At 42.4% G+C, this 924,523-nt stretch overlaps 6 protein-coding genes and 2 long non-coding RNA genes across 29 annotated transcripts; 6 read left to right on the forward strand and 2 right to left on the reverse strand.

Moving 5' to 3' along the window:
• Positions 1 to 4,410: 4,410 nt before the first annotated feature.
• Positions 4,411 to 30,918, reverse strand: MINPP1 (multiple inositol-polyphosphate phosphatase 1). Of its 3 annotated transcripts, XR_012623914.1 has the most exons (6): positions 30,263 to 30,913; positions 29,920 to 30,108; positions 28,834 to 28,931; positions 26,988 to 27,121; positions 7,206 to 8,259; positions 4,411 to 5,791 (listed from the first exon to the last, which is right to left on the reverse strand). XR_012623914.1 is itself a non-coding variant. In XM_074830144.1 (5 exons), the coding sequence occupies exons 1-5, from the start codon at positions 30,831 to 30,833 to the stop codon at positions 7,860 to 7,862; spliced, it is 1,392 nt and encodes a 463-aa protein (XP_074686245.1). In that variant the 5' UTR covers positions 30,834 to 30,913; the 3' UTR covers positions 4,411 to 7,859. The 3 variants fall into 3 exon arrangements, 2 of the variants coding, with proteins under 2 accessions (XP_074686245.1, XP_074686247.1); XM_074830144.1 differs by having other exon boundaries at positions 4,411 to 8,259; XM_074830146.1 differs by lacking the exons at positions 4,411 to 5,791; positions 7,206 to 8,259 and adding an exon at positions 25,383 to 25,969 and having other exon boundaries at positions 30,263 to 30,918.
• On the forward strand, positions 30,068 to 31,809 carry LOC141925708 (uncharacterized). The gene is made up of 2 exons (XR_012623915.1): positions 30,068 to 30,162; positions 31,577 to 31,809. It is a non-coding gene; the product is annotated as an uncharacterized LOC141925708 (long non-coding RNA).
• Positions 31,810 to 58,190: 26,381 nt separating this feature from the next.
• Positions 58,191 to 159,357, forward strand: SGMS1 (sphingomyelin synthase 1). Of its 17 annotated transcripts, XM_074830149.1 has the most exons (10): positions 69,884 to 69,929; positions 70,744 to 70,865; positions 71,227 to 71,334; positions 86,771 to 86,889; positions 122,128 to 122,406; positions 143,777 to 144,608; positions 149,983 to 150,100; positions 153,429 to 153,582; positions 154,295 to 154,461; positions 156,808 to 159,357. In XM_074830149.1, exons 6-10 carry the CDS (start codon positions 143,992 to 143,994, stop codon positions 156,985 to 156,987), a joined length of 1,236 nt encoding a protein of 411 aa, XP_074686250.1. In that variant the 5' UTR covers positions 69,884 to 69,929; positions 70,744 to 70,865; positions 71,227 to 71,334; positions 86,771 to 86,889; positions 122,128 to 122,406; positions 143,777 to 143,991; the 3' UTR covers positions 156,988 to 159,357. The 17 variants fall into 17 exon arrangements, with proteins under 17 accessions (XP_074686253.1, XP_074686251.1, XP_074686259.1 ...); XM_074830150.1 differs by lacking the exons at positions 69,884 to 69,929; positions 70,744 to 70,865 and adding an exon at positions 69,778 to 69,865; XM_074830147.1 differs by lacking the exon at positions 70,744 to 70,865 and having other exon boundaries at positions 69,841 to 69,929.
• Positions 159,358 to 172,367: 13,010 nt separating this feature from the next.
• On the forward strand, positions 172,368 to 193,676 carry LOC141925590 (putative neutral ceramidase C). Its single transcript, XM_074829994.1, has 20 exons — positions 172,368 to 172,494; positions 174,300 to 174,379; positions 174,768 to 174,917; positions 175,497 to 175,673; positions 176,071 to 176,198; positions 176,795 to 176,872; positions 177,917 to 178,037; positions 179,487 to 179,612; positions 180,000 to 180,086; positions 181,578 to 181,682; positions 181,811 to 181,892; positions 182,392 to 182,507; positions 184,735 to 184,829; positions 185,487 to 185,526; positions 186,281 to 186,376; positions 187,221 to 187,316; positions 187,951 to 188,100; positions 188,872 to 188,931; positions 189,630 to 189,718; positions 193,487 to 193,676. The coding sequence occupies exons 1-20, from the start codon at positions 172,368 to 172,370 to the stop codon at positions 193,674 to 193,676; spliced, it is 2,193 nt and encodes a 730-aa protein (XP_074686095.1).
• A 6,154-nt stretch (positions 193,677 to 199,830) lies between these two features.
• Positions 199,831 to 229,448, reverse strand: A1CF (APOBEC1 complementation factor). Of its 3 annotated transcripts, none has more exons than XM_074830166.1 (12): positions 229,405 to 229,448; positions 222,942 to 223,085; positions 219,575 to 219,709; positions 219,256 to 219,386; positions 217,574 to 217,812; positions 214,210 to 214,371; positions 210,717 to 210,814; positions 209,527 to 209,797; positions 207,824 to 208,008; positions 205,366 to 205,502; positions 204,597 to 204,730; positions 199,831 to 202,241 (listed from the first exon to the last, which is right to left on the reverse strand). In XM_074830166.1, exons 2-12 carry the CDS (start codon positions 223,038 to 223,040, stop codon positions 202,090 to 202,092), a joined length of 1,743 nt encoding a protein of 580 aa, XP_074686267.1. In that variant the 5' UTR covers positions 223,041 to 223,085; positions 229,405 to 229,448; the 3' UTR covers positions 199,831 to 202,089. The 3 variants fall into 3 exon arrangements, with proteins under 3 accessions (XP_074686267.1, XP_074686266.1, XP_074686268.1); XM_074830165.1 differs by having other exon boundaries at positions 207,824 to 208,032; XM_074830167.1 differs by having other exon boundaries at positions 202,099 to 202,241; positions 204,587 to 204,730; positions 207,824 to 208,032.
• LOC141925712 (uncharacterized) lies at positions 229,033 to 257,234 on the forward strand. The gene is made up of 2 exons (XR_012623916.1): positions 229,033 to 229,159; positions 256,933 to 257,234. It is a non-coding gene; the product is annotated as an uncharacterized LOC141925712 (long non-coding RNA).
• Positions 257,235 to 258,857: 1,623 nt separating this feature from the next.
• Positions 258,858 to 792,483, forward strand: PRKG1 (protein kinase cGMP-dependent 1). 2 transcript variants are annotated; one of them, XM_074830170.1, is made up of 18 exons: positions 258,858 to 259,147; positions 325,863 to 326,029; positions 463,053 to 463,166; positions 588,836 to 588,941; positions 632,995 to 633,058; positions 665,569 to 665,646; positions 669,893 to 669,987; positions 713,018 to 713,083; positions 723,095 to 723,169; positions 759,469 to 759,565; positions 773,140 to 773,279; positions 777,360 to 777,449; positions 779,372 to 779,513; positions 781,695 to 781,858; positions 782,812 to 782,934; positions 783,032 to 783,094; positions 784,101 to 784,167; positions 788,383 to 792,483. In XM_074830170.1, the coding sequence occupies exons 1-18, from the start codon at positions 258,882 to 258,884 to the stop codon at positions 788,479 to 788,481; spliced, it is 2,016 nt and encodes a 671-aa protein (XP_074686271.1). In that variant the 5' UTR covers positions 258,858 to 258,881; the 3' UTR covers positions 788,482 to 792,483. The 2 variants fall into 2 exon arrangements, with proteins under 2 accessions (XP_074686271.1, XP_074686270.1); XM_074830169.1 differs by lacking the exon at positions 258,858 to 259,147 and adding an exon at positions 294,686 to 294,996.
• A 2,979-nt stretch (positions 792,484 to 795,462) lies between these two features.
• DKK1 (dickkopf WNT signaling pathway inhibitor 1) lies at positions 795,463 to 796,992 on the forward strand. Its single transcript, XM_074829996.1, has 4 exons — positions 795,463 to 795,671; positions 795,824 to 795,980; positions 796,113 to 796,223; positions 796,442 to 796,992. The coding sequence occupies exons 1-4, from the start codon at positions 795,480 to 795,482 to the stop codon at positions 796,690 to 796,692; spliced, it is 711 nt and encodes a 236-aa protein (XP_074686097.1). The 5' UTR covers positions 795,463 to 795,479; the 3' UTR covers positions 796,693 to 796,992.
• The last annotated feature ends 127,531 nt before the right edge of the window (positions 796,993 to 924,523 follow it).

The following is a 924,523-nucleotide window of genomic DNA, read 5'->3' on the forward strand; positions in this document are numbered from 1 at the left end:
GGAAGACAGAATTGAGACACAAAGGCCAAGTATAGGTTGGAAATCAAAAGACAAAGGTTTTCAAATCTCTCTTTTGGCAGATATACCAGGAACTAACAGCTTAGGGTATTGCTTTTTTTAAAATCAATGGATTGATAGAAGTTGTGAAAGACATCCTGTAAAATGGTGGCTGCAGAGGACACGTGAGCCTACGGTATCTCCTCCCCTGCAACGTCAGGACAATTGCGGGGTGTCCCTTAGAACAGCACTTCGTCTACCTAATGAAGAGTCATCATTCACTTCTGTTAAACTCAGCAGTAATGCTTCACATGCATGAAATAAAATACACCTACTTAAAAGCATTAAAATAAATAAACACAACAGAGTGGTCAGAGAGGATTAAGAGCCATTTCCCTGTGCTTTGGCCAGAACTATCCGGCCAAACTATTTCTTCTGTAAGAGGAGACTGATTACAGATATGCTGCTTGACTTTAATTTCCAGAAAAATACCAGAAAAATGATCAAACTCTTGTAGGCATGAAGAAGCCAGCACCGAGATGAGTAATAGCTTGCCATGGTTGCCCAATGCCAATCACACCACAAACAAGCCAGTTTTGCTCTACAGCAGAAGTGAAACCTGGGGATGCCAGACTACAACAAGGACTAGAAAAGCCTTGGGCTGCTGTTTCAGATGACACGGCTAGTGATGCCTACACCCATAAAAGGCAAAGAAAGCACAGATACAGAACTTGGAAAACCAGACGTAGAGGATAGTTTACCCTCTAGCTGGAAAAAGGCATCCAGCAGAGTCCCACCAGGGTCAGATCTGAGTCCAGAACTGTTCAGTACTTGGGGAAAGAAGGAAAAATTGGTGCTTACGAATTTACAGCTGGTATCATGTAGTAGGTGCACTGAATGACAGATGAGAGTAACAAATGCCCTTGACAAGCCATCAGCAGGATAGAGGACACCATAGAGGTCAGGGGGATGGAGTAGAGGACCTCTCAAAAACTCCTTTCTACCTTATTTTCCTATAATACCATGCTTTGAAGCCATGCAACTGATTAAAAATATTCTATCTACCATTCATCTCTTATAAGTTTATTCTAATGAACCAATTATTCATTTAAAAATACCATAATTAAAAATATAAAATGTTGTAAATTCATAAACACTAGAATACAAAGTTGTTCCAATTTTTACAGGTATTTTTACATAAACCAAATACTCAGAGAGCAGTAAACAGCCTCTAACAGCAAGAAGGAGGAATACATTATACATGCAGGATAGTGTTTCCTTTGACAAACAACCGTAGAACATCAGCTGCTGATACTCTAAAACACTGTCAGGACCAAGACGGAGGTACCAGTGAAGAGCTCGACACACACTGGCCTGATGCTCATCACCTATCAAGGACAGAAATAGGATGCTATCTGGTGGGGGGGAGGTGTGAAATAAAAATCTAGAAAACTTAACAAGAATTATCATTTCACCCCTTTTCAAGTCGATGGTGAACCCTCACCTTCAATACCGTGTGCAAGTCTGGTCCAGGAAAAGTATTTATAGGCACAGGGAAAAACCAAACCAAAAATAAAAGTAGCAATGATAACAATTAGAAGAACAATGATTTCAGCACAAGGAGCAAATAAGCAAGATGGGCCTCTCCCATCCGGGGAAAAGAAAATACAAGTCATAAGTATCATAGGTAGGATGCAAAGAGATCAAGCGTTTAACTCCTCTCCCTGTAAAAATGCTCCAAGGAACCAGATGAACTGCTGGTGTTCAGGAAAACACAATGCTGAAACAAGATCTGTATCGCACAGAATGACTGAACTGCTCCAGAATACATGCCAAGCTTTAGCATTGGCATAGGCAGCTACCTCTCCTAATCGAGTATGTCGGAAAGCTATTACTGTTTTTAAAATCACGGCTCCTAGAAACGTGACTGAATTTCCAGTCTGGCAGGTTGAGGCTCAAATGAAACAAGAGAAGCTGGACCTTCACAATGCCTACAGTTGAGCTCTAGCATCCGCCACATCCCATCGCAAAGCAAATCTTGAGGCTTTGGGTTCAGAAAGTAACAGGAGAGCCTTGCAGAAGAGAAAGTCATTAGGAGCCATATATAAAGCTAAACGCAAACCCACTTTCCATAACTCAAAACCAACCCTATAGCCACAAATAGACTGTAATCGGGAGTATATGGGGAAATATTCACTCTACGCCTTCACGTTTGCTTCGGCACCACGTCCCACCAAAAGCCAGAGGTCACTAGGCTGAAGGACCTTCCTCTTACTGGGGTGCATACTTTGCTTCCTAAGATGAGCTGGGCACCTTCTGTTTCTGTAACAGATTCAGCATTTGTTATCACAGCCAGTGAAGTGTTTGAGAGCTACTGCTCCCTAGCATGGAAAAGTCTGCAGAGCTCTTCTGACCCCTAAATAATAATAATAATTAATAATAATAATAAAAAATTCAACTAGCTCCTTCCATCCTAGTCCTTCAACATAATCCCTTCCCTGAACACCAGTTATTTGTTTTTCTTAATTAAACACAGTAAGGTGTGCTCAAACCTTTCAACAGAATGTCAGAAAAACAATGCCTGCTCTAAACCCTTTTTCAAACTAATTATTAAAAAAAACCTAATAAATCCACCACCACAAAGACAACATGCTGTCAGCCTGAACCTCCCCATGTTCTCCGTCTTGATTTTAAGTAAAGGTATCTCTTTGAAGCATTGAACTAAGTTGGAAAAAAGCTGTAAGTGCAGGTTAATCTATACATAATTTTCCACTTCTGGAAGCAAACAAGGGAGGGGAAAAAAGCTGTACAGCCTTTACAAACATCTACGTGTATCAGATCTGGAAGCAGAACTTAGATCTGGCCTGGCATATATTTTACAGTCAATGAAAACCCTCTTCAAAAACTTTATCAACATCAGAAACAAAGCAACTTAGAAGTAGCTTTCTACTTACTGGATCACAAATCCTGAGAAATCAGGCAGAAAAACAACACTCAAAAGCTGAACTGGATACACAGGAGTTGCTGAGTCTTCATGGTGAAGATGAATTTGAAAGTGGCAGAATAAAGACAAAACGCACCCACACACCCATCGGTCAAAGCAACACAAAAACCAGACCAGGACTTTTAAAACAAAGAAATCCACTACAGCACGCACAAGAACAAAGCATGGCCTCACCACGATGTGACGACACAGGTGACAAGAGTGTGGCTGGCCTCAAGACAACAAATTCATAAGAGGAGGAAGGGTGGGGAAAAAAAAAAAAAAAAAAATCTCCCCAGAAATCTTAAAGTTATGAGCTCTCCCTGGCTCACCTGCTCCCAGTGCCACGCTGCGGTGGCCTTACCAACATAATGCTGTTTGCATTTGTATGTAATTCTTCTGATGTCCATAAACGACTACCCTTCGAAGACTGGGGAGGACATGAGAGACCTTCAGTGCAGTCCAGTAAGGTCAGTCCTTAGGACAGCCAGGTTTGAAATGACTCTGACCGTCAGGAGAAATAGTCTATAACTTAAAGCTCAAGAAAGCAAGAATTTAACAGTTCAAAAATAAACCATTATTTCCGCCAGCAACTGCAAACTAACATCTGATTAATACTAACTTCCTTTTGAAAAGCTGGACAACTAACAAAGTGACCATTTAATATATTATACGTCTTAAAAAGGGGGGTGGTGGTGGTCATGTCCTTCCCCCAGAAGATTACACATGGTTTTGGTGTCTTAATTTTAGAAACATTTCACTCCTCCTCCTGTGACTATACAGTTTGGGGTTTTTTTGTTTGCTTTAAACAAAACAGCATCAAATGTTTTCTATTTCAAATTGTCTTACAGACTAATACTTCTGAAAATGAAGAGACAGCCCTTGATCAAGGATGATGCCATTCCAGTCACAGCACACTTACAAAAGCGCTGCTGCATCCTTGCACATGAGCACGCTGCAGGCAAAGCTTAATTTTTTACATGTAGGTAATCAGAGAATTAACAAACTCAGTAGCTAATGGATACTCAGTAACGAGGATCTATTGCTAAATACCTACAAGAAATGACAGGTTAGAAGGTATTGCATGATGTATGTTTTTAATTCTTTATCAAATCAACAGTGTCAATCTCTTATTGAGAGTGATGTTTTGAAAAATAATACTGCAGCAGATTCTGGACTGCACAAAAACCTGTGTGCAACCCTCACTCCACTTCAAAATGCAGGACATTTCCAGACACTTTGCATACTATAGTAATATGTGCAAAACCCTCTCAGGAAACTAGAGCTGCTTTTAAAACCAGGGCTCCTGGAAACAAGAGTGAATATCCACTCACCTCAAAATGTGAGAGTAAAAACCTAATTAAGGCATTTTATATTAAACACCAAGCAATTTGACGACTTAAAATAACTGGAGACACCAATGCAAGCAATAGCAACCTACCAAATGTATTTTGAAGCAGATCACAGCCATAACACTAAAGGTTGTGTCATCATTACTGCTCGTAAAAGAGATGAAGGTGTGCAGTTTTATTTCACGGCACTAAAAATCTAAAACAAATTCTGAGAATTCATCCAGTTAGTACCATATTATTACAAATTTGCATTGCATCCAGCAATCTGACTGCTCGATGCTGACCAGAATTACAGCAGCAGTACTTACTAGGAGGAAAAATATTTGTCAGAAATATTAGTTAAGCTTTACACATTTAACAAAATAAAATACATTTCAAACATATTTAATGCCAGCATCCAAGAACACTGTCAGTATTTTTCATCAACAAAAGCTTCCAGTTTGAGAAAGGTTGCAAACAAAGTCCTCAACGGATGACTGAGATGAGGTGTTTTGTCCAGAGTCACATGAAGGAAGAGAAAACATTATTGTCCTTGCAGAACTTTTTCAGGAGATGGTATAATCTGCAATGCCATGAGATATGGCGGCCTGTTCAAACACTGCTCACTGAGCTACTGCCCAACTTCACAGAAATATTTTAATCCATTTTAGTTTTCCTTTTTAGTATATAAACAAATTTATTTATTTGCTAATTTAAAGGGTCATACTGAAGTCACTCCCTAATGGTAAGAATCAGTCACATGAACAAGTGCCTAGAGCATTTACACATCCAAACGCTTTGCATTGCTACAATTGTGTAAAGTGGCCTCTAGTTGTGCCAGAGGGGTGAATCAATGCATCCTTTAAATACAGATCAGAAACAAACCAGCATATTTTCCTTTTCAGTTAATTGCTGACAGCCACTGAAAATAGATCTGTTATGCTGAAGGCATGATGGACCTGTACTCCAAGGCAAAATAGGAAACAGCCTCTGAAGAGTCATCCTTGAAGCCCTTCGCACGGAATTTAAGCATACGATCAACTTGGCAATGCAAAACCAAATGATGGTTCACTGCAGAAGGAATTTTTTGGTTCCTCCGCCTCGTGTGGTACAGGATCAAAAAAGCAGTCAAGTGCAACATATTCTCCTCCATAAGGAAGAATGATACATCTTTTAACAAACATGATGTCTTAAAATAAATCTCACCGAACTGACAAACACAAATCCTCCATTCATCTCCAATAGTCAGGCTTTCATCCCTTCTGTTCAAATCATGAATCACCACAGGGTGACTGACTCACAGGAAAAATATTTGTTCAAAGGTGGATTTTCTCACCCTTGTATCTGCTATTTACCAAACTTAACTGCCTTTAAACAAAGGTTCATTTCTTTGTAGCTTGCCTCAAATGTTGCAATAAAGTTCCTAACAGGCATCTGTCACAGTAATTATGATCAGTTGACTTAGTCTCAAGGCAGGATCCTGTAAAAAGAGGACACATGCAAAGCACAGACAGAGCAATAAAAGTCTCATGGCTAGGGCTGACAATTATCCTGACCTATATTCCTACATTTGTATCAGCATCAACACTCCTCCCTAACCATTTCACCAGTTTCAGAAAAAGAGCTGCAGAGCTAACACAGGCAAGTATTGGACTGGGATGTTAATGCTGAAATATCCACCAGTTTTAATCAGTACCTTCAGCTATCAGAACCCTGGTTGCCACAGAAATCAGTGCACTAATGAAACAGGGCCCTTACATCCCAACGTAGTGAAAAACCCTTAACCCACAGTACAACAATAAAAAACTGGTTTTCAATTGCTCCTTAGCTTACAGATATGTAAATCGTAAGTGCTTTCATACAAGACATATTAAAAAAAAGTGACAGAGGCCTCAATAAAAAAAATTATACACTAACTCCTCAACTTTGAGCCTTTCTCTTTTCCGTTTTTGTTTTTGCAGCACTGAAGTTCCCAGTTCTGAAGGTGAGCTACAAAAAGAAGTTACCCTTCAGAAAACGAGGGTATAAATGCTTATAGTGCACCTGATACCCTGTAGTAATCGCTTATACCAACCTTTCACCCCCTCCCCAGTAAAGACAGCAAACCACGCCACACTTTACAGGGCGAGCTCTGGAACACCCACTATAGAGGATGAGTACACACTTCAAGAGCTACCAGCACCATAAATCCACACCCTCATTGGCTTTGGGGCAACTTGTTCATGCAGCCATTCCCTTCTAGGTGATGAAGGAGTTTTTATCTTACTGCGTTTCAAACATTTCAAGACAATTGTCTTCATTTTTCCTTTTTCTGCCACACTGCAGAGCTCCAAAATACTTTCCAACTTTCAGTAGCAAGTGAACCTACTTTAAGTGCAGTTGTTTTAAAAGATCACCAGTACTTGTATGTAATTAATTTCTTTAAATCCAGCTTCATTTCAAGAACAAGGTGGATAAGACCTACGTAAGTGATGACACATTCAGTGCCTTAAAGCTAGCAGAGGTCAAGTCTCAGCCAGATACCTTTTACAGTCCAAAACATGCCTGGATTTAGGGTTAGCAACAAGATTTCAAGCAGCAGGCTGGACTGGAGACCTCCAGAGGTCCCTTCCAACCCGAGCTGCTAGGAAAACTGTCAGCACCTGGACAGGACCAAGATGTGCATAGCCATAGCAGAGCCTAACCTGAACATCCTAGCCCAAACCTTTAAGACAAAAAGTTGATGGGGTCAAGTGAAAGGATGCACCAGATTACTTAGAGAACAACTGCTGCATCTCCCAGAGCACCTTAAAGGAAGAGTGACTACTTCCCACTCCCTTGCTTTTTCTTTTTCTTTTTTTTTTTTCCCCTCCTTTTTTTTTTTAACCACTTCTTTTTAAAGATAATTTACTTACCCTGGAGGCTAACTTGCTATGCGGGATGGGTCGATGATGACTTTAAGACTTTAAACTCCTGGACCCTTTTCAGGCAGATAATGCATGCAGGAACACTGCAACTTCTGCTTTAAATGCCCAAGAAAGAGATGTTCCCATGGTGCTGTCCAAGCAGAAGCTGTGGAGGACTACGTACCCTCTCCCTCCTAGAAGCTCAGGAAAAGGAGCAAAAAAACTCATAGGTTTGAATTTTTTCCTGTGACAGGCGTGAAATCAGTAGTTAACAAAACAGGCAGTGCAAAGCAACACTGAATCAGTCCAACCACCTTCAGCTCTGATAAAATACAAGTTGGCCCAGCTCTTAAATCCATCTATGGCACATTCATAAGAGGAATGACCAATGAAATTACTTATTCACACATATAAACATACAGGTACGCTTCATCTTGCATCACATATTTGTTAAAAATGCTCAGCAACATCCCTGTTACAACGTTTGTTTTTGTAATTCTGCTTAGGTAATAAATAAACAGTGCACTGAGCTAACTGAGACGACCCATCAAATCTGCAAGTTTAGAAAGTCAACACATCAGCAGCAAATCATCAAAAGTGCTTGTTCACAACGTCCATCAAACAGAACCGAGATCAATTTGCAGAACACTCCGTTTCATTCCCTCAAAGTTCATCAACAGCAGTAACATTGACTTTTGGTAATTCACACTCTTCTTTGAAATGGCAGTTTTCCAGGATGTCCTTGTAATAGTCCTTGAGGTCCGCGTACGTAGAGGTGGTTTCATTTGAGTGATGAAACAACATCGGTTTTTCATTCAACAGCATCTGCACTTGATACTCTTCTTTAGAAGTTTTCACTTGATCACAGTGGTAAAGCACAAATACCAGATTGGCTGCATAAGGCACAATCCGGCCGCTGCGAAATTTCCGATGCGCTTGTCTGACGTAATTGTTTGCCTTGAGAGGCTCATCATCTTTGAAGAAGCCCATAAGGGCAAGCAGTGGCTGAAGAGTCTCCGCATGTCCAACTTGTACAATCAAAGGTGAGGAAATGGGTTTTGAACTGAAAAAGAAAAAAAGCGCAAAGGATGAGCAAGAGCCTGTGCTTTAAAACAAACATATCGACGTATTACACAGCTGTCAGCAACGAAGGCTTAAAGAAGTAGACTTTGAACTTGTTTTACTCCAATGCCCGATAAAAACCTGTTTGGGAATTTCAGTATAATACAGACTTCTTTTAAGGCATCCAAGCTTCCTGAATTTTGTCCCAATTTAAGGTATTGGCTCTTACATAAAATGTAAGAAGTTGTAATAAATGTAGTTAGGCTACAGCTAGAGCCTAATATAAACATGGCAAACAAAATCAAGAACCAGATCACTGGTGTGTGTTCACAGACTCAGTAGGTTTCTCCCACACGCTCTGTGAACCTCATCACTTGTGCCCTCTCCCAGGTATAGGAAGATCCAGTGACCATGCTACAGTTAATATACCGGGTTTGGATTAAATATAAGATTTTTTAAATAGCATTGCCTCCTCCCATCAGGAATTTGAGAGAAGGGAAGCAAATCACCAAGCCAGCTGCAAGGCTCTGTTAACATACAAACCAAGCCAAGCCCTTCATCGGACACGACACGAGTCCCCTTCCACTGTCAGCACGTGGGAAGGCTCAAGGACATTGCAGTAACTCATTATTTCTGTTAACACAGAACTATTGCAAATACATGGAGCGATTCCCCCATCACGGGCTGTGTTTGGAAAAACTCCCTGAGATTATTTTTTATAACCAAATAAAATTTTTACTGCAAGTTTCACAGATTTGCTTTAGTACAAACCTACAGGTAAAATATAACAGCTTTTCCCAGGATGCTGAGCTGTGTTTAATAGGATTGATTAGTCAGTAATTTTTGTTGTTGTTGTTCCCTGGCAGATGCAAAAAGTACCTGAACGACAAAGCATAATGAAGTGAGATCATCCAGAACACAATCCACTTCACAAAGACCAATGATTTATTATTAAAACATAACCTTTTTCTTTAGCTATTCTAAATACTTCAAACGACACAGAATTTTTTATAAAGTCTTTTTAATAAGCCTCTGCCTAAATTAATCCAAGGTGCAGCAAAGAGAAGTCCCCACATTATCATCATTTTAGACTTGTAAAGTTTTAAAGTTTTCAGCATTAATTTTGCTAGATTTGGGGATCAAAAATCTTATCCTTTATTACAGCAGTTGGAAAAGTGACAATTTTAATCTTGAAACTGAATTAAGTCTATAGTACAAACTTATTGGCACATTAAGAAACTACAGTAAACCCCCACTATACCACCCTCTGACCTAACTACAACCACATGATTGCCTGCACAAGCAAACAAATTACTGATTTCACACACCAACTGCTTTCCTCCCTGGCACAACACCACCACCAGTGCAGGATTTTAAAGAGAGTTTCTTGCCTACCTCGATGACCACCAATGCTTTTAACTGCGTATCATGCTAGAACAAGAATTGTGCTTTGATGGCAAAATACTGCCATTTTTTTTCCCCTATAATACAGTACAGGTGTTTAGAAAGTATATCAGCAATTACCAAAGTTTTGAAGACAGCGATCCAGTCGTTGGAGGAAAACAGTTGGCCCTCCGCAGTTTGTTAGTCCAAATTATAAGCAAGACTACTGCTCTCACTAATTCTCTAGAATACCAACTAGTCAAAAATATGATTACATTCACTCAGCACACAGGCCAGCAAATTAAGCCACCGATTCATACCATGAACAGAGCCTAAAATGAAGACAGTTTGTGCCACTAAAGGTTACACATTATTCAACCAAAGGAAAGATAAGAGCTGGGGTGCTCCAAGAGGAAGCATCAGCCAAGATGAAAATCTGCCCCTTGCTCCAGAGAAGGATGATGGCTTTTTGGGACCATCTCCAAGTGGCACTCACAAGCCCAGGTCATTTGTTTGAGCAGATGTAAATACACATTTAGCTTTCATGAGACAAAAGGTGATGTTTGGCAACACTCCAGCTGCCAGTAAAGTCCACCCACAGATAAGACACATCTTGATTGGCCTGAAAAGGAGGCGTTTCCTCCGCTCCAACCTACAGTCTGAAGCAACTAAAAAAAAAAAAAAAAAAAAATGGTTAACTGGGGGACTTGCCTGTAGATTCGAACTTTGATCAGGTAAGTGGGAATTCAGCCCGGGCACAGGATGGGCTCTGTACTACCAGCTTGATACCGCCAAGCTGTTTGTGCAGTCTGAAACACAACCTTGCGCCGTTCTGCTCCCCGGTGCGCCTGCAGCTCTTCTGCCTGTGCTCCTTAGACATGGGTGCACATACATGCATATAATCTCCCCGTCGGTGAAACATCACTTAAAAAAATATACCAGAAACTTGCCTCTGTTTCCTGTTCAAAAGAAGCATTAAAACCACAGAAAGGTTCTATATGGTGAATGTCACATTTTTTTCCACCCATGCCTTTGCTGCACCGAGAGGTGTACATTCACTGCAGACCCTCCTCCAGCTCCTCCAAAACCAGGGGTTCTGCCTACATTTCTCCCCTTGTTATTTATGACCCCTTCCCTCATTTTAAAATTGTAAAGCTTTTGGATCCTTCCACACCTTTCTCTTCCCTTCCCCTGCCACTCTTTGTTCTCTCCTCTTACTCATTTGACTGGTTCATGCATATCCTTCCCCTCCACACACACCTTCAGGGAAGTATTATTAGGCTTTAGGACACATTCACATCCTTTGTGTCAGTCGACAAATAGGAACAGCAGCACAAACCACATGCCTGTAGAAGATGACAGAAGGCTATTCCTTTGACCTCCTGCAATTTCCATCTCCTGGGCCAGATGCGGCTTCTACGTAATGTAGGACTTCTCAATGAATCTTTTCTTTGTCAAATTTCTCAAACCCACATACACTTTTAGCATGCACAACAGCCTGTGGCAAGCAGTTGCACAGCTTCACACACTGCTCTTGATTTTTTCTATTTGTAGACACCTTGTACCATTTAATCCTTTCTACTTACAACTTCGTAATATTATTTACTAGTTGAGAAATCCTACCTTAGCCATTGCAGAGTTTTTCCAAATGAGCTATATCCTTTTAGATCAGAGTATTAGAAATGCACAATACTCAAGACAGTACGCTACATCGTAAATCCATGCTGCACCCATGACGCTCTCTTAATTCACAACATCTCACACCCTTTCTAGTTGACTTACGGAGGTTTGAGATACTTCCAGGCAACTGTAACGACCTCAAAACTCAACTCCTGAGCGGCAAGTTATGCCAGATTCTACCAGACAGATGATAGTAACATCATTTTTCCATGTGGATTACTTCACAGATCTGCAGTTTTCAAGCCAGTTAGTCTCACAAGGTCCTTTTACAATCCTCCTAGTAGAAACAACTTATCTTACTTATCTTCAATAAAAGTGCTGCATCTGCAATGGCCACTTAACTACTCACCTCTTTTCCCCGGTCATTTACAACGTGCTGAGCAGCCCAGATCCTTGCAGATCGACTTCCACTACCAACCTGTCTCTGCTAGGAAAATCAATCAGCTATCCCTACCCTTCATTTCTTGTATTTGTATTCATTTTTTCACCCATGTAAGGACTCTCCCCTGTAACTCCCAACTACTTGATTTCTTCTGAGAAGGAAAACTGTTGAAAGATGTTTGGAAATCATGACTGTGTCTCCCAGATCACCCTACTTGTATGCTTGCTGATCCTACCCAACATCTCTAAGAGGTAGGTATTCCTTTCAAAGAGCCGTACTGACACTACTCTGGTACATCATATTCATCAAGGTGCTTATCAATGCTAGTATCAATCCTTATTTCTACTAGACTGGCCTGTAATTCTGATTTTCTCTTGGAGCTGGGTTGGTTTTGGTTTTTTTTTTCATTTTTCCTTTATTTGTTTTTAAATCACCACAGTTGCCAGCCCCCACAAGCTTCTTGGCTGAAACCAGTGCACACCGGCTGTTCTTTCAGCTATTTCATTCAAGTTCTTCTAGCACTCTTGAGGAAGTATCACCCAGCTCTAGTAACTTAGCATATTTTCATTTCATCCCAGCTGCACGCCCTTATACACATGCCTGCTTCCAAACCCAGTGGCCTATTTTATAATTTACTAAGCAAGTAAGCTAGTAATGTAAATGTCATAGAATGGTTTGGGTTGGAAGGGACCTTAAAGACCATCTAGTTCCAACCCCCTGCCATGGGCAGGGACACCTTCCACTAGCCCAGGTTGCCCAAAGCCCCGTCCAACCTGGCCTTGAACCCTTCCAGGGAAGGGGCAGCCACAGCTTCTCTGGGCAACCTGTGCCAGTGTCTCACCACTCTCACAGGCAAGAATTTCTTCCTTATCCTTGTATCTAATCTAAATCTACCCTCTTTCAGTTTAAAACCATTGCCCCTCATCCTATCCCCACCCCCTGATCAAGAGTCCCTCCCCCCTTTCCTGTGGCCCCTTTAAGTGCTGGGAGGCCACTCTAAGTTCTCCCTGGAGCCTTCTCTTCTCCAGCTGAACACCCCCAACTCTCTCAGCCTGTCCTCACAGGGGAGGTGCTCCAGCCCCTGAGCATCTTCGTGGCCTCCTCTGGACCTGCTCGAGCAGGTCCGTGTCCTTCTGATGTTGGTGCCCCCAGAGCTGGACACAGCACTGCAGGGGGGTGTCTCAGAAGAGTGGAGCAGAGGGGGAGAATCCCCTCCCTCACCCTGTTGCCCACACTGCTCTGGATGCAGCCCAGGACACAGTTGGCTTTCTGGGCTGTGAGCGCACATTGCTGGCTCACAGTCAGTTTTCCATCCACTAATACCCCCAAATCCTTCTCCTTGGGGCTTCTCCCAATCCACTCCTCGCCCAGCCTGGATTTGTGCTTGGGATTGCCCTGACCCATGGGCAGAACCTTGCACTTGGCCTTGTTGAACTCCATGAGGTTTGCATGTCCCACCTCTCCAGCCTGTCCAGGTCCCTCTGGATGGCCCATCCCTTCCCTCCAGCGTGTCAACCACACCACACAGCTGGGTGTTGTTGACAAACCTGCTGAGGGTGCCTCGATCCCACTGTCCGTGTCACCAACAAAGATGTTAAACAGCGCCGGTCGCAGCACCCACCCCTGAGGACGCTGCTCGTCACTGCTCTCCACTGGGACATCGAGCTGTTGACCACAACTCTTTGAGTGTGACCATCCAGCCAATTCCTTCTCCACTGAGTGCTCCATCCATCAGATCCACACCTCTCCAACTTAGAGACAAGGATGTCATGGGGGACAGTGCCAAATGCTTTGCACCAGTCCAGGAGGTGACGTCAGTTGCTCTTCCCTTACCCACCAGTGCTGTAACCCCATTGTAGAAGGCCACCAAATTCATTGGGCACGAATTGCCCTTAGTGAAGCCGTGTTGGCTGTCACCAATCTCCTCCTTATTTTCCATATGCCCCAGCAGTTTCCAGGAGGATCTGCTCCATGACCTTGCTGGGCACAGAGGTGAGACTGACTGGCCTGCAGTTCCCTGGGTCTTCCTTTTTTTCCCTTTTCAAAAATGGGTTATATTTCCCCTTTTCCAGTCAGCGGTAGCTTTGCTGGACTGCCACGACTTCTCAAATATGACGGACAGTGGCTGAGCCACTTCATCTGCCAGTTCCCTCAGGACCCACAGATGCACTTCATCAGGTTCCATGGACTTGTGCACCTTCAGCTTCCTTAGAAGGTCTCAGACATGATCTCCTACAGTGGACAGTTCTCCCTTCACCTAGTCCCTGACCTTCACCTAAATATGCTGCTAAATTCTCTAAAACAAGTGTTATATATGGCATTACTCTCTCCACAGGGAGGGGATTTCACACATCCACCCCACTCCAAAAATAAAGGTTTCAGAGCTACTAAGAAAAAAACCCAAACAGTCTGGCTGTTGGTGGTGGCTTTAAGCAAGGTTTGGCTTTACTTTCCAACTGATGCTAGCAAGAATTTTGAAATGGAAGTAAATCACAAAAAATATGGTTAACTTCTTAGTTAGAAAACCAGCAAGACATATGTTTCCAAACCAGAAAACAAATTATAGCATATACACAGACAGAAGTTTTAAAGAACAAGGAAAGAAAATATCATGAAGACTAAACAAGGCGCTCATTTTCACTGTAACTTGAGCTTTTATTTCACCTGCTTTAGTCTCATGAAATCCTCATGCCAACAGGCCAAACCAGCTTGGGAGATGAAATAAACCTCTCCCACTCACAGTTATCTCACCATATTATTTTAACAAACCATTTCCTTATACTATACAATTCTCTGTTTTAAATAGCCTCTTTAACACTGTATACTTGGTTTCTCACCAGCACTGGATATCTGATTTCTAAGACTACTCAAGCACTCTCTGTTCAGTCTCTGGGGTCATGACTTCAGTTCAGATGTGGTTTCATATCACCTAATAACGACAATAAAAATCACCACCAAGGTTAAAACAGCAACAGTAATATTTTTATGGGGAAATCATGAAAGATTGCCTCTGCAGAGCATGTACAGACAAAGGTTACTACTGCCCTTACATTTCTGATAAGTAAAGACAGGAGTGCAAAGCACAATCAATGAAACACTGATAAATTCAAAACAGTAGCACAGGCTAATAAAATATTAAATGGAAGGCTTGAAGTTTCCACAGTCAATCTTCATGATCGATTAATGACTTAGCATCACGTGGAAGCAGACAAAGTTCTCAACATCGTACTCTGGCAACTACTAATGATACTTCAATTTGCTTTTTTCCTCCCTTTTATTTAGTAGTAAATGACTTGGGAAAGCACACTGATTAGTAGGGAAAAAAAAATCTCATTTCCAACTTTAAAGGGAGATGAAGAGACTGTGCATAAAACTTTCCCACAAAATATTAAGAGCTTGTCTGAAAATGATTGCTGGCAATTGTTTTCATATTCATTTTCTGGGGCACCTCCAAATGAGCAGAAGTGGCTGTCACTAGGCAGAACACAAGCAGGGTTCATTGAAGAGATGCGTCAACTTCAGCTACTGAACCGCCCACACCTGCGAAGTAACTCTGACCACAGCTGAAAATGAAGAAGTTACTTAACAATTCGTCAGCACAACCCAAAAAGCTAAAGTCTCATCATGGAAAAGAAGGCACCCTGGAGAAGCACAGATGTGGGATTTATCATTCAGGCAAATTTTAGCTCTCCTTAATCTCAGCAGATTCAGGTTTAACCCTCAAACTTCTGCATGAGCTCACCCATCCTCAGCAGTAGATCATTCCTACTCTTCCTAGAACTATTGGTATATCTACTACTTTACATATGCAAGAAGTGAACTTTCTTTTAACCGAAGTTTATTTCCTAGTCACCAGTGTGACTTTCAGCTACAGATAAGCCAAACCCTAGGAGATAGTGGGGTAAGAAAAAAATATTTCTAGAGCAAAGCTTAACTGGCCAACCTTCAAACCTCCCTCCAACAACTTAAAAAAAAAAAAAAGTTTTAACAACTGTTAAACAAGCAAGCTTAGACTACATTCTGTCCTTTTTCTCCCCAGTATGAAAGCCAGAATAAAGGACTCAAATTCCTCTATTTTCAGATACGGGATGAATTCCCCATCCCTCCCACCTCCCCCTGTGATTTATTTCTAGAAAAAACCCCTAAATCTACAAGCAAACAGCAGAGATCAGGGAATGCAGTGGCAGTGGTGGGACTCGGAGGATAGCAGAAATAACTAACAGTGGTGTTGCTCAGTGTTCTCTCATCAGTGGGAAGAAAAAAAAATAAAAATAAAAATCTGTCAAACTATTAAGTCCTCATGTGTCAAAATTTCCACCTTAAATAGCAGGACAGAAGACAGCTGCGCTCATTCATTCCAGAATCAGCACCAACACAACAAACTGCCACCACGAACACTGACAAGATAAAAATTTTCTTCTTTTCCAACAAGGACATACATGAAATTGTCTGAGCAGCCAGGGATGAGGTTAGGAAGGTCAAAGCCCTAACAGAAATAAATTTGGCCAGGGACAACAAGGACAACAAGAAAAAGCTTCTATAGGTACGTTGGTGACAAAAGGAAGACTAGGGAAAATGTGGGCCATCTCCAGAAGGAGACAGGGACCTGGTTACCTGGGACATGGAGAAGGCTGAGGTACTCAGTGACTTTTTTGCCACAGTCTTCACTGGCAAGTGCTCCAGCCACACCGCCCCAGTCACAGAATGCAAAGGTGGGGACTGGGAAAATGAACAACCACCCACTGAAGGAGAAGATCATGTCTGAGACCATCTAAGGAAGCTGAAGGTGCACAAGTCCATGGGACCTGATGATCCGTGGGTCCCGAGGGAACTGGCAGATGAAGTAGCTCAGCCACTGTCCATCATATTTGAAAAGGGGAAACATAATCCACATTTTTAAAAAGGGAAAAAAGGAAGACCCAGGGAACTGCAGGCTAGTCAGTCTCGCCTCTGTGCCCAGCAAGGTCATGGAGCAGATCCTCCTGGAAACTCTGCTGGGGCATATGGAAAATAAGGAGGTGATTGGTGACAGCCAACATGGCTTCACTAAGGGCAATTCGTGCCCGACGGATTTGGTGGCCTTCTACAGTGGGGTTACAGCACTGGTGGGTAAGGGAAGAGCAACTGACGTCACCTCCTGGACTGGTGCAAAGCATTTGGCACTGTCCCCCATGACATCCTTGTCTCTAAGTTGGAGACGTGTGGATCTGATGGATGGAGCACTCAGTGGAGAAGGAATTGACTGGATGGTCACACTCAAAGAGTTGTGGTCAACAGCTCGATGTCCCAGTGGAGAGCAGTGACAAGCAGCGTCCTCAGGGGTGGGTGCTGCGACCGGCGCTGTTTAACATCTTTGTTGGTGACACGGACAGTGGGATCGAGGCACCCTCAGCAGGTTTGCCAACGACACCCAGCTGTGTGGTGCGGCTGACACGCTGGAGGGAAGGGATGTGCCATCCAGAGGGACCTGGACAGGCTGGAGAGGTGGGACATGCAAACCTCATGGAGTTCAACAAGGCCAAGTGCAAGGTCCTGCCCATGGGTCGGGGCAATCCCAAGCACAAATCCAGGCTGGGCGAGGAGTGGATTGAGAGCAGCCCCAAGGAGAAGGATTTGGGGGTATTAGTGGATGGAAAACTGACTGTGAGCCAGCAATGTGCACTCACAGCCCAGAAAGCCAACTGTGTCCTGGGCTGCATCCAGAGCAGTGTGGCCAGCAGGGCGAGGGAGGGGATTCTCCCCCTCTGCTCCACTCTCCTGAAACCCTCCCTGCAGTGCTGTGTCCAGCTCTGGGGGCACCAACATCAGAAGGACATGGTCCTGCTCGAGCAGGTCCAGAGGAGGCCACGAAGATGCTCAGGGGCTGGAGCACCTCCCCTGTGAGGACAGGCTGAGAGAGTTGGGGGTGTTCAGCTGGAGAAGAGAAGGCTCCGGGGAGACCTTAGAGTGGCCTCCCAGTACTGAAAGGGGCTACAGGAAAGGGGGGAGGGACTCTTGATCAGGGGGTGTAGGGATAGGACAAGGGATAATGGTTTTAAACTGAAAGAGGGTAGATTCAGATTAGATGTAAGGAACAAATTCTTCCCTGTGAGGGTGGTGAGACACTGGCACAGGCTTCCCAGAGAAGCTGTGGCTGCCCCCTCCCTGGCAGTGTTCAAGGCCAGGTTGGACGGGGCTTTGGGCAACCTGGGCTAGTGGAAGGTGTCCCTGCCCATGGCAGGGGTGTGGAACTGGATGGTCTTTAAGATCCCTTCCAACTCAAACCGTTCTGATTTTATGAGCTCACTCATGGCAAAGGCAAACTTGAAAAACAGACAAGTCTACACAAAACATTTGAAATCCTGATTAAGAGGCAACAGCTCTTATCTAATTCCACAAGTGTTAATCACCCAAAGCTATCGAGGCTTCACCACGTTTCACTTCAGAGCTTCTGCAGTCTCAAAGGCTCTTTTCTGAATGATCCCACCACTCACGTTCTTACAGACCTCAGAGATTAAATGAGTTACTGCAGCAGCATCGTGCTGATGCTAACCATTGAGCCATCATGAGGAGCTGAAACCGAATCAAAAAGGTCATGCCACGTGTCAAACCCTTCCTGCCCAAGGTAAATACTAGTTAGATCAGTTCATTTGTCTGTTAGTTGCCTAGGTATCATTTTGCCTGATTTTTTAATTCCTTAGATATGACACTGTAAAAGTTGCTGAGATATCTTTTCAGAGCAATCCTGAGCAAGCAAGTATTAGGTAATCAATGTGAGATTAAGTACACACTGGGAGGTTTGAAAGGCACAAGCAGCACTTTTAACTAAGTAGTTCTAGGCAGATCAATGAAAAGAGAGATTCCCAGGGGAGGTCCCCTGGACTGCCCAGGTATCTGAGAGAAGTCAGCAAACACACACACACTTCAGAAATGCAGACATGGGGATGCTGCTGAACATGCTGCAAGGACCTCTGGAGAATTCCACATCTCTACCTGGTTTTCCCAAAAGCACTCCAAAAATGTCAGAAGCCCCATCTTTGAAAGATGGAACTATCAAAACCAACCATACAATACGATACAAAGCTGCTGTTTGAGACATTTACAGTTTATTAGCAAAAGTCATCCCATTTCTCTGATTTTCTGGAAATGAAGTCAAGACCTGCATATTTTTCAGGTGTACTAATGTAAACTGTGTGGTCTGTTTAGCTGTACAGCTGGCAGGTTGTTCTGTGACCACATCAACATCTTATTACAGAGATCAGTTTACACGTCATCACACACACACCACCTGGTCCCCTCTCTGAACAGGTACCAAAAAAAAATTGCTTGACTTCAGTGTAAGTTCTGTATCACTATGTAATCAGCAGATGAGGTACAAGCACCTAGTCCAGAAGCTTTCACCACAGGCTCTCCCAGTATCCCAAAGAGCCCAGGGACACAGTGGGGACACCCTGAAGCAGCCCCACACCCCCGTGACCTCTGAGAAAGGGACCTTCTGGGGAGAGCACAGTACAAATGCCTCTGACCTGGCTCTGCAAGAGCTGCTTCATACCTCGAAGTAAAACCATTCGGCTACAAACTGCCCTGCCCTTCAAATAATACAAATTACACATCTACATGTCATAGCCCTGGTTCTACATTGGAGCTGCTCTGCTCCAGGGTGGGCGATCAAACACACTGGTTTACAACTCCCACCAAGGGACGCAGGACATCCTGAACCTGCTGACACATCCAGAGAGCTGAGAACCTGCCCTGTGCAAACGTGGGATCCCAGTGACAACTGAGTTTATTAAAAGAAACAACTGAACAATTTGGATCTGAACGAAAGGGGGTTTTTTAAATCAATTATGTAATTTCTACTGCATACGTGGAAGCTTTTTGCTCTGTTCCCTTTGTACGTACTATAAAAGATAGTTTTGAGCAGTTAATTGTTTTTAGATCATATACTGAAGTCTTTTGTACTGAGTCATAGGTCTGAAAGGAGCGATTAGGGCACAGTAGTAAATGACTACAGAAAGGTTATCAATTGTGTTGCGAACTGAGCTGCAAAGAGGAAGGCAAATTACATGGAACAATAAAAGCTACCAATAAATTGGCAAATTAAGCTGTTTACCTTATGGCTTAGCCTGGTAAAACTACAAAGATCACCTTCACCTGACCTTGAACCACATTCAAATTCAAGTCAGTCTTTTTTTTAAATACCTTGAACCTGCTTACTCTCAGAAAACCACCAAATATTTTGCAATCTACAGCTAGGTTAGTATTTTCAATCATTAGCCACATAATTTAAATATTGAGATGGCTGCACAAAGCATACCTCCCGTTTTCCAGAGCCTCATGGTAATCCATTCGAACAGTACAAGTAATAACAGGTATTTTATATTCTCTTTCACGAGCAAGAAAGGCAGACTTGTTAAATATTTGAAGCTAGAATGGAAAGGTATAAACCAGCTTTAATGCATAGCTGATATCCTTAAAGTGTGCCACAACCAATTTTCAAATCCACCCCTGCCCAAGTGTGTAGCTGTTAAGTGTTTTTTTTTATAAGATTAGCAGCTTCATATTGCATTAACTACCAATTTCTCACCAACACACACTGTTCCTGTCGGCAGAACGGCATTCCCAGATCACAGAGGTAAGGCTCACCTGGGCATCTCGCAAAGAACTGATGCTGAAAAGCAGTGCACACCTTTATGCCTTCTACGTAGGGTTTTCCTACAGATCCATACCCTACGCTGCAGCAACAGGGGCTTCCTCCTGCAGCCACAGCGTTTCCCCTTTCTCCTCTCAGCTCTGTGTGCCGTGTCTGCACCAAGGCAGGAAGCCAGAGAGCAACGGGGCTGAGCTGGCAGCACCATCCAACACAGAGACCAGACAGGCCTCCTGAGGAGGGAGGGAGGCCCCTCAGCTCTGAGGTTATTCCTACCATCAGCACCGTGTTAGGTGGGGGAGGAAAAAAAAAAAAAAAAAAATCATAATAGGTTTTGGTCACTAGCCATAGCCCACGTATGAGCCACAAAGAACTCAATCCCTCTTCTGAGGTGATACTCATTGACTGTTCCTCTACATGCCAATGTTGAAGCAACTCCAAATACCACAGCTTTGGGAAACTGGACACTTTCTAACTGTTTAAATGAATGCAGACTGATAAGAGCGGCCTCTCAAGGATTCTTCCACAGTAGCACAACTGCAAGGGAACCTGCATGCATGTATTGCTACCTGGCAGTTTTACCAATTTAATGAAGCAGGGACACTTTCAGTAAGGCCCAGGCTCCAGTGGGGGGAAAACCCAACAGTTCAGTGAAGAGTATTTCCCCATTAGCTTCTTTGCTGCACAGTCGCATAGCCTCAACTCTGTATTTTCTACCCGTAACAGGAACACTTGGGAAAAATGAAATTCTTATGTCTTCACAAAAATAAAAGTGCTTTATGGACTAAGACAACTGCACAAGTACGCCATTTCAGTACAACAAGTCACCTGGTTTAACTTTATATTCAACTCTTTGATACTTTTTTTTTTTTTTTTTTGGTAATTAAAACAACTTGTATGGAAGAGAGTGTCCCAGCCTCCAACCTCTCCCTAGAAATGTGACCATGACATTTCCTCACAGACCGGTAATATAGTATGGAGGAATGTGGTCCTGAAAGGTCCACTGTGACTGTGGCAAGGTCTCAAGGAGTAGACACTTTCTACTGAAGAATTAAGCTTTATTAGACATTTATATCTCATTGCTACTGAAGGTGCAGAAGAATAGGGTCCATGCATGGGTGTGCTAACAGTAGGTGGTCACTAATTCAACATCGGACCCAAGTTCCTGAATAGATATTCCAACACCTTTCCACTAGCTGGCTGGGGACAGCTGACGAGCAATCATAGAGTGAAAATCCCTTTCACAGCCTTCAAAACCACCCTGCTGTACACCAAGACCTACACAGAAGAGACTATTGCTAGTTTAAACCAAGAATTCATATGATGAAAGATCCTAGAGGTGTCTGAAACTTTTGCACTGCAAATTGAAGGTGGAGCTAATGAGCAATAGGTATTTATTACCAGCTTCATCACTGTCTTAAGGACAGACTAATCAGTGGAAAGTATTTTCCCCACAAGAAAGAAAAGCGAGCTTTAACAAGGCAACTAAGCTTGGTGAGCAATCAGATTGCAAGGTCAAGAATCACTTCATGGAAGAAACAGGGTTACAATAAAAGAAAGTTTCTCTTTTTAATTCAGCTGTAACTGGGAATGAGAACAGAACAAAGCTATTGAATAGAAATACTTGGAAGTATGCTACAAAAATTCAGTGTTGCCAACACTGTTCTCCACTGCCAAGCCTGGAGCAGAACAGACCATCCAGATCCCTCAGCTTCTTGCTGGAACAGAAATGCTCCCCTTTCTACTTTTGGATAGTCCAATCTAAGCGCTCCAGAAAGAAAGGAGAACTTGGAGCAAACATAATGCTCTGGAAGTAAATTTGTTGTTCTTAAATTTTTAAAGCAAACAGTCAGTTACAAATCTACATTAAACACCACTAAATTGAAACAACATTCCACTAAAAGACATTTTGTCATCACAAAGGTTCATTTTCTCAGTAATGAACCACTGCAAAAGTATTCAGCCTGTTGCACAGTAGCATTAAAAAAAAAAAAAAGATACACTCATGCACACACATGTCACAAACTGTTCATAAACAAGAAACTGTTCACAAAGAGGACGTCTCAAACAACTCGAGTGGGACACCCTGTGGGGGAAGCAGAGCGAGCTCTGCGGAGGGGGGCCGGTGGGCTGTTTCTCTCCCCCTCCCTGTTGTTGCCCAGAGACAGAACTTGCCTCACTGCGCAGGTACAAGCCAGAGCAAATGAGAAACTTCTGGAACAATCTATTTCGCATGTGTAAGAAAGACTCTATAAAGGCAACGCCCCATGTGTGTCTTTGTCGACCCACTGCCTACGGACCAAGCTGGCTACTCTGCGACAACGCTGGATCCCAGGGTGGTGATTCCCCTTTTCCTATCCCCTCCTCCTCTTTTCTCTTTCCTCTTTCTGCTCTCTCTTTCTTACATATATTCATGTGTGTAAGTTTTGTATGAATTGAATTGCCATCATTGACGGGTAGGAAAATAGTCTCACTGCCAAAGCGCCTTTATTCGTTCCCTCCTGGAGGGTTATCAGTTGATTGTTGCCAAATTGTCTCTATTCCCTCACTAAAGTGGTCAGTTAATCAAGTCACCAGCACAGTTGTTCCTCGGAGTCACTGTGGTGACCCGGCCACCCCGTGGCTCTGCCGAGCAGAGAGCGGCTCTTCCACCAGCACATGGGCTCTCCGGGAATTCAAAAGATTCACCCCCCTTGTAACCCACCGCGTGGGACGAGACAATGCGCACAACCAAGCATTTTGTACTGTTATTAACAGAGGCATATTTTTTTATTTGTATGGTTTCTTGTTTTCATTTGTATTCTCATATTGCCAGGGGATGCGGGGTAAGTCTCTCTCCCTCGATGAAAAAGCACGACTTGCACCTCCGCTCTCCGGATCACAAGAGACACAAGCTGTTCCAGCACACCGGCAGATTACCACACATTCTTAAATGCACCGGGTTACCCGATTCAGATTATGCTCAAGTCTTCAGTGCTTTAAGACTGCCACCTTACGTTGTGGGATGGAGTGACACGCTCCTTCTGTGCACGGCAGTGCCCTTCGGAAGCTTTCAGTCCCCATTTTGGATGATGCAGCCCACTCACCCAGCTTTCCAAGACTTTTAGGGTCCCGATCCTTTACACACACACACACACACACACACTCACTACCTGTTTCCCTCTGTGGTGGCAATAACATAAGAGAACCCCCAAGACTGCAACTGCACTTCTGCAGCCAAAGCTGAAAGACAGGATGAAGTTATCTCAGTCCTTGAGGGCTCTGCCTCTGACACCCGCCTGCTCTTCCCCAAGGAGCCTGCTCCACTTTCCAGTTTAGTGACTGCTAATCTAGTTCACAATAAATCAGAATTACACAGATCTTTTTTTTCCAACTACAGCTTTTTTATTTTTTTTTTTCCCATTATTACTATTAAACTTACAGGGCTATCTTATACACACTTGAGACAGACAGCTGCAACTAGTGCATATAATTTAAGGACGGAAAGGCTATCACTGTTCAAAGAGTAAATTACACCAAAAGGAAACAAAACTAGTAACCGTCTTTTCATGAGTCAAGCTACCCTTAGAAGTTATTTTTCAGATTTCAGAAGGACAGAGGGGTCTCAAGGGCCTTGCCTGTCTGTTTTTCTGTTAACCCACACTTCCTCCTGCTCTTCTCGTTCCCAGCGTTTACTTTGTCTGTTCACAGAGGCAGACAGGACACTGCAGAGGCCACCACCACAGCGTGCTTGTCAATCTGCTCAGTTGGCTGTTAATGACCTGCACCCTACTGTCTTTTTCATTTAGCTCTCTAGTAGGCTGAAGAAAGGACGCAATGAAGAAGTTGATTTAAAGTGTGATCTAGCATAACCACTGCTCTGACTCCACCACTACCAAAACGAGAGGCGTCACCGACTCCCACACAAGCCTTAAATTTCCAGATGTCAAAGTGATCATTTGACAGCACCATTTCTTAAGCGAGCCTGGCTGTAGAGGGGTCCCTATGGCTGTTTCCTTCAGCCCACTTTCATTTACAGCAACTCCCCCCCAAAGCTAAACTTACTTATGTGGCAACTGCCAAGTTTTAACCCACTCATGACAAAATGAACAGAGGTGTCTCCTTTGTGCTGGCTGATGTGCAGCACAGGTATGATTCAAAAGGCTGCCACACAACGCAGCAGAGTCCTGTATGCTCCCATTTCCAACCCTGCACAGCCCCCTTCCCTGCACTCACATAACCGTTAGAGCAGGACCGAGGCACTAACCTGGAGGAAAACATTGGGAAAAGTCTACATGCACATCTCAAAGGCAAATTTTCAACACATTTACCTTCACACGTACTACGCTAGCACTCTGTTAAAAACAGACATGTCAGTCTGATTTTCCAGGTGAATCCCAAAAGTAATTAAGATAAACTACTTACACTGTTTACCCAGTGATAACTCCTCTTTAGATGAAAGAAATCATGTCATGTATTAAACACGACCTCAACATTCCTGCGTCACTCAGAGCTCCAGTGATGAACACAGAGCCTCTCTCTCTGCATCTGACACTAGAGGACAACAAAAAAAGCCAACTGACTGAGAATTATGTGACTTAACACACAGTTCTTCTACCACTGTTAATGTCCAACTTGGATCCTCAGCCAGCAAACTCTTAAAGGAACAAAACTTCTTTGCTGTCTTCTCTACTATAAAATGGTTAAAATCAACTTTATGGATTGTTCCTCCAACCCAAAATGTCAATGCTACTTCTAATTTCAGTCTGCCAACTAAAAGGGGAAAAATAAAATGTCTTCCAACGGGTTATCATGTAAAAAAATACATACAGCTAGCCTCAGAGATCCATGACTCATGCTTTTCTTTCTGAAATATCAAAGCTATTAATATCATCCTGCTGGGTGTTAGGTAGATCTACTTTAATATACTGAATATAGAAACAAAGTCACAGGGATGCTAGGAATGCAAGAACATCCACCACATGTAACTAATGTTTACATATCAACACGAAAGATGCATTTGCTGGTTTTAAGTTAAAGCTACCAATAAATTGGTTCCTATCAAGTATTTAACAGCACAATATTTATACAATGTTATGATCATATCCTTGATATTGTGTAGTTTTATAAACTTTTCCACACTTATCTGCTAAGGTAATTCATGTGACTGATCACTAAACTATGAATTTATAATTCCTTGTTTGCATGAGGAGCATGCACACAGGTTGTAAATTAATTCTCATATGAATGCACTGCATTTAAGCCTAAAGCAGATCTCAAGAAAAAAAAAAAAATTACCAGCGCATGAAAGCAAATGCGGGTAATTCTGTGACACAAACATCACAACCTGTAACTGAAGCCTTTGTTTTCACCACACCACAACAGATCCCAGTTTTGTTCCTATTTTACTTCTTCCCATCATACCAATTCACACAAGACACAATCAATGCCAAACAGATACTGAGTCACTACTGCTGACCGATAGGAGTAAACAATACAAAGAAACAGCACAGGCATCTCCTCTCTAATTTGTAAGGAAGTACAGGGATAGTTACACCCATGACATTACAGAGGCAGTTTTGAGGACTGTGCGAGTCAGTGGATGGAATAGCACTGCTGTTGTTCTTCCACTGACACAAAAATGACCATTGTCAAATCCTGGCAATAAATGAGGAATCACCTTATCAGACCACCATCCTTTGGAGACACCTGGTTATTGCATCTTCAAGTCTAGTAACAGTTACTTGTCAGGCCTAGTATCTTCCTACAGCTACAGTGTTGTTCCCAAACTACTCCTTTGCTGTAAAAGAATGAGAACGGGAAACTAAATATCCCAGATGAGAGTTCTCGGACTGGCCGGCTGAACTACTGATTCATGTAACAAATCACGGCATTTACAACAGGACAGAAGTGTCTTTTTCCTGTTCTTACAGAGCACCCAGTGTATCGCCCAAAGTCCCCCGTTCCCCAGTTACAATGAAGCAAGTTTCTCACAAGGCTGGGTTGCTGTTACAGCTCCGGCCTTTTGGATCCTGCAACAGCCTGCTCTGGTCTAGAATCACTAAGTGTTTGGATTGTTCTATAATAGTTATTTTTCTGTACTTACATTTCAACACCTTTACAGAAGGTGTTGAAGCTGTTACAGAACAGAAAGCTTTAATAATGCAAGAGACTCAAATCAAACATATGCAGAAAGAAAGACTGCCATGCTGAAGAGCTTAGGTAACCAGATAACAGAATGCACCACTGGGATGCTTTCAACCCCCAGTCTTCTAATTTTGGCACAGATTATTTTTAGCAAGGACATTTTTAAACAAAAAGCTCATTGTTTTAACTCAATGGCCTCTTCTCAAACTGTGCAGGAACAGAACACCATTATCAGACACAGCAGCTGGCTGTCCCTTAAAGGTCTATGTGGATCAGTAAGTTAAAAGATGAAAATACATCACGCTGGGCACAAGAGAAACAATGGAAGAAAAAAAAAAAAAAAGCTTTTTACAGTAATACTGCTCTATGAAAAATTTCATTCTCTCCATTAAAATTCTCCTAGCTCAAACTCTCCTAACTTTGTTATGTTTGGAAGTAAATTACTTAACTTCTATTCACATTATATCCAACTCATGACTGACCACAGAAAGAAAGTTTGCAGCCAAAGCACAAAAGCCTTTTCATTTACCTTTTGCTCTCTTCCACCGCTTTGTCCAAATGCTGGAAAATATCTTGGAATAAAATGCAGCTAGAGCGACTGTTGATGTCATAGCCATATCCTCTCTTCCAGTATTGCTTCAGGTCATTCAGGTATTCCAGCACCTAAAGTTACAGAGTTCACAAGTTTTTATTATTGCACTAAAGGAAAAGAAGAAGCCCCCAACGTGAAGCAATGATGCTACCACACACCGCATGAAAACAACAATGCTTTGACACAATAAAAACCAAATCCCAAACATCAAGGCTCCAGTTGAAACCACTTCAGCATAAACCCAGACACAATAGATCAGAGTAAAAAAGCCACTAAATTCAGCATCTCATCTCTGACCGTGCTCATCATCAGGCACAGGGAAAACAGCAGGCACACCTCCCCAGACTCCAGTAATTTTCAGCCCAGGGCTTTGAGCCCTAAGGTGGTTTTCTACAAATTTAATAGACTTCAGTGGATTGTCACTCACAATAGCCCAATCTCCCCCTTGAACATACCAAGTTTTAGCCTTAATAGTACCCTGCAGCTTGGCTACACACAGTGTTAAAAAAAGCAGTCTGTTGTGAACCTGCCTGCTGCTAGCTTCACTTGGTACCCGTTAGGTGCTGCACATGACAAGACAATCACTATCTGCTGCCTTTTTTTTTTTGCATTTCTGGTTTTCTCTTACGAAGGTCAGAGATCCTCAGTTTAGTTAATCATTCTTCAGATGGAAGCAAGCCCATACCCTTAACTGAGTTTGCCTATTTCTACATTCTGGAGATGTGCACACATCTCGGAAAGACAGAACTGCGCCTTGGATTTATGTAAGGGAGCACGATGCTCTCCTTGTTCTCTGTTCCTTTTCTTATAATTCCTAGCATTAAAGTTGTTTTAATTTTTGTTCATTAATCTTACTGTAGCTGAGCCAATGTTTTCATGGGTCTAAATTTCACTTCTTAGCAGCACAATGCATCTGAGAGACAGCCACCTCGCCTATGAAATTTTAACTTCTTATCCCATACGCATCGCTTCGCAGTGAACATCACCTGCCACGGTACTGCTGTGTAATTCACCCTCACGGGGTCCCCTGCAAAGCCTCTCAAACAGCCTGCGTTCTCACCATCCCAAGTAACTCCATATAATCAGGAAGCTTTCCCACCTCACTGCGAAGTTATTTGTAAATATACTGAACAGCACAGGGCTCACCAGAAGCCCATGGTGACTCTGCTCCTCTTTGAGAGGAGAGCATTTACTCCTAACTCCATTGCCAACCCTTCAGTCAACCACCTAGCTATGCAGGTCTCCCCTCTTTCCCAGGGGTACTAAGTTTCCTTAAGAGCCTCGGAGGGGCCTTACTGAACATCAAGGAGTACATCAGGTACCTTTAGAAAGAAGAGAAACCAACATAAGTCTCATTTATCTGTGTTCTACTGGTTTTATTCACAGGTATTAGGTTTAAAGATCTGATAGTCCCCAAAACCACATAAAAAGAGTCTTAGAGGACCCAGAAGATCTCATTTGATGTCCTCCAGAATCAAGGCACCGATTACCATATGCAAAAGAAAGCTGTCCAGAGCATTTCTGATGTTACAGAAATAAAAGCATTATGTAAATTAAGCACAATAGGAAAAGACAATTTTAAAGGGGACAAATCAAGACTTCACCAGTACTTCAGTCTGAACAAAGAAGGGTATTTCCTGCTCTTTGGAGACCAGAGAAGTGCTTCGTTAGGTTGCTGAAGAATAAGGAGCACACAACTTACAACTTCTGACCGTGAAAAAAGTTGTATCTGAACACTAAGGCACCTTTTGAATGATTCTCAAATATCCCATTTAGCACATACCTTGGCATCCTCTTCACTGAAGAGCGAACACCACGGGGAAGTCACGTTTTTTATAGCCAACTCATATGAGCATGTGAGAAAAGCCACTTGAACAAGATCTGCAATAAATCCAACAAACAAGCAAAAGATAAACCACTGCTACACAAGTAGCAACTTTCTCTCAACCTGCCTCTAAAAGGAAATGTAATTGCAATTTAGCAATGCAAACAACGCAATGGTTGGACCAGATGATCTTCAAGGTCTTTTCCAACCTAGATGATTCTGTGAATCCAATAAATAATCACCAGTCCACCACAGGCCAAGCACCAAGAATAAACAGTTTTCAAGAATTATGGCACAGAATCCAAATTTCAGACTGCAAGCTTTTCACATTGCTATGAGGGGAAAACGAGAGCATTTCGCATCAAACGCTGCACCTCTGCTGATGTACGTGCTATCGGTGTCAACCACGAGTGCATCCTCATCACCACAACGGCCAGAGGAGCCAACACAGGGAAGGTGTGTCTGTTCACGGCAGAGCAGTCTTTGACTACCACTACTCCCCTTCCACACCGGTGCCTGAGTTTGAGCAGCAGCGTGCTGCAACTTTGGGATCGAGGCTTTAGGGACGTGCTGGAAACAACAGCAACACCTATTTGGGGGGGCTCCCCCCCACTGCCTGACCACAGGGAAATGTCGCACTTCTATTCTGGATGATCAAAGTTACAACATGGGGATAGAGGCTCACCTTCTTCTGCGGTTATTTGTGCGTTTGAATTGTAGCAGTTTTTACAAAGGCTACTGCTTTTGTCATTTAATTCTGCTCAAAAAAGCAGAATTAAAAGAATAACACTCATATCCCTCCAAGCAAAAGGTAAAGCTGATTTCATCTACAGGATGTTTCAAACATCTTTTTCTTCTGACTACCGACTACCAAGCATTCATTACTGCAACACCAACATACACTTGCAGTCTCATGCATTTAATTAGAGACTGCCTCTCTGATCTACAGTGTATTTTAAATTACCTACTCTGCGTAACTACACGTCTTGGAAGTTGTTCTTGGCCAGACCCGAGCCGAAGCTCCCTGCCACAGCCGTTCATTACCTGCGTTTAGCTCCTCCGCCGGCAAACACAAGGCGCTCGCAACCTTCTCCAAGACCTTCCTCATCTCGGGCCCCTCTTTGAAGGCGTCCACCTGGCACATCGCCGCGTCGTTCTCTTCCACCCAGGCTACAAACTTGGCGCAGTGATCAAAAAACCGCATCAAGGAGTCGTTCACTTCCACCTCCACCTCTGAAAGCCACGGCGGGACGCAGTCAGGGGAAGGGAGCACCGCCGTCCCCAGGGGTACCCTGACACGGGGGACGCAGCGGGGGGGCCCCCTCGGCCGGGGAGGGGGGACACAGGCCGCGGGAGGGATGCGGGGGGGGGGTGTGTCCGGACTTACCGTCGGTGCCGAGGCTGAGGGAGGGCCCGAGGCCGCGGCGGAAGGCGGCTCCGCTCTGCAGGCAGCGGTGCTTGGAGCTGCTGGCCAGCAGCAGGCGGCGGCGGGCGGCGAAGAGCGCGGGGAAGCGGGCGGCCAGGCGGCGGGCCAGCTGCTCCATGTCGCGCCGGCCCTGCGGCGCCAGCCGCCCGTCCAGGCTCTCCTCGTACCACATCTGCCAGGCGGCCAGCGCGGCGGCGGCGGGGCAGGCGGCGGCGGGGCGGCGGCGGAGCCGGGCGTGCAGCTCGCCCAGGCGGCGGATCTGCCCGGCCGTGGGGTAGCGGGTGCCGTGGCGGAGCAGGGCGCGGAGCTGCAGCGGCGCGCAGGCGGCGGGCAGCCGCGCCCCGGCCGCGGCGGGACCCAGCGACAGCGGGTCGTGCACCAGGTGCGGGTTCACCTCCTCGTAGCGGGACTTGGTGCCGAAGTAGCCGCTCAAGCCCGCCCCCGCCGCCGCCAGCAGCAGCGAAGGCGGCAGGAGGAGGAGGAGGAGGAGGAGGAAGGCGGCAGCGGAGGGGAGCGCGCGGCGCAGCGCCATGGCGGCAGTGCGCGGCTCCCGCAGGAAGAGGCGGAGCGCAGCCGCCTCCGCTCGCCTTCCACTCGCCCCAGGGGCTTCGCCTCGGTCCGCGCGGCTCGTAGTTATCCGAGGGGGCTGGCCCAGGCGAGGCGGGAGGCGGCGGAGACTCCCCTCAGGCCGGGCTCCCTCCCCTCAGGGCTGCACGCGTGGGTTAAAGCCCCGCCTTTTTGGCCCATTTAAACTCGCCACACTAAAGCCCCCGATTCTCGTCCGTCCGTCCCCCCCACCTTGTGGCCGCCCCGGGTGGGCACCCGCCGGACGAGGGGGCAGCCCCGGGTGAGGCAGGGGAAGGGGGCGGCTCCTCTCAGGGCAGGGTGGCTCCCCTCAGCTTGCCCCACCTCCCCTCAGGACTTCACCCGCGTGGGGGAAAAAAATGCCTTTTTGACCCATTTATGGCCCCTCACGATGCTAAAGACCCCAATCCCCGCCCCCTCCTTTGCGCCTGCTTTGGCAGAGCTTGGCCTCCGACATGAGCCGCATCATCCTTCTCCACAGCGGCTGATGCGTTGGGCGAGCGAAGCTAAGAAGAGGCTTTCAAGGGTGTTTTTGGCTCTTTGTGCCCAAAAGCTGTTCAATTCTACTCAAAAGCACAGGCAGCGTTGCTGTGAGGGGGACTGTGGGTCACTGCTGCCGGCGATGGCACTGCAGGTCAATGGTTTGCGGGGCGTCAGGGTTTTTTAACACGGCTCATGCGTTCCCAGCAGGAGCAGGTCCAGGTGGAAACACGCAGCTGTGGAAAAGTCACACGAGTGGGAGCGTGAAGTTTGCAGCCAGGGGTGCTGCTTCCAGTCAGGAGCGGTGTCCAGAGAGCCACCAGCACTGGTTATAATCCTCACATCCCGCTGGCATCGCTGGCGGCACGGCACGACGGCATTGTAATGACCTATCCAGAAAAGCTTAGAAAAGCAAAGAATAAAAAGAGGCATCCTGTGGAAAAGCCTGAGTGTGCTGGTGACGCATCGGGTTATAAAACAGCTTGGGCAAAAGCATATAAGCAAAACATCCCCCAGTGCTGATGACGCTTTTTCAAGAAATCCCTCACTACCAAACAGGTAACAGCTTGTTGATAAGGAAACTCAGTTACCTGTGTGAGAAGCAAGGCTTGAGGTTGACAAAAACATCTCAAGCCTCAGGAAAGGGGCTTAGCTCTTGGCCCACAGCATGTCCTGGGGAGACCTATGTTTTATACACAGACAGATCAGGTACTTTACTCCCTGCCTACACTGTCAGGCTATTGCTTATACAGTTAAGAATTTTCACTGAATAAATAGATTTTCACGGTATGTTCAGTCAACTGGTGAAATTCTGTTGGCCAAGTGTGTATGCCACCCGTCTCCCACTTCATCAATAACCAAACCAAAGTGTTAATGCAAGATAGGCAAGGGCTCAAACAGGGTGGGCAAAGCCTTTAAAGCTGAGAGAGAATGGAGAAGGAAAAGTATAGGAATAAGTGTTTTAAAACTTCTGGGCGAAGTTATGGGTTCTCTCTGACAAACCAGAGTGGTGTGACTTAGCTGTCCCCCAGTGATATTGTTCAGGGCTACTTGCCATGTTTCCTGGTGGTTTTAGGAAGGGAAATAGTACTGTATGCCAACTAAATCACCTTGTTGAAGCCTTTGGCTCAGCCCTCTGTAGTGTGAAAGGTTACTTCTCACCAAGCATGACGGAGACTTTTAGGGTATAGAGCAAAAATTTTTGACAGTGAGGATTTTTTTCCGTGTGTTTCATAGAGATGTAACTAGTAAGGGGCTGGATTTGTGATCTCTTCATACCTAGCATCAAGTATGTCAGCTGTCAACAAATTAATCTCACTCGAGACATAATGCACTCAGTTGCTCTGTCGGGGCTTCTGTTTCAGCCACATCTCAGTGACAGCACAAAGCACGTCAGTGTTTCTGTCGCTGTTTGTGGCCTGTTCGTCTGAGCCTTGCCGAGCATGCTGCTCTTCCCGTGCTGGGATCTCGAGGCAGTTGTAGGTAAGTACCAAACAAGTACAGTGCTGAGAGGCAGACAGGTTTGGCACTCATAACCTCAGTTAAATTTCTGTCTCCTCTTTAGAGATCGGAAGTATTCAGAATGGTAACTCCAGGAAAGAGAAGCAAAGTCTGATTCTCTATCAGGACAGAAAAGATTGTTTTGAACAAACACCTACAAACCTAACAGTATATTTCCAGTTCTGCATGGGATATGGCCAGTTTCTAGACTTTTATTTCATATTTAAAATATTCCAAGGGGTCTTTCCATGCACAAGGTGATTTTATACCAGTATTCTTCATTCCAGTTTCTATCATTGCATGCATCACCAAGACCCTACTGCTGTCGTTAAGCTACACTAAGGGATCTGAAAGAAGGAGGAACAATCCCATGGTGATTCAGAAGATGATCTCCTCAGTGGAGAGGCAGAACACCCACTGTGCCTCATTTGAATTGATAGCACATTAAGCAGATAAACAAACTCTTAATGATTGCATATGCATTTCATGGAACTGTGCTGGAAAGGGCTCAGGTTAAACAGAAGATTTTGTGCAAGAAGTGAGGCTAATAACTGGTCATCGTTTTTTAAAAAAGGACACTGTCTACTATAAAACAGTGGTAATTCAAAATCAGTGAGAGAAGCAAAAGTATTTTGATCATTTCTCTAGTACAGATCTTTTAGATGTAAATGGTTCCTCAAAAACGATTCCTGGGATCTTTCCAATTTTACAAGGCTGGACTAAATTTGTAAGTAAGCATTTCAAAGCCAGTACAGAGAAGTAATTTGGATTTAGAATGATTGAATGCTTTGGGTTGGAAGGAACATTAAAGATCATCCAGTTCCACCCCCCTACTATGGGCAGGGACACCTTCCACTAGCCCAGGTTGCCCAAAGCCCCATCCAACCTGGCCTTGAACCCTTCCAGGGAAGGGGCAGCCACAGCTTCTCTGGGCAACCTGTGCCAGTGTCTCACCACCCTCACAGGGAAGAATTTCTTCCTTACATCTAACCTGAATCTCTCCTCTTTCAGTTTAAAACCCTTACCCCTCATCCTATCCCTACCCCCTGATCAAGAGTCCCTCCCCAGCTTTCCTGTAGCCCCTTTAAGTCCTGGAAGGCCGTTATAAGTTCTCCCTGGAGCCTTCTCTTCTCCAGCTGAACACCCCCAACTCTCTCAGCCTGTCCTCACATGGGGGTGCTCCAGCCCCCTGATCATCTTTGTGGCCTCCTCTGGCCCCGCTCAAGCAGGTCCGTGTCCTTCTGATGTTGGTGCCCCCAGAGCTGGACCCAGCACTGCAGGGGGGGTCTCAGGAGAGTGGAGCAGAGGGGGAGAATCCCCTCCCTGTACCTGCTGGCCACACTGCTCTGGATGCAGCCCAGCACACGGTTGGCTTTCTGGGCTGTGAGCGCACATTGCTGGCTCACAGTCAGTTTTCCATCCACTAATACCCCCAAATCCTTCTCCTTGGGGCTGCTCTCAATCCACTCCTCGCCCAGCCTGGATTTGTGCTTGGGATTGCCCCGACCCATGGGCAGGACCTTGCACTTGGCCTTGTTGAACTCCATGAGGTTTGTACGTCCCACCTCTCCAGCCTGTCCAGGTCCCTCTGGATGGCACATCCCTTCCCTCCAGCATGTCAACCACACCACACAGCTGGGTGTCGTTGGCAAACCTGCTGAGGGTGCCTCGATCCCACTGTCCGTGTCACCAACAAAGATGTTAAACAGCGCCGGTCCCAGCACCCACCCCTGAGGACGCTGCTCATCACTGCTCTCCACTGGGACATCGAGCTGTTGACCACAACTCTTTGAGTGTGACCATCCAGCCGATTCCTTCTCCACTGAGTGCTCCATCCATCAGATCCACACCTCTCCAACTTAGAGACAAGGATGTCATGGGGGACAGTGCCAAGTGCTTTGCACCAGTCCAGGAGATGACGTCAGTTGCTCTTCCCTTACCCACCAGTGCTGTAACCCTGTTGTAGAAGGCCAACAAATTTGTCAGGCACTAATTGCCCTTAGTGAAGCCATGTTGGCTGTCACCAATCACCTCCTTATTTTCCATATGCCCCAGCAGAGTTTCCAGGAGGATCTGCTCCATGACCTTGCTGGGCACAGAGGTGAGACTGACTGGCCTGCAGTTCCCTGGGTCTTCCTTTTTTTCCCTTTTTAAAAATGTGGATTATGTTTCCCCTTTTCAAATATGATGGACAGTGGCTGAGCTACTTCGTCCGCCAGTTCCCTCGGGACCCACGGATGCACTTCATCAGGTCCCATGGACTTGTGCACCTTCAGCTTCCTTAGTCTCAGACCTGATCTTCTCCTACAATGTATCTCAGCCTTCTCCATGTCCCAGGTAACTCCTGTCTCTTTCTGGAGATGGCCCACATTTTCCCTACTCTTCCTTTTGTCACCAACTATAGAAGCTTTTCCTGTTGCCCTTGACATCCGTAGCCAGATTTATTTCTATGAGGGCATTGGCTTTCCTAACCTGATCCCTGGCTGCTCCTATCTGTCCATAGAGGGCCTCATTCTCTCGGTCTTCCTGGTCGGGTGGCCTGTAGCAGACCCCACCTATAATGTCCCTGCCCTCCCTTTAGCCCTGACCCACAGGCTCTCGCTCAGCTCCTCACCCACCCCCAGGCAGAGCTCCCTGCCCCCCAGCTGGGCACTGGCATAGAGGGTGACCCCCCCTCCCTGTCTCCCTGCCTGTCCCTCCTAAAGACACTGTCCTTCCATTCCAACTCCCCAGGCATAGGAGCCATCCCACCAGGTGTCCTGATGCCAGAAAGATCGTAGCCCTGCAGGTGTGCGCATATCTACCTCCTCTGTTTTATTCCCTGTGCTACGTGCATTTGCATTTCAGTTTGAAAAGAGGTCCAGAGGAGAAAAAAATGCAAATACCTCATCATTATTTCATATGATCTTCTTCAGTTTATATTAGGCACAAGTCATTTCTTGCATATCAACCTTCGTGACAAAATCAGCATGAAACTACCTACAGTGCAGTTTTCAGAAAATACTGTCTTAAGTTGTTTTGAAACTGCTTGAGGGCATTTTATAAAACACCAAGAAAAATATAAATTCCATCTCCTACATAATTAGTCACTGTAACGAATCTGTAATTTGTTTTAGTAGGAAAATGACTTTGCATATTAAGATCAGTGTGCACATGAGCTTATGTGCGTGAGAGAGAACAAGAGAACTCACAGCATTTTCCATTGGAGATTGTAAATCTTCAGATTTTCAAAATGTGAATTTAAAAGGCAATTAAATAAAAACTGATTTGTGATAGTGGTTTGTATTCCAGAAAGGGAATTCTATGTCCTGAATTGACACGTGAAGACAGTTACCCCCCACCATGATCCCTTACTTGCTCCTATCACATCACATCACATTAGATTGTCACATGCACATATAACAATATAACATTAGATTGTTCAGTTATGTATTTTGGGTGGCTTTCATTGGATTTTTTTCTATGTACCTGTTAAGACGGGGAAAAATCTTATCAGTAACGTATCGTTCTATGAGGAGTCACCCCTAATTATTTTCCCTTCTTAGTATGTTTTTGAAAACATTACGAGAAAGACCTGCTTTTACAACATGTTTCGTATTTGATGGTGTCTGAGTCCAGCCTCAGGTCACACAAGAAATTTTTGAGTGCTGCTCTCTGCTGAAAATGTTGCATTATTTGAATGGTTGCACATGAAGGTGGACTCTTTTCAGAATTTCTGTGCAGGGCGTTTGTCACCTTCAGAAATAAAGACAGACCAGATGACTCGGATGCCTGGTGCCTACACAGCGTAAGTCGAGGCATGTGAACATCATCGCTCAGATAGCTCCACGATGTGTCAGAGACAAACAGGCCAAGTCAGTTAGAAAGCCGGTAGGTACCAACCTGCCTGATGCCACTTAGTCAAGTGCAGCCTCTGGGTGCTGAAAACATCACTTTTCCTCCTTCAAAGCTTGTCCTCACATAGAGCACTGTCTTCTCTCTGGAGAACAGCTCTAGTTCATACCCCAAATCTCTGGACAAATCATTTACATAGAAGCTAAGTTGCCATTTTCACCCTCTGCATGTATTGTGATGTCCTTTTTTGGTCCTTGTGTCTTTTTTATGTTTAAATTAGAAGCTAAAAAAAAATTACAAACATGCCTGCTCCAAATGCAACCGTATCAAATTGTTCTCTTTTGTTCTCCTTTCTTGTTTCTTTCCATCTTCAAATATGGTGATGCTGGGGGTGGTTAATTCGTAAGTCACACTTGCATTCATCAGCATTTTTTTGTTCTCTTACAGTGCAGTCAAATCAGTTTCAAAGAACTGTCCTGAATAATCTCCTTATTTCTGATTCTTCTATGGATTTTCCTTAGAGGTGCATCAATTTCCAAACCAAGCTAAATTCGAAATGCAACTGAGAAAGGCAATGCTCTAACCTCTTCTGAAAACACCTTTTTTCTTAGAAAGCCTTCCTGTTCCTCAGTGCCCTGACGGCCTGTAATTACCATTAATGGCAATATATTTCTTTAGCAGTCAAAGCACATAGAAAACATATTTTAATACATTCCCAGACAAGTCTGTGTTATTAGCTGGTCTTCTCAGGACTAAAGAAACTCCTCCTGTTGCCAGTCTGTGCATTCAGATAATTCAAATAGTACAGAATTCACTGCTTGAAGCTGTAGAAGTGAGGAACAGTTTCGGCTCTCTGTATAGTGCTTTGAAAACCAATGATGTTGGTTCAGGGAGGAAAAAATGTTGGACTCTAATTCTGTGTTCTGCTTTCTTTCTCATGCAACCTGTCCTTCCATTTCCTTTACTTTCAAGCAACAGATCTCCAAGCAAGGATCTCTTCCTGCTGGCTGGCAGCCGTTCCCTATTATCTGATGGTGAGCCATGGTTTTAGGAGAAGAAATAAGAGAAGTCATTGTCACCTTTGAGCTTCACAGTCCCAAAGAAACAGGGAAGTAAGAAACACAGGAGTGGTGCTATTTGGACACCCTGGCCTCCTCATTGGGTGTCATCTTCAGAATAAGCTTTGCATAGCTTCAGCAGAGGTAGCTCAGAGCAGAAAGCTATCCTCTATTCACGTGGTGTTTAGTTATTTCACAGAATCACAGAATCATCGAGGTTGGAAGGGAAGATCATCTAGTCCAACCGTTAACCCAGCACTGACAGTTCCCAACTACACCATATCCCTCAGCGCTATGTCAACCCACCTCTTGAACACCTCCAGGGATGGGGACTCCACCACCTCCCTGGGCAGCCCATTCCAACGCCTGACTACCCGTTCTGTAAAGAAATACTTCCTAATATCTAGTCTAAACCTTCCCTGGTGCAACTTGAGGCCATTACCTCTTGTCCTATCGCTTACTACTTGGTTAAAGAGACTCATCCCCCCTCTCTGCACCCTCCTTTCATGGAGTTGGAGACGGTCATGAGGTCTCCCCTCAGCCTCCTCTTCTCCAGACTAAACCCCCCCAGTTCCCTCAGCCGCTCCCCATCAGACCTGTGCTCCAGACCCTGCACCAGCTCCGTTGCCCTTCTCTGGACACGCTCGAGTCATTCAATGGCCTTTTTGGAGTGAGGGGCCCAAAACTGAACACAGTCATTAAGGTGTGGCCTCACCAGTGCCAAGTACAGGGGCAAGATCCCTTCCCTGTCCCTGCTGGCCACGCTATTGCTGATATGATTTCTTCTCCATAAGTAAGTGAACTTCAACTTTTGAAGGCAAAAAGCAAAACCAACAAGATCCAAAGGCACTGCATGCTCCAGACCACCCAATTCTATTTTACTCAACCGGATGAACCCTGCAGACATGCTGTCCCTGGCTTTCAGCAGCAGTGGAAGGGCTGCAGCCTGGGGCTAGGCTCAGCCTAGCCAAGGTGCCAACAGCAGCCCAGGTATGACGATCGACATGGGATTTATTACTGTTCTGGCTCCTGGCCTGGGCAGGAGGCATAGGGCAGGGTATGACCAGCTGATGGTGAGTTTGATCTGGCATAAAGAGGGTCAGAAAGATGAGGGGGTGTGGTGGAGACTCAGAGGAGGCAGAAGGTGTGGGCTTGAAGCGACTCATTCTGCTTTTGGGCCATGCCTTCACACCCAGAGGTGATGGATCAGCACATTAGCTTTGGGAGTTTCTTGTGCACTCTGTAACATCAGTGATAACTGAGCTGCTTTTATTTCTCCCATGAAGAGGGTGACCCTCTTCCCTGTGAACTTCACTGGCTCACATGCAGCTGCTTGTGTGTGTGCTCAGCAAGCAAAGGTGAGTTTCTGCTTCTGCTGGGCAAGATGGTGGCATCCAGAAACGTGGGATGTTGATCTTCTGTCAGTCGGCATCACATCTCTGCTCTCCAATGCAAAGCCATGTCATCAGAGTGGCGCTCACTTTGGATGCATGTTTTGTACCCTAGGTGCAAAATCACTTTAATCTGGGAGCACTGCCAGATCCTCGCTGCTTCCTTTTGAAGGCTCTTCAGAGGCTCTTTCTGTTCTTCTGGGGGGGTCCTTTGTCTTCTGTGCTTGTGAGCAGGGAGCAGAAACTCATTCATTGCTCATATGGAGAACGATGGTGTTTTCCTTAGCTGATGCCACATTTTGGTTAGCAGTCAGAGAACTGGGAAAGGAATGACGCATGTGCTGATAATTATTGCTTCCTGCAGAAACGGTTGAGTTCAGATCTCATCCATTCCATCCTAAGGGAGAGAGAGACACCATCTCCTGATACTTTTGGTAGCCATCTGACTTGCATGTCATTCCAGTTTGGGACTTGCAGCGCTGCGACTTGTCAGCAGTTGTCAGCAGGAGGTCTATGAGTGGGCTGTGTGATCTGGAGATCACCTTTCCGGCCCCTCCCTCCCATTGCGAAGGGTGGCTACTTTAGAGCTGCTCAATGTGATCGCCTTGAGGGTGGGGTCAAAGTCTTTTCCCAAGCTCCCCAGGCCTGCTTTTCCATCTGGCCAGTTCGTTTAAATGGTTTGTAATTAGGGCAGAGCCACCACCTGCCTGCTGATGGGAAAGGCCATCCTAGATCTTGATTAACCCGAAGTACAACTACATCTCCTGAACCGTGCTTACATGTCTGTTCTTGTGGCTTTTGGCCACTCTGCTTTTTCCGTTAGACACCCAGAGCTTGGGATATCTGCCCCATCTGGTCACGTATAGGCAGCACAGTGCTCCCAGAAACCCTGAGTGCGTAACATGCCTGGGATCATGGCTCAGGTCTCTCCTTTCTGGCATGATACTGTTTAAACAGCTTAATCAGTGCAGCTATGTTGTAATGAGGCTGTGGGTCATGTGGCTTGTTCTCCCAGAAAATATAGAAACCCGTGGGGATCGTAGGTGGTTTGACCTCTTTGCGAGCAGAGTTTCTGGTCTTGCAGTGTGGCTTCACCCTGTGTGGGCAACTCCATTAGCATGACAACCCCACAATTATGTGGCTTGTCTTTCTGGAGCATGTCAAGCCCTTCCAGTTCTTGAGGAGCATGATCCCATACAGCAAACACACTCAGGACACGGAACAGCTTAGAGTTTGAAAAATGCAGAGATAAATTCAGAAACCCTCAAAGTCCAGCCAAACTGGATTTTCCAAGAGTAAAAATAAATAGTAACAGTTTATTTTTCCACATAAGTAAGAGGAGAGAAACTACACAATGTGGATGTGTGCTCTACATATGGAAAAGGTAAATTTCTGGGTTGTATTTTCACCAAATAGAAGTCAGAACAAAAGCTCAAAGATTGTATCATGCTAAGGCAAGGGATTAATTAGAATAATGAACCAGGAAAGAATTGTCAAGTGTAATAATTAATCCAGTGGCAACCTTTTTTTTTTATGGTTCTGTCAGGCTGGGTTTTGGCTTGGATGGCCAAAAGAAGGCCATAAGTCTGCTGACATCACAAAGCTTGTGAAGTCTGCTGACAGCACAAAGCTTGACAGTGATCAAGTACAGAGAACAACCAGTCAGAGATGGGCTGAAATTTAACAGTGAAAAATTGTGCTCTTGTAGCAAATGACAGGGATTTCTATTGCAGACTCATCAGCTCAAAATAACAAAGGAAGAGAAAGGCTTGAACAGACGGGCTGATCTCCAGCCAACTGTGAGCCATCCGTGTGGCATGGCCATGGAGTGGCAAATATGAGCTTAAGTCAGGTCAGAAGAGACGTTATCAGTAGAGATAGGGAAAGTTTATCGCTACCTACCGTGGGTATTGCTGTGATCTGATCTGGGAAGCTGCGTACGCGGCGCTGGCCATCCAGAGTCACATTCGCCCAAGTACAGAATCGCACAGAGCCTCTGCTGGGGTGGGGCACGTCTTATGAGAGGACACGCAGCTGGGTGCAAAATGGACATGAGTAAATGCGGGCTGGATGTTAGGAGGTTTCTAATCTGGAAGGGGCAGCTTTGGGAACAGCCTTCCAGCAGTAAGAGTAAATGACCTAGCTGACCTCAAGATAAATTTACCAAGCTCGGTGAGAGGAATGAGGTGGTTTGCCTGCCTCTGATGGCAGATACTGAGTTTGGTGAGGCAGGATGCTTCTGTCCTGTGCCCTGTTCTCCTACTCTGCTTCTGATCAGAGCTCTGAGCCCACAGCACACTTTGACAACCAAGCTTCTTGCCCAAGACAACAGGGATGTCATAGTGACAATGCCAATAGCGTGACCTCCCCTGACTAGTGCCATCCATCCCCGCATAAAAAGGGGGATGGAAAAGCTCTGAAAGAGCTTCAGAAAAATTCAGCGTCAGGAGTTGGCGTGAAACAAATCCAACTGTACCGTGCTGCATTCAAAGCCACATCTTGTTAAATCATTCAGGATGAAGAACTGGAAACGGGGGCAGTTTGCCAATTTATTCAGCAGATGTACAGTCACGGCTGGTCAGCAGCTTTCTAAAATTACAACAGTCATCTAAGACAGATTTTCTTAATGACCAAGCCACCTTTTTAATAGATTCAGTAAATAAAATGTTGTCTGGTAACATTTCTCCCAATCCTAAGGCAGTAAATTATCCTTATGATTCTGCTTTTCAATTCCTCTACATTTTCTATTGCTGTTCATAAATTTTCTTTAAAAAAGTGTTGACCACCACATTATCATTAGAAAAACCTGGGCCACATTAACTTCTAACTGCCGATGGATGTAAGAGGCTGTTTTACAAATATTTCTTAGGGCCTCCAAGAAGTTTGGAAGCAATTTAAGTTCCATTCAAAATTTCTTTCTTATCTAGACTAGTTAACTTTGTAACTTTTTTTTTTTTCCACAGGAGGTAACAATTCACTGCCAACTCACTTTTCTTCTCTGTGTGCTCTTCACTGCCCTATTTTGTGAAGCTTAGCTTTCTTCTCCTCTAGATTTGAGAGATGGTGAGCCATTAGGAAGCCAGAGAGATTATTGTACTTGCCAATACCCTCACACAAGAGGAGAAGCAAATCTCAAGAGTTAACTCCTAGGTCCCTTCAGTGCTAAAATGAAGACAGATGCTTGTTCTGTCCTTTCCAAAGTCTGCAACCATGTCAAAAGTACCTCACGGTTATGGTAGCAAGGGCAGTCCGTACCAGTTGTCAATAAATCTCACACTCAAACTGACTGCAAATCTGTTTTCCACGTTCATAGTCTGTTTAGTTTTAGCTCTTCCATATTTAGCTGCTTTCATGTTTTCCAGGCAGCGTGGGCTGCAAACAAACCATATAATCCATGTGTGCTTTTGGAAATGTTTTGCTCCACCCGAAACCAGGCTGAGACTGGTAGCAAACAGAGCTTTGCAGAGGAAAGATGTTGATTTGCTTTGCAGCTTTGCCCAGAGCTCAGCTGATCCTGCCTGCATTTCAGAGCACAGATTTCAATAACGGGAATGAACCGGCACATTGGTCATCGGGGTCTTTCTTTTAGCACCGTTAGCAGTTGCAGCACAAAAGGAAAATGAACAGAAAGAGGCATTCAGCCGGAGTTAGCTGAGTCTTAGTCTTTTGTCTAGAAAATCCTTAACTTTCCCATTGAGGTCTGTGGTAACAAATTAAAATCTTTTGTTTGCTTGCCCCTCAAAATCAGTTCGTGTCAGTAACGCTTTTAGCTTGGATAAAGGAAAAGGGAGTTGTAGGTTGGATTTACCATTCATTAAGGTAAATTCATTTACTCTTCTTTGTACAGCGTTGAAAAGTGCAGCACAATAACAGTGCTTGGGGAAAGGGCCTAGAGAGAGGGAGGGTAGAGAAATAGTGCTAACATGTCCTGCTTCAGGAATGCCTTTTGTGCTGAAAGCGAACAGCTGTGAAAATCATCTTATTTTCTTTATGTGTGTATGAAGAATCCACTCAAACTCAAAAGAAAAAAAAAAAAGAAAGAATTAGTCTAGAAAGTTCTTGGGATGTTTTACCCTTCTTCAGGTTCCTGGGTGTTTGCAGAGTCTGTTCTGTTACGGAGAGGTCAGAGCCAAACCTTTCTTAGCAGCGACAGGCAATGCAATGAGGGGCCTGGGAGCCAAACTGGAACCCCGGGGGGTTCAGGTTGGGCGTGGGGAAGCACACCTTCCCCCAGAGCAGGGAGCAGCCCTGGGACAGCTCCCCGGGAAGGCAGAGGGTCTCCATCCTGGGGGGCTTCAGGGAAACTCCTGAAACAGCCCGTGAAAGAGGGACCAGTGCAACCCCCCATGTAAGAGAAGGGAAAGTTTCTTTTGAAGTGAAAGAGGAGAGCATATTACTCAAATCCCTCAGACTGCATGCCACGCAAAAATAGCAGTCCAGGCAAGTTTTCCTTTGTTGTTATTGACGTGGCTGAGGAAACGAATCTTTGTGTACAGAACCAAGCTGTAGGTGGGGGAGTGCTGCTTGATAACATGGTCAAACTTGAGCATTTTTCTTCTTGATTTCTTCGGGGGATTCTGAAGTCTACTGTGGTTTTGTTGAAGGCAGTGAGCTGGTCTGTTCAGGAGGCCTGAAGTCAGGCTTCAGAGTTTTGTAAGCAGCAGGGTCTCATTTTTAAGTCACTGCTTTTATGACTGGGGAAATAGTGCTGTGCAGAATGGGAGCTCTTATTTCTTTTGGCTTTCTTGACATTTACCCTGATTGAATGTCTGTGTTTCCTTCACTCATGTCAGGATAAAATCTTCTCTTTTTGGCAGATTTTCCTTGTTGGAATTCACTTTTGTGTTTGACATGTTGATGGTGTATGGACACATATTGATTTCGTAAAACCTTTTACTTAAAATGCCAGGATAATAATTTACTTTGCTTCAATGCTTGTCACTGGATCCCCTTTTGCTCAGGCACTGCGTGCACTTCTTTAGATGTGGATGTGAAATGAGCCTTATCGAAATCTGGCTACACCTGATCTGTAGCATTAGTTGTACAAGGTGTTAGTACCGAAAACCATCACCTGGGAAGTTTCAGTCCCTTTACTCCATAATATGATGCTACACATGTTCACTACATTAACACATATGCTGTTGAGGGGCAGAAAATGTTCTTCAATAGACCCACAACCCATGACTGTCAAATAAATTCACTTGTGAACTGATTTAGTATGAAAAGGAGTCTTATAACCATTTATCATATTGAAAGGAATTCCTTAATCTTTATGAATAACAGCCACCTACAATTATCGTTCAGTAATTTAACATGCCAGTTGCTTTCCTTTTTGACATACAAAATATATGTCTATGTGTGTGGTAAAGATATTTAATAATCACATGCTGCATTAACAGGATAGGAAAATTAATCCTATCCAATATAAAAGTATAAATATCATTAGCTGAATCAAGATGAACGTGACATTCCTGGTGAGGAATCTATTTTTGGGAAATCATGGGGTTGGAATCAGATTAAAATAAAAAAAGAGTGACACTTGGATCTGCTGCTAACTATAAAATATTCCCTCTTCCACAAAAGGTTGCAGCTTGTTCCTTTCATAAAACCTCTGGTTTAGCTTCCCTATAATTTTGGCCTGAGAAATTCCAGCTGAACTTTGAGGTTGAAGCAGGCCAGTCTTAGTACAAATAGACATTGCCTATTTTTGCAGAGCAAGTTTACAAAACAGGTTCATTTGAAAGGGTGGCTTGTGCCATCCTTACACCACCCCTGAACTCCAAAACTACCTTTAAACTTTTCATAAGGTAAAATTCAGTACGTTGTACTTAGCCAAAGCTGTTGTTTATGTTGTGGAAAATTTTAAAAGTCAGTCTGCTCCCTCTGTTGTCAGAGTAGTTTTACTCTGATTTAAGCAGACACAGAACAAAATACTTGTGGTCTGTGTGTTTAAAGATCCCTCCTGGGCTTTTCCAGTCACACCAAAGCTGCTGATGGCAGCCTGAATATCTTTTTGTAGCTTCTGTAGCCATTATAAATCTTCCTGCTAATGAACAAGTATTTTCTTACAAGCTGTTTATTTAATAAAAAGAAATGATGGTTGCATTTGAAATGCTATTACAATTTTAATCCCCTATGTATTTTGCACAAGAAAAACACCCTTTGCAAAAGCTTTGATTATGCCAGCCAGGGTTGGAGATCTCCTCTTGGATAACTGAGCAATGCTGATAGGTTTTCTCTTCGCAGATGAAAGCACTCTGCATTTGACTCCTGAGCATATATTGGCATTTGGCTCCCGAAGCAGCCGTGAGCAAGGCAGGCAGAGTCAAGGAGCCCAATAAAGTACGTGTGGTCTGAACAAAGGCTAATTTATTACCGAGAATAACTTTGAACTGACACAGAAAGTCAGCACTTCTTGGCGTAGGAAAGCCAGCTAATTCTTCCAAGACCTCAGAGTACGTTATTTTTAGCTGAAAATAATCACGGGCTGTTAAACACAAAGCAAACTGGTGAGAAGCCCTGCGGCACCAAGCACGGCACCAGGAAAGTCTCACTGCAGCAGTTTGTGCTCCGTACGTGCTGGTGGAGACGTATGGGACTTCACGTCTGACCCCATATGGCCATTCCTGTATGAATTGGATGTGCTTGTGTCACCCAGGGAAGATGAATAGTCCTTTCTAAATACCCCTTTTCAAACGATTTAGAAACAAACAAAAAGAGATATTTCTTCAGACAGAAAGGAGACATTAGGAGTCAGCAAAATTGCTTCAGTTTGTTCTCTGCTCTCCGTGGAGATGGCCATTGTGCCCAGACACAGCTCTGGTCTCCAAAGGGAGGAGGAAGGGATCTATTCTAAGGTGTTTTCTAAAGGTTATATAGGAGGTTTGTGGGAGAGCCCAGAAATAGCTGAGGGCAGCTAGACCCATGATGGCAGAGCCAGTACTGAAGTCCTTGGACTTGAACTGAAGGCAAAGCAGACTGACCCTGAAAAATCTGTGATCACTGCCAGAAGAAAGATCCCTTTATGGGCCGCTTCTTCGAAGGAAATGAGCCAAGACTGAACAGGGCGAGTCAGCTGAGAGGGAGCATCGTGCCTAGGAGACCTTGCAGGAGTGCCTGGTCAGATGTGAACCCAACGATCTTCCCAAATCAACAATTTCAGGACAAATTACAGTTAAATAACGAGATTTATCTCAAAGTGTCTTTGACCTCTCCAGTGGTAAAGAGCAGCTCTGGGTCACAGAGAGCAACCAGCGTGATGGGAGCTGCGTCCTTGGAGCAGAGCTGTGGTCTGAGCATCAGGTGAAGACGGATACAGGAACCATCTCAGACAATATCCAAGAAAGGTTTCAAGTGGCAGCAAAAGGAAAGAAACAGCATGCCAAGCTCCCAGTGAGGCTTCCTAGCCAGGACAAGGAAGAGATGCAGGTTCACTTCTACCTGGTTTGGAAGGAAATTTTTGCAGTGGTGAACTTGGCTCTCTGAATTACAGCCCTTTGCTGCTCTCAGCCACCTTTCTTACAGAACAGCCCTCAGGGCATAGAGGTAATAAGGCTGTTGATGTGTCAGGATCAGTGGGTTTTACAATAAGCCAGAGAAGTGTCTTTATAAGGGAACAAACCCAGTGCACCATACATAAGGAGAAAGACTCAGTGTTTTCCAGCAGAAAGGGATGTGTCCTTGGCTTCATTCACTGATGCCAAGCAGGTCAGGGCCTGGAGCACCCAACCCTCAGTGAGCGGGGAGGTGACTTCTGCTGCAAGTGGGAAGTGGACTAGGGACCCCAAGAGGTCTGTGGTGACACCATGATCCTATGAAAGAGATGGCTTCATGCATGATTCTGGTCCAAATCTTGGATATTCTAGAGTGAACTGTTTGATCCTTGGATATTTTGCAAGGATATAAGCAATACTGCCCTGACTGCAGAACATGGCCCAAAGCAATATATCTTTGCAGAGGATAAATGCTGGTGATACTTTGCAAACGCTGTATCAGGAATACTCTGTGGTAACAGCTGCTCAAGCAGAACTTGCTTCAAATTTAAGCTTGTGACATTGTGGATTTGGAATGGAGTAGGTTAGCAGGGACAGCAGCGTCCCTGGTCTCAGTTACAGCCCTGGGGCTGTTCCCTCCCTTGCCCTTGCAGCTGGTTGCTGTTGCCCTACCAGGTGTCACTATTTCTGCAGCTTGGTAAAAGAAGACGTGCAGGTGTTAATCTAGGCTGTCCCTGGGATTGGGCACAACCCTGTAACAGCAGGGCCGAGCCCTCCTATTTCCTCCAGCTGGAGTTTTGTCACATTAGCCAGCAGAGATGTGCATTTTCACTCAGGGCTTTAGCCTCTGGTCTCAGTGTAAGGATGTTTGCACTTCATCAAACTCCATCGACAGAAGCAGGAAGCTGAGCAAGTGCAAAGGGCAGCCTGTGTTCCTCCCGCTTCGAGATCAAGGTACAGATACGCAGCTTGGGGCCAAACAGACCTTTTCTCTCCTTGACTTGGGGAGAAGGAGAAGGGTCCAACAAATCACAGGCAGGATTTGGCCCACTGATGTTTTTGCATACAGTAGGTAGCAGGTCTTAGGTGAAGAAAAATGTTCGTTAATCAGCATCTTTTACTTTATTGCAATTAACTCTGTTATGCTAATATAGTCTTACTGATTAGAGACCGTAAGCTTCCCTCTAATAGTCCTGAATTACTGCTACGATAATGAGATTTCCATTTCTAAACGTCCTGTGCGTGCCATCCAAATCACATCTGTATTCAGGTACTCACCCAATATGAATTATTCTCACAACATTTACATCAAACATCCTTCCTGCATCAAAAATACCACGCCACACTCAGTTAAAAACAGCTTTCCCATGTTTTAGCACTCAGCTTAATACTATTATTATTAGCCCTGCGTTATTCCTGCTGTATATTTAAGAGGGTGTTGAAGGACGTTTGCAACACTCGGGGTACAACGCTGAGTTCTGAGGGATGTGGGGCAGTGGGTGACGCCGGATGAGCTATTCATCATGCCTGATATAACCTTACTGCACCAACGGTGCAACAGATGACAGTGATATCACACCCAGAGCCCAGTGACAACGAAGCACAGAAATCAAATTACTGCTGCGGAGATAATTGCTTCTAGCCAGTGACAGAGGCACGACTGGAGTGTGTCACGACAGCGATGTCACCGTAAAAGTGAGTGCAGCAAAGAAAATGATTGCCAGGAGGTCTGACAGTGAAGCCGCTGCACTGGCAGTGGCGTTTGGTACAGCCGTGTGACAGTCCCCGGCCCCAAATCTGACCCCCAGCCAGCGGTGCGGCACTGATGTGCACAGCCCATCTAACAAGAGGCGTTTAAGTCACTCACAGCTTGTTTTAGGACAGGGCTGATGTGTTGACCTGAGCTTTAGATGACCTCTTGCAATGTCACCTCCATGATCTGCATTTTTATCCAAAAACTTAGCACAGCCTCTCACTTTGCCAGCTGCCAGGTTACCTGGGTGTCGCAGCAGCTTTCAGGAGCAAGTCCATGCCTTGGCTGACTCGAGGGGCTTCAGATTTAATTTTGTTCCAGCTGGATCTTTCCAAATCAAGAGCAAAAAATTTTTGTTATGATTTGCTATAATACATTAAATGTTAACAAGATGGTGGCTGTTATTAATGAAATTGAAGTCTTTCCTAGCTATAAATTACCATAAATTTGGATCTGAGTTAATGTAATTTCAAGGAAACATAATATGCAGTGATCTTAGATAGCAGCAAGAGGCCAAACACGTTACATATTCTCTTTTATGGTCTTCACAATATTAGTCCAATTTGCAGAACAAACACATTCAACCCCCAGCCCTTGTGCTGTGACCCATGAATAATACTGCTAATAGGATTGACATGTCTGACCGGCAGGCCGGGACAAAACTCCTCTTGAATTTGATGGGAACTACTCCACTTCCCGTGTTCCTCCCACAAAACCTCTGCCATCATCTCCTCTGAAAGGCACTTGCAGCCCAAGTGAGGGAGGTCCGAGCTGCAGTAATATCTGAACCATGTGTAAGACAAATGTGCTTTGCTGTTGCCTTTTCTTTCTTCTGCAGAGGTGTAAACAACTTTTTTTTTACCCTGGTAAATTTAATAGCCACTCCGAAGGGGTTGGGCTTTCCCATGCTTTGCAGTAGTGAGGAGTTATATGATTCTGAGTTTTTTATGGTTTACACTATTTTCCAGTCCTACTCAAGTAATGTATGCTAGCTCTACTTGGATTTTGGTTTTAAATCTTCAAGTTATCAAAATTTGCCATCAAAATGAGAACCTTAGCATCAGCTTCTCTTCTTGCTTCTCCCTTGCCTAAAGGCAGCATCAGAATCTTGTATCTTCAGGCTGTTACAGTAAAAACTATTAGCACAGAGGCTGGAATAACATTTGATGCTCATCCTTGCATGGAAAACCTAGTGCCCTATAGATTTCTCCGACTTTATATTAAGTTGGTGAGAGGACCTCCATCTGTTTTATGAGAGGATCTGATGTTCCCCTGAAAGGTATAGAGGGAACTGAGTAGAGATTTATTCTGTTTAAATCATATCATTAATTTCCCTGGCCTGCAGCATAACAGCAGCAGTGCTGGGAAGGGAGCTCTGGAGATCTCCAGGCCAGAGCAAGACTATTGCCCACACTTGATCAGGACAATCATAATATCTTTGTTATTATTATTACAGTAGAGGGAGGCTTGATTTATAGACCTTATTCTAATTTGAGGAATAGAGCTTGCATGGTGACAGAGGACACAAATCACTAAGCAGTTTTAGGCAGTGAGTTGAACATTAAAATAAATGATAGCTACTAAACCCACCGAGCACAGGCTCATGCTGATGTTAGTCCTGCTAGCAGAGCTGCATTCACTAGGAACACGAGTTGTTTTTTAAAATACAGATCTTTTTCTTCCTTTAGACTGGCTTGAAAGGCAAGTGCTGCCCCTACAGGGAAAACTGGGAAAATCCAGTTTGAGAAAGAAACTGGTGCCAGCACCACAGGAGGACAAAATCCCCAAACCATTTAGAAGTGGCAATTCCCAGAATCATGTGAGGTAAAAAATAAGTCAGGGTGAGACCAGAAGAAGCCTCTAGAATCAGCTCCTGGGACTAAGCAGGAAGGAGAGCTGTCGCTACGTGACCGTGACATCTCTGGGCTCAGCAGAAAACCACACAAGAGCTTGACTAGGAGGCTCCAGCTATCATTTTGCTCCTGCTCCTTGGATGCCGTGGAGGTGACACAGTCCAGAGCTCAGTGTCCCAGCACAGGGGGACAGCCCTGTACCTGTGCACAGTTTCACTCCAGACAGGTTTTTCTGGGTCTCCAGACGAGGTGACCTGAAGATGATCTGGAGGCATCATGCTGTTTTCCAACTTGACACAGGGTGGATGGCAGGTTAAGGGAGAGAGGATGCCCTTCTGCTCTGTACTGGGGAGGCCACGTCTGGGTACTGGGACCAGTTTGGGGTTCCAAGGGATCTCCAAAGCAGAGCGAGCCTGAGGACACCCTGGCAGTGGTGGGTGGGGGCTCCCCATCCCTGGGGATGCCCTGACTCACTTGAACACAGACCCTAGTGACCTGCTGGAGCTGTGGCGCTGGCCCTGCTGAGAGTTGGGCTGGGCTGGAGACCCCCCCGCTGCGATGGCACATCTGACCCCATGGTGGGACATCGGTTTCAAAGTGACCACCTCCAGGACTTGCTGGAGAGCACAGAGATCCACTCTGGGTGGGAACTGCTCCTAGCAGATGTATCCACAGAAGTACTGCATGGCTGTGGTAGGATGGAGGTGGGACTTCACCGCTTCTACCTCTGTGAAGCACCCAGTTCCCATTCGTCTTCCTTCAACGTCTTTTATACTGCTTTGCCCCAAGAAATCTGCCTCTTCCCAGCCTCTGCCATGCTGCAAATTCAGCCTTGAGCACTTGCAAAGACATTTCTTCCCATTCTCCCATGATTTTAGTGTGCTGCTCTGAGAATAAGCCTGCTGGCAAAGTGAATATGAGGGGCATCTTCTACTCTTTTGAAAGCTGGGAGCTAATCGGGGCTCCCCGCCTCACTGCAAAGGCACAGTTGTGCGACCGCCCCTGTGAAATCCCACCTCAGTTCTGCTGCTTTCACAGCACAAGGTTTTCTTCTTCTTCTAACTCCTGCCCACACTCTGGTTGAGGTAACTGAGTTTTAACTCTTCCGTAATTAACGCCTCTTAGGCTGCTACCGAGCCCTGCGCTGCCAGACCTGCCCGAGCACGCAGACACCGTCTGCAGGGAGGAGGACGCGGCAGTGGATCGGCTCAGAGTAGGTGACTCCAGTCCAGGCTCAGCTGAGCCCCGATAGTGTGTGCGTATATGGAAAACCACAATTTACCCTATTGGGGGATGAGCATAGGTTTTACAAGGAAACGCGCAAGCAGAGCCATGCAATACAGCAATGATTCAAATCCACTTTTACGTTTATTTATTTATTTATAGTTAATGTTAGGGGTGGCAGAATAAAAAGCTTTTTGAATGAGCAGCACTAGCATAGTGGGAAAAATCAAGGACTGCAGCATGTGAGGTGCAGTTCTGATAAGAGTTTCAAAGCAAATCAGATGAAAACTCCTACCACAGCCTGCAAGAGCACAGAGAGAACGGCCCCATCGAGCTGCTGCCATAATGCTGCTGAATCCCTCTCCTTGTATCACTCGCTACCCTCCTACACGGAGAGGGTAGATCGGTGCCCTCCACCAGCTGTGCTCCTCCTTCTCGACTCAGTGAGAGGGGTGGAAAGCGCATGTCAGTGCTGGCATTAAAATCCTCCCGGCGAAAAGCACAGCTAAAACAATTTGGTCCATAAACTGGCTCTGGGGACTGCTCTGGTGAGAAGTGATGCACAACATGGGAAAATGTTGTGGGTTTCAACAAGCCTCGCTGAGAGCAGGCACTGGCTCCCTGAAAGAGGAGACAGCACAGAGCGTTGGCGCCAAAGATGACGGAGGAAAGGGGTGAGGGATACGAAAAGACTGGGAGGTGCTGTTTTCAGGAAACACACCGCTGCCTGAAAATAAAACACCTTCTTTTTTACCTAACAAGAGCAGCAAACCCCATTAGCAGTGATGGAAAGAGGGAGGAGAATAACCTGCTGTGGTTGTCATGCTGTGGCGGGGGTTCCCCTCAGGATGCCGGCGAGAAGCATGTTGCTGGCTGAAGGGGCCAGGAGTAGCGATATCCATGGTGGGAGACACGGTACCATCAGCTCCATCCCACTCCCAGCGCCATGGCTACTCATCGACTCCCACCTACATCTGCGTGGCGGCAAGTCTGAGCTGCATCTTTTATTCCCCAGCCATTTTTACAAGATCCCCTGTCACCCCTTTCATTATCCAGTGCGAAATGCCTAGCACGGCTCTAAAGGAAATGTTGCACGGATCCATTGAAGGGACGAACTGGTGGTGCCATGGCCTCTCCTGTTTCTGCTCTCGAAGCCCACGGACACGTCCAGTCACCAGGACCTGGGCAGAGCAGTGGCCCAGTGCAGCCGGGACACACCGCTCGCACTTGGGATGCTCCGGGCAAGTCAGTGACAGCCCTGTGCCGAGCACAGCTGGCCTCTGGAAAACCCCGCTGGTCCTCTCTTGATAACTGTTGGCTTGTTGTCTCCTTTGAATTGTCTTTTCTTCCTTCTTTTACTGTCTTTCATGCCTCTTTCATTTTTCTTTATTGTTCTAGTTAAATGGGGAAATGGTTGCTATTGCCCTGCCTCTGTTAAGCGTTTCTCTTATTTCAAATTTTGACGCATTTTCCCCCAAAGACACATGCTGTTTTAATCAGGAGCAATCAGCCATTAAAACCAGATTAATTAAAGAAGAAATGAGTTTATGCATTTTTCTAATGATCTGAAACGAACAAGAGGAAAACTCCACAATCCTGCATTTATAATGCTGTTTGCAACAGATCACTGGATAATATCACTGATCTGAGAAGATGATGCCATCTCACCATTAATCCCTTGCTTGAGTAATAAAATAGCTGAATTGGAATCTACTGCATCCTTTGGAAAGAGATATTTTGGTCTCTTTTACCATTTATATTGCAGTTAAGAGCCCTGCTCTGCAGTTTCTTAAAACCACGGCATGTGAATGCAATGTGCCCTTTGCTTGACTCCATTCACGATGTATTTCATTCTTATTTTTCGCTCTGCTGCTGCTACTGTTGCCCTTAACACCACTTGCCATCCCAGGGGACAGGGAGAAAGCCCCGTGGGACTGCGATGTACAGCACAAATTTGGAGCAACGACCGCTCCTGCCGTTTCTATTTCTAAGGCTTTTAAAAACGTCACAGTCAGTGCAACCCCATCTAACTTCAGGGTTATCGTAAAGTCACTAAATAAATGATGTCGTATGGTGTCAAAATGATACCAAAATGATATCACAAAGGCACTGAGTTGATGGTGCCATTTAATGTCAGATGGTATCATGGATAAAGCTACCAAATAAATGATGCAACCTATGTTTACCTACATAAATGCAACCTACATAAATGATGCCACCCAATGCGATGTCATAAATACCATCAGTGAGTAAATGACATCATATGGTACCAAGTGATGTCGTAAATGAAGGGACTGGGTAAATGGTCATTGCTGTACTGAAAGATGCACCTAGGGTGAGTGTGGTCAGACGAAGAAGGCTACTGAAATTTTAAGTTAGTTTAATATTGGTTCATTAATAAATCATTGTGTGCTAATAGTAAATGTAATCTAAATAAAAATATCTCTTCAAATTCGTTATAATTAATTTATTAATTATTGATCAATGCCTAATGATTATTAATGATTGGGATCTATTAGCATTTTACTGTTGATTCATTCATGTGTACGTTGATTTTGAACGATCAGTTTAATCAAAGTGCCAGCAGGAGAAACCCCTCCTACCCCCACAAGGGCACCTCTGTCCCACAGGGAGCCCCCCAGCATGATGTTACCCAGTGCTGCCACACTGTCTCAGCCTTCTCCCCGCCCTCGGTGCTTGGGCACTGGTTGTAGTCTGGCAAGAAAGGTTGTTTTCAGGAACAGAAGTGGCTCAGCAGGATTAAGCCCAGGCAGCAGTCCGGGACAGCTATTTCTAAGCCTCTTGGATGGCCCTTTGTCATTCCCAACAGGGAGATCAGGCTTCCCAGGAATCAATTTGCACAGCCTTCAGGTTCATATTATTTGCCGGAAAACGCCCATACTAGGGGAACAACCCCAGAAAGGGGGAATTTATTATACGATTATCCTGGGGGCAGTGTCAGCGACATTAATCCTATTATAGCATTAGTAAAATGGAGTCACAAGAAATGATGGGGAGAAAACAGCACTCTGCCAAAAAAGCAGGAACCCCTGTTAGGAACATCCCTGTCTTGATAGCATCACGCAAAGGGAGCAAATAGAAAGATATAATGTGACGGGGACTGTCAGGACCCCCACAGGCTCCACTGCCCCAAGAAGGACACACTGACACTCCTAACAAGCCATTTTGGCCCTGGCGTGGCTGGGTGGGTGCTTGGCACCTGCACCAGTGGGGAAGCCTGGCATTGCTTCCAGCAGGTCCCCTCTGCCTTCGCCATCAGCTTTCCTGTTTTCCAAGGAGAAATGAGGCAGGGAGAGGTGAGATAGCCCAGACCCCTATTCCTTGTGCCTTCCTGGTGCAACCACACTCAGGCAAGCCAGCCCTGCAAAGCTTTGGTGAGAATCAGATTTTAAGCCTGGCCAATTTGGGGAAAAAAGAGAACCAAGCAACCAGTATTAAAACCACTCACAAATAAATCCCTCCTCAGGGATGAGAGAATTGAAACCACTGACGTCTGGGTTGTCTTCAGTGAGAAACCCAAAGAAAGATGAAGCAACTGAATTAAAACCAAAGTTGTGGCAACAAGAGCAAGAGGGAGGAAAGGACCCACCTGGAAGGGGGCAGGAGGGGAGAGTCATTTGCAAGCTGCAAGCTGAGTCATTGGCAAGCTGACACATGTGGGGTTTGGCCCTTCTGAAAACTCCTTGTTTAAGGCAGTATTTTGTTAGCTCAGAGGATTTACAAGGTGCCTTCTTGCTCTATGGGAGAAGACCAAGGAGTTCTGGCTCAGCTCTGGAGGACTCTGGTCCTGGAGAAAACCTCTGCCTGCATGATTGGCTCAGCACTGCCAAAAAGTTGGGTGACCCAACACAACACCTGCATTTTTCACTCATTTCCATGATGACTTCTAGAAGATGTCAAGCAAAGAGTGGTAAAATAGCAGCCAACACAATGCTCAGACTCTGATTTCCTATTCAGATGAAAAAGATGCATTTATATTTAGCCCGTAAGTGCTGCACACAGACAACCAGGTAAAAAGTGGATTGCAAATTATATGCCTGGGAGAAAAGTCAAGTGAAATCTCGTGCTGGATTTTCCCAGCACCCTTCTCCTAAGTGATCCTTTTCCATCTGCATTTCCCCTCCTAACTACTAAGCGATTTGCACAGGATGAAAGCTATTGCCCAGGTCCTGAGGTCAAACAAAACTTGCTCCCTCTTCATCAGCACTGATGAAAAAGTGTTAAGAGCTGCAGGTCATGGCGCATCTCAAAATGTAACTTTCACACTGGCTCTAAATTTGAGTTTTGTTACAGAAAGAAGTTTCCCGCTTAATGGCGAAACTACATTTTAAGAAGCTGCAGTATTTGGTAGTTCTTTACAGAGGACCAGGACACCGTTGTGTTTCATCTGTGCCAGTGCATAAACTACTGTTTATCCAAGCTCAGTTATGATTTTGCTTGGGTAATGTCTGCAAACACTCATTGATTAGGCTAAGTGAGGAGTTTTTTAGATTTCTATATATTTACCTGCCAGGAACAGCAAAAACTGTCTCTTGGTTAATGTTACTGTAACATACCGGCACATTCAGTCCCTCCCATGATTGTGTTTCATCCTCCTCCTGCCTGGGAGAGAGGTAGCTGGGTGTGGTGTGGCTCTGCTACCTCCACGATCTGCTGGCTAGCAACCACCTTGGAGAGATAACAAATGCTTGAAATACTGCCAAAGTTTTAATCAGACCTTGCAGATCTTCCAACGCTGGGGAACAAACCTGGAGGAAACCAGGCACAGTGCACACGGGTATCCCCACTGCCTCTGTGGGAGCTGCAAGATGCTTCTGACCTTTTTGGATAGAAAAAACTCCAACTGTTTTGTATTAACGAGGCATAATTTGTGAAGTGCGAGGTTTGAAATAGGATGTGAGGCGTTAGTGTTCGTGAAACTAAATTTTAGCCTCTTTCTACCTGGAGAAGATGATGTCCAGACGTTGCTCCCAAGCTAAATTGTCTTCTGACTTTATTTTAACTAAGATTTTATTAATAACAGCTGACTTCTCACATCTCCAGAGCTCTTGATGTTACAACAAAGAAGGTGAATGGAAACCCAATGGCCAGGAACAGCCCCTGCAGAGTGAAATAAAAGCAGATGTCAGAGTTTTCTCCAACACCCCACCCTCTGGCCTTGAAGCTCTCAGGACAGGACACACTTGCCCCAGCCCTGGATTGCATTTTCCCTGCAGAAAGGGAACGTTTCTGTTGTCCGAAAGGCGGATTCATCACCTGGTGTGCAATAGGTCAATAATCAGGAGAGACATTGCTTATGTCCAACTCCCAACTCCCTTTCTTTTCCTTCAGCAGTGGGGAAAAAATGGAAGGGGGAATTTAGAGAGGAAAACTTTTGATCTAGACATTTTTGTGACAGTCACACCACCAATTCCTTGGAGTAGCAAATGTCCTAAGGTATGGTGTGTAGGTGTGCTGTACCCCCAGCCACCTGTGTGCTGCCGGACGTGGAGTTTGTCCCCTCCAGGCGGGAAGGGCTCCCAGGAGGAAGGCGCAGGTCTGGTGCAGCTCCTTGTCACACAGTCATGTTCTTGTCTTGACATTGGTTTATCGTTCCAGCGGTTTTGTCAGATGTTGATTCCCTTTCCTTTTGTTAAATATCTGATGCAATAATGACTTATATTGCTATCAGCAGTAGCAATAAATCCATAGTGTGCATATAGCTGTTAAGTATTCAGCAGCGTTACTGTGTGTCTTTACTACTGTAGTTCCTTTTCCTGTAATCAGGTGGCTTTTACAGGCTTTTAATAAGACCTCTAACCTGACAGAGGTTTTAACTACAGTCCTAGGTACAACATTCAGATAGAAAAGTAAGTTCATTTAGTAATTTTCACAGCTCTCAATTTTTTTTACAGAACGGGTAGTTAGGCGTTGGAATGGGCTGCCCAGGGAGGTGGTGGAGTCCCCATCCCTGGAGGTGTTTAAGAGTAGGGTCGACATAGCGCTGAGGGATCTGGTGTAGATGGGAACTGTTAATGTTGGGTCGATGGTTGGACTGGATGATCTTCAAGGTCTTTTCCAACCTAGACAATTCTGTGATTCTGTGATTTATTTTAGGGTTGTATAAGCCTAGGTGCTTGGTGGTTTCCCACAAACCAAGCACACCAACGGACTCTTCACACCGCATTTATACACAAAACTTGAAGAGTTAGCAATTTTCCAAGTCCATCCTCTCTGTGATGAACGGTTAGTAACTTATATACAATTGTAATTTTGCCGGAACATCTTTCTTCACCTAAGCATAACATTGCTACATTGTTCCAAAAGTTTAACCTTCAACAGTTCCCCATGCAGGCCCAGAGTGCAGCCTCACCTCCTGAAGGTCAAGGCCGCGCCTGGCCCAGCTCTGATTTAGTATAAGAACTTCTCACACCCTGCTACACCTCTTCTGCTCGGAGTAAGTTATGCTGATGCTGGATTTTAAGATTTTTTTTTTTTTGCTACATGCCCACAGAAAGCTTCAAGGTGGCTTGCTTTAAAGGAAACCAGTGGTTTTCAGAGCGAGGAGCGGCCTCCCCGGTGCCCGAGGCTTTAACGCGCTGCGCTCCCTCACAGCACCGCAGCCACGGGCCTCGGCTCCGGGCCGCCGCGCACAAGATGGCGGCCACGGCATGACACGGCGGTCACGTGAGGCGCGGTGTCGCCCGCCCCGCCCGCCGCCGCCGCCGCCGCACGGGACACGGGGCCGCCGCCGCCGCCCAGGGGATCCGCCCGGCGGCCGCGCCGACCCGACCCGACCCGCCGCGGGGCTCCGCGACGCACGGTGAGCAGCGAGCCTCGCCGCCGTCGCCTCAGCGCGGGGCCGGGCGGTGGGGCCGGGCGCAGGCCCGGGGGTGGCGGCGGCGGCAGGACGGGGTGGCGGGTGACAGCGGGGATGGGGCCGCCGCCGCTCGAAGCGGGGCCGTGTAGCGGCGGGGCCGGATCGCCTCTCGGGGTTCCCAGCTCCTCGGCCCGGCGGCGGTCCCCGCAGCCCCGGGGAATCCACGGGGGGTGTCCAGGCCCCCTCAGCCCTGGTGGCTGTGGGTGGCTCCGGTCCCCTCAGCCCGGGGGGCCTAAAGGAGCTCTGGTCCCCTCAGCGTGTTGGTGTCTGGGCCCCTCAGCCCCGGGGGAGCTCAGGTCCCCTCAGCTCGGGCGGCTGCAGCCCCCTCAGCCCCGGGACGCAGCAGGGGGCTCAGGTCCCCTCGGCCCCGGTGCCTGGTCGGGTCTGTTCCCCTCCTCCCCGGGGTGTCTGCGGGAGGGATCCGGATCCCCCTGCCCCAGAGGGTGTGGTGGGCATGTGGTCCCCTCCGCTCAGGTGGGACCTTGCGGGTGAGCCCGGTCCCCTCAGCCTGGGGGCTGCAGTCCCCTCAGCCCGGGTGGGGGCTTAGGGCCTGCCTCAGGCCAGGCCTGGGCCCCCCCCTCAGCCCAGGGGTTGCCTGGTCCCCGCAGCTCGCAGGTGTGCAAAGGTGGGCAGTTTCCCCCTCCAAAAGAAGCTGGAGGCGTCTGCTGCCAGTGGGGAGGAGATCCGTCCCATCCTGACGACTTCGAGGGCCATAGCGGTGGTGTTAGGGCTGCGCCGCCTCCCCAGGTCTGAGGTTTGCTGGGTGACAGCGGTCCAAGGGCCTCGGGGAGGAAGAGGCTGGAAGGCGTGATCAGGGGTGAGGCCTCACCATCATCAGCACCTGGGCAGGCGGGTGTGCTCCCTGTTTGCTTGTGAAATTGCTTGAGGATTGACAGGCTGAATTATTTGGATTTTTTTGGGTGTATAACGCGTGTGGCTGTCTTTTTACTGTGTTCCTGCTGGAGGCCCTGTTTTGATCAAGGTTTCTAATTTATTCTGTCTTGTGTGAAAACCTCATTAAAGAAGTCCTCGGTGCCTTCAGGCAGCATAAATACACGAGGCAAGGATGGAGAGAGAGAGAGACGAAGAGAGTATTATTTGTAAAAAATGGGAGCTCTGCCATATTGACATGGTGCTGATGAAGCTTGCTGATGCAGGCAGCCTCTCTTAGCAGAGCTGGAGATGGGATGTCGATGTACATCCTCGTGTCACTTTGGCTGGTGGCAGCATCAGTGCATCGCTTTGTGACAACAGGTTTTGTAGCAATTCCTTCAGACTCCGTTCTGCCACTTCAGGTCTGCATGGATGAGAATGATTTCTGCTGGCTTTCATGCCCATTTACATGTCTGTTGCAGTGCAAAATACAGATGTGACACCTGACAATTCAAGTCGGTGGAAGCTCTGCTGTTGATCTTCGTGGGGCTGGGCTTGGCTGTGTTTATTTGTTCGGGAAGGGGATGTTGCATTGGAGTAAAGTGCACTTCTGTTTTGTGTAGTATTCTGGTGGGCATTGGAATTACTTCAGCTTTGTGAAGTTGTTTAGAGTTTGGAAAGAGAACTCAATCAGCCCTGGTTGGTGACAGACAAAAGCTAAAGGCTACTTTTACAGTAAAGGTAATAGAGCCCTTTAAATCCAGAAAGATTGCCTTTATTTTTCAGGTTTGTGCATGGGGAACAGAATTAAATTTAGCTCAGATGCCTTTAAACTTTGTGTGTGATCTGGGCAACAAACTGTGATTCCTAAATCATTTATCACGCTTCTTCCGTTTTTCACGTATCAACCTAGAGACAACATGTCTCCATGTTTAATTAGCTTTTAATGAAAACCTGCAACACTAAGTGTAATAAGTTGAAGTACAGGGATCATTTTCAGGAGTCGAAGGTATTTATAAATACTATTTGGCTACTCAGAGTTAACGGTAATCTTAAAAAGCAGTGTCTTGTTAATAGCACCTTCTGTGTACCTGTTCTCCTTGTGTATCATTGCTTCTCTCAACACTCGTCAAGCTTGAATAGGTGCTGGTTTTAATTAAATAATTATTGAGTTTTCTTGAACTGAACGTGTGGAGGAAGAACAACCACATGTGCTATGGGTGATGGCAACTTAAAAATTCTTCCCATCGTGTGGTTGCTGCTGCTCTGCGTCGTTCAATGGTGGTTAATTGGTGTGCTAAATATGAGTAGCCTGGGAGTTACTCAGATTTAACAGCAATTTCAGTCTTGCCGTAAGGAACGGTTGCCAAATTTAAGGCTTTTTAATTGGGGCAACAGGACATCCTGTAAAAAAATGCTCAGACAAAAATAATCCAGACCCTTGTTCTCCAGCATGACAGGAAGGGCCTGTTTGTAGTAAAAAAAAGAAAAATAATCTGTATAGCACCATCAAAAAACAAACTAGGAGACTTGCACATGGCTATGAATGCTGGTTTTATTGAATGTGACATGAGATTCTTCTCTCACGGTGTGGTTCAGAGACACGTGTTGTAGAGGAAGGATTTTTAAGGCTTCACAGGGAGGTAGGTCCAAACTGTTCTTTGCTGAAATAGAGCAGAGCACCTGAATGCTATTTCAGTCGTAATTCAAGTGCAACACATCAAAAACAACTGTATGTGGAGAAAATACTCTGAAGTAGAGGCAAGCTTAAAATGAGCTCAAAAACCTGAGTTTTGAGAGGCAGTTTTTTAGAATCTGAGGGTCATGAACTGAGCTGCCGTGTACTGTCAAGTGTTTTCTGGAGGATTTTGGTGTAATCAAAGGCTTTTTGCACCCAGGACACCAGCACGCACATAGGGGCAGGCAGCCCTCTGAAGGCTGATATTCTGCAGGGCTGTGGATTGGAAACTCCGGCTTTTAATACAGCTTCAATTCCCAAAGTCTGTGGCATCAGTCAAGTTAATTATTAAGTGCCCTCTTTCCCCCCCCCCCCCCCCGCCCCTTTAAAGAAAAAAAAAGATGGGGGTAATGCAGAAGACTGAAGAAAACATGAAACCTAGTGGCTCTGTGACGTTTTCATCCCAAATATATTTTATGCTTTTGAAAATCTACTTAGCAGAGGCAGTGTTTGGTGTAGGTCACTTGAACTTGTTTTTTGTTGATAAAAAGAACATCCATCCTAACAAGCTACAAAGTGTAACTGGTTTCCCCATGCCGTGTATAGTTCATTAACGTAAGTGAATATTTAAACATCTTTAAAATGTTTGTCTGTATTGTTTCTGGTCTTATCCAATGTGTTAATATAGTGTGTGTGTGTGAAATCCTTGAAAGTACCTCCCAAGCTTTGTTCTGATACTGATACCTCTTGGCTGAGAGCTGTTAAGAGAAGAAAAAGTCTAATTTAGGGGACTATAATGTGTCTCTTAAAGAAATGCAGCTTTTAAAATGTAGTTATTGCTGTTGCTGGTCTTTACAGTTCACTCATCCAAATCAGAGAAGCACGACTTGTGTGGAGCAGAACACGTCCTGTTGATGCTTCCTTCAGTGGCTTGTGCAGTGCTGCTCTGGTATCCAATTACACATCCGTATTCAAAGGAAAACACAGATAAATCTTTATTGTGAAAGCATCTTCACTGACTGTAGGTTTTGCTTGTGTTAATTTGCTTACATTTAAACAAGCAAAAAAAAAAAAAAAATCTCCCTCTGCTTAAACATGACTCTAAAGCCTTTTTCTCTCTCAGACTTCCCAACATGGTCTGCCTTCTGTCTCCCTGAGTTTGAGGCTCTTTGGAGGTAGCTTGTTTTATTTAAATAGCATTAAGGCAAAGCATATTGCCACTTGGAAAAAAGACTTAAAGGAATCCCTGAAGTCCAGTAGCTTTGGGGTTTTTTTTAATGCAGGAAGCATAGCTGTGTGAAAGCGAGCAGCTTCCGTACCAAGCTGGGTGAGGTGCGTGTGTGTGCAGTGGGGTGGCAGGTATCAGCACTCCTCAGGTGTGCTTGCTGGGCTGGTTTCTTGGGGTGCAGTGTGGGGTGATGCATCCTTATTAGCCGATGGGGACAGGGCTTGGAAAATCTAGCACTCCTGCGAGCATCAGTTGGTGTGGGTCTGGGGGAGGGTGGTGAGTGGCGCTGCATTGCCTAAGTGTTCATCAGAAAAAGAGGTGGGAGGAAACAGAAGTAAAAACAGCAGAAGAGGTTGTAATTCCTGTTTTAACAACTGAAACAGCCTTACATTAGGTATATTGCCCTGAAAACCCAGGAGTTTGGAAGGAGATCTTGCTGAATAGAGCAGCTGCTTTTCTTCTTCGCTCTCAATGTGCAGCCATAGCTGTGTGGTGTATCTGGAAAGGAGAGCTTTTGCAGTCTTGCTTTAAGAAGGATTTTGAATAGCTGTCATCTCTTCCTGCCCAGTGCAGCCTACACCTGTAATTTCCTTGACTTAAAAAGAGCACCACATTTTGGAGTGTCCTACAATTTTCCTTGCTGGTCCATTAGTGTATTAGCTTTGTGCGTGTTGAATGCCATTAAATGTCACTTGCAGATTTAATGTTGGGAGCACTGAGATTTGTGCTAATTGAATTTAAAGTCTTATACTTGAATTTGTTAAAATGGCAGATGCAGACAATTGAAATGCTTTAATGGGAGAGTGTATAAGCATTTGCAAATTTCCTCTTGTAAGTGAATCTAAAAGTGCATTTGTGTAGATGCAAGGGGGGACCCTGAGTGGACAGAGCTGGTTTCAATAGGGCTTTACTATCTCTTTCTTTTTTTTTTTTTTCTTTTTTTTTTTTTTTTTTTTAATTATGATGTGGTGACAGCTGACAAAATCCAGTATGTTGAAAGCTGTCGTGCTTGGAATCTGTTCAGGGTCATTTTTGATACTAACTTAACCTTAGATGCTTCTGTAAAAATGGTAGAAATTATAGAGCCTTTCTCTCAGTTCAAATTAAATTTCTTCTGCTGCAGCCATAGTTTGAGGCACTAATGGAGAAAGGGTAATTGTTCAGACTGTTGGTCTTTAAACTCTGTTGTGCTTTTTCCAGTTGTCCGTGGGTCTGACTTCTGGGGTTTTGTGCATGAAATAACACCTTTTGCACCTGAAGGTTTTTTGAGTTTTTTTGTTTGGTTTTGTTTTTTTGTAGAGGACAGTCTGCACAAAACCTCTGTCATTTAACACTTCTTCTTTATTCTTAACTTCAGTAAAATAACCAAGGATTATAGATGTAGAAACAGCTCTCACCACTTACAGGAGACCCTACTGCTGTGCTTTTCGCAAGGTAGGGTGTTAAAGATATTACCCTTGATTGGAAAGGGGTCATAAAGTTTGTTACTAGACTTTCCTAGCAGTATAAATCTGTGCCTCCCTAGATAGCACAATGCTTTTAAGAAGTTTGTCTTGAAACACTTCCATAAAATCTCTTGATACCACGCTTTGACCTCCTGCCACTCAGCTGGCATTTCATATGGGCTTCTGGCATGAGCTCTCCTGACACTTTCAAGTAAAAATTTACCAGGCATTGAAAAGTTTGACTCTGCAGTTGAGCACTGTGCCAAGGTATAAAAGCCCTGTTGTACACAAAATGGCTTTTTTGCTTGCTTGGGAGGCTTGGGTAGCACTTTAATAACTGCACAGGAATGGCTTTGAATGTACGTACTACTGAAACAGCTCCATCTAAATTGAGCTATAGTGTCTCTTCCGCTCTGAAATCTGTACTTTGTCTTCCTTGTGCCCCTGCTCTTCTGCATAGAGCTTTATGTAGTCAGATTATATTGCTCTGAACAACTTTGTCAGGGAAGTTAATTTAAAACTATTTGAAAGGCTTAAAAATGACTCCTGCTGTTATGATGATGAAAAAGACCTTGAAAGCGCCTTGAGGGCTATTGCTGCAAAAATACCTGCTTGGCGATGTGAATGACATACCATTCCCAGAGCAGGCTCACCATTCACTGGTGGAGTAGCTCCAAGGTGGCCACCTTCAGCGCAAGTGCTCGTAGCCAGCTTGGCTAGTGATGGTGCATGAGGGCTCAAGGTCTGCTTGCTTTAAATAAGAGTGAAAATCCAGCGCCAGCGGGTCAGCCAGCGGGGAGCTCACGGTGATCTTTGCTGCTAACAGAGGGTGCATGAACAATATAAACTGCCAGTGGTTTGTGGGTTTTCAGTGTCTGGGGAATACATTTTTAGTCTAATAGTTAAGTGAACAAAACTTAGAGGAAGGAAGAGGAACATACATGTTCTTCGCAAAATGTTGAAGTTGGGTGCTTGGCGGTGTGGGTGCTGAGCAGAGGCGGTGTGGGGGTAGGTGCTGTTCAAAGCAGCACTGTGAACAAAGCAAGCACGGACAGAATAGGGTGAATGCAAGCATGTGAAGGTCCCTGCTAAATGACTTAACAGAACATGTTGTTCTGTTTCTACCAGTACTTTTGGGATGCCAGGATATGCGTTTAATGGAAGCATGATTTTATGGAGACTCACTGTGCCAGGAGAAGCTCACATTTGCCAAGAACATACTTAGTAATGGGCTAGGGTTTCTTATCTACTCTTCATGAAACAGTGCAAAAGCCTTATTTTGCAGTAATGAGCAATTAATCCTCAAATTAACAAAATGACTTGTTAGATACTGTCATTGTTTTTGTGCGTGTGCAATTTCCATTTCAGTTTTTCTCCCTTTTGAAATGTAAATAGGTGGTTTACCAAAGGACATCTTAAAAACAAAAACAGGACCCAAAGCATGTTTATCAGCAGCGGATTATTTGCATTCTGATACTTTGTTCAGAATTTCTTTGGGAACAGTTGCAAGAAAACGAGTATCTGTGCTGAGAAGACACAGACCCATATAGCCACGTGTCTTGTCTCCAAGCAGCTATAATGTTTTTGAGAGGGAATCCCAGCGTTTGGTTAATATAAGTGGCTATGAGAATATTTGTAGAGATGACAGTCACAGACAAATTTGTTACCTCCTGCTCAGAGCAAGACTAACCTCAGAGGTATGTCAGGTTTTTCAGGGTCCAGTTGGATTTTGAAAATCTCCAAGAAAGGAGAGTTGTTGCTGTAAGAACCTAATGTGGGCTTTGGGGAGAGAGTTTCCCACCCTGTGCGTAGACACAGTCGGTCCCGCAAGCTTTCTTCAGTGTTTCTCAATGCCAGGTGGGATGGGAGTGGAGGAGGGGGAGGAGCCTGAGATACAGGTGATATTTAAGATACGGATGCACCAGATTTATGCAATAGAAGAAGCCGTTAGCTGGTTTCTTCTCTGTGCCTGTCCAGCTGAGCTGATGTCCTTGATAAACTACCAGTTACTCCTTAAAGATCTTACCTTCAGAACGGCACTGCTTAACTCCCAGTTCATCACATCACAAGTGAATAGACCAGCATCGTTTTCTGCCTACAGGGAACTTTCCTTGGCCGTTTCATTGAGTGGCTGCCAATCTTTAAAATCCTTTTATGATTCTTCCCGTTATAATTCTTCTTTGCTAATATCACAGAGTGCTTAAGAGGTTAAACGTAGATTGTTTGCATTAACTTTGTAATCCCTCTCACGCTTGTAATAGTGCTTTAATGCTGTCCATTTGTAGTTGGATATGAGCAGGTATTTAAAGTAATTGTTCACTCTACAAAAATGTTTGTTGGCTTCATAGTTTGTTTTGTATTTTAGTCACTAAAGATCTGGGAATCTTGTTTCCATGTTCAGGACTTCCTTTTTGGTCTTTTCATGGTTGTAGACTGAAAGCAATGTATCAGAAATGACAGGGAATTGCTCTATTCCTTTAAGTAGTTCTGCTGTAATAGCTATGTGTTGAAATTCACCCTGCAAGATGTGATGCCATGCTACTAAATTAATTATTTGTGTTTACTTGCAGATTGGATAATAACCCAGTCAGTGTTTGACTTTTCTGCTGTAAGCTTTGCAACAATTGTGAAGTGGATAATGCTTTGCCTGCCTCTGTCTAGCAGCACTTTTTAGCACATATGTTATGGCGTGTGATCTCTGTATTCGTTCAAAGATATTCTGACACCATTGCAAATGGGGTTGTATGTGTTCCTGTTACATGCAGCTGTGGGGACACAGAAGATCCAGCCTTTTCAAGGTGAAGGTTTCAAAGTCTGGTCTTGTTGTGTGTGCAAAACTCATCATAGCAAATTAAAAAGCCAAAACTGCTGGATAACTGTGAAAATCCAAGTCATATTTGAGTTTACCTGATTTCAAGAAAAATGAATCTATAATTTGTCTAGACAGCTTAATAATATACTTAATAAACTATATCTGAACACTTTAGAGCACAAATAGGTTTGGAAAGACAATTTTTACACTGTGTGAGAAGGATTCATTTTTCTTGTGACCTGCACTGAGGCGAAGCCTTTATATATCTTTCGTAGGTAAGGTGCTACTGCTTGTAATTTTGAGCGTAGTTGGACCTTGCAGAGTGAAGTGATTTCAAAGTAGCTGGATATACAAATGTACAGTCCAATAAATACACCTTACCCCTTTCTGAACATCAGAAAAAATAACTGTACCTCATAGGCCTGGTTACCGAGCTGTAGTTGAGGCACACAGTTCAGTCTCATCTCTTGTGTAAGTTCATGCATGAATGTTACCATTGAGACTTCGACTAATAGTATGGTGTTTAATGTGCATGCAAATGCTAGTAATATTAGGATGGCATGCTACTTTCTAAAGGATCCGATCTGATTTATTACATGTTTTCATTTAAGTAGCAGTGAAAATCTTTTTGATGTGTTCAGCGTGTGGACCAACTCCAGATGTTCACTTGAGATGAACTGCTTGAATTACCTAGAGCGAGGGGGACTGGTTTTCACCGGTGTGTTACTCTCTGAGCTGGTGGTTCTGGTTACAGGGTGGCTTGTGGTAGGCAGAGGCTTCCCACCCTGGGACACAGGTGAGGTGTAAATGCCTCAGAGCTGTAAGCTCTGATCCCTATCACTAAATCCCTGCTTCTAGGTTGAGAGGCTGCAGATTCAATTCCCAGAGAAACGCAAGCTTCAGGTACATCTGTTCAAAGTGAGCCTTCTGGGCTGAATTAACTCCTGGCTGTCATATAGCTGACTCCCCCCTGTCCCCACCTTCTCTTCATCTCCCCAGTTTCCAGTGTTAGAGGAGGTTTTGGAGAAATGCATTGTGGTTTACCTAGCAGAGCAGAGTAGGACCTTAGCCAGAGGGAAATCACAACACGGTGCATGTCAGCACGTGGGATGGTGCCTGAGCTTTCTGCCCTCGCTAGTACAGTAGTAACGGACTTTTCTTTCAGGTTTGTGTCATGCAAAATACTAATGGCAATCTGTGCCACTGAAGTGGAATAACTTCTGCAGTAACTGTGTCAATAAACTGTATTTGTGACTGATGTGTTGGTGTTGGGGTTTTTTGTTGTTTTGTTGTTTGTTTTTTTTTTTTTTTTTTTAAAAATGCCATGAGAGGCAATTGTGGATCTGTAGTAGACTAAACTGAAGTGGGCATTGCTTTTGTAAGAGGTGGCAACTAAAGCACTTGGCGGTGAATAGCCAGTGCGGTGACAGGACCTGTGAAGACAACTGGAAATGCTCAAACTTGCTTGTTTCCCAGTACTTTCTGAATTAGGATAGTTGGGATAAAGCCCAATGCAGCCTTAAATGCTTGCAGGTGTATTTTAATGTAACTCTTGTATAATAGACTATGCCATGTTCATTTACTGCAACTTGCTGCTATTGGAAAGAAGCATTCCAGCGCCGTTGAGTCTCTTTGCCTGGGCTTGGTGGGTTTTGGGGTGCTGGAGCCGTGCTTTAGCATAGCATTGTGGGCGACTCAGATCTTTTCCCTCTGGGATGAGAGTCCCTCTGCCCAGCGCAGTCCTGTCCCTTGCTCCCCCAGCAGATGCCCACCGGTTTCTCTGAGCCGGGGCACAGCCTTTGTGCTCCAGCACTGGAGAGGGTGAGGGGCTGGCGGAGCACCACGTTCTCCCTCCAGCAGAAGGGGTTGAAGTGAGCAGAGGTGCCAGGAATGGGAAATGCTGGGAAAGGATCTGGTGGGAGGGGAAGAAGCAGAGGAGCAATGATGAAGGGCACAGGCAAGATGCCACTGGGGTATTTGTGATGCCTGATCTTAGTAAGATACAATTAAGATACTGATGCTCCTACATCGGTGCCAGAGCAGCCTTGACTAGCCCATCTTTTAGGAAGGGATTTCAGCACTTACAAAGCCAGTTCTCAGTATTGTAGGTAAAGTGTGGGGGTGTGAATGTATGCTTGCCTTTGGTGTGTATCCTAGACACAAAAAAGTAGTATGATTTAGGTGAGAAGTTGGAGGCACAAGGGCTTTGGATGTGCAGCTGTGTACAGTTCTTGCATCCTTTTGACTTTGCTCTTAATGTTGCTAATAGTCACTAAAAGGGGCAACACAAACTTCAGTGAGAAAGAAGGAAAGGTCTGTTTATTTACACAGACACTGCAAAGTGAAATGTCTGAAGTAATTGAAGAGCTGAACATGGTGATCTTTCTGGATTCATAGTTTTTAAAATGGGGGAAGAATTATAATAAATAAAAAGAGGAACAGTCTCTATATTGGCTTCTCTGGAGGCAGTATTATCCTCTTCTGAATTGGAGGATTTGTTTCCTTTCAAGGACTGCTTTAAAAACATTTCATTTCTTTTTTATAAAGCAGAGGTGAATTACTCAGTGGTCATTTATGTGAAGTGACTTATATGCTTAATAATAGCCCACGTATTTTATTTGTGCCAACCTTTTTTGTTAAAAAAATGAAGATCTCAAGTCAGCCCCTTAGAAGACAGATTGTCTCGTACAGGGCATGTTCGATTGTCTTGAACAAAGTACCTTTCTTTTTTTAATTGGTATTTTTATTGCTATAATTTACATTCACAGGGTGAGGGCAGCACTGTTCCTCCAGTGGCTTAGACAAGTGTTAACTCTGCAGGGAGGAGGAGAGCTATTCCCTTACCTGGAGACTTAAGTACTTACAAAGCTGCATACTTGACTTATTCCTCAAGTCTAAGTATTGATATGCAGTAGATATGCAGTAGAGTGACAACGTTTTTAAGCACAGCATTTACTAGAAGTATTCTCAGCATGACTTTGCAAGTATTCCTGAATTAAACCTACCAGTTGTGGCGGCACTTGTCATCAGAGTGAAGGTTTGTACAAGGCTCTGAAATGCAGCCAAAATCATACACTTTCAAATCACCTCTTAGAGCAGTCCTTCTGGCCTTCCTAGACTGATCTTCTTACCGTTCCTCCATGTCTTCTACCTCCTTGTATCCATACCTGCCTTCCCAAGGCCCTGTCGTGTCCTGTGAGACCTCTGCTGCCACCACCTTCCCCCTGGGCTCATAGACGTCTCTGAGAGATGGCCATTGCCCGAAGGGTAGAGGGAGGGAAACGGAAACCAAATCTCTCCAGCTACTTGTCATTAGAAAGAGCAGGGACAGCAGTGGGGTGCGAGGGAGCCCCAGCTGAGTGCACGGTGGGGGAATTGGACCCCATCGCCGAGTCACGGAGGAGGAGGAGCTGCTGCTGTGGAAGGAGAGCTCCTGCTTGGAAAGGCTGAGTCTTGGCCTCGCTGGGAGCACGTGGCGTAAGTACCACTGAGTCCTGCCTTGCTGCTGGGGTCCTGTGCTCTATCTGGGGCTTCTGATAAGGTGAGAAGGGAAGGGGAATTGATATTTAAACAACAGCTGCCTTTGCTAGATCAGTCACCAGGTTTGTGTGTGGTGTTTATATACTCAAAATGTAGGAATATTTTTCTGGCAAGTGTTGTCAAACTCATTCTCTTTTCATGCTCATATGAAATTAATTTCCTAGAAATTTCAGGGAGGGGACGAAAATGTTGTCATAGATTGTTTGTAACATCTGGTAATAAGTGCAGCTGATCAAGCATAAACTGAGGGCTGTTTTTTTGAATGTGCTGAAGCAGAAAACAAAGCCTGGCTTGATAAGGTCAGCATCAGAAGTTTAGGGTCTGTGTTGATTTTTCTTTTGTATTATATTTTATAGAGAATGCTTCCTTTTTTCCTTAATGAAACTGCTTTTGCAACATGTGTCAATCCATCTTTAATCCTATGTAGAAAGACCCATGGCTATATCTGATGAGAGCATAATCTGCTCGTGTTTTTGGGACTTGAGATACCCCTTTTGCTACTCAGCACTTAAGCCTATTACAGTAAACCGTTTAGTTGTGCCATCCAGGTTGTTTCTCAGCCTTGCCCCAGTCAGGCTGTTCAGCAAACACCCCTCCAAGTGCAGGGTTGGAGGCCACATGGGAGGATGCTTTGCCACAGTTACTGCCCCTTTCTTTAACAACCAGAAAACAGTGTGCAGAGCTGCAAGGGAGAGAAGGAAGGATCCTCATCCTGTTTGTTGCAAGTGTGCACGTTTGGATTTTCACTAAGTTGTCTGCGATGAGCCAGAATAAAACCTAACAAGTGAAGGCATTTAGGTTCTGCTCTCTCCCAGGTCATACGTGCCACTGTGTCGTGCTTGCTCTGCAAGAGATCGACCTGCATGTTTACATCCCGAAGTGCAACCAGGATCACAGTTTCTGGGTTTCAAGGAGATCTGCTTTTCCCAGCAGATGTGTGCGTATGGCTGGAGCCAGGGATAAGCATCCCCCGAGGGCAGGGGAGGGGAGGGAGAGCTGCAATTCCTGGCTGGGCAGGGCTGCCAACCCTCCCTCTCTCCCTCCCTCCCTCCCTGCGGAGGGGATTGTCCTGTTCCAGCAATTAAGGGGAATTAGCAGTTGCTTGGCGAGCTCTAGGACTTTGCAGATGGCTTTTAGAAGGGTGGAACAGATTCCTGCTCCTGACCCTGAAGTGTGTCTTAGTTTTGGGGCCTATGGTTGGGGGGAGGTGGATACAAAAACCATGCTCTTGCCAGAGCTTGTCAAATCTGCAGTATAAAGGTTTCTTTTGCTGAAAAGTCGAGTATGTTGTACTACAGATATTTCTAAGGACCTGGGTACTGCTGCTGCCTCATAAATTTCTTGGTTACATGGGGAACTGAAAGCGGACAACTCCAAAACCAAATCGTGTAAAGCAGGACTGGTGGGTAAGTGTCATGTTGGGCTGCTCAACAGAAATGGCAGAAACAGCCATTTTCAAATGGGTTCGTTTAATGTCGTGATTTCGATGGTTTTATGGTACCAGTGCTCCTTTTGGTGTTATGTTACTGTTACCATTTTTGAACAAGGTATGGTGGGATCTTCTGTGCATAGGGGGGAAGGTCACTTCTATTGACAGTGACTCCTTGCTCCCAAGCACAAGATTGCTCTGCAGTGCAGCAGCACTTTTCCCTTTTGAGGAAGATGTAGCTCAAGTTTCCTCCCTCTTTTTCCATTATTTTTTAGAGAAAATATGTGGTTTTGTTCAGGTCAAATTTGCGACTACATTGCTGGAGCTCAGTTTTTGCCTTTTCTGCCAATTTAATGGTTTTGCACTTTTCATAAATCATTTGATTAACTGTTAAGTCTAGAAGAGGCTGTTTGGCGTTTATAAAGCTAACGGAAAACTTGAGTAACGCATGCATTATTGGAGATGGCCTCTCAAAAAGGGAAGCAGTGCAAAAGCCAGTAACGTTTTCCTTGTTGATAAACTTGTTTGGAAGAGATGATTAATCCCTCACGTCTGTGCAGATGCAGTTTTCAGACTCCTGGCTATTAGGATTTTTAACAGGAGTAGACCACAGCAGGGAATTCCCCTCTCCCTCCAATCCAGTACTTTGGTTTCTTCAGGGAACTTGCTTGTCTTTCAAAAACCACAGTTTGGTAACTGTATACGATATCAGAGTTTACCACAGAAACTGTCAGAAGGAGAAAGGAACGTAGCTCTTGCTGAAATAATAAAAACACAGTAAAACTCTTAAAAAAAAAAAAAGTGTAAAAGCATTGAGGTTGCATAGTGAAAATGCGGAGATGATGAAGACTAATGCATGAGACATCGGGGACAGTGGGTTGCTAATGCAGGTCAAAACTGGGCTGGTCGTACTTCTGGCTTTGGGGCTTGAGGCTTTTAAAATAATGTTGGTGATGGGGAGGCAGTGACCTGGCAGTTCCTCCACCCAGAAGAGCTGGCTGGGCCTTCCCCAGTCCTGCGCCTTTGGTTTGTGTGGCGGGAGCACTGTCACAGCTCTTCTTGTGTGGCTCCGTTTCGGAAGTGGTCAAAGTCGTATCAGAATCTTGATATATTTAAACTCAAAGTTCGTTAGTTGCACTGGTGGCAATTCTCAGTATTGGACTGTCGCTTCTGGGAAAGCCAGCCTGCTGCGGAATAGCCGAGGCTTTGCGAGGTGTCAGCTGCGCAGGAGCCTTGAAGTGCATCTCTCACGGTTGCTTTTGTAGCGCCCGTCCAGGTTCGCTTGTCCTGAAGGGCTTTGCTCTGCCTTGAAGGCAGAGGCTTAGCAAACAGAGCGCTCTCAAAAGCAAACTCTGAAAGTGTGTCTTTTGTATAAGGAGTTTCTAAATGAATGCCGATCATCGTTTCCCCGAAGCCTGGGGGGTAACCATCCCTTACCATTTATTGAACTGCATAGGAGGGATGTTGCAGCAGTGCACAAATGCTTTTCAGTGTCCAGAAGAAACAAAATTAAAAAGCAATTACTGTAGCCTGGCAGGGGTGTGGTCCAGAAAATTCCTCTTCCAAATTGATTGTTTTTAGGTCAAGACAGAGGGTAAAACACTTTAAGTTTGTGAAACAAATTTCTGCTGCGAACTGAAATAACTTTTGTGGCTGGGAAGTTTAAAATTTTTTTTTTTTTCCTTCCTTAGGGCTCAGCTGTACTTTGTTGCAGGCAAACTTGAATTACTTTATTTATGGACACATTGTGCTGCCCTCCAACAGAGATGACCCTTCAACTCCCCCCCCCTGCCCCGTAGCGAATCACGTGCCACTTGTTAATGTGTGTGTTAAACCCACTTGAAAAGCACTTCTACTGAGATTTAGGTATCATTTGCATTAGACTAGGGATGTATTGATTTTTAACACGAGTAATTGTTGCCCATCAGCCACTCTTACACACTGCTTTGTAGACTAATAAAAGCACCCCTGTCATTCTCCCAGGTATAACTTGTAATTTTGCTTTTTGCTCGCAGTGAATTAGTCAAGTGCAAATCCAGCTTGAATTCATTGCCCTCAGTGCATATATGTGTGCAGGTCTCCCTTCTGGCCACTGTAACAAAAGAATAAATGGTTCTTCCCGGGATACTCAAGCCCGTGTAGCAGGAGAAGAAAGTTTCTGCTGAATTTGGTGTGTGTGTTAGGTGACAGCAAAGCCTCGCTGGGAGCTTGAGGTCCGTGGCTCATTGTCAGAAGGGTTGCTGCTGAACTGCTGTGTTTTACAGCCTCGAGGGCATAAACCCCTTCCAGCGCACTGATAGCCGAGCCCCCGCTTGCTTGGCCTCCCGGAGACCCAAGAAACGAGCCCGGTTTGTGAAACTTTGGAGCCCGCTGCACCTCAGCCGGGTCACCGAGCTCCTCTGCAGACCCAGCCGTGGCAGTTAATACTCCCAGAGGGCAAGTATATATTGAATTACTGTGCCATTACCTGTATCCTGCTGCTCTGGGGAACACATCTGCCTTCCAGCTTCCTCCTCCTTTCCATTGATAACTATGGCACCAACAGAATTAGCAAAAAGGAAGATGTAAGGCAATTTTAGTGTAATAGCTCTACTTAACCCCTAACTTTTAAGTGGCTATGAGAGATTTGTAAGATGTGCTTGCTAAGTTTAAAAAATAAAAAGCCTCACTGTGAAAGAGGTGGGGAAGGAACTTCAGCAGAGCTTCAGGCAGTGAAAGGCTCTGCTTGGACTTCTGGGTGTGCACCCTTTCATCGCTAGCTGTCCGAGGTGAAAATTAGCTCTCTATCAAGAGAAACTGCTTCAGGAAAAGGTGTACTTGATATTGGCCAATTTTCTTCTTTATCCTTAGCGTTGCTTTCCTCCCTTATGCAGAACGTGCTGCCCAGGTCTCCCTGTGTAGCTCCGTTGCTTTGATGCATACCTGTGGTGTACATTTGCAGTGACCTGAGAAGAAAGCTCCTTAACTGGTGGGAAGCATGGTGTGTAAGAAGGCAGCAGGCTGCTGCTGGAGGATCACTTTGTATCTAAAAGTTGTGTGAGCTTAAAATGGAGATATGTGTCGCATGCTGCCATACCTTTCTCTTTCTGACCCCTGGATTCTCCCCAGAGCTAAGTTTTGTTACTGCCTTTGGCTCACATAACTTACAGTTAAAAGATCTTCACTAACTTCTGAATTCTCACACTGGAGATTTCCTTGCTGAACCACCACTCAGGAGTCACCTGCTCAATAATATCCCCTGTGTCTTCCTCTTCCATACACGACCCAGCTTGTTCAATTGTGTTGTTTCCCTATTAAGCAAGAGGCAAAAAAGCAGCATTTGATCTAGTTTGCAAGGATGGTGACAGGCTCTTTGAAAGTAGCTTGTGACTGCAGGGAAACCAGATGTGAAGGTGACATCAGTGTGACAGTATAAATCTTGCCACTGTGACTCTAGAAATGCTGAATGGGAGTTGAAGGTGTGGCTGATGCAACTAAATGTGAAATGCAAATGTCTCGGTTTTGGCATTTCCAAGTTTGTTTTCAGCTGTCCGTGCCTGTGCCCATCCTTTCTTTCCCTCCTGCATCAGATGTTATAACCTAAAAATAAAACGAGGTGTGCAGAGGAATGGGAAATGAGATAGCACGACAGATTTCGGCTTCCACTATTGTCACACTGGTGTTTGTGCTCTGTGGAGAGACTTTCGTCTGGTCACTGAAATCCATCTAGGTCAGAGCGGTGCGGACCGTTCATCGCACCACTGAGACTGAGCTAATGCTCAGCTGCTCTCTGGTCTGTAATTAATTCAGCCATGCCCCCCCCCCCCCCCCCCCCCCCCCGGAAAAAAAGGGGAAATTGAAGAAGGCAAAAGGTTGTTATAACCTCTCTGAGGTGAGCATAACCCTTGTAAATCTCTGAAAGTGAAGGGAATAGATTTATTTTCTCTGCTGCCTTCTCCTGCAGTGACTTGTAAAGGTCTCTTGGTGAGGCAGTGATGAACTGCTATGCCACTAATTTAAACCACTGATAGGGCACTGTCAGTGGTTGGTTGCTCTGTCTGTGGTAAACCAGTGACTTAATTGGACTAACTGGGATAGCTGTGTCCTTTTACAAGTGTTTGGAGAAGAATTTGAGTGGACAGGGAGGCTCTGTGTCTACTTTAGTATTGACGAGTAAATTTAGTGGTACAACACAACTTTGCCTATTGCTCTTTGTACTGACTGGCAGCAAAGACTAAAATCTCTATGGCTTTTAGTTTGACACACTTGAAACTCCCCACAGCGCAGGTGCCATTTGCATGCCTGCTTACAAGCGTTCAGGCTTTTTCTCCCAGCTGGTTTGTAAAGCATGTGTCTCTGGAGAAAGAGATGTTATTTTTGAAGATTGCAGGGCTCTTGTGAAACCTGGAGGTGCTCTGTGATCCTTTTGGTATATGAGAAGCCTGCCTTTCTGCCCCTCCTGTGCTTTCAAAGGTGGAGTATAGTTCTTTTCCTTTTTTTTTCTTAAACTAAGACTTGAAAATCTTACATGGCTTACTGCTTTTGTTCGTACTTAGGAGTACTGCAGATGGCTTTATATGTTGCATTTAAGCAAACCAGCTAATTTTGGGACTTAATATGCTTGGTGTTAACTACTTTTCTCCCTGGTGTAAGAAAAAACTGGAAAATGTTTGTTTGATTTTACTGTCACATGGCAGTTGTGATGTGCCCTTGGTCTTGCAAGTTGTTCAGTGCACTAAACAGTAAAGCACTCTTCAGCTTTTTAGAGCAAGACTGAAATTATCCGTGTTCTCACATAAAAGCTGTGATTATTTCTGCAGGCTAGTGCCAGGGCCCTCATCAGCAACCCATAATAAACTTGCTAGCTTTTGCTTAAATTCTTGAGCCTCATCTAGTATTCTTACATTTAAGTGTTGCACAAGACTAGTGTTGAAAAACAGTATTGTAGGGCTGAACTTAACCTCATGGAGTGTAAGCACCAAGCTGGCCAAAATTTGTTCCAATTTACTTTTTTGGGGGGCTTTTTTGGTATATTGGATTGTCTGGGTTTCACTACTTGCAGTTCCTGTTTATCAGAGCTCTCTGACCACAGCAGGCAAATTCCAGCTTGTAAGGCAATAGGAGTAAAATCTGTGTGAAGGTCCATGCATTTTTTTAGTACCTTACAAGGAAATGGCTTATCAAACTGTCGGGCTTATTTTTCTGCACATACATTTTTGGTAATGTCAAAACTTGCTGTCTCATTGCCCTGGTGCTGTAGAGTATCTCCTAGTGTTCTTTTAACATAAAAATATAAAAGTATTACTTTGATGTAAACCTGCATATAATGAAGTTAACAGAGCAGGAAAACATTTCCTTACCTGCCTCATCACTGGTTTGAAAGCTTAACTTTTTTTTCCTGTTTATATTTGGTTAATTCTACATTTGAAATGTAGCTTGATTAACTAGGCCGTTTATGGAAGTGAGGAACGGGTGCAGAACCAGCTTGTGTCTGGGAATTCCTGGCAGGGGCCAACAACAAATTGACAACCCAAGAAAAGCATGCACCTGGAGCTCTGGGGTGGGGAGCCTGCAGAGCTAGGTAAGGAGACAGTACAGAAAAATGCACTAATCAATAACTGCTGCAGAACCAGTATAGTGGGGCTGGAGATAACTGTCCCCTGCCCCCTCTTTATTTTTTTTTTTTTCCTCCCCAAGCTAGATATCCTGGCCTTAGCAACACATCTGGTTTAGCCTTTGCTGCTCTACTAAAACAGGGATCAGGAATCAGATATGTTGAGAGCATGTCTACAGCATGTCTTTCAATGAGAAGAGCTTTGAGATGGAAAAGGAGATGCTTCTTGGCTGCTTTTGAACAATAACATTCTTAATATTCCTGTCTTCCTGTTCTGTACCCCTGGGATAGTTGAGTTGTGCTGAATTATGGTTGTTGTTTGAAAATCTTCCCTGTCAACTGTCATGCTTTTGTCTCTGGTGACCGATGTAGTTAGTTCCTCTTGTCTTAAATAACAACTCTGCTTTGGGCAGAGTTTTATTTTTAAGGTGGGTATGACTATTCTAAGACTGAAGTGTAGTAGATGAGCTGCTGGCTAGCTGAATTTCACTACTGCAAGTTAAATTGTGGACCCGCTGCAGGGAAACTCCCTTTACTTGTATAGTGGCTTTCCAGAGCCCACTTACTGGGGAAGACCCCACAAGTTTTGTTTTACCCTGCTGCACCATCAGGTTTTTCCTACTGATTAATAATAGAGTGATCTGCTCTGAACAGAGTGAGCAAGAGTGAAATGGCACCCTTGCTTTGTCCTCTGCTTGTGCCCAAAGTTGCTGTAACAACCCTTTTTAGCATATTATTAAGAGCATTACACTTCGCTTTCTGTTTGTAGTTTTGCTTTAGCAATATAAGGCTTTACAGATATTAAAGACTAAGGAAGAAAGTTTCTGGCAGGATCTGTAGGAGTTGCAGTTCTTTACTGTGCAAATGCTGAAATCTGTGTCTTGCTTTAATGTTTCTCAGAGCTAGAATATTTGTGGATAAACAAAGCATTTCACATACTGTATAAGCCGCTTACAGGCAACCTTTTACCCTCAGAGTGGAATGCAGCCATCGTGAACGTTGCAGTGTGAACAAGGACCTCAAACATAGTTGAGGGCCTGGAGTGGGATGTAGTGGGGCAACGTGTCATATCTAAATGTTAATTTTGATTGGCGTATCGCATTCCAAGCCATTTATTGTATGAAAAATTACTGGCATCCATAACCAGATTAATTTTTATTTATGGAACAGTTTACAGTAGATTGTCTCCCCCAAATTGCCACTGAATATTGCTGTGTAGTAAGTAGGAGCAGCTAGAAATGTATTTGAGGAGTGCTGGCTTAACACCAGCTTGATAAGGTTTCACTGTAGAAAAATAGACCACAAGTGATGGTAGAAACGTGCTGGTAAGTAGATTGGGTAGGTATGGTTTAACACTGACACTAGCAGATGTGCATTCTCCTGCTGGTAGCCAGGGCGTTGTCATTTGTCGTTCAGGCAGTGCCATGCTCAGCTCTGTCATCTGCTGCTCTGTCTTTTTATTCTGTCGGCTGTTTAAATCCTAAAGAAAATATGGAGTATGTTGCTGACATTTGTTGAATGTTGCTAGCACCATTAGAGGCCAAAGTGATCAGCTTTTTGGGATATTGAGATACTTTTGCTTTGCCAGAGATGATGCGTCATGAGAGAGTGTAAAAATCAGTTGCTCTGCCGCTGTGCTTGAAAATCTTAGTATGGCATCTTAGGAATCATGGAGGAACCTACTGAGATAAAGACTATTTCTGTATAATTTTTCTTGCAGAGGAAAGGCACATTTCTGGTATTTGTTATTTTTATAGTAAAGGTTTTCTAACACATCTCCCACATGTTATTACAGAGGGGAAGAGTGTTCTCAACCTGTGGTTTGTAACCTGGCTTCTGTTTAGGAGAGAGAGCTGAGGGAGGAAACCCGACAGCTTGTGACAACTGAAAAGTTAGGTAGTAGTGTAAACATACCTGCCTGAATCTGTAACTAGCCTGGAAGCCAGAAACAAGGATTTCTTTCCACCCTATCTGTGTGGGAGACGGGACACGGCAGTAACAGGAATCCCAAGGAGCTGGCAGCGGCACGTAGACTCCCCTCTCCACACAGCAAGGGGTGTATGGGACTCCGTGCCAGATAATGTTATGGACACAAAGAGTTTAAATGGGATCAAGTTGGGAGGGGTGGGGCAGGGGACGCTGAGCAAGTATTTGAATGAGAGATTCCCTTAGGATTGCTAAATACAGGCTCAGGAAGCTCCTGGAGCTGAAAGTAGTCCAAGCCTCAGACAGAGCCTTGTCTGACACGGCTGTTTAGCTGCTCTTACACATTGATTCAACTGATGTAGCAGAACAGCTACAGGTTTGGGGTTTTTTGTGTGTTCTTTTTGTGTGGTTCTTTCTTTTTTTTTTTTTTTTTTTTTTTGGTTGTATGGGCATATCATGAAAATAAAAGCCCTGAAGCTTGCAGTGACTGAATTTTGGGGGCTGTAATAGTGGAGACAAATGCCAAACTTTTAGTTGTGTGATGGCAGCACCAAAGGGAATCTCTGCAAAAATTAATCACTGAGCTTCAGCCCAGAGATGCTGCGGGAATCATACCTTCTGCTTTTCCATTTTACAGCCTTTCTTTGAATAAGTTTTCCTGGGCAGTAAGGTGAATTGAAAAGGAGGTTAAAATGGGATAGCTGCCCAAGCATTGCATACGTGGCAGTGTTTGCTGTTCTGATATCAGTATAATTATCTTGGAAATATTCTGTTTAGAAGAGACCCACATACAAAGTATTGAATGATATTTTAAGAGCTTAAAGAGGCTTAAAGAAGCCTTCTTTATAAATTTCAGTGCTGTTAACAGTACATTTTTGTATACTCAAAAGATCTTTAACTGCTGCAGTAACATAGGGGAAGCTGCTGAGGCAAATTTTGAGTGTATTTGTCAGATAAGCAGAGAATGTGTTTAGGGTTGTTTTTTTTTTTTTTGTTCTTTCCAGTTGAGTGGAGGTCTTGGTGTGCTTCATGAAGCAGATTGTTTTTAGCTTACTTGCAGAGCTTGAGCAGTGAACACAAAACTTGTCAGTATGTCTCTCCAGCTGTCCTGTTAAGTATCCCCTGACCTGCCTGCCCAGGAGAACTGTTGGCATCTGCTGGTACTTCTGGAATTTGATGCACTTGGTGCAATGCACCGCGTGTCCTCGGAGGAGTGGGGAGGCCGGGGTGAGCTGCTGCATGCCTGTGATGCAGGGTGGCTGACAAAGGAGACATTCAGTCACCAGTGGAGGATGATGTTCCAGAAGCGAATCCGAACTAATGCTCTTAACCCTGCTGGAGCTGGAAAAACACACAACAGATCTGGTTTTGTGCCCTGGTTTTTGCCTTAATGTCTCCAGACTGCACAGTCTCTAAATGGCCTTGTCTCTCCGTTCTGCCTGTCCTCCCTGTGAGATCTGTGTGTAAGCATACCAGCATCCATCCTGGTCTCCCCTTCATCCCATGTCATCATCACCGCTGCTCTGCAGGAACTATATACCAGCTAGTGAAGTCTCATACTCATAGTAATTGTTCTCATGTTAAAAGCTGAAAAATCTTAAGTATGAGAAATACAATTTCTCAACTCTCTGGTCAATGAAGGGTGCACCTCCTTTTGCCAAATCAGTTATTGTGATTTCTCTCTTTGTAATAGCTTTATATCAGCTATTATTTTTAAAGATGCTTGCAAAGGTGGAATATGTCTACTGGCCTGTTCACAGAATCGTCTAGGTTGGAAAAGACCTTGAAGATCATCTAGCCCAACCATTAGCCTAACATTGACAGTTCTCAACTGCACCATATCCCTATCCTGTTGTTTCAGAGCACTTGCAAAATGGGAAGAGCCAAGTTTAAACTGCTGTGGTTTGTTTCCGAGTCAGTAGATAACTTGGCAGAAAGGCATTTGGGTATGAAGTCATGTATTTAGATATAGTGTGAATTCTAACTGTGTGATGTTGCTCGCAGGTCAAGGTGAACCATTTCTGTCTCCACCCCCTTAGCAGAAGCATGTAGACCATGGTTGTTGTGGAGTCCTCAGCTTTCATCCCATTCTCCAGCTCCTGTAAAGCCAGAATAAGTACCAGTCAATGGAAAATAATCCATGAGATGCCAAATACCAGTTTGATTGGTAAAAATAAGCAGTATAATAAGCAATTTAAAGTCATTCCTATTGGTGGCAGAAGACAGGAAACTTTACTCATGTGATGTCTGTTCCAAGAGCAGCAGTGAGGTCAGTAACTCACAGGTTGTACCCTGCATTCCTTATCGCTAACATGTTTGTATAATGAACTCACAAGGTATGTTGTACGAAAGGTCACGGACTGAAGGGAGGACTTGTCATTTCCTAGTTGCTTGTTGGAAAGAGGCATGTGACCTCTTATGAGTGGATTTACTGATCTCTAGTTGAGAGAGCCCTTGCTGGGTTTGCCAGTAAGCCAGAAGTGTGTTTCAGAAGCAAATGTTGCGGCAGATAGCATTGCATTCAAAAAGATGACAGTATGCCTTGAGGTGATTATTGAAGCTGAGGCTTTCAAGAAAGTCTTTATAATAGGTACATGTGTGTATGTATATAGGCACTAAGTGGACTGCTAGTGGGAGCTGTATGTAATGGAAACTTCCTTCCAAATATCAATCCAGAAAATATGATCTGTCTCAGTAATCAGACCTTGGGATTTTATAACCTGGGGAAATTACCTAGATAGGTTCAACAGTGAATATCCTGAAAATGAGTTAGTTGCAGTGTGTTTAGTTTTATTAATGTTTTCTAACCTAGTAATAACTTTTTTAGAATTAACTAATCTTAGCTTTTTTATCTTCAGAGTATTTTCAGGTGAATCTGGGAAATTTTGAGCGTCTCACCCTGTAGGGACAGTTGAAGAGACCAGTATGTACCAAGTCACTTCTCAGTGTCCTGGTATCCATCTAGTGTAAAGATTTCCAAGTGTTCCTGGGGCAGTTGGTGCCCTAGGTGGTAAGGAGACTCTACACCGTTGGGGCTGAGTGGAGAGGAGCGTGCCCTGTAAGGTGTTTTTTTTTGGAAGGCTGAACAAGAAGAAGGGTGGGAAAAGGTCTGAGAAGGGGAATGATTATTTTGGAAAAGAGACCGTCTCCTGTTAATGGGATTGCTATGTGTTGTGTAGTTGTGTGTTAGACCTCTTATGAGATGACCTAAAATAAATCCAGGCAACAGGCAAAGGGCGTTTTGGATCTGGTTGTTTCTTATTGGAAGTGAATTCCCATTTTGCTATATCTCCTCCTCTCTCTGTCATACTTATGTAGTAAGAGACCTCAAAAGTTGTCTTAATTGGTGTTCATGCATTCTTTTTTCCCTCACACTTCTAAAAATGGTACTTCACCTTATTTACGGCATAAAATGGAAATCAAGACTTAGCGATATATTGGCTGGCTTTATACAGGCTAGTGCAGAAAGTACACAGATGTCTTAGATGTGAGACTGAGCACAATTGTGTACTTCTGTGCTAAAAGTGCAAATTTTAGTAGTGAAGAAAGTGTGCTTGCTGCACGCAGTATCTTTCATTTGTCACCGAAGTCTTTTGAGTTTCCTCCTCTCAGTTTTGTTCCCAGTCCTCCCTTCAGGTCACTGGGATGTGGGAAGATTAGCTAAACACAGGTAATCCCATGAATAAATCTTGCTAATTCACAAAACAACAGTCTTCTCAGGGCTTTGGAACACGAGGAATGAGTTTGCAGCGTGCTAGCTCTTTTGCTACCATCTTTCCATAGAAGAAAGATGAAGTGGATGTTTCTGGGCTGCCTCCCGTTAGCGCTTCACCAAGCATTTGATTAAAAACGTGGTATGTTTGGCAGGGGGGAATTATCTCTAAATCTTCCTGAAATGGGAGCTAAAAATATTCTGCTTTTTTACAATTAAAGACAAAAATGTAAAATGGAAGTTACCCTAAAAATATAATAGCAAAAGCTGAGGGGGGGGGGAGGGCAGCAGAAAGTAGTATTTAGATAATGGTTCCCTACTGCAGATCTGTCCACATAAAGCAGATGAGGATCATTCTTTTCTTACATACCCTTTCATTGGGAGTGAGCACTACATTACGATTAGCTGTATGATTTTATTGTCTCCACAAGAAGAGTGCAGAAGCAAACAACTGTAGATTAGGAGCAATTTGCAAAATAGTTCAATGATTAGCATGCCTTTGGAGATGTTTTCTGTGTAAGAACTGCATCACAAATTTTACTGGCTTCCTATGTTCAAAGAATTAAATGTGAGGATTAAAATGACGTCTTAGACATCGGCTCAACTTTCTCTCAAAATCCCTATGTTGTCTTTAAATCAATTAATTTGATTTCTTTAATCCACAAGTGTACTGGGTTGGCAAACTCGTGCAAGTGATCTATTTAGGCTGAATTTCTTCAGTGTATTTTAAAGGAGTACTTCAGTGTGTCTGGCAAACGAGAAGCAAACATGCCAGTGAAATGTGGAAATATGCCTGCCTTCCTGTGCTGGGGCGTAAAATGAAAATGCTTCTCTAATGATTGAGGTGCCTTTTCCAAGTAGCAGTCAGTAGCCGGTTAATCCAGCCTTTGCAGACATTCTTGATCCTTGCTGTTTATGTTGGATAAGAAAGTAAGACAACAGCCTACTCTTGCTCCTTTTGCAGCAGTGCTGCTTGAATATATGTGTTAAGTGGGAAGGAAGAGAGGAAGAGGAGAATCCTTAACTCCAGAGCTTCATGTCTGTGCTTTGCAGGCACAGCTGATGTACAGCACAAGGAGGCATTTTTACTTCTGTAAAGTCTCAAAAACTGGCCCTCGGTACTTAGATGTGGACATTTACTCTCCTGAATCATGTGGATGGTTGAGTCACTTGTAGTCTGCATGGATAATAAGGATGGTAGTGTTCCCCTGAAAAACATTTAAATATTAATAAAAGAAAATATGTGCTTTTTCTGGAAACCCTGCAGGTTTCCGCAAGCTGTAATCTATTTAAAGGCGTTAGTCAGAGATGCAGCTTCAACTCTAAGCCTGTCCTAAGCTCGAGGCTGTGCTGGTTGCAGTTTATTATCAGGTGTTGTAAAATGATGCATATATTCTGAATAAGCTAATGATGCTCTAGAGGGTGTTTGGGTGCTGTTGACAGTGACTGGTAGTTCTTAGCCATCTTGTGATATGGAGAACAAGACTGGCAAGTGACTTCAGACATTAGTCTTCACAGCATAAGAACCATCAGAATTGCTTCTCCGCCGGTGCTTCTGCATTAAAGAAATGCTGCGGATGTTAGAGCAAGTGGTATCACAGAGAGAGCTGAACGTTGTCACGTTATATGCTAAAATAGAAGTGGGCTTCTCTCGTGCCGTTATGGCTCGCTATTGCCTAGCAACTCCAGAAACTCAACTACTTCCATAAAGGTATTAACATGCAGTTTAAGGAAACTGGGCCCTGAACTTGGCAGCCTGTACCCCAGCAGAGTGGAAGCCACTGCTGTGCAAACAGAAGGGCCTTCCTCTGGGGGAAGGAGTGGAGGAGTTTGACATACAGGCTAATCGATTTAGGTAAGGTAGTCCTTTTGTTTTCTGAAAAGTGTGTAACAAATGTTAAGAGTTTTTCAAAAAATACAATGAAGTGCCGTGTGTGCCACAAGAAAGATAGGAATGAGCTCTAATCAAACCTTGCCATACAGTTCTGCTATCAGTGTAACTTTTGTAGTAAAAGAAGCTAACTGTTGGTGTGAATTGCTTCTGCTTTCATCTAACTGGCTCAGAAAAAATTCTGTATGTGTCAGAAAACATGTCCTTACAGGGTCTGTATGGCTTTATACCAGAGAGTAAGAGGCTACAGCCGGTACGGAGCATCTTGGGAGCGCTTGTGGTGCTCAGCAGCACATGCTGATTCATGACTTGCTCATCAAAAATGGGTGTTTATGTTTGAGTGTCACTTTATGCTCCATCGTCTCTTGGATCAGGGGGGAACTGTCCTTCCTGGAAAAGTGACTATGCAGAGTTTGGAGCTTTCCCTCCGGATGCGGGGAGGGGTATGGCAGGCTGGCTTTTTTGTGGTTCACGCTGATGCTGCTCTCAGCAGATGGGCGGTTTTTTGGGTTTCATAAAACTTGGCAGATGAGTGTGTGCCTGAGCAGAGAGAGTATGATGTGTTTGGGAGGGTGGCTGTTGTTACGAGATAAGAGTGCAGTTACTCATGGAAACAGGGCCTTCCTCCTTACTGAAGACATGCTAGTGGGTGTTTGTGGGATGGATAACTTCTCTTACATTTTGTAAACATTAGCTCTTATTACTACAATCCTACAGCAAACAGTGCAGGGTAGCAAGGCTTTTACTAAGCTCTATCTGGATAGACAAAAGCCATTTGACTTCCAGCCTGTTACAGAGAGTCTTCTGGCTGCTGGAGGCTGGCCTGATGGGTGCTCAGGGTGGGTGTTCAGAGGTGGTGGTGCCTGATGCCACCCTCCCCCAAAATGGATTAATCTTGAAGATGAGGCAAGAATGCAAAACCCACAAGTGAATTTCCAAGTAATCCTAAACATAGCTAAAAAGGAGTCCAAGAAAGCAGAATTGCCATGCCACAGGCTGCTTGCTTGCTGGCAGTCAGTTATTTGGATTTGGTTCTGCTTCAGCAAGCAGAATTTGTCCCGTCCGTTGTGTCCCCATCCCGCCCCCCCCCCCCCCCCCCATTTGAGTGGAAACGTATGAATCAGTTCTGACTAATGTGAATGGAGCAGGGAGACTGTCAGATTTTCCTTTAACCGAAAGTTTACTTGAATAACCCCTACAGAGCCCCATGCAAAAAGGGGCTGGTTCTCTTCTGAATCTCCCCCCTGGTTTTGTCTCCCTTGAAAGCTGGAGGGGTTGGATGAAGAGTGTCTTTGCTTCCCAGCCGCAGGGCTGAGTGGTTTGTCTACTGCTGCCAGCTCTAACGTTTGGCTGTGCAAAAGTTAGATAATGGATGGAGAGGAACCTGTTACCTGGGTGCTGCCACTTGAGGACTTTGGTCATGTGCATTTCAATTTTTACGTTTTGTTTTTGCTTCAGTGCAAGTGCTTGCTCTCTCTTGTAAATGATCTTGGTTATCTTGAAGACTAGCAGAAAAGGCTTTCAGCCTTCCTCCTTCGCTCCCCCTGCATCAGTTTATTTGTCAGCAAAACCTGTTATCTTGTGGGATGCCTGGTTCAGAGCCTGGGTGACTTTACCAGCTCCCTTCAAAGGAAATGTCAAGATTTATTTCTTTAGCTTGTGCTCCAGTTGACGATGTGTATCTGAAGAGTTGTTCTGATTGATTGCGCTAGGTATCACTGGAACTGGGTATGGCTTTCAAGAGTGAAACACTGAGATTCCCATGATGTTGGGAGTAGATGGCTTCTGGTCTGTGGTGCCCCTGGACAAAATCAGGTGGTCAGTGACCCATTTCTGGCAGCTCCATTTCCCACATTGTTCTGGGGGTGATGGTCTCATCCAAACCACTCTTGCCTGGTGCAAGCTAGGACGAAAATGAGTGTATGTCCAAGATACATTCCTGCAGGAAGGCTGGTGCATGTGGGGAGTAGTGGATCTGCTCTCTGTGGGGTGCCACAAATTGCATGAATGAGGACTCCAGGCCTCCTTCAGATCCAGTGAAAGTTGCTTATAGGCCTTATTTGGACACAGGGATCTTTCCTCTTTCTGCACCCTTTGGGAAATACTATTTTTAAAGCGCAGCTGTCCATGTTAGCATGGTCTTTACTATATATCCCAGCTATTGGTAGACCTTGAGGTCTTCTTCACATTGTAATGAGTCCTAATATTTTAATGGAAGGCTTGCTGTTAGATCTGCTTCTTAATATGTAATTGGTTTTATTTGTGTGGGTTTTTTTTTCTTTTTTTAATAGTGACTCTTACAACTATGTGAGAAGCAGCCAGCAGCAGGTCTTCTGAGCTTTGACTGTCATACTTGTAGTGAGCTTCTAACCTGACGAGTTGAGTGCTCTGGGTAGAAAAGCAATTTCAGGTAAGTAAATGAATTTTGCATTTTCAAGCACCTGTGTGTTGGAGTGGTGTGCTTTTTCAATACTTTGTTTACTGTAAACTGATATTAAATGTGACCTGAAGCTGGTGGGTAAGTTCTTGTTTTGGACTTGCATGGGCAGATACCCATTTTGCTCTGGATTACTCATTTTTTGCATGTGTGCCAATGGCAGTGTTCAGTACTGCAGCAGTCAGCAGTCCTCACCTGTGTATTTGCATTGTCTGACTTGCTGTCCTGCAGCTGCATGGCACCCATTTCTTTTGGCACCTGCACTGGCTGGTTTCTTTAAGTGAGACTTTCATTCAAAAGCGTGGTTTAGCAGTGAATATGATGATTCCCTCCATTTTCTGTTGGCTTAGACATTGCTTGTGCCAGCCTGGCACCATCTTCATTCAAGAAAAATAATTACACAGTCTTAACTCCAGTACTAAATTGTATAATCGTAGGAAGAGGCAACAGAAAGATCCCTTAGTTCTTTTTTCCAGCTTCCAGGTAAGGATAACTAAGAGCAAAACTTGAGATGCAGGTTGCTTCCAAAACCCTACTTATAAGGAAATCATTGCCCTTCTGGCTGTTGAAATTGGGGTGATAGGTTGGGTAGACAGCCAGACTGGTGGCTGGAATACCTGGGTTCTGTTCCTGGTTCTGGCTTTGACGTAGATGAATGACCTGCAGAGAGAAAATAAATGGGGTGTATACCCTTTCTTGTTGCTTGTAGTTATGCTTTTATGTTTTAGTAATACTTTGAAGCTGTGTGAGGATTTGCTGAAATGCATCTTTTAAGATTTTCGTGGTTTTGTTGGGTTTGATCTGTGCTGGAAAGCTCTGTGACTGATTTAAGAGCTAGAGGGGGAGGTGTCGTAAGAATCAGAAAATAAAAGTGGAGCTATTGGGCACAAAGATTTTGAGAGAGCATGTTTTTAAAACTGTTACTTGTTTGTGTGTAACCTGAGCGACTGGCACACTGAATGAACCAAGTCTTTCGTGCCTTCCATTCTCAGTTGGGAAAGCTGCTGCCTTTTTCTCAAAACGTTCTTGAATATTAGTGAGACTGAACTGATTCTGAGAGGCTGTGGTGAGGGACAGAGCAGAAAAGCAGCTTTCAGTTGTGATTCTTCCTAATGCAGTTGTAAATCTTCCTGTGGGTGCCCCAAGCAAATTTGTTTTGGGGAGAGCTGGTTTTAGCCCCTCTCTTACAGATGTCAGAGTACTGCATGCCTCTAAATCTCAAGTGTTGTACAATTAAGATGTTGAGTAGCGCTTTCACAGATACTGTAAGAAATACCATCAGTAACCACAAATAATGAGAAAAATGCCGTGACTAAACATCAATGCCGCTGAAATTGAGGGAACGGATTTTTTTTCTGTCACGCTTAAGGTGAATTGTTATGAGCAGGCTTTAATTTTCTAGTTGCTGCTTTCTGAAAGCTGGTATGCATGTGGTAGTTGTCCTGGACAAACGGTGATATCTAGGCTTGTTTTCATCAGTCACAAAAAATTCCTACTTTCCCCACCCTCCTTCAACTATATAAATATTAAGAATGGAAGATACTTTTACCAGACATCAGAAGTTCATGTCACTGTATTGATTCTACTTTTGTTTCCCCTGGGTCCAATACACAGATGTTATGAATAATGTAGTAAACTATTACTTAATATCCCTTTTCCCTTTTCCCTTTTCCCTTTTCCCTTTTCCCTTTTCCCTTTTCCCTTTTCCCTTTTCCCTTTTCCCTTTTCCCTTTTCCCTTTTCCCTTTTCCCTTTTCCCTTTTCCCTTTTCCCTTTTCCCTTTTCCCTTTTCCCTTTTCCCTTTTCCCTGAATTTAGAGTTTTTCTGTATCCTCTGTAAGACTTGAGTTCATTGTGACATTGACTTTTTAAGTAATACCTTTGCTGCCAGGAATGCCTGAGCTTTGTTGATGACTGAAGAGGTGACGTGGCAGGTTAAAGCCCGGGATCTGCTGTATAAGCACTGCCTTTATTCACCTTCTGCACACAACAGGGAACACCTTTTACAGCACCACCTCTGCTGGTTTTACCCTTGCCCTCTGGGAAAGTGTGGGCATCCCTCTTGGCGCCTGTTTGACCCCCTACTACCCTCCCCCGCCGCCCCCCCCCCCCAGCTTTTTGCAGATGCACATGAGCTGCATGAATCAAAACTGTCTTGTAGAAATGGGAATGGCAAGTAGATGTTGCAGGATCTGCCTAGGTGGTTTTGGTACAAACACGAAAGTCCACAGGTTGTGTTTTAAAAGTGAGGAGGATGAAGAGTGAATCCATGCAGTCCCCTGGGAGGCCTGAATCCAGTCTGTGGTCTGATGTGCTTCTGCTGCTTCCTCCCATGTTAATGGAGCAATCGTGTACCAAGGCAGGAGTGAGGAGTCCAAGGAGAGACGTGGTGGCATAACATCTTGGGCACTTATTCAAAACTGAAGATTTAATTTAATTTTGGAGCAGATAGTGTAAGTTCCCTGTGCTCAGTTTATATGGATTGATCAGATTCAACTTTGGTAGATTTCCTAGCCATTGCTGCTCATTAAATAGCTTGGCTGGTTCTTGGTAAGTGAGTAGTGTAAAGCAGGTTCCTGTCAATAGTTTCACTCTTGTCTCCTAATTCATTTGCCCTCAGACATGTAGCTGCTCTCCTGTTTCTTGGAAAAGGCAAAGGATGTGCTTGCAGGAAATGGCTGCAGTTAATGATAATAGGCTGTACCTTCTGCTGATTAATCCTTAATCCAAAGGCGGAATCTTCCTTCTCCGGATTTGTCAACTGAATTAGCAAATGACTGTTCCTTGTCCTGAGGCTGGCTCTGACTTACTTTGATTCATAGTTTACGGGCCCAAGTAATAGGATTTCCTGTAAGGGTGTGCTCACCAATTCTTGCATATGTTCAAAGAGAAAATAGGTTTTCCGTCTTGCTTTGCATCCTCTTTGCTTGTGTTCCTTTTTGCTTTGGCTTGATTTTTACTATATTCCGTTCTTGTGTACATGAGGTTTGGGTTGGGGTTCGATGGCTAACGCCATCCCGACTGCTTTTAAGTGTCATGTCATCTACCTGAGACGTCTGGGTGTGGGACAGGGCAGCTACCAAATACTGAAGCTACCAGTGCCGTCTACTTGGGTTTGAGTGCTTGAAGAGTGAATACATTTAGCCTTTATCTGAAAGGCACGGCTCGCTTCCCTTGAAGGCTGAGCAGCCCATGTTAAACTCAGGGCTGCTGTGCTTGACTGTTTCCATAGCTCTTAGCATGCAGTTAAAACATCAACTATCATGTTGAAGTGCAAATGTTATTTCGTGCTGAAGTCACGCTGGAAGTAGTTCAAAATGTCTTGTTTATTTGGATTCACAAGGGGAACGCCATTTTGTTAATCTCTAATCTTGTTTTGCTTTCTGGTCTGTATCTAGTTTCTCTGCATTCAGCAAACCTGTATTCAAACCGTGCTGAAGCATTTAATGAATCCAGGCATCCTCTTAGCCTGCAACCCAGGAGACATAGACTTTGATGGTGATATTCTGGGGTTTGTGCCTCTTGGGAAGCTGCATTATTAATTGGTTCTTTTCGCCCAACTTCAGTTGTTAGATGGATCCAACAGGCTATGTTCCCATGTTGAATTAGACCCTATTAAATAGCGCTCTCTCACTGGATAAGTTTTGACTAGTTTGTTCATTATTTTAATGACAGACGTAGTTGTTTAAAATTGCTCCATGATTTTGCAGTTTTATTATTCCACAGATGATATGGTTATTTGGATTCTTGCACAAGCTGCTTTGTTTCAGTTAATTTGTTAAATGTTTTTCTCTGTTCTCATAGATTTGTTTTCAAGATGCATTAAAACAAAATGTGTTTTTTTCCTGGCCTGTGCTCCCCCTTCCTCTGCTGTTCCCGTTTCCAGTGTATAGTTGAAAGGCTGTCAGCAATTGTTTCGACAGATTTCCATGTACTTCTTAGGAAGACAAAATGTTACTAATACATTTTGCTCCATGGTGATAAATATGTAGCAAAGGATGGGTAGAATATTTGGTATTAAAATGTGGAGGGATTTTGTAGCCCCAGCGGAGGATGTCTGCTCTGTCACCAGACGCCTCTTCTGTGACTGTCGCAATTGTTCAAATCATGTTTGTGTCCGAGTTCCATCTAGGCAGACTTAAATATCATCTTGTCTAGAGCATGCTCCTACCTTTAGGTTCCTCCCTGCCCTTTTCTGCATTGTGGAGCTTCATTGCAGCCATCTCCAGACATTGACACGTCGTTAAATTCCCCAAGCTTTACTAATAGTTTCTTAGAAAGCTGGTGTAAATGTAGCCTTGAGAGCTCCCTCAGCTGTATGGCACATCTTGAAAGGCAAGTGGCAGAAAAGGTAAGGAACATACTTTGCACAAATGCTCTTTTTATTATTAGGATATGTTAACTGTTCTTACAAGGTTCCTTCAGATGTCTTGTCAATGCTGTCGCTGATCCAAATTAACTGATGCCCCTTCTCAGCCTGATGCAGCTACTTGTGTCTGCCCCCTGCCAAAGATTTGGATGGTCTACATCTGGCAGCGTAACTGCCCTGCCATAGTACTGGTTCATCAAACTCTTGTCTGCTCCAAAAATAATAATCTTGCATGAAAAGCATTTGGATGAAGCCAGCAACAGCTGCAAAATCGAGCACTGCAGATAAGACAGAGTTAGACTAACAGGTCTGGGCATAGCAGTCAACAGGCACAACATGCAACTTTCCTGAAATCAGCTGTAGCACTGGACTTGCTCTTCCTCTTGGTGTTTTGTTTTGTTTTTTTTTCCCCGTGTGTTTTAGTCTTTTGTGAAGTTTTTCCGGGAAGGTGCTGAATACCAAGAATGCAAAGGCACAGACTCCAGTTTTGCAATGCTCTACAGTTTTTGCTGATCCTCTTTAAAGTCCCCAGACAGTTGATGTGGCAAACCTGCTGCTAAATGGGTGATCTAACTCCCAGTGAATGCTGTGATCATAAACATTACCCTACATCACAGAAATTATTTGAAAACTGGTGTGGATTCCTAAAGCTGTCAGTTGTCTTTCAGCATCCTGGTTGGGCCCTTTTATCTTTAAATGCTTGTGCTGAAGCTTAAATAAACTTACCTGTCAGCAATTATGAGGATGTCTCTTCTCATCTCCAGCTGCTCCTTAATCATAGCTGTACCTGGCAGTTTAAAAGCTGTTTACAAAGGAGATGAGGCAAGTAGCTCTGTTGTAGGTGCTATTCCTGTAAATTATTTTTCTCATACTCCAATAATATTCAGCATGAGGTTGTGTTTGTGCTTTGTGAGGATGTCAGCTTGCTGTAAGTCAGCACGTGAGCGCTCTGCTCGTAACCCCTAGGGACTAATAGGCAGGTTTATCGAAGCAGAAGGACAGCTCTGTCCTTAAATCACTGCTAGCTCTGGAACATGATCTACCGGTTAGGTTTCAGATTTGTTAGCAAGGTGGTGACGTCATGGAGCTGAGGCCTGATTTTTTTAAGTTAATTGACTTGCTCTGGTTTTAGAGCAATAGTTATACAGGTAAAGTGCATGCAGTATCCTAGGATACTTAATCACAAATATTATAATCACAAAATTGAAAGTGGTACATGAAAATACACTGATTTCGTGCTCACACCCTCAAGATTTCCCCAAAGCATTCTGTCAAGAAACGTTTTATAATGAGTAGACTGCTCCCTTGTCAAATTTTAATAATGTTATCTACAGTGAATGCTATGTTAAAATTATGAAATAAAGGAGTATACCGTAAGGATAAAGAGCTTAAAAATTTTATTTGGCTACGTTGTGTAGGATTTAGTTTTACATAATATATATAAAGCAGTATTTTGTCTCTTACTTACACAGCTGAAGCAACCAGTATGAATGAGCTAATTTCTGTGTGTACTCAGCTTCACAACTCAAATGCCCCACTGTTTGCACACAGGGTTGCCTAGCCAAAAGGCAAGGGGGCAAAAGCAGATAGTAATTATTTGTATTTCTCCACTGTAAAGCAGTGCCTTAATTAGGAAGCTTTATTCTGAGCCTCTTTCTCCTGTGCAATGAGTATTGCTAACTACTAATCCAGACCCAAATTGAAACTTTAGCTCTTAAATTAATGATTTCTGGGGTTGTCATCTTCAACTTCCACAGAAACCAAACGCAGATCATTTGGACTGCTGTTGCAATTTGTTAATTCAAGAGCTCTGGTGTTGATTGTCTTATGGTGATGTGATACCTGCAGCGCTGTGAATTGAGCAGTCTTAAATCAGCATAGTTTGGGTGCTGTGTAGCTTGGCATGGTGTACGTTTGTCCTAAAAATGGTATTTCAGGAGAAGTGCATCTCTGAGCATGGTGCGAGGTACCACTGCTGGCCTGAGACTGGAGTCATCAGCCTGTTGCTCCTATAACATGCACTGCATGCGTCGGGGTTAAGGTAAGGAAAGGGAGCTCCTCTCTGCAGTTTCTAGCACAACGGTCAGTTTTCTGCAAACCTGTCCCCTTTGGAGGGGAAAACCAAGCATAGTATAGTTTTACTGGATTTTCAGTCATTGTCTTGAGGCTCTGCGATGGCAGCAGGGAGGCGCAGAGACTGGGATGAAAATGTGAGCTGAACTGAGCTTGGAACAGAAAGCGTGCACAGGAGGAATTCAGGATAAGGGAGAGTTTCAAGGGGGAGTGGAGGGTGAGTGACAATGCAGTAACACCCTGCCAGCCGTGGCTCTTCTGTCTGTTGCTTTGGAGAACCAGTGCAGATCATTTAATGCCCGCCTTGGCAAACTGCCTTAATACTCTTTTACTGCCATTCACCCTCATTTGGCTTGATTTGACCTGGATGACAAGTGGATATTGGTGAAAGATGATGCCGAAATCTTACTGTTCAGAAAGAGGCAGCGTGAACACCTGTACCAAAAGGTGTACATTAGTTATCAGTGAAACAGCTGAGACCTTTGAGGATGGTGATCCACTTGGTGAACAAGGTTACTCAGGTATTACAAGATTTGATACCTTGTTGTAAGGAGATCTACGTGTCGAAATGTCGTGCCGGTGGGCACATGTCTCTGTTCAGGAGTGCATACTGGGTGGGCGGGAGGGTGTCCCTGTACAGTGTGAAAACTGGATGGAGAAATGGTCTAAGGGGAGTGTCTCGCTGGAAAAAAAGAAGGGAACAGAGCATCCAACAACCTGAATGCCTGAAGGAGTGCGGTTTCACAGACCACATTCATATAATTTGAATTTTACAAGGGAGAACTCTTTTGAAACCTGAAATTCCAGGTGGAGTGCCCAAGGCCTGCTCCTGGACTTGTTGATTCTCCTTCTTCTCAAGGTGGATGCTGGATGCTCACTTGAGTGAAAACCCAGTTATCATCACAAGCAAAATTAATTCATCCTTCCAGTCTACCCCAACCAGCGTGCAAAACTGTGCAGTAGGAGTACCTGGCAGGTTGTCCCAAGGACGACCTTTGTTTTTACCCCACAGCCTTGCAAGGGATAAGTCTAAAGACTTAGAAGATTGTTTCTTTAAGGCAACTTACATAAACAGCAATTTTTTGTCTGCGTCCTGCTGCTTCTTGGTTGTGCAAGATGCATCATCCCTGCAAAAGTCATGCTAACTCTGAAGTTCTTTGTGTATTTAATCCCATTGTTTGTCAGTAAAATGCCCGCCTAAAGGACTTTTTTTCATGTTTCTGCACTGATTCTTTACTTTTATCTGGAAAATTCTTATATTCAACCAGTATCTGCTCATCTGTGGTAATTTGGGGTGGAGCGAAAATGGACACTTTAAAGCAAATCTGAATTGTCATCCTGTGTTGGGAGGAGTTTGGGGGGCTGAAAACTGAAAAAATCTGCGTACTAGGCAGAAGTTTCAGGATACAGCTCTGCCCCTTGGTGTACTGTGATTATTAATGACATAAAAAGTGTTGGGCACTCTGGAGTGTGTGTGGTAAGGAATAGGTGAGGTAAGGAATCTGGTATGTGGTACAAGGTCAAAGAAACTGTAAAGCAGCAATTGGTTACTAATAAAAAAGTGGGGGTGTTTTTGTGTGCCTCAGTAGAGATCATTTTGCTGGTACTGCATCAGGAAATAATCTGTACAGGCGATCAAAGTGTGTGTGTGTGTATATATATATATATTTTTTTTTACAAAGCACAAGCAGCTTACCATGCACATTCTACTTATTTTATATGGAGCCCGTGGGTTCTTGAATTCAGGCTTGCCAGTACTAAACACGAGATCCACGTTCCCTTGTTCCAGCTGCCGCCTTCCTCCCTGCCCTTTTGGCTTCGGCACCTGCAGAGCACTGATGCTTTTGCTCCTTCTCCAGGGCTTGCTTGAGCTGCCAGCAGCCCTGTCTGTCGCGTGTCTGCAAGCCTGAGCAGTGGTGCAGAGTAGGGGTCAACGACATGTGTGAGGAGGGAGGATGCTGATCTGATTCTCCGAGCAGAAAAGAGGGACTGGGGTGCCTATGGGGATGGGGCGCTTTGCAAAAATGTGGAGAAGCCTGAATTGGGACATCTAAAAGAAATATGTGGGTCCCCAGCTGTGCGTGAGAGACAGTGGGTGAGTGCTTTAGAAGAGGGAAGTGAGAGGACAGAGGAAGGCTTCTTCATTCACAGACAGCGATGTGATTAATGCCTTGCTCTGCTGCTCTGGTTGAAATGAAGTTTTGGAAATGGCCACTGTGAAAGATTTAAGAGATTACTGCACTTCCCAGGCCCTTTCCTGTCTCTGAAACTTAATGCTTGTTTTTGCAACACTGGCATGATGCAAAACATTATTAGTTTTGGGTTTTGTTCTGCTCTTGGGAGGCTTTTTTCCCCTGAATTTGGAGATCTATACACTGAAAATATCTGTAAAGTAGTAGTAAACCAATGAATGTTATTAGTGAAGGGGCAGAGAACAAAACAACTATTTACCATTAAAAAAAATAATATCCATTTTTCATGATTCCCTGTTTCTTGAATGCCAGCTGGTCCTCCATCTCCAAAAAGAAAAAGGTTCAGCAAAGGATGATGAAGGTAATCAAAGGCATGGAGCAGCTGTTGTATAAAAGGAGGTAAATAAACTTTGACTCTTCAGCATGGAGAAGAAATGATCAGGAGTGGAGGAAGTGAGAAGAGGCCCTCCGGGGAGGTCCCGACTGATTGGAAATTGGCCAATGTGACGCCCGTCTATAAGAAGGGTTGGAAGGATGATCCGGGAAATTACAGGCCTGTCAGCTTTACTTCGGTGCCTGGGAAGCTGATGGAGCAGCTCATCCTGAGCACCATCATATAACACGTGTGGGACAACCAGATGATCAGGCCCAGTCAGCATGGGTTTATGAAAGGCAGGTCCTGCTTGACAAACCTGATCTCCTTCTACGACAGGGCGACCCGCTTATTGGATGAGGGAAAGGCTGTGGATGTAGTTTACCTTGACTTCAGTGAGGCCTTTGACACCGTTTCCCACAGCATTCTCCTGGCAAAACTGGCTGCTCGAGGCTTTGGATGATCGCACGCTTTGCTGGGTAAAAAACTGTCTGGATGGCCGGGCCCAGAGAGTTGTGGTGAATGGAGTTAAATCCAGTTGGCGGCCGGTCACGAGTGGTGTCCCCCAGGGTTCGGTTTTGGGCCCACTCCTGTTTAACATCGTTATTCATGACATAGACAAGGGGATCGAGTGCACCCTCAGTAAGTTTGCAGATGACACCAAGTTGGGTGGGAGTGTTGATCTGCTCGAGGGTAGGGAGGCTCTGCAGAGAGACCTGGCCAGGCTGGAGCGATGGGCTGAGGCCAACTGTAGGAGTTTCAATAAGGCCAAATGCCAGGTGCTGCACTTGGGCCACAACAACCCCCAGCAGGGCTACAGGCTTGGGGAGGAGTGGCTGGAGAGCTGCCAGTCAGAGAGGGACCTGGGGGTGTTGATTGACAGCCAGCTGAACAGGAGCCAGCAGTGTGCCCAGGTGGCCAAGAAGGCCAATGGCATCCTGGCTTGTATCAGCAATAGCATGGCCAGCAGGCACAGGGAAGTGATCTTACCCCTGTACTAGGCACCGGTGAGGCCGCCCCTTGATGAGTGGGTTCAGTTTTGGGCCCCTCACTACAAAAAGGCCATTGAATGACTCGAGCGTGTCCAGAGAAGGGCAACGGAGCTGGTGCAGGGTCTGGAGCACAGGTCTGATGGGGAGCGGCTGAGGGAACTGGGGGGGTTTAGTCTGGAGAAGAGGAGGCTGAGGCGAGACCTCATGGCCCTCTACAACTCCCTGAAAGGAGGTTGCAGAGAGCTGGGGATGAGTCTCTTTAACCAAGTAATAAGCGATAGGACAAGAGGTAATGGCCTTAAGTTGTGCCAGGGAAGATTTAGACTGGCTATTAGGAAGTATTTCTTTGCAGAAGGGGTTGTTGGGCATTGGAATGGGCTGCCCAGGGAGGTGGTGGAGTCCCCATCCCTGGAGGTGTTTAAGAGTCTGGTCGACTTAGCGCTGAGGGATCTGGTGTAGTTGGGAACTGTCAATGTTGGGTTGATGGTTGGACTGGATGATCTTCAAGGTCTTTTCCAACCTAGTCAATTCTGTGATTCTGTGAATGTTACACAAACCGTGAGCAGGGGATGACTATACCCAAGGCCCTCCTCATTCAGAAAAATAGTGTCAAGTAAAACAAGGAAGCAACAAGCTTTTATAACAAGGGAAAGTTTTTCTTTTGGTGGTGCACAGTTACGCTGTGGTATTCCCTGCTGCAGGATGTTGCTGAAAGGTTAGAGTCAGATAAAACGTAGCCATGGCTGTTAAAGACAGTATCTCCTGGCTCAGGAATGCTTATTAAAGCAATGTTTTGAAGAAGGTAACACCATCTGTGTTAAACTGGCTGCAGAAATGTGAAACTTCATTTTGTAAGTAGGTAATAAATAATACCTAGGTGTTTTCAAATGCTGTGTCATATAGATGTGTGCTAACACAGGGGCTACATGTTGGAGTAGCAGATTACATGTGGGATTTCTTGGCTTCTGTATTAGTCGGTATTTTTGGTAGCTAATGGGAAACAGGCGCATAGTAGCAAATGATTCAGGTGATAAAAAATTGGTGTTTAAGAGCAGATTATAGCAGCAGTTGTCTTGGATAATTTGCTGTGTTACTTTACCAAAGTTTTGCAATCTGGAGCTAATAGGAGAGTGCTAATAGCTGGTAGGTTGGAGTGGCAGCTTGCCAGCTGGTGCCTGGGGTAATGATCAGGTTACCGTGATGCATTGGAGACAGACAGGCTTCAGTATTTCCCTGCAAGCTCCCCTTTCAGCGTGACGTAATGTTTGGGTAGAGCTGAAACTCTGCGATCCCACCGTGGAAGTCACTGGGGCAGCTTGGAGGGTAAAGGTTTCTTACACTGGTCATCGCTTTTTACTATGGAGAGATGGTTTGCATGGCTGGTGTATGAAAGGACCAAATTTCCCTGGAGATTTTGGTGCTTGGCAGCGTTGTGGGTGTTAGGCGGCTTTGGGAGGTGGGGGAGGATGGAGGTGGAATAATGTCCTTTGAATCAGAGCTGTTTTGACATGCTAGAAAGGAATTGGCAGCTGTAAAAGGGGGAAAAAAAAAAAAAGGGAAAATCAAACATTGAACCACTCTACGGTTTTGTGTAGAGAAGAAAGACTCTGAGCAGGCGATGTTTAAAAATTTATACTGGACTGAGTGAGGTAAAAATCAAAGTATAGTTAAGCATGTGGTGCGCAGCACACGGCAGCTTTGCAGCAGCGCGCTGCTAAACAGCGATGTCTTGAAAATTAAAAGAGAGTCTTGGTTCAGTGGGCTCCGTCCCAAGGCGGGGATTTGGTGACCTGAGTGATAACTTTGAGAGGAAATTCAAAGTGATTTATCCCTCTTCTCATCTCTCTTGAACTCTGACTGCCCGTGTCTATTGCTGTGAAGTGGCTGCTTCTGTATTTATGAGCAAGGTGGAAACTACTGACCTGCTTTGCTTCATCTGAAAGGCAAGTGATAGTTCTTAGTGAAGATGGCAAGGACAGCATTTCTGAACGTGCTTGGAGTAAATTTACTGTAAGGAACCAAAAAGTGTAGATGATGACTGTTGGAAGGGAAAACGTATATTTATTGCACAGTAGCAATAGATTTATAGACAGGTAGTTTGGTTTATAGGTAAATATAGCTTGCCTGTATTTCTAGAGCTATAGGCAGTTAGCAAATTGGATTTAAAAGCCTAAACTTTGCTATAATCTAGAGACCTTTTTACATTTTTTTTTTTCCTATTCCATCTGCCGAGTTCTTCACTCACGGCTGAGATGTCACGTGGCACCAAGAGAGCCAAGAGAAGTGACGCATCTTGGTATCCCATGGTAACTCTCCCTTTCCTTCGTTTTTAGCTCATTTGCTTTGCTAGCAGATAGAATAACCTGACTGTGGGATTAAATTTGCTTTGCTCACAAATAGGTGAAGGTTAGTTGCAGTCTTTTCAGTCTCTAAAATTATTTGCACATTCTAACCCAAACTGTCCTTTAAAAAAAACCCAAACAACACAACAAAACACAAGCAAACAACCCTGACTCCAAAACCAACACCCCCACCGAACCCAGAAGACTAGAGGCTCCCCACCCTAACTTCTCAGCATGCAGGAAGCATCGGTTGGGGCTTTCACTCTTTGTTTGCCATTGAGAATATTGAAAGTTCATCTGAGAAGTTTTTGCAAACCACAAGTAGATATCCTGCAAACATCTGCTGGGCTCAGAGGTAAAACTCTCACTAAAGCTAAATTTGCAATTCAGGTCTTACAGTTCACACAGACTTTGCTGCTGGAAACTTGTCAGGTGATGCTTTCTTTTTTTCTTCCTTTCTTTTTTTTTCTCTGTCCCCCCACCAGTTGTGTTTTAACCTCTGATTCTTATATACAGTTACTGGCTGCATCTTAATTAGAAATATCTGACATATCTCCCAAGAAAAGCTCTTGGGTTTGCATTCAGATATGCTGATATTCTTTGGAATTCTGATTATTTTTTAAAAATGTGTCACATAAATCCATTTTCTCTTCTATGCCTAAATATCCACTGCTAACTTCATTGTGTTAAAAACAGCAGTGGTATGATTTGGTCAGCCTGAAACTCAAGGCTGCAAATACAGTAGCTCCTCACCTAATTTAAACAGTGGGTGTAGTCTTTGTAGTCATACATGAGACACCTTGAACCTCTTCTTGTGCGCCGTTTCCAAACTCTTCTGGGCCCTGTTTGTAAGTGCCTTCAAGCACAGCTAGTACAAATCCTGCTAAAGGAATATGTCTGGCTAAACTTTGCTCTGCCAATTTGATTTTTTGCTTTGGGGGAGGGAACAGCTTTCAGAGACTGGGTTTATTCTTGGAGGTGGGGGGAGGCACAGGGGAAGGGTGGTTTTGCTCCCATGTAGTTCACATGTGCTGGAGGAAACTGGTGAAGTTTTGCAGTGTGGCAGGATTTGCATTTGCTGTTGCCACAGCTACGAGTGAGTTTATGGCATTTCAGTTCCCTTAGCGGAGGGACGGAGCCAGGAGTTTTCAGAGTTAAGGTACCAGTGCACCGAGATGACTCATTTTGGTGTGTCCAACTGATTTTTGACTCCATTTTTGAAGGAGAGAGGATGGTGCCCATGGTGTTTCTGTGCGGGGAGGCATAGGGATATAGTCTTGAGGAATTTTTGGTTTCCTGGATTTGGGGCAGTTAATCTGCATGGTGTTTGATCTTAACAGGCTGCTAAGCTGTCATCTGATATACAACGTATGTAGAGGCACTTGGATATTTGGAAGGTATTGCAAGACTTCTCTACTATGCACAGGCACTGTCTTCTCTAGCTGTGCCAAAGCAGGGGATGTATCTCTGTTTGCTCCGAGCAGGTATTTAGTACAAAGCACTGCTCTTACTGTAATGGGACTGAGTTGCTTTCTGTTTGATTTTTAGTTACGTGCAGTCTGTCCTGCTAATGTGAGCTGTGGGTTTACATCAGGAGTGCTGCATGGTTAAATCCAAACAATAGGCTGCTTGTGGCAACTGAAAGCGGTGGGGAAAAAAATCCCTCTTCTGTAATTGCAGGAAAAAAGGAAGCCTGTTTGCAGTAGGAATCAGCAAGAGTTTATTAAGTCATACTTTAGCTTTTTTCCCCTGCATTTTCTGCATAGATTATGATGACTTAAACATAAATTGCATAGGCAGAAAAAAATCACTTGGTCTGTCTTTTAGTTACTGATTGCAGTATCTTTGACTTAGCAGTATGAAGAAATGCTGTACCTTTCTGAGGATGACAGTGTGTGCGAGAACTCTTTTTTTATTTTGAGAGGGCATTTGTGCATGTCTGTGAGGATATCTTCTGAGCAAACTCCTGCATTTACAAAAGACTTCTAACAAAAAAGGTGAAATTAAGGATTCATTCAGTAGAACCTGCTGGTGGTAGATTTTTAGCCCAGTCACTACCAAAAAATAGTCTATATGCCTTTTGGTGCATTTTTTTATTCTCTTCTTTGGATAACAGTGTTGACCTTGCAAATGCTAGTTGGAAGCAGAGAGAGTTCAGGAGCCCTTCCCAGACTGGGCAGGCTTTTGTGGTGGTAGGGGAGAAGGAATCATTTTAAAGAAAAGATTCTGATCTGGCAGTGTGCTGAAGAAATAAAGACCAGTGTAATAGAAGTATGATGTGGCAAGCTGCCATAATGCAAATCCTAAGTGTATGCAGCCAGTGACTCTGTTGGAAACAAAAACAAGTGTCAAAAAAAAGGTGAGGAGTTTAAAGTCCACAACTAAAGGTTATTAAATAATAGCAAGTTTGCCTTTGAGAACAGAAAATCGTACCTATGTTCAGAGGCAGGTGGGTTAACATCCTTTGAAGATGGGAATATTTGTGTGGACATGGGTTCAATGTCAAGGATGGCTACCCTGTAACCAGATGTTTGCCATTTTAATAATTTTGACTAAGCATGGAATATTTAATAGGTAGATAATTGGATTATACCTTCATCTAGGTAAGATTAAAAACTATCAGCTACTTTGCAAGTCAAGCTGCTGCTTTTTCCCGGAAGCCTGACTTGTCTCTGCCTGTCACCTCCAGTATTTCCTGCTGCTCATGCTTACCAGCTGCCTGTGATTGCTTTTACCTGGTAAACTGCTCTTAATCTGTCTTGAAATGGTTAACAATAAGCTATTTCGGCTGTGTTATCCTATGCAAAGTACTGCTATGCCACTGTTAAAAAGTGTTAGACCTGTTGTAAAGAAACGAGGTGTTCATCTGAGTAAACTGGAGATTGCAGTGATAGAAAAGTTGGAGTTGGGGAGAGGAGGACTGGGATATGTGGCAAACTCGATTAATGCAGGGATCTTAAATTTAAGTGAGGAACTGAATCTGAAATGTGAGCGGGTGGCGCTTCTTTTTTCCCAACAAATAGCTGTAACTTGTAATGTAGGTAACTTTTAACTGGCATTGTGGCTAATGACCTAGGTTCATTTAAAGATTTTATTATTGCACTTCATTGGTACTACTGAGGTTTTGAATTACTATGTGAGAAAGTGCTTTTGTATTGATGATGTACTTAAGTTTTTGCTGTGTTGTGAAGGTCTTTGTCTGCCGTAGCTTTTCATTTTTGGAGCTGTGGGTAAGTAGGTTTATGGTTTAAAAAAAAAAAAAAATGGAGGGGGGGAACCCTCCAAACAAACCAAACTTTGTCCTCAGTAGCCAAACTACAGCTCTGACACAGAGGGAAGACAAGGTCTTATGCCAGCACAGATAAGAAATGAGCTCTGTAGGTGGTGAGCTCAGCCTGTGCTAACATCCTCTTTCCAGGGAGAATTACCATGGTCTCTTCCCTTGTTTAGGAAATACTGTGTCAGAGGGAAACCCCCAGAGCAGAAGGAACAGCTCTGTCAGCCCCAGCATTAGCATCTCGTGAGATGGTTTCCTGTGGTAGTGCCACTGTGGGTGCTGGGAGCAGCTGTGAAATTGGGAATATGTGTGGTACCTTTGGATTTTGAGATGACCCATGTCACAGGTACCGCTGTATACTGATGTCTGGTCCTGTCGATCTGCCTCTGACTATGTCTGTGTTGCCACTGTGATTGAGGCTAGCTACCAAATGGCTGTGTAGAGCTCCCGTAAGGATCTGTAGGCTCTTGTACCTCTTACACTGTCCCTGTGCCCTGTTAAAGGCCTTGGAGGTGTCCAGGGAAGAGACAGTGCAGGGCGCCTGGATTAGAAAGGCAGAGGGCTGCTGGTCACCTTTCGGAGAGTGAGATGAGGAGAGAGCTTCTTTGCACCCAGAGTGGCAGGGATGATTTCCCCAGAGAACAGTCCCTTTTCTGAGCTGTAGGTCAAGGGGAAAAGCATCATCTGCTGTTGCTTTGCCTTCCTGCGCACCCCGCAGTCTTGCAATAGGGGAATTTAGCTTTTATTTTACAAGGAAATGCCTGTTCATGTAGCAAGTAGAACAAAACAAGTAGCAGCCAGTATAACAGGCAACATATCTGTCTCAAATTGAAGAGTTTTGACTTCAGGAAGTATAGAAAGATGCACCATTCATCTTAGGGAACTCCCATCAGTTTGTGGTGACCTTGTAGGGTGAAGAGGGAAACTAAATTAAGGATGTATTACTTGGACTGATGATAATTTGGAAGAGAAGACTGTAGGCTGTAGTATAGCCAAGAGTGCCAGAGTTGTGAGACCCAGGAATGCTGCTTTTCACTGCTTTTTTTTGGACATGGTTGGCCAAGGAATAAAGGTAAATGCTGACATGGTCAGAATTACTGGTGAAAGCCTTTTGGCAACAGCACAGTACTATCTGCAAGTGAAGTTTATCCTTGCAGGCAGTTGCTTGTGCCAGGGACTGGCCAATTTTGGTTTGGTTTGTGGTGTTTGGTTTGGTTTGTTTTTTCCCTGTTGGCCTCATAACTATCCAAAACACACCCCTGGGGTGTCTGGGTTGCACCTAAGGATTTCCCTTTATGGGAAGGAAAATAAAGAACATGATGTCTGCTGTCCAGTAGATCTGCATCTGTACTTCTACCTGGAGATCTTGGACTAGTTCTAGTCCATGGTATGACTTCACGTACCACCATGGTGAACATCTGTAGATAATACCAGCTGCACAAAGAGCCTGTCCTGAAGCTGCTGCTGTGAACATTGGGCAGTCTGGTCTGCACAGTTGGAGGGCTTGAGCAGTTGCCTTTGTTAAGGTTTTTATGGTCTGTTCTGGTAGAAGTGGAAGGGAGTGGACCTGGGCAGGAAAATTAGTGTTGAAGCATGATAATGTATCCAGTTTTGATGCATGAAGATGTGATTAGGGGTTGAGGAGGAGTGTTTTGAACATTGCTGGACAGTTTGGATGGATGAAACAGCTCTGCAGGGACTGATGGAGCTCATATGAGCCCAGAGAAAAGCTTATGCAGAGTGTATTTGTGTGGAGTACTCCTCTGTATTCCTAGAGTCCCACACCCTTCGACGTGGAAAGGTGAAGAAATAGAGGTTTCTACTCCTTGCTATGGATTATAGCACTGGTGAAGTATTTGTATTGGAAACTGTTATTTCCCATGGGAATCCATGTCTCCTTCCTTTCTAAGAAGCTTGATTTTCTGCACAATCTGGTCCAACATTGCGGTGTAATTTAATGCTTCCAGTACAAGAACTTAAACAGTGATTTTAAAATAAATAAAAATAAAATCCCTGAACCTCAGAATTACTTTTGAAATAGCACAGACAGGAGACAATCCCTGCGTGGATTATTTGCTCTCTTAGGTTTTGGTCTTTTTTTTTTATTGGCCATAAAAATGTCCAGATGTTAAAATTAGACTGGCAACTGCTAATAAACGTTTACCAGTGAATTTTCTGCAGTCAGCTTTTGTTTAGCACTGAAAGCCCTGGGAAGCTGTGGTCCACTTCTGGATGCTGGAAACAAACTGAGTAAGCACAGCTCCTCAGCATGGCACTGGGGAGTGCAGCAGGTCTTGTTTAGGTTTTTGCTCTTTTTTTACCATTTTCTTTTAGAAATGCATGATGGCTGTGGAAACTTGAATTTTCCTTTAGTCAGTGGTGTAGCAAATATGTTCTTCTGCTGTATTAACAAATAGTCACGCGCTCAACAGCAAGAGCAACTAAGCAGTGCAGTGAATTATGGTGAATGTCTTGATATTGCAAGCAATTCGTAAATAATGTAGGTTTTTTCTGCTGAAATCTTCTGAAGTTTGTAACGTCATTGATCACAGAGAGTCCTGTAGCCTTTCTTACCCAGGAGAAAAAACTACCGTGTCCGTCTTAGTCATGCTGTCCTGTTGCACAGTGTATTTAAGGAAGTAACACAGTTATTTTTGTCACTAGATGAATGATCCAAAACTATAGTGAGGTTCCTGTTGGGTGAGTCTATAGTGAAAAGGCTGTCTGTGCTGTGTTGATTTTATGTTGTTCATCATTCACGCACTTCGTGTTGGTATAAGGATGTTCTCTGGACATGACTTTATGCTTTTCTGATCCAGGACCACTCAGAAAATACAGGTTGTAGCTGCCTCAGCTGCAGCCTGGGTATTGCGTATCTGCTGCCTTGGGGCAGGATGGAGCCCTGGCTCCCTCTTGACTGCTGTTCTGTTTCTATATATACCTCTGTGTGTGTGTGTGCCTATGTTTTTTGGTTTTGGTTTCCAGTACCCATGATACCCCTGAAACTTCAGCAAAATGTTCACGATGCTGCAGTCGGCAACAGCACAGGCTGCTTTGATGGGCGGATCTCACAAACCGGTAATGTGCTGGACGTCCCAGCATCCCGGTTTGTTTGGCAGAGCAGCTGCTGTGTCTGAATGCCAGATACAGTCAGCTGGCGTCTCACAACTTGAATGTGACTCTTGTAGAGCAGCCACTCTATTACTGTGGAAGGTAACTGGCTTTGCAAGCAGGTTAGCATATACAAAATCTTTCTAGCTGGACCCGACTGCTTTAATCAGTACATAGCCCTGAAACCTACTGCATGGTGCTCCTTAGAAATAGTCTGAGCAGCTCTTTACCTAAAGAGAGTGCCAGGAGTATCAAAGAGATGAAACACAAATGTAGAGAGTCTCAGTGTTACTAGCCTGCAGGTAAAAAAACAGGCTTCTGTTGATTAAAGCAGCTTATGGCAGTATTCCATACCAGTATCAGTCCCTCGCTGAGGCTTCTCCCCATTGCTTACAGCCTAAATTCAATCGCTTCCTACGGGTGGTGGCCACTAATGGCAAGATTAAGCAGTGACTGGGAGTAAACGAGAGCGGTTTGATTATGGAGGACAACGTATCCTCACTCCTTTGCAGGGAAGATGGAGTTTGGGGGTGCTGCCACTCCAGCTCCTCTCAGGAGAATGAAAATCTCTGATTTAACGAAATGCCAGTGCTGAGGCACATTACAAAAACAGAGTTGCCAATGCTTTTATGGCAGTGAGAAGATGTGTTAGGCTGTAATTAGCAGCCTCTCTTTCCCCTTGCAAGTCCAGAGAGAGTTCTGTAGTTATTTCTGTATTTAGTTGGTTCTGCTTTATCAGTTTTAATTCAGTATGAAACAGTAGCTTATATTGCCCAAGAGAAAAGTGCCATTTCTTGTGTACTAAGAGTGCTGCAAGTGTAAAGAAACTAACTCCTTAGCCTCGCTAGGATGAGTTGCTTTGATATTTAGAGATGTTGGTCTAATTTTCATGTTCACAGCTGCGGGATTTTTTTAAGACAAACTGTAGGTGAGCTGAGAATCTGAGTCCCTATTAAGACCAGGAGATCAGTGCAGTGAATTTATATTGTTTCAGGGCTGTCTCTTTGTGCATCTGTTGCATTATACTAAAATCTAGCTTGGCAGCTACAAAGGGAATAGTCCATAAAAACCTTCCCTAGCTCCAGTATGAAACATGCTATTGCTTAGGGTGATAGACCCTACCAGAAAATGTACCTTTGAGCTAGCCCAACTTGGAGCAGGGGCTGGACTAGCTGACCCCCAGAAGTCCCTTGCAACCTGGGGTACTCTATGGGTCTCAGCGCTGGACTTGATGACACCAGGCTAGCGTTGAAAAATACCGCTGGCAAGAAGGCAGAATTGTAGATGGCCTTTAAATCCCTATGAACAAACACATGCAGCGAGTCAGTTTAAAAATTGTGGTGTTGTCTGTTTTTGCTGGGTGAAGAGACCGCAAGTGCTCTGGCCACAAATGTGACAGCTCTCGTGGTAGGTCTCAGCTGTGCTCTCCTCCTTCCTGCTCAGCCCCCAGCGTGCTCACTCTATTTGCAAAGAGAGGAAAAGGAGGAGGAGGTGTGCTAAACTGAGAACCAGTCAAGACAAATGCGCTAACAGTTGGATAGAAACATGTTTTATCTTGAGCTTTTGTACAAAAACCTGAATTCCATACAGAGACTTCCCTGTTCCTGAACTTCTTTTTAGCATGAAATCTTAGTAGATAGGATCAGTTTTATACTTCTGTCCATTACTGATGACCCCCACTGGCCTTTATTTGCCAGACCACCTCAAGCTGTGGGAACAGGGAATGTTGGAGATTTAAAGAAATGACAACTTTAATGTATCTCTTGGCCTTAAAATCAAAGTCTTTAGGACTTCTGTTCTCTTACACCAGCACGAAGTAGATATCTGCCAAGTCAATGAAGATTTTTAACGAGTAAACCTAGAGAGTATTCGTATATCACTCTTCTTGCTTTGTTATAAAAGAGGAGAATCATCCTCTGCTTTTTAGAGGTGATACAGAGCATTGTGGAGCTGAGGGTTTTTGAAAGCATTCATCAAAAAGGGGATGTGGGGGGGAAAAAAAAAAAAGGCAAAACTTGAGGGAGATGGAGACTGTAAGAGAGCTTTAACGAATCTGATGATACCGGGCAGTCTGATGAAACACCTCCTGACTGGTCTGTTAATGTTCCCAGTCTCTGACCCCTGTGTCGCATTGAGAAAGCAGAATTTGAGCCAAATCATAGCAAAGGTGAGCTAGCTAGTACTGGAAACTGAATCTCAACCTGAAGAGTGAGATACGGCACATGTTAGTTGTCTCCTGCTGAACTGGTGTGTGATCTGTCAGCACTGTGACATTGTGGGTTTCTGCCATGGTGGTACCTTGGAACTGAGATGCTTCTGAATACTCGTGTTTATCATAAATGATATCTTGGATGTGCAAATGATCACAGAATCACAGAGTGGTTGAGGTTGGTGGGGACCTCTGGAGGTCATCTTGTCCAGCTCACCCTCATCAAGCAGGGTCACCTAGTGCCCAGGACCATGTGCAGTTGGGTTTTGAATATCTCCAAGGATGGAAGCTCCAAAACCTCTCTGGGCAACCTGGTGCAGTGTTCAACCACCCTCACAGTAAAACAGGTTTTTTTCTTATGGGCCTACGTGTTTCAGTTTATGCCCTCTTGTCCTGCCACTGGGCACCACTGAGAGGAGCCTGGCTACTTCCTCTTTGCACCCGCCCTTCAGGCATTTGTATACTTTGATTAAAATCCCCCCATACCCTTCTCCCAGTTGAATAGTCCCAGCTCTCTCAGCCTTTTCTCGCAGGATAGATGCTCCAGTCCCTTAGTCATCTTAGCGGCCCTTTGCCAGACTCTCTCCATGTGTCTCTGGCACTGAGGAGCACAGAACTGGACCCAGCACTTCAGGTGTGATCTCACCAGTGCTGAGCAGAGGGAAAGGATCACCTCCCTTGACCTACTGGCAACACTCCTAATGCAGCCCAGGCTGCTGGTGGCTGTCTTTGCTGTGAGGGTGCATTGCTGGCTCATGGTAGCTTGTTGTCATCCAGAACCACTGGTCTTTCTTTGCAAAGCTGCCTTCTAGGCCATCGCCCCCCAGCCCGTACTGGTGCTTAGGGTCATTCTTCCCCAGGTGAAGGACTTTGCCTTTCCTTTCTTTGAACACCCTGAGGTTCCTGTCTGCCCTTTGCTCCAGCCTGCATCAAAGTGGCCATGCGACTGTCTGGTGTACTGGCCGCTTCTCCCAGTTCTGTGTCATCAGCAAACTTGCTGAGGGTACACTCTGTGCATCATCCAGGTCATTAACAAAGAAGTTAAACAATACTGGCTCTCATGTCTAACCCTGGTTAGACCACGAGTGTCTGGCCTCCAACTGGACTTTGTGCTGCTGATCGCAACCCTCTGAGCCTGGCTGTTCAGCCAATTTTCAGTCCACCTCACTGCCCACTTGTCTAGTCCATACTTTGCCAGCTTGTCTGAGGATGTTAAAAGAGATGATGTTGAAAGTCTTGCTAAAGTCAAGACAGGCAACATCCTCTGCACTCCCCTCATTCACCAAGATGGTTGTTTCATCATAGGAGGATGTCAGACTGGTGAAATGTGATTATTTTTTTTTTTTCACCTTCATAAATCCATGCTGACTACTCCCAATCACCCTCTTTCCTTCAAGTGACTGGAAATGGTTTCCAGAATTAGCTGCTCTTTCCCAGGGATGAAGTGGCTGACTGACCTGTAGTTCCCCAGATCCATCTCCTTGCCCTTCTTGAAGACAGGAGTGACATTTGCTTTCCTCCCGTCATCAGGAACCTCTCCCAGTTTCCATGACTATTTAAAGGTAATCAAGTGTTGATTATCAAGCGCCTTGCAATGACATCAGCCAGCTCCCTCAGCACTCATGGGTCTGTTCCATCTGGTCCCATGGACTGGTGTGTGTCCAGTCTACTGTTCCCTAACCTAACCCTTCTATTAAAGGTAAGCCTTTCTTGCTTTGGACTTCCCCTGTGGTCTCAGGGGCCTGCAACTCCTGGATGTTGGTCTTACAGTTGGCTTTCACATCCCTTGCCAGATTCAACTCTAGATGGGCTTTGGCGCTCTCAACCCCATCCTTGCACGATCAGAGTTCCCAGATTCCTCCTGGGTCACCTGCCCCTGCTGCTGTATTTTGTTTGCACTTGGGTTTGATCTGGAGCTCCTTGTTCCTCAGTGTAGGCCTCTTGCCACCTCAGCTTGATTACCTGCAGGTTGGGATGGACCATTCTTGGAGGAGGTAATCCTTTAGAATCAACCAGCTCTTCTGGATCTCTCTTCTCTCCAAGGCTGTATCCCATGGGATTTTTCAGGCACATCCCTGAAGATGCCAAAGTCTGCTTTCCTGAAGTCTAAGGCTGTGATGCAGCTTTTTTCCCCAGCTGAGACTGCCCTGACCTTCACATCCCTGACCAGTTCTTGCTTGTTTGTAAGTATGAGGTTCAGCAGAGCAGCTGTCCTTGTTGGCTTCTTGGTCACCTGGGTTAGAAAAATGTCATTGTCATCAGTGTACTTTAGATAAACCTCCTTGACTGCTTCTGCCATGCTGTGCTGTCCCTCCAGCAGAAATCAAGGTGGTGAAAGTCTCCCATGAGCACATCTCCTGTCCTTCCTAAAGAGCCGATGCACATCCAGTTGTACAATTTATCCCACCACGTCTCTGTGATCACAGAGATTGCAGCCCTGCACGCGCAGGCAGACCTCCTGCCCCTTCCCTGCGCTGCGTGCAGTGGTGTAAGGGCGCTATAGAGAGGCACCCAAGGGTGCAGAGTTCCCAGTATGAGAGCTTTGCCCGTAACACCCACAGGCACTTCCATATCTGCGTATGCACCTTCAGATGTGTGAGTGAAGGTGGCTTTCCTGGAGTTTAGTTGGACATGCAGAAATGTATGTGAGCTGCCAGGATGGCAGTCTTTGCCGAGCAGAAATAGCATGTCTTCTGGCAAAAGCCAGGAATATGTGAGAAACTCCCTGTTATTGGATGAATGCAGTATTTAGTTTGGATCGTTCAACCTGGCTTTAGTGTCTAAGTCAACATTGTGCGTGTAGCTTTAGAAAAATAAAGACTTTATTTCTGTCTGATATTCTCCCCTACATCTTTCCTAATGTAACTGAATATCTACAGAAGGGCTGTATTTCTATCTCCTTCTCCTCTGGCGTGTGTCTATATATATACCCTGTGACGTTGCAGGAGTGTTTGCTTTGGAAGAAATCTTTCTATCTGAGCCAAACCGAAACCAAAGGTGCAAGATAAAGTGTTCCTTTCTTCTCTTAGTGAGAAGAGGGGCCTGAAGAGTGGTAGAAAATTGTCACCTGGGAAGGACAGGAAGCCTGTGAAGGTAAACGGCCTTTTTCTGTTTTACTAATCCAGTAACAAACACCCCCACAAAACTGTGAGCTTTTAATTACGGGATTGTGTTGGGGGGTGGAGGTATTGAACGCTGGGGTGGTATTTTAGAGAGGACCTGTGACACAAGCCGATGAAAAGCCCTTAGGTTTGAGAACAATGTTTTTTTAATAATCCAGCAAGACTGTCTCCTCAGGTGCTTGCATGCACAGCATCAGTGCTCAGGGATTGCTTGTTCCCCCTCACACCCATTTGGGGAGGTGCTGCAGCAAACTTAAAAATACAGCTATTTGCACAGGTGATGCAGAGAGGCTTTTCCTCCGTGCACACACACACCCACCCCCCACCTTGTTACTGCACTGTGGAAGTGATTTCATTACAGTAAAACTGAATTTCAACTTGTCTTTGACTTCCAAGCAATTCAGAGCTCTGGCTTCTCAAAAACTTCCCCATACTTTCCATTTCTATTGTGCTCAGTCTAAATCTAAAATAATGAATTTGGATGAAAATTGAATAAAGGTGTAGACTGAATAGTCTATATTGTTCTTGTAGGATAGTTTGCAAAATAAGGCGGTTTTTACTTTTGGTTGAAGTACGGGTTCTCTGAGGTCTGAAGCTGCATTTGCTACTTTTTGCTACTTGTGAGCTGTAGAAGACACAAAGTAACACTTCAATCAAGGCTTGAGGTTTTCTAAACACACAGTGTGAAGCTGGCATGTTTGAGCACTATATTTTTGCAGAAATGCCAATCACCAAGCAAATCGTAACAGTACTGCATAAATAAACAAGGCAAGAAAGCAAGTCCACCTCTCTAGAAAGCTCAAGTATTTACCTTTACCCTTTTGTACTCCCTGCTAGATATTTTAAACTCCTTACAGAATTGCATTTTGGTGAACTGTAATTGCAGGGGTAAAACCTCTGACAGTAATTTTAGGAAACAACAACGTTTAACAGTCAGTGGAAGGTCTGCAGAAATCTTGTTCTGGATTAGTCGTCTTTGGTGTGGATGGGGAAGAAACTAAGCTCTTCTTACTCTAGGAAATTGTACCGCGCAGCACAATAGTATCCCAAATAATGGCATCCTTGGGATGACATCAAGATTCTGAGAGCACGGGAAAGATGTTGGTGTCCACAGTTTGATATACACACCTACCCCATCCAGCTTGCGCCAAATCAGCTCCAGTTGTTTCTGAGTTTCCACCTGGAATAACCAAGAGGCAGTGGGGAATCAGGCAGAATGATTACCCTCATCTATATTTTGATCATACAAGGACTTGCAGGATCAATACTGAGTTCAGAGTGGTGTGATGGTCTCCTCTGTGGGTTTGGAAAAGACATACATAGTCTTTCTGTTGTGAGTGGTGTCAAGAGCAGAAATGCAAGTGTGAACATGGTAAATGCTAGCCAAAATATATTTGATGAATGCGTGCCAGGGGAAAGGTATTTGGCCATGGCTTGTTTTAGCAATTGCTGCTCTGTGTGTGCTGCAGCATAATGTATTTACAGCATAAATACACTTCTAGGGTTTTTTAGCATTGAGAGAACTCCTAGTAGATTGTCTAGTAAGGCTATATACGTGAACATATCCTTGGTCATTAAAACTAACCATATCAATAGGAAGTGAGTTGAAATGAAATCTGCTGCTTACTTGGAAATCAAATCTGTGTGCGTTCATCCTTCTGAAATACATGACTCCTGAAGAGGTTTAGAAATCGATAGCGCATTGAGGCTCGTCTGATGTGGATGGATGCTGCACTTAAGCAGAACTCAAAATGTGCTGGAAAACACAGGCTTCAGCTTCTGCCTGGGGTGCACAATGCCTTTTGTGGTCAAAGCTGCTGAGACTTGGCTTTGGTGGGAACAGGATGAAGTTCCTTCAGGTCCCTGTTCAAGTTAGTACTCGGCATTGTAGTCTAAGACACAAATTCAGGTGCTCTTAGGAACGTGTACATATAAGAAATGTAATGAGTTGAGATTTCAGTAAATACTGAATTTTTTGGGAGAATATCTGTGCTAGGAAACAGAGTTTTAATGGTCCTGGTGGAAGGACCAGGCTGCCATTTTTAAAGCTTGCATAGAACTGATGCTTTTACTTCCTATAGGAATAAGATGGGCTAGAGGAAGCGACTGCCCAGTCTGTGTGTTCCTCAGAAGGAAAATCCATAATGAATCAAAGGTCTCATCTTTAAACAAGCAGATGGAAGTAGTAGGTAGTGCTGGTGTTTTGTAACCTTGATTTTGTACCTTGCCGTATTTTGCATCCTGTAATCATACCATTTGGTTCTGCAGCACAAGTGAAGCTTCCTGGGCCTGGAGCCCAAAGCCTGTGCTAAGCAGCAAGCGTTTGGTCTTTGTTCCTTCTTGTTTCTCATATGCATCACAGCGGTCAGAGTTATAAAAACAAGGTCTAACAGGCCAGTGCCTGAACATGGTGACGGGGAACATTTTTATCGCACTTTGGTAATTGGTAGAGATACAAGTAGAGTTACGTTTTGAGTTATACCAAACCCAGCCTGTGCCTGTGGTGGCATTGCTGTATGTTCCCCCTTTTCTTGGGAGGAGTGTAAGGAGGTGTATAAACGCACTTCCCCAATTAGCCCTTCAAGTGATTAATGGCTTAGGCTTCCTAAGTGTCATTACTGCTTTGAATTCATCTGGTCAACCTTTGAACCCAGGTAAACTCGCGACACTCGCCGTGTGCTGCAGGTGGAAGTCGCAAGACGAGGATGTGTGTTGTGATGATGGGATCGGCTCAGCTGTGTGTAAAACAGTGATAATGCCAGCTGCACAACACAGGATAATGGGAACACAACACCCTGCAGTCTTCACAAATAGCTCCTTATCGCTTCTGTTGTGTTGTTCCCTTTGCCCTTGGGATGGAGGAAGTGGATATTCGAAGCCCTAATTTGCAATATTAATCCAATCATGCCTATTAATGAGTAAGGTATTGGATAGGTGGGTATGTCTGAGTCAGTGCAGTTTAACCTGTGAATATTTACTTTCAGTTACATAGGAAAAAAAGGGAGCTGGAGGCAGTGATTAATTGATAACTGGCTTGTTTCATTTTCAGAGCCTTTGAGTGGGGTATACTTTGTTCTGGGTCTGCTACCTGGTTATGAGAGAGAAGATGCTCATTGCGGGAACAGCACGTGTAGGTCATGTGTTTGGGATAATTAACCATCCTGCTGAGGTGCCCCAAAAATACATTGCAAATTAAGGAGTTGGATCTCTCTCTGGTTTTTATTCTGTGTGACTCTTACGGCATGCCAGCAAATACTCAGGATGTGGGGACTGGATTAGTTTATCTTTAACAGGAAAAAGCCCCCTCCACGCTCGGGAGCCCTGGTGTTGACCTCTAGACAAAACACAATCATGTATTAACTCTTGCTTTGGGTTGTGTTCCGGGGTTTTTGTTTCTGTGGGGTTTTTTTTGGTTTTTTTTTTTTTGTTTGTTTGTTTTTTAAATTTTAATTTTCCACGTACTGGAAAGTGTTGGCTCCTTTTAGGTCTTTCAGGTTAGGAGGCTCCTTTGAAGAGCAAGAGATAGCATCAGCAGAAGGTAAAGTTGGTATTTGCGGAAGGGTGGAGTGCTGCTGCTGAAGAATAGAGGTAATCAGAGGAAATGGCCAAGTTTTTCACGTCTCTGCCCCTTCTCAGAATAGGGATACGCATTAGTACAATTTCAAACCTCACTGTTTTAACTGTACTGTGTGTTAATGAAATGTGCATTTGGTATAAACTTTTTTTTTCTGAAAGGGAAAGCATTTGCCTTGCAGTGCTCTGCATAAGCCCAAGTATGGCCATTTTGGCTCCATTTATGCATAATAAATTAGTGACTTGCTCTATCCAGCCAGCCATACTTAAAACAAGCAAGGGTATTTTCCTGAAAGGTTCTTGATTGCTCCTTGGTTGACGACAGCAGCTGGCATCCATCATTACATGCCATGTTGCTGGGTAAGGCCAACTTGATCTGTCAAAAGCTTTAAAGAAGCCAGAGCACCTGTGTTTTGCTGATTAAGGATACCAATTAAACTCGGACATCAGAGTGAAAAGAGTAGGCGTATTTTACTGGGGATAACTAAATAATGTCACAGAGTGATACAGAAAACATGCAGTAAGAAAAGACAGAATAAGACACTTAAAGCAAACAAATAGGAAAATACAGGGTAATGGATCAAATCATTACTACCTGAGAGAGAGAATAGTGATTAAGGAGGATCCATCACCACTTGCATATGTTACCAACATCCAGACCTGCAGGTGCTGGGCAGCCCCGGTTACAGCGAGGATTTGTTGAGCCTGTCCCGGTGAGTGGGAAATCCTACGCGGGGCGTCCACCCGTAGCTGAGGCACCCAAAGTCGCTGTGAGCGGGTCCGGCCTTATGTACCCCAAAATCAGCAAGCCAGAATAGCTGGCACCTTTGTTTTGAGTGGAAACATCTGGTTTCATCCTCCTATTGGATTCCGCCCAAAGCCTGGCCAGGGCTCGGGGGGAGAACCAAGGGAGTTTCTAACAAGGCCAAACACTTGGGTTCTCAGCCTTGAACAAGGCTGAGCAAGGAAAGTTGGATACATTCTCTCAGCATTTCATCCTCACTGCTGATTATACTGTCTAAGATGCATCTTTCACTATTGAGCTTACATACTTTGTTAATGATTACATACTAAGTTAGCAGCTTTGGCTCGGGGCCTGTTGTTCAGGCTTCAGTACTTCAACACTTTAGCACTTTTTACATCAGTGTAGGTGGTTTGTTATAACCTAGTACAATACCCACTAGCACAATGGTTATCAGTTACAAAATATACAGGATTCATCTACAGGTCAGCTCTGGCTTGGGCCTGTTGTCCAAGCCTTAGCACTTCAACCTGATATGTGCCAAACTACTGGTATACAAAACCAGCAGCATTGTAGCAAGATGTGGGGCAAATAAGAAAGGAATTAACTCTTTGATGGAAAAATCAGTGGTGCTACCAGTCTGTGTTCCATTAGTTTTTGATGAGGAAACAGTCTGTTGCCTGCCCGTAAACAGAGGCCTTTGGGTTGAAATTTTGTGTTTGGAAGAAGTACAACCAAACTGATGTTCTGAGGTGGTGACTACTTCTTTAGCCAGAGGATTTTGACACACCTGGGTAATGAGACCTCTTGGAGTTAAAAAAAATAAGTGGATCAGAGAATAGGAGTGGCACTTCACGAGCTGGGAGTGCTGTAGCTAGGTGTGGATGCAGTTACATGTGAATAATGCCCTGCCATGTGAAAAACATTCTTCTAGTTGAGACAATGAGTTTGAAAGGGTGTCTTGTTTCCATTTTTCTCTTTTACGGAAAACTTCACTCTCCTAGGTTAAAATGTGACTGTGGTGTGGTATTAAACACTTGCTTTGAACTGGGTATCTGATTGCACATCTCCTGTGTGAAAGTGAATTGCAGTAACACAGTGTGCCACCTTGTTTTTCTCTCCTCTCACCTCCAGAGAGGTGCTGGCCGTCAGACTTTGCAGTGCAACCCCAGCTTCTAATGGCAGAGCTGCCACTGAGAAAATACGGGTGTTTCTTCAATGATCTAAAGGGCAACCGTGGTGTTTAACTGGGAACAGCAGAAGAATGTATGCACCTTACAGCCCAAGGAAGCACACATGTTGAGCAAAATGACCAATTTTATCCATTTACAAAGATGATGCCAGTTAGATGAGAACTCCAGAGGTTTAAGCTGCTTGCATGGCCTGGACAACACGAGGGCATGGAGGCTCACTTCATGGGCAGCAAAGGGTCCTGTGTCCTGGTGGACCTCCAGGGTGCGTGGGGACCCCACTGATGTTTCTGCCATCCTTTTTATAGCTTTCAGTCACAGCGAGTGCACGGGGATGCGTGTGTGTGATCCCTCAGAGCTGTCGCAACATGGTGGAGTCCCGTGACTGTGCACAGGGTCAAATGCAGAAGGGGAGAGAACTGGGAGCTGCCCAGGAACAGGTCAGCCAGCCAGAGCATTGGGAAATTGCAAAACTGATGGCAAGGTCAAAATACAAACACGTGTTCAAATGCAACAACACAACGTATTTCTTAATTCACTTCTGAAGGAGGAGCAGGGGATGTTTTCAGCTGTTTCCAGAAGACACTGGTTTGCTACCAGGTTGCATGATCATCCTCTTCGCAAGCAATTTAAAGTACACGTTTGTTCTTGCACACATGCTCAAGCAAGCAATTCTGAAATTAGCACCTTTGTTGGAGGAAAGATTTTTGTTCAGGTAACTCGATTCAACTTAAAAGCAGCTCAAGCTTTCAATAGGAAAAGTGAGAGAAATGTGGTTTCCTCTGGACATTATTCCATGAGTCACATGTTACATGACACAGCATTCCTCTCTGGAAACTTAATTGCTGGAGCTGATGACTAAGTACATCAGTACTCCAGAACCACCCTTTGATAGATACACCTAAACACTTAACCTGGCATTTCTGGAAGTTATTTTAATAAATACTATATGGATTTTGAAGTCAACCTTTTAATGTTTCTAGTATGTATCAGAACCCCATTAAGGTAAATTTAATGACATTTTTTCAGTTTCAGAAGCAACTGTCTATTCGTAACAGCCTTGCATGTAACAAGTTGTAATGGCTGTTAATGCTGTAATACAGATGTAATAATAATAAAGATTATATTTTATCTGTAATAATAAACTTTCAGGTTATTTCTCAATAGGAAAAATGATAGGATGGGGGGGTTGTCCATTGTGCTTTTTTCTCTTTTTAGCTACTGGCCTCTTCAAAATCATGTGTTATATCAAACAGGAATATACACGTTTGCTGGTTGAAGACCCTCAGAAGACAGGGCAGAGCAGTGATGGCCAGGACAGGTTTGTTTTAGCGATGAGCATTTTTGAATCTTTAATAAAAAAGTGCTTCATTTCTGGCTCATAAAGCACATGTGCTGAAAGGTCTCTGCCAAAGCTGTTCAAAATTCAGCAATGTCCTGGATTTTGTTTTCTTTACTAAGACATTTCAGCTTAAGAAATGGGGTTAAAAAAAACCCAGCTTGGAGCTGGAAGAAATAATAAGCTTGATATAAATACTAAGCAACAGGATTTGTTGCATTCACAGCATCTCTGGAGAGATCGGCATTACAGATTGCACAGTGAGTTCACTATAAACTAGGTCACTTGTTTTGGGGGGTGAAAGTGCTGAAGAGTAATAAGCAGCAATTTTAGAGTGGCATGGGTTGTTCAGTGTATTGTGATACAAAATGCTAAGTAGAGGGTTTGATGCTTATAGCAAACAGTGATTCAGTGCAATAGCTAGCGCGGGTAGTCACATTGTAGTTAAGACCAAATAGCTTTGCTCTGAAGAGAATGGGCTATATATTCCAAATCATTTTAAAAAAATCTGTCCTCATGCTGTTGTTGAATGTGGTGTTTTGAAGCAAATGCAGGTAAGAGAAACTTTTTAATGCTCCTGTAGCTTTTTTTTTTTTTCCTGATATATCAGTGACCAGAATCGGATTACTTGAGGGGAAAAAAAGACCAAAAAAAAAAAAATACTTAAAAGGTTTTTTGGATACATGTGGTGGATGTATGGATTTGTATTACTCATGTGAAACAATATGAACATATGCTCTCTGGTAGGTGTTAATCCTAGAAATCAGTAATCGGTCTTTGAAGTCAGACCTGCTTTTGTGCTGGTAGCGGTCCTCAGTAGGCAGCAAGCCATGTGCCTCCCTGATGGGCCCTGTAAAAATGCTTCCTGAAAAAAAAGCGTGCAGTTCCTTTCTTAGAGCTGTGCATTGGAAGGACAGCTGCTTACTAACGTAAGGAGAGAGAAATGCATCACTTTAAAAAATGTCTCTTGCATGCTTTCTGTTTCTCGGCCATGCCCGCAGCTCCATTGGAGGCAGCATCCTTGCTGTTTTCCTTCATCTGTGTTGCGGTGCTTGGGCTTCGGGGTTGAGTTTGCTTGGTGGTGTGAATGAGTAGGTTTTTGGTTTTGCTTTTTTTTTTACTCACACTAGACTTTACTTCTCACCTTCAGTCCTGGATTTCATCTGCTAATATAAAGTTTCTTTACTGATGGGCAAGGGTGAGTCAATATAATCTGCTTACTCTTTTTTTTGATGTTAAGGCAGATTTAAGCTGTCAAGGCAAGGAAGACCTTGCCCCAGCAAGGTTTATGAAAGGATGTTCTCTTGCCAGTGCATGTGGTGCTTGAATTACCAAGAGACACTAGTGCTGGAGCTTGATAGTAGCTATTTCTCTTAAGTGCCAGCAGTCAACCTCAAATCTAGTGTTGTGTCCTGATGAGGAAAGAAGCAAACAGGTCACCACTCAGTGGCCATCTCTCTTCTTCAGGCGTTTTTCTGGTGGTTGTTGTCTTCATATTGAAGCACGATGTGAAGCAGAGCAACAGCCGCTTAACTGAGAGCAGTACTCCCAGATGTTCAGTCCTATAGAAAGAAAAAGATGTAATCTGTTCAGGCTGTCTTCCATTTTAGCCCTTAGGCTAATTATGTCCTGGCAGAAGTGTGTAGGAGAAAGGAGAAAAAAAAAACCAACACAAACCCAACCAAAAAAACCCCCCAAAAAACAAAACCAAAAAACCAAAAACCCCTTGCAAGAAATTTGGAAGTATTCATTATGTTTCTTTTTATTTGTTTAGGGCTTTACAGAGTATTAAGTTGTATCTGTTTGGACACATGCAGTATTTAAATGCATAATGATTAAACATGTTGAAAAGGTGTTCCCAAAGCTTGCTTTTAATTACCTGTAATACTTGTCAAACTGTCGTCTCTTCTCCCTTCTGGCCACACCTTACTCATGGGAAAACAGAGCTGGCTTTGTTACGTGCCTTGAGGTCACTGAACCCATAGAGTTCAGGATACTGAGGGAAAAAATTGCAAAGATAAGATCTCCTGGAGCAATAAAAGCATTTTCCTCAAATATGAACGCATTTATTTTCAGAAGTGAGTTACTAAGTTTGCCTCTGTCCTCGCCTTATGCTGTCCCATGAGGTGTGTCTTGGCCCGAAGTAGACATGAGTATAACAAGGAATATAACATAGCAAGGAATGCACAACCTGTAGTGTGTCTTCCAGTTAATCCTTCGGTTCATCATATATGTGCTCAGTAGGAGGAATTTACAGAATTGGTACAAATTGAATTATACCTAAGAAATCTTTAGGTAATGAGTAATTACCAGTTCTACTCCAAAATCTCTCCTAGAAAGCAGGACGAGGTTGGGCGGATGCATCTGTTGAGTGTTACAGAGCTCAATTACTCAAAGACTGATGGAAAAAAGACAGAGGGAGCTCATTAGTGGCTCATCCATACTTCCCATCTCCCCTCTGATTTTAAATAAAATGGACTGAGTTGGACTTGACTCTCCATCCTGCTGGAGGTACAGCTTAGCTGTTAAAATCCGTCCTAAAAGATCTATGAAAAAGGAAATATGATTAGTTCATCTGAGCCAGGGTTTGCCAGCTCCCATGTTATAATGATGATCTGCAGGAAAAGGAGAATGAGCTTATGTGGTTTTTAATTCTTATATTAGGGAAAAAGATATTTGAGAAAGGGACAAGTTGGACCATTTAAACTAAGCGGATTTTTTTGTTGATCTTTAAAACAAAAGACTTTTAAAAGTTAATTAAAGGCAGGGGAATTGGCTGGACTCACTGAACCAAGATAATTGCTGTGTTCTCCTTGAATTGGCGCTTCCAGATGTACAACTTGATCGTCAGAGGCCTTGTCAAAACCTTCTTTCCCCCCTTCTCCTCACCAGTATTTGAAGGTTACTGACAAACCTGTGGACTTTTTTTGGCTTCTGAACCCTGTGGAGGAGCTGATTGTGAACGTGTTGCATTTGATACCTGGCTGTCTGCTTGTGTTAGAAACAAGGATTGGTGGGCCATGCCCAGGGGCATGTATCTATTTAAAAAAACCAACAAGCCAACATCTCCTTAAAAATACTTACTTCTATACGACAGGATTAGTATGGAAGGATTTCTGTGTACAGCTTCTGAAAATACTTTTCCCACCCTGTATTTCTTCAGTGTGGCTCTGCAGATTCCTTGGTATTGCTGGCAACAGACTCCCTCTCTTGGGATGGAGTTCAGAAAACCTGATGCTGCTATTTGTTAATGCTGGTGTCTGTCCTTCCCCTCCCATTATTTCATCTGTGGAGTGGAAGCAGGCCACTTCATACACCTCTGACTTCACTCCTGGACAAGTATCTCTCTTGCATGCAGCAGCCAGTGGACTGCATAGAGTCCTTACTCTCATGTAATCTGCTGGAAAACACTCTGCCAGTGCCGCTCATCCTATCAGTCCTTCCGAATGCGTGTCCTCAGTCTGCTTTGTGTTGTGGTTTTGTACTCAATTACACGGCCCTCCCTGCTGTCCTGAGGCGAGTGGCCAGTAGACATCCTCCACTCCCTCTGGTGCTCACCAGGGATGCTTCACACCTTCCTTTCCTGCTCATCTTTGCCACCCCCTGTGTTTGCACGCAGGAGTTGCTAGCTTCCTCGGTCCTACGTGTTTCCAGTCCTTAGTGTGTCCTTTGGGATAAAGGCTGGATGGGTGCCCTTGGGGATCGGTGATGCTGCCTACCCAGGGACTCTGCCGCTGGTGGCAGCAGGGGGATGCAGCCAAAAACCTCGCGGAAAGGTTTGTTGTTTTGCTTTGTTTTAGTGTGGCGAAATACGACTATTTTTGTTGTGGAGCTTTTTTTTAAGTAGGACTTTAACATTTAGTATTTATATGTATTGGAAAAATAAATCCTTCTTCCCAGCATGCTTGTAGCTTCATAGTGTCATCTTGAGTCTTTCAAAAGGAATACTGATGGAAGGCTTTGCTTCGGGTTACTTGCACACATTAGGAATCAATAGACCTGAATTTATTTGATAATTTTGTTTCCCCTTGTTTTAGCTGTTATTTTGCTGGTAAAACCCAGAGCTGCCACGAGCTGCTGTAGGAAACTGCAGCCCTCTGGCCAGGCTGGCGCTCCCATCCCTCCTCCTCCTCCTTGTCGTCGCCGTCGTCGTCCTCCTCCTCCTCCTCCTCCGTCTCCTCCTCTTGCCCGCTGCTGACGCACTCAGCGGGGCGAGACAGCGTGGCCCGGGAGGAGCGGCAGCAACAGGCAAGCGTTCGCTTCGGCGCCTCCGGTGCAGCGCTTCACTTCTTGTGCTTTTCCTTTCCAGGCCGGCGAGAGCAGAGCGGAGAAAGCCCAGCACAACGCTGCCAGTGTGGGGAAGTTGAAAGGCAACTTTTAATTTGAAGGAAGTTCGGCTTGGGAAGGAGGCGCCGGCGAGATCCCCGGGTGCGGGAGTTGCTCTGCTGAAGTGGCAAAGGAATGGTAAAACGTTTCGGCTTGCAGAGGCCTCGCTGCTGTCTCCTTCTCTTGCCGTAAGCGTTGTGTCTGGCTGGCGACTGGGAAGAGGAAAAGTTGGCTGCTGTTGGCTGCTGCCTGATTTCCATGAGTGAGTAGCTCTCTGGCTGTGGATGATCCCGTTTTAGTTACAAGGCGTGTTCAGCTGCTGGTGAAGAGCCAGGGGCTGTGTTTGGAAGCAAGCAGAAGGACTCATATACATTAAGATCTAAAATACAGCCTTTTTTTTTTTTTTAAAAGGTGGCACTCAAGCTTGTGTTTAGTCTCTTGTTTGTTGGTTGGGGGTTTTTTTGTGGGTTTGTTGTTTTTTTTTTTTTTTCCAAATAAAAACCAGCCAGGCTGCCAGCAACTGGGGCAGCAGTTACGTGGCTGGTGAGTACCCTTGTCTTCTCCCCCTGAATGGTTTCCAGGGTCTGGTGTCTTTCCATCAAATGGGTTTATCCCTTGCTGTGGCTGGACATTGAGGCACAGTGGAGTCTCTCTGTGGTTTCTAGGTTTGGAGGTTTGTTCGTGGCACACTGGTACAAGGTAACCAGAATTACGTGGTGTGGCAGCAGCACCTGCTTGCACAAACTGAAAGTCAGGGACCAGCTGCTGTCCCTCTTGCCATCTTGGGCACCTCTCCCCACCCTTAACCCCCTACTTAATTGCTGCCAAATATCCCCAGGGCAATTGCAATGAGTGTTTATATGAAACAGTAAGAGCAAGAATGTATTTTAGACTTTATGTGAGTATTTTTAGCAGTTGTACATAGGAAGAGGCAGGGCCATGTGACTGTGCTGCTCCACGTGTGTCATGGTGACACCTGCCACCCAAAAACGTGAATGCTTCAGTTGTAGAGTTGGGTGGCCCTGGGTGTGAAGAGGAACACAGTGAGTCATGGGGAAACCATAGAAATCCTCTTGGTGAGCTGAACCCGCTTCAGAAAGAGGAATATAACTTTATCAGTAAGCTGTGTCTTAAGATATGCAGCTAAGTCTTTCCATGGTATGTGATCCTATTTGTGCGTTTCTGGCACAGCTGCCTTTTCTTCTTGTCTTAAACCTCTTTTGAACCGAATGTTTTAATCTGGAGGCCTTCTAATAGATTTATAGTGATGAGTTGAACAATTTTTTTTTACTCAGTTTCTGGGGAAGAAACCAAAAAAACCTGTTGCAGTAGCTCACATCTGCATGTGTGTGTATTTTATGTGTGTGTATATATATACACACACGGAAGAGCTACTCCAGGCATTGGTTTTTAGTCTGTGTGTATATATGTGCATGCATGTATATATAAAAAATGTTTTTTTAAAGCAAGATGGGATAAGCAAGCTTAGAGGAGCATTAATTTCTTCCTGTCCTGTCAAGTAATACCATGCCTACTTCATTTGTGGGTTGATTTGGTTATGCAGAGGAAGGCAGGAAAGCAGATCATAACAAAACACACTCTTATCAAATATCTGCTTAGAGCACAGTCAGGTAAATCATTAACACACAGTCGCGGTGCTTGCAAAAGCTGCTAAAGACGTTTCTCACCCCTGAAACTCCCTTTTTCCAGGAGGTAAGAAATGAAGTTACTTACAGATCTTGGTTTCACGCGTGGGTGTTTGCTGCTATTGTGGTTTCTGTATTGGCTAATAAAGTGAGGTAGCCCAGTGGCTTAAGGATGAGAGAGGACCTCCTCGCCATGCGCAAAGAATAAAGTGTATGCCAGGCTGCTTGATGGGATCATCTCGTGCAGTACTGTTGTGCTGGAGGAACTGTAGGTGGATCATGCTTGTATTTCATGTGAGCAAGAAACTTGTGCTCTGAAGCAGTTTTAGGTGGGGGGGGATCAGTGTTCAACTCTTCATTGAAATAACACGAGGCCAGGAAGAGTTTTGCAGAAACAGGCGACTCGGACACGTGGTTATCCACAGACTGAGGAGCAGCAAGCTTTTCTGGGCTGTTGCTGGCGCATGGAGCGGGGAACAGGTTCTCAGACCTACCTACCACCTGTGCCGCTTGTGGGTGCGGGCCATTGTGTTCATGGTGAGGTTTCTCTCCCCTGGTCACAGCAGCAGCAGCGTGGCAATTGCTGAATCACATCAGTTTCTGCCGCTTATCTACTTGTAAATACTGTAACTCATTAATGAAACTTAATTTTAAATGGTTTTATGGCTGATAGGCTGTTTAGCTCAGCAGCTTTGTTTCCTGGGGTCCTGTTGTTCAGATCTGTTGGAGCTGGGAAGATTTGCTGTGGGCCTTGCTGTGCTTAAATCCACACCAGACTTTTGTTTTGCCTGACTTTTGTTTCTGTAGGCATGTAAGAAATGGATTTCTCCAAGGCATTTGATACTTATAATCTTTAGAGTCCTGTCTGCGTTTGTTTAAGTTTAGATCGATCGTGTTTGCAATAAGCCTATTTTGTGCAAGTAACTTGAACTATAGAAAATATGTAGCATATGAAAACACATTACATGGAGAATAGCAAAAGTAGCCTCGTTTGAGATGTTTGCAGCCATTGCTTGAACAGGAGAAAGAGGGCTTAGCTTAAAAAGGGCTTAAGCTATTCAAGTTGCCCATATCCAAGAGCATGACTCAAAACTTCCAGCTAAACTCTTCAGCTCCCTGAATCAGCGTAGGAGTTGTGCCTTGCCCTCCCCAAGCTGTGTCCGTTTTAGGTGCCGAGCTCTCAGCCAGGCTTTTAGGCCAAAGCTCTGCCTGGTCCTACAAGGAGATTTTCAGTTTTCTCCCTGGAGATGCCTGGTCCTCATAAGACCTTTGAGAGCACAGCTCAGAAACCTGGACCTCACTTTAAAAAAAACCCAGAGCCAAAGGCCTGCTTTGTGCCATTCCATGTGGCTCAATTCTTTACACAGCCTGTGCTGTGCATCCCCCAGTTTCCATCTGCCCGTGAAAACTCAAAACTGCTCTTGCTGCTCAGGAAAGTGCCCTTTTTGCTTGGCTAACCTTACAGGGAGATTGAACGTTATCTTTTTAAAGCTGTTCTACCATGTGAGGAGAGAATTCAGGGTTCATTGTGTGTCTGTGTTACACCTAATACCAAGTGCCTGAAGGAGTAGATACCCAAACCTGGAGGATAAGACGAATCCAAACCTTTCCCCAAGAGATATGAGTTTTTTGAGGGAGGTCTCTGTACTGGGGACATCCCAGAAAGTGTTCTCAAGTGCTGTATCAAGTGGTAATGCTGTCTTGCAGAAGGCAGGAGTGGTCCCTCCATCTCTGTCCTGGGAGAGCTGACCTGGGCAGCTAAGGCCAGAAGTGGGTCCATGCTCTGAATCTTTGCTTAAGCCTCTTTCCTTTGAGTTTTTAGGGACAAGAGGTGCTGTTTGGGATCTCAGCTGGTTTATTTGTGTGGCCACGAGGGAGTGGGAGAAGGAAGACAGCCCTGTTCCCTCTTGACTGCCTTGAGCCGTGGGTTCAGGGCAACATTTGAGACTGTCTCTGCTGCCCCTTGTGCACTTGCAGCCAGCCTGTGGATGATTTTTTTTGCCAGGAAAATTGGCCTGATGGAGCACTGGGTTGTCACCAGCTGCTTTCTGCAGCTGTCTGCATGGCAGAGAAGGTGGGGGAAATGACTGGTTAAAAATAGAAAGGCAGATTAAGAAACTTGAGGTATGGTTTCAACATACAGCCAAGCTGCTCTGACAACTCACTGCTGCCACCGAAAGGGGAAGGGCTTGCTTATGCTTCTGTGACTGCACAGACAGCTGCTTCGGCCACCAGCCCAGCAGAAAACCAGGAAAAGGGGAGGTTTTTCCACCATGCAGTCACCCAAGTGTGAGAGAGGAAGGTGGGGATGCAAGGCAGGAGGGAGGGGATGCCTCTGAGAAAAGGCTTGTTGAACTCTGCTGGAACAGGTAACCCGACTTCAGGTGTGCAGGGGCTGGAGCTGAAGTCCTCTGAGCAGCTCAACACTTGGCGTTGGTAACGTCAGCTCTCCTGTCTGCTTAGCTCGGGTTTGAAATCACAGCTGCAGCACCCACGCTGCTGCTTCTAGCTGGGGCTGAACTAATGCAGGTTAGCCTACCCAAGTTAAGAGCAGAGCCTTAAGGAGATTTATTTCACTGTTTGAATCATTCATATTCTGATGGTTTGTAGGGAGAGTTTGAGTAGTTGGGGAAAAAACACATTAAAAGCACTGAGGCCTTAATTTCATTTACTAGATGTAAATATCTTGCTTGGTTATAATATTACACTCTTTTATAAGAGACTTTATTTTGCAGTAAGCATGTGAAGTGTCAGGAGAAAGGCAGTCAGCAGACGAGCCAAGGGTAAATATATTGTGTGCTTTGTAAGCGGCAAGCCTTTTAAGCATTGCTTTTAGGAAGTGGCCATTGTGCAGTGTTTTGTCAGCAACTCTTCACATGGGGTTTATCGCTATTCCTCGTGGTTATCACTGGCCCTTGTAACGTTGTCTGGATATATTTTCTGTTGCCTTTTCTAAAATAAGGGCAAAAGCCAGTTAAGGAAACCATTATTTTCATTGCTGGAAAGTTTGTTTCCTGATGCTTTTTTTGTCTTTGGTTTTGGGGGTTTGGATTTATTTTTGTTTCCTTTCTTTTTTTTTTAACTCTGTCAGTCTTGAGAACAGTGTGATTTCTCAGGCTGCTCCTTGGTTCAGGTGAGCTCCCATTGTAGCACTCCCAGCCACACGTTGATAACCAGTGAACCATCCTGTTCGGTGCCAAATGAAGAAGGAATTATCCAGGGGCATTTCAGATGTCCTGGACATCCAGCCTAGATGGATCCTAAAAACCAGTAAGCGTGCTGTGCCAAGTATTCCCTGTGCAGGACATGGTGGAGGGAAAACAGCAGTTAGTTCAACATAACTAAATAATATTTAGCTGTAACAAAACACTATCCCTGGGCAAATGACTTGAAGAGAAACAGCATTTATGCTTTTCAAGGGGCTGTAAGATACAAGATGTAGATTTAAGCATATCTAGTGCTTGGTGGAATTTGGTATTGAGTCAAATTTTATGTCTTGATTTTGTGAAACTGGAATTATTCTGTGTTTTAATAGTGAATTTAAGAACTGAAATTATTCTTTCAGCCTCTGGACAAGCAGCTAGTTTTACTCAGGTTTCAAAATGCTTCAGGATGGTTTCCTCCTTGTTACTGGGCTGCTTTTCATAAAGAGGAGTAAAAATTCATTGGTCCCAGTGATACATAAAACACTGTTTTCTTGTGAATTTAAAAGATCACTTTAGTGGTCAAGCAGATTTCTCACTAGTAAGAATGTTGACACTGTTACATTTTTTAAAAATTAATAAAGTATGAAGTTGAACCCAGTTAAATCCAAATTATTTATATTGGGAAAGCTGACGATTTGGGATTGGTGAGTAATAAGCATTGAGGATGAGGAGGATTTAGTAGGAAGACCGCTAGTTAATTTTGGAGCAACTTTGATTTCAGTCTTTCCAGCTCTCTTTTTTTTTCCTTTTTTCTAACTCCTTTTGTGCTTTGAAATTTTCTCTTTTAATCTCAGCCACGTGCTTTTCTTTGGGGACATTGTTTTGTTTAATTCTAAACTAGTCACACCCTACCTAAATCCGCAGTGAAATCCTGGCATTGCTCAGTCCTCTGCAATGAGTTTACATGTCATCCTTGGGTTAGAACAGCAAAGATCCGACCTGGGCAAGCCCCGAGAAGCTTTATTTTGTGTTAGTGCAGTTGCAGAGAGAGTCGGGTGGCAAGGGTATCTCTAGTCCTGGTAAACTTGTAGCTATGAAAAAACAAATAATACATTGCAAAAGCAAAATGAGAAATGAAAGCAAGTTTCTGCTGTGTTAGAGTTTCTTTGTCTTCAAAGTTCTTGCCGTTTCAGAAAACGGAAGTGGTGCAACTGTTTGCTAGGGACTGGATTTTAGAGAAATGAAGAAGCTCTTCTCGGGAGCTTAGAGTAGACCCTCATAACCCAGGAGAACATTTTGTCCCTGTTTTGATTTCTGAGCTACTAAATTTACATAAACAACCCTCTCCCAAACCATATATATTTTTAAATGATAATGTTATCTTCCCTATATGATAATAATGTAACTGTCTAACAAAGGGACTATTTACAAACATTTTTCTTGTATGCAGTGGCCTAGCTTTTACAGCTTGAGGAAGAGGTGGGAAAAGAATTGATCCAATAATTCAGGGTTACTTAAGCTAAAAGCACTTAGATACTGAGTTAGATTTATCTGGGAGAAAAGTAACACAAGCTCAGACTTTTGTTGATGTTTAATGTTCTGTAGCGGTCTTCCCAGGCATAATTGAGCCATCAGCACAGGAGTGATCCTGTCAGAGGAGTTTATTTTGAGTGATTACAGAGCCCACTGTGGCTTTCATTTCAGTGCGGCCTGAGCTAATTGATGAACAGGGACATAATTTATTTACAGTTCTCAGGATCCTTTCAGACTAATTCTTCTTTTAAAAATCCTTGGAAGGGAAGGAGGGCAAGGAGGCTGCTGGGGCTCATTGGGCTGCCAGCGCTGCTGCCTGTCTGTGACAGTGTTATCTAAAATATTCTGCCCTCTGTTTTGGGCAATGATGTTGCACTGCCCTGGTTTTAGCAGCCTTCTCTCCATTTTCTCCTAAGCCTGTTGACCTTTGATCTGGAGCATGTGCCACTTGGCTGGGGAGGCTCTGGCAGGTGTCACTGAAACAAACTGCAGAGAATGGGGGAGGGAAGGGAAGAAAGAGTGGACGCTACTGCTGATGAAAAGAAAAATAAGGAAGAAAAAAGCTACAGAAGGCATGAAGACCCGTACTGTTTTTTGTCTAGGTCTCAGTTTAGGATGAATACTTCTGATTTTAATTCCTGATTTTTATTTTTTTTCTTCCTAATATTGCTAGATTCCAGCATAAGACAGTTTGTCTCCTACAGCTTGCTGTACTGATGAATCATGGGTCTGCATCAATAAATCCAGCTTTATGCAGAGCTTTGAAATAGGGAGGAACTCCTGTCTATAAGTACCTTTCAAAATAGAAGCGGAAATGATTTTTGTACTCAGAAATCACTTTGGGTATGAAGATGACTTTCAGTTCTGTTAAACCTCTGAATAATCAGGGGAGGAGGCAGCCACGAGCTGATGCGTGGCTTTGGGTTTTCCCCATGCTTGGGGCAGACCTGCTATTTCTGGAGCTTCAGCGGGGACCTGTTGAGCTTTGTAGTCCTGTATGGTAGGAAAGAGTAGTGTGGAGTCCCTTAAAGACCTGAGCACTGCTGTCTTGGAGCTTCGTGTGGCCTGTCCTAGAGAAGTCTCTTGTACAGCTAAGCACAGATTTCACCCTGAACTTGTTCATCTGGCTGCAAGTTAAAGGTCACCTCAAGTCCAGTTTGTAAATATGCAGTAGTAAGAAGGTAGTCTGAAAATATTTTAGACCACATACCTAATTTTCAAGGTGAAAGGTGGTTTTCAGCTAGATACACAGTTAGTTTTCACGACTGAACTTTGAGGTGCCAGCTGCCAGTTGTTTGAAAGCTGCCGTCCCTTTTGTATCAAACTTTGCAAATAGGCGAAAGGAAAGATGATGTGCATTGTAAACATGAGCACTGCAACAGTTATTTGTCAGTCAACTGCTTGAAATAAAAAATAATGAAGAAAAAGGAGATGGCAGTGATTAGATGCAAGTCTTCTATAGGTAGCTATTACTCTTCCCCAGGGAAACTTGACAAAGCAATACTTCTAACTGCTAACACTTGAAATTGTAAAGACATTGTGTTTGTGCTCACGTGCGTGGCAAAGTGCTGGAAGACAGATACAGCAACGAGTTTCAACAGGGCAATTCATAACTACTGTCATCGCTTCCAGCAGCTTTGCAGAGAAATCTGATGGAAGGATTGTTTCAGCCATTCTGGCTTAATTACCAAACTGGTGAGTGTCCTGCCATCCAATTGCAAGTGTTATATATAGTGGAGATCCACACCAAAATCATCTGATGTTTGTCTTGGGGTTTGATTCTGCCTTTCACCTGTTTGGCCTGGCTAAATAATACATGAACCAAAGCGATTTCTGCTCTTTCTAGGCAGTGTGGATCATGAAGGCGAATATAAATGCAACACTTGTTAATATAAAACTTCCTTGACTGCCAACTGACCCTGAATTCTGTGCCCTGCATTAAGGGACATAAATCCTGTTATCCTCAATGATTTATGCAGCATCTACAATAACAGGGCCTGTTGTTTATGGAAGTGTATGCATTTATATTTTACATCTTCATCTGCCCTTCATATTTTATTTACTGAAGAGTGTAAGGAAATTGGTTACTTGGCAAAAAATGGCTTTTAGTGAACTAAGGAAATGCAAGTTTCCTGATTTTTTTTTTTTTTTTTTTTTTTTCTGGAGTGATGTGTGTGGTGCTCCCCTCCCCAGTGGCTGTGCTACTTTTTCTTAGGGACTTTCTAAATATTGATCCTTCCTCATTACTCTTCCAGAAAGTTAGGAGAGCCTTCAGCCCTGCTGTTGACAACCCGTCTCCTGCAGATAAATTGTGCCCTCCAGGGAGGGCAAGAAATCCCCATAAGAGATAAGAACACAAGATATCCTTGTACTGTCCTATAGCTGCTGGCTTTTCTGGTCCGCGATCAGCATTTTTCCCCTTAAATCTTAATTCGCACGGTGCCCTGTGTGGCGTGTCTTGCATTTCAGCAGGGATGAGACAGGCTGGGTACTGGTGTGCACAAGCTGCAGCTGGGCCGCGCTGGTTCATGTGCCAGCCGTTCCCTTTGCCTGTACTTGATGGGAGGTGGTTTACTCCTGGGATTTGGCTGTGAGGTCAGGCTTTTGTAATCTGGCTGCCTAAGACCGATTCAGACCAGCACAAGTTTGTCTCAGGATCAAATTAAATCAAGTCCCTACACTGTTTCATTAATGATGTGAAATAAAAACCTGTAAGACGACATTTTTCCAGTGCTGTTGTGGTGCCATGTAGGGTGAGCTGCATATTTCATCAGGATTTCTGCCGTGGTAGTTTTATCCCCTTGCCCATACTAAATATTTGTGAATATAGGTATTTTCAGACCCAATGAAAAGGTTTCAGAGTGCCTAAAGACAGATAGGAATATATTTGCTTTTAACAGCAAATTTCATGTGTATTTATGTTCTGTTCAATCTCTGGTAATGCAGCTGCACCCATACCCCCACAAAAACCACCCAAGCAAAAAAAACCCAAACCACAACAAACCCCAAACTCAAATTACTGTGACTGTTTAATGTCTTTTGGTATGAACACTTTACAGTACTTATCCTTTCCAAAATAGTACTTTTTTTTTCCCTATCAGTAGCCATTTCAACTGCTTTGTATTGCTGGCAGGACAAGCACTGGTATTACTGGAGGACTGATGGTGAATTTTCATGATCTTTCCACACAGAAGATTTTTTTTTTTTATGGCCTCTTATTAAAATGCCATATTTTATCAGGTTTAGAAGATCTTGGAAATGTTCTTAGGATTTATGTAAAAGATGCATGTTGGAGCATGGCTCAAGGATAGGCCTGTAGAGCAAGTCTGACCATGGGATGGGTAGATAAAGCAGCAGCTGTGTCAAGTTGGCTCCTATTTGTTTTATACTCTCAAAATATTCTGTTTACTAATGTATTTAGGAAGCTTATATAGATTTCCCAGGCCTTGAGGGACTGCTGTGTAGTCATGGACCCTGTCATAAGGTAGCTGGATGGGATTTTACTGTTGTCTCGCTCTCAAGGGCTCCTCATCACATGAGTTTCTGCAGTAACGTAACATCCTAACCACTCCGCTGCTCGGATGAGCCCCTGCACATTAGAAACATCACCATAATTGTTATTCCCTTGTTTTGTTTGCTCACTCAGGCACGCAGCAGGGATATTGCATCCTGCTGGACATCTCTAGAGAGTGCACCTTCTGAGTATTTACCTATGGGAAGGGCTTATTCCCAGTGAGTCTTTTGCATCTTGCTGCTGGATGTTGATTTAAAGTAGTATGGTGCTCTCCTGCGTGGCTGCTGCTGTATTATCTACTTTGCCATTCATCTTTTAGCTTCAGCCTCAGCAGCTTTTTTCAACCGTGCTCTGCTTCTCTTGTGATCTCCCATCCTTTCCCACCAGTCAGCAGAGCCGGGACTTTGTGGCCGAGACCCATCCATCTGGGCGAGAGGGGAGCTTTGCTCTCCTCAGCAAGACAGGTCAGAGTTCAGCTATTTCCGAGCTGCACCTCATCAGCGTTCCTGCCTTGCTTTCATTAATACCTTGCTAATCAGGGCTTCACCCATCTGCTTGCAGAAAGCTACAGCGCCCATGTGACTGCAGATTTATGTCCTTCCTCCTCTCCCTCCCTCTCATCTCCCTCCCTGCAATTTATTTGGGTTCCTCGTTCTGTGTCTGGAAGGAGAATAGTGCTGCTGGGTTTCTGCAGTGCTCTTACTGCTGTAAATGAGCAGGATTGCACGTTAACCTATTTGTTTAACAGGACCTATGAAGCCCAGTCTGGTTTTTGCAGACAAGCAGCTCAGTGATCCTTTTGGAGCAACAGGCATCCCATAATTGATTAAATGGTTAATTCGTGTGTCTACTCTCTAGGAAGGAACACTGATTATTTTCTTTATTTTTTTTTTTTCCCGAGGGTGGACATGGCTTTTCAATTTCTAAACCAGCTGAAATGATCTGAGCAATTTGGTTTGTTTGCTGCGAGCAGCGTGTAGATGGTTCACCACAGGGAGCTACAGTTATGTGCTCGATCAAGTGTCCGTGCTGTGACGTAGTTACGTTGGGGTGGCTTGTGGAAATGACATTACATCTAGCACTGTGCTACTGGCTGTTAACTCCTCCCGCCTAATGTACAATTTCATGAAGGCAAACACAGATTTTGAGGAGTGCATCATACAGTTTGTAGTGTACAGCTCAGTTTGCCTTCTTTTAGTTAAAAGTAAATGTTTAGACTAGTAAGCAAAGTTTGCTAGAGGCTGTGCACTCGTGCTAGCAGCTGGACAGTCGTGTGCTGGTGATAGCACGCTGGGTCTGATCCCTCCATACCTTCTGTGGCAGGAGAAGAGGTATTGCATGAACAACCATCTCAAGAGGCATCTGATTTAAGTGTTTTTAATTATTTCTGGTTGTGAGGTGTGAATGAACTGCTGACTGAGCTTTGCATGCTGTTTTGAGTCTCTTTGCAGCAGTTTTACGGGCTGTAGGTAAGTAGTGGATGATAACGCTCCCCAGGTGGGGGAGTTTGTGAGCTGAAATATTGTTTTCATTAAATACTATTTTTAAATGTAGCTTAATTTCCATGACATGAATGCAAGCTAGTTGTACTTACGCAGTACCTTGAGCTGAGATTCTCTTGTTTGGCTGGAACTGCAGGTTATTTTTTGAACTGATTTAATTGACGCGTTCAAAACTTACTAGTTCAGTGTGTGAATCTCACAGAGTCATCCAGTCTTTCGTGTTTGGAGTGCCAGACAGCGGAGTGACTACCTGCAGGAGAAGGGGTGGCCAAGAGCCACCCTGCCTTGAGATACTCCCTGGGACCGTAACCAGAGTTGCTGGGTGGCTAATGGACATCTCCATAAAGATGTTAGGACAAGATGACACAGGCACATCTCCTATACCTCAAGGGTGTCACTAGGAGAAAAATTTAGAGGTAATTGCATGTCTGCAGGAGGAACTTACTTCTGAGGCTTTCAGCCGGTTATTGAAATATTCATAATTTCCAGAACAGTTAGATAGCAAGAGAAAGTTTCTTGTCTTTCCTCATCTCTCCTTATTTGTGAACGTAGTTGATCATAAATTTAAGCTCAGAGAAATATTTAAAACAAAGTATTTTGCAGACTTTGAACCACCCTATAATGATTTCAAGTGATTCTGCTTGTGGTCTTAGAAATTGCTTGACTGATACCTGGTAGGACACACAGTTGCCATCGCTGTCAGTGTGGAAACAAGCCTGTTTTCAGTGTTCTTTTGTGCCCTTAAAATATCTGTCCAGTAAAAATGTGAGGAACGCTTAATGTTCTGGGGAGGACATTTGTGCATACCTGTTCTTCGGGTTCAATGCCAAATTGTTGTCAGAAGCAGGATTTAAGTAGAATTTGCTGGTGTCACAGGATAATCAATGGGAGGGGTGGCATGTCTCATGTACATAGGGAGCAGCTGGGTATGAGTAGTTGATGGCATTAAGATCTGGAGTCTGATACAGAGATAAAGTTACTTTTCAGCACTGGGGGAGGAATATGTTGGGTTTCTGAAGTCGAAATTCTGAAATTTGGACCTTGTTGCAGCATCAGAGTGTCACATTTGGTGACAGCAGTGGCAGTCCTGAAACACCAAGTGACAGTCATGAAATCATCTAATAAAGGCAAAGAAGTAAGGACCCTTAGATCAGGGAACAGAGCTGGTCTGAATTGCCATCCCTTTCTGGCACCCGTGCTCTGGAAGGAGATGCGGGATGGCTGGACTGAGGAGGGGAGAGGCTTCATCTCTCCAGCCACCCTGGATTTTGCTGAATGAACGCGAGTGTGTTTTTGCCATCAAGCCAAACGCCGTCAGTGGCAGATCTCCACTGCAAACAGTGAGATTTGGCATCTGTGCGATTGGCGGTGAAGAGAGTGAAGAAGGTGGCTGAAGCTTGGCAACTGAGCCAAGACGTATTTTTCTTGCTTGTAGCGTTAACCACAAAAGGAAGATGCCAGTTCATCTGAATTTTCAGTAGATCTGGCTCTAGGAAGACAAGTTCCCAGTGTGCAGATTGTACACCCGTAACCTGTTGGCAATCAAAAATGCCTTTTTTTTTTTTTTTTCCCCTTGCCTTTCCTGGGTTTCTGGTTGCTCTAGACCGGCTGTGCAATAAGAGTCTTCCTCTCCTTCATGTCTTCCAGATCTAAATATTTGATTTATGGTACAACTCTGAACAGGTATTGCTGGAAAGAGGAGGGTTATGTGTTCAAAAATGGGGTAGGATGATTTATACCGGAAACAATCTTGAATATTTGTGGTGTTCTGTCTTTCAGACAAGGGATCAGTATGTGTTATGTGAAACTAAATTAGTAAAGACAAACCCAGGAATCATTTTGTTTTACAAGATTAATAGCATTGAAAATTAACAATGTTGATTGTGTGCCTTATGAATGTGTTTATGAATAGTAACACCTGAAATGCAAACAGCATCTTACATGAAGATATATAGATATTTACATTTCAACTCTTGAGGCTTGGAGTCTTTTTGATCTGGGTCTGATGTGCTGGACTTCAGAAGTAGGGTGTTTGAAATAAAATATTTGTATTTCTAATGAAATATCGAAACATTATTTTAGGCTGGGATTCCAAGCATGTAAACTTAGTTTTCTTTTGCTTTAGTTGTAACTCTGGGAAAGACAGTTTGGAGGAAGCAACCGTTGTGGTCTGGATGCTCTCTAATACATGTCCAGTAACAAGCCCAAATAGTAAAAAAATATGACAATTAATTGATTCAAGCCTTCAGTGAAGCTCTATTTTCACAGTAGTTTCTGCCAGCTTTTTTTTTCCCAATCTGCATGGCTGGTTTGGCAAAATATGCTGGAGTATGCATTTTAGAGCTGCATTACCATCAGTCAAAAGACTGTCTTCAGTTTCCTTAGGCAAAACTTCCCTGTCTGTTTTGATAATTAATTTATTTTTTTAAAAAATTCTTGGTACTACTTAGATTCCCAGAGGGTCACTACAAATCTGGCTTTCTAACAATAAATGACTTTTAGGTGTTCAATATAGGTAAAAAATAAAAATCCCCAAAACACCTGCACTTGGTTAACTGAATTAAGATATGGAGCATGTCACAAACGTTTAGTGTCTGCTTATTTTCTTGTTTCCACCCTTCTGTCCTAACCCATCCTCTCCCCATATCTATGCCTTGTAGGGGAAAAACCACTTTTTCTGCTTTTTCAGTGTTTTATTTGTTTTCCTTCTGCGGTCTTCTGTTGCATGCGCATAAATATAAGGAGGTTTGGATAGTTTCAAGAGGAAGGCAAGTATTGTTTCGTGCTCTTTAGTAACGGAGTTAGCTCAGAGGTTGCGCGAGGACGTTGGGCTCTATTTCCAGCTCTGCCCTATCTCCAGCTGACCCAGATCCTGAGGCGTAACCCGGACGCGAGTTTAGCTGTGTTGGAGACAACGGCCGGAGCTTGCTGCTGCCCGAGTGCAGCGCCCAGAAACGCTTAGGGTTGCTGTGGGGCAGAACCCCGAAGTGCGAGGTTTGAGGTGTCGTGGTGTCTGTGGGGGTTTTTGTTTGTATGTGGCAAAGTGACTGATGCGATGGGTGGGGTGAGTCCTGTAGAAGCCTCTGCTAAAGAATTAAAGATCCTGGTGTCCAGGCAGATTGCCCGTGTGTAAGGATTTGTGGCAGTCTGTTAATATTTTCACACCCCTTTACGGGTGGAGGGCTGAAATAGTACAAACCCACTTCTCTCAAGGATAATATTCTTTGGAGTTGAATATAGTTGTGGTTTGGTTTTTGTTTTTTGTTTTTTTTTTTTGTTTTGTTTTGTTTTTCTGTCCAGTGCAAATTAACTGTGACATTATTTGCATCTTTCTTGCACAGAACTAAAAACATTTGGGGTGGGGAATTGGAAGGTGGGTTTCCTATTGCAGCCGTTTGAAAATAAGCTAATATTCATCCCCCTTCTGTTGCAGGTGTTGCATTACTTCAGGATTTAGACATTAGGATTGTGCTGTGCAACACAAAATGAGATGTGCGCTTGGGTTATCCCTGCCATAGGCGAAAGCCCATAGCTGTTCCTGTGGGTGCCGGCTGGGGCTCTCCCTCCTGGCGCCTGGCTCTCCCTCCTGCATTTGAAGAGACTTTTCAGTCTGAAATAATTGTTTGTAACTTAAGCCAAAGGCAGGACTTGCCCTCCCCACCCAATCCTTTCCGCCCCCGTTTCACTGGAAGCAGGCTTTTCCGTAGTGTCAAAACAAAAGCCCTGCTTAGCAACTGCTCGCCTGATGAGATTGATGAGATTGCTGGTCAGGTGAAGCCTTTTCGTGAGTGTTTGCTGGTTTCCATAACTACTTCCAAAACCAGGGAAGAAGGGGGAGGAAGAAAGTTGAGCAAAGAGGTGTAGGGCTACAAAAAGCAAAGAGATGAGGCTTCATCAGGTTTGGAGGGAAAAGCCATCTCTTATCTCACCTAGCACAGAATGTGTGCGTGTATATACCTATACACGTACACGCACGCGTTAGAGATGATGCATTTTTTGTAGCAGAGATATTCACTAGCAGTGTTTCCCATCTGAAGATGAGCTGTTTGGTTATTCAGATTTGATGCAAGTACTTTCATTTTCAAATCCTTGCCACTGAACTCGGGGCTTGGGTTCAGAGCTGTTATACTGAGATCCCTGCCTGTGCGTGGGTTTTCATTTCTTATATTTTTGTTATATTAGCGTAGGAAATACACGGTGGGGTTGTTTCTCTTCTTCCTATAGAGTAATTTAGAAAAAATCGTCTATTCAGGGATTTATGTAGTATGCAGGCAATTTTTTTTTCTCTCTGAACCTGCGTAAGTAGCTATTCAGGGTACATGGGCGTTGCTTCACATACTGATCTCAGCCTCCTTTTCGTAGTAGTAATTCTGCTTGCTTTGACTTTGTGTCTGCGAGACAATGTTTTCCATCTGGGACCGACCTTGGAAACCTATCTCGGAGCTTCGCGAAACTTGTGAGCCCATCTGTGCCTCAATTTTATACTTACAGATATTTTGTATTTGCATATATTTGTATTTACAGCACAAAATCAGCTTTATTGTAATGTTTTAAAACGTCGGTAGTCTCTTGCTGGCTAGTGGTGCAGCCTCTTGCAAGGGGTGATCTCTGGTTTGGAGGCAAGGCTATCGTGGAGGGGGGGAAGAAGCACTTCAGTACATTGCTTGACAGCTTGTTAGTGATATCCAGCACGTAATTTGTGGCAGGCATCGCCCTTTTGCTGCAAATTGGTGTGCAGAGGTGCTTTCAAGTACAGGACATGCAGTTATTAAGGTGTTGGAGCATTATTGTTAGTGATGATAAAATGCCCATGTGACTCAGACCCTGCTGTTATGAACAGTGTGTTTTGTGCTATAGAAATGCAGGATGACAGCTCCCGGCTTTCATCCAGAGTATTTGGTCTCTGTGTAACTTCTGCTCACCGCAGGGTTTGGGGAATTCACTTGTGGGTTGGTTTCTAAAGCGTTAAAGCTTCGATCTTTACAGTAGTTGATTTTCTTCTGCTTACGTGTGTGCACATTATCAGCGTGTGTCTCGGCGTTTGTCTTACAAGAAAATGTCACTAATTTATCTTCAAGCTGCTTATCCCTGGACCTCGCTCGTTTTAACAATATTTTTTACAAATGGTTTTATCTCAACTTTTCTGGGGTGTTAGGGAAGGATGCTCAGTGTTGCAACTGAAACACACCCACTACCTCTGAAAAGATTTGAAAATCTCCTTGGCTCCTGGTGAGGAGCTCATCGCGGTTTCTGAAATGGCTGGTTATTTTACTGATTTCTATAGTGACTGTTGCCTTGGCAGCAAAGGTCCTTGCTTAGAGAATAAAAGCACTGTACAAACGTGAGGAAGGCATGATTTGATTTGGGAGGACTTAGGTTTTCTTCGGTCGGGTTTCAGAGTGCTTTAGGTGGAGATTGGAGATGAACAAATTGGTTTTAGGGGTCCCTTTGTGCTGTTTTAGGTGGATGTGGTTTTGTCTCATCAGTGTTAGTTGTGAGACGTAATGCTTTCTGCTCGCAAGTTCAGAGGTAGCAGGGAATGGTGTGTTAACCTGCAGGCCAGCTCGGGGGTTGTGCGGAGGGAGGTTACGTGGACGCTGCAGCCATCCCAGACAGAGTCTCATGCCCCCTGCCTGGGGGATGTCCGTCACTCGCTCGGCCGTGAGCCCACAGAAGCTGAAACGAAATCTGAAACAGTGATGTCCAACGTGGGTGCTTAGTTATCCTCCAAGGAGATCAAGAGACAGAAAACTGCAAACTGGTGTAGCCAGATGATGATTTTATTGCTGATTATCTTGTCCTTTAACCAAAGAGGTGGATACTCCTATGTTTTCAGTCCTTATTCCAACTGTATCTCTGCAAAGTGAACAGAGTAGTGTGCTCTCAAATACTTGTTTAAGTATTTAATACCGTGACTACTGGGTAGTCCTGGCCACTGGGGTGGCTGTGGTCATGGTATTACAACCCTTACATGGGCAGATTGAAGTGGTGGTGGGAAATACTCCCTGTCAGAAAAGTCGAAAAGGATCTGAAAGTTTTGAGTTAGCACTTTAATGTTTGCTGGGAACGGGAAAAAAGGTCATGTAAATGTGAGGAGGTGGGGATTCGAGCCCTTGCTGAAGTTACTTCCTCCTGCTCAGCCTTGTGGTGCGGGTATTCTGAGATACCGGTTTTACACGGCATCATTATCATAGTGCAATCGGTATTATGATAATCGCTTTGTTATTTATAATTCATTATCAGCTACAGGCTCCTTAATGAAGCAGATCTGCTGCAGATGGAAGGAGGGTTTTAGTTGCCTGGCCCAGGCTAACAACCTGTATCAGAGCTGGGGACGCTTGGGCGTGTGCCCGTCCCACTGCCGTCCCTGTGCCTTGCTTGGGGCAGTGAGACCAAGCTAAGCTCGTGGACATGGCCCGGCAGTAGCCGATGCCCATCCCTACCTCCTGTCTTCAGCTTTTGTGGACAGGAGACCTTTTGTGGAAGCAAGGAGGCCAGTGAGGGCTGTTAGTCTCCCATATCTCCTCACCTGATCAAGCTTTTTTAAATCACAATAGGAAATGAGGTATTTTTAATGTGACAAGCTGGAAGGTTGTAAAGAAGCCTTTTTGCCTATCCCTCCCCCATTAGACAGGCTGTGAAATGGAGGTTTGAATGATAGGTGTTTGTTAGAAATTTTAGTTGTTTTTCTTTGTTTTAACTCTCAGTGAAAATGACTCTATGGCCTGCAGCCTTGGCAGGGTGTTCTTTTTCCTCTAAGCCTTCCTCCTGTGAGTATCAGTTACTCTCTTTTACAAAAGGTGCCTGATAGTGATTTACACGCTGGTGGTGTGATAGTAGCAGGCCGGGATTGCACTTGGCAGCGCTGTGCTCATGCTCCCAGGAGCATCATCCGTGAGGACTGAAGCTTTCTGCTCAGTCACTGCCTGCTCCTCGGTGAACTCCATGCCATCGTTGTTCGTCCATCCACAGAGGACGAGTTGGGGTGAAGGCATGTGCCTCTGTGTGTGAGAGGGGATTTCTCATTTTTAAAACCAACAAAAACTCTTAAGAGATATATTTTATATTCCATAAAGATACAAAAATTTGGGTTGAGAAATGTTTATTCTTCAGTATGATTTCTTTTGTAGCAGTACTGATGGTGAGTTTAAAGCACGAGCAAATTTCTGAATTGATTGTAGTTTTTAGCAATATTGCCAAAACCTGCAGTTTTACTGCAAGACACATAAATATGCTATTTCTCATAACACTGCCAGGCCAGGTATCATGGGGTTACACCAGCATATTATGACTCTTGTGCCAGTATCAGAGTAATATTTGCAGCTGGCAACAGATTTTTTTTTTTTTTTTGTTCTTTTAGGCTCCACACAGAGCTCATCTTAAAACCTACTAGCTTAGCTGTGGCATGGTAAGTAAGGAGATGTAGTTTGAAGGTTGGCTACATGTTCCTGAACACTGATGAATGCAGCCTTTGCACTATGTCTTTGGGATCCTGAATCCTTAAGCATGCAGGAGGCTTGCGGCACGTTGTCAGGGGCTGGGCAGAAAGGCCAGGAGGATGACGGCTAACAGTCTGCTTTCCTCCTTGCTGAGTGGTTTGGGAAACTGTGATTCAGTCACTTCAGCATTTAAAATTGAAAAGGTTTAATGTTGCCCCACCTCGTGGTGTACGCAGAGTGCTCCAACAACCCCAAAGCCATGCTGAATTTGTAAAGCAGAACTTGGAGAGGCAGCCGATGTAGCTGTTAAACGGCAAGGGAGAATGAGGTCCTGCTGCAGGCTGAGAGCCCAGGTGTTGTAACAGGATTAAAAAATAAATTACTTCGGCTTTATCAAGATTGTAAGGCACTACCCTCTGAAGCAGCAAGCCCATAGAGAAGTCTGTTAGTGTTAGTTATGAATTTATGCTGCACAGTTTCTGGTGCTGCATATCATGTATTTCAACCTGAGTTTCGACCCTAGGACAAGTGCGAAAGTGTGTGTTGCGTTTTCCTTCACGCAGACACCAATTCCCTGAGTTGTGAATTACTGGTGCATCACTTGAGACCGTTTTGAGAACAGTCAGTGTGAGGTTAATGGTTGGACTAGATGATCTTCAAGGTCTTTTCTGACCTAGGTGATTCTGTGATTCTGTGATTCTGTGAAATATTGTGGATATCAAAAAGGCCATGGTGTTGCCATCTCCTTGATCTGCAGTGAGCAAGTCGAGTCACAGGCATTAGTGAGTGAGGTAGCTCAGGGCTGACATTGCCCTTAACGCGCAGAATGAGGCAAATGGGGAGCTGGAGGAAAACATCTTCTGATGACTGACTGCTGGTGACACCAATGCTCCCTGGCATGGAGTAAGGATTCAGGGCTCATGCTTGAGCTTTGTGCTGTGGCTAGTGCCAGAGCCAGGATTTCAGGTGCCCTCTGACTACAGTGAGTACAGTGGAGACTAGCGTAGGGGAGAGCTGAGCTGCTCTGCTTCAGTCAAAGTCTTGTAGGAGTTTCTAATGTGGGTTAACATGCATAATTCAATCCATCCTTTTTTTCCATGTTCAGAGCTGTGTAACTAAATACCGATTTGCTAAACACAGTTTGAATAATGAAGTGATCTGTGGCTAAAAGCCTTCCTCAGCACATATAATCACACTGAAAAAAAAGAAAGAAAGAAAGAAAGAAAATAGAGCTGTATCCTCTCTTCTGCTGTTTTAAAACAGTGCAGATATTCGCAAAGGGGAATATTGGTCATCATGTTTGCTCCATGGATTTAAATAAGTGCTCATGCATGGTGTGCCCAGCAAGTGAGAGGTGGTAGATGCAAACTACTGCCAGTCCTTGTTGGTCCAAAGCTTTTTCTTTTCTCCATCACCAGACCTGGTTCATTCCACGGGGAAGCAGATTAAAAACTGCACCTTGTGTTTCATGCTCAGTTTAGAGGTAACAGGTCAAAAAATATGTTTCTGTAGTATGGTCACATTTTGCATAGGAGTAGCTCTGTATCTGTTTTCTCCCGCTTCTACTCAAATTGTGCCAGTCGTGTAGATTATTTTGGTTTTCCTCAATGTCAACTTTGCTCCCTGTGATGAAACACAAACATCTGGTAGCTTGTAAAAGGCTAAAATATTCCTTAAGCTGATAAAGGCATGATATGACTTGGAAGTGCTTTTTCCCCATGCTGTTACTTTCTTGAGGTCGCTTTGTGTTTACAGTGCTGCAGCCTCCTGCAGAAGCCATCCCTGGTCCGTGGGATGGCAGGCTGGACACAGGGGTTTGCACCGTTTTCCCTTCTGCTCTGGGGAGGACCATTTTTTGTTTGTTCACTGAATAAACATCTCAAACCTGGGAATTTGCTAGTGGTGTTCACTGCCACGTGATTGCCACCTCATGCTGAGGATTTTGCTGTCTCAAAAATGCAGGAAGAGGTTCCAGCAAGTAACATCTGTTTTCCTGTATTTTGTGTATTGGAAGTGATCAGCTTTTCTAAGCTATTTTTGTAATGAATTGGGTGTAGAAGTTCATTACCTAATTCTTTTTTTTTTTTTTTTAAAGTTTTACTTTCATTTTTCTGCTGGTTCCTTTTTTAGGCAATGACAAACATTTGTTTGAATTGTAGCTATATACCATGGAAACCATAAAATCTACCTTAAAGAGCTGCTGAACATCTGCTAGAGTCTTGCCAAACCTAAAGGTTTCTGTTTATTTTCAAGCTAACCTGTTTGGGCATTCATTTTCCTGCTGATGCTTTAGTCCAGAGAGTATAACCTTGCTTATCTACCTAATCTTTTTTTTTGTGCTGCTGACCTGTAGAAAAGTGGGTTTTGTGGCACACTAGATATTTTTGCCTTGCAGAACAAAACCAGGCTTCCTATTCAATAACTAGGTGCAATGCATTGCATTAAAATGCCAGTCTGTAAGGAGGAGAGAAGGTTTGTGAGATGTATAACACTAAACGTGCTCGGTAGATCCTTAAATCCATTAGTATTGTGATTTTTAAGAGTAGTTTGGGTACCAGCTATGGACCAGAGCTGCATAGTAATAGAGAATTTAGTAAATACAGAGCAGGAAGGAGTCCTTCCCACAGGTGCAAAGTGGTGTTTATAATACAAAACTGTTAAAGCTCTTGAGTAATCAGTAGCAAGCTGGGAAAGGGCAGCACTGTGTGTACAAGGCTAGAGCTCAAATCAGTTAGTCTTTTCCATGCCAGAGTCTAGCTATTCTTTTGCAGTAATTTTGTCTTTAAACACGAATTGCAAACTATTGGCAAATGCTGTCTTAATGACTGGTTTTGGGTTTTTCTCCTCCCTAGGAAGAATGCCAACACGAATATGAAGTGAATTGTTTCCTATGCTTGCCACAGCACCTGGATGCTCGTATCGGATGGTTAGAGACAGGGACTTGCCTCTCGCCAAACTGCTTCCTTGGACAAGATGAAGCCAAGGAGGAGCTTTCTGATGCACTGGAGTCGCAGTGACTGCTGCCCAATTTAAAATTGATGTCAGACTGCCCCGGCTGCCTGGCGAGATGAAAGAAGTGGTGTTGTGGTCACCTGAGGAGGTGACGAATTGGCTAACAGAAAATGCTGTGCCGGAGTATTGTGAACCATTGAAGAGCTTCACTGGGCAGGATTTGATCAACCTCACGGAGGAGGATTTTAAGAAGACGCCTCTCTCCCGGGTTTCTTCCGACAGCGGACAGCGGCTATTGCACATGATTGAAACTTTAAAAATGGCTCACCACATCGAGGCTCACAAAAACGGGCATGTCAATGGGCACATTCGCATCAGCAACACCACACGTGAGAATGGCTTTAGCACTAAAATGAAGCTGAACGGGATGCCAAATGGTTATAAGAAGGAGATGATAAAGATCCCCATGCCAGAGCCGGAGCGCTCGCAGTATCCTATGGAATGGGGCAAGACTTTCCTGGCTTTTATTTATGCACTTTTTTGTTTCATCTTTACCACAGTGACTATCTCAGTCGTTCATGAACGAGTGCCTCCCAAGGAGGTGCAGCCTCCCCTACCAGATGCATTTTTTGATCGCTTTGATCGGGTGCAATGGGCTTTTTCTATTTGTGAAATCAACGGCATGATCCTTGTAGGACTGTGGTTTGTTCAGTGGCTGCTCTTAAAATACAAGTAAGTAAAACGTTTTGAAAACAGAGTGCCAGGGTATACTTCTGGCAGCTTTTGGAGGTCAGATTCTGGTTTATATCCAAATAAAATGACGCTGCTTGTGATCTTTCTCATTTTGGTTTCCCAGACTGAAATAGATACCATGCCATAGGCAAACTGCAGTTTGTGTGGGCTGCTTGCACAGAAGGGAGAAGTTCAGTCTAACTGCTACCTAAGAAACTAAGAAATAACCCTGGTCTTTTTTGCCTGCACAATTAACCTGAATCCTTTTAACATGTGAAAAGCCATGAATTGGATGTAATGGTGTTCCCAACTCAGTTGACTGTCCTGTCTGTTCAGAGGGAGCACAGCTCACACTGTAGTGAACACGGCTGCGAACCAGACTTGGGATTAATTTAGTGTGTCTGTAGTTTGCCTGATGTAAAGACTTACGTTACGATTATGATCAAATCTTAGACAAGATTTCTTAGTCAAAATCAACAGGCCGTGGTTTAGTCCGTGCACCTAAGCAGTGCTGCATGAAAAAGTGTTGAAGTATGTTTTCTGCTTGACATTAGATGGGACAGGTGATGTCAAACACAAAGTATGTCAAAAGCTAATCATAAAATATCAAAAGCGTAGATATGCAATGAATTTACAAGGTCTTAGCGTTTATCTGTCTCCTTGGTCATACTGGTCATAATTGCAAGGATGAATTTACCTGCCAGTGGAAGTAACCTACTGCTTACCCTCTACAGAGTGCATGGGGATGCTTGCTTGAGGGTATTTATACTGCCGTAAATCCACACCTTGGGCTTGCTTACCACGAGTGCCTGATAGAAACCCTGGTGCTGCCTTGGCTGGGCATGAAGTGTTCAAAGTCAAGTGGCTTTAAGCAGTGTGAGGTGGCATATCACCTTTCCGTTCAAAAACTAGGCACAAGAATGTCCCCACAGCTGCCCAGCCCACAGAGGGTCTCCCCTTCTCTGCTGATACAACATCTCATTCCTTACCTGTTCACCAACACCTTTTTGTGACTCCTGTGAAGGAAACTGAGGAAGGGAAATAATTTGGGCCCCACCGTGTGAGATACAAGATCCTGCAATTCACAGAACTCTGTAATGATCTTAGAATTACAGACTGCCCTTTTTAAAGAAATAAAAGCAGAGGCCAATGGATCACTCACCCTTATAATGGAGAAAAACATTAAAACTTAAATGGTTCACCAGTTTCATAAGGTGCAGGCGGCTTGGAAGGAGAATTGCTAAGCTGGGGCAGGACACAGCTGTGGATTTCCATAGGATGGTGACAAATGTTTAAGTAATCCACAAGACTGAGATGATGGTTTATTCATCTTTTCCACTGCTTTATACTGTTTGATGTATTTTATCAGGTGAAATTTTAAAACGATTGTACACTTCTACAGAGGTGGTATTTGTTAAAGTTTCTAGAATGGTGTTTGTTTATTTTATTTGTTTGTTTAATTTATTGTTGTTATAGAATAGTAAAAAACTGTGGAATTGTTTTTTTTTTTTTTTAAATTTCTCAAATGTACACATGTGTACAGGAGGAAGGATTTACCCTGGGTTGGCCTCTTGTTTTTTTATGACTGTAAGCTTCAGTATCCCTCTTATGTTGGTAGCTGCAGTGCTACCATCTGCACTCCAGCTCTTCTCCCCACTCCTCCAGCTGCCTACGGTGAACGTAGGGGACCATTAACTTTGTTGGGATCTCTGAGCATAAATGTTGCTCAAAACCAAGGGAAGCACCTAGAGAAGGTGACATGGGATTGCTCTCCAGAATGGGGTGTCAGGTTAATAGGGCAATGTTGAGGGATCAAACACCCTGTGATGGAGCAGGGCAGAGTTTTTAGATTAAGAACAGCAGAATCCATAAGGTCCTTGGAGATGTCAAAGCAGTGAGACATGGGTTGACTTGATGATAAAGTATGTTGGTATCGTTGATAGACATGAAGATTTCCCCCCCACCCCCCCAATTTGCTTTGACGTGTTTGTTTTTACTTGCTTTAGAAAGGCTCTTTCTGGTGTTAGGGGAAGATGTCAGGGAGTTGCAGAGCTGTCCATTCCCATTATCATCCCTGGAATAGTTGGGCAGTGCTGGTCAGTGTGTGTGTACTGGTCACGTAATGCTTTGGAGACCAAAAGTCTTCTTTTTATGTCAGTGAGCAGAGGTATCAGAAGTTCAAGAGACCCAAGCTGTCGGTAGGCAGCAGAAAGGGAAGAACAGGAGAGGTGCTAACAGAGGTGCTAACAGGAACCCAGTGAGGTGGCTTTATCTGGAGGACCTCATCCTTGTGGCTTTGGATGGTGAATCACTTAAGTGTTATAAAAAGAGCTGAATCACTTTTGTGGCGTGGGTTATCACCTCCCTTTGAAACTTAGTTCAAGAATAAAGAGAGGGATTTAAGACAGCTGGACCTTCCTTCTCTGACCTCCGATGGTGTCAGGGTAGCCATTGCCACACTCCATTCGAGATCCAAAGATACGATGTGAAGCCAGGTGGTTGCTGGGCAGGGTGAGACCTGGTTCCTCACCTATTCAGATGATAGAGATACCATTCAGGGATGTCTCCAAGTGCAAGCTCAGGGTCACCGGTGAACTGGCAGCATTGTTACCCATGAGCTGAATTGCAGTCAGTGCCTTTGACTGAAGGAGGCAGTTTCATAGTTTCAGGCTTTTTGAAACGCTTTTCTTTGCCAAGCAGTGAATTTCCCATTGCTTATCCTACCAGATCCATTATTTGCCGATAACCTGATTTCATCCAAGCTGAGCCTGCTGTTCTCCCAAGCAATGAAGGATGATAAAGCTGTGTCATTCATGATACTGATCACTCAGGTCTTCCTTGTTTAGTCCAGGGATTGCATGATGGTGCTGAATAGGACCTACGTGTCGTCTTTGTTGGACTGCAAAGTTGGGGTCAAAATGGAAGAGGGTGTTGGGTGTGTCTGTCCAGCTAACCACAGTGCAGGGTTTCCCTTGGCCCCTGTTACTGCTTTCTGGCCTGAAAATTAGTTTTACCTTCAGGTGGAGACTGGAGTTTCTGTCTGGCTTCAGGGCAAGGCACTAGATTTGGTGTGAGGAGACTGGTGACAGCTGTCTTTGAGCATCCATACAGAATACTGTCCACGGCATCGGGTTGGGTTGGTTTCTCACCAGCAAGCAGGAGCAGGGTGGATGTGCAGCCCTTGGCTGGGGACTCCCGTCTGCCCAAGCCTTTTCCCGCAGACACCGCGGGGAGCTCGATGAGTCCAGGCACGCTGCCGAGGCAGAATTAACTTCTCTGGGAAGCATTCCCAGATGTTTTGGGAGAAGTACAATGCTGGTTTTTGGCCATGCTTGACATCTGATTCAGCCTGCACGCAGCTGCATGGGATTGAAAAAGCAGAGTGCTCACTACCTGCGTTAGGTGAGGATTGGATGACTGTAATAAAAATTGTCTTGGCCAGTAATAAGCTTAGAGGTTGTACTTGCTAGCTGGCTCATAATCACACACACGCACACACACACAAATCCTTTTGAGAAGGGAAAATATGAGGCTTTTTACATTTTTTTTAATATTACAGTACAGAGCACTTTGACACAGACTTTCCTAAGCTAAAATATGCTAAATTCAGCTAAAACAAGTAGGTTCATGTGTAATTTTAATGAAAATTAAAAATTCAGTGCTCAATAGAACACTGCTGCTTCTTCAGTCTCTTGAAATACAGTGCTGCTCAGTCTTTAATCTCCAGCATCCCTGTTTGTCTTTATACCAGGTTATAAAGTAAAGCAAGTTTGTGTCTGGTTATAAAAGCCAGGCACAAGTGCGAGATCTTTATTGGATCACCCTTCCAAGAGAAGAATTCCCATACAAAATGCAGAGGGAAACCAGTGCCCCAGTGGCATGGTGCCTTCCACTATTGAATTTCAGTCCATGGAGCTCCATTAATAATTTTTATCTCCCAGCTTTGTCCATGTTTACACCAAGAAGGGAAAGAAAAAAAATGAAATACTGTGTTTCAATAGCAGTGAGCACTTGAGCGCGACGTGCATTTACACTGTAATAGTTGAAGCTTTTCTGATAAATTAAGACACTCAAGTTGTTATTGATCTGGCACTGCAAAGTCATACTCCGCCGAGAGTGGAGCACTACAGTTTAATAACTCTGCCAAAAGCTATTAAAAATAAAAAAGATGGCCAATTTTGAGCTTCAAGAGAGCTCTGCTTGATAGAAATATTATTTTTTAAAAAAGTGAATGCTTCAAAATAGCAACAAATGAATGCCAGAACTTCCAGCTTGTGTTGCAACCCTTGTATTCCCCAAATGATTATACTTGTAAATAATGTAAAATCAACCAAAACCAACAGGGTCTGTAACCAGAAGGACACAAAGGGTTGATGTGGTTAAGGTCAGAAACTTCTGTAACTGTATTTGACCTTGATTTTTGTAATGCTGGCAGCAATTTGTCTTTGCTGAACTCTGTGTGAGCTCCAAATAGAGGTTGCTCCTGTCCTGGTGGATGTGCCGGATGGGGTTTAATTGTCATAGTCGTAGCTCTTTCCTTGTGATGTTATTAGCTGGTACGTAGCAGTGAGACTCCACGGGCCAGTTTTGGGGCTGGCTGTCCCTCCTGAGTCACAGCTGCAGCTCTTTACCCGCTGTGCTCTTGCTGGCTTTGCAGAACTGCATCGCGGTACCCCAGAATTGCATCTGCATGCTCTGTGTACAGCAGCGACTCGCTGGCAGTCCTCAGTGAATAAATCTCTTTGCAGCTACGGCTGCTTGCCTGGCGAGTGGCTTCCTGTGAAAACACCCTGTCCTGTAGCCAACGCAGCTCTGAATTTGTATTTTGGGGGTTTTGTTGCTGATGTGAATTGCTTCCTCTTCAATGCCGCTCGGGAAAGATGGTTCTCACTTGTTTCATTCATACAAGATATTTCTTCTCAAGCAGCCCTTTGTAATTACTACATGTGTGTGTCAGCTAATACTAACTTACTGCTTTTCATCTTAAAATGAAAATACTGTAACTTTATCCCCTGCCTTGAATAGAAAATTGGTGACCTCTCAAAGCTAATGGAGGGGTGTGGGGCATGAAATCCCTTTTAATGTCTTCAATACTAAATCTGCACAGGCTTTTGTATTCTAATCCTTATATTTCCTGTAATCTGCACCTTCATGGGTAATGTTAGTTGAGTTGCTCTTGTGTTTCTGACCTGTAAAGTGTGGGAATATTTGTAAAGTAATTAAGTATTCTCAGGTGTAAACTGATACTCTCACAAGTTTCAAAAGCATCCAGAAGAGAACAGTCATTTATTTTATTTACCTTTGCATATTTTGTTTGCATTGAGTGACCTCCTTATTTTTTTTCTTTTTTTTTTTTTTTTCTTTTTTCTTCTAGGTCTATAATTAGCAGAAGATTTTTCTGTATAGTTGGCACACTATACCTGTATCGGTGTATTACAATGTATGTGACTACACTCCCAGTACCTGGCATGCATTTCAAGTGTTCTCCAAAGGTAAACTTTTCTTGCTGCCTTTCCATATTTTAATGTGTGTGTTTGCCCCTTGTCCTGCTGTAACCAAAACTATGAGCAACGCTTTCTCAATAATTGTTACTAATTTGAAAATACCAGTTTGACATGATGGGGATGTCCTTCTGCAGATCATCAGCTTCCTTCTTGGTGAAGGTGTTGACGGTTGCTTCGGGGCAGTGTAGGCCTTCACACCCTTTCCGAAGTGCTAATCTATGCAATTTCTATATCATTTTCAACTAATTTGTACCATCAGCATTTTTCTGTCTCCACCGAAGCAGTCGAAGGTGTACAATCTGTGAAGGTGCCACATGTGACTCATTTATTTCTAAGCACTTCAGTGTGTCAAATCCAAGTATGATTTGTATTTGAAAATGGCCCAGAGAGACTTTTCTAAGGCTGTCTCCTTTGCAGCCATTTGTCCCTGCATGTATTTTTGCAATTGTGTTAGCACAAGGACTTGCCACTTCCTCCCTGATCTAGCACTGGCTCCTGTTTGTTGTTGACAAGGAATAAAATGGGCTTGCGAGAGCTGTGGCTGAAACCAGGCTACTGAGACAGAGGTGCTTAGGCAAGACCCTTGTAGTCAGCCTTGAGGGGTAATTCCCATGCTGGGGGTGGAGATGGGATGGGGGTGGTGGTGTTGCATCCACCTTGTATCACACAGGCACTGGTGTAAGCGTAGTCCTTACTGCAACGTGCTGTTTGTGGTAGGGAAATGCAGTTTAACACAGACTGGACTTTTGTGCTAGGGAACAAGGTTCACATTTTAGACACAAGTGCTTTTTCTCCGTAGTGGTTCATCTCTGTGCCCACCCTGGGGTTGTTTGTGCTATAGTTTGATCTAAGCAGGAGAAAGGGGGGAAAACCAGTAATTTCTGCATGTGCAGTTCAGTGGCTTTGTGTGCACAGCCGTTACTTAGATGACAGGTAGTAAAATCACTGGTTTACAGATAGTAAAATCCTGATTTGACTAGGTACACGTGCTGTCGCTGTTTCGGAGGATTGCTGGTGTGTATAAACAAAGACGAAATGCTTCGGTTCCTCAGGGAAGTAAAGCTAACCGTTTGTTTGACAAGGCAGAACGTTTGCCAAGCTACGTGTGGCTTTCTGAGGGACTGAGGTCTTTGGTAAAGAGAAGTGAGTGGGAGAGGAGTCAACATGGTATTTGATCAGTCAACCGTTATGAAATTAAAAAAGAAAGCACAGATATTTATGGGCTGAAGTAAGTCTGCCATTTTTTATAAATTTACAGTGTTGGCAAGTCTGTCTCATGGCTCAAAGACAAGCCTATGTTGTGCTCTTCTATTGCCCTGATAAGACTAAGCTTTCTTGAAAGCTATAAATATACTGGTGGGAAAAGAATAACCTCTCCACACCTTATTGAGTTATATGTGATTGTGAAGAGTGGGCTTTGGGGAGCATTATTTTAATATTTTGTAAGAAACTGTTAGCAAGAAGTGTTTAATTCCTGCGAAGACCCTGTTTAAATCTGTCAGAAAGTACTAATTTCTACTTCTTAAAGCAAGACTGAGCTTTAAAATAAAACAAAAACATGCCTATAACGGCCAGCCAGGAGGATCTATGTTTCCTTCTGACTGTTAAATGGTTACCATGGGTTTTAAAATCTCATAAAATGAGGTAAGGATCCAGCACCTGTGTAGTCACATGCATTCATCCATTAGTCTTGCTCCTTGGAGCTCAGATGGTTCCTGCTTCTCTTTGGGTCCTGGAGGTGCTGAGTACATCCTGGTCATGCTTGTCCCACAGCATGCACTTTCTTTGTGGGTTTCTTTAACATTTGGGCTTGTTTTAGAGCTGGGAGCAGCAAAAGCAGAGTCTTGGGACAGTACCAGCTGCCCCTCAGTCACCTGGAAGGAGAGAAAGAGGTGTCCTCACCAGAAGGACTTGATTTGCTTCAGTTTGACTTTCCTAAGGCAAACTGACACTTTTCCAGAAATGCCCTCTGAGCCAGCACCATGGGTTGGAGGCAGGTCAGAGCAAATCCGTCGGGTGTGGAGGAACATCCCCATCGCTCTCACGGATTGTGGGAGTTAAGGCCAGCACAGAAGTTTGGCACCGTGCTCTGACAAACACCATGTATGTTTCTTTCGAAACATGAAGTGGAAAGAAACGATTTTGAAGACTTTCCAAGTCAGGGTGGTGGGAGGCCTTAGAGTTTGGAGTGAGATACTCTCTTCTGTGTGTTGAGTCTGGGTTTCAGCAGCTGGATGTATGGCTTGGGCAGTTCATCCCGTTTTCTGTTGGATTATCATTAGGGCCTGTGCTATTATGAACAAGATGAATTAAATTAAGCTTGATTTATTTTAGAGTACATTGCCACTTGAACAGAAGGAAAAACAGATGTTTAGAGAACATGACAAAATTCTAGCTATAGCTGGAAATATTTTCAATTCTTTTTATTGGTGAAGCTGGATTTTTGAGACTATTATAGAAGTTGTAGGTTTTCCAAGAGTCATTATTCTGAACCTCACTGTATGTATGTGACATTCATATATATATATATACACACACACACATGCCCACTGTGTATCCCAGTGCAAGAATATAATGAATAAAAAGAGATCTGAACCCATTAGCTCTGCTTGAAGATTCCCACTAAAAATAATTTTCCTGCACAGCCACAAACATTAGCAAAGGCTGCCAAGAAAACCTGGGAGAAAGATTACGCGTTTACATGATAGCAGCAATAAGTACTTATAAATAACATTGAAAACTTTTGCTCAGCTGCCTGTTTTAGCAGAAGTGTAGCACTGTGAGTGTAGCCACTGGCAGGAGTTTAACAGCTTTTGGACCAGTTTTTTGCCTTGGTGTTACACTGAAAAGATGCCATGTTTTTCACTGCGACTTGACGTGACCTGGTGTAAAGGGTTTTTACACACATGTATACATAAACTAATATGTGTCTAAATAGAATTGCCTTTTTTTCCATGCCTTTTCAGTCTATATTGTGAGTGTAGGAAAAAACAGGAGTCCTTTGGGATATTGTGTTTATAGGGAAATTGTAATAATGTCCTAGATTCTTCATACATTGGATACTTCAAATAAAATAATATTTTAGACGAATGGATGGAGGTGCATATGGCCTGTGCTTACATGAGCACTAGCTATAATAGATGCAAAGCATCAATAAAAAAAATAAACTTATGTCTCAGATTTACTGATTAATTGATCTTGGGTATCAAAGCAAAAAGAGAGAATAACTGAAGGGCAAAGTTGCTGTCTAACACCATAACTCTGAAAGGTTAGCACTGATATTTTACTGTGCTTTTGTGTTTTACTCTTCCACCAGCTTTTTGGAGACTGGGAATCTCATCTGCGACGGATAATGAAATTGATTGCTGGCGGAGGATTGTCCATCACAGGATCCCACAACATGTGCGGCGACTATCTGTACAGCGGTCACACCGTCATATTAACTCTTACATACTTATTTATCAAAGAGTGTAAGTTCGTTACTGTTAATTTGGAGTTTCCTGTTGTATAATTCCTTGCTAATTGAAGAATTATTGTTGTGCTGATCGGTAAATACAATTAAATGCATGCTTTTTCAATTAAATAAAAATAATAGAACTATAAAGACTTAGAACTTACTGAAGAAGAAAACTTTGGAGACAAAATAAACCACTTCACCATGTAGATGTCTGAATTAAGCATTTTATTTCAAAAAAATTTTGTTTAGAATATGCTTGAAACCTTCATTGCACCCTGCTTGCTGAATGTTATTTCGACTATGTGTCTCCTAGTCTAGAGAGAGATGAATGCCATGCTAAATGCAAGGTTGCTCATTTTGCAAGAATCAGGCCTTAATGTATGCACTTACCTTTTATGAAAGGCAAGAGGGATGGATTGCCGTCTATATTGAATCAATATTGAAATACAAATCGGTTAATTTTACCAATCAGGGTATATTATATTGTTATGTATTGGGCCTGTTTCTCAATGACTTCATAACCTTTCGATTTTCCAAGGATCTCATTATCACTGAGTACAATTTCAAGTTAAACCTTAAGGGAATGATACTTATTTTGTGATGCCCACAATCCTGCTCTTAATGCACTACCCACCCAGGGTTGTGGTCCACATCCTCTGCTAATTACAGCGATTACACTGATAACATTACACTTTGAAATAATCACTGCTTGTGCTTCTTTCCAGATTCCCCACGACGACTCTGGTGGTATCACTGGCTTTGCTGGGCACTCAGCATGGTTGGGATGTTCTGCATCCTCCTTGCTCATGACCACTACACTGTGGACGTGGTGGTGGCTTACTACATCACTACAAGACTTTTCTGGTGGTATCACACAATGGCCAACCAGCAAGTGAGTTTCTCCCAGTCTTCGGATCCGCGTCAGTCCCCTTGCTGTCGCGCGGGGGTGGGTGAACATCCACTCTTTGCCTTAAGCCTTTCTGCAGGAGGAGGAGTGGACTCACCCGTGTCTGGTGGAGCATCCCTCTCTTCCCCGCCTCACACTGGCAGAAAAGAAAGAGGCGTCATTGGTCGGGTTCACCTTGAGTCTTGACCACAAAAATACCTGAAGGTCTGCCCAGGGCAGACAGGCAGGCCTCTCCGTGCTTCTGCCGTGTAACCTCAGTTTTTGCAGTCTTTCTGAATTTGGGCCAGTTGGCCTGTTTTGTGATAGCAGAGCAAACTGTTTAGGTGTGGTGAGGTTTGTTTGCCTTGGGTATTTTTTTTTTTTTATTTGTTGAAGCCAGCTGGGTTTTCCTTGTATCCTGTGGCTTGTGCCCTTTAGTTAGATGACAGGTCTCTTGAAGAATAGTATGAGGCCGCATTACAAATGAAGCAGTCTTTCAAAGTGTTTCCAAGTGGTGGAAAGTTCCCCTGACCAAGGGAAATGTTCTCCTTTTGGAGGGTAGTGCAGTGGAGAACAGGCTGCTCCTGTCCTAAGGCCCGTGTCTGGGAAGGTGTGGAAATTAGGGTGATAAGGGAAATGCTGAGAACAAGGAGCTGCTTAGGAGGAGACGCAGCACGTGATGGGAGAGAGCAAAGCAGAGTTTGTAACACTCAACCAGAGAGCTGCAGTAATGATTCAAAGGTTGAAGGAAGAAGTTTAAATGATGTTTCATATCATTCTCGTTGTTCTTCCTTTCCTGCCAGTGAGCTAGATCAATAAGAGACAAGCTTACAATGCTGCGCAATGTGTGAGAAAACGCACGAGTCTGTTATCCATGGGAAAGACCTAGTGAGTTAAGAGAAACTTACTCTTAGGTCTGTAACAGGAAATTGGTGTCCAAATATTCTCTGTGCAACATGGAGAAATATTTTGCTTATCTGTTGCATATGACTCCAGTTAATTATGTTTAAGAAAGACCTAGCATGATGATAAGAAACTAGTTAATATTGTGATGGTACAGATTTTTAGATCATATCAAGGTCTTCTAGCTACCATGTCATATTATTCCAGTGGCTTTGGTGCTGCTTGAAGCAATACACCCCAGTCAAGCCCTGTGGTATGTTTTTACCACCAAATGCCTGATTGCAAAGAACGCACTTTGATTTTCAGTCAGTTTGAGAACCACTGTGTTCGATAGCAATCTGTGCCCAGACTTCGTAACTCTTGTCATGCACCACCAGATTGACTTCCACGCTTTGAATTTGCTCCTGGCCTCTGTCAAAACAACGGTGCTGAGTGGCTGTGCTTCCAAGCTGGCAGCTACTGAAGTTAGGATTACCTTGAGTGCTAATGACATCTTGCTTCAGAAAAGCCCTTTGTCTCGCTGTATGGGAAAGTGCCTGTTTTGCTGCATGGTGTGACTCAGAAGATGGCTTAACGTTGCTTCCCTAAGCTGCTGAGATGTTGGGAAATGCCGATCCCTGGATCCTTACCTGAGCACATGTTTGTGTGCTAGTCTCTCTTCCTGGTGCTGCTGTGCATGCAGAGGGCTGTGGCTTGTGTCTGACCTTAAAATTAAAAGCAAAAGCCCCCTAGGGCTTAAGTGGATTTATTTTACATGTGATTTTTATGACATGGGAAGAAAGCTTAGCATACAAGCCTTATGCTTGCACTTTCTGGTGGGCTGATACAACGCTTCCCTGCTCTGGTGTTGAAAAGATGCAGCAGGGTAGTTGGATAACTGCCCTGGTGCCTGCCCACTCCTTGTGTCTGGGCTGTGGCTTGCTCATGGCTAGGAGAAGAAAAAGGGGGGGTGGGAGAGCGTGTGGAGGGCAGGGCAGGGTTTGTTACCTCCTCTGGATGGGCTGAGGCATGCCTTGCTCTTGTAGGCACACAGCCAGGCTCTGAAGTGATTCTTGAGCTACGTGTAATTTCAGAGCTACTTAGGGAAACAGCTGTGCTTTGGGTTGGGTTCTTTTTTCACTCCCAAAGTATAGACTGATCTTTTGGGCCATTCATTCTTTTCCTGTGGGACCGCTGAACAGCTGAGGGCTTGGAAACAAGGGTGAGCCTCACTTGGGAGCAGCGTTTTGTGTGTTTGTACAGGGGGGCTACGGAAAAGTAGCTTGGCTCCTCTTGATCGTTGTCCATGCAGATCTGTTTGGGAAGTGTTTCTAGATATCAAGAGATTTTTGGAAGCAGCTGTAAGCAAGACGCCCCTGATGAATGGTAGCAAGCGACGTGCAGTGAAGTCGTGCAAGTCAGTGACGTGCTCCTTTGTAATTCTCTTTTTTTCTGATTATCTTTGTGCAGGTGCTAAAAGAAGCTTCCCAAACTAACCTCCTTGCAAGGGTCTGGTGGTACAAGCCCTTCCAGTACTTTGAAAAGAATGTCCAAGGAATTGTACCTCGCTCCTACCACTGGCCCTTCCCCTGGCCAGTGCTGCACCGGGGCAGGCAGGTGAAATACAGCCGCCTGGTGAATGACACGTAACAACGTGTCGACGGACAAAATGGGGGGGAAAGGACCTGTCCCAAGTGCTAAGAACTCCGTACGAGAAGATGCCATAAAAAAAATATCAACTGCTCCCTAACCCTTTCTTTTAACGGTTCCCTTGACTTAACCTATTCAGTTACCTGGTAAGCACTGTGATCTTTTTTTCTCTCCAAAGGATCTGCGTTGGACAACAATAAAGAAAATTTAACTTATCATGCACTGTTATACATTTCTTGTTAATAGATTTGGGATTTACATTTACCCATCACCATGTTCCTTTGTATATGATGCGACAGCATAAATGAAAGCTTTTATATCATAAGTTCTGGTCTTTCCAGTCACATCTGGGAATAAAGCATATTATTTTCTTGGGAAAACATACTTTTCATATCTCTTGCCCCAAAGATTGGGCTGTAAGCCATTTTCTAAGCAAATGACTATATGAAGGTTTCTAATACCTGCCTTGGGTAAAATCGAGAAATCTTTCTACCTGTTGCACCGCGCTACGAATAAGATGATAGACACAGGAAGGTTTGGCAATCTTGATTTTGTAGAATCTGCAGTGACTGTGTCAAAAAGGGAAAAAAAAAAAAAAAAAAAAAGAAAAAAGAAAAAAAAAAAGAAAAAAAATTGTAAAGTGATTTTCTAAGTATTTCCTAACTTTATTTTTCAAAATGTGTATGAAAATTAAATTTAAAAAGATTTTTACATGTCAGAGAATAGAGAGTTAAAATTTAAAGAAAATGCTTCTTGGGAGAGAGAGATTTGTCTATGTTTCTAGTGCCTTTCTTGTCTTGATTGTATGGTCAGTAGGCAGTCTTAAATGTTTTTATTTAAAATAAAGTATTCCATGAAAGCAGAATTATATATACTGTATAATTACTAATTTTTGCATTTATAGCTAAATTAAACTGGAAATTTGCTTATAATGTTGAAATTGCCATGTGTAGGGAAAAAAAAACCAAATAAAAAGGGTCCGATCTTGCTCACACATTGTGGGCAGGTCAAACTAAAAGGTATCACTTTATTGTCTACTTGGTAGCTGTATTTTAAAAAGAAAAACAGCCATGAATTCCTGTTTTTTAAGAATTTTACAAATGATCACTGAGTGAACTACGAATGGTTTCTCCATCCCGTATTGAAATGTTGTTGAAAAACAACAAAGATAATCTATTTCTTTAAAATATTTGTGCAGAAACTGCATGTAATTATAAGTTTCACTCCTACCATACATACTGTATGTTTGGGGAAGTATTCTATCCTAAACTTGCCAATGTGCAGAACAAAATAGTTTTTTTAAAGAATGAAGAAGAGAAAATATATATATAAATATATATATATCCATTCTGTATTTTACGTGAAGCAGAGTTATCTTCTGTAGGGTTTTTGTGTATTCACAAGGTGATATTTGTATTGTAAAACAACAATGGTGAAGGAAAATAAAAAGGCTTTTGAAAAATGTAGTTTCCTTTATCTTTTTAATGTTAAGTTTAAATTTAAAGCTGGGTTTATTCTTCCAAACCTTGCCTTTAATTTTATGTGTTATTGCACTGTAGGCCATCAAATTTGGACTGTATGGAAACTGCATTGATTTCGAATTGCTGTTTGCGTTGGGCAAAACAGTGCCTTATCTGAAATAAATGCTATGCAATAGATTCTGATCGTGCGGGAGCCGGGAGCGGATAGGAGAAGCCTTCCTGGGAGCCATCACCAGGGCTTGAAAAATCTACCACAAAACTGCTGGGACGGAGGGCGTTGCAGGGTAAACATCCGTGACCCCAGGATCTATCAGTCCTGTCACTTAAACGACCAAAAAAAAAAAAAAAAGTGAAATTTCTGTGAGTATGTGGTGGTGAAAGTGTCATTTATTTCTTCTTTTCTTTTTTTGGGGGGGGGATGGTTTGTCTCTACTTCTCTGCCCTGTTCCTCAGCCTTGGCCAAAAACTTCCTTGAAGGATTGATGAGGTGTTACTGCTGCTGCTTTGCCTCGCTGTTGCTTGGGATGCTGAACAGGAGGAACCTGTTTCTTATCAGTGCTCTCTCCCTGGGAGGGAGGGGGTTTCTTCGTGCCCCATGCTTCTTGGCAAAACCCTTTGCAACAGTGTTTGCAGAGCTGTCTTGCGAATTTTAGGGATCAGCTCTGCATGCTTTACCTTCAATTCACAGTATGATCTTTGCAGCGATGTGGTTGAAAGCTGATTTTTAAAAAAAGGAAACCCACCCCGAGATGATTGCTTGAGAGAATTCACGCTCCCAGATGTAAATGAACAAGTAGATTTTTCAAGACCTGGCATCACGCACATCAAAACCATTGACATAAGTAAATGTATGGATATATGCACATGACATTAAATGAAATCTGCTGAATTCTGCATTGTAGTGTCTGACTTACTGCATGGACCTGGCCTAAACATGGTTTTGTTTTTGTCACAGCAGAGCTGTGCTTTGGCAGAGCATGCTGTCTTGAGAAATAAGTCTGGGCAAGCAGGGACATGGAGCTCAGCAGTGTGGCGTTGCTCGGGGGTCTGCCTAGGCTGCAAGAGGGGACCTGGGGGATAGACACAGGGCAAAATTGTTGTGTGTCAGTGTTAACTCCAGACTGTAGCGCTTTGTGCTGCCTTGTTCTCCTCCTCCCCTGCGAGTACCCGCTCGGCAGCACCAGCTCTGTACGATGGGTGATGGCTTGTGATGGCGCTAACGCTGCAGGGCTGGGCGCGGGGAGTGCAGCTGCTGGTTGGTTAGCATTGTGCTAAGGACTGGGGATCCCCAATTTCCCACCTTCAGCTATGTTTTCCCCCAAACCACGCAGGTATGGTACATCGACAGCGATTCTTTGGCCTTCGCTTTCTGGAGAAGTGTAGCCCAGGGGTGATGGCTGTCTCCTGGCGGCTTTGAACACCCATGCTTGACTTTAGAACTTTATGTTTCTGGGGTGAGATCTTTGGGCAACTTCCAGGGGCCCAAATAGAGGCTGAAGCACTGGGTATGTTGTCCCCTTGCCCCGGGGCACGGGTGCGCTGTGTGCAGCTGCCTTGGGTAGTGAAGCTGGTGCTGCTTGGGTGCACGTGGACCTTTACCACCGATGCCCGTCAGAGAGGTGAGCGCAGCCAACTCGTGCCAGCGTGGAGCGTGAAGTCAGTGAGAGAGCTGAAATCCGGTGGTGGTGCTGCCTTGATGAAAGCAAAGGGAGCCTATGGCTTTTCCCACGTTGTGCCAGTAAAACCATCTTCTCTTGCCTTGTGCCTGAACATCGAGTGGTTTAGTTTGAGGGCAGCTGTAGGAGGGCAGACAGGAGCCTGGTTTGTGTGTGGAGTGGTAAACCTTAACATGTCCAGCTCGGGTTCCAGGAGGCTGAAATTTGAAAGGAGGATCTCCACCAGAAAAGGCTGGAAAAGGACAGCTTAAGGTGGAGAAGGACCTGGCAATTGTGTGAGTCCTGCACAAATTTTGATGTCACTGAGATTCATCTCGATTTAGCTTTTAGTCCTTCCAAGTAGGGAAAGTTTTAAGACTTAAAATACAGGGATGGGAGGTTTTTGAGAAGCACAGGTCAAGCAAGGACAAGGATCCCTTTGCTTTTCTGTACTCTGAAAAGAGAAATAACCCTCATCAACCTCCCTGCTTCTGCTTTTCTTAAAGGGGCAGCTCAGTGTATTGCCCCTTGGCTTATCCTTCTGGCGCTGGGGTATCAGAGTGCTCCCTGAAGACAAGCCACCATGAGTTCCTGTTTCAGCAGCTTTTCCTATCCAGTTCAGTGGATATTGGCAGCAGATACTTGCTGGAAGGACTTACAGCTTCTTTTTGGCCGTTCAGTAAGAACTCCTTCCACAGCCAGGCCACCAGATTAGAGATGAACCCTTTGTGTCACGCAGCGTGGTGTTCCCACGCACCTCCTCTGTGATCTGGCAGGAACACACATCTTCCTTGTAGAAAATTAACATAGATTTTCCAGCACTGGCGCATCCTCTTAATGTCATTTCTGCCACTGGTTGTCCGTGTGCGCTGTAGGCTTGGCAGGGAAATGGGCGAGCACCAGCGTTTGGACATGACCCCCTCTGCACATCTGCTCTGCCGCCTTGTTTAAATAACTAAGCACTTCTCTAGCAAGGTTTGGGAGCCGGCGGGAATCCCCCAACTTGTCTGCAGATGGTTTTCAGCAGCAGCCTCTTGGCCCTGGTGGTTACTCTTGCTGGCAGATGACGTGTGGGCACGGGTGTTCGTAGAGCAGCCCACCTTGTTAATTTTCTGCCCAATATTGGCCCAGAAAAAGCCATCGGGAGTTAGCTTGGGAAGGATCTACCCAATTTGCTGTTTTCCAGTCTCCAAGCCTGGGGATGGGGAGGTTTTCCCAGCCTCGTGCCAGAGCTCGTCTGCTTCGCACATGCTGCTTGGCTCTTCCTCAGAGCGGTGCTTTCCCTGTGCTCTCCCACATCCCAGGGCAGCGCCGTGCCCGTGGGGCTGCTGCTGTGCATGTTTGAGCAAAACATCCATCCCAGGCCCAGCAACGCCGCTGATAAATGCTGGTTTGGATGCAAACAAAGATGATGTCACCAAAGTGTTTGCTTTCCAACAAATGCTTCCAAATGCGTGCAGCTGCCTTGTGATCTTGTTGCAGGTTGGTGAAGGGGGAAAGGGTGAATGGGTCAGCTTGGGGGAGTGTGCTTTGACCAGGAGACAATGAGCTGAAGCCAAAAATTGGCTGCTGTAGGGTTTCTTCTGATGTCTCCTACACTCCTAAACACCAAAAGTGTTGCCATTGTAGACTTAGAGATCTCTTAACCAATTTTGCTCTCAAAAGACCTGTCAAAACAAGAATGTCTCCCTTGATCACCCCTCTGTGATGATGGGGACGATCTTCAGGTAGTGCCATGGGGTTCAGACGCTTTGGAATTGATCCCACCCCATCTAACACGATGGGGGCAGCTTGCTGCAGGAGCTTTCCTGCAGGGTACCTTCACCCCCTGGAAGGGTCAAATCAACTCATCCAACCCTTGCTTTGGCCCACGCTTTAACACATCTCCCTCCCCAGGCTTTGCAAAGCAGCTGCAGAGCCCAAGGGTCCCTCCTTTGGACCCATGATGATGCTCTGGGTGACTTTTGGCTGACGTCCTCCCTAACTCAACTAATAATTGTTTCTGCTTGGGCTTCACCACTGGTCGCTGCTGCTGCAGCACGCGCCAGTCACAGCATAGTGTTATCATAACCGCTGATTTTCATTTTCCCTGGGAGAAAGATACACTGCCAGACAAGTTATTTGAGCAATCCTTTGTTTTGGGATAATTTTGGTTCATCTCAGCTTCTTGCAGGGGAAGAAGGTTGGGCACTATGAGTCTGAGCTGCGAGTCTGAGTGCAGAACAGGGTATTTGCTGCCCGGCCGGGTGGTTTTGGCTCAGGCAGACTTCTGCTGGGTAAGAGAGCCTTGGCTCTTCCTCCAAGGTGATTTTTTAATTTTTTTTTCCATTTAATATTTTATAGGCTTAAAGGAAAGCAGGGTGGGCAAGGAGCCCAGGTTGTTACCCGTTTCTTTGCACTGATGTCTCCCCCTTGGCTAGAGGATGCAGCTCTGTACCTTCCAGCAGTGAGAGAGACTCTGGTTTATTATTTTTTAGCCCTTCAGTGTACTTCCACACACTGCCTGCATTTTGACAGAGTGATTGAAACATACCTTCCCATTTCATCTGGCAGCCATATTAATTTTTTTTTTTTTTTTGTTAAATCTACAATTACCTTTTTGGCAGAGATTTTGATACTTGCTCCAGTGCCCTCCTTGTTGTTCGGTTTAGGGAAAAGAAAATGTGGCGCTTTTCCACTTCTATTCATTTCTAACCCCTGTTCATCCCATGGAAGGGATGACCTGCCGGTGCCTTGTCATGTGACCTCGTCATGACGTCCTCCTGTATTTTAGCTCATGGGAAACCTCAGCCAGGCTAGGGGAGAAGAAAGGGGGATGCTTCAGTTTTGAAAGCAGTAATGTGGAGTATGAGACAGGGAATGTGTGTTTGGCCTTTTGCTGCTGCTTTAGATGACTGGTGGCAAAATATTTTCCATTTGTGGTGAAGCTTTAACCCATCTGCATTTAATCTGTGGGTAGATTTAAGGCACGTGATCTGGGGAATTTTGGGGTGTTCCCATGTCTGAACATCAACTGAGTATTAGACAGCAGCAGGTTGTCCAGAAGGGCAGGAGGGTCCTTGCTCATACTGCATCCCAGGACAACATTTTGATAATGTTTGGTAGATACCCCTTCAGTTCAGCTATCACTCAGAGATCTGTGAGTGACTTTTGAGTTCAGAAACCATAACTGTTCCAGTTTTGCTGCCTTTGCATAAGCCATCCTCCCTGTTCAAGCTCCTCCTCCTAAGTTCTCCGTGCGTGCTCCCAGCCATGTTGTCCAGCAGGAAAGTCACTGTTTACCACCACAAATAGGTCTGATGCTGCTACCAGGAGCAGCTTTCAGCTATGCCATGGACCCGCAGCATTTCCACAGCACAGCATGCTGTCTCCTGATTGCTGCAAGGACCCCAATGCCGCATCCTGCAGAGCTGTTGGTGTCTGTCCTGGAAAATATCTTCACCCCCCAACTGACTATTTAGCACTTGTGTAAGGATGGGTGCTTGAAGCCCTCAAGGGACACCGGGTAGCCCAGTGCTAGGACTGCAGCAGGGTTTTGTTGTACAGCTCTTGATGGGCCTCCTCTTCTGTTTTTTTGTCCCTTTGGCATCACTTTTATCCTCCTATTGCTTCCCCATTGAAGTTTTAGGTTTTACCTGTACCCACAGAAAGGCATCCTGAGCTTAACTGATATATTTAGAGCTGGCTTTAGCCATGTTTTCTTGTGTTGCTCAAGCCCACGCTCAGACAGCTCCTGTGAGCAGGCAAGAGGCATGCCCACAGCCAAAGGTCCTGTTGAACCCAATGGGATGAGCTCTCCCAGTTCGGGGGTGGCAGATTTGACTTTACCAGAAGAGTGAGAGATTTCACAAAGCCATTGAAGGCAGCTGCACTAATACCCACCCGGACTGGCAACCTGTCCACCATGCTCAAGTTTTCCAAATAAATACTTGAAGAGCTTGAAGCCCAACCTAAATCTTGGTGAAACACCTGAATTGCTGCATTAGCTGCTGGAGGCAGAAGATGCTACAGAAGGAAATCACTGCATGTCCCAGGTGTGGGGCAACCAACAAGAGAGCTTGAGAGAGATCTTGTGCTACTGCTTGGTGCTTCTGGGTCAGTCTGTGTGCCAGCCTGGTCATGGGGCTGTACTTGAGCATGACCATCATATCCATGACTTCAGCCCTTCACCCAACAGAGCTGCCTGCTGCTGCGTGGAGCAGGCGTGTGAGCATTTTGACCTGGAAAGATGGGGAAGAAAATCCAGGTGATACTGCTTGGATCACCCCCAGGTGTGTCCTTGCCAAAGCTCCGTGCAGAAAAGTTATCTCCTGCCATCAGGATCCTCCTGCACCCATGTAAAAAGGACTTTGGCTATTCTTTATTAAATAAACAACATTATCTAAGAGGCCTCATAATTGCTTTCTCTTCCTCACATCCAGGATCCCAGGCTTTGGTGAACATCTTGGGTCCGTACAAGCAACATGTCCATGTTGAGATGATGGTTGTTCCAATTTTCTGCTCAGGAACTGGCCATGGTTTAGCAAATAGGCTTGAATCAAGGTTTTTGTCCTCCAGGTGACAATGGCTGCGACATGCCTGACCTCGTTGGAGAATGCTACACTGCTACAGGCTATCTGCAGTGGTTTCCCAGGAAAAAAAGAGATTTGCTCCTCAGAAATTACAGGGTTGATGCAGCTGGTGGCAGTGACTGCAGAAATCCAGCTAGATGTTCTGGTTTCATAAATGGCGGCACAAAATATTCCAGCATAATAAAGAAAAGCCTGGTCAACACAGTGCTTTTCTTCTGTTTGTTTTGGTTTTGGTTTTGTTTGTTTGTTTTTTGTTTAGTCTTTTTTTTAAAAGAGGAAATGTCAGTCTCTTCATTACCCATCCACCCTTTTGATACTCCCCAGCAGAGGCAAACAAAAATTCAGCCTATTTACGCAGCAGATCTGTCCTCTTCCCAGCTCTCTGTGTGCAGTGAGTTGGTACACCAGCTGGTGGGTCTCTTCTGGACTCCTTTGTTTATAAGTTTAATTAACAGAAAGGCAGCAGAACAGGTGTGAATCTCCAGGAAGGTCTTTTGAAGAAGACATTCAAGAACTCCCACACCTTGTCCAGTAGACAAAGGTGTATGAGGCAGCTGCATTTTGCAAGCACAAAGCAGTGCGTCGTTCACCCCAAACACAGGACTGGACTTGCTGGTAGAAAATGAAGTTTAAATTATAATGCAAATGAGCGTGTGTTTTAGCTTTGGGCCATTCATACTGAGATGTCTCTGGTGGGTCAGCCAAAACTGTTGGGCATGGAAAAATGAGATGGTTGGGTTGCTGTCCCCGTGACGATGAGCCACGTCAGAAAGGCAGAGATCCTTTAGGGAAGGGTTTTGTTTTCCTGCCTTGGTGAAGGCAGTCATTCCTGCAATCCTCACTGCTCAAAGCATGACTTTTATGTACTATTTTTAACAGATGAAGTTTTTCCTGCTTGTTTGGCTTAGATAGGACGTGACAAACACATTCCTGGTGGGAACAAATTGCCTCCTGTTGCGATTGTATCTTGCATTCCTGCCTGGCCCCTGGAAGCCTCCTGCATCTCTGTGGGTTAGCCCAAAACAGCTGTTGTGAGGAGCATTGCGGCTTTGGATGAATGTCTACTGCCTGTCAAATGCAGGTGAAGCTGCTCTGAGCCTCCATTTGGAAGAAACTCAGGCAAGAGCGAGTATTAAAACTGGAACAAACTGCACTGTGAGACCACGTGAAGGACCATGAAAATGAGAGGGGAGGAAAAGAAAAACCGCCAGAGTTTAGGCTATTTCCCTTGAGTGGAGTGGGCGACAGTGAAGCAGTGCTGATGGAGCATCACATCCTTCCCCTCCGCGGTCTGTGGGAAAGCTGGTGTTATGATAAATTCAGGGTTAAAATAAGGATTGAGAGAAAAGGAAGGAAAGCAAAGGGACAGAATGGATGAATAAAAACTCTGATTATTTAGCCTCTTCTGTGACCTGCTTAAATTTGAGTTTTCTGTGGGAAGAGCACCTGGAAGGCCAAGGACAGGTGGGAAGTCCTTGGTGCCTCTTTGGTGATTTCCCCATTGCCATTCCTGCCTGCCAACTTTGGAAGACCAGAATGGAGGGATTGTTTCAGAAGGTTTATGGAGAAGATTGTGGTCTCCTATGCATTTATAAGGGAAGAGCTTGGTTTTATATGGTCCAGCTTTGATGGCTTCGCAAAGTGAGCTCTCTGAGAGACCAGGAAATGCTGGTTTTGTGCAGGCTGGTTTTAAAGTGAAATGTGGATGCTGGAGGAAAGGGTCAGTTCTCTGAAATGATCTGGCCTTGCTCTGGAGGGGTGAGAAACTAAAAAATGAGTGGAAAGGGAAACAAATGCTTTATTGGTTTACATTTTAAAGCAAATTTGCTTAATTTTGATTTTGTTCAGAAGGTTCATATATAGAGGTGGTTTGATTCCTCTTCCTAAATTATTTGGAAGCACAACCTTTACTGCAAAGGAAATGTACATTTGTAAATCTGTGTTTACTGGGTTTCCTTCTCTCAGCTTTGCCTTAGTGCTTCAGTAGATCCGTTAATCGTGAGTGGCTTTAGAAGTTTTTCTTTTTTAATCAAGGGTACATATCATGGTTTGACCTCAGAGGGCACCTGAGCAGCTGCTCGCTCCCCCCTTTCCTCCAGTGCTGGGAAGGCAAAAATAAAGCAAAAGGCTCTGGAATCAAGATAAGGACAGAGAGGGATGATTCACCCATTATGGTCATGGGCAAAAGTCAGCCTCATTAGGGGAAGAAAAAAAGAACATAAACTTAATACAGACACTAACAACAACAACACTTAACAGACAGAGTAGGACAGTGAGAAGCATTACCACATCTTAAAAACACCTTCCCCGCACCCCTCCCTTCTTCCCAGGCCCAGTTTCACTCCCGATATCTCTACCTCCTCTCTCCCCGTGGCACAGGGGGAAGGGAATGGGGGTGCGGTCAGTCCTGCTGCTTCCTCCTCCTCAGTGGGGGGAACTTCTGGCATTTCTCCCCTGCTCCAGCATAGTCCCCCTCTAATGGGACACAGTCCTCCACAAACCAGCTCTAACAGGAACCACTCCTGCGGGCGTGCAGGTCACCCCCGCATGCTGCAATCCTCCCTGTGCTGAACTACAACAGTGGGGGCTTCTTCCCATGGGGTCCTGGCCTCCTTCGGGTGCAGTCACCTGCTTTGGCAGGGGGCCCCCCACAGGCCACCGGTTGGCATCTGCTCCACTGGTGACCTCCATGGGTGGCAGGGAGGGGTAGACCTGCCGACTCACCACGGGATACAGGGGAGTCTCTTCTCCAGCTCACCTCCCCCCTTCTCCTCCTTCCTTCCACTGACCTCAGTGTTCACATAGGTGTCCTCCTCACAACTCCTACTCACCAGTCCCACACCTCCTCCCAGGTTCCCCGTCTTAAACACGTTATCACAGAGGTGCAGCCACCATCGCTAATTGGCTCAGCCTTGGCCAGAGGTGGGTTTGACTTGGAGCTGGGGGAGCTTTGAGAAGCTTCTCACAGAGGCCACTGCTGTAGCCCCTCCCCTGCTACCAAAAACCCCCACTAGTCTCTCAAACCCAGGACAGTACATTGACAAAATATTTTTAACTTTCCAAATGTATGAAAAGTTTTTAAGAAAGGAAAAATAGCATCATTTTATCCTCTGAGATCTCTTTATGTGGTTTACCTGCACAATTGCTCCAAACCAGTGTTGTTTAATCCTACTGAGTGAGAGGATCCACTGTCTCCTGAACGCTCCTTGTCAAATATTTTCAAGTAATTAAAGCCTGGTACCTGGTCTTATATGAGAAATCAGGAGCATCCATCAGGAGAAGTCAAGACCAGCTGAGTGTTTCCATGAATTGGTTGGGTGGTGGCATCAAACCAAGTAGGTTTGCAAGGGCTTAGCCGGCTTGCCCCAAAGTGCTCTGCAGCATTTGTGCTTTGTTGAGAATGAAAATCCTGTGCTGTTTGCTGGAGGTGTCTGGGAAGGTTACAAACTGGTATTGCGTGATAGCAGTGATGGGTAGAAGCCCTTTTTCAGTTGAATAAATATTATAATTAAAATATAGTTTTCTTTAGTCTCGTTTAGCACAAAATGGGAAAGAGTTAGAGGACTCTTAGTCTTGGGAAAGAGGATGGCCTGTGGGAAACCTTTCATCTTATGAGAAGGTAACGTGACATGTTATGATGTGATACCAGCCTGGACAGATGTGTAGGGCCAGGCTGTCCAGGCATTGCTGGACAAGGACCTCACAAAGGAAATAAATAATTTTGCTGGGTCTGCATGCATTTCATATGTATGCCTGCTTTCAAATCCCACATTTTCTCCCACCCCCAACATTGAGCATAATTTCAGGGATGTTGAACCCTCCAGCTATGACTAGTGTTGCTTCCCAGGCTCTGTTTTCCTTCCAGCCTGGATCTGCAGAGTTACTGATCTCAACCATCAGTGGTTAACGAGCAGGTTCATGAGCATCCTGTCCCTGACAGGACAGTTTTTGCATGGGGGTTTTATTTTTCAGGCTAGGTTCTCCAGTGTGGCTGCTTTGTGGTAAGCATCGTGCCTCCAGTGGGACCACAGTCCTTCCTCATGGTGGTCATGCTGGTGACCTGTCTGATGTGGTGGACATGAGGTGCAGAAAACAGTGGGGAGAGTTTCTTCTGAGAAGTGCTGGAAACATTTCCAGGAGTTCTCTTTTGAGCCAATTTGCTGTAGTCTCTCACTAGACTGACAGTGGCTCTGAGGTGCTTCAGGGTACCTGTTGCACCATCATGTGATGACCTCTGTGTGTTCAATAAACACTTTCCTGGCCACCATCTTGGTAATCCACCTTCTCTGGAGGCACTGGGTTGCATTTCCACAGGCAGAAAGGAGTTCAGGGGGACTTACCAAGCCCTTAGCACTTCAGCTGAAGTCTTTGCAGTCCAGAAATTCCCTCTTCTGTACCAAAAAGCTGCTGCTTCTAGTTCTGAGCCAGCATGGGTGGACATGCTCATGACCCCTGGGGAAGATGGGGAGCTGTGGGTCATTGAACAGTATTTTTAAAATGAAAATGTTTAAGGTATTCCCCAAAACATGTTTTGAGCTGCTATCAGACTTCCTTTTCCTCCCCCACCCCCAGCAACAACGGAGTTGCCCTTTCTGGAGTTATAGACCCACGGTGAGGTCTTTTTCTCAGTTATTTGCATTTCATAGGGTGAGACTGGTAGGACACACCAACACTATACCAACTCCTTAAAACTCAATTTCTTAGGTTTTCATGATAATCTAGCAAATATACCACCTTCAGAAATACCTCTTGCTCTTCCTGCCAGTGCACAACCTACTTCCAGCTCATCTCTGTCCCAGGAAATTTCCCCTGACAGCAGAGTGATCGTCTGCTCAAAGTTTTGTCAAATGAGACTCTTCAGTTACCTCCACGGCCAGTGCAGAATTGGGGACAACCTTGTGACCCAAAGCCGGATATTCCCAGAAGCACAGAAGTGGCCAGGGATCTGTCAGCCAACATGGCAAAGCAGGTTGGCAGGGGCAAGTGTGTTCCTTTGGTATTGCAGTGAGGAGATAACGTATCAGTAAATCTTGCTTGTCCCTACCAGCCAGTCCAAAAATCACGGAGTGAAAAGGCGATACTGAACGTGACCTTGGAGCGATGACTCAGACCGCATGTGCTCACCGCTAGCTGGAATACTGACCTTTGGATTAGGGTACACGAAAGGAACAGCAATGAAAGAGGAAAACTGAACCTCCTGAGATGTTTGCCTGTTGGAAGCTGAGTGGGAGGAAGAACATCAGAGGTGGTCCCAGCCTTAAATTCCCACTGAAATGCAGGGGTGCTGGGGGAAGTAAAGGGGTATGGTCTTTCATCCCCCCTGCCAGCAAGGGAAGCAGCTGCTCTCTGAGGGATGTGGCGGGTCCTGCCATGTTTAAGAAGAGCAAACTGTCAAAACTCTTTGGATAATGCATGCTTTAGCAGCTGATGAATTTATACATATTGTAACCTGTCTGGGACTAAAAGGAAAATAGATAGAAAAATAAATTTTTTAACAAATAAAAATACATTAATAAAATGTATTTTGCACTTAAAATACAATCCTGTATTCAAGTTCTTCTTCTAGTAGAGTTTGGAAACCCTGGGGAATAATCTTCCATGAGGATTAGGAGTCACAGCCAGATGGGAAGCAACAGCCACCCCACAGCCTGGTCAAGCTGTGATGAAGAAGAGAGGAGGGGAAAAGTCCTGTTCCCAAATCCCTTGTGTACTGGAGCAGTTCAGTGCAAATCCACAAAGGTTATTTTAGAGAGGTCGGTGCTGCTCGTAACTTAAACGCACTGAGAAAAAAAAAAACCCCTATCATCTCTTTGTGCGGTAAAAATTGTTGATTGGCTTCTTCTTATCTTATGCAGTGCTTGACGTGCAGGGCTGTAACAGCAATAATTTTCAAGCTGAACTTTTCAGCTTAAAACAGGTGTGGAGCTGGGAGACCTTCCTCTAGACGCTGGGACACACAAGGGATTTCAGGTAAGTTTGGATGAGATTTCACCGGGATTTCATAGGACTAATGTTTGCTTCTTTTAGAATTACTTCAGCAGGTTTAATCAGTTGGAAAAAGAAAACTGTAATTGTGTCTCGCGCAGATGTGTTTAAGGCTGGTACTGTGATATTGATTATCTGGATGGGTTGCGGAGCTGTGCAGCCGGCTGCCAATGCCACGCTTGGAGAATAAAAAAGGGAGGAAGGAAATATGTAATATTAGATTTGCTGCAATTAGAAGATTTGCTAGGTGAAATTCAGTAATGATCACGACAGCTGTGGCTTACCATGGCAAAAGCAGCTGATAAGAAAGGTCATAAGCAAGCGTGGTCGACCACTTGGCTGGTGATATTGTTTCTCGTTGCAACATTTCCAAGACCATAAATTCTTGTTTCAGAAGTTATTTTCTGCAGGTTCACTGTTTCCAGACCATATCACCTCTGGGGGTAGCTTGCAGGTGTGAGCTTTACCAAGCCCCATGCCAGACCCACCATAAGGCAAATGTTACCTCCAGAAAAATTAGAGGCTCTGCTTCCCTCTTCCCTTTCTAATCCTTCCCCGTCTCCACTCCTGTGACAGCCAGACCCCAGCAGGGCCAGTGCCGCAGCTGCAGAAGTCTGCTTGGGGCTGTGTTCAGGTGAGTCAGGGGCATCCCCAGGGATGGAGACCCCCCATCACTCTAAACAAGGAACCAGTCCTTTGGGGCAGATATGTGGTTCGGTCACAGGCAGAGAGATGGGTTCTGCAGTAAGTTTTATCTAACACATCTAAGGACACATGGAAACGTCCAAATCTATTTTAAAGGCTTATTTTTACCTTGTCAGATTCCTTGACAGGAAGGGAAAAAAGCACATCTTTGCTACAAGTGCCACTTCCCACCGGGCAAGACTGAAGCCCTTGATGCGAATCTCAGGTGCCAGAGCAGGACAAGCCAGAGGTCACCAGAGGTGTTATCAGAGGGGGAAATAACATGTTTTCCCATAGCCGTATTTTGAATAATTTTTCTTATTAACCTTTAACCCAAAATAAACTTCTGTCCAGGGAGGAAGCACATATTCAAAAACCAAACCAAAATATCTCCACATATGATGAAGAAAGCTGGTGTCTGTACATAGGGTCTTATCTTGGAAAGCTGTCACAACCACTACCTTTTCTAGCCAGGAGAGCACTGCATTTGGACATGTGATGGGGTGTGCTTTTCTCACGCTGAGAATTTCTCAGTTTCCTAAATTGACCTTTATTATGGTGACAATATTGTTTTCTGATGTGCTCTGAGTGCACGAGCAGCAGAAAAACTTCAGGCCGCAGCATCTCCCTCAGCCACTCACTGAATGTAGGATCTGGTGGAAGATTGTGGGGTTTATTTAAAAAATTTCTTCAAGAGAGTGAGTAAAGTGTCCCGGGAGATGTGGGATCGGTAATTTGGCCGCTCACCCTGTCCTATTGGGCCTCGTGACAGGTAGTGATTGCTCCTCGCAGGAGATATATTTTTGCTGTCTTAAGCAGATTAAAAAATGAATCTCCACTTCTCACCCTTATCACTGCTGCTGCCTGCTCTGACACTGGGGACACAAACCATCATCAGTTTTTTGAGGGTGTGATGTGCTGCTCTGGGTGGGACGTGCCCAGCATCAAGGTTATCCCATCTGCCTTCCCCATGGGTTCTTTTCTGCTTTCACAGTGCCCCCACCATGTGTGGGAAGAGGTCCAAGTGCTCCTTCTCTCGCCTGGAGGTGATCCTCATCGTCTTCCTGACGTTGATGATAGCAGTGACTGTGGTACTCCTCGTCCTCCATTTTCTCCCCGAGGAGCACAATGGCAAGTTGAGCTATTTCAGTCCTGCCATCACACCCTGCTTGAGTGTGTGTCCAGTGCAGTAATGTAAATTGAAGGGATACAGGTAGAGGGTCACTGGGCCACTGCTGAGCCTTCATAATCTTCTTTGCACATGGTCGTCTGGCACAGCCACAGCACCATGCTGTTGCTGGCCTCTGCGACAGGATCATGGTGGTCAAACCCATCGTAGGCATCTCTTGGAGCGAGGATGCAGCCTCAGGGCCAGAGGGTGAGGCTGGCTGCAGGGATCCAGACAACTTCCCTTCCCTCTCTCCACCTGGTGGAGGGTGTCCTGAGAGCCCCTCACTCCCAGCACCCCATGAAGGGACTTCACAGCTGTTGCAATCCCATCACAGCCCATTTACGCCTCCAATCCCATCACCAGGCAAGGGGCAGGTGCGGGTCAGGAGCTGCCCGAAGTTCACTCTCAATTCACTTCTAATGTACCCCATGTTTGTCCTCTGGAGAGATAAAATCTCATGTGGAAAGAAAACATTTTGAAGCTTTAGGTGTTTCCACATAAAAGGAGCCCTTTCTCAGGTCTGGGGATCTCCCCTGCCCTGGATGGGGCATCACTTGACGTGTCAGCAATGGGACCTTTCAATTTCTAGATTTTGATCTTAAATTTGATGTAGTTCACACTTCCTTCGTGGTTTTAGGTTGTAACATGTAAGAGTTTTGCACAAGTGATTCCTCTCTGTGTTGTAGCTCTTGTAGGAGGAGGTGGAGGAACAGTAGTTTTATGGGTAGCCCTGGTCACTCACACCATTTTAAACAAGAGAAATGCCCTGTGGTCAGTCTGTGGCCAGTGTGAGTGTTTCACTTCTCCTCTGTTTTAAGTGACAGCCTAAGAAAGGCTGGACTGGGAAGCCTGAGCACCCCCTTTTCCCAATGCCCTGCCTTGAGCAACAACAGCTGACTGGGAAAGACTGTGAGAACACATCAAGTGCATAGAGATATTTTCCCACAGTGTTATCTTAGTCTCCAGTGATTTGTGGCTCTGGGATTTCCTGTAGATTTTTTTTTTTTTTTTTTAATTTAATAGCCCTCAATGGCTTTTCTTCCATGAGTTTGTCCAGGTGCTTTGTATGTCCTGTAGAAAGACTTCTGCACATTCATGATGGCTGGGATGACATGTGACCCCCTTTGGGAGTCCTCTTCCTCACCATCTGACCTGAAGGTCATTGCCCAGAGCTGCTTTTTGCTTCTTTGAGCTTCTGCTGACTCTGCTGTGATTTTTTTGAGACCAGGGCACCAGCACTGGACACAGGACACATTGGAGGCACAAGGATGACATATGGATGTGCTCCTTTTTCTTCTTTAGTCCTTTCTTGGTAGCTCCTGACATACTCTCCCATTTCTCTCACTGTTGCTGAGCTGAATTTTCGGTGTGAAAACAGATCTTGTACCCTCAGATCTGTTTCCTGCATGGTAGTGGTGGGCTTGGAAGCTTAAACAGCAAAGCTAGGCTTGTTTCCCCCTTGCCGTGAATCACGACACATTTTACACAGTCCAGTGACCCTGTCTTGTGAGCTCCCTCTGCGGTTCTTCATGTCTGGTCACCTCAAATACCTGAACAGCCTCAGCACACTTTAACCACATTGACAGCCCATTGGAAACCCAAGCAGACAGTATCAGCTGGATCCCCTTGTCCACGGGCCTGCTGAGTCCTCTGGGGATGTTGAGCAGGTTTCAGGCATGCAACCTCTTAAAAAAAGATTGGGTTGCCTCTTCTGTCCCTGATTCTTCTTGTTCATGTGTCACTAATCCATTATTTATTATTATAGTTTCCAATGAAGTAATAGCAAACTACTTACTGGGCGTAGGTCGAGCTGACTGCACGGGACCTGTGGCAGAAATTCCTCTGGTAAGTTGGGGGTATTGGTGAAATACTGATTTTCATAATTTCTGAGTATTTTTTGCAGGACTTCTGTTTAGAGGCTCTGCTTTTCTAAACAGTTGTAGTCTTCAAACATTAGGTGAAATTTCTTTGAGGCTTTGAGCAACCTGATCAACTGGAAGGTGTCCCTGTTCATGACAGGGGGATTGGAACTAGATGTTCCCTTCCAACCCAAACTATTCTATGACTATATAATTCTTACCATCACAGAGCGAGATAGTTGTAGCTCTGAGTGTTCACATGTTGAATGAGTCCTCTGACCCTATGGCAAATCTACTTAGATGAATACATGCAAATGAATACATTGCTCAATATTTTGGCTGTGTGGGCTTGATGTGGAGCTCTTCTCTTCTAGATGGGATATGCCAATCCGGACCAGGTGGGTGGTGGGCTTCTCACGCGTCTCTACAGCCGAGCCTTCATCATGGCAGACCTTGATGACTCCAGGAGAGTAGTGTTTGTCAGTGCTGACATAGGAATGGTGTCTCAGAGAGTGAGGCTGGAGGTACGTGGCTGGAAATGAATGATTGTCACAGTTTGTGTTGTGGCTGGTATTAGCATTAAGGTTGTAGTCACTGCTAAATACTATTGAGCATGTCAACACCTTGGCCATTTGCTTTGGGATGTCCTGGTAGCACAATCTTGCAGAGACACTGTGTCTTTGCTGAAGACGAGCTTTTGATTCCTCAGCAAATGAGGCTTGATTTTGACCATGCTTTTCTTAGTGGAGAAATTATCACAAATACATTCGAATCACGAATACATTATCATGGTGCCTGTGTAATGCTGGGTCTCCAGCACCACAGGAAGGGAGGGAGATGCCAGAGAACTGGGGACTCCTTGGATGATCTTGGCTTCACTGCAAGTTGGCCATAGAGGTTTTCACTTACCAGATCTTATTATTTTAAGGCTCTTGCCAAGTCAACAGCTATAACCTGCTTGTGACACCAGTATGGGAGTATCAGGCAGAAAGAGAAGAGCCAGGATGAAGATGAATGGCTGGGTTTTTTGCAAGGGTTGATACAAATTTCCATAGCCTTTGCGTGTGCAAAAGGGTTTTTTAGGACCACCTCCTTCTTCTCAGGTGCTCAAGAAGCTGAAGAGCAAGTATGGCGAGCTGTACCAACAGGACAACGTCATCCTCAGCGGCACCCACACGCACTCGGGGCCTGCTGGCTACTTCCAGTACACCCTCTTCTGGATCACTAGCAAAGGGCTAATCAGACCATCCCTCAATGCTATCGTGAATGGCATCGTAAAGGTTGGTGTCATCCAGTCTGTTGACGTGAGAGTCCATAAATGCAGAAAAGCTGGGGGGCGATACATTTGCTGCTAACAGAGCTCTTGCTGTGATGTTTATGGTAGCACCTCTAAATGTCGCAGTCTTAAAACACATTTGGAGGTGGGTTTATGCTTACTATGGAAATCAGATCAAAAATCAGAAGCCTTGAAGTCTTTCTTTAGAAAGACAGTTATGGGTGGTTTCAAAATATTATCATAATTTTCTAGAATTTTAGACTACTGAAGGAAAAAAAAAGCCCCCAAATTCCCAAGAAGGTGTTGGGGACAGACAGAGAGGGAAAGAGAGAGGTTTTGTGGGTAATCTAACATATGCCTTATGGGCATGAATTAATATTCCTTGTCTTCCTGCTTTTCAGAGCATTGATATAGCGCATCAGAATGTGAGGAGAGGAAGGCTTTTTATAAACAGAGGCACTGTACAAAACAGCCAGATCAACCGAAGCCCTTTCTCTTATCTTGCAAATCCAGCGTCCGAACGAAGCAGGTAAAAGCTCCTCAAGCAGGAGAAAAACAGCCCTGAAGAGGACCATTCAGTTGGGACCACGACCCAGTTGTCTTGCATCTTGTGTTTCTGGTCATTTGTGGGATGGTTGAAAATGTGGAGCCAAGACGATGGCAGAGGGACACTGTTGCTATTCTGGGCACTTGTGTCTGTACATCCCCAAAAATTAGTTGCAAGAGTGGGGTTGAAACTTGTGATTTCCCCCTCCAAGCATGTGAGGCATTGTTTAAGGAAGTGACCTTATGATTTGCTTCAAAAGAAAAGTCTGTAGTGGATTTTAGCATTTGAGTCAGATGGCATGAAATTGTCATCACTGGTGCATGAATCTGTACTCAGAGAGAGCTCCTCTCTCCACGCCCTGGAGAAGCAGCTCCTGAGGTCAGCAACAACCATAACTCTTCACTTACCTTCACAGCTATTTTCAGATCCTCTGCTAAGGCCTCACTGCGCTCTGGTAAATCTCTAACAGCCTCTTAATTTCCTTGCTCAACCTAGTGGAGATTTAATGTGTCTGAGCAACGCAGAGCGTGACCATGGCTCTTGCACTAATGGGATTTCCCTGCTTCATTTTCATCCAGGTATTCATCCAACACGGATAAAGAAATGGTGATGCTGAAGATGGTAGATAGTAATGGACAGGAGCTAGGCTTTATCAGGTACTGACCACCAAAGCAACCTGTTCTTCTCCAAGACCTCATAAACCACACTTCTGTAGCAGTTCTGTCTTTCTGCACAAGCTCTCCTTTCCAGCACTGACCCTTGCCCATAGAGCATTGCTCCCAGCTGGTCACCAGAGAGTCTCTGAGGGAAGAGTAAGTGAGAGCCCATGAGTGCATAAACCAGGTCAGCATCCCTCATCTACTCTGGGAGATACAGCAGCACCTGACCCACCTGCAGCTGGACACATCTCCTGGCATGACCCAAAGGCATCTGGGGAAGATGACCATCTTCCCTTGTAGGGGTGCAGAAAAATCCCCTCTGGAGCTCTCGCTGTGCCCCTCTAAGCAGGTCCCGGCCCTGGCATCTCCAGGACCCTTTGGGGTCCTCTTCTCTTGGTTATTTTCTTTAACACCCCATGTTTTATGGGAAACGTACCATTCCCACAGGCAGCATTTATGATGCCTGAGCTATCAAGAGGTCTACAGGACAGTATTCGGCTGCACGAAGTTCAGAGCTCCGGGCCAGGCAAATGAAGTAATATGCAGTAATTAAATAATTGCGTTTTCCTCATTTAGAAGTCACAAGCAAGAGTCTGACAGTGTTAAGAGGAAGAAGAGGGTTTTCTTTTTCGTATGAATGAAACTGTTCCTTTTTTCCTTTTTTACATCATAGTAAGAATTGATTGCTTCTTGTTTCTTTGAAGCAAGAAAATAAAAATCCCTCCAAAATATAATTCTATGATTCAGAAGAGAGTCAGCTCAGGTCTGAAATAGCTCTTGGTAGCCCTGATAATTACCGTGCCAAATTATTGTGATGTCAAGACCTGGACCATCATAGCCATGAGCCCTACTGGTCAGGAAGGGAGAGGATGGGAATAACTTTGCCCTTGTTAATCCATCCCTAGGTAACAACAGTCTGCTTTCATATTCTCCCAAAGAAAATTCCCATATATACTCCAAGTACATAGATTGAACGAGTAAATTGCCAATATATAGACTGAACAGTGCATTCCCTATGTGTGTCTTCTGACTCCTCTTCAGCTGGTTTGCTGTGCACCCGGTCAGCATGAACAACACAAACCATCTGGTGAACAGTGACAACGTGGGCTACGCATCTTATTTGTTCGAGCAGGAGAAGAACAAGGGGATGCTTCCTGGAGAGGTGGGAGTGTTTTCAGACTAGTGAAAATAATGAGGGAAAAAAGTGCTGCAACAGGGTGGGTGCTTTCTATGGGCCAAAGCGTCTTCTTTCAAACAGTGAAATAGGACAGCAGGGTAAACACAGAAGAAGAAAGACAAAGACGAACACTTAGATTTATTTACTTTCTTCTTCTAGAGAAGAGAAATTGCAAGGTGTACTCTTGCTCTCTCTACTTTCCAAACTAGTAATCAGTGGCATTTATTTAGACTTTAGGAATAAACCAAATTTATTGGAAATACTAGAAAGTCATGTGTGGGATACTTGATCCAAAAGCATCAATATATTGCATCTGTGGTGTGGCATCAAGTCTGTGGTCAGCCCCACTTCTTTCTTATGGCTTCCAGCCAGTTCTGCCTTCTGATTTTCATTTATCCGGCAGACTTGCCATCCTCAGAGTGCAAACACGGTTCCTTTAAAAAGAATTATTTCCCCTGAAATGTAAATATGGCCATGAACCCTTCTCACAGACTCTTTGAGTCATGAGTTGATTAAGAGAGTGTCCTGTGTGTATCTCCAGCATGTACCTTGAAACAGCTGACCAATTCCTATTTTAATACTCTGGACAGAGGAACACGTGTAGTTCATACCGAAGATGGAAACTAAAGGAAGTCTACCTAATTCTTGTTTGCAAATGTTTCTTTTTATAGTGGATTATCTAAAAGCTTTTAACAAGACTCAACTCTAGCACATAGTTCTGGGTGCAAGTCAGCGCAATTTGACATGCAGACAAAGCCAAGAAGCGTTTGCAGGATTCAATATTTAGCTGAGTGGTCTGCTAGGCACATTGTGTCTAGCAGTCTTACAAGAAAATGGCTTAAGATCTCGTAAGATATTAAAATATCTGGTGTTCATGCATCCCATCTCTAAAAGAGGGGGGAAAAAAATAGTATCTGTGAGACCTGAATTCAGCTGACACTCGTGTGTAACCAGCTTTGTTTCTAACAAGTACTGCTTAATGTTAACTCCTGCAGTCAGCTCCAATAGCTCTCACCCTGTAAATCAGTTATGGTGTAAGCCTGGCAGAAAAAAATCGTGTGCAAGGTGCTACAATGAACCATTAACATCTGATCAGTAATGTGAGAAACAGGGGACATGAGGGGAAGAGCTGCCACTGAGATGGAAGAGGTAGATGAAGAAATGTTGCTTGGACACCAAGTGACGTGAAGGTTCCCCTGAAATGGCAGTTGCATCCTGTGTGTCCTATTCTCCCTTGCTCTTCCTGTTCTTAACTCTCGGGATGCTCCTAAATCACCATTCCAGACCTCCCAGTCACTTCAGAAATGTTTACACCAGCATCGCATGCTCATCAACTGGCTGTCACGCCAGCCTTGACTGCAGGGAAAGCTGCAGGTGACGTCTGCAATCACTTCGAGGCACTAAAATCCACCTGACTCCGTCTGGTTTTGGCAGGGGTCTTTTGTTGCTGCCTTTGCATCCTCCAACTTGGGAGATGTGTCGCCCAACACCAAAGGCCCGTTCTGCGTAAACACGGGGGAGTCGTGCGATAACCCACAGAGCACCTGTCCCGTGGGGGGGGTAAGTATGTCCTACCTGTTCTACATTAACTTCTGATAAGAAGAAAACTCGTGGTGGAGCAGCAAACACAGAGCCACGTGGTGGGCCATTTGTGCATGAAGAGGACATTAAAAAAAAATCACCATTTTTTGGACTATTCTGGATACCTCTTTCAGCAACTTAACTGTGTCTTGTCCTCATACACCCCGTTTTCTGGTCATTCAGCCCAAACCTAAATTTATCTTATTGCAAAAGTTAGTGTAGTAACCTGGCACCCAAATTTGAGATGGTTAACAAGAAGCAATTAGTTCTCACAGTATGACAATCACTTGTGGACTCGTCCACTCTGCAGTGCCACATGTTCTCCATATTAACTGATAACCAACATTTAAACAAATTTCTTAACAGGCAACGATGTGCATGGCCATGGGTCCTGGTAATGACATGTTTGACAGTACAAGAATTATAGGGCAAAATATCTACTTGAAAGCAAGGGTAAGTGATATTTTGTTTTACAAATGTGTGTGAATGCTGTTATTACAGGAATGCATGTTCATTTAAGCAACTTTCTTGCACCTGTTTTTGTGAGTATTTGTAGATTTAAATTACTCTTGAAGTCCATATTTATATGCCTAAGGAAAAGTTTCCTGCTTATTCAGAAAGCACAAACTTTTATTTAGATACATCATTATAGGTGTTGAAATTTGAAAATCTTGGTTTGGGCTTTTAATCTCAGTATTCCTCATCGGTATATAATGTGGATGTTGCCCCTTACAATCTTCCCCTCCCTCCCATGCACACATCTCAGAGGAGTCACCATAGAAAAAAATCACTGGAGTTGAAGACTCCAGGAAGAGCTCAGAGACACCACCACATACCACTTGTTGGCCAACTTTGTCATCACACTCCCAAGCTAATGCAAATGTGAGTTAAAATGTGCCAGCTTAAGCATCCATGAAAGATGCTCATTCTTGCCCCGCTTGACTTTGCATTTACTCAGCCCGTGTCCTCCGCCCTATGGGCTCCCTCATGTCACCTGTGTCCTTGGGCTCAAAAGTCACCTGAATTTACCAGTTCCCCTTCTGTGGCTTCATGTAATGTGAGAGTAGTCAGTAAGAGGACATTTTTTTGGCACCAGTTCAGGGACAGCAGCTTGTAGGACCTGGAACGGGTCCAGCAGAGGAGTAAGAGCAGAAGGCTTGATGGTGGCAGTTTCCTTTTAATCACCATCTCAGATGCTTGCCCTGAAGTCACTCCAGGCTGATCGTGACTTGCAAGTGAAAGATTGTCCCAGTCAGAGTGGCCCGGTGCGTGTGCCAAATGGCGAGGGAAAACACTGCTGTCATGTTTAACACCACAGACTCTTGGCCTTCAAAGGCTGTGTCCTCTACTCCTTCCTGCAGTTACAGGAATATTACTAAACCTGAATAACTTCTGGCAACACTTTCTATGTACCAGCTCAAGGCATGTGTGCCAGAAAACCATTCACTGAAGAGCTGAATGTCTTAGCCGTTGGCTGTATAGTCAATGTATGGTGAAGTCCATGTGTTTCCAAACAATGAATACAACAAAGTGCTTTCAAAGCAATGAGTGCAACAAAGTGCATCTTTCTCATAGAAAACATTTCTTCTGGTTGGTCTAAGATGTGCGAAATGCCAAAAGATTGCAACTAGGAAAAAGAATTTGCCATCCTCATGGAATAGGTACATGTTTCAGCTGTAAAAAGGAAGGCACACAGAAAACTGTTGACCACAGAGTGTCCTCCCTATGTTACTTGAGACAGGGAGAGCTTGCAGGACTCGGGGCATGCAGGATGTAGAGACAGTGTGATAGAAAAAGGAGTTTGAGAAACTCTTGCTTTAATGCCTGAAAGAGGCCACTGGAAGGTGTCAATGGAATGAAGCTGAATTCATACAGCTGAACCTCAGAAGAGACAGGCTCCTGATTTCTTCTTTCTCAAGAATTTCCACCTTGTGTGTCCCTTAGGAGCTGTATGAAAAAGCTTCCCAGGAGGTCACAGGACCCCTCAGCTCAGCTCACCAGTGGGTGAACATGAGTGATGTCTTGGTGGAGCTCAATGCCACACACACGGTAAGAGCCGGAGGTCCCAGGACATAAAGAAGGAAGAAATGTTATATTCTCACAGCAAGACTTGGCACACAGAGGGGAACTGGTTTTAAAATACCTCTTCTTATTTTTTTTTTCCCCTTCTTATTAAGGTTAAAACATGTAAACCAGCCTTAGGACACAGTTTTGCCGCGGGGACTATTGATGGAGTGGGGGGTCTCAACTTCACACAAGGTAATTTAGGTAGCAAATGCCAATATGACTTTGTACAAAGGGGGAGGACGTGGGGCATCCCCCAAATAGATTCAAACCCCCAGAGTCATTTAAGAACATCAATGACTGGTTGAACTGCAGTCTCCAAAGGGATATTTTTGGGGAATGTGTGATCTTACAGGTCTCTTGCAAGTTTGTCTGTGTTTGTCAGAAAGCTTCTGGAGAAGGATATGACCATGCTCTGAAGGAAGGAGAGTGCTGGATGGGGACTGGGGAGAAGAAAGAACTGGCTTTGGGACAATCTTTCTCATTTGTTCTCATTACCTGAAGGCTGCCAAGATAGAGCTCAGCTGGGCTAAATCTCTGCTTCTCAAACCACCCCAGAAAAGGAAGATAGTCAGAACCCACTGAGAACTATCCTATCCCACATAAGCAGGGAGGGGGTAATAAATGAGTTTTCCACCTGATATCTGCTGGGGCAACTGAAGGAACAGTGTTTAAAAGATGCTTCCCCTTCAAGGCTCAGTAGAAGGAGACCCATTTTGGGATGAAATCCGGGACCTGCTGCTGGGAGAACCATCCAATGAAACAAAAGACTGCCACAAACCCAAGCCAATCCTCTTTAGCACCGGAGAGGTAAGGATACACCAGTGTGTGCCCTGGGAAGTGCAGACATTGCTGATATGGGCTACGTTTTGGTAGGGCACTACAGATTATGTGTGTGACAGCCCATATGGTGAAGAACAAGGAGGGAGAGAGAGATGCATGGGCTTTGAAGGCATGAAAATAGAAAGCAAGAATAAGTGTTGTCATTAGTTTGCATCAGAATGAGAGAAGTGTAAGCCTTCCTCCTGCAGAGCATCTTTTCTATATATCCCAGGAGGAGGGACCAGACCTGCTGCTCTCATTAGGGTCGAAAAAACAACTGAAGACCCACCCTGGCCTAATTCTCTGCCTGTGAAACAGCCCTGAGCAGGATGCACAAAGAAAATACAAGAGGTCAGGGAAAGCCAATGGTGTGTGGAGCTCAGTGTTGCCTCCTGGCTGTCTCTGGCTTCAGGAGAAGACTCTGCTGGTGCTCAGATCTTAATAGCTCTGGGTGGATTTTTCTTCCATCCTACTATTGGTTTCCTACCTTAATCCATGAGAGGACCTTTCTTTTTGTCATATAACAGACTGGCCCATGCAAAATGAAGTAACTTGTCATTGTGCCTTTTGGAAACTGGGGACTGTATCAACTTACCCACTTTCTCAGTGTTGTCTTTAAAGGCTTCTACTGGGCTTTGACTTCCTCTGAAAATGTGCTGTTGACTTCTCTGCTTTTCTGTCATGTTTATCCAAGGGTCTGGTAGTTCTGTGAGCTATAACATTGACTGATGTCAGACTTACTCATCCACAGGTAGAATCACACCAGGCTCAGGCTGGAGGTACCCTGGGGTGGGGTTCTCCAGCATGACTCCACTCCCTGCAGGACCAACACTGCAGCTACAACAGATTGCTCAGGGCCATGTCAGAAGAGTCAGGGCAGTCAGCAAGGATGGAGATCCCCCACTGCTTGTGTTTCCATCCCAGGGATGCCCAACTCTCACAGAGAAGGGCTATTTCTTAGGGCCAGCCTCTGCAAAACTGCTGCCCTGTTGCTCCCAGCCCATCCCCATGCCCGGGGCTGCTCTGTCCTGTGCAGGACTTGGTGTTTGCTCTTACTGAACTTTCACAAAATCCTACTTACAATTTTAAAAGAAAATTGATGCCCTGTTTTCCACTTGCTGTTCCTTTGGCATTAAGGCAAATGCACTGTAGTGGAGCAGGATCATGTCCAAGGTCCTTTAGAGCACTTAGAGGATGCCATCTGGATGAGGCAATTCATAGTCTCTTTTGTTGTAAGTCTCTTTAAAAGCTTTCCTAGTGTCTCTTTGTGTTCAATCAGCTCCTCACCTCATCTCTCATAAAAGGAAGTCCTAGTGCAGAGCCTCCTCTCACCCCACCAACTCTGTCCAGAACGGTGCTATTGAGAGTATATTACACTTTATTCTGATGACTTTATCACCTTTTGAGCATCCTTTTACAGATGCTCTGGTAGGCCCTCTGCTTCTGATGTGCTTCACAATGTTTTGCCATTCATGTTTTGGCCCCAGTAGATTGCTCCTCAAGAAATCTTTTTGGCTTGCTGGAGTAGGATTTTGCATTTCATTTGGTGGAGCCATGCCACCCTTGAGCTCTTATTGTTCTTTCTTTTAACAAGTTTCTTCATTTTTATCTAGCTATTTTTTTTTTTTTTTTTTAAGATGAAATGCTGCTGTACTGTGTATTTTGGCTGCTGCAAGGTGCTGAGCCCCAGTAAGGTGTGCTCCCTGCTAAAGGGCAGTTTGAAGTCAGGGTTAGGTCAAGGGTTCCCTGAGCATCACCCTCTGGGTGACTTACAAACTCTCCCTCTGCATCACAACTGGTGCATTTGCTTAGCTAATGAAGATGTAACTGTCATTTCCCATTGCCATTGGACTCTCTGATTTTACTCATTCACTTTTTCTCTCCTGGTCAGATAATCAGCTTTATTAATCCTGACACTATCCTTTTCCCATGAAGGTGAGGGGTTTCTAGGTGCTACCCTGACCTTATTTACCCACTTTGCTTTAAGCTGCCCCTCTGCAACAGCTTTATTTTTGCCTTAACCATAGTATTTATATGTGCCTTATCTGTCTATTATGGTCAGACAACTTGCTCTACATATGGAGGTAAAACACTTTTTCATGTGCCTGTCTACAAAGTAAATTTATTTGCCTGATTTATGATTATAGGAAGGAAAAGACTGTCTTTTTTTGGTACTATCCTACAATAGTCATATTCATTTTTTTTTTCACCTCAGATGACTCGGCCTCACCCCTGGCACCCTGATATTGTGGATGTTCAGATTGCTGTCATTGGATCGCTGGCAATTGTTGCTGTTCCCGGAGAGTTCACGTATGCATTTCTTTGGTCTTGTTCTATGTCTTGCAGCCAGCAGTGTTGCATTCAAACTACCTGTGATTCTTCTGCATGCAAGTATAAAGGAGGTGTAGGCTAAAAATTGTCCCCAGTATATGATAGCTGTGCAGGCACTACACCTGTATGTCCACTGCATGTATTTTCTTGTATACTGTCTCCTCTGGTTACCTGGGGTTTCCCATTTTCTTCTCCATTCTGTAAATTAGTCATGGGAATGAATGAGATGCAAACAAGCTTCCTAAAGTTCATTGAAAAATGTGGTTTCAATGAAACGAAAGGAACTTGTTAACTTTGATTTTTTTTTTCATGCCACAAACACTATAATGATGAATTGCACTGACTGTTGATGGTACAATGGTGAAGATTTGAATATGATAATGATTTATTTTTAACACCTTTTTTTCTACCCCACCAAGCCCTCGGGTGCCTCCAGCCTCACCCTGGCTGTGATGATGCATGTGAAATGTTTTGAGGTGTTTTGGTTGAGCTCATTGCAGAGAAACCTTAAGGGATGCTGAGCAGCGCTGCAAGTGCTATGGGAATTTCTGGTGCTGTGCTGCATGTCAAACCAGTGATTCCTGCTTTAGCTCCCTGCATTTCTGGAGGCTGATGTTGTTCCCTTAACACCCCTAGGACCATGTCTGGACGCAGGTTACGGGAAGCTGTTAAAAGAGTAAGTTGCTGAGGAAGAGGTTTCTCCAGAACGCAGCATATCCAGAACTTCATGTTTCTTGATCCTTCTGTTTTTTCCCTTGTCTCCTCCCACCTGGGGTCATGGGTGTGTCTCACAGATGTTTCCTTCTCACAGTTGCTTCAGACACATTTTGTGTGTGCTTACTGACATGCAGGAGAAATGAATGTCCTCCCCAAAAACTGATCGAGTTTCAATCCATAACCAACACAAGCTAATTCAACTGGGATCCAGGCATAACTGATGCTAGCAGGAGTTTTGCCTCTGGAATGGAGAGTTTTAGCTCCTTAATCCCTACCAGGATTTTGCAGCATGAGAACAGTTAAAAAAAGAAAAGCAAATGTATTTTTTCCCATTTTCCTGATTGATACATCCTGTTCTCAGCTGTAGCCTGAATACCATCTTAATTTCAGACACTGTCTCCACAACTCACTGAGCCTGTCTCACATAGTTATATCAACACATTTTTTAGGAGTATACAGGCATCAGCTTCAAAATACCTCTAAATTTGTTGAATTTATTGGAGCATGAGGTCATTTCTCCTCTTTTTCTTTGGGAAGTGAATATGAGACTTTAATAAAGGCAAATTGCACTTGTACGGTTGCATTCCTGAACATTCAGCCCCCTCCCCACTGTAACTTTGTATTCTGTCTTGGTAAATAATAATAACAACAACAACAACATAACTGTGCATTAAGCAGTTGTTACAAGATAAGTAATTTATTTCCTTTCTCAGGAATTCGATTCTCATGGTACACCAAGAATGGATGTCGTAATTGCAGGTCTGTGCAATGTCTACACCCATTACATTACCACCTATGAAGAATATCAGGTAAATATTAAAATTGTGGACTGAACATGTTTAACTAAGTTCACATTATGGCTATATGGGATAATTCACATGAAATCATGTATGCTTAGCGTCCTTTGCCACAAAAAGCTGAAGAATCTGTGGCAGAAATCACAAGACCTCATTGTTTATTCTGGTCTAGATGACATAGTCCAAGGGCCAATGTGGTTTCCTGACTGTAGCTAGAGTGTATGTATGGATGCTTTAAAGTGGAAATGGTCAGACGTACTGAAGGGAGCTCCTGTGAGTTCAGGTTTGTTTTAGTAAGCTCCTAATAACTTGGATGAATCAGAAATTATCTTCATAAGGTAGCAAAATTGTCAGAAAAAAGATCTGGAGCTGTAGGGTCGTATGGTGACCATGAATTGCAGTGACATGTTGCTGTGGAGAAGACCACAATGTAGCTTGCAAGACCCGGTTTTAAGGGTCCCCACAAGGCGTGGCAGGTGATGTGCACCACTGGATGGACTCCTTGGGTTTAGAAACCCTAAACTGGGAGGGAAGGTTGGAAGAACTGGGGTTGTCCAACCCAAAAAGTTGGAGAGGACACGACCTACATCATAAACCTTTAAAAGAGTAAGAGAGCTGTGATAATTGGAAGAGTGACAACTGGTCCTTCCTGTTTGTGATGGATTGGGGAATGAAGAGTAAACTGAAATTGCAGCAGCAATACTTAGGCAAGATGTTGGGCTGTCTCCCTAGCAGTAAAGGAGTAAATAAACCCCTGCAGGTACAGTGCTTATCTTGTCTTGATGCAGTAAGATGAGCTCTATAAACTGCTCAAGATTCCTTCAAACCATCCTTTTCCAAATTTGTCCTTTCCTAGATTCAACGATATGAGGCTGCATCAACTATTTATGGGCCACACACCCTTTCCGCTTATATTCAACTGTACAGAGGACTTGCGAGGGCTATTGCTACGGTAATCAAAATTTTCTATGTGCCACAAGATGATAGAGACATCTAAATCCTGTAAATGGTGATGGCTATATTTGTTCCTCGGTGAGGTTGCATGATTGCTGCCCTCTGTTTTCTCATAAGAAACTGCTTTGAGAAATTCTCATGTGGTATGAAAATTCCTGTAATGGGGGTCTCCATATCACTTGGAAATTCTGGGCTTTTTCAGTTCAAAGTTTAGGAAATAGGTACCTTCAACCTGTCAGCATGGCCTGAAGTTGCTGCTTTTCTACCAAGTGGAAAAAAAATCTGCTACATTGTTCCTGTACATAGCAATGTTTGTTACCATTGTATCTGTGGATCATGTGAATGTGTGGGACTGGTGGGTGGGTGCTGCCTCCTGAAGTCATGGGATGTTCTGGAGGGTGGATTTGGGTCACCTCAGCAACAGGGCAGCGGGTGTCCTGCAGGGATTGCTCCTGCATGCAGAGTGCAGATGAAGATCCTCTTGTTTGTTTTTACGCTCACTTTATTGCCCTTGTTCTTAAAATCTGTCTAAGCAATAGACTTGGACAAAGAGCCACAGCAGTGACATGGGACATCAGGGAGATACTGGTTATCTATATGTATGTATAATGAGCACATCTTCCCTCTCCCAGAATACAGTACAGGATTTGCCACCTGGCCCAGAGCCCCCACTTTTCAATATAGGTAACCTGACCTTGGTGCCTGCGCTCACTGCTGACCGCGTGCCGGCGAATAAGACATTTGGGGATGTGCTACAAGAAGTGAGACAACAGTATCGAGCGGTGAGAGCTTCAAGGATTTGCTAAAACCTGTTTAGGAAATAGTCTTTAGATTCTTACCCCTCATCCAAAAAAGTTTATGTTTTCTAAAGGGTTGTGATGCTCTCAGTCCAAAAAGGTCTCGTTCTTAGTGAGCATGGTTGAAAAGGCAGAGACAGAACGTTTTCATGCGGATATCATTGTACCGAATGTGATTAAAATACATGAATGAAGGGCAAAATAAAACCCCTTTATTCAACAGGCAGAAGATTTCCCCTTCCGCTTCAGCATAAAATAACAGTTGATGGTTAAATAGGCAAATATTGCACAGTGATTTCTTTACAAGCAGAAATCAAGTCACCTTTGATGCCTCTGCTATGGAATGTAAATTAAATAAAAATGTCAGAAAAGGTTCGGTTTTCAGTGCTCAAAGTTTAGATAAGGTGTTCAGACAAAGGATTTTCATCTCATTGCTGTCTCCAGCAATAAAGTAGGAAGAAGGCAGAGAGGCATTCTTTAAAATCTCACCTATTTCCCTCCATCTTTTACACAGAAATCTTATGTGCTATGGTGGAGTTTATTCAACAAGTGGAATGGCAAGGCACAGAATACCATTTCACAGTATAAATTGTCCAGTTGCTATTGCAACAAGTGCAATTATAAATAATTTAATACGCAAAACCCCCACAAAAATCCAACCAAACCACTAAAAAACTCACATGACATCTTCAAAGGGTGTTCTTAATGTGCGATGTGGTGCTCAGTCTTCAATATAAATCTCCATTTCCCTCACAGAAAGAAGTTGCTGAAGTAACTTTTGTAGGCGCGAACCCCAGGAACTCTGCAGAGAATGCGGTAAATACGACACACCAACGCCTGGGATTGGAGATGTTCGGATAAGTGAATATTTAGTTACTGTCTCTGCCTGGTGCATTTTAATCTTTGACATTTGGGTTTCAGAAGGAGTAAGATTGTGTGCTGCCAGTGGGGTTTTTTTTGCTGGGAGTTCAGAAGAAGATAGTTCCTCCCTTCAGCATGTGCTTTGGGAACTCACACCACCAGAATGTTTTTGGGGCAAAGTCCTTAATTTGGTCAGATACGGACCACTCACAATCTCTTCATACTATTGAAGTCAAAGGCACCCGTGGTGGGTGTTAGGCCAGACACTCCTTCTTGGTCAGTATCCAGTGCCATCCAGTCATAGCAAGCATGGTCTCTAGTCTCTATTTTATCAGCCTAGTGCATTATTTTGATAAAACAACAAAAATTAGGAAACTATTTAATTCATCCCATCACTCATCTTGTGTAAATGTTAGTAGCAAATACCTCACCTGTTCATTCCCTTTTTAGCGATCAAGTTATCTACTCATTCTCTGTGCCATTAGCTTAAATTTGAGCTTTGGCGGTGAAATATAAGCATTTTGCTAGTAACTACCACATTTGCCAGTAAAGCACACAGAAGCATAGTCCCTTCTCTAGTGTAAAGTGACACAGAAAAGTAGGGACATGTCTGTCCCTTCAGCGTCTGGCTAACTCAGTCATTTTTATTCCAGACTGAACACAACTTCCTGACGGTGGAGAGATACAACAGCACTTCAGACAGCTGGCAAGTGGTAAAGAATGATGCCTCCTGGGACACCAGGTGGGTGTTCTGACCAGATTTCACTGTTCCACAGACTCCATGGAGTAATTAGAGTTTAACCTGAAGGGCTTCATTTCAGAGCTCCCAAACGTAGGCTCGTCTTGGCCCTGCAGGTGATGCTCTCTGGGGATGGATTGGTCCATATTTGGGTGGTTCACTTGTCAAGACTACAACAATCAGTTTTCCCCTTGGGTCTAGTTTCTGCAGTGAAGGCTTGCAAGTTTGGGAAAGGTAGAAGGAAGAGCAAGAATTATAGAAGGTTTGTGGTCCAACTTGTTCATAGCCTACCTTCATCCATCTGCTGTACCGTGCTGCTAAATAGGATATCAAATAGAAAATATGAGAGGTTCACTGCAGTAGAGTTTTCATAGGGAAAGACTGGCAAGCTTTGCTGTGCATCATAAAGTAGAAACAGTCTATAATTTAAAAAAAGTTTGTAAGAAAAAAAAGTTAAGTTTAGAGATGTCAGTCTTAAGGAAAAAGAGCCTCTAATCAGCAAAGCTGGTGTCACATTTTCAGAGCTTCACCAGAAGTCAGCAGATGATACAGGAATACCAAAGGCATCTTTTGTCAGACTATTCAATTTCAAGTTATTCCCTCATTTAAATAAACCCAGACATTTCCCCACGTGCCTCTGCAACCTATCTGTGAGAAACCAAACCCCTAAAAACTTCTGTCTTGGGTCTTCTAACCTTGCAATGTCCCAGTGCAAACTCATAATGTCCGAGGCCAGAGAGACAACATTCCTACAGCTTAGCTTCATCAGGAAAGTCTTCCTCTGGACTTATGATGAGCATCTGATAGGGTGTAATTCTCTCTGCCTAACTGCAACCAGCTGTTCTCTAAACCTAATCTGGTAGCCAGGACTTCGGATGTCCTAACACTGGAAATGTATTAAATGTATTCCTACCTGCACTCTGAGCTCTGCATTTCTAAGTGCTTGCCCTCTGTTTAACACTTGCACTGTGCTACCTTGTCACTCTCATTGATGTCACCCTTTCCCGTCAAGTTCCCTACTTGAGTAAGGGAAATGATGACATTTTATCATCCATATATGTAGCCCTGCCTTCTTCCTTCCTCTCCCAAAACCTGAACAGATTTCCCAAAATCTTGGCCAGGAACACTGAAAATGTTTAGCAACACATCACTTGAGAAGATGAAAAACATATAAAAGTGCAAAACTTGAAGAATATGTTGCCATGATGCTGGAACGATGGGAATCCAGGCATCTTACTTTTCTTCTTGAGAAAGAACAATCTTTGGATCTCTGAACGATGCTTAGATACTTCTGCTGATAAGGAAGAGGAGCTGTTTGGCCTTTTCCTGCCTAAAGGGGCTGGCCAGAAGGCAAACCAATGCAGATGGTGATGCCTCCCTTCCTGGTGCCCCAGGAAAGTACCAAACACCACAAGAAATGGGAAATAGTTCTGTTAAGATGAAAATAAGTCACTTTTTATGATGTCAGTGTATTAACCTTGAAATGTTAGTATTTAAGGTGATGGTGACGGGGGTCATTAAATATTTTTACTAGATATTAGTGGAGTTGGACTGTTGTTTTTTAGTACAGGAAAAACAAACATTTGATACCGTTGAATGTGCTGACATTGCAATAGGAGAGTACCACAAGGGACAGCGTTATTTGTTAGTTTAGTGTTGCAAAGTGTTAAATAGCATGTAGCTGCAGTTGTGAAATCCATATTGTCAGGTATCAAAAGATACAAAGGTTTACTTAAAGGAGGTGCAGCTTTTGGAGAAGGAGATAGTGGCTATCTGTCCTTTGTCCTGTGCTCACCATTGCCCCAGGGACAAACTCAGTGCAGACTTGCCCTTTTGCTGGATGCTGTCTTGGTGTTTGCTGTAGAGAAGTGTTTGGCCCCACCCTGCGTCTGCCATGGGGGCAGTAATTGCTTTCTTGGGACTGTTTAGGAGGAGGGGCTGAGCTACAGGCAGGAATTTGCCTGGCCGTGCCTTTAGCAAACAGCCAGCAGAGATAAGACATTGTTAAATCCCCATGAGCTCATCTGTAACAGTTACGTTCCAGTTCCCAAGTCGCAGAGAGGTGGTCCTGGTTCACCAAGCCTGGAGGGCAGGATAGAGGGGAGGCTGGATGGTGGCAGAGATCTATCACAGCAGCATTTTTAGGTCACAGCATTACAGCCAGGCACAAGCTGCAGGTCTCTGTTCCAACCCAGCTCCCAACAGGGCCAATGTTGAAGCTATAGCAAGTTGCTTGGGGCCATGTCCAACTGAGCCGGGGTGGTCCCCAAGGATGAAGATCCTCCACCACTTTTGGCCTTGTGCTGTCACCTCACTGTCATCTCCCAAGACAACATTGTCTTTGTCCCAAGACAAGCCAGTGCAATCTACAGCTAAAACCTTGGACAAAAGCAACCAGGTAGAAACATGTGCCCTGTGTCAGCCTGTGTTCTCTGTTTACCAAACCAAATTTCCCTCATCATTCACTGTTTTTCACCCAGTCATGTCTGTAAATATTTATTTCAATCTTCTCAGTAAGACTGGTAGGGGAAACTTTATTACCATTGCCGATGAATCAACAGATTTTGTTCATCCACTTCCTTTAATTAAAGCCCTGAAATGGGGGTACTATCTCAGTAGGACTTGATAACTCCCATGTCTGGCCTGGATAAAATTAGGGGGGCCCTGCCCCTCCAGCAGTGCCCCTCATTGTCAGTATCAAAAGAAGAGCAGATTGATCTTCTTCATCTCCCCAAGAAGTGCTCCATCACAGCCGACTGAAAAATCCCTTGCCCCCAGATGTTGTGTGGCTGTCTAGGGTTTTGAGGTTGAGCAGAAGTACTTTTGCACAAGGAGTCCACAAAAGAAAATGGAAGTCTGATGTGGACATGGGTGCCAGAAGCCCAGAGCTTGATTGTCGGAGTCACATTAGCCGGGGTCTTTATTTCTCCGTGCGGGAACAGAAACGACGCAACACCAATGTGATGATCAGGTCGTCCATCTTTTTATTATATATTATTGTTTTAGTTTTTTTCTATTCCTTTTCTGGTTACATTTATACTCTACTAAGTTCCATACACGCACTCATCTATCTTCTAATAGGCTACAGGTCATCTACACGCGCTGTTCACGCGCCTCTACAAGCATTTGCATTGGTTAATTGCAATTAGCACGTAAAGCCCAAAACTTGCCAAAACTCCCTTATCTCATACCCTGTTTTGCTCAGACTTGTGTGCTTTTGCTGACCACAGGTGTTTCTCACTTATCTGCTATCTTGTGTGTTTTTGCCAGCCTTATTTTGCTGGCCTTGTCTTCTTCCTTGCATTCTTCTGTCTGCTATAACTTTCTCCCAGCGCGGCCCAGACTCCTACACTTGATTATGATAGATTTTGCTTGTGACCTTCAATAAATGCTCATCCTCTTGGTTCAGCATTGCCCCTGTGCAGGGAAGACTAAGCTGACAAATACTGCTCACAGAGGTAATGTTGTATGGGCTTGTGATATGGAGTTGGGAATGTAAGAACACAGTAGTAGAAATATTCTTCATCTGCAAAAAGGACCACTGACTTGTTTTTGTATGTTTCTAGATATTTTTAAGCCCTGCTGGGTTTTGGGGTGGCTTGTTGGTTGCTGCTCTGATAGCCTAAATATATGAGGAAAGGTTAAAAGAAGCTCTTAAGATATTCTTAACTGGAGTGCATTCATCTCATTCCATTTAGTGAACTCCTGGGGTATTAAAACAAATGAAAAGTGGATTTTGTTGTTGAGTGCAGTTTTTGCTTTGTCTGCTAGGTTTTACTGGACCAAAGGATTACTTGGTCGGAGCAATGTGACTATTGAATGGCACATCCCTCATGACACAGAGCTGGGCATCTACAGAATACGGTACTTTGGGCACTACAGGAAAAAACTGTCTATCAGTCATGCTGTCTCTTTTCCATTTGAAGGCACATCTTCAGCGTTTGAAATCACAACTCCATAGGTGATCTCATTTATTAAAGGAATTGTTTCATTTGAGCAGTACATTTGATATCTGCGATGTTCACAATGCACACCTGGGAGGGTTTTTTTTGGCATACGTGTCTCTATACATAATTGATGCCCTTTGAATGCCGCTGGTCATCCTTCGCTGTGCAAAGCTCAACTTCCTGCAAAGTTTTGACTTCTACCTGCAATTCAATCTCACTAGTCCAATGTATTCTCATTCAAGCAGTTCCCATCCTGGCCCAATCTCATTGCAGTTGATTCTCATTGTAATAAAGGATGCAACTGGTTTTCTTTAGTCCTTAAACAAGTGCTTATTGATTGTGAATAGGCTTTCTCTGAGAGAATTAGTGCATATTGGGAGCTAATCCAGACCATAAAATAGTCCATAAAATTGAGCCTAGTCCATAAAACAGAAAAGAGCTGCTGAATTCACCAGGCGTCAGAAGAGATCGTGCTTGAAGTACAAAGTTGACCTCTTAGGATGGTAAAGGGATAAATAGGATAGATACTCATCACAAAGCTTGGAGTATTATTTCATTCAATCATTCTGGTTTAGGGCATTTAGAGGATTCATTCTCTGAGTTAAAAGCCACCATAGACTATGGGGAGTAGTGGGGCAACAGTATCATATGAAATGAATTGTGCATAGTTCTCCATAAATCAGCAGTCTTGGATTCACAGGTACCTGATGAGAGTTGACTGCATAGGGTCCTACCTCAAAGGTCTTGAGGAAGGAAGGAAATAAAATATTGAAGCAGTTGGCAGTGTTTTCCTGCTAGACTGTGTTATTCTCTTTCACAAATGTCACTTTTGAACTGACCAGTGTGCCAGGTGGGCTGCGTGTTGCCCACCACATGTGAGTTTGTGTCATTTCAAGGGGATGCTGGGCAAGTTTTTGGAAGATAAACCTTCTGAAACCTCTCAAAAAATTACGAGTGTCTCAAGAAACTACAGGTGGGCTGGAGGCCACTGAGTCCCTGGAAGGACTACATATGCTTGCTCTGGTTATATGACCTGAGGACATAATACATCTGTGACATGGTCCAGAGGTGGGATGCTGGGAAAGAAAGACTTTGTCCACTCTTCTTGTCCTTGTGTTAAGCTCCTGCCCAGCCATCCAACCACAGCAAGGGCAGCAGATGGCATTTTACCCTCTAAATATCACTTTGTAACACACCAAAAAGATCAAAAATAAGGTTGTTTACATGTGCCAGGGGTTGTTTCAATAGGAGTCTGTCATGGGAGAGCACTGGAGTTACAACAGGGGTCATATGCAGAATGGGGATTTGGGGAGGGACCTGTTGGTGAGGGGGAACATACAGCTGCTAGCAAAAGGTAACTGATGTCCAACCAGAGCAAGGTTGGATTTCATCGCAATAAATTTATATTTCAGGTACTGCAGATGGAAATAAGTAAGAATTGAATCTGTGAATTAAAGCTGTGGGTGAGGTAGTTCTGAACAGACCGCAGCTTGCTTCATTTTAGATCAGGAAGGACACAAGGTGAGCATGCTCTGACTGGATAAAGGGCTGCCCAGAGCTGATGGCCAAAGCCTGAATCGCCTCCAGGTAGGCCACCAGAAGGGCTCGTGGTGCCCCTCCAACCCACATGAAAGATCAATGGAGGGTTTCATCAAAGCACAGAATGAAGATTCCATTGAAAGAGCAGAAAGATAGTTCCAAAATCTGTTGACTGAAAGGGTTTCAACACAGAAAGGTCCCCAGGAAGGTAGAGGTTCTCCTGGGGGCTTCAGGAGCTGGCTGGATAAAGCCATGACCACCTTGACCCAGTGCTGTTGGCAGGTCTCTCCTGAGGTACCTCCCACCAGCACTGTCATGGGGTGCCATAAGCAGGGATGGGTCCGCAGTCCCTAAGTCTCTTCCAACCTCTGTAAGTGGTAGATCTGAAGGCCACAGGGAGAAGGAAATATGCTTTTCAGATCTGGATTTAGAATTCTTGTAGTGTGTTACAGCTAAACAATTGTAAATGTTTAATAAGTTCCAACAATGTGTACCAATTTTGTATGCAATCTCTTTAATTCTTCAGAGAATCATCAGTCAGCTAATTTTGCCTCTCTTTAAAATCAGTAGGAGAGAATGAATTATTCATTTTAAACCAGCTGCAATCAGTCTCAGAGATCCCCATTCGGAGGAGCTCAAAGCAACCACAAAAAGGAAGCTCTCAGGAAAGAGAGCGCTTTGGAAAAAGAACACTGGGAATCAAATCCCTGAAGATGCTTTTAATGTCCTTTCTTAATAACTCACCCAGCCGGCCCATCCACCCTGCTCTCATCAGCAAAATTACTCTGATGGCAGTGGTGACGTGCAGAATACAGGCAGCAGCAGAGGGTGCTGCTCCAGCATCCCACTGTGCCATGGGACAGGCTTGGTCAGTGCATCAATGCTCAAGTTGAAAAATGATCCAGAAAGTTTCTTGCCAAGTTTTTCCCACTTTGCTCCTGTTTTTATGTGGGACTGTGCATGGTGAGACACATCGCAGACCCTTAAAACAGGGTCAGATCTTCTTTATAGAATCACAGAACCAGTCAGGTTGGAAAAGACCCTTGGGATCATCGAGTCCAACCCTCAGCCCGACTCTACAAAGTTCTCCCCTACCCCACATCCCCCACCATCTCATCCAAACGACCCTTAAACACACCCAGGGATGGTGACTCCACCCCCTCCCTGGGCAGCCTATTCCACTCTCTGACCACTCTTTCTGGGAAAAAATTTTTTTCTTTATGAAATTATGATATTATGAAAATTTTTTTTCTTTATGAAACACAGGAACTGCTTTCTGCTCTGACAATGGTGCTGCCTAATGAATCTCAGTATAACAATCACTCTCTAATTGCTGTTTTCCTTACACTGTGTAAACTAGAACAAATAGCACAGGAGTGCTCCTATTTCCCTAAAAGAGATGAACCGGGAAAAAGGAAATAGTGGTTAATTTTTTCTCAGGCAACACAGATGTTTTATTTGATTGTTTCAAATAATTTTGTTTGTATTATTCCATTACCCTAACCATAGACTTATTTTAGTAGTGCTCGCACTGACCATGTTTATGCAAGCAAAATTGAATTGCACACTTAAAATGCTCACAGGTAAGATTTACCCTCTAAAACATGAGCATCTGACCCCAAAAGAGAATTTTTAGGAAGCTGTTGTTTCTCATGGGAGAAGAGATGTTGAGAGCCAGAATTAGGGTACCTGGAGAGTCCCACCGGTGTCCCAGAGCAGGTCCCTTTGTGAAACACCTTGTAGCAGGCTTATTTATTTATTTGTCACCAGTGGGCACAGGCTTTTTGGTTTGGGGGGAGTTTTTATGGAACTTTTTGTAATGTTTAATGTCCAGAAAATTCAGCAGCTCCGAGCGCTGCAGTGTGAGAAAGACTCTTGAGAGAAAAGTCCTTTGTTTTGTTTGCCCTTTAATAGCACTGCGGTTGTCATTTACTGTTGGCACACGGTGACAAACAGCCCTCCCCTCCTACCCGCGGAGTTTCGCGGTGCTGTGCTTGGATCCAGCAGCCACTAGGTGCCAGTGCCGTTTTACATGAGAACAAGTTCGTCGCTGAACAGAGCCAAACCGAGAAAAAAATTTTCAGGAATTTGGGCAACTTGCCAGTTGTTAAATATAGCATTACTCATCCCAGTTTCTCTTCCCTCTCGGGCTGCTCTCCTTCAATGTATAGCCATTTGTGCCTTGTGTACGTGCTCCGCTGCCTTTTTTTTTTTATTATTTTTTTTAAATTTTTTTATCGTGGGACATTATCTAGTATAAATTTGAGAAACTTGGTTGTGTCAGCAGTATGAGCCACCTCACAGAGCTCCTTTGCAAAACTTGACCATGCCACATCTTTCCTCCTGCACAACATCTTATCCATCCCAAATTTACTGACAGTATTTGGAGCTACAGAAGAGATGCTAAACCGAAGGCACTGGGGGGAAAGGGGAGAACCCCTCTGCTGTCTCTGGGATTTCATGACCCTGATATCTGTGTGCAACCTATCTACAGGTCAACCAGCAGCTATCTGCTTTTTAACATCTTCACAACTGGGACTGCATATGCACAAGGTGGGTCTGGGGACCAAGGAACATCACTCTTCCAGTGTTTCTCTTAACCAGTCCCAAATCTGGACGTGCACAGTCCCCATCTCCTGCAGGTAGATGGAGTCAGGACAGGAAAAGTCTCTGGGCATGGAGAGGAGTTCGAGGTGGCAGGGCATCTCCAGGCATAGAGCAGCCCACCCCAAGCAGCCCTCAAAGAATGTAGGGGGATGCCTAAGTCTTTAAAAAAGCAGCTGAGAATTGCAATTTTCGCAGAGACTAGAGTTTTGGGGGTACACAATCATTTCTAGTCCTTGAAAGACAGGTACATCCCACGAGAGTACCATGAGCAGCACCAGGGCCAGGTTGACCCCCGGGCAGCCAGTGAAGAGCAGTGATTTGTGTTCCCTGACCAGAATTTCACCCTTCAAAGTTGTTGGTTTTTGGTTTGTTTTTTTTTTTTTTTTTTTTGTTTGTTTTTGTTTTTTTTTTTTTGTTTTTGTTTTTGTTTTTTTTCCCTGAAAAAAGGAAATCCAGGTAGATATGTGATGGGGAGATGGGATGGTCTATGGGAGATTTAGCTGGGCTAGTAGGAAAAGAGAGCCATGCAAGCTCAAAGATAAGGCAGCTCCCCTTGAAAAAGTCACTGGAGACCTTGTCCCATGGACTTCTAGAGAAGGTTACAGTGGGACATGGGAGATAGTTTCTGGGTGGGATGTTTCAGGGTCTATCCAGTTCCAAAGGTGGATTTGTTGCATAATCCTCAGACAGGTTTTATTCTTGCTTTGCACCTCAGCTGTGAGGCCCTGTGCTGTGGAGACCTTCAGGAAAGGACTAGCTGGAAGAAAGGAAAAGGGAAATGCAGCTTTCATACCTCCTGCCCTGTAAGAAGCCAAATGTGTGGCCATCTGCTGATTTTTTCTGGGCCATTGATCTTCTCATCACTTACGGCTCAAACATGTTTTAGACTTGTTCGTGGAGGATGGATATGGTTTTTGGCTTTGCCTTGTAATCCACTGGGAACCCACATCTTTACAAATCGGAAATAATGTTTTTTAAGTTGGGTTGTGGGTTTGAGATTTCTTGAAAAATCATTCTTGCTCTCCAAAATTGATCAGCCAGGTGCTGCTGAGGAAAGTGGGAATCTCAGTTCTCTGAGAGTTTCTCTGTTAAAGCACAAAAGAGAATTCTGCCATTGCCCTGATTTCAAAGAAAATGGAAGCAGGACATCAGGAAAAGCTAATGAGGTAAAATAATAGAGCTGGCAGAGCTGCTGTTCTTGCTAAAGCCCAGAATACAGCTGATCTTTTTGTAAGTCTGTAACAACAATGTCAAGATATTTTGGTGAAATCTCTTTTGCCTTGGTAGGGAGGCTTTTGGTTGAGTGCTGTGTGCTATCAGTAGCAAGGTACCAGATCTACCCCCCCCCCCCCCCCCCTCCGCACCCCCCATTTCTTGGGCTCAGGATCTCTCTGGAAAGGTGCAAACCCAGAACCCCTTGTACTGGGTGTGGAAGCAGGAATTGTTATTGTTGAGTCATTTAACTATGGTGGTCTTCCAAATAGCAGGTCCTCATCTTCTTAAAATGACCAGGGCTGTAGCTGATTCACCTACCAGTGACCCAGCAACAGGCGCTTTCCAAGGTGGGACCAATCCCTCACAGCCCTAAATCATGCATTGTCCCATTTACCTCCTTATTTTTACATCTTGCTGTCTCGCTATCAATATTGCCCTTGAGACATCTCCATTGGGATCAGGTAAGGAACAAAGGTATTACCACTGTAATAAATTTATAGTAAAAGTGATTCCTTCAGCGTTGACAGAAAAATAAATATTGGCTGAGGAGGTGGTGGGAAAAAACCCCAACCCCTTGGTTTTTTACTTAAAAGTGCAGAAGTATAACATTGCTGGTTTTCTGCTGTGTGTGCATGGCGAGTGTCACCAAAGTGCATGTTAAAAACACTGTCAGCTTGGCTGAGCAGCTTGTGACCTTGTCTGTCTCACCTCAGATCAATCCCTACAGAGCAAAGTGTGCTCTTATTTACCGTGCATGGGATGACCCTTTCAGATGAAACTTGGGGTATAAAAGGACTGAGGCATGTATGTTGTTTTAAAAAGTTTTAATGATATTTCAAAGTCCAGTTAATGTCCTTGGATTACTCTAAAATTACAGACTTGCTTCACAGAATTTAATCCCAGTTATAATTTCCTTGTAATGTATGATTGAGATGCCATTTCACTTCATTCTGTTTAAACATACATGATTATCCTCCAATAAATGGATAGTGTGATTTTTTGCTACACTTCATAGTGTTAAAACTCTATACAAATATTGTACTATGCGTACAAAAATAAGTGCTTCATGCACACACTTTTTAATACTGCTTCTTGCCCTTTTCTTTGACATCTTTCTGAACTTATATAAATAGCTGAAAAAGCAGACTAAAGTTACTGAACATGGAAAGAGAGAAACACTTTCTGCCAACGGCAGTCTTTTAGAGAGAGAGACACACATGGATATGTTACTTGTTGGCAGTCAAACATGACTTCAAAGACATAGACAGAAGAGAAAATAAAGCCACGATACCCATAACACTTCGTTATTTCACCCTCTGTGAACAAGTTTGTCATTTTCTGTGAAGCCAAGAGTGCCAAACAGCAACCACAGAGGGCTTGTAATACCTTTAGGATCACCCTAATGAGCTACTTTATAAATAGAAAGGGTCTAATAGGATCACAAACTATACAGCTTATGTGTTTTTGTTCCGTCCCTAGTGAAATCGAGTCAGCGGAAGCATGAGAACAGCTCCTGGTAGTCAACACCTTGTCACAGACCATTGTGCTTTGTACAGCTTTGGGGATGCACGGGAAAAGCTCTGCTTGAAAGGGCTTGTATGGTACCACGTTACATCATCTAGACCGGATGAAAACTTTGGGGCAAGTGCTGTTGGAATTGATGGGCATCGTCAACCCGGTTGTAATTTCTCCCCCAAAAAGGGGTTTTTTCTGGCCCTAGACTGAACAGATTCATTTTTCTTAGTGTGCATTACTGTATAGGATATATTATATAGGATTAGCGTGTCTGCTGTAGTTACCTAACACTGGGTTTCTCCTATATCCCTAGAGCATCGTTACTCCTGCCTCAATCTGATGGCAAAACCAGATGGGTAATGCCCTCCTGCTGTAAACCAAAGGATGCTCTCAGCATTCCCAAAGCATTCAAACAATGCCAACACCAGTGCTCTCCAAAACAAGAGGCACCTTTACTATTGCCATGAACATTCTTCCACTAAATTAATTTTTGCAAGAATCGCAGCAGCCAGAAGCTTTGCTTTAATGTGTAAAGCAGTATTGATAGCCAGGCAGGGCTCTTTCCATCCTGTTGAAAATATTTCTTGTATATAATTTTATTCCTGTAGAGGCGCCTATTTTTACTGGGCCATGTCTGTGAGCTCTTGTGCTCTAATTAAGTAGAGAACTGGCCTCAATGAATAGCATTTTTCTGGTCCTCAACCTTAATAGTCATAAAAGTCTTCCTATCTTTCACTGAATTTGCCATTTGATGGGAGGTGGAAAAAATACGTCGTTATTTGCTGTTTTGTGACCTGTAGGTATGGCTGGGACATAGCAAAGTAAGAGGGAAAACTGCTGAATGCTTGCCACCTGCTTTAAAAATCAAATTTCAAGAACAGGGAAACTAGCCTCTTAGGCTGGGCAGACACATTTATGATAAATATCTTCTTGGCTTGGCTGTGCCAGAATGAGTGTAAAAGCCGCTTGAGATGCCTGAACACATCCCCAGCACTGGTGACACGGGATGCTCGGAGGCTGTAAGAGGCAAACTGGAGATCTCCACGTGACCAAAGGGCAGCCTTTCTTTTTACCTGCTGCTCTGCCTGGCTTCAGAAATTTTGTGGTGGATGGAGAAGAACTCCTGATGCACAGAGGGGCTTGGTGGACACACCCCATCCTTCCCTGGCCCCACCTCACAATGTCCATGGGACCAACTGTTTTCAGCACAGGTTATTGCTTGTAAACACATACACGATGGTGTGTATGTATATATACATATATATATATAAGTATGTATATACACACACCTGAGAACTACTAATTTTCTGGGCTGAGATTTTGCTTTCTAGTGTGAAAATTTGATTTTGAGTGATCTTTTTTTAAATTTCTCCTTTCCTCCCCAGTATCCTGTTATGAAATTAAAGAACTACAAGAATGAAACTCTGACTAAAATCTAACTTTAGGTGACAGATTAGTTTAAAATCATGAGGGTGTAAGAATTACCAGACCAAGATTTTTTTTTTTTTTTCTGTCTGTGCTCAATTTAAGGGAACTCTATTAAAGACAGGATTAATATGCTCCATAACCATCACTGCGTGCAGCAACTGCGAAGGCGGGGTAGGCTTCGTAGGCTGCGTACGTCGCTAAGTCTTGTCCCATAGTCACTGCTTGTTTCAGCTGAGTGGCTGTGACAGTTGCAGCTGCGTTAGCAATGGTATATCCTGCAGGGGAAAGGAGGGAAAAATGCAGATTAATGAAAAGATCCTCAAAACTCACCGTAACCTGATAGTTTTCCATGGGAAGACTTTGCTGTCAATGGAAATGACATAAGGAGAAACAAGTTTGTTAATGGGAATAATCTAATTAAATTAAATAGGTAATTTCTGGCATGTTTTTCTCTATGTTAAAGGTAATAAAAAAAGCTGGAAAATTAGTGCATTTTCTCACCTATTATTTGTTAAACACACTGCTTGAAAAATGCTCCTCACTGCTGAATATTTTTTCCTTAGGCTTTGATTATTTCTGAGCTAAGAGGGTATTAATGGTGCTCTGTACACATCCTCCCACACATGGCATGAGGAGGAAAATGGAGTAATACAGGGAAAATCTGGGCAGGTTTCATAGAGAAAATATGGCTCTGATACACTTCATGGTCAAAATACATGCAAGTCAGGACAGCCATGTTAGAGAAGGGAAACACCCCCTTTGTGCAATATCGGGGAGAAAATATTTAGTAAACTGGATTTTTTTTCCCATCAGTTTCTAATGGAAACTGTGGTTTCAACACTTCAAAATTTTCCATGGGAAAATGTTAACATTGGTGATTTAAAATGAATCACTGGGAAAACAAACATCGTTTGGGACTGGTTTGTCTGAAAGCAGGGTATAGCAGCTTGTCAACCAGACCACAATATTTTGTTGTGAAGGAATCAAGAATTAAGACAAAGCCCAAGTTTGTGAAGAGCAGCTGGGGTACCCATTGGCCCTGCTGGACCAGGCTCTGCTGCCAGACTACATCTCCCAGGGTCCAAAATCTCCCACCAACCAGCTGGGCGAGGGGTTTAACTCAAGGTCAGTCAGAGACAAGGTTCCCTCAGCACAGGGAATGGAGATATTGGGCAACACCAAGAGCACATTGTCTCATTGAATGTGTTACCTTGGGGGAAAACATGAGAAATTCTCTACAATTTGGGTATTTTGGCCACACAAAGTATCTTCTAAGCATCAGCAAAGCGAGGTGCAATATTTCAACCAGGAATTGAGAAATCTGTCATTAAAGCATATCTGCCACCATCATAAGGGAAATGAGCTGCTACCTGTGCATGGCCTGAGCTGAGCTGGGCTTCAGCAAGCCCTGAGCAAGGACCAGTGTGTGTTGCAAGCAGAAACTTTAATGTATGTCAATTTGTTGAGTTTCCAAGACAAATAAATAAGGGTGGATGAAAGAAAAAGAAGAGATTATAATTAAGCAGTAAGTGGAGACTGGATTCAATAAAGAGCCCATTTGGTTTCCACGCTACGGAAGCCTGCACAAACCCAGACAAATTGATTTTTCTGTGGCTTTTGTGGACTCCTGTGGCAGGAAGCCGGATAGATTTTTTTTTTTTTTAAATCCATCCTTGAGACACTCCAAACAACTCAGTAGTACTGACTAATGCATTCCTCATGTGCAGTTTGGCATGTGTTGCTCCCACTACATCAGAATAACCGTCATGCTGGAGAGCACAGTAAATGTAATGCCTGTGAGCTGGATTCCTGCTCCCAGCCTGTGTTTTCCATGACTTCTCAAGCTGTTTTGCGCAGTTGCAAGAACTGTTGAGTATGAATTCCCAAACTGGAAAAAAAGCCTTCCAGTGGGGGTGTGAGAACTGGGATCAGATCCTAACTTTCACAGTTGTGTCATTTCTTTGGCAGATGAAATCAAAAGTGTTGGTTCAAAAGGGGCTGGGGGTGCTGGCGGGGGGGACACGGATGGACCATGAATCAATCAACCACACATCTTTGCAGTGAGGAAGATCTACTTCATCCTGGGTGGCATTGGTAGACTGCAGCCAGCAGGTTCAGGGAGGGAACTTATCCCAGATGGGGCACTGGGGACACCAGTTCTGGATCTTGTATCTTATCTGGGGCTCCCAGTTGAAGGGAGGCATCCACAAACTGGCAGCAGTGGAGGGGAGGTACATACCTGGGATGGGACCCTGAGCAGTGGGGGATGCCCGTCCTTGGACGCTGCCCCAACTCACCTGGACACAGCCCCAAGCATCTTGCTGTATATGCAGCATTGACCTTGCTGGGAGCAGAATCAGACCAAATAACCCTCACCCTGGTACCTCCAGCCTCAGTTGCTCTATGGTATGTACACCCTAATTTGGGTAGTTCTGATACAGAAATAAATTACTACGTAGGCAATAAAGATGTCATACACATAAGTAACATGAGTCAAGGTAGAGTCATGTGGGGGAGTACAGCCAGGTCTGTCCTCAGCAGCCAAAACCGGGTTCATTCGTGACATCTGCAGGGAAGCAGCAGGAAAAGCAATATTCCAGGAGACCTTTGCTGTACAGACCTTCCCATACCTGGAAAAGCTGGTGCTGCAGGAGGCACCTCTGCTCCCTCCATAGGAATCCCCAGCGTCTGAAGGGTGTATTCTGCTGCGTAGGTTTTGGCTTCATCGATATAGGCACTGAGCTTGGGTGGTGTGAAGGGATGTCTGTGAGTACAACAAAATGTTACCTTGTTTGGTTTTTTTCCTAGGACTTCCCTGAAAGATGTTTTGATCCACTCACAGATGGCATCATCCCACATATCAAACAGAAACATTATTTTACTGTGCTGATGCAGTAACAAAAATACTCTCCTTGTAGTAGTCTGGTTTCTTTGTTGACTTTATCAGCCCTGGCTCTCATTTTGGACACAACATCATTTCAGAGCATCTTGTGCAAAAGAAAGCCTGCTGCAGTCTGGGTTTTTCTTTAAAAAACACAGCAAACAATGTTTTAGATCAGAAATGTTTTGAATCACATTTGGAGCTGAATTATCAGCATGTTCCTTCAAGCTGCTTTCTTTTTCCCACAGGAGCTATCGTATACTTTATTTTTGTACTGAAAAGCACCCTTCTGCCTGATTATTTCTGGCTTTCTGTAATCTTTGCACCACCACAGAGAGAGCACCAAACATGGAAGACATCACTATCAGTCTATTTTAGTGTGTGAAAGTTTTTCTCCCTAACATATATTAAAAAAAGGGAAATGGAGACCTGTGCAATTGTATTTTGAGGCGAGATACTAGATAAAATGCCATAAAAAAAAAATCCTAAACCACAGAAAACCTCAAATAATTACGTACATGGTGGGGTTCTGGCTGGCGAGGGCAGGGATGGTGATTTTGTATAGGAAAAGCTGCCTTTGGTCTTGGCCAATTGCAGAGTGGAGGTGGTAAACAGGCTGTCCCCAGTTGTTTTTCTGGCAGATTTCTTCTAAGATCTAGAAGGGAGAAAAGGGATTTTTGCTCAGGTTAATTGCTGTGCAGTAGCCTTCTCACCCATCTCCAGCCTCTGCACTGGTCAGCTTCCTTCCCTCCAAAGGGTTTTCAGGGGTGTCATGGCAGTTTCCTCAAGGCTTAGCAAAAAAAACCCAACCTGGCAGGCAGGATACTACAGTCACCTTGAAGTATAAGATTAATCTAAATGTTTTATACTCTAAAAATCTGTTTAATTATTGAAGTTAATTAGTATCCCATTCAATCGGACATCTTTGTCCTTTTGCTGATTAGCTGTTTTATTCTGTTATTGGTGTGGTTTTCTTTGAATTCTCCCCAGGAACATGCACTTCTATTTAACAGTGCTAAACCACTAGGGTTACATTCATCTTCATGGCTCTGTTCCTCCCTGGCTTAGTGAGTTACAGTGCATGAAAAGTCCAAATAGTCTTCTTTTTTTTTAAAAAAAAAAAAAAAAAGAAAAAGGAAAAAAGGCCGTGTTTCCATCCAATTAATTATACAGGCTTCAGTAAGCTATTTCTGCTTCTAGTTTGAAAGAGAAATGCTGAACCACATTGCCCCCAGCCTTAGCACAGCTTATTCCATGGTAATTGGGAATCATTGTCTGGAAACGCTCTTGCTTTGGCTTTGTATTTCTTTTTTTTCATACACTGGGTATGTGCTGTCCCAAATGGGTTTGAACACAGCATGGTGTTCCCGTGACTCCCTGTGAGCAGTGCTCAGACCAGTTATTTTTTTCCAAGTAGCTCCACCAGACCTAACACTCAGCTGAGGAGATGTTAGGTCTTGGGGTTTTGTGGTGTTGGCCATGCTGCCAGCTGGGTCAGACTGGAGACCCCCAGGTGCCTTCAACCTGCATCTTTCTGTGGTCTACCTTATTTAAAATTTACACTTAATTTTAATTTTATTTGAAATTAAAATGTAAAATTTAAATGTCAGTGCTGCTTCTAATTTTGTAATCGTAGCTCCAACTGAAGTTTAGCACTTTGTGGTGAAAATAAACTAGTTCATTACAATTCCTGATTATGGCAACCTGCTTGTTCCCTGCTGTCCCAAAGCCTTTATACGGTTGTCAGTTTTATAATGTTACATCAACATTTAAATCCTCAATAAGGCAGATCTACTTATTAACACCGAGCATCTCAGCTAGGCAGCAGGAACAAAACCCATCATTCAAAGATGCTGTTAAAAAGGTCTCAGTGCAGTGGATGGGAGAGGCTGACCAAGGTGACAGGTATTAATGAAGCTGCCCTATTAATGAGGCTGTCGTGAGGTAAGCTGTAGCTTTTTAAGACCTGCTGTTGTGAAACAGTAGCAGTGGGGGGATAAGGCACCTCAGCTTCTGGGAAAATGTGCCCCAAAAAACTAGTGTTGCAAGTGCCTGGCACTGTTACTGCTCTATTTGAAACACGTGCAGTGGGGGTTTGGCATGGATGGGAAGAGGAAAAAACTAATTTCACCTGCCCTAAGGCAGTGCAGTGCTACTCAGGCTATTTCACCCCTCTTATATGCTGATAAAAGAGGGTAAGGGGACTGTGAAATTTTGCAGAGGGTGGTGTAAAAAACATTTTCCAGTTTTCTGGGGGAGAAAAGGATGTTTTCATAGACTTTGTCAAACCCAATGCTGTGGCAATTGAAGTGTTAATAGGCAAAGATGTTCTTCAAAATCCAGGGTGAAGTTAGTTTCTCATGTTGCTTCGGATGATGTAAGGGGAAAGGAGTTGCCATAAGAGCCAGACCCTCAGAAACTCAGAGAATTTGTTCTGTGTTTGTTCTCCTCAGCCCTCATCCATCCATCTGGATCCCAGTCCCACACACACAACCACATCAAAAGGCTCCTTGAGCAACCAGAGTTTCTGTGCTGGGCTGGGTTGTGCAGGCAGTCAACACCTCTTTCCCCATAAATGATTTTAAAATGTACATTATTTTTCTATATATGCACATTCATTCCATGGTGAAGCCCCAAGCAATGCATCCTGTTTATCAAACCCATTTTGGGTGAGAATTTCTTCACTCTCAGTGCTTTTATGGAGTAACAGCCATAGCTGGTTTTCATCTTACACCCACAGGTGTTTATGAAAACTCTTCTCCAAGGGAGAGCAGCTGTTGTTCTCCAGCAAGGTGAGCGAGTATTGCAAGATGCAACTAGTGGTATTTTATATTTTTTAATGTCTTTTAAGATGTAAAGAATGGATTTGGTTATGAGTCCCCAGTGCAGATTCAAGTAGGGGGCCGTTTTCCCAAAAGCATTTTGGGCAAAGACAACCTCTGGCCGGGATATTGACTCTCTTTTTCGCGCATGTACCTGAGGAGCAAGCTTGATCCCTTGGGGCTTTAGTGTGACGTGGTTCATCGGTGTGAGCTCCATTCCTGGCAAGAGGTCGTAGAGTTTATCCTCTCCCCTCTTTTCTCCTTTGAGCTGGTATCCGCGCCCCAGGCCCGTGTACGCCAGGTAGCCGCGACCTCCCAGTCCTCTAACTCCCGCAGCCCCTACAGGTACATTCATGTAAATTTCTAGGAATGTAAGAAGGCATTAAACTGAATCAAATCACCGGAAAAATTACCCTGATTCTTGCTGAAATGGAAAAGTTAGCCCCACTCACCAGGTTTGGGAAGATGGGCAGGAGCCCCCCATAGCCTGCTGCTGGGATAACCCAGGCTTGACATTGACACCCTTTCTTTTCAGGCTCATATGCTTGCACAGGTGAGGTTTTTTCGGAGGGAGCCCTACTTCTTTCTGACCCAGTTTCCATATTCTCTGGTCTGTTTTGATTTTGTGACACCTTTCTACTCAGATTTGTAGTTGAAAGGCAGAGAGGAGACAGCTATCACTTGCTACCCACCAGTGTAACTTCACTTTCTAGAAGAATTCAGAGTTTATACAATCCTTTGCTTATATGAACAAAAATCCTATCTTTTCCCCTCCATTATGTTTCTGGATTTCCTCTGGGAACCCTACTTGGGAGTTTGGGGAGACTGCAAGGCAAGAGAGGGCTGGTGGGTTATCACATCTGCACCTTTCCCAGTGCAACCTTCGCAGAAGCCAGTTTCATCTGCGCGGGCAAAAACATGGGGGCCAGAAAGGGAAATTCCTGCTTCCCTGTCCCCTTCCTTGGGAAGGAGGAAAAATTGGCCAGGACAGTCCTTGCCAGCCCTACCAGGGTGCCATGCAGAGTCCCACACACCATGGGACATGGCCATGGGCTTGGCGACACAAGATGACTGCCACAGGCATCATCTTTGGAAGGAAGATTTATTTATTTTTTTGTTAGCCCCCAAGCTTACTTCGGCACTTACCAAACAATGCCTGCAATAATACTTAATTTGGGGGTACCTGAGCATGGGGATTTGATCTGGTCCCAGGTGCAGTCACCCAGGATCAAAGGCAGAGCCCCAGCAGCGTTCAGAAATACTCTGTGTTTTCATAGACTGCTTATTACTAGGTTAACGATCCCCCGAAAAAGGAGTCCATCTCCCAGAGCACACAATTAATGGCTTTCTTGATTTCAGTGCTGGTTCCCTACACTGCATCAGGGCAATGTGACCTTCTTGGGAAACTCCATGGCTTTGGGTCAGAAAACACCAGGACTGGTAAAACTTTCCCTGTGACCTTCAAAGCAAAGAGAAAACACAGTGGAGAGCTGTGCTGGTGGCTGGTTGAGGGATTTGGCTCTGAAGGGGGAAAGGAAAATTGTTTTATTTGGTCTTCCCTACTGGGGCAAACCCAGGAGGATTTGTGATTTATTTACACTGGACCGAGGGCAATCCGGAAGCTCTTTCAGGCTTGCTCTGGGAAAATGGTTATTTTTTTCATGCCCTGCTTAATCTGCTGGAAGATCACTACGCCTTTGGGAAGGACAGAGTCTAAAAACGGTCTTCCATCCCTCTCTGAAAGAGGTCCAGCATCTAGGGCAAAGCCAACATCCTCAACATAAGTCTAGGGAGCAGCCACCCAAGTCCCGGAGGAGATAGATTGTTAGAGGTGAGTATTGGCGTGACGGGAGTTACCTCGGATGGATGGGGGTCGGATGATGCTCCTGTTGCTGATGCCCTTGGTGGTGGTGAAGTGGAGGTTGGGGATAGCTGCATAGGCTTGGGGTGCGTAGAAAACTGGGGCACCCAGGTAGGTGGTGGCGGGGTCATACATGTGTCCGAAGGCGTAGGTGTATTCTCCTTGCAGCATGGTACCTCTGCCACCTGTGCCCCGGGTGTATCTGATGTAGCTGTCTTTGTCAACGGGTTTGGCTAATGTCACCTCGATCGGGGACCCATCCAGCACCTTCACGCCGGGGTGGTGGGGACAGAGCACAGGAGAAGCACAAGTGTAAGTCTCCAAGGGGCATGGGGATTACCCTGTCTGGGGAGGCAGTTTCCCCACATGATTTGCTAATGGGATGGCAAGATGGAGAAAACCACCCAAAAAAGCCAAAATCTCCCTCCCACAGCTGAAAGAAGACATTGGCTGGGTGAAGGCTTAAGGTGTTGAGAGCACCCAGTCCTGACTGCAGCTGGGAGAGGCTCCTTAACTGAATTAACACAGTTGTGAAGCTTTCAGAAGGCTTTGCTTCCCTGCAAAGTAGCATGTAAGTCAGCAAGATTGTATGTGCTCCTATGGAGAACAGCAGTAGCACTAAAAATAGGAGTAGGGTTAACACCTCTTCGGGAACAACTCTTGCATTACAGTGCTGTGAATTACATGCAGTGCAAGAAGTACTAAATACAGCAGCCTCCTTGCAAATCCGCATCTGAATTTGAAGCAGATGTTTTGGGTTGACCTTGTTTGTCCCGATTTGCCATTCACACATTGCCCTGCAAGTGTTTTTGTTGGCAGACGTGGAACAAGGATGTGAGTGTGAGCCAAGGGAACCCATAACCCCTCGTTTGCTAGTCCTTGTTTCAGCTTTGCTCTGCTTTTTTTTTTTTTTTTTTTTTTTTTTTTTTTTTTAAAGCAGTGAACTACAGTCTGAGCTGGGCAAACATTTAGCACAAGTGCAAGGAGCAAGAAGTCAAAATGAACAGTTTGTGTACATCAGAGCTGCTGAAAAATGAATTCAGGAGTATAAAAGCAGCCTTCAAAGGGAATATAGGGCTAACACCCTCAACATGTTTTTGTAGCTAATAAACCAGGCAGCTTTGTTTCAGCTGTGTATAATATACTGCACATAAGCCCCATGAATTAGCATTTACAGTAGCTTTACCTTTCCATTCAAGGCTTTCATAGCTTCCACTGCATATTCTCTTTTATTAAAGTGCACAAAGGCGTAGTCTCTAATTTTCTTTACTCTCTCTACTGCACCTGCAGAAAATGTTGCAATATTAGTTGGACATGGGTATTAGTTGAAAAATACAGGTGTGAAAGAGCAACTGTGTTGGGTTATGAGCCCTTGGAGAGCAAAGGCTGACCAATGGTAAAAGAACAAGAGGATAGTATCTTCTTACCTCTTAGGATGTATATGCCATGGAAAAGCAAATATATAATGGCTGAAGTATTTCAAAGCAAACTAGAAGTATTTGAGGTCAGACACCAGTAAGTTTCCCATTGAACTGGAGTGGTTTTCTCCTATCCAAAATGCTCTGTTGGATGCTACCTTTGGTCTTGTGTCTCCCTTCTGTGACAGACTGCCACGACTGGATGGCTGAGCAGGACATGTAACAGCCCAGGATTTCATGAGCTACAGGTAATGTCACCATGAGATCTCCATCTCCATGGTCTCGTGTGCACATCGTACATGTTACTCATAGGCAGCTTCACGAAAACCGATGCTACTGCCATAAAACAAGGAACGTCTTCTCTTAACCACCAACTCAGGATGTTCAGCAAGAATGAGCACCCAGTCCTGCCCGGGACACAGCAGCCCTGGGCACGGGGATGGGCTGGGACCAACGCGGCAGCAGGTCTCGCCCTAAGAAACAGCCTTATCTGTGTGAGTGGGGCACCCTTGGGACTGGGCCCCAGGTGGTGAGGGATCCCTGTCTCCAGGATGCCCTGACTGGCCTTGACACAGCCCCATCAGCCTGCTGTGGCTGCGGTGTTGGCCGTGCTGGGAGTGGGGTTGAGCTGGAGACTCCCACCCTAGTGCCTCCAGCCTGCCTCTTTCTTACACCTCTGTAATTACCCCAAACAATTCAAATGTAAATGGCTTTTTGTTCTTCTCTTCTACCCATCCTCTACAGTTTCCCTTTCCCTTGTCAGCTGCTCTGCTGCTGGGAACTTCTCAACACTGAGATACTCAGCACTAATAAGTTTGTCTCCAAAATAACCACACCGGTCCTATTCCCCACCGTCACAGACTTTAGGCATCTGCCTTTTCTTCTCTAATTGTTCATCTTCCCTGCTCCTGTGGGTTGGGAAGCACATCATCTACTAGCCCAGCCACTGAAACTATAACACCCCCAAACATATCCTTTGGAAATATGGCTAAGGGATGCTGAATGACTCTTCTGTTGGCTTCTTGCCCTTTAAAGCTGAACAGGTGCACAGGGAAATGCCATATTGCCGCAAAAAGCACTTACTTAAATAACTGCACGAGAAAATGTATTTCTTTGGAGTTCAGGGGGAGCCATTAGGAGCCCCAGCAGGGAAAATAAAGCATGTCCCAACCTGTAACCTGAGCAGCCTACATGTCTTCAAAATGACAGCGGAAAAGTAAGTAGCATTTCACGTCCTTCTGGGACTGGAGGGTGAATTTCTAAGCCCAAAGTTACCGGAGTTATGTGCTGAATGCCTTGTTTACAAGTCAAGGCTTTAATGAGCTCTCTGTGTTTTGAAAATCCCCCTTCTGCCACCTTGAGAGTGCTCTTTGTTACTGATCCTCGCCTGAGTCAAAACTGTTGCTTTTCCCCCGCTTCTGCCTCTACCAGAGCAAAGCAATGTGATACCCACCCTCAGGTCATCTCCCCAGAGAGACCGCCCATATGACATTGCAGGGGGAATATTGTCCCCGTTCAGTACATTTGGAGACTACAACATTCCTGCTGGAAAATTTGCAAGGCATGAGGATTTTTGCCAAAATCTCTAGGGAGTAAGGGCAGGACTTTTCAGTGAGACAACATGCATATCTCTATAGAAGTCATCAGGCACTGAATTTGTCACAGATTTAAGGATGATGCTCGTATTATATTACAACTTGCGATGCATAAGCAGCATTCCTGGTAGTGTCTATGGAGCCTGTAGTGACATGGTAATTGCTCTGTCACAGGGACCTCTGGGTTGTAACTCCTTTGGTTAGGATCATTTTTTATTGGATGGCTTGTTATTGTCAAAATAGATTCTTAATGCCCTGGATCAAATGTACTTTGAAATGCGGCACAATGAATAAGGCAGATAACCAGGGCAGGGAAGTGAATAATTTCAGATATTTGCTGACTTTTTTGATTGTAATCTCACTATAACTTAAACTACATTTGCTCTTCCCAAAGCTCAGGTTTTGTTGCTCTGATGCACGTATTTTTGAAAGCATGGCACAGCTTTAAAAAAGATGTTCCTGACTTTATCCACAATAAATAAAGCTGTCCATTTTAAAAAATAAAAGGAATTTCCAGCATGAGAAGTAAAATGATAAAGTGAAAATTAAAGATGATACAGATCTTCTGTTGTTGTACTAGAAAACTTGTCTTAGGAGCAAAGCAGTTGACTGTTACCAAAGTGTCAAAGTGGCATAAATGTGTTTCTGAGGAGCGCAAGCAGTTCAACATTCAGGAGCAAAACTGGATAAATAAAAGGAGGAAACAGAGTGGGATGATACATATTTAACTCAGGGGTAAAATGGGATCTCTAACAGCTTGGTGATGGCTAAAAGTATTAGCCAGAAACATTAGAAGGACAGAAGAGACTCATAAGGAAACCTCCTAAAGACCTTTGCATAACAGCCTAGTACAGAAAAAGAAACGTAAAGAGCAGAAATGAAGAGTTAGTGAAGAAAAAATGAAGTTCTGTAGTGTATTTTTAAAAATTAATAGACGAAAGTTAATAGGAACGAGATGAAAGACAATTTCACATTGCCAGGCATAAGTTACTAAGGCCTAGTGAAGTGTGTGGCTTGGAGTAACTCAGAAGTAAAATCTCTTTTGAAAGCCAGCAGGATTTTTATTCCCAAAAAATCTACTTGCTTTTTGAAAAATCTCACCCTACGTGCATGTAACATACAGCAAGAAATACTGTCATATTCTGTGTTAAATAATAAGCATTGATTATTCACAAATTTTCAGAAGAATGTGGGAGATTTTGTATGAAAATGATAGAATTCAGAATTTAAATAGATTAGATAAAAAGTATTTGTATTAAAGCACTCTATTTCTATCATCATCCCTTGCAATAGAGGAAGAATGCTGAAATCACCCCGTTGTTTCACCAACTATCTCTTTTTAAGAAAGATCGAAATGATTCAAAATCATTTTTATGACACAGGCATCCCCATGTAGCATTTTGGATCTCTTCCAGTTGCCAATCATCCTAAAAAGGTTAGTAGTGTTGTTAGCTGGAAATTAAGCAGTCCTTAATGGAATGCCATGATGTGCATTTTGGGTGGGAGCCTTCAGCCTAATGATGGTTTTTGTGGCATCACACACGAACATTTCGCAGTGGAAAAGCAGTTATTTTTATCTCTTCCTTTGCCATTTTGTGAATGGAGAAATATTTCCATTTGCAGTAGCAGTACTTATTTAGGAGCTACAGTGTCAATGGATTCCTACCTGGTTTGATGTTGAACTCCTTTTCTATGGTCTCTTCAGTGGTTGAGAGCATGAGGTTCCTCACATAAAGAATTTTTACCGATGACATGGTGTCTTCGTCCACCTCTACTTCTGGTTCTGCCCAGTCAACGGCGATAGGGTGTCCCCACAACTGGATCCTTCCTTTAAAGGAATTGGCATGGTCAGCGTCAGACAGGCTTTGTTTCCTCTCACTTCTGCTCAGAGACTACTTCAAGTGCAGTATGAAAAGCAGAACAGACCAGTTCTACAAACGGGGCTGAAATAAGCCTTTCTAGCTCAAAGCACGGCTGCTTCATTAACTCAGTTCCAAAAGCAGATGGTCACACTTTGAGTGTCCTCCTGCTATTACCTTAGATGCCTGTAGAAATGCAGAATTAAAGAAGTGAAAATACGGCATGATTCACTAATGTCTGCATTCCCCAGCGTGCTCTCTAAAGGGAAATATTTTAATGAACTGATAAAAATCCCTCTTGGCTGTGAAAGTTTCATTCCCTAGATAATAGGAAAGGGATCCAGAAGTCCCAACTGGATGAAATGAAATAGTAAAAGCAAGGATGTCTCCGCGTGCAAGTATTTGAAGTTGTATGGTCCCCACTGGGTGAGGTTGCAGCAGAAATAGTATAAAGGAGGGAAACAAAAAGTAACAAGGCATAAAACAGACTGTGGGTGTGGAGGAGAAGCCCATGGGCTCTGTACACACTGGATCAAGCTGCTGAGGGGCAGAGAACAAAAAGAGCAAATAAAGAGGCAGTTAAAGGCAATCTTGTCATGTTATCATGCTGAGGTCCGTAACTATTTTCATTGAGTCACCTAATCTGTTAGGTAATTGATTAGTCAGATAGTGATGTTTAATATGTAATGAAAACGGACTGCCACAACCTGATCTCAAAGCTGTGGGAATCACAGTGATGAGCAGCAGGACACCAGGTAAGGAAGAGGGACCTCTACATAGTGATGGTTTCTTGACCTCCTGTCTTCTCCAGACAGCAATGATACCTCTTTCCTTCTCTTTTTCTTCCCTGTCCCTTCTGCACAACTTGCAGGGAGATTTTCCTCCCTTTTCTCTTCAGGAGAAGTTGAAATTTGGCCACCCACTAATATCCAGAGCCCCAAATTTCATGCGCTCTATCTCTGACCCACTTTTTCTCCAGCAATTTTAATCAGCAGCTAGTTGTTTGGAAGTACATTAGGGACCATTTTCTGTCTTAACAGCATGGGAAGTGCTAGATATTCCTTCCAAATAATGAAATAAAATGTCTGCCTCCTCTGCAAATGTCCCCCAAAGAGTAAGTGGGTATTTCTGTGTTCTTTCTTTCTTTCTCTCTGATCTTTAGGACATGGAGATTGGGTCCTCCAAGGCCTTAATTATGCTAAAACCTGGAAGAAACCCAGGAATATCTATGCTGATAGACGGAAAATGAGAATCCTGCAAAACATCTTTAGAGAGATCTAAAAAAAGGCATTCTACCTTGCATCTCTGCTTGGATAACCTATCTGAGATGGGATGGGAGCTCCAAAATAGAGAAGATTAGAGGGTGAGGGTAGAATTTGAAGACCTGTTCTTCTACATTGGAATTGAAAATTAACAAACAAAATGGAAAGAGACTGGTCCCTGCTAGGAAGGCTCATGAGTGAGCTGGGATTTGTGGAGTGAGGTTGGGCTGATGTTCAGCTTTCAGCACTGCCCAGTCTGACTTGGGCTGTTATGACTAGAAATACAGAGATGGCTGCTAATGGCAGGCAGCTGAAACAAAAGGCTGTGTGCCCCTTCCTGAATTGCCATTTTCTGTTCAATAGTGGAAATAATGACCTGGTTGTATTGCAGCAACGAGCTAAGCCTGGTGTCTGCACTAGCCTCTTGCTAAAACCCAGTCTTCTTCCACCCTCTCATTTAACCAGGGGACAGGACAAAGTTTTCATAAAAAGCATTTTTCTTTTTGAGCATTTCTTTGTCTTCTACAAAGCTCCCTCAAAGAGCAGTGAGGTTCAGAGTGATGGAAGTGTCTTGATAATTATATTCAATCTCACATTCATACAATGCATCAGGTGGAGACAGATTCAGTTCTGTCTTGAAAGTTTTTTCAAGTTCCTCCTGTATGTTTGCAACATCAGAAGACTCTGGCTCCTGCTTGGGCCTTTGAAATTCCACAAACTGTTTACTGAGATGTCCCTAAATTGGAAATCACTAGTGTATTGCACATGTCTGTTCAGGGCTACGTGCTCGTTCCATCTGTCTCGCTGTCTTTGCTCAGGATTTCAAATGCTCCACTCCCTCAAGGCTGCCGTTGGCAGCTGTGGCTGTGCCTGCTCCTTCCTTCATTCTCGATATAGAAACCATCAAAAGTTGTGCTGAAGCACAGACCAGCTGAATGTGCTCCCACAATCAGGGAGATGCTCAACTGATGTAGAAAATGCAGAATAAAAGGAAAAATAGCCAGTGTGAGATATCCCATAATAACTAAGCATATTTAGTGCTCGAAATCATGCTTGATTTTTTACGATAAGAAAAAAGGATTTAAATTACTCGGGATGCTTCATGGGTTGTAGTATAGAAAGAGTGAAAGAAGACTGGTGGGTTATGAACAAGTCTCAAAACAGGTTTATTGGATTCTTTCACCATCAAGTGACCTGGGTTCGACAAAGCAGTACAGGAGCTGCTGAGCATAAGAAAGCATGAGAAAACTGGTGAAATCACTGCAAATGCACTTAATGTGTAGTGACTCCTTCATCTAACACCTGCCAACCTCTCTCTACTTCACAATGGTCTTTGAATGTCCCCCAGTGCCAAATTGCATAGACTTATTCTTTACATTGTTTAAATCCTAAAGCAATTCCTAATTTGAAGCTTTCTTCCCACACAGAAAATATCTTTTTTTAGGAATATCCTCAAGACTGTATGTTTTTGGATACTTTCCTGAGTGATTCTCTCTGATAGGCCATAACTGAGGCTATATTTTATATATAACTGAAGACAACCACAGGATGATACATATCCTACAACAGAGCTGTATGGATACACACAGCTAAATCCATCTAGCTGTATTTTTAATAAATTCAACCTTCTAAATGAAGAGCATGGGTAATGATCATGGTGCTACATCAGGATCTGTGGTGAATCACTCACCTTGCACCCCAGAGCCAGGGTGACTCCATCAGCCAGCCATGGTGTATTGGGGTCCCTCTGCTCTGATTGTCTCTAGCAGCCTAGAGGAGAAAACCCAGCAATGTTCGCTTCCTTGGGTACCTGGGCCCTCTGGAGACCTCAGTCTCACTGCAGTGCAACATGTCCATAGGTGACCCCTGCGACGAAGCCATCCCTACCACCCTCACCATCTGTACTAACCTGGGAGCAATTTTCTCCTGGCCATGGCTGCTGCCCGATGGCTTTCATATTCTACAAAAGCAAAACCCCGGTTTTTGGTTTTGTCAGCTGCACTAGGGTAGACAATGACATCCACAACTCCGTCCGTGACTTTCTTCATCTCTGCTAAAATTTCCTCCCTCTTCTTCATTTTGGGGATCCCTCCCACAAACAGGCGGCAGTTGTCCACGCTGGCACAGACCCCGAGGAGACGACCATTCCTGAGTATAAACAACATTGCTGGTTTGTCAGAAGTCAGGATCAGTTCTCAAAGAGAGGAAAAAATGAAAATAAACCCCCATTTTGTCCCAAAACACAAGGTCAAACACAAGGTCTCGTACTCCTGTGGCATGTGCTCTTTGGGATATTCAAGCAGTCTTGCTCAGTACAAAAGTTAACATGAAGGCTGCCACTCTGCTAATTTTGACATCAAAGCAGTTGAAATGAAGGATTTGAGATCAGGGAGAAACCAAAGCCAAATTTTGCTTTTCCTTTCTGGGATTCTCCCTTTTGCTATTTAAAAATATGACTGCTACCAGGCAACTGTACCTACCACCTATGGTGACGCAGTGACTCTTGTGTTGCCACCACTATAAGCCAGGATTCGTTGTGTTCACTTGTCACTATCTAGTCATCATTGTCCCTCATGACTGAGGTTTTGGGGAAAGAAATCCCTTGTCATAGAGAGACATGATTTGGGGGCTTACTGATTGGTCTGCTGCGAGACCCCAGAGTAAGAATTTCTTTACATACACTTTGCTCACCTCTTCATGGTCCAGATACCTCCTGTGGTCTTCAGAAGTTAAAAACTTTAGAAGAGTCTTTGGAACAAGGGAAGTAAACAGAGGAGGTGGAGGTGGACAAAGCCTACTCTTTAAGACTGTCCAACCTCTGATACAAATCACGTTTCCAAGCTCTCCCTGTGTGCCTTGTGACCTGCTCATCCTTGGGGTTGCTAGTAAAGCAATTCACAACCCATCTTTTTTTATTAAAAACAAACCCAAAAGCCATAAAATTACCAGAATGGTTTATCTCTAAATGCTTCTAAGCAAAGGTATCTACTCATCCCGCTCTGAACTGGAAAAAAACATTGTGTGGTTGAAATCAAAACAAAACATGTTGATGGGCCCATATGTTGTTGATTTCTGGGTGTTTTGTTCCCAATTTTTAGTCACAAACATGAGGGCTTTTTTTGTTCCTATCTATTAGGAAATGTCACTGGTTTGCCAATTGGTTTCCATCCTATTTCACCATTTTTTGCAATCTCTCTGTCTCCCAGAACATATCTGCAGTATAGGTCATGAGAGAGACTGTGAATAGGAATAAATCAACCAAAAACAGCCCAGAGGGGAACATGAAATAAACAGCAATGGTTAAGTGAAAGTTAATTTGATCCAAAGCAAAATATTTTTTCCAATGTTCTGGTAGATTTTTTTTTTTTTTTGGTAAGAAAGAACTTTCCTGCAAAAGATTTTGGCTCTGATGAGTCCTACATACTGCCTTTGTACCTCGGCATAAAGCAATGACTGCAAAGGGAGACAAGAGGTGCTTTCCTCTTAAAGCTTAGGTATCCCATGGGGTTACAAGGAAAAATATGCCTTGCATAACAAAATAGATTAATATATATTATTCAAATTTGATGCGAAGGTGTTTGCCACGCTTACCTAATTTCGTAATTATTGAGTTGTTTTATTGCATTCTTCGCCTCCTGTTTATTTGAGAAGGTCACAAAGGCATAGCCCCTGTTGTTGCCATTAAAGTCCATCATCATTCTCATTTCATAGATTTTGCCAATCTGTAAATAGAAAGAAAAAGGTTTGTCAGCAAGGTGGGAAGTGTTTAAACAAGACCAGATGCTTCCTTGACTATATCATGTCAGAGCTCCACCAGTAGTCTGGGCCAAACCATCCCCAGTTCAGCCTTGAAATGGAGCTTTGATCATCACTAACCTCTGCAATACAACTACCCACCATAAAGTCTTACTTTTTCACATAGTGGTACAAGTTCATCTTCAAAGAGGTCTCGGGGCAGTTTCCCAATAAATATCTCACACCCCCTCTCTGGCGGAGGGCCATCCCAGCCAGGTGGTGGGCCTCCATATTTCCTCTGCCCATTTTCCTGCCATGGAGAAAAATGAAAGAATGGTTTAGATACAGATTTTAAATGTGGATGTAATCAACCCCTTCCCAGAGAATGAGACTTAGACACATTTCATTACCAGTGGGCTGGAGGCACACACTCTCCTTCCCTTCAGGAAGCAACTCTTTACAGTCTTGTCAGAGATAGCGTAGTGTGCATTGGCTGCCCTGCTGCCATATCTGTACTGAAATGCTTTGATAACCCAGTTAGTATGTTGGTGATCTACTGGAGAAGGGTCTAGTTTGTACTAGTCGAGTTTTGCTAAGGAACATGCATCAGTGTATTCTCTGCAACTCAATTGCTACTTCAGATGTCCAAGACGGTCAAATACTTCCTTGGAAAATGTAAGTCTTGGCTATGGGACTGTGTATTAGTTGTGGACTTCATACTATAACACTTGCAAAATTTATAACTTGCCATGATTCTTCATCCAATCATAAACATTTATTAGCAATAATATTGCCTCTTATTTTAGTAATTGATGGAGAGCTTCCTACTCTACAGACCAAAGAAAAGATACTGGTAGGATCATATTAGAAAGCAGAAGGACTTTCCAAAAGCAGAAGGGATTTGGACCTCAGGAAGTGTTAACGTAGGGGGAAAACTGGGGATGAAGGTGGAAATTTGGAAACGTGGACACAGTGAAAGGGGTCAACCAGAGAGTCCGAAGCATCATGGGCAGTAGGTGATGCTGGAGCTGCTCAGCACCCTTGGAAAAAGATGTTTGTGCCAGCAGCTGGGCTTAGCAAAAGGCATGGTGAGGACCTGGGCCTAGAGATGGGTACGGAGTGCATCCCAACGCCCACACCTTCCTGTACCCAGGAGTGGTGAAGACCTTTATCTGTGCTGGGTGTTTCCAAGGAAGCCCAGCACGGGAGGAGGTCTGGGCAGAGGAGATGACAGAAGCAGCCCCACAGAGGGGACAGAGGAAGGCCATCAATGGTGGGAGGCCATGTGAGGGACAAAACATGATGCCTACCTACCCAAGAGTTTCTTTAGGCAAGGAGCAAGTCTTGGCCCCGAATAATATTCAAAGATGTGAAGACCAGCCAATATTTTCTTTTTGCTGTGTTTTTACTAGGTGAGTGTGTCTCTGTTCTCTCCTATTTTTAATCTTCCTTCCTCCCTCCCTCCCTCCCTCCCTCCCTCCCTCCCTCCCTCCCTTCCTTCCTTCCTTCCTTCCTTCCTTCCTTCCTTCCTTCCTTCCTTCCTTCCTTCCTTCCTTCCTTCCTTCCTCCCTCCCTCCCTCCCTCCCTCCCTCCCTCCCTCCCTTCCTCCCCTTCTCTCTCCCTCTCCTGTTCTGCAGCAATGCCCTGCTCCCAGAGGACCTGGGATTCTGGTAATTTTTCTATTTCTGGCTCTCTGATAATTTCTGTAATCATTTCCCACTCTGGGATTATTCCAGGCAAGTGAATGCCTGTACAGCTGACCTAAGAGGAAGGTCTAAAGCACATAGGCAAACAGGGATCTTTGCAGGAAAATATGAATATCCCACAAGTTCTTTCAGTTTTCCTGAGCTTATAACAGGCCCTGAATTATCCATGCTCATTCCTGTTTTGCAAATGTTTTCAGCATAGTGATGGAATCACAGGGACATTTGAATTTATGAATGAATCGTTATAGCAAACCTAACAGGAAGACAATGATGTTTCAGGCTATTTTTCTGCCTCCAGTTTGGCTGAACTGAGCATGTTGCTGACTTGGGATTTTTCTGTCTCTCTTCATTTGTTAGATGAAGACAAAAAGTGATGGTTGTGTTTTGTGTTGTTGCAGTCATCTGCGATCTTCACTGGCATGGCAGCTGGAGGAATGCTGAGCTCATCAATAATAGTCTGAAAATGGTCAGAGGAGTCTTACTGTCCCACTTTAAGCCAAATGAGAGACAGTCAAACAGGTTTTTTTTTTTTTTCATTTTGTCAATATCTATGGGAGCTGGTGTGCAAGGAGACTCAGCAAGAAAAAAAGTCTTCCCTCAATCTGCAGTGGTTTCATTTGTGGCTTGAAGACAGCATCTCAACAAACTCATCTTGTCAAGGTGTCTGGAGGGAAGGACTTCACCATCCGCTTCACAATGATGAGTGACCCTAGCGTGCATTGAGGAATAAGGTGTTTGGCTGCACCAATAGATAGGTTGGAAGAAAAGCCCAAAGAGACATGGAAGAGAAAATTAAGAGGGGGGAAAAAAAAAAAAAAAGATAAAACAGTAAACTTGGAATGGAAAAGGTAGGGAGAAAGATGTTGGGATGTATGTGGGGGGCTGGGGGTTGAAATCTGTGCTTTAGGAATTAGCAGTAGCTAGATGTGCCAGTATGAAAAATTGAAGACTGGGATAAAGAAAGCCACAGTAAATATAAAACATATAGAAGTTATTTATCTTCTGGGTCAGGTACAGCAGAAAGCCTCCTCAAGGGCAACAAACCCTCCTGCTGGCCTGGTCCTGAGGCGCACAATGGATTCAGGTCTATAGGAAAACATTTTTTCCCAGGAGTCTCAGTTTTTGCTTTGGGCTGTTGTGCCCTCTAGTGCTATGCAAAGCAAGGCAAAGTTCAAGGCAGCGACCTGCCTAAAATTCAGTGTTTTGTTTTCAGTTACTTCTTCCAGGATGAAATGTCACTCATATTAGTGCCCAACGCTTTCAAAAAATTAGTTTGTTTTGGTCATGCTAACTGAGAAAGACTTCTTCAGATGGGTTTTGAAGGACATGCCCAGTCTCCACCTGCCCTAACTAAAAGAGGCTGTGCACTTGGAAACCTGGAAGACTAAATTGAGAGCAAAGCCTTGGCATTTGGGTGCAAGGATCTGTACAAAAGGCAGATCTGGTGGCGACTTCCTATGGCCAACTCTGGACCTACGTTCTTCTGAAACTTTGTTTAGTGTGTTTTCTTTGCTATGCTACCACTGCAGCCATGGCTTTGAGGCACCAATCCCAACCTTTCCCAACACTATTTCCCAGCAGTATTCAGGGGTTTTTTCCACTCTTATCATGATTTGGCATGTGGAAAAGAATTCCTGGAGGAATAAGATCCTGCTTCTTAAAATACATCACCTACTACACGTAGTTATGTGTGGCACATGTTACAGACAGAGGGAAGAAGAATGAGCAAGGGGCGCTTCATGTATACAGATGCACTGCTCAAGCCCCCAGTGAAACGCATCGCTTCAGGATGAAGCCAGACACTGCACACAAAAGGACGTGACCGTGAGTTCCTACCTGGATCAAATTATATCCCGTTCGCTGAATTAACGCACGGAGGGCGGCTTCTTTCTGTGTGCCGGTCAATCCATCCCCGGATTTGTGATTTGATTCCATTGTGAGTGATTATCAGCAAAAAATCAGGTTAATTAGGGGTGCTCACTGCAATCAAATTTAAGATAAATTAAATAAATTAATACAGCTAGGAGGAGAAAGTCAACGCTCCTGAGAAAGTTAACAGAATCATTCTTCCTAAATCCGTTATTTTGAGATCAAAACACCAGAGACTGTAGAAAAAGCAAAAATATCCCCCTCATGCTGCATGAAAATAAATAATATTTAAACCTACAGATTTTGGACAGCATTCAATTGAGATGCAGAGAGATATTGTAACATATCAGTGCACATGTCTTAGGAGGGAAACAGGTGTAAAATGCCTAGTCCTGTGTTGAGTACACGAAGATGTACTTCATGCCATCGCACCCTGTTGGTGCTGGGAAGAGAACCTTGTACAAGCCATGTCTGGCACTTTATGAGAAACAGGACCTAGGTCCAGATTTGGCCTGTTTTTAGAAATCAAGAACATGGGAGAACTTCAGATCTGTATCTAGGTTCAGGGCTGGAACAACCTTGGGATCAGATGTTTTGATTCAGAGCTGTATTTTTAGGTCACATCTAATTAAAGATACTTTATTTTAAGTTTTGGTTTTGGGTTGAAAGCACCACAAATCTGAAATCTGAATCTGAACTGGGTTACACACTTGCAAAGGGACATTTACAAGATGTACTCCCTACCTACAATTTCAAACTGCCCTGTTTTTCCTGCATGCTGTGCTTTGAACTTGTGCAAAAAAACATTTGTATGAGCCAGGCATGGAAACAGGGTCTGCAGGTTCAACCTTGAGCTTGAGGACTCATGCTGATGGGCTGATGCTGAACACCAGCCTCCTTGGGTCCTCATAGCGAGGGCATGTGCTGTGGGCTCGTAGGAACAAGAAATTCATAGTAGGAAATCACTACATTGTGTCATCCAAAATGATTGTTATTGCCTTAAATTGCTTTCAATTATACAAAGGTGGAGGAAATGAAAGGTGATGATAACTCCCAGGCTTGCTTGGAGAGCAAACAGGGCTGAAAGGGGATGAGGTGGGTGTACTGGGGATGAAGGAGATGGGGCAGCCCAGGACTCACCATGGCACAGGAATGAAGGGCATGGGATGGTGGTAGGGATGCTGGGCAGGGGAGAACAGAAATCTGAAGGAGAAGAGGCAGGTTGACAAAAAAGTAGAAGGAGGATGGATTGCTGTGGCTGACCCTTGAGCCAATGCCAAATTTTGGGGAGAGGACCCTAAACAATTCCCCTGTACAGCAGGTCTCTTGGTGCACATAACATGAGCAATGCACATAAAGAAATGCAGGTAAAGAAGTACAACATATCTGGCTACAGCAGATTTTCTGACCATGTCACGATGCTATGGAAATCACAGAAGAAGCCTTTTCCAGTAACTGGCTGCTTAACACCAAAATCTTTTATCAGCACATGCCACTTTTGGGGTTCATTGAGGGAAGAGCCAAGGTTTGAGGCTGGCCACTTCACCTTTGGACACTACTTGCTCTGTGCTCCTGTATCTTTGTGTCCTGGAAGACTTAAACAGGTGCTTTAAATTTAAATAGATGGATTACTCTGAGTGCCAGAAATGGGACACGAGCCCAGGCATTTGGAGGATGTCAGCCTTGTGTCACTTGGGCTCTGCCACACTGAGTTCCAGAGAGGGTGACTTAAATACTTGGAAATGGAGACATCTCTGTAATGCCAGATTTTGGAGCTATCTGTTGCTGAAGTTTGAGACCCTTCTGATTGTTTTTTTGCTGTGCTCCCAGGTTCTCCGGTGTTTTAATTATTATCGGTGTGCAGTGACTTGGAGATGGACTGTCCATTGCAATAGCTCTTCCCTGTCTCTAATTCCAAAATGAGTGTTCTCTGCAGCAATTGGAGCCCGATGAGCACACTACTGTGCAAAAACGAGTCAGACACTTTCCCAGGCTGCTTAAGAAGGAAAACACGGTTGTTCAAAAAAACCCAATTAAATTTCAAATTGGTTTTGCATCCTCCCCTGCCTGGGCAGAGGCACCCTGCATGCACCCTATCAAAGAAAGCTTTGGTGTACTGCAAATTTGGCCCTTTATATTTCAGTTTTGCTGCATCCTGGTTTCATCAGGGGTTGGAGTGATCAAATTGCAGCACTTGGTGCAAATTTTCACAGCACTCCATGAGTCTCTGTTAGCCCTTATATCTGGACTTGGGCCCATCCTCATGTACCCGAAAGACTGGGACAGAGTTGGGGATGAAAACGGACAGCTACATTATGCAGATATGTCTAATATTCACCGCCTCGGATTTCATAATTTTTTTCTTTTCTATCAGGTATCTCAGTGCTGCATCGACCCAGTTCCTGACAAGGCGGCTGCCCCGGGTGTTGGAGTGTGGAGGCGGGCAGTGGGCTGCCTGCAGCCAGCAGGCACATTGCCCCGTGACGGCACCGTCTCCTCTCCGTGCCGGGAAAGCGCCTGGACTGCAGCCAGGCAAACCTCAGCGGCTTTCCATAGCAGCTGAGGTTTCCAGTCTGTCCCTAGCCACGACCTAGATAGATGAGTAGTGTAAGAGCCTCTTTTTTCTCCCCCGCCCCGCAAATTGCACTATTTCACGCTGCGCTTCCCTACGGGCTGGGTGTCTCAGCGGCTGCTGCTTTGAATGTGTTTGTATGTGGAGCCTTAAATGCCACACATCTCTGTACCTCTCCTCTGGGGAGGAGTAATTTCCAGTAACATCTCACTCCAGGTGATGGTTTCACGCTGAGCAGTGAGCACAAGCCGCAGGGCTGGGGGATGGACAGGAATAGAGCATCTATCTCCCTGGCTGATGCATTTACAGCAGGAGCAATATCCTTCTTCAGCTTCTGGCTTATTAGATAAGACCAGGCAAGCTCTTCTGGGCTCTTCCTGTAAGGCATCCTGCAAATTTTTTAGGCTCTAGACATTAGTGTACTCCAGGATATGCTCAAGCAATCCACTAGGAATAAGGGAGCAAGGGTGTTCAAGGTTGCACAAGGTATTAATCACAGCCGCTGTGAAATCCGGTGTCAGAGACTTCCACACATTTTTTCAAAGCGCCAGAAAAATAAGTCACTGTGCTCTTGGGGTGCGTGTTAACGATGATCCAGCCTTAATCTGTGCCCAGTGCTTCCACACACTGCCACCTTTGGAGAAAGCCCAGCCAGCCCCAAGGAAACAGCCCTTCCTGTTGTGAGCGATGGAGGATCCCCATCCCTGGGAATGCCCCAACTTGCCCGGACCATGGCCCTCAGTGGTCTGCTGGAGCTTCAGAGTTGGTTCTGTTGGAAGTGGGGTCTGGCTGGAGACCCCCACCCCAGTCTGGGTTACTCTGCAAGTCTCCACTCCTGATTCAAGAGGGGCACTGGAGGCAGAGGATGGACAACGCTGCACACTCAGGGCTTGGATGCACACATGGGTGACCCAATGCACCACTCAGATCTGGTTTTGTAGTGCCACTTTTAGAAATTAAGTCCCTCCTACTAATTACCAGCCCAAAGTAATTCACAGCTGATTTATAAGCCTTGTTGCTAGAGAGCTTTCCTCCATCACTTGAGTTTCCCTGGGATGGAAACAGAAATCATACCTCTCTTTTTTAGGAGGTATAAATCACAACACAACAAATCCCAAGCACAGTAAAACAGGCTTTCCAGACCCCAATTTTCCAAGCACCTTTTCTCTCCCCCTTCTCTCCTACCTCCCTTGGCCTGAGGACATCTAAACACCTTTTTGGACAGGCCACTTTCTCACCTCCGCCACCTAAGAGTCCATATCCACATCCAGACTATTTCCAGGATACAAGTCACAGCGGGATGTTTTATTTCTGAAACTGATGGGATTGCAGCACTTCTCCTTAATTCCAGGCATCAGCCTCAGTCCTTGCAGCAGTACTGGTGTGCTGGGCTATACTTTTTTTATCGTGAAGGGTAAGGGAGGAGAGTTGCTGTCATGGGACCTGGGGAAGCATGATTACTTTCTCTCTTTCTTTGTTCCCTGGGCCATTAATCAAATAGAAAATCCACCCTCACAGGGGGAAAACTCCCCTTCCATGGCTGCTGTTGGAAACTGTGAATGATTGCAGCAAATTAAGGCAGTATTTTTAGCACTTAAAAAAAAAATAATCCAGCTACACTTAATAGAAATAATTGTTCTGGAATTCATTTTTGGGAGTTTGACCCTTAGATGGCTTGTTGTTAATAATGACCATTATGCTAAAAAGAAAAGGAAAAAAGAAAAGGGGGCAAGTTGCATTTTATTCAGATGATTATATTGAAATTAGGACCTTCAGAGGTGCAAACTGTCGAGGTGTTTCGTATTTCATCCTCATTTTTGATCAATTTTTAACAATACTGCCAAGTTATCACGGTCACAGAATCAAGAACCCTGCGCCATTAGAAAAGGAAGGAACTGCTTTTGTCTTAAATCAGAGCATCACTTCACTTGATTTTCCGCTCTCCATTGAATGCTCTCATTTATTTCAGGTTTCTATTAAAGCTCTAAACCACCAAGGCAAGAAAAGGTATTTTTATGATTAACAAACCCCATATAGACAAGAAAATAAATTATTATAATACTACTTCACCTCTCCATGACTACTTCTACACAACTACTTTCTTGCCAGCTACTCCAGGCAGATCCTATGGCTTTGCTCCATCCATCCAGGAGCAAGATGAATCCAGAAGCTTTTACCTAAAAAGCGTGGATATTACTTCGCTTTTGGGTTATTTGCTTGGAAAAAGGGGGAATTGGTTTCCTGATTCAAGGGCTGTCTCCCATGCTGGGATTTTTGTTTAGAGGAGGAAAGGTTGTATTTGCGACCAGACCCTTCTCTCTTCCCCCACTGCTTTTGCACCCCAAGCCTGCCCCTTCGCAGCCCTTTCGGGGAAACCTGGTTACTGTTTCCATGAATGAGATAACGAAACCGTGTTTATCCTGTGCAGATCAATACACCTTCATTTTTGAATGTGTTGAGCCACTTGGACACATTTAATGAAGGCCATTTTGCACCAATATACCCCCAGTGCAACCTCTCCTTGTGAAGAATAACAGCCTTTGAAAAGATTGGATAAGTATATTCACTCTTCACCCTTAATAACCCAAATATGTAATTACTAGAGAAACTTTTCCTTTAGGTTATCAGCTTGCTTTTGAAGGTTTTAACTTTTTTTCCTCCCTCCAGGCTCCAAGCAATAGATATTCATTCATATATATATATATAACATGAAGCATTCTTCATATTTGTCCTAAAAACAAACACTTGAAGCTTCACAAGCTACCACCAGCTCTTTGCTAGGGTGAGACACGCTGCAGAATGGAGTCTGATTGAGTAAAAAGGCAAAAGGCTTTGATCCCTTTGCTTTTTGGGGTGTAGGGTTTTTTCCCAGCTCAGGTGGTCCCGCGGGAAGTGGGAACTCATAGGTATTTTCAGGAAAGTGGAATAAATTTGAAGTTATGGAAAAGCGCTGCACACTTTGCAGCACATGAGCCTTGGGAAAATATTTCACGTATAAACTGGCAAATTTTTTGCTCAGCTTCTTTTGCTTGGGAAGTGGCTCCTCACTTCCAAATACCTTTCCTCTTGTGTATAGCTTTTGCAGCTCTGTTACCAAATGAACACAACATGCCCCAAAAAGCCCTTTCTGAGGATGAAGGGCACCTGATAATGAGCTCAACCTCCTTCCCCCCCATTTTATTTGCAGCATCACATGTCAGATGCTTTAAAGCCAACCTTCCTCCTATTTCTCCAAGGGAAAATAGCTTAAGAGAAGCATTATGTATTGGGCAGAAAGCCTGCTAGCTTGAAGAGATTAGGGAAAATTGAGATTATTTTTAGGATCAATGATTGCCTTTGAAATGGAGACATACCTTTTGCAAAGAGAAGGAGGCATAAGAAGGTGGCTGGAAAGATCTCTAATGATTAGCCCTAGAAAGTTGCGCTTTAACAAATCGAGACCGAATTATTGCACGGAAAATCCCTCCCCCCCTCCACCTTGTCTGGCTTCGCTTTGCTGCTGGTGATCGGTGGGGGGAAAGCAGTAAAAAAACCTCCCTGCCCTCCCAGCAGAAATTACATGGAGGTCCCTGAGGAGCCCTTCTCTCCCCACCTTGCTCGTCAAAAACTCAAGGTGAGTGGTGGGGGGCTGTGCTGGTGCATGGGTCCAGCTGCACAGCGCAGAGGGGTCCCAGTTGCCCCCAGTCCAGCCCCCCCAGTGTCGGGCAGCACTCAAGGCATGAATTTGATGGTGGGGCACCATCGGGGGGGAAGGCCTGCGATGGAGCTTCTCCTTCCCCATCATGGCCAAAAGCCCTGTTTCATGGGGTACCCGGTCCCTGTGCCCCAAACCGTGGGGTAAGATAAGCGGCCGTGTACCTGAGCAATTTTGGAGATCACCGTCCGGGAAAAAGGTCTTCTTGATTATGGAGACTTTGCGACGTGTCACTCCGGTTATTCCCTAATCATCATATCAAACTCCAAAGGTTCAGCAGCCCTGGGGCTGGTTTACAGTCCCCACGGGTTAAACGTTAACCTGCTCTATCTCCCAGCTCCCTTCAGGCCTTTGACCAGATAGCTGGGTCACTGCCGCTCCGACAGCACCTACCCAGGCCCAATTTTGTAAATAAATGCAAAGGACTGAAGTCAGATCATGGCTTAAGGGTTGTCCCCACGCTACCATTTTGACGCTGGTTCATTCGGTCCGTACCGAAGGCTTTTCCGCTGATCCATCCCCATTGCTGCTGCTGCCCTCAGCAGAGATGCCAGGAGAAGGGACGCAGCCTTGTGCCAGTCCTGGCTTCAACAGGAGGTTTTGGCTTGCTGGAGGAAGGTGGCAGGAGAGATAAATCCCTCTCACCGGTGGCCTAAGTGCACTTAGCCTGAAAACTGCGGGTTTGCAGTAATAGCTATGAAAACATCGTCTGAGCAAAGACTAAATATACTTGCAGCGAGGAAAGCCTGTGCAGGTTTTGGGGAGGGTTTGTTGCACCTAGAAAAGGCTGCAAATAAATTCAGCAGCCTCTGCAATGGGTGTCTCCCAAGTGTGACAACCTCTGAGCATCCGGACATTGTGGTCCTCGGGGTATCGTGCTGCATACGTTGATGCAACAGCTGAATTGAATGTTTGCCTTTGCTAAAACGTTCCTGGACCATACCAGTAATGAAAATGGCTACCGTGGCGGTTTGGCAGAGTAATTTCTCATATGACGTGCAAGTTTAGTATCCCAGCATAAGGATCCATCCTTGCAATTGCATTCTGCTGTGGCTGTCTCTCACCTCAAAGCTGAACCATGACCATACTACAGCCTGTAGGCTTGCCAGTCCTAAAGCTGACCCCCACTAGCAGCTTTTGCCTATGCTGATGCTGAACTATATTTAAGGCAGTCTCAGGCTTCGTTTCGAGGCACATTAAAATGAAGTATTTACGATTAGGTGTTGCTGACGCTTCAGGTTTGGAAAAGTGCCATACCAGTGTTTGCTCAGCTTTAAAAGCATTAGGTATTCCTGTGTGGTGGGTAGATAATGGTGGCCTTGCTCCCTCAACGCAAGCAGCGTCTTGATCCTTGCTCAGCAGAACCACTGTCTCGCTGAGGCGCTGCTGCATTCACCCATTTCTTGACTCAAAAATGTGATTGCTCCCAAGGACACATCTGCCCCCTGGTATCCACCTTTCTGCTGAATTCAGGGGCTCAAATGCAGTTTTTAAAGCATACTTAAAAAAATCCCAACCAAACAAAAAACCCCCAGTTATGATTGCCTACCACTGAGCGCAGTAACCAGAGAGGGTTTGGGGTCTGCTGCTTCTCCCGACCTCCTGGGCAGAGCTTGGCAGTGACGGGCAGATATAACATCTTTTTTTTTTCCTTGTCAAAGGTATTTTTCTCTCTTTAGTGTGTCATCCTATCTCATCTGTCATAAGGAATCGGTAAGATTTGATCATCGGTGACATTAGCTTTCAGACTCAACGCCAACGTGCCACTAAACATCTCAGACTCCAAAGGGAAGTGATTTGAAATAACACAGTGATAAAATAAATGCCCTGAAATTGTGACAGGGGGAGGAGAAAATCAGCTCCAAAAAATGAAATGTCATGCATCTTCATGTGACCATCACTAAAAAGGAGTCATGAAAAAGTCTGTCTGGGGGAAAGAGAGCAACATGAGATGTTACCTGAGCGCAGATAACAAAGGAGTCTGATGATACATGAGCAAGACTGGAAAGTCTTGCTGGGGAGAAAAAGCCATCTGCTCATTTGGTGAAATGTAGGTGGCCAGTGAGGTTAGATATATAAATAGAAGAGTTTGGGATGAAAATCCAGTTGCCAAACACCATTTTGGGGTAAAATTGGCTGTGCTTCCACTCTGTTGACCCACAGGTGTGGGGGAAGCATGACAACACATATGGGCATGGGTAAGCCGCAGAAAGCCATTCAGATGCAAAATGAGTTGGGGTTTTAGTATAATTTTTTGAAGGCCCTCAGGTTGTTCAGGAATGGCAGCTGTGATGCTTTTCTTCTCTGTCTTACTCTCTCCAGGCCAGATTTTGCTCAGAAGAGGAAAAGTGATCAAAAGAGGAGACATGATCTGTGTTTATGTTTCCTTGAATGCCTCTTGAGAAGCATAGTCGAGAAGTCCCAAGAGCAGTAAGACATAGTTGTTTCCTTTTCCATAATAACACCAACAGTGGGTTGCCTGTTCAAGGGTTAACCTAGGCTTGCCAGGTGGGATTAGGGAAAAGCACTTTCAACTCAAGAAAAATGATACTAGAACAGATGTCACCCCTCATGTTAATCACTGCCACAAAAACCCTAAGGTGGGGCCCAATCCTCCAGCTACCCCTGGAAGTGCTGCAGGAAATTTCCCAGGATGCCCAGCAAGGGGTTGCTGGCAAATCTCCATCTTAGCTGTGACAAGTCCTGCTGGCTGTGTCTGGGGATCAGTAGCTTTCATTAGCATAGTAATGTAGCCATTAAAAACATCTTTGATTTCAGGAGGAGCAGGGTGCCCTGCCCAGGACCTCTTCGGGGGTCATTTCTTAGTCTCCACTCACTCAGGTTTTGAAGTAGGGAAGATTTTAAGTTAGCATTGGTCTTTCCTTGAGCATTGCTGGAGGGTAGGAACTCAGGAGGACATGGTTTTAGAAACCACTAATCTTAAGAACATTTTCCACAGCCATCAGAAATGGTTTGACGTGTCACAGTGGACAGATGTTCCTAGGCTCTACATTGCCCCAAAGTCACATGAGTTTCAGTGGGTTACTTGCCTTGAGCAGCTTTTATAGTTCGTAAAGAGACTTTCAAGAAGGATAGACACAGCTTAAAAGCATAAAGCAGGTATTTATTGGTTAATACATGTGCTGATTAGTTGAGACTTGGGAGCTTCTAGGCCAGGCAGTAAGGTGTTCACCACCCCCCATTGGACACCTGAAGAGAGTTTGCTGGCCAGTTATTGGCCAGGTGGGGAAGGTTGACCTCCTGGCCTGTCATCAGATAGGTGAGGAGGGTTCACCTCCATCATGCCTGGAAAGAGGAGAGGATCTCAATTATGTTTCCAGTACCCTGATCATCCCCTTAGCTTTCTGTATTGGAGATTTTTCCTCTGAATCCTTGAGCTGGGAGTGGGTCCATCTCAACCAGATCCCCTTTTTACCTTTCTTAGCTTGTGTGACTCTCCCTGACAGTTTTTGCAGGTGTTTTAACCAAGGCTATGCAGCTGGGCTGGATCTGCCAGAGGCCTTGGAGCCCATGGAGCTGGGTGCATAGGAGCTGAGCTACAGGTGAGACCAAGCGAGCCTCACTGGAGAGCCAGCTGCAGTAGATTTGGGAGAATTGGCTGCCAAGTGGTGAGAAGATAAAGGGGAAGATAAAAGATAAAGCTTTGACTTCCCCAGCTTGAGGACACACCTGCTTTAACATGGAGAGAGGAACTTGTATGGGGACATCTGCTGTGCAGTGAGAAGGAAAGCAGAGGCTCTCCTAAGGTGATGGGGGTTTTTTTTAGGGGTGAGAGAGTGGAGAGCTACAGATACAGATGTGCTTTCCAAAGGATTAACCTTGTTTTGGGTGCTGGGGTGGTGAAAGAGCCTGTGGCAGGAACCTCTGTGCGTACTCATATCTGGAGGTGTGGGATGGTGCTGGAGGCTGTGCTATAAGGCCTTATTCCCAGAGGCTATGTATGTGTGTTTTCCACATAACTCAGTAAGTTGTGTGCAGGCCTTTGCTGGGGGCTGGACTTTAAGAAACACAAGACTTCATCTTGCCTTTAGTTGTGTGGAGTTGTGATCTATGACATAAGAAGATCTGCCTTCTCAAGCCTTGAAAAAACATAGAAATGGTGATGAGGTTGAGTGTTAATAGCTCAGCTGCAACATAGATGTGTCTGTCATGCCAACACCTCTCCCTTGCTTGGTAGGGTTGAAAGCATCTCCAGAGTCCTCTGTTTGCTCTGCTTGGTGGGGGCACTGGGTTAGGCTGACCATGCGGTGCTCCAGGTGTGCCAACATCTGGGTGCGGTGGCCCTCTGGTTAGTGACATGCCCATGGCAGGGGGATGGTCTGCTGGAAATGGAGGAAGAAAAGGGCTATTGCCAAAAGGACTTTGAATTTTCCTAAGTGGGCTATAGATTCAGTAGGGCATATATAGATTATTACGGAGGGTTATGTATGTGTGTGTACTAAGAGTCGTGACTTACAGACTGTGTTAAACACCATTGCAACTCATTATAGCTATATAAACACTGTTATGTTCCCTTTCCCAAGAATAAATCTGCATATTGTATTGCTACTGTTGTCTATAATTATAAGCAATTTAATTCTTAATGTCTTAATGGTTTCAGAAAACCAATCCTATATTTTAGCAGCCTGTGGCATACCCTCCTAGAGAATTGCTTCTAGGCTACAAAGGAATTTATATTGGAACAAATTACCTGCGTGTGTATATATATTTTTATATATTTATTTATAGTATATTATATGTTTATTTATAATATATTTATATACATATATAGATGTATAAAAACCACTTGGTCCCCATTCTGACGCTGTCATCAGCTGAAAAACAAACTCTCTTTAAAAATTGGCATGAATGGGGTTTCTGTACCCCCATCCCTCTGGCTGAGGAGTCTCTAACCTCCTGTGTTGCCACTTTTCCTTTGTTGTGGCTGAGACATTTTGGGTTTGATCTTGCCAGAGAAGCGGCAGCGATTTGCCACTGGCACGCGTTGTGCCTGGAGGGCGTTGGATTGTGCTGCTGCCAAAGATAGTACAATAAATTATAAAAGTTTTCTGTGTCTTCAAGATAAATCTGTGGTTGTAAGTACTCCTTTGATTTCTGATAGTTTGATATGAGCTGTGTTTGTGTAAGGCTAATGTCTGGATATTGATCAAATATTGACACTATGCTGGTCCATAAATGTTCTCCTATTCCCCTGCTTGCAAGCCCAATGCTTTTGTGATGCGGTGTGTGAGCCTGCTGTGATTGCAACTTCTGCAGTCTCGTTGGTTTTCTGCAAGTGCTACTGATGGAGATCACAAGGGGAAAAATATAAATAATAGTTTTGTGATGCCATACTTGTTCCGCAGTGTAATGCCAGCCTGAATAATCATAACGCAGAAGCTGAGTCCTGTACGTGAATGCAGGTAACTGCGTACCACCAAGCACACGAAATGTACTTGTTCCTAATTTGTCTGCTTGATATTGGTTTCTAAAATCCTTTTCAAAAAGTAATTGCGAGGAAGTGATTTAAAACAGGAGCTGGTGGCAACACTGGTTATGAAAATGTTTTTGTCTCCTTGTTATGAGAAGTGTGTTTTAATTCTGAACCTGGTGTGTCTTTCCCTTTGGCAAATAATTCTTCAAAAGATGTCATTAGACCCAAATGCTTGGGAAGTTAATTGAAAGTTATGTTCAGCTATTTTTGGTTATACTGAAAATTTTCCAACCTGCTTCCTGAATTTTTTTCCACTGCTTCTGTTCGTGCTGTTTCTTGATACTAATGGTATGACCTCTAATCAATCTTGGAAAAATGCAGGTTTATCATGGGCCTAATAATACCATGTCCTTTAAAAGTGAGTAATAAAAAGGAATGATTTTTTTAAAATAAAAAAGTCCTCCTACTTAAGTAGGAGGATATGGAGGCAAACCTTGAAGTCATAGGTTTTAAGGTTTATGTAATGCAGGTTAAAAAATAACTCCCTTTCTGCAAAATGTTATGTGTAAGTTGTCCTTCATATGAAAATAAAGAAGGTGGCTAGCTTGACTATTCTCGATGGTCATGGATCTCACTAAATGGAAGGAAACAATATTTAAAAGAAAGCTTCTGAATACATCCTTCACAGGCAGACCAGAAGAGCTGTGACAATGGAAATGAAGATCTGGGTGAATATTTCCATACCATGGGAGCATAAGTACAGTTAAAATGTGGTTTTTACTTCTTGGTTACTTTTTCCCCTGCTCCTCCTGCAGTAAACTGACATTAAAATTATTTGATGTGGAAATGGCTTTCTCTAAGCTTTGACTTCCCAACTAGCTCTTATTTCAACTTTAAGTACGTTCTAAAGTAATAGGATGTTCTAATAGCAATGGCTTACATTAAACATAAGTGAAAAGTAGTAACTGGATTTACTGTATAAATCACTAACAGTAATCTAATGCTGTTTGGACTTGTTAAAATAACTCTCTCCAAGCTGAAACCAAATCTCAGAAAACAAATAATTAAACTCAAAGGCCAGATGCAGTTTTTTTGCAGCACCTTTTCATGGCTTATGTGTGTGCAGAAGAAAAGTTTCCTTTTTTTTTTGTTTCAGGGCAAATAAGAAGTGAGATGGAAAAGACAGGACTTGCAGAGTTATTTGTCTATTTGTTTTGGAAGGACACTCTGCACAAGGTTGCATGAACTCAAAATGCCACAGCCTGTATGGGTACCTACAGCATATAACCTGTTTTTAATATAGGAGAGTTTTTTGCAGCTCTGGAGAGATCCTGAAGAACTGGTTGAAATAAAGCTGCTCAACAGCACATAGACATCCATGCTCAGGCTCTAACACAGGTGTAACTTCAGGATCCTGCTAGCTTCTTCAGGGGCTTGTCTTAGGACAAAGGTTCAAACAAGGGGAAACCACTCAAGTAGCACAATATAGCTTGAAATGGCCATTGCCAGATGTTACAAACCAAAGCAAAAAAATGTGGTTTGTTTGGTGTGTCCAAGGGAGGAGAATGGAAAGCATAAATTTATCCACATGGCTCTGTAACCCTCCTAAGGAAAAAGACATTTCTAGGGACAAATTATAAGTCACAGAATCATCTAGGTTGGAAGGGACCTTGAAGATCATCTAGTCCAACCGTTAACCCAGCACTGACAGTTCCCAACTACACCAGATCCCTCAGCGCTATGTCAACCCACCTCTTGAACACCTCCAGGGATGGGGACTCCACCACCTCCCTGGGCAGCCCATTCCAACGCCTGACTACCCGTTCTATAAAGAAATACTTCCTAATATCCAGTCTAAACCTTCCCTGGCGCAGCTTGAGGCCATTCCCTCTTGTCCTATCACTCATTACTTGGTTGAAGAGGCTCATCCCCAGCTCTCTGCACCCTCCTTTCAGGTAGTTGTAGAGGGTGATGAGATCTCCCCTCAGCCTCCTCTTCTCCAGAGAATGAGTTTTTGTTCTGTTTGGAGCAAGAGATTTGTCATTAAATATTGTAGCTATCTCCTGGTCCTCCTGTGAGCCTGTGTGATGGAGTACATCCTCTTCAGGAACAAACCTAATCAGGAATTAGCTGAGAGCTGAGGAGTTAGCAGTATTAACATCAATCCAAAATCCTACCTGATAAGGGAAAACTGGTGGTGAAAGGGAAGTCTCCCTGGGGTTGGGTACAGGTGTAAAGGAGATGGAGTCAATGCCACTGTGCTAATTTTTTGGAGGGGACAAATAGTGAACTATGCACGTAAAATAGAGGAGGTAGGAAAAGTGGTATTGATCTTGGGATATAAGAACACTGTTAAGAGAAATGGTAACAATTTACATAAAATAGTAAGCAAGTCTAGGTAGGAGACAGGGGGAAATGAGGCTTGGAGGCATTTTATATTCATTTTTATACATAAATATAACCTTAAAAAATAAAAATACATTGGTCGACCTTGAAGACTTTTCTGCTAGGAGACCAGAGAGGAAAAGGAAATTTTTAAGTAGCAGGTTGGCTGAGTCTTTTGCCTCTTCTGAGCTTTGGCCACCTGGGGAGGCAAGAGCAAATAGTTTGGGATGCTGTTTTCTTCCATGTGGCTTTTGCTTTTTTCTTACTTGCGTTTTTCTTCAAAGATCATTTCATAACTCCTATGTCAGCCTGGTGAATGTAGGCATGTGGGCTATTTCCCAATTTGCTCTTAAAATGGTAGTCATGTTTCCATGACTCATTGAACCTTTCTACTATGTAATAATTTTCTTCTGAAAAGCGTTTCTGTAGCACATTGAATTAAGGCATGCCTTATTATGTTGTGCTATTGCAGAAAAGCACTTGGGACATTCTGATATCATTTAAGACATTGAGTATAAAAGTTTATAAAACAGGTACAGAACTGTTACCAGCAATTCAGGAATGAAATCATGATTGTGATAGGCTTTGGTGTTCTGGCTTGGGCTTTGTAAGTGCCTGGCTTATTAATTCCTTAAGAAATAGAAGGAAAAAAGTGCCCTGTTCAAATTGTGGAGGGAGGGGAAGAACAAACAGTGTGAAGCATCATTTAACCTCACAGCATGTTGCACCAGGAGGGATGAGTATGGCCTAGCTATTTCTCTGCAGAAGGGGCAAAATTATTTGTTTGGGTACGTATTCGATAGTGTCCATCAAACTAGGGGTGAGCCTAATCCAAACACCAAGGTAAACGCCAGTCCATTAATTAGCCAGTAGGATAGAGAAGCAAGTAAGAAATGGGGAAATTGAGACTTCTTTGCACTGACATTGCTGTTGTGCTGCTGGTTTACATTTTTGCAAATGCCTAACATCATTCTTTTAGTTTTATTTTTCCTCTCTGGCACTACCTGAAAAGTTTCGTCTGGTGCACAAGAAAAAAACCCCAGCAGGTGAAACTGCATATCTATTTTTATTTGGCGAATCTCTTGTGGGGTTCCTGAAGAGTAATTGTGGCCAGCCTTGCGTGGGACAGATAGGATGTTCTTCATGGCACAAAGAGCCTGTTGTCACTTTTCTCTCTTCTGTCGCTGACTTTCCTCATGGCAGAAAAAAACAAATCAAGGCTGTTCTTCCTGAGACAGAGGTGCCATGGAGTGGATCAGGACTGTATGGTTGTGTGTTAACAGCACAAACTGAATCCCCCTAGGCATGAAAGAGGGGAAAAAAGGCTATGAGAAGAACTGCAAAATGAAGTAAAAAAGTTCCTGTGACCTGAAAGATATGAGAAATAACAAGTGGGTGCTGAGTATTACTGGGAAAGGGAAGCACGGAGCTGCAAACAGGTGATCAACTCCTCAGGCTCTGTAGGAACAGGAAAAAATACTTCCCTATGCAAATTGGAGAGCTGACAAACTGTGTGTTAAGTGCTGTTCTGACCCCATGGCCCCACTAAATGTGGGCATCTCAGTGGTGGAGACTTAGATACCTACCTTTGGTCCAGCAGCCTTAAAGCGCTGAGAACCAGTATTAGTGCTGACCAAGAAATATATTCCTTAAAACGTTTCTCCAAGCCTTGTTCTGTTTTTTCTCTTTCTTTTCTTTCCCTCAGTGGTTTGTCAGGTGGTCTGTTTTCTGGAGCATTGGTTTTGATCATGGGTGGTCTTGAGCCTGAAGGTGTAGGGTCCTCTTGACAGAGGCTGGTGTAGAGTTGGCTTGTTGGGAATGAGACCTCATTGGAGCCCAGGTCAGAAGCAGGGAGGCTTGTTTCTTCTTCGGGAGGTTACAAAAAATATTTAAGGTCCAAATCATGAGGCTTGGCCCCTCTGCCTGATCTAAATGTGAACTTCCCTGAGGGCTTCAGGATTCAGCCGGCAAAATTGCATCGTTGTTGTTCAGCGGGGCTGCCAAGCAGTCCCCACGTTCAGGTGGGTGGCTGGGCTGGTCCTCCATGCTAGACCAAATCTGAACAAAACAGGGTCTGTGATGCAAGGTAGTGGTGTTTATTTTTGAATGTGTGACTACTAACCACTAACAGAGTAAATATTTAATATAATAGAATGGAGAAATAGACTAATCTGAGTAGTTTAAGCAGGCCTGTGTCACTTCAATATAGGTGTAAGGGCTATTTTTTGTCCTTTGAAGCATTTATTTTATTTTATTATTTTTTTTAAATTAATCTAGGACCCTGTTAGCTTTTGGGGTGTTGCAGTTTGTTTTGCTGTTTAAAATGAGCTCTACCAGCTGATATCCTGCCAGCACCCTCCCCGAAGCTGACCTGCATAATGAAGTATGGGAAATACATTCATTTTGAAGTGGTGCTTTTAAACAAACCTTTTTCAGCTGTGGCCAAGCTTAAACCTTCAAATGTTTCCATGCCTAGAGAAATGGTGTTTCTTCAAAATAAATAAAAACTGACAACACTGCTCCAGAGTCTATTTCTACAACTTTGTCTAAGCTCTGGCCAAGAAACAGGGATCGAGGTTAGCTCTGCTTCAAGTTCACTGTAAATCTAAAAGAACAGTTTACTGTTATGAGCTACAAGTGGGACAAAGCTGTGGGGATTTAAGAAGTGTTTTGGGGTTTGTGGGGTTTTTCATATAGGTCTCTGAGACTGGTGAATTTGGTAAGGTCTAGCGTGTAGGTATGACTCCATACCTCCCAAATGTACTTGTTAACTAAAAACTTGGCTTCTCCCTCCCTAGCAGAAAGTGCCTTTTCAGCTCTGTTTTTTTTCATATAACACCTCTGGCCCTGAGATAAATGCTGGATGGCCCTATGGACCGGGGCATCCACCTGGAGTAAGAGAGGAGCAATGCAGAGAGGAAGCAAAGAGAAGCTCTGGCATAGGCAGTGTTGGAGATCTTTTCTCCTTTTTACAATGGTTTTGGGTGATCCAGGCTCCTTGCTCTACTTGCTCTACTTACCATTGTTTCAGATTCCTGTAGTGGAGGGGATGCAGCAGGAGCCCAAGGTGTAGGTATGGGCTTGCTAGAAAAACTAAAATATATAAATATCATATCCATCTTACAAGCTTTCCTTACCACTTCACTTCTGACCCCTCCCGTTGTGAGCAGAGACACCATGCTGGACTCAAGAACGACTTCCCCTGAAGTTTTGACATTTTTTTGAGAAAGTTTCAGCTTTTGGCAAATTGTCACTTTTCCAATGGAAAAGTGGCTTATCAGGCAGCTCCAGACTAGCTTTTTGCTGGAGCTGTCACAAGAGATGTCCACCCTTTCTGGCAAACCTTGCTAGCAACGTTTATGTAACATACTTCTTTTCCCCATTTGAAAGCAGTCAAACTCATCACAAGACTTTTCGCAGCAGGAAATTGCTGAAGTCTTTCTAGTGCTCAGTAACAAATCATGATTTTTAGATAAGGCATAGCCCTGGGTATTGGTTAGAAATGGTGTGTTCTGGATATTTTAATTACTAATTTGTATGTCTGGGGAAAAAATGTTCAGATACCGTGCAACTGAGTAATGTATGTATAAATTCTGAATGGTAAACAAATATTGTCCCTAGGACCATAACTTTTTGGCAGTTTACCAAAAAAATAAGCGAGCTTTAAATGGGAATACATTCAGCTGCTCTAGAAAGCAATCAAAATATCTCTGATATTTTGGGATGGGATTGGGCATCACTGCCCCCTCCTCCTTAACTGGGCACACCTCTCCTTATGTTGGAGTCCAACAGGGTTTCAGGCTTGAGAAGAGAGAACATCCAAAGGGACCTCTGAAGGTGACAGAAGCCAACGGTTGCTCAGAGCAAACTCAAGGTTTTGTCCCATTCATGGTCTGCGTGTGTCAATTCTGTTGTGAAAAGATCCCAAATGGATCAAAGCAGCACGTTTGTAGGCTGTTTGGTTTCTTCTCTAACCTTGCTAGAGATTTCCTGCTGCTGAAGCATCGGGTCTTTGAACAGGGATGCCGTGTTTCCTGGGGAGGATGACTGGTATCGTGTTACCGATGGGATTGTTTGAGTAACTCTTTAAACAGATTGTGGGTGGAAATATAAAATGTGTGTGGTGATGCTCTTGTTCAGCAGCAAATTTCTTAAAATCTGAAAATATCAACAGTAACTGATAGTCATAAAAATGAGTATTAGCTTGAAGTTTAGGAGTACATATTTGTAATTTCAGAGCAGAAACTTTAGCAAACAAATGAAAAATAAAAAGGGCTAGAAAAACAATAATAATTCATCTTTCTAGAAAAAGAGGAGGGATAGGCCAAGACTTCAAATCCCAGAAATATTCTAATACGTACAGAGTAGCAAAATGTCCTGTCCCTGGTAGGTAGGGAATATAAGTCTTTAGTTGTCTTATCTCAGTCCTTCTGCTGTAGATTATACAATTTCTCCTGCATAATAATTAAGTGCTGAAGTAGGTTGCTGAAAGCAATTGTGGAGTCTCCATCACTGGCATGTCCCTTGGACACTGTATTGGGTTTGTGTGTAGTAGGGCAGGGGCTTCTGAGGTGACTTCTGCGAGAAGCTTCTTGAAGCTTCCCTGGCTCCAAGTCAGACCTGCTGCTGGTCAAGGCCAAGCCAATTAGCGATGGTGGTTGTGCCTCTGTGACAGCATATTTAAGACAGGGAACTGGAGAGGAGGAGGAGTTGCAGAGGTATTTCCCTCACAAATTTCTTCCACAAATCAGTGGAAGAAAGGGGGTGTGGGGTAGGCAGGGAGAGGTGCACTGGAGCAGAATCCCCCACAGCCTGTGACTGTGACCCATGGCAGGGACCCATGCTGGAGTAATTTGGGAAGAGCTGCAACTTGTGGGAAGGACTCATGTGGGAGAAGTTCATGGAGGACTGCCTCCCGTGGGAGGAACACCATGCTGGAGCAAGGGAAGAGTGAGAGGTGTCCTCCTCACAAGAAGGAAGGAGTGGCAGAAACAACGGGTGATGAACTGACCGCAACCCCCATCCCCTGCCTCCCTGTGTTGCTGGCAGAGAGAAGGGAGAAATCTGGAGCAAAGCTGAGTCCAGGAAGAAGGGATTGGGGGGAAGGTGTCTTTGAGATGTGGTTGTATTTCTCACCGTCCGACTCTGATCTGACTGGTAAATTAGTGGTGGTGCTGTTCAAATTAAATTGCTGTTCTTTCTTCCCAAATCTAATCTGTCTTTTGCCTGTGACCATAATGGTGAATCTTCCCTCCCTGTCCTTGTCTCAATCCCTGAGCCTTTTGTAATATTTTCTCTTCCCCATCCCACTGAGGGGGAGGAGTGAGTGAGCAGCTGCATGGTGCTCAGTTGCCCTTTGGACTTAAACAGATACCTACTGACATCAGACAGGGTGGTCTGGGGGTAAATCGTTCCCAGTTTCCTTTGAGGCAGTGACTAGGGCCATGGGGCTCAACCTCTGAGCCCCTGCAAGGAGAAGGGTACCTGGACCACCTCGAAATGTGTGGGCTCTACTGAGGCTCTTCGTGAATAGATGGAGTAAAACCTGGGCCTTTCCCAAGGCTGGGAAGGTGCTTTCTGGACCCACGCTTTGATTTCCAATGGAGTTACCAAAAAGCTGGTTAATCTAAATAGACCTGGACTAGCCCATAAATTTAGACCCTTTCTGGATAAGCAACCAGAAAAGTTCACTCTAATTCTGAATAATTTCCAGCACATCTCCACTTCAAAGCAGTCTCCAAACAGGGTCTTGAGGACTTGTGTGCTATGGCCCCTAGCTTCAATAAACAGAATAACTTTTTGTTTAAAGTATGGTTTGGGCCAACTCCATTGATATCATCCCAAAGCGTGCTAGGTTTTGCTGCTGCTCCAGGTGATGCATGTAGGATTTTATAGGTTGTTAGCACAGAGCCAAGGCAGCTGGCAGCAAGATAGCCACTCTTCTGCTTTACTCATCATCAAAAGAATTCAGCTTGCTTCCACTTGCAAAACCTTGCCCTTGAGGACAGAGCTGGGTGGAAAACTTCACTTTCTGGTTCAGCCAGAAAACAAAAAATGTGTACTTTTGGTCAAGTGGAATAATTGTGTATGGTTTTTATTTTTTTCCTCTCCCCTTGTGGAATGAAGAAGCCTGAAATTCCTTTTGGGTTGACTCAACTGAGACTGCTTTGATATAAAACACTGTATCTTTTGAAAAGGGGTTAATCAATTTTAGTCAATAGTGGATGATTATATTTTTCTCTTTTTTCCTTTTTTTTTTTGGTTCGTATTGTCAAGAAAGTCTTCATAGCATGATGTGGTGGCTTAAATTGATATATTTTTAAAATGAAATGTTTCTATATATCAAACAGGAAATCTTACTGAGGTTTTTTTGAAGGGGAAACCTGATTCCTGACAAATGAATGATATCTCTAAGGATTTTACTACTCTGTAACTGCACCAGGAAGAACCACAGAATGACTTGTGGATCTGAAAGGAGACCATCATCTCTGAGCTGAAAATGGCCGTGAAGTCAGAGCTTAAGTGCTCTGGTTTCATTTTTGTCATGTTCTTGGAATCAATTGGGTTTGACTTTGTTGGGTTTTTATATTTTCTTGTTAACATCACTGTCACCTCTTGCAGGTGAGAAATGTCACAAAAGTCACTGTGAAGGGGTGTAAATATCTTCTGCTTGTGCTCCTTGTGACGGACAGATGGCCTGACCTGAATTTCTGCTCTGTAGTTAAATTCACCTGCATTTTACTATGGAATAGCCTCTTAGCAGTATGAATTAGCTTGTCTAGGTGTTACCACTGGCAGTAGCAGGCAGGGGTGGACTGCACACGTTCTATCCACGAGAGAACTAAAGACTTTCTATCTGTTCTTTACTATTAACTACAGGCTGTGATGCACCATCCTTGTAACTACCCCACAGTTACTGAAACCTTCTAGAGAAAGATGCTGGTACAAAAACCCTACCAGAATATTCAAAATCAATGCTATTACAAAACTATATTTAACAAAGTTGTGGGAACAAATTGCAATATTTTTATTCATCTAGTAATTGTAAAATCATGGGGAAGGATAGGATCTTACTCTTTCATGGCATACATGACAACTTTTGAAGACCTTTTCAGTATAAATTGAAGTATAGCATGTACATTTATTGTAACCTTAGATCAGTCTAATGTATCTAAAAGTTTGATTTTTTTTTTTTTTTCAAGTGTCAATCTTGTAAGAATGTAGTGGAGTCCTTGTGATGTGGCTCCTTGCAAGTCCTCAGAAACTGTTGATTATCCAGGGTGCAGCATTGCCATAGGTTAGACCTCTCTTTTTTTTTTTTTTATCACTAGCTTTTTTTCCCCCACTGGGCACTCTGAGCTTTGCAGAGCTACCCCTCTTGCAAAAGAGTATGTATTTCCCTTTGGGTCTGGCTTTGTATTCCTTTTGCTCAACAAACCCTTTTTCTTTTTTTATTACCTTTTCTGGAATCAACAAGTAATTATATTCCAGAAATAGCAAAGATATTTTTTTTAATATGTAAGCAGGCTCATTCAGTTTCTATCAGATTAAACTTTTATGCTGTTGAATATGAAGTGTATATATAAAGACAGAGCACAGAAAATAAATGTGTTTATCTTGAAATTGCAGAAGGTTCCCTGGGTTTCTAAAAGTGGTCTTGCAGGAATGTCCTAAATAAAGCAGGAAAAATATTCAAGGTGTTCAGTAACTTTACCTGTTACTTATCAGTATTGAAACTCTGTTTCAGTTCTCATCCCTGACTGAATAGTTGGGTCATGCTGCATTTACTACATTGGCTCCTCTCAGGTCTTATGGAGATGCAACCAGACTTTAATCCAGTGGAAAAATAATCATTATATTAATTATAGAAATAGAAAATATACACAGCAAAGCATCACCAGTTACCAGGTTGTAATGGTTTATGCTAGATAAGGTTACTGCTTGCTCTTCTAAAATGACCCATTTTTAGCTGCCTATAAACTTGCCAGACTTAGGCAGAATATTTTCCACTTAGCCTTAGACAGAGTTGTTCTCTGGAGGGATTTGATGTGAGAAAGGTTGGGGAAAAAAAAAAACTAGAGTGAAGCAATCTTGTCCATTGTCAGCCATGTTTATCACACTTCCACCTAGGAGCTGTGCAGCATCTCTTGGCTTCGAAACAAGCTGGACATAGTGGTGGTGGCTCTTTCTTTAAAGCTTACATGTTGCACCACCAAATCTCCCAGGGTGCTGTGATTTGACTGACTTTTTGTTGTCTGATGTATTCAGCAATTTGTGTATCTCTTTTTGTCCCTTAAGCTCTTCTCTCAAGTTTTATAAGCTTTGCTGGGGCAGAGAGATATAAGACATGTTCAAAGTTCTGCTGCTGGACAGGGATGAACAAGCTGGTTTTATGGTGCTGCTGTTGATAGTGGGAGAATATGAACCTGTCTGGAAAGAGTAAAGCTTTGTGATGTTTCTTTGCAGGGAGACCAAGAAGGCAGAAGAGCTCCTGAACAGGACATAAGCGCTTTGAGATTTTTTTTTTTTGAGTTAGGGAAGATGGTTTGGAGGTGTCTTCTGGTTAAGTACTCCAAACCAAAGCGGAGAAAAGACAGAAGGTCGTTGCTTAAATATGGAAGAAGCTGCAAAAATTTGCCAAATGGAAGGATTAGGTGAGAATAGTTCAGCCTGTTTTCTCCACCAAAACTTGCAGCTCCCATCCCAGAGTGAATCTGGGAGAAACAGATCTTCAGTAAGTTGCAGGGGCAGAGCAAAAGCAAAAAGTACACAGGTCTGGCTGGCAGGCACAGAGGTGTGTTTGCAGGAGGCAGCACTGGTGGTGCATCTAGCAGGAGCAAGCCCAGATTGAAGCAATGTCTGACTTCAGCTGGAGTTGCCACATTTGCAAGGAGCTGAAGCCAAAGTGCACATACAGAACAGTGTATCCCCATGAAGAAGCAAAGTCTCTATATTCTGCATAGATTGAAAAAAAAAATTAGCCTGTCACGGAGAGAATATGTAGCAATAGTTGTTCTTGAGATTTGCTCCAGGGCAGCCATCTCACAGGACAAGACTCACCTGGACAGTGACCGTCGTGGCTTGGACATGGAATGCTGATGGGCACATTCTTCTTCAATTAGAAGTTGCAGTAAAGAGTTTAGAGTGGGGGTGTGTGAGTTGAATGCAGCATATGCACCATACAGTGCGAGTCAGCTATAATACAAAATACTGCAAAGATCGTGTTTCTTCAGAGATGCAGCAGAGAAGCATGTTGGACACTAAATCCCATTAAAATGTTAGTGCAAAGGTGCTGGCAGGGCTGTGATTGCATTAACTGTTTGGCACTATGCAAATGCACTTTGATTTTTAACTAAGATTAGGGTATTTTAGATGATGGAAGAATTTCAGCTGCATGTAAATAACTTCTGAAAAAAAGGAGGCTGTACTAGACATCTAAGATGTAGCACTTGAGGTGATTTAGATCTGGAAAATCTTCAGCAGAAAGATATTACAGGCATCAACCCAAGAATCCCAACTAGGCTGAGGACTTCTCAGATTTCTTTAATGCAGGTACCATTTAGAGTAGCACATCCCTCCTTGTGTGACCACACTGTAAGTAGAATTAATGTAATGGGGATCTCACATGTGGGTGACAAGTTCCTTCTGTTTAACACTTACTTTTATGGCTAGTGGGAAATTTCAGTACGAAAAGGAATTTCATAGTGTATTTTTAAGGCAGATACAGAATATAGCTAAGCACGTGCAACCTCAAGTGTAGGTTCACTCAGTGTTGTTTCCCATGCTTCAAACTGATATGTGACAGAACTTATGACGTAGGGGGGAAAAAACAGTTTAAGTGGCAAGAGTCCAGTTGCAATAGAAAAAATATCTGCCAAAGACCTGAAGTCTGTTTGAAGTCTGCTTTGTGGATCTCAGAAATTTTTTTTTTAATGGGTCCTGACTTCAGTGGAAAAGGGAGATGAAGAGGTTTTATACCCAGCCTTGAGCAGTCATTCAAAGCTGGCTGTAAAACCCCTTCCTGGGGAAGCTGGTGTAGGTGCCTAGCTTTGCTGGTGCCTCCAGGGCCAGCTGGGTGCACCAGGCTTTGGTACTACCAAGAAGCTGTTTAGCCCATGTGACTGAGCCTGGAAAGGGGGGAAAAATAAGATTTCAAAAATAATACAGCTGGTTCCATCACCTTGGTATTTTTTTTTCTTAATATATGCATAAACACAACTTTATCTGGATGGTAAATACTGACTGTGAATAGCAATTCTCCCCTGTCCTTTTACTTTGAAAAATGGGCAGTGTTGTCTCTTAGCTGATGAATAAGGTGGTTCATGGGAGCAAAGCGTGCTTATCTAGCTTTTTTCAGGCTCTAATATGGGAAGCAGGTGATGCATAAAATGCTCAAATGAAGAACAAATTGACCACAGGAAAAATATTAATTTATGCTTAAAAAAAGGCATCTGGTTTTGTTGGTTCTGCTCAATGCACTGAGCTGGTCTATACCACAGATGCTCCCTTGGTGTTAAGTACCTCTTGATGAACTTGTGTTTTCATCTTTAACAGAAAGTATAAAAAAGGTCATAAATATAGCTTTGGACTTTGGGTTTTAAAAAAAAAAAAGCCCCAAAGCAACACAACCAAACAAGATTGTTTCTAAAGACAGTTTGTGACAACTATATATTCTCACTATATAGAAGACATTTCAGTAGTAGTTTCAGGAGCATCAATAACTCTTTTTCACTATAAATATTTGCTAGATTTAAAAAAAAAAAATCAATTGCCCAACTGTAGTGTATCCCTGATCCATTTGTACCTAACAAGATGCACCCTCATTAATTTGTTTGGCCTGCTCTACCTGAAATACGTAAGATTTTGCTGCTAAAGTCAGTGTTGACTGAACATCTAGGTTGTACACTTCATAGTGCCTTTGCAAATCTGTGGGATTTTAAATTATTTCTCCCCTCCAAGATAATATGAACATTTGTGCTGAGCAGTGCATGGTGCTATTTTTTAGTCAAAAAGTATTTAATCATAAAAAAAACCTGTTTCTAAGGAAGATTTGATGAAAACTTGTGTTGGAAGAGTTTGCAGGTGGCTAAGGATTTTTTGTCTTTGGTTTCTCTGGTCAGTAACTTCCAAAAGAAAAGTACATAGAAGCTGAATGTACAGTTGCTTGGCATTTTAAAATGAAAATGTATTTAGAAAGCACAGAGTCCTTGAGGAAAACAAGGTAAAAATAGTTGCAAAACAAGGCAAAACTGAAGTGGAATGGAACATTGATATTCAGTGTATTAATTTCTCACAGTCAGAGATTGACGTTAACAGCTCTGCTGGGAAATTACATTTATTGTTAAAATGCAGTGGAAATCCAAATAAAGACCAAGAAGCTACAGGATGTTCTCCGAGAATGCAAGCTTTGCTGAAACAAAATAAAATAAACAGTTAATCTCAAACACCTAAATATTGATACAAAGATGTAAAAGTTAAAAGGCTTCACAAAACAGCACGTGACAGGGATGTCACAGGGTGCTAGCTGATCTCATAAAGTCAAATATTCTCGGTGTGTTTGTAAAGTAGTCAAAGTTCATATAGTGTCCTAGAAAAGCAGGTTACAAGCTAAATAATAAAAGAATAGTAACAATAATAAATAATGGAGTTAATGACTGCATTGTCTAGAAGCTGGGCTACAGTAGCAAAGTGAGGAATGGGGGCTGTTTCAGGAGTCTAAAAATATCCTCATTGATGGACAAAGAGTACCCTGGAAGACCATCCCTGGAACAGGCCCCTGAGGGGTGGGGGATCCCCATCCTCGGGGACTACCCTGATGCGCCCAGACCTGAGCAACCTGCTGTGGCGTCGGTCCTGCTGGGAGCAGGGCTGGGCTGGAGACCCCCCACCTCAGTGACTCCAGATGGAGCCGGTGGGATTGTTGGGCAATGTGGGTGATGCCAAGCCAGAGTGACTGCATGTGTTGCCACCTCATGAAAGCAACTCCTGATGGGTTTTTAAAGTCAGAATAGCACAAGGCAAGAGTCATTTGTGGGAAAATAAACACGGAGTTCAAGCCTGCGCTTGGAGGTCATTGCTTCCCCTACAGTCATCGCTTGAAATTTATATACAGATCCCATAGACCCATTTTTGGCACAGGACCAGCTCACATTCTGTGTTACTGCTGCTGAATGTTCCCTTTATAGCAAAACAGACAATGTTTTTTTTCCAACCACTTTGCCACCTTCCTAATTTTAAAGAGCCATTTTTGACATCTCAAATGAGTTTCTTCTCGCTGTTCACATTTGAGTTGTCATCTCTAATGCTACGTTCAAAGGCAAGAGATTAGCAGACCTCAGGAAGGAAAAGATGCATAATACCTCAGAGTAGACTTCCACAAATACCCCCAGCCATAGCACAGCCTGTTTTTGGAGCCGAGCAAATATGAATGTGAAGGGTGCTCAGGAAGAGCTGCCTTTTGTGGTCAGGCCTGGTGTCATCTTCCCCAGATAACCATCAATTGTCATGCTAAGCATACTGGTTTTATTTTGGCACTTGAACATGATTGTAAGGAGCAGAAAGCTTTTTAGATTTGTCACAGATGAGATGCTGAGCATTTTACATAAACATTTCTGTCTCCAAATAGACTGGCTTAATGTATTTTGGTTGGCCAGGTGGCTGTCAGCAGCTGTGTTGTGCTGCTGGACGTTGCCCTCTGACACCGATGTTATTAGGCATGATACAGCATGCAGAGCAGAAAGGATGAAGGTTTTTTGTTCTGTGACTGATGATGGTCTGCAGCATACTGGGAAATGTTAAACCTGAGCTTAGTGCTTTGGAAAATGAAGCTGTTGATGCGAGGGTGGTGATGTACCTTGTCAAACCCTAGGGGAGAAGAGGTGACTTTGGAGTAGAGCTCTGCTCTGCGAACTTGGGTTTGGAAACCTCTTCTGTACCTCTTGCATTGTGGCCAGTTTAGTTTTTCCATGAAGCTGTTTCTTTTGCTTTTTGTCAAATGAAGGCAACATTATCAGCACTGCCATTAGGTAGTGACAGATTTGGCCATGTAAGGGGACATTCTTCTTCCAGATCTCCAATCCCTTTCCCCATCTCAAGTGGTTGTTCTTAGGTCCTGATCTCCTGATTTCTCCCAATCTGATGTGGGAATAAACATGATATTTTTTTCTTCCCCAAAAAGCAGTGAGGTGTATCCTTTCTTGAGATGGAGATGCCCTGATTTGCTGGGACACAGCCATGAGCAACCTGCTGTAGCTGCAACATTGACCTTGCTAGAAGTGGGGTTGAGCCATGGGCAGCAACCCTGGGACCTCCAACCTGAGCCTGCTGTGGTTGTAAGACTGGGTGCCTGTACCAACTTCCCTGAAAAGACCCTAAAATCTTCAGGGGAGTCCACATCTCTTGGGTGACATACGAGTGGAAGTAACAAAATGGTTTAGGAGTGATATGTGGACCCACAGGCAACCTTTGCTCATCTGCATGCTGGCAAACAAAGAAGACTCTGATGGCTGTAACTTATGTCTCTTGTTTTCTTTACTTTAGAGGTTTTGTTTTTAAGAGTCCCAAGCATATTGAACTGGAATATATTTCTAGTCTGTATCAACAGTATTTCAGAAAGGAGACAAAATAAAAATTAGTGAAACTTTCCACAGCGATGGTTGTTCTAAAACTCCAAAACAAGTCTTAGAGAGTTCCTCTGCTGGCTTTTACAGTAACAGTTGGGCAACGGAGGGCTCTTACCTAGAAGCAAATAGTAATATTTTGCTCATCTTGAGATCACCACTATGAAACAAAAGGAGATAGAAATGTTTAAGATCTGGAACTGTATATTTTTTTATTTTTTATTTTTTTTTGCAAAAGCATGGAAAGTGGCTCAGAGTGCTCATCTGGGAACCACCTGCTTGGTTCAAGAGAAATGAAGGACATAGTCATTGCTTAACATGGGAACATGTTGCAGGAAGTCAGGAAGCTTTGGTCAATTATGTCATTTCCTGCCAGGAACCTCAGTGCAGCCATTTTATCAAGAACTTAACTCTTCTTACTGTGTATCTTTTCTGTCTCAGAAAAATGAGGCATTGGAACTTAATATTTGGGATTAAATATTTTCCACATGTCAGAACCCCATTTGACAGCAATAATGCCATTCACAGGCCGTGCTGCTCATGACGGGGAAATGTAACTACCAAGTATGGCAGCTCATATTTGGAGAGGATTACTTTTTTTTTTTTTGGACAGAGAAGCAAGTGATCATGAAGGCTCTTTCATTCCTGTGGTTTTGCAAGCATGAGAAAGTGCTGTGATGGGTTTCATAGCAGAAAAATGTATATTCTCAGGCTTGAATTCCTACAACTCCTGAAGTCGTTCTTCACTCCCCATGTGGTAACCCCCCATGTGTATGCTGGCTCTGGCTTTGCCAAGATTTGGGTTATAAATGTGCTGTTTTGCATGTGTCTTAGACAACGTTCCTCCACAGGCTTTGTTCCTCCTCATGCACAGTATCTAAGTGCTTTTCTGAGGCATACTGGTCCAATTTCTTCTTCTCTCTTTGAAGAAGTCAGGGGATGTTTCAGATGTATCTACTGCCATTCTAGGTGAGGGTTGCAGAACAGCTGAAATACTCTGGAGGAGGAGTTTTCTAGAAAAGTGAAGGGATTTTTATTACTGATTTACAATGACTTTTAATTTTTTTAATTACATATTTAAAACTTTACAGAAAAGACACAGTTCAGAAAAGCCTGTGCTTAAATTTGTAGTAAGATCAAGTGATGGGAGATGATAAAAAAGGAAGTTACTATGTGGCAATCTTCTGTTTAAAAGGCAAGGGAGGGACACAAGTTTGGCAGAAAGTGACTTTTTTTTTAAATTGAGTTGTGGCAAAGTTCTCAATTCTTCCTCGTGTTCAACATTTTGCAAAAATTACCACGTGCAGAAGGGGAGTGAGGATACAGCCTTAAGAACCACAAACACAGAGAGGGAATCTCTTCTGGGATAGTATAGAGGAAAAAAACCAAAGAGCAGGAATTCAGGCGTTCAGAGCGTCTAAATTTGGATGCTGGAGTTTTGTAGTCCCAACAGGTCTCGCTTGTGCAGTTTAATTTTTTTTTTTTTTACCTTCTCAATATTGGAAAGAAAAGTGTTCCTTGCAGTCTATATACTGTCAAAAATGGAGAAGGAGGGGAAAATGAGCCAGATGTACATCACTGCTGCCTGCAGGATGAAAGGGAGCATGTCTGAGAGCATGTGCAGTCGTGCAAGTGCCTACAGAGGGGAGAGTTAATATTATTTATATAATAACATGCCAAAACCCACGTGGGGCCTGGGGGATTGGACTGGATAAAACTAGAATGAAATTCCCACTATCCTTGAGGTTGCTGGAGATTTTTTTTTTCCTGATAGCCTCTGATGCTGTTGAGCAGCCACGGTGAGAGCTCAGCAAGAAGAACATGTATGTGATGATACTGATGTATCCAAATAAATATTTTCAGCTTCCTAATTTTCCTTAAGTTAAGGAAAATTGCGTCCTGCTTGTGACATTCTGATGATGATTTTAATTTATATTAATACAAGAAGAAATTAAACCTATGGGACCTTATACAAAGCAATATGCCAAAAGTGAGAAAATGTGCCAAAAAGCAAGAGGAGAAGAATACAAGGAAATGATTCCAGCTCACCACTGCAAGAAAAATGTTTAATGTGGGTGTGCTGGTTTTGGCTGGGATAGAGTTAATTTTAGTTAATTGTTATAGTTACTAATATAGTTCATAATATAGTTAATCACTATATTTCTGTGAGCTAATGAAATTTCGTAAGCCAAAATTCTAGATGTCAGTGACCAGAATAGTTTTCTCCAGCTCACAGTGTCTGTAACATCATTCTGCCGAAAGTTTAGATGTGTTGTAATTAATAGCAGTGGGGGTGAATTAAATCCAGTACTATGGAAATGCTTGAGCAGCATCGCCGGGTGTGTTCTGTGATCCAAAGGAGAAATGTATTTCTTGCACGCTTTAGTAGCTGCAGGGCTTAGGACTGTAAGACACACAGCATCTACATCCTCACGCACGGCTCTCTGCCCAAAGCCAACTCAAAGGCGCTTTTTGAAGGTGTCAGGCAGCAGGCAAGACTGTAAGGAGCTCTGCAAGGAGCTCAGCATGCAGGCAGCTCCATAGCGTCAGCTGCTAGGGGATTGATAAGGTTGATTTTTTAATATAAATATCTCTTTTGCATTTCCCCCTGCAAAGAAAAATGTGTTTGGATGCTTTCTACTTCCCATTTGGGGAGTTACTGTGTGGTGGAAAGGCCTCATAGCTGTTAGTAAATTAGGCACTGAGGAGGTGACAAATTTATTAAATTACCCGGTGAAATAGGGACTAAAATGATGTTCACTGAAGATGGAAAAAGCGCAAAATTAATCCTTCCTCTTTGTAATCTTAAAATGCCCTCCCATAACAAATTATCTTGCATGTGATAAGAAAAACAATCAAAAAGAAAAACCTGGAAGAAGGCAAAGAATGCCTGGGTTTCATCTGAATTCAATTAGCACTTGATCTGGTACCATCCTGCTTTTGGCATTGCAACTATTCCCGAGGGGTGATTTACCCACGAAAGCTGAAAGGTGAAGGGAGAACAGAGCTGTGTGAACAAACCAGGGCTGGGAGATGCTGTGGTGATGTGACTGATGGCCAGCAAGGGCTACCTGGGACTTGGGGCACCGTGTCCCAATCTTCTCTTGCGCTGTATCCATGTGTCTGAAGAGGGACCCTCTAGACAGACATATATGAAATGTCTGCTGCCCTTTAAAACAAAAATACCTTTGATGGATTCTTTAACCACTGCCTTTATTAATGCTGCACCTCTATAAATACAAGTGTAAACCCCTCTAAATATCATAAAGTCCTACATAGTGCTCCATCTGTGTCATCTGATCCATAAGGAAGCTGCCACAAACTTTAGCTGATGTTGGGGGGGGTGGGGGGGTGTGGAAATATGTTTAGACTTTTGTCACTGTTAAAATAGATCATAAATACTGATTTTAAATACATTTTTTTTAACATGGGGGATGACTAAATTCATAAGGCTCCTCCAAAACACACAGCGCTGTGACCTCAAGTCCACTCTATTACCGCAGAGGCTGTTTGCTTGCAAAAGCAAGTTTAAAAGAAATGGTAGGGGATGTACAGGCAGAATAAAAGCCAGGGTATTGATTTTATAAAAATCCAGCATCACCTTTGATACTCTGTTAAAGTTACACTAAGGGATAGCTGGCACGGCTTCCAGTGGGATAATTACATCCCCAGTCTGAGTAATGTCTGCATGCTCTGGGCTTGCAAAGTGATCTGCCTTTATTAGAAGGAGCTTGAATGAGAAATGAAGGCGCTGATCCTTCCTGGGTTCAATAACTGGCGTATTTTACATATCTACTTTCTGTAAACTGTTTTCTATAGCGCTTCATAACAGAAAAGCTGCTGGGAGCCAAGAAAATAAGCTCTGGCAGCGCTGGCCAAAGCCAACAGGGTTACTTCCAGCAGCATATTGCATTTTGCCTCCTTTGTACATGAAAAGTTGTCGCTGTGGATGTCTACCCGCAGTTGGGAGTTAGCCATGGGAATGGAGGGCCTTGCTCCTTCAGGATGCTCTGGGACTGGCATGTCTGGCAGAGGGTTGCCGTTCATGCTCTTCCCTTGGATAAACTATAATCCCTCAGGGTATCACTGGTCAGACTCAAAAACTGCATCTTAAAAAAAAAGTGTTAATAAAAGGTACCAATAATTAGGTGGTTGTAAAACTCTTTGCCAACTCTTGTAGGAGCTGCTTGGGCTACAACCACTTTTTCTTCCCATCCTTACCACTGGCAAGAGCTGCAACTGTCCCTATCTTAAAAGCAAGATATTAATACTGGGGACTACCCAGGATATATGGGACTATCCAGAATAAATGGAACTGGCTGTGTCGCTATTTTCTGCAGCTGCCTGGTGAATTTGCAGGAAAAGTGGGGCAGATATGTAATCTTTCCCCCCTAGGAAGAAGATGGGATAGTGCTGAATCCTCTTGTTGCTGCAAGGTCACTGGCTGTGTTGCTCCAAACCTGCTTGCCCTGAAAGGTTTCCAGTTAGGAGCTGCCTCATTCCCTGCCTGGTTTTTCATATATATGGGATGTCTGGAGGACTTAAGAGGGTTGAAGCCAATTAAGATGTCTGGTCCTACCCAGCGCCTTAATTGTTCTTGCTGTCGCTTTGTTGCAGGCTGTGTTTTATCTCTGTGCTTATTGAAAGATGCTTTTTGAAAGATGCTTTTCTTTAGATAAAACCACAGTTGCTTTGGGCTAAATCTAGATACTGCACCAGGTGTGTTCCTGGAAGGGCTGATGGATGCTGAGGGTGACTTTGGCTTCATGTAGGGACCGAGGGGAGGCTGCGATTTCACAGGCCTCACGAACGGCTTGCTCTGTGGGTAACTCTTATTTGGGCTTCCTCGGGAGCTGACCTTGAAGCTGCAGCAGTTGCTGGTTGTAAAATTGGTAATGCTCCTTGGTGACTTGCTGTGGCTGTCAGTAAGCTCACAGATTCAATTCAATGTCTGTTCCTAGTGGCATGTACATATTTTATATATATAAATACATACATAGCTCTTAATCTAGATCCAAAGTAGACAACTGAGTCTGTTTTCCCTTCTGTGACTCCCAAGCAGCCAAAGCCAGATGGGATATTAATAATGATCACATGCTGAACTGCTCATACACTTAAAACCAAGGTTGCATGAGCCATAAGGCAGGTTGTGACCTGCTTCTGCTGTCCTCTGCTCCAGAGATTTTATTTCTTTTAAGTAAAAACTCCATCTACCAAAAGAGAAAGAGTCATAGGCAGTGGCTGTACTTGGGGTTCAGTAATGTAGTGGTGAAGACTGGAAAGCCTGTTAGTGCACGGTGGCGATGACAAGATCTTAGCTGTTGTTTTAATTCACAGTACACTGGGAGTTTTCTCTCTGTGCTGCTGTCCCCTAGGGCTGCGAAACGAACCCAAAAGTGCTGTCACTGGGGTAGAAACACAGAATTGCGGTTCCAATAAAAAAAAGTGTGTTTAGCTGGTGCACATGTGTTCTTCGTAGGGCAAAAACGCGAAAATTACATTTGGGAACCGGCTTGTGGCTGCTATTTGTTGGAGCTCCCTGCTGGTCTGTTGCTCTCTCTCTGCTTTCCTTGGTCAGGAAAGAAAGAGGGTTGGAGAATGGCAGCAGCATGGCCAACACGAGTGCTAAACCCCTCTCTTTGCTCTCCAAATACACTTGAGCCAAGTATATTTGGAGTTTGTTTTTTTACATGTATTCTGCTGGTTTTCTGGAGATGCTTCCAGGTTGGTCTTGGCAATTATTGAAGTGTGTTTTGGCAATTATTGAAGTGAGAAGTTAACATCTGAAGTTATTAGATGCCGAAATTCTCCAAGAGTCCTGTACCTCAGGGATTGGGGCTTTCAGCAACACCAGGGACCCCAGGGACCATGGAGAGACCTTCCCCACCACGTGCAGAGGAGCATCCCACACCCTGAGTCCTGCCGTCACATGCGGGTCGTCTTGCTGGTCCTGGGGACTGAGGACTACCTCCACCTCAAATTAAAACCTTATTATGACTGTACACTAGCCTGGTATGAAGCACTCATGTGCTGCTTGGTTATCATTTCTCTTTAAATTGCCATTTCAGTATTTATCCCAGTTCCTGTTTTCTGCGTGGAGGCCAAAGCTTATAGGCAGTCCTTGAATATGAATGATGAACGATGAGTTTAAAACATAACCCTAAAAAGGCTGGTTTGATATTGGTGAAATCTGACTGCTTGATTATGTGTTTTACAAGGAGATTATGTATCTTCTGGTGCGTTTCTTTCTCTAGATCCCTGGCAGCAATTACTTTCACAAAGGTCCCGAGAAGTGCAGGGACGGTGCTCCTGTTTTCCTAAATGAAGCATTTTTTAAAGAAACGAGACTTTAACAGAGAAATGTACCATGAAGTTGCTGAGCATCAGTGCGTGGCGGAACTCCCAGCTGCCCCTTCCCAGCATCGCCCCTTCCCTTCTGGAGCAGCGTGTGGAGGGCCCCTCTGTCTGTCTGCAAATCTTTGCCCCGTGCTACAAGATCGTTTTCTACACGAGATGGCGCTCTTTGCCTTTTAATAAAGCAAAATGCAATTATTAATTTTTTAAAATTATTTCTCCCTCCCTTGCTTCCCCCCCCCCCCTCAGTCCCGCCTGACCACTTGGCCCCAGGGATGCTCCTGGGCTGGGGATGGGAACCCGGAGCAGCTCTGACCCTGGAGGTTTCCAACCACACATGAAAGGCTGGAAGGACAGATACAAGTGTGCAAAAACACCCTGCCACTTCCAACTCATTAAAAAAGAGGCTGCTAATTGATTTTTCCACCTTAAGACTCCTTTGATACAGCCTTGTCCTCCAAGCCCAGCTCAGATGCTTTGCCATGTCCTTGCCCTGCCCTTAAGAGGCCTGTGAGCCCCAAACTCAGGGGACAAGACCCCACGGCTGCTCCAGATTGGGGTGTGGCCCCTGAGGGGTTCCTGGGCTCTTTCTGGGCCCAAGGCCTGGCTGTGGGGCTGGGCCAGGCCCCTCTTTTTGCCCACAGTAAGGGGCTCCTGCCCTCCTTCCTGGAAGCGAGGGTGGTTTGGGAGGGAAACATGATAGGGGAGCTGATGGTGCTCTTTGCCAGCCAGCATTAAAAATTCATGTGTGTGATGGGCTCTTCCAAATAAGTCCAGGAAGTGTGAGTTCCTGCCTCCTTGGAGCTGCTGGCAAGCACTTGCGGGCTGCCTGCCCGCCCCAGCCTGCGTCCCCTCTGGGAGGACCAGGTGCCACCAGGGTCCCAATGTCTGCGGGCCTGGTGTTGGGCTCTGCTCCCTCAGGGAGTGGGGTGCAGGCTGCCCACATGTGCTGGCATGAGGGGTACCCGGTGCAGGGGAAGCTGGGTGCCCCACGGGATGATGGGGGTGGGTGACTTGTTGGGAGGTGACCTGGAGGAGGCCAGGGAAGAGGGGACCCTGGTGGGAAGGGATGCGGGTGCCCAAGAGGGGTGGGATGGGGGGAAGGATGCTGAGCGGGATGTGGGGTGCCCCAGGGGAAGGCACACGGGATGTCCTGGCAGGGAGGGATGCAGGGTGGCATGCAGGGTGCCCCTGCACGGACAGAGGTCGGGTACTCCAGGGATGGGGGTGCCCGGGGGGGGACTGGGATGCCGAGGAGGGGAGCAATGAGGGGTAACGCAGCAGCTGGGATGTGGGGTGACCCGAGGGCTGGGATGCTGAGCTCCCGGGAGGGAGGGCCGGGCGGGGCGGGGGGCGTCTCCACGTGGCTCATTAGCAGAAGGGAATTTAATATTTATGAAGTGCTCTTGAATCCCAAGTCTTCGGCTCCAGTTACAAGGAGCTGCGTCACCCTCCGATCACATGGTAATTGTTGCTATTTCCAGGATCCCAGCCTCGCAGAGTGGCACAAAAGCTCTTTCCCCTTTTCTTGTCTTTTTTTTTTTTTTTTTCTTTTTATCTTCTTTCTTTTTTTTTTTTTCCTCCTTTTTCGGGGTGTGTGTGGTTTTTTTTTTCAGCACCCCCCCTCCTGGTTTCCCGCTCGCCGGCTGCCGGCGGAGCGCAGGGCAGGGTTTGGGGATGCCGGGGCCGCTGCCCTGACCCGGGGCGGGCAGGAGCCGCCCCCCCAGCCCCCCGCCCCTCTCCCGGGGAGCGGATCCGGCCGCTGCTCTCCATGAGAGCTGCCCGGCCCGACCCGGGACCGCTTCGGCACTAACGCGGGGCGTGGGGGGGCGGGGGGCGCACCCCCAAAATGACCGAGCTGGAAGGGGACTTCACTAAGCTGCTGTTGTTGAAGGAGGAGCGGATTAAGGAGCTGGAGCGGCGCTTGGGGGAGAAGGACGAGGAGATCCAGGAGCTCCGCCGGCGGCTGCACAAATGCCAGTCGGTGCTGCCGGCCCCCAGCCCGCACATCGGGCCCCGCACCACCCGGGCGCAGGGCATCTCGGCCGAGCCGCAGACCTACCGCTCCTTCCACGACCTCCGCCAGGCTTTCCGCAAGTTCACCAAGGCCGAGAGGTAGGGACGGGTAACACCCCCCCAAACACACCCCTCGGCCCCTTCCCGAGTGGGGTGACCGGGAGGGAGGCAGCGGGACACCGCATCCCCCCCCCCCCCCCCCGCCGCTCCCCGCTTTGGCTCCCCGGAGAAGCGGCATCGATCGTGCCCCAGAGGAAGCGCCGGGCGCATTTAGGGGCTTTTAGCCGCTGGGAAGGAGCCCTGCGGGGGATCGGATAACCCATTACCGGCGGCCCGGCCCCTCTTCTTCCCTTCCCTTCGCCGCCGCGGCTCCGCTCCGGCTCCCCGGGGCGGCGTCGGGGGGGGCCGGGAGGCGGCGGTGCCTCCCCCGGCACTGGGAAAAGTTTGCAGCGGTGCCGGGAAGTTGTTTGGCCGCTTCCCGAGAGGCAGCTCCGGGCAGGCAGCACCCACCCTCCCGCCCCAGCCCCGGGGCAGGTGCTGCCCCCCGACCCCCCTTTCCTGCCCCCCATCCCAACGCCTGGCGGCTTTGCACCCACGGTTGGCCCCCTGCGCCGGTGTCGGGCACCCACAGAGTTGTTTTTTTTTTTTTTTTGGGGGGGGGGGGGGAGGGCTTGGGGTCCGCCTCACGCAACCTGGGGTCTCAGGGGGTTTCAAGTGCGTGACCCTTTTGCCTTAATACACCGTGTGAAAAGGGGGGAGCGCAGCACCACTCTGGCTCCCCGGGGCTCGGAGCGTGACGGGGACGTTGCTGTGGGAGCACACGGGACCGAGTGTCACCCTCCTTTCGGCAGAAGCTGTCACTGGCGCTCGCCGAGTACGTGACGGTCCGATTTCTTCCATGCACAGCAGTTTATTTCAGCAAAATCATTCCTGACGGTATTTCTCGTAGTCGGGTGTATTTGGGTGCGGATCTACACCACGTCCCTCAATCTTCTCACAAAACGTCCCTTGCCATCACCCAGACCAAACTCCTACCCTTTCCTCTGCAGTTGTCCCCTGCCCTTCGTTAATGAGACTATCACTCATTTAAAGATAAACAATGAGCGCTTGGCTTTGGGCTTTTTAATTATTATTTTTCCAGACTGCGTAGGGTGATTTAATAAAACAAACCAGGGAGGTGTGTGACTACTGGCCACGCAAGCAGAGCGTGTCAGTTCACCCTTCCCCGGGTTAGTGCGTCCCTTCACACCCCCTGTCCGAAGCAGAGGCTGCGTATTGCAGCCAGAGAAGAAACCCAGGTCCAACTTTTTCCTTTGCTGTTGCTTTTTTTGAAGGCTGTGATCGTCCGGAGCCTTGACTACTTCAGGGGAAGGTGACAGTGACCTGGCACCTGTGGTAACAGCAGGGACCCCGGTGCCTGCCCACGTGTAATAACTCATTTAAAAGTTATTAAAGCTGCTCACAGCTCTAGCGGGGCTTAATCCTCACCTGAGACTTTCCCCTGCTGGTCCCAGCTCGGGCTGGCAGGCCAGCGCCAGAAAACGCTGCGTCCATGTGGTGTTGTGAAGGTTGTTTGCCCCATCCTGCATCGTTCCCAGCACCCAGAGATGCTGTTTCAGCCCCTCAGTGGGGCCTGCTGGCATTTCCCATCACCCTCTGGGTTGGCACTTCATCCCCAGCATCTTCTCATACCTCGGCCTCGCTCGTGGTAGCCATGACAATGGTAACCAAGCCAGTTTGGGATTGCTTTTGGATTTTAATTAAGGTCCGCTTAATTCTTCTCCCGTCTCATTGCTGGAAGAGTGACGGGCACAGTGTACCAAATGTGCTGCAACCACAGCCTGCTTTTTTTCCCCCTTTTTTTTTTGCCCCCAGATTAATAGCCACTGGTGGGTTAAATGTGCGTTTTCACAGACGCACTGTTGATGCGGTTCCAGGTTGCTGCTACAGCATCCTGGGTGCTGGGGGTAAAGGACTTTGCTGCAGTCGGCCTCTGCCAAGGGGATGATATTTCCCAGATTTCGGTGCTGGCTGGAGGCATAAGTGGGTCTGTCTGGTGCCAGCTCCCTTTAATATCTCTGTGGGTTTCTCTGGCTTTTGCATCTAAAAACTGCTGACGGCATTTTGTCTAATTTATTTCTGGGGGTAACTTATATACCTATAACAGTCTGCTGCCTGTGTTTTAGTGACAGCAACTGATAGCATCATCTAAACTGTTCATCCCACAAGTCTTCAGGTCCCTGAGAGGTTGGAGGCAGGGAGTTCTAAAACCCAGAGACAACTTCCACACCATAAAAACTCCAAGGTGTGTTTAGACCCGTCTGTTTTGTGCGTTGATTTCAATTTAATGCTGATAGAAACCTTTTTATCCAGGTCTGGGATCAACCTCCAAATGCTTTTTCAACTCTGAAGATAAAGATATAGCTATCAACAATGTAATTAATTTTATGTAGGTCAAGCTTGTCTGTACTATACACTGACATTGAAAACTCTCAAGAAGTTGAAACTAATAAATGGGGCAATAGAAACTCAAAAAAGAATTAAATCCCAGCTGAAAGCAGAAAATAGAGTTTGTCTCTGGCAATATGTTGTGCCTTTTGTAACCCGTCCCTGTAATGTGCAGCAGGGTCAGTGTTGTAAGGACTTGCAAAGATCCAAAGACGGGAGCTGTGAAAACAGAAAGGTATTGAAAGATGTGTTAACTTTTGTCTGGAAGTATGTTTTTATGTCGTTATTCCTCCCTCTAACAGTGGTATAGATTTTAATGGAAGAAAGCATTGCTGTGTGGATGGTCAGGTGTATAGAGCTATTTGACATAAATCAGATTTTCTTTCAGAATAGTCAAGACACTGCCACTTTCTATGTCTGTTTTTTAAAATATATTTCTTCCCTGTTATTTTCTTGATCTGTTCCTGCTAGCAGAGATTTGAGTTGAGGAAAGCAACACACTTCTTGTAAATGATTCATTAATCTATGTTTGTTCAGTGAGTTTTTATTCACTTGTACCTAAACCAGGTAAGTTCTTCGGGTCATACACAGATCCGATGCTGTCTGATACCGCATCTGGTGGTTGCTTATTGCCATATAAAGAAGGAAAACCATCTCGTTGTTTTTTCTAGCAAGGTAAGAGCCATCCGTGTCATGACTGGATGATACAGCAATTGAGGCACTTGGCTAATGCCTCAGAAAGTGGTTCCTAGGAAGTGATCCCCAGTTGCTAAGCAAAGGCTCTGCCATGGCGCGAGTGCTGTAAATGATAAATGATGTAAAAAGTAAATGCTGAGGTGTACTCAGAGCACTTGGCTAGGACTAACAGCCAGATAAAGACCGTGGGGATTTTCAAAACTGCCTCATTCCTGCAGTGAGGTACTTTTTGAAAACCCGAGGGGTGCTAATCTGCGGGTTTTTCAGCATCAGAAGATGCTTTGTGCCATGTGAATGATCGACGTGAGCCATAATCCCCATCTTCTCAGTAAATTCCCGCAACTGTGTTCTTTAATTCAGAGGTGCAGTATCTAATTCCAGCTTAATCCTGCTTATTGGGGTCAACAAGCCTTATTTCAACCAGGGCGATGCTAAACTACTTTGGGAACTGTTAAATGTTTTGAAATAGCAGTTAAATCTTTGTTGGTATTAATGTGCCAGAGCCACGACTCAAAGGCAGTCATGGCCATACAAGCAGTTAAGCTTTATGTGTGTGATTATATCCTCAGTTTTGCACATTTGGTTTGGACCATCTCACCTCTGTGCTTTTCTGCATCGGTTTGTAACTGGCATGGTGCTATAGACTCAGTCTCAGCATCGTTTAAGAGAAGTGATGAGTTGCCCCACTCTGTTCCCAATAACTTAGCCATCCTTCCTCACTGCACCAGCTAACTTTGCCTGCGACCTTTTAACAGGTTTTCCCCTCTTTTACTTTATTTTGGGAAGCACTTGCCACAAGATGGCAGTGGGGTCTAACGTTTAAGGCGAGGTATTGGGGTGTATTGTGGTTTCAGCTTCACAGCCCTGGCCCGGTCGTCCTGCAGATGGTTTTCCAGATGAAATCCCCAGCATGAATCTATTATTTTACCCCCCTCCACCTTGTCTGAGGTTTTGGGTGGGATGTGTTGCTGAGAGCGGGTGTTCACCCACAGTGTTTAAACTCAGTATTAAAGGCTTCAGGTGATCTATACGGTACTGTGGATGGAGGGTTGGAGCAGATGCTCTCAACTTTATAAAGCTCCTGGCTCCAACAGCAATAAGCTGGTGTTTGATGATGGCAGGGTCAACCCATCTCATGGCTGCTCTAGTCGGGCTTTGGGTACCACTCAGGCCAGGACTGACCAAGCAGAAGGTGAAAACTGGGCAATCTGGGAGGTCTGTAGTCCAAAACTCAAGGCAAGACCATCCTTAAAGCTGGACCAGGCTGCTTGGGTTCCACCAGCCTAAAGCAAAGGGATCCCCTGCACTACCTTTTGCTTCTCCATCATTTCTCCCTCCCCCATAAACACAGTTTTGGCTTGCAGCTCTCCTGCCATGGCTGTCTCCACCACCCCTGGAGCTGGGGAGGGCTGGTCTGTTGATGGCTTCACCCATGCTTTGCTCCAACCACCCCAAGCATGGCAAGAGAGAGTTTCTCCCTCCCTAGGACAGCTGGGGCTGTGCCCTTCCTCCCTCAGCCCGCTTTCTGGGAACTCAGCTCCCAGCCGGGTGGCTGAGTTGCGTTGATTTAGACATGATCTCACCATCTGCCAGCCGCTAAAGCAATATCGATCCTGCATTTGGCCTCCATGTGAAAAACAACCCAACTGCTTCCCCAGTACCTGTAACCACCATCCCTCGAGGCCTTGGGAGGCTGGAAAATGAGCATTTGTGTTAGTTTTTGACTGCTGGGAGGCAAATGTGTACCCTGCTGCAAATGTGTAACACTTCAGTTACATTAAGGACAGCCTTTAAGTGAAGGAAAGGACATTTTGGGACTATAGCTCGTCTAATATTTGATAGTGCTAAGCAGCTATGCCTTAAATAGTTTAAACAGACATGTTTTGCTATCTCTGAGTCCTCTGTGTGTCTGCTATTTCTCTTTAGCAATACCTCCGTAAGAATCAGCATCGCTTTCCAAGGCTTGGAGAAAGGGTACAGGGGACAGCAGTAATTTTGACATTAATTACAACCCTAAAAAATGTTTCTGTTCCCTCATCAGTGATCTGCTCCCAGCACGCTGTGACAGCGCATTCCTTGGATGCTTCATCCCTGGGTGATTGGCATTGAAGATCATAAGGATTTTATTAGATTCAGCTATATCGGCATAGGAAGAATTAATGCTGCACTCGTTGCTTGTAGTGTCGGTAATGTGTTGCTGGCCCAAAGAGAAAGGAAAATATGAAGGAGAGAAGTTTGACCAGTGTTATTTGACTTTGGGGAGGGCCAGAAAATATTGCAAAGGGAGCAATTGAAATGGGAGCCGGCCTTTTTACTTGGTCAATCTTGTCTCTAATTATTTGGATGGAGCAACCTAGTCTGTGGCATGAAGCAGTGAAGGATATTGAGTGATGTTTGGAGACAAGCAGGTTGTTGCACGCTGTAGGAAGAGATATGGCATGGGTCATCTGGTCCCTCGAGAGGGCCGAGGTCAGTAAAATAAGCGGAAGGATTTGAGAAGGAGAGAGAGGAGCAAATGTTTGTCATTAATCAATTGAAACCATTTCCCTTCTTTTAATTTTTAATGGGCTGAAGTTCCCGCTCCCCCCTCCCTGGGCATTGCTCTCCTTCATCTCACGGGAGACCTGAAACACAAGCTGCAACGCAGAAAAATCACGCTCCTGAAGGGCATCAGATGGCACCTCTCTGCCGGGTACGGCTAGGCGACCGTCTGTCTGTCACCAGCAGCCGTGGTGACCGACACCGCCTCTTCCATCATATCCGTTCTGCGCTTCCTCGTAGGCAGAATGGCATCACCGCTATGGCAGCACATCAAAAGCAGCTCAATTGAGCTTTGCCTTCCACCTCCTGCAAAAATAATATAAAACATATATTTATTTCTATATAAATATATGAAGCTAAAAAAATTTTAGATTATCTGATGTGATCCCTGACCCTTTTGATAAAGGATGAGCAAGATGGCAGAATTAAAAATTTTCTAGATGGTCTTTAATGAAAACTTGAAATATTTGGCTTCACTATTTATTTTGCACCAAGGAAAGCCTACAACACCGTGACAAGACATCCCAAACCTGACGGTCACCATCATGGCTAACAGCTTGTGCATCACCTGCTGGGTCTTAGCACCCTCGTACTGGCACTGCACCACGCAGGGGGTGACTATGTGGTCCCCGAGGGCAGGATCAGGCCCGGGACAGGCAGGGGATGAGCTGCTGCTGCCTGTCCCCAGCTGACGCAGAGCTGTTCCCAGCGGCGTCATCGTAAATTCTTCCTTCTGCCTATTTTTAAATGCCTCAAGTCATGAGGCTTTCGGTGCCTCCCTTGGGGGACTAAACCGCAGGCGGACAGATCTTCAGGCAGCTGCCAGATTACCATATAACCCACCTTCTGCCTGCCCAGAGCTTGTCTGCTTTGGTTATGAATACCTGAAAATGTGATTACATAAAAGCTTTAAACCTATAGCTGCGCTCCCAGGCAAGGTCATGATAAACTGCTTTTCTCTCTCAGATCTTTGATATGCGTTTATTTAAAAAAATAGATATAAAAGGGATACAAGATCTAGCAAATGCTTTGTGTTATTTTTCCGTGGCAGCTTGTGGACATCAGTTGGTTCAGAGGAGTAAAAGGGTCCTGTGTCTCACTTGCTGCTGCATTTTTAAAAGCAGTATCTAGATGTGGGCATATATGGTATTGTAAACTGCTTGACCACAGTCACTCTTTATTTGGCTGCTTTTTAGTCACAGCAAGTCCCATTTTTGTCAGAACCATGGAAAAGGTAATTCTCTAGAGAAAAATCCCCTGGGCGGTGAAGTGTATCAAAAGTAAAATGAGATTGAAAGGACTAAAATAAGACTGTGAGTCCCTCTTTGCAGCTTTACTAATGAGAAACTTTGGGGAAAAAGCCTTCCCAAGATAACCACTTGGTTGCCTGTGGAGTTGGTGCAGGTCCTGGAAAATATCTAACAGAGCTTGGCAAGGGGCTTCTTAAAGAGCTTTACCCTCCGCTGTGACCTCCCGGCTGGAAAAGATGAGGACTGCTTTTTTTATAGGGTTTTTCTATGTTTTGATCATGGATGTTCTTTGAGCATATTTGTTCCATTAGTAATAAAACCCTGTAGTCACAAATGAGGCATGTGCATGTGAAGGAGATGCTAAAGAAGCCAGAGAAAAGGAGGCTGAGCTCAGGACCACGTGTGTGGTAACAGGAGCTGGGATGCTCCAGACCCAACGGTGGGGATCTGTAAGCACAAATGGTGATTTTTGGATCAAATTCACGTTTGAGGCAAAGCCCAAGCTTTGTGCACTGCTACAAGGGAGGGGGAGCAATCTCTCCAGCAGTGCCACTAAATATTTTGTCTGTGTCCAGTGGGGTCTTGAGAGGTGGAAAGAACAGGTGGTGGTCACATACCTGACAAAGAAAGGGACTTTGTGAGTCAGTGCAAAAATCTGTCCTGCCAGTGCCTTGGCTTGTGGGCTCTCCATCCTCAGGGACTGCCTGACTCGCCTGGACACAGCCCTGAGTAACCTGCTGTAGCTGCTGGGAGTGAACCAGAGAGCCTCCAGACTCTCTAATGCTGGTAGCTTAGTGCTCCTGAGTGATGAGCTCTTTGAAGTCAAATCTGCCAGGAAGGTGGTTGTGGCTGTACCCGGACTTCATGGCAAGAGGGTCGACCAAAGCTTTGGTGGTTTGGGATAGCAGAGGTGCTGTGCAGCCAGGGAGGGACAATCTTGGATGTGGCACAGGCTCGAGTGGCATCCTGCTGAGCCTGTGACCAGGACTAGGTTTGCTGTCCCCCACTAGCCTCCCGCTCTGCTGCCTCCACCAGCTTCAGTTTTGATTGCTGCTGATGATTAAGAGGTCTGCTTTGTTATCAAATGGCTTCCTTTCTCCTCAGGTAGAAGTTTGAATAAATCCCGAAAAACTTTTATCAAGGGAAAATGTTTCATGGTTGTGCAAATGAACTGTTTTAAGCAGTGTTGGGCTAAATAAAAATACTTATTTGAATCCTTCTCTGATGTTTAGCGTAGCTGATAAAAACATGTGTTGGTTTTTGGGGGGCTTTTACAGTGCACTCCAGTGCATTTGATTCTAGTGTAGTGGAGCAGGTATAAGCTTTCATTTATTTTAAATGTCAACTAGAACAGGAAATTATGTATAGTCCTAAAATACTGATGGCTGATGGCTTTCCTGAAAGACGATGAGCAGTGAAGGACACACCAAAGCAGCTTTGTGTTGTGTTCCCTCTCCTAAGAGACACTGCTGTATCTTTGAAGGAGTGAGGGTCCATTAAAATTGTCCCTTAAAGATGTGAGGAGCATTGAATACTGTTATATACACTGGAGGAGGACTGCCTGCTCTCTCTAGGGCTTGGAAACCTTTCTATATTTTACAGGGAGAACGTATCAAGTGGAGCTTTAATAGAGGCATGTTATGGGTAGCACATACTGGTACAGCAGCAGGTGAACGTGGTATTAGAGCCTTCCTGACCTGTGGTGATGTACGGTCTGGGTTAGAGATTGTAGAAAAATAAAAGTTGAAGATGTAACTAAACATAAAGAAAGTTTTGCCTCCTGTTTGACTTAAATGGGTTTTATTTTGTGCTCCTTTGGCATTGGCTTTCTTGGTGCATTTGTAGTTTTGAGACTTACTGGTATGTAGAATGGTGTAAAAACATACACCTGTGATGTCCTTGTAGCAGTAAATTAATTACAAGCTGATCGTGTGACTGTAAGATTCAAACAGCATACAGACACGTTGGTAGAAAACAAAGTATTAATTAACATAAAAGGCCCAGAAAGTAACTGTGGAGGTCAGAAATATGCTCAGGCCATCAGTATCTTAATATTTGGGTTTTCTGGCATATGGTTTGCAGTAATGGAGTACAGTGTGAGGCTGTGATTGATTCCAGCAGTTGCAACAGGATAGAAATTTTGACTTATTTTCATTTGCATTTTGCTCTTTGCTGGAAACTTCTATAAAATCCTCCAAGATAAAAATCACCACCGGGATTTTAAATGACCAATCAGTGTATAAATTCTTTTTTTTTTTTTTTTTTTTTTTAAAAAAATATTTTGTTGAGTTGTTTGTAATAAGGGATCAGGTCCTGAATCTTGTAATTCCACTTTCTATTTATGTATCTGCATGCAATATTGTCAGTATTTAATGTCTTTAAACTCTTTAATGCTTCATATGCAGAGGACTGGCCCAAGACCCATGCTCTGTATTATTTATCCTGTGGTATATGAAAGTGGGAAGGATAACTGAGGATAATTTCTTGAGCAGCTAGTGTGCTGAGATCTCAAACAAATACACCCAAATCCTCTGAGTGGCTTAACATGCATGCCAAAATTCGTGTGTATTGTAGATGTCTTTGGCATAATTATTAAGCCAAAATGCAACTTAAATAACTGGAATCAGTGGGCGTAGCAGGAAGGGGTCCCTTAAATGCATCCTGAAGGGTGGCTTCCAGCTGGGCTGTTTTTAATGGTTTGAAGGCATGTCAGAAGCGACTACAGTCCAGAGAAAGATGCGAGGAGAGATATTATGCTTTGAGTAAGGCTGGTGGGGAGTTGCTAGACTTACTTAAAAATTTATCTAGAAAAAAAAAGGTAGAAGGAGTAAATATATCAAATGTCCCCTCTTGCTAAAGTCTGTGATTTTTCTTGAAAGTCAAAAGAAAATACATCTGTGCACTGGTGTATGGGGTTTGCTTGGCAAGGTTTTGGTAGCAGGGGGGCTACAGGGGTGGCTCCTGTGAGAAGCTGTTAGAAACTTCCCCTATGTGTGATAGAGCTGATACCAGCTGGCTCCAAGTCGGACCTGCTGCTGGCCAAGACTCAGCCCATCAGCGATGGTGATAACGCCACTGTGATTACATATTTAAGAAAGGGTAAAAAAAAAAAACCTGGGGGAGAGAAACTGCAGCCGGAGAGAGGAGTGAGACTGTGTGAGAGAAACAACTCTGCAGACACCAAGGTCAGTGGAGAATGAGGGGGAGGAGGTGCTCCAGGTGCCGGAGCAGAGACTCCCCTGCAGCCTGTGGGGAGAGGGCAGGCTGTGCCCTGCAGCCGGTGGAGGTCACCGGTGGAGCAGATGCCACCTGCAGCCCGTGGAGGTCACCAGTGGAGCAGATGCCACCTTCAGCCCATGGAGGTCACCAGTGGAGCAGATGCCACCTGCAGCCCGTGGAGGTCACCAGTGGAGCAGATGCCACCTTCAGCCCATGGAGGTCACCAGTGGAGCAGATGCCACCTGCAGCCTGTGGAGGTCACCAGTGGAGCAGATGCCACCTGCAGCCCATGGAGGTCACCAGTGGAGCAGATGCCACCTGCAGCCTGTGGAGGACCCCACGCTGGAGCAGGGGGATGTGCCCGAAGGAGGGTGTGACCCCGTGGGACGCCCACGCTGGATCAGGCTCCTGGCAGGACCTGTGGACCTGTGGAGAGAGGAGCCCACGCTGGATCAGGTTCCCTGGCAGGACTTGTGACCCCACGGGGGACCCATGCTGGAGCAGTTCATGAAGAGCTGCAGCCTGTGGGAAGGACTCACATTGGAGAAGTTCATGGAGGACTGTCTGCTGTGGGAGGGACCCCACGCTGGAGCAGGGGAAGAGTGCGAGGAGTCCTCCCCTGAGGAGGAAGGAGCGGCAGAAACAAGGGGTGATGAACTGACCACAACCACCATCCCCTGCCCCTGCGCCGCTGGTGGAGAAGAGGGAGAGAAATCAGGAGCAAAGCTGAGCCTGGGAAGAAGGGAGTGGCAGGAAGGTGTTTTTAAGATGTGATTGTATTTCTTTCTGTCTTTCTTTGATTTGATTTGCAATAAATTAAGTTACTTTTCCCAAGTTGAGTCAGTTTTGCCCATGATGGTAATTGGTGAATGCTCTCTCCCTGTCCTTATCTCCATCCACAAACCTTTCTTTATGTCCTCTCTCCCCTGTCCAGCTGAGGAGTGGCTTTGGTGGGCATCTGGCATCTAGCCAGGGTCAACCCACAACAGCTGTGAAGACCCTTGTGGAAATACGGCAAGCACGGAAAAACTCGATTTGAAGTAACTTGGAAAGGTGGTACTGCAAAAAGCTCTGAAGGAGCAAATGGCTGCTGAGAGGCTTGGGTGGATAACTCTGCTTTATAAAATTGCTCTGCAATTATTAGAGAGCAGTTTTGTCCTGTGTCTATAGGAACGTGCCCAGCACTTCGGGGCTGTGATGAACTGTAATATCGTTGGCAAGAAAAGCTTTTATTTTTGCTGTCAGAGTGAAGCAACTCCCAGCTGGGTTGGGGTCGTTACTGCAGTCATGAGCAGAAGAAAATGCAGGCTGCAGCATGGCAGAGAGTATTTTTGGTAAAATAACTGGAAAGTTGCTTTAGTCTGGCAGACAAAGGGGAAAATGTTGGCAATAACAAGGCTGTGTCTCCAACGGTACTCTGAGGCGTTTTTGCTTTTCATCTCCCAGCACTTATCACTGGAGGGCAGTGGTGTCTGAGAAGATGACTGGAAGAAGAAAACCACAGATAAAGAACATGGCATAGCACCTGGGTGACTAATACAACACATGCTCAGCGCAGGGAATTGAGGATTAGAGTGAGGATTTTATTATTTAAGGGTGTTTCCTTGTCTTGCATTGCCTTAAAGTCACGTCTCATAACTGGGTGATGTTGGGTATGTTGTTCCTGTCCCCATCACAACAGCACCATGCAGCGCCACGCTGACTGCATCAGTGATGCTGTGGAGGATGGGTTGCAGCACACTTCTCTGCCTTAGTTTCCCTGCCTGGACACCCAGAGGGCTCATGTGGCCCGGCCACATAAAAATAAGAAAAATGAGGTGATTTATTAAATGTGTGTAACTTGGGTGAAAAGCAATAAACATGGGCAAGGGGGATGAGCTCACCTCATACCATACTTCAGCGCTCAGATATGTGGGACATCTCCAACCTGCATACATCCATTAATGAACGTGTTTCCTGGTGTCAGCCCTGAAGTTGTCCAGACCGGGGGCCACTCAAATACGAAGAAAGCAGAGACAACCTGGCCGTTTCAGTCCAACAGCTTTGTCTCTGTATGCAAAGTCTGGGCTTGTTCACTGTAATCAAGGGAGAAGATGGTATTTTGGAGTAATTTGGGGTGCGTTCAGCATGGACTGTCTCTACAGGCTTCATCCCTCCAGCGTGCAGCAGGCACTGGGATGCTTCGCCTTGCTGTGGGCTCTTTTAAACCTTGCAGTGCAGGTGAAATATGTTGGGGTAATCCCAACCTTGACCTTCCGAAACCATGGTCACAAATACCTCCTAACCACATGGTGCAGCTCTGCAGAGGCAGAAGCAGCATGGAAATCGCTTGCTGTGCAGATCTGGCTTGTTTTCTGTTGCCTCCCTGTGCAATGGTTTCTCCCCTTCTGCCCATGCTTTCCTATTCTGCTCACAGGGAGGTGGTCCCCGAAGAGCTACAAGATGATGGAATCTCCACCATTGGCACCTCCACCAGTGTCCTAGAGAAGGACCAAGAAGGTGGATGAAGAGCAGTATTTAAACTCCATTGCAGATGACAGCTTGGTCATTTTTAGATGATCATCAGGGGGCAACAAGAAGTGTTGGGTTTTTTTTAATATAGAAAACAGAATTAGAGCTGAGGCAAGTGTGACGGGTCGGTAAGGGGCTGAGCTCTTGGCAGCTGAGCACGTGAACTCAGTACACCTATATTTTGGGGGTAGTTTCCTGGCTGTAGCTCAGCCTCTGGTTCGAAAACTAATGAGCTTTCTCAGCAAGTCAGAGCTGAAATCAGTCTCATTTTTGACTAGAGACAACGCTTGAAATCCTTGCTGTGCTGATTCGAGTGAAATCCATGGGGCATCGTGATACCTGAACAAGAACTTCTGTGAAGATGGCTGGTCATAAAATGGGATTTTGAAAACAAGCAAATGGCAGTGTATTTTCCCTTCCCCCCCCCTTTTTTTATTCTCCCATTGTCTTTTATTAAGAAAGTAGCAGTCATCCTATACTTATCCAGACACAATTTTAAATTTTCCTAAAAAAAGAGACTATTTTCCTGTTCCTCAAATATCAAATTACATTGGAACGATGAGAAAAAAAATCTTGGATTTTAAAAAAAAAAGTTGACTTTTAATTTTTTTTGCCTGTAAAGATAATATTGGGCAAGATTTAACTAGAGAAGGGTGATATATAGACACAATCAGTTTACTAACACACTGTTCATGTTCCTTTGAAGACCAGAACTGGGTGTTAAGTAATAGCATGAGATTTTTCCTTTACTAACATGTACTGGTTTATTTTGCAATTTGATCACTGATAGAATAAAGTTGTTTACAAGAGGATAATAGGATAGTTAGCTCCTCAAAATAAGTATCTCCTGTTTTAAGCATCTTACCTGGGTCTTAATGGCAGAAATGCATTTTCCTTTGCCCTGGTGTTCACCTACTAGCAAGGAGCTGCAGCTTGTGCAGAGCAGGAGAGCCCTTCTTTGTAACGTGGTATTTGATCCCAGCTGTTCTGACCTACAATTAAGGAATTGTATTCCCAAGCCCATACTGGAGCTTCTGAACAAGCCCCCAGGAATAACTAGCTTTCTGCTGAGTTTGACTTGCCCGCTTACTTGGCCCATTACCCTCCACACAGCTTGAATGGCTCTTAGGTTATCAAATTAAATTTTCCAGCAAGGGGGTTTCTCCGTGCAGGCTGTGTATTTACTGTGGAATTGGGGGCAAATGGTGGAAAAATACCTTTCTTTTTTTTTCTTTTTTCTTTTCTTTTTTTTTTTTTTTTTAAATAGAGCATAACATTATTAACATTTTGATGCTGAACTCAGGGAATCTTGGTGGTGATGCACATTTCATCCCTGTCAAGGCAAGGGACAAACCTTGAGCGCTTGAAGAAATGAAAGCCTGAGTGTAACAGATGGCAACTAACCAGGACTCAATTTGGAGTAGAAAAGAAGAAACAAAGAATAATTAAGCTCAGTGAAAATGGGGGAAAAGCATGTTTTATGGCGCTGGGGTACATTATCTTTGCTTAATCAGATATGATTTATATGAACGTTTCTACCACAATGAGAAGCAGGATGGAAGATTTGTCTTGGAGAAATTGCTCATTCCTTTTTGTTGCATCTGCTTTTAGACCATTGAATTTAGCTTTGCAAACAGCAAACACTCAGGTAAGTGCACTAGTACCAGGTTACGGAGGATCTCCAGATCCATACAAAGGACTCGCCAGGAGGATGGGTGTGATGACAGAGCTGTAGAGCTTGTGCAAAGGGAAAGCAGCAGCAGTCATGTGTGTGGGTAATGGAAGAGGATTGGGAATAAACACATGTATAATGATTGGATTCATTAGGCAAGTGTCAATAATGGCATATATGTATGGGCAGTGGCTTGATGACTTAGTAAATAGGCAAGATGACTTGTTTCTTTTAGTAAATGGAAAAACTTCAGCTTATTAAAAGTAATGCATTAGTGTCAGCAAAGGAATTGAAACAAGGATGAGACTTAGACTGTAAATAAGGATAAAGAAAGGCTGTTCATTGATGCAGGACAGCAAGACACCATTTCAGATGAAATCTTTCTTTTTACTTGGTGATATGATGGACGGATGGGGATGTGGCACTCAGCTGGAGGCTGGTATTTGGATGGGGGCACAGTGAGGTTTAGGTTTACCCTTCTCACAAAGTCTTGTGGGTGGTTCTGGTGCCATTTCAGCTCGAATGAAGGGGGAAAAAATCCCAAGACCAGCTTCTATAGGGAAAATTTTCATTGAACAACACTGCAGGTGTTGAGTGTTTTTTATCAGTAGGTTTGAAAGTGCTTTCCTTTGGAAGTGAGTCCCTTTGCCCTCATTTTGAAGATGGGGAACCTGAATAACTTACCCAAGGTGGGTGTACTGGCTAGTAGCAGGGTCAGGAGGATGCCTGAGGTATCAGCAGCATTTATGGCCATCGCTCAAAAATGGAGCATTCCACTTCAGCTGGGAAAGCTGGTTTTGCCCCACTTTGCTTCCCTTTTGTGTTTCCTTCTGGTGACAATGCATTGAGTAGAATTGCACAGTAACCTTAAAATCACCATCTGTTTTAAATCTTTCCAAGTCATTTCTGCTGTCCTGTTCTCCTTGGGTTTGGGCATCTGTGAGGTGACATCTATTCACGTAAAAGCGCAGAAGAAAGGGTCTGGCTTGCTGTCTGGGCTCTGTGGAGATGAGATGCATACCCTGTCACAGCTCACACCCCGGCACAGGGAGGAGTCGCTTCTTCAGGGAGCAGGTTGTGTGAATGCCTGGGCAGATGATACACTGGCCACCTTCTTGGCAACTTTAGTTCTGTCTTAAGCTGCCTCTGTAGCTCAGAGTTCTACTGAATATTAAAAAAATAGCAAAACAGCATGAAAAGCGTTTTGTTGTGTTTTGTTTTTCCCCACCCCCCCACTGATTTTTTCTGCTAGTTTATGAAATCTGTGTCAAGGCAAAGGGGGAAATCTCTATGTTCCCTTTCATCGCATAATATATGGCTGGGGCTTTAACATGGTGTCTTGGCAGTCAGTCTCTCCCTGCCAGGAGCACGTTTCTTGCCTTGATCTGCAGTTTTATTATCAGGTGCCTGATTCAGGAAAAGAATCAGACCAGAAAACAGACCAGAGCAATTGGTCTCCCCTGCAAGAAACCCTGACGTTTTGCATCTTCCCTTCCCTACGTAACTCAGCACTGCTGGAGCAGAGAGTTGAAGCAAAATAGAAATTTTTCCTTCTCCGCCATGGCATTAAAATAATCACTTAAAAAAAAAAAAAATTCCAAAGTGAATGTTTTATCTTTTGATGGGAGATCGCTTGTGGCAGCTTCAACCAGAAGCTCGTTCCTCTGGGGGAAGATGCTGGAAAAAAATGGGTTGAGCTGGTGTGGGTATTACGGATATGAAATGTCTTACTCCTTAAAACTGTATGTTTAAGGGCAGAAGAGCAAAAAGGCGTGGGAAAAGGAAGTGGAAATGGTGTCATGAGTCAACTGAAGGCCAATTTGACAGAAATTTTGGTGCCTGATGAATCTCTTCTGAGTCTGTGCAGCTAAATCTATCCTAAAGCATCAGTGAAGACAATCAGCTCATTGTGGAGACTATTTGCATCCAGAAGATGTTGCAACGCTTGTCTCGCCCACCCAGCTCCTTCTGCTGCAGCTGATTATCAGCTCTTGCACCTTTTGGACTGGGTTGACCCATAATTTGTAGTTGCTGCTTTGATAGCTGGTTGACTTCTGTATCGGGGAGGCTGCTTCTCTTTCTCTTTCATTCTCTTGCTAAATACCAAATACCTAAAAATAAACTCTCCTTAAAAGGCTTTAAATAAAATGTGAAAATACAGGGGGAAAAATTCACATGAATATATTGGTTAGTTGTCCACTGAAATTATGTCATTAATCTCCCCAACTAGTGTTTCTTTGATCGCTCTTGCCCAAGCAAGCATGTGAAACAGTCCATTTAAGCAGTTTTTTCTTTTTTTTTTTTTTTTTTTTTTCCCACAATGACTATTCTTCTGACCCCGTTCTGGGTCTGTGATTCATTAGGAGCTGGAAGCAGCAGTTATTTGCGTGGGTGTTGGATATACTCGTCATGCAATCATTTTCACATTGTGAGGCATAATATGGAGCTGATAAAGTCCGTACATCTGCATTCTGCGTGCACTTCCGGACTGAAAAGTCTGCAGGATGTTGGGCTGACAGTGTTTGTAAATTCAGTGTGTAACCTTGATTTAGAGGAACAGACTTTACAATTACATTTATATCCACTTTTGAGCCCTTTTAGCATGCCCGGAAGATGTCAGATGGCAAAAGAATGAATGAAAATTACTTTAGTTTTCATAAGTGGGTATCTTATAAGGTCAGCGAGGCTGGCTGTGCTCATCTACCCTGATTGGCAGGAGATGGGCCATTAGCCTTTTCAGAGGTTTTGTTTTCACTTGTGTATTTCTGTCTTTTAAAAAAGAAATAAATAAATTTTAAAAAAATCTGATCGTGGTTTAAAAATTTGCCGGTGACTGACAAAGCACCACAGTCATTTGCAAACTGTTGAAAAGATTAATTGCTCTAATTGCTCTGCCTTAAATATTTGTTCCACATTTCCAGCCTGAATTCATCTAACTTCACAGTCCTGCTGTTAAATCCTGCCCTCGCTCTTTGTCAGATTACCTGTTCATTCTCACGCTTCTCCCAAGCGCTTTTCTGACGGTGCCTCGTTGCTTTTAACCTCCCCTCCCTCCGCTGAGATAAAAAACCCTGGTGCTGGAGGCATGCTCAATGAGCTCAAGTTTGTAAGTCAGCTGGTTTACAGCAGCCCAATTATGTTACATCGCTGCGAATGCTTTTTCAACCCAATTTGCAGGCAGTTCAATAAAACTTGCTGAGTTCATTTTATGAGATCTATTTTCCATAGAGCTATAGAGATTGGCATTCGTTATGTCGCCTTAATTTCTTCAGCAATTAAATTGAGACTCGCATGAGAAGCGCACATCCCAAAGGATGTCCAGGATTGATGTCGAGATGACACAATTATCTGTGCAATTCCACTTACCTGCTAAAAAATCTTCGTGGAGTGCTTGCTTTCCTCTGGCCCTCCAAAATGTTTTTCTTGGTATTTCAAAACTCGCTGAAGATCACCATCAGAGAAAACTTAATGACCCTTTGGCCCACCTTTGTTTAAAAATTTGAAAAGCCAGTGTATAAAGACCTGACCCGCTCTGTTTTCCAGTATTTTGGCTGTGCATAACACATGTTTCACTCTGTGTTTTATCTGTTAAGATGCTGACCCATAAGATCATTTTTTTATCCAGGGACTTTCCCACTAATGATATTTTGCCTTCCTAAGGTGGCTATGACCATTGAGTTTACTGTCCTGATAATGTGACTTTTCCTGCCCCCTACAATTAAAGTGAATTAAGTGGATTTTGAGCAATTCTAGTGTTTATAGCCAGGCTGTGCTGTTGATGGGCAGGAGACTTTTCTTTCCAGCCCATGGTGTCTTGGCAAATCTGTGCTAACACTTCAATTTTATTGTACAGAGGCCCTCCTTTCTTTCTCCTCTTATTTTAACACCTTTCCTCTTAGACTAAGGTGCCTGGTCCCGAAAGCAGAGGTGGTCTTTCACCTGGAGACCATCAGGGTTGCCACAGCTCTCTTGCAACAGATGGACTTGGGGTGGCTGAAGATGTGTTCATTGCTGAAGAGATGGGGCTACTGCTGATATATCCTATATAGCTCCTGACATGCTAGCCCATATATGTATGTATACATAATATATATAGTGCCTATATATACTAACACATGCTATGTAGGTCTTTAGGTATCTCATTTGCAGCTGCCATGCTGAGAACATGAGGATGGCTTGGAGCTTGTGTGATTTCTTCTGCTCCTCTACTCTCTGGTGATCCCATCACAAGCGTTTCTCTCCCCAACAGAGAGGCAGTTTTAAGTAACAGGGTTTGAGGGAGCAGCTGAGATGCTGTTTCAAGGCTGTTCCTGTTGTCTGAGTGTCTGTTCGCAGCAGAAGCTGCTTGAGCCTAATACTCTACTAATGAAACTATCGAGGTAATGATTTCCTAGTGTGGAGGAAGCATTTTCCTCTGACATTATGTTGGTCTAGCCTTCAGACCCACGCAAGGATAATGGGATAATTACAACCCAGTTTTATGTGCTTAGACATTGCTTTCATTACGGACAAATGTTCCCAAAGAAGTGAAATGTCATCCTATTACTGGCTGATCTTCAAAACCTTTAGGTGGTCTCTCATTTTTGCTTTTACAAATATAGTTTCCACTCGTATACATTCAAAGATGTATTCAACTAAAGTAATTACTGTGTTTATCAGTGTGATAAAGCAGGCCTGGCATGCTAAAAAAAATGACACTTTACTGATCTTTAACCAATAAAAGCATGCAGGAGGTTAAACACAGATTTTTCTTTTGAAGTGTACTTCTCATTTAAGAGCACTGAAGGAAAATTCAGGCTTGAAATGAGAAACGATGCCGGTTCATTTGGGACTTGCATCGCTGGCATCTCTGAAATAAGATCAAGCGCTGCATGGAGGATGTAACAGTGGTTCCAGCTCGGGGGCTCCCGTGGATTTGCCTTTTGAAAAGTAGTAGGACAAGAAGAAGAAATTCAGGACAGCTTATGTGACATGTTGTTTGGTGGAGGTGAACACCGGCCGTGTTTCCTACGGACCTGCGTTGCCTTCCCCAGCAGAGAGGAGGTGCTGGCTTGGCTGGAGGACGATGGTGTATGGTGCCAGAGGAAGGGACCCGGCAGCCCATCACTGAGGGGAGATGCTAAGCGAAAGGGGGGAGTTTGCAAACTGCAAAGTATATGTGCTTTTTTAGCAGGTAATGTGCATTCGTGTGGGTTATTTATAGGCTTAGAGATTTGCAGCTACTGTCCTCATGAAATTGTAACACCCCTTCCAAGTTACTGTGTGGCCACAACTGACAAAAAAAAAAAGAGGAGAGTAAAAAATCCTAAATTAAAAAAAAATTCCATGACCAGAAGTATATGTGGAAAAGGGACAATATTTCAGCTTGTGAAGAGCTTCAGAAGCGTATCTATAGTTGTAAAAATACCAAGTCTGAACTGAAAATAGTGGCTAAGCAGGAGTTTTTGCATTCGAACTGCAATATGCTGCGGTATAATAAGGATCTGGCTTTGCAAGCAAATGAGAAAATTGAAGTTGTGTTTGACTTGTGGCACTGCTTAGTGCCAGGAGATGGACAGTGAGCCTCGAATGATAGGGAGGAGGGAAGAAAAAGGTTACCATGTGTTTCTCCACATTGATAGCTTTCCTGGGTGCACCTTGAAATGGAGTCTGAGCTCTGAAAACTCAACTCCTGGCCCAATAGTAAAAGGTCTATTAAAACCAGGTTATTTGTTCTGCCTGTTAACACAGCCAATCTCTCCTAATTTTTTCATTGCTTTTTAACTCAGATGAGCTTGGCAGATTAGTTGGTAGTGCAAGGAAAAAAGGGTTTGGTACCACTGTGCGGGAGAACCAGGGATGGACTGGGTCTGGACAGAGCATTACTTTACATCAGATTTAAGGCTGGGGTTGAATAGATGGATGTTATGCCACCTCCTTCCTGGCCACAAAGTCTTATGGGAGGAAAAGGAGACATGGAGGAGAAGAGCACGTGTAAGTGTATGATATGCAGCCATATTCAAAAGCACCAGGTATGAAGCGTAGCGGCATTATCCACGGTCTTCGGTCACTGGATGTCTGGTCACGGATGAGGGCATCGTGTACGTTTGGGGCTGCCACGCTGGGTTGTATTCTTAGTGCTGGCTTAACACCTCCGACAAGGGATGTAACACGGCTGAACAGGATCAGTCTAGGGTGACACTGAATATTAAAACCATATCATGTTATCTCCCTGTGGTCGTAAATCACATCACAATGTTGATCGTGGACCTGGTTTTCCAGCATGTCCCCTGCTGCCGTGGTTATTTAATCCAGTGGGGAGGGGTTGACACTTGTCTTGCAGAGGGGGAGAGGGGCTGAGTGATGTGGGTGCTGTGACCAACCCCTCTCGCCATGCATGTGCAGAAGGGGTGACCGATGGGGAGAGGCTGCACGAGGCTCTGGGTACCCACCGTGCAGTGGAAGTGGAGGGGAGCATTCTGAAACACTGGCAGGAGTTACCAGGCAGTCCTTTATTGCTGAAGATTAAACACGCACAGATTATTTCAGCATTTTATTCTACGTGATGGGAAATGTTTTATGATTAAGGCAATGACAGACCCACGTCTCATAGCCTTGACTTCAGGTTACACATCCCTCGAGACCCCAGTGAAGGAGGTGGAGTGCAGTGGGCGACCCTTAGCTTAATGCCACGAAGTGGTTAAAAATGATCAAAAAATATGATGCTTCAGTTGCTGGGGAATGGAGGGAAGTTGCTGCAGAGGGAAAAGCTGGAGGGCTGCACAGACCCCAAGCTTTCCCAGGAATGAAAAAATGCTTTCAGGTCTGCCTCCCCACCCTCTGCTCTCGTAAAAGGACTCATAGACCAGAAATCTTTAAACAGATGGTTTGAATAAGGTAAAGTACATAGCCAGCAGTGCCCTCGGGTACATCTGGGTAACCACACCGCCCACCGAGGAGCTCCGCAGATGCAACCAGAGGTTGCACTGGCCCAGGAGGACCAGGTGAGGTTGAAAGGCTGCACTGTTCCGACACTGGTATTTTTATCGGTTAAACCCTGGGGAAGGATTCCTGGGTGGAAGCTGCCAACCCCACAAAACCGACTGTGAGGTAGGGAGAAGCAACTCCTGTATGCTGGCACAACATGGCTTGGCCACGCAAAATATTTTCCCGTCAGCACAGCTCTTTGCAGCACCTGTAAATGGAGGGGACATAGGATGGCTGCAACGTTCTCCACACAAGCAATGGCAGTGAGTGACTCCGAGATGGAGGGCAAGAGGGAAGATTTGTGAATAAATATGTTTTGGCAGGGAAAAGCTGGCTGGTTTGGGGCTTTTATAACATAAATCTGCTCAGCTGAGGTAGTGATGGGTACCTCAGAGCTCACTGGTGGAGCAGAGGAGAAGGTAGCTGAGGTGGCACTGCTAACCTCAAGTTGCAAGTGGAGGTGTATGTGATCAACCACTCTGCTAGGGAGCTTGTTCTTATGGTTATTTGCCCTTCATGTTCAAAATTTTTTAATTTAATTTTAATTTGAATTTACCTGTCTTCCAGCTCTTGTAACACCTTTCCCTGTTACTGCAGAAATGCCATTTAATATGGAGCACTTCATCTACATTATAGTGTCTATATAACTGACTTTTAATCTTCTTTCCCCACCCCCCCACCCCCCCCCCCATGTTAAACTAATCAAGCCCTTTCTGTCCTTGATAAAGATAGTTTTTTCCAGCTTTCTGGTATTTGCTTGCCTTCTTCAACACCATCTCCAGCTGCTCAGTATCCTTTCCTGCAGCAGTGATATTAGCACTCTGAAAAAGCAGTTCAGCCCCAGCCACTAGTAGATACATGTTGTTATTGGTCTCTAGTCATTACTTCGCCATTTAGTTACTTGTTTCCTACTTACACACGGGTCATAACTTCACTCTCCAGGTTCGCATGGAGCCAATTCTTCATCGAGGCCTCCACTGAAGCAAAGGATGAGGGTGGAGAGGTTCTTCCTAGCAGGAGGAGATCACCCTGGCTTTTTTGACAGCTTGCAGAGGACAGCCAGTGGGATGGGCACAGATAAAGCTGTGGGTGGGTAATGTTCAACATACCCCCCTTTTTGGATGTTCTGATGACCCTTTTATGGCTGTGTAGTCTTTCCCTAGCTAGAAACCAGCACTTTGATTACTGGAAGAGAAAATTATTGCAAAGATTATGGGGGAAGGATGTCTGCTGACTTGCAGTCTTGCCCTTTAAAATGTATTATATTGACTAGCCAAAAGAAAAAGGTGCTTAGCAGGGAGATGCGCTTTTTCAATTTCCTTTGAACTCACTGGCATTGTCTATAAATCAAGTTCTGGATGTAGGGAGATTGAATGCACAATGTTTTTTGGTAGCTAAATGCAACCCTTCCCTCCTGTATGTAATATTTCCCTTCTGTAATCCCTGGGATAAAGCAGGCATGACAGTGGAGCTGACCCTCGAGGGGCAGCACTTGGCTTTGTCTGCTAAGTCTAATAACTGGCATTGGCTCTGAACAACTCCTCTGTAAGAGCTATAAGGTATAAATAATTAATACCTGTTAAATTATTCAAGCTGGAAATACAATACATGAATTCAGCAAGCTGACCAGGATACGAATAAGTAATTATGTTAATTAACCCATGCAGCTAGCAGGAGTTGCAATTAGTTCACATTTTGAGGCTACTCTGTGTTTTTTAGAAACAGAAATGAGCTGAAAATAAATAGAAATAAACCGAAGCTACAGTTAAAAAATATGGGTTAAACGATGTGGTTTGAATGATCAACAGACAAACTGCATTCAAATTCGATTGGATTTATGTTCAAATGGCCTTTCTTTCCTTCAGGGTGGAAACAGGTACATTTTTTAAAGCTTAGTCACTGCTTTCTGCAAGAACTTGATTCTTAAAACTGTTAGTAGCGCAATGCCAGAAGTTATCCTCTAGATACTCTGCTCCAGTCTCTGCACATTTCTACCATTTCTTTCCTATGCATGGCTGAAGAGGTAGAGAGATAGGGGGAAAATATAAATAAAGTATATATTTTTTTAAAACCCATTAGCACCATGGAAGAAGTCTTAATAATGACATACAAATTGAAGGTCTAGTTTTGCAAACACGCAATGTGCCATTCAGTGGGCAGTAAAACCTGAATGTACAGTAAAAGGCGTTTCCATTAAAAAGAAAAAAAGCATTTAGAAGTTACAAAGGAAAAATGCTGCATTAATTCGAAGCTTTGAATTCAACTAATTAGCATTAACTGAGATTTTAGGACTGGAAATGGTCATTGTCCAAATGTTCTGTCTGCATTACTCTTTTGGGTGGATGAATAATGCCTAGCCTCAGGAAAACAGGTCTTTTTTCAAAAAAGTTGAACTGGTTACCTTGTAGACAGATTTACGTGATAGGCCTTCATATAGAAATGCACGCTCTTTGACTCTTCCTACTTATTAATATAAGTGGATATATTCAGAGTTGGTTCTCTTTTTGTGTGGTTTTTATTTTCCCTAAAGGCAACACACTGAAAATATGTCTAAGACTCCTTATTTACATGAGGAGGCATCTGCCATCCTGATTTCTCAAAGGACATTTCAATAAGTCTGTCTGGGTCTAAAGGAAAATCTCTTAGAGATCTTGTTTTGTTAATAAGCTTTGCTTTTCGCCGTGAAGGTATTTCTTAGTTAGTATTGAATTTAAATGGATGAGTTTGTTATGGAATTGGAAGAACCCTGTTACAATGGGTTAATGAGAGAGAAATTTAAGAAATGCTTTTGATTTCCCAAGATGAAAGGGAAAGGCTTGGCATTTACCTCTGCTCTGAGCTTTCCCTTTCATCAAGGAATTACCCAGGTGAAGTGAATTCTCCACTGAAAATCTCAAAACCTGCTTCAGCTCTAATGGTTTTGGTGAAACTTTTTAATAGGTTGCATCGATATGCAGATGTTAGTTGTATGTTTGGGGTGATTGCAAACAATGCCTCTTAATAAAGAGAAGAAGCATGAGTGAGAAATGGACTCATTTCCATCAGTGAATGTGTAAGAACATTATTCTAGAAGAGGGTTGTGTTGAAAAGCGGAGATGTTTGGTGCAATTCTGGTCCATGCAGGCTCATGGAGATGCTTTAATACTCCCTGAGATTTCAAATCCAGCTCAGGCAACCTGTGAACAAGAAATGATTGTGACATATCAGTTGTTGCTTATGCCTTCAAAAGAGCACAGACTGCAGAATTTTACTCATTCATAGGCTGGATATCAGACGTAGGGCTCGCATCTCCAATTTCATCTTCTGGTAGATATTTTGTGGCTTATTTCATACAGATATCACAAATATATTTTGTGGTTTAGCTTCAAAATCATGCCTCTTTCTTCCAGCATCGTTATCTGGGCTACTAAAAGGTTTTACCTCTCTCTACAATGTAAGCTGTGACATGCTTTACCTTATTCTCAGCTAGACCCTCGGCTGACCTTGCTTTGCCACCAAAGAATTGGGTACCGTACTGTTTCAGCCCAAGGATAAATTTATTTCCCTGAATCTCCTAATCTGTTTGGATTTGATTTGCCTTTTAAAAACCATTCTTTACCCCATCTCCTGAGTGTCCCCTACAAAAATATATAGAAGCCTAAAGGTAAAAAAACAGCTATTTAAATCTTCCATTCTAGTGGGGCTCCTGTATTGATTCTTTCCCCATAATTCAGACATCCATGCTCAGCATTCCCTGTTCTGCTGCCCAATCAATACCAATTTTGTGTGGAAATTACATTAAAGTTTTTAAAATAAGAGTTTACTTGCAAAGTTTAACTTCATCTCTATATCTGAGGAGTTTGGGAAGGGGTTTTTTTTTGAGGTGATGGATTAATAGCAATTGCAGTGATATATGTGTATATGTATGGTTGTATTAGCATGAGCTATTTTGATTTAATTGACTTTTCTGAGAGTTTGCTAGGGAATATAAATGGAAAGTAAAAAGATTCAGACTTCTGAAAATGGAGTAACTTAAAATCTAAAGAAATGAGACCAAATACAAAATTGTGGTATATAGTGAAAATGAAATGTCTTCCTTTCTCAGACTGGTCATTCAATTTGTCATTAATACTAAAAGATAGAGATTTTTAGGTTTACGTGTCCTGACTTTTACGTGCGTGTTGCATGTTATCATAGTGGCAGCATGTGCCGGGTGTTGAGCCAAGAGCCAGGAATTGGTGCGAATCAATGATTTAATGTCTATTACTGAATCAAATAATTGATTCAAACTTTCATCAAATCAATCTGTCTTTTGCTTCTCTTTAGGGGGAACACATACAGGTGTGGTAAAGAAAACCCACCTAAAATGTGATGTCTGGTCTGCTGGGACTTGCAGGTAGAGTTATAATATCTCTGAAATAATTCACTTATCAAGTAAACTGAATATTAAGAAGAAAGAAGGCTGTGAGTTTGACTACTAAAGGGACATATAGAGAGACAGTACTGTGGTTTTATAAATGCCCACTTTTATATGAATATGTCCCTTAATATGCCACACATTCACTTCTTCAGAATTGTAATAGCTAAATCAAGAAAAACTTGCAATATTAATCCTACCCTCTTGCTGAGAAATAGAATATATTAATATATCAGTGGGAATGTAAAGCTGAGTTTGAGCAACACTCCTTGCCCCTATGGTCTTTATTTTTTTTTTAATGCATACATATTTTTTTCCTGTATTGCCTTTTGATTGAGTGTTTTAGGGAATTTTTTTGTCTTTTTTCTTTTTAATTTTTGATGTTTTATTGGGTTTTTTGTGGTGATGTTGTTTCAGCACGTTATTTGGTGTGAAGGTTTGCAGCCATGCACCTCAAGCTGGGAGAGCAGGGCAGTAGAGGGCGGCATTACTCCTTGTGTTTTGTGTTTTCTCCTCCTAAAAGAAGTAAGAATTAAAAATCAGGGGAAAAAAAGAATGTGGAGAATGCTGTGCCTGCCAGAGCTGCAGGCCATGTAAGGGAACAGAGCGGGGCCAAACACCCACCATGCGGGGAGGTGGCACACAGAGCTTCACGCTACGTCATGCCCAAATCATGAGCTGAAAACAGTTGTTTTGCTGATAGTCGTGGCTTTTAAGCAAAAAAGAAAAAGGAAAAGAGTAGATTTAAAAAAAGAGAAATTGCATCTGTAAAAGAGCAGTGAGATTTTTGAAGCAGGTTGTGAATTTGCACTCTTGCTCCTGAGAGCAGAAATATAAAAATACGTTGCCTTCCTGTGTGCCACAATGCAGGTTTTTATGCTGCATATCAATATTGATCCTTCCTATTCTAACACGAGACCCTTTCACAACATGTCCAATGCTTTCAAGGTGAGTTTGTACACTGAGCTTTGCATATACGGGCTGCATAAATGAAAGTATGAAGAAATTGCCCCATCGTTTGGGCCAAGTCGCTCAAGCAAAAGCGTACACAGTAAAGCTTCAACAGAAATAGTTCTTGCAGAGACGTAGTCTAGAGAAGAGTCAGGGAAGCTGGCCGATACCAACCTAGAAATCTTTCTTTCCAGAGCACAGAGAATCAGACCTAAAGTGCATGTTGCCTTTGCAGCATCATCACTTGCAAAGGATTTTTCCTTCTAGGTTTGAGGAAGCTCTCGTGAGTCGGTATCATAATCAGCAGTTAAAATTGTGCCTGCTCTCCACTTATATCAAAGATTAGGAGGTGGTGGGGAAGATGTGCAGGGCTGAATCTTACCAGTGTGTTTTATGGTGGAGAAGAGTGGCATAGATGAACCTTCCCAGCATGATTCAATGCAATACTGTGCAACAGAGAGGAGTCAGGGTCAGAGCAAAACCAGCTGGAGATGGAGCTGGAGTCAGAAGAGGCACTGCAGCCCTGGGTGCACCCAGTCTGACTTGCCCACTGCTGGTGAGGAGCTCTGGTTACACATTCCCCCTCTCCAGGATGGGGTAGTGGCTGTGTAGTGAGAGCGAAGAGGGAGTCCTGCACCTTGCCCAGGGATTTAGCTGCTGATTTGAAGCAGAAATTGTGTGAAGGTGAGAATAAAAGTGCTGCCCATCCCCTGATTCACCCAACGCAGCAGGGCAGTCAATCGAAAGATGTTAGTAATGCTTAGGAAATCAGGCAAACACCAGCCTCTGATGCTCTGATGAGTAGAGCAATCAGTTCAAGCAAACACTGACAAAGAGAAGACTGTGAGCATAAACATTTTTACACACTCAGAGAGCCCAACTTGATGAAGTTTCCCCAAGCATAAATAAGAAATAGCTGTAGAAGTCAGTGGAATGCTGTAAAACCTTTGTGAAACACGATGTGAGCCCCTGTTTGCAGATTGTGCCTGGATGATTCATGGATATTTCCTTGGTACCTTAACAAGCCAGGTCCTCTGTGGGATGCAGCCATTTATTCTGTGCCTTAAATGATCATGGGGATCAACTCTTGAATACAAACCCCTTCTGGAAATGTTTGCTGCAAGGAAGGGTTTAGTGTTGCTAGAACTGTGGACATAAACACTTGTAGATACTTAAATGAAAGCTTGGTACTTCAGGAGATGCAGATGTCAGAGAAAGACTTCAGAATAAATTCTAGCACAAATCCATTTCTAAAAAGAAGGCAACTTTCAGTGCAACTTATCTTTAAGAAATATCAGTCTGTTGTCCAGGCATGTAAAACAAAGATTTAAAATCTATGGTTTGTGCTTATTGTTTTAAAGACCTGAAACATTCAAATAATAATTTTTAATAAGCAGGGGAATTAATTTGATTACATAAACAGACATGCATTTGTTCTCAGTGCATTCATCATAAAACAATGATAACACACTGGTTATTTTCATATTGGTGGTAGCAAAATACGTGCTTATTTCTAATCCAATTTCAAATATAAATGAGTTGTTTTGAAGTTTGGATAAGTCAGCCCAACAGACTAAGGCAATTATGGTGCATGAGTGGTGTATTACTGGCAAGGAGAGATAAGAAACACTGCAGGGTCCAAAAGGGCGACGAGAGGGAGCACCCGGAATTGCAAAAGCTCGGGGCTGGCAAGTGGTTTGGTACCATTAAATCCGGGAAGTTAAGAAATGGCATCAAGCAGCTTCAAAATCAGGCCGTAGAAATTGAAATAATCTGGGGGGAAAACAAGTCTCTTACTGTTCAGACCTTCCCAAGTACTTTACTTTCCACTCCTTACAACCACAGCACTGTGACTAAAAAAATCAGCAAGTTGCAGAGGGCAGCGGAGGCTGGAGAAAGGAAAAGATGTAACTGCATGGTAACAGCTGATGAGTTTAGCTGTGTTTGTGCAGTGGTTTAAAAGTATACCGTGAAGAACTGCAGGCTGGATCATAGGACAAAAACCTTACTTTTGGTCAATGCAAGTTTTTACCAGCATACTGCTGAATCACTACTCCAAAATGCACCTCTAGAAGCTGTTGTTGCTAGTTAGAGTCCCACATGAAGACAGATGAAGAGATGAGCTCACACGGAAAAGGTTAGTAGGAGCAGATAAAGTCAGAAGCAAAGGCAGAAAGCTGGGATTTGACCCCAGATGTCCTGACACCCCATTGAGTTCCTGATTGCCTGGACCGTGTGACACTGTAAGGTCAGATCTATATTCTGCCCAAGTGTCTTTCCTAAGCAACGCAATACAGAGGTGACACACAGTGTGTATTAGGCAGCCGTAGGATTTCTGGCTGTGTCAATGGCTTTGTAAGGGTCTTGCCACTGAAAAGTGAGGTTTGGGAAACTTTTGGTAGCCTGTGCGTGTTGATCGTTCAATTGCAGAGGTTTTCGGCATTAGGATGTTGTCCCTGTTGTGTGATCAGGCTGGGCTGTTTTCATCCTCGGGCAATAACCCTACACCGTTTGATGCGTGGGCTGGGTGACAGATGAGTCACCAAGCTCTCCCACCCCTTCACCGGGACACCATGATATCATACAGCGGGAGGAGGAATGTATGTTGAATAGTGAATATAAAAGGGTCACTAAGCACGGGGTGTCCTGAGTGGTTAAACTCTGGTTGATGAGAAGTGCAAGGAAGCTGGCCTGCCTATCCCAGCCTGGCTATCCCAGCCATTGTCTCCATGAAAATCAATGGCCTCAGATCCAACACATGGCTCTCACCTTCCTTCTAACATTTCGTCTTCTTCCAATCTCACAGATACGTGCGCGAGAGCCAGAATGAATCTGCTTGTCCAACTACATCAACTGAGTTTCTACAAACTTCACCTCCATTATATCCTGTATCTCATGGCTCCAAGACCTGCATCCTTACATTTAGTTTAATTGTCCCCTGGGTTAATTTTCCCATAGCTTAGGGCTGAAAGCAAAAGAAAACTGCATTTCCAGGGCTCTCCTTGTCTAAATGCTGCTTTTGCTCTACATAGTCAGTGCCCTGGGACTGTTGAGGAAAGCAGGGGTTGGTGTCTAATTGTAGTGACTGCAAAACAGGACTAAGTATTTATCTTGGCAGTTTTCAGAACAAGTTGCTGCTTAACATGAGCCTAAAGAGACTTCTTAAGGCAATTGAATCATTTTGAAGCTGCTTCTGGCTTAATCCAGCCCACGGGAAGATGTGTCTAAGCTCTTCTTGTGTCTGATCTTGCTGGGCAGTACAGCCTTTTCTGGCTGATGGGGAAAGATCAACCAGTCACTCGAGGTGTGTATGGGCAGTAGGGATCAGCATCAGGGATTGTAGTTCCCATGCCTGACCTGCCTGGTGATCTGCTGCTATTTGCAGCTGTCTAGGGGTCTACAGAAAAATGAGTTTAATGAATTTACTCTTTCCTGGAAAAAGCCCAGCCCCAAAGATTTCATTTAGGCTGAGGATATGAGAAGGTGATCCTGGGAAGCCTGTATCATCCCCTCCACAGGGACTTGCAAGTAGCTGAACCAGCACTGAAGTGAAGGGATGCAGAGACCCACTGCCACCATGGCCAACTGATGGGGTGAACTGTTGAAAATCCAACTTTCCATGTGATTGGGGGGAAAAAGCCTGGCTTAGGAAGACATCTTTCAACTAGAGTGTGTCAGATGCGTTTTGGAGGGCACAGGATCTGTGGTTTCTGTGGACACATAGGCAGGGATGGTGTGAATAGGGTCTTGTCTGTGGGGAAAAGAAGTCAGAGGGACTGTTTTGGTTGCTCTAATGGAAGGAAGAAGCTTTGAAGGGCTTGCTGAATATGTATTCAACTTCTGGATATTGAGAATAATTTATTGTGCCATTTTTATGCACAACTCATGTTCCTCCCATAAAGATGACTGATACTCTTCTACTATTTCAGCTCTGCAGCCCACCCAGCAGGAATCACAGGTACAGGCTTTTCACCCAGCCTGGAAAAACGATGAGGGGAGGGCTATCTCTTACCTTGGCAGTGTGTTAGGTCCTTCATGCCATCTATTTTTCTGGGCAAAGGGCCCGTGAAGGAGAACAGAAAACTTTCATCCTAAATCTGATTCTGGCACATGCATCTGTGCACACGAGGGGAGGAGGGCTTGAAACCACCGTGTTACATGGATAATTCTGTGCTATTATACACTCATAATGTCTCATTGTTTTGCCTTGCATGACACAAACATTCATTTTCGTGCTATGTATGCTCCTAATGTGATATAAAAAGCTAAGCATATTACCAACTGCAGTACAGCACACTATTATTTTTTTTTCTTGTCTCTGCAGTGAGCATTTTTCGGTAACTTTTAATAGGTCTTGGGGTATTTTTTTTCTCATGGACTCTACTCTAAATGCGCCTTATCCTGGGAGGATCTCCTAGGGTAGGCTGGAGCGGTTACATGCTCTTCACAAGAGCTACTTCTCAGTGTTTCTTACTGATAGTGGGAAGAATCTACATACTAAAGGAAAATCCTTGAGATAATCCAGTTGAGATGTTGATTTGACTTCCAGCACTCAGGAATCAATAGGGTTTAAAAGACAGCGCTCACTGCAAGAGTGCCCAACCCTGGATATCTCTATCCCCTCAGTGGGGAGGAACATATGGGTTTTAGCTCTCATTTTTAGAGGCTCCAGAAAGGACCAAGATAAGGAGGAACATCCAATGTAATGAGAAAATAGGGCTTATTCCTGGAGAGAAACGAGGCTGAAGCACTCCCCAAATACTGCCAATTCCTGCGCCTTGGTCTTGGCGAGGCTGCTTTGACACAGTAATTCCAGCCTCATCCCCATCCTTGGGGGGGCTGAATTATTTTTCAGATGCCCCCTGCAAATCTGTAGGGCACCGTGGCCCCAGAAGGAGCTATGGGAGGCACTTTGGTTGGGTCAAAAGGCAAAAAGAATGGACAAATGTGTCCTGGGGAGGAGTCAGATGTGTTTATGTTTCAGTAGGTGGCACTCCTTCCTCTGCCTCAGGGACCGGCGTGAATTTTGGGCGCATGGTGGAATAGCAGGTAGCATCTCACGGATGAGATGTGGTGACTCTCAGGGGTGAACTGCAACCTGAGTTGGTTATAACATGCTTTTTGCAAGAGTTCAGCTCATGTATGTGCTGCTTTTCTCTAGATCTTCCTGTGTTTTTAGTCTTTCCTTCTTCACATCGTAAAGGTGTTGCTGTGAATATGCGCGTAGGGAACGCAAAATCTCTCTTTAGGCTTTGCAAGCGGCTGTGTGCCAGTGGCAGGTAGAGTCCCATAGGTCACGCATCTTCCCAAACCTGCACAAAGCCCCCACCAGCAGAGAAATACATCACAAAATTCAAGCGGTTCAACTTTCTACCACCGTCTGGTCTTTGGGAAAAGAGTAAGGAGTGGATTGGAGTGGATTAGGCAGGGGAAAAAAAAAATGCTTCCAGGAGGAGGAAAATGTTTATGTCTGTACTCAGTGATGCATCTCCAGTTTCTCTGTCCGTGCTGTCCTGGCCAGCTGTAGCAAGATGACATTTACCTGTCAGCGGTCCCGCTTGCTACCTGAGTTTTGACTGGCGAGCCTGGGGAGATGTTTGCAGAGTAGAGAGCTTTCAAGTATGTTTTTAGCTTGGAAGATGGCAGTTGAGTGGGTGCATTTGGTGACAGATGATCCTTGAAAGGTTTAGAAGCAAAAGCTATTAAAACCTAGGAGCTGTGCAGAGAGGAAATATTGTGAGTACATCAGAGCCTGTTCGAAGAGAAGAAACATCCCTGTTTTGTGTGATTCCCATCAGCAAGCCCTGGCATGCAGTGTTTTGGTGCAGAGAGGATGCCGTCTGCAGATGCTCTTCTTTTCAGCTTCCTGCTTACTTGACATCCAGGCACACTGGCCAGATCAGAAAAAGGCTTTGGGACAACCGTAGCCAAAGGCTCCCTTAACAAACTGCAAGCAGCTTTGCCTCGTTGTCCTGAAACTAAGCCAGTTGGTGCATTCCTGCCATTCTTCTCCCTAAAGCTGTTTCTTTCCGTTCACTGGATCAAGAAGACAAAGCAGCTGCTCTGAGAGTCTGAATTTTTTTTTATTGGGAACTTCAAGTTGAGAGGAGTGGGATCAGAGGATTTATTTTTATCGCTGTGGGGCGGTACCCTGGGATCCCTGAGATTACACACCAGCCGGTACCAGGAAAGCCTGAAGTATGAACCACAGGGAGAAGATCTGCACTCGCCTGATGGTTTCTTTGGGAGAGCAGTGAATAGCCAAAAATAGGCAACTGCCGGCTGCCTTCCCGTGGCAAATCTTGGCTGTCAGGTTGTGAAGCCCTTTGGGCTGCTTTGGCCTCATTCTTAAATAAGGGAAGATCGGCCTTAGACTTGGCAGCTGCTGGTTATAGTCCCAAATCTAAAACTGAGCCATAATAATCTCTCTTCAGACCTCATAGGTCTTACGAAAATCTGCTTCCCACCTGTAAATAAATATTTTCTTTAGGTATACTCAGCTAAATTCCTCACCGGTTTTATTTCCTGTAATTTCTCATGGTTTTCTCTGGATCCTTTCTGATCTAGGTACTGTTGTCTCAGTCTCAGGCAGTGCACCTCTAATAGAAGCCAAGTAATGTGACTTTACTGCTTATCATCAAGAAATTATGCACAAGTTTCCCCTCAGGGCCATTATTCTTTTGAAGCCTGGTGGACTTCAGTTAACCGTATCACCATCTCCTTTGTCCAGAAGTTGGTATCACTTCTGTAGGGAGGAAAACAACACAACTTTAAGCACGTCAGCTGAATGCTAGTGAAATATTTTATTATTTATTGATTTCTAGTTTGTAGGCAGTAGGAGTGCACCTATTTAATGCCTGTCTTCTTTAAAATGGAAATGTTCAGAAGATATTTGGTACTTTTGTTCCTAGCGAGTTATGCAAGATTGAAATGTAGGGAATATAAAGTAAAAAATGCTGTCTGAACTTAAAGTGCTTTGGCAACCCGTGAAAACAACCAAGGGACTTTGCTTTTGTGCCTGGCACATATGTATCAAGGGGACTGAAAATTGAAGTGTTTTACATAACCTGGTTTTTTTTTTTTACACGTGCATCTCAAAAAATGCAGGAGATACCAAATACACTGAAGAACCTGCAAAGCCTCATGCTTATGAACAGAGGCCAGGTGCTTTCAAACAACAGCGTTGAGCAGGGAGCAGTTGTAATTCCTCATCCATACTTTTTTTTCTTTTTAAAATTTATTTTATAAAGACCATCTGCAGGTTGAAAGCTGGAACTTTGGAGTCAGCCAAGTGCCAGTATGTAACAGTAAAATAAACCCAACCTCAATCAAAGAAGCTCAATCCCAGAAACACGGTGTCTGTCTGGATGTCTCTCATTTCCAGCTAATGCCCAAATGGGAGGTCTAGACACACTGCTAACAGCAGATACAAACATGTAGGTACCACCCACCTCCAAAAAACTCTCCACGGCTGCATCCTACCTCTCTCCTCCCCGAATCAAACTCCTGGAGAGAGAACTGAAGCAGCTGCTTCTGCTGTCCTGAAAACATCCCAGCATGAGACTGTGACGATGCCCCAGCGCTGCAGCAGCTCTTTGTGGGGCGCCTATGCTCAGCTGGGCTATGGGGGTTTTTACCCCCAGCTCCTCCAGACTGTGTAATCTTATCGGGAACCCCCCAAACGGGGTATTTTCTTGCCCAGAGATCCCTCTTTCTGCCCCGGAGGGCCAATACCAGGAGCGGCGTTGTCATGGCGTACATCGCTGTCCCTTCTGCGCCTGGCGAGCGCAGGCAAGGCAAAAGAAAACGGAGCCATTTGGCACCGAGGGCTCAGCTGATGCGGCCCATTTATTTTATTTTGTTATTTTTGTGCTGCAGACCCGTGGACTCTATCGCATAGGTAGAACCGGTGTGTCGTGGCTTGTTGGCACACAGAAAATCCGAGTGCACGAGCGCGACTGGGAAAATCCTGTCGTGTTTTGTACAGCAGAAACTAGCTCACACTTTCATGTGGGTATTGGGGCTACACAGAAAGACTATTTCCCATATTTTAAGTTAGGATTGTTTAGTGCTCCAAGACCCATATGCCTTGCCTCCAGGCTTTTCCAGAGCAGCAATGCTTCACCAATATTCACATTAAAATCTGGGTTTTTGGAGCCCAGAGCTCGCTGAGGGTGAGGAGGAGCCATGCCAGGCACTGGCTTGTGCTTTCACTCAGAGAAGACAACAAAAATTGTCTGTTTAAAAAAAAAAAAAAAAAAAAGTAAACGGGAGCTAAACCGGGCAAGTTCTGTAGGGACAAAGTAGCACCCTTGATGGGAGCAGAAGGTGGGAAGGGAGAGGAGCGGGGCACACGCCGAAGGTGGGACGGAGAGGGCAGGTTTGTGCAGCCATCTCCCCGGGTTTGGACTGGTCTGATGGCCTCCTTCTGCAAAAGGACGGGGAGGGCAGCGCTGGGCCCGGGCTCCCGGCGGCGGAGCGCTCCCGCAGCCCCGGGGGGAGCTGCCGGCCAGCCCCCGACCCCCCCCCCCCCCCCTCCTCCCCGCAGCCCCCGGCGGGCCACCCCGCGGGCCGGCGGCGGGGGGCTGTGGGCGGCGCGGGGAGCCGGCGGGGCCGGGAAGGAGGGAGCGGGGAGTGCATGTGCATCCTCGCAGGCGCCCATGCCTCCCTCCCGCCGCCTTCCCTCCTTCCCTCCCCCTCCGCGGGTGTGTGTGTGTGTGTGTGTGTCTCTCCCGCTCCCTCGCCAGCCCAGCCTGACGCAGGCGGCTCCAAATCGCCCCTAACAACTCGCCTTCGGAGCGCGGTGCCGGCGGCGGGGGGTCCGGCTGCGGCGGGGCCCCGGCGGGCAGCGGGGCCGCGCCGGGCCGGGCCGGGCCGGGCCGGAGGGGGCGGCGGAGGCGAAGTTGGCCCAAGTGCGGGGAGGCGGCGGGCGGCCCGGGGGGGGAAAGTTGCCGGGAGAGGCGAGGGGCGAGCGAGGCGGCAGGACCATGGGCACTTTGCGGGATTTACAGTACGCGCTGCAGGAGAAGATCGAGGAGCTGCGGCAGCGGGATGCGCTCATCGACGAGCTGGAGCTGGAGTTGGACCAGAAGGACGAACTGATCCAGAAGCTGCAGAACGAGCTGGACAAGTACCGCTCCGTGATCCGGCCCGCCACCCAGCAGGCGCAGCAGCAGAGCGCCGGCACCTTGCAGGGGGAGCAGAGGACCAAGCGGCAGGCGATCTCGGCCGAGCCCACCGCCTTTGACATCCAGGATCTCAGCCACGTCACCCTCCCCTTCTACCCCAAGAGCCCACAGTAAGCAGGGGGTTCCCCCCCGGGTACCCACCGCCCGCGGGCAGCTCAGCGCTCCGTGCCTCGCCGCTCCAGCACCCTCGGCCCCTTCTCCTCACGCCGCCCGGGGGGCAGCCGGCGGACGCCTCTTCCCCGTCCTCGCTGCGCCGGCGAGGGACCGGCGAGGGGGGGGACGGGGCACGGGGGGACGCAGAGCGAGGACCCGAAGCGCGGCCGCCCCGGGTGCCGCCCGCCCCCGCCCCTTCCCGGGTGGCTCCGCGGTCCGTGGGGTGGGAAAGTTGCGAGCTCCGAGCTTCGGGGGGGTGGTGGGGTATGCGACAGGAGCGAGCCCCGAGGTTTTTGGGGGGAGAGCCGCCCTCCCCCGGCCCGGCCCGGCTTGGCTCCTCCCGGACCCGGCCGCCCCCCCGCCCCCCCATCCCGCCGGGGAAGGCACGGCGGCGAGCTCGGGAGGGGGGCGGGCGGCCGCTGGGGGAGTTTCTGCTGCCGGCGGGTTGAACCGGAGCGCATGGCGGTCTCGGGGGCTTTACCGCTGCGGGAGGGGAAGGGAGATACCCGGGGGTCTCTCCCCGCCGAGGGGGAGTGGCGTCCCGCAGGGAGCGATTCACAGCGGGGAAACTTGGAGCCCGGCGGGGTGCGGTGCCCGGGGCTCCAACAGGCTCCTCGTCGCCCTGCCCGGAGGGTGCTGGTGTTTTGGGGCGGGGGGGAGGCAGGGACAGGGGCTCGTTGCAGTGTCCTGGTTCTGGGGGTGTGCGGGGAGCGGCGGGGAGGGAAAGTTGCGGGGAACCTCGGCTCCCAGCGCGCCCGGGAGATGCTCAACCCTGGTTTCACACTTGCCGCAGACTAGGCACATCACAGCGATTTAATGGAAAAAACGGAGACCTCGCAGGAGAGGGCTCACCCGCCCCCCCCCCCCCCCCCCTCCCCTTTTAGTTCTTTTCCTAGCCAATAAATCGCAATACACTCCTTGAGCGGAAAAAAAAAAAAAAGACAAAAATACGATATCCGCCGCTGAAGCGCTTGGCTTCATGTGGAAGCGCTGCGGAGGGTGGCGGGGGCCGGCCCGGGGGTCGCCTCCCCCCGCCCGCCACCGCCGGGCCGTGCCTCCCGGCTGGCAGCTACCGGGGCTCGACCTCCTCGGGGCCGCTGCCGGCCGGTGGACAAACCCGCCTCCCGTTGTGCGGACGACATCTGAATAAACGGGAGCGTTGGGGTCGGGGAGGATCGTTGGAGCCATCCCGGTAGTTGGGGTTGTTCTTGTTTTGGGGGGGCTTTGGGATGCAGGTCACCCCCCCCCCCCCCAGCCGCTTGCGAGGGCAGATGGCGGCCGGGCCCCCGCGCTCTCGGCGCTGTGTCGCTCCAGCGGAGCCCCCCGCGGGACTTCGCCGGCCCCACGCGGGTGCGGGTTTACTCCCGGGCCGAGGCGATGCCCGGGTGCTCCCCGTTGCCCCGGCTGGGGATGTCGGAGCAGCAGTTGCCCGCCCGCCGCCGGGACCCGCTTCTCTCCCCCGGCAGGTTCCGGGCCGAGGCCGGGCGGTGCCGCCGGCCCTTCCCGCCGCTATGGCGAGGCCCCGCCGTCTCCTGGCAACGCCGCGCCGGGGCCGCCCGCCCAGGGAGGGAGGGCGGGAGGGCGGCCGCCATGGGCCGGGTCCGCCGCCGCCTCGGGCCCCCCGGCCGGCCTGTGGCGGGGCGGCGGCTGCAGCCTCTCCTGCCCGCCCACCCCCGCCGCCGGTTCGCCACAGATATTTTGCCCTTTTAAGGCGAACGGCCGCAGCTCCAGATTCAAAAGGGCGGCGGGGAGAAACCGTGGTGGACCAAAAAAACCCAGAAACCCGACCCAAAACCAACCCCAAAACCAACCAAAACCACCCCAAAAGCGAAGCCCGGCCCGTGAGCAGGCTGAGGTGCGGGCAGGTGGGTCAGTCTGTGCGAGCCAAAATGTCTAAAGCGGGATAAAACATCCCAGAGGCATTAACTTCCTCAATGAAACTGCAGGACAGCGTATCGCATCTGAAAATGTGTGTTTTCTGTCAGGAGCGTGCGGGTGTTCACCCCTCGATGCCCTCGAAGTGTGAATCGAGCCCCGCAGAGCTCGAGGAAGCGCTTTGGGTTTCAGCAGAGCAAGCCTGGAGCCTGTGCTGTGTACGGTGAAATACGTACGTAGGAAGCCTGACGAAGCCTTGAATGAACATTTTCCAGCTTGAATTTTAATGGCTCATTGTGTAAATGCCTTGCTGTAGTCTCGCACGGGGTGTGACGCGTGCCGCCTGCCTGAGGGAGTATTTCATATTGACCTTCCATGGTCAATACTGTAATACTATTTACAAAATTTAAGCCAACTTGCAGCATCAGACCTTAATCACTGAGGTGGAAAAGTTACTTGCTCACAGCTTCAGGAGCGCGTGTTGCTCTAGGAAGCGTTTGCTCTTGTGTTTCAGCCATCACATGATGGTGACGAGAAGCCCTCAAAGCCTCATGCCCAAGGATGGACACCTACTCAGGTGACACAACATCTTCTGGTGGTAGATAGTCATCTTGGGTGCTTGCCTAAACCCGTAACTGCACTGATGAGCACTTTTAATTTGAGCATCCCAATGGAAAGGAGGATACAGCTGCATAAATAAGGGAAGATGTGAACCATGTATTTTGCTTACCTGTAGTTCTCATGATTAAAATACAATCCAGATGAGCTGCTCTGTTAGTGGTGGATGTAGCTCGAGACGGAGTGAGGAAGTGCAACTGGTTTAGTTTATTTGGGATCATTAATACTTAGTTTGATTTTTCTTATGCTTTTCTACTTGCAGTCGCAAACACGGCTTGCACAAGTGCTCGTGTATGGTTGAGGGGAGGTCCTTGTCTTGATTAAAGAAACGTGACACGATCTTGATGACAATTTGATGTTCAAGATAACTGTTTGTACTGGAAGTTAAGATGGAGAGGACCTGGAAACAGGACAGGAACTACCAAAATATGCAAAGAACAGTTGACTTTTTTGCCCTGTTCATGCCGAACCTCAGTGACTGTGAAGGTAATGGCATCCAACCTTTTGGTGTTGGCCACCAAAGTACCAGCCTGTTTTCCAGCATTATGCTGAAGTAGGACCACCAAGAGGATGCACAGGAAATCTTCAGTTGTTTGGTAGCCTGTGGTTTTTTAGCAGTTAAGTGGTGCTGAGTCTATCCTCCTGATCTGGTGGAGCACCTAAGGCAGCTGGAGATGGGCAGGATCAGTAGTAGTAGAAAGTCTGTTAAAAACAAGGAGGAGTGATCATGAGGTCAGAGGTTGTGCATCCCTGTTGTTAACTGAGCTAACGGCAAAATTTATAGAAATTATAGAAAACGACATTTATAGAAAATATAATGTCATTTATAGAAAATGTTGAGTAAGATGAAACATGACTTGGTTTTGTGAGTTAACAGACTTAGGACTACTTTGAGTGTGAAGTTCAGGGGATCTGCCAAAATCCCAGAGATTCAATTTTTTGGGGAGGAGCAGTCTGTGAGTCATATTTAAGAGTTCTGGTTTTAAAAAACCAAAATACTTGGTTGCATAGCCTTAGGGAAAGTACAACATACATACAAGAGATTTAACAAAATCCCTTCAACGGCCAAATTGGTTCTTTGAAGGCAAATGTGCACATCTTCTGTGGACTAGAGGCGTATTTTTAAATGATCTTAACAGTAGTAAACCCCCCAGAAATATTTAAAAAGCACTTCATATTTAGAGTGTTTGCATAAAATTATCTGCTGGTATGTATGTATGTATGTACCCAGGAGCCGTTCATTAATTAAAACTCTCAAACTATAGTTCTGAAAAAAAAAAGAACCAAAACCCCAACCTTTTTTTCTTAAACCCCATGCTTTCCTCTTTCTAAAATAATTTGGAGGATGGTTGCAACATATTTTAACCACTAGAAACTGATGGTTGACATGATTGAGGAACCTGTGATCAGGAACTGAGACACCCCCCCGCAGTGATTGCTTCCTGGAATGTGGGACAGGAGCTGTCAAATCAGAGGAGGGATGGTGGCCCCTTTAGTCCTGTTACTTTCCAGTTTTGGTGTCACGCTGCGGAGAACATCATATCAAAAGCAGTCAGCAGTGATGGATGTAGTGGTGCAAGCTTACTTTTTGTTCGGTGTCAAGATGTAGTTCATTCACTATGCTGTGTCCAGTGTCCAATTGAAATGCATTTGTCATTTGTTTGAGAGTAATGAACTGCTGTGGTTGCTTTTATGTGCTACGTGATAGAACGTTGGATCCATCTGAATGTAGTTTAGCGTTGTTCTAAAAAAGAATTTGTGTGCCTGGAAGGATCTGCTAATTCTTAATTAAACACTGGCATCCATTAATGTCAGTGGGGTTTTTTTTTCGGTATGCAGGATTTAGGGAGTTAGGACTTTAGGGTTAGAGCTTTATTGACATGTATTGTGTGGTGATGGGGCAGCGTGTTTCCACTGGTAGGAGGTCTGTGAGAAAGGATGACGTGCGTGCCCACCGATCCGAGATGTGGCCAAGAGCATCGCCTTGGGGAACGATCTCCCTTGGGCCGCTGCTGACTAGCTTTCCACTCATCTTGGCAGCTGTCAAGGGGACAGATCGACTTTTCTCCTGCCGTTCTAGCAGCGTGGTGCCACTCAAACCCTATCACAGTTTCTGTGTTTGGCTTCCGCTGGCTGGCTGATTTGCATGGACAAGCTCTCAGATGCTGTGAAGGACAGCCCGCTCCTTTAGCAAGTGCTGCTGAAGCTGGGTACATGGGACTTGTTGCTTACCTGGCAGCCCAGCCCTAAACTTATCTCTACGGCTGGCCAAGGCAGCTTGGCAGAGTTGCCTTGTGAGCTGTCTCCTCTCTTGACTCCCCAAACACCCGACTTGCTCCGCTTCTGTTGGCACAGCAGGGCTGAGAGCAGAGCCTCCCTGCACCTCGCAGGGATGAGGTTTTATTGTGAAGGATAATATGCTTCCTGACAGAAGTTTTAACATGCAGCGTGTCAAAGATAGCGTCGAATGCAAGTCAGTCAAATGTTATTTTACTCTGTTTTGACGGGTTTGGCTTGGCAGTGGTGGTGGTGGTGGATGGGGCTTTCCTCTGTGCAAGAGGCACATGTGTGACTCATGCCTCAGAGTCTGTGCTGCTTAATGCCTTGTGAAGTGGCAAGCGTGCAATTGTTGGTGGTTTGCCTCTTTGTATAATTCAGTCTTCTGAGGCTTTGGCTACTAGTGGTGGTGAGGAATTACTGTATTGTATTTAGTTATTACGCAGAGGACAAAGATTTTTCTCTATTGGCAAGTAGTGTTCCGGGTCATCACTGAAGTATGCGTGTTTAGTCAGGTCATGTTTATGCTGAATGTAAACCGTATGGACTAGAGGTGTTTTATTCAAAGGAAGGTAAAAACCAAATCACCGGACAAAGCTATTAAACCCACGTATTTGTTTTGTCATTTTCTGTCTGATTCTTGCTTTGATGAGTGGTGGCAAGATTAAAAGTTGCTGCAATTGCCATTATTTTTAGTTCTGCTTAGTAGCAATAAGCAACACACACTTCCCTGAATTTCTGCTGCTTTCCGATATTAATTTTAGCAGTGTAGTGTAAATACACTATGTTTTAAAGCGAAGTAGTTCTGTTCAGAAACTGTATTGAAATCTTTATGGTGGTTATGTGCAAAACAAAACTCTTCAGCAAGTACAGTAGTTTTAAGAAAGGTAATAGCACTTAAATGAAGGCAGTCATTAACATAGAAACCACATTTTAATTGTAATACATATCCATAAATTCATTTTCTACAGAATTAACTTTTTTCCTCTTACCTATATTACTGGGTGAATGTTATAGGTGGATAGTTTTAAAGTACATCAACAGAAAATGAGGTCCCAGACCATGGACACGAATGCCTTCCCTCCAGGCTGTCTGTGGAAGTAGTCCTGAGCTTTAGCATCCCGTGTCCTTAAACACAATATGTGTCTTACATGTCTGAAATGAATCAACACCCCTCGCCCCAGATCAGAGCTCTGATACTGAGCAAAAATGTATGTAGTAGCACAAAATTTAGACTAGGCAGCTGCCCGCAGCACCCCGTGTTGCAGACTTGCTGGGAAGGCGAGTGGATTCCATGCCTTTACTAAACATTGTCTCACTGAGCACCAGATGCAAAATATGAGTCAAGGGGAAAAATTCCTCCTTTAGAGAGTTAAAAAGGACACAGTGTCTTGATATGTACCTGTTTCTTTGGTTTTCCTGCTCGTGATAGACACTGTGGGATGCTAAGATTTCAGAAGTTGTTGGATACCAACCTTATCTTAAAGTAAGGGGTCCTGGAGAGCTGTGCTTTTTGAACTGGAGATGGTGGTGGTTTAAATGCCACTTTCTGTCATAAATGATACTCCTTACTGCCTGTGCTGCTGGTATAGCTTCTCTTTTGGCTTTTCATGGCGCCAAAATACTTGCGTTTGTAGCAGGCTAAAGGGAAAATACTTGTATAAATGTTTTTTGTCTGCTTTTTGCCATTTCTAGGGGGTATGTGCAGACAGAGAAGTCCCTGACATTCACATTTTGTGTAGCTTGCCTTTGTTTTGAAGGGCCGGTAGAACAGGAAAAAACAAAAGTATTTGCTACACTGGATCCTAAAGCAATGCAAATAATTCCTCTCTCCTTCTCTCAACATCGACAGAAAGTGGTTTGGTTGCAAGTGTGCACGTGGCTTGGATATGTACTGTGTATACTGACATCTTAAACGTCTGAAATTGTATTAAGGTCTTTTAGAAACGGTGGTAAAGCACCTACCTGGAAGGGTTTGTGTCACGGAGATAGCTACAGTGTACTTATGAAACAGCGAGCACAGGACTTGCATTTTGCAATGCTCATGCAGTCACTGGTTTCCTTGGAAACTAGTGCCTGAGCACTTATAGCCAAACTTGAACACTGGTGCCTGGTTTCAAAGTAGAAAATGGGCTCCCAGACTTTAAAATTGCAAAGTAGGATCGGGATATTTGGACTGTACTAGGTGCTTGTTTGTTAGGAGTAATCTTGAAGTAGGATATCACTGAAAAAAAGCCCCTCATCGTACTGCAACAGTTTTCCTGCCCAGAGCTGGGTTTCTTTCTCCAAATTCCCCTTTTTTGATTTGGTTTGTGAGCATATTTATTGGAGGTGTTTCCTGTTAAACACACAAACTGTGTCAGGAAAGCTGTGGACTGGCTCTGCGACGTGGGCTTGAAGTGGAGGCGAAAACTACCCAGCCAGGCTGGCTCATTTTGTTCACTTATTTAATATTCTGTGAGGTGGTGATCGTGGGTGATCTGAACAAATAGCAGAAAACATAATGCAGCTGTCTGGGCTGACCAAAACTGAAACTGGAGTCCTGTAAATAGATGCATACTTTGTGTTAAATGTGATATCCTAAGTTCAAGAGAAATACATGTAATGAAAGTTGTGTATGTGCACATATGTACTTATCCACATACACGGGAGTATTTTATTAACACAAATATACTACAAGATGGACTTTTATTAGGATAGAAAACAATCACGCTTTAATATCGGTGGAGTATACGGAATTTTTTCCAGTATCAGCCGGGCTCTGGAAATGTTGAAATGCTGCTGGCTTCTGCAGCTTAGCAGCCACAGAGTATCATTCAGATTCAGGAGCAAAAGAGTAAATAACTGGTGACATGGATGTGATGAAAATCTAAAGCCATTGCTCCCTGCCCCCAGTGTAAGTGGGTCCCTGAGATCTGCCAGTGCTTGTTACTATCTAAACTGCCTATCTGATGTCAATTGTGTGCAAAGAACCACTGGGTGAGGGGAATTCATTAGTGCTCTTGTAGTCCACAGGCTAAATCAGGAAAATAACTTTCTTGGTGGGTAACATTTCTGATGAATAGAAGAAATCAATCGCTGTATGACTTGGGCAACAGCACATCAAGGCAATAGCCAAGCACTTAATGAAGGTGTAGATAAACCAAATGTGATGCAAATAATGCTATTCAGCTCTATGGTTATGCTTGTTGAAAACAATAGCTATAGAGATGCTTTGGAAATCATGACTCTTAAAAACCTGAGAAATTCCTTTGGGTAAAATGGAAGATCAGACATCCTCCTTTCTGAGTTGGAAATACATACACAGTGGAGTTAGTGTCCACCTCTTTGCCTTGAAGTTTCAGTATGGCTTAAGTTAGTGAAAGTCCAGAAGGCGTTACAGGCGAGGTTTAACGGTGGCTAAACTTGGTCACATAGAGGAGATATACATCTTTTGGCAACTACTGTGTTTTGTAGCTTGATATGTATATATATTTAATGAGCGAAACGGATAAATGGTTCTGACACCTGATAAATGACATGCGGTCTTCAGCAGGGCTGTTGGACATAGCTGTTGTTGTGATAACAGCAGCTCACTTCTGCTGGCCCTGGCTAGGCAGCTGGATCCCTGCTCCGGAGGCTGCGGAGAGGTGAAGCGAGTGGCAGCAAGGACTCAGGGAAGAGGCTGGAAGGAGCAAACGAGGCACTAGAGTTTCTTTTCTCTCTCTTCCTGCTTTAAGAAGTGAGGGGCAAAAAACTGAGAGAGGGGGCTGCGGAGGGGAGAGGAAATGCTACTTCCTTTCCAGTTTTCTGCAGTGACCTGTAGCTGGATATGAATCTGCAGAGTGGGATTATACAATCGGGGAATAGTGTGATTTGCAGTTTCTGTGGGCTGAATTCATTGCATGTGTTCCCTTCATCTCTTCTTTCAGGTTCCTAGTGGGGTCCCCCGCATGTCTCAGAATCACAGAATCACAGAATCATCTCGGTTGGAAAAGCCCTTGAAGCTCCTCCAGTCCAATCATGAACCTCACACTGACCGTTCCCAACTCCACCAGATCCCTCAGCGCTGGGTCAACCCGACTCTTCAACCCCTCCAGGGATGGGGACTCCACCCCTGCCCTGGGCAGCCCATTCCAACGCCCAACAACCCCTTCTGGACAGAAATCCTTCCTAAGAGCCAGTCTGACCCTGCCCTGGCGGAGCTTGAGGCCATTCCCCCTTGTCCTGGCGCTTGTTCCTTGGTTCAAGAGACTCATCCCCCCTCTCTGCACCCTCCTTTCAGGGAGTTGTAGAGGGCCATGAGGTCTCCCCTCAGCCTCCTCTTCTCCAGACTAAACCCCCCCAGTTCCCTCAGCCGCTCCCCATCAGACCTGTGCTCCAGACCCTGCACCAGCTTTGTTGCCCTTCTCTGGACACGCTCGAGTCATTCAATGGCCTTTTTGTAGTGAGGGGCCCAAAACTGAATGCAGTAGAAGTCTCCTCTGTCCCCTTTGTGGCATGTGCTCTGGCATTGGGTTCCTGCAGTCCCTGGCCTTCACACCACTGTCCATTCTGCCCACCATGGCAGGGCAGGCTGCTCTTCCCAGGAAGGGCTTCACCATCCTCTTCTCCCTTCTTTTCTGAGCCCTCAGTTACTTCCCTGGGTCTCTTGTTCCTGCTCCTCCTTCTTCTGCCCAAGATTTTTCTCTCTTGCTATGGATGCTTGCCTTCTCTTCCCTCCTGACCCCAAAGCTCTTCCTTCTACAAAGCTGTCCCATCTGATAGGGTCCAGACTTTACATCTCCCTAAAAAACCTGCCATGTTTCCTCTATACATGAGGAGGCAGAAAGCCTCCAGAGGCTGTAGCACAAAATACTGTGGGAGGCTTGATTTTCCTGACAATCCAGCTTTTCTAGCGTGCCAGTTTCTACAAAATCAGTCGCCTTGCGACTGATGAGATGTGACGTCCCGTGGGCCTCCTGTTACGGGCAAACAGCAATTCTATCATGTCGGCTGCCTGCACCTTGCTCGCTCAGCCAAAAGACAGATAATACACATCCCCTGCCCTAAAGAACCGGCACCAAAAAGGGGACAAAGCAAGAGAGCGTCTGGTGTCAGGGCATTTAGTGGTAATGGCTTTAAGTTGTATTGACAAAACATCACAGCGCACGCCGTGCGATGGCTGAATGTCATCCTGCAGTGACTCGATACGTCTTTGTGTGCTGCTTGATGAAGTGCTGCTCCAGCTTTGGGAGGCTGTGTTTTAGCGTTTATCGTTACTTGTCCTTATTGCAGTCCTGCCTATGGACCAAATAACAGCGACGTCTCACTGGTGGGGAGCGTACAGACAAAAGAGTAGGCTAAATCTCAGTTAGAAATGTGGGGGTGTGTGTATACCTCCATGTATAACTTGTGTCTGAGTGCTCGAATGGTGCTATTTATCTAAACTTGCTAGATATTTGAAAACTAGTTGGAGTGTATGTGTGTATATATATATAAATATATATATAAGGTTTTTTCCCTTGCACATCTTTGCACATTTAAATCCTGTTAACACAGCAATTGTATGAAAGGGAGAACGCATCTCCAGCTCATCAGATACTTGATTGCTTTCTGTTTTCCCAGTAGAAGCCTAGCTCTGCAAGGCACGTGAGAGAAATGAAGCATGGAGAGGCGATGGCTTTTCTCTATTAGCAGTATACGCAAACACAGATGTACTCAGATACCATGGTAATGAGTGAGTTGGGAGATCTTAAGTAAGGCAGATACTCCGGTTTTACTTGACGTTACCTTGGTTCAGGGCATTGCTGAAAGGAAGACACAGCCTCTGACTCGCCTCGCCACTTGTTGCTGTGGGAAGATAATGGAAGTTTTGTGATGCTTCTGCTTGGAGAAGGGACACAGGTGGTATGACTCGCTTATTCTGCTGCTTCTTAACTGACTCTGACAGGGTATCTTGGAGTCGCAGCTTGCCTTGTCGGGAAGAGGTCATGTGGCCTTTTTTTGGCAGCGGCGCAGTGATCTGTTTCAGGGTGGATATTGTATTGCAGCCCAGCAGTCTTTCATTAGAGGAGTCCCAAGGGAACGCTAACTATCCGTCTTATTTCCCTCCATTCATTTGCTAGATTTATTAATGTGCCTGCAAGTGGGCACGCACCGTCAAGGAGTGTTTTCTGCAGGCACGGCAAGCCTGAATCCCAGAGCACATCAGGCAGTGGTTGTGAACGCAGGTATGTTAGGTGTGCCACCTCTGCTTGTTAGGGAGTAGGCACTGGGGAAAATGACATTTGGCTCTGTAAGGTGGCAGACCTGTCCTCTGCTCCTGTCGTGCAGAAAGCAGCTGCTCTACCTTCTGCTTTGCAAGTGTTGTTATTTTCTCATCAACCATCGTGGCAGGTACTTCAAGAGCATGTGTTGCCCATGACTGGGAACAAATTATCACTTCCCTCTTAAATCCCCAACTTTTTTTTTTTTTTTTTTCCCTTTGGACTTTGTACAAGGATGACTGTTACAGTTATTTAGCTAGGCAAAGCAAGTCCAAAAGGGACATCATCAAGCAAATCTCAGCTCTTTGATTTTGTGCCATTACTCTCGCACAAACACACAGGTGTTTTTTTAATTTTTTTTTAAATTGAAAGCCAAAAAGAGCTCAAATAGGAAACCACTAGCCTGATATTTAGAACATCACTTAGGATTTACAAACCTGCATTAAGGCATTTTCCCAGTATTTGCAGATACAAATGAAAAAGCTTCTATAGAGAGTGAGGCTGCTCTGTCAGCACAGTGAGGACAAACACATGGGAGACCTGACTGAAATTGGGCAGAGCCAGGGACATGAGTCCATGTTGCTCAGATTTCACCTCTGGAGCATAGTGGCTCTTCTCCTTGTTTTGACTGGAAATTCCATCTATGAGCTGCAGAGGACTCTTTCTATTGCAAGTTTAATCCAAATGAACCCGTTTCCATTTGTTTTTTCAACTTTTTCCACCAAAAAAGATTCTTGATGCGGTCAGTGATGGGCAAATGTTATAAATTGGAGCCATATTATTTGGTTGAGCTCACTAGATTTAGTGGCCACAAAAATTTTGGCACTGTGGCTAGTACTGAAGAAGGCTACTGTTTAAATACAGCTGAATAATCTTCCAGAGCATTGTGGCAGAGTTGTTAAATTGATACAAAATTTATGAATATGTAGCAAACCAAATGTGAAGCTTTGTGAACTTGTACCCTGTTTGCATGGTATGGGATCTGGAAGTGTAAATTAGGACAACCTGACTTATGCACTGGAGTAAAGGAGATGTCTTAAAGATGGTCAAGACAACTGTGTAAAATGTGGATGCTTGTGTAACATACCAAGAAGGTAGGATCTTTATGGGTATTGGAAGTTTTAATGTATGATGGAGGAGCCTTATGAGGCTTAGATGCTAGTTGCTGAAAGTACCTGAAGTTTAAAAAAATTACATAGGGCGCTTGCATAGTTGGAAGCCTTCAGCAGCATTACAACTATTCTGATTTTGTTGGTCAGCAGTTGAAATGTTTTTTTACTTTGTTCATACTGAAGAAACTATATATCGTGGGGAGATAATATTCCATGCTTTTTCTAATCTTCCTAATGGATTTTTTATCAATTCAATTGAAGAATATGATGCACGGAGAAAACTAACTTGATGTCAGGTTGTTTGCTCTGTAGCTCCTTCAGAGTTGCCTCAGCTCTCCGTTTGACTTCTTGGTACAACATGGGAGAGGTGAGAGGGGCCATCACACCCTAAATCACAAGTGTCTGCAACCTGACATCACATCAATCAGGTCACCAAGAGACAGGCAAGGCAGAACTGAAGGTTTCCAGGTCCCGAGCATGGAGCCTGAACATCACCCATTGGTGCTTCGCATCCATCGCTGGGAGATGAGCAGCACTACGCCTCTTTCCCTTACACTGCTGTACAGGTTTTCTTCCTTTCACCAACATAATCTACTTTTTTTAAAAACCTTTCTTGTGCTCTGCATGTTTTCAGAAGACCTAAAACTCTGTTTTTTTATCTATTTGTGTTAGCGATCCTGAGATTGCTCAGACTCAGCCATTCAGTGCCTTGATACCATTTTCTCTGGATTGCTTTGTAGACTCAAGTGCATTTTCCTGTGGTACATACATTGAAAAGACAGCTACCTCAGCAAATTAATGTGAAAGCATTGGAGAAAAATTGTAGAATATGGGTTTTTTTGAGTAAAAAGCTATTCTTTTGTTGCCCATGGGCTATGTTTTTTAAAAGTATCTGTTGTGCAGAGAGGGATTCTGAGAAGTTAAATCAATTGTCTATTTGTGCACTCATCTAAAGAGCATCTAAATCAGATGCTGCATTGACAGAAATCTGTCAGTATGATAAAACTTCAGCAGGCAAGGTTTGATAAGTGACTATGGAAAAAAAATTATTCTATGTAGCCTTAATCCTAATGTATGGTAATTTTCATCACAAAAAAGTTTTTCTCCACGTGCTACAGGTGTCCAGGTATGCAATTCTATTAAAAAAAAAAAAAAAGACAAAAAAGGCAAAACTACTCTGGGGGGCTTTTTAAACAAGAATCTCAAAATGCTGAAACATTTTTGTTTACTATCTGAAAAGATTTTTCTTAGGAGCAGCTTCCATTCTGAATGCAGTTTGTTGAAACCTGTATTTGACCAGCATTTGTATCATGTTGAATAAAATAACTAATCAACCTGTGGCTAATCTGGAATAACAGCCTCCTGATGTGTCCTCTTTGATTATTAGTGGCTTGGTTCACAGCCAGGCATAGCTGAGCAGAGCTCCTTCATGTAAGGCTAAGGTTAAGAGCTCATCTTTACTTGCTGATGCTTCAGCTGAAAACTTAATTTTTATACCCAAGACTCAGGTGAGTGGTCACGGTCACTTAATGGCAGAGATTTGTTCTGGGGAACAAAAGGAAATTCACCATCAGAGAATGTAATAAAATGGTGATGCTACAGCTGGTTCCTTACAGCCTCTAAATATAGACAGAATAGCATGTAGCAGAGAAAAAATGTTTGCTGAGTTAACTGGGCTATATTTAGGTGCCAAATAAACAGATTTCTGCTTTTGACCCTCCCCCTCACACCCTCAAAACCACTTTTTATACTGTCTGCAAATGTCTTGACTGTTCATGGCTTCTGTTCTTTGCAAAAAGATAAATTCTGAGTGGTAGGGAAAAGGACATCTGTCACAGCTGAAAATAAAAAAAGGCAAGCTCTTAGGCACACAGTCCCCATGTCCTGACTCCTTCTCTCTCCTCAGCCCTTTATTAGCACTCTGTCCGTAGGCTGTTTTAGGTACAAAACGGTTAGGGCTTTAAAAAACCAAAATTCTAACCCCTCCCCAAACTCCATGACTAAAGCCGCATTGATCCATCTAAGAAGTATGAGCTAAAAAATAAGCATCTTCCCTTATATGTCACATTTTACATCACATTTTTTATCTTGCATCAGGCTCTTTTCCTGGCACTGCTGTTGGTACTGATTGTATGGTTAGCCATTTATTCATGTATGCATAAATTTAATTATTTTTTTTTTTAAAGAAAGCAAAGAGCGTAGTTGTCTTGCCAGAACAGATTAGGAGAGGGAGTCGGCAGATCCGCAACAATCCTCTTCTGCGTTTGATGAGGAGGATTTCATCTGCCTGCATAAAGTGCTTCTTGCAATCTCAAGGGTGGCCAGAGTGCAATATAAAATTAGTTTATTCCTTTGTTTTTCCTTTTCTCACATACTTGTGCTGTTCATATGTCTTTGCCTCCTAATTTACAAGACGTTGCACAGCTTGGGACAGCAGGTGTTGTACCTGAGAAGCAGAGAATTGTGGCCAGCACAAGCTTTGGTCTACCCCCATCATTGCAGGCTTTGATCTCTCTGGCTTTCAATGCTGAATAACCAGCATTTGTAAAGTTTTAATTTTTCTCTCCCAGAGAGTATGTTAACTGTAATTCCTTCGTAAACGTGAGCACTTGGTGATTAGAAATTAGGTTTCATTTCTAATTAACTAGCAAACTACAAGGCATAGTCTTTAACAGAAACAGGACACCTAAAATTGCAGTGCTCTCATTGAAGGGGCATTGATTTTCACAGGCAGAGAAGCTTTCCCCAAGTTTCCACCTAAATAACAAAACTTAATACAAGTGTAGGTTAATGACAGATTTATTTAAGGTTTTCTTTTCCTATTAACCTGAGAGTAAATCACACAACAATCTTTAAATTGGGTTTATGTCTGTAAGAGAGATGCCAAGAGTGTGAAGAACTGACAGTTTTGAATAGTTAAAATTCTGACTAGAAACTTTGTGCATGTTTTTTTTTTTGTTTTTTTTTTTTCCTGGTCTAAAAGCTACGTGGAGCCCAGCTTGATTCTTGGAAGGCATAGCTGGTCACTTGGGATTTCTGCTGCTTAACTTCCAGCTCTGTGTGTGGGGGGCATAGCTGTCCAAAAAAAGGAAATTGGAGCACCTGAAAGTAGTAATTCTGCCTGGCACTTCTTTGTTCTCCTTGACCTCTGTGGCCTCTACAGACCTCTCTGAACTGCTTGAGGGACAAATATGACACCTGTAAAACTGAAACTTGGGGGAGATATCTTCCTCAGCTGCATTTTTGATTGCATTCATGTTCTTTGAGGTTGTCTTGATGGCACAGAATAGGCCTCAGCTCTCAGGTATTCACTGGACCTTAGAGGTCGTAGTAGGAGAACATCAAAGATGAAATGTCATCAGGAAGTCAGTTTCCTAATCATGTTCAGCTGAGGAATTTCTTATGTATTGTGGTTTCAATGCGAGTCACAGCATTTAACTGTAAATGCTGTAATTGGGATTGGTTTAGATGGGATTTCTACGCTCGTTCATTTGCTGCCTTCCTCAGCGTCCTGGATGGGCTTTTTGCAGTGCTAGTGTCTCCATAGGTACTATTAGCTGTGTAATTTAAGCAGTCTCATGCACAGGCCTCTCTGCATTTTACGGTGGCATAATCATCAGTATGATCATAAAACCAGTTTATTTTGAAATTGTTGTTCACTGGATAAAGATTAAAAAATGTCTAGCTGGTTCTAACAAAACTAAGGAAGATTCGAGCATTGTCAGCTTCCTATGTTGTTGAATCCTTGTCTGACATTCTTAATAATTCGTGTGAAAGTATTTATCATTGGGACACCATTCCAATATGGGAAGGTGGCAGAGGTATGGCTGAAGTCAATGATTTTGTGCCCCGGACCCAGGTGCTAAACCCTGTTTAACGCCCTTCTCACCCCCAACCCCCTTTGCTGTTCTTGGCAGTTTATTTCCTTGCCCACAAGATAATGCAAAGCTTTCTCCTTATTTGACAGCCAAGCAGGATTTATAGCTGTGACTTATCCAAACAACCTGTAAAAATGTTATAGAGTGCTTAAAAATAACAGTTGTTATAATTCAAGTAAAGAACAAATAAACACTTGTATTCCTGTTCTCCTCGGTGTACACAAAATTGCATACATACCTTAACTCCGATTGGGGGGGGAAAGACATTATGCTGAGATATTTTTTTTTTTCTCTCTCTGAAAGGGGCTGTCTAAATAAAATATTCTGTTTTAATAATACAGAGATGTTAGGGCTCCACAGACTGCATACAATTTACTTGACCTTTATAAATAGAACAGCCTCGAATCTCTATTGCAAAACCCACCCCTGAAAGTAGCATGCAGATTTATTACCCACCGTATATAGGAACTGTTAGATTTTATTTCTTGAGCAGATAGGCCAAGTAGGATTTGGACAGAGTAACACTGTATATACAAGCACTCTTGAATAGCTGACAAAAAAATGCAGATACATATGTATAAAAATGGCAGATGAAAACTGACTGTTGTATTTCCAAGGTCTCTTGCCTTGGATTTGAGCAGGAGGACTCGTATGAGTTACAGTATGGGAGGAAATAAATGCTGTGATTTGTGGAGCACCTTGTGGAGTTAATGCTGCCAACTACTGGAATCGTATGCTGTAGAGAAGCAGAAACACAGGAAGCCAAATCTTAATGTTGCTTTTAGCATCCGTTTAGGAATGTGACATTTTGTCCTAAGGGACACCAGGGTTAAAGATGATTAAATAGTTGGTAATTTTATTACTGTAGTAAAGGGGGAAAATTGACACAAGCAAGCAAAACTCAATAGTTACTTTAGCTGGAAGGGATGGATGCCTGTGCTCAGTGTTTCATAATGAAGAAACTCGGGAGTTTTCATTTCTAGAGTGAATCTGTCTCATAGGGACGCAGGTGAAATTAAAGTGCGTTTCCAAAGATCTGTCTGTGTATCGTAGCTAGCTAAAAATGTTTTGTTAGGTGAGCAGAGGTGTTTTGTTTAAGACAGGTGACTCTTGCATGACCCAGTGGGTGACCTACACAGTGTATGCATAAGGGTAAATAAACTGAAGTCCATTGAAAATAAAGGATGTTTCAATCCTGCAGTAAAGGCGGGCGTGAAAGCGCAGGTCCCTACATGAACAACGAAGTGCAGAGAGATCGGCTGCTCTTTCTTGGTATTGTCACAGAGCTTTCTTTTGGCTCTGGCCACTGTTGCTGTTTGTTGGCTGAGAGGAGATAGAAGGCTGAATTTAGATTAAAAAAGGTAAATACGGAAAGTTTTGCTGTTTGCTCACTGACTTCAAAGGTTTGCATGTTTTTGTTCCATAAACTCACTAAAGGGAGGTGTTTTTTCAGGAGTTTCAGTGCCAGTTACTTTAATTCCTCATTGGTTGAATGCACACTTGGGCTGATCTTTCTGATCATGTTCTGCTCGTGAATATGCAGTATGTTAGCATACATGCAGAGAGCTTGTGTCTGTTTTTGACTCTGAAACAAAGAACTGTCTGAGCATCTTTAAAATGCACTTAAATGTGTTTCAAGTAACACTCTTTAGGTCTGTCAGGGTTAAACTGGATCTGAAATTGTTTCAGCTCACTCCAGTAGTTCGTTTCCTATACCAAAATAACTCGGCTCCTTGGCACGCATATTTTCTCCATCTCTTGTTAGCTCTTTCTGTGTATTCCTTCATGTAAATATTTCCTAAACGCAGCCTGCGGAGCATGGAACAAACTCAAAATGTGGAAGAGTTGTAGCGGTGCTTTTCTGAAAGTGAACAAAGCTGCATTCCTAGTCCTGTAAAATATCTGGGACAGAGGAAACGAACTGTTTCCCTAGAGAGCCACATGTGCCGTATTGGAAGGACCACTGTTTCCGTCTCATTGTGATACACTGATTTACTGTTCTGCTTTTTAGTGTGTGGTTTCCTCCCCCTTTTCCACCAAATCTGATGCAAGTACTTCTGCTACTTCCTTCTTCCTTTCCTATTCTTCCACATTAAACCCTCAGGGTCCATCTGGCTCCTTGCAGCCCCATTTCCAAGCTGGCTGTGTCTTCCTCCCAGCCTGGAGCTTGACTTTCTGCTCTTCTTCTGTTGCAGGCTGTGGTTCTAGTTTGCTTTGGCTGCTGTTTGCTTGCTCAACTCTCTGGTGCAAGCAGGGAAATAGTAAGGGGCAGGAACTTGCAGGGGGAGCAGGAGGGGAGAAACTATTTGGGAAGATGGTGGAAGGAAAGAGAAAAGGAAATGATGGTATGATGCACTAGGAATTTCAAGTAAGGTACTCAGATGAAAAAGGAAGATGATCCAGAGTTGTTGTAAAGGGAGCAAGCATTTCTGAGTTTGAAGATGGTGTGGGAAGGTGATGAGACATAAGGGTGGTGGGAAATTGGAGAGTAAGTACAGGATAGTAATGCAAGGAGAAGAGAATTATCATAAAAGTACATTAGACATATGAGCAAACTTACTTTTCTGCTCATATGATGCAGATAAAGGTAACTTAATTCGGTGCCTTCTTCTGGCTTATCTTTTCTGTCACAGTTCTCAGCCCCGAGACCTGTTTCTTCTCTCCAGTGTCCCTGTTTAGAGCCTTCCTATGAACAAAAGGTTTTCTGTTAAGCATCTGAGCAGCAGACTGGCAGCACTTTTTTATTCTAAATTATGGGGAGCAGGGACATTGATAACTGCCCGTAGCTATAGCATATGTTGTAGTAGGTGCTCTTAAATTGGTACACAGCAAACAGTTTGATCTGCCAATTGTCACACGTTAAAAGTATTTTGGGAGAAACTTATATGACTCTTGTTTAGCAGTCTCTCAGAGATGTTGAAGTATGAGATACAGATGGCCAAATGGTGTCTTCATTTGGATTTCACTTGACATAACAAATCGTAGAGCCGGGGCATGGTGGGTTGGTTTTCCAGGCCCTACCATGTGAGGTTGTGTAAGATGACCATCCCAGAAGCTTTTGAAGCCGTCTTGTGTTCCTCTCAGTGGAATTTGAATAGTCTTGATCTTTTCTCTAATGTGTGATTCCTTGCACTTTCAAATCCTCATTGCTGTATTCATTCATGTGTTACCTACTGGCAAATCAGTGTGTCTGTCTCGTTTTCCGTTAGGCTTGTATAATCCCATCCCGTGGTCACCCACAGTCTTTGCATTCGCCGTGCTGGAAAGGGAATTCCCCCCATCCCCTGATGCAACAGTGACAAGCTGCAGGTACATGTCACGCACCCTGTCTCTGAGAAGGGAGCCTTGTTGGCTGTCTGCAGAGCCTGTCCTGTGATAGCAAATATGTATGCTTCCCATCACTTGCGTCTCAGCCGAATGAATCTTGAGTATTCCTGTCTTATTAAAGGAATGGCTTTCTTGGCTTGCCGAAGGAGGTAGAATACCAATCCACTTAATGGATGTTGCTGTCTATCCTCAAGGAACAAGCAGTGCTCTTGTTTCTTCTTGAAATGGGCCTGTTTGTAAAGAGCAGAGCTTTCCCTTGGGAATACTTCAACATCTCCCACACTGGCATCATGGCTTGCTAGTCTGCAACACCAGTAGCTTACAACTGCTCATAGGGGCAGGTTGCCTTACTGAATGATCTCCAAAACTTGCTCGGCAGGATCATTTCCCCAGTGAGCATGCTGTTCCTCAGCTTTACCTGGGCAGCACGCATTTGTGTTGCTGCATCCTTCTTTTACCTTCATATGTCCATTCTCGTTAGTGTTCTCTGAAGACAAGTGATGCCGTGAAATGTGAGGTTACTAGTGTGCTGCTTGTGCAAAAATATCCTCCCATTTGCAAGAAATATGACATTTCCCTTTCTATATCCTTTCAGACTGAAATCCCTGGAAGCATTCAGCAGCTCTGGAGGACAGTTATTTTGATCAAAGAGGGGCCGTTTCCTAAAGCCCTTAAAAGCTCTTTATCTTTTCCTTGTCTTTCCATCTGAATTTGGTGCCCTTCTTCTGATGTCATATTTGTCACTATTATTGTTCAAAACAATTAATTTAAGTTCTTTCTGACTTGCATTTATATGTGCCTGGATGGGGTGGAATAGGTTGCAGGTATCCCTAGAGTTTGTCTCATATAGTTCATGGCAATTAGGGAAATTTCTCTGAATCCCCAGTGCATCTCCTCTTGCCTTTTGTAGATTGTTCTTTACTAGGTAGTCTGAGACTTTATGAACGCTTTGCCCTGAAGCTGTGATTTTCCAAGCTCGGGCTTGTGTTGGCTTTTTTGTGAGAAGTCTGCCTCTTTGGAGGTGGGCACCTTGTGCTGCTCTCATGCCTGCTTTGTAGCTGGCCATCCTTGCCATTGGAGGACAGTCCCCCCGACAGCCCCCCTCCGTGAGGGCAATGCTGAGGTCTGCGTCCTTCTGCCTCAGGTTTCTGTACCTTTGTCTGGTTACATCCAAAGGCAGCCTCACAAGCCTGGGATTCTTAGTAGACTTCCTAAAACAAGATTAGCAAGATTATTTCTGAGCAAAAAAGCATCTTACATGAGGCAGTTGCTGTCGGGATATTCTTCAAAGCTCAGCGGGATAGTGACAGTCAATGGCATGCAGCGAAAATGCGAATTAGATGATAATATTTTGAATGTGACAATCTCTTCCCAATCTGACTTTGAAGGGAAAGAAACTGTCAGTGGTACTGCCCTGCTATAAGCCCCATCCTCCCTGCTTTTCCACAGACACCTTGTGAGCTTCCTGCTTCTGTTTTTTCTCCATTTGAACATGATCAAATTGTATGGTTGTTTAGAGTTCATATTGTCTGCCAAAAGGTGCTTACCTGGCTGTAATGTGGTTTATTAGCAGACTAGACAGACCACGCATGATGGTGCTCCCACAACTCCGCTCAGGATTGCTGTAGCCCCAAGTGACCCTTCTGTAAGTAGCTACATTGGCAGTGCTTGCCTTTAAATACCCGCAGGCTGCTACTTGGCTCTTGGCAGAGGGGTATGTTATTTTGATAATCCATACATCTTTCAAATATTTATGTCTCAAAGCATAGCTGCTAACGTCAGTCCTTTTACTGACTCGTAAAGCAGGAAGAACTATTTCTCTCTAAAATTGCTGAGAATATTTATTGAAAGACTGAGGCTCCAAGCACTTGTCTGCATTCTGCTGCCGTACACCTATGACATTTAGACTGTGGACTTCTCCAGGCAGCTGAAAAGCAAAATAGCTGAAGCAACTTTCCTAGTGACAGTAGCATCCATCAGAAGTGTTAGGTGAATCAGAGTAAGCAACATTGAATCTCTGTCACTTTTTTTCCCCCCCATACATCACATTTCTGTGAAACCCCATCCTAAACTTTTACCAGAAGCAGCTATATATTTACGCTGTCATGACAGTGTTCACTTTTGATGTTCTTATGCCGAGGAGGAGCAAAGTGCAGAGTGCATTCATTTCTCCTGGACAACCGTGCATTTAGAAAAGCTGTGACGTGTTAGTAGCCTCTAACCCAAGAGATGGGAATGAGCTGTCTCTGCTCAGAGGATCTCTAATTGGATTTCTGCATCTATTTAAATTAGTTTATCATCCACTTGGCAGATTTCCTGCTTATTCTAGCAGGGCAAAGACCATCTCTGTAGCAGCTACCAGGAACTTTCTTCTCCAGGGCATGTGAATGCAGTTCTCTGTCCACATGCTCGTTTATCACTATGAAGCCACACAGACCTCAAAATATACTAATTAACTTGGGACAACTGTTTAGTCGCCATTTAGCTAGACTCCTCATACCTGCCTCCAGTCAAAGTTCACTTCGTGGAGCTGCCAAGAGTGGAACCATATGTGGATAATTGTTTGACTGATGGAGAAATTCTTGCCTTTAAAGTAGGTGTTTCTTTTCAAGATGCATTGTTATGACCTTCAAGATGTGTTTGTCTGGATCTCCGCGACTCAGTCTTGCTAACTGAACTCCTCCTGGAGGAGTTTGGATTGTTTCTGGATCCCTTGGTGTTTCGACATACGGGTACATATGTTTTCTCTGCTATTTGTGTTGGTGCAAAAAGTCTCCAGCTCAGTCGCGCTGGATGTGAGCACCAAAACTGCGAGATGTATTGGTATAACACACCTCAAAAGACCATTTTTTTTTGGCTAGGCTTTTCTGGCTAAGTGTCTCTGAGACTCACCCCATTCCTCCTTCACCATGACCTTGCTACATGTTTTCATCTATAATTAGCTGCCCAAAGCGTCTACTGTTTGCTTCAGGTAATCAAGTGGCTGCTTGATCCTATTTGGTAGTGGTTTCTCAAAATGAAGCTCACGTGGGAGTTCCTCGGAGGTGTCAGATATTTCAGAAGCTGGCAAATTGTGTTGGCAAGAGCTTTTTTTTACTGAGCTTGCCAGCGTTTCCAGTATCTAAACCTGGGTTTTTGTAGGATGCAAAACACTAGCTTAGAAAAGGGTGGTAAATTAAGATCTGTAGGGTGAGACACGTTAAAATGCAAGAGTTAACTAACTCTTGCCTACAGTATTTTTATACTAACAACAATTTTCAGCGTAGGTGAAGGGAGATTTTAATTTTTTTTTCTCAAATTATTTTGCTTTTTAAATGTCAAATGCCAAAATATGATATCATGAACAGCAGTGTAAATGAATTGCATGTTTTACTGATATATTTAGAAATCTTAGGTGGAGCTGTCTGATTGACACATTCTCTACAGAGCAACTTGATTCTGCAACTGTAAGTTGTATTTAAGTACAAGAAAAATTAAAATGGTGGGGTTATTTTCCTTTTTTACAGGTTTAGGTTAGGGCACAGTTACTTCCCCTGTTGCTTGTCTCTTTAAACAAAATGTCAATTAAAAAAAAAAAATTAGTGTACTCTTCTCAAGAGCATATTCTTCCATCCGACTATGCAGTAACAGTCTTGTCTGAAGATGCTTAAGATTCTACTCAGAAATTTCCTCTTGCAACTTGAAGATACGCTGTGAGTTTTATGTTGTGGGAAAGGCAAGCGTTGTAAAGAAAATCCACAAGTTTGTTTAAGGGCTTTCATGTTACTCAGTCCTGGACTTGAATCCTACTCTTATTTCCAGTTAATGAGACAAGAATAGCTCTCTGGAGTTATATTTAAAATTCCCCTTAAGAAATATTCAAAGTGGTCTTTATCCGTAGCCAAAACAAACAGCTAATGTTGAGTTATCAACTATTAATGGCATTACAATCCAAACAAGACCCAAATTTTACCTAAAAATCTGGGCTTCTCTGTACTGTTCTGCTCCTAGTAGTAAGTAGCAAAAGAAGATTCCTTTCTTCACTTGCAGACTTTAGTATTTAAAGATATTATGCAGTCTCATGCACTCCAGAAAGCTATAGTTCCTCTTGCATTGCTGTCATGCAAAAAGTATATACTGCCCTAAGCTGTGCATGTTTGTTACCGCCTTTAATGCAAAATCTTCCGGAGCAGTCGGGGATAACCCTCCACCTTTCCGTGATTGACTTGGCACAAATTATTTTTCTAAGAACATAAACACTTTGGCTGCAAACCCTGCTTTCCTGAGGCCTACGGACTTCAAGTTGGTGACTGAGGGATCAAATAATAATCTTGCAAAGTTCTGCTTTCTGCCTCTATTTCTTATGTAGGAACTAAGAACCTACAATAAGTAACACAACCTGTTGAGAAGTGATGAGTGCAAGGAAAAGATTTTGACTGCTGTCTCTTGTTGACTGTCATTTTAATATCATGGAGAGCTTTGTGATTTTTGACTGTTATTTTTTAACCTCTCTATATTTGGCCAGGCCGCAGTATTCATAAACAGAGCCAAGAAGGTAAAGTATGCAGAGAAATACATAGAGGATCTATGGGCTACCTGATGGATTGAATAATTTTGCAGTAAGTAATAGCAATGTTTTAGTAAGGCTGCTGTATCTTTATATTTACTGCTTTTTAGAAGGTGTGGGCTTTTCTGTTGTGGCAGGGAGCATATCTATAGAGAACATTTAAAACACCTTATTCAAATTACTAACTTGTCCATTCTTGGTGTCAGATTAAACATACATCCTTCCATCAGAGATTTTCTTTAGTTTTGTTGGTTAAAGAGATGAAAAGGTTCATAATTGGTAACTCAGTGTTTCGGTGTTAACTAGGCTGGGAACTGAATCGCTGAGGTCCTATTTCCAGAGCAGCGTGTGAGTATGTGTTCTAGTCTTACATACTCTTTTAAGTACACAAAAGCTTAAAAACATAGTTAAGAGCTCTGTGAATGTGGGCTTTGAGCAAAAAGCTTTCCCAAACCTGCTAGAAGCTTGCAGCCTTTGCTTTTTGTGTTACTTGGAACGGACGCCCCCTTATGAAATGCAGGTATGTCTAGGTACAACTTAAAAAAAAATCTGTTTAACACTTTTTGCAGTGTATTTCTATCCTGCTGAATAGTTATTGGTAATCTGGAGCAGGCATAATACTTGGCCATGTTTTCTCTTTTTAAAGAAGTTTTTTTTTTTTTTTTTTTTTCCCATGGCCACATTTTGTAGAAGTAAAGGCTTTTAAACATTTCACGGTGTGGATTTTAAACAGATGGTTGTTGTAGGGATTGTCTGGACTCTTGTATCACTCGTCATATTCTGGGACAGATGTTGCAGATTTTTTCACATGTTTCTTACCTACTGAAATCAGTTTAATTCCTTGTGGAGGGTTATGGATTTGGAAGCTCCCAAAAAAGTAGTGCTTGGGCATAAGTTTCTACAAATACGCTTGATAGGTTTCATTGGTGGATAGATGTAAAGGATGTGTATTTAATTTGGATTTTTACAGCAATAATGAAACAGCACAAAAAAAGATGCCACTGGTCATAGTAGCTTTGAGGAGGGTTTATCACACGAGTAAACAAGGAGTTCTCATCTCCCAGGGAGCTGCACTTTTGCTGCTTTAAACTTCAGCCCTGGCAGTAAGCTCTGTCTCTCTGCTTGGTCAAATTCCTGTAGATGTTTCCCTCCTAAATACAGGGCTTTAGGTCATTAGTAGTAATTGGCAGACTTCTGATGGGGGAGGCTCTAGAAAAAATACTCCTTCCCCCATTAGTATTGGCATAAAAGTTCATATTGAAAAGTTGTATTTAAAGTTTGAAGAGAGGAACGGCTAAAGAAAAGGTCTTGTGTATTTTTTTCTTCTTCTCAACTATTAATACAAAACGTACTTTTTCATTCCCTTTTTTGAGACAACTTCCAGCCTGTCTGCCTAGTACATTGCTTTTCATTTTTCTGGCTGGTAGTTTCAAATAGTTTTGGTACATAGCTGTGGTGGTATACTGGTGAACACCATAAAATTCAGATCTGCTCCCAGCTGCTCTGTGTCACTGTTGTCTAAATTGAACTCTTCATTCCCTTTATTCTTCCTGATCCACCTCTGTTTAATCAGCTCTTGCCAGCAGTAGATTACCTGGAGAGTGGTACCCGTGTAGCTACTGCTGCTCGCTTTGAATGTCAGGATCCTGCAAACTCCACTGCAAACTGATGCTGTACCAGCACAGTACGTGTCAAGGAGGGCTTTGCATTGCTCTAAGTGTCCCTAGATGTATATGGCAGTAGGCTTTGCATCCGCACTTAAATTCTTCCCTTCCTTGAACTCAGCAAGCGGCTTTTCTGATGTTGAAATAGGACCTTTTGGGACGAAGGTTCACTTTTTGTTTTAATATTTATCGTATGTGCCTGAAGATACAAATCTAGCATAGAGAATGGGGTTTCTTTGCTGTGGGTGAAGAGCCTGCGATGACTATTCATTCAGCTCTTTGTAATATGTAAATTACTCTCAGGATAACAACAGGCTGTAATTCGGGCTTTGGTATTTTACTCTGTACATTGCACACCACTGTAGCATTAACTTTGCTTCTCTTGTGGGGCTGCATAACATCCCAGGTTTTTTTGGGTCTGCTGCAAATCAAAATTTTTACCTTCTGCCTTCATGCTTGTTTGAGTAGCCAGTGGATGTTAGCAGCAGGGTTTTGAGCAGAATGCTTGGCCAGATTCTGCCTTTTATGGCCACTGCAATAAGATAATACAAGCCTTCTCCAGCACAGCTGAAACACGGGCTCTGTGCAGAGTCCCTGTCTGCTGAGACAGAAAACGTGGCTATATTTTTTTCCAGGCATTTTTCTGCTCCCAAGCTGTCATGCTTGGCTTGCTGTGGGGGTTGGTGGCTGGCTCTGATCTGGCTTGAGAACCAGACCAGCCCCCAGTACAGGATTAGGAGGTGTGTGAATTAATGCACATTTATAGGCTTTGCTCTGAGAGGCATTTGCAACCATTTTTACGTATTAAGTGTATTTTTAGCAAACTTCTTAAGGCGCTTTTTGCATGACTTCTGCAAATTAGAATGCAATTAGCTTCTTCCTACTGTTGCCTTATTAATTACTGTGATGGACTTAAACTGATTTGGGAAAGGATGTATCGCAGAGGATTGTGCCCTTTTTTTTTTTTTTTTTTAAACTGTTCGTCAAGTCTGCATCGCATTTGATCATTAATCTTTTAGAAAAATAGTAGTGGCTTAGTGCCAGGTTCCTTCCTCCGGAGAGTAAAGATGACAACAACTACTTTCTACTCGGACTGACCCTCTGCATTAGGAGCCGTTCAATTCAGCGCTGAGTAAATATTCATGAAAATGACCCCATCTTAAAACAGGGTTATTTGGAAATAGTCTGTTCCCTTACAAATATTGTAGTTGATTTTGTTTGCAGATTGTTTCTGTTAGAAACTTGAATCAGAAAATACAGAATAAATACTTTTTGAAAATAAGACGTAATGAAACAGCTGTATCTTGTTTAAACCACTTACTTGCAATAGCAAGAGTGTGCTTTTGACCATTTTGAATACCTTTTCTGTATTACTAGGTAGATCTGTGTATTCACACATCTGGGATAGATGCTGTTTTAAAACACTAATGATGATGATTAAAGAATGGTGTGGTTTAGAACAGCCTTTATTATGGAATAATCGTAAAATCCGAGTTAATTTATAGGTTTTTGAGTTTCATTTCATCTAAAAACAAATATAAAAGAAAAAAATGTATTTACCTGAAATTGGACCTGTGAATCATATTGAAAGAAAACTGTGTAACAGAACAATGTAGAAGTTGCTGAAGGGCTGGCATGTGTAAGTATGGGGGAATGGTAATCTACATTGCATGAATAATTTTTTGAATTATTAGAGTGACGAATATTCTCTTGCAGGGAACAATAGAGTAACTTATTGTAGCTCTGACAATGTATTTTTAGTATCAACTAATTTTCAAATATGTCAAACTAAGCTTTTTATTTATTTTTTTTAAAGATGAATGGCCTATTTCCTAATGAAAACGTTTGTAGCTTACAAACTATGAAGCATGGTTTAGTCTGATGTGAATACATTCATAAATATGCAGTTGGGTCTCAAGGTGCTTGTTCCTGCAGCCAGCAGTGTTTATGGGCAGCTGGAGGTGCTTTCTTTTTATGCTGTGCTCTTTGTATTTGAAGTGTCATTTTAACTAATTATCCTTAAATAGTAATATCTATTTTGGTTATATTCAAGCGTGACTGAGTTATTATCCAGATCATCCTATGGAGATACTTACTTTTAAGATGCTTAGATGTGGCAGAGATGAAACTGCATTATTGATGTCCCGGCTGGCGCATTTTTCCTCTTAATGGATGTATTTTGTATTGTTGTTAAAAGGGTTTGAATGACTTAGTGGGCATCTGAGCTTTAATTTCTCTGATATTTCTATGTTGAAGGGCAGAGGCTGTGAATCCCTTGGTTCAGATGTACTCCTAGACTGTAATAATACCATTAAGCTCATAAATTCCCTAAATTTCATAGAATCATAGAATGGTTTGGGTTGGAAGGGACCTTAAAGATCATCTAGTTCCAACCCCCCTGCCACGGGCACAGACACCTTCCACTAGCCCAGGTTGCCCAAAGCCCCGTCCAACCTGGCCTTGAACCCTTCCAGGGAGGGGGCAGCCACAGCTTCTCTGGGCAACCTCTGCCAGGGCCTCACCACCCTCACAGTAAAAAATTTCTTCCTTGCATCTAATCTAAATCTGCCCTCTTTCAGTTTAAAACCATTACCCCTCATCCTATCCCTACACCCCCTGATCAAGAGTCCCTCCCCCCTTTCCTGTAGCCCCTTTAAGTCCTGGGAGGCCGCTCTAAGATCTCCCCAGAGCCTTCTCTTCTCCAGCTGAACACCCCCAACTCTCTCAGCCTGTCCTCACAGGGGAGGTGCTCCAGCCCCCCGAGCATCTTCGTGGCCTCCTCTGGACCCGCTCGAGCAGGTCCGTGTCTTTCTTATGTTGGTGCCCCCAGAGCTGGACACAGCACTGCAGGGGGGTCTCACGAGAGCAGAGCAGAGGGGGAGAATCCCCTCCCTCGCCCTGCTGCCCACACTGCTCTGGGTGCAGCCCAGGACACGGTTGGCTTTCTGGGCTGCCAGCGCAGTTACCGGGTCATGTTCAGCTTCTCATCACCCAACACCCCCAAGTCCTTCTCCTCAGGGCTGCTCTCAGTAAGTTTGTTCATGTCGTGTATGTTTTGCTGCTTCTCCCCAAAACAGACTTCAATGGACATTCCTAGCCCCTGTGCTGCTCCTTCGCTGTTGTTTAGACCAAATTTCCCAGATCCTTTTCAAATCCTTCACCGTGCTGGATTCTGACAAGAAAAGCATTGTTTTTTACTGAGGGCCAGGGAGGTCTGACTTGAACCACGTCTGAATTCCCTCCGGTCTCTTGTGGGTATTCTTACAAACACTCCACTTGAAAGGGTGACTTTATTTTATCAAGGAGAAAGCCTCATTTTGAGCGTCAAAATGAAATAAATGGCTGAAATTGTAATGCTAGTTGATATGAGTAATGTGAAAGCTTTTATTATGCTTTTGTCTTTGGCAGGCAGTTTGAGTAATGCTAATAATTAGTGCCTTTGTTAGGAGGATTTGGGGGACCTGTGGGGGTGGCTAAGACTGAAAGAGCAGTACTGAGTGAAGGCAGAGCATAGAAAGTGTAGTCTCACACTAGCACAGGAGGAGGGAATAAGGAAATCGGGTTATCTGTCATCTGGTCAGCCTTACAAATTACCAGCTTCTTGCATTACTGAAAGCAAGAAATAACACAGATGTAAGTTTTTCTGGTGGTTTTTATTTGCAAGCACAAGGAATTGGAGTGACAGCATGTGAAGTAAAATTAAATTTCTCAAGAGCAAAACGGTTTTGTAGCAGTCCGAGTCTGTGTCGTCTTGCAGACAGTACTTGAAAAGTCTGGTCTGCTTCCCATCCTGCTCTTCAGCTGGGTCAGTACTGGTGGACTCTGATGTAAAATAGCGTGTTTTGTCGAAACATCCTCAAAACAATCAAAAGCATAAAAAGCATCTTAAACGTTAACAAATTGAATCTGTGCTGCGTATAACCTTGAGGCATACTTTAAAAGGACTGTAGCATGGGTATAATATCCCCACGGCTGTCTGGCTGGTTTTGGGCTTCTGAAGTCCCAATTTGGCGCTTTTTCAAGAAGACACAATCAATTAATGTATCTTTCTTTGAAAACCTTGTTTCATATTCTTATTTCAAAAAGGCAAAACTCTTTTGAATGCATAAGCTCTGCAGGTAGCTGTCATCTGCCTGGGCTATGTTCACAATAGCAAATTGTTCAGCCCACAGAAGTGAAGATGCAGAGTGAGAAATGAAGGGCCAAGAACCTGGTGTCCAGCCTGCAGGTGTTTTAGGGGCTTTAGTTTTGGTCTAGATACAGATTTAGCATTCTCAGTTGTTCATTTGCACAGGTTGCGTTAGGAGTTTTTTGTAAAATGTCGTAACAGGGTGGTTACGCTGCATTAGCAGATGGATGAAGTTGAACTTGACAGTCTGAAGGGAAGATTGGAGGGTTCACCTGAGCATGACTCGCGTGCGGTGAGCACTTTAGTTGTAGAAAATGAAAGAATCTCAGGAAAATCGGGGAAAACATAGTTGGTTTTGTTGCATATTTTCTGTCATAAAATACACTGGCAGAGGCACTTCTAGAGAGAGCAGGTTGTATTACATACCCATTTGGGTAGTCTCCCAGAGAATGCTTGGACTTTGAGTTCTGAAATCTGTCTCTTCAGAAACAACTCATTCCTTACTCAACTTTGCAAAGTGGCTACTAAGAACTCCAGAATTCCAACCTCATGGCATGCCAAACCAAAATTGCACGTATAATTGCGCATATGCACACTGATACAATTTTGGAATTTTCCGTTTAGTCATCACAGAAATGAATTAATGGTGGTGTTATTCCTGTAACAGTGGTGCCTCCTCTAGTGAATATAATGGCCTTTGGCGTTTGATTAATACTCAAAGAATCAGTGCAGTATCACGCTTTTGTGTGCTCCAGTTTGTATAATTTAATAGAAAATATAATAAACTAAGTCATAAATCCTTTAACTTCTTGATTGTATTTCCTTTGAGTTTTGTATATGGAAGATATTTCAAGTAGCTATGTTATTCTTTGGTATTATTATAGATGTGAAACTTGGAGCTAAAAGAGGATCTTGCAATCACATGAAATCTATTTTTATTTCAATACTGGATGTATCTAAAACTTATTTACTAAAAATAATTACAAGTTAACGTTTTTGTAATTTTTTTTCTTCTCTGCAGATGGACTTTATCAGATTTTTAGGGCAAATTTTGGATTTCTTTTCCAAGGCAATACTCATTGGGGCGCCATGTGGTTGTGCTAAAGTTCACATGCTATTAATGAGCTCGGCTGATGGTCATGTGGGTAAATCTTGTCTTTTTTGCCTCAGGTCCAAGGAGCTAATAAAGGAAGCGATCCTTGACAATGACTTCATGAAGAATCTGGAACTGTCTCAGATCCAGGAGATTGTGGATTGTATGTATCCCGTGGAGTATGGCAAAGACAGCTGCATCATCAAGGAAGGAGATGTGGGTTCCCTGGTGTATGTCATGGAAGGTACGGTTTAAAAAGCTTATATTTATTTCTTTTTTTATCAACACATGTAGAGATGAAAACTTTATTTCATGGGAAAAATCGTTTCAAAGAAAGAAGTTAAGGACGTTGTCTAAATATGGTTGTTGAAAAATTGTGTGGACTACTTCTGCCTGGAAAATTTCTGACTAGATTTGTGTGCCTCCCTATATAAAGAAAGAAGGTGAAAGCTGTTAACCTTGCACTGAGATCCGTTGGAATAAACCTTCACTAAATATAGTTCTTTGGCTTTCAGGCAATAGCAATGGTTTGCTATATAAATTAGGGACTTAACAGAAAGAATGGTGTTATGGAAATGAGAAATGACTGTAAAACAAGGAGAAAATGGTCATGGCTCGCTACCTTATAGGGCATTGTGAGGACAAGCTTATAAATGTTGATAAAGAACATGGGGCTCTCTGCAGAAGCAACGTGTTGTAAAATAGAAAATGGTATTTTTCTGTCCTGTGCACGAAATAAGTGTAGCATCTGCAGTTTAGCACGTCTGATTTGTCACAGTATGTGTTGTGGCAGGGTTTTGTTTTCTTGGTGGAACTTGAGAGCAGTGGATATTCTGCTATTCTTGGGAGCCGTCAGTTTTCTGAAAATCTCTTAATGGGATTGGTGTTGCCAGTGCTCTGCTTCTCCAAAATGTCATCTATTTGCATTTTGTGTCTTATTTTTTCCAAGTTCTCTATCTAGCTCTTCACATGTCAAATTGGGCACGTCATTATATATGTTTTCTTTTTAAAGGAAGTGTATGTTCATCTGTAGGAGTTACTGAGCTTGATCAAACCTCATGTCCATCTACTGTGGCATCCCTCTTCTGAGAGCGATAATGAGTTCTGAGGCACGTGTCACTGTTTTAATTCAACTAATGCAACAAGCAAATTCTCAGCTTGATTTGGTACAATGCAAATGGATAGAAGCTTATAAAATTATTCTTGCTCCTTACCAGAGCCATCTGGTAGACTTGCAAGTTGACCCGTTAATACCTAAGGGGAACGGAGATTTCTTGCTTGCCCGTATCTTTAGAGCAAATATGGAAAAGCTGCAGGTTATGTATAACTTGTGTGTTTACATGTACATGTGGAAATTAATTTCTTTTAAACAAAAATATTTTCAAGGCAGTAAGCCATCCTTTAAACGTGGTTTCCTGCCAAACTCTTAATGCTGTATAGTTACAAATGCTTTTTGCTAGCTTCCCAAAACAGCTTTAATGTTCTGTCCTTTTAAGGTCTCAAGGCAGAGGTTTAATTCCTCCAGCTTCTAATATTTTTAAATTTTGCACATTCAAATGGTATTTTGCATTATGAAGTAGTTAGTGGGGAATGCCAAAGCAAATTATATGTTTCCACCCCCATCATTACATGGAAGGATTTAGGTTTTTCAATCCTCCATTTGAATGCAGAGACTACTTTGATGAGGTTCAGGATTTGTTCTACTGCTAAAATAACTGCTTTAAAATAATATTTGAATAGTATTTTTTTGCATGGTAAAATGTGGAGGTTTTTCACTGCACAGCTCTGTGCTTGCTTCCCAAAACACCACCACGTCAGAGGCATGCTCACAGTATTTTTGCTGCATGGCTGCTTTTGGATGTTGTGTTCAATGTTGTCCAGTGATAAACCTTGACAGGAAACTGTCAAGGACAGGAATCTGTCAAGGACAGGAAACCTTGACAGGAAACTGTCAAAATCAGTGTATATCTCCTGCTGAGCCTTTTTACATTCTTTGGAGAGGTTTTTTTGGGGGATTTACAGGCAGACCTGTTCCCACCACGGTTTAGAGTATTGAACACAGTTTGGTACTCAAATGACCCTTTATTTGATACATCTGATGATGATGTACTATTACTGTCATTTCCTTGAATTTACCAGATGTTTGTAATTGTTGGTCCAGACTCTATTCCTGAATTCTTGCTTGTTGTCTTCTGAAGCAATTGTGTGTCAAAGACAACTTTTGTGTCCTTTGGGCGCTTTAGCTTAACCTTGCTCTTCTGGAAGCCCTCTATGTATGAGGGCATGACTTGGCTCTCCCCCAGTCTTCGGTTGGTCTCATAACTTAATTTAAGATTATTCAGATAGCTCTGTAAATATGCATAATGCTTTACAAACGAAATTATGAAGAGTTTATAGTCTATGTTTAGACATAATGCAATGAGTGATGATGAAGTAATGGAAATGGAAGAAGATGTTATCAAATGGGTTGGATTATGGTTAGGAGAACAGGCTCACTAGCTCATTTTGACTTATCATTCTGTGTCCTCTCAGTTATTAACACCCCCCACCGCCCCACAATTATAAACTTTATTCTTTACAAAACTCTACTGGAGAAACACATCTTTATAAGTATTACTGAGAGGTATTTTCTCAAAAATCAAATAAATGCTGTGTTTCTTCCTTTAATTCCTCTTTCTTTCCTTACTTGGACTTATAGCTGTGATTAACATGAATAAAAATTACTCTTGTAGAATATTTGATAACCAATATTCTTATGTTTGTTTATAATTTATGATTCAGAGTTTAGATAGAGCCTCTTACTGGAAATCTGAGTTATATATTGGTGAAGTTTCACATTTTTAAATAATAATTTAAGTAAAACGGATTTGAAAACATCCGTCATTTTCACTGTTACTTTCTGTGTTCTCATTTATCATGGTGAAGCAGTAGTAGTGTCTGTTTTAATTTTCCCCTCTAGACACAAGGACTCTACTAGTCCTAGTGAGACCTTTATAATTATGATCCTTGAGTATTTTGGTTCCCTACCATGGATGTAAAATTCGTATGTATGTGACACTCGCTGAGCTCAGTGAATCTTAAAAGGCTGGATAATGATGAGTGTTGACCTCCAGACTCTTTCTTCTTCACTATGACTTGATGATGCTTTCTGATGGTAATTCCAGGTTTGCTATGTTCCTTGGGTGGGAATGGCTGTAGCATTGTACCTCAGCAAAGAGTCAGGACAAGGCTTGACACCACTTTTCCATGTTCTCTTTGTTTCTAGCAGAAAGGTAATTTCATGCTGTCCAATCCTGAGTTTACATGTGCAATCATTCATGCATTTGCCCAACCCTACCCACACTAGTAGGCTTGACTCTTTCCCCTCCAGTCATGTGCTCCCATACATGTGATGACTGAGTAGAAACTTTGTATTCTTTGTCCTATTATTCCATGTCTTAACATCAGATTTCCTGCCCTCCCTGTATTTTTTTTTTTAATCAGTCAGGAGTGAGAGCAGCACTGGTACAAACAGGGTGGACTCTAGAGATGAAGAGTCAATTAATACAGTGAAACTTGAGAAAAGACTGAGTTTATTGAAAACATAAGAAGAAAATCTTCCATACATTCTATTATTCAACCTATTACATATCAAACTGCAAAGCTGGGCAGAGAGAAGTGAAACACAGTAAAGGAAAATAGGATACTGATTTAGATGGGGAGACGAGGAGGGAAATGTTCTTGGAGTAGAAATGGTGAAGTGCTATCAGAGGGAGATCAGAATGAGGTACTCAGTTCAAAAGAAAGATGTTCTCTCTATCTGTGGCATGCTGGATAGAGGCGTGTTGAATTTGAGACGTAGGGTTGTTCCTCTGGCATGTGCCATGCTTCAGCTGGATTGGATTTTGTTCATTGGTCCCAACAGGAGGGAAATACCCATCAGATTGAGGACCTCTCAATCCAAACACCCTCTGGCCTGAACATGTACTGATCTGGGAGCTCACTTTTAAGGGTGTTTGCATAGAGTAGCTCTTAAATTGTGCAAAGCTAAGGGAGATGTGTGGTTAGTCTCATCTTCTGAACTTAATAACTGTTGATATGCTCAATCACCTCTAAAAGAGGTGGCTGCCTCAATCCTGGTAGACTTCCCTTTGCTGCGTGCACATCTGGACTTTTTGGACTGGCTCTGGGTTTCTTCAATCTGAAAAGTTTTATGCAAAGAGTTTAGGGTTGTGGGGTTTATTTTTCTGTATAGTTTGTGGTGGTTTTTTTGTTTTATTTTGTTTGTTTGTTTGGTTGGTTTTTTTTTAAAGATTGAAATACAGGTAGGATTTAACTGAAAAGTTGCCTGGTTTTCTAGTGGGCTCCTGCCTGGGCTTTCACAAGATACAGCCCTGAGCAGCTACAGAATGAGAGTTGTGCTTGTCAGAGAGCCCTTTTGGGTCCCTGTCTCCAGGACTTGCTGCACTGAGGCAGATGGGGACCTAGGCAGGAAAGCCCAGGGATTGCTGTTTCTACCAGATTTGAAGCCTTGGAAGTATTGGTTTGGGCTGAGCTTGGACTCTTGTTCTCTTTGGGTCAGTAGTGAGAAAACAAAGCTGTAAGTTAGGACCTGAAACTGAAATTTCTCAGCATGCAGAATCCCAAATTTAGGGCTGCTTTTCTTTTAATAAGTTTAATAAACTTTTTTTTTTTGTTTTGTTTTTTTTTTTTTTTTTCTGGGCTGACTCTAGCCATAGTCTGTGTCGTCTTGGCCAGATTTCCACTTCTAGGGAAATAAGGCCCCCCAGTTCACCTGCTTCAGACTTTCAGGACTACTGCTGGCCCCACCTGCCACTTTATTTCTCCAGCTTCATCCTGCTTGTACTGTTACTTAAGTTTCATCCTTTGGGGTAACTGGGTCCGATGGATTTGTGGCACAGACTGCCTTAGAAATGACTATGTATTAAATGCAGATAACCAAGGATACCTTTGTTCAGTTAACAAAATTCATTAGGTTGATGCCAATGTATTTCTTCCAGAGAGGAGGGAAACCCTAATAGGAGGTACCCTCAGCCAGGCACAGCAACCTCAAGGGCTCCATAAAGAGCACTATTAGATAGGTGTCAGGGTGGGAGAGAAGGTAGCATCTCAATTGGAGCCCAGTGAAAAGTGATCTCTTTATGGCTTTATACTTCACCTGACTTTTTTTAGGACTTTATTTACGGACTATTCTTTGCATTTTAAATATTTGTCTGTTCCTTAGCAGCAGTGCTGTCATCAGGTATCTGTGTGATCAGTAAATAGTAACACAAACTAGATCCTATGCCTGTGAAAGACTTCTCGGGACAAAGACCTTGATTAGGAGGTGAAGAGTTGTTGGATTTGGGTAGTCGTAGCAAACCGTGTTTCCTGAGGAGCATTTTGTACAAGTCAAGCATTTCTCTTCCCCTCCAAAGTTTTCCCTTAAGCCCTATGGGGAGGAACCTGGTTGTAAGGTACTCTTGAGGCAAATGGCACATGTCCATTTGTCCTGGGTGGCTCTCATGACCTATGGAAGAAGGATATATATGAAGTAGCAAGGTAGGAACTGGTATTTCATCAGGTTCTGAAATGGTTTGGGGCAGGGAACACCTCTTAAGATCAAGTTTTAGGCTCTCATGTGAATAACACTCATGTCATTATAAACAGCTGCTCTGCTTTTGTAAGAAACTATGTTCCTTAAGTAACAAGATAACCTCACAGCTTTTGCATATTAACTGAATTGGGTAAAAAGATACCATTAATCTCTAGCAACACCAAAAAAATTTCCCTATGGCTGTGCTTTAAAGGTGGAAATTAACTTATTTGTGATATAAGTGAGTATTCATTAGGGCTGAAATTGCTGGGAGCATTCAACATACATCCTCTGACCACCCACAGCAACAGTATTCCTCCAGGATGATGAGACTGGTAGTGAAAAGGGGAACAAGCGATGCTGTGGATTATACATCTGACCTAGTCTATACTGGCACTCTTGACTCTGCAAGTAAAAGAGTTTTGAGAATAAAATAAACTTATCAGAAATATTACCTTTCTTATGAGAAAGTATATTGCTCTAAGAGTGGTTCAACAGATTATCTTAAAATTTAAATTTCTTTTAGAGCCAAAAAAGTTTCTTGCTGGTTAATCATATTCTGCCTCTAAAATTAGTCCACCACCTCCAGTTTTCTTTAAGGAAGAAAACCAAACATTTTCCCGGTTCTAGTTCTGCAGGTTTGCATTCGTTGACTTCTTTGTCATTATGCCTTCTTCGGGCATAACATTTCTAAAATTTTCTGAAAGCACTTAAAAAATGTGAAAACCTGGAAAGGTCTCTTTCAGAGAGATTCATCTAGATCTGTACCATGTTGACAGGTTGGAGTTATGTGTGGGAGTTACCTCACACTAATGAGGATAAATGTGATATCCCACATCTGAAACCAAATGTTTCCTCTTGTGCTCCCTCTCTGTCTGAACCTGTCAACTGCAGTATGTCAAATTTGATGGTTACATTATGAAAGGAAAATATATCAGCACAGCTGTAGATAAATCAGGTGACAAAGTTCAAGTTTTAGGCTCTCATGTGAATAACAGTCATGCAGTTTTAAACAGATGTTCTGATTTTTTTAGGGAATTATATTAATAGGTGTAAAGACTCCTCCTTTTATGTTTGTTGCTGTTCCCGTAAAGTATGGAAGAAATAATCCAGTGTGCTGGGGGGAAAAGGAAGGTTAAAATACTTGGATTAACTATTTTGTCACTCATGATTTTTGTACTGGCAGTGAGTGCTGTAACATCCTCCCTGACTGTTTGTCCTTCTGCAAATTAACATTGAGGTTGCACCTCTGCACCACAGCTTGAAAACCTGACTGAAGAAAAATAGCTTCGGGCTCCTACTTCTGTAGGCATGAAAAGGGAAGAAGCAGGTTTTTAAGAACCCATGTTGAGAAACAGCCTACACTTCCCCCAGTCCTTGTTTTAGTAGTTTTCCTCTCTTCTTAAATTTCATTTTATTTTTGTCTTCAGTCATGGAGATTTGCCTTTTATTTTTAAAGAAGACTTTGTTTCTTGCTTCATTCTTGGTAGCTTCTCCAAAGCAATGAAGCATCTAATTGTGACTTCCCATGGGCATGTGGTTGTTTGGGAGTCAGATATGTCTTGGGAAGGAACATTTTCCTAGAAACTGCAGGATTTGCCAGGACATCAAGCTTGGTGTTGATAAGGGAAGACAAACAAAGTCTCTGTAGCCATTTGAACTACAGAGAGAAATGCAAGAGGTCATAGAGGACCTCCCATCAGAGGCGGCAGAGCTGTCTGGTCTCAGGCGGGTGAAATCCTCAAAGCAACTCCTCAGTCTCTGGGGATTTTTGCTGTTGAATCAAAACCAAAGCAGGCGTATAGATACTGTTGGTGTTCCTCAAGACATCACCTTGCTGCCTCCTGTGGGTTATCACAGCCTTTGCCTAAGTTTTGTGACTCTCTAAGATTTTATTATCAACCTGTTGGCCAGTGCCCTCACACTTGTTCTCACTTCTGAAGGTGTGCTGGAGTGCATCACCCTTTTCTCTCCTGTTTGCTTTTTCCTAACTGTGCAGTTCTGTCCGTTTTTTCCCCTAACTGGACAATAATCACTGCAGACTCTTGGATGCTACGTGCAGTCATCCACAAATGCTGCATTCAGTCTGTCTTTGTGTCACTCTCTCTCTGACCCCTCTTTTGTCTCTTTATGGACTACTCTCATAAGAATCTGATTTAATAGGATGTATTTGCTCTTCTAGCCCTAGGGTCTTTTAAGGCAGTTCTCTTCTCAGAGAAAGGATTTGGTAGAACTAATTCTTCTAAATGAAAGAGAAATGGAGAACAGAGACCCATTTGGGATTTAAGTAGGCTAAATGACTTTGTTCCCAAGTGCAAGTCCAGAATAGCAAAATGGGGGCAGTAGTACTGCCGCCTTAGTGGAGAGAGTGCATCATGTCTCTTGACCTGCACCACATTTATTTTTATACTGCTGTACACTGTACTTGCAAGAGGTCCCTAATTTTATTATGGTCTGCTACTGTTGTCAGTCCAAACGCATGAGCTTCTCCTTGGTGTTCACCAGCAGTGACGGTGATCATCATCCATCTTAAAGAAAACCATATTGAGGGGTTTGGTGGGGTTTTTTTGGTTGGTGTTTTTTTTTTGTTTTTTTTTTTTTTTTTTTTTTCCCCACAGCTTTGGTGAAAGGATGCTGGCTGGAACAAACTTTATAAACTCTTTAGTCTGTTTTTAATTTGTTTGGTCTCTGGGGCTAAGAGTGAATATGCAGTTTCTCGTTCAGTCAATTAAATCCAGAGACACTGGCTGAACTCTGTGTCTGCTGGGGCATTTCAGGTCAGTCTCATGCTCTGAGAGCACACCCAGAGAGATGGAGTCGAGCCAGTGCAGGTAGAGATTTGCCTGGTCTCATAGTGTTTGTCATGTATACCCACATAGTATCCTCACTAGACTTCCTCCAGATTGGTGGTCCTGCAGACCACCATGAAGTTCCTGCCTTTTTGGTGTAAGACCAGATAGTTTTCAGTGCTCTTTCCAAATATATTCCTGATAACGTAGCTAGGTCCTCTGATATATGTTCCCAGCTTTTTGCATCTCCCAAGGACACTTGGGAGGGTAATAATAGCTGCATCCATTGCAATCAGGGCTTTTCTAACACAATTGAGTCCATTCTGCTTCTAAGACTTATTCTGCCTTTCAGTATGAGTGTTTTGGGTCCCACCTGAGTCTCCAAACCTCATCTCGAGGGATTTGGATCTGCCTTCCCAAGCAAACATCAAAAAATAGCATCTCATTGCACAGGTGTTAGACAGATCTTGAGATTGGAGAGCATTTACTCGTGTCCATAAGGAGCACAGTGCAGGAAGGAATCAATTAGACATTTATGGCAAAGTGGGATTTTCTTGCACAACATGCCAAAAAATCACTAGCCTCTGAAGAAGCTGCATTTCACAGGACTTTCCATTAGTTTTGTGAAAATGTACTGTGGCAGCAGTTTCTTCTTTGCACTCCTCTGTTTAATGTTTTCAGCTGTTTTTTGCCCTCTTTTTTTTTTTTCCTCTTCTCTTCTTCATCCTGATATTCTAGAGTTGGGCAGGAGACAGATTAGGGTTTTTCCTGTGGTCAGAGATACTGCTCCTCACTGGACTCCTGCAGACTTCATGGGTTTCCCATTTGAGTCTTTGTTTTCCCATGGAGATAGGGTGGTATAGTGATTGTTGCTCCTCTGGGAAATTTTCAATCACTCATCAATTATCCTTCCCCACATCTCCCATGTCCAGTTTTAAGACCATTACATATCAGGGCAAGACCATTTTCTAAGGCTCTCTGGTCTTAAGAGATTCTCTAGGATTGATGTCTTCGTTCCAAAGATTACCCTACTGCAGAGCAGACTTTGTGAGGACATGCTGGAGAAGGCAAGGACAGAAATATCAGGTGTCATTCCAGGTGTGCAACACATCTCAGTGCCTGCCTGTTGGAAACTTACCTCTCACGGAGCCTGTGTTTTTTGTAGGGCTTGAAAAATGTCCCTTGGTCATTGCAGTAGCATCAAAAGAGTATTCCTGGAGCTCCTTATGCTACAAATGCACATATGGACCAAAGGAGCAAGGGAGGTTGTTAACCAGGTTCCTTAAAATGTGCTGTCAGTATATGTTTGCACATCTGGTACGGCATCCCCTCTATTGCACAAGTCCTGGGGAAGAGTCTGTAGGACAGAGGAGTGAAGGACTGAGATCTCAAAACATTTCTGATTGCTTCTCTTTCATTACACACTCACCTTTTGGTTGGTGTATCTCTTGAGGATTTCTGTGGAGTTTAGCCCACCTCCTTTGAAGAAGATCAGGTTTGTTTCTAACCCTTAGTTTATGTTTTGAGACTGTTTTATGTCTAGCCTGAATATTTGCAAGAGACTTGGTAATGCTACTTTGAGACCTGCTTATCTTTAATGTAACAATTGTATTATTTTTGGCATTGTTTAATAAGTGTACTTTTATATCACTTGCCCATAATTCCAGTCATGCCCCTAGCTAGGCCTGTGATGAAAAAGGACAACTTAATACATAAGTTTCTATCAACCATGTCTTGATCTACTTGGAAATACTCAGAGCATCTCACTGTAGTTTCTTATAAGTGTTATTAATACCCCGAGAGTGTACCTGGGAAGTGGCAGCATAAGAACAATACTTCCATGACTTGGCAGTCACATGGTTTTTATGGATGCAGCGTGAAAACTTCAATTCAAAAAATCACCAACTTCAAAAAATCACCATAACTTATGCACTGGATCAAAGAATCAACTGTACGTTTGATGCAGCAGTCTGGGTCTCCATCTAAATCTACTTCAGCATTTAACCCAGGGTTTCATGCATCTTCATGGGTTTTTGTGAACTGTAAAAGTTACAAAATCTGTCAGTATGAAGTTGTACCAGAAAGCAGTTTGTTAATCTTTGGAGATTTCTTAACTATTACTTACAGAAATTGGGCGCTATTCCAACTGCTTCCTTTTAGAGTTACTACAATTCATACTAAGATTTGATTTTTCTGTCCCCTTTTTTTTTCTTCTGGAAGTCAAAACTGTGCTTATTTATTGGTTATAAAATTCCACAAGTATTTCTTGCTAAGTATTTTTACATAAATAGGTAAAGTGTGGACTTTTCTGTGTGGCTGCAGTATTGAGAAGTCTTGGGTTTGCAATATTGAGGCTGAGGCTGTGTGAGCACTATTACAAGTGTTTGTTTCTATATTTTTCCAAATTTTTATTTGCTTAAAACCTGTTTACAGCAGTCTTCCAGGATATGATAAATTGAATGTTCAGGTGCTGTGTTCATTTACTGTGTCAGTGTTCGAGAGCCTTGTGCATGGCCTGTCTTTTAGAAAAATTGAGTTGTACAACAGTTTTTCTGAACTGTTGTTTTCATATACTGGACAATAGAAGGCAAATCTTCCACTGTTATCATCTAGTTACTTTAATTTTACAGTGCCTTAATAATTAACTCTTCTAAGAGTAGTTATTTACTGATACTAGTGATGGAGAAGTAAATATTTCTTGCACTTATTACATAAAATGTTCATGAGATGAAATAGGCTACGAAATTATGATGATCACAGTGGAGGTGTTTTATAGGAAGTGATTGCGCTCATGGCAGATACAGTTTGATATTTGTTCTGTATACAGTAATTCTTTTTAAAGCTGGAGAACTAAATCTTAGCACTTTAAATGCAATAAGAGCACTAGAGGTATATAAACATGGTATGGTAATATTGCTACAAGATGTTATGGGAGATATTCTTACTTACCCTTTCTCCTAAAAATGGCTTAAACCAAACTGTAAGTTAGTATATATTTTTTGTAATAGCTCATATGAACCTAACAGACTTTATTAGCAAGATTGCTGAATTGAAGCAAAACACAGTTTACAGAAGGAAAGATGATGGTGTTTTATATGGGCGGTGGGAGCATTATTGTCACCTGAGCTGGGATTTAGGAAAGCAAGCCTGTATAAATCTCACAGGTATTAGAATATGAGCTTACGAAGCAGAAATCCAGTCAAGCGGTGTTCAGAGAGGAGTAATGCGATGCTGTCTGTGACCAGTGTCCTGTGACCTGCCCCTCTGCTCGGCTGAGATGCTGTGTGGGGTGAGCAAATAACCTGTAGCCCACCTGTGCTGATCTTACATACTGACCTCTTCTTAAAGAACACACACACAAACAGCCCCAACCCCTCTATAATTTATGTTAAGGAATAGCAAGAGGATGTACATATATTCTAAGGATATTGTTTGATTAAATAATTCCTTTTCAGTAACGAAAACCTAACCTCGGTTTAGTCTAAGCCAATATTTGGTAGGGGGGGAGGAGAAAATGCAGTCAAAGTTGGGAGCTAATGCCTTCAGACCTATCAAATATAATTTCTTGTAGCTATCTAAATAATCATCATCATCATCATCATCAACCAATTCCAAGTTTCTCAAGGTATTGCCAAACTCTGATCAGTGGGGAGGAGGGACTGTGCAGTGTATAATGGGACTGTACAGTATATAATGCCTTTGTACAAATGCAGCCAAGCACCTCAATAGCTGAGTCTCGTGTCACTGTCCTCATTCAAGTACTGCTGTCAGCACAAGATTCTCTTAGATTTGGATGAGAGAGGACTGCTGGCAGGTTCTTAAGCAATGCTGTAAAAGTTTCAGTGTCAAGATGACCTCAAAACATTTTCGTTTTCAAAATGAACGCCTAGCTTTCTTTGGGATCTGCTCATGTTCACAATGATTTACTACTCTTGCCATTTCATTCATCATTATCTTAGCTTCTCTGAATCTAAAGTTCCTGGTCTCTTTGCAGTGTAGTATTGAGCAAGGCTGGAGCAGATTTACCAAAAGCTCTAACCTTTCTTGCTAGGGAGGGGTATTCATAGTTTATCAGATACATTGTTCTGTAAATGCATTCGTCCACCCTGGTTCATCTGCTGGCAGCCAAATATTCATCTTCCCCTCTTCAGGGAAGAAAATGCATAGGTGTAACCTCTTTAAAAAGATTCCCACTGCACGGGAAACGTAATGATATATTTTTTTCTCCACATAAGAACATAGTTGATGTGCTATTTAGTTTTGTATTTCTCAGCAGTTATGCAAAGACTGCTTTGTCGTTAAGGGGGTTTTATTTACAAAATAAATGGGTGAGATAAAGCCTCATTCATTTTATTAATAGCAGCTGAAAAGGGAGGCACAAATGTCTTTCTTGTCTCCCCTACTGTTCCATGACTCCCTTTTATTGAAACTCCTACAACTGCAATGTAAAATGAAAGGACTTTTCATCATAACAGTATACATGAAAGTTCCTGGATTTTGACCTTTGTTTCTGCCCATTAAAATACGCGGCTATATAATTTAGTCTGTGTATGCAGATAGAAAGACTCTAGTGTTAGCAATCCAAACTATTATTAAAGGAATATTAGAGGCAAAGTGTTCCCTTTTGTTAGTCTTGATTCGCTTTGGATTGCTTGTTTACTTTGAAAGATGATCTACAAAAAAAAAAAGAATCAAACCATGCAAGCCTGTGCCCTTTCTTGCTGCTCTAGGTTGTACAAAGAAAGCTCAAAGTAAACAGTTTGAGGAAGGGGAAGGAGAGAAAGGCTTCCTGCTTCTTGTTTAAACTGGAAAGTCAGGTCACTTCTACCTTGTAAGATTTTTTTCTTTTTAATTTGTAGTGGAAAATGAGAGAGCGAAAACAGGAGAATTGAGAAAGAAAGGGGCTTCTAGTCCATAGATATCCAAGGTCTCCAGTAGTCTAATTGGAAAGTGCACCACACAAATCAGTTGAATTGGAGACACAGAAGTTGTTTTAAGCTGTCTTGGTGACCCTCTGCTTGATGGGTCACCGGCTCAGCCTCTCAAACCCAATCTCCGGTTTATATTTGTCACATAGAATATGATCACTGAGTGCTCAAGACCACTTCTCAGAAGGGTAAAGCATTGCAAATGCTGCTGCTTTTAGCTCCAGTGATGCCAGGCGGTTTGGGTTTGATGTGAGTGGTGACTTAGTCATCACTATTTCATGCAGTAATGGGTGAAATGGGGAAATCCAATGGCAATTCCTCTTGGTAAGGCACACAGGCAAAATTTCTGTATATATCCATGTTCCTTAAACACTTCACTTTGGTTGAACATCTCTTTGCCCCAGGGGAAATTCAGGTGAGATTTCATCTCTCTCATCAGTGGAGAAAAACTCCCACAGATTTGTATGGCCAAGGCTCTCTGAAGGCCAGAAGTTTGACAGGGAGAAATCTGAGAATAAGTAAAAAATAAGGGAATAAAGCCAGGGAGGTGGGGAGGATTATTGTTTCCATTCTGTTGCATGTTTTCTTGTTTTTCATTTTGTTTAATATGTTGGTGCTGATCTCAAACTCCTGTGTAGCCCTTGCAGATGACTTTTGGCGAAAAATGAGAATTTTGCTCTTAGAAAACAAATCTTTAAGATATCGAAAGGTCAGATCAATGTTTGTACTATATTATTCTAAAATAATGGAAATGACAATGTATCCCGGCAGCTGCTATTCCTAGCACATCTAGGCACAGATGATAATTAAATGTAATCTGAATATGTAAGAATTTAAGATTGAAAAACTAATAAAAATAAGATGTTTGTCATCTTTGTGCTAAATATTTTTATAACCTCTCGGTTCTGACTGGAAACAGCTATTTTGTGAAATGGCTAGAACATGAAATAACACTGGGTAGGCTTTCTCATATTATAAATAAAAGCAGCAGCTGAGGTTTGAGATGATGCAGATCTCGAAACGCAATAATCCTGTTGTAGTTATGCAGTCGCATCCTTCCAGTAGAGATCCACCAGGGACGGTTTATCACTGCTGAAATAATATAAACTCTTATCTTGAAGTAGGAGGAAACCTGAAGTTATTTTGTGGCTGGATTGTGGGACTTTTTTTTTTCTGGTAATGATGTATAACTTCACAGGTTTCTTAAAGTTAACCGTATTTTGTGTTGCCTGTTTTTCTTCATCTGCTTCCACCTCTTTTCTGTCTTTGCTCTGAATTTTAGCGCAGACATCTCTGGAAAAACAGTCCTAAGGATCACGGGGTGATTTTTGTCCCTGAACCTGGTAGTTTTCCAATGATCCATTGAGGTTTGTAGTAATCCATGGGGTAGACACTCCACAGTGGCTGAGAAACTGTTAGGTCCCAGTATAGACTTTTGTTAGAGCCAAGTAGTCAACATGCCCTAAAATGACAACTATCTCCAGAGATCTCCTTTAAACACTGCTTTCCTGTGTTAAAATTTGGACTGAACTAAATCCAAGATAAGAAGAGAAGGAGGTGTTCTTGGTAATGTTCATCTGGAGGGAACAACTGGACCTCATGCATGATGAATGGAAAGAAAGGAAGTTTATTTTCTGTTTTTCATCAGCAGCTCCTGCTTGTTATCATTTGTCCAGCTAGCTCCAGTACATTGTTTTCCTTCTTGGAAAAAACAAGCCTTTTTCACAGACCCCACTTAGCTGAAAATATTTAACACCACAGAACTAACCTTTGCTCATAACTGCTGCTTGGAGGATGATTTATTTCCTAGTCTTGTGCTCTGTTGACTGAACAGATCATAATCATCAGGGAATTGAAGCATTTGGGTTTCCTTAGCTGCTTTTGGTGGTGACTGGGAAGACAGAAGTGCTGGGGAGTGCTGAGATGTCCCAGCAGCTTCCCGTGCTGTTTTGCCCTTTTAAATTTTAATGGTAATCTCAGTTTTCCATCTTACTTTTGCAAAATAAATGTGTCGTATTTAACTGTCAAAATAAGCAGGGCTGTGCTTTCTTGGTGGAAACATGCTGGGGAGAAGGTTGGGGAATCAAAGAGCCAAGTATATATCCTCAGTCACTTCTGTTTTTTTCAGAAATCTGGAGAATTTGGGATTTCAAAGTACATACTTGGCAGCGTCTATATATTGGGGAAACGGTAGCGTCTCTTTTCTGGTTTGTAATTGTGTGTGCCAGACCAGCGGAATCAAAAGGGCAGATGATGGATCAGAGCCCCTTGTCTCGGTGCAGGGTAACTAAGACTTCTGCCACGGTAGCACAAGGGTTTGGGGGGATTATCCCTCAGGCTTTCTTTCCTCTGCAGGTGGAGATAGTTGTCACCAGAAGGTTTTTTGCTAGATCTTCCTGAAAATTTGCCACCGATCTTTTTGGGGTCTGATTCTTAACAGTCTCTGTCACTGGATGATCTGCAAGAAAAACCTAAAAAAATCTATTTTACTAATCTTTTTGACGGTATCATGAAGACATTTATCACTCTTGCTTCTTGCTAGATTTGTTTCTCAGTACCGTAGCCGAGCAATTATCATATGTTAGCATTCAGAGCCAGGTCCTCAGGTGACATAAACCAGCGCAGTCCCATCTGTTGGTGAGCTGCCGTCTCCATGCTCTAGGAATCTGGTTCCATTCTTTTAATGTTGTTATTTACCATAGTAAGATGATCAGTAAGTTAAACCTTTCCTTAATGTTTTGTCCTCAAATAACGCAGCTTAAAAAGAGAATGAAAGCTTATGCCAAAGCAAAACAAAAACCACTCATAGTAAATGAAAGCTAATGGGGGTAAATGTACTGTAGAATAGTATATTTATATGTGGACTTTCGCAGATGATTTTTAATGCTAATTAGGCTGAGTCAGTAAGAAGTAGAAAGAGTTTATTAAGTTAAGCAACAAGATAAATGACATTCCTTAGGGTAACTAATGTCTAAACAACTTAAGGTTAAAAAATCTCGCTGGGCTTTTGTTAACCCTGAGTAAGTGACAAGAATTATATGTTTTATAATATATTTTTAGTTTTCCAATACCTGTGAATTAGAATCGACACTCAGTAGGCATTTTACATAAATCTTGTATTGTATTGCAGTGCACAGAAAAGAGATGTAGTGAAGGCTTATTTCACTGTCTTGAGATATGTTATATGCTGTATTCACAATAGTATGCAGATCAGCTGTCAAACTGTAGGATATCTGAGTTAAGAATTGCTCTGATCCAAGAATAGAAATCAGTAAGTATTCACCCTAATATTACAAATTAATAAATTTTCAAGAGCTCCATAAGGAGGAGGAAGAATCACCGTTTAGAAAAGCTTACCATAAACAACTTAATTCTGTTTCAGTGCTGTGGTTGTCATTAACATCGGTGTTAGGTTTTCTTAGAGCCCTGTCAGAGACTTACTTAGATTGTCCTGTGTTTATTCAGGATGTTATACCCCATCATCTCATGTTACAGAGCTATTAGTGCAAGGGGAGCCCACTGGTGACCAGCAAGAAGCATTGCCGATAAGTGCAGTGTGCTTTAGCCTTGAGGCTTTCCCATAAACCTTGCGTAGCTTCCTGAAGAAATCCACCTTTAAACTACATAGAAGACAAAGTCGTACTTCCATCCTTAGGTAGGGGACTTTGCCTTGCTGACTCATTTGAACAGATCATGGTGGGGTAACGGGGATTTTCAAAACATATTTCCATGTGTACCTGTAGGGAAGGGCAGGAAATCTTTCATGCGAATAATTTCCTGAAGTTGTTTATAAAGGCCGAAAGACTTAGTTATGTAGAAGGCAAAAAACTGTGAATGTGCCATTGTAAATCCATCAAAATAATCCCATTAGTACAAAGATATCTAAATAAGAAAAAAAGTATGTAGAATTTACATTTTTTGTATGAAGTAACCTCTAGGAAAAATTTGCAAATAAATTTAATTTGGCAGTCTGAGAACATAACTGTTCCGATGTGCGCTGCAGTGAATTGAATTAAACCCACGCTATTATTTGATTAGCAAATGACTATTCCTAAATTACCGTCCTTCCCCTCTTGGAAGCAGCAGCATCTACAGCAGCGAATGTCAGTGGGTACGAGGTGTTACCTCCTCTGAACGGCAGAGGAAGAATGAAGCCCGCTTGCCAGTGCTGGCTCTTTAGTTTGTAGTTTCTTCTCACATGTGCTTCGGGGGGACACTTGCAGTTGAGCTTCAGTAGTAGGTCATCGTGCTTCTAATTTTGCTGTTACAAGGTGGTAAATGGAGCATATTTCAGTTCTGCCGTTGTTTGATGAAGAGCTTTGTAGATTAAGACTAATGATTTCTTACCAGAAACCCCTCACTTCTGCAAACAAAATCAAAAAAGGGAAAGAAAACAGCTATGCAGAGCTGTGGTAGTGACTTAAAAATGATCACAGAAGAGAAAATTTCATTACATAAACCAGGGCAGGCTAAAAAAGGCACAACCATAGGTCACTTGTCACTTCTAAAATTTATCACTAATACATGTGAATGTTGAATGTGTTGACTTTGTACAACCCATGGTGGTGGAAGAGTTTTGTGCTAGCTGGCTAATGGTAGTGAGCTTCGGGGTAGGATGGCAGTTTTTACTAAGTATGTTTTTTAGGTCACCTGCTTGCCTTATGAACAAAAATAAGCTTTGCCTGTTTGCTCACTAAAGTTTTGTGAGCAGAGAAGGAATTTGCTTCCACCTTGTCTTCTGCAGCCTCAGCAAAGCCATCAGCTGGCGTCCACTTATAGCTGAGTATTACTGGTGATGATCCCCAAGCTGGGGAAAATGCAGTGAGTTTTTGTTTTTTTTAAGATCCCGGATCAATTTTTACTTAATTTGGCATTAAAGAAAAAGAGTTTTGGGATGTGTAAACCAAGCACATTCACTATATACCTCAAGAATAAATCTGGGAATGCTTGCATTTCATGGTATAACACTTCAAACAGTGCCCGTGGCAAATGAGCTGTTTGCTCTCCTGAGCACCTGTTTGTATAAATTATACTTTTGTAGGTACAAGGAATGTTGAACACAAAAGACATATATAGGAAGTGATTGGATGATTGAAAAGGTGAAGCTTGATGTCAGTAACTGCAAAGCAGCAGCTCTAGTGGATACACATAGGGATGGGATTTAAATTAGCTGCTGCACTCAGGAGAGAAAGGTTGGAGTTGTCATTCCTGTGTGCCCTGGCTGTGCTTCCTTGTGTCCAGCAGTAAGCAAAAAACCCCCAAATAAATAATGCATTTGGTTTTACTGAGAAAGAAGTTGAAAGTAAACCAAAAAACATCAGCACAGCATGGTATAGGATATTGTTTTGTCCCTGTCTTAAGTACTCTGTGCAATGCTGATCCCATATCAAAAAGGTAGTGAAAGTTCAAAATGTTGTAGAGAAATGGATGTTTGGAGATATGGAAAGGTTTCAGGAAAGAGGCAGTGAAAGAGCAAGATGATAAAGATTAAAAATATTGTGGAGAAGGTGAATAGAGAATGAAAAAAATACCAGAGGTGAGAGAGGTTTCCACCATCTAAGAATAGGAGGCACCAACAGACCTGACCAGGCAACAAGCTTCAACAGCAAAACTGCCTTTTTTAGTGGTGAAAGTCATGCTAACAGGATGTAAGAAGGCCAGAAACAGAAATGGTCTAAAAAGGGGATGAGGTATATCTAAGCAGAGCAGTTCCACTCTTCTGTTGCAACCCATTGTCATTGTTTTAAGAGTCGGGTCGACATAGCGCTGAGGGATCTGGTGTAGTTGGAAACTGCCAATGCTAGGTTAAAGGTTGGACTAGATGATCTTCAAGGTCCTTTCCAACCTAGATGATTCTGTGATTCTGTTTCATAGCAGAACAAAATCCCTCTGGGAGCAGGCTGCCTCTGCTGAAAGGAGTGAAACAGCTAGCATAGGAACTGGGGATGCAATTCATGCAGAAAGCATTTGGCGCCAGGTATGCAATGGAAACATTTACACTACCTGCTGTTCAGACCTAGAAATACAAAAGAAATGGAAGTTTGTTATAGAAGTTGTAGCAATTCTGGGTGTTTTATGCTTAAGAAAACATCTGTCAAACCCCATACACAAATTTCACATAAGCAATTCTTTATGAAGTGTAGAAACTCTTTCAACTTTCAAGTATGAATATATCCTTAAGGGAATATGCATTCTGGAAAATTTTAATTTTATTAATTTGACTTAGTTCTTTCCTTCTATGGCATCTGTTTTACGATCTTTGCTATGTGCAGGGTATTTAGAATATATCATTGATGGCTTCTGAGACTGTATCGTTGCTTGTCAATGGATGGTCCTTCCTGGTCCTTTGAAAGTGAAATTTCAAGTGTAGACTTCTGAAAAAGGCAACGCTTTAAGAACCAGAAGGGCAATACATTTGATCTGCTCTTGGTGTGGACTAATAGCTACTATGTCTCTTTTGACGTGTTTTACCAATATTTTCCCCCTATCTTTTCCCCCTCTGGTTAAGCCTAATGATTACCACATAAACTTGACCAGAACAGGTTTGGAACAGGTGCAAACTTAACTGTTCAACATCATAGCTTCATATCAGGCAATAATGAGAAAAAAATTAGCTTTCCCGATGGCAGACGATTGCTAATGTGCTAAAATATTACTGCTGATCTCTCCAAACTGCTTTGAATTCTAGCATCATTCTGTCATGCAGTCAGGTCTGAAAGCTATGAAAATGCCCTGGTTTTCCTAGTGATGTTGAAGTTCTCCATGTCATGAAAGTCAAACAAACCAGAATGAAGAAAAGAGGACTGAGCTGATTTCTCTGAAGTCACTCGCTGGTACCATGTGTCAAAGCTTCAGTCGTTTAACTGGCAGTTGTCTCACCCTGGTGAAGGGAGTGTTGCTTGCCAGAAGGCCATGACTTTTATCTGCTTTACGGGTCAACGTAAATTAAATTCTCTGAGTGCTTAAAACACATCAGCTCTGTGAATTGCACCTTCCCTGTTCCAGATGGTGAGTTCTGCATAAAGTTTTGCTGAGATGCTGACTTTACCCAGCATATTTTGGTGCTGCCTGGAGGAATGGACAACCCAGTTCCTCTTCAAGGCTTTCCATCACAAAAATAGTGTGAAAACTGTTCTTTGCTTGTAGGGAGAAAACAACTCCTGAAGTTCTCATCTGGTGAAGAGCTTAAACTTTGACTGCTGGGTTGTTAATAAAAGAGCATGGTGGTTTAAGTAACATGCCTCAGCTTACTCATTGCTTATTCTGCTGTGGGAAAGGACGTACAGGTGGAGCATCTGTCTGTGAAAGCCTTAAGTCATCTAACAGAGAAGCTGGGTGCTTTTTCCTCCAGTATGTGCTGGAGAAGGCTAAAAATCCCTATAGTATGGAGTCTGGAGACCTGCTTCTGCTGGTTTTTGCTCCATATCAGGAACATTTCCACCCCTCAGGCACCACACCTCTGTGGGTGACTAATGACATAGTAAAAAAAGAAGAGGAGAGAACTGGGAAACAAGGGCTCTTTCTGGTATCTCAAAATGTAGACAGTGCACTTCTAATACGCTGTTGGACAGAAATAGTTCATGGCATTTTTTTTTCCAGAAGTTTCATCCATCAGTGCATGATTTAGGATTTGGGATTAAAATTCTGTTCTTTACAAATTTAAAGGCCACTTACTGAAGAAGAAGGGCTTGCATCTTGTCTCCCGCATCATTCCCAGGAAATAGGAATTATTAGTTATGGTAAGTTCAGCTGGAGGATTCTGCAAATTAAAAACTATGATAATGGAGTCATTGTCAAGGCCACATGCTAAATAAATTTGGATTTTCATTTGACTTGCACAGTACCTATGAAAAGTGCCACCCTACTGTCCCGAAGCAAGTCACTCCCTTCTGAGTGGAGAGTCATTGCTGTCTGGAGAGTGACACTTTGCTATCTTTTTGTATGGTCAGAACAGAGCAGTTTAGAGCTTCATTGCAATTCATCAACTTTTGATCTTAAAAAAAAAAATAATAAAAAAACAACCTCCAGATCATTTCAACATACCAAACAACTAGCTTGGCTGGAGCTAATTGGTCTCTGTTTTTGAAGATATCTGTATTTTTTCCTCTACAGCCTTCCTAAATGATCTCCTGATCATAGTTATCTGTAGGTTTGCCATATAGTCCTTACTGTGTGATTTTTCTTGATCTCATGTTATATTCCAAATTTTCTGGTGTGATGGAGATTTCTGGCAGGAGCTTGTAAAGGACTTTTCTCATACAATAACTAAAGTATTGCATGTAGAAATGAAATTTTTTTTAGCTGATAAAATCAGTGGTTTCGTGAAAGGTGTTGATTTATATACCAAGCAATATCAGTGTTCGACTTGATGTCCAACTTGGTGCTTTATTGGTGTCCTTCATATTGAAGAGTGCATTAATGGCACCGTAAGGGCCAGACCTTCCAGGCTCCTTCCCCCAGTGCCTGCGCTGCAGGTGTTAAACTCAACAGGTATCTTGGGGAGCAGTTTGCAGCACCCACAAATCCCCAGGCAGTTGCCTTTGTGATGGGCTAAAAATTCTGCTCCCTAGCCTTGTTCTGCTCGTGCTTTCCCTGCAAAAACTAACCCAGGTTTTTAGACAGGGTACCCTGCCTATGAATTGGACCCGCTGCATTTAATTCTGCTTTCTGCAAGAGGTATTTGTACTACTAATGCAGACAAGGTTTTTTTCACCCCAGAAGAGGTAGGTATTTTGTAGCAATAATAATTTTTTTAGTTTACTTTCTAGTAAACTTTGGGCCACAGTTTTCAAACCTGAATGCCTGAACTGAGGTGCTTGAATATCTGCTTAAGGTTCCCAATGCATCTTTCCAGCCTTATTCCCACCCCTAACCCTGCCACCGAGCTTACAGCGAGGACTCCCTCCATCACCCCTTCTTGTAATCTTGGCAATACACATCTTCCTCTGTACCCAGAGCCTCAAAACCACAATGTGTCCGAAACTACTGTTATTTTGAAGCCAGCTGGAGAGAGAGGAAAAACACTTCAGGATCCATGACATGGCACTAAAACAGCATCTTGCACTTCCAAGTCCAACCCAGTTTTCCTGCCCTTGCCCAGTGGTATTTACTAAAGTAAAACCTAATTCTTACAGCACGAGACCAGCCAGATAATGTTGTTGACAAGTTTTAAGAAAGATCTCACAGGAGATTTTTTAAAAATCCTTCCTATTTTCTTCCTTCTGTAATTGTAGTAGTTCCCCCTTTAGCTGTTGTTGCTAAGCTGCCCTAAGAATTTGCATTTCAAGGCAATCTGAAACTGTCTTAATTTAAAAAACAACCTCAGCAACAGTAATTCCGTAACCTAAAATGGGAACAGAGCTGAAACAATCACCGGTACGTTGAGTGTATTAATCATGCCATTGAACAACTATTTAGGCTGCTATGTGAACTAGAGGAATCCATTTTATAAGATGTGCAAAATTCTCCCACTAGCTATCCAGTGCAGGTTAATAACCTCAAAAATGATTTTGTTTCGCAGCCAACACAGATAAGGCTTTCAGGGAGGGGAGGGGAAGGTAATGCTGGTTTCAGAAAAAGGCAGTTTAAGTTTGTCTTTCAAAAGATATTGATTCTTTCACTGTGGGAGCCAGGAGAATGGTGTAATACCATGTGGGATATGTCTTCTGAATGAATGGGGAAAACCAAGACCAGTAAACAGATAAAGAAATTGAGGAAAAATGGCAAAGAGGGACAGAAAGGGTCTTATTGAATACTCTAATTGAATGTCAGAATGGTATTGGTAATAAAGTCATTTTACCTGCTTTAATCTAAAAGGAAAGCAAGGCTTGAAGGAGGAGAAATTCCTTGTTAGATCTGCTGATACAGTTTGAAAGAGGAGCTTGGGGTATGGAGTCTCTGGACTGTGTAGGTGCCCAGCCTTAGGATGAACAGGAAATATATATATCAACATACACAAACCCATGCAACTGAGTAAACAATAAGCAGGATGAAGGAGTAGGACTCAGTGGCATGAGCAAGCTAATACTGCCTTGGCAAGCAAGTTGAAACCAAGTCTCCAAGGCTGAGTCCAATGGGATTCAGCAGAATGATGAGGGTGCTGTAAATCTGAGGGTTTACATGCTGTAAATCTAGGGTCTCACCAGCACCCACAGACCAGTGTGCCCAGAAAGCACAGCACCTTCCTAAAGAGCCAAGGGGATTATATTTAATCTTAAAATGCACAAAACAAAACCCAGTTGTCTTGGTTGGGAAAAGACATTTATTTTTAGAAGCAAACAGGTTTCATGCAGACAGTTATAAGTATTCAAAGCATCTGTTCTGTGTGATCTGCAGACCAAGAATTAGTCAATGGCACCCTGTGTGAATTAATCCTGAGTGAATGCACATTAGGCAGTTTCAGAATCTTTTAATCAGTAATCCAGGTAAAAGTCATCTAATTTGTTTCGATATGCGTTATTGACCAAACCCTATGGAAGGACTGCGTGGCTGAAGATTTTATTGTGCTTTCAAGTTTCTTTTGCTCGGAAAGAAACCATGTTTTCTCCTGTGGACTTGCACTCCATTATCTTGACTTCCTTTTATGCATGACAGACCGTATGCCAAGTCTTGTTTATAGTACATTTGGGTGCTGGTACACCCATCTGACAGTGTAAGTCAGCTCTTCTCTAGAACAGGCGTTGCAGGGAACAGCTGCCCTCGAACAGTGAGGTCTGCATCAGTGTGCCTGTGCTCAGCAGGAGCTGCAGAAAAGCCATATACAGAAATAAGCCTCAGGCTTGCCATTCACCTCTGTTCACCTCTTTTTATTACTTAGCCTAATCTGTTGTGGTTGTATGGCTGCAGTAGCTCTCCGTGCTCAATTTGCAGGTGAATGGGACCAAGGATGATGTGGCTGGCAAAACCTTGTGGGACTGTGAAGCATTTCTCTATCCTATTCCTCATGTCATCCCTTGCATGAAATCTCTTTTCTTCTTCAGTTTAGCCTGAGATGTGGGAAGGTCCCCCCACCTCGGTGACCCTCTCATCCCTCCCACCAGGCCTGCTGCACTGCGTGATGATGGTGGACCGCCTTGGGTTGGGCAGGTACTGCTAAGGGGACATCAAGGGCACCTCCTGTGCACCTCTAACTTGGAAATTTGGCTGAAAGGTGGTCATGATCAACAAGCTCCTCTCTTCTTGTGTAAAGGACAGTGTCTGTGTGCTTGCGTGCAAGGAAACCAAGGCATCTTCCTTGTTTAATGTATTTCTCCTTCATCCTTCCTTCCCGTTTCACTCCTGCCTCGCGGGTTTTCCACCTGCTGCGTCTCAGTGGGGGAGTAACTCCAGAGGACATGCAGATCCGTTTTCTACAGCAAACAAGCAGATGACAACATCTGCTTCACTTTGTGGATGTACTAATATGTATCATAATTGCTGTTTCAAGAACTGGTGAGATCACTTAGTACCCCATTTATTTCTGATTCAGTGTTTCATCCCTACATGAGATGAATAACACTTTTGTTTCTGTCATTCATTATCCACTTCATATTTTTGAGTGGGTCAGAAAACAACCATTTCATTTAAAGGGAGAAAAAAACAGGTACACAAAGGCATTTTCTTTTCTTCCAGCTATTTGAAGGTGATACAGGCGACTGACTTTGAAAATATTAGTAGGCTTAAAAATGCCTCCATCTTTCATGTGTAAGAAAGCAAACCTGTCTCTGACCTTCTAAGTACCTTTGTTTACTTTTTGGAGGGTACTTTAAAGAAAAAGAAACCAAGATTTAAGAGGAGTTTGCTACTTAATGGGCAGATAAAGTAGCTGATGAGGTGAGAACGTTGCTTTCTCAGCCAGAAATAAATTGCACTACACACCAGCCTTACACCTGAAAAGCTCTCAAAAGCAGCTACCAAAAAAATATGTATTGGTGGGTGATTGTTCTGGGACATCTGATAACGTCACCTAATCATGACTTTGTCTTTTCAACCACAACAGCAAAGTCACTGCTGTGATTCATCCCTTATTCTCTAACATTTCTAGCTAGCATTGGAATGGTTTGTTTTCTTCAGACATAGAGGTAATTTGTAGAGGTGTTTAAGAGCTGATTCAGATTTGAGTTGGCAGCAATTTCATCCTTTCAGAAGATGTTCAGAATTGTTCTGAAGGTTTGTGCCCTTTCAAAAAAAAAAAAACCCCAAACACAAACAAACCCCCAAAACTTGTGGCAAGCTGTAACCATATGTTTATGAGTTCATGTTTTTAAGTGGATTTTGTATATTGAATATGATCTAGCAGAAAATCTGTGCTTTGCTTATGTGTGATGGGGATTATGCAGGCGTTATTAGGCTCTTTATTATGTTTTTGTTTTTCTGGAAGATGCTCATTTCCAGTTTTTTCAGAAAACATGGGCTTCTGTCTTGCATATTAACTCAAGTATATATTTTTTTTTCCTGCAAGGAGAGAGGCTGGTGAGCTGTCTGTAGGCCTGGGGGGTAGTGATGGCTAAAGGCTGTACATCACCCTGGAGATCACTTTTGGTTGTAGGTCCCCAAGGAGGGACAGGATATATTGGGTTCATCAGCAACGTTGATCAGCTGAAAACATTTGCTTCACCAGGAATTAAATTTAGGTTTTTGTACAAGAGTGAAGCAAGGAGCTCTGTTATCTTTTTGATGATGCCAAGTTAAATTTTAACCTCCCTCCTACTTCTCTGCATTACCAGAAGTCTTGATGGAGCCAGGCATTACTTTGTCACCTGAAATTATTCTGGCACACTTGTGCCAAGTGGTTTTGATGAACTGAAAGACAAGTGTGGATTTTGGATCATCTTCACAGTACTGTGAATAACACCTCCTGTGTTAAGTCATCTTATATTTCATGCTATATTTGTGAAACCTCAAAGTTTCCAAACTTTGAGGATGAGGTGTATGAGGAGATATCCATCCTTCCTTCCTCCCATCCCCAGTGGCTCCTTTGAATTCAAGCTAACACAGCCCCTAAAGCAGCCAGCCACTGGCTGATGTTAACATGCAGGTGCAGCAGTCGTGGCTGGAAATTGATATGTTCTTCACTTCTCAGAGCACTCAAGACAATGACCTCATCAAGCTTCAGGAGGATGAACGAGGCATTGTGAAGAGAGACGTAGCTGCTAGCCCAAAATTGCATCTTCACTCCCAAAGGACATTTGGCAATGGTACTGATAACCCGAAGTGGGGGAGAGCAGAAAACCAACCAGATGGAGAACTCCTGCAATGCAGAGGCATTATGCTGATGTAAATCTCACCAATTCAGTCTTATTTTGTTTGAGAAAAATGATAGTTTGCCTTGCTAAATGTCTAGTGTTCACAATGAGAGAGGGTTTGTGTAGAGATGCATGGGAAATCTCTGTATAAGTGCAAGAAACAGTTTTCCCCAAGAGAGCGAGTGCCTAAGTCTTATGTTTCACCTTCATGCCAGGTGTCTGACGAAGCTTTGTACTAAGTATTTAGTTCCTGACTATTTTGTAAAGCAGGTTTGTTGACATCGTGTTTTGAATCAGGTTGCTCAGTTATTTGTCTGGTCTGACACCTCTTTTAATGAATTTTTTGTTGTAATTGGGTGTCCATGTGTTGAATTTCATTGTCTTCGCACCAAGCCGCTGGTATTTGCATTTGAATTGCCTTCCCGGGTCTGTCCAAACTTTAACTTTCCATTTCAAAATTCTTTTGCAGTTAGAGATAGTCAGATGAATAAAAGATGAAAAACTTTCTGGTTCTGTTTTTGACTCTTACAAATACTGCATTTCTGAAAACTTTTGGACGAATGGTTAGCTGTGTTTGTGCACCTTTATTTGTGCTCTTCAAATAACTCGAGAGTCCAGAAATGACAGTACAAGGCAGAAGGTAATGGCCAATACTGCGGACAGCTGGGAGTACATAAGATAGATTACGAATTTCGGGGCAAAGATCACTCTTCTCTCTGTGTATCTGCCTGTTGTGCTGACACTGGGGTGTTGTGTTGCATAAAGATCCAAGTCAAACAGCCTCTGTTTCTCTAGGATGTTTTAGAGGGTTTGAATGACACAAACCTTTTTCTTCGTTCAATAAGGATGCTGTCAAACTTGGAGGAAGAAAGCAAAGGGAAGATTTTGGTAGTGCTGAGTACAAGCACATGCTACAAACTGCTCCAGTCCTTAGAGCTTCATTCAGTAGCTGAATGCACAAAGTAGGTATTTTAGTAATCTAGAGGAGATGTTTTTGTTTAATTAGAGAAAAGGAGACTACCAGACATTGGATAAAAAAGTCAGGGTGGAAGAAAGAGGCTTTCTTTTGCCATCCATATGTACAGTGTTTGTGCTGAGACTTTGCCAGCTGTGTAGCACTGGGAATTTACAGGAAAGCAAGCTCAGTGCATCAGCAAAAATGCAGCACAGCAGTCGGTAATTCAGGCTGGTTAAGTAATGGTAATGTGGTCTCAGATGACCAAAGTGGCTGTTTGGTGAGTTAGCTTTATTGATATATCTCCCTAAATTCTCCCATTACTTCTTGTATTGTTTTCTTTCATTCAAGATAACTTGCATTTGAGTTCCTTAAGTAAATGTGTGCGTTGATTAAATAACCGCCTGCGTAAGTTCATCTTTTGCAGAAACTGGTGTTATCAATGTACCTGTTACAGTCTTATTCTTTTAAGTTAAGCTTTTTAGAGTCTGTGTCTTCTCCCACCCTTTTGTTCTGCTGAGGCAATGCTTAGTAATTCACAGCAGCCCCTGCTAATTTAACAGGGGAGCATGATTGTGAATATCTAATAGCAACAGCTTCCGACAGAGTGCCACTGGAGATAATACCGCCTCTTCTCTTTTCTCTTCTTTTCCTTCATTTAATTTACGTAGAACGCATCTGTTGACCAGAAGAAAGCATGGCAATGAACAGAGAGAGACTCTGTATCCTGGCTTGGATTTTTAAAAAAGTTTTTAGAACCTCAGGTTCTGGTTTTCCCATCGTTGCAAATGTTTTTGTCTTTAAAATTGGTTTGCTGTCAGTAAATGTTGTATATTTTCCCAAAGGATTAGCTCTTTATAGGCTCTGGACTTTTTGAAAGATGTGATTGTGTGCAACATAGACGGAACATATTCTCTTCATGTTGTATTTATCCATAGCGTGTGCTGCTGTCTCCTTTTGCTGAGCACCAGCATCACCCTGGGACCCTTCCCACAGGACAGCTTCCCAGACTGGGTGGAGGCACAGGGTTATTGCTCTGGAGAAGCATGTCACTTAAAAGCAACCATTTCTCCCCTTTTTACTTCTCCATTGACCTTGTCCTCAAGAATTTGAGAGAACCTTGATCCACCTCGAATGGGAGTTGCATTTTTGGTTTTCTTCTTTGGGATTTTTATTTTCCCCAGAAATAAAATGAATGCCCTTTGTGCTGCAAATAGTTCTCTTCCTGAAGTGAAAGCAGGCTCATTTTCCACAGGACCTAAAATCATTTCCCCACTAGTTCTAATTAAGCAGTGTTTGCACTTGAAATCAGGACTGTTTATATGAAATTAATGTTTTCAAATGTGATTAAAAAGCAAATAGTTGAATATAATCTCTGCAAACTAATGAAAAAGAATAAAGTGGAATGGTTTAAACCAGCTTTGTTTACACTCCAGAGTTACTATGTATGCATATTCACTGCTGGCTACACTTTTCCAAATCTAATTGCTCTTTTTCTGCTAAAGCAGCTGATAATCAGATTTACGTGTTCAGTTTAAAGAAACAAAATGTTTTATTAAAAAAACCCAAATGCTCACCCCAACCTGGTTTTTTACTTTCTGTCCTTCTAAGTTTGAGCCTGGGGTCAAGAAGCAACAGGGCAAGGGTTGTGTTAGTAATAAAAATTTGTGAAAACCTACTTTCTCATCATGATATTGTCTTGCTGTCTGTTTTAGAGACAGCTAAATGATTCCCACTTTTACTGAAATGCAGGCAGATGCACGTTTCTCCAACCTGAGAGAAGCCAAAGCACAGTAGTTGTCTTACTGGGGTTAATGTTATGACACCCTGTAAAGCAACAGTGCTAATTCTCTTAGTCCTTCTTTTTTACCTTCCTGGAACAGAAGGAACAACAATTCAGAGGGACCTGGACAGGCTGGAGAGGTGGGACGTGCAAACCTCATGGAGTTCAACAAGGCCAAGTGCAAGGTCCTGCCCATGGGTCGGGGCAATCCCAAGCACAAATCCAGGCTGGGCGAGGAGTGGATTGAGAGCAGCCCCAAGGAGAAGGATTTGGGGGTATTAGTGGATGGAAAACTGACTGTGAGCCAGCAATGTGCGCTCACAGCCCAGAAAGCCAGCCGTGTCCTGGGCTGCATCCAGAGCAGTGTGGGCAGCAGGGCAAGGGAGGGGATTCTCCCCCTCTGCTCCACTCTCCTGAGACCCCCCCTGCAGTGCTGTGTCCAGCTCTGGGGGCACCAACATCAGAAGGACACGGACCTGCTCAAGTGGGGCCAAAGGAGGCCACGAAGATGCTCGGGGGGCTGGAGCACCTCCCCTGTGAGGACAGGCTGAGAGAGTTGGGGGTGTTCAGCTGGAGAAGAGAAGGCTCCAGGGAGATCTTAGAGTGGCCTCCCAGGACTTAAAGGGGCTACAGGAAAGGGGGGAGGGACTCTTGATCAGGGGGTGTAGGGATAGGATGAGGGGTAATGGTTTTAAACTGAAAGAGGGTAGATTTAGATTAGATGCAAGGAAGAAATTTTTTACTGTGAGGGTGGTGAGGCCCTGGCAGAGGTTGCCCAGAGAAGCTGTGGCTGCCCCCTCCCTGGAAGGGTTCAAGGCCAGGTTGGATGGGGCTTTGGGCAACCTGGGCTAGTGGAAGGTGTCCCTGCACATGGCAGGGGGGTTGGAACTACATGATCTCTAAGGTCCCTTCCAACACAAACCATTCTGTGATTCTATATGTGTTTGGCCTCTTGCAGGGTGAAAACCACAGCCATGCTGATCTCCTGCAGTTTATATTTTCGTTTGGCCAAGAAGCATTGGAGAAGGGTTCACAGGCCTCGAATGTTTGCTGCATTCCTCTTCCCTCTCATTTTTCAGCTCAGAAGAGCCTTTTGGGAGAGCACCTCCAGCACCCCAAGCCCCAGATCTGTGAATGGGCTTTCAGTGCTTTTGTCAGAGGTAGATGGAAGCAATGAACTCAGTGGCTCTATTAGATTAGGCGTGGGATACTGAGGCACATAATTACACATATATTATCATAGATTTATTTATTAGTGTGTGCACTGTGCTCTATCCTTGGGAGTGAGGGTCATTGTTCATGGAGGAGGCAAGGACAATCAGCTTGCCAGTACTTGAGCTACTTGAGTGATACTGGTTACACCAGGGTTTTCTCCCTGAGAGTTCATTTTTGTGGTAATCTGCATGAAAGGAGCTTCTTAATTCTCTCTCTTTGAAATCAACCTGTATTTGATGCCCTTTATTGGAAAAAGGAGATCAGCCAGTTGTGGAAGGAGGATATGTTGCAGTGATAATATGAAGAGGATGAACATTTTTGGGAATTGACAGATACTTCTATTTTCTTCTTGAACTGAATAAAATAGAAGAGGCCTCTACAAGATTCTGCAGGCTCCCCAGCAATAATTACAATAACATTGACCATCCAGGAGCTGTAATGTTTCATAAGAATAAATAATTAACTCCAGCAAATTAACTCCACTTCTCATTCATCAGAACAACAGGGAAGAAAAGTGTTACTGAATCAAATTTTTCAGCATCCTCCTTGCAGGGGCACTTCCTGAATTTATTTACTTCTTTATATTAAGCAGAAAAACCCCTTCGTTTCCAAGCACTAAAGGAAAAGTTATTTTCTTCTCTTGCTCATCCAGGGGTGTATGTGCCAGTGTGTGAGGTCATCAGTCACTCCTCTTCTTGTCACCTCATTGAGACAAGTCTTTTTTAAAAAGATTTCCTTGCAGTGAATTTTGACCGGACTAATTTGCTCCTCCTCAGGATGTCTCATGCCATACCTTCTGACCGCTGAGAAAAATAAATTGCATGCGAGTGAATATAGTTTACTGTGATAGGCAGACAGCAACCAGAGACCTCAAAATCCTGTTGGCATGTGTGGGATGTGCAATTTTAGTAGGGAGGTGCCTGGATTTGATGTCCTTGTGAAAGGTCACTGATGGTACGGTTCTGCTTCTTTATTAAAATAAATGCTTCAAATTTACAAGTGGGATGGCTTCGTTTTTTCTAATACTACATTATATGTAGAAGTAAGGAATCATTAGCCTTGCAATGGTGGTGTTGCCATCTGGAAAGTGCTGGCATCCCTGATCTGGAGAGACAGTCAAAGTGCAAGAGTCAAATGTGACTTCAACTCCATCCTTTTCAGAAGCAAAACGGGGGAGAAGGGGAAGAAAATACCATCAAACTTTGGGGTTATATGGGTTATATATATTATATATATGTATATATATATACACACATGGATTATAATTTATAACTTTGGAGTTATACACACCACCATTGTCACTCTCAGGATGCAAACACTGATCACTGAAAAAAAGACGACACAGCACTTGGGTTGCAAGTATCAGGTTGTCTTAGGTGACAGCAGAAGCATTTTATGCAAATACCTCAATAGACTTGTAGCCAGCAATACTTTTGTAATTATTTTCTTTCTGCTTTTCAGTTTTTCATGAACCTTTGGCTTCGTATTTTTTTTTTCCTCTCCATTTTTGTCATCTGTCTGTTTGGCCTCATGTTTTCCTTGCCTTGGCCTCTCTCAATAGATGGCCACTAGAAAAGCCCCTTTTTGGTAACAGCTATCCTATAAGAGGCACTTAAGATGGGAGAAGAGCATAACTCAAATCCTAAACTTTCCATCAGCCCAATGGCACCAAAGGTAACAGCTGAAATAGTGTTTTTTCAGACTCTATGACAATTTTTTTTTGTTTTTGTTCTTTTAGTGACAAGGCTGTTACTCATGCCTCTTCTTCATTCAACAGTAACCTGGGAGTGCTAGGGTGTTGCCCTGGCCGAGGCAATATCAGAATGAAGCCTTCATGGTGAGGAAGTCTCAAATTGCAGGTGATAAAATGGAAAAGATAATAAAAACCCAAATCTTTATAGAGCCACCTTCTTCAAAAATTATGGAAGGGTTGTCATGTGGCCTGCAGAAAAAGAAGCAACAGGCAGGGTTGGGTTAAGGGGGGTTAAAGAAAACTTGAGAAAAGGCTGTGCAGGACAGATTAATGCTGCCCACAAAGGAGAGGGCAGCGATGGAGAGATGTCTTTCAGGCAGGCAATGCCTATCTTGGATGGTTGCTGTGCGATTCCTGCGACCTCCCGGACTAAGCAGCCCAAGTGCCTGCCAAATGGGTATTTCCCAGTGCCTCGAAAGTTGTTTGAACAGGCAAGAAGTATTTATTATGGGATAGATATGGCAGTGCTCAGGCAGGAAAGGGTCTGCACTGGTCGCAGATTTGCAATCCATCTATTAGTTTATACAGAAAAAATGAGGAGGAGGACCTGGTGAGAAAGAGGCTGCTCCCATGCTCCTGCACATTGCAACTCTGCTCCACAGCCCGGGCTGTAGCATGGCTTCTTATTACCCTCCTATTAATCTGAATAATAAACTGCTAACAGGTAAAATAATACTGGGAAAAATGAGTCATCTATTCTATTAAAAAAAAATCAGAGGGTCTGATCTACTTAACATTAGAGGAATTTGAAATACACAAAATAATTGTGGCAGTTAAGGTTATGATTGTGGCTGGATTGCACCAAATGGAGGTTTTTCATTTCTACTTACCTCTGAGTATTAAATTGCACAAGAATTACGAGATTTGCAAAGGGTGTTTTACTCTGGAATTTCCTTCATGTTTTTTTCTGTCTTGGAGGTCTGTTAATTTTTTTTTTTCTTGTCTGTGTGGGCTAAGCTTTGCATGCAGAGCCTGGAAATTGTCTGTGCTTTCTGACCCGGGAGCAAGGCAGCCACAGAGAAGAGGTTGTCAGCATTGTACAGTGCTTTTTCCCCCCCCCCTCCTTCTGTGTAGGGAGCATTATGGTGTTCTGTCAGAATAAAAGATCGCCTTTATAGTTGGTGGAGTTGTTTGCTGTTGGTTCGTGCAGCACTTCTAGGAATAAATATTAAAATTTTCATTTTTTTCCCCCTACTGCCGTGTACTAGAGATCCATGAAATGCATGTTTCTGAGTGTCATCTTCTGGAGTAAACTAATCTGTAGCTATAAGATAATACAAGGCTCCTAAGATGTTGCTTTTGGGGGAAAGACGGATCCTGCCCTGGGCTTTATGTTTATATCTTCCTTTGCAACAGCGGCTTCTTTTTGCGGCTGCATACGTTTTCAGCCTGTGTTAGCATGAGAGTGATTACAAAGGGCACTTAATGAGTCTGTGTGTTCGTAATGATCTTGAAAATTAAAATGGATTTTGTATTGCAAAAAAAGGGGGGGTTGCTGCTAACACCGTAAATGAAGAGACTATCACAGTATTTTTATTTGCTCTAAATTGCACTGTGAGAATAACACCGATGTTTTGAGAGATGATCATCTTTTCCAAATTAAGCCATGGGACCTCTTTCCCGGCAGTCTATTTTGCAGTTGCAGAATCCACTTTACCGTTTTGCCACGATGTACAGTTCCCAAACTGTGGGGGATGGATGCGACACCTCTAGATGAAAAATGCTTGGGCTGTGAGCACAGAGGTTAAGAAAGCAAAGGGTAAAAGGACAAAGTATTTCTGTTCCCTTCCTCTCCCTCCTGGCCCTGTATGGAGGGATTTGCAGTGACAAGCCCAGCTAGTTCATTCAGTAAATGTATTTTGCTGCTATGATAAATTTTAGCCTTGATTACTGCTTGGCTTGGAGAACTTGCTTGTTTGTGGTGAGCTGGAGGGGTTGCACAAAATGCTCGAGACAGGATAAGAAATGTTTAATAGTCACAAAAGCAGTAGAAGTTTTTGCTCTTCCTTGCCCTCTTCATCCACAAAGTAAGTTTTTGTCATGTCAAGGTCTGCAAAATAGCAGCCACCAACTACTTGCTCAGTTCAAATAGTCTGGAAGTCGGTAGAACTTGAGGGACTTGGGGATATGCAAGAGGCAGTGGACCATCTGCAAGATCCGTACTGCTTCCAAGATAAGGCAGGACAGACCTGGTTGTTCAGCAGTGTTTGAGTTGTCTGTACAGAGCAGACAGCAAAGTGTTTTGATTTTTATCCTGTAATGGTGTTGCAGCGTGCATGGTAGTGGCTCCAGGGTAAGTGTTGTGCTTCAAGTGTATGGCATGTGTCTGTCCGTGAGCGAGGACAAGTTTGGGTTTTTCTCAGAACAAATAACCTGCGCAACATCCTTATCTCTGGAGAGACGTGGATCTGATGGATGGAGCACTCAGTGGAGAAGGAATCGGCTGGATGGTCGCACTCAAAGAGTTGTGGTCAACAGCTCGATGTCCCAGTGGAGAGCAGTGACGAGCAGCGTCCTCAGGGGTGGGTGTTGGGACCGGTGCTGTTTAACATCTTTGTTGGTGACACGGACAGTGGGATCGAGGCACCCTCAGCAGGTTTGCCAACGACACCCAGCTGTGTGGTGTTGTCGACACGCTGGAGGGAAGGGATGGGCCATCCAGAGGGACCTGGACAGGCTGGAGAGGTGGGACATGCAAACCTCATGGAGTTCAACAAGGCCAAGTGCAAGGTCCTGCCCATGGGTCGGGGCAATCCCAAGCACAAATCCAGGCTGGGCGAGGAGTGGATTGAGAGCAGCCCTGTGAGAAGGACTTGGGGGTATTAGTGGATGGAAAACTGACTGTGAGCCAGCAATGTGCGCTCGCAGCCCAGAAAGCCAACCGCGTGCTGGTGATTCTCCCCCTCTACTCCACTCTCATGAGACCCGCCCAGTGCAGTGCTGGGTCCAGCTCTGGGGGCACCAACATCAGAAGGACACGGACCTGCTCAAGCAGGTCCAGAGGAGGCCACGAAGATGCTCGGGGGGCTGGAGCACCTCCCCTGTGAGGACAGGCTGAGAGAGTTGGGGGTGTTCAGCCTGGAGAAGAGAAGGCTCCAGGGAGACCTTAGAGTGGCCTCCCAGTATTCAAAGGGGGCTACAGGAAAGGTGGGGGAGGGACTCTTGATCAGGGGGTGTAGGGATAGGATGAGGGGTAAGGGTTTTAAAGTGAAAGAGGGTAGATTTAGATTAGATGCAAGGAAGAAAGTTTTTACTGTGAGGGTGGTGATGAATTGGCACAGGTTGCCCAGAGAAGCTGTGGCTGCTCCCTCCCTGGAAGGGTTCAAGGCCAGGTTGGATGGGGCTTTGGGCAACCTGGGCTAGTGGAAGGTGTCCCTGCACGTGGCAGGGGTGTTGGGAGTAGACGATCTTTAAGGTCCCTTCCAACCCAAACCATTCTATATTTCTATGATTCTGTGAAATAAATCATCTCACGTCCCATGCATGATTCGGTAGAGCCCTTTTGCTTCTCTGAAGTGGAAGTGGTAATGTGGGCTAGTTTGGGGTTTTTCTGATTTGGGCTTGGCACAGGCACCCTACTTCTAGTTTTTGCCCCATTATTACCCTTGTCTTTCTAATTGTTTAAACTGCTGAGTTAGTACTAGACTTTGGGAGCTTGACTTCATGTTTATTGACCTGAGTTAGTCTAAGCCAGGCCTGAATCCCCAAAGGATACATTAAATATCAAACTGAGGGTCGTTCAGGAGCGAGCCTGTCTTTGCTTCCTGTTTGGATGGTCTGGCTCAGCCTGTCCTAAATCTGTTCCAGTTTCTGTAAATATTTGTTAACGCCACGGAGGAGGGAGACATACCTCCCCTTCCACCCACTAAAATCCTCTGTCTCACTAATATGTGTCACCTTCAACTCGTTATTGTTGCTGTTGATCCATCTTGGGTTTTCTGATATTTAAAAGCTAAGCTAGTGCAGAGTGACCTTCAGCCAGCAGCACGCTGAGCCCAGTCCTGCCCCTGCTTGCTCAGCATCACTGATATATGACTTTCTTTATAATTTGCTTTCTACTTGCATTGAAAATAAGTCTGTAATTTGAATTTTTTTTTTCAAGGGGTCCCTTTCAGGAACAATTCTGCAAATTACAATTCTGAAAATTAGATGATCAGGTTTTTTAACAGCAAAGAATTACCGTTAAATCTGAAAGCTGATAAAATATACGGCCTCTGCTCTGGCCCTCACTTTTGGTAGGAAATGCATACAAACCCGCTGCTTTGCAAGTTCTCATCCTGCTTCACAGTGCCTGTGCTTCAAGTTGTCCCAGGCTTGTTTAAAGGATTGCAAAGAAACTCTTCTTTGTTGTGTGCTGTCAGCCATAAACTGCTGGGTAAGAAAAAACCCCAAACCTTAATCATTATGGTGACATATTTTGAAAATGGTGGGAAAAGCTTAACGCAGGTTCAGTGCATGTATGTTTTGTGCAGTTAACAGTTTTGGTTTTCCTAAGTGATGTTAAAAATGACTTTTGGAGCCTGCTGAAATAAGGAGTAGTGTTTTCTATCAGGTCAGAAAACAGTGCTCATTAAACATGATGAGTGCTGGTGCTGTGATGCTGTACTTCACCTGCTCAATTATAAGATGGTCAAAGAAAACTTCAAGACCAAAATTCTCATTTTTATGCCTGATATCCTCTTTTCTAAAGAAAAGATACTGTAAGTACAGTATGCTAAAACACACAGCCAGGTTTTTTATATGTTGTTCTTGTTTAGGTCTCATTTCCAGCTTAATATGTTTATTCTAAAGCATGAAGTATTCCCCAAGTGACTCTTATTCTTAAAATACACTTAACCAAAGGTCAGTTTAGCCCCTCACAGTACCATTATAAAGGATAACATGACCATGCATTTTTCAGCTTCTCTTCTAAAATAAATTTGGAAGCCTCTCCAAGCAGATCATTGGCTTAACATGTGAAAATATGTCCCAAGGTTCCCTGAGGATTTTGACTAATGCATTTTCACTAAAACAGAGAGAAATTTTTGGCTAGAGCCACAGCTGATATAAATCAGCATAACTTCATAGGCTCCAGCCAAGCCTCTCAAATTTATACGAGTTGAGGATCCAGACTATATGGAGAAAATTATTTCACTGAGTTGACTACTTTGTCAAAAAGATTAACCTGAAACATTTCTACCGTTTCAGAGCGAATATATGTTCATGGCAATGAAAAGGGTTTCATTCATCAGGACGTGATTAATGAAGGTTGGCAGCTTTTGACAGGAATCAGTATTTTTTTGTTATAGATCTGATACAGTTTAAGTTCCGCTGAGATATTTTATACACACATTTTGGTAGCTGAAAACACTTAGAGTAACTAATTCCTTCAATTGTAGATTTCCTCTTTGAATTTATGATCAGGGAGATTTAACTTGAGCATTTTTATTTATAACACTGCAGAACAAATAAAAACAAGGTAATATATTTAAAAAGCGGTGAACCTACAGAGTTGGTGAGGAAGCACTGTGAATACGAATAACCCCGTGATGTTTGCACAGGTACGTAGTGCAGATCTATGTGCCCTTTTGAAACATTCCGTTTTAAATAAACGCCGCGCTGCACAATTTAACAGCGGTGCTGTTGTGCTAAGTCTTCCAGAAGATGCACTGCCCTGAGTCTGAAAGTCTTTGAATGGAAGATGATGTTGGTATGTCCATATCATTGAAATCAAAAACATTTCAGTAAAACAAATATATAATTTGAGTTAAACAAGCAAATTCAGTTCTTCAATTTCCTTTTCCATTTTTAGGGCCAATTTTTCCCCCTGTAATGTTTAATGTTTCTAAATGGTTTTCATTCAGTCGTAAGTGGAGGGAGAATGGATTTCGCCTTCATTTATGTACCAGTAGCTGTTTGTTCATATGATTATTTCATGTGCTTTCTGGCGTACTGATGTGCTGATGGAAGTCAACAGCAAATGTACTTTTTTTAGCAGTATAAAAGAGCTTTGAGGAAATCTCAACTATATCTCAGCCCATATGAAGGAGTTGTTTAAATTTACCTGGAATGTGCAGGTTAGAAATGTGTATTTTCTGTCTGTAATTGAATTCCTTTCTATCTATCTCCATTTACGAGCTGAAATAGAGCATTTTTATTCCTGTTAGCATGTATCAGTCCAGGCTTGATGCTGTCTTTGTCAAGCAGTAAGTGGGAGGGTAATGGAGACACAGTTTGTGAAATGTCACCCTAGCGTAAATACATTGTTCTGATCCTTATGCAGAAGAACAGCCAACATATGTGTTTTCTTTAGGCAAGGGGAGGCTGTCGTATACTTCTGATAGTAAAAATTATTCAAGGAGAACGGTGTTTTCAATACAGAGGAGTCCAAAATGTATGACAATATTTTCTCTAATTTGTAGGCAGGTCTGGTTTATCTTGACCCACATGTCCTTCTGCATGTGATGCTATTGACTTCTGACCCATCGCTAAGTGCTTAATATTCCATCGCTTCTTTTGTTGGCTTCTTAAATCTTGGCCCATGTTACTTCCTTCCTTACTCGTGTTTTAAACTTTTGAAATCGCTGGGCCACTTCAGTCCAGTTGCAAGCTCAGAGCGTGCCAGTGTGTTGAGGCTGCTCTAGTTGGTTCATTATGAAGGGAAGAACTTCAGGATATTTGTTTTACCTATAGGCAAACAAAACGCGGGTAAAATGCTGATGGTCTCAACCTCTGCTGAGAGCTGTAAAATATCGAGCATTTTACAAACAAAGACCTTAATCAAGAAGCTGAGCTGATCTAGTTTCACTGCATAATAAAATAGAGGATAAAGCATCAGAAGTTTGAGATTCATGTCCCAAAAAAGGCACCAAAAACATTTCAGCACTATAGTTTTGATTTGTTGAGGATTGTGTGAGGCTCTGGAAATCGTCCTTGCTTTAGACATTTAATATTCCTCTCAATATCATCTTAATGAAACTGGTAAAGTGCCTGTTTCAAGGCTAATTTTCTTCAGAAGGTCTAAACAAAAGTCACCATCTGCTACTAAATTACTGCAGAAAAACAAGCCTCCCTCTAATCTTGATTCCTCTCTACGCCTTGAGGTCATTCTGGTAATTGCTGACATTGCCTGAGCTTGTGTGTAAATTTTATATGACCATATTTTCAGCAAAAGTTGTCCAAAATCCCTTGTCATTAGAAATTGGGAAGGTGGTTGAGTGGAAGCTGTTGGAGGTTCATATTCCAGTGTGCTTAACAGTGGGGTCACAGAGTCATTTTACATAGAGAATTCAGTTTTAAAACATAAGTAGAGGCATAAACTGTTAATTTGGGAACAGGACTTTTGGGCAGTTGTACAGCACAGTCATCATCTGTGTTCATGATGGAGTTTATTATCATTTCCTTGAAGCTCCTCTGCGGTGCCTGGAGAAGGGCACTTTATTTAGATTTTGGTGATGTTAATCTGCTTAGCCCCTGCTTGTGCTTGTGAATATGGGCTATCTGGCGTGTTGAAGCCCATCTTGGCTGGGATATTTACATTATTTTTCAATATTTATTTCTTTCTGCTGACCTTCTCAGGGCTGCTTTGAATGAAAAGTCAATCATCTCCCTCTCGGCAAGAAAATTAATCGATTGTTTGCCTTAACTGGTGGAGGTTTGTAGCTGGCGTTGAAAGCCTGCCTGACTCTGTTACCGGCTGCACGCATATTATTTTTGCTGCTTCTGTGCTGGGAAGCAACTGTGTAGCTGTCATCTAGTTATACTCCTACGTGCTTTTGTGAACTGCTGTGCCAGCTGCCAAACTGTGACTAGTAATTTTGATTGAATGCTATTTACTTGGCATCTGAATTTATACAGAAATAGGGCAGCAACTGAAGCCTCAAAACCACAGGAGCAATTTGCAAGGAGAAGCGTATGTAGCAACCAGATGCCTGAAAGGAAAACTTTGTCCAGCAAGCAGTCTTCAGAAGGTAAAAACAACAGGGTTTACACTATGAAAAATACATTTTGGATGAGTCTTTAAACTGTTTTACGGGTAAAACCCAATGCACAATTCCATAAGTCATCATAGTTGCATATTCATGGATAACACAGCAGAGCAACTGTTGTGAGCAGTCTGCTGTTTTAAGAGAGAAGAAAAAATAATGGCATATGAGACAGCTGTATACTACCTGCCTAATACCATTGCCTGAAATACTTCAGGATGAATGCAGGAGGTGTGTTAGATGTGATGAATACGACACATGGTTAGCTCTTTCATAATGATGTTTATTAGTGCTGGAGAAAGGGTAGAGACAACCCATGGGAGTCTTTGAGCCATCCCTGTCTTGGGTGTGAATGCTGCCGTATCGCAGGGTATGAGAGAGGAAATAAGCAGCGGGTTGGGGTAATGCTGAAGTGCCTGCTGAGCTCAGCTCGCAGAAGAAAATCCACAGTAATGTGGAGGTTTTCCTTTTTTTAATTTTAGATGCTGCATACGTATTTCCTGTTCTGAGTCTTCTTTTTTTATATGTCACTTGACAGAACTAAGAGTGATTCAGAGTAACTGGCAAGTTTAGAATGAATTAAACTTTAGCTAGACAATAAACAATGACGGATTTTTTGTTTTGCGCTATGCTAGCTATGGGATGTCTGTTGTGCAGAACTGCTGGGATAGCCTGAGAAAAGGCGATGCCTTCTAATATCCCCAGTGTCCATCATCTACCCATTCTGGACAAGAGAAAAAGAAAAACATTTTCTCCTTTATTCTTCTATCCCTAGCACTTGCCCGGTCACCATGACTGCACTAATTAGTTGAAACAAAATGAGGCTTAATCAAGTGGAAATAAGGTAAGCTGTTGCAATTCTTTTCCAGCCCTTGCTCCCTGGGCTCTTGCTCCTGGCACAACCAGAGCACTGATGATTGGAGAGGCTGTGGACTATGAGTTTTCCAGGATGTGGCTGCTCAAAGCCATGGCTGCTGTGATTTCCTGGCTTCTGAAGAGAGTTGGACCAGGGACCGGTTGAGGTCCATGAATACACTGATGATACTGTGGCAGTGGTCATTTCTGTAGTGCATCTGGTCAGTGCTCTGTGGAGAGAGCAACTCTAAAAAGCCTTCCAGTGAGACTTCATGGTTTTTTTGTGTGCATGGTCCATCTAGAAACCCATGTCTATAATTTCTTTTTAGCTTTTCATTCTCAAAAGGTTTAAAAACTATTATTTATTTTATATTTCTCCTTAGAGTGATGGAGACTATGAGAGAGCTGTCTTATCCGGGTAGTTCTTAGGAACAGAAAGGATCTTGCAGATAAATTGTTTTTACTAAATTATCCTGGGAGATACTCTAAGAGGCTTTTCCCAAGACACCCACCAACCAACCATCTCCATTTTGTTGTTAATGTCAGTTCAGATTCGGAAAATGGTTGGTGTTCCTCCCGCTCAGAGTGACGTGTTTGTAATCAAGTTCCAGGCTATCTTGGTCTGAGAGGGACAGGGAAATGTCTGGCTTCCAAAACCACTATTTTTATAGACTCAACAGTATGCTCTGCAAAACTGTTCCCAAGAGAAGAAGATATTCATTCTGGAGAAGAGCAAGGCCTTGTCAAGCATCACCTTCTGTGGAGAGTTTTGGAGAAGTGAATAATTTTCAGGGGGAGGCTGATGTGGAGGGGTGTAAGCAGAAGCCCTGGACTGCTGTCTTGGGAAACACCTGACAGGTGAAGGTCTGCATTTTCTGCTTTCTGACCAAAATATTGCAGGTCTGGTCTCCTTTCCAAGCCCTGTACAGTGATCCAGGGGAGGACTGGGATAAAGCTTGGTACCTGTCACTGGTGAGGTGCCACACTGGGGAACCCTATGGATACTGGATAACAGTACGGAAAGTGAACGTGGATGTATTGTATTTCAAGGTTTCTTGGGAATGTATTCATGTGATACAGGAAAAAATTACGTTTAGGAGAGTGGAAGTTTTTTCCATGTCTCATCTGTTGACATTTCTTCCAAAGTTTGGGTACTGCTAATATCAGCTGTTTCCTATGGGAAAAAATTGAAACAAAACATGCCTATTACATAAGAAAGAAAAATAAAGCACCCTTCAGAACAACCTTCTCTATTTTTTACTTGACATCTATGAAAATTATTAGTGAGTACAAATCTCCAGAAAATAAGCGTTCTGAAGCCTCAAAAATGTAACTTATTGCAGAATGATTTACTAATTCAACATAGTTTTCATGCCAGAAATCAGATATTCTACAGAGGTTTTGTCCCTGAGCTGGATTTACTGAGCACAATGTATTAAAAAACATTATCTCACACTCAGAGAAAAAAAAACCTTCTATTCTGTCTCTATGCCTCCAAGGACCTCTTGCTTCAGTTCATTTTTAAGGTCACTGATATGATTTCATTTGCATTCACAGTCAAAAATGCCATAAATTGTTTGATCAAAATCCTTCTACTTGTTCAGTCTTGCTACTCATTTTATGTAATCTCAATTTGGTATTTTTGGAAAGCATGCCTGGTCTGCAGTGTCTTGTGCTAAAATCGTCTCACTATGGAAGTCTACAGAGATTCAGGGTCTCAAAAACCTGCACAAAGATACATCCAGTACCCCTAGAGAAACAAGCAGAGTTTTGTCTATGGCATGTCCCTATTTACGCACAGGTTATGAATTTTGATGCTAATTTTGTGCCAGTCTTGGAGAAAGGCTTCTTGTTGATCTTCCTGTAAGCATTAATTTCACAGAAAAATGTGTGCTTTTGTGCAAACCTTGGAGACTAGGATTTAAAAATAATTACTTTAATAAATTGCTTTGCTGAACACGGCCTGAAATATTTTTTAATAAAATTTGTTAGGAAAAAACTTCTCAGCGATATGCAGTTAGAACATAATTGCTAATAGAAAAGATCCCCTTTCTTCCCCTTGTTTCATCGCCAAAAAGCCTCATCCTGAGACAAATCAATCACCAGGAAATCCAGTCTAGAAAATAATAGAAATGCCATTTTAGGGAAAGAAAAAAGCAGGAGAACAAAGTTGCATAGCATTGCTACCAGCCAACAGAAACAGAGAATTGTAGAAATCACACAAAGAGAATCAAACCCCTCCTTTCCAAAAAGGTATCATTAGCAGAAATACGTGCAGAATTCAAACTGAACTCCTCAGGTTTCTTGCTTACGCAAAAAAAAGGAATGGCTGTAGAGCTGGGTTACGAACCCCATGGACTGTAATATATTTAGGCACTTCTGGTGTTTCTTTTCTCTGTGTATATCTGAAAAGTGTGTCTTTGATGTTGTAATTGGGAAGCAATGGTTTATTCTAGCTTTTTTGACGATTCAAGCCTTTTCTCCAGGGGGAGCTGACTGTGAGTGGACACTGCTTCTCCCCTGTCATCTCTGTTTGCTTTATTCTTTTATTACTTGTTATTCCTAGTAGAAGGAAAAATCACTGATCATAAAGACATATCTGCATATTCCAGAAGTGACAGCAGTGAAAAAAGTTTACACCTAAATTTAGTATAATTATGAATTAAAGAGAATCTCCTGTTAAGGGAGCAAATGACTTTGAGCCAGTGATTTCTGGAAACGCCTATAACTTTTACGTTCAAGATATCAGGCTTGTTTTACAACTTGTATAAACGGAGCTTGGTTACCTTAAGACATCCTTTCACCGTGCGGTGTCATAGGAAATATGACTGGTCTGATTGCTAGAATTTAAATACCTCTTGTCTCTTAGATTAAAGTCTAAGAATAGTGTTATTTAAACAGGATTTCAAAATGAGTGTCACAGGCATCCTTCCCTCCTCTGATTTTATATAGAAATATTTTCTGGCTTGTCAAGGGGAGAATAGTTTGTCTGCAGCGTGAACCAAGAAAAATTTTGGAAGATGCCTCTATGAAAAGGGCATTTTAAAATCAGACCCACTGGAAGTCTTTAAATATGCAGCTATTTAAAGTGATAGAATAGGTTGAATAAAAACTTTGACTTGCAAATTTCCCAGCTTAAAAAAAAAGTAGGTTTTGCAAACTGTTTTGTAGACAATATTTTATTCCTGATTTCACTCTTAATTTTTTACTTTTTTGGAAGAAAGGGTAAAATTTATTGTACTTGTGCCTCCACATTTATCTTTATCAAATTCTTTTGTTCTTAGTTCCTAAAGCTATGTGGTAGGCTGTGTATTTCTAAATCTTGCCTTCCTTCTTATATTACATATGCAAGAATTCTCAGTTTAGAAGGAGGACTATATATGGAATATACTTACCAAAAGGAAAATAAACCCAAACTGAAAATCCTTGTATCCCGTTTGGCTCCAAATCATACTTCTAAACTACGTTAGAAAATTTTAAGGTCCGGATCCAAGTTAAACACAGCAGTTACTCTATGAAATGACTGCCATACTGTAAATAATATACACATCCTGGGGGCACCTGGAGGACTGTGCTTTGGTTTGCTGCTGTGGAGGAAAATTAATGACAGACAGATGTTTTACCCAAAGTAATTTTATATCTGGTTCAAAAGCTAATTTTACATTGTTGCTTCTAGTTCCTTGAACCAACAGAAATGTGTTTTATATTGGTGCCAGAACTGGTTTCGAAGGCGCCAGTCAGCTCAACTTGCAGAAATCAGATCGCATATTGTTCATTGCCTTTGGCAATGACCTATAGACTTGCCATCATATTTTTGATTGCGATGAAAGGATTTTCTATATTTTTGATATAATCCACTCATAACCTCCTTTTTATGGCTGTATGAAATGGTATTTTTTAAATAAATGTGCTGTATGGGACTTTTTGTTCACCAGAGGTACAGATGACATTGTCAGACTTCCTCAGACTTGAGCTAAAGGTATGAATAGAGAGAACGTGCTTCTTTGTAAAGTCCCTGTGTCTTGTGCTGCAGAAACAGAGAAAAATTGTAACGACTAATTAAAATCCCAATTCAGCACCTAAGCAGCACCATCAGTGGAAAGTCTTCCACCTGGGATTAACTTTCTGGGAGAAGATACAAGAGGTATAAACTAGCTGGTTTTGTAGCGATGATTTTGAGGCTGCTATTACAGTCTTAAAACTTCAGTGCAAAATCAATTATGAAGAAAAGAAACAGGCACTGAGCAAGCAAAACATTATTACTTTAAAGCTACTTCATTACGTATTGATCGTGCAAAGTCTCTCCTGTCATCATTTTCTTCCTGATACCCTGTTGAGATGAATATGGAGAAGTCCAGGAAGATTCCTTCTGCCTAATCACTCTGTTCCTGTCAACAAGCTGAAATTGGCTAGATTAAATGAAGTATCGTATTTAGTACTACAGCGTAATTAGAGTACATGATTTTCAATTGAATATTGCATAGCCCCTTGTTTGGTTAAATAAACAAAGCACCGTTACACCTTTATGTTGCTCTTCTTATGTTGTCGGCTAAACTATGATCTCATTTGCAAACCATACTGAATTTTGGGCTGTGGATGAGCTGGGCAGTATGTTACATTACCCTCTCTCGGCACAGCCAGCAGCTCCTCGTCATGACCCGTGATGCAGAAAGTGCAACCATGTGTTTATACTAATGGTGATGGTGTGGCCGTGGCCTTTGTGGCAGGAATTTTAAGGAGAAGACCAAGGCCAGTTTTATGATGCCTCTTGAGCTACTAAGGAGCGTAAATTGCTGTTCCCCTAAACCTGGGGGAAGGAGGACTCAACAGAAGAGTTAATTTGTGCCCCACATCTAGATGTCTTATGTTAATTTGCTGTAATTTTCCTGAATGTCCCCATGACTCTAATGTTTTTTTTGGCAGTGAGAGGAAGATTTAAGCAAGTATAACTGTATTTCTATCGAAGCCTGTCTGAGGATAGGGGAATCGATACCATTCAGGTAGGATGTTGTATAGACTTCACCCGTTGCCTGGAAGTTTTCCAGTAAAGGACAAGTGTTTCAGCATGTTATGTTCAGAGGTTAGCTTTGAGATAGCCTGCTTGAATTTTGGATTTGGCTTTTATTTCATTGGAAATCTCTAATAAACAATGATTTTACTAAGAACCTTAAAGCTATGTAACACAGGTTTTCATAAACGTCTATTGACCTTTTAAATATCTGAAAAGGGAATTGACTATCAAAGGCGCCATAGCAATCCTTGGAATGCTAGATGGTTTTAAGAAGTCTCCTCCTGGGGAGGAGACTTTTCAGAAGGTGACATATTGAAAGTCAGATGTTAATTTGGAAGGTCTTGGCAAGGTCGTGGCAGAAGCAGGGCATAGTTAACCCAGTCCAGTGGGATAGCAGAGTACCTTGGGACTTGCATGTTTTTGTCTGATGCTTGATGGTTTTGAAGGCTTTTGGTATTTTATTCTAATACAATCACTCTCTTCTAGCTTTTTTTTTTTTTTTTTCCAATTTCATGCCATGCTGAAATGTCTTGTTGGTTTAATAAATTGCCTAAGAGCAAAAGAAAGCCCTGTTTGGATATTTATGTTATCATTTCTCTATGCTTGAGCAAACACTTGCTTCAATCCAAAAATATGTGGTAATTGGCAAATATACTGAGAAATGTTATAGAAAAACAGTGCATGTTTATTTGTGTGATAGATATGAATGTTTTCCACAGTTTTCTGGTTCCTCATCATGTGCTTGCATTGGTAGGAAATTATATCCTCTCATCTTATTAAAATAATTAAATACAGTTTGCAAAAGGAACCGCTGGTTGAGTCTATACTGTGTACCTATTGACGTTTTTAATGTGCCTTGCTGGTTGTAAGAATGGTGCGTTGAAAGTAAACAGGAAGAAATATTGTCTCTTTAGTGTCTTTTGCATTACATGTGGCTAATTTAAAGAGTTTGAAAACTCTGGTTTTCATTAAAAGAAAAAGACATTCCAATTTATTGAATCATTTTTGTTTGCAGGTTATGAAATAGCTTATTTATTCAACCAAATACCGAGAGGCATCTGCAGTCCTGATAAACCAAGACATTAACTCTGCTTACACATTATTTTTGCTTACAGTCAGAAAACCAGAAGTTTGACAGGGAAATAATGTGCTTTAATGAAGTATTCATCACTTCTCCCCATTTTTCATCATTAAAACATCCATTTCAATTTAGAAATGGACCTGAAAAGTCATGAAATCTACCATGCAGAACAGATGGTTTTCACTGGAGATGGAAAAAAATTCAAGCTGTTCCTGAACAGCAGTCTACGTATTTTAAGCAATTAACTGCTTTTCTGGAGGTATAATAGGTCAATTTCTTATTTTTTTAGATGGCAGAGGTTAGTTGCCTATAGTGATTAACATCAAATTTTGTTTTTAAACCAGCTAAACAACGTTCCTATTTAAAATACTATGTTTGATTAAACACAAGGTATATCTTTTCGGTAGAGTTTGGGTTAAGTAAGAAGACTGTCTTGGTATTTTTGTGGTTTTACTTTCTACATTTTGAAGAAAAGACACTTTTTTTAAATAATAATAAAAAAAATCCTTTACTTACAACCAGCATTTGAATTTCAGTATGGGATATGTAGTCTCTATTGTTCCTGGGTGCCTGCAGCCGTTTGTTTTGAGCTGATTTGGGCATGAATGTGCGTGTTGCCTTCAATGTATAATGCAGATTTCTCTGGGATACGGTCCTTTGCTGGTTCCTTCCTGATGCCCGACCTGTTGATCTGAAAAAAGCTTTCCCTTTGGCATCTCTGGCAACAGGCAGCTCTGTCTGGTCTTTCCCACCTCTTTTTGGATATCATTTTGGTTGGATTGCCACCTGAAGCTTTCTCCTAAGTAGTGAGGACTTCTTGAGACTCCTGTTCTCTTGCTGGCCACAGTCGTAGTTGAGTTTGCTGTCCAAGTTCCCTGTTTCTCTGGATGAGATTCTCCTGCTGGTTTCCTACTGCTACTTCTGGGAGTGGGAGGACCGGTTAAGATTATTCAGTGTTTCTGTAAGAAAGACTAGCTTTAATTAGTGTGTTGTTTATTTGTTGTGATGCTCATTGCGGTTGCATTTACCATATGGTTGCATTTATCAGGAGCATGACCTGTAGGAGATGGCATATATATTGCTTTTCTTTTCATCTATCCCTTATGACAAAGCATTTGAGGATCATTAATGAGATTTCATGAAATTAAATTCAGCCAGGCAGATTGTAGAGAGGGGTTGGTGTGGCTGATCTGTCTGATTTGGACTGATGAATGGGTCTGAGAGCTGCAGGCGTGAAGGGATCCTACTGCTCATGCTTGGGGTCTGTCCCTCTGGTAAGGCTTGTTCAGGCATGACCGATCCATACTACACATTGTAGGAAGTCTGAAGTTTGCAATGTCAATGTCTGCGTAGCTCTCGTAGCAAGGGCTGCTTACACAAAGTTTATTTTTCATTTCAGTGTAACCTTTTGTTAGAAATGTAGCCCGTGTCAGCCGTTTGCTTTGCTGTGAATTGGAGTTTTTATTTGTGGAGATTCCCTTTCCTGTTTGTGTGCTTGCCATGATACAACATGCGTGATGGGCAACACTTTGCATTGGATTTTATTTTCCAAGATAATCCTTTCAAGGAGTGTTCCCCAACTTTTCTGTGGGGCTAAAACTTCCTAATAGCCTGGCATCTGTTGAGGATCTTTTAAATTTGTGATATCTGGGGGCGTACTCATGCTGCCACACTGCAACACTAGTCAATCTGATGTATCAGTGAGACTGCATCGCCACAACCAAGACGGGATTTGGCCCAGGATGGTTTTATGCAAGACAAAATCCTTTCTGTTTTGTGAGAGGTACAGATCAGCTTCTAGCTTATAAAGATTTAAGCGGTGGATGCTGCGGCCAGAGCGATTTAAAATGTTCCAACTCTGATTATTTTTGAACTGAAAATCTACACAGGCACTTTATATTCCATGTTCATCAGCTCCCAGAAGATTAAATATGTTTTTGTAGTATTCCAGACAGTGTGACCCCACTGGATTGTAAAATCTAGCTATGGTGCAATATTTAATACAGCGATGCCTTCATTGCAGGCCAAGCACATTTTTCGATTTATAAATACTGGTGTTTTATTCTCCCATTGTTTCTGCAGTATCAGCCGTGCTCCAGCCGTGTTTGGGGAGCAGACGCGTGGCGGTAGCTAATAAAGAAAGTTGACTTGACAACTAACTCTTTCAATAGAGCCGAAGCAGCTCTCTGTGAAATCTGGAGACATGTTTCATTTGCATTTCTAGGCAAGGCTGGCATCTATTTAACCTATTAAAGCCAACTTTTCAAATGGTTTATTAGACTTCTGTTTTTTTTCCAGCAGAACTCCTGTCTGATAGACTCCAAATCCGAGAGACTTAAAAGGATTTTTGCACAGCTCTGCCACCTCCTCCTGCATCAATGCCTCTCTGACACGGTTTCACTCATGAAAGCCCACAGCAGGCTGAGGACCGGGGGCTTCGAAGGAGGCTGCTCCCCGTGCTGCCCTTCGTGCTCCTCAAGACCCAAAACATTCCCATTGCTGCTTTTGGGATGGAGGTTTTAGGGGCAGATAGAGGGATTTGGTAATGTTGTTTGTAGATGTGTGAAGGCTGTTAGATTTGGGACGAAAAGGTTGGTTTTGCTTTGGACCTTATACTTGGTGCTGATCTACCATTTGATTAATGAAACTACAGATGGAGAAAATTGAGATTTGGGCATCCACACTCTGAGTCGGATAAGCCTGTGCTGCTGCCGCGGTCTTCTGCCCTTACCACATGTTTGCTGAGACAGGAAAAGTTAATGATCTGTAACAGAGAAGTGAATTTTTGTCAGGCATAAAACTTTTCCATTCAAAACATGCCTTTAATACCAGTAGAAGTCCTACTTAAAATATAAGAATAAGCAGATTAATACGTTAATAAGTCTAAAAGTGCAGATTAGATGAGGTTTTGAGTGTGGTCCAGAGCTGTGGTAGCTGTACTGAATTAAAGCTAAAAACAATAAGGTGCTCTAACCACAAGAGAAGGTCTTATGGCAGTAATTGGTATCCTAGAGAACAAAATTGTTATCCAGTTTTTTTCCATTATACACAGAGAAATGTGAGTATTGGTTAAGTGTCAGATCAGACATTCCCATTCTGCTGGCAGTGGTAAGGAGCCCTTAAGTTACTGTGGACTTCACTTCTGATATAAACAATAGATCAGTAGTCAGAAAAAACTGTGTGGAGAGTGCCGATAACTCCTAATGAAAATCAAATTCAGCTTCCCCTTGAATCTTCAACTTCCTGAATGCCAGTGAGGTTTATAAGCAAAGAAATGATAGTTCTCCAGTTTACATGTTGCTGGGATTATTGCAGGTGATTTGCTGGGAAGGTGACATTTCTGTGTTTTGTTTTGAGCGTTTTGCTGCATTCCTGGACTGGAAATTGCAGTCTATGCAAGAAGAGCTACAGTTGCAAGAAGAGTTGAAAATACATCTCATATGGAGGGGCAAAGAATACCCTTCCTGCTTAATGCTGGAAAGCTTTAGGCTTGCTATGTTTTTCTCCTTCCCGTTTTTGGGAGGTATGTGTCAGTGCAAGGTGGATGCTGCTCCTGGGACACGTCTCTATGGATAGTCCTAGAGACTGATAACAGACAGCAGTGGGTAAATATATTACTTCTGTGCAGTGTGTTGTGTTTGTCTGTGGCAGGGTTTTGGTATCAGGGGAGGGGCTGCATGGGGGGCCCCTGTGAGAGCTGCTTGAGGCTCCCCCGGCTCCAAGTCAGACCCATTTCTGGCCAAGGCCAAGCCAATTAGCCTCTGTGCTAACGTATTTAAGAAGGGGAACTGGGGAGGAGTAGGAGTTGTGAGGGAAACACCTCTGCAGACACCGAGGTCAGGGGAAGAAAGGAGGAGGAGGGGAGGAGGTGATAGGAGCAGACACTCCTGTGGGCAGAGGGCAGGCTGTGCCCCTGCACCCATGGAGGTCACCAGGGGAGCAGATGCCACCTGCAGCCCGTGGAGAACCCCACACCAGAGTAGGGGGGCTGCGCCCAAAGAAGGCCAGGACTCTGAGGAAAGCCCATGTTGGAGCAATCTGTTGCTGGGAGGATTGCACCCTATGGCAGGGACCCAAGCTGGAGCAGTTTGGGAAGAGCTGCAGCTCTGTGGGAAGGATCCATGTTGGAGAAGTTCATGGAGGACTGTCTCCTGTGGGAAGGACCCCACGCTGGAGCAGAGAAGAGCATGAGGAGTCCTCCCCTGAGGAGGAAGGAGCAGCAGAAACAACTGACCTGACTGCAACCCCCATCCCCTGCCTCCCTGTGCTGCTGTAGGGGGAGGAGGGAGAGAAATCAGGAGCAAAGCTGAGCCTGGCAAGAAGGGAGGGATGTGGGGGGAAGATGTGGTTGTATTTCTCACTGTCCTACTCTGATTGTTAAATTAAGTGGTGGTGGTGTTCAGATTAAATTGATGTTCTTCCTTCCCCAATTGAGTCTGTCTTTTGCCCGTGACCATAATGGGTGAGTCATCTCTCTCTGTCCTTATTTTGATTACTGAGCCTTTAGTTTTATTTTTGTCCTCCCCATCCTTGAGGGGGAAGGAGTGAGTGAGTGGCTGCTGTGGTGCTCAGTTGCCCTCAAGGCTTAAACCACAACACTCAGGGAGTTTCCATTTCTGCATTTGCCCACGGGCTCTTATCTACTAATAGTTGCTGTGTCCACGGACATTAGTTTGATTTTTGTTATTTATCAACTTGAATAGTTAATAAGCTGCACTCAGCTCCTGCAACATGGTGCCACGGAGTGACCAGGTATGTGAGTTTTCCTATTCACTGTACACACAGATTGGATGCGCTGACATAACCTCTTAGCAATTAGTCACGACTCAGAATGAAATAAATACCAAATCTAAAACACCCATAAAGAGGCACCAGGTAAATGCTACATTTGGATTTAGCTTACATTTTTTAAATTGCTCCAAGAGGATTAACAAAATCCTGTGAACATTAAGCATAAGGGTCATAGAGAGGCAGGAATCTCACATAACTTCTGGATTTTTCTTCTTATGCTAAAAAGCCAATAGCCTTCATAACTGAAATATTACACTAGTACATCAAATATCCATTTTCAATCTAATGAAACAAAAGACATCTGTACCTCTTGAATTCTGTAACCTTGCAAGTTTTGATAAACAGATGTAGAACAAATGCCACCAAGGAAAATGCAAGCACTGAACCTCCTTCTCAACTTACTACAGTCACTCAAAATTTCCTAATAGAGTTAAATAAATGAACTAGGTGGCATATTTATTCCCCATGCAGCTTCTTTGCAGTTGTTCTCAGTATTTTCAGCTGCAAACCTAAAGCATTTCCACATTTTTCTTGCAAAAATAATCAGGAATTCAGAAATGACTGGGCTTGCAAAAAACATTTACTTTTTGAAGTTTAAACCTTACTAAATTATTCCCACAAGAGTATTTGGTGACCATAGAGCCCATACGTAATACAGAGGCATTGTCTTGCTGGAGGCAGAGCATCCCTTGATATCTTCTCCACAAGTTTCTGGGTTGTAACTCAAGGGGTTGGGTGTTCTTCTAAGGACTGGATTTTGCACTGCCCCTCTTTGACTCAAGATCTCAATCCCAAACTGCTTTATTTAATGACTGGACAGGGGCGTTAAATCTCAAGACATTAAATACAGTTGCAGAACTGTTTGTTTTGCTGATGTGTCCCATTGATTGCAATGGAGGAAAAAAACCCTCGGGCGGGATAAGGTCTATCCTGGTCAGTGTCACAGTTTTGTGGGCTCCTGGAGGTTATTGCTGTAGCTTTCTGCTCCTTTCTAATTATACATTCTGGCCAGCCAAAAATATTTCTCGAATCGCTGAAGTGCTTCAAGCCTAAGGGAACTTGGGACAACAGGAGCTTTCATCTGTGAATAAGAAGGTTTGAAATAAGAGCTTTAAATTTAGGCAGGGAAATGGTGCTTTCCCTCTGCTCTGAGTACCAATGCCAGCAAGCAGTCTCAGACCACCAATACTGAGAGAAAATACGGTGAATTAGGTTTTTTTGTCTTCTTTCAACCTGAACCTGGGACACAGTTCAGTCACAGAGTTCACCAAAGATGAGGTAAAATCCAGCCTTCTCAGTGGAGTGAAGAGGACATTGGGTGAAAAGGATGATGTTTATCATCCCCTGTGAACCGACTTTGTCTAAATAAGAAAAAAAAAGTCTTTGGCTTTCTCCAGGAGGCCTCTAAAATGCTCATTTTGGAGCTCAGTGCCGCCTGGCTTCTCCTTTAGGGAGGTCTTGGGCACCCAGGCCAGTCACAGTGACCCACTATGAAGAACGGTGACACCTAAGAGCACAGTTATGCACTATGAAGAACGGTGATGCCTCAGAGCACGTGGGTGCTGCCTATAAAAACCCATGGCTGCGAGTCCCACCTGGCACTTGGAGTGGAGGAGTTGTAGCCAAGGGGCTGTGGTCCCTGGGGTGAAGAATACCTCCACTGCCTACTTTTCCTTCTGAGCGCTGAGTAACTTCTGTGTGTGTGTGTTGAGCTCGAGTTATGGTTAGCGTGTTGAAGTGAAGGGGCTGCTCAATGAGAAACACTAAAATGAGCGTTTTGGCTCGTAGGAGGTAACTGCTAAGAACACAGTTTTTTTCTTGCAGCCATACATTGGTTCAATATTCCCTTGAACTGTGCCTTTCTACTGTTTTAAACCAAGAGTGAAATTTTCTGGGTGGCACTGCAGTGCAAGGTTGGAAAGTCACTGAGATGCACCTAAGCATCCTTGCTATAAACACCTTCCTAATTAAACCACAGTCCTGGGAAGCTTCAAAGAAGAGCAGTGCTCTTTCACTGTAGAAAAGCAACAGGGATAATACTTTCTTGGTAAACACAAGAGGTACCTGATGGCTATCTCTGTGAGGAAGCGGTTTCCCCAGGCTGTTTCACCCTGGTGTGCTCTCTGCTGGAGGGCACCCAGTAACATCCACCAGCTGAGACTTCTCCCATTTCCCATACATTAACCCCCAGTGAGTATATAATAGAAAACTAGAAAACGATAAAAAGTGTGTTTTAGATACACCTGAAATTAGCCCTTTCCTCTATGTTGTAATTTCATATTCTCCAAGACAGCACTTAGCCTGAGAGGGTTGTTTGCTGTCAGGATCAGGTTTGGGTTTCCTCATTCAAGCTACACCTGATGATTATTGAGTCTTCTGTGTGCAAACGAAAGTCAAAAGCAGGGCCTGAGTGCCACACGCTCCCTTCCCTGTTGCTAGTAACTCCAGTGAAGTACATTGTTTGAGTAGTGTGGGGTGTGCCTGAGCACGTAAATGAAGCAGGGCCCAAGTCTGGCTGGTGTCTGATATCCTCAGCTGTCCAGATATGCTGATTGCTTATACAAAGCTCATTCTCCTGTCTGGGGAGATAATTGGATTGCCTTCCCTCTCCCTTACCAGAGAACAGGACTTGCGATACAAATTTCCTCCCTGCTTTGAAACAGCTTGGAGATTTTCCACTGTTAAAAACCCCCACAGAAGTATCAGTGCAGTATTGCAGACAGTCCCGCAACTCAAAGCATGTTTCTGGCCTTCTGAGACCATGGGTGACATTAATAAAACATGGCTTGGCATTTGGGTCCCCACTTTCCCCTTTCATTAGTTTCAGAGGATTGGTTGCTGCGGTGTCTCAGCGAAGAATCAGTGGGTCCTTTTGCACTGTTGCTCGTTAACTGGGAGCCCTTTGTTAAGGTAGCACACATTGGGGTGGGGTGATAGAAGCTTGGCAGCAGAACTTGTTTTTCAAAAGTGAGCATCAGAGATCTCTAATTTTCAGTCCTTTTCTGCAAGGTATAGGAAAAGAGACTGACACAGAAAATCTTGCCTTAACCCATTGTGGCAATGGAATGCAACAGCAGGCTCTAGGTTAGCATCCAGGGTTGAAGGACCTGAGGGTGCTTTGGGCTTGATATCAAATATTTAGTGGTCCCTCCTGTTTGATCTGCAGAGGTGAGCTTCTGCAAGGTCACGGTCATCTGGGCTGAGAAAATCTCTGTGCTGTTGGATCCTTCAACTTGGGAGGCTAAACCTTATTTTTTTTGCCAGCTTTTTCTGTAAGATAGAGCAGTCCAGTGCAAAAAATGGCCACATTTTTCAGTGCCCACCACCTCAAATTTTTAATGAATCAACACCTGTTTTTAACTCTGAGAAACTCTCGTAAGCCTCAGTCCTCCCAAGAGATTTTCCTACGTACTGGTGTGTATGCAAGCTGATCTCTTCATTGGATTGCCTCCTTTCAATTGTTCGTGCCTCTCGTTTGCAGCTAAGCTGAAAGTAAAAACACTGAACTGCTGTGGAAAAGGAATAAGCTGTTTCCACCTTGGCAAAAGTTTAGGAATACAGGAAATCTTTCAAGTGAGCTTTTACTCATAGAATTTCCAGTCTGGTGTGTGGATCAAAGGAACCTTGATACACACTTGAACTCTTGGATGCTTATCTGTACAAACCCGAACATCTAAACCTGTTGAGATTTTCAAAACACTAGTTCACAGGAAATACTTATTGTTGTAAGGGAAAAAAAAAAATCCCCTAGAGTTTACTTGTGACTGTTTTCCAAAAGAAATGTTCCATATCTGAAAAAGTGGGGCATAAAAATGACTCCCATGCTAACACACGATTTCTTGGTTTTTCCCAGCTTCTTTTTAACCCCACAGAGACCTCATAAGTCAATTACATGCATATTTTTCCTTCCTTTAAAAGCTTTGAGAAAACCCAGAATAATGTAGAGGTGGGTAAGAGCTCTACAAGTAGGAGCACACTGGAGTTGACCACTGATTGTGAAAATGCGGCCACTTTTGCTTGTTATCTTTGAAAATGCACTGAGAGGAGCAAATGGTAAGTGCTGTATTCCCCATAAGTACATGATGGTCATAAGGTATGACCATGCATTGGCTGACTTAAGGGTTAGGGGGCACAGCGTAATTTCTATGCTGTAGTTTGTGGTTGGCCCTTGGAAGCATGATGAATTCTAGATATTAACTGGCATGGCGGAAGACATGCAGTACAGCTTTCAGCTGACACGGATGTTCTTTGCTCTGTAGTCCCAGAATAATAGTGCAAATTCTTGTGGGCTTTTCAGTGTTGAATGGGGAGCTGCAAGACGATCCCTCTGCTCAGCTGTGGTCTGAAACAGTAAGTTATAAACCTGTGGAGGCAGGAAATGTAAAGGTGTTTAGATCTGATTTAGATTTTCCCTCGTGAATTGTCTGCCCCTGTGGCAAACCTGGCAGCCTTTACGTGGCATCCTTCAAGAGAAGAGGCTCCCTCCGCAGGCACATCCACAGAGCAGAGAGTTTGCTCCCCAGCAAGCCCCTTTGATCCAAGGTGGGAACTGCGCACGTGAAATTCTTAATTTCCCTTCTACTCCCAAAAAAACAAGAACCAGAAGCAAAGACCAGGCCTCAGACTGCTTAGGGGTTTGAAGATATCAAACAGGATATGAATTTCATGCTGGTAGTTTGCTGGAAGCCGGTGGAAAGTGAAACAGGAGTATTAAATGCTGTAGCTCAGCTCCGTCTCTGTTTGGCGAACTCTGCTTCGTGTTTAAAATTAATCCCTAGAAACAGGTTTGTATTTAGGTGTATTGGAGATGAAGACTTGAGGTCAATGTTTTAAAAATGTACAAATGGTTTGGGAGTGTGGGGGACTTTTTAAAGAGTGATTATGTGTGCCAATCATCTTTAGGGTTGTTTAGGTTGGTGAGCGGTAGCCCCTCATGGGGTTTGTCTCAGGCCCAGAAAACATGCGAATCCTTTCTTGCTGGAGGATAGTGGTTTGCTTTTGCTATTAGTGCTGGCTCACTGGGTTTTTTTATGTGATGAAGACTTCTCGATGGTCAGCAAAATGCAAGCTGATTTGTTTTGAAATGTTTGAAGTTGGCTGCCTTGTGACCTGGTGAGATCTTGGATTACAACCCTGAGATGACTCAAGTCTTGGGGGCTTTCAGTACCCTGACCTAATGTGTATGATTAGGTTGGGTTTATCTTTCAAGATACAGGTAGCAGGACTAAATACAATGAGTTATTGGTGAAGCTTGTTCAGGCTCAAACCACTCGTTGGATGAGCCTCACTGTTGAGGTGAGCTGTAGGTCCATCCGAAATTCTGTCCATGGAACTTAGTATGTTTTATGCTTATTGGTCTTTCTGCACTTTAAAAGATGTGTGAGGTAACACCAAGCTGAGAACTAGTGTAGGTTTTTAAGTAAAGCAAAAGGATTTAGATTGAGTTTAGTTGCATGAATATGTGTGGTGTTTCTTAAAGAAGTATACTTTAGGTTGACCTAGACAGATCTATCCCTTATTTACTTTTAGAGGAAAAACAGAGTTTCTCACATAAGCATAGATAAGAAATATCTTGAAATGCTGCAAGAACAGTAGGGCATGAAGTGAGCAATGAGTGTTGAAGCAACCTTACTTTTGAATAAGCTTAACAGAAAACTCATGGCAGACAGCTCAAACATAAGCATGTATAATTGAATAACTATTTGAAAGCTACGTGGGGAGCGTCCCTTGGAACACATCTGGCTTTCTTATGATAAATGTTTGAAGGCTTATTAATGCACACTGGATAAGAGTGTCCCAGGAAAAGCCTGTTTATGCAGCGTCAGCTTTCTGTTGCTGTGAATGTGTATTGTCATCAAGTCACCTCTGTCGTGAGGTCCACCTGTAGGCAGCTCCCCAGAGACTGCAGTCTCTCTGTCTGCCTGAATCATGCTTTTCTGTCTGTGCCCCATGGAGTTGCCGAGTACAGGAGTACTCCCTTGCCCAGTTCTGACATGGGAAAGAAAACAGAGCAGGTAGCTGCTGAAAGGGTAAAGAGTTTTTCTGTGCCACTGGGTTTTCATAGTCCGTTTTTGCCATGACTTTCCTGTGGCGTTGCCACTGTGCTAATCTGTAGGGGTGAAATCTAGGCGTGGTATTCCCTTGCACATCAGAAGCTACATGGCTGGTCCAAGCCAAGGTTTGCAGTGCTGTTACTGCCTGGATTCAGTGCAGGTGTCCGATATATACGTGAAGATGTGAGCCATGGATTGCATAACAGCTTCCCAATTTGTTACATGTCATCACTTCCCAAGCTCATTAAAGCAATTCTCTTAACTTAGCTTGAAATCTACCCAACTATATCATGCCAGAAAGCTTTTTTTCTACACTTGGAAACCTTACCAGCAGTGTAGGAAAAATGCGTGTCAGATAAGCTTGGAAGTGTTGCTAGCAACTGGTAACTGCAATCCCAGGCTGTGCAGGTGCAGCTGGCTGCGGCACAGCGGTGGCAGCTCCAGAGGTACTCCAGCTCAGCACTGTTCATGGTCTCATCATTGCCAGATTACAGGTGTACTGACTTTTTTTTTAATGTACTTTTTTTTTTTTTTTAATTCTAAAAGGTAGATCCAAATGTCTCTTGACGTGTAAATACTTGGAAGAAATGTAGCAAGGCAGAACAGTTTTCTTTCTCTGAGGTATGACCAGACGAAAATTCAGTGGATGCTGAGACTGTGCCAGCTAATTGCATGTAAAAGAGAACAGTCTGTGTGGGAGTAGTTTCCAGGTCTTTGCATGTAGATGTGTTATTTCTCAGTGCAGCAAAGTAGAATAATAATTATATCTGTAGCTGGTTTGCGTCTCTGAAGAAGCCAGGTCACCAGCAATGCTCTCTAAGCATCAGATTGGAGCATGATATCAACTGACTTGTGTTGCTGTTGATTAGAGCAAAATACTCCTGCAATACATCCCGTGCTATGCGTAGGAGATGACAACATGAATATTTAATCGTGCCTCCGTTAGCATCAATGTGGAAATGCATGTATATGCACACATAGGCTCTATAATAGTGATAGCTGGGAATTGTGTTTCATATTTCTCAGAGCTGTTCTCTTTCTCGGCAGGAAATAGTTTATTGCAATGCAAATCGCCCTTCAATTGATTCTCAGCCAAATCAGTTTCTGAAGGGAATTTTGTTATTCTAACAGTCTCTGATACACATCCAGTATTAAAGGTTAAGAACTTGAGAAAAACCTAACAAAACTGAAACCAGAGCTCCATTATCAAGATATACACCTTCTTACTTACCGTGCAATAAAAGCACAAGTCCTAATGTCTTTCGTTAAGGAGCTGTTTATGTGTATTTGTGATTTCCAGTAGACTGGATTGTAATAAAATCAATTTTCTATTAATGTATTTTAATTGTTAAGAAAATCTAATTAGTAAGCTTTTTATCATGTGTCAGACAATGTAGTAGCATATCTTTTGGTATAAGGGCCTGTATTACTGAGGATTCAAGGTTTATAATATATGCCACTGTTATAATTAGCATGTAATCCAGCTTTAAGATGCATTAAAGTAGTCATTTGGAAAAAAAAACCCAAAACATTTTCTAGCAATTAAAACAATGGATATCTTTTCCAGAGTGAGGCATTTGTGTCTGGAGTTCCAGGGACGGGATTTATTTAGGAAAAAAAACCAAACCCAAAATCCACATAGGCTGCCTGAATACTAGAAACTCTATGTTTTACCTTTTATTTTCGACTCAGATAACCTATCAAGAGGCTTCACTTCCATTACAAGAAGAGTAGCATGTTCTAAAACCCATCCTTAAATTTTTTCTGCTGATGAGAGCAGGAATGAGCAAAGCCCAAACTGCTTTGGTGCATGGAACAGGGCATCTCTCTCTCTGCAGGCTGATAAAACCAGGGTAATTCAAGACACTGTGGAACCTTTCTTTAGCATGTATTTTCCTTCCTGACAGAATTAGTGAAGATGCCTCGATTTTGAGGCACTGTATAGAAAGGTGCTGTCAGTTGTAAGCAGTATTGGATGTAATTGCTGAAACAGAGCTAGTATTTAACTAAGTGAGCTCCCCAGGCATGTACCTCATGTCAGACCTGCCAGAGCTCATCCGCATGAATGAGGCTCACCAATATTTTTTGGCCACTGGCAAGACCGTGTGTGACTCACTGTATCAGCGAGGCACCTCACAAGCATGATGTGGGGCTGTTGAACTGTGCACTGGGAGTGAAAACAGCTTTTTCTGAAATACTTCCTTTCTTTAAAGTGTTGGCGTGTAGAAATTTTGCGTGAAAATATATTTGTGTTCCAAAGCACAGACATACAGACTTGGCTGCTTTTCTTCTTGCGTTGCGTGTTGATCGAATTGGTGAATTTTCACGCATAGGACTGAAGAATTTAGGTCAGATGCGGCATAATGGCATTTAAGAATGACCACAAGATGCATTTCCAGGAATATACTGTCCTGTTTTTGTTCTTCTTCTCTTTTAGTTGGGATTTTTTTCTGTGTTCTTCAGTACAGCTCTGAATTCAGAATGTTTTCTTGGTAATGGTTGATTTTAAAGCTTTATTTGGGATGGTTTGCTCTGTGTTTTTGGACTAAAGCTGACTTTTAAAGATGTTTTGAGACAGTTAAGCATCCAGTCCCAAGGAAATTTAAGAGAGGGGATAGATGCAAATTCACGTGAACCTAGAATTGTAAAGCAGTAGAATTGTAAAAAGAAATATTTAGAGTTTGCTTTTGGGCCTAGTTTAGTAGATTTTAGTAATGTTCAGATATAAATCTGCAGGTTGAAAGTAGCTGGTGCCTGGCTGAGGAGTGGGTTGAGCTGTAGTGGGAGCTTTGGGGCAGGAGGACAGGGAGGATGGAGCTGTTTCTCTGGAAAAGCTGGGGGGACAAGCCCCATGTGAAACAGGGAAGACAAATCAGAGGGGGCTGCAGAAATGGTGATGAGGATGGAGCAGCTGCCTGGGAAGGCCAGGGCTCCCTGCTAGTGAAGCAGCAATACATTCAAGGTTTATGAAATGTAAATTAAAGCTGTGGATAAGGTGGAGCATGTCAGTGCAGGAAGACTACCAGCAACAGAAGAATGTGGATTTTAGGCAGAGTTTTGGTCAGGTTGGAGAAGGAGAATCCTCACTTGATTAAAATTAGAGGTAACAAGCCAAGAGATCATCTTTTAATCTCTCCTTCCCTCGCTAAGTGCTCCCAGCAGTTTTAATATACAGGGGAGTTTCAAAATAGAAAAGGGGCAGATTTAGTACATATTCTTTTGAAATGAAGTCAGTAGAAACTCTTCATTCAGGAAAAAAAGGAGGGGATAGGGCAGAAGTTAATAAATTTCAAATAAGAAAATGAAAAGAGCAATTTCAAGAAGTGCAATCTCATTTAAGCCGGACAGCCAAGGGAGAATCAAACCTCTGTGTCTCCGTGGATGTGACAGAAACACAAAGAATAGGGCAGTGGAACAGGTGTGCCTGGTTTTCATTGAGGACCTGGGTGTATAAAAGGCTTCTCCAAGGTCAGTGACAGGTCATGGGCTAATAGGAGAGCTGGTCTTACACAGGACTGATGGAGTTGATTGTGTTGGGGGCAGACTGGCACAGTAAGGAAGTTAGTTATCTGTATCAGTAGGTCTCCCTGACTCTTAGATCTAAAAAAAAAAAAAAAAAAAAAAATCAGGTCTCTCTGGTGAGCCATTCAACCATTTCACATTACAGTGGCTGTGATATGCTGAGCAAGATAGGGACGGTCATAAGGGCAGAGAACAAAATAGCACCCTCTGTGTACTCTGGGTAAATGTCGCATTAGGGACTAATCATAGTATAATAGAATAATATAGGTTGGAAATGGACTTCTGGAGCTCTCTAGTCTGGAGACTGCCGCTCAGTGCAGGGATGATGTCCAAGTGAGGTCAAGTTACTCCTGGCTCTGTTGAATTTTGACTGTCTCCAAGGAAAGAGATCACTGGCAGGTTCCCTGAAGGATGGATCTTCCCTACTCTCTCCACGTGGTCAGTGATGCCCTTCATGAGATCTCTGCTCAACCTTGTGCTCTTCAGTGCATTCATAAATGATCTGGAAAAAGGGGTGGGCAGGAGGTGAAGTTTGGTCAGATGGTGTCATAAAAATGAGTCTGCGAGTGTAGAACACTTATCAACTTGGCAACTGAAAATTGATGTCAATCAGCATAAAATAGAATACATGGAGTAAGCTAACCTAACTGTGCATGTACAACGGTAGGCTCTAAATTAGCTTTGCCACAAAGAAGGGTTTTAGCATCACTGTGGAAAATTTTGGAGAAGACCATCAGTTTAGTGTCCTCTGTATCAAATCTGGACATATTTTGTGACAGAGGAGAGGATGCTACAGGATGCCTGCCTTGCTTGCGTGGGGGATGTGCCACTGCTGCAGCGTTTCAGCTTCACATATACCCTGAAAGGCCAAGGTGCCGAGGGGGAGGAGATGGCACGTCACAGGCTGGAATGCCAAGAGCTCTGTGGCACAGCTGAAGCCACATAAATGTGATTTATGACAGCTTTGCCAAAGCACCTGGGGCTTTGAATACCAAACCTGAAACTGCACAAATGTTTGCAACAGCCTAGCGATTGCGATCGCAGGTCCCTGCAGGCATTAAACATTCAAAGGGATGGCTTTTCTCAGGCATCCGCTTCTGTCTTCGATGTTTTGTGTTTATTAACAAGTGGCCGATTTTATATGTGCTTACTGAAGCTTTTTCAATGGATTTCCTTAGTGTTTTCTATTCTACCACTATTTTATAACAGCACCTGTAAGCCCATTTTGTTAACCATCAACTGAGGACTAATGCAAAACTAGTTGCTCTTTCTTAAAATGAGTGCGTTGCATGAGTTTTATGTGGTATGAAAGTGAAATAGCCTTTTGCAGCCTGAAAAACTGTACCATGTCACGCAAATTAGCTGGTTTGGAATTTCCTTTTTTAAAAACGGACACTTCATGGGACCTAAAGCATCAGTATGTCCTTTTATCTGCCCTCCTGTAATTCTGGTGGCTGATGGTCTTTCATAGCCAAGCTCTAAAATGTCATGTAGGATGGATGGGAGTACAATTTGGGTTTTTTGGACTTGAAAAGTGTTAAGTTTTGCAGTTTTGAGGGGCTGGGCTTCATAACGCAGGCTGTGCCTGCTGCTCTTCTGCCTGTATGGGAGTAGTTAGTGATTTCTGAGAGTGCGTTTCTCTCCCTGTGGAGGTACCTGAGCTCGGTTCCCAGGTTTGCCAGTCAAGGCAGTTGCAGCAGCGTTTTAGTTTATTAAATTAATTTTGCTGCTGCTGGCTCAGGTCCTGTATTTCCACACATTGCACTGCAGGAATCCAGCTCTGCAAACACCAATTAAGGGGGACAGTGGAAAGCACAGTAATTATATGAAAACTCTTAAAAAACATTTGGCTTGGCTATTTGCAACTTGCAGGCGTGTTGCTGTCTCCTGTACCCTGCAGAGAAATACTGCATGTGGCTATTTAAAAGTCAGCAAGCAGAAGTGCAACAGGTTTTGGTGTTAACAGCTCATTAAAATGGAGAGCAGTTTACCTGTTTCATATACTCCTGTTTTGCCATCTGTCTGCAGGCTCCATTTCCCCTTCACCTTCCCCAGCAGCAGCCCTAACCTTTCTGATCTTCTGCGCTCTCTGGTGAAAACTCACTTTAAAAAATAAGCACCACGCCGCCACCCCCCCAGCACAGGATTTTGTACTGAAACATTTTTGCCCACAAAGGCTAACAGCAGCTTCATTTTTACTTTACCCCCATGACTCAGTGTTTGCAGAATCAAGATGTGTTTGGCTGGGATTATTAGGGATTGGCTCAGTGCTACAGCATCCTGACTCTTAATTTCCAGCATAGCAGAGTGAGCAAAGATCCTCAGATTTTGATTTATTTTTCAGGAGGACTAGTTGGGATTTGTGGAGATCCTTTGGCAGACCTTTCTTGCCTTTAACAGCAGAAGTAGTAAAGAGATGCTCATCTGTATGTTAGGTATACAAGCGCTTTTGAAATGCTACTCTGAGTACCCTCTGGAGAGCTGGTGAAAGATCTTAAAGCACAGCTTTAGCGGCTGCTAACTGCAATGTAGGCTTGTCGATTTGGCAAACATTTTGTGCGACTGTGTTCAGTAAGAGAAAATAATACGAAAATGACGACAACAGTGGTTATATTAATTAAATAGCAAAACTTAAAATCTTCCAAATTCACAAAACTTACAAGTTGAATTAGACATTTCGATGTTGCTTAATAGTTTTCATGGGAGTTCATGGTCAAATAATCTGACAGAAGGATGCCACTTCTACTCTTTCAAATGTTACATGGAAAACTTCCTTCAGTCTGAAAAGCTCCCACTGGGGCTGCACTGTAACACTGATTCCGCTTTGCCTGCACGGTATTAGCATTGATGCACAAATGCTGAAGCAATAAAAAGTACTTGCTAGTATTTCATATGCTTATAATATTAAAAGAGATGCAATAGAAATGGCCAACAAAACCTTAGAGCTGCCAGTCTTTCTACGTATGGTTTCAAAGCATCATACTCTGCTTTAAGTAAGATGCAGGGTAGAACAATCAGAAACATATCGCAGAGACACGTAGAAGCCTTTTTTTCATTCAGGTAGTTTAAGAGAAAGGATACTGCAAAGAAAATGTCAGGTTAATTGCCATACATAATTGTATTATAGTAGAGAAAAGAGTTGTAACAAGCCTATGAATTAAAGCTAACCATTTAGCTGGAGGAAGGTCTGATTTCTGTGATTTGTTGAATTAATTTAATTTAGTGTAAAATTTTATTCAGCTTATAAGAGCTCTCGTATTCAGAAAACTTTCTTTGTGGGGAATGTAAGAAAGACGGAGATATTTCCAGCTTAAGTAGTAGAGATGGTGATTTGTGTGCTGTTCAAGGAGAGCAGCTTGACAGCTTTTTAGTTGCAATAAAAGTAGATAAGATCCAGCTGGTACAGCTAATAATAGCAATTTTTTTTAAGGAAGCCAACCCTATGTCTTTGTTTCACTAATGATCTATACTGCTTAAATACAGGGAGGGGAATGAACAAAAAGGGCACATGCTGCATAGCTTTGCCATCTGTGGTCTCAGGCTGTGGTTCTGCAGCTGCCGAAGCTGGTCCCCTGGCTGCTGCACCACCACCCTTCTTGGGTGCCCAAGTGCCTGCTCTCCTCCTTATGCCACCTCTTCCTCTCCAGACATCCTTTCTAGGCTTGTAGGAAGACTGAGTCATAACAGGAAAAAACCACTCCAAACAACCAAAACAGGGTATATCTTTGGCAAACCCAGTAATGACTCCAGGCTGGGGACAAAGAGATGTTTCAGGTCAAGCAAAGTTGTAGCTACTTCTCATGATTTTTACCTGCACAAATGTTTTGATTATTGTACCAAACCCCATGATTTGTTCAATGGTTCAATATCATGGTGTTTGGTTTGGGTTGGTTTTTTTCATGATTAGGGTTATGTCATGTGAAAAGATAAAATGGGGGTGGGAAAGGAGTGAGTGTTGTGCAGGGCTTGTGGGCTGGTCCAGCTATGCTGGTTCCTGCCAGTGGCAGGAGCTGCTGTGGATCATAAACCTTCTCATTGCCTTTCTTGAGTTCTGGCCTTTACAAGGTTTTGCAGGTGCTGATGGCCCAGGTGGGGAGCAGCTCTTAAACAGCAAAGCTGACTTTCATGTAGAAGAGTGCAGGAATCCTTTACAGTAACCAAACCAGAAGAGTAAAGTTTAGGAAACAGTCCCTTTCATGCTGTTCGCTAACCGTCATACCCTCTGGGATTGTCAAATAGTTTTATTTTCCAGTATTATGGATTTCAGAGGACAGTTGTCACTTCCTTCGTTCCTTGAAGCATTTTGCAGAGAGCTTTCCAAAAAGCCCCTAGTTGTGTTGCCTTATGTCCACCCTGTGCTGTCGATGCCACTCACAGAAGGCACTGCTATTCCCTGCCGTGTTTGAGACTGATGTCTCTCTGCTCTCTAAGGTCTTTCTCAAGGTTTCTCTTGGGTATCCCTTGTTCCTGGATGCCTGACAGAGGGTTGTGTGTGTTGACATGAAGAGTGTGTGCTCTGACCATGTCCTGTGCTTCCTGCAAGTACTGACGATGGGCAGATTCTTGAAAATCTCAGTTGGTGATGGAGTCTTTCCATTTGACATGCCACATCTTTTGCAGATGTGCAGTCAGCCTACCTAATGCCGTGGCAGAGCTCTCTCGGAGCCAAGTGGCTGGCAAAAAAGTTGCATTTGTGTTAAAAATCCTTTCTGTTGTCCACCTTAAATTTGGATACTCTTGAGTTTGGCAAAGGCTGCCCCCTTTCGCCTTGCTGTGACTTTCCATCTTGCTGCTGCTTCTGGGTTGCATGGCTTGGGACAGGAGCCCCTCTGCCTTCTTGATGGTCTGCTTTGATGTTACCACTTGACAGCTGGGATTCAAAACCAGTTGTTTTGCTATAGTGGTCTTGGAGGGCTATTGAACTTTTTTATTTTGGGGACAGAGACTGGCAGAGGAGATGGGGAGTGGGACCCCTTTCTCCTGGCCACAGAGGTGCGTTCAGCTCAGCTGTGAAGTTCATCTTCCCTCTCTTTGGCATGGTATCATCAGCCCAAATGAAGCCTTCATGACTTTGCCATCTGTTTATGCTAGAACAAGATTTATGCTCCCGTAAACTTCTTCAGACCACAGCAAAATGAAACAGCAGCAGTGAGAATCAGCTGTTTCATACCATCATGATGAAAGACTGTTTTGTTGTGAGCAGATCCTAAAATACCAACACTGGAAATTGTTGCCGTCTTGTGCCTTACACTTTCCTCCTCTCAAATAGCTTTGATATGTTTGCATTTCATGTGTCTTTGAATGTGTTGGAGTAACAGAAGCATCATTCACTTCCTGATCTGTTTCTCTCCTTGTCCCTGTGAAATGAAGAAGGAAATATTTTATATTCCCAGTTACATTTACTCCCTGTTGCTGAATTTGTGACAGTATCTTTCAAGGACCTGGTATTTTCACTTGATGAATATTTTTCTCTTTGTTTCAATTCTCCTTCCGTTGTGTAATCTCTTTCTTCCTTTTCTGATGTCTGCAGAACAGTCAAATCTCTCCTTTACTTAATCACTGTCTGGGCTTAAAAGCAACAACATCATCATCACCTCTTTCAGCATGTTTTTTGCGATTTTCCCCATGTTATTCCTTTCTTCTCAGCTAAACTACCCCCTCCCTTGGTTCTTTCCCCTTTGCCCTTGTCATTTGGTTTTCTTTCCTTTTACTACTTCTCCCATTTGTGCTTATTGGTGGTCAGCAACTCCTGGACCAGTATTGGAATGTTTTGGGATAGTGAACAGATTTTTGCACCATGGCCAAGAAAATTATCCAAACCTCTCTGTGTCACAAGACTGTCACAAACATAGCCTGTTTGTGTTCAACCCCGTTGTCTCTGCGTGCATCATAAAGTGCAATATGCCGCTCCTTTTGCTTAGTGTATGTGATCGCACTTAATGTGTTGCTATTTCAAGGAAAATGTGTGTAGGTGTGTCTTGCACCACCATCCAGAGTTGCATCATCGTTCCTTCGCTTGCCATACTTAATTCAACCTGTGTGTGAATTGCAACATTTACCTTACTGAAGCAACGTTTATCATTTCTCTGCTGTTGCACAGGAATCTACTGTATAATTTCACTTGCAAATGTCTTTGGTTGCATGCGTCTTTGATGTACTGAAAGCCTTGGTGTCCTTTACTATGTTTTATTTTTAATGTTGAACACTTTGCCTTTAGGCACCGGCTTGGCTGGTTAAAAGTCACCAGGCTGTGATGGCCTCTGTTTTTGTATTTGAATGCATTATGAGGATACTTTGACATCTGAGCGAATTATATTGGTATATTGGTTCTGCAGTGTAGTTAAAGCACTTAGCGATCAGTATCTCTGTAGACTTTTAATTTTTTTCGTAATGAAAATAATGGAGCAGTTCTGCTCATCTGGGACTAGAGCATGGGGGGAGAAATTGGGAGTCTATTGGTATTTTGGCCTTGACTGTGCAAAAGTTTGACCAAAGAACATTGCACTGTTAAAAATTTCATCATGCTCATATGGACTTGAATGCTAATAAGGAACAGTAAATGTCAAGATGCTAAAAGATAATGTTACTGCCTAGTAACGGTAATTTGCTTTAGGGAAGAAGAAAAACAGCAGCATAGAAAATTGCCACTGGCTTTCAGCAGTGAAGGTTGCGTGTGCTGAGAATTCTTCACACTGTGCTTAACACATGCTGAATGCTTATTTTAGGGGTGTTACATGCCTTTAGCCTCAATTTTCATGTAAATACAAACCTTACTTTGGAAATAATCATTAAAGGGCATTTCCCCCTGCTATTTTGTTTTGCAGAAGGACCTAACCATTTTCATAATTCTAAGGACAATAATAATAATAATTCCGAAAGGAGATCGTTGCAAGAAAGAGCAAACAAAAAACCACAGAGATGTGGAGGAGAACTGATTCCTTTTTACAGTGGCAATATCCAGGTTTCCCTGTTGGGTAGCAAGAGCAATATATTTGGACAGGATTTTATAGGTAGGGCTACCTATGTCTTGGAATGCTTATTTCAAGGTTACTTAATTAAAGACTGAACAAATGGGTTTCAGTAACCCATGCTGGTATGTTTATCCCCTTCTTCATATTTGTTGAATATGTATTGTCTAAAGACAAAAATCTTTCCTCTAGCCTTGTTTCTCATTTCTGCCCTCCCTTTTGTGAAGGAAGAGGTGCCTGGCACTAACTTTTCCTCCTTATCCTCTCTTTTTCCAAATGCAAGAGGAGGACAGTGCTGACTTGACCCTACTAGAACTGTAGTGGTTGGGGGGAAACCACACCCCCCCACCCCCCCCTTTTTTTTTTTTCTTGCCTTCCATCTATAGTAACATTTCTGCCCTTACTGTTGCTGGGACAGAGCCAGCGGGGTGGTTTTAAGTCCAGAGTGCAAAAGTTTTATCTGAGCTAATACCCGGCACTTGGTGAGAACAAAATAGAGAGGCTGATGTAATTTTAAATTTCAGCAGTGTCGTTTCAGATGATGTGATCAAATGACACGCTGTGTTTTGGCAGCAGCAGGCACAGAGTCCAAAGCTGCCCATGTGCTGTGTGGGAGCATCCAGGAGGGCCAGTCCCTGCGGAAAGGGGGTGAACGATGAGTTACACCCCTGCAGGGATATTCTTGTCTGGATTTAAAGTCTCCCGGCTCGGTTTAGTGTGACTCACCTGCAATGCCAATGAAGCAAACCACATGAAAGCTGTGCAGTTCCGAAGAGCCTGTGCGGAGGCTTGAGGATAAATAACTATTCAATATTAATCTGGATTAATTTTTCCGAGCATTCCCCTGTAGGAAACATTAGCTGGGGTTTTAGCCAAAGGGTTTAAATCCCTGAAGTCTGTGTACTTCTGCAGTGTGATTACTGAGATAAGAGTATACTAGAAAAAAAAATCTTAGCTGCATCACTGATACGCTTTTTTTTTGCCCTTTAACTTGTCTGTCTCATTGAGCCAGAACTTGCTTTAATTTATCGAGCAAAGTATTTCAAACTGTAATTGCTGTGTAGGGATCAGAGGCTGGGGATATTTTTTCTGGAATCGGGGCAGTTGAGATCAGTGGAGGAGCTTTTATATTCCTAGGGAGGCTGTGGCTCCTGAGCTCATCTGACTTCAGCTGTGGACGAGTATTGGCAGGCTTTATAGTCTGCTACAGGTTGTATTTTCGAATGGCTCTTCAAGCATCAATGCATGGGATGTGAGGGGGGTGTGCGTTGACCAAAGTCCTTCAAAAGCGGGCAGATGTTTTTTGCTTCTTGGCCATGCCGTTTCCTGTAAGTCTTCCACAGCAACCTTCTGGCACAGATGTTACATGAATTTTAGTGACATTGCATTGTGTTTAACTTGGAGCTGTGCCAAAAACTGCTGCGTGGTATATAGAGATAAACCAGTGAAGAAGAAGTTTTATGACGCCTTGGCCTCAAACATTCTGAATGCTTAGCGTATTTATATGTGCACACACACGCAAATATATACACACCCCCAAAGAAATAATGCAGTGCTCTTAGCTGAGCAGAAATTAGTTTGCCCTGTTTTTCAGCTCCCTGCCCAGGGTGTGTGTTTTTGCTGCTCCATCAGGTGGACGGGCCGAGGGCCCTGCCTGAAGCTGTGCCGTTATTTTTGGGTGGCGCTTGCAGATGGGAGCATACTTCTTTCACTGGAAATCATAACCAAAGTATTTTTCCCCACTGCTGCTACTGTTGGTGGTTTTGATTCTAGTCTGGGTCTGATTTAGATGCCTCTTGCTCCAACTGTTAAGACACCATCTGTTAATAGGCTCTTCAGCACCCTTTTCCCTGCGTGTGCTTGGCCCTTTCGTGGCAGGATGAAGATGTTGATATTGTCTGTCATCACGCCAGCTACTGTCACTCATTTGTGTTGCTTCACGGGGGGGAGGAAACAGTTTTCCTATATCATGGGAAATCCATGTTCAGTAATGGGAGGAAGGAAAAGCTTATCTACAAGATATGTTTTTCTATTGCTTGGGAATCTTCTTATTTTTTTTGCATGGGCTCACAAAATAAAAATTCATTGGGTAGTAATGATAGTGACTGCTGTTATAAAACATTTATTTTCATCTTTTGCTTCATGTGGCCTCATCTTTGAAGAGAAATGAGCTGCTGTTATTCCTCTTGTCCCTTTGTCATTACATGACAGTATGGCTTTCCCACTCTTCCAGGCTGCTTTGCTGCCCACCTGCTCTTCAAATATCAAATGTATTAGCTCATGCACTTAAATATTGGGAAGACTTGCAGGGATCCAAATGTTGGATTTGAGGTACTTGGACAATAATTGCAAGCAGGAAAGAGATGTAACTTGTGCCCATGAAGCGTTAAGCATTTTGTGGATATACGCAGTGAACATAACTTGTCATCCTGTGTAACTTTGCACCCACCCACCTGCTTCAACACAGAGAAGATGGGGATGTCAGGACTCTTGTCTAGAGTCTCTCTCATTTTTTTCCAAAAATACTCACTTCTTGATTTGGCTTCTGTATGGTGCAGAGTGGCGTCTTTGCTGGTGGCTGATTTACACAAGCTAGAACTTGGATACACAAGCTATATACTACAGTGTTTGTGTGCATCCGTACACTAATTTAGCTTGAAATCTCTGTTCCTTTCTTGCTGAAATTCTTACACAGTTTATATATCTTGTTCACTGATAAAATTTGATGTAACTCAGGGTGTTGTGATATGTGGGAGGTGGCTATTAGCCCCCTACAATCCTTACGTCACGCTGAACCTAGGATTTCTAATGAAAGTCCCATCTTTCCTGGAGAACATCTGTTCTTTTCCAGTATGTATACGATGCTGCAGGTGACAAATACTGTTTGATATTGCCATGCAAAAATTCAGAGCAGTTCCAGAGAAAACATGCTGTAATATGCTATTTTAGTGCTGCAAATTCACAGGCAGGCAGAATCATCTTTCTTTTGCTGCGGGCTGCTTGTCCACCCTAAAGCAATGTTGCTGTGCTGTGTGAATGTGTCCTGGGACAGACCTTTACTGGGAAAGTCTGTCAATAAATTGGACTATACCAATAGGCTTGGTGATGAGGAACAGTCATAGTTTGGTATTTGGCTGTAGTCTCTCTCTATAAGTTTAGGTGTGTATGTGCATTGACATATGTTCCTACAGAAGCACAGAGGAGGCTTCTCCAGCTCTTGCCCCCTCTCCTTGCTCCGGGAGGCCCTGGGAGGGAGGAGCAGCTTCACCTGCTTGGGCTTTGCTTTAGCGAGGGGTATATTTAATGCAGTTGTTGATATAAGGGGGTTTCTTTTCTCCCTCTAGGACTAAAGCCTCCTAGCGATGTCCCCATGCAGTGACACGTCTGGGCCCACTGCCAAGCTCGTCCTTACCCATGCAACTGCCTCTCTCCAGCCCTCTCTGCTGAAAGCACCTGTTGGGCAGGCTCTGGCATGAACTAATACTGTAATGCATTTTGATTAGCTCTGCTGCTGTGGAGTCACTTGAAAACCGTTTTAGAGAAATGAAGAAGCTGTGTAAACCACATTCTGGATCCCGGACAGTGTTGTTTACATGAAATGTTCTCCATTTTGGAGACTGCCTGCTTAATTTTTGAATAAGCAAACATAACTTTGCAAAGTTCACCTTTGCTGATGCTTTCCCATTTGTTTTCCAGCAGCGATTCCTATATGTCCTTCTCCATCCCTTTTCCTGTTTCCCAGGGCAGGTCTGTGGGCGAGTACCCCTATGCACGTATATCCACATTGGGCAGGTAACAGCAGGGCCCTGGTTTTGGGATGTTTACTTCCACCTGAGTTAAATACATTTATTCACCAAGGAAATTAAATAAGCCAATCCTTAGCCATAGAAACGTATCTCAATATACAATGCATCCCCGGGGGAGAAAGTAATCAAATCTCCTGCCTGTACAATAATCAAGTGTTTGGACAGAAATATATCACTTTAGCAAGTCTGTTTGTCTGCTTTGTGCCAGGCAGTAGCACAGTAATGTATGTTTGAGGCAGATTAAAAAAGAAAAAAAATTAAGCTCTTTATATGAACTAGGTGAAATATTTATTCCATGAAAATCCAGAGAAAGCCTTCAGGAATGTTGATCTTTCTTTGGCACCAGATTTTCCAGTTTTGAATAGAAACAATAGCCTTTTTGTCGCTTAAGAAAACAAAACAAACCCCTTCGGTAAAAAGTTGATTTTTGTAGTAATAGAAACTAGTAATCATTTCTGCAGCTTTGTATACACTGTCATGTGATTTTTTTTTTTTTTTTTTTTTGTTAAAAACAAAAAATATGGCGATGTCTTCATGGCTTTGTTGACCTCCAGGCAAAGACCCTCTATGGCTTCTGTATGATTAGCTGTGCTTGTATTCACACCAGCGCTGTGTGGAAAGGCAAAGTGTGTGTTCCTTGTTATAATACTTCTTTTGTTCACTTAAATGACTGATTAAATGACATAACATGAGAAGCATGACTTTTTGAAAAGGCTGTTGAAAAAGGAGCTAGCAAAACTAGTTTGCTAAAGCAACGGCTGAGGCAGGAGTTTAGCTGCTGTATTTGCCATCAGCGCTGGGTCTGCAGAGCGAGCACTGTGCCTTCAGGCTTTCCTGACATCACATTTTCAGAGGTGTTAAGTGGTTTATGGCTGTAGATGGCTTCTAGTTGCACATCTCAGAGGACCTATGAGCCTTTTTCCTACCGGCTTTTTTTAAACCATCTGGATTTCTAGTTCAGGATTGTTTTGCGGCTCAAGGCATCTCAGCTTCTTCTATACTTGAGGAAGGTGAGCCTACAAGGGATTAGACATGGAAGTCAAATATATTGTTAATTTTCCCCAGGTTCTGGAGAAAAAAAAAATATTTTTGCTTCCTTTTTCTTCTTGGAGGAGAGTGGAAACCAAATTGCATCATGCAGAAGCTGGTTGCTTTTCTCTATTGCTCAAAGGAGAAAAGGGTCCTGGTGAAAGGAGAGTGTTTTTCTTGTCTCTAAACTGTTGGGTTGAGGCTGTAGGGAGACTGTGGTCTCCTCCTGTTGAGGCCGTCTGAAGTGTCCCTACACTCCATGCTCACTCACTCTTCATCTTCCTCCTTTAAAGGTGGTCCAGGCTAGCAGAGAGAGGGGAGCGGAGAAGCTGATGTTTCAGAGAAAATCAAAAATGCTGTTTTCTCGTACTCCTCATAACATCTACATGTGACTCTATCTTCTCCCTTCCGTTTTTTGCAGTATTTACTGACTGCCCTCTGATTTCCCCCCTGGACTTGCCATCCGCTTTCAGACCTGTCAACTTTATCCTTTAAATTCAAGGGAATCAAAGGCAGCACCCTTTGCTCCGTCCTTACTGTCAAAAAGAGAGGCTATCACAGACACTTCCTTGTGATGTTTAATCTGCATAAATGTACTTACGTTTAATTCATCTCTGTTTTGGTTTTAGTAATATTTTTGTGCTGTTGTGTCTATGCTCGAGGAAGCTGCTGTCATCTCAGTGTGTCTGTCCTACAACTGTCAATAATGTTCCTCTCAATCTGCATGCAGGAGATGTTTGCAGTCATCCTGGTCCTTGAACATAAGGCAATGAGATAGCTAAAGCAACACACTTCATTAGCAGCTGGTATTTGTTGATCCCTCTTAAACTGTTCGCTGAAGTGTTTTTTCACTCTTTTGTTTTTGTTAGAAAAAAAGCACAGGGAGAAAAATCTTTTACTTCGCTAGTTCCCACTGGTTTGTCTCTGTTCTGTTTAATTAGTTGGGCAAGCGTGCAGGTTTTGGAAAATAACCTTTAAAGCAGAATGTGGTTCATTTTTGGCCACTGTGAACCCCCTGAGAAGATGTACTGTCAACCTGAGGGAGGGTTTGCATTGGATGTGTGAGTCCTCCAGACAACTTGGACATCATCTTTACTTGATAGGATCTCACAGTACGTTACTCAGGACTGGGGATGTCCTCCTGGCTGTAAACTTCTCTTTATGCATCTACCTCTCAGTGACGTTTCCCCCTTCCCAAAGAAGTTTGAATGTTGTTGAAAGAGGGTGACCAAAATGACCCTCATGTCTCTCTCAATCCCCTGTGGTTACAGGGACATACTGAAAAGGTGCCTGTTTTCAGGTGCATGAATCCAGCAGAAAACAAGCTATAAAAAGGACAATTTTCTGTTGTGTAGTTGTATAAAGTGCAGTTTCTGTAACAAAAATTACAGCTTTTATGCTAACTGCCCTCCTTTTTCAAGTAGTCCTGAGCATGTGGATATCAAGAGTGGCAGAAATCCCTTGTTACATCACTCTTTCTGATCACCTAGATCCAGTAGAGAAAAATATTTTTCCATTTCTGCTTTTTTTTTTCCCCTTTTGTTTTTAAATATTTTAAATGGACTATTACATCCTTAGCTTCTCTCTGAAGGCAAGAAAAGTAAACCTGAAGAGGAGCGGTGAGGTGAATACACTTTTTATGCTGTAAAATATTTTTGTAGCTCTGCCATTCCCTTTTTGAAGACTGAATAGGTGGCATGTCTGGGGCTGATAATGGCAATTGCGAGAAAGCCTGCAGCTGAAGCAGGAGAAATCATTGCTTTTGTCCAGGGGATGCAGGAGCCGAGTAGCTGCTGAAGGTGTGTGAGATCGTGGGCCGGTTTCTGAGAGCAGTCATTTTCCACAGATCCCCTGAAATCTAAGGAATTGTCCCCATTTATATCAGGCGAAGAGCGTGCTGACATCGCTGCGAGCTAGCGGAAAGGCTGCCTGCTTTTCAAGTGTTGCTTTTTCACATGACTAAGATTGATGTTTTTCAAAGCAAACGAAATCAAGTGAAAAGTAGGAGAGCTGAGCACTCGAATGAAGTAGTCTTGAAGTTAAGGTCTGCGTGCTATTTTCCTTGCTACGTCTATTTGCGTTTAGTTTGATGGATTATTTCTGTACTTGATGTTCAGATTTCTTTATTTAAAATATACTCCTCTTTTAAACTTCAAATATACGTGCCAGACAGGCGTCGGCATGTGTTTTTACAAGAAGTAGGCTATAGATGAATTCAGGTATGATAGGCTTAAAAAGAAATGGCATGCTGGATTAAAAATGAATCAGGAATATATAATTTATTAATGAGCTGAATCAGCAGCGTCTGTATTCAATATATTCCTAAGTAGTATTTGCACTGTAGATTTGTGTAAACCCATATATACTTCTATAGTATACCCAGGAAAAGCACCTGCAATGTGAAATTATTGTAGTTATTTATACATCAACTACTTAATGCAACCATTGCAGTTATTTGATCCTTTTGACAAAGGAAAATATTCTTTGTGAAATCACCTGGAGATGGAAACGTATGGCATTTTCTATTCATTTGAGATAAATGGATCATCCTCTTATTTCTACATGAGCTTTTGTCGTAGGTGCTGTGTAGCCTGGAAAAAAACAAACCCAGTCAGCTCAGATCCTTTCATTTTACAAAGCTGATTTCCTGAAGTGGCAGTGCAAAGATTTTTTTTTTTTTCTTCTTCTTTTCATCTGTTCTCTTGAAAATCTGTCGTAGCTAAACCTTTGTTGTCTTTTCTGTTTGTCTGCAAATGAGAGTAACACTGTTTTTTTGAAACTGTCTGATTTTTTGTCTGAATTTCTTTCCCTGCACTTGTAGACAAAGAACCAAGAAAAGGCCAGATCTTGGCAAGAATTCAATCTGAAAAATAGCTACAATACATGAATTGTTCCAGGATCAAAACCTCCCCATATCTATAAATAATAAACAACTAGAAAAGAAAGAGATGTTTCTATAGGATCCTTAAGTATCTCTAGGAAAGTTCCTGGCAAGTTTTTAATATAATGCATCTTTTTATCTAGTTTTAAATAAAGAAATACATTTTACTTGCATATTAGCAAATTTAGTGGCAAATCTGTACAAAAACATGAAGAGAAACATGATGACAGCTTTTAGTTTGTTGTAGGTTCTTAATTCGTATGATGTGAAGTGACAAATTCACTTGAATGTGTGCTACTAGTAGAGACTTCCAAGATAACTCACATTTTTGATTCAATTAATATACAGTGAAGGCTGTTAACGCTTTTCTAATAAATATATTGCAAAAAATACACAAATACCCATCTTACTTTTAACTGTATAATTGTAACATAACCAGGCAGAGTTGAGAAATTTGATGTGTTTTCAGTGTTGGCTCTCAAATTAAGAGTGAAATATCTCTCTTTTTCATGAGCATGAGCTGGATGAAATAGTAACAATCAGAAGGCCAGAAATATTATCTAGATGCCGTGGGGGGGAAGATGATCCAATTTGTATCCAGAGGAAAGAAGACACCTAGAAAGGTTGTGATGGTTATTGATAGCTAGAGGTGCTGCTCATGTGGCTGCTTTTGTCAGACTTCCCAGATGTTCTCCAGGTGGACATTTTCACTGGGTAATAATTTCATCCTTTTAAATGATGAGCCCTTATCCCAAGGGGGTTTCAGCAGAGAAATGGGTGTGCAGATAAATACCTCTTGAACCAGTCACAGTTTCAGGGTACGTATGGTTCAAATAACTGGTGGCCATCCCATTTTTCTGTGAAAGCTTTCAAATCCTTGGCCATGGTGTGGGAGTGGGTTGGCATGTACTGAGGGTGACTGAAGCAGATCAGCACAGGATTTTAAGCCTTTTGCTGTATGTGGGCTCTCTCAGAGATTGCTGTGATGATTGAGTGATGTGCTTGCCTTGAAAACCATCAGCCCTTCAGTGTCACTTTACTGTTTTTTGATGGGTTTGTTCGTGGTTTTTTGTTTTTTTTTTTTTTTTTTTTTTTCTATTCAGTACCAAGTGACTACTAGAAAAATGCCCAATTAATGCAAAAAAATAGCTTCTGCTGAATGTTTTCTATATAAACCAGATATGTCCTGTAGGTGTGTCCAGATCACGTAGGTCCCATTTACCCTTTGGTGATGTTGGAGACAAAGAGTCACAGGAGTGTATCTGCTGCCCACAGAAAATCAACTTTCAGTATTCGGGGTTTTGTCAGCTTAATTAATTGTCTTAAACTCTGATGCTATTTAATAGATTTGTGTTAATTTGGTCTTAATAAAAGAAACCATGCAACTTCCCAGTCAAGGAACAAGGATGATTTGGCGAGTGCCTTCAGTCTTGCAGAGACCTCAAACCTATTCTTCCCACATAAGGCTATGGTGTGTCCATCATTAATTGTTTGCATACCATGAGTCAAGCCCCCCAAATGCATTTAAATATTTTAAAAGCACCATAAATATTTGAATAGTTCATATGATTTTTTTAATTCCTTTTTAAAATGCCTTGATATAAATACACGCATACATGTGTGTCACTTTTAGCACCTCTAGCATTTAAAGTTGCTATTGAGGCATTTCTGTCCTCTGATGCAAGAAGCTACTTGGTGCATCCAGTGGGCAGTTAAAGTAATCAGAAAATGCAGCCTCTGAATGGTTTTTGGAGAGTTTTTGTGGGTTTTTTTATGTGTCTTGTTTTGCTTGCTTTATCACCTCTCTGTTTTCACCCAGAATAACATGGAAAACATCACTAGAAAGTGTGATTAAAGTGTGATTAAGGGCATTTGTGATTAAAGTGGACTAGAAGCTTATAGTGGATCACTGTGCCCTTGGAAAATTCTCCAGTGATTTGTTCTTAAATCAATGGTGCTTTATGAGTTAAAAAAGAAATAAAATTCAAACATGTCAACAAGGTCAATATGTTTTTAACAGAAATGATCGATTTTGGTGAAATCTCATTTTCCAAACTATCTCTGAGAGGGTGCTGAGTATGTCCTTCCCAAAAGTTTCCTTCCTGCCTCAGCAGGGAGTTAGGGAGCTTTATTTTTGGCTGTGCTTGAAGTGTCTTTCTTTGGAAAGCTTTTCTCTTCCTCTCTGTTATAGGGTATTTCATGTGGTGTTTTGGTAAATTAGTTGAAACTGTTCCCTCTAGCAAGAGCATCTCCTGTCAGTATCTGATGGGTTTCACATGTAGCCAGTGGATAAGGGAAGTCACTGCTGTTCTTAGTTGTAGATCCTGGTTTGACGAGGTCCTAGACAAGGTAAGGTTATGCTGCTTTGTTGGGACACTGAACATTTGTAGACTGTAAGAACTGTAATTTTTTTTCCCTGTGAAACTTGCTGGACACAGATGGAAAGTTTTCTTATTACATGAGTTATTGCTGCATTCACAGAATCACAGAATCATCTAGGTTGGAAAGGACCTTGAAGATCATCTAGTCCAACCGTTAACCCAGCACTGACAGATCCCAACTACACCAGATCCCTCAGCGCTGGGTCAACCCGCCTCTTGAACACCTCCAGGGATGGGGACTCCACCACCTCCCTGGGCAGCCCATTCCAACGCCCAACAACCTGTTCTGTAAAGAAATGCTTCCTAATATCTAGTCTAAACCTTCCCTGACTCAACTCGAGGCCATTACCTCTTGTCTTATCACTCATTACTTGATTAAAGAGACTCATCCCCAGCTCTCTGCACCCTCCTTTCAGATAGTTTTAGAGGGCGATGAGGTCTCCCCTCAGCCTCCTCTTCTCCAGACTAAACATTCATTTCAAGATCATCAACCTCGGATATAATAAACAGTTTAGAGTCATCAATACAGTTTTCACTGGAAGAAGATAGTTGGGGTGCATACTTCTGTAAATGATTTTTTGGAACAGGAAGAGTCCAAGTGATTTAAAATAAGAGCTTGTATTGACTTGCTATTGTTGAAATACTCTGTTTATGGAAGGTGAAGAGCATCAAAATTTGGATTCTTTATCTTGCCTCACTTTGTTTCAGTAGTATCTTATATTAAAAAGCAGGCCTCAAACTTTTATGGTATAATTCTAGTATGCTATTAAACATGAATTGAAATTATCAAATTAAAGCACTTTTTCTTCCTTGAAAAGAAGCTTACCATCCTTATTGTTAAAATAAAAGCTTCTAATTTATTTTCCTGACAGAAGATTTGAAGCTTTCACTTTTTTCTTTTGATCTGGAATTCATTTTCTCTGAGAATTTTTTCAGCTAATTACCTTTCTTTCTCCTCACACCACTGTTCCTGAAAACCTGGGTCTGCCTTGCAGTCCTGCAGGAGAAATCTTGAATTTTGGAAATAAGTTTTCCATTTTTAAGGGCATAGTGGGTCTTACCTTGGAAAGATGTAATTTGGGGACTGTGGGAGGGATGGAGGCAGAAAGCCCCAGGAAGGGTCCTGGCTGTTGCTGGAAACATCTAGGTGTCCTTCAGGTCAGGGAGGTGTCAGTGTCATTGCAAGAAGATTTTGATTTAATAAAATGAAGTGAAGATGTAGGTGAGCTGGCTTCATGCACGTTTTGGTTTTTTTTTTTTTTTTTTTTGGTTGAATTCTGTGTATTCTGCAAGTTTCAGGGAGAAGGTGCTGTATTTTGAATAGCTCTTCACAGGTCCACTAGGAATGAAACAGATAATAACGGTAATGTGTCTTGACAGAAGTCCACACCTTACTCAGATCCTAAGGAGCCTAATTTTCTTATCAGTTGCTTTTTTCATTGTTTATTTGTTAACAGCATTCATTAAACTGTCATTTTTCTATAAGTGGCTTAGTGATACAAACTGAATGATCTAAATGCATGTATGAAATGGTGAGTGTAGCGAAAGGCTTGTGGAAGCACAGAAGCCAGAATTGGATAGGAAATAATATGTTTGGTAGAGTTTTTGCCACATATTTTAGAATTTAATGTAAAAGTTTCTGAAGGAAACTAATTATAACTTCCAGATCAACCCTGACAGTGTGAATAACCAGTTTTTCAAGGAGAAAATGAGAGCACTATTTTGGAACAATTGATACACGTAACCATGAAAAAGTATTTTTCTTTCCAGTTGTGTAAATAAGGAGTACTGAAACTTTAGTTTCCTTAGTTTTTCATGGCTGTATCTTGGCGATCAATACGCCCTAGATGCTTTTTAGCTGGACCGTATGAGGATCAATATATCTGAATATTCTGTAAACTGAGAGAGAAATAAAATGAATTTTCAATGGCGCTTTGTAACCGTTACTAAAACTTTCATCACTCTCAAATGGGTGATCTACTGCCAGTAGATGTTTTATTTCAGTGTAGAGCCCTATACTTGAGTTGTTGTTTGTATTCAGCAGGCAATCCAGATGGTAAAAGAGAAAGGTGTTCTAACCTGTCAAGAGAGGATTGACATCCCCCATTAAAAAAAAACATCCCAAGACAAATAGCAAATGTTTTCCTACCTCCCCCTGTGGTTAAGCAGAGCATAGTTTCACGTAGTGTAGAATCCAAAGTGTGTCAAACTTGCAGCGAGTCCAAGCATGCCAAGTTATCACAACATCATTTCTTAATAAAACGTAGCAGCAGAGAAAGAAGCACAAATAATAATATTTCTTTTTAAACAAAACTGGTCTTTATCTCTGTGTTCTTCAAAGCTGGCATTTGATGGAGCGTTATGGGAAAGTTGTGTGTTGCCAGTATATCATTTGCCATCTGCACAAACACAAAAAGCAAACCTGGGTCTGCCCCTCTGCATGAGAGGTGAGATCTTGTGTAAGCAACAGATTCTGCAGAGTTTTCCTTGTGTGTGGTTTTTATTTTTTTTTTTTTTCCTTTGCTCAAAGAGAACATTTAGGAATTAATTGGAAGTCAAAATTTTTGCTGAGACTTAAAACATGATTGGGTTCTTAATTATGACTTTTTTACCTTTCATTTTGCTTTTGAACGGCCCTCACTGCTTTTACCCATTACTGTTAAGTGGGTTTGAAAGTCGTCTTTTCCACCTTCATTTACAGAGACAGATCATCTTGCTCCACTAGTAAGGTGTGTGTGATTTATTTTTAACAGCCTATAATTTTGTGGGCATGAATTGGATTACCGCTGTGTTTTTCTAACATCACTCTTGCTGGCTATTCTGTCGTGGTTGTGTGATGGAAAACAGGCATAAAATACAAATATTATGCTCTATTCATTTTCTTAAATCATTTGAGGGTTGTGCAGAGAGCAGGGGGCAGATCTGCCTTGGAAGTTTGATATCCAGTGAAATACTTTTTTAGCTGCCTCGTGTCATCAAAGTGGAAACTATGGTCTCTACTTTGGTCTCTGCTTTTTTTTTAATTTATTGTAGCACTGTAAGAATCTGAGTCTCCAGCTTGGATTTGTTCTGTTTGCACTGAGTATATTAGCAGGAGTTGGGCTAATACAGGAAAGCAAGGATCACAGGTGAGCTGATGTAGTGCATTAGCAGGGGCAAAATCGCTCAAATATTCCGCTGCTTCTGCGGTTCATTTTCATTATCCAGTGAAAATGGATATCCAGCCTTTCCTGCCCTTGGCAAGAGCCACGCCAGTAGTGTGCTCAACCCCAAATCTGGTTCTTAACCATCATTTTGCAGCATTTTGTGTTTTGCTGGACTTTCCAAAACCTTTCACTTAAGCTTAGATACTCTTCTCCCCTCACACCCCCACCCCCTCTTCATTCCTTCTGATTTTCTTTGGGAAGTCTTCATGTCTGCACTTGACATAAGAGAAAGGATTACAGCTTTGTAGGTAGTAACACATAGCAACTGTTTCCAGATTGTTTGATACCACCAAAGCACTGCTGTTAATTTTAGTCCAAGTATGTTCCTTGTTAAACATCTCCTTTCTTCTGCTAAGGAGCAGAGAAATTGTTAGTTTATTGCAAAATAAGAATTTAATATTACTTCTTGAAGGTCAAGTATGGAGCAAAATCACATATTGATTTTCCATAATGGAATTATTCTGGTTTACACTGCTGTGATTGAAATCAGGATCAAACATTGTTTTAAGTTCAGGGGGTGGAACTGAAAATTAGATGTCAGCGTCTACTGTGGCTTTTTTTTTTTTTTTCAGTTGGTCAAAGGCAGAGAAGTTCTTAATCCCACTGAGTTCTGAAAACATGCTAAAATACCCACGTGTTTTTAGGCTACCTCTTCACAGGAGAATCTGAGCAGATAAGAATTTATTTGATTTTTACGTTTAAAATGTCACTTACACACCAAATACTGGGACGTTCCACTAAATAAAACTGATGTCAAGGTTTACATAAGACCTCAGAGCTTTGCACTGTGACAAGCTCCTCTCATTACAACTAAATGTCAATCCAGATGCCATGGCAAGCTTGAAATTTTGTGGCGGTTTGCTTTGCAGAAATTAAGCATAGGTGAACACACATTCTTCCTTTTAAAACCAGATAAATTCAGCTCTCTAAGGTGACGATTTCATTAATAACCAAGTCTTGAATCCTCTAATGAGTACTAGTGTGCTCAGCCCTGCTGGTTTGCCGCAGCTTTGCCTTGTTTGTACCAGACCACTGAAGACTTCTGCTCCCAGTTCCTGCTAATGCATTTCTTTATTGACACACATGAGGAAAAGAAATCAGATCGTTTTTTCTTCCTGCATCTTTGACAACTGTTGATGCAAACTGTGTATCCCTTCTGAGGTCAGGAATTGCTGGAGCAACTTTTTGCTTCCTTTGCCATGGGAATACTTATTTTTCCCAAGGATGACTGGTGTGTTTTGGGCTTGTGCCACATGGACAACCATCTGTAGGAGGTCCTGCTCATTTTCACTGTATGCAATAGATACAGAACCCTGGGACATGAAAAGGGTTTTGGTTGCAAAGTCCTACAATAGCTGTAGTGTTAAAAAATCAGCTGGCCCCAATCCTTGCTTGGGAAAGGTTGCAGAAGCCTCCTGGAGAACTCGAATAAAAACCTTATTGATTTACTGTAAAATAAATAAAGCAAATTTCAGAAATGCCCTTTAGTCCTATTTGTTTTTATTACAAAGCTTATTTAGGTATATACATAGCAGAGCTTATACAATTCATTTGCTAAAAAGACCCACAACACAAACCTCTTGGAAAGCTTTCCTGGTTATGTGCCTGTCTCAGTGTAGGTGGAAAAAAGTCTGGACTTAAATATGTAATTAGTTGAGGAAGAAAACATTATTTCTGGCAAGAGGTATACAACAGGCTTGTTATTTCAAGGTATCTTTCTTTTGAGAAAATAATGATGCTATTTTTAGTTGCTTTGGAGTAAATGCAATGATGAATTTTGTTGGAAATGTTTGGGGTTTTTTTCCAGCTGCTATTTCAAAGAAACCAGACATGGTCTGAGGCAGAGACTTTTCAGTGTTAGCAGTGGGATTGGTTTGTAACAGCCACTGCTACATCTTTGCATTTTTCCTGGGTTTGTTACAGCCTGAATATCTTGTATAAAATGGGGATGTTATGTAGTTGCTTCTTTTCTTTATTTCCCTTTCTGTGAGAGACCGCATAATGCTTGAAAACACTACATTTGCTGTGAAGAAAACTAATGGTTTCTAAATGTGTGTGGGTCTCACCGAGAAAGGCTTGAAAGCCGTGCTGCTGGTAAAAGTGTTAGGCATCTATTTCCCAAAACTGTGAAATTCATTTGCTTAAAATGCTCTTTTTTCCCCCCCTCCTATAATTTCTTTCTGTCACAGTTGATACTGGAAATACTCACTATCTAATGCAATACAACCTCTCAGAGGTATTATAAAATACAGTGCCTTTGCTCTTCTGTGTACGTATGTATTTTATATCTATGCATATTCTTAAATACTCCATTTCCATGTGGCTGGCAATTCTTCTGTGAATTGTTTGTAGACCACACCTGATTAAAATACAAGCAGTTTAGACTCATTAGCCAGGATGACAGGGTGAACAATTTTGAGAGCAGAGTATCCCTTTCCTTCTCTTCCGAAGGCACTGGGTGATTTACCTGCAGCATCCCGCTGTACTGTCGGCATTTCTCAGGCATCTCCTGCGATTAAGTTGTGTGGGTGCTATTGATGCTCCTGGGAGCTGTGGAGGTAAATCACACACAGCTCTTTGAAAGGAGGAAAAATAAAAAAAAACTTCTGTCTTCTTAGCTGCACCGAGACCTTTTTTTCTGGTTTAGAAATAAAAAGGCAGTAACACTTATAATAGTGAGAAAAGGGTCTCGCTTTGATCTTCCTTTCCCCTCTCCTTGTTTGTACTGGCAGAAAGCAGTCATTGCAGAGCTCTACCACCTCCACAGCTTGTGCTCTACTTCTGTTTCGCAGGTGCACTTCTAAACCATGGGCTTCACAACTTGCACTTAAATTTGCCCGAAGCTTGTGGTGCTCCCAGCTCCTTGAGGACCTTCCTTATCTTACAGAAGCCCATTCCTCAAAGACTAAATTTAGGAATCTGTTCCCAAGTGCTTGGGTGTAAGCCGGGTAGCAGTAATGGGGTAAACGTGTTTGAGACAGCCGAGCTGAACAAGGCTGGCTGTAAATCACGAGAGGTGCACAGATGGAAACCCAAGAATTTGCAGGGTTTGACCCTGGTTGGGGGTTTGTAGAGCTTACAGACATTATAGAGCTGTGAGATTGATAGCTTGGGGTTTTTTTTTGTAAGCTGTAGTAGGTTAGCATGTAGGAGAATAAAGACACATAATGACATCTCAAGGCAATGTCTTTAAGTCACTTCACAGTCTGAAATATGACATCCTGGCAAGGCAAGATAGTATTTTGAGACAGCTTTCCAAATGTTCAGTATCAGAGAGATACCAATATATTTTTTTTTCTATGAGAAGAGACATAATTGCAGCAAGTAAAAAACATTTGATGGGCAATTTCAGCTTGAAGCACAGCAGAATATAAAAATGATAGACAGGATAGACATTTTTAACTACTTTGTTTTCTTTGTTCTAAAACCCATTACACAGTGGCGCTTTCCTTTCTGAAAGATTTCCTTTTCCTTCCCTTTTAGATTGTTAGGACCCCAGCAAGAACAAATGCACATCACTTTTGCTGGTTTGAACATACGTGGCATGTCGCTGGTTAAGGATGCAACAAAACTGGCAGCAGATGTAGTTTGCCCCCTGGTTGCAATGGTTGACTTCTTCCCAGTGTTGAAAGGCTTTTGGTGCAGCGTGCTCTGGCAGCTTCATCATTAAAATGACTGAGTAATTAGGCCTTTAAAACAAGCTTAACGCTCCTTTATAAGCCTATGTTTTGGGGTAATTCAGTTGTTCCAGCCTTCCTGGCTATGGAGGAGCCAATATTCTTGTGCGTGAATGTCTAGCAGTCAAGGCAAATAGCTGTCTGCAGTCTGCAACTTCAATTACAAAGACTTTAATTAGTGCTACTCCGGGAGGGCTTTTTTTCCTATGTAGATCTTCTAAGGGAAACCGAGGAAGTTTTAATTTCTATGCAAAAATTTCTCCCACTTTCTTGGGCACCTGTGGCTGAGGAGGACATTTCTACACACAATATCTGCCACCGGGGACAGTAGTTAGTCCCTAACAGCCGCTAGCAGAAATGGGGTAGGAAATGCTGAACAGCTTTAGCAATTACCAGTTCTGAATCGGCCAAGAAATGAGAGTTAGCACTATCTATATTTCAAAAAATACCAAGGGACCTTTAATGAGACATTAGACTCTTCTCTCATCCTGCGAACAGCTCTTCCCAGCAGTGCTTCTGGTTCCCAGCTGCTGCTGGGGCAGATTCAAAGGGACAAATCCAATTTGCTGATTTACAAATACCATGCCCTGCAAAACATGACATGTTCGGAAGGCGCCATCTCCTTGGTTCGTATGATGAATTGTATTTGTTGAATCCTTGGTTTGCAGGGGCGAGTATATGTAGAAGATAAATCAGCAGTGGGAAATACCGATAGTCCCTCTGCAAAAAGTGTGATATTGGGCTGTCTGGGTTACTTGTTGTGTTACCAAAATATTTTGTAGGTAACCCATTTCAGCATAAAAAGCTGTGCTGTTTGAACCCCATGGGTTTCAGATATGGCTTTAAGTTAGGTTAAGCTTAGCAGCAACATCTTTGTTCTTTCAAGCAGTGAAAGCAGATGTGAAAGTTAGGCAGACTTGCTTGTTCTTGCAGGCATCAGCATTAGCTGAGGGTTTTTATGGTAATGTCCTGGCTTCCCACTGTCCATTGATCTAAAATCTGATATAAAAGCACAAGGGAGAGACTATCCATTTCTTACTCATGGGAGTGGGTGTGGATCTTCAGTTCCCAAGCCTCCAGCATGGCTGATTTAATGTCTTTCCAGCCCTGCTGTAGGATGTCAGGAGAGATATAAGGGAAAAATGAATTTTTAACAGTACTTATGCTCTAGGAAGTATGTTGCAGGTGCCATCGTTCTTTTATCCTTTTCTACACTCTTTGCCTCCATAACAATTTTCTTGGTGAAGGGGGCAAAACAGATGAGATATTTTCCCTCTGTCCGGTAGAGCTGAGGAGAGTTTGTCACAGACCAAGTACAAGCTTTGGTGTGCTTGGCACATGCTGCAGGATCAAGGTATCATGGAGAAAATCCAAGATTCAATAGCACAACTTCTAAAAGAATAAGAGTATGAAAGATAATATTGTTCTGTTGTTTCTGTGATATCTATCAGTTGATCCCTTTGTTTCTTTGCTAAGATATCTTGTCACTGACTGCAGGGCACATCAAAGCCTGGGACTGACACTTGATATCCAGAACCAATGGTATGGTAGGCAGGTTTTTCCCCTCAATGTGATTTTTTTTTTTCCCCTTTTTCAAAGAGAAAATGGATACCCTCAGTCATAATTAATTTCATTTTAGATCAGAATTAAAGTAGAATAATATAAAGCCTTCTGATGAAGCCTGGAGTGTTTGCTTCCTCTGGCTATCTAAGAGTCAGGCATTACAATAAAATAGTTGGTGAAAACAGATAAAAACTCACAGGTACAATAGAAAAAAAACATGATACATGGTCTTTGATTCACCTTCTCTACTGTACAATAGCTTCCAATAGTGATACAGAAATTTTGGAAGAAACCTGACAAATTACAAGTATTTTAAAGAAAATTTATGTATTACTACTGTATTGTTCTCACAGGATTCATTTTGATGAAAACTGTAGCCTTTAAATTTAGTGGACTGCACAGGATTATTATATGGTTTGCATGAACCAGTCTCTACTTTGTTTCTTCATTGACTCAAAACCCACTGCTAGATGTTCTTGAAAAAAGTGAAGGAGCAGGAAGCATGACAGAAACATCATTTGGTTCACCTGAACATGAGACCTTCTGAATAGACAGTGGGGTGTAAATCATAGCATCATAGAATCATAGAATGGTTTGGGTTGGAAGGGACCTTAAAGATCAACTAGTTCCCTCCCCCCTGCCATGGGCAGGGACACCTTCCACTAGCCCAGGTTGCCCAAAGCCCTGTCAACCTGGCCTTGAACCCTTCCAGGGAGGAGGCAGCCACAGCTTCTCTGGGAAACCAGTGCCAATTCGTCACCACTCTCACAGTAAAAACTTTCTTCCTTGTATCTAATCTAAATCTACCCTCTTTCACTTTAAAACCCTTACCCCTCATCCTATCCCTACACCCCCTGATCAAGAGTCCCTCCCCCCTTTCCTGTAGCCCCTTTAAGTACTGGGAGGCCGCTCTAAGGTCTCCCTGGAGCCTTCTCTTCTCCAGCTGAACACCCCCAACTCTCTCAGCCTGTCCTCACAGGGGAGGTGCTCCAGCCCCCTGAGCATCTTCGTGGCCTCCTTTGGCCCCGCTTGAGCAGGTCCGTGTCCTTCTGATGTTGGTGCCCCCAGAGCTGGACACAGCACTGCAGAGGGGGCTCTCATTGTGTGGAGTAGAGGGGGAGAATCCCCTCCCTCACCCTGTTGCCCACACTGCTCTGGATGCAGCCCAGGACACGGCTGGCTTTCTGGGCTGCGAGCGCACATTGCTGGCTCACAGTCAGTTTTCCATCCACTAATACCCCCAAGTCCTTCTCACAGGGCTGCTCTCAATCCACTCCTCGCCCAGCCTGGATTTGTGCTTGGGATTGCCCTGACCCATGTGCAGGACCTTGCACTTGGCCTTGTTGAACTCCATGAGGTTTGCACATCCCACCTCTCCAGCCTGTCCAGGTCCCTCTGGATGGCACATCCCTTCCCTCCAGCGTGTCGACTGTAACACACAGCTCGGTGTTGTCAGTGAACTTGCTGAGGGTGCACTTGATCCCACTGCCCATGTCTCCAACAAAGATGTTGAACTTCACTGATCCCAACGCCCACCCCTGAGGACGCTGCTCGTCACTGCTCTCCACTGGGACATCGAGCTGTTGACCACAACTCTTTGAGTGCGACCATCCAGCCAATTCCTTCTCCACTGAGTGCTCCATCCATCAGATCCATGTCTCTCCAATTTAGAGACAAGGATGTCATGGGGGACAGTGCCAAATGCTTTGCAACAGTCCAGGTAGATGACGTCAGTTGCTCTTCCCTTACCCACCAGTGCTGTAACCCTGTTGTAGAAGGCCAACAAATTTGTCAGGCAGAAATTGCCCTTAGTGAAGCCATGTTGGCTGCCACCAATCACCTCCTTATTTTCCGTGTGCCATGTGCCATTTCCATGTAAATGGTTGTGTCTAGGCTGTCGTGTTTTGGGGAGGGGGAACAGGAGGGCTTGTCCTACACGAGGTGAGCGAGAAAGGAGGGAGGGGGATAGCTGTCCCTGGTGTGAGCACCCAAATGCAAAGCAAGGCTGAAGGTTCTTTTTAAGGATAACACTCAAGGAGTAATGTCTGATGATTTATGGGAATGTTTTGCCTTTAAAATATATAAACCACATAAGGATAATTACCTGGCACCACCTTGAAATGAAGGGGTAGTTGAAAGCTTCTTCACAAGCCCCTGGAAAAATCACTGAGCAAAATACCCATTGAGTGTTGTAGAAATTATTGCATAAAATTAAGGAAGAAAAGTGTTTGCTCTAAGTACTGGATAATCTACATAAAGCTCACAAGGTCTGTATATATCTATGGGGAGGACAGATAAAGCTCTCCGTCTAATGATCTGATGGAGTAAATTAAAGGGAAAATGCTAGAAGAGATCTGATAGAGAGAGAGGTGGCTTGGGTAATGCTCAGCTTCCGTGCAAGTATCTAGAGCATTGGAAACAGATATCTAGTAGTAAAATAATCACATGAAGAGCTGTTTTTTCAACATGCTTGATGACAGTTTTTCCTTTCATTTAACTTCTGAAGGCTTTTCCATGGAGGTTCTCTACAGCAGAATGACAGTTCCTGTTGTGATTTACTATTTAGTCCATGCTTAAATTAATAGTAGCCCACTGACACAAGCTAATTACATTTTAAACCAATATTAACATCTGCTAAAGAGAAACATCTCTTCTGCATTAAAGTTGCCTTAAATTCCTGCTGCTAGACTACTGATTGGGTGATAGAGATGGGCTCCTTTATTAAGTCTAGATATGGTTTTGGTATACTTCAAAATGTACAAATATGTGTGCGTCTAATTTTCTTGTTTCTTGTTGTTTTTCTTGCATGTATAGCATTAACATATGGTGGGTGTTTCGATTATCTGGTTTTAGCAGTCAGGCAATTTTTGTTCAGATTTCAACCACTACGTTTCCTTTTAAAAACAGTTTGTTACCAGCATGTGATAAATAAGACAAGGAAGAACCTGCCAGATTTTAGTATCTTCTCCCATTTTCTGCTCAGGGGTGACTGATACACTTTCCTTATTTTTCCCTTTTCTCCACTGTCCCTCTGTAAATTACTATAATCCAATTTTGTGTTTTATTGAATCATAGCCTTTTAAGAAACTAGGTGAGCCAGATGTTGAGAGGTATACTTTGGGTTGCACTGTAAAGCTTATAAATATCTGGGGGAAAAAAGATTGCAAGTCAGTGAATAATGTTTTTGTGTGCTTTAACAGAGTGAAATTGCATGGAAAATCTTTCCGTAAAATGGCACAAAGGAAGGCATAGTTCTTAGGTAAAGAGCCTGTTTGGAGTTCTTCCTCACCTAGTTTAATTTTAGTACGAAACAGGATTCCTCAGTCCTCATTAAACGTCTCAAACTTGTCTACTCTCTGGAGTATAATGGCTCTAACAAATGAGTCTCATGAATTTCATTGCTGATGTAGTGCGTTCTTCACCTCTGGCTTTTAATATCTGCCATCTGTCACTACATTTTGCTCTGATTCCTCTTAAAAAAGAAAAAGGCAAGAACCAAAAGGATCAGTGGCTTTTATTAATCACATATATTAAGTCAAAAACAGTAAAGAAGATGCCCTGTTGTTTACCTGCAGGCAAGCCAACACTGAGCACCTTGCAGCAAGACAGCAGTCAGGTGAGAGAGTGAATATAGGACTTGTTTGTGCTGCAAGTTTTGGCATAAAATGCTATGTAAAGGCTATAAATTTTATTATTGTTGGACAGACCTCCTCTGAGAATAGTGCCAACAGGGGCAATGTATGGAATCAACCCAACTCTTAACAGCAATGGGCGATGTGGCATATGTCATCTCACGCATGTGTGCATGCATAAAATGGTCTCTTAATATTCTGCCATAGTAAGTAGAGTGAGGAGAGGGAGTTTTTTTCTCCATTGCAAACTCCAGCCAATGTAGTCAATGTAATTCCCCTCTCCGGCCGTTTCCCAGGCAACTGGCACAGGGCTACAGGAATAAATGGCAAAATACCTGCACCCTGTCCCTCCTTGAAATGCTAAAAATATTATAAAATAATACATAAATGTATGTGAGAAATGCTATAGCATAAATAGTTTATTAAGCAGATGGGCTCCTGTGACTCATCTGACTGGGAGGAGTTGCAATGCTTGTGCGGCCGATGTCCCTTTGCCATTCGTACGAGGGGCAGGATGTCAGCCGTGTGAGCGAGTGCACTGGTCTCTTATGGTGGGCGTGTTTGTGTTTTGTTGAGTTCTTTTCATTAGATAAGGAGAGAGTGGTTGTGTGTGTATATTCATGTGTATTTAAGGTAAAGAAAAAATTAGTCTTAAACAGTGTAGAAGTTGGAGGTACAACAGATGGTAGTAGCTTTTTTGGGTCTTACTTCATGGCTCTTGCGAAATGGCTAATACAAACCCTTGCCAGCAGCTTATGTTGAGGGCATTTTCATGTGGGAGTGTTGTTCCAACGCCCACAACTTGGAAGGGGACATTTCTCCTTAGCCTCCTTCCTCTGGCACCCATCGACAAACCAGCGGCATGAGTTTGGGATGTCAAGTGTGGGCCCAATAGTGGCATCTCTAGTTTGGTCCGTCGGGTCTTACTACTTACCCTTATGGAGAAGAAAGACCCAGCTCTTGTTTTTCTGCTCGCTTTTGGATTTCATTTCAGTGGTAGCAGTGGATGTTGGAAATAACTCCCGTGTTTTGAAGATAACGGTTCTTCCATGAGCAAATTAAGCCTCGTCTCACAGGCTCTTTATCTTTGTCACAGGGCAGGGTCCTGTCTTGACGACCTGTGCAGTAAGGTTGATGAATCATTTCAGTTCGAGCAGCATCTAAGGGATGTAAGTGCATGTCCACTGAACGCCTCCTCTTCTACTGTAGTGAATATAACAGTCATTTATCTGCAGCCACTGACAGCAGAAACCTGTGTGCCCCCTATTCCTGCGTGGTTTTTGCAGGCCACCATGCAGCTAATGAAGTGACAAGGAAGGAGGACGGCATGGTGGTAGCAGAAAATGTACTGCAGGACAGATTGATTACAGGGCTGGGAATTTGTATGTGCCAGACCTGCGAGTGCGACGGAGATGAAAAACAGTGGTTTTAACAGTTGTGCTGTGACTCAGGAGAAGATGCCACCGGCAGAAGGGTTTGGGGTGATGGACACCTAGTAAAGCCCAACTTCTCAGGACTGTTGGCTTTTCTCATTGACAACTTTTCTGTTTCCCTGGAGAAAAGGCTTACTCACATCTGCCTGGGAGGAGAAACACTCTAGAAGAGGTCCCAGAGGAGGTGGATCATGTGAGGGCTTCTACCAAGAAAGGTTTTTATCTGAATTTTCTCATTGAGAGATCCATCAAAATCTGCTGAGGATAATGCTTACCCAAAGCATTAATGAAGGCAATTAGTGAGACTTCGGGCTTTATAACTGCTACTTTTTGTATGTCTGAGCTTTCTGCTTGGCAGCAGGGGGTGGCTTGCCTTTAAGCAGATGCTCGATCAACTTGAGTAGCCTCCTTGACAGTACCTTTTTTAATTTTTGTCAGTCAAATCATATTCCGTTATTAAAAATAAGAGTAGCAAGTGGTTTTGGAAAACCTTTACTTGTAGCTCCTGCTTACAAGAATTTCTTGTATGTTTTTTCCTTCAAAGATCAAATAATAACACTTCCTATGGTTTGTTGGTTGATGGTGGCCTAATACCTGTATTAGTATCTCTGATTTTTATTAGCCCGCTCTCCTACATTAGTGAATGTGTATTCTCTTTCCATTAGTTTTCCCCAGATTTTCTGTTAACCCACTTAAGGGGGTCATAAAGTTCTTGCCGATAGATATGTGCTCACAAGTTTGTCAGCGTGGGGGGGAAGGTGAAGGCTGGAGATTCCTGCCTATGAAGTGCTGTCTGGCTGTGAGGTGGGCAGGAATAAGGGCAGTGGAAGGGCTGTGGACATCAGAACTCTTTTCCTTCAGACCGTGTCTGTCAAGACTGGAAGAATTTGTTTTATTTTTAGAGAAGGATGCAGATTGGAGGGAAAGACTCAATTTGGACTTTCTTTTTCCTCTTTCCAGATAATAACATGGAGTAATGTGTACTTATTTGCTGTAAAATTAATATAAAACTTCTGAGGCTATCGTACTCCCCAGGTGTGAATGTCTGCATTAGGTCAGATCTGTAGTCTCATGTTTCTTGTCCCCAGCAGGGAAGACGCCATCTCAGAGTGAGGATATTCTGAGGCTGAGCCCCTCACTCTTCAGGTGTGTCCACACCTGTGGTTTCCCCAACTACAGGAGGACCCTGTAGCCTTTTGGCAGTGGGAGGGCTGTGTTTGCAGCCTCCCTGGCAAACCAGAAACCAGAGACATGGGGGAGGATTAGTCATGCAGGGACTCTCTCCTGTACAGATTGACATTTCATTCGCTCTCACCCACTGGTAAATTAGCCTCAGGACAAGTTTAAGTAGCAGATATGTGATTTGGGGGACAGATTCAGGAAGAAAAATGACTGCAGGAACTCAAGAACCAAAATTAAAGTGGTCTTCCAGTGAAGCAAGGAGGGGAACACAGGCACTGTCATTTCTGTTTGCTTAGTGTAACTTTTTCATTTCCGATTTCACTTTAGGGATCCGTTGGCATTTTCTTCAAGCTTCGCTGGCCTTTGAATCCAGTTGCACAAATCTCTGGCTGGCTCTTGCCATCCTTTCCTGCACTATCTAGCAGGCGGCGGGATGGGCTTTCCTTTGAAAAGCTGAAGTCAGCGTCCCTCCAAACTCTGTGCCTACCTTGGAACATGAGGTCTTTCCTTGCTTATGTCCTTGAAAGCTTGGTTTGGCTTAACAGCAAGGACTGGCATGTTTATTTTCTTGAAGCTGAAGGGTAGCTATTGTGCTTTAAGAACGCTTTTTATAAATGCAAAGGACCCTGGTGCCAGCCAAAGAACACGAACATCAGTTTCTAGGTAAATTATTTCTGCTCCCTAAGTCTTCACAGTGGCCATTTGGCAGGCAATTAACCTTACAATAGAGTATGCAAGATAACTGGCATAGTGGGTGAGAATTGAAAATTGTAAAGATTTTTAAATTGCTTTTCAAATCAACGTCTCCTGTGCCTTCCCTATTCTGCAATGGCTCCTCAGCTGTTGTCATACAACAGCCAGTAAAGGAGATGCCTGACACCCCCTCACCCCCAAAAAAGAGTTTGAGGTACACGTGTCCTCCTTTTCAGCCCCGCACATTCAGGCGAAGAGGATTCTGCCCCGTCTCAAAGCATGTAATGTGCCAGCTGTCATGGCATGGCTGAAGAGATCTTCCCGCTGCAAGCAACACCAGGGATTTTAGATTTCTTCCAATTTAAGAGTGCAAAATGGTTGGTTTGAAACAGTGGGTAATTTTTCATGTACTTACCTACTGTTATTACATGCTGCAGAATACTTTTGGAGCAATTAGCTTCATTATCATTTGTAGAGATGAGTCATTCATGTAAGACGCTGCTAGAAAGGAGCATGACTTTATATGCTGGAACATGCTTTGTTTGTTGCTGTACCAGGGATCACCAGGGATCAGGACAGGAGTTGGGGAGTACCATGTAGATCTGATCTCTTAATTTTTGTCCAATCATTCCAAGTTTTGAGTTTTCTCTTCACTCTGTAGCATCACAGAGTCATTCTGGTTGGAAAAGACCCTTGGGATCATCGAGTCCAACCCTCAGCCCTACTCTACAAAGTTCTCCCCTACACCACATCCCCCAACAGCTCATCCAGATGGCCCTTAAACACATCCAGGGATGGTGACTCCACCCCCTCCCTGGGCAGTGTATTCCATCCTTGTGAAGGAACGGGATTACCAGAGAGGGATTTGTGCGTACCACGTGCCCATAGCATCTTCAGTTACTGCTGCCTTGATTATATATTGTGGTGAGGTCTTGTGTTGTTTTGTTTTGTTGTTTTTAAGTTGAGAACCTGACAAGGTAGGCAGATCTGGGACTGGAAAACCTCTAATCTTGTTCTTGCATGCAGTCAAAAATTGGAGAGGCAACTTAACCTTAGGGATTTGGGTTTGAATCTGAATGCTTTCATTCTGAGCCTTGCAAAAATCAAAGGTTTTAGATGAGAGAGTCTGGTTCAAGCCCCATTTAAGTTCAAAGCAATGAGTGGGAGTTGTGCATACTATGAAGTCCTGTGAATATAGGATGCATACATTTAATGAGGAGTGCTTTGACCACTTATTCCATATGTCCTAAAGGAATGTCACCTATTTCTTGGTAACATTTTTTGCCTTAGTTGTAAGTCTATTGTGTGCAACACCTGTAGGATATATGACACTAAATGAAAGTGTTGTAATACCAAATTAGACACTTGGATAGATATTAAAGATAGAAATGACTTACTGATGTGGTGACTTGAGAGTCCTTGTCAAAATGACAAGGGACTTCCTAACATGGTCTTGGGTGAAGCTTGGGATATGGAAGAGAAGATGGTCAATAAATTGCATTTCCATTGCTCTTGCTGCTTTTTCTCTAATTTAACCTGTCTGCCCCTGCTGGCCCTGCATAACTCTGAGAACACTCTGTGTCCATTAAAAGCTGGCATTAGGTCTAGCTGCAGAGTACATGCGTCATGCTGGAGTGCTCTGGGTTTGCTTTCATTAGGGGTCCCTGCAGGACAATGTTTTAGTGTTCAGTTCGTGTTGATCTAAATGCCATATTTTCCCAAAGAGATATTAAACAGGTGATGAATAAGTCATGACAGCAATAATGGAAGAGCTGTGCACTGAAATGAAAGGGTTTTCCCCAGTGGTTGGCACCGGATTAATGAACTGATGAAGTCCAAGACATGTGAGAAGATGCCTATCTACTGCTAGACTTAAGTTTGGATGAGACTTTGCTGAAGTTGGCGGCGGTAACACCAAACAGCATTGGGATGGGCTGGTGATTGTCTGCAGTGAGATACCTGAAGGATCAGTAGTGCTCAAACCAGATTTGTTGGGAGTCATGGCTGAGGGGCTTTTGTTAGGGTCTGGATCAAAATGCAAAGAGTGAGATATTAAATTAGAGGTGGGAACTGTGAAAGGATGACCTGGAGATAAAAACGGAAAAGCACTGAGCCTGCCCAAACAAAACACAGCGAGAGCTTTTAGTTAAAATTGTGGTGGGAAGGGCTCTTAGAAACATGAGCAAAGCAACCTCGTAGTCCAAGGGAGCAGGCATTGCTTCCATGTTGTTCTACCTGTATCCCTGGAAACAGTGGTTTATTCTTTGTGAACAAGCAGGATAATCAAAAGACTTGATTGGTTACTATCAATATTTGAATGGTTCCTAAATACAGGCTAATGATGACTGGTAGAGTTATTGCTTACTAGAAGAAGACTCTCAAAACAGAAGTAAAACTCTCAGTTGAATAGACAGCAACACTAACCAGGAGCCTCCATCATAAATAAGGGGCTAATTTCTATATGGTGTTTTGCGTTTTCAAAACACTGAACCAATGAGCACATTTCGGGAAGGGAGCTGGCATCAGCTTTTTGTAAACTGGTCGGTGTGGCTGCTGGAAAGAGGACGTATTATTCTGTTGTCTTCATTTGCAGAGTCATGTGGCAGTAGTACATGGTGTAATAGCTGTTTTTACTGTACCAGTGACAGTAAAATTCAATTTTGAAGTGAAGAGTTTATTTTCTGGCTCCATTTCCCTAAGCTCTATTATAGAAAACATAATTTTATTTTTTTTCTTCTGAATTTGTAGTCTCTCTTTAGTCCATGACCTTGTTCACTGTGCGAAGCCTATCTGTATTTTGAGTAAAGCTAGTCTTTCTAATGTGGCCTGCTTCAAATCAAAAAGTCATTAAGACATATAGAACATCACTTAAAACATTTTGTTTGATGTAGTCAGGCTAAAATGTTTGATATATCACCAGCTTTAGTTGTAGAGGAAAAACAAACCTGAAAGATGTTGCTCCTCACAGCTTTGGTTGAATCTGTTGGTTTTAAGACATGTGGTTATAAGGACATCTGGGTCATGAGTATTACTGTGTAATGGAAACATCTGAAAATGCCGGTGTTTGCTCTACAGTAATAAAAGAAGCTGGTGAGGAATTACTCCAGTCAGAGAGAGAATGAGTAATTTTCAGGTAATCTGAGGACTACTTTAATTTTCTTTTCACTTCGTGTTTTGAGGTTGGAGTACCCATGCCTGCTCAGAATGCTAGGCATCACTGACACAGCTTTTATGTGAGGTGTCAGGCTGCCGCTGTCCCCTCTAAACCACAGGATTGATGCAACGGTGGTCTAATTTGGCAGTACCAAAGTTTGCTTTTGGCTTATTTTTTCTAGCTGTTGCTTTCTAAGGCAGACATCTTCACGGGCGCTGCAGTGCTAGCACTGGTTTTAAGCACAGCGTAACAGATTGGTACGTAAAAAGTCTTCAAAGATTAATATTTTAAATCTAAAGACCCATCAAAGCATCATCTTGTCACTGGAACAGTATGTTATGGTGTCGTAAAGCACAAAGAGGTTGTATGAGCTCATTATTGTGGAATTCCCGTTTAGCCTTGTTTGAAGTGCGTTGCGGTGGCAGTGTCTTCGAAGCCTTGATGGTCTGTAGAAATGCACAAGTGAAAGATTGTATAAATAAAGATGGAGCAGTGGGAGATCAGAGGATGTGTCTGAGAAAACCCAGAGAGCTTCTGTGTACACGGTGCACGTAACTTCTCAGTGCAGAGAAGTTCATGCCATCTCTAGCAGGGAGCCACTGCAGTTTGCAGTTTGCATTTCAGATGTCTTTATTGGGGACATTATTGTCAGATACAATTATTCATCTGTTCAGGTTGCTTTGATTTTACTTTGAAAATTGCTTCCTTGTGTCTTCTGTTTGAGTGTTTTGGAAAGATCTCAGTCATCACCACCACCAGCAGTAAGAATGTTTGTTGAAGATGAAGAAAATAAATCAAAGAATTGCTAATGATGTGCTGAGTTAAAGCAGCTTGTATTACAAAAAACTTTATCCTGTTTGATCAACACATCAATATATCCATCAAGTGAAATCCATTTGAAAGTTTAACATTTTTATTTTTCACGTCTCTTCAAAGAACAAGGAAAGGAGGTAGGGTTGCTCTGAACGAAGCTCCTTCTGTGTATCAGGTTGCTCCAAGCTGGATTTATTGCTCATTTTTGTCAAGAAATAATATAGCTGCTTAAAAAAAAAATAGAATTGTAACAATGCAACCACAGTGCAAAAAGATAAGCTTGAGAAATGCATTAAAAAGGATATTCTTAGAAATAAACCCCTTTGTTACTCTTTTCAGCATCTGGGTTAGCTGCTGGCTCTTAATTTAAGTTGAACTCTCCCTCTTTTATGTCATTTAGTGTAGAGGGAGGAGAGTGGCACTGACCAAAAATGAATCCTTCCTGTTCTGGGCTCCTCCACTCTGCACTCACCTGCTCTCCCCTACTCTGTGAAAAAAGTCCTTGTCCTGTGTGACTGGATTTTATGACAGCAAGCCCAGGCAAGGCAGGGGTGACCACATTTTTTTCCTCTTCCTCTCTTCTTTAAGGTGGTTGGTTAGCATTTTATTCTACATTCCTACATGCAGTCTTGGCTTCAGCCTGGGCATCTCCTTTGTAGTGCTCTAGAAGTGCCTTGCTAGGACCTTGCTCATCTCATCATGAGAAGTATTATATGGGCACCTTCCTTCTAGCTTCATAACCAATCTCCTTTTCTGAGTTTTGTCCAAATATCGAGCACGTTACTGTGGCTGAAGGTGAGTCTGAGCTATTGAATTTGGCTGACACCACCTCCATCCCCTGGACAGAGCTGTGATTTTCCAAACTCCCTCCTCCAGGCTGCGTCTGCCCTTCCCTTTGCACAAATGCCTTGCAAGGTACCAGCAAATATGAGTTTCTTGACACGAAATCTTGCTCGTTTTGGTAGGCCCGTGCACAGCAGACCTGGAGTTAGGCTATGTACAGTGCCTGCTTTCAACATGTTTTGATTTGCAGACACCTAAGTGTTTTCTATTAGAAGTGCAGACCTTTTATTCTGACCTTAGCCTTTCCACAGCAGGCTTGCTTTTCTCGGTCACCTTCCAGTGAGTGATTCCCCGAGGAGCTGTGAACTGTGGCGCTACAAAATTGTATTCATTTCTGTACTGTTCTACCATCAGAGTAAACTTTTATCTGTCCCTGTATTTATGGCACCTGCCTCATGCGCTGAACTTCCTCTCTTTACAAGTCTCATCAATCTCTGGAAGTACAATCATCCATTTTATCTCAGAGGACATGTTGTCTCTCTTTAAAATTTATTTATTTTATTTTCCCTGGATGAAATCTAGGGCATGAGTATGTTATTGACACAGGCGACCACCTTCGTTTCCCACCCGCTTCCAGAGGGTCCTTCACCAGAGCCATTAAATCTGCGTGGTGGTAATGAGACCAATGCAAAGCTGTGTGTAAGACAGTATGGAAACAACTCACTGTAGAGAGAGCCTAGCGCAGCAAAGACAGTGGTGGTTAGTAGAAAAACCTCTTTCAACAAGAAAAGCTTTTACCACCTGTGATCCTGTCATCTTCCCTGACAGCTGGAGCAGAGGCTCTATCCCACCGACTTCCCAGCCCTGCAAAACTGCGAATTAGGAGCAGGAAACACCAACCTCAGATAAATTTCCCAGACTTTTTACGTGGTAAATTTGCCCTTTCTCATATCGTGCTTTTAGTGCCCAGCAGGGCAGCACGTGGCAGGCTTGCAGGAGCACTGATCTTCAGCAGAAGGAGCTGTGCTCTGCTGGCTCCTACCTGCTGAAACCATCAAAAGAATAAGGAGCTGCAATTTAAAATACCTCCTCTTAAAAGGCAAACTATTGGCTCTGTTTAAGAGAGGGGAAAAAGAAAGACTTCTCAGGATCTCAGGTTTGCATCTGCAAGTGCTGTATGCTGGTAGTGGAATATGCTTGGATCAACTCAACTAGCAATTTTTATCAAATAACTTGAGCTTACTAATAAATTTCTTGAATGCACTGAAGAGTGACAAATAACCTTATAAAAAAGAAAAGCTGGCTTGGCTTTCTTGACAGATACTGCATCTTCTTTTTGTGAGGCTGTTTGTCGCCAGACAGAAGAAGAAATGTCAGGACTTGATTTGTGGGCACATCCCTACCTGAATTCCCACTGATTTCATTACCGCAGAAAAGCGAGAGAATGGGGAGGCATGTGGAAATATCGTTTCATGGTGCAGTGATCATCTAAGTTAGCAAGCCTGAGGCAGTTACAGTGCTCACAAATTTCTTCAGGAAGATGAAAGATGTTTTCTTTAATTAGTGCTAATGCCCAGAGTCCTGATTTTGAGTCTGAGAAACAACAATGTGGAAATTTTGTGCTAGCCTCTTAGCTGTATGCTGCATGAATTGATGTTAAAATCCAGCAAACGCAATCCATACCCAATCTGGTTTAGTTATTTGAAGACAAAAACAAAATGATAAACAGAATGGGTCCAAATGGAGAAAACCATAAGCATGGTTTTGCTGGGATCCTACATATCCTCTGAAATTCTTGTTCCTGATGTGTCTGTTACTGAAATCTGAGCTTTCCCTTTAGCATGTGGCTGCCATGCCAGTACCATCTGCCCTTTAGGAGGTAACCTTGCTTTATTTTGTTGTGGAATTTTTTTAAAAGGATTAGTGAGAACTTCCCTGTGAAACCAAAGCAATCACGAGACTGATCCTGATGGTGTGACTGAGAGAGCGGAAGACTTTAGAGACCTCAAATCAGTTCTCCCCTGTACTGTGTTTCATCGTGAACAACCTTTATTTTGCCCACAGTCAGCATGGCTGCTCAAGAAGACTGGAAGATCTTTGCCATGTTGGCAGTTGTGGGCAGCAAGGTGCTTGCGAGTATTTTTGAGCTCTCTTTTTTCCTAACAGGATTAGAAGCAATGGAGAGCAGTTCAGTGGTGGTTTTCTCTTCTAGCACAGATACCAAAAGAAGGACCACATTGTTCCAATATCTTGATTTTTTTTTAATTTCCCTTGAGAACATACCTGTTGGTAATATGCCAAGCAGCATGCCGGAGTTTTGTTCATATCTATTCTTCTTTTTCCTTGTTGTGCTGGCAGAGGATTCTGGCTTTTGAAGCACCTTAGGAGTGGGGCTCCAATTGCTGCTGCAGTGGGAGTCATTGGTGTACACATAGGAATAAAGACAAGGACTCAATGAAAAGAGGGAGAGAAAGAAGCAAGGCCCAAATTCAAAGCAGGCTCAAAACAGATATCCTTCTGCTCTGTTTCTCAGAAATGCTCATTATGGTTTTATTAAGGTAGGGACAATTTGTCTAGGCAAGTAATATTGTTAAAGTGCGAGAGCATATATGTGGCATTTCCTACTATACAAGTATGAAGTTCTTCTGTGAGCTTTTCAAACATCACAAGTTCTTCCATCGGAGCCACTTTGGGAGGTTTGGCCAAGGTTTAGGTCTGCTGCTGTGTTCAGTCCCTTCCTGCTCTTGGTAGGAAACCCATGTGATGATTTCGAGAGTAATAGAAATTTTTTAAAATTGCACTTATATCTGTGAATTACAGAGGACAGTCAGTCTTATCATGTAGGGCAATTAACTGGGGAGTTGGGATGTGTAAAATATTATTAATATGTAGTCTACAAAATAAAGCACAAATGTGAATACTAAGGTTTGTTTATCAAAAATTCTTTCCTGTAATCATATTTTTGAAGAAACTTATGCAAAATAGCCATGCTTAGATAGGAAATCAGCTATGGTGCTCTGCAGTGGTATCTTTTGCACCCTTCTGCGCTCTAAGGTGGCACCCGAAACCTTTCACCACTGGAGATGGGTGTAGAAAGTCTGACCTTATAATAGATGAAATACCACTTCAGGCAGCAAAGTTAAAGTCAAAGCTGATTAGTTAAACCAGCTATTAATGTCAGTCCTATTTTGATGTATACTTTTCACAGAATCACAGAGTCATCTAGGTTGGAGAAGACCTTCAAGATCATCTAGTCTAGCCATTAACCTCACACTGACTGTTCTCAACTCCACCAGATCCCTAAACAAAAATCCCTTTTGTTTGTGTCTATTATAACATATGCTCTGAACACAAAACTGTTACCTAACTGACAGTTTCTCCAAATTGGTCTTTGGAAAATACTCCAAATGAGAAAAGAAAACAAAAATCAAAAATATCTTTTAGCTTTTGTGTTGACTAAAATACACTTGATTGGCAAGTAGAAGTAGTATTTGCTGGGGAAAAACATCCCAATCTATAAAGTTTATTGCTTTCTGCCATTTTAAGTGTTCGTTTTGTAAAGCGTGTTGTTTGATTTTAGTAACAACACAAGCTTCTTGTGAGGAAAATCTCTCTCAGCTCTCAGAAATACTTTAAATTAATTCAGCAAGTTATGGGAGACCTGTTGCCTTGTCACGCCTGACACTGGTGTATACCCCGAGTTATTCAATGTGTATGTACTCACTGCAGCAGTACCTTGGGCTCTTAACCAGCTCATCCCCTTAATTCTCATTCTGATCTGTGACTTGGTTTACTGCACTGAAAAGCATCATGACACTTGTACCCAAAAGATCTGGTGATGTACCTAGAGCATTACAGTGTTGGTGAAACCTCTAACTGTACTAGGCTGCAAATGGCAGAGGCTAACCCTGGGTTCTCATCCATATAGGCTTACTACACACTGGTAACTTGCTCGATTCAGTAATTACTCTGCTTCATGCTGGCATACCCAACAGGAATTTTGGCAATGGAAAAATGTACTAAAATAACTACGATGTGAGGGTTTAGAATTCTTGTTGCATATATAATGGTGCAAAACCACCACACTCACAGCACACCTCCCTCCAGTTAAGGGCTGCATGAACAGTACTTTTTCATTTTGCTTCTGTGAAGGATGTTGCCATGCAGCTTGGGCTGTGATTTTTAAGAATCTGCACTAGCAAACTGGAAAAGATGAACTGGTAGTTGTGGTTGCTTAATATGGCATTTAGATGTTGAGTGATCACACAATTTGCAAACCCCCCCCCCCCCTTTTTTTTTTTTTTTCTGTCAGCAAGAGCGATTACACAGAATTAGTGGTTGGTCAAAATGTAACTACCTGCTTCTCTGTAAATCAGAACTGCAAAAAAACATTAACACGAATCATCATCAGATGAAATGGGCAGAGCTCACGCTATTTGGAAATTGTTCTGTGTAAAGCAGCTGCTTGTGTCTCGTATTGCTCCTTGTATTTCCACGGGCTTTCTTTCTAGGCATAGCTTCTGCCTTTCAGACTCATGTAAAGAAAACAAGCGTGTAAAATGTTCATCGTGGCTGATTTTTCTGTGGTCTGAATTTGGTGGAGCGGAAAGCTGCAGCAGGTATTTTGGAAATCCCATTCTCATCCTGATGCGTCGTCTCCTGTTTGTTTGGTACAGTCGTAGTGGTTTCATGTCTGTTACGGACACACAGTTTCCATCTTTGTGTTTCAGTAGTAAGAGTTATGTATCCATAAAAATGCCCGTCTCTCTAAGGCAGAGGAAAAGCTGTGCAGCTGTAACATTTGGTAGACCTGTGGCTGTTCACACCTATTCCTCTTGGAAAATTAAGAGCTGACATTTGCCACTGGCAGCTACATGTGAGCGGCGGTGGAAGGTAAAGGGAAAAAAGAGCTCAAACGCAGTTGTAACACCGTGTCAGTGGGTAAGTGTTGTCCCTGGGCAGGGTTCAAACATGGGAGAAGGGTCTGAATCTTTCAGATACCTTAATGCTACAGTGAATGTAGCTGCTGTATTGATGAATCGTGGTTCCCAATTCTGCCAGTGTCAGCCACGGTGGTGACACAGCCTCCTTCAGCGTGTAATCTGCTTTCAAAAGTTTTATGCGATAAAGTATGAAGGTCCAAGTTGATAAGGTTTCACAGCACTCAGCTGTCACCTAGAAGGATTATGGGCTTCTTGGGCTCCAAACTGCAGGGCCGTCACCCCCATCTCTTCTGGCAGATCAGCCCGTCCTGCCTCCCCTGCCTCATCAGGTGCTGGCGTCTCAGCAGCCCATTTGTTATAAATGCTTTCAGACAGGAGAATGTTTGCAAAGAGCTTGATCTGCAAGCTAAACTTCATTTTTTCTGGCATTCCCTGAATAAGGAAGTGCAAAGCCTGTAGGGGTCATTTTCTTAAGAACAGATTTTAACCAGAAAACCCCCAAACTGTGCATGAATCTAACAATTACACTTCAATTTTTGTACCCCACTTAGAACTGGCTAAAGCAGTGTTTTCCTTCTTCCTGTAGTATACGGACTTGCAAGATGACTGGTCTGTAGTATAGCATTAGCATCAGGGATCAGTTACTTTGTAAGTGTCAGCTAAGTCATGACAAATTAGATTATGTTTCCTAATGACTACATTATATCAACACTAATAAGGGGCTACCTCAGAGCAGGCTTTTGTAAAGTGCTGCATTAACCTGCTGCCTTGTGAGTGATTTGTAGAGGTCTGTGAAAGCAAGTACCTATGTAGCCACATGCTCTTTTCTGATTTCCTTAATTCTCCTTTACCTCAGATTGTTTCTAGGAGTTGGGAACGGGTCTTAGGATAACCAAGGACTTAGCTTGTCTTTGGATGGGAGTTTAAGAGTTTGGCACTATTAACCTTAAAAAATAAGAGTTGATGTGATTAGACCCATCATGTTAAGAGTAAGACTCAATAAAAGCTAAATAAGCAAAAGGGTGATACAGGCTCAGGAATCACTATCAGTTTGAAGTGGATACTTGAACAGATGTCTCATTACCAGAGCATGGTGGTTCAGGAAGAGTCACCAATAAGATGCAAAAGAAAAAAAAAAATCAGTCTCAGGATGGTACTTGGTCATGGCATAGAGAGGATGAAATGCGACGTGATAGCAGAGCGCGGACTTGGTGTGCCTGAGTAATACCTTCCTGGGCCTGGGATAGAGACCATCAGTGCTGACCCTGAAACTGTAGAAGGTGTCTAGAGCTCCAAAATGTGTGCGGCTGGCTATATTTCTCCCAAACTTTGTCTTCAGTAGGAGGCTGGCTTATCTGCTCCTTGTGACTGGGCAGAGTTGGTCCAGGAGAGGGGACCTGGTCTCAGTTTTTGCTGTTGTGTGTTCTAAGCATGCTATTGAAGATTCAGATGGAGGTGATTTGAAGTATAATGCTACTTCGGAGTTTGCTCACAATATTGCATTGTGTGAGAAGTTACAGCTGTGTAACATGCTGTGAGGGCTGTCCTGTGCTCTCTCATATGCTTTTGAGCAAGAAAACTCCTTGTACTTTCTGGGTTGTGGAATAGCAGTGTCTGATTTGTAGTTGTTCCCATTAAATCGTGGTTGGCTGGTTGTACTTGTATATTCTGAGTTTGTGTGACTATAGGACTGAGTTTACTTTCTCAATTGTCTGTGAAAAGTAAATATTAAGTCCTTGTGCTCTATTAAATTAGCATAGCAAACTGTTAAAAGAGCACTATTAAAATTGTAAAAGTCAAACATACAAATATTAGTGGCTCTTAGTTCTGGGTCTCCTCACCTTAAGTGCAAATGTCCTCTGCTATGTTGCTGCCTCTGGCCAATGCTGAGTTCCAGAATCACTGTGTCTGAGTTTGACCCAAAAGGTCCGGGTTTCAGGTTGGGTTGTGGGTTAGGATGCAAGTCTCATAGCTTCCCAGTAGGACAGTTCCCCACCACGACACCAACCAGGGTGGGAAAGATGTGGCCTGAGATAGGTCTGGCAAGTCTATCCAACTCCCATACTTGTCTTCGCAAATCTCCCTGTTGATCTCTGCCTACTCAGTCCCTGTCCACTGGGACTTGTTGCTTACATCTGCAGCTTTCCACCCTTTCCCATGACAGGAGGGAGAAGTATCCTTAGCAAGGCTGAACAGTGCTTAACTCCTATCTGGCCCTGAGCAGATCCATCACCCCCCTTCCCTTGTACATCTGACCTTCCTGAACATGGGACTTGGTTTCCAGTGGTTCCCCATCTTTTGTGAACTAAATTGTTCTGGTCCTTCCTAAGCCTTTCTTCCAGGAGTTGTGCCCAAAAGCTACAATGTCCCCAAAACTGACATAAAACATACTTATGGGTTATATGTCCAATCTGTGGGTTATACCTCTTAGATGACAGAAACCCCTAGCTATGAGGAAGGGAATCAAAAACCTCGTTCGAGTCTCAAGATCAAAACCAGGTATGCTTTCCAAGACAACTATTCCAATAAGAAGTGGGTTAAGTGAAAAGAATCCATTGTAGGTTAGAATTTTTGGTTTTGAAACTTTTGTTCCAGCAAAGTCAGCTGCACTGAATAGCTAGTTTTAGAGAAGATATACAGGGACAAACTGTTTGTAAATAATATGTGAATATGGCTCCTACGTTAATTTGCCACCCTGTCAGCAGCTTTGTGGCAATCCTCAGGAATTATTCTTAATAAATTGCTCATAATTGGTTCCTAAATCGAAGGAAATCATCATTCCTCATTTGCTGAACGTTTTAAGTCATAAATTAGGAGTGCAATGGTGATACAGATCTTGATTCTGTAACCCATACATGTCCATGGAGTTACATGTTCAACACCAATAAAAGGTAGAAAAATTAGAGTGCTATGTGATTAAATTGAGCTCCTTTAAATGCATTGATATTAAAAAATATGGGCTGAGCAGCTCTAGGATCTAAAGCTAAGCTCTCAAGAGAAGTAAAGCAAGTACGCAAACCGTGCCTACTAGTCCGAAAATATTTGCAATTTTTCACCATCAATGAGGTACATGTTCTTGATGCTGATCATGAGTTCGTAGCTCTTGTTTTGTAATATAGTTTTAATTATCTTCCGAATTTCAGTGCAGTGCTTTTTCTGTAAGTGTGTGGGGGGAAGATAAGAGTTGATGAAGTAAGAGCAGTAAATCTTCCATGACTTCCTTTCACTACCAAATTGCTCTGAAAAAGAGCTAATAGGAGGACTTGTAACAAAATCTTCCTGTGTTTGGTACGCAAGAGGTTTAAAATTTTAATGCAAACTTACTTTTATTATTAAACCTTTTGGAGAACTTCTTGCTTTGCCTTTTGCTCTTAGCTTTTGTCTATTCTTCCCTTAAATGGAGTTGGATATAAATGTGTGTGGCTATTAATGGATGTAATTGCACAGAATAAATAGCAATTGATTGTGGGGACAATGGAGCCTGTACCCCTGGAATCCCTTCAGCGGTGCAGCAAGGGTAGGCCTTGCCTCCTCTCTCCTCTGTGAGAAATAGGTGTGAAACAGGTACATGAAATTAAGCACATACCACATGCCTTTATTTGATAATGTTCTTATTTTCCAAATTGCCTATAAACACAATTATTCAAGTAAGGTAAATGCAAATAATAATAATAAGATTCAATTTAGGTAAGCGTATAATGAGTGCTTAAAGGTTTTGCCTTTCGTTATCATTCTTTAAACCTATAAAGGAAAACCTGAAATTTGGTATGTGGAATGAGCAAATGATTTTCAGGTAAAAAGAGGTGATTTTAGTGTGAAGTAACAGTAGTTGTTCCAAGTTACTTATCTGCAAACCAGTGACACTTATCATTAGAATGCGCCTAGGACTGAGAGTCAGCTTTCATTTTCCGCCGTTCCTGAGGCCTGCTGTACTTCGCTGCATAGCCCTGCTTTTTTCCAGTTTCACCTGTCCAGTGCTGTAGGCACATCAAACACACCCCAGATCTCCTGGGGCAGGGAAGGATCCTTCAGCTGGCAGTGAAATTTCTCCCATCACTTCTGCCTCCCAAATTGTGCCTCTAGAGAGAGGGAAGAGGAAGGTAGAGACAGAAAGATGCATTTCTTTGTGACCTGAAGTTAACCAAATAAGGGAGCTATAAAGGAATATTTCTGCTCCTTTTCCCCCCTCTGAACTGCAGGGATCCATTTATCATCTTGTTTGTGTTAATTAGACATTGGAGCAGTTGTTTGCATCTTGCTTTCTGTTAATCAACGTACCCAGCACAGTTTGCCAGGAGCTGGGGTTCACTGGACACCAGCTTGGGATCCAAGCATGAGTGCGCTGGTATATACTGTCATTTGTCTTGATGAAAGGAGCCAGGATTTAATGAATTAATTGATGGTAATGCTAACTCACTACTGTATTTGGTCCAAGGTTTGCTTTTACAGCCGCAGGGTTGCACAGGTGAGAGACCTGAATGCATCCTGCCTTGGCTAGACTGGCTGTACATAGAACAACAGGAATAAATTAGTGTGTTCTCCACAGACAGCAGCTCTTGCAGGCGGCTGTCTTTCTGATGAAATGCCTTCTGAACCCCTCGGGATTTAGTGAATTCCTTTCTCCCATCCTAAAGTTTCCAAAATAAACTGCTTCGCAGGAACAGGCAGAGATGGAAGGAGGGGGGTCACATCGTAACCCCTGTTTCTGAGTAAAGGGGTGCAGGGAAGCAAAAATCCTCCGTATTTCTCTGCAAAGAGCTTCCCTCCGCTGCAAACGGAGAGCAGCCAGCGGGAGCGGCTGTGTGAAGCCATGTGGGTGCTCTGGTCCTTCCTCCCATGGGAAGTATGCAGCCAGGCCTGTCTGCCTCTTTCAGGATTTGAGCTCCTTTCTTTTCTTCTTGAAAGGGGTTATTTACTGTTTTGAGGGCTCTGGGTGTCTTGTGGTAGTAACGCTATTGCCAGGTGTGACTTTTCGGCACATGTATTTGGTGCACATTATTTCATAGGGTGCTACGTGTGGTCCTGGAGCTGGGCTGGGTGGGGAGATGGCAGAAGGGCGTAACACTTAGGGTGTGTTTGATGTTAGAAATTAATAACTGCACTGGTTTGATACTGAGTGGTGAAATTCAGAAGTGTCACTTTGACTATTAATGTTTGCTCTGTTTTCCAATTTGAGAAGAATGTTTCTTCCCCCATCGCTTTTCTGTCTCCAGCCTCTTCCAGAAGTTGCTCTGATGACAAAGCGAGGCTGTGCCACCTTCTCCTCCTCCCTGCTTTTCCACTCCTCCTAAACTGGCACATAAACCCTGTTCATAAAACACAGCAAACATGTCTCTGCCGTACAAAAAGGCAGCAGGCACTGAAAAAGTCCTTTTGAAGTTGTGTCCGTGCGGCATTTAACATGCTGGAATACTTGGACTGGCATTTCTGTGGGTATGATTGAAGTTTGCATGCCTCCTCCTGAGGCTTGTGCTAGGTAGGCCATTCATACATGTTCATTTTTTTCATAGTGTTTTTATTTCTTTTTTGAATCCTGCCATCTCAAGGTATCCAAAGTAATGTTTCTTCTCATATTAGCCTGCTTCAGTATCTTCCAGTCACAAAAGTGGAAAAGCGTTTTGCTGAAAAAGTTAATTTGGGATTTAAAGTGTGCTGGAAATGGTGAACCCTACTCTAATAACTCTTTGGTTTTAGTTTGTTTGGGAAATCCTCATTTCCTCGTGTTTGTAGAGATTCATTTAAAAAAAATGCATCAACACAACACAGATAAATATAAAACCAAAAGGCAAGCTGGCAAGCAAAGTGCTGGTGGAAAGAAGGTATCTTCCCTTTCTTAAATTCGTAGCCCTCAACTATATAAGACTCTGCCTAACTTTTAAATTGCCAAAGATGCCATAAAGTGCCTGATGGATGAATGGCATCTCCAGAAGGTCAGTTCTTCCTCCTCCAAAAACGAGTCCAGCATGCAAGGCAAGATCCTGAAGCTTCACACAGCATTTTGGGGATGGGAAATGTATCCCAGACTTGGTCCTGAGCTGGATACCTCCTGAGTGTGGTTTTTTTTTTTTTTTTTTTCCCTCCCCCTGGTGAAAGCCTGCTGCAAATGAACAGCCCTGTGCCCCCACCCTGTCCCACCTGCACTCTGTGGAGACAGGATCAAGTCCAGCAGCAAAAATGCTTGCAAATCTCAAGGTTATATCTGCTAAATCCCCGTTCTGCAATAACATCGCAAAAACTGTGCGTACTTCGGTATGTCTTGCTTTTAAAACACCAGGAGGAAGGCTTGAGGAGTATGGAGGGAAAAAGAGGAGGGAGGGGGATCAGAAACACAAGAAAATAGTTTGCCTTCTGGATAGGCCTAAATCTGGACCTAAATCTTTAATGCTTAATCCCAGACCTATCATATGTTCGTGGGGTTTTATATATCTGTTGTCACAGCCATCATTAACTGATCTCAAGGTTTCAGTAAGGGACAAGGGAGGACAATCTTATTGCTTTCTACTTTTGCCAAAGCGGCCATTAAGCAGCATAATTAACACGTTCTCCCTGCCGTACACCATGGGCACTCGGATCAACAGGCTGTGGAATCTGTGCGTTGTGAGAGCATTGTCCAGGTGACCCTTTCATTAATCCTAATCACTAAAATGGATTACACGCCAAGAAATAATTAACCAGCCTTCAGCCTATGTGATATTACAGCTTCTTCAGCAGGAGGTAGGCAGCCAGTATCCTTCAGAGAGGTGTTTTAGGCTCAGGTAGCTGGTGGACCTTCAGGTAGTTCCCAGCACAGTTAGGTCATCTGAAAAGTGGCAGTCTTGCAAGTGGGATTAAATAGTTTATTTAAAAGGTGTAAATCCCTCCTAAATCTCTGAACTGCTTGTGCCGTGTATTTCCCAGTCACCGCTGTGTTGCTCTTGGCAGTGAGAAAGGCAGGATGGGGGGGTCTTTAAGAGTAGCTGAAAAAGGTTTTGCTTTTGTCAGCCAGCTCATTCTCCTTATTAATGGCTCAGCATGACATCGCTTACTCGGTTTCAGACCTGGTGTTTCAGCTGGCAGCACAATGAACTACCTCCCTGCAATTCAGCTGGTGGCAATTCCATCCTTATTGACAGCCAGAAAGTGCGAGTAGGAGCCATTTAAGCTCATATCCTGCAACAGGTTCAGCGTCATTGTCGCTGTTTCCCTGTGGAAAGCATCAAAAAGCTATCTAATGCACCCCTTCACCTCTCCTGCACAGAGACAGCAGTGGGTTTGAGGATGCTTTGGCAGTGGAGAGAAATGTCAACATGCTCTGCTGGTGCGCAGTCTTGTGGTCATCAGTGAGCATCTTCTTCAGCTTGGTGCTGCTGCTTGGTTTTGCTCTGCTTTTTGTACTCTGAGGTGTGTCCTTGTCTGCAGATTTTTGGCAATGAGCTACCTTATCTGTTGTGTGTAACTTCATCTGCTCACTGAAGATGTCCCCATCTTACTTCTCCATCTTGGTTCCCACATAGAGGGCTTCTCCTGTGGTTGGAGTACCACTTTCTGTGGCCATGCTGTCTGAAGAGGCACATCAGTATAAACCAGCATGATTGGATCAGGTCTTCTGGGTGCCAGGTGTCATCCAGAGTTTACAGCAAGTGGCTTTGGTACTGCACTGCCTACATCAGTGCCCTCTTCTCTCCTCCCTTTAGCTTGCCCTTTCTGGACTTCAGTAGCCTCCAGCAGTGTGGTGTTGTGGATGCTGAATGTTGCTGTGTCAAGCGATATGCCCTTCCTGTAGGATGTAGAGCAAGGAGGGCTCACTTGGCTTTAGGAAGCAGTAACACCTGCATTAGAGATGAATCCTTTGCTAATTCATATCACAGAAGGTGGGTAGGGTTTCTAGTTACTATTCATTATAACCTGCCTTACCCAGCAGAAGTTCTCAACTGTAGTTGCTTTGAGGCAGTTTTATACGCTTTATTTTATACAATCAAATTTGCAAAGGCTGGAGCTCAAAGATGGATCAACAGTTTATTAACAATGGTATTGTTTTCTATTTCCAAAGCATAAATCGTGTTAGCGGAGGCGGTGTTCAGTCATGAGATCATCAGGTGGAAAGGACTTGCCCTCCCAGAGCTTAATAAATTGATTTTTAGGGAGCATGACCTCCTCCCATGGGTGGATTTGGAGTATCCTCACTGTGTTTCTCTATGACACAGTTTGCACCACTTTGATGACAAATACAATGCACTAGAGAAACCCATAATCATCATCTGTGTTTATGGCTCAGCAGTATTGTGCAAGGTACTGTCTTCTATCCACTAGTGTTCAATATAACATTATATGCTTGTTATTAAAAGCCTCGAGAAGTGTCAGGGCAATTAGAGGCTGTAGGAGGAAAGCAGCCACTTGAAGAAGTAGAAAAAAGCTTTATTCAAACTGCTCAATGGCAGAGAAATTAATATATCCTCTTGGGAAATAGATGGGAGTTAGTTCTTGAAAATACAATGACATTCCTATGAATAGGAGTAAATAACCTCCCTCAGAGGAAATATCTGTGTGAAAGTTCAGTGTTGGGACCCTCTTTGGCTTTTTCTCCTCCTCTCATCTCTCTACTCGCAGAGAAATAAAACAAAACAAATGAGATTTGTGGGTGGTTCTGTGTTTCTTTTGCTTCTTTTCAGAGACTCTTTCCAGCTCTTTTGTATATGTTCTTCCTTAACTAGTGCTCCCTTCTGCAATTATAATCTTAATCCACAGACTTCAGCACAGTGTGATCTTTCTCTGAGTGATACAGTTGTGTGTATTCACCCAGAACTTTTGGCACTGGTGTGCCTGCTATATATTAATTAGGGCTCGATTCTTCCCAGCCTTCTGAATTTCACACCCAAAGCACTCTCTGAGCTCGGTTCATCATGCTCTTCCTCTTCCCCAGGAAGAGGTCCGGGGAACAAAAGGCCCTTGCAGCACGAGGGGCTGAGAGACACTTAAACTCTTTGGCAAACTGATGTGGGTGAGCAAATGTGCTGCCTCGTGGTGAAACCTGGGGTGATAAAAGCTGCTGCTTTGCTTGCAGTGGAGGATAGAAGCAGTTTTGGAAGTAAGCAGAAGGCATCCCATGCACTGCTTTCTCAGTATAGATGCTTGAAAGTTCTGCTTCAAATATATGGGAAGACAACCCCATTTCATGTAATGTCTTCTAACAAATGCATCACCTGACTTAGGTGGGATTTCTGAGAAGTTTGGAATGTGGAGGGGAAAAAAGCCTAAGTGTGAGTGCATGTATCCGTGCTGGGGAGAAAAACCTGCAGCCTTTTAGCCTGCACAAAGAAGAACAAAAATATTTGGTGCTGGCCGTTACCCAGCAGAGCTCCTGGGTTTTGCGCCAGGAATGACCCCAGGGGAAGGGGCTTTTTTTCCACGCAGAAGGTTTCATGGGGAAATAAGTGGTGCATCATTTTGCATTTTAGTGAAATCCAGGATGACTCTTTGGGATGTGTTCTTACAGTAAATACTGCAGTATTCCAAACAAGCATGCAGCTTCTTGGTGTGATGTGAGGAAGCATCGGATGTGGATATAGTAGGAGTTAGGAAGTTTCCAGGCAGGAAGAAGTGTGAGGCCAAGCAGAGAAAGAAGATTATAATTGCCATCCCTGTGGTGGTAATGAAAGAGAAGTGAATTGCCAATGTTCAGTGTCAGGGGCTCACACTTTGGGCTTCTGCATATTGAAATACTGTTAGCATCTGCAGGCTGTTGCCCTAGGGTGTGGACATGAAAGCAGGCGTTTGCCATGTGAAAATAATTTCAAACATGCCAAGCTTGTTTCCCATCCAAAATCAAAACTCCTAGTCTGATTTTGTTGGACTGTGCGCTAGTACTTGATAAATGTGGCTTTAATGTTTGGCCCTTATGCTTTTCATGTACTATTTGTCTGAATAGGAATACTAAAACTTTCTTCATCACACCATCGTAGCGTGAAGCTGCTGACTGTGAGCTGAAAAATTGTTTGTAGGCAGATCATCAGATCTGTCTGCGTTGTTTTCTGAAATTGCATGCCCAGAGAGACCTATATCAGATTTTTTTTTCCCTCTCTTCCACAGTCAAGAGACTGGCGACATAACACAGAAGCAAAATGGGACTTGCCAGTCTATATTACCTCCATCACTTAATGTCAACGCACTGATTTTTGCTTCTCTCCGATGTCTACAGACAGTAATAAATCACATTTGACTGAGCCGAGTCAACGTGCTGATTTGCAAACATGAAGTAGCATCTAAGAAAAGTATGCATTTCAGATTTTTAAAGAGTAGACATTGGATTAACCTGGAGTAGTGCAAATTGCAGCTGCAGTGAGTGAACTGAAGCTTTGCTCCTTGAAAGTTCAGCGTATACTTTATGTATGCAAAACTAATTAAAACTCAATTTGCTCATGTTTTCAGAAGAGATTTCAAATATATTTAATGGAGAAATCACATCTCTCCGTATTACAAGGTGTTTCCAATCTTGTAATTTTCCCATTTGTCAACTTTGATTTTAAACAAGAGCTTGTACTGCAAAGCAATCTTTTTCTCTAGCAGTGGTCATCCAGCAAGCTTTGTAAGAATAAATAATTATTCCTACCTTGATATTTCAAGTGGATGATACTCATTATTGTGTAAAATGTCTCCAAACATCCTCACAGCCCTTTTAGGTTGTCTTGTCCATGGAGGAGAGGGAATGTTATCCTGTTTGTACAATATGAGCAGCCCCTGTTAGTCTCCAGCCCCTATGATATCTATTCCCAAAAATGCTGCTACCCTCTACCCTAAGCTTTCTTTTCCAAAGTATGGTCTAGTTTTTATATACGCATATTTCTTCCCATTCCTCGGTGTGGTTCAGAAATCCTCAACCACTTTGTGAGCTGATACATCTCTGATAACTGCAGAGCTGCATTCTACAGGGCAGATTTTTCTGGTGCATGTTTTCCATACTGGTGTGGGTTCAGCAATGTTGGATTTTCTAGAGAAAAACAAAAGTGAAAAGCAGGTCTGGTAACAATAAGATTGAAAGAAGGGTTGCTAAGTGCTTACAGCTGGCCTGTTACGTCTGCTGAAAAAAGGTCCACTCTGCTGGGCTTTCCCAAGATACCAGACAAGCAGACTGGCCCTTCTTTTAAGAAAAGTGTAAGTCTGAGCTAGTTCTAGTCTTATTTTAGAAAGAAGAGGCTAGAGCTGAGCGAGACATGCCTGTGCTCTAGTTTCTATATATATAAAGTGTCTTTTTGGACTCATGCTGCTCTTGCCTGAGCCTACCAAACACAGAACTGTGCTATTTTACAACTTTCATGACAGCCTTTAGCAGTGTGCCTGTCTTTGCTGCTGAAGGAACAAATGCTATATAATGTAAATATTCAGGTCTGCACGAGGAGGGGAAGAATGAAACATTTCGTTTAGACTAAGGCCTGGTTTCTTGCCTCAGACCTGCCACCTTGATTCTTAGGTGATGACATTTAATCGTCTAAACAAGTGGCTCCTGGACGATAAATTCACCTTTTCTCTGTCTCAGAATAATGACTCTATTTTACATATTTAGTGTGTCTCACTTTCTTCCTGATTTTTATTTTTTGAACCAAATGACTTCCTAAAGTTCATAGCACATGTATTTTTTCCAAATTATTAACTCCTTAATGTTCTCTGAAACAGCTCCCCCATTCCCTGTCTCAGGTGTCAGCTGCCATCTGGAGCGAGGCATCCATACGTGGCCTTCAGAGAAACACAGTTCTGTATTTTAGCTGATTTTTTCAGCCTCATAATCCTTGTACTGGTGGTGAGACTTCCTGATCTGCAGCAAGGAAATGCAGATGGTCCTTTCTGGCTGGTAGAGAATATATGCAGTTCAGGCTTCGTTTTTCTTCGAGTTGTATGCAAACCATTTCTGCTAGTTGCTCTCTCTTTTGATTGTTCTGTAATGATTTCATATCCCCTTGGAGAAAGCAGGGACAGGATTGAATTTAGCTGAGAGAAGGGAAAAAAAGTACAGCCTAAAATACCTCACTTTTCCAAAGCATCCTCGCTTTTCTTGTTATCATCTCATTTTAGGCACAGACAAGGCAGAATGACTCTGTTTAATCCAACCTATATGTCTTGCATCCTTTCCCTGTTGCTCAGTGAACTCTTGATTTTTAGAGCTGTGCTTGTATGCTGCAGAAGGAAAGAGCCTGTGTCAGCTGAAAAGCTCTGGATAGCCATGGAGATTCGAGAGCTGCACTCGTTTGCGGGATGAACAGAGAGTGAATTTGGGAAATGGTGCTGGGCAATACAAGAGCAAAATCTGTCAAACAAATGGAAGTTGTTATTAGGAATGTGCCCTCCAGAAGTTTATTTTCAAACCTGAATCCTCCAGGCATGTGAGGGTCTCTGAAGAGTCAGCGGTTTGGTTGCTACTGGCAGTTTTTTCGTATTCCTGGTTCTCTTCTTGATTGTTTTGGATGGTATATGACACACTTGACATTTTTTATAAAATTTGTGCTGAGGCGGTGATGCTATTTTCCCCTCTCTCCCAAGCAAAAGACAGCTATAAACTGTCCTTCCTTCATCCATAGGGTGCTTTAGAGGTCTTAAATCAGAGTTAGTAATCTTCTCAGTGCAAAGTAGACTAAATGACAGGCTAAAACAACTAAATAACAGGCATTCATCTCCCTGTGAGGCTGCAGTATGGAAACTGGAAGGGGAGCAGCTCCCAAGTCTGCACATTTCTCGCTGCACATTTCTTTCCCTGTTTATAGAGCTGAGAGGTGTTCAGGCTCATAGCTAAAAGCTCTCTGCCATCTCAATTTGCTCCGATAGCATATTTCCCTGCATTGCAATACCAGTGATAGCCTTTCTCGGATGTGTGGCTGGCTGAAGCTCTCTCCTCCTGCTAACCTTGTTCTAGGCAGTGAATCAGATGGGTTTGTTTTCAGCAGATGTTTCTGCCTCAGATCAGTGGGAAGTCTCTAGATCATTTCACTCCTTTCTGTAAAGTGATTAAATACCAGCCAGAGGTGTAGCAAGGATATTCTCACCTGCCAAGACTTAAAACAGCTCCATTCATTACCGTACTCTCATACTCCTGGTAGAGAAGCTTTATGCATAAAGCTTGAAGAGCACAGAGTTACTGCTGTACGTGCCTCTCCTGGAGGCTGACGCTGATGTGGCGTAAGGAGAAGTCCCATTGCAGTACCTGCAAGGATCTCATCTGTTTGACAGGAGACCGCTACTATGCCAGCACAGTGTGCCCTGGCAGATGAAAACAGATGAGTCTGTAGCATTAACCACCCAGTCTCCTCATCTCAAGGGTCTTGCTACAAAGCATGACTTGGGGGAAAGCTGGGAATGGATCTAATAGTTAGGAAGGACTGGCAACCAGCGAAAAAGAGAAATGACTCCAGCTTGTTGGTCAACTGTTTTCCCAGTTTAGAAGCTTAAAGTAACTAATGGAAGTTCTTCAGTTTGGTTTGAAGGTGGTTGGGAATCCAGCAGTGGCCCTCTTGGTGGAGAATTATTTTTGTTAAATGGAAAGGGATCTGTTTTCAGAAGAAGTTGTTCATTTTTTGCCTTAGAGGGGGAAAAAAAGAGTAAAATTTTGAAGTGCCTATTTTATCAGCAACACTTTGCTGTCAAAAACACTACTAAGTTTTATTGACCAACTATTCAAAAACTCTTGTGTCTGGGCAAGAAATGGAAACACCAAAATGCTACTGGTTCCGTGTAACTCAACAACCTGGGCTCATTGCAGATGTCAGCTGAAAACATTGATTTACTCGAGACCTTTTCCTGCTTCATCTGAGTCACTCAACCGAAAACTTTGCCTGTTGGCTCAGGCTGTCATCCGAGCTTTCCTTCCAGCTGCCAGGCCCATGAAGGGGGCCATAGTTCAATCTCCCCCCAGGTGTTTATTTACCAGTAAAACACAGAAAATAGGGGAAAGAGGAGTTGTGCTTTGTGAACATGAGATCTGTGGCCGATTATGTAGACTTACTGTTACTTGGCACCCAGAGCACTGTGTGATAAGGTGCCACATTGCTGAAGACAGTGATGATGGAAATACCAAGAATACTTCTTTTTTTCCCTTCAAATGTACATCTTTAATTAGTAACGGTAATAATACAATTGTACAGCCCTTTTAGCTCCTCTTCTTTTTATAGGCAGTGGAAGAAGATAGAATTGTAAGAGACTTTATGACAGGAGGGACCTCAGGAGGTCTTAAGTGCAGCTTCCTGCTCAAACAGTCTCTGAGGTCAGACCAGGCTGCTTGGGGCTTTATCCAGTCTGCTCCTAAAAACCTCCAGGGATGGAGCCTGCACAAACATCACATGCTCAGACCAGAGTCCTTCATGTCACTTGCCACCAGTGGCCTTCAAGTAGGTAGAGAAGCTGCAGAGGTGAAGGCAAATGGCCGAGGCTGGCTTCAGTCTCTCTCCTTGGCCAAGCAGTATGTGCTAGAAGGACTTAAATAAGTCTTCATCTCTAGATGTCCCCCAGGTGGATTATCCATACAGTTCTCTTCACATTATTTAACGTCCATAGTAAGTAGTTGGGAGAGGTAGTGAAGCAGCACGTGCCACATCACTAATGGGGCAATGCACTTTAAAAGCATTACAGCATCAGCGCTTAAATGAATCCAGCTAAAATCGAACTAACCCCCCCCATACTATTGTGGTACTGCTTGAAAGAGATAAAGACTTTCCTGGTTATTGCAGGATCTCTCCCTTGAAACTTGGTTCAGGTCTTGAGTATTTTTGGACTGGTTCACACTTAGTCTTCTGCTAGCTGTAGGTGAAGAGTACATAATTCCTCTGTCTGGCACATACCTCTGTCCTCTGATCTGCATTTTTAAATGGGGTGCAGGGGTCTGGATGCTTCCCATACTTCAGCTACATCTTTGTTAGGCCAGGAAACTTATAATTTGGGGACACTTTTGCTTACCTAACTCTGAGATCAGAACTGACCAGGGCACTGTTGTGGTTTGAACTCAGAGGGCAACTGGGTACCATGCAGCTGCTCACTCCCTGCTTCTCCCCAGCGCTGAGAAGGGGAAAATAAAGCGAAGATGCTGGGAAGGAGGGAAGCAAGAGGCCCAGGAAATTGAGATAAAGTCAAGGAGCGATGATCTCGTCCTTTAAGGCACAGGCAAAAGGCAAACTCGTTAGGGGAAGAAAAAAAGTACATCAATTTGATGACACTAACAACAACAACACTTAACGGACAAAGTAGGACCGTGAGAAGCATTATGACATCTTGAAAACACCTTCCCCCATCCCTCCCTTTTTCCCAGGCTCAGCTTTACTCCCCATATCTCTACCTCCTCCGCCCCAGTGGCTCAGGGGCAGGGAATGGGGGGTGCAGTCAGTCCTGATGCTTCTTCCACCTCAGGGAGGGAGAACTTCTGGCATTCCTCCCCTGCTTCAGCACGGTCCCCCTCTCACCAGAGACAGTCCTCCACAGATCAACTCCAACAGGAGTCACTCCCACGGGTGTGTGGGTCACCCCTGTGTGTTGCAGCCCTCCCAGCGCTGAACTACAACAGCGGGGGCTTCTTCCCATGGGGTTCCAACCTCCTTTGGGTGCAGTCACCTGGGTCGGCCTGGGTGTCCCCCCAGGCTGCAGGTCAGTATCTGCTCCACCGGTGACCTCCATGGGTGGCAGGGCTGAGGGGTCAACCCTGCCATCTCACCACGGGACACAGGGGGAGTCTGTGCTCCGGCGCACCTACCCTCGTTCTCCTCGTTCCTTCCACTGACTTTGGTGTTTGCACAGATGTTCTTGCAACTTCTTCTCACTACTCCCACACCTCCTCCCAGGTTCCCTGTCTTAAACACGTGATCACAGAGGTGCAGCCACCATCGCTAATTGGCCCGGCCTCAGTCAGAGGTGGGTCAGACTTGGAGCTGGGGGAGCATCGAGAAGCTTCTCACAGGGGCCACCGCTGTAGCCCCCTCCCCTGCTACCAAAAACCCCCACCCCTCACTCAAACCAGGACAGGCACATAAGTTGTCTGGCTGATATCAAGGTACTTTCAAGCCCAGTGGGCCTTTACATTTGCTCCATGGGGCGTGTTTTAGCCCCACAAAGCGTCTTTCAAGGATGTGGCAGTATCAGAGGCTGAAAGAGCTATTCAGGATTTCCCTTGGACAATGTTTTTCTTTGCAAATTGTGATTTCCATTTAGAGCTATAGGTGTTTGTCATTCAGCTGAGCTATGTGTTCTAAACAGTATTCAGAGTGTATATGTGGGTGTACACATGTATAATAGAGTGTAAAATATCGGTGTGTAAATTTTTATTGATTTTACTCTTATTTTTTGTGCATTTGCAACTTCTGTATGAAGTAGCTGTCTCAATTATAATTTTTAAATGTATCTGTTCTTTTATTGTTGCCTTTCAAGCACATGATTATCATGGGTAAAAAGGGAGAGAGGGGGATGATGTTTTTGCTGTGCAAGGGGATCTCAACCTCTGGTTTTGTTCTGTGTGTTTAATAAGAGATTTCCATGACTGCATGTCCTGATATCACTTATCACATCGCATTCCAGGTCTGGTTTTCATTTTAATTGAAAGAATAAATTAAAATTGATTGGTCAGTTGCACTGCTTTATACATTTATATCTTCAACCTTTTTATTTTTGCTAACATTTTGGAATACTTCCAAAATATTTTGAAAAGCCAGGAAATGAAAGCCAGAGCTCTAAAGAGCAAGGGAGGAGGACTGAAACTAGAAAATAAATTTGGATAGCATAATCTAACAGCTGTTCAGGGCAGGCAAACAAAATATGTCTTTTCTCAGTGTGTTCAACAGAAAACATCTCGGTGTTTGAAGAGAGATGAAGTTAACTAAGTGTCTTAGAAGGCCTGAGGAAAAAAAAAGATCAGGGTTTCTCAGCATTTGAAATACATCAGTAACGAAAGTGTTGTTATGGAAACCCTGAAGATGAGTATGAAGTTTCTTGTCTGTTGCTTTGTTTCTTGGAGAACTAAGTCACTGAAGTCATAAACCGGAGATGCTCATACCACTGGGTACTTCTTGGCCTCGGTGTCAGCACTCTCCATCCGTCCCCTTCATCCAACTCCCAGCCCAGCTACCATGTTACAGACCTGCCTTCTCGATTCCTCCCCTCTTTATAAATCATAAAACTGGTTTCTTCCTATTTTGAAAGGTGGTGTGTCATTTATCAAAGAGTTTCAAAATACAGCTGGAGCCTGTTCACACTTCCCACCCTAACTCGAGGTTGCCTGAGGGGCTGCTGTGGCCCATTTACTAAAGACTGTTTGCACAGTTTGAAGAAACAGGAGCTCATAGGGAAATATTCAAGTGTGGATTTATCCAAAGGGATCTCTGAATACCCTGATGTGAAAGCACCTGTACCCAAGGGTGAGCTGGCTCGCAGTGCATTCTCACACCATACGGGTTTGCTGTGAGTCAGGATAATAACTTACCAATGGGCTGAATTTATTTGTTAAGTGTAATCTAGTTGCTGCAAACTTCCCATTGCAGCAGAGTCCTGTACATTATACCCATCAGTATACTGATGCACTGGTAGGTAAGAGGCTTTGAGTACCAATAAAAGGAGCAATTTGCACTTGTGGCATAGCAGTCATAATTCCAGGTTAAGAGCAGCTCAGACAAAATGGGAATTTGAGACAAACATTGCAACTTGGCAGGGCGGCCTGCGTCCTTCCACAAAATCACTTGCTTGGGTGAAAAGCAATTTGTATTTGAGGTTGTTGGGTTTGTTTGCTTTTGAGATTGAAACATATTCTTTATCAAGGGAAGACTGAGTCAAATTAGACAAGCAAACCCAATATTCCCTGAAAAGTATTTGAGCTTTTCAATATTTTATGTAGGATAAATATGGAACTCATCTATTCTCTTTGGTCGCTTTTTTTTTTTTTTTTCTTTCCATATCTAGGTTTCAGAAGCAATGGGGTAACTGTGTGTGAGGATGAATGGCCAAGATGACCTGTGTGCATCTTCCACTGGCTGCGGGAAAGTGCGTTCTCTTGAATTTCACCTTAACTGTTGGAGTTCCCCAAAAATCAAACCCAAACTGAGCAATCTTCCAACATGTAAATCACAATTGAGATTTTCCTTGGCACGCTCTGCTATCCACTAGAACATTGAGAAAGTGTGGAATTAGCATCTACAAACCCTCTTATGTTGAAGTTACTTCTGTATGAGTGCCCTAGAGCAGGTACAGTGTGGGGATGGGGAAGAATTCTTTAGTGTTGAAGGAAGAACTATATATTGCTTTCCCAAATTCTCCCAAACTGAATCAGGCAGGTTTTTTTGTAATCTTTCAGCTGATCCTTAGGGTAGTAAGGTTTCTGTAGTCATGCAATGAATGTGGTCTATTCTTGCTGTTGTTACATGAGTAATAGCGTAGTCTGCCACATTGAATCCTACTCAGGAGCCTGCATATGTCTCCATCTGCACCCCAGTCCATCGTTTTTTGAGCATCTTCAGTGAGTCAGGCAAAGTTGTTAATTTTTTGGGAGGCTCCAGTTGAGGGGGAGAAACTAGAATCAGTGCAGTGTAGACAAGAAATTCATGCTGATCTTTAACAGTGCTGTCGCAGACAAAAAGTGTCTGGTAATGAGTTATGGCCAAGGGAAGAGGTTTATAGCCTTGCAAGGCACTTGTGTGACTCCATACTTCGTTAGGACACTCTGCGCTGACTATAACAAATCTGTCCTGGACAAACATTTCCTACCTGTGCTAACTGGCTTCTTTCTTCCTTGGTTTTGTTGGTGTTTTTTGTTTTCTTTGTTTCTTTGTTTGTTTTGGTGTTTTTTTTTTTTTTTTGTGTGTGTGTTGTGGTTTTTTTTTTTGTTTGTTTTTTGTTTTTGTAACTTTTTAAAATCACCTGAATAATCCTCAGGAATGTTGTACAAAAGACAAAATTTGATTTGACTTTAATTGCATTTTTTCATATTCTCTGTCTGCTCAATAGCTAACTATCTCAAGTCCTTGTTATCTTTGTTTGCCAACTCACATCCTATTTTAAGAGGTTTCTTTATCAGTTTTTTTCACCATCTTACAGATTTTAACATGGTCTTACAGCCTCATTGCAAACAAACTCATTATATGGTGCTTGTCAGTGCAAGTTTGCAGAGAGCTGGGGATGAGTCTCTTGAACCAAGTAATAAGTGATAGGACAAGAGGGAATGGCCTCAAGTTGCGCCAGGGAAGGTTCAGACTGGCTCTTAGGAAGTATTTCTTTCCAGAAGGGGTTGTTGGGCATTGGAATGGGCTGCCCAGGGAGGTGGTGGAGTCCCCATCCCTGGAGGTGTTCAAGAGGTGGGTTGACCCAGCGCTGAGGGATCTGGTGTAGTTGGGAACTGTCAGTGCTGGGTTAACGGTTGGACTAGATGATCTTCAAGGTCCCTTCCAACCTCGATGATTCTGTGATTCTGTGAAGTTGCAAAATCCTACAGGCACACCTTTAGGCTGAATACATCAGAACTCATTTATAGAGTCACAGAATCATTGAAAAGGGAGTTCTGGAGGTCATCTATCCATCCTCCTGGACATATATACTGCAGTTGTAAAGATCTTGGAATTTAAGCTTGGAAAGAGAGGATATATGTATGTGTGTATATCTATGCATCTATTTTTGAACATTTTATGTGGTGTTTGAGGATGTGCATCTCCAGTTGGAAGTGGGTCCTCTAGGTTCCACCATTAACAAAATCCTTATAATAATAAAAATCATACTAACAGCATAAAAAAACCAAGTTATAGATACTCCCAGACAGAAGCCACCTGGCTGGAAGTAGAAGATACCCATTTAATTTGCTTTGGCTGCAGATTTTACTTGTGAAGGTCACAAGAGAAAATAGTTGAGAGTTAACATCTCTGCACAGGCAGAGTATTTCTTCTGGGATAATTCAAAGCCAGACAGTAACTATTTGCTTCTCCTGTCAAGGGTAGTGTTAGCATTGTGCTTTGCAAGGGGTTTGTTTCACATGGGGATGTTAAAGGAGGTTTAACCATAACCTGTAGAGACACTTGAACTAAATCTGAAGTGTTAAAACAACATCAAGTCCATCCCTTTTACTTCTCTGAAGGTGAAATCTTGCTCTGAATTGCTTTGGGCAAATCATTCGTCCTGTCAGGCAGTCTCCAGCATGACTTTTCTGTCCAACACCCTTGTTTGCTGCTTTATTTGTGCATGTCCAGAGGCTACGCTGCCCGGTGGTGTTGTCCAAGATGGGCTGATCTCTGGGACAGATGTGATTGCTTCCCAAGTTCTCTTCCACCAGCCAACGCAATACATCTTTGCCTGGGTTATTTTCTCTCTGCCCTGCCAGACTTTTATGTCTCTCATTGCTCTGCATACTTATTCCCTGCTCTGCTGGGTACGCCTTGTGCTCTTTATGCTTTGCTTCACTTCCCTGCCTTCCTCTCATCTACATTTTAGTTCCTACCTTTGAAGCCGAGAGGAAGTTTCTTTATCCTTTTTTCACATGGTCTCAATCCTCCAAGCTCCTCTCTGCCCCTAGGCTGCTGTTACAGATTTTGGCGATCACTCTCCTTATTTCTGTTCCCTATTTTTCAAAATATTTCTGCAGAAGGGGTAGAAACTTGGATGCAGATCTGCTCTTATCTCCAGTAATCCTTTCTCTAGAGTAAGTGTATTTCAATCCAAGAAGTCTTACTGTTATTCACTGCTTCTGGCCACGGAGACCGTACATGTTGATTCACAGTTACAAGCCCAGTTTCAAAATCCTTTCTTAAAAGCAAACGTTGAAAAATAGGCATAACATGTAATTTTTGAAAAGGCACAACAAAACTCCCCCCATGTTGCTAGCCGGTCCAAAACAGCAAGGTGAGGTGAGGCAGTGTGGGTTGGTAGATACTGATTTTTGGAGATCTCTTGTGGACATCTCAGCATGGGTTTCTGCTGATGTCAGAGAGGCTGATGTATGTTCCATCTGCTTAACTCTCCTAAATAAACTTTGGCACTGGAAATCCCTCCAAAGGAAGTTATTGGGTCAGGGACCCCGGCGACTCCCTCTTCTCCACTGCTCCAGAGCAGTTGGCGATGTTCAGTCTTGGGGGAGACTGTCCCAGTGGTGCATCAAATTTGGACTGTCTCTCCAAGAGTGTTTTATAGGAGGTGAAATAAGTTCATTCAACTAAATAAAGGGTTATTGGGGCATGTGAAGGGGCTTGTCGTGTTTTCATCGATTACACCAGCAGGTTTGAGAGTTGTAACTCTTAAAGTCTTGCTTCATTTACCTTCCTCTTGTTACTTTTTATCTAACAAGCAAAAAGCTTACTTTAGGGCTTTTTGTAAGTATGTTACAGATGAGATTCCTCAGTGTTATCAACCTCAAGACTGACCAGGTGCTGAGCGCTGTCAAGCCCCGCTTTCAGTTCCCTGTCATTTGCAAAACTTTAAAAGGTTGAGCTTTGAACTTCTGCTGCAGATGCCAGCTTAAAAAGAAACCGTTTTGGAAAATGTTGTCAGGAGTTGTTTAGTCTTTTCCAGGGAGACGTCTAAGGAAAAATTATATATATTTTTTTTATATTCAAAACATCTTGTGACAATTTGCATTGTTGCCATGTTTTAGAACACAACTTAAAATTTGGCAAAAATGTGCATTCCCCCCCCCCCCCCCCCTCCCCCTTATTACAATTCTTATGTCAAAACTTACTCAAATTTGGGTAAGGGATAAACATAACAGGGCTTACAGTTCCCACCTGTGCACGGGCTGAGAAGCAGCATGGGCTCAGGGTGAGCTCTGGCTTGGCAAGGTCAGGAAATGCTGGGGAAGGGATACTGGTGTGGAGTGGGACAAGACCAAAGGGACTGGAATGGGTCTTTGCAGCTTGCTGGGATAACAATGGAGACTGATACTGGGAAGGAAGCTGCCTGCTGCTGTTGGTAGGAGGTGTTGGGTTAGCTCAGCTGGTTATAAGAAGTCTGCTGTTGCTGATGACTACCTGTAACGCCAAATTGTGTTTTTGTAACTTGACAACCACTGACCTCGTGGTATTAATGACATCCCGTTAAAGCAGATTATAGGTGCGCATCTCCGGACTTTGAAACAGCGGGCTGAAAATCCCTCTTATTAGAGAGCTCCAGAGCAAGCAAGGAGTGTAAGAGCATCGCTTCAGCTTGAACCTCTAGTTTTCTTATTTCTCCTCTTTTGCCCGCCTGAAGATTTATTACTTTCTTTGCATGGCCTGTGTTTGTGAGTAATTCATGGAGCTGTGAATAATGAAGCAGGATGTCGTCAGTAAAACCCTGTAGAAAATAAGTTTTCTAGAGAAGGAGACACTGGATAGCAGGGAAAGTCAAAGCAAGGCACTGCTTAGAGCAGCTGGCTGCTTTCAGGGACAACCCATTTCCATTTGGCATGTGCCATAGGTGAAAGACAGTAAGGCTGAGGCCGGCTGGTTGTAGAAAGTTTGGGTTTAATAGAGTTCCTCATTTTCTGAGCTGAAACTATGATTTTCCAATGTGCTGAATATTTGAAAACTATATTTAAAGTTGGTGGAGTTGAGCTTTCAGAATACAAAGTGTATGTGATATGTATTATTAAAATAAATTAAATTAAACTCAGAATTGAGTCTTTTCTATTGGACATGCCAAAGTGGGTGCTTCTGGCCTAAATGTCCTTGTTGCTCTGTGATGAGATAACTCATGCTTCATATGAGGTGCAATTTTTGAAATATATTCAGTATTGTCCAGGAAAATCTACAGATCCATAGTGATACTTCCTAAAGAAAACTAATTACAAATAATTATTATTCTGTTTTCAGAGCAGAGCTTGAATAATATCCAACAAATAAAACTGAAGTCCAAGTGTGAAACAGCACGGATGAAATAAAATATTGAATAGTCATTCATAAATTCTGCACTGGATTGTGGGAATCTCCCTGCCACCCCTCCTGTCATTTTGGAGTTGCGTGATGCAATCTATATCCTAATGAACATGTGAGCTTACGCTGAACCTTGCTTTTTTATTTTCCTAATTTCTGCAATATAAAGTGTTTTTATTTTTAAACCTTGCATGGAAGTGTAATGAATAATTAGTGTCCTCCCGGGAGAACCTGCTTTTTTTTTCTAAGGGTCTAGGATCTGAAAAGGGACCACTAATGTGAATAATGATAAAACCCATTACTCTTATCTATGTCTCAAGGGCGTTACTAGGATATACAGTTGAAAATAAAGAATTAGGCCTTCCAGATGTCTCCTGTTTATACCCAGGAAGAGAAATAGAGAAATACAAGCTAGAAATTTCACTGCCCCATTCCTGACATAAAAGGCTTTAGTGGATGACAGAAGAAGGTGTATGTTATTGAAACCTCATGCTGTATAGGAGTAAATACACTTTGGATTCTTAGATATTCTCTCAAATATTCTTGTATCTTTAAAATTAAGAAGCTAAGTGTCTGGTTTGGGCTTGTGGGTCATGGAAGACTTTGACTTGCAATAGTAAGTGGCTTTCCACCTGTGCCTCTAAGCTGGGAGGAGAAAGGGAGAGCCAGTAACACACTGCAAGAATTTTGCCCGTTATATAAATTGCACGCAGGCTGACAAATTCCTCAAGTGAACTTAATCTGTTTTCTTCTGCTCCTGGAAAGAGAAAATGACCATTTAATTATTGGGAGAAAAAATTATCCTACTAATTGAGAGTCACATTAGTGCAATTTAGTTTATCGTTCGATTTGTTTGAAGAACATGGATGCAGTTCAGCCAAAGATGTTATTTTATGTTTAATTGGATGGACTCAAAGTGACAAAGCACTGAATGTCCTCATCAAAACAAAAACAGTCTGTGTGCTTTCCTGGTGTTATTATACAGGACAAAATGGATCCTTCTTTGTTCATACCTGATTCAATCATCTGTATTTTTACTTTTCTATGCTTACAATGACCCATATTTAACTTTCCATCCAAGGAAGTTATACAGTAACTTGTAAGAGCAATAACTTGTTAGAGCAAATGCTTATAAGAGCATTTTCCATGTATAGACTATTTCCCAGGAACTATTTCCATTATTCCTGAAATGCAGCTTCAAGGTATGAACTGTATCCACTGACACCTGTGGTTTTATTTTCACTGCATCGCCTGGGATGAAGATGCTGCAATCTGGGCAGACACCACAAATGTGAGGCTGAGGAAGGAGACAAGCTGGGAGCAATTCAATGTTGGCCTATTTTATGAAGGGCTTTTAGAAAAAAAAAGAATGGATTTACTATTGTTACTAGTCATCATTATGAAATGAAATCCTCTACAGCCGTATGCAATACTCTGCAGTGACATGCAGTGGCTTGGGCACAACCCCATGAATAATGCAGACTATTATCAGTCTGTGTTTTGAAACAAACAGATATATTAACAAATCTTAATCGGACTGGCTCTGATGTCAACTAGCCACTTAGCAATTAAAGTTTTAATTGCTCCGCAATTAAATTTGCAACTACAGTGTAATTAGCACACAGAGCTTAATTTGCAAAAGCATGGGTCTGGCTGAGATGCCCAGAGCTTGGGGAACACTTGGTGGGGACCAGGGCAGCAAGGGAAGCCGTTTCCTCTTGGATTTCATAGGAAAAGCTTAATTTCACAAAGTCTTAGTGCATCTCCCTGAATCTTGCAAACCCACTCTGGCTTTCAAGCTGTCTTGAGTTACAACCAAAAGCCATATGTATAGACCTGCAAAACTGGCTGTTTCAGAGCTTTCAGTGCTGTCCTTGGCAGCGGGGTGCAAGATCATCCTGGTGATTTGAGGCTGCTATTTTTATAACACATTCCCTTTTTTCAGAGCAATGCTTTACTGGTGGCAGCCTGGACTTACTTGTAGTTGCCTGTGCTGGGTTTGTGTGTGGCGGGATTTTGGTAGCAGGGAAGAGCGCTACAGAGGTGGTCCCTGTGAGAAGCTTCTGAAAGCTCCTCCAGCTCCAAGTTGGAGCTGCCTCTGCACCAAGGCTGAGCCAATTAGCGATGGTAGCTGCACCTCTGTGATAACATATTTAAGAAGGGGAACCTGGGAGGAGTTGTGGGAGTTGTGAGGAGAAGTTGCAAGGAGAACACCGGTCAGTGGAAGAAAGGAGGAGAAGTGGGGGAGGTGTGCTAGAGCAGAGACTCCCATGGTGAGAGGACAGGCTGTGCCCCTGCAGCCTATGGAGCAGGGCTCTGTGCCTGAAGAAGGCCAGGACTCTGAGGGAAGCTCACGCTGGAGTAGTTTGTCACTGGAAGGACTGCAGCCCGTGGGAAGGACCCATGCTGGAGCAGTTCATGAAAAGCTGCAGCCTGTGGGAAGGACTCACATTGGAGAAGTTCATGGAGGACTGTCTGCTGTGGGAGGGACCCCACGCTGGAGCAGGGGAAGAGTGTGAGGAGTCCTCCCCTGAGGAGGAAGGAGCGGCAGAAACAAGGGGTGATGAACTGACCACAACCCCCATCCCCTGCCCCTGCGCCGCTGGTGGAGAAGAGGGAGAGAAATCAGGAGCAAAGCTGAGCCTGGGAAGAAGGGAGGGATGTGGGGAAGCTGTTTTTAAGATGTGACTATACTTCTCACTGTCCTACTCTGTTTGTTAAGTGCTGTTGTTGGTGTTTGAATTAAATGGATGTTCTTTTTCTTCCCTTAAGCAATCTGTCTTTTGCCTGTGACCATAATGGGTGAATCATCCCTCCTTGTCCTAATCTTGATCCTTGAGCCTTTTGCTGTATTTTCTCCTCCCCATCCCTGAGGGGGAAGGAGTGAGGGAGTGGCAGAGTGGTGCTCAGTTGCCCTCTGGGCTTAAACCAAGACAGTGCCAGAGAGGAGCATCATGCTTACTACAAGGCTTCTGTTCATTGTTCAAAAGAGTTTTATCCGTTGGAGTTGAACAGAGCATTTAAGCACAAGTAATAGTGCAAACAGTGTTCCACAAACATATTAGGAGGCAGCAAGAATGGATGAATTTAGCTGCACCTACCACAAAGAATATTCCATTTCCTCAGCTAATTTATAAGGTGCTAAGAAAAGTTTTGAGTTCTCGTTGACAAGTGAAAAAATGCATGGGAAAGAGGGTAAAGTGTTTGGCAATGTGGAAATTTTACATGTAGGTGAATGGCATTTACATAAAAATCTGTGCGTAGGAATGAGGATAAGGCTTTAGCTCTAATTGTCCAGGAGGATCTCTGGAAAAAATTAACGAGAATAAAAGAGGAAGGTTGCTGGTCTTTGAATCCAAGGAATGAGTGTAGAAAATTTCTAGCATAAAAATTTCTTTTGCCAAAGGTGGGATGTGATTCTAATAACAGCCTGGAAAAAGAATCAAAGAGCATCCCATATAATTGAGACTTCCGAGCATCTGCCAAGCCCAAAATATTTTGAATTATGCATGGTTAAACTGATTTCTGGCAGCTATTTCTGTTGGGAACAGGCTGGTGGCTTCTGCAGGTATCGTTCTCTTCTGTATCGTCACAATGGTCACCTTCTCAGTTCGCTGTGAGAAAGCCAAATGGATGGCACCCTTTGAGCTAGAGAACTGGTTCATAAAACTTGCCTTGCTGAAAGTATGCGTCAAAAACACCGATGTGATACGGCAAAGGCCCATTTCACTGCTTGCAGGACCATTAATGAAGTGACTCATTGGTCGGATGATATCACGGCATATTTTGTCCATGTGGGCATGGAGAAAAACAGGGACTAGAGGGGAATCCAAAGTATAGCCACCAAAATACAGCTGCCAGCCTTTAGCCTTGGTAAGTCCTTCATGCCAGCGAAGACACAGAGATTTTTATTTTATTTTATGCTCTGTCTATATGAAAAATAACTTGCATTGTCCTCCATCAACATGGAATAGTTTCTTACAGCTGACATAAAAATGCATAGCTTGGATGCAAGCTAATGCTCCACAAAATGAGCTCAGCTGTAAATTAAATATCAATGTTGGATTCAATAATGCTCAATATTTTGGCAGAAACACAGCATTTTCCAATCTTTTCTTCTTGCCTCGAGTGATGCATCACTTGCATTATTTAGTATTTGCTTTACGGAGATGTCAAAGGAAGTTGCAAATTTATCTCCATTAATTGATCAATATTATATTGCATTTCTTTTTGTTTCTTTATCTGGTTGATACATCAAAGAAAACAATTTATTTCCTACATGGAAAACTGCACTGTGTGGGCTGCCAGCTAGGGAAATAAAATGGGTAAAAATCCCTCTGTTTATAGATGTGTTAAACCCTTTATTTCCATGAGAGGTGAATTTTGCTCACGGTCTGGGGAGTTTATTGTTAGGTGTTTAATGTTCCAGATTGCTTAATTACACAACAGGAGAATGGGATACTTTCTCCAGTATAATAAATTGTAATTAAACAGCACATTTATTACTAAACCATACTGAAAGAGAAGCAGCCTACCCATATCTCTTCTTTTGCTGTAGTGTCAAAGATCGAATTCCTTTGCCTTTCAATTCCAGCCTTCCTCAGGCTACTGTCCTGTTCAATCTTTCTCTTATGTACTTTGAAAAAAATAGATCTATTTTCTCCTGCAGCAGCTGAGTTTGTCTAATGAAGTCTCTTGTGGTCTGTTTTGTGGCATGGTAGAAGAATACAGTTGTATTGAGGAGGACTGGGGAGCTGCTTGTCTCTGGCATCAGAAGCATCGCAGAGCTTTGGAAAAGGGGAAAAGGAGCAGCAGAGGTGGGCTAGGAGCCATAAACCACCATCAGCCTTGTAGCTGGGGTGGTGGACCAAGACAAAGGTTACTCAAGTGGCTTCTTGTGCTCTGACCGCCTCTCGAACTGCTCGGTTCATTCCTCAAGATCTCTTAGAGCCTGGATCTGGTTGTGTCCAGATGTTGTAAAGCTTGAGAACAAGGAGCAGCTGTCCTTGCAGGGAACCCCATGAGGACAATCCCGTGGTACCCTGTTAAAAACCAGGAGGGGCGACGAGAAAAGGCAGCGTACTTTAACCTGGTTACTTTAACCCAGTAACTTTAACTTGCATTACTTGTGGTGCAGAGGTGGAGCAGGCTGTGGTGGGCTTTGTGCCCCGGGCTCAGTGCTGGGCAGAAATGGGTGCAACGTGAGCTGTTGTGTGCGATAGTAATGTATCCCCAGTGCCAAGGCACTGCCTTTTGGTGGCGAGAAGGTCACTTGGGACTAACCAAGAGCTTTTTTGCAACCTGAGCGGAGAGCTGCCACTCACTTGCAAGGTGCAAATGTAAAATACAGCCTTGCTAAGGCGTTGCTTGTGTTCCTGTGTGTGAAACCTTTCCTCTGCAGAACGCTGTGGGTCTAGAGGAGGGCACTCAGCGATGCTTTGCAGGAACAGAGGTTGGTTTCGTGTTCAAACTGACCTGGGGAGGCTTTTCTGAAACAACCTAATTCTCATTCATTAATATCTTTATTGATGATCTAGATGAGGGGGTCGAATGCACCCTCAGTAAGTTTGCAGATGACACCAAGTTGGGTTGGAGTGTTGATCTGTTCAAGGGTAGGGAGGCTCTGCAGAGAGATCTGGCCAGGCTGGAGCGATGGGCTGAGGCCAACTGTGTGAGCTTCACTAAGGCCAAATGCCGGGTGCTGCCCTTGGGCCACAACAACCCCCAGCAGCGCTACAGGCTTGGGGAGGAGTGGCTGGAGAGCTGCCAGTCAGAGAGGGACCTGGGGGTGTTGATTGACAGCCGGCTGAACAGGAGCCAGCAGTGTGCCCAGGTGGCCAAGAAGGCCAGTGGTATCCTGGCTTGTATCAGAACTAGTGTGGCCAGCAGGGTCAGGGAAGGGATCTTACCCCTGGACTCGGCACTGGTGAGGCCACCCCTCGATGACTGGGTTCAGTTTTGGGCCCCTCACTCCAAAAAGGCCATTGAATGACTCGAGCGTGTCCAGAGAAGGGCAACGGAGCTGGTGCAGGGTCTGGAGCACAGGTCTGATGGGGAGCGGCTGAGGGAACTGGGGGGGTTTAGTCTGGAGAAGAGGAGGCTGAGGGGAGACCTCATGGCCCTCTCCAACTCCCTGAAAGGAGGGTGCAGAGAGGGGGGATGAGTCTCTTTAACCAAGTAACAAGCGATAGGAGAAGAGGTAATGGCCTCAAATTGCACCAGAGAAGGTTTAGACTAGATATTAGGAAGCATTTCTTTCCAGAATGGGTAGTTGGGCGTTGGAATGGGCTGCCCAGGGAGGTGGTGGAGTCCCCATCCCTGGAGGTGTTCAAGAGTCGGGTCGACATAGCGCTGAGGGATCTGGTGTAGTTGGGAACTGTCAGTGCTAGGTCAATGGTTGGACTGGATGATCTTCAGGTCTTTTCCAACGTAGACGATTCTGTGATTCTGGTTCATCATCGTCGCATTGTTGCATTTCTTCTGATTGTTTCAGGTAGAAACAGGAGAAATTTTATAATAGCCATTTCATCTGCATATAGTAACTTTATATTCAAATTTGCAAAATAAGAAACAGGTGCTGGAATTAGAACACCACTTCATTAGCAGAACTGGTAGAAAATGCTTTTAAATGACTGCATATGAAATTCATATTCGTTAGCTTTCAAAAAAGCAAGTTTTAGTTTTGTTTTGACAGACAAGGCCAGTGCATCATGTTGAGTTATGTGCTTCTGGAAGAACCAGGTTTTGTAGCAAGAAATGCACCCTCAGTCTTCTGTGTCTTCTATGCAATCTATGCTTCAAGCATCTTTATTAGGAATAAAACTAGTTTGAATGCACATGTTAAATGAGCATTTAAATCATTCTTGGTTTTTTATAAACAAAGCGCTTTGAAATTGCTAAGCAGTTAAGAGTAGTTATTGGTAACCGCCTCCAAATTTGAGCAGTTCTGATGTAGAAAATCCTCACTGAATTCATCAAAACAAGCGCTTGTTGTCTTTTTTCTCATATCCAAACCCTGCACCGTCTTGGCTCATGAGAAATTTTAACTATAATCTTCTGCTTAATGTCAGTGGCTTTTTGGGTTTGCTATGAAACAAACTATACTGTATTTGGGCAATTTAGGCTTGCCCAAGAGTTTCCTGAAGCTCACAGTTTTCTGCTCAACTCCGTAGCTGCTGCTTGAAGCTCAAAGGTGACAGTGGGTAGGATAACTACATTCAAATCTAAATAACTTCTGCCTTTGGAAGTTACTTCTATAAGTGAAAGAAGATTGCTTTGGTTTTGGTTTTGTAGGACGTCATCTTATGTATTCTTGCCTCTATCCACATATTTTGCTAGGACCTCTTCTCCATGCTTTTTAAATTAGTATTTTAATTTCCTCACCAATGTGTTTCTTGTGTACTGGGGGAAAATGGTTGATGCAGTAAAAGGATCATGAAGACTGTAATAAAAATAATCTGTGCAATATTCTGCTTTCCATCTCAAATCTCAAAGTCCTTTGCTATAATCAGCAGGAATTTGTTATCAAGGTATGGCAGTGAGAACTCAATTTTCTACATGTGAAAAATAGGCTGTAAATTGATGGGAGCTGAGCTCCCATTTCTGTGTATTACTCCACTGAGCTCTTTCCAACCCAAGGTGGTCCTTTCCAGCATCATCACTCCCTCAGGGAAATTTTCATCTCCTCTTCCTCCCAATCCTTGGAGAGCATCTGTGGATGATGAAGCATTGACTTGTAAACATGCATGTTCTTGAGTGAACCACATAATTTTTTAATGCAGTGAGAAATGCTTCCCCCCAAAGAAAACCCCACTGAGCTGTAAGACTCATAACCCATCTTCTTATATTTAAGCCCTTATAAGAAAATAAATGGGGTATGGAAATATATGTAGCTTTCTTACAAAGATGAGTGATCGGCGTGGATTGCTTTGGGAAGCAACAGATGACATCTTGAGCAGTGGGACAGATCTCAAAATGCTTTTGAATAATGTGATCTATTTGTGCATTATTGCTCAGATTTGGCTGTCTTTTCTTTTGAAGCAGTTATGACTCCATGAACTAAAAGTGAACTCATTCCCTTTGCAGATATTTATTGTAGAGCTTTTTGCTGAAATATTCCCATTTTGGCTCTGCTGAAACTCAGTTCTATTAAAAAAAAAAAAAAAGTATTCTTCAAAATCATTTAGGAGTCTCTGAAGTGTGTGAGGCACCATTAAAGGTTGATTTTGCTCATACTCGAGATAAATATCTATTTTTGTGCTTCGTATTAGATTGATACTTAATATGAACAAATAAATCAAATGTTTATAAAAAATAATGATAAAAATAAATTGACTTTTGAAGGGAAGTTAGTCTATACGAGAAATGGAATTGGCGTCTATTGAAGCTAACAATAAATCAGCAACCTCAGAATTTAATTCTCAGGGTTATTTATTAGCCCTGAAGTATTACATTGTGTATTTTAGTATTTCTATGATTGCTTTACTGTGTGACTATAGGTGAGTGCATTCTTGGCAGAACCTGAACAGGTGCTAACCGTGCAATATTAATATCAACAGGGTGGATGCCATATCCTTATATTCCCATTTGCTTTTACACAGTGCCATCCTATGTATTTCTCCCTACCGTGATGGGAGCTGCAGAACTGTGCACACTGCGACTGCCAGCCCACTGTAACTGGCCAGCATCTCCCAAAGGAAATGGCATTTTCTCCTCCTTATATATCTGTGTGTATACATAGATATGTACTTATACAAGTAATCAATCATATTTGCTGCTTTACTAGTGATAATTTTAGAGACCTGCTCTTAATATTGAAATATATACTTGCTTATTAGTAGTAACTTGTAATAAAGACATTTTAATAAACACCACCTCACCATCCCCAAACTTTCTGTGCTTCTGTATGACAGAATCACAGAATCATCAAGGTTGGAAAAGACCTTGAAGATCATCTAGTCCAACCATTAACCTAACACTGACCGTTCTCAACTACACCATATTATGTCAACCCGACTCTTCAACCCCTCCAGGGATGGGGACTCCACCCCTGCCCTGGGCAGCCCATTCCAACACCCAACAGCCCCTTCTGGAAAGAACTGTAAGAATTACAGACTACACTGCTGCAATATTTACACTCCCACAGGCCAGGTAACATTTAGGTCATGATATTTGTCAAACAGTAACTTTCAATTTCATAAATAACAAAATTTTTTTTTTTAAATTTATTTTTTTTAGTCAGCAATAGATCTTGGGATCTATTGCACCAGACAGTGTAAGACTGCTCTCCCTCCAAAATACTTTGTGCCCTTTAAAGGCATCATTTAAAGTTTGCCTTGCATTAATACAATACCTTCTTCCATGTGCCTCTACATATCATTACCCTCTTTCTTTATTCTGCTATGGAAATATTTGAAGTTTTCTGCTCAGTTTGAATTACCTTATTATGTGTCTAGTAGGGATATGGTGTCTAAGCTTGCTTCAGAGTCCTCAAAGTTTGCCTTTTCTCATTGATGTGTTGTTTTGGTAGAGTAGCACAGCTATGCTGGAGTTATTCTTACTTCATGGGGTATCGTGAATATAGTGGTGTAGATTTACACACAGATGTGTAGGCCTGACAGGACTGTATTTTAAAGCATACATATTATGTAGGAGTAGGGTTTTTTTTTTGTGATGGTGGTCTTGCTTTGTGGTGAGTACCTCTGGATTACCTCTGCAGGAGGTAGGGTTGTATAATCTCTTATCAAACTAATTGGAGTCATCTATTTTTGCAAGCATTCGAGGCCCAGTTCGGTACCATTATGTACAAACGTACAAATTCAGATAGTCGTGAGGCAGTAAATGCTGACCTTCCTCCTTGTGTGTATAGAACCACAGAGAGCAAGTCAGTGATGCCCTGGGGGCTGGTGTAGCAGGATCCCTTTACAATCTTCTTCCCAATTTGTGGTGAGAGGAGGCTTCTTAGTGAGTGATAATATATGAAATTCTCACTTTTCTGTCTTGCACTTTATTTGTTAGAGCCTAAACGGTGGTCGTAGGCGGGATAACCCCATGTTCCCCCCACGCGTGTACTCTGCTTCTCATCATGGCATCACTTGTTTGTGCACAAGGTGGTGGGGCCATCTTCAGTTCCTTCCCTTCTCCTGGCTCTTGTTCCTCAGATGTCTTTGAAACCCCCAGATTGGCCCTGAGCTGCTTTCTTTCCATTGCTTTTAAATCCCCCACACATTCCTCTCGGCATGGTACTGGTAAGCAGATAAAGCAGACTTGCTCACGTAAGATGAAATGCTCAAAAAGGAAAGGTACGGGGAGATGGGAATTAAATAATGGCCATGGGTCAAAGTAATTTTCCTTTTGATAATAGCTGTGTTATTCATGGATGAGAGTTCTTGGGGATTAGTTTCTTGGTGAAAATGAGCAAAATTACTCTGTGTTTTTCATGTGTGGTGTTGAAGACCTAAATCTTTTCCTTTTTTAACACAAAAATTGGAGAAAATTTCACCTGAAAGTGTAATACATGAAACAAAGTTCACACTGAGCTTAGCGTACTAGTAAGTATTTCTTGACTGTACAGATACTCAACTGAAAAAGCTCCAGTGTTGAAAACTTATATATGCAACAATTGTTTTTCACGTTTTTCTGAGTTTATGTGCTCTCCTTCATAATACATTTAATTGGTTTTCAAGTTGTAGGTCTCTGGTGTTTTTATTCACAGTATAATCAAATACATTTTAAAATTTAAGTCTGAAAGAACTTAGTTTCCCTTTTAAAATGGTCTTTTTTTTTTTTTTTTTTTTTTTTCCTTTTTCTCACAGATGGGAAGGTTGAAGTGACAAAAGAAGGTGTGAAGCTGTGCACCATGGGACCTGGCAAAGTATTTGGGGAGTTAGCCATCCTCTACAATTGTACCCGAACAGCAACTGTCAAAAGTAAGATCATTTTTGAACTTTGATTGGAATGTCTTGGGATTTCATTGTGAAGCAGGGTTCTTATCATCTCTTCTTCGGAGTTGCAGCCTCTGTTAGATGTTCCACTTAATTAATTAAACTCTTTGGGGCATGGATTATAGTATTGAGTTTAGTCACTCTGAGTGGGAAGAAGATGCAAAAGAAGTGATTCACCCAATTCTTTCTCCCAGGTTTGTTCACGTGGGGAACCTCCTATGTTAATACAGCACAGTTGTGTTATGCAGAGCAGCCTGTAGCTAATACCATACCTTTCCTCAGGATTCTTGTTGAATCTCATGATGTATATGTCTGTTGCTTCGAAGACCATGTCTGACCCTTGTGAGTGTAAGTGTTCAAGGGAAATTCAGTAAGTTAAGCTTATGTATTTTTTCAGGACAAGTCATTATTTTCCCCTTAAACTGACTAAACAAAACCAGGAAAAAAACCTGGATGGCACTGATCCCCTGCTCTAAGTCTTCAGTGCTTCTCTAAACTGATTTCTTTTATGAATGTTCTGGACAAAAGCCTGTGTTGCACAATAAATAGAGGAAAAATCACATTGCTATGCACAACAGAAATATGTTTTCATCTAAATTCAGATTGATAGTTGAGATCTGGGATATATGATACCACAGTCGTCCTTGATCTTGAGGATAAGAGTTTAAGGTGACATCTTAAGCAGAGGGGTTTTATAGGAGATGATAAATAGTTTTGTGGTTTAAAGATGCTGTAGGGGAGAAGTTAGAAGGGTACAGATGGGATAGAACAAAGACAAACAAGTGATACCAAAATAATGAGGCATGTGAGTCCCTGTTCAGAAGAAAACCTTTTAGAAATACCTAATTTTGCTTCAAAGAGAGAGAAAGAAAGAGAACAAATGGGCAGAAATGAAAAAAACAGGAAAAGGTAACTAGATTTTTTTTGTGAAGAACACGCTGTTCTTCATAATTCTACAGAACTTGACTGATACACTCTATTTTCACCTGCACAAAACTTGCCTTTTTACAAGTACTGTTTACTGCAGGTAAAACCTTGGCTACAATATAGTCAGTTCATCAGTGGCAGATTTTATGCTTCAGGATAATCCAAATGATTAGCAAATGCTTTGGGGTAATCCCAAATGATGTAGGAAATGCACAAGTCATGCCTAGCTTGACGGGGACAGCCCCAGCCCCAGTGACCTCCAGGCTAGTTCGGACAGTGTGTTGGTCTGTTTTTCTATGAGATGCTTTATCTCCTTCCCCCAAGTCCCCCAAAGAGCCAACAGAAACAGGGGTGAAAATGGGAAATGGGTGTTGATCCACCCTGTCCTCCTGATACCTTCCTGCCCTCTAGGAGCATTATCCATGTTCAGCCTGTTTTTCTGTCCAGTTGAAGGTTTGGTGGATTGATGATGGCGATGAATTCAGAGAAGCTGCAGGCTTATGTGATAAATACGGTTATAGAAAGTTGGAAAGAGCAGAGAAATGGTGGAATCCTAGAAAAGGAAATGAGTGGATGGTTATTGTTTCGTTCCCCTTAGAAATGCAGAGCTAAAAGGCACCTGATCCTCTAGCACCACGAGCACATCATATAATCCTACATAGTCACATTGTTCCTGGGTCCATTTTAAACCTCTTTCTCCAAGTGCCCTGAACAGGAAATAATACTGTCAGCAGTTTTTACTGTCTTTTTTGCTGTTACTCACTTTTTCATGTACTATGTCTCCTCTCTTGAGCAAACTTCCAGATCGCCACTTGGCACTTAGTTTTACCAAATCCTTTATTTCCTGGTTGAATTGGGGGCAGTAGTAGAGTCACTACTATAATCATCCTCAGAGAGATCTTTCTTCAAGAAAGAGGTGTCTGCATTTCTTGCTATAGTCTGTTCCTTTCCCACTTGTAAACTTATGATAACTATCCACCTTCTTCTGCTGGCAGCTGTCGGGCATGTAAACTCCTTTCCAGTGCCAGCAAGTGACTTTTAGGTATTTTCTCTCTCATTATTGCACAAGTAAATAGCAGTAGTGATTGTAATCGGCTTCATATCCTTTCAAGTGTGGTGGCACACAAGGTCACAGCTTGCCTTTGGGGAACTGTTTCAGCTAGACCTAACTGAACTGAGGTCTTGGAGGTGTGCAGATCAATTTAGGGCATATTATTGATTTAAATTGTTGTTGCTGCTGCTAATAAACAACCTCAAACATCTGTTTGTTCTTTTGGTTAAATGATAAATAAATGTCATAACTCTCTAGAAAGGTGAACACTAGTAAATATTCCGTTAGGTCTGATAATAACTTTGATTATTACAAGGTTTATTTCAGGGGAAATAAACAACTGATGATTGCAATGAGAATAGACACCCAGTCAGCATTGATGCTGGAGATGGTGAAAATGTGTCAAGGGGCATCATCCAACTTTCATTTAGAGAAACACTTTAAGTCGGGGCTTCCCACTTTTCAGGGAATAGATTTCCGTTACCTACAGGGTGTCAGAAGTGTTTTTTGATGTGCCTGCCAGTACTTCATTACAAGGATGTTAAGTATTTCTTTTTGAAAAATGAAGTTGCAGCGAAGACTGAATGAAGGATGCATTATGGTAGTGTGAAGCTCAACATTGCCTTTGGGCCATAACGATGTGTCAGCTGTGTTGACATCGCTTGCTGTAACTCATTTGTATGTGTAGTCTTGCTTTTGCTTTGTAAATAATAAAGTTTTTAGTGTTATTACTCACTGCATTAGTCTACATGGGCTCTTCAGCTGGTGCTCGCTCTGCAGGACACTGCAAACTTAAAGGGGTAAATCACTGTAGGAAGAATTTCATCTTTTAAAAATAATTTAGAAGACTTTAAAATTTAAGTATTCTGTTCTGACTCCTGTTTCATTATGAACTCTTTATTAAGATAACCCAAGTCTTTTGAAAGCCTGCCCCAAGAGAATTCTTAAAATATTTTTTCAATATTATTGCAGTCTTAAATAAAATAGGATGGGGTCTAACTAGGGCCTGGGAAGAAAGAGCGATCAAACCCTTGGGTGTTCAGAACAACTGAGGAAGTTCAGGCCACATCTTATGACATGTGGCCTCATCTCCAAGATAACTGCTTACAGTTTTTTGACATCAAATTTTTTTTGGTTATTCTGAAGCTTTTGCTTTATGTTTCCAGGTATTACAGAAAAATTGTTTTTGTTTTTTTCTGGTGGAGACTGTTCAGTCTGATGCTCCGAGTATGTCATTGTCATGGCTTTTTAAAATGCTGGTGTTCACAGATCAGCTTCCATTACGTGTACAGTGAAAGCTGAATCAGCAGCTAATTTCTTCCACTATCTGCATTGCTTATCCAGAGTTCTCAAATGTCTGTATGCAAAACTTGATACTACTGGCAGTTTAAAGCAGAATCACAGACTTTCCTCCCTGATTCCGATGAATAATTAAATTCAATGTGTTAGAATAAGGAAAAGAACACTCCACTCATTATGGTTGAATTATCTCACACCTAAAATGACGTCTCTAATCCCCTGGGAGAGTGGCGATCTCCAAATACACCTGTTTACCAATATATCTCAAACTGTTATCGTCGTCTTTTTGAGGATGCTAGTTGAGAGTCTTAAAAATAGTAAAGGCTGTGTTTTCAGGTCACTCAGAGTCCGCATGTGATCTGTATATTAAAAACATGCTGGGTTTTGTTGTTGGTTTTGTTTATCTCTGCTTTGGCTGGCTACTTTATCTCTGTAACTCACCACCACCTATGTAGGTTGATAACAGGTTGAATGCTGGCATGCCTGAAATCTCTGCCTTGGCTGCCCGTTAGCACCAAGGCAAACACTGGTGCCTGGGTGACTTGCTGCAGAGAGGAGCCTGCTGCCCTTCTCTTCCCATCCATGGGGACAGCAGAATAGGGCAAGAACTCAGTGACGGTAAAGGAGGCTGGACAAGAGATGTGCACCTTGGCTCTGCCCCAGCCACCCAGCTCGGTGTTAGACTCCATTAATTAGGAATCTTTCCTGTACACCAAGAAAGGATTTTGTCTTGCTCATTGCCAAGCAAACAGGAGTTCCAAGCATGTTACTGCGAGAGTCTGAAAGAAGCAAAAATGCATTAAAATTCAAATGTGGTTTTCTTTATTAGTAGCATGGGTCGTAGAAGGAAGTATGAGATGTCAGAAAAAAACCCCAAAAGACCAAAAAAAACCCCTGCTGAATTTGTGTTGTATATAAAACTTTGTAATCCTCCATTTGATAACACAGAAGGTCTTCTTAGTGGAAATTTATCTGCTGTTAATATTGTGCAGTAGTTCTCATTCCTCTTAATAATCTGACAAGCAGAGTTAAGTAGTATTTTTGCAAGCAGTTTTGGGGAGCACTGGTTTTGTGAAAGGAGTGGATTCTTCACGCACTAAGGATATTATATTTATTTGAGAGGTGGCTTTAGCATCTGAAAATATACTCTCTTGGGGGCAAAATTTGAATAAAAACTGCCCGCAAAAACATCTTGATGCAAGGCTGCCAGTTTCAGTGAAGTTATACTCAACACTAGTCCATGTTTTCAGGAAAACAATATTAGTGAAAAAAAAGAAAGCACGAGCTGAAGTTGTTAAACTGTAAATTATATAAATCTTTTTTCTGGTGAAACTAAGGGCACCTCCTCAAAGCCCAGCACAAGAATTTCTCAAGCTTCTCTGTTTATTAGCAGTTCTAATTGTACAAAACTCAGTGCTGCGCGGCATGATTAAGGCAGTAGTTTATGAATTTGTTGCCAAGCTTGGATGAGTTTGAATTTTCCACCATTTTTTTTAATGGAGTCCTATGGAAATACTTTCCTAGCTTGGTAGCTGCAGCCCCAGAAATTACCATAACTTTTCAAGGAGCTTGGTAACGTGGATAATTTGCAAGGAAAAATAAGGCAACAATCAGTTGCCAATTAAAACTGCAGGGACTCATTAAAAGTCTTTGAGAAGGATGTTGCCTTCATATGTTATCTTCTAACAGTTCTGGGAGCTAGTATGAAGTTTGCTCAGATCTTAAAACAATCACATGTTGGAAAGAAGTTGACTTTAGATATTCAGCCATTTGACTAAAGCCTTTCTGATATTGCTTATAGATATGAAACCCACGTTGGCCAAGCCAGAGATGATCGGGTTGCAGATCAGTCTGGTGTGCCTGATAGGAGAAAAATGGATACATCCTGGGAGAAAGTAATTTAAACCTCCCTTGCACTGCCTATATTTTTCTCTGACCTTTACAATTTTTGCCAGGTAACGTGACAAAGTGGAACTGGATTACTCCTTCAAGGGAAAGATAACAAGAGAAAATGGTGTTGAGGACCATGGACAAGATGGAGTGGAACTTTTTTTCCACTCTTCAGTAGGCAGGAACATCTTCAGTATGGCATCTCTGTGGCTCAGGAGATGCCATACTGAAAAGCGTAGGGATGGGTGGTCCTGACTATGCAGCACAGGGCAGTGAAATTTTAACTGAGAGACAGTCTAATCAAAAAGAGAATAGTCTGAGATGGGAAGAGCCAAATGAAAAAATCATACAACACCTGGATTTGTTGTGTACCTGAAACATCAACAGGCTCGTCGAACTCAATGGCAAAATAAGAGCTGGTTATGGAAGCAGGGCAAAAAAGAGGGAATGATTCATCTTGGGATGTATTTGATGCTTGTTGGTTTATTAGTTACTTTGAAATAGTAAGGAGCACAGTGGTGTGGTGTAGACAGGAATGACCAACCATGAAAAGTTTCTGTCCAAGGTTGGGCATGCTGTTGTGTCCTGCCTGGTAGCATGCAGGTAGCACCCACCTGACACAGCCCTGGTGTGAAATGGTATGTTGTCATTCTCCTCTACAATTACACCTTTTTGGAGTGAAAATAGGAAGGTCTAGAAGCCAGGCTATGTACTTGATGGACAAATTCTGGTATGGTTTGGGGCATTTCAGGTGCTGCAGCTTGCTGTTGACTGTAGAAACCAGCCAAGGCAGCTCGTTCCTTTGACCTGTGCTTTTAATATGGGAAATGGAAATAAAATGATGGAGCAAAAGAAAATCAATTTGGGTTTGGTTTGGTTGTGGTTAAGTATCAAGTCAATGCTTAAATTGGTTTCCTTCCAATAGTGATTCTTTTTATCTTGATGCAGTTCTGGTGCCTCAAGATTCAAGTCACCGCATCAATTATGAGAGCTGTGGCAGCACTAACATTTCCAAAGTGTAGCAGCTGACCGTCTGTACAAAATCCTTAGGGTTATTACTTATCCTGACCTTTGTTTTGACTTATTATTTTCAATCATGTGAACTTCATCTGGTTTCTAGCAGTGCAGCACAGCTGAGCAAAATACTGCAAGCAAGATACAATCAAAAATAATTGGCAGGGGAAAGAGTTATGTTTTCTAATGATGAGTGAGAATGATGCTGATGGTCTTTTATGGGAAAAGCTGATTCAGGGAGTGATGAGGCTGTGGGGAAGCAGATATGGAGCTACTTGCTGATGGTCTATTTGTAAGCAGCACTTTGCTGCTTTGCATGTTCAAGAGGTCGTGAGCTTACAGAGCTGCATTGCATATACTTTGTTTCTTCCGTTTCTGTGTGTGACCTTTTTATCCCCCAACTGTGTACATATTGACTTTTAATTATTATTTCAGGAATCTTTGGGCAGGAGGGTTTGGTCCTTACAGCTTCAGGAGTTTGAGGAACACTATCCATTGAAATGTCTCTTTGACTCAGGCTTTCATCACTGAAAAGTAGTATAGAAAGCTGCCAATCCTGTCTGGGAAAGAGATGCTTTCTGCTATACATTCCATTTTCTACCCCTGGTAACACAGAGTCAGAGGCAGTGTCTTATTCTGACTTAAAGACTATGAATTTTGAAAGTTTCATTCTTTGCTCTTTTTTTTTTCTCCCTTTCAGTGTTTCTAACATAAAAGGTCTGAAAGAAAAGAAAGTCCCATATATCCACTTCCTAAGAATCATGAGACTGAAGTAAAAAATGACTTATAGGTGCAAGCTCTGGCAAGATTTTATTTGATTCTCTGAAGAAATGCTTTATCTTTCCCATTTTATTGGACCAATGTATTAATTTGAAGGCTACGGTGTTTCAGTTCCTGGGTTAGGAGCAACTGCAATTTGAGCTGAAACAGAAGTGAGGGATGGGTGCTGCTGCATGACTGGGTTATAGAGCACCAGCCCTGCCTCCAGGAATTGTCAGTGTGAATTTTTCTTTCTTTGATTATTTGAGCTGTTATTAAAACCAAGAAATCCCTAGCACTTGCTTGCTGCTTCTTTAAATGCTCTCGCAGTTGGGGTGTTTGTGTTGCCTTTGTTCTTGAGAAAATCTGCCTTGTCTCTCAAAGTCTTTAATTAGTGCTTTTGATTAAAATAAACTTTCTTCTTTTTTTCTTTTCTTTGGATTTTGTTTGTTTTATTATTAACAATACAGTTTGTTTAGTTTGCCTGACTTTGGCCTCCTCAGCATTTTGCCAGTCTTTCCAAGATGGAAAGTGTTGCAGTTTAGGGCCTCAATTTTCTGTGGGTCATTTGACTAGAATTGTTTTTTTTTTTCTTCTTTACATTTTTTTTAAACTGATTTTTTTTTTTTTTTTCTGTTAAACTTATTCTAGATTAGCTTTGCCACAGTGCTTACCCAGTACCCTGGAAAGCTGTGTAGATCCTGATCTGTATCTGTTCATCCCTGGATGATGTCTGTATTCGTGTTCCTGTTGCAGAGAATAACTTTCCTCTCCTTCAGATATATGATGTTATTTAAAACTCAATAGTATGAAATAGTTTTATTATAAGAAAAAGCTTTTAGTGTAAGTCCACGTTTAAAACCTATATAGACTTGTTTGCCAGAGCTCATACTTGTTCTATATCAGACACAACTTTATTCTGAAGTAATATTGGTTGTGTCTGATACAGAAGAAGTGTGATCATCATGAAGGGGAAATGAAACACTTGAGCTGTTTTTAAATGCTCCTGAAATAATTTTGTTGATATTTTTCATGTTGTTTTAATTGCAGAGTTAGATAATCTGAGAAACCATCACAGTTAAACACTTTTATAAGTAGATTATGACTTTCTCCCTTGAAGAAGTAGTTAATATTAACAGCACCTGTAAAATAATTACTTCACAAGAGATTCCTTTTCGTCCCCTTTTATTCATGTCTCCTAAAATGTTACTGATGCATGAAATATGGCTAGAACAGTTTTATTAACTTTGCCAATGATAGTAAACCTTCGCTTTGACCGGAGTTTGATAAACAAGAGAATGCAATAGTAGTATTTGCAATTTATGTTAATTTGTGGGCTCAACAATACATGGTCTTTTCTCAGATGAAAATGCAACAGACTGCATAGGGTGTTGTTTTGACTTGCCAGTATATAAAAATTTATTCTTCTAGGCTATTTCCTGGTACTAATTGGGGAACAAAAAGCTGCTTGCTACTAAGACAGACACAGAACTGGTCAATTTGTGTTTCAGAATGAAAGCAACCATTCCCTTTTGTTCTCTAAAGCTACTTTAGAAGATGCTTGATGAAATTAAATCACCCAATGCTGCCTTTCCTGGTGTCCATAAAAGCATAGTTTTTAAAGATATTTTTACCCTTCATAATTCAAGGTTTCTTTCTGTTACAATGGATTAATTTTAAAGATTTGATCATACCTTCCTGTATTGGAGGAGTTGAGCTTCCCTCTATTCAAAGTGCATCACTTTCAATAAACTTCCATTAAGATAATCTTAAAATAAAATGTTCCAACATTCCAACGTTCAAATACGTAACTACTCAGTAAATGTTGCTGCAATTTATATTGCTTTCAGCCAAGCTATAGCATCATCATCTCCACTGACTGATGTGTTTGGTCCCTTCGGACTGTGCTGATCTGCTGCCTCCATCGTCTTTGGTAGCAATGGGCTCCAGATCTTCCCAACCCACAGGGAAGAACAGTATTTTTTTCAGTGTTAAACCTTCCTATCTGCTACAAGTTTCACTGTTTGGGTTTTTTTTTAATTATTATTTCTCTCCACCCCCCACCCCCCACCATTTGTAATATTGTGGGGGTTGGTGAAAACTGCATTCAATTAATTCACCACCTTGATGACAGCAAACCTTAGCCTTCTCCTCTCTGGATTGCAGATTGATAACCTGTTCAGACTCTTCTTGTAAGGCAGCTGCTCCATCCCAGGAAAATGTTACCTCCTTTGGACTTTCTGAAGCCTCACTGGGTCCTCACTGAGTCAAACTGCCTCATAGCGTGGGGGATATGGGAGTATCAAGGGGTTATTTAACATCAGAAGATACCCTCAAACTTGTTTGTTGTGTGACGTTCAATATCTGCATCGGACTTTGGGGTCTGGTCTTGTTTAAGGAAACATAAATGTTAAAAACCTAGGTGTGGAAATAAACGGGGAGGTTTTCCTTTCTAGACTGTTGAAGGAAACCGGCTGAAAGCTGGACCATGGGCTGTGTCGGCAGGAGCTCTGCAGAAGACAAGGGACAGGGACAGGGGTGAGCCCAGTGGTGGGGCACATGCCGGCCTGCCGTGCCTGTGTGGGGGTCCACAGTCGATGAGGCTGCAGCCCCCGGCAGAGGATTTGTGCCCTGAGCACAGCTCATCTGCTCCTACCAGTGTGCTTTTGTGTTGGGAGCTTCTGATGTCCAAGTCAGACATTCAAAATCTAAGGAACATATAATGCTGTCATTTATAACCTTAACCTTACAAATAGGGAATCCAAAATTTCTTAACATATCACATTTTTAAAAAATTTTACATTGTATTATGTTCAGACTTACTAGCTATTAGTTCCTCAAGAAAAAGAAAATAAATTGCACTATTCCCATTGTGCCTCCCAAATATTAGCAAGAAAGAAAAAAGGGTGAATTTGAAGGATTTTCTTCTTCTTGTATCAAAAGACTTTTATTTTTCTTTCTTGACAGGTAAGAGATCAACAAAGAGTAATTGTATCTGTTGTGTTTTGGTATCTTTCAAATTATGAACTCTTTCTCCCTTAGTCTTTAAAATTTACCCCTGAAAGGTTTATGGTAAATCCTTTAGCTTCTCTAGGATTTCTGACTGTTTAATTAAAGTAACTGTAGAAGTGTACACAGTTTCCTACATTTTGTCCATGTCAAACGCTAAGGAAATATTTTAGCATCAGGCTGCCTTAGGGTGGGCTATCTGTTAGTATAGTTTACGCACAAAAAAATATGAAGGTTCTAGGGCCATTTTAAAGGCGAGCAATATCCCCTGAACAGCGCTTGCTCCTTGGGTAATGATGCCCTTAGCGATGTGAACAGTCCTTTTTTCTCTGGGTGTTTGCAGAAAAGCAGCTTGTCTCCATAGGCAGTTAGCTTGAAATTAGCTTGAAACCTACTTTCATGCTTCTCTGGAAAGCTATTTAGCAGTAAATTTTTCTTCTTCCTTCCCCTTTGCTCATCGTACTGTCTCACTAGCTCTACTTTTGAACCAAAGCGCTTCATCCCTTTGCAAAAGATACTCTCCTTCCCAGGGCAGTGCCTCCTCAAAGCAAGTATTAGCATGCAGCACAGCAGGAGCAGCAAGATTTATTCTCCACACAGTTAAAGGTCATCGATAGAGCTCCACAGATGTTTAAAGAGCACGTAAAGGATGCCCAAAGAGCTTTTGTTGACAGACTGGCACTGTTTGTTGTCCTATATTGTTTTACAGAGAGCAAAACAGACCAGGAGCCCATCCAAGTTCAGTCTGGAGATCCAGAGCAGTGCTCCTGCTTTTGGTGAAGAAAAACATGTGTGAACACTAAAACTAAAAGAATTCCTCTCTTAAATACTCCCTGAGTATAATGTTAATTATTGTTTCTTTATTTTGCATGCTTTTTTAGATATTACAGGCTCAAAATAAGGCAGGGCACCCCTATAACAGTGTTGCATCAGTGGAGGGCATCTTCCCATCGTATTTGTGGACAAGGAGGAACGGAGCTCTCAGCAGCAGGAGAGGGGACAGTGGGGAAACGTGTGGGATTACACAGGAGGGGATGGAGACCAGCTTTTGTGGGAAATCAGAAGGGACTGTGGAGTTTGTTGTGACTGACAAAGCTGCTGGAAGTTGCTGATGGGAAGTAGGTGGCTCTTTCTGAAAGCGGTCTCCACTCTTGTTTTCGTGGCATGGGTATTTTCAGAGTAAGAGGTGTTGGTGTAGCAGATGGGTATGCCATGTGCTGTATTACATAGTGTTTGAGGTTATATTTAATATATGGAAAAACAAAATTGAGACGGAAGAAAACATCTCTATCTACTACACTGATGACTTTGCTAGTAGGGGTTTTTTTCAGCTTTTCACCATCTGTGATTGCTGTTTTACCTTTAGAAATTGTGAATTCCTTCGAGCAGGGTCGATGTCCTCCTATACATGACCATGCTTGGTTTTGGGGCTGACACCCAACTTCTCAGCATTTCCCAAAATAATCTGCTGGGCCAGCAGCATGCAAATTATTTGCCACCTCCTATTCAGGGAGTATAAACTGCACAAAAATTCTCGAGCCAGTACTAACAAACAGATAAGAACAGCTGCAAAACTTTTTTTGTTTCTTCTTTCTTTTAAGCTTTGCTAAATTTTCAGCTGGCTGATCGTAGTAGGGCATTAGTTTATCAAACAGAGAGAGAACTAAGAGGAAAGCATTCCCCTTCCCTGTGGCAGACATAAGGTAGAAGCATTCATGGAGACAACGCCTGATGGTGTATTGAACAAAATTACAACGCCCGGTTATTTCTCCTGGGATGTTGTGATCAGCTCAGTCAGGGGGCTGATACCAGAGTCTGGGCTTCAGATTTGTACCTGGCTCACATGGGCTGCGTTCTGTATATCCTTTTAATGCCTGTGCATAAACACACAGTTTGTCTTGGTTTAAAAAGCTGTTCAACGTGAAGAGACGATACTGCTCTATGCCATTATGGGGCCTCTTGCTGGGAAGCAGTCTCCGAAACAAATGCGTAGCTATCATAGACGCTAATTTTCCAAGCAGACCTTCCTCTGATTGCCTTGGTGATGTGTTCTACAGGCATGAAGGTCTCTCAAAGATTTTTAATGGCACGGATGTGACTTAGCGTGCAAGGCCTTCATCTCCCCCATCTGCTCTCGGGGGAAACTCAGGTCTAAGGGAGCAAGAAGCAGCCCTCCAGTTGTAGATGTTTTACAGACAATTTCTGTGTTGATAAAAAGAAATATGTTCATTATCTGGTGTTCAGTGCACCATCTTTATTCCTGATACACTTGCGTTGCTTTGATTGCCTTTGCACTTTCATAGCGGAGCCATTCAGTGTCTCAATTTCATGGATGTTGTTTGAAGTGGGATTTTTTTACATAGACCAAGCATCGTGGGAAAACATTTGAAGTTAAGAAAGGACTGTTTAGGGCAGCTAGAGGTGTATATTAGCAAGCCTTTGTCTGCTGTAGCTTTATATTACTGCCACCGTATGCCACTTTAAAATAGTGATTAATGCTACACATCGGTTAGAGTTCCTAAAAGAAGGAAAATTCTCCATAGGAGCTGAAAAGTGCCACTGTGTTTTTGGGGACTGTATACTGTCTCATGAAACTTATCGGCTGAAATCTTGTCTACTATGTAAATCTAACCATAAATCCTTTTGCTAGTGGCAACTCGGTTAAGTTGGGAAAAAAATGGTAAGCTTCCAGTATGATGTGATACCTTAGATGGAGTCTATAATGACTAATATTTACTCAAGTTTGCGATGCTGTAAAGAAGGCTGCAATTCACTTGCACTTATCTGCTCTAAAGGTTTCTGGCAAAGATGGATTTCATATTATTTAAGTGCCAGTGTTTAAAAGCATTTGGATGCCAAATAAATCGACAAAATGGCAGATAGTCTTTTTAATTAAAAAAAAGCAACCAAACAAGTTCTCGGTATTGCAGGTCTGAAAAACTCATTACATTTCATGAATTGTATCTTCTCTCTGGATGTAATCAGAACAGGAGCACTTTTATTTGTCTTTAGACTGCAATAAAAACCATCCAGACAACAGACCCTTGACAACTGGTTTCACTCCTCCTAAGTTATTTGCAAAAACCTTTACCTCTGAATTTAAAAGTAATCAGTGTTTGAAATGGGTTTGGTGAAGGCCTGCTCTTTTCAGCCTTTGCCTGACACCCGGTAGGAGAAAATGAGATTTAAATAGTGTATCATTTTTAATTAACTGGAGGAAAAAGGAGTGTGTGAAGAGGCTTGACCATATTTTTTTGGTTCATTGTTTTTTCAGGGTAGTCTGCAGTCTCTCTAAACAACATAAAGTGCAGGTGCCACCATAAAGCTGGTTTTGACTTTTCTATGACGTACCCTGGACACCCTAAATTGTTGTTTTGATGGGAATTGATTTGAACTCAAGACATTTGAAGCCAGCTGAGCAGCTCAGCTAGCACTGAAATCTAAATGCAGAGATCTAAACAAGGAAAAATCCCTGCTAGCTTTGAAGAAGTAGAATTGTCTCTATTTCTAGTGTTTATTTTTCAACTCTCAGGTTACTTTGCCTTCCTTACCTGTAGAAGAGGGAAAAAGTAATGATTGATTAAATCTACACAGCATGTCCAGCTCAGAGCCTGACTTTTTAACTTAGATTTTCTTTCATGGGCAAGGCAAAGGGAAGAATTTCTTTGTGGCAGAGTGTCAGTGTTGAAGAAGGCAGAATTTGGGAATTTACCAAAATTAGAGAGGGCAAGTGGCTTCTGGCATGCCAGGTCATCAAGCTGCGATGCTTGTAACGCTGTCAGACACGGAGCCACTCAGAGCAAAATGTTATTTCCTTAAAGAGATCTCCTAGGCAAAGCTCTCTAGAAATTACACCCCCAGTATGTAAGCATGAGGATAACACTTGTGAAACCAAGTGCTCTTACAGGAATAATTTGAGCACTGACAGAAAAGTCGTGTAGAATTATTAGGGCGCTTTGTGTAAAAGTGTCTGTGAAGGTTGTTGAGAGAGGACCATGTTCCTAACAGCTAATATCAGAAGACAAGAAGAAAATCCAGTGAGCAAACAGCAAATGGCAATGCATTCTCAAAGGACTTGTGCTAGGAGCTCAGGAGGATGCCCAAAGCTTTGTGGCTGTGTTCAACCTTGGACGAGATGGGAGTGAGCTGCAGAGAGGAGCACTCGTGGGGTGGGGAGTCGGAGTGGGGGAAGGAGCTGCCTAGGAAGTGGGCTAAACTGGCTGAGCTCATCATCCTCGGCTGTGAAAAAACCTCCTGGTGGGTGCAGCAACGTTACCAGCCCCATTTCAGAAGGGCTGAACAGATACACCTCTGAGTCTTGGCAGCAGAGAGTGATGGGATGTGGCTCTCCTGCCTTCCCGGCCCATCCCCTCCTTGATGCGACACATTATCCACTTAAAAACTGTTTAGTATCTGATTAGATCCCATATTCTCTGTTTCATGAGTCTCTTGAACCACTTCAGAGTGCTTTTTTTTCTCTTTTGATTTCTTCTTTGAATTTTTTTGTGTGCTTTTATAGTCCTTAATCATTTTCACCACTTCTGTGGTTCTTTCCACAGTCATTGCAAGAGATCCCAAATATAGATTTATTGTTGTCAGATACACTCTGCAAAAGAGCAAAGTTTGCTTTGTTCTCTCTTTTTATAACATCCCTGCTCACAGATATCAAACACGTGTTGGTATCAAAGGCTGTCACATCTTTTCATGCCCCGGAAGAAATATAAACACTGATAGTTTTGTAGGTGTTGAGCAGGAGCCACAGCAGCCACGTATCAGTTGGGTGTTGCCAGAGCTACCAGGGATGGTGGCACCTGAGGATGCACTGCCTTGCTCACAGCCCTCACACGTGCTCCTTGCACATCCCGACACAGTAATCAGAGCCTGACTGGAAGTGCAGAAAGATGATTTTTACTGGAAGGGAATAATTAGGAAAAACCATTGTTCCACTTCTGTCTCTATTCTACTTCAAAGCGGTTTGTCGCTCAGCAAATGGTGTATTTCTTGCTTCTACAATGACAGTGGAGTTGTGTGATTTCTCTCCATCCCTCTGCCCACATCCACTTTCCAGTGTTCGTGTGTAGGTATTTAAAACATGTTCAGTAGTAGTCAGCTTGTACTAGGGATTCTCTTAGGTCCTCAAACTGAGTTGGGGATATCAAACTATTGGGGCAGAAATTCAGGTCTGGAAAGGAATATCAATAGTGGGAAAGGAAACTCCATGCCTTGAAGGAGTAGTTGGGAACTGACATTGATAGGTTAATGGTTGGACTGGATGATCTTCAAGGTCTTTTCCAACCTAGACAATTCTGTGATTCTGTGAAGGAAAGCTGTTATCAGGTTCTCTTTCTAGTTACTTCTTATGACTAGCTGTGCTGAACTTTATTTTAGCTATTCAGGTGAGGGATGAGTATCGTTTTGCCTTTTGCTGCCTATCCAACCACTGATCCAGATTCCGAAAATTGTTGCCTCTCTCATTTATTCCCCTGTACCCACTCAAGCATTTTAAAGTCTCCATGTATTTGCTCAGTCCTCTAAGTGGGAAGCAAATTTTGCCTAAAATGCATTGATCTTATGTTGTATATATGCACATGGTCATATATACATATATATATGTGTGTATATATACATTTATATTATAAAGGCACGAATTGCCCTTAGTGAAGCCATGTTGGCTGTCACCAATCTCCTCCTTATTTTCCATGTGCCCCAGCAGAGTTTCCAGGAGGATCTGCTCCATGACCTTGCCGGGCACAGAGGTGAGACTGACTGGCCTGTAGTTCCCTGGGTCTTCCTTTTTTCCCTTTCTAATAATGAAGGTTATGTTTCCCCTTTTCCAGTCAGTGGAAACTTTGCTGGATTGCCACAACTGCTCAAATATTATGGATAGTGGCTTAGAAAATTCCTCCTTGTTCTCATAAGAGGAGGGAGCTGATTATCCCCCTTTTGCTGAGAGAGGAGATAAGCAAGAGAGACACTTTATAGCCTTGATGTCTACATGACATATTTGGTCCATAGGCTCATAAAATGCTACCAACTGCTGTAAAACATCAATTGAGCTGGCCACATCCACAGCCAGGGTGACTCATGGGCATCCAGAAAAGTGCACAGCACTAAGAAAGAGGATAATAAATTGGAACTTGAAGGTGTTTTAAAAGGATAAAGATATTCAAATGATTGATCTAAAACAGTTTATTCTAATCCCTTGCTCTAAGCAGCTTGCACAGCAACTATTTAGTACCTTATTTTCATTGCGTCTTAACTGCTGGTTTTGAGGAGGCCTCCTTTGATGCACAGACATCATTCCACCATTACAACCCATTAGCTCAGCTTTTATGTCATCCTAAAGGGAACTTTATTTTTTTTTTTTCCCCCTTTTTGATCACACAGGCACTTGTCGATTTGCACAAAGTCGCTAACGTTTCTGACGCTGCCTGTGACGTGCACCAAGGTTGATGCTCCCGTATTAAAAATTCTGTTGGCTAAAACAGAAAGTATTCCCGTGGGGATGTTCTGTGCTTTCTGCTCTGCCCTCGTTGATGGGCAGTCCTGGCTTTCCACTTTTTAAAATGCAATGCAGGAAGCTGATTATGTTTAATGGAAAGGATTACATAATGTTATCTATTCCTGGCAGGAGAGAGTTTACTTGTATGTCTGTTACCAAAACCTACTGAAGATGATGCATACTGTTAATGTGGAGACCAGTAGTATGTGTAAGGCCACCTTTTGTTTACACTGCAGGTAATGACTCCCATTTCCCATTGTATGGGATAGTGCAAAGATGTAGCTATAGGGGAAATTCAGGACAATTTAACTGAATTAGTGAAACAGTTGAAAGCTGCCATGCTTTGGGTGTAAAAACTCTTCTGGAGAAACTCAAGTGGTCTATCCATGATGACCAGATACCTCTGTATTGGTCTTAGGCTCCTGTTAGTTATCAAGAACCTCAGCAAGTCTTCTCCAACCTCCTGCTTGAAGAGGGATTACCAGGGCAGCCATGGTTTTGTTTAGACAGGTCTTGAAACCCCAAAGGAGGGAGATCCCCCACCTCTCCAGTGCCCTGTCCCACAAGGACACCCTCTTGGGGAAGAAGTCTTCTTTCATGTCCAAGCCTGAACCTCCCAAACTCTGAATCTTCTGAGCGTTGTCCCTAGGTAGGAAAGTTTAGTAACATCATCTTTGTAACTGCTTTCCAGGGGGTGTAGGATCAGTCAGGGCTCAGAACCTCTGCTCATGCTGTCCCCTTGGCAGGAGCAAGTCTCAAGGAGATGCAGCTATTTCTGCCCTGTCCAACTCCCATTACTCGGGTGCACACCTCTGTGTCCAGTGACAGAGGAACTGAATCGGAAAGTAATCTGTGTTAAATATTAACTTGCCTCTAACATTCAAAAAATAACCCTTTAGGTTATTTTTAACCTAAATGTGCACTTTTCACTGCAGCTGGATAAACAGTTTTGCTGGCAGGAGGGAAGGGGAGTGCGTGGGAATGGGAAGTGTGGGAGAGGAGGAGTGCAGTCGGGACTGCTCCGGGTAGCAGTGAAAAAAAGTTAAAAGTGCATAAATCCTCTTTATTCTGTGTTATAATGTTTGAGTAAGATTTAAGAGTCTTTAAAGTGCTCTCTTGCTTCAGACTATGAGTTTTTTGAACATATCCTGAGCTAGCCCAGTTTATATAGGGAGAAGGTGAGGGCATCAGGGTACCTACAGAGCTTAGACTCAGTTGTACCATGTTTCACATAGGATGGCATTTTCTTCTATTTGAGAGAAAATAAATACACCTGGAGTGAAGCACAGAGTTTAAGAATGAGTTGAGATTTCTGCTTTGTCCCAGAACATGATGTGATTTTGGATATGACCTCTTGTCCTTTAGTGCAGGTGGATGTAAAACCAGGATAATACGACTTGCAGGGATCTGCATCATCGCCTGAGTTTGTAAGATTGCTGGGAGAGGGCTGGTTTCTACAATACAGCTGGCACCGACCTGGTGTGGGGTTTCTAGGCTGTATTCTTATGCAAGTAATAATTAAGTGTATGCACTTGCTGATGACAGCTTATTATTGAACAGAAATCTTGCACAGCCTTGTGATGTGACATTGAATCTCATTAGTATATTCTTTTTGTACACAGGACAGTAATAATTGCATCATATAATTTACTGACAAATTTAGATCTTTCAGTAGATATTGTCATCTTCATTTACTAAGAGAAGGGGTTTTTAACCTGCCATTAACTTCCCCTGGAAACTGTGGACACTGAAGCATTAAGAAATGTTACTAGCAATAATATGTAATCCAGTTAAATTGTAATTAGGTAGTTATACCTGTCCAATAGTGTTTGCACTTCCATATATTCATTATAAGGAAATGTATACAGCTCATTAAATGGGTTTTTAAAATACATTTTTAAAATGAAATATTTTGAATCTTCAGAGGATCAAATAATATTACACTTCAAGCTTGATTTGGAATTTTTTTGCTGCTGTTCTACACTGTGAAAATATTTGACTGTTTCAAATTAATTACAAAAGATTTACAATATTTGCTTAAGCATTTTTGCATTTTTAATTGTTGCTTGACAAACATCTAAAAAGACTCACTAATACCCGAGCATTATGAAGCAGTGGGAAACAAGCTAACCTAGCTTTGGCTGCTGCGGCTGTAGACTTTTTTGTGGTTTAAAAGAAATCCTTCTTCCTTCCCTTCTGACTAGAGGAAGATGATGATGGTTGCATTCAACAGCTGGTATTCAATGTCTGCTTCATTGATATAATAATCTCCCCTCAATTACAGGCAAATAAAAGGCTACATCAGTACGCCAGCTACTGTAAGTGATGTTATCAAGAACTGGGAGACTCCCAGGCTTTGCTGTGCCCCTGTTTCTTTCTGGCTCTTAACAGAAGCATGGAAAGACATCAGTGAAAGCGTATTTTTCTCTAATTGGCCCTATATGAATGTATTTGCTCCCAGGATTCCCATAAATATTTGTCTGGAATTAGCTTGCAGGCAGGGCTGGGATGGGGTGCACTATGCAGAGTGCTGCTTCTCCCAGGTAATGATAATCTATAGTCCCAGGAGCAGCTGCAGTCGTGCTAGCGAGTCGGGCTCTCCTTCAGCTGGTTTCAGAGCACAGTATTTTGGCTGGAGGAAAGCACGAATGTGCTGCACTCTCTCCATAATGGGAATATTTAAGAAATACATATAGAACTAAACATCAAATCAAGAAGACTCGTTGCCTCATTGCCCCTTGGTGTTGTTTTAATGCATGTTTTAAAGACCTTGACATTAGCATCTAGAAAATAGTTGTTCCATCCTTGCCTGATTAGTGGTGGGTGCTACTGAACCCCTTACCCCGTCCCATTCCCCTTTCCAAACACCCCAAATACAGTGATGTATCTATGTCATGTTGATGTATGTATCGCAGCAATGCTGTGGTGTCAGTATATCACCCGGTAATACACTTCAGCTGTTTTTGGGATGGCTGTGGCTTTTTTTTTTTCCCATTTTTAAGCCTGTGAAATGGTTGAAAGGTTTTCAGAATATCCTTGGCTTGCTGTAGTGATACACACTGTGAAGGCAGTAAGGACAATCCTGAATTTAAGGGTGAAAATTACGTATCTGGTTCAGCGCTGGACCAGAGCTGAGTATATAAATCGGTTAAAAGATTAAGGCCTCAAATCCATTAAAGACTGCAAGGTTTTCTTTCACTTCACAGGATTTAAGATTATACCCTGAGTAATTTTTTTGGTCATATTTACTCATATCTGTTAATAAATTTATAGGGATTTTATAATGAAAATTCATGTGCTGAGAATATTTTTGAATTCTGCTGGGCCTGAAATAAAAGTCTTGAAAACAGATTGGTTTTGCAGTGCTGGCAGCCCAGCTCATACCAACAACTAGATAGAATTCGTAAGGTTTTTCTCTCCCAAAGCATTCTTATATTTTATTAATAAAATAGACCAACAAGCAGCCAACAATGCTTCTTCCTTTTCATTAAATCAGAATACAGAAGGCAACATATTTATACTTTAAGATGCACAAACAAGTATTGCTGTATGTGAGCGTGACTCTTGATTTGATTGTTGCCCCGGGTTTACACGGTGTGTTAGCATTAACCTCAGTTTCCAGGGGAACTGCAGCATCATGAACATTGGGCGAGATTTGCCTCCAACCTTGTGCTGTTGGGGTAGACTGCTCATTGCAGATTACAGTCTCACGGCGGAGCGTTTGACAAGCTAAGTGGTTTTCCTGAACTACCCTAACAGCTAAAGCAGACCATTTCCATTTGTAGTAATTTGCAGCTTTGTGTAGAATGATCTTGTGAATGAAGTGGGCATGATTTCATTTTAAACTCCACTCTGCGGTTTCTGTAGGGTTGGATAAAGATTTAACAAATTCATGATGTTTCGTGGTTCTTTCTTGTTGCACCTTTTGTTATGCTACCCTGTTTCGACAGAAAGGAGTAGGCTCAAATCTCTCCGTCTTTGAGACTGCATTTCAAAGTCAGTCAGGTTTTAAGGTGAGAAGGCATTTTCAGCCAGTTGTTGTATGTCTCTGCATGAGAGCTGGATCCTCCCTTTATAGAGAAAAGGGATTATATTTGAAAAAGTCCTCAGTTGAGAAAGGGCTGGCCCCAGTCCTCTGCTGTCACAAGCCACCGTGTCCCTCCACATGCCGTGCACCAGCATTAGAAGTGACTGATTCTCCTGTGCTGGGCAATTTGCCCAAAAATCTCTGAAATACCTCCCTGAATGAAGCTCCCTTGACTCCAGCTGCAGCTGACCTGACAGTGCCATGGCTCCCTGGGAGGACGATCAAGAGCATCCAGCAGGGATGTGAAAGTCCTGCCCAAAAATGTCTTCTTGGTCAGAAACTAGAGAGGTGGTAGAGGTGCAGAAAATGTGCTCTTTTTAATTCCTGTAAAGAAGGTTTATGGCTGACATCAACCAGAAAGACTGTTAACAGTTTCACAGACGTTGAGATTTTTTTGGAGGGTGGGATGTTTGGATCTTACTTTTCCAACTTATTTTGCAAATGAAATCTTTTCTCAATGCATTTGTTATACATGCTGTGCTCTGAAAGAAGAAAATTAATGTTGTGAAACCATGTTTAAATATAGTCCTTATTTGCTTTTAGTCTGATAAAGGGAAAGTGTTACCAGCTTTATACTCTTAATATCAGTTTATCCTCAAACAGCATAGGAACAGAACCTGGTAAAAAAATGATTCCTCATGGAAGGAAATACTGATTTCCATATTGCTTCTTTTTTTATGTTATAGTCTCAGTTAATTAACTGCAATGGATTTGTATGGGTGATTAACACACAGATTCTGAATTCATTGTGTGTCTGATCTCAGCCGTCACGTTAAAAGTGGAACAACCTAAATGTCTTTTAATTGCTATTGTAATTCTTACTGCAATGGAGTGTTACAGCTCTCCGGTGTGTTTGAAATGAAAGTCTGATGCAGAGTAGTGTGAACCTTTCCAAACCAAAATGTTCCAGGCTGTTCGAGTTGTGCCTTTCCACAAACCACCTTTCGCAAATGGTGTTTTCTGGCTTTGATGAATATGAGCCAAATAAAAAAACAGCTGTTGTTTTCACTTACAAAGGAAGGAAGGGATGAAATACTACAGATCTCTATATGTATCCTTTACCTAGTGTCCAGATTTAGTATGACTTCCAACAGAGTGACCTGCAGAGTAGGGAAGGTCACTGCATTTTCACAAGGCTTTTTTGAAGCTCACGGTTAGGCACAAATAATGCTCTGCTAAAATTCCCTTCTTTCTCTAATTATTGAGTCTCTAGTGCTTAAGCCCTGGGTCAGGAGCAGACGCTAGTAGCTTAGGTAGCTTGTCTTTGTATTGCTAACCTGGGCGTGCTGTGAGGTCCTCCGTTGGCAGCGCCTCTGAGCTGCATCTCCATCTAAAAAGAGAAGCTAAAAAAAAGGTCTCTTTGTGGGTCTCTAAGAGATTCTGGGTCTGGAGACAAAGAGGGCTCAACGTTCGTCTTTTCATCTTATCTCTGCTTTTTTGTCATCCGTAGTTTGCTCTGTCTGGTCCCGACAGCCTCCTTTGGTGAAGGTCTGTCCTCTTGCAGGGAATAATGCTGAATGGCTCACATGCTGTTGGAGAGGTACAATGCACATACTCCTTCCTTCTACTCGACAACTCTTCTATGACTGACTAACTCATTGTACGCCCAGTGATGAGGAGAGCTCCCCATGACTTGATATGAATGTGCTGTTTGTAGAAGCCCTTCATTACCCAAAAATCACCAGTCCGCTTCCAAATTACACACTGGCTTTAAAGAGCGTCTCCATCCAGGCAGAACATCGCTGTTGTCATAGGTAGTACTGAAGACATCTGACAGAGGAGGGAAATAAGTTCTTTCCCTACACTATAAAATACAGATGTACTTGGGTACATCTATTTATGTAGCAGAACTACATAAAAGCTGTTCCAACTCTTGCTTGGCTGTGCAGTAGTGGTAATGTTGGTGCAGCCAGGGCTGTCTGAGACCACAGGCATGCTCCTGTCTTGTAAGTCTTCCTTCAGGCTTGAAATCAAGCAGAAAACCTTGAAACTAAGTCAAGGTTGAGAAAGAATTGCCTGGAGTATGATTAGTTATATATATTACACTGCTGAGTCTAATAAAAGATACTATCTGTATGTACAAACCTGGTCCAGATGGAATTTAGTTCTTTATAAAAACTTAATTATTCTCTGCAAGCTGCTTAGGTTTGAGGCTGATATATCCGCAATAATACGTCCAAGGGACGTTGGGATGTTGTAGGAGGCTGTTGAGGGACCAACATGGACACGCATTTCCATGCCGGCAATGACAACAGGAGCTGGAAGAGCGGCCACTTTCTGCCTGCGATGAAAGCTCAGGAGGTGTTGCCTGCCAGCTTCTTGGCTCACCAGAGCTGCCCGTATTGTTGGGACCTCTGTCTTCGTGAGGTTTGCTTAATGGTGTGTAAAAAGGGGGAAATATTCCTAATCCCAAAGGATTCTGCTACAGTTTTAAGAGTTGAAGGATGTGCTGGTCACAGTATACTCTAAACTCCAGCTGCCTAATGCCATTTAGCAGTTCCAACTTCTTCTTACGCATTATATATTCCACAGTCTGTTGGAAACACCACAGAAATCCTGAAGACTCAGGCTGAGGCTGAAGTTAACATTTGCTTCACTCAACACTTCCTAAAATTTTGAATTTTAGTACATAAAGGTTAATGCCATGAAAAGTCAACCCCTGTGAGCCCTCACGAGGAAGATGGCCTGTCTAGAAGAACTTTTGGTGGAAGAATTTTCTTATAATATAGAGTTATTTCTCAGCCTCTCCAACTTACTTCCCACCAAATATTTGTTAAGTTGCATATCATATTTCTCCAATAGTAGAGGCATTAACTTTTATTAAGCACTGCAGAGACTGTAACTGCTTAAAGACTAACATGATAATTAAGACCACATTTTGGGCTAAGTTCAGTCCTACTCAAAGTCCATTAATTTTTATGACAATTATGAATTTCAATGAAGTAGTAATTAGCTTTTCTCACTGTATGGAAAAACATTATGTGAAACACTGCTGTAAATTCGATCTTTCTGAGTCCAAAGGGCTAGAAGACGTCCATACTCATGAATAATACTGCAGCTGGTTTAGCAAAAATATCATAGTCTCACTGCAGCTCTCTAACAATGCTATTATTTTCATGTCCTAAGACATGCATGTTTAATGGAAAAACAAAGATACCACAAGCTGGGAAAAAGCACGGTTGGATATACTAACTCCTCCTATAGTTATACCAACACTGTAATTCTGAATTGCAGAGCTGAGCAAAATGGCGTGGGCTAGATCAGTCTTTCCTTCTTGCATTTATATGCTGCCAAAGTTAATCCTGGCCACTTCTTAAAAGTTTGTGCCTTGAATAGCAATTTCCAGGTGAAGCTGTAAGAAAAGATCCATCAGGAAAGGCTTGTTCAGGTTCTGTTTGCTCTCTTTCTGAAACCTATTTTGACTAGCATTAAAAGCTGATCATAATATGCATGCAATTAATCATCTTAGAATGATGGATAATTGCTGAATACCTTTTGGTTTTGCATCCAGTTTTAAGCAACAACACTTCTTTTTACTAGTTTCCAAGTGCTGTGTGTTGGGGGAAAAAGTGTTTTAAAATACCTGGTAAGATTTACTGTGTGGTCAGGCAGTGGAAGAGTCTCAAAGTTTGCCACGGGCTTTAGCTCGCACCAACAAGCATTTTTGCCTGCAAAACATATGATTTAGCTGGTCACATCCTCTTCTGATTTGTGCATCCTTCTGGCATGGGAATATTTCCTCTCCTCTTAAGTCTCATCACATTGGTGTGAGATGTTGGGGATGGCTGGCAGCTGTCTGATCCTCTTCTGCAACTCACCAAAGACATTTCTGGCCAGGACTCACCAAGGGTAATTTTTTTCTCCCCAGATGTTGCATTTTCTGTCACCTGCTTACAACCTTGTCCTTGTGTAATGGTTGGGGCGTGCTGTAGACTCAGGGGAACTTGGAAATCTGACTAGAGTTTATAGATCGGAGACTTATCTCATATTACAGAATCACAGAATCATTCAGGTTGGAAAAGACCCTTGGGATCATCGAGTCCAACCCTCAGCCCTACTCTACAAAGTTCTCCCCTACACCACATCCCCCAACAGCTCACCCAAATGACCCTTAAACACACCCAGGGATGGTGACTCCACCCCCTCCCTGGGCAGCCTATTCCACTCTCTGACCACTCTTTCTGGGAAACATTTTTTCCTCATGTCCAGTCTGAACCTCCCCTGTTGCAGTTTAAAGCCGTTCCCTCTTGTTCTGTCACTAATCACCTGTGAGAAGAGACCAGCACCAACCTCTCTACAATGTCCTTTCAGGGAGCTGTAGAGAGTGATGAGGTCTCCCCTCAGCCTTCTCCTCCTCACACTAAACAGTTCCAGCTCCTTCAATCTCTCCTCACAAGATTTATTCTCCAGGCCCTTCCCCAGCCTCGTTGCCCTCCTCTGCACTCACTCCAGCACCTCGAGATCTCTCTCGTATTGAGGTGCCCAAAACTGGACACAACACTCCAGGTGTGGCCTCACCAGTGCAGAGCACAGGGGGACTATCACCTCCCTACCTCTGCTGGCCACACTATTTCTAATCCAAGCCAGGATGCCGTTGGCTTTCTTGGCCACCTGGGCACACTGCTGGCTCATGTTCAGCTGCTTGTCAGTGAGAACCCCCAGATCCTTTTCTATATATTCTTTAATAGTGCTTCCTGATTGCTGAGGAGTGGAGAACCCTGTGTTTATAAGGTCACAGGGAGTGAGCTTTATGGACAAGATTTAACATTAAAAGAGTATGTTTCTGCAAAGATTCCATTCAGGCAGAGGTTAAACCAGGTATATGTAGAATAATGAGATAAGATTGTAATACTGTAAGGTGATGCAATGCAATCCCAGATCGTATTTAGCAGTGGAAATAATTCTTTGCACTTTGAATGTCTCAAGCATCTCAGCGCGCAGTCTCCACCCTGCTGTCTCCTTTCCTGCTGTAGCAAGGGGGAGGCAGCCATTGCCTTCCACATCTGCTTTTCAGGGAGGGAGTCATGAGAGGGGAAACAAGGCACAGAGCTCTGTGCATCGCCACCAAGCTCCCCCCAGCTGGCATTTCTTGGTTTCTGGTTTGCATAGAAGAGTTACCCCACTGTTGACAGAGATGAGATCCTGAGCCGCGGCATGGCGTTGCAGAAATCCTCCTCTCTGCCCCCAGAGAACTCTGGATTGATTTGCACACTGTTGCCTTCTTAACCTGACATGCTCTAATACAGAAGAATGCTGATAAAATCTTCTAGATTGTATGTCTTGGCAAACAATATGCTGATGGTCACATTTTAAAACTTGTGCATTTATTTTACTGTGCAAAGAGTCTGCTTTCTATCAAGCAAAAGGCAAAGTTATATAAATAAGGTGCTTAAACTTGGATGGGCACACGCTTCGCTGGGTAAAAAATTGCCTGGATGGCTGGGCCCAAAGAGTTGTGGTGAACGGAGATAAATCCAGTTGGAGGCCGGTCACGAGTGGTGTCCCCCAGGGCTCGGTATTGGGTCCACTCCTGTTGAATATCTTTATTGATGACCTAGACGAGGGGATCGAGTGCACCCTCAGTAAGTTTGCAGATGACACCAAGTTGGGTGGGAATGTTGATCTGCTCGAGGGTAGGGAGGTTCTGCAGAGAGACCTGGACAGGCTGGAGCGATGGGCTGAGGCCACCTGTAGGAGCTTCACTAAGGCCAAATGCCGGGTGCTGCACTTGGGCCACAACAACCCCCAGCAGCGCTACAGGCTTGGGGAGGAGTGGCTGGAGAGCTGCCAGTCAGAGAGGGACCTGGGGGTGTTGACTGACAGCCGGCTGAACAGGAGCCAGCAGTGTGCCCAGGTGGCCAAGAAGGCCAATGGCATCCTGGCTTGTATCAGAAATAGTGTGACCAGCAGGGACAGGGAAGGGATCTTGCCCCTGGACTCAGCACTGGTGAGGCCGCACCTCGATGACTGTGTTCAGTTTTGGGCCCCTCACTCCAAAAAGGCCATTGAATGACTCGAGCGTGTCCAGAGAAGGGCAACGGAGCTGGTGCAGGGTCTGGAGCACAGGTCTGATGGGGAGCGGCTGAGGGAACTGGGGGGGTTTAGTCTGGAGAAGAGGAGGCTGAGGGGAGACCTCATCACCCTCTACAGCTACCTGAAAGGAGGGTACAGAAAGGGGGGATGAGTCTCTTGAGCCAAGGAACAAGCACCAGGACAAGTGGGAATGGCCTCAAGTTGCGCCAGGGAAGGTTTACACTAGGTATTAGGAAGGATTTCTTTACAGAAGGGGTTGTTGGGCGTTGGAATGGGCTGCCCAGGGAGGTGGTGGAGTCCCCATCCCTGGAGGGGTTCAAGAGGCGGGTTGACATAGCGCTGAGGGATCTGGTGTAGTTGGGATCTGTCAGTGCTGGGTTAACGGTTGGACTAGATGATCTTCAAGGTCCTTTCCAACCTAGATGATTCTGTGATTCTGTGAAACTAGTGTCTGCCCATAGTTGTGGTGGTGGTAGGTCCCACCTGGAGACTTCATCACAGAGCGTGTTCTCCCAGTGCCCATTTTGTGTTTTCCTGGTTATCTGGGCCTTAGGCTGGGGTCAGAGCCTGTGCAATTATTGTTGATTCAACTTTCAGGAGAGAGAATCTAAATACTCACTCAGGTATTACAACTTTGTCTTGGAGAGTTTGTATTTTATGCAATTTTAAATTTTTTTGCTGATACATATATATGTACATGTATCTATACACATAGATTTATACAGGCTATGAAGTAAGACCATACCTTTTTGTCAATGCAGATCTGTGTTTTTTAAATTTTTCTGTTCCAATCTCAATTGCTTTTCCTAACTATCTCAAAATACTGTATTTATAAAATGGATATTTCAGTGGTCTGAAAATTGTCTGATCAGAAAGTCAGCACTCTCAATTCCCATGGAAATATTTTATTCTGTTCTTTAAACTGTTATTTACACACACTGGTCTGTAATCTTTATATGTAAGTGAAATGCACTCAGATACTGAGGAAGGGACTGTAATCTGAGAGGCTTGCATAAAATAGTGCGGTGGAGATTTTACAGTAATTTGGTTAAAACCATTTTTTTCCATTCAGTTTCTTACTAAACACTTTTTCGCTAATTACTTTTTTGTTTTGAATGGCTGTTTGAAACAGCTCCACAAAAGCAAATTTGTTGTGTTCATAATGCAAAATATACCGTGACCAATTACAGTGCACGAGTGCCATATATTTAAAATATAATAAATCTTGAGAATACAGAATTTGTTTGTATGGCTGTACATACTAATTAATGCACAATTTTCATAGGATTATTTTATAGGTATGCCAACTTCCTGTGCTATAGCAGCATTTACTGGGGACTACTACACAAATTTATAATGAGTAATATATAATAAATTATAATTGATTTTTAAAGTAAATATTCATATATAATAACTTTTAAACAAGGAAATGTGCTCAAGTACAGCCCTTGTCTGATAAAAAAACTTCCCAGTTAGTTATTTTGATGTAGAATCTAAATGCACTGTGAAGCTGATCAAAGCTTGGAACGAAGATTTAGAAATGGCAAATGGCACCATCAGATATGAAAGCTGGATCAGGTAAGGTCAAGGAAGAATATTACAGAAAGAGAAACTGCACAGAAAGCAAATGAAATATCACTGAAGGAAGATTTAATGTGCTAAGTGCCCTAGTGTGTTCCACGCAAGAACTTTCTGCATGTCCCCTACGGTGATTGAAGGGAGTGCTTCTCAGGGTGAAGATGGGTTGCTCCTGCTGAATTACACAAGCAGAGGTAAACAGCCAGAAAAAACGTTATTTTGCACCTTTCAAGGTTTTTTAAGCATTTCTTGATTTTTGCCTACTTTTGCTGTAGTTTGTCTGACTCAAGTGGTGATGGGTTTTGGCTCCAGTTCACTGAAAACTTTTGGACTTTTGAAAACAAACGATGTTTGGAGTTATGTGACTGTGCCTTTATCCTTTTGTCTTTTCTTGCTAGCGACTATGTTATGTGTGTGTATACATGTGATAAAGAGTGGTGCTGTGCTTGCACAGGGTTCAGAGAGGTGGTGGGATCTCCATCCTCGGAGATACTAAAAACTGGACTGACCAAAGCCCTGAGCAACATGGACTTGCTTTGGGGAGTGGGTGGCCAGGGACAACTCGAGGTGCCTTTCAACCTAAATTATTTTATGAATCTGATCCCATTCCATGGATTAAATCAATGAAAAACATCTTTTAGTTTGCTTTCAGTGTACACATACATTGGCTAATTTGTTTTCTCATTCTGAAATGTATCTTATCCATTCAAAAGAAAATATATTAAAGTACAAGCACAACTGGTTACCATTTTGTAAATGTGCTCATGCCATTTATTTGCAGTAATGGAAATGAGATACTGTGAGAAAACAGGCTAAGAGAATAGAGATGTGAGAACAAAAAAAGGAATGGAGATAGTAATGTAAATGATTCCATTAATGGGAGAATTAATTTTCTCCATGCTTTATATTAAGGTTGAAAACATGCCTTCTTAACAGGTCAGCTTTCTCTGCATGCATGCAAACTTGTGTGCTTGCTTTGATGGCTTGCTTAAATTTTTAGTGCTTTGTTTAGTATTTATTAAAATTATTAAAGTGATTCATTTTGGGATGACAAACTAGATAATTTTAGCAACTGCTGGAATAACTGCTGTGAGCAGAATAGACTGCAGACAATGACGCATAATGGAGCAAGAACCCAGCCTGACTTTCAGACCCCAGAGTGATTTTGATGATTTTATGTTGCTAACAGATAAGCTGTAAAATAAGACCAGTGGGATGGGGCTAACTTGGGAGCTCATGATACTAGTACAACAGATATTCTGGAGTTTGAGAGCATTCCTGCCTTTATTTATTTATATCTTTTACAGCTCATTTTAGCAGATTCTTTATTTGCCAGAGCATCTGGAGGCCTGCGACTGATTTTTCACATGGTAGAAAGTTCAGTTCATTTAGTTGGCTTCTCATCTTCTTGACTTTTATTATCATGTGTATCTGTCCTCCTCTTAGAGGTGTGTGTATGTGAAGGAAGGAATGGTCACTGGGCTACCTAGACCTGTAGTCACATAACACGGCTCCTTCCCAGGAGACCAAGGAGTTAGGGGGAAATTAGGGTAAGAATACATTATTTTTGAAGCAGACCTGAAGTACGTGCCTTTTTAGTACATAGCCAACAAGAAATTCAAACCCTGAACAGGAGTGTGGCTCTGAAATCCCTTTGGAGATCAGCATTCCCCCAGTGAATTTTTGCAATGAGATGTGGATTGAAAGGGTCCACCACTGCCTGTTGCATTCCCCATGCTGGCATGTACGGAAATGTCATTTATCATCTACAGATAAGTATCTCCAATGGCACATTACAGTAAAATTACCATAAAAAAAAAGATGCGACAGAGCAGAATTCTTGTTTGGAGTTCATGTTGTCCTTGTGTCCCAGCTGAATGTTGCAGCTCTTTGCTCCTTGGCCACTCACAAGTTTCTCTGAAGCTACTGGCTTGAGTTCAGCCCCTTGTCTGTGCAGCGATTTCAGCTTTGTCTGTCATGACATTTTCTTAGCCAGAGACAGTAGTGAGTGCTTGGGTTTCATGTTTGGCTCCAGTGATGATGTGGCCAGGTTATGGTCCTGGGGACCAGGACAGAAGGTGCCATGGAGCACACTTGCCTTACAGTGGAGAATCAGCCTCTAACTGAGTCATTGGGCCAGATCCTGCTCGTGGTCTGGTGAAACCCATTAATGTCACTGATCCATGCCAATCCAAGCCACGGCGGTCTTTTGAAACCTTCATCAAAGGTGTTTAGCAGAGGAATGTGATTTTTGGGAGACCTACCAGTAGATCTGGCATCACAGAATCACAGAATCATCTAGGTTAGAAAAGACCTTGAAGTTCCTCCAGTCCAACCATGAACCTCACACTGACCGTTCCCAACTCCACCAGATCCCTCAGCGCTGGGTCAACCCAACTCTTCAACATCTCCAGGGATGGGGACTCCACCCCTGCCCTGGGCAGCCCATTCCAACGCCCAACAACCTCTTCTGGAAAGAAATCCTTCCTAAGAGCCAGTCTGACCCTGCCCTGGCGCAGCTTGAGGCCATTCCCTCTTGTCCTGGTGCTTGTTCCTTGGCTCAAGAGACTCATCCCCCCTCTCTGCACCCTCCTTTCAGGGAGTTGTAGAGGGCCATGAGGTCTCCCCTCAGCCTCCTCTTCTCCAGACTAAACCCCCCCAGTTCCCTCAGCCGCTCCCCATCAGACCTGTGCTCCAGACCCTGCACCAGCTCCGTTGCCCTTCTCTGGACACGCTCGAGTCATTCAATGGCCTTTTTGGAGTGAGGGACCCAAAACTGAACACAGTAATTGAAGTGGGGCCTCACCAGTGCCGAGTCCAGGGGTAAGATCCCTTCCCTGTCCCTGCTGGCCACGCTATTGCTGATACAAGATATTTCTGATACATCTTACCTGTTGAAAAATCCAGCATGCTCTGTCCACCTGTACATGATCACTTCAGTCCATAATTTCAAAGACACTGGGAAGATAAGCCAAAATTTATATTCCTGTTCAGTACATCTCCAGTGGCCTTAGTTCACCTGTCTTTTTTTCTTTTAAGGGATGCTGTCATTTTGTACCTCATCATTCTTAATCCTGCTCATTAAGTAGTTCATTAGTTACACTGATCCCTTGGTTAATCTGTGCTGCTCAGAAAAAGATAATTGAATTTAACTTAACTTCACAACCCACCTATAGATAGATAAAACCTCATGATAATGTCTTATTTTGCTTCTATTATTTTTTAATAGTTTTTATAATTAGACTGAGAATATTCTTCCATTGACGTGAGATTTAAAATATTGCTCACCCAAGTGAAATATTTTCAAATAGTGCGAATAAATGCAGTGGTAGAAAACAGAATGCTTTTTTTTGTTTGTTTGTTTTTTGTGTCTGTAGGCAGCTTAGGAAGATAAAGCGTATATGGAATGTTTTTGATGTTCCATCCCTATTTTGCTGAGAAATATGGTTGTATTTTGAGCTGTTCAAAACTTGGGAGGTATATGCAGGGGTTGTTAAAGAGAACAAAACAAACAAGCAAACAAACAAATTTAAAAAAATTGTTTTGGAAAAGGTTTTCAAATTTTCATCTTATTAATGAAGTTTTTTCACTTTTTCATATTCAGTATACTCTCTCTGGTATGTATAATGAGAATGAAATCCAGACAGATTCTTACAGCCAACCATCACTGTAATATATTACAGTGTATAATCTACAGACACAGGAGATGAAAGTTAAGAAAAATCTCCATAACAAGAAGAGAATTCCCCAAAAAATTGTTTCCAGCAATAATAGGCTTTGGAAATGCAATAAACCTTTGGCCAGGAGAGTTTATATTGCTCAAACTATTTTCATTGCAGACAGGTAACAAAGAATATGCAGATTTCTGATGTGTTACTGTGTTTTAGAAGATGCTTAGAAATGAATGGATGTACTATGAATTAATGAACAGCTTTAACCTCTTGTTGGCCTTCTAGTGGGAAGCCATCTTATATGGGGGGAGAAGGCATGAGACAAGGAGAGCTTTCTGCCTTGGCATGCTTTGGGATACTGTAGCTTTGATTTTGTTGTGTTGTGGCAGAATTGTTTCACTAAGACACTGGTAAGGCCGCACCTCGATGACTGTGTTCAGTTTTGGGCCCCTCACTCCAAAAAGGCCATTGAATGACTCGAGCGTGTCCAGAGAAGGGCAACGGAGCTGGTGCAGGGTCTGGAGCACAGGTCTGATGGGGAGCGGCTGAGGGAACTGGGGGGGTTTAGTCTGGAGAAGAGGAGGCTGAGGGGAGACCTCATGGCCCTCTACAACTCCCTGAAAGGAGGGTGCAGAGACGGGGGATGAGTCTCTTGAGCCAAGGAACCAGCGCCAGGACAAGAGGGAATGGCCTCAAGCTGCACCAGGGCAGGGTCAGACTGGCTCTTAGGAAGGATTTCTTTGCAGAAGGGGTTGTTGGGCGTTGGAATGGGCTGCCCAGGGCAGGGGGGGAGTCCCCATCCCTGGAGGTGTTCAAGAGGTGGGTCGACATAGCGCTGAGGGATCTGGTGGAGTTGGGAACGGTCAGTGCTGGGTTAACGGTTGGACTAGATGATCTTCAAGGTCCTTTCCAACCTAGATGATTCTGTGATTCTGTAAGAACAGCTATTAAAGTCACTTGCAAGCTGAATATTTGCAAATAATTTCAGCTTTAATAGCAGCTGGCTAGTCAAATCCCTTATGAGGCTTCAAAAATCTCATGGAGAATATTTATCATGTTATCATGTAAAATCACAGTCGAGTTTCACATAATAGAAAATGAAATGTTGTATAATCCCTTCTACTCTGATAAGTACCAAAACCCAAAGGCTAAAGCAGTCAAAATGCAGATACGTGTTTCTTTTGCTATCTTACATATCAAATAACAAAAGTAATTTGTGTTTTATGTTGTAAAGGAGATGGATGAGAGAGTGGAAAGCCCCATAAAACTTTTATTACTTAATACGAGTTTCAAAAACCTCTCCCAACTTGCTTTCCCCCTTCCACGGACTTCAAATTGCAGGCGTATACTCCTGGGACAGGCTTTCATTTATGTGCAGTACTCCAGGGAATGGAAACCACTCACGATCCTGAAGCTGATGGTTCTGCTCCATCTGCATATAAAGGACACCGATGATTTTTGCAGAAAAATTACAGTTTGGGGATTTCTCAGCTTTTCCAAATTTGAGTCTGTAAGTTCACTGTTCTGAAAGAAAAAGTATTGGAAAAGACTTTCACAATCATGCTACCTATTTTTAGGAAAAGCTGCCTTGTATCCTGTTGGAAGGCAGGGGTGGGGATGGGTCTTTGATTTCTTATTTCCCATGAAGCAGATGGGTAAGATATTTCCTATACACGATAGATAAACATTTTTAAAATGAAAGAAGTGCAATAGAAGAACTGATACATATATTTTTTTTTGAAATATCTCTTGGGTGCCATTCACTCAAATGCCGTGGATAAGTGTGGGTGAGTCAATCACGTGTGTCAAAGACGGGCTTTAAAATGGAAAAGCAACTTTGCCATGGGAATATTAGCCCCGAAGGAAACATCACTTTTTTCCCGTAAGGAAATAATTCCAACAGAAAAAATGCATAACGCACAGAGCAAACTAAATGCATGACTGGTTTACTACTTGTATGCCATTGTAGTAGTTATTTTGAAGAGCAGTATTAATAAATCAAGATTTGCAGCCGGAAATAAAAAGCTTAGATTACGTTTTTGTTTGCAGTCCTTCAAGAGAAGTAGTATTTGCAAAGAAATTGAATTCTGTCCTCGAGCTTACACATCACATTTCATTTGTGGTGCTGACAATGTTAGACTCCACTAGCATCAAGTGCCACCTTTTCTCCCCTCTTTTGCTGTATGAGCAGCAAGTGATGGTTCCCAAGGGCAGGGAGCAGCAGGCAGCAGCTTGATGACCGGCTCCTTCCTCCTGCCCGCTCGCCAGCAGTCCCAGCTGCTGGGCAGCACCTCAGCAGCTCTTGTAGGAAGCTGAAGGGAGCAAGCTGGATGCCGTGTAAGAGTGTAACTTGAATATATGCAGGCTGTATTTTATTTTTTTTTTTTTACCTGCTGTTTTGCCAAGTGATGTTATTATGTCTGTAACGTTAAACAAAAAAATGAAATGATGGAAGTCGTGGGATGGAAGAACTAGCGTGAGAAAAACCTGTCTCCTCTTCTCTTTTTGATGGAAAGGGTTTTTTAGCAGTGCTTGCATGGAGCCAGCTCCTCTCCCTGTCAGCCTGTTTCAGTCACCACTTATGATAAACGTAATATTTGTGCTTTTCCAAAGCACAGTTCACGGGGTGTAATTCATGGGGAAGTCTGAAGACTGTTTTATTAGAAAGCATGTGAATAGAGTAATGGGGAACTGGAGGACATCTCAATTTATATTATTCACTATTTTCTTTGATCATTAAATGCTTTGTAACTCCATCTCCAAACTTCCCAACTGGTGTAATAAAACTAATTAGTTGCCTCTGTGAAAAAAGTCAGTGTTCATACATCATGGGTTTGACAGCTGTGATCACAAATGCAAAGTGAACACAAAAGTAATTTTGCTTTACATCACCAAGCAGGCTCAGAAAGCATAAGGTAGATGATGGATGTCATAAATATCAGCAGTACCTGATTGCTATCAGGTTACATTTTTCTAAATATAACTGTCAGTTAGCAACTTCTACAGTGACATGTCCTGTATCTTCACATCAGCCTTTCCTGTTCCTGGCTGATTGCTGTTGTTGAGTAAAACCTGTGGCTGGCTGACATGCCATCTCCCTTTAGCCCACAGACCATTTCTACCTCAGAAAAGAGTGGGCAGCTCATGACATGATGTTCCTGTGGCTCCTCTCTCCCTTCTGCAGCAGGTGGTTGACAGTAAATGTATTTGCTTTTCCCACGTGTGCTTCTGCACCTGCAATTGCTGCAAACTTGACTTTGTGTATGGATAAAGAACAGTTGGCGCAGTGGATATTTTACTCCTTAGTGTAAAGCCTTCTTTCTCGTCAGCCTGGAGCCTCTAAACTGTAGCTGTTCTGCCTTTGACTTGATTTAATTAGCTCTTGGATTGTTTTCAGTATGATTTTGTTGAGTAGTCAAAGCTGTAGTTTAACACATCTCAGAAATGTATTGCTGCTGGGAGAAGTAATCCTGCTAATGTGTGTTTTCACACCCTTGGGTTGGCTTATCAAGAAGGGAAAATACTGGTCAGTTGATGAACCTGATCCACATACAAGTGTTGTGTTGAGAGTGATCACTGGAGGAAAAAGAAATGAAGGTATCTGTGTGCTAAGAAGCATTACAAAACAGCTGTTGTTTTTTTCCCCCCTTAGCTCTGAAATAGGATGCACTATGGAAAATATCCAGCATGTCAGTGCAGAGGGGAAGGCTCGGAGTTGGGTACCACTTTTCTGGTGGCAAGTTGCTTTGATTAGGTGATCTACACTGCAGTAAATATGGCATCATCCTTCTTGGTATTGAACTCATACTGCTTTTTAGATAGGCTGAGATCTGTGGGGGCAGGAGGGAAAGGGATAGAGAAGCTTCTACCAAACTTAATGCTTTTCATGTGTTTTTAATACGAAATACAAGGTGGAAAATGTGAGTGCTTGGTGAGGGGAAATTAATGGTAAGTGGTATGTCTGGACTGTAAAACAGAGAAATTAAAAACCACTGAGATTATTTCCATAAAGTTAATGTCAGTACACTGACAACACTTAGAAAATCGCATTGACTAATGGTCCTGAATGCCATGGGACAAGGGAGATGATTCACAATGAAGTTTCTTGGAAGAGGCTCTGCAGAACAAACCACCAATGGACAGGGGCCATCACAAGGCAAGTTAGAGACTACAAAGCTAACAGACCAGTTCATGGAGTCCTTAAAGATGGTTCCTATTTGTTTAAAGCACTTGGGAGTCATACCAACAGCAATTTGGTAATGGTGAAAAATGTCCCAGTAACAGGACCTTCTCCCAGTAGGCTAAAAATTGATGCAGGGCCCTGCTTCTCCAGTGCTTGCAAGACCTTTTGTAAAATATCCAGCATGGTTTGTGAAAAGTGTGTCCTCCAGTGATAGCTTTCACTATAAATTGTGGCCCTTTTTGCGGTCACGCAGTGAGTTTCTCGGCATTGTGTGACGGCAGCTGTGACAGTGTGTCTCTGGGAACACACGACAGGCATGTGTGGAGGTGGCACCTGCCGTGTCTTTTCCTCGAGCACTGTCTCTGCATCACAGCTCTGCCTCTCCGTTGACTTTGACCCATACGGATATTTGAGAAGTGGATGTGAGGAACACATTAGAACAACATTACTTCCAACCCAACCAGGGATGGGGAACCTTCACCCTCCAAAATCTCTCCTGCTTGGTTTTCAAAGCATCTTCAGGGAAAACGTCTGTGATTTCCAGTTTGTCATAACAGTCAAATAATTGTTGGCAGTGCTGTGGAGGCATCCAGCCTACCTTCCTTCACCAACGCTTGCTGAGATGTTTATGTCTGCTGCAGTTATGCAGCCAGCTACTCTGCATGAGGATTAAAATCCTCCACTACCTTGGTCTTGTTCTCATGGGCAACAATAGCAAAAGTCAAACCTTCAAAATGGCCAAAAATTTGTCTTTTATCTTCAGATTTTGAAGGTGCTCAAGTGGTAGCTGGACTATAAATCACATTATCAGTAACCCAACCTCCAGGTGACCAGCGAGCCTGGGGAAATACTGCCCATGTCCATTTTCCACTCCTGCAGCTCTCCGTGGAGCAAGGGTGAGCCCTGGCCTGTCCAAGTGGCAGTGCGCTTTTCATCCTTCCTCTGTGAGCCCAGAGGGAAAATCTGGCCTGTACCCTGTAATTAGCGCCTTTTAGGGGAGGATGTGCTACCAAGAGATGGCTCTCAAAAAAGGTGTAAAAATAGGTGGGACACAAATGATAGATAGTTAATCCAGACCAAAAGGAAGAATTGAATCAGGTCCAGAGTGGGTTTGGCTCCAAAGTTCATGGTTGTTTGTGGCTCATCAGGAATTGCCAAGCCATGAAAGAAGGCTTTTTATGTTATTGCATGCCTCTAGGACATGTTTGAGGGGTCCTGGTGCATGGCTAGGGTTTGACAGCAAAGCTTGGGGAGTCATTCGGCAGGGAGGGAATCACAGCTCGTTTTGGCCAAGGGTGCAAAATACTACTATCATGAAAGAGAAAGGGGCTTTAAATAAGGAGTTAAACAAAAATAAAGGAAGTAAACCAGAGAAGCACATGTTCTGCTCTGAATTATCAACACGGTTCCCTCCAAGTGATTCATAAGGATCTCACGCTGAATTTGTTAAAAAAATACAGCCTTGATCTCAAAATGCAATTTCCAGAGGTTAACACCTAGGAATTATTTGCTGAATGGTTCTTAAATGGAATAATTATGTTATTATTAAATCAAACCACTTAATTAACTGATCAGATACAATGTGTTACTCTTTCCAGTAGTGTGACGGAAGTAGGTGGCAGGTCTGCTGCCAAAGAAAGAGGAAGAAACTCTCTCATTGACTATAGAAATGTTGTCAGCAAATTACTCCTGAATGTTTTGTTTGCTTTTTCTTAAAAAAAAAAAAAATAAATCTCTCTTGTTACTTCTGGCAGTTCCTCATATTTTCTAGGGGCAATTCCTCTTGTGCTTATATTAACAAATTAATTAGAGAGGAGAACCGTAAGACCCAGTGATGCAGCTTGTCGTAATTATGCCGAGGAGCTTAAAACATGCAAACCTCCCCAAATTAATTGCAAAGCTATTTCATATATGAGTAGCCAGAATTAATCATTAACCTAATCATTCCCTTTCCAACATTATTTCTTTGTTAAAAATGAGTAATTTTAATTGGATAATGAGGTGCCAGTACGACTTATGAATTGTACATTACCCAAGCTAATGGAAAAAAAGGGGAGCTTATGCAAGTAACGTTACAGATGCTGGTACAAATGCCTCCACAGTGAACATTTTATTCTGATAAATTCTTAATTTATTTCCAGATGGCTTTCAAATTTCTAGAACATTTACTGTATGCTATCATTTTCCTATTTGATATTCTTGTTATCTAATTCTTGTGAGCTGTATGGGTGAGGCTCAAACCCTTGGGCAAGACCCAGTCTCTGTTCCAGGTTTCTCAGCCCTCTGGCAGCCAAAGAATATGAGCAATGGATGTGTGAAGGATTACTGGATTAGCAGATGAGCACCAAATACTGAGGTTGTGAGAGGATGGGAATAATTCAATTTTTCCAGAAGAAAGGAGGGCTCTAGCCTCAGAAACCTAGAAAATATTATTGGAGGGATGGTCAGAAAAAGTACATGAGACTATTCTTCAAATAGAAGTGTCAGATATCTCATTTTTCAAGAGTCTACTTTTCCCATAAAGCAATTTTTTTTTTTTTTTTAAAGAAAGGATGGCAATGTGAAAAATACTGAGTATATTTCCTGCCCTGAGGGAGAATAATTCATAGAAATAAAGAAACCTCCATAACATATAGATCACCACTGAAAATATATTTTATTTGCAAACGGGAACTGTACCGTACTGTCTGCAATGAGAGCTTTCTTACCGCTGTCTTTGCTAAGAGGTTGCTGATAACATACAACAAACCTACAGTGATGTAGCACCATTTGGATAGCTTTCCCCGAGCTATAATATGATGAGGGCAAAATAACTGGGTAGGTAGGTGTCAATTCTCCTCTTTATCAAAGAGGAGTGGAAGCTTTAGGTATGAGCTGACCCTGAAGCCCCTCTCCTGTGCTGCTTTTCCCCAGGTCTCCATGCCCAACAGAGCTCCCCTTTTCATCCAGCTTTCCTCACACTGAATCCTTCTGTGTAGCAGCTGAGATCAGTGAAGTACAGGGCTATTGCTCTTGCCCTTGTCGGGATCTAACCCAAAATCTGCTCGTGCACTGATGGCAGCCACCACGGTTCCTCCTTTCCTGCCCTGTGCTGCAGCATCTCTTCCTCAGCATACCTGGTCCTGTACCAGCCCTTACCACATCTCCTGCACAGCTCCTCTCATCCACCTCCCATGGCCTTGCCTCCCCTCCTAACTCCTGGTTACAGTAATTGCACTCTTTGAAGCTAATTAGGAAGGAGTAAGTTAAGTGGGTAGTTATTTCCCTGCATCGAGGTGCATGTAGGTTAAATCGGTGAACGTGCTCTGCAAGGAAATTCCATACATATCTGATAATTGAAGAGGGATATTGACTCTATTAATAGGTTTCCAAATGGCTTTGTATGATTTTTTTTTTTTTTTTCCCAATAGTAGTTCACTTTGACAAAAGAACAGCCAAAACCTGTAGGATATCAGAATACGTTGTGAGATTTAGGAGCAGGGATCTCATGGACTTTAATATGAGTTGAAAGCTTAAATGCATCTGTAGGACTTTAAAAACAAACAGTATTCTGTTGTAGCTCATATCTGGTTTGGTTTGGATGCTCTCACTAAGCATATTCAATAGGAGTTTTTATAATTGCAGTCCTTAAACAGCACACACTTTTTGCTTTTGAAGGAGGGAAAGGAATACAGGCAGGAAACTTAGCTATGTCTTATCTGCTTAACTGACAGAGCTAACGAAATCAGGTTTTAATTGAAGTGGCTAGATCACTGACATGTTAGTGGGATTGGCTATCAGAACTTTAGCATAATTAATCTGAAAACTGATATTTTTTAGTTGAAGGAGAGATTTTCCAGGCTGCTTTTGGGTTTCTCAGAGTTCATGGCTACAACAATCTCACACTCCTGTCAACACAAAGACAAATGTGACGTGTGTCTTTTTGGTGCATTTGAAGATGATATTTTCTTCCTGTGTGTTTTTTGGTTTTTTCTTTTTTTTTCTCACGCCCTCACTGATGTGTAGTTCTCACAGTCGTGTCCTCTTTGTAAGAGTCTCATTTGCATTATGATTTATGGCCTGCAACAACATTCAGACGTGTGGCACTGTGGCAGACGTAGGTATGTGACATGACATCACTGACCGCCTTCAGTGGGTAGGACAAATCAGCTAAATGTTGACACCAGATTTGTATCATTCACGTGTGCAAAATAGACACAACTAATATGTCATGTGCCTTGTTATTTTATTAATTATGGTATGATATGAAAGAGATCTAAACCCAAGAACTATCTGTGATCTGCTATCGCTGCATCAAGGCTCTCCCCTGGTACCGAGGCCATCGATTCACAACTTCTGTTGCAGAATGTCTGGTGACTTTTCTTCTGGACTGTCAACTGCCTTTGCATTGTCTCCAGTCCTAATTAGAAACAGAGTCTGTTAATTAAATATTTCCCCAGTGTTTAATTAAATATTTGTCCAGTGCCTGTGAGCAAACTATGAACCTGCTATGAGATAACATGCTTTTTCTCACCCAGTAAGACAGGGTTGTATCTCAACGAGAAGCCTTTCAATATTTGGAACCTCCTGTTTTATATGTGCATGGAAAATATCTGTATTTTGCACAAACATAAACAAGGTTGGCACATGCAGACCAATGCTGTCTCTTGACTGAGATCAATCAATTATGCTGGAAGGGAACCAGACGGGAGAGGAGCCTGTATCCTTTCTGTCAGTGGTAGGCACAGTAACAATAGCCATATGAGACCTCTCACTCCTAGAATAATACTATTCATTTTCAATTTGGAGATTAATAGATAAAAGCAAGTGGGAATGGAGAGGTCTGCCACTGACTCAGCATCATCTCTCACGTATCTTTGTCTCCGTCTTTGGGATACCCTGCAGTTCCCTCCTGTGCTACTGCACTGCAGTTCTCAGGAGCTTTGGGTTGGGTTTTTTTTTTTGGATCAGGTTTCCTGGAGAAAACGGGGAATTACAAATCCAGGCATTTCTTCCTCCAGGTGATAAACTGAGTGCTGAATAGACTGGTGCTTCCCCAAAACCCCAAACCCTACCTATTTACTTCTTCAAAACCCTACATATTTTCTGCTTTAATGTTGTGCAACTTGGCCTTGCAGTTTTTTCCTGTCTTAATAACATTATTGAATTATAACCACAGCTTTGCACAGTTGTGTTATAATCCAGATAGCTTATTTTTTGATTAATTTAAGTAATTTTGCTCTTGTTGCTCCTCACTGCTCTATTGCTACTTATGACTCTTTTTTGTTGTTATTAGTTTTGCAGAAAGAACAGTGGGGAGTAAATCCACAGCTTAGGAAGTTCAAAATAAACCAAAAAAACAATAAAAGATAAAAATTCAGTAGCTAAAGCTCTATGATATAATGGGGTTTTTTTCATTAAATGTCCGTTTTCTGAATGTATTGCAGAAAATGCTTACTGTTCTGTTTCTACTCCGTCACTTCATGGGCCAAGCTCTGACATATAAAATCTTCTGGAAATCCTCTCACTTATTATTTATTGTACATCTGATTTGTGATTAGTGTGGCTTCACAAGGAGCACAACAAATAATGGATTATATAAATTATGAGCCACGGAATGAATGTAAACTAACTTAATTTGTATGTTAATTCTTTGGGCTGAGGGAACAGCGTATGGCAGCATAACCCCCAAGCTCAGCTGGTTTTATTTATGAACATGCATGGGGGAAAACCTGTAGTTGAAGTTTCTGTGTATTTTGCACCCATTTTACTACCTGCCACCTCAGCTGAGGGTTTAATTGAGAAGTCATGGCAGGCATTGAAAGACAGGGTACATCTGGATGGAGAGGCTCTGCTGCATGCACAGATGTCCACTCTTAGCTGGAATATGCGCTGGTTATTTTGGAGTCTGGGAGAAAGACACCTTGACCTAAATTGTTCTTTGTTGTTGTGTGCTTTGGGGGTGGCTCACAGGACTCAGGAGTAGAGGCAGCTGGGAGTTTTGTTTGGGTTCATGTCATGCTACATCAGGTTGAGTTTTCCAAGTGTTGAAGGGGAATATCCTTCAACATGGAAGTGGCAATAACTTTTTTCAGGTAAGAAAAGGCTTTATAACACTGTGTTTGAAAGGGAATTTTTTATTTTGCACATACTATTCCCCTTTCTAAGTGTAAGGGGTAATAGATTATGTAGGAACCAAGGCCTTGATAGTATTGCTGATGATTGAAGTGTTTGAGAAAGAGGGTCAAGATGCAAAAACTAAGGCATCTCCAGTTGTTTGCCTGCGGTGGTCTTTGCAGGGAATCACAGTAAGTATGTGGCTCTGTGTACCTGCCCAGCATCAGTCTGGAAATCACTTTTGAAGTCCTTGGAGAACCACACCAGAAAGGTAGAGAGATTGATCGATCTCAACAGTATGAAAGTCTTCCAAGCTTTGTAAAAACAGGTTGGCAATGGGAAGGCAGAAACCCTCTAAGCCCCACACCAGAAAGAGAAGAGGTAATGTGTGTCGCCATGTATTAAGCACTTCAGAATCCACACCTAGCAATGATAGGAATGACTCAGAGGTAAGAAGAGCTTGGAAGGGATCATAGGCATTGCTACACATCACAGATTTCACCAAATCAAGCTTTCTGGTGTTTGGAAAGGCGGCCTCAGTGAAATACAGGCAAAGAGCCCATCACTCACAGCATACAAAGAGCTAGGAAGCCAACCTTCATTATTAAGAAGCCAAGCTTATTTTTGCTTCTAAGATGCATGCTTTTAAGCTTTTCAGTATCACTCAGAGCAAATGGAATATAAATGCATTATTTTGGGTTTATTCTTCTAAAATAGAACAGGAGAACCCCATTTCAACACAAACTCCAGGAGCTGCCCTTTAAGGAAAAAAAGAGAGCATTTGTTAAGTGGAAGATGTGCCAGGTGAGCGGTCTTGCTCTCTGTGTGATGGACTGAGCTATCTCACATTGTAGGCAGGATTTATGATGGGCATACTGCATGAATGAAAGGGCCTTTGCTTGTACAAGGTAACTCTTGTAGCAAGACAAGGAGAGCAGCCCTTTTCTCCTGCATCCCTAAATGAATTCCCTAACCATTCTTGCTTTCTCTCTCAAATTTTAACTGATTATAACTTACTTATGAGGCAAGTGCCCTATTTCTGAACATTTCCAAACAGCTCAAGGGTGCAGCGACAACACGCTGTTGTTTCCCATCCTGCTGAAGATAGATATTGGTAAGAAAATACAGAGCCAAATCTAGAAAAACACCTGAAAATGGATGGAGGGCACCTACATACCAGAAGTGTAAGGAATTTGATTTTCTGTCATCTCCTATTGCGGTTTTCCAAAAAAAGGCTAAAACTCCCAAAGTAGATAGAAGTTTTCAGATGAATTTGTGATGCGAAATGCAGTTTTGAAAGGTGTGAAAAGGTGGATGATTTTTGAAAGCTCACCTACTGAATCTGTAACAGAGGTTGGAGGGGGGAAAAAGGGTGATGATTTTTTTATGAAACTGTGATCAGCATTTTCATTTCCCAGATCTAATAAAAAGTACTGATAAAAGCCACAGTACATCCTGTCAAATAGAAATTAATGTTCATTTAATATTTGCCGTTTGGAACAGCACACTGAAACCTCATCTGTTTGCAAGGTAAATTTGTTACACAAAACAAATGGCCTGCAATAGAAAGAACATTATCCTAAAAATAAAAATAAAAATCCATGCTAATCAGCTACTGCTTTAATATCTTTTGGTGCTGTTCATTTTTCATAAAATTGCCTGGAGAGTACGTGGAGAATTTCCTGCTGTTGCCGAGGGTAAGGGCCAGTTTTGTCTACCACAGTTTAAGAAAAATGTGAGCTCAGTTTGGAGATTGACTCTCCATCCATACTTTTATATGATTTCTGTGTCATTCTTTAAGCTTTTTCATTTTCCTACCAAATTTCCCAAGTCACAGAGTTAAACATTGCATATTTGCAAATAAAAATGGCTTCGATGACCCCCATAGGACAACAGCTGGCTTTGAGGCAATGTGGAGCAGAACAAAGTGATCTTGGAAGAGACAGGCATTGCTCAGTGGCAGCGGCTGACTCACTTCTTCAGGTGTAAAATCATGTTTTATGCCTGAAATCCACATGGACCCCAGTTTTGATGGGTTATTTTGCCATCTTTTTATTAGCTGGCCAAGTGAGATGCCAGGTAGTTGGCACCAGCTGCTGCTTCTGTAAATGCTGGCTGTTGTTAGAGTGGGAACACCTTTCATAGCATTAATTTTATTGAAGGAGTCAGGGGATCATGGCTTGGTGCCTAAGATTTATGCAGGTCAAAAATTCTGATGAGCTTTGATGATTTCAGTGGGTTTTATTCATCTTGAGAGGAGCTATTTAAAAAGGCAGCTTATGGTTTATCCAAGATGTGAACATTGTATCAGCAGCGTATTACTCCTCCATCTATATATGCTGTAAGAGAACAATGTGCTAAATGTTATTCTTGCTGCAAGACATTGTTTCTTCAGACTCCTTGGTATGGTCTTTGGCTGAAATTTGCAGTGGTTTGTGTTTGTGTGCTGACCCAAACACAATATCCTTGGCTTTGTCTTGGTCTCTATCCTCTTCTCTCCTTGTTAGTATCTATGTTGGAGTAGTGGGAGGTCATAAATAAGAGGGTAAGTGTCATCAAGAACGTTCCTGTTCCTTGGAATTGGATTTTCCTCAAATCACTTCTGATTGCTGTCATCTTTTCCCATCCATATAGGCATGGCTGAAACCAGGTAGCAGGTTTTGGTCTTTGGCTTTGCAGCACTTTCAATGCCATTAATGGCTTTTTTCCATCACCAGCCATAGACCAAATTTATTATTTCTTTTGCACCTCAGTAAGAGCTATCTTGGGATCTCCAAAGTTTTTTGTGTAGGGGCTTGTTTGCTGGTAAAAAGAACAAACACACTGTGTTATAGCCAGCACGCTGCCTCTTCGTGTAGCTTTCCATATTACAGCAATACTTTATCTCTGACAGCAATTAAGTGATACAGTGTAATTGTAGACATGATAGGAGATATTATTCAACTTCAGCCTCCTCGTATAGTCACCAGAGAGGTGGAGATGTCTAAAAGAGATGCTGTAAATCACCTCCTGGAGAAGCGTACCTCTCTCCTTCAGGATGCGTTATCTTGACGAGGCGCCTGCAGCACCTCTGGTTCAGCAGTGAACACTTCTGATAGTGCCCCAGCTGCTGAGCAGGCTTCAGAGCTTGAGCTCAAAACGTACGTTACTGCCACTTGAAACCAACACGGTGTAGTGCAGACTCCTTGCATCATTGCAAAGAGGTCTCTGTCTAGCTCCTGTGGCTCATACATGAGTTCGTCTCCCCTAAGTTTAGCTTTGAAAAATTCAGAACATCAGACTATGACTGTATCATTGCTCCTTTGTTCTCTATGCGTTTTGGTGCCAAACTGCAGTCCTGAAGATATTTTTACTGAGCACATTGTAGGTTTTACCCAGAAATGCAGTTGCCTTTAGTGAATCTTTTCATTTATGTATCCAAGTTCGTAAAGGTATCTGTCTGCTGGCAGGAAGATTTTGCATGATATTATTCTAGTTGGGAACAGCTTTCCAAGCAATGATTCCTTACAAAGCAATGCAGGATGATCTTTTAGACTGAATATAAGCCTCTTAACTCTTCTCCTGGCTCTGTGCTATGTGCTCATGGTTGCCTTTGGCAAACCCCCTCCTTTCTGTGTTGTTTGGTTTTGATAAAGATGATTTAATTTGTTAGTGTTTGTACAGTACTTTCGTGACTTTCATTTTCATGCTTCCTGACTTCAGTAAAATGCAGGTTTATATTAATAGTATTAAACTAAATTTGTCTCATTAAGTTCAGCCTTTCTCTTGTTTTCCAAAAAGCGATGCTGGTAACTTCAGCTCTATCTAATCATTTATAGATGACAGTCATTGCTTCTGAAATTATACTTTTCCTCCTTTTACTACCATTTTCTTCATGGTTTCTGGAAGAAATACTTCCACTTTTCCACATAATACCCTTCTCTGTTTTTTGGAGGTTTTTTTTGTGACTTGGAAATAGCTTTCACCTGGGCGTGCACACAGGAAAATACTTAATAACCAGGATATAATGTTGTCAACAATATTTCTGTATTAGAAATAAAAATTCGGGGTACAAAAATGCAATTGGAATTGCAAAAACAGAGACATGGAGTAGCCACTTTTGTTCCAGTCCATAAACTTTTCCCAGCTGTTTTCATCATGGGAAAGCCTTCATTAGTCCAGCCAATGCAGATGAAATTGTTGTATTTTTTAGATGTCAAACTTCTAAGCCTGTAGAAGAGTGTAACCCTGTTTTTCAAAGCTTACTACTGTAATTTGGGCAGACTTTTGGAGAGAGGGTATCTCAGAGAGGAAGCCTACCTCTTGAAGATGCCAAGTCCTTTTGATAAAGTGTGAGCGTATCAAAACATTTAAAATAATCCATCTCTAGCTATGAGATGACAAATTAATTTTTCACTAACGATGAGAGTCTCATTGGCTAAAACCTTCTTAAAAATGATGACAGTGATGTGGCATGAGGGAGAGCACAGCAATTTTAACACAGGGAAAATCTGGGCAGTCCACGGCTCATGTTTTCGATTATCTTGGCATATTCACTCTAACCAAAATACTTAGAGGGGAATTACCATCATCTTTGTATAAAATTAATTCACCCAAGTTTCTTCTGGCGAGGTTGTGAGCTGTGTTACAGAGGCTCTGTTGTTTCTTGTGTTGATGTAAGATGGCACAGCGAGCGTTACTTAAGTCTCTGGCTGCCTCTTTGAAAAATGCTGTGTTGATAGTGACAGAATGATAGCTCTGGAGCACAGATTGCACGGGCAAGAAATGGGACAAGTGCCTTTCTGGGAGATTGTTTTTATTAAATGTCCATTAAAGTCAAAGGCGAAGTTTCCTATTGACTTTTATGAGTCCTGGATCAGTCACTGTAGTCACAATTAAGAGACACATTACCAAAGAGCTCTGCTGTTAGGAGATAGTGTTGAGGTTGTGAAGGAGATAATAAAAATGTTTCTTGAAATTAGAGAAAGGCAGAGAGAATTGAGTCTCCCAACAAAGTCATTGTCTTTATGGAGTGGGAATAGTTTCTGCATTCGGTGTTTGCCCAGCTGCTTGGAAGTGGGATCTTTATGTAGTGCTGAACAAGTATGAGCGGTCCCTTGTCGCTACATTCCCCTTGTGCCACGCCACCTGAGAAGTAATTTGTTTGCCACGGGCAAAGTTTGAAAAAGCATTTTTTAATGTTCACAGCTGTTTTTTCCAGTGATGCCACTCTGCCCGCGCTGCGGTAGGAGGGTAGGGTGGCTGCCCCCCCCCCCCCCCCCCCCGCCAGCCAGTGGCTCTTCTGCTTTAGTGGGGTTACGGTCTCACCCCCTGCCTTTCTGTTGTTGATCGAAAAGGTGCTTGAGGCTGGCCAGCTGTAATAAAGCGATTTCCAATATCAGCTCCTCTCATTCTTCACGCTACAGCGAACACAGAAAAGGGGCTGCAAAATCAGTCTGGTCCGATACGCTCCCAGGCTGGTTTTGTTTTTCATGGGTTGCTCCTGAAAGCCACAAAATTCGTTGAGCTCCGTTTTCATGTGTGCATCAGGCAGTAACATGTAGCTTTAGTGGGAAAGTGGTGTTTTTTTCCATAAATGGGGCAAAGTATACCTTTAAAGTGTGTCTTTGTTTTGTTTTTTGTTTGTAATACATTAACTGCTTTTCAGAATCGGAGCCCTATAATCTATTAGAAATATTTTTAAAGCACCTGCCTTTATTTTGTTCCCAATTACTGCTACTTTGAAATGCTTGTAGCCATACATAAATGGCTCATGAGGATAATAAAAGGGATTACCTGTAAGAAGAGTGGATATTTTAAGTATTAATAATTATGCTATCATCACAGCCTTTCCACGCTTGAGCAAATGTTAAGGGAAGGTATGTGCACAAAGCTAGTTAGTTTTCCAGTCATGTTCTGTATTGGTTATTATTTGTTTTACAGCAGGTATCTCAGCCCTCATCTCTGATTCTTCTATTACCACGGTCTACAATAAAGTTATAATCTTGTGATTCTGCAGTCAAAGTCTGCAGTTAAGGATAGGACATTGGTGTTGCTGACTCTGTACTTGCTCTTCCAGGTATAAGAATTAGAGGCGAAAAGGTATCGATCGATGGGCTAAGGAGCATCTTAAATCACTCCCATCTGTGGTTGTGAACAAAAAGGTTGATGAATGTGTTCCTACAAGGCGAGGGGGGAATGTTAGAAGTCTGATTTGTTACTTTTGTGTTTGGAGGCATGCAGAAGATTGGTGCCGGAGTTAAACGCATGCAAATCATCGCACAGTGATTAAGCAATGCCTACTTTAATATGGTGGACAAGCCTTTTATCATGAAGGTGAGAATCACGAGATACAATCACATGGTACAATTCTTTCTGATTTGACAGGTAGCTTTGCACATGCTCCTTAGGCTCTCTTCTGGTTGGATGAAAACTGCCACATCGACATTGTACAAACTTCTTCTCGGCCCAGGCCCTCACCCTGAAGCTGTTTACCTTCCTGGGTTCTTCCTCATTCTTCCAGGGTCAGTCCCTCGTCACATCCTCGCTCATACACAGGATTGCTCACACATCCATTTTCCTGCAGGGACTCCTTCTGAGTCCCCACAGAGGCATATTTAAAGGGTGTAGGGCTTTTCAGAAGAGTTTGCAGGGTTTTTTGGGAAAGGATTGGGCAGTAAGCTGGAACTTGAAATAATACATAGGTCTGATACCTGCTATATCACAGACTCCTCATTTAATGAAATAAGTGGTTCAGCTTTCCTGTTTCTTAGATCTCTGTTTATAAAACTGACACAAAGATCTCCCATCTCAGTCTTGTAAAAGGACCAAATGTGTGGGGTGAGCAGGGCTCTATCAGGCAGTAATGTGGACCGGGTCAGTGCCTGGCACGTAGCTACATGGACACAGTCGGGGGTTATTGTTGCGGGGCGGGGGGACGGGGATCTGCCAAAGCCCAGGGACACACGCAAGCAAAATCAAGAGCGATGGTTATTTGAGGAGGTGTTGAGTTGAGTGTACGTGCAATGGTTTCTCGTGGCAAGTGGCAAGAGCATTTCTCTGATCCTCAGAGCATTTCTCTGATCCTCAGATAATTTCAATTTTTGAAGACTTGAAGAAAATGCTGGGAACATTATGGCTCTGTAAAGGCATACTGCAATAGGCTTTTTTATTGAGTGAATTTATATAGTTTGATCACAGTTGGCCATATAATTACCTTGAAGAGAGAACAGGGTAGGTAAGAAATCTATATTAAAAATATAGAGGAGTGAGATGATTTTCAGCTCCCTGGTTTTCAATTCCCAGGGAATTGAAATCAAAGCTAAGTGCCTTGATGCTTCATTGTAGCATAAAAATTTGTAGGTTTTAGCATTTAGCATTACAGTACAGGCTCTGTTGTAATAACAACATGATTTGTACTTCCTCCTAAATGAAATTACCAATTTATTCTTTGTGATAAGGGGAAAAAACAAACAAACCAGAAACAAAATAACAGAGTGAAGGTTGAAAAGACTTTTTTAATAACAGACTTAAGCAGATGGACTTACGTAACCGGGTGTAATGCTTCATAGGCAGTTTTGTCCTGCAACTTCAATGGTATCAGTTGGGGCTGCAGTTGATTCAGCATCTCAAAGCCAAACTGGGAAGCTTCTCAAAGGAAAAAAAAGAGGGGGGGGGAAAGCAGCTCAACACAATTACTTTTTGAATAGTTCACAAGATTAATCCTTCAAAACCCTGTTTTAATGTTCAGCCATATGGTTACGTTTAAAAGGCAGAAATAACATTACCATCCTCTCTAAGCAACAAGAAAATCCTCACCTTCATCCCAACATCCTTCTATAAATGTATATTTTTTGATGGCACCCATAGAGATGGTTATTCAAGCTGATGTAGTTTTTTGCTGCCTTCATTTGAAACCTATGCTAAATATTATGTTTGGGGAACATACGATTATAGTTGCCCACGTCTGTCTCCTCCAACAGCAATCGCTGTTGTAAAACAGAGGGTCAGAAATTAAAGTCCTGGTGATACCACAGTACTACGCTTCAGTAATTCACTGCATTTCACAGACCCAAACTTGAGCACTTCAGAAAGTCCTGAAGTGATTTCTCAGCGGTCATTTTTAGACATTGATGTTGATGGTCAAGGTTGAGTATGTGATTATTGTGATTCTTGTCATTGCTATTTATTGTCCACCTTTAAAATCAAACCAGAATGTAAGATGTCAGGGCAGTTTCCAACCCCTGAATAGGGAAAAGGAGGAGAAAATCACCGCCAAGATGAGTATTGTTATACATAACATCAGATGAAGCCTCTCCCAGTTTATTTCTACCTAGAATAAGGATTTCATCCGTTTCTTACTCACATGATAACTCTTGTTACAAGGTAAATGATTTATTTTAGGAATGGTAGGTAACCACAGCTGATTCCTTGCAGTTAGGTACCGAACACATTTGGTTATTGTTCTGTTACCAAAAAATACGGAAGCAGCATCCTATAAGCGTATTCTTAGCAGTTTTCAAAATCTGTAAATAATAGGATTTTGTTTAAGAAATTATGTTTGTAAATCTCTTGCCTCTAAAGCAGCAAATTTCTAACCCACACGCTTGCTATAAACCTTAAAAGCCACCATTTTCTCTATGGTGCAAGTACCTGATTTTGTATGATTAGAGAAAACTGTGTTAGCAGTTGGTCGCTGATATGGTCCATGTAAAATGTCTTTCTGGTTTCCCCAATGGAGAAACCTAATTATCCCTATTCTTTAATTATATCAACACAATTTCACATTCCCTCAGGAGCCATCATTACAAATTCCCGTTTTCATAGTGTCGACAAGTCTGTCAGCTTATCCAAGCCTTTAACCCTCCTGATGGTGAAGTTAAGTCCAGGAGATCTTTTGGCATAGACAACTGGAGGTGCTCAGACAAGCTATCCAACAGTAAAAAAATAAGGACATAAAAAATCAGCTGCCATGCTTATTTATCCCAGTTAAGCAGGTTGTGATGTCCTTATGCCTAATTGTTGTCTGGCCATAAGAGCTCATAAACCTTCCTGCAAAGTAGAAATTCCTAAAATTCCAGTGTACCAGCAAACACTGGCCATATTTATCTTGACTGAGAAATAATCTCCTCAAAGTCATAGCTTCTAAAAAATAATTTAAAAAGGCTTGGCAGGCAATTAGCTCATAATGCTCTTCTACTGATGTTTATTTTGATTTTTTAAAACTTTTTAGCATTGACTTCCTTCAAGTACTGAACCAGTAGTTTGATTTTACAACATTTGAAAGTCTCTGATTCTTTGTATTTATGTGTTTTGATTTGCTTTTTTAAAGAAGTTTCAAAGCCAATCCAATATTCCTACTATGGCAAAGGGAGTGAGAGAGGGTGAGGTGTATTGAGTGTTCACTTCAGACAGGGCCTCCTTGCAAAATCACAAGGCATAGTTGAAAACCCATCAAACTTAACAGGTCTCCTAACGTATCTTATCGTCTGAGAGCTCGCCATTTAGCTGGGAACACGCATACGAATTTTTCTGATTGACGTATCCCACCATTGCACTCCCTTCAGCAGATCTGCCACACTGTGGTACTGGGGGACACTAACCTGTTGGAGATGTTGGCACCAGCAAGTCTGTGTGTTCTAGCACCAGGAATGTTTATAGACATGAGGAACAAGTTCATGCAGACTCTTTCCTTCTGCTTTCTCTCATCTCTTAAATTCCCACTTTTCATTCCTCTCCTGCTCCATTCCCACCACACAGAGGGACCAAGATGGTGCCTCATGTCAAGCTGGAGGCATGTATCTCACTAAGGTGGGGTTTTTTTGTGTTCATCTTAATGAGCTGTGTCCTCAAAATGACTTGTACCAGATGAACACCATTTGGCCAACTAGGAAGATGTGTTGTTCGGAATTGTCCAGCAAATGTGGATTTGCAAATGGCTCCTTTGGGGCTATGGACTACCCTGGAGAAGGGAGCGAATGCAACAGCTGTTGGGTTGATGGTTGGACTGGATGATCTTTTCCAACTTAGACAATTCTGTGATTTTGTGAACAGCAGTTGCGTAACAGCTGCAGAAACTGTGCGAATACGTTTAGTCCTGTATCATTTCATGCTCAAAATGTCTCTGTAGTAGTATATGAGCGATATTAATTTATGTTTACATAAAGCTTTAAGAAAGCATAACTCTACACTGGGACATGTACTTGTGCCTGCTTCGTCAGGGCAGTAGGATTCTGAAACCACTTGAGAAAGATTGTTTTCATAAGCGTTGTCTAGAATAAATCATATATCTTTAGATAACCATCTAAAACTGTCATCACTGTCAAACCTTTCATTTATAAAAACCCCAACATTCATTAATTCAATGATTTTCCAAGCTAATGAAGGATTTTGCTTTCTTTTGCTGTAAATTCAAAGCACCCATTGGTTGTTAAGTTTCTGCTGCTGGCTAATCCTGTTTTAAAATCTTACCTCTCTTTGATGTTCGTATTAATATTTAACAGAAGAACAGAGGCAACGCTCCAGGCATGAAAATTAATTTCTGGAATGGAAACAAGAAGGTGTCAGGTGAAGTCACCGTGGGCTGGTACATAGTTAATGGTCTGTCAGCATTTTCTTACAATTTCCTAATTTTAGTTAATTAACCGGGTTACAAAATTCAAAACAGCTTCAGACAAAAGTAGCTGTTTGAAATTAAGACAAATATGGAATAAATATGCAAATAAGTTGCAACAGCTGGTGAGACCTTTGCGGGGACAATTTAATGATGCTTAGAAATTCTTATGCATCTGGAAGAGGAGACTTGGCAGACGGTATTGTTTAAGGCTTCGGAAAGTATGCATCTCTAAAATAGTAATTTTTATCTTTTTTTTTCTCTAGCTGAATCTAGCATGAAGCATAATGTCTGATTAACAAAAGGATTTGGAGTAAGGAGTAAATACTGAATCCAGCTAGGCTAGGAAGTGAATACTGCATCCAAATACGGAGTGTAGGAAGAGTTTTAAATTTGAGCCACAATACTTGGTTAAATTCTTACATGCAAAGCAAGCCCTTGGCTCAGGGAGGTGCCACCTTTGAAGTTCAACAATCAGATTTAGTTAGAAATTCCAGTTTTCCTGATCTGTAACATTGATCATGTAGCACTGATCCTGGTTATAAGGTGGTGAGGAATTTAAGAAAAAATGTTATTCACAGAGTCGCCAAAATATCTTGTATCACCTATGTCCCCTTCCAGCTCCAAATTAATTCATCTGATTCTGATTAACTATGACTTATGAGAGAATTAGCAAACAAGGTGATGAACTATTTTAGTTTATAAGTGAATATTTTGTCAAGTCATTAACATTATTTCAGCATTTCATTCCTGGAAGATCGTACTTCAGAGTGACCCTGCTTCTTAGAGCTGGTAACAATAAAGTAACACTCACTCTGAAATACTAAAGATTACTTGCCATTAGGGAAAGAAGTATGTGCCAGTGGGACTTTTAATTTTCCTGTGGTATTACCAAACTGCATCTCTTATTTGCTGTTTTTGGATTTCCCAGAGGTTTTCTAAAATGTGCCATTTCTGAGAACTGGGTACAGTTTTTTAGCTGGGTGCCATGTGAAATTTACTGATTAGTTTATTAAAGGAGTGTAATGCATGTGAATGCATATTTGAAAATTCATGACCCTTTTGTGATAGATCTACAAGTAATATGGTCTAACGTCATAGCTCTCAGTTATATGATAGGCTAAAGGTATTAATTGTAAAAACAGGTAGAAGAATATCTTCTTGTAAATACCTTTTTCTTGTAAAAGAATATCTTCACCTTATTCACTGATAATATTTATTAATATTAAATAGTAGTGGAGTGTAATATAAAAATATTTTTATATAAATGCTAGAATTGTAAATACACATTTTTATGGTAACATTGCTGTGCATTTTAGATTGTCCATCTTTTCTTCCCATGGCACAGTTTTTCCCCATTATTCATTCATTTCCCATTTTGTCAAACACAGGTGTTTTTAACCTTCTGGTTTTTGAATATAAAGCATCCTCTTTGAGTGCCTTGTCAGGCTGAACCATCCCTGCTTTCCAGAGATGGGTCCAGCTACTCTAAATCCTGTGTCATCGTCTGGGCTACATTTCAGGTCAGTTTTTTTAATTATTCAGAGAAGAAAGTAAGGATTAAATGAAAGAGAAGTATGCTAATCCTTTTAACCCTGGGAAAACATGTCCTTTTTAGGACAGAAGTGAAATAACTGAGGAACAAGTTTTTCCCATCATCTCTGCAATAGCATGTAGCTAAACAGTAGGATCCTTTCTCCTGCTATCTCTTCCTCACAGCTCAGGAGACAGCATCCATGGACAGGCAGAGCACATTGCAGCCAGACCTCTGCCAGGGTCTGGAGCTCATGTTTTCATCTTTAGGAGTCCTGTGCTTTGGTCCTGGAAAGTATGTTTTAATACTGACTTGGACGAAAGTGAAGGAAATAACTTCAATGTAATTTCTTCTCACCTGTGCAAGTTAGGAATGTGAGGTGGTGGAAATATTGCTTCTGTTGGTCAGCTGTAAAGCAGTTTTCTCCCCTCCAGCCCCAATGTTTTAATAAAAACTAATGTCAGTCCTCTTCAAATACTGTTGTGAATGGGCAATTTGATGGCAATCTCTGTACATGAGCTGCCTTGTTGGATTTTTTTACAATGGTGGAATACGAAAGGGCTAAAACTTAAGTTTTGAACCTTGATGTATCAGTGTGCACGTCCCCATGGCTACAAGGCTGCATTACCCATCTGCTCTCTGATTTCCAGCACTGGAGTGCTCCTACTCTGGCTTTGCTTTTCCCTTGCCCTCATCAGAAGTTCAAGCACCACTAGAGCTCTGTGTCAGAGCTTTCATTCAGGAATGAAGTGGCCTTAATCCTGAAGAGGATTAAGTTACAGGGTACCTAAAGCAATTTAACTCCTGGGTAAGAACCACTGCAGATGGATGTAGCAGTGCTTTAATTTGTGTCCTTTGGCTTAGCTGATGGATGAGTCCCCATGTGCCTGAGTGCTCGGAGTACCTTGCTCCTTGCAGTCTTTGCAGATAGATCTTTCTCATCTGATTTTTGCCATCTTGTTTTGGTACAGGTTTCTCTGGCAAAGAAGCATTCTCCTTAGGGCTCCCTGCATGAGGTTTTTCCCCTCTCCTGAACACACTGATTAAGCCCTGCACTTTGAAGTGTGATTTTCAGATGGCAGATGAAAGCAGCAGAAAGACGGGAGAGGACTTGGGCTGCTTGGAGGAAGACCCTTAGAGTAAGCCTTAGGAGAGAGGTGGCCTTTCACACCACAGTCATTTTGCTGTACCAGTAGCATGAAATATGAGATCAGGGTTGCAGTCCCAGATGAGATCACATGAGAGCTTGAACAGTTAGAGAAGAAAAATCCACCTTCTGTTTATAGATCAACTAGACATGGAGATACTTTATATGCTTTTTTATCACCGAAGGATAACATTTTATTTTCTTGAACAATGTTTGAAATGGACCCACCCCAATCCACTACTTTGAGATAATTTTGATACAGAGGCAATAACCACTTACGTCAACATGAATTTAATGTAGACCTAAAGAAAGATCAGGATACATTTTTAAATTTTCATCTGGCAAAAGGTGAATTGATTGTAACATTGGAAATGGCCACCTCAAATCCGTACCCCAAACCTCAGTGTATATTACAGTCAGGAATTAGATGGTACGCTGTGTGCATGCAGGTGGGCTTTGATCACCTTCCCTGGTTCATGCAACCGCCTTGGTTGAACACTGCGCTCGAGAACCGTGCACAAATCTATCCAGCATTTTTCCTTTTTCCAATGTGAACTTTCATAGAGAGAACAAATTACCAGCAGGAAATATTTGTCACTGTAGGATGATGCAAAGATGAGACAATCTGTCAAGTCAGTTGACTTAATGCATGAGTGCCATCAACCTTCTCTGAGTGACGGGGCATTTACAAACAAACGATGCTGCCGAGGGAACATCATAACTATCTGGTTTTATGTTAGGACATCGTTTACATTCACAATGACACAGAAGGCCGCTGTGGTCCGAGGGGCCGGGGAGAGCAAATGGGATGATGTGAATTCATTAAAAAGTGGCCCTGGCCAGAGCTGCGAGTGATTGATGAGCAATTAAGTGGCTGGGCTCCTGCGGTAACCCGCAGCCTGCTGTGAATACTCAAGAGGGCATCTATTTTGGGTTTCTCTGCTTATGGTGATAGAAACAGGTTATTTACCCTCTGATGGTGTTTATCCAGAAATAGCCATAAATAAGGATTGCTGCTTTCAAGAAGGCGGTAGGATGAGTTTGAGCAAGAAAATGTGTTGTTGTTGTTGTTGTTGAAGTCATCATAGCAATTATTAATGCATTACAGTCTGGGTATTAACGTTATCCCTGTCTCTTCTCATCACTCTTTGGTGGTGCAAATAACTACTTTAAAGTGGCATTTCATAACTTCCGTGTCACTTGAATCTGCTGCTTTTTGTCCATTTAAACAGCCGAGTGCACTGCAATGCAATTGGAAGCCTGTGCCAGAGACAGCAGGGGAGCCAGTGGTTTGAATTCGGAGGGATTAACTTTCCCTGTGGTTTGAATTTGGAGGGACTAAAACCAAAGTTAAGGGCTCTTTGTGGCTGTACCATGGCTGCCAGCATGCTGCTGCTTGGAGGAGATCTATAGCATGAATGTAGTGCTTGTGAATGTACAAGACAAGAAATTTGAGAGCTAAATCTTGTGTTCATCCATCCCGATAACAGACACACCTGCACGATTCCTCCTCCTGTTATGCCAAAATAATTTAGCTCTCATCCTCCATGTGAATAGTTCTCCATGCACCTCTGTCTTTTGTGACTGCTGATGAGGATGAAAATAAGCATTGTGCAGCAGAGTTGATAGTAATTGAAAGTCCATGAGCTTGAATCGAGGAGCTGACAGAATTTTCATAAACCCCTAAACTGGTTATCAATGGTGACAAGTAGCAACTCGGGCTGGCTGAGACTCCACATCCTAAAACTAAGACTGGAATGATGGAAACACACTGTCTTATGTTGTTTTCCATATTTTTTAACAGTTTTAGGAATGCTTTAACAATATTTGCAGTAAACTGAAGCTTTAAATTATTTCAACCATGAGGAAAAGATAAGTTTGTTTGTTTTTCCAAGTTCCTTTATTCTAACAATTTTTTCTAGCAGTGCATTAATAATGTTTTTCATTTACGTGATGCTTTTCTGTTTCATCAAGTGCATTACTACCACTCTGATAATGCCTGCAGCTCTCCTGTGTGTTTAAGATGTGCTAATGTTTCTGTTTTAATCAAAGTAATGAAAAGCAGAGAAACAAAGTGACTTGTGTAGGGCACAGATCAAGGCAGCAGCAAAGCTGTCTGTTTGATACTGGTGCCTACTGGCATGCTGAAAGACTTGGGACTACATGAATATGCTTTATGTTCTTATATACGTGTGTTGGTTTTGAACCAACACACCTGGAGGTCCCTGTGCATTTTTAGTTCACATCTGTCCCAAAATTGTACTCAAAAGTAATTATATAAATACTCTGCTCAAGTTCGTTGTGAAGCCAGCAATAAGCCAGAATAATGATTGGATACTTGGTACAGTGTAGTGGTTAAATAGCTGATCCTTTATACAAAAACCTCAGTATGCGGTTTCACAGAATAAAATTTGCCATTATAATAAATTCTGGAAAAATCCTTTCCCCTGCCTAAAGTGAACCTACTGGTATGGATGGGCTCTTGTTTACCCTGTAACTCAGGTGGATGTTTTCAGCAGGCATATACATAAGCTCTCCTGCAAAATTCCCCCTCAAAGGTACATCTGTTTTATCAGTTTTGTAATATTTTCAGGGAGATAACAGGAATGCCTCATTTTGTACCTATTAAATATACTTCAAAATACAAACCATGAAGGATGCTCTTTTGTGATGCCGAGGAAGAACCTTGAATTAAAGAGCAGCAGTGATGGTTTAGCTCTCTGGATTGCAAAAATGATGGAGAGAGAGTGTTTTATATTGATTTTGGGCAGAAGGTGAGTGGGCAACCTGTGGTGGACAGGCATGCACCTTCACAAACCGCCAGAAGGCTGTGGGATGGGGAGGATAGGACGGGCTGAGGGCCTCCTCCCTTCCCTCCCATCTCACTTCAGATCCAGCCAGCAAAACCCAAACCTCTTCCAGTCTCTTGTCAGCTAATCCATTAAAAATAATGAGTGGGGAAACTGTATTGTAGAAATAAAACCCATGGCTTCACAGGAGAGGCAAGTATGTAAAGCCCCTGCATTCCTCTCCGTTGTGTCTTACAAATAACGAGCCACCAAGGGCAGGTCGGCAGCAGGGATAAGTGGGTTGTGTGTATTCAGAAATAGCACTTACAGCACTATTCTAACATCAGATCTCTCCAGCACAGCTTGGCAGCACCAGTTGATCCACTTATTTGATGGGATCCAACCAACACTTGGGCTCAGTCCTCTCTTTTGGCTCCTACAATAGCTGCTTTGTGTTATGGGTGCTATCTATAGCAAAATCCTTTTGTGGAATCTAAAGTTCAGGGAAAAACGGATTTTGAAATAGAGACTGAAATGCAAAATTTACTTTTTGGCTTGAAGAAAATGCAATGGAAAGCATTTTGCTAAATGGTCCCAAATCAGTTCTTTGGCATCCTAACTTTCACTTCAGGTTCTTCTGTGTTGAGAGAAAACCAGGACTAAGGAGAGGTTGGGAATCTATAATCTTCAGGGAACATTTTTCTTAAACACGAAAGAAATTTTCTAAATGACTGAGATTTTCTTTAGAGTTCAGGATAAAACATCACAACATAGAGTGAACAAAAATTTCCTTGGACCCAAGTCAGTTTTGTCTTTTCATTTCTCAAGTAATCACTAGGTTTTGGGTCAATTCAAAGCAAAATTTCCACCTAGTTATGTCTTAGCTGCCCTGCTATACATGGGACTGCCTCCTCTGAGAATTTTTTTCAGACATCTAATGCTTTGTAATTTGTTTCTAAATTGTTTTGTTTAACACAGTCTTCTAGGAATTCAGCAGGAGCATTGCCAACATTTTTATTTGGTGTTCTTGTTCACCTTGGGCTCCTCAACATTTATTTCATTCACAAGTATTTCAGAAACATTGGTCTCAGCACAAAAAAAGCAATTAATCTGTTCTTCCACCTTTCAGTATTTTTGGTAGTTCGTACCTAACAGATTTCTGTTCTCCTCTTTACCAGATTCACAAATCTATCCCTTTGCTCTCAGGCTGCTAAAACAGCGGCTTTCGTTTGTCTTCCAGCTCCATATCTTCTAGCAAGGTGCACAAAAACTGGATTTTGCTTTGTCTCATCAGTCCCTTGGTATCTCTTTTGGCTTCATTTTATCCTGTTTCTTAGTCTCTTGCTTGATTTGAACATCTTCTGAATCCACAAAACTCTTCTTAACCGCTACCTGCTAGCATTTTATCTTTATTTTGCATATCTCAAAACCTCTTTATTGAACCAGCAGCCCGGTGGGTTTATTTTTTGATTTACTGTAGCAGGTCTATTTTTAGTCCTTTCTTTCCAAAACAGCGACCTGCATCCCCAGAAGTGGTTCCCTAAAGTGTTCTGATCTCCTGGTTTATTCCCTTTTTCTCCGAATTGATAGATATGTGATTCACTTGTTATCCAGATCTAGCACCCTTTTACATTTACAAGTTTTCTGATTATTTTTAGTGCTATTCATGATCATATTCAAATGCGGAAAACTTTCACAATTTTATCACTTACATGCTTTTCTTCAAGTAATTCCAAGACTTATTTAAGAGCTGAATAACTGGGCTCTTAATGGGCAGCCTGCGTTCTTCCTGCTGTATGGCAGGCCAGTGGATTGCTCCTTGCACTTTTGTGGCCACAATGTCTCTATTACTGGTAAAGTTATTGCTGTAATAAAGTCTTAGCATCATGAGAGTACTACGTTCAGCTTTCTCTATACCGACGGCATTCAGGCCCTCTTGAGTGGTAGGGCAACCAAGGTCTTCAATGACCTACTTCCTAATGATGATTAGTCTTCTTAGAATGTAGAGTGATCATGGCAATAAGTAATGTTTATAGACATATCTATAGGGTAGTTTGAAGCAGAATTTGTTTTTTTCAGGGGATGAAGGGCCTTTTCAAAACAGCAAAGAGGAAGGTCTTTCGATGCAGTGTGTCTTTTCTCTATCATATATTCACAGCATTTCTTTAATGTTGGGAAAGAAAGTTAATTTCTTTAGGTCAAAATCCTCTCCGTACCAGCCTGATGGCTTAGAAGCAGGATGCGGCCTCTTGGACCCGAGTGCTACTTGTGATTTCTTTTTTATTTTTAATCTAAAAATACATATCAACATTTCTTAATAGGTTTCTACAAAACTCCTCAAGGTTTATCATCTACTGGAAGGATTTAGAATTTTCTTCCAGTTTCTTTAATGGTGTAGTGTTTGTTTCTGCAGTTGCTCATTTTACTGTTCTCCAGGCATGATGCCTGTGACAGCTTAATATCTATAATACCAAAACACAGTGGAGGCGAAGGCAGCTTTTTAATGCCCCAGTATCATCAGAATTGTTACTATTCTCTATTTTAAATCAACATTTAGGCATATTCCGTTACAGAGCAACAGCTTGCTAAGCACGCTTCGTGGTATAAATGGATGACATCGTTGTTAATGATCAGTGGCGTTGGCCGCTTCCGTGTAATTAAAAATACCATTGACTGTAATAATACGTGCAGTTGCTTGAACGTTTGCATCGTTGTTGTTCAACCTTGAATGTCTGAGCAGCCAATTAGTCATCGAGGAGACATGCAGCAAACCAGAAAATAATCATGGCAAAATCCTGACATTGCGTCAATTAACTTGTCAGCATAACTCAGAGCAGCAATACAAATATTGCAGAACAGTGTCAAGACGATTATTTTGTGTTTGTCTGTGGTAGCAAATGCCATCCAGTTTTCTTTCCTTCTCCAAAAAAGTACTTTTCATACCGTTCCCTGGGAAAACTGGAGGACATGGAGAGCTCTGGTTGTTCTTCGTGGCATATTCTGGTCACCTTTGCAGGTATAATCTATTATAAGTTTAGACAGTGCTTTTGAGTGTCTGTTTCCATAATGATGAAGATTGTAGGTTCACGACATCATCAAGCAGAGTCACAGAGGATAAGGTGGGACTTGGGCAGCTCCTGATCTCATTTAGATTTATTGAAATCACAGCAAATTAGGCCAGTCACAATCCTGTTCCTTCTCTTCTGATACATAAAATAAAATAAAAAAAAAATTTGTTAAGGGGATAAGAGGAGTGTGTCTGAAGGACAAGGAAGTCCAGTAAAGGAGGGATTTTTGTCTTTGGACAAGGACAGCACCCACTTTTGAAGTGTATTAGTAAATCAGTAGAAGTATAGCATATTCAGATACAGTATATTTTTATTTGAACAAAAAAATAGTGGTTTTTTTGTGGTTTATTTTGTTTTTTAAGAATGAGGTCATGTCCTTGATAAATGCGAAAGCCTATGTCATTCTCTCTTCTTCCCTGGAAACCGTATGGCAGCAGTGATGAAAGGAGCACAGAGAGTTTGGTGGTTTTTTTATTCAATCGTTTTAGTATCTACAAGATGTTAGGCAGCACCAAATTGCTATAGAAAATATTTTAGAGGAGGAAGGTCTACATCTTCCTCCTCCAATGATCAATCTAGCAGTTAGAGAGGTAAGGATGGAGGGAATTGTGCTTTTCATGGAATCACATCAGATTGTTTCACCATTACCTTCTCCATCGAGTCAAAAGCTGATCATCCTCTGTGTAAGGTAAAACCTACTAAGAGGGGATTGGCAGTATGTTTGCAAGGGTATCCGACGTGCACCTCTCCAAAGTGCTTTTGACCGGGACGTCCTTCAGGTAACCAGATAAAGTGGTGGTGCATAAGCTCAGGGACTTGTTGCCACCCAGTTTGCCCAAGACATATTGATCACCCAGGGATGCTTTTGGTTGCTGTATTGTTAAGCCAGCTGAGCTAATTCTGCTTCTTGAGTTTATTAGGATCTGCCGAAAGCAGATTTGAACAGAATGCAATCATCTATACTCTACTTGATCTTTACCTGTAAGTAGGGTCATGGAGCTATATGTAAGTAGGATCACGGAGCTGGTTTTTAAAATCAGTGTGCTGTATCTTTCACCTATAGGTAATCTTGAATTTTATAGCAAATGACAGCAAGCTGGTTTCTCGTAGAGTTTAGGCTTTGTTTCTATAAGCATTTCAGCAAACATCTAGGAGTTTATTCAATCTAAAGTGCTGTGTCTTCAGGTTCTCTCAAACAGCATCCAGCACAGCTTGGACACGGCTGTCGTGTTATAATTTGCAATAAGGACCTATAGCCACATTTCCCCACTCTGGCACACTAAGGTCTTTGTTTTCCCTTTCCCATCCAGCAATACTTTCTAATATTTTCTAGTGTACCTGAAGTGTCTGAACATCCTCTCCTTTTTATGGGAGCTGAGAATACATGAATCTTCCAGGAGATGGCCCAGACCCAAATTGAGTGTAGTAAACAGTAATTGAATCCCAATAAAATCTCTTACTGCTATAGTTTTTGAGTTAAACCTCAGGAAGGGCTTCCCTCTTGCCACAACATTCAATTATCTAAATGCACGTGTTCTCCGTTGCTTTAAGATATACAAAGTGCTTTTAATGTGAATGGCTTCCTTTTTGTATATGGTGAATTTTTTACTTTGGAAGAGTAAAGAGAAAACTAAATGCCCAAATAATAAAATCAACACATATGTGCCTCTAAGCCTTTTTTAACATATGAAAACAAACACTTTGGATATTGCACAATAACCTTAAATTTTAAAAAAGTTCCCATATCAAGGAGTTCTTGACATTTTGGGGGTTTAAACTTGTGTGGAGTAGCCTTGGTGGAAGGGATGCCTTAGCATCAGAAGGGCGGTATTGCTTTCCTGGGCTTTTTTAAACCTTTAAAATTCAAGGCCAGCAAACGCTGCCAGCACTTGTAACCTGTAAAAGCAGATTTGTTAATGCTTTTTGAGATTAGTAACAGTTGAGTTTGCTGGTGGTGTTAGTTTTTAATGCAGTTTTATAAAGAAGAAGGAAATCTGTCAGTAGCAGTTCTCATCAGCTGAACATAATCAGCTGCAACAGAAATAACAGGGTGGCCTTTGCGGAGAGTTCACAAGGCACTTGAAGAGATGTGACACAGAAGAGGGGATTCTATGCTGGTACAAAAATCATCCGACTTAGCCTCACATCAGTGTGTTCACCATGTGTTGGATGGAGTTGGCTGAGAATGAGTAGAAAAGCAAGAGTGATGCACGTGAAAGATTTTAGGGTGGCCAACTCTACAACAGAAATCTCTTAGGAAGGGGCATTCTGTATGTAGTAAATACCTGTTACCGTGCCTCCCAGGCAGAATAAGACATATGAAGTGTGCATAATTGTAAATAAATTCATAGCTGCCTGTTCAGTGCTGCTTTCCGGTATGTGCCCGCGCAGCTGTCTCCAGCCCTCCCGTTCAGCATCCAAGCGAGCGTGGGTAGCCACGTGCAGCGACAAAACAGCTTTCTCCAAGGGGACGTCACCCCCTTAAAGCCAAGGTCCCTGTCTGGTAGAGGACCATACAGACTTCTCTGCCGTTTCAGGGTCTGCTTTGGCAGTGGCTTCATGCTGGCAGATAGCTCCTGTATGAATGCCAGAGGTCTGATCATTAGGTAATATTGCACATTCCCCAGTTTATTACTCAGAAAAGACAACACAGTTGCTAGGGAAACCGGGTAGAAAACCAAATCTCATTTGCTTCATGTTTAGGATGAAAGTGCTCGCCTGACTGTCAGGATTAATACCTGTCCTGTAACTTTTCCCCGACGCAGGTATTCTGATTTCTCACTTAGGGGAAGCAAAGTCCACATGGCTTTTGTCCCTGCTGCCACCTAACAGTGGCTTTTCTGTAGAGCATCACAAAAATTAATATGCTATTTTTGCAAGCCTGAACCACGCTGCCTGATTTTCCCCTGATTGTACTAGGAAAACACATCTGGGAAAACATATATTCAGACTGAAGTTTTTCTCCTATTTGGGGCGTTTAGAGGCTTTCACAGAGTCTCTAATAATGTTCGAGCTATTTTGTGGCACTCACAATATCATGCGATCTCCTCTTCAAACCCAGTCACTGGTTGGCAGAAGGCTCGTGTGATTAATTGCTTTTGAGCGTAACTTAATTATACCCCCATCATATCTGAATAAAATTGGCCAAAAGGTCACTAAGTATTGGGGAGGGATGGAGGCAGGCTGTGTGCCTGCATGGCTGGGATTCCTTCGAGAAGGAGACCAAAAATAGAATTTACATTTCAAACAGCTAGAGGCAGTTGTGCTAATTTTAAAATATCCATCAGTTCATGAAGTTAAATAGCCTTTTTTTATTCTCACATACAGACAGGCACACTGACAGTTTGGTGGAGTATGCTGATGCTTAGATACAAATGAAGACATGAAAATGCATTAGAAGAAATATATTGGGGGAGAAAAAAAAAAAAAAAAAGAAGAAGAAAAAAGCAATGTGTAAAAACTTTCCTTATTTGAGAACCATCCATAAATGAAAATCCTGTACCACAAAGCAGGCAACATGCCGAGATCCACATCCTGGAAACTTTTCTAGTTAAGACTAAACTTTTAATACGGATTCAGGTGAATTTTTGGGAAGGAGGAAGTGATGTTACAAAGATGCTAGAAGTGTTGGGGGCTAGTCCTCAGCAGGCATTGTTAGCAGCGTGCTTTCAGTCGGGGCAATAAATGCTTCGTCTGTAAGAGTTACACAGTTCCAGCGATAAATCTCTGCTGTTGTGTTTTCCTACCCATATGTATTAGCTGGACTGCCATATTTATTTGTATTTCTGATTATTCTATAATCTTGGATTAAAAAGTAACTGTTATTTGACAGGATTATACTAACAAGTGAGGAAAGGTTATTTTCTGCACTTTTTAAAACCAGCTATATAGGACTTTGGGGCACTATTATATTCTTTACAATGCAATATTTCAGTGGTTTGGAGACTGTCTTTCAGGGTTCTGTAATTTTACAGAATGACTACATTTTTATGATCTTCTGCAGACACACAACTGAGCAAAATGTATTCACTGCCCTAATTTTTTCATAAATACAGGTGGCATATTGTCAGTCTATACAACACACTACTGCTATGTGCTGGCGTAAGGTTTTCTGCTGCTGATACTGAATTATATTTATGCAATATGCTATTTTAGGATTTAACGGGGATTGAGAAGTACCGTTGTCATCAGCAGTTAAAGCTCAACAAATCTATCAAATACCTAGAGAAAGGGTGTTCCTTGATCCATTACATCTGGCTCTTAAAAATACTTCTTGTGTACTTCTTTCCTGGTTCTCAAACTCTGGCAAAACCTGCTGTTTCTAAACACTGTGTGAAAATTAACGGTCTTATAGAAATTGCACAGTGCGTCTTGGATTAAGGCTACATTTGCTAAAGCAAAATATTAATTATAACTAATTGTTCTCCATCAAAAATGTTGCTCCCAGCATCAAACTTTTTTGCAATCTCAATATCATAATTATTACAAGCCTTAGAGCAGGGCTTTGGAGGTGGCACAACAAGCATTCCCTTTCCTTGTGATCCACGGTTAACAGTTTAGCCCACAAATGAGTACCGAAAGTAATTGCTTCATTAAATCACTACGAATGTTGCTTGTTTTGCAAAAAGCAAAATATTCCATCCTTTTAATAACAGCGTATTATTATATTGGGGTGTTTCTAAAAATGCAAAGGAAAGGAGAGAAATCTTTAAAAGCAATTACTTTGAACATTTTTGTTGCTATAACAACGAGATGCAGCTCTTGATGAGCTATCATTTCCTTAATGTTGTTAAAAAGTTTAGTTGCCATAACAACAGAATGCATTTGTATTTTCAGTAACTGATACTTTTGCTTTTCACCCTATGCTTGTAGAAACATCCTGTATTGGGGTTTTTTGTGTACGAAATATTTAACATGTACAAGTATGCGGTAGGAGTGTTGTGCTACTGCATGGGAGTACATAGGAATGAACCTGTTTATCTCTGTATCTTCCTCTGTACGTTAAATTTGGCTTTTAATAAGTACTAGGAACACAGGAACTTCTTGGGGCCTTGAAGGAGAGAGACTTTTATTCCGAGAGATATTCAGCGTTACTTAATTGAACCTGGATCTGCCATGCTGGGAATGCTGTGAAGCACGAATGGAGATGTAAGGCTGGGGGTCAATAGAGCTGATGTGCTAAAGCTATTGCACTCAGCCAGTGAGTTGTTGACACTTGTCTGTTCTCACAAAAATGAGGACTGCTGGCACCATGACATTGCGTTGGAGGTTGCTAAATGGTCATCCTGGCCCTTTTTGAGCCTTTATAGAAAATAAACCACTTTACAGCTTAGTTTCCTGAATGTGTATATATTATCCTTCAGTTGATTTCCACCTAAATAATTTGGTTGCTATTCACGAAGATGTATAATTGTCAGAATATTAATATATTTTCAAACCTACTTCTGTTATTAGGCGTGTTAACTCTGTGTTTTATGTACAGAAGCAACAACACATTTTGGTATTACTCTTTTTTCTTGTATTGATTCGTGCTATAAGGCCTCCTATTTGCTGAAATCTGCTATTTTGAAGTGATATCAATCCATGCTACATCTGCAAGAAGTTATTTGCCAGGGGTAAAATGCCAAGTTGATAAATACTGCATTTTAAAGTCCCACGTTTTCCTTTGGGAAATTGCTTGCATCTGGGCAGAGTGCTGGTGTGGGCTGTCTGCACTTGAAAAAAGAGTTAAGACAATCACAGGTTAGTTCAGAATGAGAAAAGGCAAAAAGCAGATCCTGGGGAAACACTCAGCGCTGTAGAAAAACTGTGTTCATGTCAGCATGTGACAGCTTTTTCCAGGCTGTCCAGAGAAACCTGCAGCAAATAAATAAATAAGACCAAGGAAATTATCTGTTCCAATTGCTTTTGTTTAACTCCCTGATGCGATGATCCATCCTTGGCTTGGCTGGAATTTCTCGTCGTGTTTGCACCCCCCTCCCTTCTCTCTGCCATTTCTTGTTTACAGGACACCGGATCAACCTAGGCTGTGGGGTTGCTGTAGCACACCAGGATGGATGCTCAGGCTTTTGGCTTAATGGGCTGTCGTATTTTATCACTGTTAGCTGGGAAATAAAGGAAGGGTATGGGACCAGTGTTGGGTCTGGGTGGTTTTTCCCGATGAGTGGTTAGCATAGGTGTCATCGCTCATCCTGGAATTTCAGCCACTTCTTGAAACCTTCTCATTTTGAGTGGAAAACCAGCTGGAATTTGAAATGAATTACTGCGAAAGTGAGATTCACTCCAAAAAATTGTTTAAAGAAATACATAAAAATTGATATGTGTGTATATGAATAATTCTGCTGTAGATGTTGAAGCTAGTACAGAGCGCAGATATGGTGCGTTGGCGTTGTGGGGCTGAGCCTCCATGGGAGAGCCTGGGAGGAAATTTGGGCTGAACAGGATGGAAATCCCCAAAGTCAGCATGTGTGTCTGCAAAATGTGCTTTTGGAATAAAGGCATGTAATTAGTGGAGAGAGATTAAAATAAAGGGAATTGCCCTTTCCCCAGGTCCAATTACAGTTTGCCAGGCAATGTTTGGATTAAAAAACCCCACAACCCTGAACTTTCATTGCTGATGTCACTAATTTGCATTAATTTGTGGAGAGCCCCCATCTCTTCTTGCCTTGTGCTTCCCCCTGCTAGGCTCCCGTCCCCAGCAGAAACAAAACTCAAATGGCAGAACTGAGAAGCAAAAAAAGAGAATATTTTTGATCTGCACGTATGACCGGGAGCAGCAGAGGGATGAAAACAGCTTTCTGCAGCACGGATGCAGGGGTCTTGCCAAGTCCAGCCCTATTTTTAGCCAGTTAGGAGCATTTTAAAGACAGATTTCAAGGAAGACAAGGAGGTAGCATCATTATTCTGTATCAGCCTGGGTAGCCCTGAAGAGAGAGCCTGCAGGATTTAGATAACGTGCTCTTTGGTATTTCTACACCTTTCCAGCATGTGTATAAATGTCGTTTGGCTGTTGAGCATGAAGAATATCACTATCTCTTATTACAAGCATGATTATTTTTGATGAATTCAGGGTGGGCGAGGTGTGTCGTACTCTCCAAGAGTATACTGATAGATGCCAGGAGGAGTAGTCCAATACCCCTTGTTATCCTCTCCTACAGCACAGAAGTACAAAAAGCTGGGAAATGAGACATGATGTGACCATTTTAAAATTAATATCTTTAATTACAAGGTGCGATTTAAAAACACTGTGCTCATTAGTTTAGTCTTGATGATTAGTGCTTATTACCTAAACTTAATTGCTTCAACCTTCTCCATCTTTTTTTCTTTTTCCATTCTATTTCCTGGTAATTTAGTATATTGTTGTGTTTTATTAAAGCAGTGCTGGGATCCGAGGGAGAGGTTTCATAGGACGAGCACATTCGAGATGTTCAAAACCAAACCAGAATTTATTCTGAAATTAAATTTCCAAAATCCCAGCCAAATCTTTACCAAAATTTAACGCTACCTCTGCAGAGCAAGGAGGAGTGAGGTGTGCAAGTATGCGCTTTCATCATATCTCCTCTCCCTCTTAGGTGCGAGTTTTTAGATAGTGTTTTCTGCTATAAATTATAAATAAAAATAGCAGAGCTCTCTATATTTGCAGCTGGGTGTATTATGGGCTTCAGAAACTTTTTGGCTCCATAAAGTTATCTTTAGCTGTATTGTAATTATGTTGCAGAGTCTGTTTCAGAGATTTACTGCATAGTACAAATTATTTTAGGCTTTCTTTTTTTAGTATTTCCTCTCCAGATAACCGTAGGAGCTGTTTACAAGAAAACAGTTTTTCCCATGTAAATACTGCTGCAATTTCTTGACAGTAAAATATTTTACCAGTATATGTGGATTTTGTCGAATTGCAACCTGACTCGTTCCCAGGTTGCTTAAAGGACATTTCGGGGGGGGGGGGGGGGGTTCATTTGCAGCAATTTTTCACTGTAACTTGGTTTATTTGGTGAGATTAAGCATGATTATTTTCATCCAGCTTGCAACCAACGAACCCAGTGTCCCTGTTCTGTTTTCATTAGATCAGTCCATAATAGAGGTGTAACCAAGTCACCCAATAGTCATAACTCTCCTTTTCTCTCCCCTTTCTCATGATCCTAATAGATGTTATATCCATTGCTAATGTCTTCTATCGAGATAGAGCCACATAGGGTAGTCACACTTGTTTCTTTGGGACTCTATAGCATTTCTGATGTGGAAATGTTAAAAATCTGGAATAAATGGCATGGATATATAATTAATCTTCAAGATCTAGAGTTTCAGCAAGAAAAGCCAGCGCTGTTTCCCTGCGGTTGTCACATCCCGGCCCATGGGGAATTGCAGATGAGTAATGAGAAATTATCCATGTTGTGGGTTTGAATAAATACAGAGTTATTTAGCACAGGTGTTTCTGCGATTATGATGTATCGATAAAACGTGCTGCTCAGCAGACCTGAAAGTTGCATTTCTACTTCTTTGGAGCGATGTCGGGGTACAACGTGCTGAGCCTTAAGGCCAACCAGGACTGCATAATTGAGGTTTGCAAGCATAGGTTGCTCTGGTCACGTTGAATACAAGGTCATCTTTAAGTCTGTATTAGTTTTGTACATTTTAAGGAATGTAGCATATTTTCCCTGAAAATTTTACATGGAGCAAGTCAACGCATAGCCATCTCCACTGTTTTGGTGCAAGCACAGCTGGGAGCATTGCTTCTGGAGAGCAGACTGGTTTCATTCCAGACCTGAAAGTACATTTTGCTGGGAAAATGTTTAGATCTCCTTTACTGGTTATCACAGGATTCTCTCCATAGGTGAAAATATGATACTAGTAAAGTGTTTGAGGTTTTTTGAGTTAGAGTTTTGGGTATTTTTTACAATTTCTAGGTACTTATATTGGATACATACTTATTGGAGCAAGAAATTCCTACTTAGCCCTTGTTATTCAGAAAGAGAATGTTTTCTCATAAAAATGTGCTTGCTGATTAAAATGCTTATGCTCTGTCATGGATAACGAAATGAAAAAATTGTGAGTATCTAAAATAGGAGAGTATCTATGATTTGCAAAGGAATTAGGGGAGGAAGAAGCTGTTGAAGTGCAACATACTGTAAAAGTGCTGTTAGTTAGGTTATGAGAAACATCTTGTAGAGTCTGCTCTGGTAACTTAGTCCAGGATTCAGGTACCAAAGCTTTTGAGGCTGCCCAAAGAGAAAGGCTGGTGACTTTCATTACCTACTTCAGTCCTGTGAACTGCTTTACTCTTTCCTTTCCCATCTGCCATGTTGACTTTTCCTTGCCCATCCAGTGCAGTCTTCCCATGCTACAGATACAACAGGTACTAATCTTGCAATTTATTTTGAATTTTAAAAAAAAATCCATCCAAATGAAATAGCAATGATGATCACCCATAGGATAATCCAAGTCAGAAAGGCCTCAGGAGGTCTCTGGTCCAAGCTCCTCAAAGCAGGGCAGCTCTGGGGTCAGACTTCATCCAGTTGGGTCCTGGGAACCTCTGAGGATGGAACACAGCCTCTCTGGCAACCTGCTACACTTTTTTTCCACCCAAAAAGGCTTTATTTCCTCACCTAGAAGACAGTTTGGCCATACCTCTGTAACTCTTTTTGGGCTGTTGGTAGAGCTGGGACATTTTGGGAGAGACAGTGGATTTCAGGGGACTGACCTGCAGCAGCTTTCTTGTAAGGGCAGCTTAAAAAAGTGCCCTGGAAATCCCTCAACAAGCTCTACCTGCTTTTATAGTCTTGCTGCACTTCAGCACTCAGAAATTCAGATCTAAAAGCAAATGCTGTGTCAGCACATTGGTATTTACAACCACTGAAGGAGATGGAAAATAGGGATGCAGAAAGGTAGGGTGTGATGGACACAGCTGGGTTTATGTTCTTCTTTTTAGTAGCAGGAGTTTTTTCCTAAGTTGTCGTTCGTTTCTCTTGTAGTTGAGGTGTGCTTTTTGATAACTCCAGCATCCCATGCAACAATCTGTCCTCCAAGGAATGGTTTTCCATGATACATGGTTGCTATTCTTTTGCTGCTGTTGATTGTAGATCTGTACCAAAAATCAACATGGGACTGATGTTGTGTATAAAGCTCTTGACCTGAAGTTGCTCTTTAAAGTAGGGAAGTTGTAACATTCTGAACAGAAGGAGAAGGTCAATCTGAATGCCTTCTCCTTCTGTTGGGATGTTTCACCAAGTTCACGTGGTACTTCCTTCTGAATGGGTGGAAGTGGAAAACAGTAAATATTCTTTACAGCATGAAAAGTTTACACACAAATTTACCAATACATTGAGATGCTGAACAGATAGTTTTGTAATCAATATCACAGAAGAAATTTCTACTTTGTTTCATTCACTTCAGGCAAAGATACTCAAAACATGCTGCTGTTCTGCATGTTCGAGATACTTTGCAGCTCTTTTAAAGCTCCAGCTGGAGCTTAAGACATCTTTCTATTTTAAACCGAACTGCATTTAATATGAATGTGTCAGCATGAATGTAAATAAGGGACAAGCAAAACATAACCTGTTTCTCCCTTTCTGGCAGTATGGCTGTCTATTCCTCTTCCAGGCTCTCGAGCCCAAGCCTGAAGCTTCTTGTGTAGCTCTGTGTTACCCTGTGTCCTCCATAGCTGAAGAAAGCAAAGGGATAGTGTTCTCAGAAGCAAGTAGGATGCCCAGACCATAAAGTAAAAAATAAATGAATCCATGCAAAACTCATGGCAATTAAGATAAAATGCATATAAGCCAATTTGTTCCCTGCCAGAGCAGATAGATCATGTTGCTATTGACCAGAAATCGCTAGTTTTAATGCAAATATTAGCAATGAAAGTTTAAGCTCGGAATTTACTGTTTCATTATGTACCTTTTTTGTTTTATTATTTTTTTAAATTCATCTTGAAGTCATGAACAGCACAATGAATATATTCTATTAGATGTTATTTGAAATGCATCGTAAGGCATTGCTTTACTGGTAACCTCGGGGTAGTAAAGCCCAAAGTGTTGAGGTGATGCAGAGCTCTTGCTCCTGGCTGGCCGCGGGTGAGATTAGCTCCTGGACTGATACAGAAAAGCGATAGTTTGTGGTGTTCCCAGGGGGGTCTGAATAGCTTTGGTCTCAGATCTTAGATAAAACAGGATCCAGACACTTGAAAACATCTTACCATATGAAGGATTTTGGTTTATATTTGTGTCATTTAAAGACTTCTTGATCAGCCATCTTCAGAAGCAACTTCTGAATCATTTTATAAAAATACAGTGCCAGGAAAGAGGTTATAATGGCTGATACTTCTTCCTATTGCAAGGATGCAGGCAAGCATAGGTAAAGCAGTGAACCAGCATCTGCTAATGGCATCATTACAAAGAATGCACTGAAATACTTCATTTCCAAGAAAAATACTTCCTCCTATGTTGTAGGAGGCAATGAGCTGCAGAGAGGTGGGCTGAGGGGCATCAATGTGTTCATTTATTTTCCAGTTTAAGGAACAGTAATGCTAAACTGCACTTCAGCGAGAATATTTGCAGAAGTCCTACCTGTATATTGCCTCTTTTTTTCCCCAAAATCATTATTTGGAAGTGGAAAAGGAAAAGAAACTTTTTTAAATGGAGATTGAGGGTGTATGCCTTCAGGATACATATGAACATTCTACGTAACGGCTGCTTAGCACAAGCCGGTCCAGAAGCAAAACTAAGTCTATATGAGTCCCTGATGTATATATTCTGCTACTGGGGTAATTACTGGGAAATTACTGATCAAGGGCCCCCTAGAGAACTGATAATATCAAATATGGGGTTTGTTCTTTACAGTAGTATCAACCAGTGCAATGAGAATAGCAAGAGGATGGTCAGTGGGAGTTTTCTGGTGTAGGGAGACGTGAAAGATAAAATAATGTTTTTGATGCCTTCATAGGAGAAGGGATGTGACCTCTATGACAGGAGTTTTGGAGAACTGGTACTTGAAACATTAAACACATCTCTCTCTCATCAAAGATTGCACCCTGTAACGAAAGAGCAGCGAATATGGTACCCTGAATTAAGAAGACTTTACCAAAAGTAATGAAGTAGTAGCTCATGCTAGTAGTATGAGATCAAAGGTGTTCAAAGCTTTAGAAGAAATTTTAGTGGAAATACCTATTGAAGATGTGAAGTTAAATACAGCTGAGTAACCTGGCAGCTTCCTTCAAGAAGGTTGCCCATCCTGCCGTTGAAGGGTGGTGGTAAATCTCACCTGCCCAGTCTGGAAGGTGGGGATTATTTATTACTATAAATTTCTGAAAACCAAAGGCTCTTCCCAGGCTGATGGGAACAGATCCTTGTCAACATCTACACTTTGTGCTAGCGGGTTGTGAGCAGATGTTCATTAGATTAATTTTATTCTAAACAATATAAAAACTCAAATGTAAAGCATTTCTAGGTACCATTAATTATTTAAAATAATTTCAGATGTCAGATTTCCAGTTACAGTTACTTGCAACTCCCTGGTGATTCTGGAGTCATCATGCCTGAAAAATCACCCATATTATATTTAATAATTCAATACCATCTACTTTGGTGCTTTTATATCAACTGTTAGAATGACATTTAATGCTCATTAGTAGGTTGGTGGGCTTTTTTTAATACTGTATTATGCCAGGACTGCTCTACAGAAACATGTTGATTTTAATTGCATTTAGCTTTGGTTACAAAAAAAAGTAAATAAATCACTAGAAAAAGGTCAGATTTTTCCATTTGGCCTCAAGCTGTTTTAACAGTAGATATTTTATTTGAAAATTTTGTTCTATGTATTAATTATAAACCAGAAATAATGCAAGTTAAAAATGAGGGTAAATATGAACAGTCTTTAACAGATACAAAATATTTTCAGACCAAATTTCAAAATTAAACTTTTTTACTTAATTTTTTTAAATATTAGAATTTACTGTGAAGAAATAAAAGCAAGTCTTACCCATTACTAATGCACTGGTATTACAGTGATATTTTATATTCCTCGCATGAATGAAACCCCAGTGAAGGAAGATTCCTTAACTATTCCAGAAACAGTGAAAGCATCCTATATTTCTGATCTAATGTTAAAATATCTGGGTTTTTCTTTAATGACATAACATGAATTTTATGGAGCTCTATTCTGGTGCCAAAAAGATAACAAATCCCATATTGTACATACAGAAAATAATTCCTGTTGTTTTCTGTCTGACTTTCTTCCATTCCCCTTCTTCCTCTCTCTCTATTTGGAAGAGCCAGCTCTTCCAAATAAATTGGATTTGGCCACATCATTCCCATGCTAATCAATCTCCTGGTCTCCGAAAGAGAGTTGAAAGCCTCTTGACAACTCCTCCTAAATTATAAAAACAAAGATGTACTTTAGGTTGAGAGACTGTAAAAGGGAAGTGCTTTGTCTGTAGCTTTTAGATATGCCAGAGCATTACTTGAACCCCAAAGATAGTTTTTATTAATCTGAGCACTCAGTCAGAAAGCTCCTTGCCAGCCAGCCCTATTAGTTTTTTTCTGTATCAACCGATTGAATCCGGTTCTGTCAACTGTATTGTTTCCCAAAAAAACTTTGGTGGGAGCTTTTTTTTTATGAGGTCTCCTAAATGAACAAGGCGCTCCCTGATGCTCAATGTTGTGGTTGCAACAAATATATGGAAGAGTTGGGCATATTCCAGACTTAATCTGCTTTGAATTGACTTCGCTTGTAACACTTGTATTTGTTAGGGACTCAGTAACATGTAACACTATATTTTTCTGTTAATTTGATGTAGAACCTCAAATACTCTATATATAGTGGTGGAAGATGATGACCTGTAGAGGACCTAAATTATCCTGTTGTTAGCAAGTGAGATAAATCTCCCACCTTTGTGCGGTAATTTTTTTTAGCTGGGTGTCTTGTGGTGAAGATTCAGACCACACTGAAATTCGCAGACTATGAATTAGCTAGTTTTGGACCAGATTAGTTCATTACTGTTCTAGCCTTATTATTCTGGCCAGGTTGGGGCACTGCTGTGGTCTTCACTATGCAGTGACCAAATGGCCATCTCAAGTGTTTGGAAATAAAGAGCCAAGAGTTTGAAGGGTCTTTCCCAACCACAGAACCCCCCTCTTCTAGTGGCTATTGGAAAATCTAGTAGCACTGCCTTTCTGAACAGAGGTGTGAAGAAGAAGGTGCAGATAAGCCACGTGTGGTTATACTGAATCCCAAGTACGAGCTGCTTCTGCCATACAGATCGTGGAGCTTTTGGTATTGTTTAAAATCCCCTTTCCTAAGCCACTCTTCTCTATCTGCAAAGGTGCCTCTTCAAATCAGTGCCAAAGCTTCCCTGAGCCCAGCCTAACCGTGCTGACCCCAGGACAAAAATTGGGTTGATTCTAAGGGTGAAGTGAGCCCAGTTGTTGCTAGTTGGGAATAGAAATGATTCTTGAAATCATTTTGCTGGGAAGAGCAGCCCAGGACAGTTTATTGTAGCAGAAAGGATTTTGTGGGGCACAATAATGTGGTGCAAGACCAAGGAGTGGGTATCTACTTGCACATTTGTCACAGAGTCCTGCTGTTTGCCTCCATGTCATACCATTTTCCCCAAATCCCAGGCAAAGATGCCCTGAGAGCTCTGAGCATATTAACATCAAATGAAGTATCTTGACATTTTATATCCCAGTATATTAACGGTATTAGGATGCAGATGATCAGTGTAGGAATGTGCATAATTCTACAATTTCTTTTATCTCTAGCAAAAGTGTTTCTACTTTAGAATTTATTGCATTAAATGTTTTCCTTCTAGCTTTTCAACTAAAAAAATCACTGCTTGCAATGAGCGTATATCCAGGTAGCAAACACCAGCATCAGAGGAGGGTGGCGTAACTGGGAAATCCCCTTCAGAATGGGGAACACTGACTCCCAGCAACCCTCTGCAAACTCAGTCCTTCTGCAAAGGGGAATCCAGGAGGGGTCTTGGGTCTGGTAACTGCTGGGAACCTGCCTAGCAAGGGCAAAGATGGCTAAACAAGTAAAGACTTGGTTGATGAAGGTTAGCAGAAGACAGATAAGGGATGATTTTTTTTTTTTTAAGACAGAATGGATTAGTGCTATTCAAAGGAAATAAAGGAAATAAGAAATTGGACCTTTTACTGCCTGATGGGGTTTCCCACTCCTAAGGTGCGCATGGTGCTGGATGCTCATGGCTTATTTTCATAGCGCAGCGGGGACGAGGGATCCCTTTGCCCCACTTCTTCCAGCACCCCTGTGCTTGAGTTGGACCATGGGACAGGACATCACCTGCTTTCCAACCCCAGCCACAGGGCTCTGTGAATCTCTTGGATCTGCCAAAAAGCCACCAAAGATGAGGATGCAACTCCTGTAAATACACCCAAGCAAACAGTAGATATGCTGGGGCAGTGCTGGCTCCTCTGGGACTGGGAGGAAACTTCCAATAAGTGCAACTTGGGTTGTGCAGCTGTTGTACCTCTGATTTATTTCTATTTTTAGATATGTTGTTAGCAGGCAGGCAAAAGTGCTGCCGCAAAAATCAAGAAGTCAAAATAGTCTGGTTTGGTTTTTTTTTCTGAGAAAAGATTGCTGTATATCAGTATATGTGTACTCTGGGGTTTAATGAATGATTTAATCCCATGTGGTCTAGAAATTCCATATTAATTTAAACGCTTTGGCTTTAGGAAGATCCTTATTTGACTGAAAGCTGGATATAAAGAGCTAAGACAACAGAGTAACCATTTGAAATTAGCGTTAGTGCAAATACAGCCAAATTGTATTTACCTTAGGTCCTTTCGGGGCTTGATGTATTTATACAGAGAAAGGTTGTGACTAATCCAGAATCTTGAAAAATGCATTATTTTCAATGCAGAATTTTAATGAATCAAGTTAAGTTAGTGCAGAAAGTTTCTAAAGCCTTAATAACTGCAACATTGACAAGTCGTTAATACTTTCTTAATGTCTTCCACTGCATTTGTGCTTGCTTTAACTCCAAAACCGTAGTCTCTCAGACTCATCAGTGGTCCCTGCCACTTCTGAACTGCCTGATGCTGTTGTGTCCAGAGGGATATGGCTCTGCAGAGCCTGCGCTGTGAAGGAAAAGCCGTGACGGGGATTTCAGTCCAAGGTGGAGGTTGTGCGTTTTGCGTTACCGTTACATCTTTTACCTCCACATCTAACGGAGCATTAGTAATGCAACACTTCTGCTTCGCTGCTTCCCCCCTTGCTGCTCTGCTAGTAAAGCAGTGGTGGTGTCTTCTAGAGGATGATAATGGAGCTCATTAGATGGCAAATAGAAGTCATTTGGGTAGATACTGTCTGGGGTTGTATATAAAAATGTGCAGAATAAAAATCTCTTTCTCTGAGTCTCGCTATCGTGCATTTACTCTTCTCTAGCACATGTATTCTCGTTCATTTGACATTTGTTAAAATGATAGAATAAGCCTGGGCTGTATTTTCTTAACTTGATTCTTACGCACATCTATCTGTATAAATACATATTTTAAAAAATCCCGGTGTATAAACATTTTTACATCGGTAGCTATATGCAGGCTGTTTTCTCTCAGAAAAATAAAGGGTGAATATGTATTTTCTCATACCCACGTGTTTTCGGATGTTTGTACCAGGGAGTTCTCTTGTTTTCACAGAGCTGGCATCATCACATAAGAAAAGAATCATCACATAAGAAAAGCAAACCTTCAGATATACTTCTATAATCAAAGTTGATTAACACATTTTTGTTTTAAAACAATGTTGTAATGAAACAATGTCCTAGATAAAGCCTCGGCCTTGTAATTACTTCTAAATAATTGATGTAAAATGGGGATTCAGCAAGATAAGTCGGACTAAAATCATAAACTTTGCACATTTGCAAATAGAAGCTGTCAGGATTATTCCCAGGCAATTTCCCTTTAGCAAATCTTGCTTCCAGGCATGTCGAGCCCCGTAGCACTGTTTTGTCCTCTCTGCCTAGGAGCGGTCGGTACTGCATCCTCAACTACGTGTGTTCAACTCAACAGGGCGAGGTGCTTTAATGGTGAAAGAAGTAGGAGAACATCTCAGCAACACTGTAATGAATCAGACCTCTGGGCAAGGGAATCCATTCATTTCAGTGGTCACGCATCTGATATTTTTAGAAGACAACAAACCCTTCAGGCTCCTGTTGAATATCAGAATACCATAATTCCCTGAAATAGTTTCCTGTAAAAGACTGTACAGCAGTATCTTTCTTTCAGATATTCTCTCCGTTTTTTATTTTGTTACATTGGTTTGGTATAAAGCTTCTATTCAAACAAAACTTTATATATTTTACTGTTGATTTTGTGAAACCCTATACCCAGCTTTTGAGCATCCCACTGACTTTGGGCCCCGAAATACTCTAAGATGGGGAGCAGAAGTTTTGCATGGACTGTGAGGGTTTTTTTATGTGTATACATTTCAGAGAATTGCCTGATTTTATTAGTTATTCTTCTCTACAATTCTTACAGATTTGCCTGGTTTCCTGGAGAAGTTTGTTGTCACTCCTGAGTAATAGGAGAATTCATTAAAGAAAAGCAGTGTACGCTGTAGTCATCCTTTAGAAATGCTTATCTGAAAACGAGAGTAATAAAAGGTATCTTGAAGAGCAGAAAGGGAAACTTGTTTCACTTAAACGATGTTGTTCTCCACTTCACTGTGATTTTCCTGTAAGAAGCTATCTAAAACCGCAGAGCAGATTATATCTGATGTTTGTTTATTAAGGTGATGATCAGAGCTGCTCTGTTGAGAAAGATTCTGCACAGAGTCCTCAACTGCTGCTCCTTGCTGATGGACTAGTATCTTTATAATAAAAATTAAGCTATTGATCTTGTGGAGAGAGGTGTCAAGTAGTATGCAAAGGCATCAGGCTGTAGCCTGTAATAAGTAACATTTCCTGCCAGCACTCAGGGATTTGTTCTGCTCTGTTAAGAAGGCTTCTTATTTCAATCAGTGTTGTCTTTTGATTTAAAAAGAGAAATAAACTTTTGACTAAACCTAAGTCAGAAACCTAAATTCTCAAATTCTGCTTCTAGATCACGTTGACCTTTTTCTCAAAAGACCAAGTCTGTGGATTCAGCAACTGCAGTTGGGTTTGGTTTTGGGTATGCCATTGTTCTCAGTGATACCCCTCCTAAATAGCCCGAGCCAGCCCACAAGTCTTACAATGTACTGCTGGACTCTGCAGCAAAGAGTAGACTATTTCATCATAAACCTAGGGGAATAGCATCTATATTTTTTAAAAAAGGAGGTAAGATACGGCTGAGAACCAGCAAATTTATATGTGAAGACTATGTGTTGTCAAATCACAGACTAATATAAGTCTAGGATGGAAGGGACCAACCATTTGTGGGAGAGGGAGCCTGAATGAGGTTATTTCACACCAGGTCCAGTTGCATCTTGAAAGCTCCCAGTGTTGGGGACTCCACCACATCCCTGAGGAGCTTGTTCCAGTGAATGATTGTTCTCACTGTAAAAAAATATCTTAGGTCTCAGTGAAACCTCTCCTGGTGCAACTTTTGCCGTTGCCCCATGTGTTCTCCATGTGGCTCCTTGTGAAGAGCCTCTGTCACCTTTGTAGCCACCCTCTAAGTTCTGTAATATTGTGGTCCCCCAGAGCCTTCTCCAGCGATAAGAGACCTAACTCCTTCAGCCTTTCCTCATAGGGCAGGTTCTCCAACTCTCTGATCATCTTTGTGGCCCTCCTATGGACCCTCTCCAGTCTGTCCATGTCTTTCCTGAATTGTGGGGACCAGAACTGGACACAGTACTCCAGGGGCAGCCTGTCAAGTGCTGAGTAGAGTGGGATGATCATATTCTGTGTCTCTGCTAGTAATGTCCCTGCAGAAGCAGCCCAGGATCTGATCTGACTTGATTGCTGCAGCAGCACACTGCTGATTTGTGTTCAGGTGGTTGTCCACCAGGACCCTAGGTCCCTCTCAGCAAGGCTGGTCCCCAGCCACACAGATCACAGCCTGTACTGGTCTCTTGGGTTATGTCATCCCAGGTGCAGAACTTTGCACTTGGCTTTGTTAAACTTGGTACAGTTCTTGCTATCCCATACTTCTAGCCTGTCCAGGTCTCTCAGTAAGATGGCTCCCCCTTCTGATGTGTCCACCTCACCACCCAGTTTAGTGTCGTCAACAAATTGGTGAGAGGGCTTTCAGTCCCATCATCCAGATCATTTATGAAGATGTTGAACAGAGTGGGGCCCAGTATTAATCCTTGGGGGACCACAAAGATCACAAAAGTTTAAATACCACTCTAACAAGCATCTGATGGCCAGAGATTGACTCTTACTGCTGCAGGTTTAGTGTTGGGCTGTCACGTTTCCATGGCTCATTTGTGCCTTCTTTGGGAAGAGTCCACAAAGGGGGTGGTACAAAATGGACCTTCATCAAGTTTTCCTCAAATGCATTTTTTGGAAGAAAGAAACACCCTAAAGAGAAGGTTTTGGATTCCTTGGTGGTCGCCAGGGGCAGGGGAACATGGTCACAGTGTTAAATGAATGGCAGAATTGAGCTGTAAGTGAGACTTGAGTCCTCTACATTGCCTCAGGGTGTGGAAATGTCGCTTCAATAACTTCTATGCCCTAAATATTATGCATTTTTTGCTACCCATGAGGCAGATCTGATTGCTTTCTATTTTACATCAGGAAGAGATATGGATTGATGTGTCAAACTGTGTTTGGCTTTCATCAGAGGATCCCCATGAAAGTCTCAGTGCAACTTGGTGCCTGCTATTTGCACAGTAGTTTTTTTTTTAAAATACTTTGGGAACCACAGACTCGAAAGACTTACAGAGAAAGATCAGTGGGCGAGACGCTAATCTCGGACAACTAAGCCAAAGCTTTAGAAATTGAATCGTTGACCTGGAAAACAGGCTCAGATTAAGAAATGTCAAGTTGGTATGATGTCCTAAAAGCAAAGATATAAGAAAATTGAGATATTTGGTCATAGCACAAACAGAATGGAAACGAATTAGTTTGGACTCCTTTTGATGTGTGCTGTTGGTACAATATCAGAAGATACGGGATGGGCGTTGCTTGGATGAGATGTGGGGTGAAGAGCAGATATTTTCTGTGTTCATAGGTGGCCTGGGAATTGATATACAGAAGGGTGCTCAAAAATCTATTTATGATCTGTATAAGTCACAGGAAGGGGCAGTGACAGACAAAATCATTATCTTGAGTCAGAAAAATGTGAGTCATGAGCATTTTGCATGGATGAATTTTTGAGTTACTCTTACAGGGTTATACTGCTCAGTGTGACCTACTCTTTTACTCTGTGGTGAATGAGACGTTTGGTATTAGAGTGATCAGGTCATCGGCAATTAGTGAGGGAAACAATTTTGTATACTCTGTAGGCCTTCATTTAAAAAATTCTTGAACAGAATTGAAATATATACACAGGACTAGAGAAAAAGGTCATACAGAATGAAAAATAAAATGTATCTAACGAGGTGTAAAAATTCATTCATACAGTTTTGGTCATACTTTCAAATACATAATAGGGGAAAACATAAAAAATTAATTGCTTTGTATTTCCTGATTTGTTTGGCTATTAAACACAATCTCTTCTTTAAAATGAACACAAGATTCCTATACATTTTATTTTTAATTATTATTTTGGTATTATTTTATAATAAATAGTTTCTGTTGATATGATGTTACCTACATATTTGAATTAAGCCCTGTAGGTTTAGAGATTAGAGGCTCCTTAGTTATGTCTAAAAAGTAATTTTTCACCAGAATGAGGTAATATCTTGGCTGGATTTGCTTTAGACGCTGAAACACAAGGCTGGACCTGCACTCAGTCTTTACATTTTTATAAGCCGTGAAGCGATGATTTGACAGAGCCTGTATTTGTTTCAATCTTTGCAATTGCCTTTTATTTGGAAAGTATGTCAGGATGGGGTAGGCAGTCGTGAGGTTTGAATGGGCTGATTGGAGTGAGCGGGTACAGCACAAATTTATTGAGGGTGTTTTAGGCTATAGGCAGAGCATGTGGCCTGATTTAAAGGAATCCATGGTGCAATTCGATTACCAGTCCCATTTAAACTAATAAAATCAGGAAAATTCAGAATTAAGGTGATTATTGAAATTCGTGGGTTTCCTTACCAGGAAAAGCACAATTCATAGAGGAGGATATGAGCCCTGAGATGCTTTGCTTTTGGGAGTTTGTCAGAATGCCAATATTTTGGCACCTCTCTATATATACATACACACTGAATATTTATTTATACTTATATATAAATAAATACATGTTTTATTTATATAAATATATATGTATAGATATGTAAATATACAAATAAAATATTTGTTGATATATGTTAACATATATATTTCAGTGTACATATATAAAACATATATTTAATTCTGTTGAGTGGTGCTTGTGGCTCTGCCAGTTTAGTAGCTGAGCATGAGGATGTCTAGCCTGGAGTACAGCTCTTAGTGCTGCAAACATTGGCAAATACTTGAGTAGAATGAATCTCAAAGGGTAACTGAAGTCCTTAGTTGGATTTAGTCCCTAAAGTACTCTCAATGTGTCAGGAAGTGTCCTTCTGGCATAATTAAAATCCCTCAGACGTACATCAGTTTATCTCACCTGTTGGCAACAAAGGAAGTTTCTTATTTTTTTCTACCTCTTTTTTCCCCCAAATAGACATTTTAATGGAGAATCTACCCTGTCACTTAGCAAGTGTTAATTGAGGAGAACTCTACAGCAAGAGAGTTTATGAACTGTAAGAAATTATAAACTAGTGAAATTAAGAAAAGTCAGATGAACTACTTCACAAATATATCATTTCTATTTCTATTCATATCATATCTATTTCTATACATGTGAAATGAGAATTTCTCTAAATATAAATGGAGAAAAAACACAGTGTACCCTTTATTAGTACAGCTCATGATACGCGTATTTAAGACTGAAAAGCAATTAGTTATGTGGATACCGAAGGAGAATATTGTTTATAGCTAGAATAAGGTATTTGTGTTGTGATGCCGATCACCAACTGAAGCTTACGTGTTCACCAGTATGTCTATGATACTTTCTTAGCCATTTTCCAGTCTTTGCTCTTTTAATTCCCCAATAAGGCATGTTTTGCCAGCTGATTACCTTTTATATATCTTGTAATATTCTCGCTTTGATCTTGTATTATGGCAGATGAAATCTAAGAAAATACTTCTGGAAGTCTAAACCACTTCAATCTAAAATACTGTCTGTGTAGCCAACCACCTCTCCTTCTTGCCGATGAATGATTTTCTCAAGGCCTAAATCTTTTTTAAAACATACCACCCCACCCCACCCCCCCCAAAGCCCAGTGTAAACAAGTACAGTGAGCAGCAGTTTTGTAGTACCATACAATTTTAACTCCACCATGAGAACCGTGATTATTTTTAACACCATCCATTTGAGGACATAAATATTGCTCTGGTTTAAATGAAGGTAGAGCCTGGTCTAGTGTTTTAGGCATCCCTTACTTCCTAGGTGCAGGTGGGTGGGTTTACTTGCTTTTTTGCCACTGTAAAGTCCTGCTGGTACATTGTATTTCCTAGATGTGCTGCATCCTCACGGCCTCTGTTGTTAACCTGATCTCACTCTTCAGTGAAAATATACTCAAGCAGGAAAAGAATAGGGTCTATAGATCACAAATGTGAACATGAATTGCCTTTAATCCTTCATAAATCAAGTCTAAGGATACTTGAACTCAATGTTTCTTAGCCTTGGGAAATTTTCTGATGAGGTTGGAAGTGTCAGGTATCTATCCCCATGATTAAAATGGTGCATATTATGTACCAGACACCAGGAAATAATATAATTAAAACCCACACTATACGTAAGACCAGAATGGGGCCTCCCATCCACCCAGAAGGAAAGAGGTTATTTACTTTGTTCAGTGCTTCTGCCTTAATCCAGCGCCACTCAAACAGAACTCTAAGCTCTTATAAAACAATTTAAATGGAAACTAATTTAAACCCTCCAAAATGAAGCAATATAGTGTCTTGATGGGCAAACATGGCTAATTACTTTTCAATAAACATGAGAGAAATCATCATCTCCAGTGCAGAGATAATTTTAGTCACAGCATGTTGACAGCATCGTTGAGACGCCATTAACATTGACAGTGAAGGCTTGTGCAACATCAGGTCCTTTCCTACCTGGGAGACCTCTTGCCACACTCAGGGAACTTTTGGCAATATGGGGCAAAGAGAAAACAGGACTGAATGTAAATTAATTTTGTGATTATTACCTTACTGCAATGTAATGAAGTATGAATATATGTTTTGAAAGGAGACATGAGCTTTTAAAGGTTGAACTCTAGTGTGGGCCATGTGCTATGCTCAGGAAATGTAGAATTTTTCTGAAGTTCTCAATAAGTTTGTTAATTATTACCTAATTTCAATCAGTTAAATATTTGCCCAAATTACTTGCCATTTTAAATCTCAGGTCCTCTTGGGTTTCTCTACCTGAAATTATAGAGTTGAAAATCAAGCACTGGTATCTAATGAGAAGTCTAGGATTCCCTCTTGAGACCTGTAACTTCTGCCTTTAGAAGAGAGCTGAGCATTAGCATTTTTAATCCTAAAATGAATCCTGTGCACATGGCCAACAAATTATATTTCTAATATTAACCATTCATGTTACAGTATATTTAAACCTTCTGTATTAGTTTGAAATTGTTTTTATTTTTGCTTCTAGTAGCATTTCTGTCACGGAAAATTGTGCCAGCCTGTTGGATAGCCTGTAGATCTTGCTAATCCAGGAAGGCCTGTGATTTTTCTGTGTGTGTGTGTGTATATACACATATACCATCCATGGATACATATATATGCACACAGTCATAGTAAGACTTCTAATAACTTACCCTCACATCATGAACTCCAGACTGACAGTGATTGAATTCATTAGGGTTGAGGCTGAGCATCCTCTCCCTCAGCTGACTTCAGAAAGCATTAAGACATGTTCAGAACATCACAGGATTATACCCTGGGTATGACCAGCTTTCCAAAGTTATCTATTTAATTTACTTTATCAGACCAAGGTTCTGGGAGAAATAAAACATTTTTTCCTTTCTTTAATTTGCCTATTCAAACATATTATAGTAAAAATCTTTACTTTTTAGACTACCATTGCAGAATTTTTTCAGCTGTAAAATGAGTACAGGATCAGTTTGTTTTTGATGAATAGTGAAGTGTGGATTGCTTTATAATAGTCATCGGTGTTTTCTGACATACTTATTTTTCAGTTTAAAACTATTTCAGACGTGCCTGTATTTTGCCTTGAAATAAGAATAACCTCAAAAAGTTGCTAGACAGTGAATGAATATCTTGCATATTTGTGTGCTAATAATGAAGAATGAACAAGATATTGGAAGGCTGAGTATGTAATCAACATTATGACTTAATTACACTACCAAGGCTTGCTGAAATAATTTACATTCCTGGAAAACTGATGGAAAAGTATGCAGCTTGTTGAGGAGAGGTGAGCCGAGGAAGGACTGCCTTGTGAATTAAGGAGGTAGAGACTTTCCAAAGATGAGAGTGCGTGATATTTGGATAACGGTAAAAAGGTGCTGTCTACCACAGACTACTCAGAAAAGCAAGAGAAGGGAGTTTTCTTGCTAGTAGTCCGTAAGATCAGGGAATCCGTGGGTCATGTCTCAAGAAAGCAAAGCAAGGCAGAAGCATGAAAACTGGGTCTTTCCCAAATTTACCTCACTTTCAAAGAGAAAGACTACACTGAGAAAGAGACCAAGAGGATGAGATTATGAGATCCCCCGTAACCTGTACTTCAGCAAGAATTCATATCGAATGCAGAAACAACCTTGAAGTTTCACTGATGGGTATGAGCATGAGCACCTTGGGGTAAACTGTAATATGAGAATAACCGATGGTGTCCTGGAGTTTTGGAGAAGAAACCCGTGTCAGAAGCCGTGGTAATTGGTCAAGTTGTAGCTGAGTTGTCTCTAAAAAGCCGTGTCGTCTCCCACGGTTGTTTTCCTATAATTTCAACTTTGTTGAGGAAGAGAGAAAATAATGGTAATGCAGTCTGCACTATGCATTAAACGCTTAAGATGTGGGATCAGCTAATGTGCTCAGCTTCCATTTTCAGAAGCACCAGACATTTAGGAACCAAAGCACCATTTAAAAAAAATCAATGGGACTTTGGCTTCTTCTTTTATAATGAGCACTGGAAAATGAAACTTTGGTGCATAAGTTAGTTAGATGGATTTGAACATCTCCTTGCAGGCTTTCTGAAATATTCAGTGAAGGTTTGAAAGTTGATTTAAATGCTTTAGGCAAAGTTTTTTAGGCAAAGATGATTGCTTCTGCTCATAATCAATATCATTCAGTAGGTAGCAGTCCTGTTTTGAATACAAACCACTATTGATGAGTAGGCTTTTGGAGTGCAGAAGGTGCCGTCACATAAGCTTGGCATCAAATTAGAAGAAAACTAAAGAAGCCCCACAGCTCTGTCTTCTCCTTCCATCCCACTGCTCCCTGAGTTACTGGCAAGTGTAAAAGAAGTGTTATTAAATCCTTCCCAAAGACAGGGAGTGACCAAAAAATGCAAATCATATGGTTTCAAGCTAAAATCCAGGTTACAATTACTTTCAAACATTGTCACCTCCAGCAGTTCATAAAAGCTATGTGAATATTGCTCATATTCAACACATCATTTTTACCTTGCTCTTTTGATGAAAGCATGAATTAATAAGCCTAACTTGGATCAATGAGTAATAAAATAGAGACTTACAAGTAGCAGAACAGTTCTACTCTGACGTTTTAGTCTTTGTTTTCATCTCAAGAATTGTATTTGTCATCAGTGTTTATGAAGGACCTTCTAGCCTGTGCTGAGCCTTGGGGTCTTGGTACAAACCATGCAAAAGGGGGATTTCTGTGGGAGAAACTGTCAGGATATATTTCTTGTTCTGGGATTAAGTACCATAGGCCTTTCAGATTTCAGGCTAGATTTCAACTGACGAGAGTTTGATGTCAATTCAAAAATAGACTCAGTTCCTGGCAAAGAATAAGAAATTTTAAGAACTTGCAGTAATTAAGTGATTTTTGATTGATTCCCAGATTAGATCATCGTATACTGCACTAGACAAAAGTAGTGACACGGCCTCAGAATCTATGTCCTATGTACTTTTAATAAGATTTGCCTATTTGTCTGAATTAAAATTAGCTCAGGAAGAAATAGTTCAACTGCTGACAACAGAGCCTACAGGTAAATTTGTACAAATGGAGTTTTTTCTTTTAGATTTTGTCCCACTTGTAGCATTTTAATCATCCACAGCCTGCGTAATCACATATTTTTTTAATCTTGCTTCTTTACACCGACAAAGGAAAGGGAGATGAGACATGCTGATGTTTGACAGCCCTTCAGTTTGAAGACAGTTGTTATTCCTACGTGACATTGCAACGTTGGCTATCAAAATCCCTTTCCTTACCCATCCATCAACGCTGGGTCTTGCTTTGATTCGCTCGTGGAAATTTTGACATCCTCGCTTAGCTGCATGAATAATAACCCAGAAAACAGAGTCTCTAGCTTTACGGACACATTTTTTATATTTAAAATACATATATATACACACACACATTACATTCACAGATATCTAGATAAGTGTATATGTAGATATATATATCTGTATGTAATAAGTATTTGTGTCCATATGTGATATGTCTATATATTGATGTACTTATATCTGAAACAATGCATGGACCTTTGTCCTTTCTGTCCACGTTGACTTAAGGAGTTAATAGATCGAAATACTTCTCTTCTCCACAGAAAAATAATGCTTGATAAACCATAAATGTTTCACTATACCATCGTTTCAGGTTTTCCATGCGATATTCCAAGGAAATGTGATGAGGACATCATTTATATACTTTATGTTACTTAAATTGCAGAAGAGTATTAAATGTCAGCAGTAAAGTCTTTATCTATTTTAGTACGCCACTGAAATATGTAAAAAGCCTTGACTTTTTCAGAACTTTAGAGTTCTAGTTTATTTTTATCTAGATTATTGTTGAACATGAACCAACTTTCACTTTTATTATCCTTTTATAAAATCAGATAAGATCAAATACAAAGCATTTTAAGTAACTCTTAGGAAAAAAGCAAAACAGAAGAAACCACAGAAGTTGCCCAAAGAAGAAGGGTGTTTCATTCCCAGAACATGGTTGATATCTGGTATTGCAGCCAAAAACCTAATGCTGGGCTAAGGCTTATTTAACATTTATGCTTGATAACGACCAGACCTCAGAAAAAAAACAAAACAAAAAAGCCCAACTGAACAAACCCACAAAAAAGCAACACACAAAAAAATAATGAGGAATTAGCAGCAATGAGGACTGAAGTGGCTTTCTAGTAGAAAGTGATTGGTTTTTAGGTAGAGAGCTGGTTTTTAGGTAGAGTTTGATCAACTGGGGTAAAGGTTTAATGGTGCATAACCACGCAGGGCTGACTTGGGACAGGAGGGGTTCCCTACATCTGCACTGAAACCCTTGCTCCATGAAATCGTGAACCCATGCTTGGTTAAATTTGAGCTTGACTCCTCCAGCCCATAAAGTTGTTTCCTTTGGTTGGTCAAGATGCTGTGTTTTATCAATAAGGTTACGGTGGCTTTTTGGTTCTTCTGTGATAAAATGGTTTCCCAAGGTTCAGAGTTAATGCCGTTTTCTTTTTCTCATGGTATAAACTGCAGTTTCTTTATGGTTGCCCTGAACTTGTCATTAACATTCAAGGAATAATTTGCAAACCCTCAAGGAATTCAGCTGGCTCAGACTTGGGAGGAAGTCGGCTGAACGTCCTGGGTTTGCTAGCCATAGCTCATCTGCACAGCAATTACCAGAAAGAGAAAATGAAGGTACAGAAATATGTACCACAGAGGCTACTACTGTTTTTTGAGTATCGGGCAGACCCTGGTGTGCTGCAGGCCAGCTGCAGTTGGGAAGAAACACAAGAAACCTGTCTCAGGCTTGCTCTTACCCAGGAATTTGGATTACACTTCAGAAGGAGCGAGTCAATGAGCCAGGCATTGAGCCTGGGTGCCCTTCCAGCAAACAAACGCAGTGTTCCCATCGGCTGTAGAACTGGGTTTCATTGTTAAGCTACCTGTGGTTTTCTTACCAGATAACAGCTGAAAAGAAATGTTAAGGATTTAGCAGCTTTTATTTATTTATTCCTTGTCATCTCTTCCAATACTTTTTTTAGGTACTTCCTTAGTGTTAGAGGTAGCCCACAGGGAAGAAGAAATGCTTTAATTGGTGTTTGTGATGGTTTTGATGTTCTTTCTGGTAAGAAGAAAGCTGAAGTATCGTGTAGTTTAGGAAGGAAAATAGTGGAATGACTCTTGTCTGTTCTAGATAAACTCCAGTGACTTGAGTTCTCTGCTGATGAAACATTTGTGTAACCTTATCTTGACAAAAATGGCTCATTTTGAAGGAAGGACTCATTTCCTTCTGTACAAGAACTAGGGGTTAAAAATCTGAATATATTTAGCTGGCATAGATGAATTACTACAGTTGACAGTGTCATGGACATTCTGGCCTCATCTGAATATAATTAAACTTATGTAAAAATTATGTTCATTTACTGCACTTGTAAGTGGCTGGAATATGACAACCACTAAAAATGACTTTTTAAAAATACTTTTACTTGACATTCATGTCTTTATGCTGTATTACAAGGTAGAGACACCTTTAAAGCTTGAATGGAGACACTAAAGTCTTATTCCAAGGGAGAGAAGAAGCAGCATGTACCAAATGCAACAGGACCCAGTTTGCAAAAGGTAGATCCCTTTCAGATTTTCGATGGCTTTTTTCCAAAGCTATTTGAATGCTGGTTAAAATGTTGAAATTTAAGACCAGTAACTCCAGCAAGAACCAGCATTTGAGCAAATGATGCTTTAACAACATGTTGGGTGGGACTGTTGGTGCATCCAGGGCATGACTTTGCCTAGTAATGGAGATTGTGGCAGAAGGAGCCAGAAAAATTTTGGATAAGACCACTGCATTTTTTTTCAGTGCTGTCCTAAAATGGAATTTTAGGGAGTAGGGTCAGCATTGTGCTACATGAATACTCGCAGGAACCCATCCGCTGCCCCATGTCACCCCCACGCACAGGTTTGGTTTTTGTGGATCTTTTTATGGACAACACCTCAGCCCTCCCGCTGGACATCTCCAGCACGTGGTGTTTCTGAGCTGCTCTGAAATGTTGAGAAAACATAAATATTTAACTGCATGCAAATGTTGTTATTCTTTGCTTATATTTTGAACTTGGAGAAGTTCCAAGGAAAATATGTATCTTATGTGACATACCTAAACTTTGTTCCATGTCTCTTGTTTGCACGGCCTGGTTAAAGAAATGTAGGGTAGGGAATAAATATGATAGCTAAATATCTAAGGCATGTGTGAGGTTGATGAATTTAATACTAAGGCTCTGTCCTGCAGCCAGTGGACAGGCAAAAATGTTTCCAAAAGCAACTTTGTCAGGGAATAGGTGGTAAAAGCAAATCCCAGTTGAATTTTTTTTTGAGGGCTCCTGGTTTTAATGTTGAATCTATCATTAAAAGTCTTGTTTGGATTTGTATGAATGGCAGTTTATATTCACATAAAAGTTATGTAAAAGAGAAAATGATAGTAATATGTTGTTAGACTGAAGAAAAAATAGATGGGTCACAACTCATCTCCCCATCTTCCATAACATTTTCCAGTTATGCCAATTAGCAATTTTTTCTAAAAACTTTCTCCTAACCAGCTGAGAAATGACTGAGGAGGAGCTGACATATTCAAAGGATAAATGCATTTATTACAACTTGGCTCTAACAAAGCATTGGTTCACATCTGGACAGTTCTCTGGAAGTCTCATTAGGTTTTTTGTTGTTTATTTAATGAGTGTAAGTGAAAAACTTTCCTGCAAAAATTACTTTAAATAAATGCTTTCCTAAAGAAGGAAGCAATTTGCCTACTATAGATTTATGTGGATTTATTTATTTCAACATTTAGGACAAAAAAGAGTATACAAAGAAGAAAATAGCTATCTTGAGATATAATCCTCAAGAAGGCTCCTAGTCAATGCTGAACATACACCTTTGTACAGCTTATCTTTTATTAACCATGTAAATTTTAAGGTTTCCCTGCAGGCTTTGTAAGCCTAAAAGGGATGTTTATAAAAATCTCACAGGATTGGCTGTGGTGTATCTTTTCAGGTCAGATCAGGCTGATAAACTCTGAAGATGATGCTGAGTTATCTCCTTGAGAGAACTGAGGTTTGGACCAAACCTTCCCTACATTTCCCACATTTGAGTCTTCTGTCCTTTAGCTTTTCTCTTTCTAAGTGAAGATTATTGGTTTTTTGACAGCTGTGAGAAATGCAATATTTGAAACATCCAATTCTCGGAAGTCTTTACATATATGCTGTCTCTGGGGAAGGGGCTGTTGATGGAAATATGGAATTCTAGTTTAAAAAATTGTGTTGCTTTCCTGTTTCTGGAACTACATTTTCTAATAATCCATAGCTAAAATGTGTTTTCATCAGTATGTATCTTAAAACTTATCATCCATGCAGTGATTATTAAAAAAAAAAAAAAGAAAACATCCCCCCTTGCATTTCAGAGGATAATTTTAGACATCAGAAAAAGTCTTCAAAGTCCAGCTATCTTAATCTGCTTAACATGAGCTAATGCCCTGGGTGCTGTTTGTATGCTTAGAATGCATTATTCCCTCATCAGCAAAATTGCCTATCCATATTTTTTAAGCTGTTTTCCCTTTTTGTGAAATCTTTTGATAAGTGTTTCGTATCAACTACAACTTTACAGTTGTATGAATTAGCTTCTTCACACGATTTCATTAATAAGTGCAATGGCATTTTGGACTCCTGTTGATCTTCACGAGAAGTTTCTTGCTGCTGAACTTAGCAGTAACTCCAGAGCTCTGCACTTCTTCAAACTTCTGCCCAAAAATTAATGCTGAAAAACAACTAAAAAAAAAAAAACCCACAAGAAACAGGGAATTGATACTGCAGATCCTTGATGAGTTGTCTAAATGTGAGCATCCCCACTGCCCGTCTGAGCAAAGAAAGTTATCCTGGTGTGCCCTGCCACAGTTGATCTGTAGATGGATACATCCTGCAGAAAATATCATATATTTGGAAGGCATTTATTGCATCGATAGTGGACAGGAGAAACTATTTCTGATTAGTGCTAAAAGAGCTTAGAAGGGAGGATGCATTATCTCCAGATGGATCCAGTGCAATACAGAGTGCACTTTTGGGGCTAAAAGCCTGGAATGAAGACTTAATTAATCTATTTCTTTTTGCCTGTATTATGTGAAAGTCTTCCATCAGTAGAGAGTTTGTAGAGTGTGAAAGCTCTTCATGTCCTGTCTGATGCGAGCTGACAGATAGCACAGCTGAAGGTGGTATGGTAAAAAGTGTGAAGATTTTCTTCTTTTTTATTGCCACGTATTTATAAGAGGTTTCCTGGAAGTTTTAAATACTTGAAATGGGATGCTTTTTATAGCTTTCCTTAAATCTGAGCTAGGAGCAATAGGGCAGGCTTCACCTGGATTTGCTTATTACTCATAAGTACTAAGGGAAGCTTTTCTCAAGTACTTCACATGTCTCTATTCATTCTCAGAGTTGCATTCAAGTACACGTGAACTGAGGAACTTATCCAGTTTGGCTTCAAGCAAGCATTTTTGTGCCTTTCTCAAAAAAAAAACCACTGGCCCACGTGCTTCCATGCAGCAAACCAGAGGACAATGGGTGGTACCTGTGGCACCTTTCACCATATTAGAGTTTAATGTGCCATTCACCTTGGGTTTTGTGACCAAACCCCAATTTTCTAATGCAGGGACGCTGCTCAGGCATCACAGCATCCAGAGGCACCCACCATGTATTCTGGGGGCACCTCCACTGCCTTTTGCACACCAAAGCAATAGGATGCTCTTGGCTGCCTTTTGCCAGTTGCATCACCTGGTTCTTGACCTGGGAGAACGCCGGAGTTTTCAGATAAACTCTGCATGACTTTTCCATAAGGGACATTTCTGGAAGGCAACGATTTGATGTAAGGCCTGTGCTGATGGACTCCTACAGGCTCAAGTGGTTAGCTTGCAAAGGGGGAGAGCCCCCTCTCTGGCTTCCCCAGGGTCCGGCATGAGTATGTGATGATTTGACAGTGTTTTCAAGCTCAATTAACTCTTTAAAAAAAAAAAAAAAAAATCAGAGGATTCAGTTAGTGCCTCTTTGGAGTATATTTCAGCCTCTGAATTTTCTGTGGTCATTTAAGTTTCCTTTGAAGGACCCAAGTATCTGTCCCTGGTGGTAATGGGAGTTTTATTGCTAAGTCTTTCTTGCTTGATTTAATTTTAGCAGTGGATGTCATTAATATAAGAATTTATTTAAACAGAGACAATACAGGAATTCAGGCCCCCACGTACATGTAGCGTGTAAGATCAGTGTGCAAGGAGTGTGACAGTGTTCATAATGTTGATGAAGGCTTTGGCATACCAGAATGGTATTACATTAGGTAGCATTCTGAATGTTATTTATATCCACATGCAGCATGGTACTGCTTCATATTCCTTATACAACACTTGAAAGTCATTTTCTTCCCAGGCTGAATTATATGTCTCTGGGTAGAGTTTGCTCTCAGTCTGTGTACTCAGTCAAAAAAGAAAGTTCATCTTGTCCCAGGAATGCTTGCTTAGCACTCTATATTCATGACTTAGTGTTATTACAAACATTATTTTTCTCAATAAAGACATAACTCTACTGTAGCTCAGCTAATTTGTAATGTAAAAAAATGTCATTAATGATATTCAGAATTAAAAAATCTTCAGCTGAAGAGGATATACATATTCAGCTCTGTTAGGTGCAGTGATGAATTAGGCAAAATAATGCACAAGGATGTAGGGAACAAGATGCAAATAAAAAACCTGTGACAGTGCCTGAGGTCCCTCTAATAATGCTGTAAAATGGAGGTTTGCCCAAATTCGGATATTCTTAGCAAACTGCAAATTGCTGTGATTACTGTGTTTCTATCCAAGGAGGGAATCATTTGCTACACTGAAATCCAGGCAAATCTTCTCATTCTCCTTTGCTTTCCTTCTTCCCTTTCAGTTCAGGAGCTGACTTGTTTCATCACATGCATTACACAAATGTATTGATCCATTAAACCCTCAAAGACATACATTTAAGTTAGATGTTCTTTACGCTGATAAACAAACTAAAACCCACACTGTTGATACATCCTTGGCATACTAGACAGGTTCTTTCTTTTAAACTTGTGCTAAATTTTTCATCTCCAGGTTGCTACTCATGCTGCTGAAACTCGGCTGTCTAATGAATATGTTTTGGTTAAAGAGAAGTTCAGATTTATGATTTAGCAATGAATTGTTTTCCTCTTCTGGCGTTCATGACGTTTCACCCAAAGCTGGCAGAAACACGGAACAAATAGGTAGATTAATAATAATACTGTCTCTCAAGGCCCTTGTCTGATAAGAAGCTTGCACTGGGTTTTGGCATACTTAGACTTAAACAGGTGCTGAAACTGTGATCCTAAATTTTGTCTGGAAATGAGTTTAAAACTAATCTAATCTAGGATTGTACACAGCTTCTGGAGCTCATATTTGGACGTGCTCTTTCTTTTTTTTTTTTTTCTTTTTTTTTTTCTCTTCTTTTTTTTTTTTTTAGTTAATATGATGCAGTCACAGAACTATTTCTTTTTCATAACATAAAATCACCTAGTTAGTTTCCGATTAATTTTCTACCACTGTTAAGGAAAGGTGTTAGTTTTGAAAGGCAATTGGTAGATGATACCTTCTGCTGTTTTGCCATCTTACGGCAGCTGCATAGCCCCATGGAGAGCCAAAGCTAATCTCTGTAGTCAACAGCAAAGTTTGCCAAAATTGGAATATGAAGGTTAAATTGGAAATACATTTTCATGCACACTAACACCAGAAAAATACTTAACATATGAATATCACTTTTGCATTTTAAAATTTCAATGTGTCCTTTTGTTAATAACCTGTTTCTTTGTGAACTAAACCAGCCTATGAAACCAAACAGTGTGTTAAAGATCACTTAGTCTATTTTGTTCCATTCCTTAGATAACTTGATATCTTTTGCTAAAAGTAGAGCCCAGAAACATAAGAATTTTGGGTTTTCTGTTATCTCTATATGCTGTGGCTCCCAAGGAGACCAAAACCCAGGCATGCACTCCATCACTATCCAAAATGTTGCCATGCCTATCTGATAATTGTATTTTTACAGCTGGATCATAAAGTACTGCCAATTTAAGATAGTAATTTCTTCGGTATATGATTTCAAGTCTTTCCCCATGGATTTGCAAGGAGAAGGGAGTACAGAGTTAGTTTAGAAACTGTTATAGCTCAGGCAAGCACTTCACCTGTTTGTAGGTGTAGACAATGCTCTTTCTTTTAGCCAAAGATGAAATTATGTAAAACTCTCCTAGGAGCTGAGCATAACTGTGGTGGGGATAAATAACCTTCCGTCACGAATTGCAGTGTAGAGACTGTCCTAGTAAAAGCCCAGTATTGTGACAGCAAGTCACAGCATCCATAATGGAGCAGCTGTTGAGTGTGCTCACAACTCCAGGATCCCATATACAGTAGGGATGTAACACGCTGTTGTTTGATCTCTGTATCATAGATTCAGAAGAACATCACAGGCTTCCCAGAACTAACCTCATCTATAAAAAAATAAATTTAAAAAGAAACCAAAACCAATACTGAGAGGTAGAGGAAGGCTGTTCTTGGTTATTCAGGGTGAATAAAGTGGGCTTCGCTAATGTAAAGTAGGGCACTATTAAAGCTTTTTAGCCATGATGTGTGTTGTCAGAGTAATCAGGGACATCTGTTTTTCTCATGCTCTGATTACAGTCTTATATTCTACAATTAGCAGCTTCTGTTTTTACAGATATGCAAGAATTTACTGGTTCCCTTAACAGATTTTTGGTTTTAATAATTGTGTTTTATCTTGTTGACAAGCTGAAATAGTTACTGTGCGGTGATACCCGAGACCACAGCTATTTCTGAGTCTTAATGTAGCAGAAAGCCAATACCAATATATAGTAGTATATATAATAATGCTGTCATTGGACATTGAGTCTGTCTAGAACCTGAATTTCCAACAACAGAGAGAAGAATATTCCCATATATTTGTTTTGCCTCGTTGGCACCATGATGACCCAAAATGGTCAATGGGTTGCCGTGATGGGTTGCAGACAGAGATACCCATCTTCACTTCTTGCTTCATTCAGCATCATCCAGGGCACTGTTGCCCAAATCCTTCTGCATCATGTCCATAGATGTTAAGTAATTATGCAGAGACGAGATAGGAAAATGGCTTTATATGTAGAAGCTGCTTCCATGAAAGGTTTGATTGTACGAAAGACTGTCAGCAAACCAAGTGGAATCTAGCCTTGATGCTCCGGATCCCGTTTCACTGTTAAAATAAGCATCCCCTCACCAGGGTCAGGATTTCACTGTGAAATTTTTGGCTTTGAAAAGTGGTGGGATTGTAATAAAAACAGTGAAAAGCTAAATAGCAACTAGATTATACATAAAGTATAAAATCTGTGATTAAATTATATCATAGTTTTGTTATAATTCTTTATCAGCAGGTGTTTGCTTTTTATCACTGAACATTTGAGTGGTGATTACCCCATTGTAAAATATATGGCAAGCCCATCAAATATTTGTCCTACTGCATGTTACTTTTTGTTCTTTTTTTCTATTCCCTGGATTTAGTAATCTCAATATATTGACGATGTGGATTATTTGAAATGGCATCTTGTTACAGAATAGTGAAATAGTATTTGACTTTGCAGTAGCTACTTTTAAATGTATGTTATGTAGTGGGTACTTTTAAAATTATCTCTGTAGGATGACAAATGCCTATAAAAAATCTCGGGTATCGGGGAAAAATCACATTTCACTCAACAGTCATACATTGTCCAAGTCTCATTTGCTTCTCTGCTCTTTGAAAGAAGAGGCTACTTTTAGACTAATATTTTGGCTCTGTGCTGCAAGCAGTGGTCTTACTGGTAAATGCAAACCAATTCTGTATCTCATCATCTCTAAGCTACTGCAGTCAATCAGTGGCACACTGCTGAAGATTATTAGAGAAAAAAAAAAAAACAACAAAATCTCTACTATCAGTAGTTTATTATATATACTGGGCATTTTTACAATCCAAAAATCCCTGCTGGCAGGCCCCTCTCCCGTGAAAATTTGGCAGGTTCAAATGGAAGTGCCGCAATCCAAACAGATTGATGGTCTCCTTTAGTATTTTGGGGGTTGCTGTATACTCTGCTTTTTTTCATCGTTGGCACATTGGCTCATAATCTGTGTGATCACATCATTCAACTGACCTGTTGCTTACAGAGCAGCAATAAATGATGATTAAAACAATAGCAACAGATTTTGTCTTGGACTCAGATTTATAACACCAGAAATCGCCTTTAGAGCGCTGTGAAGCATCTGGAAAAGATGCAGAGAGGTTTCCTGCCTTTGTCACCTCTGCAGAGCCCTCCTCTGTTATTGCCATGGTTAATCCAGACTATTTATAGGGTTTTTTAAATCAATATTGAGTGTTTTAAGTTGTGAAGAGTGTTGTGAGCATCTTATGAAGTGGGTGTTGAAAAGGAGAATGAAGGCAGAAAATTGGAAAGCTACATAGAAAATATAGCATTTCTATTTTTCTGTATAAGCTGATGGTCTCTGAGAGAAGTCTTACAGTTTAGGAACTAGACCTTGAGTTTGTGATACGTTGTGCTGTGAAAATGTCAGCCCGGTGGTCTCTCAAAAAAAGCCAAATTGAGCACTAGGAGAGAAATAGAGACTTAAAAAGAAAAGAGAAAACAAAGGTCTTTCCACCCTTATGTAAATCCATGGCTTGCATGTATCTTGAATACTGCATACACTTCTGATTCCCTGTCTCGCAGAATCTCTAGTTGAACTGGAGAAGATTCAAAGAAGAGTCAAAAGGGTAATGAAGGCACTGAACAGCCTCCATACAATAAAATACCAAATAAGCTTACCTCTCTTTCATCTGGAAAAGAGACAACAGACCATTTATGAGTGTGGTCTGTAAGATCACAAGTAACACGAAGACCCGAGACAGATCAGTTGTCCACTTCTTCTTCTAGTACAGGAATTCAGGAGATGTGAATGAAGCTACTAGTAGGTGACAGGTTCAAAAAAACAACAGCGTGGGAGGAGATAGAACTTTGGTCTAACACCATGTGGCCATGACTGTGCTCATGTGAGTGGTCTTCATTTGCCCAACTCATCACCCGTAATGCTTGCTCAGCTTGATGGTTCCACATTGATTTGGGGGGCAAACTCCATGTTAGAGATTTCCTGGGGAAATAGAAAGATCATTTTATTTTCAAGTGTCAGAAGACAACCTAAACTAAACTCTTGAAGCCTCCAAAGTTTTGGAGCCTCATTCTGCATGGCTTTGAGCTGGGCTACAGAAAAGAGATTGGACTGTCTGAACCAGTTAGCTAGATGAAAACTGGATTTTCTTTGGTTTTAGACCTAGTTGCTGCTTTTGGTGCTTTGCCCAAACTGCGGCATTGAGGAATACTGTCCTACGAGAGCCAGAAGGCTACTGTAGTTGTTCTCTCACTTGCTTTGGGCACATGGCTGTTACAAGGGCTTGCCAAACACGAGCCCTTGTATTTCCATCCCCGTATTGATGTCCTTTGGGAGAAATCTGCTGTGGTGCAGCAGCTGGCACGGGCTAGAGTTCAGCTGATGGCTTATGGGCGTCGTTACAGATGGGAATAGGGCAATTCTCATTAATTGGGATAATACCTCACAGATGGTAGGTGTACATGCATGTAAGTGGCTGAAATCATGTTTTAAAGCACCTACGTAAAATTTAAGGATTTGAAGAGTAACTGAAAAGTGTGAACCTAATTCCATGGCCTACACTTGCTCAATATCACAAGATATCCTTCCTCTGCTCAGCCATTTTGCTTGCCTCCAATTTACCAGATCGTACACATGATGACCTGAAGATTGCCTTGCTGTCCTAAGCTGTGAGAGGCCAGGAGTCTGCTTTGGGGTAGAGATTTGTAACCTCTGCTTTACTGTGGTTCTGTACCTACTTTAAAAAATATGTAGCTGGAAAGAGTTTAATATGCCTCTGATATGTCTAATGAACCAGGTGTAGCTGGAAATAAAGTAAAAATAAAGAAACGGGGGAAAAGGAGTATGGTGAAAGCTAGTGTAAGCCTTGAAACATGCTTATTTGAATCAAAACCCTTTGTGTGCTGGCATGTACCAAAAATGATGAGGCTTTTCCTCCCAAGAGACTGGAGTCCTATGTTAATGGTTGTAGCTGTAGAGGAACTGTGCTTGCGCTTCTTCGTGTTGCATATTCTTTCTGAGTCTTTGTATATTGTAAAGGCCTGGTATTTTTATAAAAATGCATTTTATAGACAATATACTTAACTTCTTCACTTCCCATTGATAAATCTAATCTTGGGAGAGGATTAATCAAGATTAGATAAGAGCAACCCTATAAGAATGGATTTTAATGTCCAAATGATCCACAGTCCCAGCAATTTTCTAAAAGGATTCCAATAAAAGTCTTGTTAAATAAAACTACTTGCAGCTGTGGAATATGGAGCTGCAAGCAGGTCGATTCTAAACTGATGCAGAAGTGGGTGTGATTGCTTGGGAACATCAAAACTGCTGGTGCCCACGGAGGTTTGAGGGTTGAGCACTGCAAATGCCATGAACCGTCATGGCACTGCCACTTAAATGAGAGTGGCTGAATTGCAACACTTTGCTTGAGCTTTAGAAGACTTCCGAAATGTTTGCATGAAGATTTGGGTCGTAGCAAGGGAGCAGTTTCATACTACGTATAGTTTAGCAGAGGCTGCTGCTAAAGAACTCTTTCAACTCCTGTATCATGTTCATGCACTTCTTTGAGGTAGGTCTTTGCCTGTCTAAGACCTTATTACCACGACTGCCAAAGAGGCAGTATTAGATGCAGAAAATACTGGAAGAACTATGTGATTCAGGAAAATAATTATGCTTTGCTCTGCTGTCTGAAGCCATCATATAAATATTTTCTAAACAGATTTCAGCAGAGTGAAAAACCTGACCCTGTTTAAAATCTCTCTGCTGAGCTTGCTCTACCTGGACCTGGAGCAATTCCTGATAATTAAGAAGGATGTTAAAATTTGTCTCCTAAATGTAAGCATTTGTGAAGCAGTAGGGACAGCCACATGGCCAGGCATCTGGGAGATTTAACCCCCTGGTGCTCATTTGGGATTAATGTTGGATTTCTGCACAATCGAGTCTTGAAGATGGGCTAAAATCTGTTCAAATGAGCAAATACGTAATGTCGCTGGTATTGATGCTGAGTGAAATAATGGGAACATTTCTATGAGATGCAGCTAATGAAGGATTAAAGGCTAAACCTATTTGTAATGCCATCAGTATGTATATATGGAGTTGGCCAGACATGCTTGATTTCATCCCTGAGAAAGATTTACATTTGTTGCAGATCCAGTGTGCTAAGGTTGGGTTAGGGTCTTGGTTTTGGTGCTGCTCATCATTTTGATTTCCAGCACATAGAGCAAGGCACATGGAAACTAAGTAAGAGTTTCCTGATGAAAGAGCATAAGTTGCAGTTACTGGTGTGGGTCAGCTGCACGTATTTCTTAGTGATCCAAAAATAAATATCAGACACTCCAGTGTTAACATTTGCAGGTGACTGGAAGAGTATTGGGGTTTAGAGAATTCAAATTCGCAGAGGACACAGTAGTCATGTTGGTCTCTCAGATCTGATCAAATGGTTGTGCTGTGCATGATATCATAAGTCCCTTTTGCTCTTTTAATTGCCTAAACATGGCCTTTTGCTTTTTTAATTGCAATTCGCTTTATAGGGAAATTGGATTTGCAGTAATCTGGTAACACAAACCACATTAAATGCATGCTCTAGAATGAATGTTGAAGAACTGAAGTGTGAGGCTGGTTGGTCCCTCCTCTGCAAAGCTACCTTCTGTCAGGGGATTATTGGAAAGCATGAAAATTCACGTTTTTGAAGATAAGGATTAGCTGCTTTTCTCAAAGAACTTCGGGTTAAGTCTATACTGAAAGGACAACATCTTAATGATAAAAAAATCACCTACACCATTCATTGCTTTCTAATTGCTTGTCCACGACATGGACAATGTTAATTTAATTTGACAGAATTACCTGTCCTCCATGGCACGGGGTTGCATATGTTTTAAATCTAGTGCAGGGGAGGACTGCATGAATACATCTCAAATGAAATTATTCTATTTTCCCCCAATAACACTGATTTTCCAAGCTTGGATATTGTGTGCAATTGAAGCCACAATGACAAAGACCCCAGTAACTCGATCTGGGAGCTATAGCTGATCCTACAAAGAATAAGTAGTGTTTCCAAAGGATGTTTTCTGGTTGCAACTACAAGGTGAGAGGGATAAGGCATCAGCATGCAGCGAGTGTCTGTAGAGCTTTGTACTGTAAAATACAAAAGAGCAACCATTCCTGTACATTGGCCTGTCATTTATTCTTGTGCTAATTTCAAGACTCAAGTTGCATTTGAGCTTGTATGGGTTCTTATCTGATCCTTCAGTTCGTTTATGTACTAGGTTTTTTCTCTTAGGCATTTAATCATGTAAACCCCTTTGAAACTCTGCCACTTTCTAATCTTGTGCTAGCATGGGAGCTATTTGAATTGTTGTCACATAATTATTTTCTCTGGTTTGCTTACATTGTAGTTTTCTCACATTTTTTACTGGAGGATTTTAGTTGTCTAAGAGCCATTTCACAAGTATCATGTGAAAAAGCCTCTTTGTAAGGATGGTAATTTATTCCTTCTTTTTGAAATAAGAACCAAGGTTCCTTTCCATGCTGATGTTTTCGGCACTGCCGCTGGTGCACGCTTCTCCGGCAGGCGTGCTCATCAACAAGAGGCCTGTTTGGATTAATGAATGTGATGTTAATCAGCGCTGTGACGCCCAGGTCTGCGGATGCCAGGACCATGATGATACTGAGGGACAGAGAAGGACTGGAGCACAGCAGATACACAGCGCTGCTGCTGCTGGCGTCCATCAGCTTCTGGCTACGGGCAGCTCGGTGATGTCCTGAGCCAGAAGAGGAATCTGTAGAAGCTCAGCGTCTCACGCTGGTGTTCTCGTCTTCTAATTTTTTTTTTTTTTAAAAAACAACATACAGAATTGGCTTCTGTAGCCTGTGGCAGTGAATTCCTCATCCTTCTCTATGTTTGGTTCAGTATCTACTGCTTGTCATGTGAGAAGGTGCGGTGATAAATTACCCAATATTCACCTTTGTACACCATTTCTTATTTTACAGACATCTCTTATGTCTACCCAACCCTACCACCTCTTTCCAGCCTTTTCTGAGCACATCAGAAGTAGGCTGCAGCTCTCTTCCAGCCTCCAGGCACTCCTGGAGCAGGTCCCTCATAAAGGAGCCAGATGCTCCCAATCCTCCCCTTCCCTTGTTTGTGCTCCTTTGTGCTGTGCTTTAGTCTCCTTGCAAAGTGGGATCAGGGCTGACTGTGGGATTGAAGATAGGGACCCACTGTGGGTTTTTACAGTATCACAGCAGGATTTTCTTCTTGTCTTTTCCTAATAGCTTTGTCTTTTTGACCATGGCTGAACACCAAGCTGGTAATTTAAGACTCCTGTTATATGATGACCTCTGGACAGCCACAGACACTTGTCTGTCTGTTAGTAAGGTCAGCTTTCCCCTTGTACATTATTTTTCACCCACCGACACTGAATCCAAGCCCAGTTTTATGTCTGGGTTATGCAGTATTCATCATCAGCTTCTCTTCAGCTTTTACCTCCAACAAGTTTTACATGATCATCAAACTTTATCCCCCTTGCCTCACTCTCACCTTCCCCTTCTTTCTAAGAGCATATTGGACAGCAGGAATCCCACTACAGATACCTGGATTCTTGTGTGCTTTGTATGTTTTAACCCTCCTGAAGAAGAGGATATTCCTTTTTTTACCCTGTGGCAGCTGAGTTTCTGTAAGAGATTTATTAAGAGTCCATGGCAAAAACTTACTTGAAATACACATTACGGTGAGCTCAACCCTGTCCACATGCTAGGTTTAAGGAACCAAGGGATTGACACCCTGCTCATACACTCACAAAAAGTTGTATTGACCCCTCATATGTATTCATACCTACACCGTGTTGTAATTTTTACTGATTTGTCTGATACTAGAAATCAGACTGAGTGGTGTGCAATTTTCTTAAAGCCTCTTGGAATCATTTAAAAAGCTGCACTGCATTTACCACCCCCTTTTTTTTTGCCTTTATTGCAAAGGCTGATCTAAGCAATGGGATACGTGCTAAAATGCTTAGCTTAACAGTCTGAACAGTGCGTGTTCACATATGTTAAAGATGGCATGAGTTGATCTAGGCAATTCCTTACCCTGTCTATTTGCTGTAAATCTTTTCTTCTGACCCCTTAGTTTCTTTTTGCATGTCTCCTGTTCATAATAAGAAGGTCAAGGAGCTCCCACAGCTTCTCTTGGCTGAGCAGCAGGGTCTGGTGATGATCCAGCTTTTCTGCTCTGACTTCATCTGCTTTCCAAGCTTGTTTTAAAACCTGGCATCATAGGTCCTGCAGGTTCTCCAGAAAGCTTCCTACTTCTGATGTGCTTGGAAAAGGCTTTACTAGCAACCTTCTGCCAGATGTTCCTCAAAAACCTCTGTTGGATACCACACCGTGTGTTTGCATTTGTCATGCTAGAGTCTATGGTAGTCTCTATTTTTTTTTTTCATCTAGGTGCAATCACCTTTTTTAAAGGTTGTCTTTTCCTTCTCATACCTTTCTGCACTTTGCTGTCCAACCATTGTAGCTTTCTATTTATTTATCTAAAGTATTTTTGGGGATAGCCAGTATATATTTCCTTCAAAACTCTCATAGATGCAATGAGACAATTTTTATGTCACCACTAAATTTTCTTTTCCCTTTTGGCTGCTCTCTTTCATTTCCTTTTAACAAGTTTCCTCATTTCTGTGTTATTTTCTCTTTTGAGGCTAACCATGCAGTAGCAGTAGTTTTGATTTTGCACTTTCATGGGGATGCTAAATTTGAATATCAGGTGGCTTTTCAGCAGAAACCTTTGAAAGCAGACCTTTTGCAGTGGCCTGAGAATTGGTTTTTGACCAAGACTGCTTTAAGGAGGAGACTTGAGTATTATTGAGACAGTTTTGGTATTCACTTGGTCAAGGAAGGATAACTGAGGTCATCCAGTAATTCTGACTTTGCAGTTTCCCAGGTGTTTTGTACTGTGTTACAAAGTCCTGTCTAACAAGTTTCCGAGTATTTTCAGCTTAAAATAAAACATTGCAATTCATGTATCTTAATTTACAGATTTTCAAGCACTTGTGTAGAAAGTGTCTGCTGTTGGTCCTGGTTCTGCTACCTGGTTTTTGTGTGGTTTGTTTAAATGCAGCTTTCTTGAGATGTTTCACACTTGGCTGTTACTACTGTCCTGTCTTTTTTAGGCTATTGAGTTTTTAAGCCCCTCATGCCTAGAGAGTGTGTAGTTCTGAAATGATTATTTTTTCACTCCTGTAAGCTGTCCTAGTTCTTTGTTGTAGAAAACTTTCCAGTGAAATCTTAAAATTTTGGGGCACTGTGGTAACTATTTGAGGGAAGGAGACCTGATCTGCAGGTTAGGAGTCTGCAGAAGGAGATGGCTGGATTAGGAGCACAGATGCAGTCTGCCTTCTCAAGGGTTATTTTTTTTATAGCTTTTGATTGGTGTAATTGCAGAACTTTGATGAGCTGTGAGGCTTGTGGAGAAGAATATTTGGCTTTTTGCTTGGTGTTGGGTGCATTGGGTGTACATTGTTGTTATCTGCTTTGTTTCCTGTCAGTCAAATAATGCCTTAAGCCATTTTTTCCAGAAGGATTGTGAAAGAGAAAGTGGGTAAAAAAATTTCAAGATCCAAATTAAAAGCAACTGCTCAAAACTTGCAGACCTCAGTAAATGAACCGTAGCTGCCTTCAACTCTTTGGTGTTAAAGCTCTGTTAAAATAAGCCTGTTCTGAATTCCTGTTTGAATATGTATTGAAGAACCATGCTTAATAAGCCTGCAAGCTCATCTCTGAAGAACACAAAAATATGCACTTTGCATAGATTCAAAGCGATAAAAATATACATTAAGGATTAAATTCTCCCTGGACAAAATCACTGAGGTCAGTTATGTACCTACGTTATTCTGTTGACAAAAGCACGATAAGGAATAACTATGGAAAAACCGGTTGGCGTTGCTGTTATTGCTGTGGCTCTCGCTGTGTCTCATCTCAATCTGATTTCTTTCTTCATTTCAGAGCTTGCGGATTTGCAGAAAACAATTTCTTTCTCATTAAAGGCCTAATTTAGTCAATTCTTAGCGCTTTTGATAGTAGGATCTGGCCCACAGGCCAAATGAATTGAATACGTGGAATCGTGGGGAGCTGTAAGCACATAAATAATTCTGCTGAAATCTAGTTACTTGGTCTTTTAATGTATATATGCACGTATGTGCTGCTTTAGATCCTGTCCAGCATGTTCTGTGTCTTACAGAATCAAAATTTTAGGGCATAAATATGTTACATTTCCCTGAATCAGAAGAAATATATGCTGTGATGGAATTTGAAATATAACTATTATGAGAGGTTAAATGTGTAATGGTAGGCAGGCATCATTTAATATTAGTATAGAAGAACATATAGAACAAGCTTCAGGTTACAGACAGGAAGGAATTACTGTTTCAGTAAGGTTTGGCAGTGTGTTGGATTTGGTTGGAGCACTTAAAGGAGGTGTGATGCCCTTTCTCTGCTTAATAATAAGTTCAAGCTCCTGTTTATTAGGGGAGAAATAGATACCTGGAATTGCTCCAGACTACTTGGCTGTATAGGCTGAACTGCTTGAATTGTTGGAAATGAGCTGTAAAATGCCTTCCCCATGGATTAGGAGAGTAGATTCTTCTCAGCATCCACCTCTTCCCTCTTTCATCTTGAAATCTGGGCAGATGCAGAAGCATCACTGCTGTGCCCTGTGGCTCACGGGCTTATCTGCATCACATCTGCCACGGTCTTTCCTAAGTATACCTGTCCCAAGTGTACCTTAAGTTGTACTAAGGTTCATCTAAGTTTACCTTAAGTTATCCTAAAGTTTATCTAAGTCTGGTTTTCCCTATGATGGCCACCTTCTCTTTTGCCCTTACTCCTTTGCACCCTCTCCTTAGCAACTGCAAACAAGTCCAGCTTTGATTTGTGTTTTATACCCCCTCACTTGTTAGCTCACTCTTTTATGTTGTTTTTTACTAACAGGTGAGCTTGCTGTTGGCTCTCAAAACTAAAAAAATAAAAGAAATCCTGAACAGCAGCAATGACATTTAGTTAGCTCAAAGTAGATGAGTTAACTTTCCAAGGTAGGCAGTCTTCATACATTTTAACCTCATTTACTGCTTGCCTTTGGGATGCAATGTCAAGTGCTATGTGACTTATGAAAAACTGCTGCTGGCTGGGGACTGGAGAAATTTTAAAATAATTAAGAAATGTTATTATAGGAAGAAAAAAGGCTCTTTAATATTCAGTTTTAAACATGATTTCTGATCACTAAAGTGCTTCAGTACAGCCGAGATGCCTGCTTACCACAGTTAATTTCAAGTTAGCAGCATTTTTCATCAAAGTTGAAATGATCTGTAATGATGGAATGATGCTTCTGCATATCAGCAAGGGATTTTATTTGATGTAAGTATTAATCAACAGCTATTGTAGCTGTATGCCCCTTAATGACTTCAATAAAAGCATCAGAAACTTTTTTATTCCGAACTGTCCCTTGCAGCATGTATTGAAAACCCACAAGTTTATCTAATGAAATACACAGTGTTATTTTCTTTCTGTATTATGTATTTAACGGCTTGGAAAATAGCTTCTCATGAATCACATTAAATACGCTGTCATCCAAAGCAAACGAACATCTCTTTCGCTCTCAAGCAAAATGTTCTTGCCACCTAGATCAGATGGTTAGAAAAGCAAGATTTGGAGGCTCAGGACAAGTGTTAATAATTTTCCTGTATGCTGATGTGTTGCTACCTCTGAGTAGAGAATTGAAGTCCTCTCTTCCAGGCAGGCTGGTGGTTTCCCAGGGTTGAAGGATGGAAAGGGAGCCATCAGCATGTTGAGATGACGGTAGTGCCTTTTGATGTGGTGCAGAAATAAACCTGAAAAACTCCATGTGCTGCTGTGGAAAGGGGAGTTAGCCCACCCCCATCATTAATCTCCCAGAGGAAACAAATTAAACAAAGAGAGAAACTGCAACTTCTTTATGTGTGCACCTTTGGCCGTGCACTCTGGGGCTGCTCCTTTTTTCCCTGCCTTGTGTGCAGGTGAAGAGTGCAAGGCAGAAAGTCCATTGCCTTTATTTCTTTATACCCCTCTTTCCTTCTGCAGAAAAATTCCTCATTTAGCTTTTTTTTTTGCACTTTCTGCCAATAAACAGCTGTACTTAAGCAGGCTTTGTGCCCTTTGCATTGCCAGTGGCTCTATCTACCTCCATGTTTGGTTCAGAGCAGTAGTCTGGTATTGAAGGGAGTCCCCTGCTCATCCCCACTCACTGTGTTTTGCTTTGCTATGCAGAGCGGTTTTGGTACATGCCAGCTAGTTTTGTTTTGGTGGAGACTAACCTTCCAGAGCTCCCACCCACATGTGAGCCAAGTGCTGGTGGATCTAGACCTGCTCTGCAACCCTACGAGGTCCTCCCATGTTGACTTAGGAAGCAGACAGCCCAAAAAGGCCCTCAAGTGATGAGGAGTGCCTGCACCACCCTAAAGTGACTCTTGTGCTATCTGCAAGGTGCCCTCCTGTTTGCTTTCTGCTGCTCCTTCTTGCGCCTTTCCCCTGGAGTGACATCTCTTCCCTTCCTTCACAGGTCTTCTCCACCTCCCCAGCCCTTCCTGAAAACCTTCTTTTTTTCTCCTATTATCCCTTTTTCCTACTGTTATCTGCTGCTGTGCCACTATCTACCCTTCAACCCTTGAGTGAATGTGTCTAGGGTTTGGCCCCTGCGGGTAACAAGGGGGACAGAGGTGACCTGGCTGTGGACCATGGGGTCTGGAGGGACCATCATGTAGTTCTCACCCATCTCACCATCAAGTTTTCACTTGTCTGACCTGACTCTTTGAACCACATGCCTTGGTGCAGAGCAGGAGGAGGGTTTCTTCCCCCAAAAGGGAGGAGGGAACAGGATAGATGCTGCTCTGTCACTTGGAGAAGGTGGAGGAGAAGATTTCTCTCCTGTCCCGTGTTAAATGCTATGTGGAGAAGCCAGCTGTTGCTGTCTGTGTTTCGGAAAATATCAAGGTGGTAATGTTTTTGGAAGTTCTTAGGGTGCTTTAAGGAAATGTCGTATCTTTTACCTCCTGCTTTCTCATCGGATGACTAACAAGACCTTGTTTTCAAAAGGCATAATGCTCAGTCCTTCTGTTTCATAAGTGATATTTTAAAATTGCCCTTTTCCATTTCCCTGCCAATGCTCTTTGATATCTGATGTTATTGCTGCTGTTTGACTTTTGCTTTATTCAGACTGTGGTTGTCCACTGGTTTCCAAATACAGAAGCAAGAATAGTCCTTTCCCAGAGATCAGGTCATTTCAGGAAAACATAGACACAGAGACTGGAAAAACAAAGCAAAAGGGCTAAATCATGACTGGATGTCAAATCTTACACCACATTAAAGCAACATAGGAGCAGAAGTATCATTAAATTATATATGATGTGTGGCAAAGGGTGGGAGGGAAATGGTGGTGGGCAGGAGAAGCTTTTGACTGTCCCAGAGCTGCCTTAGCCATTGTGTAGATAACAAAACCCCTTCTCCTTCCCCTGGAGGACCTATCAGTTGTACAGGCTATTTTTAATGATTTAATCAGTGGGCTTTTTTGCTACGATCAGCACACTGCGAAAAAAGATAAAAGATTTACTGGGGAGGAAGCTGTCTGCTAATTGCTTGCACAGTTTTCTTCATGCAGCTGGACTTGAAGCTACCATCTCTTTTTATTTGAGCCAGCAAACAACAAGCACATGGTGCTAATTTTTGATCCCCTTTGACCTATTTGGATTTCAAGCCACGCACCAAAGGGAAAAAGCTTTGCAGTCTGTTTCTAATTTCTCCACCGATGGGTTGCACTCCCAGCTCCACTTTGCTTGGGAGGAGAGATGCTGGAGATGCCTCCCCACCATCCCCGTGGTGTTGGAGGCAGCCAGTCACGCTGGGGAGGCATAGGGTAATCTTGGTGTGAATAAACAAATTTAAAATGGCATTAGATGAAGGAGGATTAGCAGCAGGACCCGACTGCAGTTATCTGCACACTCACTGGGAAGTCTGGGTACGGGGAGGAAATAATCCCCCAGAAAGACATTTTAAACCTGATTAATAGGTATCAGGTGCTATCGTCTTGTTTTAATAGGGGATGTTATGGGTAATAAAAGTGTGGATACTCAGGGCTGGACTGTAATTCTTCCCCAGACCATTTTTCTGAAGGAAGGGTGAACCTACAGTCCCTGCCTTGGCTAGAATTATGTGTTTATCAAGGAGGCAATGATTTGTTGAATAATTATAATCCAAAATATTAACTGTAGTACTGAATAAAATTTAATATAGACTCCTGAATGTGATTGCTTGTTAAACCTTGTTAAAGTAAACGTGCTGTCAAAACAGACAAATGCTGAAGCAGCTCGAGCAAGGGAATTTTCTGACTCTTGCTAGAAACAACAGTGCGTTTCAGCAGCTGTACCCAGCTTGCAGCAAAAATGTCCACTCTTTTGGTTTACATGTTTTTTAAGTGACTGGTTGTATATTTTACTTTTGCCAGCTATCCCACTCTGTAGCTCTAAACCTGGTCAAGAACTAAGCAGAAATGTGACTTTCTCTTTGCTTTGCCAGCAGAAGCAAAGCTGCACTTATATTTCTTGTTCTTATAGGCATTGCAGCAGCGAATGCCAGTGTTTGCTGTTGAGTTAACGGAGCTATTAAAAGCTTATCAATATTTTAGGCTATGCAATGATGTGTGAACCAAAAGAAAAAAGATTTAGCATCCCAGAATTTTCGCCCTACTGTCAGTGTAGTTGATCACAGCTTTTACTGATGGTGCTTTGCCACTGGCACAAGTGAGGATGACCATCCTGGCTGCCCTATATTATCCAGGTATCACCAGCAGCAGATACCTAATGTAAAGATGATGACCAGGGCAAGCATATATATGATCATCCCCCTGTAACCATCTAATAATTAAAATATAGGGAGAAAAACGTAGAAGCAAACTGAATTACCTGGCTTGCACAACTCACAAGGCACAGTCCCTTCTCTTTGAAAACAGGAAGATTCTCACACAGCCCTTGTTGAGTGTTTCGTTGGTCTATGGATATGGAGGTTATCGATAACTAGTTTGCATTAGCTTGTAGTGTTGCTGTTTTTTTCCCCCCTCAGAAAAACAGTGTAGTTGGTGTGCTCTTCCCATGGCTCAGCACTTAACAGCTTGAAGGTGTCAGAATTAATGAGGGGAAGAAAGAAGTCGCGGTGACGGTAAGTACAGAAGAGAAGATGTAAAGAGAAGATAAGTATTTGAGTCATAGCTTAAACCTCAGATGGAGAGTTAGAACAATATTAACCTTGTTATATAATTTAGTTACTTCTATACAGCATGACCAGACCCTTTTTTATCTCTGAGTGTTACTTACATTACACAACTGTCTGGTTTTGGGTCTTCTGCCCTTTTCCATGGACATCTCTCAGATACATCTTGTTACCTCAGATACCTAAATCTCCTGTGGATGGGGTCTTGCTTGGGTTTTGAATTTGTTTAATAGATGAAGTTCCCCAAAATGCAGCTTCTCCTGAGGGCAGAGATGCATAACCCTGGGGAGTGGATGTGACATGCAGAGGCATTAATCCAGCCCATACTCTGCACCCTACTCTGTGCTATTTAAGCACAACAAAACCATTAGGAAAGATCTTTAATACTCAGCGCATAACACCACAGCGTTTATACATGGCTTAGATTCTCCAAAAGCAATATTGAGAGGGAAAAAAAAAAAGGTTTTTTTCAGTTGTCATAACAAAACCAGCCATTTTTTCCAGTCAGGTCTGCAACTTGCCCCATGGGGCTGGAGGTGAAGCGGTTTGTAGGAAGGGATATCTCCAAATTGGGGAAGCTTCTGGGTCATGGGGAAAGGTGTGCAGAGGTGGACACCCTGTCTGCTAGCGTGGGCGCTTACAGGGAAATGGAAAGAATTCTGGCTGGGATTACTTTTATAGGCAATGAGAGGTGATGGAACAGCAGGAACAGAGGGATTTGAGGCTATCGTTGGTGCTCTCATGGCATCCATAAGCCACCCTTTAAAAAGCAAATGTAAAGTAAACAGGACTAGATGATAGCTGATGGGACAAGTTTCTAAAAATGTGTGCTCGCTCCAAGTAGTTTGTGCTCAAGAGAAAAAAGTCTGGAGCCTTCATGTGATGGGCTCAGGAACTCATGTATTTTGATGCAGCTTTTAATCGTCATTACCTGAGATGGCAGGGAGCAGGTCGGGGATGGGTTATTTAACTGTTCTGTTGGAAATGCTGCTGTTGGGAAATAAGAAAAGAGTTTAAAAGTGTGGAATTATTGTAAGGTTCATTTGGTAAACTGCCTCTTTAATCACAGACAAGCGCAGCTTTTGTGTTGTTGAGGTTTCTATATGCCTAACCTTCCTAGTGCACGACCAAGATGTAGCTTAACTTTTCTGGATTTCTCAAAATACTGTTCTTCAAACTCATATCTGAAACTTCAGCATTATTTGTAGATGACAACAATGCAGTAAGACTTTGTACAATGCTAAATTTCAGAAATATATGCAGTATTTTTCTGAAAACACGTAGCTGAAAATGGTTCAAGGTAACAAAATCTTCACTTCTGCTGCTGTACTTGGACAAGTCCATGGTTGTTTGTGCTGACTAAAGTTTATGCAGCCAGTGGTTAGAAACCTAGGTGAATTTTAATTTAAATGTGGTAAAGCCAGGGTTTTTTTCTCCTGATGACATCACAGAAAGTAATTAAAGGTCTGGTATAAAATAACATTTCAGGTTTGTAGTGAAAGGAGAGAGAAGGTCAAGGAGAAATGTGGCAATAAGAATTTAAATAGTCGGGTTCAAAACGTCATGGCTTTGTGCTGAGGATGATATTTTCCTTAGAGCCTCTGAAAGGTGGATAATTTTTCCATTCATTTCTTTTCCTCGGTGTCTTTTTCATGATGAAACAAATATCCCAGGAGAAGGGGAGCACCAGCCCTGGAGCCTTGTGCCTCTCGGGCAAGGGTTGTGCCCTGGCTCTGCCTTTCTCTTAGTTAGGAATGTGCAATTATCTCAGTGTTGTGATTATTTCCATTTTGTAGAGTCCTACTAGGGCCATTGCTGCATAGTAGATTATAGGGCTCAGCTGTCATTGATTTTACACTATTCACAGAATAATTTATTCCGTCACTTTGCTTAATATTATACAGTCCAAAAATCCTTCATTTATGTACGTGTCCTTTTGCTTAGCGGAATAAGTTTGCTACTAATTCTGCTAATAACATCACGTGGAAAGGAAATTCTTTACTTTGCTTTACATACCGATAGCTGCATTTTTGCTTTTCCTTTGTATTTATAGTTTTTGTGCCATCATTTCAGAGTACGTTGTACGTTTGCTTATCAAAAGCCCCAGTGGCAAAATAAATTCAAGACACGCACTTGAACTGACTCATACGTAAAAGAAGTAAAAATATATGACAAAGCCCCTTCCATAAAAGCTATGAAGCAGCTCTAAAAACCGGTGGTGTCATCCTCCTTTTGGAAACCGTGGAGCCAAGCATACGGCAGAGGCTGCTTTACAGATCCAGCCGTGTGATGCATCGCAGGGACGGCTGCATTAGAAGGGAGGGTCTGGGAAACATGAATGGGACCCTGGGGATCCCATTACCTCCTGCAGCAAACTCTCCACTGGAGCTGTAACAAGTTTTTATGCATACCAGGGCTGAGAAAGTTAGCACAGAGATATTTTGGTACTTGTTACATAAAGAAAAAAACCAAAACCACTCATCTATTCCATACTATGCGCTGCTTTAATTAGCCTTTTCAATCAATAAAAAGCATCTTGCCAGAAAGGTGTCCCTGGTCAATTAGTTACACATAGTGAAGGCATATATGGCACTTTTCTCGTTCTTATTGTTATTCATGAATTAAAGTGTCCCGCGGTGCAGAATTATAAGTGAGAGTGTCTGGCTGTGTAAATGGATTTCCACATGGCTTCCTGCTGATCTATCTGGTTGAATAAGCTTTATGGGAAGTTGGCTGTAGGAGCTACTTTTCTAGCTAAATAGTCAAGTAGCACCTAGTGCTGGGGGAAAAAAAAAAAAAAAAAAAAAAAAGAGTAGTAAAGTAATGGTTTGATGGTTTGTTACTTTTTAGAAAGTATCATTAATTTTGCTACATGTGAACAGTTCTTAAAAAAACCGTCTTCCTTACAAAACCATTCTAGATAACTCAAGAGTGGAAAATAGATTTCTTGGACCTGTATGATGTTGTCCTTCAGAAAAAATCAGTTGATGAAGCTGAAACTCCTCCTCATTTTAGGTCTTTTAGTATCAAGATCTGTTGCAGAGCTCAGTGCTCTCACTGGAGTAAGGATGGAGGAAAAGACCTTATCGCTTTGTGGCTTGCTGGGAAGTTAGACATTTAAACCATCCTTTTCCCTTTTTGCCATGGCTGCTGGAAGTCTAGTGATGACTCTGTGGAAGGAAGAGGATAACTTCCAGCTGGCTTTAGGTGTTAGCACCACCTTGGGTGGTGATGGAGCAATGAAAGAGCCATTGCTTACTTTTGAGGTGAAGAAATGGGCATGCCTACTGGAGAACTGGTGAATTCAGGAGAGCTGAAGTCTTAGCAAAGCTTTCTACCAGCAGTGGCAGAGACATTTCCCTCTCTTATTTTCTAGTGATACCAATATAGAGTGCTTTATAACTTTCACAAATGTTGTGAGGCATAATTATTGCTTATAAAGTGCTTCAGCTTTCTTTTTAGAAAAGGCATTGCTTCTTTTCATTATTTCAACAAGCAGACATTATCTGGCATCCCTTTATCCTTAAAGCAATATTTTTGTTCAAATAGAGTATAAAATATCTTTCGTATTTTCCAATCACTCCTAAAATACTCATACCCATTACAATTTTCAAGCATATGTGTCTTTAGGATACCAACCGCTGGCTTTAAAAATTCATTTAAACCTTTACCCCCTATGAATAATCAAACTAGTTCTAAACCTGTGCAGATCATCTTAAAATTAACCCCAAGTTCTGCCCTGTAGGTTTGTGTTTTCATGCCTTCTTGTTGTATTTATTTTTCTACTGACTAGCCAAGCCACTGTACTTCCCAAGATCAATTTTCAGGGTGAACACCAAAATGTGTATATTTTTCAAATGAGAAGTATGAAAGAGGCTCTTTCAGCAGAAGGACCATCAAAGGGATGCTTGTCCAGCCTGGACAGCTTCAAGAAATGGAACAACTTGTGGGATGTATTTATACTGTCTTTACAGATTCTTCCATAAGGCTCTTGGCAGTGTTCCGGCTCAGACCCCAGGAGCCACAGGTATTGCAGCCTGGGATTTTCCTCTGCTTTTAGGACCTTTTTCTCTTTTTGTCCTGATGCCGTGAAGTCACACGCAATTTTTCTGGCCCATTTCTGTTTTCTAGCAATTCCTCCCTTCCCAAAATGCAGACCCCTGGTGCTGTCCCACCTGTACTGCAGGAGACTGCATTCCACATTGAGGAGTCTCTCTGAGATGCCTCATCTCTTTATTATTACTTTTTCCATTGCTTTTTTAATGGTCTCCCAAGCTGCCTTCTTCATTTATCAGTGCCTTCCCTTCCAAATTAAGCAATATTAAGATACCTCCTTTAATTGGGTATATTCAGTTTCCTTGTTCTTGGGGCTCCTTTAGGCAATGAACTAGAACTGATTTGTAGGTCTCTTTAAAATGTGAATGTATTACTTTGCTCATTACTCTTAGACACAGGTTTCTTGGTAGTGCTTTCATGATCTAGGCATGCCAGTGAAGTGATGCATCCCAGGCTGAATCTCACACCCCCATAGGACGTTTGGGTTGTTTTCTCCTTTTCCTTTTGCAAATAATTGGAGACATTTTACTTCAACCCCTCTTGTGTTCATTGCATTAAATTAGTTATTTAAGCAACTAAATTTTAGGCTTCTGACCTGCATCAGACCCTCTTGTTTTCCATTAATCTCACCTAACGCATATCACTCTCCATCAAACTCAAAATAGCACTTGAGAGTATTTTTGTGGCTTTCAAATTGTTCTGAATAGATTGTTCTTAAACTACTTTAAGGAACTATTTCACCTTTCATCTTTTCTATGGATGTTCAATACTACAATTTCTTAAGAAGTCTGCGAGCTCTTGCTCATACGAGGTAAGTTTAATTAAGAACCTAGAAAAACTTCTGTATCATAGGAATGTAAGAAGAAGAGAACTACATTTATACAGAAGGGATGAATAAGAGATGACATAGTAAAGGGTATGTAAAATAGCAGTTAGCTTAAAAGAGCATATTGGGGCATCTGATTAGCAGGTTTTGTACTACAGATGATGTGGATGTTTTGAAATTCCAAGGAAAAAGAAATTATACAATTAAAGACTTTCATAATGCTTAATTAATCCTCATCACAACTTCTCATTAAGGCCAAGAAGTTACAAGTCTTCAGAAGAGGACTGAGATATTTTGGGGAGGTAATAGGAAGATTGTGAATTATGTTAGATAAAACCAATATATACCCTGAGCCAAACATTATGGGCTTTAAATTAATAAAAACACCCAGGCTGGGGTTGTTCCTGAATAATTCATGAGGAGACATGTAGTTTTCTTTGAAATGTTCAGTGAAGGTGCTTATTAAGGCAGAAGGTTGGATTACTAAGTTCACTCTTCTGGCAAGAAAAGTCCTGGGCTCCTACGTAGTATCTAATACAGATTATTGTACTTAGCACTGACTGATAGATGTTGTCAGATCTTAAGTGTAAGGGTATTTTAGGTTGTAAGCTGTATGATGGAGGAGTAAGGATGGAATCCTCTCCATTGAAGTCAACTGCTGTTTGGCTTGAAGCTTTGCAAGGGCCTCAGGGCTCTCACAAGTCGGCTAAACTCCAGTTGCCATTTTTATACATATTCATTCCTCTCCTGCTGCAATACAGGATTTTCACAGAGGAGATTGCCCACAGCAAAGGAATCAAAAAGGCAAGACCTCCCTGGGGTAGACATGGGGGGAGCTTGGGGTAGCACCGGCTTTTCCTCTGAATCAGACCCATGAACAGTGGGGATAGCCAGCCCATAGCACAGATGGGAGAAGTCTCCCCTCAGTGTCCTTCAGACACCATGTACATCCCTTCCTTTGAAGAACAATAACAGCATAACATGGGCGGTGGGATGAATTGATCCTTTTTTAATTTTAATTTTAAGTAAACCATTGTGTTGAACCCACAGAGCCCAGTCACTTCAGTGGGAGAAGGAGCCAGCCTGCATTCTCCAGCATAACATACCAAAACCAAAGTAAAACCCATAGTCAATTCTATTAATTATAATTAAATATCAACTGTGTTATTCTATTTACTGATGTCTTACTAAAGATGAACAGAAATTGTGGTCATAATTTCCACTGAGTCATTTCTACAGTACACCTCCAGTGTTTCATTTTGTTTGCCCCAGTTTTTCCTGGATGCCTTCATCACTAATGTTACTACCCCTGAAATGTGGTTCAGTGACTTTTCAATACCAGAGGTGATTTTATTCTGGTGGAAAAGAGCAGTGCTTGTTAAGAACATTTTCCATCAGTTTCTTTTCTTGGTCAGATCTGATCTTATCCAGGTCTGTTTCATCCCTATGCAAAGTGTATATAGTTCCTTGGGGTGTCCAGGGTCTTCGTAGTTTATTGTAGCAAAACCAGAGCTATCTGGAGCTATCTTGAGTCATGTCCTCCCTGCTTTGTTTCCTCCTCACATAACCTGCATATATTATTAGTCACCACTGAGACCAGTGCTTAAACAGCAGCCAAAGCCAGTTCTTTAAAAAGTAATACAATTCTGAGACTTGCCCATTAATCTGTTTTTGAATGTTTTATCTATTTAGTATGAAAAAATACCCGTTTTCATAGGTCTGCAGCAATCTTGATTCCTTAATGTGTTTCAGGACCAACTTGCGCTTTGGGTACTATGAAAGTGCAAATGGTGTATGGTTTTCAAAAGAAGAGGACTTACATCTCATGGAAAGTGAAGATTATCTTACCTGTATCTACACTACATGTAGGTGAAATCTTGCATCCCCTGCTGGGAAGCTTGGTGGATGCGTTAGAGGTGACGTTCATGGGTGCAGCCTCTTCCTGTGAGGTTTCTCACAATTGCTAGCTCTCTTTAATGAGAAATAATCCCAGATACAAATTCAAAAGCATCTCTTGCTTTAACACTCATGTGTGGTTGTGCCAAAGTGTTGAGGATTTTCTTGCCTCCCCTCCTCAGCATTGGGCACTGGGATGGAGTGTGATGCTAAGGAGGAAGGGCTGGGGTAGGTACAGCATGATGATAACTGCACCCTTCACTGCAGTATCCATGGCAAAGCAGAGGCTCTTTTTAATTGAAAGATCATGCAAACCCAAATAAGAAATGAATTTTATTTATGACCTGAAAAGAGCTCAAGTATTGAAGCAGTTGTTGCCTTTGAACATCAGTTACCCTCACTCCTCCACATGAGCAACACAGCCCAGGAACTTCTGCGCAATAGGGTTTTGTAACGCACATAATACAGATGTTTTTGTTGGCAAAATTCGAGTTAGTAAAGCTCGGGGAGGGAGATGGGGAAAAAAATGTGAAAGATCAAAGTAAAGTTGAATTCTGGAGATACCTACTTCAGGTCACAGTAGTATGCTGACAATTTCAGGCACTCACAAAAGTGCATATTTGACCTCTGCTTCAAAGACCAATACCAAATGGCCAGTCTGCAAAGGGGTGGATGGAGATGATAAAACCTCATCCTTACTCATGCACCTACACCACAGCAGAGAATTGCCACTATGTGGGCAAAAAACCCCTGTTTGTAGCCCAGCACCATGAGAAGGACCACGGCTGGGGCGTCCTGCTGCCATCCTGACACCATACCCCAAAAATTCACTGCACGGTGTGAAGCGCTGCCATAATGCCAGCATTGAGCATTAACACTGTGACACTCAGCATCGAAGATTATCCTGCGCTCCATGGTTAGGATCAGTATTAGGCCCGCTGGAATTGTTTTGCCTTTTCTTGTCCTTCTTGATTCTCCTTAATTCCTGTCCTGCTCTCTGTGTACTAGGAAAAGCCACAGCTCTGGCCCAAGAATGCAAAATAAATTTGACATTTTCTGCTGTTTCTGTGGGTGTGTTTTAATTTTTTATTACTAAACATTTTTAACAAACTGTTCCAGTTTAGGAGCCCATGGATATAAACTGTACTGGGAGAAAGAGCATATTTAAATGTTTATCTGTCGTTGCTTGAATGCTGCGTATTTCCTTGGCCAAATGTAAAATCACTCCTTTGCACAGTATGAGGTGATAAAATCCCCCTGGGGAGTGACGGGAAAGGACCTATTGAGAAAACAGATAGCATTGGGGTGAAGTCGTCATCGTACCGGTGCCATTGTTGTTAGAAACTTGAAACAGAAACATCTGAGAACAGAGAAATTCATTCTTGCTCCAGCTTTTAAATACATCCCCTCTGCATCATCCTATGCTGCAGCCCAAAACCGAGTCTGCTGGGGCCCCGTTCATGATTCACAGTGTGTCTGGTGGGGTAAAACAATTCAATGTGCTCCTTCTGTTTAGTTAAATGTGCTTTTCAGCATCATTTTATACGATACACATGATGAAACACAACTAACTGGAAATGACTCTGTTCTCCCCGACAGTAATTTGCACAATAATCCCTGCAAAATCAAACCCAAGTGGAAGGATGGTTCAATCTGAGTGGAAATTTTACGTATCGTTGCTGCCAGAAAGGCCCAAAGGACATGAAGGTGCTGCTACTCCTTTGCCTGAGGCTTTCCTGGGCAGATAAGCAAACAGTTATTTGAATAAAATAGCCTAAAAGCAAAAGCGTGGTGATGAATTCTGGCTTGCAATGCAAGGCAATAAAAAGTTTCAGGTCCGATAACACCACCAGCGAGTGCTTGAGCTGAGGATGATTCACTCGGTGATCCTTGAAAAACTTGGAAAGGCTTCACTGAGCATGTAAAAACTTGGAAAGATGCTAAAGGATTGCAAGGCCGTATGAATATTGCATTTCATTTTGAAATAATGCACCTATCTGGGCACTATTCTGGTGGTTGCTCTGATTTTAAGGATTTAAAGCATCTTTTAATGTTTTACTGATAAAGCTTTGCTGCACTGGCTGTGGTTAAAAGGACATTTTGCAATTGATCTGGCTTTGCACAAAAGGAACCCATGCTTAAAATCTGTCTTGGGAAGATGGTTTTCCAATAATGCTATGCAAAATGATGCTTTATTTTTGGGTGCATCTTAGCAACTGCTCCTGGAGGACTTCCCCAGGTATATTAACATATAGTAATATATAACACATATAAATAATAATAAGTTGCTCTTCTGTAAATACTTTTTTTCACTTAAAACTTTGCAATTTCCCTCCCCCTCCCCTGTTTCACTGCCTTTGCATGTGATGCAGAGAAAAGGAGTAGCTCAGATCTGAGCCTGAGGTTCATGATTTTCAGCTGCTGGGTCCACAAGAAGAAAAGAAGCAAAAGAGCAAAAACTTTGTCCTTCAGCAAGCTGGAGACATGACAGCAGTATTAAAAATTAAGATAATTAAGCCTTGGAGAGGATCAGTGATGAATAGTCCCTATTATTTAGTGCAATAGATGGAGAAAATCTGAATACTTACTCTAATTTTTATGGAAGTATGTATTATACCCCTACTGACACCAAAATGATACTGTAATTCATAGCGGTGTAGACAGTAAAGACCAGATAAAAACTGCAGTTTCAAACATGGTGCTGTGGTTTCAGAAGGAGACTTATCAAAACCAAGATGTTGCAAACGTCTTTTAAGAGTGCAAAGCCAAGCAAGAAGGCGGCAGCCTTCTTGGGCTTCCTCTCCTCAGCACCGTGTCCTGTTCCTGTCCCTGTCCACCCTCCCCAGTGTCCCTCTGGCTCCAGCTCGGTGGTGCAGAGCACCAGGGTGGCCCCACCGGGGTCTGTGGCTGCACGGACCGGTGGTAAAATCCCATCGGGTGGTGGGAAGATCTGCGGGCTCAGCTGCAACCTAAAAACCTGCTTTTAGTTTTCCTCTTTTACATCACCCTGAAATTGTGCCTGCCTTGGACAGGGAGAAAACACTCAGAGAGGGTCTGAGCTGCTGAATCCATCAAGTTTGTGCTGTGTCATGAAGGATATGCATATATGGTCCTTTACAACCAGAGAAAATACCTTTATCTTGCATTGCTTTATGTTCAAAGACCTCCCAGAACATGAGTGAGACAGTGGATGTGGATAAACCAGCCAGGACATAACCCAAGCTTTTGGCTGTATTGGGGACTCTATAGCCCTGGGGATGTGTTTTCACCTGTTTAAAATGGGATGTATTTTCATAGGTTTGAAATTGCTTATTGAAATTGTTTATTTGCTTCAGTCGGTGCTTTTCATGTGGAGAGGGGTCCAAATCTGAAACAACTGACAGAAATAATTTCAGTCAACTTGTTATCAAAAATTCGGTACTGACCACGATGAACACTTCAAATTTAAACTTTAATGATCATATCTCCACTCCTGTGCAGTTTTGACCCATGAAATCCCAATTCTTTTGCTTCAGCCCTCACTGCTCTTCCCTTGTTTATCCAGGAGCATTTTGCTTTGGTTTCAGCCCTTGCACCACCGCATCACTTTCAGCTGGAATTTCAGATTCAGATGAATCCATTTCTCAAAGGAAATCTTGCTGGAAAGCATAAGAAGCTGTGCCTTACCTGGGGTTAGTTTAACCATTCAGTGCTTTAGCCATGTTTTTCTAATTATCTAGCGCCTTTCTTAGGAGGTCACATCAAATCCTTATTTTTATGGGATTGCTCATCTCTAACTCACAATTAAAATATTCTGCAATGACTGCAGAATGCCTGACATCATCTGAGACCCTCACCTGGAGAGCTATAGCATATAATCAGTCATTTAGAGGTCCCAGTCCTTGGCATCCCTACTTTTATCTGTTCCTCAGAGTGAAGGAGGAGTGTACATGACAATATACATTTTATAATATACCTTAGTTTGTGAGCATGCATATTGTTGCTTTATAGTGTTGCTACTTCTTTTGCATGCCAGCCAAAATCTTGGTGGCTTCTAGGATGATCAGTGATTGCGTTATGTGCTGTTGGAAAGATAAAACGAAACCCCAGCTGTAACATTTTAGTATGAAAAAGTGTAAAAGAGGCAATAAGCTTTAATTGTAGTATAACTCCAGTTTAGCTGATTTGATTTCAGTATAATATTTTATATTATTGAGTAGTCTTAGGAAACTCTCATTAAGGATATATGTACACACATCTGTTTTCATAATGTTATTTATCATATCTTTTTATGGTTGTAGTTCTTGCAGTCAGAGAATGTGATATTCTACTGAAATCATGCTTCACAGAAAATTTTACCTCCAACATACAACACACTCTCTTTGCAGAGGGACGGACAAGATCTCTGCGTCACCTCTGTCTGTATCTGTTATAACTCAGTGATTCACAGCGGAATTGACTTTGTGGTATACATCTCATATACATGTTTTTCATCTTGGGCGTTCATAAATATCTCTCTTTGAAGTTGTCAGTATCGTCAGACCTTACAGAATTTGTACTGTTCCTTCAGTAAACCTCTAACACATTTACAGAGGATTTTAAGCATCACAGGAGGTTATGCTCGCACCTGATTATAAGGGTCTTATTGACATTTAAAGCTGTACTGTAATTAGCCATTATTAAAACATCTGTTTAGCATTAGGCAGGATAAATGTGAATATAAAGTATGAATAGTGATTATAATTAGCAGTGCAGAAGTGCATTGTCTGCCCTTAACTCTTTCTGAGCTGCATGGTCCTTGTGAGCGGGCTGGTACACAGCGGTGTGTATCATTAGAGGGTATACATATGTATATATTAAAATATACATTATACAGTATATCGTAATATGATATATAATTGCATATAATATGTCTATAAAATTTTATATAATATTACATACATTATATAGGAAAATGTATATCATAGAATCCTAGAATGGTTTGGGTTGGAAGGGACCTTAAAGATCACGTAGTTCCAACCCCCCTACCATGGGCAGGGGCACCTTCCACTAGACCAGGTTGCTCAAAGCCTCATCCAGCCAGGCCTTGAAAGGCCAGGCCTTACATATATATGTGTGTATATATGTAATTTTGTGTATATAGTCTTATATATAAATATAGTTGTATGTATATATATGACTTGGGTTACTAGAGGGTACCAGAGGAATGTGACTTGTTCTAGGCTCACTAAGTCAGCCTCTGGTTCTTGTGCTCCCATGAAGGTTGCCAGCTGCGGAGATTTGTTTTTTACAGAACAATTCTTAGCAGCAATATATGGATCTTCATTTTGCTCAAGAGGTACTAAATTGCATTTGCCGTTTACCTAAGTGCATTAAGAGATGGCGTGAAAACATACCTAGCACGGGCCATGCAGCAGCGACTCTTTCTGGTCTTTGGGGATTGATATCAAGTACGATGTAATGCTTCATAAAGCATCTGGTGAGCAGAGGAGAATCAGTAAATGTTTGCCACTTATCTGGCTCCATGGTACCCGTGTGAACCTCGAAGATAGGTAGTATCTTTGCAGCTGTATCTGAACCCATTGTGGGAAGGAAAATCCACTGAGTACCTTCATCATTCACTACGTATGTGAAAAATAAGAGTTAGCTCATTGCCATCAGTCACTGATTTAAGGTATAATGACATAGAGCTTATAAATGTGTCTGACGGGCCAAGGGACTCTGCTATTCTGAGGCCACGCTCTTAACGGACTGTCATGGACTCCAACAGGAATTTGATCCCAGGTGCTGATCAATCACGTCCGTTAAGGACCAGCGGGCCAGGATCGGTACTGGGATGAAACCTTTTATTTTTCAGAGCTACTTGTTTGCATAAGATGATGGATCCGATAAAATACATTGGGAAGCAGCAGCAGACAGAATTATTTATAGGAAGGATACCCTGTCTTTCAGAATTCCATGAGACAATAGAAAAAAAAAAGGTGAATTTAAGTATTTGTTATTGTCTGAGCTTACCCAACTAGAGATGTCACCTTAATAGTCATGCATTTGTTATGAAGACTGTATGAACTAAATATAGGTGAAAACTTGAATTTTACTCTAAAGGATGGCTGTACTTTGGAAAAAATACTTCTGATGAACTAATAAGATGTGTTCACGGTATGTGTGCATGATAGGGCACCGGGATGCTGTTGGGTGTTTTAGTCCAACCAAAAAAACCCCCGACCTGTATTTCATCACTGTTTTCATATTCACTACATTATCAGTGTTTTTGCCATTCATGACCAAGCAAGTCACCTTTTCACCTTGTGTAACAATCGTACATTACACTGAATACAAACCATCCTGAAATGGCCAGGCTGGCTGAAATCACCTACATTTGTTCACCTAGACAGAAAGCACCTACTTTACAAGATAGTATTTTCCTGCTTTTAGTGAATTTACTGGGATTTTTCTAAATTTTAATTGAATTGATACCAACCCTTATCATCATTTGCCAGTACAACAGGAGACCGTTGTTTTGAGTAAGGTCCTCCCCACAACCCTGTTGAATAATAGTCATTCTTCCTCTAGGATAGAGTTCATCTACAAATCAATTAAAACACCTATTTTGCAGAAGACAGTAAAAAAAAAGAAAAATAGAGATGCCATTGACATTAATTTTCTCTTCCACTCTAAAGATAGTGAAAGACTTTTTTTTACAGAAATCTCTCATACTAAAGATATAGGTCATTCTTTCTCATCAGTTTGATTATAAAGCTAAAAACACTTCTCAAAAAGGAATTTCTGTCTTGAAAATGAGAAGAGGCTTTAAATGATGTGATGCAATCACTTCTGCAATGCAATTTGAGAAGACAAATTTGAATTTGCACTTTGAAGGTTTTACATCCTGTAAGTGCTGTTAGGGATAAAAACTCATTAACCAGCATGTTTGTGAACTAAAGGACTAGCAAATAAAAGCAAAGTCATTTCTTGGATTTTTATGTGTGATAATATTTGTAAATATTTTATTGAAAGTAATTTTGCGCATTTCTGTTTCCTGTAGTGAAATGGGATATGGGGATGAAATTTATTGCAATTACTCTCCGGAAAAAAAAAACCAAAAAACCCCAAACCAAGTTCAGAGGTCTTTAGATTTAATTGAACTGTTTCTCTAAGAAGAAACTCTATTGGAAACTATATGTATGCAAACATTTATGGTTGATGCAAAAGTCTAATCCACATTTAAGATGAAAATCTGGACCAGTTGAGGTTCTGTGCATCCAATTCACATAATCCGGTTTTCTTTAAGCATCTGTACTTTATGCAGTGGTAATCTGTCATGCTTGGTTGTACGACGGGACTTTTCTTCTGAAGTATATGATGTAGCGTATGGTGTGTAACACTGAAGTCTTAGAATTTATCGGAGACCTAAAAACTAAAGTTGGAAAAAAATTACTCAAAGCCTTCAGAATCGGGAGGTGTTCAATTTTTAGTATATAACAGGACTCGGTTCTGGAAAATCTCTTGAGGTCAAGGAGAAATTTGTCATCTACTTTGAGAGTAAGATAAAACCTTAATTAATTTTGCTGTCTTGGAAACAGGATAATGCGCTAAAAATTTCCCCAGATCACTCAGTGTCATAGGCAATGATGTGTCCCAGGTTACAATGAACTGACCCCCTATTTCTTGCTTGCTTTCAGCCTGCATTGATTTCTTCCCATCTCATGGTTGCTTTTAGGCTATCTTTCCAAAAGCTCATGTACTACAGCTAAAACTGAGAATATTTCAGATCATTTCAGTGTATGCGTAGCCCATTGTCCAGCAGATGAGTTTTTGTTGCTCTTTTGAAGTGTGTACCCATTTTCATGCTTTCTCATGAATTAATTCATTTTCCTCTGCATTTCAAAATAGGTTTTTCAAATTTTGACATTTTGCTAATTACATTTTCCCCTTGTCTTGTTTTTTTCCAGCTCTCGTAAATGTGAAACTTTGGGCTATTGATCGGCAATGTTTTCAAACAATAATGATGAGGACAGGCCTCATCAAGCATACTGAGTATATGGAATTTTTAAAAAGGTATGACACTTGTTTACTTTATCAGAAAATACAGTGAAACTGCTGTCCTCATCTTTTGACTTTTTTTGTGAGTGCAGTATTTGATTTGTTTTCTTCTCATCTCTCTTTTTTTTTATTTCCTGTTAAACCATCTGTAAGACGTATCCTCCAGCTGAAAGGAGGGCGAGCCCCAGGAGGACTATTGCCGTGGTTTAGATTCATTCCCATTGGGAATTATTCATTGGCAAAGAGTCACACAGCCGAGGTGTAAGAGAAAAAGCTTTAATATGAGTTATTTGAAGCATACCTTATTAAAGAAAATACCTGTTTAAAAAAGAACAAACGCTCTCCCTAGGGAAAAATCTGGTTTGTAAACCACTGTAGAAAGAAGCAAGTCCATTCAAAGTGTGTCCTTGTGCTTCTAGAGGTAAAATGCAAGTTTCTAAAGAAGCAAAAACTGTAGATTGTAGTAAAATATGGGTTAGAGGAGGAGTAAGAAGAAAGAAAAAATGCTCCTTACCAAAGCAATGTCTAGTATCCCAATAATTCCAGTGTGCCACAGCAGTGAGGAATGAGCTCTGTTTCATGCCAACAATCCCAAATAGAAACATAATGTCACTGAATCCTAGAGGAAAAAAATCACCCAAATCAATGTAAATAATCCCATTGTTATGAAGGCTTCACTACAACAGGCTTGTCCCAGATCAAAATGTTCCCTGTGCATCATTTCCCTCCCAAACCAACAGCCTCTAGCTGTGTTGAAGCGGGGAGAGGTAAAATTATACCCGAGAGATGATTTCTGTTGATGGTGGATGGGAATATGCACAAAATCCTTCAGATGTGGGCTCCTTTTCCCCCACCTCTCTCCAAGGAGAAGTTGTACCAGATTTCTTTCTTTTTTATTTTGGATTTGACTAATTTTCAACATAGGGAAATGTTTTAGCGATTTATTGCTTCATTTCCAGAAGTTGCTTCTTCATTCCAAAGAGAATTTTTTGGGGGAGATGCGCTGTTGTAAGACCTAGAAGATCTTACAGTTTGCAAACTGGTGACCTGAGTAATGATACACAGCCTTAAAAAGGATGTTTTGGATGAAAAATTAATCCCACGCAGCCATATCAGATGACAGAAAACAGTTCTCCCTAATGTGGGGATGCCATGGTAAATCTAGTAGATCACGTGCTTGATCTAGTTTCGTTTCTGACATGCTTTTTTATGTTTTCGAACATAAGACTTCTAAAATTGGAAAAACATGCACGTTACATTCACTTGGGCATTCTGTAATATAAACTCAAGGAGTAGCCTGTATTAATTCAACTTTAAATTAGCTTTTTTCCAGTTAGTAATGGAGGAAAAAGGGACTTACATAGAAAAAATAATATATAATAATAATGCATATAAATAGCTGTTATTTAATATATATTTTATATATATATGTGCATAATATATAAATACATATATACTAAATAAATCTCTGTGATGGTATTACTGGGGAGTCACAAAATTGAGCTGTCCCATGGGGTGACCACAGTCCTGTGATCTCCAGGCAAGGCTTTAGGGGTGGGGCAGGGCAAGTGGAGCCAGGAAGGTGATCCCATGGGATCGATACCCTGGGCACAAGTGTGGCTGTACCGCAGCTCAGCCAGGACCATGGGTGAGGAATTACTTGAAGCTCAGGCACCATTAGCCACTTAGACATGGGAGCAGAGACCTGCCCAATTCATTACACTGGTTCTTGGCTGGGTTGACAACCCACCTCCTGGCCTCTCCTTGTAGCCAGGACTTTCACCTGTGATTATTTACAGTCATAAATAAAAATTAAGAATAATAAAATAATGAAACTAAAATAATTGGTGAGGTAGCACAACCTCTGATGAGGACAAGGTGTTTCCCCAGAGAGAACCAGGAGCTCCATGGAGATGTTCTGCTGCTTAGAGATGACATGAAAGTGTAGTCATCAAAGTCTAGCTTTTTCCAGGTGTCTCAGTTTATGGACATTAACAAGCAAACTCAGGAGAGAAAACACAAGCTGTTGCCATACTGAAAGGGTTTAGAAAATCGTAAATTCAAATGCTAACAAACATTGGTGAAAGAAACCCAAAAATTAATATAAGATCAGTTCTGTGGGTTAGAGCCTCTGACTCTCCTTTAAAGCAGAAACTATGCACACATTAAGCTCTTAAGCTTTGAGCTTTAATAGAGATTTTCTAGAAGATTGTCAAGATTAATTTAGAAACAGGTTCCACAGTGCCTGCCCAGCTTTAATTTTACAGCAAATAGTGTGAGGAAGCAACTGAGAAGCATTTTCTCACTCTGTGTCTGAGCTTCTTGTACACAGCCTATTACAGTATGTCGAGCTGTGTATTAACGTTCATTAGAATGTCCTAAGGCAAACAAATTTTTTTTTTTTGCTTTAAATCTTACAGTTCGAATGTAGGAACAGATTTCTTCCTACGCAACAACTGTAGCATGGGGCAGATAGCTGTAGGAAGGTCATTACAAAATGGTATCTACCCATTGTGTCTTCCAGCAGGGCTCTGTGAATCAATAGCTATCTCAAGCTCAACTTAAATTCCATTTATGAATTAAATATTTAAGGATGTTTTCCTTCTAAATCCCTTCTGAGGAAAAAATAGGTTAAATCTTGAAAACAAGGACTATGTCAATTGTTGACCTCGTTCTGTGTTCTACTTTTTCTTTCCTAAATAATAAGTGAATCAAAACGTTCTTGTTAAGAAATCAAATGGAATAGAAACAAAGGTTTAAATGGTACCTGTTCATAGAAAAGTCAGTGGGAATGGAAAGCATTATTTTCTGCTTGCAGTGCTCTAAAGAAGTTGCCCTGTCTAATCTTGTCATTAGTCACAGTAATGTAATGGTCATTCTCTTCAATAACATATTTCCACCTCTTCACAAAATGCAAAAGAAATGCGGCTTTTGGGGGTGAAATGAGAGTATTCATATCTCCTCATTCATCTGGCTGAAAATATGTGCAGTCTGAGCACTGGAGCTCCTTGTAGTCATTATAGGAAATATCACCCCTCCTGGCAGCATTGTGGTTTTCCCATTTTTTTCTACAGAAGGAACATATTGATGGCACAGGTCAGCTACTATTTTCTTAGTTTCACCCTTTTATGTCCAGAGCATGTATAGTCCAGTCCTTTCTTCTGAACACCATAAGGAAACCATAAAAAGTACATTTACTGTTCAGGAAATCCAGATCTACTTTGCTAGTAGGTCCTGGGCCAGAAGGCTGTCTCTAGGTTTGCTCCAAGGAGTAGTAGTATGTAGTTTTCATGGGCTTATAAAACTTTAGATAACTCTTCTGACTTATATAAATCAACTGCAATATACTGGAGTAAGGAGCAAATGAACATTCTCTTTTTCACAGTATTTAGGAGGAACTGGTCTGTGTATCCCTTTCTGTTGCTTGTAAAGTCAACGGATGATCCTTGAAGTGATCAAAAGATGGCCTAATTCCCTAGGAGCACCTGCTTCAAGTAAGGGATGAAAAATCCAGACTATTTTTTGATCCCTGTGTATATACTGAATGACAAATCATAGCAATGATTCCCTTTGAAACACAAATTTTCAGTAGCTCATTATGTGGCTAAATAAATGCTAGTTCAAGCTAGTTCATAGTGCAGCTAACAGTAAAAAGTTGACACACAATATTTTATTGCTGAACATTTCTTTAGTTTATACCCAACTTAGTACTGTCTATCATTGAATATATTTGCCCTTATACAAGAAAGGAAGAGCATCATTCTGCAGTGGAGGTTACAGCTATGCTAAAATCAGCTGTACATTTCACTGCAATGTTCATTGTTACAACATTAGAATGATTTCCCTCTCAAGCCTGTACTAAAAATAATTCTGTTTAAGCAAGATCAGGATATTTCAGTTAAGGAAACAGCTATTTATAAAATAAATTTGTCCAGGAAATAAAAGATGGGAAAAAGCCTTATGCTGTGGCAAGTGTATAATTTCCTGCTAAATCATAGAAATTTAAAGACCAGAATGCCTTGGAAGAGTAAATATTGTATTTTTTTACAGAAAATCTTCCTAAATGTTCCATACAAAGAGGCCTTATGTTCCGGCCCACTGTGTAAACTCTGATTCATCCAAGACCCTGGAACAGATCAGGAGAACAAATGATGAATTCTCTGTGTCACCTTGGAGGCAGGACCTAGCTTTAGAAGTGGAAACTTAAAGAAAGTTCACACATACACACACAAATCTTGAATCCTGTAAATAAAAATTCAGTTGTGCTAATAGAAAGAAAAATAAAGTATCTTGTTAGCCCAAGCTTTTAACTTCATGTCAAAATCTTTCATCTGGCTGAAGAAATGCCTGTTCTTCAGCCTTTGACGTTTTGTAGTGCTTGGGCTTGATCTTTAGTCTCCTTGACAGTTTTATCTGACTCCAAATTGGCTTAAGTGGGAAGTTTTGATCGGGGCAGACATGGCAGAACTGAGCTAGTTATGTCTAAGAAATGGGAGTTTATATACTTGTGGCTTATCTGCATGGGGAATTAGGCTGGTAAAGTTTTTAGTGTGTAGCCAGGTATTTAATTGTGGCGACACGTACTGAAATTGGTTCATGTGAGTAGTGTGATGATTTTAGAGTGAAGGTTTTGCATTTCATGTGAGTTGTTTGTCAGTGAGAGGAAAGCAAATACAAAAATATGTGAAGCCTTATTAAATGACTGTGTCTTTGAAAGATTGCCTGCGGTTTCACATGAAATGTTTCCTGAAGTGCATCTTAGGGTGAAATTATAGTGGATAGAAGTAGGAGAGAAATTAAGAGAGTGATGCAAAGGGAGCAGAGACTTTGAAAAAAGAGAGTTAGAGACCGATGGCGAGTTGGTGAAGTATGCACGTTTAGATTGTTTCAGCTGACTAAATCTCCAAAATGAGTTTTGGGTTAAAGAAGACAACTTTTGTGGACCACTGGAACGTAGACAAAGTGAACAGAGGGGATAGCAGAGACAGAGGAAAAGATAAATTATTTCTATAAGGCAAATAAATGTATGCTTAATGTAAAGCTAAATATAAGAACAGATGTAGTGGTTCAGAGCCCATCTGGATCGGCATCCTTTTCATCCCAAGATGTTGCTCAAGACCAAAATGGAGAGGGCCATCCCCACTAGGATAGGTGTGCAGTCCAGAACTCTGGAGGCCAAGAGTGTCATCTTGAAGGGTGTTCACAACCACAAGATCTGCCCATCACCCACCTTTGGATGTCCAAATTTTCAGAGACCCTTCAAGAAGTGTCTCTGGGGGGGACTAGCTGGACTGTTACGTCATGATCAGGTTCCATCTGACCTCAGAGGAAACCAAGAATTCTGCTTTTACTTTCACTGTTGCTGTTCAGGCTGATGAACACCAGATAAACATGTGGTCCATGAGCTATGCTATTGATACAGTGACAAGAAAGCTTATGTCCAGATTATGATCTGCTGGAGCCAGAAAGGCTGGAAACATCCAAGCCGCATCTCCCAAGCGCTGCAGATGAGATGACACTACTTCGAAATCAGCTCACCTTCCTCTACCATGCCTCATACTGACCATAATAAGAAGCCCAGGAAAGAGTAAAACCAGGGAGAGGTAATAGATACATAATTTGACTGCTTTGCAGCTGAGCTGGCTTTCTGACTCCTGTTTGTGAAAAGCTCCAAATAGTTTCTTTCTTCTGAAGCATTCACACATAACATTTTTCAGCCCTCTCTTTCTTGTTAGCATAACTCAAGCAAGGCGGATCGTATGCCACCCACAATTTTACTCCAATTTGCAGAGCTGTCAAGTAATATCTTCCTTTCTCTCTGAAGATGCACTGTTCCTTCTATTGCCTCATGCTGAGTGAACCCCACAGGTCTGCTACCAGAGGGAAGACTGAATGACTGATCTGCACTAGAGCATGGCTATTACGTGGCAATTTTAGCTGGAAAGCATAAGTGGACAGAATCTTTCCACATCACAAGAAGGGCTTTGGAGAGGGCACCTGGAAACAGTGGGGACTTTCAGAGCAGATGTCCACCTAGTTCATTCTTGGCTGAGGTCTACAGCCACCTTGAGTCCACAGTGAGGGTTAAAATTATTCTTTTTTCATAATTGTGAGCAAAAGGATAGTCAAGAGGGACCATCAAGCAAGCAGAAAATCAACTCAACTTTGAGCACAATTAGTGCTGGGAGGTTTAGTGGTGTTATAGGACTCCTCACTGATCCTGAAAATGAAGAATGATTTCATACTTGTATGCAACAAATGAAAAAAGATTTGTATATACTGTTCCTTTCAGTTGTTTTGTCATTTTTTTTTTTTTATTTTTTTTATTTTTTTAAGATGAGATGAAAGTACAGCTTAGCCCTTTCTGAAGGTCATGTTAAACTCACCGTGCCAAGAGGAGCTACACTGGAGATTTAGTGAGGAAGACTAAGATGACTTGAAGGGCTTTGCAAGACTGAAACTTTAGTCTTCTAAAGTCTGGTTAGATAAAATCATGTGTTAAATCTTCTGCATTTCGGTTAGATAAATCATGTGTTACAGCTAATATTAGGGAGAATAGACATTTTAGAAAGCCACACATACCACCACTACCTTTGCATTGCTCAGCTTGGATTTCTCACTGTTAATGACAAACTGGAGTACACAGAGAACCACATCCCAGGCTGTAATTGATGCAACCTGCTGTGAATCTGTGCATGTGTCAACAGGGTGCAGCTAATGGGCTGCCAAGGATCACCGAGCCCCCCTGGGGAAAAGCAAGAAGGACCAACAGCAGGTTGGAGCCAGGAGGTCGGCTGAGGTGGACACGGCGGGGAAAAGCGTTAATGAGTTACCACAGCGGCAGCCTCTGGGATGGAAATCAGAGAGTAAATGATACGTCAGGAAGCAAGCTAGGGATAGCCTAAAGATAGAAGGAAAAGCCTGTTGTATTTCCTTGGGCAGGCATGGGAAGGATTCAGGGATAGTTTTCTGTGAAAAGCTGAGTGTAAGGCTGCAGACAGCGAAGATATCCAGGGTGCCCACAGGAGTTCTCAGAAGGTGCTTACATCTCCCCGGCTCACGCTGCAGACAGCCTGCGATACAGGTTTTTGTGGTATTGCAGTAGCCCTGCGTGGAAAAAAAAGCCATGTTTTGGCTTTGGAAATTGCACAAATCTTGTCTGTCTGGTCTGCTTGGTTTTTTTACCACATTGCTTTAAATTCAGTTTGTGCTGGGGACACTTGAGGATATCTCGAAGGAAGTTTCTGTTTGCAGGCGGCTGAGCGTGAGGAGGTGGTTTCACCGCGCCGTGGTGCACAGGCAGGCACTGAAGCAGAACTGAAATGATGCGCCATGGTATCAAACTGTCAATTTTCTTCTGACCTTTAACAAGCAAAATATCATCTTGCAGTGGAGAGAAGGCCAGGTTAAGATATTTTAAAAATACTTTTTATAATGAATTATTTCAGTAGCCACAATCTAGCCTCCATAATCCCTTGTGAATGCTGTTAATGCATATGAAGGGGCTGGAGCAGATATTTTTTAAGTAATAGAAGTTTAATTTTGACCAAGCACGTTTTAATCAAAGGAAAATCTTTGCTGAAGGCAATACACCACAAGGAAAAGGAAGAAGTGAAAAGAAGACAAAAATCTCCTCTTCCTGTTGGTTCAAAGCCTGAGGAAGGGAGAGAAATAATTACTATTTTTTTTTTTACATGGGAACATTTCAATCAAGGCAGCTGTAATAACCCGATTAATTGCGTTAAGGGGGTTGAAGACAACAGCCCCTGGACTGCCTTGAAGATAGCATTGGTCTTGGTGTCAGCTGTATTCGAAATGTGGATTAATACAAATGGGAATAAGTCTATATCTCATTTTAGTGCTATTGAATCACAGAATCATAGAATAGTTTGGGTTGGAAAGGACCTTTGAAGATCATCTAGTTCATCTTCTCACTCTGAGTAATTATTTCCTGACCAAAATCTACACTAATAGGGGATTTATCTTTTAAGCAGGGAAGGCAGAGATGGCCAAAAACTGAAGTCAGGCCAAAATAAGACTGCAACTACCAATGAATTAATCCTTTCTGTATGGTCAGTTCACAGAAGAACTTTTCTTTGTGATGTTTTTGTACATGTTTTTGCAGGGTTATATGAAGGCTAGAGCTCTAGGGATACTTGTATTTCTGGAGTGGTGTATCCCCCTGCTTCAGTATAGCTGCTGATTATATGAGAAGGCAAAATGATGTCAGGAATTAAATCTTGGACTTTTTCTCTTGGTTGTTAGTCTTTAAAAATAATATTGTTTGTTCTTACTTTTTAATTTCCAAATCCTGGCTGTTTGGGTTTTTTTAAGGTGAATGCTGTGGTTTTTATTTGTCATCAGTTATCATTTCTTCCCATGATGAGAGTCACATTTTACTTTTCAACACCTGTAGAGTGTAATCTCAGGTACAGATCAATCAACAGGACAGAATTACTGGTAAACCAAGTGTTAGTGTGGTTTTATCCTGATACAAATGGAACCAGAATCTGGTCCTCTGTCGTCACAGTGGTGCTTCAGAGCCATCGGAAATGGTTACATCCGACATCCTGCCTGTTTAGAGAAAGAAAATTCTTGTTGGTAATTTCACATCAGGTCAAACCCAATCCTGGCTCGCTGCCTAACTATTAGTTGCTGTCATGATTTTTGCAGCTTTCTGTGTTCCAGAGCAAACCAGGCTGAGAAATGACTTAGACATTTGTGTTTTCTGCAGCAGCAAACACATCAAGCTCTTCATATCTCAGTGCAGAACATTAGGCATAACTGGAGATTTATTAAGGTGTTAGGGTTTGTTTGAAGTGATTCATCCTTACCGAATTAACATTTTGTATTTTAATACTATGTGGATGTTTGTGACTGTATATACCAACAAGATTGTTTTCCATTGCTTGCTAAAATGTAGTGAAGAGTAGACTGATTAAGATTTGGGGTTTATACTGCAAATATTAAAGTAGCTTAAATTATTAGATATTAAGGTTATTTTATTCTGATCACGTTGCAGTGTGACTTAAAATTTAGAACTCTGGAAAGGTAGCATGATCTCGGAGTGAAGATCTGCAGCAGTTAACTACATCCTGGACAGCCTTGGATGGTTTCGCTGAGGTTTCCCTTACAAGAGATGAGCTGAGGAAGCAGCACAGAATAACTGGGCAAGACTTGTTAGGTTGTTATTTTGCAGATTCTATATGGTGATAATCTCTGGGCCTTTGATCTATCTAAAATGCCCAGGTTAGTCATTCACGCCCTAACTGTGGCAGAATAGAGTTGAACAGTGATGCTTGGTATTAAAGCATTAAAGATGGATGAATTGCGATGAGTTGCAAAAGATGAGACATTTTGGAGGTTTTTCAGAGCATGGTTTATTCTTCACATTTATGTTTTGTTTCAAGATGACCAATGATGAGCAGCAGTTGTGACTTGTAGTGGATGGATTAAGTAGAGAGAGAGACATTCTGCAGAGCTGAATGGGAATAGACAGTCTCTGATCTTGTAAAATAGAAGATATTCCTGATGTCATTGTGGGGACTAGAAGATACCCCTGATACTTGACCAGTTTGGTGTCGTGCAGGTGAAGCCGTGTAGGGTGGCAGATCAGCCCAACCTGAACCAAAACCACCCGTGGGCTCCCAGAGATACTCATCTGTCCAAAGAAGCTAGTTGTGGACAGTCCCAGTTTGGGACACCATGCTAAAAGAGTGGAAGAGGTAGATAGAAGACAAATCAGCATTGAGACGAAATGTGTAATTTAGGAGATACTTAAGTCAACAGGCAGCTGCTGAAGCATCCTGACATTAATGATTCTGTCTTTTGGAATATCTAAGGAAGGGTGGTGGTGATGAAGTAGGAACTATAGAAAAGTAAAGTATAGAAATGTGATAAAAGAAGCAAAAGGATATGAGAAAAAATACAGAATTAATAGTGCTAAGGGCCATGGAAGAGAAAAAAACAGTCTTTGTAATATTGGTCTCACTGTGGGTTGCAAGGTGTGGAAATGGCAATGCTGTCTAAAGAAAGAAAAATGAATTTGAAATGGTGGAAATATGCGGTAATCCGACTGTTCAGTATGTTGATGATGAAATTCAACAGCTATTAGAATTAGGGTTTTTTTAAATCAACAGGTCTAGGTAGCTTGCATTAAAGAATTATTTTAAGAGTTGTTAAGGGTGGGGTTTTGGTCATTAACACTGATTTTAATGAATCTTGCAACAGCTCAGAGGTTCCAGAAGTGGAAGACAGATTTTATGTCAACCTGCTGTGATTAAATGGGCTGATATTGATCTTGCACAAAATATGTAGCAGCTGAAATGGGATTCAGGTAGTAAAAGAAGATGGTAGGATTGTAAGAAACAGTGGGCTTATGAGACGTAAGCCTTGGGAATTTTTTTCCTGGTCTTTCATTGTGGAAACAAATCTGGATGATAAGGGTGGAAGCACTGACATTCTGTATTCGGACACCTGTGAGGAGCTTGACCTGGTATGAAGCTGCTGAAAGCTAGCTTAGAGAAGGGTTGGAGGGTCTGCATCAGTGGCTGGAAATGAAACTAATGCAATGCTAGGCCAAAAAAGACTGAAGAAGTCCTTGGACGGACAGTCAAAACCAGGGCAGTTGCATGAACTTGCCTATGGTGTGCTCTCTGCAGCTGCAAGTTCTCGCCCAGCTCAGGTGTCTGTAATTCAGGGGGACACAGACAGGTACATTGCATAGAATTGAGAGAAGAGCCATGGGAGTGACTATGGGGTTGGAAAAGATGCCTGATACTGAGGGATGCAAGGAGTCTAACCTAGAGAAGACAATGAAATAACATGGTCACAGTTTATATGAGTCTTTGCAGGGAAAAATGCTTTAATAAAAGGCTATTTAAAAAAAGGATGGAATGTGGTCAGAAGTTGAGCTAGGATAGCAGTAAGCCTGGTGTTATGACAAAGGTAATTCTTAACTATGGAAACAATATGAAAAAGATTATGATGGGTTGTATAATTCATTTAAAAAACAAGTTTTAATATTTTTGTAAAGATCGTGTTCCGCTGTCAGCAATTACTTCAAAAAGTCCTAAGTCCTGTGTTGTACCAGAAATCAGACTACACAGTTTATTATCTGACTTTTACGGTTTACTAAATTTATTTTTATTGAACTGATACCACTGAGAAAGATTCGTGCGAGTATTGTTACTAGTTTTAAAGTTTAGGAGGAATCACGGAAAACTCAGGCCCGTGGCCTTTATCCAGGCGAAATGCAATAGTCTTTACTTCTTCATTTATAAAACAGTACTGATATGGTTTACTGGCAACGTAGAATATAACAAGCAATGTGATGCTCATCCATTTTTGTCTCTTTTATGACCACAAATGTTCCCAGCTTGTCACGCTGCCCATGTGCCCACACGTAGCATCACTCATGGTTTGTTTGACCAGAGTGGCTGAACTAGGCCAAGTGTCCAGAGCTCCCATCTGAAAAGATCAAAGCCTTTCAGCTCCTTTTAAGTGATCAGTATCAGATTATTAATCCATTAATCAATGGGTTGGAAATCAAAGTGAAAGCACAAACACATCAGATTTAGGAGGGGATACTGCATCCGACTGCTCTCAATGTCTCAGCAAGGTAGACTCGCCTTGCTGGGTGAAGAGCAAAGACAACATGATAGATTTGAGGATCCAGGTCTGTTTCTCAACTTTCTTTTTCAAGGACAAGTTTCCCATGAGCCATTTAATTCTATTCCCTCATGGGCCCCAAAGCCAATTTTGGAGCCCTTGCTTAGTGTGCAGCCATTTGATAGTCACAGACATTTCAGAGCTTGTCCTTGTGTCTGACATTTCTAATAAAAAAAATTTATCCACCTATCCAACATGTTATCGCACCAGACAGTCTCTATTCTTGTGCCTATTTTCATGCTCAAGTTACAAATAGATACCTACCAAAGCATCTGACAGCCTCTTGTCCTCAAAGGAATCATTCAGCAAGGCTCAGGAGAAGGATTTCAGCAATGCCAGGTGTCTGCTTTGAAAGAATGTGCTTTTTGACCAGGAAAAGTGAGACTGGCCTGCTTGGTGGCAGCCACTCTGAAACCTGGTAGATGTGCAGTTGGAGGCTTCCAAACTTTATTTTTTTTTTGCTGAACTAACACATATTAACAGATATCAGCTCCTATGTGAAAGGAAGATTATTATCATTATTATTACTATTTTTCAAATGAATAACCTGAGCATTTCTTAGTTTATAGGCTAAAGTTTAGCTTCTGTATCTTTTTTTTCCCCTCTTCTAAGAAGAAATGTTTGAATTTCACTGCAATGTATTTGATCGCATATGGAAGTCCTCAGCTTGTGAGAAGGCTTGGGAGTAAATAACATTTTTATGTGCCTTAAATTCTTTACCGGATTTTCAATTATATCACCTTCATCTACAAAGATGAATACTTTGACGACTCTGATAAATATATTTGCCCAAATGAGGCAACTTTAGGGATGCTTGCATGGGACTGAACAATCTATCAACCTGCACCCTAAACCAGTAGATACTGAAAACTGAGCTGTAAGTAGCACCCTAGATGTTCTTCATTAGTTATTCTGTATGCAACATGGCTTCCAGAAATCAATGTCAATTATTGCTTTTACTCTTTTGGTCCAAAGTGATAGTTAAAAAGGCAGTGGACCAGTCACGTTAAATCAATCCCAGTGTTTTTCACCAATGGTGTGTTATTAACCATGAAAGTCCATGGCAGAGAAACGCTCTTGCCAGCCCTTGTCTGCAAGCGTTGCATCTGGCCAGGGTCTATCATGCCTTTGGGTTATGTTTGCTAGTACTTTTTCTCCTTGCAAAACTGTTCATTGTCTTGAGTTGGTAAGTGGAAAACCAGCTGAGGTCTCTGGTGTAAACAAAACTTTTAGATAATTATTAATGGGCTCCCAGGAAACCATGCTTATCTGCGTGCAAATTGAAATGCTTAAATTATGTGCAATGTTAGGGAAAGAAAGTAGTAAAAAGTGCCTTCTTTTCCACAGCTGGTGGAAAAGTTTGAGTACAGACTAATTGCTAGAAGGATGTCTTAAGCTTCATGTTTGAAAACTGTGTATCCAAACTGTCTTTTGATCCTAATGAAAAATCTGAGTTTGTCTGCAAATACGCAATGCCAAGCAAAGCATTTTGGCAAACCATTTATTTGATGAAAAATGCAGCTTTAGGGCTGAATAATTTGTTGACGAAATATTTCAGAAATAGTGAAAGAAATTTCTGCTCTCTTGGTGATGGATTTCTTGCACGATGAAATGACTATGAGGAAGAGGGGAGAGCAGCGGATGTCATTTGTTTTGGGTTTAGAAGGACTTTTGACACTGTTGCCTGCAGCATTGTCATTTGGAAGCTGAGGATGAATGGGCTGGACGCACGGATGGTTTGATGGGTTGAAAGTTGGCAGGACTGTCAGGCTTGGAGAGAGGAAATCAATGTCTTTGATGTTTAGCTGGTGCCAGTGAAAAGCAAAGTATGGTGGGGGGTGATACTGGGGCAGATACTCCACGTCTCCATTGACAGCCTGGTTGGTGGGATAGAGTCATTTTCAGCAAATGAGCGTCCAGGGATAAATTAGGGGAAAGGGGCTGTTGGTGCCAAGCCAAAGAGTGGACCTTCATTTGAAAGGGATCTTGAGAAATTTGTCTGTTGGGTCAAAATAAACCTGATGAAACTCAACATGGAGTACAGGGTAGAGGTTTTGTTCCTGGGGTGGAGCAATCCCATGTGTTGACAGAGGCTGGGCGCTGACTGCCTGGATTGGAGGTCTGTAGAAAAGGACCTGGGCCATACAGTGGGGGTCAAGTTGAGTAAGAGCACAGCATGCTGTCATCTTGAATAGTCCCTTAGGAAGAGTGTGGCTGGCAGGTCAGAGTAAGCATCTAAATCTCTCTACTCAGTGCTGGAGTGGCCACAGCTGGAGCAATGTGGCTTAGGACCCAGATAAGCCTCTTAAGATTGACCCAGGGGGGGTAAGAGGGGACTTAAGAGCAGTCTCCCACTACTGCAGGAGCAGTTTCAAAGGTGTGGAGTCAAACTCTTCTTGGTACTGGCAAGTAATAAAACAAGGGGCAATGGCCATGAGTTGAAGTTTGGGAGGTTTGAGCTGAACAAGAGAACAAATACCTTTCCTGGAAAGATGGTGCAGGTGAAGACAGGTCACCAGAGAGGTGGGGGAGATCTCTGTCCTCAAGAGGAGGACATGTCAAAGTATATGTTTGTTTGAGGATACTGTTGTGGAAGGATTTCAGGAGGAATCTCATGGTCCAGTTTTGGATTTGTTGGTGCCTCTTCGTGTTTTGGTGTTGCAGTTGGACAACTGGCACTAGGCAGAGTGGAATTAAATGCAATCTGGCAGCAAGTGGATAGCCATTAATTTACATAGAGCTGGTTCAAGATGAGGGGAAAAGCTTGCCCTACTGCCATGCCCAGCCACAGAGGAGAGCGGTTGCAGAAGACCAACATGGCTATGCTGGTTACTCGGCCACTGTTGGGTAGATATCTTAAATAAAAAATGTCACATTTTTAACGGAAATTGTACCCATCATCTTTGTTTTGCTTTCTAGTAGACTCATGGTATATAAAGTTTTTGAATCACCTTGCTGTCTTCCTTTTTCAATCTTATTTTTTTAATTTCAGTAATGAGCACTTCTAAATACCTTTGGCGTCAAGTAATGGTATGTGTTTCCTATGACTTCACATTTCAAATAAAGTCTGAAAATGTGAACTGTACTTTAAATATATATAGCTAAGACTTTTGCAGTCAGTAGCCTTGCTGGAAAAAAAAATGGGGGGTTGTGTATGCCTGAGTAGTTAAAAACCTGATCTTTTTATTTCAAGTTTAGATATTTATCAAGGCAAAATACCACAGCAAGAAGTAATAATTCACATGATGACTACCACATATAAGTAAAATAGGTCAGGTAGGATCAGCTTTATTTCCACGGTAACTGCTTAATGGCTAGTGGAAAAGGCTAACTTGATGCCTAAGTGCTGTTTCTTTACATTTGTTTCATGGCTGGGTCTTTAATGGGCTTATTTTTACAATGACCTGATGGGCATCAAAATGACAATAAACAGCAGTTACCTTTCTAATAGCCTGTGCGTAGTCTGACATCATATTTTAGACTCTTTTTTATATTTCTGCACGTTCTCAAGCTTGTGGTTTCCCAATGCATGAGTTTTCAGCTGAAGAGTGTATGGGGATTTCCTTCTCCTGTCCATGATGACACAACTGAGGCTTGGTGAGAATCTCGAGCTGTAGCTGTTTGTAGCCATCCTGACTTAAGGACTGTGAGGTTTGCTGGGTGTTTTCTTCCTATTCAGATCCAGCTCCAATGTTAAAACTACATGACATTAGGAAACATGAAATTCTAACTGATGCACTTGAGGAGGTCACAGCGGCAACAGGTCTTACATATACCTGAGTTTTATCCTTTTCTTTATCATGTCTAGAACTGAACAGATGTGGTAAAATTCCTAAAACAATAGCAGTGCATGCAAGAAAGCTGTCTGAGGCTTCAAACTCTGTATTTAGCTACTGTGGGATGAATTTTTTCATTTTTTCCCGGAACTTGCAGAGTGGTTTTCATGAAGCTGCACAGATGACCTTGGTGTGCAACTTCCACATGCTTTGTGTGAGTGAAACATAGAGTAATTTTATTATCAGTCTTACATTGCTTTGACAAATACAAGTTGCCACTAATAGATTCTACTCTGGTGTTGAGTCCTAAGCATCAAGACACAGCTAGGAAAGTTGAGATCTGGGAAAGAAATGAAAAAATGAGTAAAATTTCAGACCTTAGAGTAAATATAATTTAAAATAAAAATATTTTAAATTTACAGACTTTTGTCTGCCAGCCACAGTTGAGAAAGTAGCCTTCCTCTAATGGGGTCAGTAGAAAAGGCTGTGTCAAAAGTCAAAGAAAGGTGTTATTTCTTCCCATTATCTAATTGACATTTATTTTCTGTAAACCATTAAAAATAATTTAAAATAAAAAATAATAGTAAACATAATTTAATGTTTGATGAATGGGTGTTGTGGTTTGAACTCAGCCGGTAGCCAATCACCACGTGGCCAGTCGTTTACTTCCCCCCATCCTCCCCAGTGAAATACGGGAGGGACAAAAAAAAAGAAATTTGTAGGTTGAATAAAAAAAAATTTAGCAATAGTAGCAAAACAGCAGTAACAATAAGAAGTCCAAATGGGTAGTGTACAATGCAGTTGCTCACTGACTGGTGACCGGTACGCAGCCTGCCCCCAGCAGCGATCCCGACGGCACCAAAAATCCCGACGCACAGTCTGGAAAATGGAAACAGAAATGAGAGAGCACGCGTCCCCTTATATACTGAGCATGACATCACATGATATGGAATGCTTCAATGACTGATCCAGGCCTGGCCCTCCAGCTGTGCTCCCTCTCAGCCCAAGGAAAGTTAACTCTATCCTGGCTGAAACCAGGACAGTCTCCACCCCTTGTTCCATACCATTTATGTTATGCTCACGTTGCAAATACATTCTAAGGAATCATCACCCCTTTTCCTGGGTCTCACAGATATCTTTTCCTCAGTCTATGGCCATCCTTTCAAAACGTCTACTGAGTTCATTTAGTCCATAACTTTGGGTTCCATCTGTCATGACAGTCTTTAAGGCTGGAGGAATGAGGTGGAGTTGGCTCAGTTGATGGAGCAGGAGGCTTTGGATGTGGCAGGAGGATGTTGCGAGGCACCAATTGCAATAACAGGGTTATCTGACAGTTCGATTCATTGGCTGTTTTCACCTAAAATCAAATCTCCTTGAGGCAGACATCAGACTTCTCTGTCCTGCATTACCCACCAAGTGCACCCAGGTCCTTGGGCAAAAGTGATCCCTTGCATGGGTTTACCTTTACCCAATGCAGGAGTAACCCAGATGGTCTTCCCCAACATATTTCTAATGCGCACTACGGGGGCTTTATCCCCATCCACAGTATGTAGGAGGTTTGATTGAGCAGGGCCAGCTTGCTTGGTAGATCCTCTGGTATTGACTAACCAGGTGGCTTTTGCTAAATACATGTCCCAGTGTTTGAAAGTTCCACCACCCATTGCTCTCAGTGTAGTTTTTAGCAACCCATTGTATCTCTCAATTTTCCCAGAGGCTGGTGCATGGTAGGGAATGTGATATATCCACTCAATACCATGTTGTTTGACCCAAGTGTCTATGAGATTGTTTTGGAAATGTGTCCCATTATCTGACTCAATTCTTTCTGGCGGGTCATGCTGCCATAAGACTTTCTCCTCAAGGCCTAAAATGGTGTTCTGGGCAGTGGCATGGGGCACTGCATAAGTTTCCAACCATCTGGTGACTGCTTCCACCTTTGTAAGCACATAGTGTTTGCCATGCCAAGTTTGTGGGAGTGTAATATAATCAATCTGCCAGGCCTCCCCATATTTATACTTTAACCATTGTCCTCCATACCAAATGGGCTTTAACCATTTGGCTTGCTTGATCACAGCATATGTCTCACACTCATGGATTACCTGTGCAATAACATCCATGATTAAGTCCACCCCTCGGTCACGAGCCCATCTACATGTTCCATCTCTTCCCTGACGGCCTGAGGAGTCATGGGCCCAGCGAGCCAGAAATTGTCCACCCTTATGTTGCCAGTCCAGATCTACTTGAGACACCTTAACATTAGCAGCTTGATCCACCTGTTGGTTGTTCTGATGTTCTTCAGTGGCCTGACTCTTGGGTACATGAGCACTTAGATGGCATACTTTCACAACCAGATTCTCTACCTGAGCAGCAATATCTTGCCATAATTCAGCAGCCCAGATGGGTTTGCCTCTGCACTGCCAGTTGCTCTGTTTCCACTGCTGTAACCACCCCCACAGCACATTTGCCACCATCCATGAGTCAGTACAGAGGTAGAGCACCGGCCACTTTTTTTGCTCAGCAATATCCAAGGCCAGCTGGACAGCTTTCACCTCTGCGAACTGATTCGATTAACCTTCTCCTTCAGCAGCTTCAGCGACCCATCGTGTGGGGCTCCACACAGCTGCCTTCCACCCTTGATGTTTCCCCACAATGCGACAGGACCCGTCGGTAAACAGGGCATATCACTTCTCGTTATCCAGTAGTTTATTATATGGTGGGGCCTCTTCAGCATGTGCTACCTCTTCCTCTGGTGCCATTCCAAAATCTTTGCCTTCTGGCCAATTTGTGATCACTCCCAATATTCCCGGATGGCTGGGGCTCCCTATTCGAGCCCGTTGTGTGATTAATGCAACCCATTTACTCCACGTGGCATCAGTTGCATGGTGTGTAGAGGGGATACTCCCTTTGAACATCCAGCCCAGCACTGGCAGTTGGGGTGCCAGGAGCTGTGCTTCAGTCCTCATCACCTCTGAAGCAGCTCGGACCCCTTCATATGCTGCCAGTATCTCCTTTTCGGTTGGAGTATAGCGGTCTTCTGATCCTCTGTATCCCCAACTCCAAAACCCCAGGGGTCGACCCTGAGTCTCCCCTGGTGCTCTCTGCCAGAGACTCCAGGTAGGGCCATTCTTCCTGGCTGCAGTGTAGAGCACATTTTTAACATCTTGTCCTGTCTGAACTGGCCTGAGGGCTACTGCATGAACTGTTTTCTGTTTAATTTGTTCAAAAGCTTGTCGTTGTTTCCATATAAAATCATTCTTTTTCTGGGTCACTTGATAAAGAGGGCTTACAATCTGACTGTAATGTGGAATGTGCAGTCTCCAGAAACCCACAATGCCTAAGAAAGTTTGTGTTTCCTTTTTGTTAGTCAGTGGAGACATAGCTGTTATTTTATTAATCACCTCCATTGGAATCTGACGACGTCTATCTTGCCATTTTACTCCTAAAAACTGAATATCTTGTGCAGGTCCCTTGACCTTACTGCATTTTATGGCAAAACTGGCTCTCAGAAGGATTTGGATTATTTTCTCCCCTTTCTCAAAAACTTCTTCTGCTGTATTACCCCATATGATGATGTCATCAATGTACTGTAAGTGTTCCGGGGCAGTCTGGATCAGTCCACGGCAAATGGTGGGGCTGTGTTTCCACCCCTAGAACAGTCAGTTCCAGGTGTGTTGGACACCCCTCCAGGTAAAAGCAAACTGCGGCCTGCATTCTGCTGCCAGAGGGATGCAGAAAAATGTGTTGGCAAGATCAGTCGTGGCGTACCACTTGGCTGCCTTCGACTCTAGTTCATACTGAAGTTCTAGCATGTCACGGCAGCACTCAGCGGTGGCGTGACTTCATTCAGGCCACGATAGTCCACTGTCAATCTCCACTCTCCTTTAGGCTTTTGCACTGGCCATATGGGGCTGTTAAAAGGGGAACGCGTCTTGCTGATGACTCCTTGGCTCTCTAGGTGACAAATCAGTTTATGGATAGGGATTACAGAGTCTCGATTGGTGCGGTATTGCTGTCAATGCGCTGTTGTAGTGGCAGTTGGCACCCGTTGTTCTTCAACCCTCAGCAATCCCACAACAGAAGGATCCTCTGATAGACCAGGCAACACAGACAGCTGTTTAATTCCTTCTGTTTCCAAGGCAGCTATACCAAAAGCCCACCAATACCCTTTTGGGTCCTTAAAATACCCTCTCCTGAGATAATCTATGCCACGAATACATGGAGCATCTGGGCCAGTCACAATGGGGTGTTTTTCCCACTCTTTTCCACTTAGGCTCACCTCGGCCTCCAATACAGTCAGCTGTTGAGACCCCCCTGTCACTTCTGAAATACAAATGGGTTCTGCCCCTTCAAAATTTGACAACATTAGGGTGCATTGCACACCAGTGTCCACTAGAGCCTTATACTGCTGGGGGTCAGATGTTCCAGGCCATCGAATCCACACGGTCCAGTAAACTCAGTTGTCCCTGTCCTCCGCCTGGCTGGAGGCAGGGCCCCTCTAATGTTGGTCATAATACCCACTAACAACAAATGGGTCAGTGTGGTGTGCACGGGTTTCAGCCTCATCTTGATCACTCACTGCTTGTGAATACAAGTCAGAAGTTCTTCTCATAGGATCATGAGCAAAGTCGACCTTTCTGCTCTGTTTGAGCACTTGATTACTGGAAACCGGAGCAGCATTTCTCCTAAAAGAACTGCGTTTTTACTTGTTCTTCCTTCCAGCTCACATATCCGCTCTTCTATGAGGTAGGTAGATTTTCCATCCCATTTCTTCATGTCTTCTCCATGGTCACGCAGGCAATGCCACAACTTCCCCCATGGTGTGTACCGGTTCTCTCGAGTAGAGAAACGACTGCTCCTAATAGCTGAGATTCTGGTCCGTGCAGGTGGGGAGTAGGACATGTTCTCTTTAAATTGCTGGAATTCTTGAGATAATTTCTCCACAGCCGCGATGAGGGGGGAAGAGAGACTTTCTTCATATTGTCATAGTTGGTGAGCCAATTCTTCCGCTGTTGGTCCCTCTTTGTCTCTCCAGTCCATTGCTGCTAATGCATTGATGGTGTGCTCCGTACAAACTTCCACCACATGGGCCGGGTACGTTGGACTTCATCTGGATCTGTGGGTAACCGTGCATTATCTGGGTCATAGTAAACCATCTCCTGCATGGCTAGCTCCCTCAAGTATTGGATACCTCTCTCCATAGTGGTCCACTTACTTGGATGACATACAAAATCTTCCCTGAACCTCTCCCTCACCACTTGACAGGAGTCACCTCCAGAGACTTCTTTCCAATGGCTTTGTCAATGCCCCCTTCCCTAGACAGGGATCCCAGCTGCCTGGCCTCCCTACCCTCTAATTCCATGCTACTGGCCCCCCTATCCCAGCATCGGAGCAGCCAGGTAACGAGTCACTCACCTGGATGGCGGCTGAAATCTTTTCGTATGTCTCGCAGCTCACTCAGGGATAAGGATCAGGTGACTATCACTGGCTCTGCCTCCTCCTCCTGTTCTTGTGATGCGCCTGGTTCATCATCACCCTGTACACTGCGAGGGGATTTTCTTGTGTATTTCTTCATATGTATCGGAGCAACTGACACCAACACCACAGGGTTGGTCCTCTGGTTCAGCTGCAGCGCCTGTCCTTGGGGTTGTAGTGGCTGCAGTTTAGGTTGTGGACTTTGGAGTGGTTGCGATGTCTGTTACATTGGTACCAGATCCAGAGCCCTTCTCTTCCTTTTGAGGGTGCTGAACAGTGTTTAATAGCACTCGTAGGTGTGGGCCAGGCCCCAGCATGTTGCAGTGAGCTGGGTCTCTCTGGAATTACCCGGGCGACAACATACTTTTTCCAAATATTTTACTAGTTCTTCAGGATTCTGCACCTGTTCGGGAGTGAAATCCCAATACACCAGAGGTGCCCACTGTTCTAGGTACTTGCCCATGCTACTCCATACCCCCAGCCACTCATAATTGTCCAATCTTGGGGTAGATTTCCAGGTGATACTCTTAAATAGTTGCTTAACCCTAAACAAAACCTGAACCACCTGCGGGAACACACTGGAAGACAGAAGACAACCATGTTAATATCAACATTCCAAGGGTATTTGAAATTCCTGAATTTCTCTAACACAATTGTAAATAGCCCCAGGACCGATGACTGCACGTGTCATAGATCAGCATTACATAGTACAACAAAAACAAAATCTTAACCCAACTCTCACAGACAGTGCGCAACAGCATGGGGAATACATACGGCAAATGAGGTGATAAAATCTTAAGGAGCCAAGCAATAGACATTATGACTCAATCTGTTGTTATCTCAAACCTCAAGCCCCATGTTGGGCGCCAAAGTAGACTGTCGTGGTTTGAACTCGGCCGGTAGCCAATCACCATGTGGCCGGTTGTTTACTTCCCCCCCGCCCCAGTGAAATAGGGGAGGGAAAAAAAAAGAAATTCATACGTTGAATTAAAAACAAATTGCTAATAGTAGCAAAACAACAGTAACAATAGTAAGTCCAAATGAGTAATATACAACGGAGTTGCTCACCGACTGATGACTGGTGTGCAGCCCGCCCCCAGCAGCGATCCCAACTGCACCAAAAATTTAGGAGGGACTGGAAAGTGGAAATGGAAATGAGAGAGCACCGTCTCCTTATATACTGAGCATGACATCACATGCTATGGAATACTCCAATGAGTGATCCAGGCCCAGCCCTCTAGCTGTGCTCCCTCTCGGCCAAGGAAAGTTAACTCCATCCTGGCCAAAACCAGGACAATGGGTCTCACTCTGACTGTGTCCTTTAGCGCTGGTCTCTGAATTCATGCCCATGCTTAACAGCATTCCCAAACCCTCAAAGTCACGCTTCACATTTGAGTGGAGATAGAAGACTTCTGATCACTCTGAGAGCTGGTCTGAAGCCTTCAGGCAGGAATTTCAGTGCCAGTAAGTAGTTAGCAGTACTTTATCTTGGAGTCCACTTTTTTGTGAAGGATTCATTGGAGTTTAAATTTGCTGTGAAGCTGTTTAGTATCTAGTAACTAGTTTTGCAGTGCAAAGACCCAGCATTTTGCACAGGGCTGTAGACTTGATGAAAGCAGCCTCTGTCCTTGCTGCTTTCTCCTCACACAGGTTATAGTAGTGCTTAGTAACGTGTTGTTGGCTAAAAACATGTTTCAGTCTCCATTATAAAGGATGCTTTAGAAACACAGATCTAAAATGGATTGCCTGGTCTGAAAGATGTGTGGCCTGAATCAAAGCATTGGAAGTTAAATTGTCATGGCCGGGGAAGAGAAGAAAACTTGCGATAACTGGAGTTACACCCTGTAGAGCAATGTAGTGCTTAGGTGGTGTCAGTTCTTCTAAGAAATAAATTGTCACAGGATAAGAGGGATATCAGTGACACCTTTGTCTGGCAGCCATAGTTGAGAAAGCAACCTTCCTCTAATGGGGTCAGTAAAAAAGACTGTGTCAAAAGTCAAAGAAAGGTGTTATTTCTTCACATTATCTAATTGACATTTATTTTCTGTAAATCAGAAACATCTAATACAGGTTCACAAGTGGAGGCATTTTGATAACTGTTACATAAATACATTTAGACACACTATGATGAAATGCTTTTTCTCTCTGCTGGAAAAGGCTGGCTGGTACTTTTGAAGAGAATCACAGTGGAAAAAAAAAAACCCACCACCCATATGGTTTTGTAAGTAAACTTGCATATCAAAGGCTTTAGCCTTCATTTCATCTTTCCTTATGGATGGCTGACAATTATCACATTGCCCAGCTAACCCAGCTGTGGATGAGAAACAGACTGATAGAAAAATGGAAATTGATGTGCCACTTGTCCCTGAATTTTATTTTTTTTTTTATTATTTTTCCAAGCCATTTGGTAAACCTTTGTGAAAAACGTATTTCAACAAGAACAAAGATTTCTTCAAGAGTCTGATTAGCTGTCACTTCAGTTAACTCTTAATAAACACAAACCCCTTCAGATGTATGCATTTGAATAAAGATCATGCAATCATGTTTTGCTGATTGGAAATCCTTTGGGGATTAATATGTGTTGAAGTCTATGTTTGTTCAAGTAAAAATGAAATAGCACGCGCTGGCTCTTAGGAGCTTTGAAGTAAAATGAATTATTACTTCCTCTGCAAATTTGAGCCATGCATATGGAAGCATAAATGCATGAATTGGTCTAGATTTTAATCTTCGTTAGTAATCTGAATGAAACAGTTGCTGACTGCAAATAAACCGTGTTGCTGAATGCAAACCAAACTGTATTGAGATGAAGAATAGGGACGGGGTCTTTGAATTCATCTTATTGCAGCGCATAACTCGGGAGCACATCTTGTACTCTGAACTGTATTAGAGTTTAAAGGCCAAATTAAGTAAAGAACTGGGCACGCTTCCAAACAAATAGCTCATTAAACTCCAGCCCTCTGTTGGGTTGTCTGCTAGGAAACGTGCAGTGAGGCCACCCTTTGATACTCTTTGGCAAGGAACAGCACATCTAATTTTGGCCTTGACATTACAAAAAGATGGTGTAGCTTCTGCTAGAGACGTGAAATCATGCTGCGTTGGAGATGTGAAGCCTCAGCATAGAAAAAGCTGCTAGTTTGCTATTTGGGTGCAATTAGAGGTGTGAGTGAAATATTGTGATAATATTGTGTTATATTCATGGGATAATAACGATGATTCATAAGGAAAAGAGATCCTTTCTGTATTTAGATTGTATCTCAGCAAAGTGTTCAGGATGAAGGATGCTTAAATGTGCTCTACTAATGCAATTTGTTTGTGTTTATCCACTTTTATATCCTATATATTGTAATACTAATTTATCTTGCATGCCTACAGCTTGGCAATCTCATCAATAGCTAATTTGGCAGGTAAAAGAAGAAAACTGGTTTTAACAATATTTGAAATAAATCTTGAGAATGTGGCTTAGGGAGCTTTTTCTTTGCTCAGAGTGGCAGGTTCTGCTCCTCCTCTTGATGCCCAGACAAAACCCCTACAACTACCCGTGACCACTGATGAACCTAGGATCAAAGGGAGTATGTCAGATATTTCTTGAATTAAAATTTTCTGTCATTGAGTTTAACTTGAACTGCTTTTAGTTATCTAGTACCTCTTAATTTGTTATCACTGGGGTTATCACTGTGCTGCGATAGCAGTGAATTTCTGAGTTTCACACAACAGACTGAGTGAGATCAGTGTGAGATTACCATTGTGGTCTCGACACGGGTTGTAGAGCGTGATGGATGGTAGTGGCTCATAAAGCTTGTCCTGCTACCTGGCCAGCTGCTGCAGATATTTCCTGTATCTCTTTGTGATTTACATGGTTCCAAACATTGCATCTGTCCTCTGCGTGCTTCTCTCTCTGTTCTGTAACTTGGAACAAGGTGAGAAATATAATGAAAGGGATGGTTTTTATTCTTCCCTTTAATTAACCCATGGTATGAAATTGGACATTGGTCTTCAAAAGCAAGAAAAAAATATTTGTAATGTCTTTTGGTGTGAACCAGTAGCCTCTAAAAGGAATAAACTCCAAGGGAAATGGTTTGAAGGTGGTACTCATGCCTTTACTATTGTTTCAGCCCACGTCCACACTATTTGAGTATTTGAGGCATTTTTAGACTGTGATCATCGAATGCAGTTTATTTGGGTGGGCAGTGCAACACAGAGGTGTGCAAAGTCTGCAGTCTTGGATGTAGACTACATCAACCAATGTACAAACTGGTTGAAGAAGGAGTATGGGGAAGTTGAGAAGTCAAGCAGATAAGACAGCAGTGGATTCTGAAGTGCCAGAAGTATTCACAGTTGTAAGAAAAACACCGTGTTGATGCTGGTTTTAATATTGCGGTCCATTGTTACGGGGGCAGTGTATCATGATACTGTGAGAATAGCAAAGTTATTTGCACATTCAAATGTGAAGATGCTTTTCCAACAGGAAAACACATTGAACAGGGTAAATTCTTGTTTTTATTGTGGTATGCTTCAAGGTTAGAAAAGGCCCTACGTATGCCATTCTCCAAGCACATCTTCATTCATCTCTCCGAGTATAGTACATATTTTTTACCTGGTAATTGTTGTGTTTTGTACTAGCAAAGTACAAGAAAGATTAAATACAAAGCCTTTAATGTGATTAGAAATAGCTGTTTAGATGTGTATCTCATTTGTTATTTGTAATTGCTTGAGACTTGGCAATTTGCCTTATACATACAAATAGCAGTTTCCCTTCAGAATGGTTTAACAAGCTGAAGTATGAAGATATAAAAAGTATTGATCTAAAGCTAGGCAAGTATAATTAGCAGAAAATAAATTGTTACATAAAGTAGCCATTGACATTTACGACAGTAGATCTCATTCAGAAGCTTTTGTTTGATGTGAAATCCTGCCGAGTAAAACTAACTTATTTGATAACTAAATTCCTTCAGATTATAGGTTGGGTAAATTGATTATTTTGTCTTCCTCACCCCTAGTTCACGGTGTCTCTGTGTCACAGTATCTGTGAAAATATTCTCTAAGTGATGTGAGCCAATTTTCTACTGACTTTGCTCATATTACTTATGTGTGTAAAGATGGGAGTGCCTGGGGTAAAGGGATTTTGGTTCACGAGCTGACCAGAACAAAAAGAAAGGCTTTTCAATGAACTACGTTTCCCCCTTCATTGTATTGTAAGTGTTAAATTCATGTTGATTTGAAGAAAACAAAGAATCTGGCTCCTATTTAGGAGCTTCCAGCAGAAGTGAAAAACTCGAGTGTGAGTGTAGGAGTCTTCACCAAAGCAGAGAGAAATGGAGGTCTATTCTTTCTTCAATCTGTTTCGAACCAAAACATACTGGTTTGTATCTGATAGATCATGATCAAGTTCTTTTCCCCTTCTTGGGCTGACCTAAACCTGCTCCTCAGGATAATGTCCTAACCGTGGTGTTGTGAGATATTTGGGTAGCCTATTCTCAATCTCTGCTGACAAAGAGATTCCAAGTGAAGAGACTCTCCAAAAGAAGTGTAGATGTTCACCAGTGTTTGATCTCAGACTCTTGCTTCCATGAGATTTTTTTTTTGGCTGGCCAAGTAAGGCAGCAAACTGCGGTATCACATAAGGATGGTTTTTGAATGGCCAAAGTTGCATGACTGTTTTAATAAATATTGTATTTGGAGGAGCAAGTATTCTTGGCTTTCCCAAGCAATTGTTGATGAGTTTTAGTTAAAATGATGGTGTGGTCTTGGTTTTGAAATTACAGCTTCTGTTTGTTGTGTGTACTTTGAGGATCTGGGGAGAAGGTTCCTGCTCTGAGGGTTTTTCTGCCTCTTTAGAAGGCATCAGATGCATCTTTTAACATCTTTACCGGCAGCATGGACAGTGGGATTGAGTGCACCCTCAGCAAATTCACTGACGACACCGAGCTGTGTGGTGCGGCTGACACGCTGGAGGGAAGGGATGGGCCATCCAGAGGGACCTGGACAGGCTGGAGAGGTGGGACGTGTAAACCTCATGGAGTTCAACAAGGCCAAGTGCAAGGTCCTGCACATGAGTCAGGGCAATCCCAAGCACAAATCCAGGCTGGGCGAGGAGTGGATTGAGAGCAGCCCTGTGAGAAGGACTTGGGGGTATTAGTGGATGGAAAACTGACTGTGAGCCAGCAATGTGCACTCACAGCCCAGAAAGCCAACCGTGTCCTGGGCTGCATCCAGAGCAGTGTGGGCAGCAGGGCGAGGGAGGGGATTCTCCCCCTCTGCTCCACTCTCCTGAGACCCCCCTGCAGTGCTGTGTCCAGCTCTGGGGGCACCAACATCAGAAGGACACAGACCTGCTTGAGCAGGTCCAGAGGAGGCCATGAAATTGCTCAGGGACTGGAGCGCCTCCCCTGTGAGGACAGGCTGAGAGAGTTGGGGGGGTTCAGCTGGAGAAGAGAAGGCTCCGGGGAGACCTTAGAGCGGCCTCCCAGTACTTAAAGGGGCTACAGGAAAGGGGGGAGGGACTCTTGATCAGGGGGTGTAGGGATAGGATGAGGGGTAACGGTTTTAAACTGAAAGAGGGTAGATTTAGATTAGATATAAGGATAAGGAAGAAATTCTTTCCTGTGAGGGTGGTGAGACGCTGGCAGAGGTTGCCCAGAGAAGCTGTGGCTGCCCCCTCCCTGGAAGGGTTCAAGGCCAGGTTGGACGGGGCTTTGGGCAACCTGGGCTAGTGGAAGGTGTCCCTGCACATGGCAGGGGGCTGGAACTAGATGATCTTTAAGGTCCCTTCCAACCCAAACCATTCTATGATTCTATGAACTTGATGCTGATACTTAAAAGATAAATCCCCTATTAGTGTAGATTTTGGTCAGAAAATAATTACTCAGAGTGAGAAGATGAAGGTGCAGAGCAATGTCAGGCTGGGGATACAAATCACCTCCAGCAAACCTGCCTTCTGCTAGAGCATGAACTGAGATATTCTGCTAGGTTAAATCATTTCAAACTACTGAATTTAAATAACTCTACAAAGTATTTTAGGAATAACAAGCTATCAGCACCACAACAACATGGAGCATAGAAAATCCTCAATACTGAATTCCTGGAGGCGTTTGCATTTGAATTAAGCAAGCAGAGGAGGAAAATTCATCAGCCCATGCACACTTTGTGGTGCTGCCGATAGCAGGTTCTCTGCAAGGCTGCCTAACCAAAGTCAGTCAGTTCTGACGTGGGAAAAGGAGGTCCTATGTAGTATTTTGTGCTTATAAAAATTAATCCATATGAACAAAAGATGGGTTTTAATTTCTACTTCTAGACCCAATTTTAAGAAGTCTCCTGGGAATCCTGAGAGGAGTTAATGACTCGGAATGTGCTTAATTACCTGATAATGTCACTTTGTGCTGAGCAGACAAAAAATAAGAGTTGAGCAGACTGCCCTGAGAGGCTTATTGCTTCTTTAGTTAAGATAAAAATTAAAGAGGGGGAAAAAAAAAAGGATTGTGATACAACAGCCACTTGCTTAAGAAGAGTGCTCAAGTCAATAAAAACAGTTGGATTTTCAGAATGTGATTTCCATGTTCTGTCCATGGGGGCAGGCAGACTTGAGTCTTTTGGTGATTTTATTCCAAATTCGGATGTGAAAAAAGACCCCTAAATATATGGAACCTAGAAGGTGTATGTGGACTGCATTTTAGAAGGGAAAAGACAAATGACAGCAGCTCCATTAGCCCGGTTTTATGGAGACAGCTGTCCACAGCAAACTCAGGGATGAGTGTCTGAACCTTAAATAAGTGTTGGAAGTTCTGTTCTGAGTAGGAATCAGTTTAAAACACTAATAGTCTCTCCTTTGGCTTATATGTTCATCAGAAAAGTAGTCACATAGATAACTGACTGTCTGGATAGGATCACCTAACATGAAATGGTATATTTTTGGGGTTTTATTTCAGGGAACTAATTCTAATTTCTAACCGGATCCACATTGTTGTTAATAATGGTGCAAATCACATTTTTGTAGCAAGCTGAAGTGGACTTAGTCAAGTTACTAATGGGAGCATTTTTCCTTCAGTGACTTTAGAAAAATTCAATAAATACTGCTATTTGAGTGCAGATCTATTAAATGTTTTTATGTCCAGTCAGAGACCAGTCTCGTTTTCCTGTATCTAGTACATTTGCACATCGTAATGATCATTTTATGCATTTGTCCTCTACTTGCATGGGATGAATTTTTAATGTGCAGGCAGAAGGTGACATTTTTATTGCTTTTATGAGCATCAAGAATGCATTTTAAATTCAATTATATACTGTCTCTGGAAATATCACACAAGTGACTTGCCAATAAATACAACTCAGATTACCAAAAACTGAGGAGGACAGTAATCACCAGAGTGACTTAAAGTGTGGGAACTGAGCAGCGTATTACTTGTAACTTCAAAAAATACAAGGTAATGCATATTAGGAAGAATAATTTAAACTTCATATAGACACCGATAAACCAGCATAATTATTTCTGAAAGAAGATGAAAAGAGTTTCTACAGCTCAATGAAGGCAAACTCACTGTGTGCCCCAGCAGTTCACAGCGCAATTAGAAATGTGTATTTTAAAGTTTAAAGAAAATAAGAAGGGCATTACATACAATGAAAATGATCTCAATGAATATGCTTGCAGGAATTATGCTGTTGAATTGAACTACAGATGAAGACAAATCAGGCTTAGGATAAAGTGTCCGCAGAGGGATAGTAAAAATCCTTAACTTCTTAATAATTTAGAAAATTACAGCCGACCTGCAGTAAATTAGTATTCTGCTAACAAGGAGGCTGAGCAGGACCAGCTGGCCAAAGCACACTACAAATCAATAAGATACTGATTTTAACAAGAAAATCCAAACTGCTAGATAGACAAAACTTTGAAGATAACATTCAAAGCAAATTGGAATATGCGTATGCACGAACACACACACTGATACACACAAGATTTTTAATGCTTTGCACTGGGGTGGAAAGATAAAAGGTGTTATTTAAAAAAAAACCAATTTAGTTTGATATTTGAAACAACTAAATAAAGTGTAAGCCCTTATCTAGAGTAGGTAAATACGAAAGAAATCAGCATTTTCTTTCAGAGCATAGAATAACGGAGTAGTTCATGTTTGAAGGGTCCCTGGGGTCATCTGGTCTGAACTCTCCTGAGATAATCAAACCAACATAGAGAAATCTGAAGGGACTAGATGTCCTGTCCAATACGGCCTCTACTCCACTGCAGTTGTAGGGAGGGGAGATGCTCAGCATGTCCTGGATCCTCTGTTGAAGAAAACCAGGGTTGCAATCCATGACCTGGATTTACAAGTCCAACTAATGGGATTTACCTTTCCAAATGGCACCAGAAATCCAGGAACTTTTGTTCCTCTGTGTTTTCAGATGACAGGTTAAACGGATGTTTCAATACATTTCCACCCTTCATAAGCAAACTGTTCCCAGGGCTGTTTTTCATGAGGTCCTGGATGTCTAAGGGACAACTGAAAAGTGAGTCTCCCTAAGCCAGTAAGATGTTACAACCTCCATAGACATATGCCACTAAATTTGTATTAGAGACAGGAAAAAGCACATCTTTATAAGAAAATATCCAACCTTGTCTTATAGGGTCCCAAATGAAGACAGCTCTGTCCCAGATAATGCTGTTCTAGTACTTGCCTTATTGTTAGAAACTGGGAAATTACATAAAAATCTCAGTTTGTCTGATTTATAATTCCACTGGTTCTTCCTTCACCTGTAAGATGATCTTCACCATCTGATCTTTCTTCCATGTAGGTAATAATTTCTCTGAATCCATACTGAATGACAAATTCATTATTCCACTGAAAGTTAATGGAGCTTTTTTGGAGGTTATTGGGGAGAACCTGACTACCTTGTTTTAAGTCAACGTTTGTGTGCTCTCTCTAATGCTGCAGCTGTGATCTGCATGCCAGTTCCAAAAATGAGTTATTGAATATTTGGACTATTAAAGGGCATTTTGTTAGACATTAATCACCTGAGAGGAGTAAATTGCCTCATACACAAACTTGAGGAATGATCATTAGCAAAATAAAAATGACAGTGAACTAGAAATGGATTTATGGGAAGTGCTTTCAACACCGGTTGCTCACTTCTTTTAGCTATATTTTGATATCTGTAATGAGTCAGATTTTAATCTAAAGTGTTTCGTTCTAAACATATATAATGGCATTTTTAATCAAGATGCCATGTGGCCTTGAGTAAATCAATATACAGTAAATAACCACATTTGCTTTTGTGAGCCAGCTGTAGTCTTAGCATGATGACCTTGCTATGAAGAAAAAAAAAAAAAGCTGACTGGCATAAATTATATTTTAAAAATGATTTTTGTTAGCATGTTAGATTCACTGTTTTATGAGGACAGGCTCTGCACATAGCCAGGCTCACTGTATGCTGCCATGGGCAAAAAGGGGCAGTGCAGCACATCCTGGATTACAGGGCTCAGGACAAAGATTGAGCACCAAAAATGAGTATGCCAACTTCATTCCTTTTAGATCCATCTCCCCTGTCCTTTCTCCTTCACTGACATACCTGTGGGCTAATTTCAGGGTCAGGTTTCCGTTCTGCTTGCTTCATGTTTGCAATGCAAGTCCTGAAATTGTGTCATGCCTTCCCCGTGTATTACTTCTCAATCCAAATATCAACCATCTTGGCTCAGGGAGTACCCACTAAAAATTCCCAAACACTCAAGTTTCAGTGTTGCCTTTATCACTCTTTTGAAACAGGAAAAGTGGAAAAGGTTTAGATGTTCAACCATGGCAAACAATCCTTGCGTATCAATGATCTCAGTCCCCTGTCAGCTCAGAAGGATTGATGTAGCAGTGAGCCTGCGGAGATTCCGTCTTGGGATACAGAGGCTTTTGTGTCATGTGATGATCTTTTGTAATCTATTCATTAGCAATTAATTAAACAAATAGGAGTTAGTGTGTGAGCCAGCACAGGCAGGACGCGGGAACAACCACAAAACCACAGATGAAATGCAAAGACTAAATTTCTTTTCACCACCTCACCAACCAGGGAATCCCCGAAGCAGCATCCGGGCAGAGGCACACAAGTGGGGACACAGGTACCACGGAGCTCGGTTCTTGCTAGAGGATCACCAAACCTGCTGCTTTCACCTGTCTTTCAGGGGTTCTTGCAGGCATAATTTACCATTGTGCTTTGATCTTCCCCAAAGCAGGGCAGAAATCTCAAGCACATTCGATAGGGTGCTTCTATCACAGGCCAATGTTATCGAAACACAGATGTTCTACTTGTCCAACACACAAGGCTAAACAACAATTAGTATGATATATGTGTTTTTCTACACCTCAGCTTCAGGTCACTGGAGCGTGTTTATAATCCTCCTCACCAATCTTCCATTATTTTCCCACAGTCTGTGAAGCTTTCATCTTGCAGCGGAAAAAATAATTAAAAAAGCAATGGAAAAGTAGGAAGTGCTGGATAGAGCAAAGTTAAACATCCATTGCAATTAGAGTGGGGCAGATCCAATGAGTGTTGGATCCAATGCAAAATTTCCCAAGAGTTTCTCCTCCAGCGTGAGAGCGGCCATTACATGGATCAGGTCGGTCTCACTGCTCACTGCTGGCCAGTTTCCCCTTCTCCCAACCACTTTGTACCTGGAGTGCAGGTACCTGCAGTACATTCATGTGGCTGGATCAGTTCTCACTCTGATGCTCATCCAAACCCGAGATGCTCCAGTTTGAAGGTTATGTGAATTGGGAGTGATGCTCCCGACAGGGACTTTGGGATGAGCCTCAGCGTAGGGTTGTACCTGGTCTTAACAGAAATGTCTTCTAATCAAGAATCTGGGAGCTAGTTTTAGGGTTGCAACCCCTAGATGGGCTGTGCTTTGAGCAAATGCAGAGGGAGTGATAAACAAGGATGAATAGAATTGTATTGAATAATTGAAATTATCTGCTCAGCATTTTTTTTTGTTTTGGTTTGGGTTTTTTGTTACCCATTATATTGCTTGCCTGTCTGTAATATTCCCAAGATTATGTTTTCTTAAACAATTGAATTTTAAAACTGTATTTCAAATCTGTCAAGCTTATTTGATTATTTCTCCAATACAGTCCAAGCCCACTTGAAAATCCTCAACATTTAATTCATTTTCAGCTGCGTTTTATTTTCAGCACAAAAAAACCCCAAATGCTGTGGAGGCTTACTGTGCATAGCAAATTTTGGACTCCTGAGATGTAAGGGTTTGACTGAAGGGAGAAGAAAATCAACAGCATTGTAAACTCAAAAATTAAATCATTCTTCTCATTTCTTTAATTCAGTAAGGGGACTGAGGCTTATCCTGGAGAAAGAGGGCTGTACCAGTTATGGCTTTAGAGGCATTTTAAAGGTATTTGGTATGCTGAGACTCATTAAACATGTAGTATTACATGGTTCAAGTAGATCCAAACTCAGCTCAGGCAAAGGTCCCTGTAACATCTATAAAAAGGCATTCAGAGATAACAGAGCTCTTCTATGAAAAGACGAAGAGCAACAGCAGCAGCATTCCCAAGGGTATGAATAAAAGCCGTTAGAAATAAGGAATTAAGATGAGCTGCCATCTGTTAGCCTTCAGAGCTTTGCAGAGGATAAATGTCCTGAATTACACCCCCAAATCAATAACGCATGTGCTGTCCTTTCTGTTGCGACTAGCAAATGAGCACACTACCAAGAGAATGACTTTGCTTAAAATAGGAAGGGATTTGCTGGCTGGGTATTTTTGCCTTGGGCAAATCTCAAAATCAGTGTTCCTCTTGTGTCTCCAACTGAGTAGTAATTATTCAATGCTGCCTGGGGGCTGTGCGGGTTAGAAATTAGGAGGAAGGTTTTTTGCCCATCAATGCATCGGATTAGAATTACTGAATTAGTCTGGTTAGGATGTCCTGGATGTCTTGTAGTACTTGCTGGTGTTACCTGGGTTTTGCACCAACACTACTTGTCTGTAGGAAGGTCTCAAATACCTCTATCAAGCACTCTGAGATGAGTTTACATGTGGCCACTCCTACAATTTCAAGCAAACGTGGTTGCCCTAGGTTTCCACCATGAAGAGGAACAAACTACTGTGGACTCTGGTGCCCTTTTTGTAGCTTATTTCTCTGTGGAGGAGGTAACTAAGTCTGTCTGGAAGACTGTTCTTGGTCATGATCTACTGATCAAAAGTGCTTTTGTTTGGACTTGTCCCTCAGTAAATCATCTCAGATGCATCCATCCAGAGTGAGGAGCTCAAGATTGCCCCCAAAGCCAGTTCTGCTGCTTTTTGCTGTGTCTGGCAATTGATGATGCTGCCAACCATGGGGTCACCATGGACTGTGTTGGGAAGAAGAGTCTTCTGACTCTTCTTGTAGTAATTAACATTAACAAAAAAAGAAGATATTTAGATGTTTTGATGCTTGCTTTGTGAATTGTGTAGATTCATCAACATCTGTGCTGGGGAGTAATTTTTCTTTGAAAGTACAGTATTAGGGACCCAGCTCTCAGGTCCTTTTGTTTTGGTGGGTGCTGAAAGAAGTTGCCTGGGAGAACATGAAACAATGAAATGCTTGTGATTCAGGTGACCTTAAAAACATTCACAGCTTATTTTTCTTTTGGATATATGTAATTATGAAGACAGAAAACTATGGTAATCTTTTTAATACGTTCGTTTAATGGTGACAGTTAAAAGGAGGGAGGCGGGAAGCAGCACTATGACAGCAGCAAACATTGCAAATCAGAGCCCATGCTTTGGAAATAGTATTGTCAGTGTCTTCATGAAAAAGATATTATTATGATTATTTGTTGTCAAGTGCAGTAGACAGTGTTAGAGACAAAACACCTAGCTTCAGTTGGTTTTGAAGATGTTGTAAATACCCGGTTTGGAGGAATGGGACAAAATGGACTGTATGCAAATGCTACTTATTGCTTTAAACACTACTGTGTCTTCAAAATATTGATCAGTGTTTAAGGATCTCTTTTGAGACAGAGCATGAGAATCAGATGCAAATGTCTTTCATTTTCCAGACACAATATGATAATCTTGTGTGAGATAATGGGTTTTGTTTGACTTTATTCTGGTGCCACAGTGATGCATTTGCAGTTTCAGTTGAGATGCAGAAGCAGAATTTTAACTCGGTGCACCCACTCTGAGACTGTCCACAGAGGCTGAAACGTGCAGGTTCATTTCCCATGAAATCTCCCAGAGAATGGGGAAAAAGTGCTGGAGAGAAACTCCTTGACTCTTTTGAAGAGGTAGTAATTTCGTTGCAAGCCAAGGACAATTTAATTTTGGCTGTATTGCGAATGCAGGATCATAGAAACAGAACACACAGTGTACAGGGGTGTTAGGCTTCTTGTGACAACTATTATCTTTAATAACCTATATAATAACGTTGGGAAAGATGGGTGAGTTGGAAGGTACAGAAGCTTTCCTTTAGGGCTACAGGTACAATCTAATTTGAAAACATGAAGCAATACCAAATGTTACAGCAGAAAAAAATCCCATAAGATACTCAAATGGTAATAGCAGGTATAGGTTTCCTCCATAGGCTGGCACAAGAGCAGCACTGCTGGGCAGTGTGACTCCTCTGTCTTGAGATGAGTCTCCAAAACTGTGCCTACTTAAAGCTTAGCGATGCTTCCAAAGTAGTTGCTGCTGCGGGGCATTGGTAGCTCTTTGGGAGCAATTGTCCTTCTCAAAGTGAGTAATCTTGAGTGAATGCATGTAAAATGGGTGAAGGGGTTTACATACCTGCTAATTTCTCTCCCTCCCTCTCATCATGACAGCAACAATTTAAATTTCTTTAAAATGGTGCAATCTCCCCAATGACTGCAAAATGAGATGCAGTAGGAGGGCTGTCTCTGATAATGAACCCCTGTCAGGGAAAGGCAGGGATTGACAGAAGCAAGGGAAAATAAAACTCCAGAGTACCTGAGCAGCCTATTGAACATAAACAGAGCCTGGACCAAAATAGGGTGTGCAACCGCATCCTTTTGTGATCGTTTCACATGTCCCACAGGGAAATCAGAGGTTTGGCCTCATGAGGTCAGCAAACCACTTCATCCATTAACGTTGTTATTATGCTTTCATCACAAAAGGGGAAAAAATGCAACCCTTCACACTTGCTTTACTTTAGTCTTTTGCTCATAAGGAAAAAGATCAGTTCATTTGTTTTCTGCATCTCTCCCATTTTCATATGTATATCAGCTCTTAGTATACAACCAGATGTCTGGGAGAAAAAAATTTACTACAAACTCCTTTAAGGAGTTTATTTACCAGAATAAGGTTCGTGTTAGGAGTGGTAGAGTTTTAAAACTGCAGCTATAACATTTTCACTCTCTCCAAGATTAACAATTGCAGATGATTTTAATGCTTTTGTATCTTTAGCACAGCAGACAAGTCATCTGCAGCACCTGCAGAGCAAATCTATTCTCTCTTCCCAAGAGTTGCATTGTATGAGCTGCTTCAAGGCCAGCCATAAGTGTAATTAATGTGGGCGTGAGTGACTGTTGGTCTCCAGCTCCCTTTCTCCTTTTTTTTCTAATATTCTTTAAGGTAAGCAGGAAGTTGCTTCAGGAAAACTAGTCTTGACTTAGCAATTACATTTGTAATAGGGTAAGGATTGAGTTTCTGGAGAACTAAATAAACCTTTTCTGATCTTATTTTCTGCCACTTCTATTGTGGTGGGTACTATGTATGAAAAAAACCCCAATAGTTTATCCCCTAAATAATACCTATTAATCTGAAAGAAAAGAGGAATTGTATTTTGATGCAACAGTTTGCAACACAAAATGAATATACAACTCTCTCATGCTGCACACTTGCCTCTCTTGCACGCTGGCTCTTGCACAGAGGCATCCAGTAGCTGTGTTGGCCTCAGATGCTATCTGCGTTGCTGGGCACTTCCAACACTGGACAATCCCTACAGCATCTCCAAGCACCCTGGGAGATGGTTTTGCTGATGACCTGAAACTCAGTATGCAACTTGCTTATGCGGATGGAAATGCGTTTTTAAAGTACTGGAATGAAATCCCACATACGGGAGGATGGAAAACATAGAGGCAGTTGTGCTTTGTGCTTCTGCTCTCTGTCTTCCTGGCTTGGGGTAGGGTTTATTCCATAATCAGCACTTTTTTTTTCTCTCTATGGCTACATTAACATACATGACAGGGACATGATCTGTCCCCTAAGATATAAATGTGATGTAGGAGCAATAGAGATTTTTTTTTTTTAATTTTTCCTTCTGAAACTATCTTCTACAAGATCCCACTTTAACCATTGCCAACCAGATCTCACACAGGTGTCAACATGGGAAAGGTAGGACTACGTGGGACTCTCTGGTGCAACATGTTGCAGTTTAAGAAAACAAAGAGAAGACAACATGAAAGATTGCACAGTAAATTTTTGTAAACTTTCATGAATAATGCTGAAAACATGTTTCTTAGATCTTTTTTTAAGGCTGACGGAACCAGCAGTCCCTACAGGTAGGGACACAACCTGATGGCCAGTGGGTAGCTGCCTGTACATAACATTTCCAGCTTGAGTTGTTCAAAACATCGGGTTTTGTGAGTATCCTAAATCAAGTGTCAGCTTCTGCTAGGTAAGATTTAGCCTTAGTTCTTTCAGAATGGAGAGACAATGCTGTAGGGGCATCCCAAATGTGGTAAAGCAAAGAAATTAACATTTTTCAACCTTCATTCCAGTTGGGTGCAAAAAAAAAAAAGAGTTTCAGGGAATGCAGACAGACTTCATTTCCTTTAACTGATCTGTTTTGATTTTTAAACTATGCTTACCCATCTGGCCCAAGGCAGAGAACAGAGGCAACAATGGGATTTGTTACGGTGCCAACCAATAATAAAAGATAAAGGGTTTGTTTCTGAGGTAACCCACGGGACTGTCTGCCACCAACTGCAAAGCTGGCTGAACACTTTCAATGAACACCCTTCAAAAGTTTGGGGAATGCATCTTGAAATGCATTTAGAAAGTGAGTAACTGAATCAAAGTGTTGCTAATGGGGGATGTTGTTTCTACCTAAAAGTTGAGAGCAGCTCAGTGACTGCAGGTGACCAAGCATGGAAACCTGGTCTTTCACGCCTCCTTCCACTGTCTTCAGGTTGGGCATATTTTTGCTTTCGTATTGGGACAGAGATTCAATATGGACATTTTGGTGCAGCTGTTTTCCCCTGTTTTGGCAGCCTCTGTTCAGCATGTTGAGCTCTCTGTGAACATGTGTTGCTTTCGGAGATAACTGGAATAGCTGGTCTCCCATTCCTGCGGACAGCAAGCAATTCCCCATGGTGCCCTCACCACGTATATGGACTGTCTTCCCCTACAAAATATTCAGTAGCTGAATAACATGGAATATAGCCAGCAAAAATTCACCTCTCCTCACCATCGTGACTGCCTCCTCCACCAGTGAAGCTACTTCTCTTTTTTGTGCTCTAACAAGGTTTGGGGCAAGATGACTGGAGAGGGTCAGAGGTTGCTCCTCATCCTGTTACCTGTGATGGCAGTCATACATCTTTTGAGATAAAGCATTGTGATGTTTGTGGATTGATTTAAGAAAAAAAAAAAAAGGGTTTATTGGCATTTGCTGTTAAAATTCAATTTCTTTAATTTAGGGATCTGGTTTGCCTAGTTATGTGCCTCCTTTGGAGGGTGGCTTGGATCTTCACGTAGATCTTGGGCTGTATTTTTTCAAAGGAGGCCTATAAAATAGGCATAAATAGTTTGACGGAAATATTTTTTAACACCCATATCAACATAAATAAGTTTGAGAAGCAAGGGGGGCTGCAGGTGAGTAGAATGTTAGTTGTGAAAGCATTACTGTTCCATATCCAGCTTTATTCCGTAACCTCATCACATAGGGATGGGGTTTTTTTGTCCAATCAGTGTTAGAGGCGTTAGGTGCTGATCACCATTCAGCTGTTTGCTTCAGGGGGGAAACTGTAGCAGAGCTGGAGTGTCTTCTCCAATTAAATGCTTTACCAGTGTCTCTCAAAATATGTTTAAAGGATTAGGCAACAAAGAAAGCCCTGATCATCTTCTCTCTGGCCTAGAAGTGATGAAGGCATTCATTCAGGATGAACAAGATGGTGTTTTGATTCCCATGTTAGCATGGGTGTGTTGGAGTGCAGATCTTTCCCTTTCAGGGCAACTTCTCAATATTATATTCAGTGCAGGTGGAGAAATTGCTCCATGTTATATGGAATAAGAGGCAACTGGAGAAAGTCCACAGAAGGACTGGGTCACCAGACTTGTAGATGTCATGGTCTGAGCCCAGAGGGCAACTGACCACCACACAGCTGCTCACTCACTCCTTTCCCCTCACGAACAGGAAGGAGGAAATGAAGCAAAAGGCTTGGGATTCGAAATAAGGACAGGAGGGGATGACTCACCCATTATGGTCATGGGCAAAAGCCAGACTAGTTAGGGGAAGAAAAAGAACATCAATTTAATTTAAACACCACCACCACTGAATTTAAGAATCAGAGTAGGACAGTGAGAAGTATAACCACATCTTAAAAACATCTTCCCCCACCCCTCCCTTCTTCCTGGGCTCAACTTTACTCCTGATTTCTCTACCTCCTCCCTGCCAGCAACACAAAGGAGCAGGGAATGGGGGTTGCAGTCAGTTTATCACCCATGGTTTCTGCCGCTCCTTCCTCCTCAGGGGGAGTACTCCTCACTCTTCCCCTTCTCCAGCATGGTGTGTCTCACAGGAGACAGTCCTCCATGAACTTCTCCAATGTGAGTCCTTCCCATGGGCTTCAGCTCTTACTGAACTGCTCCAGCGTGGGTCCCTCCCACATGTTGTAGTCCTCCCAGTGACGAACTACAACTCAGAGTCTAACCCTCAGAGTCCCAGCCTTTTTCAAGCACAGCCCCCTGCTCCAGCATGGGTCCTTCATGGGTTGCAGGAGGGCATCTGCTCCACTGGTGACCTCCATGGGTGCAGGGACACAGCCTGCCCTCTCACCACGGGCTGCAGGATGCACCTTCTCTGCCTCCTCCTTTCTTCCACTGACCTCAGTGTTTGCAGAGGTGTCTCCCTCACAACTCCAACTCCTCCTCCCAGGTTCCCCTTCTTAAATACATTATTGTAGAGGTGCAGCCACCGTCGCTAATTGGCTCAGCCTTGGCCAGAGCCTGGTCCGACTTGGAGCAAGGGGAGCTTTGAGAAGCTTCTCACAGGGGCCATCACTGCAGCTCCCTCCCCTGCTACCAAAACCCCACCACACACAAACCCAACACGGTAGGAAGCACAGCTTGCTAGGAAAGGCTGAGCAAGCTGCTAGTGCTTAGTCTCCAATAGACATAGTTCCTGGGCAATGGTTGGGAGATGGTTGTGGAGATAGGAGATGGTTGTGGAGATAGTTGTGGAGAAAAGCGGAATGAAGTTTTTCATGTGTGCTACAGGTAGGAAGAAGAGTCATGAGTTTTAATCTTTGTTGAGACTTCAACGTCAGATACAAGAATATCTTTTTCCTAGCTGTAGCAATTGTTACTATCTAGAGTAGATGACATGGATGTTTTAAAATCATTAGTGATGGGTTTTAAGAAGCAGCTGGAGAAGAACTTGTCAGAGAAAATCTGGGTTTACTTGATCCTGCTTTGTTAGGCACAGAGCAAGTCATTGCTTGATGAGATGGATCTGCATTTGCTGTGATTTCTTCTATCATAAATAATGAATACATCTGAAGTGCTGAATGCTCTCTTTTGTATATTTTCAGACTTTTTCACAAATTTCACAAAATTGTAAAAAACTGAATATAATTCTTCTTACCTCTTGCTGTGCTGCAACATCAAGGATTTCCTTTGAGTGTTTGGCTCCTGTTTGTCTTCTTAGCATGTGTTTTCCCACTTGCAGCAACTTGCAGCTCAGCTGTTTTCCTCTAAGCTCTCCCTTTAGAGCTGAGGCTCCATTTTCCTTTGAGTGCAAGTACCCACATGGAAATAATCTCCAAAACATTACTTTTTGTATGCAAATCTTTAAATAATACAGGCAGGTTTTGGAGGAAAACAAGAATCTATTTTATGAATTTGTTTAATTCTGTCATGGAGAGAGTGGGGGTATATTTTTATTGACGTAGAGAATCAAGCCAAACACTCAATACTGTCTTACACACTTGAGCATCTTTTCAAATCTTGTTCTTCTATCAGTATTATCATCATCTCTGTTGGCCTGAATTTGTAGCATCTTTTAACAGGTTAACAAATACTTTCTCTCCACTATTTTATAAAGACATTTGTTCAGTACAAGTTCTTTTGGTACTAAAGTGATGGGTAGCCCTGTAAGACCTCTTCTTATGAGATTCAAATGTAATTTGGCTGTATTGACACATCTAGTTGTTTTAGAAGGATACTGGCCATCATAAACCAATATAAATCTGTGATATTAATTGTCTAATTCTGTGATGTGATGTAGTTAGAGTTGTTTTGTCAACAAGTTGAGGGGAGAACTCATTGCCCTCTACAACTCCCTGAAAGGAGGGTGCAGAGAGCTGGGGATGAGTCTCTTTAACCAAGTAATGAGTGATAAGACAAGAGGGAATGGCCTCAAGTTGCGCCAGGGAAGGTTTAGACTAGATATTAGGAAGTATTTCTTTACAGAACAGGTAGTCAGGCGTTGGAATGGGCTGCCCAGGGAGGTGGTGGAGTCCCCATCCCTGGAGGTGTTCAAGAGGCGGGTTGACATAGCGCTGAGGGATCTGGTGTAGTTGGGATCTGTCAGTGCTGGGTTAACGGTTGGTCTAGATGATCTTCAAGGTCCTTTCCAACCTAGATGATTTGTGATTCTGTGAAGCTGATTTTCCCATTATCTGCTCTATTGCTGTGTTAAAGTTGTAAGCATTTATCTTAGGAAATTTTCCTCGTTTACTTAATATCCTAAGTTTTCAATTGTGAGATTTAGAATTTGTTCAGACATCATATGCTGTTTGCCTGTTTCTCATGTGTTTGGTCTATAATACATGTCTTCTGCTACCCTCCCCTAGATTGCACATATATAATTATCTGTAAAAAAATATGCTGTGATTCGTTCTCCTCCAATTTGGGAGTGTAATGGTGCAACCACAGTAAAATTTGTCCAGATGTCTGGGAGTATTATCTTCTCCCATAAGTTTATTCCTCATTTGGGAATGCTAGAGCTGGTATAATGAACTTTCATTTTATACTTAGGCCCAGACATCATATAATTACTTTTTAGTTGTTTCCGTTTGCTCTTGTTACATTGTGGACCCGTGTGTTTCCAGTGAAAAAGAGTGCTTCCTAAGGAAAAAAACAAAAGATATTGTTGAAAGCATGAACAATCATATTTTTCTGCACTTGGTTGGCCAGTTCTATAATTTAATACATTCAGCTGAAGTTACTTATTTTTTTAAAAACAACTAATGAAGGCTTCCAGACTTTCTAATTCCATTGCAGCATAGCATGTATTTGATTAATAAAACCAAAATCTGCTTTAACTGTGCTCACAAATTAAGTTCACCAGGCACTTCATGCTTGGCCCCAGTCAAAATACTGAATTTTGCTATCAAGCCCTCTGCAAGGTTTTCAGATGTCCCTTTGCTTTTGTGGGTGGGTTTTCTCTGGGTGAAGAAGCAGCCACCAAACTGTGCATCCAGAAGGTGTTTAGGGCTCATCAAATATAGGTGGGGTGATTTCCCCAAAGACACACGCCGGGACTTGCTCTCAGAGCTCAGGATTGCAAAAAATATATGGGTTTGGGTTTTTTAGCTCCCCAAAATGTGGAGAATAACTTTTATGCAGTTATGTGATCCAAAGTAAAAAGGAAGCCTTGTGTGAAAGGATAAACGTGATTTATTTTGGGTTATATTTACCTCTCAGCAGGAAACTCCTCCCAACAGCTCCATCCTTCCTCACTTTGCGCCTAATCATCAGTGTTCCTGAAATCGGAACAACGCACTGGAGATCTCAATTTAATATTAGGAGCATAGGACTGGGTTTACACCATGTAATGGAGCGTGATAAGGCAACTCTTGAGAGAACTGTTCTTGGAAATAACCTCCATAGAGCTGAATCAGCTCAGTGCTAGGCTTGGGCTAATATTTCGTGTAGATGCATTGTTAATTAGTCTATTGATAGCAAGCATTTTTAGTTAAAGCAAGTACATCACCTATATTGTGTTTCGTTTAATATCACTTGTGAATATTGATGAACATTAAGTTTTTATGGAAAATAGAGAATGAGAGGCCAAGTTATTGCAGAATCATAGACTGACTGAGGTTGGCAGGGACCTCTGGATGTCATGTGGTTCAACCCCACTGTTCAAGCAGGGCCACCTAGAGCTGGTTGCCCAGGATGTCCAGATGACTTTTGAGTATCTCCAAGGAGGGAGACTCCACAACCTCACTGGCAGGCTATAGGGTAGTGGAGATACAACTTCAGGGTCAGGGTACTTGCAGGAGATTTGGAGACCCAACTTCATATCCTTCATACTGCTCCAGACTGAATTAAATCTCAGTCCTGTGGACCCTGGGCCAGTGAACTCTTTATTACTGCATTGTCCTCTCACCTCGACCAGCAGGTCCAGCCTGGCCTGGGAGACTTTTGCAGAGGGAAATGCTACCAAACAAGTGGAAAAGTTGCCTTTTTGGCAAAAGAAAGCAAACTTGGATGTAAAACTCCTGATGAAGTCTTCAGTAATTCTTACAGTGGTTTGATGCTGGTTTGTTGCTGACCCTTGGAAGCTTCGTGCTCTGCATTTGTTATGTCTGTGTGTGGTTTCAATCTTTTTATCTGTTGCTGGTTAGAACTGATCTTTTCTGCCATGTATTTATTTATTTATTTGTTTATATATTCATTTCTGGTGCAGTGGAAGCAGACCAGGAAAAAAATTTGCACAGTCATACATGTGGCGCAGATTAATTCCAGTAAATCCTTAATTCATTCTTAGTTAATTGCCAGCTTTATGAGTGGTTCTCCAGGTCTTTACTGCAAGTGGTCTCCCATCATCACAAACGACATCTTGGCTGCTAGAAGATCAGGTTTCCATTATATATGCTGCTTTTCTGGTGAATGCTTGTTGAGCCCCAGACGATGAGGGCAAAATATCTCTGGAAGATAAGTGAGAGAAATGCAGCTAGATTTATGACCTGTATAGAGGGATCCATTAATCGAGGTTTCTCTTGTATTACAGTGTTCCCACATTCCAGAGCCTTCCTGAGGAGATACTTAGTAAGCTTGCAGATGTCCTTGAAGAGGTAAGTGCTTTTAATTTTGAGAGCTAATGAGTTCAGTCTGCAAGCCTTCTGGTGGCAATATCCAGGCTTTTTTTTCTGAAAGAACAGATTCACAATTGTGCTCCAAGTTACAGTTGACTGTTCCAGCATGTCGAGATGATGAGAGGAGCTGTGTGAAAGATTTCCAGTTTTGAACAGGGCTTACATATTTTTAATTGAAGTGAAACAATCGTTTGCTGCGGTGTGTAGAAGGGAAACCTTCTTCTCCAGTTTCCAACCCCCTGGCTCAGTGGTGGAGAAAAGGGGATGTGAAAAAAACATTTCCTTTCAAATTTGATGGGACATTTATGTCAGAGGGCAATATCATCCCTTAAAGGAGGTGTTATGGAAAAGCTGCTCCTGTAAGAGTTACAGCAGAGAGGGGCAATGTAATATGTGTTGAGATATTTGATGGTCCTGATCGAGTTGTGCTTTGCCTACCTGGCTATAACTAGTATCTCATTAGTGTCAGGCTTTTAATGAGTCTTTATTGTAAAAAACAAAAAAACTACAGACAAAAAAAATCCCAACACCAAAACCCCCCAAACAAACCCCCCCCCCCCCAAAAAAAAAACCCTCGCATCCTACCCTCTAAAAAAATCCAACCCTCCCAAAGAAAACCCAAAACCCCGGCCTTGTCCTGTAAGTGGATGTGTAAAATGAATGTAAAGTATTTGAGATGCATTGCAGGCAGTTTGTCCACATAGTTTATTCACATAGCACTCTGTTCTGGGACTGCAGAATTTCATGTGATTAAATATTACAGAAACTGTTAATAAAACCTTTCAAAATGTAGCCCTGTATGATTTAACTGCAGGAAATCTTTGTGTACAACAGTATTTTATTTCATTCCTTGTTGGTTTTTCTCATACATGCCTTGTCATCATGACCAACCCTAATAGCTATGTTTACAGAAAACCTTGTATGTACCACCTCTTCCATTGATTCTAAGAAACAGTGCTGCTGACATTTTTGATTTTTTTTCTCAGGGCATCGATAGGACATTGTTACTTCTTTATATTTTATTTAGTATACAGATAAATTTTGGAATCCGAACAAATCAGCTGTTTGTCATACAGAATAATTGCATATTCATAGATAAGCTTTACTTCCTTTACTGCCAGAGTATTTCCTTTACTGTTCAGATTTAGAGAGAAAGGCATATTAACTCGATACGCTATGAATTAAATTTGCCTATCTCAAAACTGCATGCCTAACCAGAAACAGAGAGTTTAATTTGCTTGGATCACATAACCATCATTAAGCTCCTTATCAAGAGTTAAGGAAAAGAATAAAGTCAATAAAACTTTTCCAGGGACACTTAAAGTTTCACGGCAGGGGAAAAAATTCATGACAAACATCAATGAAGAAATGAGGCGCAAAAGCAGCATCTGTGGGGATAACTGTACCCTTAGGGTGGATGCTATGGCAAGAGAGACTGGTCGTCCCAGTCTGTACTGGGATATGGCTCCCAATTTCCTACTTGGAATCACCCTTGTTATTCCCTCTGGGTTTGTCTTTGATTTAACATACTATGTTTTACTCAAACTAAAAAATCACTCTACCAGGATATTACACATTTTTTATTTAACAGTATCTAACCTATTGAAACTAAGAAGCAATAACTTCATCATCTCTGTTGCTGTAACAAGGATAAAAGTGCCTGATTTGACACAGTTTGAGGCAGGGGAAAAAAAAATAATATCTTAATGTCAAGATTTCATGCAGTTTTTCTTTTGATACAGTGCTGTGAATAATGCAACACTTCTGTCCTACATTCTTTAAATAATTTCTAAAACCTGTTAACTAAAATCCAGAAACAAGAAAAAAAAAGCTGGTTTAATTGCCCATTATCCAAATCAAACTTGGAAACGGCATTATAAAGACAGTGGGGAGGAAAAAAGGTCAGTGTTTGATTAACATAATTTCATTCCTAGAATTGATGGAAATACTACAACAAGTTCCTTGGCTAACTCAAGAATTTACAAAACCCAGGGGAATTTCGTTTTCTCTTGCAGTGGCTTCTGACTTATGCGAGATCACTCCCATCAATGAAATTTTTCATAGTTTATCTACAAGAGATTAGAAACAAGTCTATTTGGTTCAGTTTTAGCACATTCAAACCCAAGCTACTGATGCGCTATGGTTTTTGGCAAGAAATCTCCCAGGAATTAGCTTTCTAGGGCCATGATTTACCCCATTTCCAGGCCCTTGTTCTAGGGATGGAGGTTTCTCCAGCTGTAGATGTTTGCAGTTGACACCAATCCCAAAGCAGCTGTAGGTTGTACCTATAGCCCCAGTCTCAGGATTTGTGAACCACTACTAGACCCAGGCACAGCTTTTCCCAGCACTCAAACCTGACCTTTTGATCTTCCTCCATTACGTTTTTTTAATTATATTACTATTTCTGAACATTACATCTTAACAAGCATCAGCATAATGTATAGCTGACTTGATTAACATCTCTCAAACTGTTGGGTAACGCTGCAGTGATTTTCACCACAGTGGGAAGCTGAGAATCCCTTCCAGCACAGAGGTTGATTTAGTTTGGTTGTAATGCCATCTCTGCTGGAACAGCACTGCCTGTCCCCTGATTTTATCGTATTGTTTATCCTCATGCTTGCCAAACATAATGCTTGAGTCAACAAGTAATATGTTTCTGCAGCTGAAGACTTAATTTTTGTTTTACTTGGGATTTGGTAGCTAAATGTCTTAAGAGATGAGGTTTAGTTAGGACAATCCTGTGAAATCATTTGCAATTGCTTGCCCAAAACCCATTTGATGCAAAGTTCTTGCAAGATTCATCCAAATTATGGTGTAGGACGAGAAGAAAGTTTTAAACTAGTGGATGTTGAGTCAAAATAAATGCACAGGTTTGTGGTCATCTCAGCCTCCACTTCACATAAACTAAGCTTTTGGCAGGCTGTAGCTGTTTGGGAGAGGTGGGGAACCAAGGGTTAATGGTGCTCATGCCGTGCAAGGGATGAAGGACCCAAATTCCTCAGTTATTCTGTACAGGAAACAACTTTTATCTTTATTTTTAGTAGAATGGTGCATATCATCCCACCTTTGCTGTGTGTCCGGGATGCGAGAGGGAACACAGAATCACAGAACCACAGAATCATCTAGGTTGGAAAGGACCTTGAAGATCATCTAGTCCAACCGTTAACCCAGCACTGACAGTTCCCAACTACACCAGATCTCTCAATGCTATGTTGACCCGACTCTTAAACACCTCCAGGGATGGGGACTCCACCACCTCCCTGGGCAGCCCATTCCAATGCCCAACAACTCGTTCTGTAAAGAAATGCTTCCTAATATCCAGTCTGAACCTTCCCTGGTGCAACTTGAGACAATTCCCTCTTGTCTTATCACTCATTACTTGATTAAAGAGGCTCATCCCCAGCTCTCTGCACCCTCCTTTCAGGTAGTTGTAGAGGGCGATGAGGTCTCAGCCTCCTCTTCTCCAGACTAAACCCCCCCAGTTCCCTCAGCCGCTCCCCATCAGACCTGTGCTCCAGACCCTGCACCAGCTCCGTTGCCCTTCTCTGGACACGCTCGAGTCATTCAATGGCCTTTTTGTTGTGAGGGGCCCAAAACTGAACACAGTCATCGAGGGGCGGCCTTACCAGTGCCGAGTCCAGGGGTAAGATCCCTTCCCTGTCCCTGCTGGCCACACTAGTTCTGATATAAGCCAGGACACCATTGGCCTTCTTGGCCACCTGGGCACACTGCTGGCTCCTGTTCAGCCAGCTGTCAATCAACACCCCCAGGTCCCTCTCTGACTGGCAGGTCTCCAGTCACTCCTCCCCAACACATAGCACTAGAGTCCAGTAAAAGTTTAATACTTAAATTTTCAGAATAGAATTAGTATTATCCCCAATGTTTTATTATTTTTTTCTTTCCTAGTGCCTACTTTTTCATATTTTTCTTCAGTTGAAAAAGCCCTTCTTGACCTCTCTCTGACTCTTCAAGCATCATGCCCTGGGCTGCTCTTTCCTAAAAAATCTGTTGCCCAATACCTCCGGCTTCTGGTGCGTGTGCTCACAGCTCCGTTGCTTAACAGTGTTGAACTGGTGGCAAAATAGTTTCACTCTACTATATTTTGGTGAAGAAAATCAACGTGTTTATGTTGAAATATTAGAGGATTACCATAGTTGAAAAAGATAACAGCTGCCAGGGTGCTGCTTAAACATAGCTGTGTGCTTTGCCCCCATCTGAGTTCTGTGTATCTCAGATTAAATACCTGAATTAGTATTTATTGTATAAATATCTTTGCTGTGGATGAATGCGAATCTCCTTTGGTAAACAGTAGAAGTACCTTCTTACACATTATTTTTATTCATGAAACATCTGAATAATTTTAGTTTCCTTGGGTGAAAGAGGGGAATTTGTTTGCAAACTGGAAGACTCACTGTAGATGATTAATAGCCAAGCTTAGAAATCCTTTTTTTCTTTTAATAAACCTGAAAAACTTTGTGAAAAAGCAAAAGACTTGACCTTTCTTTCCTCACTTTTGAAGGCTTTGAAACAATTTATGGTTGTCTTTTCTGGTTACAAACTTTCTGTATTTCTTAGAGTTAAAAAAAAAAAAAAAAAGTCTTTTTTTTTTCCTCCATCAGGTACCCTTAATATGTAACAGCTATATATCACAAAAATAAATGGTTTTTTGGTAGTAAACTTCTTTTTTAAGAATATGTAGCCTTAGCGTTGTGGCATTTCACTATAAGGTGGCCAGTTTATAAAAGAAGGGAATAAAGTATTGTTGGTTTGGGTTTGGAGTTTTTTTAAGGAAACTAAAATGCATCAGAACACCCATAGAATACTTACAGCAACTGAGGTGCTGACCACATATATGACACTACTGCCAATGTTTAGGGTCCTGGCCCCTCTGCCAGCCCACAGACTGGAAGGTAGTACAGTGGCATAGCTGCCCTGATGGAAGTTTAGGAGGAGAGGGAAGAACATCTTCCCCAGCTTCAGGTCTCTGAAAGTTTTTACCTCTTTTTCTCATGGGAATGGAGAAACTATCTATAAGGACTCTGAAGTATTGTAAAAAGCCCTCTGGGTCACAGCAGTATTAATGTTACATGGACAACGTGCATCTGGTGTCTCACCCAGTGATTATCTGAAAAGTACTAACATTGTCAGTATTTTTAGTCTTTATGGATTAACTCCATTCATTAAATGAAACTAAATCCTTAAGGGAGGAGGATGATGTGTCTGTAAAAAGTGAATCAAATTGCCAGGAACTACACCATAGGTGAGAGAATAAAAAATGGAATTTATGGTCATAGAGGAGAAAAACCAAACAAAACAACCCAAACTCCCAGCCTCTAGTATAATTTCTCAAGATGCAACTCTTCACGGTAAATGTTTTGTCTCCCTATAGCATAGCAGAGTGCCTATGGGACACGCCTTTTCCCACTCTTAAGCACTTTTGCTTTGTCTTAGAGATTAGGAGGGGGAAAAATCAGACAAGTGGCACTTCGCTGATGGAACAAAGATGGCATTTTTCCCTGCTGTGCTCGCAATTAAAGCCTGGTGCCTTTTTTTGGTGAGGTTGTGTATATGAGAACAAGTAGGAACCGCTTGTGGGGTGGCAGTGGGTGAACCTCCTAGACTAAACACTTTCCAAGAGTTCAGCAGGAGGGAATTAGTACTTCTGCAGAAGACAGGAGAGTAGTTGTTGAGAAAAGGAAGACCAGTGGGCAGACAGAAGGACAGTCGAGCTTGAGAAGGTGTTTGAATTGCCTGGAGGAAGAGGAAGGTTGGTCCAGGGTCTGTGTCCAGCGTGGCCAAGGAGGGAGATGAGCTCGTAGTGGGCATGGGCAGCACTCAGAGACTCTGGCCTGGCATCTCCTTCTCTCTCTTTTTTTTCCCTTCTTTTATTTTCTTTTTTTCTTTGGGACAAAAACCAGGGATTTCTTTTCCATCTTGAAGCTGGTTCACTTTCTGGTAGTGTTTTTCCTCTTTCAAGGGTATCCTCTGTGTCATTCAAATGTAAAGCTTATATCCTTGAAAGATTTATATCTCAAAGCAGTAGTTCAGGTAACAATAAGTATAATTAAGGTTGCTTGACCTCATCTCTTTTGAAACCATTTCCAGTTGCTTATGATTTTGATGACTTATCCATTTGATCTAAAATTATTCCTTGCGGCTGCTGGCCTACAAGTATTTTTTTCTATTTTTTTGTTTTCTCAACTCAAACTACTAGTCCTCTTTTAAAGAAGATTGCCCATATATAAGGGATGGACTTGTTATCTGCCTGAATATCTGTCCCAGCTCTGTTGAGTTATGTAGGGTTTTCACAGAATCACAGAATCATCTAGGTTGGAAAGGACCTTGCAGATCATCTCGTCCAACCTTTAACCTAGCATTTCAAGGTAGGGGAAAGGGGCAGGAATTCAGAGAGCCTGGGGGAGCTGGAGAAAATAATCTGTGATTTAAAAGTTTTGTAGTTACAAATATACAGAAGGGGGTCGAATTAAGATTTCATTGGCATTTTCAACTCTAGCATTTTCTAAATCCTGTGTACTTGATGTTCCTTCACTGTTTGGGATTTAGCATACTAATCCATATAAGATGTTATATGCATGAATTTGAGCAGTTTGAGTCACAGAAAGCAACAAATGCAATTTCAATTTGGTTACCAAAATATTGGAGATTCTTTTTGTGTAATGTCAAATCTAAAATACATCAAACGAATTCTTGTATATTGTGTATCCAGAACTCTAGATAGCTTTGCCATGTATATATTATTGCTATACGCATAGAATATTTTACGATATATTGCAAATGTGTAATATTATATGTGCAATATAAAATAGATATTGAAACATAATATAAATATGACTAATTGCCCTAAATCAAGTATGCAAACCACTTCTAGGTCCTAGGTCTTCCGTGGTGTAACTGTACAGTTTGTCTTGGGAACGTGTTAGGGCCCTCAGACTGCCATTCCCCATGTCTCCCAGTGTGCATTTTGAAAATTGTTTCACTAGAAGTGTTGATACTTCAAAATTTTAATTTAATTTAATGCATTACAGAGGCCCAAGTGCCAGCGATGAGCTTCCTCCAAACCCAGGCAGCTATGATTTGGCTACCTCATTGATCCCAATGCATATATGGTCATAGACAGGCGGTGCTGCCAAACTATTTGAGCAGTACAAGTGAAGAGAAATGTGTTAAATACCGCAGGCGGATGATGCCAAGCCTGAAAACTGTGTTCTTGCAGCTCGCTGGCTGCATGCAGAGCACATCTTGGGAGTGAGATCTCAAAGTGCTGAAAGCACGGATCACAGTGGCTGTCTGCAGCCATTTCATTAATGCTGCTGTAAATTTATGTGATAAGGGTTGCTTGCTGCTCTTTTTTTTTTTTTTCTTTTTTTTTTTTTTCCCCCAGTTAAAGAATGAATTGAATAAGGCGCAAATGATAAAACAAAAACAAAATTCATGTTTGTTGCTAGTGGTGCTTTTCCATCGCGGCTCCTGATGAAGAGTGGCGATCTTGGAGGAAGTTCAATTGCGTAGTTCAGCTTCACAAGCTGGCTTGAGCAGACCTGTCATGTTTTGCTAGTCTTCATTCAAAGATGCCAGCCATCCTTCTTACTCCACATGGTGAAATTAGAATGGATCAAAAACTCTTAGGATGCCTCCGTTTAATTAACGGAGTCTGAATACAATCCTCCTTTTATGCAGAATTGCGTGGCAATAGTGAATAGAACTAGAAAAATACGCAAAATTAATTAGCTTTCTATATAATTAGCATTTTTTTTTTTTTTGCCTAGGAAGACTGAGGATCAGTCTTATGTAAAGGAAACCAGGTCTATATAATCCTTTGCTGATCCATCCTGCAGGTAACAGTAGGTTCTGCCTGGACCAAAGCTGATCAGCAGCAGGTATTGATCTGATTTAGAAACACAAACTAGATTGAGAGGGAATTAGAAATGAACAGGGAAGAGTAAAACATTTTGGTTAGGAAAAAATTATTATTTATCATTTTTGATTAAAGGTAACACTGCTGAGGTATGTTTACCGAAGGAGCTATGGGAGGGATTTACTTAGAGAAATGCTGCCTGTGGGGGCAACAAAACAGAGTCAGTCACAAATGGTTCAATCATATACGGACACAATTTTAATTTGATTTGTACTTACATTAATTTTTAAAATGGCATTCATGAAAAAACATAGCTTTGTTTTTGCAGGTACTCCAGAAAAAAAAAGCTTTTTTGGGTCTACTGAAAAAAAAAAAAAAAAAAAAGGCATTAGAAAATAAAATGCAGTTGGAAAAAATGATGTGCAAGGGTGCAATAAAGTCCTCGGTTGCAATGTCTAGAGCAATGGAGTATAATCGTATCCTCTTCTTGCATCATTGACAAACTTTTTCTGGCCTTTAAACCTATGGAACATGTGTGTTTGTTAAATGCACATATGCTGTAGTTTCGACCACAAACCACACCTGTTCAGAGAGTTAAAAGCAATTTCTTTCAGTGCGAGAAACAAGGAGAGCTGATCTAATTGGAAAATATCTCTGCCTCTTTCAGTTTTTATCAGATTACGAAACGCAGATGAATTACCTAAATCTTAAATATTAGGGAGAAAGGAGAGAAGCGTGGTTATTTCTCTGTAGATGAGACGTGACTGTGTAGTGATGCCTACTTTAGAAACTGCTCTAGCACTCGCATTGGGATAAAAGGTCCCTTTCATGAAGTTTTTCTTTTGATTTTCTTTATTGTGGGCACTGACCATTTAAAGGCAATTACAAATAAGCTCATGCTTAAGTTATCACAGCAGAGGAAAGCAGTTAAATACTCCCTGGTCCCTGCAGATCCTTGTCAGGAACATAGTCATCCATGTGCGTATTATAATGACTGTCCTGATTGCTCTGTTTTTCTGCAACAGTAGAAATGAAGGAGGTGTTTCTTCACACAGCAGTTAATAGATGTGCAAAATTCATTGTTAGAGGGTGATGCAGATGGAGAAAAGCTTTGTGGGTTGAAGAGGATACTTGGAGCATCCCTTGAGATTGCTAAATTGAGACCCTCAATTCACAAGCAGAGCTTATGGGCTCAGAGCAAAACCGACAAGGATCTAGCAAGCTCTTCATTCAAGTCACAAAGAAGTTATTGAAAAAATTATTGCCTGATGAAGTAGCAAACTCAAAATGTCATCAGGTGAATGGTTCAGTCTAACTAGAGCATAATATTTTACTTGGATTTGAGGCCGTTGTTTCATTTTAAAGTGAGTTGAAGGAGACAACAGGAAAAGTTAAAATCAAAATTTGCAGCCAAACTGAATAAGCCATTTAACTCACTCATCCTACTAAAAAATGCATGTGATTATTTTGATGGTTTCCATGGCCACTCCATCCTCGCGGAAATGAAACCCAGACAAATGAAATGAGACAACGCTGATACAGGGCACTATTATTTTTTTCTCTACTTGTTTGGGATCTGGCACCTATGGTGTATCCCCCCGCGCTGCTTTTGTTCAGTGGAGTAGGGCGGAAAGCCGCCTTTGGACCAGGCAACATTGGGTCTCTGCAAGCAAAAATCAACCAAATAATGTCTCGTGTGAATAACAGGGATGGAAAAACAGAGTGGGGAGGAGATGGGAAATGGAAACTCATGAATGCCCAAGATAAATGTGGCTAAATATTTACCTGGTTACTGTGACCATGGTGGAGGAAAATAGAGTGTTGCTGGTTAAAATAAAGGTGCTGGAAAGTCAGAGTGTAATCAAGTCCTTGACTAATTGGCTCCTTTTCCTCAATTTTATTGCTTTTCTAGAAGAGTGTGTAAAGCAGGAAATGCTGGAGCTATCTATACCAACTGAGTATATAGACTTGTTTAGAAAAACAGCATAGGAGGCTTTGTAAATAGGGAAAACTTTCTGAAAATATGGATATTGGCTTTAGTATAAAGATGGGATTATAAGGAATGTATGAGGAGATGGCAGTATCTCTCTCCTTTCCAAAATATAGATATCATAATTGACATAGGGAGAAGGTTCAGCCTCCATATGACCAGGACTTTGAATGAGTTGTACATTATGTTTCAGGGAAAAAATAAAAAGCAAAACAAAGCAAAACAAAGCAGACCAAAAAAAATTCCCTCACCTGTGCAAGGGTTGCTGAGTTTGGTTCCTGCAGACCTTTTCTGAGACTTGGCTGGCTTTAACAGTCAAAAAATAAGACTTTGATTAAAAATAGCAGGATTTGTGCTGAGAAGCTCCTCTGAACACCAGGTTTCCTTTTCTAATTTACTTGGGCTCCTTGCTGGTGGTGGGCAATCTCTGGTTTAAACCATTGGCATCAGTAGGGACTGGTGGTTCATTAACACTTCAACAAACCCCCCTAATCAAGCAAGGGATTACTGCTCTGCCTCCTGACAAGGGCAAGTGAAGGCTCACGCTGATGCTACTGAGCAGAAGTGGGGAGAGGTGGTGGGGCAGGACCTCTCCCTTTGGCTTAGGCAGGTTGATGTGGATTGCAGCCTCTCCTCGATGTAAAGGGCAGAGACTATTTCATGGTGCTGATGAAACAGTGATTAGAACTATTGTATGCAAAAGAAGTACTTTAGACCCTGGACATAAATATTTTTGGGTACAACTAGGGTGATCCTTTAGTGCTGGGACTAATTATCATTTTGGGTTTTTTCATGTGTATCTCTAAAATAAATTACACTCATGTTCTGCTTATCACAGGAATGTTTTCTTTACAAATAGCATAATAATTCTACCTTGACAAGCCTTGGCAAAACGTGTTAAAGGTTAGTTTTGAAATTCTTTAAGGCTTGTTCATCTTTCTTAGGCTCCCTTTCTGCTTCATATGCCATCCCTGGGTTGCAAGGGACCTACCACGTCTCGTGGGCTTCAACATTGTGGGGTTTGATGTGCCTCCAGTTTAGCAAGAAATACTCTCTTGTCCCTGATGCACCTTGTTCCCTACTAAGGTCTTGGCTAAGTCCACCCCTGGCTTCTATAACCTTAGCTGCCGGCCTTGCAGTTTTTCTGAGACAGGTCTTGTTTCATCCACCGACAACTATGGGTCTTTTGCCCGTTCTTCACAAAATCTCTATTGCCTTTTCTTCCCTGTCCCCTCCTTCTCATTGTTTACCATCAAAACCCTCTCTTCTCCAATAAAATACCTATAATGAAGACACATGAACCCGTTTCCCAGACTTCCACCTGCTTGGCACAAATAACAGCTTCAGGTCTTCTCACGGTGGGACCTGTTTGGTGTTTGCAGTGGGTGCAGCCGATGAGCAATGCAAACCTGCTGGTCGCAGAGGGCTCCTGCCAAATAGGCTTTGCAGTCAGGGAATTATGTTCTCTTTTTGATTTTCATGAAATGAATTTTTAAATCTTTCAAGAAGTAGCTTGCATTTACACTGAAAATCCCAGTGGCTTCAGAGGGATCTTTTTCCAGAGGCTTTATGTGGGGAGCTGGATTCCTCTGGAGACAGTAGGAGTTTATTATCATTTAATTTACTGTCAGAAGAACTGCTACCCTTTTCTCTGGGCTTATTTCCTAAACCACAAACACGGAATCTGTGTTGATTTTTTTCCAGTGCAAATTGTAAAATCCACTGAAGTTAGGTCAAAGCACCCCAGCTGGCGAATTACATCTCCTATGGCCATCCGAAGCATGTGGATATATGTATTAATGTAAATCCCCATGAGAATCCCGAAGGACACTCAGAAGGGTAGGAGTTTAGGGTTGCAAAGAGAGATTTCCTCATCTGCTAACACAGCACAGTAGCTTGCCATGCTGTGGCAGAGCCACCTGGAGAAGCCGTAGCCTGCTCATTAACATCAAATATTAGCTATCCTCTCTGTTCCACAGCACCCAGCAATGAAGATGCAAAAGCCAATGCTGGAGCCTGGATTTTCAGGTGTGGTGTTTGTATTGTGATAATTTTTTATAGTTGCCTGTTTTTCAGCTGCCTCTCGAGTAGCATCGTCCTTTCCAGCTTGTTACTCTGTCCCCCTGCATTAGGCATCCCTCTCTCATTTATAAACACCTCTCAGCCTGTTCAGTGGGTAGAAAAAGCCACTCCAGCAATGATGTGGTCGCTGTCAGGGCATGAGGTGAAGGCAGTGTCGTGGAACAGTTTTCAGCAGAACAGAAAAAAAGTTACCAAAATGCTGCTTCAAGCTCCAGTATTTCATTTTTATTGTTTTCGGTAACAGTGGGTTGAGTGGATATTAAAGCTTTCTGTGGTAAGTCACTGATAAGATGCACTTGCTGTTGCCACTCTCAGGTTATGCAGGTTTTTGGACATAAGTGTTTGCTCTTTGACAGGTTGGATTAAACCCAGCTCTGGCCTATATGGAATATATTTTTACACTCTCTGTAAGCGGATTCTTCAAACAGTCTGTCACAGCTATAAAAGAAAAAAAAAAAAAAAAAAAAAGAAAGAGAACCCAAACAAACCAAAACATGAAATTGTTTTTTGTTGATAATCTTAGATGTTTTCCAGGGTTTCATAGATATGAGAAAAGGATTTAAGTAAATCTGTAACTTATCATTTGCACTGGCAGATTTGCGGACTCTCTTTTGGAAACATGAAGATGGACGTGAATTTTTTATAGCACGTGGGACAACAAGGACGTCACAGGGGGCATGTGCTTAATTTTCCAATATCCATTAGTTTACTATTTCCAATTTTAAGAGGCTTTGCAGCATACATTTGGGCAAAACACATGTGGATTCTGTCTTTCTATGCATTTTATTTGTTGCTTTTGCCTGCAGACAGGCTGGGGCCAGTGGGCTGGCGGTTGCCCTTCATTTCTTGTGTTGAGAAAATACAATCTATTCAATTCAAACTGAAAAATGATTCAAATTTGTGCATCTGGTGGTCTCTGCTGCAGCCGATGTGACTCAAATGGAGCCTCTCTTCCTGGCAGCACCTGGAGCCAAGGCTGCTGCTGTCCTTGGGACATGGGCAATGCCGATGGGCCAAAAACACTTCTGGGGTATTTCCCTTTCCATCTGAATAAGTTCAAAATTGAACTAGAAAATCTAGAACAGACGTTAGAGAAGAAATACTCTTCTAAAAGTCCATTTGTTTCTAGTGATGTATCAGCAGCAAGGTATGGCACCGTCTTGCTCCAACGTGATAGGCAAGGTACAGATTTGTCTAGCAAATGATCTCTTTTTTAATGATATTAATAATAATGCTTTGACTACTGATTTTAAGATAAAACCAATCTATGTAATGTTAAAGAGCTATATCTATGGAAAAAACCACTTGTACCAGTCCTGGTTCCTCCTGCATCAGCCACCTAAGCTCAGGACTAGCAGCCTGGTTTGCATGGAGCATCTCCGGGGCCTGATATCAGGATTAAAAAGGAGCTTTTCTGATAGCCTGAGCTCTCCCAGACCACCTAATGATATACGGGATGGATCTCCTTGTTGATGAGGTCCTTGCTCGGTGCCACGCTTTGTGCAGGCATGGGGGAGAAGGAGACTGAGGGCTTTGCTTTGCTGTGCTAGCTTCATTGGGAAGCCTGGAGGGAGAGTGTGCGTGTCTCTGGTCTGCTGAGCATCTCCTTCTGTGAGTTTATTTTAATAGCAGTCTTCAAAATCCCTAATTTTAATCCACATATCACCACTTAAATAAATACATACATACATATGTAGGCTGATTTTGGTGGCAATAACCAAAGAAACAAGATCCAACCTTGTACTTGCTTCAAAATATTCCATGATTTCCAGTCTCTAACCCTGTATGGTCTAAAGCAGAAAAAGTGAATTGTTTCTAATAAAGCTCCTTTTATCTGTAAGGCTCAGACAATGCACTTTTATCTGTAAAAGCAGAAAAATATAATTAACAATTATATTAAAAAACAACTATTAATTAACTTGATGTGTGTTTTCCCTTTGATTCAAACTTCATTCCGCTGGTTTCTCATATACCATTGCCCACAGTGACACCTACTGGCATTTGGAACAAGGCTGGCTTGCAGGCTGTAGCCTCATGAGCAAGACATGCCAGGGATTAATTAGGACAAATGAAGAGAAGAGTAAATGTGGTGGTGGAGACACCTGTGGCCACCCAAGAAATGGCTACCAAGCTTTGAATTCTGGCCCTCTGCTCTGTGCCAGGATATCAGGCTTTGAGTCTTCCTGCACCAGCTGAAGAAGACCCTCTAGCAATGGAGCTTGTCATTAAATTCCAGCTTTGTGCTAGACAAAAGGTTGGAGATTAAAATGGATAGATAGTCCTCCCTTTCCCAGACCTTGGTGGCTTCTCAAAATGCACCCTGGCCGGCAAGTTTTCTTTTTTCAGGGAGTTTCTTTTCCTTGGGAAATTAACTTGCTCACACTCACTTGAGTAGATTTCATTTTTGTGCCTGTGTATTATTAAACATTCAATTAAGGTCTTGGGGATATATTTGAACTAACTTCTTATTTCATGCTGTTGGTGCAGTATTTCCAGTATCTCTGAGTTGTAATAATAGTAATTGAAAGTGTCTTTATGATAGCAGAAAGCCATTTCACCCTTAATCCATGAAATAATAGACATTGGATATCTTAATAGATAACCACAAGACTAAGTCACTGGAGGAAGGGAGAAACACATCAGAAATGGAGTTACTGATGTGGTAAAACTGAAATGGCCTATTTCTATACTGTGCAGAATGCAGCAAAACACCATTTGAGATGTTTTCTTATTTACATTTTTAATACCTCGTGGCTTTCTGTCCTTCTTAATAGGGAATTTCCCATGAAGCTTCCCATGGAATTTCTTACTGCCATAGGGGTCAAATCCTGTGTGCCAGTTCAGGCTCATGAGGGGACATGAGGCCAGAAGCAGTAATGCGTGATTTTAGGGCTACGTGCTGGTACAGTTTATCAGCCACTAGGACAGACTGCTTGATAACGGCTAAATCCTCCTCCCATGCCCCCTTTGGGTGGAAATGGGATGCCTTTCTGGTGGAGAAGCTTTTTGGGTATGGGTTGTCAGGTTAGATGAAGGGGGTTTTGGTTTAGACTTTATGTGTTTCCGAGGATTAGTTGATTCGGATGGTTCCTTCTGACCCTGAAAAGGTTTGAAGTTCAAAATTGTATTCCTAATCTTCAGAGTTTCCAGGGAGCTGAGTACAGCTTGGAACTCCTGCCTCTCATTTGAAGCCTTCAGGGTTTATGGATGTAAGAGCATGGGACTGTATTTGAGAGTCATACAAAAGTTTTTGGGTATATAGCTTCAACCCTGTAGTAGTAGAACAGGGATGAAACTCATAATCTCAAAACACTGTCACAAGAGGCCATGGAAAGTTGTATAATTTAAGCTTGGAGGTAAACCTCTTTGTGGAGCATTCCTGTAATAGATCTGCCTTCAGTACCTTTTTTTGAGCATTCCCATAATAGAGCCACCTTTAACTTGAAGGAAGGGTTGGACTGGGAGGGCTCTGTAACCTGATGCTTTCTGCCAGATCCTTGCCTGTATTGCAGAGCTGAAGGTAGCACCAGTGCTGAGCCAACTGGCATCGATAACAGGTATCTGGGATGAAATCAAGGTGTGGGCTTTCATCAAAAAAATCTCATGATCAAAGTGTATAGAAATTAAGTATGATAGCAGAGAAATTAGCCTCTAAAAATGCATAGTTGGATCAGAAAATGTATAATTCTCCAAGAATTTAAAAGAAAATATAAGAGAAATGTGCATCATTTTGGACTGTGCATAATGCAATATTGTGGTAGTATATGGCAAGGTCTATTTAACCTGATCTTTCTGCCCTTGGAGCAGTGTCCAGGTTCATACACACTCTGGTACAATTTTAAGCAGCCTAATAGCTATTTAGGCAATCTGAATTGCTGGTGTAGCCCATAGCCTAAGGACAATATAGCATAAGGGATTGGGACTGACATAGTTTAATCCTGTGATGCCCTCTCCTTGGTTGCTTTGCCTCCCTTGCTGGTAAGGGGCTTGGAAAGGTGAAGGCAAAGCCTGGTCCTGCCCACCTGGTACATGCCCACCAAGAACTGCCAGTGACATTTACAGGTTTTCTTCACACCATTGAAAGTCAGCTCCTTCATTGCTTTCTGTCAAGTGGAAATACTAAAAATGCTCAGACCTAACTTGCCAGCATGGCAGGAAAACTAATGCTATTCTCATTTCAAAAAAGAGGAGAGTTTTGCAAACATGAGGGATGATGAAGAAGTCGACTATTTTTTCTGAAAATGTTTTTTTTTACATAAAGTTACCTGTAGTCAGATCTCACAGATGTGTGGTGGACAAGAAGAAAACCCAGCTTTGCAATGGGCAAATGCTCGTTATCCCTGGTATTACACAGCAGATGGGAGGTGAAGGGTCAGAGCGCATTGGGTTGGGTTAGCATCTCCCCAAAGCCTCCTGCTAGATGCACTAAAGAGCACTTTGATTCCCTTCACGAGTCATTTGATTCTCCATCAGCAGTGGGCAGCTTTGACAACAGATGCCTAGCATCAGAAATGAAATATTTGCTGTCACACTGCGGTATGCTCAGGGGCCGTAGCACGAAGAGGCTGCTTCAATGTTCATCCTTGACTTTCCCCAGTTGGGTTCCAGTCACAGCTGGGGTGTCAGGTGGTCACCTGACCTCAGCACAATTTGCAGCATGTTTGGATATCCCCAAAAAGGGGGGAGTTTCCCCCCTGAAAGCCAGCTGAAGGGCTGAAATTCAGTTTGCTGCTTGGCCACAGACTTCTTGGGATCAACCAAGTCTGTCTTTGGTTCTGCACCTGAAAGTCATGGGAAACAGGCAAGAAGGGATCTCTTGCTGGAGATCTGTGTCCTTCAGATGCCTTTCCTCCAACATCACACTTGTGCTGAAAAGTAAGACTCTTAAGTAACTCAAAATTAATATAAAATGAAAATAACTGACTACATTGGTAATACAGAGAGAAGACAAGTGCAAAAAATAGCTCATTGCTGGGAAAACTTGTGATACCGCTGCAGTGGAAAATGCTGATGTCCTAAATCAGGACATCAGTGGAGCAGATGTGCTCTCCTCCTCCTGTCCCTTCTGATTTCTGTCCACCATAAGAGACTGGGAAATGTAAATAACACAGCTGTTACCAGCACGTAGTTTTATGCTGTTCTTTTACTAGGGTGAAGGTTTTCCTTGTCTGTGTAGGAGTGGGGTCTATTAACTGTGACAACGGGCGATCCCATCTCTGTTGCAATGAGTCGAGCCCGTGCTTGTCAGCATGTAAATCCAAAAGGTAATTTTCCAAATTCTTCACAGAGGAAGCCACAGAAGATATAATTCTCTGTGTTTTGGAGTTCAGAAAAACCCTAGTGAAGTAATCTCTGGATCAATGTGCTGTCCTTGCCCAGTAAGGAAATAGTCAGCTGTCTGTTAGCAGTGCTGCGTCTTGTGCCAAAAATCTGACCTGGATTACATTTCCCAATGTTGGTCTGGTTTTCTTTTCAGGACTGATATTAAGATATACTCAAAAAAAGCTGCTTTTAGGCACAAAATAGATGTAGTCAGTCAAATATTTATATGTCTTGTCATTGCATGAGAGATTGATGAAGATGTTACTGTTGCAGGGTTAATTCTTGATGTCCGTTATCTTTTAGTAATCTAAACCTTTACCGTGTTCTGAATTCATAATGTGATTTGTTTCTTTTTTCTTACAGCTTCATGTTTCATTACTAGTTGCACAAGAGCCTGGGATAAGTTGTAGGCAGTGGAAAGGTCTGGTAAAATTTTCTTTGTAACAACTTCGTAGCAAAGTTCAAACTGGCATGGCTGGAGTTGCATGAGGCTATTTTAACAGTAATAAGTCTATATCAACAGTAATAAACACTGAATTCTGTACTTAGGGGAGGATATTTTGCATTTCTATATTAAAATACAGATTTTGTCTGAATTTGGCAAGTTCTGTTGTCAAGAAGACAGTTGCAACCCAGGTTAGGGTGCATGGCTCAAGGCAACTTGTATTTCCATTGAGAAAAGTTGCTATTGCTATTTAAAATAATAGAGCTTTCAGGTTTTCCCATTTCATTGCACACTCAGTAAAAGTTCACTTGCTGCTTTAATAAATACATTTCAGGCAAGCATTTTATCTTGGTTACTCCAGTCTAATTCACTTCCAAAATTCCTCATAATCCAGAGTGCTTGTTGGCAGACTAGGCGTGGAGTCTGAGTTTGTATGTGGGCAGGCTGAGAAAGCTCTGCTTGTTTTTTCCTTTGTGCAGTTAATGAGAGAGCTCGAGGGAAAAGGAGAATATTTTCTAGTAACAGTCAAAATCCACAGAGGTATAAAATGGAGTATAAGGTGTGATAGTTGATTCATCCAGTGCTGCAAGCCTCACGTATTAAGTCAGAACTGGTTGTCACCTACACAAACCCTAAAGAATTTGCCAAACTGGAAGCAATTGGTGAATTCGGGTGTTTGAATTGGGCAAATTACCTGTTTCAGTAAAACTCTGCAGAGACTGGCTAAATCAAATGCTTTTCACAATTTTGCTTCCAGCAAAGTTGGTTTCTAGTGACAATTTAAAGAAGTGCATTTGCATATGGAAAGGTAGGGTCTCCTCTTTGGTTCAGACCACAAAAGGAAAATATATTTCATTGCAGGTTACTTGAAGAGTGGCTGAATATGCTTTTTTATTCCTCATGATAGATTATAAAATTAGTTTGGATCTTCATGGCAATTCAAATATCTTGTCTGAATAAGCATACAAAATTTGGAGCAAATTAAGAAAAATATACGAAACAAATATGTTGATTTACATTGTTTACTTCTAATTTCATTTTTGCAAGGAATTGATTGCCATTTTAATAGTTGTGGAACTGGTCTTTGGATTTATGGAGGGAAATTAGCGTTCCACACACAGACTTCCATTATAAAGAGAAAAACAAATCAGAGCTATTCAGGAAAGGAGACAAGAGCAACTACTTTTCTTGCATTTCAATGAAATTTCATTAAAAACCCAGATACTTAAGTTACTTGCAATTGGAGAGACACTTTATGGTGCTGTGACATAGTGTGATATTGTTTCTTCTTCTATTTCCTCAAAACAAAACTGTCAATGTTGATATGCTGTCGTATTGCTGAGGGAGACCTTTCAATCTGGGTATTTAAAAAACAAAGCACCTTTCCCTTCCCAGTCTATTGATACGAAGCAATCTGCATCACAGCAACGTGTTAATGTTCAAAGTAGGCTGGAAATGTCATGGGATGGGGATTGTTCAGATAGAGATTTCCATATTGCAAAAGCTTATAGTCAAAATTAAATATGTGCGACTGGTCATGGGCATATAAACTTTTTTCTCGTTTATACTTCCAATTTCTATTTGGCAGTTTGATTTCTGCCCCTACCCTGCCCCCACGCAACTTGCTATAGAATTTATTTATTCTTTTAACTCGATTTTACTGTTCGCTAGTTTTTAGTTAGGGTAACTGATTAATTAATTGCACCTTGTTGCCTAGGTATCCTTTTTCTTACTACTTATCACTCAGTTAATTCTCCACGTTTCATGTTGATTATCTGTGAATCAGTTATTATTTTAGCTAGCAAGCAAAACGTTAGTTTTTCTACCCCAATTCACTGGCGGCTTGATCTGTGGCCTAATACCACTATCAACTTTCACCCGACTAATTTGCTGTCTCTCGTTATCACCATCATCTCTCATGGGAATAAATCCTATTTTTTCCACATTGGTTCCTCTCTCATCTTCCTGAGCAACCGTCTTTACTAAACTTCTTCTCCCATTTCTCCTTAGACTGTCCCAATGTGCTGTTCTCACCCACCTGTACCATCTCTGTGCTGTCTTAATCCTTGAACTACCCTTCCTTGAGTTCTCTGTCTTTGTCTTTGAGGTTTGTCTTGGCCTTTTACCCTCTTCATCCCCATCTGTATCTCTTTGAACTTTCCAGCTTTTTCAGCATCCTCTCCATCCTCCATTTCTCAGTCTTCTGAAATTCCTGCTTCTTCTCAGAAGATTGTCCTGCCCATTTATCTACTTCTATTTCTCTTTTCCTGTTCTTTGCACTTAAGGAAATGAAGCTCTCCCCCACTGACAGCACTTCTGCAGTTGATCTCTTCTGGTGGACTTTTGTGGTACCAAATCAGTGGGTGGTGGCAAGGCTCAGCTTCCTTCTCTGATCCCCTCATCCTTCCTTTTGCCCTTTTTCATCCTTCAGGCATCTTTACATGTGGTCTTTCTTGAAGAACATCAGGACTTCCAGTCATCTTTTCACCCACTGCCACCTCCTTTGTCTCCTCTTTCTCCTCTTATATTTTCATGTCAATCTTTGCTATGTATGTATGTGGATAGATAACCTACTTTCAGTGGCTGCACCTCTAAAAATTATCACTTCTGAGCTTCTGCTATATTCCTACAAATTTCCTTTATAAAAGGATGTTAGGCTGCAGGCAACAACTTGGGCATATCTTGAACCTCTACTCTACATTCTCCCACTCAGGGAGGTTGTCTTTGACCTGGGGGAGAGCAGGAACAGTGTCAGGCTCAGGGATCAGAAAGGCAGTGGCCCCTGCAACAGCTGGTGACAGCGTTTTACAACTTGATCTATTTTCCAGGCAGAAACAGACAAACAGATGTTTTCCACAGCATTGCAGAGAAAAAGTAGCTGAGAGCTGGTGGCCTCCCAAGCTGTTTGCTACTTAGGAACCCTGATTGCTCTCCAAAAACAGTTGTCAGACTGTAATACAGTAACAGTGGGGCTGGAACAAGAATTAAAATGTGGTTTCTAATGCCTTGTGTCTACTTTTAGAGCAAATTAAGGCAGGAAATATCTTTAGCAATAATGCATTAAACTAAATAATGCTTTTTTTTTCCCAGATTCTCTTTCCTCCTATTTCTCCCTTAAAAGTGCACGGTGCATTTAGGAATCAAAACTGTATTCATTACAAACCTTAATGGACTCATCTAGTCCAAATCATCCTGGCTCACAGTCTGTAGATGTCTCATCATCTACTTGATGTTCTGCAACATCCTTTAGTCTTAGAGTTGGGTGTATAAAAATCTTTGAAGCTCAACAAATCTTCATCTACAAAGGACAGCTTGTACTATTCATCCATTCCCTGAACATGCTCACATTTGCTCAAAACTGTTGGTTTTTAGAGTGGACTGGGAAAGAAACTTGAAAGTGACAGCAGGTGACTTGCCTCCTGCCCGAGACATTTTTAGTCATGTCAGATCAGAAGGTTCCAGTAAAGGCAGAGTTGAGCAAAGCTTATGATTATATGGAAGGGGACAGGGGAGCCTCCTTTCACCACAGGACTCTTTGTTGACTTTCAAGGAGTATGAAAGAGAAAATAAGCCCCAGTAGAAAACTGTTCATTTGAAAAAGGCATGGGGATCACAGAAAAGGCATTTCCTCCTGTAACAGTGCTGCCCACTGCCTTGGGTGGTGAGGAAGATGCTCAGGAGTGGGAAAAGAAAAGGGCCAAAAGCTCCTTCCATCTCGTGCACGTCATCCCTTTTGAGCTCAGGAACCCGGGACAACATTTGCTAGATATGGTCCCTTATGGATTGTGTTGCCTTTTATGTATCCCTGAAAATTGCACTTGATGAGCACTGGTTGATAAAATCAGAGCAAAAAAGACAATGTTGTGTTTTTCATGACTAGGAGATGATACCACTGAAGTTTATCCCTACTTTATACCCTTTTCCTTAGTATTGCTTAGTTTAGGGGACTTTGATGAAACAAGTTTGTTTAGTGTCAACCCAAATAAATCTCATTTGCATATGTATCTCACAGAAGTTACAAGTGGTCTTATTTATCCACTATTTATTACCATCAGGAGAGTTGTGTTAAGGTTGGATGTTCTGGTGTTGAGACCTTAACTTTTGTGGTGTAAAAGGATACTGAACTGATCAGCTGTGCGCTCTGGGTCATGGAAATGCCAGAGATGTGGTGCTGTTGCTTCTTTCCATACAAGAAGTCAACCTTCAGGAAGCTCCTGAATGATCACAACTGTAATGTCATATTTACAGGTCAATGCAAAAGTCTTGAATTCATGGAGAAAATTCAGTGTGTTTCAGGACCGGCAGTTTCACCTAAGGAGTCATCAGAGTTGGAAAAATCGCAGTTTGGAGATTGCCTTTTGCTCTAAACTGAGTATTCTGAGTTTCTGTTTTCTACAACTTTCATTTTTATAACCTTATTTCCATCGCATATTTTGCCTTGTCCCCAGCAGTGTTGGTGGGTGCCACCCAGAAGCTCATATGGGAAATGGACCAGTTCCAGCTTAATTCGTGGATGACTTGTATGTCTGTAGGACACTGAAATTGGAGGAGATTTTGAGAAAAAGGAAGAGAAGGAGGGTACAAGCCCCAGGTCCATCCCTACCGATGTCTCATGCTCCCTCCCCTCTGGCTTTCTGCACAGCACGGTGAAATTCAGATTCATGGAACAATAGTGCCAAACCCCAAAAGAAACAGACAGGAAATTAAAGCAATCATTTAACCAAAGAACTTCAAATTAGGAACATTTATTGCATCTTTACATTTCAGAAAGACCAGAGGACTGTTGTAGGACTCCTGTTTTATTAATTTCATTTTATAACTAGTGTAGGCTGTACTTGCTTTTGCTTCAGTGAAATTATTGTTGAATATAGCTCTTTGACTACTCCTGTACATCCTGTTGTATTGCTTTCATCTGGAGAAACCAATGTGACCAAGTTCTCAGAGTCACGTATTATATATCTTGATATTAAGAGGTGTGCCACCAACTTTTTTTTTAGTCTGAGGAAAAGACATTTATTAGCATACCAGTTGCTCCTTGTTTGATTTGTAGCTTGTTTTGTTACCAGTGCTCACCTCCTATCTCATGAGGATGTGAATACAACCTCAGTTGAGGACAGATAAACCCACTGTTTGGAGTGATTTCTATTGTTCTGTGCACTGGCCTTGACCGTTAGGTGCATTAAGACTATTGCCAGTCAGGGGGTGCTTTTGCAGGAATCAGAAGCAATATGTAAACTGCAGAAGTCACCACAATTGGAGAAGACACTCAGACTGTCCAAAACGTGCCCAGGAGCATGTTGTTTTCTTATCGCTGTCACAGTCTATTAAGAATCAGTGAATCAGTGCAGTACAAATGAAATGTTTACCACAAGGCTTTACCAAGGCAGCAGTGTCCTATAACTATTACCAAACAGCTTTGACTTTGAAATATATATTCAAACAACTAGTTTGAATTCAAATAGCTTGATTTTTAAGAAGGAAGAGTTAAATTTGTAATACATTAGTGAGAAAAAGAAAAATTCCCTGCAGAAGATTGCAGCTCGGTTAGAGCCAGCTAAATCTGAAAGTAGGGGTTTGCAACCCCAGGTTGCCATAGGGTCATCTAGAGGTTTCCAGATCAAGTTCACAACCATTTGGGATCATCATAGAATTGTAGAATGGTTTGGGTTGGAAGGGATCTCAAAGATCATCTAGTTCCAACCCTCCCTGCCATGGATGGCGGAGGTGTGCTGGTAACGTACTGATTCCTGCAGCCCACCATGGGCCAGTCTGCACTTCCTCATCCCCCAACGTACGGTGGCAGGTGTACATGGGATGAGCTGCTCAGCAGCATCCTTCATCTCTTAGGTTTATCCTTCCTCATCTACTTTCCCAACCCTGTGCTCCATAATAATGTTGAATTAAAAGGCAGGAGTTAACCCTCGCTTCCCATCGTCCATGCGTCTTTCTCATATTTTAATTTCCCACTTGCTCAACTTTAGTTAAGCTGCTAAGACATCTTGAGTGTTAAAAATCAGACCCACCTGCTGCACTTTGATTCATGGGATAAGTAAGGAGAGGACCACAATATGATAATTTTGCCTTTTGGCTATTTCAAGGAGCAGCATTTTTAGATAAGTCATGGGAGTGAGACACATAGTAAAACCAGGGAAACAAAGTTTTATGGTTCCTAAGGAATTCAGTACGGAAGACCAATATTAACCTGCTTGGTTTTGTAGCATTTTTCAGCAAATAAACAGTTTTTTAAAACTCTATTTTGTTAGCATTGCTGTTGTCATTTCAGATTTGAAAAAATCTTTAAGGCAGAAAGTCCAGAACAGAAACAAAAGTATTTTGAAAGCTGCTATGTTTGGAGTTTTGCTGATCATTCTGTGCATATTTTTTAATACTGTCAGCAAAATAACATATTTAGATGTATTTTTTTAGAAAAAAATTACCCCTTGGGGAAGATGGATTGTACAATGAGCACTGTCATCAAACCCATGTACCCTCACTGGTTTCGGCGGTGCAAACCTGGCTGCAGGGAGTGAAACTCCTCGTTTCAAAGCTACCTTTGTGTTTCTGTTCCCCCGACGTGAACTTTGGCAGGGTTTTGGCCTCTCAGCACCACAGCTAACATGGGTTATGTAGCACTCCAAACACACAGTCTATTTGTCACCTTTTCCCAAATGTTCTCAGTATAAACACAGCGGTCAAAGGCATCAAGCTGGAGGAAAAATGAGGTTTTTCTGAAGTTTAACCATTGGGTTGGTCTCCAGCATCAAGGTTTCTCCATGAAGCCTGTGTTAACACTTGGTCAGACTTTAAAAGCTTCTCAATTTTTGATGGTGGTCAGGAACAGAAGTTCCAATTGAAGTTGGTGACTGACAAAGGTCAGTGGACCAAAGCCTTCACTCAAACACGGGTGTCTGAAGTTGCAAAGCTCACGTTTCCTTTGTGCAGTGGGTGAGGTGTCCCCTAGCATGCCGTGGAGGAGGACTTCATCACAACATGGTGGCACGTGAGGAGTGCCAAAAGAAGGGCAAGGCGTCTGCAGTACTTGTGGTTGGCACAGATGATGGTGGCACAGGGCTAGGTCCTGGAGAGTGCCCAGATGTTGTGCACGCATCTGGTCACCCTTGAGAGGTGTCCATCTGAGCTGCTCTGCTTTGGCTGTTCCCACCAAAGTTTTGGCTCTTTGGGTGTAGTGCTGGGAATTAAGAAAGCTGATTTTTCCTCCAATTAGTGGAATATTGTGAGTTTATGAGCTGTGAGTTGTTTCCATGCACAATGGAGGGTTGTGATAGAAACCTCTCTGGGAAGGACAAGGTGCAGAAATTCAGATTTCAAACGCCTGTATCATGTTCTAGCCATGATGTCACCATTGCAATCAAAAAAGAGAAAAAGGAGAAAGGAAATGCAGTGTGTGATGCTACATTTGTGTGATGGCTAGCAGAGGAAATCAATTGCACAAATAACTTTTCTGAAAGGGATGGTATCAGGAGATCACTGAGAGCACTCAATCTGGTTTGTACACATGCTCAGGCAAGTGTTATGTGTCAGTGGGAGGTTTTGGTTGGGGAAGACTTGCGATTTTGGTCTCATGGTGCACAGTGACTTAAATTGTAGTTATTGTCAAAATTTGGTTCTATTTGTTGTTGCAGCTAATGCCCCACTCTTTCTGATTTTGTCAATATTCAATGCAAGGTTAGTCTCATAAAAATTCAATTACTTCTCAAGAGGCTTTCATTACATGGGGTGTTTCTCCACTCAAGGCTGGGGCAACGCATTGGTATTCTGGACAGGATGAAGGGTTCCATAAAGCAGGATATTTACGTTTTTTAGAGCATAATATAACTTGATTGTGGGATGCTCTGTACTTCTGCTAGTTCTTCTATGGGGTACATTCAGCACATCAGGGATGCTTATCAATGTCTTACCCTATGAAACCCACTGAGTAAACATCTTTTTCCCCTTGCTGCTGAGATTTTTTCTTAGCTTTAAATAAAATTGGCAATAGAGGAAAGGGGGGGGGGGGGGGCACGAAGAGATTTCTATAAAGCTGTTATTACTGGGCAAACTGGGAATCTTCAGGAGAGAGGCACTTGTTGTGCTGATAGGCCACACAGGAGGACTTTAAAGAGAGGAAGAGCTTCCAAGAGCTGTGTTAATTTAGGTTGCAAGAGATATTTTGTGAAAGATTTCAGCTTCTCTGTATTCTGAGGCTGATTTTAATCTGAACATGTGAAGGCCATTTAGACAGAGTTAGTACATGCATTGGATTAAAATCTGGATCTAGTGTTGCATAAAAACTGGCCTTGTTTAGGGTTTGGGTTTTTTTTAAGCAACTTTATTTCATTTTTATCTTTTTTCTAAGGGGAAATCTGTCTGTTTGATGCCTAGAATTCAGTATGTTTGATGTACATTGGTTATTCACTATATCTACATCTATCTCGGACCCACCAAACAGCTTTAATTTATACTTGAGTAACATTTTTCTAAGAAATCTGATTTCTGTTATTTCACTCCAGTAGTGTAAATTCAGCATGCTTTGGCTTTCACCCTGAATATTAAAACCTGAGGTAGTTGAAGATGATGGTAATGTTGACGGCAACGGAGAGCTTAAGGATGGGAGCAAGATGCAGTGTTCACTACTCGATCCCATTTCAGATGTTGAACTTCTTGTGCTTCCTAAAATTAAGATAAATGCAAGTCTGCTATTCTGTCTGCATTGTCCGAATCGCTTTTAAAATCAAGGTGTTGGTTTGGGGGAGTGGCGGGAGTATTTATCAATCGACAGTGATCTAAGTTGATATATGTTACTTCACATTTAAAAGTGACTGAGAGACCATGTGGGTCTCTCATGTTTTGGAAGAAATACTTTATTTACTGCTGATCTACCTGGCCAGCCACACAGGGGAGTAGAGCCAGCAAGCCGTTCTTTTTAGGACACCAGGAATCATAAGTGGCTCATTTTGGAGATCCAGTGTTGGAGGTAGGTCAGAAATAAGATCTGGCAGCCTCTTCCCATTGCTGCTTCCTACAACAGGGCTGCACCAGGAGTACAGACACATCACTGGTGTCACTGGGATGGCTCTTGGCTTGTCAATGGCCAGCAAGGTGGACTAGCCAGAAACATTCATGTTAGTTTTTCAGGTCTTGTCTAGAAACTGTTTTAAATTTCATTCAGTTAAAAAGCCATGTGTTGACCCCATAATCCATCAAAAATGCTAATGAAACCCATCCTCTCCAGCCTCCCTAATGTTACATGATATTATGTGATATAGAAGCATGAAGCGAAAGAGTTGTCCAGATGGGCTGTAGCTCCCACAAATGAGATCTAGCCCTTTCCAATGTTATTTAGTTGAACTCAATGATCCCTTTAAGTTCTTGGTGAGAAAATGAGGATTATAAAGGAAAACAGATCATTACACAGGTCTCCTTGTTGCAAAGGTTTTCTAGTATGCTGTATTAGTTAGTAACAGGCCAATTAGATTTAAAAAAAACCAAACCAAAACAAAAACTGAACAACTGTTAGTTCAGCTCCTTAATTTTGTGTTAAACACAAAAAAATGTTTGAAAAAAATCCCAGGTATTGTTAAAAATAAGGGTGCTCCTGATCCTGAAAACTCATATTTAACACTGTACAAGAGACCAGAAACTGGCTGTTCTCTGAGGCAAGGATCCGAGAGCTAACAAGTTGGTGTTATGCAGAATATGCAGGGGGAAAAGAAAGGAGTTATAGAGAAATAAAGGTTGAGGAGTCAGAGGATGTGCTGGTCTGAAGTGCTGGAAAATCTCTACTGACACTGTGCTGGCTTACGGCAGTTGAGAAATGCTACAGGGACTTTGAAATACTAATTGGGCTGGCTCTCTAATTTCATTTTTTTATTTTCCCTCCTCCTGTCAGGCTTGCCTCGGTGTCAATGAAATAAATTTAAGGGAAATCTGAGTTTAGGTAATACGTACATGACTTTCTCTTGCTTATATGTATTTCAGGTTTGTTTCTTATTAAAACATTTTGGCTAAGGACCTGTTCTTATTTCCCTGAGAAAACTAATTAGAGCTTTCTCTTTTTTTTTTTTTTTTTTTTTTTTTTTGGGTGTTTTTGGTTTTTTTTTTACCTGCCTGACACATTCTTTCTGTAAATATAATGCTCTGGCTTTTAGTTAAGAGCTGAGCTCCATTGGAAAGACTTGGAACCTTTAGTTTACAAGTATTTAAATGCTTATAGGAGTTAAAGCATATATGGGACAGATACTGAAATCAAAGCTATGAATATTAATGGAAGGATTAAAACTTTCTTTTTAAGGAAACCTTCAATCTTTAATTTTGGATGTATTGCATATGCCAAAAAAGCAGAAAAAACAAGGCACTTTTTTTTTTTTTTATCACATATTTTTATTTTATCACTTATTTTCTTAGGAAGAAACCTCTTATTGAAGCACATAACTATCCTCTGATAAACACATGAGAGTTTGGGTCACAAGCTTGACTTGCACTCTGCATCCCCATGGATATCCCTGCATTCCTAACGGTGCAACCCCTTACTGGTTTAGACTGGGAAAATGTTTTGTTATATAGGAAAGTGGGGCACTAGGGGGCCAGGGGTTTATTCAAGAGGTGATAAAGCATCTCTCACTCCACAGAGAAGTACCTTCAGGGCCTGACGTTACTTTATAAAACAACAGTATAGTTAGCATGACAAATGTTCTAAATTTCGTAGCATTTATAATTCATCGAAGCTGAGCCTTTATCCCTGTTTGTCAAAGTTTATAAAATATACATTTGTGGCTTGCTGGTATATGAGGGTTCCCAGCATTAATTTCTTGGCTTTATCATCCCTGTTGTCTTGAGCACTGACTTTCTCAGACTTTGATGCTAAACTGGGACCTCGATGCCTTAGCTTAGAACCTTTTTTTCCCCCTGCACACACAAGACCTTTGTAACTGTTAGCTTTGCTGCCTGGCTATCTCAACCTTGGCAGGTCATACAGCTGTATTTCTTCAGCCTGTGTCTCTATTCAGGTTTTCTCCATTTCATTTTTATGCTGGATTTCAGCTCTGGTTTTCTGCTGAAGAGAGGAAAATGTAAGAATGGTTAATGTAGTCTGGTCAACTCTTCCAGCTAGGAATTAATTTCTGTGTTTTGCTTTAATTTTGTTGTGACCTGAAGGAGCTACATCTTAAGAAGTACACTCAAAAACCTATGTGATGCTTAAGTTTCAGTGAAATCTCTCTGAGATATTAAATTAGCTTTCGTCACTGAGCTTTGGTATTGCCTCTGAAAATAGAGTATTCTGTCCAGAGTCCCTTTCTCTTGGGAGAAAATTCTAAAACCCCCAAAAATTCAAGTTCTAAGCCCAAATCTGGGGTGCTGCACTAGTTGCATAATTTTTTTATTCATTTGTGACTGAAAAGGTGGGGTAGAAATATTTAACACCTATCTTAAAGGCATTCTGGAAATTCTTTGACCAGTACATACAGGGCTTTGAAGCTAGAATTTAGGAAAATGCCAACAAATTGTTATTCGCTCCATCAGAAGGATCCTCTTCAACAGAGTCTGGCTTCCAACAGCTTGCTAAAGCTCAGCCATTGAATTTAATCTTGCAAATGCAAGTCCAGAAGAAGCGGTGGGGTCAGTCTAAAGCTAGTAAAGACACATTGAACCCGCTTGCTTTACTGCTTTTCTTTTGGTGATTTTAATTCAAATGTTACTCCTTTTTGTGTGTCACCACACCATTGCAAAGCTGTAGGAATTGTTGATTTTCCTCATATTGTTCTTGGACTGGTTTTCTCTAGATGAAATGGAGCTTGCATTGCTAAAATATAAGCTATACTATGAATATGTGCAACATTTGCCGAAGCGCTTCTTCAAATGACTTTGTATAACGGTACTGTATGTACCTGAGAATGTATTGCTACCTTATACATGGCTGGCTAAAAGCAAGAGGCTTATAATTATTTTTATTTGCCTGTGTCGTAAGTGAGCACTTACGGATTTTGCCTGCTTTGCACAGTGCTTTCAGTCTAAACGGACAGAAATAATTTGGTTAAATAGTGAAGCACATGGATGAGTCGATTTGTTAGAAAAGGACAGTTTAAGAGGAAGAACATTGTCAGAGGATGGGGAAGGACAGGTTGATTCAAGCAAGAAGAATTGTTGTAAAGCTAGGTAGCATTAGCTGTGAAAGAAATGGACTGAAATACATAAAGTCAAAGACGTGGACCGCAGGAAGGTCATGGAGAAAGGTGCCAATGAGAAGGAGGTCAAGCAAAATGAAAGCTCTGCATGATTGGGCACTCAAGGAAGGACTAGAGGAATATGATTTGAATGTTGGAAGAAGGACTTGCAGTATTTTGAATGAAATTAGAGCTCAGGAAAAAAAAAAAAAAAAGGTAGGCAAGAGATGCTAAAGAGGCAGCTTTGGATCCTTCAAAGCTTGAATTTGTTCTCCTTCCATTTCTTGTGGGGAAGCCTGGGTGGGAAGGCTGAGAGGACTTACGGGTGGGAAGGTTGGGAGGACTCTCAATGTGGATGTGTTCAAAGGACGCGGCTTTGAGCAACCTTATATAGTGGAAGGCGTCCCTGCCTGTGGCAGGGGGGTTGGAACTAGATGATCTCTAAGGTCCCTTCCAATCCAAACTATTCTATGATTCTATGACTCATGGATGGGAATGGTTGAGAGGACTCATAGGTGGAAATCAGATACGGCACCAGGACTGAGTCTCAGTGCTAAGTGGTTGGTGCAGTTGTAACTGGTGACTAAGACCAAGAAATGGCCTTTTAGGAAGAAGGTTTTGCCATGTTGGATGTGTTATTTGGCCACAAGTTGAGAGTCAGCTCTAAGGCAGTATCAACTGAAAATTGCACAAAAGTCATATAATCAGTAGCAGTTTAATATGTCTAATGAATATAGGTTGCCTGTACTAAAATTGGAAACCTTCTGATGAGTATTTTCAATCATTAGATTTTTGGGTGCCTGGAAGATTCCACATGAGAGGGTATGATGCCAACACCTTATAAAACCAGGCCCTTTGAAGGAGTGTCAACCTGGATGCTCAAAAATGTGCATCCTCAAAATCTTCTATCCAGAAACACCCCACCTAAGAAATAAAACTGCAAGTTTGTGTCCGCACTCTCCTCCAGGCTTTTCTTCCTCTTCCCACTCTGGCACATGGAAATAGGAAAAATGCTGTGTTTTTTAGATCCATTAGAGCCCGTTAAGGATCAGGGCAACTCAGAACTTAGTCTTCCTGACCTGCCTTCTCTGGTCCCTTTTCTGAAGACTGACATGGTAATATTCAGTATTTGTAATTCTAATAGAGAACTTTATTTTTTTATTTATTAATCTTCTGGAGACTCTTAAGAATATTAATGCTAACATACTGCTTTGACTTTCTGATTTTATTTACCCAGAATTTTTTTTAGGATCGTGTAAGCACCCACAGCTGTGTTTGAAAGAACTAACCTAATTAATTCTGTATTATAGTTCACTTAGATACCTTTTTTTTTCCTAGGACAATTACTTTTCATTAATATCTCCATATGCGCAGTGCTGCCAGACCAAGGAGTTGTTTTTCTCAGATGCATTTCCATGAGCCTTTGGCTATTTGTTTTCATGTTGAATTCTGTTATCAGTCTGTAAGTGACACCAAAAAGGTTGAGTGTAAAGATAAATAAATAAATGCAGGTCAATAAAATACCCTTGAAAGAAAATATCTCAAGCTTATCCAAATTCTAGGATTCTGGTTAATTACTCTGTCTTAGCTCAAATCCATCCTTGTTGTTGTTTATACATACTTTTGGATTAAAAATCTGGCAGTCTTCTCTGGGGCTTAGTTCTTTAGTGTAGCTTCAAATAACACCCAAGCCAGAGCACAGGGCATTTTTGGGGAGGTTTTGTCACAAATCGGTGCTGGGGCACAGCAGACCCCATGCCTGCAGCTCTCTGCAGGGTCTTGATTTAAAAAAAACCCAGCAGTCATTTGGCCAGTAGGAGATGTAGGTAAAGATGTTGAGTGGGAAGCTCTTGGCATTCCCCTGCCTCTGCTTGCTATTGAACTGATGATTATTAAATTTGCAGGGGGCAGCGCATCTCTGAAGAAAATGCCAGGGTTTGGTGGGGGATAAATATAAATCTAGAGTCTTTATTTAGAAAATACTGGCTTTTATTTTTTGGATGATGTATAAATGCATACTGATTTTGATGGGGTAATACAAGGGATGAAGCTATCCTATTAAGTTTAGATGCAAGCATTGATAAACTGTGACATAAATTTAGCAAGAAATAATCCAAAAATAAGGCAAAAAGACGGATTAAGCTATTATAACAACAAGTGAAGAGCAAGAATGATTTATTGAATAAAGCCCTTGCTAGCAAAGCTGGAAAAATACCCAAACTAACAAAAAAAAAAAAAAAAAAAAAAGGAGAACTATTTTTACAACAGGCATATTATTGCAGTTTATGTCATGTACCATATTCTCTGTCGAAAATTCCTCTTTCTGGTTTACTTAATATAAATGGATTTGGGCTGTGAGGATAATTCATCTGGGCAAAAGCTGGCACTAGCACTGTAAGAAGAAAAATGGGCAAGCCATAAACAGTTTCATTTTAATTATTATATTCCTTGACACCAGACAATTTTTAAATCACGGCCAATGTCAGACCGGGATAAAATTGGTACCAGGGTTATGTTTCCACAAGCGTTATCTTGCAAAACTGACAAACTATCTGCTGAATAGCAGTGTCTGATTCTGTTTGTTCACCTTAATTATTTTTTTTTTTCTTACAGACGCACTATGAAAGTGGAGAGTATATTATACGGCAAGGTGCTCGAGGGGACACTTTCTTTATAATCAGCAAAGGAAAGGTAAGCTGACACCCTTCGAAGGCAAGTGGGATGATGGCGGTGATGTGCTCTCAAAATTCAGCACCAGCCAGAGCTTTCTCTTTCCCCTCCCCGAGGCACAAATGTTGCAACACTTGACATTTAATTAAACTTCTTGGTGCTGTATCAGTAGGGCAGAGTGGCCTGAAGGGAAAAAAATAGATCTTGTGCTGTTTTACACATGTGCTCACAGTGAAGACTTTGGGGTTGAAAACAGTTGTTGAGACTCTCAGTAAATGACCAAAAAGCTCAATTTTTTTAATAGTATACCCTACGATACTCAATGTTTTCTTTGCTAAGTATCCCTCTGACGTCCAGATTTCATTCCCATGGCTATCACTTCTCAGCTTCTCCAAATTAAATAATAGGAAGCCAGAGAAGTCTGAGCTCTCTCCTACGGGAAAAAAAAAAATATGTTTAAGTTTCTGTTCAACTGCTCACAGGGAAAATACGCTTTTTGACCTCCTTTCCCATAAAATCGTGATGGGATTTTATAGAACGAGTTTTTTCCTCCCATTCAACTTCTTTTTTTTATTTTTTTTTATCTGGCCTAATACTATTACACTTGAGAAGCATTTGGCTTCTTTCCATGTAGCAGGATGGAGATATTCAAGGGAATACACAGTGATTTCCCACTGCAGATGAGATGTGATACATTGAAAGTAAACACAAATGGATAAATATGCTTGAAAGCAGGCCAACCTGAGCCTCCTGGTTCTGATGTTTGCACCAAGACATACATTAACATTGTCCTTGCATAATTAAGGGTAAGAAAAACTCCATGGCATCTGCAGAGGAAGAATGTGGGTGTCGTATACGCCATTGGGTTGTCTTCTGAGGCAGCTGTCAGCTCTCAGGTACTAAAACTAGATTTTCAACGTCATCTTCCACTTTCTATCTCTGGGAGCCAATCTTCATCAGAAGAAATAAAATGGTCTTTTTCAGATGAATAAGATAGTCATAGACCAGTTTCTGAAATGAAGATAATCATGGACTGCAGAAATCCAAATTTGATGGTATTCCCTCATGCCCTTCTGCTTCCCTCCAGTCAGAAGTAGTATTTCCTCTTCTCCCAGAATAAGGACAACCATGATGCACACTTCAAATCCTTTTTTTTGTTTGTTTTCCCCTTTTTTAGTGGGTAAAAATAATGGGAGGGTGAGCCTCCCTCCCCCACTGAGTGTTTGAAGCCCTCCTTGCCAGGTTGGCCAGCCTGTTGGCAACAATGCTTTTGCCCCACTTGATCAGGTGGATCCCATCCCTTCCTAGCAGTCCTCAATCTCCAGAGAGAGTCCTTTGGTTGTAAAAAGCAAATCCTGTTGTTGACACCAGCTGGGTAACCAGTTGTTGACCTGCATCTCCTTAAGCTCTTACACATCACCTGCAGGATGAGGGAGAAAACCACTCATGCCCTTCATCATTGCTCCATAGCCCTGTAGTCCTGCCTGAGATGCTCCTTGGCTTTATCCCTGGCCTTTGCTACTTTATCTTACTATGACAGCTGATGGCGAGAAAAAAGGGAGCTAAAATAAAACAACACACATGGGGTTGCTGAGAAATTCCCAGATCCTCAGCTGGATCCTGGTGGCTTGACAGAAATTCCTCCAGGGACGGTTAAATTCTGCCCCATTTTCTCTTCCAAGCTTACTGAATTGCAAAAGAGATATCAGTGACTGATAGAAGATGGATGGAGTTGGAGAGTGTTTAATTTTAATGCCTATATTGGGATGTAAAAGCTACCCAGGAGATGTAATAACTAACCCATGTTAAGGATACAGCCCACGATAGGAGGAATGCAGCCTCAGCAGTGAAACATGGAATAAATAGCAATGAAATGTAGAACTAACAAATCAATGTATGCTGCCTGGGACTTTCTGAAGTAGGGGCATATAATGTCCCATGCTAAAACCCAACCCTGGCAGCTCTTAATAAGCCAGCAAAAATGCTGGCTGCAGTTTATGTACCTGGGACCTCACGTGTAATTTCTTCAATGAGCAGCATCGCATGAGTGTTATCGGTGAGAGCTACTTCTAAAAACTCTGCCTTGACTTTTATGTCAGAGTATCTTTAGTGACAGTCAAGTGAACAGAGAAGATTATTTACATTTCTGAGCCCAGCTCTTCTCTCCGAAATGCTTAGAAATACTTCTGCTCCCTTTTCTTTCAGCACATGCTCCATGGATAGTTCTTTTAGGAGCAAAATCCTTCTCCTTTTTTTCTCCACTGCACTTGATCTCACTCCTGAGCTCGTTTAGTTTATTTATTTTAGTGTGTTTCCTCGAGTCCAAGTGAATAGAAATCAAAATTGTGTTCAAAACATCCTGCGTGCGGAAATCTGTTGAATATGTCAGATTAAAACATCTCAGTCTCTTCTGCTTGCTAAGTGCTGCTGCTCCGTGCCTGCTCTGTACCTTGCCTTTACCCAGACACAAAGTGTGCCATGCTGTGCCACTGTACACCATTTTCCCTTTAAAAGCCATGGTGTGGCACCAATTTAATGCCAGATCATGTGGGTTCTTCATTGGTGCTGTGGCTATTCAAATGGCTCATTGCTTTGAACCACATGGAAATCACACTCCCATAATCCCTTAGCACTTAGTATCAGTGGAGGTCACGGAGAAAGAGCTTAAATCTGCCTTCAAGTTCCTCTTGTTTGCCCATGGTTTTTTTTTCATTAGCTACAAATGTTCCTGGCTCACCCGTTACGCGTTCCCTATCCTCATCTGATCTTTGATGAGTCACTGCAAATGTTAAATGTAGTGTGATGTAGTCTTGAGGGCTCATTAATGACTCAAACCCACTGGTTTTACCATGCATAAAAGAGATGGGAGAAGGTGTGGGCCACAATTGTAAATTTAGTAGCTAAATTAAACTGGAATGTCTCTAAATCCAAAAGGATATGTCTGACATCCCAGATTTTGGCTTTGTGAATTTGCATATGTGAAAGCTCTGATTAAAGCTAAACAGCCTGAAAAGGAGAAGCAGATGAGAGATTTTCCCATATATGCAAAGCATCTCCAGAAAGTTGTTCAACCCAATTAAATTTTGGACAACTCGGGCTTTGGAAATGCCTGTCCCTCTACACTGACCATAGACAGAGACTGCACAACTAGATTTATAGCTGGTTAATGTTGGAAGAGGTGATCCCCACCATGCACTGATAGCAGGGGGTTGTATTTCACCTGCCTTCTCATAACATAGGAGGTATGACTTACCTCTGATAGCAGCAGCAAAGGAAGAAATATTTCTCATAGAAATTCATCTTTCATGTAGCCCTTTGCATCCTTGGTATGTCATGCCATCCTCAGCACCCAGCAGGATGTCAGGGGCTGGGATTTATATCCCATACTGGCACGGGAAACCAGAGCCAAGGGTGTTCAGATGATCAATTACTGTTTTTCTTCTGAAATCATTTCAGAAAAGAAAAGTACCTCCCAGCAATAGGAAGTCATCACTCACAGATGTGAAGTCATCTTCCTGTTGTTGCAGTGCCAGCTTCTTCAATTTAGGATTATACTTGGTTATACTACCCTTGGTTTTACAGTGGGTCAGAAAGACAGTCTGCTTTCTACCAGCAGTAATTGCTTTTCTCTTTCACCACAAAAATAAAATATTCAAAAATAAGATAGTATTTTCCTTTAAACTTCAATGAAAATACTTGATTTTTGCTCCAGCTAGTTATCCCCTCCCTGAATTTGAGAGAGAGTAAAAAGGAGAGGAGACATCTTTCATCCTGTAATGCTCCAAACTGTTTCATTTCAATTATGTCTAAGTATAGATTATTTTTGTTATTCCTTTCCCTTAAATGAACTTAGCAACACAAGTAATCATGTGGAACAAAGCTAACAGAAGCCTATACCATGTGTCTGTCTGATACGCAGAAAATATTTGGAACCTATTTCTGCTGCTGGCTCCATACAGGCAATGACTGTACTTGTGCAGCCAACTCCATGTTTAGTGTTAAAACCTTTAAAAAACCACAAGTATTGCATTTTTGCAAGAGTGGTAGGTACCTTAGTGGAAAACAGCTGCTCATTTTCTTGGATGGTTGTTTGGTGATGCTGAGGGAAGAGTGCAGGACTCTGGAGAATTACATGGTTCCCAGGGGAGATATGGGCCGGAGATTTTCTTGAGAGATCCTGGACATGATGAATCCCTCTCTGAACAAATAGCTTTTATTTGTTAATTAAAAGTTTTCTAAATGCTGGGGGTGTTTGGCTTTTCAACAGGTGAATGTTACTCGTGAAGACTCCCCCAGTGAAGATCCAGTCTTTCTCCGTACTCTGGGGAAGGGAGATTGGTTTGGAGAAAAAGCTCTTCAAGGGTAAGTGCTCTTTATGACGTAGCTCTTATGTTGAGACAATTTTTCAAGGACTTCTGCAGCCTTCAGAGGGCTCTTGCAATTTGGAAAGAGATTGCAAGTGGGTTTATGCTTGGGGAGTCGGGCATTGTCACTTGGTGTTGCATGTTGCAAGGAGGCATTTCTTTCCAGAAGGGGTTGTTGGGCGTTGGAATGGGCTGCCCAGGGCAGGGGGGGAGTCCCCATCCCTGGAGGGGTTGAAGAGTCGGGTTGACCCAGCACTGAGGGATCTGGTGGAGTTGGGAACAGGCAGTGTGAGGTTCATGGTTGGACTGGAGGATCTTCAAGGGCTTTTCCAGCCTAGATGATTCTGTGATTCTGAGGCTGCACCTTGATGGGGAAATAAGGTTTGTTTGGCATTTGAGTGGCAAAATGTAGATCTTCCTGTGTTTGTCAACATCAGAAAGTAGTTTACCTTTGCACTGTCTTGCCTGACCATGCATTTGATGATCAAAATATGTGGTGTTTTGCAACTCTGGAATATTTTTCATGTACAGTAAGAGCATAATTGTGGTCTTCTTGATGGCCTAGATGGCTGAAGACAGGGCAGTGATGGTGGTTTTTAAATTGTTGTACTGTGTGTATGTGATTTTGGTGGAAGTGGGAATTGTATGTGAGTGACCTGTTTTATATAAACATTTTGCTTTGGGGATGAACTAAGAGAAACTGTAAATCCATATTCAACAGGTGATTATTATCAAAACCATGCTTTATTTCCATAGGGTGGAATAAGAATACGAAGAGCAAAATATGTGCTTTAGGCAGGAATTTGGGGCACCCATTCATCTTAATGGACAAATACTCATCTCATGCTGGGTACTTACCTGTACATAAGAGCTCTTGGGCTTCTCTTTGATGCTGTGGCTTCTCTTGGATGCTGTGATAACATGTTCAATCCCTCCTAAATCAGTCTTCATCCAAAAAGAAGGCAGCAGAACATTTGAAGGCCAAATTTCTTGTCACTTCTTGGCAGCCAGGGAGATGTATCCAGCACAAAACTTGAGTCTTGCCCATGCAAATCTATACCTTCATTATAAAATAATATGGTTATCCAATAAATGCCCTTACTTCAGTTACTTTTCTAATACTAGCATGGAGATGAACTGTAATTTTAAATTTCCCCCCACAAACACATAAGATAGACACACTTTTTTTCTTCATTTGTTTAGAGGGGCGCCAAAACTTGACTCTTAGAGCTGGTATGTTTTTAAAACGGTACCAAATATGTAGTGGCATCTACTCTAATAGTGAGAGCAGGCAATAGTGTGCCAAAAAAAATCATCTTTTGAAGAACAGACGATATGGGAAATAAAAGGTATTTCCTACCTTGCATCCCTAAACTGTTCTAGTGACATGCAGCACCACCATGATGAGAATTTCTCAGCGTTTCAAGTGCAGTATTTTGGCTATCAGGCTCAGACTGAGATTAGTTAATTTACAATAAATACTTGTCCGTGTATATTTAAATATTCAGTACATAATAACTTTGATCTTCTGAAACTAAACAGATACTTAATAAATGAGACTATGTTCTCAACATGAAAGGCAAGCATAATACTGACTTTTTTTTTTTGCTAGGGAGACAGAATACCTGAAGTACCATACCTCCAGTTTGCTAATAAGCTCAGTAGTTATGTAGCTAGATTGAAATTGAATACTATGAAAATATTGTAATGTAAAGCATCCAGCAGCTCGACAAATTGGTAATAAATCAGTATCTTTCAGGACTGTGTAAGGTATCACTTTTCAGAAACTTGGGAAACATTTAGGATGTTTCTACTACTGTAAAACACAGGTATGGCTGAGAACTCAGGAAAAAATCAAATTTTTAGTGTATATTCTTTACTTTTTCATCTTTGACTAATTTTTCAAAACTCTGTCGGGACTTGCTTAGCAATACCTAATTACATGCTATTAAATTATATTGTGATTTCGCTTGTGTAGGACATGGTAACAACTAAAAGACATTTATTCCTGACAATATAAAATAATAGTTTCAGCGTCCATTCAGCACAGCAGGAGGACACAGAACAAGCATCTTCTAGTCTCTCACAGAAATATGTATACTGACATAGACATCAGGCGATGACATACGTTATTCTGGTTTTCTCACTTGCACCAGATGGCACGTATTATTTCGCAGTATCCCATTGCACACCGTCAGGAACAAAACACGTCGTGAAATGATCAGCCACATCATCTTACAGTAATACTGAAGGCTCCCAACTGTTGCGTTGTTCTCTTGCCTTCCTGGCTAATTGGCACCGAGGTAGCTGATGTATAATTTACAGTATAGCAATACATGTTTTACAGTGTACTCATAAGCAGTTATTTTTTGGTGATGTTTTCTTAATTGGAAGGAAAACATTTTATAAGACTGTTCACAATAATTATTTCAAGCAACAGGGAAATAACAATTCATTCAAATAAGCAAGGAAAATAATGCAACTTTGTGGCTCACATACAAAAACTAGCTAATAATTACTAGCTAATAATAATTAAATATGTTTTCTTAATTGGAAAGAAAACATTTTATAAGACCATTTACAATAATTATTTCAAACAACAGGGAAATAACAATTCATTCAAATAAAGAAAGGAAAATAACTCAATGCACCTTTGTGGCTCACGTACAAACACTAACTAATAATTATAGCATCACACAGCTGAATCCTTGCACGAGAGCATGTGTCTGGACCACACTGCATCCTTTTCCAGAGGTGACATTTTTAGAGTGGCCATCCATCCATTGGATGGAAAACATGGTTTGGTCTGCAGTAGATGTTCTTACAGAGAACGATGGGGGAAGAAAGGAGGACAGAAAAACAAATCTTTAGAGATATAAGAGAAACATCTTTCTCCTTCAGAAATTGTTTCCTATAGGCCAACTCTAAAGAGGAACAGCTTGAACCACTGGCTCCTTACTGTAACATTATATATTACATCATATATTGCATTTAGATAGAGCTGTCATTTTGAGTGCTGTGGGTTTCACCTGCTTTGGAGATCCAGGAGGAGCTCCAGACTGTGGGGCAAAAGAGCATTGGCACATGGCAGAGGGCTGATGTTTTGGAGAGGTGGCAATGGAGCCCACCTGGGTGAGCAGGAGAGGGATTCTGAAAGAAATATTCATAGTTCGGTTCATAAAAATTTGACCAAACTGGCCATCTCTTGAGGTCCAATAGCTGGGATTTTCAGGTGAGCGTGTTGGCTTTTAAAGGAGGAGATCCCTAAACACTCATCAGCCTCAAATCTCCTGGGTAGTGGCAAGAGAATTCAGGGGAGTAACCCACGCTGAAGCTGAGACAGGGCTTGCCCTGGCCTCCATAATATATGTGTAACTATTTTATTTATCTATGTATAAATATAAATGATGAAAGTGCGTGGTACTGAAAAAAAAGTAATGGGAATATGGATGCCTCGCTTTAGTTTAAACTTACACAAATATATGAAACAGTTTTAGCAAAGAAAATTTTTCCACATGGTAAGATGGAAATGGCAGCTTTTTTTAAGGCTGTTTTACTGTATTTCTAGGCTATTGTCTTTGAGAGGAACGTTTTTAATGCAGTTACTAGAAGAGGTAGCTACTTCAGTGTGGCTGGGGCAGACACTGGCGAGGCAAAACAGGATGATGGAAACACAGTTTTATTTTGAAAGCAGCTTAGTTTGCTCATTTGTCCATGTGAGCTGTCTGAAAATAATGAAATTACTTGTTTCTCACTTAGAGTTTATCATCTTCAGTTGTGTTGATTTATAAATCCATGCAAGCCTGTATTTGCAATGTAATTAAGCCCAAACACACATTCACTTGACCACGAGCAAAACTATAGCAGGGTGACAGCCAGTTTGAGGAGACGAGGGAGTCTTCATACAACTGGTATAAATTATTTTAGGGCACAGCATATGGAAGAGGCGTGGGAGTTTGGGAAGCCTTCCTGCCTTGAGGGTTGTGGTGGGTCAGCTCATGGATGAGACTGCCGAAGGAAGCTCCTGCTTGGTGCAGAGAGCCCCAGCCAAAGGGTGTCCTCCCTTCGTCCTTCTCATTTGTAAAGAATAAAATACAGATTTTTTTTTTGTTTATTGTTTCAAAATGTGTTTGTGGTGCATAGGGTGAAGAAGAAATTGGGGTCTTTGGGTCGTGCAGGAGGTGCTCTGCCGTGGTGACAATTATAGTGATAGTTGAGCTACTGTAACAGATTTATGTATAATTTTTTTGTTACCTTCACAATGATTTGAAAATGAGTATGGTAGTACCTGTCTCTCGTGGGACATAACAACACATCTTCCTTTCAAGAAAGTTTGTACTATTTCCCATTTATATCTCTGCCTCTGGAGGCTCCCATGTAGTTATTTTCCCAGTGTTACAAAAACCATCTTCCTCTAACTCCCCCAAATCCCTAGGGTATGTTTTATGTGCTGATAATTCACAGGAGCAGTAAAACAGTATATATCTGTATGGGTAGGAGTGTCAAAAGACAATTTCCTTGCTGACCATCCAAAAACTATATTTCCCACTTAAAATAGTGTGAAGTGCTGTGATGGATGTTGTCATCAGACATCAGGAATGCACAGGGAAATATTAATGCATCTGTAAATCAGAATTGCAGCTGGCAATGTCAGAGCTTTAGTTCTTCATAAATTAATGTAGGAACTGAATACAATCCTTAAAACTTTTTAAAAGGACCAGTAGCTGATAGCTGAGATGAGAATGAGACATCAGTAAATAGGGCATTAGAGTATTGGCAACGCTATCGATTTGCTTCTTTTTCTAATATATGGTTGTTTTCTCTTGCTGCAGCCAGGGTTATGAGTCAGGCTCCAGAATTAATCATTTTATTAAATCTCTATAAATGCTGCAGGAGGTGCTGGGGTCCCAGTCATGCTCCTCTTCTCCTGCTCTAATTCCGAGTTTGCTTCTGTGTAGTTGCAAAAATGCTGCTGCTAAACTGACCTTTACATTGCTCCTTTTCCCAGATAAGAAGCTAAAAATTTGGGGTTTTGTTAAAAACTTAATTGCCAAAACCTGGAAACCTGTTTAAATGCCACACCTTGCTGCCCTTCCATCTTCTTCCTTGCCCTTTCTATCTTTTTTCTTACCTGTTTTGTTTCTTTTTTTTTTTTTTTTCCCAGAAATTCTTTTCCCCTGTTGCTAACTAATAACTTTTGAAGGACTACAGGGATTTATTTACTCAGTTCAAATGCTGAGGGAATAAGACCATTTCCTAGCAGTTGGAAAATAACTAACCTGATAAATGGTAAAATGGATTTGCATGGTGGCATCTTCAAATGTTTTCAGTTTTGCAAGACACACACACAGTCCCCCATAAATTTCAGAGCTGCCTTGGCTGTCCTGGAAAGGAAACGTGCAGGCTGTGGTGGATTTTTATTTTATTTTATTTTATTTTATTTTATTTTATTTTATTTTATTTTATTTTATTTTATTTTATTTTATTTTATTTTATTTTATTTTATTTTACTTTATTTTTTTTTAAATGGATGCTCCTGTTCAGACTGATCTTCACTCTCACAATAAACCAGGGTATTTTTCACACTCCCTTGCTGTCAAATGTTGCCTATTCTTCCTTTTATTTTGCACACACAAATTTCTGCTTACTACAAATCACCTGTTGGGAGGTATCTAACAGTTTTTAATTTACTAAATACCCTGTCATTTCTCTCAGCCCTCGCTATGCCTGAACAGTTGTGTCTCGAAAAGCTTTTTCGATGTTGAACTTCTCAGTGAACGTAAGAGTTGTATTTCATCTTCATCAGACACCTTCCTTGTGATACCATGCTCCCACTAAAACTTTACTATCTACTGACCTGTTAATCTAATTGTCTTGAATTTTCTTGGGAAAAGAACAAGAAAGTGGGATGGAGGATAGGAAATGTTTATTCCTCTATAACATAGAGGTGGTAGTGCAAGTATATAAGTGGCAAACAGGAGTCTTATCTCAGGGTAGCATCATAAGATATATATATATAAATATTTTAAAAAATATACATATAAAAACATAGATATCCTACAGGATAATATAGTTTAATTTCTGTTTCTCCAGGGAGAAGTACTAGTCCTTCTGTTGCAATCAGTGTGGTTGGAAAAGAAACATCCAACCACCAAAGAGTGTTGGGAAAGGGTCTGGGCAGCAGCAAAATTACAAAGTAAGAAAGCAAATGGGGATCTGTGGTGGAAAAGGGATGGCCTGTTGCATTCTAACCTGTCACGCCAGGGGTCATGATGCAGAGAGATTCACTGTTCCCATTTCAGCCCAGTTAAAAACAGAGGAAAGAAAGGAAAAACAACCATAAGGTAGAAATTCAGTTCAGGATAATGTAGTTTTCTAGCCAGGAGCCCCGTGGAGATGAAGATGTACCAGTAGTGATGGTCATCATAAAATTGAAGCAGTGTTTCAAATGTTGATGTGCAGGAGAATGAGTCTAAAACCAACCAAAAAAGACCCTTTTAACTTTGGCTAATAGGAGGGAGCAAGTTGGGAAGCACTTTTTATCACTGCTGTTGCTAAATAATGGGGCTTTCTTTAAGTCCAGGGTGTTTTGTAGCCCTTTTGCCCGGCACCTGCAATACTGTGTGCGTAGCTCATGGACCGTGGATGTGACACACGGCCTCCAAGGACCAGCTGGAAGTTATTTCATCCATTATGTCAGCTGCTTTTCACACTTACTACAAGCGTTGGGTGATCTTAAAAGGTATTTCAGCCATTATGGCTCTATTTTCCATCTTCCTCCCCTCCCTGGTTAGATTCCTTCCTATAAAGCCAAGCGAGCCCTGGGAGGTGGGAGCAGGGAGTGATGGCTGATGGGTTTTGACCCATGACCCTGAGATGCAGAGAACACCAGATGCTTTTAAAGGGTTTGGAAAAGCTGTTGGCAAACCACTGAAACAAAACCCTCCCGGAGGCTTTGGAGGGTAAGAGCTCAAAAACCAGGACAGCTGGAAGTGAGGAGGCAAACTGACACCGAGACCGTGTCACCATATGGCTCCCCGCAGGGTTGGCTTTCTTCCTGCAGGCGTCTGTCCACTGCTTGGATCAGGAGAGGTGGCTGGGTGGACCTTTGATCCGATTGATCTCCTAAGGGCACACCACGGCAGTAATTAAATGCTACTAAAATGTCTCCCTGTCCAGTCCAGGTTGGCTTCTGGCATGTTTGACTGGTCTCAAAGCCCTTAGACAGGGGATCGCTCCAGCCCAGATGAAGATATTTTATGATTCTGTTGTTGCAAAGTAAATCATGAAATCTTCATCAGGGCCTTTGCGATTTGTTTAATTACATTATTGCAAGCACTGATGTAGTTGCTTCACTTTCTCCAAGTACACATTCCTCACCCTTTATTTCTTCATAAAAAACAAGTCAATATTACATTGGCTTGTGCATGAGCTTGCAGTAAGCATCTTCAGCTGGTTGCCAAAAGCTCTTGGTGCTCCAGGAAGTTCCCTGGCAGGGAAGAGGCTCCCCATTAAGGGACTCATCCAAAGCCTTTTAAAATGAGCTGGCAGGTTCGCCCCGATTCTTCTTAGGCATGCTCTAACTCACAAAAATATAGCTATGCTTTTGTCACCTAGGAAAAATAAATCTGGGGGGTTTTTTGAGCTGTGTTGACTTTAGCCACCCTGTATATCAAGAAATGAGGGGAAAAGGACCCAGAGGGACAGAGCAAGATGTGTTGGCTCTAACAGCATCCTGTCTGGGAGCGCTGCGTTGTGACTACACTTTTCCAACAGGAATGAACTGATGTTATTGACTCTTCTTGTCTTAAATAAGAATACAGCATGGATCACAGCAGGTGAAACCAAAGGTCCATCTAGCCTGGCATCCTATCTTTTACTGCAACCAGAATCAATTGCTGAAGAACATCCTGAACTGGTGGCTTTAATAATTTATAATCCTTGGTGGGTTGTCGATTTCCTTTTCAAGCATGTGCAAGTGGTTTTAAAATCCATGTCCTTCTTTGGCAATTAGTTCCACAGTTTAAGTGTGCAGGATGAGAAGAAATGCCGATTTTAATGTGGGGTGTTTTTTTTGGGATGGGCCATCTGCTCCTTTTACAAGATGCCTCCAAATTCTCATATGTGCAGTTGACTTCCTGATTTGCAGAAAGCTCAAGAGTCTGTTGTCTGACACTACAGATGTGGCAACGAGCTATTTAATATGAAGACAAATTTTTCTTTACTACATTTACAGTTTCTAGCATCTTAAATGACTTGGTAAGATCTCTGGAACTCAGTCCTACTTTTTCTTTAACAAGAACCACACTTTTTATATAAAAATACATGGAACGAGCTAACTGACTGCAGTATCATTCTGCATTTTGACAAACAGATTTCAGTCAATAATTTGAGATTTTTTTACTAACTTGTGTGCTGGTGATATAGAAAGCTGGTAACATCTTAGTCAAGCAGGCGTTGGTGAACCTTCCCAAAAGCTGTGCAGCTTTTCAGACTTGCTCTGCATGGCAAGTTACACAAGAACTATTCTTCCAGGCTTGAATAGGCAAAGGGTTTCTTTAGGACTAAAGTAATACAACAAGGAGAGCAATTGCAAAAAATCACATCCACAAAGGCTCTTTCAATCTCTATGTTTAAATGATCACTTAAAAATCTCAAGCAGGGATGGAGCTAAGCAATGAGATGATGAATCGGGGAGGGGGGGGGGGGGGTGTTTCAGCTGCTTGATTTCCCCCATTGTTAAATATCTTGCTTCCAAATTTCTTGAATTTCAGGGCAATTGACTTGGAAATGAGATGCAGCTTTATTTTATAATAACGCTGAACAAAACCCATTTCAGTCGAGCGACAGTAAACACTGAGTTAAGGAGGAAAAACAAATGATTATGTACTTAACCAAGATCAGCGAACACTAGAATTGGAGTCTTTTGTGGCTTATCAATTGCCTGCCTCGTGCTGCATTTCGAGCTTCCACTTTGCATTTCACAAGCATGTTCACATAAAATACGTAATCATGAAAATACATCAGTTACTGAAGGAATATAGACAGTGGTATTAATAGAAGGCTTGTACACAAAGTATTCCTTTTTTTTATTTATTGTCTAATAGAAAAAGAAAACAAATATCTGGCTTTTTATTTACTCTATGAAACAGAAAACTTCTTTTGGGAAAGATAGCCATTAGGAGACAATTAGCAGTAAATTCAAAATTTTACTACTCTTCTTCTAGCAAAAAGTACATAAATAAAGTTGCTCCAATTTCTACAGAGAAGTTATGCTCAGAGCCATCTTCGTGACTCAAATATAATTAATAATTAATCAGGTTGTTTCGAATCTTAAAGCTAATAATCGTTAGTTTTTAAGAGCACAGCTTATTAATAGTTCTGGCTTTTTTACAACTGAATCATAGCCTGGGAACTAAAACTGTATATTTGCTTTCCTTTGAGGATTCAGTCCAACAGAGCAAGCACAATATTCCTCCCGCTGAGTTTAAAATATATATAACGTTGGGCAACAAGATTGTACCAGATGGAAGAAAACAGAATTACAGGGGTTTTATAGTTACGAATATATTTGCTTACACTTACTGCAGTGAATGTCTCTGAGAATTTTTCTGATGTCCTTTTGCCTTAGCGTTATTTCAGAGCTTGAAAGAAACCCTATTCCTGAAATTGTGAATGCATGGGAAATACCACGAAGGTATTATATTGTTGCTTTTTATTAGATAACAAAGCTTCTGGAGCACTATTCGTATAAAAGTATATGTTCTTATTATATTTTTTTTTTTTAAATAGCACAATTTGGGTGAAGTATCTTCTTATATGAACCAGGATAAGTAAAACCAGTTAGTGATAGAAATTATTGCAGGGGTCAGATCTGGTAGTTCTTGCTTACTTAAAAAAGTATCAACCTGAGACTGCAGTTTGCTTTTCTCAGCTGACAGATGTGAAATAGCCTGGAAGGGCTGAAGGCTTCTTCTAGTTCTGGCTGAATGCTCCAAACTCTTCCCCTTTGCCTCTTTTTATGTTTTTTTGCAGACAATACCTGTACTCTGCAAAAGAAAGAAAAAACCAAAACAAAGCAGAACAATCCCACCTAATTTCTGTCCTGCAGCAATTTGTAGTATTTTGGTGGTTTTTACATTCTTAAACAAGAAGATCTTTATGTCAACATATTGAATCAAAACATTTTATCCTGAAATTTCAAATTTATGGTGCTTTTGTCAAAATGCTGAAATGCTGGTTTATGACAAAAGTTTCTAGCTGGGAAAAAAAATCCATAATCCAAAATAAATGTGTTAATAGGGAGAGGAGAAAAAAATCCCTGTAGACCTCAAGAGGAAATCACATGTTTTCTTGGGAAACTGCTTCCATCAAGATACTCCTGCTAGCTGTATTCAGGTTTGTAAACATTAAGTGGAACTGAAAAATACAGCACTGAATTATAATTCTCTTGACTTCCTTAAAAAAAACCCAACTAAAGATGACCACCGGGGATGCAGAGGCAGAAGTATGAATTACTGCCGGGGATGCTGCTTGCGAACAGCCTGCCATCTGCTCCACCTAACTACCTGTGATGCAGACAAGATAATTCATGTTAGCTAACCCTCGGAGCAGGTTTACAACAATATGTAATCATAGGGAAAAAAATGAGCAAAAAACGTTCTACGTGTGTTGGTGGGGTTTTGCCTAACTCCTATATCATTTACGCAGCTGTGTGTGTATTTAAATGTGCATCCTTAAGTGTCACTGCATTTAATGACATTAAAAAAGCAATGCCTGCTTAATGGCACCTCCCAGGATGGTTGCTTTAATTTATAGACAATCTTACTATGGCATAATGTGAAGTGGCTCCTCTTCAAATCTCCTCTTCTTTTTATACTCAGGATGGATTTGGTCTTTTGTGTCAGGCCTGTAACTCCATATAAACTAGCTATCATTTACAATTTTTTCATCCATAGAAAATTGAGGGGTTTTTTTCTGCAAGGATGCATAGTAACCCAGTATTGGGATGTAGTGCCTAGTCATTTTGTGACCATTATAAGGCCCCATCATAATATGAAATACTTAATATTAAGCCTCGTGATTTAAAAATAGCAGAACATTCTTTATAGAAGCATATTAAAATAATTCCACCTCTAAAAATATAGACTAATGTATTTTCATGGCTTTCATTTTGCATACTGAGTAATTTAAATACAAAGGGTAGGCCATTTGAATTAGCTAGTGATTTTAACACTATCATGGTTTAGCCATAATATAGTAAATTAGGCCCTCATCCTTGGAAGAAGTTGATGCAAATTTGCATTATTACATTTCTAATAACCTGGTTTTTTCTTAATCATGTTTTCATATTCAGTGTTATGAACAACACATAATGACTTTTTGATTTCATTTATGTCATCCAAGTTATTCAATAGGGGAAAAGGGTCTTCACCATTATAGACCTGCTATTTTTAAGATGACTTTTCTGTAACATGTTGTCCTGCAATGACCTAATTCCCTTTCTGAGGTTTCCTGCCCATCAGGATCACAACGCTGATGTTCTCCAGCATTGGCCACTGGCTACAGTTTATCTCTCTCCTACATGCAGCAAACCCAGAATCCTGATTACTTTGGGTTTGCTCATAGTAACACAGTAGGCTATGAGTTAAGAAGAGGAATATTGTGTACCAACATTAAAACTAGGTAAATTAGCACTTAAGGGAAGTTGGATGGATTGTATAGTTCCACACACCATGAAATAAGCAATGTCCCTTCTAATTTATAGACTTTTTTTCCCCAGAGGGCTGCATACCCCACCCAATTTTGCTTAGGGGTCAGTAGTCTATAGGTTTACAGGGACACAGTGACCCTTCAAGGGGTGATTCATCATATGCTGAAACTCCTTTGCCATCTGGCCCCTCCAGAGCTGCCCAGGACATGCAGACAGCTGGGCTGGATGGGATCCTAGCCTCATGGAGGGCAGCTGAATCCTACTTGGAGGCATCAACTGTATTTCCTTTGGGACTAAAAAAAAAAAAAAGCCTCTGAGTGGCTGCATATGACAAGTATTACCAGTGGGAAGCCTAGTGATGAACATCTATTCTTCACATTTTATGTTACGGCTGTCCAACCATTAAGTAACGTGGTTAAACACCACAGACGTGTTCAAAATTAAGGATGAAGTATTTATAGGACTGGAGCTGACTATTTGTCTGTATGAATGCCTATTTGATTCTATGTTGTTAGGAACTCTACAGTGTTAAAAGACCATTTTAAGATCACCCTTTTCAAGTAATACTTATTTAAATTGACAAAAAGGTCTTAGAAAAGCAATGTCCTCTTTTACAGAATTCAGTTTAATAAACTGTTTGAGCCCGGAGTGTCCAATTGTGAGGTTTTTTTGGTTTGCTGGCTTGTTTTGTCTGAGTAATGTGCTTGGTGATGGGCTGAAGTCTCTCTCTGGCAGAGCGATAGCATCATTTGTACCCAAAAAACTGCAGTTTAGTTTCTGAAGTCTGGTGCAAAGAACCTGAGGCCCTTATGCAAAGCTACAGCTTGTCCCCAGAGCGGTGGACCGCCTCAAGAAGCACTTCTGCAAGTAATAGAACTTTTCACAGCCCAGAGGCTTTGCTTCCAGTGCCATCCCATTCCCTGCCAAGAGAATGGAGCAAAGTCTGGGGCTGCGTGCCTGCCATCTCACTGGAAACTGGGGGCAGAAGCAATGGCTTAAGCACCCTGCCATAATGCTAGGCAAAAACATTGATGCAATGAGAAACCTTCTTTTCTTTGTTGCTTTTTCTGGTTAAAGAAGTTGCTCCTTTTCCTGGAGCACGTCAGGTACTAGCAGTTTTACATCCTGGAGATATTTTCTGTTGAAGAGCAAACCTTATGCAGTTTGTTATAGGGAAGGATGGTGGAGAAGCAGCTGAAGATGGCTGCGGAAAACGCGGTGTGTGATTAGGTAGGTATTGTGTCCTGTGGTGGAAAAAACCCATTCAGACCACGTGGACCAAGCTGGCTAATAAATTGCAGAAAGGAATCATGTCTGCATTGGTATTTAATGATATCTGACTGGGCTAATTGCCTTCGTAGCGCATGGTGTGTCACCCTGAAGCATGGATTGGTGTTGTCATCTGCAAAGCATCGCTCAATGAGTAATATCAACCCGGTAGCAATGCAGGGATGACTAATTGTTTTTTTTTTTCTACCCACCTTTTCAGCTGGCTTTTATTATTTTTCATGGCTTTGTTATGGGGTGGGAAGCTTTTCAATTTGGGTGGGTCTAACACTGTCAGGGGTGGTAAGCGACTGTTGGCTGCACTAGTAGTGGGAGATGTGCTTGTGTGTCCTGTAAACTGGTGATGAGAAATTAATTCCTAATCCAGGCATGAGCACAGCACAAGAAACATTACTTGAGCTGGCAATTTGGTAATCTCTCCAGAGATGTGAGATGTGGTCCCCACGCTTTGTGAAAATGGCTTTATTGTTGGAGCAGATGAGCATCAGGGTTGGGCGATGGCTGCAGGATGTCTAGACCAAGTCTCTTAAGGTTTGCTTTTCTGCTCCTCCTCACCTTCCCTCCATACGTACAAGGAGTTTTGTAGCCTGTATACTATTCCTATACTATATATATTTCTATTTCTTGAAAGTCATCAGTCTACCAGACCCCTGCTTTGAATTTAATTATTATAAACATCAATTTTAAGTCTTAAAACAGATCTTTTCCCCATTTCAAGACTTGGCAGAGGGGCTATTTATGCCAGCAATGGTAAATCAAGCTCTGATGTCTCCATTTTCAGTTATAGCCTCTAAACATGAAGTAAGTTCCATTGACTATTGATGCAAACAATACAGTTAAGCTTTTAAGTACTTGGTGCATTAAAACGTGTTGTCCCAGCCTGTCCCTGTCCCCGTGGGGTGTCGCTGAGTCTCCAAAAGGAGAGCTGGAGCCAGCCTCACCACTGGGAGCTTAGAGAGCAACTAGGCTGGCTGGAAATATCACCCTGACTGTTTTAACATTTAAAAATAAATAGATTGTGTTATCACTAAACAAAGTCAGGTCTTATTTTAGGCAAAGGTGCAATCTGAGCATAACTTTTGCAAGACGCGGCAGCACTCCCATTACAGCATTGGGACTTCATGTGCAAAGCTCATGTTACATTTATGTTTGGCTCCGATAACAAATGTCTGAAAGCTGATTTTTTAAAACGGTTTTCATATTAGGAGAGTGTGTTATTTATTTGTAACATTGATGTGGATATTCACCTAAGCTATCTGTTTACTTAACACAAAAGATTCAGGTTGTTATATGCAGCATTATTTATGAGTGCTCCTTATAGGTGCTTAACGACCTACTAACATTTTGTTAGGCTGAACAATGTTATCACTGACCCTCAGAAACTTTGTCTGGGGCTTGAACTTTCCATTTTTAAATTGAATTTAACTGGGGAATGAACTATAGCTGTGCCAATTGTGTGGGACAGTGTGTGAACTGGTCCAACCCCACAGCTGGAATTGGAGCTGTACTGGCAAGTTCCCCTCTAACCATCATAGCTGGGATACTGCAAAAACAGCAAACAGCTTAAACAAAGGTTTATTATTGGGACATACTGCAGCATCTCGGTAGACAATGTTGTTTGGGAGCCTTAGGCAGCTTTCCTCAATGCATCAGTCTGCCCATGAATGAAGGTGAAAGAGGACCGCAGCCTCAGCGCTGGGATTAGCTTTTTGTTTCTAGGTTTTTATGGGATAGATTGGACTGTGCTGCCTTTTTCATGACTGAGTTATCTGCTTTATTAAAGCCTCGCCATTACATCGGCACCGTTGATAGGCATCTGGTTGGTTGAGAGCCCATCCAGTCCCTCTCACGTGGCCAGGACCTCTCCTTTCCTTCATGTGGCCCTGTCTTCTGGTGCCCAGCCCTGCAGCAGTTGATTCTCAGCAGGTTTAAGCCTCCAAACCTCCCCTGTCCTTTTGTCCTTCTGTAAACACAAGGCCCTTATCCCTAAATCCATTTGCTCTTGTGCTGCCAAACTATGCTGGCAGAAATGCTGCAGCAGGCTGATTTCCTTAATCATGATTATTGTCTTCCCTGTTCTGCTGTCTCTCTAACTAGAGTCCCCCAGCTGTCTTTTCATTCCCTGACCATCATTCATCAAGCTTGTATCTCCTTTCTCTGCCCAATAGCTCCCTGCTTTTCTCTTTTCAAAGAGAAAATGGACAAGATGCAGTTCTGAACTGCTGTCCCATGTCCCACCACAACTCTGTCCTCCTCCTTTGCTGCTGCAGATGCAAAAACATTCTCACCTGGTCTCTTCTTGGAGTCATCTTCATGGCCCCTGTTAACATATATCTTGTCTATAATCTGTATCTTCCTTTGCTCTTTCCCTTCATTTCTTGTTCTCTCTTAGATCTTATCCCTCACCAGATAAGCACATTTTGATCTCCACAGTCACAGAGATAGGAGCTGCTGCCCCATTCTCCTCTCTTCTTACCACTGATACTATTTGTTATATTGAAAGCTGTTGGGATTTCTTGTCTTCCAGTATTACTGCATCATCAACCCGTGATTTAAGCTGGGAGGGACTTGCAGAGGGCATCTGGTACAAGTCCATGCTCAAAACAAGCCTAATTAGAGCAAGTCGCTCAGGACCATGTCCGAATGCATGTCCATGCATTACCCTAAATGCATGGATTTTCTTTTTCTTTTTCCTTTCCTTTCTTCAGCTCTTTGTCTATCAACTCAACTGTTGGTCCTGTTGGTCTTTTAGTAAAGCCACTCTTAAGCATTCATAAAAAAACCAGGACCAGCAATCCATTTTTGTCCTTTCAGAGTTGTCACTGAAATTCAGAGCTGTCAGCTGTGGCCTTCTCTTGGCATGTCTGACTTTCTTGTTGCTATAGATGGTGGAGAAGCCATGTCTGTTCTTCAGCCTCTGTGCAGGGATTTGCAGGGGTTGTTTCCTCCTTTCTCTTTTTACTCTCTTCACTGGGACTTCAGCTCATTATCTCTGTCCTGATGCCTCACAGCTCATTTCTGGATTTGTCTCCCTCCAAACAGGAATCTCGGCTGTTTCTTTGATACCTCTTAGACACAACTGGCTGCCAGTGTGTTTCCAATAAATTATGCAGACTTCCCACTGGTTTCTTCCTTCATGCACAGCAGTGCCATCCTGTCTGTCCTTCATGTCTCCAAGGCACATGTTATCTTCAGACTTTTCCCCTCCAAGCTAGGTTAGATCTGTCAAGTTTTCTATACAGAAGGTCTCCAAGATACTTTCAAATAGCAAAATCCTCCAGAGGTTACTGCTAAAAACCATAGCACAAACTCCAGGTCACCTGGAAAACAAAACGTTCTAAGACTGTGGCTGCAATTACTGTTATCCTAAGTGATTGCTTTGACCAGGACCCTTTTATTTGGGTCCTGAATCCTCTGCTTTCTTGCCTCAAACACCAACTCTTCATCTGTGCTTTCATGACTTACTCCCATCCAGCCTTTTCCCATATTCACCAGTGATTCTGGCATCTAATGCCCATTTATTACGCTTGTCTAAAAAGTATCTTTGTGCTTCTTCCTGAAGCCCCCCCAGCCTGGGAAAAGTTCCCTGTAAAGACCCAAAAAGCTGGCCAGACTTCAGTCCTCCTTCAAGATCACCTTTATTACCATGTGTGTGAAGTTTTTTCCCATGAGTAGAGTCCTAGTGATGTGCTAAGACTACTTCTTGTCCTTCTGAGCCATTATATACAGCAGTCTTCTGTATATTTTCTTCTGTTCCTCACCAGTCAGCCACCTTCTCTTGGCCTTGAACTGGAGTGTAGATTTTGGTGCCAACATAATAAATTGTTCCTGACATAGTTAGGAAATATACAGGTATTCACCCCTAGACCCTCTAGAAAATGCTGATTTGCTGACAATAAATATATTTCCTGTATTTATTTGAGCAAAATATATGTTTGTTACTGAGGTCTCTGCAGGTTTTTGCTGTTACAGAGTGACTGTGGCCAGTTGGCAGATGTAAATGATGCTCTCAGGAGTTACGCCATCAGTGCAACACAAATCATTCCAAGTCCAACAGTATGAGAGGGGAAACACTGAGCTGCACGTGTTGGATTGAATGCAGCCATTTTCAGAGGTTTAATTGTGTTTCTATTCAATAAAAAGGGAAAAAGCTCATTTATAAGTGCTAAGGCTGCGGACAACCTTTATCTCAATGTAATCTTAGGTTTGCTCAGGCTGAAACAAGTGTCACAGGTTTATATGGCAGAACTTTACTAATGAAGCAATTTCACTCTGACTGCTAAAGGGGCTGGCAGAGATTTAAATTCATATAATTTTTATATTGCTATAAAATTCAAATTTTTTTCCCCCAGCCTCTGGGCTTTGTAAAATGAAGTTCTTGATTCCTGAAGTCTATAGCTATAAAATACACATCTTTAAGGCACTTGCTAAATTCCATTATTTCCTCAATCATGTTATAATTAAATGAAAAAATGTTTTCAATTATAGAATTGAGAAGAAGCTGGAACATTTTAGAACAGTTTTTGCCATGATCTTATAAAGATGATAATGGCTGATAGAGCAGGTTAATCATCATTTGTCCTAGGTGCTATTTTATTTTCCCATTCCATAGTGTAATTTTAGATATAAGATGTTTGGGAACTTTACAGAGAAGTTGTCTTAAACTGTGCAATAATGTGAGTCTTGTAGTTTTGGGTTTTTTTCCTTTCAAACAGAGACCACAAACTAGTGAAAAGAAAATAAACTCAGCAAGAGGGGCTAAACATTAAGTAAGGAGAGAGAGATGATGGTTTTGTTGGCTTGACTTTGGTCTCTTGAGTCCAAATCCACTTTGTATTTTCTTAGTGTTTAAAATATTTTAAATGTAATTTTAATATATATTTTTATAAAAATATTTTTAAGTATTGCTTGTGCTGATGACACAAAGAAGAAGTTTTTTAAAATTTCTTCCAATTAAGCCGTCTATTCTCTTAGGTAACTTCACTGTTGAGGTGACCAGCCCAAGTCAACTATGAGTGAAGAATCACAAACATTGGCAAGAGCCTGATGATAATCTAGCTAAAAATCTACAAAAGGCATTACTGTGAGGATACCCTGACTTTTAATTCTTATATGTCTTCTGCAATGCCTGAGTGACTTTTGCACCATGCTGTGGTAGAGATGGTGATGTGAAATATGTCGATGAGCTTCTTTTAGTCCTGGACTGTAACCTTCAAAATAATTTTGTCTCCTACAGTTGAGTAGGTGGGGTCATATTTAACCCAGGGGAAAAAACCAAACAAACTGAAATTAAGTCAGGAAGAGAGAAACATGTGTAAAGTTCCTTGCCAAGGAATTGCTTTTATAGACTGAAGACATACAGGTCCTTCATGCCAAGCTGGTGTGCAACTCCAGTCTAGAGCCACCTCCACTACACACTTGATTGCGGAAGCGGTCAGGAGCGTCTTCTCAACTCTGTGCTGAAAGGACAGGAATTAAGCAAGGTAAAACTTGATGGAAAGGTTTGGAAGTTAAAAGGAGTGGAGTGTATATGCCAGCCCATAAATAGCCTGGAAAGACTTTGCAGAAATTATGCACAAGCTTTTATGCAAAAGCTGTAGAGTAAATCTTTCTTCTGTCAAATAACTGGTAGGTGATACGTGTTACCCACTGCTTCTGCTGGTGAGGGCTTCCCTGTGATTTTAGTATCTTGACCTTGGACATTTTGAAATTTCCTCCAGTAGTGGCTGAAACTTTGCAAAAGGAGATGGAATGAATTTTAAACTCAATATTACTATGTTCTGAAGCCAGGTATTTCCAACATCTTACATTACCATAGGTAATGTAGTGCTTTTAAAGTGAAGATAACTCTAGTTGTGATTTTCTCTCCGATCTTGCATCTGAAATCCTCATCTAAAATTCTTTTAGTGCTTTCTTCAAACTTTCTCTGAATATATCTGCCTTAAGAGCTGTGAGGTGGCATAAAAAGGCATTTGGTTCTTGTTATTCAGGTGACCTGGAGTTTGTACTGTGGTTTTTAGCAGTTCTTAGTGCCAGACTGAAAGTACGTTTTAGTCTACAAAGTGACCCTTGTATAACATGATTCTTAAAAATTAGTTTACTTTACTGGAGAGAGAGGGGAATCATGTACAGGAGACAGGCAAAACTCAGGTGAATGTTGGCTGAAAGGGAGCTCTGAAGGTCTCTGCTCGACGTCCTGCTTAAAGCAGGGCTGTCACAGATGCTGGAGCAAATTCATCATTGCCTTGTTCAGCCTGATCTTGAAAATCTCAAAGAATGGAGAGTCGGTCACCAGTCGACCTATTGCACTGCTGTAAGTTTGTCTTAAGTTTTCCATCATGTCCAGCCTGAACTCCTAAATGACAACTTGTGGCTGCTGCTTTAAAAAAATTCCTGGGGAAAAAATACCAACAGACATAATTTCAATCAAACAGTCTGGCATTTAACAGGGATTGTTGCAGCTACTTGCTTCAAAAAACTATTGAGCCCAGTCTTTTATTGTAATGAAAATGGGAATATATCTAATCTGCCTGGATTTTGAGGGTGTCCACAAGAGCAAAGGAGTTAATCCATATGCATCACAGTATATTTTTTAATCTTGTGTCATGTGTCCTTTCTGGACAGGTTCCTAGAGACTTGGAGAAAGACTTAAATAATTTGGCAGTTTTGGAGACATCCCTCTACCTAGGAGAGTTGAAAATCTTTGGAACGCTGGGAAAGTCTGAACCTTTTGTGCTCTTTATTGCCCTGATGCTACAAAGAATTTAGGAAAGATTTAGGTTTTAAACTAACCTCCAACGTGTGTCCTTGAGCAACGTCTGATGTTTTACAGACGAGGATATTGCCTCTCTAAGCAGGGCATCTCAGAGGAATGCAAGCTCATTTAGGAAGTGTTTTATCATTTTAAAACTGTTCACAAAAGGCTTGTAATAAAGTATTGTAGTTAACCTTATAGCCTTATTTTTCCTTTTTTTTTCCTTTTATGGATGTAAAGGATACTTTTCCCATGTGGAGATTCCAGATTAAGGATAGTGAGAGTGGAAGGGAAGTATTTTAATTGTCAGGAGCTTTGATTTAGTAATGAGACACTGACACTGCATTCCTCCCGGCGCTCAGGAGAAGTGTTGGACCACTTCACAATTTGTGCATCTTCATTTTCCATCCAGGCTCAAGAGGTTATCAGTACCCAAGGCCTGAAGAGAGATGAGTCAACCACAGGAAAAGGGACCCTTAAACCCAACAATTTTCACAAATTTTATTGCTGATACTCCCCAAGAGCTGCAGAAGTCCTCAGTTTACCTGTGATTTTGGTGATAGTTTTGTTGGCAATATTTGCATACCCAAATGGCTACAGTGTTTCCAAAATATTTGCACTTTATTGTCATGCTTTCCAATATTAGTTCATCTCCTTTGCTTTTCAAACTGATGAGAATATTTGAATATATATGATTAAATTCCTTCCCTTCCATGACTGGGAAAGCAGTCATGTTTATTTGAAAAATGTTGCTTGTGCAAAAGAAAAGCAAGCCACCATATTCAGGGTATTGATATGTGCCAGTAACCATATGGGAATCCAGGCGGCTGGATTTGTATCCTTAAGAGCCCTGTGCCAACAGAGTGAGACTTGCCAGTCCCCAAAGTCATTTAGGATGTTCAAAGTCAGCTGGGTTATCTCTGCGCAGCACTCCTCTGCCATGTAGGCAAACCTTTACATTTCAGATTTAGCTAGGATTAAAAAAAAATACACTTTTCTTAGAGGTTGTTTTTCATGAACAGCAGACCTAACTTAATGATGTGAGGTATTAAAACTACCAAAGAATGGTATTTATTCCTCTTGGTAGACATAGTTTAGTGGATAATGTTATACAGGATCAAATCCACTATACTGGATGTCGTCGTGGTCATAGGCATGTATTTTATCTCTTTCCTTTATTATGAGCATGTGATGAGATTTAGATTATGAGAATAACATGGTTTCTTGTCTTCATCAGAGAGGAGCAGGAGCATGGTCTCATCCAATACTCCTACCCCGAGTTGATAGGAAGCACGTTATTGATGTGCACAGTTTAAAATGAAGGTGACATGCTTGATGGTAGACTTTGATAAGGCTTTGCTAGAATTCCTTTGCCAGTAGCACTGCAGACTTTTGTTAATTACTGCCCTGACTCTTTGCAAATGTTCCCTCCAGACATAATTTGTAGTGGTTTGTGGCTTTTATATGGCACTGTCTGCAGTGAGTCGGGACCTGCTGGGGAAGGATACACTCCAAGAGACATGGTTTAATTAGGGCACACTTTCATTAGTTTACTCATCTGCAATCAGACAATAACTAATCACTTGCAGGTCATGTCATCTTTTTTCAGTCCCCTCACCATTTCTAGTCCTAAGTGTCTCTTGCAGGAACTGTAGGGACTAATGGGAGGCAGGTCTTGGACTATGGGTTTCTCAGCTTTTGAAATAGAGAGTGCAAGTGGGCTTCACTGAGGACAGATATTAGGTGGATATATGCTCAGCGGAGGTTGAAGGACCTCAGTTTCCTCCATGTCCTTCCTTGCCCAAGGAAATGCTGCTTATCCAGTTTAGTTATACATTTCCACCTCCCTGTTTTGCTTCTCTTCTCTGTCCACTGGTAGGTTGTAAGCCTTCATGCCAGCTTTGTCCAATTTTGAAAGGAAAAAATTAAGGTACAAGTAGGTTCCTACACTCATTCCTAGAACAGAATACACAAAATCATTGGAAACAACCTTTTGTTACTTTTGTAGATCATGAAGCATCATGTTTGCTGCCCAGGTCCAGAGGAGCATACAGAGACAGTCGCTGATGCCTTCAGTTTTGAGTTGTGGAGGCAAAATGTAGAGGCATCCATAGGTTACAGTCTGTCGAGTCATCTTTGCATAACACTGAACTCAAGAAACAGCTTTTGCGTTGTTTTTCCAATTTTCATTTGAAAAATTAAAAGCTATTTTGTGCATGTCTTTTTCATGTGGTAGCCAGAACGAGACAGGCGCAAGAGTTTAGTTTCTTCTCTGCTTCAGTAGGTCCTGTCTTTGTAAGCAATAGGTCTCTTCTGATGGCAATTTGGCCTGAGTAAGCTGTAGAAAATTAGACATGTAACAAAATCGTGTGATTTAGTTCAAATATTATGCTAGTCTTCCTTGATTTAAATAGCTTAAACAACGAAAAACGAAACAGAAACCCCAAATTCTTAACCTGATTGTTTAATTCTGTACAAGGTACTCAGAAGAGCATCTGTTTTCATTACCTAGACTTTGATCTCAGATTTTATTCAGGCTGTTTAACTGGATGAAATTCTGCTCATTAACATGCTTTTAAAATTAATTGGTTTACTAATTATAGGACTTTGTTTCCTCCAAACGGTTTTATTCTTTAACAAGGTTAAAATATCAATATATCCCAAAGTGAAGCAATTATTTGAGAGAGTTTGGTTTTTTCTATTCCCTAGTTGTGTTTATCTCTAGTGATTTATTAAATAATATGCTAAAGTGCAGCTGTCAAGTCCTTCATGAAGAAAATGGGTCAAAGACCATTTCATGTGGCTCTGTATGACAAATTCTGTGGCTGCTGCTCGGTCAATTACTTTTCTGCAAGTAATCTTTGCAAAATTGTGTGGTTTGCTACTTTTAATTTTTATTTTCAAAATACTTTCATTAGTGCTGCCAATTTTTTAAGAAAAGTAAAAAGAGAAGCAACAATAATGTGCATATGTAGGTATGTAAACACAGTCATCTCGGTACATATGAAACAGTTTATTCTGTTCAGAACTTATTAAAATGTGACACCTGCTCAGTTCAACTGCAATGCTATTTATTTTGAGGAAATCTGTATGCAAATAAATGGTTTCCTCTTTACCTGTGTTCTTGGTCTTTTGGCTTTGTCTAGCTTTGCATTACCTGATCAAGGCTGGTAGATACGTACCTTATGCAGAGTAGGTCTGCAAGGCTCCAGTTTTTAGAACTCTTCTGATTTGCCCAAGATTTAATTGAATTGTCCTTAAATGTGATAATTAATGTTTAATACATCTTAAAGACACTTTTTTCACCCACTGGCTGATTAAAGTAGTAACGTACTGTGTGTGGTAGGATACTAGTGCACTTTTTTTTTAAGGAAAAAATTGGTAATTTCATACCTCTGGGTTGTTTCACATAGGGAATATTATTAATTACTTGCCAGTGAGACACTAGTTCTTCACAATAATTCAGAATAAATTACAAGAATAATTGGTTTAAATCATTAATGGATTTGGTAAGCAAGTAGCTATTAACATCCTAGTATCAGTGTTACATCACTCAGATTCTGCTTTAGTCTTTCATTTTATCAATACTAAACTTAAGCCACATTTTACCCACAAAAATACCGATATTAATTCCTATCGACAACTGCGTTTGCTCTTCTCGGTCTTTCTGGTCTTCTGAAAACACTGTACTAAATCATATAAATATTATTAAGTGATATCTATGAGAGGCACTGGGCATGTTCCTGATGGAGTGCATCCACTGGAAGCTGTTTTCCCATCATTAGAGGATAATTTCTAGGCATTGTTGCCATCTCAGTGATGGGAAACATACTCCTTAAGGCCTGTCAACAGCTCAGACCACTGTCGATGGACTCCTCTGCATCATGTGAATTGGAATATGGTGAAATTCAGCATTTTTGCCTCGTGCGTTACCAGCTGCAAGACCGACAAGCATTGCGTGATGAATAGAGGTCACTTATGAAAAAGAGGTATGGCCCAAAAATGCTAATAAGTTTGAGTTCCTCATGTCCCTTGTATTTTGTCGTTTAGTGCAAAATGTGCCTTTCCCCCCCACAATGGCTCTGTGCAATGGTGGAAGAGCATAAAAATATACAATGTAGTGAAATTAGAAGTGGTGTAGATTCAAAAGGGGATGACAAAGATGGAATGAGTGGAAAGAGGGTGGAAAAGAAGAACCATTGCAAGTACACGTAGAGGAGGACTTTATAGCTGTAGCTATACAAAAAAAGGGACACTGCAGTCATGCCTGTACACACAAAACACCCCAGCAGTGTCATTTGCAGGACTTTTGAGATTTGGTAGTTGTAAATTTGCAAGTACATTTTGTTGCAGAAGCTGCTTACAAGGCAAAGAGCTCCCCTTTCACACCAGTGACTCCTATTGCCTGCATGCCCAAACTGGGACATCACTCCTGTAGTGAGACAGCTTCCAAGTGACCAAAACACCAAAAGCTCCTAAATGTATGGTTTTGTGATACTTTTATCAGTTTCACCCATAAATGATCGTTATATAATTAGCTCTGGAAGAATTTGGTTAAATAGAGGACACTCACTTTTATCTGTCATGGTCAACATGTTGCACAAGGTCTTTGTGGTTGTGACAAGAATTAAATACTGAAGCAGGAGGCAACAACAGTGGTTTCAGTAAAGAGAAGGCCAGAGTGATGCTGCTTAGTAAGCATGCAAAATCCTGCTACCGTACAAATCTCCTTTTAAAAACATGTTAAAATGAGCATTTCTGGGAAGGAAATTAAAAGGTTTTAAATGAGTAAGGTTTTTTCTTTAGGCCCACAAGGCAACAAAATATACAGATTAATATTTCTGAAATACTTGTGTAGATACAGGAAATGTTAACTTTTGTTTGTAGAAATTCAACTGGAAATATTTATTCTATATTTCTAAATATGAAACACAAATTTATTCTGAGACAAGATGATCTAGTCTAACTTGCATCATTGTCACATAAGCTGATAATGCAAAGAGCCCATTTCTGGCATCGTTCTATAGGACTGGAATCTTACCACTGGGATGTGCAGAGTTTGCTACTAAAAGTAAATACAAGGAAGTTGTCAATCCCTGGATCTAGCACAGACTCATTCATCCCTGATGGGTCTCAGTATGTAAAAATTAAAACAGTTGAGAAAAATCTTGAAGTCACTGAATAGGAAGGGAAAAAGCTTGAGAGGGAAGAAACCAACTGTGCAGGAACTGTTGTCACCAAAGACCTGATGTCTCCATGAAAAATCACCTGTTAAGATTGAATTACTGCCATTTCAATTTATTATTACAATTCAGTTTATAATTGCAAATAGAACTGAGCTGGAAATGAAGTTTCACTTATACCTTCTTGTGGTCTTCAGATAGTCTGTTAAGACCTCAGGGATCATTTGGTTGGACTGTCAGTAGAAGACCTGCTGTGGCCCCTTGACCACTCACACCTCCTTACACCTTGTGTTCAACTCGCCCTTCAGAGTGAGTTAGCAAAGGGATAGTCCTTGCCATGTATTGAGGGATGCTTGGTGGGATGTCTGCAAACCCAGCCATGACGAGATGGATGCAATTACACCATTTTAAACCAGATAAGGTTCCACACACAACTTGGTAGCAAAGGATAAGGCAGGAGATATTAATCTCTTTTTCTTCTTCGCCCTTAAAAGACTACAACAAGAAGGATTTCAGCTGAATATGTGAGTATCTGCAGCCTATCTCCTCAGTGCATTCTTACAACTCTTCTGTTTTATTGGATTTCCCTTCCCAAGCAGATGGGTTCCCCAAGGGAGAGCACAACGTTGAGTTTCTCTGCCTAGTAAAAAGGCAGAGCAGACCCTGCATCAGACAACAGCCTACAAGTACCTGGCTTGCAAGTGTTCACACCCCGACGCTGCCAATAATCCCTCTATTTCCCTGAAGCAATAAGAAAAGCTGATTAAAATTAATAAAGAGGTTGGGGTTGGGTTTTTTTGCAAAAGATCTCATCCTGGCTGCGGGTGCTGATGCTTTAGTAATTGATGTTTTGCACTTTCAAGTGTTAACACCTGGATGAACAGCTGAGGTGAGGATACTGCTTCTCACAGGTGTATAGACAGACATCCCAAGTTCATCTGCCACCTTCTCTGGCTGTACCAGCTTTTGGAAACATTAGACTTTGGTTTATATCTCATTGATCAACAAAGGTGACTACAAAGGGCCAAAGGAAGTTGTGTTCACATGGGCTGTTCACGTGTTAGCTGTTCGTTGTGAATCTGGGTAAGTGCTATTTATCAGCAATAATGTGGTATTATTATCTTCATATACATATCTATAAAATATCTATAAAATATCTATAAAATCCCAGAAAACAATGCGGTATCATGTATCTTTAGCAAAATGCTGCTAATATTTAGCTTCTTAGGCTTTAGTGAACATGTGGTTTTAATGTGTGTCACAAAATGGTACTGAGGGACTCAGATCAAATCTTTTAATAAGATAGTGGTACAGAGATAAAAGTTTGTTAAAATTCCCATCGTTCAGTTCAACTGAATTTTTTGCAGAAACCAGGAAATATTCTTATTTATATTTTAGTACTGAAAGGTGAAGTGAAAACCTGTTTTCATACGGTTACTTACCTTTAGTCTTTTTTCTGTGGGACCTAAGAATTCTTATCAACTGATTTTTTTCAACACAATCTATGTGTTTCTGCTATGGGATCAGTGAAACAGGGGGCCCAGGGACTCAAAATAACCCCAGCCCCCAGTTTGAACACATTGTCACACGCAAGCACATGCTAAGAATGGTGAATAAAAATCATTAGCAAGTATTTTAAGTTTAATTTATTGCTTGTAAGCACAAAACAATAAAATGTTGTTTTATGGATTTTTCTCCAAAAGGAAAGTACATATTTTTCAAAAAATACCTTTGAATCAAAAATTTTGGTAAGTTTTGACCCAGAGATTCCTTTATTTTGCTTACATAAGGCTAAAGGGAATCGTTCCTTAAAATATGCATATGAAATTTTAATACTCTGGGAAGGCAGTAACTTTTATCTAAAACTTCTCTATGTCATGAATGCACCAGAAAGTCACATCTTCAGAAAATTAATTGTGCAGATATTGCATTGCCACAGAGACATTGACATCCCAAGAACACCTAGTGGTACTATTGCTGCCGAGCAAGAAAAATCCATATTGTGAATATTAATATAGGAACACTTATAAAGAAATGTAATTCTGGATTTCTGAATTACTTTCTCAGACTACTATATTCAAAAATTATCTATATAATTCAGCCAAAGACCTCATTTCTACAGATAAGTTTTCTGGGCTTGCCACTGCTCTGATCACTGCAAGTAAAATGAAAGTTGTAGATAGATTTTTTTTAAAAAAAAGCAATATCCCATTCTCAATCATTGACGCGGGGCTTATATTTTGTGGTTATAGAAGATGACATAGGCCATAATATAGTAAAACAGTACAAAGTAATCCTTGTCATAGTCATTTAGTAAAGCTGTATGTGAGTTATGAAAAGTGATACCCATAAATTCCAAGTATAGCCATTTAAAATTCTGCTGCAGTTTGCTGGCATTTCAGCTAAATAATGATTGTAAGGAAGAAAGCCCAGGTAATCTTTCTGTTACTATGGAGTGATATAAAAAGGTTTCTTTTTCCTGTTCTATAGATGTTATTACTAAACCAGTGAGTTTTAAGCAACTTGATACAACAACAACCATGAACAAAACCCTAGTGTTTTGTTTTAGATAATGTAAGTCTCCTTTTTAATGGGATTTGTGTCCAAATTTTAATCCTACCTAAACTTCCTCCCTTTACAGCTCTGGATAGATATTTTCTTTATATATATTGAGGTAAAATGCAGTTCAATGTTAAATCAATTAAAAATGGTTGGAAGCCAACTTGATTCAATGTTCTTGATCATTTTGTTTAAGCTTTGTCTTGTATGCCTTCTTCAGCCAGGCATTCTTTTTGAGTCTGTAATCCCTTATCAAATTTCAATAAGATATTGCCCATTTTAACACTTGAAGTGGTTTTGTGCAGAGCCAGAGAGGCTCTTCACCCCATCAGAGAAGGAGCTTGGACTCACCTTGTTTGCATCTGTGGGGCAAGTCTCTCAGCTCTCAAGGTGTTAGAATTTATGGTTTCATTTCAGGTCCATCTATCATTTCAAATTCAGTTTGGAATTAGAAATACAATACATAGTGGGGCGTGTCTGACCCTCCAGAAGAGGTATGGTTTTAACTGGATTTATTTGGAGCTGTTTGATGTGGTAGGGCTGTTGCATAGGACTGTGGTATATGGAGAGGTTTTCTCCAGATGAAACTGGTGATGGTCCATGAACTGGAGGGCTGAGAAGCTGGAAAAGAGCTGCAGTACTGCTGTGCAACACCTTTGCGCACTGCATGTGTGAAGGAAGGGGAGAACAAATCTGCACCTGCTCATACTTACTGGTGCAAGTCACTCTGCTATATTTCCCGTGTTAGGTGGCCTCATATTCAAACACGATGTTGGGATTCATCACAATTTGTTCTTAAATATCTGCTTGGCTGATATAAATTATAAACGAAAGAGAAAGTTTCTTGAAGGGTTATAATGGTTTTAAATTATGGCTATAATAGTTGCTTAGATTTTTATTGTGTGTTCCTCGGTGCTGGCTGCTGAAACTTCCACCTTGATATTCAGGTATTCATCAGCACGTGTCATATAAAACTCACATAAAATCATATAAAACTAGCCCTTGAAGCCCTCAAAGCAATAAAATCCATCGTGTCAGAATGGTATATGTCCACCCATAAGACTGGCTGCTCTGCAGTACAAAGAGCTGGTATAACATTGTGCTGTCAAGGCCAGCAACTGTTGTTGCGATAAAATACCTTTTGTTGGGGTTGTTCAAAGCTGCAGCAATTTCATCAACAGGCCGCTGTGGGTAGGAGGTGAGGCCGGGAATGAGGATCCATCACTTCCCTCCTGGGAATATGCTAGGTGACAACCCTAATTGCTCTCTTAACAATTCTGCCATACTCCCAGCAGCATAATTTCCTGTAGGTCAGAGAAGTGTCACCCCCCCACGAGTGCCAGAAATTAATTCATTTCTTTCCATGTCAGTTCAATTCCTTGGGTAGGATTCTCATGGCGACAGAGAAGAACTGGTCACAGGCATTGTTTGTAATTCTCTTAGACATGTCAGTTGTAAAACTTAATTTAAAGGGATTTTTTTTTACAAAGTCAGTTTTATCAACATAATATACCTCTAGCAGTTGCAGTATTCTCAGATAATAAATATGAGGGATTATTCTTTTTTATGTGTTTATCAGAGTCCATTTTGATGCTTTTCTGCAGCTGCTGGATAGAGCAGAGTCATGGACAGTCAAACATCATATCTTGGATGCTTGCTCTGTGATTCCTTGCTTTGATTTGGCTTTGCTAAGGAAATACATTCTGGAAAATGAGATCGGCAAAATCCTGTGGTAGGGACGCGTCGCATCCTATGTGTGCGACGTATTGTTTAAAACCAGTAATCTGTATTGGTTGAAGATTAGGATCTTCTTCAAGTTTAAACTCTATTTTCATTAGTGTTATTGGTTACTGTGGTACTTCTAATTTTATCTTTTCTAATCTAATTTCTTTAACTTAAAAGACCGTAAACCAGATGTTTGGAGTAATACTTAAGTTGATGTTTTCTAAAATGCTGTATGTCTTGTCCTCATCACAGGAGCATAGTGCTGCTCAGGTCGGAAGGGACCTCTGGAGCATCTCTGGTTCACTCTGCTTCTCCAAGCAGAGCCAGCAATTGTTTTCTTCATTAAACTGTCTTGTGACTGAAGTGGGATCAAGCCTAGTAACTGTGAGATTTTTGTTTAGTTTTATCAAGTAAAAGCTTGATTTTTTTTTTTTTTTTTTTTTTTTTTTACTAAATGAAGAGTAAGCACTGGACAGGAGGTGGTTGTTATAGCTGGCCATGCTGTGACTTCAGGCCAAGATGAAGGTGAAGGTGTAGAAATTATTACAAATAAAAGTTAATCAAAGCTTTAAAAAGAAAGTAGATTCAGACTTAGGGGACCTCGTTATCTCCATCCTCAAGCTTGGATCAGTCTAGTTTCTGAAAGTGGATGTGTGAATCTATCAAGTCATGAGTGCCATCATAACTGGGAAGAACAAGAGACATCAGAAGTGAGGGAGCCCTTCAGGCAGCTACAGGCTGGAAAATGGCAGTGTTATACAGTCCTTAATTATCCTTTCCTTCCAAAAGTGTTGCAAAGACTTGAAGGAAAATTCTACACATTATATCTGTGCGGGAGAACACTATTTTTGGACAAGGGAACCACAGCAGGTGTCATCTGTCTGGACTTGAAAACAAGGTTGTATGTGGCACCACGTGCAAATGCAGAACTTAAACAGCATGAGATGGAGTTCTAGGAGACATTCAGTGGGAACAGGATAATATTTGTGAGATGTGGACTGGAGTATTCCAAACCACTGAGGACACTTATGTTCACAGAGGATGAATTCACGCTGGTCCAAGTACAGAGAAGCCAATAGAACTTAAGACCAAATGTTAGGAGACCTTGATTCGTTTAACTCAGTGAAATAAAATCTGAGAAGATTTTGGAATTTTTTCTATAAGGAGAAAGAAAATAATTATTTTAACTTAAGGGTGGTTTTGGTCCATTAGTTTAGATTTAAACTTGCAATGAGTAAATTTAGACTGGGAAAGAGAAAAAGGTGAGTAACCATTAGAAAAACAAGTTCTAGAAGCATCTTCAATGGCTATACTGGCAAAACTGATTTTAATTTGATCCGTAAACTTGTGAAGGTTGTTTTATGGCATATCTGAAAGAGCAGGAAAATGGACTTTGTAACCCAGGAAATTCAGGAAATTCCCACCAGCTCCAGGTGAAGTCCAGAACCAGAAACGAGGATTCCCCAGCAGGTGGTCCCATTCCCCTCCAGATCCAGAATTCACAGGAAGTCCAGTTCTGGTGGGAATCTGCGTTCAGCCCCGACGCAGCAGACCCAGAAATCAAAAGTGGTTTAGAATCTGAGTTCGAGGTCCAGTTCTGTGTACTAATGGAGACCAAAAGAAGGAACATATCTGCTTTTCTTGACAGTGAAGTCAGTATATTATCATCCCTTAATATAGCAAAGAGAGAGAAAATGATCTCAAAATTGAATTAGAGGTTTTATCTTTGAAAATCATGGAACTTTCCCACCAGAAGATTGCAAGACAAAAACCAAAGTAAAAATCATGATATGCCACACAAAATGCTTAGCACAAAGAATGATAAAAGGGAATATTTAAAGGCAGTGGACCAATCTCTCTCACCCCAACTAAGCAACTGTGAAAATTAGATTATAAATTAATTTATGGTGTAGATGCTGTTATAATATAGAAGTACAGGTTTCTACAGATACCAAAAAAACCCAAAACCATTTGGAGTTCACATTTCCTGAAGGCAAAGGCAGACACACCTGAGTTAATATAAGATGTAAGAAAGCCAAAACCATCATTCTTTCTGTGTGTTGGTGAGTGCTTAGGTGTCGTGTCCTCTGCTTTTATAGGATGTGAGCACTAATTTACTAGGACAAGTGGAGAGTCGGCATCAGCCACAAAGCACCATGTGTATTTCTAGTGCAATTCAGCTTTCAGACATGGCCAGTCATTTCCTACTGAAATTGATTTAGAAAAATAAATACATCCACCTCTGCAGTAATTAGCATCAACTACATAAATGTAAAATGCCGTGCAAATGAAGATGTGTGCTGCACAGCTGCTTCGCCAGTAGAAGAGCAATGAAATACTCTGCATCACCATCCAGGGTAATGGCACATTTTTTCACAAACTCCATTCTGGAGTGACTTTTAAATCTGCAGAGGAGTTATGGTTATGAGTTGAATAGGGCTGCCTGGAGTATCAGCAACTTTGGGGTTATATTTCTTTTAAGTTGTGATTTGTTTTGTACTGTGGTTACTGAATGAAGACTGTAAGTGCTGCCTTGAAAGGACTTTCCCCTGCTCATCTAGGCTCAGTGTAGGTGGAGCATGAAATCTCTTTTGGCTTCTTCAGCGCTTTTCCAAAGTTTTTAGCTTCTCCTTGGGCTGCAGCAAATCAAGTTTTCAGATTTTTCACTTTATTTTCTAAGACTCTAATTATACTGCTCTCCAGACATTACGTAACTGGCTTTGGGTTTTTCTTAGTAAATATCTTAGTGGTGATAGTGCATAACCAAGGGAGTTTTTAGCAATACATTTTAAAATATACCGCATCCTTCTTCTTTTACTAGTGAGATTGTTCATTGAGGTCTATGAATATTTTCTGATGGATAAAAAGTAGGTTTGTTGTGACGATGTCTTTCACGGGCAAAACATCTTTTGTTTTTTCACTTCATTTTGATGCATCTTTTAAGCAGTTGTATTGTGCTGGTTTATACTGGAAAAGCAGCCTTTCCATAGCTTTTGTGATTAAGGTTGCTTAAACAGTGTTGTATTTAAGGTAATGAATTAATTTGGTAAGAGATGAATCCCCTTGCGTTCTAGCTGGTCCTCAGAGGGGCTAGGGGCGACTGGACTTATCTCTTAATAAGTATGCCAATTATGGCTGGAACTATAGGCCTGACACCAGATGCACGAACAGCCCGTATGCTGTAGGTCTGGTTGCATTCAAGAGAAGCAGTCAGGTTCACGAATAGTACAGTTTATTCTTATGCAACATCTACAGATTCTTTGAGATTGCCTACGATAAATGCACAAACTGCAGGTTGGCTATGTAGCACTACACACAAAAAACCCAATTGCAATCACACACACTTAATTCCCGGGTAATCACTCGGCGTAGCCAAGGGCCAAAATCTTATCTAAAGGTGTCCCTTCGTGGGGGGGCAAGGAGCACAAATCTGTTGATCTGTCCCTCTGATTTGGTATCAGATTATCATCCCTCTGAGTTAGGTACAAACTCAGAGTAGTGTTTATCGAAGTGTGTATGTGTGAGTGGGTGGGACTGTGGTCAAGCCATTGTTTCTTGAGTAGTGACACAGCACATTCCTTGGTGCAAGGTGTGCGTTGGTTTTGTGGGAAAAGAGGAAGAATGAGAGATAAGGTCTTCAGAGCACTGCCAAACAGTCCTTGAGAGAAGGGGAAGAGCAGGAGATAAATCTGCATAGTCATGTCAAATGTTCCTTCAGGAAAGTGGAAGAACAGGACCGCATGGCCTCCACCTCACTTCGCATTCCTCCTTGGTGCCATGGCAACACAAATCACTGGATCTCCATCCTGTCTTGTGTTTGTTCTGGGCACCATGTGTTAAGGAAATGTGTGTTTTGCAGATTTTTTGCTGTTTTGCTTTTCCCACACTTCCAACAAATGGTGAAATCATGAGGGAGTGAAAACTGAGCATCTGAAAGACAGGAGGATTTCTAGTCCCACCTTCACACCCTCAACAGACAAGACAGGGATGAAGATTTGGCCATGCAAATCCTCTAGGCAAGCACAGCTCATTTAGGATGTGATTATAGAGTCATCTTAAGTGAGCGTATGGCTGTGTTTGTGCCAGAGACTGGTTCTGAACTTCCCTGTTCCCTCTTGGCCACATGTTCCCTTTCCACTGGTAGCTTTACCCACTGTTGCTTTCCCTAGTACCAATGATTACTGTCTGAGGGGTCAGTTTCACTGATCTACCAGAAAACTTATCCTGCCAAAGGTTTGATTTTTCTTAGATGAGTTTAAGGTGATCACAAAGACGAAGTGTAAAATCTGCTCCATCACTCTGTGCACAGAAAGGAAAAAATAAGACAGAAGAAAATGAGCAGTTTTACATCTTTATTGATTATAAACTTTTCCCGTAATTTTCCCTTCCATGCTATTCCCACCATAAAATAACACACAGAATAAGAAATTGAGTACTCAGACTAAAATCTGGCCCCGTCAGCACATCAGTGCCACAGACCATGATGTTGCAGAGGGATGCTCTAATTGGCTTTACTTGAGTTAACGTGACCATTGGAGGAGTTGAGTGTGGCAGTGTGGAGCCCAGCATGGGCTGATTTAGTCTCTGCAGCTCTTCTGCAAGCTGCTAGTACCCACTCCAGCCAACAGAAAGTTGGGTTAAGTCTCTCAGTGCTAGAGTAGAGAGCAGTGATCAAATGAAAGCACAGGCTGGATCGGAAGCACAGGCTTGCAGAGGCTCAGAAGAGATAATTGCATCAGCAGGAGGCTTTGAGAAGTTTGTGGAGGACGCTGATTTCTCAGAGGAGCCCTGCTAGCTAGACTGGAAGCTATCTGTGAAACCTCGCTTAACAAGATGTGAGAAGGCTGCTGAAGAAAGAGCAGCAGTGAGCATCTCCAGCTCCCTTGCTGCACTCGCATCAGCAGGTGCCAGTGTGGTCCTTCACATGATTAACTCTTGGTGTCCAGGATATTAATTTTGTTGTTCTAGTCCAAAATGAAGGGTTTGGGCACTCTCTGCTCTTGGTCATGGTCCTTTTGTTCCTGTTATTGGCATGACCTTTCATACAGCAAATACAAGAAAGGCTTCGCTGTAATTAGCTGAATGAAACCCATTCTGAGTGAAACAGTGTCCTGAGGTGGGTGCTGGTAGCAGGGTGCTCTTGCACTCCCAGACACAAAGGATGGCCTAGGTCCCGGATCCACCCAGGGAGTCCTGCCAGGAGCAGCAGGAGATGGACAGAGACAGGGCTACAAACAAGGCTACAGCTTCAGGCATGGTCTGTCCAGGAGATGGGACACAAGCTATCTCCATTGTAGATCCAAAGCCCAGGAGATGGGACACAAGCTATCTACATTGTAGATCCAAGGCCCAGGAGATGGGACACAAACTATCTACATTGTAGATCCAAGGCCCATCCAAGAAATAGGGCCAGAGATGAGATAAGTCTGTGCCTACAACTGAAGGTCCCTGGTCCAGAAGCTGAAATGGGGCTCCTGGACCATGGACAGAAGGTGTTGGGTGAAGATCCCAGTGAGGATGTTCAGGGCAATTAAAGCCTATTGGCACACTCAGGGCAATGACGAACTCTTTATTTTATGAATATAAACTTAAGTCCTTGACATCAATGACAGCAGTTGGGTAGTATGAAAGAAAGTAAGAAAGTAAAAGGATTTGTGAGGTAACAGATGGATGCAGTGAATTTGGCCCGCAGAAGTGAAGAAGAGATGAGTGGACCCGGAGGAGTCAGTAACATGAGGAGGAAGGTAAGATGGGCACAGTCACCAGGGTAGGGACACTCAGACCCACTGGCACAGACAGAGCATTGACCATGGGAAGAGGTAGGTAAGAGTATGTTGCAAACCACATACTTTAGGTGGGATTGCAGTGGCCTGAAGTATAGGGGAGTGGGAATTTGGTACCCAGGAAGCTTGGTGGTGGAGGCTGGTAGTGTCAGCCAAGACAAGTGTAGTGAAAAAATAGCTCCCACAGCTTGTTGTCTAGATCCTGCTGCTGGCATCCATAAAGGAGAACCCATAATCCCATTACAGCTGCCCTTCCCTCTTCACAATCTTTAGGAATTTAAAAGCATTGTTTAAAATATAGTTCTTCTTAAAGTTATGAATTCAAAATAAACCCTTAAAAAATGTTCTCAACTGAAAGAGCCTTTTATCATTTGCAGATAGGCCAGACATCCCTGTGAAGGTATGTGGTTTCAGTAGACAAATACATTGCTCATTGCTTCAACATGACAAAGGGTACTTGTCCCAGTGCTCTCATGCACAAAGAACCCAAACAAGAAAAAGAACATAACAGTCATAGAAATACTTGAAGGGAGAAAAAAATTCTGGCTACGTACAGACCTCAGCCTGTAAGAAGCTGCTTTGGATGCAGTCGTCCCACTAATTTGACTGAAGACTCGTGTGTGTTAGTGTAAGGTTTGGGATATAAATATAGTAGTTACAACTAGTACAGCTGGCACAGTATCCGAGTGGCACAGTTAAGGGATAACCTGATCCCTGCCTCTGCAGCAATCACGTGTGTGCGGCTTTATGAGGATGCCAACACAGTGAAGACATTAGGTCAAATGGATGCGGCCTTGTTAATTCTTGAAGAGAAGCCAGCTGCCAGTTCTGGTAGCGCTGAGGCTAATTGCTGCCTGTATAATCTAATACACCTCGTTCAAATTCCTCTTTGGGTTGGTTTACCTGTAAAATACATTTACAGATATTATCAGATACCTTAGCCATTTCTGAGATTTAACTGTGACCATGAGAATCTCTCGCACGTGGTTTAAAACGATGTTGCGTAAGCGCAGTGTTAATATTGTTCATGTCTAATAGATGTATTGTGTTACTTTAAGTCTCGAATCACAGTTTGATTTGATTTTAATATAGCTGTTTTCATAAATCATGGCAAATTAGTCACTTACCACTCAGGAAAAGTGCTTGTGCGTTAAATTAGTGGTGGCACCAGTCGTAGAGTATTTCCTGAGTAGTTTGCAATTATCAATTATGGCTTAAATATCGTGAGAATATACTGAAAGTATATAATAAAGTTACTAAATAGTTATCTTGTTATTAGTGCTGTGACCCTTGTGGTTCATAACCTTTTCATATTGTTGCAGCCACGATTATCTTGCAGCCAGGAGTTAGCAGAAGAACCTGATTATGCCTCGCAGCAAGGGGAAAATCCTCATGCTGACTGTCAAAAGAGTAGGTACTGTCAGATTTATGCCAGCTTTGTGGTAATCAAGTGGTAGCAAGCCCTTTTTTCTCTGCTTTCAGATCACGAGGGGCAGGTACCCTTCTCAGAATAGTCTTCAGCTGACACAACCCCCTCTAGGTTTCCTGAATCGCTGGCAGCTTATCATCATGTATATAAATGTGAAGGTGGCTAGCAGGGGCTGATTTTACACCAACTTTTTAAAATGCAGCAGAAGGTCTCTGTGTTATCAATACTTTTTGCCCTCTGCATCTCCCCATTTGCTTCCAAGGGACAGGAGCGTGTTCAATATTATCATATTAGGTATGATAGTGCCTGTCATAGTGCTTCTGCTTTGATTAATACTATTTTTTGGCAAAATTTATCTACATTACATCTATTGATATCAGCATAGGTAGTCTAATAATGTAACACTTGTTAATTCAGCAGCATCACTATGTCAGATCTATAATCCAATAAAAATAGCAGCAGCCATCTCTTGCATAGTTCCTTCTGTCTGTAGACCCAGGGGATCACACAGTAAATTAAAGCATTTTTCTCACTGTAATGTAGGAATCAGATAGTGACATTTAGCAATATAGTGAAATACAAGAAATACTCATATATAAATATATTCCTATATAGGAATATAGGAATCAGTGAAATGGCTTGTGCAAGGCTGGGCTGTAGGCAGTGGCAAGGCAAACAAGGAAGCAGTCACAGCCCAGTGCAGTATTTGTAACAGCAAATGTTTCCCCAAGTACATACAATGATTGCAAAAATTATATATACTTTTTAAAATTAGGACTTTTGCACTAATACCAAAATAAATTGTATTTTATGTAAAATGGACTCGATTTTTCATCATTCATGAAACTGAAAAGAAGGAGAAGCCCTCCAGGCATTTCCCTTTTCGTGAAATAACAGCCATCATTAATACGAAGAAGAAAATAATTGTCAGATTTCCGACAGCATCCTGAAATGATCCCAGCACATCGTGACTCAGAAGAATTTTGAGTTAAAATTTGGCGTGACCTTAGCAGCAGTTGTTGGGAGTTTCATTTGCTTTTAGAAGTGTCAGTACAGCAAGGACAGAGCAGAATTTTGTTGACCAACAGAGTCTCAAAAGACCTGTTCACCATTTCTGAGTCTTTGACTTTGAATATATTATCAGGAAGGGCTCTTTTTTGTAAATCCTATTGTGCAATCCTTGCCAGGACTTAAACCTTTCAGCTGGAGCCACTGGGAGTATAAATATATTTTAGAAACATTTGCTAATGATATGCTTGCACAACATAAATTATTTGAAGGGGTTGGTACATTTTCTAGCCTATTTGGAGAGCCATACAGTTTGCTTATATTGAATAAAAAAACCCTGTAAAATAGCATTTTTAAACCATTTTGTCTGAACCAACTGAAATATTGTTTTATCAGAAATGTTTCCTTTCCCCAGTAGCCATATAGCCTAAATTGCACAGGAGCACAGGTGGTCATATGAGCATTTTGATAGATGCCTTCAAATTGGGGTACCCTGAAGCAAAATCTCTTTCCTATCGTATTTCATTCCCTTTATAGAAGGTGTGATTTTAATGCCTATGGGGATTTTCATGGGTTTTATTAAACGGCATAGCTCTTTTCAACTGAAGCTTTTTCAAGTTGCACATCTTATTCTGTTCGCCTAAAAAGTTTTAAAGGTTTAGTAGACCACACTGTATTTATCTCTGCCAGTAATGTATTTTTATAGTCAAAAGCGATCAAATGAATGTTGTATTCTCAGAAAGCTGAAGCATTGGAAACCAAACATCAGTATACAAGGGGTGTTTTTTCCCTATGAAAATCAGCCAGTAGATCAGGTAACTGATGCAGACAATAGCTTACACCATCAATTGTGATGGACCACATCATCGTTCTGCATTGACTTGACTTCAGTGATGGCTACCAAGAAAAAATAGGAAAGGGTGTGCACAGTGGCATAAACTGCACCAGTTGAGGGTACCATAAAATCAACTCACATTTTTACTTCCACGTGTGTTTGGTGATAACATCATTTACAAGGATAATCCTAATGTTTCCTAAAGCTACCTACCAGTGATACCTCTCTTGATCAGACTGTGTATCCTGGCAAGAGCAGTAGAAAGCTCAAGTCCTGTGGGACTTCTGGAAATGAGTGTTTAGATCATTTAAACTTGAGAATGCTGTTAATGAGGGTTTTTAAAGAAAAGCTGGAAAGAAAAAATTAGGTCTTCCCTGGTGGGTTTTAAAAATTTGCCACAGGAAGACTAGCCGGAGGTTCCTAATTTGGTGATTTTCAAGTTCTTTAATGCATTTTACCACTTTCCGGCACTGTATGCTTGACCTTGTTACAGTATTTTTAATAAGGTTGATTTAAAGTATTTAGGACAAGGTATGTCAGAAATAAGTGAAAGGAAAAAAAAAAAAGAAAAAGAAAAATCAGTTATTAATTTGAGTTTAGTGGTAATAGCTCAAAACCTAGCATCTCTATCTCCCTTTATTGTTTTGTTGGGTATTTTCTGATTACACTGTGACTTTCACATGGGAGATAAAAATTATCTTTATTGGGTATTCTGAGGAACAGTACCCAAATTTGGCAATCTTCTGAAAAAACAGCCCTAAATCTATCCTTTAAAGAGAGTTTTGCCTACCTGGAGACCTAAAAATGTCTCTACCATATTTTAGCTTGAAATCAATTTTGACTGACAAAATGCCAGTCAGGAGACAAGCAGAGGAGGCTCGACTGTAAACATGATACTTCCTGCAGCAGGGTACTCGCATCTAATAATAAATGCTATTTTGTGCCTGGAGGCTGCATCTGGTGGGGTCCGATCCCAAAAGCTTGGCAGACATCATGTCAAGATTGCACCAGTTGTGTCCATCTTGTGGGAAGAACACAGAGCACTGTTTGCTCACAGTGTAACAGCAAGTTTCAAGCAAATATAATGGTATATTGTTAAATTAAATCATCCAAATGTAGTTTCCATTTATTTGAAGAATTCTATCGGCATTATTAAGGGGTTAGGCGTGGTAGGACCTATGAGAGCTGGTGTTTGAGCAAGACTTTGATGAGTTAAGGGATGTACGAAGGTAAAAAAGCAAAAAGATGGCAATCATCTCGAAGATTTTTAAATCTAATACAGTTTTTACAGCCTAAGGTAAAATCAAGGAACTGAGTCTGACACATAACCTCATCTCTGATTAAAGCTGCCTATATCTTTCATATTCACATTTTCCAACACAGCTTTATAAATAGTGTGATCAATACACTTTTGTCAGAAATGTTCCTGGAAACAGTTAAAAATAATCATCATTCTTAAATTAAGTTGTTGGCAGCTCATCAGAAGCAAAATTGTTGAAACTTCCCAAGTTATATGTGGTGAACTGGGTGACAAATTGTAATGAGAAAAATATATACATGCATTTCATCTCTTAAGTAATGTACTCCCATTTATAGTGTTGTGATAACACACTTTGGAAGAGCTTTAAGAACATGGATAACATTGCTTTCTAATTCCACCGTGGGGTTAAGGCGCAGTGGTACAAGGTCTCCTGCCACGGTTTTCGGACACGTGCCTGGGGCAGGAGCTGTGCCTGCTTGTGTGCAGCCTCGTACCTCTTTGTGGCTCCAAAATACCCTCTGCTTGTATTTCCCAATAATGCACCCTGGAAGCAGCCCCCCCCCCCCCGGCCCCCAGCAGCTGTGACCTTTCTCCAAGTCATGAAGTTTGAAGCTGGAGGGGCTGTAAAATACCAGAGCTCGCCTGGAGGACAAAATATAGTAACAGGCTGAAAGGAAGCAGACATTTTCCTGGGAGGAAATGGTGGAGGCAAACAGTGGCAATGGAGTATTCAGAGAGTGAAGATGATTCTTCGGATGAAGAGTGCTGTTTCTCAGGGAGCAGCGATGAGTACTCCTGTGACGAAGTCCAGAAAGTGGCCGAGTCAGTGCTTGCAAGCAAGACTTTCACATAATTATTTGTGGCATTTGATGGTGTGCACTTCTAATAATTACTTGTTCCATTTAATGCCGTGCACTTCTAGTACTTTTGCATTTAATGCCTTGCACTTCAAATAATGACTTGTGAATTTAATGCTGTGCACTTCTAATAATTACTTGTGAATTTAATGCTGTGCACTTCTAATAATTACTTGTTGCATTTAATGCCATGTGCTGTATGTAGCTGGGGTCAGTCTGTCAAAACATTACCTTTTAAAACATGGCTTTACAATTTGTTTTGCTTGAAGGTGACCGAGGTTAATTTGTGGATTGGTAGCACAGCCCTAGGTATGTTTGTCATTTTTAAGCCTATGTGAGGTGTTGGCAGTGTTTGGAAATCTGAGCATGTCTTGCATTTCATAGTTTATGCACATAAAGGTTTAACTTTTGTATAGAACTGTTGATTTTTTTCCTTCTGTTTTTAGCAACTTTATGAGGTTTTTAATCCTGCTTGCAGCCTGATTGGTAAACAACCCCTAACACAAGAGCGTGCAAGGTTTATAAACCCACTTACAATCTATTTATACTGTGGAAAACAGAAAGCTGCTTTCCCCTGTCGGTCCCTTCATTCTGTATTTGTGGGATGAGGCTCCTGCAGCAGTGGCTAAGGGGGGTTGTAGGCAAGGATGAGCAGGATGGCTTTGGGGATAGCAATTTCTTGACCTAACGCTTCATATGTGAACCAGGTTATCATTCATTAAAAAAACCCAACTTTTTTTTCCTGACTTATCAGTTATTTCTACTTGTGCAAAACATAAGGAAACCTCAGAACTGCGTGACTTTCTGCATTACAAAACCCCTGCCATTCCTCTGTTTTGGGTGTTTGTGCAAAGTGAAATGTCCTTTGGGAAAGTACCTTCATTCTACATTAATTTCATGCTGATTAGAAGGATGTATTAAGTACAAGATAGTGGAAACCGTGAAAGTTACTTGAGTTGCTCTCTACAGTTATTTTAATCTCTAATGTTAAGGTTTATTTAAAATGTTTGAACTGAAACCACCAATAGCTGTATGTTACTTGTCTGTAATCATGTCACTGCAATCATGTCTGTAATCTATAACTATAAAGTTATAAACTGTCTTTTTGCAGCAGAAAGGCATCTGAGATAATGGGACAAATATGTTAAGTTTTAACTGGAATTAATGAACAACAAAAAGTTTCCATATTTGTTTTAATGTCTTAATATACTAGCTCAAGTTGGCTACAGCAACTTAATAGGATATTAAATATTATCATTCCTTATCCTCTTTATATTTACCAAAGTTTTAGAAGTTAATAGAGATAATTTTCTACTGCTCTTTGGCTACTTCTTTATACTTGCTTTAAATTACCATAATTTTGTTTATCAATACGAATAAATTAGCACTAATACACACTTAATTTCATTGAAAATAGGCTCAAAGACAGCATTTGAATGTACGCTTGAATAATGTTTCTTTCATTTGTATTTCTGCTTGCTCTGTTTTAAAGACACTAAAGTAAAGATAGCTCAAAAGTAATTAATGATTACCTTAAAGGGAGAGTGCATATTCCTGTATGAGTGCACATGCACCACCCTTTTTTTTTCTATATTACTGCTTTAGTATCTCAAATCTTTAAATAGGGGAACTGCTATTTCTAACAGCATTTTTAAATCTCATTTTCTGCATCGGTGGAAATGTACAGTGGTTTTCCAGTCTAAATGAATTAGGGTGTTTAAAAGAGGTGGGTCTCTTCTGCCTGTAATCCATTTACTCTTCGTATACGGCAGGTTTGGAGTGAATTTGAATAAAACAGCAACTCTGAATCCTGTACATTTGTTTGGCCAACACAGAAAAGGCAACAACATCTCTTAAACCTTGACAAAATACCTAATCAATCCAATTAAATGTATTAACTTTATAATTTGGGCTGGCCACAGCCAAATTTTAGGTGGGGCAGGGAAAAGGAGAACACAAAGCATTTGGTAGTGAAGGCACAAAGAAAATTCTAAGTGCAATATTTTTCATTTCTGAAAAGCTGTGGAAAATACCAGTGCAGTGTTTTAATGCCAAGACCTTTCAAAAGCTCTGTCCTAATCAGATCCCTTTTATAGGCATAGTCCCAGCCTTCTCCATGCTCAGATAGCAACTGCATAGCGAGTCCTATAGCCTACCATATATATTGTACCTGCTCTGATTAACAGAACTGATGTTCTCCTTAACTAGATGCTTCATGTTCCAACACTGAGATGTTATGTAGGGTTTTGGGGAGAAGAACATAAGCAGAAATTTAAATGTTCATAAATAAATCTATGCAAATAGCTAATATTTTGATAAAACTGTTTCTGTGCACAAATGTGCATAGTAAGAAACAAGACTTTGCCTAAAACAGATTAAAAGCTTGGGATGAAGTGTGGTTGGATGTCTTATTTACAAGGGGAATCTACTTCTTGTTTTCCATTCACGTGTGGTTTTTAGCTTTTGCGTGCTTGAAGCCTGTACGGATGATGAACGTCAAATCAATGTAGGGGGAAAAGCTGTGAAACCCAGAAGTTTATTCCTGAAGTGCTTTAAGAATGCAATATGTTTGGAAATTGAAAGATTGTCATGAAATTAATACATCTTACTGAAGAAATGTATTTTTTCTTTCAGGGAGGATGTCAGAACAGCCAACGTCATTGCGGCTGAAGCGGTAACTTGTCTGGTCATAGACAGAGAGTAAGTATATAATTTTCCTGCCTTGTGGTGGGGTGTATCTCCAGTTTGCACCTTTTACAGTTTTTAACTAGAGCCTGTGATAATTTTCTCCAGAGAGGTCGTTTAATTTTGAGTAGTACATTCATAGTATATTTTATGTGTCCTTGATGAAGTAGAGGGAAGATCCCCCTAAATGAACAAGACAAAACTCAGTAGTGACGAATGGACAAAATTAAGAAGAGCAGAAACACAAAATGAAAATAAACAGGGAGATAACATTACTGTGGAAATGGATCCAGGCGTTATGGTGGAACACAGATTGAGTTCATCTTTGCAAAATGTCACGAAAGGCATCAAGCTTCTGGCAAATGTTAGAGCAAGATGTTGTTATTCTATCTCATGTGAGGATGGAAAGCCCTTGTCCAAAGGACGTAGCCCTGCTTGAAACTATGTGACTCAAAGGAGATAGAGGAGATCAGAAGAGAAAAATAATGTCTTATATAGGGACCTTGAAGGAATTAGAGGGATTTAATCTAGAAAAGAAATGCCTGGGCTCCAGAAAACAGTGCTGCAAATTCAACTGCTCTCTACAATTGTTGGGAATGGGATTAAAAAAAATTAGCATTACCTTGAAAAGTCAACATGACTCTTGGGGTGGTTTTCCAGTTGTTAGAGCAGTGAAGCATGTGCATAGATCCGCTAAAGGTACAGACAAATCTTCCATGGGAATCCTTCCAAGGGAGTGTAGTGTAGTTTTGTGAAACCATGGGAGACGTGGGTAGGATGAATGGGGATTCATCTTGTACTGCCTCTCCCAGTGCAAGAACCCAGAGAAACCTGCAGGAGGAGGGAGGTGAAATTAAATGGTGGTGGCTCTTCACACAAGGATTGCTCACAGAATCATAGAAAAATGAGAAGAGTTTGCAAGTGTTTAAAAGGAAGAGAAATCCATTGGATTTTTTAAATATGTAGGACCTACCTCTAGGCTAGGAATTTTTGGAGAGGTGTAGGAAAGTACAGAGGCAAACATCACAAATGGTTGCTCTGTCCTTGAACTCTTTCCTGGGCATATAGTCTTGATGCAAGACACTGTCAAAGGACAGATGCTGGATTAGGAGTGACATCAAGACGCTCAAGTATCTTGTAGGAACGATCTACGTACACCCAATCCTGCTTTGACACAAGTGGTTTGCAATCAGTTATCTTATAGTCCTTCATTTCTAGAAATCTAGTGTTCTGTAATGGCTGAACTGGGGAATAATAGTTAAAAAATCCAAGGTCTTCTGGTAGGTTAGTTTGTTTATGTTCAATTGACAAAAAATATGGTCTATCTGTTGAAAACAGATGGTGAACTTCAGGACTGTCAGCTGAGTGGCTTTCTTTCAGATACTCAAAAAAGGTAGCCTGATAGGTAAGACACACTATCCCTTATCATTCTGTGGGGCAAAAAGAAGAAATTACATAATTAGATAATTTAACAAGCATTAATTCAGAGAAATACAAACCAGCAAATACTTTATGCTTTTTTTTTTTTTTTTCTGAACACTTCTAAGGGTTATTTTTGTTTTGCACTGTTAAGCATTAAAAAAACCCAAATGTCTGGTAATTGCAGAGTCAGTCATTCCTGATCATTTTACAGACTGTTTATTTGCTTGTCTCTTGTCTTTTTCTCAGTATGTAATGCCCTTGAAATAGTAAGGAAATACAAGTTAAATTTAAGCCAATGAAGCTGTAGATAATCTATACTAGAGATTCTAGTAATGCTCTGCAATTAGTAGCAGAGTAACACTATTTACAAGAGTCCTATTTATACTGCAAGAAAAGTAATGCTATTTATAGCACTATTTATAGTTCAGGGAAGGTTGTCCTGTGTCCTAGACAGTTCTGACTTTCTTGTCATAGCTCTTCTCTTAGATTGTTATTTTATAGGCATATGAATAACTGTAGAAGCTAATTTTAATATGGAGAAAATCTACTAAGACTTCTGTAAATTTGGAAAATGGTGCAGGCACTGTTCTGTTAATGAGGAAAAATAACATTTCTTTATATCCAAATTCACGGAATATTGCAACATATGGTTTATTATGGTGATCATGGTAAAAGTTCATGCTGAGTTATACTCAAGATTGCAATGGAAAGTGGAAGTCAGCTTTACCTATAGTCGGAAGCTGTTCCGCACAGACGGAGGAGTGACACATGTCATTAAGGTTGCCTGATATTTTCTGTTACAAGACAAGCTCTTTGCTTACTCAAATGTAACTATTGAAGCAGCAATTTTCATGCTGTGTGTGTGCCTCTATCTGAAACATTTTAGCAAAATTGATGCTGCAATTTCAAAGAACTAGTTATGGGAAAACGTTTCCTTAACGATCAATCCATTTCTGAGAAACTGGAGAATTTCAGTCTTACTGACAGTAGGGGTTAATATTACCCATTGGCATTATCTTATCATCAGGGTAGCTCTTCTAACTTCCTTGTAAAAGTCTTCCCAAGACATCCAAAAATTGTTCCACGGAACAGCTGAGAGCCGTGCTGCTAATACAGCTGCCATACTCCCATCTCCACTTGAACTCTAAGAGTCACACCCTGGTATCACAGCAAGTTATTCCTAAGAGAGATGGAAGGCTGGTCTCTGGATTTGGCAATATTATGAGCAACTGTAGGGCTGTTTTAGTTGCTGGAGGACTTTGAGGGTAATAATACAGGAAACTTTCTTTATAGGGATGAGTCAGGCCACCAAGCAAGCTCTGGGAGAGCTGGGTTTGAGATGGGACATTGTTTAAGCGTGAAAAGATGAAATGGTTTGCCTGAAATCACTTCTGAAATTCAAAAAGTATGTATGAAAATGCTACAGGGGTGAAGCAGCGGGGGTTGGAAATAACATAAGGAAAGCCGAACAGTACTATGTTTTAATTACCAAACTTTCATGATGTCAGTGCTGCCTTTGCTTTTTAATTTCCTTGTGAAACAAGAAGGCCATTACAGTCACAGAAACACCCCAGAAATGCCCCAAAAGTCGTATAGCTATTTCTAGCAAATCTATGTAGACATGCTTTGCAACAATGGATTTTCAGCATCCTTTTCTGATGCAGAAACAGGCAGAGTTGTGATATAACAAAGAAAATGACCTGCAGTGCAGCAAGCATTTTATGTGTCCCATGGACTTTAAGCCATTTTGTTCCCACTTGTCCTTGTCCTGGAAATATTTGTTATGAAGGACAACAGTGACTTTCTTCCTGTCTTGTAATTATCTTTTTAAGTCCCTTCCTTTACCAGAATAATGAATTTCTGTGGGATTTGGTCCTTAACACTCTTAGGCTTCATCAGCAGTCTCCACAATGCAGGAGGTAAGATGAAGCCAATCAACAGGCTCTAACTAAGCTGCAGCAGAAGTTTGGGCTGACTTTGCTGAGGTTTAATGTCAGATTATGCTGTGTTTCACTCCCACATGAATGAATATTGCTTGTGAACAATCTGCGAGTTGAACCTTTAGGAAGATGTCCTTCAGCAATAATCTGAACCCAACAGGTTCCATGTTGAACTTTTAATTTGGTTGTTCTTTTAAACTGGGTGAACTATTTCACATAGTCTCCACATTGTATTTTTCTGAAATTGGCATGGGTGACATAGAAGAAATGTGAATGTATGTGTTCATTGTGTTGAGTGCTTTAGTTCAGTCTGTTGATACCATTTTGGCCTAGATGCCAGTAAGTGCTGGGAGTCGGTAAATGTAGGGCAGAAAACAGGGTGTTTGGTGTGTTCTTTTAAGGTAATAAGAACAAAGAAAATGTAACAGCATGTAAGTTAATAGCAACAGGGGAAGTATATTTATTCGAGGACTGGAAGTTACTGAAGATCCGTGCATGAGATCCTTGAGATGGAAGCTGTGCATGGACAATATTATATGCTGTAGTTCATGGAGGAGAAAAACTGAGAGTTTGGGTTCCAAATGTAAATGATTCTGGAGTTTGGATTTTGAAGACATGGAGAAGTGGATGCACAAAGAACTGAAGCATTACAGACATCACCTGAAACATCACAGGTAACAGCTGAGGCATCAGTGGATGGCAAATATCCCATTAAGGACCTCTTCAAAGGTTATGATCACAAACAGGCAGAAAACATGAGCTAGCAAAGGGGAAAAAAGCATAAAGCAATAGTTTGTTGTGCTGGGGAATGAACGTAAGCAGCAGGCCATTACTGAAGATGAGAAAGCAAGGAGAAACACCTAGCTTCAACCAAGAACTAGAACCTGTGAAGAAATCCAGACTGTGACTGTGCAAAGAAGGGAGATTTTTGCAGCCCTTACAGGAAATTCTGCAAGAAATCTGTTGCAGAACTGGTAATTGTGCAAGGAGCCAGAGAGGGCAAACTGAGGCCTCCCAGTAGATGGAATCTTGGGCACAGAGATAATGGAAATATGATAGAGGAGCAACCATGTATGAAACGCATCTGGGGGAAAATATAATAAAGCTAATAGGGATTAATTTCATAGGGATTCAATAGACTGGAACCTAATAAGGAGGAGGTGTCCAGCAAGGATTTCTGTTTTGGGTCAGAATGTCTTTTAAGAAGATGGCAAAGGAGTAGTAGTGAAGGGACTCCTGGATGTGTCTGGATACGAATGTGTTTAGGTATGAATAGCATCAATGTGAAAAGTTTTTGTGGAAAGTGAGATTTCTGGACCTACGTCATTATAAACGACTGTAAATTTCCAGAGAAGAAGGAAAAATAATTGCTACTAAAAATGGAAAGTTCCAGATATTCCTGAAAATGATAGTGTAACAAGTGGTCACTGAAACAGCTGGTTGGAGCAGGTTTTGGCACATGATGAACATAATGTCACAGGTGGTTTTTTGGTAAGCAGTGATGAGCAGACCATGGAAAATAACCTTGGATGGAGTGATAATTTGTTAATTTAGCTTAAATTAAATAGAAGGTTTTAAAAGTGGATGTGTAACTCTGATTCTCAATATTAAAAATAGAAAATGGAGACATTAAAGAGACTCTTTGGGAAATCAGATGGACAAGGGCACTTACAATTCTTTCTTCTAATGGGCTTCAGTTCTGCATCATAGAAAAGCAACACATTTAGGAAATTATTTATAAGGATTTATAGGAGTTTGTGTTTGGGAATGGCTGAAGAGAATTGACTGGTTGGCTTGAGATCTCTACCAGTATTTAGAAAACATATAGAAAATGAAGTGAGCTTCAGAGGTGGAATTTTCGGGAGAGGTAGCTGCTGTAGTGCAGTTGTACAAGCTCTACAGTGAGCACATTGGGAGTACAATTAATTTTTGTCACCCAAGGAAGAGGACTATGATGGCAAATAGATTATTTGCTAGAACATTAAGAATTGTCATTTTGCCAGAAAAAAAATAGTATAGTCCTACCTGGCCAGGTGTATTTCAAGGAAACAACTTAGTAACGGTAGGAAAAATTTCTGGGGAAATTCACGTTATATTCAAAGTTTCAACATGCCCACGCACACTGACATTGAAGAGGAGGTTCCACGAACCTGATAGGGAAAATAAAACGAGATGGCGACAAAGCTGATCAATGAGGATGACAGATTTGCTAAGTGATCTCAGCACCAGGCAGGCAGGCGTCTTCTCCATGCTCAAGCTTAATGGTGAGACCAGGTTGATTTAGCCAACCTGTCTGGAGGGAAGGAGATACTCGTGCTGTCAACCATGAAGCATAGACCCAACTGGGAGGCTTAAGAAATTGGTTTGAAAAGTTCAGCAGAATCCACATATTCGTCATGGGAATTGTAAAACTATACATCTGACTGTTTCAAGGAATTTGTAGGCGGCTTTGGATACTCGGGGAGCCAGACAGCTCATTGCAAAAATACAGTTTTCTTCTGATCAAATGTATGATCTAGATAAACATACTAATATTTTATAACAGTTGTTAGTTGTAAGATGTCTTTTATTCACTTTTAATACCAAGAGCAATTTTTTCTTTACAATTCGTAGGCTTTCTGTGGTTATGACTTACTAAGACCCTGTGTGAAATAAAATGCAAGACTGTTGCTAGTTAAGTATTTCCTATTGTGATACTGCAGTAATTCATCCTCTGGGAATAAACTAATTGTGGGAGATGCACAACGTTGTTGCCTCCAAAGTGTTTCAAGCTTGGCCTGTTGTAGCTCATCTTGGTGAATTTTCAGGCTCCCTGGAGGGGTTATTAGATTTGTTGCAGAAGTACGGTTGGACTGATTGGGGAAAAGTTAATAAATAATTATGATATGCTGAATTTGATGGATTGGTCCTCTAGGAAATTTATTATAAAATGTCTTCTGATAAAAATTATGTAGGCACAAGTGGGACAACCTTGAACATCTGTTCTGTAAATCAATTTGAATAAACACATACAGACAGACTTACTTGCAGCTACTTCGTATGGGGATAAAACAGGAGGAAGAGGTTCAAAACTCATTCCTAACATTTTGATCGCCGTTGGCATTCTGGGAGAGAAGTTGGTGCAACTTTTTAAACTTTTTTTTTTTCACATGTACCTCTTGAAACTGAAAAAGTGAATGTTCATAGATTCTCCTGAACTGTAAGAGTATTTACACCGAAGTTGATTGGGTTCATCTTTTATTTATATGTGATTTTTTCCCTCCATATAATTTATTTATGTTGATGACAATATTTTCTTGGAGTGCTGAGATGTACCAGGTGTAAATGTTGTGGGTGCTGGGAATACAAAATTGTCTAATGCAAATGTTTGTTAGAGAGAGGAGCTGAAGGATAAGAGCCACTAAAACTCAAGGCACAGCTCCTGCTGACAGAGGCTGGTAGTGCCACAAAACTACATGGTATTTGCAGATATTGAGTGCTAAATGCTTTTTTTTCTGTATATTGCCTAATTCAGTTACACATATCAAGAAGATACAAGTATTTTTAAGGAAACATTTAAAATATTTCCGGTATTTTCAGATTTTTCACTTTGGATTTTATGTGTTTGTCTGTATTTGAAAGCCTGGTTTGTTTTTTTTTTAACGGGGATAGCTTTGAGGTGTCAAGAAAGGTTACTGTATCAACCCTCTTGGCAATGGAAATTGGAGAAAGATAAAATAAAAAAGTATTATCCTAGCATGACTGACCCTATACAAACTGAGCTGAACACTTTCACTGGAGATTTTAGTTTTTGCTGCTTTACTGTTTCTCCCAGATGGGGTGAAGTTTATCCATGGAGAAAATTGGTTATGAGGAGAGAATAGAAAAAATGAAGAGAGGAGGCTATGAGGAGAAAAAAAGAACAGTTTTCTGATTAAATTCTTGAGGAAGTTGTGACTGAGGTGATACTTCAACAGCATTGAGATAGGGAATAAAAAAGTGACTTGAGTGAACTTCAATATCTTGCCCAGTCCTAAGTCTTGTTTAACATATTTTAATAAAAATTTAAGGATATTAGACAAACTGTTGTTACTCCTTTCAGTGACTTTTTTCTTATTTGTCCATACAATGTTTCACTACACAAAGATTTATTTGCATTACCAAAAAAAATTGGAGTTTAACCCTGAAACATTTTCCTAACCATATGAAGGCACACCAAGCCTAGCTACGTTAAATTTAATTTTAAACCCTAGGTCATATCTTATAGTGTTCCAAGAGGATTACAGTATTACTGTGTCTCTCTTAATTGCCTAAATATCTGTTTGTTGTGCAAGTGAGCATTACCATACACCTCTTGCTTTGCTTTCAGTGTCACCTTTCAAGGGTTTGGCTTTACCCTATGGCACATCTTCAGCACAGTAAAGATAAACCTCGATATGTTGAATGAGCTGAATTTTTCATATTTTCACTGCTGAGTAGGGAATTATGGGTTGAAAAGATACTCTGATGATTAACACATCTTAAAATTGAAAACTACAGCCTGCCTTGTTAAAAAACCCTAACACAATTTCCATGCAAGAGCAAAGGGGCCTTTTGCCTTCTCTTCCTCGTTAATGAGTTCCCATTACTTTCTCTGTGCTGCGTAAATGATTTCCTAGATTGTATAATTTGAAATATTGCGAATGAAACAAGGTGGAAAACTCAGGGAATTTGTGTGGGCAGAGGATATTTCCAGAGTGGTGATGACTGTAATTATGCAAAAGGCCATGCTGGAAAGGCCTGTTACAGCAGCTCTAGATCCAAACCAATATAAATACCTCTCCCCATTGTGAACTCTCGACTCATATTTATTACAATAATGGGTAAAATATGGCTTTTTCCAGCTGCTGTTCATAAAGCAAGATAATTAAGCCACATTTCATTCTTCTGGAAGTCATGTCCCCGCTTGCCACGTGCACGCGGGGTACCTTGCATAGGGCCAAGCATCTCCTGATGCAGCAACACCACTTAAGACCTTACAACATGTTTAAGCTGCTTGAGCAAAGCATGGTCTGAACAGTTTCATTGCACTCGAGGCCAAAGGGAGCACGAAGTCACCCTGGTTAACCTCATACATAGCAGGATATTGCATTTCCCACAGCTGCCCTCCACTCAACCTGAATACATCAGGCTGGTGAATTCTGCTCGTTGCTGTATTTTCACAAACAGCTGGGATTTGAAGCTTTTCTGTCACAGGTTTTTCATCTGTGGCTCTTTATCCTATATAATGTCATGTGATCTGAAACCAAGTGATTTAGGGGAAAAAATGCAAATTATCTGCAAATTGTTACCTTTATGAACGTGCCCTGTATTTTTTTCACCTGCTGAAACCTTCTAAAAGTCTTTGTTGAGAGAGGACCATATTAAATATTTTGTTCTTATTCCTAAATTCATAAATATGGTTCTACATGGTGATTTTTTGTTTTTCAAATTTTTTCAACTTTTCAGTTCATTTTTTTTTTCAATTTCTTAATAGCCATTTCTGTTCTTTGTCTCTATGTTTAGTGCCTCAGGAGTGTCATGAATAGATAGAAGCCAGAGGAACTGCAGGACTTTCATTTCCGAAGCTGTGACCTTAAGGCAGAGATTAGTCAAGACACTGTAGTTTGCAGCAGTTCATCCTTTTAAATTAGCTTAGCTCTTTTCTCATTTTGCATGTGGTTCTTGAAAAAAAGAAAACCTATGTGTGACAGACACGCTGGGAATAATGGAAATGCATAATAGGGAACTATGCTTTTCACCTGAAATATTTTCAGTTATAGGTATTAATTGATTTCAATTATTGAAAATTACTTAAAATATTCAATTTTTATTTCTTATTTAGTCACTGACACTGTGTAACATCACTACCAAAGATAAAACAGTAGTATTTTAAAATTTTCTTTCTCTGGAGTGTTGCTTGTTAGTTGATTAAATGGCCATTGGGGCCATTTGTTTGAGTCACTCATGATATAAAAAGATTTTCTAATTCTTTTTCCGATATGTCTGTGCCCTTTGTGTCTCCCCTGGGATAGAGGATGATGTTAGAGGACCCACAGCTTGTACAAAAGACAGCTCAGCATCCCTAACATTTCAACCCATCTTACTCAGTTTAACCCGATTTCCTCTCAAATGTCATTAAGCAGTTTGGCTTATGACAATTTGTTTGTGTTTCTGCCCTCACTTTCTTTTCCTTTTCTGCTTTTTCCCCTCATTTTATTTCTCTCTGCTGTGTTTTTGGTCACTGAGAAAGCTAAGATACAGAAATAAAGATTATCCTTAACTCTGAAAGCAGAGTGGTTTATAGAGTTTCTGTTTGGAGAACAGGGTGGCACCTCACCATCATGGGACTTACCAGCCATATTGACAGATTTACTCTAAAACTTATATCGGAGGGAAGGAAAACTTCAGCAGTAATTACAGGGGGTTCAGTCCCGAAAAAAGGTGGATAAATAAGTTTGGATCTTCCTGGCATTGGTTATTGCATTTCCACCCCTTTCCCAGCATGTCTGAGGCTGTGTTTCCCAGCAGATGCCCAGTCCTGGCACCAGTTGCAGCCATCTCTGGCATTGAAGGATGGCCCCTGGTTGCTGTCGAAGAGCCATGTTGACTTGCTTGGCTCCCAAATGGAGACTCTTCCTCTAAAAATGCCCTTTTATTTTTACAGCTCCTTCAAACATCTGATTGGCGGCCTAGATGACGTTTCCAATAAAGCCTATGAAGATGCAGAAGCAAAAGCAAAGTAAGTGTCTGCTCATTATGTTCAGCATACATTCCTAACCTCATTTTTAATTGGTGGTACATCACTGTAATTAAAAAAACCCTGTTTTTTCTTAACACAGTAGTATAAAACAGCCTAAAAACTAGTGAATTTGGTGCTTACTCTGAATTTTTCTCTGGATGAACCTCCCGCTACCTCCCTGGCTCTCTCCATGAATATGGAGGTCTCCCAGTGCCCAGAGCTGGGTGGTCCAAAGGTCTGTCGTAATCGCAATATTTGAGTCCTCAGAAGTGTTAGATCTTCAAAAAATTCTCTTGAAATATTTTAAGGTGAGAAAATACAGGTCTTGGAAAGCTCTAGTACTGACGGAAATTGTTGAACATGATTTGTTTCTTTAGAGAACTCTGATCTTTCTCAGACTTTTCACAAAGTCAAAGTGTGTTCTGAGACAAAGAACGGGAAATCGAGCTTGTCATTTTTGAATGGATACTAGAGCTGCCTTGATGTGAAGCAATATATTCATCCAAATACCTAATATAAATATTCATTCCTTTCAGAAGCGAGCTGAAGTGTATTGAGATTTTAAAATATTTCAAAAAAACCCCCACTCTTCATTCATTCTTGAACTACAATTTGGTTTTGATAGGAAAACTTTGTTATGTCTGTGCTTTGATACTATATACCAACAATACTATATACCAACAATAAAGCTTTTGAAGAGGAACATGTTCTGATTAGAGGATACTGAATATAAGCCAATATGATTCAAAGGCAAAAGTTGCTTAAAACAAAAACTGAAGTTGCTCTATACAAAATTATTTTACTCTTCTAAAATCATTTTACTTTTTTCCTGATTTTTTTTATTACCACGTTAAAGAAGGGGATAGGTGTTTTCTCGGTCGAATGCTCAGTGTGACTGTTAATCAGTGGTCTGCAGCTGTCTAAGTTTAAGATTGCTCAAGTTATACATAGAAACTTCTCATTAAACCAGAGGGGTTTGAAATAGTGTATAACAAAGGTATTTGGCACTTCTGTGGAGAGAAAATGAGAAGCCCTAATTAGTTAGTTGATTAAAAATAACTTTTTGTTTGTTTGCTTCAGAAAGTAAATATGCATCCCAAGAAACTCAGTTTCTTGAAAACTGGCTAATATTGCAAAGTGCCCACAAATTAAGATACTATTTTCTTTTTTATCATCTTTGAAATACATTTTTAATCGTGTTTAATTTATTTTAAGGTACTAGAAGGCACCCCAGGGTTGCATTTTAGTTTAGAATAATATTTCCCTGCCCCAAATCAAACATGTAAGCTTTCTTCTTCGCATGCTTAAGTTCCCTAAAATTCTTGTTGAGTGAATTAAAAAGGCAGGAGGCTACCAGCCTCTTTTACCATCCCAGATAATAGGTATTTTGGGCACAGAATGTAAAGTCAAAGGGACACAGTGCTATAGCAGCAGATAACTAGCTATTAGATATTATAGATAAGTATATATTATTATATATATTAGCTATTAGTACCAGCTGAAAATACGACATTTTAATGCCAGTAGCAGCTTATGTAAAGCATTTTACAAAGTGTTGGAAAATTAACTTAGCTTCAGAGAGATGGTCCCAAGTGCCTGTGCTATTATTATTTTAGATTTTTTTGTTTTTAGTGTTACTATTTGGGTTATATTGATTTCCATCTGAACAAAAGGGAAGAAAACATTGGTAATGAAACTGAGGATTTTTGGTTTTAATAGTAACATGTTATTATCATAGAAGCTTTTATAAGGTTACACCACAACCCATTAGCACCAAGTAAAATTTGCAAATAGGACTTGCCATTCCTCATTTCATAGTCTGTCTTTTCCCATCTATGATTTCAAGCTCTGTTATTAATAGAGTATCACGTAATAATTTATTATCACAGGAAATGTTTGTGTACGCAGATTGTATTGGAGGCTCTTTCAGGATGGTTTTGTGAGTTTTAGGGAAGGGCTTTCAGGATCCCTTGTGCACTGGGTGGGGGGACTGCAGTTTGGGACATATTTTGAATAAACTCTTCATTTTGGGAACCAGTGGGCCAATGTTAACCTTAACATTTTTGAGCTTTTATCTTCTTTATTCCTCTGCTTTTCTTCTAATGCCAAGTATTTCATCCCAGTGGGAGGGCAAAGTGAAGGATTCCTGGTGATGGAGGAATTATTCTCCAAAAGGAGGAATCAATTAATTTTGACAGCAACATTTCTATCTTAAAAGTCAGAGGCCTGTGCATGAGTCCTGTCACTTGAGACTGTATGTGACAGTGACGTTATTGTCCTTTGCATATTGACATTTTGACTTTGAAAAAGCAGAAGGGATCAGTGCTGTCTTCCTGGAGAAACATTAAAAAAACAGGAACACTCTTTCAAAAGATATGGCATTTGTTAGTCAAATACCATATTCACATTTGCTCAACTCCTTGAAAGCAAGTACATGCCTGCAAAAAGATGAATAGAAGAGGAAAAAATGGCAAAGTTACTTGGAGAGTAAAGTGAGATGCATTGTGAGCTGCTTCAGAAGGTTTTATTGCTCAAGAGTTATTGTTTCTATATCTCACAAGATAAAACTCCTCTGGGAGAAAAGTCTACTTGGCAGAAATTTTAACCTGGATTACTTTGCAAGCAGCTGTTAATTAGCTCCAGCTCGTTGTCCTTCAAGGGTTTATCTTTTCCAAGGGGAAGTTTGTCAAAGGGAAGAACTCAACACATAAAGCGCATTCGGGTTTGGTGAAGCTTTACACGACTCAAATCACATAAACAATTTTTTTTTCCTCTTTTTTGCATCCTTGTAGCTAGCATCTCATTTTCAGTGCTTGTATTGGCAGGTGGCAAAAGGATTTTGGATGGATAGAAATTTTCTGCATACTTGTGCCTCACTGTGTATCAGGTGGATCAGGATGATCCACACAAAGGTCAGACATTCAGCAGATGTAACTGCGCAGAGTAAATACAAAGGACATCATTGTGAGACATCATTACAGAGTGTCAGAGCCTGCTTTTGACTAGTGTGGTGGCCACATTCAGGACCAAAATGTGAACGATGTAATATTTTCTTATCAGTTGCTGTTGGTTAAGAAATATGAACTGAAATGATACGTATAAAAATGTCTACAAAATGGCAGCAAATGTATTTTAGTATAAATCTACCATATCAAGGTGATTATTAAATTCCTGTTAATTTGTAGGCTCTTGCTCAGCTAAAACACAGGTTTAGACTACATCCAATGCAGGGTTCATGTTCCCAAAGCAGGACTTGGGCCATGGGCTGGAATTCATTAGCAGGTGGCACTGGTGGGGTTTTTTGTCTCCATGCTGTAGTGTGACCCTGGGGTCACAGAGCTGGTAGCCCCAGTGCAGACATGACGGAGAGGATGTTAGGCAGAAGTTACGGGGCCAGAAAATCTTTCCATGTATCCAACAGTCCTCCAGGTCTGAAAGGGCTGAACAACTTTTTGTTGAGTTTCTCTCTTGGCAGCCTGGTGTTTTCCCAGCCAAGCCTTGAGATATGGTTAGGGTGCTCCTAGGACCTGGGAAAATGTTCTAGCAATCAAACTGCTGTAGACAACTGAGCTACAACTTCCTACCCTTCGGCATGATTTGAAGGAAAGAGCAAGCTCTGCTCAGCTCTTGAAGGCAAAGAAAATACATACCACCATTCAAAAATAGTTCAGCTGAGCAGAGAGGCTTCATGCACCACTAAATGGGGTGTCACGGGGAACCATGGCTTTAGGTATCTGCATACTGGCCGTGATGGTTGTAGGTGTCTGTCTGTTCTGCATGGGCACCTTTGGATTGTGTCCTAAATGCCTGACTCTTGTCCTGCAAGGGCAGCCAGGACATCCAACACAAGGCTGTGTCAGTGCTCCAGTGGGAAGGTGCCCAGGAGTCCCTGCCAAGCAGACCTTGAAGAAAGCTGTGTTCTTCAAGGGCTCTGGCCTTCCCTCAAGAAGACATCTGTTTGTCTAGGAAAGCAAGTGTGCACCTGTGTTGCTGAAAGCAGTGGAATTCAGCAGAGTTGCTCATGTGCCCAAGCTGAGTCATCTTTGATGCCGCTTTGTGAGTTTCCTTAAAGCCAGGTGAATATAAAAATTGTGGCTTTTATCTAAATGGAAGAACCCTTTTTTATCTTCATGATTACAGAGATCATCTTTACAGTATGAGCTTACTCCAGCACCAGAACTGATCTATTTCTTTACAACTAATATCTTACTACCCAACTAATACTAATTTTGGAGACACTTTTCCCTGGTTTTTGCAAGCTTGGGATTGACAGTTCTTCTTAACATGTTCAATCTCTTAAATCAGAAATCATTAATGTATCATCTGTGAGACTATATAATTAATATTCTACTCCTTGGATGTGTTCAGATGAATTAATAAATTAATCAACTAATGACTATTATAGTTACATCCTTACCAGAGAAAAGGTGAAGAGGAGAGGCAAACATTTAATTCAGTTCATGTTCTGACAAAATGGGAGTTTCAGAAGAACAGCACTCATGTCCCAGTGTCAGGCCTGGCCACATTGGTATTAGGGCATGATGGAGATCCCTAAATAAGCAGGAGACCCATCTAGTGTAGATTACTTCCAAATAGAGCCACTACTGCAGCTCTCATAAATCCAAGAGGAAACAGGTTGTTTCTACTGCAGTTGTTGGTGCCAAGTGAAGTGAGGGTTCAGCAAATACCGTTAGCTCACTGCACACTACTTTAACCACTAACAAGGTCATCAGATGAGGTCCCCTCTAGCTTGGTCCCACCTTCCCATGACATGGCTGTAGCAAGGGAGAGCCTCTCCTGTGACACAGAGGCAAGGACAGCAACAAGGTGACCCTGACCACCAAGCTGGGAAAGCTGGCAGCTGCCTGGGCTTTGCCCGGCCAAGGAGAGCCTGTCCATTCTGATGCCCAGGGTCCCTGAGCTCCTTTTCTCCCATCACATCTAGAATTTTCTGCTGATGTTGATCTCCTGTGGCAGTGGGGCTTGAAATTAATACCCTGTTGAAGTCCAGACACTGGTGCCTTCATGCTGTTGCTCCAGGCTCTCTGCAGATGTAGGCTATTTTGATTGCACTTTTTGTTTGTTTTGGTTGGTTTTTTTTTTTTTTTTTTCATTCCAGCTGCATTGCAGCCCTGGAGGAATACATCTTGGTACTCACAGCCAAAATTGTCTCCTTTTCATAGTACTCGAGGAGGCAGGGACCTTTGTGTACGTATACGATGCCTTTTCCTTTCATGGCAGCTCTGGCCCCAAACACCCTTCATCTTTACATGAGCTGTGTTTTAAAAAAGAGCTACATCCAAACCTTTTATTGTACTGGCCAGAGTCATGTCTTCTTTCACTTTACACTGCTTCTCTCACTACATTTATTCATAACAAAACATCCTAGCAATTTATTGACTTTGTTTTGGTGCAGAGGGTGGTTATTAATATTTTTAAATTTTATATGCATACTTTGTACACACTTTTCCCCTTCCACCCTGGCTTTAAAGGTAAAATTGACTTTATTCTAATGAGAATGGTACAGATACAGCTTTGTAGTTTGAGCAAGCAAGGTGGTATGATGGCCCCTCTCATTTCCTTTCTTTTGCTACTTACAAAATCGTACTCTGTCCTCCAATACCTTTTAGCCCTAGGTTTTTTGAAGATGCCAATTTAAGAAAAGTTTTCAGCTCCCCGCCATAAGAAAGTGCTTGTGGGCATGACTGGACTGAAGCCTGCGCCTGACATCTCCGTTGGCTGGTAGCTGGTGTGCAGGTGCCATCTGCTGTTGAAGGCTTCCCGTGAGCTGTGTCCAAGTATTGTGTTTTGCAAGATGAAATCCCCATATCCCTCAGTCCGTCTAGCTTCTCCCTTGCCAGCGTGTTTGCACATAAATCAGCTTCTGAGATGTGCCTTCCAACTGGAACTTATCGTCACCTGAGAGGAGCCCAGCTCTCGCACTCTTGTCCCACTCAGAGTTGTGAGAAGGACCTGCCAGGGGACTTGCTTCAGAAACACCCTCCTCATCTGGGCTAAGAGATATTTTAATGCACCTTGCATATAAAGACTGCTCTTTATTGATAACCTGATTGCAGTGTTTGTCTGAAAGTGGTTGGCAGTGATCTGGTCACACATGTTGGTGTGCCTGTAGTGTAGATATCTGCTCTTTGCTGGTTCATAGGTACAAGTTCTGGCCAACATCTCCATAAACGTATTAAGGCTGGAGCTGGCCCTTCAGCTCCAAAAAATGGGCCACAGCACACAGCAGAAACCAGCTTATCTTAATGCAAACTCCTGTGTTGGTAAGATGGAAAAGCTTTGCACACAGATGCTGTGTCTGCAAGCACACTGGTACGTGGTGGTTTTGACATCTTGCCAGTCCATGGGTTTTGTGATGATAATAAACAACCCCATGTGTTAGGAAAGGATGTTTTTTATTTCTTTATCTTGTTTTCTTTTAGAAATATAGATAAGATAAGCCAAGAAAGATTTTAACCCCTGCCAAAAGGGAAATTTTCAGAGTTAAAAGTTCCAAAATGGGAGCTACCAATTGAAGAGAATGATTTAATTAAGGTCTGGCTTTCTGTTGGGCCACAGCTTTTGGAAACTTTGGCTGAAATAATTCACTGACGCACGGAGTGCGATTAGATTAGTAATTTTTCTGCAAGAGAAAATATTTTCTGGCTTACAACATTAGGAAGGTCTGGGCAGCCTGAGAGCTGTAATAATTGGCTCCATCTCCCTCTGTGTCGATTGTTTTCTGAATTAGGGACCATATGGGAACTAGTTTTTGCCTTGGCTATCTGCGGTGCCAGACTTGGGGGAAAACCTCACAGGATGTGCAAAAGGGGGAAAAAAGCTTGTTAATTCTATAAAAAGCAGAGCTTGCAATCACTTCTTTTAAGATGTGTAAATAATTAAAACAATTCTCCTACTTGGTGAGTACTGAGGAGAAATCATAACTGATCATTGATACCTGTCAAGTTTGTATAAGTTTAAATATCTTGCTCTTTAGAAAAACCAAGACTTTAGATGGCATTATTTGGCCTCTGGCATGCAAGGGTTTTTTTCTTTCTGCTGGAGAATTTTGCTTATAACAGAGTTTAGTCTTAATTTGTAATTTCATCCTGAAGCCACAGGTAGTTTTTATCCAAGTCTGGCTACAGGATTTTCCCAACTGCTGTAATAAATTGGTGTTTCCTTAGAAAATAAGATCTCAGAAATAATTTTAAAAGTCAAGAGCCCATCAAGATAACATGCAGGGTGATAGCCCTAAATGAAGGTAGTGGAGACTGCTAAATTGTGACTTTCTTTTTTGAAGGTGAATTGCTGTTTGCTTGCAGACTTGCATTACTCATGCAGAGATCTGCGCTGGGTAGACTTTATGGCTGCTTTCCTCTTGAGAAAATGCACTGTGTAATGCACCGTGTCGCTCACGAGGGATATATTAAATTAGCTTATAAAAACAGGTCATTTTTATTTAGGTAATAATCTATATGCTTTCCTCTTGCTAACTTGACCTTTTGATATGATAATGGGCTGTGTCAGATGTCAGATGGAAGTGCTGGTGAAAAAAAATCAGTGCCTTTGAAGCAGGCTGATATTGTAATATTTTACGGCATTTGTTTTATAGAATTAGGGCCCGTATTGATGAAATGAAAGTGCAGCAGAAAGCTTTCTGATGATAATGAGTCTCATTCCAGAGGAAACAAAAATGTTGCGGTGAACACATCCATGTGCTTGTCAGTTCCAGTTGAACATGGTAGCACTTGATGGAAATGGAGGTCTGTGTATTAGAAATATTAACCATTCCTTTGGCATTTATCTAAATATTTTTTTGAGAAGCTGCTGAGAATACTTTACTAATTCCAGTATGGTCACTTAGAGCTTCATGTAGCACAGTCTGGGTAGCTTTAAAGAGAAACTTTGGCAAACTTTGGCATCCGTGAGGGATGGAGAGGCAAAGGTAGCATTCAAACATTTTCGCACAGTTTCTGGGTCTGTACATTTGGCCTCCAGCACATTTTTGAGCTGTCCTGAAGATTTATCTAAATAGCTTTGTAAGGATTATGCCACTGGAAGATGGGCTATTTCTGTCCTGCTTTCATCTTCTGACTTAAATAACAGAGAGGCACTTGAATGGAGTCAAATATATTATAAATAAAACTCAGTGATCCTTCTACTATAGGGAGCTACTGATTTTTGGAACTGCTGGAAATAGTTGTGGGATCATTTGTGGCTTTTCCAGTGCCAGAGTTGCCTGCTAGACCAAATTTCCTTGGTTGTACCTCACCAAATCCTAAGAGATCCACCAGGAGTAGGGTCAGACCTCACTTTTATGTCCAAGTGTTGGTAAGGGAAAAGAAAGAAGGAAATGTAGAGCCAGTGAGAGCTGAAGGGCAAGTATGTGGATGGTGCTGGCACCTGGGGAAGTTTTGGGAGGAAGACATTTGGGCTCCAGGAGAGAAGCACCAAGGGAGGACATGAAGGAGCACTGTCTCCCTGCTGCTGAATTGTCTTGTCAGAGCTGGGAAAGGTGTTGCCAGATAAAGAGGTTTCTTCCTGTTCCCCCAAGAAGCTTCCCAGGCCAGGATGTGATGGGAATAGCTCCAAAGTTTTGAAATGTTGGTGTATGCAGTTGGTTAAACATCAGGGAGGGGGGACAGAGCGGACGATGGAGGTCCATAGTTCAAAGATTAGTGAATATTAATTGTTTTCCCTAGAAAGTTAGTAAGAGTGGTACCTAAAAACTGCATAGCAAATTCAGTTGACCCCTGAACACTAATTGTGTCAAATTTGAAGATGAAATTCAATGACCGAACTGTGAAATGCAAGAAATCTAATCCTGCTGTAAGTGAAATACTCAGTGCAGCCTTAACTCTGAAGTTACTGCTGACAGCTCCATCCCACCACCAGCTGATCCACCGAAACAAACCTGTTTTTCTTGTTTCCCTTCTTCCGTGTAAAAAATAATCGGTTTTCCTGAAGGCTCAAATTAATTTCCATATATAGCTTACAGTCTAAATGTAGTCCACATTAAACTTAGGATTTCTACCCACCTCTCATCCTTGCTTACCTAGTGAGCATGAGCAATGTTGGACCACTGCAATATTGGCATTGCAGTGCCACCTATATTGCCAGCACTCAACTGCAAGACTCTCTTATTTTGATTTCTCTTAATTTTGCCAAACGTTAAGCACTAAATCAAAGGCAGGCCAAGAGGTGCTGTAGAAGATGAGCAAATGATACTGCTGAGATGGGTCTCTGCCTTCACTGCTGCTAGCAGCCAACTGAGGGACCCACATGATGCAACACTCCCCTCTTTGGGTGCAACGGGAAGGTGACAACCTGACACTACAATTACTTTGTAATGCCAAGTGAAGGAGGTTTATTTAAAAATCCTTGATGCTTACAATATTGTTGATGGATCCTGAGAAACTGCTGCCATATGATAATATAATTATTTTTTCCATTTGCTTGTTTGCAGCACTTAGGGCATCCCAAACCCCACAGCTGGGCAGTGCACTTATTTATCCTGACTATGCTGTGCTCCACTTACATTGATTAGCCCTTGGTTGCATTTGCTATATTTTCTCAGTGCCTGACTGAATACTCTCTTAAATGATTTGAGAAGTGCTGAGCTCTAATCTTTAAATCATCTGGGAAAAAAAAAAAAAACCCAAACCTGTTAGTTTTCATGATTTAACTGATCTCACAGCTTTTACATAGGTATAGCAAGATAAAACATCAAAAATATAGATAACATGAAATTTTGAATATGTGAGAAAGCTCAGTGTCTGTAAAACTTTAAAGAGAAGATGAAAGTCTGATCTTGCCAGTTATATCGGTCATTAATGTAAAACTACCTGGAGGTTTATAATAGGGCTATTGTAATGAAATTTCTGATGTAAGTTGAAAGGACCTCATTCACAGCTGTATTTAAAATTCATTTTAGTAATGGGTATGAAGTGTTCCTAGCTCTCTCTGCTCAGCGTACCATCACATGCAGACATTTTTGCACTCTGTCTTTAATATCTCTTAGGTTTTTTACTTCATTTTCAGGTGTGATTGTCAGGTTCTTCTACAGAAGACATCAAATAACATAATGTGTTGACAGCAAAGCAAGGGATTAGCTTGATACGATGGGGCTCAAAAAACATTTCTGAAATTGCAGTTGCAATTTGTCCGGCTGTTGATGACCTACTGTGAATAACTGTGCTGTACCTCCACCCAAACCCATCGGTGCTACAAGTACATGTGCAGATCCTTGTACTGATCTTAGTCTCAGATTAAATCATAAACTTTGCCAGACTTTGGTGCATTCCCTAATCTGTTATGCTTTAAGAAGATACTTTCTAATAAAGGTGTATTTCTCGCACACTGCGATTTTAGTGGATAGCTATTCCTTACTTCACTTGGAGGCTGTTTCTGTGCAGAAGTGATATCATTCATCTTGGATGGCAAAATGTAATTCTTATTGCTTGAAATTCTTTTAGGAGCCAGTAATCTAAAATGGGCTGGCCTCAGGCCAGTAAACGGCTGTGACTCTTTTAACATGCAGGGAAATTGCCAGGGAGTCCCTACAGATGCTGGTTTTGAAAAAAAAAAAAAAAAAAAGAAAAGCTAACTACTTGGCTGCTTTGAAACATTAGCCATCTCCTTAAATTCCCCTGGCTTCCTAGCTTGCTTTCTGATTTCATACACTTAGGAAAATGAATGCCTTAAGTTTAGCTTTGAAAGATGGTTTGCAATCCCATTATCACCTCCACTGCTTCCAAATAAGCTATTTTAATAACTATGCAATAGTTGAATTGTTATATTTTGCATCTGAGTCAGATTTGGACATGAAAATGTTTGTTAAGAGTTGAGCATGTGCTTAGTGAAGACATGACCTCCTGCTTGTGAAAAATAGCGTATCAACGAGAAAATACAGCTCCAAAGTTCATGTCTCAGGAAAGCGAGACCTGCATGGGATTACTGCTGCTTCAAGTGTGCCCTTGCTAAGTATCAAAACTGACATTTAGAAAAAAAAAAGGAATTACTTTCATCTTTTATTACCCCAGCCTTTGTAAAGGGTAGAGTCCTGAAAGACTGAGTGCTAGGAACAGCCTTCTGCCAGTCCTGGACCACGCTCAGCACCTCACAAACTCCCCTCTAAAATTAAATATAATCAAATGGTTTTCTTCCAGTCAGCTAAAACAGAACTCTGGTAACCTAAACTTCCTTTAAGTGAACTTGTTAAATGCAGAAGCAAAATTAAGAGTATTTTCTCTTGTTTCTATATGTGTTTCAACCTCTCTTTTTTTTTAAAGCAGACAGATTTTTATCATTGCCTTGCTATCCAGGACAGCTGCCATCTATTGCTCCTGGAAATGGAAAAAATACTCAGACATCTCAGGAGAGAAATAGAAGGTATAAAGACTGGAAACAAGGAGTCCTGTACCTTCCCTTGACTATTGTGATGCATAAGGGTTGGTGATGGTTTCAGATGAGGACATATACAGAGGTAGGAGTCTCTCGAGTGAGGGGTCCTTTTATAGTGAGTCTCTTTGAATGGCTTCAAGCATTTTGTAGGATTGTTTTGAGCATGGATGGGGGAAGAAATTCAAATATTTGTTTGACCTGCAGCATCTCCTGTGCCATTTAATAGAGGAGCTGAACATAAAAAAGCTGAGCTCTAGGTGTGCCAGGGGCCATATCACTCAAGAAGTCAACAGGAGTCACTGATAATGAATTCCCCTTTCGAGTCAGTGAATGTTGGATTCCAGTTCAACTTGGGAAAAAAAAATCATGCTCACCTGAGATATTTTAAAGTTTTCCTAATTTTCCACAAGTTTTCATAGAATCATAGAATGGTTTGTGTTGGAAGGGACCTTAAAGATCATCTAGTTCCAACCCCCCTGCCATGATCAGGGACACCTTCCACTAGCCCAGGTTGCCCAAAGCCCCGTCCAACCTGGCCTTGAACCCTTCCAAGGAGGGGCAGCCACAGCTTCTCTGGGCAACCTGTGCCTCTTCCTTAGATCTAAATCTCTCCTAAATCTCCCCTCTCTCACTTAAAACCGTTACCCCTCATCCTATCCCTACACCCCCTGATCAAGAGTCCCTCCCCACCTTTCCTGTAGCCCCTTTAAGTACTGGGAGGCCGCTCTAAGGTCTCCCTGGAGCCTTCTCTTCTCCAGCTGAACCCCCCCAACTCTCTCAGCCTGTCCTCACAGGGGAGGTGCTCCAGCCCTCTGATCATCTTCATGGCCTCCTCTGGACCTACTGAAGCAGGTCCATGTCTCTCTTATGTTGGGGACCCCTAAGATGGACAAAGTACTGCAGGGGGCTCTCACGAGAGCAGAGTAGAGGGGGAGAATCACCTTCCTTGACCTGCTGGCCACACTTCTCTTGATGCATCCCAGGATATGGTTGGCCTTCTGGGCTGTGAGTGCATGTTGTTGGCTCATAGTCAGTTTTCCATACCAAGTCCTTCTCCACAGGGCTACTCTCTCATTGTCCAGCCTGTATTTGTGCTTTGGATTGCCTCGATCTATGTGCAGGACCTTGCACTTGGCCTTGTTGAGCTTCATGAGGTTTGCTTTCAAGCCTGTCCCTCTGGATGGCACATCTCTTCCCTCCAGCATGTCAACTGCACCACACAGCTTGGTGTTGTTGCTGAACTTGCTGAGGGTGCACTTGATCCCACTGTCCATGTTGCCCACAAAGTTGTTAAACAGCACTGGTCCAACACTGACCCTTGAGGAATGCCACTCGTCACTGCTCTCCACTTGGCCATCAAGACGTTGACCACAACTCTGAGTGTGACCATCCAGCCTATTCCTTATCCATCTGTCAAATCCAAAATCTGTCAGATCATTTTAGTGGATGGAAGTGCTTAGAAGATGAACATTGTCAGTAGAGGGCATAATTTCTACTGCTGGGGCTCAGGAGAGGCTTATTTGTGTCACTCCTTCTGAGATGGCACAACGAGGGTGTTCAGAAATAAACAGTAATGGGATATTTGTATATGGCTGCTTGAAAGTGTCTTTAGAAAAAAAAATTACTACATTCACATATATTCAATTGTATTTTATTATGGACTTCTAAACTATTCAGAGCTTGAAATAATTTATAGTCGCATTAGTATCTCCAATTTTCAGTGATCTTTTTATGATGTGAAGAAACCTACTATCGTATTGGCAGTTCACTCGGGCAATCAAATTGATAATTTTCGCAAGGTCCTGTATCTTTAATAAATTGCTAGATTTTTTTAAGCCAGCTCTGTTAAAAAAACCAGTAATCCAGGAATGTGTTCAAAATGCATCAACTTCTTCAAAAGCATGAGGAAAGCATCTGGACTGGTCTTTACTCAGAAAAACATTTTTACAATGGAAGCGTTTTTTCAGAGAACTTCAATCTTTATGCCAATATTAATTTAAAATTATGGAGTCCACCTTGCAAGCTCCTAAACCCCCATGAAATTAGTCCTTGTTGCCCCATTCCTGCAAGGCAAAGCTCTAGTGTCAATAGGTGAAAATCAATAGCTGTTTGGGGTGATTGGGGGATTCAGGATCAAACTTGGGATCAGGATTAAACCTGCGGATGAGAAGGTATTTTGCTTGCTCCAGAAATGAATAATCTAGAAAGCAACTCTATTTCAGAGAGTGGTATCAACCTGTTAATAGTCAGCACTCAATGACTCCAGTCCTTAAGACTTATGTGCCCTTTATTTATTTCATAAGGTGCAGCATTATCTGCTTTTTTCATTAGAAAGGAACCCGTACCCAGTGCCTGTTTGTCATATTTATACATCTAATAAAATGTAACACTGCCAGCTAAGACCTGTTCATTTGTATTTTATGCTTTTTCTCTTTACTCTCAGTTTCTATGGGAACCTGGGTTTTACAGCAATAGAGAATAAAGCGATGAAGGCAGGTCTTCAAAAACATAACTCTTGTTTGCTGAATTGCTAGCATGGTTAACAGGCACAAACGTGCTTAGAGCCAAACTGGCAAGGGAAAAATCAAGGCAAGTTAAATGTGAGAAAGTTGTTGGCAATTGAGTTTCCTCCTTCCAGAAACATCTTGATTGGGTGCTTTTATGCTTTTTGCTTTGAAAATCCATGTACGATGCTTAAAAGTTAGGTTTACATTTTCTGAGGAGGAGATAACAATTTGCATTGCTTGCCTTTATGGCTAAATTAGTGCAAAGTGCTCCACTGCAAATAAAAATTAAAAACCCCTCTCCTTTTGTGTCGTGGTTTAACCCTGCAGGCAGATAAACCCCACACAGCCACTTGCTCACTCCCCGCCCCCCCCCGCCCAGTGGGACGGGGAAGAGAATTAGGAAGAAAAAAGTAAAATTTGTGAGTTGAGATAAAGACAGTTTAATAGGACAGAAAATGAAGGGGGAAAAAAATAACAACAATAATAATTATAAAATAATTAGAATATACAAAACAAGTGATGCACAATGCAATTTCTCCCTACCCACTGACCAATGCCCAGCCAGTTCCTGAGCAGCGGCCCCCCCTGGCCAGCTTCCCCCCTAATTTATATACTGGGCATGATGCCAGATGGTATGGAACATCCCTCGGGTCAGCTGGGGTCAGCTGTCCCCACTGTGCCCCCTCCCAGCTTCTTGTGCACCCCCAGCCTGCTCGCTGGAGGGGTGGGGTGAGAAGCTGAAAAGTCCTTGACTTAGTGTAAACACTACTTAGCAACAACTCCAACATCAGTGTGTTATCTACTTTATTCTCACACTAAATCCAAACACAACACTGTACCAGGTACGAGGAAGAAAATTAACTCTATCCTAGCTGAAACCAGGACATTTTGGTATAATTAATTACAGCTCATGAGTTGGAAACGTGATGTTCGTGTACAATTCCATACATTTTGCAACAAAACATACTCTAGTTTATATATTACAGTATATCATTTCATATCTGTTGCTTCAGTCTCTGTTGGTGAATCGAGGTGAGTAATGCAGGTGAGCTGGAATAATTGGTAGGAAATAATTAGAAAAACCTCCTTAAGGACATTTCTTGCAATGCCTCTGTATGTATATGAATTCCTTACGAGATGTTTGCATTTCAATTTAACTTGGAAGAATATAAATGTAATGCTTTGAATATAGATTGTCTAAGGCTATGCTAAGAATGTAAAGATAAATTTTACATCTTTCAACAGGCCTGGATTTAAAAAGCAGCGGATTTGGCAAACTTTGCAAGGATATACACAAAAGAAGGTCTTTGAAATAGTGAGGTTTGGTAGGGCTAATAACAGTAAGACTTATAAGCAGTTCCTGAAACATGTCATTCATTGGCTTTAATGTTCATGGTCATCAAGGGGGATGTTCACAGCTGTGTTCCTGAATATCTAGAAATGTCTATCAGCAGTGAGATATTCCTTGCAGAATCAGCTGAAACAGGGGCATCCTTTGGGATGCTAAATACTATTATTTTTAGTCTATTTTTTTTCTCACAAATGCTTATCTCTAAGGTCAAGCAGGCCTGTTCAAGACCATCTGGTCTATAGGCTCTCTCCAGAACCCATGTTTCTGTGCAGGTTGATGTGGCAATCACCTTGAGATAACCCTGCTCTTGACAGATGGCTTTTCTTCTCACTTCTGCCTTCCTTGAAGTTGTTTTGAATTGGTATTGCTGAGTTAGGTTTAGTAAGGTGTAGTGTGAAATGAACTTGTGTGGCTTCCCCTGCTCCCACTGTTTGGGTCTGGAAGGAACAGGGTAGCTAAAAAACTTTAACTTCTCAGTAGTGTTGAAGAGGACCATGAATAACCCTAGGCAAGTTGCTTTTCTCTGTCCTTTGGCTTCCTGATCTGAAAAACAGCATTTAAGATCTAGTAATCCAAGGTACTACAGCAGAAATTGATGTTGTTATATTATCTCCATCATCCCGTGTTACAACTTCAGGATATGTCTCACTGTTTATGCTTCCTGGTCACTTTGTTCTTGCAGTAAAGTGATTTTAAACTTATCTTTTAAAATAATGTTCAAAAGAGGAGTGGTAAGCACTTGACCTCAGTGTCAACACAACATCTAGAAATAGTTTTTTACCCATGCCAGCAAGTTGGTTTTATGGGTCTTTATTTTCAGGCATGTCTTTACAGTTGGTCTTACCCCCATATATGTACATATATAGTCCCTATCTCCTGGCCATGAAATTGCCTTTGCAGTCTTTATCAAAGATGGGATTACGTGGGCCAAACTCTTGTTCAAATTGATTATTTTTTTTTTTTTCAATGAGAGAAAATTAATTCTCCCCTTCTCCTGGGCAAATCTGTGTCACTTAATTCTGTTAATTCCCTGTATTATACAGGCATGACTTTCTGTCCTTGGTATTGAGGTGCTCTGCACCCTTCTGAAACATCCTTTTGTTCTTTGAAGTACCTTTTAATTGTTCCAAAAGAAGAGAATAAATAAAATAGCAACTAGATTCACTTCCCTTCTGCTCCATAGATAGTTATAGGGCTTTATGTTTTGTAGATATTTGTCAGGATAAACAATGATGTAGCAGCCTGGCCTTTCTGGTGGTGCACATCCCCACGGTGAGGGAGTACTGAGCTCATGGCAGAACCCTGTGATCTCCAGAAAGAGGTCTCTTCCCACCTTCACTGAAGGCTTTAGACCTCTGCAGTGGCCTATAGGTTGGAATGACGTTGACAACTTCATAAAGGTTTACTAAAGATGTAGTCCATTCAGTTAAAACAACTAAGTTGGTTATGGATTCTAGGTACACCCTTCCCAAAACTGCCAGGGTGCTGGGTGAACCTAAGAGGAACAGAAGGTATTTTGACTGGTGATGATCTTTTAGAGCTTGAGAGGTTGGGGAAGAGTAGCTTGCTGGTATCTGCTGTGGACTAGGATATTCTTGAGGGTCTCAGAGAGGCTCCACTGGGTGTAAAAGACTTTCATCTAGTAGGATTGGTAAATCTGACCTGCCACTTTGTCATAGCTCAGATCAGTAGGTGGCAGAGCAGAGATGATTGCACAAAGAGATTGACCGTGTAGTAACCACTGAGGACCCAGGTGGCAGATTTAGCCCTGTGGTTGTGAGAACTCCTGAAATGAGATCTGGACTCAGATGGCGGGCAGCCTCTTGACCCCTGTAACAACCACAGGATCTCTGCTCCAGCCCCCGCAGGAAGAGCTGGAGGAGGAAAGCTGCAACGATCTCAAACCTCTGCCCTTCAATTCAGAGAGGTCACCTGCTGTACACTGCCTGATCTTTTGATCTACTGGACACCTGACCTTTTGGTTTATGGGCGAAACATAATCCCTCCAGTTCATCGCTGCTGACTCCCACATACATCCGAATGCAGGATGCCAGAGCCTGGGGTTCCTCCACTCCTTTCCAAAGCTGGGCCAGCAGCAGGCAGAGCTGCATCTCTCCTGGTCTCCTTACGCTTTGGGTTTCCCCCAGGTGACTTATATCTGGAGTTGTCCTAAGTAGGCACCTAAAATAAATCAGTGCTCATGGGGAGTATCCAAATCCTATCGGGATGCTTCCAAGCACAGACAAGCTGAAGGAGGCTACTCAAATTGCAGGTGTCTTTGGCAACCATCTTACCCCTTGGTTCAGCCATAATGAGGAACTGATGTAAAAGCTAAGGATTAAATGAAAAATATCACAGAAAGGATGGGTTGATGCTGCTACAGCCCAGCAATATCAACAGCAATAGAGAATGAAACTACACACATAAAGATGACATAGTAGGAAACACTGAGCTGTGAGAACAAAGACACAAGATTAATTTGGGAATAATATCTGTTCAAGAAGATGCAGCTACCAAAAAGGCTCCCATTTCCTTGGCCTTGGAGACTTCAAAAAAAAATGAGTGGTGCATAAACCTGATGTTTGAGAGCCAATATTTTTAGGTCCTAAGTGTCCAGGATTGCAAGGGAACATCTCCAGCCAACATTTCACTACTTTTTGGGAGGGCAGCCTACACTGTGCTGCAGGTGAATAGAAAAGATGCATAGTGGGTAGAGAAATCAAGAGAAATATAGGAGTAATGTAGAGTATTAGAGCAGCTAATCAGGAAACAAATAGCAGGGAAGGCAAGTGTGCAGTGGAGGCAGAGAGGGCAGCATAGACATTAACACCAGCGGCTGCTGCGGGGGTTGGAGGCTCTGGGAGAAAAACCTTTTTTCACAGTCTTTCAGCTGAAATAGGCTTGTTCTTCCCTCTGTGAACCCAGAGAAGGGGTTTGGCCCATTTGGAGCCCCAGCAGCTTTGGAAATACCACAACTGCTGTCAAAAAGGCTATTGGAGGTCTTGCATAGCCTTGCACACAAAGCATTGAAACCCACTGTACTGGAACATAAACAAACAAAACACATATTTTTATACCATAATAAGATAAAACATTGCTATCTCTTTAAAAAGGAGATTTTTATTTAGCCCTGATGGATGTAGACATTCCTAATCCCCATGTACCGCTCACAAACAAGTTCTGACCCTCCCTGGCTTGGCTGGTATTAATCAGGAGTTGGCAGCATTCAAATGCTCGACAATAAAATTTCACAAAATTCACTTTTTTTGGCTGTAGCTGAGTTCAGGCCTTTTCGAATTCATTTTCAAGCAAAGGGAAGCTAATTTGAAACCACCGCTGCTAATTCCAGGAAAAGAAGTCATTAAGTCTCTTTTGGGAGTTTCAAGTGACAGCATATCCATTAGCAGAGGGGAAATGCGGGAACATGATCTTTATCAGAAACCATTGGTTTGTCTATATAGTTCTTCCTCAGAAGTCAGTATTTACCTTTTGGTTAAGTATTATTTTATTACATTAAAAACTAAGTGTTATTGGGTCTGTCCATCCTCTTGGTGAGCAGCAGTTAGAATTTTGTTGTTTATTAAAGATGCTGAAAGAGGGAGGAGAAAAATCTACTCATTAAAGGGAGTGTGTGATCCTCTTGGAGAACAAAAACGGACTTTTGGGAAGTTTTTCTGTATAGACTGACCACTGGGTAATATTGGAAAAGTGTTTGCAGTGCAAGAAATCCTTGCTGTGATCTGGGCTTTGTATCATATCATGGAGTAGAGGGGATCATCCCTTTGTGACTGCTTAGGTTTCTTTTGGAAAAAGCAGCTCTGGGCATCCCTGTGCCACAAAGATACTTAAGAGTTTAACGAGAAAAACTTGGATTTATTACAATAGTAGAAACGGTGGTGCAATCCTCCAAGGCTGTGGCCCAAGGAGGATGCTAAGCAATGTTTCCTGGTCCTGGAGCCCATGTTATGGAGCTTCTCATGAGGTTTATGACCACCAGGATCATTTTGGTGTGCAAAACTCTGCTCCTTCATGTAACACCTTTACAATAGTTCCTGCAAACCATCAAGCCTCGAGAGGCTGCAAGTGTATTCAAGGAAGTATCACTACATGCCTGCTCTGCTTCTCCATATGCTTCCTCACGGCTGTTCTCTGAGCAAAATGCACCTTTGACCTGACCCCAGACATCCCACAGGTGATCTGTTCTTGAATAAGTCTTCTAGTGTATGCTCATTTTACAGATAAGGAAACCGATATGGAGAGATTAAGCAAATTAACCAGAAGTCAGAAAAACCAAGGGAGGTGGCACCGTCCTACTCTCTCCCATCTTCAGTTCTCAGATGTAAATGTAACTGGCAGAGGAGGAGACAGAGTGGAATAAGCTTCATCTGCAGAATCATTTCCTGTTTAATGAGCTAACATAGGATCATTATAGCAAATAGCAAGAAAGTTTTGACATTTTTGGTTTCAGTTGTCAAACAAATAGTCTGTAAAACTTAGGTACTGAAATGTGGCGAATTCCTTATAGCAGATCATGTAAAGCATTACCCCACATATTAAGCATTTAGATAGTTCCAAAAAATATGAGATTTTAGTGAAGTAGTAACTCCCTTTATTAAGTAAATTTTGAAAATGCCAAATCATAGGCAATTTTCAGGCCCAAGAGTCACAGTTTGCTCATCATTCATGTAGAGGCATTTCCCCTTGACCAGACCTATTGCCTTTCTTTGGGTGTTTCCCAGCAGTGCTCTGTCTGTACCAGCATGGACTAGAAGGACACAGAAGTACCGGATGCTGTAGGTTTGTATAAAGGCAGGCTGGTTTCTGCTCCTTTCCTAGTAATCCCTCACATTCAGTCTGTCTTCTTGACCATGTCTGATCACTGACCTGATGCTTTCATGGGACTGTTATAAACTCTTGAGGGGGAACTAACTCTTGAGGGGGAATCATCTTGGAGCCTGTCTTTTGACATTAGGAGTTTGGGTTATTTTTTCTGTGTGTAGCAGTTTATCTTTGTTTCATTTCATCTGAAACTTTATTGGCAAGTCACTGAGTCTGCTAAAGTCCTTCTGCAGCTCTTCATGGTTCATCCTGGTTTTTCTTCTACTCTGAATATCTTAATGTCAACAGAAAACCTGGGTGCTCCAACTATTGAACCTTCATACATATGAATTTTAAATCCATCAAACAGCACAGGTCTCAGCACAGCACCCTGCACTCTCTGAAGCAGGTGCTTCTCCACGAGAAGACCTTTCCTTTTGTCTCCTGGCAGCTTCATGTCTTTAATTGCCTTTGCTGGGGAACCTTCTGAGATGCCTTTTGGAAACCAAATAAACTCTGTCAAGCAGACCAATCTTATGCGTGACCCCTTCAATAACTCCAATATTTCCCTTTATGGAAGACAGCATATCAATTTTTTTCTGCTCTTGATGATAGTTTTCACTAATAAAGATAAAGATGATAAAAGCCATAGCCAAAAGCTCCCCAGGTCAGCTCTGCAGGACTTTAGAAATATTTTTATTGCCTCCTGGAGAAGCAGTGAGGATGTTAACCTGCTGGTCAGCACATATGTACATGCTTCCAATATATTTGTGGTACCTATAGGGAAGGTAGGTGGGGAAAATAGGGGATCTTGGAGTACTACAGGTAATGCAGAGAGCAGAGGCAAAGGGGCGCTGGGAGGGGGAGGTATTGATATGGGGGTAAACTGGGTATATTGTTGTTGTTTTATTAAAATAATGGCGTTCATTTGAAAAAAAATGTTGCTGCTTATAAAAGCAGGATAGAAACCAAATTAAAGTCTGTAAGTGTACAAGAATGTCTCCTGAAGGCAAGGCCTTGCTACAGCTGTTTTAAGTGTATGTGTGTGTGGCAATGAGCTGAAGGGTTGCCTGTAGAAACGTGGGATATTCCTGCCCTCCAGTGGAAGTATGGGAAAGTGCCTTTCAGAAGTTGTCTCAGCTGGAAAAGGAATGGGACCCCGCAAAGGGATACTATGAAACTTCCAGGAAAATCACTGCTTTTGATCCGATGTCCCCTGCATTACCATTGGTGTTTCTCAGCAGAACCCCTTGGCCCTCTCTAGGATCACCTGCCCATACATGCTGGTACGCCCATTGTTACCTTTACTCAACTAAATTTTCCAAATCTGGGGCACTGGACCAAGTACATGATGTGTAGCCAGTGACATTTCAGCATTTTAATATGGGAGCATAGCTTGGGGGTGTTTTGGGGAGCGCTCAACCATGCAAGTCATGTTCAGCTCTTGGGATGCCATGAGCCCTTCTCTGAAAAGATCTGAGTACATGGAGGTGTGTTAGGAAATATTTTCCTCCATTAGAAGAGGAGGAAACGAACTGCTGTGATGTGAGGAGTTTTGAGCCTTTCAGCTTGCTTGTTTTCCCAAAATGAGACAACTTGAACTGTTCAAGCCAAGGAGTTATCTGCAGTAGCAAAACATGGGGGTTAGGGTGGTTTGTTTGGTTCCTTTTTTTTTTTGTCTCTTACTAATTAGCACATAATATTCAAATGTTGACAAAGCACTTAGTAGTTTTCTCATGTGGTGAATTTAGGATTAGCATCAGTGAATAAGTGAGAAATGCTTTTTCTTCATGTTAGCTGCCATGTGTTAAATAAATGTCTGATAAAAACTTTCTTTTATCTAGTCAAGACAAGTCGTAAGATTGAACAGCTCATCTCTCACCATGTAGAACACAAACAGGCTTCCAGATCAGGCACCAGGCACTGTGAAACAGAACTCTCTGGTTTTTTTAATGCTATTACACATGACAAGTAGGGGCCTTGAGTTTCTCAATTTATTCCAGTTATATACAGATATATTGGAAGTGCTAATAAAGGAGTGGCCTCACTGCACTGAGATGTAGCTAACCCTATATCCTGACTCTGACTGTGCCCAACAGCAGGTATTTAGGAAGGAGAATAAGAGCAAAAAGATGCTTATTGATTTGTGATTCACCAGTCTCCAGTGATTTGGCACTTGGGGACTTCATGCATATAGGTGCTGTTGGTATATTTAGTAGTCTTCTGTGTTTTTTTTTTTTTCCCTGAATCTGCTTACCTGCACACCGAAGTTTTAGACCTTTGTCATCTCCTGTCTGAGTTGTCTTTTTCCCAGGAAGAAGCCCCTAATGCAGTCATTGCTACAACAGAAAGCAATCAAGACCTGTACTCCTTACCATCACACTTCTTGCGACCTTTTCCAATTCTACTCTGTAGGTTTTGAGAGGAGAGGGGGGGTAAAGACAGACAAATCAACCCATTACTGCATGTGTAAGATCAGAATATTTTTCCCCTGATGTTCATCCCTGCATATCTACAGAATTCCAAGTGAAGGTATTATCTTGTCCCCTGATATCTTTAAGTTGTGTAATTGTTCACCTTAGGCTTTTGTTTGCTATGTTTGGTGATGTAATATCCTTGACCAATGTTGTCATTTTACTTATTCCCCCTTTTACAGATCATCTATAAAGATGCTGAGAAGGAAGGATTTGAGCACTGTTGGCCTCCATCCATTAGGAAAACCAAACATTTATTACTACCTGCTGTTTCCTATTTTTAACCTTTTTTTAATCAATGCAAAGACCTTTTCTCTTATCTCATGGCAGCTTGATTTCTGTAACAGCCTTCAAACCTTGTCAAATGCCTTTTGGAAATCCAGACCAACTCTATCGACCAGATCTCTTCTGCCCATGTGCCTGTTTACTCCTTCAAAGAACTCCAGTAGACTTGTGAAGCATTTTGGCTCTTCCCCAAAGAAGTCAAATTTATCCATGTGTCAACTAATTCTGTTAGGACAGATGTTGGGCTTAGTCAAGTACAGCACTCTGGATCATATCAAAAAGCCACTTCCATCCCTCGGCAAGCAGAGCTGGTTGCAAACCACAGTTAGTAGTTCACCTTGAGTTCATGCAGAAGTGCTGGGTGAACACCATCCGGGCCTGGAGATGGGTTAATGTTCCTTTGGTCGACTTGGGTCCCCTACTGACACTTCCATTGGAGGTGGTTATTCTGGTGATTCCCCTGGGAAGGGAGATTGCAGTGGCAGGATCTCCCCAAGATCTTCCATGCTGCACCCAGGGGTAAAAAGCGCATTGAGCTTTTCTCACATGACTTTGTTCCTCAAAGTGTGCTCTTTCTAGAGCATAAGTCTCTGGAGACCCCACAGCCTACAGTCAGGCTCCTTGCTGTTGCTGTGACTAAGAATGATTTATTATTTGTTTTTAAGACTTTTGAAGCTATTGCTTGCTTTTTTTTTTTTTTTTTTTTTTTGTGTTCTGCCTTACAGTGTTTTTCCTTTCAGCCGGACAGGGTTTGATACTTTTTTTCTTTTCTCTTTATTGATTTGTTGGAAACAGCTTCTTATTTGAAGGATGACTTTTTGCTTTTAATGTACTGTCTCATCCTGCTCTTCAGCCACACCAACTTCCTTTTGACCTATTCTAGGTCCACATTTGACAGATGGTATGTTTGCTATATGCTTCCAGATACCTATGTACTGCTGCTAAGAATTAATTTTCCTAATCAACTCTTTTAGCTACTCTTTTACTTCCTCTTTTTGAACTTTTAAGTGCAAGAGTGGTGCTTTTATTTTAAACTTCTTTTCAGACCTCATGTCAAATCTCAATACATCATGGTTTCTGTTACAGGGAGGTTCTTCAATAGTCGTTCTTTGCAATGGTTCTTGCATATCATTTGGCATCAAGTTACAAGTATTCTTCATTCCTGGGCCACCTGATTAACGATGTCCTAAAATAATAATTAATTGTGCCTAAAAATTTAGGCTTCACAGATAATATATAGAGAGTTTGTTGCACACTGGGTGTCTTGTCTTTGCTGAGGTCTTGTCAGAGCTCCTTCAGCAGATCACAGCCACTCGTGCCCATCTGATGAGTGGTCAGTGATCTCATGCTAATACTTCCCTTCCCTGTTTAGACTGGAATTTCCATCTGCAGATGTTCGGTGTGACTTGATAATTTGATTTGTTAACCTGACTTAACACAACAAATTACTCTTTCCTTGCAACAGACTACTTGGTGTAGCCTTCATGTTTCTAGTGTCTTCTGTGGCTGCTATTATGTCATCCCAGTGCTGGTCATTCCATGCCTCCTATACACTTGTCATGCCATAACTTTATTGAGAGCTAGACCTTCTAGTTCTCCTTCTTTCTTAGATCTTTCCTAGATGTTTGTGGGACAGTGCGTGCACAGTTGCTTTGGTTTTTCTATTTTTCAGGATTTTCTTTAAATTGCCCCTTTGTTTTCATGCTTTTTCTTGACTTTTGCCAGATACTGGCCTTCGTTATTTGTGTTAGAGTTGTTAAGCTCCATGGGAAACTTTCTGCCTCTGCAGAGTCTCTCCTATGCGGATCCAAAAGGACCTGCATGACCCAAGACATTGATTTTGCTTTTCAAAGTGGTACTCACACAAGAAAGCAAAATCTTAGCAGATAAGTCAAATTAAAAGTGGGTTTGACACAGGGTGATACCGGGATGGGGTTGGTTATGTGGAACCCAGTTTCACTGATCTCTTCCCACAGTTTCATCTGTCTGCCAGAATAAACAAGCGGAGAGAAAAACCTCGCTTTGTGTGCACACGTACTTGCTTTGTAAGGAAAAATCTGCTTCCTGCCTGCTCCCACTTTTTCAGTAGGATTTTATGTAATATTCCCCTCCTCCTCGCCTTCCCCTTATATGTCACCTTTTTTTTCAAAGTAAATTAGGATGAAACACGCCGGATGCAACAACTTCCACTAGCAGTGTCGGCATGGCTGGAGCACTCCAATGTTGACTGAAGGAATAAAAGCTTGAGGGTTTTGCAGTAACACTTTGGGAGGCTTAGTCCAGCAACCCCAGTGCAATTAGTAGCTCTCACAGATGATCTGTGGGCATTTTGGGGGAGACACTGGATTAAAAGAACATCATTCACCCATCTGCTACAGGAACTTCTCCAGACCTCTCACATGTGAGTCTCCTTAAGAATTTTGAAGAGGCTGCAGGAAATATTGCAGAAATGTCTCTGGGCAGCCCTTGGAGAAGGGACACAAGTTCACTTGAGGTAGACCTCTACTTCTTAGCAGCCATCAAGATAGAAACCATCTAGCAAGTGATTTTTTCCTAGAGGATTAGGCCATTTGAAAAGAGAAGCGAGGGCAAAACATAGCAGCACTCTGTTGTCTGAAACCCATGGGACTTGAACAAATGTGCAATAAGTAGCAAACATGGTGAGTTGGACAAATAAGTATGTGTAACATCAGTGATCTATCGATCTGTTCTCCACATTCTTTAAAAAAAGAGGAGAAAACTGCAAACAAGTCTTTTTAATCTGAGCATTGCTGTTGCCATGGTGAGCCTTTACTTATGCAAGCAACACAGTCCTACATTAAGGCTGGAGGCAAAAGGGCCATTTAGTGTTTATGTCCTTAGATAAGCTGATTTGAGGTTCATGGGATCTAATTAGCAGTTTGCAATTAGATTTTGAGATTTTGTAAAGTAGAAGAGCAACGAGCAGAACTAACCGTGATTTAAGCAATTTTAAGCTGTAGTTTGAATTTTCCTTGAGATCACATCTCACCTTCCAAGGCTGTAACATGGCCATGGCTCTTCCCCAATGACTCCCAACAAGTTGCCTTAAAATAACTGTGGTGTTCTTCTGTGGTACGTAGTGGCACCTTTGAACCAAGTTTAGTAGCTGGGATTTATTTACCTTACAAAGGTCATTTTGAGTTTTAATGTGAAATGCTTTTTTCCTGAGTACTTCTCATAGGCACGGGTTTTCCTTGGTGTTTTCCAAAGGAAAAAATAAGGAATCTGTAGGTATTTTCTCTGGTCAATCAGAAAGGTGAAAGGAAAACCCCTTGATGCCTTCTCTTCCAAATATATTTTCTCGTCTACAGATCCAGACTGTTAAATTTAGAGCTAGTGAGGAGAGTAGAGGGAAGTTAGCGATTGTCTCCTTCCTTACCGTAATACTTTTTTTTTCCTTCTAAATTATTCAAGGACAGTTTACATCACCATAAGAGGTTTATTTTTCACTGACTTTGTATTACTTTAAAAGTTAGAGTGTGAGTGCTACAATAGAATTTGGGATTGCTGAGTATACCCAAACTATAGCTGATTCAGCTGGTGAATCTGGGGGTTTAGATTTTATCTTGGTAGTCACCCATGATTTAGGAAGAGTTATATAGGAATGAATATGCTATAGGCAGAGAGTCCCTGGCAATCCTTCAATGAACTGCTTTTGACTCCAGCCGTGTCACCCTGAAGTGGGATGTTAGATGTTGTGCTGCAACCCAACAACACAAATTTAATATTTTATTCTGAAACGTTGCTTATTCATGTTAACATTAGCATGTGAGGAGAGAAATGCGCCAAGAAGGCCATTAAGACATAATACTGCAGGGTGCTGGCATAGCAAAGATAAAAAAGCCAGCTCAAGTGCTTTGCGCTCTCAGTTTATTCCCATCAGCCAGGCAGAAGAGCTTTCTCTTTGCAATGCACGTGTCTAAGAGCATGATAAATGTTTCTTTGTAATGTGATCCTTACCCCACACTTCTGTTGTAATGAGCACAGCTATAGGGAGGGAAAAAAAAGAAAACCACACACACAAAAAAACCCAAACCCAACAACTTTCTTGGAAGTGGGGATGAGATGGCCGGGAGATGAAACTCAGTGGACTACAATGAGCTAAAGCATATAATAGCTACCTTTTATCTAGTGGGTGTAATATTTCAGCTAAAATTCCTTACAAATCTCACTGTAAAACGAAAAAAAAAAAAACCAGCACTGCATACCTGTTGACATCAAAATGTGATGATATGGGAGTATATGTAGATGGAGAGTAGTAAACCAATATTTCTTCCACCCAGCAACTGTGACAATATACATTGCCCAAGGAAAACTTGTAGGGATTTTTCTAACGAAAACGTTGAATTGTCCAGGAAATGCTTTACAGAAATTTGATTTGTTCAAATTTGTGATTTGAACATGAATTTATTTGGGGAAAACATATGTTGATAAATAGCATTTTTAAATGATCTTGCATATTATATTTGATGTTATTTTCATTGAAATGAAATAAAGTTGTCAAGGTCCGAGTGCAGTATTTGAGGTGCTGTGAAAAATCATTGCTTTTCCTTAGAATCGTGTTTAGCGTGGAATTTCAGGTTGTGCTGTTGCTGCCTGTCTTGGAGTCAGACAGTTATTCATGTTTTATTTTTCCATTGTCACCAATGAGTTTCCCACCCAGGTTAACAAGCATACCATACACAATAGTGCTATCAGCAACTATTTTGGGTTCAATCCCTCACTGCTGAGTGAAGATACAGATGCAATACAATGGCAACGAGTCAATTGCTTTGGTCTGCAGCTGGCAACATCCAGAGTTAAAAAAAAGACACAAAAAAAAAATGTGGGGGGCGGGGGGGCAGGAGAAGAAACAACCCCCCTCCTTAAGCAATATCTTTTAATACTGTACAGAACAGGAAACACCACCAGAGGAAGGAATACTCCACATCCTCCCTCCTCCCCTTTTAATTAAAATTGATTAAAGTCATGTTTTTGTAAGTCAGTCTATTCTGTAGAGTATCTTGTTTGAACTATTTCAGGATGTTCTTGGTGTTAGGCATATTACAAAAGTGCAAATGTTATTTCAACCAAAGCTGAAACCAGGACTTCCCGAAGTAGGACCCTGAGAGAGAGTCCTGTTGGAAGCATCAGGCTGTTTCATTAGAAGTTGAAGGAGAAACATGTCCATCTAGAAAATAAAATACATATTTCAGTGATGAGCTCCCTTTGACTTTCAGTGAAAACCAAGAACTCTATTCCCTAAAAGCCATCCTGATAACCTTGTGCTCTATTGAAAGCACTCTGCTTTATACCTGTATGGCATTATCACCCCCCCTCACTCCTGTCAGATGGCATTTTATATCCCAGTTTGTTTGGTTCTTCCACCAAAATTTTGTCTTGTTTCTGGCACTTGAGCATTATATGGATGTGTAATAATGGGGGGCAGGCAGTCAAAGTACACCCACATTTACACAAAACCCTTATACATGCTTGAACTGGAGAATGAAGGGTTGTTTTCTCTGAGCAGTTTGATTGTGAGCTTAGATACATGGACATTTGAAAAAAAAGGTGAAATTTGGATTTTAGGGGGTTTTTTCTAATAAAGTTTTTCCCTGAACATCCTGTGTTCAGATAAGGTACCACTTCAGTGCTCACACTGTTGCTAGATGGGAGGTACTGAATGCAATAGGCATAAGATGTTTAATAAGGTGTTACCAATCTCTTGGCACATTTAGTTCAACAATATTAGCTTCGAAGTTAAGACTTTTTAAAGAGCATGGATGATGAGAAGGTCTTTCTGAGCTGTTTTAACTGACTCTATTTGAGTGTGTTCAATTACATTTTTCAGTGAAATTGGTCTCCATGCAATAGCAAGTCTTCAAAGCCCCATAATTCAAACGAATCTTCTGTTTGCTTAACTACTGAAACAACTTACGATGAGCACAGCTTATTATAACAGCATAATATCATGTTCATGTTGCTGAGTTCTAATTGAAAAGTAATGTGGTTTTAAAATAGGAGGAAAAAATAATTTCTGTTAGTTTTTTAACTTTATGTTTTTAATTTCAGATCTCCTTCCCCTTCCAGAGGAAGTTAGAGATGCCATAGCTTTAATGTCTGTTTTAGCTGCCACTCAAATGTTCACTTTCTGTAAGAAAATCTAAACCAGGAGGTTTGCTATTTCTCCTGATGTGAAAGTCATTAAAGGCAAGTATGCTGCAAGTTCAGGTGCTGGTGGGTCCAAGAGAAATTCTCATCCCCAGCAACATGAACTTGAAAAGAAAGACAGCCTTTCTTTTCAATGCAATGGTCCATGCAGCTGTAGCTTTCAATTTGCATCGTCACCACTAGCACATGGCTTTTAAAAATCCAAATGAAATCTCTCTTTATTTGGATTTTCAGGTGAAGGTGTAAGACGTAGGAAGTGATAGCAGCTAAATCGGGAGTTAAAGCCACTGCATTACTGACCTCAGAAGGATGGTCTGGAAGAAGGAGACCTGAACTAAGGAAAAGCTGGGTTATTAGTTATCATACTTTCTCCCTATATCTATCCATCTACAGCTACATGTAGATAGATGGAGATACACCTTTTACTTTTTCAGTGTTGTTTGCAATTAAGAAAAACCTGAAAGAGTAGAAAATTAATTTGATGTCCTTCTCCTTGGTCTTCTTTGGTGCAGGGCAGCAAATCCTCATCCGCAAGTAAATCCTCTCTAACAAGTCAAGATGTGTGGGTAACACTGTAGCACCCATCCCTCCCAGGAATGAGTTAGCATTGGGATAGCAAATACCAGGCAGGAGTTATGAGCATGCTAACATGCCATCAGTCCATTGTCTCTCTGAAAGGGCAGAAAACCCCATTTGTGTTTAGGGCAATGGCATGTCAGTGCTCCCTGGTTGTTGGGTGGGCACTGGTGACCTTAACTGCCGATGGGAGATATCACAATCGTCTTATGCCAGTACTTTTACCCAACAGCTCACTGTCTTTGATGGGTGCTTTCACTGCCAATGGAGATGTCCTGGAACAATTTTGTGATCCCGATTTATGAATGAGCTAATAAATTGCAATAATGTGACAGAGCTTGAAATGAATTCAGCTTTTCTGTAACGTTATGCAATTGACAGTAAAATAGGTAAAGAGCTGGTCTTTTTCTTGATGGTTTTGTTCTTACCGATACCAGCGTTTATCTGAAAGGGACATTTGGAAGTTAAAAGGTGCATTTGTGCGTTGTGAGAGAGATGGACGTCTGGTACCCAGAGGAAGAAACACGAAACAGGCATTTCTGATACAGAGGGACAGTATCTAGGAAATAGTTATTCTCTGCTATCACTGCCTGCTCTGCCCAAGTGTAACTGGGGTGAGCATCTCCCTTTCAGCTAATAGTAGTCCATGGAGACGGAAGAGTGCTCTTGACCTTGCAGGATCAGACTCTTAGAGAAGTCTGATGGGCATGTTACGGTCTTCCCCAACAGGATTTTGGTTTCATACCCTTGGGTATTTTTTTTTTTTTTTTCTGCAATGGTTTGTCAAGGAACCTCTCCCCCGGCAAAGTGTACTGACCCAAATGGATTGATATCTGGAGGGAATGCTAGATAAGAAGGGTTTTGCATGCAGGGTGGGACCTCTGAAAGGATGACTGGCAATGCACCATAAAGAAACAGAGATTTGCCCCTCAAGTATTTGCTTTCAAGAATTCCCAGACTCTGGATCTTGGTTGTGTAAAATACACTGTCGCTGTGCCATGCTTCTGTCTGTTGCCTGAAAGTGGCTAAATCTTCTGAGCCCCACTAAAACAGGGTGGAGTTGAAGGTAAGAATCTCGTGTGGACATTACACAGGGTGCTTTTTATTTCACTTTCACCCATATGACCATTCATAGATTTACCCTTGTCCAAAATCACTTAGAAATACATAAACCTGAGCTTTTTGGAGTCATTTGAGCAGGTAGAGAAGAGGCCTGGCTGCCGTGGAAGTAGACATGGGAGCTCTACCACCATTTGCTTCATCTGCTCTTCCTAACATCGCTTTTGGATAACAAAGCCTCCTTGTTAACATCAATTTGATCCACGTCCTCTGCCACTTTTCCTTCACGTTTGGAATTGCATCTCTCTTAACTCAGTAGCATGAATCCAATCTAGAAAGCCTGCCATGACTTCAGGGTACCAGGCAAGTGAACAGCAGCCAAGTGCCATGAGCAGGTTAGACCCAGGTGGGTTATTCCACCAGGGCTAAAACACGTGTGTTCAGAGGTATAGAAAAAATAGTCATAAAATCCAAGATTTGGGGAAATTTACACTCTCATTTATCACAACCTCTTTTTTTTTTTTTTTTAAAGTGTCGCATCAGTTGAAGCAGCATGCTAAAAAAAAAAAGAATTAGCTATATCTTAAGGATCTAGCTATATCTTAAGAATCATAAGGAGATGGACTCTCTTCTTTACTGGACACAGAAATATGGTTTCCTTTTGTGATATATTTTTCCCCCCACCCCACCTGTGGCTCTTAGGCTCATTTCATGTGTGTCTTCTTGCAGGCTGGGTCTGATCATCACCATCCAAGTACTGCAACTCAAGTTATTCTAGTCTTTGCAGAGATTCAATATTTCTATCTGCAGAAGTGCGTTACCTCAACGATGGGTGATATAGTGATCAGACCAGCCGACAAAACTGAATACAAGGCTGACAAAATAGCTGTTAAATGAGCAGGTTTCTGTCACTGAGGAAGAAATTCTGGTTTTATCCACCCAAAATTGTTACATTCGCTCTTATCAGGGAGTTGGTGGTTGATTCCCATTTGGTTGCAATTTATGTCTAGTTGGCAGCGTGCAGGTGGAAAGAAGCCAAGTTTTCTATCAAGATGACAGTTTGGTAACAGATGTCTAATGTTACCCAACACATTTAGCTCATGTGATAGCAATTGTGAGCTAGTTTAGTAAAGCTGAGCAGTTGGGTAATTACAAACCTTTACTCCTTGTATTTTCTCATTTATCCTTTTTAGACGCCTAGGTAAGATGATTTATTTTTTTGTTGTTAGAATTTTGGGAGGAAAAGCTTGAAATGTGTTTCAGAGTAATTGCCATCCTAGGAGGCAATCACTTATTTAAAGAGTTGGAAACCTCCAGCAGTGCAAGAAGCCACATGTTTTCCTCTCCTGTTCTGCATAACAGGCATTGCCCAAATGCTTGGGCTGTGGCTCCTGCGCTGCTGTTTCAAAGTCACAGGACATGTGGAAGATGGTATTTACTCCTGATCCCCCTGATTACTCTAGTTTCTTGCATGTGATGCATGTCCATGCTGAAGAGGAGACTGAATCAAGACATTTTAATTAGCAGCTCCTTAGGAGTATATATTTTATTTGGAGGGAGAGAAAGAAGTGGTGGTCCCAAGCCCCAACTCTTCCATAGGAGGGCACTGATACTCATTAGGTCAAGGTTGTTACAGAAAGCTGGTCATTTGAGTGAGATTTCTGTAGGTACCTCTGCCATTCAGATTTGCAAGAACCCTTGGAGAAGAGTGTGGGAGATTCTGCAGGATGCCCATGTTTCACCTAGATCTGAACATCTCCTGTGCTGTTTTCTGACATCCCCTGTGGTGAAGATACCTCTCCTGTTAGCTGCAGGAGTGGACTATAAGCTCTGGCAGGGTTGGTTTGGCAGGATAGGTGACAAAACCTGGTTTCAATAAGCAAAAAAGTCACATTAAGAGTGCTTTGGGAGTTGATACCTGGCCTCCCACAAGCTCTTGTGAAAATCTCAGCTTTAATTTTAAAAGCTCTATATTACAGAACAGACTTTTTGTTGTTTCTCCCTGTTTGGATCACACATTCTCCCTATCTTTTCTTTTTGTGCACTTTCAGCTATGATTTTCTAGGCATTTTGACCTGTGATAGCTGGGGCAAGAAGCACAATTACCAACATATCCAGAGAAGGGCTCTTTCTTAATTATGTCTACTTGAACTAGAGTCAGAAAACCCCAAAAATCTCAGCATAGAAAGTTTGAGCCTTGCATGTGCGTAGCTCCAGAATGTCACTGTGTGACGCTGATCTGCATTCATGCCTCCAAGCTTGCCTGAGATGTCCTCCCAATACACCTCTTATCTATTAATTTAGGAACTTAAATAACCAACTCTTCCAGAGGTCAAAAAATCGTTTTCTTGTTTGAAAAGTCTCAGAGCACTGGCATACAGCTGCATATTTAGAATAGAAATGCCTTTCTCATTAGACTGCTAAGTACTGGATGGGAAGAGGCTGTGGCATCTGCAAAGTGGTACCCAGAAGAAATACACCCTGACCTAGCACACATGTATTTTTCCTTCAGAGTGCTGAGTTATCTTGCACAAGTGTGGTCAAATTGTCTCTACCATTCATCCCATCTCTGCTATATTCCCAGGGAATATCCTAAACATCCTTTCCCGTACCTGAGCATATCAGGCTTCTTCAATCTGGTTCAGAACTGAACGTTTTCCTACAGACACACCAATACTGATTTTTAAACTTCTGTATTTCTTTGCACTGCCCTCTCAATGCCTTGAAAGGGTCCCTTTTCTTTTGGAGGTGATAAAATAAGACATGTTTTTCATTATAATTTTGTCGAGCAAGGAGCACATGCTGCAAAACCTTAGGAGTTTCTGTTTAGGGAGCGGCATGTTCTAAATTTCAGGATGAGAATTATATCCGGGGTTCTGCTTTAGGAGATGGCTTGGGAATATTTGCATTTTGATATTTTTATTTAAGTGACTGAAGAGATTTATTCTTAAGCTTTGCAGGGCTGAAGAGCATCAGTCCTGTTAGTTTATAGGAATTGGATTTGAAAGTGGACTTTGACCTTTGTAGCTGGGAATAAAACAGAATTCAGATGTGACTGTTGTTACTAAGCATGTGAAGGGCTTGCTTGCTTGATTTTATGTGTTTTGGTTTCACTATATATTTTTGGAATTTCTTTTGGGTTTTGTATGCCTGTTGCACAGTATCTAGAAAACTGCATCCAATTTGTTTTATATGCTTCATTGCACTTATACGTACTAACTACACATAAGCAGTCTGTCAAAGAGAATTAGCCAAGAGATTTCAAAAAGCAGTCACAATAATGCTGCAAATACATTTTCTAAGCAAAATAATAAATGAACACATTGTTTTACTTTAGAAGCCAGCAGCAGCATTTGGCTTCTGCGACTCAACACACAAAATTATTAAGAAGTTGGAACTGGAGCAGGAGATCCTGTCTCCCATTGAACCAAGGGGTTTTTGAGACAAATGGTGGAATTTGCAGGGGCTGGGGCTAGCGTTCTGCTTGCCTTGCCAGCACCATGCCATGTCTTACCTAGTTTTTGTCCTCTCATGTTGCATGATATGAACTATAAGTCATTTTTGTAGGACGTGGCTGTCTTTCAAAGTAAGAGGTATTACAGGGTAAAAAACATTTCCCTGCTCTGTCCCATATGTTTTTTGGAGACCCTAACCCTTCTGACACACTGCTGTTTGACATCTCATGCCCTGCTTGCTCAGCATTGAGAAATCCTCACTAGTTGCCCATGGGAGAAGACAGGGTCCCCCGCCTCACTGGGAGCACGTGATGGCTTCCTTCCACTCCCAAGCCTTGGGTAAAGGTAATGCAGGGCTTCTTGACCTGAAGTGTTGCATTCATTATTCGACTGTTGAAGGGTAATTTTCCATGCTGGGATTCCATCTTCTTAGCAATTATAAATCATTAAGGGTATTTAACTGGTCTATACATTATCATGAAAATTAGACCTATCTCGTTGCTCTGTCACCCCTAAAATGATGTGTCTGCTGTGATTTAGAAGGGAACATATAAATATGTCTTTCCTTTAGAAAAGGTTTTTTAGTGACAGATTTAGTATGCACCTCATGATGAGTATAAAGCGATCAATAAGCAGCTGTGTCACCCAAGGTTATCCCAAGTTCAGAGCAGGCTTGGTACTGATTGGTTTCCAAAATCGGATGCATCGGGCTGCTGTGGCCACAGGAGCAAGGTCACCGAGAGGATCTGGTGACAGTATAAATAATAAAGCAAAGCTTAAGAAATTTGTCGACAGCACCCCCGAGATAAAATTGCGCTTTATTGCATAGGATTTGGGGCTTGATGGGGGGGACCTTTCACCTTTCTTGACATCTCTTTTTATTTTTCCCTTTTAACTTTAGGTTGTTTTTTTTTCCCTCTTTCTCCCCCCAATGTCAATGCAGTTTTAAATAGACTAAGAAGGTTGTTTGAAGGGAATAAGTCAGTAAATCCTTTCCATCACATTACTGAATTAGAGGCAGGTGTGATGAACAAGGTTCATTAAAAAGATAGACAGGTGGATACTTACATATGAACATGGCTAACACTATGAAGTTTTATCTTTACGCTAGTGTTACCATGCACAGGTGAAGCATCCAGGTGAAACAGTGGATTATGGTCTATCTGTTAATTGCAACACATTATGGCTAAAATTAAGTGCTGAAAACCAAGCCAAATCCTCCTTTACACCCTCCATGCCTCTCTCCATAATCCCGTCAATGCTCTTTTCCCATACAAGTCTGTGTCACCAGCGGCCAAAGGTTGTACATGCACAGGGACTTCTCCGGCAGCTGAATGTCAAACTTTATTGAGTGGGTGGATCCTGTTCATCCATTTCCCCTCCGAGCCTTTCTAAAAATACTATAAACCTTGACAAGGAGCTATTTTAGAGGAATCATATTCATGAGGATAGTCATGGGAAGCTTATTTTGGCAGGCTTGCATGTGTTAGATTTGCATGCTTCCTTAGTCAAGGGCTTGGTGAACTTGTGTTGTGAGCCAGTTGGACATAGGCTTAAGAGAGAGCATCTGGATTTTGGGACCTCCTGGGTTGGGACTTCTACTCCAAGTGAGTTTATAGAGGAAAAGAAGTGAAGATATTCTTATAGGAATATTGATATGTGACTGAAGTAAGACATTTCAGGCATTTGCACACCAGCCCACAGCTTATCGGATCTGATTTCATAAAACCTGGCTGTGATTTCTCTCCAGGGACCTTAATGATCTTGCCATTTTCAATAAACATTTATAGAAACTACTGCCAGCCTGTGGATAAGAGAAACTCCTATGAGAGACTTTATCTTCCAAAAATACTTAAAGACACCAAAAACAAAAACCACCCACAAGAAGATTAATAGAAAATGTCAAAATGTAATGTTTGCTGGGTAGCTGGAGTTGAATTGCAGTACCAGACATTTGCATTGTAGGCATGCAGTAGGTATGTTTGCTTTTCTCACTTGGAAAACTGTGCACATTGGATCGATGCTATAACTGGGACCAGCAAAACTATGAGTGTGAATAAAAGCAAACTGTAAGAGATAAGATGGAAATTAAGCAGGTAAAGGCTGTTCCACGCTCATGCCATTCGGGTACAGTATTGCACAGTGCTCATGTTTGCACCTCTAAGAAATTTCCGTTTTTTCGCATAAAAAAATCCAGATATGAAGCCGAAGCTGCCTTCTTCGCCAACCTGAAACTGTCTGATTTCAACATCATTGACACCCTTGGAGTCGGAGGGTTTGGACGAGTTGAGCTGGTAGGTAATGTTTTCTTCTTTTAAGTTTGTGTGATGTCCTGGAATAAGTACTGTGTTATGAGTTTTTATTTCTGAATAACTGGAAGAAAATTATGTGATGGGATTATATATTTGCTAATGGTTGAAGAAAGCTGCATTATGTTTCCCAGTAAATAAAAATGTACAAATAAATGCCTTGCAGCAACCAAGAAGAATTTATGTACTGGGTTGAGAGAGGAGCACACATCATCTCTCTCCAAGTAGTCCTTTGTTTATGGTATTGTTTGCCTTTTAGAAACAACCTGAAGAATTGCGTGGCTGTTAAGTGCTAAAATTGAAAGAGCAGCCTAAAATCTTATTTAACCAAAACTGAAGTAATGGTACAATGTCTCCTCTAAGCAGTTTCTAGTTCAGGTCTGGAGACAGTTATCACAAAAGCTATACACTCAAAGTCTGAACTATGACAACACTTCACAGAAAAATACTTATTTTTTGCAGAATTTTAGAGAAAGGACAAAAACTGAGCTTGCTTTTTGCTCTGCTTGGATTTAGAGCTCTGCAGTCTTTATTAAAACAAAGCCTGAGCAGAAGGAAACTGAAAGAGCAGCCGTTGTGTGACCCATTTGTGATATGACCATGTAAATACAAAAACTTATAATAGAAAGAGGGAGTTTAGTTTACATCATGGTGCTGACCGCAGAGAAGCTTCCGATACTGGACACTAGTACAGTATGATAGGAACTCCTGTAAGTTAGGAGCAGAAAAGGGAACAGAGTTACTGCTGTCATGATGAAACTCTGGGGAATTCCCTGCTCCATAACCCTACGGGAGCCAAATGTACCCATAGTGCTGGGAATTGGAAAACCGACAAAATTAAGTGTTTCAGTGATTATTTGTGATGTAACGGGTAAATTCTGTGTTAAAAGTGTGACTCACTCCTCCATGTGATTTATTTCTGACTTTTCCTGTTTGGAAATATGTAAAATGGTGTGGTGGAGAGCATGTGCGTGAGAAAGCTGGTCCCTTCCTGGGGTTTGGATTATTTATTTATTTATTTATTTATTGGATATTAGCAACTGTTGTTTTGGAAGAGAGTCACGAGAGCTCAGCCGTAGCCTGGGAAGGCTGTCTTGTACCCACTCCTTCTATAGTCATCTGCTGCTGAGGATGTTTTAGAGCAGAAGTTTAATTCGGGTTGCACTCAACCTCCCTTTTGAACACCCTTCACCCCCTGTTGACAACAGCATAAAGCTCAGGAGATTTGTTTCCTAAATTAACATCACCACTGACTTCTCCACCTGAGGTGACCTGTAGTGATGGACCCACCAGTTTGGGGCTTGGTTTGATTCTTGTGAAGGAGTTTGTGAGGTTTGTTTTCATTTTTAAGGCTTTTTTGACTCCTGCTGTCAAATGTTTGAAAACCTCAAAGTGTTCCTGGAAGGTGCATGAGCTTGCCTTCATGAGGGGTTGCTTATGACACCCTCAAACCACAAGATAGGAAAGCAAATTGGACTGTTACTGATGGCCATGGGCCAGTCCTGTACCTCTGGTTTCTCACAGAATTCATTTGGAAGCTTTAAGGTGTTGACAAAAACTAAATCTTAGTGATGCATGATGCTTGTCCAGGTGTGAGGAAAAGCAGGAGTGGACATGCTCTGTCACTTCAATGGATCAGATCAGATCAGGGTTGGATAGAAATATTTGGTTCTTAGGAGACGTCCAAATCCCTAAAACCTCCAAGAAGCCCCAGTGCCACCTACACAGCCTGCCAAAGGCTATTGATGGGAAAAATGTTTCTATCCTTGTAGAGATTTTCTTCAGGGGTAGGTGCCCCTCTCCTAAGCAGGAAAATGCTTGGTGAAGCTAATTTTCTGTAGTTCTTAACCAATACTGAATTGCAGTGAATGCACACAGAAGGATAAAAGATATTTAAAATTTTAGCTTAACACTCCAGATTTTATTATTTTTCTTCGTTATTAAAACAAGAAAATATTCTTTTTGTCAAAACTGTGCCTAGAAAACCTCTTGCTTCTATCTTTTCCGTGAAAAATATATTTTATAATTCAAGGCTAAAAGTGATCTAATGCAAAATGTATCAGAGGAATTGACTTTTTCATTGCTTGAATGTGTTATGGGAGCCTGCTGGTGCATAGCAGCATTGGAATTTGTTCCTGGAAAACATTCACGTTTTTGCGCTTTCCAAGAGTCAAATTGATCAAATAAATAAAGTACATTGCAAGGAAGAGGATTTTTATAGCTTAACCTTGGCTGCTGTGGGTACGCCCCCCCAGGGCAGCTCCGTACCCTTCAGGAGGGCAACTGGTGGTGTCTGGTTGGAAATTGGAATGTCTAGGTCTTAGTTTGGGTCTTGCTGGCCAAGGAGGTATAATGCTCCCATTGGTGTGTGTTTTAATTTGCAGATGTGGTTTGTATCAATATACACTGGTTTTTCCAGACACCTCTGTGTATGCTGGCTGTTTGGAGAGGTCACCCCTTCAATGCATTCATACACAAGTACATGGTTTTTAGGCGAGACAGCCTAAAATTTAAATTCTTTTCAATTGTATAGAGATTACATGTGGAAATACCTTTTTGTCTTGCTTTTCTAGCTGGTTTTATTCTTTGTATGTCAAGAGACATTTCCAACAGATTTGCATTGATATTGTACATTGTTTGCTCAGGTTTTTGATGGCTACCTGATGGCTCTTGCAACATGCCTTGTCCTTATAGATGCTGTTCTCCTTCTTCATCCCCAGCTGGACTGTGTAATCAACTTTTATGCAGTCTTCTCTTGAGAAGAGAAACCAGCTGAGTAGTGGCTCTGCTATTTTAGATGGGGATTAGCTCTGCCACTGGAACAAGAGCCAATACAGGCTTTTGTTCACTTACAGCAGGACCTGTGTGATCCTCAATGTTTGAAAAGCAAACAGGCGGGTCAGAGACCACAGTCTGCCCAAGGGTGGTGGTGTCACATTCCTAGGACAACCCTCCCGCATTTCGGAGGGCTGCCAAGTAGGTGCAAGCTGCTCCGAGACACGTCTTGCTCAGCTGGTGGACACCTCCCTTAGCAGGGCAGAAAGAAAACAGTAGGAGCAGACTTCTTGGTTTTTAATAACATGGATTAACACATGCATCCAGTATTTTTTGCAACTCAACTTCTCAGCACTGTGTCAGTTGAGCGTCTTCTCTGTTGGGATCCAGGTGCCTCAGTAATACATTGGAATAAGGAATGTCATCTCAGGTTCATGTCCCATGAAGCACCACTTTGCAGAGGACGGGGATGTAGGTCAGGTGTCCTCAGCCTTCATAAATCACCTGTCCTGAACTTTATTGTTATTGTCTTTGTTCTTTAATTTCTTTTCAATTTAAGTCCTGTGTTTCTAATCATCTGCCCCAGGTCAGTTATTTTGGATTTAAATCAAGATTATTTTAGACAGCTCTTGAAATAAATATATTGGAGTGTCTGAACATACAGGATTAGAGTCATTATTGTGAAATCAATTCATGCAGGTGATGGCTGAGCACAGGTAGACTAAAAATCAGGTCCACGTCTGAAGACATGCCTTTTTATTGTATTGATTTATGCAGTAATCGCTTCCAACAATCACTCAGCGATGGGGAAGGAGATTTTAAATCACTCCTGTTGTTATAAATTTTGCAAAAATAATGTATTTTATCAACACCCCATCAGAAGCTTAATTGAGACTTGTTTTCAGCTACACCTTTGTTCACTTCTCAGGACAGATAAACCAGTGAAAACCTATAGACTTACCCACCATCCCTGCACGTACACAATCTTGGAGAGAGTTGTGCCTTCGGCACTCTTAGGGGCAACATATGGGTTTGGACATCCTGAAGGCAGCAGGCAATAGGCAGATTAAGGACAGTCTCAGTTTTTAGCCCTGACTTGACAAAACATTTAATCATGTTTTAACATTCAGCAGTTTTGTGGAAGTCGGTGGCACTTAGAGCACATATTTTAACCATATGGTCATTAAACCTTGGGCTGGAAGGGACCTAAAGAGATCGTCATCCAGGCAGAGACAATATACCTAACCACTTCTGACCAGCTTTCCCTAATTTGTTGTTGAAGTCTCTAGGGAAGGAGGTTCCCAGGAAGCTTTTTCCTAACATTTAACATCTCCCTGCTGTAGCCCGTAGTAGGCTTGAAATACAAATGCATACAACCCTTGAGGATGGGTTCTACGCATTTGAAGACCATTATCACATGAACCCGAAGCTCTTCTTTAAAAGAATAAATGTGCTTCTTTTGAGCTTTACATCTAATTCATGCTTTCTAGCCCTGTGATCATTCCTGTTCCTCAGTCTCCAGCTGGCTTTCACCTCTTGGAGCACCAGGCGTGTTAGTCCAATCTGGACCTTCCTATGCTCAGGTAGAGCTGGACAACTAGGGACAGCACTTTGCCACCACTAAACAGTGTCCCTTTTATTTCAAGTCATCTCTTCAATTTGTAAAAATTAGTTTGAATTCCCTTGCTCTTCTCAAAAGTGCTCCCAACCCTCACTGGCTTGATTTTAATAGGTGCAAAGTTAGTAACATTCTTCTTATTTCAAGGACCCCCTTGAAGTCCTTTTGGCTTGATGGTGGCCACTAAAAGCTAAACTCCTTTATAATATGGAGATTAATAAAGACGCATAAAAACGAAGCCTTAGTTTCAGCCACATTTTACCAGGGCTATACAAGACCTTTTTAAAATGGACAGTATGGCATTTTTCATTTTTATTCATGTTTTAAGAGAAATCTGGCCACAGATTATGAAGTGCAATGAAATTTATTATAGCCTCTAGCCTGTTTTGTAAACAAAACCATTAGTGAATTAATTAGATGGTGAGGAAAAAAACACCATAATTGTCTTCCAATAGACTGATAGATGCATAATTCAGATATTTATTAGTGGAAATTTTTAGCTGTATAGCTATGCTTTTGTTCTAGCTATTACAAAGTTTTTTATTAGAAAGATCAGTCTTCTCTTTGAAATCTCTTAATTTTGATTTTTAATTGCCAGGAATCCTTTAGCCTTCTTCCTGTTGAAAGAATAGGCATTTAGGGTGCCTTAAAGATGATGAAATTGAGATTTAAGTGAGGGATTTAAGACCAGGTACCTGAGTAAATCTCACATTCTTCTGACAATGAAACTACTGCTACTGAGCTGAGCAAACTGCTGGTTATGAAGATCTGGCCCTTTTTCTTCCTTCCGTTCTTAACCATATGCAAGATGCTTAATTTTAATGATACTGTCAGATGGGGCTGGACCACTGCAGCGCTTTTTTTTTATTTTTCTTTTGATTTTTAATTCTTAATGGAATTAAATACAACTTTTGTAGATGGAAACATATTCTTGGTGCTTGTCTGCTAATGGAAAGGGTGATGTCAAAGTTCGGAAAGATGAGATGCTGTTTGTAGCCCATCAAATATTGTCAGAGGCCAGATCAGGATATGAGCTGTCAAGCCAGAGGCTTTAGCTCCGGTTGGAAGGAGGAATAAGACATAAAAATAGGTGCTATATTGCAGACAAAGCCAAACTCAGGAGCGGGGCTGGTTCATGTGTGAGGTTAGAGAGTTTAGGTCCATGTGATACTTTCAAGAAACCACAGTAGTGAGTTTTTCCATTCGGTTTTGCATATTTTAGCTATATAACCCTTGTGCTATTTACTTTTTATTGGAATGATTTTATGCATGAAACAGTTTACATTCCTCACTGCTTTTTAGCCTTTTCCTTCTAGACATTTTTGAAAAATAATATTTACTTCTGGGCTTTATAGAAAGACACAAATTGTAATATATTTCCAAATGCCCTTGCTTATAAAAAACTTAGTCGTGCACGTTGTCAAGCATTGAATATCAATTTTCAGTACAGAAATCAAAACATAGAATTACAGGTTTTTGCACAGTTGCGTATTTGATTAAGCAACTTTAATTGTTAAATAGCTGAGGTTTTCTAAGGGCTGTACATTTTTTAGTGTATACTTAGGTGTATTCATAGAGTGTAATTTTGCAATTTATTTTCCTGTAGAGTCCCATAGTGTTCAGATTGTGATACGACATTTAATGCTTTCCCAACCAGTTGAATCTAGACTTTTTCAAAGAAAATAAGGTCACTGTCACGGACAGTTGCCACCCTGCTGCCCACTTGTAATTAATTCTTGATTCATCTTTCAAAATTTCAGCCTACAGAATACCTTTAAGCCTTCATTTTTACTCCATGATTTTTCTTTCCATCTTAGGTCTTTTTATTTAGTCTTGACCTATTTTCCAGCCTAACCCAGTCCAATCACCATGCCTGTTTGTACACAGCATGCAACTAACCCAAAACTAACATGATGTTGAGCACAAGGTGGAAAGGATATAGTGAGAAACACCAGGTAGCCTGCTTATAATTTGGATATGCAAACTACAGTTTCTCTTTAAGCCTTAGGTCAGGAGAGTGGCTGAATCTGGCCTTAAGGAGATGTGCAAAGTACCTTCAAAACCCTAACAGAGAGACCTGCAATACTGAGCACCACAATAGGCTTGAAAACATAAATATGCACGAGATATTCCCTCGCTAGACTAACAAAAAGAAACGCTGGTAAGAAAGCAAGTTGGAAGGCAAAGAATATTATTATGGGGAAATCTGTTTCATCCTGGAAGAACATAAATATATTTAGTACTAAAAGCATGCTGTACTCTTTTGCTAGGTGGGGGGAGACGTCACCGCTTTGTTCGTGCAGCAGTTCAGCTGTTGGGATTAGGAGAGCTCAGCTTGCAAGTGCTGCGCTCAGCAACAGCTGCTGCTATTTTTGTTGGTTTGAATGCATCTAGCTGGGAAACGGCGGAAAATAAAGGACCTTGGACATACTCAGCAAGCAAAAGCATTTGCACTTCGGTTCCCAAGCGCTGCAATTGAGTCGGTTATTTTTTAATATGATACAATGGTACTCACGTTTCATGATAGCACAGATTTCTGGCTCCGTTATATCCGAATAATACACATATAGCAAAATGCACAGCTAACAAAAGCCCTTTGGAAAGGCATCTTTGTCATTACAGAGGTATTGCCGTGCCCGCATGGGTAGTTCAACAGGAGACATGAGCAATAAAAAACTTGTCTGTGTGTTGTGGACACGAGAGTTCAAGAAAAGCTTCTGTCCAGCTCCTAAAAGCTCACCATTACTGTGTGTTTAGGAAAAAGCCATGTCTCCAGAGTAAATGAAATATTTTTTACTTGCACAAACTCTGCTCCGTGTGTGTTCCCATTGAGCTGAAAGCCCAGCCAGCTCCCTTGAAGATCAGCAGAAAAGGGTCCTGAGCAAAGTTTTTGTGAGTGTGGTGTCCAGACGCTGTAAAAGTTTGTGTTCAAATACCTCCATTATATCAATGTGAAGAAATCTGGAGATTTTTGAGTGGCAAACACCATTCCAGTTGTAACCTCTATGTAGCTGCCAAAATGAAGGAAGGATAATCTAAAAATATAAATATGTGTTCAGCTCTGCTTTCATGCCCTTGGGTCTGTTGCTCTTTCATGGCTTCAGGGGTCTGCACAGGGTACCATAGTGGCAAATATTATCTGTAGCAGCTCCTTGGAGAAAAAACCACAATCTTAGGGCTTCTGGGAAAACCCACAGCCATGCAAGAGCTGTAACTCACAGGCACATCTGTGGTAAATGGGAATTCAGAAAATCAGAAGTTCTTCGCTGTCTTCTCCTAGAAGAACACGCAGGAATAGAAGGACCCCCGACGTGAATGACATAGATGCAGTTAAAATAGTATATCCTCAGGCTGGGCATGGCAAGGTTCAGGCACCTCACTAGTCTTCACTGAAAATAAATCATTCTTTGGGGAGTTGTTCTACATTCTGGTAAATATTTATTAACATTTACAGTTTCTCAAGGTCAGCTTGCATTGTATCGGTTCAGCTCTCACTGGAGTTGCACGGAAATTGCTCACATTTCAGACTATATATAAAACACATATATGATTTATAGTAAACAGAGGCAGAGAAAGAGGAAGGGTAAGAAACTTACAGATACACCCATTTACTCTTTTTTCTATCGAGGTCTGGATTTTGTCTCATCAATATCCATTTTCCCGGAAAGCCTGAGAAAGCACTAAGGTGTAAAAACATATTTATTTGTACATGAATTATAGCTGTGTTTAAAAAAAGAATCAGGCCTTGAGCGTACTGTGTGTTTTGGAAGTTGCAGAAGTTTATACACCATAAAGCAAAGCAATGCTTTTGGAGTGGTTCCAGCATTTTCATATAAGCACAGGGAGCCCAGCTGAGGTCTAACGAAACAAGGACTTGGGAAAGCGAGAGATGTTGCATTTCTTCTCTTTCTCCTGTGCTCCTCCTTCTTCTCCTTCTCCTCTCCATCTCTCCTTCTCCTCTTCACTTATTTTCTCTTCCTCTTCTCCCCTGCGTTTGCATCTTGTCCCAATTCTGTAGTGTTCCTCTTCAGCGTAACTTCTCCTTGAATGTATTTTCAGATAGTGACCCATCTGTTTGGGTCCGCTCAGGGGTAGCTTTGTCATGATGACTCAGACTGCCAAAAAAACACCTGGTGACATGGGAATGGGGCACCATGCTGAAGCACAGCCAAAGGCCATGACACCGGGTGGATGATGCTTCCCACACAACTGCAAGGCATGCCGGGGGAGGGCGGCTGTGGCACTAGCACAGAAGAAAGCTGCTTGCTTCAGCTCCCGTCCCCCCCCGATGTTGTGTGGCTTCCTTGCTTCAGAGGTCTAGATGTGTGTCACGCGTGGAGAACAGGAATAGCTGCCTCTTCATGAGGCTGTGAGCTTGTGTGCTAGAAAGGGGCTAAAAGATGGAGGAGCATGACTCTTCCCATGTAGCCTTGTCCAGTTAATACCTGCTGGTTGAAGATGCAGCCACAGCTCCAAATGTCCGTGTGATATCCCATCACCGCACTGCTCGGACCAGAATATTTTGCAAAATTTATATGTGTATATTTATTTTATATTATATTCATGTTTATATTTGATATGCATATAAACATGTATGCAATATACATTATATACTTTTTATATTTTTATGCAAATATACAAAATAAATCCAACTATTTCTTATTCTATTTTGCTTCTACAATTGGCTCGTTTAATTATAAACAACATTTCTGCTGTTATTTTTGTCACTAGCATGCAGTTCATTTCCTGGATCAGAATCCTGCAGAATGACCTAATCTAATTAATTTTATCTCCCCTGTCTCTGGCTTTCTACATCACCTCTTTAAGGTGGTGTTTGGACTTTATTTAACTATGCATCCAGTTGCATTTTCTTGTGTTTTGGAGAGAAAATATATTCCTGTTACACAGCTGAAAGGGCTTATATCCTCCAGAGGTTCATTTGTAACACAGAGGGCAAGAGGTCAACCAGATTCACCAGGAGAGAGTCTGTCCAGGAGAGCATCAGTAGTAACTATATCTTTACCAGGGTTCACTATTTTAGGGATTATTACACTGGAAAGCATGATCTGGGTCTGCTCTTGGCAGAGGTTTGCTGTTCAGCCTGTTTTGCATTTTGCCATTAAGCCCGTGCAAGTTGGAGGCAGAACTGCAGGCGTGGACCACGTGCCAGAGCTCGGTCATGGGATGGACATAAAATGGAAAGCTGAAACATGTGTATGAAGGTGGAGAGAAAGGGAAGGAGTATACTCAGTGCTATAAATTTTATGTCTAATTTTTCCCTGACGCTGGGCCTTTCAGCAGATATGCAACTTCAGTATCATTGTTGAATGTGGACATTTATGGTGGCTTTGATGTTTGCTCTTATCATCAGTGCACTGAATCTCCCAGAGAGATAATTTTGGAGTTTTTTGTGCTGGTGGAAGTGCAATGACTGGGTAAGGCAAATGCAAGGAGAGGAGTGAAAAAAGGAGGAGGGAAGGGACCAGAAATTCTTTTAACTTGAAAAAAGAAAAGGTTGAGGGAGATGGAGGCTGGTAGTTACCCTGTGTTGATCCTCTTAGTGGCTCAGATGCTCTAGGAGAAAAGTGATTGAAACCCAAGGCTCCAGCAGGTCTCCACCGAATCAATAGTCCCAGGGCCTTTGAAATGTAAGATGTTGCTTCCAAGTGAGTGAAACTGATCTCGTGATCTGTGTAGCAAGGATGGCTCCTTTGTAAACTGCCTTCCTGGAAAACTGCACGCTTTTCCCTTTTCTGAAGCATTTGTGAGATTTTTGTGGTGGGTTTCTTTGGGAGGCTGAGCTTCCTGCCCAACGTATCCACCTCCTTCTGTGCCAAGAGTCAAAATCCTTGTGGTTTCTGTGGCTCCTTGTGCTATTTTTCTCATTATGATTGGAGGACGGGGTTTTCTTAGCAGCCCTTTCTCATCTTCTCAACATTAAACCTTTTTCTTCTTTTTTTAAATAAAAAGTCCAGGTGACTCCTGGATATATTTTCTTCTACTTTTGAAATGAGATTGGGATTAGACATGGGATTTTTTTCTATTAACTGTCATGAGCTTAATATTAAAAAGTACTGTCTGTAAGACGAACAGAAATGAACCTGGAGTTCCCCAGCTTTACATCATAAAAATAATCCTCACAGTTACCACATTTGACAGGAACACCAAAACAAGGGGAGGACTCAGGCATGTTGAAGAAGGAGGAGAGGTTTGCAGGGTTCATTTTGCAGGTGGACAACCCGGTGATCCAAAATTTAAGCCTCAGATTTTGTACCTCAGCAGCTGGTTTTGGTGCATCGTCACGTTTCATGCAAATTAATCCCCCTACGCTCTCAAACTCTCACAAATCCTCTGCCTTATGAAGCACGACAGGCGTGGGAATGGAAAATGGATCTAAATTCTCCTGTGGCATTAGGTCAAAGTCTTGCATTAGCTAATTGTAGCCACCTGATTGTTCTATGTTTAAACAATTTTGGCAGTTATAACATCATCAAACACCAAATAAACCCCCTGCCTTCTGCTTCCTTATAATAATTTCCTTTCCTGTACTTATTTTGAAGCTGTGCAGGTGCATATAGGAAAGCAGGTTACTTCCCCAGACTCCATCATGTGCCCAGGCATCCCTGAAAAAACAGTAATTAATAAAAGAAATAGCCTTTTTAATGAAGGACACAAAAATTAGGTAGTCAGAATCCATGGTATTAGAATGATAATACCAGAAGGGGACACATTGAGAATTATTCATACTATCCTTTATTATAAAATACTGGATTTCATACATCTGAGCCTTCACCAGGTGGTGGGGTTTATTTTTAAGACCAACGTCTAGTACAGATTAACGTCAAGAAACAGGAGTTTATGTTTCAAGTAAGTTTAGAGTGCTAAATACCTTTTTTTTTCTTTTTTTAAAAAATTGTTTCATGTCCAAATTGATCGAGAAGTGTTCAAATCTTCTACTAGAGCTACTTTCTTGGTTCCACTGTTCATTTATTATTTGTCTGTGGACAGTGTAACCTTAAAAATTACAGACTGAAAGAAAACAAATCTCATCTGTAATATCTAATGGAGATTTGAACAGACTTGTGTTTGAAATTATTTGTGTGGCAGCTAATTATGCTTGTCCATCACCAGATGGACAGGTCTGATGGGGAACCGAGCAATCTGTATTACCACCAAAAGCAACGGGGATAAATTCTTCAGAAGTGTATGCTTAGTCATACTAAACCTTATTTTTTTTCAAGTTCTGGTAAATTCTGCTCAGCCCAGATTTTACCTCAACTTTTATCATGTCCTCATTCCCTGTGTGTGACCTCACTCCTACCCCTGCTTCCCTGAAACAGCCTGGTTTGATTGAGATGGGTCAATATCTAATAATTTAGTTCAGCAGTTGAAATAAAGTCCATATGTGATTTATTCAAAGTGAAAAAAAAAAGAAAACAAACCCTAACCCCAAACAAAAAATGTTTTTTATCACTTTCGGTCTGCCATAAATGCAGAATTTCTTTCTGCTTTGAGCTGTGGTCAAACCACACAGCAAAAGCAATCCTGTGTAGCACCAGTTCAATAAAGAACTGAGCAGCTCTACTGCATAGATGAGGAAAAATGTTTTTCTTTATTTTATGTGGATTGTTTAAGTCTTTGTACCCTGTCTCCCTGAAGATTAAATGGCAAACACAGGCTTCATGCAAGGATAATAATTACGAGTCTCAGTGTGAAATGCAGAATGCCATCTCTGGAAAAAGAAAAGTTTCATGTGGTCTTGGAAATGCTTGCAGCTACAGGGAAAATAAAAAGCCACAAATCCGGGGACCAAAACCCCAAGTGATTTTAAAACAGATAGAGAAATGCATACCTATATACATATTATAGAACTTAATGATGAAAACTTTGGCCATAGATGGGTCGACTCTTGTTTATTAGGGTTTATTTCTGAATGGCTTGTGGTGCTGTTGGAAGCCTCTTTGCCAGCTGATAATAAGCCTTTTGGGTTTGATTTTCTTAAACTGTGTCTTTGTGGACATCAGATTATCAGTTTGATTTCTGACAAAGACAGGATGCTGAGGAAACCATGCCTCCTTGCATTTTCTCTGCACCTGAACCATTACGTGAACACAGTAGATGCAGAGGAAACTGTTCAAGGTTATGGTATGCAGCCTAGGAAACGTGTGGAAGGTGCCATGTCTCATATCAGCCCACATTTCTGTTACCAAGAAAATAAAAAAATAGATATTATATTAAATAAATTGTGACTTCATGAATGTTGTCTCCTAATCTTAAAGGCGAACTGGGTTTCTGATGGTGCTTGATGACAGACAAGCCACTTGTCTGCTGGCTGAATCCAACTTCCTACAAGAAAACCAGAATAGAAGTTGCCAAGTGGCACCTCTTACTATAAAGGGGGGGGAAAGCATTTAACTGGCAATATTATTGTGAGGGGGGAAAGCATTTAACTGGCAATATTATTGTGAGCAGTTGCTGGGGGAATTTAGCAAACCAAGAGGCCTGGTAGTTCAATGACGAGGTTCCTTTCTCGTTTGGTGGTAACTAAGAGGGGATGGCCAAGATGGAAAGGATGACTGCCTTCCAGCTGTCTTTGGGATGGGTGCCGGTCCCTCAGAGCAGGCTGGGGATGGCTCAGGGTTCAGAAGTTACCAGGGTTACGCCGGCAAGCAAGCAAACAACTCTCTTCAACCTTGTCTTGGGAAATCAGGCTAAAAATAGGTTGCTGAGGCTTAAGGTTAAAAGTAAAGACGTGACCAAGCAGTGCCGTTGAAAAGACAGCTCTGCTCGTCCTCTACAAACATCCAAGGACTGCATTTCCCTGCCAGAGCCAATGTATTTGTTACTATCTGTAGAAAAAGGCTTTGTGAAAGTTGTACATTAGCTAGCAACATCTTCTGACCTGAGAGCGACATTGATGGTTAGGTTTTCCCTAAAACACATGCAGTTTTAGAAAAAGCTTTTTTATTTAGCAATACGTCAAGTATTTAGAAATCTGGTTCATACCAAAGTGAAGCTGGTGACTGAAGAGGTGAGAGGAATTATTTGAAGGTAGGGTGGTGAGATTTGAAGGTAGGTTGGTGGGATTACTGGATCCCCATGCAGTTGGTCTGGTCACAGTTTGACACTCTGCTTCTAACCGTTCCATTTGCCTACTTTACCCAAGGTCCAGCTGAAAAGCGAAGAATCAAAAACATTTGCCATGAAAATACTGAAGAAACGTCACATCGTGGACACGAGGCAGCAGGAGCACATCCGTTCGGAGAAGCAGATCATGCAAAGCGCGCACTCAGACTTCATCGTAAGGTACCATCCCTCTGTCTTACGTGCTGCCATAGGGGACCAAAGCACAGCCAATCTCGGCATTCCACAAAACCACATAGGAATAATCCATCCATCACATGAAAAACCCTTTAGCCATAGCTTCCCCGCAAGGTACTGCAGATACAGTGCTTGGAATAAGGTCTTCTCCAGGCAAACATGAGATTACTCCATCCGTGGAGGACGTCCACCCAAGCCTAAATTTAATTCATGTCTTAACTGGTTTGCACTGGCCCCATGCCATGCTCACATGGCTTTGTGGCTTCTGCAGCAAGCACACCCCCAGCCTGCAGCCTGAGCAGAGCTTGCCGATGCTGGCAGGCAATGCTCCCTTACATATAGGCACCATGACTTCGCATTGCCCCTGCTCAAGGTTAATTTTCCTTTTTCTTCTGAATTTCTGAATTTTCCTTCCCTCAAAGGGAAGCTGGAAGGCAGGGTTTAATATTTTGAGATCATGCACTGCCATGGGAATAAAGAGTTATCTGCAACATTTCTCTTTAGGGTGTATTAGATAAATCCAGATCAGCATCCCTTGACTCGTCATGGGCAAATGCACTAAAATCATATCTCTCCCCCAAACCTAAGCAGATGCAGTTCTTCAGTGAATAAAATCAGGTGCCAAGCCTTTTTGGGTTTTTTAACCCTAATAGAGAAGTTCTTTGACTCTTCAGGGGTTGTGAGTAACTTTCAGCAGGAAGCAGAGATGGTTCTTTATATGGTTTAGGTCAGGGTAAGAGCAGTGGGTGGTGAGGACCCCCGGCAGGGCAATGCATTTCCCTGAGCTGGAGGTATCTAAAAGGGCAGCCTTTTATCTCAGCCAAGGGTGCTTCGTCCCACCCTCAAAGAGAAGCGTGAAACATTTGCCTTTTGCCAGAGGAGATCAACCCCGCTCCCAAAAATTGCTCCGGAGAGACATGCTAACCCAAGGGCGAAACCAAACCCCTGTGATAAATGTAAAGGCAAGCACGTGGCTGGGACGGCCACCCATCAGTCGCTGAGGGGGTGTTTCCTTCCCAGGCTGATCCCTGGGATTCCCCCAGAGCCTGTGGCTTTGCCTCTGATTCATGGGTGACAACTGCAGCCTGACACCCTACCCGGCTGCAGTTTCCTTCATGCTGTAATATTTGATTCACAAACATGCTCCCGTTACCTAGGCTAAAGCCAAATATACCTTGCAGGCTATTTCAGCCTATAGATTTATTTTCTGAAGCCTGAGCTGTCTCGGGATAGGGATGTAAAGGGAGATGAAGTGCAGGGCCAGCCAAGCGGAGGGACATTTTGACACCATTTCCAGAAATGCCCCCTCCTAAATAAAAAGCCTGAGCTTGCAAATATTTCTTAATGGAGCCACTGATATTCATAGCTAACAAAATTAATACTTCATTCCCACTTTTTATTCTTTCAGCAGGCGAGTGAAAAAGGGATGCGTTAGCCATAGGTCTTTTCCTTCCATATCATACAATAATTCCCATCCTTTACAGTAACAAGCCTTCATAAACTATTTTTAATACCCTGTGGAAATCCTGCACTGGGAAGGGACTTCCTAGGTCATAAAGTCCAAACTTTTACTATCGCATGCGCTGCAACTAGAATGTATCTGATTTATCAAACTCTATCTGCTTTTCCCCCTCACTGCTTCCTTTGCACATCCATGGGGATTTGAAATTGTCTTATAGTTACTATCCTAAAATTATTCATAACCTGCTTATACCCTTTCTTGGGCCAGCTGGGATAATATTTTTCTGGTATGGTACAGGCAGAATTCTTATGACTTTGATAAATTAATTGTGTTTTGAGATGTTGGGTGAAAGGCGAGTTTAAAATTATCTTGGAGCAAGGACACAAACTCTGGGACATCAGAGAGAAAGACAAAATTCTGAAGGAACTCAATTATTTTCTTTATTAATCATGAAACTGTTTGCTAAAAATCTTTGAAGAACAGTTCAGTTTGGTTATTAAAATGCATTAAACCAGACAAAAGAAGCAGAACAGGCCAAGTGCCACTAAATAAAATTTACTTGTAGATAAACTAAAAGAAGCTCACAGAACAAAATGCTCTGGGTTTGATAAAGGGCCAAACAAGTGTTGAGCAGTGGATGTCTGCACTGGATCTGCAAATAGTTAGATGAATAAGAAAATAAATAAAAAATGAATTCAAATATTGTGACATTTCAAACTTAAGACTGTTTGATCTACTGAAATAATACGATTCCATCATGTATAAACATTATGCTTCCATTACAGTTGATAAATATTTGATTTTTTTTTCCTGCATATTTTAGGCCAGATGTGATGCCCATAAAATTTTATGGAAAGTAGTTTTTCATAAGGGCTACCTTAACTTAAGAAAGTAATGACTTATTTAAGTAGTAATTACCGAGCAATTAAAAAAAATTAGTTATTCTGTGAGTTTTCTGTAAACCTTAATGTAGATGAAATGTTTATTAAGATAAATTACATTTTGTCCAACTGGCAAGAAATAGGACTTTTTTGTTAAACTCATAAATTTTAACCATATGAAATGGTCAGTGAGGTTGTTCCAACTTTTTCTGAGAAGCATGTCATAACTGAAGTTTTAAATGTCAACATAGTTAATACTGGAGTAAGGAAGGATCTGAAACACTGGTTTATTTTTTTTTTCCTTTAAATTTTGTTGTGGCTGCAAGTAGTACCTATTAGCTACAGAATATTTCCCAGGCAGATAAGCACTGAGCATAATTCAGTACCCAAACCCCTGCCTACATCACAGCTGCACCTGCTGGGATCTTTTTCTGTTAAACGTGTCAAAAATAGAGCGTGTAACTGCTGCTAAGCCGCATGCTGGATGCTACACAAACACAGATAGGAGACAAATGTTGTCTAACATTGTGATGTGAAAGTGTATTGGAGCCAATCTGTAGCTGCTGGGATGTTTCTCCACGTACCTTAAGTTAATATTTAACTTAATGCCTTCGAAAGGAACCAAGTCATGCTGTGTTTTCCCCCCAGTCCATAAAAGCTCCATAAAAGATATTACTGACTGGATTTATCACTAGCTGGGAAGAGCTAGAATATGCAAAACCACCTGTTTCAATTTATATTGTTTTGCATCAGCCCTTTAATTTTTAACTCTTGGAAACTCCCATGAATGCAGCAATTACACCATAACAGAATATCCCTCAACATCCCTTTATGCTGCAGAGCTCAGATTTTTAAAATTAATTTCTAAATAGTGCAGCTGCAAAGAAACCTTTCCAGAATCTGCATACAGCAGGCTCATTCCTGCAGGCAACCTGTACTGATATAACCACAGATGTAACTAGAAGTACAAAAGTGGTTCAACATTAAAATTAAGTAAATGCTAAATTCCCTATTTTTATTTCCATAGTTTTATAGTTCCATTTGTTTAATATATCATATTAAACACAGAGCACAGATTTTACTGCACAATTTAAATTACACCTGAGAAGGAGGACAGTTTCATAAAGTCTGGCCTATCCATCCCTTTACACAACTTTTCCTCCACATTCAGTCCCTGGGAGGCAGAGGAAGAGCACTTTTAAATACCTGCATGTCAGTGGGTTCTCTTTAAACTCTACCAGATCAGTGGGTTTCAGTTCTGAAATTAATCACAAATTGGGTGACTCTCCTTTGAAATGATCAAATGGAGGGAAGGCTTCCAATCTGCAGCCAGACTCTGTAGCATGAAGAATAAATGATATGGACGTTATAAAAAATGGTAGGAAAACTCCTCTTTCAAGCACATCTGGAAAGCCAAGAGTCAGGTTATGCAGTTAGAAATGGCAGATTTTATATATAGCACCGAGAGTAGTGGTGACCTCTTCTTCTGAGGTCCATGATACACTTCACCACTCAGATGCCCATCCTTTTCTGCTGAAATATTTCCCACCCAAGAAAAGACATTGAAATGATCACCTTAAATGTAGCACTAGCTCTGAAACATTCCCCTTAGTCTTGTGGTGCTTCCTGGGATGAAGCCCACCTTCTGTGGGAAGTGGGAATGATTGGTGTCTTCACTTGTGTTGTGAATTTATTTATGATTTCCTCATTTGCCAATGACAGGCTCTACAGGACGTTCAAGGACAGCAAGTACCTCTACATGCTGATGGAAGCCTGTCTAGGTGGAGAGCTCTGGACAATTCTCAGGGACAGGTGAGTTGTAAGAAACTATTGTCCTACAAAGTGGAATATTTTCTAATATGCCTCCACATAACCAAAGGTCTTTATCTTTCATGGGCAAAATCTAGATCTTACCATGTTATGTTTGATTTAAGATGGCAGAAAGGTGAAAAGCTATTTTTGTTCCTATGCAGTTGATTAGGAAGTGAATCTAGTTATAACTGAGAATAAGGACTGATTTAGGTTGTATCCGACATGTACAGGGCTTTATGTAAGTGGAAACTTACCCAGAGCTACTTTGTCATGGCCTCATTGAAAAAATATAGAAGGTAGCGATGGTAGCGATGGTAGTCATGTGATAAAGATCATCTACGACAAGTCTTTGACTGCCCGTTTCCTGTGTCTTCATCTTTAAAAGGTACCCCTAAATAGCTGGCATCATATTTTAATTTTAATCAAAAGAACTAATTGTTTCATTAAATCGATTTTTAATTACGTAGAACAACCTTTTGCAAGCACAGAAATTACGGCCGTGTCCTTGGTGTCATCTCAGTGTTTGCTCTGCTGCCCACCCTCTGTGACTGTGAATAGCAACATCCATCTCTATCATGGAGACGGGTATCACAGATATCATCCGTCTCTATCATGAATGCACTGTGATAAATAATAACTATTAATATTTCTTAATATTTATGACATAGTCAGGTATGATAGCAATGAACAGGAGGAAGTCAATAGTTCTGCATGGGCTTTTAGTCCAGATATCACATACTACACAAGGGCCGCTCATCAAAGTGGGAAACAGGATCACGCATCAAATCCACGCCCTGCAAGGAGCACTATGCTATCGGGATACAGAAATGACATGGAAAAAAAGTAGTTAAGAAAGCATGTAATTACATCCCGCGCCGTAATGCACAAGCTAATGTGGTCCTGGTATTTCCTGCCTTGGGAGGGTTTGACCTTGCAGCGTTTGTTTTTGGGTGTTGGTGAGTAGGTGGCAGGTGGGTTGTATGGGTGCACATGGGATATGCACATAATATGCCCATGGAGCAGGAAAAGATGCAGTGAATTGCATGTAAGTATGTAGTAGGCTCATAATCGGAATATAATTAAATTTAGAAAGTAAAAGAAATGCATCAGAAAGATTGATCAGAAAGCAAAGATCAAATTCTTTTTTAATTACCTAGAATTAATGTTTTGTAATTCTTCCTTTTCCTAACAGCATGCCTTCTCCAGACCATTAAAACGAGAACTGTAGCAGTTAGCAGGTGCCAGGTGGTATTTCGCCTTGTCTTTGTCAGAGCCTGATGATTTCATCTTTAATTCACTCAGCTCTAAATTGTGGTTCTGCTGCCACCTAGCTTAGCTCCCACCGCCAGCTCCTGGCAGGCAGGGGGATATGGTTTCCTTCAGAAAACTGGTTGAAAACTGGTGCTGAAATGAGGATCCAAAAGTGTAGTTTATACTGAATTTGCAATTAACAATTCAAGTCCCAGCAACTGTAATTTTTCTGCCTTTTGTCATAGTTATGAACATTAGCACTGGAGTTCTCGATCTCCGCAGCTCAAAATAGGTTTAGCCCCTGAAAGTCAAAGGTAAAATAGTTTTTAGCACCCAAAAGTCAAAAGTTATAATAAAAAAAAAAAAAAATCACTTTTTGCTTACAAGACAATGATTTGTAAATTTTACTTCTACAAGAAGAAATTATAAAATAAAGCCTAAAGTATTTTAGATACGAATGTTTGATGTGAAGGTGGGTTGAAGGCAAAGATACTAACTTCCAAAATGGAAATGCAATTAAATTTATATATAAAGGTAAGCTTAGCAACAGGCACTTTCAGGGTATTACAGTGATTCTACTGAATTGTATAGATATTTTATCAGTAGGGTGAAGTCCAGTAAGGGAAGGGATCTCATTGCTTTATCCTCTTTCCCTCTCTTGTTTTACGTAGAGGTTCATTTGAGGATTCGACAACCAGGTTTTACACAGCATGTGTGGTCGAAGCTTTTGCCTATTTGCATTCCAAAGGGATCATTTATAGGGACCTCAAGCCAGAAAACCTCATTCTGGATCATCGAGGTTATGCCAAACTGGTGAGTGCCCGCAATATCTGGTTTGCCAAAAAAAGCCACCGCTGCTACCGGACAACTGGTGTTAGGGATAGAGGAGACACAGGATTGGCCACAGGATTGGCCATAGAGGGTCAGAAGCAAAGTCCACCCAGCCCAGGATCCTGTCTCTGACGGTGGCCATCAGTAGATGCTGATATGAGATCAGGGCAGGGCTGTCATCACCCACCACCAGGATGTTTTCCCAACCTTCAGCGGGCTGAGGCTCAGGGTAAAACTGAGCTGGGAAGCACTAATTCTGGCTTAAAATTCAGATCTGTGATCCTGAAGTGGAAATGTTTAGAGAAGAGCGTCAAGAGAAATCCATCCAGCTGTTTTGGAGCTACTGAAAGACTGAAAAATAACTTCAAAATAGGTGGCTTAAAATATTGGTGGGAGAGGGGGAGGACTTAGATCTGTGGGATTTATAGGCAAAATTTTGCAAGCTGCTGTTTCTGTGTCAGGTCCTTTGTGTAAGCAACAACAAAAAAAGGTGTTCTTAATAGAAATATTAATCAAGACTCTGTCATAGCAAGAAATTATTAATTGCTCTGGACTCTGTAGCTGAACTGTGGCCAGTACACCTTCTTGCTTTATAAGGTCCAGTTGTGTTTTACCACCAATAACACACCTGACTTATCTGTGGAAAGTCCTCTGGGATGACTGCGTAAAGCTCTGCCTGAAACTGCTCTTTCCAGAAGGTCATGGTCCTTCTCGGTGCTGTCCCCTTGCAGGGTCCACCTCCTCAAGCCAGGATGGCAGTGTGTGCAAGACCTCCACCCCTCAAATTAGGGCATTACTGATGGATTTTCACTGTATTGCTTTGTTCACTCATTACTTTTTTGCCTCAGAAATCACTGTAGAGGTGGCCTGAATGTAAGGTACACCCCAGTTGCCAGGTGAGACCATAGAGAGGGGGAAACAGAAAGAAAGACTTCCCTTGGTGGGAGGTGCTGGAGGATGTGGGCACTTAGGAAGCCATCAGTGAAGGCCGGGGCAATGCAATCCTAAAAAGAGCTGCATGCAAGAAGGGCTGATGCCCTCCCTGAGAGTCATGGCAGGCCAAGGTTTCTGCCTCTCGGCTTGGGGACTCCTGCCTGCCTTTGGGAAGGGAAACCCAGGAATGGCATCAGCAGGTGGGAGCAGTAAGTCAGACCATCTCTGTCATGGACCTTTATGTCCTGGTGGCAGCCACCATGTCTCACTGTGACACTAAGTCTAATGAATGACATCAGAGTTTATCCTCTACAGCATTTTGCTAAAGCTGGGTGGATCCAGTGAGGTGTCAGATGGTTGAGGAGAATTAGGTGCAGTACTGTCTTTCTTCCCACCACAGGAGGATCTGGACTAGGGTCTGTGCTGGTCCTGTCACCAACGCCCAGCTCCTTAGACATTTTGATCTTCATGGACACATCCATGATGGCACAAGAAGTGTCCCAGATCCCTTGTGGGACTGTGACCATGTAGGACATTTTGCTGCTGACCAGCTCAAGGTGTAGGAGCAACTCACAGCCATCAAGGGACAGCAGAGTGTGCTACAGACCACAGCTCAGGACCAGCACAGCACGGAGGCAGGGGAGGACAGAGTGGGTAGAACTAGAAATAGTAAGCCTATTAACCTGAGTTCTGCCTGGGCCCCAAAGGACAGCTTCAGTTCCCAGTATAATCTGATTTTCTGTGCTTGCCGGTGCCATAGGGGCACTGTTATAGGGACACACTAAGGTGTGTAAGCACACCAGTATGTCCCAATAGCCTCAAGCAAATTGGGAGAACACTTGTACTCTTGGGAGAGAAATCTGATCTTTTCAGTAGGTGCCAAAATGGTCAGCAGTAGAAATAATTCCTTACTCAGGTTAAGGCTGGGAGTTTAAAAAAAAAAAAAAAAAGGCAAAATAAATCAACCTGAGCTGTGAATGCTAAGTTACATCTCCAAAGAAACCCTCCATGCTGGCATTTGTTGTTCTTTTCTCACAAGAACCGAAGGATAAATCAGTGAAAAGGTCACTGCGGGTGCCTGGTTCTGGAACGACCCACAATGCTTTAGTTAGGACAATATTCCCACGAGGAAACCTCCTTTCTGCTTTGCTTCACTTCAAGAGGAGCAGAGCACATGGCTGACGTTGCCTCTCGTGCTCTGCCCTCATGGTACTCTGCTCCTTTCCACAGGTCGATTTTGGCTTTGCAAAGAAAATAGGATTTGGAAAGAAAACATGGACTTTTTGTGGAACCCCAGAGTACGTAGCCCCCGAGATCATCCTGAACAAAGGTCATGACATTTCGGCAGACTACTGGTCACTGGGAATCTTAATGTATGAACTCCTGACTGGCAGGTATGGGCATTGGGGCCGGCACCGCTGCTGAAAATAGATCCAAATATTTCTGCCATTGTCACCCTGATTAGGCAAGGGGAAGGTTCAGAGCTGGCCTGTGCTGTAGCGGCACAGCACTGTGCTGCTGAACCTAATAATTAGTTTTCCCACTTTAAATTACAGCTTCCACACAGACCTCTCAAAGGGCAAGACATGAGTAGGCTTTTTAGGAAGTGCTGTGAAATGACACCTAAAACCTCATTTTTTTGGCCCTGAACTAGAACTGAGAGCGAGCTGAACATGGTGAGGAAAGGGTTTGCAACTCAACTGGGCAGGTACAGTGGTGGGCTGCTGCACATCTGAAAACGAGGAGGTAGACTTGACACCAGGGGAACTTGAGTCCCTGTATCCATCCCTTCCCTTATTTAGTTTTGAATATATATTTTACTGCTCATATTGTCAGTAGTAGCTTCCTTGAACTTCCTCAACTCATCCCCCATTGTCCACTCTCAGGATAAAGGAGCTGGGAAAAGATCCATCTCCTCAACCTGCTTATCCTTTGGGGCTAGACCCAGGCCCCTATTCTGTTAAACCAGTGGAAAGCTAATCAATTGCCACTGAAAGCATGTCACAGCATCAAACAGACAGTAAGCAGGGACCATTGCTTGGACCATTGCTCCTCAGGCTGCTGGGACATGGGCCATCATGGAAGTGTGAGGTTTAGCATGTGCTGCTGCAGAAAACATGACTTTACTCTTTGGTAATTCCCTCCAGCCAGCACCACTGACAGTATCAGAGCTCCTTGACTAAGCAATAGTTAAGATTAGAGGAAGCAAAGCATCGCTAGTTGTCATCTACCTTTTCTCATTTCAGTAAGGTACTATGTTTCGCTTTGTGTTTGTTGGGTTTTTTTAATCAATCTTCAATGCTATTTTAAAGATTAGTTTTTAATCTTTTTCCTCTCCCCTCTGAAGTCCCCCTTTCTCAGGCCCAGACCCCATGAAGACCTATAACATCATATTAAGGGGCATAGACATGATTGAATTTCCAAAGAAGATTGCCAAAAATGCTGCTAATTTAATTAAAAAACTATGCAGGTAAGCTCATGAAATATAATCACCTTGATCTTATTTGCAAAGAAATGAATCATTCAGAAGGATTAAGAAAGTAACTGATTTGTTATTTGTTTTATAGGGACAATCCATCAGAAAGATTGGGGAACTTGAAAAATGGAGTGAAAGATATCCAAAAGCACAAGTAAGTGTCTTCTCCACCATCCATCAGATCCAACCCACAGAAACACGCATTTCAAACACTTCAATTTGCAGCAAAAAATGCTCTTCTTAAATTCCTTTGGCCTTTCTCTTCCAGTGTGTTTTAGACTCTAACTGAATTTCCGTCAGACCTTTTTTTCCCCAGTGTTTTGGTATAGATTCTGGCTTTGCCTATGAGCAAAACAAATTGTGCATTGATCGTTACTATAATGCAGAAGCGCATTTGGAAGCAATCCAACTCAGCCATTGCCTGCTTGGATGGTTTTGGTTTGCGGAGTCACTTTTCAAGGTTTTCCTTGATTTCCCTCCCCCCCCCCCCGACCAACACACTTTCTCTCTACCCGTAATGTTAATTCATCATCCCTTTTGGTCTGATGGGAGAGAGTTGTTAAGTGATGTCTTAGAAGTTTTCACACTGCTGGAGAGGATAAGAACAAGTTAGAGACCCATCGCAGAAGCAGGTTATCTCGTCTACCCATGCTGGTCCTTCTCCTAACCCCAAAGCAACAGAAATGGACATTTTGGGTGGACACGTTCAAGGCTCAGCTCAGGGCTCAGCCACTCACCTAAGCTGCTATAGCCTGAGCAAACCCAAGGTGCCCAAACCAAGAGGCAAACATCCCTGTGCATGCCCTTAGTTCCCAATCTTATACGAGGAAAGGACATTAGGGGTCTTGTATGTGAGGGACTGACCCTATAGAAAGGAAAGAGCAGCTGCCAGGACACCTGCAGTGAGGAACAGTTTTCTTCTGAGCGTGGGTAATTTGTACTTGCCATGGTATCACCACTGCGTTGCTACACACACTTCATTTTCAGTCCCAAAAAACATACATAAAGATGACAGGAAAAATTGTTAAGACTAATTGGACAATTTGAAGAAGATGACTGTGGGAGTCAGAACCCACTGCTTAAGCAATTTAAATTTAATTTTTTGCTGCAGAGAGATTTTCGCCGTATGTCTAACTGTTTCATTATTCCCTCCTTCCTAGATGGTTTGAAGGCTTTAACTGGGAAGGGTTACGAAAAGGGACACTGACACCTCCTATAATACCAAGTGTAAGTTTTCCTACTTATTCACGGCCAATAAGTTTCTTCTCCATGAATGTTGTGAGCTTTGGGCACTGGTACGCTGTAGTTAAGTGGCAATAGCATGTGCTTTATTTCTTTTGAAGATGCTTGAAGAAGTCACGTTAGAGACATTTCCAGCTATACTTGGTCTCCTGGCAGTCTTCTCCAGAGCAAGGCGGCTTGGGGAGGGCATGTCTGCAATGAAATGCTTTTTGCAGCAGGAGATCAGAGCAAGATCGCTCACTACTACACGTTTTTCTCTTCCTCACCTGATCCACTTGTTTCTTCATCTCTACTTTTCACATTTCAGTGGAGAACTGCCACTTTCACCCCTTCTCTCAGATGTGTCCTCTTTTCTTCTTCTTTATTCTTATTTCTTTTGACAAGGCAAGTGGGATTTGTATGCCATCTCCCTTTTCTTTTGCATTAACCTTTCCTTCTGTCTTTTCTTTTGTGCTTTTCACTCTTTTTTTCCCGCATCTGTGTCCTACTTGAAAAGCCCTGTTACCGCCTAGTTTATGTTTAACTGGGAGCAGACACCGAGGGACAGCTCGACTCATTTTCCTTTGGAGCAAAGCTCTTCCTTTGATGTCTTTGTGAGCTCTTTACCCACAAAGCCTGCCGCAAATGGAAACCAAACAGGATTAGCTGATAGAAATTACCTTGGCCCCTTCTGTTCTTCAGCCTCCCCTCCTTGTTTCAACTTAATCCCTTTCTCTCCATGCCTCTCCCGCGGGATCACTGAGAAAATGACATTAGCAATCGTGTTTAATTGCACCCCATTGCTCTGTCCACCCGTGGTCCTGCACCTCTTGCAGCAGTGGCAGGCACAGCTCCAGGGCTAAATCTGCCATCCCAAAGTTTTCTTAGCATCTATGAAAGAGCAAGAAGGTTTTACGTCCCCCACTTTTGCCCTATGGGCTACAGAAGTTACTGTCAGTCAGTGGGAGAAAGCAGGACTTTGCAAATATCTGGCTAAAGCAGGATGCCCAATGAACATATAAATGTTTTATGAATCAAAACTGTGTCTTTTCTGTTAAGCTTCTTTTTAATAAGTATTAATTTGTCAGCAGTACTGTTCACCACAGTTCAAGTCAGACAATAAAGTCAAGTTTGCTCCTTTATATCCAGTTACAATTTCTGGTTTACCTGTGCAGGATGTCTGTGTAGCCTGAAAATGCCCCAGTATGTTCTTCTAATTGTTTTTAATGGATTTTTAGTTTAATAAGAGCATTTCCAATACTGCTTTTACCCAATATACGTATGGACCCTGCATGTCTAACCCTCAGACAGCACAACTAGCAGCAGTGACTTCAGCAGTATCTGCAGTCTATGGACATGAATTGCTCCCTGCAGCCCCCAAGCTGGGACGTTGCTCCACCACCAGAAATGTTTGGCATTGCCTAGAGGAAGGCTGCTCTCCAGCCTGTTGTGCAGGAAATCACAACTTCTTTGCTTTTTCAGTTAGGTTCAATGCAGTACGAGAAAAGGATTGTGTGAGCACCCAACTCACTTCATCGGCATTATTTCTTGACATCATCAAGGCTGTCCTTGTTCGTGGGACTGGTTATGTCTCACTAGGGAACATATCTGTGATTGCTCTCAAGAGAGTGATCTGCTGTCACCCATTTGGCCAGCACACCACCATCAAGGCTGTCCGAAGTAGATGGGAGCATCCTTCCTCCTTCAGAGGAATCCTTCTTCCAGGACCACTCAATGCTGACAGCCATACATCACCCTAATCCCAGTTGAACACAGCTGATTCTTTCCTAGAGCTCTTAGGAGTAATATCTTCTCTAGATGTACTCCTGAGATCCTCTCCAAAACCTGTCTCTATTAACTAGTGAATCTCCTCAATCCCAAAGCTGTCAGTCCCACTTGGCCTTGTTTTCCACAAGTTTTTCAGCTGCTTTGGCAAAAGTCCCAACTACCAGCAAGAGCCATATCTGAGAAGAGACCCAAAATACATAACTCCAGGGGAAGAAATCCATTTCTCCTTCAATCAGTGCACCTCTCCTTGTTAGCTGTAAAGGAGCCAGCATGGCTAAACATAGAGACTAGCTATTTATTTAATTTTTTTTAGGAAAAAAGTCCTTCCTCAGCTCTTTAACCCTCATTAGCAGTTACATGGTACTACCTATGAGGCAATCAAAATCTGCTCCTTAGCTCTTGTTCTATGGGATTTTAGGAAAGATCTCAATTTACAGCCTGCTGCTAGGACATTGCTTCAGGAAGCAGCTAAGCCTCGATACCGCATCTGAAATCTGTGACAGTAGCTGTCCTCAAAAGCTTCTCTTGCCTCTTGACTCTTCCAAAGACCTTCTGTCTTGCATCACAGCTCTTGCCTTTGAGAAAGACCTCCAGATCTCTGCACCATGATTCATCTCAAGCCCCTGTGTTGGTAAGCAACAATAAAGCTGATACTGACATTTGTGCTTTATCTTCTTGGATGGACAGGAGATAAATCTCGAGTGTCCCTTCATGGCTGGAGAGGGCACTGAAAGGGACATTTTTTTCCCATGTCTTTGACAGTGAAGGACTGCAAGCCACATAGGTGACATGAACCTCAGAGCTGTAGGGGATCGCACACAACAGCATTAATATCACATAATGTCAATCAGCAGAGTAACAACTCATCCAGCCTTTTCTTCCCAAATCATATTTCTTCTAAGAAAAAGAAAACCCTCTACATTTGAGGTGTTGGATATACTCAGGCTTTTTGTTTGTCAGATGAACACAAAAGGCAATCCATTTTCCAAAGCAGGACTTATTTCCCTTTAAAGCTTCATCTAAGCAGAGCTCAAAAAAAAAAAATGCCTGCCCTGCTAGGTGCTCCCGGAGGGGACCTCTGCAGAGGAGCCCCAGGGAGCTCCATAGATGCTTTCACCCAGTGCAGTCCTCTTACATGCTGTCCATCACTGCTGAGAGGCTTTCACAAGCTCTAGCTCATGCGCCACCCCTGTGAATGGCCACACCAACTGCATCTCTTATAGTTTGGTAGCTGGTATCTTGTACATACATCCCCGATGCTTCTGCTCCCAGAGGGAGGGCTCACATGGGGTGGGCTGAGGGAAACAGGGCTGTGGTCCAGCCCATGGCACCATGGAGGAAGGTGAGTGTGGAGCACCCCAAGGGTGAGGACCTGAAGGGTGAAGGCTCTCCAACTCAGCAGTACCAGCACCAACAAAGTAAACAGCATTCACTACACAGTGAAGGATTGCATCACTCTGTAGTACTCCACTAAACTTTTACAGGGTTTTTTCTTTCAGAATGAATTGGGTATTCAAGGATCTTAATTTTCCTCAAGCTGTTTTCAGCAGCAGGGAAATGCTGATGCAGCTGGGCAGCAAATTAAATTTAGAGTTGAAGTTGGAGCTCTTGTTGATCAAAAAGTCTTTTCCCAAGGCTTATAGCAGTATCCAGCATCAAATATGTCTCCTGGACTGTAGGCTAGGCTCTGGCCATGGCTTCTCCACCAGCTGCACAAGTGAAATGGCTAAAAAAATACAGCAAGTATTTCCTGCACAGCACTCCTATGGCAAGTGCAGTCCCCTCCAGCCTGCACTGGCTACTTGGGGTATGGCTTAAGGTACCGATTTTCTCTAGTAAGACACTAATTATTTTGGTCTGGAGAGCTGCTGGCCTGTTTTTTTATTGTGTCATGTTTTTTAAATTGCATTGAATGCATCGGGGTCTTATTGTAAGAAAGTTTCCGTCATCGAGAAAAAAAATTCAAAATTGTCTAGCTACGGTAGATTTTAAATGACATCATTTCCAAAAAAGAAATGTACTTGACCTTCATCCTAGGAGGAATGGTTTCTCTGATAGGCTCCCTAGGCTGAGCAATACTTGTCAGGGAATTCAAAGGCGGCAGGGGCCCAGCTGATGGCCTCAAATTCAGGATCCTGAAGCTGTAAATTGCAAATCCTTTGGGGAGGCCCAGGACTTGTCTGCCAACCTTGCACCAATGGATAGGGCAGTTGTTCTTGAACTAGAGACCCTAGAGGGTCTGGATCGTTAGAGTAGGGGGGCTGTGGGAAATCCTCCTGGGATTCAGCAAAAAGTTGTTGAATGAAGAACTTTTCTTGCTTGCTGGAGTTAGCAACAAATGCTTTTGAATGATCATGATTGTGAGATGGAGAGGAAATTCTACAGAGGTCCACTTTGATGACTGTCCCCTCCTTGTCACTCTTCTTTCTGCAGGTTGCATCTCCAACAGACACAAGCAATTTTGACAGCTTCCCGGAGGACAGTGATGAACCACCCCCTGACGACAACTCAGGATGGGACATAGATTTTTAATGTATTTCTCTTACCTGCTTCTGCCTTGCTGAAGACAGCTTCTTGGGACATGGCTGCCAGCAAAACCGAAAGAATTGGGGAGGATTAGTGCTCGGGGTCACCATGATGCCTTGATTGATGCTGCTACAGTAACTACAGTGGCATTAGGACTTATTGCTTAGATGACAATAGTGCTCTTCATGTTTTATGTTTGAACTTAAAATAGCAGTTGACATGGTGGTCCTGACGCAAAGCCTTTCACCAGTAAAGAAATATGTTTTCTATCACTGCGATGATCTTGCTACATTCTTAATTATAAAAGTCGAGAGATACATAGTGTTAAGACGCACTTAATTCTAGCTGCAAGGTACTGGCTTTATCAGTAGGATTGATAGTAATTTATTAAGTGCTGTAGCTAAATACAGTGCAGGATTTGGGCTACTCCCACACTCTGAACTCCATAGGTCTTCTACTGTAGGCCAGTGTAGGAGCAAAGGAGGACCACAACGGTACTGGTCAAAGAGTTCATGTCAAAGCAGTGGTAAAACTTGTCCTTTTTCTTTCCAAGCAGTATTCATGACAAGACTGAATGTTACCTTTCCTCTTTATTTTTGAGAATTTTTTTTTTAGCCTGGTAAAACAAAAGCACAACTGCTCTAGATCCTGTTAAGGCAGATATGGGTCGCTTCTCTCATAAAGCTGAGAACATACTGTTACATGACGCTTGGGATTTTTTTTCCTTTCCCTTGGTACAAATACATAACTGCATGAAAAAAAATCATAAGATTAATCCATTTCACATATAAAATAGTGCTTAAATAATGGTCCAGTAATAAAGTGACAGCAGCCCACTGGTCTTATTGATTAGCTGTTAGGCATAAAATTAAGCTTAACTTTTATCTTTTTAGAACCCAAAGGAAAAACATAAGACCCATAACGTACTTTATAGGTGCTATGTACATCCCTCATCTGTGAATATGCCTATTCAGTCAACCACCATTTCAGAAATATGTAGCAAGAGGCATCATTCTCCATCACGCTCTTAGATGATTTTACATCTCCATGTCTGCATCTCTTCTGTGTTTAGTCCAAAGCTAATTAAAATAAAAGGTGGTACTGAGCCAGTTTGCTGGCTCTGTTTGTAATACTGCCCATAAAAATGTAATCCTAATGCTTCACCAGACTAAGAAGCTCCACAGGAAAGCCAGTGGAAATCAATGGAAAACTGATACTGGATGTGTTTGTGCAAGATCTCCATGTCTCCAGCATACCAGGTCCCCAGTGACTGCGTTTAAGGCACGGGGATAGCTAGAGCCAAGTTGGCTTGTATGGAAAAAAGAGCTGGAGAAAACAATATTATTGTGTGCACACTTTTCCCTCATTTCCACTGCTTTTCCTTTACTTGAGTAGAGTCTCCTCTAATTTATAGGATGCTACAGAGGAATCCTGTCCTGGATGCCTATCTGTTGCATATACATGGGACTAAAAATTTATCTCATCATACCAACAAGAGCTTTCAGTATCTATAACAGATCTTGCCCCAAAAAATTAGCAGATGCTGTCCCAGTATATGATGGAAGTCAAAATACCAACTTTTGCTGAAAAGTCAGTCATATGACTTTTGCCTACATAGTACATGGAGAATGTATGTTTTAGCAGTAAAATATTATTTCCCCGATGTTAAATCCCAACTCTTTCCCATTTTCCTAGTGAAAGCGACTTAACAAATCATATTAAAAAGGCGTTTTCTCCCCTTCTTTGGCAGCATTGACAATGTCTGCTGTTTGCCAGCAAAGAGCTCGGTCATCGTGACACTTTTGAAACTGGTCTGTGTTGCTGAACTTCCTTCCTAATTTTCCCAAGGGTGAGGCAACACCATTGGCACAGCAACTTCACATTATTTCCATTATTCATTAATCATTAAAACTTTGTTTGCCTTCAAAACCATAGGGAAAAGACAGTAACTATGACTCCTGGGAATTACTCATATAGGGCAAATACACACTCACTTTTCAGCCTTTATCTGAGGGATGGAAGACACTGAAAGCCAATGCTGAGTACTAGGGCTAAAATAATCGCTAGGCGTCTTAGCAAATAGGCTGCTGCCTAAAAGCCAAATTCTTTACTTGCATCCCCCTGGTTTTTCATTCGATGATGCGGCGACGTCGGAGGAGAAAACTTGTTGCGGTTGGTAACTTGTATAGAAGAACATAGAGAGGTGTTTGTCCCAAAATGATGATACATAGTCGCTGAGATGCAGTTGTCAGTCAAGGGGTTGCCGGAAGGAAAGAGTGTCACGATTTTGGGGGGCAACCCAAAAACGTTACGGAAAGAATGTTTTAAAATGGGCCGATGAGTTATTTTTCTTTCTTCCTGTCCCTTTTTCCTTGTGCCACGCACGGTAATTAATACTGGAGCGTGTGGCATGCGCTGTACCGAATATGTTTATTTTGATATCAAACACCTCACTCAACTGTCATCACCTTTCCCAAGAATACTTTAAACAGCATAGTTAGCATATGTATATGATAAATGCCTTCATTTATAAGTAATATATTTGAGTTGCATTATATATATATATATTCACAACAATGGATTGCTTCTGTGTTTCCACTTACTGTCCTTTCTTCTTTGTCTCCTTTTATAATATATGGGACGACGGCGTATTTACGTAAGGGGAAATCAGCTCCTGTATTTAAAACGAGTGTATTAAGATTGGTGTCGTTAAGACACAGATGATCCATAGCTTCTCACAGTGCTGCATTATCCATAGCAAACTCTTATTTAACAACAGGACCACAAGCGAATATTTATGTAAATAGGTATTTTCGTGTTGATATTTTGTGGTACACATATAACTTCTTCTTTTAGAGTTCCATGGCATTATTACTTCATTTTCTTATTTGTAATGTAATGTTTTTAGATCAAGGTAGACTTGAATTAATGTCATAATTGTCAGTATTATTAAACTTTATGTCAACTGTACTGTTAACTCATCTGTCCCATAGTTCTAGAACATGACTAGCTATATCTGGCATTGTTGCAAGTGCCTTAAATCCATGGCATCCTATAAAAAAAAAAAAATTACAAATTTGGTGTTATGCTGCATGACAAAGACAAACACACCTCAAAATGTCGTCCTTTCTTAGCTTGCTGCGTTTTACAGTTCTTTCTGCTACCGATTTCTAAGCCTTTATTATATAATATTGATGAATTACAGAAATGATGAAGTCGTTCTCTTATTTCTGTTCAATGTACCAGAGCTGTGTATCTGTTAATGAGATACAGAGTCATTTCTGTGAAATGTATAAATGTTATGTGCGGGTCAAATTAATATATGACATCCTATCAGTCCGTAGACAGGTATTCCTGTTTTGCTAAGCTGTGCAGATTCAACCCATTGTGCCGTCCAGCACCAACCTCCTGTCTTACACAAACCCCTTTAGAAATCTCCCACCTGGAAAAAATTACGAGCAACTAGGTGTGCAACCCGACCTGTGTTTTCTGACCTGAAGCCTCAAGTCAAAGGCGTAGCTCGTTTGCACCACTCAACAAAACAGGATCCGTGCTTTTCCCCTGACTCATTCTATGTGCAACCCACCGCGGAGGCAGAGCTGAGCTGCTAAGCCGGATGCTCCTCGTCCTCCGCAGCTCCCCGGCCGCGTAAACCAGCCGTAACGCTGAGACTTGAGCGGTTTTAGGGCTTTACCGGCAAAAGGGGAAGTTTTCGTTTGGAGTTGCCTATTGTCCTGAGTCCCAATTTATGCTGTTTTTAAACTAGCCCTTTGTTTTATATTCTTATTTTCTCCAGTTTTCTTCTTACATGAAAGAGGTTTTGTTTGTCAGACAAATGTTGGTCATCCACCGGTCATCAGCCGGTTGCACTCTTTTGATGTAGATTTAAGAACTTTTTTTCATAAACTTTAACTGCTTTTGTTTTGCTCTGTATTTTCCCTGCAGCTGTAATTGCCGAGTGCCTGTTGTATACTTTATAGAGTTGAAATAAAAATAATTACTTTTGAACGGTGTGTCGATGGCTTTCTTCCACAGCAGAAGCCAAGTTTGGGAGGGTTCTTCTGGTTAGCGATTAAATTGGGGGGTTTTGTTCTCATTTATGATGATATGCAGTAAGAGATAACAGAACAAAATGTATGGTACTTGGAGATTAGCACGGGCAACCAGATTTTCTGCAGGCTGCAAAGGCACAGTTACCACACTTTAGTGCTTATTTGAGCAGCGGCATCACCCCGAGCAGCCCGGCTGGAGGGGTCTGAGGCTGATGGGTGTCCTGCTTCAAGCAGGGTTGGCACTGGGTGACCCCCAGAGCTCGCTTTTAACTCAAATTATTCGGTGAACCTACTAAGCAATAAGCACATTTGCTCTTCAGGGATGAAGAATTCAATTTACAGTTTGATTGCTGCCAATATCACAGAACCACAGAATCATCTAGGTTGGAAGGGACCTTGAAGATCATCTAGTCCAACCGTTAACCCAGCACTGACAGATCCCAACTACACCAGATCCCTCAGCTCTATGTCGACCCGCCTCTTGAACACCTCCAGGGATGGGGACTCCACCACCTCCCTGGGCAGCCCATTCCAACGCCTGACTACCTGGTCTGTAAAGAAATACTTCCTAATATCCAGTCTAAACCTTCCCTGGTGCAGCTTGAGGCCATTCCCTCTTGTCCTGGCGCTTGTTCCTTGGCTCAAGAGACTCATCCCCCCTCTCTGCACCCTCCTTTCAGGTAGCTGTAGAGGGCGATGAGGTCTCCCCTCATCCTCCTCTTCTCCAGACTAAACCCCCCCAGTTCCCTCAGCCGCTCCCCATCAGACCTGTGCTCCAGACCCTGCACCAGCTCCGTTGCCCTTCTCTGGACACGCTCGAGTCATTCAATGGCCTTTTTGTAGTGAGGGGCCCAAAACTGAACCCACTCATCGAGGGGCGGCCTCACCAGTGCCGAGTACACGGGTAAGCAATATAAGTGAATCCAGGGCACACAGTTGGGAAGGGACCGTATTTCCAACATGAGTTGTGTCATGCCTAGATGGGATGTGACTGCAAACAACACCCGTGTAAAAAAATGATGGTGTCCTTGTCATCGCTGTCTTTATGGGAAATGCCAAGAGGTGGTGATGGAGGCACAGCCATTAATGACAGCCCAGCCATAGGATGTCATGAAGACATCACCTCTGTTTGCAGGATGGTGCAGCGTTCAAGATGCAGAGACTCTGCCCATCCCGATGGATTTAAATCCATCCCTGGGAAACTGCTCGGTCCCCATGTGACACAACCATCTTTAAATCTCAGCACGGTCAAGGTTAAGGGTGTATTTCAGTGCTGTATGGACATAGAGGCAGGTAAAAACTTGGGAAAGGAGCAAGAAAACATCCTCCTAGGAGGGAAAAAAAATTGATAACTGCCTAAGCAGGAGCCGGGAAACATCATAAAACGATTTTGCAAGATGCAGCAGTAACAGATACAAGTTAATCATACAATAAAAAGCCCAGGGTGACGTGGTCCTCACCTGAAACTGCATGGGGAATACAGGGATTTCGGGGCAAGGTGTGGCCCTCATTCTTGCAGGCTAAAAATAGCAAGGCCCTGGTTCACCTGACTGTGGTGGGGATGGCTTCTGGCCGCTGACTCAGCAGCTCCGCTTCCGCCAGCACCTGCGGTAGGTGCTCGTCGAAACTTTCCCAGCCAATTATTAGCCCAGCTTGAGCTTCTTGGGCCTGAAATACCTGATAGCAGCTCCCTGCAGAGCGACAGCGATACCCGTCGCGCTGGAGGTGCGTGAGCGCTGCCGGGGTTTCAACTTGAAGGCTGAAATCACCCACCTTGACGGGAATAAATATTTATGGTGCGCTGGGGCAGCGCTGCGGTGTTTGGGCTTTTTGCCTGTATTTTCTTTGCAACCTCTCTTAAAAAAAAAAAAAAAAAAAAGAGCATTGGGCCTTTATCAGCAAAAAAAACCCCGGGTTTTGCTCCCGCACCCGCGGAACCTGCCGGGGGCGGGGGGGGCGGCGCTGCCCCGGAGCGGCCGCCGGGGGGCGCCGGGGGTCCGGCCGCGCAGCGCTGACCCCGAAGGGGGGGAAGGCGGTTCGGCGGCGCCCCGAGGGCGCCGGTGCAGGGACCGGCGCGGGGGGGGATTGGGGGGGGCGACCCCTTTGATGTCCCCGCATCAAAGGGCCCGGGAGCTCCCCCCACCGATGTTGTCGTTCCCCCCCCCCTCACCCCCCCCCCCCCCCCATCCCGACGGAGGCGCTGCCCGGGCTGGGGTCAGGCGAGTGCGCGGGCAGGAGCGGGGGGGGGGAGGTGGCGACGGACACCGACGGGATTGCGTGTCCCCCCCTCCGTCTCGTCACCCCCCACACACACCCCGGGCCGAGGGGTGCGGAGCGGCCACCCCTCCCTTTCTGCAAAGCTGCGCTGGCGCCAGGAAAGGCGCGGGGGGGGGGGGGGGGGAAGCGCTCATTTATAGGAGACCAAAGAGCCGACTGTGCCATCGGGGGAGGCTCCCTGCACCCCACCGCGGCTCCCAGCCACTGTGGGGGGGTTGTATGGGGGAGACACACACCCCCCCCTCCTCCATTTTCCCGTCCCCTCCCGTCGGGCGAGGTGGCGCGCCCGGCTGGAAACAGCGGCGGCGTCGAGGAGTGCGGAGCATCTGGAGGGAGCGGGAGGAGTGGGGGGGGATGCTGGGGGGGGGGGGGAGGGCGGGGTGGGGGGGGTCTGCCCTTGCCGTTGCGAAACCCCCTCCCGGGCCGGCGGCCAATGACAGAGCCCTCGGGGCGGGGTGGGGGGGGTGGTTTTGGGGGGCTCATCGGCACAACCCCCCGGGGGCCCTTTGAAATCCCATCCGCCGTGCCCTCCTCCCCGAGGGGGCGGGCGCAGGAGGCAGCCCCCGGGGGTATAAAGGCGGCAGCGGGCAGCGCAGGTAGCTGCTGCTCGGGGGCCGCTGGGGTTGCTCAGTCGACGGGACACCGCCGGGGACGAGGGGCCGGGACGGGACGAGGATGCGGGGGCTGGTGGCGCTGCTGGCGGCGCTGAGCTGCGCGGCCCCGGCGGGGCGGGCGGCGGCAGCCGGCGGTGCCCTCAGCTCCAACGCCATCAAGGGACCCCCCCCGGGGGGGGCAGCCGAAGCCAGCGCCGCCCCCGCCGCCCCCTTCGACGGCAGCAATAAGCCGCCGCCGGCCGCCACCCGGCAGGTAGGAGCGGGGAACGCAACGGGGATGGAGTGGGGGGGACACACCGGGGATGGGGAGGGAGGCGGGGGGCACCCTGGGGATGGCACAGCGGAGATAGAGGCAGGGGACACACCGCTGACCCCCTCCGCCTCCTCTCTGCCCCCCCTCCCCAGCCTTTCCCCTGCGCCGAGGACGAGGACTGCGGCCCCGAGGAGTTTTGCGGGGGGCCGGCCCGCGGCGGGGGGGCCCCGCTCTGCCTCGCCTGCCGGAGACGCCGCAAGCGCTGCCTTCGCGACGCCATGTGCTGCCCCGGCATGACCTGCAGCAACGGTGAGGGGCGGCAGGGCTTGAGGGGGTTGGCGGGTGGGGGGACGGACGGACAGACGACACCCTGGGGGTGGCTGCCGGCGAGGGTGCCGGGGTCCCACCTGTAGCTGACAACCGCCCCGCTGCCTCCCGCAGGGCTCTGCACCCCCCCGGAGCCTCCCCACGGAGCTGCTGAACTGGACGAGATGGGCACTGAGGCTCTGCCCAGACGGACGCCCGCTCCCGCCTGGCTCCCCACTGCCAAAGGTAAGGGGGTCCCCAGTGCTGTGAGCCCCCTGTCCCCCGGGGGGCTGCCCACCCTGCCCCATTTTTCCCCTGGGGGCGGTCCAGGATGCCCTCCCCTGCCCCACTGTCCCCCTCGGAGCTGCCCAGGCCACTCACCCTGCCCCACTGTCCCCCGTGGGGGACGCCCACCCTGCCCCACCACCCATGAGCTGAGCCCATGCCACGCTGTCCCCACGCAGGTGAGGAGGGGGACTTCTGCCTGCGCTCGTCGGACTGCGTGGCCGGGCTGTGCTGCGCCCGTCACTTCTGGTCCAAAATCTGCAAGCCGGTGCTGCGGGAAGGGCAGGTGTGTACCCGGCACCGGCGGAAAGGCACCCACGGCCTGGAGATCTTCCAGCGGTGCCAGTGCGCCGAGGGGCTGGCGTGTCGCCTCCAGCGAGAACAGGGCCCCGCCGACGCCTCCCGCCTGCACACCTGCCAGCGGCACTGAGCCTCGCCGGACAGACGCCGGACAGGACGGGATGGACTCCGGCCCCGCTGGAGCAGAAGGCTGTTTCTCAAGGGAACTACTTTTAAGCAACTAATTGCAGTACGTTACTGTGTTGTGAATACTCGAGCTGGCACTTAGCTGTACATAACGCCGGGACTTTTAATGACTTATTTTTTTCCGAGGGTGCTGCCTTGTGCTCTTCAAGCCGTGACTGTGACTTTGTACACACTGGGTTTTTAAATCTAGGTCAAAGGGATGTGACCATCTGTTTGCGAGCGAATAAACTGTTCTTTAAAATCAGCCTGAGCTGCCTGTGCATCTCTGCCTGCGTGTCCCCACCTGCGTGTCCCTGCCTGCGCAGGGCTGCCGTGGTCCCTCCCTGCCCCATGGGAGGGGAGATGCACTCTGGGCTGGAAATGCCCAAAGAAAGAGGAGGGAGTGGGGTGGCTCATCGCTGGCACCCTATGGGAAAGGCCATTTGGTTGTCACTATTTATTCAGCTCCTTTTTAGGAATTACGGTGTGCCGTGGTAGCCACCGATACCCTCTGGCTGCCAGATGCGGGGCCAAGGGTGGGCACCGTGGCCAGGGCTCCAGGAAGGGCAGGCAGCAGCGAAACACCCTCCTGCCTGAGTTTTCCATGGGGTGAGGAGGGAGCAAAGGATCACCAGAGGGGCTGTGCTGGCCCGTGGCACGTGGCCAACCACGGGCCAGGTGCTGAGGAGCACAGCGATCTCAACCACTCCATCAGCACAGTTTTTGCTCCATGCACAATAAAGATTTAATTTTCACTTCACTTTGCAGCCTGTTGCTATGAGTTTTCTCCCTTTCGGGATGGCTTGGAGGGAAGGAAAGCTGCAAGCACACATTTTTTTCCCATCCCCTTTAGCTTCTAATTCTGTCCACCTATTGCAAGTGGTTGTAAATACGCATGGAGTGAGAGTGGGGGGTGGGACACACCATGCCGCATGGGGCTGGTGGACAGCAAGTGTAGTGCTGGCAACTCTGTCCAGTGCCTACCTGGCAGGCTGCCCTCAGCCTCCCTGCAGTCCAGGGAAGGTGTTCGGGAGGCAAAACCATGCTGGAGTCTTCCCTGTACAACCCAAAGTCCAAATCCGACTGCAAAGCTGCATCGTTGGGTGGCTCTGTGGGCACCATGTCCCATTTGCAGGGATGCTCCAGCATTGCCACATCTTGCTTGAAAATCAAACCTGCTCAATAGTGTTTGGTGCCTCTAATGCTAACACTGCCTGTTTAGGGACCTCTGGGACTGCACTAGTACATGGGATTACTGAATACAAACCCAAACTGCAGCTCTCACAGGAGTCTGCAAGTACCAGCTGGTGCTGAAACAAGCCCACAGCTACAGAAAATGCAAAGGAGGGAGCACACAGCCCTATGTAGAGGCAAACGATTTAAAAAAAGAGCCTTCCCCTTGCATGGGCGAGGGATCATCCCCCTTCAGCTCTTTTCAAGGCTGGGGCTGGGTGGCATTCGGGCAGGTGGAGAACAGCCAAAGCTGCCCCAAACCAAAGGGTAAAATGCTGGTGCTCCTTAAACCACCTGAACACATCAGGGTGTCTGTGCCCATTAAATTATTTTTGCAGCTGCCGAGGAAGGCTGCTATAGCCAGAGTGTCTGCGGCCAGAGCTGTGGATGCCATAAGCTAAGTGGCAATCTGCAGGTTGCAGCGATGTTGTGTGGTGATGGTGCTGGATGACGCATGTTTAAGTCTCAGCATCCTGGGTCTGCACTTGGGAGCAGCTTTTACTGGAGGTGCAGCATGAGCTGGGGTTTGAAGAAGTGCCTTGAAAGAGCTTGTGTCTCAAAGGCTTGAGTTTAGTGCTTTAATCATTGAGGAAAGTCTTCAGAATTTTAAAAAAGTATTTTTATAATTTTTTTAAAGTACATAGTTAAAAAAAATTACTGTTTCATAACTTTCTTATTATTACTAATTACAATTATGCCCAGTAAAAGTCAATGGCACTGGAGCAATGAAGCTATAAACAAAAGCATCAGTGACTATTTAAATAAGTTCAGATCAAACATGGGACTGTTTAGTGTGAGGAGGAGAAGGCTGAGGGGAGACCTCATCACTCTCTACAGCTCCCTGAAAGGACATTGTAAGAGGTTGGTGCTGGTCTCTTCTCACAGGTGATTAGTGACAGAACAAGAGGGAACGGCTTTAAACTGCAACAGGGGAGGTTCAGACTGGACATTAGGAAAAAATTTTTCCCAGAAAGAGTGGTCAGAGAGTGGAATAGGCTGCCCAGGGAGGGGGTGGAGTCACCATCCCTGGGTGTGTTTAAGGGTCGTTTGGATGAGCTGGTGGGGGATGTGGTGTAGGGGAGAACTTTGTAGAGTAGGGCTGAGGGTTGGACTCGATGATCCCAAGGGTCTTTTCCAACCTGAAAGATTCTGTGATTCTGTGATTAATGGTGACATATTTTATCCCTAGTACATATATAATAGTGTCATTAGGTTTAGGGTTTTTTCTCCCTCTCTCCTTCCCAGATAGACCAACACAGCTTTGACACCTTTGAAAGCAGTGAAAAATATGTTCATGGTGCATTAAATAGCAATTACACATCTTTTTAGTTCAGAATCATGTTATGTCAAATCTTGCCTACTCGCAAGCATGTTCAGGTGGATGTGAAGCTCAGCATTGTCACAGCAGCTCTGTTCTTGCAGACACATTTCAGCACCAGGATGGCCTTGTGGTGATACCCAGAACTCTTTGCCACTTCAGTCACCTTAATAAAGTGATTATTTTGGTCTGAAAAACTCTGGGTACCATTTCTTGTTGTTGTTAATGCACTGTTAGTTCTCCATCCTCTTCTGTTTCAAGCAGTTTGGCCATCTCCATACTTGTCCATGCGTTAACCAAAAATGACTTTGTGCTTCTTATGCCTTGATACTCTTCACTTTCTCAGTCTGGAGAAAAAAAAATAAGAGCATTTTTTGCAGCCCTTCTTAAGCAAGAGGAGCTGCTTAAGTCAGCACTGCCACAAGGCGTAAGGGACATCCAAAGCACAGGTGGCATCCGTCTCCTGTGGCCCATGCCTAGCAATGGTTTTGTGGTTTTTTTTTTCCCCCCTTCCTCTTACCACATCTCAGAGTGAAGTCAGGATCTCTTCCCATTTTTGCCCCATTTGAACTTTCAGGGTTCAGGTAAAGCACCAAGAAATTGGATCTAGTAACACCCCTTAGAAAAAAAAATTGTGACAAGATGACCCCATGTCTGTTAAGATTTAAACCCCCACTTCTTTAAGGGAGTGATTTTCGGTCTTCCCTTGGCCCTGTGCATCATTCAGCCCCCAGAACCTGAACCCGTGTTATATCTTCAGCAGCCTGGGAAGTCAAAATAATCATTTAGCACCAACAGCAGCTCAGGAATGTGGATAAATAGCCCTGACCTGTAAATGTGGTCACAGGGAGGCAGAAGCAAAAGCTGCCTGTGCCCCCAGCACAGGGCAAAGGCACCTGGAAGATGGGTGTGAGCATCAGGATGCCCCACAGAATAAATAGGCAGCAACACCACAGTCCCTCCTACATTCATCTCTCCACTGGTGGATGCTCCATGGTTCAGAAATGCCTGAATTAACACTTGTAACCTTAAAAAAAATGAGGGTATGGGAGGTTGAATATGTATTGATCAGACTTGGAAAAGATAGGATGTGGCAAGCCCTTGACTTTGAACTGGCTTGTGTCTGGATCTGGATCTCGTGCTCTGATTGAGAGAGAGAGGAGATGGAGAGAGATGGTATTTCAGCATGGCGCAGAATTCAGTAACACCTGTAGTAAAAGGATGCGCTTCTCTGACCTGTCTCCTCTCTAATGAGATTATTTATTAAAAAACCCAAAAAACTAAAAAGACAGGAAAACATCCCTTACTCTAAGCAAAGGGTAGAGCTAACAGAAGAAACAGATTCTGGCGGGTGAGGAGGTTTAGCAACTCTCATTTACTGACTGTTCCTGGTTATAGGGCTAGAAGAGCTAACAATAAAGCTCTGTAAAGTTAAATATTGTTATTTATAACAATAAAAAAATGGGAGCCTTGTAAAGCGGCCTCCCCTAATGACTGGTTGCTGGCAGCACAGTTTTACAGCCTTCTGCAAATATAACCCTTCCTCTTCATTTCTCCTTCAAATTAAATCCTGTATCGTGCACAGCCAGTGGAAGGGTGGCTTCAGCCCTGGCAGAGCATAAAGAAGCACAATCCCATGGTCACTGCTGTATGGACAGCACAGCCCTGTGCAGAGCACAGCGCTGCCCTGCTCACCCCTTAAACCGGGTGCCTTGCCCGGGTTAGTGGAGGTATGGGAAAGGAGCTGGTGATATCCCCTCCAAAGTTTTACCTTCCAAGGGCTGAAAGGAGGGCAGAATAAAAAAGCAGAATGTAACTTGGTGAGGTTTGAGCCTCCGCAGTGGTAGGAGACAGCATTTAAGGGGTCTGCATGGGCTGGATTGCTGTTAGTGGTCCACTCCTCCCATAGTGGTCCAGTTGTGGTCCATACTGCTGACAACCCCAACTGTGATATTACAGGTTTTAAAGGTCCTATTCCCCTCAATATCCATTTATGGGCCAATTTGCTACTAATTTGTCTAATTGTTGAATATTTTTGAAGCTCTTTCTGGACTCCTAACCACTGACTTGCTACATACCTTACATCTCTGCAGCACTTGGCTAAAAATAATAAAGCAACATCCCAGAGCCCTACCCCAGCCCCGAGATTATGTGGGCTGTATAAACATAGATAGCTTCAATGATTTGAACAGAAAATTGAATCACTCTTCCACGTATGCTATAGTTTTCCTGAGATGTTTTTTTCTCTGCTGTGGATACAGATTTCGAGGAGATGGTTTCACAGAAGCATCATCAGAAAGCCGCTCTGCTGCGCCCAGTGACAGTATTAGCATAAAGGCATTAATCTTACAAGGGAAGATGGGACACAGCACAGTTTTTACTGTGATTTGCAGTGAAATGAGTTTTCAGAGAGGCAAATACTATTTTCTTCTAATTTTCTTCCTAAGTTCTTTCAGAAACTAGTTTGACCCCAAGTTGTAATACAAGAAAAATCCCTTTTTTTAAGCGAAGTTTTAAAACAGATGCTCACGCTCCTCTTGCTTTCACCGATCTTTACACCACATTTAACACTAAACTCCCACACCACTAAAAACACTTGTCTGAGGCACAAAACTCCTTTCTATATTTACATGGTGCAAGAAAGGGTTACAAAAGTCCTTAAATCCACCCACAGGCATTAAGATGAGAAACGTTCCTTTTTTTTTTTTTTTTTTTTTAATACTCACTTCTTCTGACACAGAGCAGAAAACTGCACATTTTGGCTCAGAAAGATGAAAACTCTGAACAGAGAGAGCAGGTGAAAACCTTTATGGATGTAACACAATACAGAAAGCTTTGGGGTTTTCTGTTTGTTTGTTTTCCCTTATATTTGGGGCTGGGTTTTTCTTGTGGGGAGTTAACCCACCTGCTGAAGCTGCTCTTTATCTTAAGGCTTTCAGCTGAGGGCTTGGTGAAGCAAACCTTGATCTCACTCGGGGTGGGAAATGGACCATCCAGGTGGCCCATATCCTCATCACCCCTTGCAGAGCATTAAAAGTATGGTTTCCTCCATGCACTCCTTCAAGCAAACATACTACACCCCTGCTAATCCAAAGTGATGTTTATTACTACTTTTTTTCCCAAGTAGCTTTTTTTTTATTTTCTCCCCCCTCCCTCCCCAGTGCCTGACTTGTGTCCCTAATTAACACCTTAAGAGGGGGGTGAGGATAACTGAGATACTTAAGGAGGGTACTTTTGGGCAGAGCTTCTAATCTACCTCTCAGTGAGGGAGGGGACCCATTAGCAGGTGATTTAAGTGAGTAATAAGTCCATCAGCATGCAAATAGCCATAGCCCGATGAAAGGGTTGGCTGGGGAGGGTGGGAGGCACAGCTGGGCCACAATGAGATGTTAAGCCTACCCCCTCTGAGCATCTGGCAGGGGTGTCCCCCACCTCTCCAAATCCCAGATCTGAGTGGTTGGGTGAGTAAAGAGAAGCAGCTGTAGGTGAATGGATGGATATTGTAGAGCGGGCAAAGAGTCAGCTGAGTTTTGCATGAGAAAGTGGTGCTTTGCCAGTCTAGGAGAAGTGGCTAAAGGAGGTAGAGGAAGGTGATCCAGCTGACTGCAAAGACCTTGGTGAGGAGCCTCACCAAAAGGATGAAGTTGCTGCTGGACAAAACAAGGGTTTTCCCTCTTTGCAATAACTGGGAAGCAACCCATGGGAACAGATAGTTGCTGCTTGTGGTGGAAGGAGGTGATGGCATTCTAGAAGGATGGGCGCTGGGACTTGTGCTTTTCAGGTCTAATTATTTTTTTTTCCCTTAAGATTTTTTTTAGTTGTAAGTCTGTAGGTCAAACTTAAAGTCAGGATAAATCTGGGGGAAAAAAAAAAATCCAGTAGAGACTAAGAAAATATTGCAGGATGATATCGCAATACCAAGCGACTCCAGAAGTATATTGTATGGCAGAAGTATGGAAAATAAAGGGTAAGGAGGTGAGAGCATGCTCCCATACAAGGAAAGGTTTGGCAGGTCTTCTCAGCTGGAAAAGAGATGACTAAGGGAGGGTGTGAGAGGTCTGTAAAACTGTAAACAATGCTGAGGAGGTGACTGACCAAGAGGTTATTTTTGTTTCTTACAATGCAAGGAGATAGACTGTTCAGCCAGCGGGTTTAAAACAAACCCAGCACACAGCCAAGTTGTGTAACTGGTGGCCACAAAATGAAAACTCATAAATTAAGTCATATGGGGACAAGGCAAATTCATAGAAGACGGAGGTTCGGATGTGATTACTGGCTGAGGAAATGCTGATTATTGGCAGTGGGAAGGATGATACTATAAGTGTCTGGGGGGTGGGTTTTATTTAATTATTACTTTTGGTTTTGTTTTTCTTGAATACTGGCTCCTAAGGCCCTGCTGTTGCCTCTTTCAGAATCTGATCTAGGGCTGCAAGTATGCGGGTGTCGGACCCACAGGGAAGTGTTGGTCTATTTTTATTTATTTACTTATTTTTAGTTTTAAACTAAACCTCCTCTAAAACACGTAATTGGTTCAAGATGCTGATTTTGAGAAGAATAAGTGTTTGCATAAGAGCTCCATCACTGGAAGAATAACCCTGGCAAGCCAGCAGCGACTGAGCCCCGTCTCACCCTCTGTCCTGATGTCCTCCTTGAAATTACCTCCTAAAGCTCCAGGCTGATGTTAGTGACACATCCTCGATCTCTATTTGTCATGCCCAATGCAGGACTTCTTGTAGTGAGTCAGGTTGCCTAACCACTTTTGCCTTAAGATGAATGTGCTCTGAAAAAAAACAAAGTAAAATATTTAATTTTACTGTGTACTACCTAATATTCCTGGCTTTATGAGGCTGACTTAAAAACACACCAATGACATCATAAATCATTAATGAACAGAAGGCCAAAATGTGGAAGAAAATATTCCAAAATTGGTTCACTTGCTCTTTTTCTAAAACTCTGAGAGCCAATTGACCACAGATGAAAGTATTTCTATATAGTCTTGATCTTGCACCTTAACATTAATTCTCTATTTTTCTCTTGATCCACAGGGGGTTTGTAGCTTTATGGCCAGTCTCGTGGTGTGCAGGTGGTACTTCAAAATAAAGAAACTTCACAACTTGGTAAGAAGTCAGATAATCCTGGTCAGGTAGGACCTGGACTTCACACTTCTTTTTCAGAATAATTGGATTCACACAAGGAACAGTAAACCAAAACTATAACTAATTTTAATAATTTAATTATTTTAGCTTGCACAGTCAAGGAGCATCCCTCCATTGATGCACAGCAGAATGAGAACGGATGGTATAAAAGGTCCTGCCACAGTCCATTTTTTAGAAGTGTGGAGAGCCTCCCTTGACTCCTCCTCTAATGAAAAGCAGGTTTTTTGCACCCACTGCCAAGCTGAGGTCATCTCCTCTCTGGGAGGAGCTTGGGAAGGTTCAAGTAAATGGCAGCTCTTTCTCAGCTTGTGAGTGCAGGCTGTGGTCCACGGGGTGTGGGTTGGGAAGCAGAGGGAGAAGTGAAATGCTAATAGAGCTGATTTCCATCACAAATGTTTGCCAGGGGTCTCTGCTCTGCTCTTCCCTCTTTAACTTGTACATTAGCAGATCTCCTCGGGTTTTAGGTGGCCCCAAACTGCCCATCCTCCCAAAGGACTGGCCTGCGCTAATCCTTCCCTATCACGGTGGCTTTGCTGTCCCAGATGTCTCACGTTAGTGAGGCTTTAGCTGCCTTAGGCAGGAGGAATGCCTGACCATAAATGATCATCCAAGAAATGTAATTTCTTTTGGCTGCAACCCAGCCTGTATAGGGGGATGAGTGATGGGCACGATAGCAATGAGCCCAGATCTTTCCCCTATTTGGAGACTTGCTTTTTGCATACCACAACCCAGGGGCTGCCCTCAGACAGGAGGTAAGGGAAGAGTCTGCAGCTGTTTTAGATGGTACTTTATTCCACCTCCAACCACAGGGACCACTTAATCTCACGGGCTCTTGAGCTTTCAGCCTAAACCACAAATCCTTTGTGCAGAAATGTGCTTCTACATGTAGCTTCACAATTCTTTTTAAGACTCTCGGGGTTATGGGTACCCTACTTTTGTTCAGGCATCTTTGCTGAGAAAACAGCCCAGTCTCTCTGTCCCCAGGCTGGTTAGGACCAACACCTTAATTCATGGTCAATGCTCCTACTCTAACTGGAGGTTGCCCCAGAGAATTTATGTGAATTTTAGAGAAGGCTTATTCATGTAAGATGCTGTCTTGGCTTCCCTCTTGTCAAGACAAGGCACCGTTATGAGCAATATTGAAGTATTTTGTCCCATCGTGTGCTGGGGAGAGTTTCCAGCTCCTGTTTGCCGAGGAGTCCCTTTGGAGGCAGATGGGGAGCTTCTAGTCAATGAAACCTGGCCACATGCCAGCGACCTACTCTACTTTCAGTAGTATGATAAAGGGCTAATCCCATTCCTGAGCTGGATGCCCTTTGCTGGAACAGTCTAATATTATTTCCACCAGAAAGCCAGCAGCGCTTGTTGGCAGCAGCTGCTGTCAGCCTATTTGATCAACCAGAAAGCAGTAGGAATGCAAAAGGGAAGCCCTTGTGACCCAAATGTGTTTTAATCTTTGTTGTAGGATTTTATGTTCTCCCAGGAGCTCAGAAGCTGAGAACAACAGAAGTTCAATATCATCAAAAGCTGGCAGTGGCTGCACTGGTCCCACTGCACTAAGAAGAAGCACTGGCAAGAAGAGATGTGATGTGTCCTGGAGAAACCAATTTAGTATTTCCCAGGTTATATTTTTATGCTACCACAAACCAAAGTGATCAGCAGGAAAGGGAAAACCCTTCCTTCAGTTTGTGTCACGTGCATTGAAAATTTCTAAATCTGAGAGTTTTCCGGAGCTGTAAATAACTTTTATTTTGGTTTAGTTATCACATTCTTAAAAAATATTATTTAATTTTTGATCAAACATTGTATTGGGAAAAGAGACCTCCAGCTTTCATCTGACCTGTAAAGCTCGTTTGGACCCCTTTTTAGGCTCATGAAGGTTTTTCTGAACAACGTGGGCTAAGGAATCATCATGGCACATAATTCCGGCAGGTTCCTTATTCTCCAGCAAAATAACCTGTTTCTGCCTCTGGACTTATTTGTATCGTGTGGATTATACATGGTCATTGCATTTATAGTGGAGTCTCCATGGTACCATAGCATTTTAAAATGCCACAACAGCAACCAAACGGACAGAAGAATATTAGTTTTCTCCCTTGCAGATCTTCCAGGTTTCACTGTTTTTTAAAAGTTTGCTGACATGTTGACTGTTGAGTTGCGTGCTACCCTGTAGGTTGCTACTTGACCTTTTGTTATTACAGCTCATACAGTAATCATCAGCAAAGCAGTGGTGAATGCTTCTAATGTTTGAAAGCTGCCTAGCGCCTGATTTTTGTGCTGTTGAGCAAACCCAGGTATTAGCTGCAGCTCTCATGTCTGTTTTTCTCATGCTCGTCTGCTGCTTAACAGATCATCTGTCCACTTGCTGAACTTTGGGAAAAGGCCAGGTTCTACCCCATGAACTTTCTGATGTTGCACAGGGTCCTGTTGGCAGTTCCTATGGGTGGGGCCATGTCCTGTGAGCTCCTGATATCCTGCCTACTGCGTTGATGTGAATGTGACTGTGCAACCCAAGCTTCATCCTTAGACTGTGGGGATCCAGCTTCAAGAAGTATTTAAACACCACCTGGAGATGGGACTGGACCTGACATTGTGTTCCTTAGGGTGTTCTTCAGCTTTTGTTTCTAGGCAACTCTTCATTGTATCAGAAGTGCAATAGCCTAGAAAGCCAGACCCTTATTACTTGACATCTTGATCCTTTCTTAGATCTGACTCTGTGTTAAGCAGTGGATGTAATTAAATAAATAATTAGTAAAGCAAGAGCCATTGAAAGCTGGAGTTTTCTCTGTTGTCATATCATCTTAGTCCTGAACACGTCTTACTATTAAGTAGCCTATTACTATTAAAAGCCTTCACTGTCATTAAAATTTGAAGACCATGGCCTGCATCTGCCTGTCACAAAGCTAAATGTATTCTGTAGGAGTGTTTGTGTAACTTAACAACCCCAATTTCCTAGTTTATCCATTAAATATTTTTGAGCTGCAGACCATCAGTTTGCATATATTTAAGTTTTTATTTCCTCTTTGTCAATATCATTTTAATAACTTTCAAATCAACTCCATCTGAGGATTTCACAGCTAATGCTGTGAAACAAGGTAAGGAACAAGGACACACGCTTCCTGATTTAGGCTGAAGTTCTGAGGCTTATCTTTTCAGGCTTGTGTTTAGGAGGGGTTTTGTTTAGTACTGGTTTTATGTTTTTCCGAGCCACTGAGATGGGATAAATCAATGTGGGAATATTTTGAATAAAATTTATGGCTCTTCACTGAAACAAACCCAAACCCCTTTTGTGGTGAGAAAGAGAAATGTGTGCAAAATTCCTGAAAAAAACCCACTATTTTCTTCCCAATGTGACTTGGCACGCACGTGAGCTATTCAACAGGCATATATAAAACAGAGATGAATAAGAAAAATCGGATGTTACATGAATTTTGCTGGGGATTTGTTTTTGTTTACTTCCTTGGGGTGTTTTAAGGAAACAAGCTGATTAGGTCACGACAAGCAGTCACATTACAGACAGAGATTTTTAAGGCACAAATCGGTCTCCCTATCTCCCTTCTTATCATTGCTAAAGCTAAGATGACTGATGCGGTATTTTGGCAGAGCCAGAGCTTCTGTTGCAACCTCTGGCAAAAAGACTTCTTAAAGCTCTTAAGATCTTCCTCCCTCATCATTCAGGCTGTGCATCACGTTACGATTCTGCTCATCTCCACTCTGGTTTCCAGCACGTGTCCCACGTGGTTCCATCCTTATCCCCTGCTCTTCTCTGCCTCTTATAGCACCAACCTGATGCTCTCATTCACAACCCAACAACAGCTATTGTGTGACTGTCCACCCGCTGATTTACTGCTGAATTTTCTCGGCCCTCTTATGTCCACTTGACAAGTTACTGGAAAGATCCTTTTCTTCTCCTATTTTTAATGGGATTTGGTTCCATTGTCCTTCTGCTTTCTCTCATTTCCACCCCTTCCCAGGCCTTTACTCATCCATCAAGTACAGACAAAAATGTCTTGATTTCAAGACATCCAACCTGATGTTGAGGTTGTCCCACCCCAGTCCCACCAGTCCCCTGACCATTTAGAGCCCAGACATTTAAAACTTCCAGCAAATAACCATTTCATATGCCTCCTCTTGCTGGAAGCTACCCAGAAACTCCAACAGGATCGCTTTGCTGTTACAAAATTACTCCTCAAATACCTGAGCGCTTACCCAAGTGAAAAAGATGCATGCCTGATGGGAGATAGCATACAAAAAGAGAGACAGAACAGTCTAGACCTGAAGTGTACCACCCGCCTGTGTATATTTGGTAAAAAACAACTCTGCCTGCTGGATTTTATTTTTCTCACTGAGGTACACGTTGCTCTTAAATAAACATGATTATACCCTACGTGGAGCTGCAGCTCGGTCCAAACACTAAAAATAGCAGGCAGAAAGTAGAGACTTCAATTAGATGCATACTGCTCAACAATTTAACTTCTAATTGGCTTGTGGTTATTCCCCAACTAGGAACCAACCCTGTTGTGTTTAAAGGATTCACAGTCTAGCAAAACAGGGACCCGAAACAAATTTTTTTTTAAAGTGAAATGACCAGAAAAAGAGACCCATGTGTTGCATGTCGAGGAACTCGCATCATTGTGCACCACTTATCTTTAGTTTAGAGCTATTCTGCGGCTAGTCTCACCATCGTGAGTTTGACAGTTAGGTTCAGCTCTGCATCCTCTCCTCAACTTCGTTTCTGTGGCCCCACAAAGGTTGGGTTAGATTTGGTTCCTGATTCAGCTTAAGCTGCCGTACTGCAGGACCAGTGGTCAGAGGCATCCCAAGAGCATCTCGATTTCTGTCCTCCGCCGCTGCAATCCAAAATCTATTTTCCTTTCATCTAGCAACAGCAGAGCCTCTATCATCTTCATTCCCTTAATTCTTATCTGTATTTAATTCTTCTTGTTGAGTCAGCCTAGAAGCAATAGTGCTCAGTGTGAGGTTTGCCATGGATGTCTGTGCCTAGTAAAACTCGTGCCGTGTTTCAGCTGGTCGCACAAACAGTGGCCTTCGACATCACAGGAGTTGTTTGTCAGATGCTGGCGTGACCTGTTATTCCTCAAAGCACATCAAGACAGGTGCAGAATGGGAGGAGGATGACAACAGGGTTCAATTTTTTTGGCGCAAAACCACGCCACTGCCCACACCCCATTTTAGCTGAGCTTTGAGTTTAATTCTGACCTGGCATATGGTGGCTTCAGAAGACAAAGCTTTTACAAGGTTCTGGTGGGATTAGAGAGGTGGATTTCAATGGTATACCAGCAAAAATTTTTAGAGCTTCCCGCATGCTCAGCAAGAATACAGGAGCCTTTGCATGTGCCTACAGCCAGGACATCACTCCTTTTTTCCCAGCACACAGGAATAGTCCTTTCCTGCCCTTATTTCCAAGATACCTTTTCTCCCAGCTCAACATCCCCAGAAAATCTGTCTGCTACAATCCCATGATCACCAAGGCTTGGTCTTGTACCTGTGACTATGACTTAACTAGAGGAAAGCGTGACAGTTTAGGGGGAAAAAACCCTATAATCTGTAAGTAAAAGTATCACGTGCATTACAATATACCCTATACATGGTTGGAAGGTAAATTCTAGGTGTCTTTCTCCAGTGCTTCTCCCCAGGGGATGTCTAAGAAAGCGTTTACACCATCAAACTGGGGAAGACAGCACACAAATAGCACCATGTTTGGTCTGGTTAGGCTGAAATTCAGTTTAGCCCTTCTGCCCAAAACCATGTCTCAGCAGTCAGCCCTTCCTCATGTGCGTAGGTTTTACTCCAGCAAGAAGCATCCCAGAAACCACCATGGCCTGAACGGTTTCAATTTTGCATTATTCAGTGGAGTTCAGTCCTATAATTATCTGACTCCTCACCAGCAATGTCCACTTACACAAGGTTCTCACATGGGGCGGGATAACAATGACAATTACGGGCTTTTTGGCCACATTCTTGCACTGAAAGTGAAACTATGCCTTGTGTCACAGTGGGTGATAGAAAGAAAAGACAAGTGTCTAGCTGCCTTTGAACTGCTCATGAATTAAGTAGTAACAAAGCTATTATAAGAAGAGTACAGGTTTGGGAGAATAATCATGTATAATATAGCTAACACCACAGGGCAGCTCTGTGTAAAGACCAGAAGGACAGTAAGTGATACAAGCCAGGGTTTGATTCCCCATAAAAATTATTTTTCTAACATAGGACTTAGCTTTTTTACGAGTAGATTTGCTATCTCTTAATTTACTACATCAGATATTTTATCACAATTAATTAAAAAAAATCATATCTAATTGTTTTTTTTCTGTGAAATAGGGTTTATTATGCTCTACAAGCAGTGACCTGAATTAAAGCACAGAATTGAAATAATGATTACATTAAGTACGGCTTGATGATTAACCAAGGGATGCTTTCAGTCTTAAAAGGCGAGAAGGCCGTAGCATCATCACGCAGTGGTGACACGCCTGCTGTGTGGCCGACACCCGGGGGGGCTCCCATTTGAAATTGCTTTTGTGACAATTGTCACATGTGGGCTTGTTGTTTTTTCTTTCACTCCTGTAATTTTGAAAAAGAAAAGCAAATAAGAACAAAGCTTCATGAGGGTCCATTCTCCGACTGGGTACGGCATCTGCATGAGCTACTTATAAAGACAGATATTGCATTGTCACATACTCAGTCATCGTATAACTCTATTAACAGTGGTTGTTCTGTGGTGTTATGGCAGCACAAAGTCCAGAGGGCTCAACCACTACAGCCTTCTCATTGAGCAAATCTGTCCCTGCGTCACTGCGTTTGTTGGCAAGTGTCTCTTGACAAGCTGGGAAAAAAAATCCAAATTATTTCATTGCACACAACGAGACCAAGATTAATGCCCAGAATTGTAGGTGAACACACCTTTTTTTTTTTTTTTTTTTTTTGTTTTAGGGCTAAAATCTTGGAAAGCAAGGCTTTAGCTTCTTCTAATACGGATTGTTTGCCAGAGTGTTTCCAGGTCTGGTATTCAGGGGTATGAACAGGAGAGTCCATGTCCCACTCCTGGTTACCACCACAAGCCCATCATCCTCCTGGAGTTTTAAGCAGCAGCAGGGCTGGTGGTCCCAGTTCACAGTTCATCGTCCTGCTCTCTTACAGACTTTCCAGCCTAAAAAGAAGAGATATCTGCTGCCAAAGCCCTACTGCATTAACTCCTCTGACAAATGTAAAAGTAGCTAAATAACAGGAACAGGAAATAACCACCCGAGGTTTGCCAGCCGCCAGCCAAACTGTAACCTGCTCGAATAATTTTCAAGCCCAATTTACTAAAAACTGTGATCTGGAGTTAAACATAGCAAGATGCAAATAACACAGGGCAAGAGCTGGCTTGGGTTGGATCCTCACGTTGGTTTGCAGACCTTGGAATAACTCTCCCTGTTTATTTGGTGCTGGGAAGCATGGAGGGACTTCTGGGGGTTGTGGATGCTCAGCACCTCCCAGGAATTGCTCCACATTTTGCAGTATCAGCCCTTGATAGTAGGTTACCACTTCTGCAGGGTGCACACAGTATATTTAGGGATGAGTTGAAATGAGAGACTGCAGATGAACAGATTTCGCTCAGGATCCTTTCATTAAAGCCTGAATGGACACACACACAAACTGAGTCCCATCGTCCATGGAGCACGAGGTAGTTGTTTCCAAACCTTGCTATTGGGGATCCCAGCATGTAAGGATTTGACCACCACACTGAAATGCCCTCACCATTTCAGTCCTGTCCTGATGGCCTTCAGTGATGGCCAGTAGCATGGAACACCCCAAAAACTCACCTTCTGTTGACTCATCGCCCTTGGCTAGGTGAGGTTGGAGGTGCAAGGAAGAGTTACAGCAGTCTTAGGCATCCCCTAATGAAATGATTGGGGTTTTGTCCATTAAATGCTCTGGATTTAGTCTCATTGACATTTTTTTCTTCCCAAATACAAATAATCCATACTCCCTTTCAGCTGCACCACTACCTGGCACAGTTAATTTTTCTTCAGGAGATACCATGCAAGCTCATATCAGTGTGGAACACATGGAGGTGGGGAAAGGGGAGGCCTTATCCAAGGTAGGGTTTGGGGTATCTGGCCATGCCCATGGATCTGTGGTGTTCATGCACTTTTCAAATTAGGGATTGATGAGAAAGGATTTTGAAAGATTATTATATAGAAGAAGAGGGTGCTAGTAGGGCATGGGCATCCCAAGTGTCCTTGGGCAGTTAACCCTATGGCTTTTATCAAACTCCGGACTCAAAAGGCTAGATTCACTGGTATTGAACAGTGAAGGTGGAATGTTGCCTCAGGTACAGAAAAATCCAGGACCTGCTGCCTCAGAAACACAAATTGAATTTCTGAGGCCAAGAAGGTGCTAAACCTTCAGATCAGTCCAAGCTCCACATTGTTTATAGATAGGAACTTAAATGTTGTGCCACAAGCACCAAAAGCTTTATTCTCCACAAGACTCCCAGTTCTGCTGGACCATGGTGGTGTCTCTAGAAGGTGACACCAGTCACCACCACCAGCAGTCTGGTTTCCTCCATACAAGACAAATCTAACTGGCCAGGTCAGGCTGTCACAATTGTGTGACGCTTCCAAAATTGAAAGGGTTTGGGCCAAATAATTTTCTTTCAGATGTAACAGGGCAAGCCAGCAACTTGTTGGTTAGGAATATATTTATAAATGCTGGGAGTGAATCACCAGGAGGACTGTGACTGCCAGTAGCTGCTGGGATGCAGCGCTCGGGTGCTCAGGGCCCCACAACATCTTGTGAAAGGTAAACAGTTTGTTCATTAGACACTTTTATTTACTTGTTTATTTATTACAAAAGAGTCTTGTGAGTGTGTTTTATTTGGCCCAAATCATCACTGACATCTTATATTTCAAATGGTGGCTTTTTTTCAGGCCACTCCAGTGACCTGACAGCCAGCAAAATCTGTTTGTTTTCGGGGGTTTTTTTGTTCCCAGCCATAAATATTGTCTGTACATGGCTCATGACATATTGAAGTGATTGGTGTACTTAAGTGAATTTAGTTGGTATTTTTAAAGTCATGCTCCATATCCTTGCTTCAAATTGACTCCAAAGATATAGTGGTGATAAGCTGAGGTCTTCTCTTGAGCTGCCCATCCAAATGCGGTATGAGCTGTAGAACTCATTTATAAATTTGTCACCAATTTATAAAATGGTGAAAAAGTTAAAAGAGAAGAAATCATTTGGAAATGGGGAGGCACAGCAGAGTGTGTGGCATGGCTGACCATGCTGGCAGATGCTGTGGGTGCTGAGCACTGCTGCAGGGGTTAGAAAGTGATGGACAACTTCAAGGAAGGAAATAAAAAAAGCCAATTCAGGGCTATTATGTACCCAAATTTGCATTGCAGCTGCTGCATTTTGTTTGTTCCCAGTGTACTCAGTAATATAACTTATATAAGCACCTGGAAATATGCTGTATAGAGCACGTAAGATGAAAAAAAAAAATGCATGCAATCTGATTGCTATAATGTAGGTGTACAGCAGTCACCAGCAATAATAGAAGTTATATTACAGTAAATCAAACTGTAGCTTGGCATCCAAGGAGTAACCCCTTGGAGTGTTGGATCAAGTGGATCAGAACGATGCCGGGCGCTGCATATATAAAGTGATGCTGTTAATAGTAAACAGCTCTGCTGTTCTTTTAAAAGACATATTTCTTCAACACATGCAGAAAGTTAAAGTTACAAGTCTGTGAAATTTCAGTTTGCTCCCTCATCTGTTTATCATTTACTCTTTGGATGCTTGTGCTAAGAATTTAGGCTTTCAGAATAATGTTTATGGTAGGTGGTCCCTTCAAAGCTGGTTTCTTTCATTGAAACAGTTTGATTTGCTGCGCAAGACTCATGCAAACTTTTCCTTTAACTGTATCCAACACAGTGATGAACCAGTGCAAGAAAAACTACCGTTGCAGTATTTTCCCTTTCAATACAGTCGAATACTTCAGAGTGTAATTTTTCATTGAATTTTGGGGTGAGAGAACTTGTTTGGGGGCTTTTCCCCCCCTCCTTCATTCCAAAGTGAAAAAGAAAACGTTTATATGCATGGTGGTACTCTATATATATCAACTTATAATCTAAATATAGATATATATCATTGGTTTTATACACATACATGCACACACATTAATGTAAAGATAACTGCCCTTTGAGGTTAACCCAGCCATAAAATAAATATACTTTCTGCTTTAGAAAATTATTTTTTCAAGAGAGATTTACTGTTATTATGGCAAGGACATGGGATATCAACACAGATATGGAAATGCTTTCCCCCTGTGTGTTCACCTAAGAAAGGTAGCATCCCCTTCTCTTCAATAAAACACGGGAGCACTTTCCACTAGGAAAGCACAAAAGAAAAAAATGCTGTAAACCAAGAATTTAATTTTTCTCTATAAAGATTAATATCATAAATCAGGGACATGTAACAGGTCTCCTGTTTCACACGGAGCAGATGCTGATGTGAAGTATAGGTGAGCTCAGGCTGAGAGTACACTTGCTGTGGAAGCAATGTGCATAAACACAAAAAATCAGCCAAAAAAGTTTTAAAAAATTAGTAAATCAGCATGAGGATCCTTATTCCTAATAGTAAAAGAAAAATAAAAAGAAATGGAGTTTGTTTGGATTAATATTACACTGCTCTCTAGACAAAAAATGCTCCCTCACAAGTAAAATACCCACCCTGGACACATGCAGGGACTGCTGCATTTATTTAACTTTAACTAAATTCTAAAAAATCAGTGAGACTTCAGGCAGCAAATCAAGACTAAAAAAATCTGAGGATATTTGCCAGTGACCTCAACTCAGCTCTCATCTTTTTCACATGGGCTATTGCAACCTGTGCATGACTTGGGCACAGGGACAGTATTGACCTGCCTGTGAGCAGCTGGGAAACCCAGCGGGGTAAAACGGGTGGAGGAGGGTGAGGGCTGAATTGATCGGAAAGATGGGCAGCAAATGTGCAAGGGTTAAAGAAATGGACTTGGGTTTCTCCTGAAACGCATTACTCCCAAAACATTAATGCATCACTGAAGAGCAGCATGTCCTCTTTAAATAAGAATCAATGGATATTATAGGTGAAGTATCGCTTTTTTTTTATACTGATTTTTTGAAATTATTGTTTTATATTAATTTTTTTTGGAAAAAAAAAATTATCTTTGCTTAAAAAACCAAAAGCAAGCAGCCCGTTTCCATCGGGCAGGCGCACTCCCTGCAGCACCACACTGCCGGTGCTACGACCAACCTCATCTGGGCAGCAGCTCCTCATGGCAGCCCCGCACCGACCGAGACTCACTGGCCTTGAAAGGCGCTGTCAGGAGAGCTCCGACTTCCTCCGAAAGCCTTTGTGCACTCCGGCAAGCCCATAAATCAGCCTGCTCACGCTGCGCGACCTTCTGACATGACCAGCAGACAGGAAGATGGGGAGTGCGAATGACAGCGCCGCTCAGCAGGTGACCGCCGACGATGGAGCTATAATTTAAGTACCCGATAAAAAAACGACATGTCAAGACGTTGCACGTGGAAAATGAGACACTGCCTTTGGCGACATCCTTGCCAGGGAGGTAAGAAAGCGTGGGGGATTATTATTTTTTTATTATTATAAAAGTTTTAATTTGAGGTAAGACCATATGCACCACTCCTGGCAGCGTGAGACCAGATGTAATTCACATTGGTTTTCTTGCCCTCCAGCTGGCAGTAGACAGAGAATTCATTGAGAGCGACACCTAAAGATCTGAGAGCAACATTGGGGTTGTGTAGCTACTCCAAACATTTTGAAATTTACTTCTTTTCCTTTTAAAACTGTATTGCTTTCACCCTTGGTGCATTCTCCCTCCATCTCTCCTCCTGGGCGCCTGGGCTCATGAACTTTATCTCTGAAATTTTGCGCTGGAAGAAAGGCAGAAGAAGAAATTCATAAATTCTTCCTTAAAGAACCATTGCCTATGGAGAAACTGCTCTATGTCCTGCAGCATCCTGGTGGGATTGCCTTCAGCTGAACCACATGCCAAAATTACAGTGTTCAAACTGTTCAGAAAAATGATAGAAAAACAAACCTCAGTTTCTCCATGGCTCCATTTATGCTTTGGCTCTACTTTCACTGGGCCACCATGGGTAAAAAAGAAAAGCTTTTTTTTTTTCAAATGGGAAAAAGTCCTGTATGTAAAACCAGTATAGCCACAGCCATGGACAGACAGTCACTGCTGGTAGCTCAGGTGCCTGGGTGAGTGCATATGTGTACGTTCAGCTCCTATTTCCAACAAAACTCCGGTGGGAGGATTCATTTTCACGTGTTGGAAATGGTTTATCAAGGCCAGACATCCACCTCTGAGTTTTCCCAGTAAATCCATGTCGAGGCAGCAGCAGTTCAGCCCATACCATGGGTCAGCATCCTTTTCCATAAGGAGCAGCACCTGCGCAGCGGGGGACTGTCCTTGCCCTGGCTATGGGGAATACACCCCATTTGGGGGTGGATGTCCCCCATCGCCAGCTTCTGGCAGTGCTTGTGGATGTCAGCAGCACAGAGGTTTGTCCTCAGTCCGGTGTGCATTGCTTACCTTTCCTGCTCAGACGTTAATGGGATAATACTAGCCAAGTGCTTTGAAGATGAAGAAGAAAGACTAGGCAAACACGGGCAGATAAACAGAGTGCTTCATCTCCTGAGCAGCACAGGACGAAGAGTGCTGCTTATTATTTTTCCAGTGTCTCCACGTACTGGAGAAGACACAGGTCACAGCTGAGCTGTCCTTCCCCCCCAACCCAAAACATACTGTTTGATCCATCCCTGCAGGATGCTGCCGTGAAGCACACACTGATGCATCGCCCAAGCTGCCAGTTAATTCAACAGCCGTTAACCTAAGTAAAACTATAACTTGCTGAGTAAACATCTCCCTATTGTTTCTAGAGATTACCGTGCTGGGAAGTCATTAATAACCTGGAAATACATTCAATTTATCTTTGTTTATTAGCTGCTTTTGTCAGACACGAGGATCATCCTCCCGCTATTGAAGTATCACACTATGACATTAGCCCTGACTACAGCCGCTGTAAAGTCAACAATCTGATATCATCATTAATCTCACACTTCAAAAGGGGAGGCAGGAGATTGAGTAGGAAGATCTCACATCTGCTCTTCTACTTGCTGATTGCCGTGGCCTGACTTCAGATAACGGCTTGGTCTAGTATCCTCCTTGCCTGCTAGACCCCACCAGGAGCCCCAAAAACCCCTTATGAACACTTATGCATTTTCACTTCCAGCCAAAGAGGACCAGCAGATATGACACAGGACCTGCAGGAGACCTGTACCCTGAGGGACAGGAGATGGAGATGTTCCACATACCCCCCACAGCACCTCAAATAACTACAAATTAGGTGACCAAATCCCATTCCTAGTCTCTAAGTGTAAAACTGATTAGGTACTCTCATGGATACATCCAGTTTATTTTTGAGCTAAAGCCCTTTTGCCCCAAATCCCACTTTGGTGCAATGGGTCCTGGTGGGTCCAGTGCTCATTCCTGTGTCTGTGGCTTCAGAGGAAGCTATAGCTCACTGCAGACCTCCCAAGAGTTGGGGTCAAGGGAAGACCTCCACGGTGAAGGTCCATCACTGCAGAGGTTAATGATAAGCATTGTCTCCTCCAACTTAGTATGGAGCCATTCCTTCACCCACTATCCACCCTTTTGAACAAAACAGAGTTAGATCCACTGGGCTTGCGGTAGGAATAGTTTGGCATGTTGGAAATGGGTCAATGAAATGCTTAATCCCCTTATTATTCTGGAAGGGATGACTTAAAACACTGTTAAAATAATACGTTCTTTATTAATAGCAATCCTTCTCATGTGCTTTCACTACTGTTAATGTTGCCACACATCCTGGACAGGAGTTGTTGTAATGAATGGAGCAGGAGAAGCCAGTGTGTAAAGTATCTTCTGTGGTTAAAGGAGTGGCACATTCAAGCCATCACAGCCAAACCAAACCTAGCATCATTTTTTCTGGGCAGTGTTTGCTAAATGTGCTACAGGGATTTGCTTTTTAAATAATTTCTTTCCTACCCAAGGAATTGGCTCATAGCAAAAACCACGGATAATAAAGCTTTGCCCTCTATGTACAGAAACCACCCTTCACTTGTCCTGGGAAAGTCACTGGCAGCTCTTTCATGGGTAGGAGGAGTTATTTAATAGCATAAAAGAAACACTTCATTAAAAATGAAAATGTCATTAAAACTTCATGAAACTTCATTTAAATCCTGGTTTTACCAGGATATTATTTTTTCTTACTTAACTTTTTGGGTAAAAAGGAAGATGCCAACTCTCTTCTTTGAAAGTATGACATGTATGATCTACAGGAACTTTTCTATTTTCTTTTAATTTTAAAGAGAGGTTTTTTTTTTTTTTTAATTTTATGTTACCCAGCCCTCCAGGAGCTGTAATGTGGGGCTGGGTGGTTGAGGGGGACATCTCTCCTCCTCCCTCTTCTCCGGTCCAGGTGGCTGGATGCTCTCCTGATGCTGAAGATTAGGTCCAAAGCCCTCCAGGCAAGGAGGAACTTTAACGTGCATCTCCCACGTCCTAAAGGGATGCTTTAATCACTGAGATATTGCATAAGGAGAGGGAGGAGGGTGGTTTGGGAAGAAAGGACCTTTTTTTATTTATTGAAAAAAAGGGCAAAACCCAGCAGCAGTTTCAAGACTTCCTGACACCTTCAGAGTGATGAATCTTGCCTGAAAAGACATACTGATTTCTTTGAGCCTTGACTATACTTGCCTTTTCACCCTTTTCTACTAGCTAGCTTACATGAGTCTTCATCTATTCCTCTCCAGACCCCCTGTTTCAGATATGCTTGCCTGCTGAGGTGGCTGGTTGAGGCAGATCAAACTCCTCTAACACCTTCATCATAATATCCTTTTTTTTTTTTTTTTTTTTTTTTGTTTTAAACATTCTGACACTTTTTAAATGATGGGCACCTCTATATAAAACACGTTACATGTTCTGCATGACTTAAACCCTGGAAGCTGCAGCAAGGCTAATGCCAGTATTTGCTTTTACTGCACAGTTTATACTTATGCTCAAGATGTTGCCTATAAGGCAGTACTTACCCATAGCTATTGCTCCTGCAGATGCATGCTGCTCCGTAGCATGTCAAAGGTGAAATTAAAATAGTCTTTTGATGAAAAATACCTTATTGTCTTTTGTAAGATGCTCTGTGTGTGTGCACTGCATGTTTCAGATCTGTCCATGGAGGATGCTATTTTCACAGCACTCGTTCTGGACCTGATCTGTTGTGCAGGACAAAACCAGTCAATGGCTTTACAGAACATTTTCAGGAAGGACCAAGCAACATCCCTTCTGTCATGTTAGATAATATAGTTTAGTATCAACTATCCTTTAAAGTTATGATTGCACACAATGCAATATATTTGTAATCATAAGCTTTTATTATAAACTCATGTACTCAATGAAAAAAGATAGAATTGCTGTATGTCATCTCCATCCTGTAAGAGAAAACATTTCCTCTCCCAGCCCTCTCCTGGATTATTTCTTTGGGGAAATGTCGACAGACAGGGACTCAGACCTTCATACAAGTGTAATTTAACCATCTGCTCTGTAACTTGGGGAAGACGTGCTCAAGCTGAATAGGGCTCGGTGCCTAAACCCTGCCAGTAGGTAATGGCAGAAAGAAAGGAAAGCGAAATCTTTGATCTCAGTGAGGTGTTAATTTGTAAGATTTGGGGGTTGTTAGGGCCTTAGGAAACGAGGACTAACACATACACCAGGGTGCTTATCTGGCAGGGTATTAATGACGCATTACTATCTCCACACTCAGCCATTTATCCAAGCGTTTGAAGACAAGCCTATGTGTCAATGAAGGCATTAGAGCAGACACCTTGAGCCCATCAGGTTTATCTGGCCGCTGCTGACAGGAACAGTAGGTGACACTGAGACAGGGAGGAAACTTCAAAGTTTTGTGGGCTGAAGTCTTGCACTGAAGACAAACAACCTTTTCTGCTGGGACTGGGACAAACAGCCGGGTGGGGAGGGCAGCTGGGAGATGAAAGGCTCGTCCCCTTGGTGTCTTGGTGGCCGTGCCACCCGAGCTAGCCTTCATTCAGTGGGGAGGGCTTGCTTTAATGGAAATTCATCTCGGCCTTCCTGAAAACAACAGTGTTTTAAAAGGAGGAACGAGAGGATTTGAAGTGGATGAAGACTGGAGATGTCACCTGCTGCTTGGGCAAACACAACACCCCAGCAGAGGGACGGTCACTTTATGTTGTTGTTGGGGGAAAAAATACATCATTTATTTCTGAAGGATGGGATGCTCTGTGCAGCAAAGCCATGGGGTGGGAACAAGGGAAGGAAAAGAAAAATATGAGAAGTAGAGGAAATTTGCCCAACAGTTCTCTATTTTTCCAAATCTCAGTTGCTTCAATAGATGCTATTGCCTCTCCTACAAATCTCACCCCTCCTGCCCCTGCAGATCTCCACGGTTATAATCACCACTACTCAACCTTGCAACTAGCTTGAAAATGCTGCTGAACATAAAAATTGTATAATAGCTTTCAAAATTTTCACTTTTAAGCAAATTACATTTTCATTTAAAAGGCAGTGAGGTATTATTTTCATGGTGAGGTAAAATGCTGACCCTTGAGGCCACGATTAATGCTTGAATCAGTGAGCTTAACACCTTATGTTTTGTCTCCTTGATGTGATTTTAACTAATAGGCATTTAAACGAAAAAAAGAGATTACATGAAAATCCTTTAAATGTAAGTATAACTCATATTTCACCTTTATTTGTATTGTATGCTACTGAGCACAAATACATAAGGACCAGCAGAGCTGCTCCTGGTTACACCTTTTAAATCTCTGAACAATACCAGTCTGAATAAATTTCTCAATAACATCCCCAGACATGGGGCTACTTTTAGGAAGTCACCATTACTGATCAGACTTCTAAATTTATTTGCTCATGAGAGTACAGAGCCATGCAGTTAACCAGTATGTTTGCAACTCAAAGATTTCTCCAGCTAAAACCCAAGTTTTTTCTCTTTAAGGCCAGTCATTTTATTAACAGCCCACGCCATTCAATTGCAACATGCTGGGAGTGGGAGAAGCAACATGATGAATGTCACGCTTTCCAAAGGTGTCAGATAAGGTGCTGTGAAGGCTGCAGAGCTGGTGGCAGGTACTACCAATTCCTGAAGTCACCTCAACGTCAAGGTGGGTTGGAAGGAACACCTCTGCCCTCTTCTGGGGCAGCCACAGCCTAACGTGACCTCCACAAGAATTTAAAGCCCCTTGGATATACAACAGCATTTGTGATGCTTTGAGGAGGACAGCAGCTATGAAGGTGTGTACATTAAAGCTTGCAACTCCTGCGTAATATCTGTGCATTTAAATCTCACACAGGCTCTGGAACGTGACATCTTTATTGGGGGACGGGGGGTGAATACAGAGAAGAGGCTCATTGCAATTTGGAAGTCCCTTTAAAGCCTTTGGCAATCAGCGGACACAAAACTCATCCATGCGTCAGCTCACATCTCGATCTTGCTCGCTTGTGGTCTGGGCTTGCTTCTTTTTTTTTTTTTTTTGGCTGCCTTTAATTTGTGGCCATTCAGTAACCACCGTTTGCAGGCCTGCTGGGCTCAGCCCCCTTTACAGAAGCTGTTCCCTGCAACCACAACCATTTTAGAAAAATCAGGATGTGATGGAATATTTACTCTTTGATTGTTTAACAACATCTGAGAATTCGAGCAATTCCCGTAAGACCCCAAGGAATGCAGAGCCAGAGGAGGAAAAGCTGCGCCAGAACCAACTCCTTTTCATTTCTTTTGGACTGTGGAAACCGGAGCCGAAGAAAAGCTGGGATAACAAAGTGTACGGTGGTTTTAATTAGCTGCTAGCTGGCGCATTTCTGGAATGTGGGGGCTGATTGTATTTGTTTAATGATGAATAAATATGGAATGGTGTGGGTGGGTGTATAAGATAATACATAACACTGTAATGCGTAGGGAATATAAGGAATGTCGTTGCAATATCACAGTGTGGTCACAGTGTGGATGGAGCAACATGGCTCTGCTCTTCCCAAGGGAAAACTCTCTGCAGAGGATTTGGAGTAGGCTCTTTGGGTTTGTTTCAAATGTGACAGGGAAGGACCTTTTTCGGAAGACAGTATTGTCCGTTGCTGTGCACTTGCAGAAGAGACGTGCACAGGGCTGGATGTCACACCTGGAGCATGAAGCTGCCTGGTGAGATGCTGCAAAAGCTCCTGGGATGCCACGTGGTGTTGACACCCTCTGTGTTTTCCCCTTTCTCACTGTTACAGCACGCAGCTGAGAGGGCACCTCTTCCAGGGCTGAAGCAGAAATATTCACCAGCACTTTTACAGAAGCAGAGGACCATCAGCATGGGACAACCAGACCTCATGGTCAAAAGCAAAGAAATTAGTCGAGGGAACATCCACCCTCCATACCCCAAATACTCCCTGCTGGTCAGTACAAGGCTTTTAGTACAAAAGACCAAAAGTCATGAAAATTTGATGGTGTTTTGATCCCAAAATTAGGGTGAGCAGGACAGAATAATTGGGCTAAGCCAACAGCCCATCTCACTGTCACTGCAGAGGAGGGCAAAACCCCAAGCAACCCAGCTAAGATGCAAATGATGGGAAAAACTGGTCTCTGCAGACAGTGGTAAACATCTGGGATTAATAGTGTGTACATTTACACATATATATGGTGTAATAAACAATAACCAAATTTCTTTGGAGCATATTGGGGAATATCACAAGCCACACACACCAAGGGACAAGCTTTAACGTCAATCTGCCAACTCAGTCTCCCTCTCATATCAAGCACAGGTTGGGAACAGGTTACATTCCTTGCCCCCAGAGCTATTGTAGAAGACCACCATGAAGATTTCATAATTGCTTTGTTTAATGAATTTTTACAGCTCTGATTATTCTGTAGTGTATTTCTAGGTTATGTTGGTAACAGTAGCTGCTTTCTGTATGATTTCACTTCATTTAATATGCAACTTGGTCAAGAGGAGAATACACCTGAGATTGAATCCTGAACCCGGGGATTTCAGCAGGAGCAGCAATTGGCACTTTGCAGGTTGTGCTGTCATCTCTGTCTCATTGCTCTTGCCTTGATAGGCCTGTCTGAATCATCTGGAAACCCATCAGATGCATCAGTAGGGAGGTATGATTTTGCATGCCTTGCTTACACGCCATCTCTGAAGTATTCCTGGTACAATAAATACAACTCTGAAGCATACAGCCATGAAAACGAGTCATGAAAATACTCTGGAAAACGTTGTTATGTTGAAACCAAAATGCAAAAGCACTTTAAGCTCTCATAAAAATTCTTTCAGACACAAAGGCATGCCAGATTTAAGACAGGTTTCTAATATGATGCGATATTCTTTTACTCTCAGGAGGACACAGCTATAGTTTGCATAAAATAGATTAGACCTAAAATCTTGACTTCCCTTTTCCCATCCCAGCCTATTGTATCATGAAACCCATGGCAAAGCCCATCTCAGTGCATTCAAGCAGAGTGCGTTCAAGCAGAGAAACTGCCGCTCGTGTCAACAGGAATGGTACACGCTCCCTGCTAGTGCTTGCTGCTGTCATCAGCACGTACGATTGTAGACTGGAACACTAGACAGGCCCTGTAAGCTGCAAACCACCACCATGTCTCAGACTTGCAATGAGGTAACCCCACAGATTTTGGTCACCGTTGCAGCTTGAGAAGGTAGGAGAAGTTGAAGGTCCCATTTTGCTTGAAGATGCAACAACTGGCCTAGTACCTTCAGCATCATTTCCCTCTCTCGCCATATCACTTTTAAATTATATAAAGAAACTCCCAGCTTGCAGCCTCTGCCGTGGTGAGCTGGTCCTTTATTATCCTTTTCCTTTCTGGCACAGCAACCAAGAACAAGACAGAGTCGAGTCCACCGTTATCGGCCTCTCTGGAAACTAGAGCATCTGGTGTTGCATCTTGTGGCATCCTTTCAAAAGATCAGCCAGGCAGCTGCTGAGCACATGTGCGAAGGGAAAGCACTGCCTGTTAGCTAAAGCGACTCTATAATAAGAGCATTCACTCTCCACAGCACCATCGTTGCTGGGGGTGGTTTCCTGGACTCTCCGAGTTCTGTGATTTCAGTGCAATATAAAACAGTTCTCACACCAATAGTGAGCATCAGATTTAGAAAGTCACTGAAAGATGGAGATGGTCACATTTGTGGGTTGTGCTCTGAAGCGTTCAAGCATCACATGTTGCATTGCCAGCCCGTAGGTGTCCATTTTTGGGTAAAGCAGCCGGAAGAATACGGCAGAGATTCATTTTGGCACTGCCTTTAGAAAAAAAGGATGTCTTGAAAGCTCCTGAGTTGCACTAATGTCGGGGGAAAACGGTTACTTGGAGGGTGTGGGTGATACCTGTCACGGTGAGTCCCCATAGGAACACGCTGGGAAGCACCACACCATGGGCATCACCTCCTGCCATACACAGAAGAAGGACCGTCCCCTTTCCCCTCACCAGGCCCAGTGCTGAATGCTGGTTAGATGCTCCCAAAATGTCAGGACTGAGCTTTCATAGCAGAGGTGCCTCCTGAGCCTCCTGAGCCTCCTAGGAAAAGGTTTAACAGCTTCTAGCATTAGGCAGCAAGTTGGGAGATTTGGTTCAGTGAAGCCCCCCATTTGCTGGGTGGGCACGATAGCTTTATCCACTCACTCCCTACATTTTCTCCTTATGGCTTGGGACACTTTTTTGGCACATGAATATCTAGTTTTTGTCCTAGAGAAAGGTTAAGGTCTTGCTGGAGACAAAATTATGATGCTGTGTAAAAATTATCTCCTCCTATCACTACTGCGGGGGGCTGATTTAGGAGAAGGAGGGGGAGATATCCCTCCTGGAAACAGTCCAGAGCATCAGAGGGCCGTTACATCCTCTACCCACTCCCTCCCACGCCTCTGGATGGGGCCGAGATGGGCGCACACCTCACCCTTGTATTTATTTCTGTGAGTGGGCTGATGTTGGGACACACAGAGCTGTTGTATTCAGGGGAAAATCTAAATAATACAGTTGTGGAAGCTAAGTTAGGTACTAAAGTGCAAGTGGTTAGGTACCAAACAACCTGAACGTGCAGCAAGATTTTTGTTGTACAAGAGCAGAATACATCTGTAATAACCCCAGGCTCAATTACCCAGCTGACAGGTCTAAATTCAGTTTTTTTCCTCGGAGAAGGGCTGGTGTGGGCAAGGCTGGTGGCAAAGGAAGGTGCGCTTTAGGGAGATGCTTATATTTGCTGAGAGCTTGAGCTGTGGGAACATCTCAATGTGCCTTTTGCTCCCTTTCCTCAGTCACTTTTCCCTATGGCCTGCTTTCCTCATTCCCCAATCCTGGGAGAACCAAGCACACCCGGCGCGTAGAGCAGCTGGGCGGGAGGTAAAGCCTGCAGGAGGCAAACAGCTGCCTGTGAGGAGAAGACCTTCCCTGCTTTCTCTCCCACACATGCCCATGTGCATTGGTTGTTTAGAGTAGTTTATATCCAACTTCCAGCTCCGCAGAAAGGAGGGATGGCCCAGCTTTCTCTGTGGTGATGGAGATCTCCATCCTGCAAAGGGTTAGATGGGGGCAAAACTGTGTTTTCCCCAGGGGCAGCGGTGCAATTTGCAGAATACACAGTTAAGCGTGTGCTTCAGCAGCTGCAGGATGTGGGGTTTGCATTGCCAAAAAAAAAAAAAAAAAAATAGGAAGAGAGAAAGCCTGAAGTCTGCTCTCACTTTCGCTGGTTTAATTCTAACGGCACTGATTTTGGCAACACCAGCCCTGCTTTGCACAGGCTCCTGCTTTGCACAAGTTATTCCCCGAATCCCAGTATCTCACTGATGGGCAGACAACATACGGTCCTCCTGTCCTGTTGGCTTTCTTCGGTAGGGGAAAAACGCTACCAGTTTGCAAATGCTTAGCACCCCGACCCAACGGAGTTTAGGATAAGTGCTAGAACTAATGTAAACAGAGAATTACACTATTACAGCTGCATGTGGTGTTATAATTACACAAAAATGCAGCTCAGCCGCTGGTGCATCATATGCGCCACACTGTCGCCAAATTTGCAGATGTTCAGTCTTACTTTTATTAAGCATGACAATGCCCAGCAGGATCTATTTTCTCTGATTATACTCAAATGGAGAGGAATATTAAAAGGCAGGATAATTAAAAATATATGCCTAAACAAAGGATGTGTCTACAATTCTTTTTCCTAGTGCTTTGAAATAGTTCAAATTTCTCGGCTGGCTCGTGTATACAGGGAACCAAAAGGATGTCTTAAATTCAGACATATGTCTTCATTCTGTTTAATGTGCCAGAACAAAAACATAGCTCGAGACCACCATGAATTGATTTTTAAGCAATGGCTCCTCGTTCCACTCTGCCAGACTCCAGGGCAGATTTTGCAGCTAGGATATAATAGTTTCCTACATTAAAAAAAAAAAAAAAAGAGATAGAGACTAACTGCTGAATTTTATGGTGGGGATGTTGCATGGGGAGTGTGACCTCAGTTCAGGTATTAACTCTGTATTATTAAGCATTATTTTTTAAAACAGACTCTCAGAGGAGCATGTGTGCAGGGATGCTTTGCAGAAAGTCTTTGCAAGCAGCATTTCATTAAATTGTCTCCGACACTTATGGCAGGCCCTGAAATAATCATCATGCTTTGATATTTTCAGAGGATGAGGATTTGAGTAAAGCAAACAACCTGATACAGAGGAGAGCCAGCCAGTCGGTCTCAGGCCAGGGGATGGGAAAAGTAAGGGCAGTAAAGTAGCATAACTGGGAGATGGAGAATTCAGAGATGGGAAAAGGGAAGCTCAGGTCAGAAAATATGTATTATGTGAGTGCACAAAAAAAAAGGGCACAAGTTAAACTTTCCAAATGTGCATACTTTCAGGATGCAGTAAAGAGAGGTGCAGAGAGAGAAAGGGCTGGGGACAACCCAGCGGCGGGCAGGAGAGGTGTTGCGGGATGGTGGCAAGGATGTCTGGAAGGATGAGGCATGAGGAGCCAGAGGATGGGATTTCAGTTAGCTGTGGCTCGGTGGGTGGTGCTGGATGCTCCCTGCAGAGGGAAAGGCAAGGCTCTGACTTGTGTGAATCCACCTCTGCCCTGAGAACCAGCCACCCCAAACTAAAACCAAACCAAATAATTCAACCTCTGCTCTATCTATAAGCATTCTCCAATGTCTTGCCACCTAAAGGAAGTTGCGACTCCTAATCAGTTTGGATGTTTTGGGGCAAGGAGGGAAAAAATGTGGCCAGAATGAAGGGAAAAAATCCCCGAACCCATCATAACTTCCCTTGATTCATCATAGCCTTGTGGGTCTGTGGGTGCCTGGCAGCATCCTGAAGGTCAGGACGGAAAGGGAAAGGTAGAGTCAAGCTGGCTGAGGGGAGGGCTCCGTCGTCATTCACTGGGCTGTAGGACATATAGGATGGTTAGCACTGAAGGTATGGGAACTGTGATTTTTCCCTTCAAGAGCAGCATCCTCACAGCTCTGCAAAACTGGCCTAAGATTTCCAAATCCTTCTTCAAGTTTCAGGCTCTTTTTTTAGGAAAGCTTGAGTGGATAAGTCCACGTGTTCCCAGGTGCCTCCACTGCAGGGATGCAGCACCTGCTGCAAAGAGCAATCAAAAAATTAAAGCCAGCTTGAAATTGGGTCTCAGTGGATAAAGCTGAACCCCAAACACTGATCTTGAAAATCCCCAGCCTCCTGCCTTATCTAAGGGGACCTAAATGCTGCAGGCACCTTAAATGTGATCTTAAATCTCCCCCAGACACCCTGGTCTTAGGACAGGGTATTTCATCCAGAGCCTGTTTGGTGGCAGGCTTGCCAGGATCCCTCAGGGCAGGAGCCAGGATGCTCCCCTCCCTGCAGAGGTATCCCAAAATAGCCATATTTAGCAACACAGTCACCATCCTTTCAGCTCTTGTCTGCAAAATAGGTTTTATGTGGTGATAGCACAGAGCAGTTTCCTATGGGGATAAAATTTCAGTCTGTGGCCCTCAGGCTTGACGATGGAGGCCTCAAATACTAGTTTTGCCTTTTGGAGGTGCCTAGTGCTGTTGTCCCTGGAGGACACCAGGGCTTGTGGACCATGTTTCATTACTGTGATTTAATCCAGAATAGTGCAGCAGCTTTCCACGGTCACCTCATATTAACGGAGTTACCTGACCCTGTGGCAAGCCCTGTGTTAATCTAAGTTTGTGGTTTCCATTTTCAATAGAGTCCTACAAGCACCCCAGCAGTGATGCTCAGTTTAATGACTTTACGCTGGCTGGGCATGTCCACACCCCTTCAGATTCTTTGGGCTTTAGATGCCCAGAACCAGATTTACACATGTCATCCACTATTTGTTTTCTCACTTCTTCCCATATAGAAATAGCTATTGCTCAGCATTACCAATGCTTTGGGGGAAGACTGTGCACTATGCAACTGCAGGATCCAGTGAAAGCATCAGGGGAGGCCTGGGGAAGCTGCAAGGCTGCCCTGGCTCCCCAGAGGAGAGGAAAGGCGGTCTGATATCCAGCAGCAACAGCTGGAACTGCTCTTGCCTCTCCGATGGCAGAGCTGTGTAGGATGCAGAGGGCTCCCCCCACTCGGGGAACAAAGGAAGCGAGGAGAACAACAGTGAGCAAAAAATAGGTTATGCCAGGAGGAAGTCTGGATTAAGCAGCCAGATTTCCTCTACATAAATCTCGCTGTGAAATAACTCATTAAAACACAAGCTCTTTCCCCTCAGTTCCAAACACATCTCACTCAGAACAGTTCCCTGTGACCGTAACGAGCTTCTCCAAAACATTTGCAGGTTCTTCTGGACAGAGCTGCTGGGGTCTGGGGAAGCGTCCATGCCCCCACCCATGCCTGACTGCCCGGCAGGCTTGCCCAGCTTGACCTGGTGGTCAAGCCTTGGGACTGAAGTGGTGGGTCCATGTTCTCAATTCACAAGTGGTCCTCGACCTTCTGGGACACCTTGATTTCAAAGGCAGGACTGAGCCCTTGAAGGACCAGGCAAGCACGCAGCACCATTTGCAAAGCCCTGGTCAAAGCTGTAAGACTTTGTCTGGTTCCTGCTCCTCAATTTTCAGATCTCCTTTTAGGACATTTGACAGCTCATTACCAAGGTTTGGGGGCTTGTTCCCCCCTGCCTCCACTTGTGCTTCTTGCAACCAGTCTGGAAATAAATTGAGTAAGAAAGATAGGTTCACTGCAACCATGCCAAAGTGAAGCAAAGTCATCTCTTGGGGCTTTGCAGAGTACACTTCTCGCAGGGTCATCCTCCTGCCTCCATTCTTGCAGGATCCAGTTATTATCAGGGACCAATAACTTTCTTGTCAGACATACATACATAACATATATATGGATTTCCTATACTTTTTTTAGACCGTATCTGTGTGTACACACTCAATATATGAGATCAAGGAGAGAAAAAAAACACAAACCAAACCGAACACAGCTCTTCATGCTTTGTTTTCTCCCACAATCGTTAAGTGTTAAACCAACATCTGGATGCTCTATAAATGTGTTATTTAAGGAGAGAGAGTTCCCCAGAAGTGTTTATTTGCAACGTCTTCGTCCCTGTGGCAGAGTGGCTTTTTGACGTGAGGCTCATTGGCAGCTCATTGCATTGAAGTGACTCTTTTGTAGTCTCGGTGTCTGTACAATTGCCAGAGCCAGAAGATTACCACATTAAAAATACACGTCAGTCTCATTAAGGAGCGGTGTCTAGCAACATCCGGTGGGGAGCTCACTGGTGGAAGCCTTGATTTAAAGGCAGGATTCACTCGCTCAGACGGGAAAGGGGCTTATGGGATCACTAGCACAGTTATGCCTCTCCCTTTTTCTTCCACGGCCAGTATGGGTTTGCTCAGTGAGGAGGGAGGGATGTTTTTACTCTGTCACTTGCTTTGGTCCCTGAGCTCTGACACAACTCACTCAGCATAGACCCTCTTGTCCTGCAAGGTGACGGGGCGAAATGCTGCGGCTTCTTCAAAAACATCCAGCATGCTGCAAGTTTTGGCTTCAGTCACTTTGTCACATCGAAAAAGTAACTCCGGTGGCATCTCTTTGGGGAGAGATGGGGAGCTGGGTACCACCATGCCTCACCACATTCAGAACACTGAAGGAGGTGGATGTGGGGTGAGGAGGTGTAAGGTATGGCCCTGCAGGAGGGATGCAGGCAGGTTTTAGTTGCTTATGTCCAGTAAAAAGATCTGGAAAAACCCGTGGAGTAGCTCTGGTTGGTGCCTAGTACTTGTCAGACACCTCCTGGCGTGAACATCCATTCCCATGGCAGCCTTGAACGGTCTTGAAGGACCTCCAAGCCTAAGGCTGAGCAATAGACTCCAGATGAGACACTATATAAATTATAGTCAAATGTCACAAAGAGGACGCTGTCCTTCCACATCTTCCTCTGCTTCACCATCTTAAGGAGGAGGAGAAGAGCAGTGGTGTGCTCCACAAACCTGGGAAATGTCTTTGGGGTGTGTAACCTGTCATGAGCATGACCAGAGTTTAAAGATGAAGCATCAGTGACTTACAAGGCAGTAATTCTTGTGGACATCGTATTAAAAAAATCAAGAAGCTAAAGAAAATAATGTAGAAGCATTGCACTTCTCATGGTGTGTTGGAGCAACACTGGGCTTCAAGGAATGGCAGGACAGACTGCTGGGAAAAAAGGAAACGAGTTACGTGGTAGAAACCAAACCCAATCACGTTGCTGTGAACATGATTCCAGATTGACTTTTACGTGTAACTTGAAATATACAGTTATATTTTCTAATGTGGAGTTTAAAACTAATTGAAAACATGTCAGCTTCATTAAACTGAAGCTGGGTGGCAAGGGAAAATATGACACGCTGGATAGAAACACTGCTGTTAAATGTGGCTGTTTATAGGCGATGAGATGCTGCTGTCCTCGGTCAGCGATATTTTGATGAAAACCCTACAGGGGAAGGAAGCAAAGCCATTAGAAAACTGCAAACCTTGATAAAAGAGTTTTAAAATAAGCTCAAGTGTCCCGTTTCCCACAGCACTTGGATGTTGCATGATCTTGTTGTGTGCCAGGACAGGGCGAGAGCCGCTCCGAGCTTTTTGCTTTGCAGGAAGATCTGCTCTCTGCCGCTCATTGCCATCGATACAAGAGAAGGAAAGAGCTCGTCAGTCTGCTCTGGCTTTTCAGGAAAATGTGCCATTTGTACAATAGGTGTGTTTTGTCCTTTAAATAATAACAATAATAAAAAATAACCTTTCCTTAATTAGTCTTAGGCCAAGGGAAGAAGTTGCACAGCATCAAGGCTCATGCAAAGCATGCTTTTAATTATCATCTCCCTTGCAGACCATCTCCATGTTCTGAAGAGAAATTAAGAAAGGAAGGAATTTTGTGCAATTGGATTTTATTTTGTTTGTTTGCATTTTTTTTCCCCCCACCATATGGGAAATCACATCATTTTGCAATACCACTATCATATATTATAAAGCAGGCTAGCTACAACCAGATGTGTTGCAGCAAAAGGATTTCTGTCATTTGCTCTTCTCTCTTGGCATTGACTCTAGAGGGAACCTGAGAAAGTCAGCCTCACAGAGTGAGTGCCGGCCTTTCTGAGTACCCATCACTCTCTCCTGATGAACCTCCTTCATAAGGCAACTTTCCCACAGCCTTTCAAGTGTGGTTGGTATGAACACACTCACCATGTCTTTTGTTAGCTATGCTGGATGTAACGTCCAAAATGAAGAGGTTTTATATAAAAAAGAGTTGAGTATTTGAGACCACATGGACTCTATGTCAGAGCTCAGGATGCAAAGCTTTGCTTCATTTTCTTCTTTTCTATTCCTAGTAGTGACTTTGGAAAACATTCGCCTGTAAGAAGGTCATACTAGGTTGGCAACAGATGCAGTTCCAACTTTGGAGTCACTCTTCGCAGGTTTAATATGATTTTAACAGGGTTAAATCTGCGCTGTTCTCACAGGAGCAAACTTATGTCCTTTCCACTGAGAAAGCTGGAAGCAAGCTGAAAGCTTCCTATTTGATGAACGTCTTTCTTCCATTTTGAGATTTAAGTAAAAACAAGTGAGAATTAATAATATGCTTCTGCTTCTCCCCTTTTTTTGTTGTTTTTAAATGCAACACCATGTAAGTTGTGTTTGTGCAATTCTGAAAGGAAAGCCCTCAGCAAAATTTACCAAAAGTGTATTTTTTTTAATGGAGTACATTATTTTCCTTCAGTATTTCTAACCATCTCTAACAATCTGATTTAAGTACAGGAAGGAGAACTTCATTCTCCTAATGACTTACCACTAAAATGTTTGTAGCATAGTTAGCTATCCCAAACCCCCTGGATATCCTGGCATTTATTAAAACTGCATCCAGCTGTAGATGGAAAATCAGTTTGCTCTCCACCTCTCCTGCAAAGTCATCTGATAAATTTTCTGATGTGCTCCCCATTTTGCTTTCCTACTCAACTTTTCAACAGGATAGTATGTGTATGTCAAAACTGCAGTAAATTATTTGGAAAAAAAAAAATGCTTTCTTACTCTAGGTGTGATACCTCTATTTAATTCTCAAAAGCAGCATGTTTCTTTTTTCTCCTGGAAATAGCGATGCAAAAAAAATTCCACTCGGGCAACTGCTTTGCCTTTATTACTGGTGATAAAAGAAGTCAATGAGACTGTAACTGTGAAGTATTTATTTCACTGCTACAAGAAATAACTTACAAAAAAATGGAGTCACATATATTAAATTCCTCCTGTGCTCATTCACACTGACTGTTATATCACACTTATTTTCCCTCTGCCACAGAGGCATCATTCAACAAAGATGCGAGCCATCATTCTGCCAATTTACTCCCCAAACTGGCAAATTGCACTAGTTCATTGTTGTTTGCACTCAGAAGGAGAAAACTGGAGGGATAGAAGAAGAAAAGTCATCCAGGTGGTCCCTGATCCTCTGTCCTTCAGTGCTGTGACATTGTCTGAACAGTCCCACGTCTTTCTATGTCTTTGAAGACTCTTTCTCCTACGCTCATTCTATATACCATTTTACATTATTGGCATAAGGATAAACAGGGCTGGGGTTTCAAGTGCTGGGATTTTTCAGCTCAGCAATCAAATGGCTTAAATGGGGACAACAAAATTCAACTACGGGTAACAGTTTGAAAAACACACGATTTGTGAGAGGAGACAAAACACACAATGCTGGCTTTTTTGCTCTGACTTATTTTCCCTTATCTATCATGAGTAAAGCATTATTTAATTATATATTTTCTTAATGTTAACACTGGAACAAATTTTTAAGCATCCATGGTCTACCACGCTTTGGAAAGAATTTGAAAGCAAACAGCTTTTTGGTAAAATTACATTTGTATGCATGATGAGTGGTTTAAGAATCTATGGAAAGACTGGCTCAGTCCTTGCACCTCTTCAGGGCACCATTCCTTGAATTTTATGGCTGTGATGCAGCAATTTATTTATTCTAAACTGTATCTTTGACTACGTTTTAGAAGATGAATGCAAATTAGCTGCTGCCATACTCTCAGACCTTCTACCTGCAGTTCTCTGCTGCCAAAAAGCTTGGGCTCTTGTCTGGTGAATGTGTAGTGACTTTGTGAGGACATTAAAAAGAGGACGTTGAAATAGCGAGTCCTGGGCTAGACTTCACAGTGACAGTCAACATGTTTTGAAACAACCCAAAAGCAACCTCTTATTTCTTCCAAACCACCCCTTTGAGCCATGTAAGACCTGTAGGTGAATTGGTCTGTGATCAACAAATTTTTCCAGTCCTTTTTGATATTCCTTCAGCGAAGTAAAGGGAGAAATAAAGTCTCTGTTGACTTCCACCAATGAATTCGCAGAATATCAAAAAACATCTCACTGTCCCACGTAAAAAGCAAGAAAGCCTACGGGCAAAACGTTTGCTAAAGAGGGTACACCACATCTAGCCTGCAGTTGTGCCTACAAAAGCATGCAGAGGTTGTGTCTGCAGAACGGCCCCATGTGCACCAAGCTGTGAGGCTCCCACGGGAATGTTATTTTACTTTCTCTTACATTGAGCGTGACTGTACTGTTGTCAAAGACAGGAGGCAGTAACATTATTATTATTATACCTATTTGCAGTGTCTTTAGTTTTCTATCAGCTTGCTGGATTTTACAGATGTACTGCTAAGGCTGTCATTTCCTTAAGCCTGAGCTAGCTGTTTTATAGCACTAAACCTAAAGTTCCTACGGGGCTTCTAGGATTTTCATGCTTCCAGAGCCTGCAAATGCAGCCAAATCTCTGTCAACAAGCCGACGCTCAAACAACATTTCTTCTGGATTTTTTTTCCTTGAAATTTCATAGCTAATGGAGGATGTCAAAAGTTCCCACTGATTATATCTCTTATATGTTCAGTAAATATTCATCTTTCTATGAATCCTCAGATTCTCCCCAGATCTTGGGCTTATGCTGCACCGTTCAAAGATCCCCTTCACACAGTCCTGGAGCAGAGGTGGCAAACTCTGTGGTGTTTGAGGTTTTGTGAATTTGGCAAAGTCTGTTTCAGGTTCACAGAGTTTGCTTGCTAATTTAGAGTAGAAAAGTGTATTTCACCACCATTTCAAATCATATTGTTTTCATCCAAGGTACACAGTTTACAAAAAAACAAACATATTTTTCTACCTTGGTGAGAGCAGAACACCTCTCAAAGTGCACAGCAGCACAAATAGGTGCTCTATTTATTGACTTCTGTATACATAGTTCCCCCCCACACCTTCTAAAGTGCATGTTTTTCACCTCACCCATTCTCTAGGTTTTTTTCCTTGCTCCCCCCCTCGTTTTGTTTTTCAGAATTTAAGTGAAACGCAAAGCGAACTGCATTTTGGTTTTAGTGACTAGGTAAGACTGAGCAGATTGTAGCTATGGGGTACATCCACCATCCTGTTTCATCCCCCAAATATTCCAAGTAAATTAAATGAAGGTGAGCTTATGTATCTGGGAATTATATCTCATGAAGAAAAAGGGGGAAAACAAACATTTATGCTAAGCCTTTAGGAGTATATTTTTTTAATCAGAATATCCACCAAAAAAGTAATGCACATCAGGTTCCCCTGATTCAGCCAGGGCTGGCTCAGTTAACCTCATGGGTTTTCCTTCAAGTATTTCTCCTGGTTTGAGAGCCTGCACCACAAGCCCTGAAGGCAACTGAGATGACTCTAAAACCTATCCCTAATCACACCACCAGTGGCACTCCTATTCAGCATCAACCATTAATCAAGGCAAATGTGACTTGTAATTTTTTTTCTGCCCAGAAAATTATCAGTCGTTTCAGGATCCAGAAGGCATCAGAACCAGACCAAGGATTAAGATTTTTTTTCACTTTAATTAGATGGTGGAGATGGTCCCATCCTGCAGCACTGCAAGGGAGCAGCCACCCCAACGAGGTTGGGGGAGACATGTACCCACTTACCTACAGTCTATCCAAACTCTTGTCAGGACTGACATATTTATTTGCAATGTTTGCAATCAAAGGGTCTGCCACGTTTTTTCAGAAGGCAAGCTACTCCAGTGGAAGTGGTGTGAGACAGGGGGATGATTCACAGCTTTATTTAGGCGCCGTTGTTTTCACAGTCATCTCTGCAAGCAATATATCATCTCTTGGCTTAGATGGGGCTACGTCCTCCCCTCACATGAAGCATGTCCATTTGCCTCGCTTTGTGTTTTGCCTGCCAAATCCCAGCCTGTTGATGGGAGCAGAAAGTAATTAAGCCAGAGGGTTGGAGAATTGCATTCGTTTTCCTCTTCAGGCCAATTTGTCTTTCTGAACTGACCAGTTACATCATGTGCTGTGATCTCAGTGTTGATAGGAGCTCAAGTTGCTTGCAGAAACCTGTGCCCTTTCTTCAGAAGATAATAAAGACCAGACCTCTGAGAGTCTGCTGAAAAGAGAAAAAAGCTGCTGGCTGCTCCCCCGTCCCCTTGGGTGCCTGTGCAGTCATTGGAGAGCAGACAGACCATGTGCAGCGGTCCATGCTGCACGATGGCACACACTGTGTCGAGAGATGCCACATCACAGCGGCTCCTGAACAGCTGAAGTCTCCGACAGAGTCAGGCACTGTCATCTGAGTGGTAAGGGGAAAACAAACAAATGTCTCAAATTTGTTGTTTGAGTCATTAGTTAAACTAAGTGCAGCTATACTCTCTTTAACCATTTTAATTTCTGCTTTAGTGCATATGGATATAGCAAGCTTATTCCTAAACCTTACCAACACTTCACCTAATGGCTCATGTTCCCAATGATTTCAGTGCTGGCCCTGCAGCTGAGCAAAGAGCTGCTGTGAAAGGAGAATGGGGGGGCAATGCTCGCCAGTCAAGACTTGTCCTTGGAGCTGGCATCAGGTAGAAAAGTCCTTTTGGAACAAAAAGTGAATCATTGAAAAAAATGTGAAAATGTGGGGGAAACCCCTCATTTTTCCGGCTTTTTCAACTGCCATAAATTGGATAAACTCAAAAATACATTTTGGATGGAAAAAAATGTTCTGACCACCTTTTTTCTAGTTTTATAATGATGCTTTCACCAATATTCTACCATCCCACCTTTTGTAAGTGTTTCCAATCAAGCCATCCCTCTGAAAACACAAAATGTTCTTTTTCCCATGTTCAGAATGAACAGATTGGGCTACAGCTGGTGAAGGAAAGAAAGGCAAAGAAATAAGGTATTTTAGGAAACATGATGAGCCTACTGCTTGCAGAAAATGTGACAAGCTTATTGCTTAATGACTCCACACTTCATCCTGTGTGCTGACCTGCATCCTATTGAGCCCTTCTTGTCTGCATGCAGCAGAGGGCATTCTGAGAGATTTTGGCCTGTGAACATAACATATTTCCTCAGCTGGCCTTCAAGTGAACTGATAAAACGTCAGTGGTGTCATTGTACCATTCTTTCAAATCATTGGGGAACGTTTACAAGTATCTAAAAAAATATATATTCTTAGTTCCAGAATAATTACACCTACAGGAAAATGGAATTTCCACTGTAGAGTTTCAAAGAACAAATGCCCATTTTAGCTTTGCAATAAGAAAATGTGTTTTCTCCTTAGAAATGTGCTGATTATCTTCCACTCTTACAGCAACATTTCTCAGTAGAAAGAGATGAAAGTTTTGGTGAGACTTTCTAACCTACTCTAAACATAAAGCTGAATTTTTTGTCATCTTCCACCAGTAACTTTCGTCTCCAGTGATTCCCTTATATCTGTGTTGGAGACTGGGGCCCTCTCGACAAGACACTCTTTTGCCATTTCCCAAAAATGTTTCTGAAGCTTTGGCTCTCCCGGTGATGTCTCTTCAGACAACAGCATTTGGTCAGATCAGACTTGGTACTGTGGTAATTGTGCGCTGGAGAAGATGGGGAGAAGATGCCCTTCAGTTGAAGGCACACAAAATACTAACCGACTTTAACAGAAATAAAACCAGACATTGATTTTGCTGCTCCAGTACAATTTGAAATTTGTTTTATAATCCAAGGCTCCCTCTCCCGCAGCTATAATTACTTGAGTCGTGGTTCATTAATATCTCTGCCTGATACATGATGCAAGTAACATAATTACAGCTCAAGACCTCATCCTGTATCATTAGCAGGGGCTTTTACATTTAATGCTGAGAATGATTCCAGTGAAGAATTGCTTTCTGTGACCTGTCATAAATAAAGGACCATTATAATCAAAACCCCAGCCTTGATTTATACAGGCTGTTTGCTCTGGCTGCCAGGACTGAGCCTCTTAATACCTATTGTTACCGAGGGATTTTTGTGGAAGTTGATCTAGTTTAATCAAAGACTTGCTGCTTCTAATAAGCTTTAGAAAAGCACCAAGAAACAAAAAAAATTCTGTCTGAATGCATTTCTCCTACTCTTCATGTTTGCTCCAGTCTTGGATTATTAATTACTATGACTGTGATATGCTTTGATTTATTTAAATCAAAGCATGCTTCTTTGGCTTCAGTTGCTCTCAGTTTAACTTTAAATAGACATTGATACAAGACATAGTGATATAAAGAACATCTGTTTTTGATAAATGACATCCGGAGATGCATGGGACTACTGAATGCAGAAACTCCCAAAATATCTGCAGGTTACTTTGCATCATAATACACACATTTATTTTACCTACAATACCAATAGCAAAATAAAAGAATTTATGAAAATTTCCACATAAGCACGTGGACATCATAAGAAACATAAGAGGTCTCTCATAAAAGTTTATTAAACAAAGGCTGAGTCTCACACATATGAAGTCCCCAGATACTACTCTGACCCTGCAAAGGACATTGAAGTACACATAATTGTGGTTATATTGAAAAGGAACATAATTGTTGATACTTCCTCCTCAACTGGCTACAATGAAATGCAAATTCCAAATGCACAAAAACACGCTGAGAAATTACTCTCTTTTAAGCAGGAACCCTGGGCAGCATTCTCCTTCACTGGCTCTGCTGCCCTGGTGTAGCTCTAGAGGCAGGACATGTTCCCCAAAACGTCTGGTAAGCACAGCAAACTGGGCTGCTCTGAATAACTGAGAGGACACATATTTTATTTTCTACGTATCAAAGAATGGCCACCACACTATTAAAATGGCTACAGACTGAGACAGGGCTCATGGCCAGGTATTTCCCTCTTGTGCTATAGTGTGCCTTTGGCTTCCCCAGCACATGCTGGAGTGCTGCACTGTTGAGCTAAGCCAAAAGAAGCTCAGGGTATTTTGTCATCTCCAGAGCTAGGGACAAATTTCCAGGGGTGTGAACTGTGACAGACAGTGGGAGGTAGGATGAGCCTGGAGTGTGTGGTTTGAAGGCAGGACCAGGGTTAAGGTTTTGGCGCTGGCTCATGACATCTTAACGCACAGTGTTGTAACTTGCTGCTTTTTGCTAATGATATTGGAAGTGAGTCTGGGATAAATGTGGTCTCATGGCCATACCACTCTGGCTTTGGTTCCACCTTTAACAATATATCTTTATTAGCTTTGCACGTTGCAAAATGTTAACTGGACACACAAAATTTTGGTGAAATAAAGACAAAAATGATATATTTAATACATCTAAAGTTTCTCTCAAACCCATCAGTTATTTTCTTTGCTTTATACAAAGCAACTGGCTTGGACAAAAACCTATCAAACAGCCTAAATGGTCAATGTTTCCTTGATTTTAGAAGTCCAAGCACAAAGGGTTAAGTCATGAAAGGCTGTTAGGGTGGAATATCTAATCCACAACATTATTTCCTTGTTTCAGGGTCTCCAGGGTACAGGGGCTATTCACTGCGGATAACACGACTCAGATACCTTCCTGCTGTCAAAGGCAGAGGGCAAATGCAGAAAGTGGGACACTTTGCAGAAGCGCTCCCATATGGTGCTGGCCAAGAATGACTTTTTTTTTTTTGCTGAACAGAAACAACTCCTTCAGTCTGCAGGACAGAATCAATAACTGATAAGGATCCCAGCAGCAGGACAGGAAAGTCCTGTAAGATAACTTCACAAAGTTCACAAAGGCAAAGGCCACAAGGGGAATTAAAATGTGCCATAGGGTTCACTACTCATCACCTGATCGTCTCTGAAGTACGTGGAGTCTCAGTTGACGAGATCATCTCCTGGAGAGCTATTCTCATTTTGATGAAGGCATTGGTTTCTCTGCGAACTGTTTAGTCTCTGAACTAATTAGCCTCCTTTATGAAGTTATTAATGCTATAAGCAAGGAGAGCTAAATTAAGAGCTGGACAAGCTAGAAATAGTTTTGCCAAAATCCGTGGTAATATATTATCATCTTCCAGGTCTGAATGTGGTTTGTAATTTGCAGGTAGGTCAAGTCCAAAAAATACTGCTTGACTGTTTAAAGACATACAGAAGCAGAGAATTTGTCTAACATGAGGTCCTGGGATACAGGAAAGTGCAGTACCCATGGTTTGCCAATACCCAAGATCTGCTGCTTAACTTAAACAGCTGTCAGCTGTCCTGGGTACAGAGCTATCATCCCAACCAGGCTGTGATCTATTCTCCGACGTTCCATGTCTGGAGCCTCCTCTCTAATGCTGGAACAACTTTAGAAGCACGCCTGAGGACCTGAATTACAAATACAATTAATAAATAAAAGGGAATCAAATCATCAAACACAGAACAACATACTTCTATTCAGATGTTTTGACAGTGTCTTTTACAGCATTACAAATATAAAAGACTACATTGTATAAACACTTGAGTACTTTTACCTACTTATACTCTAAACAAATTCATCATTATTGGCTTAGTGCAAGATTTTGTCATTTAAGAACAGACAAAGGACTGGAGTGCTGTGTTGCTTCTGTCCAGCTTAGAGCATGTTCTCAAGTATTTGATACCTGTTGTCACATAAAAATATGTCAGGTCACAAAAATGTGTCAGAAGTGTCAGGTCATGTGACTTTACATATGTTTGGCCAAGAATTGTACAAGGAGTTGGTTTTTAACTTTCAAAACATTAAATAAAACCATCTCATACATATATTTTAGAAAATTAAAGCAAAGAGATTTATCTTTATTGAAGAGTGTCTGAAATCACTGCCAAGGTGAGGGACCTGGAGGAAGGGTGCCGCAGAGGTGATGAGAACAGTGTCGTGTTATGGTCATAGTGGATGGATTGTGGTGGGATTGTCCTGAGACAAGGAGGCTTTGGGTCAGTAGGGAACACAGTCTGTAAGGTCCTGAAGCCCAGGAATTGCCCAGCAGATACTGAGGATTGCAGTCTTTGAGAACAGGCTGAGCTTGCGTGAGGGGAGGTCCAGATGCTGTAACTTTCTTGGGCACCATCTAGCTTTATGAGTTTGGGGCAGAAAACATCCACCCACCCTGGGCAAAGGAAGGAGGGTTCTCATTATCTTGAGTGTGGGGGCAACAAAACCCTTCCCTGACTTTGAAGATGGGCCTGTGATCACGGCTGTTTGCACATTTTTCTAGACGCACATATTCAAGGGGTTTTACCCCAACACAGCTCCTGAATCCCGAAGATTAAGATTAGCTTATCTCAAGCCTTTAAACCTATTCCCATTATTTCATTGTTCAGAAGTATTTATAAATGTGGATACAGAGTCACAACAGCAAAAGTAAAACCACTTAAGACTCTTCCTGCAAATGGTAAAAGGTTATATCGTGCAAATTCTGGCTTACTTCCTTTGCTAGGGGAATTGTTTGGGTAGGTAAGGATTGTTCAGGAAAACCAAACTAGCTAATGCATGCTTACCTAAGTGCTTTGCTCAGTCAGAGACTTAATGGACTCAACAGCCCTAATGCTATTTAACCCTTTGGTATACTAAAACTAAGGTTGTGAACTGCACCAGCCAGGGATGAGGCGGTAGTAGAGAATGATCCAACGTCCCCGCCTGCCGGGCTTATGCCTCAAGAAATGGGCCAGTCTGGATGAGCAGTTTCTAATTGGGTTTGTGTGACAGTCCCACAGATCATTAATTATCTGTGCAGCAGTCACTGAAGGGCACACTCTGAGTTAGAAACCAATTTGCCTAGAGAGCTGGGAGCTGCACTTTATAAACACATTGCAATGCAATGCGATCTCTTTCCAAAAGATTTGCAGGTGTAAGTGGTCCTGATGTCTGTATGTCTGATTCTGAAAGAAGCTGTGAGCTGGTCCCATCACAACGGCCTTCTGAAAGCACTCACTGTCAGTGGTCTCCCACCATCACCGTGTTTCTCTGCCAGTGCTTTCAGGAACATTTTAGCCCTGCAAGGAGCCTGGCTGCCACAATGCTTGATATTGCAACGATATAATATTTAGGTATCTGGGTTCTGGTGTAGGACTGAAGAGAACTCATATATGTACTTTACCAAAATGTTACTGTACAAAATACTTTCCAACAGCAACCATAATCCAGGACTTCTGCTACTGTGGTGCAGAGTCTTCAGCCCTGCTCCAGCACACTTCTGAACCCAGAAAATCCTTATCCTTTTCAAGAGGAGGGAAAAAAGGAGCAAGAGATAGTGAAATTGCCTATACCTATAAGTGGTGATGAGCAAAAAAGTGTCCATTGAAATGTCCTTAGGCAAAAAATGAACCTTAACCAGTTTCCCCAAATCTCAGAAGGATGTTTGACCACTGGGGGAACTACCTTGTCCAGTGGTCATCTTTTAAGATGAAGCAGAGCTCAGAGGAGCATTTTTCTGCTGACTGTAGTCAGACATCCCTGCATACAACATGGGAGAGCTGTTGTGGTTTAACTCTGGCAGCTAAGCCCCATATAGCTGCTCCCTCCCAGTGGGAAGGGGGAGAAAATCAGAAAGGTAAAAGTGAGAAAACTCATTGGCTGAGATAAAGACAGTTTAATAAGTAAAGAAAAAACTGTGTATGCAAGCAAGGCAAAATAAGGGATTCATTCACTACTTCCCATAGGCAAGCAGATGTCTAGCCACCCCTGCAAAATGTCCATAAGTGTTCATTGCGTTCATTTAGTCCATGACTTGTGTTCCATGTGTTACAGGGGTTATTCAGGACAGGGGAAATGGTGTGTTTTGTGGAGTTATTGGGCACCAAAGCCACTTGGGTTACGTCACTGTGGGGCCACAGTCACTTCAGGGTGTACCTGCTCCAGCATGGGTTTGTCAATGCACAGTGTACCTGCTCTGGTGTGGGCTGGTCCATGGGCCACAGTCTCTTCAGGGGCATACCTGCTAATGCATGGCCTTAGCCACAGGCCACAGCCCGTTTCACTTGAGTTCACACTGGAGTTCCAGCCTGTCTAGTGCAGCAGCACACGAACAGCAGCAATGTCCTAGCCCTGGCACATTAACAAAATGTTCCCCAGCACAGCAGAGAAAGATGGTAAGCAGCACTGCAAAACCCAAAAGCAGCCACTAACAAGCACAAAACTCTAATATACAGTAAGGCAAGCAAGCCCTGTGGCAAGCACAGGAGTCTGCTAATTAGTATCTAAACAGCTACCACAGCTATACATTGGGTCTAGCACACACCAATCAAATCTGTTGTTACCCTGCACCCTGTAAGCCCTATATTAGGTGCCAAGAAGGGCTGTTGTGGGTTAACTCTAGTAGACAGCTAAGCTCTGCAAAGCCACTTGGTCACCTTCCCCCAAGGATTATGGGGAGAGAATCAGAAGGGCAAAACCAAGAACACTCATGGGTTGAGATAAAGAGAATTTAAGACATAAAGCAAAAGCTGGGCGTGCAAGCAAAGCTAAATAAGGAATTCATTCACTACTTCCCATCAGCAGGCAGCAGTTCAGCCATTTCCAGGAAAGCAGGGCTCTATCAAATCTAACAGTTACTTGGGAAGACAAATGTCCTCACTCCGAACACCTCCCTCCCAGCCTTCCTCCTTCTTTCCCCCAGCTGAGCACAATGTCACACGGTACAGAATACCCCTTTTCATCAGTTTGGGTCAGCTGTCCTGGCTGTGTCCTCCCAACTTCTTGTGCAGCCCCAGCCTACTCACTGGTGTGAAAAACAGAGAAGGTCTTGATGCTGTGTAAAACTGCTCAGCAATAGCTGAAGCATCAGTGTGCTATCAACAGTGTTTTGGTGACAAATCCAAAACAGCACCATAGGAGCGGCTATGAAGAAAATTAACTCCTTCCCAGTCAAAACCAGTGCAATCACCTATGACAACATCAGTGGTTTGGTAGAAAAAGAAAGAATAGTGGGTACTGTCCACCGTGACTTCATTAAGGTTTTTGACACTTTCTTCCATAAGATCCTCACAGAGAAACTGTTGAAACATGGCCTGGATGAGCAGATGGTGAGGTGCATGGAAAACTGACTGAAGGGCCAGACCTGAAAGGTGGTGAACAATGGCATGACATCTAGTTGGAGGCCAGTAATGAGTGGTGCACCCCGGGGGTCAATACTCAGTAAAACCATGTTCAACATCTTCATTAATGATCTGGATGATGAGGCACAGTGTACCCTCAGCAAATTAGCTGATGACACTAAAATGGGAGGAGTGGTTGATAAGCCAGAGGGTGTTGCTGCCTTCCAGAGGGACTTTGACAGGCTGGAGAAATTGGCAGACAGAAATCTCATGAGGTTCAACGGAGGGAAGTGCACAGTCCTGCACCTGGGGAGGAATTACCTCAGACACCAATATATGCTGAGGGCCACCCAGCTGGAAGGCAGCTTTGTATAAAAGGGCCTGGGGGCCCTGGTGGACACCAAGTTGAACATGAACAGCAATGTGCCCTTGAGGCAAAGAAGGCCAATGGTATCCTGGGCTGCACTAGGAGGAGTGTTGCTAGCAGGTTGAGGAAGGTTATTCTTCCCTTGTACTCAGCACTGGTTAGGCCACACTTGCAGTACTGGGACCAGTTCTGAGCTCCCAGTATGAGACATGGAACTACTTGAGAGCGCTCCAACAAAAAGCCACTAAGATGAAGGGACTGGAGCATCTCTCCTATGAGGAAACGCTGAGAGAGCTGGGATGGTTCAGCCTAGAGAAGTGAAGGCTCATGGGGGGATCTTATCATTGTCTATAAATAACCGAAGAGAGGGTGCAAAGGAGACAGAGCCAGGCTCTTCTCAGTGGTGCCCAGTGACAGGACAAGAGGCAATGGGCACAAACTGAATCACAGGGCATTCCATCTGAACACCACAAAAGACTTTTTTATTGTAAGAGTGAACGAACACTGGCACAGGTATCCAGGGAGGTTGTGGTGTCACCATCCTTGGAGATGTTCAAAATCCAAGTGGACACGGTCCTGAGAAACCCGCTCTAGGTGGCACCTGCTTGAGCAGAGGGGTTGAACAAGGTGATTTCCAGAGGTCCCTTCCCACCTCAACCGTTCTGTGATTCTGACCCATCCCACAAAGGACAAAACTGAAATGCTGCTACCAGGCTACATGAATTCCTTGTTTCTATTCTACCACCCACAGTTTTCTAGTTATTAAGTATTTGGCTTTACAAATGATGAGCACATTTTGAGACACATCTCATCTTGAAGAAATTTCAAGAAATTTCTATTTCTTCAAATAGAAATCTCACTTTAGCTTTTCATTTTCCCATGTGGTTCTATAATAGGATAAAATTAATATTCACAGACCCCTCTTCCTGTCCTACTACCCTATTACTTAGTTTTTTCCTTTTTGAGGGCATTAGTATCACATTTCACCCTACAAAGCACACCTGACAGTATTCTGAAGGCTGTACAAAATTGTCTGCTTTTCCTGTATCATAAAAATCCTCTCCTGCATACCACAGACTGGACAATGAGTGCAACGGATGTTTAGTCTGACCACTGTGGCAATTCCTAACCATTTGTGAATGAGAAGAAATTGTGGGCTTCTCTTATTTGAGAATGCATTCAGTTCTGCAGGATTCAAAATATTGCTGGAAAAGAACCACATACTTCTAGGAATTGGGCTATTGACTCTTTCTTATACTGAAAAAGATAATGAAAGGTCTCTCCAGCTTGGGAAGAGATCATGCTGGAGCAGACATATACACTGCAGCCAGTGGAGAATCCCACACCAGTCCAGGCAGACATTCCCTGAAGGATTGCAAACCATGGGAAGGACCCACACTGGAGCAGAGGAAAAGTGTGGGGGAGGAAGAAGCAGCAGAGAGGACCTATTATGGACTAACTGTAACCCCCACACACTCCCCAGCCACTCCTGTATTGCTTGGGGTGGAAGGAGAAGAGAGGAGCTGGGAATAAAGGAGTGAAATTGAATCTGGAAAAAGGAGGGGGTGGGGGGTGAGGAGAGGTGTTGGTTTGTCTTTGTCTGGCACCATCCAAATGTATTTTAATTGACAATAAATTAAATTAATTTTCTCAAGTCAAGTCTTTTTTGCCTGTGACATTAATTAGTAAGTGATCTCCTGTCCTTATCTCAACACATGAGCTTCTTCAACTTATTTTCTTCCCTGTCCTCTTGAGGACTGGGAGAGAGAAGCTGGGTGGGTGTCTGACAGTTGGCCAAGGCCACCACACAAGCCTTTCAGTACAAGCTGCCCGCAGTATGCTGGCAGCCCAGCTGATATCTATGGACTAGATTAGTGGCCCATAAGGTGAGGGAAAGAGTAGCTGGATAGCCAGGCTCAAAAGCAGGGGGCTGTCAACTGTTTGAAGTGCATTTAGCGGGTGGTTGGAGTGGAACTCTTCAAGGGTCGGTGCTGGGGAGAGTACTGGTTAACCTTGTCAGCAACTGAGATGATGGGATGGAGAATACCTTCACTCGATTTGTGGGTGATGCCAAACTGACAAACCTCAGAGAAACTGAGGTGCTGGAAGACAAGGGCGCCATTCAGCAGGACCACAGCAAGGTACAGGAATGGGACAGAGGGACCTCCATGAACATCACAAAAAAAATAAGGAAGACCAACTCCATGCACCACCGAAGTGCCACTGGCCAGAGAGCAGCTCTGCTATCTTACAGTGATGATGCACAAAAAGTGGGCACTGCTTTGAGTCTACATTTGGACTAAAATTTTCTGTGAGCCTATGACCTTATGCAGTTTTAGGATATATTCTATAATCCATATTCTGATCTCATAATAAAGTATAGATGATATATACTATAGATAAATAATACAGTAAATACATTCATAACATCCAAAAATGGTCCTCACTATGTAACGTCGAGCTTCTGCTTGATTAAAAAAGTTTACAAGTCCCTAATGGCATAACATGCTTATTCTTATTACCTTGGTCTTGGCCAAGCTTTATGACCATATACAGTGTGACAGTGCACATTCGTTAGCTTGGTCCTAATTTCCCTTTCCCCCCCGCTACAGAGCTCTTCCAGAGCACAACTCTCTGCGGCCCAAGATGCAAACATGGAACTGTAATAGATTTCTTTCCTAAGATGTAAGATAAACAGAAGAAAAGGAGACTCATCTTAAGGTAGAAGACTAAAACATGCCATTCCAGTATGTGCGAGCACAGTCTAGTGGGGGAGCAGGGGGAGAAGCAGCAGAGGGATTACAGTGGTTAGGGGAACCTGATCTGCAGGGTCAGCAGCACACAGGGAGCAGTCACTACTTCCAATGAAAAAGACAGCCCCGTGAAATATGTTTTCAGTATTATTGAGGGGAAAAACAAAAAAGCCAGTCTGGATTTGCATGTGAGTGAGAGGGGCTTGCTTTCTATGAGCTCAGTCCTAACTGAGGCTTTCACTCCGCAGCCCTCTGCTCAGCAGCATCCCCACCACGGACACATGCTGTGAAGGGTGGGAAATAACCGAAGAAAGAGACCAAAACTCTGTGAATTGCAGTGAAATTACAGTTTTACTTTTCCCCCCACTATTTAGTAATTTCACTTTATGAATAATAATTTTATCACATTAATAATGACCGATTTCACTATTAGGTGGTGACTGCAGTGCCATTAACAGGTCATTCTTCAAAACACTCTGCTTAACATGTTACACTTGGACACATCACATGTAATGATTAGTTAATAGCTCATCTCAGTGAGACCACAGCACCTACTGAAAAGCTCATCATTTCACTTTTCCATATAACAACACTATGACTGGGTCTGAGACTGGGGCCAGATCAACTCACCAGTGAGTTTGCCTTGGTCAGTCCAAGGGTCCTGAGAGCATCTGCTTCACCTTGGAGTTCTAGCTGCCTGGGCTTAGGGCTCACTGAGACCTGTCCCCTTCCTTTGGTGGCTTTGGAGAAAGGCTGGAGACAGCATTATGGGAGGGTCTCACCCAGGGCTGACCCCATTCCATGGGAGCTACTTCTAACCTGAGGCTCTGGTACTTGGTCCAGTCTGTGCCTGGTGGCATTGTGGCTAGCTGACATGGCGTTATGAAGTTAATGTTCTTCATAGAGCCTGTAGAGTGCCGTGCTTTGCCTCTGCAACAAAAACAGTGCTGGTAACACACCAGCAGTGTTTGCACGGTGTCAAGGCTATCTCTTGCTCCCCCCACTCCAAAAATCAGTTAGGCTGGGATTGAGAAGAGGTTGGGTGGGGACAGAGTCAGTACAGCTGATCCAAACTGACCAAAGGGGTATCCCACACCATATGACATTGTGCTCAGCAATGAAAGTGGCGATCACACCTCCCTTGTCTCCTTGGGGATTGAGATGGTTGGCTTTTTTGCACAGGTTCTGGCACATTCTAACATAAACTGTTTGATCCTCTTACTACCATGGATCAGACAGGGACACAACCACCAACTAAAGTAATCACTCCTGAAGTCAAAAAGAAAAACTGGATGGTTTGTTTGACAGGTCTGTAGATTGATTATTAAGTGAGGAGAAGGAGGAGGAAGGGTCTGCTCAGAAAGCTGGTCCTTCAGAAAAGAAGCAGGAATAAGTGAGGGAAATCATCCAAGAGATGGAAACTACCCAGTCCTTAAGAAATATTACAGCCACCAGCCACGGAAGCATATTGCTGCCTGGTTTCTCCGATGCTGTGATAGTGGGGCCAAAAGTCAGGAATTAGAGGGTAAGGAAGCCCAGCCACTGCAATCCCTTGCTAGGCATGGGGAGTTGACAAAGAAATTGTAAAACTGGCAACAATCCACAGTCTCGGGAGGCAGGTCCTGTTGAATGTGAATGAAAGATTTTAGAATCATAGAATGGTTTGTTTGGGAAGGAACTTTAAAGATCATCCAGTTCCACCCCCCTGCCATGGGCAGGGACACCTTCCACTAGCCCAGGTTGCCCAAAGCCCCATCCGACCTGGCCTTGAACCCTTCCAGGGAGGGGGCAGCCACAGCTTCTCTGGGCAACCTGTGCCAGTGTCTCACCACTCTCATAGTGAGGAACTTCTTCCTTGTATCTAGTCTAAATCCCCCCTCTTTCAGTTTAAAACCGTTACCCCTCATCCTATCCCTACACCCCTGATCAAGAGTCCCTCCCCACCTTTCCTGTAGCCCCTTTAAGTCCTGGGAGGCCGCTCTAAGGTCTCCCTGCAGCCTTCTCTTCTCCAGCTGAACCCCCCCAACTCTCTCAGCCTGTCCTCATAGGGGAGGTGCTCCAGCCCCCGGAGCATCTTCATGGCCTCCTCTGGACCCGCTCAAGCAGGTCCATGTTCTTCTTATATTGGGGACCTCAGAGCTGGACCCAGCTCTGCAGGTGGGGCCTCATGAGAGCAGAGCAGAGGGGGAGAATTCCCTCCCTTGACCTGCTGGCCACATTTCTCTGCATGCAGCCCAGCACACGGTTGGCTTTCTGGGCTGCGAGAACACATTGCTGGCTCACAGTCAGTTTTCTATCCACTAATACCCCCAAATCCTTCTCCTTGGGGCTGCTCTTCATCCACTCATCACCCAGCCTGTATTTGTGCTTGGGATTGCACCGACCCATGTGCAGGACCTTGTACTTGGCCTTGTTGAACTCCATGAGGTTCACACAGGCCCATCTCTACAGCCTGTCCAGGTCCCTCTGGATGGCACATCCCTTCCCTCCAGTGTGTTGACCGCACTACACAGCTTGGTGTCTTTGGCAAACTTACTGAATATCCACTCAATCCCAATGTCCACATCACCAACAAAGATGTTAAACTTCACTGGTCCCAACACCAACCCCTGAGGAATGCCACTTGTCACTGCTCTCCACTTGGAGGGCTCCTGGTGCCCTCCAGAGTGCAAAGCCATGCAAAACATGCTCCTTACTGCATCTGGAAGCATGACCTCACCTGGACCCTCTGGCAGAAAACACCTGTAGAAACCCAAGGTTGACCTCTAGGGGTTTGGAGCCAGGTTATTGAGGATCTGAAGAGCACTACACCCTGACTGAAAAAAGATACTAGCAGTGTATGAGGGGGGGGTGAGCCAATTCAGAAGTTGTTGGTACAGAAGCACAGCTCTTGGCACCATGATTACCTGTGCTGCACTGGGTGTTCATGGTCCCCTCTACACATCATGCAACCAACACTACATGGAATAAGCGAGTAGTGTTGATGACACAATAGGTTCAAATGGAGAAACCCAACTACCCAGGAATGCTGGAAGAAATCATGGACTGGCCGGAAAGCAGGGATTTCAGGGCATTGCTGAGGAGGTGACTCATGCCCAAGAGGTTCAACCATACAATGTGTTACCAGAAGGTGAAAGGCACTGTGCTCTGGCAGATCCTGTTATGTCATAGGAAACCATTGCAAGTGAAAAACTACTGTGAAGTCCATACAACAAGCCATCAAAACTCCCAAAGGCGGCAGTGAGTTAAGTCAGTTTTGCAGAAGTAAAAACCATCCAGCTGACCTCGAGACTGCTGAACGAGAAAACTGACCAGCACTCTATTGTGTATTGACTCATGAATGGTGGCAAATGTTCTGTGGGGGTGACTACAGCAATGGAAACAGACCAGCTGGTAATGCAGGGGTAAATCCGTATGAGTTGCAGGATTGTGGCAAGATATCGCTGCCCAGGTAGAAAACATTGCTCTAAAGATATGTCATCTAGATGCTCATATGCCAAAAAACCTGCACTACCAAAGAACATCAAAACAACGAGCAGGTAGACCAGGCTACCAGAATTGAAGTGGCTCAGGTGGGCCTGGACTGGGAAAATAAGGATGAGTTACTGGCAACTCTGTGGGCCCATGAATCAATGGGACATCTTGACAGGCATGAAACATACAGACGTGCTCATGATCAAAGGATGTACCTGACCACTGAGGTCATCACACAGGTCACCCATGAATGCAAAACATATGCCACAACCAAGTGATCCATGTGAGTAAAGTCTCTCTGGAACAGAGGGTTGTGGCTGAGATATCAACATGGTGATGCCTGGCACATTGACTATGTTGGATAGCTGCTACAAACCCTGCCAAGGCAACCATGGTGGAAGCAATTACCTGGTGGCTAGAAACATGTAAACCATACCACCATGTGAACCAGCATTCTAGGCCTTGAAAGGCAAGTTCTGTGGTGACACGGTACCCCAGAAAGAATTGCATCAGATGATGGGACTAATTTTCAAAATAACCTCATAGACTCCTGGGCCAAGAAACACGCACTGATTGGGTGTATCACATCCCCTGTAAGTATCAGAGGATACTTAGATGTATAGCTAATGTGGGACCTGACCATGATGCATATGGTATGGGATGAGGTGTAGAGATTGTTCTGGATCTGAATGAGATGGAGTTATGATGTTAACTTTCTTCATAGAAATCTCTATGGAGCCCTGCTTTGCATTTGTGGCTAAAACAGTGTTGGTAACACAACAGTGTTTTGGCTACTGCTGAGCAGGGCTTTCACAGGGCCTTCTTTCTCCTCCTCACTCCAAACTCAGTAGGTTGGGTGTGGGCAAGAGCTTGGGAGGGGATGCAGCTGGGACAGCTGACCCAAACTGACCAAAGGGATATCCCATATCATATGACATTGTACTGAGCAGTAAAAGCTCACGGAAAGAAGGCCAAAGGAGCTGGGACACGTTCATGGTTATGGCATTTGCCTTCCCAAGCAACCACTACTGATGCTGAGGCCCTGCTTCCCAGCAAGTGCCTGAAAATCTGTCTGCTGATGGGAAAGGGTGAATGAATTCCTCTTTTTGCTTTGCTTGCATACACAGCTTTTCCTTTTCTTATTAAACTGTCATTTTACATTCACTCAATCCGTGAGTCTTTCCCATTCCCATTTTCCTCCCCATACCCTGGGAGAGGAGAGTGAGTGAGAGGTAGTGTAGTATTTGGTTGCTGGCAAGAGTCAACCCACCACCCTGACCGTGGACCCATTGATCTGTGTCCTGACTGTGACTTGCCTATGACTTGCCTCAGCCCATCGCCACAGAGGAGCCCGATGTCCCTGGGCTGGGGCTGCCCCTGGTCACACTAGCCCCATTGACTCTACTTCAGTGAGTCCCTGGGTCATGTCAAAGGTTGGAATAGGGACAGGGGGGCTCCAGGCACAAATGAGACCAGGCAGAGAAATGACAACTGCTTCAGTTACCACACATCAGCTCTGTTCAATATGTTTAGTGCACAAATCTGTCTGCTTAGCTGTAAATATTTGGAGTAAGGCATCTGTGTTCACTCAATCCATATCATACCCAGCAGTGTTCAGTGATGGAGCTGCTGCCCAAAGCTGTACAGTTGTTAAACAAACCTATGGCAGCTGCATTTCCAAAGTGAAAATTCACTTATGGGACTGCTAGGAACAACATAGGCTCAGATGGGTGGACCTTAACAGACAGAGTATTTTGATTCTACATTTTATTTGATCTTTCTCTTGATTTCTTTTTAGCACGGCTAGGAGCTTTTTTTTTTTTTTTTTTCCTACTGAGCTTTCAGGCTCTGGTCTGTCACTCTGAGCAGGTGTCAAGCAGGTGCTGCTCAACTTCACAAAAGGTTTGCTGTCCTGACACACTACAGCTCAATCTGCGTACAGTATATATAGCCTATATAAATACATACAGCTCAACAAGGAAATTCAGGAAAAAGGTGGGGTCTAGCACCTGCGTCTGTATTGATTAGCCTAAGGCATTGCATATTATCAGTCAAGCAAGTGTCTCAAAGATGCTAAGCAAGCTGAGAGAGTTTGACAGCTTCTGCAGCCTCATCTGCTCTTTTCAAGATGATATGAAAGCTGTGTGATGGAAGACGGATCTATGTCAGAGAAGAGAGGCATGTGTATAAGCCAACTCTGTCTAGCCTTTGTTCTCAGCAATGCTGGCCTCAATGGCTTGAAGGTGCAGTGTGTGCACAGGCATCATAAAATTGATGGTCACCTCTTCAGCCTGTGATGCAAACCCAAGATCACAGAGGCATTGATGTGAAGCTCTTGGCTGTACATTTATTAAAATATGTTAAAAATATATTTTCGATCATCATATGGCATCATCAATCTGGGGCAACTATTAGGATCCGGCAGACATCAGGTGAATTTGACAGTCGGTGGATCATGGTTCCCACTGACTGAAGTTTGTCTTAGTAGCAATCCCTGTGGCTCACCAGCAGCTGCTGATAAAATATCAGCTAGGATGGTGTGCAGGGAATGAATGAGGGTGCTAGTGCCCCACCACAGCTGCTGGTGTGGGCTGTGCCGGCTCACGTGCCGGACCCAGCAGCTAGGGAAAGGCAAGTGCACTATAGGGGCCCCAATGTTTGAAATGGAAGACATTTTCATAGACTGACTTCACAAAGAACACCACCACAAAGGCTTTTATGCTGGGCAGGCAGAAAAATGCACAGCTGAATGAGCATCTAAGGGTAACACAAGGGTCACCAAAGACAGGGTGTAAGTGGAGGAGCCCAGGCAATGTCATTTTGCCCAGGAAAGGCAGGCAAGGGAGGAGGGCTGGGTCCTTCAAGTGAGTAATGTTTGGAGCATGGGGCCTGTGTGATCCGTGGGGGTGGCTGTGGCTATAAGCCAGGTGAGCGTGTGGGACTTCTCAAGGGCCAGCTGACTTTGCTGATTCTTTAATTAGAGAGTAGAGGCTGGAGACTGTGTCATGTGATGCCTTAATCCTTCCAAGGGAGTGGAACTTCCTCCAACCTGGGAGAGAATAAAAGGGTGGTATCTGTCTAACATGAGGTTCTTTGCATCAGTTTGGCTTGAGGAGTTGTACTGGTGAACAGCTATACCTTGTAGGAAAGCATGTGGGCTTCAGGTTAGCTGATTTCTTCCCAAGCACTTCCTTATGGGTTTGTTTCAGCAAAGCCAGATCTTGTTTTGTTGATAGTGTAATAGGGCTAGAGCAAGGGCAAGCTGATGCCTTAATCCCTTTCTCAAAGGGGAAATTGAATTAATCTGAACTTTTAAAAACAAAAAAAATAATCACATCTCAGAACAGAGATATCAGTCCAACAATAGAGTGGGAAGCCCCTGGGTTCCTGCACAGAGCTCAGTGTGGGTGGTTACCAGTTGAGGCTTGGGGGGTGAGGTGCTCTTGACCCTGAGGATGAGGTTGCTCCCTTGGGACCAGGGTTCTTGGGCAGGTGAAGACCAGATGGTCTTCAACTCCCTCACTGTGGCCTTGATGACTGGTGTGGGGCAGGCCTTGCTGTGTATGGCCCCTGCTGTGCTGAGGAGAGGGAGCTTGGGGCCAGGAGGTGGCTGTGCTGGTGAGGAGGGGGATCATATTTTTCCCTTGAAAGTGGCATCCTACTCCTGTACTAGAGGGATATTTGGGGCCAGGATGGGGCATGAGTGATGCAGGAGGGCTGGCTGTTGGCTCCAGGAGAGCCAGTGAGTGGTTGGTAACACCTGCTAAAACAAGGGTACTGACACAGCAGAGTGTTGAGTTGGGTTTGGGGAAGCTGGGGACCCTGTGGATACTGGTGGTTCAGTGCTGGCTGCCGCGCAGGAGCCCTGTGGTTGGCACTATCCCTCTGTCCCTGCTGAGAGGCCCAAGGGCCAGTGAGTACTGAGCTTGGTGCTTGGCTGAGGAGTGGGGCAGAGAGGCGTGCTGAGAACCTTTGGGCCAGGGGGACTCTGTGCGTGGGGAACGGGCTGCACTGTAACTGCCCCAGGCCTGGGTGCTGGCACAGGGATGGCTGTGGAGGAGTATCCTGGTGAGAAGCCAGGGAAAAGCTGTCAGGCTCAGGGGATGTCCTCTTTTGGGCTGTCAAAGATGTGTCTCATGTTCAGCATGCCCCAGAAAGGCTGGGGCAGGTATGAGCAGCACAAATGCAATAAACAGGGATGACAAATCAAACACCTGCAGTGCCAGGGGAGTAGGACATGCAGCATTAAGGGAAGAGGTAAAGGCAGACCTTACCAGTGCAAGAAGCCAGACAGATAAGATGGGGAAACTGTAATACCTGATGTGAGATGATATCCCCGGTTCAGTGGGGCTCTCAGACCTGGTGGAGGGAGGATAATCAGTGGATAATATTGTTGTCAGGCTGCTGAGTGTCCAGGAGTTAGGGATATGCTGTATAGAAGAGCGTGTGGTCATGGGTCTGGAGGGCACAAGGAGGCCTACAAGCAGACTGGAAGCTGCTCAACATTTACTGGGTTATAAGCTTGGGTAAAGCCTGTGCTGCACCTCAAGAAAAGTGATCTAAGAAGCCCCTTTTATGGTTTAGCAAGGAAGCTAAGGAAGTGCTATAGGGAAAGCTCAGCATTCAATAATGGGAAACAGAACAGGGATCTCCAAGCAGGGCAGGCCAAGTGCTAGAAAACATGGGGAGGGCTGAAACAATCTGCAGACCACCTTGGAAAGGGTGATCAAGCTGGTGGTAAACGCTTTTGCATTCCTCAAAAGCAGAAAGACAGCTTGGGAATCAGTTGGACCACTCAGTGACAAAAGCGTAAAGGGACACTCAGGGATAATCAGGCTGTGCCAGACGAAATAGTAACTGCATCACCCTTTCCTCCTGAAAGTACTGGAGACATTACATGTGGGGTCTGCAGCAGAGACTGGTCAGAGGAGCAAGGTCAGTTTGAGTTACACTAGACAGATGCGATTAAACCCCAGGATTGAATGCCATCACTTGAAAGTCCCGAGGAATTTAGCTGTGAGACTGCAAACCAGCTAGCCAGGGTGTGTAGCCTGTCATTGCAAACTGCTGCTGTGCCAGGCAGCTAGAGGGACGGGCTGTGGCATAAAGCCAGTCCTATTAACGACTGGGGAGGGAAGCAAGCGGTGAAATCTCCAGGCTTGTGGATGACACCGAGCTCTTCTGGGTAGTCAAATGCTTTGCTGACAGTGACAAACTCCATAAGGATCTCTCACCCTAGAGTGAAAGGGTAAAAAGGAGGTAGAGGAGTGTCAGTGTAGATAAATATAAGCAATGTATTTAAGGACAAAACAAACCAGAGCCTACTCACCTAATGCTGAGCTCTGAACTGGCAGTTACAGTCAGAAAATATCCCAGAGTTAACACTGATGGTTTTCTGAAACCACAGCTCAGTTTACAGTGCCAACCAGGTAAGAGACTTCTGGGAGACTTGCTGCCACCAGATGCAGCACCAGGAGGTTCAAAAAGGGTTAGATGAATTTATGATCAAGTGCATCTCCCCAGATACTGTGGATGGACCTTAAAAGTGGCCAAGCTCATGTGCTTGCCATAAAGAGGATTTCCAGTGACAGCACCCTGATGGGCAGCTGATGGGAGCACAGCCTTTTCTTATGTCTCAAATGGCACTCCTAAAGGCTCCCTTGGCTTTAATGAGGAAACCAGCAAAGTGTGGTGTACTTGAGCCCGGCTCCCTCTGTACCTCATCAGGTTAAAGCAAAGCCCTGTGTGGATTAGCAGTAATTTCTGACAGTAGTTGACAGCAGACACCGTTTTATTTGTGTTTGGCAAACTCCTTCCAGTAAGTTTATGCATGACAAGTGTGATATCTGAACTCTGACTTGGGAACCCTGCTGTACTTGTGATGAATAGCTGGGAGTGTGCCATCTTAGATCATTTAGAGCTACATATTGTACTGGGAGCCTGCAAAAGCACGAGACAACTCAACGGAACTGAACACAGACGATCTGCATAGAGGCAAATATAAGTTATTGCATAAACTGATGCTGCTAGATGGCTTCTGTAAACACTAATCAAACCATATAAATGCAATTCTGCTACTAGAAGAGCTGTATCACTGTACTAAGAATTAATTTCAAATGCATTAGCAGGCTTAGAGAAGGGTGCCTGTATGAGCGTGTAGAAATCCATGAGCAGTACTGGTTTGAATTCTTCTCTAAAAAGAAGAAATGTTGTCATAATCAGTTTGTTACCTGGGATGTGACCTTTACAGTGACCTTAAATCAATTAATTTTTATTTTTCTGATCAGAGAGAAGATAAACTAGGTAACACTCCTAAATAAACACGGGTAGTTTCCTTGTGTGTTGTAAATTACCCGAGTTCTGGAGAAAAGCTTCTTAAATTCTCTAGTTCTTTTTTGCTTATTAATAACTTAACATGACAACCATAACGTGGCATAGCAGTTTAACATAAAGCAACATTTAAGTCCCTTATCAGCTGCTTGGTTATATTAAATAATAAAAATTAATGGCAGCTATAATACCCATAATTGCTATAACTGCTGCGAATTAGCTCATGAGCTATAATTATCAATTCTTAGGACAGCCTTGAGGAACATAGAAACAAAATGTGCAGCATAGAAAATACTTGAACATGTCTCAGCAGTTCCTTGCAGATATTATGGAATCTATATGTTTCTTTAATGTTAATTTGCATAAACATAACAAATATTTTATTTAATAGGAAAAAGCTCCTTGGGCTTCAACTGAGACAGATTTTCATCTTGTTTCTCATGTAAGCTATACCCAGTGGAGACTATGATGTATACAGGGATATCATTATAGAAATTTCACTTGCTATTTTTCATGATTGATCTGAAATTTCACTGTATGAGTGTTATGCAAGTACAAAAGCCATGTCTTCCCTCCCTCCTGATGCCCCCAGACATTAGCTATGATGGAGCAGAGCGGTCCGATGGGCTGCCAAAGGTCCCATGGACTGTGTGTAGTGCCCTGTAGGACTGCTGAACTAGTTACTGCTCGTTTTGCACTGGTATGTTGCCCTGTGGAGTTGCAATGAACCCCTCCTCCTTTCTTTGGGGCCACTTCTAAACAAGGCTTCTGGAGCTAGAGAGATGACACCTTTAATCTAGGTGACATCCAGGGACATATCAATAGTTTCCACTGATAATTTCTCTGAAATGTTGTGCTATCTTTATTGTTTAAAGTAGCTTAATTTTCACAAGAAATTGTAGGGCAGATGTAGTAAGGAAAGGGAGGTGATGTCCAATGAGTACAAGTACAAAAAAATTCTTAGTACTCTTCCTCTCTGCTTTCACACATTGTTAAACATTATACTTCTTGTAATAGACATTTTTGTAATAAATAAAAGGAAAGATTTTTTTCAGGATTATTGCAACAGGGTTGGACTGCTGGACAAGACACGCATCACTCACTTGCAGGATCCAAACCCTTTAAAAGGACAAAGTTGCGTACAACAGCAGTATCAATTTCTTATCGTACATGGCTCTTAAACATGTACAGCACAAGATACAGCCTAGGGCTTGGAGGCTGTTCTAACTTGCAAAAACAAGCGAGGAATAACACAGAAAACATGCTAGCATCAAAATATCATGCAATGCTCTGTATACTTGTGTATATATAAATAGATGAGCAAGTCACTCACTTTGAGTGTAAAGTTTCTCAAACTTTATGGCTTTAGATTTGTATGCTTACAAACAAATACTAAGTAAAAAATCAAATACTTGGCACAGGAAGAATCTGTGCTTTTACTTAGTAGCTGACAAACAGTGTATCATGCTGTCTAATCAACAAAATCAATTAACACTTCAAACACAAGTAAGGACTGATTTCTGCTTCCATTTGCATCAGGAGCAAAGCTTCTTCCAGCTTCAATGGAAGTGACGTTGGTTCCTCAGTCTTGAAATTGCACCCAGTGAGTGAGGCTGGTTCTCACCTGCTTTCTGGTGCTGGCATCAGTGGCAATGGAAACAACCTGAGAGCAGCCGCATACTGGTTCTTTCAGTGCAGCACATAATGGTAGTCAAAAGGTTCTCCAAAAGGGGATGAGCAGAGCTGCCAGAAAAAAAATAGCATAGGAGTGGGAGGATGTGTGTTCTTTGTTTAATCAGAAGGTGGTGGTGGGGTAACATGCTTTCTAGACTTGTTGACCTGCAAGACGTATCATATTGGGTCTGTAAGGAAGAAATCTCCTGGGTTTGTGCCTCAGCTCTGTCCACCTCCCATTTCAGAGGCCATCTTGCAGGAGGGCTGGCCAGCGAGGGCCAGCTGGGCTGTGTGTAGGCACTTGGCATCTCTGGTGGCAGAAGGTGTTCTGTGCCCATGCTGCAGCCCTGTCTGGGGCACTGAGGCCACTCTTCACCATCTATGTCCTCTACCAACAGCAGCATCTGCAAACAGCACCTTTCGCAATGCCCAGGCTAAATAATTGTCTCTACCACTGTACAAGACTCCTTCAGTATTGATGGGGCAAAAATCCTAGTATAGGCCCTCTGATCAGGAAAAATCTTGGCTACAAGTTACATTTTTGGGGGTGTCTATAGCATTTTTTTTTTCACAGAGCTGCTTTTCTACTTCAGAACCCCAGTGCTGTTAGGGTGAGAGACAAGACACTGGGGAGAACAAGGGAAGATTTTCTATGAGTGACACTTTAGATGCTGTGTAGGGAAACGAATATTAGAGAAGGAGATTAGCATGGTTTTCCTAGGGCTACTATTGTTAGTGCTTTCTTCTCTTGTAGCCTGCAGTGCAGACGTAGCGAGCAATCAGAAAGACTGACAGTGAGAATTGTATGGATGAGAGGAAGAGGAGACAAGGAGCATTTAATGCTCCAACCCTCCTCCCCACCTCTAAGTTATTTCGGTGTGGGCTTCTCTTGATCAAAGTTCCTACCCCACAATATATTGTAATTTATGTGTTTTGGAGGCATACAATAATGCTGAGCTAATGTGGTTTTGTACTTAAGTAAACATGTTTCCAGAGTTACTAATGCATGACAGAAAATGCTGGGTCGAAGTCTCTCCTGAATTAGGGGAAGAAAGAAAAACAGCTATATAAAGAGTAGTGCGTCTCACTGAATGATGTATCAGAAAGCCTGCCACTCAGAGTCTTAGTATTTGATAAGTAAGTATTATTTGTAATTATGGGGCTGAGAACCAAGTATCCCATTATACCTGGGCAATTCTGCAGAGCACACAGCTCCTGCTTTTGCAATTTTCATCCTGTTTCTAAGAGCAGTAAAAGACATACTCCATCTCGGGTCTCAGGACTGTAAGACATAAACATCTCAAATGGGTTTTAAATGAGAAAAAAAGAACATCTAAAAGTTTACCTTAGTTGACTATGAAAGAATAAAGAGTGACATGTACTCTCATGGGTAGGATGTAAATACTACTATTTATTTTTCTATCTAGTGGAGTCTCAGCATTTTTAAAATCTGACTATGAAACCAAGTAGTACATTATTAAACTAAAAAGACATGTTATTCTCATTTTAAAAGATCTTTTTGTAAGATTTCTTTGGATACCTATTTGGGTAGGGGAGTTTATCTGCTTATATGTCAATACAGACACAAAGTCCGAGTCCTTATCACTGGTGGTGTTTTCCTACCATTCCCTTAAAATGAGATAGCAAACTATAACAATGATTTTGTTTGATGTATTTTTAATGTATGTTCTAAAGGATCTCATCTGATAAACTATCATGAGAAACGGACCTTCCACAGCATTTCCTAATACAGCACATGGTTTTGATCTATAAAGTAAACCACAATAAGAAAACCACGTGTTAACAGCGTGGGAACACCAAGAAGAGAGACCTTTCTTACTGTGTTTTGAACATGATAAGATTTCTAGATAGTTTTGCGCCACTGACGTCTCTTTCATCAGTGCGATAGATCCCAGAGCTTGGTCAGAATAACAAAAGCAACTTGAATCAGGAAAATTAGAAAATGGAGGTGTGGGGGGGTGGGGGATGGTGAACGGAGATAAGCTGGTAAGCTTTAGAGATATTTCATTGGTTTATGTGAGAGGATACTATCATGATGGAGCAGTTTGAAACTGAAATGCATATGTATCCCACAAATCTCAGAGTAGAAACTCAAATGGCAGGAGCTCTACTTCCACAGAGTTATGACAAACACTGGATTACTTTAAGGATCCAGATAGCCAGATGCAGACAGAAATGCTCACTGCAGACAGCACCCACAATGCCAAGATGAAGCACTCCCCTCTTTGTCTTGAGTAATAGTGTGATCCTGCAAGCATCTTCACTGGTGCAACAGAACTATTCAAGTGAGAGTTTCCTGCAGGAAAGACTCTTAATAAGGAAAATAAATACCTGGGAGGGGGCAGGAGATGACAGAGTGCTCTGTGACTGCTTGGGTGGCATGGAGAAGAGGAAAGGGGAACTGTAATCTGCTGTCTCATGCCACAAAAGCCAGGCAGTGTCACATAGAGCCAGGAGACAGCAAGTTCAAAACAAGCCAAGGAGATGCTCTGTCATACAGCATCCCACTAAACCGTGAAACTCCTTGCTGCAAGAGTGGATGCCTGAGCCCTGCATGCATTCTAAAGCGTTAGACTGTTTCAAATAAAAGTCCACCTAGAGCAAAAATAACATTGCTCACTGAAGAAGTCCTTCAACCTCCAAATGACTGGGGAAAAGGGAAGAGCATTTTGGAAAACTACCACTGTACGCTCAATCTGATTTTGTATTCTTCCCTAGACACCCACTGTTGAAGGCAGGAGAAATGGGCTTGACAGATTTAAGTGACTTGGTAGGCTTGTTTTCCTCTTTTCTCCTAAATGTAATTATGAAAACAAGTTACAACTCAAAATTTGTAGATAGTGAAGAAAGGGGCATAAAGAAAATTTAGTAGGTGATGGCCAAGATGGTGTCAGCTAGAGCTTCCTCCTCAACTACACTCCTGACCTCAGCTGTGACAGGTAATAATGTTGTGACAACATAAAGCCTCATAGTCATATGAAAAGGTAAAGGTACTTCCTAACTACACACACCAAAAAAACCATAATCAAATTGTGCAAGTACGTGGACCACAATATTTTCCACTACTGTTGAAGTGAATGAATTCAACAAGTTTCACTACAGTAAAAAAAAAGTATCCCCGTGTAAGCACATGCTTACATTTATTAAGGCACTTAAAATTAGGTGTGTGCTCAAGAGTTGTTACTTGTACTGAGGAGTGGGCTTAAAGCATTTTCCTGAGCTGGGACTCTGCTGCATTGATAGTCAGCCATGCAACTGGAGAAAAGAGGAGTAAAACCTAAAATAGATGCATGCGCACACAAAAATGCAGAAAGAGCGTTTCTTTTTATGTCTGTCTGCTAAGCTTAGTGGGCTTTCTTGGCTAAGTCTGAGCTAAATATTACTGAAAATAGCATAGTACTGTAGTTATTTCAAAGCACTGTCTGTATTTGTTCTGTGTACTGGGTGGGCAGGAAGCTTCATTTCATAAATCACTTTCAACGAGACAGTAGGCTATAAAAAGGGAGCGTTTTTTTCCCTTTAGTGTTTTTAGTTCTGAAAGTTCTGAAGTGGCACAGCCTACATACTGGGAAAAGTTCAAAAAAATGTGTTTCTCACTGCTCTGCAGATCTCTTGCACACAAGAGACCCGGGGAGACGCCAGGCAGGAACCCCTATGCTCATAGCTCGCCCAGGTCACGCTGCTTAGACTGGGCTAAAACATTTGTCAGCAAAACTGTGAAAGCATCTTCTTATTCCCAGCCCCACGCAAAGCCCTCCGCAAGCGGTTTCACAGAGAGCTTCCAGCCTAGGGAACCCGTCCGGTGGAATAATTGCCCAGAAAAGAAAATGGGTTTGTTTTCAGGGTAGTCTCCTGGTACACTTCTGGGTACAGTGGGGCAGGGCTGTGCTGCAGGATGGAACAGTAGGAGGAAGGGTGTGAGGAAGAGGGGAGGAGTAAGCAGGTAGAAGAGCCTACTTAATCCAGTGATTCTGCTTAGAATATACTTGTTTAAATTTTGAGTTTTACACACAAAAAGGAGCCAACTCCGGATTAGGTTGCTCCCCGTGGTAGATATTAGGAATAACACAATGAGAGAGCCATCTGCTCTCAGCAAGGAAAAAGCTGCTCTATGGTTCAACTCACTGGATCATGACTTTTCCCACTTATGTTACCAAAAAATGGAGTTCTGCATGCCAGTATCTAAAAAGTGCCCTGCTATTTTGGCACTGGCTGAATCTGAGCTTCTAAAATATTACAGAGGAGTAAATGTCGCTGGAAGAGTGGTTTTCATCTGGGTTGGCTGTTTCTCCCCAGCAAAACTTGCACAAACAGGGTTTAGGAAGCACGGGAAGTTCACACCTGCTAAATGTCGGGCACTGAACGTAACACAGGAACAGCGATACCAAGACAGCCCTCCCGAATCATCTACTCCAGCCTCTGTTTCAGACTGTCCCCACTACTGAAGGCCTCGATAAAACACAACCAGCAATTTTAGCACCAGTCTTTCCCTGGGCTGCCCTCCCAGATTTTGGCACTCTGCAGTTTAGCAGCTTCCTGAGCTAACAGTTGCACACAACTGGCTTGCTGCCTGCAGACACGCTCTCTTGTAGCCTAGTTCACATCTTCCACGTTTGCAGTGAGCCCCTGGGCCAGGTGAGCTTGGTCCCTGGTCTGATGTGGGAGAGCCACTGAAGTCGCCAAGGCTTGGAAATGCTTTCTCAGCTACAGCTTCTGCCTCTGCTCTTGCAGTTCGGGGATGAAAACTGTTGCAAAAGCTACACTCTGATCGGGGTTAACTTAATTGTTTCTTTTTTCTCTAAAAGAGCAGATTGCTCTGGTTTTGGTAGAGAAAGGTGTGCAAAGGGCTCCAGGAAAAATAACAGCAAACATGTAATGCTTTGTTTTAAAAGCAGGAGTTACCATTCTTTTTACACTACTAACCCAGCCTATGAAAGCGTAAGGTATTGTTGCTTAAATCAGTTTAACACATTCCTCCAGCAGGAACCAACCCGATGGACTGAATACATATGCAGAGTGTTAGTTGTGATACTACCCATATATGAAAAGGAAAACTAATTAAAACTCGTATTAGAGGCTACATCCAATTTACTTTGTGAATTACATGTAGGATTGCCTTTTAAAACCACCACAAGGTTGAAAAATTTGTTTTAATCCAAATATGAATTTTTAGCACGGTTTTAGATGGGAATTTTGGAACTGGAAAGTAACACAATCCCAAATATTGTCTGTGGAAAAACATGTTTATTTTGCACTTGGGAACACTGAATTTGCAGGCAGCCATGTGTATATGGCATTTTGTGGCCATCAGAACAGAAGCAGTAGCCAGACACTGAAACTAAATTCTTTTCAGTTGTGCTGATGTGAGTGCGCGTTCTGCTGTTGCCAGCTGACACTACTCCAGCACGTAAGATAACTTGCAGAGAGTTGATAACGGTGGAGTTCATGGCAGATTATGGCCCTTCAAGTTTACATTAGTGCTCCACATTATGCATCAGAGGAGTAATTCTTAAAAAAAACAACTCCATCCAATATTAGCCACTCCAAAGCTTTTCCTAATACACGGTGGTACTCCCTGACCCGAGCCAGTATTTCAGTGGTTCTCCACTGTGGTTCAGATTTCACTCCGTTGTATTAATTACTATTGCCTTAGAAGAGAACATCAAATGCTGGGAAGGCGCCTTTTATAGGCGGATTAAATCTTTTAATTTTCCATGGTAATTATTAAGATGAATCATTAAACTAAGACTGCCAGCTGCGCTCTGTTAGACTGCAGTCTCCCATGTTCAACATTCTCTAGCTGCTTTTAGCTCAGTAAGTTTGTCATTGGATTTCCATGTATTTGCTGAGTGTTGAAGTTTGCTTTTAAATTCTCTTGCAATCACACAAACCACACAATAAGGCTACCCATTTTAATTTGATTTACAGAAGATGAAAATGAGCTATCTGGAAACTAGTTCTAGTAGTGCTATATTGGCTAAGTTCATTGTGGCTCATTTTGTTTCACTTTGATCAGAAATAAAATAAAATCTTTCAAAATTAAAGCCAGAAAAAGTTTGCCCCAAACCAAGACTCTGAAATGTAAAAGTATTGGTTCAAGCTGAGTGATAAATGGCAGAAGTTCTCTGTTTTCCACAATGGTGTAAACAGTTAGTTCAAGAGTGTTGTTGCTATTGTTACATATTTAAAGCTGAAATTTGCTATATATATCACATTTCAAAAAAGAGAGCTCTGCATGTCAGACAACAACATTTCAGCTCTTCTATCTTTTAGACATGGATTTCAGGCCCCAAAGGAACATATGTAAGACTGTAAATAAATATTTCACATAGTAAGTGTATGCCATAATCTTGATGAGTGGGATGCACAGCTATTTTTTCACTACTCTCCCCGACATGCTAGAATAATGGATTTACAGTCTGAATTTCCATCCATATGTAAAGTCAGACATTCATCGTACTCCACAAAGCTGTCATGTTTCAAGATGTGGATATGCTACAGTGTTTGAACTCAGGATGGCCTTAACCCTCCTATTAAAACCACCACTAACTGAAAAACGTTGCAGTCTGGAAAACCTACATGTTTTATCTTTGACGTGTTACATGGGACTTCATGAGAATTAGCGTGAATAGCACAAACCCTACTAAAAACTTTTAAAACAGTACCAGTGAAAGTTGTCTGCTGAGTCAGTCTCGCAAGGCACATCGATCTGAGGTGGCATTTCTCAAACGTTCTCGAGCAGCGGATTTTGCCAGCCAAATTACCTGCATTTAAAAAATAAAAATTACATCAAAGGGCTGATGCTAAGGGAGCTGTAAATCCCCTCCCGTCCCTGGCTCACCAGCAGCAATAGTAACTGTAACACATGTATTTTTAGTAAAAGAGCCTCTAGGTCAGGATGCTGTTGAGAGCTACTGCAGTGCATCCCACGTTCAGGTGAACGGAGAGAAACATGCTGTTAGGGCTTAGTCCAGGCACCACTTGTTGGAAACATTGACTGAGGCTGGAAGACTGCAGACAGGTACAAACCAAGCAAGAGAAGAATCTTGGCAACTGGAAACTAGGCCAACATCTGGCAGGGAACTAGAGTGTGAGGTGAAGCCAGGGACCCCAGCTGAAGGATGCCATGGGATCGCAGGGCAAGGTGCCAGGAGAGATGAGCTCTGAACACCGAAGTGTGTGGTGTAGGCAAGTTCCACCCAGGAAACGTGATTTGAGTCCCTCAGCAGGATAAAACATCTGCTGTCAGGGAAAGGTCGAGGGGATTACAGCTTCTCTCACACGTCCTCTGCCCAGGAAGGCTGTAAGGAAGCTGTCTTCGTTTTTATGAGGAACTATGAAATGATGCTACGGAAGCAATTTAAGGAGAGAAGTTCCTGGGACGTGGCTTCAGGAAAAACACCACTTCTCCCATGCAGACTCCAAAGGAATTGTGTTTACAAGCTGTGCGCTGAGCTCCCCTCTGGCTTAGCTGGGTGGAAGATGATGACCAGTCTGAACACACAGTAAAAGGAGATGCAATGTGTTACAATATGTAGCTTGTTTCAGGCAAGATTGATTAGATGAGGCAGACAGAAATGTGATGTGGCTGGCTGGAGTGGCTTGGTCGTTTTTAAATCTGTATTTTACAGCTAGTTTTTCCAGTACCTTAGAATTTTTTGAACTCTTTCTATGCTTGATATAATTTTCCCATAGAAAGTGCTCAGGAACTAAAAAGGTAAGAGAAAGGGCATCTTAAATCATCTGCATAATGTAATCTGTAAATGCAGGACTGGTCTATAAATCTGCACACCTTTCAAGTCCAGTGCTCATTTTCCTTGCTTTAGAACATGCTGAGCCAGCATCCTTCTCTTGATGCTTAGCCCAGCGTCTCATACATCTCAGGAAGACCAGAAAACTTCTGTTTTCATTTCAACCCAGTTTAAGTTACTGAGTAGCTAGCTGTAATTTATCAAATAATACCTCTCTCCCTAAAAAGATTACATCCTCCAGGCATCCCTAATCACCTACATCTTCCTAACAAGAGGATTCTAGTTCAAGATACATATTTACACATGTCTCTGTTGAAAATAAACTTACACTAAACTAGCTTTTCAAAACCATCTCTGGGACTTGGGGCTTACTTCTACCTAACTTCTGTGAGACTTGGGAGCCAAACCCTTCAGATAGCTTAAGAGAAAATCTCCATCTTAGTAAGTATTGACTCCCTTTTTTTTTTTTTTATTGAATCGGATGACCAACAAGCTTTAATGTGTTTCACAACTTAGTTTGGTCATGCTGTTCAATTTCCAGTGAGCTAGAGGATCACCATTTCTTTCTTCTGTGGTGTAGCAGTATTTTAAGTAGAGCTAAGTGCTCATTAGGATGAGTAGATGAGAACTTAGCTGCCTGCTTACATTTTCTCACAATACAAAACAACACAGTAGCAACCTATCTGCTGTATTTCCTGCTAAAACACACAGAGCCATTTTGGAAAGAGTTAAAGACAACTTTAAATTGCTGGTACTCTTGGAAGCTGCTGATTCTGCTCTGGGCTACAACAGGTTATGAAAGGAGGATGACAGAGACCAGAGCAGAAAAGAAAGGAAAAGGACAGGGAGGTGATGGAGAGATGGAAGAGCTGTGAGGCAACAGCCCTTTTCCTTCTGCAACTTGCTGGAAGGTATAATCAGTCATCTGCTGCTCGTTTTTGTGTGTATGGTGTGTGTGTTTTTTTAACTTCCATTGCAATCCCCAAAGACTACCCTCCTGGTTTTACTTTTTTTGGTGGTGAATAGTGTATGTTTGTGTAAGGGGTGTCAGGGGACTGAAATTGTGATACCAACTAGCAATTTGGGCGTGTGGGTGAAAATTAACTGTTGTAGTTGGTTATTTTATGGGCCCAAAATATGGCTGTTAAAAACCCCAACATTCACCATATGAGCTTTCTGTATCCAGACCATAAAATGTCTGGGATACATAGACGGGATCCAAGCTGACTTCCTGCCATGAAATTGTGCTTCACTAATGATCACTCCAGCCTGTTTTCTAAACTTGGAGACCTCTTGTTTTCTCCAGAGGATATTATATTGTTTGTCTTTGGGGAAAAAAGTGTTTGTGTACTACAATTATGAAGTTTATAGAACTTAAAAATTCACCTGAAATGGGACTACTACTTTACACACAGTTCAGCTCGAGTACAAAAAGAAAAAAACTACATTTGAAAGCTGCAAGAAAGTACAAAGGTAAAGGATCATTTAAAAAGCTAGTTGTCTATCAAAAACTATATTGAAACTCAATGCTGGAAGATCTTTTCTAGGTGGGTCTCTCTCCTTCCCCCCCACTGCCCCCAATCCTTTTCTCAAGTACAGCATTTCCCTAGCACCCCCAAACACTGCTTTAATTGCATTTTTAAATAGAATATATGCTATTTTTTATACCACAACAGGTTTGGATACTGCTCCGAACTGTTCAGAGGCTTCTGAAACTGCCTCCACTGTCTGATGCCTTGTAACAAAGATCCCAGTTCAGAGTACTCATGCTCTATGTAAAAAGACTTTATACAAAAAAAAAAAAAAAAATATTTAAACTGAGATTTGATGGAAAGAACGTGCATTTACAAAGTCCACTGAGAAAGGGGTTTTTATGTTTCATCATCACCCTGATTAGGACTAGTTTCTCTGAGCTGCCTTTGAAGAGTCATTTTTAGGTGCGTGTGCCTGTGTCACTGTGGATGGACTTGAAAGAGGGACAGATTAGCCTCATCAACAAGGAAACACACAGGTACCTCAAAGACATCATTACCAGTGTTTTAGGTGCTACCTGAAAGCTAACCAATCTTTTAATCCCTTTGATTAATCAGAATATTTTTCTAGGAGGAAAAGCATGTACGATTCATATTTGGACTTCAGCACAGTGAGGGTTTAGAGGATAAAAGCTGGGATTTTTACATTTCTTTTGAATGGAAAGGCAGTGTGATTAGCATCATGCATGCGTGTGACGTACCAAATATTGCAATGCAGAGCAGTAAACATGGATGACAGCAGCCACAGTGCATGAACTGCAGAAGAGGAGTTTTCCCTTTAACACTGTTCACATATTTAAAATCTCACTCTTTGACTTGCATTGGCTCACACCTGGGAGTGTGACTGTCAGCCTTACACAAGAGGCTCTGTAAAACACAGCCCTGTTTAAGATAGTTCCCTACTTCCCACGGCACATACACTTGAATAAAAATGTTTACCGGCAACATATAGTTCAGAGGCAGTTTAGATGGGATTTTTAATTTGGTCACTCCCTCTACTGGATGCTTTTTGCCTAGGTCTTATTCAGATGGTGATCACATTACTAATTAATTAATCACTCCTCATAGGGTGGTGGTGGCTTTTTTTAATAATTTCTTTTTAAAAGACAAACAAAACTGCATTGAACTGTTTTTTTTTGTAGCTTCCACAGTGCAAGCCGTGCAGGGCTGGCAGAGCTGTATGTGCAATGAAACACACAACATAATTGTCGTGCAGCCTGTCATGACTGTCCTAGTACATAGCTGCACAGTGAAGCAGTGAAGGATGGTCTGTGCAAGTTAAGAGAAGTTTGAGGGCATGCTTCCTCTACAAAAGTCTTTAAAACAGCAACTTATTTTTAGCGTCTCAGTGTCTGCTTCGGGGCCACACACTGTCAGGATGCTGATCTAGTTTACTAATGGGATTTTTAAAGCTAACTCCCACATCCTTTTAAGTATTGTTTCATAAGAACCTGAAAATTGAGAAGAGGGCATTACGGGATATATCCCAATAGGTTTAAGGAGCAGAGGTGATGAGATCACTATGAATTTCCGTAACCTATTCAACTTTCATCGCATAAACCCAGCAGATTAAGAGTATTGCTTTGAAGGCTTTACAGTGCGTGCGTAATATTTAGCTTGGAGATGGCTCTGTGTAAATGGTAAAAGCCTAGACAAAGGGTAAGCAAATGTAATTCCAGTATATTTTGCTGAGGAAGATTAATAAAATGCAGCAATAACAAAAAGCTCAATGAATGGTCAAGATGTACCTCAGGAAATGTCATTAGTCCCTATCTTCACTAAACATAATCTCAGTAACGGTGCGAGACTAATGCAAGAACTTTACCCTACCTTAATCTGCTATTAAAATGGAAAGACTGGGGTAATTCATGAAAAGTTTTGATGGGATATGATTTATTTCCATTAATTCAAATCCTTGTCAACAGCAAAAACTACTCAATCAAAACACAGCATTTCTGCTGTTGTGATGTATTTAAATTTTTGTTTCTTTGGTGGCTTTCACTACAACACTAACCATGCTCAGAAATTGCATGTCTTGAGCACCACAAGCTTTTCTTAGCTAGGTTTGGTTAAGCAAGGACTGTGTTTAAGCCAGGGGCCAGCCTCTGTTTAACACGGGCACGCATTCCAAACTCTCTTGTTTTCAGATTGCCAGTGGAAATTTTCATCTCTCCTGCCTGGGTTTTTCTTCTGAGCTGCCTGTCACAGTTCTTTTAAGATGGAGCCATTTTGAAGTGCCTGGTGAAAGTCTTTTTGTTTTCCCTCTACCTCTCTCCATTTATTCTACTGCTATGCTGCCACTCACTCTTTGATCTGGTGGCATCATTACCTGGGAAAGGTTTTACCAAAAGCCTAAGTCATCTCATCAGACAGCAACATGCTCAGGGTCTATATGTGAAAAGACCTTCTCTTGGTGAAGACACCCTGGAATCAACCACTCAGCTCAGTCCCATCTTGAATTTAACATCAGTTTGGAACGCCACACTCTTGGAGGGATGAAAGTCTTGTATTAAACCAGCCCTTTATGTGCCAGGATGTTAAAGTTAATGCAGATAGTCTGAAGTTTGAAATCAGCAATAATTCAAGTAAAAAACCTAGGCTTTGTTGTTCAATAACATCAGGGATCACTACAGAAACCTGTAATCTGTGAAGTTTACACTGTGTCATGGATTTATATCTCGCCTGGGTCAAAGGACACTGCAAATATTAGAGTTTCAGAGAAGAAATAGGGGATTCTCACATTTCTATTTAATGCAGTGTGCAAAATCTGGGGGAAAAAAGGTAAATCTGTGCCTGTCTGTGTTCCCACTACCTTTGGTTGAGAAAAAAAAAAAAAAATCTCAGAAATTAAGAGTATAGGATAAGAGTTTCTAAACAACTAAGCAAAGAACTATTAGACATCTGAAGCTAAAATGCAAACTCCCACTGAGGTGTTCAGAATATCATAAAGTGATATCTACAGAAAAGAAAGGCTGAAATTGTTGAAAAATAGAAAACATTGAGATAGCACTGCTATTTTAAATATGTCTATCAAAAAAGGTGATGGTATTTTTAAAAGCTGTTGAATTGATATTTTTTGATTGTAGCATCCAATTACCCAAAAGTTCTGAAACTTTCTGACAAAAATTGGAATCCGCTTCCCTTTTAGTGATAGCCATGGGAAACAGCATCCCTGGCATGTTGTCCCTGAAGATGTTTGCTCATAGATAGCTACAAGAGTAGGTGGTTAAAGGTGATTGAACAGCGTAAGATTTTCCAGTTACACCATGATTATAGCAATATCCCAGCCAAATAACCTTCCAATGAATCAGTGTGAAAAATCATAAGGTCAAGTCCAGGCCTGCTGTGCAGGTGGAGCCCTGCTGTGTGCTGACATCAAGCAGGAATTTGGCTGCTTAACAAGCTGGTTTTTTACATATTTAGTCACTGGAAAACATATACAAGTTTTAGGTTATGACACTTGAAACCACCACCTGTACTACTTCATGCCGCCTACTGTAGCTTTAAAAAAAAGTGCTACGCAAGCTTTAGATGAACAGAACAAAAGCCCTAAGTAAAACATGACACAGGGCATAGTAGCACCGGACTGCCTCAAAATGATGTGCTAAGTCAGAAAGACAAATAGCGGGTGGTGACAATCTCGTGTGGCTGTCAGTCATATCTGTAGAAGTGTCATTTGAAGTCCCCAAATTTCTCTTGCGAGTCGAAAGTTGATTTCTCTACCAACAAGGATATAAAATGCTGCACACTGTTTCACTGTCCAGGTTGAAGAACATTACCTGAGAGTACGCTGTGCGTTCAAACATAATTCCCCCTTCCTCGCCCCTGAAATCGTGGTGGTCTTACATATGAAGTAAAGCAGCAACCTGTGGGCATTGCCACATAAACAGAAAGTCAGAAGAAAATTTTCAAGGTTCTCTTGTCTTTTATGATCTAGTTCTACTGGTTGCTAACAAAAAAAAATATATAATGAATATATAATTTCTTAAGGTGTTTCTGCGTCCTAGTTATCCACACCCGTGCTACAGCCCCCCACTTCCCCCAGTTCACAGCATCTAAATCAGATATGGACATAAAGCTCAGCTAACATATAAGCCAACAATGCCAATCACATGCAGCCTTTGAACTTCCAAAAAGTTACAGAATAAAGACATTTCAGGGTTGGGTTTTTTTTGGTGTTGTGCCTTTTTTACCCCCCCCCCCCCCCCAAATTGCTGAGAAGCCCAGACTGAAAAAGTAGCAAAGAGGAGTTGTGAACTATCAGGTCTAAAATTGTCTGTAAATCCTAGTAAAATGAATTATATGTAGACTACTTTTTTTTTTTTTTGGGGTGAAAAACTCTCCAGGCTGCTGTGGATTTTCATATGTACTTCCTCAGTTATAAGAATTTTCAGGGTCCCTCATCTGTTCCCAGCTACATCCTGTAATTTCCAGTGCTGGTTGCTGCACTCTAAATCTGGTCAGCACAACTTACATGTACTTATCAGTGACTCATCCACATATTTGAAGATCTTAAGAATGAATCACATTACATGTTTGCTGAATTCCTGCTGCTGCCTGTGAAGGAAGGCTCACACTGACGGACTGTAGAACAGAGCTCAAGACAAGAGAGACTTTGATGTTTAGGGACTTTATACAAGCATGCACTCTCTGAAGAGAGGACTTAAATCAGTTTATTAAATCACACTGACTTTGTTTTCAAGCTCAGGCAGTGACACCTTAACAAAACGCATCTTTCAATTTTTCAGGCAGTAACTGAACACGAGGTGTAATTAAAATGTTTGTTTTTGAATATGGCATTTAAAATATGTTGTTGCTGCTGTTAGAATAGCTCTCTGTCAAATCAGATCAGAGGAGGAAGTGTCACTCAGCACAACAGGCCACAGTCTGCGCATATAAATTGTCTCAAATCTTCCCTTTCAAATGTCAGCTGACAAATCAAAATGAGAAGGGGCTATGCAGCATAAATACCAGTTATACATTAAAGACTTAACACAGGGCTCCTGTCTACTAACGTCTGAGAGCTCCAAACGCAGAGAAACCACACAGAGTTAATGATAATTGATATCATATGGTCTTTATCAAAGCTTCCTCAAGAAAATCAGCTTAAGGGAAAAATCCGTAAATGTGTGTCTTGACCACAGTCTACCAATATTCTTCCGCATTGGAGCCTTTAACTAATTTGTTGGTTTAATTACTGAGGCACAGGAAAGTTTGCAAGAGTGATAATTGCATATTCTTTGATTGCTGATCATTACATCAAGTGGTCTTTATGAATTAAAAATAAACCTTGAGTGTAATATGTAAACCTGGGAAATCAGTCTGTGCCTAAATCTGGAAGTATAAGCCTACTACTCCTGGCTGACAGCATAAAGTAAAAAAGTAAAGAGCAAAGTTCCAAAAACCTGAAATTGTTGTGACAGACAGTTAACTGCAGCCTACAGAAATCTGGGATTCAAAATGGGTCAAGCAAGATCAATGAGACTGCGGGCTCTCATTTGAGGGGCGTTTAGAGGCTTGTTAGGTAACTTCTAATGTGCCACATACTTATATCTTTAATTGGAGGGGGTAGTATAGCCTACTGCACCGTTCTGAACTAGCGCCGGAGGAATTACCAGAAGGTCAAACGGAAGAGAGAGGCAGGGGGAGGAGGAAGTGGTAATTGAAGAGACAAGAGATGATTGTGAAAGTATTTGGAGGAGTCTGTGTGTCTGGCAAGATGCAACGGGCCAAGCTACAAACAGGAGGCAAGGCACTTACTGGAACAGCCTCTTTCCTCACTTCCCTCCCAGCCTAGAGCAATGCCATTGCTAACTGTCCCCAGCAGCTGCGAAGCAACAAAGCACAGTAGTGGCTAATTAACTGCAGTATCTGTCCCAGTGTACAATAGAAATATTGGCCATACGTACGCTCACACAGCAATTAACCGTGTACCTACAGATGCCTCTGCTGAAACACCTCCGTTTTCCACAGATTAACTGAAATGAGAAGGTGACAGCAAAAACACATAGTCAATAGTTGAATGGACTTCCTTCTGTTCTGGCTCAGTAGGTCTTCTCTGTCCTTTTTACTGTTTATAAAATGGACTCTTATAAATGTTTGCATCATTCTGCAGTAAAACTAGGTCAGAGCTTGCTTAAGAAACAGGCCAGGCCTTCAGTCATCAGCATAGCTTTTCACACCCATGAAAAACTAAACACAGCTTAAAAGATAAATTCAGAGGAAAAGTTCTAAGCAAACTGACCTACATTTTTTTTTTTTTCCCCCTTTTTAATATCCTGTCAAGAAGGTGTCAACAAGTGGTCCTGGATGACACTATGGACATAACGGAGGAGTTCAGAGCAGAACCTGAAACACATATGGGAAAGAAGGACTGGGAGCGCAAGAATCAAGCCTTATGTCACAGACAAAGTGCAAAAACCTCAAAGGCTAAAAAAGACTGTACTAGAAAACAGGGGTGAAAGAATAATTTGGGCAATAACATTACAGATGGAAGTGTCTGAGGTACAGAGGTGGTAAGATAACCCAAGAGACATCAAGAGAGAAAAATGCTGTAGGATGACACAAGAAACTGTAATCAAAATAAAAAAAATCAAGAGTCTGATGATTACAGTTCATCAGAGCAAAGAATAATGAACCCAGAGCAGCATGGATCAAGAAAGGGGTTTGAATAAGGAAGAGCCACGTGACTGAACACACGTGACACATGACTGAATCAGTTACACGGAGAGACAGAACGAGGCAGGTACCAATGCTGGCTTGTGAAAACTGTTTTTATTTCAGATGCTGAATATCCAGTCTGCCTGACTGGGAATGACGTGTTTGCCTACAAGGAAACCTGGCATGTTCTCACCCCACTTTTACAGCAATGCTTATTATACATTTCTTGGATTTCAAAGGATTCTCTTGCAGCTTAAATGGACTCAGTATTTTCAGCAGTTCTGCTAACCATTGTTTACTAGTGTTAACTTATACCTGAAAAAGGTTCTCTATAACCCCCAAGACATATTTGTAAATTATCACAACCTTCAGCCTGTAGTTAAAATACTTATCTACTCTTCAGAATTTCTCCTTAGATCTCCATGCACCACCTTATTCTTATATATACATACCCTCCCCCTAAAAGAAGCTATTCTGCCATGTAATAATAAATTTGAGATGCTAAGCTATACAGGGAAAGAGAATGCAGAGTTCCTTATGCAGCACACCAAAATTTGATTTACAACATTTAGTTATTTGAAAGCTTCAAGAAAATAGCAACAGCATTACAACTCAAACCCCTATACTGTTTTGATTACTTCCCCCCCCAGATAAGGAGAATGGAATACATAAGCAGAAAAAGGGTTTGCTACTTGAACTTTTTTGATGAGTGCTTTAAAAGCAATTTCAGTTTTCAAAAAGAACATACATTTATAATTAATATATCATCTGTTTTTAATGAGGATTTTTTTGGTTTATGATGTACCTTCAATACAGCTACAATATATCTTTGTAACACACACCATTTGCCAAAACAGACATTACAATCATAAGGAAAGTATCTTAAAGTGTTTGTGTAGTATTTTTAGAGTTGTATTGTAAAATGCAAAGCCACAACAGCATATCATTATAATTCAAATTTAAAGGCAAGAAAATTTATTATTAAGTACTTTCTTCTGCAACTGCTCCAGCACTGATATTTTGCTGCATAAAAGTATAGACAGTGTTTCAGCTAATGGGTTTTTAAAGTAGGCACTGAACCTTAAAACATTTACAGACATACCAGCTTTCTCCTTGCTATCTATCCCACTCTGCAGTGCCATCACTCACAGGCAGAAGATATTGACAGATTAACACAGAACTTGGAGATCTTGATCAGAACTTGGAAACCTGGTTACAAAGGGAAAAAGAAGAAAAAAAACACATTATACTAGCATTGAACAGTTGGTCTGCCGTCACCCTCTTTGCAACACTCCCTATTTCATATAATTCTATCATGTTCTGAGCGTTTCTCCAGGCTGATGAGTCCTCCTATTTAGTCATTACACATACAGAAATCACACCAGACTTCTGATTATCCCATCAACCTTCTCTTGGCTTTTTCCAGTTGTCCACATCCTTTAGGGAATGAGGGGACCAGAACTGCATAGACCGCTCTACACCAACCTACAAGATTCATAGCGTTACAGTCATCTCCACTCCTGACATTTAATTTCCTCCTTTGCTACTGCACTCAGCCAGGGTTTTCATGGCACTATTACTTATAACCAAGGTGGAAAGAGTCAGCTCAGAGATGTAAGTGCACTTCCCTCGCCCTCTTGCGTACCGCCACTTATGTCTTGTCATACGAGTCCTTTGGTCTCAATGGCTGTTTGCAGCCCATTGTAGTTGGTCCCCAACCCTATTCCCCTTAAAAGCTTGGTATCAGCAACAAACTTTGTCGCCATATGGTTCTCCCACTCATTTCTCAGTATACTGAACATTGAACAAATCCTCACAAAACCTGCTGGTGGTGTCTCTCCTTTCTGAAGGCTGGTTACTTACTCCTGCTCAATTTTTCCTGTCTTTTAACTAATTACTCACCATGTAAATACCTCCTCTCTCATCCCACAGTGCCTTTAATTGCCAAACACTTTTTCAAAATCTGTATTAACTGGGAGTCAGGACACACAGAGCGATCGGGTTCCCTCAAAGAACTCAAAAAATATGACATTTAACTTGCCTTCGCAGACACCCCACTGGCTCCTCCCAGATATATGATGCTTATCAAAGCATCAGATAAGTCTGGTCTTGAGCACAGTCCCTCCTTATTTTCTAAGTTCTTACCTCAGGCTTCCCAGTCTGTGGTTCCCAATAGCCTGCTTTCCCTATTCTCAAGACTAGGTGCCCTTACCAAGTTCTGCCTTTTGAGTTCGTAAAAAGACAAAGCTACTTTAAAATGACCATTTTGTAAAAAAATGTAGTTTCCCTTCTCAAACTGAGTGCAACAACAACAGATTTGGGGACATTTGCTGCACATACAAGAAAACTGAATTAACCTACGTTATACTTGCTGCTGAGTGGTTTGGTACTCCCCCAACATCATTCAAGGTTTCTAATACTGGAAAGGCTTTAAAGTTTTGTGAATTCCATTCCTTTCCTACTCTGCCACCATTTGTGGGTCTCTAATAGGATGGAGTCTTTTTCTTGCTGGCCCCAGGACTTGTGCAATTATAAAACTGTAAGTATTATCTTTTCCCTTTCCTTCCTTTCTATTTAAAGGCACCATCTTTCTTCTTCCTTTATCCTCCCTCCCCTCCTCCCCGCTGGCAATTTGTTAAAGATCCTGGTTAGACCTTTGTTGTTTTACTGTGGAACACCCTATCAATACCATCTGTTGATAACAGGACACAGGGGCTGGAAGTATTTTGTTTTGGTATTCTTGATGTTAAAGTTGAGCCTCATCGGCTCCTGGCAAAGAAAGATCTGGATGTTGGCTTCACATCTCGTCTATACACAGCCCAGTAATCTATCAGAGGGAGACAATGTGACTGCTTCTTCCAAATCCATTCGAATCTGTTTGAGAGCAACAGGATCACAGCTGGTGGAGAGATTTCTTGGGGCCTCACAAGATTCATGCTAGGTGCAAATAACTCTTTCAAATGTAATGGTGGGTAATAATCCAAGTAGCATTAAGGAAGCCACACAGTACTTACACCCAGTGTAAGAGCCATCTCACAAATAGTTTATACGCAAACTGACTTGCCCAGACTATATTTGAATGGTTAATCTTATTCAACATACTAACAAAATTACCTGAGCAGAGAGATGGTAAAATCTGCTAATGGCACTCAGCAATTTAAGATAATAATAAGGGCTGATAAGAGTTGTTGAAGGACCATATGGAACTGAAAAGCTGGGCAATAAAATGTCAGATCAAGTTCAACATTGATACTTGTAAAATAATGCATAAGGGGGAAAAAAATTCTAACTGCATGCACAGAAATAGCGAGAGCTGAGCTGACCATTACCACATCTTGCTATAGTCAAAAGGTCCACAAAAAAATAATCTCAGTCTTCTTTAGAGGTCAAAAAGCAACTCAAACATTAGGAACTATTAGGAAGGAAACAGCAAATGAAACCGGTATCATTATGCTGACAAACCCATTCATGATTTACCCAGAGCCCAAATATTCTGGTTTCCTCATCTCAAGAAAGGCTACAACAGATAGTGCTGGAGGGGTGTAAGTCAGAGCAGCCTTATCAAAGATACAGAACAGCTCCTGGACAAGGAAGGACATTGTAGACTGACACTCTTCAGTTTGGAAAAGAAACTCTGTCAGTCATCCTGCAAGAGCCCACTAGGAGCACTACAACAAGAGGAAGCTGTTCTTGAAACCATCTGGTAAGAAGTAAAACTGGAATGCGAGTGTTCATCTAAGCTATAGTAAAACATGCACCATTGTGCACTGGTTTAAGCCAGCTAACACTTCCATGTTTGGTTTTTGGGTTGGTTTTTTGTTGTTTTTTTTTGGTTTTTTTTGTTTTTTTAATATGCTGCATATTTGCTTAGTGACTTGGGTCATATTTGTTCTTTTGCAGAAAAAGACGACTGCCTCATGATCCTCACTGTAGTGGTTTCCTTCTTTTTAGCTTCTATTATACGATGCACAAATTCTTTTCCATTGTAATTCTCTGGCAGAACACAGCCAGACTTGGATGGCTTGAAACTCGGCAGAGAAAGAGGCAAGGAATGTGGAGGTAAGATGGGGAGCACCTCAGTGTCCCTTAATACAGGTCTCTTACAGTTTGGAGAAGAAAACACAGAGCAGATTACAGTTTATAGCAGTTCTCAGCTTTTCTTAATTTCTTTGGCTTTAAATAGTTCTACCACCTGCCTGCTCATGTAAGACAGGAGGAGGCAAGACAGACCATCTCAGCCTGCTCTACACGATGGGCCCCACTGCAGATCCCAAGCTCTACTTTTGTCACTGAATTTCCATAGCCCATAATCTCTGTAGGGGCAGACACACCTAACCATGGACCTGCTGGTTTAGGCGGCCTTACACACTTAATGATGAAGATAGCCCTCCACTACTCCTTTAACGCAGAGTTTGATCTCCCTGGCACTGCTTCACAAGAGGCAGAATTTGCAGAGGAGCATTTTCCATGTGTTTCAAGCTTTTTCATCAGTAGGAGGCATGGCTCTACGTTCCTCTCCAACCAAACCAGTAGTTACATGCAAAGCATGTTTCTGACGCTCTGTGGTGAGTGTCCGTAAAGATTTTTTTTGCCTGTATTACCACAATCTTGTTTACCTCATCCTTAAATGAATTTGGTTACGTGAGCCTGCTAAGGAGGTCTGATTCTGAGGACTCTGCATTTTCAACATTCTAAATGAATGTTCTAAATTGACCTGATTTAAATTGGTATTCAATGGAAGTTAATCATTAATGATATCCCTACATCTAAAATCGAACACAGACTGATAGGCTCCCTATTTCAAGAAGATTATGCCATCATGAGATGGCAAACAGGGCTGTAAGTGGATGTAAATGTAAGTTAAAAGAGAAAAATAAATCATATGGTTTAGGTGATGTACCTACTGGGGCAAAACTGAAATGCTTTTCATGCTGTCTAGTCTGCTGTGTGGAGATGCACAACCTCATCCCTCATATAAAACACTCTCTTGCTACGACATATAATGGAGTCCTAAACACAAAAAAGGATCAGCTGAACATATAGTCCCCCGTCCCCGTACTCTCCCCGATTAAGTAACAGACTAAAATCCTGATGATCTACTAGCATAATCGAAGAGCAAACATTTTCCCAATATCTTCCACCATTTTCTGCAAGTGACCTGCGCTTACTGTCACAGACAGGATAAACTTAGTGGGCTGGATGCCAAGCGCATGCAGCAAGATAAAGAATTTGCTCAGGCATAGCCAGCACTTGAATCTCCAAAGGTGTTTAAATTGAAACAATACGTAGCAGGAATCAGGTTTTCTTAGCAGTATTTAAAAAAAAAAAACACCAAACAAAACCAGCCAACCCAACACCCCACAGCAAATACATGCACATTCGATTTTTATCTTGCTGCCCCTCACAAAACTGCCATTAAAATTTAGTCCTCTCACCCCCAAGCCATTTTATATTGAACCAAATACTCTATAAATGAACTCCTGCTTCCTGTTTGTACACAAATACTGATATGACATTGTTTCTGGAAAGAAACAGTCCCATCTGTCTTTTACATTAAATTGATTAATTGTTTTTCCATTTGTATTCTTTGTGATGTTACTCCAAACACTCCACAAATTATCTAGCCCTTAGAAAGCCAGAAGTTGTTTGGCTTTTTCTTTCCCCCTCCTCTTTAAACTTGAATGCAGCTTGAGAGACTTAAGATCTCACATTAGTTTTAACTGCTTCACTGTAGACCTGCTGGCACCATTGACAAAAAGGGAGGGCTCCAACACTCCGCGAAGATGCGCTCATTTCAGTGGCCAACAAAGAACCAAAGGTGACCCCTATTATTAGTGCTAGTGAGACTAGATTTACCATATTATTAATCATTAAAGTCTGACTCAAAATTCAGACTGGCTTGTACTTACTCCATGGGTCAGGGAGCTTTACCAGAGCTCATTAACTGTGCTGGGCTACTCATTTACTTTTTCTGCAACAACCTTTTTTCCTAATGCATGAGGGGAAAAATGAAATGCAGGTGATTTTTCTGTTTGAGGGGTGTTTGCTGCTTGATCTCAACAATAGAAGCAGCAGGAGTATTTTGCTTGTCAAGAGGACAGTAATTCTTCAAATCTCTCTAAAGAGATAATGAGTGCCAGCGTAATGCTTTTGATCTGTCATAATTATAAAATAAAAGAGAACGGATGCAAAGCTCATGTGCCATGGGAAGGTCACTCAGTTTTAAACGCCTAGGATTCCCTCTGTGGCTAATACCAGCATGTCCCAAACACGGGCTATTTTTAGGCACAATTGTGGGTCCGTTATACATCCTGTCCCTATAAAATGAGGGCCTTACTGGTGACTCTCCTGTAGGGCAGCTAATAAGTAGGTAGGAAAATGACATCTCTGTACTTTTGACTTGCATGCTATTGCAAGGGACGACAGCAGGATCGCCTCCTCTCTGGCGTCAAACAGTCCCCCTGCAGCATACATGCAATTTAAATTATTACAAGGCAATGTTACAAGTATGAACCCTGGCACAAAATAAAGTAATTACATTTAATTAGGCAGCCAAAAAAGTGATGGCCTGAGACTCACTGCCTTAGATGTAGCCTTTTGTTGACTTAACACAGGACAGGTAATGAATGAAACTTCAAAGTGTAAGCAACTAAATTGCTACTTAATTAGCGGAGCCCTAGTCAAAAACACAGCAAAACAAAAAAACAAACCCTCAATTTTCTTTTGTCAAAGGAATGCAGACAAAGATCCCACATCTCAGAGAGGCCCTGAAATTAAGGATTATTCTATTAAGTACGTGTTGTGCTCAAAAGCAAGTTTCTGTTTTTGTTAATGCAGAGCTCCCAAAAGGTGCTAGATAGGCAGTCCTGGAGCCTGACATTGCCCAAGAGGGAACTCAGGGCAACCAAGTTACTAGCTCACAAATCTCACTTGCCTGCTAAGCATCAAGTACCAATATTTAATTCTTTGAGTACTCTGATCTGCTGGTACAACCACACCAAGCAAACTAACATAGCGGGACAGCTTACAGAAGTCAGAAATGACGGATGATGGAGAAAAAGGAAAGTAGGTGTTGTAACACTAGATTTTTATGTACAACCTCAGTTTTGCGAGCTCATATCCAGGATGGTATAGTTTGTCAGAGCCCTCTCTGGAAGTTTCTTAGGCTTCCATAAGCATCCTGCTGCTGTACCATACAATTAAACATGAAAAAAAGAGTGGGTCTCAATAGCATAATGAGTTACGCTAGTCTGTCATCTCTGGGCCAGCATTTTGTTCTAACTTCAATCAGAGATGAAAACGAGCTATTTATTGTTCTCATCCCATTCCTCACACGCTTACATCAGACTAAGTCTCCACTCCCCAGAGATGCTCAGGATGGATCGGCAGGAGCCTCAGCAGCCGATGGAGCCTTTATTTCATCTGTTTGCCTACAACTGTGTAGTTACTGGTGAGAACAGCTGGAAGGTAAAATAACATCTATTATAAAGATTTCTACCTGGCTTAGGTTTTCCCTCTCAGCCCTCTTCAGTGCAACAGACCCTCACAATTTTGCCCATTTTTAACTCCACTTCCCAGCCCCCACTGGCCTGTCTCTCACACCTTTTCCTTTTATTTCTCCCCTTGCTCTCATCTTCCCCTCCTGCTTGCTGCTCATCTCTCTACAGCCAGTCTTTTCATCTCCATCTGATGTGCTACTTCAGACTCTCCACTGCAGACTTTGTGGCTGAGGTTAGAAGCAGCACAGGAAAAGGTGTGGAAGATGATCAAAATATACAACTGCATCCTCCTAAATCCATTATTTCAGGAGTTTTAGAGGACCAAAATAGTACTTTATATTTTTTTTGGAGGAGGGGAGCTGTGTTGTCATATTATGTCCTGTCTGTGCCCCCATCAAAAAACAAAAGTGGCAAAGTTTTGCTAGAGGACTTCTCATTATGTGTCTGATTCCACATCTCAAAACTCTGGGAGCTGCTAGTTCTGGAGTAGTAGCTCCATATCCAGGAATTATTAAACACCAGCTTGTCCCAGTTGTTTTCCAGAGTTTATTTTTACTTTTTAGGGCATGAGGAGACTGCTCTGATGTACTAAAACTATTCACTGTTTAAGCCAGGCTTTAAGTGAGCAGACACATTTGCCCCAGTGCAAGCTACATTTTCCATCTACAGACTGAAAACACTCAAGAAAACCTGGCGCTTGTGTTTTTTGCGCTGTTTTTCACTATGTTTTATACAGCAGCACATGTAGCAAAATTCAGGTGGTTCTGATCAATCCCTTCAGTGAACCGAGAGAGGTAGTTTCCACACAGTTGAATTTTTAGTGCCTTTTTTTTTTTTTAAGGGGGAGTTTTCCTTCTCCTCACCTGTCCCCTGGATGAAACACAGGATATTTTATTTTCCTGTTTTTCCCCTTTCTTAGCTTAAGGTATGGAAACAACCAGCATATGATCCCATATTCTTTGTAATTTCTTGAGAGCAGCAGTATGCTGCTGGGCAGAACAAAATAAGGGGCCTCATACATTGACATTTTGAGATTTTATCCAGCCAAAAAACTTGTTCTCTCAAGAGTCTATAACTGAGGAGACCGAATCATGGTTTGGAAAGCAACATAGAGGCTCAGGGCAAGAACCAGATCTCTTATGTCAAAGCTCAAGCCCCTCTGTTAACTGGGCTGGCAGGAGAGCTTTCTGGCAAACACCCAAGTTGTATGCACGCACACTGCTGTACGGAGGGACTTGTGATGATGCAGATCACCCACCTCCCTGGCCATGGCATGCAGCTCCCACTGAGATCTTATTGCAATCCAAAAAAAAGCAGTGGCATCCTCACCTGAATCATTTTACCAATATCATTCCCTTGTCACAAGCCAACAGGCAGGGCAGCCCTGTCCACTCTCCAATCAGCAGTACAGGAGGCTACAGCAAAACAGCCTGGCAACTAGCTTCCAGACAGTGGGATCCGACCTTCAGTTCCCTGTGGGTGATGGGATGTACAACAGTAGTTCCTGCTTGCAGATGACAGGAAGGCAAAACTAAAGTCTTAGAGACAGAGAAATAGAACTGATAGTAACTCAAAAGCGTGTGTCACCATGTGCAGAAACCACCTTGGCTGCCCCAAAAAATACTTAGTGTCTCCCTGATGACTACAGCCAGTGAGGACTCGAGCCTACAAGTGAATTGAACCTTCACATCTATAATCCCAAGCCCATGCTTTACTAATTAAACTACGGTATTAAGGGAGTTGCTGCTCAATCCTCTGGCAGCTCTGCTCTGAAACGGGAGAACTTTGCTTGTTTAGCCGTTGTTATTAGAGAATTGTGGGCTCCGATTCTGTTGTGTCCAATGTGCAATCTCCGAAGAAGCATCTGGGATGGGGCAGAGCTCAGATCCACTCTGTTTCCCACAGCTCCCCACATATCACCCTGTGGTGCCCCACTCTCTCCATTGTCTATATCCGGGAGCCAAGACCTTACACTTCTCCACCCAAAACCATCACGCTGAGGCTGGGGGCTTAATTCTGAATGTACAGAGCTTTCAATGTGCCAAGAGTAAGTATTTCATCACTGAGTTCGGGCTCCCACAATCAAAGTCCAATCACAAAAATATTTGGACATACTTAGAAGAAAAGACCTTCCCACACTCTCCACCTGAAATTTAGCTGCTTTATCAAGCAGCGCAGTGTGCTGGAAGCAAGCTCTGCATGCTGGTAAGCAGTTCCAGGAAAGCTTTACTTGGCTCATTGGTTCAAGTAGGGACACTAAAGGAAAATGCACATTGCAGGACCTCACAGTTAGATAATACGATGCACTTCCAGCAACACGCACATCAATTTGGCACAGCTCTTTTTATTGCGTGAATCAGACATAAGAAATACTTCCAGCTAAGTACCAGGGTCTTGTCCAACTCTCAGCTGCCCAGTTAACCTTTTTCACTTCATTATTTATGCGAGTTCAATGATTTAGCAAGTTTTCCATTATTTGACCAAAATGATCTTGCACTATCCCCCTCCCTAATACCAACCACACCAACTGCTTTTGGTTTAGGGTGTCTACCGTGTGTTACTGTCCCCTTCTCCACTGTTTCCTACACTAATATCCATTGAGACAACAGCATTTTTTGTCCAAAACCACATCACACACACCCCCCACCAGTCTGCCTTTTTGCTGGTGATAAAAAGTTTTGAAGACGACACCTCCTTCCTTCTCCACCTCTCATCGAAACACTGAACATGGACACTATTTTCCACAGAGGTGATGTAAAGATCAAAACCATGCACTTGACAGTCACACGTGGTTTTCAGTAGAAAGTGCAGCAGCACTGAATCTGCTCTACAAAGATATAAAATGTGTATCTACAGAAAGCAATATTGTACATTCAGTGGCCTTTTTCCCCCATCACTAGGCACAGCAACACAGAGTACACCAGACTTACAGCTTTATCTATTAGCATTCCCTTTAAAAAATAAAAGCCACAGTTCTGAGATCACAGAATCATTCAGGTTGGAAAAGACCCTTGGGATCATCGAGTCCAACCCTCAGCCCTACTCTACAAAGTTCTCCTCTACACCATATCCCCCAGCAGCTCATCCAAACGACCCTTAAACACACCCAGGGATGGTGACTCCATAATTCAAGTGTTTCACTGAAATCAGTAGGATTATCTTGTGGTCCTCTGCACTGTTCCTTTTTAGGACAATGCCAGAAAAAGACCCAAGAGAGAGGGAAGAAAAGAAGAAATTCAACAGAATTTCATCAACTTTTTTAAACAGATAAGCAAGCACCAGAGGGACACTAAAAGCTGGCATGGGCCAGCTGAAATTGAATTTAAATTAGATTCCTCATATCTTTCAATAATACACAGAAATTATTCTTTTAGTTATTGAAGATAGATTGTGAAGTGCTATTTGAAGTTTTGTTTTCTAGATATGATTAAAATGCAAATAGAGAGAGAACTCATGTACATTTCTGCTGCTACAAATCTGTGTTCACTGAGGAGCATTTTGCTTGCAAAAAGAGGCAAGAGGTTGGAGAGGTCCAGCCCTTCTTCCCCCAAGTCACGGGGATAGCAATACATCTGCTTGGACAGTGCACATTAATGCACAGGCAGAGTTGCGACATGTTAGAGATTAAGAAAAAAATAATAATCAGAGAGTGCAACCAAGGATATTTTTCATGACTTGTGCTTTTTAGTATCTAGCTAGTGTCAAAACCCTTATGTCTTAAGGAAATCGGTACGTCACCACTTCACTCTCTTTCCAATGGCATGCCAATAGGCTCTTCTCTAAGCTGTTGATTAACTGCATTTACAAATAGTTACAGACCAGCTGCCTAGCTATACCATTGTTTTGTCTAAAAATAGACTGAAATATCAATGGTAGTATATCAGAAACCTTTAGTGAAAGAAGTCATACATGCATAAATCAGAAATTCATGTATCTTATCTCTTCAGGCTACTGTTACGTCAAAGTATTCCTGACTGTATACTCATTATATTTCTACCACCTTTCTTGACAAAAATCTTGTTTTGCAAGACAATACTTTCTAGAGCTAAATATATACAAACATCAAGTTCCCAGGCTGGTCTCCTGAAGACACAGAGATTGAAGAGGGCCATGATCTCCCCAAATAGTCATCATATCTGATTAGTGACAGATAAATCTGAAGCCCTTTCAGCAGAACCAGTCCTGAGCTTTTCAACAACATGGGACAAAACTGACTTTTGCTGCTCTAAGGAGGAGAACTCAGGGTCATCCTTCCTGCCCTGGGGAGGGCAATGGTGGGATAGAAATTTGAGAGAGGACTGAAGAGGCAGATACCTTTCACTGTAGGATTTCCATGACCCTAGTGTAGAGCCATTAAATTCCTTTCATATTAACAAATTTTCTCCTCCCTCAGTCAGTCCCTGTGGTTGTGACATCTTACCTGCTCGGAGGCATCTATCAGATTAAAGGAAATAGAGATGTAATTGCTCCTTGCTGAATAACCTGAAGAACGCTAATCCCAAGACAAGACACAACCACCACCCTCATTCATACTTCCCAGTTTCTGCTTACTCCTCTCCCCAGGGCATTCACACAGATGATCCTTACCGCTACAGAAGCCCAGCCTTTTCTGCACAGTTCATGGCTCTTTCTGAGCATTTTTACAGCTCAATTTCCCTTTTCCTAACCCTGCTCACGATGCTCGTTTTCCATTTCTTTCCCAAGGCTTTCTGGCATTTGTCTCAATTTTCCATGCAGCTCCCAGTTTGATACCAGCCATATCAGCCCCGTGACCTTCTCTCCTCCTGGAGGTGCCATTGCACATTACTTCTTCCCCATCAACAAACCTGGCCAGGCTCACTTTCACACATTTCTGCTAGTCTAGTGCCTCAAGTGGTTTACTCTTTGACAGCCTCTCACCATCATCCTCACTTCCTGGTACACACAGAACATTAAAACAAAACAAAAAAATTACTACATGTACACAAAAATAATTGAAGAGACAGCAGCTTCATGAATAGGACATCACATGCAGAGGTCATCTGCAAGCAGATCCCAGACAAATAGAATCATCTCCAAATCTTGTCCTACGTATTTTTAAAATCAAAGGCTATCTTCCTTTTGTAATACCATGCCTTTGGCTTAAAAGAAGTTATAGCTTGTCAGAAAAATATGCTAATATAACTGAAGTTGTGGTTCCTGAAGGCTATCATAAACACAGTTATTCTAGAGCACAGCAAAGTATTTTATTCCCTGTCCCATAAATTTCATTATTAGGTTGAGCAATTATGTGTACATTTTTACAAGCATTCAGCTGAATCATCTGTATGCATGCACGCTCCCAGCAGTCAGGCAGTAAGTTTCCACCTTAGCTTATATTTTGATGAAAGCTTCTAACTTGATTTTTTTTTTTTTAAATGCTTTAACAGAGGTAATAATGCTGTTGGTTATTGTAAAGAAACATTAAAAACATGTTTGCTCTTAGCTATTTATAAAAACACTAGAAGATGGGGAAAACTAATACTACTCTTTGAGTGCCACCATTATAAATGGGCACACAGATACAGTGTCTTATTCAATCACGCATGGCACAGTTAGAGAAAAAGAAACCTCTTTTTGCTGTTTACTGAAAATGTCTGGGGGGAAATCCAGTTCAACAGGCTTCTTAGAAGCATGCAGAAAATGGGACTGTCAGCAAGAGGGTTTCTGGACAATATGTAAGCATTTCAGGATAACAACAATAAGGCTTTGGTCATTCCCAGTATCCTAGTACCTCTCTGACACCAAGCCTTGTTGGTACAGTTGAAATGAAGCACTTTGCATGTCAAAGAGTAGAGATGTGGCCCTTCTTGTTATAGCTTTATGAACACAAACAACATTTTACAACATGGGAGACTATAAGAAAATTACATTTATTCAAAAACTTCCATCGATGTCACCTTTTGTATCTCTTTCAAGACTGTAGCTGCCTCCTTAAACGTAGTTTATTAACTGTGCCTGCCGTTCCCCAGGAGGGCCAAAGTGGTAGCCAGACAAGATTAATGGAATCACCCACAAGCCCCCCTAGTCTTCCTTTGCTTTGCTCGTACCTAATCTGCATGCAGGCTAGAGGAACACCTAGCTCCACAGGAAGGCTTAACTTCCAGACCAGCCTGACAATTACCAAGGAATTACTCAGACACTAGAATAATAGGCACAATATAAGACACCAGGGGAAAAACTCACAACAAGAAGGAAAAGAAATGGAAGCAGATGTTTGCATAAAAATAGCATTTTCCTTGTGTATGATAAATTCTTTGGTATGTTAGGGTTAAAAAGAAGGCTCCATTCTGGGAGAGCAAAGTGCTGTGATCCTATATGCAGCTTTAATGAACAGATACACAATTTAAGTTACGGGGATTTCAGTTGATCGAAATTCACTGCTCAGCACTTCAGAGTGGCAGTAAGGGAACTGCTTTGCTCACGTTCATTACAGCATTATAAAGAATGTTTTTGTCTTCTACTACAAGATTTTTGTGTGGGAAGAAGAGTTTTGCAGCCAAGGAAGAGTTCAACTGCATAACAAACAGCAACACCAGTTACAGCCTATGCATAATGCACAAGCAAAAACTAATTCCTTTCACAACTGTCAGCAAACATTAAGCCAGCCCTGTGCTTTGGGGAGAAGAAAGGCTTAGATCACGTCAAGGACAGGAGCATCCCCTCTTGAAGCACCTCGAGGAGATGTCCTGCCAACAACACAGAGCTATTACAGTGCCTGACTCTTATTTACCAATACCTCCACACTGTTGAAGGTGGATTGGTGCCATCGGGGATGCACCCATGTCTCTCAGGAGGAGGAATAAGATTTTATGTGAAGCTGTCTTAAATAAAAGTGACAATCTCTCTCCCCTCTGTCTCAAATCTTTTTCCTAAATTCTTTAAAGAAAAAAACAAAGTAGCCCTTTTCTCTCTTCTCTTCTGAGCAGAAGAACTTAACTTTCAGCTAGGAAAGGTTATATTCTACCATCTACTTTCATGGTGTGTCAGGGAGGTCTCTGCCAGAGCACAGAATCCTCTAGTGCACAACACCCTTCCGGGAATGTAAGAACCAGCTGAACCGGGTCCAGGGAGTCGCTCCAGAAACATCCATTTGGAATAGCCAGACTCATCCATTCCAGGGTACTTGGAGAAGGAGTAGACAGAGGAGAGACACAATAACTATCTTCAAACTGATAAAAAGCCACTGCGGACCACAAGGAAACAGATCACTCCTTCTCTGGATCTGCAGTGCATAGGGTAGGAAGTAACAGAGAGGTTAACAGAGAGTTTTTAACGGAGAGGTAAATACAGGGAGGGTGTCCAGAAAGGTTGCAACTGAGATGATGCAAGAACCTCACAGGAATGGCTTAGCTCCAATCATTATTGACTTTGGGCAAGATACTGGATTTACTGACCACTGCACATCTCTCCCAGTTCTCTTTCTTATGTAGTACTATATTCCCAGTGTTTAAAACTTCCCAGAACACAGGGAAATACCTATGTCCATGCAGAGTCACATCCCAAACAGAGGATATTACGTGGGACCGTGTTCTTGGCAGACAAGGGAGACTTCAGCACTCAAGGCATCTTGGCCCCAGGGGCAAGGTTTGATTTTGCTTCCACAGCAGCAGAATGTGTCCTAGAGGATGCAGAGCAGGTGAGGAAGAGGCCCTGAGGTTAAAAGCACGAGACAGGAGGAAAGTTGCCTTCCCATCACTTGCTTTTATCATCGAGAACTACACCAGCAGGCCTCCACAAGTCCCCCACCCATCCCTTCTACAAAGACCAATCTACCCCACCCCAGCCTCCTTAGGATGAAGGGATGAGTCAGACAAAGGAAAACAGTGTCCTCCTCAACATGTAAAAGATGAAGGACAGGGCTGGGAGGAAAAGCAAGCCGAGGTCTTGGACAGAAGGGCATTCTCCTACTGCTGTCCCTAAGGTAGGAGGCAGGAGCTGCTGCTGTGGGGAAAGCGGCAGGTGCTGCCTCCCTTCACACCAGAGCTCTTGCTCTACAGGTAGGACAGGTGGTCTTGTGCAGGCGTGGCTCAGGCAATAGAGTCTCCTACTGTACCCCGAGTTGTAGAAAGGCCTTGCCTCAGGTTTGGATTTGCACTCCGCTTCCTTCTTGTGGGCTGCAAACATGAGAGCTGGGTTGCATGTTGTCAGGAGGTATGCTGTGGCAGATATCTTTCACTCCACACTTGCTGACATTTTAGTGGATTAACACTACTACCACATTTTCAAGACAATTTATAATCTTGGCTTGAAAAGATCTGAGAATGAGAAGGACAAGTGTACAGAACTACAGGTAACCCTCAGTTGTTTTTCCTTCCTGACGCTTCATCGCCTAGCTTCATGTGTGCGTGTGAGCAGTCAAGCACACACAGTAGAAGCTGCCCTTCCAACACTTTGAGAGTTTGGTTTAGCTCCCCCCTGCCAAATATTTCTACACATATAAAAAATATACAAACTCCCCTGTTCAAGTAGTGAATCCCTTTGTAGATTAGCAAAGCCAACACTACGTCAGAGATGAGCAGATGTTTCCAAAATGACCTGGGCACTTGCCAAGATTGGTGCAGAGAGGGCACAGTGAAAGAAGCAGGGAGGTGGGGTGAGCAGCTTCCAAAACAGAAGTACTGAGCAGGGGATGCTGTGAAGTTACGGTAAAAATGCATCATCACAGAAAAACGTGTCCCCAGCACCACATCCAACTGTGACTCCGGGAAGGTTATTCTTCAATTCTCCAGTTTACCATAACACTGCCTGTTTAACCTTCCTTTACTTCTTCTTTATCTAAATTTCTGAACGTGGGACACACTACAAGGTATGGTTGCTTGGAAAGGAAGAACATGGGAGCAGATGTTTTCTGTGAATCAGTCCTCCCTCAAAGCCAGCCCAAAGGCATCTTAGCATAGGCCTGTACAAGCAAGAGGGAAGGATTAGCAGCTCAGCCTACCTCACAGCAGCCAGCTCATCTCGTAGGCAAATACCACAGTTCACCTCCCTGCCCTTCTCCGCTAAAGCCAACTTCGAGCCTAATATCAACGATTACGATTTTCTCTTGCAAAGTGTACTGAGCTCTGAAGTGCAGCACAAGTCAGGTTTGTTAGGAAGAAGAGAAGCATAGGGGTGCAGCGAAGTGTGGAGGTTAAGGGTGTGCAGATGGGCAGTCTAACATTCCCATGGAATTACTGAGTATTTCCTTCTTCCCAAGCAGGCTGCAGAGAGCATACAGCAAGGCACCTCTGAGGAACAATTTCAGAAGGTGTTTTCCCAAGCTGCTTGTTCTAATTCCACAAGTATCCTTCCAGTCACACTTGCTACAGTGAAGAACTTGTTCTGAATCATTGACAGTTTTAACATCTTACCACATTGCACTTTCGGGAAGAAATAACACCTCCACCAGAATTTGACTGGTATTTACAGCTGTGATAACAGGACCAAGGTACTAATAATTCCTAAATGATGCTTTGTGACATTAGTGCAGCCTATCTCTTGTAGCACTACAATACAGAATGACAGAATTAAAGTGGTGGTTTTATAAATACTTCCTCACCCAGGAAAAAGCAAGGGGAAGAAAACAGGTCTCAGGAAATATGAAGTATATAAGACAACTATTTTCAAGTTATTGCAAGGGGAAACAGTTCAAAGTGTGCCCTTTTGAAACAGCTTATTCCACCTTTGAAGCATCAAATTAGAGCATTTCCCAAAAAGCAGAAAACTGCATAAGGTTTCAAAGAGATACAGGAAAAAAGTGAGCCATTAAGTGGAAAACCAGACACCACAAACTCTTTGGCATTGCAGACAGGGTATGACAGTCACTTAAATATAATCCATGATGTCAGAAGAAGATACTGAGGAGACAAAGACAAAAAGGAGAGGGAGGTTTTTCAAGCTACAATATCCAGAATCACTCCTGTTCTTCACCATAAAATTCAGAGAGGTGCATAAAATTTAGAGAGACTTAGTAGATTGAAGACAATGAGCTCTTTGCTGCAAATCAGGAAGCTCCTTTTCAATTTAGTAATAGAATTAATTAATGGGTTCCTATCAAGCATTTTTGTGGACTGTGTGGTTTTGTAGCCTTAAAAGACTAGATTTGTTGAATTCTGAGTATTTCATAGCTGTCGTTACACAGTTAGCCTACAGCTGTGAGCAAGCATATTTTGAAGTAATTAGTCTGAAAGACACCTGGGACTTGCCAACTGAAATGCAAAATAGTTGTTATTAAGAAAGATTTAACTATACTTTCCCCCTCTTAACCTTGGCTTAAAAACTTAAGCACACACATTTGTTCTTTGAAATGTGCATAGTTTTATGGCCACTTAATATTCCTGTTCAGAGACAGTTTACTATTCCTACAATAACAATGTAAATACACAAAACGCTGGTGGCATACCACAGGAAAGGGAGCTTCCTTCATAGTAACCAAAATTAGCCAGGTGAATAGTCTCCAGTGAGATAAGACTTAACCAGACTGCCACATTTTTATCCTACACAATTATCAATCAAACAGAAAAGGCAATCGGTTGTGTCAGAGATCACTCCCGAGATGTACCAAAACAGAACAGCCTGTCTCAGATGGTCCCAGGACCTTGTAGAAACCAGAGCCTAGAAGCTGGCACAGTCTCCTTGGCTGTGTGCAACAGTGGAAAGCAACAGTAACAAAGAAACCAAACACCTATAAGATCTGTGGTTTTTTCCCTCCTATATCAACACTGCCACAGAAAATTCTGAAGTGTAGATTTGGCTTTTAGAAGCTAGCATTGTGCCCCCCACACGCTCACATTAAATATTCATTTAGTTGTCTTACCTGAGTATAAAAAGCCACACTGAGAAAACATGAAGAACCAAAACCCAAAGGTCAAAAGTAATCTTCTCCAATATTTTCATACTGCGAGCCAGAACTCACGGAGATACACAGCATACAGTCCTTGTTGCTTCCATTCATTTTAACAGCATCCTTCATACCCAGCAACTTCTACCTAATCCTTTTCTCCTGCTCCCCTCATCAGATGAGGGATGGTCTTCCAGATTAAATACAGCTGTTCTCACCCGACTCAGTCATTTGGGCAACTCATGTGACTAATTACCACTCATACAAGTCCCCTGAAGCCCACCAATGCCCCCAGAACAGGGATAACTGAGTATTAACAACTAATGATCACAGGCCACTGGTCAGAGTTAGGCTACCCTTGACAGAGAGAGGCTGGAGCTGCCCCCAGCTCTGACAAAAGGGCATCAGGGGCTGAGATGCAGCCATCTCTACCCATGGGGGTATTTCAAGGGCCTGCTCGGACTTACCAGCAGAGCCTCAGCAGCTATGCCTGCTTGGAGCAGCACCAGTACCCTGCTCCCAGGTCCAGGACCACCAGCAGCCCTGGCTCAGGCTCCACAGTGCCAGCACCGCAATCCAGGCTCCAAACAGCATCATCACAGCAGGCAGGGACTGGGGGAATTTTATGATATTTCTTCCTTTGCTTGTTTTCTTACAGTGCATGTGAAACTTTTTGTTGCTACAGGGATTTGAGCAAGACTGACATTTTTCACCCTGTGGATGCTTTGCTGCTACAGCCTCAGCTGGGCTATCCCATCCTCTGGGGCTGAAGGTCATGGTTAGAGCAGCCTGCCACCTTTTCTAATGGGATCTCAGAGCAGCCAAGATGTGATCGGTCAAGTTCTGAGTGTTGTGTTGCAGATTTTGTGCTACAAACTGGGTACAGCTCCCACAGAGCTAGGGTTCGGTCTTGCTATCATAGCTTTTAGTAGTTTTATGCCACAGAGTATGCAGTACAGCCAAAAGCCATGGCCTCACCCCTGGCAGATGGGACCACATCAGTGTTTTAGCTGTCTTTGGTGAGATCTGGGGCAGACTGAGGGCTCTGACTTGTTCTGTGTCCTAAAGTCCAGACTAACAACAGCATCCTTTTGATGTTTGACTTAGATATCTAATCGACACCCACCCAAACTCGAACAGGTTGGGAAAACCCCAGGGGATCTCAGAGCCTCGTTGCTACTGTCATGCACGCTCTACAGCAATGGGCAGGAGGTTATGCATTCCCACAGAGGATGTGAAAGCTATGATGGAGCTGCTGTAACCTTCAGCAACAAGTAGATGTGCAACGCCATTTTTTAAGCACCAACAGAAACAAAACAGCCCTGGCTAAACCAGGGACAGAGCTAGAGACTAGGAACCGCAAGAGCGTGCAAGCCATAAAAGCAGCATAGAAATGCAACTGAGGTGATATTGGTCAGCAAGGTAAATTGCTTTGCAGCAGCTGCCAAACCACTTGTTTTGCTGTTTGCATAGTACATCAACAGCATTCATCACCTCCGCAAGCTTTACAGAAACACCTCAATTTTCTTTTCCCGGACTTCATCTATTTTTCTTCTCTCTCTCTCACTTAACACACTTTGCCTTCTACTCAAACGACAGGAATAAATTATTACGTGGGATCTTCATGCACAGCTTTAGACATCATGACAACAGAGACACGATTGACAGTTTTAGTGATGGATGCAGCTAAACTTGAATTAGCTCCTAAACAAAAAACCACAGAAGTCTTATCTGAGAAGCTGCAGCACCTCTGGAAATAATGAACTGATTCTACACAGCAGAAGTGGGTTAAGTTTCTTGTTTTCCTAGGAGCATTCCTAGCAGCCTTCCTGCCTGAAACATTTAGAAACTCTCATTAAAAGTTGTTGGACGAACCAGGCTCCACAATGTCTGTTTGGAAACCCAACTGTTACAGCAGAGGAAAAAGGGCACATGGGGCAGAAATGTAAAATCTTCAAAAGGAACAAATGAGTTTTTCACCACCACCCCCCTCCCATACTGAATCAGCAAGCACATGATGCACCATGATTTTCTTGCAAAATACAAGGACCAACCCACGGCACCAATTAACAGCTCTGAAGAAGCAGCACAAGCATTTGTGCTAAGTTTACATGAGAGTCTGGTACAGCAGCTGAGAAAGATGTAGCTTCAAGGCTTGCAGTTTAAACAAGGATTGGTAAAAGGATGTTACAGATTGCAAGGGTTAGTAGAACACAGTAGTAGGTCGGTCCACCTTAATAATGATCCTTATTCAGAGCAGCAAGTGTTTTTGGCCTCATCACTGCACCATAACAGCCACAAAGACCCTTCCAAAGGCTGATGTCTCACTATGATATATCACTGAGCATTGAAGTGGTGATTTATACTAAATTGGACCACCAAACCACAGAGTTTTGACTATGGCAGCTGGTAAGTATAAACATACACACCTCTGGATCCTATTTCAACCACAGGATCTTAAGTAGCTATTGAAAGTTACAGTTCATCTGATGAATGGGGAAGGGGGAAATATCAGATTGGAGATATATATATTACAGTGGGTCATCAGAACCAGGAAAAGAGCTTCCTCATCAACAAGAGACCCGTAGCTATTGGTAACTGTTACTTATATTTCACCCACTGAAACAGCTGCCTCCGGCTCACCACTGCTCTCTGTAGAAAGCAAAACACCGGTGAGTATAGTAAAACCTCAAAGATTTTTTTTCTTCCCATCAGTATCTGGGTCAAGCGTATAGAAAACACGTTGCTTTTCTTTGAGCTACTCTCCCTGTGCTACGCAGGAGGCACCCACAAGGATGGCCATGCTGGCCCTGATGAGGTCCACATAGATCAGGACCTTGCCTCTGCCTACCAGGCAGAGTGACCACATAATGAAGAGGAAACTGTGAACCTTTGTACATCAGCAGAGCAGCATCAGCTGGGGTATTATTGTACAGAAGGAATGTTCTGCTTCATGATAAGCACAAGCTGTATAAACACACACATACCTTGGTCATGCTCCTGTCAGCCCTATCAGCTCTCCTGCATGCCAAGCATTGCCCGAACACTGCTTGAATGAGGACTGATTTCTTACAGGATACGGATTCCACAAGTTAAGCATGGTCCTTGGGTGAATGCAGAAAGCTGAGGTCCATCTCATGTGTCTACAGCAACCAAACAATCGGTTATTTCCAATATAGTGCTCTGATAAGTTTCTTCACTTAAAAATTTTTTTGTAACGAAGTAAAACTCAGCTGAAGTGAAGCCATGAGATGCTTTATCTGTCATTTCGTTTTCTTAGATCTCAGTCCTATACAATGGACTAAGCCTAAGCAAAGAAAGCTTCTCACAAAACCCTAACATGACCACGGCAATGCTTCCCAAATCACCAGCAGCTGAGCCCCAGTTCAGAAAAGTGTCACTGCATCATGAAGCCCCCCTCACCCCAATTACAAGTTGACACATCTTAGATTATCTGTCTTCAGCACCACGCCCAATGAACTCTGTTTTACCCTCTGCTGTGGGCAATATTAGTTGGAAATCTTCCGAGCAGTATTTCTACTCTGAAGACGCCAAAGAGATACAGAACTGTCATATGAATCCCAGATAATTTCTGGGACCTGATTTTAGTTTATTCACAGATTCAGATACCTGACCTGATTTGCATTTACCTTATGTTTTTCAAGGTTGCTTTGGACCAAAATTTTTTTTTTAAAGGAATAAGAAAGAAAGAGAACCAACCCTCTGGAGAGCAACACAGATTTGTGAGGCCTGTTATCCTAGTTATCCTTCCTGCAGCAGGTCATCTCTATCTTGAGGGACCACTGACCTACATAATGTCTATAGAAGACTAATTAGGAGGAAATTTTAAAAGTGGATTGCATTTTAAGTGGATCCTATTTAAAAATAATTCAGTGTCAAAGCCAGCCATCAACATACAAGAAGAATTACTTTGCAAATAGGTGACATCTGCTTTGTGCGGCAGCAACAAGATCACGGTCCATATTTTCCATCAGAGAAGTACAGTTCTGTTGCTTTGCTTCAAGTAAGTTAATGATAGACTGAAGCAGTGTTTAGTTGAGGCTTTTTTCTTCATTTGTTTATTTGTTTTAGTGAAACAAAAGCACCTTATTACATAACTTTCCAGTAAGGGTTAAGAGACTCTGCTGAAGACGAGTGAAAATAGTTGTGAAGACCACCAATTCATACAGCCTCACCGCTGTAGCTGGTAAGCTAACTGCAGACATCCAGCCTGATAAGATGTCAATATTTTTGCTGGGGCACGGTTGCAAGCATTGTATCAGACAAGCCTCCAACATCCCTTCCTGGAAAGACCTTGTTGTTAAGAGCTGTAATATCATGTATGATGTTCTAACCACATCCTGCTATTATGATTTTACAAACAATATGCAGTTGGAGACAAATGGACAAAATAAATTCCTGTTGGGAACACAACCTAAAAGAACCTTGGTGTCTCAGCATTAGACAAAATCAGTAGGTGCTGACAACTGCATTTTATCCAAGTTAGACTGATAATTAAATTATTAACAGTAGTTAATTTCATATCAAGTATTTACAAGAAAACTGACCAGTAGTTTTTTACATGTGTTTTCAGAGCCTGACTACTCATCTCGTGCCATTAAACTATTTTTATCAAGTTTATTAGAATTTATATTATTTTTCTTGACAGCTAAGACAGTTGAAATTTACTGATGGCTTGAATAAAGTTACAATTTTAACCTCCCATTTTATAAAAGCTGGACCACACCAGTCAAAAAGCCTCATTGCCTTCTTTGAATGGCAGTGCAACAGAGTGCTACAGCAAATTACTTCATTGCAGAACTGACTATCAAGATCAAATTTAACCTCAGGATAAGTAAAGTAAACAATTCAAGTCAGACAACATAATAGACCAGCTTCTTGCATGTTTTCTTTTTTTTTTTTTTTTTCCCTGTGCTTCTTCACTGCTATAGTTTCCTCTAAGAAAACATAATATTTTTTTTCTGAAAATACTGTCTTCACAGATAATCTTTTAAAATGTTTCTGCATGCTGTTTGCAAGCAAAACAAATATTTTTTTATTAAGATATCCAACTATCACAATTCAAGCCTGTAATTTGGTCCGTTATGAGTTCTTAATTTTTATTTGTATTCTTGTTATAAGGAGCTTCCTAAATTTGCCATTCTCCTTGTGCTTCACATATTAAGGACAAGCAGCATGAGGGAATATTTTTGAACTTTTAAACAAGAAATATGTAGCTAATTCACCAACAAAGCATGAACATCTGCGTGTGGTGAAAGTAAACAACTGGTTGTTCAAGTAACTTTTTAACCATAATTAAACACAACAGTCAGCCCAGAATAATCAAACTCAAACATATAAACCTACTTATCAGCTAGAAAACTCCCCAAACCCAGCTTAAACACTAGTATTGCCGGCTGGGTGACAATCAAATAGCCAAAGCCTTCCTTGTCTCTGTCTGGTCTCTACAACTGCGTGGTCAGACAAACCACTGCAGAAGCAATCAGAGATGTGGGCACAAAACCAAACAAAATGGGAGGCTAAACTTTACCTCTCATTTCATTGTAAATGAAAATAATCTCAGCAGTTCTACAAAGGAGATCCTCAAGGCTGAGAAACTTTACATTGGACTTCAGAATCCCGGAAACTCATTAGGCAGCAATCCTTTAAAGCACATGGGTATGATCTGAAGTAAACCAAGAAAAATCATGCACTGACAATATAAAGACAGCGAAGAGATAATGTTGCAGATGCTGACTGAGACTAGTTTGCAGAGACAGCAGACTCCAGCAACCAAGGCTCCTAATGTCTATACAGAAAAATAAAAAGACACCATTGATGCTTAGAGCCTTGCATCCATGAACGTGAGGACAGCTTCAGCCATATGATGCTTCTGCTCCTGCAGTCCTCCAGCTGCCAGCTAGGTGCCAGTAACAGCCAGTGCTGTTTTCTTCGGTGTCTCAGTTTTGAGCTGTTTAAGATGGTGCTTCTCTATATCCTTGCAATACTTCTCCAACCCTCTCAGCTACATAGTACCAGCTCCAAATCATCATGCCACACTTGCTCGGCATCCTAGATACCCGACTTACTCAACCTAACCACTTGGCTGTGGTCACAGCTTTTTGATCACTACAAGACTGATTTGTTCCAAAATACCCTTGAAATTTCCATCCTGCCATTTAACAGGACATGAGTCCATGGGTTAGTTGCACAGCAATTTGGACAGCATGCTCTGCCACCCAAACTACAATTAGCCCTCTTAAAAGCAGGTCTGTGGCTGTACACAGCTATTGCTTTTGTTACCAAAGCTAGCTGGGGTACCTCCATGTATGCATTACGCAGACCAGCCATATTCAGTGTATGCACAGAATCCTGGGGAAGAAAGGGGAATTTGTTGCAGGTCAAAGTGGGGATTGAGACCAAGCCCCTGCTAACATTTCTCAGCATAAAACAGCTGCATCAGGGACTTCCATGCACACACGGGTTGCTGTTAACCTCATTGAGACTGTTTGTATAAGTGAAGTCTCATTAACATCAGGGTAGGCTCCAGCATCTGGCCACAAGAAAATCAATTAGTTGCCTACCAAGTTATCTAGCAGAAAACAAAGGCAGACTTCCAATGTTCAAACGAAATTGGTTTGTAAAAGAAATAGGCTACAAGTTCATGCATTTGGTGCCAAGTCTACTCTATGTTCACCAGGTTTGCTATCGGTTACAAGAAACAGAGGAAATGGAGGTTTGGCTTTCTAACAAAGAAACATCCTTTGGGACCTAAAGAAAGAAAAAACATTTCCTGTCTGCCAGCTAAACTGAGAATACAGAGCTGGTCTTGAGAATCTATATCCTTTCTCTAGGAAAAAAAACGACACTGCTAAACTTATTCTTCCTTGAAATATTACATCTTTCTGTATTCAATTTCCATAGTTTCTGATTGTAGACAGCTCTGTTGAAATTACTGTAATTGAAAACAATACAAAAGGAAACAGGGAAGAATTACATGAAAGTGGTATTGTCAATCAAAAGCACTTCAGCAGCTGTGAGTACCTCAGAGATGTTTGCAAGACTTGTGGAACCCTTGTGAGTTAGATGCATCAGGGCTAATTTTTCTTAACAATAGAGGAACTACCCAAGACAAAGAGCAATTGCAGCAAAGAAATTAGCTGAACCTACTCCTAGAGCCGGTGAATTCAAGGATTTTAGATGTTCCTCTTCACTGTCAGCAGAATGGAAATTCACCACTGGAAGAATTAAAATCCATGGCCAAAGTCTTGACTCCAGACAAGCCACTGATGTGACTGCCATGATTTAAGCAGGTGCTGAGTTCGCTGCATGTTGCCCTTCCCTGTTGTCTGATTTCTCTCATACGTACTAGCAGTAGGATTTTTGGTGAAAGCAGAAAGGGATCTCAGTGACTGCTTCGGTAGAAACAAGTGTGATTTTTGCCCCTGGCTTCAATGGGAGATAGATTAGTCCCAAACTTTCAGATGCACCAGAAATGTAGCCTATTTAAACGCTCTTTATTGCTAAGCATAGGCTGCATTATCCGGATTCACCGGGACGCATCATCTTTTCCAAAGGTTGTTTTGTCTGTATCTAGGTTGCGGGCTTGAGACATTCAGATGGCCAAGGTGATCAGCAGTGCTCCCAGAGCAGTCCACTGCAGAGCTGTCCCCAGAGCACATGTGCACAGTGCAAGCCCGGCACTGACCAGCAACGCAACATCTGCTGCCCACGTGCTGCACAGACGGCCGACGCATGCAGAGCAAACCCAGGGCACTCAGGATGCATCGGCTCTGGGTGCCAACTCCTGCACGTGGGAAGGCCCAGCTGTGCAGCACATGGGCAGTACAGCCAGCTCAGCCCAAGGCACCCTGGAGCCAGCCCTGACCCTGACCAACTGCTGCACAGAGTTTTTGCATGTGTGTGCATTTCTCTGCCTAGGGGATGTCAGTCAGACAAACACTGCAAGACTGCCTCTGCTCATGACGAAAATAGCAGGGGAACAGCATGTTCTTTAGGTTCTTCCTTGAAAACTCGCTACTGGCCATTGCTAGGGATGAGATATCGGGCTGGAAAGACTTTTGTCAAACTTCACAGCTCTCTACATTACAAATATCAATACAGAATCAAACTTCTTTCCGGTTTGTGTTTTTATTAATGCCTGTTATTCTTCCAATTAAACTGAAGGCATTAGATTAGGTTTTTAAATGAACTTGTATCAGCGACGTTGGGTTTCTGTAAGGTATCTTTGAGTATTTCACATAGAAAATATTAACAGGAAACAATTTCGCATTCCACAGAATACTGTTTCTAAGCAGAATTATACAGGCAACTTCAATGAAATTTTGCTTAATCATACATAAGCCTGAAGTGATAAAAGTAAGCCAGATCCACGCTGGCTGGGAAAATGCTGGTAGAAACATGCCAAACACTGAGCAGAAGCTTACCCAAGCAGGTCCGCAGGAATTTATTCGGGACTGATTAAAAACCATGGAGACTGAAGTAGAAGAATTAGTAAAAACCAAAGAAAGCAGAAGTCAGCGGTCAGCAGCTCTCTGCCAAGAAGCAGAGACAGGCTCCCTGTGTATGCATTGCCTGGACTGGAGGTTATGAGCAAGAAAACAAACTGCAGCCTATCTGAGGGGATCCTGCAACAGCAGCCCCAGTCTCACTGCTGTGGGTAAGAGAGTGAACTTGAAGTAATGGCTGTAAGGTCCAAAATCAACAGTAATGACCCAACAAACACACTTGAAACACAGTCCCATGTTTAAATCAGAATCAGTTCCACCATTTTTCAGCAATTACGGTTTTTCTACTGCAAAACAACCAATGCGTTTGGCTGCTTGAATGTAACCACTAGTCACAGTGCAGTATATGTGGAAAGGTATTCACAAACAACATGGAAAAGGGGATAAATAGTGTCTCACAAAGTCTAGTAATTATGTTATTCAAGTTAGTAAAGAGAAGAGCGGATTGTTAAGAACTGCAGGAGACCTACAGGACTGAATAAGCATGTTACAATGACAGATCAGCTCCGATGTAAAGTGACATAAGTGGAAAACCAGCCCTAACTTCACAGATACAATGATGGGGAACATCCTGCCTATTTCAATTCAAGAGCGAGATTTTAGGATTAGACAGGATATCTAACAAACCCATCAGCTCTAACAAACACATCAGCTCAGTGCACTGTCATCAAAACCCAGAAATCATTCAACATTCTTAAAAAAGCAAACAGAGAACATCATTATGCTGCTGTCTAAATCCACATTTTGTCCAGAGCTTGGATAAATTTTGCAGTTCTGGTCCTTCTCACACATCCTCAACAAGACTGACTGATACTGGAAAAAGTTCGTGGAGGGACAACAAGCGTCACCAGTGGTCTGAAGAGCCAGTTCCTTCATACAAAGGATGACTGCATAAACCAGGACTTTCTCATCTAGAAAAGATGATACAGGAGAGCAAGAGATATCTGTAAAATCGTGAGTAGCAAGGAGAGGCTGAATAGGGGCCAGCTACTGCCTTCCTCATCCAGCACAAGACCTGGGGGTTATCAAATGTCATTAGCAGGTGGAAGGTTCAAGAACACACATGAGAACATTTTTTTTTCATACACTACTTAGTTAAACCACATAATTCCTTGCCACAAAATGTCCTGGATGTGAACAGTTCACATGCAATCAGCGGGGAGATGCACACAAACATGGAAGAAAAGTTCACCAAGCTTCTGAGCACTCAGAAACTAAATGGGGCTTAGGAGGTTCCTTGAGTTGAAAATTACTGGAAGCTGGGAGAGTATATTTTTTCTCAGTATTGCCCTTCTTATATTACGTTCTTACAAAGCAAGCATCATGAGAACACAAACCTGTATGTGAGAACCAGCATCCGTGACACATAATTGACGTTGTTTCTTTTTGAATTTATTAGACACTACAAGTTCTAAGCCCCTCAACAGATAACAGTCTCCAAACATACTTTTAATTAATGCCACAAAAGCTTGAAACTCTGTATTGGAAACTTTAGTTGACTTTTACCCTCCTCAGGGACCACCAAAATTAAGCTACTATTTTTGTGCTTTTATCTAGAAAATTAATTTTTGTGAGATCACAGCATATTTCCAGCCACTACCTAATTAGCTCAGAATTTAAGACATTATATCAGAAAAAAAATCACATCTTTTAATAGATTTTAGTCCTCCAGCTTGTATTTTGAGGGTGTTGTATAAGCAAAAGACCTCTCAGCATAAATAATGAATTAAGCCGCTATTCTGGAAAATTATACCAAAAATAGGGAAGTGGACCTATTTCGAAGCACCATTGTTTGGCAAGAGAATGACATTGTAATATAATTTATATATTGCATGAAGGTACTAAACTGCTCCAGCAACTCTAATTTATAAGATTTACTAAAATAATAACTGAATCGCTCTTGTGGCTGGACCGCTTCACCTTGTTCATAAGGTTTTAAGCTATTTGTGGAATTGGACCTAATAACCTCCCACATATTAATTTACCAGTATATTTTTCTGATTCTAATACTGGCAAGTAAACTTAGCCTATTTAAAAGATTTCCACAGCTTCACAGAAGATCATGTGTTGCAAGACCCAGCACTAGCAAAAATCTGAAGTCTACCTCTAGAAAATACAGCAGCCTCACAGGTTCTGGTACGAAATAGTACACATATATAAAGGGCAACCTAATAATTGCCCGTGGGGTTAATTTGTTGCATCATCCAGGTTGTTGTTGAAGATACTGAATGATATCAGCCCCAAAATCAACCCCTGGGGCATTTTACTCTTAACCAGTTGCTAGCTGGACATCTGCCCCATCATCACTAGCCTTTGAGTCTGGCAGCTCAGGCAACTTTCAGCCCATCTGGCTGTCTGTTCCTCAAGCCCATACCTTCCACAGCTTCTAAACGAGAATGCTGTGATGGATCCTGTCAAAAGCCTTTCTGAACAGCAAGGTAGTTTGTTGCTCTCCCCTCAACCTTACAACTAGCCATTTCATCAGAGAAGGCAGATCCAGCTGATCAGGCATAATTTGCTCTTGACAAATGCATCCTTGATTATCCTCTTGCTTTTAAAATATTTGGAAATGGAATTCAAGAGGATGTGCTCTTCTAGGGACTGGCGTAAGGATGAGCAACCAAACAGTCTAGGCCGTTGTTTCTCTGCTACTGACTACCCCACCTTCCCAAACACATGGAGGTCTACACTCATGTGAACCATATTACTCTAACGGGGATGCAGATTTTAAATACATCCAGTTCACATTTTGTTAACACAGATAACTCCCAGCTGCATGGAAAGTAAGAGGAAACCATTGCTTAGAAAATTATCAATAGAATCGATTGGAACTTCACATTTTTATATATACAGTTTGAAGTAGTTTATGGATTATATATTTTCAGCCCCAAGTGCACAACTAGTTGCTTGTGAAGCAGTCTCACTGCTGACTTCTAGCTGTATTAGTATGGGCTCCAATTTTTACCTTAATAAGAGCATATACCACTGGAAATGCACATTCCCTCAAATGGAGTGGGTATAGCCCACCGGGACATCAGACTTCTAAGGGAACCTCTGTAAGGATTTGACCGCATGCTTCTTTTGAGTGAGCTTTTCACAGTCTTGCAAGAAACCCTCAGAGTTCAGGGATCTGTGGGGAAAAGACTTGCATGTGTTGCGTATTTGCATTGCTTTCATGCTCCTGTTTTTCCTCTAGCATGAAGGAGGCATGGTTTCTAAGACCAGCCCACACATATCACACCCTGTGTCGCAGGATGAGAACATGGACTACAGTTCAGCTTTAACAAAGACAAGTGCCGGCGGAACAAGGTTTCATGAGATATCTATTAGAAGCCTGTCACCCATTTGGCTTTGGACTGCCCTGAAGATGCACATCTAGAAGTGTGTTTTGCAGCTGATAAGCAATTTTGATTAATGTTAACTAAGGCCATTTACATAGTGGAAAACATGTAACATTTGCTGTCTTCACAGAAAAAACAAAGCATTTGCATTCCAACATCTGATTGTAGACCAGACAGTTAGAATATTAGTGTATTATTTACATATTGAAGTTTATGTGTTTGTTCCTTGCAGAGTTGTTTGATAAATCTAGGTGCTTTATTAATAACAATGCAAACAGCCCTCATGTTAATCTGGGAAATGAGCTATTCAGATACACAGAGATTAATTTCTACATAATTACATACAGGGGACAGATGCCAAGGACTTAGAAGGATAGCGCTGTACATAAGCCAACAAAGATGAGGGGAAATTTGAGACAACTCCTGAGGGAATTTGATGATGCAAAAGATGCATCATTAATGAGCCACTTAACTGAAAGTACCTTAACATGAAAGACTTATGTCAAGGACTGAAGGAGACATTTCACCCAGTGATTCACGCAAATGCTCCATGCAGTATGGACCTCTGTGCCAAAAAGCCTACTTGTACTCTGCTCATTAATCCATCTCCACCTTGTCCAACCACTCAGTTACTTCCAGTAACTGTAAGTTTGGCAAGACTTGGGCTAATGGTTTGAGGTTCTTTTTCATTTTCATGGAAAGCAGATGGGAGGGATTTTTTTCCTTCTTATTACAAATATCCAGTTCAGCTCCTTTTTCTTAGTTCTCCCTATAAATCATATTGATTTGGGGTAGAAAAGGATTTCCATTCAGTTATGGGGGCATTTAATTAGGTGAGACATTCAGGTGAGACATTTAAATGGTAATTCCTCCTGCCCAGCTAAAACTGGAGTTGTATAGTCTTGAGAAGAGGCATTTCTTATCATGCCCTCCAGTCTCTGATAGGACCTGAAATAGCAGACCCAAAAGTTAAATTTTGCTGTCGTTATAAAAATCTGGACTGGCCAGTTTGATTTCTATAAGAGGCCATGTGGTAGACATACTTCAGAGTAGTGTTCTGTGTTTGTCAGGAAAAAAAAGAGCAAAAATAAGAGTAATAGTTTAAAACAAAATCACATAGATAAAAACACAGCTCAAGATCTATGGCAAAATTGAGCACAGTCTCATCTTTTCAGCTATAGTTACTTCTTTTTTCCTCCCTGTCTCTCCCCTTCCCCCCCACCTTCTTTAGATTTAATAGCCTTTATAGACTTTAGACTCCTATAGACTGATCTCTGGTCCTGCAAGTAGCATCTGTAGCTTGCGGCAGCTAAAGACAGAAAGATTTGTGCTGACACCAACCCTCACATAAAGCACCTGCCGTAAAGAAAAAAAACTAGTTTAGTATGAGAATACATCAATTTGTAAAGCTGCTGAAACAAATGCTGAAGTAATTCAATTTATTTTGCTCAAAGCTTTCTTTACGTGGGAAAGCTTATGGTTTGTCATTAATACTTCTGCCTTTCATAATCAGTTTTCTTACATGAAGTTTACTTATTACAATATACTTTTATTTCTTGTTTCCCCATTCCCAAAGTAAGAGAATTTGTAACTCCTCTATGTTTGACACAGAAGACAAAAGTGACAGCGTTAAGCATTAGGGTTTGGGTTGAATCCTTTTCTTTCAATAGGAAATGACTGAGTAACTGCTTGCTGCTTCTTTTTTTTTTTTTTTTTTTTTTAAAAAAAAAAAAAGGAAGGTTTTGATGGGTTCTATTCTACCTCTTATGAATATTTAAGATCTCAGAAGTCTTGAGAACTTGAAGTTTCCTACCATTTAGGATCACATGTCAGATTTGGCAGCTCTGCTCTAGTCCTGAATTTGCTTAGCCAGCTCCCATAGGATTTTTCCTGCCTGTAAAACACTTCCTCCTAACCCAGCTACTTCACTCTTCAACATAGGCCACAAGATCAAAGTATGAGGAATAAATGGAACAATTTCATTACAACTTCAGGGTAAACCTAATTTGCAGTAAAGCTGCAAAAAGCAATGAAGAGCTGTACACTTGGTTTCTGCACCATGCACCGCTCAGGAGATGCAAGGATATTCTGTCCTGTCTGCGTGACCACACAGAGCAACATGGGGCTGAGATGAGCTGTAAAGCAGCACAGAACCCTTCTACCAACCCTTGTGTCAGATTTCAATATATAAGCTAGACTTCAATACTTTGGTGCTTGTACTTCTGGACTTCTTCACATCTCCAGCCACTAGTGACAGAATGAAACTCAGCACAGAGAACAAAATATCAAAAGGTCCCAAATCTACCTAATTCCAGGTTTTCGCTCAGGCTCAGCCACAGGAGAAGACAGGTCTCAAGTCAGCCCCAATAACGCAGTTCCTGCAGTCTGTTCATATATTGACATGTCAAGGAAAGGTGGAAGAAGATTTACCGCATCTTTAGGACCTGCTATTACAGAAGGAAAACCAGTTACAGGTGAGGCTGTGGCTAGCAGGTGTACTAGACCTACAGGACCTGGACTATGAGGAAACTGGATAAAATTGAAAGAAAATGGAAAAAAACCCCACATACTAGAAAAATCACTACATGATGAGAAGGCAGAGGGCACATGACAGGGGCTGGAGGTTGCTTTTCTTCAGCAGCCAATACATGGTCAGGACATCTGCTCCTGCCCCCACCTCAGTTGGTCACAGTACCCCTCTAGTTACCATCTTCTGCCAATAGCGTACAAAACCCAAACACAAAACAAGTCATTCACATGAACACTACAGCAGACAATATTCCTGGACCATTAAAGGAGGAGAAAGGGAACAGCCATCAATAATATAGCTCAAGTCTGAGTCCAAAATCAGCAGACAGCCCCTCATATTGTTCAGGTTTATACAAGGCCTGCCAGAGATGGTGCATCTTTTTGGCATGATTGGGCCCTTCTACATGCACACATTCCTATTTATTCTGCGATAAAAAAACACTATTACAATAGAATCTTTCTGTCAAGGATTTGTGAATAACATTTATACTTTACAGCACTTGGTCTGTGAAGAATTAAGGGGGAGGCGCTTCATACCTACCTGATATTTTACTGGCAAAGTACTTTGGGAAAAAAAATGTATTCAGAATGAGGTACTTTGATTAACAGGCTTGTTACAGGTTTTGATGCATTTCCACAGCCCCCAGCAAATATTACTCTGCATTAGACACGCATATACCCAACAGGACTGTAGTCCTTTGCATGGGAAAAAATCACCCTGTTTGGTTATTTCACTGGGAAGGTTTTGTTTTCAGATATCATCTAAATGCCATTAACAATGAAAATTTGTAATACGCTTTCCAGGACACAACGTTTCAACAAAAGCTCCATTCTGTAAAGGTCCACTTTCATTCCCTAGCTTTACAGGGGATTTTTCAGCACCTTGTACTTGTGGTTTGCTGCAGGACATGAGGCCAAAATCCATATGAATTCAATTACCTGGAAAAAAAAAAAAACACCATTATAGTTCCAGTAGTGCAATGGTTATTATGTCATTGCTATTATGGAAGGGAAATGTGGAACTAAACACACCACACACCACTTATGACCATGTCTCTACAAGGGAATATTGACCAAGGTTCAATATGATGTCACTGACAGCAAATTGAAGGTCATTCTTGTCAACAGTTAAGTCATGTCAGAAGGTGGCATATCGAATAGCAAATGTGTCTCAGTGAGAGAAACCTCAGGTTAAACAAGAAAATCTGTTCACCTTTCTAATCTGTTCAACAGCACAGTAAACTTTATGAGAACAGTTAAGCACATATTTAATCGATGTTGCATTATGTCCTACTGTTTGCAGTACTGTTCTGAGTCAATAGTATATTTGTTCTGTTTACAAGTAACTTGCTAATCCTGTGATATTTTAGTGTCCCAGGCATGCTGGCAGACCAGGCCCTGGAACAGTGTAACTGGTAGCTTTTAGAGCACTTCTTTTCGATGCTTAAAATATAGATGGAAAAGAACAAAATGCTGTCATATACGTAACATTTAGAACAATGCTGGTTTGCTTCAGCAGGACTGTTTTTCTGTTCCCGGTATTCATGGTATTTTGTCTTATCAACAACAAAGATGCTGACACAATAAGCACAAAAAAACATTGAAGAAACAGCCCTAAAACACAGAAAAATATATAAGATTTGATTAAATAAGAAATAACTTCTCACTCACAGAAATTGCTTATGTGTGTGTATTATAGTTGCATAATGATATATATGACTAACTGGGTTATTTTACCCATATGGCTCTTTCCAACCCCTTTCACATTTATGTCACATTTAAGATTGGGTCATTATAATGAGAAATCCACTATTTGGTCTTATCTCTGTATAGAGGATGTTGTCATAATTTGGGTTTATGTGAAAATAGAACGAAATTTTTGCCAAGATTATAAAATATGAAAAGCTACCCAAAGGCCTTTTAAAAAGCTCATTCTGTTGAAACTAGGATCATAAGCTGCACAGTGGAGGAACTGAGGTCACTCCATGCTCCACATATACTCCATACATTAAAACCAAAAAATAAACATAACCCAGAGTTAACTTCCTCGGGTGCCTTAGGATTTTTCCCATAGTAGATCTTACTTGGCATCCTTTCAAAATTCTCCTTAGCTTCCAGTCTATAGTGGTGGTGCACTGTCTGCCTGAAAAACAATTTCAGCACCCTCCTCCACCCCAGCAGCAGAAAAAGGGAGAATTTCGGGTTTTTACTGCAGAAATAACAAAGCATGTGTATTTCACGAGCCCCCTCTACTGTCTTTTTCTGGAAATACCACTAGGGTTAAAACGGAGCTATTGAAGAAATAGGGCCAGACGCTGCAAACAAAACACATTCCTCTTTCACTAGTCTTTTAATGAAATGGGCTTTACAAAAAACAAGACCATTTTTAAGAGAAAACTGAAAATATTTGCAATGCCTGGCATTATACTGGGAGAGAAAGAATGTCAGACAAACCCCCTAGTACCACCACCATTACATCAAGCACGAGTCCATACTTATAAGCAGGTTTACCAGAAAAGTTCACCAAAACCCAGTGAACTAGCACAAAGGAGAGGTCGGTTCCTTCACGGGACCTGCTCCCAAACTGCCATGTACCTTGGCAACTCCATGCGCATTTTGACTCTTTAACCTCTCCTGGAAATATAAATGGAGTGCTACAGACAGCTCTTGTCCACTTCTTGGCTGGCGTAGTGACATTACCCAGCCTTTTGCCTGCAAGCAACTGCTGATATTTTCCAGCCACCATTTCCAAGGTCAGGTCTTTGGTCCTACAGTATATGAACTAGAATAAGCATTCTCAAAAAAAAAAAAACAAACCAACAAACCCAACCTCAAACCCACCTGGGATGATGGGATACCGGCTCCAAAACTAAACCCACATTGGGAGGAAAGTTGATCTTCACCCAGCAGCAATCTAAAATACCAGATAGCAGTAGGACTGCTAATCACTATTCCTGAGAAGCTAAATATGAACCTGAAGTGTACAAATCACTGTTGGGTAGATCCTAGACAGTTCTATGCATTTGGTCTTTTCTGCATCCTAGGAGAGAGATTCACAAAGTGGAAGGTTCACTATTGCCAAGTAAAAGCAGCTCATCCTAGATTAAGTTTTACACATCAGCAATTTGACTCTGAATTCCTATTACTTCCTTTTTCACTAAAACATTTTTCCTTGGCCTTTACAAGTCACCTTGTGGGCTTATGTAACTCAATGATACGGTTATCCTGCCCTAATTTCTCATGTAACCTTCAAACTTGGTTTCCCGGGGGAGGAGGAGTTTGTTCTGAGTAAACCAGCATGAAAATTAGGTGTGAAACTTCAAGCTCTGGATTTTAATCAGGACAGAAAGCTTTATCCACTAATCTTCATAGATATGGTAGCTTTATGTCCAGACTCCAATACTAGTCTTAGCATGTACTAATTTGGTTATAAACCTCAACACAGTCCAAATCACAGTTAACATCACAATGTTTTGGAGAAGAATTTTATTCTATTCTCTCTGCTTAAATTTTTCTCAGGCTTTAAGTTTATTGGCTAGCTTTAGACTATCAACCACTTCAGTTTTATTGAGGATATCAAAATTCCACACAACAGAAATGTATATTAGCAAGTGCTAGTGCAAGAAAGCTCCTAAGGGACAGCATTTTCACAACCAAAGGTCTTGAAAAGCATCATTCCTTCATATTAAAAAGTTGCTTATGTGCATCTTACAGAGGCAATACCTGAGACCATAAGTCTACACGTGATAGTCCCAACTCTACACCAAGAAATGCAACAGTTGTATTCAAATCACTGTCAATCCAATTCACATTGCAGAACTTAATTTTTCTTAAAAGCTAATATACATACTGCTTAGGTTATCCTGGTATCCAGGTCTGACTGAACAATACCCCCAAGATTTCCAAAATACAGTGTACAATTACAGTAGAATGCAGCAGTCGTTCCTTGTAATAATTTTCATGATATTGCGGGTTAACTGACATTTCCAAGGCATGTCCTCTGAGAGCCCTGCCTTTTCTGACCTTGCTACTTGTAGTTTAAATTCCTTGGATCCGCTGCTGAATTTGAGTGCTGCTGGACTTGACTCCTGGCCCCGAAGTACAGTCGCCAGGCTTTTAATCCGCAGTGGAGTTTTGTGTTTGTTTTTGAGAGCCAGAAGTTATGGTCATACCAGCTTGCCTACACAACAGACCAATGTCTTTGATGCCCACAATATTTGGTCTGTAATAAAGAAATCGGAGAGCTCACAGTAAACATTTCTAGGGATGTCACCAAAGAAGGCCACGTGAACTACATCATACTAATATCTCTTTTGTAAAGGGATATTATGCATAACAAGCAATTCCACACAAAGTGTTGTGTTTTTACCTAGTACACGAGTCCATAGAACAATAACAGCACTTAGATTGCTGCTTTATGTTGCATTCAATATATGCAATAATAGGGAACCCTTGAAATATTTGTTTACAGAGAACTTGCAACATCTGAAAACATGGCCTTTCCTACCCCTTTTGGCTCCGCAGGGAACCGAAATTTTGTGACCCCACAGTTTTAGTTTCACCACATTATGTCTCAGTACAAGTAGTTGCAACATGCAGCCTTTTGGACCTTTCAGTAGATTCCAGTTGAAGACTGGAAACAGCTTTTACAAACCATAACTTTCCATACGTAAGCCACAAACCAGAAACTATTCTTAGCTCTACCAGTATATGGCAAAGTAAACCTCACAGTTTGATAATGTGTCATGTTGTCCAATAACAGAAGCACAATGCAAAGTACAATTACTTAAACCCAACTGTAAGTCTCTTAATAAGTACATTCAACTGATGTATAGGCGTTCTGCCATATAGAAACGGTTTCTGATCTTGCACCCTAAGCTCTTTCCATGCCCTCTTTACAACTGGTAGATTCAGCGTTGTGGTGGAGCCTGACCTGAACTCAGCACTGATGCCAATATCATGCAAATAGCTGTCAACCGATAATCTGCACATTCTTATGTCTATTAACGTAACTTTCAAAACAGATCATCAAGACCTCTACTTGTAGCCTGTATCTGATTTCACTCAGATTTAGACAATATTCCAAACATAACAGTTTTACAATGGTCAGAAATGTCCAGAAGAACTTAAATTGAGCTTCAGAACAAAACCACCACCACCAAAATATCTGTTACTTACACACGGTCTTTCAATAGGTGCCATTGTACATCAACATCCAACCACCCACACATCAGTAACCCTACCACTATCCTTTGGTGCAACTTTTCCCCCTACATCTTCAAATGAGGAGATGAAATTGCAGCACCAACAACTCCAGAAACAAAACCCCATGCTATCTGAACTTCATGAAGGAGGCGAATCAAAATAAACAGTATTTCTGGCTGATGACAGTGCTCACTCTAAAGTCTTCCCCACAGAAGTTTGTGATTCCCTGATAGCATTTGGCTGCAGTCTAGGTGCCCCACAGTTAAGCCTGAAGCCATTTATGGTCAACAGTGACACCTTGAACATCACAGGAGATGAACCTCTAGACTGTGGAGGAAGACAGCATAGCAGCCAAATTCTTGGTACTCTTAGACACAGATAGACCTAATTTTTATTTGTTTCATGCACATTAGTGAAGACTATGAACTGGTGTTCACTGGGACCCAGCAGTGCCAAAAATCTGTATGTGTGTGGGAACCTATACCATACTAAGACATGTGGGATGAGACAATCAACAAAATAAGTTTTATGCAGTTATCTTTCAGGTGACTCTTCCCTCCACTTCCCCACAAATCCAGGCATTGCCAGACTTTCCTCAATCAAAACTGTCTTTCCATGAAGCTGAACCTCCAGGAGATTTTCAGCCAATACATGGCTCCCCTGCCTTGTAAGCAATTTGGAAATTGTGAAGACGTCCAAAAGTTTGGCAACTGGAATCAAAAAGATCCATCCTTTTATAAACATATTGACTAGCAATGCAGGTGCATGGAATATACTTCCATGAGTGAACAGCATGCCACTTACCTAAGCAACCAACAGCATAAAACTGAAGGTTTTGGAAGCAAATTTCCATAATCCCCCCCCCTAACCAAGCCTTTCTAGTGACAGGCTGAATCTGTTACCTTACTTAAATAACATGGCGGCCTCAGGATAAGCTGCCCAATCTTAGAAGCACAATTCATCTGCATAGGTAGAAGACTCTGCAGATAATGTGAATTTTACAAATTAACTCACCTATGAGTACGTAGGAACAGAGGCAAAAGCAACCAACGCTGCAGGTTAAACTTGTTGCTCCATAGCCAGACATGAGCTTTAAGACTGCAATGCATGTTATTATTTTAACACTTTATTGTTTTAGCTGCACAGATTGGCCCTCTGGGGGAACAAAAGGGTTTATACCTCTGTTAGCTCTCTAAGAATTGAGGGAAGGGATCATCTAGACATAACCATGAAGCCAGGTTGTGATCAGAGAAACACGAGGCCTAACACACTGCCCCCACAGCTGCCTCAGCGGGCTCAGCTTTCCCTCAAACACCGCCCGTGACCCGAGCTGCCTCCGCTGGGGAACCACCAGCCAGCATTCATGCACCCAGCTGGCCCTGCACAGCCTCCTCATGGACTGCCACCACCCAGCCAGCCACTTCTCCTCAATGTCCTCCACCGGCACCGGGCCCCGGGGCAGCCCAGCCCAGCCCCGCTGCCCTCGGCCCAACGGTTCCCCACCATTGCCTGCAACTGCCAACTTTTGGTGTCTCACCCCCAAAGCTGCGACAGCAGTGATGTTTGTCACCGCAACTTGGACCACAAAAAAGGTGGGAGACGCAGTCAAGCCCGGCTCCAACCAACGGCAGCTTTTAACACCCAAGGACTCAGCGCTCTGCAAGGAACATGGTAAGAGGTCTGAAAAGCTTTCCCACCCAAACGTCAGCTGTACTGGGTCTGTTCTGCAGCTGGGTCCCCCATTTCACAGGCTGAACTGAAGCAAAGGGGCATCAGAGATGTGCATCTTTCTTTTAAGGCTAAACTGGTGCTGAAGCTGTCAGGCAGCGAAACCCAGCAGTTTGTGAGGAAAACACTCTGGAAAAAAGAAAATTTTCACTCTCAAAATATGACAGGTGTGGCACCAAAACAACCCCAAAAACATGTCCTATAGAGGAAAAGGTGTGAGAAAAACTCCCAATAACCACTTAGTTACTCAATTCCAGTGCCTTTGCCCAGCCAATTCTTGGGAAATGATAGATGAGATTAAGTAAAAGAGAGGAAAAGAGACAACATAATGAGAAGGAAAAGAAGCAGGGGGAACTTTTAAAAAATTATTTTTCTCTTCAAGCCAAGTTTTAGACTCACAGAAAGGAGCCCTTCATGATCCCCCACACGCTGCACCTCTTACTGCAAATCATTTTCACCTGCTCTGGCACCAGAAGCAAATTAAATCTCTGCAGCTGGGGGAGGTTTGCTGAAGCCTCTAGTCATTTTTCCAAACACTTTTCTACTACCTACCTTTGCATCGGTATGGTTTTATCCCATGCAAGTTGTTCCTCTTTGGTTTTTGCTAGTGCTTACAGATTTAAGTGACAGGACGGTGCAAGTTTTCCTCCCACTTCTTTAATTTTCATTCTGCCTCTGTAACAGATTTATTCTAGTTCCCTGACACATGACACAAAAACAAGCTGTCTATCACTCATGTGAGTTCAACAGTATTTTGGGCATTTGGATATAGGCTATTCTGCAAAATCTTAATTAGACCCGGTTTCAGCAAATCTGGCACAAAATACACTCTTTTCGGACAGAGTAAATTTATTCAGTAGCACTCCTGCAAGATATTTAGCCATTGCTAAACACTTTCTTCCCCTGCTGCTGAAATCATTGTACTTTATAAATGATCAATTCCATCTAAGAGGTGGCAAATTTACCTCATTTCTTATTTCAATAACTTCACAGGGGAACTGATGGAGTGACTATCTTCTGGGAAGAAAATGCAATTCTGGCTTGATTGTGTTAGTTCCTTCAAAAAGTATTTTCAATGTTAATTTACTAGTTGGTCTGTATAATTTATACCTGTTATCCCATTTTTTAAGTGGTGTAAAGCAGAACAGAATCCCTCATTTTTTTGTAAGATTAGTTGTTTTTCAAAATATCCAAATAATTCATTATATAAATTAGCACTGCAACTCAGAGGAGCCAGAGAAAAAAACACCTGTGAAATACAGTTAGGTCACTGAATATCTTTCATGATTCCCTATAAAGTTATTTCAAATTCTGCCTCATCCATTCCTTGCAAAGGAAACCAACATGTTGCCAACCTGCACATCCTGTGATGAAAGATGAATTCAGGAGGGTTATCCTAAAACCAGTTATGAATAAAGTTCAGACACCATTTTGCACAAGATATGCAAGAACACAATGAACAAAATCAAACCCATGGTTTAATGCCACAACAGAGGCCCTAGAAAGGGGGAAAAACATTTATCTTTTATACTGAAGATCCAGGATGATTTCCAAATTGTAACAGCTGTCTTGCAGTGCCTTCTATTATCTGGAGTTAACGCTTTTAAATGACTTTTTAGACAATTCAGATCAGCACCTTTGTGATCAAGCTGTATAAAGGGTGTGTTATTGCCAGGTAAATAGGCATAAAGGGGTGTTAGCCCAGGATTAAATAACATTATTGTATCTTAAAGCTGTGACTTTAATTCTAACTGTAAGAGGGGAAACTACCTCTCTGGGAATCTCTGGTAATCACCCTCAGGAGGCCTAAAACATTGGGCTTGATCAAGGGCTGATCACATTTAGGATACAGATAGGAGCTGCAGTTATCAGTGAGGAGTTGTCACGCTTTGCCCAAGATCAAGTCTTATTCTCGCTTTTGCAGACGTCCTGTGAAAAGGATGCCCCTGTACGAATGAGTAAGCCTGACACTGTTTTCCCAGCACAGTGAATATTGTCACCTGAGAACGTGCTGCTCCGCCTGCGCGGTCGAAGGTTGGATGTTTTATACAATTCACAGCCCAGACATGTAGCTGCCTCCAGTTCACAGCGAGGCAGGTTCTCCACAGCAAACCTCGACAGTGGGTTTCCTGCAGAGCCCTGCTATTTATTTCCAGTGCAATCTGCCCGGGGAGTTAGGATGACTGGCTGAAAGCCTCTCCTTACCTGCCCTGGCATTCCTGTGCACTCACCGGGTTCTGTCTCTGCTCTCCGTCCACAGCGAAGTTACAAGAGGAGGTATCTTCTCCTTTAGGCACTGCCTAGTTAGGATCCTCTCTGTGGTCTCCAATCCTGGTTTTCCCATATGTATGCTGGCCTGAAAACAGCACCAAACAATCAGTATTTCTAACTCTGGTTATTTTTTTACCACAAATGTACACGTTCATCAGTATAATTACAGTGCAGTGCAATTATACTGATTAACGTGTACATTGTGGTAAAAAGTATACAGAGGCTCCACATTTGATAGAAAATATTTGTTTCAGTGCTGAAAACCCTCATGATTATGTTGGGACTAGGGTTAATGAGGTAATGACAATGGTGTTAGATTTTTACTGTTCATTAAAAATCAAAAAGTAAACATCAGCCTGTGAGCAGAGAGGAAAAAAAAATACACCCCGGTATCACTGCAACCTTGGAGCATCCTGCAAAAGCTATTAACAGCCTATGATCTACAGTTACTGGGGTTGGCATGCTTTTCTTTTTCTGTGTCTACATGAATACCTAAAGGAGCTTTAGAGAAAGTCTGCCCAACTCACCTCTGAGATTTGAAGGGCAGAACAGACTGTGGATCACCAAGGCTGGCTGCCGCAGGACTTCACTTGCCAACATCAGAGTCTAACTCCTCTTTGAACTGAACTGTTCACTTTTTCAACTGTTTTAGTCTCGATTTAATACCATATGATATGGTCTTTCCTTTGACTTTAATTGAGTGTTGCAAATGATTTCACAGCCCCACTACTGAAAGTTAATTTTATTGATTAAATTTTTGACCCCATCAGAATAGATTTCATATTTGCTTTGCAAGAATTATTTTTCACAAAATGCCCTTGATTGGTGTTAATTACATTTTCTTAAATCTTTCACTGGTCGCATCTGGCCATATCTTTCCAATATCCAGCCTCAGACTCATTGTCAAGCCAACCAGCCTACATTGACCTCTTCACCTTTTTAAATATTAATTTTTCTTTGCTCCTCCAAAACTTGTCCAGCATGATAAAATTTAACAGAAATAATTTCTAGTGATATAAATTTCCTTTAAATTTGCAGGCAACGTTATAACTCTAGGAGATACAATTTAAATCTGTCACTTCTTTAAAATATTTTCTACAAATAATACCAATATCTTCCTCCCCAAAATTTATTTATTGATAAAATTTTCCATGTCAAAAACGAATAGATAAATTTAAAGTATATGAAGATGTAAACAGGAAAACTAAAAATATCTAGCCAGACTAGCTAATAACAGCACCATAGCCAAGAGGCAAGAACAGGTCAGATTATAGGGTAAACATTTACATTGTAAACATCATTCTGTTTGTATAGCTCCCAGTTCTATATATAACCTCTTGAATTCCCACATTAAGTGTAAGAAATGCCCTTAAGTAAGAAAATACTGTATAATTTATTGGCAACAGAGTCTCCATTTGGAAGGTTTGGGGCTGGTCTGTGATGCCTTTAAGTCAATAGCAGAAGTTCCATTGTCAAGATCTTGAAAAAAATAGCAAGACTTAGAGATAAAGCCTACTTATCTTTTCTGGGACCCTATATTTCCAAAACAAATGTCTAATTTCAGATGAACTTTAAAAAAAATATATATATTGATTTGGGCAGATAGGCAATGTACGATGTCAGAATACTGTTTTTTGCCATGGTGAAAGGACTAGAAAGCTGGCAGCATAACGCAGTATGCTCATCTTGGTAGCCAATTACACGAAACAATGAGGAACTCATTCCTGAAAAGTGTATTTTTTAAATACACAGTTGTGTGAGGACTCCTTGCATGTACCTGCTTACTTTTGCAAACAATGGCTGAACTCAGCAGCAGAACCCGGCTGAGTTGGGTGCTCGTGGGCACACACAGCTGCACACACTGGAGCCAGAGCAGCAGATGCACAGTTGCCCTTCACAGAATCACAGAATCATCTAGGTTGGAAGGGACCTTGAAGATCATCTAGTCAAACCATTAACCCAGCACTGACAGATCCCAACTACACCATATCCCTCAGCGCTATGCCAACCCGCCTCTTGAACACCTCCAGGGATGGGGACTCCACCACCTCCCTGGGCAGCCCATTCCAACGCCTGACTATCTGTTCTGTAAAGAAATACTTCCTAATATCTAGTCTAAACCTTCCCTGGCGCAACTTGAGGCCATTACATCTTGTCCTACTGCTTATTACTTGGTTCAAGAGACTCATCCCCCCTCTCTGCACCCTCCTTTCAGGGAGTTGTAGAGGGCCATGAGGTCTCCCCTCAGCCTCCTCTTCTCCAGACTAAACCCCCCCAGTTCCCTCAGCCGCTCCCCATCAGACCTGTGCTCCAGACCCTGCACCAGCTCCGTTGCCCTTCTCTGGACACGCTCGAGTCATTCAATGGCCTTTTTGTAGTGAGGGGCCCAAAACTGAACACAGTAATCGAGGTGCGGCCTCACCAGTGCCGAGTCCAGGGGTAAGATCCCTTCCCTGTCCCTGCTGGCCACACTAGTTCTGATTCAAGCCAGGATGCCATTGGCCTTCTTGGCCACCTGGGCACACTGCTGGCTTCTGTTCAGCCGGCTGCCAATCAACACCCCCAGATCCCTCTCTGACTGGCAGCTCTCCAGCCACTCCTCCCCAAGCCTGTAGCGTTGTTGGGGGTTGTTGTGGCCGAAGTATAATGAGGAAATAAATCCCTGAGCTTGGCAACTAAGTCTTGTAACTGCAAAGCTTTTCCAGCTTTTCTTACAAAAGCTCATTGCCATCTCACCCAACTGCTAGGGCAGAAAGCCTGCGGCACTCAGGAGATGGTCCATTCAGCGTTTGGAGGGCAGACGAGGCCGTTAACCAAGATGTATTCTGCAGTTTGTACCCACAGCAAACCTTCATGTTACACTGAGGTTACGCAGGGTAAACTGTTTGACTTATAAAACCTGGGTCTCAGTAGCCCACCAGAAGAGAGAACCAGAGAGCAGTGAGCACTGGGATGAGCCAGGACCCGCTCAAGCCAGTACAAACAGCCCACCCTCACATATAGAGCTGCCTTGGTCTTGACTGGTCTTTTTGACCTTTTAAACTGGAGCCACCTATAGAAAGGAAGCTTCCCGCACTGCTCTTGAGGGAGGCTGACTGTGCTATCCCTTTTCATGCTTCCAGTGCCCAGTAATGTGCTGTGACAGGAGTGGCCAAGAGGGGCTTTCCCAGCAAGAACCAGCTGACAGCTCCAGCTGCAAGGGCTCCAAAGTGGATTTGCTGCCAGGAAAGGGAAAGGAGCCAGAAGCTACACACAGTGCTGGAAAAGCCAAGGGATCATAAGGGGAATGTGCTCAAAAATTTCTCCAAAATAAAACCCAGAAGAGGCACATGAGTCTTCTGTGCTGGGCTGACCTGGGGAGGGGGAAAATGTTTTTAAGTTTTACATAAATCCAAACAGTGGGGTAATAAAAATACAGGTGATTGTGTATTCATCTATATATAAACCTGTATATGTACACTTACAAATACATACGTGTGTGTGTGTACTGATGTACATGTGTACAAAACCAAAGGACACATTAACATTTAGATCCACTTTCCACTGAAAGCAACACATTGCAAAGTACACGTTTCCAAGCAAATTTCACTTCTGTGACATTGCTGCCCTTAAAGACTCAACTATGCAAAGGATCTGTGGATTTCTAATAGATAAAAAGGCTTTTCCCCCTCCTCCCCTTTCTTTATCTGAAAATATTAATTTCTGGATTTACAGCTACATGGTTTGATTAAGAAAGAAAATGAAGGATGAAACAAGACACAAGGCACATATCCAAGACAAGGCTTGAAGGAGAATTATGGAAACAATGTGCTGAAAGGAAATTATACTGTTGTTTTGCTCGTCCTATGCAGTATTGGTCATCAGTATTCAGTTTTTAAGGTATAGGTCTCTGACATCAATAGTGTTCAAAACGTAACAGGTGCTGCAAATAATAGCTGTGCTCTCCTCATACCTACACAGCTCGGTAAGTTCTTTTATGTGAATCGCTCTGCCCTTACTTTTTCAACCTTGATTTCCCTAGCCAATATAATACTCTTCTTTTAAATAAGAGGAGCTGAAATCTCTCAGCTCAGTTCCTCTGCCGAACTTGATGCTCAAGTCTGTTTTCCTTCTCTGTAGACATCCTTGCCATCTAGTGTGATGATGTTGTGACTGCACTACTTTAGGTATAGAAAAAAGGGTAGGAAGATGGTTATTAGTTACATTATAAGCCAGTAAAGATGCTGACAGCATAGAATGAAAGTAGAGTATTGAAACGTGAGAGTTAAAATTTTGATGAACCTAAACTGAACTTTGCGGTAGCAGTTATCAGAGAACCATTTCAAAAGCCAAGTAATTAAAACAACTGATTTTGTAATCCAACAGAGAAGACAGCTTTTAACAGCTGTGACAGAGTTATCATACTTTTCACCTGCAACATTCAGCTTCTAATTCAAAACTTTAAGCTCATCCCTTTATGGCTATCTGTGTTCTTACTTTTTTGTTTCCCCTCAGTTTATGCTAGCGAGGTAAAAAATCTTAAATAAAACATCACCCCTCCCCCCAAGACAACCAGCATTTGCAAAGAAACAATGGTTCACTTACAATGAAAAAAGTAAAAGGAAAATGTACATTCTTTAAAGGCAATTAATCCTACAGGAAGAAAAATAAAATATAATGCAACACATCATTTTTTATAAAATATACACTTTATGATACAAACCCAAATGATTGTTTGTATGGAAAGCTGGATTTTGGAGCATCAGTTCTCAAGATTGTTTGTCAAAGTGTCTAGAACAGTACTACAGTATGGAAAGGAAAAACATCTAGAAATCCAGATGTAGTCATCCCATTCTCCAACTTTTGGCTGGGTTTCATTTTGGTTAAATTGGGTGTTGGTCAGTGCTACCTACAGGCCACAGAAGGCGGCAGCATCAGTCAGGAAGCTCGTTAGACACTTTATTTTGCCCTTATTATTCCATCCTGATTGCCAAACACAGATGTGCTAGGATGGCCATGATCTTCTGGAGGGAGGACATGCAGGCACTGAGAGCAGGCAGAGCTCATGCATGACTACCTGACCAAGAAGAGAGGTGCTCTTCATGGGAATGTGGTCAGAAAGTTGAGTGTGAATTTTCCCTCTCTTATCTCACAGTAAATACTTCACTCACTAGGGTATTAAATGAGATAGTCAATAATTTCACCTCTATCAGGAACTGTATCTCTCTGTCACTTTCTGCCAACGAGGGTTCCTCTGCTGATATCTATGAATTTAGTTGCACAACTACAATATACCCTGAAGACCTGCTACTTGGACAGTGCATGAGTCCAGGATGCCCCTGACCTTCCCATAAAGGCTGTGTGCAGCCCCAGGCCAGCACAGTGGCTTATGATGATGTCTGCTTGCAGGACTGGTTTAGTCTTAAATTAGAGTGACCACAGTGAGTTGTTACTGTGGTGGGCTCTCAAAACTCAGTTGACAATGCACGCCATAAAGTAGGAATAGTTATATGTCAAAGGTATGAGTCTCAGGCCTCAACACAAGAAGGAAAAAAAATTCCTTCCCTTGGGACTCTCCCTGCTGTATTGCTAAGGCTTGCTGGAAAAAAAATGCAACTTTGTTATGGCTCAAAGTAAATAAATACATAGATAGATAGATAAATAAATAACTTTAAAAACTGAATCTAAAGAAAAAACTCACAACTTTGTCCATTACAAAGCATGTGTTATTAAATAACTGTCCCTGCACTCCATGTTTGTAACTTGAAGTCCAGGGGACAATCTGTTTGATGCTGGCGAGTTTTGCAACTGCCTGAAAAGTGATTTGTTTTGAGCTGTCCTATATTGGGTGGCTTCTCTTGAGACATACATTTATTCAAATAGCACCAGCGAAGGGAACACATTTCAGAAATCAGGTCGTGTTGCAACGTGGCCCAAAGGATGGTGGTGGCTCAGAGGAACGAGGTGGAGAAACAGGCAGCAGCTGGGAGTTGTAAGAGCCCAAGTCATCCAGCATGAAGGCAGACAGCTTTTCTTACATCCTGCAAAGGGGGGATATGCTGTGGTGAAGTCAGCCAAGGGACCATAGCATGGATAGATCTGAATCTTTTCTACCGTAACTGAAGTGTTGTGACAGTTTTGATGTGCAAACTCAAAAAAGGGAATTCACAGACATAGTGTCAGGAACAAAGGGCAAGATATGCTTTTCTTTTAGCACATAATATAGCATATAGATTTCTTCCTTTACTGTGATCAAAGTCTTATTACTCCTGGCAAATAAGAAATATAATTCATTGGGAAGTATCATAGAGATTGGGATTTTCTACAGAAAGAAGAGGGCAAAGCTGCTTGAAGCTACTATGTACACCCCTGGCAATTTTTGCAAGGCTCTGGATAGGATGAGTTTTACACTCTGATATCCCAGTGAAATAGGCTGAAGACTCAAGAGTTAAGGAAGTGCAAACAACTAAAATACATCTGAGCATACAGCTGCAGATCTCATAAAGTCTTTGTGGATGCTTGTGTCAGTCCCAAGGGGATTGCTTTGACACATCATGGTTATACTTGTTTGCATCACTCTTTTTATACGCTGACTTTACAAAAGAAAAAGTTGCTTTATTTATTTGTACATCATTGTTATGTTTAAAAAATTACTCTTTAGCTTTCTAGTAAAAATGAGAAACTTATTAAACTTATGTCAAGGAAGAGGAAATGAGAGGAACAGCCCCAGAGCAATGCAAAAATAAGAGCAGGACATTGCTTGTTTTTAATAAACCCACTCATTTGACCATCTGACCACTCCTTTTAAGGAGAAAAATGAATTTTTTCCCATGGCTGCTTTTGTGACTGTTCAAAAATAGTCTTCAGTTTTGTCCTGTAAGTTGCTTATAAATATCTATTCCAGAATGCAAAACTCGACCAAAAAATCCACCCTGGAAAAAAGTGTTGCAACTACTACCACATCTTGTTTTTCTCTTACCATAATTGTGTTAATGTTCAAAAGGAAAAAAAAAACCATAACAGCTTTCTAAATATAAATATAACAACAGAAACCTAGAGGTTGCCTGGGCTGGTTATTTCATAGATATAGCACTCTGTTTTTAAGAGCACTTGAGGCTCTTGCCTGCTTTCCTGCTGTCCTGTGGTGACATCTTCTGGGCCCTACTCAGACTGCACAAAAACACATCCAATGATACCGATGGAGGACAGCTCAGAAACCCTCCAATTTCTGGCCATTAAGAGGCTTCTAAACTGGACCAAAAAATCTCACTCTTGTTTTCCCACAAGGATTATTCTCCTTAGAGGTTTCTTGACTGGCCAACACCACCACCACCACTCCCCAGCCCCCATAACAACCCCCCACCCTGTTTCCACGATCTGACTCACTTTACTGTTTTTATTTTGCATCACTATTAAGTGCAAAGAAGGACTCAGAAGTAGGGTGTGGGGTGTAAGTCACCCCTCAGTTTCCCAATACAATGCATCTTGAACCTTGCTGCTTTGTCCAAAGGCTACTTCAGCTTCCAAAAGTAGCTATATCCCCAAATAAAACTTTTTTTTTCTTCTTCTTCTTTTTTCCTAGGCAGAACAGGAATGTCCTGACTATGCATTTTTATTCTGGAACTGTATATAGGAGCATCTAAGACAATTACCCCAGGCTTTGGTCTTCACAGCTCTTTCAGGAGATATGGGTGTCTTCAACTCCCAATGCCTTCACAGCATACTTGTGAGGTGGT

The sequence above is a fragment of the Strix aluco genome, chromosome 7 (genome assembly GCF_031877795.1).
Source record: "Strix aluco isolate bStrAlu1 chromosome 7, bStrAlu1.hap1, whole genome shotgun sequence".
NCBI classification, from domain to species: Eukaryota; Metazoa; Chordata; class Aves; order Strigiformes; family Strigidae; genus Strix; species Strix aluco.

Coding starts and splice junctions, on each gene's coding strand:
- MINPP1 (XM_074830144.1), bottom strand. CDS start 30,833: ATGGCGCTGCGCCGCGCGCTCCCCTCCGCTGCCGCCTTCCTCCTCCTC. Junction 30,109..30,262: donor CCTCAGCCTCGGCACCGACG/GTAAGTCCGGAC, acceptor CGTGGCTTTCAG/AGGTGGAGGTGGAAGTGAAC. Junction 8,260..26,987: donor GCGGTGGAAGAGAGCAAAAG/GTAAATGAAAAG, acceptor TTTCTTTTTCAG/TTCAAAACCCATTTCCTCAC.
- SGMS1 (XM_074830152.1), top strand. CDS start 143,992: ATGAAAGAAGTGGTGTTGTGGTCACCTGAGGAGGTGACGAATTGGCTA. Junction 150,101..153,428: donor ATTTCAAGTGTTCTCCAAAG/GTAAACTTTTCT, acceptor CTCTTCCACCAG/CTTTTTGGAGACTGGGAATC. Junction 153,583..154,294: donor ATACTTATTTATCAAAGAGT/GTAAGTTCGTTA, acceptor GCTTCTTTCCAG/ATTCCCCACGACGACTCTGG.
- LOC141925590 (XM_074829994.1), top strand. CDS start 172,368: ATGTGTGGGAAGAGGTCCAAGTGCTCCTTCTCTCGCCTGGAGGTGATC. Junction 172,495..174,299: donor TCTCCCCGAGGAGCACAATG/GCAAGTTGAGCT, acceptor TTATTATTATAG/TTTCCAATGAAGTAATAGCA. Junction 181,683..181,810: donor AGCTCAATGCCACACACACG/GTAAGAGCCGGA, acceptor CTTCTTATTAAG/GTTAAAACATGTAAACCAGC.
- A1CF (XM_074830165.1), bottom strand. CDS start 223,040: ATGGAATCAAATCACAAATCCGGGGATGGATTGACCGGCACACAGAAA. Junction 209,798..210,716: donor TGAAAGCCTTGAATGGAAAG/GTAAAGCTACTG, acceptor CCCGGCGTGAAG/GTGCTGGATGGGTCCCCGAT. Junction 208,033..209,526: donor CCGACCCCCATCCATCCGAG/GTAACTCCCGTC, acceptor TTACATTCCTAG/AAATTTACATGAATGTACCT.
- PRKG1 (XM_074830169.1), top strand. CDS start 294,686: ATGGGCACTTTGCGGGATTTACAGTACGCGCTGCAGGAGAAGATCGAG. Junction 773,280..777,359: donor CACTCAGACTTCATCGTAAG/GTACCATCCCTC, acceptor TGCCAATGACAG/GCTCTACAGGACGTTCAAGG. Junction 779,514..781,694: donor ATCGAGGTTATGCCAAACTG/GTGAGTGCCCGC, acceptor TCCTTTCCACAG/GTCGATTTTGGCTTTGCAAA.
- DKK1 (XM_074829996.1), top strand. CDS start 795,480: ATGCGGGGGCTGGTGGCGCTGCTGGCGGCGCTGAGCTGCGCGGCCCCG. Junction 795,672..795,823: donor CGCCGGCCGCCACCCGGCAG/GTAGGAGCGGGG, acceptor CCCCCTCCCCAG/CCTTTCCCCTGCGCCGAGGA. Junction 795,981..796,112: donor CGGCATGACCTGCAGCAACG/GTGAGGGGCGGC, acceptor TGCCTCCCGCAG/GGCTCTGCACCCCCCCGGAG.